This window comes from Canis lupus, chromosome 12 (assembly GCF_011100685.1).
Source record: "Canis lupus familiaris isolate Mischka breed German Shepherd chromosome 12, alternate assembly UU_Cfam_GSD_1.0, whole genome shotgun sequence".
In the NCBI taxonomy this organism is placed as follows: domain Eukaryota; kingdom Metazoa; phylum Chordata; class Mammalia; order Carnivora; family Canidae; genus Canis; species Canis lupus.
Genome location: NC_049233.1, coordinates 31,423,568 through 32,497,542, shown reverse-complemented (window position 1 = coordinate 32,497,542; position 1,073,975 = coordinate 31,423,568). Strand labels below are relative to the sequence as shown.

General features: G+C 35.2%; 1 protein-coding gene, 4 long non-coding RNA genes, 2 other non-coding genes and 1 pseudogene across 10 annotated transcripts; 6 read left to right on the top strand and 2 right to left on the bottom strand.

The window, feature by feature from the left end:
* Positions 1 to 3,911: 3,911 nt before the first annotated feature.
* On the top strand, positions 3,912 to 9,206 carry LOC100856404 (annotated as a pseudogene).
* Positions 9,207 to 150,639: 141,433 nt separating this feature from the next.
* Positions 150,640 to 150,745, bottom strand: LOC119876905. The gene has a single exon (XR_005368248.1). It is a non-coding gene; the product is annotated as a U6 spliceosomal RNA (small nuclear RNA).
* Positions 150,746 to 221,539: 70,794 nt separating this feature from the next.
* ADGRB3 (adhesion G protein-coupled receptor B3) lies at positions 221,540 to 932,769 on the bottom strand. Of its 4 annotated transcripts, XM_038554438.1 has the most exons (32): positions 932,512 to 932,769; positions 930,884 to 931,048; positions 929,024 to 929,795; positions 653,096 to 653,206; positions 646,690 to 646,851; positions 640,773 to 640,937; positions 630,441 to 630,605; positions 629,825 to 629,989; positions 612,915 to 613,016; positions 612,437 to 612,543; positions 592,019 to 592,213; positions 574,169 to 574,237; positions 570,809 to 570,917; positions 536,364 to 536,516; positions 535,448 to 535,523; positions 522,742 to 522,844; positions 510,027 to 510,070; positions 378,331 to 378,457; positions 376,604 to 376,707; positions 372,406 to 372,508; positions 289,415 to 289,565; positions 286,761 to 286,830; positions 284,170 to 284,236; positions 281,465 to 281,550; positions 275,073 to 275,171; positions 274,577 to 274,748; positions 264,218 to 264,313; positions 262,699 to 262,738; positions 257,387 to 258,030; positions 247,339 to 247,374; positions 232,129 to 232,233; positions 221,540 to 222,350 (listed from the first exon to the last, which is right to left on the bottom strand). In XM_038554438.1, exons 3-32 carry the CDS (start codon positions 929,778 to 929,780, stop codon positions 222,162 to 222,164), a joined length of 4,572 nt encoding a protein of 1,523 aa, XP_038410366.1. In that variant the 5' UTR covers positions 929,781 to 929,795; positions 930,884 to 931,048; positions 932,512 to 932,769; the 3' UTR covers positions 221,540 to 222,161. The 4 variants fall into 4 exon arrangements, with proteins under 4 accessions (XP_038410366.1, XP_038410368.1, XP_038410369.1 ...); XM_038554440.1 differs by lacking the exon at positions 247,339 to 247,374; XM_038554441.1 differs by lacking the exon at positions 275,073 to 275,171.
* On the top strand, positions 236,974 to 244,970 carry LOC111098308. Its single transcript, XR_005367901.1, has 5 exons — positions 236,974 to 237,129; positions 237,706 to 237,995; positions 239,053 to 239,128; positions 240,147 to 240,252; positions 244,748 to 244,970. It is a non-coding gene; the product is annotated as an uncharacterized LOC111098308 (long non-coding RNA).
* Positions 391,725 to 409,840, top strand: LOC119874193. Its single transcript, XR_005367902.1, has 3 exons — positions 391,725 to 391,956; positions 409,260 to 409,320; positions 409,649 to 409,840. It is a non-coding gene; the product is annotated as an uncharacterized LOC119874193 (long non-coding RNA).
* LOC119874385 lies at positions 434,761 to 434,869 on the top strand. The gene has a single exon (XR_005368239.1). It is a non-coding gene; the product is annotated as a U6 spliceosomal RNA (small nuclear RNA).
* On the top strand, positions 624,209 to 631,721 carry LOC111098305. Its single transcript, XR_005367900.1, has 3 exons — positions 624,209 to 624,312; positions 625,639 to 625,698; positions 629,789 to 631,721. It is a non-coding gene; the product is annotated as an uncharacterized LOC111098305 (long non-coding RNA).
* Positions 775,569 to 777,560, top strand: LOC111098304. The gene is made up of 3 exons (XR_005367899.1): positions 775,569 to 775,715; positions 776,035 to 776,398; positions 777,215 to 777,560. It is a non-coding gene; the product is annotated as an uncharacterized LOC111098304 (long non-coding RNA).
* Positions 932,770 to 1,073,975: the final 141,206 nt, after the last annotated feature.

The window sequence follows — 1,073,975 nt, the reverse complement described above, 5'->3', positions numbered from 1 at the left end:
AATGCTGTATAATATAGATAGGGTATTTTGGACTTGTTTTGGGTAGTGAGAAACCATTATTGTAGTTTACTCACAGAAGCAAATCAGAACTCCTAAAAAGCACAAATTAGAACTCATAAAAACACATCTTTGAAATAAAATATCAACTTTCTGAAAAAGTCTTAGGAATTAATAACCATCTCCCACTTTATTTTTCTTTCCCTTAATTCTTGTGCCATTTTGTTCTGATTCTTTGTCTGTCTAGATATACCTTCATGGCCTTCATGTTTGGCTTCTTAATGCAGTCTTTAATGTTATTTACCAAATTCCATTCCCCTTTGTTTTTATATTTTCTTTCTGGACAATCTCTTATACCCTTGGTTTCCATCTATATATTAGATCATATCATATGTGTCATATTATTTATTATTATTATTATTTTCCCAAACTCCAGAGTTTAACTTACCTGTTAACTAGAAATTACTATTGCAGTTGCAACTTGAACTCCTCATTTTTCTGGACATACCAAGCCTCCTTCTGTATTGTTTTGTTGTTGTTGTTGTTGTTTGACAAATGGCACTAGCATATACCTCATTGTCTAAACCAGAAATGAAGCAGACTTTCTTATCCCCTGTGTATAACTAACTTACCAACCAATCAAGTATCTGATTTCAACTTCTTAAGTATCCTTCCATTTGTCTTTTTCTATTCTTACTGCCAGTCACTGTGTTTTAGATTGAGTTGTGTTCCCTCAAAATTCTTAGGTTGAAGTCCTAAGTTCCAGTACCTGAGAATATGACTATATTTGGAGATAGGGCCTTTAAAGAGGTCAGTAAGGTAAAAAGAGGCTATTAGGTGGAGCCCTATTCCAGTATGACTGGTTCCCTTCTGAGAAGAGGAAGAGACATCAGGGATGTATACAGAGAAAAAGACCATGTGAGGACACAGAAGGAGGCCATCTGCATACCAAAAAGAGAAGCCTCTGGAAATTGAACCCTGCCAGCATCTTGATCTCGGACTTCTAGCTTCCAGAACTGTGAAAAAATAAAGTTGTTTAAGCCATCCGATATATGGTATTTTGTTATGGCAGCTGTAACAGACTAATACACACTACTGGAACTTTCTGAGTGGATTTTGTGCCAAGTCATGACTTCTTTCAGTCTTTCCTTGATAATCAAAATATAAGTCTGATTATTTCATTTCTTTCCTGTGAAAATTTTTCAGTTATTTTAGAATGAAATCATTTTTTGTCATATGACGGATAAAACCTTTTTTGTGTGTTTCTTACCTGACTATCTTGCTTTCTCTGCTATCATCACACTGATTATATGAACCAAATGTCTCAGCATTATCCAATTGGCTCTGATTTCTTACTTTCCCCTGTTGAACTGTTCCTTCTTCCTGTTATACCCTTCCCTACTTTTTGTCTTAAGAAAATCCTTATTCTTAAGATCTCAGTTTTAACATCTCCTCAGGTACTCCTCCCCTAAGTCTCCCAGACAGTTAGGTGGCACCTACTCTACTCACATGGCACCCTGTAAAGTGTGTTTTGATTTATTGCTTTGACATCTCCTGCCTCTGAATTGCAAGTGCTTGAACACCCTTCTGGGTTTGTCATCCTTGGTGCCTGGAATAATTCCTCGCACATGGAAGACACTGAGTTGATGGGTGATTTTGCTAGTTAGAAGCTCTAAGTCTGAATATATAGATTAAGCGTATACAAACTGCATGAGCTTAAGGGAATGTGTGTGTGTGTGTGTGTGTGTGTGTGTATTATATGTATATACACACCCACATATGCCTGTTTTTAAGATTTATTTTGAAAATACTGCCATATTTGTCTTGAATACTACATATACATTTTATTACTGCTAGGAATACTTTGTTTTTATTTGTGTCAGATCAACGTCAACTTTTTATTTGGCTAGTTATTTTTTTTAAATATGTTTTTCTTCTTAGATTCTATACATTTGCTTCTTACCTATGTAGAAGTTTACTTTTATTCTAACAATGTTCCCCCCCCCCATTCATGAAATGGTTTTACCTTTATAAAGCCGATTTAAGTGTTGTGACTTCACTAATGAAAGATATATTTTCTTTGAAGTCCTCTGAAAAAAATCTCTAGAGATCATCCATAATGACTCTAAAAGGTCAAGGCCTCTTAATTTATGCAAAGTTCAAACAAGTAATTAATTTGTTCAGCCATGCAGCAAGGTGCTGGCAAAATTGGGACCCTGGAACTGACTTCTATCTCGGTGCCACTATACCAAAAGAAATGAAAATGCATATTGTATTTTTTTAAAAAAAGGAAAAGGAAAAAAAAGCTCCAGGAAAACAGCAAGCAATACAGGAAAAAAAATGTTTCAAAGTACACTACTGAGCTCTTTAGTGACTGCTGTGCATATAGCCATAGTAATATACTCTTAGAATTAATTCATAGAACATAGTAGACATTGATTATAGCACTGAATGTAAGTATCAACCTTGACAATGTAAAAAGACAGCTGTTAAAAATTGGAAGATTGAAAGAGCTGGTGGAGGAAGACCTAAGCAGAGAGGTTATTAATATCCTTACTTCATGGGAGAGTGGTAAGGGGGTGTGGGGACATGAAGAAAGAAATTGAGAGATACTGTCTCTGGTAGAGGGAGCAAAGAAAAAAGGTGTGAGCATATTAAAATTATAATGGTAACCAACAAAGCAGCACAGAATACTAATAATTTGGGGGCTAGGGGAAGAAAGGCAAGCAAGGGGAAATTGTCTCAAGCAGGCAAAATTCTCTCACCATGGGAAGTCAATAGATATTTAATATGGATAAACTTAGAAATAGCAATATATTGAAATGTAACAAAAGATTAAAGCAAGTATTATTTAAAAGAACTCAGAAAATAAAGTCATTGCAATTATACATAAATATATCTTTGAATTTCATGGTAGCAAAGACAGACTACAATGGATGATGAAGTTTTTATATTTGATAAAAGGAAGCACTAAATTCCTAGAGGTAATTTTTTTGGCACCAAAATTTAGAAGTTACATTGTAAATTTTTATGTAAAGAATGCTAACAATGAACAAATGTCTTTGCTAAAATTTAAATAGGCATAAGCAAGGAGACAGAATTTGGGAATACCAGGAAGAAATAGGTTGGCTACCAAGAAGCCTCAAAATGAATTAGCTTTATCTATATACCATTTATTCATTCCACTCAGCAAATATCCAAGCTCCTACTTATTCCAGGCATTGGATGATAGCTACTGATTTTCTAGGATTGAAGAAGATAATCTCCATCCTTTCAGAACTTGGTCTAGGAATTTGTAGCCAAGGGGTTCTTGGCATTAACTGAACTTTATCAATATTTACTTGTATGTATGTGTCTGTTATGAATACATTTAAAAAATCACTTTTATAAAAAAATAAAAAATAAAAATCACTTTTATCAAGTTAGAGTTACAATGGAAATCATTCCCATAACTAGAATGCTCTTCATCTCCAACCCACAACACGTCCTCTCTTCATGTCATAATCAGAAGGCTATTTGAGCGTGCAATTGAAGTGATGTGAGAGAAGTAATTTTAAGGGGTATTTTAAGTATTTGGTGATGCTTGATTAAGTACTCCACTCTTTCAGCAAAGACCACCTCCAGAGTGACCAGATTGTTCAAGTTACCCAGATTGAGTTGTACTGCCCTGGACACAATCCTGTTCACATACCACTGTGTTTAACTGAATTTCAGTTGACACACTTCTAAAACCACCCATCATCTTCAACTGTGAAAACTTTCTTCTCAGAACAAAGCCAATAAGCAAATATTAAGTCATGATTTAGGGACAATATTTCTGTGGAGAACTTAGCTAGTATGGTATGTAGTTTTCTGAATGGTTCCCTCATTGACTAATATGTGTTTCAGCTCTACATTGAAGCTGCTGGATGGTACTCAAATCAAGGTTGAGCTCCTTGACAAGTATGTAAAGAAATGTCTTCTGTTGATAGCGAAGAATAGGCAACAAAGTTAATACTTGGAAAAATTAGGGGGCACTTAGAACTATTCCACTTCCATATCAAGAGCTAGGGTATTTGTAGGCCAAGACAAAATGTGTATCTAAAATAAATGTTATATTTGTACAGAGTTCATTCATTATCCAACTAGTGGTTACCATGTGCCAGAAACTATTCTGGACTTTATTTTAATATTTAATGAAAAGCTCCATCAAATTTGGTAATATCTAATGTCCTCACCAGTTCTGGTTCCACTTTCTACTATATTTATCTGAAGTTTTTAAGGACCTCAGGTGTATGTGTGTAAATATTTGTACACACATGCATAATATCTCATTTGATATAAGGGAAGAAGACCAGTCTACCCAGTAAAAGAAGAAATGTAATGTTTATCCCTGATGTATACAATAACTTAAATGCTGACCAAACTATATAATTAAGTCTGAAAAGTCTTCCATAATGGAGAGATCTAATGATTCATTAATATGAACCAATATTTGAGGCCTAATATATAACAAACTTATATGAACAGGAGACACATAAATGAAAAAAAATGATGCCTATTCTCAAAAGATGTTTAGAAACCATGGAGCAAATTCAAAAATAGAAAATGATACTGTAAACAAATGCTATAAAAGATACTATAGAATGCAGTGAAGCTAAGAGTGATATCTTGTAATGCTTAGGGAAGGCCTAAGACTTGAGATAAACAAATGTCAACAATTACAGGCAAAAATCATGCAACCAAAAAGAAACTGGCTTCTATTTAGTGAGCCTATGATGGCCTTAGACAGTGGCAAGGAGCTAACTGTGGGGAAGTCTTGAAGAGGCCGTGTGAGTGGGAAGGAGGGCTGCCTAAGAGGTGAGACAGACCAGTAACCCATGAGCAGAAAGTGTAGAGCCTGTCTCAGCAGTAGCAATATGTGGTACTCTGAAACAAATGTCCTCTCAAAATTAGTCTCAACCCTGGGAAAAAGAGGGGAATTATAGAAGGGGGATTGTTAGCATATATGAAAAAGAACCTTTTCAAATGCTTTTAGCATGTTGTTTCATAGTTTGTTTTTTTAATGAACAAACTTAACTTTTATTCTGAGGTGATGTGAACTTGTAAAAGAATTTATACAATCCAAAGTTGTGGCTGACCAAGAATGGAGAAGGCAATGATCTCCAAAGCTATTTCAGCAGGGATCTGTTTGACCCATATCTTCTTATATGGAACCTAGTGGGAGAAATGATGGACAAAATGATCTATAAGGTACCTTCCACTTCTAATATTTGTGTACTATTTCTCTCTTGGTCATAGAGAATTATAAATGTGACTCCAGGGTTGAAAATTGTACTAATAATTTTTCTCTGAGTCACAGTTCCCAGATTTGTAAAGTTGGGATAATACTATCCCCTTCATAGAATTATTGGAGGCACTAAATTAGTATAAAATGCTTAGTATAGTGCCTTTTAGGTGGTAAACTCTCAACATTTATTAGCTATTGTTAATTCTAAGATGGTTTCCTTTATTTCATAATGCTCTTTAATTATCAAATCTCCACACTATGTTTGAGAAATGATCCTATACCTCAGGATTAGGTTAAGTACCTAATAGATTCAAAAGCTATTTTGTAGGTACTTCAAATAGATTTAATTCAAAATCTAAATACCTAATAGATTAAAAAACAAGCATTTAATTGTATTATGAAAGCTCAAAATATAAGAAACCCTAGAGAGTAAATATTTTTGAGACTTAAAAAGAACTTTTGTAATATAAATCATCACTATTAATGTCTCTATTTTTTTAGAGATCTTTTTTGTTCAGATTGTATTTCAAAACTCCAAATAATGAGATGCAAGTATACAACGTCCCAGTTATTTCAAGCATAGCAGCAATATGTTGTAGTTAGAGCACTAATTATGAAGCATAAGCCATTGTGCTCCACCTTCTTCACATTGCTCCCTTGCTGGGTTGCTTTGAAAAGACTACATTATAGCCTTTGTCTTCTAGGTTTTTGTTTTTCTGTTTACTTAAATGTTAAAAGTGAAGAATTTCTCTTCAGTTCCTCATGGGAACATTGTGAATTCAAAAAATAACACTGGTAAAGCTTTTTTTTTTCTTTTAAAGTGAATAAAATATTATACATGTGCCATCATTGTAAAGTGCAAAAACAAAGTAAAATGAAATGTTTGCTGTCACTTTGCAATATATTACATAAGCTTGTCTCCTCATACTCACACCTCCAGCAAGCTTGATTCCATCAACAGTGTGGTTAAAGTAGAAAGGACAGACCCCAGATCAAATTCCAACCTGAGTTACTAGGAGCTGGGTGAACTTGAGCAAGTTATTTTACATCTATAATCCTATTCCTTCATTTGTAAAATAGGCTCACATTATCTACCTGCCTGAGTTATCAAAATTCACAGCACCCAGAACATAGTAGGCACTCAATCAATATCACCAAGAACCACTTATACATACCTACAGCCGTTAGAAAGGCAGAGAGTTTTAAACTTGAAATGAATTTGAATACTTTTGGGTGGGGCATATATTCTCCAGTTGCCCATATTTCCAACCCAAAAGCATCACATGTGCAAATACATGTTCTAAGAAAGGCTTTTGAGTTTGGCCCTGGGCCTTGGGTTCCTCATCTAGAGTTCAGATGGATAAGCTTCCCAAAGGAGTGGTTAAATGAAAAACAAATTTCTTTCCCCATTCATTTACTAACATTTCCTGTGGGCTGACTAAGAACAGAAGTGGAGAGCTACAAAGATATAATAAAGCATAGGCCCTGTCCAAAGAGCTTTTCCATTCAATGGTAGTTTTTTCTGAAATTTGCAACTAAAATTATGTAGTATATTATGACCAGGGCAAATCAGTGTGGCAGTATTTAAAAGCATGTAAATACCAAAATATAGTGAATTAATTTTCTGTCTCACCTTTCTGTCTTCTTATTCTTAATCGTTTCCTAAAACTTTGAAAACTGAACCTCTAAGTCTTCATCTATATGTCTTCAGGTGTCAGTTTTAGGTGTAAACATACAGTTTCACAGTATCCACGATGAACGACCCCCAGGAGCCTTTCTCAACGTGGTAGCTGTCCATCATCTCAGCCTCTCCCTATTTAGTTGTTGAAGTAATCTCTGAGGATTTTGTTTCTCTCTTTCCAAGCTATCCTTCTCTTTAGTTTGACAGAAAAAGAAACTTCAAAGGTGGAGGCTCCACATTTCCCAGCATGACTATTTTTCTCCTCAGGAAAAGGAATTTCTCCCCCACTCAGCCGTTGTGCCCCAGTCAGTTCGGAGGCTGCGGCAGCAGAGGAACCACCCGAAGAGAGGCTGCAGAGATGCTGTCGTATCCCCTTGGTCGTGGCCCACACCCTCCCTCATTGGGCCGGGCTGGTCTCCAAAAATGCTTTGGGATCATCCTTCATTGCTGCAAGGAACCTCCATGCCTCTAACACTCGTCTTCAGAAGACTGGCACTGCTGAAGCGTCCTCTATCCTTGAAGAGCGTATTCTTGGAGCTGACACCTCAGTCGACCTTGAAGATGCTGGGCATGCCCTAAGCACTAGGGATGGTATTGCCCATGTACACGGGCTGAGGAATGTTCAGGCCGAAGAAATGGTAGAGTGTTCTTCAGGCTTAAAGGATATGTCTCCGAACTTGGAACCTGACCATGTTGGTGTTGTCGTGTTTGGAAATGATGAACTAATTAAGGAAGGAGATACCGTAAAAAGAACAGGAGCCACTGTGGATGTTCCAGTTGGCCAGGAGCTGTTGGGCCATGTTGTAGATGCCATTGGTAATGCCATTGATGGAAAGGGTCCAGTTGGTTCCAAGACCTGTAGGCGACTTGACCTGAGAGCCCTTGGGATCATTTCTCGAACCTCTGTGTGAGAACCAATGCAGACTGGCATCAAGGCTGTGGATAGGTTGGTGCCAACTGGTCGTGTTCAGCGTGAGCTGATTATTGGTGACCGGCAAACTGGCAAAACGTCAAAACGTCAATTGCTATTGACACAATCATTAATCAGAAACGTTTCAAAGACAGAACTGATGAAAAGAAGAAGTTATACTGTATTTACGTTGCTGTTGGTCAGAAGAGATTTACGGTTGCCCACTTGGTGAAGAGACTTACAGATGCAGATGCCATGAAGTACACCCTTGTGGTGTCAGCTACTGCTTCTGATGCTGCTCCACTTGGGTACCTGGCTCCTTATTCTGGCTGTTCTATGGGAGAGTATTCTAGAGATAATGGCAAACATGCTTTGATCACTTACAATGACTTATTCACACAGGCTGTTGCTTATCGTCAGGTGTGTCTGCTGTTCCACCGGCCCCTGGTCGTGAAGCCTATCCAGGTGATGTGTTCTACCTACACTCCCGTCTGCTACAGAGAGCAGCCAAAATGAACGATTCTTTTGGTGGTGGCTCCTTGACTGCTTTACCAGTCACAGAAACGCAAGCTGTGATGTGTCTGCTTACATTCCAACAAATGTCATTTCCGTCACTGATGGACAGATCTTCTTGGAAACAGAATTGTTCTACAAAGGTATCCGCCCTGCCATTAACGTCGGTTTGTCTGTGTCCCATGTTGGATCTGCTGCCCAAACCAGGGCCATGAAGCAGGTGGCAGGTACCATGAAGCTGGAATTGGCTCAGTATTGTGAGGTTGCTGCTTTTGCCCAGTTGGGTTCTGACCTTGATGCTGCCACGTAACAACTCTTGAGTCATGCCATGCGATTGACTGAGTTGCTGAAGCAAGGACAGTGTTCTCCCATGGCTATTGAATAAGTGACCATTATTTATGCTGGTGTAAGAGGATACCTTGATAAATTGGAGCCCAGCAAGATCACAAAGTTTGAACGTGCTTTCTTGGCTCATGTTATCAGCCAGCACCAAGCCCTCTTGGGCAATATGAGGGCCGATGGAAAGATCGCGAACAGCCAGATGCTAAGCTAAAAGAGATTGTAACAAACTTCTTGGCTGGATTTGAAGCTTAAACTCCTGTGGATTCACATCAAATGCCAGTTTGGTTTTGTTGTCGTTTATTCTAGTAATCAGTTCCATTTGTAAAAGGATTACTCTCATGTTCCAGAGGTACAGAAATTACCTTAAAAATAAAGGTTCCATATTGCTTGCTGGAAAAATAAAAGGAAAAGGAATTTCTCACCTTTCCTTTTGTCAGTCAACTCTTTCTCCTGAACTTCTTTATAACTTCTGCAAATTTTTGCCTTGATCCAGATTGCCTATATGTAAAAGGGCCAAACTTCCCCACCCCCTATACATTAAAACAACTTTAAAAAATGCACCTAACAACTCAACACATTTAAAGCTAGATAAGAATTTGTTCCCATACTATAAATTTTTTAATGAGCTAATAAAAAACCAAACAAAAAAGAGTTTGCTCTTACTACATGAAAATCAATATCAAAGTTATACTCTCTGTTCTGACTGTCCTTTTGAAACAGAGACATAATAACATATATTTGTAAGATTTGCCACTTTCAGAATCATTAAAGAAAAGTAAAATAATTGGAATCTATAAATTTCCAGATGACTGCACAAAAGAGAAAGTGGAGCCAAGGGGATGCCCTGGCTATAGCCTCAGGATCCCCATCTGAGGGATTTCTACTTCTGTGTCACCATTTACGTAAATATCAGCTTGACTGATATTTAGTGAGGACAGTAACCACACCTTGTCATTCTCTTCAGACATGGCTTTGGTTGAGCCCTCCATCTCTGTCTCCTTTCTGACTTCCTACCCAGTCTCAGCAGGTTACCCCCACTTATTAACTCTGGGATCTGGGGTGACTTGCTGTGAGAATTAGCAATAGCATATGTAAAGTGCCTATAGTGATGCTTAACATTTAGTAGGCATTCAGTAAAAGGTAGTTGCTATTATTTTACACACTGGTGTTCCTGCAAACAGAACTAGACCTTCCCAACAGTCTCTCTTAGTAGCTGGAATAATGGGTTGCTAATTGAGTCCATCCATCCACATTCTCCCACCCTCCCTGGGTAAAAGCCATCCCTGTTGGGAATGTTTAGGCATGTGGGCACAGCAGATGTTTTCTGTGAAAAGGAACTTGTGTGATTATTTCAAGGATTATATAGTTTTTGAAAATGTAAGGACCTTACTTAGTCTTTTATTCAACCTTCAATTAACAGATACTGAGAAGGTAATCTAGCTGTGGCTATGTTAAAATTTCAAGATGTATCATTCTTTACATTTACAGCAGCATGCCTACCACATTATTTGCCTGAGAGCAACAGTTACAAAGAGTCATGGTGGCTTACCAAATGGAAGCTCTTTCCATCAGAAACATATTGTGAACTTTTACTGTGTGCCAGACTCCAGGTGATGCTGAGATTACAAAGACAAACACAACCTGCAAGACAAAAATCCTTCCCCACCTTTGAGGAAGTCACATTTCATAAATGGGCTTACATAGGAGCTTTCAGAAAAGCAGATTATATGACTCTGAATGACAGAGTGTGTGAGGCAGATAATATCAACAGTCTGTATCACCAAGACTCCTGTCCACCTATAACTCATGGTTACAGACATTGTTTCCAAAATCCTTCAGCATCTTCTCCACAAATAATGTGTGACCTTCGCTAAACAGTTTTTTTTTTAATTTTTTTTTTTATGATAGTCACAGAGAGAGAGAGAGAGAGAGAGAGGCAGAGACACAGGCAGAGGGAGAAGCAGGCTCCATGCACCGGGAGCCCGACGTGGGATTCGATTCCGGGTCTCCAGGATCGCGCCCTGGGCCAAAGGCAGGCGCCAAACCACTGCGCCACCCAGGGATCCCCGCTAAACAGTTTTTTATTTGATTATAGGCCACTTGATCTGTAATGATGTTTTCCAGCATTTAGGCATTCTAGAACCCACCTTGCCCAGTGCATGTGTGTACCTCTGTTTCAACTCTTTTTTTTTTTTTTTTAAGATTTTATTTATTTATTTACAAGAGACACAGAGAGAGAGAGAGAGAGAGAGAGAAAGAGGCAGAGACACAGGCAGAGGGAGAAGCAGGCTCCATGCAGGGAGCCCGATGTGGGACTTGACCCCGGGTCTCCAGGATCAGGCCATGGGCTGAAGGCAGCGCTAAACCGCTGAGCCACCCAGGCTGCCCATCTGTTTCAACTCTTAACTGTACCCAACAAGCTAGGAATTGATATACTCCTTACCACTTTTTCCTGGCCAGAATACCAACTGTGGCTGTTTATTGTACCTCACTGATAATCAAGCATGAAAGAATCGGGATTTTTATGATTAAAAATTAAAAGTGTGGATCCTTTTAAATACAAAAATCTTTAGGTAAATACCCTGGCAAAAGTAAAGGATTAGGAAATATTAATGTTGGGCTTTGATTTATGATGTTGAGATTTTAAAAATAAATATTTACAGACATGTAAAGAGATTCTTTCATACCTACCAGAGAAAAGCAGGCTGCTCCATTCCTATACCTGTAAAAATTAGAAACAGTGCTGGGACTTCTGTGTTGTCTCTCTCTCTCTCATGTGCCTAAGACCCTAAGGCTTCCTGATTTGGGCACAGTGTAGTTTGTACTTTATTGTAAACGATACTAAGAATATTAATAAAATTGGCATTTCAAAAATATACTTTTCACCTACATGTTCAATCCTGTATTTCCGTCCTTATTAAGACTTGGAATATTCATTCATTTTTTAAAGGAAAATATTCCTGTTTAAAAGTAAAAAGGGTCAGTGGGGAAAATATAGCTTAGATTTCAGAAATTCACTATGGACACAACTTTTTGGAAGTTTATTTTAAGCTGTGCAAGGAGCTGATTTTGGTGTATGCATGCCTTCGACTAAAAAAATTATAGAATCTTGCCAACTTAGATAATAGTGTTTCATGTCAAGTTTCTTGTACTGTATCCTCACTTTTAGAAAAAAGGTAAGGATTGGTTAGTATGGTGAAATCCATGATTCTATGGATTCTATGGATTCTATGGTTCTATGATTTTGCTCAGTTTAAATACCTTTAAATTTTTACTTTATATAACATGGATTTTTGGGGAGGTTACTATTATTAAAAACTGAGTTAAATTTACAAGGCAGAAGAGCAGCCCTTGTGGTAACTTGTTTGGTGTTCTGGCTGCTTGACTTCATCTTTCTCAAAATTTGGCTCCCATTCCAGAAGCATCAGCATCACAAGAAAGGTGATGAAAGGAAACTCTAATGGAGTTGATTTATCCAGATGGTACCCTGAAAATGTCCTCCACACTTCCCAGCTTTCCAGAGCAGTCTTTTCCCCTTTTCCCTTTGTCCTCTTCCATACTGTTTTTCCTCTGTATTTTTTAAAATTGATTAGTTTATCTTATATAATTTTTAAATAATTTTTTAAAATTTAAATTCAATTTTTCAACATATAGTATAACAACCAGTGCTCATCTCATCATGTGCCCTCCTTAATGCCTGTTACCCAGTTACTTTTTCCCCTCAACCACCAACCCTTCTGCAACTCTTTGTTTCCCAGGTTTAGGAGTCTCTGTATTTTAGACTGTTTTTTTTTTTTTTTTTTTTTTTTTTTCAGACTGGTAAACCTGTTCTTAGCCGTGAGTTTCTTCCGTTTTAGTTTGTCTATTAAAATTTTTAACTACTAATTATACATATATATTATATAATAATTATATAATTTAAATTTTAGTTAAGTGGCTATAAAAGTTTAAATGATCATATGCTACATAAATTAAAATCATTTAATTAAATAATATATACTTATTCTTCCTGGAAAGTCTATTTTTGTACTCTGATGTCTAATTCTAAGGTTTATCTTTAATTATTTTGTTTCTTCACTTCTTCCTCAAAAAGAATGCTTTGTTCTATTTTTATTATCAAGATGTAATTAGCATAAAAATTACATTAGTTTCAAGTGTATAACATACTGATCTTACAATTCTATACATTATTCGGTGCTCACAATGATAAGTGTGGTTACCATACAACATTATGAAAATATTATTGGCTCTATTCCCAATGCTGTACTTTCATCTCTGTGACTTATTCATTTCATAACTAGAAGTTTGTACCTCTTATTTATTTATTATTTATTTATTTATTTATTTTTATTTATGATAGTCACAGAGAGAGAGAGAGAGAGAGAGAGAGAGAGGCAGAGACATGGGCAGAGGGAGAAGCAGGCTCCATGCACCGGGAGCCCGATGTGGGATTCGATTCCGGGTCTCCAGGATCGCGCCCTGGGCCAAAGGCAGGCGCCAAACCACTGCGCCACCCAGGGATCCCTCCTCTTAATCTCCTTTATCAATCTCACCCATCCCTGCTCCACTTCCCCCCTGCAATCACCAGTTTGTTCGCTGTATTTAAAGAATGCTTTATTCTTCCTTTTCTGGGGTTACACAGTCCCTTGAAGTATATTCTAATTTTGCCTTGCTTGCTCATATTATGTTTCTTCAACATTCAGATTGCTTTGCATCCTCCATCACCATCCCCAGTGAGTGTCTGTTCTGGTGGAATCAGTGGTGAATCACTTGACCAGTGATTGCCAGTTCTGGGAGAGAGAGATTCTCTGTCAACACAGGCAGGAAAGGGGGCAATTAAGCCCACCAGGTGGTTTCTGCCCTGAGCTTCCCCTCAACCAAGACTGTGAAGATGTAGCAAGCCCTCATAAGACCAAAGATAGCAAGCAAGCAAATACATTCTCCTGCTGCATCCTGTGGCCCCTCAGGGAACCACAGAAATCCCAACATGCTTCCAGTCCTGAAGGAAAGGGCATCTGAACCACCTTTGGTACATCAGCTGTTTTAGTTTTCAAGGAAAATAATTTATATACCTACCTTCTCCACTGGGGATCATGCCACCTACCCTCCACCAGTCTGACTGCCCTTCTTGTTTGAATCCACCAAAGAAATGGAAGGGAAATGTGATCAAACTACTAGAAGAAAAATATTAGATGGCTTTGCTAATCCTAATAGTTCCTTTAGCAGATATTTTTATATCTCCTATGTATACAAAAGTATAACCTATGTGTAATAACATTTTGTTCCTTTATATGAACAAGGGCTGAGTCATTCATTTTATTACTTTCCCCAACAAACTGTGAGTATTAGTTCTTTATAATTTAGCTTGAACCCAAGCCTTGGCACAACTTAACCACATCATTACACTATAAAGAAAATAGAGACATTGGGGTACCTGGGTGGCTCCGTGGTTGAGCGTCTGCCTTCGGCTCAGATCATGATCCCAGGGTGCTGGGATCAAGTCCAGCATGGGGAGCCTGCTTCTCCCTCTGCCTAAGTGTCTGCCTCTCTCTCTCTGTCTCTCATGAATAAATAAAGTCTTTTTTAAAAATGGAGACATTGCATTGTATTTCCATGTAGGGATCAGATTCAGGCCTAAGTGTAAGAAAACTTTATAAGATGTGTTATAGAAGATTTAGATCCCATTCAGAAGCCATAAATAAAATCTTAAATACCACACAGTTAGATAAAAAATAAATACTTGCTACTAGGAGTCTTTTCCTACTAAGAATTGATTAGATTGGTTTATTATGGAAGTAATAGGCCCTTATTTTATTTCTTTTTTTTTTTATTTTATTTTTTATTTTTATTTTAATTTTATTTTATTTACTTATGATAGTCACAGAGAGAGAGAGAGGCAGAGACACAGGCAGAGGGAGAAGCAGGCTCCATGCACCGGGAGCCCGATATGGGATTCGATCCCGGATCTCCAGGATCGCGCCCTGGGCCAAAGGCAGGCGCCAAACCGCTGCGCCACCCAGGGATCCCATTTTATTTCATTTTTATAGGTCTTTTTAAAATATTCTTTTTTTTAAACATATATACAACCTTCTGAAGTACTACTGCATTACATAACCACTCATGTGAAATATTCCTCCTGGGGTTGTGCACTGTAGCAACCCTGTCCATAATAACTTTACATAAATGTGTACATATGATCATACATGTACAATGATCACAAATTAGTGAAGTCTCTCTGAGTACCCCTCTTGCTCAGTTTAACTCTCTCTCCTTTTCATTTCTTTTTTTATATATTTCCCTACCTCTGCAGACGATAAGCCATGTAGTGAACTACCACATTAGAAACTTCTTATATTATTCCACATTTAAATAACCATGTTTATAACTATATTTAAGTAATTATAGATAATCTACAGAATCCTTTTTTTTAGCCTTTGTTCTATAGGAGATATTATATGTTTATTTCTTTATTACTGGCTGTACAAATATCAACAAATGCTCTCGAATATCCCTATTTCCCTTAAAAATTTTTTTGCTTATTCTAAATATTATAGTTATTTTTTCAAATAAAACTTTCATCTGTAAAATACACAGATCTTAAATGTCTAATGACTTTTTTAAAAAAGATTTTATTTATTTGAGAGAGAGAGAGCACAAGTGGGGGTTAGGGGTAAAAGGACAGGGAGAAGCAGACTCCTTGCTAAGCTGCCTGGGGCTGGATCCCAGGATTCTGAGCCTATGTCCTGAGCTGAAGGCAGACACTTAACCAACTAGACCACCCAGGCGCCTCTAATTTAATGACTTTTGACATAATATACAAATTCTTGTAGGCAATACCCCAATCAAAACCTTCCATCATCTTAGAAATCCTCTGAGTGGCATCTTGAAGTCTGGTTTTTGGCTATCACTGATAAGGCTGCTATGAACATTTGCACACATGTTTTTGCTTGGGTAAGTTGATTTATTTGACAGACCAATGAATTGATTTACCGTGTAAGTATTAAATATAGCTAAAACTAAAAGGATGGAACATAGGAAGTGTTGGTGAGAATGCAGAAGCAACTGAACGGTCATGTGCTACTGGTGGGAATGAAAATGGAAGATGGTGGGAATGAAATGTGCCGTTTCATTTTTTTCTTCATTTTAAGACTGCTTCTTAAAAAGTTAAACAGGCATTACTGTATGACCTTGCCTTTCTACCACTTGGTGGTATTGAATGAAATGGATGCATCTTTCTTTCCTCCAGGACTGAAGAGAATTGATATTTCTGTGGTTCCCTGAGAGGGCACAGGTTGCAGTGGAAGAATGTATTTTTTTTGCTTGCTATCTTGTTCTTATGAGGGCTTGCTACATCTTCACAGACTTGGTTGAGGGGAAGCTCAGGGCAGAAACCACCTGGTGGGCTTAATTGCCCCCTTTCCTGCCTGTGTTGACAGAGAATCTCTCTCTCCCAGAACTGGCAATCACTGATCAAGTGATTCACCACTGATCCACCAGAACAGACACTCACTGGGGATGGTGATGGAGGATGCAAAGCAATCTGAATGTTGAAGAAACATAACATGAGCAAGCAAAGCAAAATTAGAATACATGTCAGGGGACTGTGTAACCCCAGAAAAGGGAAGTCACACCAATCACAGAAAACAAAGCACTTCACTTTGAGGAAGTGAAGACACAAAAGAATTAAAAATAAATCCTAAAGAAATGACATTAGAACGCAAAAATAGACTTTCTGGGAAAGATATGTGTACATCATTTAAATGATTTTAACATATATAGCATATGATCATTTGAACTTTAATATATAAACATCTAACCAGAACTTCATTAAAATTATATAGCTATTATATAATACATACATTTGGTAAGTATTAAAATTTTCAATAGATAATTTCTTATTACTGCCTTTGGAGTCTTCTCTATATAAGTGCAATTTAGACATCATCTAGTGATTTGAAAGGAGGTTTTTTTTTGTTTCACAGATTTTGGGGCTTCTTCCAATGAATGGTTCCCTCCTTTTGAGGATTGTTTTCTCTCAATTTTCACTCACTTTGGCAGACCTAAATCTTACTCTTGACATCTCAGGCAAATAAAATAGTTTTCTGCTTGAGTTCTAGTGACTCTGTTCCTTTTGGGCTAAGGTAGGCCCTCAGGAAAAAAGCTCCCTAAAAGTAGGACTGAACCATGCATTTCCATTCTTTCAAGGCTCGAATCCCTTCCAATTTTTGTCTGTTTTTGATCACTCTCCATTGCTTTTAATTTTTTAATATTTACATTTTATTCAGAATTTATCATTGTAATATGCAGGAGGTTTTCAGAGGTGGTTCTCTACGATGCCCCTACACATTGTATGACAGCTTCCGTCCCAGGCAATCTTTACAAGGATGTTTGAATAGAAAACACCCTTAGAAGTAGGTGCTCTGTTTTGCCATGAAAAATAGTCTTTTGATTTTGACCTAGGAATCTTGTTTCTTATGCTAGCATCGATTAAACTGTGGTAGGCTAAATAGAGTAAAATCTTAGACTCTCCACAGCCCTTAACCACTCCTATATTTGTTATCCTACTTGTGGGCGACCACGTACAAGCGAGCCCTGAGAACCATTGCTCAAGCCCTTTCTCAAGTGTCTACCAACTATTCACCCTTTAGGCTCCTGAGCCTTTTGAGTGAATGAGGGACGCAAGTCCGGGCCTGGTTTGGTTCAGTTACTCCAGCTAGTTCATGGTCGCCCATATTTGCCCCTTTTTTGTTTTAAGATTGAGGAAATGTAATTGAGCATCCATGCTGAATCTGTGCTGTCTTGCTTTGGCCTGAACCACACACCATGCAAAGAATGAAATAATCATAATAGTAAATACGATTATAAACATCCAGAATGAATATCTTAATAGGTTGCCTGGATTAAATCCGTGCAGGCCATCCAAGATATGAGCCACCATTTTAGCCGGGTTTGTCACACCTATTTGAGAATGACTGATAATGGAAATTTTCTTTTGCAACTTTAACAAATTAAGACTTATATTACTATGAAACCATATTCCTGGTAGATGTTTTTTAACTTGTCCCCATGTTACATTAGTGGCTTTTATAGGGGTGACACATATATGCTGAAACCCGCCATGGCAAACCAAGGACATCTGGTTTTTAAACAGGGATAGTTGATTCCCTGGAAACTCTACTGCCTCTTCAAGCCCATCAAGACGGCTGAGAACCTTTTGATCTACACGCTCCTGAGTAGACAGCGCATAAGAGATGTTTTTTGCTAAGTGGTTAACATATTGTGCTGTTTGTATACCCTGGGATAAGGCCACAGAGGCTGCAGCAGCAGTAGCTATAAGAGTAACCAATATAAGGGAAGGGAGAAGAAATGTGTGGGAAATATCAGAAAGGGAGACAGAACGTAAAGACTGCTAACTCTGGGAAACGAACTAGGGGTGGTAGAAGGGGAGGAGGGCGGGGGGTGGGAGTGAATGGGTGACGGGCACTGGGTGTTATTCTGTATGTTAGTAAATTGAACACCAATAAAAAATAAATTAAAAAAATAAATAAATATTTATTAAATTAAAAAAAAAAAAAAAAAAAAGAGTAACCAAGGCAGTAATACCGGCCATCAACAGCCCAAGGAAGCCTTTCAATCTTTTCAATTGTAGCTGCATTTCCACAGCAAACTGATAACCATAATTAGCATACCAAGGGCCTTCAATCTCAACAGGTAATAGTAAATAAGGCGGTTGCATAGTCAAAAAGATAGTGACAGGACCTGTTTGAGGTGAGGGCAAGTGCACAGGCAAACAATTGGTTAATACACAATTTTTACATTCTAGTTCAAATAACGTATCAGCTCCATTATTTTGCATAAAGGAAAAATTTGTCGTCCCATATCCCACCACCCATAGGAATGGCCTAGGCACACAGGCCCGTATAGTAAGATTAGAGTCCTTTGTGTTTGTGTAGCCGTTCTTAGCCATCTGTATCTTGGCCGGTCCCATAGCGGCTACCAATTTCCAGAGTTCTGCGTGGTACATTTCTCCGACGGTGGAAAAAACTCCTCTGGGTATAGTCACATTATGCATTGGTCGACCAGGTGGATATGCAATATAGCGCAGAGGCTCCTTTCTTGTCATTCTCGACCAGTCCGTGATAGAAAATTCAGGGATGCCGTGAGGAGAGATGACCAAAGGTGTCTTCTGAAGGCACACCATCCAAATAGGACCTGAAATAGCATAGGTTAAATTATGAGGACAATTGGGGTACCCGGGAGGGTGCCTACCTTGTTGAGGGTCACTGGGAGGGGTGTCACCAGTGACCTCATAAACGATCCACCTTTCTAACATTATGTCAAGTTGGGATGGAGGGTTTTCATTCTTTTCCATTTCTGAGAAATATGTCACTATGTGAGGTACTGGCTGAACTACCAAGCAACCATTAACTGGTTTTTGGTTACATAGTGGCAATTGGAAACACAAGGGTACCTGAGCTACCAGGCCCGTTCAATTGATAGAATGGTTTGCAACCTCCATGCCATCAGAACTACTCCCTCCAAAATATTCTGTCATATTGGTGTGTATTTGGGGAGTAGGATCATCCCAAGTAACTGGCCTTATAGTAGGTGGGTCAGGTACATAGGCCCAATATACAGCCGCTTCGCCAACAGGAGGGGTTGTAGTAGCTACTACAGTAAGAAGGATAATAAGTAAGGACTCATTAGGCTGTGTCTGTTCAGCCAGGCTTATCGCTTGATCGATCAGTTTCCTTATCCAGGCCCAATGGTGCGACAGGAGATGTCTCTTTCTTCTTTTTTGTGGGCGAGTTATCATCAGGCTGGCTAGTCTCCAGGCGTAGGGGCGAGGAGTCCACACCATCATTCCGGGAGCCTTTGCGGGGTGTCCTCATCCTGGAGGGAAATACAGACGAACCCACGCCCCTTGCAAAGGACAGGGTCGGGGCCCTTCCAAATGCCAGTCAGTGGATCTTTCCACCTAGCGTAAGGGAGAGGAGAAAAATCTGGATGCCAAAACCGTTCAGCTGCCGTCCGTCCTATATCATCAACATTCAAAAAATTTAAAATATAAAGAGTTAGAGTTAAATGCATATGGGGAGAGTATTTCACTGTTCCCTGTAGTATCTCCCCCCTCTTTTAATTTTTTAAGGTAAGATTTGAGAGTACTGTTAGCTCTTTCAACTATGGCTTGACCTTGTGAGTTGTAGGGAATTCCTGTAGAGTGTTTAATTTTAAAGGTAGCACAAAGGTTCTGGAAAGTTTTGGAGCTATAAGCTGAGCCATTATCAGTTTTTTATGGCCTTAGGGGTTCCCATTTGGGAGAAGGCTGAAAATAAATGATTTTGAACATCAGTAAAGGCTTCTCCAGAATGTGCAGTAGCGTGGATATATCCAGAGAAAGTATCAATAGAGATATGTATATATTTTAAGCGGCCGAAAGCAGGAAAGAGGGTAATATCCATTTGCCAAAGATGATTAGGCATCAATCCTCTGGGATTAACTGAATAAGTAAGAACAGGATGGTGGATTGGACAGGCTGGACAATTTTTTACTATTTGATGGGCCTCTTCTCTAGTGATGTGAAACTGTCTACGAAGAGCTGAGGCATTTTGATGAAAACTAGCATGACTCTGCGTGGCCAATTGTTTGTTGTTTGTGTTTATTCTGTAAGTATGAGTAATGGTGTCAGCAATGTGGTTGCTTTCAGAGAGGGGACCAGGCAAATTAGTATGAGCCCGTATGTGGGATCTAAAAATAGGAGCGTGCCTGGCCCATAATATTTGCTGAATACCAGAGAATAAGTGATATAGTTCCTCATCATTTGTGAGTACATAAGCGTGTGGCAAGGCTGGAACAGCTTGAGCCAGGTAGTGACTGTCAGTGAATAGATTGCAGAGTTTAGGACACATTTGCAAAGCCAGTTGGACAGCCTTCAGTTCAGCTCTCTGTACTGACTTAGTGGGATAATGATTTTGATAAGTTGTTTTAGACTTAGAGGATTCCTTGTAAGTTCCAAAGTGCCCTGTTTTATCAGCATTAACAAATATAGTGACGGCGTTAGCCAGAGATTCTGTTGCTATAATTGTAGAACTGAAGACAGACGTGGTAGAAAGAAATTGCAAAAGTCTGTCTGCGGGAAGATGATATTTAAGTTGTCCGGGATAACAGGACAAGGCTATTTGCCAATTTAAATTTATACTAAATAAAGTTTGTACCTTATCTGCGGTTAATTAGTTTTGCCCATTGAGCCGACGTTCCGGCAGTCAATGGCTCTGCCCAGATGGTCTCGCTTTTCGTGGTTTACGGCTGCCCCTGTACACCTGACTCCTTTTTGGACAAAACTGCTGCTCTTATCAAGAGCAGACTAACAAATTAAGGAAACTTTTGAACAGAAAGTAGACTTTCAATCTTATACTCTCGTACTTTAAAATCCATTTACTTTGATATTAGTTTGTCCTGACCACATCTAAAATTCCTTTTCAAGGACTTCCCTTCATAACACTTTTACATCTTTTTTTGTATTTAGAATTTGTTTTAAGCCATTTTTTTTTTCAGTCAGTCTCATTTGGGACAAAATTATTTTTTTTGAACAAAAATATATTCCCATTCCTTACATTTTTTTTACATACAGAGTAGCTTTTTTTTTAATTTTTCATTTTTTTTATCAGTCATCAGTTTTATTTTAGCAGAGTTTTTTTTTTTTTTATTTTTAGGAACCTTAGTGTCCAGTGAAAACTAAGGAGTAACCGATTTTTGAACATCAGATCTTTTTAGACGGCAAATTTATGAAAGAGTTAAGCATAAAGCATGTTCATCAACAGATTTAAATCAACGTTTTAGTACTTTTCCTTGTTTGGAAAAGACCTAGATGTCCAATGAATTTAATTTTATTTATCATCAACGTGTGACCAAGGTTTTAGGTTACCAAGAACTTTGAAAGGTATCTTAACAATTACTTATGAAAACTTGTAAACAGACAATTAATTATCAATTTAGTCAATTTTTTTTTTACTAACAGATTGCAAAAAGATAGCAGAGCTTATGTGACTTTTAGTAGACCTCAATAGAATAAAAGTTTTAGGTTTAGTAGTGATAATTTTCAAGACCTGTTTACTATGTTTTATCTGGATCCATTTAAAGCTAATCAATTTGCTCCCCATCATTAATTTTTATCTGAGACACTGGTGGGAGAATCTGGAGGGGGCAGTGTTAAGTAATTGGTGGTGATGGTGACTCAATCACCAAATTATTATTTACTTTTTGTTCCTCTGAAGAGGTCTGAACATCATTTTCAGGGAGGGATTCATGAGAGGGTATAGAGATTAATTCGAAAGTGTGTTGTGGATCTAAAATCTCTCTTATTTCCTCCCAAATTTGCATGGTGCCTGGAGGACAGGCCATAGGACCATGTTTTTTAAGTTGATTTTTAATTTCCTGCCCTACCCTTTGCCAGGCATCCAAACTGACAGTCCCTTCTTTTGGAAACCAGGGACACAAGTCTGATACAGTACGAAAGAATTGTTGCAAGGCCTTTTTAAGGACCTTGGACCCTTCTTGCTTCATAAGGGCCTGCAAAGCGGTCATAAAGAAGACCTGTTCCATAGATTGTGATTGTCCCATATTTTTTTACTCCTGTCGTGGCCCTAAGTAACTGGGCTCCCCTTACCTGATTGTCAGCGACGACTTACCTATATGTGCACCTCTCTTGCATGTGATCAGGTCCCTGTTTGGGCGCCACTTGTTGTGCGCGCTGCGGCAACACCATCAGGGTCCTGAGGATTAGGGGATGAGGAAAATAAAAGAAAAGAGATGGGGACAGGAGGGACACAGTGGATGATGTCCAAGCAGTGCCAGATTTATTCAAGGTTTTACAACATTTTATAACATGAGCAAAACAAAGCCAAGAAGGTGTTTATTTTTAGCAGGTTTGTGAAACCCTCCAAAGTTCCCCTTTCTCAGCATGCAAGATGGACTCACAGGTGCCAGAAGACCTTGGTAAATAGATAAGCTTGTTGCTCCAGATGTGCATACTTCAAAGGAATATCAGATATGGTAAACAAACCAGCAAGGACAGACAAACCCTTATTTACATTTATGACCAGGTCAGAATAAGTTGTATCTATTGTGGGCGATCACGTACAAGTGAGCCCTGAGAACCGTTGCTCAAGCCCTTTCTCAAGCGTCTACCAACTATTCACCCTTTAGGCTCCTGAGCCTTTTGAGTGAATGAGGGACGCAAGTCCGGGCCTGGTTTGGTTCAGTTACTCCAGCTAGTTCGTGGTTGGTCGCCCACACCTACTACTATTGGAACCTGAACCAGTTTCTTGTTTAAACACTGCATGATATTTCAGGATGTATAGACATATTTATTCAATCATTCTCACATTGATTAAAATGATTTTTCTTCTCTTGCTCTTTCCCTCTGCCACTATGAATAATTTAACAATAAATGTACCCTTGTAAACAAAACCATTCTGTTCTGGTTGTGTGGGTTTGTTTGTTTTTGTAATTTGATAGATTGCCAAGAAAATGATGATTTTGTCCTTATTGCAAATCTATTTACTTGTCTATTAACTCTGTTTATGATATCTTTTGCCATACAAAGTATTTAAGCTTTAGGTAGTCAACTCTATCTGTACCAGTATTAAACATTAATTTTTTAGCTCCAAAGTCCAAAGTCATTCCAAATATTGGAGCTAAGACTCTGCAAACCACTTTTGTCCTTGCAGCTGGCTTCTTGTTGGGTATGAAGCAGAGGTCCAAGATCAGGTTTAGGATCCTGGGCTCCTAGCGTTAGATAACCCCAATCTATTATGTTATCCCAGCCCTGGAGTAAGAGAGTATATGTGTGTGCATGTGCACATACTTCTTCCCGCAATTACTGTCTCGGGATTACCTCAGTGTCTTTTTGCTCATTGAGTGCTCCAATAACTGTGTACCAGATTTGGCATATTAAATTCCCTTTGTTGAAATAATCAATGCATTTATTGCTTTCCTTACTGGATCCTAACACGCAATTTTGTAAAAACTTGTAGGCTTTGATTTTTAATATATTTTCTAAATATTAGTTTGTACATGTCTTAGATTTCCTTATAATACTTAATTTTCTATACATTGAAACATATATCTGAAATTTAGTTTTGGATTGTTGTATAAGAGAAAGATCACATTTTAATTTTTTCCTGATGAATACTCATTTGGAATAGCAGCCATGTATTAACTAATAGGTTCTCCCATTGAGTTAATCATGTTAATTGTCATATATACTAAAATATTTCTGTAAACTGATTAGTTTTTAAAATACACAGCTTATTCCATATTGCATTATTATAGCAGCTTCATATTTTTATATTTAAAATTTCTGCTTCTACTTCTAGATGCTTAAGGCTGGAAATTTTAGAAAGTTATTAATTTTGATTTTGAAATATTAATCTAAAAAACTAATCTACAGTTTTTTCTCTAAATTTTTATTAATTCCAGAATATTTTTTCTAGAATATCTTTAGCTGATGGACCTATAATATATAAAGATTAATTTGAATGAAGATAATATGTTAACATTGTTAAAACAATGTTTTTTATTTTAAAATTTATTTCATCTGTTACTAATTTGGGTTTATAAATCTTTTGATCGATAATCTTTTGGTATATCTTTGCTCTCCATTTACCTCAGACTTTCTCTGTCACTTGTAATCTTTGTATAGGTGAAATTTTAGTTTATTTCTTAGTATTGTCTAACAATGTCTTTTAATTGAAAATTTAAGTTCATTTAAATGCCATGATTTTTCATATATGTAGACTTTTTCCTGTATATTTTATCGAGGTTTTTATTTATCCTGAATTTTTTTTTTTTTTAGTTTCATTTTCTCCTTTCTGTCTCTGCTTTCTTTTCTTCTTTTGAATTAATCAAGCTGTATTGCATTGGGAATTATCTCTTTTCCTATTATTTCAGTCCATACTCTGAGAATGTAAAGCCAAGATATGGTCAATATCTTTATGCTCCCCTTAAACCAGAGATTGGTAAACTTTTTCTTTAATGGGGCAGATAGTAAATATTTAAGGATTATCAGGTCATAGAATCATTCTGCAGCTACAACTGCCATCGTAGTATCAAAGCAGCCATAGACACTAAATAAACAAGATGTAGTTGTGTTCCATTGAGGCTTTATTTATAAAAATAGATGCTGAGCTGCTACCAAGTGCCTAGAGGGTGGAGCCTCTTCAATGCCAAGGGTCCACATGATAGAATATCAAGACACAAACTATTGTGAGTTGAACTGTGCCCCACAAAAGTATATGTGGAAGTTCTAACTACCAGTATCTGTGATTACATCTGTAAAGACTTTACAGATATAATCAAACTAAAGTGAAGCCATACTGGATTGGGATGGACCATAAATCTAATGACTGGTATTCCTATAAGAAGGCCATTAAGAGATACAAACAAACACAACAGAGAAGATGGCCACGTGAAGGCAGAGGCAGAAATTAGAGTGATGCTCTTGCACCCAAGGAGCACCAAGAATTGATGGCAACCACCAGGATCTAAGAGGCCAGGAAGAATTTTTCCCTAGAAACTTCAGATGGACCAGAACCCTACCAATTCCACCATTTTGGATCTATCCTCCCAAACTGTGAGAGAATAAATTTCTATTGTATCAAAATATAAGAAAATAAGAGGCAGGGAAGGTTTAGTCCAAGCACTATAGTTCGTCAATCTCTGTCATGAGGATCAATTAGTTTAGAATGTTTCAATGCTAGCCATCCCATGCTTTTACAGCTGACATTCAAATGTTGCCATGATGGGGCTCCTGGGTGGTGCAGTTGGTTGAACATATGATTCTTGGTTTGGCTCAGGTCATGATCTTAGGGTAATGAGGTCAAGCCCAGCATCAGACTCCATACTCAGCCCAGAGTCTACTTGAGATTCTCTCTCCCTCTTCCTCTGCCCCTCTCCCACTCTCTCTCAAATAAATAAATAAATAAATAAATAAATAAATAAATAAATAAATCTTTTTTAAAAATGTCAGGAAACCTAGCAGTTTCTTTTTCAAAAATTCTACAAATTGGATGTTATTTTATTGTTTTATTTTTATTATTGTTACCATTATTTTACATTAGTTTGTATTTAGATTTATCCATATGTTTACCATTTTATTCATCATTTTTTCCTGTTTCTCATATATTAAGTGTGGAATGGTTTTATCTTGAATTGCAGTTTTGGATTTTATTTTAGTGAATACAAATGGTGAAAACTTATTTATCTGAAAATGTTTTTATTTAACTCTCATTCTGGGGAAGTAGCTTCTTTGTGCATAAATATCTAAAAGTTAAAACTTACTCCACTGCCTTCTGGGTTCCGTTGTGTGCTGCTGGGAATGCAGCTGTCCATTGGTGCCCTTTCTCTCTAGCTGCCTAAAATGTCATTGGCAGTTTCATCATATTGTGTCTTGTTGTGGATTTCATTTGTTTAGTAGATATGTTGAGTATCTACTCTATGTTGAGCATACTTTTAGGAATTTGGGATTAATCAGGGAAGAATGAAGACAAAAACCTTCAAAGAAGATTATACTTTGTGGGAATAGGAAGAGACATAAAAAATAAGCATCATGAACAGTATGTTAGATATGTGCTACTGGGAAACAGTAGATCATAGTAAAGGTGACTAGGAATTCTGGGGGGATGGATCAAATTGCAGTGGAAAACAAGGTGGTCAGAATATGCTTCATTAAGAAAGTGATAGTGGAAGATGTGAATGAGAACATTGGCTAAATGGACATGTAAGGGGAAAGCACACTATGCAGAAGAAACAACTAAACTTAGGTCAAAATACTCTTATTGTATAGGAGTAATGGCACTGAGGTTAGTGTAGCTGGAATGGAGCAAGTATGAGAGCAATAGGAAGAAACAATAGAGAAGTACAGAGGGCACAGCATGCAGTGTTACTATAGAGATTGGATTTTATTCAACATTTTGAATAAAGGAGTGACAAAAAGTGACCTTTTTTTAAAAGATTTTATTTATTTATTTATGAGAGACACAGGCAGAGGAAGAAGCAGGCTCCATGCAGGGAGCCTGACGTGGGACTTGATCCTGGGTCTCCAGGATCAGGCCCTGGTCCAAAGGCAGTGCTAAACCGCTGAGCCACCGGCACTGCCCAAAGTGACCTGTTTTAAAAAGATCACTAACCAGCTTCTAAGTTGAGAATAGGTTTTAGGAAGCAAGGGTAGAAGCAGAGAGAACTGTAGAAATCTATTTCAGTAACTCCAGGGAGAGATGATGGTGACTTAGATTAAAGTTGCAGCAGTGATGGTGATAAGATGTGTTCAGATTCTGGATACATTTGGAAGGTAGGACCAACAGGATTTCTATTAGATTAGATGTGGAATGTGAGAAACAGTGGAGAGGTAAGGATCAGAGTAATCAATCACAGGATGGAATAGCATCAATCTCCCTTAGAATTCATTGGCCTTCTTCTAAATGAGGGTTATAATTGTAAAACAAAAAATTCTGGGAGATTCTCAGGCTTTATCTTTTTATTTCCCCTTTCTAGAATTCCAATAAAATGTATATTAGACTCTTCTCTGTGGTTTTAAACCTTTTTGTTCATATTTTAAATCTGTTTCTCTGGGCTTCATTCTGAATTAACTTCTTCAGATTCACTATATACCTTAATCCAGATCTCTAATCTGATGTTTAATTTATATGCTGAATTTTAATTTCATTAAAAAAATTATCATTCCACTACCAAACATTCTCCCAAGGCAGTGAGATGACTTGTGTCTAGAGCTATTGTCATTTGCTCTCAGGAATTATTGCCCTTCATTGACTGATAGCCAATATCTTAAAAACTGTTGTTAATATTTTGTCTGTCTTGATATTTTGTTGTCTTAGTTGGAAGGTAAATCTGGTCCTTTATTACAACTTGGTTAGAAGAAGACATGACATGAAATACAACATTTAACCTGTGCTTAATAAAACGTTCCAGACAGAAGGTAGAGCAAATAAAAAAGTTTAAGACGGAAAGGTGCTTGACATATTCTAATCATTAAGAGAAGATGTGTTCTAATAACTAAATGAACAGTGAAAAGGAGAATTGTCTCAGATGAGGGTGGAAAGAAATGCAGAGCCCTGATCATGCAAGGATTTGTTTACTTTGTTATCTTTGTATTTTTAATATATAAACTGCATATGTAGGTTTATGACTACTGTATCATCTTTATGAGTTGTGGCTTTTATACTATTCTTTAATTCTATTTGGTCCTTTCAAACTTTAGTCGTACCTACTCTAAAATTAATATTATGATGTCTTTATTTTTGTTGCATTTGACTGGAATCTCTTTATCTCTTTATTTGTAGTATACCTTTATCATTTTGGTTGTTTTTTAAAGATTTTATTTATTTATTCATGAGAGACACACAGAGAGAGAGAGAGACATAGGCGAAGGGAGAAGCAGTTTTCACATGGGGAGCCTAATGTGGGATTTGATCCCAGGATCCCAGGATCTTGCCCTGAGCCGAAGACAGACACTCAACCACTGAGCCACCCAGGTGTCCCTATGATTTTGTTTTGATTGTTTTTATAAACACTACATTGCCTGGGTTTGTTTTTTAAATGAATCTAACAATCTCTTTGCTTTAATAGGCAGAGTTTATTCTCTTCTCCTTTTTTCTCTAAGGATTGATACATTTTTTAAAAGATTTTATTTTTTTCTATTTGAGAGATGTAGAATGAGTAAGAGAGAGCATGAGTAGGTGGAGGGGCAGATGGAGAGGAATAAACAGGCCCCCTGCTGAGCAGGGATCCCAATGCAGGGCTTGATCACAGGACCCTGGATCATGACCTCAGCAGAAGGCAGATGCTTAACCAAATGAGCCACCCAGGCATTCCAGGATTGATACATTTTTATTTGATGATTTGCCTTATTTTAGTTTGTTTAACGATTTGATTTACATTGATTTTTCTCTTCTTTATTTTTGTAGTTTAGATCAGTTTGCTATTCATTTCTTTTTTTTTTCTTTTGTTAATTTGGAAGCTCAACCACAGTTTTCCATTTCATGAATTATTACTTTGTACTCAAAATCTTTCATCTATTTCTCTACTATTATTTAAAATACATTGCCAAAAAAAAATAAAATAAAATAAAAATAAAAAAAAAAAAATAAAATACATTGCCAATTATTTTGTCTATTCAGATGTTCTATTTTCCCACCTATCTGTTCTGTTTTTCCCTGCTCCCAACTTTTATTAGATGAGAACTGTATAATATTTTGACTTTCCTCCTTTCTTCTTTGTGTCACTCCCAACTACATGAAGCATCTGGAAAAATTTTGCTTTCCTTATATCATTTCCACTGTATTAATTCTTAGGTTTTGCCATATTGATTGTGGATTTTAGATCCACAATTAGATCTAGATCACAATTAGAATTTCCATTGAATTTTATTTGTAAGAAACTACTTTGTTTTAGGGTGCTTGTTTTTGTTTAAATAACATTAAAATTAATAATAATATCATATGATTTAATGTCATATATAAAGTATATAATATACTAGCATGACATATATTTCAAGAACACTTCCAGAGGGTCTAAGAGATGAATCTATTCAGACCTGTCCATGTTTTCCATTATTTCTTTTTTAGGTCTCCATCTTGAAGTCTCTGCTTTGCTTCATTATTTTCAGTTTGAATAGAAAGTGTTTTCTAGATTATTGTTCTCAATTGGAGTACGTGATATGCTCTCTAAAAGCTATATAAATAGCTTTTGGGTGGTATTTTTGGCTGGGTATAGAATTCCTAAATTACAAAACTTTTTTCCCATTAGTCTCCTAATTAGGTCTGTTGTAATTTGTTACAACAGCAATAGGAAATTAATATACCAATTTTTAAAATTTTAGACTGTGGTTTGATATATTTCTTGCACTGATTCTTTATGCTTGTAGTTCAAGGATCAAAAACATTAGCCTCTCTCACTTCTCCTACTAAAATAGCTATCTATCTATCCATCCATCTACCTATCCATCCATCCATCCATCCATCCATCCATCCATCCATCCAACCATCTATCTAAGTATAATTAACATACAGTGTTACATTAGAGAAAGTGGAAGAGTGGGGGAAGGGGCAAAGGAGGAGAGAGAGAGAGAGAGGAAAGAGAGAGAGAGAGAGAGAGAGAGAGAATCTTAAGCAGGCTCTGTGACCAATGTGGAGCCTGATGTGGGGCTTGATCACAAACCTGAGATCATGACCTGAGCTGAAACCAAGAGTCAGATGCTTAACTAACTGAGCCACCCAGTCGCTCTTATTTTTTGGAATAATTTAAGAAGAATAGCTATTAGCTTTTCTTTTCTTTTATTTTTTTAAAAAGATTTTATTTATTCGAGAGACAGAGAGAGAGAGGAAGAGAGAGAGAGAGGCAGAGACACAAGCAGATGGAGAAGCAGGCTCTATGCAGGAAGCTGGAGGTGGGACTCGATCCCAGGTCTCCAGGATCAGGCCCTGGGCCAAAGCCAGGCGCCAAACTGCTGAGGCACCCGGCTGCCCCACTATTAGCTTTTTAAAAAATGTTTGGTAGCATTCACCTGTGAAGCCATCTGGTCCTGGACTTTTGTTTGTTGGGAGGTTTTTTTTTTTTTTTAAGATTTTATTTATTTATTCATGAGAGACACACAGAGAGAGGCAGAGACATAGACAGAGGGAGAAGCAGGCTCCCTGCAGGGAGCTTGATGTGAGACTTGATCCCAGGACCCCAGGATCATGACCTGAGCCAAAGGTAGATGCTCAACCACTGAGCCACCCAGGTGTCCCATGTTTGTTGGGAGTTTTTGATTACTGATTCAATTTCATTGTTAATAATCATTCTGTTCAAATTTTCTATTTCTTCTTGATTTAGTTTTGGAAGCTGTTTCTAGGAATTGATCCATTTCTTCTAGGTCCGATTTTTGGCATGTAATTTTTCAACATTGTTATCGTTATTTCTTTTTGGGGACAGCAAAGCAAAGTTTATTGAGTGATAGTATAAATCTCCTGAAAAGGGAGGGAACCCAGGAGGGTTACTCCCATTATATTTTTTTATAATTGTTTGTATTCTTTGGTGTCAGTTATTTCTCTCTTTTCAGTTCTCATTTTATTTATTTGAATTCCCCCTGCCCCTTTTTCTCTTTTTCATAAGTCTGGCTAAAGGTTTATCATTTTTAAAAATCTCTTGTTTCACTGACCTGTTCTATCGGGTTTTTAAAAAATTCTATTTGTTTATTTATGCTTTAATATTTTTAAAAAGATTTTTATTTATTTATCATGAGAGAAACAAAGACATAGGCAGAGGGAGAAGCAGTCTCCCTGTTGGGATCCCAATGTGAGACTCCATCCCAGGACCCTGAGATCACGATCTGAGCCAAAGCAGACACTCAACCACTGAGCTACCCACGTGCTCTCTGCTTTAATCTTTATTAATTCTTTCCTCTCCTGGCTTTGGGCTTTGTTCTTCTTTAGGTTAAGTTTGCATTGTTTATTTGAGATTTTTCTTACTTTTTGAGGTAAGCCTGTATTGCTATAATCTTCCCTCTTAGAATAGTTTTGCTGCATCCCAAAGATTTGGCACCATCATGCTTTCATTTTTATTTAACTCCGTGTAGGATTTAATTTCTTCTTTGATATATTGATTGACCCACTCATTGTTTTAATGTTACTTAACCTCCATGTATTGGTGTTCTTTTTAGATTTTTTTCTTGTGATTGATTGCTAGTTTCAGACTGTTGTGCTCAATTGTTGAGACTTATTTTGTGGCCTAACATGTGATCTATTCTGGAGAATGTTCCACCTGCACTTGAAAAGAATGTGTATTCCACTGTTTTTGAATGGAATGTTCTGAATATAATGTCAGATTCATGAGATACAATGTATCATTGAAAGCCATTGTTTCTTTGTTAATTTTCTGGCTGGATTATCTGTCTGTTGATGTAAGTGGAATGTTAATGTCCTCTACTGTTATTGCATTACCACCAATTTCTTCCTTTATGTTTGTTAGTAGTTGTTATACGTATTCAGGTGCTCCCATGGTGGTGCATAAATATTTACAATTATATCTTATTCTTGGATTTTTTTCCCGTTATGATGGTGCAGGGTCCTAGTTTGTCCCTTGTTAGTCTTTATTTTGTGAATCTCTTGACTGATTTTTAACCTGGAATTAATCCCCACAAATCATAAATCTCATGAAGTTAAGCCCTACTGTTTTTCAGAACCAAATGTTATGAGGACTTGTCTTCCCAGTATAGATCCCCAGTGTGTGGGTGCCTAATGTGGTGTCCATTCCTCTCTATTAGGCTATAAGTCTCCTAATCAAAAAACCTGGAGGAAGCCTGCCTGTCTCCTGCTGTCTTTGTACTCCCTCATGCTCTAGGCCAAGGATCCCTCATTCCATCATTTCAGCTCTTCCTTGGTCTCTTCAGGGCCAGGGATTCTCTACATGCTTGCTCAGTGTTGCTATTGACGTTTCCACCTGGTATTCATAACACCTTGCTATGACCCTCCACCTAAGGCTTTCTAGTGCTGGTCTCCAAGTTCTAACCCTGCCCCAACAGTTATCATCATACCATTTCTTTCATTTAGGAGGCCCCCTGGGTGCAAATTTTCACTTCATTTGGTTGCATGTTGGCACCATCAGCCATTTGACTCAAATGGGGAAGAATGATTGAAATTGGTGCTTGAAAAGAAAGATGCTATATTCAGGTCATTATCTTCCTGGAATTCCACAACTGTGGATTTTTTTCTTTATACTTCTGAATAATTATTCTTCATATGTCTTATTTTTTCATTAAATTCAATGTATAGGGGTACTTGGGTGGCCCAGTGGTTGAGCATCTGCCTTCAGCTCAGGACTTAATCCTGGGGTCCTGGGATCGAGTCCTGCATCAGGTTCCGCTCAGGGAGCCTGCTTCTCCCTCTGCCTGTGTCTCTGCCTCTCTCTGTGTCTCCCATGAATAAATAAATAGGATCTTTTAAAATATATAAATTCAATATATATCATGTATTGATTATGTTTTTATAATCATATCATCTCCATTCAAGAATTTGTCTTCATCTCCAGTATTCTGGAGCATGTCTTCATTTGACTCCTTTAAAAAGGTTAATACATTTTCAGATACTCTGCATACCTGGGAATGTCATATTGCTTACTTTCCATACAAATAATACCTTGAATCATTTTTTGGACTATTTATGAGATTTCTTCAGATGCAACTCTTCCATTCTTGTCTTGATTGCTCCAGAGGAGAAAAATGTTTCTCTGAATTTTTATTTTTGACCTCTTTAATACAATACTACTTTCAAATTTTATGTTTGAAAATCATTTTTACTTGTAGCTAATTATTTTTTAAAACCTGAAACATGGAACATGGTGATGCCTATTCTAAGTTACAATTTTGCTTATGTATGGAAATTTTTCTTAAGTTACATACTTTATTAGTGATGTCAACATCCATTCATCCTGTATTCTTTGGAAAATGCTGCCATTTTTAGGTTAAATTTCTTGCTTTGTTCTCCCTGAATGTCATCTTTCTGTGAATTTATAATATTTATAGTTATTTCTTCAGTGACCAGGATATGGTTGTTACTTTCATCTTCTATCTTATGGATTTGACATTTAGTCATGAGGCTTGCTTTTATATGGTTTCAGGTGAGGTTACCATATATGAAAAGCCTACTGTATATGAGGAACAAATGTAATGTTAATATTATTTTTCACTAGAAAACTTCAATACACTTTATTATACAACTGTAGGACACCATTTACTTTATATTCCTCAGGGTTGTACAGTGGGATGTTTCTGACTAGCCTAGAAAATACCATAAATCTTGTTTTACATATGGAGAAACTCAGAGAGGTTGAGTGATTTTTTGATGATGACATGGTGGATAAATAGCCAAATCAGTTTTAAACCCAGATCTTCAGACTCCAACTTTCACACTCTCTTTGTTCTATCATACAACAACGTCCCATAATAACCAGCTTTTGGCTGCTTCCAACAGTGATTTTATTTGGTCTATTACAGATTTCATTTTGTTTTTTACTTTATCCTGGGCTGTTCTTGTTTAATAGATGTCCTGTCCCTTTTTATCTCTTTGAGAATAGATTTTATCCCTTTTCTAAAATCTTCTTGCAGCAAATCTATTTTGGGGTTATGTTTATCTCTGAGCTCCCATAGTTTTGCTCTACTTTAGTGTTACAAAAGTTTTTCAATGATACAGATTATTTTTTTTTTCTGTATACTCACACTATCTTGAATTTAATCTGTGGAACTTTTGTGTTTCTACTGAAAATTATCTTTGTGTGAATTTTTGCGTAGTGTCCCATATATATGTGTGTGTATACATTTATATGTGTATGTGTGTATACATACATGGAGATGGTACCTATCATTTTTGCTTATGTGTCTGCTTATTAACTTCAGAGAAATCCATACCCATCTACAAACATATAAATATTCCAACATTTTTGTAAAGGATGATTGCCCCTTGAAAAAACAATATTCTTTTTGTTGATATCCCTCAGATTGCCCAAATCCCTATAAGGTAGGGCCACTTTCCCACATCACATTTAACATCTTATGAGAAACAAGTTCTTTCTATTGTAATTATTTTAACTCTACATTCTAAAACTCCCCTTCAAATAATAGGGGCTAACTGATTTTGGAAACTAGATTATTCTCAGTAGATGCTCTCAAGTTATCATGAATAGGAAAAAACAAGTGCAAAATATCCACTTACATGACATCTCTTCAAAATGAATATGGGTTTATTTTATTATATTTCCTGCTTGTCTGATGATACTGAGGAATATTCTATTTGTTCATTTGAACTAATTTGTTTTGAACTGTTTGGCTTGGAGCAAAAAAGAAACTAAATTAATCAGGGTGGCATATTCCTGTCCAGTGACTTATACGAAATGAAATTGATAGCCTAGTCTTACATTATACAGATAGTCCTTGCTATTGAAATAAACTCTGCATTTAGAAATTCACTTTTACTAAATATACAAGAAGAAAAAAACATTTATCTATCATTCTCAAACACGGTTGGTTTGCAAGCTGGCTTTGGCCCTACCTTACTTCTTTTGTCAAATTATTCAGACTGAAAATAGTTCAGGATAGTAAAAAAATGACATCTTTGTTGTTCCCACTTATAATTTGTTAGGCTTACTTCAGACATTAAATGAGTAGAGGGGTTAAATATTAGGGTCCATAAATTTTCAACAAGTAATTCAAAGCCCTTTTAATTATGTTTGTACCTCTAAACAACATTCCAATGACTTTCATGTCTTGATATGGCATAGTTTCTAAGCTCTCAGAACTAGCACAAAATTATATAAAATATAATTTGACTAGTCAATGGTTATAGGAACTTAACCTGAACATATCCTGAGTCTTTGATTTTGGAGTCTTGGTCTGAGGTTTTGCCTTTTTTTTTTTTTTTTTTTTTTAATGTCTTCCTGTGAAACACTGGACCCAAGACTACCTTTAATAATCTGTAATTAATGTGTTGGGCTCCATCTTTTCAGAGTGGAAGTTCATTTCTGCTTGCAACTTTCTAATGCCTTGGAGATTTTTCTTGAGGCCTAGCATAATGGATATTTGCTACAGGACAAATCCAAGGAAGTCCAGCGCCATGAGGAGAGGATTTTCAGGCTCTTCCAAGGTCCCAATGATGCTGCTGCTGCTGCTGCTGATGTCATCTAAATTAAGTAGTACTCCCAGGAAACTCATGACCATGGTCTCTGTTTCCATCAACAGCTGGAAGGAGCAGGGCTGTCTAAGATCCCTTGGGATATTCTTTCATATTCCACACAGAGAGATGAAAACTTTTTTCCTTGCCTTATTTACTTAGACATTTCCAAATGCCCACTCATGAAGTATATCCACTAACTTTCCAGGGGTCTAAGAGGTATTGTAGAATGTTAATCCAGAGATTAATGAGGTACACATACCTGGATTTTAGCTAATTTTTTTCTCAAATATAAAGTAGAATGCTCTGTACATATCAATTTTTAAAAGAACCAACACACACACACACACACACACACACACACACACACACAAATAAAAGAACCAACAGATTCTGAAATGTGTATGTATATAAGTCTATATATACTACAGCAGCTACCCCAAAATACCTTTTTTCTTAACATCTCATTGAAAGAATAAAAGATTAAGATCCAACAATAGATGGTAAATTGGATAGCAATTCTATTAATTGCCAATTTGTGTGAAGGGTCTGTTTTGCCTTTTCAGTTATTATAATTATTTATAGGGCTTTCTTGAATTCACTTGCCTCAGTCTTCTGAACTCTAATATCTTAAATTTCTTTTTCTTCTAATTTAGAAGTTTTTAGGAAGTTCTTCAGGACTAGGACTATCATACTTTCACTGGATAAACACAAGAAACCACCATGAGGATATCCACAGAGGCCACAGAGGCTTGATGAGCACACCTCACCAAGCCATGGGGACACATGAGGTAAGAGTGGAAGGTAGGATGGGTGAAAGAAGATTAAACAAATAGGAGAATGAGGGCAACTGGGAGGCTCAGTTGGCTAAGCAACTGCCTTCGCTGGGCTCGGGTCATGGTCCTGAGGTCCTGGGATCGAGCCCTGCATTGGGGTTCCCTGCTCAGTAGGGAGCCTGCTTCCCCCTATTCCTCTGCCATTACCCCCTGCTTATGCTCTCTCACTCCCACTCTCTCTCTCTCAAATAATAAATCTTTAAAAAATATTTAAAAAATCAACTCAGAGAATGAATAGAGAAACCAAGATAGTTAATGTTCTACAAGTGGAATTGGTTATCAATATTTAAAACCTCTTGAATTTCAAAAAAATAGGATCAAATGTTGATCTAATCAAGATGTTAAACATAATATAAAATAAGTGGATTGGGAAATTTTAGGAAACCAAAATATGTGAAATACAAATGAAACTTTGGCATAAATGTGCTCAGAATTTATTATATCTACAGAACTGACAACATGCATGGTATTTTTTTTTACTGACACACAAATACATTTCCTGCCCCCAATACAAAATACTATAGCTCAATAAATACAAAAGTATATGTTACTCCACTTATAATTTTTATATACTACATATTTTAAAATGTCAGCCTACAATTTGATTCAATTTTCTTTCTAAAATTCACAATTATGCAAACAGTAAGTACATTTAATTCTATATAATTATAGCACAAAAAATACTTCCAGAAATATATAAAATTTATTTTTATTATATAGGACACATTTATTACTTTGGATGTAAAATATAAGACCCCAATTCCCTAATAAAAGTATCAGGTTCCAATTTTAAAAGTTATTCTGTCTTATGGAAGTAAAATTTCTCCATTTAATGAGCTGTTTGACATCCAGATTTTAATATTCTTCTTAAAGCTTCAAGAAACTACTCTTCTATAATATGAAACAAAGTATTATTTTGATATATTCTGAACAAAAGAGAGGATAGAGATTAGAAGCTGAATGTCACATTGTTTTCTCTATTCCTAGGTTTTACTGTTTGCTAAGCAGCTGATATTGACAATAATTTTGAGAAAACTACATTTTTCCTCATATTTCTTTTCATCGTAAGGATTTTATATGCTTCTCTGAGTTGTTAACTTTTCCTTTTTTGATCGGAGGTTTATTTCCTATTGTGTAATTGGCACGTATACACACATCCACCCTTTCCTCTAGAATAATTAGAATCATTTGCTAGCTGATAGCTTCAGCTGGGGTTTGGACTGGTGACTTAGGACACATTTTATTGTTTTCTAATTACTCAGCTGCAAATTAACGCGTGGATTTGGTTAGTCTTGCTTGGACTTCCTATACTTTCCCTATAAAGAGAGAATTCATTAACTTTCCTCTTTAAACATAGTGTCTGGTTGTTTCCTTGAGGGACAATTCTTTTTAATGTGTGCAGTTGGCTAGAAAATGTAAGTGTGGGTCCATTTAATATAATTTTTATTCTAGTTGTTAAACTGGATGTATCCAAAGTGGTGAGCCTCTGTAACATAATCAGAAATAGTCTAAACCTGCAACCTATAAGCCTAGAATGTCTTACTGGAGAAGTGGAAATTCATGTTGACATTTATATAACTTTTGAGGATTTAGGGATTTAAGATTTAGTTGGGAATTAGTGCCATCTTGTATTATGACCTCAATGCTTTCTCATTGCCTGCCCCTCGAAGAACACTGCAGCCCTGCAAAAAAATTAGCATTGCCTCCTATTTGGAGTGGGGGGTCAATACAGAGAAGTAGGAGTGGGTGGCTTTGGGAGTAGGAAACTAATCCACCCTGGGTAACATTTCTCCAGTTAATTGATGTTCAGAGGAAAAATATGAACACATTTATTTAATAACCTTGGGACCTAGGCAATTTGCTTGACTTCTCTAAACTTCTATTTCCTGATCTGTAAAATCGAGATAATCATGCCACTTGTGGCATTGGATTGTTCTAAGGGTCAGGTAAGATAATTTAAGGAGTTTAGCATGGACCTCACACAGTGAAAGTTTGATAAATGGTGGATTTTCAGGACACTTTGTATTCCAATGTATACTGTGAACTTTCAAAGAGTGATACATGATTTTTACTATGTCTTGACTGCGGCTAACAGCATATCTTATTTTTCATTATGCATCTGGGATTATCATTTCGTAGAAACATCTTTAGAAGATACTTTTCAAGGGATGGTGTTTTATATACAACATTATAAGTATGTATTATAAAAAAAAGTAATTCCACAAATAAAATGCAAACTAATTTAAAAAAACAAGTAATAAAAAAATTGTTAATAATGTCAACTTTCTCTTTTAAGTCAATGCCCAATTATTTTAAATTTAAATACAACCACTTAAATATGTTAATACTGTTTTGCCAAGTCATCAGACAACATTCCTTGTTGCTTCTTATAGCTACAGTATCTATCACATATGGGCTTTCATTCTTGGCCACTTCTAGAATTGACTAAGGGCTTTCTCTTCCACTGCATATTTAGACTTTGTGATATTATCTCCAAGATCATACAAATAGTCATTGTGATTTTGTGGTGTTTACTAAAGGCATTAATTGGTCTATAAAAATTTGTTTACATATACTCTAATTTGGTATTTTCCCATTTTGTAATATAGTAGAAGAAGGGGAGAAGGGAATGGAAGTACTCAGGTCTCCTTACCTCTGAGCATCTCTGTCTATGCTTTCCACTGTTTATGTACATAAAGTAGGATACCCCCCAATCTGACCTCATGGTCCATTTAAATATAATTCTTCTCCTAGGGCCAGTGGTGACTCCATTATCTTATTGAGCACTGGGGGCTCAAACAGTGGTTATTTTTCTCCCCTCCCCCACAGTTTATTCACTTTGCCACAGGGAATAAATCAGTTGTTGAACACTGTAGAGTCTGTCCTTATATCTGCTGACTCATCCCTATTGTTACAGTTATCAGGCCAAGTTAAGATCCTTTTTATTCCTCACCTGAAAATAACTTCCTGCTTGATTCCCTTTTTCTAATCTCTTCCCATTCTTACCCTTTATGATGCTGCCAGATTAAGATCTGAAAACATAGCCCTGACCTTTTCTTTAACCTGCTTAAAAAATATCTGTAGTTCCATACCCACTAAAAAATAAAACCTTTTTTCAAGTCCATTTAAGTTCCGATTACTTCATTATAAATATTAGTTCTCCTATGTCTCTACAGATTGAATTCAGCCCTCAGTATCCCACTAACTGCCATTTCCTCCATAAAAACTACTCAAATTCTCTTCTCTTTCCTCCTCACCTATCCAGCTCTAAAGAATACTTTTCTTCTGCCATATGTACTTTATTTTTACTTAGCAATTATAGCTATATCTGTACATACATACATATATACACACAGACACACACATATATAAAATACTTGGTAAATATAAAAAATACATCATGTTTTTACCAAGTAAAATTTATTTACATATATAAATGGATAATATGTATGTATATACATGTATATACATTTGTAAATACAAATCTCAACTACAACCATTTTATTTTATTTTTTTAAAAATATTTTATTCATTTTATTCATGAGAGACACAGAGAGAGAGAGAGAAAGGCAGAGACACAGGCAGAGGGAGAAGCAGGCTCCACGCTGGGAGCCTGATCCCAGGTCTCCAGGATCACACCCTGGGTGAAAGGCGGCACTAAACCGCTGAGCCACCCGGGCTGCCCTCAACTACAACCATTTTTATGGTGAGCCTTTGTCTAAATCATTTTCGGCCTCTTCCACAGTACATAATAGAGAATCCATTTCTCCCTTGCCTGTCTGTGTCTCCTTTCTGGATGCAGAAGGCGACAGCTATTTGCTTTGGTTTTGCCCAGACTTGCCATTGGTCTGTGATACTAATATGAGTACCATTGCATCAGCTATGGTATACTATTGAACATGTACTGGAATACTGTGCTTTTTCTTTAAAAGTAAGTCTCCTTTGCCTCTTCACTGAATAAAGTTATATTCCTTCTTTATTCTTTCAGATTGAAATTGGTTTATATTCCAAGGGGGTTGAGGCCAGGTAAGAAACTATAACAGGGCAGAAGAACAGAAGAAATAATAGGTTCCAATCAAAGCACCAAAGAAAAATTAGAGAAACTAGACCAAAAGGATTTTATTTTAGCTACATGAGGAAAGGAAGATTATTCAGTCTACATGATAACTGGCCAGATCTGCTTTAATTATGAATTTTGAGTCACCTTCTGTGTCAGTCCAACCCCTGATTAATGAACTAAATGGTGCTAAAATAAATTTGCCCATATTGAACATGGCCTAATGAGATTTCTTTATATAAAAAGATATTATTGGTATCAATCTTTCAAGAATTTAAAGAATGTCTTAAAGTCATTTGAGCAGTAGCCATCTTCCATTTTTTGTTTATTAAACAATTACCTGGTTTCTTTTTGATATTTCCTCATTTGTAATTTATTGAGCACCTACCATGTATCAGCTTCTCTTTAAAAAAGTAAACATCACCTTTTTCCTCAAAACTGTTACTGAAAAACTGCATTTAACCTGATATTTGTGATCTACTGACAAACAACTAAAAACAGTCGTCATTTCAAAGCTTTTTTCTCTTCCTGTGTCTCCAACAGATGACATAAGTAAGTCTGCATCTTTCTTCTTCTTTTTTTTAATCCCAACTCCTTTTCATGGTCCACTGTGTTTTCTCTGTATCCCTTGCTTCCTTTTGTTCCAAACCCTTCTTTCTTAAGATAGACTTTCTGAATCATTCCTTATCAGCAGGGAGTCAGGCTGCATGCAGAATAGTCAGAGGCAGACTATTGGAAACTTGTGTTTTTTTAATTTAAAGGTTGACTGGGTTACCCTGTAGGAGAGAGGTGTGTTGTTTGTTTGTTTGTTTTGTGTTTTTCTTTTCATGGATTCACAGAAAAGAAGTGGGCAAGGTGGTTCCCAGAAAGAAAAGTACTAGAAAATTGCAGCAATCATAAGCCCTGGGCAATGATAATAACAAAACCTTGTCTTAAGGTCACCTGACCTAAGCTACAGGAGTTAGGTTTTTCCTTTCTTGGGTTATTTGGCAAACCTACCCCTACTAAATTTGTACTGCAGCCTCAAATGTCTGCATATTGGCCTTCAGCCCTCAGTGAACATATGTGAACCTGGGTCACTACCCTTCCCATTTCTGCTCTACTTTCTATTCCCAACAGCTCAAGCTAGGCTTAAATTCTCCTTCAGCAAGGACTCATCTAATGGTGACTCATGTGCAATGTTGCAAAACGAGAGTTCTTATGTAGGGACTGAAGAGGCATTGCCCTCAAGCTTATGCTAGGCCTACGAGCTGGAGACTCTTGTGAAATATTTGTGGAAAAAAAAGAAAGAAGGAGAGAATGGAAGAGAGGAAATCATGAAAAAAGTGGTAAATGGATAGGGAATGGGACTTCAGGAGACAAGTGTGGAAGATAAAACCTACAGCATTAGTTAGTATAGCACTAGCTGTTGTAAAAGATAAACCTACAAATTTCAATTATTTAATCCAAGAGAAATTTATTTCTTGCTCACAGAAGTCTAAAACAAGTGTTTCTGATTGTCAAGCAGCTGTTTTCCCAAGCTAGGATTCAGGGATGGATCCAGATTCCTCCCATTTTATGGCCCTGCCACCTTTAATGTGTGGCTTCTAAGCTACTCTACATCAAGCCAGAGGAGGCGACAAGAATTTATAATATCAAATGTGAAGTTATCCAGGCCTGGAAGTGTGAAACATCTCTTTATTCACATTGGCTAGAACTCAGTTATGTGGCATGGATGAAGGCAAGGGAGCATGGGAAATATAGTCTAGCTGAGTGCCCATGAAGAAAAGTGGGTTGGATAAATACCTAGCCAGTTTAACAACACTCACTTAATTTTGCACAAGGAAAACCCTGACTGTAACCCAAAAGTATAAGTCTATAGGTTGGAATTATCATATTTTTGCAATGAGAGCACTTAGAGGTTGAATAAAATCTAGAGAACATTTAGATTATATAGATTAACATCTCTCAAAAAAAAAAGAAAGACTGCCATCTCTGCCTTCTGATCATCTTAATGGCTAATGCTGATATTTTGGTTCCAACTTCTGGTCATAAAAATGTTGCAGAATCAAAGGCCTGATCCTGTTATACTAATGGAAACTTGATTGTATTCTTTGTCTAAGAGGGTCAAGCATGAGCAACAATGTTTTCCAAATATTTCCGCTTTATAATAAACCACTACCATATATCTCTAAAAGATTTTAACCTATACAATGTCACTCTTTTAACATATACAATATCATATATAAATATAGTCATACTTTCATATATATATGAAAGTACACCTTAGTAAAATCATTTTAAAGATAAAATTATAAAAAGTCAAAATGACCTAAAAAGCTAATTCAGCTTCAGATTTTTAGATATTCCGTTATGTACCAAGGACTGTGTTAACAGAGATATATTTCTCCATCATTTATTAAGTTTGTTCAGGTCAGAGCAGAACTTGAGTCAACTTTTAGCTGGCTAACATTTCAATGGTACAGAATTCTGAGTTGAAACTTTTTTGTAGCACTTGAAATATAATGTCTTACTGGTCTTCATGGTTCCTAATAAATCTTTTGTCATTTATTTTAATTATTTTCCCTATATATAAGGTATTGTTTTTCTGCTTTTAAGGTTTTCTCTTTGTCTTTATGTTCAGAAGTTTAATCTTGATGTGTCTTGGTTTGAATTTCTTTGGATTTATCCTATTCATGATTTGATCAGCTTCTTGAATCTGTAGGCTTATGCCTCTTACCAGCTTTAAAAAGGTTTTCAATTATTTTTTCTTCAAGTATATTTCAGCCTCACCTTGTTCCTCTACTCTTTCCGGGACTCCAATGACATGAATGTTAGATCTTTCATTATACTCCCATAGTTCCCTGAGGACCTTTTTCCTTTTTTTTTTTTCTTTTTTTCCCCAGTCTATCTTCTCCCTATTGTTTAGATTGTGTAATTTCTATTGCTCTATCTTCCAATTCACTGAGTCTTCCCATTATCTTTTTTTTTAATTTTTATTTATTTATGATAGTCACACAGAGAGAGAGAGAGAGAGGCAGAGACACAGGCAGAGGGAGAAGCAGGCTCCATGCACCGGGAGCCCGACGTGGGATTCGATCCCGGGTCTCCAGGATCGCGCCCAAGCCAAAGGCAGGCGCCAAACCGCTGTGCCACCCAGGGATCCCCCATTATCTTTTTCTGTCTGCTGTTGAGCTCAGGTTCTGAACTTTTATTTTTGATTATTGTATTTTTCAGTTCTAAAATTCTCCTTTTTTAAAAAAAGATTTTATTTATTTATTCATTCATGAGAGACACAGAGAGATAGAGAGAGGCAGAAACATAGGCAGAGGGAGAACCAGGCTCCCTGTAGGTAGACTGATGCAGAATTTGATCCCACGACCCCAGGATTACAACCTGAGCCAAAGTTAGATGTTCAACCACTGAGCCACTCAGGAATCCCAGTTCTAAAATTTTCATTTGGATTTTCTGTATGTCTTATATTTCTTTTTAAAGACTTCTTCTTCTTCTTCTTCTTCTTCTTCTTCTTCTTCTTCTTCTTCTTCTTCTTCTTCTTCTTCTTCTTCTTCTTCTTCTATTTGTTTCAAGTGTATTTATTGCTTGCTCAGGCATTTTTATCAGAGCTGTTTAAAACTTTTATCAGATACTTCTGATCTGTGTCATCTTGGTATTAACATCTATTATCTTTTTTCATTCAGTTTGAGATCTTCCTGGTTTTCTTTTTTTTTTTTAATTGAAAACTGGACATTTTCATATTAAGTTATAAATAAATTTTATTTTTATTTTTGAAAGATTTTAATTTTTATTCATGAAAGACACATAGAGAGAGGCAGTGACATAGATAGAGGGAGAAGCAGGCTCCTTGCAGGAAGCCTGATGTGGTACTCAATCCCAGAACCTCAGAATCATGACCTGAGCCAAAGCAGATGCTCCACCACTGAACTACCCAGGCATCCCTAAGTCAATTTTATTTTAATTGACTTTCTCTGAAACTGGCCTAGCAGGGGAAGTGGTGCAGGAGGTAGTCACCAAATGGTTTTATAAGTCCAGGTATCCCATTCAAACTCTGCTGATATCTCATTACTGTTGGGCAAGGGTAAGGGTTTCAGCTTCCCACATGGTTCCATGACACCATGTTTAGGATGGCTATGTTATATTGGGCAACACTGAAAGTCCTGACTCTTCCCTATGCCTCCTCTGACAACATTCCAGGAGGGAGGGAGTGGGGCACTTCATTTCTGCTGGATAGGAATAAAAATTCAGACTTCTATGTGATCTCCACTAATACTGTAAGAGGTGGGGGTGTTACCAGATGGTGAATGTGAGCATCTTGGCTCCCTACTTGACCTTTATGACAAAAACCAGTGGGAGTGTTCAGATGCCTTGTTACTACCTTTCATGGGTAGAAGTGTAGGCTTCCACTTCATTATTTTTGGGTATGTGGATGTAGGATAATTTCTGTGGTGTTTGTCTAGAATAGAGCAGTTATTATCTACAAGTTTTCTATCTTCCTGTGCTATACCTTTCCTGGTCCTTCGACTAAAGACAGCAGGCTTTTGTTGGAGGTTTTTTTTTTTTTTTTCTGGTGGCATTTCTGGGTTACTGGCTTCTTTAGGACCTAGTCTGGCATATATTTGGTAAAAGAAAATTGAGGGAAGTTACCACAGTGTCATTTCTCAAGTCAAGTTTCCTAACCAGTCTGCTTTCTTCCCTCTATCTTTCATAGTCTTCTTATGTTGTTCTATATCTAACATATAGGGGTTTTAGTTGTACTTAGTGGAGCAATAAGGAAAAGCTTGTTTATCTTCTCAGAAATAGAAGTCTAGTCTTCATGAAATTTTTTAACATGCTCAGATTTGTGTTAAGGAGTGAATTTGTTGTGATAAGCACTGGATATTGTATGGAAGTGTTGAATCATTACATTGCACAACTGAAATTAATATTATATTGTATATTAACTAAATTGCATTTAAATAAATTTTTTTTTAAAAAAAAGAAGGACCAGTGTAAACATAGTAAGGCCTGTTACAGATCTAACAAGACTCAGAGTTAGATTGTGAGGATAAGGAAGATAACACAGGGACAGAAAAGATGGGAGTAAGAAAAATTGAGCGAAAGACCAGTGATATACATACCCTCAGACCCTAAAATCCTATATGACAATGGGAAGCTAGGGTGGATATATATTCTTCATCATATTTCATAATGATGTTATAGAAACAAAATAACATTAGTCAATGGAAATCAAACAGTTTTTTTTTTAAAGTAAAGATGCAAATTGGACATTCCTTGAATTGATTTTCAGTGAATTGATTTACAACTGTTTCATGTAAGGCAGACAATGACGTGTAATAGGTACAGGTTTCATGAAAAATCAGTAACTGATTTCATGAAACTCTTATGTCAATCTTCAGTAAAAGCTGATAACTAAACCTAATTCAGTGAAAGCAATTTTTGAAAATTATGCTAGTAACCATGTACTAACACATTCATCAGTAATTTAATATGTCCAGTTACTAATATGTATTGCTTTCTATCATCTGATACAATTCATTGATAGCTATGGTTTAGGACCTTTTTTTGATCACTAACTCCTTTGAAAGCCTGATAAAAGTGTAGAAACTGTACAGAAACATGTAAAGAGACTTGATACCTGAGACACAGCATGATTAAATACTGGCTGGCAGCTGTTTGGACTGGCCAAGCATACATTCTTATTGGATTGTGCCTAAGACATACAGGTAGTTAAATATTTTAAATATAAGCCCTGCATTATCAACCCCTAATTTTGTATAAAATGTCAAGAAGTTCCTGAACACCCCCCAAATCTGTTTCTGAACCAATTAGATCGCATGTATGTTAAGGTAAGAGCTCCTGATCTAGATATGTATGGACTACTATCTTTCAAAACATTTTCCAGAAGTATTAGTTTTCTGATCCAGGTTTCTATTACTTATGTCTGTTACTTTATCTTAGGCGAGGGTTATATACAATTAGAGATGGCTTCAGTACGTTCTCATTCATTATTTAATCAAATTTTGGCTATATTCCCAGCTTTAAGCATAACTCACTTACCTTGATTCTCAAGGCCTTCTGGAGACTTGAGTCCTTGACATTTAGCAGCTTCTCTTGGTATCAAACTTTCCACAGCATCTCTTGTATAGATTGCTTTATGCTAGTCCCTTGTTTCTCAAATTACAGTATATGGATCAGCTGCATTGGGATCTTGTCAGAAAGGCAGGATTCATACCTATTGAACTAGGATGAAGATTTTAACAAGATCCCCAAGTGGTTTGCATACTCTTAAAGTTTGAGAAGCAGTTCTCTAGTAAATAATTTATTTCTTCAGCAAGATTGTGTTTGCCTCCAAGTACAGAGAAAAGTTAGAATATACTTCGTATAGGATGCTAGGTTACCCAACAGTGAATTTTAACTCTCTTTCCAAGTGAATCTACATGTAGAATTTACTAAACTGCTCTAACAATTTTGTTTCTCAGGTGAAAATTTGTTCTTGAGATTGAATTTGAAAGAATGTGTGCATTTGGTTGTCTCTCAACAATAATTCCCTTAAGACATCACACCAGACTATTGCAGTTTTTCATTTAGCCAGGATAGAACTACCTGAAATGATGTAAAAAGGCTCATTTCTTTTATAAATTTCAGAATCTTTATCTCTAATGCTGATGATGGGGATGGCTAGGGTTGCCAGATAAAATAGAGACCCAGATAAATTTGAATATCAGATGAGCAAGAAATGCTTTTTCAATATAAGTGTGTCCCAAATATTGTGTGAAACATCTTTAAATATTAAATATTCATGGAACATAGTTATACTAAAAATATTCATTGTTGATCTGAAGTTCAAACTTAATCGAATGACTTACAGTTTTATTTGTTAAGTCTGGCAGTCCTGGAGGGCAAAACTTAAATGAGACAAATTAATGGGAAATCAGAAGATAATATTTGAATATCAATGTTTATATTTTGACATAAAGCATAAAGGCACCCTGTGAGCCTCCTGAGATCACTTTCTTAGTGTCAGGAAAGCCAAATTTATTCCTACCAAATTGGTGGAGAAAGCGAATGGAAAGGACTTTGATTTTGTGTTAATACAGGTCTTGCTTTTAAGAATGCATATACCTTTGATGTAACACATCAAGCACCAGTCCAAATCTCCAATCTCCATGGTATGAGAAAACCAGGCATGCTACCAGGCAATTAGCTGTTGACAGCTGCTAAATTCAGTGGAGATTTCTGCAGTTATGTTCTTTGAGATGTTAAATTCTGGTGGCCTTGACTGCATAGCTACAGATGGGATTACTCCAATTTATTACAATGAACTGTCCTTGTAGAAGACGTACCTGTAGCTCATTAGGCACGGAATAGGAAAATGCTTGTTAATTCTGTCTTATAACTCAACATAAATTAAATTTGACAAGCATTCCAAAAATACATAATTTTCCAGGTAACCAGTTTCTTCAGCAGCTTAGATGATATGAAGAGGTAATAAATTGGATGACAATTAATTCCTTGGGTAACTTATTCCTATGAATTTATTTTATTTTAAGATTTTATTTATTTAATCATGAGAGACACAGAAAGAGAGGCAGAGACACAGGCAGAGGAGAAGCAGGCTTCATGCAGGGAGCCCGACGTGGGACTTGACACCGGGGCTCTGGGATCATGTCCTGAGCCAAAGGCAGACGCTCAACCACTGAGCCACCCAGGCATTCCTATTCTTATGGATTTAGACTAGTTTGGGCTATAAAGTGCTCCTGGGTAGTTGTAGAGTGAATTATACCAGAGGAGTGTTTCCCATCAGGAATTTAAATGCTGCAAGCACACTGTTAGAGACTAATTCATTTCAGTGTACCATCATCTAAAGTTGGAGAGGTTTTGTCTGTAGTAGATGGTAGAGTTGAACACTCAGTTGAGAAATCCATACTTTTCTCTTGGTTATTTCACCATAATAATGATGGCAAAAAACTTACTCTGTTTTTAAAAACTCTTTAGTATAGAAAATATCAAACAACCACAAAAGTAGAGAATATTATAATAAATTCCCAGGCACCTACAGCTCATCATCACAATGTTTCCTCTATTTCCTCTCTCCCTGTGGGATTATTTAAAAAAAAAAAAAACCTCAGATGTCATCTTTCACTTGTTTATGATATCAGACTGTATTTGAAATGCAAGGACTTACTTTCCTTTTAAAATATAGCTGTTATGGTATCATCAGACTTTTCCCTAAATAAATAATAATTCTTTAGCATCAAATATCTAGTGATCCTATTCCCCTATCATTCTGTAAATATTAATTTTGTTTTTGTAGTTTGTCTGAATTGGTGTTAAAATAAGGTGTCATTTTATCTGTAGGTGTTTCATCCTTCCCTTTTTTTTTTCCTTGCTGATTTTTGTTGTTAATAAATTCGGTATTTGACCTGTAAAATTTGTGAATTGCATTCCTGTATTATCATTTACATGTTCTTATGCCCTTATTTCCTGTGAATTGGTAGTTAGAGCTAGAGGCTTCATCATAGTTGTTTTAATTATTCTGGCAAAATTACTTCATAGGTGGTGCTGGGTACTTCCATCAGGAGGTACATTAAATTTAATGGTTTATGTTTGTATCATGATCACTGTAAAATGATGACATGAAAATCCATTTAATAATTGGATTAGTTATATAAAGAGAAACTTTTCCTCATTAACTGTTTGCTTATCTGAGGTATAGTACATGTAGGGAAAGCAGAAAAATGCTGGGTTATTTCACTTTATTTACCAGTTTTCAAAATTATGTTTTGGTTTCTTAGAATACCTCAAAGGTGATCAGTGAGATTTTTAAAAAAATTATTATTATGTACCCATGGACTGAAACATATTTCATATGTTGTAATGTATTGTAGTTATTATCCTTTCTGGTGCTCAAATTGTTCCAGTGGGAGCTTATTCACATTGATTCCTGAGTCCTTTTGACGTGATTCTAATGATTTTTCAGAGCTTCATTTTGTTTTGTTTTTTCTCTGGGATACTAAGATTTTCTAGGATCATTCTAGTCTTTTTTTTTTTTTTTTTTTGCCCCAGAACTGGATAAATCATTTCTCCAAGGAGCCCTGGTTTCTGTCAGTGGGAAAAAGTATTTATAGACAACAACAATAACAGAATTAGTTACTCTATTCTTTCCAGGCAGGATTCTATTTTGTCAGTGTAACTTCAGAATAGAGAGAGGTGGGATTGCTGGATCAAAGGGTAAATACATATGCAATATCAGAAATATAAATGTGAAACACTTATAAAAACATATCATTTGATAAAATAATTCTTTAAATTTTATTTACATATTCATGAGTTTGGAAAAATAGTTTTTTAATTTTAATTTTTAATTAATGTTTGCTTCATCAATTAGCCCAAAAAGTATACAATAGTTTTTACTTAAAATTCACAACTGAATTTATAGATTTCACATATAAGTGAAATTATATGGTATTTGTCTTTCACTGTCTGGTTTATTTCTCTTAGTATTATACTCTCCAGGACCTTCCACATTGTCACAAATGGCAAGATTTCATCTTTTTTTAAGGCTGAGTAACATTTGGTATCTATGTATATCATATATATCACATATATATATTTCATTGTATATTTATACATATATATATCATATCTTCTGTATACATTCTTCTACTGATGGATACTTGGGTAGCTTGTATCCATCTTGGCTATTATAAATACTGCTATAATGAATATAAGAGTGCATATATCTTTTTTGAGTTAATGTTTTAGTTTTCCTTGGGTATATACCCAGTAGTGAAATTACTGGATCATATGATATTTCTATGAGTAAATTAAGAATGAAACTGGACTACCTTCTTATACCATATATAAATAAACTCAAAATGGATAAAAGACCTAAATGTGAGACCTAAAATCATAAAACTCCTAGAAGAGAATATAGTAAGTAATTTCCTTAACATTGGCTGTAGCAACATTTTTCTATATATGTCTCCTAAGGCAAGGGAAACAAAAGGAAAAATAAACTATTGGAACTACACAAAAATAAAATATTTTGCACAAAAAGGAAATCATTGGCAAAATGAAAAGGCAACCTACTGAGTGGGAGAAGATATTTGCAAATGATATATCTGATAAAACATTAATATCCAAACTATATAAAGAAGTTATATAACTAAACATACACAAAATAATCCAATAGAAAATGGGCAGAAGACCTGAACAGACGTATTTCCAAAGAAGTTATACAGATGGCTAACAGATACATGAAACGATGCTCAACATCACTCATCATCAGGGAGATGCAAATCAAAATCACAATGAAATGCCACCTTACACCCATCAGAATGGCTAGAATAAAAAAAGACAAGAAACGAAAAGTGTTGGCGAAGACGTGGAGACAAAGGAACCCTCATGCACTGTTGGTGGGGATGTAAATTTTCCACTGTGGAAAATGACATGGATGTTCCTTAAAAAATTAAAAGTACCCCATGATCAAAGTATTTTTTGTAAGCTTATAGTATTTATAGTTCTGAAGTTAATAAAGCTTAAAACTTCTCAAAGACCTTTAGGAGACCCTTATAATTTAATTAGTGTATTAGTTTGCCAAGGCTGACATAACATAATTCCACAGATTGGGTGGTTTGAACAATAGAAATTTACTTTCTCACACTTTTGGAGGACAGAAATCCAACATCAAGTTATCAGCAAGTTTGGTTTCTCGTTAGACTTTTCTCCTTGGCTTGCAAACGGCCATCTTCTTCCTGGTTTCTCTTTGTGCACGCAAGTATCTGTGTCTGTTTTGGATTTGGGCCCACCCTAATAGTCTCATTTTGACTTAATCACCTATTTAAAGACTTATCTCCAAATATAGTCACATTCCGAGGTACTGGGGGTTAAGGGTTCAGCATATAAATTTTGAGAGAACACATGCAGCCAATAACATGTCCAATTCTCCGTAGGGGTTGTGACATTTAGCATTTCCACGAACACTGCTTGGAAGGCCCCTTTCTTCACAATTTCATCAACATAATACCTTGCCAAACCTTTGAATTTTTGACAAACTGAGTGTAAAGAACGATATCTCAGTGTAGTCACTTCTATAAACTATTTTATATAAATTATTTTATTGAAGTATGGCATGCATGAAGTTAAGTACACAAATATAATATATAGGGTATCATTAATTTTTCCAAAGTTAAGATACATGTGCAGTCATTACCCAAATCAAGGGAGAATACTATCAGTATCCCAGAAGCTTCTCTCTGTACCTCTTAAGTAATTTACCTCCTCTCTTAGATGACACTTAGATGACTTCTATTGCCAGATTCTTTTTGCCTATTTTTTGAACTTAATATAGATGACATCATATAGTAGGCACTCTTCTGTGCCTGAATCATTTTGTTTATTTCTATGAGGTTCATCCATATTGTTTATATAGCAATAAAATATCCCCTTTCATTATAAAATATCCCACTATATGAATATACTAGCGTTTATCTATTCTGTTTGTTTCTGGCATTTGGTTTGTTTCAAGTTTGAGGATGTTTTGAATAATGCTCAGCCTATGATGTAAGTACATTCAGCTTTAATAGAGAATAATTGATTTTCCAAAGTAGTACCAATTTACCTTTCTAACAGTAGTGATTATGACCTCCAGTTGATACTCATCCCACCAACACTACGCATGGTTAAATTATAACCATTTAGGTGGGTAAGAGATGGTTTCTTATAGTTTTAATTTGCTTTCTTTTGATGACTAATGATGTCGAGCACATTTTTATGTGTTTAGGGGCCATTTGTATCATCTTATTTTGTAAAATATCTAGTCATTTCACTTGGCCATTTTTTCTCTCACCATGTTGTCTTTTTTTATACATTCTGGAAAAATCTGTTCTTTATGTTTTCTATATATGAGTCCTTTCTTGGATATAGATATAACAAACAAAAAAAAGAGATATAACAAATATTTGCCTCTCTTCTGGGTTGCAAATTATTTTAATGATAAACTTTTATTTTAGAACAGTTTTAAGCTTGCAGAATATTGCAGAGAGTACACAGCATTTCCATATACTCTACACCCAGTTTCCTCTATTATTATTTTCTTTTTAAAAAGATTTTATTTATTTATTTGAGAGAGAAACAGAGATAGTAAGAGAGAACACAAGCAGCGGAGAGGGAGAGGCAAGCTCCCCACTGAGCAGGGAGCCTGATGTGGGGCTCTATCCCAGAACCCTGGATCATGACCAGAACCAAAGGCAGACACTTAACTGACTGAACCACCCAGGTACCCCTCAGTTTCCTCTATTATTACAGGGACACCTGGGTGGCTCACTGGTTGGACATCTGCCTTTGGCTCAGGGCACTATCCCAGTCTGGGGATCAAGTCCTACATCAGGCTCCCTGTGAGGAGCCTGCTTCTCCCTCTGTCTGTTTCCCTGCCTCTCTCTGTGTCTCTCATTAATATATAAATAAAATATTTTAAAAAATATCCTACATTAGTATGGTATATTTGTTATAATTAATGAATCGATATTGATACATTATTATTAACTAAAGTTCATATTATCCAGATTTTCTTAGTTTTTAACTATTTTTTTTCTGTTTTAGGATCTTATCTAGGTTATCATGTTACATTTAAGTGTCATATCTTAACCTCCTCTTGGTTGTGACAGTTTATTAGATTTCTAATTATTTTTGATGGCCTTGTGAGTTTTTAAGGGTATTAGTCATGTATATTGTAGAATGCTCTTCATCAGAATTTGATGTTTTTCTCATGATTAAACTGGCATCATAGGCTTTTGGGAGGAAGACCATATAGATAAAGTGTCATTTTCATCGCATCATATCAAGAATAAAATACTTATCGACATGACTTGTTGCTGTGGATGTTAACCCTGCTCACTTGGTTGAGGTAGTGTTTGTCAGGTTTCTCTTCCAAAAAGTTTTTTCTCCATTTATATACTGGACCCTTTAGAAGGAAGTGTCTGTCTTCAGCCCACACTTTCAGAGTGGAGAGTTCCACTGTTATACTCCTTATCCTTTAGGGCAGAGTATCTATATAAATTATTTGGAATTCTCTGCATGGAAAATTTGTCTCTTCTCCCCAATTTATTAATTTATTTAATCAATTTATATCAATATGAACTCAAAGATATTAATTTTACATTTTAAATTATAATCCAATGCTATTTTATTTTGTTGTTCAAATTGTTTCAGCTTTGCCTGTTAGGAGCTCTTTCATGGCTTCTGTGTCCCTTTGATGTACTCTCAATAATGTGGGATTTTTTTTTTTAAACACTTTCTGGCACTACAAGGATGTTCTAGTCTCATAAAATTCCTATTGAAGTCCTTGAATCAGCCGTTTCTGTGAGAAGCTCTGATTCCCTTTATTGGAGAATGATAAAGAAGCCAAGATCAGGGCACTAAATGGGTTCCTCACTCCTGGAGTATCATTGCTTCCAGGCCTTCTCATTAGATAGAGCAAGGCAATATATGTGTATATGCCATCCTGTGCGTACACATGTATCTACACATTTTTCCATGTGTAAACATTTGTATCTATGATAGTTAAATTAATTCACACTGATGAGTTTACACTCGGCTAAACCAATTCATATGCAGACTCTAATCCATACTTCATGGACCTTTAACTTCTTTTGCTTGTGTATCAATAACCTTCCATTCTAACAGAAAAATCTAGCTCCCACTATCTACCACCTATTCACTTAATTGTTCAATTCCAGTATACATATGTAGTGATTCCAGAATTTTAAAAAAATGTATTCTTTTTTTTTAAGATTTTATTTATTCATTCATGAGAGACACACAGAGAGAGAGAAGCAGAGACACAGGCAGAGGCAGAAGCAGGCTCCAGGCAGGGGAGCCCCACGTGGGACTCAATCCAAGGTCTGCAGGATTAGGCCCTGGGGTGAAGGCGGTGCTAAACTGCTGAGCCACCCAGGCTGCCCAAGAATTATTAATTTTTTATATCTGAGGGATACAACTTTATCAAATAGAATATTGTTTCTTTTGCCTTTAGTGTTAAAGACACTTATTCCAGAGTTACCTAATTGAACACCCATCTCCTTCAGGGAAGTTGTTTCATAGTGTAAGACATTTAGATTGTTTTGTCATACTCTACATCAACTTGTCCAAATCGCCATTTATGTGCTCCTACCAATTTGTGTCTTTGGTGACTTCTGCTCTAGGTAAGCTGACCACTGTTGCTATATTAATCTGCCTGTGCCTATTTCCCTAGATTTTGGAGTGGTGGTTTGCCCTGAAATCCCATTTCTCCAATGGGTTAAGCAAATTTGTTTATATATAATTTGTTTACATTTGTTCTTTAAGGATAAAGATGACTTCCATTTTCTTTACATGTTGGAGATTTGGCTTGATTTTTTATACTCTTAATGATGTCTTTTGATGAATTGATGTGATTTTTAAAAAAATATTTTATTTATTTATTCATGAGAAACAGAGAGAGAAAGAGAGAGGCAGAGACACAGGTAGAAGGAGAAGCAGGCTCCATGCAGGGAGCCCAATGTGGGACTCGATCCTGGGTCTCCAGGATCACGCCCTGGGCTGAAGGCGGTGCTGAATCACTGAGCCACCCAGGCTGCCCAATTGATATGCTTTTTAATGAAATCCAAATTATCATTTTTTAAATATTTTTCTACTTTATTTAAGCAATATTTGCCTTCCAAGGTTGTAAAGCCTTTTTCTATATTTTTATCTAACAGCTTTATTGTTTTATCTTTCACATTTGATCTACGATCCATCTGAGATTCATGTTTGTGTGTGGTGGAGATGGAGTTAGGATTTACTTATTTTTCCCATGTGGATTTTCAATTGTTTCAGTACCATTTAATGAAAATTCCTTCCTTTTTCTACTGTTTCTATTGCAGTTCACCTTCACTGAAAATTAAATAATACCTATTTAGACTGTTTCTAAACTCTATTCTGTTCCAATGGTCTATTTGTTATTCATTATATCAATCACATTGTTTAATTACTGTAGCTTTAGAATGTCTTAATATTTGGTAGTGTAATGTCTTAATGTTTAGTAGTAAAAGTCCTTTAATTTTATTTTTCCTCAAAATTGTCTTCTCTATCATTGTCCCCTTGATTTCCATAAAAATTTTAGAATCAGTTTGTCACTTTCCACCAAAATTCCTGCTAAAATTTGAATGAAATTGCATTGAATCTGTACAGTGATTTGAAGAAAATTGATAACTTAAAAATATTGAATGTTCCATCTTTGAGTAGTACAACACTCCATTTATGTTGCTGTTATAAAATCTGGTGGGTTTTTTTCCCTGTAGTGTTTTTATTTATTTCTCAAATTAAGTCCTAGCTGGCTAATGTTTTTGATGTTATTATAGTTTTTTAAGTTCATTTTCTAATTACGCTTTTGTCTACTACATACAATAATAATTTTTATGTTGTCCTTATAGCTGGTTACCTTATTAATTTATTAAGTCTAGTAGTTTATAATAAGCCTTTAAAATTTTTCTGTGTATACTATTATATTATCTGTGAATAATAATAGTTGTACTTCTTCCTTTTGAGTCTTTATAACTTTTATTTGTTATTCTTGTCTTAGAGCAATGATGAGGACTTCTATCATATTGTTGAATAAAATCATAGTAGCCGACTTTCTAATTTTATTTTTAATTTATTTTTAAAAGATTTTAAAAATTTATTCATAAGAGACACAGAGAGAAGCAGAGACATAGGCAGAGGGAGAAGCAGGCTCCCTTTGGTGAGCCTGATGTGGGACTCTATCCTAGGACCTGGGGATCATGACCTGAGCCAAAGGCAGACACTCAACCACTGAGTCACCCAGGTGTCCCATACCTCCTTATTTTAGTCTCAATATCAGAGGATAAAGCTTACAGTATTTCAGCTTTAAGCAGGACATTTACTGGGTAGTCTCTTTTTTTTTTAAGATTATATAATTATTCATATCATACAAAGAAATTTCTTTTTCATTCCTATTTAATAAAATTAAATATAAATATATATAATATATAGAAAGAATGAGTGGTAAATTTCTATCAAATTTTTCTGTTGATATATCTACACGTTTTTTTCTCCTTATTTTGATAATGTGGTTAATTACATTAATTGATTTATGTATTTTTAAAAATTTACATTCACGGATTAAATACAATGAGATCGTGATATATATATGTATATATATTATTAGTTTTGATTTATTAGCTTTTTATAGGTGTTTCACATCTATGTAGTGGGACAAATTTTAATGCAGTTTTCATTTCTTGCAATATTCTTGGCAAGTATTGATATCAAAGTTATGCTGGCATCAGGGGAAGTGCACTTTCTTTTTAAAACCCTGGAAGAGTTTGCATGAGATTGATGTTATATATTTGAAAGAATTCACTAATGAGGTCATCTGGTCCTGGAGTTTTCTTGGTGAAAATGTTTTAAATTATAGACTACAGTGCTTTAATAGATATAGATGCATTTGATTTTCTGTTTTTTATTGTGTCAGTGTAGCTTAATTGGATTTTTAAAGAAATCTAATTTTTACTTAATCTATCTGTTTAATATTTGCAAGATCTCTAGTGAAGTCCTTTTAACTCCTAAAATTGGCAATTTATGTCTTCTTTGTCTTGATCACTTTTTGCCAAAGATTTATTGATTTGATTAGCTTTCCAAAAAAATCAATTTTTGGTTTTTAAAATTCATTTTCTTTTTTTAAGATTTATTTATTTATTTATTTGAGAGAGATAGAGAAGAAGAGCAGGAGAGCTGGCGGTAGGGGCAGAAAGAGAGAGAATCCCAGGCAGACTTCATGGAGAGTGCAGAGCCCATACGGGGCTCCATCTCAGTATCATGACCTGAGCCAAAACCAATAGTCAGATGTTCAACCGAATGCACCATCAAGGCATCCCTCCTCTTTTTGTTTTATATTTTATTTATTTCTGCTTTTTTCTTTCTTTTAAAGTCCTTTCTTCCACCTTCTGGATCTTCCTTCTTTATTTCCTTCCTCCTTTCTTCTTTCCTTTTTTTGTTCCTTCCCTCCCCTTACCCCCAATTTCTTTCTCCCCTTCAGGGAGCCCGATGTGAGACTCGATCCCAGGACCCTAGGATCACGACCTGAGTCAAAGGCAGATACTCAACCACTGAGCCATCCAGGCACCTTTATTGTTATATTCAGTAATTTTCTGTTGTTGGAAATGTAAGTTGCTTCTAATTTTTAATGCTATACATGAGTCTAGATATCTACCAACATTTTTTGCGCAGTTTTCTTGTAAGAATGATGTATTTATCACCAAATTCAGACATTCTTTAAAAACTAATTTAGAAAATCACAAGCAATATTGAAAGGAAAGCTCAATTCCCTCCGTTGGCCAATTTAATATACCTTTATTTTCTGGCCTGGGAATAGGGTTCAATATTTCAAGCATTATCCAATTTAAATAATACATGCTTTAGTATACATGAAGTTCCTCAAACAATGTGTTGGTGTTAATATCAATTCTATGGTTAAGATGCCTATAATTTCTTAGAAATACTGTTGTACACATTTAATTGTAATATAAGGCAGAGGATTACAGAGATTTAATGGATGTATGGTGCTTATCACATAGCAAATGTTTGACTAATATGTTAAAATAAATTCTATTAAACATGATTCTATATCTCAGGGGAATGAGTGGATATTTGTGATGAGGAGAATACTGGAGAAGGCTCTATGCAGCAGCTAGTCTTTAAACTCTTCTGCCATAAGAGGACTACTCTGGGCAACAGCATGACCAAAGGCTTGAGAGTGGAGGCTCTCAAGAAAGAGAGTCTGCTGCAGCTGTGGATGATGCCAAAACACAAGCCCTTAAAATCTATGCATACATGTATTCTAGGTTAGTTGGTAAATATGGTCCTAAAAAATTATGTGGAATCTAATTTTTGTGAACTAATGGTTATTGTAGGGAGAATAAGCATTGTTCCTTTATTAAAGGGAAGAATTGTTTTTTAAATGTCTAATTTTTATCTAGATATTTACATAATAGTTTGGCTTCAAGTTGGCTATTTCTGTGTTATTATACTCTTCCTGGAGTTTAACAAAGTTATTTTGGTCTGTTTGTCTCTCTCTAACATGACTGTACATAATAACTTATAGTTTGGGATTTGGGATTTAATTCATGCAAAAATAGACTTTTTGAATAGAGAGAATGTGAGTTATTTTCTGGAATTTATAAAAATAAGCATGGAGATGTAGGAATGTAATGTCTATAGTAAGAAAGAAAAAGGAGAAACAGAAAAGAAAGTCTTTGCTTTCATTATGTTTATCTTTGCTTCAACCCCTCTGTGGTGACTGGCAGGCCATTTGGAATTTGCTTGTTTCTTGCTTCCCTGCGCTCTGAAAAGCATCCAACTTCACTCCTTCATGGAAAATGTCTCTAGTATTATCCTAAGGGGTATGGTGTCATCACCCTTTTATTTGATACCACAAGGCCAAAGCTACTGAAAGGTTAACTAGCAGTTATTTATAAAGCACTTCAGAAATAAAAAGTGTTCTACAAAAAGCCAAGGTTATTAAGACATTGGCAGCATATATCAGAAAGTGGAAATTTTTCTGCTGGCTTCGTTTTTGCTTAATCTTTAAAAATGAAGATGTCAAACACTCAAATTTCAATTTAATTCAACAAATATTTATCGAGCACTATGATTTTCAGTTTGTAGACACAGAAGAATAAAACTTGGTCCTTCCCCTAAAGAGGTTCAGTATTTAGTAGCTGGATACACAGATACACAGCTCATTATAATACAGGGTAAACTCCAAACTTTCCTCAAAGTGGTAGAGAATCGGTAATGTAGGTATCAAAGTGAGAGGGTACTTTTACCTGGAGTTAATTAGAGAAGAATCATGTAGAAGGGACATTTGATCTGAGCCCTGAGGGATGGTAAATTTTTAAGAGAGTAAGTACTGAGGAAAAGGGATTTTAAGTAGAGGTAACTGAGGTTAGAAGTGGGAAAGGCATTTCAGGGAAAATAGGCTGTTAAACCCAAACAGGGTCAGATTATAGAAAACCTTTAACCCTAGCCTAAGGAGGCAGTTGAGAGCTGCTGAAGACTTCTGAAAGGGGGAAGTGAGGAAGGTAATGCCCAGGGCATGACTAGACAGAAAAAGTAGGCACTTGACAATTATTTATGTCATCCAATGGATCACACTTTTTTAAGGTACATTCTAATGCTGAGATCCGTTTCCTTGGATTAGTTCCTGTTTTCACTCAAGGTCATGGGTTAAGTTTCTGCTAAAATCTAAGTTGTGGGGATCCCTGGGTGGCGCAGCGGTTTAGCGCCTGCCTTTGGCCCAAGGCGCGATCCTGGAGACCCGGGATCGAATCCCACGTTGGGCTCCCGGTGCATGGAGCCTGCTTCTCCCTCCTCCTGTGTCTCTGCCTCTCTCTCTCTCTCTCTCTCTGTGTGACTATCATAAATAAATAAAATTTAAAAAATAAATAAATAAATAAAATCTAAGTTGTGTTTTAATGGTATCTGTCCTCTACCTTGTAAAAAAGCTTCTTTTTACTTTCTTTTCCCCTACATCACCCACCAACCTTGATCTCCTGTCTGCTTGGCTCAGCCTATTCCCCCAACCTCCTTGAAGACAAGGCCACTTTCCTATTCACTCTAGCACTGGCATCTCTAGTCAGGTTACTTTTGTCTTCCTACTAACTTTAGGTTTTAGTATTTCCCCAGATAATGGAGAGCTAGATGCACTTTGTGAACTTCTGATATTCCTTGTTCTAAGTTTTCAATGCTTAGTGTGACTCATTGTAGAGAAGAGTGAGAGTAAAGTGTGAGTGAAACAAAAACAGAACCCTGACAAAGCGTGGAGAAGGAGAGAGATTCAAAGCATTTTTAAAACAAATTGAAAAAAAAAATAGAAAAAATAAATAAAACAAATTGAACTCCAATAAAAATATGCAAAATAAAAAATAAAACTATCCATTAAGCAAGATAATATCTCTGCCTCAGCTTCTTTGTGTATCAAAAGGAAAATAATAGTATCTACTGCATGGGGTTGTTAAAAAATTAAATTAGTTAATATTTTGAGCAAAATGTTTAGTGAGGTGACTTGTCCATGGTTGCCACTCAGTAAAGATTAACTTAAAACATAAAGGCAAACATCTAATAGATATCTTAAAATAATTTTAACATGGAAACAATGTTATTTTTACTGAAACCCTTATTCTTATTCTACTTCCCCTTATTTTCTTTCTGCTTCATCCTGTTCCAGGTTCTTCTAGCATTTGTAACCTTGAGATAACATATCATAACCTGCTTTAAAAAGATTTTTCTCTTTCCCAGAAATCAACTAGTAGAAGGAAAGTCAAGTAACAGCCGGAGAGACACTACCTCAATTAAATAAGTGAGTTGTACTGAAATATTTCTTGCTTAACTCCAAATATCTTGGATTACTTCTTATAGATGAAGCATGGGGCATCTCAGCATGTTTTATCTGATGGTGATATGATCACATATTCTACTCAGCCAATTTCAGTCATATGATAACTTAAATTAGTGGTTCTCAATCAAGAGCAATTTTACACACACCCCTCTCTCGCCCCCGAGAGTTTTTGTCAGTGTTTGGAAACATCTTTGTTTATCGAAAATGGGATGTGTTACTGGCATCTCATGGATAAAGACCAGGGAGGCTGTTAAACATCCTATAATACATAAGATGGCTTTTACAACAAAGAAATACCCAGCTGCAAATGTAATAGTGCCAGAGTTGAGAAACTCTGGCTTACATTGAATCAGTCTACTCAGTGCCAGCTGAGAGTGAGGTTCTGAGGAGATGAGTGACTTACCAAGCATACTTGAATGGGGAATCCTGACCCAAGGCAGGTAGAACGACAATTCTGTAATCCAGTGAAAATTTTCAACAATCACAGTGTGCAACAAACTCTGCTTATTTGTCAATTTTGTCAACATGATAGAAATAGGATATTCAGGGTATCACATGGCTGCAGGGCAGGGCTTAGGTAAATGACTGCTTTTGTATTTCTTCTGATGGAGACCCTCCCAACAGGTATGAATGGTGACCTGGGACAGTTTGAGGACATTATCAGCTAAGTGGTTTGGTTAGTTCAGCATTTTTAGCACATTGCAATGGAATCAAGATAACAGGAAGAAAAGATGTCACAGAGACAGAGTTATTTAAATTATTTACAATAAGATAGATGTAAATGTTGAATTAAAATATGTTCAAAATTCTTTGACATTCTCTTCAAAGGGTGAAACCTAATTCTCTTCCCTTTGAGTTTGGGTTGGACTTAGTAACTCACCTGTAATGATGAGCTAAAGCAGAAGTATGATATGTGACCTCTAAGGTTAGTTACAGAAGACATGTGATGTCTGCCTTGCTCTCCTTTTTGGATCACTTGTTCCAGGGGAAGCCAGCTACCAGGTCATGAGAACACTCAAGTAGCTTGATGAAGAGGTATGTGTGACAAAAAATTGAGGCCAACAGCCATGTGAGTGAAGCATCTTGAAACAGGTCCTTGGCCTCAATTAAACCTTCAGATGAGTGTTTGAGAATAGCATGAAAATCCTAGCATGAGCTCGACCCCCTCATTTTGAATTCCTGACCCCCAGAAACTGTGATAATGTACTTATTGTTTTAAGCTGAGAAATTTTGAAATAATTCATTAAGCATCAATATATAACAAACAAATACTCAGAAGGGAGTTTTTAAAGATTTATTTATTTTAGAGAGAGAGAAAAAGAGAGCACAAGTAGGGGGAACGGCAGACAGAGAAGAAAAGAGAGACTCTTAAGAATACTCCTAGCTGGATGCAGAGCCCAAAGCTGGGCTTGACCCCACAACCCTGAGACCATGACCTGAGCCAAAAATCAAGAGTTGGATGCTTGACTGACTAAGCCACCCAGGCACTCCATGAGTCGTTTTTTAATGACTGTTATAAATAGTATGCAGGCAGTTTGGGTATACCTTTTGAGGGGAGGGAGTCTCATTATCTATGTAAGAGATAGAATTTTGATTCAAAATTGTGTGGTTAAGAATATGGGCTCCTGGGCAGCCCTGGTGGCTCAGCAGTTTAGCGCCACCTTTGGCCCAAGGCGGGATCCTGGAGACCCAGGATTGAGTCCCACGTGGGGCTCCCTGCATGGAGCCTGCTTCTTGCTCTGCCTGTGTCTCTGCTTCTCTCTCTCTATGTCTCTATCAAATAAATGAAAAAAAAGGTAAAATCTTAAAAAAAAAAAGAATATGGGCTCCTGAACTAGACTGTCAAGATTCTACGCTGACTAACTAGCATTGTGACGCTGGATAGATTAATTTCTCAGGCTTTATAGTCTCTTCATTTACAAAACAAAGATAATAAATAATAGTTATAAAGTGCTTATTAATATTTTTGGAATATAGTAAACATAAAACAAATATTAGCTGTTATTATTTCTGTAGTTCTATAACCTTACACTCAGATGGTGATTTATGTTTATAAAATTCTCTGCCTGCATTATCATAAATCTTGGAGGCTGGTTCGAATGGGACCAATGAATGAATTCTCAAATCAAGTTATTTAGGGCTATCTTCATCTGAGCTCTTGTCACTCACAGCTCTGGGCTTGTCTTGACATGGCAACACATAAAGCCAATTGTGTTAGGACCATAGTAGCAGTTGCTTGTTAAATATTGTCATAAGAACAACCTCAAATATATTTGCATGAGAGACAAATTTGTAAAATGTTCATAGTTTTTAACAGCTTGGTTCTCAGTGAATGATCTTTCCCCTGAACTCATAAAGAAGACATATCTAGTTTTAGTACCAGGTAGGTTAATTTCTCAAAGAAGGAGAGTTGATCTCCAGTGTCTTATGCTCTTGCCTACAACTAACTTTTACCTTCTGGTTAATGTTGATGACAATGTTATGTGAATTTCAAGCATCTGGTACAAATCTGAAACTTGAAGTATAGAATTGCAAAATGAAATTTAAATTTACCAAAACTCTTCTCAGAACTACATTTCTATTTAAATAAGAGCTATCAGACCTGCTCCTGGCCATTTGCTTTCTCTGTTACATGTATCTGTGAGCTTTTAGAATAAATTCAGTGTTATGCACAGAAATTGTGTGTCCCTGAAATTCCAAATGTTGAAAACCAAACTCCAATGTGATGGTATTAGGAGGTGAGGCTTTTTAGAGGTGACTAGTAATAGATGAAGTCTTCAACATGGAGCCCTCATGAATGGGATTAGATTAGAATGGGATTAGGATTGGAGAGAAAGTTTACATCCTATCCTTGTAAAGATACAACAGAAGTCAGCAGCCTGCAACCTGCAAGAGGGTCCTTGCCAGCACAGTCTGTTGCTGTGAAAATCTTAAGATTTTCAGCTTCCAGAACAGTGCGAAATAAATTTGTTGTTGATAAACTACTCATTTTATGATATTTTGTTATGCAGTCTGAGCTTAGACACCTAGGCATGGTTTACTAGACAGTGTCACAGTTGGGTTAATTGTGTACTTAACAAGGTGAGAGTAAAGCAGAGCAATCTATGGCTTTGGATATTTTTTCTGATTATTTTAAACCTGGAAGTAGCATAATAAATGGGGAGAAATTTTAGAAAATTTTGCTGGGAGAATAAAATGTAAGAAAATATACCAAGAGTATGTCTTTCCTGCTTTGACTAGGAAATGGCAGATTTTCATCATGTTTATTAGAAAGTACCAAGAATAAAATTAAAGCACTTTTGAACTGTATGCACTTCTAAACTCTAAAAAAAGTACTACATGGCTCAAGAAACAATAAATTAATAAAAGACAATTTGGTGACATTTGTTGTATGGGGAGGGAAATTTCCTTCATTATAACTGACACTGTTTAGAAAATCTCAATGTCATCTCAAATCATGGTGCATTTTTGTGTGTGGCTAACCTGTTTACATCAAAAAATTTACTGAAATAAGTCTATGTTTTGTCATTTTTACTAAGGTAAAGTCTTTAGCAATAGCATTTCAAATCTTTCCTTGATATAAATTGCTGAAGTGTTAGAAAGAAGAGAGGTAACTATTGGGGGAAAAATACTCCCCTTTTTGTAAGAAGAAAAATATTTTGAAACAAATTTTTTTTAATAAATGAGTATAACAGTAGTTTCAACTTTTCAGGGTTGTTACCAATATAAGTTATCATTATGAGTTAGTATTAATAAGGAATTTGGAACAGTGCCTTGCATAGAATACATATTATATAAGAGCTAGTTAAGTGCATAAATAAAAGAATTCTTAGGATTCAACCATTTAGGGAAGAAATAAATGCTAGTGACAATGCTCTATGAGATGAGTGACCAGAGGTATAATAGGAATGTAGCAGCAAGTGGCTGAACACTTATTTGTGTGATGACTTAGATCTGTTATCAAATGAAGCTGATCCAAATAATTCCTATAGGTCTACAAAGGTTTTCTAGATATAACATGACACAGAATAGTTTTCTTGAATATTGAAAATGCTTTCCTCTTTTTTCCTTTGTTAGGGCTTCACCTCCAGTTGGTAGGTTCTAGATGAGTCTTTCAGGTTTGTTCTTTAAGGATTTAGTGCTGAAGTTTTTTCATCAGAATGTTCCCTAACCTTATTATTTTGTCCTTTGAATTTGTCTTGTGCAATTTCAACATGGTGTATCTTTCCAAAACACACACACACACACACACACACACACACACACACACTTGGCAATCACAGAACTATCCCAACATGAATGTTAGACAAGTTTCTACTGAAGTTTGGATTTCTTGGTTGTCAGATATCATTTACCCTCCAGGATGATTATTCAATATCAGGGAAGAAATGGTTGGAAATTCTGCTTCTTTCTGAAGTAAATTGAAACTTTCTGTGATAATCTTAATAATTCACATTTGCTTTAGGCTTTACAGGTTAAAAAACACTTTCTAGAAATTATCTCATTTGATTCTCACAACAGTCCTATAAAACATTAATAGTATTCACTTTTTATCTGATGAGGAAACTGAGTCTCAGAGATTAAATTACCTACCCCAATATCACCAGTATGTGCGAAGACTTTCCCTAAACTCTCTTCCTGACTAACCTTCAGTACATCACTCAAGGCACTTTAAAATTAGGATCAATCCAGGGTGCCTGGGTGGCAGATTTGGTTAAGTGTTTGGTTCATGTCGTGATCTCAGGGTCATGAGATTGAGCTCTGTGCTCAGAGCAGACTCAGAGCAGAGTCTGCTTGAGATTCTCTCTCCCTCTGCCCCTCCTGCTATGCCCCCTCTCTCTAAAATAAATAAATCTTTAAAAAAAATAAAAACTGGGATCAAGACCAAAAAATTCAAGATGGTTAGCAGTTTTTTCACTCTTTTAAAAAAAGTTTTCTGACAAATATGTTTCACCCTTCATCCATAGTTGCTTAAGACAAGTTTGAGTCTCACTTAGCTGCATATTAATGCTTTTGGTTTGAGATTTTTTGATCTTGTGGGGGCAGAATTTTTAAGATGTCTCCCATCATTCCCATTTTCTTGCTACTCAAATACCAAAGTAGGTATTACTATGAAGGGACTTTGCATATTTAATTAAGATAACTAATCAGATGACTTTAAAATAAGACTATCTTAGATTTTCTCAGCCAAAGAGGAAGTAAAAGAGAAAGCCAGCGGAATTCAAAGCATTATTGACTCCATATACAGTTGCTGGCTCAAAGATGGAGGAGGCTGTGTGGGAAGTCTGAGAATAATTCTGCCAACAACCAATGAGCTTGGAAAAAGAAAACCCCGAGCCCCATATGAAAACTGCAGCCCTGACTAATGTCTATGGGACCCTGGGCAGAGAATCCAACCACACTATGCTGGATTTTTGGCTTATAGACATATAAGATGATAAATGAGTATTGTTTTAAACTGCTAAATATATGATACTTTGTTATGTAACAATAGAAAACAAATACAGAGTTGTACATTTAAAGCCTATGAAATTCAAGGAGAATACCTGTTATTTTTATTTACCATGTGCTTGGCCCCATTCACATGACCCTTTTCCTGGACACCAAGACGAGAGAGTAGTATTGTCTCCATTCATCATTGTCAAAAAGCACATGGCTCCAGGGGATTCTGAACAGCTCCTTCACATCTTATCAAGAGACTTTTACTACTCCCTAAGCAACAGTAACATTGTTCTATTTTATAAATAAAAGAGGTCTGAACCACTTTAAGAGGTCATACATTTAAAAAAAAAAAAAAGAGGTCAGACATTGTATAATTCCAATGGTGATGATGTTATCTGCTAAAGTGTATACATGCCATTTCATCTACCTACTGAGCAGGGCCACACACTTATTGTAGTTTCAACGCATTTTTTTTTCTTTGTATGACTCTAACTGATCCCCTGGCACTAGACCAAAGGTCCCTTCCCCTCTTTGTACACTTGGGAAAAAAAATTCAGCCAGCACTTAAGTCCCATCTAATTGGGCATTTTGTTTGGACCATGAGTTGTATTCCTAGCTATTGTAGGCTTGTGTTCCTCAGAAATTCCTATGTTAATGCCTTGTGCTCTATTACCTCAGAATGTGACCTTATTTGAAATAGGGTCATTGTGGATGTAATTAATTAAAATGAATTCATACTAGAGTAGGGTGGATCTCTTAGTCTTTACTGGTATCCTAAAAAAAAGGGGGGGGGGAAATTTAGAGACAGATATACACACATGGGGAGAATCTATACAGAAATGAAGGCAGAGATCAGAATGATGCAGCAGAAGCCAAGGAATGCAAATCATTGCCAAAAGCTAGGAAAGACATCTGGAACAGATCCTTTCCTCACTGCCCTTAGAAGGAACCAGCACTGCCAACACCTTGATCTTGGACCTCTACCTCTAGAACTGTGAGACTAAATTTACGTTGTGTAAGCTGCAGTTTGTGGTATTTTGTTTTGTTTTGCAAACTAATATACTAGGCAGTGTGGGAACCATTCCCAAATCAGCCCTCACTGTAGCTGATGAGTGGCAGAGATAACCTGTTCCACATGCTTGCGTCAATCTTGTTATAATTTTGCCCTTTTTGGCAAGCTTCTTCTGACACTACCAAAGTGTTCTGCAATCTGGTGTCATCTTTACACCTTTTCCCAATCAAGTCTGCCCATACAATCATATATTCATCAGATAACCTAAAGCTCCACATGGAGGAACATCAAGTAACAGAACCTAGAATAAGCATATAACTCATTAATGTGTGCTGGGCCAAATATCTAAGAGATATTTTGTTACTTGTCATAAAAAAATTTTAAGTAAAGATGCAAAAAAATATTTCCAAAGAATTACCATAATTTTGTTAGTAAGCAAGGCATTGGGTTTTCTGAAGTTGACAAAATCAACTCATGGTCCTTTACATCATTATAAAAATTTACAATAGAGAAAGTACCAGGGATTAAGTTTTTACTAATTATAATAATGTCTTGTATCAAAAGCAAAAAAAAAAAAAAAGTCAAGTATTTTTAACATTTTTCTGTCAAGTAAAGCATGCATTTAGCAACAGAATGTTTTTCTTATTCATATATTTAGCAACCTTAAGAGCCAGTGTTTGATAACAGGGAAAAAGGGATAATCCAGATTTGGGAACCATGGGTCTCACTTTCAGTTTCTTGACATTTTGCATGATTTTGAGCCATGGTTGTAACTCTTCTCTTCCTGGTTCTTCATCTGTGAAGTGGGAGTGGATGGGCTGCCACTATATTCTTCCCTAGGATGAAATACTAGCTGTGGAAATTAAGTTCGTTGAAAAATATGTCCAATATATATATATTCCCAAGGAAATATGAAAACTATTTCTGTATACGTTTGTGTGAAAATTCATCTGTCACTGTGCCTTCCAAGTCCCAGCTTATTGGAATCATTTTCTATCAAGATTTGGTTGACAAGAGAGGAAAGTGAGCAGGGCATGGAAGCTAGAATTATAGGAATAGCAATGAGCAATGCCTGCATCAAAGGAACCAAGACTGGAAGCAGACCAGGAGGGGCAATTTCACTATTGTGAGCTTCTACATTTAATATTAGTATTGATATTATCAATGCCATATGACATTTTGCAAATATGCTGAGGTTGGGATAATCTTCTGTATGTATGTGTGTACATGTATGTAAATATGTATGTAAATGCATATGCATGATTATGTGTATATTCAACTGCTTGTATATATATGTATGTATATGTTTATAGATGTATATATATATGTATATACACACAAAATACTTTGAAGCTTCATAGAATGAAGACATATATAACAAGTACTTTATATAAATACTGAAGCAAAATGGGAAAGACATATATAATATGAATTTCCAGTTTTGAAAGATTTATCTAGCAATATTCACCCTTATGTTGTATTCTTAGATTTGGAGCCTTAAGAAACTCCTAAAATACAGTGTTGTGACAAGAAATCAAGTAGGCTAACTAGGGCAGATTGATCTAAAAAACTCATTATAAAATCTTACTCATGCTCCAAGGCTCAGTTATTTTTCTTTGAAATGTTTCTGGTCTCTCACTACCCCTTTCTGATGCCCCCAGCACGGAATTTATTCATTCCACTACTATAAATTTACCATATGGGATTAGCTCAGAAATTGCTTTCTCCCTTCCTCATACAAATACTTTGGAGTTTTGGTGCTGAGGCCACAGCAAGTGGCTAATACAGACACTGTCAGGACTGGATCTTTTATCTTTCCTCAACTCCAAGCAGAATCAGAATGTCTGTAGCTTAGGGGCACTTGAGTGCATTTGATTCCATTGAATCCCTTGTGTATGTGTGGAACATTGACTTATGCCTGTCTTCACATCAAGCCTCTAGTCACTGGTCATGCCTTTATTTCTCTGACTTCCTGTTTTTGTGACTTAAACTATTATTGAGATCCCTAGCATAAGGGATGACAGAGTCAATAAATATTCATTGAATAAGTAAATGAACTTCTACATGATTTGCTGCTGTGTAGTGCCACAGCTCAGACGCTGTGGTCAAACTTGTATTTAAACCCTATGGTGGCCACTTGTTAGCATTGTGATTGCAGGCAAGTCCCTTAATCTCTGTAAGCCTCATCAGTAATATGGAGCTAACAGTATTCACCTTATAAAGTTAGTTAAAAACAAAATGAGATAATCCATGTGACATATAATTACCTTATGATTTGCATTGTCTTTTTGTGTTTATGACCTGTAATTACAGGGGACGTTTTTATTCATATTTATATCTTTAGAACCTATTCCAATATACTCTGATTTAACTGTGAGTGGCAATGTTGGATAAATGACAGGGTCATGGCAGGTCACTGGAGTTTTTTTTTTTAAGACTTTTTTGAAGCAGTTTTAGGTTCACAGCAAAACTGAGAGGAAAGTAAAGAGGATTCTTATATGCTCCCTATTCCCCAAACTGCACAGCCTTCCCCCACTATTGCCATGCCCCACCAGAGTGGTACATCTCTTACAACTGATGAACCTACATTGCACATCATAATATGATGGGTCCTGGAACTTTATAATGGCCTTCTCTACCCATCCACGTTCTTTCTGCTGGACTTGATTAGTCTTTTAAAACTTCTCAGTATTTTTCCAAATCCCTTATGAATTAATGTCCAAGAAATGCAAACAAAGCCTTGAAAGGTGAGTCATAGAAAGAATCTTTGTTAAAGACCGTAAAGCATCCACTCCAATCATTGTAAGTAGGAGGGCTTACATGGCTGGAAGAGTAACAAGAAGAGCTGGAGGAACAGACCATAGGCTGGGGTTCCTAGTGACCTATTCCAAGACCATCCCCGGAAAGGGAGCTGTTGATCCTGCTGGGTTCAAAAGACTGTCATTGCTACAGAACCTTGGAACAATTGTTGTGACTGCCCCAAACCACACTGCTTTTCCCTCCACCCACCCTAGTTAAGCGGAGGCCCTGCATTCTCTTCCTTTTTAAATTACAGTCTAAATCAAAGTCTCATGCAGATGTGTTGACTGCAGAATCTGTCACATGCCTGCACTGTTGCAGCAAATTCAGGTGTTGGGATTCCATGATAGGAAGGAATGATCTGAAGGAAGCTCAGAGTGTTTATAGACTTGAAAGAAAGCCAGTGTTCTGGAGTAGAAGGAGTAAAGGGAGTAAGACAGCTGTGATGTGAAGTATGGGTTTATATGGCAGGACTTTTGCTGATCTGAATGAAATATATTAGGATGGATATTTAATCTTTCAATGGTTCAAGATCAGTACCAAGTTAAAGAGAGAGAGAGAGAGAGAGAGAGAGAGAGAGAAGAAAGAAGAGAGAAGAGAGAAGGAAGAGGAGAAAGGCTATCCAGTGAGGGGGGATATGGAAATATTTACTGGAACTTTAGGTAGTTCCCCTGGATTTTACTTGAGTTTTAATTGCTCATTCCTCAGATATCTCAGAAAGACAGGAGAGATAGATTACTTGGTTTTAAATTAAAGTATAGTCAGGGACAAAGAAAAAGTCTGTCATGCAGGGAGAGCATTTCTAGACTCAAATCCTAGGGAAACTGCTTGTGTCTACTGGTTTATTCAAATAGGAAGCAAGGGTCATATTGATTTGCTTTCAGATGCGTCTCCTGCCAGGGCATAAGCTCTTGAAGCTGGGTAAATATTTCATGTCCCTGCCTTAGGCCAGGTTACTCTGACTTCTGACTGCTAGTTACCAATGAGACAATGTGCTACTAGCCTAAGATCCACATCTGTCTCACCTGAGATAAAAACATCTCCAAATTTCTTCCTCTGAAGGAAATGGGCATTAACAGTTTGTGAAATTGCCTCTTTAAAATCAGATATAAATTTTGCTTTTTTTTTTTTAAGATTTTATTTATTTATTTGAGAGAGAGAGAAAGAAAGTGTGAGCACATGAGTGAGGGACAGGTAGAGGGAGAAGCAGACTCCCTGCCGAGCAGGGAGCCAGACATGGGGCTCTAAGTCTACCAAGCTTTTCATTTAGCATCCCTTCCTTCAATTACGTTCTACTTAGGGAATCTGTTTTCCTTTGCGCTTTGTGCATATTCACATTTATTTCTATCAACCTCTTTTGTAAGTTATCTTTTTATTTTTATTCACTAAATATTGTTAATTCTTTAACTTACCTGGACTATATTTTGAGTGAGGCGGTAAAGTGAGAAACTAGTTTTAAATATCTAGACATTAGGCAATTATTTCAGCATTATTGCTAAGACAGCATTCTTTTGCTACTGATTCATTCACAACTCTACTGTTCTGCTAAATTCTGATTTACAATATTGTCTGCTTCTGACTTCTGTGATAGTTTATTCATTCTGTCTGTTCTCATGTTATCTACTAAATTTGTACTCAATTTTAATTGATGAAAAAGGTTTCCTCATTGCTTTCATATAATTTTTTTTGCTTCTTCAATTTATTCTTTTAGCTGAATTAACTTTAGGATCACTTTTCAGTTTTTTAAAAAAATTACCAAAGGTTAAGTGGAAATTCATTAGAACAAAACATTAATTTGAGAGAGGTTGGAATATTTACCACATTAAGTCTCTCCATTTAGTCGGGTTCTATTTATGTTTTTGAGAAATATTTAGTCATTTATACAATATAGATCCGCAAACACTTTCAGATGTTTTTTCCTACATGTGCTAAATTTTCTTGTGCTAATAAAGTTTCATCCATTACATTTCTTTTTTTTAAATTTTTTTTATTTACTTATGATAGTCACACAGAGAGAGAGAGAGAGAGTCAGAGACATAGGCAGAGGGAGAAGCAGGCTCCATGCACCGGGAGCCCGACGTGGGATTCGATCCCGGGTCCTCAGGATCGCGCCCTGGGCCAAAGGCAGGCGCCAAACCGCTGCGCCACCCAGGGATCCCATCCATTACATTTCTATGTGAATATTCTTGGTATTTAAAAAGGCTATTACTTTTGTAGCAGCCTACATTCATATATTCTGTTGATACTCTAAAGCTCTTCCTCTGTTGATTCATTTGGGTTTTCTAAGTGCACAACTTTTCAATTTATTAAACTTCTGACTAAATTTTTTTTATTGTGTCATCAAAAGTTCCAGATAGCATCAAGCAATAGCAGTAACTAGTAGCTGTATGCATATTATCTGTGCATTGTCCCTCAATTTAAAGTAATTCTGTATATGTTTCTCAGTTATATATGAGGTTGGCTTATGGGCTAAAACATATTTTCTACATCATGTTAAGGAAGTATTCTGCTCCTATTCTGATCTCCTAATAAAAGTATTATTTTATTAGGAGATCAGTTGCTTGAAAATCAGGACTATTTGCTGAAAATTATCAAATGGCTTTAGACATGCCACCCCAATTAGTCTGAATTTTTCTTTTTGACCTATTAATAGGGATTATTATATTAATAAATCTCTATTCTTAAACTATCTTTGCTTTCATAAAATAAGCCCTGCTTGCTATAGGGTGCCATTCTTTTAATATTGTTCTAAATAATTTATTTTCACAACTCTATTTATGGTCATAATGGATTGTGGTTTTATTTTTGTTTTATCTTTTTAAAGGGTTGTTATTTAGTTTATACCAGCTTGGTAAATAAACTCAGGTGACTTTATGATTCTTGTTTTGGTGGTGATAAGAGCATTTAACACTAGATTGAAATTCTTAACATATTTTTAAGTGTATAATACAGTATTAGTAGCTGTAGGTACGATGTTGTACAACAGATCTCAAGAACATATTCATTTTGTATAACTGAAACTTTATGCCTGTTGAATAGCTACATCAATCTCTTCCTCCTCCCAGTACCTGGCAACTACCATACTACTCTCTGGTTCTATGAGTTTGACTATTTTAGATACCTCATATAGTGAATTGTATAGCATTTGTCCTTCTGTGATTGGATCATGTCATTTAGCATAAGGCCATGGTTCATCCATCTTGTGGCATATGGAAGGATTCCCTACTTTTTAAGGCTAAAATAATATTCCTTTGTGTGTATATACCACATTTTCTTTATTTATTCATTCATCAAGGGACATTTAGATTATTTCCATATCTTGGCTATTATATAAATGCCACAATAAATATAGGAGTACAAATATCTCTTTGAGATCTTGATATCAATTCCTTTGTATAAACACCTAGAGAGGGATTACTATATCATATGGTAGTTCTATTTTTGATTTTTTGAGGAAATTCCATACTATTTTCTTTCCTACCAACATTCTACTTTCCCACCAGCAGTGTACAAGGGTCCTCCACATTCTCCCCAAGACTTGTTATCTTAAAACAAAAATAATAGCCATCCTAACAGGTGTGAGGTAGTATTGTCGGTTTTGATTTTCATTTCCCTGATGCTTACTGAAGTTAGCATTTTTTATCTACATCTTGCCCATTCATATGTTTTCTTTGGAGAAATTTCTATTCAAGTCCTTACTCATTTTTTAATAAACATTCTGGAACAGTTTATGTAGCATGACAGTCACTTTAAAGTTTCACCAAACTTACTAATAGCTTCTGTGGATCTAGTGACTTTTAGGGTTGTCAGTAATGCTTCTAAATTATTTTCTTTGGTGAGTGATTTCTTCCAATTTTTTTTAAGTTTTGAAGAAATTCAAAAAGAATGTTGAGTCAGAATGTGATGAACTGTCCTGGGTACATAGCTTGAAGAAGAAAGGACTTGTATGCATATCAACTTTTTCTTAAATTTTTTTTTTTTTTTTTTTTTTTTTTTTTTTTGGTAACACCTTCCAGCTCTGAGTGCCTGGAATTTCCATTCCAGACACCCGCTGCTTTATCCTCTCCCAGGAGAAAATGCTTTAGTCTTCTTTTGGGTGGGAGAGAAGCAATTAGGGGGCTGTAACTGGAGAAGAGAAGTACAGATTTGCTTCTTAAATCATCTTACAACCACTCTTTTGTTTAGTGTAATTCTCAGAGGTAGCTGATACTGCCAAAGGCTGGGCCTTTGAGGGGATTCTATAGTGTAAACTAGCTGGCGATACCTACCACTGGCTAAAGATTCAGCTTTTTGGATCTGTTAGGTTAATCACTATGTATCCATCTGCTTCTCTGTTTCCCAAGTCCTGTTGCTTCTGATGTCTCTGTCCTTGTGGATTTATACTGTATAAAAATCACTTCTAGTGAGATTTTGTGGGACAGTGAAGCTGCCTGCATTGTTTACTTCCATATTTTGGGGTGTCCTCTTTTTAAAAAACTTTTTATATTAAAAAATTTTAATTTATAAGAAAGCTGCAAGAACATTACCCCTAGGTTTATCAATTGCTAACATTTTTTAAATCAGATTTGCTTTATCTTTCTATATATCTACTGCATATTATTATTAGTTTGGCATCTATTTTGCAAGAAACACATTCTCTTAATAACCATTATACAGTTATAAAATTCAGGAAATTTGACATTTTTTTAACATTGATCAGATATTATTATCTAAAAGACAGTCTGTATTCAAACTTTGCTAATGGCTGCAACAATGTCCCTCTAGCAACCGAGCTTCTTACAATGCATCTAGTTGTTGTGCTGCTATATACTTCTCCAGACATGTGTATAACTATTATAGGGTATGAAAGGTAGTTTGGTAGTCTTGGACTGGGAATAAATAAGGGTACAAACAATAGGATTTGTTTCAATGCTTTTTGGGAGACAAAACCTAAATGAAGCTTATTATCTTTGCATCTTAATCTTTAAGCACCAAAAATCATGTATTTAACTTACTAGGCATAAAGAAAGATAATGATAAATAAAGGTGAGAACTTAAAAATGAAATTGAATTTGGTTACATGAGACAAATGTTGATTTTACATATTTTTGGTCAAAAGTCATACAAGTATCATATCTTAGATACTCTTGAGCATTATTAAAGCAGTACAATAGAAGTAACTTAAAATCATCTTTACAAAATAGCTATTCCCTGACATGAAGTGGAAACTTTTATTATGAGCTATTAATTCTTTTAGAATGCTACCTATTGAATGATTTCATTCAAAATAATTTGGTAAAGTAAAATACAAGAACTGATATTTAGTGAAATCAGACTGTGATGACAACATAAAAGAATGTTTATGTGTCATAGTAACAAAATCAAATCAGGAAACAATAGGTTTACCATTTTATTTATGGATTTAAAGAAGAATCAGAGGTAACATTTAGAAGCAACTTATATCTATTTACTTTGGGTTTTTTAGGAAAACACACTCTTTGTGTGTACCCTGTTTTCTTTCTTTCTTTCTTTCTTTCTTTCTTTCTTTCTTTCTTTCTTTCTTTCTTTCTTTCTTCTTTCTTTCTTTCTTTTTCTTTCTTTCTTTCTTTCTTTCTTTCTTTCTTTCTTTCTTTCTTTCTTTCTTCTTTCTTTCTTCTTTCTTTCTTTCTTTCTTTCTTTCTTTCTTTCTTTCTTTTCTTTCTTTCTTCTTTCTCTCTCTCTCTCTTTTTTTTTTTTTAGAGAAAGAGAGAGAGAGAGTGTGTGCATGTGAAGTAGAGGAGGGGCTGAGGGAGAAGGAGAGAGAGAATCTCAAGCAGGTTTCACACCCAGCACCCAGCACAATGCAGGGCTTGATCTCATGACCTTGAGATCATGATGTGAGATGAAATTAAGGCTCAAACAACTTCACCGACTGGGCCACCCAGGTACCCCTCCATGTTTTCTTTTTTATCCCACAGTCTGATAATTTTTGTGTTTTGTAATATACTGTCCCTTCGGCCTTCATTGTGAGTTTGAGGTTTATGGGGTTGGGACTGAGGTGAAGTTAGAGGGAAGTTTCATGGTGTTGACACAGCCTCACCACCCATTACATTCAGGAATCCAGCTTGCTGATACTCCTTTATGTTATAATTAGACTTACAAGAATCTGATTGCCACCTGTGAATGCCAAATATGCTTCCACACTGTGTTTCACATTTTATCTGCAGAGGCAGAGCACCCAGGAAACAACCAGCTTAAAGAATGTGCAAATTCACACCCCTGAACTGCTGAGAAATTCTTTAGCTCCAACTTAGTAACTGTCAGAGTGAGCTATATTTGCTCTCCCTGACTGACATGTAACAGAAGTTCAAGAAGTCACTTATTTTTCATTCCATTATTACAAATGTGACTAAAAATATACATAGAATGCAGGGATTTTGCTCCAAAGCTGAAGAAATCATAGTGAGCAACACCTGCCACACAGAACATGGTAATTAGCTTAGATATTCCAGCTGGCCTTTCCTGGACTGTTGAGGGTACCCAGACAGCTAGTAAGGGTTAGATTATCCTCTGAGCAGAAAGCCAGTGAGGAAATACTTTCCTTGGCTAAGAGGACTCACCAGCCAATGTGGGTGTCCTGGATAATTTCATTAAGACAGGGCACTCTTATGCTCAATTTTAATTCAGTCACAGTCTCCAAAATATTTCTTCTGGCATTGACATTTCCTGGGAGTAATTTGAAAGAGTGGAGGCATAATCAAGGAAATGAAATGTTTCTATTTCTCTACTAACTTTAGAACTGTAGTGGAATAAATGCCAAGGCTGAAAACTTGGCTGAATGTTCCCAGAAAAGAGGTAGTTACCACTTGATGAGAACAAGAGGAGATATTGAAGAAAATGTCATCTATCCACAGACCACCAAACTGAGCCCAAGGTTGGGTGTATTATGAGCCCCAACACATAACTTCAACACTGAATTTAGATATATGTATGGCATGCAGTATGACAAGAATTTAGTCTAGGATCCAGATGAATGTGTATGGAAGCAGCTGGATTCTACAAGATTACTCTCTTTAATTTTATGACTCTTAGTGAGTTGACAGCTCATGTCAGACAACCAGACTCCAACCTAAGTAATGGTGGGGGAAAGAGGCTTGTAAAGTGAAGCTGAAAAGGGCATGAGGAAAGCAAGTATTCCTTCTGAAATAATTGAAGATTTTTCAGAGCAGTTATATTGAATTTGAGCTGCTGGATTAAAAAAAAAATAGCATGTAAAGCACTGTCTTCCCTCCCTCCTCTCCTTCCTTCCTTCCTTCCTGCCTTCCTTCCTTCCTGCCTTCCTGCCTTCCTGCCTTCCTGCCTTCCTGCCTTCCTTCCTTCGTTCCTTTCTCCTTCTCCTCCCCCCCCCACTTTTTTTTCTCAGAAAAGCCATGATTTGTACTACTTTGGTGCTAAGAGGTAATGTGTGTAGGTTGATCTTTGGTATAGTATTAAATTGGGGTCATGCTGGTTTCATTCTGCTGATAAAGGGTTATGTGCAAGTTTCATTTGCCATTCTTTCTACCCTGTCCCCTTCCAAACACAGAATGGTCTTCTATTTTTTTTACTCTTCACCTCTTTCAAAGGCTTGTTCACTTCACTTATCAATAGCGACACTGTTGTCTAAATCAATCTCTCTAGAGCAGTGTTTTTCAAACTGGAGGTCCTGATCTATTAGTAGGTCTTGAAAATCAATTTTGTAAGTTGCAACCAGCATTAAAGAAATAAAGTAGAAGGGAATATATGATACATTGCACAATGGGAAGAGTCCTGTTTTAATGAAATTGGTTTAGTTATATATGTATAAGTATACTACAATAAAATATAAATATATTCCTTAGTGTGGGACACAGATAAGAAAGGTTGAAAAATGCTGCCTAGGAATGATGGGGATTCATTGGTAGCTGCTGTGGGAGTTTTCATAGGCAGTGGTGACAGTGTTTTGTTGATACTCTTTTGTTTTCTGACCTTGGAGTGGCATTAGTTTCTGTTTTCCAGGCCTTGTCCTTTAGATAGTTTAATAATCTCTCAATATTATTTAATTATTTTACTGCCTAAGTGAACCAAAGTTGAACCATAGTAGTTTGCTAAGGTTTCTGTAGAGTAATGTAGAAGAGTTAAATGTTAATCCACCTAACACTGATGCTACAGAGTTCTGAAATGGAAAGATCAGTCATAACTTGTTGTCACAAATCCAAAATTAATGTAGTTTACCCCCTTTCCCTTCCCCCACCCAGGAAATACAAAGAAAGCCAATTTGAGTTCTCCATTAGGGCCAAACAGATCCTCCAATGAAGCAATGATATGGTTATTGGTAATAATATTTAGAATTTTAATAAAAATTAATATATCACATCATTCTTAGTTAATGTTCATTGAAGACGACTGTTATACTTGGCAGTTCAAATGGAAAGGGTATAGAGGGCACAGTCACCAGATGAAATGGTTTCAAGTATTACAGTATGCCTCTGTGCTAATATTTAAATCCATATGTTAAACATTTATAAGGATTAGGATCTAAATGGAGTCCTAGGCTAGAGTATTATATATATCACTTCATTTATAGTGATATAATATGGCAAGCAATCTAAATGTTGATCAATAGGGAATTTTAACAATTGGACATCTATACAATTGACTATTCAGTGAAAAAAGAAACTTTTCTTTATGTACTGACATGAAATAGTCTTTGAAAAAGTTTAGTGAAAAAATCCAAGTGTAGACTAATTCTTTTTTTTAATAATAAATTTATTTTTTATTGGTGTTCAATTTGCCAACATACAGAATAACACCCAGTGCTCATCCCGTCAAGTGCCCCCCTCAGTACCCGTCACCCATTCACCCTCACTCCCTGCCCTCCTCCTCTTCCACCACCCCTAGTTCGTTTCCCAGAGTTAGGAGTCTTCATGTTCTGTCTCCCTTTCTGATATTTCCCACACATTTCTTCTCCCTTCCCTTCTATTCCCTTTCACTATTATTTATATTCCCCAAATGAATGAGACCATATAATGTTTGTCCTTCTCCGATGGACTCATTTCACTCAGCATAATACCCTCCAGTTCCATCCATGTTGAAGCAAATGGTGGGTATTTGTCATTTCTAATGGCTGAGTAATATTCCATCGTATACATAAACTACATCTTCTTTATCCATTCATCTTTCAATGGACACCGGGGCTCCTTCCACAGTTTGGTTATTGTGGCCATTGCTGCTATAAACATCGGGGTGCAGGTGTCCCTGCGTTTCATTGCATCTGTATCTTTGGGGTAAATCCCCAACAGTGCAATTGCTGGGTCGTAGGGCAGGTCTATTTTTACCTCTTTGAGGAACCTCCACACAGTTTTCCAGAATGGCTGCACCAGTTCACATTCCCACCAACAGTGTAAGAGGGTTCCCTTTTCTCCACATCCTCTCCAACATTTGTGGTTTCCTGCCTTGTTAATTTTCCCCATTCTCACTGATGTGAAGTGGTATCTCATTGTGGTTTTGATTTGTATTTCCCTGATGGCAAGTGATGCAGAGCATTTTCTCATGTGCATGTTGGCCATGTCTATGTCTTCCTCTGTGAGATTTCTGTTCATGTCTAATTCATATAGGTAAGCCCTATTAGGTTCAAAAAAGAGAAAATTACATATTCATTTGCTTAGGCATAGAAATAACTATGGAAAAGCCACAAGAAACTTATGGCAAAGGAGAAAGGGGGACAGAGGTGGTTATTTTTCCTATTACCTTTAGGACATTTTGAATTTTGTATTTTAAAAAAATCAGTATATTTAAAATGAAAAACACCTTTTTACATGCTGATTTTTACCCAGCCTATCTGGTTTTTAAACTCATTTTGCTCTTTTTATCCAACCCTTAACATAATGAAAATTATAGGCTCCTAAAACTCTCCATTTGGTAGAATATGGAATTGAGGTAAGTAATTAGCCTTGATGAATCCTGAAATACTGGGGATCCTGCAGCTTGTGACTTTCCAGAGTGAAATTTGGCCCTTGTTACTTGGACCAAGTGTGTTTTGGCATATTGTAAGCGAGTAGCAACATCTGCTTTATTATTTTGCATAGAGTATGACCACTTGTGTTTTTACAAATGGCAGGTATTTAAAACATAACACCAAATGTGCACAAATAAAAATCCCCAGTGTTGAGGGCTCAAGTGCTATCATAACTCATTGATGCTTCTGAAATTGACTATTTTGTGCCACCCAGGATATCATTTGCTAAGATGAAACCGTTGCTAGTGTCTACTTCCTATCAAGGCATTGTTATGAATATATGATAAACAAAAATTATATTTCATATTTATGAAACAGATAAAAAGGTCTGATACAATATGCTAATTTTTATATAAGACTGGAACCTATAGCAATAAGAACAGCATTTGGACCATAATTGTTTAAAGAACCCAAGAGAAAAGAAAATAATTAGATACCTTTTTTTTTAATTAGATAACTTTTAATAGGATTCATATCTGTGCATTGGTTTAAGAATTAAAATGCCGACACTATCTATAATTTCTATTTTTCCATTTCCTTTGATTTTTTTCCAGTACTGGAATAAAATAAATCCAACATGGCTCTTTATTTTCTTTTAGAGCTCTTATTTGGTATATTTAATCTGTAAAAATATATATTCTCATATACATAGTATTTTTCAAGAACTTTAGATCAAGTTCTTGAGACTAGCTAAGTAGGTGCTTTAATAATATTCTATATTCTGCAGAGTTTTGTTAGTGGAGGTATAATTGTGAGATAAAACTTGTTTAAACTTCCAGGTTCAACTCTATAATATTTAATTCATTGTTTGCATTTTAAATGGTGTCATATTTTCCACTAATACAACTTTCATGCCATCTGTTGGGTGAGGGGATATTTGAAGTCATGCCAGTTGGCAGCAATAGTTATTGGTGAAGCTGAAATTTGGCACCTAATACCCTCCTCTTCTCTATCCCTACCACTTAATGCATTCATCCACCAATAAATGTACTTGAGTTATAGTGGATAGTGTTAAACAGTTCAGCCACTCACAGAGAGTCTCTTTCTCTCTCTTTCTATCTTTCAAATAGATAGTGATCACAGTGAATTCTGGAGTAAAGATAATTACTCGTCTCAATATGAATTCTGGAATAGAAAATGTTATAGTCTGCTTCTCCCTCTGCCTCTTCACCCCTACCACCATCATCCCCAGCTCATGCTTGTTCTCTCTCTCAAATAAATACATAAAATGTTAAAAATAAATAAATAAATCTCAATAGATCATGGATTTGGCAAGAATTTATAGAAGCTTCAGTGATATTCTTTGCTACCAAAGCTGATGTTCTCCTCCTTATCTAGCTGTTGGCTGACTTCAGCAATACTAGCACTTTGGATGCTGATTTAACTCAGATTATAGATCTTTCTTTCTTTCTTTCTTTCTTTCTTTCTTTCTTTCTTTCTTTCACTTTGTGGGGAGAGACGGAGAGAGAAAGAATCTTTTTTTTTAAGATTTATTTATTATTTAAGAGAAAGAGAGAGAGAGAAGCTAGAGACACAGGAGGAGGGAGAAGCAGGCTCCATGCCGGGAGCCCGATGCGAGACTCGATCCGGTGACCCCAGGATCGCGCCCTGGGCCAAAGGCAGGCGCCAAACCGCTGAGCCACCCAGGGATCTCCAGAGAGAAAGAATCTTAAGCAGGCTCCACACCCAACATGGAGCCTGACTTGGGCTCCATCTCAGGACCCTGAGATCATGACCTGAGCCGAAATCAAGAGTCGGACACTTAACCAACTGAGCCGCCCAGGTGCCCCTAGATATTAACTTTTAAAAAGAAACACTGTCGGGTTTTATCTGGTTAGAAAATTATTTTAAATAATGCAAACTAATTAATAAATCAAATTATATTTGCAAATGTTATTAAAATTTCAGTTTCTTCTTAGTGTAATACATGCCTGATGATGCTTTTGCAGGTTCAAAATTCTTTAGGTAGTTATTGATAATCAGCCTCTGCCTTCCTGCAAAACTGCTATATATTCAATTTGAGCAATATTCAATTTGAAACTCAGTTAGTCCTTTCCCATTGAGACATCTACACTTGTTTTTCCATTTGTATTCTCCAAACACAACTCTCACAAGGATACTGCTAGACTGTTCCATTAGGAAAAGTGGTAAGGATATATCCTTGAATCACCTGGGTAGAATGACCTTATTTCAAAATGTCTTAGAGAGGGATCCCTAGGTGACCCAGCAGTTTGGCGCCTGCCTTTGGCCTAGGGCGCGATCCTGGAGACCCAGGGTCGAATCCCACATCAGGCTCCCAGTGCATGGAGCCTGCTTCTCCCTCTGCCTGTGTCTCTGCCTCTCTCTGTCTCTCTCTCTCTCTATCATAAATAAATAAAATTAAAAAAAAATGTCTTAGAGAAACTAGCACTTCATCAATTACATGCATTAAACAGTGTTTTCTTCAGTTTTGCTTTTGATAATGACAAACTCTTCCTACTGAATCGAATGTTTATATAGGGATACACAGTAGTATCTAGAGAGCCAGCCTCAGAATTAAAAGCATGGACTTTGTAACAAACTAGGTTTCAGTTCAGATGTCAGATCAAGACTTATTGTCTGTGTGACCTTGTGCAAGTACTGAATCTCTTGAGTGTCAGTTTTTATATATGAAATGGCAAAATAATTATATCCACATCAAAGACAGAATTAAATAACTTAGGTGTGATTTGTATTTTTCTTTTGTGGTCAACTGCTTTTGCTGTTTTGTTTGTCAAACATAGGGGAAGGGAGGGAAAAATAAAACAAGAGGGAATCAGAGAGGCAGACAAACCATAAGGGACTCCTAATCATAGGAAACAAACTGAGGGTTACTGGAGGGGAGGGAGTTGGGGGTGGTGTGGTAACTGGGTGATGGACATTAAGGAGGGCACTAGATGTGATGAGCACTTGGTTGTTTTTTTTTTTAATTTTTTAAAAAAGATTTATTTATTTATTTATTTATTCATTCATTCATTCATTCATTCATTCATGAGAGACACACAGAGAGAGTGGAAGAGACACAGGCAGAGGGAGAAGCAAGCTCCCTTCAAGGAGCCTGATGAGGGACTTGATCCCCAATCCCAGGATCATCCTGAGTCAAAGGCAGACGCTCAACCATTGAGCCACCCAAGCATCCCAAGCACTGAGTTTATATAAGACAGACGAATCACTGAACTTCGTCTGAAACTAATAATACACTATATGTTAATTAATTGATTTAAATTAAAGAAAAAAAGATTAAAAAATAAAATAAAAATCTACATCCTGGCTTTAAAGACAGAATGTAATAAAAAAATCTTGATGTTTTACTTATTGATTTGTAATTTTGTTTTGTATGTAAAGCTAATAATTTGATTTATTTGTTGTTAACAATAGTTCCCAATTTATAGCTTTGCATTCTATGATATTTTAAATGAGTAGATTTAGAATTTTGGTGTCGGCAAAATTGCCTTATCCTCTCCAGACTATTTCTTCCATTATGCTTTATGTTAAGAAAGTCCTTCCTTATTCAGGGAGCATATATCTATCTATCTATCTATCTATCTATCTATCTATCTATCTATCTTGATATTTATGCTTCAGTTTTACCTTTATTTCTTCAATTTATTTGTGATATATTTAGTGTATTGTCAGATGACATCATAAATGAATGTTCCTCCAAATAATTAGTCAATTTACCCAGTGATATTAATTTAATAATCCTTCCACTTTTTCATGTTTTTAAAAATATTAAATCCTATTTTCCTAGGATTGACTTCTAGGCTATTTTTTTTTCTGTTACACTGATCTTTCTGTTTATTCTTCTGTCTGTTCTTCACTGTTGAAAATTTTCTGTGTTTATAGCACACACATTACCACCTGGTGTGGCCAGGCCTCCTCCATTACACATTATCAGAATTTTTTTTTTGGGGGGGGTTCCTCCCAGTTTTTCAGATATGCTTTAGAATTTATGTAATATTTTTAATAAATTTTATTTTTGTTTTGAAAACATTGTACATGCACATGGTAAACAACAGACAATAGAATGAAAAACATTCCACCCAGCCCTGACCCTTGTTGTCTACCCCAGAGGCAAATTACTTAGTGATTAAAAACTGTTCTGGAGGCAAAGTATATGGTTTCAAATCACAGCTTGCAGTTGCTGGTTATGTAACCTTAGGGAAATTACTTAACCTCTCTGTGCCTCAGTTTCCTCATCTGAAATATGGGGATAATAATTTTATTAACATACAGAGTTGTTTTGATGATCAAATAATATAAGTAAACCATTTAGAACAATGCCTGGAAAATTGTAAGTGATCTGTAAAACATAGCTATTGCTACCAATAACAAAAGTTTTTTGTAAATACTTCTAGAGATAGCCTATGCAGATAAAAGCACATGTGCTTTACACAAATGGAAGCAAGCCATGTACATGCTTCTGTAACACTTTTTTTTAATAGACTATGGAGATCACTCTATATGAGCATATATATATATATATATATATATCTTTTCTTTTTAAATAATGCATAATATATTCTTGTATAGATGTATTATTTATTGGAAGTCTTGTTAATGATTGTTGTTTCTAGTCTTTTGCCAGTACAAACAATGCTGCAATCTTTATGTACGCATATGCATATATTTGTTGATCAATTCCTTGAGGTGGAATTGCTGAATGAAAGCATGTGTTCATATTAAATAGTAATAGACCTTTTTGACTTGACCTTCCCAGATATTGTATCAACTTGTACAGCCATCAGTAATGCATGATAGATTTGGTGTCAATGCACTATTATTAACACAAAGATCTATGAAGCTTGGCTTTTGCTAGTCTGAGAGGTGGACATTTGCCTCTCACAATTCTTTTTTTTTTTTTTAAGATTTTATTTATTTATTCATAGAAACACAGAGAGAGAATGAGAGGCAGAGACACAGGCAGAGGGAGAAACAGGCTCCATGCAAAGAGCCTGACGTGGGACTCGATCCAGGGTCTCCAGGATCACGCCCTGGGCCAAAGGCGGCGCTGAACCACTGCGCCACCAGGGCTGCCCGGCCTCTCACAATTCTAATTTGTATTTGCTTAACTATGGTTAAGGATGATTTCTTCTCTAAAGCTTTGAGATGTATATTTATTTTTATTTGAATAGTCAGTGAATATCTTTTGCCCATTTTTTACTGGAGATTTGGTCTTTCTTTATATTGATCTGTAAGATCTTTTTGAATATTAGGAATATTTGGTATTTGACAACTATGTGGCAAATATATTATCCCCGTCTTTCATTTGTCTCTTATGTAGCTTATGAATTTTTTTGTGTGATGCAGACATTTAGAGTTGCTATGTGGTCAAGTCAGTATTTTTTCTTGTGACTTCTGGGTTTTGTTACTGGCTTCTGACTTTTCTTTTGAATCATGAGCTTGGTAGTAGGTCACATCTGGTCTTCTTTGTGTTATTTAGAAATGAGCTCAAGAGAATGAAGTGTTAGGAATAATACATTCAATTTGTGATAGTGATCTAACTCAATTAACAGGTTTCAAGGCATGTCACCAGAAGATTAGAGTAATGGAGTCAGAAGAAGACAATCATTATTACACATATCTGTCATAGGAATGAGCTTAGTGTCCTCTCTAGATGAGGCTTCCTGCTATTAATGCTGTCCAACCTATAGGCCATAAAATATAACTTCCATTTTGTCCCACTCGATAACTTCTTTTCTATGGGCAAATTACTAAAAGTGGAATTTTGGATCCAAGAACAGGACATATTTTTAAGGTCTTTGATACCTATTCATGTATGATCACCCATAATTCGTAGAAATTGTTAACAATAGATTAGAGTCCCCTTTCCTAGAATTCTTGTTAAAATTTTAAAATCTCTTCCAATTTGCAGGTGAAATACATAATCTCTTTAGTGGTATAATTTACATTTATTTAGTTGCTAGTGAGACAAAAATGTGTTCACTTGTATTCTTTCAGAAAATGATTTTGTACTTAAATTGTTTTTTATTTTATGATGTTTGACCTTTTGTAATGGATTTATAAATGCTCATTATATACAGTTGATCCTTGAATAACACAAGTTTGAACTGTGTAGATGCACTTATACATAGATTCTTTTGATAAATATAGTATGGCACTGTAAATGTATTTTGTCTTCCTTATAGTTTTTTTTACATTTTTAAAATTTTTAAAATTTAACTTCAATTTGCCAACATACAGTAAAACACCCAGTGCGCATGCCATCAAATGCCCTCCTTAGTGCTTGTCACCCAGTCACCTCATCCCCTTATAATGTTCTTAATAACATTTTTTCCTCTGGCTTGCTTTGTTGTAAGAATACATTATACAATGCATATAATAACTTATAAAACATGTGTTAAATCATCTATATTATCAGTAAGGCTTCCAATAGGCTTTAGTAGGTAAGTTTTGGGGGAGTCATAAGTTATATGTGGATTTTTTACTATGTAGAGGGTCAGCACCCCAAGCTTTGCATTGTTCAAAGGTCAACTGTATTAAGATTTTAAATCCTTTAACTGTCATATAGTGTAATGAATATTCAACAATCTAAAAGCTCTCCTAGATTTTAAAGTATATGTATAAAAATACCTATATTTGATTTTTATACATCATTTTTCTATTTTGCTTTTACATATAAAGCTAATATAAATGTAAATGTGTTCATAAATATAATTAAATGCCTATGTAACTCTGTATTATTTCTTCTTAGATTTGAGATAACAATGTGACTAAAAAAGATATTAATTTATGGTGGCATATTGTTTTGAAATTTGTTTTTAAAAAGTCTCTTTGGGGGTACCTGGGTGGCTCAGTTTGTTAAGCATCTGCCTTTGGCTCTGATCATGATGGCAGGGTCCAGGGCTCTGAGAGCAAGCCATGCATCGGGCTCCATGCTCAGTAAGGGAGTCTGTTTTTCACTCTTCCTCTGCCCCTCCCCCCACTTCATGATCTCTGTCTCTCTCTCAATTAAATAAATAAATAATATTTAAAAATAAAACACAATAAGAAAGCCTCTTTGTTAGAACTTTTATGTAAGTTTTGGAAGTTATCCTTCTAAATTTGTATTGAGGGAAAAGGACATTTTGCCTTTGTAATGTTGCTTCAGAAGATTTCTTTTATTAAGAAGTTTGAAGTATGTTTCTTTAGTTACTTACAAGATGAAATTTCTGCTGCCTTGTGTTCAATTACTTCAATTTATATAGATTTTTGAAGCTGGAAGTTGCTTTGAAAGGGATTCTTCATGTCATTGAGCATATGCAATGCTCTCTTAAAACAAGCCATCATGTTGGAAGTCTATATAACTCAATTGTTTATCTGTTTCACAAAATATGCCTTACTGATCAATTTTAAGTGATATTCTTGTGTTCTTATTAATGCTTGCCTCAAGGTTTCAGGGTCAGTTTATCAAATACAACAGTAAGCACTACTACTACTAATACCTAACAGGTATTATATAGTTACACTGTGCCAGGTGTGTTCCAAGTATTTTTAATGTATTGTCATTAAACCTCACAAAAACTCTATAAAGTGAGTTATGGTATCATGTCCATTTTATAAATGAGAGAATTCAGGCACAGAGGATAACTTGCCCAAGATCATTCAGGTCAAAGAGCTAAGACTAGCTCTATGGAGCCCCAAGTGAATCAGAAAATTGTATTTTTATATAAAATCTCCAAATTTGCTAATATTAGTAACTAACTTAAGTAAATTTTAAATATTCTGTAAATTGAGAAAACTGGACAGCAACTTACAGAATGAAACTGGACCACTTTCTTACATTATACACAAAAATAAATTCAAAATGGATGCAAGGCATCAAATGTATCCATCAAAATGGATCAAGGCATTATCATTTGAGGTATGAAACCATCAAAATCCTAGAGGAGAACACTGGCAGCAACCTCTTTGACCTTGGCTGTAGCAACTTCTTACCAGACATGTTACCAGAGGTAAGGGAAACAAAAGCAAAAATGAACTATTGGGGCTTCATCAAGGTAAAGAGCTTCTACACAGTGAAGGAAATAATCAACAAAACTTAAAGGCCTTGAGTGATGAGCATTAAGGTGGGCATGTGATGTGATGAGCACTGGGTATTATATGCAATTAATGAGTTATCGAACTCTACATCTGAAACTAATGATGTAGTATATGTTGGCTAATTGAATTTAAATTAAAAAGATGAAAACAAACAAACAAAAACCTCTAAAAGGTAGGCTATGGAATGGGAGAAAATATTTGCAAATGACATATCTAATAAAAGATTAGTATCCAAAATCTATAAAGAATTTGTCAAACTCAATACCCAAAAAACAAAATCCAGTTAACAAACAGGCAAAAGATAGGAATAGACACTTTTCCAAAGAAGATATCCAGAAGGCTAACATACACATGAAAAGATGTTCAACATCACTCATCATCAGGGCAATACAAATCAAAACCACAATGAAATGAAATCACACAATGAACCACAATGAAATACCACCTCACACCTGTCAGAATGGCTAAAATTAACAACACAGGAAACAACAGATATTGGTGAGGAAGTGGAGAAAGGGGAACACTCTTTCGCTGTTGGTGGGAATAAAAACTTGTGCAGCCACTCTGGAAAACAGTATGAGATTCCTTAAAAAGTGAAAAATAGAACTACCTTATAATCTAGTAATTGCACTATAAGGTATTTACCCAAAGGATACAAAAATACAGATTTGAAGGAGTACATGCACCCAATGTTCATAGTAGCATTATCAACAATAGCCAAATTATGGAAAGAACCCAAATGTCCATCAACTGATGAATGGATAAAGAAAATGTGGTATATATATACACAATAGAATATTACCGAGCCATCAAGAAGAATTAAGACTAACCATTTGCAACCATGTGGTTGGAGTTAGAGTGTATTATGCTAAGCAAAATAAATCAGAGAAAGATACCACATGATTTCACTCATATGCGGAATTTAAGAAGCAAAACAGATGCACATATAGAAGAGAGGGAAAAAAGAGAGAGGGAAACAAACCATAAGAGACTCTAAAGATAGAGAACAACAATAAAAAAAAGATAGAGAACAAACCGAGGGTTGATGGAGGGAGGTGAGCAGGAGGTAGGCTAGATGGGTGATGAATATTAAGGAGGGCACTTGATAAGATGAGCACTGGGTATTGTATGTAAGTGATGATGAATCACTGAATTTTATTCCTGAAACTAACATTGCACTGTGTATTAGCTAACTACAATTTAAATTAAAAATTGAAAAGAAAGAATATTGTGTAAATTAACAAAATGCAGGCCATAGACAAAATATCTGTACACTGAATGCAGCCCTTGGCTGCCATTTCAGTTCAGATTTATAGGATTCCTTACTCATTTATATCTTTTAGGTACTCCTGGCTTTGCTCAACACTGCTGCTTTTCTGGATTTTCCTATGGGCCATCCATCATACTCGTCTCTACATTGTTAAGTTGGGCTTGCTCACTCATTTCTTCTGATTTAAAAGAACAAATAGGCACATCTGAAAAGGAGAGAGTGGGAGGGAGAGATGGAGAAACACACAGAAAGAAACAGAAAGAGAAGCTGTGGACATTTGAAGTACACTGAAATAGAATATGACAATACTGTTGTGAGATTATCAGAAAATCTTACAAAGAAGCTATTCCTTCCTTCTTATTCCTTTTAGAGGTTCTGTGGACCTAAAAACTGCAGTGTTCTATCTCATTAGTCAAGTGCATTATGTCTATTACAGGGTTATATTATCTCTTATCTCTGTCCTGTTGTCTATAACCTCCTTTTAGAGCTAGAAAACTCCTCATTTGAAATACCTTCCCTGTCCTCTTTCTTGTGTAACATTGGTCACAGTTATGCTCCTTTATGTTTTGGCATATATATTGCTAGCGATCCTGGTCTTCACATTTCAACTGTACTTTAATTGGGATATTTCATTTGAATCCCTAAGCTTGTCAGTTTCACGCCGTCCTGCTCACAACATCCAGCAGAGAGCTCAGTCCCATCAGCTCTCTTCTCTCTGAGTTGACATGGTTGAAGTGCTCTACAGGCAAGGGATGCTTTTATTCCAGAAATAGAGAGAAACTTCGTGAACTGAAGGGCTGGTGTGTGACCTGCAAAACCAAAAATGGGATTGACTAAACTGGGACATCTCTGCCTCTTCCTGCTGGACTAAAATAGAATATATTCAGCTGACCCGATTTGTAGTCTGGTGTTTGAGTGCTCTTGTGATAAAGGCTACAATAATGACAGGGAATAAAATCTAAACAATCACCAGCATTTATATATATATAAATATATATATATATCCATATATATATAAATATAGATATATTTATTTATGGAATTCATTTAAAAATATCTGATGTTACATTATGATTTTTTAAAAAGAGATCATGATTGAGGATTTACTTTTTATTATAGTTTAAAAAAAAACTTCCCTCTCAGTTTTTTCAAAAGTACTCCTTTGAATCATGAAGTACTAAGCAACCAGATATATCATAAAAAATATATTTTTCTGTATTTTCTAAGCTTTCTATTTATATTTGTTTCATATTTAGAAAAAAAAATACTTTTAAGACCAAAGGAAAAGGATTGAGGGTAAAGCAGAAAGGATGTTGTCAAAGTAGCTGTACCTTTTTGTCACCTACCCTAGGATGCTCCAAACAGCCAAATGAGGAATTGCCCATCAGTAAAAAATATTTTTTACATTTTTAAATGTTTGGGAAACAAACAAACAAAAATAATAATATTTTGTGACATAAAAAATTATATATAATTCAAATTCTATAAAGTTTTATTAAAAAAAAGTTTTATTGGATTTGTGTGTAGTGCTTTCATGTGATAACTGCTGAGTTCAATAGTTGCAAAAGAGACCATATGGCTCTCAAAAGTCTAAATTATTTGCTATCTAACCCCTTTTCAAAGAAACTTGCTGATCCTTAAATCACAGTAATAATTTTTTACTATATCCTTCTTAATTTATGAAAAATCAATGTGTTTTATTGATTGCTAGCTCACTCTTTTCTAGTTCAGCTGAAAGTTTTCCCCCAAATCATTACTTTACATATATTTGCTCTGCAAAATTATTTTTAGCTTTAACTTTAGTAAGACATGCCAATTATCCCTATTTCTATCTGTATTTGTGCAAAAAAAAATTCCCAAGCAAATAAAAAATAAAACAAAAACCTTGAGGCTATATCCAGTCTTTAGCAAAGCATGAAGGAAGAAGCAGAAGTAAAATTAGATTTAGGAAATAGTCCCTAGCATGTCACAATACTCTAACACTTTTATTGAGCCTCACCATCACCTGATAGAAGCCACTTGAATTGCTGATCTGCTCTCTAGCAATAATAAACAGCATTTATTGTGATGTATAATGTAAATTCCATACTTATATTAGCATAAGCTGTCTTTGACAGTCTTGCCCCAAACTACTCCCTGCCTTATCTTCTAATACATACTTGTCTTGTACCCTCTGTCTCTGCCACAGCAAATCTTTCATTCTTCCCAATATATGCTTTTCCTAGTCCATCCATTTTCCTTACCTGGACTTCCTTGCTCACCATTATTATCTCTGTGTTTGAATGTACTCAAAATTTGTGATGACAATACCCTGTGGTCCAGATCATATATCCTCTTGATTTATTTCATTTCTATGGCATGATAATTTCATGTCTTCAAGAAATAGAGGTGTTTCAGAAATAGGGATGCTTGGGTAGCTCAGTGGGTTAAGCATCTGCCTTCAGCTCAGTTCGCAATCCTGGAGTCCTGGGATCGAGCCCCGCATTGGGCTCTCTGCTTAGCAGGGACCCTGCTTCTCCCTCTCCCTCTGCCTGCTACTCCACCTGCTTGTGTTCTCTCTTTGTGTCAAATAAATAAATAGTATCTTTAAAAAAAGATCATAAATAGGGAACAAGTTTTAATGTTCATTTGTTTCTCATTAAATAGATGTCCAAACTATACTTAGCTATTATTTCCATGTTCTTGGTCTTCCATTAAGGGGTGGGAAACTGAACAATCCTAGATCTAGACCTTGTTTTGCTTATATTTAGGTCATGGAATATAATGTATATAGTGAAGCAAAGAATTACAAGTTCTCACCTCCAGGGACTGGAAATGATATATCCTAGTTCTCTATTTTTAGGGGCTAAATGGGAAGAAATTGTGGCTGCTGATGAAATTATTTACATCCTCCTTGAAGATTAATTCTTCCAAGTATGCAAAGGTTTAAAAAGTGCTTAAGCTAATAGCAGGAAATTAGCCCTCAAGAACTTGGAATATGGAACCCTGGGAAGGGAACTTTGAATGTACTAGTCTTCCTTCTTTAGTGCAAACATGAAAACATCTCACAGAAAAAAATAAATGGATGCAGTAATCTTTGACATGCCCTGTTTTGGAACAACAAACATATACTTATTAATATTATTTATTCTAATAAAAATAAAATATTTTTTTCAGGAGGATAATAGGAGTTTGGGATTTTCTTTAAAATGTTCCATAGAAATCTGGCAAGTTCTACTTATATTTTAAATTTAGCTTTTGTTATACTCCTTAAATCTGCCAGGCAGAATTAATTACTTATCTTTTCTGCCTCACAATATTTTATTCAGTCATAGTACTTAGTATTTTGTATTACACTTTATATTTCTGTCTCCTCACAAGGACTAAAAGCTTCTGGGAGAATAGGATCTCACTAAAATGTTAATGACTATTAGCTTTAGATAGTAAGATTATTTGTGATCTTTTATTTTTTATCTTATTTTAAATTCAATTAATTAACATATAGGGTATCATTAGTTTCAGATGTAGTTTCAGTTATTTGTCAATTGTATATAACACTCAGTGCTCATTACATCACGTGCCTTTCTTCATGCCCATCACCCATTTACCCATCCTCCACCCACGTCCCTTCCAGCAACCCTCAGTTTGTTTACTATTGTTAAGAGTCTCTTATGATTTGTCTCCCTCTCTGATTTAAACTTATTTTATTTTTCCTTACCTTCCCCTCTGATCCTCTATTTTGTATCTTAATTCTACATATGAGTGAAACCATATGATAATTATCTTTCTCTGATTGGCCTATTTTGCTTAGCATAATACCCTCCAGTTCCATCTATATCATTTCAAATGGCAAGATTTCATTTTTTATGGCTGAGTAGTATTCCATTGCATATTTATACCACAACTTCTTTATCCATTCATCTGTTGATAGACATCTGGGATCTTTCCATAGTTGCCTATTGTGGACATTGCTGCTATCAACATTGGGCTGCAGGTGCTCCTTCGGATCACAAGGTTTGTGTCTTTTGGGTTAATACCTAGTAGTGCCTTTCCTTTTTTGTTTATTAAACTTTTGTTTTTTTCTAATATTTTGTCATTTTTTCAGCAAGTATTTATTGGCTTTTTGCTAGTTATTGTTTTAGGCATGAGGTAATATGTAATCAGTAAAGCAAAACAGCAAAATCTCTGTTCTCATGGTTATATTCTTGTGGGAAGAAACAGATAAAAAATGTAAAAAAGAAAAAGGAGGAGGAGAGAAAAGAATAAGAGGAAGGCAAAAAGAAGGAGGAGGAAGAGAAAAGAAGAGATAAGAAATAGTAAGAATAGTAATAGAGAGTGATTGATAATGGCTATAGATCATTTGGAAGTAAAAGCAAGTTAAAGGTTGGTTCCTAATAGGGATAATCTTGTTAAATAGGGAATAATATATAGTATTTAGAAAATATAAGCATATTTGTATGCCAGAGACTCCGTTAACATATTCTCTGGCAGTAAAAATTTATTTTCAGAAAAAATTGTACTGGAAACCTCAAATCCAAGCTGTGTAAAGCCTTTCTGCTGTTCTGGATAGTAGTGATGGGTGGGGATTAGATGGAGCTCTGGCCTCTCAGTCTCCTGACTACTCCACTAACTGCCTTTGCCCTTATAGAAATAGAAATGTAAGGTACAGCTTAGGGACTATAGTTAATAATACTGTCTTGTATATTTGAAAATTGCTGAGAGTAGTTTTTTGTTTTGTTTTGTTTTGTTTTGTTTTGTTTTTTTTGTTTTTTTTTTTTGAGAGAGAGAGCACACATTAGCCAATGAAGCAGGGCAGAGAGAGATGGAGAAAGAGAATCCTAATCAGGGTTCATGCCCAGGGTGGGTCTGATGTGGTGCTCAATCTCATGATGCTGAGATGACCTGAGCTGAAATCAAGAGTTGGAAGCTTGCTTAACCAACTAAGCCACTAAGCCACCTAGGCATCCTAAGGAAGTAGTTCTTAAAATTTCTCCTCACAAGAAAAAAAAAAATGTAACTATGCATGAGGATGAACGTTAACTAGACTTCTTATGGTAATCATTTTGCAATTTATTCAAATACCAAGTCATTACGTACACCTGCAATGAATATATGGGTTACATCTCAATAAAAAATGACTATTATTTGTTAGATCTACCAGAATCTAGAATATAGATTCTATATCTATATCTATAGATATAGAATATATATATATATTCTATATCTATATATATATATTCTATCTATCTATCTATATATATATATATATATAAAGGTATATATTTAAAGTTTGAAAGAGGAGTTAATTCATGAGTTAGATTCTTGGTAGAAATAGGTTAGGATGTTAAGAGCACGACTTTGAGAAGGAGGTGGGACATAGTTCTTTGGCAGAGAGAAATAAATATGAAAAGGGAGGAATCTACAGAAATGTTAGGATAATATCAGTGGTGGAATGGAATGATTTTAGCTCTGTCCACATACCTCCAGAATTATCACCAAAACTACCACAAACAATCATCATCATCTTTAAAATGAGGATTTACTTTTTCTTGATATTATTTAAAATGTGAATAAGTGACCTTTAGAATATTTTGTTTATTGACCCAAAACAATATGCTTCATGAAAACCAGTGTGCCTGTTTGTAAATGCAATTTCAAGACTTGGATCCTAGTCCTCACTGCGAACCAGATCAACACACTATGCCTGTCCTTTCTAAGGGCCAAAAGGAATGGGAAAAGAGAAATCACATTAGATAGCTACATTTTTCTCAGGGAAGTAGAAGGTTGGTTCATAGATATAAATTTGTGAATTTGAAAAAAGGAAAAAGATATTTGGAGTGGGAATGAAAGGCACCTAATAGATAAAATGAATTTGAATAATGTGGCCCAGGCATTCTCAGCTCTTACTATGATACACAGTTATTTGTTTTACTCATTTTCTTCCTTATCAGCAGTAACAGGTAATCATCTTTCCTACTTCCCTGAAAATTCACTCATTTAATCTCAAAATACTAATTTAACTATGATCTTAAACTATTGCCTTCACTATTGTTTACCTTATTTTCATTTGCCCATATGTACTATTAACATACTAGTAAAAGTACATAGTGTTGAACCACTTGGATAAGCACCAGAATTCTGATGAAAAGAAATTTCAAATAGAGGTTAGAGATAACGGGGCCCCTTTAATACACTGGGAAGAAGTTAAGAGTTGGATGTGACAAAGAATCTAATGTTATAGGTAGGTTATTATTGTTAACATAGATTCTGTACTGGGGCTAGGCTGATAAGAAACTATTATCTGTCCATTGAGGGAGGTAATTGTTAAATCTAATGATTGCTTCAAGGAAGAATAGGATGACGATTCTAAGGTGGAATCGATGCTTCTACTCCGATACAGGTCTAGGACTAGGGATTTAGTGGGTGTGACAGCTCCTTTGCTGTAGAACACTACCTATTAGTCCTGGAGTCAGGAGGTAGGTGAAGGGACCAGGTAACATTTAGGTCTCCCCCCACACACACTTAGTGAGAGATTTGACTGCGTCTGGAAGGGGAAAGGACAAAGTGATTTAGCCAACTGTGGGGGGAAAAGGAATAGTAAAACGATCAAATCTAAAATAGGAGGCAGGGCAGCCCGGGTGGTCCAGCGGTTTAGCGCCACCTTCAGCCCAGGTCCTGAATCCTGGAGTCCTGGGATCGAGTCCCACGTCGGGCTCCCTGCATGGAGCCTGCTTCTCCCTCTGCCCGTGTCTCTGCCTCTCTTTCTGTGTGTTTCTCATGAACAAATAAATAAAATCTTAAAAAAAAATAAAATAGGAGGCAAATTATACATGACAGTAAGGTCCAGCCTTTGATCATATGGAGACATAGACATTAGTTTTTCCCATCTCTTGATAATTCCCCTCCTTATTCCTGGTGAAGTTCCTCTCTCTATGGCTGAGGGAGCTGGATTCCCTTACTGTGGTGCTTTCTGTTAGACTACCTTTGGCAGGAAGCTTTTAGACCTAGTCTACCTCCCACAGATCCTCAGACTTCCTTCTTTCTCATCATGATGTCAAAATGAGTGCTATGGATTGAATTGTGTCTCTTCTCCCTTCAACTCCCTAATTTATTTTTTGACTTTCTAATCTCCAATACCTCAGAACGATACCTTACTTGGAAATAGGGTCTTTGCAGATAAGCAAATTAAGATACGATCATTAGAGTAAGTCCTAATCCAACAGAGCTGTGTCCTTATAAATAGGGGAAATTTGGACACAGAGATAGAGACATAGGGAGAACACAGTGTGAAGATAAAGGGAGAGATGAGATAGTGTATCTATCTACAAGCCAAAAAAACAAACAAAAACAACAACAACAAAAAACCTAAACAAAAAACAAAAACACCAGATACCCAAAGGTCACCAGCAAACTTCCAGAAACTAGGAGAGAGGAATGGGACACATTCTTCTTCACAACCCTCCAAAGGAACCAACCCTGCTGATATCCTTGATCTCAGATTTCTAGTTTCCAAAAATGTGATACAAAATATTTCTGTTGTTCAAGCCACAGAGCTTGTGGTACTTTGTTACAGCAGTCCTAGCAAATTAATATATTGGGGGAAAGCAATTTAAGCAATTCTTTTCGAAAGTAATAAGAACACATGACAAAGGCATTAATATTGTCCCAGATTGTTCATAGTTCTTAACAATTGAGAACACCATGTGCATATGAAGGTTGGGGGTGAAAAATGGAGTAGGAAACAGGAAGTATGGTTGAAAATTTGTAATAAGAGCCATTATACCCTCCAGGTCACCTCTGCCACCTTCCACAAGTATGCAACATCCCAGCTGGAAACAGAGGCTTATTGTCTAAGCAGTCCACCCAGAGAAGCTCTGGATTAAAGGAGCAGAAAGTACAGCTGATAGGAGGGAAGACTGCAACATTGTACCTTTCAACCAACATCTTTCCATTTCTTCCACCTCCCTGTCCTGGTAACCACTGTACCACTCTCTGCTTTTAAGTATTCAGCTTTTTAAGATAACATATGTAAGTGAGCCAATGCAGTTTCTTTCTTTCTTCTATGTCTGATTTATTTCACTTAGCATAATGTCTTCCAAGTTCATCCCTGTTGCAAATGGCAGGACCTCCTTTTGAAAAGCTGAATAATATTCTATTTTCTCTATTTAAACCATGATTTCTTTATCCATTCATCCATTGCTGGACACTTAGATTGTTTCCATATCTTGGCTATTATGAATAATACTGCAAATAACAAGAGAACATAAGTGTCCCTTTCATTCACTGGTTTCATTTACTTTGGGTATATACCGGAAGAGGCAATGCTACATCATATGGTAATTCTATTTTTAGTTTTTTAAATAAACCTCTACATTGTTTTCCATAATAGCTGTGCCAGGTTACATTCTCATCAACAGTGAATAAAGTTTCCCTTTTCTCCATATCCTCGCCTACACATTTTTAAAAAAATAATAGCCATTTTTAAGATATTTTAACTATATGGCAATCTAGGTGATAATTAGTCAAGTTTTATATTTTAAATTACAATTTTTGAAATTGTTTGTTAAAATAAACAAGTATATCTAATTCTTGCAAAAAAACTTGAAATGTTAGTAAAACCTGAGATTTTTAGCCACTGACTTCCCAGTTTCATATAAAAGGCAACTTGATTTCATCAATTATTTGTAATTTTTAAGAAACAAAATCAGTAGTCTACAATGTGTATATAATCAAATAATTGATTTTTTCTTTTTAAAAAATCAGATAGGTTATAGATAATGTGTATATTTTTCAACATTTCCATTCTCAGTAGTCCTCTTTTCTAAACATTGCTAGAAATTTTAAGGAAACTAGAGATAATTTTTTTGTTGCTTCCTATTTTTCACTCCCTCTCTTCTTTCTCCAGTATGGGCACCTTAATTTTGAGAGGTGGTAATGGTGAGGGGGCATGTTTGTGGGATATGTTGCTTGCATAGTTCCAATGTTTGTATTACAGTTCAGTTTCCTTAATGAACTTTTTGGCTAAAAGCAAGCAGAAAGAGTACTCAAAGGAGTATTATCAGAGATAACATTTTGTGCTCTCTGGACTCATATGTTAATCAAAAGGAATTCACTGAATTGAGCCTTTTTAAATTTTTTAATGGAAAGTTCTCAGAAATCAACTGTAATCTAAATTCCCAAATGGAAAATCAGCAAATTGAAAAACTTAACTAGATAAATGCATTTGTGTTTATTTTACCCATCCTGATTATAATTGTAAAATATTTGCCATAAATAGGGTGAAATTTTTGGTAATGCAGCACAATTGCACATCTTTACTGCTGACAGTTTCTTTATTTAGATTTTATGAGCTCTTTATAATTCTTAATGACTTAGCCTGAAGCAACATTTGTGTGTGTGTGAATGAAAAGTTTATCAATTCACAAGTGTAATGTTTTTGCAAAGAGTACTATTATAACACGATCTCCTTCCTGTGATAGGTAAAGGTCAAGCTCAGGAACTTCCTGTTATTATTGCAGATATTATTTTGGGTGTGCCATTATAGGAAAGATAAAGGTCGGACTGGAACTGAGCCATCATGCACTTTATGCAGAGGGAAAATGTCAGAACCAGAGAGAAGATAGTAGAATTTATGGCCATGATATAGGGGTGACCCCATCACTCTTGGATGGTACTACAAATTGATAATGAGGACACCTCTCTGTCTAATTAATGCCAATTCTTCAGCATACAATATTTGTGACACATTCAATTTATGAAGTTCTCCATCTTCAAACTTTCCTAGAGTTTAAATTTAGTGATACCTGCTCCTACTGCCTCACTACTGAGATGCGTATTGTGTCAGACTTGACCTTCAGAATTATGGAGAAGAATGAGAAAGAGATGCGCTTTTTTCAAATTAACCTATGATCACAGAAAAATTACTTCCCTTTTTATCACCCCAGTTTCATGTCCTGCCTTCTCATCACATCATAGAGATTTCTTTTTATTTATCTTTAATTTTTAATTTTTTTAAATTTATTTATTCGTGAAAGACACAGAGAGAGAGAGAGAGAGAGAGAGAGAGGCACAGACACAGGCAGAAGGAGAGGGAGAAGCAGGCTCCATGCAGGGAAACTGACGTGGGACTCGATCCCTGGTCTCCAGGATCACCCCCTGGGTTGAAGGTGGCACTAAACCACTGAGCCATCCGGGCTGCCCTACATCATAGAAATTTCTAATAATAAACATTAGTGCCTTAAAATAGTATTTCACATACTATTGCTATTCAATTGTTATTATTAAGGAAAAAGTTTTCAGAGTTACTGAAAGTAGAATGAAAGACTCCTAATTCTTCAGGGACACCTAAGTGTAAACTGCCTGGACAATTGTCTCTAACATCCAAGCAACCTGAGGTAGATTACCATGCATCCTCTTCTTAGGCTCTCAGAGGATAGAAGACTATTCATTTCTGCAGGAACCTCTATCAAACCAAGCTCCCTTTTCCTAGTGTAAATCTCATTTCAATAAAAATGTAAACCCATTTTCCCACTTTTTAAAGCCTTTATACTGGGGAAAAAGCTGGAAATATCCTTTATGTAAAATCTTTCTGCGTTTCAAAGTAGTTATCATCCCATTACTTTCATTTCTGCAAATTAAAAAAACCCAAATGCTTTATTTGTTCTTCATAGGCTTTATTATCATCCTACCCATAATTTTGGCATGCTTTTTCAAGATCTTTCTCAAATTCTTCAAATTGCTTTTAAAATATAGAGATCAACATTAAGCTTGTACAAGTACGGGGGAATTATTGCCTGTTCTCATCTGGCCAACTCCTCTAAGTATTGAATTCTTGAAGAACCCAGTCTTGACTCATAAGAAACTTATGAGTTTCTTATCAGTTTCCACTTTTTAAAAGTGTGGTCCTGCTTAAAGCCAGTGATTTCCACAATTGTGGTAATGTTTGGTTCAGGACTCAAAGGATTGAGGATTCAAGGTGAAATCATCCCTTTTTCTGGTCCCACACTCATATTGTACCTCCATTGGAGAACTGTTGAATTTCTTTATCCTACTTTGGTAAAGATAGCCTAATTAGGAATATAAAATGTTTAAATACTTTGGGAATAAGAGAGCTATTAGTTGGCCAACTTGACATTACTATTTAAGATATCTTCTCAATTAGTAGAAGTATGCCAATGGTTGTTTTTTAAAAAATCTGAAACTCTTTTGAAACTTCATATATATTTATCTATAATTTGTACATTAGTACATTTATGATAACACATACATATGTTTATTGTGTCTCCTCAGTGTGTTAGGCAGTGTGTAGAAAGGAAGCATAGTTCTGGTTTCCTATCATTTTGCAACACTGCAGCAGGTCACAAATAGAATATATGTCTGTATAAATATGGCTGCATGTATTTAAAATATATAAATGTTATAATTCTGCTTTTCTATTTTAGAATTTATTATTTATTTTTTTCTTATTAAGAAAAGCAAGGTAGACATAACATATATTGCCAGACACATGGATCTAAATATGACACATATCATTTCTTTCCAGACTCATACTTTTTCTGAAATGAGCTGGAGTTTAAGAAAGATTTTTAATGAAGGAGATATGATGTTTTAACAGATGGCAGATGGGAGCTTGTTCTAGGTTTTTGAAATAGCATAAACTGCCCTATAAAGCATCTATAGAAGTAGAGAAACAGAAGGGAAAATGAGTGGTGTTTCTTGTTTAGTGTGCTGGTAACAGGTGGGGAATATGATGGAGGTGATATAGGTAGGCGGGCTGGGGAGAGTGATGTGGACACCCAGACTTTCTGGCAAGGCAAGATAGAACACCACTGAAATCCTTTGAAGAAGAAGATAATTTTTGCAGCAGCAAAAGAAGAAGAACTAGCTTTTTGCTAATTGAGAAGAAATACAATACAGATAGTAAAGAGAAGACTTCACATATGGTGAACATTCAACCTGACTAGAAAGCATTCCAGCAACCCTGTCTAGCTTCCCACTGTTAATTTCCCCACCTAAGAATTGGTCTCTGAACTAAGTGCAATGAAGAACAAGTTTAAGGGAAGAATCTCTACTTTCCATAAACACCCACTCATCAGCATTCCAACACATGCATGCTACAACTACGTGGTACTGCATTTACAAAGGTCAACAAAATAGTGATGGTTCTTAGTTCTTGTGGAGATTGTAATTTGGAGAGGAAAAAGAAAAAGTAAGCAAACAAGCAAATACTTTACAAATTGTTCTGGAAGCTACAAAGAGGAGATAACAGTGCATAGTAAGAGAGACTGTTGGGAAATGGAAGGGAGAGTGAGAAAATCACTTTGGAGAGCATGATATCAAGAAAAGTTTCCCTGAGGAGATGATATTTGAAGTTAGACATGAGATCAAAGAAGTTGGCAGCTAAGGGAAATAAAGAGCATTCTAGGTAAAAGAAACAGTCTTTGTAATGATTTTTTGTGTGTGTGTGCCAAAACCCAGGAACAAATGTAATGATCTTAAGGAAAGTAAGAATTTAGTGTGTTTCAGAAGTTAAAGAGAGCCTATGTGCCTGGAATGTGAGATGCAAGAAGAGCAAAGAGCAGTGAGCCATGGGACAGGGCCAGAGCATGCAATCTTGTAGGCCATATTAAATTATTTTATTTTATCCTAAGTGAAGTGGGAGGTAATTGGAGAGTTTTTAATAGGATTATGACATGGCAAGTTTTACGTTTTTATGATTGTTTTGGCGATTATATTGAAAATGAGTGGAGCAAAGGACAGGATTATACATAGATAAGATATAATAATTTAGGCAAGAGATGATGGTGGATTTCATTATATCAGGGTCAAGTTGAGATGAAGAAAAGTGAATGGAGTCAAGATATTTTTGTATTTGAATTGACAAAGCTTGAAGGTAGATTAATTATGAGTGATGACAAAGAAGGAGGAATCAAAAACAATCCTCAGACTTGAGCAACTAGGTGAATACTGTTACCATCTGTGAGGATGTGGAAGACACACAGGAAAGAAATTGGGGGTCTGAGAATTGGAGGCACTATTTTTTAGATACATGAAATTTCCTGATACCTATACCACATCTAATTGGAGATATCAAATAGTTGCTTAATATGTGAGTCTGGAGTTCAGAAAAGGTATGTGAACTATGCTATACATTGGGAAGTTATCAACATATACTTGTTATGTGACATTTTTATATGGACATATATAGTGTAGCATACACCTATTCTGTGGATATGAGGTATTGAGGATACAAAAGCAAATAGATTTTATCATGAAATTAAATTTGCCATCTTAGATAGCTCAGGTCATATGAACTCTAGATTTTACTCGAGGATAGGCTTTGGTACCTAGCTCAATTTTACTTAAACAACGTTTTGTGGGAATTTCAGGATGTATTTGAAGACAGCTGGCTGAATGGGTTTTGAAGATCCTGTTCTTCCCGGCAAAAGGTGAGAGAATCTAATTAGGATTCTCTAATGCAAAACTTTAGCCCTCATCAGTTTTGCAATTACTGCCTTACTTCTGTAGTTGGGCTCGAAGGATTATTTTTTCTTTGCCACTTCCACAAATGGTCGAGGGCATCTGTAGTAAGTCACCAATTAGAATCATTGCATTATTCTTCTTGCCTTTTAGCTATTGTAATAATAATCCTGATTAGCATTTTGTAGTAATCTTTTAGGCCTTCAAATTATTTTAAAAAGCACTAATTATTCCTCAGTATATTCCTCAGTATACTCTTGTGTTAAGGATGCAAAAATGGAAGAACAGGTAAATTGATGCCATTATGACAGCTGTTGTTTATTCAAACCATCACTGAAATTGTTTGCTAGGTGAAATTTCTTACCTGGTGAGTGCATTTCATTTGCTTTTTAAATCAGAATGACAGAAAAACTACAACAGAGTTACAAAGAATGGTCACAGGAAAATTCGACCTCAATTATTCTAAAGACTGAGAAACTGAATCCTAGATAGCTGAACTATAGTCTGTACAACTATATAAGTATATAACTATGTATAAACCTTTATAGCTTTATACATTGTATGCAATACATATAACTTTATATATTATATATAATTTTAGATATAACTATATATATAAAACTATAGATTTGTCTCTTTATCAGACATGGAATGTCAAATATTTACATAAAATATTTTGAAAATAGCCTTTCATCTTCTTAATCAGAACAAACTAAATATAATTTAATCTTTTGTAGATGATTTAGAATCATTGTTATGAACATTCACTGCTGTACTACACAATAATGTTGTCTTCCCAGAGGCTATGGAGTTTGTCTTTCAATCTGTCCACAAGAGGGCCACAGACAGCTGTACTCTTGCTTGATCTGCTTTCATTCCTTCTTGTTCCTGTTCCTGCCTATAACTCTTTTTTAACTGCTTCATTTACTTATTTCTCAATGTCATCAGACTAAGTCAATGTGTAAGGAGCTCTACTGAGTAAAAATTCACAAGTTTTAGGACATATAAATGTATCTTGGTTACTTTTTTATTAAGCTCCTTACCTCTGTTTAGAGACAAGAGTCACAATCAGAATAATATAAATCCATTATGTTATTTACTAATCTACCTACAGAATGATTCTACATTACTATGTATAGATTCTCATTTGAACTACCATAGTACCACAAACCCAAGCAGAGATAGTAATGTAAAAAACTATCTGGAAACAGTGAATTCCATACAGCTATGAACACAACTAATTTAAAATTTTACCATATGAATTTATTCCAGGAATGGAAGTCTGATTTAATAGTATTTTTAAAAATCAATAAATAGAATTCACATCAATAGATTAAAATATAAAAATAATATGATTGTCTCAGTGGATACAGTAAATGTTTCCTAAAATTCAGTAAATGTCTATAATAAAAATTCTCAGAAAACTAGGAATAAAGGACTACTTTCTGAATATTATGAAGGGTATCTATAAAAACCTACAGCAAGCAATATTCTTGATGAAATATTGAATTCTTTCCCTGGAAGTTGAGAATAAGACAAAGATATCCCCTCTCATCACTTCTATTTAACATTTATATTAGAAGTCTAGTAAATCAAGGGGGAAAAAGGTAGAACTAGAAAGGTAGAAAGAAAACTGTCACATTTTTACATTGACATGATTACATTGGTAGAAAATCTTTTAAAAACTACAATTATTAGAAATAATGCAGTTACTAAGGTTGCTGGATATAAGGTCAATATACAAAAATAAAATCATATAGATAAAAATAAATGTCGTGTGAGTGCATGAAACACTACAGAATATTGCTGAGAGAAATTAAGGAAGGTTAAATAAATGAAATGATTTACCATGTTCATGAATTTAAAAATTTAATATTGGTAAAGAGTCAATTCTCCATAATTTTATTTGTATATTTAATTCAATCACAGTCACAATCCTGACAGTTTTTTAGTGGAAATTGACTAGCTGATACTAAAATTTAGATGGGAAAAAAAAATTTAGATGGGAATTCAAAGGATCTAGACTAGAAAAGGCTGTCTTACCAAAGAAGAACAAAATTGGCAACATGAATACTAACATATTAGTTACCTATATCAAGGTAACTAACTAGTATATAGGTACACTTCAAACCTTTCGAGGATATAGGCTAATAGTGGCCACAGGATACTGGAAACATTCTATATCTTTTTCTATGTTTTATGTTTTACCTCAGTTTTAAAATAAAATAAAATTGGTCATTAGGAAGTCTCTATAATCAGGAATGTGTATCTGTTAAAGAGGATTTCACAGGCAAAAACACAAAGTACACAACAATAATCCACCACCAGGGGAGGAAGAATTTGTTTCCAAAGAATAGGAAATAATAGAGCAATATAAGAATAATGCTAAAATAACTGTTTAAAATCAAAAGAATAAATCAAAGATTTATCAGAGACAAATGAAGAAATAGAATCTATGGAATAATGACAAAATAGTCTATGTATGTATTTTTGTATTCCTTCTGTCCTTCCTTCCTCCTTTCCGCATGTCTGTTTAAATCTAAAACTCATGCTTTGTTCCTTTATCCCACTAAGTTACTGCCATAAACCATTACACAGATTAAAGAAACTATTTAAATTACCATATTGTTGTTGAAGTATTTAGATTCTAATGAAAGACAAAATTAGTAAAAATAGATTTGAAATTTGAGCATTTTTATTAAATATAAGAAAAATGAATTTATATTCATATTTAAAATCCATATATTAATATATTCATCCATATATACTTTCCATATATTAATAATAATAAAATACAATGCTTATAAAATCAAAAGAAGCTACAAAGTGCAAGTATTCTTGCATACATTATCTCTAAAAATATCTACGTATTGGCTCTGATGCAAACTAGTGAATCAATAACCCTTAAAAATTTTGAAGTAGAAATAACTTAATTGAAAATTATGAAATTAGCTTTTTTTCATCTTAAATCATAATCTTTTGATGGAAGCTGACAATGACTAGTTATTTTTAATTGTGTTTGTTTAAACATAAATATTAATCCTTTCCCAGGAAAATAAACTAATAATATAATGGATAAAGTATGTAAACATGGTCAATACAGTATTTTGACACCTCTGATACCTAAACTCCAAAATATTTCATTTACTTTGATATTCTAATGCAGTATGTGTAACTTGAACTGTACAAAAGAAGCTCGTAGAGTTAGCACCTTTTATTTGTTCTGAAAGAATGGAAATAAAATGTTTGCAAGATTGCAAGAGTTTATTGTTCTTTACCAGTAAGCTGAATTCTGGGTCATGACAATCCAGTAACATAGCTATAAAAATGAGTCAAGATGCAAATATTGGCCTTCTACTCAGAAAATAAATCACTTGAAAGGCTCAGCAGTATAATAAACTGACAATTCAAACAACTTGTCAGGATACATTTCTTGTCTTATGGCATGAACAAGTCATAAATTCAGACTAGAGGCTATACTTTGCCTTTTGTTTTTATTTTGGAAATTGTTATGGTGGGTGATTTATGGAGAATATTTAAGTTAGATGAATTTTTTACATTAGTGATGAATTTTATGGTTTGAAAATATAGAGTGTAGTTTAGTTGCCATACTTTGTGTCCTGAACATTGTTATGTTGGGTAAAGCTACTCTCAGATCCAGAAGAATATAGTCAATCCCATGACAGCTGACAACTATGCTCTTACATTTCTTCCTTGACACTTACTCTATTAATGCTAACTACTCAGCAAGGCAGCCTGTTATATTCAGTAGAGACAGCCAGGATTCACTTAGGGATACCCAGGAGATAAGAGTTACCTAGGCAGAGAGTATATTCCTAAGGAATTTCATTCCTAGGTTTAGGAAAGTTAGTCCAATATTAGGTGGACTAAAGAAAGCAAAGGCCTTCTTGCATTAACATCTGGCATTGTCATATCTGGCTATCTCATAGTAAAGAAAGAAAGTTACTTTTAATTTTTAAATAGTTGGTGGGGGGAGGATAAAGTTGAATAACTCTAGATGCCTCCTTGCATCTGCTGGAAGGAAAAGGTCATATATTTTAGAACTGAGACTTGGGTTTCAAAGCAAGAGAGTGATAATCAGGAAACCCCTTCATCATAACTCCCCATATTATTCAATTACCCCTAAAAGCATACTGCTTTTTATTATTATTATCACCGTCATCATTATTTATTGAGCATTGAAAAACTTTGCCTCACCTTGTTGATTAAATAAAGTCAAACAATGTGATTTGTTTCAGTTGAAAGCATTGTTTCTGTTTGTGTGTGTGTGTGTGTGCTTTTTGCATATATCTATAGGTTTTATATTTATGCTGCAAATCCATATAAACATCATTTCTTAAATGTACAGGAGTCATGCTATGTTGATGCATAATTTAGATACTTTGGTCCTTTTTGCTCCAGTGTAGGCCCAGGGTAGTGTTTTTTTTGTCATGTTTGAAACTATTCTCACTAATTATTAGTTTTGTAATCTGGGGCCCATCACTTTACCTCTCTAAACCTCATTTTATTTCTTTACAGAATGTGGATAATAATTGTGCCTACTTTGCTGGGTTGTTGTGACACATTCAATACAATGCACGACAAGGAATAATATATGATAGGCATCTATGAAACTCTTTTAAAAATTTTAGCCAACTCTTATTAAACAAAGAAAGTTTCCAGAGGTCAGGAATGATATTTATAGACAAGTCTCTTGGTAAAAATCCCATTCTTGCACAATATGCCTAAAGGCTTCTGATAAATGCTGTTTGATTGCATGATTCGGAATGATCAGATGAGAAGGATTCAGAATTTAGGAGCTTTCTGGTGCCACATAAATGAGTCAGTAGAATATAAAGCAATAATAAATTAGAGATTCCATGGCATAATTTAGTAGCCTTTCAATGATCTGTTAACTGTTCTTTGAAAATGGCATTGTCTTGCCTTAACCAAATTTACTACTGACATTAAGTGGAGAAATTAAATAAAGACAGTTCTGTATTTGGTAGGGGTGGGTTTCTGACAATAGATCTGACAGCTTGGAACAGGAAGGGGCTGTCACTTTTAGGTAGCAGCATTAAGATCCTCTTGATCCTGGAATATGTCACCAGTTATTCATAGATATTTTTATTCCTATGTTTCCTTTGCAAAATAGGCTCATTGCAAATAAATACATAATCTTGCACTTCTCAAATTTAAAAAAGAGAGAAAAAAACCCAAATCATTGGAATAGTAGAGAAAGTAATATCATGATAATAAATTTCAACTTCAGCTCTGAAGAGAGATCTCTCTGCTTTAATTTTGAGCATCTTCTAATTGTTTTCTTTAAAATAAACATTGTAGTTTCCATTTAAACCTAGGCATCAAATTCTCTTTAGGTTTTCTGACCATCCAGTTTATGCAGAAATGCTGGTCTTAAAATTAGCTAATCTACAATTTATATAGGGAGTTCTTGCATTTTCTCATGATTTCTTTAGTTGTATAACGGGGTAGATGGAATAATCCTTTGAGTTTACTGAGTTTTTCAGTTGTAAGGCTTTTTGTTGCTCCCTGCACTTCAACTTTTCTAAAATCATGTGCCTGGTATAGAGTTTAACTTCAAAATTAATTTAAGATTCTATTGCCTTGATAATTGCATAATATATCCTTGAGATTTATTGTGAAAAATGACTTTTAATGGCTAGAAAACATTATATTTATATACTTGTACATATATTTAAAACATATCTTTTAAAATTGCATATATATTTAAGAACTGATAATATTCATATTTATGTACCAAATCCACATGAAAAGTAAGACATTTATTTAATGGCAAGTATTATAGAGAAATATTTACTCCATGGAGTAGGAGAAGAGATATTACTGATCTATTTTGAGACACAAATTATATATCGTGGGAATTCTAGTCTTCTCTGTCTTACACAGGGGGAAACAGAAGAACCAGACTCTAATTGCCAATATCTACTGTGTTCCAAAGACTTACTTTAACTCCTGAGAATCATGAAAAAAATATGAGTGAATGGCATATCAGGATTTATAGTCCATCATATTTTTCTTTCTCTTTTTTCAATTCATTTTTCTCTGAGGTTTTTTGGAAAATGGTACAAGGTATATTTAAAACTTTAAATTGCTGATAGTTGAATCCATTGTTGAGTCCCTTTTCCCTTCTTATGGGAATCAGAATAACCTGATTTGTGATTCGTAATTTTTAAAATCTGCATTTCCTATTTTCTCTTCCATTCTTTTGCTCTTATGTAGATTTTTTCATTGTCCTGCCACTGTGATTCTTTACAAAAAATTAAGACAGTGTTAATACAGTAAGTGTAGCAGAGCCTGCTAATTGTCAACTCCAGAAAGAAACCTGGCATTTACTCCAAGCAGCAGATAGAGTCTCTAATTCCCAGCTTGCAGAGTGTGGTGGCAATCAGATATTGCTGGGTAGGGCTCCAAGGAAGGCTTCTCAAAGGGAGGAGATGACTTGGTAGGACATGTGCCCTTTGTCTACACTTTGTCATTCTTCTTCCTGCCTGGAATGTGATAAAATGGACAGTAAAGTGACCTAAAGAAGGAAGCTATGTTCTACTGGTGGAGCAGAAAGTTATGAGGATCCTGGGTCATTGATAACTTTGGAATTGCTAGACCTCCATTAAGCGAGAGAAATAAACCTTTGTCTTGCTTAGGCCATGTATTTGGTTTTCTATGATGCACAAACAAATCTAATCCCATAATACATTTAAACAAGATTTTGGGGAGCTGTATTTCATAGAAAATTCAAATACATTTCATATTTTAAAAAATGTCTGCAGCAAATAGATGTATACACATAGGCACATTTATACATATATATGGACACACTTTTTCTCTATGGACACTTTTTAAATATGAAAGAGTATAAAAAATTAAATAATAACCACTTATATTCCCATTACATAGATATATACATTGTTGAAGTGTTTTTCCTTCTATTCTTATTTTTTAACAATTTATTTTTTTACAAAATTGAGATCATCTTTATACTTTTATACCTGCTTTTTTTTTTCATTTACAACTAGGTCATGAACATTTTTCCATATCATTAAATATTCTTCCAGAATCTAATTTTAATAATCACATAGTTGTCTATTTTTTTAATCTGCTGCAATTAATTTACCTAATCTCTAATTGTTGGATATTTAAATTGTTCTCAACTTCTTACTAATTTACCTAATCTCTAATTGTTGGATATTTAAATTGTTCTCAACTTCTTACTAATTTTAAATCAATCTTTTTATACTTTATAAATAAATGTTTCTTTATAATAAATGTTTGGAAATGACATCGTTAATCATGGTTTAAAGTGACTCAAACATTTCTAAAATTCTTGGCAAATTAGGTCAAATGGTTTTCCAAAAAGGACATTCCCTTTGTCACTAATATAAAGTATGGCCATTTAAATTATATTGTGTAAGTTGACTGATAAAAAGTGGTCTCTCTTTTTTAAATTTGATTGTGTTAATTTGATTATGAATGAAATCAGCTCTTTTTAATATATTTATAAGAAATCATCATATTTTTCTTATCGGTTTATAAAAGTGCATTAGAGTTTAAAGATATCAACATTTTAGGGGTGCCTGGGTGGCTAAATCCGTTAAGCGGCTGACCCTTGATTTCGGCTCAGGTTATGATCTCAGGGTCCTGGAATCTAGCTGCGCATTGTACTCCACATCCAGCAGGGGGTCTGCTTAAGGATTCTCTCCCTCTATCCCTCCCCCCACACAGGTGCTCTCTCTCTCTCTCTCTCTCAAATAAATCTTCCTTAAAAAAAGGGGTATCGACATTTTAGTATTAATTTACATTGTCCTTCCTGGCATCTGTAAATACTTAACAAATATTTCTTAATTCTTTTAATATTTAATGACTGGAACATAGGAAAGATCCATTTGGGGTTTTAGCAGAAAATAAAGGAGAGGTGTTCTGTTTTGGGTAAGTTGTTCTGGGGTGGTTTGGATGAGTTGTTCTGGGGTGTTTTGGATGAGTTGTTCTACAATAGTATCCAGAGAGGGGTGTGGGCACTCATTGTGGTGTATAAAGAAAATATTAGAACTTCCATTTGTGTTTATTTTTAATTTTTAAAGGAATTAAGCTTTATTCAGTGTCCCCTGTGGATGCACACTGGCTGTTGCACATGGTCTCTGAGTTCTGTAGCAGGATATATTATGCATAGTAAGTGAGGTTTCCTGCACAGAGTTTAGATCTGCACTTAAGGGGGGGGGGGGGGTTGCTGAGAATGGCACACTAATGTGTCTAACCAGGGCCCTGCCACACACTGACATTATTGGATAAATGGATTCCCAGAATTTATTATTCAGTTTTAACTAAATATACTTCAGGAATGGGAAAGAGTCTTAAATATTAATATGGGAATTGTAGTTTAAAAATTATATCAATATTGTAAGTGCATGTGCACCACAACAAAGTGTTAGAGCTGACACTTCTCCCTGGTGTTCTTTGTCAATCACATTCCATGTTAAAAACAATGATCATCTTCTTGGATCTGACAGGGTCCACCAAATACGTTCACAATTATCTGCATACAAGTTTTACATGAACAGTGAGTGAGAAAATGACTGCTTTTTGTATTATGGAGTTTATTGCAAATGAGCATTTGGAAATCTTTTCATCATTTCAGCAATAAGAGAGCCAGTGATAAAGGGTTTTTTATATTTATATATACACATACAATCACATATGTGTGCATATGTACATACACATATACACACACTCACCACATTTAAGAAACTTGAAACAATTCTCTAGATGTTTCATTTTTCATTGGTTATTTGAATCCACTTGTTAAAAATATAAACAATCAACACTGTCCAGTGAGTTTTCAAGGACAGTTGGATGAAATCAGGGAAAATGTGTATTTATTGGTCAAGTATTTGCTTTTAATGACTTCCATAGTCAAATGAAAATGCCTCACATAGATTTCAAAATAAACTTATCTTAGAAACTTACCTGGAATCTAATGTATAACAAAATATTAAACTAAGATTTTCAAAAATAAGGCAGAGAGTTCAATAACATTGCACTCAATATATTTAGGCAATAAATAAATAAATAAAACTTAAAAGTACTGAAAATATTATATTGTAAATGTTTATTACCTTTCATTTAAAATTTTTCTTTAGGTATTATAATGTATTCAGCATATTAATATGCTAGTAAAATTATAAATATATATGTATATATATGTGCTGTATGATAAAAAATTTTGTACTGCTAGGAAAACATTATAGAAGAAGCTTAGAGACTGCTGATTGAGTAGAAAATTGGAAATTAGAATGAAAGACTGCCATTTTGTGGATAATTGAGCGATTAAAGGCATCCAGTGATTGTATGTTGAATGAGAAAAAGACTAACCAGAGAGCTCCTCTGTCTCATAACCCTTTCAAGTTGAATTGTAGATAGAAGCCTATAGGGAAAAATTCAGAATCTATACTAGAAACCAGAGTGAAAATGTGAAGGGCTTTGGGTCCAGCAGTCCCCAGCTTCAATGTTTCCATCATTTCCTAGTTGTATAATTTGAGCAATTTATTTCTCAGAAACTCAGGTTCCATGTACATAAAATGTAAGCAATACTCAATTCTTAGAACTACTCTAAGCATTTCTTAAGTAATGTATGGGATACTTAGCATTCTGCTTAGCACACAATACGTACTCCATAGTGACAGGTTTTCTTATGACATTCTTCAAAGCACATTTTCAGTAGCCGATTTGCTCAATGTTATGTCATTATTTGGGAAACTAAATATTCTAGCAATTATCAGATGAGGCTGAATTTCATTTGAGAATAGAAGTCACTACCATTTCTTTCATTATCATTACTAAAGTGATATGAGCTGGTATTTAGTCCAATTTTACAATTTAGGATATATTTCTACTTGGTGTATAAGGTTATAAAAGATTTATATTACCTGTAGTATGTTCCAAAAGCATTTATGGTTAATTTTATCTCTGATCCCAGGCCATCTTGCATCTTTAATCCTTTTATTAGACTAGACATCACATCTTTTTGATTTCCCCCTTTGCTGTTTATTAAATCATATTGCTTTATAAAAATATCCCCATGCACTTTTATCTTGCCCTCCCATCTCTCCACCCATCCCCATTGTGCTCAAGACACTACTTTTAGACCATCTGTTCTTTAGACAGAACACTGCTGCTGAACAGTGCTGCCTCCCTACCAGGAAATCTTGAAAACATCTTTTGTAGACTTTCCAGTTTATCTGCAGGTGCTGAGAAATTCATATTTTATCATCCCCAAGGGTCCAAATGCTATTCAGAAAACCCAGCCATTGAGCAAACCTTGTGTTTAATTACTGCTGTCAGTCGCCTGTCAGCAGAAATGATGTACTCATCTTTGGCTTTTCATCTCCGAACCCAAGAGGATGAGGATGAGGATGAGGATGAGGATGAGGATGAGGATGAGGATAATGGCAGGCTAACTTGAATCTAGACATGCTTGGACATCCGTCCTCTTCCCACACAAATCTTTTCTAGCCTCTCCTTGTGACTCTTATGAACTCCCATGGTTTTATCTCTGCTTGCCCTAGGGCCCTGCCTGGTGTCTAGCTCTCAAACCCCATAACATAGGTAAGAGAAAAGTAGGCACCATGTGCAGTTTCTTTTTCTCTTTTTCTTTTCTTTCTTCTTTCTTTCTTTCTTTCTTTCTTTCTTTCTTTCTTTCTTTTTCTTTCTTCTTTCTTTCTTTCTTTCTTTCTTTCTTTCTTTCTTTCTTTCTTTCTTTCTTTCTTTCTTTTCTTTCTTCTTCTTTCTTCCTTCCTTCCTTTCTTTCTTTCTTTCTTTCTTTCTTTCTTTCTTTCTTTCTTTCTTTCTTCTTTCTTTCTTTCTTCTTTCTCTTTCTTCTTTCTTTTTCTTCTTCTTCAGCTATAACTGACATAACTGTAAGTTTAAGATATATAATGTTTAAGATATATAATGTGTTAATTTACTACATTTGTAGTAAATTCTCTCAATATGATTGCCACCATAGCTTTTAGCTAAAACCTCCATCATGTCCCACAATTATCATCTCTTCTCTGTGGTAAGAACATTTAAGATCTAGTTTCTTAGTAACTTTGAAATATATGACACAGTACTGTTAACTATAATCACAGTGCTGTGCATCAGATCCCTGGAACTTATTCATCTTCTAACTACCAGTTAGTATCTTTTGAACAACATCTTCCAAACTCTGCCACCCGCCATTCCCTGGGAACCACCATTCTACTTTCTGTTTCTACAAATACTGTATGATATCACTTACATGTGGGATCTAAAAAAAGCAGTTCTTTTTTCTATAACAGCAGAAGAGTTTTTAATTCCATTTTTTAAAAAATCAAATGGCTTTTTATTATTTACTTGTTAACAAACTACTTGTAGTACATATTGTATTTATTTCTATCTCCTTTTCTCCAGGATCTTAGAACAAACTGTATAGGACTGACTTGGGAAATGAGAGACATATTCACATTGTCATGCCACAGGTCAGTGATTCCTAAACCTGGCTGCACATCGAAATCATTTGGGAAAGTTTCCTTTTAATTGTAGGTTTAATTATATGTTCTGGACCTGAACTTAAGTTCCTAAAACTTGCTGAATGTAATATTTGGGTGGGGTTCAAGAATCCCACCAAACATTTCACCTCTGAGTGACAATCAGAGAGTGCTTCTGAACTACGTTCAAGAATCATATTTTCCTCCTACCTCAGAGCAAGGTCTGTGTTTCTTTTCTCCTTAATTTCTCTCCACATCCCCCACTTTGGAGTTTTTCCGTAAGTGGTCTCCAAACCTTTCCTTCCTCATCATACATGATTACAGTAGGTGCAACAAGGAGATTGAAATTAAGGTATAATTGAAAGGACAAAGACAAATTAAGAGGCCTAATTCTCCCTGTAGAAAATAAGGGAAGAACCTTATCCCCATTCCTCTCCTTAGAGAATTGATTTTAGAAAACTCAAAATTGTATGTTTTTTTCCTTTCTTTAAAATTTTACAAATCCTTTTGAAAACTGCATAAGCCATTTGTCAGCTTTATGACCCATGGATGTCTTTCTCAAGGATCCAGAGTCAATTCTTTGAAATGTAAATATCAAGATAGAGAGCACCCATGTCTCCCAGTTGCTGTGGGGGGTAGAAACCTGACTTCAGTGGGTGCCTTGCTCCAAATTGTAAAACTGCTTCCTGTTATAAAGATATGAGAAGTTTTTCTCCCTTGGGTTAAAGCCAATTAGTTAACATGGATGGTCATTCCAATTACCAGGTAAAGTTAGGAGGAACTGGATGTGACCAATGGTTCTGTCAAGGCCTCTTACTTAAGGACTAGTTATTTATCTTGAAAGCACATGGAATGGATTGTATCTGCTCAGCTACATGAAAGGGTGAGATTTCTTTCTGTCTTTGCAATCCCTGAGCAGACGGTGATGCATATCACATTCTAGTTTAATGTTTATACAATAATCCAAATGTTCTCTTTCTCTACTACATTTGTGGAGAGGATTTCTGTGCTGGGGGATTTTGTTTTTAATTGTATTTCCCCAACACAATCAGATAAGGGAGGGCTTATGTTTACAGTGAATAAGATCAATTTCACTGACTGGTATAGGCTCTGAAGACAACAAGGAGGAGAAATAAGAAAAAAGTGGACTGTAGTAGAATATCTAAGAGTAGATGGGGGCAAAAATGTATGAGTGACCTAAGACACCTAAGATGAATGGTTATGTTAAAATAAAAATCAGTGGCTCTTGTTCCGATTTTCATAGTTACCTTGGGGTTGAGGTCTAAGAATGAAGCATCTGTAGGCTGTGGCTTTCCTAAAGGCAGGCAGGACTGGGTTGAAGGAGTAAGAGTTCTGTTTCAAACCGAGGCTGATGTGAGTTATGCAAAGAGTTATAACTTAATGACATATTCTCTTTAAGAAAAAGAAAATTTCTGACAAGCACTTCAAAAAAGTAACAACAACTGGCAAAGAAATCAAGACGATGAACAAAATGTTCAGTGAAACTGGAATAATCAGTCTTTGGGGATATGGACAGGAAGAGTTTAACTAAAACAAACACAAGATTTGAGAGCCGCTCTGTTCCCATGCCATCTGACAAGTTTCTGCTTCTTCCATAATCTCACTCCCGTCTGCTGATAGGCAACTGTCTGCCTCGCCAGGGGAGGTTGGCCATAGAGCTACCTCAAATGGTAAGTGCAAAGAATTGGGAGTGAGCAGCCCTCATGCACTCCAAAAAATCAGTTCTCATATGGTTCTCATTCAGTGTTTCCTTCAGCTGCTCCTGATACTTACCTGTAGGAAGCCTTTTGGCTGACATCAGAGTCTGTTCATTTGTAAGACTGTTCTAAGAGCTCTGCTGGAATTTAATGTGAAGAGACAGACTACACATCACCATCAAAGAACTATAGGCTGAGTTTACCTAAATGGCCCCACAATTTGTGGATAAAGATTTAATCTACGTCTGCAGTTCCACAAGGAGCGAACTACCTGGATGTTGGATCAGGAAACATTTTGAGTTCTGACATTTGAGTTCTTGACAAGCCAGTACACTTCTGTTTGTTTCATGAACTGGAACAAGTATAAACATTATCTGATAAACTTTCTGTTTCTTAGTTTACATATCTGTCTAGTGTGCTAGTACTTAGGCAGAAGGCATGCTGGCTTAACTTCTAGGGCCTCAAAACATCTCTTAAATAATAAAGGAAGTAAACCCTGAAAGTAGAATTAGACCCAGTGACTTCAGTGAGACCATGGCACATCTGTCCAATTTCTTACACATAATGGTAATGTGCATTGTCTCATGAGGGTTTTCCTAGGCAGTGCAGAACTGTTTGCCTAAATGTTCATCATATGCACTTTTGTCTGACCTATCCTGGGACAGATCTTCCTTTGGCTGGGCTTACACATTGTGATTCAGGTATGAGAAGACATTCTGAGTTTTAAGAATGAGAACCTGTTACCTCATGAATAAGTGTGGCTCACTTTTGCTCAAATTTATTCAAATATATCCATCAGGTATTTAGTAGTTGTATATAGTATGAGGACCTTGGAAATAAAAATAAAACAAAATAAAGGATTCCAATTCTTTAAAAGTGTACACTCTCCTTGAGCATAAAAGTTCAAAACACGTGACTCAAAGAATGTAATAAAATATACAATCTTATTTGAATATATTGCACTTAATTTTAAGTAGTGAGAAAAAACAAACATGCTTCAGGATATGTATAGAACTTTAATTGCTTTGAACAATTTGTAAAGGTGGTCAAATGGAGGAGGAGAAAGTGGGCTGTCTAGCACGAGCTAGAAGCATGAGCAGATGAATGGAAGTGTGGGAATAATCAGAGCCAATTAACAAGTTTTAAAGGTACTAGTTTCTCTGCAAAAAAATATTACTTACTGGAAAGCATATCACCTACGATGAAATACAAGTGACAGACACATCCTAATTAATGGAGGATCTTGTTTAACATAAAATTGTGTCTCTCACTATGTAAAAATCCTGAGTTATAGTAGAAACACTGATGTCAAGAACCCAGTATTGGTCTATTTTGTTGGTTGGCTATATATTAACTCCATGTCCAAAATAATTTTATAGCAAATGTTGGCTTTTCTAGTTATCTTGGCATCATTCCTTCTAGAAAGGAGGCAGAGAGAAGGAAAGGGCATTTCCTTATTTTAGAGATACATTTTTCCTTTAAGGACACTTCCTGGAAGCTACATACACAAGTCCACTGGATTCTCATGAATTTCATTGGCTATAACAAGATGCAAGGGAAGCTGAGAAATTTAGTCTTCATTTCAGGCTGTCATGTGTTTAGCTAAAAAAATTAGAGGTTCTATTACTATAGAAGGTAAACATAAATATAGGGAACAACTAGCCATCAATGCTATAGAAAGTGATGAGGTAAAAGAATACTTTGAATGAGTCTAGACCAGGGCTCTGTTAACTATTTTCTGTGAAGGACTGGAAAGTAAATATTTTAGGGTGTGTGAGCCATACAGTCTTTGGTGTAACTATTTCACTCTAACATAGGCAGTGGTACAAAAGAGCCATAGACAATAAGTAAAGGATCGTGGCTGTGTTCTAACGAGGCTTGATTTACAAAAAGCAGATTGAAAGCAAAATTTGGCAGTGTTATATAGTTTTGTAATTCCTGCTCTAGATTATAAACTGGATTTGATCAGTAAGAGTCTTTGAAAATTTCATGTGAAGGGCAATGGGAGGATAGAAAACGTCATGGTAGAAAGACCACTGAGCTACTATTTGGGAGATCTTGAGTCCAATCTTAGCCTACCACAAATTAGATTTACAAATTTGAGAAAGTCATTTTGCCTCACAGAATAACAGTTTCCTCATTTTGGTAATGAGAGGATTGAACAGAAACTCTCTAAACTTATTTTCAATTCTCAAAGACTGTGGAGATAGTGGAATTAAGATGTCTAATTAGGGGACACCTGGGTGGCTCAGTGGATGAGTGTCTGCCTTCGGCTCAGGGTGTGATCCCAGGACCCTGGGATAGAGTCCCACATTGGGCTCCCCATGGGGAGCCTGCTTCTCCCTCTGCCTATGTCTCTGCCTCTCTTTCTGTTATCTCTCATGAATAAATAAATAAAATATTTTTTAAAAAGTGTCTAATTGGGAAAGTTTTGGAGGGATCCTGGTGAAATGGTGAAGCTAGGTCAATAAAATGGGTAAGCTAGGAAAAATAGAAAATTTAAAAGACATTTTAAAAGAAAAATAAACAGAAAACAAATGATGATTACTTAGATAGGGGCTTAAGGCTAGTCATAAAGTGCCTGCTAGGTTTTGACCTACGGAGCTGAAGGGATGTTGGTCCCACATCAAAGATAAAAATGTAGAAGGAGATTCCATCTCTAGTAAAAATCCCAAGGAGATTTTTCTTCCCCAGCCTAGATTTTTCCCTTTTTTTGTCAGGAGTCAGCAAAGTTTTCCTGCCAAAAGCCAAGCAGCAAAATATTTTAGGCTTTATGTGCCATACCGTCCCTGTCACAATGACTCTCTTCTAGCCCTGTAGACAGCCAGCCAGAGACAGTATGTAAACAAATGAGCATGGCTGTGTTCCAATAAAATTTTATCAATGGACATTAAAATTTAAACTTCATATGATGTTCATGTATCGCAATTATTCTTCTTTTGATTTTTTTAACCATTAAAAATGTAAAAACTATCTTGGCTTGCAGGCTATACAAAAACATGTGATGGACCAAATTTGGTCACATGAGCCATAATTTGTCTGTTCCTTTTCTATATGCAAGCAGTTCTCTAGCAATAAGATTTCAGACCTCTCAACATTCTCATTCTGAGAGTGTGGAGGGAGAAACTGGGCATGGGTAGCTCTACCCTTTCTGTTCCCTTTGGTTTTAGGAGTTAGGAGTACACTTCATTCTGTTTCTCCAGAGAGGCTCTGCCAAATTGGGGATGTGATACACTATGTATTAAGGAAGACTTTTCTGGTCCCGTGCAAGGTACATCAGTATTGGGAAATTCACTAGGCCACATACATAAACTACACCCTTTGGTGGAGATTTATCTGGGTAATATTTTGACCTGCAACATATTGATCTTATTGGGTTCAGAATGTGAACAGTAAGAGGAGAACTGTTTAGCAGGCTACCTCAAATACCTTGAAAATTGGTATCTCTTCCTATGGACTAACAAATCATTGTTTCAGAGACTTGGTCACAGATATCAGTGACTGGGAGTGCCTAGAATGTATCAGTTAGTGCATAAATGAATGAATGTGTAAATGCTAAAGCAGGGGAAGGTCTAACTTAATACTCGGTCGGAATAGGATTCTGAATTGGGTCAGGGGACAGAGGTTGATGGACTGTAACCTAAACTGGGGTTATCCTCACACAGTTTTGAAACTACCTATCAGCTGATGCATATGGTTGTCAATACTTTTTACTCAAACTATTAGGATTTGTAGGAAAGCCTGAAATGACTAAGAACTTGACTTAAACCAATAAACTCTTCCTATTACAGATATATTGAATTTACTTTAGAGAAACAAACATAACATGTACTTTTTAAATTTTGAAGTGATGTTTGAGAAAAAAAGTTAACTTCTTTTTAATAAAAAGTGTGCTTTTGTACATCTCAGAGGCAGAGAAAGAAAATCCATGAAAAAGAGATTTATTTGGACTCCTAATTAATGCATATAAATACAACAGGCAAATTGACAGCAATTACTAAAACTGCCATCCAGATTTAAAACCAGTGCTAAAGGATTTTACATTTCAGCTTTGTAAGCAATCTGGCCTCTTCTTTTCTTTCACTTCTTCTTAAGGTTTCTATTCTCTTCAGAGAAGTTGGTCTAGAAAACACCATGCACCTATATCCCACCATGTGGCATCTGGGCATAGTATTTTCCTTAACTCCACCTTGGCTGTTCATTTTTTAAAAAGATTTTATTTATTTATTCATGAGAGACAGAGAGAGAGAGAGAGAGAGAGGCAGAGACATAGGCAGAGAGAAGCAGGCTCCATGCAGGAAGCCCGACATGGGACTCAATCCCAAGTCTCCAGGATCACGCCCTGGGCTGATCATTCATTTTCCCTTGAAATGACTCTCATTCATTTTCCCTTCTCTAAACTTGTAGCTCGAAAAATCTATTCCTTTTATTCAGCAAGATGGATGTTGTTAACATTCAAGACCTACTCCCACTGAGCATATACAGATCTTGACAGAACTATAGGGAAGTATTTTCTGGATCTATAGGCTCATTTTGTTGCATAGTATTTATAAAATTATTTTAAATAGGGCAGCCTGGGTGGCTCAGAAGTTTAGTGCTGCCTTCAGCCCAGGGTGTGATCCTGGAGACCCGGGATCAAGTCCCACGTCAGGCTCCCTGCATGGAGCCTGCTTCTCCCTCTGCCTGTGTCTCTGCCTCTCTCTCTGTGTCTCTCATGAATAAATGAATATAATCTTTAAAAAATTATTTTAAATGTACTGAGTAGCTATAAACGACACACTGGTCACAATCACTCTTTGTGCAATTGGGCTTAATTATAGTAGATTGTGGGATGTGTTCATTTTCCAGAGTTTTAATATAACTCCATCCCTTTACCTCCTGTTTAAGAAAGTCTAGCTGAATACAAGTGAAAGTGAAGTTTGGTATTAGGCAGTATTTCATTTATCTATTGCTGAGAAACAAACCAGCCAAAATTTAATGACACAAAACAACGATATTAATTTTGCTCACGTATCTGCAATTTGGGCATGGCTTGGTGGAATGCGTGTACTTGGTGTCAGTAGGAGTGGCTCAGTGTGGGGGCCCAAGGGACTGATTCCAAGATGGCTTACTCACACAGCTGGCAAATTGGTGCTGGCTGCTGGTTGCCAGCTCAGCCAGAGCGGAGAGACAGAGGTGTTAGTTCCTTTCCACGTGAGGCTCTCTGTGGGCTGCCTGGGTTTTTGCACAGGTGATATCTGCTTTCCCAAAGCAAACATCCCAAGAAAACAAGGCAAAAGTACATGGCACTTTTATGACCTTGCCTCAGAAGTCACTTAATATCCATCTTCTCTACTTTGTTGGTTGAGGCAGTCTCAAAGACTTATCTAGGTTTAAGGGGAAGGAATATAAATGCTACTTCTTGTTAGAGCATAGCAACATTCTAGAACAGGATGTAGGATAGAAGGTATTGTTACAGACATTGTTGGAAAATATAGTATGTCACAATGGAGATAGCTTTAAAGGATATTAACAACTGATTATAACACACTAGTATTTAACATTTTATAGAGGTTCTGCTGACTCATAATTCAATGTTACAAATTTAATTTTAAATTTATCTTAAATTATTTTCTCATTGTCTTATGTGTGTATGCTTCATACCCCAAACTAGATTAAAGGACAAGGACCATGCCATGTCTTATAATTTTTAACCTAGGTGAGAAATACTCATTGGGAGGTGAGTAGAGAATAGTTCATGCCATAAATTCTATCTAAATAAAGGAATCAGACATGTTTTAAGCAAAATCTGAGTAAATATCCAGTTGAGTATTGTCAGTCATCTTGAGAGGTTCCACACCTTTTCCAAGGTAAAGGCTCTCCTGGATAACATTTTACAAATTCTTAGTACAACTTGCTTCTTGGGCTCTATCAGATGCCTGAAGATGTGTGAGATTTGGGGGGGCTGGATGCTGGGACAGCATCACAAGTGGATGATCAGTGAAAATCAATCACAACTTTGCCAACAGCTTGGCCTAGAGGTATCACTATAAGCTATCCAAGTCACACACACACACACACACACACACACATACTTTACATAGTATAAATACATGTCTATCTTTATATATACAGACACATAGATCAATCTAGATAGATCAATCTAGGTAAACAGATCGCTCATGAATCTGGTCCCTTCTCTGCATTTCCACTGCCATAATCCTGAACTAAACCTCCATTATCTCTTACCAAGTTTCAGCATTCTCTTTGTCTCTGTTCTCTGTTTCTACTTTTGCTTACTGTGAGTTTATATCATAGTAATGAGAACAGATTTTTTTTTTTTAAATGTAAATCAAGGGGCGCCTGGGTGGCTCAGCGGTTGAGTATCTGCCTTTGGCTCAGGACGTGATCCTGGTGCCGGATAGTCCCACATTGAGCTCCCTGCAAGGAGCCTGCTTCTCCCTTTGCCTCTGTCTCTGCCTCTGTCTTGTATCTCTCGTGAATAAATAAATAAAATCTTTAAAAAAATGTAAATCAGAATTCTGATTTATGTTACAGCATGGATGAATCTTGAAAACATTATGCTAAGTGACAGAAACGAGACTCAAAGGACATATGTTGTAAGATTCCTGGCCTCTGCTTACCCTCTGGCCTCACCATTCCCATCTTCTGCTTTTGTTTGGTGGGGTTGTAGCCTACCTTGCCTCTGTGTTTCTCTTTGAATATGTTCACAGTGTTTCTCAAGGCTATTTCTCCTGCTGTGGCCTTATCTGGAATACTTCCCCCCCGCCATAATCTTCCATCACTCACTCCCTTATTTCCTTAGATCTCTGCTTCAGCTGTCACCTTTACTGAGAAACCTTTTTTCTTTATCCTATTTAAGGACACTCAACATATCCCCTCACAACTTTACAGTTGTCTTTCTCTCTGCCCAGCTTTACTTTTCTTCATAAAACAACCACTAACTGGCATCATATTACAGATGCTTTTGTTTATTGTCTGTCTTCCCAAAGTACAAATGCTTGGCAGTTAGGGGCCTTGTGTGTCTTGCTCACTGCTATATCCCCAGTGCCCAGAACAGTGGTTAGAGGCATGAATGAATAAAATAAAAATAGGTTCTTTTATTTATGTAGTATAGTTGACCCTTGAACAACATGGTTTTGAACTGTGTGGGTCCACTTATATGTGAATTTTAAAAAAATAAATACAGTACAGTATTGTAAATGTATTTTCTTTTATTTATGATTTTTTAAAAAAGATTGTATCCATTTATTTGAAAGAGAGAGTCAGAGATAGCAACAGAGTGAGAGAGGGTACAAGCCAGAAAGGAGAGGGAGAAGCAGGCTCCCTACTGAGTAGGGAGCCCAATGCTGGGCTCAATCCCGGGACTCTGGGATCATGACCTAAGCTGAAGGCAGACACTTAACTAACTAAGCCGCCCAGGCACCCCTCTTTATGATTTTCTTAATAACATTTTCTCAGGACACCTGGGTGGCACAGTCAGTTAAGTGTCTGCCTTTGGCTCAGGTCATGATCCCAGGGTCCTGAGATCAAGCCTCACATCAGGCTCCCTGCTCATTAGGGAGCCTGCTTCTCCTTCTCCCTCTGCTGTTCCTCCTTCTTGTGCTCTCTTGTTTTCTTTTTCATATAAGTAAATAAAATCTTTTTTTAAAAATAACATTTTCTGGGGCAGCCATGGTGGCTCAGTGGTTTAGCGCCACCTTCAGCCCAGGGCCTGATCCTGGAGACCCGGGATCGAGTCCCGTGTCGGGCTCCCTGCATGGAGCCTGCTTCTCCCTCTGCCTGTGTCTCTGCCTCTCTGTGTGTTTCTCATGAATAAATAAATAAAATCTTTAAAAAAATAACATTTTCTTTGTTCTAGCTTACTTTATTATAAGAATAGAGCATGCAATATATGTAACATAAAATATGTGTTAATTGACCATTTATGTTATCACTAATGCTTCTAGTCAACAGAGGGCTATTACAAGTTAAGGTTTTTTTGGAGAGTCAAAGCTTATATGTAGATTTTCATCTGTGCAGGGGAGTTGGTGCTCCTAAACCTCACATTGTTTAAAAGTCACCTGTACTTAAATAATTTCAGTAGTACTATAACATGTATCCCCAAAATAAACCCAGAATATATTCTCAAAATCATCCTGGGGGTTTTCAGGGATATGTTATGTACCTTATATAGAATCACCAATGACAAATATTTAATGTATATTATGATCCAGTATATGGTTACAATTATTATCACAGCTCCATATTTATTATGTGTTTACAATATGTTCCAGGGACTGAGGTAAGAGCTTCATATATATTATTTTATTCACCTTAATAATAAACATATAAATTAAATAATATACTCTCATTTTATAGATGAGAAAATTAAGATTTAAAGCAATAACTTGCCCAGTGTTAGTCAGCTAGTGGCACTGATTTAAACCCAAATGGCTACTCATTATATTAGTCATAAAATTGATGCTGAAAATCAGGGTTTTTCAAACATGACTACAAATCAGAATTACTTGGGGAGTTTAAAAATGGTTTTATATCTCAAACCCAGACCTATGTGTTACATTAATATTTTGAACTAATAACTAAAGAATTATCTGATCCCATTTATTTTCTTATGTCCTGGCCTATTGAGTCAACTTTGCTACAGGTGAGGGTCCATAGATACCAGAACAACAAAAAAAAGTCATTTAAAGCCCTAAATGGATTTTTTAAATTCAAAGTAGACACAGTAATCAGAAAAACAAAACTTTTTAACGTGCCTTAGATTTCCAAAACCAAACCAAATCAACCCCACACGCTTGATGGGAAATGTTGGGATCCATATCTGTGAAAGGAAGTTTATCAGATTCTACTGTGAGCAATAGACTGAAGAAAAAATAGACAAAGAGCTTATTCCATCCACTGGGAGAAAAGGTAAAAGCTCTCCAGGACTGGCTGCAGAGAGACTCAGACCCACATACTCTCTCTCACCTCACCCTTTTCATGGAGTCATCTCTTGTTCTCAGGAATGTAAAGCATAGAATTGTGGAAGCAGTAATGAAGCAACAACAGTGAAGATCAATCCAAGTATGACTATGTCCCCTGAGCCAGTTGGTGAAACTGTCTAACTGGGCAGAGGGAAGCAGTTATGAAAGTCAGGTGGTTTTTCTCTGTCCTAAGCATCACTTAAAAGATATTTTTAAGAAATGCTATGTTTTATTAGAGCTCTAAATTCCAAATTGATCTCTCTCTCCCTCTCTCTCCCTCTCTCTCTCTCTCTCTCTCTGTTTGCATGTGTATGTTTAATACCTTGGAATCATTGTGTACTTCTGATGAAAATTACTTTAAAAATAAACATAAAAGAAATAAAGATTTGTTTTGTTTTGTTTTTTTATTTTATTTATTTTTTATTTTTTTATTTTTTTTTTAAGATTTGGTTTGTAATACTTCTCAATCTAAGCATGTTTTAAGTCACAGTTTTTAACTGCATGCAGTGGGCTGACTTCTTAAAAGTAGTATTCATGCCTTTCTGTAATCCCTTCTTTTTTTAAGATTTCTTTATTTATTTGAAAGAGCACAAGTGGGAGGAGGGGCAGAGAGAGGGAATATCCAAACAGACTCTCGCTGAGCATAGAGCCTGATGCAGGGCTCCATCATAACCCAGGAGACCAGGACCTGAGCTGAAACCAAGAGTTGGTCACTTAACCAAACGAGCCACCCAGGCACACCTGTAATCCCCTCTTCTTGAGTATGTGCTAGACCTAGTAATTTATTTCTAAGAGAAAGTGATGGGATGTCATTTCCATGATTAAGTTAACAAAGGCTGTGACTTACACTTTGGTAGGGTGCTCTCGCTTACTAGAAGATTCTCTTTTGCATTCTTGGCGCTCTCACTTTGATGACATAAGCTACAGTGTGGAAGAGGCTCATATGGAAAGAAACCAAGAGTGGCCTCTGGCCAACAGGTAGCAAGGAATGTCTACAGTCTAACAACTCACAGGAATGAATTCCTGCTATCAACCACAAAAATGAGATTTGAAGTGAATTCTTCCCTAGTTGGGCATTGACCTCAGCCAGCCAACACCCTGATTGCAGCCTGTAAGAGACCCTGAAGCAGGAGCCACAGCTAAACTAAATCTGGTCTTCTGACCTACAGAAACTGTGAGATAATACATCTTGTTGTTTTAAACCACTATATTTTGGGGTGATTACTCACACAACAATAGATGACTAATATCCTGGGATAACTAAAGCAAATCTTAATCCTAACATCTGCAAGAAAGTGAAATGAATCCCTGCTTTAGAAAATATAGCCACCCTAAACCAGGTGATTGATAAACAACTAGATATTTCTTTTCCTTTGTATGACCTTCATTCCTTTCTTAAAAAGGGTTCATCAATGAAAAACTAGTATTGGACTTAAAAAACAAAATACAGCAATTTTAGAAGTGCTCGTCTTCGGTATGAATTATTTCAAACTTTTTGCACTGAGCCCCATGTTCAGGGTTTGTTAAGTACCAAGTTTTGGTAGATGTTTCCAATAGTATTTTCTTTGTGCTCTGCACTGAATGATACAAATTGATGTTTGACCTCAATGATAATTCTGTAAGCCTATATTATAAACATATGCCAATTAAGCAGAAAGCAATAAATGTAAAACCAAGAATATATATATAGCTTTGGGCATAGGTCACTTGAGTTAGTGCTCCAACCATAGGCATCCATGCATGTGTATGAGTGTTGAGTTCCCATAACAAGAATCCATATTTTGTCAAGATTTCATTGTAACTCTCTCTGGAAATTCTCCTGCCAAGTCCATGTTGGAGGAAAAGCAGTAAAAATGGATTCCCTCACCTCATTAGAGAATTATAGTCCAGTAGTACTAAAATAATGATTGTCTCAAATGCCAATTACTAATTATTTCTTGCAAATCTTCAGTCTCACAAATCAAATTTGGGTTTACCAATTAGGTTTTATTCTGCTTCCTTTGGTGTGACCAAAGATAGCTTCTAATGTGACAAGTTGCATATGGATGAGTGAAAAGCCATGAATAGAAAGCAAGAATAAATTAGTTTTCTACCAATGATAGGCAGGTAGCTTGCAATGGTCTTTGCCTTACAGATGTTTAATAAATACAGACCCTTCATGGTTGGAAACATTCATCCTGTGCTACTTGGACCAGATTCATATTGTTTAACAGTCTTACTCTATGAACTAGATGTTTCCTGGGAGATAACTGTTATGAGTGAGTTATTAAGATAACCTCACAGGAAAAATAAAAAAGAATGATTGCTTTTCAATGATGACACTTTGTTTAATGGGGCAATATTTTTCTTTACAGAACCTATTGCTTTCTGGCTAAAGGTAATGAGAATGCAGGCAGAGCTGTAGCCTGGCATCAGTTATTTTCAGGGTGTGAGGGCTGGGACATCCCTCGCACCCCCCAACAAACATTAAATGTAACTGACAGTGGGAATAAAGCTACTGCATTGAAATGGTTTACTATTTTTTGCCTTTGTTTTTACAGAAACAGTATGCACAGCGAAATATAAAACAACATAGAGGCTGGGCTAAGTTTCCAGAGTTTAGTATAAAAAAACATATGTGAAGAGGATTAATATGACTGCGCATTATACAATTAAGCAGTCATTTTTCCTTCAGCTCTCACATCAAACATTAATACTCATCTTTATAGCTATATAATTTATTGGTTTTATTAATAAGTGCTCATTTTGGGAAATTTAAAGAGTACAAAATATGCAAAATATGAAAACATAAATGACCCATACTCTACTACATAGATCTGTGTTATTTTTTCTGCCATAAATCTGTGTGTGTGTGTTCAGCTTTGCTATTTACTATCCAATATTGAGCAAATTACTAATCTCTTTGTGGTTTGGCTTCTCCATCTCTAAAATGATGACAATAATAGTATTTTTCATAGGATTGTTGTGAAAATTAAATAAATTTATGCATATATATGCCTGGCATGTGACAAATAAAACCTATAATTCTTAGGTACATATTGCTTGATTCAAATTGAAATTATATTATACAAAGGATTTTTTAAACAGCAACATCTTAGGAAAATTATTTCTGGTTCATAAAATAGTCTTTTACAATATGATTATAAATGGTTAGATAGTATTTTGTCATATGAATGTACCATAATTTAACAAATTACCTCTTATTAGATGTGTTACTTTTGTCATTATAAATATAATGTCACAACCAACATCATTTTATCTCCATGTTTACCACAGATATGGCTCTTTCTTTAAAATAAAGATATAGAGAGGAAATTCTTGAATCAAATGACATTTATAATTTAAAGACTTTTGGTAAATACTGCCCATTTGCTCACCAGCTGACACCTTCCATGGGAAATCTGTGAGTTCCTTTTTTTCCCAAACCCAAACAATATAAAAAATCCTCTTTACTCTCCTTATTCCTTAAAAAACCAAACCAACACCAATTTCAAAACCTGTAACTATTTTACATAGGTAAAAACAATACTTGAATTTCCATTTTTTAACTAGTGAAGCTGATTTTTTTTTAAAGGGTCCTTACATTTATTATACAAAAACTAGAAGCTTTTTAAAAATTATTATGCAGGGAACAATGAAAAGACAGATCACGTTTATTTTCCTAACTCAGGGAGTGTTTATCACAGTATTGTATAGAGACAGAAATAATATAATTCAGGAGATAGTTAAAACAAACAAACAAACAAACAACTACAAATCCCTATGTCTATATGCATGAGAAGAAACCCAGGGCCATGATACTAATTGGTAATTTACTTCTCTGCAATAATTAAACAGCAGTCCTGAAGCCTGAAGAATTCACAGTCACCTTATAAGAAAGATATTTTTATGTTTATTGATCCTTTCTATTTCTTTTCTTTCTTTCTTTCTTTCTTTCTTTCTTTCTTTCTTTCTTTCTTTCTTTCTTTTTTTGGTCTGGGTCTCTGAAATCTTAATAATAGTTGCCATTAGGTGTAAATTTAGAGAGACTGTAAAATCTCTTTCTATATCTTTAAGGACACATAGCCAATGCCATACCAAATTGGTACTCTGTTAAAACACAGGTAAGTTAAGCTTCAGAAATTTTCGACTTAAAAGCTGACAAAGATTATTAAATCAGTTAATTATTGAACTGATCTGGTTTAAGAAACAAAATGTAAGTGAGGTTTTACTTGACTTGCTTCCACACGAGGGCTCTCAATGCTGCTAATCTTCAGTTTTGGAGGAAATTTTTCTTTTTAGAGATGCTAACATGAAGATTTTCTTAATGGTGAATTTCAATTTGATTATTAATACCTTGGTTTTTAGGAATGTTCCACTCTTCCATGTGAAATAAAATGTAAAGTAAAATGTTACACATGATGTGATCAACTGAATAAAAAAATCCAAGAGCATCTACAAACTATTTGAACTGAGAAATCAGATCAAGTTTGCTGGATGTAAAAATCATTACACAAAAATTAACAACACTTCTATACTCCACCTAATTAGAATATGTGGTTTTTAAAGCTTATTCAATATAGCAAAAAAATCTATATGGTATTTTTAAAAGATAAACTGAGACACACTGAATTTTTTAGAAGTATATTTGAGCATACATCAGTTGGAATCAGGCAGCACCCAACCAGAAATGGTTAGGAAACTCCACCAACAGGAGTGAGGAGAGAGTTTCTATTTTATAGAGAAGATAGGGAAGCCAAGCATGGAAATTATTTGGTTGGCTGTGGCTTAAGCAGTTGATGTTGTTTGGGAAAGCCTTATTTGGCAATTTGTGGTTGGTTGTACCTAAGTTTCATTTTCTCTGGCTTAGTTTTTGATTATTATGGAGGCTACCAAAGTATTAGAGCCACCCCAGTCTAGTGGCCTCCTTGTTTAATTACTTTCATAATATCTAAGAATAAATATAACAAAAGTCATTCAGTTCTCTTTTGGAGAGAATTTTAAATTTTTACTGAAGATAGATCTAAAAAATGGAGAGAAAATGGAAATACCATGTGTTGAAAGACTCAAAATTGTAACTGTTTCTATTTTGCCCAAATTAATTAGTAAGTTCAATACTATTCTAATAAATCTCAGAAGTACTCTTCTTGGAACTTGATAAAGTTATTTTAAATTTGGATGGGACAGTGAAAGGCAAAGGATAGCCAACAGTTTCAAAGGAGAAGAAGAAGAGAAGATAGAAGAATATTTATTTATCCTACCTGAGTTCAAAACCTATAAAGTCATCATAATTAAAACAGTAATACTGGTACTGAATTGGACAAATAGGTCAAACTGAATAGAATTTAAAAATCTAAGAATAGGTCCATGTTTATAATAACTTCTCAAAGGGTGAATTTGCTCTATAAATTCATGGAGAAAGGATAACTATTCAAAATATGGTGCTGAGACAAAAATCACTATCTACATGAAAAAAAATAAAATAATACTCTCAATTTGTACTTTATAAAAAATCTCAGGTATATTAAAGACATATATAGGGGTACCTGGGTGTCTCAGTGATTGAGCATTTGCCGTGGGCTCTGGTAGTGAGCCTGGGGTCCTGGGATCGAGTCCCACATCAGGTTCCCCACAGGGAGCCTGCTTCTCACTCTGCCTATCTATCTCTCATTCTGTGTCTCTCATGAAGAAATAAAATCTTAAAGAAAAAGACCATAGAAAAGCCAAATTCTAAAAGTTTCATGAGAAAAAATAGACAATATTTATGACATCAGGATCAAGAAGAGTTTCTTAAATAAGAAATAAAATGCACAAACCATGAATGAAAGTATTGATCAATTTCTCTATATTAAACAATACCACTGAATGTAAAGATAAGTTCCAAATTTGGAAAAGATATTTGCAAACTATAGATCTAACAAAGATTGATATTCCAAACACGCAAAGAATATCTACCCCTCCTAAGAAAAGAAACACATATTTCTCTCTCTTTCTATGTGTGTGTGTGTCTGTGTGTGGGTGTGTGTCTACTTACCTACCTACCTACGTATGATTCATAGAAGAAAGCTGAATGGCTAATAAACATATGAAAATATGTTCAACCTTACTCATTGTTCCAGTCAGGGTCACTCAAGAAACATTAATCATACCAATTTTGAACAGGGAAATTTTAATATAAAAAAACTAACTAGTAAAAAGTGGTTAACTGCTAAAAGAAACTAAAAGAACTCTAAGGATACAGAAGTTGCTAATGCATAAAACAGTTATTATTTCTAAGCTGAGGGAGAATGAATAAGAAATACTCTGCCTTCCTTCTCCCCTAAAGCTGTTAATGAAGGAAATTTGCCAGAAGACATGATCTGGAAAAGATCCAGATGAGCAACCAGCCAGGTGGCTGAGAAGTTTGCCAGAGCGCATGGGTAGGCTAGAGTCCAACTGTGCAGGCCACAAAGGTGAGTGTCTGCTAGCAGGTCTCTTGCATATGAATTTACAGCTGCTTGCTCAACAGAAAAGGACACTGGATTGAAGAAGGGAAGCCTTCCTCTCAGTATGGCTTTGCACTCCCTCCAGTGACCTCTACTGATAGAACCTAACATAGAAGGACAAATATTTATAAGGGTACAGCTTCAGTATCACAGAGCAGGACAAAAAAGGGTGGATTTGGAATTAAGAGTCAGTAAATTGATGCTGGCACACTGGTAATCAGGATAATGTGTGTAAAACAACAAGGAGATACTACTGACAAAACAACTAGGTATGAGAATAGCAAATATTCTCAAGGATGTGGGGAAATAAGAACATTCATACATTGCTAATGAGAATGTAATCAGCAAGCCTATTTTGGATAACAATTTGTCACTGAGCAAAGCTGAAGATAGGCATATCTTACAGCATGCAGTGCTACTTCTAGGTATATATCCTGGGACCGGGGGGTGGATATTGCACATGTGTATGGGGTGATGTGTATAATGATATCTATCTCAGATATATATTTAATGACCCCAAGTTGGGCATAACATAAATGTCTACCAGTTAGGGTATTATTCAATAAACTGTGGGATTTTTGTGGTATTTTAACTATGTAGTAATATAAAAGGATGTATTATACCTACGCGCATCTACATTGATAATTTTCAAAAATAATGGTGAGTTAAAAAAGAAAGTTGCAGAAGACTTTTTTAGTATGATGTGATTTATATAAGTTTTTACACCACACAGAAACATACGCCATATGAAAGATTAGTAAACTTATCTGTAAAGAGCCAAATAATAAATGTTTTAGGCTTTGTGGGCCACATATAGTCTCTGTTACATATATGCTTCTTTTTTTTCAGTCTTTTAAGAATAGAAAAACTTTCGTAACCCATTGGCCATACAGAACAGGCCAAGTCTAGATTTGGTACACAGACTATAGTTTGCTGACTTCTGATCTATATTGTTTATGGAAATGTATGTATGTGAGAAAATGGATAGAAAATCTTTAATAACAGTGTCAAAATGGTGGCTACTTCCAGAGGAAGTAATATAATCAAATGTGTAAATTATGGCAGAATGTTAATATTTTTGGCTTCAGGAGGTGATGACATAAGATTACCTATTATGATCTTCCATATTTTCTGTATATTTAATATACTTCATATAATATAAGTTGAAAGAAAGCATAATGAAAACCCTGTGCATATATAGTTTGCACATTGGGACTAGGAAACTATAGGTATGATCTAGTTGAAATAAGCAACAGAATTGTTTTCAATTTATTTTTGTATCATTTATATAAAATCTATATTTAGAATTAAAGCTAAGTGTCTTGTTTGTAATATCAGTTTATAGTTCTCCATAACATTTAGGAAGAGATAAGGGGAAAACTGTTTAAGAAAACAAAACATTCGAAAGATAGAGATAGAAGCCTAGATATAAAAGAGAAAATTATTTGAGGCAGATATTGAGTTTGTGATGAAAAAAGCTAAGGTAGACATAAAATCAGAGAGACCAAACTTTTAAAATGTTGGGTTTAAATGTTAAGGCAGTAGCTTCATATACATGCCCATATTATGGATTGGGGGCATAAGAAATTTTTTCCTATTCTTAAATTCTTATGGGAAAGCAATAATATTTGAGTTAAAGAATAAAAATCATGACAGATCTTATTTAACAGTCGTAGCATCTGCATTTAAAAATACCTTGGAATGCTATTGTTTTGGTAATGATAAAATTCGGGTCACAGAGAGCAGTGTTCTATAGAAATGCCAAGGAGATAGAGTCCTTATTCAAAGTTGTTGGAGTTCTTAGGTTTCTGTTTTATCTCTGTTGAAGGTCGTAGGGCATCCTTTTTTTTATGTGTAATGTAATGTAGTCTAACATTAAATGGCGTAGTCTTTTAATTTTAACTTACCTAACATCTTATTGTAATACTGCCAGGAAAGTAATTTTAAAAATATGACTGAACCAAAAATAGAGGTCATTATACAACAGCTAGTACATGCTTAAGGAGGTCAAAAGCTCTTTAGAAGCATTAAGTAAAATTTGTAGCTCTCTGGAGAAGTAAATAAATATTATTTTCCTATGGAGCAGTAATCTTGACCAAGAAGAGTATTGTGTTGTCATGAATGCTTAGTTCAAAGTCAAATGGTGAGTCATTATCTAGGATGCACAGAAAATTTAGGATTCTCCTTTATATTCCCTTGAGAAGCTATTGCACAATTAAGACTCTAGGTGCTAATTATGGAAAAACCAACAAAAACCAAATAAACAAAAAACTCACAAAGAAATAAAAGGCAAATGAAGCTTAGAACTAACGATACCATTAATTTTTATAATAAAGGACTTTCTTAGTTCTAAGAGTGTTCATCTAGTTGAACCACCCACACCTCTAGCTTTGATTTCTGTGAGTGTAGTTTGATGATGATGGTTACTGCTAAATACCTCATGGTCATTCTCAGCTTATGACATGATGCATGGAAAGCAACTTTAGCTTTGGGGAGAAATTTACTCTAGAAATATGATCATCATTTTGGATGATGAAACAAGTAATATAACCAGCAACGTAAATGAATTGCTTATTAATGGCTTGCATACAGTTAGGTCTACATAAAGTGAAAACCATTCTTAATGAGGAAATTTAATAATTGATACAAACGCTTGTAGGATATGGTCTTCTAGAGCATTTAAAAATATATATCATTATATTTCAGGATGAAAAGGTGATTTTTCTCAGGTTCTAAGATATATGGTTAATAATCACTCAGCGAAATTGCTACTTAGCCAGATATGCAATTAAAATGTTGCAAGATTCTAAGGTTGGTAATATAAAATAAGAGAAATGTTAGCAGTAAGTTTTCGATGGGCAATAAGATAGATTTTTCACAAGGTTCTAATAAATGGTGAGTACCTACCAAAGTTTATGAATCAGATGATCTGATTATTAATACATTAAACATTAAATAAGTAGATTCCATTTGGGACTTCATTTGGGAATTTGTTTTCTTAAAAAGGTGTTGCTATTGCTCCAACCAATTTAAAATCTAACCATAAAATCCAAAAATAAGTACAACAAAAGCATCTGTATTACAGCACAATTTAGCACATTTCCCAACATAATTGATTTCAGGGAATATTGCTGTGCTAGCATATTTCTAGCACTCCTGGGAATATTGGAGAGACAGGACAGCTACATTTAGTGCAGGGTTATAATAATAAGTTTAATTAAGATAAAACAACATTAATTTAATGGTTTGACTATGAAGTTGGCAACACTTCTTCTTCTGTCCTGCCAAAGTTATAATCTCATGAGTGTCTGTCGGCTGGTTTAGAAAAGCTGAATGAGGGGAGTTTTCCTTTCAGGCTTCCTTGAGGAAAGTGTACTTTCCTCTTGCACAGACAGTTCCTTGTTTACTCAATGCAATTACTTCTAAGACTCTTGGCACTGGTAAAATCCCAAAGTTGCCATCTCAACCTCATACCTATGTTGTTTATGTAAAAGCTAGATTCTTGTGACAACGAACGTTTAATGATTTTTGCCACAGGATGGATAACTTCTCACTTTGACCAGAAGGCTCAAAGGCTTTCAGGTGTGCAGATCCATCACCTGGATATGAGATTGAAGAGAATTATTGATGTGTCAACCAACCCCAGCATTTTACTAATTTGCTGATAATTAGGGCACACGAACCTGTTCAAACTATAGGGTAAGGATAGTTAGCACAAATATGACCTAACGTCTATATTTACAAAGAGAGATGGAATTAATTAGGTCCAGAGTTATTCTCTTATTGAGAATGCCCTCTATGAGATCCCTCACAGATGAGTCTTAGACTTTCTGTAGTAACAAATAATCCCATAATATATATTTTATATATATATTTCATATTTATTTTAATATTGGCTGCTGTGGTTCTACTGCATATGCCATTCCAGGATTGAGGAATTGAGGAAGGAGAAGACCAAATTTAGGACATGCTGATTTCATTGCAAAGAGAAAAAGCAAGAGAGATGAAGGAAACTCAGAATGCCTCTTAAAGCTTAGATGCTGCATAAAACCTTGCTACTCAAAGTTTGGTCTAATGACTAGCAATTTCAACGTCACTTGGGTGGTTATTAGAAATACAGTATCTTGAGGTCCCACTAGACCTACTATATATGAACTTTCATTTTAACAAGATCTTTAAGTAATTCATAGACACATTAAAATTTGAGAAATGTGGTTGGTGTACATCATACTTCCTCATGATCATTGCCTTTCACATGGCCAAGCTCAACATGAGTCAAGGAAGCACACAGGGAAACACCACAAGTTGTATAGCAAGAGACAGGGATAAATAATCTTTCAGGAAGACAGAAAAAAACAAAGACAAACAAACAAACAAACAAAAAAAACCTTGAAAAAAAAAATACAATCCCTAAAGCTGCTGTGTATACCTGAGATTAATTATCTCTTGAGGCAGCGCATTTCAATTGTTGAATATAACAATCTAATTTTCAGCCATTGATTTTACTTTTTTCCTGAAGAAAGTATTTACTCTTCATTTCATAGAAAGTTTATTCAATGAGTAAAATGCATTACCTGTGTTATTCACTCACCTGAGTATTATTCAAATTAAACAGACCTCCTTTCTTCAACATTTTCCTTGGATAGTCCAGCTCACTATTCTGGCATATCTACTTCATAGCCAAGCTGTTCAGGTGGGGTAAACTAGAATACTGAATGTGACTCTTTAGTATCTGCCCAGCATAAAAAAATAATGAGGATGTTTGATCTTTCTTTATTAGTATATAATACTTCTATAATATGTTTGCATCAGATTTGTGATAGTTTGCTATTGTGGGATCCTACTGTGTTTATGCCAATATCATAGAGCTTTTTCATATCAGCCCCTGTCAAACATTCCTTTCCCATTTGCAATTGATTTCCAAGCAATTGATTATTTGAAGTCATTATTAGGGCTTTACCTTAATTTTTTTTAATCTGCTGAATTTTCACTTGATTTTTCTTAATTCCAATTTATTTTTCTTAATTCCAATTTATCTAATGGTGTTATATAAGTTTCAGGTGTACAATATAGAGATTCAACAATTCTATGCATTACTCAGCGCTCCTCATGATAAATGCACTAATCCCCATCACCTATTTTACCCATCTCTGACTCATTTCCCTTTAGTTAAGAGTCTAATTTTTGTCCTTTATTATCTTGTTCGTTTGTTTTGTTTCTTAAATTCCACATGTGAATGAAATCATACTGTATTTCCCTTTCTCTGATTATTTCACCTACCATTACACTCTCTAGATCCATTCATGATGTTGCAAATGGCAAGATTTCATTCTTTTTTTATGATTGAGTACTATTCCATTGTGTTCATTTACCACATCTTCTTTATCCATTCATGTATCAATGGATGCTTGGGCTGTTTCTATAATTCGGCTATTGCAAATAATGCTGCAATAAGCATAAGGAGTGCATATATCTTCTCAAAAGAGTGTTTTCATATTCCCTGAGTAAATACTCAGTAGTGGAATTATAGATCATATGGTTATGAGATTTTTAAGTTTTTCAGGAACCTCTATACTGTTTTCCACGGAGGCTGCATCAGTTTACATTCCCACCAACAGTGCACAAGTGCTTCTTTCTCCACATCCTCATCAATACTTGTTGTTTCTTGTATTTTTGAGTTCAGCTATTTGGACACGTGTGAGGTGGTACCTCATTATGGTTTTGGTTTACATTTCCTTGATTTTGAGTGATGTTGAACGCCTTTTATGTGTCTGCTGGCCGTCTGTATGTGTACTGGCGAACTGTCTGTTCATGACTTCTGCCCCATTTTTTACTTGGGTTATGCACTTTGGGGGTGTCGTGTTTTACAAGTTCCTTATATATTTTGGATACTAATCCTTTATTGGATATATCATTTCCAAGTATCTTCTCCCGTTCTGTAGGTTGTATTTTAGTGTTGTTGATGGTTTCCTTTGCCGTGCAGAAGCATTTTATTTTGATGTAGTCCCAATAGTTTATTTTTGCTTTTGTTTCCCTTGCCAAAGGAGTCGTATCTAGAATAATGTTGCTACATCCAACGCCAGAGAAATGACTGCCTGAGCTCTCTTCCAGGATTTTTATGGTTTCAGGTCTCATTTGGGACTTTAATCCAGTTTGAGTTTATTTTGGGGTATGGTGTAAGAAAGTGGTCCAGTTTCATTCTCTGGCATGTAGCTGTCCAGTTTTCCTAACACCATTTGTTGAAGAGACTGTCTTTTCCCCATTGCATATCCTTGCCTCTTTTGTTGAAGATTGATTGACCACGTAATTGTGGGTTTATTTCTGGACTCTCTGCTCAGGTCCCACTGATCTATGTGTCTGTTTTTGTGCCAGGATCATACTGTTTTGGTTACTACAGCTTTGCCATAGATCTTGAAAACTGGGATTGCTCTACCTCTGGTTTTGTTGTTCTTTTTCAAAATTGCTTTGGCTATTTAGGGGCTCTTGTGGTTCCACACAAGTTTTGGGATTATTTGTTCTGGGTCTGTGAAAAATGCTATTGATACCAGCTTGGATGACTTTTATTTCTTTCTTTTTACACATTTAAAAAAAGATTTTATTAATTTGTATTTGAGAGAGAGAGAGAGAGAGTGCACAAGCACGGGGGAGGGGCAGCGGGAGAGGTGCAAGCAGTTTCCCTGCTGAACAGGAAGACCATGGGGCTATCCCGGGACCCTGGGATCATGACCTGATATGAAAGCAGACACTCAACCTACTGAGCCACCCAGGTACCCCTACTTGTCTTTTATTTCTTTTTGTTGTGTGATTGCTGTGGCTAGGACTTACAGTACTATATTAAATAAAAGTGGTGAGAGTGGACATCCTTGTCTTATTCCTGACCCTAGGGTAAAAAGTCTCAGTTTTTCACCATTGAGGATGATGTTATTTTGGTTTTTCATATATGATCTTTATTATATTGAGGTTTGTTCTCTCTAAACCTACTTGGTTGAGGGGTTTTGCCATGAATGGATGTTTACTTTGTCAAGTGTGCTTTCTGCATCAAGTAGATTTCAAAAACCTTATTTGTTCTCCCAACTCTTATTTGTTAGTCAGGACTTTAAAGCCTTGAGTGATATTTTTCTACATTCCTTCCAAGATTTTCCCATGCCTCCGTTTTTGAAATGAATCCAAACTGTCTTAGAAGTTTGACAAGACTCAGGAATCCCTTATCTTGAGCCATTTCTATAGATTCACATAGGAGATATAATTTTATTATCTGGAGGAACCATGAATTCTTGCTGTTACATAAATCTTGAAGAAGATGAGGCTGATGAATCAATATATTGGCTTTATGAGTTTTGTCAAACTCTCTGGGACAGTTTGGTTTCATTCTCATAAGTGGCATCTGGGAGAAACTTTTATAGAAGCTCAGATCACTATGCATATAAAACCAAGGAATTAATAAGAGAGACTCTGAGAGTTGAGCTACTTTGGTGTAATATGTAACCCTTCATTTATGTGTTGAGATTTGCAGAATCAGTGTGTGAAAATTTCCAATATGGATGGGAAGGCTTACGAGCATAAACTTCACAAGAACACTTGCAAAATCTGAAAGACATAAGATTCGATAAAATGCACAGATAAAGATCACAAAAAAATCACGTTATGTTTTAGACTATGTAGTGGGTTGGAAGAACAATAGTAAAATTTTAACTGATGTTTTGTTCTTTACCTTGATTTTTTTAGAAAATCCTGACCACGTTCATTTTTTAAAAAATCCATATATACTCCAATAAGATTTCTATAATATCTGAATACTTGGATCCTCTGTATTTTTTAGAGTAGTTTTAAGTTCACAGCAATACTGAGCATAAGTTACATTTACCTCTTGCCCCAACACACGCACAGCCTTCCCCACCATCATGATTTAGTTCTTCCTTTCGTGAAAGGCACTAAGAATCCCCAGATAGTTCTGAGTATTTTATTAAATATTGTATCCTAATAATTTTTCAGAAGGTTAATATTTACTTTCCATGGGCCAAACCTCATACTTATTTTTAACTTGTGATTGTTTCTTTTCTTCTGATTTACATCCTTTTACTCTCTGACTTCTTTATACTACCTATGATTCCCTCTGTTCCCTGGAATCGTTTTCTTCTTCCTTTCCTTCCCTCAAATGATAGGACCTATTGTTTTTGTGGTGTACATGATAATTGATGATGTGATTATTATCACTAATGATTGTGCTGGATTATAGTAATATCAATTATACATGTTTGTACCTATAATTTACTTGGTGTTTGTTCTGTACCAAGTACTGTATGAAGCACCTAAAAAAAGCACTTCATTGACAGGTGAGACAACTGAGGCAGAAAGGCTTTGTGAGTTAGTGATTCTAACAATGGTAAGACATGCTACACAAGAGCAAAACCTTTTTATGCATTGTTTTCTATGCTGATCAGACAGTGTAATCTGGTGTCTTCATTGTAATATCTTATTTTTAGTATGAGTGCACTGGTACACATCATGAGAGGAACATTTCTTTCTTTAGCTGACATGTACTTGCTTCAAGGGCTGTCCAATTGCTCTATGAAGAGACTTCTGCTTACTGCTCTGGCTCAGATTTCAGACCTACACAATAACAATCTCTTTACAACAATGAATTCCATATCAAGTAGATCTGTGTTTAACAGCCAAAAATCACTTTCTTTCAATTGCAGGGGACTGTGTCCATTCAAACAGAAGTTTCAGAGTTCACATTACTTTAAAAGGGGCAGAAAATATAGTTGGTTTAAATGCTCACATAGTATTGTGCTTTTTGCCACTGAATGGTTTAATCTCTAAAGCTGCCTGCTACAGACAACTGGTCTTTATTGCATAGTGGTTAGGCATGTAAGCTCTCAAGCTAGGCTGGCTTATTTAGTACTTGGCGTCATCACCACCTATGAAACTTGAGCAGATTACTAAACCTTTCTAAGAATCAGTTGCTTCCTCTGTAAAATGGGAATCATGATTGAGCCTATAAAATTGTATGGATTGAGGTGCCTGGGTGGCTCACTTAGTTAAGTGACTGACTTGGTTTCAGCTTTGGTTGTGATCTCAGGGTCAGAAGATCAAGTCCCACATTGGGCTCTGTGCTTAGCACTCAGTCCACTTGGGACTCTTCCCCTCTGTCCTTCCTCCCTGTTCTCTCTCTCTCTCTCTCTCTTAAATAAATAATCTTTAAAAATAAATAAAATGTAATAAATAAATAAATAGTGTGCATTAAATAAAATAGTATATGTAAAGCATTAAGTACAGTCTCTTATACATGGGGAAGCACTCAATATATATTAGAACCTACCATATTTATTACTAATAATAAATATATGCCTTTACTCTTTTATGTATAGCATAGTCATTAAAAGTATGGGCCCCAGATTCAGCTCCACATTTGCCAACTGTGAGACATAAGGAAAGCTCCTTCACTTGCCTGACCCCTAGCTCTCTCATCTGCGTGATAGAGATATTAAGAGTATTTACTCCACAAGATGGTAGGAAATGCTCTGAATTAGATAACATACATGAGATACTTGCATAAAAACTGAGTATCTATTGCTATTATTATTCTTATCATAAAGATTTTCTTCCTCTTTCCATCTATCTGTGGTGGTTTTCTCCTATAAATATATAAAGGGCATACCATTTGTTTCAACAAATATCATATGCTGAGTTGTACAGTTTATCTTGTTATAGAAATATTTTTCCCTCCATCTAGATTATAAGTCCCTGCATGAAAAGGTTCATGTTAATGTCATCATCCACATAAGTTACCTATATGTATCTTTATTTAATATACATTTACATATGATTGACTGCAGGATGCATATACTATATAGATGCTCTGAGAAATAAACAAGTTATGTTAAGTGAGTAATAAATCATTCATTCAACACAGAAATTGAGAACCCACTATGTGCCCGGCACTATTTTAGGCTCTGGGTCTACCACAGCAAATAAAGCGGTTCTACTTCAAAGAGGGAGGTTTTGTGTATTTCATTCTGTGGCAATTTGGGGTTGAGAACATGCTGGTGAAATATGAAAGTGTAAAGATATGGCTGGGAAATTTTTGATGTTGAGATGGTGAGATAGATCATAAGGAGGTCAAGATGTTGATTATGCTACAGGGAGGCCTGAGGTACTGTTCTCTTGAGTCATGAACTGCTGTACCATGTTCCCTTTAGCAGCTTGGTTTTTGCTTCCCTGTCTCATTACTGCTTTTCTGCCCCTGGCCCTGCCTGTCTCCTGTGTCCATCATTCATGCCTGTAGCACTTATTGGACTTTTCACTGTGACTCCAATGTTTGCTTAAATTGTGCCTGTCCTTTGATATTTATCTGATATGTTTATGTGGCACAGAGAGAGAGAGAGAGAACGGTTTATCCATTTAAGGCTGATAATAATTGATCAGAGGTAATCTATAAAAGAAAGTGGAGGCTAGGGTAATCAAATCTACTGCATATACTGTTTTTGTTTATGTAATAACCATCCGTATAGTTTATGAAGATTAATCTGTGCTTAACATGCCAAAGAAAATGCACAGTACTACATGTAGATCATTTATATTCTCTTGGTGCTGTATGGTAAGGACCAGAGGTGGAGAGGATAGATTAAAAGGTAATGAGCTCTTCATCTGAAATGTAAGCTTCTGGTGAGGCAGAGATTAAAAGAAGCTTTTCTACTTGTTGCAGTTATAAGAAAGCCAGTATCAGAGATGCTCCATTTTACTCATGAGATTTTTGGGCAAATATGCTCCACAACTATGATTCTATCTTCCTCCAGTTTGATCATATTCTCTCACTAATCTAGCAGCATCTGTTTCCCAAGTAATTTTTCACTCATTTCCTTATATTCTGCTGCACTGGGATATGACATTCAAGGATCCATTTAGTACATGCTGGGGCAGTTAATAGTGCTGAATGACGTCATTTTTGGTCACTCTGATACATTTAATGGCAGAACTGAGACTGGATCAGCTACTTTTTCTCAATCCTGTCCTATTCAGTCTCTATCTTTCCTTCTGACTCATTACAAAAGGGATGAATCTTAAAAAAAGCTTCTTTCCTAACCCACCTCTACTCCTCCTGGACCTGAATAATATCCCTGAAAAGAAAACTCCACTGCTTTCTTGGTGCATCTTTCTCAAAGTTAAACTTTGCCTAATCTATAATCTTGAAATTGTTCCATGGAGCTCACAGAACTCTAAGATAAAGCAATCAAGGCAGGCAGCTTAATTTAACAACAAAAGTAAGATACAAAATAGGTGGGGTGTCTGTATATTAGAAAGATACTAAATTTAAGTCTAGCGTGTGGCCTGTTATCAGATATTTTCAGCAGAGTCAACTCTACTATCTCATTGAAAATCTTGTAAAGATTAAGGATTAATTGAGGGTCTTGAGCTCAGGGTAGGATGGGGTGGGTGCACTCTCGGGAAGTACTGGGATTCTCCCTCTTCTGTAGTTGACTTTGAAGAGTCAAAACTGAAGAGGTTCCATCAGGTCTGTAAAAACCTAGTTGGTTCTCAGATTAAGAACAAGAGGCTGACCCAATTTGCTGATAAAAATACCTACCTGATAAATGATTTCTAAAAGTTTGATTTGTAACTAAGATTTGTATTTTTTTACATTATGTTAGGACAACAATTTAGAACTTTTTTAGTGCTAGAAGATACAAATTTTAAAAGCAAAAGTTCCATTTTATTTTGCTTTTACTTTTTTAAAACTTTATTGTTCTGCGAACAGTTTTGGTTGACAGCAGACTTGTGAGGAACACATTGCCCATATATCCTCTGACTTGTGAGGAACACATTGCCCATATATCCTCTGCATCTACGCTGGCGTAGCCACTTCTGTTAACAGTGTTTCCCAACCCAGTGGTATTTTTATAACAGCTGATCAACCTGCACAGCCACATCACTACCATACAAAGTCCACAGTAGATGTTAGGTTTGACTTTTGATGTTACACATTCTACGAGCTGGGACAAATTTGTAATTAATGTATCCCTAATTATAATACCACACAGAGTATTTTCACTACTCAAAAAACCTCTGCTTTACCTATTTTTAAAATTCAAATATAATCAATATACAGTATTTAGTTGCAGGTGTACAATATAGTGGTTCAACAATACTATACATTCCTGAGTGCTCATCATGATAAATTACTCTTAATCCCATTCACCTATTTCATGCATTTCCTCACCCAGCTTCCCTCTAGGTACCATTAGTTTATTTTCTATGATTAAAAATGTGCTTTTGGTTTGTCTTCTTTTTTTCTTATTCATTTGTTTTGTTTCTTAAATGCCACCTATGAGTGATATCCCATAGTATTTGTCTTTCTCTGACTGACTTACTTCACTTATTTCACATCATCTCCTCTAGATGCATCCCTGTAGTTGCAAATGGCAAGATTTCATTCTTTTTTTATGATTGAGTACTATTCCATTGTGTTTATTTACCACATCTTCTTTATCCATTCATGTATCAATGGATGCTTGGGCTGTTTCTATAATTCGGCTATTGCAAATAATGCTGCAATAAGCATAAGGAGTGCATATGTCTTCTCAAAAGAGTGTTTTCATATTCCCTGAGTAAATACTCAGTAGTGGAATTATAGATCATATGGTTATGAGATTTTTAAGTTTTTCAGGAACCTCTATACTGTTTTCCACGGAGGCTGCATCAGTTTACATTCCCACCAACAGTGCACAAGTGCTTCTTTCTCCACATCCTCATCAACACTTGTTGTTTCTTGTATTTTTGAGTTCAGCTATTTGGACACGTGTGAGGTGGTACCTCATTATGGTTTTGGTTTACATTTCCTTGATTTTGAGTGATGTTGAACGCCTTTTATGTGTCTGCTAGCCATCTGTATGTGTACTGGCGAACTGTCTGTTCATGACTTCTGCCCCATTTTTTACTTGGGTTATGCACTTTGGGGGTGTCGTGTTTTACAAGTTCCTTATATATTTTGGATACTAATCCTTTATTGGATATATCATTTCCAAGTATCTTCTCCCGTTCTGCAGGTTGTATTTTAGTGTTGTTGATGGTTTCCTTTGCCGTGCAGAAGCATTTTATTTTGATGTAGTCCCAATAGTTTATTTTTGCTTTTGTTTCCCTTGCCAAAGGAGTCGTATCTAGAATAATGTTGCTACATCCAACGCCAGAGAAATGACTGCCTGAGCTCTCTTCCAGGATTTTTATGGTTTCAGGTCTCATTTGGGACTTTAATCCAGTTTGAGTTTATTTTGGGGTATGGTGTAAGAAAGTGGTCCAGTTTCATTCTCTGGCATGTAGCTGTCCAGTTTTCCTAACACCATTTGTTGAAGAGACTGTCTTTTCCCCATTGCATATCCTTGCCTCTTTTGTTGAAGATTGATTGACCACGTAATTGTGGGTTTATTTCTGGACTCTCTGCTCGGTCCCACTGATCTATGTGTCTGTTTTTGTGCCAGGATCATACTGTTTTGGTTACTACAGCTTTGCCATAGATCTTGAAAACTGGGATTGCTCTACCTCTGGTTTTGTTGTTCTTTTTCAAAATTGCTTTGGCTATTTAGGGGCTCTTGTGGTTCCACACAAGTTTTGGGATTATTTGTTCTGGGTCTGTGAAAAATGCTATTGGTAATTTTTTTTTAGATTTTTAAAATTTATTTATTCATGAGAGACACAGAGAGAGAGGGAGGCAGAGACATAGGCAGAGGGAGAAGCAGGCTCCATGCAGGGAGCCTCAATGCAGGACTCAATCCCAGGACTCCAGGATCACACCCTTAGCCTAAGGCAGACGCCCAACTGCTGAGCCACCCAGGCATCCCTGCTATTGGTAATTTGATAGAGATTGCATCAGATCTGTAGATTGCTTTGGGTAGTATGGATATTTTAACAACATTTGCTCTTCCAATTCATGAGCATGGGATATTGTTCCATTTGTTTGTGTCAGCTCCAATTTCTTTCATTAATGTTTTAAGAGTTTTCAGAGTACAGGTCTTTGAACTTCCTGGTTCAGTTAATTCCCAGATATTTACTACTTTTTGGTGCAATTGTAATTGGGATCGTTTTCTTAATTTCTCTTGCTGCCTACTTCATTAATAGTGTATAGAAATGTAACATTTCTATTCTGTGTATTGATTTTGTATCTTGTGACCTTATTGACTTCATTTGTCAGTTCTAGTAGTTTTTGGTGGAGCCTTTCAGGTTTTCTATATATAGTATCATGTCATCTGCAAATAGTAAAAGATTTACTTCTTCCTTACCAGCTTGAATGACTTTTATTTCTTTTTGTTGTCTGACTGCTGTGGCTATTACTTCCAGTGCTATGTTAAATAAAAGTGGTGAAAATAGACATCCTTGTCCTTTTCATGTTCTTATGGGGAAAGCTGTTTTTATCACCATTGAATATGATGTAAGCTGTGAGTTTTCATATATGGTCTTTACTATGCTGAGGTATGCTCCTTCTAAGCCTAATTTGTCAAGAGAGTCTTTTTTTTATCATGAATAGTTGGTGTACTTTGTCAAATGCTTTTTCTGCACATATTGAGATAATCATTCGCTTTTATCCCTTGTCTTATTAATGTGATGTATCATTTTGATTGATTTGCAAATACTGAAGCCCCTTACATCTCTGGAATAAGTCCCACTTGATTGTGTTGAATGATTTTTTTTAATGTGTCATTGGATTTGGTTTGCTAATATTTTGTTGAGGATATTTGCATCTATCTTCATGAGAGATACTTGCCTGTAGTTTTCATTTTTTTATAATATCTTTATTTTGTTTTGGTGTCAAGGAATTGCTGGCCCCTTAGAATGAATTCGGAGTCTTCCTTCCTCTTCTATTTTTTAGAGTAGTTTGAGAATAATAGGTATTAAGTCTTCTTTAAATGTTTGGTAGCATTCACGTATTAAACTATCTGTTCCTGGACTTTCATTTTTGGGGAGGATTTTTTTTTATTACTGATTCAATTTGATTACCAGTGATTGTTTAAATTTCTTATTTCTTCTTGACTTACTTTTGGAAGGTTATGTGTTCCTAAGAATTTATCCGTTTTTTCTAGGTTATCCAATTGTTGACATATGATTTTTTATTATCTCTTTTATTACTCTTTGTATTTCTGTGGTATCTGTTATTATTTCTCCTTTTTCATTTCTCATTTTACTTGAGTCCTCTCTTTCACTCTTTCTCTCTTTTTTTTAGATAAGTCTGGCTAAAGGTTTATCAGTTTCCTTGATATTTTCAAAGAACTAGCTCCTGGTTTTGTTAATGTATTCTATTGGCTTTGTTAGGCATTATTTAATTTATTTGTACTATGATACTTATTCTTTCCCTTCTTTTTCTAGCTCATTTTGGTGTGAAGTTAAATTGTTTATTTGAAATTTTTCTTGCTTCTTGAGGTAGAGCTGTATTGCTATAAACTTTCCTCTCAGAACATCTTTTTATTCACCCAAAGATTTTGGACTGTTGTGGTTTCAATTTCATTTGTCCCCACGCATATTTTGATTTCCTCTTTGATTTCTTGGATGACTCATTCGCTGTTTAGTAGCATGTTATTTAACCTCCATGTATTGGTGTTCTTTCCAGATTTTTTCTTGCAACGATTGGTAGTTTCATACCATTGTAGTTGGAAAAGATGCATTATATGATTTCAATCCTTCTCAATTTATTAAGATTTGTTTAAAAAAAAAAAAGATTTGTTTTGTGGCCAAACATGTGCTCTCTTCTGGAGAATATTCCATGTGCACTTGAAAAGAATGTGTATTCCACTGTTCTGGGGTAGAATGTTCTGAATATATCTTTTAGATCCATCTGGTCCATTGGATGTTGATATTTGGTCTGGAGGATCTATCTATTGATGTAAATGGGGTTTAAAGTCCCCTCCTATTATTGCTTTGCTATTGATTTCTTCCTTTATATCTGTTAACAGTTGCTTAAAATGTAAAATTTTAAGTTGAACACTACGTTATCAACAAAGAGTCACTGTGCCTGAAGTTTGGCCTCTCCTGCTTCTCATAATATAAATGCCCTGGGACATATGCAAACAACTCCAGACCTCTATAGACAGTTTGAAAGCCACTGTGCTAGAATTTAAATTTCTAATAGGTTTCATAGACCAGTGCTTAAAAGGACAGGCTCTAAAGCCAGATGATCTAGGTTCTAATTCTAGCTATGGAATTTACTAGTCTGATGAACTTGGTAACATCATTCAACTTTCTCTGCTTCATTTCCTTTAGCTCTAAAATGAGGATGATAATATCAAAATCATAAAGTTGTAAGAATTAAATGAGATATTATAGGGGTTCTTAATGATTTATTGCTATGGACCACTTTGGTGCAATTGAAAATAACAATTTTTTCCAATCCATAAAATAAAATATATTAAATCATAAAAGAAACCAACCAGGCAGCCCTTGTGGCTCAGTGGTTTAGCGCCGCCTTCAGCCAAGGGTGTGATCCTGGAGACCCGGGATCGAGTCCCATGTCAAGCTCCCTGGGTGGAGCCTGCTTCTCCCTGTGTCTGTGCCTCTCTCTCTCTCTTTCTCTCTCTGTGTCTCTCATGAATAAATAAATAAAATCCTTAAAAAAAAGAAACCAACCAATCATTTTGAAATAGAGTTATTAAATTATTATATATATTTTAAAGGTATTATTTATTTATTCATGAGAAACACACTGAGAGAAGCATAAGTAGAGAGAGAAGCAGACTCCTTGAAGGGAGCCTGATGCAGAACTTGATCCCCAGACCCTGGGATCATACCCTGAGTTGAAGGCAGATGCTCAACCACTGAGCCACCCAGGAGTCCCAGAGTTATTAAATTATTAAAGATAATGTGATAAAGTAGTATACATGATTCTTTACACATTAACAAGATCTGATGCTGAGTCTAATAACTCGTAATTTCAATGTAGTGATGAGCATAAACAACTATTTCAAATTATATTTTGTAAGTGTAATGAGTGATGAAAATATTTGTGGTTTCTTTTGAAAGAAACTCTAAATTTCTATTGAAAGGAGTGGTAAATTTCAGTTAAAGGTTATTGAAAATAAATATGTAATTTTTCTTATTTAAATTTCTGAATTCCTGAATTTTACTGGACTCCAAATTGAGAACCCTTGTAGTAGAGGGTTTCGCCATAGTATTTTACAGATTAGGTGTTTAAAGCATACTTGTTTACAGTTATTAACATCATCATCACCACTGTCATTATTACTGAAGGGAGAAATATATATTTGGAATTCTTAATTTAGCAATAATGTTTTAAGGTTCTTAGGAGATACTAAAAAAAAGTTGAATATTTGCTAACAATATGGACTAAAATATGACAGTATCAACTTTTTTAAAAACTGAAATTCAAATTAGCTAACATATGGTATAGTATTGGTTACAAAAGTATAATATAGTGCTTTACCCCTTACATATAACACCCAGTGCTCATCCCAACAAGTGCCTTCCCTAATATCAATCATTCATTTAGTTCATCCACCCACCCTCCTCCCCTCCAGCAACCTTCGGTTTGTTCTTTTAACTACAGAATCTCTTATGGTTTGCCTCCCTCTCTATTTTTTCTTTTCTTAGTAGGAACTCTATACAAGGATATTTTCTTAAAATCAAAATACCAAAGTTTATAAATATGAACAATAAGATGACCTGCTATGTCTAAAGTGTTTTTCACTTTTGTTTTTCAGGGTTTTTTTCTTTTCAATGATAATCCTAATATGTTGTTAGGATATCCCATCTCATCAATAATCTCCACATTTTGTCACACTAAATAGATAAATAATTTAGCTTTAAAAACCACTAAAAAATCTAAATATATAAATCTATTCAGAAGTCTCTTGAGAGACTGGCCCAAGAACAAAACAATATTACTTGACTTTGCACAGGTTAGATTAGTTTTGCCTAATACATCTTAGTCTGGCTTAATTCAATCAACATTATCTTTCTGAGTTGCATCCATACTAAATTCATGTAGTTGAAGTTATTAGTTGCTGAATCGCATTCCATTGTGTGAATGTATCACAATTTGTCCATTTTTCTTTATGGGCTTTCAGATATTTTCCAGTTTGTGGCCATTAAGAATGAATGCAACAGTTCTGGGTCTTAGTTGAACATGTGAATGATTACTGTTTGGCATTTACCCCTGAGTAGGATTATTGGGTCTAATTGTATAAGCTACCACATAAGATGGAATAATCAAATCAGACCCACATGAATCACAGAGATCTTATCTTAGCAAACTTTATTAAATAATTTCAATTTGAAGACAATTGAAAATTTCAGGAAGAGGAGAGAGTGGTTTAGGACATCAAAGGTAGTTCCCCAGGACCTGTCTTTTTCTGTCCAACATGTGGCTAGAATAATAGATAAGATCTCTGTGTTACATCTGCAAAGTCACTTCACACAGCAGGAGCATTTAAATTGTGAAGCCAGAGAGCTGTGTACCTTAGGTGAAATCCTCTAGAGGGCCATTTCTCATATACCCTTGGTTCTTTTTCTATAGATAATCCTTAACCAGGACATCCTGACAAGGGTATTTCAGAGATAAGGTCACTTCTTCCTAGCAAATATCATTAGTCTATTTATCCACAAGTCCATTTATGAAGAAGATTAGACTGGATGACCCCAAGAGCCTTTCTCTCAAAGATTTTTCCTTGGTGTAGTGATTAGATCAAACCCAGTTGTTTTAACTCCTTCCTCTCAGCATAAGCAGCTTTAACAGATACTGCCAGCTTTACAAATTGGTTGTACTCATTAATCTTCTAACAGTAGTATATGAGCATTCTCATTGCTCTATATCCTCACTAACACACTTTCCATTGTTTTTCATTTGTTTGCCATTTCACATTTATGGCAAGAGTGTAATGAAATTTCTTTGTGGTTTTCATTTGTATTTCTCTGATGACTGGTAAAGCTGAAGTTTTCTTATCTTCATTGGCTTTTTGGATTTCCTCTTTTGGAAAGTGTTTGTTCAGCAATTTTTGCCCATTTTTGTACTGGATTTGTGTGCTCTTTTCCTATTGACCTACAGGGGTTCTTTATATATTCAACATATTGTTTTTTAAGACATGCATCACCATACACAGTTACAGAATTTAATTTTTTCTCGTGATGAAAACTTTTAAGATTTATTTTCTTAGCAATGTTCAAAAATATGAAATGCTTTATGACGTTGTGTGTCATCCTTGTACAGGGGTCTTGCTAATCCTCTCTGTATCATTCTGATTTTAGTGTATACGGGCCAAAATGAGCATGAGAATACATTTTTTAAAGATAAACTGTTATGAATACATTTTCCCACTTCATGTTCTGCCTTTATTTTCTTATTAGTAATTTTTTTGATGAGTAGCAGTTCTTAATTTTATTATCCAGTTTCCCATGTCTTTTTGAAATCTAAAGTGACGTACTAATGACCTTCTAAATTTCTTCATCCATTAGTCTTAATTTGGGAAATAAGGGATTCTGGAAAGCCATCTGAAAGATGATGCCTTAGAGGGAAGGAAGAGAATAACCATAAATGATTTAATGCCACTTTGGTCATTTTGCACAACCACATAATTTACATTGTCATATCTTATGTTCTGAATGGTTGGCCCTGTTGCATTCTGACTATTTTGGCATTAGAAGATCTGAGAACTTGTGGCTTTTTTGGCTCAGTATCTATTTGCTACTTTAGGTCCAAAATATGTTGCCTAATCCCTACTTTCCACATCAGATAAACAGAAATTATGTGTGTATTCTCTACCCAGTAGTAGAACCAAGTACATTCCATATCTGCTTTTGTTTTCTAGATAAAAAGAATTTTTTTTTTAATTTTTAGAGAAAAATGGGCTTCATCACCAAGGTTCTTCTTCAGCCCCTTCTTAATGGTTCACTTGTTTGAATATAGCAATTGTAAGAAATTTGTCTATAGTTCTTACTCCTAAATATGTAACTGTGTTTTGGTATTGTCAGGTTTTGGATTTTAGCAATTCTGATAAGTACATAGTGATATATTCATTGTTGTTGTTTTAATTTGCAATTCTCTGATAACAAGGGATGTTATGCATATTTTCAAATGCCGACTTGTCATCTTTATATTCCGTGTGGTGAGGTGTCCAGATCTTTTGCCCATTTTCTGCTTGGTTACTTATATTATTACTATTATTAAGTTTTGAGTTATTTGTATATTTTTAATACAAGTCTTTTATCAGATAGTGTTTTGCCTATATTATTACCCAATCTGGGCCTGTCTTCATTCTCTTAGTAGTATCTTTCACAGACCAGAAGTTTTTAATCTTAATAAAGTCCAACACTTTTCTTTCATGGATGTATTTTTGTATTGCATCTGAAAATTCTTTGCCATGCCCAAGAACACCTAAAATTCCTCCTGTGTTTTCTTCTAGATGTCTTATGGTTTTGCACTTTACATTTAGATCTATGATCCCTTGTGATTTGATTTTTGGAAATGGTAGAAAGACTGTGTTTAGATTTTTCTTTTTTTCAATGTAAGTGTCCAGTAGTTCCAGCACTACTTGTTGAAAAAACTCTCCCTTCTCTATTGAATTGCCTTTATTTTCTGTCAAAGATCCTTTGACTGTATCTGTGTGGGTCTGTTTCTGAGTTTTCTATTCTTTTCCATTGATCTATATGCCTATTCTTTTGCTAATATCATACTGTTCTGATTACAGTAGATTAGTAAATTTTGAAGTTAGCGTCAATCTTTAAACTTTATTCTTCTCTTTTAGTGATTTGTTGACTACTCCAGGTCTTTTGTCTTTCCATATAAACTTTAGAATCAGTTTGCTGATATCCATAATATAGCTAGCTGGGATAATGATTTGCTCTGAATCTATAGGCCAAATTGGGAACAAATGACATCCTAACCTTATTGAGTTTTCTAGTCTATGGACTTTCCATTTGTTTAGATTTATTTTTAAAGTCTTTTAAATCAGAATTTTGTAGTTTACACAAATATACAAACTCTGCACATTTTGTTAGATGTATTCTTTTGTACTTGATTTTTTTTTTTTGGTGATATTGTAAATGGTATTGTATTTTTCACTTCAAATTCCAATTTTTCAATTCTGGTATGTAGGAAAGCAATCAACTATCACATATAAACCTCATATCCTGTAACCTTATTGTAATTGTATATTAGTTTCAAGAGTTTTGTTGTATATATACATGTCTTACTGTCCTTGCTAAGACTTCCAGTACAACATTGAATAGGTGTGGTGAAAAGGAACATTCTTACCTTCTCCCCATTATTAAGGAGACTCACTAGTTTATTAGCATAAGTATGATGTTACCTGCAGGGTTTTTGTAGATGTTCTTATTCAAGCTGAAGAAGTTTCCCTCTATTCTAGGTTGCTGAAAGATTTGTTGTTTTTTTTTTTAATTGTGAATAGATGTTGGATTTTATCAAATGCATTTTTTTGCATCAGTTGATAATGTCATATGCTTTTTTCTTCTTTAGTCTGTTGATGTGGTGGATTACGTTGATTGATTTTCAAATATTAAATCAGTCATGCCTGCCTGGTGTAAATATCACTTGGTCTGTGTTGTATAATGATTTTTATACATTGTTGAATTTAATTTGCTAATATTTTGTTGAAAATTTTTGCATCTGTGTTCATGCATGGCCTTGTGGAATGAATTAGAAAGTATACACTCTGCTTCTGTTTTCTGGAAAAGACTGTGGAGGACTAGTATAATTTCTTCCCTAAATGTTTGGTAAAATACATCAGTAAAACCATATGGGCCTGGTATTTTGATTTCATTTCCTTAATAAATATAGAACTACTGAAGTTTTCTCTTTCTCCTTTTATCATGTCTGGTAGTTTGTATCTTTCCAGGAATTGATCCATTTCATTTAGTTATCAAGTTTGGGGGCATAGAGTTATTCAAAAATTTTTTATTATCCTTTTACTATCCACAGGATCAGTAGAGATGAGCCTTCTTTTATTTATTTTAATGTTATGTTTTCTCTCTTTTTTTCTTGGCTAGCCTATAGGTTTATAAATTTTATTGAGCTTTTCAAAGAACCAGTTTTTAGTTTTGTTAGCTTTTTATATTGATTTCCTGATTTTAATTTTATTAATTTCTGCTCTCATTTTAATTATTTTTTTCCTCTGCCTGTTTTTGGCTTATATTTCTCCTCTTTCTCTCACACATACACTCACTCACTCACTCACCACTCACTCATTCATTTAAATTTCCTAAAGAGGAAATTTAGATTATCAGTTTTCAGATCTTCTTTTCTAAGCAATTTATAGCAATTTAATACTATAAATTTCCCTCTAAGCACTGCTTTTGTTGCATTTCACAAATTTTGTCACTTAACTTCAAATATTTAAAAATTTCTCTTAAGACTTTTTCTTTGGTCCATGTATTATTTATATGCTACTTAATGTCTAAACATTTTTGGATTTCAAGCCATCTTGCTATTATTGATTTCCAGTTTAATTCCATTGAGATCTAGAGCATACTTTGTATGATTCCTATTTTTAAAATAAATTCTTATGATATGTTTATGGCCCAGAATGTTGTCTATCTTGGTCCATACTCTATGCCAGCTTGAGGAGAATATGTGTATTTTTCTGTTGTTGAATGGAGTATTCAGTAAATATCAAATCTATAGATTAAAAGTGCTGTTCAGTCAACTTTCCAATAAAAATATTTCACTCTAAATTGGCACACATACCTTATAGCAAAGTATTTTCAATTTCTCCCTCTCATTCCTTATAACATTGCTGTCCTTCATTTCACTTATCCATATGTTATCATCACTCAGTTGTATTAATTTGAAGACTTATCTATTAGATCTAATAATAATAAGAAAAATTAAAAATCTAAATTTTGTTTTTACTTTCTTTGATGCCTGTCTTCTCCTCCTCCTCCTCCTCCTCCTCCTCCTCCTCCTCCTCTTCCTTCTTCTTCTTCTCCTTCTTCTTCTTCTTCTTCTTCTTCTTCTTCTTCTTCTTCTTCTTCTTCTTCTTCTTCTTCTTCTTCTTCCATAGATCCAAGTTTCTGACCTGTATATTGTTTTCCCCTCCAGGAAGAATCTCTAACATTTCTTATAGATAGCTTTGTTTAAGATTTTACTTCTCTTTCATTTTTGAAGGATAAATTCACTAGTATAGAATTTGAAGTTAATGGCTTTTTTTTTCTTTCAACAATGTAAATATTTCTTTCTACACTTCTCTTGTTTGCATATTTTCAAGTAAGAAGTCCAATAGAATTGATATCCTTGTTTCTTTATAGGTAAGATGTCCTCTCACCACTACTGACTTCTTTCAAGATTTTCTTTTTGTCTTTCATTTTCTACAGTTTGAATATGATATATTTAGGTTTATTTTATTTTTTGTTATATTGCTTGTTTATTTTATATTTGCTTTATTTTATTTTATTGGAGCTTTTTGGACCTGTAGTTTGGTATTTATCATTAATTTTGGAAAATTCTTAACTATTAAAACTTTAAATATTCCCTTTTCCTTATTTATTTTTTAAGATTTTGAAATCTTGCATGTATAAACAGGGGGAGAAGGAGAAGCTGGGTCCTGGCTAAGTAGGGAGCCTGACACGGGTGGGGCTTGATCCTAGGATCATGGCCTAAGCTACCCAGGTGGCTCTGTCTTTGCCTTTTGAAATTTCAACTAAGTGTATTTTACACCTTTTGAAATTATTCCACAATTCTTGGATAATCTATTCTTTTTTGTTTTTCCTGATTCTTTTTTATCTTTGCATTTCAGTTTTGGAAGCTTTTATTGACATATTTTCAAGTTCATAGACTCTTTCCTTTTTCATGTCCAATGTACTAATGAGCACACCAAAGGATTATGCAGTTCTATTACTGAATTTCTGATTTTTAGTGGTTCCTTTTGATTCTTTCTTAGAGTTTTCATATTTCTACTTTCATTACCTATCTATTCCTGCCTGTTGTCTACTTTTTCTTGTAGAGACTTGACTATATTAATCATCATGATTTTAAATTCCTTATCTGATAACTCCAAAATCTGTGTCCTGAGTATGATTCTGATGTTTTGTCTCTTCAAACAGTTTCTCCTTGCCTTTTAGCATGCATCGTAAAATTTTTTTTTTTGAGATTATTTATTTGAAGGAGAGAGCAAGGGCGAGTGTGAATGGGTGGAGGGGCAGAGGGAGAGAATCTTCAAACAGACTCACTGCTGACCATGGAGCTTGTGCAGAGTTCGGGGTGGATCTCACCTTGCATGAGAGGAGGATCTTAGTTGAAACCAAGAGTGGGAGGCTTAACCCACTGAGCCACCTGGCCCCAACATGCATTGTAAATTTTTATTGAAAGTCAAGTATGATGTGTAGGTAATAGAAACTGGGACATTTATAAGCTTTAACTATAAGGCTTTACACTAATGTGGTTAGGATTTGGATTTTGTTTAATGTTTGCTGTAGCTGTAGGTGTCAAGAGCTTCAGCTTCCTCCTCTTCTCCCACCTGCTTTTGTCTCTGTTTCCCTGAATAACTCCTCTTAAACAGTATCTTTCTGGTAGCTCCTTCAGTGGATACCCTGGAGCTCTGTTGCTGTGGTGGTAAGGTGTAGGGCAGGGGTAAGTTTTGTAAGGTTGTAATTAAAACTCAGTCTTTCAGAAGACCCATATCCCTGGACTGTGACCTTCCCAAGTATCTCTTCATTCCCCCCCCCCCCCCTTCCCCTTAGGTGAGATAGGATGGCTAGAAGGGAATGGAGTTGGTTAATTACACCTTTATTCCAAGTAGGATAAAGATCTCATAAAGTCTTTTCCCTTTGTTATGGAGAAAAACTGAGGATAATTCAAAATGGTTACTTTTCTCCTCCTCCTACTAGAACCATGAGGGGGCTTGTCTTGGATCTTCACTGTAAGAACCCATGGAGTTCCTGGGACTAAAACATTTAAAGGTGTGCCCCCTCACAAGACTGCACCCTCAGGTGTTCTCACTCTCAAATTGGTCCAGATTCAGCCTCCAGCAATTCACTAAAATTACATTTAAGTGTTTCCACCAATTAATGGATCCAGCAGCTGCTGCTCCAACAGATCTCTTATGTGATTCTATATATTTACCTTATCACTCCAGATTTTGGTAGCCCTGTCACTTTAGCTCTCTAATGGGTCCAGAAAAAGTCACTGATTTCTAGTTTGTTTAGCTTTGTTCTCATTGAAAGAATCAGAGTCACTACTTCTAAGCTTTTTACATGTCAGAGCTGGAACTGGAGCTTGAATATCTTTTTTATAAATAAAAACATAAAACTTTGTATTTAACATTTCAATGAATATGGAATTTTCACAGAGTTTTTAAGTCAAGATGATTTTAAAATAATTAAAAGTGAATATATTGAAAAGTAGAGTAGTCAAATCTTACTTACCCAAAGGTTTATTTTACTTATAGATTGTCTGTAGCCCTGCCTTGTCACATTTTCCTTCAAGTGTTTCTGATTTGGAGCAATGTTCTTACTCATATAAGACTTACTGAAGTTGTTGGAGTGGGGAAGAAAGAGGACAGAAAAAACATCTAAGATTTTTTTCTCTGTTGGAAGCATAACGTAAGCAATAAGGAACAGGTTGAGGTAAAGTGAAGAGTTGGGATTGTGGAAATGAATTATATTCTTTCTCAGGCCCCTAATTATCCCTAATTGAGTAGGCTAAGTAGAAAATAGGAGTGAAAAGAGCTTGGTGAATGCTATTAAGGGAAAGACCTTGCAAAGTGTGAGATTCATTCTCTTCACCTTGTGAAATTTTTCACTTCATTCGCAGTGGCTAACACAGTTTTCAAAGCCTTTATGTCATTTTCATCATCAGAGAAGGCTTATCCTATTCAAGATTTGACAGTCTTTTAAAGACCTTCTTCTGTGACAGGTTTGCCTCCACTAAAGAAGAAGGGTTATACATTAGTATTTGGGATGTTATATCACAAAATCTTTTTTAAAGATTTTATTTATTTGAAAGAGAGAGAGAGAGAGAGAGCTCCTGTGCATGCGCACATGCACAAGCATGGGGAGGAGCAGAAGGAGAGGGAGAAGCAGACTCTCCGCTGAGAAGGGGCTGATCTCAGAACCCGAGATCATAATCTGAGCCAAAGGTAAAGGCTTAACCGGCTGAGCCACCCAGGCACCCCTATATCATGAAATCTTTAATCCCTCCGCACATTACCAGGTAATATCCTTGGAGCTTTCTTTCTATAGAATATAGAATATATTTCTTTCCAATATCCTTGGAGCTTTCTTTCTATAGAATATAGAATATATACTATATTCTTCTAATTTGGAAGGCAAGTAAAATGCTTTCACAAGCATTAGTGCTTAATTGACAATATACAGCTCTTGATGAAGTATCACTCAGAACAATTTTGTTTTCCAAAAGAACTCCATCTATTAGTTACCCATTGCTGCTTTTAAAAATGGCCCCAAATTCAGTGGCTTAAAATCTTGTATTATCTTTCTGCTGTAAGGTGGCTCACTTAGTTGGCTGGCAATTTGATGGTGGCTATTGGTCTCAGAGACCTCAGCTTATTCCACCTGGGTCTCTCTGATGGATAGCTTGAGTGTCCTAATGGCATAGTGGCTGACTTCACCGAGAGTAAGCAACCCAAGAACCTAAACACCCAAAGTGGAATCTGTGATGTTCTTTATAACTTTAGCTTGAAATTCACTCCCATTATATTCTCTTAGATAACAGTAGCATGATTCAGCATGCCCTAAACAAGGGCATAAATAGCAGGAAGCACAATTATCAACAATTAACAAATTATGGAAAGAGCTCCAGTGTCCATTGACTCGTGAGTCGATAAAGATGTGGTATGTACATCCAATAGAATATTACTCAGCCATCAAAAAGAATGAAATCTTGCCATTTGTAACCATGTGGGTGGAGGTAGAGTGTCTTATGCTAAGAGAAATAAATCAGAGACAAATATCTTATGATTTCACTCATGTGGAGTTGAAGAAACAAAATAGATGAATATAGGGGGAGGCGTGAAAATGAGAGAGAGAGAGAGGCAAACCATAAGAGATTCTAAACTGTAGAGAACAAACCGAGGATTGATGAAGGGGAGGTGGTGGGGGATGGGCTAGATGGGTGGTGGGCATTAAAGAGCACACAGTTGTGTTGAGCACTGGGTATTCTATGTAAGTGATCAATCACTAAATTCTAATTTTAAAACCAATATTACAGTATATGTTAATGAACTAGAATTTATATAAAAATTTGAGAAAAAAGAATACCATAAGAAAAAGTACTCTAAAAATTAAAAATAATATTATTGATTACTGTTTGTGGTGGGTCTAGATATTCACATTTTAAACATGAATTCCTATTTGTTTTTGATGCTGATTAACAGAATTGGAGAAATACTGTGCTTTAATTCTTTCTAAAGCTACAAAATCTTAAGTGTGAGACCTAATGCCTATGTAAACACTTTCTATTTTCAGGATATTTTCTATTTCTATTTTCTATTTTCTTTCTGAACCAAAAAAGAAAAAAAAAAAAAAAAAAGAAAGCATAGACCGTCAAAGATAGCTTGGAAGCTCACTACTGCTTGAATATGTATTTCAAATTTTTAGAGGTATGTAATAATTTTTATCATTTTAAGATGTGTATATTTTAAATTACTTTTTTCCCCACACAATAGTTCCTTAGAAGTAAACCTCTGTTATTCACTGTTTTTTAATACTCCTAATTATCTAATGGTTTAAATTATATTCTTATTTTTCTCCAGTATTATTCTCAAAAACTTAAGGAGAAAATATTTCTTTATAATAGCAATGTGAAAAGTTAGAGCCATCTACTAAAATCCAGTTCTGTGTCTTTGGAGGAGATAGTCCATATTGATAGGCGATAGTTCATATCCATATCTGTATTTTGTCTATAGTAAATTTTGAGGTTAGATACATTCATGCTCTTATGGGTTTCACAAAGTTAAACAGGCTTTGTTTTTTAGTTGCATTCTTTCAAAGCATTAGCTTTTAATAAGCTGCATTCACTGCAGATCTCTAAGAGGGGGCAATAATAAGCAGCATTTCCCAGTTATTGGAGCATGGAACACTTGGCCCTGAGGACATTTTGCATTGGTATTTCATGAAACACACTTTAGGAAGTGTTAAATATCTTCTTTCACCCACATCTTGTCTCTATATAAAATTTAGCATTATCAGCAGTGTTTATGTTTGAACCTTTCTCCATACCTTCCTGGAGCTTATTTCTTCATGCTATAGGCGGCATGTTTGTTTTTTTTTTAAGGCAGCTGTCACCCAACTACATACAAATCTTCAAATAATCTTAAGTTTTTTTTAGGATAAAAACCAGTCCCTTTAATAAGTCTTTGCATAGTCTGGCCCCTTCACATGTGCCCCCTTTCTCTACATTCACACTGACTTTCTCTCAGTGTTCTACTACTTGCTATGCTCTTCCCACCCCAAGGGTTTTTGTTTGCTGTAACTTCTGCCTAGATCTCTCTTACCTTCCCTTTGTACCTGATTAATTCCAACTTGTCTTTTGTATACAAGCTTGTATTACATGAAATGTCCCTCCTTATCTTACTCATTGAAAGCCCTCAATTATAAGCATGTTCTACCCTTTCAAGTACTTTGAAGTATTTTGTATTCATTTGTGTTATTATTTGATTACAGTCTGTCTCCCACAATAAGTTATAAGTTACACTCAGTCAAAGACTAATGCCCCAGCTGGCATTACTCCATCTCCTAGATATTGTACTGCTAATTAGCATTAAGATATTAAAATGCAATGTTATTTAATTAATTATTTATTTATTTATTTAATATATTTATAACTTACAACAAAATTTATCACTATTTAAATCTCTAATCCAAAATATTCTTCAGGGGCAGCCCGGGTGGCTCAGTGGTTTAGCGATGCCTTTAGCCCAGAGCCTGATCCTGGAAACCTGGGATCGAGTCCCATGTCAGGTTCCCTGCATGGAGCCTGCTTCTCCCTCTGCCTGTGTCTCTGCCTCTCTCTCTCTCTGTGTCTCTCATGAATATATAAATAAAAATAAAAGAAAAAAAAAACAAAATATTCTTCACATTTAGTAAATGCATAATATTTGTCAATTGCTTTCTTAACAACCAGCAGTCACTACTGTCACCAGGTGAAAAGGGAGAGAAAGCTCCTTGGAGCATTACTTGTTAGGCTGAGGCCAATCTTAAGGTGAAGAATTTATTATTTTTATTTGCATGCTATAGTCTTCAATGGAGCCATCAAAGCAGTCTTCTTCATTACCCCATTATCAACACCAATATGTATTCATTCAATTAACTATGTTTAGGAAACTATAAAACATATAAAATAGCATTTAGTAAGAAAGTAGAGCAGAAGTAGCTGCCATCCTATGCCATAGAAAACAATGGAGAAATTATTTGTATTATTTTTGCTAGTCCTAGGTAAACGAATATTGGAAATAAATCTGAAGTAGAGCATTGTGAATGATGATGTTTAGAATGTATAGGAGATACTGGATAGTGTCTATAGCAAACCTATTTCTAAGAAAATGCCACAAAAACCCAGGAAATAATCCAATAGTCGAGCATTTTAAAGCTGGGTTGGCAGTTTCATCAGTGATTGAATAGAATCTGAAAGGACTAGCATGGTGGTTTGAAAGAAATGCAGCAATAGCAGAAAGTAATACCAAGTTGGTACTTTGATGTTACTGCTGGATTTCAGAATTATTGAACTATAAAACTTGCCATGAAGAGTTGACTAATGCATGTTGCCCACTTTCATTTAATTTGCTCTTCTTCTACTTTATTTCCAAATAACCACAATCTCTTAACTTAAAGCAGAATCAAAATGGTCTTATAAACAGAGATACCAAGTTCTTGGAATTTGTCTATGGTTGTGGTATGGAGCCAGTCATTATGTATTATATACATACATATATATTTTATATATTATATATTATATATCATATTATAATATTATATATATTATATATTATATTCTCTATATTTTATACCAGAAGTAAGCACATTTACTTAAAAATTTCACCAGAGAAGGTTCTTAAAATTCTGCTAGATTTTGAAATGGAAATTTTATATATCCTTCTGTAAATGGTGACAATGAGACAGAGTATGTATTTATAAAGGACTTATTAAATCTGGCATTCTGCTGTATAGTTTACATAAGATGTATTTGTTATGCTATTTAAATTATCATGTATAATTAATGTTATTGTTTTCAATGTAAGTATGCCATTTTGTTGATTTCGTACCCAAAGGCAGCCTCTTTATTTTCTTGCATTGTTGCAGAGTAAATTATGATTTCCACTAGCTTTTCTCCCCCACTACTCTAGTTATTCATTGCTATAGCATAGAAACTAGATTGCCCTACTCAGCGTCATTTCATCCCTCTTCTATATGGCCTTCTTATATTACAGAAATAGCCTTCAACAAATTACACTTTGAGACTCCCTTGCAGCTGGGCTTCTTCACATCTTTAGGTTTCTCCAAGCAGATATACCCACAGAAATGAGCACTGAGAGGGGCACAGTACCATAAAGAGAGAGAAGTTCTTCTGGCAGTATGTTTGGAAAAAATAACAAGGCCTGTGTCCTGGAGTGGAACAAATGAGGGGAATGTCTCAGGGGAGAGGATTGATGATCATATTCTGTAGGTGTTTGTAAGGGATTTAAAGCTTTTGGTTTTATTTTGAATGAGACTAGAAGCCATTGAAAGATTTTCAAGGAGGGACACTTATGTGTAAATGGATTTACATTTTAAAGAGAGTGCTTTAGCTGATATGTTGAAAAGAGATTGTAATGTGCCAAGGATGGAAAGAGGAAGGACATTTGGAAAGTCATTGCAATATCCAAAAGGGAGGGATGTCTGGGTGGCTAAGTCAGATAACTGAATAAGCATCTGCCTTCCGTTCAGGTAGTGATTTCCCCATCCTGGGATGGGCTGGAAGCTCAGCGAGGAGTCTGCTCCCTTTCCCTCTGCAGCCCCCCTTCATGCTTTGTCTCTCAAATAAATAAATAAAATCTTAAAAAAATAATCCAAAAGGGAGATGATGATGGCTTCTGTTGGGTATTAACAATGGTGGGTGTTCTCAGATCTTGGGTATATTGTGAGGGTAGTGCCAAGGGATTTCCTGGATTTTTCTCATCCCATATGAAGGATAACTCTCACACTGGAAAAGGTGAGTTGCCAGGTGTATCAAGGAGGAGAAAGGCTCTCCTCTTTCAAATACTGTCCATAAGCAAAGAAGGATGAAGACTGAGAAATAATTGGCAATGTGGATGTTATAGGTGACCTAGGTAAGAATAGTTTTGGTGAAATTAAGCATAAAAAACATTTAATGGTTTAAGAAAGGATGAGAGGAGGGCAATTGAGACAGCGTAGACAAAACTTTCAAGAAGTTTTGCTCTAGGAAAGCAAAGCAATATAATGTTACCTGGTAACAAATAGAGAAAGGAACTTTTTTTTTAAAGTATGAGATAAGCAACTGCATTTTTATGTTAATAGCAGAGAATATTTCTTGATGTAATACAGACAGCAGAGATTGGTAGAAAGATGATGTTGAGTAGTAAACGAGAGAGAAATCATTATTCATGTGGATGGTTTGGTTTTAGATGGAAGTAGGGATAGTTCATCTCTAGTAATGGGCAAGAAGGCAGAGCATACAGGTATAGATACAGGTAGGGATCTGGAGGTGCTCCTTTAATTGTTTCAATTTTATCAGTGAGGTAGGACTCAAGACCAACTGTTGAAAGTGAATTTGGGGTAATTATTGGATCAGTTAATAGTCACATGGTAATGAGACAGCTCTCAGAAGGTTAGTTCAGGCTGAATCAAATCTCCAGCCAATGCCCGTGCATGACTGGATATAGAATAGGGGAAGGTGAGTAGAGATAATTGAGTCTGAATTTTTCTAGGAGGATACCAGTAAGAACTAGGCAGGACATCAGGACCCCAATCAAGAAAACTGGGGCTCAGGGTAAGTACTGATTGCAGCAGTGGATGGGATCTGGAAAATACTTAGAAAATCAATGCAAACTAGGAAGGGGCACTGAAGAAGGGAGACTCAGTTTTGTGGGTATGGGATACCGAGAATCCATCCCATGGTTAGTTAGATCCTAGCAGAAACACTAGCCCCCATTCTACTAATATTCTGCTCAAGTACAAAGAAGGCTGAATGGGCATGTGATAACCCTTTGTTGCTGGAGCTTGAGATCATTGGAATAAACAGAAAATTGCAGAATTCAGCTTGTTTTTAGTCTATCTACATAATGACAAATGATGGAATCCTATCAATTATGTTAATGTTTTGTCCACATAAGCATGTAAATTTGAGAAATAGCTGAGTATCTGGCTTGTTCCAACATGGTCCTGATATCTCAAAATAAGGCAATAATTTCTAAGTGAAGCAGTTTGTAAAATGTTGTGATAATATGCTCCTTATAAACAATTCAAATGTTTACGCTGTAATATGTTATTCTGCGAGGAATATATGTCAGATGAGAAAGCTGTATGATAGAGAAGCAAAATACCCAAGATCACAAAGTGGTAAGTGACAAATTCAGAACCCAATTCTGATTTTGATTCAATGAATGCTTACTAAGTTACTATGTGCCAGACACCTGCTGGGCAGTTTGCTTTGGCCTCCTCAGTTCCAGTCCTATGCTTTTTCTAAGAAAAACAACAACAAAAAAAACCCCCAAAACTGAGAAAGCTTCTGTCACCAAAAGAACTATTTTTTTCTTCATGCTAGAAATGTGAAATAATGTTGACATCTTATGTCCATCGATATACTCCTATTATTTTTACTAATAAATGGTTTCAACTAAATGGTTTCAACTCAAATCTGTAAATATTTTTATAAGCAGCTATCGCTTTTTCTCCTGCAGAATTCTAATGCCTATCTTGCAACTTTTTTTGTTTAAAATATCATCTTTTGGGGACATCTGGGTGGCTCAGTGGTTGAGCATCTGCCTTCAGCTTGGGATATGATCCCAGTGTCCTGGGATCGAGTCCCACATCAAACTCCCCACAGGGAGCCTGCTTCTCCCTCTGCCTATGTCTCTGCATCTTTCTCTGTGTCTCTCATGAATGAATAAATAAATCTTTAAAAAATAAAATAAAATATCTTTTTAAACTGTATATTGTAGAAATGAAGACTGTTTTCAATTTGTCAAAGAGGAGAAGTGTTGGTGGTGCCGGTATTATGGCAATTAATATCAGTGAATTCATGTCCTACCATTTTTCCAATGAATACTCAGGTTTTTACTTCAGACTAGTGTGCATAACAGAAAACTAAGAGGTGGTAAGAAGTTTGAGCCCCTTCTGCACTTGCATTCATCTTGTAGGCAGGTGTTTATAGCTACTTTAAACGAGTGTTCAGATAATATGGTGCATTTTGTCATCACTATGCCACAGCGAATAATCAGACTCAAGAAAGAGATCTGTGCTTAAAGAAATCTGTCAATAAGTTGACAAAGTTGATCTCTATAAAGAGCTAATGGGCTTGACTATTTAAGTGCTTGCTTGGGAGGGCATTATGACGACAAAACTCCTAACAATGCCAGTAGCATTGCAGGCTAAAGCTTCAATTATTTACTGTACTAGGATTTTAAGATCAATATTCCTTTAATTTATACAGTTTGGAAGCAAGATAGGACTTTATGTAGCAGTATTTCACTCTACCATCTGGGGAAGGTTGTTTTTAAAGAATACGTATGACTATTTGAAAATTCCATCATGATGTGTGAAACTTGGTATGGGTGATAATAAAATATATATATTAAAGGTCCTTCTTTAGGAAACAAGGGACTAGAAATTGGTATGCTTGTTCTAAGCGTATCGATCAAGGTCTCTGATTTTCCTTTGCCTAACCTGGTTGCTTTTCTGAAACCTAAATGGCTTCTTAATAGAGCCGTGTAAGTAGCAATGGGCAGAGTTACCTTCATAAAGAGTGAACATATTAGAGAAAATCCCAAAAGAATTTTCAGACTTATTTAAAAGCTGATTTTTTGTTAAAAGACCTAAACAAACTAGAACTGAGTGACTAGTCAGTTCCATTGCTAAAGAAGGTAATTTTTATTGTTTATAAATATCAAATACTTTTGGTGGGGCTGCCCCTACTGCTCCTACCTTGTGCCTTTAAATTTTGTATACTATTATGCATTAATTTTATTCATTTTTTGAATGAACAGTACTTTCATATGTTTCAGAAATTAAAATAGTATCAAAAGGCATACATTGAGAAATTTTGCTCCTACCTCTGTTTCCTTCCATCCCCAAATATTTTCTTGATAATGTTTATAAGGCATCTCTAAGCTTTCTGGAGATGCAACCCTCCTTCTCAAAGGAAGATCCATTACAAGTCAAGTAAAGTGTTAAATGTCCTTGCTAGTTGTTTCATTGAATAATTACCATAGTAGGTAGGCAAAATTATAGAAAGCGTCAATGTTTTTCTTTTCCCTTTTGGTCTGCATAAACATATCCTCTCTTACAAGTGGAGAAATTTGTCTCTCTGGATTTGTACATATAACAAAATCAATATATACATGAAATGATTCAGTAGTCCAAAGGGAGAAGACAAATCAGATAAAATGGTCCCTGTGGAACTGACTACCTTAAGAAAAATGACAAATTAAAAAAATAGTAATGTGCTTATTCAACAAGATTCAAAGTGATCTTGCATTTATACAAACATAATTGGAAATTAGAAAGTTTTATTTCTGGTAACTCATGATTATGGAATTTGAAAAACACATTTGAGTCACTTGAGCCATGGTAGATACCACAGAAAAGTAAATCAGTGAATAGGTTCTTGAGCTGTTCGTCTATCAGAGAACACAGAGGTAGAAAGTAAAGGAATAGGGTATAAGTGACATGGAAGATAGATCCAAAAAATCATATATAGGCATAATAAAAAATACATAAAATTGTTTCCCAAATGTGCTTAAATGTAATAGCCTCCTGAACATTTATGTAAAATTTCTGCTTCCTGTGCCCCTTCCTCAAAGATACTAGTCTAACATGCTGGAGTTTGAACTTAGGTATATCTGTTTTTCAAAATAAAAACACTGGGGATCCCCGGGTGGCTCAGCAGTTTAGTGCCTGCCTTCCACCCAGCGTGTGATACTGGAGTTCCAGGATCGAGTCCCACATCAGGCTCCCTGCATGGAGCCTGCTTCTCCCTCTGCCTGTGTCTCTACCTCTCTCTCTCTGTGTGCGTCTCTCATGAATAAATAAAATCTTAAAAAAAAAGAACATTACATGATTTTAACGATATGGAAATTTTAGGAAACACTGCCACAAATTAAAAAATCAAGCTAACTTTAAAACAAAATTAAAAAATAAATACACACTATTTCTGAGAGTTTAAAAAAGACTTATCTTCATAATAAAGGATGCATAAAATACCAAGCAAAATTAATAAAAAGAGACACATTCTAGCAAATTGAATTTCAAAAATAAAAGGCAACTCCTTTAAGTATCCAATCAGAAAAACTTATAAAAGACAAAAATCGGGGGATCCCTGGGTGGCGCAGCGGTTTAGCGCCTGCCTTTGGCCCAGGGCGCGATCCTGGAGACCCGGGATCGAATCCCACGTCGGGCTCCCGGTGCATGGAGCCTGCTTCTCCCTCTGCCTGTGTCTCTGCCTCTCTCTCTCTCTCTCTGTGACTATCATAAATAAATAAAAATTAAAAAAAAAAAAAGACAAAAATCATTTGTCATACTTCAGCAAAACTAAATGTTAGAAGAAGAGAAAGAAATGTCAACACAGTTTCAGTAGGAAGAATATATTCCCTGGAAAGCTGTTGTTCATTGGAGGACTAAGAAAGACATTTGCAGATGAGCAGCTCAAAGTATTTTATCTGTTTACTTCTCCTGCAATTATTACACAAAGAAGAATTTTAATTAAAAACTAGAGGAAATCCCACAAAGGGGAGGGACACAAGAGGGAACCCCCAAATCTATGTATAAACTCTTGAATCCTTGGCTGATTCTGGAACTGCTTGTGTGTGGAATAAGACTCCACCCATCTCCTGCCCACTGCTCCACTATCCAGCCTCTCCCTACCTACCCCAGACAAAATAACAGAGCTGCACAGAGATTTTTAGCAGCTGTCTGGATGCTGGGCAGATAGAATTTATAATTTGATTGCTACCAATCTAGTGGCATTTAGAAAATACCTCAGATTGTCCATGGAACCTGGAGGGTCATAGTTTAGGAGTAAGAACCATGTCTCAAGTGTAAGGACAAACTGAAATGCATATGCTTACACAAAGCCTGAAACCACACTTCCACACTCTCAAAGTGATCCTCTACTAATTTGTTTGTTGGAACAAAACTCAATACTCTTCAAAGGAAAGTAACAGACTTTGTATTGTAATCCAAATGGGGAGTAAATAGATCAATAGAGTGGAATAGTTCATAAACAAACCCAAACAAACATACTGTATTAGGTAGCACTAGGTTCAGTTGAAGTTAACTGGGCAGGGAGGAACCCTCAAGATAGTAGTGGCTTAAAAAAAGTTCTACAGTGTGTCACTCGTCATTAGTATACAATAAAAGAAATCTAGATATATGAAGAAAAAATATAACTTATAGTCAAGAGAAAAATACAATTAATTATTCAGACCATGAAATTAGCAGACACAGACTTTAAAATAATTATAGTTAAAATGTTAAGGGCTCTACAGAAAAAGATGGAAATAATAGGAAGAAAATAAGACATTTCTAGAAAGATACAAAGTCTAAAAAGAAACTAAATGAAAATACTAGATCTAAAAAAATTTTTGAAATAAAACTTACCTATATGTTTTTAATAAATGGCATAGGAACAACTGCTTAAGGGGGGGGGGGGAATTAGACTTCTCTCTGACATTCTATAGCAGACAATATGATTTAAATGTAAAAATATGTAATTTTATATAAAAATGTGAGATAAAGTATTTAAAATAAAGCCATAAAATATTTTTAAAAATAGGTAATATTTACATTATTTTTTATTTCATAATTTTTTTCTCTGCTTTTTGGAAGTTTTATTTTAATTCCAGCCCATTAACATACAATGTTATATTAGTTTCAGATGTACAATATAGTGATTCAGCACTTCCATACAATACCCAGTGCTCATCACAAGTGCCCTCCTTAATCCCCATCCCCTATTTCACCCATCCCCCCCACCTCCTTCCCCTCTTGTTTCCATCAGTTCTCTATAACTAAGAGTCTTTTTCTTGGTTTCTCTCTTTTTCCATTTGCTCATTTGTTTTGTTTCTTAAATTCCACATATGGGTGAAATCATATGGTATTTGTCTTTTTCTGACTGATTTATTTTGCTTATAACATTATACTCTCTGGCTCTTTGCAAATGGCAAAATTTCATTCTTTTTTTATAGCTGAATAATATTCCATTTTTATATATGCACAAACACACATATATGCCACATCTTTATGCATTCATCAATCAATGGACACTTGGGCTGCTTCTCTTATTTGGCTATTGTAAATAATGTTGCTATAAACATAGAAATGCATTTATCCATTTGAATTAGTGTTTCTGTATTCTTTGGGTAAATATTGAGTAGTGCAATTGCTGGATTGTAGGGTAATTCCTTTTAACTATTTTTTAAATCTTGAGGAAATGCCATCAATGTTTTCCACATTGGCTGCACCAGTTTGCATTCCCACCAACAGTACAAAAGAGTTCTTTTTTTTCCACATGCTCACCAACACCTGTTGTTTGTGTTTTTTTCTTCTAGCCATTCTGACAGGTGTGAGATGGTTTCTCATTGTTCTTTCTTTCTTTCTTTCTTTCTTTCTCTTTCTTTCTTTCTTTCTTTCTTTCTTTCTTTCTTTCTTTCTTTCTTTCTTTCTTTCTTTCTTTCTTTCTTTCTTTCTTTCTTTCTTTCTTCACCTGTTGTTTGTGTTTTTTTCTTTTAGCCATTCTGACAGGTGTGAGATGATTTCATTGTTCTTTCTTTCTCTTTTTTCTTTCTTTCTTTCTTTCTTTCTTTCTTTCTTTCTTTCTTTCTTTCTTTCTTTCTTTTCTTCATGAGAGACAGAGAGAGAGAGAGAGGCAGAGACACAGGCAGAGGGAGAAGCAGGCTCCATCCAGGGAGCCCGATGTGGGACTTGATCCCGGGTTTCCAGGATCACGTCCTGGGTCGAAGGCAGCGCTAAACCTCTGAGCCACCCAGGGATCCCTTCTCATTGTACTTTTGATGTGTACTTCCCTCATAAGTGATGTTGAGCATCTTTTCATGTATCTTTTGGCCATTTGTATGCCTTCTTTGGAAAAATGTCAAGTCTTCTGCCCATTTTTATATGAATTATTCATTTTTTGGTTATTGAATTTTATAAGTTCTTTATATATTTGGATACTAATTATTTATTGGATATGCCATTCGCAAATATCTTCTCCCATTCCACAGGCTGACTTTTAGTTTTGTTGACTGTTTCCTTCACTGTGCGAAAGCTTTGTATTTTGATGTAGTCCCAATCGTTTATAAATTAAAAAAAAAAAAGTTTGTACATTTGCTGCCATGTTGCGAATGACCTTCTCCACTTTAAGATAATTTTCTTGTAAAATGAATATCCTCCTAAATTAAAATACAAACTGGAAAAACATCTTTAACATATATGTTACCATTTTAATATAAAGATATCAATTAGTAGAATCAAAGTTCTAATAGAAAATAGGCAGAAAACAAGTTAAAAAAAAAACCTTGTAAGTGAAGAAATACAGATGGCCAGGAAATGTGGAAAATATTCAGTCTCAGAGCAGTAAGAGATGCAAGTAAAAACAAGGGAGATGACCTTTTTTGCTTATCAGATTAGCAGGTTAATGTAGTTTACAAAATATGTTGACAGCAATGTGGGGAACTGGGCATATATACTGTGTAGTTGGAATGCAAAATAATATAACTTTTCTAGAAGGCATTCTATGAAACAATATATAAAAATTATTAAATATGGCATTCTCTTTGACTTGACATTTTAATTGTCAAAATGTATCCAAAGGAAACAAGTATGTGGAGACAGATATTCAATAATACACATATGTGTATACTTATAATACAAAAAGAAACAATCTAGTTGCCCAAAATAAAGGCATTTGTCAAGTTACACTTCACTTATTTAATGTGTAAAGCCATTAACAATTATATTTTAGATTTATATTTCTTGCTACAATATCTATAATATGTTAAGTGAAGAAAAGCAGGTTTTAAAATGCATCATATAATACTTTTGCTAAAAATTAGCATCACACATTCACATACATATGTGTTTGTATAGGTAAGTCTCAGATAATACGCATCAAAATAGTAAACATAGTTATGTATGGATGATGGAATTATAAGTGATTTTTAAAAATTTTTTTTAATTTATCTACGATAGTCATACAGAGAGAGAGAGAGGCAGAGACACAGGCAAAGGGAGAAGCGGGCTCCATGCACTGGGAGCCCGACGTGGGATTCGATCCCGGGTCTCCAGGATCGTGCCCCAGGCCAAAGGCAGGCTCCAAACCGCTGCGCCATCCCAGGGATCCCTATAAGTGATATTTTTAAATTGTTTATGTAGGTTTCCTAAACAAAATGATACAAGTTAAACATAGTTTTTATAGACTTTTTTATCCTCCCTATGTTCTGGCTATATTCCATGTCACAAGCATGTTGAATAAATAAATAATCTTTAGAAAAATGAAGGATTACTGCATGTAACAATCAGCACTGCAGTTGAGTTGCACTTAGGGTTAAATAGGTTTCTGTAGGCTGGCATGTCCACCATGTATAATGTCGACAGTAGGAGCAAATATAAATATATTTGAGGTTTCAAATAACATCCTTTGGAATAAAAAGTATTGTAGGATGGGAACTTCATGTTCTGTTCTAATCACTCTGTCCCTTTGGCAATCACTTGCTCTTTAGGGCCATTATGAGTCTGAATAAACAAGAGACAATCTGTGTTCATACTTTGAGTGGCAAGTTTAATTTAGACAATCTACAAATTTGAGAAAAATATTCCGTCACCTCCCTGTGAGCTCTTTCCCCCCTCAAGTTGGCTAAAGCTTTTTCAGTCTTTCCATAGCCATGGTTGGGATCAAACATGTGTACATAGAGCTCTCAGTGCAATTTAGCACCAGCATCCAATGCAACTCAGTCAATTGTAAGCCCTCGAGAGCTCCTTTTAGAATCACATCTTTGGTTTCCCTGGTGATGTAGACATCTGCACTCATGTGAGAACAATACACAACTTTGTTATCAGAAGTATAAGCTACTTGAGTTGTGTACAGGAAGGAAGAAAATCAGAACCTGCATAGCATTTAGATTAAGCTTCTGAGGAAAAATGTGGAGAATTAAACTGGGAATATGCTATATGATGCTGAAATATTAAAATTGAATGTTTATAATCAAAGCCCAGTGAATGAGTAAACTTTTTTTCCTTTCTTCCTGGTTTAGATATAAACCTCTAGTGGGAAACCACAGGCCCCTTTTAGCAATTTGTATTAAATTATTTTGTTGTTATTATTACAGGTAGTCTTTGCACAGTAGTGCAGGAGCATTAAATGGCTGTGGAACATGAAACCATGCGTTATGATCTCACTAATAAATGGGAAAAAAAAATGTATGATCTGGGACCATTAGAAATTGTCGCCCAAACATTAAAAACTTTCATTGTTGGTTTTAAGTATATAGGAACATGTCTTTAAATACTAAAACTCATATTTAATGGTGCTATTTAAAATATTAGAAACAATAATTACAGTGTTTCATTTAAAAAGATTATCGAGGGTAGTTTGAGCAGTTTTTGCCTTATTGTTGTCATCTAAATTATAATAGAAACTGAGCATCCTTCCATGCCTTGGCAATTGTCATACTCCTTTCTAAGTTTGGATCAGCTCTCGCCATTTTATCCTTTGCCCTTTGAATATTGTGAAATTATCTCCAAGAATTCCTTTAGTAAGAAGTTTTTTTTTTAATTTTTTAATTTTTATTTATTTATGATAGTCACAGAGAGAGAGAGAGAGGCAGAGACACAGGCAGAGGGAGAAGCAGGCTCCATGCACTGGGAGCCCGACGTGGGATTCGATCCCGGGTCTCCAGGATCATACCGTGGGCCAAAGGCACACCCTGGGCCAGAGGCAGGCGCCAAACCGCTGCGCCACCCAGGGTTCCCTAGTAAGAAGTTTTTGACAGAGTCGCTTCCTCTGGCACATGATCCTCCTTTTCTTCAAAACCACGTGCCTCATGTATATCGACAGCTCCAGCTTCGCCTTCATTCTGTGCTCCGGCTACTTTAGGCCTCCCCAATAGCACCAGCGTCAACAGCCCCACAGCCAACCAAGACTTCATTTAAATTCCATTCAAATCCTTCTCTCCCGGTGTTCTCACTTTTGGTTACTTTGCTGCGCTTTCATTTTTGTTGGCCAATTTCTTCTTTGATTACTCATTTTGAAAATAAGTCACATGGATTTAAAACTGGGAAACAAACAGGGAGGCACCACAAGCTGGCACTATTGTATGTGAGAACTGAATGGGGATATGCAGTAACCAATTACCGACAGACCTTGGAAAAAGTGATGTGATTGGTCACTGATCATGAAGCATATCTGTTATTTATCTTTGTTATAACAACTCACAGTTGTTATAACATGGTAACTGAAATTTGAATTATACTGTTGGGAAACTGCTGTTATTTAAGCTGTGGTAACTAGAATTCTTGCAAAGTGAGGATGGTACTGGATTAGAATTATATGTTCAAAATTTAGATCAGAGGAGACAAAATCCTGTGGGAAAAACCAGAGCTGCTTCTCAATTTCTGGCAGCAAAATTCTTCTGAACTATTTTATATGTAACTGTGGGTTGAACAACAAGTCATTTTGATGGCAGCACAATCCAAAAGACTTAGTTGCATTAATAGAGCTAATACACGTGTGGAGTACAGCTGATGTAGACCAAAACTGACACTCAGAGTGAGTCTGTTTGGCAGAATTGTAGAAATAGAATTGTCTGTCTCTGGGCATCAGAGGGAAATAAAGCAAGTTGGAAAAAATGATGGAGTGGTTCTGAACCTCATAAGAAAAGTGGAGACACTCCAATTTCAACAAGAGAGGGGTTTTCCACAAGGGCCCCTCATTATCTAAGTTAATTACATTAAAAAATTTTCCATTGTTTTCTTTCTCTTTGTGGCACAGTGAATTCTTTTTCCGAGGTCTAAATATCATGCAAAATAGAACATATTTTTAAAGAATGAAATGGATAACATAATATCCGAATGACTAAAATAAAATTTGAAAGAAGAAAAGTTTCTAATAAGGCAAAGATTGTGTAGTGAACATGAAAACTTTTTAAAAGGCAGTGGGTTGCACTCCTTAAATCAATTAACAAAAACTTTTTTTTTTACTTTAGAGTATGAAAGGATTTGTCAAAATAGCTTTTAGAAAAATAATAAGAATGCTCAAGAATATTAAAATAGTGTCAAGAGATCAGATCCGTGTTTTAATACATTTTGTGAATCAGGATTGGAGATTATAAAAGGTAAGAATTCTGTGCAGCATAGAATTGCTATTTGCAGCTTCATGAAAGGTAGATAAATGGAAACTTCAATACTGGGAGAGATGATCATAGAAGAACCCGTACATATAGGAGCAATAAGTAAAGAGATTATGAGAACAGGTAGGAATAAATTCTATTTCATCTTCAGTTTTTATTCATTCCCAATGGTATTCCATTAGTAAATAAACAGAATGTGGCTCTGCTACTGAGGTTTGCTAGAATAATTGATAGAGTGCCTTGTGAATTGGATTGATTTCCCAAACTGGGTTTAGCAGGCTTGAAGAAGAGCAGTTGGGAATATTGCAATCTGGCTGACAAATCAAAGCCTGATGATAAATGTGAGTAGGTCCAGTTGGAGGTAGGAAGGAGCTGGTGGGGTGCCTCAGCAGTCACTATTAGATATGATCATAATTAGCATTTTTATTAGGGAATCTGAATAAGGAGTAAATATCAAGCTAATGAAACAGCTGAAAAATGAACTGGGAGCATTAGTTTATAGCAGTGAGTAATGTAATAAAATATAGGTAGGTAGAAACTGAAGACCTATAAGAAAGAAAAGAAAAACAAAAGGGACATTTTGTTCAGTAAGATGATGAATCATTTCCACAAGGATTTTAATCTGAAATTCAATTATAAAGTACTCCAAAACTGCATAATAATAACTAAAGTTGCCTGCATAGACAATAAACCTGGGCATTATAAGTTGTGATCAGGGCTTTGTCATCCCCAGTAATTATTCTCCCTGCCTACACCCATATCTCATCTATGATAAAAAACAAAGCAAAACAGAACAAAAAAACACCAGAATGAAATGCCTGGGATTGGAGCTTCTGTGGCCAGAATATCATACATATTGTCACACACACACATGTAAATAGGCTTTGACAACAAAGCCCATAAATATTTCCTTTGCTTATGAAGTAACATTGGACTCCCTTTTTCTAATCACAAACATGGTATGGTATATAAACGTAGATTCATCCTGAGTACAAATGGAGACTGTGAGGTTATGAATACACGCTCAGGTTAAGCCCTGAGACATGGTCCCATTAGGAGGAGCAAGGATGCTGTATATATAAAACAAAAATTCCCAAGGAATAGGTCCTTGCTTCTTTCCTTCCTCCTCTTTTGTCCCTCCTTTGATTTTTCCCCCCTCACACATCTGGATATCCAAAGAACATACATGATGCCGGCCATTTTTAATCTCCAGACTTGCTTGCGCATTAAATTTTGCTATTCTCTGATTTATTAAGGCAGAACTCATCAATGACAAATGGACTTCAGTGCTTATTTTAAGATAATAGATCTAACTTTCAATAAGCAGGGTTTCTGAGGCTTTTGATGGCCAAGCAAGAACCAGCTGGTGGTAGCTATAATTTAATACCAAAGCCAAATTCCAAACATGTTTCTATTATTTAACATTTATACAATTGCTCCTTTGTTTGGAGCACGAGGCTGGCTCAATCATTGAAGCATCTGACTCCTGATCTCAGCTCAGGTCTTGATCTCAGAGTCCGGAGTTCCACGCCCAGCAGGGAGCCTACTTAAAAAAAAAATGAAAACAAAATAATAATCCTTAAAAAAGCCTATTGCTCCTATGTTCATTTGGAAAATTGAATGGGCAAATAACTTTTTAAATTTAATTGAACAACAAAACCAATATAGCCAATGAAAACCAAATCAGAACCAACAAATTCACTTGAAAAGGCTTTCCTTGGCTACTCTCTACCCCCTAACTCAGGGAAAAAGAACAGCATTAATAGCAAACTAGAATAAAAGCTAAGGGCAAATATTTTTCTGGTCTCTATGGAAAAACTTTTCTTCAAGTTTTACCTTGTAGGTAAAATTGCAGTGAAAAGAGCAATTATGTCTACTTTGCCTGAATAACCAAGGTATTCAAATCCACTCAAATCCAGTCTGTTCTAGCTGAGACTTGTTCTATTTTTTTCCTCAGAATACAAGTCCCCTCAGCAACCTGACAGATTCTTTGGTTGTCTTGTTACTGCCTCTAAACAAAGGGCACCCTTTTTTCTGAATAAAGCAGCATTTTATAAGTGAAATGGTTTGAAAAGTAAACCTCTAACTCTCTAAAATCTTTTTCTTTATACCTCTACTGGAATTAAAAAACAAAAATCCGAAAGCAACCAATCAAAACAACAAAGACCACCACCAGCAAAAACAGAGCATCAAAGATTTTCAACTAAGGATACGTTCAAAACAAGGCAGGAAATGTAATAGAAAGTGCAAAAACAAAACTAAAATCATTTATCACTTCCTTATAATGCTTCTTTGTTTAAATTTAACTAGCAATTATTCTACCAGTTAAGCAATATAATCATTATATGTGGAAACAATTTCTCACTTAATTCTTTTAAAAACTTTTTTTGTTAAAATTCTTATTAAAGTATAGCTGATATAAAATAGTATATTAGTTGCAGGTAGACAACATAGTGATTAGACAACACTGCTATCCATTGTGCAGTGGTCACCAAATAAATGTAGTTACCATGTCCCCATATAACATTAATACAGTATTACTGGCTGTGTTCCATGTGACATATTTTTCATTTCTGTGTCTTATTTATTTTATAACTGGAAGTTTATACCTCTCAATTCCTTTTACCCATTTTATGCGTCTTCTGACACGCCTCCCTTCTGGCAGCCACCAGTTCTTTGTATTTATGATCTGTTTCTGGTTTCGTTGTCTATTTGTTGTTGTTGGTGGTGCTTTTTTAGGGGTGTTTGGGTTTTGCTTTGTTTTTTTAATTTTTTTTAGACTCCACATATCAGTGAAATCATATGTTATTTGTCTTTCTCTGTCTAACTTCATTTAGAATAAAGCCTCTAGGTCCTTCCATGTTGTTGCAAGTGGCAAGATCTCATCCTTTTTATGGCTAAATAAAATCTCCTTTATCCATTCATCCAGAGATAGACACCTAACATTGCTTCTATATCTTGGCTATTGTAAATGATGCTATTGTGAACATAGGGGTGCATATATTTTTTCAAATTAATGTTTTTGTTTTCTTTGGGTAAATACCCAGTAGTGGAATTACTGGATTGTATCGTAGTCCTATTTTTAACTTTTTGAAGAATCTGCATACTATCTTCCATAGTGCTATACTAGTTCACATTTCTGCTACTATCATACGAGGGTTCTATCTTCTCCACATCCTCGCCAACATTTGTTATTTCTTGTCTTTCTTATATTAGCCATGCTGTAAGGAGTGAGGGGACATCTCACTGTGGTTTTGATTTGCATTTCCCTAATGATGAGTGATGTTGAGCACCTTTTCATGTGTCTGTTGGCCATCTGCATGATTTTGCAAAAATGTCTTAGGTCCTCTATCCATTTTTTAATGGAAATATTAGGAATTTTTTGGTGTTGAGTTGTAGAAGTTCTTCATTTATTTTAGATATTAGCCCCTCAATGGATAGATCATTTGCAAATATTTTCACCCATTCAGTAGGTTGCCTTTTTGTTTTATTGTTAGTTTTCTTTGCGGTGCATAAGCTTTTTATTTTGGCATAAGCTCAATCGTTACATTTTGTTTTTATTTCCCTTGTCTGAGGGGACAGATCTAAAAAAATACTGTTAAACCTAGTGTCCAAAAATTTACTGCCCATGTCTTCTTCTAGGAGTTTTATGTTTTCGGGTCTCATATCTAATCTTTAATCCAATTCAAGTTTATCTTTGTGCATAGTGTGAGAAAGTGATTGAGTTTCATTCTTTTGCATATAGCTGTCCAGTTTTCCCAGCACCATTTTTTAAGGGATTGTCTTTCCTTCACTGTATATTCTTGTCTTCTTTGTCATAGATTAATTGGCCATAGAAGCATGGGTTTATTTCTGGGCTCTTTATCCTATTCTATTGATCCTCGTGTCTATTTTTATATCAGGACTATACTGTTTTGATTACTATAGCTCTGTAGTACACCTTGAAATGTGTATCTCATTGATTCTTATAACCTCCTGAGAATATAATATCATTGTTCCTACTTTGCAAATGGAGAATGGGAGGCACAGAGAAAATCAGAACTTGCCTAGAGACGCATAGTCTGAGAAGAAAGTTTTGAAGAACCCACACTCAACCAGCTCTGCCCTACCCATCTACTCCCTTTATGTCCCATTTTTGGTAACTCCATGCTAAAGAACTTAAAAAACATATCTCACTCATTTTGTAAATGAAGTTCAACAATATAGGTGGCTCAATGGCAATTCAGGTGGAACTCTTCAATTCTGGGTGAAGCAAAGAATTTATTTTGTTTTCAATTTTCTAGTTGTAATTTAATATCCTACAGTACTAAATGAGTTTTTGTGTTGTGCTGCCTAGCCCCTGCAGAGTGGGCAAATGGATAGGGGTCTGCTTAGCAGGCAGATTTATGTTAATATATGATTGATGGAAAGGTTTTCTGCATTCTTCCTGAAGGGAAAAGGCTGATTATGAACCTTAATTACATCTGTAGAATCTCTTTTGCATATAACATAACATTATCATGGGTGTGATATCCCATGGCAGAGAAGAATGGATTATACAAAGCATGTGTAGCAAGAGGCAAGAATCTTGGAAGCCAGCTTAGAATTCTACCCAACGCCAAGTAGGAGAAGTGAAATTTTTATTGCCTTACATAGAATAGAGAAAAATAAAAACAAAACAAAACACCCCAATTAGTCTATCTACCAATAGTTTTGAATTTTACCCAACCCCTGGGATCATGGAAAATAGCTACAGTTAAGAAATGCTGCCACTCTTTTTTATTTGGGAAAACTGCTAATGGAAATAACCACCATTCCCTCCATGACTTAGTTAAGACTCAGGAATACCTTCTTTGTTTACCTATAACAAGACCAGATAAAGACCCTCTAATTCCCTAATCTTTGCCTCATAAATGATTAGCTTATCTGTTTGGTCTCCAATAATCAACAGAAACAAAACACCCATTAATCTGATTTGATCAAAGTCTAAACTTCTCTCCTTCCCACAGACCCCTAAACTTTGGTCCACCCTCAACTTGAATCAGCATACAGCTTCTCCTAATTGGCTCACCTCAGGGTAGAATGTTCTCTGATCTACTGTCCTGTCACTGTGCCATCCCTTTTCTCCTCTTCCCTACCTCAGGCTCTATCTAGTCCTGTTTATTCCTTCTATAAAAGAGAAGTCCCCTTCTGTGTAACTTGGAGAGGCTTCAGATCTTACAGTTAGAGAAGTCTCTTTTCAACCCTCTTGAAATAATCCTTTCAAATAAAAGTGTCTCCTTACCTAAGTCCCAGTTTATGGGTTTATTTTGGACTTAGTTTTCATCTTCGTTTTTTGGTTTTGGTGTTTTCTGGTCCATCTGTGCCATTTAAGACAATATTCTCTTCAACTAATGTGAGTGATTTTTTTTTAATCATTCCTCCAAAAGCAGGACAATTATTCCTATATCTCAGGCTGCTGTGTCCTGAGACAATGACCCAAGTGAGCCATGCAGAAATCTCCACACAGCTATAGTTCCTTTCCTTAGAGCAGTTAATTAAAATTACCCTTCTCACACTGCAATGAATTTAATCTGGTTTGCTTAAATTAACATTGGACTAAAATTAAAGTAAGAATTTTAAGGACGAAAATGGTAAGGAAAGGTCACAACAGTTTTAAATTTATGAGATTGCCCTAGGTGTTGGCAGTGTGTTAAAACTAGATTTATTTAGAGGCTAAGTTAGAATAAGAGATATCCTAGTCCTTTAATTTGGTTGTGCCCTGTGATCTATATGAAATAAAACAAACCTTATCAAATCCATGGTCTTCTAATGAAGTCTTATAGTCTCTTCTAGGAAATATTAGTCATGTTACATTTTCATTTGGGATTTTTTTAGATTTCTGATGAGATCAGTATGAACTTATAACTGATTTTTAATATATTTTCAAAAATCAAAAATTTTTCCTCATGGTAATTGGTCATTATTCCTTTATTTAATGATCAACTCTATTATGAGACACAAAATTAAGTATTATGCCACAGTTAAAATTATGAGAGGACTAATTTGCTCTCTGATATTAGGTAGGTTCAAGGTTTTCAAAGCTTCACTTAATGAAACTCTTTGGATTTAGAAAATTTAGACCTTTCCTTTCAAAGTCTCAACATTCTTTTCAAATTTTAAAAGCTCCATTTCTACCTGGAAGAGTTCATTTACCAGACAGAGATTTAAAAAGCAAGACAGGACTTAGAGCTTAGAATTAATGGAGTTAAGCAAGTTTTAAAATCTCTACTGGGCTGAATTATCAGTAATAAACCCTAGATTTTTAGATTTGAACAATGTCCATTACTATACAACATCTATAATCTGGTCAAATTAATTTAAAGCACCTGTAATGTAAAACCTAAAGCCACTAGCAAAGCAGAAAATTTGCTTGATTTAATATGTCTCCTGTCTCATGTTAGCATAAATATGCTGGTAATTTGATAATATAGGAAATCTGACTTATTTGGAATTAAGTAGATCCATGTCAAGTCATGTTATTATAATCTTCATCTGTTTTTTTTTTTTTTTCTAGTTCATAGCTCACGTTTGAGGACACTGGGCAATACTTTCTTAAAAGCTGATACAAAGGATTAAAATGAAATTACTTGGAATTTGGGTACCTATATATTTCCACAATTCTCTGAGTCTCATTAAATCTTTAAAATCATGAAAATTCTATAGATTAAAACATAGAAATAGTAGCATAGTAGGATTTTTGGCACCTTGGAACAAAGAAGAAATAGAATTGTTTCCTAAAATGTAATACTTCAGGTACAGTTTTAGAAGAAACAGCAAAAGGAATTAATCTTGTCTAAATATTAAATTATAATTATACTAATATTATGTTTTAATCTTAATCTATGGATAAATGACCATATCAAGCAGAGGGTCATATAATGTTGAGATCCACCAAAAAAGGTATTTTAAAATATTCTCTTTTTCATTCCAAAACTTCTGCTTTTATTCATTATATTCTTTACTTCTAACCCAGAATGAGGAGAGAATTCTTTATTTCATTCCCTCTCACTCCCCCAGGCACCTTCTGTGTTTATTAAATCCTACTCCACTGGCTCCTATCTACCTGCCTCTGGATATTTTCAAGCCATTAATTTTCTCTTTTTGCTTCAAGGCCAATCTTTCCCTTCAAGGCCAATTTTTCCTAAGTTTATATATGCCTGTTTACTCATCTGTTAGGCCAAACTCTGTCCTCTGAGATGTGGCTATTTCCTAACCATTAGTGACTCAACATCTCTACTGATTGGTTATCAAAACCTTGAGAAGGAAAAAAACCAAAAAACCAAAAAAGAGTAGCCATGTATCTAGAAGCGTGCACAGCTCAGCCTTGCTTATTGCACACTGGTCTGACTCTCACAACTAGACCATGGTATTCTTTTTGGACATAAACCATCTCAAAGAATATCAATTTCAGACAAAGTTACTCTAAGATCATGATAAGGTGGATGAGAAAGGTCACTGGGCAAACCTACAAAATACCAAACATCCCACCCTCTCTGATATGAGTGACTATTACTTCTTTACCAACTGTAGCTGTATTCTCATTCCAGCCTGCAGGTTTTTACAGGTAAGATTTGTGGAAATACTTAATCATAGGGCTGACTATGTGTATTTAAATGACCTGGATCCAGTCAGAGTACTCCGCATCCCTGACAACAACGTCATATTTCCTTTCCATGTAGAGAAAACCCCTTGGTAGTGAGGAAGAAGAATTAAGCCCACAAATTTTACAAAAGAGGGTTAGAAATGGAGACAGTGTCCTGAGGTCTCCATTATGATTCTCATCTTAAGTGTTCCTGAGGCCTCATGTATCTCTGCCTTTGCCAGAATTTGGCCATTCAAATGTTCCTTAGATTCTGAGAATTCATTAGTTTATCTTAGTTTCTTAGTTCCATCTGGGTTTCTGTCACAGGGAGAGTAAATATTCTAAACTGATAGCCTCATTCACTTTCCTCTGCTGGTGCCCATCCTGGTACTTTGGGGCCAGAATGCTAAACAAGACGATAAATTGTGTTTCTGGTGGGAGAATTGTAAAGAAAGGGTATATTTAAAAACAGACTCTGCTGACCTTGACCAAGATCTAAAGGTTTGGTAAACATCCCTTGTTACGTGTAGTTAAGACTTGTGCTAGATCTTTCTGTGATCCTCCAGACATTTTTTAATTCTGGAAAACACTCTAAGTGAAAAATGCCTTTTCATTTGAAAAGCAACATCCTTAGAGAACTTGTATGGGATGAACACAGCAGGAAAGTGAATGGTATATAAACTTTGAAAAGGAAAAGAAGAGACTAACATCTAGCTAAATAAACTATGTTCTGATTTTAATTTCCATTTTTTTCTTTAAAAATTATATTTAGTATTGAAAGGTACAGCTCTGCAATTTTCAGAGATAATAAACCTGAATCTTGTAAATAAAAATAAATGAGCATCACTAACATGTTTTATTTTGTTACCATATTTCTTCCCTATCTGGAAAAAGATCCTCGTTAGTTCTAACAAGTAACTAAACATAAGAGAAGGGACAGCCATGGTTTTCATATTTGGTTCTAGGCAACTTCTCTTTGTAATGAAAAATAATGTTATTGTTGCAGTAAATTAGTTCTTTGGAAGTCTCATGATTCCTAGACAAAGCCTTACCAAAGACCCAGAAAAAAAAGGACCAGAAGAAAGGATGTTTGATTTCTTGAAGTTAAAATTATGACATGGTTAATTGGGTGTTAGAATGAAAGAGTAATAACCCTGTCAAAGAAGTGTAGTTTCTTTTGATATTCCCATGTAATGTGGTCTGCTGAGGAGTCCTCAAAAGCCCTTGTTGATTTCTTGAATTATTCATTCAGGAAATATTTATTGAGCACCTGTCCTATGCCATGGGCTATTCTAGATTCTACAGATACAGTGACAAACAGAATATACAGAGTCTCTGCCCTCAAGGAGCCTACATTCTCTAGTAGACAGCAATATAGTGAGAATCTGAGATATGGCTCAAGCTTGCAAATAGTTCTAATTATAATGACCACCATCTCTCTATTGCACAAGAAATTTGTATTGACCCCAATAGAAGTACGAAAGCAGGCTTCACTTAATGAATGTTACTGTGGAAAGCAAGTCCCTTTGGACATGCTCTTGTACCTGAATACCTGCTTTGCAGATATATTGAGCCTGGTCATATGGGTAAAGTCATCAGCCTTCTTTTTTCTACTTGTAAGTGAACTATGTAATCTATTTTCTAAAGTAGGAATCCTTTAAAAGTGAGAGGAGGCACTAGTAATAATTATGCTAGGACAACAAGCATAAAGTTAGCTTTTGTTCCTGACTGACTTCAGGAACTAACTTCCTGACCAGCCTTCTCCTGATCCCTTATTCCTGTAGGCTCAATCTGCTGATCAGAGCCATTCTGCTGGGGTGGTCTGATCTAAAACAGCCATCCTGTGCCACCTAGCAAGACTCGAGCTTCAGAAAAAACCTGGTTGATTCTGAGGACACAAAGGAGACTCCAATTTTAATTTCCCCAGTTTGCAGAGCTTCTCAAAATCGTCAGCAGGGAACCCTTGATATTTTGATGACTTCAACCCCAGTTCTACAAGGAAGGAGATATTCCTTACCCAGAATGACCAATTTTTATCAGCTTAAAATAAGGCTAAAGGACATGTTTGAATTTTTGGTTCTTGGGGCCCTATAAGCTAAGATTGCATTCTGTGAGAGCTTTTTACAGTGCTCCTGCTTGGTGATTTGGCAACTGAGAAATTCTTAGGGCTGCCACCCCAGATGAGTAGGGCAAGATGACATGACTTATTAAGGCCTTTCAGTTTCTTATCTTTATGATATAATACGTAATGCTTCATGAAAGTGATACTTTTACTAGACCAGGTAGTAAACCATGTAATCATTTTGCTTGACAAATGTTGATGCAGTGGATTAATGGCTCTGGATGCATTGTTGTTATTTGTCATTATTTAACCTGATTGTACTCCAATAGTATTGCTGTTGAGTAAGACACATTATGTGTGCTTTAATAAACATCTGTTGTGAGATTTAAATCTCATATATAAGTGAAAATTGGGATCAGAAACAGAGTAGGGGAGATTTAGGGAAAATCTTATGGTATCAGGGTGGGTAATTATTCAGTAATTACCAACTGTATTTCATTTGATGAATTAACCTACATTTCCTTCTGACTTCGTTTGTTCAGCCCTCTTGCTAGCACTTTTCCTCAGAAATTCTGTGCTCCTTCCCACCACTAGTCTTTAGATCATTTCTAGAATGACCTGGAAGACCATATCAGTCTTGCTCTCTATTGAGGTCCCAATACCTTGAAGAGCTCATGACATAGAGGCTATAAATTGAATAAAGCAATAAAAACATTTTAGTAATTTATGTGGGTTGATAATGTGCAGGATGTTAGCAACTTTTGAAACACAAAAGTTGCCAAAATATGATCTATGCTCTTGAAAATTATTTGGCCACACTGTTTTCTTATGGATATATATATAATTTCAGTTAATGTATTTTCTTTTCTACTTTAGAGATTAAACAAGCATCTCTGTGATTTAATTGAGGTATATCTAACAAATATTTCTAAAACATAAACCCTAATCTATCATTTTAGTTTATTTATTTTGACTTGAAAGACTTCCTTCAAGAGTACCCTATTGAAATGCAAATAAACTCTTGACTGTTAATAATCCTCAAGGCTGATATTAGCTCCCAAGTGATAGAACATGAGCCAGAGGAACACGGTGTCACCCGCAGTGTTCAGTCTGCCTCCAGTGTGCCCCACAAGGGCCCATAGTAATGTTTTTTACATGGGTTCCACAACACTTGAAAACCCACAGCTTTGTGGGAAAATACTCCATAATAACCAGTATGTAATATATTCAAGATTATAGAATTTGCAAAATAGCAACTGTAGGCATGGTTTTTTCTTTTATGAATTTACAGCTGTTACTTTGCGGATAACAACCATGGATCAAGAGGTGGGAAAATATTTACCTCTTATTTCAAATTAAGATAATCATCATCAGTTTTTAGAAAACTTATACGTGAAGGTATTAATGCTGCCTTGAAGTTTTGTGTTATTAGCTTTTCTTTATATTTAACTTCTTTGAAAATTTGGTACCAGTAGTGAAGATGAGGTTTTGATAGATGGAATGAAGACTGGTTTTGCCTTTGAAAAATGTGTTTACTCCTTGAGCACTCAAATCTTTCAAGGCAGCATTGGTAATTTGGAGAAAGCTGGGAGTGCTCCAGTTATGTTTTTGGCTATGAAGGACAGAATGTAGCATCTCTGTATGTCAGATTTTCCTGTCTTCTTACAGAAGCATTGTTACTACTTTATAATTCAATTGCCTTACTTAATCAGAAAAATGCCATTATGATGGAAAAATTTCCTCCAGCCTCTAGTGAGTGCTCTACAAAGCCATACTATTCTAAATATGTACTGTTGATTCAATGAAAGCATTAAAATGAAAATGAAATGTTCGACCAACAGGTTACAAAGATGTTCAAAGCACTAAATAGATGATGGTTTATAAAGAGTTTAGAAAATTTTAGATGACATGGAAAAATGTACTGTGTGTAAGGAGATATATAAAATTAAAATTATGAATCATCCTTTCTACATAAATTAATTTAACTAATTAACATTATGAAATCTTGGGCTTGTTATAGATTGACTGGAATGATGTAAGACTACTCTGACCTAGAGCATTGTCACCAGTGCCATTTAGACATTCTCCTTGTATCCTGAGAGCTAGGCAAGCTCTACCACATTTTATAAGCCCACACATTCATCTTCCATCCAAACATAATGGATCCAAATGTGTTACCCGACTAAGAAACAGAGAATGTCAACCCTGAGCTCATCTCTTTCTGAGGACAAATTTCTTTAAAATTTTAGAAAAAAAGATAAAATTATATTTGAAAAGGTATGGTGTTATTATGAATAAATCATCTAATATAGCAAATAATATTTCACATCTGTTTATTAATATATGAAAGCTAAAGCAATATGAAAAACAATCATGTGAAATGTAAAATAAAACACATGTTACAGATCATTCCTTAATATAAAAATCTCACTATTCTTCTGGCTCTAATAGAAAGGTTTTAGCTTTTATTTCACTTGTGAAATTTATGCATGCCTCTCTACTCTTCAATCTGTCTTCTTCTATTTATATTTTATCATATCATGGAAAGAGAAGATGCCAAGGATATGCAGAGGCCAAGCCCACCCAGTTTGGTATTCTGAAATACAGATAAAAAATAATTCCTGATGATGTGCAGAAGAAAGGAATTCTGGTTCTAGGACAGAAAGCAGTCTCCTACCACTTTTCTACCACTTATTTCTTCTGGGCTTGCTTGAAATAGGCAGTATTTATATTTTTTACAATGGCATAGCAAAACTTCAAAAAAATATAAATGGATAAGCTGTGCTGGAGAGATTTTATTTCTGCCTCTTTTCCATATTGTGAGTTCTTTGTTAGGGTTGACTTTATCTACCTAACCATCCAACCCCACCACTTAGCAAAGTGTTTGGAACATAAAGTCAGTACTCAAATTTTTCAGTGAATGAATGAATGAATGCGAAATATGTAAAGATGAGAATAAGAATGATCGAGACTAGGTCAAGTGTCGATGATGGGCAGAGGGGTCAGTAAATTTGTAACCCTTTACACACGTGCCTTCTCAGTGTGAGTTGCTATAAAGGTGTTTGTCTCTTTGCTCTCTTCCTTCTACTCTTTATTTTCATAGAAACATAAAATACATTAGCTTCACTCTTGCTTTGCCAATTGTCTGCTGCCTGGAGGTCCAGACTTCTGTTCCAAAAGAAAGCATATTCTCCTGTTTTGTTTTGTTTTGTTTTGTTTTCCCCCCAGAAGGACTGTTCTTCCTATACTTCATCAAATTATCTTGACCTTGACCTGAATATGGTAGCTTCTCATGTTTATGACTCAGGAGAGATCCTGAACATATGTATATATCAAATTTCTGAAAAAAATCATGTTTTGCTCAAGTGTTCTCAGTAATCCATTTCCAGCTAAAGTTCTCTTATTTTTTTCCATGTACTCCATATTAGCAAAAGGTCACATTTTGGGTTTTTCTGCTTCTTCTAGAGAGCTTTACTGATGAAAGTATCACTTCAAATTCCTCAAGTTTAACCTGTTGGCAACTCTTTCCCTAAGGAAACTCCTGGTATTTATTTAAAAGTGTTTTTATTCATATTTTATGCTCTATTTAAAAAAAACTTTATTGTGGGATGACTGGCATACAATAAACCATATATACTTAAAGTGTAAAATTAGTTAAGTTTTGAAGTATATTTTGCAGGAGAGGAAAAGCTTCTCCTTACCCGTCTAGGTGTTTTTTGGCCAATGTATTAATTAAATTGACATAAGATTAGTAGGAAAAAAATCAAATTTGATATTGCATGTACGTGAAGACATGAGAAGCTCAAAGATAGACAATCGAGGCTTATGTGCCGTCCTGAGCTAAGGAGGAGTTGAAATAGGGGCTTCAAAGAAAGACAATTCACAGGAGGATGAAAAGAGCAGATATTTGGTAAATAAATATTTGTCATGTCAAGGAGGGACAATGAGACACAGAGAGGAATTTGAACAAACGGACTCTGCCTATATTCTTTATAAGTTTTCTCTGGTGGTAGTTCTCTTCCTAGATCAGGCCCTCTGTCTAAATTCTTGGAGGCAGTAAGGGGGAAGTAAAAAGTTCTTCCTGAGTGTTTTGGGCCTGACTTGTCTTCAGTTCAAAATAATCCACATGCCAAAGTGACACATTTTAGGGAGGCTCATTCTGAACTGCCTTGGTATTCGGAGGTGAAACCATCACTAAAACCAGGAGAATTGACCTATTTGTCACTCCTGAATTGTATTTTGATCTCCAGGCCCATTCTCTTCAGGCCCTGAAAGAAGTAAGTTAAGGAGTAAACTCAGTTGGTTTTTATTTTTAGTTATTCTCTCTGTCTCCTTCCATTCCTGGGGTATTATTATAACTTATAAAAATGATTTTTTTGTTTTTACAGTTTAAAATAATTCTATTACTTCTTCTATATGGCACTGCTGGGTGTTGCTTATGTTTTTTCTTATGGAAGGGACAGCAAGTTTCCCTGAATATCCATACTTCTGCTCTTCCTTTATAATAGCTACCCAGAGTTTTAGCTGGACAGACACGTGTTGTCTCAACAACCAAATTTCCCCGTTTCCTTTGCGGTTAGGTGTGACCAGGTTCTGTCCACTGGGATGTAAGCAGAAGCAGTAAGTCCAAATGTCAGTTGTTCTCTTGAAGAGGAGTTTATGTGCTTCCCTTTTAGCTTTCTGATTGCCTAGAATGTGTCTTAGACCGTGAGATCCAAACTGCAAGTTGATGGTGGCATCACCAATGGCAGAAGGAAGGGTGTCAGCTTCGGACTTTTAGACCAAACTGTTCTGTGAGAGAAAAATAAGCTTCTGTCTTCTTGAAGGGTTTTTTCATTACCAAACCCATATTGTAATTAGTGTACTTCTGTTTTATAATTAGGGAGGACTTCAATACAGCGTGGATAAGTGAACAAAACTGTACTTTGAGCTATCCTATTACAATAATTATTTGTTTCTTCTAAAATAAACTCAAGGGTAAGAGTGGACTATTTGAAATCATTTCCAATGAGTACACTAAAAAACTCAGACATTTATTTAGGAAAATGTTTTAGCAAGATTGGCAACCTGATGTATTTATATAGCTGCTGCTTCTCAGACTTCAATATAGTTCCATGAAAGTGTGTTCCCAAGAATTGTCCTTTGGAAAATTACCTGGCTACATGTACTAGGCTCACTTATTATATCCAGAACATTAATATTCTTCTTTCTCTGGGTTATCACTGCTTTACCTTCATTATAATGGCAGTTAGAAACTTTTCTACAATGATAACAAGATTTGATTTGATACCATCAAGTAAATAGCCCCAGCATGATGCTTTTTCAGTGCTCTGCCAGGAAGGACTGAGTATTAAATATGTCATCATTTTATACTTTTTATATGCAGAAAGGCTAGTTTGACATTATCTCAGTGCCACAGCTGCACTGATTTTCATTGCTACCCTCACACTCCTCAACATTTGGAGCCCCTTTATTATAATGGTAGATATGTAATGAAGGTAGTTCTGAAAGGCTGTAGCATGCAGACGTTTACCTCTGCCGAATTGAAATATCAGGCTCAGCAGAGGAACAGGTTGCCTAGCAACTGATACTGCAAGCTCCAGCGACTGCTCCTGCCCACTGAGATTGACAGGGGAGCCATCACAGGCTGCCTGTACCTTTCTATTTAGCAGTTCTTCCAGTGAGACCAAAGCCTCCCTCAGGTGGGGGGTGGGAGGGGTTACATATTAACATTTAAAGAATGAATATGTATGTAACATATCTAATAAACTACATATAATATAGTTAGAAACTTTTCTTAGAAAAATCCCTATATTAATTGAGAGAATCTAGAAAATGAAGGAAGTAGAAAAAGGAGTATTTGAAAAAGACCAAGATAGAAAATGGACCTACTGCAGGTTTTGGCTTTCCATTTTATATTGAAGTGCGGTTTATTTTGGCTGAGAGGCATGTCTAATGCATGCATGACTAGGCATGTCCAAGAAAATTTATCTTAGACTTTAACAACCACGAAATGACTTCTGAGTATTTGAACAGGTGGAAGTACATGTTTCCGTACATTGTTTTATACTTGTTATGTGTTGTGCTCAAATTGCTGAGCAGTACCAGCAGGCTGATTTAACAGTGCAAATTTTCATCCGCTGAGGACGTGATTTTTTGTTGTTGTTGTTATGGTCCAAATAATTAACTCCCATGAAGTACTCCTTTCTATGCTGGTTCACAGATAGTATTTATTTATTGGAGTTTGTGAAATACGTAAAAATGAAACACCATTCAAAATGCATCTCTTTAAAATAAATTCAAGGTCCTCTTGTGTGTGGAAGTTCTTTTGTGAAATGTTGAAGCCAGGAATTGAAACCTCTTTTGTTCTAAAGGAAAATGAAGAGTTTATTTTCAGATCCTTCATATTCTGGAGACAAATCATTAATTTTAACCTCTATCTTATTTCAAATAAAATTAAATTCATATTGTACCGTAAATTTCATCTAGATATTAATACTTTTATCCTCGTGGCTCTAAAGCACATAACCCAGTTAGCCTAGTTTAAAAATACATAAACCTTCTGACCCAACAATTCCTCTAGTAGGAATTTATCTTCAAATAGGCTCCCGATACATGGAAATGTATAGGGTTAAGGACTTTTAATGCAACATCACTTACAAGAGCAAAAACCTGTTAACTTAAATGTCCATTAATAGGATACTAGTGATAAAACTATTGTATAGCTATAAAATGGAATACTGGGGAACCATAATAAACAAATTTTTGTAGGAAATATAACCAAGCTATATTGTTAAATAGATAAAATTTAAAGAAGAAAATATAAAGAAAACCCTGGAATAAATACATATTTATATACGGATATAAACTTTTACTTTTGGAGAAAATGTTTAGAGTGCACTGGAAAGTAGGGTAAGGAGGGATATTTTCTTGTTTACCATAAACTACTTTGTCTTCAAAAAGATAAATATATATTACTCTTATAATAAAAAATGCTAAAACACATATTGCTTAGTACCAATAGTAGTAAATGTATTATTTCTGTTTTGTGCAGACATGCAAACTAAAAAAAAAAAATCATGTCATTTTAGCCCAGCATCTTCAGAATCATCTTGTCTTTAATAATCCTGTTAGGGAAAAGATTATAGATGGTGTCCCTAGGTCTTCCTTGAGTCTTACGAGTATTTCTAGGATCTTAACTAAATTAACTCATGAACTTTCTGAATTACAGGCAATTATCTTTTGAAGTCCTGAGAAGAGTTAGGGAATTAGGAAGTAGCAAATGTAATACTGTTCTTTCTTTCTCTCTTTGGAGCCCCAAAGCCAATAATATAATTATCTTCTATTAAGTCTATTTCATCCTCCAGGAAAATAATGAAACAAATATTAATCAAGTGGAGCTGTGGCCTTATATCATCTCTTAAGCAGAGTATTTATGCAAGAATCCATAAAATACATATTTTATTTGGGAGGAAAAGTGTGTCTCTGCCTTGAATGATGATGTCTGCCATGTAACCACTCCCATGGAAACAGCTTATATGTTTGTTAAAGAAAAGTGATGACTAACTTAGTTGCCAGGAAGTTGATGGTTTGAGGGAATAGACAGATTTTATGACGGTTTCCTAAACTTGGTTGAAAAGGAGATAGTTTAAACACAATCAATTTGGGTTTTTATTTACAGCAAGTGGATCTCGCTTCTGGTTACTGAAAGTTTCTGAAAGGAAGGTTAAACTCTGGGGACCTCTAAGTAAATATGGTACACACCCTGTAAAAGGATTAAAAGAGGAATGTGTGAGTTATTTACGAACTTGCACAATAACAGCGCTGAATAAGCCTGCCGCCCTTGAGACGGACTCCATTCAGCCATCTGGTTTCCTATTCAAATGGTCTGTTTTGCTCAGGTTTGGGTTTTTTGCCTCAGCCATCTCAGATTTTATATTTTTAGATATCCTCACCCTAAGGCAAACCCTCTTGACACATTGCCGACACAAAATGACACTGAGTGTCTCAAGCCAGGAAGCTTATTGAGCTCAGAGCTCAGGTCAGATAAGCCCTTACTCATCCTGGGCTTGTCTTTTCCTCCCTTCCCTCACCGTATGGCTGAGCAGTGCAGCTCATCTTAACGACAGCATCAGGAGATGGAAGAAGATAAAATGTACATGGTTTGTTTCATTTCTGTGTTTAAGATCGTGGTGTGATCTAAGGTACATTGGCCTGAAACGACTAAATTATGGCAGCTAGGTTCTGGTGTTGTCTCTGTCATTCTCAGCCTTCATCTCACCCTCTTCCTGAAAATTCAGGTTTTGAAATCAGACAGATTTGACTGCTTGTGACTGATTGGTTAACCTCTGAGTTTCTTAGGTTCCACATCGTTAATACGGGGATTCTAATAACAAAATTGTTGGACTGTTTTGAGAATTAAATGAGAAAATACTTGGTAATATGTCTCAGCATAATGATTGGTAGATGTTAGGCAACTGTATTTTCTCCTCTTCCATGAAGAAAAATGCAACTTTTCCCCCCCAAAAGGAAGAAAACCAAGTGAAGCAAGGATATTTTGTGTTGTCTTAACCATCTTTGAAATATTGATGTTGGTTATTTTGCAAGTTTATAATTGACAATGAGGTTGCCTCTCTGTGACCAGCTCTCTAAACAGCCCACTTTGCTCCCATTTTTGTACATTTTTTTGCCTTCTTCTCCAGTCCAGGCAAGCATCCTGATTCCCACTCCTCTGAGCACGGGCTGCCTCCTTCTCTCATATGCTTTGTTCATAGCATTTTCCTTCCTGGAATGACTCTCTCTCTCTCTCTCTCTCTTTCTTAATCAACCCATCAAACTTACTCACTTTAAAAAGGTGTAGGTTAGGTTCCATCTATTCTGTAAAGCCTTCTACCTACAGCTTACAATGACCTCTCCATTTCTTATACTCCTCTAGAGGAAAAGAGTAGGACTGAACTTTGCCTCTTCATTCAGGTCTGTATCCTACAGTAATGCTAGAGTTTGCTTGGTGTAACTGCTTCACTTTTACCACACAGAGATCACCATGACCCGAAATCACCAGGCCCCTGGCTTATAAGTCTGTATCTTTGGCCCTTCTATGTAGTACCTGAGAAACTCATTCTTCAAGATTTCTCTGTAGGTGCTTTTTTCAGTCTCCCCTCAAAGCTTTCCTCCTGTGTTCTCACTGTCCCATGGCAGTTCATTTTTTTTCTGGAGCACTTGCCTCAGTATAATGTGATGCTTCATTTTGACTATACATCTATACTGTCTATACTCTACATTTATACTATAACGCAGGCCTCTCATGGGTAGGGGCTTTGTCTTATTCTTTTTATCCCTGGGTCTTGGAAATTAGAGTGTGCTTCGTAAGAATGGGAAAAAATGAGTTAGTCTGTCAAGATTCTCAAATTGTATTATATGCCCAACCCATCTCTCTGAAAGATCCTGAGTGCTAGACTTTCATAACCACCATAGTACCTCCCAAATGATGGCACACAGTAGGTGTTCAATAGATACTTGTTTTTGGTGTGGTATCAATTCCTACCATCTGCTGCTGGGTATGCATGGAAGGTTATTGATGGTTACTTGTTGGTCTCCATAGGCCCAGAGACCTATGGGGACTTTTCATCTTTGATTACATTATTCTTTATGCTTTGGCCCACAAGAGCCAGCAGCATTGAGGGGCCTGGCTTTTTATTTCTCTACGATCACATTTTTACTTGCTGATGTAAAGAAAGCAAGTCCTGGACCGTGGCTCCACATATTTTATTTAACAAGAGTATAAAAATAATTTACCTAAATATAAAAAAGTAAAAGCTAATTAGAAATTACAAACTATTCACATATCTTTTTAAGAATTGCACAATGTAAATTTTCCAAAAGCAGTCACCGTTATTATCTAGTTGAAACTCTTTGAGAAAGAATAAAAGAATAACCTAACATCTGTTCCTGGTTTTAGGAATAGCTTTGGGCAGTTTTTATATAGAATAGGGGCTTACTACAACAGACTAACTCACATTCATTTCTTTGCAATATCCAGGGCACCGTGTGTGAAATCACAAGGTCAATCAATGTCAAATGAATAAATAAATAATATAGTTGAAATGTTCCAGTACAATCCTGCCACTGGGGACTACCTTAAAGTAGATTTTCTTGAGCATGAAAAAGTCTACATTAAGCCAAATGTCATTGTAGAGAGTTTGCTCTTATACTATCAGCACCCCCTGACTACTAGTAGCTTTGTCCTTTCTTTCAGGCACACTCTACTGTAGTAACTGATTTTTCCCCCACATAGATTAGAAATTTTATTTATATGTGAAATGTTACTCTGTCTTGGTTATTATTGCTGTGTAACAAAAAAATAAAAATTTTGTGATGTGAGACCACCATCATTTAATTATGGTCAGAGATTCTGCAGGTCAGGAAATTGGATAGGGCACAGCAGTGATGCCTGGAACCTCAGCTGGGAGAACTCAGAGGTTGGAGATTGCTTAATGGCTGGCCACTGCATCATCTGGAGGCTTCTTCACTCCTACGTCCAGGCTGGATGACTCAAAGTCTAAAACTAGCAACCAGTATGCTGGCAAAGTGTCCTATTTATGTGACTTGGCTTCCTCACAGCATGATGACCTCAGGCTGGTCCAGGGCTTCAAGCACAAGTATCCTAGCAAGCAGGCTAAAACTTATATTACTTTTTAGGATCCTGCCTCAGATGTCACATAGTGTCACTTCCACTGTATACTATTGGTTGAAGCAGTCACAAGCCTTCAGAAAGTCCAGGAGTAGGGACATAGACTCTACCTCTCAATCAGAGGAATATCAAAGAATTTTGAGGCTATGTTTTAAAATCACCACATTCTTATTTATAGAAATACATCAATACATCATGTTGACTATGGAAAGTCTTGAACATAAATATCCATAACTAGACCATAAAGGTACAACTATTGAACATCTGCTCTTTGCCAGCCTGTAAAAAACCTGCTGTGCATCATTCTACTTAAATATAGTATTTTCAAATTACATCTGTGAAAAGCAAACCTTACAGTAGGTAGAGTAGACTGGAATTTAGGGGTCATTTGATTTAACTTCCCACGTAATACAGAAACTGTCTACTTTACCTTGCCCAACTATATTCCCCTTTGATACTTCCACCATAGGGAGCTACTTGTTTGTGAAGAGAGCTATTTGCTCACAACTTTCACTACTATAATTGTATTTTATTAATACTGAGTCAAAAGATGCTTCTTCTTTGATCTTGATTTTCCCTATTATAGCAATGCAAAATAAATATAATCCCTTTTTTGTATGACTAGTTCTTTTTAAATAGTTGAAGGAACGTAATATATGTCTTATGAGTTTTCCTTCTAGGCTATCTTCAGAACTTCAATCTTTTAAGTCAATTACCTAAATGTCAGGACCTATATGTTCCTAACTATCTTCCTCTGAGTGGTTTCGGGTTTGCCCATGTTCTTTTTAAAATGTAGTTTCAAAAGTAAATTCAGCATTCCGTACTTGAGTTGGTTAGTAAGCAATAAGCTACAGCTGAGAATACCTCCTTTGGTATGGACAATATATTCCTATTAACATAATCCAATATTGCATTTGCTATTTAAATTAGTCATATCCTAAAACTATCTTAGCACTGTTCATGCTAAATAGTCTTGCCTAGTCATTGTGAAGCCTCAGTCAGATGGCTAGGTTTCAGATTTTGGTCCATCATTTCTACCTCTATGACCTTAAACTAAACACTCTGTGCCTCAGTTTTCTCATCTGTAAAATGAGGATAATAGCATTACTGTGCGTTAAAAAAGGACACTGTAAATAAGGTATTGAACAAAATCTATAGTCAGTAAATATTAGCTATTGTTTTCAAGTAAACCCAATTTACATGAATCACGATTAAATCAGCCCCCTTTCTTCCTGTAACACGTGTTCTTGTGTAGTATTTTGAACATGAAGCGCATACCTTCAGATTATCCCTGTATATTCCATTGGGTTAGCTTGGAAACCATCTACTGCTATATATTTTATTCATTTTCTGTGTTTTAATATTGTAGGCATTCGGTCATCTGCAGGGTTGTTTGTTTGATGTACCTTCTCTGTCCTTATTAAAGCCACTGATAAATTATTGAATGTGATGAACAAAGGCCAAAGAACCAAATCAATGGAAATCCTTTCTCTCCTTCTCACCTGCTCCCCTCCATAATCCCTGCTCCCACACTACTCCTCTTCTTCTGAGTCATACTTCTGGAGTGCTCTGCCCAACCACTAATATCCTCATCACATGACCTGGCCTCAGACCTATATTATTTCTTCCAGTTCTGAAACTTCTGGGCTCTGAACAGTCCTGGTACATTGCAGACACTCAAAAAAGACCCAAGCCAGCATTGCAATAATTGGTGTTGGTGGTGTTTATGAAAACAATGATACAGTGATTCCAGGCCCAGAGGAAAAACCTTGTGATATGGTTCTGAGGGGGTAAATATTTGTTGTTTATATTTAGAAAACTTAGCCTTTGGTGATTCCAGAATAGGGTGTATGTGCGTGCGTGTGTGTGTGTGTGCGTGTGTGTGTGTCTTTGTGAAAAGAGGGAGGGAGGAAGGGAAAGAGGAAGTAAGAGAAGAGGAGATAAGGAGCTAGAAAAGTAGAACTCAATTCTTAAGGGCTTTGAAAGCTTTATTAAAGAGCTGGCCTTCATCCAGTCAGCAGATTGGAACCATAGAAGGTTTTCTAAAGTATGGCAGTGAAATAATTAGATTTTTGTTTTAGAAAGATAACTGCAGACAAGAATGGATAGGAGACTGAACTAAGGCAGTGGCAGAGGGGAAGGAGATAATGGAATTGACTGATAGAATTTTGGAAGTGCTATCAATAGGAGTTGGTAGCTGATGGAAAGGAGGAAGGGTGCATGGGCAGAGAGGGATGCTGGTAACTCTGAGGTGTGTAGCTTGATTAGATGGGATGGATGATGGTGGGGATACCCCTGACTAAGGTAGAGAACAGTGCTAGGGAAGACAATGTCTTCAGTCCTGTATCCTTGGGAGTTTGTTAGCTTGAAGGGTAATAAGCAGATAGAAATGAGGTAAGGAGTTCAGAACGGGGAAGGTCTAATCTGTCAATGGATTCTATCATCACCAACACAAACATGAATAAACCTTGTAAAGGCAGTGTTTTGGAATCTGTGCTGTCTCCCTGGCTTGCTCACTCCTTTTTTGTTTTTTAAATCTAGTTTGTTTGTTTGTTTTATAATGATTGTTATTCTTTATTTTTTTACATTTGTTTTTATTTAAGTTCAATTTGCCAACATATAGTATAACACCCAGTGGTCATCCCATCAAGTGCTCTCCTTAGTGCCCATCACCCAGTTACCCCATCCCCCCACCACCACCCCTTTGGCAACCCTTTGTTTGCCAGAGTTAGGAGTCTCTCATGGTTTGTCTCCCTCTCTTATTTTTCCCACTAATTTTCCCTTCTTTCCCTTATAGTCTCTTTCACTATTTCTTATATTTCACATATGAATGAAACCATATGATGATTGTCCTTCTCCAATTGACTTACTTCACTCATATAATACCCTCAATTCCATCCATGTTGAAGCAAATGGTGGGTATTTGTCCTTTCTTTCTTTCTTTTTTTTTTTTTTTGTATTTGTCCTTTCTAATGGCTGAGTAATATTCCATTGTATATATCTATATATCACATCTTTGTTCTCCATTCATCTGTCAAATGACATCATGGCTCCTTCCACAGGTTGGCTATTGCAGACATTGCTGCTATGAACATCAGGGTGCAGGTGTCCCAGCATTTCACTACATCTGTAACTTTGGGGTAAATACCCAGTAGTGCAATTGCTGGGTCATAGGGTAGCTCTATTTTTAACTTCTTGAGGAACCTGAACACTGTTTTCCAGAGTGGCTGTACCAGTTTGCACTCCCACCAACAGTGCAAGAGGGTCCCCCCTTCTCCACATCCTCTCCAACATTTGTTGTTTCCTGCCTTGTCAATTTTTGCCATTCCCACTGGTGTGAGGTGGTATCTCATTTTGGTTTTGATTTGTATTTCCCTGATGGCAAGTGATGTGGAGCATTTTCTCATGTGCTTGTTGGCCATGTCTATGTCTTCCTCTGTGAGATTTCTGTTCATGTCTTTTGCCCATTTCATGATGGATTGTTTGTTTCTTTGCTGTTGAGTTTAATAAGTTCTTTATAGATCTTGGATACTAGCCCTTTATCTGATACGTCATTTGCAAATATCTTCTCCCATTCTGTAGGTTGTCTTTTAGTTTTGTTGACTGTTTCTTTTGCTGTGCAGAAGCTTTTTATCTTAAGTCCCAATAGTTCACTTTTGCTTTTGTTTCCCTTGCCTTCATAGATATATCTTCAGAAGTTACAGTGGCCAAGTTCAAAAATGTTGTTGCCTCTGTTCTCCTCTAGGATTTTGATGGATTCTGGTCTCACATTTAGATCTTTCATCCATTTTGAGTTTATCTTTGTGTCTGATGTAAGAGAATAGTCTAGTTTCATTCTTCTGCATGTAGCTGTCCATTGAGAGTGACATTTTCTGTGGGCTTTTCATAAATGGCTTTTAAGATATTGAGAATGTTCCCTCTATCCCTACACTTTGAAGCATTTTAATCAGGCAAGGATGATGTATTTTGTCAAATGCTTTCTCTGCATCTACTGAGAGGATCATATTGTTCTTGTTTTTTCTTTAATTGATGTGATCTATCAAATTGATTGTTTTATGAGTGTTGAACCAGCCTTGCATCCTGGAGATAAATCCCACTTGGTCATGGTGAATAATCCTTTTAATGTATTGTTGGATCCTATTGGCTAGTATCTTGGTGATAATTTTTGCATCCATGTTCATCAGGGATATTGGTCTATAATTCTCCTTTTTGCTGGGGTCTTTGTTTGGTTTGGAATCAAGGTAATTCTGGCCTCATAAAACGAGTTTGGTGTCTTGCTCACCCTTGCAGCAGAATCTGAATTGCAGTTATTGGGTGTGATCTACTTATGTCTTCATCTATAACAACACCTACAGGGGAGAGGGCAGTCCTTTCTTCAGGATTTTAGGAAGATAATAGAAAAATAAGTTACAAATAAGAGAATCTACACTAAAAAACTAATGCAAAGTAAATACAGTTAAGTTCAAATTTAGTCATGGGCAATCTCTAATAAATAGTGGCACTCAGTCTCATCCAAATTCTGGACCTTTTACAGTGTGAAACTGGTGAGAATCTTTAGTCAGAGGTGGAGAAGATTATTTTCTTCCAGGTTCTCCTGGTCTTATTCTATATTCCATGCTGCTTTTGTCCCATTCCAGAAAGTGCTGCCCATAAATTCATCTGTAAGTGCTCACATTCTACTTTTAGAACACAGCCATTATTATGGTATTCAGAGGTTCCTTATTTCATGTTTTATCCTAAATATGTGTTCTCACTTATCAATCCTGGAATTTCTTCTTCTGCTGTATGACTGGTCTGCTCTCCTTACCTTCAACTTGACTACCTTTTCTTTGTTTTGCCTTCATGTGCCCTGTACTCCATTCCAAGGGGAGGAAGAAAGAGGAGCTAAAGAATTCTTTACTACTCAATAGTAAGAAATTAAGAAAATATTCCCTCCTTTTTTTTCACAGGCAGATTAACTTCCCAGTTGTGTCCAAATTAGAAACAGTTCCCCCCACTGGCAGATATTTACACACTATGATGCTTCTTGTATAATTGTATTAACACGCTTCGCAATCTCTTCTACTTCTGGATTTCACTGTCTTGTTGGCTCCCCATGAACAGTTGTAGTTAAAGCCATGAATGTAAATGAGCTACTCCAGTGAGACAGCAGAGACTTGATGATGGTCTCCTGATAAACAACAATATGTAAGGAAGAGAAAAACTGGCAGATGAGAATAAGAAGGAAATTTTACTGTGGTAGTCGTGGATCATCAATTCTACTTCTTTTTTCCTAAAATGTTCATAGGCCATTCATTTAATAATCTATTCTAGACTTCTGCCTGAGATGGATGTTCAGTTCACTGATCTATAGTTTTTGGAATTCCTGGGATATTTGCCCATCTCACGCCTGGCATATTTCCCAGGCTCTGTTATTCTTCCGTGAATACACTGAGAGACTCTGAGTTCCCTACTGCTTGTTCTTCAGCATTTCCACATACTATTCATCTGTTCCCTGAGGCTTATGTCCATTTAAAGGTGTGGGTGCTCTATCACCATCTCCTTGGCCCTTTCTGAAATTTAAATTCTAATTTTTTTATTATTCTTAGAAGCAATCTCAACTCTAGTTATGAAATAGGAAATGTTACAGGAAAATAAGTTCAAAATCTATGGAAAACAAATTAGAAAGGATATGTAACACAAAAATTCTCTGGTCTACCTATACTCCAAAGCTGATTAATTTCACAGAGAATGGAATCTTTCTTTGAATGTACTTAATGTTCTTTTAGAACATTTTTATTCTGTTAAACTACTAATTTCTATTACCTGCCCTCACCCTTAAAGTCTCATGTGGATTTTACCTTTTCTCAGGTAATCACTTAAAGCTGTTAAGGACCAGGTCCAGTTGCATATACCAGAAGCCCATCAAAACAATGCTTAACCCATTGAGATATTTATATTTCACACAAATGAAAGGAGTCTAGTGGCAGGCCAGGACTCTTAGTATGGTCCAAGAGTCATCAGAGACCCGTCTACCTTCTCTCTTGCTACTCTTTTGTGCTTTCATCGCCCATGACAGCCATCAATAATAGCCTTCACATTGACATTACAGCCAACAGGATGGAGTGAGAAGGGCAATCTTCCCTTTTAAAGAGATTTTTTTTGGAAATGCAATGCAATACAGTACTTCTATATACAACCCATGGCCACACACAGCTGTGAGAGAGACTGGGAAATGTAGTCCTCTGACAGGATAACATTGTGAACAATTAAAAATCTAAGCTTTGTTTAAGAAAGAGAAGAATGGATTTCTGGCAAGCAACCAGCTATCTTTGCTATATTATTTTTCCTGAATTCATATTCTACTTATGAGAGATACTATTTATTTAGGATTGATTTTAAACAGCCTTGTTTTCTTGAACTTGAATGTAATTTTTTTTTTCAATTTTACACTTCTTTCCATTATCTGCCCAGCTTCATAATTACTTCTTAGCTCATCACAGGATGTTCTTAGATAGGTCAGTCTCAGCTCTCCTCAGCACAGTTCAATCAGTCTTTTGTAGGAGTCAGGGACAATGGAGGTGAGTGAGAATCTCTTGATCTTTATATTAAGTTGTTGATGATTTTTGAGCTCTGAGATGAAATAATTCCTATTTGGATTTTGTAAACACTGGAGAACAAGTCATAGAGAAGAGCAACTTTAAAAATCACACACGTAGGTTCTGTTGTATCTCCTGTACACTTCCATTCCTACATGGAAAAATATTTTTCTTTTTCTTTTTTTTTTTTATTTATTTATGATAGTTACAGAGAGAGAGAGAGAGAGAGGCAGAGACACAGGCAGAGGGACAAGCAGGCTCCATGCACCGGGAGCCCGACGTGGGATTCGATCCCGGGTCTCCAGGATCACGCCCTGGGCCAAAGGCAGGCGCCAAACCGCTGCGCCACCAGGGATCCCGGAAAAATATTTTTCAAATAAGGTTTCTATATGGGATGGCCCTGGCCTACATCGCACTATTTATTCCTTCCTTGGCTATTTTGCCTTTGACACTATTAGGGCTTTCATTCCTCAACCCTTTTATTATTATGTCAGAAGTCATAGATACTAGGTCATATCTCCTGACTCTACTCTCTTAAAGGGACATCTACTCTATAGGTTCAATTGATACCTATGAGCAGATTGTCCACATATGTATGTCTTCAGTACAAATATTTCCTTTCAATTGTACACTGACTACTCATTCCCCTAGATGACATCTTCTGTTGACTATCCCAAAACTATCTCAACTTGAACAAGCCCCAAATTAAATTCATGCTCTACACCCCTGCTTTCGTCTCCTACCCTAAGACTTTCTTTAGGTGTTGTCTGATAGAGATTGGCACTAATATCCATCGGGTTGCAGAATCTGGACATCCATAGCTATTTTTGATACCTTTCTTTTCCTCCCACCACCTACCCAACCCAATCTACGTTCTGCTGACTTTACCATCTAACATTTATTATTTTTTTTTTTAAAGATTTTTTATTTATTTATTCATGATAGTCACAGAGAGAGAGAGAGAGGCAGAGACACAGGCAGAGGGAGAAGCAGGCTCCATGCACCGGGAGCCCGATGTGGGATTCGATCCCGGGTCTCCAGGATCGCGCCCTGGGCCAAAGGCAGGCGCCAAACCGCTGCGCCACCCAGGGATCCCACCATCTAACATTTAAATCCAATCACTTCTCTCCCTTTTTTTCGGCCGTCATCTTATCTCAGATGACTGCCACCTTTCATTCACCTACTTTGCCACATTGTGATTTGTCTTTCCCAACTATCTCCACCCAGCTCATTTCTAGTTCTGTCCAGAGTAATGTTTTCAAAAGGCACATCTGAACACATCATTCTCTTGTTTAAAATACTTCACAGTTCCTCATTTTTTCTTGTGCTAAAGAGTTCCACAAGATAATCTACAATGCTCCATTTAATGTAGCAATGGCTAAGCCTCAAACTCTTGTGTATTCTTCAGCACATGCCTTATTTGGAACTTCATTCTCTGTCTTACTCTTCCATCACAAGGACTTTGCATATGCTGATCTCCTCACCTTCTGCTTTTCACCCACATAACATGTAACACCTCCTCACCAGATTGATGCTCAATTACTATTATTTATGGATGCACTTATGAAGTTTGCAACCAGGTCAGATCCTCCTCTTATGTGCTCTCATGGTACTGTGTACTAGCGCTTCTCTTCCTCAGACACTTTATTTTAGGAATTTCTGATTAACAGTGGTCACTACCACAAGACTACAAGTTCCACAAGGTCTGGGATCATGTTTGTTTTCACCATTGTGTTCTCAGCTCTCAGAGCAGTTCCTGGCACACAGGAGACAATATTTGTTGACTGAATGGATGGCTATATAAGTCCTTTAGGACTGATGCTTTTTTGGGATATCATGGGTGAGGCTGCAATGGCAGTATGTGTTTAGACTGGGCTTTGTGTGTACCTGCAGGCAACAGCATGTCTTTTGCAGCTTTTACTGGTAAACAGAGCTGACTCCAAGCCAGACTGTGAAGCTTCTTTTGTGCCCTGTCTGTGTCCTTTGACTGCCTCTATTTCTGTCCCCTTCTGCTCCCTACTCTCAAACTCTTTCACCTCTATTAAAACAGGAAAGCACCTGCCACCAGACATTTACACTTATTTTCATCACAAGTCTCTACTTTCTGTGCCTGTTTTTCCCCTAGGTATTGATCCTTTACCTTCTCACCTTCAAATCTTCTCATTTTTAGTATCTGTCTCCTTCTTTAAAACAGATATGAGTCTGATACTGATCATTTTGCCTTTCCTCACCCTTCATTTTTTTAAGCTTTATTCTGGGAGGAAGCTATGATCTTACAGGGCCAGAGCTGCTGGAAACACACTCTTAGGGCCTAAGGAAGTTGAGAAGAATGGATCCTGTTATCATGGACTTCCCTTAGGACTCAGCTATCACAGCTGCTTATGATGCTTTGTGCAGTATTTTTCCTGCACAAGGACAGTTGGTCAAGTAGGTGGGAGGTGACTAAAATCTAGTACAGGCCTTGCTTGCCAAGGCATGCACCCTGTGTGGGTATGCCTCCACCCAGGAAAAGGGCACTTTTCCTTCTGAGTTGTGCAAAGTTATCATAAGGGTCAGAGGCAATGCTGTAGACTGTGTTCTGCTCTCCCATGGAGCTTTCTTTCTTTTTTGTTTCCCCCATGGGGCTTTCAATCAACCTTTCTCCTGCCATGACTTCCAGCTGCTCTTGCCATGTCCTCTCTCCCTTTCTTACACTCCTGATTCTTCCCTTCAGCTCCCGTTCTGTCCTCCTTTCTCTCATAACTCCCAAATTCATGTTTTATATTTTCCACTAATTCTGACATTATTTTATTATATACTTCTTTCTATAAATTTGTCTTTTCTTTCTTTTTTTTTAAGATTTTATTTATTCATTCATGAGAGACACACAGAGAGAGAGAGACACAGGCAGAGGGAGAAGCAGGCTCCATGCAGGGAGCCCGATGTGGGATTCAATCCCCGGTCTCCAGGATCATGCCCTGGGCTGAAGGCGGTGCTAAACTGCTGAGCCTCCCAGGCTGCCGTGTCTTTTATTTCTTAATTGAAGTAAAATTGATATAAATATTATGTTAGTTTCAGGTATACCACATAGTGATTTGACATTTATGTACATTACAAAATGCTCACCACGATAAATATAGTTGCCATCTGTCACCATACAAAATTATTATAGTATTATTGAATATATTTCTTCTGCTATACTTTATATCCCTGAGACTTTATTTATAACTGCAAGTTTGTACCTCTTGATTTTGTACCTTTTTTGCCCAATGCCCACACCCCCTTCCTTTTAGCAACCACCAGAAGGTGGTTATCTTCTATGTTTATGGGTTTGTTTCTGTTCTCTTTGTTTTACTTTTTAGATTCCGCATCTAAGTGAAATCATACAGTATTTGTCTTTCTCTGACTTATTTTGCTTAGCTTATCCTCTTGGCTTATCCATTCATGTTGTCACAAATGGCAAACTTTAATTCTTTTTTTTTGATTGAAAAATATTCAATTTTTCACCACCAGGGCTGCCCAACCCTTGTTATTTCTTATCTTTTTGATGCTAGCCATTCTGACTGGTATGAGGTGATGTCTAATTGTGGGTTTGATTGGCATTTTCCTGATGATTAATGACATTGAACATCTTTTTATATGTCTGTTGGACATCAATATGTCTTTGGGAAAATATTTTGAGTTCTCTGTCCATTTTTAAGTCAGATTGTTTTGTTTGGTGTTGAGATGTAGGAGTTTTTAATACATTTTGATATTAACCCTTTATTGGACATAAGTTAAAAATATTTTTTCCCATTCAGTGGATTCCCTTTTTATTTTGTTGATGGTTTTGTTTGCTGTGCAAAGGATTTTAGTTTGATATAATACCAATTGTTTATTTTTGTTTCCCTTATCTGAGGAGAAAGATCCATATATATATGGATAGATAGATGGATATAGATATAGATACAGATACAGATATAGATATAGATAGATAGATACATTGCTAAGGCCAATGTCCAAGAGTGTACTGCCTATGTTTTCCTTTCAGAGTTTTATGGTTTCAGGTTTCATATTTAGGACTTTAATCCATTTTGAGTTTGTGTATGGTATGAAAAAAATGGTCAAGTTTTATTCTTTTGCATGTAACTGCCCTGTTTTTCCAGCACCATTTATTGAAGAGACTTCCTTTTCCCCCATTGTATATTATTACCTCCTGTGTAACAAATTGACCATATAAGCATAGGTTTATTTCTGGGCTTTCTATTCTGTTCCATTGATCTATGTGTCTGTTTTTGTGCCAGTACCATACACTTTTTGATTACTATAGCTTTGTAGTATGGTTTGAAATCTGGAAATGTGATGCTTTCAGTTTTGTTCTTTCTTAAGACTGCTTTGGCTATTCAGGGTCTGTCTTTTATGTTTATTTAAGTAACACATGCACAGGTTGAAAAGTCAAGTGTGTCTATAAGGCTTCTTAGGAGAAATAACAGACACTTGCCTGTTATGCCTCACCATTTCCTGTTTTTCATTCAAGTGTATATTCAACACATACGTATTAAGGAACTTGTATATACCACACACTCAAACACCTGGGTCCTTGAGATCCATGAATGAATAAAATAGACAAAAATCCCTGTCCACATAGACTTCTATCAGACTGAAGGACCATAGACAAAAAACAATACATATAATAAACAATAAATTATATGTCTGATTGTAGTAGGAGCAATGGGGGAGAAAACAGAGTAGGGAAAGGGGAATCCTGAGCATGGGAAGGAATTTCAGACAGAATTCTAAGATGAAAAGACCTGAGGGAGTGAATTGTTAAGGTGTGCAGATATCTCTCTTATATATGGAATTTAAGAAACAAAACAGAGGATCAAGGGGGAAGGGAGGAAAAATAAAACAAGATGAAATCAGAGAGGGAGGAAACCATAAGAGACTTTTAATCATAGAAAACAAATTGAGGATTACTAGAGGGTAGGGGGGTGGGGGGAATGGGGTAACTGGGTGATGGACATTGAGGGCACGTGATGTAATGAGCACTGGGTATTATAGAATACTGATGAATCACTGACCTCTACCTCTACCTCTAGTATATTATATGTTAAAAAATTGAATTTACATAAAAATCATTTTTTAATTTTAATTTTTATTTATTTTTTTTAAGGATTTTTATTTATTTATTTGATAGAGAGACAGAATGAGCAGAAGCAGGGTAAGTGGCAGGCTCCCATGGGAAGCCCAATGCAGGGCTCAATCCCAAGCTCCCGGGATCATGACCCGAGCCGAAGGCAGATGCTTAACCAACTGAACCACCCAGGCACTCCTGATTATTGTTTTTTTAAAAGGCGTGCAGATATATGGGCAGATATTGATTCAGGCAGACCAGACTGTACAGAACAAAGAAACAGGCAGCAATGACTGCTGTGACTAGAAAATGTAGGAAGCTGATGCGGCTGAAACAGAGGCAGCAAAAGATAGAGGAAGAGATGAGAATAGGTGGGTAAAGGAGGAGTAAACCATTCAGGACATTGAAAATCAGGACAATAGCTTACAACTTTTGTAGCAATTTCTACTGTTATTAAGTATATTTTATAAAATAGTAATATTGTTAATTTTGATTTTTTTTTTTGTTTTTAAGCAACTGTTTCTTCCATTTTCAATGACATGGTTTAACTCCTTCACCTCACCTTACCCATCATCAACACACATTTCACCCCTCCCCTTTTCCCAATATAGTTATATAATTTTATTTATATCAATATCAATGATTCCATTATTATAACCATGTAAATGCTATTCACACAGTTGATCTGTATAGTATACTTTCTCTTTATCATTTGATTTCTATGGAGGTTCTGCTATCCTGGTGGTTATCAGTGTGTGGTGCTTGGGCTTTAAGGGTCCCCAGCATCTTTTTAGGGGGTCTACAAATTCAAAACTGGTTTTACAGTAATACCAAGATACTATTTGCCTTTTTCTTTCTTTTTTTCTAAATATTTATTCATTTATTTGAGAGAGAGAGAGAGAGAGACAGAGAGAGCATAATCACAAGGAAGGGAGGGGCAGAGGGAGAGAGAGAGAATCCCAAGCAGACTCTGGGCTGAATGCAGAGCCTGACATGGGGTTAAATCCCATGACCCGTTAAATCACAACCTGAACTGAAACCGAGATTTGGACGTTTAATTAACTGAGCCACCCAGGTACGCCTTCAGTACAAATAAAGCAGTGGCATTGAACTTTACTAAAAGTTACTGTGTTGTTCTTCACTGCAAATCAGTCTCAGTACAAAACAACAACAAAAAAAGGAAAGCACAGCACAAAGCCAGTTTCACATAAGAATGACATTAATGGATCAGTAGGAATTGCTAATTGTATTAAATCTCAACCCTTGAGGGATGCCTGGGTGGCTCAGTGGCTGAACGTCTGCCTTTGGCTCAGGGTATGTTTCCAGGGTCCTGGGATCAAGTCCCACATCAGGCTCCCTGCATGGAGCCTGCTTCTCCCTCTGCCTGTGTCTCTGCCTCTCTCTCAATTTGTGTGTCTCTCATGAAAAAATAAATAAAATCTTAAAAAAAATAGGTTATGGGTGTATTCTTGCCATTTTAAAATAAATGAATAAAATTTAAAATTAGCACTCTACATTTGAACACAAGAAATTTTTGGGACCCACTGTGCTTCAGGATACTAGGGATTATTGTCTCCTCTTCCCAGCCCTGCAGCCGTTTTTCTCCATCTGCTAAGAACTCAGTGCAAGAAATGTTGGCTCTAAGGTTCTTTAGGTATAAGAGGAACTTTTTGGTTGTTAAGAAACCTAAAAAGGGTTTGTGAATTGAGCAAATCACCACATAAGTCCCTATCACTCTTGTCAGCCACAGCTCCAGATATTCCATTTGGCTTCATATGGATCAAACAACCAGGACACAGGTAGGTGTTGACTCTGAGGCTGAAGCAAACCAGGAATTTGAACCAATTTGCCATAATTTGTTTTAGCTTTTAATTATCCTTTAATTGTTTTTTAAAAATATCTTTCTGTAGTACATGATAATTCAGAAGCAATTTTCTTGTCAGCATGTTTTTCTTCTTATTTTTTCAAATACTTGAGTGATGATAAGGGGAACTTGGGTATATGCCATGGAAAGTTTTTGTTCTAGAATAAGTAGTGAAGCTAGCATTTTGAGTTTTTAATTAGTATAGTTGTTTTCTTTTGGAAATTGAAGAATTAAATTTGGGCCCACACTGATCATAAAATTATGGTCAGACACTATTGATGAAACTCTAACTTCAACCATTTGATGAAAAGCAACTTGCCAAATGAAGACCACATTTTGTAAGGGGCAAATCTTCCTTAATTTTTTGCTAGAGAATTAAATTATTATTATATATTCTCACATACTCAGTGCTGTTGACAGTGACATTATAGGCACAGTATCTGAATACAATCCCTGCTCTAACCACCTTAATAATTTAATAATTAAATAATTTAATAATTTAAATAATTCAAATATTTGTCTTCTTTATACACTTAAAACATTCAATTATGGTAAAAAAAAAAATCTATTACCTGAAAATCCATTCCAGAAAAGCCTAGACTGTAGATAAAGTGGGATTTTTTTTTACATGAGACTGAATCTATCTCAATAATTATTATTATATAATTAGATAACATTTTAAAATGTCCTCGCTAGCTCTCATTGTGGGACAGTAGAGAACTGAAGGGAATTTTCTGTATTACTTTAGCAGTTCAAGGTCCAATAAATCTTATAGACATATTTTCAAGTAAACATTAGCACATTTTTCTTTTTGTACAGTATTCTTTTTCTAAGGAATAAGTGATCCCTGTATTTCTTTTAGAAATAATAGATCAGACTCTGAGGTCAGTAAAACAGGATATTGCTGCGTAGTTTGCAAATATTATATTGTGTATGGAGAACCTAGGGTTAACCACTGCACTGGAGAAGCTTTTCTAGAATATTCCCAGACTTGGTATGGTAGGCAAAGTGAGGCTCAGGCTCAAGGTTGGGAAAGGTTTGGAGATTGCTGCTATAATCCTGCTGAGTGTCAGAACTCTGCAGAGGAGAAAGTCAGGTTAGGCAGGGCTCAATTCACCAGGATCTGACATTAGGTAAAATATAATCATTTACTGAACACTTACTTTATGTTAGAAAAAATGATTTTAGAAGCCAGATTCAGTTTGGAATCAAAGGGAGAAAAGACCTTTTATAGATAAGGTGAAGTAAATAAGTGACTACAGCTCACAAGGTTTTGTGTACCCTCTTACCAACCAATATTAGTGATATATTTCACTTCAAATTCTTCCTCTCACTGACATCCCAAAATCCCCTTTTAGTTTTACTGATTACATCAGGAAATGAGTCTCCAAGCTGGTAATCTACTTTTTAATAACTTAGTTCTTAATTGCTTTTGTTATTCTAGTGAGAAAAGAAAATGATTTCTTTATTCTCAGAAAAAGGAGTAAATTATTGCTGCTGGTGGGTTTTTATATTGGGTCAGGTCAATCTTACTGCATATTTCAATACCTCTTACACTCTCTGGAGAAAGAAACCATTTTCATATCACATTTCCTATCACATTATGTAACTAGATTTTGTCACCAAAACAACAATGGACTCCATCCTATTTTCTGTGATGTGGTATGCAATGATGGACAGCAAATGCTAACTTTCTTCTCTTTTCCTATGATAGAGTTTGGGAGCATTTGTGATTTCACTTTAATTAGAAACAAATTTTCCTTCTTTGTCATATATTGACTATATGATTGTGGGTTTATTTCTGGGCTCTCTATTCTATTCCGTTGATCTATTTGTCTATTTTAGTACTAGTACCATACTGTTATGATTACTACAGCTTTGTAGTATATCTTGAAATTTGGTATTGTGATACCTCCAACTTTGTTCTTCTTTCTCAGGATTGCTTGGCTATTCAGGATTTTCTGTGGTTCCCTACAAATTTTAGTATTATTTGTTCTGGTCTTGTGAAAAATGCTACTGGTATTTTGATAGAGATTGCACTGAATCTGTAGATTGCTTTGGGTGATATGGACATCTTAACAATATTCTTTCAATCCATGAGCATGGAATGTCTTTCCATTTGTGTCACCTTCAGTTTCTATCATCACTGTTTTATAGTTTTCAGCATATAGATCTTTTACCTCTTTGGTTAAGTTTATTTCTATGTATTTCTTCCTTTTTGGTACAATTATAAATGGTAATGTTTTCTTAATTTCTGTTTCTGATACTTCATTATCAGTGTATAGAAACATTACTGATTTCTGGGTATTAATTTTGTATCCTACAAATTCACATAATTCATTTATTACTTCTAGTAGTTTTTTGGTGTTCTATGTATAGGATGTTCTATGTATAGAATTTTGTTTTCTGCACACAGTAACAGTTTAACATCTTTCTTTTTCTTGTCTGATTGCCGCCATGACTAGGACTCCCAGTACTATGTTGAATAAATGTAGTGAGAGTGGACATCCTTGTCTTGTTCCTCATCTTAGAAGAAAAGCTCTCAGTTTTTCACCATTGAGTATGATGTGATCTGTTGATTTTTCATATATTGCCTTTATTATGTTGAGGTATGTTTCTTCTAATCCCACTTTAAGAGTTGTCATGAATGGATGTTGAATCTTGTCAAATGCTTTTTCTGCATTTACTGAGATTATCATATGATTTTTGTCCTTTGTTTTGTTGATGTAGTGTAAATAATGGAACAGATGGTAGCTATACTTGTGGTGAACATAGCATAATGTATAAACCTGTCAAATAACTAAGTTGTACATCTGAAACTAATGTAACATTGTATGGAACTACAGTAACATAAATGTAGAACAAAATCAATTTGCTAAAAATTTAAATTTTCAAAGCTTTCCTTATCAAATAGTAAAATGAGGCATGAATTTCTCCCCTCAGACAGAAGCATGAAACACTTTTATATCACTTACAAGCCATGGACTAGTAATAAGGTGGTATTCATGAAGAGGGATTCATGTTTCAGAGACTTCTGCCATTGAATACAGAGTCACATGACTTCTTTACTACGTATATTTTCCCAATATTATCTTCATATATTTTGCTAATATGACTAATCTCAGTAGTCTACATTTTCTGGGTCAAAATATTTTATTGGAATCACAGACTGAGTAGACCTCAAGAAAATTCAACACACTCTCTATCAGGTAGTAAAGTTATTAACTACTACTTTGCTGTCCCACTTCCTGCACAACTAGAAAAATAATTATGTCCATGAACAAATACCTGCTCCTGCTTTCCCTCTTCTTCTTTTCTTTCTTATGTTTTTCTCTGATCTTCTGGTTTGATAGATTTTCATCTCTTAACCATAAGTAATCAGAATAATTATTCCTTTAGGCCTTTGGGAATAGTTAGCTTTTGTTTTTACCACCAGTCAATAGCCAAAGAAGAATGAACTCCTGAAGATAAAGAATCTTTATGAGTACTTTGGTAAAATATAAAAATGGACTTTAAGCAGATTGAAAAACAACATTAGTTTCTGTAGATACAATATTTTGGTGGTACCATAAGTATATTTCCCCTATGATTTTATACCATTTACTAGAGATCCAATTTTCTCTAGACATATAGGTAAAAAAATCTGTATCAGAGAAAAGTTAAGCTTAATTGTTCACAATAACAAATGGAACACAGCTGGAATACTCCTGGAAACTAGTCTTTACAAAGTACCCTGTAGCTGAATAACCCTATTGGTCTCTCTATATCTCATCTGTATCTCCATTATTTATCTATTTTTCTTTCCCTTTCAATGTCTGCCATGCTTTGACATACTTCACTTTAAATGCTTCTTGGCCCTTTTTTTTTTTTTTTTTTGCAGTTTCTCCCAGGACTAAATGCCTCATAATCCCCATGAGTATTATATGCTTTTGCGTAGCAAAGAAACACATATTTGTTTCCTTGTCCTCAAATTTCTTTCTACATATGCCTTTTGTATTTCTCTCAACTTAGATGTCAATTTTCATTTTCATACTTACTCCCTTCCTTCTACTCTCTCCCTGCCTTTTTCTCTACTCCTCCATCCACCAGCTGCTAAAAATAATGATTATGTTTTTAATCCATTTATTGTTGAAAAACCATAAACCATGCAGAGTAATAAATTGATGTACATTATCTAATTTATATTTTTGAACACTTCTTTTCCACTTTTTATAATTTTTTTAACAGAAAAACTTTGATGTGCAGGAATTTGCAATATCTAGGCTTTATAAGTATAACTTGAAACTTAAGAAAAAGAGAGTCATTACTAAATGACTTCAATTTCTGCATATGTGGTTGTGAGTACAAAGTAGAATGGATTGCTCACGCTCCTTAGCCCTCAACTTAGCAAGTACTTCTGGGGCAGCCCTTGCTTGACCAGAGAGTATATGCACATACCCGATTTTGCAGGCGTATGATGTAGAACTAGGCAGATGCCTGTAAATGCCTACTAGCTTTTCTTAGATGCATAAAAGAAGCAAGATTTCTTCTAACAATAAAATAATTTTCAAAGATTTTTCTTTTTGAGTGTCAAGTGATAGATTCTGAAAAAATATCTACCATGCTAGAATTATAACATTGGAAGTTAATTATACTAATTAAAAGAGGGTCAGGAAGGTCTCTGCACAGCTGCGGTGAAGTGAAGCATTTGAAATTGTGGACAAGGGATAGCATCCGGCTATATAAACACATGGTTGTCATAATGTCGATGTCAACAGAAAAGATGTGCAACCTCAGCTCTGAGATGTCCCAGAAAACATGTCGGGTAAACATATAAGCAGAGGGTCTCTGCTTGGGTTCCTCAGAAATCTGAATGCAATGTGATTATTAACAATTTCTTGGCTATTCCACAAAAGCACTTATAGAATTATCATTTTTTGTACAAAATGTACAAAACAATCTCTAGGGTATGAATCTCTTCTGATACCTTCATAAAAAAGATTTAAAGAAAGGCCACAACTGTAATTATAATTCAAGTATTTTTAAAAGCCTAATAAAGTTTTTCATGAGATAAATAATCCGCTCAAACAAAGAAATTGTGCTGATGATGATGCCTGGTCCCTGGTCAGGAGGCCGTAGAATGGATTTCTATGAAAGACTCTATTTGCTGCCAAATTTGGCAGGGATAAAAGTTGTTTCGGACTGCTACTCTGCGCCTTTCTGTGGCAAAAGAAAAGCACTCGGCCCACACTGAGGCTAATGCGCCATCCCAAGCACCACTCCACCTAAGTCAATCAGCCTCAGGACGGTTTCACATGCACCTTCATGTTTCCTTCTTTAAGGTAGTTTGGCAAATGAGTTTCCCAGAAAATGAGGACCCAGAGCAGTAAAAGTGCAGGACCATGATTGTAACTGAAGAGCTTCAATGCAAGGCATGGTTAAGTGGCATGCTTTAGTTTTGCACCTCCCCTTGAGGAAGGGTGGGTCCAATTATCTCTTGTCTGATGAATGACCAAGAAAGAGATTGTGCAAATAAAATGCTCTATCCCAAGTCTCACATCCAATGGACCATTTGATAGGGCTTATCTGCCTGGAGGTTGGGTCCAAGGAACTTTAGAAGTGAAAAGGAAATGGGTAGTTGCCAGAAAGCTGGCTACACTTACACTCCCAAATCCTAAAACAAAGCAAAGAAAGTCCAAGTAGAATGGCTTTTGTGGTGGAGAGGGTCTGTTCAGAGTGATTTTTGGAAAGGGTGGCAGCTGAAACTGTCTTCTAAGTGATGAGATGGCTGGACTCTGAGGGAGGAGGAGGCTCTGCCATGAACTCGCTCCATTCTTGATTCTGCTTTCCTGATCCTTGGGTCACTGGGAAGGTTAGGGAGCAAAAAGTCTCACCACTTGCTTCCAGTGCTCAATTTCCCTCTGCTTCCCATGAAAGGGAAAATTGGTACAGAGCCATCATGCAAAAGCCCTGGACCATCCCCTACCACCCAGGCCCAGACATGAAAATCACTGGGCATGTTCTTATTTAAAGACATCAGATGGTCAGAGTTTGTACTGAAATATTTCTAAAGCTATTCAAATTAGTTTGGTTATTTAATTCAAATAACAACTATGCATTATAAATCTGTAAAGGTATGAAAGTATATCTGTAAATATACCTGGCCAATTTGACATTTGTATCATCACAATTATTACTCCTGCACTGGGTTAATGCTGAAGAAAGTTATTGTCATAATTTCTTAAGAACAACACGCTACTCCTCCCATAATTAGAACTAGTTGCTAGACATTTTGTCCAAAATTCATGACAGTTTACTACAGGGTAAAAAAATCACAAGTCTGTTGTTGGACTGATATTCAAGAGAATTCTAGGAAGTTTTGGACACAGAGCTAATCTTCCTTTCATGGTTATTATGCTCCTTTTTACTTTGGAAATTCTATGAGAGGATAAAAACATAAATCCAAGACTACCTGTAACTTTTATTTATCTATATGATTCCCTGGCTAATGATGATGCTTACACATAACTTGTGTCTTCATTTTACCTTGAGAGTCAAAATTTGTGATAATTGTCTCTTCAAAGGTCAGAGAATTTACAGTGGGACAAATCCAGGCTGTGTCCTAGCTCCTTCTTCTTCCATCTTCCTTAATGACTTGATACCACTTCTTCATCAACTGGATATTTTACCATCCCTCCTCCACAAATTATAGAACAGAAAGATATAATTAATCTCCTGTAGTATACCCCCTCCTAACATGACTTTATGATCATGAGATAATATGGCCATAAGTGATATCTCAACCTCTGATGTGATCATAATCTGCAAGTGTGACTTTAAATGAACAACTTCAAAGCCCTAATTGAAATTTTTAGTAAATATCTAATTGACTCATTATTGCTAATTTGTTACCTTGTGTTACATTTTGTAGCCAGTTTATCCTACATGAATCACTGGAAAATTAAACCACTTCAAAGTTAGATTTTCCATACATACCAAACTTAAAAAATACTTTAATGAACATAATATGGTTCAATAACCTGTTGATAATATTCTCCAAGCAAAAGTCATCATTTTGAGGTTCTATGATGTAGAACTTTGGGATCTCAGTGTCTCATATGCCCTTGTGTTGAACTAAACCTAAATCTGTGTTTTGAGGAAGTTCTTGGTGGTTCTTTCCCAGTATTATTCTGTGTGAGAGAAAGTGATCCTTTGGATACTCATCCTCTTCTCCTTCATCCTACAGATCTCCCTGATTTCATCCCAAATATTTGCCAGCAAGTTTAACCTAAAACTTTCTGCTGCCAAAAAAATATTCAGAATTATTTGGAGCTAAGACTCTAGGCTAAACTGTGAGGATGAATCTTGGCTCTGCCATTTATTGCCTCATATGATATTGGCAAAGTTATAGATCTCAGTTTCTTTATTTGTAACATGGAAATAATGATAAAACCTGCTTTATAGGTTAGTTTTGAGGATTAAATGAATATTTATAAATATTTATAAAGTTTTATAAACACTTAGAAGAGTTTAAAATTATACTAAAACTGTTTTGAGAAATCCTGTTCATGGGTAGTTTATTGAAGTATAATGTTCTTCTTTTCTTTTCTTTATTTTTTTCATTCAGCCAGATCATGGGATCAAGTACTAGGTTTGTACTTGAAGCACAGTGTTTTGACTTTTGAAAAGCTGTTTTTGGTGACTGTATTTGGGTATTAAGTATTTACTTGTTTTAGGTGTTTCCAGAGAAACAGAACCAATAGGGTGTGTGTGTGTGTGTGTGTGTGTGTGTGCGTGTGTACATAGATTTATTGTAAGGAATTGAATCATGTGATTTTGGGACTGGCAAGTCTGATATCCAAAGAGCAGACTAGCAGCTGGAGATTCATGGAAAGGTTGATGTTGCATCTCTAATCTGAAGATAGTCTGGAGGAAGATTCTTCTTCCTTGGGGGACCTCAGCCTTTTTCTCTTAAGGCCATCAGCTGATTTTGTGAGGCTCACTACCCACATTATGGAGGGTAATCTGCTTTACAGAAATTCTGAGTTAAATGTCAATCTTGTCAAAAAATACTTCACCATGTCACCTAGATTGGTGTTTGATCAATATCTAGATACTGTGATCTAGTCAAGTTGAAATATAAATTAACCATCACATTACTCTTCAAGAGAGGACACAAAATTTACCTTTGTAGCCCTCAGGGGATTTATAAGGAGATTGTTGATAAAGAATTCAACATGTAATTCAGCATGAGGTTTTATGAGAGGCACTTCTTGGTTGATCTGTTTCTGTAGAGGAAGTGCTGGCCATTATCTTAGGCACACTGTAAACTATGTAACTAACTGCAGTTTCTATGTATATATTAGTTCTTGGGAAGATCAGAGCCATCATTTGGAACAGATTTAGATAGGAGTCTAGGACCTTGAGGCATACAATTTAGGTACTAAATTAATCTGTGTCATCTTGATTGTCCTTGCTCATTTTATTTTAAGTAACTTATTATTAATCAGTGCCTTTTACTTTTAAAAGATAGATTTATTTATTTATTCATTCATTCATTCATGAGAGACTCAAAGAGAGAGGCAGAGACATAGAAAGACGGAGAAGCAGGCTCCTCACAGGGAGTCTGATGTGGGACTCAATCCCCCAACTCAGGATCATTCCCTGAGCCTAAGGCAGATGCTCAGCCACTGAGCTACCCAGGCATCCAGTGCCTTTTCCAGATATTCCTATTACATGTTCTTCTTTCTTTTCCTTATGGATCCATCAAGTTATTGCAATTGTTTGTTGGTCTGTGTGTCCCTAAAGATACCGAGTCCCTTGAAAATAGAGACCAAATTTTGTTCACTGTTGAATCACTACCTCCTAATACAGTATCTATATGGTAACTGGTTCCAAATAAATATTTGTCGCATACTGTATATAGTTTTTAAACACCTTGACTCTACATCAGAATAAAGCACAACATACTTGCAACCTAAGATCATCTTGAAGTGTCTACATAAAATATTCTCTGAATTTTAGGAATGAAATTCTAGATCTGAGAGAGAGAGAGAAAAAGAGATATTAGATCATGCTAGGCATTCATCTGGAAAGTTGGCAAAACTCTAAATTGGTTAAAAGAACAATTCCAATCTTCATGACTCTTTTCTTTGGTTGAAAATTACTTATTAAAAGGGAGCTGATCCCTCTAACTGGAGTTTTGTGGTTTTGGCGAGGAGGAAGTTGTATTCAGAGACACTCCTCAAAAGGCTTGTAGGTCTTGTACATAGGTGTTTGCTATCAGAACAATCATTTTCACCATGAATTGTTTGTTTTTATGTAAGAAATGCTAGATGTATCCTGTCAGTGACTCTAGTGAGTTAAACTTATAAATAAGTCTTATATATTTAGCTAGTTTTCAGGTGTCAATCTATTAGTTTACCTGTGACCAAGAAGGTCTAACTATTCCCCTCAGTTTAACTAAACTTTAGACAGGTAGCTTCTTCACTCTATGTCCCTGGCCTCTCTGACTAGCAAGTTGTATGATGTAAATGTACAAGTAATAGTCCAAACCAAGAGAGGATTGGTAAACTCAGATTAAGGAAAATTAAGTGTTCTAGCTTATAATATTTACCATTTTCACTCTGGAATTATTTTTGTTTAAAGAGCTATAGTTATTGTTGGGGCACTGGGGTGGCTCATTTGGTTGAGTATTTGAATCAGTTTTGGCTCAGGTCATGATCTCAGGGTCACATCAGACTCTGTGCTCAGCAGAGAGTCTGCTTGAGGATTTTCTCTCTCACTGTCTCCCTCTGCCCCTCTCCCCACTCACATTCTCTCTTTCAACTAGATAAATCTTTAAAAAAAAAAGAACCATAGCTATTTTCTAATATTAGAAAATTCTTCCTATTAATCACTGCTGGTTGAACATTAATTTTTGAAAAAGTCTTCTCAATCCAGTGGGCTTGGTTTCTTTCCCTATGACAGTGTTGAACTTTACCTGAGCCCTATGCTCTTGGAAAACAGCAATAGTCAGGAAATCCCCACACCCTTTTGTGTTCTAGGAAGCAACTTTTGCAAAAGAACCACCCTTCTGACATTGAATAAGACTCTCAGGTGAATCCAAATCCCTTGTATACTTATGACAAAGTCAGACACAGACCCTTGAAATTCCTATCCTTTGTCTCAGAAATTGGTAGGTGAATGGTTTGTCCTCACTGACCAATCTGAACAAAATACTTGCTAACTTAACTTTGCCAAACTTCAGTTAGGTGTCTCTCCCAGTGACTGGTCACAAAGAAAGACACGTCCAATTGAACTACCCAATCAGGCCGTCTGCTCACCTCACTCTACCACATCTGATTCTTTCTAGTCTTGTTGGCTTTTCCCTCTGAAAGAAAAGCCCTTTCTGCCTGGCATCTGGGATTCTTACAGGTTTTACAGTTGGGAGTGTTTTCCCTATTGCAATAGTTTTTTCAAATGAAGTCTCTCCTTATCTAAGTCTGGATTTGTTTTTTGACACCTGAATATAATTGCCGTTTTCATTGGCTGATAAAATTTCTTCTATCTGTATATTCTATGATTCTTGGTTCTGCTATTACTACCCCAGTTATGAATTTAACTACAGAAGTGTGTCAGGGGAAGATGATTTTGTCATTGTAGAAACCTTTGTGCAGATTGACGTGCTGGAGACATATTTGTTTTCATATTCTTCAATGAAGTAATATAAACGTGTGGCATTTTATTTCGACATAGAGAACTCGAAATAACTAGTAAACATTTTCTAAGAAGCTGTGAATGATTTCAAATCTGCAATCTAAATTTTCTGAAGCAGTGACTTAGTGACTGCAACTTCTTAAAATTGTGATCGATGTTTTTAGAGAGTGTCTGAAGCCAATCTGAAAATTCGGGTTGGCCTTTCTGTCTCCTGCTGCATATATGCAAGTAATCACACAACTAGTGAGAAAGCAGCTACATTTGAAGAGGATTTGAAAGGTAAAGTGGTGCAAATAGAATCGCATAATGGACTATAGAACCAAATCTATTTAAGATCACTTGCTATTTTGATCAGCTATCCTTTTCTGCTACAATTAGCTACTGGCCTCACTACCTCTAAGTCAGCTGATGATACATATTTTCAGTTTTATGCCTCTACTACTAGCCTGAAAAGTATCTCCATGGGATTTGTGGTTATTTGAATTGGGGACTTAATAATCTGGAAGGGACAGTAGAAACTTCATGGAATGTTAATTAATTATTGCCTCATGTGGTAATCTTAAGGGCAAAAAGACAATATAGGGTAATAATAGCTTATAATATTTAAATAATATTATTCTTTCACATTTGAATTTTCCATCTTTAGTAGATTGTGAGCTACCTAAAACAGAGGCCCTATATTCTCCTAATAAACAAGTAAATACATAATAGTTATTCAAGAAACACTTTTGAATGTGTGACTTGATATGAATGCATGGCTGTAAGCAATACTAAAATAAATTCCACAAATAATTCAACAAACATTTATTGTGTGAACATTATTGTGCTAGGTCCCTTAAGAGGTACAAAAATGGATCAGACATGAATCCTGCCCTCCAGGCACTTACAGTCCACCAGAGGATATCAGAAATGTGTATAAATAACAAGGTAGAAGTTTTTTAAAAAGTCCTAAGAGAGGTACAGAATCATTGCCATAAGAGTTCACAGGAGAAATTATTTCTTGCTTGGAAAATCATGAAAAACTTTGTGAAGATGAAGTATGAGGTGGACCTTGAAGCATAAATAAAATTTAGATGTGGGGGAAGGGGAAGGCTTACCAGTCCAAGGGCACAAAGTTCTCAGCAGGTTGTGAATGCAATGGGCTCAGAGAGAACTGCCCAGGACTGTCGAAGGGGCAGCTGCAAGTCAGCTTTGGCAGGGTACATGTATATATGCTCGTGCAGTGGAAACTTGCAAGAAGTGGACTAAAAAGAGAGCTTCCTTAAACTTATGATTCCTTGGTACTTACTGACCTGCCTGTGTTGTTTTCCTTATAGATTAAACAAAACAAAACAAAAAGCACCCCTACAACTTGACATCCCTCTTAGAGTAACAAAAAAGTTACTGTAACATTTTCAAGTATGCAGTCTCTGGTTAGCTTTCATATATTGATCTGATATTGAATTACTAGAACTAGAGAAAAATAGAAGTGAGAAAAATAGATTTCATTTTATGGCAGTGACTATTATAGTTGTACAAGAAATATTAGTCTAATATATTGAGTTTGTTTTCTAAACATAGAATTTACGTTTTCAAATATATGCTTATTGAGGTTTTTTTTTTTTTTTTTCCACTCAAGATTTTCCAGTTTGAAATGGGAAACTGCCTATATGGTTTTCATTCACTCTGTAGGTTACGGAGATGGAGCTAAGCATGTGTGTATATATATGTATATGTAATATATATACACACATATGTAGGTATATATACACACATATACATATATGCATATGTATGTATTTATAGATATATGGATATAGAAAGAAATGAGAGATAAATTTGCTAAATATTCCTATCACCAGAAAGTCATCTTATAAATTTAATAAACATTTAATATTACAATTACAGTATAATTAGCATGAAGTTTATTCTATAGAAAAATCACTCCTTAGTTATGTTATATTCTGCTGTTGCTTTTATTTTTAAAATCTGCTTAAAAATATATTTTTAACATCTTTACACTGAGAACATTCGAAGTATCTGACAGGAGTTCAGCCTGAGCTGGGCAGTTTTTAAGGCTCTAGCTTAGTGGTGCACTTGAGTGTTGAAGCACCTTTGTCTCTGGCTGGACTCATGGCCTGCAGGGCTGGGTCCCCCAGGTCATGGGTAGCCGGAGCCAGCTCACTTTAATTTCTGACAGACCACACAAGACCATGCAGTTTAGGTTTAACAATAAACTAATCTAAAGAAACGTTCTAGGAATTTTGAAGACCTTAATCTCCTTTCCACTCCCTATACTTCCCTTAGACTGAAAGAAAGAATCTCATCATCCATTAAAAGGATGACAAAATTGCTGACATGCTTTGCACTATGTTTCCTTTAATGAAGCTTTGAGAAAGCAGGAGACATCACCAGTGTGGCTTTCCACTACAGAGGACACCAGGGACCAGCTCACCTCAGATTTCCCACTTTCAGACAGACATAAAGCATCTACTAAATACATTCATTCCCCTTTTCCTTCTGCTAGAGAATATACAGATAAGATTTTTTTTTAAATCCTGAATAAGTTCGTTTTTTTGTATGCTATGAAGAACTATAGTACAAGTAGTTTCTTTTGTGAAACATGCAATGGACTTCATTACTTATAATAAACATTTTCCCTGTATTATTTTTTGTATGGCAACTTATTGTTTTCTACTAGTAGTTGTATTTTTGCCACAAGATAGAAAAAAACATAATATTTATGTAAGACTATGATGGCAGATTTCTGACAAGCCCCATTTACATGGTACATTGTTCCAAAGGATGTTTGAGTAGAAAATACAGAAGCACTATACAAACCTACTATTACATTTGAGAAATCATTAGCCTCAAAGGAGTAATAACGGTATGCTATTAAAACTGTGAATACATTTTCAGTATCTGTATTGAAAAAAAATTATAAATATGTAAATTTCTGTTCAACAAATCCAAAATAAAATGCACTAAAAAACTGATATGTAGACAAAAGTTTATTTACACCATACAACATTTTAAATATTTTATACACAGTTGCAGCAGAGAAAGCTACTCAGAGCTTTCTAGAGAAAACTGCAATAATAAAGATGTGAAATATATTATTCATATAAAAGTGAGATTATTACTTTATTGCATTTAAAGCAATGAAGAATGTAGCTCAACAAACATTCATTTAATGACAAAAACTTTGCTTTTATATTATAAAGTAAAAAGTGTAGTAATGGCCAAACAGACTGTTATAAACTTTAAAAACTGCATAAATATATACATTGTGCTTCATGGTGAAGTTTTTTGAAAACTAAACCATATGAAGCGGTTACAACATGAATCGTTGCTTGAGGTTTATCTATAAAGATTACCTTACAAATCCATTCCACGGGTACTTACAACACAGGATGGTCAGAACTGTACACCTGGTCCTCTCTCCACTAGCCTTACTAGTGAGAAGTTACCATATGCAAACATCACTGACATTTGGCACATGAAGGTCCTGACATAGGATAGTCACACTGTCCAGATAGAAATGTCAGGCTTCCCAAGTCTTAAGTGTCAGTGCAATAAATTGTTTCATATCCACCTCAGTCCATTTTGATTTTGTTAAACTTCTGTTTGAAAGTCACCCTCTTGCACATCCAGAGGCAAATTCAGACACTTCTCCCACTCTGCTGGCCTCAGTTCCAAAGCATCCTTTGCCTCTGTATCTAAGACATTGATTGTGGTATAATGTTGGTATTCACTGGGGTTTTTGAAAGTGTCCCATGGATTCTTGTTTGGTGCTGGGTTTTCCTGTTGAGGAAAGAGGGGAAAGAGTCATTATTTGATGATGAGTATTACTGCTTGTTTAAGTTCCCAGGAAGAGAGCATGTTTGTGACCCTAATCCAGTTGATATGATTCAGAGATGATTTGAAATTGTGGCCAGCTGCAGGAAATGGTTTTTAGTTTTCTTTCATTGCACAGACTGATGAACACCTTCTTTATGTTATCCTAAAATTTTCCAGCAATCAAAGGAATTGAATAATTTATGGAAGGCAAAGTAGATGATGTTTTGTTTTGGGTATCTTGTGAAAAGTCAGCATAGCTATATGCTCAGGTAGGAAGGGGGTGTTACTGCAAAGACTAAATGTAGAAAATTTACGTATTTTGTCAGAACCTTTGGTGAGATAAAATTTGAAGATATGTAATGGGGCAGATTATAAATAATAAAAACAGTCCCCCAAATGGCCATATTTCATAAAACTGAATTTCATTAACTTTGCTTAGTTTTTAAGAAATTATCCTTTTTAGAACATCAAAATGCTACTATGTCCTTTGTGTAATTTATTTTTTCACTGCTGTATATTCCCCCACAGTTTTTTTTTTTAAATGTATTTGGGCAGCACACTAATTCAGCAAAACTCATTCTTCCCTTTAAAGAACACAGCTTTCTGGAAAATATATCTAGCAATATAAGGGGTTAAGGAATGTCTACCGGCCAGAATTCCTTATGTTCCAAAGTATATACCCTCTTACTACTTAAGATTTAAGATATGCCTAATTATGACTCCACCCAGACCTTCTATGTTGTAGGGACACAATAAATATGAGTAGACATGATTCAAAGTTTCTATAGCCTGATTTTTTGTTAAGATTTAGCAGTGAACTTAATTTATTTTAAATAAGTGTTAAATGAGAGAATTTGAATGGAATAGACCAAGCTGAGTGACATCAAAGAACAAGAAGGAAATCATAACTGAATTCTCTTTAGAACAAATTAAATTAAAACACCTAAACAACTATAATTGTTGAATGTGTCCTTTATTCCTCCCCCTCCACCCTAAATTCTAGCCTACAACTGCTTATAATTAATTAGCAGGGGGAACATAAAACAGGTACTGCAATTATTGTCTGGGTTCTACTGAGGATATTAAAAATCACTCTCAAAAAAAAATCACTCTCAAGTATAGATAAAAGAGACAACCTATCTAGGAATTAAATTATTAAAATCCTCAATATATTAGATGTTTTTTAACACATATAAACCTTAATCATGAGGAGATACAAGAAAACAATAGTTAATAGTTAAGATGTGATAAAGTTTTAACCTTTAGGATATGTGGAAGGGATTAATTCTGATTTAGTCCAATATTCTAAAGTCTTATGAACTATCTAGTCTTGTAACTCTTCCCTTCCCCTCCTTCCTTGCTCCCTTCAACTAATATTTTTTAGCTGCTCTGTGTTGGGCATCATATTAGGCACTAGGGAGGATAAAGTGATAAATCAAGGATGGAAAGCCAACATGGTTCACTAGGAAGCATAAGATTTAAGGGGTGATTTAAGGTCCAAATTCCAGTTGCTCCATTTCATATGAATGTAACTCTGAGCGATATACTCAATTTCTATGAACTTCAACTTTAATATTTGCAAAACATGGATAAGTTTTATATTTGAGGCCAAAGGAATTGGCAAACTGCAGATTACCTACACTGTAGGGTTACAAAATTAAAAAAAAAAAAGTTAAGGAGCCTGGCCTAATACCTAGTATTAAATAAATGACCTTTAGGTAGTAATTATACTTATTATGAAGGTGTTTATAGTTAAATGAAGCTATAAATATATAGATATATCTGCATCTATAAGGGGGTATGGACAAGGTTGGAAATAAGGCTTCTTTTTGTGGAAAGCATATAACAGAATTGTCACAGAAGAATGAGCTTGGTCATAAAGATATGTGTGATTGGAGGCTTGGTGGCTGAATAGGCATGCATACTGAGAAGTAAAAATCCAGAGAACATGTGGATGGGACAACTCTGAGAAAAATAACCAATTCATTTTAATTGGAGTGAAAAAGAATAGAATAAACAGGCAGAAGGTGGATTGAAAACCAGATCATAAGGGACACGGTATGCCAGGCCACTTAATTTGGAATTTATTCTGTATGCAATAGGGAATAGTTGAACATTTCAGGGCACTACAGTGACCTGAATCATCAGTCACTGACTGAATGGTTCACTAGTGTGAATTCTGCTGCATCAAGCCACAGAGAGGACTTACTCATCTTAGACAAAGGCTGTGTCTTAAAGGAACTTTCTGGGAATCCTTAGTTTGACAAAGTTCAATTAATTCAGTCCTAAAAGGATTCAAGATATGTAAATTATGTGTTCATTGGCTTTGAAAATTCTTTATGTTTGGAATAGATGTGATTTTCCATTTATATTTTGAAGATCAAGCACCACAGATCCACAAACTAAAATGGTCAATTTTAAACTTTGTCTGAATGTCTAGAGTCCAACAATATTATTGCCAGTATGACTGACTGAATTTCTGAGGTTATATAATTAATAAGGTTGGATTTCTTGTTCATCTCCTCTGGCCTCCCATGGTATTCCCAGTAGTACTGTAGTTCTTGCATTGTTCACAAATGTGTGGACATCCTTTCGGTCTGAGACCCATGCTTCTTTAATGGTAAAGAACTACTGTAACCAGCAGTAGTACTCATACAAACAGAGCACCACATACACACAAAAAATCAAACAGTGAAGATAACTTAAGGGACCTAGAGAACAACATTGAGTGAAATAATATTTAAGGGTCCAAGAGAAGAGAGAGAAAGGGACAGAAAACTTACTTGAAAAAATAATAGTTGAAAATTCCTGACCTTGATGAAGGGAATAGACCTGTGGGTCAAGGAAGCCTAGATCTTTCCAAAATAAGATATACCCAGAGAGATCTGCACCAAGACACATTATAATTAAAATGTCAAAAGTTAAAGAAAAAACCTTAAAGGCAGTGGGAAAAAAATAAAACAAACAAACAAACTCAAACTTGTTATGTACAGGGAACCTCCATAAGTATATCAGCAGATTTTTTGGGAGAAACTGCAGGCTAGAAGAAAATGGCATGATGTAGTCAATGCTGAAAGCAAAAATCCCAACCAAGAATACAAGGTAGTAAAAATAATGGCCACAACTATTAGTTATGGGAAACACAAAATAAGAGATGTGAAATGTGACATCAAAAACATCAAATGTGGCAGGGTATTAAAATTTAGAGTTTTAAAATGTGTACAAACTTAATTTGCTAACAACTTAATATAGATTGGCATATATATGTATACATATACATGCCTCATGGTAACGACAATGCTAAAACCTGTAGTAAATACATAAAATTAAAGAAAAGCATCAAACCATAAGGGAAAAGAGCAAGAGAAGACAAAAGGAAAACAGAACTACAAAAACAGATAGAAAACAAAGTGGCAATAAGTACATACCTATCTATAATTATTTTAAATGTAAATGCACTAAATTCTTCCATCAGAAGATACAGAGTGGCTGAATGGATTAAAAAAAAAAAAAAACAAGACACATCTACATGCTGCCTATAAGAGACTCACCTTGGTTTAAGGACACACACAGACTAAAAGTGAACGTATGAGAAAAGATGTTTAATGCAAATGGAAACCAAGAGAAAGCTGAGGTAGCTGTACTTAAGTCAGACAAAATAGACTTTAAAACAAAGACTAATAAAAGACAATGGGCATTACATAATGATAAAGAAGTCAATCCAGCAAGACGATATAACCTTGTACTCATGCACCCAACTTAGAAACACATAAATGAATAAAGCATATGTTAACAGACCTAAAGGAGAAATTGATAATGGTACAATTACACTAGGGGACTATTACACATGCAGACAGAAAGTCAAACATTAGACTTAAAAGAATTCATTAAACCAGATGGATTTAATAGATATATACAGAACATTCCACTTAAAGCAGAATACGCATTCTTTTAAAGGGCACATGGAACATTCTCTAGGATAGGTTATGTGTTAGTTACAAAACAAGTCTCAATAAGTTTAAGATGACTGAAATTATATCAAGCATCTTTTTAGAACATAACCCATGAAACTGAAAACCAATGATAATAATAAACAATATGCTACTCAATAATCAGTGGGTCAACAAAGAAATCAAAGAATATAATACCTTGAGACAAATAAAAATGAAAATAAAGGACACTAACATCTATATGATACAGCAAATGCAGTTCACAGGGATACAGGCCTACCTCAGGAAATAAGAAAAATCTCAAACATTCTAACTTTACTAGAAAAACAGAAACAAAGCCCAAAGTTAGCAGAAGGGAGGAAATAAAAGATCAGAGTGGAAATAAATGAAGTAGAGACTAAAAAGACAATAGTAAAACCAGTGAAACAAAAAGCTGGTTCTTTGAAAAACTGAACAAAGTGTATAAGCTTTAGCTAGACTAAGAATAAAAAGAGAAAATGTTCCAATAAATAAAATCAGAAATGAAAGAGATGTTATAACTAATACCAAAAAAATAAAGGATCATAAGAAAATACTATGAATATTTATGCCAATATATTGGACAACCTAGAATAAATGAGTACATTCCTAGAAACATACAATCTTCCAAGACTGAATCATGAAGAAATACAAAATGAATAGACTGATTACTAGCAAGGGAAATTGAATCAGTAATCAAAAACCTCCCAACAAACAAAAGTCCGGGCAGGACCAGATGGCTTCACTAGTGAATTCTATCAAGCAATCAAAGAAGATTTACTACCAGTCCTTCTCAAACTCTTCCAAAAAATTGAAAAAGAAGAAACGCTTTCAATCTCCTGAGGCCAATATTACCCTGATACCAAATCTAGACAAGGATGCCACACAAAAAAAGGAAATTACAATATCCCTGATGAACACAGATGTAAAAATCCTCAACAAAATACAGCAAACTCAATTTTCAACAATATACTAAAAAGATATCCCATGATCACATCTGATTTATTCCAGGTATGCAAGGATAGTTCAACATCTGAAAATCAATCAATGTGACACACCACATTAACAAAATGAAGGATAAAAATCATATAAGCACTTCAACAGATGCAACTAACACATCTGACAAAATTCAACATAACTTTATAATAAAAAAGTCTTAAAAATGTGGTTACAGAGGGAATGTACCTCAAGATAATAAAGGCCATATATGTCAAGCCCACAGCTAACACTATACTCAGAGATGCAAAGGTAAAAGCTTTTCCTCTAAGATCAAGTACAAGACAAAGATGCCCACTCTTGCCACTTTTCTTCAGTACAGTATTGGTAGTCCTAGCTGAAGCAATTAGGCAAGAAAAGGAAATAAATGACATCCAAATTGGAAAGAAGTAAGTAAAACTGTCTTATTTGTAAAGAACATAATTTTATGGGTAAAAAGCCCTAAAGACTCCTCCAAAAAAACTGTTATAACCAATAAATTCAGTCAAGTTGCAGGATACACATACAAATATCCTTTATGTTTTCATACACTAACAACAAACTATCAGAGAAATCAAGGAAACAGTTCTGATTATACCAAAAAAGAATAAAGCAGGAATAAATTTAACCAAGGAGGTGTAAGTCTTATACACAGAAAACTACCGAAATTAGTGAGTGATAATGAAGAAATCACAAATAAATAGAAAGACATGCTATGTTCACAGACTTGAAGAATATTGCTCAAATGTCATATTACCCAAAGCTATCTATAGATTTGATATAATCCATGTTAAAATAGCAATGGCATTTTTCACAGAAATAGAAAAATTCTAAAATGTAACATGGAACCATGAAAAATCCTAAATAACCAAGCTATCTGGAATAAGAAGGACAAAGCTGGAGCCATCATGCTCCCTGATTTCAAACTCTTATCACAGACTTATAGTAATCAAAGTAGTATAGTATTGGCATAAAAACAGATATTTAGAATAATGGAACAGAATAAAGAGCCCAGAAATAAACCTATGCATATGTGATCGATAAATTTATAACAAAGGAGGCACATCAAAACCACAATGAGATATTTCACACCTTTGGAAATGTCTATTACCAAAAAGACAAAAAATAAAAAGTGTTGACAATGATGTGGACGAAAAGGAACCCTTGTGTACTGGTGCAGCCACTATGGAAAACAGTAAGGAGGTTACTAAACTAAAAATGGAACTATCATATGATCCAGCAATTCCACTTCTGGGTATTTAAAGAAAATGAAAATACTGGTTTGAAAAGGCATATGCAGCCTTATGTTCATTGCAGCATTATTTACGTGGCCAAGATATGGAAATAATCAAATGGATAAAGAAGATGTGGTTTATAGATATATACAATGGAATACTACTCAGTCATAAAAAATAATGAAATTTTGCCCTTTTTGTGACAACATGTATAGACTAGAGGTTATTATGCTTATTATGAAATAAGTCAGACAAACACCATATGATTTCACTTAAATGTAGGATATAAAAAACAAATGAAAAAACAAAACAAAACTCATAAGTGTAAAGAATACATTGCTGGTTGCCAGCAGGGAGGGGGTTTTGGAGGAAGGTAAAATGGGAAAAGGAGGTCAAAATATACACACTTCAAAGACAAATAAATCATGGGAATGTAATATATAGAATGAGATTATAGTTAACAATATTGTATATTACATAATTTTATATGCTGGCAGGAGGAAACTAGATTAACTAAGTGATCATTTTGCAGTATATACAAATATTAAACCATAACTAATACTGTTATGTTAATTGTATCACAATAAAAGAATTACAATTTCAATATAAGTCAACATGGATGAAGCTTCTAAAGATGCTAATTTGGCCTTAGGCTATATACATAGAAATGGAATGTTAGCTGAATATGAGAATTCAAGGCCACCTGGACCATAGGAAGGCCACCTGGGCATTTCCCATAGCTCAGGGTTCCAGGCACAGTCTAGCTGTCACTTCTGGGTAAGTCCCTTTCTTCCTCCCTCCCTCCATTCTTTTCTGTTTTTCTCCTTCCTTTTTTTTTTCTTCCTTTCCTCTCTTCTTTCTTTCCTTCCTTCTTCTAACCTACAATACTGGAGACAAGGGAATGAGAATTTGTTTATTCTATATTCTAAAAGAGTGAAGATTTGGAGAAGCTCCTTGGAGGGAAGGAATCTTGATGGAGAATAGTTTGTGAGACACACTCAAAGTAAAAGAATTCTTTCAATACTGCCTTTTCTTTGTAGTGTGATTTAGATGTTGTCCTGCCTGGAAGCAGGGAAATGGACTAAATGGTCTTTTGGGTTCCCTTTGATTCCCAAAATTCTACATAATTACCATCATTTGCAGTGCTAGGCAGGTGTTGTGAGTTAGTAGCCAGAAAAAAAGGAAAAGACTTTGAGATTTTTGTTTTGAAAATGTCTTTCTCCATCCAATTATGCGATTTTTCATTAGCAATGTGCCACACAAATTATGACTGAATTAAGGATAATGAACTCACTCACATGTTCATTATTAATCAAAACTGAATAAGGAACTCTTTTTTTTTCCTGTTCTCAGATATTTAGGACAATAGTCAAGCAGCAATGACAGCTCTATCCTTCCCACTCCTAACCTCCCAAATGATAAATATTTATAAATCTTTTCTAGAATAGGCGTGCTGCTGCAGAGATGTGGAGTAATTAGTAGGCTATTTTGGTTGTCAGGAAACTGAGATACAGATATTTGTGCCATTAATGATTTAATACCCAGACCATACAACAAGGGGAAATTACAATCATATTATAGCAGTCAGCCAGCTGTATCTGTTGCATAAGCCTTTCAGATTTGTAAACATAGCCCTCTCTCTCTCTCTCTCTCTCTCTTTTCTTTAGCAAATGAAGTTTCTTCAATTTATTTCAATGTTAGCTTTCAGTATTCCAAAATGAGTAGCTAATGTGTTTAGGTCTAATCTCAATGGTGCAAGTCTCATTTGCCTGGCAAACTAAAAATTGATGGCTCAATATTAGGAGCAGATAAGAAAGAACCACTCACTACATTCAAGGGTCTTCTATATGCCCAGTATTGTGTTGATGATACCAAGTAATGCATGATTCTTGCTATAAGGAGGAAAATAGGTTGATATACATGTGAATTATTTATGGACCATTTAAGAGTTAAGGTCTCTTGTATTTCTTATAATCTTCATTTACCAAACACAGATTAAGGGATGCCTGAGTGGCTCAGCAGGCTAAGCATCTGTCTTCAGCTCAGGTCATGATCTCGAGGTCCTGGGATCGAGCCCCATGTTGGGCTTCCCGTGGGGAGTCCGCTTCTCCCTCTCCCTCTGTCCCTCTCCCCCCTCCCCACTTGTGCTGTTTCACTCAAATAAATATATTAAAAATTTTTTCAAAAAGCCAAACATAGACTGAACTATCAGAAACATTCAATAAGCCAAGAACAGGTATGTACTGATAAATTACCATGACCAGCCTTGTACTAGTACTGAGAGGAATATAGGAGAAACAAAGGTACATAAATTCTTGTTCATGTACTAGTACTGAGAGGAATACAGGAGAAACAAAGGTACATAAATTCTTGTTCATGATAAACTGATGTTACTAATTAGGAAGCTAGGACTTAGACCCACAACACACATACCCAAGGCTCACTAGAGTTGGTGATCAAACACCAACACAAACACATGTCTCTTAGAGTGTTATATATATGCCAGAATATCAGATGTTAGGAGGAGGAGAAGGACTGCAAAGGTGTAAGGCAAAGCAGGAGTACCATATTTGGAGTGAGGAACAGTGGAGTCAGATGGTAGTTCCAGCTTTATCTCTCATAGTTGAGTCTCAGCTTCTTAACCTCTCACATGCCCTTCCTGCTTTGGAAAGTGTTAAAAGTGTTATGAGAATAAAGAAAACATTTACTACTTTCTGTTTTCTTTGTTCAGTGTAGGATAAATTGAGGGTTAGAAACCTGAGCTGGGTAACTTGTCCATGATCAGATAGTTCTTGGTTGAGCTTTGTACTCAAATAATCATGGAGCCTTCTCTGAAGCTATGACTGTGCCATGTCCACGGTAACTGCAAAATACCATTTGATGAATTCCTATGCTACGACTGTAGTAGTATGAATGAATGAGAAGAAAATAGTCTAATCAAATATCAATGCTTTCAATGTTGATGTGTTTCCCAAAACTCTTGTTATAGAACAAGTGAATCTTGAATTTCCTGGAGACAAAACTTAACATTTTGGTTTCACGTAACAAAGTGAAACCAAGTATACATTCATATATATATGAATATATATTATATATATACTCATATATATTATATTCATATATATATGAAATAATGTATGTATATACATATATACACATACACATAATATAAAGAAATATATAATTATATTTTATGACCTTAAAATGTCAGACATTCAAATTAAAATGTAAAAATTTAGTCAACTATTTGGGTGTTTGAATGATCATTTTAATGATGATAAAAGGGCCACATGAACCTAACACATTTTTGATATATAACTAATTCCAATTAAAGCTTATAACTGATAACACATTTAAATACGAATAAAACTGCTTAAAGAGTCTATCATTCCTAGTTTGTTTCTTAGTATATTCCAAAATATATTGTGGAGCATTATTTATTTTCTTTGTATGCCACTTTTGTGTTCACAAGACAATGAAAAGCTCCCGGAGGGCAAGGATAATGGCTGACAGGATACATCATTAGTGTGGTGCCAGGTACTGATGGAAGTAACACATACTCACCATACTACTTGTATTTGGTATATCCCGAAATCTGTCCAAAGTTTGAAACTTCTGATTCAGCTCCTGAAACAGTTCCATATGCCTCTTCCTTGTATGCATGACCTTCTGCAAAAGAAAATAGAAAGTCTCTCATTTCTAATTTGATTTACACATTTTAAGAAGAGACTTAATATTTTTGCTTTAACTAATAAGGAATGTAAGTTTGGCAGGAACCAGGAAGTCCCCAAAGACACCAAAAATGCAAATAAGCTGCATCTAATCTTTGTTTCATAGTCAGCACTTCTTGAGCATGAAGAATTGGCTTTATTTCCACTTACAAGATTACCAAAATATAGTTTTCTCTTGTGGGTGCATTAAAAATGTAGCAGTCATTCCTGTGTAAGATTTTCATCATTCAAAGTTAAAGCTGTTTTACAAAAATTGTTGTAATATAAAAAAATGTTTAAAAATTTGGACTTGTAAAGCACCCAAGTCTCTCAATGTTTGTCATGGGAAATATTACTTTTTTTATGTTTTATTTCCATAAACACTAAAATCCTAGCTGAATGTACTAAAGGGGGAGCAAAATCCCAGTCACTGCCATTTAAGGCTGACTCAAAGCACTAAAGTGTCTGAAATATATGTGAGTTCTAAAATCTTAGAGTTTCCATGAATAATGATGGAGCTTTGCAGAAGGAAAATCTGACCCATAGGTTTCATTTATTTATTTTCGAGATGATACAGAATCTTACAAATTAGGGCTCAGAGCAAAAATTGTGTGGTTGATGAGCTTCTCAAATCACTGATACAAATATATTAATCCTCTTTCTTTTCTAAATATATTAATACTCTTCATCCTTGGTTACATCCTTTTCTCCCAACTTCATCATAATTCAACAAATAGAGTCCTAAATAAAAATGACCTCAGGGTAAATATCATGGACTGAATCTTTTTCTATTACAGAGTATTTAACAGAGAAGATAAATTCTCTGTATTTACAAGTGTTATTTTAAAGGAGAAAATACCTTCCTCGATTTTGATTTTTTAAAAGTTAAAAATCGATATTTCAGTGATTTTTCAAGATTATGCCTACATGTTTGTGCAAGATTCTATAGTATTTTAAAGCATGTGCTTCATAACTCAGCATTTGCTCATGTGGGCTTCATGGGTATATTATACTGATGCCTAAGCTATGATTTGAACATTTGGTCTATTGTTTTAATTACCAAGTATTTTCAAAAGTAAGGATTTGTTTTGGAAAAGAAATATATCTTTGGGGGAAGATCTATAATGCCTAATTTTCTTCTAAAAAGACACTTACAGAGAACACAATCTTGAGGGGAAAAAAAAGCAAGAGAGAAATGCAAATTAAATCTTAAACATATTTTAAAAAGTCTTATTCTCTGTTATGCCAAATTTAATTTCCTATATTTAATGAATCTGTGTTTAGGCAATACTTTGTTTAGCTAGTTTCTTCTATTTTCATTAGCCTACTTTTATGAGAGAATTCTGACATTTTAAATCTTGCTCTTTTGCTCCTCTTAGTTGGCTGTTAACGAATCAGGTGCTTGAGGATGAGAACATGGCAACATTACTCATGATGAGGACATGAAACATAGCAAGCAATTACAGAGCGATTAACTTCCCATCAGTTTTGGGGAGAGTACAGAAAATAGATTTGCAGGATTTACAGAGAAACACCAGGCAAACATAATTTGACTAGCAATGGCTGATGGAGATTTATGAGAGGGAGGATTTGCATAAGCAACTCAGTGGAGGGATTTTGAGGACCACATAGCTGGCAAACATAACGAAATACATTTTATCCCTGGGGACGCAAATATTCCCATGTAGTACCAGGGCCTAAGACACTGATTAAAATACCGATTTGTGCTGTAAAAAATACCTTTTTAAAAAAACTATAGTCATCAGAATATGAACTCTGGCTCTAACTTTCAGATAATGTTTTTCATAATAATGAATCTTACCATATAGTTAATTTTTTGCTAGGGTAGTAGGACTAAAGTCATGCTACTGACATTTCTCTAAATATACTTCATTCTGTCAGTTAATACATATTCATGAGCATCACATATTGTACTAGATACTGAAGTAAAAGGGATCCAGGTGCAAAATCCAGTAGAGTTTCCCCCCTCTTCTAGCTCAAGGTAGAATGGAGGGTATAGGCATTAATCACCTAAGAACACAAGTACATGTTATTTTAGAACTGAGATAAGTAAAAGAAATGGTATGGCTAATAAGAGTAAGTGATACGAGAATTCACTAAGATAAATGCAAATAGGGCAGATTCCCAAATTTTCACACACTTATTTTGAAGTTGAAAATTTTCAAATCAATTATTCCTCATCTTGTTTATTCTCTTTTCCATTTCCAAAATTCAGAGAATATCTGGTATAATTTTTATTTATTTTTATTTTTAAAATTTTTTAAAAGAGTTTATTTATTTATTCATGAGAGAAACAGAGAGAGAGAGGCAGAGACACAGGCAGAGAGAGAAGCAGGCTCCATGCAGGCAACCCAATGTGGGACTCGATCCCCGGAATCCAGGATCATGCCCTGGGCTGAAGGCAGGTGCTAAACCACTGAGCCACCCAGGGATCCCCATCTAATAGAATTTTTAGTCACGTGCCCTTTCTTCAATGGGATTGTTCCTTTCCAAAGACAAGAAGCACATATACTCTTGTAAAGTAGTTGATGTTATTGGCACAGCTTCCTCATTTTAAGGTGTGCATGTGATGGTTTTGTCTGTGTAGTGTCCCATTTATCTTTCATCCTATGATAGGGTCCTGATTTTGCCTTGGGGGAGTTAGCCTTCCCACTTGATGGAAATGTCAATGGAGGTCCCTACTGTCTACTGGCGGAAAGGTCAGTTTTTCCATATCCTTCCAACAAGGTTCTCTTCTGGTTGGTACTCAAAGTCACTCTCTGTCTCTTGCAACCAAATGTTTCTATTGAATAAAGCATGTTTAATGAAGCAAAGTGTTAAATCTACCCCACAACGAGGATATGTTAAATGATTATAGTTTTTACAATCGTATTCTGATTGAATAGGTAGCAGCTGATTCTGAACTGAGTGGATTTTATTTTGAGGAGCTACAGTATTAAAATATACTCAGAAAAATATATGGTGGACACAAATGTTATATAGCCCAAAAACATTTTGCAATGTTCTATGTAGGTTCATGAAAGCTACTCTGAATACTAAAGCTCATGGATGCTGTAAGGAAGATGGAAAGAAATTAAAATTTGGATGCTGAAATCTGGGGCCCTTCCTACATAGAAACATTACTTGCAAAAACATGCCAGCTAGTCATTCTAATTTGAAATTATCACCTTGGCACAGCCAGAAATCACCATAGCAATGATGGCCTGGTGGTTCCAACAGAAGTACCACACTAGAGCTGCCAATCAATAGCTTGCCTATCTGTCATGGGCTCAGTTTGATTTTCCATGCACGATTCCTTTCTGTTCACAGACTTAAGTACACCTTTCAGCTTTTTCAGTCAGGGAAGCTTCCATTGACATGGCAGCCAGAATCACAGTGAATACTGGAGAGTTTCCAACCCAGAAAAGTTTTGGGATAAAAAATGTGGCTGGGTTTTAGTTTTCAAAAATAATAAGAGCTTCCCCTTATCTATTTGCTTCTCTAATTTTTATTTGTAGCACTCATGCCTTTGATGGTCTTAACCACCTAATTCAAAGTTTTTGTGCTTCTAAATATTACTGGTCCATTTTAAAATGGCTCTTTTTGGATTTTACTCACCTTACGGTTTCATCTGTTTACTTTTTTCTTTTGTGGCTGAAACATCTTGTGTCCGAAACAAATTGACTTCTGTGAAAAATTCAATTTTCTAAAACCTTGTGAAGATGATAAAACTATAACTCAAGTAGATTTTCTTCTTAAATAAGCAAATATATTCTAATTGCCACTATATATAAAATTCAGGTTGCTTGAGTTATTACTCTTGTCAAGTAACATAGGCATCTTTTGCAATAAAGAGAAATGCTCAGTAATGTTCCTTTCACTCAGGTTATTATGACATCATTCTTTGAAGCTGCATATGAACCCTATCCTGAGAGGACCAGCAACCTAGTTACACAAAAATATCTCCTGATATAGCTTATTTCATAAAACTCTTATCTGTCATTTTATGTCTTTGTAACTCAAGAGAGGCTGTGTTTGCAGTCTTTTAATTGTTGATATGAAAGAAAAAGTGATAGGTTGTGTACTGCTTTCATGAAATTTCAGATATTTGAGAAAAAAAATTAGGATGTGAACAACCTGTATGTTTTGAGCACCTACTCTATCTCAGGCACTCTTTTAAATACTTGGGACATGTCAAATCTAACAGTTCTAGATCTGGACAAACTTGGAATTTAGATTTTAGTTCCATCACTTTCAAATTGTATAGTCAGAAGCATAAAATGTAATCTCCCTGTAGCTCTAGTTTTAGCAGTCAGAATAACCTTACAGGGTTGTTCTGAAGATTTAAAAGGGATACATATCACCTGTCACTAGAGGACATACGTAAGAGCCACTTAAGAAATGGTAGGCATTATTATCTTTCTCAATCCTCACAATAACCCAGGGAGGTAGGAGTCATCATCTCACTTTGCTGATTAGGAAACTGAAGCTCAGGAGGCTAAGTAAAGGTCCCAAGCTCCCATCAGTGGTGAGACAGCTAGAATACACTCTGAATCCAAAGACAATTCTCTTTGCATGCAGCTATCTTAGATACATCCTATATTCAGGGAGCACCCTCCTATAGATTATTCAAGTTTATGACTTATTTAGATGGAAAAGTGAGTGAAAGAAACACTCTTGTTTCTTGTTACAGGTGCCTTCTGTAGCCAAGCCCATAAACTGGATATTGATCACCCTAAAACTATCCCATGGTACTGCAACTATCTTTGGAAGGGCTGTCTCCATGTCTTGTCTCTGAACACCTTGTGGACAGTGACTTCTCTTTGTATCCCTGACACACAGCGTTTGATATTTAGTAGGTGCTCAATTAATGTGCTCAATTAATAAATGAATTAGACGGCATATGTATACAGGTCAGGGAAGGTGCCTGCAACAAGGAAGGCTATCTTAAGTCTTGTCTTCTCTCCTATTTAAGGGGACACCAGAGAGGAACACTCTTCAAATTCTATTGTGTCTCTATTCAAATTTTATTATGCTTTCTTATTTTCCACATAAGTAGCATATAAAGGGCCTGCAGGTGGGTTTGAAACTAACCACTTGGAAGTTTTGTTTTCTAAATTCAGAAGTATGAATCATAGAGTTGGGATTTAAGTCTGAACTACAGATAAGGTAGGCATTACTATATGTCAATGCCTGTTGACTGTTTTAGAAACTGTTTTAGAAACAGGGACATTTTTAGAAAAAGTTGGAGAATCTCTCAACTATAAACTTTAGATTATGGGGCCTGGGAATCATGTGCTGATAGAATTTAGAAACCACTTTGCTAAATAACCTTTTCTAGCCTTAGGAATATAGACATCTATGCTCTCATTGTTCATATTTACTAGTATAAACAAACCTATGGTTATTTTTCTTTTTTTGTATTGCATAGGAGTCCTCAATCCAGAGTGGGCTGTTGAACATTAGTTTGAATTGATGGAAAACTAATGTTAAGGAGCAACACACACTGCAGGAATTAATCTTGATTTTTGAAGCTGTACTGTGAAAAAGGAATGATTTATGTACCTTTCTTGGCCAGAGTCCCAGAGTATCCTTAAGATAGAACCTGAAGCCCCAGAGACTACCTGACATTACCAGTGTCTGGTTAAGATTCAAAAATATTTCCATTTAAATAAATATATATCCAGGACTTAGACAAAGGATCTAAAAAAACTGAATAAGGTAGGTATTATTTTTTATTATTTCACTGTCAGCCAAGGATATACTTGGCTGCAAATATTTGCAACAGTTTAATTTAGCATTATAGAAAAGACAGATGCAGCAAAAGACTAGATTGCTCAAATGTTTCCTCTCAAAGTGTGCTGATTGCCTGACAGTGCACTTATTGTAGGAGTTCGGGACAAAGCAGAAAGGAGCTTATTATGAGTAAGATATTTCTTTGGAACTGTAAGCTTTATATTTTGAAAGTAATATAAATTTTATTTTCTATGCCACAGCTTAGCTGTATTCATAACAAAATAAAATTAATATAAAACATTTTATCTTACTTATATTCCCTCAAATCTACTAAAAATTCAAGTCCCCACAAAGATGGACATAATTATCCTGGTTAGATGCCTTCTTGTGCTCTCTGCTCACTCTTACTTCTCCTAAGTTTGAAAAGCATGGTTTACTGGATGTGTGGTGTTCATTAGGAACTTCAAAGGAATATTCTATGGTGTTTTTAAGAGGTTCCATGGAAGAATGTGACAAGGGATATCCTCATACATTTTTTTAAGATTTTATTTATTTGGGAGAGGGAGAGGGAGATGGATAAGGAGAGGGAGAGGGAGAGAGAGAGAGAGAGAGAGAGCAGGGGGAGCAACAGAGGGAGAGAGAGAAGCAGGCTCTCCATTAAGCAGGGAGCCTTATGTGGGGCTTGATCACAGGATCCTGGGATCATGACCTGAGCCAAAGGCAGATGCTTAACCAACTGAGCCATTCAGGCACCCCATCTCCATGTTTTTTGAAGAGACGATAAAAATAAATACCCTTCTATGCATATATTTTTAACATGGAATGGATAACATTGTTGATTGTAATTTGAGATGTTTGCAACTGCATTCCTAGGAATTCCTTAAGATTTGCCCTCAATCCAAGACTACAATTTAAGCTATCTCCCTGATATTTCTCATTTAACATCTGATTAGGCACCTTAATCCCCAAGATATTAAAATGCAATTTGGCCTAACAAGATGTATGCTTGATTTTCCTAAATCTCTGTCTGTGATTTTACTAGAAATCCAGGTTCAGACCTGCAGGATCCTCTTTCATCTGCTCCCCTATGTTCAGTTAAGAACCCTGTCTGTGTTCAGGTAAGGACCAAATCCAAAAATCTTGACTCTGCCACATCCCTTCATTCCTTTCTTTTGCTACCACTTCATTTTTCTTTTCTGGATTAGTCATTTCCGATTTTGTATTTCAACTTCCTCATTCACCCTACTCCAATCTTTCCTACCTATTACTGACTGCCACAGTCATCTTTCTAAATTCCAGATCAGAGCAAATCATTCCCACTAAAAAACAAAAAGAACATAATAGAACAGAAAGTTTTAGCAGCTTTTGGTAACAAATTACGTAAAATTTCTTCCCTTGGAGTGCAAGCTCTTCACTATATGGTTTCTAAATTACTTCCTCCTTTTATCTATAGACCTCACATTTCAGTGAATTTTAATTTGCTTCTAGTTTCTTGAGTATGCCACACTTAAGTCAACCTCCATATCATTTCCTCTTCCTTTAATTTCCACCTGCCATTCATTGCCTTGAGTTGCATATCATGCAAATATCTTTGAAGTCCAGTGTGGCTGTCTTTGAGGTGTTAGCTCCTTAATCCATTTATTATAGTGGTCTTTGCCCCAAATCAGATATATTCTTTGATAACTTTTTATTCAAGCACACTGGTCTAATTTCAATTTTAAATTATTCTTTACATAATAATTTATTGAATGCCTACTATTGTGAAAATTAATAAAGGAATCCTCTTTCAAAATGGGGCAATCCATGAAGTGAGAACTCTCATGCCCTACTACTCATCAAAATCTACATAACCAGTAGGAAAAAGAAAGATTTTCTCTCAACCTGGCAACAACAAGCTGCCTGCACATGAGTTAATAAGAAGCTGTCACCACTTCAAACTCTTTTTCCTCCCATAAACTTTTGTTCAAAACAACCCTTGCAACTTTCTCCTTTCCTCTATAAAAGGATGCTGTCCCACTTTGTTATCTGGACTTGCTTACTGTTTGCCATAGTTTGCATGCACCAAATTGCAATTCTTCTGCTATTCCCAAAAAACTCATTTGCTGCTCAGTAATATTTCTTGTTTAATTTTTAAAGTTGACATTATATGGTGTCAGAAGTGGGATAAGAAGGTGATGAATCTCGATGAACTAACAACTCCAGGCATTGTGAATGGTAGCCACTTCAGCCTCTTGCATTATGAGTAAGTAATCTTTTTATTTTTGGCATGGTGAGCCTCTTGTCAGAGGCACCCTTCCTCCTTTTGGGTGAGCTCTCTGACTTTATTCTTGAAGGAATCAGCCTTTTGGTGACTACTTATTGGTTTGCCAAACCTTTGGTTTCAAAGTATGGGATCACAATCCTCTAAATTTTCCCTAAGCATCTTCCTTCTGGGACCCTGGCCAATTTTGTATTCAAAACTGTGGCCCTAAAACAAACAAATAAACAACAACAAAAAAAATATGGCCCTTCTTCATGTGTGTTCTTAATCAAATGGACCAACTGAACCCAAGATAATTTGAACTCCTATGGCTACTATGAAGAACTTTTTTTTTTTTTTTTCCTGCAGAACCAAATTAGAAGACTACAGCTCTAAAATTAAATAGACTAAATAGGATGGCTATTTTAATTGGTACCTGGAGTCTTCCAAATGTATCCAAGACTCTAAAATCACTCTTTGCAAAATAAGGTTTCTAAATTAACCAAGACACATAAATAATTAAAAGTAGATAAAAGGGGCTCTGAGGCTACTTTTTCCCTTCCCTGTCCTAATGGTCTCCAATACCAGCTTCTTCTTTCCCTTCTGCACCACCCTCACCTCCTCTATACCTTCTATACCCTCATCTACCAAACTATGGACCATAATTAAAGAATTTATTAAACCCAGGGAGGAACCTCAAATGTTTTTATAAATGGATTACCTCCTGAAATTAGTGAATTAAAAAAACAACACAATATCTTTAAGTGTCTTCTCTTTTTGCATCTCTCTGTCTATTTATGAAAGACTATGTATGTATGTTATAGATATGGTATTTTTCTACTTCTGGGCGATATAACCAAAGCTAATTTATGAAATAAGCCCTATTCATTTGGCTTGAAAATGAAGCATTTATAAATTATCAGAAATATAATAGATACTAACTCAAATATTTTTCAGGTTCACATGATTTGGGAAAATATTTAATATAATAGCAAGTTTAAGGTTGTTGTTTCAATTAAAATGCATGTCTTTAGAGTTCTCAGCATTAAACATAAAACCTTCATTCTAGCTAGGTTTATTAGAAGTGCAGTAACTTCATGTTACTTCTTTTACAAAATTTGTGAGCAAGAAAATAGCTTAGGCTGGTGGCTAGTTGTCTAATGTCTCAAGTTTTTGTGGGTAATCTAAACATAATTGTTAAAATAAATATAAGTAGGATAAAGAGTCTTTAGGTAAAGTTTTGCCAGGTTAAAAAAATGATGGATATTCACTGAATATATATATAATTTCTAAATAAGATAGAAAATGGACACCTTAATTGACATAGGCTTATCCATTTCTGGCTTCTTTTTACAGGGAAACAAAAGATACTTGGGTCTATTAATGAACATGTTTTGCATCACATTGAAAAATTATACTTTGATAGAGTATATGTCTCTAGAAATTATGAAATGTACTCATGAAATTGCCAACCTAAAAAAAATGCTAATGTAAAAGACAGTTCATAATAGCATACTTAGTTTTCATTAAAAATTAAGGTTTTTAAGGGTTAAGAATTCTAATTAAGGTTTATAAGTGTAAACAATTCTAATTAACATATATAATTAAAGCTGGTAGAAATAATAAGGGAAATAGCTCTGTATACAAGGAAAGTAGGGTATGTTTTTTGCTTAGAAAAGGTACAGGGTAAAAAAAAGTATGAAGTATGGAGATACATTTCTGTTGAGGCAGATAGAAAGGATAGACTAAGATGGACATAAAAAGTTTTAGAAGGTCTGTGAAAAAATAATCTTGGAAAAACTTTTAATATGATCCATCTAAATAAATTTGTTATAGGGGTTTAACAATAAGTTTTAATATTAATAGTGTATTTATGTAAAATTGAACCATAATTTTCCTTTTATCTGCTAAGAGAACAAATTTTTCTTGGACTATTGGTCTGCTTTTGATAATAGATTGTAAAAAGTTTTCCTTTATACTTTAATCTGGCTTTAAAAAAAAAGGATTCTATATTTTTTTAAAATAATTTTCTGTATTTGCTGTCTTTAACAGGTCTCTGATTATGTAAGTTTTAACTCGGATCTATGTATCTTTCTATATTTGCTTTTTAACAACTTCTATTGTTACCATGGTTAAATGGATGGCTAAGTATTATTTCATAATCCTATTTGACCCATGATACTATTTGACCAAATGTTCTAAAATCTTTTGATATTTTGGACAAATTTCCCCAAATCCAATTCTGAATAGTCTTTTTGACCTTGAACTAACTTTGGGTTTTCTAGAAAGTTTCTAAAACATCACAATAGATTTGTTCTTTCTCCTTATAAAAAGAGAGATACTAAGCCCTTTAGGGTTATTCAATATGTTAAATTACATGAGAAGCATTTTCAAATAAGTGAAAAATAAACCATCTAAGGTTTTGTTATGCAGGTGAATGTTATTAACGTAAATATTTTAGAAATTATGTGAAGTTCCTGGAAATCTGGTGTCTTGGTAAAATGTTATTGGCCATGATTCCAATTATTATCTTAAAATATATGGAAAACCAAATTTTCTTGTCAACTCCATCATAATGAACTTGCATCATATCTTTAATAATGGACATTTTAAGTCTTTTCATTTATAGGGAGTAACATTTTTATTCAGATACTTTTACAAAATGTACCTACAGAAGTGATTTGTTTTCAAAGAGATTCATGGAAAGAACTCAGAAAAAAGTGCCGGTTTCTGATAACTTTGAGACCATAAAATTAAACTGGGTAAAAATTTCCAGAACTAATGTAAAAACTAGATTCAAACAGAACAAGAATAACATGGCATTGAATGAATGGAGTAAGATGATTATAATTTTTATGACTCCTAGTTTTCAAATATTACTAGTCCTTCAATGTTTTGCTTGCTACATTAAAAGGACCCCCTTTTCTCTTCTCTTTAAAGCTATCTATGAAATACAGCACTTTGGTAAAATATAACTTTGTAAACAATGATGAAATATTTACTTTTTCTCCCTACCTGATCCCTCCAGAATTTGGAAACTCTTGAGTACTTTTTCACATGGCAATATAGTTGGTTATTTGCATAAATTCAATGAGAATCTGTTTTCCTTGTAATAATAAATAGAAATATTGGCTACTTTACCAAGGCTCTGATTGGATTATTTTCAGAGAGATGTACATAGACTCAGATTTTACAGGACAGTTTTTAAGGAACTAAGGCTAATTTATGGAGCCAATATAGCTCCTCAGAAAAATCAACTTGGCACCTTGCTTACAAAGTTCTAGAAAAGCAGTTTTGAAAAGTGCTTATATGGTGAATTACTACTCTTGCTACACTTGAGGCAGGCCAAGTTTAATGCACACAAATTAGATATACTGTGATTATCTTCAGTAAAAAATCAGGGTAAGTATAGAGAGAAAATTTATGTTTGTACCTTCGTCTGCATTATATTCTAATCCTGTTAATAAACTGTAATAGATCCCAAATTATTCTGGTTTTCTCAAGTATCTGCCTACCATACTCCCAACTAATGTTTCCATTTTTCCCCCCATGCTTCTGATTTGGAACAAGGACTGCCCTTGAACTTCTTGGAAAGGAACTATACCAGGTCCTCCTCATTACCCAAATGATAGCCAGACTTTGGGGGCTTGAATCTTGGACACACATTCCACAGCTAAAGATGGCTGCACCTGACATCTGGTCTTCCAAACCCTGGAAAGTTTTTAATCAAATGGATAAGAAAGAGAAGTAGTTGACATTAAGGCAGATTGCTTCCACTCAAGACACCACATCAAGACTTTATATTTCAAATATTAAAGTCTGTCTTTTTCCCCTTATTGCCTTTATCTTGGCATTCTCCTGGAAAAATAAAGTCATCACCTGTATCTCTCAGACCATTGCTAAGGGGGATAAACTCTGGAATTTAGAACATTATTTTTTCAGGCAAAGAGAAAACTTGACTGATTCCTGACCTCTGATGTATTTAGCTGGTTACTTTCAGGTCTGGGTTCTTCACGTAGGATCTTATACAAACTAGATTTATTTTTTTTTAAATCTTATTTATTTAAGAGAGAGAGAGAGAGAACACAAGCAAGAAGAGGAGAGGGACAAGCAGACTCCCCATTGAGCATGGAGCCTGATGTGGGGCTTGATCTCATGACCTGAGATCATGATCTGAGCCAAGCCAAAATCAAAGAGTCAGACACTTAACCAACTGAGCCACCAGGTGCCTCCACAAACTAGATTTATTATTATGCTTCTCTTTTTGTGTTGTACAATACTTTAAAAATTTTGTGCTTGTTGCCTGTCAAACCCTTGCAGAAATAACCTATCCAAGAGGATGATGCTGGTTTGATGTTTCAAGATGATCTCTAAAGCTTATAGCTTTGATAAGAGGTAGTCCTTAAGTGGGAAATGCTTGAGAGCTCTCTATTCTATTCCTTGTTACTCATATGTGGTCTTAAACAGTTTCCAATAACCATGCTCTTTCCTTCCACAGTGGGACATGATAACCAGGAAAGGTCCTTCCTGGCACCAAGGGACAAAATCACTAAATACAGAAAACTGATTCTTGATTGGCAGTGCTTTAAAGAAATGTTTAAAATAGTACCTCACAACTTCCTCTTTTCCTTCCAGGCTTGCATATCTGGAATTGCAATTCCCAAATAAAGTCATTTGCTACATGATAACCTTGGTTTTTTAATTTAATTTTTAAGGTTGACACTATATATTAGATCTCTGCTTGGAGCTGAGAATGCAAGTCTAGTAAGGAATTTGGTCACAGAATAAAGGAATATCAATATTTTCTGTATACTTTCCTGAAAGTAAGAATTGATGTTATATCATTGTGACTAGTCAACACTTTGCTCTATTTATTGCTAAAAATGCAATGTTTTCTTGGAGATTGGCAACATGAAAGAACTTTTCCCCAGGTATAACATTTACTAGCCCATTTTCTATGTATATACAAAGTTGAGAGAATATTGTTATTGTGTATAGATTTCGGGGAGTGTATATGGTCTAAAGGGAAGCTATCTTCAGGAGCCCAGGATAGAAATCTGCTTGTAAATGGCAAAATGCCTATGTTGGCCACTGTGTGGTAAAGCTGATGGGGTGGGAATTCGGGGACTAGCAAGTAGTTTGAGATAAACAAAATTTATCCAGCATGAATTAAAGTGGAAGGAGGCAACTCAGGCTCTTTGTCAAGGACCATCCACAAAGTACAAATATATCATATTAAAATTTATCAGCATTTGCATCTTGCAGTAATTTTTCTGAATACCATCTATGAGATATCTGCCACATAACTACAATTGCACACAGACTAAGGAGAGTGGTACTAAAAAGTCTGTCAAGAAAATGCAATATCTCAAAGTGTCCTCCCACCTCCCAATTTTACACATCTAGCAATCATGCAATAACCATAGTAATTAAAGAGCTAACTACTCAGGGCTGTTGAGTTTTGACATCTTTCCATTACCAGAAAATGTTTTGATAATACCATGGTTATATGTTGGGATACTAAGCAGCAGGAAAAAAGCATCCGATTAAGGAATATGGTACCAGTTGCCATAGGGAATATATGAAAAAGGAATAGTTTTTCTAATGCTCCAAGTGATCCAATATGATTAGATTTCTTTTCAGAACTTATGATTATATAGCTTTGATTGGTTCCCTTGAGGCTTAATTTTACATTTAGGTTTTTACTATATTTTGTCAATGATGCCCAATGGATTAATTTCCACCTTCTTTCCTTTGTATTAACATAACTTATTGCTTTCAGGACAAAAAGAAATGTATACACAATGATCCTCTACTTTGGGTTACCTAAAGAGTAGAAAAAAAATTATTTGTCCCCTAAAAGGCAATAAAAAAATGAAAAAAAGATTTCTGAATGTTTTTTTCTTTGTACCCTAAAATTTAGGATAGAATGAAGTTTTTATCCTAGGCCACAGGTTGCTACAACTGAGATGCATCAGTAGGAAATTTTGCCACATAATCATTGAGGTCAGATTCATCATTATTATTTTGTTTCTTGTCTGAAAGCTTACTAAAAATGACCAAATATCTTTGGACCCTTTTCAGGGTAAAGCTAGAGCTTGTTCACCATTGTAGTAAATAAAAACAGTTAAGTCTCACTTTTGGTACCTGATATATATTCCTGAGCTACAAGATTCATCTACATTCACAAAATGATTGATTTAGGAGTTTCCATATTCTGAAAGGCTTCCATAATTTTAGGAATATCAGCTAAGATTCCCAAGTTCTATGTAAGCATCACAATAGTACAAATATGCTAGAGAAATTTATAATGTATTATATCCAATTATGTCAGCAGGCTATGAATCATATCCAATTATCAAGATGCATAAGTGCCTTTTATGTGACGCTCAAACATCATTAATTTTGTGCTTAGCATAAGCTGCTCAAATGGTATGATTTCAGTAATTTCTAGCATCGATATTACAACATCAATATAAATTCAATGCAAATTGGAAAATGAACATCTTCATCTTGTTTATATCTGTGAAAAGGCATTTACTGAACACAGGAGCACACTGAACCAACACTTACTATTGGAAAAAAGAATCTAGAATGTATCACAGAGAACTTAATAATAGGAATCAGTACATAAGGCAAGTCCCAGAGAAAGCCTAGCTAATCAGCTAAAGCATTATTCTCACTCTCTTCAGGTAGTCACTCAAGTAAAACCAATATAATTGTTATAAATGTGAGAAATGAAGCAACCAACATTCTTACCTCACAACAAACTGAATTAATCAAATCCAACTCTCACCATAAAGTGCTCATTTGTCTTAATATTTATAAAATGAATTCCTTGTCTAGAATACCTCAGTTTGGCATATATCTAAGTCAATTAGAAGTTAAAAAAATTTTTCTACACCTAGTTTTATAGTATGGCTTTTAATTAAAAATGTTTCACTTCTCACTTAATTTTTAAAATGTAGAGCTCAAAAAAAAAATAAAATATAGAGCTCCTACATACTACAGAATAATATTTTTAAGTAATTATATGTCAATTTTGAATTCAAGCAATTAAAATTATTTTAAAAATCCATAGAAACTTACCTCAAAGTCAAGGTCTGAATATCGTGATTTTCTTCTCTGTTAGATTTTTTAAAAGGAGAAAAACCAATATAAAGTTATGTTAAGTAATTCAAATAAAATGAAAATTATTATCTTCAATAAAATGACCTGCATCATTGTATTACAAGTATTTCCTTCACATAAGAATATGTCAAAATTTTTATGATAAAAATCATTTAGTTATCTCAAAATTTCCCACCAGTCTATCTCCAGTCTGCATTTCTACCAAAATTTCTCTGGCCTTCTGTTTGAGTCCTAAAGTTCTGTATCTCTCAACCACGGATTTTTTTGGTATTTGATCATTTTCCATGATCAGAAAATCCTAATTTCTGGTTCTTAGAAACTGAAGTATCTATTCTAATTTAGTAAATAATAATAATAATAATAATAATAATAATAATAATAATCCACACCCTAGTGAAACATGAATGCAGATGTCAATATCTCAATATTCGTCTGTGGCTTCTCTGTTAATCAGCTCCTGGATCTAGTTATAGATCAGTATGTAGACAATAAGCCTGATAAAATCAGGAAAAATTACTTATGTGAAATTAGTGTGATTCTATAAATATTAGTGTAGGAAAGATACACTTAACATGTGCTAATAGGGATTTGGTATTGAAGGAGATATCCGGTAGATATAGAAAATGTCCTCTAAATTTTTAGAGAACAAAAGCAAGTTTCCCATGTGAGGTTTGTTTTGTTTTAATTTGGATTTTTTTGGAGGAAGTGGGGGTAAAACAAAAAATAAACATTAGAAGCAAGTAATATTTAGGCAGTCGAATATGTAATCGTAAAGACAAACTTTTTTTTTCTTTCTCTTCTGCTATCCCAGTACCTACCTTAAGTTCAATAACCTAACAGGGAATCCTATCCATGATAGTTGATTCTCGTAACTGCTAAATACTAGAGACAGACAGGCAGAAATACCATTTATTGAAAAACATGTCAACATTTTTGTAGCTAAAGTTACAATGTCACTGTAGAACCAGAGCCTCTCTATGCAACCAACTCCCCAAAGCATGCTTTACTAGACAGAAGGGGATATATTCTAAAAGAAAGATTTTGTTTAAAAAACAATCTATAAATTTTGAAATTATTTGATTTTGATGGAGCTGGATCACAGAGTCCAGTCTTCAAGTATGATCAAGGAGAGCATTGAGGAAATTGCTTTATTAAATGGAAATAGCCCATTGATATCACTTTGATCTTGTCTCTAGTATCATGGTAGCCTAGCCCTGGTGACATCCTGGAAGGAGACCAGTGTATAGGAAGGCATTTCACCCAGGCCTCCTTTGCCATCTCCCGCCACTATTCTTATCTAACTGTATTGTATAAAAATCAGGCTTCAATGTAGTGCATCACTCTTTGCTGCGATATGCTATACGGAATGTCAGTGTTTCCATTCTGCTCTTGAATGCTTTGCCTTCTTGGCACTGTGACTCAGCAGGATATTTTGTAAGTATATGTTAAGCAAAATTCTTTTCTTAATACAGAAAAATGCAAGAATGGGAACAATTTTAAACAATCATTACAGAAGATTAATCATGAGCTTTGAATTCCATTTAAAAATTAGTGAGATCTTATGAAAAAGTTTCAGCTAGCCAGTAGAGTAAGAGGCCCTTCTGCTGCATGCATTGAGGGGTCCTATGCCAAAGGTCGTAAGAACCGTATGTTGCTCTGTTTCCGAATGTACAGCTGTGTAGCTAAGAACTGGGAATGCTGATGGACGCATGTCACTAAAGGTTCCATATTTTAGGAACAAGAAAAAAGATGGAAACCTAGAAGAACAGCAGAAAGAGATTCCGCTTCTGACAGCTGATGTCACCTATGCACCTACACTGATATAAAATATGAAAAAAATGGATATACTCCTACAAATAGATTTCCTTCCCTTCTAAGTTCTATAAAATTTAAATTCTAACATAAAGCTATAGCATAACTATAGCATTGAAGGATTAGACTAAGAAATAAACAAATGAAAGATTTCAGTCAAAAGAGCTTAAAGATGATGGTGGCGGGGATGAGCAGTGAAGATTTAAAAATTAGAGAATGGGAAAAATATGGCAGTTTGTCCTATTATTTTGTATACCCATAATACTGGCCAAGTATGACCCATAATACTGACCAAGTGTATCAACCTTTCATAGTTTATAAAGTACTTTAACATTTGTACTAACTGCCCTGTGGGATGGTCAGGAAAGTACTTTTTATACCTATTCCATGAATTAGGAACAATGAGGACCAGAATAGTTAAAATAAACCTGTTTACTTCACCTGGGTAGTAAGCAAATGAGTTGGGATTCACACTCAGATCTTCTGACTCCAAACCTTGTGTTTTATCCACTGTCTCTCACTACTAGCTCAGGGGTAAGAGTGGCAATATTTTATAGCCAAGATGCCTGTGGTATTTTTGCTGATTGTTACTAGAAATGTTACCAGTGATTTAGCAAGAATAATATTTGAGGACCCAATCAACCCAAGAGGACAGAGATGTCTTCTAGCCATAAAGTAAGGTCAGGCAGATTAACTTTTATTCATCAATTATATTTTAAAAGAGAAAAAAAAATCAATATGATACTTATTTGAGATAAAAATCTAATGGCAATATAAAAGAATTTGTGTTGACTACAACAACTTAAAAACCATTCAAACATGAGATACTTTATGAGCAATGATACAGTAACAAATAGGAGCCAACCTGTACCTCCATGATGTATCTTCCATTGCAAAATCTAGTTTCTCTTAAAGAGATATCTGGCACTGGGAAATCATGGTGTAATGCAAGAACCAGAGTGTTCAATTTTATCATCCTTGGTATACAGTGCAGTATGTTGGAAAGTCTTTCAAAGCACTTAAAGTTTGTGGAAACTGTGACTGACTTATGTGTTTATTCAAATGTCCCTCTGAGTTTTCTGGGAAGTTACTGTAAGGTATAAAACTGGTTAGAAAAAGCGGTTATATGTTTAAAAAATGAGATTCTATCAATAAAAATAAGTCATAACAATTTTTCTGATTAAGTTGATAACTGAATAACTGCTACACATAAATTTAAAATAAGCCAGGGTGGTAATAAAATATTTCATGGAGATATGAATCCCTCTGTCTATACATCCCCAACTTCTCAAATAACTTGATACAAAAATAAAAATAAACCTTTTTGTCATAGTGGGTGATAAAAAGAAATCTTTTCAGTTCTTATATGTGGTTTCCTTTTCCTAATTTTCCATTTAGAATTCACCCTAACTTGTATTCTATCCTCAACACTCTATTAAAATTCTTGTCAAGGTCTCTGATGAGCTCCATCTGGTCAATTCCCAGGGTCAACTTTCTGTCCTTATCTTGCTGGACTGTCAGAGGCTTTTGAAATTTAATCATTTCCTCAAGAAAGCACATGATCTTAGCTTTTCTTTATCCCCCTCCTGTTTGCTGTAGCTCATTCTGAAGTGTCCTTTGGTGGCTCTTCCTTATCTTACTGTCTTCTAAGTGTTGAGTTCCTGAATTATCTTTTTTTCCTCTTGTCTCCTGGATGATAGCATTCATTCCATGGTGGTAAATATCATCTTTTAAGTTCCAAACACTCTTTTCTTCTTCATTACAGTCTTCCCCATTACAGAAAATGTCATATATCTAGTTGGTCAAGTCAGACTTAGACATTTCGTTCCCCCCATCTCTCACCCTGTATATCAAATCCACCAGCAATTGGTATCTGTTCACCTCTGAAATCTCTCTTGATCCACCTATTCTTGTCCATCTTCACTTTCACCTCTACAATCAAAGACAGTCTCCTATTCTGTCTGGATAACTTTGGTAGCTCCCTAACTGTCCTCCAACTTTCTGCTCTATCCCCTCTCCTAGTACCACTGGATTCTGATCCTTTCCCCCAAACCATCAAAGGGATGGATGTATAGATGGATGGATGGATGGGTGGAGAAATGATCCTGACAATCTTTCACTTAATAGTCCTTGTTTACTTCAGTTGTTTTACAAGGCTCTCCAAAATCTGGTTTCTTCTTCCTATGGCTGACAATCTCTTAAGAGGCTCACCAATTGTTACACAGGACTTCTAATCCTGTGAAAATATTCCAAACTCTTTTCTATCTCTGTATTGTAGTTTCTTTTGCCTAAGACATCCCCTCATCCTCCAGATAGGTCCTCATAAGCCGTGTTCCTTCTTAACTTTTCCCCATACAGCACTTCAATATTTTTGCTGATTGTTACTAGAAATGTTACCAGTGATTTACCACCTTATCAAGTCTCTCCCTCACATTCCATGGTCCTTATCCAGTCTAATACACTCTTAGATTACTCATTTGTTACCAATTAATTCTATATGTTTTCCATAGGGTTTATTCACCACAGGGATAGGATCCACATCTGTCTTGATCACTTTTTGTATCTTCAGCATCTACCAAAGGGCCTGGCACAATAATTCACAAAATTATTGATGAATAATTGAAGAAGCTAAACAAGTCCAAAATAATGACTTATTTCTTGTTTTTGTTTTTTGTTGTTTTTCTCATTCTTTGGGAGAATATGGATAAGTAGGCAAACTAAATACACAAATAAAACCATTATGAATGAATTGACAGCCAAAAGGATCAAGACAATTGAGGGGAATGCAAGCTTATCACTAATGGAAGTTAAAAAAAAAAAAAAACAGGGAAATTTAAGAGTAAGGAAATGCACAAGAGCATGAGGCTATACAGAGGAATGCTTAGCAACTTTATGCATTGAGGCATCTCTCCATATCTAAATCCTCTAGAATGATGAATAGTTTCTCAAAGGGAATAATTCATTGTTTGTGTCACTTCAAATTAAACTGGACCAAACACTAGAAAATTTGCTGCAAGGAATAAATTGCAGTGACTAATAAATGGCAGTATGATATGACTGCCATTAAAAGTTTTATTACATAGTGAACAATGAACACACTCAATGAGAAAGCTTTGATACTAAATCCATTCAAAATATCTGTGAAAATAAAACCTGAGGATAATTAATTTTGAAAAATGACTTATTGAAGCTAATTTTGTTTGCATGCTTGCATAAAAGACAAAATTCTCAAATCTAGGAGCAAAAACAAAACACCAAAGAAGAGCAAGCCCTCCTTTCACCACAGCTATGTGAGAAAAAAATGTAAAAAAAGAAAAAGTGACTTCTGCACAATGATCAGATCTATAATGGTTCCTGTTAGAGTCTCCAAGCTCCCAAGTGAGGCTATAATATTTTGTCTAAAGCCCTAAATACTGATTTAGCAGTACAGCATTCAAGCTTCTTTACAGAAATTCAAGATATAATGGTAATGAAATAATAACAACACAATCTTACACCTAAAGTGCTTCTTATAATTCTCAAAGGGTTTTCACATACATTATCTAATTTGATCCTCACCAGAGCTTTATGGGAGGTAACTGTGATGTGACATTATAGCTAACATGTTTTACCTTTAAAAACCATTATGGTGAGAGTTCTATAATTCATGTATAGAAAACTGGAGTGTAAAAATAGAGCCTAGAATGGTGTCCCTTTCTATCCATTTACAAATTGAGGGAGACTTATCTGACAATGTTTTCAGATATATAGTTAAATTTATACTGAGAGGGTCAGAAAAGCTAGAGTAGCAAAACTTTCTGCTCTTGATAAAACCATTTTGTAATCTACTATCTAACTCTGACTAGTCATTAAGGGTTTCTGCATAAAGAAGTAAAATTAAGACACAATTTTTCAGGAGAATAAGAGGAACCACTTAACGTATTTACCTCTAAGCAAATTGTTTCATAAGAATTCTAGTGATAGTGAAGCTGAGAAGCCACATACAGGATTGCCAAGGTAACCTAGAGATTAGCAGAAGTAACTATCCCCCCAGGCTGGACAAAGGAACATGGCATTGTGACTTAAGCCCAGAGGCACCTGGGCAAAGCTGGAAGCATTAAGGAACTGTCACTAAAGAAACACAAAATGGTATCCAAAGCAGAATGTGCAGGGGAGAAATATCCAGGAATATTCTGGGATATCCCAGAAATACAGGAACCTGCATCAATCTTGAGTGACACAGGGGGAAAAGGTGCAGAATGGGCCATGTGCCAAACAGGTCCAGGACATGCATACAAACTGGGAAGATTTTTGAGTGAGGAAATGTTTATTATTTAAATATAACAGCTACAGGCTTTGGAATAAATGCCACTGTTCCAAAGGTTCAAAGCAAATACTGACCCATTTTCTTATAATATCTAGAATTTTTCAAAGAATAAATAGAACCACAATCCAAAATTGAAACTGTTTCATAGTCCTCAAAACGACCTGAGAACTATGATACCTCTATTTTCCCTACCTGCTCCATAGCACCTCGTGGTTACTTGCTTTATATACACACCAAATATCAACACATTTTTTTTCATTAATTGAAGGTGCATGACTTAAGTGCTGACAGTTTTATTCTTCAGTTTTAAAATATTTTTAAAATATTTATTTATTTATTTTGGAGGGGGCAAAGGAGAAAAAAATCTTAAAAAATCTCAAGCCGACTCCATGCTGAGCAAGGAGCCCGATGTGGGGCTAGATCCCATGACCTGCAAGATTATGACCTGAGCCAAAATCAAGAGTCAGACACTTAACTGACTAAGCCACCCAGTCACTCCTGACAGTTCTATTCTTCTTAACCTTAAATCACTTAGAGGATATTGAGGGCTGGAGCCATTGTGAGGATTTCTACCATATTAAAATCGCAATTATCCTATTGTGGAAACTGAATCTTTCAGAAACTAAAATTTTCAGAATTGCTCATCAAGCCCATTCTGAGAATGGATACAGTTTGGAAGATGGAAGATAACACATTATAAGAAAAAGAAGAAGAAGAAAAAAAGAAGATAATATTAGGCAGGGAGAAAATCTGGATAAGCTGTTGTGCCAAGAAACTTTGTGCATTCATCAAACTTTTTTATACTCAATAACTGGAGGTTAGCTAAACAAACTCCCCTGGAGCCTAGAACCTTTTCTTCTGGCACTGCTTTCAGGATTGGGGAGCCTCCCTCCTTCTTCGTTGCCTCCCACTTATATGAATAAGTACTACACGCTTACCCACTCTTTGGCTTTCGTTTTCTCTCCCTCAAACTTTGGTTTTTCTTGCCTTCTCTCTTCCTTATGCCTACCACATTCTGTGCTACAAACTGGTAGCTTTTATCTTCTTTTCCTTCTCTCCCCAACTCCACCTCCCACCATGGCAATTTGTGAATACCCACTTCTCTGGAAGAAACTTCCTGAATTAACATGAACATCGCTTTTATTCTATTCTTGAAAGGATCCAGATGCACCTGGGCATCCTTTGCTGCTGCAGCTTCCCGGGCTGGATGTTCCTGTGGTTTTGAACTTTCATCTTGCTCAGAGTGGAAGATGACTCAAATTATTCTATGGCTTGGGCCTCATGTCAAATACATATTCACCCACTTGTGTCTCTTCACATCGTCTTCTAAGACTCCAGGCACCTCCTGGCCACTGTTGATCCTCTCTTTATGTAGATACTCACTCCAGTCATCTTTTGGCTTTTTCTCTGATGTCAGGATGTCATCTTCCCCACTGGCTGGCCCTGCAGATACAGTCTAGCAGAGTTGATAACTCCATTTGACAATGCGTCCCCCTGCTCATAAGGAAAGCTGCACCATCAACTTCATCTTCATGGGTCACAGTTCTATCTCCAAAATCTGCTAGTTGTGATACCTATGTTTTATCCATTTTGTGTCTTTATTCACCATAAGACCATGTGTCTGTCAAGGGTTAAAACTAACTTTAAAGTTGCTCTCCTGCTAATGTCCAGACACATTACTGTCTCTTTTAGACAGCATAAAATTGATCAGGACAGAAAGATTCTTTTCCTGGATGTACTATGCAGTTGCTCTGTAACCTTGAATAAATTACTTTACTTCAAGGATTATAACAACTTATCCATTGCACAGAGGTGTTGTGAAGATTAATTAATTCATGTTTTTAAGGTGATTTGAGGATCTGCTAATGAAAAATGCTATATAAATGCTAATTTTTATTATTAATTCCCACATCTACATATTTTCTTTCAGCTGTCTCCTAAAATGGTCACCATAAGCAATTACTATTGAACTCTTTTAAAGAATGAAAATGAGGAACCGAATTTTCATTCTGAATCCTGAATTTTCTTCCTTTTCAAGATGTAAGCCTTGTGATCTCTAAGTTATTTAAATGCAGATCTTTTGGCTGAATCACAGTTATATATGATGCTTATACTTAATAATAAGGATATAGAGATTTGGAAAATTGCAAACTGAACAGAGGAACACTTGGAAATTTAGTCTATTGTTCAAGTACACACAACCTATACAATATCAAACCCAGAAAGGATTTTAGGCTTTTAGATGTAAAGCATTTTTATATTAAGTAAGATATTTTAATGCAATTTTATTCTAACCCCTTTAGCACATTTTAAAGAGTCATTCTATAGAGAAGACTCATATGGTCATTATGATTTTCAAGTAGTACATCAGAATTATGATTACTTATGATGTTATATTATTATACTCACAACTCAGTGAAAATCCTTTTGAAACGTTTGTGATTTTGCATAAATATGTAGTTTGTACTTATGTGGCCATACTGTAATAGACCTCCTAGTCTCTGGGATACACAACTTAGAAAAAGAGAAATAGTAGCTATTCTGCTAATTCAGAAGGACAGGACACTTTTGTCTAGTGGTAGTGAGAGTTCCTGCCACTCTAGAATTAACTTGGCCTCACTGTCTCATGCTTTTGGTTCTCAGAGATGATTCATCTCAGAAACCCTATTCTGTTTAAGATTGATCTAGAATCTAGGGATTTATTCTAGATCCCATCTACTTTCCCATTTTTCCCATCTAGAAGTTTCTTGATCCAGTTGGGAAAAAAGTCACAATCACACTACTCACCAAATTGCTCTAGCCTTACCAGATCTCTCTTCATGTTGACCTAGTAGAAGGAAAGGGTTTGTGGGGAGAAAGGAGGGACAACTGCCTCTGGGCACTTTTGAACACTAGAACATATAATGATCAGCATATTTCTGATGGAAAGGTTAAGCAACCAGTTATAGTGTCTTTCTCACATAGTGTCTTATGAAATGATCTATCATATGAAAACAATTCATAATACACACAAAAGAGTGCACGTATTGCATTGTATACTAAAGACACATTGTAATATATCAGCAGTAGGTTTACAGCAAAATTTCAAGGTACAAGATATAAAAGTCACATACAAAACAGTAACATGATATGTGGAAATAAAAAATAAGACACATTCCTTAGATCTTACTTGATTGATTGTAATTTAATATGAATGATATTGACAACTGTTGACTACTGTGTACTTTATGAGTAGAAAAGAGACTGAGGGAACTTTGCTTTTAAAGAAAAGTCATGTGGTCGGACCTCAGAGTCCTGACTCTTAATCGATGTTCATTTCTCCTAAGAGTTCACAATTTAAGATAAAAAATTTTAGTGGTCGTCATTATGCAAGGGCTGAGAGCAAAACATTTACTCTGAAAGATATTGATCTAACATAAAAATAGAGTTTATAATCAGAGTAATGGAAGACTCCACAGAAACATTCCAATTTTTTTTTTTTTTAATGGATGCCTTCACACAGAAGATCCAGCTTTGGGCTTAAGCTTGTAATACCATCCAGGAGCTATTTTAGCCACCAAAATATTATCTCTGGTACCTGAGAAACATCAGGAGAACCTTCTATTTTTCATCTTTATGAGTGCTCTACTTGGTTCCCATTTGAAAGAATTATGACTGATATCCTTTTAAATATAGAGGGCTCCTTTTTCAAAACATGATCTTGAAAAAGAGCATTCTGATGTACCACTGGAAAAAAAAAGTATGTCTTGAATCTTAATTCCAACATGCCAAAAATTTTTGGATGATACATAACTGCAAGAGTCACTCCTCTTCCTCAGTATCATATGAGTCAATTTCTTAAATATCAAATATTTCAAATATCAAGAAAAGGTTTATTCTATTGCTTACCTCTAATGAACTCATTGATATCGTTGACCCAGTTTCACTTCTTGATAGTCCTGCATTATCATCCAACTCAGAGGCCATGAAATTCTTCACAGCTGTGCGAGGCTCAAAGGGCAAATTCTGCATATGTTCCTGGGGTGCAAGGTGTTGATCTAAGTTCATATTGAACTGGTCCATGACAGGTGGATTCATGTTGAATTCCGGATTCACTTTGTAGTGCAATAGCCTTTCATGTGGCAAGGTTTCCATACCAATATTCATTTTGCTTTCCTCTTTCATTGATGGCTGGGTATTTACAGAACTTCTGGGCATCACGATATAGTCACTTTCCATCATTCTTTCTTGAGGATGGACTATGTCCATATCAGCTCCTCTCAAATTGTCATCTGTACATAAGTACACAGTTCTTCGCAATTCACTGTTTTCTTTTTTCAAACACTGATTGCCCAGCTCATTCATACTCATGGGCATATGCATACCCGTGGGTTGCTGGATAATGACTTTGGAAATGACGTTTCCAGGCAGTGTGGAATAGCTAAGCCCTTCAGGATTTGTTCCCTTTTCTTCTTCATCATCATTTAGAGAAATCCTAGAGAGTGTTCCTGTTATTGTTGCTGCTCGGCAAGGACCAATATCCTTATGAAGAACTGTAAATTAGGATATACAAATTCATAAAAGAAAGTTAATGTGTTTTTATTTTTTCACTACTGCATTTTGCCATCTTTCTATGAAAAAATTTCCTGAAAAAAATAAAAAATAATATTTAAAACATTATATATCTATTGTTTGTATATGGCTCAGATTACTCAATCACTCTTTATTGATTCTGACATGCCTTCATAAATCTCAGGTAGTTCATAGCTAAAACATATCTGAAAGTTGACTAATGGACTTCCAAAAATCTCAATACTATATGCATTGAGAAGTTTCTCCATCAAGCTATTGCAAAGAGTTTAATGAAATCATGGACATATTTCACATGAATTTGACTTTCTCTTAAAGGCTTTTCCCCTAAAGAATTCTACAAGTTCTATTCATTAAAATACTTCTTGAAAGAGGTAATCAATGAGAATTTCATCATACTGCATTAGAAATTCCTCCAAAATTATGCATGTTGAAAATTAATGAGCATTTATCTGTGAAGCCCATATGGTCAAGGTAGATACAGGGTTCAAAAGTATTTACCATCTTCAGTTCCATGTGGGGAAAAAAAAAAGAATTTCTTTACAAGATCAATCCATGTGCTCGAATGCCCTCGAGGGGGTATTAAAATTGCCACTGATTTTAAGCAGGAAAAAACTGTATGAGCTTCTGAAAACTCTATCCAATTTAAAGCTTGAAAAATAATGACTTAGAAAAATTCAAAATGCATGATAACTGGCAGTAAGGGGGGGGGGGTGGAAATGAAAACATAAACCAAACCAAAATAAACTAACAAAAGAATTCAGAATTTTTAATTAAAATGTACTTTAGCATTTTTCTTCTGTCTCTATATGAGAAGAAAGTCATATTTAATAGATAATAATAGAATGACTTGAGGAATGCTTAGCTGTAAACAAATATCAGTTTTGAGGTAGGGAAGAATGAAATTCTGAAGAAGTATTCTTGGTAGTTTTGGTACTGAAAGCAAACAGAAAAGCACTGTGTGCAAGGTGGCTCAACATGTGCACTTAACTCTCTGCTCTACCTACAAAGCAGAGCAATTGTTGCCGAAAATTTCTTTAGGCAGATGACTATAAAATATTTAGTTTGAAAAAAAAATATTTAGTTTGTTGTTTCCTAATGAAAAGTTTCAGATACATTGAATTTTACCCATTTTTATTCAATTTTCCAATAGCATCATGATTATTCATTAAAGCAGAGATTAAAAAACAGATTATATCTTTCCCAACTACAAAGAAGGCTTCAAAATGATTTCAAACATGCATCATTCAAAAAAATGCATCATTCATGGAGTATCTTTTATCTTTAGAGATACTGTATTTCATTACTGTATTAGGTCTCTTTATTTCAGACACTAAAAATCCTGTTAAATCTGTATCTACATATTTTTTTATTAATCCATAATTTGGTTGTAAGTTTTTGTATTTATAATTTTAAAAAGCAGAATAATTCAATTAAAAAATGTACTTTAGCATTTCCCAACCTCAGATCAGTAATGAATTGCGATTGCCAGAAAAAATTTATCTAAAAACATTACAGGGCAAAGCATGTTAAATTAACAGACTTAATGACATTATAAATAAAATACTTTAAAAAAACCTCCAAATTCAGGGAAGAATATTTTAAATCTTTAACTGCATGCAAAAACTAATCCAAAATTTAAAGCAGTACAATTTAAAGGCCCGTTATGGAAACCAGTCACATTACTTTAAGGACATACATAATTTTATGCTTTTATAAATATATTAGAAACTATAAAGGCAAGTTTGGTACTAAATATTGATTTTATTGTCTGTATTTGTACAAGATATGTTTATTTTGCATCATTAATATGATTTGCAGTTAGAGTTACCATATTTTTATCACATGACACAGCTATCTTTACTGAAAAATTGTGTATCTTAAGTATTTGGGGAAATATAATTCTTCTTATGAAGTAGTGTATACTCCATATGAGAGATATGTCTGCCTCTTGGACTTGCTTAAAATGGATATCCAAATTTTGAATGGAAACATAAACAAATTCATATTACTTACACATACAAACATGATGTTGAAGTGATGAGACTTTTATGAGAAATTAAGTTGTAAAACGCAAAATGCAAACACAACACAGCAAGACAAAAAGCGCCTATATATTTTGCATAATCAGTATATATTCCACCCTTTGGGAAAGTGAATTTCAACAAAACTTGGAGTCAACAAAACTCAGAGTCCATGAATTGAAACTTTAAAATTGAACTGAACAGGAGGCCTCTAGAAAAACTCAGAGGCAAGCTCCTGATGAACTCAGTTAAAAAGGGCACAGACAAAAAAAATGAAAACACCACAAAAATATTTTCCAATAAGATAATGGTCCTGGGCTGTATTAGGAATACTAAATCCCAGAATGAAATGAAGTCTGGGGAGATGGAGTATATTTAACAAAAGAGCAGGCTTGGGGAGGATGGTCTAATACAATGGTTCTCCAGCATCACATGCATCAGACTACCTGGATGGCTTGTGAGAACACTGATAACTGTACCCCACCCCACAGTAGGTCTGGGGGAGGGCCTGAAAATCTGCACTTCTAACAAGTTCCCAGGTAATGCTAACATTGTAGGTCTGGACAGAACCATTTTTTTCCTCTTTTGGTTCTCTATCAAGAAGAACTGTATAAAGAGTACACCAAAAAAGGCTGAAAGGAAATTAATTAAATGTAGGAAAATAGGAATTAAATGAATACCTAATCATTTTAAAGAAAGTCAGGCTTCTGGACCCCAGACAAGTCACATCCATCTTGGAATACAGATGTAGAACCTGGCACCATGGCTAGTGATCTTTGAGAAATTATGGAGAGCAGATAGGAAAATGTTTCATCAGTTTTCCAAAAACAGAAATGGTAGACTTTGGAAACCAAACACTCACAAGATTGTTTCTTAGCAAAAAAAAAAAAAAAAAAAGATTGTTTCTTAGCAATATTTTTCTAGATATTAAACATGAAAGAGTGATTCCTCATACCCTACCCCCAGGCCTACTATGGGTTGCCAAGTTATGACAGTTTTTCTACTGCTCTGCTATGACCATACTCTTCATAGAGTATTTTCACTGAATTCAGAAATGAGAATATGAACTTAGTCTCTCATAGTCTTGTGATTATGACAACTCTGTAATCTCAGAGCCTGCAAAGATGTTTTATAGTTATGAGCTGAATCTGAAAAGTATACTTAAAGGGAATCAGTGTGGGGTGGGTGGGAGGTGCCCTATAACCAAAGCAGGGTTCTATACTCACCGCCTTCCCATCCAACTCCTTCCTTTATTGACAGTTTGAATAAATATTTAGAAGGTATTCTTATCAAACTTTCAATACCCAAAAAATTTCAAATGGACAGAATGCTAACCTGAGACTAGCAAAATAGCAAATAGAGATAAATGCAAGGCTAGATTTTTCTTCAAGGAAAAAATTCCAGAACCTTTAGACAATCCTCTACCAGTAAAATTCTGACAACTACTAAAAAAAGTCTTAGGGATTTCAGATGACAACAAATTGCAAGTAGTAATGTACCAGGTGCTATGAAATGAGATGCAAATGTCGATAACATTAATATAAATAAAGAGCCAACTGTGAGAATTGCTGACATTTGGGCACAATCTAAAAATTATTGACAAATTGGAGGCTACGTGGGCGCCATGGCTGCTCAGGAGGGTGCTATGAGGAATAAATGAGGAACCACAGTTTGTTTGGTCTGGAAAATAAGGGCTTGGATTAGACTGAATAGCATTTGCCTCCAAACATCTGGATACTTAGATGAAATAGACAGCCACTCTTATTCTAGAAGGCAGCACTAAAGTCAATGAATACAAGGTAAAAATAAGGTATATTATATATTCCAACAGAAAGAAACATTTGCAACAGCTGGAATTATCCAAAAATGAAGAGATTCCTTTCAAACTCTTGAGTCATCTACCCCTGGTGAGAATTTAGTCCCAGACTGAGGACAGACATTGTTCCCAGGACCCCAGCCCTCTAAGGCAGAGAGTGCTGTATGGTTTCTTCTTGGGCCCCACTAAGAATGTAGCAATGGCAGCAGCTATGATACACACAAACACACAGGATGTATTTCAACCTTGCAACAACCCATATTCCACAAATGATGAAAGTGAGGCAAAAAGAGGCCAAACTGACTGGCCTTACACCTGACAACCAGTAAGCAGTGGAACAGAAGTCTTATGTTTCCAAGTCCTCACTTTTCTGTTGCCACTGTGTTTTCTATTAACCATTCTTAGTTCTCTGTCAATCCTCATTTTTCCTTCATCCCCTACTCTCTCCCCTCCACCACAATTTGCTATTACAATGCTTGCCTTTGAAAGGTTCTATTTATTAATCTACATGAATACGTGATGTGTAAACTGCAGCACTGTCTTTAAAATCAAAATCATAAAATGATTTAACATCCCTAATGATATTTTTATTTATTTATGATAGTCACACACAGAGAGAGAGAGAGGCAGAGACACAGGCAGAGGGAGAAGCAGGCTCCATGCACCGGGAGCCCGACATGGGACTCGATCCCGGGTCTCCAGGATCGCGCCATGGGCCAAAGGCAGGCGCCAAACCGCTGCGCCACCCAGGGATCCCCCTAATGATATTTTTGAAATCCAAATATTCTTACCTGATCGACAGGCAATGTCTACATCCTTTTCAAAGTCTGTCTGTAACAACAAATAATAAGGTATAGGATCACCATTTAATGAAGACCTCAAGTGACTTTTACGCACTAGATTAACTGAAGTTTATAGATATCTGACTAGGCAGTACCAGATTATTGTTTTGTGTAAAAAAAGTTTCTCAGGGAATAACTGAATTGTTTTCATGCATATTTCCTAGAGACCAAATGTTGAATTAAAACAATGGAAAAATGGTATAAAATTTTAATAAAGCAATACATTACCCATTGTCATCTTCAGTCAGGAGACTGACACCATATATAAAAGGATAGAGTTTCAAGGCAATTCTTTAAACCACAATAAAAAAAAAACTATGTGCATGATTATGAACATATTTAAATAAATGTCTTTGCTATTTGTATTTATAAGATATTCACTTTGAATATATTGTTTATAATGTAGTATCTTATAATACAGCTTTGTCAAACCCTTAATAGTCAAACTAGGCTCTTCTAATGATCCATTTTCATTCAAATTGACAAAAGACTTTTAGAATTAGGAATTAAAATTGAAGATAAAACAATACTAATCTGGTCTACAACCTGCTATCATCCCCATATTTCCCACAAACTTTTAAACAAATCAGTTAATTTTTTTAAGTGGCAACATTAAATTAGTCCATCTTAATCGAGTTCTTTCAGTCATATACTGGAAGATATTATTTAGAAATTCTAAAATTTATTTTATATTTTAAGTTAGAAATTTCAGTATTTATTTATTTCAATACAGAGTTGATAATTCCTTCTCAAGCCTGTTATTAGTATATCATTTCAACTATTTTATGTTGCCTAATCCAAAACCATTCATAGTAAATTGAGCATATTGTAAAAAATTTCCATTTAAGCCCTGCTTTTAACAAATCATAGTTTGAATTTTAGCTCATTTCTCAAAGACACCAAAGTGTTTATGCCTAAAGTATCCCTGAATCTCAACAATTGAGCTTGTATACAATGACTGACCTTTGATTGGAATTGTGGCTATGCCCTTCTACCTTAGGGCGGTGGTTCTAATCTCGGGCTGCATATTGGAATCACCAAGACCTGGGTCCCCACCACCTCCCTAGAGATTCTGATTTCACTTGTCTGGAGTGTGGATTCTAATGCACAACCAAGGCTAAGAACCATTGCTTTATGACCAGAAGTGCAGGTCCATAGTGTTCTGCCCTGTAAACAAGCATGCTTCCTGTGGACAAATTATTATCCCTCATTCTGTGCAGAGGTGCAAATATGCTCTGGTGTTGCATACAAACCCCACACTCAACACATCAGGGGGCCAGTAGCAGATCCAGGACTCCTAAACCATCGAGACAGAATGGTTATCCAGTATCTATAAATCTGTTAATGAACTAAAGCCAAAGTCACTCAAAATGGGACTTGGATACTATTTTAGTAGTAAGAATATTTTGTTTATTCCTGTCACAAATCATGACTTAAATCACCGATCAGAAGGAAAATAAAAGCTCACCATTATTTGAGCATGCCCATTAGGAAAAGAACTTGAAGAATCAGCATTGATGGGATCCTGACAGTTTCTCAATCGGCATCTAAATGCATCCTGAACCTGTAGGAGGGGAAAAAAACCTATTAATTTTCTTCTCTCTTGGTAATGACCAGATACTGTCTATATAGGCAATCAACTTTGAAATGGTAACTCTCATTGTTTTAATTTAATACCCATTTTATTTACTTTTGTTTACTTCTTCATACATATACTGGTGACCCCAGACTTGATGTCACAGACATTTATCACTTGCCATAATCATTTTTTAAAAGATTTTATCTATTTATTCATGAGACACACACACACACACACAGAGAGAGAGAGAGAGGCAGAAACACAGGCAAAGGGAGAAGCAGGCTCCATGCAGGGAGCTCAATGTGGGACTTGATCCTGAGACCCCAGATCACGCCCTAAGCCGAAGGCAAATGCTCAACTGCTGAGCCACCCAGGTGTCCCCACTTGCCATAATCTATAGGGGAGAGTGCTGGGAACTCCTCAGTTTTCACCAGGGCTGCATCTGGCTGAAAATCAGTAATTCTTGCCAGAGGGCAGATTTATTTTCACTGCTACAAACTATGTGTGTGTGTCTTTCAAGGGGGATTTATTACTTGGTATGGCATCATCTTCATAATAACTTTAAACATTGTGGAAATGAGATTACTCAATGATCTTTTGACTGGAATGGATTTGGGATTTTCCCTTTATGTCTCATGGAAGAGATCATACTGGGGAAAATATTTCTTGTCTCCCTTCAAGTACTATGTGCCCTGGTGTAAAAACAACACACAATGAAACAAAAAAAGGTAATAAAAGTGCTTTTTCTGGTTGTCTTAGAAAAGACGAAGATCACTTTGAAAAGCCAAATTTCCTTAATAGGCAGTCACAATTGGATTCTAAGTAAAGAACACATATCACAAGGAAATTTGAAGAACATTAAATCCTTTATTAAACAAGTGAGTAAACACGAATAAATGAATAACACACAAATCAACTGATAGCTATTCTGATCATATGATGCCTTCATATTAACATGTCCTTTCTACTTCCTGTGGCTCATTAGGCTCCTAACAAGCTATTGACAGATATTATCACAAGTAGCTTCTTATCCCAGTCAATGGCAAGGTCATTTTATTCGTATTTTGTTGTTTTGAACTTCACAGGACTGATACCCTCCTTCTAGTTTATTATAATCTGTTTTATTGGATTAAAAAACAAAGTAGAGACGATGTTGCATATCCCCGGTTTTACTGAAGTGCCATCATGCGAACAACCACAGTAAACACCTTAATGAACTATCTTTACTTTTGAAAAGCACCAACATAAAATATCCTGTCACAGTTCTGCTGTAAAATGTGCATAGTGTACATATTGGCCAGAAGAAAACTGAGCTTATTGTTTTCAGCTCCTCTCACCCATGTCATAAGTCATTATTGAAAGATTTGGAAAGTGACACAGGATTTAGTCACCACCCCAGAGTTCTGGCCAACTTGTACAATAAGGAGAACTTTGTCAACTTCTTTTTCTCCAGGATTCATGTTCTAATCCTGATGATATAGCCACTAGAGCTGTGAATTTAGGGAGTGGAGGATGAACTCTTATCTCTTTTCTATCCTCTGATTCTAAATATTTCTAAATCTGAGATTTACTGGGAAAAAAAAGAATGAGGAGTTGCCTGATCTAAATGAGCAAGATAATTTCTTCTTTTTCCCTTCAAACACATCAATACAAGCATAGACTCAGTGAAATTGAGTCTTATCATCTTTTTTTAAAGAACTGAATAAATATTTATAACTAAATCATCTAGCTTATCTCTCCTTGAAGGAGACAGAACATGGAAAAGTTAGATTCTTTAGATAAAAATGCTTCCAGGCTCCTCCTTTTTTCAGTTAAGAATAGCTATAAGCCATAGAGTGACATAGTAATAATCAAAAATTGGTAATGAGTCTAGTGTCTGCCAGATGATTACTGTTTGCTATACAGAAATCTGCTCTGGGGAAAAACACTAAGAAAAGTTATCTGTTTGCAGAAAAATGAAAAAATCAAAAGAACTAACGTCAGAAAACAGGTATGTGCTAATTTTCTGTTTGTGCCCCAAGGCAACTGTTAAAGCAGCACAATTTATAAAGGCAGATAAATAGTATGTTAGAAATATTGCCTTCTAGGATCCTGCCTGTCACATGAAGACTTTTTTTTTCAAATCTATTTCTAAATACTAGCATATATAACATATGAAAGTGGCACTTGGTAATACTAAACATTGACTTAACTGGTCCACGCTAACCACTATTTTCAGACCTTCAGAGTGTAGCTGTCAAGGATATTTTTGTCTGACAATGAAATATGGAAAAGCAACTTCTGTTAAATTTCTCTTCAAAATTCACTATCTGATTGCTTGAAGGAGATATAAAAGAAATCTAACTCTTTTTCATAACATGCACATACAAAATCAGTACTTTAAACTACCAAATTCCCAAATATGACAATGGATTAAGGGCATTTCTACCCTAGAGAATGATGTCAGCTTTATGAATCAGTCAATGCAATTCGGAAGAAACATAAAACAGAAAAGCATAAAAATTCTTCAGTAAATTCAAAGTCATTTTAATGGTCATATAAATGCCATAATATAAGTGCTAGATTCTCTGACACATTTAGTGCTACTATTACTTCTAATTCAGAAAGCTTTGCAGGAGAAATTCCACTTGATTCCAAATACTCTGTTTGATTTTTACAAAATCTTAAAAATGTATTCAGGCAATCTACATGAATTAGTTTAACTATTTGTCCAACACTTTCAGGGAGGAATGATGAGGCTAGATTTCATAATGAGTATTTCTCAGCACAGAAAAAAAGGATTTCAGGAGATACAGTACCTGGAAAATATATCTGCAGCTATTTGGCAACATTTTGATAATTAACTGGATTTTCTATCAAGTAAACAAAAAGACTTTTATCTTTGGTGAATCGGTGAATTGTGTTAATGGAGAACAACTGGAATTTTTTAAAAAGCAAGTCTACAAGGACCATAATTCTAGACAAGAAGAAAGCATAAAAAACAAAGAGCCTATATTTGGCTATTCCATACTGATACTAAAATCTTCTGTGCCAATTGTCATATTTACAGTGCAGGACAATAATAGTCTTGGTGTTTCTTGCCTTGTGGTTAAGATTTGAAGAAAAATAATTGTTGGAAGATTTATATATTTATCTTAAACTCCTTCACTTGACTTAACTATTTGTGGGGAACAAGACACTTGTTTTAGGTAACAATTTAATTAAATAAGTTTTTATATAACTCCAAGCTCTTGCAATATTATCATTTTAAACTTACAAAGACCAGTACACACATTTTAAAAATACACTTGTCTTGAATAATTAAATATTTGACATATTACGGCACAATTAAAATCTAGCCTCCAAAATGTCCTCTCTTTACAATACTCCATCAAGAGGTCTTTAACCTTAATTGACGCCAGACAAAAGATTTAAAATTATTGAGGGAGTAGCAAAGAATAGGTATGTAAATAGTCTTGGAATATTTAGGGCACTTTAAGGAAATCTAATGTCATGTTGGGAAATGAAAAGAGAATGTCAAGAAACATCTTAAACAAACAAACAAACAACAACAACAAAAAACAGAATAAGCCATCAAGGCTATCTTCTGAAAGTATCCAACAGAGCCACCACCAAAGTTATCCTGACTAGTTCCTGCTGGGGGCTGCTCCAAAAACTCCTGCAAAAGCTATCCATCTTTTTATTGTGGATGGTTTCCTGGGTGAGACATGAATTCAAAGAAATTTGCAGGGGTGTGTCTTGCTTCCGTCTCCCTCCACGGGAGAGCGATCTGGTTCCTCTCAGGAGCAGCAAGCCCAGAGTTTCTCGGTTGGTCCTGACTCTGAAGGCAGCTGGCAGAGTGTCACTGTGAAAGTTGGTGCCAGATTTAGAGATTGCTGGGGAAGAGCACCGAGCAATGTTTGGCAGTGTTGCAATTTAGAGAAACCTCACGGAAAGAGCTGCACAGTGTGAGATGGGCTCTGTATTTAGCTACCGTGCAGCTCAGACCCCAAATCTTTACCTTTTAAGAAGACAGTTTTACTTCTAGATATTCTTGATTTCCTATTCCAGAGGATCATTTTAAGACAAGCAAGAAAATTAAGTTACATCCTTATAATTATTTGAGAGTGTTAGCTGGGGGTGGTGGGGCAGGGAAGGGAATTTCTTATGCATTCTATTTTTTTTTCCTGGATCTAATGTCTACTATTGTTTCTATGGATTCATATTAAACAAGTGATTCAGCTCTTTTTAATCATATTAAATTCCATATAATTTAATCATTAAATGAACCAGTAAGATTATTCTCAATTTCATGTGTATCATTGCCAGTTGACATAAATAACACAAATGACTTCACATTACAAAAGTATTACATGACTTCTCTGATAGCAAGGGAAAAAAAATGGGTTATCTTTTGCTTTACATGGAAGGAAAATATGGACTTCAGTCCTAACAACTAACAACTTTCTACTGGAATCTTTTAACACCAAAGGATCTATCACTTACTCTCAAAATCATAGCCTTTTCCTTTTTTAAATATCAGTTTTGGGGGTAACATAACGCTTCCCTAGAGGGTATTTCACATATATGATCTGAAATAAAAATGTAACATTTCTTTAGCATGCAAATTAGAAAAGGAGGAAAGGAAATTCTATGTCAGACATTACTACCACTTATGCCTTCACAGAAGATACTTCACTTTAGCCTCATGACATCCACTTTAAGGCAGGAAATAAAAACTTAATTCATGATTTCTATTTTATATTTATTTTAAATTTCTATTCTAGACATAGTCAACCTTCTGCCACCAGTTTAACAATGTTGAAAGGTGGGATCCCAGGGAGCTGGAAGGAGTGGAAAGTGGGATTTGCCCATTCTTTTGGCCAGATACACAGAATAATTTTAGGTAAAACAAGCCATGATTTTTTACTACCTGGAAAACACGCCTGAATTTGCCAATATTTGCCATAAACTCTGTGTCTCAATTTGTTCACTGATGCCACTTTATTCATCTGATTTCATGCTCTCGTTAAAGCTCCTAGATCTCTGCCTGGGGTTGGAGAGCCACAGGTACAGATTAAGACTGATATACATATTTGTAATATAATTATAATTATGCTCAAGTCAGAAAAGCCTAATCTGGAGGGAGAGGTAGGATTTATAAGACATGGAATAAGGGAGGTTGGTGATTTCTGGGAATAAGTATATAGGAATATAAGCATATGATCCTTGCTTATGTCAAGTCCATGTTCCTATTTAAAGGCAGTTTTGTGCTTTCCATTTTCTGTTCTGATAAAATACAGCTTCCTTGCAGGACCTGGAGCCATTCTCCCATTTCCAGAAAACAAACAAACAAACAAACAAATCTTTAAATGTATTTCTTCTTGAACTTTCAATTTGGCCTGATAAAGACAAGGCTCTTAGCAACTTTCACCTTTCTCCCTTAAATGTTTGTCCTTTTGAGTAAGCTGAAAAATCTTAGAATCAACAATTCCCTAACCCTCCCTCCCTGGACCACTCACTAATTCTATGAAATTTATTGAACTTCTTCATGACGTGATACACAGTGGCCTTTTACCATGATCACTGGACACCTCAATGAGAAAGCTGTTAAATATCCCTTAATGCTGTGCACTCAAATGTTGTCAGTATTGTCTTTCTCTTGAGGCTACAGTTATAACCACGTTTTCAAAAAAACATTCTAGTGTCTAGGATCCTATCATATGCTTTATGCCTCCAGGTACCCCAGATGGTCCCAGAGAAGACTACTCTATATTCACCACAGGCTCCATTCCATAGAAACCACATGCCTAGTAATCTCTCCCCATCTTCCTTTATTTGAAACTTTTACTTCCTTAATCCTTTGACCCCATTTTTGCCCTAGGACCCATTACTTTCTGAGGTCTCCTATCTCCCACTCCCTCATCTCCAAAGACTAACTGGAACTCCTGCCTTCCCTCATTAAGGAAGTGCACAGACACACACTGCCGTACTAATGAGTCATACCTAATTTCTCTGTAAATGGTAAGGCTTGGAGATTCATGCAACTCTCCACCAGAACTATAGCATATGCAATATGACCTCTTTTTAAATGGCTGTCTAGTTAACATTTATTTTTCTAATGGTTTGGGGAGAATATCGGTTTTAGATGAGATCGGTAAGGATGCTTGTCTGTTTTATGTATTCATTGTCATGTACTTGTAAATCATTTTGTTTATCTGTATTCTTTATGGAAATAAGACCAAATTGGAAATTGGAAGGGAAAAAAAGGCAGAGGGGAATGAGAGGAAGAGAGGAGGGAAAGAAAGAAAAAGCTGTTCATGTTTATTTCAAGCACTTTGTTACAAAATCACTTCACGGGTTTGGATGAAGATTCTGAGACCTCATCTGGTGCAGCCTAACCTCCTGCCGGTGCTGGGGGAAGAAAAAAGAGGATCTTGGCCCTTCTATTGCCACTACCCAGCAGCCACAGGACCCTCACCTACTGATACAACAAAGTCATCTATTTAAGCACTTGCCTTTTCCCTTCCATTTAGTGAAAGGGTTTTATTGTAGCTTATTTTGTATCACAATCTTGTTATTTTCCCCCTCTGACATTAAGCTGTAAGATTGTCTTAGAGCCAAGCACAGCCAGAGACAGGAGAGATGAGAAGAATGTGCAGGCACCAAGAAAGCGGTTTCCTAGCAACAGTAACTATTTCAAAGGTTTCATAACTTGTGTAGTTTGAATTTCCATAGCAATGTGGGGAATAGTAAATAGTAGATGTCGTTATGGGCTTAATGCAAATGAATTCTAATCAAGAAATGACGAATAAAAGAAGGAAGCATCTATATTTATTCTATTACATTCTGTCTTATAAGGTATTATACATATTAGCTTCCAAGATCTATGTTTTGTTGCTGAAAGTAATGTGTGGTGAATCGTTTGGTTTAATTTTTTTCTTCTTATTCCCTCCTCCTTTTGTTTTCTCTTTTGTCAGAGGTACCCACTAAAGCAATTCAATAGAGAAAGTTGCTCCAGAAGAAGAAGCTGTATTTTCAAGATTACAAATTTTATGATATTTAAATATTGAGATGTCAATCTGGAGGTCACAACAAATTGTTATGCAAATAATCAATTTGCTTCTTTTTTTTAATGTTGAATATAATTGAGTTGACAATAACAAAGTGATCATTTCTCCCTTCCCTTCTGACTTGAAATGATTTGGTTTTAAAATTGGATCCACTAAAAGCAAAGGCACATTTAGAATAAATCAAGCCCATACATATCACATTTAAAATGCCAGTTATACTATTTAGTTTCTTTTCTCCTTCTTAAACTGCAAGGCTATATTCCTCCCCTGTGTACACCCACCTCCTTCACAGGAAGACTGCAAAAGTAAATATAGGAAAAGGCTTTTGAATTCATATTGAAAGAATCATTAAAGACTACAAATGACCAAATTATGTTACTGCGTGTCAAAAATACACATAAATAAAAATATGTATATTTGTATTCAGTCTCTCTCTAAATCAAAGGAAATATTTCTTACATTGCTTATACATTTTTTAATAAAGAAAACCCATACAAATCATATTGGATTATTGTGAAAAATGTTTTAAAGTGAAAAAAGCAGTAAAGGGAAAATTGTATTCCCAAAATCACCTATGGGATTATCAGGTAGTTTGATAGGAGTCATTACCCAGTATTTTATAGGTAGCTAGCTAGACAATTTTCTTTGGTGTATTTTTATGGAACTTTTGTTCACAGGAGACACTGGGAATATGGGGAGATGCTCCTCATCTCTTGGACTGTGGTTAATGTTAGCGCAGTGTGACCACAGGTAATATGAGACAGACCTATTGCTGGTGTGTTAGGTGACATATAGGTAAAAGATCAAAAAGATTCCTCTGAACCCAGTGAAGCCATCTTATGATGTGGTCCTCGGGATTTGCAAAACCCTTTTAAACAAGGTTCTTTTGGTTTTTCAGTAAAAACTTCCCTTGAGAAAGTCTGAAAGGGACTTGCCCTATAACTGAAATCTGCTCTGTGTACGTATAGCAGTGTTACAGGATATTTTTAAGGTCAATGCAAAAATAATGGATGTGTGATTTTTCGATTTCGGTGTTGGAATGAGAATTATGACACTACTATTAATTTATCAGCTATAAAACTATTCAATTTAAACTAATCATTGAAAATGCAATAATAACAGGGCCAATATTCATATTTTTATTTCCTACTAAAACAGCAAACTTATATTTACAGACATCTATTTTAGCAGAAGCATTTATTATGTGATTTGATTTAATTACCCTTAAATCATATTTTTCATATTTTTTAGAGTTATTAGTCCAATTAGCAAGTATGGAAAAGTTCTGATGGAAATAAATTTTTGTGCCAAATATTTTTTTTCATGTAAACTGCAAAACTTTGATAATAATCCATCAAAATATCCGGCACTTAAAAAACCCAAATACTTTTTATCATAGCCTAGGACTATATAAAAAGCTTATTTCTGAAGAAAAAGGGAGGCTTGTTTAGAGATGGGACACTTTTCTTCTCTTTAAGACCCACTGTGTTAAATAAATTACATAAATACATTATGTATCTTGATTAAAACCCGCAACTGTTCATTCTTAATCAATAAAAAATGCATCATGTGTCTATTCACTTAGAACAATTTGTTACATAAACATATTACAGATAATATTAATGCAGAAGACCCACAAGATAGCTATAGTTGGAGAATAACAAAGCCCTAAGTTATTCAATTTCCCTTTTACTTAAATTTGGTCTACAAAGTATTGAATACTTTCAAGATTTTTAATGCTGATATCCTAAATAGAAATTTAGGATGAGGGAATTAAAAGGCTTGGCAATTATAAGCTACATTGTTGTTGTTGTTTTTAAGATTTTATTTATTTACTCATGAGAGACAGAGAGGCAGAGACATAGGCAGAGGGAGAAGCAGGTTCCCTGCAAGGAGCCCAATGCAGGACTTGATCCCAGGACCCCAGGATGACACCCTGAGCCAAAGGCAGACGCACAATCACTGAGCCACCCAGGCGTCCCAGCATCAGGTTTTTCAATGATGAAATATTGCCTCCTTTGCAATGTGAAGTCACTCTTCTTTTCATCATATAATGTTCTAGGAATACACATATGGGTTTATTGCTGACATCTGTACCTTACTGAAGTAGCTCAGAAATATTGTTCTCTCCATCTGGTAAATCAGGTAAAAACCTTTGGTTACTTTCACATATCACGGTAAAAACTGTGTGGTGTGTAGTCATATGCACACGAGTCTTTCTGCAATGTGCACATCATAATGAAGTTCTCAAACAAGCTGGCTAATGCAAAGTGACAGTGTGGACCATTTCCTCAAAATTACCAGCATGGCACTGTGTCATTGTGTTTTAGTCACCAACATCCCCAGAGTAAACACTAAAATGACTCATAAACCTTGTAAATACAGTGTCAGTGCTTGCAAGCACTCAGCATAATTTTTGCACTGGTTGAAAAACAGTATTTGCTCCCTAAACAACTCACGTCTGACATCTATTGCTGCTCAGTGGATTTGGTGCAGGCTAGGGTCTCAATTCACGAAGGAGGACTTGTTTTCCTCACTGCTGACAATAAATCTCAACCATGACCTGAGGAAATGCTGTGATTATAGATCTACAGTTCCAGGGGACAATCACTGCCTTTTGTGTTTCATTGTGTACATTATTTTTTTGGTATTTTCTAAGTATAAACATCCATCTCAGAATCATTTACCTTTAGCAACCTTAATATAGTATAGAGATACAATAACTCTTCAGTAATCTTCAACATTTTCTATCTAAAATGAAATTAGTTTAAGGATGAAGGAATGGGATACACTGTGTGCAGAGCATGAGTTTGGGAATGGGTTTAAGAGATATCATTGTATTATGATTATGAACTATGCCTCTCAAAAATATGCCACCCCACCCTCTTATCCACCAATGTTTCTAAAGGACTTCTCTCACCTAATGATGTCTCTTGAATATACTTTCCCTGGTTCCCGGCACCCCCAGGAGCATCTTCTCTCCACAGTCCGTTTTAACTGTCACTTTCATGGACCAAGGAGCCCTCTTGAACTTTGCCTTAAAGATTCCCCTTTAGCTTTAACTTTCCAATGGTTGTCTTTAGGGAGATGATTTTAATTTGAAGATATTAACATAAAAGATCTTATTGGTTAATAAGGAAAATATTCATCTAACCATCATCCCTCTCTCTGTCGGAGTAATTCTCTTTCCTCTTACCTCTCGCCGAAGAATGCAGTGGACCATGACTATCACAAAGCCTTGCAATGAATCAAACACAGCAAAAAGTATTTGAAACAATATGGAGCGTTTGTCTGTCATGGCCAGAACTGCAGACATCCACGTCAGAGCCAGAAGGGGCAACACCACACAGGAACTCCACAGAGACGCCCTGTTGAGAGACCCAGAGAGCAACATTACGTAGCTGCATGTCACGCCCCAGGCAATCTCCAAACCCCCGTCCAACAAAGCATTCTTGTATGTGGCACCAAGACCGTTAACTTGGAAACCATAAAGCAGAGAACACTGGATAATTTTATTAATTTTTTTTATAGCCAATCCCACAATAGTTATAAAGGCAGTTGCCAATTATAAGTATTTAAGTATGCTCTTAGCTCCAATATTAGCAAACATGATATTTTTTTTCCACAATACCATTTTCTCACATGCACTGTAAAAGATTTGTAACAAGAAGATGTAAATGATTGGGACTAACATGGCGTTACTGGCGGTGGTGGCTGACAAAGCTGTTGTTGAAACTACTCCACACTTGGCACATTTGAGCGTCAAACCGCTATGAGGCTCACTCATCTGACTGCAAACAAACAGAACACCCACAAAAAGAACAAAATATTGAATTTTCACCAAAAAAAGTTGCCGCTGCAAGTTAGCTTTTAAAAACGATTTCATGCAGAAAAGTTTATTTATCAAAGATGAATGCTCTAGGTGGTTTTAATGATGCAATTACACTACACATTATTTTTGTAATATTTACCTTTTAATTAGATGGGCCTTTGTGGCACGCAAAGCATATTTCCATCAATTACACCATAAATGGCCCTGTGTCTATGGTTCACAATTGTCCAATACACTGAGTTAAACATAAGCATGTGATTGTGTAGACATACAGTGAAAACCCTTTATTCAGACCCCTGATTATCAAACACACCAGAACTCCTGACTTCAAAGATTTTCATTATCATTTGCAGAAGGAAAAATCTTCTGAAATGTAAACATGTATCTCAGAAGTCCAATATAAGAAGATATATATTTTAGGTCTTTAATCATTTGTGGGAGAAATAGTCTTTATCTCAACGGATTCATATTTTGAAATTTCTCACAGCATCAATGAATCATCTACACTATATTATCTACACTATATTATTTTAGGATGATCTGAATATAGGGGCTGATAAAATTTGATGAAATATTACTTTATAATAAAAGGGGTGATATTTTAATGCTTTAATAAAACACATTTAACATTAAGTTTAAAATATTCTTTCTGAACATTTTTTCATAAATTTCAATCCAACAGCATTTAAATGGTCTATTCTAGTCTGGAGGATTTCGCAGGTAAACTTGGATTCAAATAATTCAGATTCAACCTACTATATCATAGAAGCAAAGGCATGCTACACAAAAAACTTTGTGTACATTTTACTTTAGAAAAGAGTCCCTTGAAAATGACTGGTTTATTAGAACATAACTCTCTTACGAAAAATCAAAAAGAAATTACTTGAATCAAAGTTCAAAACATTTGAAATAATTTTCTGTGGTACACTTTTCTTGTCCATTCTTTTGTGGTGCTAATGTCTAAAATACGTTTTCCCAGTAGGTCTTTTTAAAAACAATATTTAGTGGACATGTATGTAACAAAATTGGCAAAACAGAAAAAAATCATAAGATGATCATAATTCAGAATATCTGGTTTCTTTTAAAGAAATGCACATGTTTTCAAATAGTGCTTGGATGAGACAATAAATCTGTAAGCTATTAAGTAAGTAGATTTATTGACCAGTAGACCCCCGGAGAAAAATCAAAGCTTTTAGAGTTAGATATGAGGGAAAGAAATATGATACTAAGTCATTCATTTTACTGATTCAACCCATGACATGTGTCCTAGCACATGTGACCAAATTTTTCACAATAACAAATAAGTAATACTCTATCTAGCTTGGATCATGAGTGTCTCAATGGGCAAGCCATTGTGTTTGAAACTACTCCCAAAGGAATACCTACCGACAGCAGTATTCTCCACAGTGGCTGCACATCAGATATGCAGATCTGATGCACATCTGATGTGTGTGTGTATATATATATATATATCTCATACCCCAAAGGCTCCAATTCAATGGGGCTCAGGTGTCTGTGCCTTTTTGTTAAAGATAGTTATTTATTTATTTATTTATTTATTTATTTATTTATTTAGAGTGAATGAGGGAGAGAGAGAGAGAGAGAGAGAGAGAGAATGAATGGTGGAGGAGAGATAAAAAAGGAAGGAGAAGGAGAGAGAATCTCAAGCAGACTCTACCCCGAGTGCAGAACCCACTGTAGGGCTCCATCTTCCCACCTTAAGATCATGACTAGAGCCAAAACCAAGAGTTGGATGCTTAACCGACTAAGCCACCCAGTGCCCTGGGCATCTGTGTTTTTTAAAGCTCCACAGATTATTATGAGAAAAGCAGGAATGCACACAATTGCACTATTATATATTTGATATCTTCAATTTTGCTAAGCTCCATCAGACTAATATTTAAAAAATATGACTGATCTATTGTTTCTTTTTTCAGAGTAGATATGCTATTTGGTATTTGTGCTTTGAACACAAATGTAGCTATCTTTCTCAATTTAGGAATACTGTCTCTAGGCTCTAAAATAAAATTGAAAAGCTAAAAATGACTAAAAATTAATTTTATTTTAGTACACAATATAAGCAAGTGTTTTAGCCCTAAGAAAAACTAATTTGGCCTAAGTATGGGCTTTCCCGAAAACAAATTTTAAGCCATTATTCGAAATGCTTATTTCTCTTTGAGATTGATTTGTGATGGACTAAAATGCCTATATGTACTTCCCTTAGAGCTAACTGTCGAAAACTATGCTTGATGTTAACTGGTTGGACACTTTTGGAATTCTATTCTTAGATATATATGGAACAGAGGAATGATAGGTTACCCAGGGAGATAGAATATTTTCCCTAGTTTGTATGAGTGCTACGGAAATAATATAGTATGAAGAACACATCGTCTAAGTGCTAAACAAGGTTGCTGCAATGGGCAATAAAATATTATTTCTTTGTTACAGGAAAAGTATACATTTATAAAATAAAAAATGCTAATAGTTAAAAAAAAATTAATTTCCCATAAGTTCAAATGTTACCCTAACTACCAGGGCACCAACATGGTCATTTCACCTAGGTTATTCTGTCTGCTTCTGTGGGGTCTTGGAGTCTACTAGCTTCCTTTCCAAACCTTATTTTTCTTTGCTTAGAAAACAACAACAACAACAACAACAACAACAACAAACTTCCCTGATGTGTTCATTATTGCTACTACATAAAATTCCCTTACAAGAAAATATTCCCTTTCCCTTTGGAAAAAGTTCATATTTGTACAAGACCCTGGCAGTTTCCTTAACTTAAGGAAGATGAGGTAAAGCAATTTAAAATAGTAGATATGAAAGTTCCATTGCAAAAAAAAAAAAAAAAAAAAGAAAGAAAGAAAAAGAAAAAGAAAAAAGAAAAAGAGAAAAAATTGAAATATTATGCTTGAGATATTTGTTAACAAGAAAAATAGTCATATTTGAATATGTATGCCACTTTATCTTTTCTTTCTTTTCAGTTATTTTGTATAAGATGTATTAATTGCAATCAATCCCTCTGGTAAATATATTTCATGTATTAGAATAACAATATAATTGAATATTATAAAACTTGTCAAGCTAGTGTATTATTTCTTAAATATTCATTCATTCTTTTCTTTATAAATATTTATTAAACATGAACTATTGCTTGACAGTTTCTGATAATTAATTATAAAAAGGAGAAAGCAAACAAAAAAATGGGAAGAGGTACATATTGATTCTAGATAATAAACAATGTTTCAAAAAACAATACTTGATATCTATATATTTCAACTTGAAATGGTCAACATTTATAATTAGGAGCATAAATTTTTAAATTAATTAGCTTCATGTTCAATGTTTCTTTAGTTAATTCTGATTACTTATTGTTCACTAAAGTCTTTATGACTGTCTTCACTGATTCTCTGTGGGCTAAAATTAACTTTAAATACTTATACCTTCAATTACACTTCAAAATAGTAAATTTCAATCGATACACACTTAAGCAAAAATTGCATTTTTATATTATAGAAAAAGTTCTTAAAACCTAAAATCATAAAAAACCCTCAAATCATTAACTTGTTAATAATTCTTTTCCACTTTGAATAATAACCAGCATTCCGCTTTTATAACACATATTATCATTTCTATTTCTCCAGCAATGGCCTTTGAACTAGAAAACCATAGATTCAATTTTTCCAGTAAAGCGGATGTAACTTCTAATAATATTTTCATAAAGAGATGTTTTAAAATTAATACATGGATTAAAGTGGATAATTTCTAAATTCATAACGTGACAATGCTGTTATTTCTCTTAAATGTATGTCATCTCTTACAGAGAACTATGTAAATCAAACTGGATATTATATATAAAGCAATTAAATGAGAAAAATATTGATGGCAAATTTAATAAATCATTAGCATTATACTCATTCTGATGTTCTCATCTCTCTCTCCCTCTTTTTTTTTTTTTTTGACCACAACGTCATGAATGGTGGAATCTCAGAATCCCTTGACTGACATAAGTCAAGATCATTTGAAAACAATCTGTTTTCTTCATTTAAGTCATAACAGTAGCCACCATTTGCTGATTGAGTTCTTGTTATTTGTTATCTAATATATTCTTTGTACACATTATATTTCATATACTCTACCATGAGTCAGAAATGATTATCCCCATCTTATAGGTGAGAAGACTGAATTCCAGAATAACTAAGTAACATGCCCAAAGACACACATAGCCAGTAAATTGTAGAGCTAGATATTGAGTATGCCTTTGTTTAAAAATATTTTTTACCTCAAAGCTTTATCCTAACCATATATATATGGTATATATACCATATATATATGTATACAGACCCACAGACACACAAATTTATGCCACTAGTGGTAGAACTGAGTTTCTATACTTCGTATTCACTATGATAAATTTATTCCTACACGATTAATATAGACAGAAATACTGAAGCTATTGCTCCAATTCCAACCATACACAGAAGACTACAAGAGTAATAGTGTGAAAGCTTCAAGTTCAAATGGTATAGAAAGCTCAGTGTCTGTGCAAGTTCAAGTTTACCTAGTTAAAGTTGCAATGGAGATTTATCTGAAGTGGAAAAAAAAGTCTCTTAAGTGGGAAGTGACACCCCTCCTTTGGAAGGAACCTCCAATGATATTTTTATTACATCATTGCAGTTCTAAAGCTTGATATGAATGATATCAATTTATAATATTTGAAGAATTAAAGCTAGTCTTTTACTAGGTGGAACAAAACCTAGATTACCATATAAATCACTGTATAGATTATAGAAACATAAAGGACTTAAAATTCTCACTGGTCAGTGATCAAATCCTGTGACTGTTAAATAATAGCATAAATTATTAAAGAAATAACAACTGTAGGATAAGTTTTGGATGAAAGTACTGTTAAACAGAAAGGAGAGAGATATAAAGTTTTATAAGAAAAAATACAAAGGGAAATTCAAAAGCATTAATATTTCGTTCAAATTTCTACAAATTTATGTGAGGTGGTGACCATGTAACCTTACAAAGCTGCTATCAACCTGCTTATGAAATGTTATTAGCCATTAAGTGTGGTGATATCACACTTTTAGACAGTAAAGTTAAAGAAGATGCTTTTCTAAATTTTATAAGTGCTTAAAATGTACAAGTGAAAATTATGAATAAGTCTTCCTAGCAAGTTATAGTCAAAACATCATAAAAATGAAAATATATGACAAGAACCATGTTTCATAAGTGATTATTTCATGTGAAGAAATTTTCTGATGCATACAATTAAAGAAAATGTAGTATTTATGCCCAACTACGGTTTGCTTGTCTTGATTCAGTTGTGTCACACTTACATTATGTTCAACTGACCCTCCTGACCCAGACTAGGGGGCTTTGCTCACCTAAATATTTTAATACTGATTCAAAGGGGCGCATGAACCTAATGTTTATAGCAGCATTATCAACAATAGCCAAATTATGGAAAGAGCCTAAATATCCATCAACTGATGAACAGATAAAAAAGATGTGATATATCTTTACTTATGTCTATAGATACCTATCTCACACACACAGTGGAAAAAATATTACTCAGCCATAAAAAGAATGCACTCTTGCCATCTGCAATGAGGTAGATGGAACTAGAGTATATTATCCTAAGTAAACTAAGTCAGAGAAGGATAAATACCATATTTCATTTATATGTGAAATTCAAGAAACAAAGCAGATGAACATAGGGGAAGGAGGGGAAAAAAAGAGAGAGAGAGGCAAACCCTAAGACACTCTTAACTATAGAAAACAAACTGAGGGTTGCTGGCAGGGGACAGTGGGGGATGGGCTAAGTGGGGTATGGGCATCAAGGAGGGTATGTGATGTGATGAGCCCTGGGTGTTATAAGTTAAGTGATAAATCACTCAATTCTACTCCTGAAACTACTATTATGTTAACCAACTAGAATTTAAATAAAAACTTAAAAATAACAAGTATTTTAAGTCCAACTGTAACATGTAATCGTATTTTACAAACAGGCAATTTGCACAAACAAACCCAGATTTTCTTAATGGTCTTTTAAATTATTTTTAGATGTTGATCACATTACTTAAGGATAGCACATTGAAACCTGAATGACACACTCTACCAGACATACTGTTTCATCAGGAACAAAATTCAAAGCACAGTTAAAATGCAGTCAATGATGAACTGGAATTGGAGTATGGGATTCACTGATTAAAGGACCTTCAAAATCCACCAATTGCAGCTTACCCGGCTCTGTGTTTGAGCTTTTTATCTAGGATCCCATCTCTGGAAACAAGTTTATTAAATACCAAAATGCCAATCACCATGTTGACCTGTCAAACAGAAACAAAGGTTGACCTTTCAATGATATTGAAGGGAATCAGGTCCCCCTTTTTCCTGAAAACCCTCTTTTATTAATTTATAACCATTTCTTTTTTTTTAATTTATAACCATTTCTGAATTATATTGACAATAAAAACACCTCTCAAATATTTCAGAAGTCCATAAAGGAACAGAACAATTTGACAGTGGTGTGCTCCTTTAAGTTTTAAAGTACATTAAGCACATTTAATTTCCACACTTTGCAGATAACACTGAGGAAATTACCATTTAATTGTCTAACTTTTAAATGGTGCCATACTCTGCCAATCTGGTATTCTAAGTCACCCCTGATTAAAATCAATTGGCCAAATGAGTTTTACCCTATGAGAGTCAAAAGATTTTCAGTCTCACAGTGTGAGACTAGGTTGAGCCCTGGCAGCCAAAGGTGCTAAAGATTTGCTAATTTCTCCAGCAACTGAGATCAGAATGCCTACATTCTTCACGCAGTGTGGCTATTTCTCCTGTGAGTGGAGCACATTTTGATGTACCAAGCTTTTCCAGAGGAAGGGGAAAGCCTATTCAACTCACCAGAATCCTTTAAGAGATGGACACTAACACCAATTTTTATAATGTGCTCTACTGAACACTTCTTAGCTTTTTCTAAGACTCCCTTATTCTCACTTAAAAGGTCTTTGCATAATACATCTGAAATGAAATCACGCGTATTTTTCTTTCTCAAGTAAAATTGCAAAAAGCTGTAGAGATAGCTGTGGTCTATTTGTAGCAGCTTATTATGTTAAGCAACCACAGTTCTCTAACCTACCAGTACTTCCTGATAAAGAAATCCAGTCCAACGCTGAAACCAAGATAATCAAGGAAAAATATTTTCTCCTTTTTTTCCTTCCTGCCCCTTACCCTCCATGATCAACAGAATCTCGGTGCATCCCCCGATGCAAATAGTGAAGCCTTTACATTGAAACTAGAAGTTCACAAAAACCTGTTTTAAATTAAACAGGATGACTAGGAAAAAAGAAAAGAAAAGAAAAAAAGAAAAGATAGATTCCATTTCCCCAGCACATTGGCTCGATGAAATATAAAGCTGAAATCTATTTAACTCATAGTATAAGGAAGATCCAAAACAACTGTTGGGTAGGGATTAGGAGTCATCACTTTTCATAGCTTCCCAACAAGATACCATTTGATCAAAAGCAAAACTTACTCATCTTCAATTTCTCATTATATGAACTAAGAAAAAATTATATTCCAAGGATTCTATTAATCTATAATTTAATCATGAGGGAATCCATCACTACTCCAAAGACTGTATTTTGGTTTTTCAATTATACACATACTCTGTTTCTCCATTTTAGGGTTATATGTATATTAACTTTGTAGTTTAGGGAAATGATTCAATAGATTAAATAAGAATTCAATGCAGCAAACAAAAATGTGTCTAATAGCTTTCAATTTCCCTATACTCTTCTTTAACACTCATGCCTAGATTTTTTTCTTTTTTTTCTTTTATTTTTTTGTGAATCATGGACAGTTTCTGCTCCCTGTTATAGTTTAGAGGAGGGAGAGCAAACCTTAAAGAATGAAAAAGTCATATAGAGTTCTTAAGAAAGATATGGTTAGCTTCTAATTTATTGAATGAATTGTTCAAGAAACCAAACGGTAATGTTCCAATTAGAATTCTAATTGCACAGCAATGCAGCTCTTTGTATTTAATTTAGACCATTTTCCCCCTTACATTTTCCTTTAAAGATTTATTAAGACAAGCAAGATTTGTAATCAATAATATTAGAATGAAAGAAAGAAAGGCAATTGGTAGAAAATTTTCATGTTTCCCTAATTACACATGTAAAGGAATTACTGTGTTCCCAAAAAGAAACATTTAAAATCCTTATGCACAAAATATGGCAGGGACTCTCAACTGGGAGTAGTTTTTACACACAGGGAATATTGGGAAATGTCTGGGGATGTTTTTGACTTTTACCAACTGACAATCCTACTCTTATCTAGTGTAGAGCCCAGGGATCCTGCTGAACATCCTAAAATAAAGAGGACAGCCCCATGACAAACAAATATCTTGTCCAAAATTCTGTGACACTAAAGTCGAAAAACTGTGATATCTGGACATGTATTTGCTTATTGATATTTGGTAGCAGGCAGCAGTTATCAAGATTGAGAGATCTTACAAGACAGATCATACAGAACAGTATAAGGTGAAATGATAATAAATGAAGAAATTCTGTACATTTAACAAGGAAGAATTCGTTGAAACTTACTAAAACTTCTTCACAAATGTGAAATTATTGTAAGAGAAATCCCACACTCCCATGTTTAATAGTCTTCAGTCTTCAAAATAAGAATATTTTAGAGTAATAAAGGACTAAATAGCAGTTGATATTCAAATTAAAGTACTAACTAATAAGGAGTAATACATTTGGACTTTAAAATTTCTACAGAACAATAAAATAAAATAAAATAAAATAAAATAAAATAAAATAAAATAAAATAAAATAAAATAAAAAATAAAATTTCTACAGAACAAATACAAAACTATCACTCTAATTGAAGCAAAGTAGTCTTTCTTGAATAAGAAAACAGATGTTGATTTTGATGTTTACCAGGACAACAGCGGCTGCAGGTCCAACAAAAGCGTAGAGTAGTCCTCCTTCAAGAGAGAGCCAGCAGCTAAAAATAACATCAGATAAAAACTAACAAAAATTAGTGATAAGTGTTAAACCACTGAAGTGTGATACAAATTACTTGAATTACGTACTTAGCATTTGAATTTTGGCACATTTCAAAGGTTTGTAATTAAACAAAAATGCATTAGGGAAATGTGGAAAAAGCTAAAATTAGAGTGTTTCATGTGTGAGAAATACTATATACCTTTCACAGAAGAGAAACTTTTATCATAAGGCAGTTAAAACATTTTAGACAAATTACTCTTATAGTAAGGTTTTGATATTGACTTTCAGTACAAAGGTGACTATTACACAAGTTTTGTAAAATGCTGCTTTATATCCATTATGAAAATTTTCAAATAATCTTTTAAGCAAGAACAGCATGCTTTTAGAGTCTTGCATATGTCATTTATGGGTTCTTCCTTGAGGCCACTGAGATATTGGGAGAAATTTGTTTAAAAGTTGCAGGGAATGGATAATCTGTATTTTGTTTGTTTTCCCCTTCTGATTTTACTTTTGCCCTAGACTACTAAGAAAATTCACTAAAGATAAGCTTTTGAATAAAAATAAGTGCAGCTGTGTTTATTCCAATTACTAAATTCACCAAGAGATGCAGGTTTACATTGATAGAGACATGGTAACCCATTTGAGTGAGAACGTTTATTCTCTCACAGCAGAGGGACATGAAGAAGACATGGGGCTCAGCACTGGAGGCTTCACAAGATGGCCTATCTGCATGTGTATGGTCCAGGAGAGTCAATATAAGGAAAACACCAGGAAACGTTTTATCTCCGTTGATGCAATGAGTCATGCTCACTACTTCATGCACCTATTTTTGACATTTGACCTGGTCAATATTTCTTCTAGGTCCACAGAATCAACATGCTGGCTCCAAAATTAATGACAATTAATAATAACAATTAACAACAATTAATAATATCTGTTTTAAGAATAATTTTTCCTGTATTGGTTATGGTTCTGGTTATTTGACCTAGGCATTTGTTAAAACTCACAGAACTATACACTGAACAGCATGAATGTTACTCTGCATAAATTATACTTTAAAAGAATTTTTAATCCAGTAAATTATATATATGTATATATGTCTATCTACCTACACATACATGTCAATACATATATCAGTATATACATAATGCAAAAGTGTGTGTATGTGTGTATTCAAAGTCTGCATTTAGCTTATTTCTTCTTGCCATAAGAGTGGACAGATAAAATTCTGCTTTCCCACTTTGGGGTTGATATCTATTTTTTAAATAAAATACCTGGAGAAAAAGCCTTTAGTATGATGGAACACTGTAATCTAGTGTCTCTTAGACTGCCACTACATTTCTACTATATTTTTCTGTAAGTTAATCTTCAAACTGATATGTACTCATTATATCATATTCAGTCTTAATCACAAACTCCTTTAAAAGTTAGACCCATGTCATCCACAATCCTATCTCTTTCTACACCCCAAACACAGTGCCTTTCAAATACTAGATTTATACCAAAGAATCATACTGTTGTAAAAAGTAATGGCTTAAAGGTAATAGTGCTGTAGAAAGCAAGACTCTACAACAGAGATTATCAGGGAATTTGCTTATTTGTGTGTTTATAATATAGATTGCAGAGGGAAAACAAGTGTTCTAATGACATGAGTTCTTAAAATTCCTTTGAAATTCCTTTCAGGTAGGCAGATGACATGATGTCTCTTGGCACAATCTCCATCTGGATGAACCCACCAGAAGGCCTAATTAGTGGTAATTCCTATTGCAAACCTGAAGACAAATAGAAAATCTCACTTTAAAAATTTATGCTTCTAAAAGATGTGCATATCTCTTTCTCCACTTCTCAACTGCCTCCGCAGCTTGAAAGAGCAGATGAAGTAAAATATGAAAGTGTATTGTTTTACAATTTAAATATTAAACATAAACCTTACTTATAAATTCTCTCATAGAATTTATCAGTGTTATAGCTGTGTTATGATGGGCTGATACCATCCATACCCCTTTTCTTCCCTCTAATTTCTCCCAAAGCCTAGGCTTTTTCTAACATATAATCTACTGATTCTCCGATCTGTAAATTTTAGTATTACCCAAACATAGCAGCAAAACTTGAGCCAACATGACACAAATATATTGGTTGATACCAATATATATTATCAGCAGTGAAATCAGAAACTCAGATCAGAATCATATTCTAAAAGGTAAACACCAAGGCTTATTCAGTTTTAAAAAAATGTATTTGTGATTAAACATACAGAGTAAATATTGAAACATTTTTAAATGCACTGGTCTCATGAAGCAACGGGAAACTGAAACAAAGACTCTGAACAGGGCTTTAGCATTTATTTCTTAACCTCTGTGCATTGAAGCTACCTTACAGCATTCCGTACTAATGCAATTCCTACCATAGTTAATGACTCAGTGACAAAATGCAAGCCATCAGCGGTGCCAACCGAGACTAATGAAGCATATACAATGATTTACTTAATTATAAACATGATTTATCACTGTGGATGGACTTACTAGTGATCAGTGCCATATCCTTTCGTCCTTGTGAAGCCTACTGATGTGGCCACTACTAATGCTGGTAAACCTGCAAGAAAAATATTGTCACACTTCACATTCAGCATAATCACTGTACACTCTGGCTCAAGAAAAGCTAGGATAGACTCAAAATGCTTACATCGGAGGAACTACCTTTGGATGAATTCTTTCATAAAGTATGTTTCCATCACAAAATTTCTTTCAAGTACAAAAAAATGAGAGCGACAGCTAGGTTTTTTAACTCAGTGCATTTCTCTAATGTTGCTAGGTTACCACCACATTTGACATGGGTTTAAAGGAAACTAATAACAGAGATTTAGTATATCTTTTAAATTATTTTTTCCCTAGGGGTTTACACTGTTATAAAGGAAATTTATACTTATAAAATCAGAAAGGCAAAAAATGGATATTCTGCTGTGATGGAATATCACAGAAGTGGAACATTCAAGTTGGCCCCATAGTGATCCACATCAAGTTGTACTTAAATAAGACAGAAAAAAGTAAATCACATCACATAATTCTTTCTTTATGATTAACTTATATAACAAGAATGGATCACAGTTAAAGGCCCTACAGAATTAATTTTGGGGCCTCCTGATTATCCTCCTTTTAACAATCCTGAAGGGAGGTCAGAAAATACATGACAGTTTCTGTTCATGGACTTCTAGGTAGGTATCACTCCACACATTGCTCAGTACCTCTTGGAATTCAACTGCCTACATATCTGTGCAAATACTGACCTAACAGTTTTAGTTTATATTTATATGAATCACACTTTCCTTATTCTAGTTCAGTGGACCATCCCTGTGTTTTGGTGAACAGAGCTCAACCTAATCTATGCTTTTTTTTTTTTTTTTTTTTTTTTTTAATTTTGGTCATCACTTCTTTTCAGGAAGATGATGTTTGACTTTTCAGGTTGAAAAATCCATCATCTAATTATCTTCTTGAGTATCTTCCACCCGTTTTCTTTCCTCCTATCGTTTCCCCTCCTTCTTGCTATTCTCCTCTGTGAGTCTTTTCAAGTGACATCACATTCCTTCATGAGGTTTAATGACAAAAACTATGAGAGCACCTCAGGGGGACACATCATATTTTTAAATAGATATACATCTCCCCCACCCCGTATACACACACACACATATATAGAGTTGACTTTTTTATTGACTAGACCAAGTTCATTAGAAAAAAAAATCTCTCCTGTGTCATAGCTAAAGCATTAATAAACTTCATTCTGTACAATTTAGATTAATTTTTTTCTAGATTTATTATGTTTCACTTTGCCGTAATGAAATTCATATGCCACTAATCTGCCAATTCAGACTTCCCGATGGTCTAGCACCATCAGCTTAGCTTTTTTGCTACCCAGAGTAGTTTCATATTATCTGTAAACTTAGAGATCAGCTGTGAGATGTCTCCTCATACCATCTTTGGTAATGATGTTATTAAATAAGCTAGTTACCAATCCAGAAAATTGCCACTCTTTATACTTAAGGAAAGTCACTTACCTGAATTCCATATTTCTTGGATTTATGACACTAAATCCTAACAAAAGTGTGCCCTGATTCAACACCAATCTAACTTTAGAAGGTCTTTGACATGAAATCCAGACAAAAGTTTTATGAAAGTATAAATAGAATACATTCTCCAATTTCTTCTTAATGGCTTTCCCATTTGCCTGTGCAAAGAGCCCTAATATGTTAATCACACCTGACAGAATCTTGCTGAAACCTGATGGATACTCTTTAAGTGATCTTGATCCTACTTCTTCCAGTATGAATTATTATATTACTTTAATAAGAGCACTTATTTGGAATTTTTCAGACTCCATCAAGCATCCTATTCTCTAGTCTTCTGGTATATCAGGTATTTGTTGTATATTTGGCCCAAAATTCTGCCCCCCCCCCCTTTTTTTAGTTCAAGTCTTCTGAAACTCAAAGGCAAAGATGACAAAACTCTGAGGTTTTCTGAAACTAGTTTCTTAAATTAATTAAACTAATTAATTCTAATTAAACATTAGAATTGGCCTTATGAAAAACAGATCTTCAAGGTGTCCATTTTATAAGGTAATATGAGAAGAACTTTTCCTAATAAAGATAAGCAAATAATTAATTAATTCTCAGTCTGTCAACAATTCTATTTTTCCTCTCAGGACTCCACTGACTAGCTATGAGATTTCATTCATTCTCTAAATGACTTTCTTCCTGTTACATGGATAGTTGTAATCCTTAATTGCTTTGAGCTCTCTCAGAACAGACTTTTCAAATTTTTCTTGTGAGGAGTACACATGACTGGTAAACATGACTAGTACCTGGTTTGAGCCTAGAACATTTTAAAACATTTTGCATTTTCAGAACATATTAGTAGAGACCATTTTGCTTTTCTGCTCGTAGCTATCCAAGCTATCACCATTGCTTAACTGACTGGCTGGCTACATGGCCATCCAATATTTACTCCTTTTTAAAGTTTCAAATGCTCAAAGGATGTTCAAAAATGACCTGCTTCATATATTTCTACTTCCATATATCAAATTGGACACAAAGAAAAGTAGCCTGGGGATAATCTCACTCTATTGCTTCATTATGTGTTCAAAGTCATTTTAACAAGAACATGAAAGGATATATTAATATGCTTACCCCATCCAAGGCACAAAAAACGTTTCCTTATAAGCCGTGTCCTAATTTTTCCAGTTACAGCCATATATGACTGCCACGCCTCAGTCAAAACCCAACAGAATGAAGCCAGGAAGAAAAAGTGCAAAAATGCAGTTGTGGTTGTACAGATGCTCTGTGGAAATAAAAAAGACTCACACTGAATATGGTGGTGGTGGCAGGAAATCATGTGTCCTCCAGAGGATAGTTAATCTTCAACTCACTGGTATTATTTCAAATATCTACCTCTTCTGTGTGACAGAGTAATTATTTACAGAAATTAGAAACCCTGCAGTCTTTATGCTGTATTCAATATCTGTGATAGAAAAAAAAAGTCCTAAAAAAAAGTCCTAATTCTATTTGCATGTTCAATTTTTTATGAGAAGCCTAAATGTAAATTAAAACCTGGGGGAGATTACAATTATTACTTTACTTGAATTTTTTTTTCTTGAAATATAACTACAGGGAGTGGTCCTGTGTTTAAGTTACTGACATCTTGCATAATTCTTTGGCTATATTCTTTATTCTCCCATTTTGGGTGATTATTCTTTATTGTTTTATCTGTATTGATGTTAATATTACATCCCAACAGACATCCAAAACAAAGAACTGCCTTTATACAAGTGAGATATTCCAAGTGTGAGAGCTATAAAACTGTAAAATGAGATTTGGCTAATAGCCTACTACAAAAAGCCATATGTATTTTAAAGTACTTAATACATTGTTCTGTATTATTACCTTACAATGTGTGTTGTAATCAAATCATTTTGAAAAGTTAATTTTGAGTCACTGGCAGTACACAGCCATGATTTCACAGATATTTTACTTTATGCAACTTAATCATTCTGAATGCACCAACATTAGTTACTTGTGACTCATGTGTAAAGATGAGCAGCTTCATTTTGGTAAGGACTGCTACTTATTTTCCTACTGCTGTAATGTCTTTGTATAAATCTTGTTCAAATGAAGTCTTCATAAATCAAAGCCAGTAACTAACTACTCTCTTCTTTTGTCAGTCTTGGACTTGTGATTTCCAAAAATTGAAAAGAGCAAAACATAGAACTAGAAAAAAATAATAAAAAAACTCATTGACAGAAAAATAAAAGTACAACCTTCATGGTCTCGCCTCCACTCCAGTATATTGCTAACGCAGAATATCTTTGTAAAATTTTGGCCCAAATTATTCCTATTATTTGTTTATTCTATTGAAATTCACCAGATGTTAATTCAGCTTTTTAGTTCTTTTAATCCTATAAAAATAACTTTACCATGTTTATCTCACCAGGTTTTTTTTTTGGGGGGGGTTTAATTTTATTTACTTATGATAGTCATACAGAGAGAGAGAGAGGCAGAGACATAGGCAGAGGGAGAAGCAGGCTCCATGCACCCGGAGCCTGACATTGGATTTGATCCTGGGTCTCGAGGATCGTGCCCTGGGCCAAAGGCAGGCGCCAAACCACTGCGCCACCCAGGGATCCCATCACCAGGTTTTTTTAAATGCTCAGAGATAATGTACAGAAGCTGAGTAACACTGTGCTAGGCATGTGCTTCAACTGATCATGGCCATAATCATCATTATTTTAAACATAGTACTAAAAAGAGCACTACTAGTTTTCAGCATGTGACTCCTTATTCCATGTAGCCCTTAAATATACTCAGGTACTTAGATTTATTATCACAAAGATGGCAACTTTCAGTATGATAAAGTCATGGATTTCTAGCACCTTACACCTGCTTCAGGCATAATGTAGTAGCTTTAACCAACTGTGATTCCTTCTATACTTGAGACACTGAGACTTTTCTTACAAGTTAAGGCTTAAATATTTGCAGCTGACTACTTTGCTCATTCCTGATCTGTAGTTCCTGATCCCAATTTGAATTTCAAAGCTAACTCTTCCCTTTAATACCTGAAGACTAGTTACACTTTCTAATTCACCTGTCATTTCCTTCCACCAGTTTGTCTCATCTCAATTGTATGTGCTAGCAAAATTATCCCTTCTCCATTTTTAAACTATCAATATAAGATTATATAAAACAATGTAAAAATGTTTAAATGTTAAATGTGAAATACTGGATGCACTGAAATTTTGTAAGAGATAACTGCTCAATGTGTCAATACAGAGACTTTTAATTTGCACTTTCTGTATTATGTTTGTTGCCTTGGGACTTTTTGGTATGTACTTAAAGTCTAATACAAATTGAAATACAACTAATTTGGGGCTACTAACATTTATTTCAATAATTCATGTCTCTCTGGACAAGAATATTACTGCCACATGTGGAAAAAAAGTATAGTAACTAGAGAAATAAGAGCCATTTCTATGAGCAATAGCATTCTACTGTGATGAGATGAATATTTATATATATCTAGAAAGTGCTCTAACTTGAAGAAAAGCTGTCTCAACCTAAAGAATGTGTATATATGGACTAACGTGGTCTGAAGTCACAAAGCTAATCTTACACAAAGAGTATAACAACATTTATGTTCCTGGAAAATAAAGAAAGGGAGATACATTTTGCTTCATCATCATATGAAGAATCAGTATAAAATCAAATACTCTACATAATGAAAATATTTATGACTTTTCCTCTGATATATTTGTTAAACTGTCTTTTAAAAATATAACTTTTATTATAGCACATTTCAAATAAACTCTTTTATTTTCTACATTTGTCATCTCGGTTTCCACAAGGGTGGCCATTCTAATGTTTGGGGCTCAGGATTCTTTGGTTTCTTCACTCATATAACCTAAATCCCCAACAGCAACCCAAAAAGATCAATCTCCCTTGGAGAGATTTTTACACCAATAAATCTCAAACTCTGATTCATTTTTTCTATAAACAGGTTTATATCTTGTCATTTGTTCAGTTTTCTTACTATTGGACCGTCATGACCTCCAGTTTTACAGCTTCTCCTTATTCACCCATGTGTTTGCTTTCAACTCCCACAATAGCTGAGTCTTGACAGCTTGCCATTCTAAACCTGAGACTCACTAGCACCTCAAGCACATCATTAAATTCTTCTGCTTATACTTGCCTTGCCAAACCTCAATTTGGTCCTTTACAACTGATGAGCATTGTTGACAAATATTACAAAACTTGAAAGGGTTATTGAAATAGGGTATTGAAATTGGCAAACTGAGCACTGTTCATATTATCTGTCACCCTCATGTATACCATTCACTCCAAATCCTTAGGGACAACAGAGAAGATTTCATAAAATAACTGGAAAGTAAAGAAGTATAAACTGTAATATATTGGAGACAGTGAGAAATGCCTGAAAAACAAAGCAGATGAATGGAGACAGAAGGATGCCCCAGCTCAAAGCAAGATATTAGAAGCAGAGATGAAGACATGGAAGTAGGGGATTAAGATACATGGATGGCACACAGTGCTAACATCTGTTTGTAAGTACTTTCATAAGGAAAAAATAGATAAAATTTAAGGAAAAGCAGCATTTAAAGAAATATTATGGAAAAGCTTCTCAGAACTTCAAAGATCATCTCGGTTGAAGGATAAATTAAAGATAAAACACACACGGGCGCGTGCACGCACACACACACACACACACACACGCACACACCACGATATGTTGTGATGAAATTTGTGAATATCAAGAATAAAGAGAAAATCTTAAAAGTTGTCAGAGTCAAAAGAAAGATTACTCACAAAGAACTAAAAATCAAATTGACATCAGATTCCTTGCAACCCAGGATACAAGAAGACAGTAGAATAATATCTTAAGCATTCTAAGGGAAAATAACTTTGAAGATACAATTCTACACCCACCAAAACTATTCAAGTGAGAGGAAGAAATAACGATATTTTTAGATTTAAAGGAACTTTGAAGTTTACTACATCAGGATTCTCTCTGAAAGAACTGCTAGATGATATAAACCAATAATAATAAGAAATTACAGGAGGAGTGAATGAAATAAAAGACATAATGGGGGGATCCCTGGGTGGCGCAGTGGTTTGGCGCCTGCCTTTGGCCCAGGGCGCGATCCTGGAGACCCGGGATCGAGTCCCACGTCGGGCTCCTGGTGCACGGAGCCTGCTTCTCCCTCTGCCTGTGTCTCTGCCTCTCTCTCTCTCTCTGACTATCATAAATAAATAAAAATTAAAAAAAAAGACATAATGGGTAGCAAAGAGAGTAATAAAATAAAGTCTTAAAATGTTTATTTAAAAGCTTGACTAAACATGTTTTAATTTTTAAAATACAACCACTTAGCTATCAAATTTAAAATAATATTAATGAAGGTTAAAATATGAGAGATAAGATCAGGAGAAAATAAAAGTACGCTAAGCCTTTTTGTTGTTGTTCTTAGGTATGTGAGAGATACTAATTAACTCTAAAGTTAGAAAAATGTTTGAACATTTATATTAGCAATGTTAAGGTAACCACAAAATATAGAAACAAATAATATATTTATAATATAGTAGAGAAAAACAGAACTAAAGAAAAAAATTAGCCTAATTAAGGGTGGGCACAGGAACAAAAATAAGCTAGAAAATATGATAAATGAAAAAAATAACAAAATTCCAAGGATATCAGAAATTATAGCAATGGGAATATTTTAAACTCATTATATAAAAGTTGAGGACTTTTATATTAGATAAAAAAATCAAAATCTAGTAATGTATTTTAAAGAGACATATCTAAACCCAATGACACAGGAAGATTAGGAATAAAGAGATTGAAAAGGACTACATTAAGCAAATGTTAACATGCAAAAATCAGATGTCACAACATTAATACTGAAAAAAAGCATTAAAAGATGAAGGACTTTTCACAGTGATAAAAGAAAGAAGTCATAAAGAAGTTTCCGAAACAACACACCTCTAAGAATTTTTCAAAATATGTGAAACAAAAACGAAGAAAACTATAGGAATAAACTGTCAAACTATGTTTATAATGAAAGACTTACTATGAATCTCTCAGAAAGTCATGGGAAATTTGGGCTCTTTCCATAGTTTGGCTATTGTTGACAATGCTGCTATTAAACATGAGGGTGCATGTATCTCTCTGAATTAGCATTTCTGTATCATTTGAGTCAATAAAGAGAAGTGCAAATCTCTAGATTTGCTAGATCCCAAACGTCCATCAACTGACAAATGGATAAAGAAGTGGTATATAGTGGAATATTACTCAGCCATAAAAGGATGAAATCTTGCCATTTGCAAAGACATGGATGGTCCTAATGAGTATTACACTGAGTGAAATAAGTCAGAAAATACAAATACCATATGATTTCACTCATATGTGGAATTTAAGAAACAAAACAAATGATCATAGGGAAAAAAGAGAGAGGGGGCAAATCAAGAAACAAATTCTAAATTATAGGAAACAAAGTGATGGTTACCAAAGGGGAAGTGAGTGGTGAGATGAATTAAATAGGTGATGTGGGTCAAGGAGTGCACTTGTTGTGATGAGTACTGGGTATTGTACATAAGTGTTGAATCACTAAATTGTATACTTGAGACAAATACTACACTTTGTGTAATGGGAATTTAAATAAAAACTTAAAAAAAAGAAATATATCTCCTTATTAAGAAACCCAAGAGGATCTATTTTTAAATTGTTAGAAATAATAAGAAGAATCAACAAACTGGCTAGATACAAGATAAATGCACAAAAACTTTATCTCTCCTCTCCCTTCCAAATCATGTTAAAATTACCAAGTTATTAAGACACAGTAAAAAGAACAGGCAGTAGACAACAGTGAACTCAAGATGTTGGCAAATTCAGATGTTGAGAGAAGAAGACTTAACTGACTTAGAGTAGCAGAAAATGTGATAGTGTAAGTGCTTATAGAGTATGGGAGTCAGCGATGGAAATATTGATGGCAATGGACCAAATTCACTCTGCAGGCCTTCAGAAGGTTTTAATACTTGGAAACAATAGGGACCAGAAACAGAAGGAGGACTCTGCATGGGGCTGAAAAAGATAGAGGCTGGATGAAAATCTATATACAGAAAAGCTGAAACTCTGTTTCCTCCCAAACTCAGTACAGTCCTGCACTGTCATAAGGAGGTGAGTCTCTGGAAAATTGAGTGGGTTCTGAACCCAAGCATCAGTTTCATTAATGGGTAGGTGTACAATCCAGATACAAGTATAATATTAAACTCTAAGCACCCTCCTCTCATTTTCTCCTTACTTCTGTTCCCAGAATGTCAGCAGGTCAGAGATTAGAATTCACCCCCAGAGGGGGATAAATCTTCATATGCTGGCTCATCCTTCACTAACACTATGAAATCTACCTTTCAATAAGTCCATCTACCCATAGAACTTCAAGTCACTTTTTAGGGCCTTGTTTTTATATATGAATACACAGCCAAGGATATTCCGATAATTGAAAAAAATCTTCCAACATGGAAAAAAAGAAAAAGGCCAAGAAAAGAAAAAGTGGAGGAGTGCAGAGAAACTATAGAGGTAACAGAAAAATAAAAACTTCAAAAAACAGTCTAAGTTCTTCAGAAACAGAAAAGAAACTGCGCCTACAAAACAAAATCACTGGGGAAAAATTATCAGATGAAAGAAAAGGTCCTATTCATAATGCCAACAGAAATCATAAAATAACTCAAATACGGTTAAAAAAATATATGCAGAAAATCATAACATTGGGCAGCCTGGGTGGCTCAGCGGTTTAGCACCACCATCAGCCCAGGGCCTGATCCTGAAGACCCAGGATCGAGTCCCATGTGGGGCTCCCTGCATGGAGACTGCTTCTCCCTCTGTGTCTCTGTCTCTCCCTCTCTCTATGTGTCTCTCATGAATAAATAAATAAAATCTTAAAAAAAAATAAAGAAAATCATAACATTTAATTAAAGGACACAAAACAAGCTACCATTAAATAGAAAAATTTATTATGTACATGTATGTATTAGAGAATCAGTGTCCTACAAATGTCAATTTTTCCCAAACTGATAAATATATTCAAAACAATTCCAATCAAATCTTAATTTTTTTCCTTTAGTTTGACAAGTTAATTCTAAATCACAGAGAAAACCAAAGAATAGTCCAGAAAGTCTAGAAAAAAGAGAGAAGCATAGAGTGTTTTTCCAATGATATAAAACAGAATAATATGTAGTCAGATGATTATCATCCCTATTTGCACATGAGGGTTTGGAGAGACTAAGAAACTTGGCCAAGGCCTCATGGTTAATGAGCGAGGAGGAGGAGTTAAAACATTGTCTCTGGCCCCAGGGCTTGTGCATTTCCTTAACCACCTCATACTGTTTTCTGACAATATTTTTTGCATATCCATAGACTAATCCTCACAATCGTTTTTTTTTTTTATCCTCTCAACTTTCTTCCTTATTCTTAAACAGATTCTTCAACATTACTGATGAGGTGCAGACTATTCATATTATTGTTATCTTCATATTCCCTGCACTCCCTTAATTTCTCCCTTAATTTCATCTACCCACTTCCTCCTTTCTGAAGCAGGCCCTTCTCTTTCCAGGGTATGGCATAGTAGAGTTAAGAGATAGGTTCCTGGAGTTGCAATGTGGGTTCACACAATGACTGCTGCATTTACTGGTTGTTATTTACAATTTCTGTGCCTCTCTTTCCTCATACAAAAAAATGATGATGACTATAGCATCTACCTCATGAGACTGTTGTAAAGATTAAACAGCATGATATATGTAAATCTGATACATAATCACTTTGATCCTATAGTTGGTCAACTATATACTCTCCTCCTTTAGTTAGATCCTGAGATTATACATAATCTCTTAGCCTACAAATCTATTGAAATCTCTATCTTCAACTAATCAATCAACCTTCTTTTTATTGGTTTATTCACAGTAGTTCTCATTGGGTTGTTTTTTTCTCTTTCCAATTGTGATCAAATTTCTTGAAAGATTAGAATAACCATCAGCTTCTTTACTACCTGTTTATAGGTTTTATTTCCATCTAGCATCTCCCTTGAATTTCCCTCTTACAGGAATCACTCATGACTATCTAATTTCCAAATCTAACAAATGGAATTTTTTAGATTTTTTTACTTTCCCCAAAAGACTTTGACCTTAACATTCTCACAAATTATGAGATTTTTACTGTAGGGTCTAAAATTCTACAATAGCATGAATACTGTCTAATTAAAAGTCTGACTGAATTCTAGAATTATTTTTGCAATATATGTTTTCCCAGAAAATTTTATATTTTCCAATGTCTTACTATATCATTGTATATAATGTTCTTGTACATTTTAAGAAATACTATTTTTTTTACTTCTTAAGTTGCTTATCTATGTTTCCTATTTCTTTATCAAAGATGTCTGCTTTACTAATTTATTTCAAATTTTAATGATTCCTTAAGTCCAACTAGAAAGATATTACATTAGTACTGAGATGAATTTCTTAAAGTGTAAAATATAGTTATTTATTCTTTTCATTTGGCAGACTTTCAAGGTTTCTAAGAACAAAATGCTATGTTTACCTTATTCCCAACATTCAAATAAATCAAAAGGTGTCAGCATTTTAAAATAAGCAATCATAGATACCTATTATGTAAATATTTCAAAAAGCAAAAAAGAAAATGTTTTTGATGAAAGATATAGGATATAAAAAAAATTCTATGGAATAGAGAAAATTCAGAGAAGCTTGCTTTTGCTAGAAATCTGGAAAACTGTGTGGAGGTTCCTCAAACAGTTAAAAATATACCTGCCCTACGACCCAGCAATTGCACTGTTGGGGATTTACCCCAAAGATACAAATGCAATGAAACGCCGGGACACCTGCACCCCGATGTTTCTAGCAGCAATGGCCACGATAGCCAAACTGTGGAAGGAGCCTCGGTGTCCATCGAAAGATGAATGGATAAAGAAGATGTGGTTTATGTATACAATGGAATATTACTCAGCTATTAGAAATGACAAATACCCACCATTTGCTTCAACATGGATGGAACTGGAGGGTATTATGCTGAGTGAAGTAAGTCGGTCGGAGAAGGACAAACATTGTATGTTCTCATTCATTTGGGGAATATAAATAATAGTGAAAGGGAATATAAGGGAAGAGAGAAGAAATGTGTGGGAAATATCAGAAAGGGAGACAGAACGTAAAGACTGCTAACTCTGGGAAACGAACTAGGGGTGGTAGAAGGGGAGGAGGGCGGGGGGTGGGAGTGAATGGGTGACGGGCACTGGGGGTTATTCTGTATGTTAGTAAATTGAACACCAGTAAAAAATAAATCAAAGAGCAGAAGCAAAAAAAAAAAAAAAAAAAAAAAAACAGAATTTTGAGATGAAACATTTCAGTAGAATATTTAGGAACTCTCAAACAGTACCAATATCTGCATACTTTAATTGCAGTATTTATGGAGAAATCAAGAATTATTGAAGTTACTGCAACATTTAAAAATCTTAGACAAGCTGAAATCATTCCTCCATATGAAGCAATTCTCATTTGAATTATTTAGATAATTTCCTTCACTCACACACTAATTTGTCTATAATAAACAGACAACATGATGACTAGAGTTAACACTGCTATATGACATATAGGAAAGTTGAGAGTAAATCCTAAGAGTTCTCATCACAAGGAGAATTTTTTTCTTCATTTTTTTTTTCTTCTTTTCATTGTATTTCTATGAGAAGATAGGTGATTTTGGCTGAATCCGTTGTAATCACTTCACAATATATGCCAAATCTAGCCATCACACCAAATGCCTTAAACTTATAGTGATGTATGTCAGTTATTAATAAAACTAGAAAAAATTATAAATATGTATATCTTGATATTCATGTGGAATAAAAACAAGTACAAGACATATACAATATAATTTTGAGATGCACCTGTAACTCCTTACATGTGAATGATGCTATGGGAAGAAATTCTGGTTCATCACTATAGTGATTTCAAAGACAGTCTTCTGTTATCTTTGTGCAAGCCCTTTTTATCCATTACCTTACTTATTTCACTCTCACAGTAACTTATTTTAAGTCTGTAAACAACAATTTTTTTGCAACAATGCTGTAAGGTAAATATTTTATAAATGAGGAGATGAAGCTCAGAGAGGTTAAATAACTCGTCTGAAGTTACACAATTAGCAAATGACGGAGCATATGCTCTTTTCATTACAACATATTGCCCTTTCCTGTGATTTTGCTGATATTTATATTACTATGATTATACTATATCCTTTCAAGCCAGTACAAATTGTTTTGAAATAGCAGTATGTAGATAATAAATAAAAAGATGTTATAATATACAAACAAAACTGACATTAAATGATTAAGTTTTTTTTTTTTTTTTCCAAAATCACTACCAACAGAAGAATGTACCATTTAAAAGTATAGTTTTGGTTATGAAGATTCCATCAACATAGGTGCAAATGTAGTTTGAGGTTTCTGGATAGAGCACCTTAATCCCAATAAGATGCCCGGGGGGCATTGTGCCTATCATCTTCATCATTTCATAAAATTAAATTAAAGGCTCATTCCATAGCTCCTGTCACTTGCTATATCAACAGCAATGTCATTTGTAGACAACTGACAAACGTCTCTCATAGATCCAAATACTGAATCTGTTCATTCTTCCTCTTGTATATAATGGAAAATATCAATAGAAGAGATTTGATAAGGCTTTAGTTTTCTCTTGAAAACTCTTGTTTCACCATTAAAAATTTGCAACACTTGCTTAAAAACTATGGCACAAAGCTATGATGAGGAAACATTCTCTGATCCATCTTTTTTGAAAAAAATTAAAAAGCTTTGGAAAACCAGAAATTGCTAATATAAAGCCATGTGTGATATGAAATAATTAATGAAGAAATACAAGCAATTGATAGATGAGTACCTCAAACAATAACAATTTTTAATTGCTAGATTTTTATAATTTCATATTAAAATAAAACATTATTATTAAAAAGAAAAGAAATGCTAGTTAGATGTCAATAGAGATAAAAATCTGTTTCACAGATGTCAAAAAGATGTATCTTGCAGAAAACGTGTTCATATTTTGAAGACCTTGGAAAGTTTGTCACACATAACAGGAAAATCCGAGTCTTTGAAATGCGTCCTTTGGGAGTCCAAACATTTGTACATCATACACAGCAGATGCTGCATTATACACTGTTATCTCCAAGCTTAGAAAATAACAATTTTATTCAAAATGAAATATAATTAAGTCACTTGCTAAATAAGGCCAAGAGTTCAACTAAAGTTTTACTAATAATTCAGAAATTTTAAAATGTATTATAAGCTCTAAGATATCTCTAGGAATTGATTTATACTGTGTTCTATAACTGAAGAGAAAATCAATAGTCAGTGGATTTATATCCTCTGGTATAATTAAGTACCATATCTAGTCACTCAAAAAAGGATAGTCGGAATGAAAATACAAGGTTGCCTTCAACTTGTATCAAGCAGAGCAAACAAAACTCTGTAGCTCTGTTTCTGAGATTTTTAGACAAAATATTTCTTGTGGATTTGGAAGGCAAAGGAAAGTAACACTTTTATATCAAGAAGACATTTGTTTATTCTATTTATCAAGTTTAATCAGCAGTCAGACTTGGTGTCACAATATTATTTCAATATAGAATGAAAATAGTTTTTGGGGACACCTGGGTGGCTCAGTGGTTGAGTGAGTTTTTGGGGACACCTTTGGCTCAGGAAGTGATCCTGAGGTCCTAGGATTGAGTCCCACATTAGGCTCCCTGCAGGGACCTTGCTTCTCCCTCTGCATGTGTTTCTGCCTCTCGTGTCTCTCATGAATAAATAAATAAAATCTTAAAAAAATAATTTTTGATACAGAGGTGGCATAGTATGAAAAGGTCCTAACCGTCAGAGGCAGGCAGTTTTCAACCTTGATTGCACAGTGTTATCACCTGGGGAGCTCTAAAAATGTGGATCTATAAGTACTATTCCCTAAGATTATGATCTAATCATTTGAGGGTGGAGCTTCTGTATTAGCATTGGTAAGGATCCCCAGGTAATTCTAATGTGCAGGCAGGTTCACAATTAGCAACTTGAACAATCGCAGACTGACTCCTAGCAATGGAAGCTACCAAATGTGTGACCTTGCACAAATTATTCACTTCTGACAGCCTCAAAGTCTTTGATCTGTAAGATGAGAGGTAGGTAAAGTATCTACTACATTGGGTTACCTTAAAATTAGACATAATAAATATAAAGTGCTTAGTTCTCAGTGGGTTCTAAAAAGCATTAAACAATAATGACCATTCATGTAAATTCTTAACCCATTTGAGTAACTTATCTAGTCTTCACTAGTTCCTAAAGTTCTGGAAAGAGTAATGAAAATGGAGCCTTCTGCTATGCATTCATATTTTAATTTAGAATGATGTTAGAACTGATAGACTTCCTTATATAACCTGCTTTGAAAACAGAATCAAATAGCTAACAATGAAAGATGTGGGGAGAAAAAGAACAAAATAGAGTAATGCTGGCCTTGATGGTATTTTGGAAAAAAGGCAGATTATCATTTGATCTTGTCCTCTGGATTTCTCCAGATATCTGAAGGGAAACACCTGATGTTGAACAACCACAATAGTTGAATTATGCTAAATACTATAATTGGGCCAGTTATAGAACTCTGGGAATGGTGATTTAGGGAGATCTCAAAGAACTCCTACTCCAAAATACCAATGTCAACCTTGAGATTGGATAGTTCCATACGTGTTTACCTTTTAAATCCCTAGTGGCTTATCTCTGAGCCACCCAACCCCAGATATTTCAAACCCAACATGTCTAATAATTAACTTTTCACTTTCCCCATTAAGCTAGTTTCTCCTTTTGTGTAATGACTTCACTGACCTCTCTATTTCCATGACCTTAGATGGGGCCATCATTACTCTCTCCTAAATTATTAGTGACAGAGGGAGATTTCTGTGAAGAGACCACCCTTCTACTGGATCTACCTTCTTTGAAAAGAAGGAAGTGAAGCTCCAGAGCTAAGTATGACAAGATGTTCCTGTTCTTTCTCCTCTACAAATTAAAAAAAGAAAGGTCTTAGAATATACCTGGCATATACTAAGTCCTAAATAAATATGTGTTGTAGTCATCAGTGTTTTATTTTATTTTTTTTTTTTTGGCTTTTAACGGTTTTCTTTTTATTTTTTTTTTTATTTTTTTTTTTATTGGTGTTCAATTTACTAACATACAGAATAACACCCAGTGCCCGTCACCCATTCACTCCCACCCCCCGCCCTCCTCCCCTTCTACCACCCCTAGTTCGTTTCCCAGAGTTAGCAGTCTTTATGTTCTGTCTCCCTTTCTGATATTTCCCACACATTTCTTCTCCCTTCCCTTATTTTCCCTTTCACTATTATTTATATTCCCCAAATGAATGAGAACATATAATGTTTGTCCTTCTCCGACTGACTTACTTCACTCAGCATAATACCCTCCAGTTCCATCCACGTTGAAGCAAATGGTGGGTATTTGTCATTTCTAATAGCTGAGTAATATTCCATTGTATACATAAACCACATCTTCTTTATCCATTCATCTTTCGTCATCAGTGTTTTAATAATAATTACAAGGGGAGCTGAATCGAAGATTTTTTACAATAAGAAATACTAAAATATGTTAAATGTTAAGTGAAGAATCAAATAAGGAAACTGAATGGGGACACTTGACGGGATGAGCACTGGGTGTTATACTATATGTTGGCAAATCAAACTCCAATAAAAAAAAGGAACTGAATCAGGAAATATAACTGATTGCATCAACTACAGAAGAAATCTGATAAAAATGAAATTTAAAGTGCATGAGAAGAACTGGCCTTTGATAAAAAGAAAATCCTTTCTTGACTTAAAACATGTAAAAAGGAACAATGTCTAGGTGAAAATGTAGATAAGATAAATGTACTGGGAAGGTAACAGGATGGCTAACAAATTCTCTTTGGAATAGGAGTGGAGTCCATTGTTAAAGTTAAAGCTGTAAAAATGAGATAAATGGTTTAAATACATTTGAACAGACCAGAAATTCTTTGTTGATAACTGGAAAACCAGATAACATGGAAATGCCAGGCAGCATTGAAGCCTCTTTGAGCTCAGTAATCATGCATGTATCAGCTCAAAACCAAAGACTTTAGCACAGATCTCCCTCCAACCACCTCTGAAATCATGAATTTTAGTCTCCTGCAAAAGTAAAGAAATACTGATTTTACTATTTTTCTAGAGGGGTTTTATCTGGGTTCCTGTTTTAATGGATCATCTGGTACATAGTTCCATATTCTTCCCCCTTTGACTACTCATGACACATTCCTTTACTACTAGGCCTAAGAAGATATAAACCAGCACTATAGGAAATAATGGAAGCTTCTACCAAGAACAAATCAAGATTTTCGTCCATTGGTTGGGAAATGCTGAAATCACAATGTAACAAATCCCTTGTACTGAAGCAAGACTGAAGAAGGGTCTCAAGTTGCTTCTTATCTTTTAATAAACAATTACCTTTGAAAGTTTAGAATCCTACCAGGCTAGAGTCTCAGTTTCTCAGCAGGTGGAAAAGATGACTATGGTCAGAGTACTATAATTCTTATTGGCAAAAATAACAGATGGCAAAACAAACTATTTCCAGTACCATTACTTTTATAAGCAATGGCTATAAATACCTTTTTGGAAGACATTCATTTATTGGAAAAGAACAGTTTAGTGTAGGCAAACCCTAATCAGATCTTTTTCTTTACCATGTCTTAAAAGGTTGTATCATTGAGGAATTTAGGGTGAAAATATTTACTGAGTACCCAGTATATGAAAAATCCTGTATGAGGCAAGTTTTAAACATTTTACACAAAAATATAAAGAATTACATACTTATAAAAACATGCTTGCAAGCAATCATGACATATGTGTGTGTTTAAAATGGATTACTGTAATGAGTAAAGAAAATAAGGATACTTCAAATTCTGAATTTACTTTTTTAATAAAATAGATTGCTAAAATTAATTTCTTTTATCAATATAAAATATAACTAAAAAGAAATATAAAATATAACTGAATTTTATTAGTATGGTTCACTTTTAAATCCAGACCCTAATCAAGACTAGCAAAAAGTTGATTGAAAGGAGGAAGGAAATACATTTCTTAAAAATTTTTATCTGAGAGAAAGAGAGAGAGAGAGAGAGAGGGAGGGAGGAAGGGAGCAGGAGAGGAGAGAATCTTAAGTAGACTCTGCTGAGTGGGGAGCCTGATGGGGAACTTGATCTCACAACACCTAGATCATAACCTGAGTCCAAATCAATGGCTGGATGCTCAACTGACTGAACCACCCAGGCACCCCAGGAAGTACATTATTTTACTTTATTTTTACAACGTTAAAAAATTAGTAGTGTATTACACAATAACCCTGAACTTTGTTTAGGAATGGTGACAACTGGATCACAATGTTTCTTGGTTGACCCCAAGCTTTATTATGAATCTCCTTTGGTTTCAACAGGACATGTCCTGCTTTGTATCATTTCCTCTTATCATATTTAAAATTTTTATTATAACCAAAGCAGTAAAAAGTGTCAAGAGGAAAATAGAAGCAAAATCCCAAAGACCACTATGTCAAAAATAGATTTTACCAAATATTTTAAGTATAGTCTTCTATTCTTATATCATGACTTTAAATTATACAGTTTAAAGTAATGTGGATGAGCTGAGAAACTCCCTCCATTTTTACTCACAAGTATAACAGTAGCATAGGGAGAGAAAAAGAGATCTGGGCCCAAGGGTGACAGGGAGAGGGTGAGGAGGGGTGGAGAAGGAGTTGAAATGTGTTCCCAGTCTTCCCCAAAGAGCTATAATTTCATTCTCCTCATTTTAAGAGGGTGAAAACTGTTCCTCTCACCCCACCTCCAACCTTGCCTCCCTCTATTCTTCTCTATACATTTTTGCCTTCTGAGGAGAGGCGTGGCAGTAGTCAAAGTTAGTATTGGAGCAGGAAAGAGAGAAGAAAGAGAATCCAATTACATCTAACAACCTGTCCTCCTACTTTGACCACAACGTCTTAATGCCAGGATTCCACAAGGAAGAGAGCTTTGTGCAGAATCGACTTGATTCAAATGAACCAAATAGGGTACTTTATAAATAACTGAATCATTTCAAATCAAGCTAATATTGTATAAATAATGTCTGTCTTTTCTAAGTACCTACTTATTTATCTTATTCAGTTCAATATGAATATGCCAAGTGTATATTTCTAAAAGGAATCAGATTATGATTCATATTCAGTTCTCAATTATAGTTTCTCAGTGCATGAAATATTCTCCTGTAGTAAATGAAGTACTTTGAGAGGAATACACATCCTTTCAGGTTTCTAGGATCCCATTTAATGCATGACTATAGCACATAATGATTGTGTCTCAAAACAATGCAACACCTTTTTTTCCTCCAAGAATTCAAAATCACTTTCTCTTGTATTATCCTATTATTTGTTGGAAACTCCTATTCTTTGCTTATTTCATTGGTTATAGCTTCTTGGGGTCAGGTTTGTTTTCTTTTTATTTAGTCCAGTGGAATATCTAGCACATAAATTTTATCTAGTAAATAATTATTGCATGAAAAAATTAAGAAAATAACTCTTATGAATAATTTCAAGGAAGCTTTTGTTCTAAATATATATGCTCTTGCTTAAAGATAATTGTGAGGAATTTTTCATCATTGTTGTAGAGAAGACCAGCTTCCCCAATCCTTGCTCACTCCTTACCCACATAACAGAACCTTAAAAAAAGTAGTATCTGTAGGGCAATCCAGAATAAAAAGTGGATTTCCCATCCTTTCGTTTTAAGGTCATATAATTAGATTCTTGCCAAGAGAAGATTAATGAGAACAGTATGGGAGACCTTGGAAAGTATCTTTTTCTTCTTTCTTTTTTCCCCTTTGTTATCAGATGGAATGTTTACATGACGGCTGGAGCTAGAACAGCAATCTTGGACACTGAGGTGGAGATTGCAAGTCAGAAAAATTCAGAAGGAAATATGATCAGGGAGCTGCCTACATTTATGTAAACATGAAATAAGCTTTTATCTTTTTTTATATCGCTCTCGTTTTGGATTTTTCCTATAATTTAGAGCCAAAGTTTAGCCTAAATATTACATTTGGTATCAGTACATAAAAGACAAACATGTATTATCATGCTCTCTCTTGATAAAATATTATATATTGTGCTTAAATGTGACTGAAGAGCCAACTGGAATAAATTATACTTATTTTCCAAGCTCTGAAGTCAATCCAAATATTCACATTTTATTTAATAGTCTCTGAACTTTATATTCCTAACTCCACTAAATCCCCGTCACTTAGCAATAATATCTGTGAAGTACAGTAAGTTTTAAATAGAACTTTAATACTCTACCTTGGGACTCATGGGTGGCTCAGTCAGTTAAGCATCTGCCTTTGGCTAAGGTCATGACCTCAGGATCCTGGGATGGAGCCCCACATCTGGCTCTCTCTTCTGTGGGGAGTCTGCTTCTCCTTTTCCTTCTGCCCCTTCTCCCCTTCTTATAAGATCCCTCTCTCTCTCTCTCAAATAAATAAACAAAATCTCTTTAAAAATACTCTCTGTATCATTTGATCCTTATACCTAACAAGAAAAGCAGGTACAAGCACTGTAATTTTTATTTTATGGATGAACTGAGCTAAGTAATCATGCATGTATGATGAACATGCCCAATGAAGCTGAGTGACCTTCCCAAAGTCACACAGTAAGGACCCAAAGTCACGTCTTCTGATTTATTTCAGGTCTCATTTACTTCCCTTCACATCAAATGGTCTTAGTGGATCTATTTGAACTAGGAATGACCTATATCATCTAAAATTATACTGGAGCAGATCTTAGACATTTAAAACTTCTCACTCAAGAAAAACTTTACATTGTTCCTCCCTGCCTTTCTAGTATACAGAAGTCAAGATTCCTGGGCTTTATATTGTCCCTAAGTGTGATATTACCACTAGAATTTACACTTGAGTTTAACATTTAATTCATAACATGGAATGAACCACCTCACACCTTATTTGGGATTTGGTGTTCTGTGGCAAAGAGTAACATGTGGGCCAGCCACACACTCCAACTATTTCTCCAACAGCAAGACCACTTTCCCTGGTTCTTCCACTGGGATGTCTAGTTGGCCTGTAATGAATTATAACTACTAACTATGTGATCCTTCCAGTATCTTTCAGTATAGATTCTGAAATTGAGAGGGCTCAAAAGGAAAAATATTCCTACCTGTTTCAGTAAATAATGCAGAAATAGGTCAAGTACAGCACTTCCAAAAGTGAGAAAAGTTTAAAAGAATCTAGGAGATATGGTTAAAATGCTCACTTAACTATTTTAAATAGGATGTTGATGGAACTCAAAATATACCAATAAACAAATTATTTTTAAAAAAAGATTATGATACCTCACTTTTTTTTTAACTTGACTTATTTTTAATGTGGATCATTCAAGCATGGAGACATCTTTTAGCTTTGTTTAAAACGTAGCACTTGGTACAAGTGTGATTCTGAAATCCATAAGAAATTAAGCTACATTTTGTAATCAGTTTCAATATGATTGATTCTTTAATATCATAACTTTATAAAGGATAATGACATTAAGATAAATTATTAGAATCAAATAAAAGTCAATTAAAAGGAGTCATTACTGAGAATGTGATGCAGCTGTACATCATACTCTACTTTTAAACTAGGGTATGAGCCTAATTGGAAAAGCAAGGAAGTTGTTGGTGACAAAAAAGGCTATTTTTACAAACTTAACTAATACAGTGTCTTAAGAAACAAAGGGTGAAGAGAAGGAAAAGGTTTCAGTCATGTAAATTACAAATTACAGTACAATGTAATAGGGGCTATTGTAAGAAGTTATGATTTCCAGGTGAGTGTGAATAATATGATGATGGGATACTCTGGGGAAATCTTGCTTGACCTCCAAAGTCTGTGATATGCTCTCGTATGTTCCACTGGTTGCTATTCTCCTGGATAAGTCTGTTTCACATTGCATTATCACAGCTTAATTGTCTGTCTCTACACTTCTTCTCCCACCCCCACATACACATTAGGATTAAAGTATCAGGAGGGAGCTTCCATTTGCTATATTTTGTTGCTGTCATCATTATGTCCCCAAAATTGAGTATTGAGCCTGACCTGTGTTAAGAAACAAAAACAGCTGCTGAATGAATGAATAAATGAATGAGTGAATTATACTGAATGAATGAATACTTTCTGTCTTTACACTTCTATATTTATGGTTATTGATGTGGCTAGCTTATCTCCCTGAATGTAAGCTTCCTAAAGCATCTCTATTTTCAGTTCACCTCTCTATATGTTACTTTGCCTAGCATATGAGTTATCAATGAATCCATAAATGAAAAGATGTTCTTATTTTTTCCAAGAGTAAAAAGAGGCAACGTGTTATATTTTATACATGATGAAGACTAGAGACTTTAGATAAAGGCAAAACAAAAGATCAATCTTAATGATGTTGCTTTTAAAAAGAAATTATGTGTTGGATGATAATATATCAAGACATCATTGGGCTTATGTAGATAATATTATGATGTTTCTAGAGGATTCACTGACAAATTCTGTGGTAAAATATAGTATAATATACTCTGGATTTCTATGGTATAAAAGAAAATTCAAACTAATTTACTCATCCCTCCCCCCCTAATTTGAACACATGTTTATAATCAATGATAAAGACTATACAAGGCCTTGAAAAGTAAGAGAAAGCTCTGTGGTCAAAGAAATAGCCCCATGATGATTACTTACAAGAGTCTAAGGCCAGGTGGCCTATTTAGCTAGATCTTGACAAATGTGATCACACCGTGGGTCTGGTGCCTATGTGAGCTAGTTGGTTTTACTCTGTTTTTTTCTCCCCTTCCATCCCTCCCATCACAAACTCTGGCACACTCATCTAATTGGCCCCAGAGTAACTGTGAAGGAACTTAAATGCAGAAAGACATAAATCTGACTCTTAGTTCTTAAAAAAGGATTAAAGTGAGTTAGGAGCATCTCAATCAGAGCAGAAGGGCATCAACTTACTATAAATGAAAGATAATTTCACAGTTCTAGTCGGGAAGTAACTCATGTTCTACCAATCTCTATTAACCAGAAAAGTAAACTCTGTGAGAATAATAATAATCACTGGGCAGCCCCAGTGGCACAGTGGTTTAGCCCCGCCTGCAGCCCAGGGCGTGATCCTGGAGACCCAGGATCGAGTCCCACATCAGACTCTCTGCGTGGAGCCTGCTTCTCCCTCTGCCTGTGTCTCTGCCTCTCTTTCTCTCCCTGCATCTCTATGAATAAATAAATAAAATCTTTAAAAAAAATAATAATCACTGTAATAATGGCTTGTGGAACTGCCACGATTTGAACATCTTGTGATAAATAATCAGAGAAGGATTAAATAATGTCCCTTTGTCTTAGGATCAAATATATTTAGGAGAAATACAATTTAGGAAAATTGTATTTTTAATGACTACTAAAATTCCTTTGTTTTGTTTTACTTTGTTTTGTTTCGATTTGAGTAGCTACTATGTGCCAGGTACTCCACTAAGTAATTAGCTGCATTTACTTCTAACCTTTACAAAGATCCTTCCAGAAAGTATTACTGTTTGTTATTACTATTACCATATTCAGATAAGGAAAATGGGGCTCCAATAGATTAAGCAACAAGATCAAGGTCCCATAAAATGTGATGAGGCATGCTGGGATTCAAATCCAGACTCCTTGAACTACTCAGCCCATGCTCCTATGACTCCATACTTCCTCTTAAATATTTGAAAACTACAGATTCACACACGATCCACAACAGACTTGGAGACTAAAACATGCTCTTAGCTATGATCCTTCATGTGCAAACCATTTTTTAAAAATAGAAAGACTAGTACATATCTTCAAAGTTGAAAATTATTGATAGAAATAACTGCCCTGTCTATAGGGAGACAAACTGAGAAAAATAAAAACATAGGATATCTCTGAAGACAGGAGGAGTCAAAGTGGGATTCAAGAATATAACTCACTACCAACTACTGTAGAGTTAACTGCTGCATTCAGTATGACAAAAATGAAAAAGAAGAAACATGGGGACATGTAGCTTTGACATACAAACACTGAAAGATAACTCTGAAAGAAGCAAAATCATAGATTTTCCTTGAGTTTAAGGTACCTGAGATTCCAAATCAATAGAGTTAAAACATAAAGATGACAAAAAGTTGCAGCATCTAAAATAACTAGTTTCATTTTTATTAACATCCAGTAGCTATTTTTACCATATTCCCACTGCTAGTAGGAAAAGAGTCTAAGAAACATATTATCCAGGAGAGAAAAGAACATTTTAACTTTCTCTTTAAAAATCTTTTTATTTTTTGCAAGTCTTTGAAGTCCTAGGATCAGGGGTTTAAACTTCTTTAATATATTCGGGTTATGTGCATGTTATATTTCTGTTTTGATTCAAAGTCTGAAGAAAATAAATGGGATTTCCATGATGATTTAATTATCCACAAAATGTAATCTTTAAGGAGAAAATCTACAACATCAACAACCCAAGGTTTAAAATGTTCAAATTGCTTTGCTCTTCAGTTATAAACCAAGTGTTAAAATTTTGGTTCAACCTGAAAATTAGAAAATAAGTACACAACCTTGTGTTTTGTTTGCTTGTTTGTTTGTTTTAATTTATGATTTGGTGGAAATTTTTGCTTAGAATATTATTGAAAGAAGAACAAAACAGAAAGAAAAGTTAAAAGCAGATAAATGTGTAAGGTAAGTCCCAAATAGACGCAGAGTTGACATTATTCGCAGAGCAGGGAAAGCACCCTGAGGTCAAGGAGAGTATCTTTGAGAAGAGAGTCATAATTCACAGAAGACCGTTATTAAGCAGTAGATGGGGTTCTATTTTGTGACTAAACCAAACCCCAAACTCTTGAAATATAAAAGCTACTTTTTCCAGGCCTCTCATTAAACAAATGGTCCTTCAGACAGAGGTTAGTTTTATGTGAAATTAAAAAAAAAAAAAAAATCGTTTCTGTTATCCTGTAGGAGAGAAGATTTAGGGTGAAAATGAGCATAAAAGGCAAACTTGAGATGAAATGGCCTCCAAAAAGGATCAGGTGATAGAAAAGGAAGTAAATAAAGGCCCAAACTTTGTAAGAAGGAATGTGTTGAGTGTTAAGAACTGCAGGACAGACTAGTAAGGAGGGTAACCTGACTAAACTTCAGATAGGCGTCTTCCTGACTATAGGTCACCTCCCTTTCCTCAGAGTATTTACTTTAGAGAACTTGGAATTATAAACTTTTTCTTGGCTACTTTGAGATGTAAATCTTTTACAGTGGGAACAGCAGAGGGGACAGCAGAGGGAGAGGGAGAAGCAGGGCTGCAGGGCTCTATCCCAGGACCCTGAGGTCACGATCTGAGCTGAAGGCAGATGCGCAACAACTGAGCCACCCAGGTGCCCTGGGAACGTCTTTCTTAAAAACTAGAAACCATGTCTTCGAAATGTATTCATCAAGAAGATGGTGTCCCTGTCGCCTAGTCTCTGCCAGAAGGTAAGAGCCAAATGTGGATAAGCAACCATGTGCAAACATGGATGGCCTAATCACACTGACCAACCTTCCCCCATCACCCTCTGGTACTTTCCATTAGGTGGCCCCAGCATTTAATGATATTCCCTCTTTTTGTTTTGGCAGAGTTGAGTTCAATCTCTTTACCCTATTTCAATTGTCTGTTTTCTCTGTTGCAATAAAAATGTTCTTTGCCTTTTTTTTTTTTTTTAACTATTTTTAACAAGTCTCAGTGCGATTTTTCTTTTATAAGAGAAGCTTGGTGCCACTGAATCCCTACATGAGTAATCCTATCTGACTCTCATAGTAACTTCTGAATGTGTGAGGACACAGAAACTCCAAGAGGCCAAGCAATAAAGTAAATATACTTAGTAAGTGGAAGAACAGGAGTTCAAACTATGAGCTCTTTCTCAGTAAGGCCAAGTTCTTTCCACCTTCTATGTGAAAGAAAAAAGTAGTGACACAAATGACACATGTAAAAAAAAGAAATTTGACAGAATTTGATTTTGAATATATTTTTCTTACTAAAATCATGCATCAAAACAAAACTAAAACTTCTATTTTGAGTGCAACTCAAAATAGTACTTTCTTGGTGTTCATGTGCTTGGCTGTTTCTCCCATTTGTAAGGTGCTCCTAATTACCAACCACGGCCCTTCTTTCCAAGTTCATCTTGTATAATTTGTGAGCCATCTTTTGGAAATGTTTTATTCTCCTTTCACTTAAGGCCTTTGAAAACCAATATTCCCCTTCTCTTCATACCAGTCTTAGCAAGCTGACTGCTGAGGGAGAAAAGTTCAGAGCTCTCTGCTTTGCCTCCCTCTGTCTTAATGATAGGAAATGAGAGTACTTTAGGTGGCTTTTCTTGAGGTAGAAGTTTCCATAAACTTTTCTAAGTGGTTTGGAATGGAATTAACAAAAAGCGGAAGCAGTGACAGAGTGAGATTTCCCAGTATTTGCTGGGTTGCCATGTCTGTTCTATGGACATCATACATTGACACACAATCTCCATTGGAAACAACCATGACCTCCACTATCAACACCACAACAAAATTCAGAGCACCAAGGATTGCTGACCAAACTCTTAATGTTTCCACTGCTGATGTCATTGATGTAGTTGTGCATCATTTCAGCCGCATGGCCTGAGTGGAAGTCTGAGAAAGAGAGGAGTCAGGCTAAATGCTGCTTCAATGTGACAAGACTACAAGTAGAAGCCTATGAGATAGTCAAACTTTTACCCTGTTGATATCCTCAATCTTTTAAAAAGGCAATTACAGATTTTCAGAAAGAACAATGTCTATAAATGGATCCATCATAATCCTAGGATGGAGTCTAATGAGCCATGGGATCCCTTGAAGGTGATGATAAGTTCAGAGTCTGAGTTCTTACTTTTCTGCTGAGCGCTCCATAAAGCAACGTGTCTTGGTCGCTATCTCCCTCATAGGAATGGTATGAAGATAATATGACATAATTCAAGTGAATATATTTTGAAATAAAAGCTTGGTAAGTTAGGAGAATTATTTTTATTACTAAGAGAGTGGCCATCTGTTTCTGAAGAACTCAAGTGAGAACATGACTATTTGCTTTATATGGAGTAATTTTCAGATAATACGTTTTCATTGCCTCCTGTACTGGAACATTACTTGAGCTGAAAGATACTCTGTCTCATAAATTCTCTGACATGTGTAGTGCACTAATTATTTGTAAGGAAGACATCAATTCAATTAACTTTTGATAAATACAGCCATGATCCAGAATGTGCACTTGGGAGATGGGAAAAGTAGGATAAGCAAGCAAGAATAATATAAGTGAATAAGTAATGAAGAGACTGGAAACATGGCTGAGTCTCTTGTTTGTAACTTGTATTACAGGAAATAACCATCCATACTGGTTATTTACCATGATTAACCTTCATGCATCTATTTAATTGCTTGAAATTTTTAGTGCAATTCTGTCAATTGTATTTACTACAGCTATTAACAATAATAACTCTATCTCACTTTGGACATCAGTTAGCTGAGTTCATATGGAAATTATGACAAAATGTTCCATGTTTGGTGAAAGTCACCAACAAAATGCAATTTACTGTTGGGCCTAAATGCCAACAGAAGCAATGAGGGTAACACAACTACTCAGGATAGTTGTAAAATATTATATGTACAGTTTACATATGTACATATGATGCTACTGGTCTATTAAGTAAGAAATATTTTCTTGAACTTTCCCCCAAGATGTCAAAGAAATTTTCTGATTCATAGGTATATTTTAGTCTGGCCCCGACACGTGAAGGAGGAGACTATGCCAACATTTGGAATAGAACAAACAAGTGAAGACAATGAATATAAACAATTGACCTTTCATGGCACTGTGGTTGATTATACTTTGCAGATTATTGATTATTCTTTCTTTGACTCCATTAAGAATGCTAGCTACTGTCAAAAATAAAGGTGGAATACTGCACATCTTTTAACCCTTCAGGTGCTGTGTTCCCTGTGTGGGTGTTTGCATGAGAAAGCATCTTTTCCTAGGATGGAGGAATTACCACAGGGAAACCCGCAGTCACTCTCACTCCTGCCTCTCTCCATTGCACAGTTCAAAGTGTGAAACACTATTGTTCCGGGGAGTATGAACTTTGCTCAGCCTTTGGAGCACCTGCCCACTCTCCTCTCAATGCACTACACTGTGGTCCTCCAGGGAAAAGCCTCAGGTTCTCCAGCTGCTCTTCCAGCATTGTTCGGGGAAAGGAAGTTCAGTTTGGAGATTGGAGGGGAGGAGAGCAGGATGCCCATTTGCCCGAAGATGAAGTTCTTTAATCTAGCCCCACTAGCTGCAATCCTGACCTAAGGCTTGATCTGCTCAATTGGAAGTACAATGACAGTCAGAAACCCTGACTGAAAAACACAGGGAGAGATGGCAAACATTGATCAAATGAAGCTCCACTGTTTTGTTTCTGCTGTTGCTTTGTTATTTATAGATTAGATCTTGATTTCAAAGATCCTTGCATCTAATGACATAGATAATTGAAAATTGGCTGCAGTTTTTTAGTAACATCAGGCAGTAAAGTTGATTACTTTCCTTTTTCCCTTTATTGCCAAATCTTGGCACTGCCTGCCAGGTCAGTCAGAGCAGGTTTGCTGCAGTGAGAGAGTTACAAGCAAAGGTACAGAAGCCAGGAGTGACACAATATCATCAAATAGATCTTCAATTGTTCTCAGTAATTATGTTTTCAGTGATAAATTGGACAAGATAATATAGAATGCAGAATGTAAGTTTTAGCACCAAAATAAAATTACAAAAAAATTTTTTGTTAGTAAAAAAAAATCTTGTTTGTTAGTAAACAAAAGGGGGCGGGCCAGGGGGCAAAGATCAGAAGTCATTCCTGTGTCTTCCAGGACAAGAAAAACAACTAACCTAGGAACCGAATCATTATATAACCTAGGCAATATCTCTCCTGAAGCATTATCAAGAGACCAAATGTGAACATTTCCAGCCTCACTGCACAGGTTTTATCTTCATTATATAAGTACCATATGTGTAAGTCTTATTTTAAGAGCTAGCACTGCACTGTCCTAGTAGAATGACACGTGAAAAATATTCAATGTGGGAAGTGTCGGAGAGGATTGTAGAGAACCCAAAGGCTGCAGCTTGCCATCAAAGGCTCTATATTAGGTAAGAGACAGCATTTAGTCAAATCACTATCACTTTCCTGTCCCTCTGCTTGGCATGTTGAAATATTCCACTTCTATTTTTCTCCATCTGTCCTATTTACCTTGTAACTCCACATGCAAATTTAGGTACAGCTAAATATACAATGCCTTTTGAAATATGACTTATGAAATGTGCATGTGTTAGAAAAAGATTCAGATTTTCAGAAAACATTTTATACCTCTGAATCTATCTTTGAAATGAGGCCTATTTTCTTTAGCTCAGATGAATATACAGAATGACCAATTGTGCACTGCAATCTTAATGCTTTTAAAAAAGCTTTTAAACAAGCTGTGTTAATCAAAGTGCAGTCAGGAAAACAGAAACCATTCTAGGTGTTTCAAGAAGAGTAAATTTAACACAGAGAATTGGTTAAACAAGAGAGAAAACTGCTGGAAGAACAGTGATGCAACTTGGAGATTAGCAACATAGGGAGATGGCACCACACCAACTTCAGAGGGTCTTCAAACTTGGTGGTAACCCTAGACCTGGAAAGATGAAACCTTGCTCTGGGCTCTTCACTTTAGAAGGCCCTACTGTGTTACTTCCCATCTATGTTCCATCCTAGCTGGGAAGAACTTCCCTACCATGGAAAAGAAACCTCTGAGGCAAGAGGACATACATACCCAGGTTCCATGCCCTGCCCCCTTTTAGACTAAAGTCTAGGTATACAAGTCCTTGGATTTCCCTACGCAAGTAGAAGAAGTCCATCCCAGGGTGTGAGTGGACCTTCCCCTGGGTCTACCTTCTAAGGGGCAGTACAGATCCTTAGAGCCCAGAGGATGCCAAAAGGAAGCAGTCATTTAAAGGGTCAACACAAACTAGATTGGGGGATAAGGGAAACTCTGGGTAAAGAATTCTTGGCTGAAGATTTAGGATTCTTATAGTTCCTAGATAGTGGGAAGAGAAAAGATTGACAGGTAGATAAGTAGCCAAGCCTTGGGTGTGGGAAATGAGAGCTAATGAATAAGCAAATATGGGTATTTATTCTGCAGATTCCCAAACAAGTGATTTTTTCTTTTTTCTTTTAATTTTTCATTATGAAGGTATATTTGTTCAAACTGAAAAAAATGGAAAATACTTTAACTACCTGTATTTGATGTATAACTTTTAAATATTGGACATAGATATGTGGGCCTCCTTTCCTATCCTTACCCTGGATCCTACAGATAGGACTAGCTGGATAAAGTGGAACAGCTAGAACCTTCTAGTTGGGGCTGGACTCATGATGGGGAGATGCTGAGTGGGTCATGGGACAGTTCAACAGGAACCAGAATCACAGAGAGGTGCAGTCACTGTAAGGAAAGAAATACCCTGACTTCACACCACCTCCTCTCCCCAGTCCTCCTTCACAGTATCCCATTGGCAGAGCCAGCCCAGAAGCCTGAAGGCAGTGGAGTGTGACAAATACAATTCCCTGGGATTTGGAGAAGAGCAGAGCAGTGAAAGGGGCTGGGAATGGAAATAAGGGCAGACAGATGAAGGATGTCACACAAAACAAATAAACTAATGCATTCTGTTCCAGACTACAGTAGTCCTCCCCTAACTGTGGTTTCACTTTTCAGTTTCAGTCATCCACTGGGGGTCTTGGAATGTGTCCCGCATGGATAAGGGGGGACTGCTGTACTTGACCTGGTTCAGAAACTCTAAGAGAAAAGAATGCATACTGTACCTGTCTTTATCTTATGTGTCATTTGCTTTCTAAATAAGGACAAAGAACTGGGGTGACCTGGAGGATAATATGTAACTCCTCACTATACTTCTTCATAATAATCATTCATCCCTCTCTCTCTAGAAAATGTTTGCCAAGAGGTTAGGGGCTGCTATAGGCTTACTCATTGAAGAATCCACAACATACGTAAAGTTGGATATCTTCTGTACACTGAGCCTCAGGTTAAGGAATATAGAAAATATTATTATGAGTAACTCCTGAATCTTAAAAACAATGCAGTTACTTAATGCTAATGGTATTAAGTTGGAATTCATAAAAATAATAAAGAAGAATGTAAATAAGCAGCAGCAGAGTATTTGGGGAAAACCAAATTTCTACCTTGGAATCTTAATTTTGTTTAATTCTGTTTATAAATGGTTATTGTATATCTTTCAGTGAAATTCTAGAGTTTCTGGAGCTTGGGTCTCACTTCTTTCAAATATGGATAATAGTATCAACCTTTTTAGTTATAAGTTATAATTCATAGGCATAAATACCCTGGCACATATCTGTTATCTAGCAGATACTCAAGTAGTGCTTAATAATAACCATGATGATAATCACAGTAATAATGAGTAAGCAATTGATGGAATACTGAGGCTGAGCTGAGGGAGGGGACAAAACCACAAGGCTAATGAAGTAGCCCTCATTTCTATTTTCCAGAAAAGCAAATGAAGACGTTTAAAAAAATAATAATAATAATGCAAGAAATATTAAGAAGAGGATGACAAAGCTGCCCTTAGAAACCCATTTCCAGTGTTAAATATTTTATTCCTCACTGCTAATCTTAATGCTTTTACCAATATTTTTCTTTCTATATAATCAGATATGACTCAAAGTGAAAGCTGAACACAAATGGAATATCAGATATTCTTCTGGTAAAGATAATAAACTTTGGCTTAGAATTATCATAAGCAAAAAAAATGCTAGAGGTTTAAAAACTTCTTTTGAGTAAAGGTCAATCTTATATTCTTGTTTTAGGTATTTTCATAGTAACTTAGACTTTAACATATCTTTAAAAAGTTATTAACTTCTTAAGGTGTTTCATAAGATTTTGCCCAGGGCACTGTTCTATGTGGTAGACACTTCCAGAAGCTAGAAAATTCACTCTCTAGGGTTTTAGACTTTTACTATAATATTCATTTACTTATTTGTTTGAAATAAAGACTCTGCTTTTATTATAGCATTTACGGCTTGCGAGAGAATAACAATGAGATAGAACTGCATAAGTATGTTTGAACATAACACATTTTGAATTTAAGGAGCTTTAGTCATAAGTCGACAAATATAATTAAAGTACTTAGAATCCGACTCAGGTAAATAAGCAGTTAGCCTTCATCACTGCAGTATTAGGAAAACTTGACCGAAATCAGAAGTGACCTTTGCTGGGGGGGAGGTGTATGGGTGTCTCTCTCTCTCTCTTCCCTCTCATCCTCCTGTGCCTCCAGCCAACAAGGGTTAATGTTTTGATGTGACACCATCATCAGCCCTTGTTACTAATTACCTCAGAACTCTGTCTCTAGCAACTTCTGCGATTGCTGCTTCCTGTTGCTGTCACTCCCTTCTGTAATTAACCTTGCTATTTTTAGCTACAAAGCACAGATCTTGTGCCAGGCTTCTTCAGGATTCTATTTTATATTTCAATGGCCGGTTACTGACTGATTTTTCTTCTGGGAAAGGGTCTACAATCACTCACTTACATTGATAATGGGGATGATCAGCCCTTCCCCACCACTCCCCTTTCATTCTCATCATATTCAGTACAAATAATTCTCTGAGTTTAGCAAGTGAGACTGAAATCTTTACTCTGGGCTGACTGGCCACCACTATGGTCCTTAGGTGTGTGCATATCAGCAACTGGTGAAGGTAAACTAAGAAAATGCAATGTTTCTGAGGGTTTTTATAAAACAGACTTCTTTCCTTACATCTCAGAGGCTGCGTGCACTCGAAAGATGATAAGGTGATTCTCAGAATGGCTGTGCCCTGCACAGTTGCACATCACGGTGGCTGCCCATGGTGTGACATGCAGGCCAGCAAGACACAGCAGGACACAGTGCAACTAGCCAGTGGAAAACACCATGGAAAAGCACAGAGGTGAGCTAGACAAACTGCTCTCCAGGCTCAGGCTGCTCACGCCCCTGTTTGTAGTTGAGATGAGAATGCATGGCAAGGATGCTTATGGGGACAGGAAAGCACACCTTCATTTGCCACCAATCAAACACCCTAGGGCCTGGTCTGTCATTGCTACGCAACCTGGCCGAAGTTCTCTCTCCTGCTACATATAAGGCAGGTGTCGCCGGTGCATAAAACAGAGCCAGGTAACTGAGTGGGCTGGGCTTGAAAGAGATGCAGCTGCAAAGAAGAGTCTCTAAGGCCTGAAATAAAATCCATTCTTATTGGATTACAAAGGAGGAGAGGCAATGAGCAATACCTGCCCTTCATTTTTTTTTTCTTTGTTGTTGTTCTTTGGGGTTTGTTGTTTGTTTTTGTCAGAGTTCTATTAAAAGTGCTAAAATGAAATTTTGGTTGTTTTGACAAACTGGGCCTTTATTGAGGCCCACATCTTTTCCAGTGAGTGAAAGTTGTGTTAGGGCCTCTGGTGTGGAGGATTTACTTAAGTAGTTTTGTCAGAGGTGTGATGTGTAAGGCAGCTCCAGGTTCTACCACTCCAAAGTGATCTCTTTCTTCCATGCTATGCTGCCTCCCTCCTTTGTGATTTGTTTCAATGACTAGAATTAGTGCCACTCTCTTGGGTAGAAAACTGGATTCTCTCTCGAATGATCACCTCTGAAATATCTTCATGTTACTCAATTATCTTTGGGACAGGGCCCGCCTCTCCAATTTTTTTTTTTTTTTTTTAAAGTAAACTCTACACCCAACATGGGCCTCAAACTCACAACCCTGAGATCAGGAGTCCAATGCCCTACTGACTGAGCCAACCAGACACCCCTCTCCATTTATTTTAACATTTCATTAGCTAACTGCTTTTTTTGTTTCTTTGGAGGGGATGGGAGATACAAATAGACCACAAAAAAAGGGAATAAACATAAGATGGAAATGTTTCACGTTGAGGGGTGGGGCGATGTGATACACACATCACGTAGGGGATGTGTGTATATGTGGACTGTGATGGAGAAGGAAGTATGGAGTACAAAGAGGGACTCTGTTCCTTTGAATGACAGTTGACTCTGCTTCTATCAATAATGCGACTTGGACATATAAAGAAAACTCAACAGAAATAATTCATTGTTGTTGTTTTTTACTATTCCACATATAAAGGTGCCATTATTATCAGCATAAATTGTGTACCAGACCCAAAGGTAAGGTCTTTAATTAAAAACATATAAATAAACAACTACACTGGGAGAGCTAAAACCAAACACTTATCCAGAAAGTATACTAGTTTAAAGCTAATGACTCCCTTGGGGGAGACACATCTGCAAGAATTGCCATTGGATTGTTGAACCTTAAACCAATCTATCAAGATATAACAATGTAAAAAGATCTGAGTGAAAATTCATCTCAGTTGCTGGAGAATGGTAAGCAATGAACCTGAAGGAAAGAAAACTGTTTCAACTGCAATATAAAAAGTACTGTCAGAAACTAAGTTTAATGGCTACTGCAAGTTTCAGCTACCCAAATCACAGAACACACTGAGAATTCAAACCTCCACCTTTTATTTTTTTAAAGCAAGTTTCTGAAAGTTCCTCTACGCTTTAAAGGTACCTTCCCTAAACAATAGAATACAAGAATTAGTGCATTGAGACTCCTGGAGATAACATATATTAACTGGAATTTCTCAATTATAGAAGAGATTCAAATAGAAAATCAGGTCATCACACAAATCACTTTCATCTACAAGAACAATCTGGTTTATTAGAGAAGAAATTGACATGAGTTTGTATTCAAAGAGATGTGTATAATGAAAAAGAGTATGGGATTTGGTATCTAGGGCATCTGGGCTTAAATCTTGACTCTACCATATATCTCTGTGACCTGGGCCTTTGTAAAGCCTCATTTTTTCAAAAGTAAAAAAAAAAAAAAAACAGGGAGGAGGGGGGGCAATTACACTGTCTTTGGTTTGTTGTGAAGTTGCACTAAATCAACATTTGCGAAGGTACTCAGCTTGATGTCTGCTACATAAAAGGCTCTGTTTCTCTTTCCTTACTGCAATAGTTTCTTCCATGAGAGATTATGTGGAATGTTGACATAATTTCATTTTTAAAACGGAATCCACATGTTAGAAGTTTTCCCATTCTTCCCTCAACCCAAAGGAAACCTTAATTCATTTGGGGACTGATGGGTTTTTGCCAGCCCTTTTCACTTAGTTGTCCTTCTCTGGTCTGCAGGTGAGTGTTAAAAATACAGGCACAAAGTGCCATCAGAAACTGAAAAGCAAGCAGCTTACCTCTGAAGGGGAGAGGTAAAATACACATGCATGGGTATCATAGTTATTGCTGGTGCACGTGCACACACACACAGACACACACACACTCAAAAACTACAGCCTTCTGGGCATCTTCACATTTTCTTTGGGGGCAATTATGTTCATATGTTTTGAGCACAAACATACAATAAAATATTGTATCATGTGAGTATAGGGTATCCAGGGCTACAAATCTCAAAATGGCTGCTCAGTGTGAAGTGGTTTAACACACTCTAGAATGTTGTGCCAGAGAAGGGACTCGGAAATATTAGGTTAAAGAAAATCAGTGCATCGTCATGCTAATATTAATCTTATCAGAGATGTTAACATGGTGGGTCACAAACATGCTGTGTATTTAATAGCACAGGTATTATATAGTCATTTAATTCCTAAAAAGAATATGATGATTTTTACAAAACTTGATTCTACCTCCTTTTTTTTTTTTTTTTTTTAGGAGTTAGAATTTTTATTCTCTTTCCTTATGATAAGCTGCTCCCTAACCAAGAGTTGGATGAGTTTCACTGTGGATTTAAACATGGGGGGTTTTTACACATAGTATTTATGCAGGTTTCCAGTTTTTAAAATACTTCAATATGGTTTCTTCCTGGTCTAATATTTGTGATGGCAATGTTCTCTTACTTGGATCTTGAGTCATTTTCTTGGCAGGACTTCCTCTGGATCTGTGGATGTGCTGCTCACTCTAGCCCTCATTTAACAGTCTGGTCTTACTGCACCTGGGATGTCTGGCACACACAGCTTTTGGTGATAAGACAATTAAAAAGGGACAGGCAAATAGCATGTCCTTTGTAACTTGAAGCTCCTGCAATGCCGTCAGAATAAGCACTTCCAAGTAGGAAGCAAGAGGCCCCAGAACTAACGTGGGAGGAAGTAGGATAGATAAGTAGCAGAGGAGGATATTAAAGAAAAAGATTGTGAGAAGAGAAGGGGAAAATTACAATTTCTAGAACTAGAAAAGAAAAAAAAATGAATGATTAAGAATGAACTGTCAAGAAAAGTTATCCAATGCTAGCCTTCCCCCAGACAAATCATTTCTTGTTTATTTACCTTTATTTCGTTTTCTTGTTTTCTGCAGCCTATTTTTTTAGAAGCAAGAGTGGAACAAGAGTGGGCCAAGGGACCATGAAGGCCCAAATTTCAGAGGTGAAACTGCCCACGTTGGGCAAAAGCCATTTAAGGAGGCGGGGACAGGATTCCTTTGCTTCCTTTAGTTGAGGAAGCATTTAATTAAATAACTTGTTTTACCTAAAACCTAGGTAGACCTATGCTGGTGGGCCTGGAGGTAATGGGTAGGAAGAAAGAGCGGCCAGACTCAAATAGGTCAGAATGAGTAAGAGTCTGAGCTAGGGCTGGACAGGGGTAGGGTGTGAAGAGATAATACAGAATCTTAAAGTACACACAGGAATTCTTGAGGAGGGCAGTGTCACAAGAGAGTACTATTTTAAGAAGATATGTGAATGGGGTGGAGGATTGCTTGTAAGGAGAGGAAACTATGAGGCTGTTGCAGGAAGACAGGTTTGTAAAGACAGTAAGGGGACCAGACTACGAATGAACTCATCAAGAGTCAGGCTCAGAGGCTAGTTTATGTTCTCTTTCTGAACCATTCTGTATAGAAGTAGTCATTTCTGTTTTCTCTGGCAGAATTTCTTCTACAGACTTCTTAATACTGGGAACTGGTACCACCATCTCATGTCCTATGGATTATTTAAACATTTATGCCTCTTGGGCAAACAAGCCCAAAGTAAAAACTCATAAATTCTAAAGCTTTCTTTGAGCATCTTACTACTCCCCAAAGGTGTTAAGTGTTTTTTTTTTTTTATTGTCAACCTTAATCATTTTTTCCATTTCAGATGAATAACTGTACCCTTAATACTGTTTATCTGCAATTTCTTGCCAAGTTCATTTGTTAAATCCAACTTTCATTTTATTTCTTTAGTATTCTTCTTACAGTCCTCAATCCTCCCTGCTGGTTTTCTGCACCTACCATAAACTCTTATAATGATCATTTTTTTCTTCTTTCCATATTTTTAGTGAAGAAGATTAAGTCAGAACATGTAAGTAACTGGCTATATACCAGTGACTAGACATCACAGGAAACTCCTTGAGTTAACTGTCAGGTTAAATGGCAATGTTCATATAAATCTAAACAAACCCAGGTTACTGTTGAGAGCAATCTACACAATGTCAAGCTATCTAGCACAAGCAATCTACACAGTCTACAAAAAAGTCCTATTTCAGTTTGCATTTATATTCCTTTTAGAAAGATTCAGGGAAGGGGCTAGACGTTGAAAACCAATAACCAGGGCTCCATGCCCAATTTTACGTGATGCCTATCAGGTCTTAGTTGAGTGCCTGGCCAAGCTTACAGTCTTAATTCTGACAGTTTGCACCTCTCTCAAGTTGCCAGTGTGGGAATCACGATGCTCATAGTCAAGCAGATCAAGTCAGCTGATATGGTTGTATTCTCTGACCTTTACCAAGAACACAACAGGGATCAATTATTTTCATTGCCTGATACAGTCCAGAGGAAAGCTGGACTGCAAATGTAGTGGAAAAAATAGGATGACTACGTGCAAAATATACGCACAAAGGCAGTGTGCCAGAAGGAAGAGATGAAAGGTAGGCGAGAGTACAAGGAAAAACAATGTAGATCCCAGGATTCTGCTCCAGACCAGCAATGCCAGGTAAGACGTACGGTGATAGATGTTCAGTTCTACTTTGCTTCTGACAAGCCTCCAAATATAAATCTTAAGAACAATGGGGATAAGAGCTTCTTCATCACTTACATAGAACCGCAGCAAAAGTAATTTTGGGTAAAAAAAAGAAGCATCCTTCCAGATCCCCTTTTGTGGAATAATAAGCCAGCAGCCCATGAGTCATTGCCGTGGTTTTGTTTGTTGGTTGGTTTGGTGGTTTGTTTTTGTTTTTGTTTTTGTCTTTTCAGGGAAGGGTGGACAGACTATATAGTAAGTATCTCATGGCATAGCATTTTAATGGGGGAATATGTGCAAAGCTCCGTCTTATAGGTGACACCACCCTGCCTGAACATGCTTGATTGGTCTAAGTCAACGTTTAAGATGTGAATGCCTTCCCCACTTCTGGTGAGACTTGCTTAGAACATATGTGAATATGTCTGTATATCAAATGAAGAAGTACATATTGATTTACTGAAAAATAATAATCATAGGCCCAAAGTGAATTTACTGTTTTATAATTCCTATTTGTAATCACAGCTACTAGCTAGTGCTTTTTTTATCATATGCCAACCAATGTGCTAAACTTTTTTCACAAGAGAAGATAACTGAGGTATTAAGAAGTCAGGCAACTTGCCCAAGTTCACACAGCCATGATTTGAAATAGAGGTTCAAAACAATGTCCAGCTTCTTCAGGAGGTCTTCCTTAGTGGAATGAAGCAGGCCAGCCTCCCACTTGACCAAGAATATGATGACCTCTCCAAAAGACATGACAACTGTTATACAATCAGTTGGGTGGCAGCGTGCTCCCTCCCAATCCCTGAGAAAAGGGTGAAGCATGAAATTGTCTGTAGGCCCCTGGGCTTGGCTGCTCTCTGGGGTATCATTGGTGTATCAGTCTTGTTTGATTTTCATTACAATCTAATCTCTTGCTCAAAGCATATTCTAATTGTGTCACTACCCTGTGACAAAACAAAAGCAAAAACAAATATCTTTTAGTATATCTCTCAGTACCTCTGGCAATTTCCTAGAGAATAAAGTTCCAATTATTTTCCCAGGCTCATCTCCCTCTGTTCTGATATCCTGTCTTTGGAGCAGCCACTGGACTGCTAACAATCACTCTGCTCTTGCCTTGATTTTTCTCCTTCACATGTTTGCGTCCTCATTACTCCATCTCTATTTCTTTTTCATTTTTTTTTTTTTAGGATTTTATTTATTTCAGAGAGAGAACGTGAACACGAGAGTGCATACAAGAGGGAGGAGGGAGAGAGGGAGAAGCAGGCTCCCAGCTGAGCAGGCAGCTCTACAGAGGGCTTGATCCCAGGACGCTAAGATCATGACCTGAGTGGAAAGCAGACACTTAATAGACCCAAGCCACTTAGGTGCCCCTCTATGTATTTTTCTATCTACGTGTCCCTTGCTAGCTCAAATGCATTTGATCTACAGTGACATCCCTCCCTTGCTCTCACAGAATTCTACAGGGAACCTCTTAGCCTTCATCTATCTTATAGTGCTTTGAATGCTAAGATGACTTCCCTACTATATCTTAAACTACTTAAGGACAGGGGTTGTGCTATGCTTGTTTTTGTTATAATACTAGGTTTGGCAATGCTACCTAACCTAGTGATTGAGAGTATTAATACAATGAACTTACTTGCTAAGCTCCCATCCCACAGAATCAGATTTAGTTCTACACAGCTTATGGTCACCCAAGAAATATTAGTCAGTTTAAACTCAACAACAATCCTATTATTAATGCTTTTATATATTTTCCACCCTCTCATCTGTCCTCTATGAGAAAACAAAACAAAGCAAAACCCAAAATGACAAACTATTATAACTCTGACTTAAGCCCTTTAAGTACTTCTTGAAATTAAGATTTAAAAAAAAATCAAATTATGAAAAACTATATTACTTATATGGAGGCCTAAGTGCATTTCCACTCACTTCTTACAAAAATAATTTAGACTTTTTGTTGCCTTCAGTAATCTCTCTCTTTCTCTCTCTCTTTAAATTTAATTTTGTGAACTTGTGGCTATATATTGGTTGGGGTATTTTTTATTGCTCTTTTATTTTGGTGTCTAATATCCTTTTAGTTTCACAAAGCCCATCTTATCATTTGGTTCTGGGAATAAATATCAAGCATCTTATGGCTTCTCAAAACAGTGGGTGGGTTTCCACATAAGCTACTTTTTAAATCAGATGTTCCCATCCTGATTCATCCCCTTTGCCAAATGATTCTCCTTTGGCACCCTTTCTCTTGAGAAAACTGGGTGGGAGGCAGAAGTGAGACTCTTTGTGGGACTGAGAAAGGACTGATTTCCAGCCTAACCCCTGGGTGTATAGGGAGGGCTTTCTGGCGGAAGTGCAATGTGAGCCACACTTTTCTCTTTGTGAGCCTTGCCTGCTAGCCAGTGAACTATGGGAGATCTCCCTACTGAGGCTTTACTCTTTCCCCCTCTAGCGAATACATCTGAATCAGGATGCCAATAAATTCTTAAGGAAGCTAGTTTAGTCTGCCACCAGGGAATTAGCCTTTTCCTCCAGGGATTGGATATGCTGCACCAAATTTAATAAATTTCATTCTTTATCATAGCTATCCATTGTGTACTTTCAATTGGCTCCCAATATAGGGTAAAGCTTCTGTATTTGCCTTAGAGCAGATTCTTTCAAAATGAACCCTTCTCAATGGCTTCACTTATCTAATTCCTCTGGACCTTGGCAAGACAGGCTGCGCTGAGACCCACAGCAGCCTTGGCAGGACCATGGGAGATTTGTATCCGGGAGCCCGGAGGTACACAGGCACAGAAGGGCAGGAGGCCCTCTACAGTGGCATGGACCCTCCCCACCCACTGGGACCAGGCCTCTAGGGTTGGCAAAGAGAGAAGCAACTGTTCTACCTTGGGGTGCAGCTCTCCTGTACTAGGTTTCCAGAAGCAGCATAATAGTCATACTGGCTGCCAAGTTGTGTAAGGCTCTCTCACACCACCAAAGAGGTCCTTCCTCTAGCTTCCCATTTATTCTATAGAATGTTTCCTGGAAAGTGAGTAAAAGTGCTAATCTTCCATGAATCAGGATTTGTGTCTGAAAACAGGCTCAAATTCCCTAATAAATACGTGTAAGAGCCTGGCCGTATATCCCTGTTGGACCCTCTATGTAGGCAGAGCATGCTGTTTTTGCCTCTCTTTCAGAGAATATTGGAACAGCAGAAAAGCAGCCACATAGAGGATCTGAATCAGAAAACATGCTCCAGTGGAAATGTATGCTCTAAATTACCAAACAAAGTTGTTCCTTGGTCTGTGGCTTAATTAAATGCTGCGAGGCTGACTGAATTGCTTAGTTCTCCAGGTAGCATTGTCCTTTTGACTAAGCTTTCCTACTAATTAATTTGGCCTGCTGCTGTATTTTCAGGAGGGGATTCTGAAAGACTGGTTACTAGGACATCTTAGTTTGACAGAAAGGAGATCCCACTGAGATTCTGTTTCCTGTTACAGAAAACTTGGTGGGTTTTTTTTTTTCTCTCTCTCTCTCTCTCTCTCTCTTTTTCCATTATGTTTCTTATAAATTTTGTTTTTTTGTAGATACAGGAACATACAATTTTCTTCTGCCACTGAAGTCTACCTGGGGTATTGGCTATTCAGAGCCACTGGATACCTTTGTCTTTGAGAACTAGATCAGATACTTATATCATGTGCCAGTCATTAAACTTGAGTCTTGGGATTAGAGATATGGGTTAAAACCTGTTCTCTACCCCCAAGAAAGTGAAGCAAAACCTTGGTTGGCACTTCCTGCATACAAGGCACTCTTCTAAGTGCTTTACATATATTGACTCATTTAATCTTCACAACATTCATGTGAGATAGGTATTATTCTTCTCATTATATATATATAAGGTAACTGGGACACAGAGAGGTTAAAACACTTGCTCAAGGTCACATAACTAAGAAATAACAGCGCTGGGATTCCAAGCTGGCAGGCTAAGGCCCAAGTCCTTGATTTTAATCATGATACTGCCTCAGAGGAAGACGGAGACTAGAGATAAATACACAACACTGATAGTGGCTGCATAATAGGGGTGGAGCTACAAATGGGAGATGGGGCAACGCTACCCCATCAGGGAAAAGCTTTAAGATCCTTTAGCCACAAGGTGAAATGTTTTGTGGCTTTGTCCAGTGAAAGCCACAGGTGATCTGGCCTCACGCTTCTGTTACAACGAAGAATATTTTTCTGCATTAGCAGATTAAAGAGCAAAAGTGAAAAACAGGAACATGTATTTTTAAAAGTCCCAATGCTTTGCCCTTCCTCCTGGCTCTGGCTCTCAGCTCTTTGTGGAATGCATCTCCTGACAATCGCTAGGGAGCCCACCCAGGAAGCAGGAGCACAGATGCCCCACAACTGTGGGAAGCCGATAATACAGCAGCTGAAAGCAATAAGAGGCTTTACTCTAATGTAGTTTTCTTCTCTTGGAGGTTTTGTTGGAGAGACAAGATACAAAGAGGGAGTAGTGACTGCCTAGTGTAAAAAGGTGAAATGCGAAGGTGGTTTCAGTCTAATGCACATGAATAGGACCTTCCCATCCTCCTATTTGCCCCCTCCTTTGTTTCCAGGCAAAGGAAATGTTGGAGAGGAGGTCATCAAGAGAATATGACCACCAGTTCACCTGTGAGCTGGACCTGGCATTCAGGGGCTTCTCACTCTCCCCCCTGTCCTTGGACTGTGTGCTCCACTTGCCTTCCCTGCCCCCAGAGGCTGCCCCACGGATACAGCCTTGAGATAGAAATGTGGTATTGAGACATCTGGACAGTATACAAGACTGAACCCAGTAAGATCACTATAAACATTTAAGATTGTGGCAGGCAGATGCAGAGATCCACATTGCAGCTACCCAAGACAAGCCTCATAAGTCAGTTCCCCTGTTCATTAAACTTGCCACCCACCAGCCTGGATCAGTTTGCCTCTTTCTTTAGTCTGTCTTTTGCCCTCAGTGTATGGAGCCAGTACAGGAACCAACCATTGTTGAGCCAGCCTGATGATGGAAGAAATGGACTTTAGGAAAGAGGCATCTGAGAGGGAAATCCCACACTGGCCATGGACCTCTATGTCGGGGGAGGGAGCCATGTCAGATGCTTGTGGATTGCTATGTAAATATGGGGATGCCCTGAAAAGGCAAACTGGTCTAATGCGCTTGTTTGAGGAACTAGGCATCATATACTGAGGCAAAGAAGAGGAACGCATGGTTGCCGCAGGGGGCTGGCCTCAACTATGTGCTGTTCAACTGGACACAGATGCTCAGCTACAGGCTGAGGCACAAGTCAGAAAGTTGGAAGATGAGCTAAGATGAAAGAAGGATGTGCAGGTGTCCACTACTCTGCTGGCTTTGAGGCTAGCAGATGTGGGAGAGCAGGATAATCAACTGAAGACCTTAGTGTGTTACTTGGCAAGCCTAAGAAAGAACAAATTGTCTCGCATTATGGCCCAAATGCTTGTGACAACCTGATTGGGAAGATATGAGGTGAAATCCCCCCCCCCCAAAAAAATAATGAAAATCATGAGGGTGTTGTGGTGATCTGATGAGGAAATGGACAGGGTGCCCCATGCCATCCAACCCCCAATACAAAGGAAAACTTGAAATAGCAATTACCCTAGACTTTGGATAATAGAAAAAACACACCCTGAAACCCCTGAGAGAAAACTTGCATTCTTTCTCCATCTCTTGAAGTTATAAATCTTATCATGTCTTTAAAATGTAAGCACAGTTGGAGATAACCCAAACACTGCCCACAGGGACTGAAGTAAAAAAAATTAAAAAAATAAAATGAGGTAAGAGGCTTTTTAAATACAGACTTCAAGAGAAGCTCCCTTGCTCCCAAATTTAGTCCCTAGCCTCTGTAAGGTAACTCATTCAGGGCTACCCTTTGGGAATGAAAGCTATGGGCCCGTTTGTGTCTGTCAGCATGCTCATGTATGTCTATGGATGTATTCTTGTGTGTGTGATGTTCTCCTACCTCCTGAGGGTATGGTGAAAATTAATTTGCAAAAGAGTTAAGATTTTGTTTGTTTGTTTTGTGTCTCTCCCCCCCCCCCCCACAAACTGTTAGAAATAAAGATGAAAGAAAAGGACTGTATACACAGAGTGGGTCAGGAAAACAGAATGTTTTCTTTGGTGGGGGGTGGTAAGGAAAGACATGAAGGACATGTTTTGTTTTAAAGAGAAAAATAAGGAAACTAATTTTGTTCTAAAATAAAATGATTGTTCCGGGATTAAAAAAAGAGAGAGAGAGGGAGAACAAAAGCTGAATGGATATATACAATTGTAGGTTTGTGAAAAAGAAATAATGAGAGAGGAATTTTATATGTAGTCAAGCTAAGATTAAAATGGATTTAAGTTAAAAAGAAGAAAAGAAAAATTTTAATATCAAAGGTATAGTAGTACAAAATTAGAATTTGGTTTTCTTTCAGTAGAAAAAGACAAAGTTTTTTAGATTATTGGTCTGCTTTTAATAAAAAAAAAAGTAAACAAAAGTTTTTCTTTACCTTTAATGTAAACTGCCTAGAAAACGACAATTCCATTTTATCTTTATCAAGTCTTTGATTACTTAAGGAAACTGAGTTTTCTCTATTAAAAGCCGTAGTTTTTTTACACCTGTGTAGTTTTGTGTATATGTTAAATTTTGTGGGAAACTGTTAAATAAGAGACTCTCAACCTTTTTAGTGGCTATTTATAGGAAATTCCTAAAAATCTGGTATGTCCTGATATAATGTTGTAGTTTTAAAACATATGTCACAGGGATGCCTGCGTGGCTCAGTGGTTGAGTGTCTGCCTTTGGCTCAGGGCTTGATCCCGGGGTCTGAGGATCAAGTCCCACATCGGGCTCCCTGTGAGGACTCTGCTTCTTCCTCTTCTTGTGTCTCTGCCTCGTCTCTCTCTGTCTCTCATGAGTAAATACATAAAAATCTTTTTAAAAAAAAACGTGAAAGTAACTTAAAAAAATAAAATGTATGTCACAGAAGTAACCAAACTCCTTTGTCAGCTGCACTATAATGACCTCTTATTGGACAGTTATTGTTTTACTCTGATGCTTTTGCAAAAGTGTTCCTACAAAGGTGCTTCATCTTTGAGGAGATTCATGGAAAATACTGGCAAATACAGGTGTCTGTGTGGAGGCCGAGAAAAATCAAGGCCATTCCACCTCAAGTTTAGCATTAGCACGAGTACAGCCATCTTAGGCCCCTGTGAATAAGAGCTGAACTTGACAGGAAAAACTGCAGAATGTCCTTGGCAGGGAATCCCATATCAGAAAGACAACAGAGCCCACACCCATGGCAGAAAGCCCCATTTTAGAATGAGAACAGAGCTCAATGCCCTTGAAAGCCCCATATCAGAATGTAAACAGAACTTCAGAAACTCCTCCACCCCTTCTGAAAATCCCATAGACCAGCCCATAAAAAACCCAGCTGTAACCCACTTCGGGGTCCAAGTCCCGGCTCCGCTGTGTTGGGTATACTTGGACCCAAGCTCGAGCTTGTAAATAAACCCTCGTGCGCTTGCATTGGTGTCGGCTCCTTGGTGGTTTCTCGGATTCGCGATCCTGGGCACAACAGTCTGATAACTAAGATCATATCCCTGAACTGGGTAAGACTGAATTACACGAGATAATAACCCAAGAGCTGTCCCTATTCTCCTCCCCTTTCAGTGAAATAGGCTCATCAGGTCAATGATATAACATTTAACAGGTGAAGACTTGCCTCTGCTGTTGGACACTTCTGCAGGCTTCACTGGACTATCTATGAGTGAAGATATGGGCAGTGAACCCACAGAAAATTGAAGGTTCAGGCACCACCATAAAGTTCTAGGGAGTCAATTGGTCGGGTAAGGTATGTGTTATTCCCGATGCCATGATTGAGAAAATACAAGCCTAACCAAGGCTTGTATATAAGAATACAAGAATATAAGAATATCAAAGAGAAATAGTCTTTGTAGGTATTTGGGGATTTGGGAGGACTTTTAGTTCCCACCTGGCACAGTGCCTTCATCCCTTACTCTGCCTGGTAAAGAAAGAGCACATATAGGACAGGGAATCAGAGTAGCAAGCCACCTTTGAGAAGGCAGAAGTACTGGTGATGCATATTTTTTTTTTAAAGATTTATTTATTTATGATAGACACAGAGTGAGAGATAGGCAGAGACACAGGCAGAGGAAGAAGCAGGCTCCATGCAGGGAGCCTGATGTGGGACTCGATCCTGGGACTCCAGGATCGCACCCTGGGCTAAAGGAAGGCGCCAGACCGCTGAACCACCCAGGGATCCCCTGGTGATGCATATTAAAGCTCTGGGCATCTCTCAAAGAGGGCCACCATTTATGTTAGATGTGTCTGTAACTCCAGAAAATATGAGTTCAGCACTATGATAAAGGCAACAGAAGAAGAGAGTACCACTAGGATTTTGGACCCATCTCTGGAAGGGGGCAGAAACCTCACAGCCCTCATAGAGAAATCTATATACCCTCATAGAACAACAGTTCCTAGCAGTGTACACAGCATTTCTCCAGAGGTTCTGGAACAAACTGCAGCAACCAGTGGGCTGAACTCAGAGCAGTTGGGCAGGTGATGGCTCAGAGCCCTGGCCATTATTAATCCTTTCCACTGGCAGTTGGGCTACTTTACAGGGATTAAACTATGGCTTGGACCTTACAAAGTCAAAGGATGGATGATCATGAGTGGGTCCTTGTGGGGTCAGGATCTATAGAGGATATTTGGGTTTGCCTGCAAGAGCCTGAGGCAGTCCTCACGATTTTCCACATCTCTGCTCATGAGTCAAGAATGCCCCCTTGCAATCAAGACTAGCCCTAGCAACTGACTGGCCCTTCAGCAGATGCAGTCATACCTCATTTTATTGCACTTCACAGATAGTGTTGGGTTTTTTGTTTGTTTGTTTGGTTTGTTTTTTACAAATTGGAAGTTCAAGATTTCCAGGGAGGAAATAACTGCAGATGTGGTGGAAACAGCAAGAGAACTAGAATTAGAAGTGAAGCCTGAAGATGTGACTGCATTGCTGAATCTCTAGATAAAACTTGAACAGATGAGCACTTGCTTCTTATGGATGAGCAGAGAGTGGTTTCTTGAGATGGAAACTACTCCTGGTGAAGATGCTGGGAAGATTGTTGAAATGACAACAAGGGATTTAGAATATTGCATAAACTTCATTGACGAAGTTTTGGCAGGGTCTGAGAGGCCTTGACTCCAATTTTAAAAGAAGTCATGATGGATGAAATGCCATCAAACAGCATCACATGCTACAGAGAAATCATTCATGAAAGACGGGTCAATCGATGCGGCAAACTTTATCATTGTCTTCTTTTAAGAAATTGCTACAGTCACCCCAGCCTTCAGCAACCACCACCCCGTCAGTCAGCAGCCATCAACACTGATTCAAGACTCTCTACCAGCAAAAAGATTCCAACCCACTGAAAGCTCAGAAGATGGTTAGGAGTTTTTTAGAAAAAAGGTATTTAATTAAGGTATGTACATTGTTTTTTAGACATAATGCTACTGCAAACTTAATAGACTACAGTATAATATAAACATAACTTTTATATGCATTAGGAAACCAAAAAATCCCCTTTGACTAGCTTTACTGCAGTGGCCTGGAACCAAACATATAGTATCTCTAAGGTGTGTCTGAATAACAGATTGGGTGCATATGAAGAACAGACATTGTTGCACCTGGATGAGATGGCATTTTGCCAATTATGTCAGATTATCCTTGAAATTTAGTGATGTGGTAATGCAGTACCAGCATGTCCTGTATGTTTCAAACAATGCCCAAGGCAACTGCCAAAGGAGTCTGGGGCCATTCACCAGAGTTTTCAACTGGTGAAGGATTGGTAAATGGACTATATTGGCCCTTCCCTCTGAGTGAGGGTTCTAAATATGCTCTGGTTTGTGTGAATACTGTCTAGCCTGATCTAGAATTTCCCCTGTCACCACACACACAAGGCTGTCACCACACAAACCAACCTGCCACCAAAAGGAAATTACAGAAGTTGAGTACCATGTACAAATACCCTTATCAACTAGACAGTGATCAAAGGTCATGTTTCAAAAGTTACGATATGCAAGACTGGGCAAAAAAAAAAAAAAATGGCCCATAGGACATTAAATGGAGGTTCCAATCTCCCCTATAACCTACAGTCAGGGTTGGTAAAGAAGAAAACTCGAATATTAAAATAGCAGATTAAATAACTAATAGGTAAAACCACCTCCGCTGAGTGGATTAAAGTACTGGTCCAAGATTTCACACATTTGAATGATCAACCAGTTAAATCCTGTTGCCCTGTATGCTACACTGGGGACCCTGGCTGAGGCATCCAGTGCCATAAAGGTATGGAAGTGGAGAGAAACAGCCATTGTCTCCACGCCTGTGAAGGAGCATTACCTACTGTAATTTGCAATGAGATGTCCCACCAGGATGGATGAGTACTTTGCACCCTTGAGTGAAGGGGATCTACTCAATCTCCACTGGGATCCCATTGTCTTGCTGGAAGTCACATCTACTAAAATACACTCTAACTGGAATGGAACACACACCATTGAAAGAGGGGAAAAGGTGGGAATTTTGGTCTGCTCTACCCTGCTATGAATACATCTCCTTACTCCTGACAGTGCTGTCTCACCTGGTCAACATGAATAGTACGCACACCCAGCCCAAATTCCTAAAGCTGCCACATTTTCCACATTCTATATTCCATGGTACGATCATTAGGACACTGTCTTTGTTCCCTCCATGCCCTGGAGGATGTTAAAACATACATATAAACCCTTACTAAATCCACTAAACAAGTTTTAAATAATAGCCAGCAAAGCCTGCCTTTACTGAACACTGAAGTATCTCTAATGAGTAAAACTGACTTCAAAAATAAAATGGCCTTAGACATTATCACTGTCTCCCAAGGAGTCACCTGTGTCATTATCCAAAAAGAATGTTATATGTTCATACCTGATGAATCTATTAATGCATCATCTTTATTAAATCACATGAGGACACAATAAATAACCTAAGTGATCTAGCTAAGCTTAGTAAACTTAGTAAACCAATGGTTGGATCATGGAGTTCTTAATGGAAAAAAAAAACTGTTACTGATTCGGGAAATCATTGTTTAATCTGTGTTTTCTCTCACATGTACCTGTACTGTCGTTGTGGCATCTGCCTTCAGTGTAGCCAGAAAGCCACCACCAAGGGAGCCATCTTCATGCTGGTGAAATATGCTGCTGACCGTCCAAGGTACATTGCAAAAAAGGGGACATAAAAGATTGTAATAGCAGGTTATGAAACATAAAGTGTTGAGGTAGGCTATTGAGAGGACATGACTGTTGGTTGACAGGTGAGCGGGACTCCAGCAATCAGAATCTCTTCTCTCCTTCCCCTGTCCCTGGAATATGGGCTCCACTTGCTTTCCCTGCTCCCAGAAGATGCCCCTAGAATACAGCCTTGAAATAGAAATGTGGTTTTGAGACCATCTGGAACGTATACATGACTGAACTCAGTTAAGACTGCAACATAAACTTTTAAGATTCTGGCAGGTGGGTGCGAGGATCTACTTTTCTTGTCTTGTGGCCACAAAGCAAGCCTCGCAAGTGACCTCTCTTGCTTATTAAATCTGCCACATGCCAATCTGGAGTGGTCTGCCTTTTTCTCTGGTTCCTTCCTGCCTTTTGTTTATGGGGCCAGCTTGTGAACCAATGGGAAAAACTTACTATCTCTTCTTAAGAGAGCTGGATTCTATAGACAGACATCAAGATTTTACTCTTTGGCCAAAAGAGGTCCATATTTTAATTGACTCACTCATGGTATTATTAACCTTGAAATTGGTAATGTCAGGATGAAGCATATTTCTCAAAAATTTCAAAATTAGTCTTTCTGGGATATACAAAAATATAGAGAGAATTAATACATGATAGATCAAAAAATACATGATAGATCAGAATTTTTATTTTTAAATGTAGGCAAGAAAACATTTAAGAAACAGCTAGATAAATACATTCTCTCTCTCTCTCTCTCTCTCTCTATATATATATATATATGCAATATATATATAGAATGTATTTTCCATATAGATGGAATATATTTCCATATAGATGGATATATATATATATATATATATATATAGAATGTATTTTTACATATGTGTGTGTATGTGTGTTTTTTTTCTTTTTTCTTTTTTTTTTTTTTAAACTGGCAAGTGAGTTATCGAGGAAAACAGGAAGGGAAGTAATACATGAATTCTTGGAATAGAATTCTTCTTCTAGGACTTTGAAGACCAGAACATTAAAAACCTTCTTTTTCTTTTCCAAGAATTCCATGAAGTTCCTTATTTCTGAATCATATCTAAATGTGATATTAGTGATAGTTTAAATATAGTGAGCACATTTCTGTATGCCAGGGCCTGCTACATATTTATATATCTTTTGTATTATCTTTAATACTCAAATAACCTTCTAAGACCAACAATATTATTACTCTCATTTTGTAGACAAGGAAACTGAGGTCAAATTAGAGTAGAAAAACAAAGACATAAGAATTTGAACCTTCAGCCTGATATTTTCACCAGGACACTGATCCATCTCTATAGCACACAATGAATAAATGCTTAATAATTATTTAAACCTGGTTGTTATGTCTTAAGCTCAAATAAGCTACAGATGCAGGAGGGTTAATACAGAATTTGTTGATTTTATGCTTATAATTAATTAGCTGTCAGTGTTATTTGGCAAAAATCAAATTGGGCAAAGTGAAGATAGGTATAAAAGGTATCAAAAGATGGGTGGAGAACACCTTCATGAAATAATAGGTGAATTTTAATATCTCAATTGTTATATCAAATTAATTCATCACTAATATACTACTGCTGTGCATCATCAAGAATTTATCAGAATTCACTAAATTGAAACTTGTGATAATTAACCTTTTTTAAAAATGCCTTGATAAAATGAGGATGAAATTATAGCAAAATGTTTCTTGCTTTCTCAGAAAAGCAACTGATTATAATGTACGAACACTTTTACTATAAAAATAGATTAAAACTGTTTTTCTAGGATGCCACACTGTATAGACCAGCCACTTTCCGCCCCCCACTATGTCTCAATAGTTCATTGACATTAGATTCTGTGAAAGTGGTGATGAATGTTGTATCTCAACACCTTATTCTTTGAAAAGACAACTTTTCCTGGAAAGATATGTTCACAAAGCATCATTAAGAAAAAATATACCTTGGGACGCCTGGGTGGCTCAGTGGTAAAGCGTCTGCCTTCAGCCCAGAGTGTGATTCTGGAGTCCCAGGATCAAGTCCCACATCGGGCTCCCTGCATGGAGCCTGCTTCTCTCTCTGTCTATGTCTCTGTCCTCTCTCTGTGTGTCTCATGAATAAATAAATAAAATCTTTAAAAAAAAAGGAAAAAAGAAAAAATACACCTCGGTGTCAGCTATACTAAAATTTTAACAAATTAAAAAAAATTGATACTCTGTATGCAAAATGCAGCACAATTCTTTCCAAGGATAGACCATCATTCTTGGTATGTGATGCAATCATTAAGGAGCAATAACAGTAATAGTTAACATCCATCCATTCCTTGCTTTGTGCAGATACTGTTCTCAGCACTTCACGTGTATTATCTCTATCCCTTACATCAACACTATGAGAGGATCGCTAATACCGCCTTCATTTTACAGATTCTGAAACTAAAGCCAGAGTGACAAAATAACTTTCCCAGGCAGCCCCGGTGGCTCAGCGTTTAGCGCCGCCTTCAGCCCAGGGCCTGATCCTGAGATCCAGGATCCAGTTCCACGTTGGGCTCCCTGCATGGAGCCTGCTTCTCCCTCTGCCTCTCTCTCTCTCTCTCTCTCTCTCTTCCTCTCTCTGTCTCTCATGAATAAATAAATAACATCAAAAAAAAAAGTAACTTTCCCAAGGTCTCAGAGCAAGTGGTGTCACCAGGAAGCTACACTCCTGGGCTTATGATCTTAACCATAATTTCTTCTATTTCCTGATGCGGTATTGATGATACTGGTAATCAAGAGCAAGAGGAGCCTTAGTTCCCTAGAAATCATTAGTAGCAGATCACTAATCTAAAATGATGCTAATGATGCGACCTGAACTTGACATTGTGGCAATTTATGCAAGGACAGCTGCAAACCCCTTTGAAGTCCTTCAGCAAGGCTTTACACTACAAACCCACAGCTCCTGCTTGGGCTTGACTACTTGATGCATAGAATATCTTGTCTTGTCTTTACCAGTGTATCTAATATATTTATGCTGGATCTTATAAAATGCAAGACAATGGGCCACTCTATTCAGTAGAGAACAACAGCGACTGGTATAGAACAGAGTTGTAAAAGTCCATTTTTAGGAGAGTGGGTGGAGCAGGGTTTTGGGACTATAGTAATGATTCTGTGTTTTGTTTGTTTATGTTTTTGTTTTGTTTTGAGAGAGAGAGAGAGTGAGTGAGAGAGAGCAGGAGCGGAGGGGAGGCACAGAGAAGGAGGCAGACTCTCCACTAAGCAGGTAGCCTGACGCAGGGCTCCATCCCAGGACCCTGGGACCAGGACTGAGCCGAAGGCAGCTGCTTAACTGACTGAGCCACTTAGGCTCCCCAAAGATTATGTGTTCTTTTTTTTTTTTTTTTTAAGATTTATTTATTTATGATAGACAGAGAGAGAGAGAGAGAGGCAGAGGGAGAAGCAGGTTCCGTGCAGGGAGCCCGAGGTGGGACTCGATCCCGGGTCTCCAGGATCGCGCCCTGGGCCAAAGGCAGGCGCCAAACCGTGGAGCCACCCATGGATCCCCAGATTATGTGTTCTTAAAGCACCCTATAAATAAGTAGTCTCCATGAGGCTGGAAGGTCCTTAGGCTGATAAGCTATGAGGGAAAAAGCAGTGAGAGAAGCTAATTCACACTATCTGCATCTTGTCAATTTATTCCTTCTCAGAAGATAATTCTTTCTCTGGATTCTCCTCTGGTGGCTGATGAAAAGATCTTGGGATGTCCCTCCAGAGCCCCAGAAGAAAAGGGGTTAAAACTAGAAGCCTTTCACAAATATTATATACATTTATTGAAAAAACAAAACTTTGACAAGAATTTATTTGGCCATCTTTTTCATACAGAAACTTCCTTTTCCCCCATTTGCCTTGCGATGTTTTTTATTTTAGCTTGATTCTGATTTAGAATGACTTATACTTGAGTGGTTGTTTATTTGCTTCTTTTTCAAAACTCATTTCAATGTCTCCTGACCACAGTCTTAATTCATAAGACTGCTTAAGTTAATTTTTTCTCTTCCATTGCCTCTTTGTTAATATCTTGATATTTAGTGTCATTTGTGACTGTAATTAAAATGGTTCTAATTTTCCTCTTCCTGATGATGTCCAGTCCCTCTCCCTAAGCATAAATGAAGATATTTCACAGAAATAGGGTAAATACTAGATGCTACAGAAATCCAGGAGAGTCTTGTCAATAATTCACATTATTGTTTTCTACATCCTGTCCATATTTTTTACCTTATGGGAAAGCCCACTGTTGATGCCAAATTTGATTGAAGTAAGATTTTATTACTAATATCATTTAACACCATGCAAAAAACCACAGTTAATATTTAATTACCATGGGGATGCTGCAATTAAAGTGAAGAGAAAAAAATGGCTAGGACTGACTTGGATCTGGTGAAATGACACTGAAAAATACCTTACAGCATATATATTTGAATATGTTGTTTTCTTATTTTTTGAATTATTCTCCTTTCCCCCCAGAAAGTACTATCCCTTGAAACTCAGAAGAAATTTTTCCCTTAACCTTAAAAAGTATTTAGACATTATAAAAAATAAGTGTTTTCTTATAATCACATGCACTGAGAAAATATCTACAGAAATTATCTACTTCATAATCATATTTATTTAAGGGTCTTCTCTAACCAAAATATATCAAAAAGTAAAGCAAGAATGGATTATTTCATGTGTTTTATAGGACAAGATCTTAATATTTTTCACAGTAGTCGCTGGATCAATATAATATAATCTCAGTTATTTCCCACCCTCTTCCTGCCAAAAAAAGTGAAGTTAAAAGACAAAAACCTTTGCATAGAGTCTATAGTTGGGAATTCTAGGCCAACAAGTTATTATAATTAGTAAGCAGTAATATTTCTTCCTCCCTTGCTCCTTCTCTTTCTAGTTTTCTTTTCAATTTTTAAAAACCATAAAGTCTAGACTCATGAGCACTTTTTCCTAAAGAATTCCAGTTGAAATAAAGATGGAAGAGGAAACTATAATGACAGTTCAAACTCTGAAGCACTTTTAGATTTTGTACAAGGAGTTCACTCTATTCAACGTAGTGCTGTGTGGGATTTTGGGAAGAGGCAACATTAGATCTCAACGCTTTTGACATCCCAAGCCTACACTGCACAACTGGGGAGTTCCTCTCGTGAATCCATGATATGTCCAACTGTTCACTTTAAGCATATTTCCTCTATCTTTCCTGTCAAGGAAAACAAATCTTCTCTAAACCGATGAGGACTAGGTAATGGTTAATTATATAGTCTACCAAATGAAGAATGCTAAATGGGTAAGATGGGATGTGGAGCATGAGCAGTACATCAATGCATTTCTAAGACTTAGTTTCTCTCCTTGACCAAGGATCTCATTGATGTTTTATTCCTGCCCTGCCCAGAGCCTCCTTCACTAAGAAGAAGATGCAAAGAGAGGATATAAGAAGGATTTTAAGCACCTTTCTGTTGCCTGATGGACTTCTTTCAGAGCACAGCCTCATCTGTCCAACTGGATTTAACTTTCTATTTTGGCTAGAATAAAAAAAAAAAAAAAAAGAAAGAAAGAAAAGAAACACAACTACCAACACGAAAGACAATCTCTTTCTCAGCACATGTTTATTTCCCACACTGCTGCATGCTGCTTCAATAATGAACTCTACAATTCTTTGTTTGTTGGCATGAACACTGTAAGTCAGGTAAAAATGTTTAGCTGTGTGTGACCTGGGAATTGAAGAGTAAAACTCACAAAATTGGTTTGGCTTAGAACCTAAGAGTTTACCCAGAGGTGAAAGGTTTATGTACCATAATAGCAAACATTGATTTTTGTTTTTTCCTTCTCAGATATTTTAAAATGCAACTTGGAACTGCAAATACTTCAGTGTATGGATAATCTTTTTCATCTCCTTGAACTTGTTTTGCTCAAAATGCCCATTTCAGTTCCTTCTAGGTTAAACAAAGATTCATTGATCCAAGATTTCTCTATTCACATTTTTACCCCACCTCCTGAAGATATCTGCCACTACCACACCCTGGCACCAATTTCAAGATATACAGCTTGGTTTTCAAAGCTGTCTTTTCTATTTTGATTCAATGCATTGTCTATATTTTAGATGGCTGGTGACTGATGAGAATTTATCCCAAGTATACCTCATTTTCCATAATCATAGCTCATATGATAAAGAGATAAAGTCCGGTAGACCACAGGCCCTCTCCTCCATTACTAGAAGAAACATGTTGCATCTGAAATCTTTGTGAACATTCCACAACTACTCAAGGTCATCTTGCTGTTTTCCCTCAGCATTAGTGTATTTATAGAGTCACAAAAGAAAGTCGAAAGCTGCCACATTAGTTTTAAATGTTTTACATGTAAACATTCCCCAAATGGATCGACAAACTATCAAAACCAAAGGAAGGATTCTTTTAATTCTTAGAGTTCCTAATCCCCATTCACTATTTGATTCTATCTTCTACACACTCGTCCTGTTTTCAAATTCTTGAGTACTATAGACAGCCAACAGAAAGGATTTCCAAGTTTATAATACAAACCACATGGAGCTAAATGTTCCATTTTTCTAGATAGTATCATTTATTTTTTTAAAATCATGCTGTATGTAGCCAATAAAACTACTCTTCTTAGTAGCCTCTTCTTCTTCTCAAGAAAACTGAAATGATAACTGCGTACATTCCTATATACAATCATGAACTTCAATCAGCAGAGCCCAACTAGATTAACACAGAAGTAAATTTTAACAGAAAATAATTCTTTTAAAAATGATAATAAAGCAAATATTATCAAGAATCTTGAATAGAGGGGAAAACCTCAAACATATGAAATGACTTAAAAATTATTTATTGTGGGCCCAGATCTTCTCCCTCACCACCACCACTCTGCTCTTCTTATTAGATGCAGGGAAACAGGTGAGACTGCTGGTCTGATGTCAAATCTTTTCTCTTCCTCTGCCCCCTAAAGTCACCAATGTCCTTTATGGCTGCTCTGTTTGAGCTCATCTCTTACGTGCCTGTAACAGACTTTCACTTTGCTTCTCTGCTTCTAGTCTCTCCTCATTCTACTTCATCCTGCACATTATAGCCAACTTTGTGTAAAGTACAGTGCTCTTCTGACATCACTCCCATGCCATTTGAGGCCCATCTCAATCCAGTTCCAGCTCTCCTCCTTTCTTTTCAGATATGCTTTGTGTTGTAATTGCACTGCAGCACTAGTTACTGTCCACTCATTCTGTGTTTCTTCTTGGCAAGGATATAAATAGATTTCCTATTTATACCTTAACTCTCTTTCCAATTCCATGTCCTCCATAGAGCTTTCCCTAATTTCTACTTTCCATTCTTACTTTTGCTATGCAGAATTATTTCCTGTTTTCTCTCTTGAGCTAGACAATAACCACACTGTGTCCTAATTATCTGCTGACCTGCCTGTCGCTTCGAGGGCAGGCACTGGAACCCATTTGTCTCTGTGCCCCTAGCACCTGAATGAAAGGAAAGCTGCAACAATAAATCTCAGAATGTATTTCAAATCCAGATGGGAATTCTTCTATTTGGAACAAACTTTCCTATACCTACCCATTGGCCAGGACATGTGTGTGTATACATATGCACCTGTGTACATTTGCCTTTTTTGTTTTAGATCATTTAAAAAATGTCTTTCCTAGTCTTAATTATTTTTATTCTTAATTTGCTTGGAATTTTTTTTTTGTATGTGAACTACTTCTTACCTTTCAGATGAGTACAGACGTGGTATATGCAACAAAAAGAACTGATGTCTTTGTGCACTGTGATTTTTATTAATAAGCTAGGAAATATTCAAATGTTCTTAATGTACCATACTTACTAAGTTAGGAATGAATTCATATTTAAGAAAGCCAAAGCCAAATAACAAAGCTGACACAAAAAGTCTTTCCAATTAATCTGGAATTTTAATTATAATATTTCATCCTGTTATTGGAAGGATGGTGTTTGTGTTTGCATGAGCTTTCAAGTACAAGTGAGAGCTGAAGAGCCCTAGAGCACATGATGAGAGGGAGGGATAGGGGAGAAGAAGAGACAGAGAGAGGTACTTGCATTGCTGACCTGAAACAAGTTAGATATGTTTCACATGATATTTTGACTTTAAAAAGACAATTTAAATTCAGGATTAAATGCTACATAATTAAGGGAAGTTTGATGTTTTCTTGTTGATTTATACAATACTCAAAATGTTACTTGTAAATAGAAAATGAATCTGGATGAGTTCATTTTTTAAAAAATTTGTTTTTGGACCTCAGGTGTACAAATACTGGATTAATCTTAATCTCTGATGTGTGAAACTCTCATCACTAATCTATCTATACATGGTTCTCTATTTTCTTTTTATTTTATTTTATTTTATTTTATTTTATTTTATTTTATTTTATTTATTTTATTTTATTATTTTATCTTATCATGAGAGACACATAGAGAGAGACAGAGACATAGGCAGAAAGAGAAACAGGCTCCCCGGGGGAAGCCTCAGGTGGGACTCAATCCCAGGACACTGGGGTCACAACCTGAGCCAAAAGCAGACACTCAACCACTGAACCACCCAGGTGCCCCATGGTTCTCTATTTTCATTCATTGATCCATTTATTCATTGATGTATTAATAATGTAAAGTACCCATGCCTCAGCCACCCAGCACAAAAGATAGAACCTTGGAAATATATAGAGCCATCTTGTCCTCTATCCACCAATTTCCTAGACTCTTAATTTCTTAACTCTCGTCCACTTTCCTTATTAGTTTATTTCATATTTACATATTCTCTCATTTAATCCCTCCTATGGGTAAAGGATGTCATTCTAGTTTTTTACTAGAACAAAACACTGGAAAATTCATCCATTAATGACACAAGGTGTGGCTTCCCTGATTTAATGCAAATTACACAATATACTTTTATGATAACTGATGATTTGAAGAATATTGTCAACTAATCTAAGGCCAATGAAGAGAAAATTGTCATACTACCAATTTACTGAATTGCCTGAAAAAATGCCTGTTTCTTGTAAATTTTTCTATGTTAAAATATTATTAGTTATATATACTGTAAAAACAGCATAAAAACAAAAATAAAAACATATAGAAAATCAACTTAAATTAATTCACACCACTGTGTACTGTATCAAATGAATGTGGGGAAGGTGCCATTCTTAAACCATGAGGCAGTGAGGAAAATTTGAGAACTCAGACCTTTTTCTCCCTGCGATTTGCAATATGATTATGGCTTATAGTTTAAATTGTTACTAAAATTTGATTGATTCAATTAAGTCAACTAGTGGTTTTGAGTTGGATCAACTCAGTCTCTACCTGCTTTAATTTCCTCCTCAATAATATATATATTTTATATTATATATATATATAAAATCTGTTCTAAAAGAATAATTTGATTATTCTTAAAGATTCTTTCAAAATAATACATAACCTTATTTTCTTTTCTCAATATTTAAGTCTTACAGATTGATTCATCTTATTGTTAAAAATATTTTTAATTTCATTTTGTTTTATATATATTATTAAGATTTTATTTCTTTATTTAGGGTGAGAATGTGTGAGAGTGGGGGAAGGGACGAGGGGGGGGAAGGGAAGGAGGGGGAGAGGAAGAGAGAGAACCTCAAGCAGATTCCCTGAGTGTGGAGCCCAATACAGAGCTCAATCCCAGGACCCTGAATTCATGACCTGAGCTGAAATCAAGAGTTGGATGCTTAACTGACTGGGCCACCAAAGCATCCCTAAGTATGCCCATAAGCCTACTCTTGAAACCAAACTCTGTAAAGTTCACTCAAGAGACACTGGCCAAATAAGAGCTGATGTTTGCAAAGAACAGAGGAAGTATTCCAAATCCCAAGGTTTATCTCTGTAACAGCCTACTTGTTGCAACAGTGTGCTCATTTACAATTAATTGATTTAACTGATGAATGTACTTAACATTATGTACCAAAAGCTCTAATCATGGAAAGCCTAGTGATCTAAAATCCATCTCTGACAGGAATTCACTGCTGGAAGTCTAACATCAAAATGTCAGCCATAGTGGAACAACCATGCTCATTAAGTATAACAAACCCATGACAAACTCCAAAAACTTCCATAGCCATGCATGCAGCTCTAATGAGCCACGGTATAAAGAAGAGAAACATTCCACTTTATACTTTTGTGTTACAAAAATGCTCCTTAATCAACAAATTTGTTCTCGAATCTTTAATTTTACAGTCTTTACTAGTGTGTTAGTACTACAAATATTTATCATATTTGGTAAAAGAAATCTGTAGGACAGTGAAGTATAATGTAGCTTCTAGAATATATGTTTTTAAATTTCAAAAGAAAGTTATAATATAGGCAATCCTATCTGATAAAGTACCAAGAATATGGTATGTTAAAAAATGAAACATAGTAATAAAAATTTTACTTATTTGACCACTTCTGAGTCCTTACTTCTGAAGTTATGTGATACTACAAAATGATTACTTCTGTGGACACATCAGTCAGTGATATTCCCTGATTTGGATTGAAATATAAATAACTTAGTGCTAGTACTGACTCTTTTAGAAATATAAGGCTAACGCTAACTAAAGAAACACAAAAATTTGATAGATACATATTCATGCAATTCAAATTCTGATTAAGAGAACCACTTGAAATATAATTTTGAATGCATAATTATAAGCATAAACTATTTTGTCAAAATATATGTATCGGCTTAGTTCAAATTACAGGAAAGCCTATCACTTCAAAATGATCTTTTTACACTTAAGAACATTTTTAAATGATGGAGATTCTTAGTATTTTTATCCTTTTCAAGTGAAAGCTCAAGAAATATCTTTATTCAATAAAGACAATCTTAATACATCATTTTTCTTCATATTCTAATAAACACCTCTCTATTCTTTATTTTAGTGTGGCTGGGAATACTATTTCTGGAACTAGACAAACCTAAGTTCAATATTTGGTTCTGTCTATACTAACTGTGTGGTCTTGGACAAGATGTTTAACATTTGTAGGTTTTAGCTTCCTCATTTCTAAAGTGGGGAAAATAAACAACCCAATTTTAATGAATTGTTTAAGGAATAAAGATGATTTATATAACATGCTTGATATAATGTTTTATAGAAAATAAATGCTCAGTAAACATTGGATATCATAACAGTACTTATGATGATGATTTCAAGTAATTAGACTAACAGTCCAAACTGCACATGTGAATAGCTGAACCAAAAAGAATTTTCATGAACACTTGTTCATCTTATTTTAGAGAGGAAAACATCAAGGCCGAGAGAGTTTCAGTGACATCCCCATCACGTCAGCCTTTTTACTCCCTGTTAAGTGTTATATTAAGTAGTTTGCCTCCAGCCCTTGCTAGCGCATTTTAGGAGTGGGTAACACAGGGAAAGTAGTGCTAAAGGTGAGGTGAAATGAGGCTTTTCTCTAATGAACAGAGAAATCTCATATGACAGAAAAGCAAAGTTAAATCACTGAATTGATTGCTCAGAAAATCAATATGAAGTTTCTATCCACAGAAATGCTTCCAAGCTGAGAACAAGGGGTCTGGAAGCCTGAGGAATAAAGGGCATGGGTCCATAAGACAGGATGTGTCAATACTTCTGTGTGGATACCCACAATGCCTTGGAAGGCTGAAAGCAAATCAGCCTTCCAGCTACCTTAAAATGTTAGTGGGGTCATCTTGTCAAAACAGTGATTGCTTAGAGAGAAGTCTAATAGGAACAGCAATAAATTCAACTGGATATAATGTCATAACTGTTTAATGTAATACATTGGAACTGACTTCTTACCTATCCAAAAAAGAAGCAGCCTCTTTGAGAGTACTCAGTTTAATAATATTGCTCGAGAAATTAAGATATAATAATTCCTTAGCTTTTTTAAATAATTTATTATGAACCTGGACTTTAAGTCTGTAATTGCACATATGTAAAAATTTTTTTAAATTATAATCATACGTTGTAAAAAAATGTTAGAAAAATTATATGACAAATCTCTATAGTTACGTATCCAAATACTATCACTTACTATTCAAATCTTTATTGTCTGATTATTACTTTTTGGTCTGATTATTATTTTTAATAAAATCATAAAGTTGAAAAAAGTAATATAACCACATATAGCTGTAAAAAACATTCTAAATGCTTTCGAGTTTAATAAAAAAAAGGAATCTTCAAAACTTCATATTTTACAAATGGTGAATAAAAAATATTTTTGAGTTGAATATACTTTCTGGTTTGCAAATACATATATTCCACATCCATGAGTATTTTAATATAAATCAGAAACACAACTCTAAACAAATCAGAATTTATTTATTGATGAATGAGCCATTATACAAAAGCATTATTACCCTCATGCCATGACTTTCAGGACTGCACTTAAGAGTTTACAGTTGTCAAAGTGAATGATGGCAACACTGCCAATGGATTTACTGCCCAGTGGCCAGAAAGTCAACATCACACACTTACGCCAGGATGATATGAGTCCCAAACCTAGTTGTAAACTGATTAATTTAAATCTCATTGAAAATTAAATGGAACCAAAATCAATTTTCAATTCAGTTTTAAATATTTATTTCATTATATCAATACTTTTAAGCTTTAAGTAGCTTCTATATAAAAGTATTTTATTTGATATATCAAATTTTATGTATATAATGTAGCTTTTCAAAGTCATCTAATAGGAAAAGATTATTGTCAAAATGTAACATTGAAACTAGTGAACAGATTAATACCCCAACAAGTACAAATGACTCCTATGTTCTATCTGTCATAATAAAGCTTTTGTAGACTGAGATTAGCCTTTTGTGCCAAGATCTCTAGAGAAAGTAATGTGCATTGAGCCTCAAGGGAAAACTTTCTATCTATATCTAACTAATGCTTCCAGAGACTTTGGGCTGCTCCCCTCGCTGTTGCAAAGTACACAAAAATACTAAAAAACTAAAATAGCTATCTTTGAATTAAAAGCCAAGCAAACATACAAAAACATTCAGATTTTATTTTTTAGCCATTACTGTCAACAAGAAACAATTAACACCCTACATAGCCCTTTGAAAATACATACACAAATATCTAATTATTACCTTTAATTATTCAGTAAACATTTCATGCCATAAACCATATTTTCCTTTTCTGTGTCCTCTTTTTTTTTAAATTATCCAGCAGAAAAATTGTTTACAACCCCTACTGACATAAAACACTGCTCTTTCCCAAAAAGATTAGAAAGCTTTTGAAAGCTCTCCCTTTATCTTAATATATTTTCAGAAAGGATTCAAATAATTTGAAATATTTCTGTAATTCTTTTCAGTTATTAATAATGTAAATAATGGACCATGGAGAGGAACAAGGACTAAGGCAAGCAAACTACACTTGCCTTGAAGGAGTCATTTGTCTTTTGTAGATGAGCTGATTTTTCCAAAAAAGAGGGCAATTCACTTACCTCAGTCTATCATAGATTTGGGGTAAGCTAATTGAAATGTCCTTCAGGACACACAGAAGCCAGCATTTGGGGAAAATAGATTGAAACTGTCCAGGAGCAATTTCTATTTTTAAAATTAACCAATAACCTCAAGCTTTTGAGGTATTTAAGTAGAGAAGTGGTATTTTTGATTTTTTTTTTAATTTTTATTTATGATAGTCACAGAGAGAGGGAGAGAGAGGCAGAGACATAGGCAGAGGGAGAAGCAGGCTCCACGCACCGGGAGCCTGACGTGGGATTCGATCCCGGGTCTCCAGGATTGCGTCCTGGGCCAAAGGCAGGCACTAAACCGCTGCGCCACCCAGGGATCCCGTATTTTTGATTTTTTAAAAGAGTTGGGCCAAAATTATTTCATTTTTAGAACATGTAATTTGGTAATTTTCATCTAAATTAGTTTCAATTTAGAGATGTTTTCATAATGAAGTTAAATTTTAATCAAATTTAGAGATGTGCTTTTTTAAACTTTTTTTTTTTTTTTTTTTAAAGATTGTATTTATTCATGAGAGACAAGCAGAGACATAGACAGAGGGAGAAGCAGGCTCCTTCCAGAGAGCCCAATGGGAATTCCATCCCTGGACCTGGGATCACGCCGTGAGCCGAAGGCAGATGCTCAACTGCTGAGCCACCCAGGTGTCCCAGAGATGTGCTTTTTAAGAAAAACATATAATGTTAGGCAGTTTCTCCATCTGGAAAATAGGATTATGACAGGATCCGCAAGGTTGTTGTAAGAATCAAATGTGAGATTTTAGCCACATTAATGACGAGTTTTCTTGTGGAGGTGAGGGTGAGTGAAGTTCTGTGAAAATATTTATATTTTGCTCTATGGACAACTGACTATTCCACCTGTATCAATCACCTTTGTCACCTTATGTTGTCTATTATAAACTATGTGACTCAATCCCAGCTGCATATCAGTACCACTGGTGATGCTTTTTTACAAGTCTAGTTTCCTGGGCTCAACCCTCAGAGATTCTAATTCAGTCAATTTTACAGTTTAAGTTCTGGGACTCCCAGCTTTAAAAAACTTTCTGGGTGACTCTGATGAGCAGCCAGGATGAGAACTACTATATAAGGCAATCAATGTTCCACTTATTTGTTCCTGCTGAAAGGCTATTATCTGGACTTCAGTAAGAGGTAGAAAGAGAGGGAGAAAGAGAGTAAGACGACTAATTATATTTGGATAGTGATCTTAGTAGGAGAGAAATCAATAGGACTGTGTTTCTTGAACAATGATCCAAACTTTCCAGAAGTTTAATGCACCAATAAGATACAAAAAAAAAAAAAAAATGAACAAGACCCTGAAGATATTGTAGGACAGCTAGTTTAGAAACAAATAGATACTTTTCTGGGAATTATGTAAAAATATGTCTTTTAATCTTGAAAACAACTGTCATTACAATTCATTGCTGTTATTTTGTATCCTACAGGATAGCTTGGTGAGTATGTACAGTGAGTTTGGATGATTACCACCAAGAGGCACATTTCTGAGAAGATCCAGAGTGACAACACAAATAGGAGTTCAAGCAGGATAGTGAGACAGTACAGTCAGCATTCACATGACTTCTTGGAGCAAGATACTCAAGTTATTATATCAATCCAAAAGAAAAGGGAGAGAAAGAAGACACACTTGTCTAGGGAGAAAGATGGTCTTAGAACAAAGACACATTGAAAACAAAGAGGATAAAAGATATATTTAAGAAGATACAGTAATAAAGCCAGAAGAAAAATAGATTTCTAAGACTGACAGTTCCAGTTAAGACTAATCACACTGAGAGTTTTTAGCACATGAAAGCAAAGCCCTACTGGGCTTTAAATAGCTATGCTTGGTTTCTAGGTGTAAATCTCCTTAGTCTATAGATCACAGATACTCTATTTGTATTTAACTTTTGTACTTCAAGTAAAATAAATTTCCCTAGAGAGATTCCTCCTCACTTTGTAAATTGGCTTTTTCAAGAAATCTTAATTGGATGTAGTTTTCAGTGTTTGTCTTTGATTTGGTAAAAAATGGGGAAAAGCAGTGAATAAGGATTATAATATATGTCCCCATCTCCATAGATGAGTGGATTTCTGTGTCCAAGGATATTGCTCTTGGACTCTGGAGCTGAACTGCCTGCCATGAGAGGTAAAGATATATATGGAGGGGGAGGAATATTTTCTTTACACAGAAGACACCTAAATGAGGTTCACCCAGGCATCAGATAGCCAGCCAAAGCAGAGTTTCTGTTCTGTTTCTTTGCCAATTATTTCCTTTTATCAAATATGCCTCAGTTTCCTGTATTTTCCATTTGTAAAGTAAGGGTCTTGACTGAAATTAAATCATGAAGATATTATATGAATTCTTACAGGACATCACATCCATCTCCCTTAGCATTTAATCTGTCTGAAATTTCACTTACCTAGAAGCCTCCCCAAATTAATCAAAAAAGCAGACTAATGATGTACTTGCACTTTAAAAACAGACTTGAAAATTTGAAGATTGCAGTTTTCAAGTTTAGCTTCAATTTCTAAACACAGAGTGAACATACGGACTTACACATGAGGCAGATATGATACGTGTATCTCTGCTGAATTGCTGCTGCTTCCAGAGGGTACTGTCCTACATTGTGCTGCTGTTAAAAAATGTGAATGCTGCTTGAAAGAAACAGTGACTCCACTCATAAGTCATCCAACTTCTTTGTGTCAAATGCAATAGTCATTTAGATGCCATCACATGCAAAATCTTCCTTCTCACCATCATGATCTTTCAAAGGAAAACCTGAGAGAGATTTTTCTGAAGCATAGCCAATTATATGTCTTAAATAAAGCAGATGAATGAGAATGAGGGTTTGTATCCCCCATGGGCATCAGTACTTGAATAAGAATATTCACTGATGTCAGCCATGGTTCTGTACATGTTAGTATGTAAAGAGAGTTGCTTCATTCCTTTGCCTCACAGGCAGTAAACTGAAGAGAGTCAGCAGACTGATGTTTGTGGCTTCCTTTAATACCTCCCAAGAGCTATTTTCTACTAAAGATAAATGATACCTACAATTAACCCTAACTTTAGTCCTTATTTTCCAATAAATAGATTCATAATACTTCCTGAAACTTCTCCAGTTGACTAAATCCAAAATGACTCCCTTTTGGAGAGAAATCTGACATCTATATTTAGAAAAATGCTATGTGTAAAGTCTCAGATACACTATTATATTTAAAACTCAATTGTTGGAGTTTTCATGGGGGTTGATAGGAAAAATTGAGGAACTGCCAATAAATGGTAGATTTTTTTTTTTTTGAAACACAGAAGCAATTGAAAATAACATATTATGCCCATGGTTCTAACCACCCACTGACAAAACCATTTGTGTAAGTATTCATATTCATAAGACCAAGGGGAACAAGGATAAAACATAAAAACTCCTTCTCAAAAGTGCTTGTCTTTCACTACTTCCAAGTCTTCCATGTTTTCTACTAAAGGACTTCTCATGTCTAAAGTGCCAAAAATTTATCTATGTTTATTGAGAAAAAATGAAATAAAATGAAGGGCCAGGAGTAAGCAGGTAAATGAAATTATCCTTGTTTTTTTAAGGTAGGATCTCTATGAACCACTGTGATAACTCAAATAAATAGTATTTTCTATAGCAGTAGCCAGAAGATGATATAAGGCCACTATGTCTCAGATCCCATCCAAAGTACAATGACTTAACAAGAGAGATGGCTATTCTTGGTCTTTTGTGGCATATTTTGCTACTCTTTCCCCCTAAAAATGTTACTCTTGCCTTATCCACGTATTCATAAGAGATATAGAATGCATTACAAGCGAGAAATGCTGACACTGATTATAAATGCTTATGACCTGTCAATAAAGATGGACCCTCAGGGCCCCTGGGTGGTTCATTTGGTTTTGTCACTGTGTCTCTGGTGGTGATCTTAGGATCCTGGGACCAAGCATCACCTCCCTGCTCAACAGGGAGTCTGCTTCTCCTTCTCCCTCTGCTCTTACCCCCTACTCTTGCTTTCTCTTTCTCTCTCTCTCTCAAATAAATAAAATATATATATTTTTTTAAAAAGATGGACCCTCTATTTTGACCTACATTGTTTCATAAAACAGGAGATAATGCTATATTTATTCTAGTATTAACAAAATAAATACCAGTGTACATTTGGAATTCTCAACTCTGATTTTTTCAATGCTGGTCACATTTGGGTATATAATATAGAATTCTCCTTTACATAAAAGTATAAAAATGCTGAGGAACCTGGGTGGTGCAGTCAGTTAAATGTCTGACTCTTGGTTTCAGCTCAGGTCATGATCTCAGGGTTGTGAGATCAAGCACTACATCAGGTTTCAGACTCAGCGCAGAGTCTGCTTAGATTCTCTCTCTCTGCCCCCTTCAAAAATAAAAAAAGATCTTTTAAAAAAAGTGTAAAACTTCTTTGGTGTTCATTGGTAATTTTCACTTCCCAACCAAAGTGAAAATTCGTAGTAAGATAACCTAATTACCTAGGTCCATTTGCAGAAAGATAACCTAATTACCTAACCTAAACCAAAGATTTGCCATGGATTACTAAATATTAGATGTTGTATATAACAGCTTGAAAGATAATTCCATACTATAAAACATGAATTCATATATATGCATATGTTTATTCATTTAGGACTTTCTTATTATGTGGCACTTGAATCAAAGAACAAAAAAAGATCTTGAATAAAACACTTGAATGCTTTTTCTAAGCTCTACAATTTTCTTTTCTTTTTTTAAAGATTTTATTTACTTATTCATGAGAGACCGAAAGAGAGAGGCAGAGACAGAGGCAGAGGGAGAAGCAGGCTCCACGTAGGGAGCCTGATGTGGGACTCGAACCCAGGACCGTGGGATCATGCCCTGAGCCAAAGGCAGACTCTCAACCGCTGAGCCACCCAAGCGTCCCACCTCTACAATTTTCTAATAGATGTAATAAGTATATAGAAATTAGCTTATTTATATAACAATTTCTATTATATTCAGAAACCACTGAATCTATATTTTAGGGTCAAATCTGTTTTCAATTCTCTACATTGATAGTTCTTCATTCTAGATGAACTTTGATTCCAAATGAACACCTTAAAGAAGTTTTTTCATTCTGCTCTAAAACCTACAAATCTACTGCAAGCTGAATTTAAGGTATTTCTGAAAGTCTATCAGTTTAACAGCTTGAGACCTTTTTCTTACAAAAACATGCATTTCCCTGCAGGGTTCTAAAAAGTTTCCCAGCAACACTCATTAAGAGAGGCCACAGCTATAGATTAGCCTTGCTGCTACCATTTTCCTTATAAAGTGTTTTTTGGTGACAATTTTCTATTCAGTAGTGCAACTGCATATAATTATTCAAATACAAAAGCCTGTTGTAAAAGAATGTGGAGATGATGGCAAAATCACCAAAAAGCAAATGAACTGCTTTGACTTTAGACACAATTTTGTTGTTCGCTGTATTTACTGACAATTACCATTAGGAAGGATTTTTGTGTGAGAGACTCAGGGCAGATTTGGTCCATTTGCAGAAAGATAATGTTCCTAAATACAGTTTAGATTGGTTCAGATGTATAATAAACAAAATAATTCACATCTTTGATATGCTGATGTATCATCACTAAATTACTGGGAGAAAATACAATAGCTACTGTTAATGTCTACATTTTAATACAGGGCCCAGGAAAATTAGAATATACGAATGAATAAAAGAAATGCTGGACTAAGATGGAGTTTATGGAAATTGCAATAAAAATACTGGACAAGGAGAGAATATCCCTTTTCTTTTGGTTCTAGATCAGACTCTTAGACTCAAAGCTATAAGAAAATTAAAGATGGTTTCCCTTTAACCCCTGCAAGCAGAGTCCAATACTCCTCTTGCTCCACCTCAGCCATCCAACTTCCATCAAACATATATACATATATTTGAATTTTGCTGCTAAGAAAATTGTTGCTGAGAAAACTTAATGGCTTACCTAAGATCATCTTTAGTTTAGTGACAGTTAAGATTTGAGACAAGGACCTTTGTGCTATGCCAAGTTGACTCTGAAATAGCTTCCAGAATGAAGTCCTAATACTGAGACAAAGTAAATGGATGTATTTCTGTTCTGAGGAATGCTGCTCTCTTCTCCTTGTACTCCTTAAAGATAGGCAAATATACTTGTAGCATAGGGCCTATTACTTTTGCGTGTATGAATTACTGATTTGGGGACAATAGGACACAAAAGCCTGGTAATATGCATGAGAGTATACTGCTTCGCGGTGTAAAAACAGACACAAAATATTTTTCCCAGAAGCTATACTCATCTCATCTGGTCTACTGTGCACTAAAAAGACAGGATACATTAAAAAAAATTAGTTTGACTCTTAATACATCCTTTCTTTGCATCTTCTATCCCCATAAGAGAGTTATAAAAACAAAAAATCTATAACTGAGCTCAAACCACATCACACACATAAACATACACACACATATACACACATATGATTTTATGTATTAAAAAATACTTTATACAAGGCAGTGCTACAGAAGAGATGATGTTTGGTCATGTAAAGTTAAATTAAACAATATTTCTAAGCTTCTAGTTAACTTTTTTCTAGTCTCTAATGCTAATTTTGTACTATAGCTTGTGATAAACTAAAAGGAAAACAGTGGCCCGGCTAAGAGGATTCCATTTATTTATTTTTATTCTCAGATATATTCAATGCCTTCTTTACATCTGATTACATTAATATAATGGGTATATATAATATTTGCTGGAAAAAAATATTTGCTGGATTATACTCCATGGCAGTATCGAAAATAGAGAAGCAGGGGAAAAACAATTAATGTGTTCTCATTTAAACTTTACAAGGTTAAAACTAACCATATGTTCTTGAACATGAGCACAGGAGAAACCATTATTGCTGTGCAGTCAGAGGGCTGACAAATTGGCTGCAACAAGGCTAGTTATTGAAAACTTGTAAGCTATCTATTACTTAAAATTATTCCCCATGTAGGCCCAGCTCTTGTTGAATTTCATCTGCTTAGAGCTAAGAACTTGCATTAATTTACACTGTACTGACTCATTTTCTTATTAAGCAAATTTGAAATGATATGATATTTTTGGCTTTGCTGGATTTCTTTCTCTTAATATCTTATGCTTTTCTCCAAGAAGGTCAAAGAGTTTAATATTAATCTTCATAACATTGCTTTGGTATATTCTTATCCTTATTTGACATACAGTAAAGCTGAGATAAGTAGAAGATTACAAGGAATAGACTAACACAGGAGAAGTACTGACAGGCAAACTTCAGCCTTTTATTTCTTACCCTACCCTACCCCCCTACCCTACCCCCCTACCCTACCCACCATTCCATTTTCTGTTGCAAGAACCAGGATGCTTATCAGAATCACCTGAAGAGTATTTTCAACCTAGTTGTGCAATTCCTGAGGGCATAGTAGGATTTGGAGGGCGTGTGGGGAAGGGAGATTGAAAACTCTCTATGTGGTTCTAAATACCTGTCTCCTTTACCCTGGTTGAGAATCACTAATGTCTTAGTTTCCCAGTACATGCACTTATGTTCTTAAATATATTTCCCTTATAAGTCATCCTTTTAAAAATGTTTATCCCATTATAACAAATGTATAATTTCCATTCTGGGACCCTGGACTATACACCATTTAGTCTTCAGAAAATGGTTGTGAGAGCTAATATTTTTGACATATAAAGGTACCTCATTTCTTTAATGACTTTGTAATTTTCCCTTTGCTAAATACATTAACTTTAATATTTTCATACTCAGCACAATTTCCAACTATTTTTCACTTCTATGTACATGTGGATTCAATATGCAAACATTTCTTATGTTGCCAAGTTATCCCTTTTACCAGTAATCTAGGAAAAGGACATTGATATTGCATATTATTCATGTCCTCCTTCAAGTTCCAAGAAAAAGACATAATTATGGCAGGGTGGGATTTTTAAAAGTAGAAAAATCAATTCCTTTCCATCAATATTATTCTTAACTCTGAAAACTGCTAGCTTTCCTCTCATCCCTAAGAATTCCTTTACTGATCTTGGAATTATCCCTACTAAGTAGAAATATTGTCTTTTTTTTTTTTATCCTTCCCTGTGAATACAATTCCATCTCTGAAAATAGAACTTAAACATATTCTTCATATTGCTAGCTACAGAGATTTCATTCAAATCTCTCTCTTTTCTAGCAAATGAGCTCTGGAAGTTTAACAAGGATCCTCTTAGCTGGCCATGAGGTCGGGGAACCCGCACAAATATATTCCAGCTTCTCCATGATAGAAGTACAACCACATCTCTACAAATAGATAGGACTGCCAACAAGCATTAAAGACACTGTGATGAGGTACCCTGCAGGATATCCTAAAAAATCTAGTTTTCCCTTGATGTGCATAGCTAAGCTCTATTATCACCAAAAGAAATTACAAGTGGGTATCCAGGGGAGAATGTACACTGAAAATGTACTTCTCTCACAAAATTCACACCATCTCCTTTTGAGGCCTTAATGCAGACCAGTCAACTAAATCTTAAACATGATCAGCAAACAAAATGAAATAATTAACTTTTCCCCCATCTGTCTATTGTGTTTTTGCCATTTGTTTTCAATTGAGTTTATCACCACTTACTAGCAGTGGAAATAGGTAAACAGTATTTTGTTTACTTCAGATGGCACTTTTCACTTACAACCAATAGCTAATGAAGCCAAATGAGAGGACTGCCGGATACAGGATTTGCAGGGATGCAAATGGATACAGGATAGAATATAAACACATTTCAGAAAAAAAAAAAAATCAGTCCTTCTTGAATAAAAAAGACACTAACAAAGAAAATCTGGGAAATGATTATAAGATTTATAGCTTTAGGATTTAATGACCAAAACTGCACCACTTTTTCTTGACGTGATAGAAACTAAAAGAAAAAAAGATAGTAATAGAAATAGTTATGCTACATACTCATATTTTCATGTTGTTGATACAGCCTTCCAGGGATGTTTGGAAAAGCTTTCTAATAGTAAAACACAATTTAATACAGTAAGATTGTTTTCAGTATTTGGGGAAAAACAACAACAACAACAACACGCACACACACCCATGCCATTACTTTATTATTAAAAAGGACCAGGATCTATTAATGACATATTGGTAAGTGGCTTATTTTGCCTTTTGAATTTTTGTTACATTTGCATTAATAGGCAAAAGAGTGGCTATTTTTGGATATTTGGATGTTGATAAATTTAAAGGAAGCCAGAGATAGAATAGTGTATACATTAAAAAAACAAAAACAAAACCCAAAAAACAACCTTATCAGTGAAATGTAAAAAATAAATGGTTGCTAGACAGAATATTCACTGATGTATTTTAAACTTGTTCTCATTCACTAGAAGTGAAGTCAGAGGGGGTTTGCTTGGCATAAATTCTGTCTTGTGCTCTTTTTTCCCCGTAATTTGAGAAATACTTTGCTCCCATATATGAAGTGTGCCACCAGCTTCTGATTCCCTGGAGAGGAGCACAGCTGCTTACTTTCTAACTCTCTACACATACTTTTCTTGTGTATACCTAGCCACAAAGAACATAAAGAGACATGCTGACATGCCTGAAGAGAACATGGTCCATGAACTTTTGATCTTAGATACAGTTTTGTTCTCAGCTGGTAATTACAAGCTCAAGAAGTTTCAAGGAAATAAATTAAGTCTGTAATTGCATGTGTTTTGATTGAAATATACAGCATTAAAAAACAGTCCCTGTTTTTAAAGAAAACATATTTAGGAAGCAATCAAATGAAAAGCCTCAAAAGAGTGAAGGATTGAAGGATCACAAAAAGGAAAGAAAAAATTGCTTGGAACAGAATATTTTCCCTAGAGAAGAATATAGATGGCCATATGAACTCCGGATTCTCTTCCACTTTTTCTTCAACTTAAAACATGAGCATTATGTCATAGCCCAAAGGAACACTACAATTAGTGATGCTCTCTTCTTTCTCAGTAGCCTTATCTAATTGGTCATAAAATCTTTATGATTCTATTTCATGAAGCAGAGCCATACCCACTGCCACTAACTTAATAGTTATTGAAAGCAGATATCGGTTATAGACAAAGGATCTAGATAAAGGATCTAGAGTAGACAAAATAATCTTGAAAAAGAAGAATGAAGTTAGAGAATTCAAATTTTCTGATTTCTAGACTTAATCTAAATTTTTTTCAAAGGTACGAAAGTAATTCAATGGGAGGAAAAGTCAATTAATTAGATATCAATATGGAATGAAATGAACCCTAACCCCTACATTATATCATACACACAAAAAAATAATTTGACATATAATAGATCTACATAAGAGGTAAAATTATAAGGCTTACAGAAAATAATATTGAAGAATATCTTCAATATCTTTTAAAGAATAAGCAAAGATCTTTTTTTATAGAGAACTCACAAAACAGAAACAATAAAAAAGAAATATGATAAAATATACTTCACAAAATTAAAAACTTATACTCCGCAAAAGATGCCATTAATAAAATGCAAAGGTAAGCCACAGACAGAGAAAATTAATATGAAGGTATAATGTTATATAAATGAAAAAAAAATATATATATATAACAAAAGACTTGTATCCTAAATACATTTCACAACCCCTTTCAAAGCAGTAATAAAAAGACAATCTTATTTTTTAATGGAGGAAGGGCTTGAACAGAGACTTCCCAGCAATAAACATAAATGGCCTATAAGCACATGAAAAGATACTAAACCTAGTTAGCTATTAAGAAAATGTAAATTAAAATATTGGCAAGGATATGGAATGGAACACTGAACTATCACAGATTGCTGGTTAGTGTATAAGACAGTACAATAATTTTGGAAATCTGTTCAGTTCTTTTTTTTTTAAGTTAAAAATACTCTAACTTGCCTTTAACCCAGTAATTCTACTCCTAAGTATTTATCCAAGAGAAATAAGAATATATGATCATACAAAAATTTATACATATAGTTTAAAGCAGCTTTATCCATAATAACAAAAAAATTGAAAACAATCTTAAGTCCTGCTATTTGGAGGTTGGATCAACAAACTGTTACATTCATACAATGGAATCATATTCAGCAATGTAATGGAATTAACTAAGAATACACACGACAATATAGTTGCATCTCAAAAATATACTGAATGAAAAAAGCCAGACCAAAAAGGTACCCACATGAAATTCTTAAATAGACAAAACTGACATATGAGGACAGAAATCAGAACAATGGTTGCAACAGGGGGCGCGGTAGCCTGGGACAGGTCAGAGATAACTTTCTAGGGTGATAGTAATTTTTCATATTTTGACTATAGTATTGGTTATATAGGTACCTGTTGGTCAAACCTCAACATATGACTCATTGTGTAATTCACTGAATGTAAATTTTACCTCAATTAGAAGTTTATTGTGTGCCAGTTTGTTGTATCCTAGGTGTAATTTTACTTGATTCTCATAACATCCCCTCCCCACTGCTAGATTAGGAAAGAATAGTTTAACAATGGAGAATTATATATTTCCTTCATTCAGTGAAAGATATTTAGTGGGTGCTTGCTGCTATGTGCCAGGCACTGTGCTAGGCACTAGGTATGTAGTAAAAATCAAGTAGAGAATGTCCCTTCCCTTCTGAACTTAAATAAAACTAAGATGGCAAATTAAAGCAATGGTTATAAAGAAGAGAATGGGTTTTATGAGAAGGAGTAATGAGAAAACTATTGCAGTGTTTTGACTTGGGGGGAATGGGATTTCAGGGAAGTCTTCTGTGATAAGGATATATATAAGTTAACAAGGCTAGCCTAAGAATGAAAGCAGATGAACTCTGGCAGAGGGAGGAATATATGAGAAAGCCCTAAGGCAGGGGAAATAGTTGTATGCTAGGCAAAGCACATAATTGATGGGACACTTTTTTAGTGGCCTTTCTAATAATTGCACCAGGACAAGAGGCACAAACCAGGCATACGGTCACCTGACTTACGGCTTATTAGCTACTTCTACAGTGATTCTAGCAGAAGGCCAACATTCCAGGAATACAGTGAATGGAAAAGTAGTGAATATGAGGTGTTGAAGTGGGAGAAGAATTTAGAGGCCAGGTCATTTAGGAGCTTGTGGGCTGGATTATTTTGGTTTTAATTCTGGGTGTAAAAGAAATTTCACTTATTTTAATTGAAGTGTTTTAAGCAAACAAGTGTCATGATCTGATTTACAATTTAAAAAGATCCCCAGGCTGGTGTGTGGAGCATGGTTAAATAACTTGACAAATGGTACATAGCCAGGAAATGGCAAAGCTTAAAAATCCCTCATTTAGAATAAGTGATGATCCTATTACACCTGGGATGATTAGCCACCTTACAGCAGATCATCCAGCCCCAGTCAAGCCTTCAGATGACTATGGCTCTCACATTTGGAATGCAGCCTCATGAGAGATTTGAAAGAGAACTGCCTGAATAGATTGCTCCCAAATTCCTGACTCATAGAAACTGTGAGGATTATATTTACTTTTAAGCCACTAAATTTGAGGTAATTTGTTATGCAGTAATAGAAAATATAGATTATTTATTTCATTTCTATAAAGGGTGTTCTTTCTTAGGTATAAAGGATTAACTTTGTAACTTTATTTTGAAAGCCAGGAAAATATGTAACAGAAGTTTCTGAATAGAAATAGATGCTATTGGTTCTAAGAAAAAGAAAAACGTAAATGAGGAAGAAATCAGAAAAACAGAATTAATTCATATTTTGTAAAAGCCATCTACCACATTCCCATCCATTAGAAAATACCCTTTTGAAATACAAATAAAATTTAATTAATAAGAATATAAAATACACAAAGATGAAATTCATTTAAAATTCTTTATAGTCTGGATGCTGTGCATATATTGATGTATCATCTACCAAAGACATGTCTATCTATAGAGATATATAAAAACTATGTATATTGTAGTTTACCACAGAACCACAAACAGGCCCTCATTGTGAATATTCATGAATTAAAATTTATCGATGTATTTCTCCTGTTAATCATTTCTTCTCTACGTTACAATTGAAACCTTAATCTTTGATTCAGTACAGTAGCACCCTAGGATGACTATAAATATTTTAATTCACTCACTTTGAATTTCATACATCTTAAATTTTGGAGTTAAGACCTAGACTGAACTCAGTCACACGCCTATTTCTTTCTTCAAGGCTTAAAGTTTAAAATTAACTGACTAGCATCACAAAAGGAGTGAAAACCAGAGTTTAATCTTCAAACATGCTTATTTTTTTCTGGTAATAGGCATCGGTGTTTGTGCTTTAGTTCTAAAGTTTACCATAGTAATGCTTAAAATATACATAATAATAATAATCCAGCTTTTAGGATAGAGTGAGGACCAGAGGTGGAGAGGTTCAAAAACAAAACAAAACAAAACAAAACAAAACAGAACTCTGTTCTGTGTATGGATGACTTTAGTGAAGATATAGCTCAGCCCTGCCATTTCTCTTTTCTGTGTCAGATGTTACTTTTCTGCCCAAGATCGTCAGATGACAGACTTTCTTTAATAGGAGCTTTAAAAATTATGGCTGAACATTAAGAAGTCTTCTACAAAGACAGCCAGCTTTGTTGTCTCATGCAGTGGTCATTTGTTACCCACTTTTAGCTTCTTGAATTCATAAAATATCCTGCTTGGTTGAGGGTGATTTGATTCCTGTTTTATTTTAATTTTTATATACTGTTAACTAATAGTTACCATATGTGAAGAAATTCTGTTTATTTCTTGCTTCCAAGGAAGGAATTCAAAGTGTTTTTCACTCCTTTTTATCTCTGTGGAAGTCCTTTTCAGAAATTGCTGAAGGTCTCCTGTTTTAGTTCTTCAGGTTAGAAGCACGGAGTAAACCTTGGGTAGACAACTTCAGAACTGAAGGTCATTCTGACATAAAAGCATCAGCCTAAAAATGGCCTAGCTTCACCTTAAATTATATTATAGTTCTCTCTAAGTCCAACCACATCCACTTCTGTCTAGGGTTGCTTTTGAGCTACAACAGCAAGACTGAGTCATTGTGATAGATGGTATGACCCACAAAACCTAAAATCTTCATTATGTGGTCCTTTACCTCAAAAGTTTGCCAACCCCTGAATTAGATTCTGAAGTGTTTGTGAAAGGAGTTCTCTCTTACACTCTTCACCCATCTTACACTGAGACAAATTTTGCCTCGGTCAATGATCTTTAATAATAACCTCAATCCTCCTCTCTTCATCCCATATTCACCCTAGAGAGGTATAGACCCAAAGTTTGTATAATGGGACATGGAAAGCTCTATTATAATCTTACCTCAAGGGCTTTTGACTTTTGTGAGAATATGTGATTTAAAATAATTCACTTTATGCGGGCTTTTTTTTTTTTTAGCACTTTAGTACTTTACCGTGTATTCAGAATTCTCAAAACATAATCAGCTCTAATCATACAACATGGCTCCCTTGTTGACATTAGCCAAACTTCTAACCGGTTCATATTATGTACTGAGAAGAAGGAGAGTGAAAAGTCATTTCTCTATTGGCTTAATTCTAGGGAAGAAAAACAGATATTCAACCTTTTTGCAAAGGCACAGGGCAAGAGTGGCTGCAGGGGATGTGGGATACCCTAGGAAGCACAAAAACTGCCCCTCTCCCCTACCAGAGAGTAGAAATGGAAGACCAAAAGCCCTATTAGAGGCTGTCCCATCCTGGAGAGAGAAAGGTTTTGTTTTTTTTTTTTCCTTAAGATTTTGTTTATTTATTCATGAGAGGCACAGAGAGAGAGAGACAGAGACAGAGACAGAGACATTGGCAAAGGGAAAAGCAGGCTCCACTCAGGAAGCCCGATATGGGACTCCATCCTGGGATTCTGGGATCACACCTTGAGGCAAAGGCAGACGCCCAACCGCTGAGCCACCCAGACATCCAGAGAAGGGTATTTTTATAACTCATCTATCCAGAAGGAATGTCCTTTATTTCCCATGAAGTCAGTTTATGTACTAGAGATAGCTTTGAATGTGGGTGATGATTAGAAACTGCAGTTAATCTCCTGAATCCTACAGACCCACTGTAGAGTTTGAAGCTGAAGAATGGCATAATCAGACATTTACTTTTTATTTAAATTTAATATATTTTTGGGATCCCTGGGTGGCGCAACGGTTTGGCGCCTGCCTTTGGCCCAGGGCGCGATCCTGGAGTCCCGGGATCGAATCCCACATCAGGCTCCCAGTGCATGGAGCCTGCTTCTCCCTCTGCCTGTGTGTCTGCCTCTCTCTCTCTCTCTCTCTCTCTCTCTCCCTCTCTCTCTTGTGACTATCATAAATAAAAAAAAATTAATATATTTTTCACAGTAATATGAAAGATGAGATAACACAAACTAAAGCTAAATTAGCAGACCAGAGTTTAAAGAATGTTATGGTAGTCCAGCTGAGAAATCATGAACGTCAGTGCTAAAGTTGGGGTAGTGAGGATGGAGACTAGGAATTGGCCATATTAAGGAGTTTCTTTATATTGCCTGGAGAACCATTCTGCTGCTTGAGGATGAATGAACAAAGGTAATTAGAGTAGGCCTGGCATCTCTAAAGCAACTACCAGCATTGAAGCCTGAGACTTATGATCTACTTCTGCCCTGCTGAATGAATGAATGCTCACTCTGGGACTTTTGCCCAGCTTTGTAGTTTGACCTAAGAACACACACTGAGTGTGTAAACTGGTACTCAGGGTTATCTGGCTCCTGATATCTCAAACCATTTTAGTAACTCCTTATTGTCAAATAATTCCACTTTCATTTTCTTTGCTTGTTTCAAACCAATCCTTCATATTGATCTTTTGCTCTATTTTGAAATTGACTTTGATAATGTAATCTTTGACTTCTACCACACAAAACTAGAAATGTATAATCAGGGGCTAAGAAAGTTAAAGCTCACTCTCACTTTGTGAACAAAATAATCCTTCATTGCTGGGATCCTGGGAAAATCAGGAAACTAACCAACCATTCTGTTCTCTGGTTAGATAAAGGCTTTCAGAAATCTAGAAGAACCTTGGCAGAGTTAGTAAGATACCTCAAAATGGACTCAAATGGATCACACATAAGCTTATTACATTCAAATCCTTTTACAAACATCATAGCAAGTCAATAAATTAGATTTTAATAAATCTAAATAGGAAGCTTTAGCTTCAGCCATTAGGATCACACACACATTTGAGACATAATAAACATACATTTGGGACATTATTGGCAGGAAATGAGTTCTATGAGAGGAATTATGAATAAGTACATTTCTTTTGAAGATTATGAACATTATTTTACATGACTTATCAAGTGAGAAGTTTCACATTTGTTAGGTTTCAGAGTCTTCTTAACTAAAACTCAGGAACCAGATCACCTTTAAATATGCCATCAATCATTTAGAGCTTAGAACAGGCGCCAGGAAAATAGTCTTTATCAACATATTTCTTAGATCCTGTCTATGGTGGGAAATCCTAATCTTTATACAACTAACTACAACTACTAGCTTTGGAGGTATAGGCCCAAATGATGGACTCAAACAAATGTGTTTACTCATTCATCTGGTAAATATTATATACTTTATGTACTCAGACTATATTTTGGCAATAAATTTAAGAATACATGTAACCCAGCCCTACCCTAAGAAAAGTATAGTCTGGTTAGAAACGAATAATATAATAAAAGATTGTAAGTATGCACTGGAAATTATGGAGCACCAAAGATGGTGTACCTAAGAGTGGAAGGTAGAGAAGGGTTTCCTACACAAGAAAGGACCGAGCTGTGTAGGAGAATGAACATAAGCCCGATAAAGATGTTTGGGAAATAGAGTGGGGTGGAGGAGAGTAATAGCGTTTCAGGGCAGCAAGGGTAGCAAGGAAGAATAACCCATAATATAATTTTGATAAAGTATAAGCAGCTTGATGTTGCTAGTGTGACAAAAGTCAGTAAAACAGAATGAGAATGGAGAGGTCAGCATAGGTCATGTTTAAGGTTTCTCAAGTTTTATAAGCTACAGAATCTTTCTCAGTAAAATTTATTTCTGAGCCCCAATATATTACTGCAAGAAAATCAGTGAATAGAAACCTTTATAGATAAATAAAACATTTTTCACTACTTGTGTCTGAGCAGTTTGAGAATCACTTCAATAAGGAGGTGAGAAAGCAGCAACAAATGCATAGGGAAGTGAAGTGGTCAGATTTGAATTTTCACTCCATGACTTGGGCCACAAGGTAGAGAGTATGTTTAATGATGCTGGAAGTGGTAGACCACTGAAGATAATTAGTACCTGACAGAGGAAAAAGCTGGCTTTGAGAAGCAAGTGATGGTGTAACTGGCACAGGGGGGATGACTTATTGTATCTAATACGTGAGGTAGGAGATGTTAAGGTTAACTCTCACAATCTCAGCTTATGTAACTGGATTGGAGCCCACAGGAAACATGTTCAATTTATACATAATGTGTTGGATTGTGAGGCAGGGATACAAATGGTGAATTTAGCAGTGAGCAGAAAATTGGACAAGAGGAAATCTGAAGCTCAGAAGAGAAGTAGAAATCAGATACACACCTGGGAATCATCATTATCATCATCACCATAATCACAGATACTGTTTAAGGAGTGCTTTAAAGTGCTGATAGGTACCATCTCATGTTACCTTGACGACACCACTATAAGGTAAGCGTTAACAAGAAGTTAAGGTCCAGAGAGACTGAGTATCATACTCACGATCATATAATTAGGAAGTGGCAAGCTTAGGGTAGGGACTTAGGTCTATCTGGCTTAAAATGCCTGTTCAACCATCACCACCCAAGAGATGGTTATCTCCAAGGAAGTATGCAGAGCACTGAATCTCAAGAGGAGGGGCAGAACATTTCAGAGAGTACCAGGAGGGGAAGAATGGGTAGCTGAAAAGACATGTTCAATATTTCTGCTCAGATATTGAACACATACACATTCAAAGGCCAGACATGTAGGTAAATGGGTGAAGAATTTGGGCCTCCAGCAAAAAAAAGTCATGGAAGAAATAGGTACATTACAGGGTGCTTCACTTAATTAAAGGTATTCAAATTTAAGATTTTACTTCTAAAAAAACTCATAATCCTGACAACACAAAAACATCCTCCATTAGAATGACTACTGCCTTTTAGTTTGGCCTATCTTTACTAATTATCTCTACACAAACTACAGAACAAAAACAATATTTTATAAAGGGAAATAAGCATGAGATGAAGGAAAAAAAAAACACTTTGTAGAGTGCTGACTCTTAAAAAGTGTCCCAACATAGAGAATTTTTATATTTTTAGTAAGAATGAATTAAAAGACATAGCTCATTATGTAGTTCAGTGGTCCATACACCAAGAAACATGGGTTAAATTCCTCCTAAATAGTGCTAAGGAAATGTTTACCCATCTGAAATAATTTGAGAAGCTTCCTTTGATATGTTAATGAGAACCTGTGTTGGGTTTCTTAAGACCAAAGATAGTGTCTAACTGCCTTCTCACAGTTGACTATTATTTTTTAAATACTTAACTTTTAGGATGCCTTTTTAGGATGCTTATAATTTATTTCATAACACTTTGGTATTCTCAGTATGATACTATATATGTGCCAGTTAGTGTAACCTTTAAATCTAGGAGCTGTCCAGGAATGCACACACCAGGGTAGTCAGCCGGCACTATATTCAAAATGGCCATACTCCAGAGATGGCAACTCCAAGTCCTTTTGATCTAGGTAGATTTGTCCACACTCAACACTTACTTATCAAAATTACTATAAAAAGTTGGTCTTTATTGATGAACTCATGTCTGGTTAATCACTATTGTGGGTGTATTAATGGGCTCCCTTTGATTAAAATAAAGGCTTAGGGATATGTGGATTAGCTAATATAATTAAACACTTCTTACTCTTGATGTAACTCTATGAAAGATTTCATTGAAGCCTATATCCAGCATGTCTTAGAGATGGGACCCACAGTTTTATCTCATTATTCTGTCTCCAGACATTAGAGTAGGAGGATTTCTGATTGCATCATGCTCACTAAAGGGCCCAGAAGACTGCTTCAAAAATGTTGCTATGTCTACCTCAAGTGAATGTTGCACACAAAGTGTGGTCAAAGTATCTAAAATGTCAAAGACTTAGGATTTTCACTGAGTTTATAAAACAGGTTTCTTCCTGATATGCTAATAAGTATTTATCTAAAAAAATATATAGCTGTGTGATAGAATCTGGACTTGATGTTCTTTCATTATAATCTGATAGCTTCTTTGTGGGAAAGAAGCTATCTCAGCATTTCAAACTTCTTGGGTGGCTACTATTGTCTAACAAAAAAAAAAAAAAAGAGAGAGAGAGAGAGAGATTTGCCAAATTTGGCTTCCATCAGTTAAAAAGCATGTTATGAAGTTTTTAATATGATAAATCATTTCATAGTCTTTTAGAAAGAAGCATCTATATATTTTGTGATTTAGAAAAACATACTCTCAATATGTTTCCAAAATAATCTTTGTTTTCTGCAAAACAGTAGGACCAAAAATAGTTTATATGGTTCAAAAAAAATTGCATAGTTCTTCACAAAGTCTTCACAAACACATTTCAGTGATAATATGAACATTTCAACCAGGGTTGAAGTTACACAGATATCCAAGGGCAATGACCCTTTATGAGAGAGTTTCAAATATAATGAAGCAATTTATCATTAAATTTTTAAATGTATTTTGAGAGATTTAAGAAAGCGCATTTGATTCCTTATTTTGCTATTAGTGATTGACTCAATAGCTTAAATATTTGAATACCTCATACATTAAACAATAAATTATTTCAGCTTGTTTCTATCCTAATTCAAAAGAAATACTCAGTAGTGAGATAATTGAGTCAATTAGATTCCAACAAGCAGTTCAGAGAAAGACCCCAATATGACACTTCAAAACTACTCTGGATATCAGCACCAAATTCCAGTTTTCACACAAACTAGCCATGACAACTCTCAGAGGTAGTACCAAATAACTTGTTCATCAAGAAGTACTCTCATGTGTTTCTATTTTACCAAATGTGGAATACTAAAGCATCAATCAAAAGTTACTAAGGAAGTCAAAGATAGAATTCTGGTCAATTATAAAATGCCCACAGCAGCAATGGGGTCCTACACACTGTAGCCAGTGATCAATATTTTGCCTTTTTAAAATACTTTCCTGGAGTTTATACTGATCATTCGTTTATACAGATGACACATTTTGTATTTTCTCTTTCTTTTAAATCATTAATCCCAAATGTAGTCAGACAGGTATAGCTTTCATATACTGCTATTTCACATATAAAATGAAGTAGGATGAATTTAGTGATAAAATATATGATTCTTTTCCCCATAAATTTGATATCGTTAAACATGACTAAAAATAAAATCCCAGCGTTCACATTTTTCCCTTCTAGTCACAATGCTAGTGAATTGTCCTAGGCTTGCAGAATCATCTATTCAGAGCCAGAAAAGCAAAATTAACATAGCATAAGAGAAAATCAATAATTTCTCAGTTTCTCATCATTGCTACCCCCTCCCAAAAGCTCTTCCCTATAAGCATCAATAACTGTAGCAGCAAAAATTATCATAGGCTATCTGGAACAGATCTACTATGGTCCCCAAACCACATGGAATCTATTGTGTAGTTAATTACCTGGGGAGACTATTTTTTTTTTCTAAGCCCATACCAGCTATTTCTTTTAATCAGAAAAGTAAAGCTAGACTTGTCTTGTCTTTGACATTCAAAATATTTGCAAATATCAAAAAGACATCTCCATGAAAACAACAACATTGAAAGGCTAGGAAAGGCAAAATGGCCAAGAAGAATGTAATTTTTTGAGACCAGTTTCTGAATACTATTACCAATTAGACCTATATAATATGGTAGTCACTGGCTGCATGTAGTCAGTGAGCACTTGAAATGTAGCTAGTCTAAATCTTGAGATGTATTGTAAGTATAAAATACACATCAATTCTGAAGACTTAATAAAGATATTATGAAATATTGCAATAACACTTAAAAATATTAATTATATGTTGAAATGGTCATCTCTTGGGTATACTGAGTCACATATACTATTAAAATTAATTTCATCTGTTTCTTTTCATTTTTAATGTCGCTGATAAAATATTATAATTGCATATGTAACTTGCCTTTGTGGCTTACATTATATTTCTATTGGACAGGAATGATTTAGACAATAATCACTTTAATATGTAATAAACCTTGAGAAAAATTCTACCATTTGATCATCTGGCTTAGAATTTGTAAAAACTTTGCCATATACTATGAAACAATCTTAAAAGCATATTTCCTACTGAAGATCAGGTAGTTTTCCATATTGTAATGAGTGTTTGGAGTGTAAACAATGACAAAAAAGGGGCTTTTGGTGGGAAAAAAAAAAACAAAAAACAACCAACAAAACAAAAACTAACTATGGGCTTGAGCTAACTCTAGTTTGATTTTTTTCTGATTTCCAGACCCAATAAATAATCTGACCTCATGAGGAAAAGCTCTTCTTTTCTGCATGGAGTTCCAAGAACAAATAGTTCAAGAATTGTGAATAGATGTTAACAAGCAAATGGGCCTTTCTAAGAGATGTGAAGCCCTGCCCAGGTAAACAGCCAAAAAAGTAAGGGTGAGTGAGATAAGTAATTTAGTAATTCCTAAGGGTTTACAGTCTCATCTTCTCTCCCTCTCTACTTCCTTCCCATCACTTCCCCTCTCCTTCCTAGCTTGAGCCAGTGTTGACTCCCACTTTCTCTGCTGTTGGTTATTTTGTCCATTTCTTCCTCCTCTTCTAATTCCTGCTGGCATCTTGCTCAACCTTTCTCCTTTCTCCTTTCTTCCTTTTCCCATTTAATTTTTTTTTTTAAATTATGATACATAGTCATAAAAAGGAAAAAAAAAAAAACCAAAACATTCAAATACATGAAAGTTCTTTTTACTTCCACAGGGCCCTTTACAGGGTAGGGTTTTTAATTGTTTTTGTTTGGTCCTTCAGGGTTAGTTAACTCTCACTGGGGCTCTCCCTCTGGCCTAGACCAATATGGTTCAAGAAGAAATCTTCATTTAGAATCACCTAAGCAGATTCCTAGGCCCTAACTACCCAGATCCAAAATCAGATTCTTTGGGCTGTAATCAGCAGTCTTAGGAACACAGGTTAGCAAAATAGACTATCCATAATTCTTGACATTGATATGTTCTACATATATCTAATTTATCAAAAGAACTTACTGAAAAGTACATTCATTTTTTTATTGGTTTGTTTGTTTTTAATGACAGCTTCTGGGAAAGAAAGGAAGTTCAACTATTAGCTTTAGTAGTTGACAATAAAAAAGTTGAGAAAACAGGCCCAGATTAATCAGCAAATGTTATCAAGGCAATGTTTACCAGAATTCCTTTGAGATTGCATTAAATTTATTTAAGATTGCTAGTATGGGTTTCTTATATTCAGAGTAGTTTAATAAAGAAAGCTGATAGTCATTTCTGAAAAAAACATCATCCTTCAACTCAATTCAATTTGTATGAATGGGACCTATACTTCTACATACTGCTCAAAGTGACTATGCAATTCAAGAATCTCAGTACTGGTTGAATATCAAAATGGCTTTTGGTGAAGTAAAACTTTTTGAAAAGCATTAAATCTAGTGTTGCTTTTACCTAACACTCTCTTCAATTGGGGGTAGATTTTCACGATCTATGTTATACTCTTAAGCAATTTATAGTTGACTTTTAGGAATCAGTGTGTTAATAAAGTAGACCAAAACCCAGGCAATTCTATTTACAATTAGGATAATGAATCAAAATGTGTGCTTTTGATGTTCCAAAACTTTGAACTCACAGAGCTTTGATAAAATGTTAATAAACATATTTTTACTATTACAAACAGCCTCTCAATCCCCAGGAAATTAAGCCAAGGGAATGTATTTCTGGTCTAGATTAGGCAATACTTTTATTTAAAAACTAATGAAATAATTTTATTTAAAAGAATAATTGTCAGAAGTTCATTTTATATAGAATGTTTAGATTATCAATAATAAATTTATGTCAAAACATAAACACACAAATAGAATAACTACCAGTCATACCTTATTATGTGTCTGAGTCTGTCCAACCAGTATGAGGATGTTGGATGAGATGATAGACAGGCAGAAGTTAATTAGAATTATAGATCTTTCAGAGCGTATGTACCTAGCCAGAAAGAGAGAGAGAGAGAGTGTCCAACTTTAAAATTCAACAGAAAGATGAAGAATTCCATATTATGCAAATTGGTAAAATTCATCCAGAAAAGGAATCACTAAAATATATCCTTTATAGAAGAAAATATATGAATTTTTTTAATAAAGATTATTCTTAGAGACTCAATTTTATAGTGACATGGCATGTTCTAGAGTCCTTTAGGATAATTTTATTTTCTTTCAACATTAGTATGAACAACATGGCATTTCTGAAAGAGTCAAGGTTGTACATCTGCTATCAATATAATACTTTTTACTAAAAATATAAAATTTCTTGGAAATACAATTACTATAATTACCATTATATATATGTTTATTATCATATAAAAATCAATAGAAACCAAAAGGAAAAATCCCACACAGATTCTCATGTATCTCTTTGTATACTAGAAAGCAACCATTACTTCCACGAAACCATGAACACTCATCCACCATTTCAAACACTCAAATATTTTTAAATAATTTATTACTCTTTATATTATTATTTTCCTAACAAACTGCTCCAAAAAAAAAAGGAAAGAAAAAAAAATGAATCTCATTTCCAAAAATTAGTCCAACCCACAAATGATAATTCATTAGGCTGGAAAATTACTTGGTGTCTGCCATATTTTATCCTTATGAATAAGTGTTTATATACAGTCTGCTATATAATTTTTAAGTGCATCAAGAATGTAAGCTATTGAGACAACTGCTCAGAATCCAATGTTCTACCAGTTGTTTACCCTGAAAGGGTAACAGTGATTTTGTTTTACTGTACCCTGTGGTAAATCACTGACTGACAGTAACAAAAAGACATACTTGTACTTGCTGTGTATTTGAGACTGTTCAATTTGTATTAGTACATGGAATCACTTTCCACAGCAGGCGTGTGTTTACTGTGCAGTGTTAGGTGGGGTGCCAGAGATCTGGAGGCATTCTTTGGAAAATAAAATCTATCAAAGTTCTTTCTCTATATCTGCCTTTGAAGAATATTTAGAGAGAAGTCCCACATTCCATCACATATTTGAGAAGACAAAGCAAAACAAAAACAGGAGTAAGAATAAAATACAAAAAGCTATTTCTTATTACAAAAAATTTTCCTTTCTTCACAAAACAGATCCAAATAGGAATAACCTAGGTCAATTCTCAATACAAAATGCCCTCAAGAGTTGCTTAACCTTGTCCCTGCATCATCAGTATCTAAAAATATAATAAACCACACACTGGGAAGCTAAAGACATCATCAAATATTAAGTTGTTTCTTCTTTTGTGAGTGGGAGATGTAACAAAAAGTTGAAGGGCTGCACAAAATTGACCCTTTATATGATATTAGTGGTTTCATGACAGCACAAGCACACAAATAACATTATTAAAAGGGTTTCAGTGACATCATTTTGCTCTGTAAATAGGAAAATCTTGGTGATAAAAGACCCAGACTAACCACCCTGAAGAATCTTTAGATATTTCTACTGTTCATTTATATTGAGTGAGATTATTGCCTTAAAATTTTCTATTAAATGTCTCAACTTCCAAAACTTTTTATAAACATATTTGAAGTTTTAAACAAAATTTGTAAATGCATCATTTCAGTACATAGATTAAAAAGATATGTTCAGTTGCTCTTTTATGTAATAATATAACGCTACAGACATATTTGTAGATGAAGAGGACATAACTTAGTGTATTAGCTTTTTGATGAACATTTCTAATGAACTATAAGAGACATTAACAATTTTCAAAATACTACATTATATATAAAATAATTCTGATGTTCATACATTTTATAAATCAGAAAATTTTAAAATTTAAACTTTTTTTTTCATTTTTAAAAATTCAGTCAGCCAACATATATTACAATTCTCATATGGTTTCACTCATTTGTGGAAAATTTAAACTTTTTAATTAGAAAAAAGTCAGTAGGATCCTAACATGAGTATTACCATAGAGTAATACCATACACTAATGTTACAAGATAAATTTTATGTTTATAAGATTTATTAAATTCATCATGCTACATGATTCACTTAATAATTTAGGAATCTTGGAACCTCTATAAAATTATTAATATTACTTCAATTCTTCTATTTATATGGAATGAGTTAATTAGACACTAAATACTAGGAATCAGAATTTATGCTGTTTCTTGGTACTCTCTTCTACACCTCTCAGTTTCACATACTAACAGAGCCTTTCAGATGTTTGGATAATTCTTAGAAGACTATTAAGTGATTTCCCTGGATTTTCTGGATTAAAGAAAAGTTTATTATGAACTAATTAATTTTGTGCTTCCTTATATATCATTTATACTGGCAGTGTTTGTGCTACTGATAGCTATAGGTATTTAGGGATGAAAAAAAGGTAAAATTGGTACCTGAATCCTAAGTATTAAGAAATGGAACTTAGTTGTAATTACTTCAGTGAGTATGAATTATGACTATTGAGATTATTTAATATCCTGGCCATTAAACACTGCCTCATTTCCCAAAAAGTGCAGTTTAGCCAGTTGTGGGAGACAAAGTTGTCTTCTTCCTAGCCTTTGTCCATTTTACTCTTCCAATACCAGGGCAATGTCTACTTGACTGACCCCGTAAGCCTGGATTCCATTATTTATAATGCCATGCATAGACCAAACATTTCTTTCATTTCATGAGATTGGTCATATTTTTTCAGATTTTCAGAGAACCTTTATTATGTTCCTGTGTCAGTGGAACAAGAATGTGTACATATTTTTGTTTGAAGCATGAAAATTTTAATATCCTTGACAATTTAATATCTGGGTAATTAATTCTTATCCTCAAAAGAGTGAACAATATAATAGACAACATTTTTTTTTGAAAGGATGTTAAATAAAATGACCTTTCCTTATTAAATTATAATTACTTCTTCAACTGAGTTGTTTTTTAACTTAAGTAACAGTAAAACACAAGGACTAGCTACTTTTACAATTTTAATATTGCAAATATTCAGGAAATAATATATAATTGTCCATTTACTAATATAACCATTTTGAAACATTTTTAATAATCAAGATGTCTATAAAAATGTTTCATACTTAATAGTATTTATTATTTTAAAATATTTTACTTATTTATTCATGAGAGACACAGAGAGAGAGAGAGAAAGAGGCAGAGACACAGGCAGAAGGAGAAGCAGGCTCCATGCAGGGAGCCCGACATGGGACTCCTAGGACTTGATCCCAGGTCTTCAGGATCACGCCCTGGGCCAAAGGCAGTGCTAAACCGCTGAGCCGCCCAGGCTGCCCACACACTTAATATTTTTTAAATCCAACAGGAAGTTTGGCCATTTGGTTATGTACTGTTTATCAATATGTGAGTAGATATTATAAAATGTCTAAAATATACAGGTCTAATTTTTATTCATAGAAGGAATCTTAGAGAAATACTAAATTTTCATATACCACTCAAGCAGATGCAATTTCAAACATTGTAGAACAAAGTTTTTCAATCATATCCCCTTGCTTATGTATTTTTTACTTCTTTAACCAATTTGTCCAAATCTGATGTTTTTGGAAATATTCAACCAAGAGGTCTTTCCAATAGCATTGTGGTATTATGTTAATGCATTAATAATATGAAGATTTACTCATTGTCTGTGATATACTGAAAGCATGTGTTTAAATTCTTAAATTTAAAGCTTAAAACTTAAGAGTTTGGAGACCATATGTCTATAACAGAGAAATTACTATGTACCAATTAAACTCTCAAACTCAATAGAAATTGGGATAAATAAAACAGACTGAACTTGGGGAGATAAGAATACCATGTTTGAGAGTAAGCAACTTGTTGAAAGCTACCATCATTTGAATTGGGAAGAAAAGTGTGTGTGTTTTGTTTATTTTCTCATCATACAAGAAAATTAGGTAATTTTATTATTATTACTATTATATTATTGAGTTCATTTATTCTAGTTCAATCACAGCAATTATAACTTTGTTCTAAGAATACTTCTTTTAGTAAATTAAAAAGAAAAGAGATACAATGATTATCATATTGCCAGATTTAATCTGAATAAGAGTATCCCATTTGAAGTGCATTATTTGATTACATACCTCCATAATGCTGCATAGACAACTGCGAGGGTGATCAAGGCCAAGCAAGAAAGGCCACTGCCTACTATTAGGGTAACTGAAGGTGTACCAGAGGATTCCATGATCTGTAAATTAAGCAAAAGAAACACAAAAAGGAGAGATGATTTTTTATAAATGAAAATAACTTCTAAACTCAGCAAAACTAACCTAATACTCAAAACAGCCAATATAGTTGTTATAGTTACCAGATAATTACCCAGTAACCACTTTGTTCATATATTCTCAACCTCTAAAATGACTAATTCTGGCTCCCCCCCCTCTCTCCCACTGTGAAGTAATAAAGGCCTTAGAGTTTTAAATGCTTGATTATGGCATATTACCCACTATGGCTTTCTACAATAAATAACTGAACCTAAAACTTGGTGAATATTCACATCTTAAATTTTCTTTATCTTAAATTTGAAGCAGCATTCATTTTTTTTCAACAACTATAGTCCAGTTATGTCACAGTATGCTTTTTGGTAAAATTTACTTCGATCTTTCCATTTATAACTCATTGTTACCCCAACCTGGTACCTAGATACTGAAAAATTTTCAAACTTTTTGACTTTTGACAACTTTTTCTAAGTCAAGTATTCTCTTATTTAATTTTACTTGCTTGGCCTGTAAGGCTATAGAAGAAAATAAAATTTCAAATGCAAGAACTTCCAACATATTTTGTGGGTTTTTTTTCTATTAACAAAATATGCAGAGATAATTTTCACAATACCAGTATCAGTCCCTAAATACATGACCTTGACAAATAAGCCTTATATATTTTAAGACAAATATAAAGATTATAAGCAGTCACTGATTTGAGAGGTTTCTTTCTTTAGACACTAACATGATACTAACTAATGAGATCTGTTGTTTTTCTTATTTTTAATATTGGAAGTTTGAAGAAATACACTTTAACATCAAGTGTATTCCAATCCTTAGGTAAGCACATTAAATTATATTATGTATTTTTGTCAACAAAATAAGTAAGAAGAGTGAGGCATATTTAGGCCAAATTTAGACAGAAAGTCACATTCATCTTAATAATTATTTTTCAGCATTTCAATTTTTTTGGAAATAATTTTTCAAAATAGAGTTGATGAGGATATTATTTTTCTTTTAGACAGTTTATGCAGCTGTTTATATCAGAAACTAGTTTTTTTTTTTTTTTACAAGCTTAGACACTTTTAAGGAATGATTTTACAGTTTCAGGCAGCCCGTGCTTTCATGAAAACTTCATTTGTTTTTTTTTTTTTAATAAATATCCAAGGACACCCCCAGAAAACCTGTACTGAAAATATCCAATGCAGATATGCAATATGTTTGGCTTATAGTGTCTGGGGTCTTCATTCTACTACCAACAGTATTCTCACAAATTCCCCGGACCACCTTTTCAGTTCTAAAATAAAGGTTAACTTTGCAATTATTTTTATTTGAAAGTTTGTAGCATATTAGTAATATGATGGAGTACATCCTCAAAACTATACTGCAGAAATTTCAAGTTAGAAGACATAAAATTGAGTAGAATTTAGTTATAGCACACCAACTAGAATTCATTTTACCAAGCTACTGTAGCTAAGGAGGAGACGAACCCAATTTTGCCACCCTGCAACATTTTCCATTTCCCCTTTTAAAATGCAGTTCCCTGGAGAAACACTCTCCACAATGTCCCTGCCTTTGCATTAAAGCCTTGTTTTCCCTTTGTTACTTACTATTTCTCTAGGTTGCTGAGCCAAAATGGCGAAGGTAGAGAGACGATCACATAAGCATTTCGTATGGGATGCATCGGTAAGCACAGTTTTACATCCCTGGGTGGACCACGTTCCCAAAGACTCGTTCCTGCAAAGGGGGGGGTGGGGGGGAGATCGGGATAAATACGCCTGACGGCCAAATCCGTAAAGAAGAAAATGCAGTTTAATTGAGAGAATCGTCTACTGTAATTCCCGTTCAGGAAAAAAAAAAATCTACTTGTTGTTGAACAGAACGTAATTTAGATGCATCTCCAGTAATGCAAAGCGAGAGTGTTTGGAAAAAGCAAGCAGGCGGGTGCAGCGTGCAAAGAGCTGTCCAGCGCCGGAGGTGCTGAAACCAGGACTAGCTCTGTCCAGCCCTCTGCGAGGAACAGCAGCGGCGGTGGCAGCACGAGCAGCCGCCAGAGCGTTGGCAGCCACTTCCTATGCTCATCGGATCGTTTCAAACACTCAGAGTGTAAAGAGGCTTTTCAGATTTTCATACCAGCTCTGATTCTCGTCCTGTATTTTTGGATCGTGAATGCTGGCTTTTAAAATGCGGATTTCTCTGAAAAGCCTGCCTAAAAGGTTATATAGCTTGGGTTGGGTGATAGGATCTTTTCCGCTGCTGGTTAGGGATTTTTCCTCCCTTTAGAATTAGCTGCTGTGAAAATTTCACCCTGGAAACGGGAAGCAGCAGCAGCGGCATCAGCTGGTTACGACTCTCATTGCTTTTGCCTGGTATCCAGGGGAGGGGTAGGTTTCAGACATAAGCTTCCCACTCCACACTTCATTCAGCCCAACACGCCTCTGAAGCCCTTGACATTTCTTCCCCTGACCTGCCTCTCTGCCCTGGAGTAGAAACATTTAAGCTAACATCAAGTCTCCTAGAACATTTGGAAGAATAATCCTACCCCAAAGTCCAGTACGAAGGGGGAAAGAAGGGCCTGCTTCAATTTTCTCTTTGGTATTGCCATTCAAAATTCTAAAGCATATGGTTTATTTCCCACCCCAGCAGAACAATAAAAATGGTATCAACCTACGCTTTCTCAGTAGGGGGGTAAGAGAGGGGAGAACCCTTCCACCCTCACTGAACTACTCTACAGGAAGAGGAAGAAAAGAAAAAAAAAAAAAGCTAGAGAGTTCGACCAATCAACTTTATTATCATTACACGTGTTATATACTGAATGCACCAATTTTCTCCTCCCCTCCCCCAAGTATGGAAACTCTCCAACTAGCAAAACCTATGTATGTGTGTGTTTTAATTCTGGACCACATTATTATCTGCATTAAAAATTACTCTAAAATTTGAGCAAACAACACATAATTTTGAATGTGGTGCTTTTGATTTCACCTACTCCATCCTTGAATGCCTAAAGCTATTGGGTTAAATATGCATGCAGTCTATTTCTGAGAGATTTCAATGAGAGAGGCTTCTCTGTGACAGTTGGACTTCCAAGCTGAGCTACAGAATATAATTCACACTATCCTTTTTGATATCTGGAAGCAATCTTCTTAATATATATGACTTTTTATTATTAGTATTCATCACTCAGTACTCTTAATTACAAATTCTTTTAAGAAGGAATACACTGTATTTGAGAAGGACAACATACAAAATTTAACTAAGTTCACCCAAATACTTTTAAGTATTACCAAATCAAAATTAGGAGGTCCCTTTTCTTTCTCATAATGTCATGCAGCCATATCAAATTTAAAAATATATATCAGTTATACCTTTAACCAACTGCAACAGTATTAAGTTCCAAATCTACCTAACCATAGCAGCATTCAATTTATTTCATTAGCTGTCTGTCTCTTATCTTCTTGAGACAAACAGTTAAGGCCAAATGAAAAACATTTAACTTAGTTGATAAAAGTTTAAAGAAAGATATAGTTAAGAGAACCTAACATGTTTTAAAGCATAACGTCTGCATTATTCATCCTGGATGGCAGCTCTCCTTTGATGCAGTATGTTTCCAAGGGGGAGTCTAGTGCTTAAACTTTCCACATTATGTAGCTATGATCAATAAAACAATCTAAGTCTTAATAAGGAAAAAAATACTTTACTGTAAGACTTCCTATGAGACAAATTTATATATTTGTATCCAGTTAATTAAGAAAATGTTAGCATCACTAAACTTTGGCTGTCAGATATTAAGTCTATGTTCAATATAATGGTGCTGGACTCTGAAGATCATGTAGATTTGACATGACATCTTTAGAAAAGTAGGTCAATTTATTTTGTTTGTTCAAGATTGCATTTCTGACCTGACCCAGCTCAGGCAAAATTGGAAAATGACACCAGTCTACATCAGCCCAAGTATGAAATACTTCAAATCTTACTGGGCCCCTTTTCATGTGCACCTTCCTTAGGCTACACAGCCTGTGTCCCTACCTTTCTTTGGAATTATTATCTCTTTGTTGATTTTATCTGATTAAACTAATAAATAATATGAGTGATTGAGTATAGTGTGATGTACTCTTCTCAGTTTAAAACAAGAACTAAAACAAAAAATAATGCATCTGATAGGAGAACATCAGAATTTGGAGCATTTGAGTAGTAGAGTAAAATCTTGAATGGTAAGAGGATAGCTACCAACTTCTGCATTTGGTCACTCCCAAGAGCTGAACAATAAACATGATGCCATTCTCATGTTATATTTTATTTTGTTTCATAAAACCCCTTAATATTTTAAAACCATATAAGCTCTAATAAGTTAGTTTCTAAATCACAAGCATACATGTCATTATTACAAGACCTATAGTATGTGTCATCTGTATTTTCGAATACTTCATAACTTATTCCTACTGTACAAAATTCTTTGAAAGCATGGTACACATGTCTGATTGATTTCAGGGAGATCTTGTAAAGCAAACTCATATTTGGTAGAGCTAATGTGAAGCAAAAAGCTTTCCCAGTCCCCAAAGAACAAAGTTTTCAAACATGTGGATTATTCCAGCAGTCATATTATTCTTTCAATGTCATAGTTTTTTTCATGCTATGATTAATGGTATATCTATGAATTACTTTTAATTATTAAGTCTAGGTTGTCATCAATAAGGCAAACATATACAATGAAATATGTATGAATACTAAAGATATAATAGACTGACAATGTCAGAAAAGAACACAAAATAATGATACAGACATACATGTTATAGTGAAAATCACATATTTCTTTTTCACGATGTCTTTCCTGGGCATTAAAATTTATTTCAAATAGTTTTCAAAAATAACTAGGCCTGCAGAAATTCCATACAGCCAGCACATTCTTTGTGGGTTACACCTACATTCACCCATGTTAGCTGTTAGCTGTCATCTGTACCTCTTCTCCTTCTTCCTATTATTAGGCTGGCTAAAAGAAGAAGAATCTGCCTGTCCCAAGTATTCAAAAGTACATACGCACAAGCACAGAATTTTGTGAAAATATAAGACACAAAATCTATTACATTATAGTTTAATATTTATTTGAAGCCTTTCCCCAATTTCCTAACAGTCTACCTAGTTTCTTTTGGATCTGAGTATATCATTGGATTCCTGATTTCATGGGAGCTATAAATAATATAGAATATGATTTTATTCTCTAGTATTTAAGACTACAGAAAAAATTATCTGTTCTCTTTGACAAAAAGTTGTTTGGTAAAGCCTGATAGCATAAACTTACGCATCTCAAAACTGTTCCAAGAAATCAAACTTTATCTTTTGAAATATCAATACAACTCGACTTTTCACTTGAATAATTCTTTTATAAAACTGTCTATCCTGCTTTATAATAAATCAATGTGCAAAGTATTTATTAAGAATAAGTTATACACTTTAGGGGGGTTTATTATCTCTTAAGATATTAATGGTTCATTTATTCAAAATCAAAATAACTACAATGGCAATTCAAAAATTCACACACAATTTCTGAGTACACTATTCTTATGATGTATATATCCTGAAAGAAAGTAATTTCTTCCCATAATAATAGTTATTAATTTCTAAAAATTAGGTGAATCTATATTATTTTTAATGTCTAGATTATATCCATGTAAATGATGTGTATATGGCTCTTGGTGTAAATTATTCCCACAGTAAATTTTGGAGTACAAATGAGCAAATGTTCTCAATTTTGAGTTGAAATAGTATTTGAGAGTAATTTCTACTCTTTAGACATTGCAAATATTGAAAATATTGTTCTAGCAACTGTTACTATGTCAAAAGAGTGAATAAAAAATTAGAAAGTTTTGCTAGATATAACCTTAGTGAGTACCTAGCCCATCAGTTTTCTACGCTTGATTACATTAAGATTACCTAGACACCTTTAAAAATTAAGCCCCAGGGTGGGTCCTGGGCATTATTACTTTGCTAACACTCCACAGATGATTCTAGTGTGCAGTCAGTGTTAAGAACCACTGATCCATCCCAACTACTTAGTTTTATAGATAAGAAAAGTGAATTATGGTGAATTTAGGAAACTTGTTTTAAGTCAGAGTGAGAAGCAAAATTGAGTTCCTCACTTCCATACTAAAAGTTTGTAAGACTAAATTTTAATTGCAATCTCTTTTAAAACAGAATGTAACATGTCCTATGAAGTTATAAGTTATATATAAATACACTTGCAAAATAATTTACACTTGTAACCATTGTGGCTCTAGTGTCAGAGTTTTAACAAACTGAGTTATCAATGGATAAAGTTAGCAGAAGGCAGGTAGATTGTCATACTCTATGGCATATATCTTATATTTAAGTAATATATTCTATGATACATTAAAGAAAAACATTGATTTTTATACCAATTTTTCATGACATAAAACATATCCTGTATCTGTAGTGAGTTCATTTACTGTTTGGGGTGATACAAAACCTTAAATTCCAAATTCTGAACACATAATACGGTGTAAAAGTTGTAAATTATTTTTTCCTTTTAAAAATTATATTCTCTTTACTGGGATTCAGTGGAAGATTTGTTATTCAAAATTATGTTTATATCAATCATAATGATGACTGTATATAGTCACAATTATACTATTGTGTATGTATACATGTAACAATAAATAAAGAGTAACGCCACATAAAGTATATATATTTCATTCAAAGGGATAAAATTAAGGAGCAGTTATTTTGCTACCACCAGAAAGAGCAGTTATCATACACTGTGCTGGGCCTAGAATTAACAGTGACCCCTCTATACCAAAACACTAGATTTCTAATTTGTTATAGAGAAATGAAGTAATTCCAAGAATATTCTATATTTAGATCTTCCCTCACAATCCTCTGTGTCTATTAATGCTTCCCATACAACACTAGAATATTAGTTGATAAATTCATCTCACTTTCTTTAGTTATAAATTAAACTCTCCATGCCATACTAGAATCTCAGTATTTTTTGAAAACTGTATCTTTTTGCTTTTAAATCTCTGCCATGTGGCTTTTCACTTAGTAGGGACTAAATGATGTTTGTTTAGTTAATTTAATGATTATTTACATTTCAAGAAATGACTGTTAGTACTGCTGGATCCAGACAAATTGTCTTAGCTCTAATTCATTTGTTGTTCTTCAGCATATAGTGGAAATGTAATCTGAAGAGTATCAATGGAACTAAACAGGGTCATCTATTTGTTTTTTGGTCTTCAAACATCATTTGAGGATGAATTCTGAGTCAGCATGCTATAGTGATTATGTTCAATCCAGCAGCAAGACTTTCACTAACCAGTCAATAAGTATATAGTGTGTGCTTTTCAAATGCTAAAGTAGAAGACACATTTATTTTAAAAATAACATATTTTCTTTCTTAGAGAAGCTGGTAATCTGATTGGGAATATAATTCTTCCCATCAAAAGGTACAATTTATTTATTTTTCCTTTGAATCTTGGTAAGCCTTATGACTTGATTTGATCAAAAGAATGCAGTGGAAATTATTTATGACTTCTGAGCCTAGATTTCAAGAGACCTTGCAGTTTTTATTCCTATCATCTTTTCCACTATCAAGTGAAGTAGCCCAGGTACACTTCACTGAATACAAGAGACAGCACCAACTACCAGACATGTGAATGAGACAATACTAGATCATCCAGCCCCAGGTTGAACTACCAGAGGAAACTGCAATCTCATGAATGACACCAGATGAAACCAGCAGAAGAACCAACCAGCTGAACTCAATCAGCTGAATCATACAATTGTGAGCAAATAAAGTAGTTGCTGTTTTAAGCCATTAAGATTTGAGGAGGTTTGTTATATAATAACTGGTACACTATCCAATAATTTCTCATATGCCCTTTGTCTTTGCCCTGATTTGTTGTTGCCCATGACACGTATCCCATCTAATGTATTAGGTATGTATTTTTAAATTCATTTTTTTTTGCCTGTCTTTATTTACTGAAATGTAAGCTTCTTGAGAACAGGAATATTGTTATGTTCACTTTAGTATTTCCAGATCCTAAGAGTGTCTGAAACATGGTAGGTGCTGAATAAATGTTTGTTGAATAAATACCCAGTACAGATTTTGACCTGATATAAAAAGTTGGACTTTCCTAGACTATTAATTCATTTGTTTATTTAACAAATATTTTTTCAGCATCTAATACAATGCAGACACTGAGCTAGGTTATTTTGTGGACATATAAGATTTGCACATTATCTTTTGGAGCTTGAGAGCTTCAGTGGAAATTATCTTGCAGGTATAGTGTCACTGCCTCTTTGTCATAAAATACACATTAAAACCAAGAACACATTGCCCTTAAGGGTCACTGAACATCATTTACAAGAATGGTAGCACCAGTTTTATTGCCAGTAATAGCTTGTATTTATTTATTTATTTATTTACTTTTAAAATCGTGGTAAGAACATTTAAAATGAGATCTTCCTAATTTTTTTTAAGATTTTATTTATTCATTCATGAGACACACACACACACACACACACACACACACACACACACACAGAGAGAGAGAGGCACAGACACAGGGAAAGAGAGAAGCAGGCTCCATGCAGGGAGCCCGATGTGGGACTCGATCCCGGGTCCCCAGGATCACACCCTAGGCTGAAAGCAGTGCTAAACTGCTGAGCCACCTGGGCTGCCCTCTTCCTAAATTTTAAATGCACAATACAGTATTGACTATAGACACAATGTCGTACATCAGATTTCTAGAATTTATTCATCTTGCATAACTTAAATTTAATACCTGTTAAATAGAAATTCTCCATTTCCTCCTCCCCAAGCCCCTAGCAATTACCATTCCTAAAGTATAGGCAACAAAAGAAAAACTAGGCAAGTGGATTGTATCAAACTAAAAAGCTTCAGCACAACAAAGGAAACAAATATCAGAGTGAAAAGGCAACCTCCAGAATGGGAGAAAATACCTGCTAACCATAGATCTGATAAGAGGCTAAAATTCAAAATACATAAGGAATTCCTATAACTCAATTGCAAAGCAAAAACAAAACTGACAAAGTGGAAAAATATTTTTTTGTTGTTTTTAAAACTGGAAATCATAAGAGTAGAAAAAAGTATGGGAAGAAATAACATTAAGGAAGCAAATCTACTGGGTTATAAATATGTATAAATATCTTCACCATAATTTATTAATAATTAAAGGTTAAAATATGCTAGGTGCCATCATTAATTAGTCAATAGGCAAATAATAATAATCACACTAATGAAAATAACAGTTAACTTTTACAGAATATCTAACTCAATGTTAGGTGCTATAGTAGATACTTTAAATATATATTTTTGAAACCTAAATAAAAAAATTAAGGTAGATATTGTTGTGATTATCCCAGATAGGATTATTGAAACAAATGGATTTAATGCCTCCATCTAGAATCATGAGGACCCTAGAGATATAAGAGCCTAGGGTTGGAAGTTGACTAGAGATCTCAATCTGCATAACAACCATGCAAGCCTTGGACTGCCTACCTTTGGCTTTATTATATGTTTAAAAGAAATAAATGGACCCATGAGATTGTGGCTATGCTAAGGCTTCCCAGCTGGTAAAGGACTGTGACAGGAATTGAACCCAAATCTGAAAGACTTTAAAGTAGATCTTCTTTTCTTTGTTCTTTCAGTGAGGAGTAGATACAACAAAAGCACACAACCAGAGTTAAGAACATGCAGGGTCAGCGCTCAGAAAGGGACAGCATTTTCGAGTCCTCTGCCCTATTGTTTCTGAGTACCACAGCAAACATTTGTTTATATTTACTCTTTTTCATCTTCCTCTTAAGTGTGTTTCTTCCCTTTGAAATCCCAGATCCCTATCCACTTCTCCTTAGTTCAGGATTACACATATACTTCATTTTGCCTGTCTTTGGAATTCCGTGTCTGTATAGATTCCCTGTATAGAAGAAATCACATTTTACTTTCTCTTGTTAATCTGTCTCATGTCAATTTGATTCTTAGTTCAGCTAAGAAGAACTAGAAAGGCAGAGGAAAGTTTTCCTTCCCAGCAATACCTTGGGAAGAAATTACAAGATTTGTGAATTCTTTCATAGTTTTTAACAACCTCTAAGTCAAATCACCATACTATTAAATGTTATTTGCCAAAAGTATTTCCTAAAACAGTGTAAGAGGTACACTTATGATTCACAATAGTTTTCCATAGGCTAAAATTCTGACACAAAAATATTCAACAACAGAATCACTGAGTAAGCATCTTAGGCAGCTATTTGTATTACACTACTTTTTTCCCTCCATTCCATTTGAAATTATAATTATGATGTGGCTTGGCTGTAAACTGATCTAGTCATACTTCTGGCACTGGGTCACAGGTTAGCTGTTTTCTAAGTTAAAAATTTGAGCATATGTCTGTAATGTTAACCCAAATGAGAAGGATAGATCTCAACAATTTACTGTTGAGATGTGAAACTAAGACATCAATTAGAGGTTGAAGTTTAATTCGCTCAAAATCCTGATGCTTTGTTTCTGGGATAGAGCTGGGAATATGTGATTTTGATATCAGAGTTCTTAGTTTCAAAAAATAGAAATTTTAAATCTTGAATTAATCATACTTCAAAAATATGATTCATTTCCTACATGGAAAATGCAAAAATCATTGGACATTTATATAGTTTAAATGACTACTTGGATGACATGATATTCTTAGAACTCTGACAAAAGGAAACCTGAATATTAGAGTAATGTTTCTCTGCTCACTTCCTCAGTATATTATGTGCAATTTGGGAACATGTATACTAATAGAAAGGAAATGGAAATGATTGGAGTGGCAGAAGAAAGTATACCATACACAAACACATAGAAATGAAATAAAGTGGTCTGCATATGAAAAACTAAATTCAATTAAAATATAAACTAAGAAAATAATCTGTTCACACCCAAGTGGTTCATAGTCACATATTTATTCAAGCAATTTTGTCCTAGCTCCAATATCACTCATTTGCAACTATTGAATTCTTTAAAAACTAATCAATATCGCAGCATTGCAGTGTTTAAAGTCAAAAAGCTCATTCAATAAAAGTCAGGCTGCAAACATTTGTACCTATGTGATGAGAGAGATAAGTACATGCACCAAATCAAACTATAATAATGGCGTCAGTAAATATTAGAATAACTTTTCATCAGGTTTTTTCCTTCTAATTAAAATTACACTCTGAATGTGTTTGTGACAAGTTTCAAAAGAGCTTGCCAGCTTTCCTCCCCTTTTACATTATCTATAGCACCTATAGGAAAACAAATATCTTTATCCTGAGTATAGTTTTTGTTGTCTGTGTGGATTTTTTGTTTGTTTGTTTTTTAAACCATAGATATGGCAATGGGAAATTTGGCTTCTTGTTTCAGCTGCATCGCACCAGAGTGCTATTATCTGGAGGAAGTCCCTAGCCTACTCAGGGACTCAGTGTTCTCATTTATAAAATTAGATAGTTGCATGTTCTACCTCACTTATAGAAATGTTGTGTTGATAAAACTGAAGATAATGGATATATTCATCAATTATTTATTTAGTGGATATATGAGCTAAGCATTATCAATGGGAATGAAAATCATATTTTTAAAAGTTAAGATTCCTAAATAAATGCAATATATTGTGATGATCATATATACCGTTTTATTGATAAGAAATCATGTCAGAGGAGTCAAGTGACATGAAAAAGATTTTTCATCAAAGATGATCTCTTATGGCGGCACCATAACATTTCTAGATTTCAGAGGGGAATGACTAAGTCCATGTTTAGATGACCCATAGTTAAAAGAAATAAAGGAACTAATGTCTTCTATGAAGAAGAAAGAGATTGATATGAATTGAGTTTCACCAAGAATTTTTTTGTTGTTGTTACTATAAAGATTTTAAGAACTGAAAACAGAATCCGAGATTACTGAACCTTTGGGGTCACATAACCACACGGCCAACAGCTAAATCACATTTTACATCACAGGTGGACTAGTGAAATATGAAGTAAAGTATATATTACCAGGGAAGGAATACATGTCATACTCTGACATGAAATGCAAAGGATGTAATCTATCTCCCAAATACTGCCATTACCATAAAATCATCAATGAAAACCTTTCCTTCGAAGTACTTTCTTTGGATATTAGGAATATTAAAAATAAATGCTCTGTTAAGTATAGTCGAGAATAATAATATATGAAAGTATAAAAAATGTAGTGATTTCTGCAAACTTCTGGCTTTGAGGGATCTTGAAGATAGATCTCTTTTGTGGGATGCCATAAATTACCCACCCCCCACACACAAAGCAAAAAAGATATTAGGTAAGTGAGGGTAGAGTGGCTGCTATAGCTGAAAAGGGTTCACAGAGAAAGTATTGTTCAAAGACTCCAGAACATCTCATACCACTTATTTGCTAAGCTATACGCTCCTGACTACATGGCAACTTAACCTGAGAGCAGCAATGGAAAGTCAAGGGAAGCCTGTGCTTTAATTCCTCAATGGTAAGATATGCAGAAAAGGATAATGAAGAGGCAGGAGTGTGTATAACTGAATTATGTAACATGATTTTTTAAAGTTCAATGCTCAAATTGATTTTTTTAAAAGATTTATTTATTTATTTATTTTAGAGAAAGGGAGAGAGAGAGAGACAGAGTAAGAGAGAGAGACCCTGTGCTCACTCACACAAGAGTCAGGGGAGGGCGAGAGGGAGAAAATCTCAAGCAAACTCCCCATTGAGTGTGAGGGCAGACAAAGGCTTGGTTTCATGACCCATGAGTTAATGACCTGAGCCCAACCCAAGAGTCTGACAATTGACAGAGCCACTCAGGTGCTCCCTTAAGTTGATTTTTAAATTTTCATGAATACATTTGAAAAGGCAGTATTCTATGAATTTATGGATAGGTGAAATTAGGGCTTTTATGTGCTGATGTAGATACTCTGAAATACCAGCTTTCATAATTTGGAGAGTATGAAATTTTGCTTTAACCTCCTACGTTTGTAAATTTATATAAAATGCTTTCATGCCTTTTTTTGTACTAGGCATAGAGATTTCAAAGACTGAAAGACAAACATAGCCTCTGCTCTCAAGTACAATGGAGACAAATATACAGCTTGTCCATCCCCACCCAATTAAGAAAATTCCAAAACCTAGAACACAATTAGAAACTGTAGGTGTGTGGCTAGTGCTGTGGTGACAAAGGGAGAGAACTATGTGAGCCCATTTCTCAAAAGTCTGGCATCTAAAGAAATATGTGTTGCCATATATTTGAATAAATGCGCATTATATTTTCCTATCATGCTGCTGCTCCTCTGGAACTATGGTTACTTTCTACATTAATAAGGCAAGCAGTGAAAATTCATGGTTGAAGGACAGCAGTGAACCCTCCATGGCATAATTAACATTTTAATGAGCAGTCAAGGCCTTTCCTGTTTTGGATCTCAACTTTGTGTCTCCTGAGTGGATCTCAATCTGTTGAGCTCAGAGGATGAGGTGATTCTGTCTTAGTGAGATTTTAAATAAAAGTAGATTACATTGGCCACTATTTCAGCTTGATATTGCCCTCTCTTTTGTTAGGAGAAAACTCACTCATATTTGAATGTGCCATGTCAGTGTCCAGCAACCAATTTTCAGCTCTAGTTTCCTTTTTAGTACATATAAAACATGTACCCACAACAACTTACATTCCAAGAATGGCTAATTTTCAGTAACTGACTGACTAATTGCAAGTTCCCCTTATTTGTAAGGTGCAGTGGGCTAACTGCTACATGGGGACACAATAATTTGCAGAGGAAGCATTGGGTAATGCTTGTAATTTAATTATTTGCAAATCAAACTGCCTAATACACCAAAGGCACTAAACTTCTTCTTTGGTGACAAGTTTGAAGGTCATTAAAAAGCTATTTGTTTTGAGGTTTCAGAAAGTAAAGTACCTAAAAAATGTTCTAATGGATAGAAGAAACACTTTTATTCTCAGATAAAAATCTCTCAAAATATTAAAAACCAATCTCCTTATTTTCATTACTAGGGAAAAAAAATAAAAAACCTGTCATGAGAAAAATTCCTATGGGAAAGTTTCAAGTATCTTAAAAATGAAGCTTATAATAGGAAAGTCTTCTCTGTCATAATTAATATAGCATCACTAATATAAAAGTCTGGGCTTCTTCTCCCATCTTTATATCTCCTTTCTGACTGCTGCAAACCCATTACTATAATGTACATTATAGTATAGCACAATATATGTTATAGTATTATTCTTGTTACATAAAGGCTGCAGAATCTCAGGAAATTTTGACATTTATTTCTTGGTGACGAGAAAGCATAGCTCAAGTTATCTCTAAAGATGTGAGCATTAATAATCCACACAGATAGTGAGGTAGTTCAACCACTACTTTAAATTTTCCTTACTGATTCAGTCCTAAAAACCAAGGACATCATGCACATTTACCTATGAGTTACATAATCTTTTAGCAAAGTTGCATACTGCAGTTATGTTCATTGTATCCTTCAGTTATCATGTTTTTCTCTTAACCATAGTCAAGTATATAAAAAAGTTAAAATATAGATATGTCTGCCATAGTTAGTTGATAAATTTTATAAAGAATAGTTGTTACACGTTATCTGCCAGTGGTAAATTTCTTCTGAAGAAGAGGACTCCAAGTTCTTTAAAGAGAATCAGACACGAACATAATGTTACACAATATAAATAACCTAGTTTTGTAGCCAACTAACTAGAATACATAGAAGACCCTAGGAAATAAGAAATTTTCCTATTACGGATAAATTTGAGAAGACTGGTGTAAAGACTGGGTATTCTCATAGCGGTATATAAAATTTATTTTGCACAATTCCCAACTTTGCAATTTTAACACAGAGAAACAAATTACCTATGCTCATACTTCTCTAATTCAGGCCATGGAATGTATCTTTAGTGTTCTAGAGTTTAACTGTGGCCATTCCCAGGGACAAACAGATTCAACAACAGCCCTAGAAAGAATAATAGCTACATTCTGGAGCAGTAGTTTTATATTACTAAGGCAACTTCTGGACCTTTTAATACATGAGACAAATGCTGATAGAAATCCATGGCATCTCCAAGTGAAAGTAAGGATATTTCATGAACTAAGTGCTGCTGTGGAAAATATTGAAGAACTCAGTTGATGTTCAGAAAATCCATCGTGGATGACCCCACAAATCCTTACTGGCTCCAACTTCCAGTGAGTGCTACCTCTTTCCCCTTTCTGAGTTCTCTTCACCTACTTAGGCTCCTTTTTCTACCAGGCTTGCCAAACAAAGTCTTTATGGCAAAGTCAAGCACAAAAGAATAGGAAAAAGAGAACAAACTTGCTTTTGGAGTCTCCGGTCTATATCCTAGCAGTTCTGTGTGATTTCCTTAGGTTCTGAGTACAGATATCCCTACAGTAACTCATTTATCCATATCCTTATGAATTATGTTTCTTTTCAAATCTTATATGACAGGACAGAAAAGACTATTGTTCACTGTTACTCAGCTGCTCTTTTCTCTTCCCCCTCTTCCCCAAGAGCCAAAGTAGATTGAAGTGATTCCTGTTTATACGTCTACATCAGAACATAAACTGTCTAGGGCTGAAGTTTATATAGAATCCTGACATGAATAGGGAAAATACTACTAATGGATTCTAAGATTGGACTGTTATTAAAATGAGTAGCTTTTTTTGTACCAGACTCAATCATGGCATTAAGGGATTCAAAATATTCAACTAGAAGTTCTTATCATATCAATAGAACAATGACTGCCTTGTTTTGTAATGTAAAGCTTAAATGACCTTGATCTTTTTACCACACAGAGATAAGGTTTTTATATGCCCACCCAAATATACTAATGTTAAATGCAAAAAGAAGTAACTCAAGACCATCTCCTGGATATTAGAGGATCTTTGTGTCTCTTTGTAAGAGTCAGATACTCTGAACCAAATTTCCCATCACCTACATTATATTCTTTTCATTTATTTTTGTTTGCTTATTTATTTATTTATTTATTTTGGGGGGGGGGAGAGACAGAAGGAGAGGGAAAGAGAGAATCTTAAGCAGGCTCCATGCTCAGTGCTAAGCCCAACAAGGGGTTTGATCTCACAACCCTGAGATCATGACCTGACTTCATGACCTGAGCTGAAAACAAGAGTTGGATGCTTAACTGACTAAATCACCCAGGTGCTCCTCATCTTTTTTATTTTTTATTTATTTTTTTATTAAATACCTATCTAGCTCCAAAGGAATGAAGGTAGGGGAGGCTATAGCTACACTGCTCTTAATTTTACGAGATCTAAATCTTACTCTCAGATACACCTCAGGAATGATCCAAGGACAGAGAACTCTTCTACCTGGCAGCCAAGGGGACTGTGAAGAGAAGCAAATCGGGGTCTTTAATCATCTTAGCAGCACAAAGGAGAAAATATGCTAGAACCAAATCATCCATCTCCTGCGGCATCTTTCAGCCAAATCAAAGGCCCTGTGGGACCAGAGCTGAGATGTGCTGTAGCCCATGGGACAGTGGGTGACATACTGCTTCTTTCTCTTGTAGCCAAGCCACCTTGAACAAAACTGCATTCCTGCTGTCTCACACAGCCTTCCTTATCAGCCATGTTACTGAACTATAGATAATTTATGGCTGCAACACTCAGAAATAAGAGACAGGAAAAACAGATGCTCAGGGCCGGGTTTTGTCACTTTCCTGTGTGCTGCCTATTGCTTCATGAAAATCATTTTCCTCCTATACAGGTTTAATTGCAATCACTATACATAGGAGCTTTAAAGACCAGTCCTTATATTAGACCTGGTGTTCAGTGCAGTACTAATAAGCCTCCTCCCTTCTTTGTGACTACTGCCAGGCCTCCAGAGGGCTCATTTACTCTAATAGGACCACATGGTCACTATTGCCAGAGGAGTCTTTAGTGAAACTCCTTCTGGATGAGGCATCTACCCCACCCACTCAAGACTCAGAGAATCTGAGGATACACTCTTATAGTCATTAAGCTGGACTAGAAATAGTGGCTGAAAGGAGGCATGGGGTTACAAGTACCCTTACTGTTCCAGGAAATAGAATCATGCCCTTTAGTGTCTTTTCCTTTTTTCCCCAATAAACCCTGTTAAAAAAGAGACAACAGGCCCATAACAGAATAATTAGTGCTAAGAACATCTCCAAAGGAGACTTAATACCTAACTTAATTGCAAATTTAATCTCCTCTAGGAATGTAATCTTAACCAGTCAGTTTGGAATTTCCTGTTCAGCACTAGCAATGTAGTACAATTGACTGATCCTTCTTGTTCCCTAAAGAATGGTGACTTTGCCTGATAGAGTCTACTCTTTTCCTTGTCCCTCCATATTTTCTGTCTACAGAAGTATTCTAGATTGTATTGCTTCTCAGAGCTCCTTTCTATTTGCTAAATGGGATGCTGCTTGATTCATAGATCATTGAATAAAGCCAACTTGATCTTTAAATTTAATCAGTTGAATTTTGTTTTTTTAACTGCACCTTCATGGTTTCAGGACAAGATAGGCTACAAATGAAAGTAAGGCTGGCAGCTCTGTGCCCCCTTTCATCTCTAAACCCAAAGGCATTCAGTTCCTCTGTTGATTAAGAGCTGATATCACCCATTGAAGAGAATCATTTAAACATCAAGGCCAGTGGGATCTTTTGTCCCTTAATTCTTTTTTTTTTTTTTTTTTAAGATTTATTTATTGTTTGAGAGAGAAAGAGACAGAAAGAGAGCCTGAGTGCACACACATGGTGGGGGAGAGATACAAGGAGAGGGAGAGAGAGAATCTCAAGCTGACTCTCTGCTGAATGTGGAACCCCCTGATGTAGAGCTTGATCTTATGATCCTGAGGTCATGACTTGAGTCTAAATCAAGTGTCAAATGCTTAACCAACTGAGCCACCCAGGCACCCACCTGTCCCTCAATTCTCATCACTGCTGCTCCACAAGTGACGGGTGGGCTCTTTCTAGTTATTCTGTTCAAGAAGATACTTTGTTCTGGGACTCCATAGGACTTTTCCAGGTCTATCTAGGCTACGTTTCTGTTTCTACAGAACTGACACCCACAGGGTCTCATTTCATGTGCACTTGGAATGGCCTTGCTCAGAGACTCTAAATCCAAATGTTCTCTTTTCTCTAGTCTCTCACAGTAGATTCCATGATTATGGACTATTATTACTCAGTCCTAGTCTTACCATATTAATTGTACTGAGTGTTGGCTCAGCCTTACATATATTTGCACTCTCCTTTGTCTGGGTGGACAGTATCAGGAACACCCACAGATAATCTCAGCAAGGCCCTGTGGGTGACCCTTCCTTTAACAAGGTGTTAAAAGCCCTTCAAATTACTTAGCTTCTCAATAGGAACCCTGATCTTGAATCAGTCTTAAGCAAATTTTCTCACTAACTCTAGGTATTCAAATGCAAATGACCCCAGGCAGCAGTCTTTGGAGATGGAAAGCAGTTCTGTTTAGACCCATTAGAGCCTCTCAATCAAGCAAATTCTTTAGCTTAGGGCCTTCCATCCATCCTCTTAATAAAGTGCCTACAATTGTCAGGCATTTACTAGACTTTTAGGGAGAAGAAAAAGATACTCTGGGGGTGCTTGAGTGGCTCAATTGGTTAAGCGCCCAACTCTTGATTTTGGCTCAGGTCACAATCTCATGGTTGTGAGATTGAACCTGGCTTCACAGCATTACACTCAGCGGAGAGTCTTGCTGGAAATTCTCTCTCCTTCTCCCTCTCTACCCCTCTCCTCCCCAAATAAATAAATCTAAAAAAAAAAAAAAAAATACCCTGATGCTGAACCACTATAATACTTAAACTAGGGTCAGTATTTAGCAGTAGCCTACAAATATGAATGGGGGAACACACATTTATTTAGATTATAGTCTCCTATGCCAATAGAAATTTTGAAAATAACCTTTGTGTTCTAGAAATTAGTCGAGGCAGCTAAATCAGTTCAGATTTGAATTTATTGTAACAATCTAGGTCGAATGTAAAGAATTATAGAGTTGACAACATTTTGCTTGAGGATTATCAGGATTTAAGAGATGTATTTCATTGTGTGAAAGATACTCATACTTCTCCCCCTTGAACAAAAATGAGAGAATTTTGTTTTAATGGTGAGAGGTCTTTAAATAAGCCCTAAGAATATTACTATGAAAGAATAGATGAGACCACTACTAATGAGCCCTGGCAATTTTCCCCCTACTGCAGTCTTTAAAATGTTTCTAATAAGAATCATGGGAATAGGCTATATTAGTTTTCTTGTAGGTCTTTCAAATACCTTATTTAAGCAAAAAGCTTGAGTTCAGTTAATATATTCCTGAAAAGAAAATGTCTAACTTTTAAAAGCAGTAAACATTTCATAAGATGAAAAGTTTGAATGAAATATGTTTATATATATGTTTATGTTCCTTTTGTTACCCTTTTTTAAAGCTAGGACTAAGCAAAAAGGAAAATGGGAAGAATCATACTTTATTTGTACTTTATTTTTTAACATTTTGAAATAATTTTAGACATAAAAATGCTGCAAAATAGTACACAGAATTCCTGTATGCCTTTACCCATCTGTCCCCAATATGTTAATCTGACATAACTACAGTATAATTAATCTAAATAATGAAATTAACATTAGCATTAACTATTAACTAATCCATAAACCATATTTGAAATTCACCAACTGTACCTCTAATTCCCTTTTGTGATCCAGCATCCTGCAATGCAATTAGTTGTCAAGTTCCCTCAGTCTTCAATTTGGGACAGTTGTTATTTTTCATGATCTTGGCTACTGTGAAAAATGCTGACCACTTATTTTGTAAAATGGCCCTCAATTTAAGTGTGTGCTCATTTTCTTAAGTATAAATTGAGGTTATGTATTTTTGACAGGAATGTAACAGAAGTGATGTTTTGCCCTTCTTGGTACATCATATCAGGAGATACATGATACACTTATTCCTGATGATGTTGACTGATCACTTGGTTAGGGGACATCTGCTATATTTCCCCAATTCTTCCATTTGTAAATAAATATGTTTTGGGGAAATGTATTTTCTTCTAAGATATGCACTCTTTCAGAAATTAAGACCTAGATGATATTTTGGGTGCCCTCTTCTAGGGATAGAAAATATCTCATTTCCTTCTAGACACCAGTATGCTTTAAAATCACCTCCTGAGATCCCTGGGTAGCTCAGTGGTGTAGCGCCTGCCTTTGGCCCAGGGTAGAATCCTGGAGTCCCAAGATCAAGTCCCACATTGGGCTCCTTGCATGGAGCCTGCTTCTCCCTCTGTCTATGTATCTGCCTCTCTCTCTCTGTGTCTCTCATGAATAAATAAATAAAATCTTTAAAAAAAATAAAGTCACCTACTGATGGCTCCTCTGGAGAGTGCTCATCTTAATTTTAAAAGTTAGCAGAAAAACAAAAAACAAAAAACAAAACAAAACAAAACTTAGATTTGAGGAGTCAAGTCCATATAGCTAATGTCACTAGTACGGTCGCTGGTTTAGTTACTTTTTAGGTTGATCTTTGCCAGAATTTCCTTCCACAAATACAGTTGAGCTCTTAGATATAATGCTTTGCCCAATAATATAAAGGCAATCTCTTTTGCTTAGCAGAAAAATAAAATGGATCTGAATCATCAGGAAGAGAGGATGTTTTAACTCAGTACCCTAGTCAAGTAGCACTGACTGTAGTATTTAATAGGGCTCTTGACAACCCCTATCAGGTCCCATATCTGGTCATTTATTATTAAGCTGATGTGCCAGTATAATATCACTCCCATTGACAACTGGAACAAAAAAGAGAAAGATTTTTAAATTCATCATACATATTCATGTCTCTGTGTCTTTGTTAATGTTGTTCCTCCTGCTTTGTTGTCCTGCTGCATGGGATATTCTTCTTTCACTAGCTCAGGTCAACTACCATGTCCTCATTGAAACCTTCCTTGATATCACACCTCAGAGTTGCTGGGTGTTCTAGCTCTGTGTTCTGACAGTATTCTTTATACTTGCTTAGAGCAAATAGCATACTATACAGTGGTTGATTATGGGGGGCAGGGTTCTTGCACCCCTACTCAGTTTCCAGGTCCTCAACATCAAAGACTACATTATTCTACTTGGAACCACCATATGTAGCTTTGAACATATAGACTGGTAAATGTTGAGCAAATGAACTACAAACTTCAAAAATATTAAAACAGTAAAGGCAGTATTATATTCTACTGATCTATTTATTGATCCATCTATCTATCCAATCTTGCTTTACTTTTATCGTTATAGAAAGATTTATTTTTTTTTTAATTTTTTAAAAATTTTTATTTATTTATGATAGTCACACACACAGAGAGAGGCAGAGACACAGGCAGAGGGAGAAGCAGGCTCCATGCACTGGGAGCCCGACGTGAGATTCGATCCCGGGTCTCCAAGATCGCGCCCCGGGCCAAAGGCAGGCACCAAACCGCTGTACCACCCAGGGATCCCGTATAGAAAGATTTAAAGTGACATTTAAATATATATAATAAGAGATAAAATGTTAAACAAAAATAGATGTGAAAAAATGAGGCAGGGGGCACCTGGGTGGCTCAGTGTTTAAGCATCTGCATTTGACAAAGGGTCATGGGATCAAGTCCTGCATCAGGCTCCATGCAAGAAGCCTGCTTCTCCCTTTGCCTCTCTCTGTGTCACATGAATAAATAAAATCTTTAAAAAAAAAAGAAAGAAAAAGTGAGGCAGGAAGGAAGAGCCAGGATTGTATCAAGCAAAGTACATGTTATAATGTCTTTCATTTTTGCTAGGGATGGGATCTAAATTAAGCCTTATATTAATATGGAAAAAAAAATTCCTAAACTGTCATTAAAACCAAGGGACCATGCTGTGTAGCCACTAAATGTTGTGCATGATGATTCCTTTACCTAAAAACAAATATATGATAAATATTAATTCCTAAAAACAAACACAGCAATAACCCTAATTCATGAAAAAGTATTTAGTGATTGCCTGGCAAGGTTTATTAAAGCAATGCACATGTACCTCTCACTCACATTTATGATTTTTTTTTTTTTTTTTTTTTTTTTTTTTTTTTTTTTTTTATTTATGATAGGCACACAGTGAGAGAGAGAGAGGCAGAGACACAGGCAGAGGGAGAAGCAGGCTCCATGCACCGGGAGCCCGATGTGGGATTCGATCCCGGGTCTCCAGGATCGCGCCCTGGGCCAAAGGCAGGCGCCAAACTGCTGCGCCACCCAGGGATCCCTCACATTTATGATTTTGAAACAAAGTTCCTTGGAAACCAGGGCATGTTACCCATAAGGTAAATGCAGTGTGAAAGTTAAGAGTAAAGCAACTCTGTTGGACTTTTCTCATTCCTAGAATTAATAAATATACAGGGAAGAAAATTATGCCCACTTGAAAGCTTTTTTGAGGGGGAATGAGAGAGTGAGACATGAATAGCTGAATTTGTTCATGTACGTACACTTTAATTTTGTGCTAAGTATTTACATTCACTACCAAAAAATACAAAGTGACTTCTCTGTGAAATGAAGACCTTATCTATCACTTTTACCCCCTTGAGGATCTCATTAAATTGGTGGGTCAAACGGAAACATTATTTGATCATATTACAGAAACACTTTTGTCAGGCTATGCATTAGCTTTATTACACAAGATAATATCATTTTTCCTCTCACTGCTTTATTAATTTAAAACTTAAATAATGTCTGCTACCTCCCATCACCTATCTACTTCTGCAAAGAGGCAGCTCAGGCCCACAGATCAACAAGAAAGTTCTAAAATCAGCAGGACGAAAAACTGATTCAGACTTGCTGATAAAGGTTACACTCAAAGACCTTTAATCAAACATTACCCATTCTTCTTTTCTAACACATTAAATTTTCTTATCAAACCAGTAGTTTCATTGTATGCAATGGGATTAGAAAGGGGAATACTTAGCCAATTAAATATTTCAAATATTCTGCCCACCAAATCAAGGAAGGAGCAGTACAGTCAGGGAGTACAATTTTATGAATGTTCATTAGTCTGGAAGAATAAAAGAAAAAAGGGCATATTTCAGTTTCTACTGGAGTGTGTTTTTTTCCTTTAAAATAAAACTTTTATGGAAAAAATACGACAGATAGTCACCTCTAGCCTTAAAATTCATTTTGAAATGTTGCAAATTAGCTCTCTTGTTAGGTCACCTTTTGAAAAATTCAGTATTCCACATAAGATGGGAACTCAAAATAGTGTGTCTGAATTACTCTTAAATGTAAAGCCTTGGGCTTCTCCCACTTCAGGCTAAATAAACTCTTGCTCTCACTTTAATTTTTTAAATGTAGCTGCATGTGATATTTTCATCAATTCAGCAAAGATAATTAAAAGACATTATTGGAAAAGGCCATCACCAAGCATATTTCCCAGGCAAATAAGCAACAAGTAGAATGAATTTTGATGCTTTTGCAGATACTTTATTATTGTAAGTGTGATTATAATTGTATTTGATTTCTTGCAAATTCTCTATGTCAATACTGGAAATTAATTGTACTCCTATGTTAGGACTTACAGGGGCCAGAAAATATAAAACTTCAGAATTGAGAGTGGATAGGTGTTGCAAAGAATAATATATGAGGTGGAGAGTAGAAAGCATTGTTACTGGAGAGATGGCCAGGGGCCAGTTACTAAAGGAATATAAAGGCTGCATTTTTAAGACTGGTCTTTATATTGTAGATGAGGACAATATTGAAAGGTTTTAAAGGACAATGATCTGACTTCTACTGACTCCAATAATTGGTAACAGGGGTGCAATCTCAGTGTAGCTGTGAGTAACATAAAGGAATGAAGAGAATAAAGTAAAAGGAAGAAATTTTAAAAAGACAAGAGAAAGGGTTCTGCCACTTTTTTTTTTTTTAACCCTAAAGCCAAGGTCTTGACAATGATTTTTTTTTGCTAATGAATGACGTAGATAACAAATGTAGTGGCTCAAATGATAATGACAATAAAATATGGCAATAATTATCTAATGTACTAGACAATGGGTTTGTATTTTGCAGGATTAAGATGTGTTCTAAAACTGTTTTCACAACCTCTTTGCATAATACTGTCCTAATTTCACAAGTAGCTTTTTATTAAATATCTGTATTATTTCCTGGAGCTCTTTTTCAGGCATCTGTACTATATCCTTTAGTGGTTGTGATCAATATGTTATGTGACTATGATTACTATCTGTCATAGTGTTAATTTTCACATAATATTTGCTGTTATAATTATGCACTAGCAGCTGGGAAGACTAATTTATTACTTGGCTATTATCATTGAAGGTCATGTAACTCCAAAATCCTGTTAAAGCATTTGATCACATTTTGCATGTTCTGCCAGAGAAAGGCTTTCTTCTGGCAACTCCTCAGACTTCTGTGGACTTTATCACTTTTTTAACCAGTGAAGCTGAAGCAAGTAGGTACTTATTTCTGGTGACTGCCAATAAAGAATCTGATTGCTTAAATGCCCTCTGTTCTCATACTCAGCTTTTCTTAATTAGGTAGTTGAAAGAGATGGTGTTTATAAAAATTAAGCTATGTGCATACTCAACCATCAAATATTAGTTGGAGACTTAGTTCTAAATATTACTTGAAATCCAAAGTAGTAAACTTTATTGTATTATTCAGGTATACAGAAGAATACTTCAATTCCACCTATGAGAAGGTCTATTAATATTGCAGATATAAATTGTGGCTTATAGGGTGATTTTGAGACAAGCAGGAGAGTTTATCTACCCATCTAAGTATAAAGTGGAATGGAAAGCATAGATTGGAATGTTACAGAATGTATGATAAGTGGGATAATGTAACTGATAAAGCATTCATATCTTAGATGCAAAAGAAAATAGGATCCATTTCAGCATGTGAAAAAGTATAGAAGTTTTTGGAATTTATCACAGATCTCTCAGAAAACTTCAGTTAGACATTAGTACTATCTCAGAATTATTCTTAATATTAAAAAGCAAAATGGGAACCTAAAACATCAATTTAATGAGGCAATCTGTCTATCAATATTAGAATATTTGTAACTAGGGGCACCTGGGTAGCTCAGTCAGTTAAGGGCCCTACTCTTGGTTTAGGTTCAGGTTGTGATCTCAGCATCCTGTGATTGAGCCTCAAGGAGCAGCACAGGGTTCCTCTCAGGAGGGATTCTGCTTCCCCCCATCCCTATACCTCTGCCCCATCCCCTGCTTGGCAGTCTTTTTCTCTCTCTCCAAACTAAATAAGTAAATCTTTAAAAAACAATATTTATAACTAAAACACAGCCTCACTAAACACTTGTGAATTAACAGAAGCAGTATCTCCCCAAGATAAACCCAAGTTCAACTTCTTATACACAGAACACTCATAAAGGACTACAAAACACACTGGCAGACCAAGCTGACAAGAAAGAATCATGTGCCACTGGAATACTTTGAATATAATTCAAAAGACAAAGAGCTCTATAGCAGAACTCAGCTTTTGACCCAGATAAGATTTTTGAGAGTAATGGTAATGCCATATTACTAGACCCTTATTTGTGTAATTTTTTTGTTATTTGTGTATTTTTTAATCACAAAGGGTAAATAATAAAAGACATTGGTGTTTGATGAAATGACAGGTTGGACTGGAGAGGGGTGGGAATATTCTGAAGGTGATTGAAGTAATCTATTCAGGGAAAGAGTAGAATCCAAGTAGGAACTCCAGTATACAAAAGCTCCTGTGGAAGGAGAAACATATCATAAAATAGATGAAAGTGTCTGCTCCTGATTTTTTTTATGGTAAGCTCCACATGCAGTGGAGGGCTCAAACCCACAACCCAAAGATCAAGACCCAAGTTGAAATCAAGAGTCAGAGGCTTATCCTAATGAGCCACCCAGGCACCCCTACTCCTGATACTTTAAATCAATAAATGATAACTATAGAAGAGCAGGTAGCCCAAAACAGAATTTCAGGAGTTGGTCATTTTTAGAAGTTAGGAAACAAACAAACAAAACAAAATTGGATGAATAAGATAAAATGAGAAGGATGGAGAAGTCAGAGAAAAAAATGTACAAGGCAAGAAAAATACACACAAAAGGAGGAGGGTGGGAATAATGGTAGAGTAGGCAGTCAATAGTGCCAAATATTACAGAGAGAGGTGGTCCAGAAACAAACATCTGAGACAAGGTCCTGGAAACTCTAAGGAACCAGAGGAAGAAGCTACATCAAGCCAGAGCGGAAAGCATGAAGACGCAGCAACTGTAAACCACTGTGAAGATATTTTAGTAAAGAACTTCAAGAAATGAAGTATTAGTTCAAGAGAACCAGAAAAATACTGTAAAACAAAAGAGAAATAATGATGGTGATTATTTGCTGTTTACTTCTTCAAAGGGAAAGGACCTGGTTGGAAATGCTTGAAGAAAGAGAGAAAACAAAGTAATATGTGGGACAAGGTCCTAGGAGGACAAAGACAGAATAGAAAAGGAGTAGTGATTTCTGTGGTAAAGCTATGAAGTCGTATGTTCTGTGAATCATTTTTGTCATCTTACATTATTTAAATAAATGTATCTTTTTTGCATTTCTTTAGTGAACCAATAACCATAGCAAAATATGCTCTAAGTTTCCTTCTGAAACTGCATAATAGATTTCAGCTTTGGCTTAGAAAAAAACTTCTTTCATTTCTTTAATTTCTGACTGCTTTTAAAATTCCACTTTGCGGGTCTAGGAGTTGGCTTCTTCTAGTTTTCTGAAAACCACCTGCTTGCAGATCTCTGTTTTTGTCTGCAGCACAGTGGTGGTGTGTAGCTTGCTAAAGCCCTGTGGGTCTACAGGAAGTGCAGCGACAGAAACCTGCAGAGGCCTCACACATCTCCCAGCTGCTTTCCTTAGGTCATAATGGCCACTTACTTGTCTAACAATGCTTAGATTTCAGTTTTGAACAGAAACATACTAACTGTGGTCAGAATCTTCAGTCAAGTGAAAATTGCATGCTACATATAGACAATACCCTGTTGGTGGCCTAAACCTTGATTCTCAACATTTAGTCTCAGGTGTCATCAGGGTTTGTGCTCAGACCTTTGCTCCTTTCTAATTCACATGTCTCTCTTCAGTAATTTGATCTGTCAATGTGGGTTTAATTTCACTTGTATACTGATGACAACAGATTGATGTTATAAAATTAGCCATAATGTTCTCTCTGCCACATCTGTGCTATACGCTTGCCAAACTAATGTCAAGGATAGGGTATCTAGAGATTTTCTTCAAGTTATCATTATCAAAATTGCTGTTTTTATGAAATGCAAGCACATTGCATTTACCTTACCTTTTGGTTTCTCCCTCTCAGTTTCTTTAAACTTCATATTGCAAACCAACATCTTGAATAGGAGAATACTAGACCCCAAAAATCTTTTTGTATTTTTCTAATTAAAAATTCATTTGTGCTTTAAAAAGTATACATAAACCAGAAAACTGATGACACCAAGGTCCAGTAATCTAAATATAAAAACACTTTACTTCTGCTTCGGAAAACAAATGCCAGAACTATGTGCATTTTCATCTTAAGAAATTCTGTTTTGTTTATCAGTGAAGGCTCAAAAACTTTAATACCAAAAAATAACCCCATTTGATTAGGATTATAACAGTTTCAAAGGACATGTATATACATGATCACTTTTAACTCATATAGAAATCTTGCAGTGCAAGAGAGATGTTATTATTACCCTCATTTTGCAGCCAAGACCATGAAGAATACAGAGCTCAAATAACCTCCATAAGATCATCTGTAAATCAGGTAGCTGAGCTAAGGAGCTAGTCCAGGCATTTTGGATTTGGACCTCAAGATCTCTCTATAATTCCACATTACCTCCAAGCCATGTGTACTGTTTTTGAGAATGTTCATGGCTTCTATCATAGTAATGTTTTGTACTAAACAACTGTAAGATAAAACAGGATGTGTCTTTCTTCTCTTAGAGGCTAATCCAAACTTAGCTTTTAGAAACCTGTAGAAGTAATCTTGGTATGGCTGAATGTCAGGGAAAAGTCTATCTTTCCTTGGGTACAATAAGAGAAGTTAATGTTTCTTGAATAATTATCACACACTTGGAACTCTATTAAGTGCTTGAAGTGAATTATCTCATTTAGTTTTCACAATAATATTATAAAGATTATTATTATTATCCCCATCTTACCAATGTGGAAACTATGGCCACAGCAATTTAACTTACCCAGCTGGCTTAAAGCAGCAGTCTTATTCCAGAGCCTGTGTAGTTAACCTCTGTGCATATTCCCTTTCAACTAAAATATCTGGAATGCAACTGATCTTTTGAGAAAGCTTTTCCCCTAGAACAGTAATGTAGCACCTACAGAAGTGTTGGCAGAGACGTGCTGAGCAATGAAAAAGAAAAGTGAGGGAAATAAAGTTTTCAGAGGAATAAGTCTATCCACTTTAGAGATATTTACTGCCACACCCATAGCTGTTGGGAAGGGCATCATCTTTCAACACATTTCATTTGACCTTCACTTGTACCCTTGGCCTGCCTTGGTGGCACCAAGTAATGATTTGTATTTGGTCACACATTCAGTTGCTCTATGGTTCTCATCATTTGCTCCAGCCCCTGAGCTAGATTCATATTAAGTGATCAGACTTTTTTTTTTTTTTTTTTTTTTTTTGATTTTGCTAGATGGTGTGAGTAGTATATATAAAATGATATCCTGGCACTTAATCAATTAATTGGTCCTAAGTAAATGTACTTGCAACACACGATATTTGGATATCACTGACTCACTCATTCATTCATTAATTCAGTGGATTCACAACATACTTAAAATAAAACTCAAAATCCTTCCAGATGACTGTAAGCCCTCATGGGATTTGGCCCTTGTTAATCACCCAGACTTATCTCTTACACCTTTCTCCTGTGCTCCCTTATTTCTATTTTTTCTGTTGAATATGCCAAATTTATTCCTGTTTCAGAGCCTTTGTAGCTGCTGCTACCTTTGCAGAAGGTACAATCCTCAGATGCTCAATTCATTCAGCTATCTCCTCAAAGCCCACTTCTTCTAAGAGTCCAAAATCCTTCCTCATCACCTTATCCAAAACGCCGTTCCACTACTCTCCTACTCTTCATCCTTTCATACTGCTTTTCCTTTATAACACTTATGGTAACTGCCTTTGTATACTTTCATTCCCATTTTTCTACTCTAGAATATAAACTCATGAGAGCAGGGGCTCTGTCTGACTCATTCATCTCTATTTCTCGTGTCCTGAATTGCAGGTGCTTGAGTGCCTAGTCTTTTCCAGGAAATCTAGACCTAGATTTTGAATCCTGGCTATAGACCTTTGCTGGGAACTTGGACAAGCCATAACCTTTGAACTGAAGGAGAGTATGCAGGGCAGGGCCTGACTCACGGGAATTGCTCCCAAGTATGAGGCTAGGGAAGTCTGCAGTTCTAGCAGGCCTTACAGGGAGGAAGAGTTGGGAATGTAATTATAAATAAAACTGACAAACTATGGCTCCCACAAAGTCCATATTCTGATGGGAAAGACTGATATAAAAATAATAATTATTTATTATAGCAGATGGCAATGAGTTAATAAACTGAATAGCTATAGTACATACCACTTTTAAGAGGTTCAGAAGCACAGAAGTAGAAAATACTATCCTACCTGAAGAACTTACAATTATTCATATACATACAAAAGAATTAAATGGCATGAAAAACCAAAGCAATGATTAGAGGTGTAAGGGTACTAGGGAATCAAAGGAGTTAATTTTTTTTTAAGATTTTATTTATTTATTCATGAGAGACAGAGAAAGGGAGAGAGAGAGAGAGAGAGAGAGAGAGAGAGAGACACAGAGGGAGAAGCAGGCTCCCTAAAAGGACCCCGATACGGGACTCCATCCCAGACCTCAGGATCCCGCCATGAGCCAAAGGCAGACACTCAAAAGCTGAGCCACCCAAGTATCCCGAAAGGAGGTAAGTTTTGAATTGAATAAGGGAAGATGGGGTGGATGGATGTGTACAAAAGGGGAGAAAGCTTTATTCACTTGAGATTAAATCTTTGTCAAAGTACTTTATGAACCATTTTTTATTTCAAACTATCTTATTTCCTCCCAGCCTTTAAACTGTCTAGCCCCTTACCTTTGGTTGACATTATACTCACATCAATAAAACAGTTACACTTGATACGATATGTAATATGAAGGTTTAATTTACACCTGACTCCAAGCTTTTTCTGTGCCTTAGTTGTGAAAAATTAATTAGATGACAGAGGGGGCCAGGAGTTCCATACTTAGAACAGGTGAGTGGAAATATAAAGTTTTAATAGTCAGTGGAGATTTAACTTGAGTACCTGATATGCCTTATTTATTCATTTCTCATGAAATAGCATGCTCAAGGATATATATGTATTTGCATACATTTTCTTATTTTGAAGTCTTGAAATGAGTCAATATTTTGAGTTTTTCATTTAAATATGTAAGTGGGTAACTGAAGTGTAGAAAAATAATCTTTAGAATAGTGACCATAAGAACGTAGATCTATGTTAAGTATTCTTTCTATACACAAAGATATAATAAATAAGGGTGGGAGGAAAATTCTGCAGATGACAGATATGTTTATGGCCTAGATTATAATGATGATAGGTTTATACTAACCTCCAAATGCATCAAGTTGTATGACAGACACCTCAATAAAGTAGTTTTAAAAAAGAGTGTGTTGCTTTCAAAATTCAGACCAAACATAAATCTACTTACTTAAAATAATGTACATGTAGGCAACATTATAAACAAATACCATATGTAAAATACATTAAACAATAAAAATGCTAAAATATTTTTGATTTGAGAAAACGACAAACTACCTGAATATTAACATGACTGAATATGAAAACAGAATATTAAGTTGAACGGTGAAAGTTCAATGCAAACTAACATCTGCTAGCAGGATTTTTATCTTTAATCTCTGTCTTGCACTCAAGGAACATCACTGTAGATAGTATTACTATTAATAACATAATGATAAACTCTATTAGACACACACATATACATGTACACATATGGTTGACAGAGTGCAAAATGTAATTATTTCTAGTTCTCACAATGACCCGGCAGGATGGTGGTATTATTTCCATGTTGCAAAGGAGATATTGAAGCCCTGAGAGGTAAAGTAACCTGCCTGCAATCATGCATCCAAATTCAGATCTGTCTGACCCAAAAGACTTTGCCTCATCCACTATGCCTCACTGCTTTTTGTTAGATGTGAAACAACCCTTTTGTGATAAACCAAAGAATTGTCTCCCCCCCCACCCTTTTTAATAGTAAAGGGCAGAGGGATAGCTTCTGTAAGAGCAAAAATGTATGAAAGAATTTTGCTTGTGGCAAAGAATTCCTCATGATTGGTATGTAGAAAAGAGTCTTCTATGCCAGAATAGCAGGACTGGTTTTTATTGTATACAGGAAGTTGTTATTGAACAATTTTGAGCCAGAAAGTGATAAGATCAGAGACTGGATTATAGAGGTACATTAAGTCTGAAGGCAAGAGACCAATCAGTAACAGCTCCTCATATGGCTATACTGGGGATTATATGTGTCCATTTTTCTGAAGTACTTAGAACAGAGCTTGGTGTATAAAGAGTTGTGCAAGAATTAAACAATCAAGCCCTTGGTATTTTAACTATCCACTAGAGAAGCTCTCTTATCCTAATGCATGTTACGTTCTTTTTTCTCTAGGGATACATCCAGACATATAAAAAATAGCATGTCGACCTTCTGTAAACACATACTTTAATTAACTAATTAATTTTTTATTGAGGTATAATTGACATAAAATCATTTTAGTTTCAGATGTACAACATAACTATTTGTTATTTGTATGTATAGATTGTGAAACTGATGTAGGAACGAGTTGGGGTAGGTAGGGAAAGATAAGGGAAAGGCCCAGAGTCCGGCTCCTACCCATCCCAAGAAAACAGAGATAAGACAGTAAAAACAAAAAATAAACCAGGCTCCCTAGCTCCAAAATGTTAGGGAGTATCCCCCTTTAATGGCTACTAAGTAATCAGAGAAACTCACCAGATCACAAAGAAATATGTCATTAAGGTGTCATCAATAGTCCCTGCTCAAACCAAGATGGCACAAGAATCTCAAGGCCATGAGCTACCTGACTAGGCTCACAGAAATCCCAGATGTAGAAAAATATTATGGAGGAGATATTAACCTGCGAGAAGGGAACACCTTGTTTGGGTTCATGATATTTACAAAAACATCTTGTTTGTTATCATGATAGTTACAAGTTCACCATGTTTGTTCTAAATATCCACTCTGATATTGACAAGAATACAGAATACCATAAATTGACAAGAAATTTACCAAGTTCCCTGGTCAGTTTCCTATAAAAGACAGACCATAAGAGCCCTCAGTGGCAACCCTGTCTGAACCCCTCTCACTGCTGAGAGCTTTCTCTGTATGTCTGCCTAATAAACTTCTATCACTTTGCTCACTCTCTATTATCCACAAGATTCATTCTTCGACTCTGTGAGACAAGAACCAAGCTCTCCTGTATCAAAATGACCAGGACAGTAAGTCTAATTAAATCTATTTTTATTTAATTTTTACATTTTTATTAATTTTTTTAAAAAGATTCTATTTATTCATAGACACAAAAGGGGGGGGGCAGCGACACAGGCAGAGGGAGAAGCATGCTTCATGCAGGGAGCCAGACATGGGACTTGATCCTGGGTCCCCAGGATCACACCCTGGGCTGCAGGTGGCGCTAAACCGCTGTGCCACCGGGGCTGCCCAAGGTTTTATTTTAAAGTTAAGTCTCCCTTTTTTTTTTTTTTAAGATTTTATTTATTTATGTATTTTATTGTTTTTTTTAATTTATTTTTTATTTTATTTTTTAAGAGAGAGAGCAAGCACACATGTGAGCGTGGGGAGGAGGAAAGGAGCATGAGAGACAACGTGAGCTGGAGGCAGAGCTCTATCCCAGAACTCAAAGATCACAACAGAAGCTAATACCAAGAGTCAGAGGCTCAACTTAATGAGCCACCTAGGTGCCCCAAATTAAGTCTCTCTTTTTAAATAAAAACAAAAGAAATTAACGACACCTTATTTGCTTTGCTCTTCCATTATGTAAATGTTATGGACTGATTCTTGACCTTCCAAATTAATATGTTAAAGTCACAAACCCCAGTATCTCAGAATATGATAAAGCCTTTAAAGAGATGATTAAGTTAAAATGAGGCCCTTTGGTTGGGGTCCTAATCCAATAGGACTGGTATATTTGTATACCAGTATGTATTTGCACGCATGCACACAGGAAAGACTATGTGAGGACACAGTGAGAAGGCTCTGTTTACTAGCCAGGGAGAGAGGCCCCAGGAGAAACCAAATCTGCTTACCCCTGATCTTGAACTTCCAGCCTCCAGAATTGTGAAAAAATAACTGTCTGTTGTTTAAGTCAACTAGCCTGTGGTATTTTGTTACCACAGCCCTAATGAACTAATGCAATTAGGTTGACCTGTTTAACATTTTATGGAGACCAGTATGATGACTCAATTATTACATAGAACTCTAGTTAGGACTTTAATTCACATACAATTGGCAAGGGAAAAATTTTTGTTATACAAAAGCTTATGAGGTTATGCACTTGTGTATTATAACATACACATCATACAATGAATGGAAACCTCTGTTTAAAAGTAATTTGAGATTCTCTGGGTAGTACAACTTTTAGTAATATTCATTTTTCCTTTGAAATCAATAGTTGTTTCCTAAACTCCAAATATCAAAAGATAAATAAAACCTTGTGACATATTTATGCTTTGGTCAAGCATAAAGAAAAAAAAAAGTTTATTTAAATTGATGTTTTAGAAAGACAGTATAAGCCAGGGAGAGAAAAAGGGACTGCGAATACAGCTAGTACTCTGCTCAGTCTGGTGTTGTCTGGTCTTGTATATATAAAGGCTCTTCGTGTATTGGTTTATTCAAATGTAAAAATAATAAATGAAACCTTAACCTCCCTGACAGGAAGTTAGGAGAACGTGTGGATAGAAGAGTAGCAGAATAATGAGTAAAATTAGGGCTTCCAATTGCTTCATGCACAATGAAGATCCAGTCAATCTCTTAAACTTTAGAGTACCTTCTGCAATTTGTACAGCTTGGAAATATTTCCATTAATGAAACTCCGAATACTGAAAGGATTCAAGTCCAATTTTTCCAACAAGGATCCAGTAAAAAGTAGGTACGCATGGGAAGGCTTGTCTGTTAACTTCTAGGATATATGGGGTATCTTTCTGTCTTTCTCTCCAGATCCATTACCACTGAAACACAGTGGGACCAATGTGTCTGCCAACTCTAACTTATCTAAAAAGACCCCCCCATATCTGACCATGAAATCTAGCCATTTGTCTACTTAATAAATGAAAAACACTAGCAACTAATATTTACTGAGTACCTGCCAAATGCCAGGCATTGCTCTCAGCTCTTTACAATGTATTAGCATATTAACATCTCATAATCTACTATTATACTTTGCTGAAATGAGGTAAGAGATACTAAGTGCCCAAGTCCACACAGCCAACAAGTATAGATTTGATCTCAAGGCCAGGCTGTGTAGACCCAGAAACTCAACTCAAACAACAAGCACTATAGGTTCTAATAATATAAAACTCTATTTCTGAGCATCAAAATCTCTCTAGCAATGTTTAGAGAGTAAGTGATTTGATTACAATCATATGACTCATAAATAGCACAACCAGGTCTAGAAGCCAATGCATCTAACATTCAGATTCATTCTCATACAACAAAAAAATCTTTTGAAAAAAAAAAAATCTTTTGGGCAACAGAGAATGGAACTCAGGGCTAATTCACCTATTTACCTTAAGCTGCCAAACTATGCCTTTGTCAGGAAGGAATTAGAAAGACATTAAAAAATTCTACCAAGCTTCTGGAAAACCTGTAGAGGAGCTAGTTATAGCATCCAGCCTCAGAGATAAAAGCCTTCTCCATAATGGTCTAGCCCAGTCAGTATCAGCATCACTTGACATATATAAGCCCCCTGAGAAGCATGGAACACTGTATTAACTGCTGTCTAAGGCCCAGTTCAATAAAACACCATGTACTTCCATCCCAGTCTATCTAGAGATGCTGTCTCCCATAGTTCTCTGATTTTGAGTAAGTTTCTTTCCCATTTCCTTCACCATCTGTCATACACCTTACCTTTTTAAAAAATTAAAATGAATCCAAGCTTATTTTGTCTTGGAAATTTATGGCAACTCCTGTGGTAAATGGAAAAGTAAGAAAGAGAAATTTCAAAATGGAACTTAATAGTTTACAAAGAGAAGCAATAAGGATGAGAAAGACAGGGAGAAGGAACATTATGGAAATGAAAATGCACACAGTGGATGGAGAAGAAGGATGGAGGAAAAATGGTAATTGGAAAAAGGAAAATGAGTACCATGTATCAGGTACTGGAATGAACAAGAGCTTCATCAATTTTCCTGGCTCTATTTTTTTCCCCCTAGGAGACTGGACTTGGGCTTCCCATGGGTCAACTCCTGAAACCATGTCATCTTAATAGATGCTATATTTCAGAGTTCACATGGCACTTCTTGTCCTGTAATTCATAGGGCAATCCTCTGACATATTCAAAGTAGGTTAGTATTTTGCTCTGTAGGTAAGAACATTAAGATTCAGAGTGTTAAATAGTTTTGCAAAGATCAGACAGCTAGTCAGTGGCAGAGCTCAGGTGCTCATGCTCTGACTACACATGCAATGTTCTTTCTATGCCATGATGCTCCTTCTGTAGTGTGTTCTACTATTGGGTCATGGTGTCAGGAAAGGTGAACTAACTCTATTTCTCTTAGTCCTAAGCATCTTGATGTCTCCAGTGTTCACACACACACACACACACACACACACACATTCAATTCTCTCTTTCTCTTTTCCTTCCCTGATTTTGTATAAGACTGAGCTGAGAAGAGAGGCCTGAGAAAATGTATAGATACTGAATGAAGCACATCTGTATTCAGTAATGGATGTTATTTCCCTTCACAAAATCCTTTCTCATTGAGACAACAAATGCAGAGGACTAAATAAATCACAGAATATAGCTTTTATTTCAAGTATTTTTTCATGGTGGCAAGTACCTGCAATCTAGTGAGGTGACCACATGGCCTGCCTGCCTAGCTCTGAGAAGAGAGGAGCCAGCAGAAGATGGAATGCTGAGTCAGAGGAAGACATGACAAGACCTGGAGAGCATAATTGGCTGTGGATGGGGTGGGAGCTTGATGAAAATATGGCAGACTATCTCACACAAGAATCTCAGAGAGTAAATTGAAGTCTTGATTTAAAAGTAGAAAGAATCTGGTTTAAGGTAACTTGATGATTTGAACTCATGATACTGAAATATAAGGAAAGGAATAACCATCAATATCAGTTTCCTCCAAAAATTCTAGGAAAATAGTAACTTACTCAAGCATATGCTTCCTCCCCCAAATAACTGTATTTGTAGCAAAATGTTGTAGTCAGCAGTGAAAAAGTATGATAAATCCATGTAAATAAAAGCTCTCAGTGGGCAGGGAATGTTTTTGTATTGTTCACTGTTGTATCCCTCCTACTTACCTTAATGTGGAACATAATAGGCCCTCTAAAATTTGTTTAATAAATAAAAGACTATGAAGTAAAATATAAGTTAAGTATTTCAAATTATAAGTAAGATCTCCTAAAAAGAGGTCAGCATTACACATACAAACCAGTTGATAAACCACTGAAAGCCTCCAAGTTTTAAAACCATTTTATCATTTTCTACTGTAAATGACAGAACTGATAGGCCAAAAACCACAAGACTAAGATTAAAGCTAAGGACTGCTATATCACCAGGATCTTGCCTACCAAGCTGTCCTTCCCTCACTCCCCTCAACCTAGTTTCTAATTCCTTTTTCTAGACTTAGATAAAGAACAGTCACTCACAGTGGTCCTGTAAGTGCATGTTGTTGCTTTCAATGCAGCAAGGTGGAGTGAAAAAAATACTGACCTAGGAGTGAGAAGCCACAGGTTCCAGTCTCAGATTCACCACTACATATAATCTTAAATAAGATTCTTAATATCTAGAGACTACTATTTCACTTCCAAGGGGGAAGCAATATTTGTTGAGAGAATCAGATGGAATTAAGTATATGAAAGTGTTTTGTAAACTCAATAGCATTGTACAAATACAAAACATTGTCATAGTTCCGTTCTGTAAAGGATCTCTCTTTCCTAAAATAAGATTAGATGCTATTAGTAAACAAGATTCAATGTGCTGTATGTATCTTACAAAGTAAAGAGACTAGGCTTTTATTGATGAGCAATCTAAGGTCAATGCTGAGTCACTTTAGCAAAAATTGGCCTAAATTATAATAGATGTGTCTATTTTAATTCTGAGAGATTCTCTAAGGAGAATAATATTGAACTAAATGATACTTTTACCAGACAGAATTCTTTTTCACAAAATGAATGTGAATATTAATATGTGTTAACTCCAGTTGCAGTCACATTAATAACATTCCTAATAAAGCAATAAAAGGTCTTTATGCCTCTTCTTGTGCTGAGTCAATAGTAAATCCTGAAATCTTTCACTGTTGCTACAAAATCTTTAATATGAAACAGCACCACTTTGGATAAACAGTGGTAAGAATTCTAAGGACAGAAAGGGCTGGTGCATATGCAAACATCAACATATACTTGAACAGATAATCATTTTTAGGTGACTAGTTCCCATAGGAATTAACACCCAAGTATAGGGTCAAATACTGATGAACCATTCATGTCTCAATTCTGACTCCACTGCAGAAAATAATATTATTTGTAAATTTCTGACATTCAAATGTTATTCTCAAACTATAGAACTGTATAGTACACAGACTGTTCCAGAAGAAATGATGCTAATTTTAATGGATATCATTTCATAGAATGACTATGTGCAGCAAGAACATGAAACTACTTCCTGTTCTATTCAGTTTTAAAATCTTTTACTTCATTTTTTTTTAAAGATTTTATTTATTTATTCATGAAAGACACACACACACAGAGAGAGAGACAGAGAGAGAGAGAGAGAGAGAGAGAGGCAGAGACACAGGCAGAGGGAGAAGCAGGCTCCATGCAGGGAGTCCAATGTGGGACTCAATCCTGGGACTCCAGGATCACGCCCTGGGCTCAAGGCAGGTGCTAAACCGCTGAGCCACCTAGGGATCCCCTGAAGAGGCATTTATAATTCAATTTCAGTTACTTGTTCAGTCCAATAAGGATAAATGGAGACAAATGATTTATCCAGATATACACATCCCAAATGTGTCTGTTGTAATTAAGATAAATTTAAATGATTAATCTCAGACACATAGATATTTTAAAATGAGTTTATGTTTTTAAATATTAAAGCCTTGAACATATAATGGCCAAAAAATTGTATTAGTTGTGAAAAGTCATGAATTGTAACCTAGTAAAAAGAGACTCCAGGAGCGAGATGTGGTAAAAATGCCCTTCAAATATTTCTTGGGTAATAGTTCCCAGAGCAAAAGGCATTATATGGAGAGTATTCCTTTTCCTGTGTAATTATTATTTTACATATTTATTTTTTTGAACCTTAGAAAACAACCTCATAGTTTTATTAAAATGACAATATCACTCCATTCTCCCACCACATTTAGATCAAGGTGATAATAAATACATTATTAGCTATCTGAAAATACAAATATTTTAGAAAGAATCCTCTTAAAAAGAAACCACGCCTCAACATCATTTCTGCAAAGAACCAGTATCCTTAGTTTATCACCAACTTAGTCATCACTCAGACAAGCCACAAAATCGTTCATTCCTTGAATGACCCCAAACTAAAGGGACTTGACAGCCTCCGGGTCCTTTTACTTTTGCTGATTTCAGGACTCTCTGGACGAAGCAGAACTTGGTGACCAGCCAATGCTGGCTCATTCAGTATATCTAGCTGTGACTCCCTTTCACATTCACTGTGCCTTCAATCTCCTTTCAAGAACCACCTTTGTCAGAAGCAGTGGAAGCTTCATACAAAGGTGGGCTTTTCAAAGTTCCTGTATGTAGAATTTCAAAGTTCCTGTATATAGAACATTTGCCTAGACAACGTCTCTCTTTGATTTGTGCTGAAACTGAAGTAACTAATTTTCATTCTGCTTTTAAATTGGCTAAGCTACAGGAAACAAAACTCATCAGGTAACAACTTCAAAGAGGATGATAAGTCTTAATGTGAATGGTGCTACAAGAAGTTACTATTGATGGTACATCACTGTCTGAATTTGAATGTTACACGAGTCACATAATTTCCCTTTCAAGATAAAAATATCATTCAATAAAGACCTGATCTAATACAGGTTATTGTTAATTAGTTCCGTCAGAAACAATCATTATACATATGCTCTCCTATACTTTTAGTAGATCACCAGTCAGTCTCAGAGAAATTACAGCAGCTATTATTGCCCGAAGCCTCATATCCGGTGAAAAACTTCTCTGACCCATAAGGCTTCAGATCCAACATTATGGATAAATATGATATATTTTTTAGTTTTTAGTTTTAAAATTGTTATTTAAATTACCTAGAACGATATTAAAGGCAAAAATGATTTCATTTTCTCTTGAGAAAATGACACTCCCTTGTCCCATTCCCCTGCTTATCATACAGGCCACACACATTGCAAAAACACAAAGCAGTATAAATCCTATGAAGAAATAAGTATTGTTTTTGACTCCTCCCTTCTAATTTCAGGGGAAAAAAATCACATTTCAAATGTTACTTTTACCATTCTAATTATTATTATCTCACAGCTGAACTTGGACATTGACAAATCAATTCAGCTTCATGTCTGCTTAAAGAACATTTTGCTGTGAGTATCCATAGGATTAGGGGCCAAAGCGATTGGTAATAGCATCACTTTGTTTTTTAAAAAATGTACACACACACTCACACTTAGCAAGTGTATTTTAAAAACTAGAATTCTGACTTCCCTTCTTTTACTCAGTTTCATTACTTTGGTCCTTTTGAACTCTGAGTTGGTATGTTTGCTACTAAAAAACAGACTCCTTAACACAGAGACATTTTATTGGAAATATAAATTCAAAATGCATCAGATGCCAGATTCTTGTATAAGGCTGTCATTTAACATTTGGGAATCCACAATATGCTAATTGCTTCTCAGAGCATACAGAAGTCATCTTGTATTCTTTGCAACTTAAAAGTCAATGATAAGTAGGTTCTGCTTTTGAGAGATAAGACACATACACATATTTTATTTCCTTCAATTACATGAATAGAAACCTAAATAGAGCCTCCTGAAATAAGATCAACATATGCTCCTTGTAAAAGAAGTGATAAAAATGAGTGAGGTCCTTTAAAAGTTCAGAAAGCATTTTGCTATTCAGAGAGCATACAGTGTGAATAGTGGCAGATAAAAGGAAAGCAGAAATTCTAAGAAAGAAAACCCTGCTCCTTATACCAATATGCCATGTTCTGTTCTGTGCTGAAAATGTTCCTGGATCTGGTCTAATCTGGTGCTTGGGTTATATAGTAGTTTTTCGTTCATGAAAGGTGTGGAAGGGCTTATATACTCTCTTAGCAGTCCTGTGGCTAAAGGAGCTACCATCAAACCTTTTAATGTATCAGTGAATAAAAGTCTGTAAATCTGTAAGATGAGTTTTCATGCCACAGTCTTTTTTTTTTTTTAATTTTTATTTATTTATCATAGTCACAGAGAGAGAGAGAGGCAGAGACACAGGCAGAGGGAGAAGCAAGCTCCATGGACTGGGAGCCCGATGTGGGATTCGATCCTGGGTCTCCAGGATCGCGCCCTGGGCCAAAGGCAGGCGCCAAACGCTGTGCCACCCAGGGATCCCATGCTACAGTCTTTATTCTTGACAGGTCCTATGCACTTTATCAATATTAGATGAGGGAGGCTATATGTATAGTACAACTTTTTGTATTTTCATTAAATTTAGCTTTCAAAATGGCATTATAAGTGAAGGCACACTTATTGCCTATGTTCTTCTGTATGTGTCACTTTCTGTATGTTAAGGAAGCATTTCCTGTAAACTGGCTAATGCCATTTTAGATCATAAAATAATTTATGTAATATTAAAAAGTAAAATAAAGTAAGGATGTGAACTCTGTAACACATTAGATTCTTTGTGAAGTCTAATTCCACGTGTGTATATGTGTAGGTGGCTTCCTGTGCTTAATTAAAAAGTAAAACAAAACAAAACAAACCCCAGAAAAAACCCATCATACAGAGAACATACTTTTCTGTCCATTGTATTTTAATAATTTAAAACTTTAGGGACACCTGGGTGTCTCAGCAGTTGAGCGTCTGCCTTTGGCTCAGGTCGTGATCCCAGAGTTCCGGGATTGAGTCCACATCAGGCTCCCTGTATGGAGCCTGCTTCTCCCTCTGCCTGTGTCTCTGCCTCTTTCTGTGTGTCTCTTATGAATAAATAAATAAAATCTTTAAAAAAACTAATTTAGGGTGGCTCAGCGGTTTAGCGCTGCCTTCGGTCCAGTGCCTGGTCCTGGAGACCTGGGATTGAGTCCCACATCAGGCTCCCTGCATTGAGCCTGCTTCTCCCTCTGCCTGTGTCTCTGCCTCTCTCTCTGTGTCTCTCATGAATAAATAAATAAAAATATTAAAAAAAAAACTAATTTAAAACTTTAAGAGGAACCTGGGTGGCTCAGTCAGTTAAGGGTCTGACTCAATCTCAGCTCAGGTTTCATTCTCAGGGTTGTGAGTATGAGCCCTGTGTTGGGATCCACACTGGGTGTGAAGCCTACTTAAAAAAAAAAATTAAGAATAGTAATTTAAAACTTTAAAATTAGACATTTTAAAAATGATTATCTAGTAATTATCAAGTAAGTTTTAGGGCATATTATTTTCTGCCCCAACAAATATGCCCCATGAAAATTGTGTATTTAGGATAACAAGGAACTTTTTCAGAACATTTTTCCTTCATTATGGAGTTGTTTTTCTAGTTTACATGAAAGTAACTTCTATTCTTTTCACAGATGTGTATGCATTTTTTTTTAAGAAGCCAATAAGATAAAATATTTTAAAAGGTCAAATTCCTCCAGCAGGGAGATAATGTCAAACTAGTTTATAATTTTAAAAATAAAAATAATGCTGCTTTTGGATTTTATTTTGGATGTTTTAGGATGGCAAATTCCATGACAGAAAATTACTAAACTTTATGTACAACTAATGTACATACAGATTAGTGATGTATTCCACCTTGCTTTTTTCTTGTTTCTTGTTTGTTACGCTTTATTTTGTTGGTAGTGGTAGTAGCTATGATGGTGATAACTTGTTTTATTTAGGTTAGAGGGAAGGAAATTTACTTCTACACCCCCCTCCCCAAGTTATAGGATAAAAGGCAAACTGTGGGATTCATCTGTTTGTTTCTTATAGCATTTAGGAAACATATGTACCAAGTGATGGAAATGACATTAGAAGCCAACAGACAGGCACTCATTTCTTCGTAATGGATGGACCTACAAAGAGTCATGACTTCAGTCATGATTTGCTAAGGCTATAAGGAGGTGGAAGTGCTTTGAAATTGTTGAATCCATTTCTTTATGTGCAAACATAAACTGTCATGGCCACCAGCCTCCGTTGTTATTTGATTTATTAAGATAAAAAGAAAGCTTTACTCTTTTGCCTACATATTTTAACATTTTCTAGAGTTACTACATTAGCTTTTGTAAATTTATTTTTACTTCAACTGGAATAAACCTGCTGTGCTAATTAATATCATAATAACTTACCATAATATACAAAAGATTAAGGTCATAATTTATTTGTATTGTCCTTTCCATAAGGCACAAGAAATAATATTAGAATGTTTTCCATAAAAATGAGTTTACTCAGACCTATGAAACTTATCTTCATGCACATCTTTTCAAGTACATAGTGTTTCAGAAAGTCTAATATGAACTTCTTTATCATAGAGGAATCAAGATGTAAAGATGAGTTAACATTTATGATTAAAATGTGGATCTACTTTTATTCTTCACATATATCATTTTAAGTTTTTAATTGCAGATTGAGGGTAAAAATAAATTAATAATCTGGCCATGTCCTCTTAGAATTTACTGAATGATTTTAATGTATAATAAGTACTTTGGTAAAGAGCTCTGTACCAGAATCTTGAGTCCACTGCATTCAGCAATTTAAACTTACTGAAGCACTTCGCAAATTGGAATTCCAATTTGAAAGAATGAAGGTCTCCTAAAAATGTGAAGCACTCCAATAATTTTAAATTATTTTCTACTTTGTAAGTTCAGACTCCCCACTACTTAGAAGTACTTATAACCAAAAGGAAAGTACCACAATAATTTCAAATCACCATGTATAATGTAGGACAGTTTTAAGGCTCTGAAGTACTTATGGGTTTTCTTGTTTCATTTGAAGTCTTTCAATTTGAAAGTCGAGCAGTTTTTATAATGTAACAATTCAAAATGTGCTAAGTGATTTCAAATTTAACCAAAACTATGGCAAAAGTAGGGTACATATGGTGAGAGAAAAATAAAAACATAATAATATTTTACAGGGGAGTTAAAATGTCCTATAAGTGGTATAAAATGATGGGGTGGAAAGGGTAAACATTCATGTAATAGAAATATCAGATTTTTTTCTTTTTAAATTAGCTCTGCTCAACATGGGGCTTGAACTCACAACCCAGAGATCAAATCACATGCTCAGGGTACCTGAATAGTTCAGCTAGTTAAGCCTTTGACTCGATTTCAGCTCAGGTCATGATCTCAGGATTTGTGAGATGGAGCCCTATGTGCTGGGGGTGGGGCCTGCTTAAGAGTCTCTCCCTCTTCTATTGCCCCTCCCCTGCTCCCTCTCTGAAAAAACGCATAAAAGTTGAAAGCTCTGCAGCCTGAGCCAGCCATTGCCCCCCATCTAATATCAGATTTTTAAAGTAATAACTCAGAACATGTTCACTGACTTTTAAAAGAAAAGATTTAAAAAAGAACAAGATCTGTATGCTTTAGTTTTTCAATCTAGTTTGCTGGAGTCATTTTAGTCTCAAGAGAACCAGTCATATGTACTTTCCTGATTCTGTACTATTCTTAAACATGTTGGTAGCTTGAAATAAGTCATGGTAGGAGTATTTATGCCATCAAAATTGGCAAATACTACCAATTACGGTCTTTTTTCCTCCTAAGAGTCCGTTGTTAAACATTTCCTAGCATACTACTACTTACGGGTTTGTGCTATCCAATTAATTTCTTTGCTAGACTCTTCCAATTGTAAGGGGCAGTGATTCACTCTGGTTGCCTAAAATAATGTGGAGGATAATGGTGGTTTTGAAAGACTAAGGGGGAAAATAACTTGCAAACAAGAAGAGTCCCAGGTCAAGTAGGAAGAACCAAATAGCGAAGCACCAAGAACATCACTGAAATACCAACTTGAAGGTCAGTGCTTCAGAATCCAAGGCAGCTAGGTTCCTCAGCAGTAGTATCTTAGCTTGAGATTCCTTAGGTAGATTTCTGCTTCCATATGCAACTCTATGCTTATCTTCCCACTATTAGCTGCTTCTTCAAACTCTACTCTGCAACTTTTCTCTATTGTCGTAGCTTAGAGATGCTGAATTACTCATGACTCTGACACATGTTGTTTTAAGATCCCTCCTGCCTTATGTGTGCATCTGTGTGTATCTTTTCATTGTTAGTCCTTGCTTGCTGCCAAATACTTGATTCTTTCCATATTTTCAAGCCAAGAGCACAGAGATTAGGAAATCTCATGAGCCAATTTCTGTGATAGACATCTTCCATGAAAGCCCTCCTACTGGAATCACTGGATATTGAAGAATTTGTTTATTGTATGTCTCCTCCAGATATTAATGGAAACACAATGTCAAGCGATATTGTCTCTAAATATAAGAAATTATGAATGTTTTGACTACAGAAAATCTAGTTTACTAAAGTACTAGAGTAAAAAAAAAGAATAAGGTAAACAAGTACAAAAACAGCGGTATGGACATTCAAAAAAGAGGGGGCAGCTCTGTTTCTGGCTACATGACTGCAGTTTCAAGGCAAATAGTTTTAAATGGCCTTTGCTGATAGATTATTTATAAAACAAAGCTGAAAAAGATGGCATTCTAGGCAGAAAAGAAGAATCTGGGAGTTGTTGGGAATCATTATTCATAGGTCTATCACATTTTTTCCACATCTTTGGAGCAAGTCACTGACTGACATTTTTTTCTAGAATCTATGCCAAGATACAGATAGTATACCCCTTTAGAGCAAGGGATGGAAATTCTCCCTGTTAATTATAGAAGATTCCACTTTTCTGAGCTTAGTGTTCATTTACAACCCACCGTGAGTACTGGTATTGTCCCACTCCCTTTCTGTCAACCTGTGTGAAGTGGAACTTGAAGAACTGGCACAAAAAACGCTGATACTCTGGCTCCTGTTTTTGCATTGAATAACAAACTATCTTTTGTCTCTGTTCCAGGAGTCTCATCTCATGCTATCTACCAGCATCCATGAAACCACTGGGCTAACTTAATAGACTGCAAGTAGGGGAAATCTCAGATTCTTCACAGTTCTTGAGGGAAGTGAGACATAACAGACCGTGCATGTTTCAAATACAGGCTGGAGAGAGGAGACCTGGCAAGAATACTGGAAAATCTAGCAGGTTACACTTGGTTTTTGATTGTCAGGATGAGGTGTTTTTATTTAGTTAAGTAGTCAGTGCTGAGCCACTATGAAGGTTTCTGAGCAGAGAAGTGGTATCAGGGACAATGTTTGAGAAAGGTTGTTCTAACAGTAGTGTATACATAGGACTGATTTGAGTGGGGAGAGGAAGAATTAGGCAGTCCAGAGTGGAGACCACTGCGGGCATTATGATACACCTGTCATTCAAGTCTTGTCTACAGCACGGCAGTAGGAATGGGGAGGTAGGCTTGCTTTGAGGCCCAGAACAGAAACAGAATTTATAGGAATTAGCTATTAGCCAAACTTAAAAAGGGAGGAAAAACACAGAGTTAATGATTCCAATAGAGGCTTAAAATGTCTACATGTTTAATAGTTCTTTTGGGAATCAAACTTAAGGAGATAGTATTAAAATGAAGATAGAGATTTATGGGAAAAGATAATTATCACAATATTATTTATTATAGGGAAAAATTGAAAATAATTTAAATATTCAGTGATAAGAAAACTATGCAGTGACCATGCAATTAAAATATTTGTTAAATATTCAAATTTAAAAATATTTGATGAGATACATTTCCTTAAAAGTTCCTTAACGAAAATATTTTTAAAACATTGGACTATATTCATTGATAATGTCTATGAAACAAAGGAAACAATTTTTTAAAAATGGTACAATATCAACTCTATAAAAATCTTCAAAAAATTTAAAGGAAATTTACCTATTAGCTAATGGAATTATGGATATTTCAACTCTGCACATCTTTACATCTTAGATATTTTTTATAATGTATACCTACTACCTTTAAAAGTTTTTAGAAAATCATTTAAACAAAAAAATGAGTTTAGGAACTCAATCTATAAGACTACCAAATGTAGTGTTACCTTTGCAAAATAAGAATATTACAAAGGAAGAGTAACATGAAGGATATATATTATATAGAATAAAACATCAAAATTAAATGAGCCATTTCATTTAAAATGAGAGCTTTATTATTTACCAGTAAGTGATTAAAAAAATCCCATTCTCTCATTCTCTGAAAACATTATCCTATCAGCTAAAGTATTTTCTCCAAGTCGAGCTTAGGTGAAGCTTTGGAGTGAGCACATTCCCATTCCTCCACGTATCCCCTTACTTTATGCTTTATCCTCTTTCATCTAGAGGGTCATGAAAACTTCCAGGGTGCTCCCAACATTGTTTCCTTTGCTCTACATCCTTAGGCTTTCTCCTGACTAGCACATTTTTCCATTCCCTGACCTTTTCTATCCACCTGACATTATTTTTTCAGGATTTCTCTCCCTCTTTCTAGGTCCTCCTCAGTCCTATAGATAAGGACAAAGAATAGCAATGACCTACAATCAGATAGAAAAAAAAAAACAAAAAACAAAAAATAATGCTACAAGGTAAATTAACTGTTGGAATATCCCTTTCATTTCCTTAATGATTAATCAAATAAAAATACATGTCTATTTTCATGTATACTGCTACCTTCTTAGTCCAAGTTACCATTATTCCTCACTTTCTACTGCAAATAATTGTTCTGTTTTATCCAGTAAGTGATCATAAGAATATAAATTAGTAAGAAAATTTAAAAAAAAATTAAGGACCCAGACCATTGATTTATTATGTTTAAAAAATTATCCAGTGCTTCCTAGTTCTCCTAGAAGAGAATTCAAATAGTTCTCCTGGTCTAGAGGGTCGTGTCTGATCTGGATCCTGCCTGAAACAGTCCATTCATTCCAGGCACACTGGCATCCTTTTCGTTTTCATCCTAGGCCACTCCATCTGCCTATTCTTTCTGCTTGGAGTGCTTGGACCAGATCTCCTGTGGTAGGCTCCTTGTTGCCCCATAGTCTATAGCTCCAATGTCTGCTCCTCACAGAGGCCTCCCTGACTGCAAAGGACAGTTCCTCTCATTACTCCTATTTCTACTGCAAAGTCTCTCTTCCACTTGTTTACTTGTTTTAATCCTTCTTTTCCTCCAATAGGAGATAGATTCCCTGATAGCAGGAATCTTGTCTATGTTAGGTCACTGCTGCACCACCAAAAGAAGGACATAGTTAAACAGAGTTTTAGCCCTTCCATAATAGAACAAAATATCAGTGGTTGTAGAAAAAGATATTTATCCCCTCATTCACATAAAAGAAATGTAGGTTTGGGTAGTTAAAAGTGATATGGAGGCCCCATGATCTTTTTTTTTTTAATTGAAGTTCAATTTGCCAACATATAGTATAACACCCAGTGCTCATCCTATCAAGTACCCTCCTCAGTTCCCGTCATTTAGTTACCCCATCCCCCGGTCTGTCTTCCCTTCCACTACCCTTTGTTCATTTCCCAGCATTAGGAGTCTCTCATGATCTTACTAGAAACTCAGGATCTAATCTTTCTGCTCCACCACCGTCAACACACAATCTCCAACTACAAGATCATACCATGGTCAAGAAAGCTGCCATAGCTGAAACCATGAAGTAGAAGACTTCCTGGAAGTCATACGTAACATCTTCACCTTGCATCTGACCAGAATTAGTCATATTGCTATCACTCACTTCAAAGGGGACCAGGAAATATGGTATTTACTCTGTGTGGCAATGTGCCAGCATCACACATTGAGATCCATTACCACGGCAGAAGGAGAAGATGTGTACTGGGTAGCAGTCTCTCCCACAGGATATCAGGTTAGACAGGTTCCAAGGTTTAGTGATATAACCAAAGGCTCTCTTTTTGTCTCTCTGCTCTTTCTTCAGGTTTGCTCTTGGAGTAGTTATATAAGATCTCTATATAAAACTTTTTTGTTCACATCCAGAGAGACAGACAGACAGACAGACATATCTCAGGTTGTTTTCTCAATAGAGAGAGGGAGTATCTTTCCTATATACCCTAAAATATGTCTCCTGCAATCTCACTGGTCATAACTAAATCAACAACTATATCCAGGGGGGAGGTTAAACTAATTCGCTTGGGTCTAAGTCACCTGCACCTTTAGAGCAAAAGAAATGGAGTTACCTTATCCCTAAGCAAAGGCACTGTGGGTAGGCCCTGGGGATACCTCATTAACAATCAAAATAATCACCAAGAGCAGGAAGAGAAGTTGAGTGGGTCATTTTGGGGGGTTATGCACATTTTTCAACCCAAGTCAAACAACGTGTCATAAAAAGTGTTATCTCCTAGTTTTGTTCAATCTATTTGTTTTTATTTCTCATCCTCACTAACTAAAATCAACTCAGGAAGTAACACTGTCCAATATGGGGATCACTATGTGACTATTCAGCATTTCAAAGATGGCTAATATAAACTGATATATGTTAGAAGTATAAAATGCAACACTGGATTTCAAAGCCACAGTATGAAAAAAAGAATAGAAATCTCTCTTCATAAATAATTTTATATTGATTACATGTTAAATGTTAACATTTTATATATACTGGGTTAAATGAAAGATATTATTAGAATTTTGTTTTACCTTTGAATGTGGCTACTAAAAATTACCATATATATGGATCCTATAATATGTCTGCTGGCCAACACAAACAAACAAAATTATTGCCTTCTAAGAGACTACCTTACATGAGCTCTTCACCTTGACTACTTCTATCTTTAAACAAACTTGAACTATAACTCACACACTAACTGCACACCCAGCTCCTACTTCCTACTTACTTTTGGAGCTCTTGCCTTCATGCCATCTCTTCCATAAAGCCTTAACATGATTCCTTCCAGACTGGAAGTCACATCTTCCCCTTCTCTGGCTATCATACAACTCTTGCTGTGCAGATTTATGGCGGAGAACACACTTTGCTTTATAGTACAGTGAAATGTTTATATGTTTTAGCACTTCTATAGACTTCATCCTTTTCTAGGTAGAAGTTTTGCTTCTGAATCTTTGTATCTTCCCTTAATCCCTTGGCTATGATAGGAGTTAAACAAAATATCTGAGGATTGAGAATAAATAGTGCTGCTGAGAGAGACAAAGGGACAGACAGGCCTATTCTGAAGAGAGGCTGAGGAATTAGAGTGCTAGAGAAAAAGCAAGGGTTCAGAGGCTTTTGAAAGTGATGAAATACAAGTTATATGGCATAAAGAAAAAGAACACTTCCTATGAAAGCTAAAAGTATGCAGTTTAGAATCCACGTCATTCAGAGTATAGATCTAGGGGCTTTTTAAACAACAACAAAAAAATTTTCCCCTCCCACATACACTTGAACTAAAAATGGTTTGAGGGAAATCATTTTAGACTTGGCCTTACTATAAAAATTTGGAAAATTACTTTTGAGTGTCTCAAAGCAATTCAGTCTATAACAGTAGTAAAATGTTCATGACATTTTAGCATTCTGGGGCCCCTTGAGAACAGAGGTAAAGAAAATCCATCCAAAGTTTTTCCTTAGGGTCAACTTCCTTCATTAATGGTACTCAGAAATTGCAGTGCTTCCTGAAGCCTAAATGATCATCTTCAGTTGACTTCCTGGTAGAATTATTAGGTTTCAAGAGCACACCAGAGAGCCTTCTAGCAAATTTTAAATTTTTCTGCACTTAGCAAGCCAAAGACCCCAAGGCTGCTATGATAGTGCAAAGGCTACGCATGATAATCTAATTCAAGGTCAGTTTTAAACTATCATCTAAGCAGGCCACAGTTCCCAGGAAAAAGTTCATGAGCCACTGCATTAAGCAAGGTTGAATCTTCCCAAGATCTTAAATTAGAAACCAATAGTTACAGAATATTAACCTTTAGTTTTTTTCCCCCCAGAAGATCTTGTTTCCATTTCTGGTCAAAACTATCATCTTCAGCACATTCAACTTGCAAACTTCTTGCAAGATCCTCATACCTGCTGTATTTATTTAGACCAAGCTTTGTAATTACACTACTTGAGATAACCTACAGCATTGTAAAATATAAATTTATAATAAGAGAAATGGGCTAAGAAAACAAGGCTAGGTAAATAAACTATGCTCATAATTGCTAAATGTGGGCTACATATTTTAAAATAAGTTGCATTTTCAGTAGTCAGTTGTAAAATTATAAATGAAGATTTATAAGTGGATATTTGTTTTTTCAATCCATCCACCAATCTGATCTAGTGACCTCTACCATCACTATCTATCCTTGTTAAGGTATATCTGTCCTCTAAACAGGATGACTACAGAGGAACTATCCTTTTGCCTCTGCACACTACCATATGCTTTTTTTAGTACAGCAGATACTCATTGCATTATAAGAAAAAGGTACTGAAAGAATGCCTGACTGGCTCAGTTGGTTGGTCCTCCAGCTCTTGACTGGCTCAGGTCATGATCTCAGGGTCATAAGATCAAACCCTGGGCAGCCCCGGTGGCTCAGCGGTTTAGCTCTGCCTTCAGTGCATGGGATCGAGTCCTGTGTCGGGCTCCCTGCATGGAGCCTGCTTCTCCCTGTGCCTGTGTCTCTGCCTCTCTCTCTCTCTCTCTCTCTCTGTGTGTGTGTCTCTCATGAATAAATAAATTAAAAAATCTTAAAAAAAAAAAAAAAAGATCAAACCCTGCATCAGGATCCATGCTGGACATGGAGCCTGCTTGGGATTCTCTCTCCTCTCCCATAGACCCTCCCCATTCTCTCCCTTTAAGACATACCACATTTCTATGGTCAACGTTATAAAATAATAATGGGTCAAATTGAAATGTTATCTTAAAGTAAAAAAAAAGTTTATGATGTTCTTTATAAATTTAGTTTGTAGTTCAACTGTGTATCAATTCTCGTAACAATTGCAGACTAAATTAAATTCTGACTTTTGCAACAAAATATAAGATAGGACAAGATGGCATTCTTTCAATAATTTTGGTAGGATATGGGTAATTCAATATTACTTACAGAAACTTCAGGAAATCACATCTTGTCAAATTTGAAATTTCAGTTTGCAATTGATTCTAAGTTGGATATTTTTTTAAATTTTTTTATTTATTTATGATAGTCACACACACACACACACAGAGGCAGAGACACAGGCAGAGGGAGAAGCAGGCTCCATGCAGGGAGCCTGACGTGGGATTCGATCCTGGGTCTCCAGGATCGCGCCCTGGGCCAAAGGCAGGCGCTAAACCGCTGTGCCACCCAGGGATCCCCTAAGTTGGATATTATATATGAATTATAATCAGTAAGGGACTATTAAAAGGCTTTGACTGGACGTGTGGAAAAATGCTACTGTGGATTGCATAGGGTGTTTTAATTGGGTAGGTGACTAGTTTTATAGAACATCACTTAATTGGAGAATATTTTCCTTATTTTAACCTTTGGTTCTCTATCAACTTCATAACTTAGGTACTTGGTGAATATTTAGGTAATTAGTATATCCCTAACATTAACTAGTCAATTAACTTTATTTGTTCCTTCTCCATTGATTTTTTTTCCCACGCTAAAACTCTGCTTTTAATTCAAAGTTTAATTATTCAGATAGCTACAGTCATATTAGCCTAAAACTGTTTTTTAACTGATGAAATTGAACTCAGCATTTTCCCTGTCTCACTACTGATAGTATACTCTAACTTTCTATTGATTAGGAAACTTTCCTTGATAGTCATGGACTCAATTTTTGGATTTGAAACTATGTATCAGGTAAGAATTTCAGACCAAGTAGTTAAGCATGAAAGATGTGTAAATATATTTAATTTTCTAAAACTTAATTTCTAATATGAGCCTTAATTCTTCATCCAGGAGCCAGGGACTTAAATAATCTCTCAGTATGAGCAGATCATGCATTATCTCTTACTCTGGACTGCAAAGTCACCATTTAGATTTATCTAACTCCCTCTCAGCTGCTTCTCTATTCCTCCTGAGCACATAGGAAAAATTCTATTGCTGTGGGAAATTCACTGAGGTTACATAAGAATATTAACCATCTTAATCCTAGGACCCCATGCCCCTAACAGTAGCACCTGAGAACTCCATGAGGCTGACTTGGCCCTCTGTCCAGCTCTAATAAAGGCTGGCCAGCCATTTCTATGGTACAGCTTCTCCACCCTGTTGAAAGCAGAAAACTCTGGGGGCTGGTTTTTGTTTTGGGTCCACTTTAGGAATGTGGCACATGTTCTTTCTGTTCTTATATTCACAAACATATTGGTGGAAAACATATTATCTTCTGAGCCAGGAAAACATTATTTAGAATTGGTGTGAGAGAAAAAAAAAAATCCCAGGAAAAGCCAAATCACTCAATTTAGATGTCTGGCAAGGAAATATAGGAAGAAACAGTGGAAGATCCTAAACCAATTGGGATTAAATTGTATGAACTAGAAGAATAGAGGCATAAAACTGAAATTAGGATCAGCTCTGGAAAAAGAAAGCTTTTTTCTTTTCTATCTGAATTTTTGTCCTGAAGTTTGTACCTTCTGAAAACATGTATCTGTTACTTCTTATTTTAAAACCTGCGATGAATTTCTACCAAATAAAGAATAAAGTTCCTACTCCCCAAAATCCTCCTGATTTGGCTCCAACCTACATTTTCAACCCATTTTCTCTCTATACTACAAGCTATAGACACAATGATCTATTTGCCAATTTGCAAACAAGTACAGAAGCATACTTCAACTCAAACTGATCTCCATAGGTTGATGCACAAAACCAGCAATGAAGTGTCAAAAACGAGATGAGAGAAATAAGGCCTCCAGCTCTCTGAGAGTTAAACTAAGTCAACATGTACCAGAACAGAGAAGATAGAGTCTTTTTACAAGAATAGCAGGTTATTAAAGACTTGAAAATAATCTAATTGTTAGAACAAACATCAGTCAAAAGAATTTCTTAAATCTAAAATGGATTTATTATTAGTGGTAGGGTATCAATAGGGAAGGGACAGTCTGGAAGCAAATATTGGGAGTTGACTGTAATCACTCAGAGAGTTCCTTGTAATCACTGTTAGCACACAATGGGGTTGTCCCTATAATGCAGATTGAAGGATAGGATTACAGGACCTAATGATGCAACACCAGTATTTAATATCTGTGAGCACAGGATCTGGGACACCTGGGTGGCTCAGTGGTTGAGCATCTGCCTTTGGCCCGGGTTGTGATCATGGGGTCTAGGATTGAGTTCCACATCAGGCTCCTCATGGGGAGAAGGGGGGGCTCCTCTGTGTGTGTGTGTACGTGTGTGTGTGTGTGTATGTGTGTGTGTGTGTGTGTGTGTCATGAATAAATAAGTAAAATCTTTAAAAAAAAATCTATGAGGACAGGATTTTTGTCTTTTTTGATCACTGTTATATCCTTCGGTGCATGGCTGGCGTATAGACATACTTTGTTGAAAAATTAAGTCTCACCAACTCCCACAGTTCTGATCTCTGTGTTCCTGGCAATCTTTTTAATTATGATGTAACTTCTCATACAGATAGGACAAAGAGTGGAGGTACTTATTAGTGAATGGATTATGATTTAATAAAACATTTTAGTTTTTTCATTGGTTTCTAGTGACTATGTATAAATTGAATCTTCTAAAAATTGATGATCCCTAGAAGCACTAATAGTCAAGTTTGTAAATCTATAAAGCCCAGAGTGAGACCATGTGATCTACAGGGTGAGACTATTTGACCATACTACAGTTCTCCTCATTGTCAGGGTTATTCTGAGAGATCAAGTGATCTCCCTTTTTTGACACACCTGTAAATGCAGCACATACTTTCTCCAGGCTACAGAACTTGCCCAAACTATGGTTTTTATCATCTTCACTCATAAACCAGCCCTTCTCAAACCATGAGAAGTCTTCCCATGGTTTCCCTCTTCTGTATTCAGATTGCATATAAAGCAATCTGTCAAGAGATTAAATAGAGGGTGTTCTTCCATTGTTTTTTGTTTTTTTTTAAGATTTTATTTATTCATGAAAGACACACAGAGAGAGTGGCAGAGACATAGGCAGAGGGAGAAACAGGCTCCATGTAGGGAGCCTGATGTGGGACTCGATCCCAGGACTCAGGGATCACGCATTGAGCCAAAGGCAGACACTCAACCACTGAGCCACCCAGGCATCCTTTTTCCTCCATTGTTAAATGAAAACTAATGCCTGCCTTGCTGAAGTGTGGTGACTATTAGTGATAGCATAAGGTAAAATTCCAAATACATGGTGAGAGTACTCAGCTCTCAGCAAATGGCAGCTATTTTAAGTACTGTTTCAGCAATTCATTGATATTTCTAATACTAATACTGCATCTCAATTCAATACATTTTAATAAGCATGTTTGCAGATTATTTTCTTGACTTAAGTAATTAAATGTAGCCTCTTTGTACCTTGGCTTTTTTGACTATAAAATATAGACAAAAATAACACCCAGACTCATTTGGATAAGTGTCTGCCTTTGGCTTGAGTCATGATCCAAGGGTCCTGAGATTGAGCCCTGAGTAGGGCTCCCTGCTCAGGGGGAAGTCTGCTTCTCTCTCTCTCTCTTTCTCAAATAAATAAATAAAATCTTTAAAAAAATAACACCTATTTCACAGAATTCTTGTGAAATTTATATTGTGTTATACATGTAAGTAGTTAGAACTGTGCCTCATGCCATTGTAAGCTCATTATACTAGCTATTAGTAACAGTAGTAGTAATATTTTTAGAGCTTAGAGTAGAGACTTGTGAATAAAGATAATTATTGTTAGATAAGCAACTCCATAGGTATATGAAAAGACCAAAGATGGCCCAAAGAACTAAAAGATGCCTTTTATTACTGTTGGAGGAGTCCTCCTGGAAGTAGTAGAATGTGAACTTGTGTTTGAAGGATAAGATTTACTAAGCAGATAAAAGATGGGGTTGTGAGATGAGAACACTGACTCCAGGAAGGTACATGGAGTCCAAGAGAACAGGGTGTATTTTGGGAAGTAGACTAAACTGGTACAGCTGGGGTGTAAAGACAGGTTGGGGGTATGGCTGCTGGGGAGAGGGTAATGCCAGAAGAGGACACAGGGATGACACAGATCTTGTGTCCTACTAAAGAGTTTGTATTTTATCTTGAGATTCATAGGTTAGAGTTCTTAGACCTTTGTTGGCTTAGGAAATGGGCCTCAGAAATACTATAAACACCTAGAAATTAAATATAAGATCTTGTAGATGCATTTTAAGTGGGAAAATGTTCCATGGCTTTTGTCAGAGTTTTAAAAGGATCTCTAACCCTAAAGCGAAGAACCACTTTTACTGGTTGGACAGAAAGGATTTAAGCAGGATCAGGCTTGGTTTTAGAAAGGTCCCTCTAGTGGAAGAAAGCTGGCTGGGAGAGATTTGGATCCATGCCTGAGGAACCTGTTAATGGTCTGGCAGAGGGGCCTGAAGGAAGAGGGAAAGGAAGGGTATGGAGAGAAAAGGGTGACTACTCTCCATTTGGCATTAAAATGACTAGTTCTTTCTTGTACAAGGATTTGTGGAATGTCTAATATGTGCCAGCACTGTGCTAGCTGCCAGAATAGAAAATTCTAGCCCTTACAGAACTTTGAAAGGAATAGAGGAAACAAACAATGGAAAATTATCTAATTATAGTTGTGATTAGGGCTGTGCCTCCCTTTCAAAAGAAATTTCCAGAGTTCAGGAGCCATGTTTTACTCATCTATCTTCTAACAGTAACTTGTCGACAAGAAATACTCGATTAATATCTATCTAATAGAATAAATATTTCATTTTATCCTGGTCTGCTGACTTGTTCTGAGGGATTACCTGTCCTGATAATAAACATATCTATATAGGTTTCCAGGATGGTGCTAATGCCTGTTTTATCCTTCAGTAACAAGATCCTGCTTTGTGAGACAAATCTTGTGCTAACCTAAAGTTTACAAGTCACAACATAATAAATTCATTTCTTTAAGGAATCATATCCAAGGAATCCAATCATTCCTGGATATAGGATTATATCTGCTTGCCTCTCTTCTCCTTTGGGGAAAAATACTAGAGATACAAAGCTAAAGTAGACATTATTTCTGCCTTCAAAGATCTCATAACAACATGGACAATTTGGTTTTTAAGGCAGGGGATAAATGATAGAGGAACAGGCTCATACCTGAAAGTTGTCTCAACAGGCATCTAGAAATACTGATCTAGAATTTAGGAGAAATTAGGAGAAAGCCATTGTTGAAACTAGAAATGGCTCAAATAATGTAATACCTTTCTGCATATGTACTTCTTTACTTTCTCAAATAATGCAATACTCTTACTAACTTAGTGAAAAGGTTATGCAATATTTACAATTCAACGAGCTCCTTCATCTATCCTCAGGTGATCTTGGTGACAGACATCTGCCTGTCCATCCTTTTGCAACTGGACTTTGGGTCACTTCAGTTATGATTCCCTAACTGAATGGATTAGCATTTGTAAGACTAAAAATGCAACTTGTCTCCGCCAATTTTAATTTTTTTTGTATGGTTTACAGGGTTTCACTCACTAACTTTCCGAATAATAATTAGCCTTTTCAAAATTATGTCCATTTGTACTTTACTTAGCATTAACTATTTATCTCAGGTTATATGAGTTGGGTGGGAAGCACCTGGTTGCAGTAGAGGTAGAAACAACTGTTTGGTTAAAATAAAGAGTCAGGTCTTTGATATATTTATAGATTCATGAGCTAACTTTTCTATTACTTTTGCTATGGCTAAAGTAATGTTTTTTTTAGATTGTATTTATTTATTTATTCATGAGAGACACACAGAGAGGTAGAGACATAGGCAAAGGGAGAAGCAGGCTCCTCGCAGGGAGCCCGATGTGGGAGTCGATCCCGGGAGTCTGGGTTCACGCCTTGAGCCAAAGGTAGACGCTCAACCACTGAGCCACCCAGGTTCCCATGGCTAAAGTAATGTTAAGGAAAACACTTATTCATACATCGGCCTCTCTGTGAAATGAATGACTCCAAGCTGTCTTGGGCTGATGTGATATGGTGAAGACATCTTTGCTCCCTTCTCTCTTTTTGAAATGATTAAGAGAATTGATAACAAGTTGAACTAAATGTCAGCCAAAATCAATAACCAGGAGGTGAAAGCAGGCTGAAGCAAGTGAATTGACTTCGGACATAAAAGCTGGCCAAGGGAATAGAATCCCCAGCCAGGGAGGCTAAACTGCCCTCTGGGGCCATGACAAAAGAATATGAAACCTGCTATTGAAACTGGATGTAACCCACCCCAGAGGTTGGATGGGAATGGTTGATGGGGTCAAGCAGGCTGCCTGCCTCAGCTAACAAGACAGCTTCTTAGTGCACAGTCTCAACCAGACTGTCAAGCTTCAGGAAAAAGTAAAATTACAACATCATGTATTTCTATGCAAAAATAATTGTAAAAATAACATTCAAGTCTACTCATGCTACACAATTTCCTACACTTTTAAAGTCATTTACTTCATGCTAGCTTTGGCAGCACATATACTAAAATTGGAATCATACCGAGAAGATTAGCATGGCCCCTGTGCAAGGGTGACACACAAAAATTCGTGAAGCGTTCCATATTTATAAATAAATAAATAAATAAATAAATAAATAAATAAATAAAGTCATTTACTTCTACTTTTAATTTTCTCTTCATTTTATGGAATGGTGCTCCATTTTTATGTTGATTTTCCTAGTAATTTCAACAGTTGTGCCCTTGATTATATTATTAATTTGCAGTCTAGTCTAAGCTTTAGAGACAGTGATAGAGCAAGAGAGAGACACAGAAAATGAGAGAAAGAATGAGAGAAAGAGATCTATGTTTGAAGGGAAGGCCTGTACTTCTTTATTTAGAATGATCCATTGCCTTTATCTTGTAATGTTAGTGGCCAAACCCAAAGTATCTTTTCTAATAGTCCAGGCCGAAACCACTCTTGATTCAAATATGCTCAAAGGTAAATAAAAGAACAATTTTATTTGCCTTCAATTGTTGAAACCTTTAATGGAATGTAACTCCACACAAATCTTTTTATAAATGTTGAAAGCTATTTTCAAATATTTTATTTATAGAGGAAGTTCAGAGCAAAATTTGGAGGTATGATTGCTAAATATATTGACTAAGTAAGTATCGATTTTCAAAACATATAAGAATATTAATTATCCTAATATAAAGGTCACAGAGATTACTGAAACAGCTTCCTAAGTAGTCTCATCTCCATTTTCAGCAGCTCTCCAAGCCGGATCCATTCATGGCACTTACTTGTTTAAATTTCTTTACAGCAATGGTTCTCTGATTATGGTCTCCAAATCAGTACCATCGTCATCACCTTGACCACCACTAATTCTTGCTTCCTAGAACTGACACCCTTCTGTAGTTCCTTCCCAGTAAGTATGGGCTGGATTTAGTGACTTTTACTTCTCCCTGACAGAATATGGCAGATATAATGGGATGTCACTTCCAAAATTAGGTTACATAAAACAAACAAACAAACAAACAAACAAAAAAACTGTGGCTTTTATCTTGGGGCCTCTCTCTTGCTTGCTATCTCAGAGGGAAGCCAGCTGCCATATAGTGAGTTGCTCTGTGGAGAGTCTACATAGCAAAGGACTAAGGGAGGTCTTCAGCTAACAGGCAGCAAGGAACTGATGAAGCCCTCAGGCCAATAGCTTGAGTAGGAATCTTTGCAGTAACCTCATGAGTGATCTTAGAAGCAGTTCCTCCTTCAGTCAAGCTCTCAAACGAGACCAAAGCCCTAACTGACACATGACTTCAGCCTTCACCTGGATTCTTGACCCACAAAAACTGTGAGATAATAAATGTTAGTTCTTTTAAGCCAATTAATTTGGTGATGATTTGTTATGCAACTATTGATAATGAATATCCCTGGGAACTTGATAAAAATACAAATTATGAGGATCTATTCCAGACCTAGTGAACCAGAAATTCTTGGGGTAGGGCCTAATAATCAGTGTTCTGACAAGACTTCCAGGTGATGCTGATGCATATTCAAATTTGTGAACCAGTAACTTACAGAAGAAAGTCTAAAACACTTAGCTAAGCTTACAAGATACATTCTATGGCTTTAAAACAAAAACAAAAACAAAAAACCCTGTTCCCTCATCTTGTGTCATTAATCCCTAACAATTTTCCATACCAAACCATTTCAGCAGCAGCAGTTGCAGCTGAACATGTCTTAGCCATCAGCTGGCCTCTTAGATACTGAAAACTATGTTAACTACATATAGTATCTAGTTTATTAATAATTAGGAGAGTAATGATAAATACCACTTGTTGAGTACAGACTCCATAACAAATCCCTCTGTATAATGGTCACATGAAAATTTACTAGCCAGACACTGTGAAAACTATAGTGTTATCACCCCATTTTAAAACTAAGGAAAACAAGTTTCAGAGATAAAGTCACTTGCCTTACATCACATGGAGAACTATTAGAGTCAATATTTAGCATTTAGTGAAAACTATAGTGTTATCACCCCATTTTAAAACTAAGGAAAACAAGTTTCAGAGATAAAGTCACTTGCCTTACATCACATGGAGAACTATTAGAGTCAATATTTAGCATGATTCTGACTGCAGAGTTTGCACATTGAGCCAATGGGTCACACTACTTCCTAGAATATGTAGACTGCAATTCTTTGAGTTCCCTGTGTCCTCTCTAGTCTCAAGGCCTCTTCCATCTAAGTTCAGGGGGAACTGCCTTTAGGAAACTGTCTGACTCTTTCTGGCAAATATAAATGCCCATTCTTCATGCTTAGTGAAAGCTTATTATATGCCTGAAAACATTCCAGATATTATAGATTTAGCACTAGAAGAAAAAAATAAACCAACAGAGAAAAATTATTACATTGGAGCTTATATTCTATTTGGGGGTTGGGGAGACAACCTAAAAAGATATAAAAAATTAATAATTATTCTAGATAATGAGGAAGTAGCATATAATAAATAACACAAGGAACATGTGTAGAAAATCTGGTAGTGGTGGAAGAAGTATGTTCTGATATTAAATACAATAGTTAGAGAGTCTCATGCTAAAGGACAGCATTTGAACAAATTTCTGATGTAGACCAAGAAGGGAGTTTGGGGTAGGAATTATGACTAGATAAAAGCAAGTGTAAAGGTCCTTAGGTGGGAGAGTGTCTGCCATGTTTGGAAACATCAAGGAACAAAATGCAGCTGGAGTGAGACGAGTTAAAGAGCAGGTAGCAGGCGATGAGGCCAGAGAAAGAATAGAAGAGGGACATCAAAAAGGGCCTTACAGGGATCCCTGGGTGGCGCAGCGGTTTAGCGCCTGCCTTTGGCCCAGGGCGCGATCCTGGAGACCCGGGATCGAATCCCACGTCAGGCTCCCGGTGCATGGAGCTTGCTTCTCCCTCTGCCTGTGTCTCTGCCTCTCCTTCTGCCTGTGTCTCTGCCTCTCTCTCTCTCTGTGTGACTATCATAAATAAATAAAAATTAAAAAAAAAAAGGGCCTTACAAACCATTGTAAAAATTTTGGAGTTTTCTCTGCGTGGAACGGGAAATCACTAAAGGATGTTGAATAGAAGGGCATGGCTTATTTTGTTGTTTAGCACTTTGGCTGATGTGTTGAGAATAGACTATATAGGCAAAAGTGGAAGCAAATAGACCAGTTAGAGTGGTTAGAAACCCATTTTAATAATCTAGGGTCTATATCAGTGATCATGGAAGCTTGGGCCATAGTAACAACAGTGGGAATGCTAAGATGTGATTAAATTCTGGATACATCTTAAAGACAGAGCTAACAATATTTATTAAAGGATTTGATATGGAATGTGGAAGAAAAGGAGTCAACTTTTTTTGGTTTGAACAACTGAAAGGATGGAGTTGTCCTTTACTGAAATAGGGAAGAATGTGTAACATATAGATGTGGGGGGAAAGTTCAGGAATTTGGGTTTGGAATGTTAAGTTTGTGAAGCATGTTAGCTATCTAAATGGAGATATCCAAGGGGAAATCAGATATATGGAGACAGAGGAGTATTTGGTAACAGAGATGTAAATCTGGAAGTTATCTGTTAACACACAATATCTAAAATGATGAGACTAGATGAAATTGAGAAAATGAATATAGTGAAATCCTGATCACTCCTTGAATAAATGCATATACTCAAATATAGCCCTTTCTCACTCTTTTCTTATCTTCTTAAATCTTTGGTAAATATATATTATATGCTTGGCAACCAGCTAAACCTTACACCCAGTTTGTCTGCTTGTTCATTTGTCTCCCCACTAAAGCCAGAGTGTATTGAGCCAGGACCCATTTATATTCATGTTTCCATTCCAGGTACCTGGCATGTAGTAAGTTTATAATCCATGTTTTTTGAATAGTCTGTTAACTATAATCAACTCTATTAAGACTTGACATAGGAAAATAAGACAAAATAAATTAATTATAGTCCATACAGAATATGATGACCATGTTTAAAATGCAGATGGAATATAAGGGATTCAGTTTAGTCTGGAATCTTTAAGTTCTATTTTATTATTAAAGACATATTAAGACATAAAACTTAAAAGCGGGTAAGGAAGTTAGGCCAGCATATGGAAGAAACTTCAGAAACAATGAAAGGAGATGCATTAGAGGGAGCTGAGGTCCAGTTTACTTATGAGTGTCTGCATTTCAGATTCTACACAAGAATCCAAAGGTCATCTTGAAACTTCAGACATTAGACTAAAGCCATACTTTCTCTGTGTTCTATACCTGAGTAAAACCTGAGAATAATTTCCTAAGACATAGCAGAGAGGGGGGTTTTGGAACCCAAGAGAAGTAAGAGAAGATGTAATAACTCTCTAAGAAAACTAGAATTGGAAGTTCGATTCTGGCTTATTCAGATCAAAAAGATTGAAAAATTGTGATAATCAAATGAAATTATAGTCCACATTACTGTATATTTTGGAATTGGGAGACGACTAGCTCAGTCTGGAAAGTGCTCTTAGGTTCACTTTGAAGTAGGTGAGAAAAAACTGAATGGAAGCAAATGAAAAAAATAATGTCTTCAAGCAGTTTTCAGAGAAAGCTGTCACAACACTTTAGCAATGCTGACAGACTTATCAGAGAGGGACATTTCTTCCCCCATAATATCCTCCAGTGAGCAGTGTCATTAAAAAAGTTTATCAATAATGTGTATTCAAAATAAATTTAATTTTTCTGTTCCTATTTCTATGAAGCTATATTTAATTTGAATGAAGTGTAATCCTTAGCCAGATTATCTTTCAATTAGAGCAATATTCATCTATTCATATTAATTCTGAGACTACTTAAGCTTATTTATTTATTTATTTATTTATTACTTTCTTTGAATTTTAGCTGAGGGTGAGAAAATTAATAATATAATATGTATTTTTCTTTTTTTATTTTTTAATATGTATTTTTCATTCTAAGTTTAATCACCTTAGATTATATGAAATTAGAGTTATAAGAGATGGGGGGAGGAAGATTCAATTATCCAAAGCTATTTAATATAATTCAATAAATATTAATCAGGTTCATTTGGTGCCCAGGGAACTTCATCAACTGTTGTAGAGGAATGAGTGGACAAGCAAAAACAACAACTACAGCGACAACACAAAATCCCTGACTTCAAATTATTTGTAATACGGTAGGAAAGAATCATGGAAGGAAATAATGAATAAGAAAAGCATCATAAATGCTATTAGGATTCAGATTTGAATGCTAAGATTAAGCAAGTGATGACATTAAAGAAATCTAGTTACTGTTTGTTGAAAAAAAACAAAAAAGAATGAATTGGTAAAATGCATCAGACAGGATAATTCTATTCCAAGTAACAAAACATCAGTCCAAATATATCTAGGCCTAGATATAAAGAATTTATTAATAAATTGCACTAAAAAAGAACCCTAGATATAGGTAGTTCTATAGCTCAAGAGTTTTGTAGCTCAGTGATTACAGGATTCTAGTCAATTTGTAATACACTTGGACTTTTCCTTATCATCGCAAGTTGACCACCACCATTACAAACATCAATTCCTCATATAGAAATACTCAGAATCACAGAGAGGAACCTGGAATCTTTTCAGAAGAATCTTTTTTTTTTTTTTTTTTAATTAAAGAGGTAATTTGTTATCAGAAGCTTGCCTTTCCTCATTCTCCACTATGCCCACATGTTGCCCTATATTCCTTAGCTAGATGGCCAAGCCCAGAAATGAAGTCTGGGAAAGAATGTGTGACATTTGAGCTTTTGTTGGGAGACATGATCTCTACCAAAAAAGAAAAAAAAAAAAAAAAAAAGGAAATTGCTGTGAAGTAGGAAAATAATATTGGATGCTCTCAGAAATATGATCCCCTTAGGTAATTTCTTTGAGCACTATATAATACCATCATTACCATCATCCTCCGACTGCAATGCCCTCACAATTTCTCCACTGGAATACAAAAGCTCCCTATATATCTATGCCCATGACCCCACCCGTGGTCTTTGGCATCTGATGCTTACAATTTGACATCTCCATGCTTCAGTGGCTGGCTCTTTCATATTTTTACTTTTTTTTCTTTTTCTTTTAAATTTTTAATAACCATTTTATAGTACTTATCAACTGTTTTTCTTAGGACTTGATGAATACTAACTCATGCAATTCTCACAACAACCCTAGTGGGTAGGGTTGTTATCATTCTGATTATAAATGAGGAAAAGAGGCTCAATGAAGTTAAGTAATTGGCCTATAGTTACACACTAATAAAGTGCTAGGTGGGATATGAAAAACAAGCCATTTGGATCCAGACTGGGCATCTTTACCACTTGGCTGCGCTAATTCCTCAGTGGCTTGAGGAAACATGGTATCTGTTCTCACTTGCAAACTCAGACCTCTTGGAAGGAAGCTGGTTATTTTGAGAGTTTTAATAGACATTGTTATGACATAGCTTGGGTGAATAGTAACCTAGTTACCTAGCATCCCTGGGCTTTAGTTTCTTAATTGGCAAAATTAAATACAAAAACCAACAAAACATGACCTCCAAAGTAATTTTCATCTTAAACATTCAATTACAGAATTAACAATTAACTGAAGTAGAATTGACTAAAGTTCAAAGTCAGACTCTTATTTCCTTAACAACACTAGTCTTCCTATTTCCATTTTTGTCTTTTTACAGTCCATTATCAACTCAGCAACCTGGGAAATCTTTTAAAAATTAAACCAGTCCTGGTGTTCCCTTAAAGGGCCCCATATAATGTCCTCAGGACCCCACAGGATGTCTTCAGACTATTTTCTTGCCAACTATGCCCCCACAAGCTGGACTTTATTCCTTGCCATACTTAGTAAGGCCATTGTCCTTGTGTTCTTAGCAGCAAATCCTCTTGTCCCAGCTCTTTACAGGCTTCTCCTCACTCAGATTTCAACTCAAACATCACCTTCTCACAGTGGCTTTTGCTGGCCTGCCATCTACCTAAGGCCCCCTCAGCCCCTTGACTAATCCAATTCTTCATCACACTGTCCTGTTTTATTCTTTTCCCAGCATTTTCTCATTTTCTGAAATCATCTTGTTCATTAATTGGAGGGCAGAAACCATGCCCATTTTTAAAACTAATACCTAAAATAATGATAACTTGGTAAAAGGAGCTTCTCATTTCTGTGTAAAACAATCAAAATACTTTGGGGCTTAATTGAGATCAGGTTCATAATTAAACATTTTCAAATGAAATGAATGGGCATATATAAAACTAAATAAGTGGTCTTCCATTTTGTGTTTTTGACTTGTATTAAATATTTGTTATAAACATAAGGACATATACAGACACTGTCAGATCACCATATTAGTGAAAAGGACTAATTTTTTTTGGTGGTGGAGAGGTGTTATCTAAATATCAGTAGTTAAATAGTTAGTCATGTGATTTCCCTCATTTACAGTTTCTAAATGAAGAAACAAATCTCTCTCCATTTTACTTAACTGTATCTTCCTCTTCTAAGAAGCAGTGAAAATTTATGTATTTTTGGAAACATATCAGTCTATGAAAAATTTTCAAGTCATAGAGATTACTGTATTTAACATCTGCTTTAGAACACAGATTCCATATTAGATGACAGCAGATTAACTGACTGGGATTGGTGAGAGTTGGCTGTTCTTAATTCCCTACCCTGTGATGTTTCAACTTCCTGCATCTAATAATTCTTTAAAAAACACTATTGGCTTAAATTTTGCAATAATGTAGGATTTGTAATGTACCTTAATAAAGAACAAAAGATATTCACTGATGTACATGATGGGATAATATTAAATTTTGTGTTTTCTTTTATTTTCTTAGAAGCAAACAGAACACTGTGAATTGTCATTTCTATTTTGGCAGATGGAAACAAGCACACAAAACTTGCCTGGTGGCCTATACCAAAATGTAGATGCTTAAAGTTAATGGAGGTGCAAAAAGAAAAAAAAAAAAAGTTAGTGGAGGTGCTATTTTAGGAGATATGGCTGGGAAAGGCAACAATGCTAAGGTGTGAAATACTCATTTTATTCCTTTCTCTCCTTTTCTTAGCTATATTGGATGTATTCTTTCACAAGAGGCAATTTGTCACTTTAGATTATTAAGCTATAAGAAAATTAGGTTTCAAATACAAATTAATAAATCAGATTATAAATCAGTCAGATTTTAGAATATAGGTTTCCCCCATCCCACCCTTACTATCCGAAAGTAGAGCATTCCTATGAAACCTTTTGTAAGCAAAGAAATAATCACCATTTTGTAAAAGCAAAAATCCTCTTTAAATTTCTTTCAGTTAGCAAAAACAATTACTAATGTAGGTCTTTCGTAAAAATAAAGTGTCGTATGGCAAACTTTCAGATAGAGGGGGTAACCTGTACTTGTAAAGACTATTAGGGGTTTCAGTGCTGCTAAGACTATTTAGAGTTTCAGTGTTATTTAAATAACCAAGTGCCGGGAAAATGTATTTTCAATGTTCTCTATTCTTTTTACTTTTAACTCATCAAAGTTACTGCAATTTAAGACTTTTAAAAGCTGATCATTTTATGTGTAAAGAATATATATGATCTCAGTAAATACAAACGGTCTTGGTAAAAACAGGGAAATCCAATACCTGTGATTTGAATAAATGAGTGGAGGGACAGATGACTCTACTGTGGCAGATACAAATACTGTTCAGTTAAGCTGAGCATGTAAGGAGCATAAAGTGTGAGCTAGAGCCTATACTAGGCACTGAGGACATCCAACTGAAGGGGCAAGTCTTCAACCTTTAGACCTGCTCTCTAGGGTGGAGACTGACACTAACAGAAGCTCAGGACCATGTGCTATGTGTTAAGTAAGTGGTCAGTGAGGGGTGTTTTGGATAAACAGAAAGTGGATCTGACATGACCTGAACTGGCCATGAAGTGTATGCAGAAAGCTCTAGGCAGATGGAGCAGAATGAAACAAGGTGTGGATAGTGTAGTGAGTGGGGGGAAAGTACAAATGGATGACTACATGACATGACAAGGCACAAGTATTGGAGAAGACAGAACAATGGGAGATGGGGCTGGATCATGAAGGGCCTTCATCAATCATGCTGAAGAGCCTGCACTTTATTTAATGAGGTGTTGGAGAGCCATCAAAAGAGAAAATACTGTAGTGGAAAAATGGAAGATAGATTCCAGATCTAAAGACCAAAGGTCAAATCATGTCTCTTACTGCAGTTTTTTTTTTTTTTTTTTTAAATTATAGATGCAGGTCTCTCATCATCACATGAAGAGTAGGGGCTATCCTTAAAACCTGACACTGATCCATTATGGAGAGACAATGAGTAAGCAAAGGACTGTGGGCAAAGGAAATGCATGTACAAAAGGTGACTATAAAATCACCAATCAGTTTTGATGTGTGGCTCCAGGAATTAGATTCATTATTACATCATTATAGCTCATTCTGTTTTATTAAAATTAGGCAAGACCTACACTTACTATTGTGTCTCTAATGTAATTTAAATTATTCCTAAAAAAAAAAAATCCTAATATTAACCTTTTTAGGGAGAGTCTGAGATACCTCAATGATCTTTATCTGATAGATTTCATTTGAAATTTCCCACATTTTTATATCGCCATGACATTAAAGTTGACAACTCTTCTTTAGGACAGGCTGTAGTGTTATACTTTGTTGAAAAAGAGCTTCCTACTTCCATGAAAGCCAGTTACAGCATTTTGGGAGTCAAAGTGTCAATCCTGTCATCTTTGTTGTTCTTTCCATTTACTTTTTCATCCTATTCTATAGTGCTTCCCAGGCTTCCCTGCTTCTTCCCATCCCAACTTATTTCATTTGTCTATGAGTCTTTAAGTATTTAGATTTATCAAGCTTGAAAAATGACTGCAATACAATTCCCTGACTCTCAAAAGTTATATGTTCAGAAATGGGGAAAGGGTGAATCTTTTAGGATAACTTTATAAATGTTCTCCTTTATGTCCCGCCTGCCATGAGTCAATCTGTGTCTATGCTATCTTCCTCTGTCTTCTATAAACATTTTCTGCTTTTAACAGAGTTTTAGAACTGAAAATCTAACTCTTCATGTGAGTGTCTTGAGCTTCCTACATTCCTACATTTAGAGGCAGTCTTCTTAATATCTGGGAGGACACTTTATGCAGAAGTCACTTCTATGGATATGTGTTGTTGGTTAGGAGACTCTAAGCTCAGCACCTGAAAATGTTTTATAATCTTTTCCTTAACATTGACTTATTTAGTAGAAAATATGATCATAAATTGAGAGCCTCAATGAAGCGCCATGACCCTTACTTTAGCCACCAATATAAATGACCTCTTTTATAATTTATTTAGACTGTATATACTGTTACAGTATAGTATAAAACAATGCAAAAACAATTCCTCTACCTGCTCCACTAGCTTCTTAGACAACCAAATACTGTTGTAAAATACTACATAAAATCAATATAAATATGTCACTAAAAGATTCTTAAATGCGTATCAGTTTTGAAGGGTCAACTTTGATATTTATAAAACAAAAACACATGCCCCGTTCTGCTTATGGATTCAGGCACTTAACACACTTGTAGATTTAAAAACTGTGAAGCCAAATAACTGCCCCTATGAATGAATTGGGACACACAGAATTAGCTATTTGTGTTCTTGTGATGAGGGGCAAGTCACTAACAGCACCTGTAATTAACCACCTGCTCCTCTAATTACAGAATCACAGATTAGATATTCTGGAAAGCAATTCGTGTTCCACATTTCAGATTAAAGATACAGATTTACATAATAGGAGAACATTTATCCCACTAATGGTTTCTAATAAATTCACACTCAATTTGCATTAAGAAGAGTCACATTTGGGACCTGAATTTAAACATGATCTTTTCAAGATTTTTCTCTGGATGCTGTGGAAGCTACAAGAAACAGTGGCTACTTAAGATAAATCCATTTGGAGGGATAAATATAGAATAATGAATGTATTTTTGACACATAAAAATCAGATTTAGAGCTTGAAAAGAAATAAGATTATTCTTTTCTCAGTCCAAAACATTGGCTTTAAAAAAAAATTAAAATGCATTAGTGATATTTTTTTGGGCCCTTTCAAATAATATAACAACTCACCAAACCACTCACTGCATTAAAAATATAGGGACAGGAGACCCTAGATAGGATTTTAAGAAAAAGGTTAGTTTCACTCATTCATTCATATTCATTTAGTCCAACAGTTAGTGAGCATTTACTCTATGCCAGGCACATTTTAAATGTAGCAGTGAATATAAAAGACAGAAATCTTTCCCTTAATGGAACTTGTAGGAGCAGGAGCAAGTACTAAGCAGAATAAATAGGTAAAATAATACAGTATTTGGCCAGTAAATGCTGAGGAGAATAAATGAAGTGGGGGAAGGAAGACAGGAAGAGTCAGTGTGGGAGCAGAGGGTTGATGTTTCAGAAGAGTGGACAGAGAATGCTTCATCGAGAAGGTGATACTTGAGTAAACAGCTAACAGAAATGATAAAGCAAATCTCATAGCATTCTAGGTAGCACAAAGACTATTCTGTGGGTGGCTGGTATGAAGAAAAGCAAGGAGCAGAGTGAAATAGAGAACGAAGGGGAGAGCAGTAGGAAATCTGGTAGGAGAGGTGATCAGGGAGGAAGATATTCATGTAGAACCTTAAAGTTAATAGTACAGAGGTAGGTTTTTACTTTGGGTGAATAGTCTGGGGGGAACTTGTTAACTGTTGGAATGGGAAGGGAAAAGTATGTTGTAAAATCTTTGAAGTTGAGAAATCGGGGTATCTGAGTTATGAACAAGCCTAAGTACTCCGTTTTAAAATGAGAAATCAAAGCACAGAGCAATTAGGATTTGCCCATATGTAGCTAGTAAGAGGCAGAGTTGGAACTTGAAGCTAAATTCTAACTCTATCACATATGCAGTCTCAACATTTCACAGGTTCAGGAAGAAATGTCTTAGCTTCAAGGAGACTAGAGATTGGTATTGATGAGTTTAAAAATCAGTGACCCTAAGCTGAACAATCAAATTACAAAGTGTTGGGGAAAAATGGAATTCTCCAACATTATGCTTTGATCTTGCTTTTGGCAAGTATTTCATTTATTGAATATCTTTAAACAGAGCATGTTTCATGGGGCACCTGGGTAGCTCAGCTGGTGAAACATCTGTCTTCAGCTCAGGTCATGATCCCGGGGTCCTAGGATTGAGCCTGCATTGGGCTCACTGCTCAGTGGGGAGTCTGCTTCTCCCTCTCCCTCTGTGCTTGTGCTCTCTCTTTTGCTCTACCTCAAATAAATAAATTAAATCTCAAGGGAAAAAAAACACAGAGCATGTTTCACAAAGATTTCAAGTAGTTAAACTGATCTGTGCCTATATTTTTTCTTTAGGGGTTAAAGTTGGTCTCAAAAATTGGTTTAGGGGAAATGTGATTTGCATATGCAAAATGTATCTGTCCTGTTCTATAGTTGGATATGAGTGTATGTGCACAGATAAGCAGTGCTTCACAGGAAAATGCTCTATGGCCACTTAGCTCAGTTGGTTAAGGCTTCACGGTAATTAAATTGGAGCAGGAGTTCTTCCCTATGTGGGCTTCTATCTTGGCCTCATCACAGATGCAGAATGCATCCCAAACCCTGACCAGCTGTCTTGAAAATGCATGCCCTTGGTCAAAAGGACAGAAATAAAAGTCAATCACTATGGATAGAAAAAAGATTGCTCGAGAATATGCTATGCTCATAGTGGGTCAGCAGCATCCTTTTAATACTCACAGGCAACCGACTGATTAGTCTTGAGTTGGAGTAAAGCTGGTTACCTCCCTGACTCATAACAACAAAGGCAGATGAGCAGCAATTTTGTTTCTTGGTGTGAATGTCTCCTCACGTCTGCGGGGGCCTCTGCTGAGCATTTCTCTCTCAGTGGGTCCCTCTGTGTGGGAGTATGTACATGTTCTAATCTGGGATGTGATCAAATAAGACTACATTTTGTTTTTCCTCTGTGCTCTTCTTGAAAGGCTCAGTCCAAATTCAGTTTTCATGAATTGTGCTACTCTAATCTTATGTATCAGGCACTAGAGGCTCTTGAATTCAGAGCATAAACTTAATGATATAATATTGCCAATTAGTATGTTGCTATTAAGTTTAAAGTCTTTACACATTTTCCAAGATGCTGTGCTTGCATCTAAGATGCTAAGCTGCTAAAAGCTTTTGACAAGTTTTGACAGAGATCAGTTTCTAAAATGGCATATTCAATGAATCATGTAGGCTATAGTGCAGGAGGCAACACATGATAGAGGCATGGATATGGATTTCAGTTCTAGTCTGTGCTGTGGCACTCAACAATTAAGAAAACTTGAAATAGGGGCATTTAATTTCAATGGATCTTAGTATAATAACTGTTTCAGATAAAGTGATCTCTAAATTTCCTTCAGGACATATAATGTTTCTAGTGGGTTCACTTCCTACTGAAAGTCGTGAAAAATATATATTTGAAGTCAAGATAAATTAGTTGTTACTAACACCATGATCACTGGCACTGGAGAGACCTGTGTTGTCTCTGGTGAGCTTATATAATGAATATAACTTAAAAACGTATCTCCTCATTTGTAAAACAAGAATTAAAACCCAGAAGCAATTTTTGGGAGGATTAATTTGGGTAACAAGTGAATGGCATGTAATAGTAAGAAATGTTAGCTATTGTTGTCTCTTTCTCTACATATTCCTACATAGTTTATGTATATAAATAATTTTATTATATTAGTAATGCACAAGTAAAAAGTTTGTCACATAAATGCAACCTTATCCAACAGATACAGGTCATAATTTGAGGGACAATGAAGATATACTCACAACAAAACCTGAGTGCAAAATACCTAAAATTCCTATATTGGCAGTTACTTTTTATACTCACGGAGTACTGGAGAACCCATCCTAAAAGTACTGAGTCCCACAGATGTTTGTTGGCATTTGATTGTCAGTAGGGACAGTCCTTGTAAGGCCACTGCCAGGCTAGATGAGCACTGCCATTGGTGAGGTGAACAGCTGAGTGGCAGTGAGCTGTACAGGCCCAGGCTGGAAGGATGAGTCTTGTAAAGAGCTATCTTAAGGAAGCTCAGTATTGTCAGGTATCACCAGGTACCCGGTGTGGAGAAAAGGTGAGGTAAAAAAGATGAAAAGAGGGCTAAACAGCTCCCAAATCCCTGGGTCACTACATATTGAGTGACTGGACTTGGTTCAGCACTGCTTTCCTGCCACCCCCCACCCACCACACAGACAGACATGGGAACCAGTTATCTCATGCTAAGCTACTTTTCTCAGTAGTGGTCAGTTTTCAAACAGAAATTCTTTGGCTTAGAGTAAACTCAAATCTTTTGGCTTAGAGTAAACTCAAACCAGTTATCTCATGCTAAACTACTTTTCTCAGTAGTGGTAAGTTTTCAAACAGAAATTCTTTGGCTTAGAGTTAACTCAAATCTGCTTATTCTGAATAGGGCCATGCACTGGTTAATTTTAAAGTAAAATAATTTGTTCCTCTAGCATCTTTTGATGGACATAATGCAATTTTTCTCATATGAACATTTTTCTTCTTATAACCTTTGCTTTCCCTTAACCATTTAAATTCTCATGTGAATTTCATCATATAGTTCCCCTTCGTAGTCTTAATGGCAGCTTTACAATGGAATATTCTTATTATTCATTATAATTTATTAACTTAGCACTTTATAACGTTAATGTTGTAAATATCATTAATTTAGAATTCAAGGAAGAAAAAAATAGCAGCCTCCAAAAATAAATCATTGCACCTGATAGCTCATTTTAACCACCAAATAATGTTACTGGGCCAGTGTCCTCTCCCCAAGAAAATAACTTATCAAAGAATCAAATAACTTGTCAATGGGTATGTGGAGGTTTGGGGTTGCTAAGTTTCATTTTAAATTTCACTCTAACTTTGGCACATTTATATTGTGAACACTTGAACACTGGCTGCCACTGAATAAGTTTATCCATAACCTGTGACAATACGATGATGGTATCATGTAGAACGATTACATAGCTATGCTTGAGCCTCAAAAAGACCCTGGAAATTGGCAGCTGAATATACATCAGGCACACACAAAGATTCCTGAAATAATTAACTACAAACTACTTGTAGCTACTATCTTCAACAACTGTTGTCCTGATTCTGGGACAACATTGATGAATAAAGTAGATGTGACGGAGATTGCCAACTATTCTCCAAAAATCTTTTTTCCCTCTTCTTCCAGGGAACACAGTATACCATCTATTACAGGCTTCTTCCTTGTAGTTAGGTATGGTAATTATGTGCTCCCTTGTTTTTATTTAGGTAGGACACACTTTTAGCTGATACCCAAAAGAATGAACATAGAAGTAATAGGCCTGGGTCATTAAAACTTCCCATAATTGCTTTTCCACATTATTCTCTACTTTCTGTTGTCTGGAATGGACTTGGCCCCAAAGCAATGTCTGAAAACATGTTGAAGATGGAAACATGTCCATCAGGTGGGTTGCTGAATGACAACTTGGAGAAGGCCATCCTGCCAACCTCTTCACCTACTCCACTTCCTGTTCTGTCAGCATGAGGAAGGGAAAGACATTTATTGTGTTTGAGTTATTGTAAATTAAGGAACATTTTCTTACAGAAACTGGTATACTACAATATAGTGAACACTACAATTTGAGAAATTGTTCTTTTAAGCCACTGAGATTTGTTTTTCATTTACCATAGCATAAGCTACTCCATCTAGAATTCCATTGATCACAGGAAATGTATTTTCATAGATTAATTTTAACATTTTATGAATTGGTGATCTCTTTAGGAAAGGATAAAAAAATCACTGAATAGAACCAAAGAGGAATAGTTGTTTGAGAGAAAAAACAAGTCTGTTTAGAGACAAGGGGAGAGTGCAGACATTTGTAAACTTTTGCATTAAGATTCCATACCTGGCACTCATGGAATGCAGAGTATAAGGGAGTACACTGGCTATCCAGTTTTCTTTCACATTTGAGGCTCAGAGAGATCTTATGAAAAAAATACTACTACATTGGTGCTGTAGGGAGAGGAAACATTTTTTATTGGAAAAAAAATTTTTTTTAAAAGGACACTAACAGGGATCCCTGGGTGGCTCAGTGGTTTGGCACCTGCCTTCGGCCCGGGGAGTGATCCTGGAGTCCAGGGATCCAGTCCCACATAGGGCTCTTTGTGTGGAGCCTGCTTCTCCCTCTGCCTATGTCTCTGCCTCTCTCTCTCTCTCATGAATAAATAACTAAAATCTTAAAAAAAAAAAAAAAAAGGACACTAACAGTGAGGAATTTAAGTCCTGCTTTTTACTCAATGAAATCAATGGCCTATAGAAGATTATTATTTATTCATATTAGATAATGTATTTATACAACCAGAAAGTACCACAAAGAGCATTATTCAAAGTAGATGAATATTTTCCTGTAACTGTACATGAAAACATTATTTGAAGTTCTGGGTTCTAAATACAGTCTGGCTAAAGGAAATGAAGACAGTCAAAGAGGAACTAAAATGATTAAAGGAAATGGTTCAAGACAGAAGAAAAAAATTCTTTATTTTGAAGATGGGGGGGAAAGATAGTAGGTAGAGAATAACCAAAAGGAATACAATCATGAGGGGAATTTTTAGAAGGAAATGCATTTTCTTGTGGAATTCCAAATTTATAGACCTATAGAAATCGACAAGAAGTTTAATACTAAATAAATCAAAGTAATTACTTTTCAATATAGTAAGATATATATTTCTGTAGCAAAAAGCATTTGTAGCATTTAGTATGGGCTAAACAAGATATAAAGGACTTATTTGCATTTATAAGATATATAATCATAGAGAAAAATAGATGTTAGTTATATATGCCAAAGTTTGGGAGGGGTTATCATATATTATGACTTTTTTTACCTAGAAATTATTTTAGGATACCCATGTTACTTACAGAATGTGTAAGAAAAACATTTTACTCAGGATGACATTTCTTATGTTCTAATATTTTTAATAGCCTAAGTCATTACTTTATAACTATCTATGTATAATTGTATATATACACATATATAAATACATGTGCACATATATATTTATATGCACAGATTTAAATATGTATCTATACATACCTGTATATATGTATTCATGATAACTAAGGACATATTTCTGAAGCTATTTCCTTTCATTAAAGAATATGCTAAGGAGGAGATATCACAAGTTATTATTTAATTTTGGTCCCTGTACTTTTTCTCCTTCCTCAGTAAGACTAAATCAAAGTTGGTATTTTCCTTTGTATTTCATTTCAATTACACAGGAAATCTCTTGTAGAGAGAACATTTTCTGTTTTATGTTCTGTTTATAGTCACAGACTAACCTGTTTTGGCTTTTCCAAATTCAACATTTGGCATTTTTTCTTTTTCTCTTAATTGTCCCTATAGTCTCTTTTCCTGTTTATTATGGATCTTTTTATCCTCCAGCAGATTTTTGATAATCATAAATCAAAAATACGAGTTGCTGAATTTTCCAAGTCAGAGTTGAAATTGGTCTTTTGGTATCATTGAGACACAAGAGACTGCAAATTTCTAGTAATTATATACTTTGACTTGCTGGATTTTTTGAGCCAAGAAATTTTTTTTTCTTTAAATAATGGCATCGAAAGTATATATGCCATGTTGTCTATACTCTCAAAGTTTATTTGTAAAAATTAATTCAAGTATAGCCTTTCTCCTTGCTTAATATGACAGTACATTTGTTCTGTTGAATTAAGAGAACTTCTTTAAAAAAGACAACTATATTTTTGGTGACATTAGTGTATAGAGTACATTTTTATAGGCCTTATTGAAATCAATGTTATCAGGTGAAAATCTGAAAACTCTATTTAAAGAGTCCTGATGTAATGCATTAAAAATCCTTAACAAATAAAATATGCTTGTGATTTTTACTGAATAGTATTCACATCTGTTTGGCTAGTTCTGGAAGAAAACAGAAGATAAGAAGTCTATAATGGACAACAAAAGTCATTACTTAGCATAAGCAGCTCTGTTACTTATTTGGAATTCAAAAAGCTTCTTATTTCAATGTCTATATAGTAAATGGTCCTTCATGTCTTTAGGGGGTACCTCAGGGTTCCTCTTGAATTTCTCAATGTATTGAAATTTACACTCCCCAGAAAATACTGTGAAAAGAGAAGATCTTTCCACAAAACCAAAACCAAAACCAAAAAAAAAAAAAAAAAAAAGAAAAAAAAAAGAAAACAATCTGATCAGGGACCGCTTGTTTGCAAAGGTGAAGTTTACATTTAGAAAATACACACATTAAAACCTATGTAGTCAATCTTCTCTGACTAAATGTATTCTATGGAGATATTACTCTTCAAATTTTCAAACCTAGCTTTTATTTCCTTATTGTCCAGAGGCTCATGCATGATATTCAAACTGTCTCCAATTATTTTAGTTATATATATACATAAGTCCCCTCAATTACAGAACTCACTTTACTAGGCTCAGGGGACAGAAATGGTCCTTCTGATTTACTAGTATTATCCTCCTGTCTTCTTTTTTCTGAACTGGCTAATTTTACTACCATACTAAAAGAATGTAAGAAGAATCATATGTGCAATAGGACACACAAAGTACCATGTGGTTATGGAGAAGCAAAAGGCATACTCCTTAGTCTCAAGTATGTTCTTACAATTCAACTGGTAAAACAGACACAGAAAGTTATCTGACAATGATGTAGTGTATGACTGGCCACAGTAAATAATTAGTGCTCTAAAGGCTAATGTTATGCTTCAGTTATGCTGAAGAGGAAAAGCTTTAATGAGACAATGGTACTTGACCTGAGCTCTCATTGAAGGTAAGGGTTGAACTGGTAGAGAAGAGTGGAGAGCATGAATAGTGACAGCAAAAGAAAGGACACTGTAGGGGATGGTTTGCAGGGAAGTGTGTGTATTTAGTGCACAATTTGAATTGAGTGACAACTCAAATAGTCCCATTTAAATCCTGGTGCTTCAACTGTAAAGACACACATGGAAACTGTACATGTTGTAATTACACACCATGGACTTGTATTCAAACTTAAAAATACTCTCCTCAACATTGTTTGGTGCTAGATATAACGAGAATTTTTAGTGTCATCTCTCTACTCTACTTAAGTTAAAGATAATTTCAATATTAGCTTTCAGAACTCTACTATTTGACTTCCATGACAAGTCCATGATTTCTAATTGAATGTCTTATACTGAAAAGCTTTTGAGTTAAACATTCTTTTTTTTTTTTTTCTAATTTCAGCTAATTTATGTTAGGTTTTAATCTTGAAATAATTAATGGCTATCTTTCAACACTTGAAATTCATGGCTTCTTTTCAGAACATCATTCCATTTAATGATTCTTAATTCTCCTCCGGAAAGTTTATTTTCACAAAAAAATATAATTAAAAATTGGGAGGAAATCAGCAAAAAAAAACCCACAAACAAAGCAACACACAAAAAAACCTTCTAGGTCCCATATGATTTAATATTTCACAAAGAAGAAAAGCATGCTCAGAAACAGACTTAGGATTTGTTAGGTGGAAGAACTATTAAATTCTCAAGCAGAAGAAAAGTGATACAGTAGGAAGGAGTGAAACACAGAAAGAAAGGATGGGAAAAGAATTTGCTAATCATATGCAGGTAAAAGTTAACAAGCACAGACATTTGAAATAAACATAACAATGACTTAATTTTGGAAGTATAAACATAAGGTAGATATAAATGTATGGAAAACAGTAATGGATAAGGCAGGAGTGCATGATGACAGGAGTTAAAGAACCTCAAATCCTTGTATTCAGATAAAGGTATGAGAATCGGATCCACATTAGACTTTGTTAAATCAAGTTTATCATTTAAAAATATTGGGTGACTATTAAAAGATCTTCTGAAACCATAGAAGGGGGAAAAAAGAAAATAAAAAAGACTTAAGTATCCAAAAGACAGACAGAAAGGGAGAAAAAGAAACCTGGAGTGAGACACTTGCAAATCTACATAATTCATAATAGCACCTTTTCCTCTGTTGGAAGGCTATTAGTGTCAATGAGGGATATGGGGGCTCTAAGAGAGCAAATAGGTTTTGGGTAAAAAGGAGTTGTGAACCAAGCATATTAGTTGGTCAAGACTAATGTATAACAAGAATGATAACTAAGGCTTTTCCAGCATCTTTCTTACCAACCAATCTCTACAAAAAATGGTTACAAATAATTAGAATAGATTATTTACTAGGAAGGAAAATGTAATGAGACAGAGCATAGGAAAGGTACTCAAGTTGAGGACTGACCATATATTTTTGTACCAACAAAAAATTTTAGTATAAATCTCCCATATTCTGATTCTTTAGAATATAAAGATTCAGTGAATAGTAAAAAGCCATTGACAGTTCCAATTCAGTGAAAGGACTCTCCTAGCATCTTACCTGAACTGGTGTCTGCTATGGGTTCACATGGGACTAAGATTGGAAGACTAAGAGATTACAGTGAATATAATCTGGGAAGCAATAATCTAACAGCAAGTGTGTAACTATTTAAGAATTTCACTTTTAAAAATTCTACATTTCCAATGTGTGATACTCTTTCCAGTCCACCAATAATGTTTTCTCAGGCTTTTACTATTTTACACCTTCTTCTTCCAATGTTCCTATTTCTTTTCTTTTATTCTTTCAAGCGACACTTAATTCTTTTCTCAGATTTTTACCATGAATTCCTTCACTTAAGCTAATTTCCTCCTTCATCCTTTTTTTTCTTCATTGTTTCTTATTCCTTATTTCCTCGGTACTACTCTCCAACTTCTTTATTCTACCATTTTCTCTTTTACTTTTTTTAAAAAAATAAATATTTATTTCTTTATTTCAGGAGAGAGAGCAAGATGGGGGGCAGAGGAAGAGAGAGAGAGAATCCCAAGCAGATTCCCCACTGAGCATGGAACCCAACATGGAGCTCCATCCCATGATCCCAATATCATAGACCCAAGCTGAAATCAAGAGTCAGATGTTTAATGGACTGAGCCCCCAGGCTCCCCATTGTCTTTCACTTTTCTGTTCTCTCCTCATCTACATCATCTACAAACTTTTTAAAAAGTTCTATTAGGGGATCCATGGGCGGCGCAGCGGTTTGGCGCCTGCCTTTGGCCCAGGGCGCGATTCTGGGGACCCGGGATCGAGTCCCACGTCGGGCTCCCAGTGCATGAAGCCTGCTTCTCCCTCTGCCTGTGTCTCTGCCTCTCTCTCTCTGTGTGACTATCATAAATAAATAAATAAATAATTAAAAAAATTAAAAGAAAGTTCTATTAGGTTCCACAGGAGCTAATCAAATCCTGCACTTATGCACTAAATTCTTATCCTCCAGTAGTAGACAGTATAAGTTAGGATTTGCATTACCTGGGTTCAGATTTTTGCAATCTCACATACTAGTTGTGTGGGTTTGGCCATAACACTTTTGCATTTCAGACTAACTTCAGATTAACTCAACTGTAAAATGAAGGTAACAGTAATACCCATTAGGTTGTTAAGATGAAATTAATATATGTAAAGAATATAGAACAGAGCTTGATATAAGTCAGCATTTTATCTATTATCATATGCTCAAGACACTGTGTTAGTCCCTAAGTACACAGAATTCAAATATGGCTACATGTTCATAGGGAATTCATTATCTAATGGCATTCCAGAAGGGTAAATTCCCCACCTAAGAAGAGGCTGACTAAAATCATTGCCACATTAAAAAGAATTCACAACCTGAAAAGAACTGGTCTCCAGCTTATTGCAGCATTATTCACAATAGCCAAGATATGGAAACAACTCAAAAGTCCATCAATGGAAGAATGAGTAAAGAAGATATGCTCTGATGGGACTCTTGGGTGGCTCAGGGGTCTAGCGCCTGCCTTCAGCACAGGGTGTGATCCCGGAATCCCAGGATCGAGTTCCACATGAGGCTCCATGCATGGAGCCAACTTCTCCCTCTGCCTATATCTCTGCCTCTCTGTGTCTCTCATGAATAAATAAATAAAAACCTTAAAAAAAAAAGATATGTTCTGAGATTATTACCTCAGAGATAATGTGGGTTCAGTCCCTGAGCACTGCAATAAAACAAATGTGACAATAAAGCTAGTTCAATTAATTTTTTGGTTTCCCAGTACATATAAAGCTTATGTTTATACTATAGTCTATTAACTGTGCAATGGCATTATGCCTAAAGAACCAACATATAACAATGTCTAAAAATCCCCAATGTAGTTCATTTAAAAATGCTCTATAGCTAAAAAATGCTAACCATCACTTGAACTTTCAGCAAGTCACAATCACTGATCACAGATTACCATAACAGATGTAATAATGATAACATTTGAAATATCACAAGGATTACCAAAAATGTGACACAGAGACATGAAGTAAGCAAATACAGAAGAATAACACTGATAGACTTATTCCATGCAGTCGCTACAAACCTTAAATTTGTAAAAAGTCCAGTATCTGTGAAGTGCAATAAAATGAGACATGTCTATATGTTGTAATATAATTCAATCATGAGAAGGAACAAAAGCGTACTGTTTGTGACAACATGGGTAGTCCCTAAATGCACACTGTTGAGTGAAATACATCAAAAAATGAAAAACAAATATATTATCATTTATATGTGGAATCTAAAAAAGCCAAATTTCTTAAAACAGAGAGTAGAACTGTGGTTACCAGGAGCTGAGGGTGGGGGAAATGGACAATGTTGGTCAAAGAGTACAAACTTCTAGTTCAATGAAAAATAAGCTTGGGGCTCTATGCACAATACTATAATCACAGATAACAATACTACATACTTGAAAGTTGCTAAGGGACTAGATCTTAAATGTTGTCATTACAAAAAAGAAATGGTAATTATGGGACACAATAGAGGTGTTAATGAAAGCTAAGGTGGTAATGGTATCGCATTATATAAGTGTATCCAATCAGCAGGTGTGCAACTTAAACATGCACAGTGTTATAGGTCAATAATAAAAGATTTAGATGATACCCAGTTGATTCAGTGCAAATTCAGCAACCTGGAAAAGGAAGACATTTCAAATTGATCCTTAGATTCTTATAAAGATCGGGTGTTGTAAGGCTATAGGAAATAAAATTTATGATTAATTGTAAATGAGTATAGGAAGGCCCCCAAACTGGAGTAACTAAGTTCCTTGAAGATAGTCTGAAAATCAACAGTTTAAACAGTGTCAAACTTACACATTGAAAAATGGTGTGAGAAGAAAGTAGCACCATTCCATTTACATTTTTATTGTGTGGCTTGTTGAGAAAGTACTAAAAATAGATTGCTTGGCCTCAAGCCTAGATCAATGATTCTTGGAGCTTCTCCTCCTCCTTCTTTTCCTTTGGGATCAGGGTGGGTTTTTAACTACTGTGTGATTCACCAAATGGCAGAAAAAGACTTAAGAAATTCTATGGTTACAGTTACTATATATTAAGGGCAAAGAAGGAAATTTTTAAATGATCAGTATTGTAGCAGAATAAATACTTATCTTCAAATCATGCACCACAGAATCCCCTAATAGCTCTCTTTGTTTAAAGTGAGGTTTCAGATTTTACTAAATGACTCTAAGCTGTGGATTTTGTCATTTTGGCTTTGAAGAATTAAGTCTTTAAGTAAAATTGATGTGGCAAAGATAGAGAAATACATTTGACTTTCAAATAAAGGGACAGCTCTTAGATACTTTTTCATATAAACAGAGAGGTTATAGTGAGTTTAAGTAGAAGTGTCTTAAATACTGATAATAAGCATAGAGAGTTCACAATCAGCTTACATCTTTCACAGACTGGGTATAGCTTATCTACATTTTCTCACTAGAAAGAGAGTTAACAGATTTTTTTTTTTTTTTTTTTTTTTTAATGGAGAATCTGTCCTTATGTGAACACATTATGCTGACTCTTAGCATTTGATTTCCTTTCTCTATAGGGAGACGGCTCTGGGATCTCTTTAGAGGTTGGGTATGAAGGAAGCATTCAAAGGCATCTGTGTCCAAATGCCATGCCAGAAGGAACACTATTATCTTGGCTGCAGATTTGCTCTGTGGGCCCTTGCCTCACACAAATTCCTGGGTTCTGAAGCTGTCAGGTAGAAAAAACATTTAGAAGTTGGGAAAAGCGGATTCTAAGGTGTTCTCAGTGTTAAGAGTTTTTGAAAGAAAGGTCTGAATAAGAGGTTTAGGGAAAAGGTCCAAATAAGAAGTTGATCTATTCTGGAATAAAACTGGATTTCTGCAATACAAACGAAGGAAGCTTAAGTTTTTTAATACTATGATGTAGTTGTTTTTTGTACATTGTACTTAATATTTTTTGAGTAGTTGATATTATAACCTCATTTTTATAACAGAAGAAAGACAGACACAGAAAAGCTATGGTAGGTCCAAGTTACTCAAAGATAGAGTAGAAACTGGATTAGAGGCTAAATTTGTAGTTTCAAACCTAGAAATAACCAGACCATCACACCCTCACTTGATGGTTAAAGAAACGGTCACATTGATTGCATGTATTTTATGATATTGGGGAAATTTTTCTAATTATGGCTGACTCTAGCCATACTTATGTTCAACTATGAGAAACCAGGGAACCACATAAGCAACATAAATTTACAGCAGCAGTCATTTCTTCAGGATAAGAAGAGAAAATAAAAATTATGGAAGTCTTCATTTAGTAGTAGGTATCAGTATTTAACTTCCAAAAGAAAAATAAAACACTATGTGGCTAAATTTGTTTCTCTCTTAGTATTTTTAAAGCAACATAGACATCAAGGCTTGAATATGATTATGAAGGCAGTAATTACTATATGTGGAACAAAAAGCACAAGGCAATTTTTTTTTACGGCAGATTTAGACATTATCTGATATTAAGGCTTCAATCCTCAAAAATAATTTTGTGTAGTTTATGGGTCAGACTGACCTGTACAGGATCAATTTTAACAGAAGTCAGAGATCAGAAATAGACTTATAATGAGAGAGAACACAGCTCAGGAACTGTCATGATAGAGAGGAACCATGTAATTTTGAACCAAATAGAGATTTACATAGGGTGCTGTATATTTCTTTTCATACAACAGATGGCAAAAGACCCAGTTTGGAAATGAAAATTTAGGAATACCATCTTCAATGACAAATATTCAAATACAAAGGCAAAAAACATAAAGTTTAATTCATTTCAAATTCATATCAGTCAACCCATATGCAAATAATAATTAATATGAGGATGTCAAGCGGGAAATGATCCCATAAATACTGTATTATCTTTTTCCCTCAAGTGCTGAATCTATTAATATTTACTGATTTCCTAAAATACGTTAAACAGAATCTGGTATAAAAGTCTAAATAAAAGTAATAACATGTGGGCTTGTACTGAATGTTTCAATGTCACCTCTAGACTTCAATTTATAAGGTTGAGAATAGAAGAGGAATCTCAGTTTCTAACTTTTCTTTCAGTTTTTAAAAGTACTGGGAATATAGTTTTGGGCATACCATAGGTGATCTGATCAGTCCAGGTGATAGCTATATTTGGGCCTTAGAGATTGCTAGAATATTAACAAACTGCCATGACAGTGCTTAAACCCAGTCTCAAAATACACATTTGAGTATTTTATCCGTTAACACTGAAACACAATCACTATTAATGATAAATTAATTATTTTCATTAGACAACATTTGTGAAGCAACATAGTGTAACATACTTTGCTGGGTATTAAAAGTTCAAAATAATATGGTTAGCAATCAACTATAGGTGAACATGGAATCCTTTACATATTTATTTTAGAATTGTTCTTGGTTTTCTTTGACATGGTCTGAATCTCAATCTATAGTGACTTTCAACATGAAAACTAAATTCACCTTAATCTTATAAATGTATTCTAATCCTAGAGTTTTCTCGATCACTTCTAAATTAAAACATAGTGTCTTTTAGATGAATACAGTCATATTCAAACATTTCCATTGTCTTTTTCCATTCAACATTCTTTCCAAATTCTCCTTTCTCTGACTCTTGAACCTGATTAAAATCTGTGCCAGAATAGGCCAAAGAATAGTTTTTCAAAGGGAGCCCAGTTACCCAGACAAATTGGTAACAGACTGTGAGTCTGGTTTTGGCCAGTTCTCTACTGGTCAATCGTTACTTCATCTGTCCAGTGAGCATATCCAGCTTCTGACTACCAGGTGGTCTGTTTGATGGTTTTGGGGAATTCAGCTAAGTACTCATACATAGTCTCTAAACTTCATTCATCCTCCTAAAAGATACTTCCAATGGTCAGCTTATATTCACTTGCCTTTATGGGGTCCTTTACCTCACTGGGTAGAACATGGGAGTCCAAGCTACTTTCCTTGGTTATCTCTAGGCCCACAAAAACAAACAAACAAAAACAGAACTCCTACCACACAGGAAGAAACAGCAAGGAAAACAAAACAACACAAAACAGAATTCCCATCATGTTCATTTTGACTTTGCAGGATACTGGGGAAGGGGAATTTTTGATGTTTTCTAATTTATTTTTCCACTCTCTAATCTCTCTTCAGTCCTTTCATGATGATGTAGGAGTGGATTAAGAGGTCCTACAACCAAGTGAGTTCTAGCCAGGGAACTGGATGCTAAATCCCTTAATAGTTAAAATCCTTAGATGTGCTAGGGAGACATGTCCAATACATATACCCATGGTAGGAACAGGGAAGACTAATGTATCTTTTGTTCTTCCTCTCTCCAGACTCCAACCCAATCTCACTTCCCTAAACTCTTACATCTTCCTGGCAGCAAACCCCAGTATATCTGCTCTGCCTCATGTTCAACTGGGGAAGAAGAAAGTCTGGACTGAGGGGAATAGTTTAATTAGGAGCTAAAGAGTTTAATCTCCATTGTTCTCTGCTTAGAGATTTCTCTCCAGTAATCCAGCAAACTCATCTTACAGTTGAAAGGGTCAAACTCTAGAGGAAAAGGAGGAAGGGAATCTTCGTGATACTCATCTCCTTCTATGGCAGACTATTATGTTAGGCCTTAGACTTCTACTCCATATTTAGACTCAGTTGCTGAAGTGAATAGCATATGGAGTACAAATTAAAAGATATGGACTTGACCTGGCCCAAAATGTGGGACAAGCACAAGCTTCTTCATCTCTTTTCTGCTTCCTCAATTCACTGAAATTATGTAAATGCATTTTTTCTTTTCTCTCTCTCTCTCTCTCTCTCTTTTTTTTTTTTTTTTTTTTTAGAGGGGGACAGAGAGAGAGCGCATGAACAGGTAGAGGGGCAGAAGGGGAAAGAGAATCTTAAGTAGGCTCCATGCTTAGCATGAAGCCCAATGTGGGGCTCGATCTCACAACCCTGAGATCATGACCTGAGCCAAAATCAAGGGTCAAATGCTTAGCAGACTGAGCTACCCAGGTGTCCTGACATAAAATGTATTGTTAAGATAAGACCCAAGAGCCAAGTAGAAATTTTGAGAATATGAATACAGATAGAATTAGATTGAAAGAAAAGCCAGAGCATACAAAACTGCCTTCAACAGAGAGATGAGAATTGTGTTTTTAAAGAAGTACTAGAGAGTACTAAAGACTAGAGAGTCTTTATCCATTCATGTGTCAAAGGACATTATGAGAACTTTCAGAGTCATTAAGGAACAGAAATAAACAATTGCTGGCTAATCAGATCCCCTCTTCCTCTGTAAGGTAATTTGAGTTAAGTCTGAGAAGTTCTCAAAAGATGTGCCTAATCTGTTTGGGGAGAGTTTCTAGTATGGTTTTAGAGTTAAAGAAAGCATCAGATTGGAGGCTAAAGGAAGTTCTGGACTTCCATAGATATGGAAGAAACACCCACACAGAAAAGATAACATCTTCCAATAGGGACATTAAGTTGGCAACTGTCTGGTCTGCCTGCTTGTTCACTGCCTAGGAATCTTAAAAAGAAGTCTGCCTATCTCCACCTCTACCTGGTGATATAGATCCTGCAGTGAGCCTTCCCACCCAAAGGGTGGAGTTGGAGGAGAAAAAGAGCATCCCTCCATATCAGCTATGTACAAAAACAAAACAAAACAAAACAAAACAAAAACAAAAATCTACCATCTTTTATCCATTACTATGAACTGGCAAGTGAACCTCTCAAGGCATTTGAAAAAAAAACAATAGCAAGAAGAAAAATGCTAGGAAATAGAAATAGAATGACAGACTCTAGGGGAAATGATATAATCTGACAAAGACAATAACTTCAATTTTTTTCTAATTGTTTTCCTCAGGGAAATTTCATAGCATATTGCATACATGAGAAAAAGAATAGGCTGTTATGTGGAAAGAATGAGTCAAAAAGAAAACATCCTTGGAAATTGAAGTTATAATTACCTTAAATTTAAAAAAAAATTCAGAGGAAGTACTCAATAATAAAATGAAGTTACTGAACACTAAATTAGTGACCTGGAAAATAAATAGCTAATATTAATTTATCATCCCAGATGAAGTCATTAACATGACATAATGTTCTTATAATGTAGGTATTTTTATTTTATTTTATTTATTTTATTTTTTAATTTTTATTTATTTATTTATTTATTTATTTATGTATTTATTTTTTTTAATGTAGGTATTATTATTACTACTGTGCTCATTTTATAGATGAAGAATCACAGACTATATGGAGATTGACTAACTAGCCCAAGGATCCAGAACAGGTAAGTGGTAAATGCAGAATTCTAACCTGGAGTGTGTAGTATAGAAAAAGACAAATATGTAGAAATTATAGAAAGAAAAATTAAGACAGATGGAGATATCCAGAAAATCCATCATCTATCTTATAAGAATATTACAAAGGATGAAATAATGAAAAAGAGGAAATAAAGAAATAGAAGGAATTTTCCTTGGGTTGCAGAGAGATCAGAATCTTTAGCTACATGAGAACAACTTTTGGAAAAAGAAGATAAAACAACTACCTAGATACAAACGCTATGTCAAACATAAAGATAATGAGAAATGCTAAACGTTTCAGAGGTTTGAAATTATCATCTACAAAAGAAAAAAAATTAGTCACCTGCAATGCTGCATGGTTGGTGGCTCTATAGCTTAATAGAGAAATAAATCCTAGAAGTTTAATTTCTGAGTAATTTCTCAATCCAATTAAAATGCAACAGGAAGAGAACTTTGGATGGAAGCCAAATCGTGTACTCCCTGTGCCAGAATTCTCCGGTGGGTTCCTATTTCAGTCCAAGAAATTCAGTCCTTACAAAGGCCCACAAGGTTCTTTACATTTTGTATCTCATTCTCATTTCTTAAGTCTCACTGTCAGCCCTCTCTGGTCACAGTGGCCACCTTTTTTTACTCCTATATGTGCTCCAATTCCAAGCCTCTCTAGTATCTCTTCCAATCTCTCTTCCCCAAATATCTACATGGCTCATTCTCTCACAACCATCAGGTCTAGATTCAAATGTTACCTTCTTAGTGATTCCTTCTCTAGGCACTCTATGTAAAATTGCCTTTCCCTTACCTCTCCATTATTAATGTCCTTATCCCATTTTATCGTTTTCTGTAGCATAGCATATTAAAAATAATTTGTGGATCTTATTTATTGCCTGCCTCCATCCACTGAAATATCATTTACAAGAGGGTGTAGATGTTTTTGAGTTTACCATTATATTACATGCATCCAGGTAGATGCTCAACATATATTTGCTGAATGAATGTGAACAATCTGCATGAATATTATAAAAGAACTTCAGAGACAGGAAGTAAAAGCTTCCAAAACAGTCACATGAGGATTGTCTTAAGTTGTAGTTATATTAAGCAAGCCTTTTAAACTTTATTATTTAATCCTACATATATTACTTTCACTCTCTATTCAGTGTATTAAAATACATAATGGTAGTTACCTTGTAACTTCTCAGACCAGTGAGATTAGTCTATATTCTGAATATTTATTCATTTCTATGTAGACTATACTTGCTCCCCAATCAGAAACCTAGAAAAATGATTAGGATGACTAATAGGTCACACTTTTGTCTGAAAATCAGTATAGCAGAATCAAGCTGGTGTCAAAAACATTTGAAATGTTTTACACAAAACCCAACAAAAAACCAAAATGTTAGTGACCTCAAATGTAAAAACTCATGCCATGTAACAACTCCTTTAAATCTTAAAACTGCTTTGACACCACACAGACCTGGTCTTAGCAAATAGCTTAAATATATTTGCTTGTAACAAAATGCAAAATGAAAGAACAATGCATTTTCCTGGAAAAGTGGTTCCAACAGTGCATCTTTTATTTTTAAATTATCTGTAGACTTCTATAAAACTCATAAACCTCATACCCTACTTTGTGGAAAAGTAGAAAAATGAGCCTAAAGATTGCAAACCAAATGTAAACAGATGTAAAAAGATAAATGCATACACTTAGAGAAGAAAATGGATATTGAAAAAGTTTTCTCTCTTATAGTAAAAAATACACACTTCTCTTATTTCTGTATCCAAGTGAAGTAAATAGATTATTAAATTCAAACAGCCTTTCTTTCTACTGAATTACACCAGTAACATCAGCAGTCTCTTTGCCAAGCAGTCATCTTTATTACCTGTGTTTTAAAGGTCTACCAAAATTTCAAGAGAAACTCTGATATTCCATTAGAATACCTTCCAATTGTAATCACTAATTTTTCTTCTTGAAAGCAAGAAGATATCAGAGAAAATAGAGGCAAATTCTGGGACCCCTCCAGCTTCTTGTCTCTCATCCTTGGTACTCATAAGGTGCTTTATATGCACAAGGTTGTTAATCTACATGGTTTTTTCTGGTTGTGTATATCAATTTGGTAACACAGTTACCATCATTATCTACCCTTTAAAGGTATACAAGTTAAGGCTCAGGTAGAAAGACCATCTCGCCCAACTCAGTTACGAATCCCTGGTCTTCTATTGTCAAAACCCATAATGTTCCCATTCTGAAATAGTAGTTCTTGCCTGGTTCTTGCCTCTTGGAGACAATATACGATGTTTCCAAAGTTTGGGTGTGCATTAGGATCAGCTGGCAGACTGCCTAAAGAACAGACTGCTGATTGGTAAGGTCTAGGATGGGGATGCATTTCTAACATGTTCCCAGATGATGCTGATACTGCTGATCCAGGAACCATACTTTGGGAAGCATTGCAATATACAAATATATATGGTCCGACCTTTAACAAAATGATTCAGAGCTCCAGACTCTAGCTCCTATCCCACAGATCTAATTCACGTGTAGATTTCTCCATTTTGTTAATGGCAACTCCATTCTTCTAGTAGCTCAGATCAACAAAGTCTTTGAAGCCATTCTTGAATCCCCTATATCCCACAAACTCTAAATCTAATCTTTCAAACAATGTCCTGAGTCTACTACTTCTTACCACCTCTACTGGTACCATCTTCATGGAGACACCAGAGTCTCTTACCCACATCACTGCAATAGACCTATATTTGACCTCCCTACTTATGCCCTTCCTTACCCACAGCCTCCTGGGGCTGTTCAACACAGAACTACCATATAAATAAACTTTCTCATTTTCCTCCTCTTTGCTCACATCTTCCATCTCAATGAGAGCTATGCTGACCACATCTCACCACAATCTCCATCCAAATCACCTTGTTCTACTTTTTGGTTATTTCGTAACACATATTAACTTCTATAATGTAATTTGCTGTTTCTTATTCATTGTCTGTCTACTCATTTTAGAATTACATGCTCCAAGAGGACGGGAATCTTTGTCTGTTTTGCTCACTCATGTATTCCAAATCCCTACTATTGCCTCACACATAGTAGGCACAGATAAGTATTTGTTGAATGAATGAATGAATTCCTTCTCACCTAGCATTTCATCATAGTCTGATAAGTCCATGCTAACGATCTGATCTTAGCATCAGCCATTCATCAATATTCTCTCTGTGACAATTTTTTAGCTCAGCTAGATACAGAAAACACAATTATCAATAATTGCTGACTTCTATGTAAATCAGAAATTTTCTGTGACAGTGATTAACTGGCAGAAAGACATGTGGACTCAAACTATTATTAATAACAAATGTCAGCTTTGAGAAATCTGCAATGCAAGGTACCAGTATGTGTCCATTACAATAGCAGCTCCAATTCTTTCTGAATAGAATAAAATATGAACCAAATTATAGCTTATCTATCATATACTCTTAATTTCAAGGAAAAAAATTTAGGGCATATCTATCATATACTCTTAATTCCAAGGAAAAAAATATTTAGAATATTGTTACCAAAAAGCAATTTAATTATAGATAGGCCAATTATAAATTTGATTAATTATTAAATAATCACTTTCAAAACTTTATATGTTCCCACTTAAAATAAGTATATTAGTTACTGAGACATAAATGCATACTCTTTGGATAAAAAATGGTGGCCTATTTATGAGTTACTGGTAGCACTCAGACACTGAACACCTCGGGCTGTGATCAAACTCCTTCAACAACTAATCCAGTCTTCAGTGTAACGTGATACCTTCCACTGCAGAAGCTGGAAATCAAAACTATGACATGTCCCGGAGGCCCCTGCAGCTAGGGTTCTGTTTTTTTTTTTTTTTTTAAGATTTTATTTATTTACTCATGAGAGAGAGAGAGAGAGAGAGAGAGAGAGAGGCAGAGACACAGGCAGAGGGAGAAGCAGGCTCCATGCAGGGAGCCTGACGCGGGACTCCATCCTGGGTCCCCAGGATCAGGCCTTGGGCTGAAGGTGGTGCTAAACCGCTAAGCCACCATGGCTGCCCGCAGCTAGGGTTCTGAATGTGATTTTGGTTTCACTAATTACATGCACTTGATTGAGGACTGATTTTACAACACAGGTAAATAAGAAAAGCAGCAGGGGGCCAAGAGTCCATTTTGCGTGTGGATGAGGAGTCTGAAACTTTCTCTCTCATGTGCAGCTTTGGATTATGGCAGCAGCAGCACTTAACCAGGTGCTGGCCACATTCTGGGTTGAGGCTTTGGGGTCTCTTCTAGAAACTCAGCTGTCAGTTCAGTAAAGCCACTTAATACTGTATGTTAACCTTGGTAGAATGAATTCTTTCTTGGCAATTTGAATATGCCCAGTAGAGAATCCCAAGACTGGTACTTAGTCATCAATGTACAAGTTAAAAGAAGTTTTTGATCTCTACAGGGGGTGTACTATACCAGAATTACACCATATTGGGAAGGATCACAATGCTTATTTCATTCAACCTTCTCATCTTATAGGTGATGAAGTGGGAGCCAGTTACTTTCTCAATTTGATTGATGATAGAGCCATATCTAGACTCCAGAGGCCCCTGCCTACTTGGTCAAAGTAATTGTTGCTATCTCACATAGATCTGGGCCTACAAATATTAATCATATTGTACTGTTCCTTTGGTAACTTTGTGAAATGCATTTATTGGTTGAAGAGTCAGAAAGATGGGGATCCCTGGGTGGCTCAGCGGTTTAGTGCCTGCCTCTGGCCCAAGGCGTGATCCTGGAGTCCTGGGATCGAGTCCCACATTGGGCTCCCTGCATGGAGCCTGCTTCTCTCTCTGCCTGTGTGTGTGTCTCTCTCTCTCTCTCTTTCTCTTTCTCTCTCTGTCTCTCATGAATAAATAAATAAAATCTTAAAAAAAAAAAAGAAAGATAGGGAAGGAAAATGTGGCCATCAGACAACATTGTTGTATGTATCTACACACTTTAAGTTAGTCATTGTAGAAATGAATGATACAACTTTGCACCATGGATACCAGCAATGCCTAAACCAGGCAGTAGTGAAGAGAAAGTATGCTCCCTGTAGACCACTGTATAATAAGCTCCCAAACTTAATTTTCAGTCTGATTCAATAAAACACATCATACTCAGACACAAAAAGATAAGACAATAGTTAGAGGACACTGAAAATTTGTCTTGGGTTTGGACCCTACTGCCTTAAATCTCAAGATAATGAAAAATTTTTAAATAAGCTGTCCTTGATTCACCACTCTTTGTTCTGAACTTGTTGAGATAACTAAATTTTAAACTAATGTTTACCCCTGAAGTATTACCTATTGCCTACAAGAGTTTGGCTTACTATAATATGGCTATGATATTACTTATTAGAGAGTGATGATTTAGAATGTACTACTATATCTTTTTCTATTTCTTCTTGCTTAATGACAGAAAACAATTAATATGTGCCTGGTAGCCTGAGAACTACAAAACTCGGGATCCTTGGGTGGCGCAGCGGTTTGGCGCCTGCCTTTGGCCCAGGGCGCGATTCTGGAGACCCAGGATTAAATCCCACGTTGGGCTCCTGGTGCATGGAGCCTGCTTCTCCCTCTGCTTGTGTCTCTGCCTCTCTCTCTCTCTCTCTCTGTGACTATCATAAATAAATAAAAAGTAAAAAAAAAGACATAAAAAAAAGAACTACAAAACTCTCAGGAATGTGTGTTCCAGTGCAATAACATACTTTATACATTAGCAGTGGATTATATACTTCAACATTAGTAGAAAATATAGATTTAATGGAATCCCGTGCAGCCCTACCAATACTTGTGGAAATGTCTATTGATCACATTAATGATACAATAGGTGAAAAAGCAGGGCATCAAACAGTATATAAAGCAAAAACCTATTTTTGTAACTTTATTCTACCTATACCCATAGCCAGTCCCCCATCAACATCCATGCTAAATTAAAAGCTTTAATAATATGCACAAACATAAATGGCAGGATTACAAGCAATTTTTGTCTGTATATTTTTCTAAATTTTATTCAGGAAATTCATATTGTTTTTGTAATAAGAAAAAGATAGTAGGAGTAGAGAAAGAAAATAGCTGAAAATATCCCCATCGTTTTGACATCTGAAGTCAGCATGGCTCAGCTGGAGGAAAGGGGTAGCCACGGAAGAGGATGCACATGGCCCACCAGCCACAAGGACCACTCTCCCTTCTCCTTGCTAAGTCCCCCTTCACAGGCACTAATGAAGCTTGCATAGGAGGGAGGCACATTAGTAAGCTCAGCATGCCTACTGTTGTAATGTGCTTTCACAAAGCTCTGCCCCAGGCAATAAGCCACCTGCCCAAGGACAATACTTTTGTTAATGAAAGTTTTCTTCTGAAAACCATACACCTGCATCTTACTCTACCAGTGTTAACCTTAAAAAGTCACAACTGTTGTTTAATACTACAGCTTTCAGAAATTCCACCTTCTTAATACCACCTAGGGCAAGAAATTGCCTTCATTTTTCACTGTAATCAGTGGAAATAAGCACCCACAATCCCTTATTTCCCTGATCCCTCCTACAGTTTACATGGGTATTGTCAAAGAAAATTTTATTTCTTGCCACTTTGATCCTCATCTGTGTATTGAAAAATAACTTTTGTGCCCAATAACTTTCAGGCCCATAGCTCTATCAAAACTATGAGAAGCTAAGTGCAGTTTCTCTAATTTAGTTTTAGTTTTGTGTCCTTAATGCATAAAAAGAGATTCAAGGGGGAAAGTAGATGTGTGAGTATTATGTGAAAACCCTCCATGATGGTTAGTTTTATGTGTTAGTTTAGCCAATATTTAGCTAGGCTCTGGTACCCAGTTGTTTGGTTAAACACTAGTCTAGATGTTGCTGTGAAGGTGTTTTGTAGATATGATGAATATTACCACCAGTTGTCTTTAAGCAGATTTTCCTCCATAACGTGGGTGTGGTCCTTATTTAATAGGTTAAAGGTCTTAAGAAAGAAAACTGAGGTTTCTTGGTGAACAAGGAATTCTACCCTCAAGACTGTAACAGAGATCCTGGCTAGGAGTCCAAGCTGATGGCCTGCTCTATGGATTCTGGACTCAAGATTGCAAATCCACTCTTACCTGACTTCCAAGAACTTACCCCTTACCCAAATTCAAAACAGTATGCTGTTGGCATAAAAATAGATGTATAGTTTGATGGAATAGAATAGAAAGGTCATAAATCAATCCATGCACTTATGGTCAATTAATTTATGACAAAGGAGCTAAGAATACACGGGGGGCAGGGGTGGGAAAGACAGTCTGTTCAATAAATGGTGTTGGGAAAACTGGACAACCACATGCAAAAGAATCAATCTGGACCATTACCTTACTATACATAAAAATAAACTCAAAATGAATTAAAGACTTGAATATAAAACATAAAACCATAAAACTAGAAAACAGACATGAAGCTTCTTGCCATAGGTCTTAGCACTGATTTTTGGATCTGACACTAAAAGCAAATAATACAAAAGCAAACTAAACAATGGGACTGTATCAAACTAAAAAGTTTAGCACAGCAAAGGAAACCATCAACAAAATGAACAGGCAATATATAGAATAGGTGAAAAATATTTGCAAATCAAATATCTGATGAGTTAATATGAAAAATACATAAAGAAGTCATATAACTCAATAGCATACACACACAAAACCTTATTTAAAAAATGCACAGAGGTTCTGAATAGGCATTTTTACAAAGAAGATATACAAATGTCCAATGGATACATGAAAACATACTCATAACCACTAGCCATCTGGGAAATACAAGTCAAAACCATCATGAGAGATCACTTCACACCTATTAGAATAAGTATTTTATATATATATATATATATATATATATATATATATATATATATACACAAGAAATAGGGAATCCCTGGGTGGCTCAGCGGTTTAGCACCTGCCTTTGGCCCAGGGCGCAATGATCCTGGAGTCCCGGGATTGAGTCCTGCATTGGGCTCCTGGCATGGAGCCTGCTTCTCCCTCCTCCTGTGTCTCTGCCTCTCTCTCTCTCTCTCTCTCTCATAAATAAGTGAATAAATAAATCTTAAAAAAAAAAAGACAAGAAATAGTGTTGCTAAGAATGTGGGGAAAGGTAACCCTCATGCACTGTGCACTGCTGGTGAGAATGTAAATTGGTACAACCACCACTGAAAAAAGCGGAGGTTCCCTCAAAATTAAAATAGAGCTACTGTGTGATCCAGCAATTTCACTTCTCTGGTATTTATCTGAAGAAAATGAAAGAACTAACTTGAAAAGATATATGCGCCCTCACATTCACTTCAGTATTACTTTTAACATCCAAGATATAGAAACAAACTAAGTGTCCACTAATAGATGAATGGATAAGGAAAATGTGGTATATTCCATATAATTGTATAATTTTTTCAGCCATAAACAAATGAAATCTTGCCATCTGCAAAAATATGAATGGACCTTGGGATGCCTGGGTGGCTCAGTGGTTGAGCGTCTGCCTTTGGCTCAGGCGTGATCCCTATCCTAGGATCGAGTCCCACGTTGGGCTCCCTGTGGGGAGCCTGCTTCTCCCTCTATGTCTCCCTCTGTGTCTCTCATGAATAAATAAATAAAATCTTTAAAAAAATATGAATGGACCTTGAGGGCAATATTTTAAGTGAAATAAGTCAGAGGCAGACAAATACCAAATGGTCTCACTTAGGAATCTAAAACAAACAAAAACGAATTCATAGATACAAAGAACAGATTGGTGGTTGCTAGAGGTAGGGGTGAGGTGGGCTAAATGGACGAAGGAAGTCAAAATGTACAAACTTCCAATTGTAAAATTAATCATGGGAAGGTAATGTAGAATATGGTGACAACAGTTAGTTATACTGTATTATACACATTTGAAAGTTGCCAAGAAAAAAATAGACCCACACATCAACTCATACCCTGAATTCTCAAACTTCATTCATGAGGACTGGGGTTTGCTAGCCAGGTGGCATGAGGCAGACTCCTTATGAAGGAGGAGAATGTGGGCAGAGCAACTTCTACACCTGGGGCACCCAGCTGTTTCTTATCCCAGGACACACCTGATGCTCCCCTAGAATTCCCAAGATACCAGGGGATCGGGCTTCCTGGGAACTGGGAGAAGCCATCTCAATAGCAGTGCCCGGGGCCCAGTTCTGCCCTTTTCTGAGCCTCCCCAGTCAATCCTCCCTTGGTTCCTCCATCAGGACCAGCACTTACTCTGCCCATATAGGGAAAAAAAAAAAAAAAGTCTCTCTCTGTACTGCAGGTTTCCTATCTGTAAAATGATGATAATAGCACTTATCTAACCACTGTTTTAAGAATTAAGAGTGAAGCACTTAGGGCAGTGCCTGAGACAGTGTAAGTACTCAGGGAGAAGTGGCTTAAAAAAACAACAAAATCCATGTGCTACTGGGATACTTCAACTTTCCTCCTAAAATGTCATTGTCATGCCCATTCCTGTTGTAAGCACCAGAAACATTGTAGGGCTTGCACACTAATATTACACTGGGGAGCAGAGGAGATCAAGTAATGCAAATTTATATTTTAATATGCAGTTGAAAGAGAGCCCTTGGGCTGTATAAATTTGACCACACAGGTTGATTTAGGTGATGTGATTAATGTCTAAATCAGACCTAAAGTAATAGTCATTCAATTTTTTGATACTGCAAAAAATTACTAGGAAAAGTCATAAAGATAAAAATTATGCCTACTGCTGCTCACAAAAAGGCTTTTTGAATAAATCACTTCCCAGAAGCAAAATAACTGACTAATAGCCTCAATCATGTAAGTTTATCCTTCTCATATTTTTATGCCAGGAAATGTAACAAATAATATAAATTTCTGAACTTAGGTAATATGTTAATATATTTAGTCATTTCGTATAAATGTTTACAGTCTACTGAAATGAGAATTTGCTCTTTCACTTAATTTATTTAGAATTAGAAACTGGAATTAGGCATTCTATTGTGGTTACTAATTATAACTTCGTTTTATTTATTGATTTATTTAGAACTTTAATTTCCATTAATTTGTAAAGTCACATAAGAACTTGAAAAAATATTTCTCTGGGAAGTAAGTAACTGGAGAGGAATGTAAATATGAATGTGTGTATGTGTATATTGTGTGTAAAATGTACATAGTATAATGTATGTATAGATATCAGTATATAAATATGTATATGTATAAGAAGAATATTTATGAAAACATGGAGAAATATGTGTGTGGTATATACTTTAATTTTCCCTAGTGCTCTTATCTTTATAGCATTAGGGTCCTAGAGAGTTTGAGACTACATTTCCCTAGCTTTTATTGAAACCTGGTAGGGTACATGTTTGTTTAAAGATTGATTGATTGATTGATTGATTGATTGATTGATTTTAGAAAGAGAGAGAGAGAAAGTGAGACTGAGGGGAGGAGCAGAGGGAGAAAGAGAAAATCCTCAAACAGACTCCCTGCTAAGTATGGAGCCCCAGGCAGGGCTGGATCCCTGGACCCTGAGATCCTGACCTGAGCCAAAATCAAGAGTTAACCACTCATCCAACTGAGCCACTCTGGTGCCCCAGAACACATGATTTTGACTAAGTTTTGGTCAAAGGGATTTAACTAGAAGCAATATGAACATCTACCAAATCACATTTTATAATATTTACTCTCCACATATTTTCCCATTTCTGATGGCTGGGAATGAGATACTTAGCAGAGCAACTGCTCTTGATCCAGAGACGAAAGCCACATAAAGGATTGCAAAGTAGTACCATCAACTAAGGAGAATGAAGAAGTCTTCAGGTGACCATGTGGACCAGAACTACCCATCCTTCTTGTCTGGCTACCTACCTACAGAATATTAAGAAAAAAAGAAACTCCTTTCTTGTTTGAACCTCAAGATTTTTAGGTCTGTTTGCTACAGTGGGTTACTCCACTTCCTAAATGTCACAGATTCCATTTACAATCAAGGAATCCCTGGCCGCAAATGACTGGATAATTTCTGTGCATGAAAGGATTCCAAATCATTGAACTATAAGTGATTACTTCATGTCAACTGAAAATGACCCAGACCTCAACATACCCACTATGCCACCCAACTGGAAAATAATTCTTTCATAATTTCTATTGATATTATCATAGATTTCTGAACTTGATGGTTTATATGTACTCAATTGTTCTGTTTCTTCTGTTTTTCACAAGTCTGAACTGAAATGACGTGTTCATTAAAAAAAGAGTTTATAGCATCAGTTACAATTATCTTGGTTCCATGTCATAGAAAACTCTACTCAAACTAACTGAACAATTAAACAAACATGTCGAGTTACTTAGTGGAAGAATATAGTGTTAGTGCTAAATTAAGCTGTAACTTGAGTCAGAAGCTCCACAGCACCAAGGATATGTTTTTATTTTCCTGTTTTTCCATGTTGTTTTCCTATGTGATACTCTTATAATAATACTGGCTCTCTAAGGTCACAAGACGGCTGCAGGCAGACCAGAGCTATATCCTATCTTATTCAAGCCACAAAAAAATGGAAATTTGTTGTTCTAGAAAAAGCCATGTGGTACAGTTTTATTGGACAGCTTTAGATCATATATCTACCCCAAATCTATTGGGTTGCCATGATTTAGGCCAGTCAACATATCCCATTACTTTGGTTAGGAATGAGGTTGAACTTAAACAAAACACATGGCTTTATATGAAAGAATGAGTTGATTGATTGATTGATTCAAGAACAGCTGTAATTCTTCCCAGGAGGAATGGGAATATATGCTGGGTAGCAAAACAACACTTAATATATTTTAACCCCAGTTTATTTGGAAGATCCCTAAGGGATTCTGATGTGCTTAAATGAGTTATGATTCTAATAATGTTTCTATGCAAGGAGCATCCTATATGTTGATAAAAGAGAACATCTTTATACCACAATATTATTTCATTAAAAACTAAGTCATCAAGAAAAGAAATCCACTCAATATTCTGAATAATGATAAATATATGTATTTTTTTAAATTCCTAAATGTGTTCTACTTTTGTGCAGTTAAACATTTCCACAAATGGAAAGTCTAATCATGATATTCCACTGAAAATCTGAAGAACAAGATTTCAAAATGTTCATATATGTAAAATGAAGATAACAAATATTTAGAAGGTTGTTAATTTTCCTGCTTCCTTTATATACCCTTGGTACTATCAACAGCCTAGAAATTATGTACCGATTATTTATATTTTATCACTTTTGATGGGCTTTGTGTTATTATATAAAATAAATGGGTTCTTAAAATTATTAATTTTAAAAATAATTTTTTATATCCTACTATTTTAATCAGAAAAAGGGAATAGATAAGGATGAAATAGCTTTCAGGAGAAATGTTAAGGACTTGATTACATACCCATCAGAATATATTTTGCAACAATCAATGAAATTTCATCTACACAAGAGACTTAAACTTTATAGGATGTTCTGTTTTTCTATAGCAATTTCCTATCTCAGTAGTGATACCTTTTTAAAAGTATTTTTCAACAAAGTTAGAGTGACTAGACAATCATAATTGCCCACTACTGTTAGGGATATTAACTCCAAAATATGGCTTTCTTCCATCTTTAACTCAATACATGGTATGTTTTAATCTCATGTTAAGCATGGGGACCTATCAGACTTAATACTACACACTAAAAAATGTGGCAATAGTTCATCTGATTAAAGAAAAAAAAACAAAGAAGGCAATCATGTTATTATTGAGTCATTTCTATTTTGAAAATATCATGGCTATTGGTCATTAACAATAGTGACTATGACACCTTAAGTCAGCAAATATCTCTTATAACAGTTTATACATCAATTAGCCTTAGAAATCAAACTTGTTACACTAAGCCCAGCAAATATATGTTAATCTTATCCTTTTCACCCCCACCAAGTCACCAAAACAGAGTTCTGAATAGTCACTGACTTGCCATCCTCAGTATTGAGTGGGAACAGAGGCTCTGCTATCAGACAACCTGGGATGAATTTCAACTCTTCACTTGCTACTTATGTAAAGTTGGACAAGTCACTTAACCTCTTTTATAAAGCACTATTTTCTCATCTCTATAAAATAGGGCTAATAATATCTACCTCACAATCTGAGAATTAAATAAGACATTGAATATGAAACCTATAGCCATGCTTTCTAGTAATCAATATTACTTATTATTATTACAATTTTTATATTTTATTTTTATTGAGTTTCATGGGGTCTAGTAGAACCACATATTGAGGTTTAAGGGAACATGGAAAATGAGGGGCTGGGATGGGTCAAGCTGGCAGAGAATATTTACTTTATTACTCTCACTGCCACTGATTTTGGAAGAATATTCAAATACTAAACAACAGCAAAAACAAAACAAAACAAAACAAAACAAAAAAACCCAAAACAACACTTCTACATCCTTCTTGAAAGTACAAGAGATACTTCCTCTTCCCCTTTTATTTCATTAATGATATATAATTTCAAAAGAAATCCAGTCTTGGCTAAAATATGTCATCAAATTGACTTTGTTTTGTTTATACTGAAAGAAACATTCCAATCTTAAAATCTTAGGGGCCACGACAGTAGGTAGTTTTTATTAAAACATAAATCAGATAATGTCACCCTCTAACTGAATGCCCTCCAGTGGTTTTACATTGCATTTAGATCAAAATCCAAGCTCTCTGACATGGCCAAACAGTTGGGTACCCGTGTAGCCCTTTGTGCCAAAGATAAACCCTGTTTGTCTTCTTGTTCTTCCATAATGATCAGTAGGGCCCCTTCCCCACCACTTACTCTTTTTTGGGTTTCTCAGCTCAGAATATAAATTATGTAATCACTCTTCACATGAGGAGCAATTTATTTCCCATCCCACCCCTATCTGCTCCATACCATCACCATTTCAAGCCTCTGAGGGCACCAAACTCTTTCCTGCCTGAAGGCTTCTACCCAGAACCCTCCTAGAGCCTTCCCTAGAACCCTCCAAATCTTTCTCAGGATAATTCTTACCTGTCATCCAGACCTCAGTTTGATTTTATTTCCTCAAAAATGTTGTCTTGGATTTCCCCAAACTAAATTCTTTTTTTTAAATTTTTATTTATTTATGATAGTCACAGAGAGAGAGAGAGAGGCAGAGACATAGGCAGAGGGAGAAGCAGGCTCCATGCACCGGGAGCCCGATGTGGGACTCGATCCCGGGTCTCCAGGATCATGCCCTGGGCAAAGGCAGGCGCCAAACCGCTGGGCCACCCAGGGATCCCCCCAAACTAAATTCTGACCTCTACTCTACTCTACTCTTCTGTCTCCTAACATCTCATCATTTACCATCTAACCCTTACCACAATTTGACAACACACACACACACACACACACACACACAGGGTTTGTCTTTCTCACCTCCACACTCTAAATTTGAAGAGGTTAGCTGTTTTGCATATGATACTGGAATTCTATCTCCCCCAAAGCCATTGTATAGGCATTCTTATCCTAATTTCAGAGATAAAATTCAAGAAAACAAGAAGCGTAACCAGTTACAGTTACAAGTTTACTTGACTTTATATACCATACATTTGCCTCAACCATTGATCTGATAGTTTATGTAAATACTCAGCCATTTGGCTGTACTCAATCTCAAGGGGTAGAGAGATTGCAATGTTAAGTAGAGGTCTCTTGGCCAAGGTTAGCAGTTTCAGTCCCTTCACAAAGGAGGTAATTTTTCACTAGCTACCATATTTACCAATATACCAAAGATTATAAAAAGAAATGATTGGATTTGGCATCTGCCCTAAGTGCTTCAGTGGTACCATTGCCAGCAGGAAGACCGACTGCACTAATGGTACATTCTTCCAGTGGAGACTTTTAGACATTGTTGGGGATAGTCCCTTATCCATTCCTTACCATCTGGAGATTGATAAGCAACTTCTTAGTAACCCTCCTGCATAGACCTCTGTGGGGACAGCATCATCAGAACCCTCAAACCTTGCATCCTTTAGCAACTCGGATAAAAGGGACCCAGTCAGGAAAAGAGTGCTGCAGAAATGAGGTGGGGGAGACTCTAAAAAGGAGGGGAAGATATATAGATTGGGGACTCAGGATTATGGTGAAGATGAAAATAACCCTTGGAATGGAAACTCTACTCAACAGATATAGTGTGACAAGTATAATGTGTGCAATAATCATTGTTTCTCTCATGATTTAATTCAACTAAAAGAAGTGGGGGGAAAATGCGGCCTGAAGCTAGAATTCATAATCTTTCTCCAACTTACTCCACAATCCATGTAATTGAGACAGCTCCTTCCTCTTTGGCTGCCACTTTTTAGCTCAGTGATATTTAAAAACAAACAAACAAACAATAAATAAATATTAGTGTATTTTGTGACTGCTAATAATCCACACACTCTTGGTTGATTTCTACAATGACAAAGATGCAATCTTAAGAAGGGGTATAAGAAGCAAAAATCTTTTATTCCTAGAACCCTGTATAATAATTGGCACATAGTAAAAACAATAAAAAGTTATTAAATACATGATTTTCTTACATTATAATGTATGTTTAATGTGACATATCAAATAATGTATGTTTGAAACTGATCTTTATACGTTCACTGTACCAAAAAAGAAACACCAATTTTAGGAAACCTGAATTTTAGAAACTCTGGCTCATAAGGCAGAAATATATTTAAGGTCTTTCCTATTAAAAAAGCCAAATCAGTAAGAAAAGCACACTTACACACACCATGTAATTTTCTTACAGAAGGTTAACAAAGATTAGTCATAGAGTCTATTGTTTTGCTATTTAGAAAGAACATCAGAGATTTTTTTTTAGAAATTCTTTGATGAAGATAATTATTGAACAAATGTATATAGAATAGTGGCATGAAGATCCTCATGAAGTAATATAAGTTTTGAAAAACTAGAGAATTGGGCCAGACTTATGTTCAAGTGCACTAAGGTGACTGGATCAAAATTACTTCCATTTTGTTTTTTTTCTGGTATGAAATTTTCATACTGAATTTGTACAGACTCCATAGTTACACTGTAATACTCCCCTAATGGAAGACTTTAAGCACATTTAAATCCTGAGGTGATCTCTCTTCAGTTATTGAGACATTCAGTTTGTCTTTTACATGGCCCCTAGCACACTGAGCATCTCTACACTGTACCAAATAGTACAGGCGTGAACAAACAATTCACAATGAATGTTTTCTCAGAAGCACAGGCCTTTACAACGTAAGTCCCTTGAAGAAGATCCTTTTCTAGCTTTATAATACAGACTATAATTAAAGCCTTGGAAAATTGCTGAATCCATTAAATTTTCCTGGCAAACAAATGTCTCTGACCAGTGATGATCACTGAATTAAGTTGGTTGAGAAACCAAAACTTTTACTTACTTAGATACTCTTCAAAAAGTGATATACTTTCTCTTGGGAGGGAGTAGGAAACAAAAACACATTTTCTCACATTTTCAGTGCCAGTTGGGACAGGAAAAATAAGGCCCAATAAAAGTAGTATGTGGCAGAAGTATGACTTCAACCTAGTCCTGTCAGGCTCTGCATACCACCATCCATTAAATGCAATTTACACCTCTTTACAAGCACATGCTTGGAAGTGCATGGCTAGACAGGCATATCTCAAATAATAGTAACACTGGCATAATAATGTAAAATATGTAGAAATTTTAAATGTAAAACTAGTTTAAAGATGTTTAAAAAGTAACAAATTATCAAGTGTGATCATTATTTAAAAATAATATCCTTAGGTCATTATTATTTTTTGACACAATATCTAACTTTTGCAGATATCTTTGGTAGCTTGATTAAGAAAAGAATAAAGCTTTTGGGAAAGTCTATTTCTTAATGGGATCATGGTAGTCTGTGTTTCTTTTTTTAATATGATTGTTTCCATGCTTTCTAGATAAAGACTCCTTCATTCTGTATTTATTAACTGATTTCATGGTATATTTGGCAGTTAGGGAAAAATCAACTTTTTAGTCAAGAAAAAAAAAAGGAGATGAGGTACATAATTTTCTGTAAACTAGTCTGCAATGTTGTCAGGAAAACCAGTGCATGTTAGGAGGCTGATGAATGGTAAAGCCATCATCAGATTATTTGGCAGCCGTGGTATGGAACAAACACACAAATCTCAGATAGAAGATGACAATTCACAGTCTTACAACAAACTAGCATCCCAGGTGACCTGTTTTACCCTAACAATGCCTTATTATGACAGCCTTGCAATGAGAGATTAAAAGGATATTATACTAGGGGCAGCCTGGGTGGCTTAGCAGTTTAGTGCTGCCTTCAGCCCAGGGTGTGATCCTGGAGACCCGGGATCAAGTCACATGTCGGGCTCCCTGCATGGAGCCTGTTTCTCCCCCTGCCTGTGTCTCTGCCTGTGTACTCTGCCACTCTCTCTCTCTCTCTCTCTCTCTCTATCTGTGTGTGTGTCTCTCAAGAATAAATAAATAAGTTTTTTTAAAAAATTAAAGGATATACTAAATTGACCCCTAACAACAAATAAAAGTGTATATTGCTTTCACAATTAATTTACATGCATATATAGAGAGAGCAGTGGTTCTCAATTGGGGGTGATTTTGTCTCCCAGGGAACATTTAACAATAACTCGAGATACTTATCATCATAATTAAGGTGTTACTGGCATTTAGTGGGTATAGCCCACTGATACTGATAAACATCCTATAGTGCCTCAAAAGAGCCTTGAACAAAAAAGAATTATCTAATCTTAAAATGTCAGGAGCATTGTGGTTGAGAAATCCTGACACAACAGAATAATTTGTTGAGATGTTGCTTTGTTACTTGTTCTTGTGTTTCTTCTTCCTCCATTCAACAAGGTCACCAAATCTCCGTAGTGCTAGACTACATCCAAATCTCGGTACTTCCACTCCACTAACTAGCTGGGTAACCTTGGGCAAATTACTCAATCTGTCTTGTCCTTCTGCCCTCAGTCTTCTCATCCATAAAAAAATTTCATTTATAAGGATTATTTTGAGTATTAAGTAATTTTTCTTTTGTAAAAGTCTAAACTCACTGAGAAAGAATAGTAGATGTAACAAAATGAGGATGGGAATGAGGGTAAGGATAAGAGAAAGTGATGAACTCTGAGTCTGGACTAGACAGTAAAGGAGATTCCTCAGAATAAGAAGGAGGCAGAGTACTTCATAAGTGTAAGGAGAGCTCCACACACAACATTGCTAGAAGAGTGCAGGAAGTTAGGGGAAGAGCTCCACGGTCCCTCAGTGTGCCAAGATCAAGCACTGGAAAGGATGTCCATGCCCAAAAGGCAAAGGAAGTAGCAGAAACACTGCTACTCTCTATGGAAAGTGAAGTCAAGATCAATAAAAGTCCCCAAATGTCCTCAGCAGATCCCTAAGACCTTTAGAGATGGATGAACAGAAGAGCAGACTGGGAGAAAGAGAAGAGTAGTATAATAATGGTAGACTGAATTTCCAGGGGACTCAATAGGTTAGGGATCTCAAATGAGGTTACATTTAATTTTGAGAAAAATAAGTCATGGGACATTTCTTGCAATCCAGAGTTGGTGGTGCACAAACTACACCTACCATGTATCCATTCCTATATCACTTACTATGCCTATTCATATTGATTTTCTACTTCATTTATTTGAGGATCCATTCTCAAGTCATTTGATATGAACCACAACGTTAGGACAAGTTCATTTTCCAAATGATATCAGAACTATAAAAAATTCATATATTATGATTTGGAATCTCCCAAAAAGAAGGCATTCCAAAAGAAAATATCTTTTAGATGAAATTAGTAGATAATGAAATAGTAAAAGAGAATGCACATATTTATTTAAATTTCTTTGAAGCAGGCCACAAATGACTTGTTTAAATATGAATTGTTCCTGGAAACTTCCACAAAAGTGAATTACCAGAAAAATGGAAAGATTAAACAATGAAATATTAGATTATCGAGCAACTGGGTTTTTTTTACTAAACCAAATATTATGTTTTCAGGCTATTCTTTGGTTCTTTACCACAAATGTGGTTGGTTAGGATTTTCTACATGCTTTCTTTATCATATTAAAGAAAAGGGCAGAACATTCTTCACATAATAATTTTATTATGTTTGTGTTTTTTTTTCCCAAAAGGCTGCAAGAAATCTAATAAAATAAACAACAACAAAAAAAATCCCAAACTAAAATTTAACTACAAGCAGAATTTATGCTCTGTCCTGGACCTTCAACAAATTAAAATATGATGTTTCAGGGAATCTAGGATACAAACAAAAATTCCAACTTCGTAACATATTATTATTCAGTGCCTGGCATATTCATCTATAATTTAAATATTAATGTCAGTGCCCATGAAAGCCTTGAGATTGTTAATTAGTTTGGTTATAAATTCCCCCACTGTCACCACCTAATAATCCTTAACACAAATGCTTCTGCCTTAATGTATGTCACTTTATAATTATAAGAATATTCTGCACAAACTCGCTTGGATATCTAGACGACAGAGAGAGCTTTTCTGAACGCAAATGAAAAAGAAGCCATGTACTCACCCTTCCTCCCCACTTACACAGTTTGCTACAGGATGAAACTAAGGATGGCAGCTATAGGAAAGATGGTTTAAAATTTTAAGATTTTAAGAGATGCTCAAATATTTTTTTAAAAATTGGGTAAAAGCCATAAATTTGTCATAATTAATAAATATCCAAAGGTTCACTGCTAAATGAAACTTTTTTTTTATCCCCTTAACCAACAGATTAAGAAGATATAGTTATGGAGACAGAAGGTAAGGACATTTTACTTGATTGAAAATTGGCACACTCTACTTATGATGTGTATAATTAAATCTATAAAAATAACTTGTTTAATGTAGTCATCTAAGTGGAGCTACATAAAATAGTTTTTTCAGTACCTCATCGAAAATTAGCTTCTCTCGATATACTAGTATGGTCTAATTTCATTTCAGTATATAATATAACAATTTCATAGTTATGACCCATTTCTTTCCACTGAATGAAACAGAATTTCAGTATACCAGAAACCTTTGGACTCTCTGAAGTTCAATATAGCTGAATTTTATATGTATGTGGCCCAACATGGGTTATGCCATCTTTCTTACAGAGGTCAGCAGCATTTTTATTTGTTGTTTTTTGAGGACAACATCTGAGCACTGTGAAATTTTCATTTTGAAAATACCATGGAAATGAGTTCATTCAAAGCATATTTTTCCTGTTGATACTGTTGTCATGAGAACAAATACACAATATAACACAATGCCTTTTTTTTTCTTTTTAACAAAAAAATTCAGTAGGAAAAGAATAGTAAAAGAATGAAATGAATTACACTTTGGATTCTACGGTTGTCTATCTACTCTTATGGACCTATCTGAATAAATCTCAACATAAGAATGAGCTCCAGAATAAAATGAAAAACTTCAGTGATAATTTATTCATGAGCCCACACATGAAGTATATCAAAAAAAGGTTACGGCTTCCTTTGAAAGAGGTCAGTAATATCTGGACTCTCATTACAAGTCCAATCTGTTCCATAAATCAGATGTGGCACAAGGTAGACTCTTTTTTACCAAGTAATCAGTACAAAATTACCGAAGCTCTATTTTCCATTTGGGTTTCACCAGTGTGCCTCTGTGGCCCTGCTGTTCACTGATCCACACTTTAACATCACCGTATACTCATGGTGACATGAATGCTTCGGCTCCCTGTTAGCCCAGGGACTGTGGCCTCAATCACAAGGCCAGACACCTCTGGTTCCTAACACTATGTATTTAGATGGCTGCTTCTTAAAAGCAAAAACATATTATAGAACAAGTTGGTGTATCTTGAAAGGAGTTTCCTATGCACATGAAAAGTGTACAAAAATATACATATTTGAAATATCTTTTCAGGCTTATTCTAAGGTACTCACCATACTGACTTATTTAACTCTCGATAAAAATTTCAGGAAAGGTGTTTCTCTGTTATTTGGTAGCACTTTACCTAGTTCACTATAGCAAATTAAAATTATTCTAATGAGAAGGCTCCCAATAACTATGCAAATTTTGTATTTAAATGTTTAAAAAATAGATTCTTAATGTATTATACTAGGAGGCAATATAGTATTCATACTGTGGTAGACTGTAGGGATCAAATCCTATTCTACCCTCGCTAGCTTAGTGATATTGGACAAGTTTTTTTTGTTTTTTTGTGGTTTTTTTTTTTAATGTCTCTGTGCTTCATTTTCTATTGTGTAGAATGGAGATGATACTATCCTACAGGGTTTTATGAGATTACATGTGTTTATATACTTATTTGTATCCTGCACATATAAAGTATCATGTAAATGTTTTTTTGTATAGTATGATAAATAGAAGTTAAAATATATTTCCTTCAAGGTCTATTTTTAATTTTTAATTTAATTTTATTTAGAGAGAGAAAAGAGAGGGGCTACAAGCAAGGGAAGGGACAAAGGGCAAGGACGAGAAAGAATCTCAAGCAGACTGCACTAAGTGTGGAGCCTAAGGCAGCGCTCGATATCATGACCCTGAGATCATGACCTGAGCTGAAACCAAGAGTTGGTGCTTACCTGAGTAAGCCACCCAGGTGCCCCCATAGTCTATTTATATAAGAAAGGTATAAATGGCAACTGAAAACCCCAACAGTTCAGTGCCTATTTAATTCAGTCTTGTATTTTCCTTTTCTGCCCACTGTTCTGTAGCATATATACGTGCTAAAGACTATATCTGACGTTCACACTTCTAGTCCTAAAGATCTTCAGTTCGCATCAAATCCTTCTAAATCAAAACAAAGAGATCAAATTGTTCCAAGAAAAAATTTAGGCAAAATTTCATGTATTATACAGCTTATTTAAAGGCCAACAATCCATACATGCTGTATGCATGACCCTGCCGTGAACCAAACTGTTAATTTAAGCAGTTATTCACCACAAGGATTTTTAGCTTACTTGAGGGGACTTTTTAGACATCGCAGAAACCACTAAAAAATGGTTTCAGTTTCACGTTGCCCTTAATCTGGGACACCATGTAAGAAACGAAAACTTACTTTGAAATTTTAGGAAATGCTTTATCTCCTGTTTCCCAGATCATAACAATATTATCACTGGTCTCCTTGTGTCTGGGGACACCTGTCCAACCCTGCAGCTGTGACTTAACAAACCTGTTTCTTCCTTCTTTCCTTCTCCCTCCTTCCTTCCTTCTTTTTCTCTCCCTTCTTCCCTCCCTTCTTTCCTTCCTTCAATCCTTCCTTCTCTTCCTTTTCTTGCTTTCATTAAATATGTACTTTTTCTAAGAAGGAACTTGACCTTGGGGCACCTCAGTGGCTTAATCAGTTAAGCATCTGCCTTTGGCTTAGGTCATGATCACAGGATCCTGGGATAGAGCCCTTCATGGGGCTCCCTGCTCAGAAGGCAGTCTGCTTCTCCCTCTCCTTCTGCCTCTCCCCCCACCATGTGCTTCCTCCCCCCTCAAATAAATAAATATAATCTTAAAAAAAGAACTTGACCTTAAAGACTGAACATTTAACAGTTACTATCTTTCTGGAATTACTATACAGATTTTTAAGGTAACCTTTGAAGAAGTACTAGCAACTAGAATGCATCAAGGCCTTATCTTATTTGAAATTAGAAGCCAGTGTATGATCCATGATAGGTCTGCTTACATCCCCATTGGCCCATACAGGTTCAAAATATTTAATACGTAAGACAGTCAACTATTTTATTTGAGTAATACTTCCTGGTTACTAATTAAAAACGGGGAGAATTTAGATTGTGCCTGTCTTTCTTTTTCTCTCTCTTAGAACAAAGGCAACTTTTCTTAGGGATCTGAGTCACAGAAAAAAAAATTAGTCTAGAGAAGCATGCATTTTTCATCTTTTATGCCAGATGCTGAAATTCGTAGCTGTGAATATCACTGTGTCTCTGGTTAATGCTCTGAGTATAAAGAACCTGATATACACTGCACTAAATTGGATGTACCTCTCAGTTGTACAACAGAATAAACAGAAACATAAAATACACTGTGTTTGTTGAAGATTATCCATCCTTCAATGCATAAATAACTTTTGGGGTGTTATTTTGAAGGCATTATGGTCTCACTGAACAGTTATGGATTGGTACAAATGTGTTTTTGGTTTCTATTTTTTAGTTATTCTGCACCCAGTTACAATCCTCCAGGTAAATAATGAATAATATGTGTGTTTCACAGAATGTAAGGGGCGAAAGCAATCAAAATCAAAAAGTAAGGAAAATTAAAAGAAAAAGGTAATACATGAGATATATTTAAAAATTATAAATGTACACACAGTGATTTAGAGGGGATTCTGCACCCAAAAGAAGCAAACACATTTATACATAGTCCTGGGCAAATGGGTATCTCTAATAAAAGTTAAAATAATATCTAGAGGGAGACTAGTAGGAGTTGTTTCTCATGAGAAATATGACTAAATTTGCTCAGATGTAAATGACTGTATGGCTAAATCTAATAATAAGGTTTACAAAATTGACTTTAAGAGTATTTTTTACATTTGAAATTACTCCACTGTTTCCTACTTGTGGATATTTATGGATATTTACACAAAAGCCACTAACATTTACATAAGGAAACAAAAGACTGAAAATATTGCATTTTCCACATGTAAATCCCTATGAGTGATGTGATTAAGACCGATTAGCTTATCTCAGTGTATGTGCTACTCGTCAGCCTTGGGACCATCTCACTCATGTATGAAATGACATTGTACTGGTGACACAGACCACATTTCTGCCTCTTGGGGATGAAGGCAATGTGTTTTTACCTCAAATGCCCATTTGGTAGCACGCTCTGAGTGTAAAGACTCAGAATTAATGAATAAAGATCTAGAAGTAGCAAGTCTAGCATAGGAAGGCCATCTTTTTGTGATGCATATTGAAAAGAAGCAAAGGTTCCCTAGAATAGCTAGAAATTAAAGTTTTCCTTCAAAGGAACTCTGCACTAATTCATAAGAAAAAAAGACATTTTCTGCTAATAATAGCATAGGAGGAGTCCTTATAACACATAATTGCCATACATAAGGAAATTAGCACTAGGTGTAAGTTTCAGTAGACTCTGAAAGCAGAGAGGGTTGTGCTCAATCAGAACAGAAGCTGTTACCCTCTTAGGCAATCTGACCATATGGTTTCACCATAGGTCACCAGTTCCTTAAGTTAAGCTTTAAAAAGGGTTCACAACTTTGTCACCCTTTTAGATTGGATAATTCTTGTTGTGGAGGACTGTCCTGTGACTTATAGGTTGAATAGCAGCATTCCTGTCTTCTACCCACTAGATGCTCCCACAGCCCTGTCATGACAACCAAAAATGTCGGCAGAAATTGCCCATGTCCTCTGAAAAGCAGTCACCCCCCAGGTATCAACCACTGGAAGGAACTTGATGTTGATATCAAAATTCCACACACCATATTTTTATAGATATTTAAATTAATTAAAAGAGTCCCAAATACCAGTTCTAAGAGCAAGCATTGGCACCAATGAAGTTTTCACTGAAATGTGATAAAATGAGAAAAATAAAGATGATATAGTGACTTTTCATCCTAAGAAAATGTACTTTATGATTTTTAATTACATTTTTAAAAGTTACCATTTTATGTGAAAAGTGTCCTTTCTATAATGTCCTTATGGTAATAATGTTCCCTTTTATTTGGATTTTTTTTTCTAGAAAAGTAAGAACTTGATAGCCATTTGTTGGCAGCCCATACATAACATCTCAAGTTAATACATAGTAATTATGAGTATATATCTCCTAGTGTGGCTTAATTCATTCTCAAAAAATTCTTTTGCTGTCCCCATAGAATCCGAAGTTAAAACTTGCGCTAGGTGGTTGGTTCCAGCTGTGATGCTGGTCATCAAAGTAGCAACACTCAGGTGGGCTGAACTCCTACTTAAAAGTTTTACCCGTGTGTGTGTGTGTGTGTGTGTGTGTGTGTGTGTGTTGTGTGTGTGTGTGTGCAAAGTAAATATAGGATTGGAAAATAATTGATAAAGTTGGGGCAGTTTATTCAGGTCAAAAATCATTCACTGAGTAATTCAAGAAAATAATTTATTTTACCTAAATGATTTAAATCCAGCTGTGTAAATGAGGCCACTGAATATCTGGTTTTAATGCTAACAATTATATTTTTACTTTTTCTTTTTATATGGATCACTACAACTATTTCATTTAAAATAACTCATAAATGTTTAAATTAAAGATTTTTATCTGTTTCCTAGGGTCTTTTGAGGAAAGACTATAATTTTTTTTAGCTATGGTGAATATATTTGTATATTAAAATAATTTTAGCAAACACTTCCAAAGTGCATGGTACATCCAGATTTTTCCAACATCTGCAGCAGCCTACAGTATATATGTGTGTGTATATATATATATATATATATATATATGTAATTTTGTAATGAAATGGCTCCAACATACAGCCTTAAGAAAATTATGTGGTGATGTTAGAGATGGCTTTGGAACTTAGAAATATTCTTGCTAGTGTAGAGAAAAGTAGCATCTATTGAGGCAAACTATCTTAAGCACACAGACATGATTGGTTAGTATACATTTAGCTATGCAAAAAATACTTTTCATTTAACAATTTCAGAGATCACAAAAACTACAATGTGCTTTCAGCAAAAGATTAATTAATTCATCCATGATCTGGTAATTATTTTTAAAAAGCACTTTCTTTAAGTGAAGTCATCCAGCTTAAAGCTGTACATTTAGTAATACTGTCATTTATTTGGAATGTTTAAATCTATATATCCATTTGTATTATTCTTATTAAGCTGATCATCGTGTATAGCTTAAGCTGAATCCCAGATATTCTAATCTCATAATGTAGTAAGTGGCATCAACATGACCGATCTTAAAAATTATTAAACATTCCCAAAGATAAAATGAAACTGAATGTATTACTTAACTCTCATTGCCAGATATAGCTTTTAAAGTGAAATCACTTTCTTAGTGTCCTCTTTTACTCTAACACTAGAGGACACCTGGGTCAGCTTCTAGTATTTATATACAGCAAGAATTCAAATAGCTAACTCACAGAGAGAATGTGATTTCACTTTCTTTCAGACTCAGTGCAAATTCCATTTGGACTCCTGAGAGACCTTGAGATTCACTAAACATTTCATTTGAAATGTACTGTGTAGCATGGTTAAAACACAGGAAAGCAAAACCTCTGGGTGCCTGAACTGTTCCCTGAGATTAAATGAGGCACTTACAGAGGTCAGAAAGATATTGCCTGTCTTCTACTGTGAAGTTGAGATTTAATGTATTCTAGCAGGTGCATCAATGACTTCTAAAACTGAGTAGCAGCTATGAGAGCAGGGTCATGAGTAGAAATGATCTGGGCTAAGATTTTTATAAAGAGGAAAGTTAGGCACAAACTATAAGCAAAATTATACAGCTTGGGCTTAGGAAAATCATGACATTTTAAGTTAAAAAAAAAAAAAAAACTAAGACCTTAGGTACTTTTTACAATAAGGAGTGGGAGAGCTAATGATATCCGTAATTATTTTAAGTATTCTAGCAGCATCAAAATAGTTAACATAATTTTAATGCTTCTCTTACTTTCAAAGAAAATCTGGATGTGCATAATAAATGCCTACAACAAATGACACATTTAATAGGTGATAAGCAAGGAAAGGTAAGAAATCCTCCTTCTTGAACAGAATACAATTGTTTTCAGTTAAAGGAAGTTCTCATAACTTTGAGACTTGGGTTGGTTTTACAACCTGATGTAAGGCATCATCACATAAAAATGGTAAACTGAATTTTAAACTTTTGACTATAACAGTTCATAGTGAAAAATTAGGAAACCTAAAATATTCAACAATGACCTAAACAGACTTCTGGACTTTGTCATATTAGAACCTATTTAACTGGAGTCTTTAAAATGTTCCAGAAAGAAATGGAAAGCTCCACTAAAAAATACAATGTGAGTCACAGAAAACTCTGCAACAGAACAATGGATACAATGCTGATTTTAATTAAAGGTTTTCTAGATGCCTGATCTTTATATTAGATTATTGTTCATTATATCTGCTCTCTGTGTGTATGCAATATTAACAGAGAAACAATCAAAACTGGCCTGATATAGGACATATATATAGAAAAAAAAACATACGCAATATAATGGTACAAATAAGCACACCTGTACGTATATGTGTGTGTGTGTTATACCTTCCTATGTTATTGAAGCAATAGGAATCTCTGTTTGCCTAGTTCTGAGGACCACTTTATGATTGCTTTGTGAGGCAAATAAATGTCTTTCTTATGCCCAGAACTTATGGACTAAAAAGTAAAACAAAAACAACCCCCCCCAAAAACCAAAGCACTGCACTTTTTTTTAGACAAATTTATTAAAACATCTAGGCAAACTGAAGAATCTTATTGCTAAACATAATTTTCTTAGCCTGGACTTTAAAATTATTCACTAACCAATATTCCTTGTCTTACTATCTTAATTATCATTATTTTCACTAACTATTATGTTGGTTGTGCCTTTGAACTAATTTATTAACCCCCCTCAGTGTATGTGCTGTCAACAATGCCTCCGAGGTCATGTCTACTTGTCTGTGCATGATCCTTCACAAAATCCTTAACTCTTCTTTGCTAAAAGCCTTTTGTGATAAATTTTTGCTTTCTTATTGTCATTTTGAAACAATTATGATTTGCAAAAATGATTCAATAAATCTACTTCTCTTCTACTTATTTTTGTCATTTAATCCACATTCTTCTTGAATGCTAGAACAGCATGCTGACATAGCAAGTGCCATATGTGAAAAGGAGCCTGCAGAAAATCATAAGGCCATTCAAAAACACTAGGTTTATTAATTCTGACTTGGACTATTTAGAACAAAGGAAACATGCCCAAGAGGGAGTAAGTTATGAAGCATGCTAGTACTCAACAAAGTCCTAAATTATAAAGACCACACTGATAATGCCTACTAATAGGTCCATAGCTTTGGTTTTCTTCATGTTGCTTAAGTCAGAGAAAGCTTGAGATCTGCATTATTTTAAGCCTTCTTAAAAGTGTGCTGATACATGCGTCTTAAAACGTTCTTTATTTTTAATTAAAATGTTCTAAATAAGCTTTCTACCTTACATAGGCTTGATTTAGGCATTGGTGGTTTCTCAGCAAATGGGAAGGCATCCAAATATGGCCCTTAAGCCACACCATCTGACTAGAGATTTAGACTTTTTGTCTTATATAAACCAATCAATTTTAAAAAATTTAATGTTATGTTCTATACAGATAGTCATCCTTGAACATTTGAATGATACATAAGAAAGGAAGTGTATTTGATGGAATAACGAAAGCAAACATCTGATAACCACAGTTACAAACAAAGAATGACATACAAATTTCAGTATCAGCTGAATAATTCAGTCTTTTCTTTTCTGGCTGCCAATATAATTTGCATGCATGTATCAAAATGCTAAATATTAATTAGTCTACTGTTTGTGCTCAATCAGAAAGTAGAGTTTGGCTTAATAAACATCACTACCAGCACCTTTATTAGTAAGCAGTTAACCACTAATGAGTGAATAGTTTTGAAAAGAATTACCATCTTTAATCATTTCAACAATTAGTAGGTCAGAGCATGAAAGAACCATCAAAATTTCCTTCTAAAACAGAGGAAGAGTTCACACAAATAGGGTGTTGCATAGACTCTCTGCCTGGCCTACCTCACAGCTATTCTTGACTCTTCTCGTTCTCTCTGCCCTACATCCAGGGGGTCACCAAACTCTGTTGGTTTTAGCTCACAGATACCTCTCTGATCTGTCTATACCTCTTCATCCCACTTCCACTGTTCAAACATCTTATTGTCTGGCCTGGATTCCTGTAGGAGTCTCTGAAGAGGCCTCCAGCCTGTAGTCATGACCCCTCTGGTTCAGTTTCTTTCTCCATTACTACCTACATTTTTAAAATGTTTCCTTGTACACGACTCTAGCTTATACAATTTTTGTGGCTCTCCATATCTTTTAAGAAAAAGTTCCAACTCCCTAGCAAAGCAAACACAGCTCTTCCTTCTCTTGCCCTAACTGACTTTCATTTCTGGAGGTCCCTACCCTGAGCTTAGGATGAAAGGTAGTTACTCTAACTGCCTCAACTGTCACATATGCTGCTTATTCTGTTTTGGAAACTTCCTCTCTCTGCAACCCAACAATCCATCGACACTCCCCTATCTATTTAACAGGCTAATACCTTCAGAAATCATTCCAGGCACCACCTCTTCTGAGGGATCTTCCTTGAATCCCCAAGTCTTGACAAGTTCTGCTTTATATGCACTCTTTTGCTTATCAACTGTACCTACATGTTCACTTCTGTTTTCACCACTAATTGTAACTTCTTGACAGCAGGGTCTGTGTTTATTAACTTGTAAGTTCTCTGGTGCCCAGAATAGTGACTTGTACACCAGACATATTTCATACATGTTGGTTGCAAGCATCATCAACAAATCAAATCTCCAAAGACTTTTTTGATCATTTACTGTATGCAAAGACAGATGTGAGTTTGGGATGGGGTTAAAGGTGGGTGCAGAGGTAAATAAAATTGAGACTCTATCCCTAAGGGTTTATAACCTAGTTGGTGAAAAAAGTAAACTCATGAAAAGTTCATTAGAAATGTTACTTGAAGTAAAAACTTGATAAATCTATAAGATATGGGATCAGTCTATTATTTCTCTTTCCAGAAGAAACATTGGGACCAATATAAAGGTGCTGGATGTTTCTAAAGTTCATTAAGGCAAGTTATTGATCTTGAAAAAAGATAGAATAGGACATAAAGCTCAAGCTTATATAAGGATGGCTACAGAATTTAATAGGAGTTCATTTTTAAGGTGAATGGTACTAGCAAAAAAAATGCTCCCCCCCCCCCCCGTGGGGAGGCCAAATAAATGAAGAAATAGGAGAGGATGTAAGTGCTAGAAATTTGAAGTCCTGAGAGAAGCTAGACAAAGAGGAATGAAGGACCCAGGAGGTGGGGCCATGCCTACAGAGTGCTTAAAGGAAATCAAGTACAGACAGAAATGTAATCATAAGTAAAAGTTTATTTTTTTTTCATATTTTTCTAATCCTGTCCAAAACTACTCTAAACTCTTAAAATGATGATTATTTAAATTAATGGAAGATATGGAAGGCTATTTTTTAACATCCTTTTATGACTCAAATTAAACTATTGTGCTAAATTAATTAAAGTTCAGGAAAATTTCCTCTCCCTAGTAGTAAGAATACAGGAAATATGTTCATAACACTGCTACGCTAATTTCCCCTATGGTATTAGTTGTGACCAGAGCAAACATTAGGTACTAAATTATCTTTTCCAGACAATTAGGGTACTATGTCTTTTGCTGCATAGATAAGTTGCTAATTAACCTCCCATAGCTAGTTAGCTCAGTTATAGCCTTTTGCTAATGAAGAGCAAAGTCTTAATCTTCAAGTGGTTGAGCAAGCTTTATTTGACTTCGTGGTTACATCTCTAACATTTTCCCTAGAGACTGCAAGTTCCCTATCATGCTCACTATTTGTATCCTCCAGAACTTAACAGGTGCTTGACATATTGTAAGTCCCCAATGAATAGTTCTCAAATACATGAACGCATTAAATAAATAATGGAATAATTTACAGAATAAGTGAATGAATGGATGCTATGCCCCATCCACCATGATTGCTATTTATTTAATTTAAGGAAATTCACAAGTACTGGAAGACATGGCCACAGAGTACTTCTAGCCAAAAAAATGGTCTGTCTAGGGACATTACCTATCACTTTAGTATATATAAAACATCACATGACAGTCAAATGTCACTGTGATCAGGCTTCCTAACACGCCCAACAAAGCTGAGGATCCAGAGGTACTGAGGATGTTCAGGATTTCATAGTCCATGAACTTACTGGAGAAGAGATCTAACAAGGGTTTATAAGTATATGTAAAATTAACTTAATAGACTCAACTTGGCTATTTGATTTTGGCCTTAGGTAGCAGAAGTCTAGATAATGGAAAGTAGTAAGGGCACTTGAATAGTGGTTCTCAAATTTACTGTGTGTTAGACCCACTTCAGAAGTTAAATCTGCTAAAAACTAAAACAAAAGCAAAAACAAACAAACAAAAAAAACTCCACACAGTTCTTACATAGCCCCCAGATGTTGTCATTCAGTAGATCAAGGTTGGAGCAAAAATATGCATTTTTGATAAGTTTCCCTGTATTAGTGGTTCTAACTCAGGAATAATTTTGCCCTTCCCCATCTTTGGGGACACTTGCTGATCTCTGGAGATATCTTTGTTTGCCAAAGCTAATCGGAGTGGAGTGCAACTGCTATCCAGTGGGCAGAGGCCAGTGATCCTGCCAAACATCCTACAATGCCAAGGTTGAGGGACGCTGCCACATGGTGGGGAGAGTGTGCTTTAGAAGCAACACTATCTCAGCCTGGAACATACCCATGAAACAGAAGTAAGAGGATGAAGTACCTGCAAGAGGGAGACTAGCTCAGGAAAAGAAATGATGTAAATGTTCATTCATTTGTTTATTCATTCAGCAAATATTCCTTTTAATATATAATCACTGACTATCTAATTGACATATATCAGGAAAAAAACATGAAATAGTATACCTTTATAAAGTTAATGATTATACCTGTGTCAGGATAATTCTCAATAAATAACTTGTGTTAATAGTTTTTGACAAGTTTAATTACAGTTTGAAATGATTTCTGTCCTGCTGACATCCTATAACACTATTTAATAAAAAAATACTATTGTCTACTTTCAATAATAGAACTATGTAAATGACTTTACTGAGCATTTTCAATATCAGAAAGCAATATAATACTTGCTCTTTAGTGCTTCAAAGAATTCCCACTAATTAACCCTTTATCTCCTTAAAATGAAATTATCACTCCCTAGCATTTCAAGACAACTACTGTAAGCCTCCTTTTCTAAACCTGTAATATCAACATATAAGAATCACTTCTTTCACCAACTGTGGTTGATTTACTCTTTAGTAGAACATATTAAGAACTTATCAGCAATTACGAAAATAATTTCCTTCTTTTATTGAAATGCTTTGCAGCCACTGCAGCTTAGCACATTATTATTCTGGGTGGCGTAGGTGTTTTGAAAGGCAGTGTGAAAATAAGAGCTTTAATTATAAATTCCTCCCATGAATACTGAATCATTTTATATTTTCTGTGGCAAAAAGAACTGACTTCTCTTTCGAAGGAAAAAAAAAGAATAAGAACATTTTTAACTTTCAGGAACACACAAGTTTGTTGTATGGTATATATATTGTGCTAAATGACCTATCAACTTTAAAACAGCAATTTACCTTTCTATATATCTATAAAACTTAGCATTTTTATAAAACATATATATAGACAAGAAATAACCTATGCAAATTTATTATAAAATGAAACACTTGTGTCAATTTTAATCCAGTAAGTACTTATTAAATACCTACATTGCTCCAGAAACTGTTCTAGGTGCTGGGAAAACAGAAATGGTAGTCAGCCTAGCAAGGGGATTCACAGAAATCCAGGGATGAGGAGAGTCTCCCTGAGAAAACCAATGACATCTAATACAATCTATTAAGTTTTGCCTGAAACTGCAGAATATATATTTTCCTTTCCTTAGTTTTTGAAGAGGATCTTACATTTCAGCAACTTGTGATCTATCACTCAGATCAGGTTGAGAAAACCTATCAACATAGGACCTACATTGAGCTGAGAGTCATAAATGTCTTTTAGTCACAGTGACTACTCATAGGATAGCTGCTCATCTGTGACACAGACTCATGGATGGTCTGAGGTCATTTCAAACAGAAGTGTTACATTTCTTTTAGCTACAGCACAAGCTAGTTGTCTCTAAGTTATTTTCCAGTTTCCTCTATCTATACCTTTTGCATAATTTCTTCTAACTTCCCAGCATCAGTTCAGTAGGCAAAGCTGTTTGAATAAGCAGATACTCTATCTTCCACATGTTTCTATCATAGGAGAGGTGGATGGCAAACTTTCTACCCCCTAAATCGCAGCTATCTTGTTCTGAGACTTAAGTTGACAAAAATTTAAGAAAATAAATGAGATTCCTCTTGTAAGTAGCACATATGACAGTAGTCTAGGCCTTTTCTCTAGCTTCAATTTTAGTCTAGGCTCAAGTTATAAACTGTAAAGGATCCATATGTGTATGATTCCCAGAAAAGCTTACAGGGTATAGATTTTGGTAAGTAGTACTTTTATTGAATTGAATTCTGAGATGACATGGCACGTCATTACAACTATGTTTCTAAGAAAATAGTTCAGACTTTAAGCAAAGTATTCCTTGCAGAACAGAGCAGTCTTTTTGGGTGGAGGAGGGGTCTTGCTGGGTTAATAAAATTTTAGAATTTACTTAGTCAAATGTATATTTTAAGCACTTAGGCATCCACACATTGCCACTCCTGGGTAGCTGCCACTGTGATCCTCAGGATGATTTTAAAAACACTCTATAGGAAGTTTCTTCAATGATATTCCCATTTTCCTCCTCCCTCTCTCCATCAGCTTATGCTCCTGCTGAAAATTCAGCGCAATGAAACTTGCTCAATTCTTGCCAAAGTCCAACTCTACAAATAGCACTAAAAAGCAGTCACAGAACAATACCAGTACATACTAAAGTAACTGCTTGTAGGAAATAGAGAGGATAGCTAATCTTCTGTATGTTATGTATTGGTAATATAGAATTTTAGTTTTATATTGAAGATATCATTTTTAGTGCAGATGTCCAACTTTTTTATTTTTTTATAGACCATATTTATATGTTTTTTAAAGTAACTTCTCTTGTTTTCAATCTTTGCAAAATAATGTCATCTGCAATAAGAACTCAATTTGACTCCAAATATAATTTGTAAGATATAGTGGTTATACTTGTTACTTGATTTATACTTCTCAAGTATAATTACTTATGTCCATTATATCAAGCTAATAAAATGATTAAGCAGTAGGTTTAATTTTCAAATTAAAATCATTACCCCTACTAAATCCTTTTTTATCCTATAGCTTTTCTTCAATGACTTCCATAGTTAAATCTACTGCCTACATATTTATTATTGAACCTTGAAATAATTCTCTTCACATTGACCTCAAGTTTATTAATTCCCTCAAATCTATATTTTATATACTTGGTAATGGAATAATATTAAGGGTTTAGGAGTTTAAAAGGTATTTACAAATACATATATAGTGAGTTGCTTGGTTAACAGCGTCTAAGGAAAGACAACATTAGTTATCTTTAACTGTTGAATATCTCTAACACCAAAGCTGTAAATAGTTATTAACTATGGTGTAAGTGGGCATTTCTGAGGCATAAAAAAGGAGATAAAAAATTAAATATTAAGGAAAATTTCCAGTCTGTTGTTTATACTATCTATAAGTAGGGGAAATTTTTAGTCTGAGTCATTCAAAGAACTGAAAAGTATAGTTCTAAAATTATTTAATATGTATCCTCAGCCATTCAAAGCCTGGATCTTTTCTGAAATAGAACCACAGACATTAGCAAATTAAGAGAGGTTCAACAAGGGCCTATCCTTACCAGCCAGCTCCAGGTTGCTCCTATTAATACTATATCCATTAATATTTTAACAACATAATTTTAAAAATCCTGTCAAAAAGGTCTCTTGGAATCATCCCAAGCCCCTAAGAACAGTATAAATTGGTGAGAAATATTGGACGAATTCCCAGTTTTGCTTTTATTGATTTTTAAAACATTTAGTTTAACTAAATACTTTGAAAACTAACCTCAATGCCTTTATGAGGATGAGGAGGAGAAAAAGGGCAAGGTGCCGATTATGCATAAATTCTGATGAGAGCTTTCTTTGGCAATTTGAGCAGCAGCTTTTGGCCTTATTTTGTCCAGGTTAATTTTTTCCCCTTTTCATACTAATAATCTTTCTCAAGGTATTTGACACCTTGAAAAATTACTCTTCCACCAAGTTTTCTATGAGAATAAATTAAAGACTGTCAGATATTCAGGATAATACTCCTGGCACATCACAGAATCTTAAGATACCATTGATTATAGGAAGCACCATTATTTAATGTGTTTAAGTGGAAAATTCTTGCTAATTAATTTATGATAATGCTTTACTGTCACAAAGAATTATTATTTATATGTATTTAAATCCCCTTTTAATACAAAAAAAATTACTTTTCCAGATACATGAGGCCATTATTCAGGCAAGGGAATGTGAATAGCTATCCTTCCCTCTTAGAATCTCCCACAAAGAGGGGCACCGGGATGGCTCAGTCAGTTAAGCATCTGACTCTTGATTTTGGCTCAGGTCACAACCTCAAGGTCCTGGGATTGAGCCCCATGATGGGCTCTCTGGCTTCCAGCTCTCTCAAGCTTTAAATTTGCTTGAGAATTCTCTCCCTCTCCCTCTGCCCCTCCCCCAGCTTGCACATGTGCATGCTACCTCACACTCTCTCTCTAAAAAAAAGAAAAGAATCTCCTACTAATCAGCCAATTAATCAGACAATCCACCCATGTTCCAAAGCACTTATTGATGTTTTAAATTTTCTTTAAAGTTTATTTATTTGGGGGGAGGGGTGGAGGGAAAAAGAGAGAGAGAAAAATCTCTAGCAGAATCTGGGTTGAGCACAGAGCTGAACACTGGGCTCCATCTTACCACCCTGAAATCATGACCTGAGCCAAAAATCAAGAGTCTGTCACTTAACTGACTGAGCCACTCAGGCGCCCCTATTGATGTTTTTTTTTAAATATCTGCCATATTTTAGTCACTGGGCCAAGTTTATTGGAGCAGGTTTTTTTGTTGATCTTTATGACCATCACATGCCCATTTTGTCTTTTAAGAAATGTCAATTTTAGATTCATTAGAAATGTTGGAGTTAATTTTATTATCACATTTTTTTGTACTACTGATTAAAAAGTCGAAGCTAATTTTCAGTTTAATATCCTGAAATAAGTAGGCAACCTTGCTGACAAATTGAAAGCCCTTAATTCTTATAGTATTTTCATTGAACTATGAAGAGGAATATTGTACATAATATCCCTCCAAAATCTGTGGACTTTCCAGAGTATTATTTATCTGGTAAATAATTACCTGTAGAAAATTATAAACCTAAATATCATTGGTAAAATTTTGGATTTAGAAATATCTATGAATAAGGCCACGGAGTTTTTCTTTCTGAATTCTAAGAGCTTGTAGAAAATTAATATTAAAGAATGGACTGCCCCTTTAGGGTTTTGTTGTTGTTGTTTGTTTGTTTTATAAACGGACATGGCTTTTTGATTTTAAAAAAACCTTTTCCCTTTATATAATATGAACATCTTTAGGCTAGAATTTTTAGCTGTTTCAGTTTCAGAAAATATTTAAGTTTCAAAGTTCATGTCTAGCATTTCTGTGAGCATTATACAACCTAATTGGATAGTTAAGATAATGACTACTTTGGTGCCAAAGGGACAGACATTTTAGACCACACACAGAACAGAATATATCAGATGAATGTGGAAGGCCAAACACTTGGAAAACTAACTGGAATAGGAAGAGACTTCTACCACCAAATATAACAGTTAGGTAGCACGAGAAAGCATCTGGTCGGAGAGAGGGGCAAGATGGCAGAAGAGTAGGGTCCCCAAATCACCTGTCCCCACCAAATTACCTAGATAACCTTCAAAACATCCTGAAAATCTACGAATTTGGCCTGAGATTTAAAGAGAGAACAGCTGGAATGCTACAGTGAGAAGAGTTCGCGCTTCTATCAAGAGTTACAAAATCTGGATTACAATTCAATGTCAGAAAGCCAATTCAGAAGCACTATTATACAGCTACTGGTGGCTCTAGAAAAAAGCATAAAGGACTCAAGTGACTTCATGACTGCAGAATTTAGTTAGATCCAATCAGGCAGAAATTAAAAATCAATTGAATGAGATGCTATCCAAACTAGAAGTCCTAACAACGAGGGTTAACGAGGTGGAAGAAGGAGTGAGTGACATAGAAGACAAGTTGATGGCAAAGAGGGAAACTGTGGAAAAAAAGAGACAGACAATTAAAAAACCATGAAGATAGATTAAGGGAAATAAACGACATTCTTGAGAAGAAAAACTTACGTTTAATTGGGGTTCCCGAGGGCGCCGAAAGGGACAGAGGGCCAGAATATGTATTTGAACAAATCATAGCTGAAAACTTTCCTAATCTGGGAAGGGAAACAGGCATTCAGATCCAGGAAATAGAGAGATCCCTCCCTAAAATCAATAAAAACCGTTCAACACCTCGACATCTAATAGTTAAGCTTGCAAATTCCAAAGATAAAGAGAAGATCCTTAAAGCAGCAAGAGACAAGAAATCCCTGACTTTTATGGGGAGGAGTATTAGGGTAACAGCAGACCTCTCCACAGAGACCTGGCAGGCCAGAAAGGGCTGGCAGGATATATTCAGGGTCCTAAATGAGAAGAACATGCAAACAAGAATACTTTATCCAGCAAGGCTCTCATTCAAAATGGAAGGAGAGATAAAGAGCTTCCAAGACAGGCAGGAACTGAAAGAAAGCATCTGGTCAAACATGAAAAAACAGAGATGAATACTGAAGTGACACCTTCCACATTTTGGACACTTGTTAACCAAATAACGTATAAATGAGTAGTGGCGTCTTTGGATAAGTTAATCAAAGGAGTACAAATAAATCAATTGAATTGCATGGCATTTTCCCTTCTATTTTGATCAACTGCCCCTCCATGAAATTTTTACCTTCTAACACACATATAATTTACTTACCTAGTCTATTTATGTTCTTGGACCCTCCCTGCACTCCTCCTCCATCTAAGCTCTATAACTTAAGTATTTTTCTCTGTTCACTAATATATGTGCCAGGCACCTTGAATAGAAGAGAAAATAATAGGTTCTCTAGAAAAAAATTGTTATGTGAATCAATGAATTTATGGGGTTCTAACTATTTGCGAATCTCATTGGTAAGCACAGCAGAATTTACAAAGATAAATGTGACACACTGCCAGTTGCCCAGGTATTTGGGACTAGAAAGGAATGTCAAATTGCTATAACATAAGGCAGAAAACATAAGGGTTATCAAAGGCAGAGACATAAAGTATGGTACAGCAATGCTTCTCAACAGATATGCTATAGCGGTGAGCTGTTCAGATATTATAGGTGTAAGAAGATATTGATTTAGATGTCCTATTTTTAGCAATAAGAGTTTTGGTTTTTTTTTTTCCAGTTTAGTTCTCCCATTTGAATACTGCTAGAATTGCTGAAATATATCATCAATCTGGGTGACCTCTAGACTGAATTTAGTTTCAGGGATCTGAGGTAGTAGTATCACCAAGGAGTCAGAAGAGGCAAATACAAACTGTCTTTGGAAGGACATACCTTTATCCAAGGCACCAAAGAATCCTCACAGATAATATTTTTAGGACAATAAGCATGACTTAACCTAGTATACTAGGATATAAGATACTATATCCTGAATGAGAATTAAAAGAAACAAAGAGCAAAAACAGACCCACAGAAATTTTAAATATAGGAATTATTAACCACAGGTAATAAGACAATGGTGTTTATTAAGTTAAAATAAATAAAACAGAACTTTGAAAATACCTGCATAAACTAGGATACTCCAAAAAGTAATCTAAAAGATTTAAAAAATATGTATCAAATGGACTCTAGAAATGAAAAAAATGACAACTTAAAATAAAAATTCTACAAATAATTAAATGACAGATTAGAAAAAAAATGGAGAGAAATACTGAAGGTTAAAAATTAATTTCCAAAATATATAGCTGAGAAGAAAAAAAAAACAGAAAATATGGAAGAGAGTTTATGATACCAGGAGAGTAGGAAGTAACATTCTTTAGAGTTCTAAATGAAGATAAGACAGATTATAGGTGAGTCTATATTTGTAAAAATAATTACTGAGAATTTTTCATAATTAATAGAGATAATGGTTTTCTCTACCCTTGGGGCAACCTACCCTTTTTCTGCTTGTGAACATTTTCATTCATTTACCCCAATGTGCTTTTAAATTATTTTTTACATATGCCAAGACAAGCAAAATGCTGGAAAACATTGTTTTGGGTAGGCATTAACAATTTTTCAGACAAAACCACATAATAAATATTGTAAAATATGTGGGCCATATGGTTTTTGTTGCAGTGACTCAATACAATGATTGTAGGACAAAAGCAGCCACAAACACTATGTAAACAAATAGATGTTACTATATTCCAATAAAACTTTACTATAAAAACAGGTATCAGTCTGCATTTGTCTCACAGTCTGTAGGCTTTAGTTTCCTAACCTCTACTTTAGAGGATCAAGGCATTGATTACAATAAAAAAAACACGTGAGGACAATTTTCTCCAATATTAGCCCTCAGAATACTTTGTGGAAGGCATAATGCAATGTTTCTTGAATTTTACTGCTCAGACTAATGGGCATAATGAGTTGGTAACAATATTAGAGGTACATATATAGACTTTATTAGTTAAAAAGGGATAATTTAGGAGCCCCTGGGTGGCTCAGTCAGTTAAAGATCTACCTTTGGCTCAGGTCATGTTCCTAGAGTCCTGTGAATGAGCCCTGCATTGGGCTTCCTGCTCAGTGGGGAGCCTGCTTCTCCCTCTTCTCTCTGCTTGAGCTCTCTCTTGTTATCTTTGTCTCTCTTTCAAATAAACAAATAAAATCTTTTTTAAAAAAGGATAATTTATACACTAACAAAGACAAAAATATACATTTAGGAAAACTAAATTAAATACCATAAAATCTATGATGAAATCAAAACATTCTAAAGAGCATTTAAATTCTTTGTTTTATTATTTTGGAAAGACTTATTTACTTGAGAGAGAGAGAGAGATGAAAGAGACAGAGTGGGATCCCTGGGTGGCGCAGCGGTTTGGCGCCTGCCTTTGGCCCAGGGCGCGATCCTGGAGACCCGGGATCGAATCCCACGTCGGGCTCCCGGTGCATGGAGCCTGCTTCTCCCTCTGCCTGTGTCTCTGCCTCTCTCTCTCTCTGTGACTATCATAAATAAAAAAAAAAAAAAAAAAAAAATTAAAAAAAAAAAAAAAAAAAAAAAAAAAAAAGAAAGAGACAGAGTATTCAGGGAGGAAGAGAAGAGGGAATGGGACAGGAGAATCTTAAGCCATCTCCCAGCTGAGCATGGAGTCCAACACAGGCCTCAATCCCAGGACCTTGAGATCATGACCTGAGCTGAAACCAAGAATCAGACACTCAACCAACTGAGCCACCAAGGTGCTGCAAGAAAACTGAAAACTTTTTAAAGGATGAAAAAGAAAATTTTTTTCTGAAGGAAGCTGAAACAAGTCATTTTGAATTACAATGGATTTATGAAGAAATACACAATTGTGGATATCACAAAACTTCAAAGGTAATGTACTAAGACAAAAAAACAAGAATAAAGAAAGCTCCATTTATTATATTGTATTGCTATTTTCTCAAATTATTATTTTTTTATTGATTTTATAATACTTTTAAAAGAACACGGTTGTTTTCCAAACAAAAGCAACATTTTATCAATGATAAATCTGAAAACAAATAACTGTTATGAATTTGGGTGTGATTATTTCTGACCAAGATACAATATTTAAATTATTGGAGATTAGGTAAATTTTACTTTACAAGGACTAGTATTTTGATACCATAAAAGTTGAATATTCTCATTTCTGTTAGTGTGAGTATAATGAAAGGAAATAAAGCATAATAGCATAGTTTTATACAATTTGAGAATTGATCACTGAACCTGAATGGATAATGAGTAATTCCATAGAATCCTGACATCTTAATTGCATCTGTAATTGGATCCATATGGGCTCTGAATATACCAACAAAGATAAAATTATATTAAATACCAGTCAGAAATGGTTATTTCTTACCACTCTCACTACAGAAGGGCTAACATTATTTAAGAGACTATCAAGAATAAATAAACATGCTGATACCTAGGACATATACTCAACATATCAAAAGTTACACATAATAACGTTAATTTGGAAGACTGAACACCATTCTTGTAATATAATCATGTAGTTTATTTCCAACGTATTGACTACCATGATGTACTCAGTTAAAGTTTAACATATTTTAAAGACTAATTTACTTGAGAGAGAGAGAGAGTATGTGCACATGCACGCACACACAAGCTAAGGTGGGGCAGAGGGAGAGGACCTCAAGCAGACTCCATTCTGAGCGCTGAGCCCCCCACCTCAGCTCAATCTAAGGACCCTGAGATCATGAGTCTGAGCTGAGACCAAGAGTCTGACTCTTAACCAACTAAGCCACTGAGGGGCCCCTAACATATTTTATACTGAGTAATCTATGCAATAAAAGTAATAACACTTCTAGAAGATAAATAGTTTTCAAATCTTATGTCTGGTTAATTAAATCACTAAGAAATTCTAGAAACACATCCACTGGAATCGTGGATATATGTATGTTGAAGATAATGAACACAGACTCATTGTCGTTCAAGAAAATATTTCAGTTAGGTAGAGGTCTGGAAAGAATGCTTCCTCTAAAACAATAGGGGCATCCATTGTATTACTATTTTGCATATCTGTTCTTTTTCTGTTTTCTTTCTCAACTACTGTATAAATTAAGTTTCCAACAAGATCTCTCCCTTGTTCTTTTGCTTCTTTATAATAATCATAAGAATATTAAGTTCTGTCCATATCAGTTTGCCAAGTCTGATACATTGTGAATAGGGCCTTATGAAAGAGCTTTACCATTTGGTTATCACTTGGAGGGGAACGTTTGGCTACCTAATGATAACAATGCTTGTGTAACATTAGGTAACAATGTATACTTGTGTCGAACTTCTAAAAGCTAACAGATCTTTCTTTAAGTGTATGTCTGACAGTTATGACATCATGTCTTCATAATGGCATGAGTATGTCAATCACCTGAAGAGCAAAGAAAATGATGGCGACCCCTCTAAAGTGATGGCATGAAGCCAGAGTGTTAGTTTTATATTTTTAGGAATCATATTGTCAGGTAAATGAAATGGTGACTTCCAATATAGAAGACAAAAGAGAGGGAAAAGTCCTGCTGATGAAAAAATAAGGATAATAGAAGAAAAGAAAAGAAATCAATTCAATTACTTAACTTTGAAATAAAACAAGCCAGTATCAGTCTCAATAAAAAATGTGACAATTGTTACTCCCAACTGCAACAAATCAGTTAGCAGTGTAGAAAAATGGAAAGCCCATTAGAAGTTTTTGTTTTCAACCACAAGGGAGGCACATAAGTTATAAATGGATTGGTAAAACTGTTTAGCAATAGTTAAGAAATCATAATTGAAATTCACATGATTGACACTCTGAAACATTTTCTGAAAACAAACATGATCTTTCACAGACCTGATAGCATCAGATGGTGCTACTAAGACCCATGGAGAAAGACCACAGGTTAATTAAAACAAAGGATTATGGATTTTCTAGGGAATGTAGTCATCACACATGATACTCAAAATACAAATTTAAAGTATCCCAAAGAAGGCACAAATTATTACCCAAATGATAACTTTGTAAGCTATATTAAAGAAAATGTTATTTATTTATCTATTTATCTATCTATTTATTTATTTATTTATTTATTTATTTATTTAAGATTTTATTTATTTATTCATGAGAGCACACACACACAGAGAGAGAGAGAGAGAGGCAGAGACACAGGCAGAGGGAGAAGCAGGCTCCATGCAGAGAGCCTGACGTGGGATTCGATCCTGGGTCTCCAGGATCATGCCCTGGGCTGAAGGCAGCTCTAAACTGCTGAGCCACCTGGGCTGCCCAGAAAATGTTTAAACATTAAAAAAAGGAAAAAAAAACACTTCTCCTAGCCAAAATAGCCTATTTCTGAAGTGAGAAAGTACTTTCAATTTATTTCATGGGTCATCCATAATGAAACATCTTCTGCATCCTGTTAATTAGCTAGCCAAAGTGAGATAAAAATATATTTTGAAATTTTCTGAAACTATTGTACCCAATCAGAGTGAAATAAAAAATGTCTTTGTTTGGGATTATCACAGTAATAGATTATCATTAGAAATAAAATTGATTGTTTATAATGGACCTCAGTATTGTACCAAGCTGAAGCATTCTCCCTTCAAACTTCCAATGTTAGGTCTCATTGTTGCTAGAACTAATAAGATAAAACATAAATGGAAATAATTCTTAAAGAGAAACAGTACCTGAGAACTATTCAAATATTTATGCTTGTGCAAAACTAACCAGTTGAAGTACTTATTGAATATATACTATGTGTGTATGTTCTAGGCATTAAGAGTGCAGTGGCGAATAAGAAAGATAAAATATCACTCTCATGGCACTTACTTCCTAGTGGGGGAGACAGATAAAAGCAAACAAAAATAAATAAGAAATAAATAATGTGAAGAATATAAAATAGGCTGGTATAAAGGGAACAACAGACCATCCACTTTGAACTAGATGGTCAGAGACAACCTCAAGACAGAATGTACAAAGAGGTACACAGAAGTACAGTTAATTTAATAAAATAAATTGAAAATTTCCTCAATACCATCAATATTAAGAATACTAAATCAATTATGATATACCTATAAAATGAAGCTCATACAAAAAACCATAACATACGTAGTAAAGTTTTAAAATTTCCACAATATATTATAGAATTAAAAACTGAAGATGCCAGTGTTACATACTGTATCATAGTACCTATGTAAAAATAGTATTAATTTCTAAGGCTGCATACATATGTCAATGCATAACTGGATGCCTGAAATTATACATAATAAATTATAGCTAGAAGTGATCTTGGGGAGATGAGTGGCTGTAGATAATCAAGGTGGTGATGATTAATGGGGACTTTTGCCTCAGTAGTTATGTTTTAAAATTTTATAAGTAAAAGATACTTGGGTATTCATTTTGTTATTAAAAATTAATTTAAAAAATTAAAGGCAATTGAATATTGCCAGAAGGGAGTAGTGGGCAAGATGAGTGAAGGAGGTCAAAAGCTAGAAACTTCCAGTTATACAATAAACAAGTCATGGCGGTATAACTTAGAGCATGATAACGATGGTTAATAACACTGTTGCATATTTGAATGTTGTTAAGAGAGTAAATCATTGAAGTTCTCATCGCAAGAAAGAAAATGTAACTGTGTGGTGATGGATGTTAACTAGACTTATTGTGGTGATCATTTTGCAATATATACAAATATCAGATGAATGTGTTGTACACCTAAGACAAATATGTTATATATCATTTATGCCTCAATGAAAAAGGTAAGACAATCTGATAACATAAACTAAAATTTTAAAACAACTTCTAATTTCAACTCTATAACTTCAATCTTGAAAAAATCATTTAAGTCAACTCTTTTCCTTATAAAAAGTAGAAGCCATATCTCCACTACTACCTATACTTAGAGCACTTATCTCAAAGTTGAAATGATTGCATTGGTAAAGCTATTATGTATACAGATAAGCATGATCAGATAAGCATGATCAAAATAAAACTGATGTGAGGAAAACAAAGTTGTTTTAACCTTCATTGTTTAAAACTCACACAGAAAACAATTTAATGATAAAACACTCTGGTAAAAGGTGTGATGGGACAGAAGTTCTGTCAGTTTTGATTACTTTTCAGGTACATCAAGGAAACATGAACTACACTGATCTCTTCAGGTAATCTACTTTGAAAGGCAGCTAACCACACTGCTGACTGAATAGTTTTCTTTAAGGTCAACTTAAAAGTTGAATTTTATAAAGGCAAGACATGGGGGTTTTGTTTGTTTGTTTTTTTGTCATGGATGGGAATGATGTTTTAGCAGATGTTGGAAAAGAGTATGATTGATTCCCCAAATTAGTGCTGACCTCAAACCTCATATCTTTATGAACTTAAAACCTTAGACATTCTGTAAAAGGAAACCAAGAGTCACACAATAGGGGGACCTATTGTGACCAAGAGTAACACAATAGGGGAATGCTGTTTCTTCTCATAGTATTCCTTTAACAGTTCCAAAGGTCCTTAGGAATAACTAAGACTTCCTCTGTTTGAAGCACATTCCACCACTAAAAACATAATAAAACTAAATACAAGTTGGTTATTATTCATGAAGATATTCAAGTAGCTATAATCAGGAATTTAAGATGGTATATTTTTCTTAAATAGAAAATATTTAATTAGATTTTTGTAGCATTGCATTCTTCCCTTGGCTATACAACATATTAAACAGGGGCTCAGAATATACTACTAGAGTCTTCTCTGGCTATTGGTAAAGAATAAAGCTTGCAGAAATTTTACAACTCTGGATTTCTGTATTATATTTAAAAAAGAAAAAATAATGACATCAGTGAGGGCATCCAGCTCATGTTATCACGAGGGCAAGTTAGGATTTTCCTTATGGCACTAAAGTTCCTTGGAAAAAAAGGATCCTTAGAATATCAGGATCTATAGCAAATAATATGCCCAATATCACTGATTCATCATCCAAATAAATACTGTAATGTAAAATCTATCAGTACCCTAGGAAACCATACTGACAGTAGGTTTGTTCTTTACCTAGAATTCTAGTTATGTCCTTCGTTTAGACTCTCCAGTAACTACTGGTGAGAGGTAAGTGACACAATAAAACCTCAGCTGTAGATCAGATTTAGGGTTAAGAACACTGGGGAATCACAGAATACCTAGAACTCAACAACGTGGTACTCTATCTTACAGCATCCACATGGCACTATTAGCCTTTGGGATGATTAATATTTATCTCCCCTCCACACAAAACAAGGCTGTATAATCTGGAAATAAATGTACATGAGTATTTAAAGTATAAGAGTCTAGCACTTAATCAGGGTTTTTCTGCTCTGTGAGATCTTTCTTAAAATCTCATAGTATTACCAATGAGAGTAGTTTTGAGAAGATATATTGCAATTACTTATACAAAGGAATGCATTGAAGAATTATTAATCCTTATTTATTGCAATTGTTTTCTATTGTCTTCATGAATTCATAAAATACATGAATAAGAAAATTAAATGTTACTTAATGTTTTTATGACAAAACAATTTGGAAGGGCCATATGAATAGCGCATTACTCTGATAATAGATTCAAGGTCATGCAAGTAATGTATTGGCTAAATGACCATGGAGATTGCTATTTTATTCTGCAATGCCGAGCTGAATGACTAGGGCAAAATGTTGAAATAGCATTTGAGCTTCTATGATTTTAAAATATTAGAGCTTTTAAAAAATCCTGATGGAATTTGCATTGCAATGTGCCTTACATATTAGGTAATGCAATCCTATCTTGGGACATAATCTGATGGCATCATCACACACAAACACATTCATCATCCTGTTCTGAAGATTCAAAAAGGAGAATGTTTTCTAAGTGTAACTCACATCCCACTAACTTATCATATTCTTGTTGACTATCAGGCAGCTGAAATAACTTAATGTGCTTTGAATATTTAACCCAAAGTAATATAAGAAAACATCTGTCACTTACGTTTTTGAGTCATCCCATAACACACAATAGGGATTCAAAGTACCCTAAAAATAAGCAGAGAAAGAATAAATGTCTCTTGAATACATACAACAAAAATGGAAGTTTTATGCGAAATCCAAACAGAATGGCAGATTTCTTATCTTGCAGTGTGATACTATTTTTTTGCATAAAAATTTCGTATGTCCTTTTTCATAGATTTGGTGATGCATTTTATGAAATTCTAGTCATAAAGACAATACATTTATTATAAACATTACAACCTATATTTAGGGTTTTTTTTTTTGAAAAGTGAAAGTGAACCTTTTTTATAGCACAAGGTCCAACATCTGATAATTTCTATTTCAGTTTTTAATCTATAAAACATTAATTGCTGGATTATTTCTTTTCAGAATACCAAAATATCTACAAAATTTAAATCACAGATAAACATTCTATATTATGCACAGGTACAAACATCACCACTGCCACCCTCATCAACCTTCAGTTGGTCACCTTCCTGGGGGCAAGAGATAGTTGCATTTACTGTCTATTTCCAGAGTGTTGGCTTGAAATAGCCACTTTTTTTTCCTAAAAATGGATTTATTATGTATAGTTGTATTTTTTTAAAAAAGGAATATTTTATTCAATAATGACAACGAATGAAATTAAAATCGATGCACCTCACAGCATTCTCTGAGTTGGTTTTCCCTTAAAGTATGGACAATATAAATGTCATTGAAAGGGATTTTTTTTAAAGATTTTATTTATTTATTAGAGAGAGAGAGAGAGAGAGACAGAGAGAGAGAGAGACAGAAAGAGAGAGACAGGCAGAGGGAAAGGCAGGCTCCATGCAGGGAGCCCGACATGGGACTGATCCTGGGTCTCCAGGATCACGCCCTGGGCTGAAGGCATCACTAAACCTCTAAGCCACCGGGGCTGCCCAAAAGGGATTTTAAGTACAAATTTGTACCTGATATGCAAGCTCCTCTGCCCCAATGTGCCCCTCTCCCTAGCAAGTCATTCATGGCTGCCTTCTTGGTGTGTACTTCACAATTAGCATGAACTAATTAAACCAGATCCACTATTTCATAACCCTTTTGTATGTCTTCTTAATGATAATAATTATACCTACTGAGTGAAGATGGAGATGGAAGCATAAAATGGGATATTCTTTTGAATTTGGAAAGAAATGCAAAGTCTAATAATTTCATTCCTATAAGCTTAAAATGTAAAAATGGTAAAATCCCAGTAGAGCTGTTGTTATTTCTTGAACACCATATTATTCTTCTGAAATCAACTAGAGAAAATGCAGATGTGACCACATCTACACCACAGCAAAGTGTTTTTTTGTTTGTTGGTTTGTTTGTTGTTTATTTCAATTGTTCACAATGTTACATTAGTTTCAGGTGCATAACATAGGGATTTGACAAGTTTATATGTCATGGCTTGCAATATCTTCTTAACAGATTTTCTTATATGGAATCACATCTAATGAAGCTATGTAAAAATTGTGCCAAATTTTTATTCAGTTCAATAATTACATATGTATGAGTGGCCATCCTGACCCTCAGGATGATACGATGAGGTTTTCATTATCTTGGGAAGTGCTTTCTGTTTTAAAGATACTAATTGTTGAAAGTGTTTTCTTTCTGTTTGTCACATTCATTGGGCCTTATTTGGCCCTTTTGAAACTAGCCTCATAACTCTTCCTTTACATGATATCTTTAGATATCTACAAACACTATTCTACCCCTGAAGAGTCCTCTTCTCTATTAAACATGCTCTGTTGGTTTTAAGTTCTCTCATTCTCCACATCACTTATTTCCCGGAGCACACACTTCTAAAGTATGTTTAGGGAAACCATCCATGTGTATCCTACCTGTGCAGAACAAAGTGGTCCTATTGCTCCTCCCCTTTAAGTGCCATATTCCTAATGATGCAAGCTATCAGATCTTCCTTAGCTTGATTACTTACACATTGAAGTGTCCTAGGAGACCACTTGCTGAATTTTGATTTTGACAACCCATACATTCACTATTGACTCAAAACTTTTAAAATCATTACAGGATTAAGAAACAAACATAGTAAATATGTTCTCATCCTATCAAGTCACTAATAAAAATGATGAATAGGCCAAGGCAGATAAAAGTTATAATCCTGAAACAAGCTACTGGCTCTGTTCCATAAGTGGACATGCTCCCTCTGTGACCTCCAGCACCCACCCTCAGTCTTGTCTTTAAGTAGATAATCACTGAGGTATATCTGGCAAAACAACCTCTTTAAAAGGCTAGGCAGGTTCTTTGTGCAGTGTTGTCTTTCTAAATGCTGTTTGCTGGGTCCATTCTAGAATTTCACCAGAAATAAAGATTAAAAATAGTGATTTTAAAATTTGTGAAATCCAACCCAATTTTATTTTTAATTTTAATTTTAATGAGGACATTTGACTAATTCCAAGATTTTAACTGCATTACCAAAAATCCCTCAAAGACCACATATCCAAGGTATGTTACTTCTTGTCAAATGCTCATACCTATAAACTATGGTCTTAGAGCATAAAAGCTCTCCTTTCCCTGAAAAAGGTAAAAATCCTATAGAAGTTGATGAGGAACACACATGTGGAATATTTATATAACAATAAGGAGACATATTTTTATAAGTGTCACTAGTCATAATATACTGTTTAATGGAGAAATAAGGAGCATTATGGCTCATGTTAGATCAAGTTTCATGAATTAAGTAGGTCTTAATGTGGTTCTATAGGAGGGATAGATCTACAGAGGGTCATAGAAGGGAATGGTGCTTCAACTTGTTTTCTTTTCCCTTTTTTTTTTTTTCCTTCTTTTTAAAATAGTTTTCTTCCTCTGTCCTATGAGATTCTATCTGGTTTTGTTGAAATTTTCATTTCAATCTGTGACTTTCTAAGAAAGCCTTAGTATAACTACAATGTTGTATCATAAAGCTATGCTATATTCTATCAGGGTACTTGTTCAAAAGAGCTCAAAACACTTTATAGAAAATAAATTTTCTTTGAAATCTCACAATAAGGGTATGGGAATATAAATTTCATGAATATAGAAACTAATTATGGGTGAAGAACCAGAGATAATAGTTTTCTGAATCCAGTTCACCTCTTTTAGTAATGTATGAGTTAAAGTTAAATCTGTTTATAAACCAATATAGGATTAATATTTCATATTTAGAGTTCATAACAGGTTACAACAAAAAATAGCATTAGAAAAGAAATATAACATGGCCTTAATTGTTTGGGTATCTCTTTCTTTTTTAATTCCTTAAAGGAACTATATAAAAGTATAGAGGTGAGGAATGCTTATTCTACTTTTAATCCATGCCATTGTTAACTTTAATTTTATCTTCTACCTTCTTCATCCCTCATCACTTGGATCTTATTCCATACTTCTCTTCTTGTCCTTGTGAAATTTTAAGAAGCATCCATGTGACAATTATTATAGGTTCCAAAATGCACCACTCAATCTTGTGTTTCACTTTACATTCTGGAAACTACAGGACAGACACCCCTCTGCGAGCATTCATGTCTAGTTACCAACATATAGGTCTGTGAACTGAGGTCAACTATTTAAACATTTGAAGATTAGGAAAATAAACAGAATAAACAAATTAGAGGAATCTTAGTATCTAGATAGACTAGTTGCTTAAGGAAAAAGAATGAGCAATGGGAAACATGAAGCAAATATCAATGATGAATGAACTCTAAACAAGAAAAAAAAACTGGCTAAAAAAGGTTCTGCTGCAAAACCACTTGTAAAATATTTGTTATAATTTTTAGATACTTTTCTCAAACGCACTGTGCTACAAGACGTGTTATGAGGAATTTACAGGAAATCAATAACAGGAAATGGTGAGCACAACAGAGAGTAACAAACCATAATGACATGAGCAAGAGGAAAATAGGCAAGCTGTGCACTAGCCTATAGCAGCAGATTTAAGAAATGCATTAAACTAAGGAAACAAACAATTCTCAGCCAAATGGGACAAGTGTGCTTAAGAAAATTCATTTACAAAGCTGTCAATATCGTTGACACTTAAAATATTAAAACAGCATCGACTTGAAAACTTTTGGAAAGGATACTCTATTCTTGAAAAACACGTTTTTGGTAAAACAAGCAAGCAAAAAACCAAACAAACAACAAGTCTATATCTCCCTATAGTAAATTACAATCACTTAGTAAACACCTATTACATTCCAGGTACCATTTGAATCACCAAGGATGCAGCATTGAACAAAACAAAATTCTTGCTTCATAGACTTAATTCTAGTGAAGAGGGCAGGGAGAGAGACATAAACACATAAATATATAATATGCTGGATGGTAATCTGTGCTATGAGAAGTAAATGACAATGACAGGAAAGACTGGGAAATGAATGAATTGCAATCTTATATACTGGGAAGCCTTCACCTGTAAGATGATATTTGAGCAGAGATCTGAAGGAAGTTCATCACAGAAAAAAATAAGAGTAAAGTCACAATAAAGATGAATAAAGATCAAACTTCTCTAATTTTTCTTTGGTGATTTTCAGTTCTGAATGAATTCAATCCACATGCCATAACACTCTTGCTATCTTATGGTTTTCCAAGTATTTTCTCTGGACCTACTCTAAAATCAACTGGGGTGCTTATTAAAAATGTAGAGTCCTTGGCTCCACAAATTTTGAGATTGGGACTATACCTAGGAACATGCATTTTATTATTACTGCCTCCACCCAACATAATTTCTAGCCACATCAAATTTGAAAAAGCACTGCTCAAGACACATGCAACAAAAATTATATGGTTTATTTACCCTGTGTTTCTTCAAACTTTCACATGCTTAGTGTTCATGTGACACAGTAACTTCCAAATCTAGAAACGTCTTAACTTTCTTGTACCTTTCGGAGTCCTCTTAAAACAATATATCCTCCTGTCTATAGAGGCAAAGCAAGCAAATAGACAAAGCATCTAAGGGCATGAAGAAGGGCAGTGACTTCATCAGAATCGTATCAACATTTCCAATTTTCTGACTCAGATGTTCCAGGATGACTCTCTCTATCACATCTTCTAGTGCATTGTACACTGACTTCTTGAATGTAGATGGAAGAATGATTGTTCAACAGACACTTCACTGTCTCTCTTTAATTTTCAAAATTTTAGACACAAAGGCATTGCGTTAAAAGTACCTGGGTTTTGCTAAGCATATGTTCCTTTTCTTTCCCCACCAAAGCTTAGTTGTAGTTGTTATATAGCTGCACAAATAGATTTTGGGAATTCCTTGAGAACATTTCCAAAATGATTGACCTGACCCATAAGACTATTTTATATCTTGTGTGTAATTTTAATACTACTTAAGAAAAGACACATTTAAAAAAGTCTAAGGAATGCATGCTATGGGAGGTAAGATCTTGATGGATGTAAATTTTTCCATAGTCAAATCTATGAAAGGTCACTAAAAGCTGGTAAGTTTAAGTACTTCTTTTAACATATAAACAGCTTCATAGTTCCTGAAAGCGTAATATACCACCCAAGCATATGATGCAGTTGAAAAAGGTGTATAAAACTCAACAACAGAAAATGGTCTGTTGAATGTTCTCCAAATCCTTTTTCAAGGTTATCATAAGTACTGTGCCATATTTTCATATTTTTAAATGATATTTAAAAGAACTAAATCTCATTCTAACACTCTCTTTCTCCTCCTTCTCCTTCTTCTTCTTGAAAGGGTAGCTGACATCCTGAAGTCTAAAGAGCATCATTAAAACTGTAATACTATGCTTTTACTTAATAGGAGAATGGAGATAAAGGGACTTTTGGATAGATTTATGAGGGTTCTGCAGAAAGCATCACATTGAGAACCAGTCAATAAGGAAAAGAATGAGCTGGCTTTAACTAAGGCAGACTAATCTAAAGACCACTGAAGCGAGAAATGCAGACTATTGTTTTACCAGGATGAGTTGCATCCATGTTGCATAGCTTTTCTTGAGGAGTTGGCAGCTACTTAATTGGAACATAAAGAAACAGCTTATATTTAATTCAGCTTCTGCTATGTGGTTACTTACTAGCCCTCATTATCCAGATGATATGATTTTTGTGTATATGATAATAGCCTGCCGCTCTAATTTCTGAGATATATCACTAACCGGGATGTACATTATTTCCCAATGAATACTGCCTATTTGACATATGGGAAACAATAAAAAGTAGAACCACCATCAGGAATTGTTTGTATGTGTGTTCTTCAGAGAAAATCATTGCCTGCATGCAAGTGTCTTAGAGTGTCTTGGTCATATATGATTATATGATTACATAATTTCCAATGATGCAATCTGCACAGGAGTCTGATGCACCTCCCAATAAGCACATGGGTTATTTCCTAGGGGCATAAATTACTCCAAATATTTCCTGAGTTGGAGTGGCAAATAACTTTAATTTAAAAATAGTTAAATAACTAGATTTCATATAGATAAAACATAAAGCTTAAGTCTTTTCCTTTTACAGCCAAGAGGATATTATAATGTATCTTACCAATACTTTTATGGGATTGTAGAAGAGGCAAGACTGACAGTGTTGTTTTGCACTGTTCCAGTCTATCATCTGCCAGCAGAGAAGTTTTACTAAATCGCTTCAAAAGCACAACATATGTACAAATGCCAGAGTTGCCTCAGATGTTCAGCACCTGGCTGCACAAGACCCTTCCTGTGGCCGCCTAGGTGGTGCTGTCCTGTAGCATCCTCTGATTTTCTCTCACATCCCACCACCACTTCACAACGCTATTCTCACTGTCTGGTATCTCTTTTAATCAGGTTCCTAAAGTGCTGGTATGATAATCAGCAGGACAAAATTTAATCTCTAGTTGCTAATTAATTCTTATTGAATAATGCATCATTTTTGTATTATATCTGATTCAAAATGGCACTATTAATGTTTACATATATATTATCTTCATAATCTAAAATTAATTTCGCAATGTTCCAATGCAGTGTTATTAGTTTTCTACTGCTGCTGTAACAAATTACCATAAATAGCAGCAAAGAACAACATAAATTTATTATCTCACAGTTTCTGTAGGTCAGAAGTCTTGTGAGCTCAGCTGGACCTCTGTTCAAGAGATTCACAAGGCTGAAATCAAAGTATCGGCAAGATTGCACTGCTTTATGGAGAATCTAAGGATCAATCCATATTCAGGCTCATTCAAGTTTCAGCAAAAAGCAGTTCCTTGCAGTTGCAGGACTGAGGACCACATTTCCTTCCTGGTTGGCAAGCATGGGTTGTTTTCAGCTTTTAGGGGCTGCCTATACTACACCCCTTGGCTTGAGGCCTTCTTCCTCCACTGTCAAAATTAGCAATAGTACTTGAATCTTCATTATGTTGTATTTTTGACTACAGCCATAGGGAAAACTTGTTCACTTTTAATGGTTCAGGTGATTAAACTGGACCTACCCAGATAATACATGATATTTTCCCCCATCTCAATGTCCTTACCCTTAATCACATCTGCAAAGTCCGTTTTGACATATAACACAACAGGTACTGGAGATTAGGAAATGGGCATTTTGCGGGGAGGAGTATGGGTTGTGTGCCATACAGAGGTTGACTAACTCAATAGCCCAGAAGCCAAATCTGGCTTGCCACCTATTTTTGTAGATAAAATTTCATTACAGAACCACACCCATTTGTATATTGTCTGGCTGCTTTCATGCTCCAACAGCAGAACTGAGTAGATGGGACAGAGGCCATTATGGCTCACAAGTCTAAAGTATTTGCTATCTGACTCCTAACTGAAAAAGTTTGCTGACCACTGCTCCAAAAATAGTGTGATTATTCTAAAATCTTTTTGAAAAATTTTAACTATGTATTACGAATAAAATAAACTGAATTTGAAATGTAAGTGGGAAGATTGTTTATTCAAACTGGGGAATTTAGGATATAACCAGAAAAACAAAACCAACTGTAGCTAGAGAATGTCTATCTCAATTTCAGCCAGTGGCACAGCCATCAATCTGCTTGTCTAGTTAGCATTTCAAAACTCTTTCATAAAAATTACCAACAGCTTTAGGCAGGAAAAAAAAAAGTCAGAAATCTTTTTCAAATAGATAAAAGCTAGGGTAGAAAAGTAATTCAAAAAGTAAAGGGATACAAACATCCCTTTGTAGAGATTATAGATGCATAGACTGGTCTTCCTTAAGCTTTGCCAAGTGATTTTTAATTCCTTAGGTTGTTATCAGTCTTTGATATTCATCAAAATACCCACTGATGAGTGCTGAAATCTCTTTTCATTGTTTGTCATGCTTATCTAACAGTAACAAGCATATTCATTATAGTCTTCCATTGTGTTTTCAGCTATGATTTACAAAGGCCAAGGCTCACAATTAATTTTAGTTTATACACATAAAACAGACTCCTTCATTTGTTAGCTTGATCTTATTAGTATGTAAGCAAATATGGCAAAGAAAACAAAACCTTGTACAAGCTCAAATTTCCATAAGAATTTTTGTGACTATGACCAATTTGAGAACTACGAATAAACCTCACAGATTTTTCTAAATGCTGAAAGACAGCAGTATCATGCTACCTAGACCATTAGAGTCATTTCTTAGAGGAAGAAACAGAAAAGCAAGACTGCAGAGACTGCAGGCCAGCATAGTCCAATCTATCCTTCCAACAGAAATGTAAGTACATAAAAATATTTTTAAATTTGGAAAAAGAATGCGTTTTTAAGCTAACAAAGTTGATAGAGCATGAGATAACCAAAATTAATTTACTTTCTTAGTCTTCTAACTCATCTTTAAAGATGGAGATGTTATACACCTTGGAAAGTCATATCTGTCTCAGATCTATCAGATCTGTCAGATCCAAGGCATCCTAATGTTGGGGGGGTGTGTGCACGCATGTGTGCATATATGGTCATTCTACTATACTCATTTAGGACTCAATAATTAGGGATCCCTGGGTGGTGCAGCGGTTTAGCGCCTGCCTTTGGCCCAGGGTGTGATCCTGGAGACCCGGGATCGAATCCCACGTTGGGCTCCCGGTGCATGGAGCCTGCTTCTCCCTCTGCCTGTGTCTCTGCCCCCCTCTCTCTCCTCTCTCTCTCTCTCTCTCTCTCTGTGTGACTATCATAAATAATTTTTTTAAAAAAGGACTCAATAATTATCTTCAAAAAAAATAATAACTTTCCTTATGCATTAGATAATCTAACAATATTGATAAGCATAATTGTCACACTGAAGAAACTGGAAGTAACATGAAAAATAAAATTATTTTTCTGGGAATGCAAATTTTATATTTTTTTCAATGCAAACAATTGCTATGCCTGAATACTAAGGACTACAAATCCAGCACTATAGGTCATCACAATAAAGCCATAAGCCCCCCAGACCTGAACTAAGAATAACATTTTAGTCATTAATGATTTATGAGCTGGGTAAAACTGCAATTGGCTTTGCTAAATACAATTTGGAATTTCAAGATTCCATATTCTACTACCTATCCCTATCAGTTCCCAAGGGCCCTATTATCTTTAACATACTTTAAACGTTATTTGTTAAAAAGCTTTTTAAAAGAATACATTTCATTTAGGAAATGTTAACAGGCTTTTCTCTAGACTTGCTATAACCATTAATTCCTATTCTTCATTTTTTTTCTACATGGTATATGAAACAAATATAATTTGCAAGTCATTACTGTTTTCCGAGTTCAGGAAAGTGTGGCACATACTTTTGATATAAGAAAATAGGTGAAAGTAGACTTGATATTAGAAATATATCATATCTAAAACAGTTCCATTGTGAAGGCAATAATAGCGGTTACAATAAAATTTCAGTTTGTTCTAATCAATTTCTATTTTCATGTTTAAGATGTATCTTTTTTCACATTTTAGCAAATACCATTATATTTCAGTGTAGGCTTTTTATTATCTCTTGAATAGAAATAAACTAAAACCAGTATATACTGAATATTTTTATAAAACCAGTAATAAATACTAAGATACTCAACCAGTGAGTTATACATCCTTTCCCTCAGTGAGTAGTATCGTATTTTACAAACTCTAATTGGGATGGTAAGTATAAATACAACAAGCATTAGAAATTCAAAAAAGGAGAGCACGAAAGACTGTATGTATTGTATGGATGAAGTGTGAAAGGTATTTATAAAATAAAGGAGAGAAAAGAAATGAGGGATCCAGCCACCAACGAGGCCCCATTGTGTAGTTATTAATTGGTGTGGCCTCTGATGGCAGCTGGGCACTGCAAGGAAGAGCATAGTAAAAGCTAGTGAGAACCCTTGACAGCATTTTCTTCTCTAGCATAAGCTTTTCTTCTTCCACTTCTCTTCCCTCAGAGCCTCTTTCAATAGATTTGTCTATATGCTTGTATTTTTTTAGTTTATTTTTTTAGTTTTTAAAAAATATTTTATTTAAATTCAATTTGCCAACTTGTCTATATGCTTTTTTTTATTATTAAAGATTTTATTTATTTATTCATGAGAGACAGAGAGAGAGAGAGAGGCAGAGACATAGGCAGAGGGAGAAGTGGGTTCCATGCAGGGAGCCTGACGTGGGACTCAATCCTGGTCCAGGATCACGCCCTGAGCCAGGGGCAGATGCTCAACTGCTGAGCCACTCAGGTGTCCCTGTCCATATGCTTTTAAATAGAGGTCTTCTAGAGCAGAGACTGTATTGTTTTGAAAATCTGGTCAACACATTCGCTCAAAATTGTGAAAGACAGAATTAGTTCTAAGTGACTTGTGATAATTATCTCACCATTTTTAAACTCTGAATTTCACTGTCACTCCAAGTGTCTAGCTGGTGCTTAATAAAATGTATTGATGATACATTCTGGTTTTCATATGTAAAAAGTAATTTTCTGTACATAGTTTATCTCCCTTGTAAATCAGCAGACGGAATATCCCCCTAGGAGAGAAGTTTACTCAGAGCTTAAATCTGTACATTTCAAATAGTTTTACTGAATTAACCTAGTGAGACTGTTTTGTCAACACTATTTTTAAGATTACTCTTTCTTCAACTTATGAAAAAAATGTCATTTAATTAATATGTTCTTTAAATTCTCAATAGTGACTTTATTTAGGAAAGTTTTGTTAATGTTCACTTACATAAGTGTTTTCTCCATAAGAAACATGATATATTTTCTGACACTGTATTGCTGTTTTTAGTAAACAATTTGGGGAACTAGTATCTCCTAATATTTTTCACCAATGCTTATAACTGGTAGACATTGTCATAATAAACAATAAAAACAAGCACATAAGTAAATAAATATTTTTAAACAAATTTTGAACCTACGAAAAAATAAATTCTTTACTCAAAAGAATGTTAAAGGAATTCCCAGTGTTCAGTGCAGTGATAAGATTAGGTAGAGATGAGATTATTCTTAGTGTAAAGGAGGTAGATTTTATAAAAATAAACACATTATTGAAATTAAATAGAATCTGTATGGTCACATTTTGGCAAAAGCAGAAAAAGACCTAATAGTTTAAGTATGAGTTGTGATGTTTAAAAGCCATTACAAAGAGATTTGAGATTTTCATTAAATAATCTAGGAAGCCTGAAGCATGTTAGTAAAAAGTGGTTTACAGGGAAGAAAATTGTCATTTTTTATGAAACTTAGATTGATTTTCTTTTATAAAACCTAGATTAATTTTGGAAAACAGAAATTATAAAATAGGAGAGAATTCATAGGTTTTGTAAACAAAAGGATGTGAATATAAATTCTGTTATGTCATTCACGAAGTTTATTGATTTGGGAAAATGACACTTTGTGCTTCTGTTATTTGTATGTAAAAGGTCAACCTCAAAGAAACTTTGCAAAGAATTAAAAAAAAAAAACTGTACACATGCAACACATGAGAGTGGCTTACATTAACACAGGGAGTAAAAAAGTATAATTAGGAGACCTTAATAGGAATCACCTTCCTTGTCCCTACTTATTAATGATTTAAGCATTTAAAGTGAATATGTAAAGTATAGGTAGAAATTTTAAATTTCTATAGAAGGACTGAACAAGATTTAGAGAATTTCAGTTGCAGCTGGATGGATTTAAGAAAGCGTTCTTGTCATTCTGGAATGGGAGGTTTAGATTTGGATTTCTAGAGTACCGAGGTAGTTTTAAGGAGACTTCTCTGATCCTTGACCTAGCACTTTCGAATGCCATCCCACCCATTTTCCTCCTCTGGGGTACCCTGAAGTTAATCATTCCCCTTTGTATTATGTTTATGACTTCTATTGCTGTATGCATCTTAAAATTATGTATGTACATGGCAGTGTTCCTCACCACATGGTGAGACAGGTTCTTTTTCATCTTGATCTCCTCCATTGCTTGGCTTAGAGCCTATTAAAGATGTTTACATAGATAAGAAATTTCATGATTATTAACCTGAACAAACTGAAGAGAGTTTTATTATGGACAAAAGCATAGGATAATCTGGCATTTTTAAAAAATGCAATTCAGCATTTTAATAAAACATAATAAAAATAGTTTTTCAAACTATACAGTCACCAGAAGTACCAAGTTATCAAAAATGCACGCACGTCACTTGGCATCTCCTGGCATTTTGTTTCTACATGATATATATCTTCATAAAAAATGACTCCATTTACAACTGTAAAAGTGTCTAGAAAATGTGTTCTGATCTAATCAAATGAGTGACTGTTAACCTTTTTTCAAAGGTAAATTCTATAAGAAATTCAATGCCACACGGATGATACTTACATTAGCCAAATGAGCTAGTTCTATTTCCAGGAACGAATCAGATGTTTTGGGTTCAGGCCTTATTGTGACCACGATGACTTTGGAATTAACGACAGTGTAATTTCTGAAACAGAGTAATTATGATTAAGAGGAGAAAGGATCGATGACAAGTATGAATTCCTACTGGTCAGTACATGGAATGCATGTTAAATAAATAAATACATCCTAATATATCTTAAGGAAAACAGAAAAACATTGGGCAAACAGATTTAAAGCATGATACTAAAGTACTACTCATGGAAAGCTACAGTTCTTTTTTTCTTATAAACAAACCCTATCTACAACTAGAAAACTGAGGGGAAAAAGCTATTGCTGACTGTTACCATTTTAGATGCAGGGAAGATGAAAAAGCAGCAGCACTGACAAGCTTTCGATTACTTAAATCTGATTCACCTACAAGAGAGATGGATTGTGAATTCAAACCTTCAGGCAATCTTTAAATGAATATAATCCATTTATCTCAAGGTGGATTTAACAGTTTTGTTCTCCAGGAGACCAAATATTCTTCTTCTAAAGTGCTATCTTGGCGTTTTTCAGACTATCTCAAAATTCATTAAGATGAATGATTGGAATGTGGGTTAGCATGAAAGCAAGTAGAGTTCAAATATAAATAAATGCTGTTGCTAATCATTGGCCATCATTCATTATAGCAATAGAGACTTACAGGCCACTTCTTTGTCTCAATATGCTCAATATAAGAAATATATTTGCCTTTTGAAATATCTTACCAATTACAGTTCACTCACAAAGAAGTTTTAAATATATTTACAAGCTACAAAACATTATCCATAAACATAAACTAATAAAACTGAATCAACTCTTTCTTATACATACGAGTTTTTATCCAACATATATAAAATGCCACACATCATCTGTTATTTAGAGATTTAAAGTTTTATTATACTTTTACTATATATATTTCTTCCATTCCTTCTTTTTTATTTGAAATAAACCACAGAGCATGTTCTTCCATGGAACATGTACTATTCTGGGGAATTCGTAATAGGTATCAAAGATGAAGTCATTTTACTTTTTTCCTTCTTTTTTGTTGTTTAAGGCATTATTTACAGATAACAAAAATCACCAATTTTAAGTGGGCAGTTTAATGCTTTCAGTAATTGTATACTACCATGTAAGCACCACCAAAATCAAGATAGACAATAGGTTCCTCACCCTGAACAGTCTCTTTGAACTCTCTGTATCTGATCCCCTCCTATTTCCAAGGTTCTAGGCAACCATGAACATGTTGCCACTATAATCATGCCTTTTCTAGAATTTCATTTAAATAGAATCATAAAATACATAGACTTTCATGTTTGATTTAATTCACTTAGCATAATGTTTCTGAGATTCATCCATTTTGTTTCTCTTTATAGCTACTCCATGTACAGCTGTAACAGTTTGCGATCTACTCATCAATTAAGTAAGCAACCTATGGGTTACGTCTAATTTTTAGCTTTTATGAATACTACTATTCATATTTAGTTATTATGAATAATTGGCATAGATACTTTCTATATAGACATGTGTTTTCAAAGGTTTTGGATAAAAACCTAGGAGTGGAATTGCTTGTGGTAGAAATGTGTTTAATTTTATAAGTCACTGCTACACTATTTCCAAAAATGGCTGTTCCATCAAAATCATAGAATTCTAGTATTGCAGAACAATGTTGAACCTCACATTCTTTGTGAAACATTTTCTCTAATGTGGTGGGGTTTTTGCCATGATATTTCACCAAAAAGAATGCTGGCTCTGCCACCATAAGGAATTTATTATATTTAGTAATAGAGGGACTATAAACATATTTTGAGTTGGGTAAGATTTTTTAACCCATTTTAGTTCATCTCTCATGAATTTAGTAATGTCAAATAACAAATTCTTAAACACTCAGAAAGCTTCATGGTATCTAACCTAACAGTCAAAAGTAAAAAAACAACAAAATATAAATTTGACTTTCTACTTCTTAGGGGAAGGTAGCTGCAAACAGAGAGGACTACTTAGTTGTCATTTATTTCATTTAATATAGTTGAAGGTAAGTTGCATTGAGAGTGATATGAAGGTAAATTCTAAATGCCAAGTTCCCTTTGCAAATTTATTATTCCTTGTTTCTCTGGGAATAAAAGTGTTCAAGGGATCAAATATGAATAGATGGAATTAACAAAGCTGTGAGTTGGGCAATTAATTATACTAGTAGATATGACAGGACTCTCAGAGAATGACAAGGTGTATATAGCTTGGGGCTGGGGAGAATGTCAGCACCTAAAAAATTATAGAGGTTTCTCCCAGAAAAGTCTTGAGCACAGAGATGCGAGTTCCTTTTCCAAATTAGCCTGAATATGTTTGAGTTCTGGGTGGGTTACCTTGAAACAAAAATATATACATGTCACTTAAATTCATTTTGCCTTTTTATTCTGGTTCTATTTATAATCCCACTTTTCTCCTATAAATAAAACCAATGTCAATTTAACTCAACTGCTACTTATAATTAATACATTTTGCTTAATTTGATAGTATATCGATATTTTGTATTATTTTAAAAGTTGCATAAATAGATCATTTACTGGAAAATACAAATAGGAGTATTCCAAATAGGAATTTATAATTTTTTCAAGATATTTATGAAGCTCTCTTTGTGTGCTTGGGCATGTAGGAAGTTTGACCCTGGGAAACTGGGGTATAGAAAGCAAAGTAGCTAAGTAGCCTTCTGTAGAGTATGTTACTCTGTGTTAGGTTTGTTAACTTCTCACCTGACCTAATGGAGATGATCCCTAGAGGGCAGAGTCTGCCCTATGACTTTTGCTCTGTGCATGTGTATGTATGTGTGTGTGTATGTGAGAACTTACTTAGAATCCACCTGGGAAAAGATGCATGCCAATATAACTAACTACTAATATGTAACTATCTCTACCACGACATCCATTATGATATGTGTGTCTCCTTCCACATGATCATAAGTTCAATGAGAGAAAGAATTTTATCTAGCATTTATATATCCTCATTTGCATTATGCTTTGCACATTTTAGTGCTAACACATGTTGAAATGTCATATTAAGTAAACACATAAAAACAAAACAAAAATATCAAACTTTTGACAAAGTTGGATTAAAGTGTAATGCCATTATCATGGTATTAAAATGCTTAATGAAGGAAAAATAAGCAAATATACATTATGCATGGGTCCCTTTTTAAAAAGTGTACAGTGTATGAAATTATCTTTAATTTAGTCTATCATTTATTCTAATTTGCATAAGTGAGTAGCTGGCTCCTTATGTGCCCTGTCAAGCTTTGTGATCTACTAATGCTTCTTGGCGGGGTACACATTTGTATTCACTGCTAGGAAAGCAGATCTTATAGCCAAATGGATTTCATGACTGAAATAACAAAGTTCTTTTCTGTTCTTGAGATTTGTGCTAGTTGGTTGGGCTAAAACATTTAAAAATGTGTAGAGGTATTCAATCAAAGGAGACCCAAGTTATTCTTTACAATTATTACAAAGGCTTATGGTATTTAATGTACATGAACCATATCTTAAAGAAAGTAAAAAAAAAAAGTGACTATAAAATGGAATGTAGCTGCTTACAAGAGACTCACTTTAGGTATAAGGACATACACAGGCTGAAAGTGAAAGATGGAAAATGATGACCATGCAAGTGGTAACCAAAATAGAGCCAAAAACTTTGAAGAGGAGGACATACTTCCAAATTCATTTTATGAGACCCTCCTACCAAAATCAGAAAAAGATGTAAGAAATGAAAACTACAGGCCAATATTCCTGATGAATAGTGATCCAAAAGTATCTAAACAAAATACTAGTAAATCAAATTCACATTAAATTCACTTGTTAAAAAATATCATACATCATCAAGTGATAATTATTTCTGGGATGCAAGGATAGTTCAACGTATGAAAATCAAGGTAATATACCATATTAACAGAATGGAGGACTAAAACAACATGATTTGTCTCGATGCAGAAATGACATTTGAAAAAAATTCATTTTTTCAGGATTAAAAACTCTTAACAAATTAGGCATAGAAGGAAGTATCTCAACATCATAAAGAATATATATGAAAAATCATAGCTAACATTATACTCATGGTGAAAAACTGAAAGTGGGGCAGCCTGGGTGGCTCAGTGGTTTAGCACCACCTTTGGTCCAGGGAGTGATCCTGGAGAACATGGATCGAGTCCCACGTCGGGCTCCCTGCATGGAGCCTGCTTCTCCCTCTGTGTCTCTGCCTTTCTCTGTGTGTGTGTGTGTCTCTCATGAGTAAATAAATAAAATATTAAAAAGAAAAACTGAAAGTGTTCACTATTAGACCAGGAACAAGGCAAGGATGCCATCTACTGCTTCTATTCAACATAGTATTGAATTGGTAATCAAAGCAATTAGATAAGAAAGAGAAATTATCTCTGTTCAAGGTGTAATTATATGTAGAAAACCTAAGATTCCACAAAAAAATACCTGACAGAACTAATTAACAAATTTAGCAAAATTACAGGATACAACATTTACACTAAAAAATCAGTTGCATTTCCATACACTAACAAATAATCCAAAAGATTCAGATGCAATGAAACGCCGGGACACCTGCACCCTGATGTTTATAGCAGCAATGTCCACAATAGCCAAACTGTGGAAGGAGCCTCAGTGTCCATCGAAAGATGAATGGATATAGAAGATGTGGTATATGTATACAATGGAATATTACTCAGCCATTAGAAACGACAAATACCCACCATTTGCTTCAACGTGGATGGAACTGGAAGGTATTATGCTGAGTGAAGTAAGTCAATCAGAGAAGGACAAACAGTGTATGTTCTCATTCATTTGGGGAATATAAATAATAGTGAAAGGGAATATAAGGGAAGGGAGAAGAAATGTGTGGGAAATATCAGAAAGGAAGATAGAACATAAAGACTCCTAACTCTGGGAAATGAACTAGGGGTGGTGGAAGGGGAGGAGGGCGGGGGGTGGGGGTGAATGGGTGACAGGCACTGAGGGGGGCACTTGACGGGATGAGCACTGGGTGTTATTCTGTATGTTGGTAAATTGAACACCAATAAAAAATAAATTTATTATTTAAAAAAAGTAAATTAAGAAAACAAATCCATTTATAATAGAATCAAAAAGAATAAAATACTTAGGAATGAATGTAAGGAAGTGAAAGACTTTTATACTGAAAACCAAAAAAATAAAAAAAAATCTTGCTAATAGAAATCAAAGAAGACACATATAAATGGAAAGATGTCCCATATTCATGAAGTTGAAGACTTAATATTGTTGAAACGTTTGTACTACCCAAAGCAATCTAAAGATCACTGCAATTCCTATCAAAAATCCTGATGACACTTTTTTTTTACACAAATAGAAAAAAAAAAAAAACCACGGAATTCTTATGGATTCTCAAAAACTTTGAATATCAAAACAATCTTTGCAAAGTAAGACAAAGCCAGAGACCTCATAGTTTTGATCAAGGCCCCTTGATTTCAAAACATATTACAAAGCTACAGTAAGCCAAAACAGTATGGTACTGGAATAAAAACAAGTGACAGATACATAAACCAACTGAAATAGAAAGCCCAGAAATAAACCCTCTCATATAGGCTCAAATTATCTTTGACAATGGTGCCAACAATACACAATCAGAAAAGATAATCTCTTCAACAAATGATGTTGGGAAAACTGTAAAAGAATGGAGTTAGACCCCTACATTGCACCATATAACAAAATTAACTCAAAATAGATTAAAGATCTAAACATAAAACTTGAAACTATAAAACTCCTAGAAGAAAATATAGGGGAAAAGCTTCATGACAGTGAATCTGACAATGATTGCTTTGATATGACATCAAAAGTACGGGCAACAAAAGCTAAACTAGACAAATGGTACTATATCAAACTTAAAAACTTCTGTGCAGTAAACAATCAACTGAGTGAAAAGGCAGTCTGTGGGATAAGAAAGAACACAAGCCATATATCTGTCAAATGGTTGGTATTGAGAATATATAAGGAAATCCTAAAACTCAACAACAAAACAAACAATAGGATTAAAAAATGGACAGAAGACTTAAATAGACATCTCTCCAAATAGGATATAGAGATGGTCAACAAGTATATGAAAAGATGCTCAATATCACTAATCACCAGGGAAATGTATATCAAAACCACAGTGAGATACCACTTTGTAGCTGTTAGGATGGCTACTATCCAAACAAATAAATCAAAACAGGGGATCCCTGGGTAGTTCAGCGGTTTAGCGCCTGCCTTTGGCCCAGGGTGCGATCCTGGAGTCCCGGGATCGAGTCCCACGTCGGGCTCCCAGCATGGAGCCTGCTTCTCCCTCCTCCTGTGTCTCTGCCTCTTTCTCTCTCTCTATGTTTATCATGATTAAATAAATAAATAAATAAATCTTTAAAAAAAACAAATAAATCAAAACAAAACAATAAAAAAAACAGAAAATAACAAATGTTGGTATTGTTGTAGAGAAATGAAGCCTTGTGCACTGTTAGTGGGAATGTAAAGTGGTGCAGTTGCTATGGAAAACAGTATGAAGATTCTTCAAAAACTCAAAAATATAATTAGCATATGATGTATAAATTCCACTTCCGATTATATATCCAAAAGAAATGAAAACAGAATCTCAAAGACATACACACACACCCTTGTTTATTGCAGCAATATTCATGATTGCCAAGAGGTGGAAGCATCCTAAATATCTACTTGATAGATCATAGATAAAGAAACTATGGTATATACAGGCAGTAAAATATTATCCAGCCTTAAAAAAGAGGAAATTCTGTCATATGTTCCAGTAAAGATGAACATTAAAAACATTATGTTAGAGAAACAAGTCAGTCACAGAAAAACAAGTAATGCAGGATTCCACTTAAATGAGGTATCTAAAGTAGTCAAAGTTTTAGAAACAGAAAGTCTCCAGAGGCTGGGAGGAGGTGAAAAAAAAAAAACAAAAAAAAAAAGGATGCTATTGTTTAAAGAGTATACAGTTTCAATTTTGCAAAAGGAAAAAGTTTTAGAGATACATTGCACAATAAGGTGCATATAGTTAATACTATTAACTGCATCTAACTGCTGTTCTGTGCATCTTAAAAATAGTCAAGATGGGTAAATTTCATGTTATGTGCTTTTTACCACATTATAGAGAGTGCAGTGCATTTATAAATAAACATCAGTGGGGATTATGGAACATATTGTACAAATAAAGTATACTCAGATAAGTACAGTAAAATATGTTAATGGTTTAATAAAAATTATTAAAATTACTATAGCCTCTTTCCATTTTTAGAATTATATTTTATGTAGCTTCTAAATTGAGAGTTTTCATAATTGTTTCAAACAAGTCCCCCAGTTTAAATAAAGCCAAAACAAAATAGATGGTTTCATATATTCTAGGAACTGGGACTTCATCAAAATCATTAATCTAAATATATTTGCTTTTAAAACTAAAATCAGCTGATGGTTGCTAAAAAGTAGGATTGAACTAATTTAGAGCTTTAAAACTAATTAGAATTTCAAGGTAGGCTTACTAAGGGATGTAACACCTAGAACTACAAAGAAGTGATCAGAGATTTAAATTCTCTTTCAAAAGTTATAGCCAAATTAAACTCAGATTTTTGTAAATAATATACTGAATGCATAATAATATTTTATAATATTAGTTATGCAAATTTGTTATTCCCACAGATAATTTAATTTCTGGTGTCCTCACATTAGGATATTATAAAAGATACAGGATATCATAAAACTACAATATGTTATTGAAAACTCAGAATGAAGAAGTAAGATCCAAAGCTTAGGTCCTGAAACTGAAGTACAGGTGCTCTTAAGAGAACTCAACAATTTGAGGTTGATTGCCTTCAGAATGTATTGGTTTAAAAGTAATTATGTTTTCATTTTTTGATTATTTCTAATATGATTTAGTTCAATTGCTTTTCCCATTTGCTTTTAATTCCTATAATATACGAACTCAAATGAGTTCCATTTGCTAAATATGAAATATATTCCATGTCATTTATCTCTATTAGATTGGTACACCTGACAGAAAATTCATGTGGTTTTGCATTACTCAAATTTTTTTTTTCCCTTTTTGAAAGATAATTCAGACCACTACTGGCTTATGAGAACATTGTTGCTTTTTGTCCATCTGTATTTTTTCTGGCATTTTAATACTATAGTGAAATTTGCATATAATTTTAATTAGATCCTTTACAGTGTTGTGAATGTTAATAGCTACATTAAAATGCTTTTTTTTTTTTTTTTTGATAGGACTATACCTTGCACATGTCCTACAGGAAAACTATACATTGTTCCTATACTCAAAAGTATTGTGATTTCCTATAAGACTGGAATCTGACTATTAAATGAATCAGAAAACAGGATGTTTAAACTGTTTCTCGAGCTCTAGCTTGAGGGTATGATTGGATACACTTTTTTTTTTCCTTAGAGATAATTTCTAGGGATCCCTGGGTGGCGCAGCGGTTTAGCGCCTGCCTTTGGCCCAGGGCGCGATCCTGGAGACCCAGGATCGAATCCCACGTCGGGCTCCCAGTGCATGGAGCCTGCTTCTCCCTCTGCCTGTGTCTCTGCCTCTCTCTCTCTCTCTCTCTGTGTGACTATCATAAATAAATAAAAATTTAAAAAAATACTTTAGAGATAATTTCTATAACACAAATTCCTAGAAGTGGCTGTATCAATGACAATGCATTTTTAAAGCCTCTTGCTATTGCCAAATTGTCCTACCAAAAGGTTATTACAGTTAAAAATCCTCACCAGAAGTTCGGGAGCTTGCCAGGTTGTGTGTGGTTCTTAATTTCTTGACTTGAGTGGGGGCTACATGTGGATGGCCTTGCCTCTCCCAAAAGACCCTCTGGCCTTTGTTGGCCAGCCCTCATCTATTAGCCCCCAAAATGGTGATGAGGGGCTAGGAAGAATGATAGCCTCATACCTTGATGTCAGTAGCCTGGGTTGGGGCCACCAAGTTGACCCCCAAGTATCCTTGAGTTTGCTCATACACGGTCACTTTCTCCTTAACCTTAGAAGATGTTCTGAATAATATGTATTCACATTAATATCAAAGTGCATAGTTTGTACTGCTCAAAAGAATCAATACTGGCATTGTAGAGGCAGCAAGGCAGTGGAAGAGTCCTGGTTTTGGCAGAGAAGACTTGAGTTGGATTAGAACTCAGTCACCTACTGTACATTTAGTCTTGGATACAGGTCACTGAACTAATAAGGAGATCAGTTTCTCATGAGAAAAATTAGAATTCTAGATGGTACTAACCTTTAAAGGACCTTGCAGCACTAAATAATCTGGTTCTATACTTTTTGGCTATAGAAAATTATTCTAAGAGGGATAAAAGTGGAAGGCTGAGAACAGCACATATTTAGTTTGTACTTAAGTAGAGCATATTCCTTCAGTTGAAGGGACAATCTGAATCTACTTAATTGTAAAAGGGAAGATAATCAAACAGCAAAATAAAAATTGCAGCTCGAAGAATAATTGAATGCATAGTAGGGCAAGAAAAGAAAAGACATCTCTAAATAAAAGAGTCAACATGCAAAGTTATTTCTGCCTATGTATGAAGGAAAATTTCTAAATTATATCTATTCAAAACATTACATCAAGTTCTCCTTCCTAGTCCCCATGAGAGAAATTATGCAAAGTATTGTTTTGAAAATGATTACATCAAAATATAAAATTTCTAGAAACTTAACAGCAAGCTTAACATTATTCAGTGTATGGGAAACTTGGCTCCAATAGTTTGAACAGATAATTAGTAAAATAATCACTCAGGAAAATGTGTCATGAAAATTTGGTAAATAATAAGTAAATATAAAGAGCAAATTTGTGTATTTTTTCATGTCGAATTAGAAGATTATTCTTTCCTATTGGGTTCAATTCACATAGTCCAATTTATAAGTAAAACAACAAAATATATGTATTTTTCTGTTCCTAAGATATTTGTATGGTATGTACACTAAATGCCTATTATTTTAAAAATGGCTTATGTAGAATATTCTATCAGATAAGATAATTAATTATTCCAGTAAATATTACTTGGACCTTTATTATTTATTAAACACTGTCATGGAATTTCGATAGTAGAGAAGATTTAAAAGAATTCAGACAGTAAGGTTAGCCGAGTTGCTGCTTAGTAAATATTTGTTCAGTGACTAAAACAAAGACACTACCCTTGTCCTCTAAAAGGCTTACTTCTCTTATTTAGCAGATCTGTCATTGGTACGGTTACTAATTCAACTTTCTGGAAAGTTGAGTAGCCTTTTGAAAAGGAGAAGAAAATAAAACAAGCCTGAGAATGCTTCTTTATTTTATTTCACTGTATAAAATAAAAGAAAATGAGAAGTAAATGCTAATACTTCACCTTTCAAGTAGTACTTAAACATTTCATTCAGAGCATTCCATTGTTATTGTTCCTGGTCAATAAATCTAAATATGAATATTGTTTTCCTATAGTCATTTACCTAATTATTTTATACATGGAAAGCATAAGTGGGTATATATACTCACATTAGCCTATTTCTTATATAAAGGTTGTTTAGGACTTTAAAGAATATGTCAGAACTGCACAATTCTATTTTACTGCAATAAAGACAAGGAATTTTTTAAGTTGGAAAGAACTTTTAAGTTCAACCCCACAATTTACATATAAAGAAGTCAACAACTTGTCCCCAAACTAATCTGAATCTGTTTTTGTCACCGGTGGTATTGGGGGAACCACTGCTCTGGATTATTCCCTGCTTTAGCCATTAAATCACTCATAACATACTCATTAGATTACCCCAAATATTCAATTCCCTTGACCATAAGGTTATGAAACATGACATAATCTGACTTCAGTTGTGTGAGTGACTTCTGTGGTATTATGCAAAACAAGATTAATCATAATGCAACTTTGTTAGACATGTAGGAGATAAACTAATTCACAATCTAAAGCATTTTATGTTGAATATTTCATTTGCATTCACTCTATCCCTCAGCAGCAAATAGGATGAATATTGCACATCAAGGGACTTACGTTTTATTTATTTAGTTAGTTTTGTTAGTTTGTTTATTTTTTAAGGTGCTTATATTTTAAAGTTGAACTGAAGGCAGACACTTTCTGAGTTACTGAATAAGTTTATAAATTTCCTGTTATGTGAAATTAAAATGAAAATCCTAGTCATCTGATTTTAAGTTAGTGCCTAATCTAGAGTTCTTGAAAGATTAGCTTCATACAAATGAATTCCCTATGGAAATAAGGGCCTAACTTTGAGTATCTGGGTAAATTTAACTTTAGTACATTTCTTTTCAAATGAATACCATACACAATGTTAGAGGGAGTATAACTATAAATCCATTTATCTGTAATTGTGCATTCCCATGCATTTTAACAAAACCAGTGGCCAAGTGGAGAGTAAACTCATTAGTTTTGAAAATCTGTTATTGATAGAACAAAAGCAAACAGGCACAGATCTGATTCAAATTCAGAAAGTCCAAATTCCATCCAGAGAAGGGAGTTAAAGAAAACTCAACTTCCCATAAGTTGCCTCTGTGCCTCTTTGGTTGAAGAAGAAACTGCAATGCAGCTAGAGATTTACTGACCATATTAATAATTTGTTGCACATGGGAAGATTTTCTCCAAAGAATCGAAGACTAGTTACTGCTGTTGCAGAAAACTTAGTTGCTTCCTTACAAGCCCATTTTTTTCTGCTGGACTGCCCTCATTGTGTTTATTTATGAGACTATTTGTTATGCTTCTGGTATAACTGTACACATCATTCACAGTCTTTCCCCTCTAAAAATTTGAAGCTTTATTCAGAAGGGTGTAAGAACTCACTGCAAATGTGGCTGTGTTTAAGAGAAAAATAACAACAACAACAACAACAACAAACAAACAACAACAGCAACAACTACCAACTTGGTCTCAGTCCTCCAGAAGGAGATGGGGTAGAGGAAATAGGTCATCATGAGTGATGGCATCACTACCCAAGTAGGTGGGAATGATATTTTCTGTGAGATCAGGGAAAATAGTTAAGACAATAGAGCGAATAAATTAATGCTCGTGGAATTACTATGTGTAATTGTTTCTTTTTATGTCTGGGAGGAAAGAAATCAATGGATTTCTTCCAAAAATAGTCCTCAATTTAACAACAGCATTTTTTCTTAATGTAGCTATAATTGAATATTTATTTAGAGGCAAATTGAGATCTTATGCAAGTGAAGAACAAAGCATTCATTCCCAGTCATCATGGCACTCCTTTCATTTCATGTAATGTTGATGAACAGTACCATTAAGTGAAAATAAAGAGAGAAGACAGATTAATTTTAAAACAACCCATTCTATTACAGAGATGAGTTTTTTCTTTTTCTTACTTTTTTTTTTTTCTCTCAGTCTTAAGGCAAGTCATGATTAGTTACAAAAGAATTGCAGGGGTATAATCAGAGACCAAAATTGTCTTTTCTAGTTGTTTTGAAGTGCATAATATGCTAATAAGCTGTTCATTAAATGGGTATTTTCTATTTAATTTAAGAAAGAGCACTTTGTATTAACAAAGCTTGTTTGACTATTTTCATAGAATGAGCTATAATCACATTTTTGGAATAATTTACAAAGATTGTAACAGCTTATTACTTTGCAGCTTACCTCAAAGTGGGCAAAATTAGATCTAAGTTTTTGTACAGGACTGCTCCAAGAACAAATACCAATGATTCATCTAATTCTAGAAAAAATGAAATAAAAAATATTAGTGAAGTGACAAGAAAAATACTGTCTTATAAAATTTGTAATCTGCTCATTACCAGGGGATTCCAGTACTTGCTGATGCAAAGTTGAATAGAAGAAATGCCTTCCTAACCATGCATTAGGCAGATTAGCCCACACACCATACATATTAATGGTAGCTCAAAAGGATGTGTTTTCAGTGCTTTTCTGTCATATGAAGTAAACTTCCTTCATCAGGCTGAAGAGGCTACTGTAGTTGCAGCTGAGTTTCAATTCCCAATGATATGGGAAAAGAGAGACAATATTCTTTTGGATCCAAGCTAAAGGTCAAAATCTCCAAGGTAAAAAACAAGACTACAATGTCACTATCAAAAGTAGCCATTAACTTTAGAGGCTTCTGAAGATGTTCTTAAAACTTAATTTTTTTTCTTAAATTTGCTTTTATATACCAAAATAATATCTACAAACCAAAGCAAAAGTGAGGAAGAAATAAGAAATGACTGTGTGGAAAATGCAACATGTTTCCATACCTAAAATTAAATTATGTCATGTGCTCTACTCTGGGATAAAACTGTCAATATTGAAACCTAACCATGCCAAGCTTAGGTCTATAATTTGCACTCGTATTTCTTTTTTTCTATTTTAATGAGTCCTTTCCTCCATTAAATTCAGATTTAAAGACCAAATGTAAGTTTTCTATGTTTACAAAATTAGCTTAGATTCATGATTGTAGACTGTTACTAAGTTGTTTGACACAAGCAGATTTATATCTATTGTACTATTAAATGACCATATTATAACTGTTTTGCTCAAAGCTCAAATTATTTCACATATTTACCTTTTGATGATGACACAGGAGTAAAAATGCTTTTTGGAATGACTACCCTGTCTTCTGAGTTTCTTGCCCAGTCAACCATTCCCTTTCGTCCTTTCATTGGGAAGTTGATGTCTGTTAGAACAGAGGCTGCAGGAAGCTTCTGAATGCTAGCCACTATTAGAAAAGAAGTAATAATGTTAACTAAGATCTTTCAGTGTAATAAAAATTGACCAAATTAAATATTGCTATATTCAAAATAAAATTTTAAGCCAAAATTATATTTATCAGAGCCACAGAACAGACTTATTTCCTATTATTAGACAATGTTCATTAAGGTTGCCAATGCTTTTGCCTATCAATCTAGATTTCAGTTGCGTTCTACAAGAATCATACAATGACAGTCCATGGAGAATATTCTTTTTTTTTTAATTTTTATTTATTTATGATAGTCACAGAGAGAGAGAGAGAGAGAGGGAGGCAGAGACATAGGCAGAGGGAGAAGCAGGCTCCATGCACCGAGAGCCCGATGTGGGATTCGATCCCGGGTCTCCAGGATCGCGCCCTGGGCCAAAGGCAGGCGCTAAACCGCTGCGCCACCCAGGGATCCCCCATGGAGAATATTCTAAGAAGACCAACATGTACTGCCATTAGTTGTTCATGGCTGACCTCCATTCCAATAGTCAGAAGTCCATACTGTATTTTTTGCTAAATATTTTGATTAACACACTTGATTCATAGGCTGAAATTTGCATTTAAATCTGAACTTTGTCTTCAAACAAATTTTCCACATTTACATCTGAATGTTATCTTTGGAACAGATTTTTCATGGATTAAATGGGGGACCATGGAGGCATGGAAAGCAAAGTCATATTGCTCTTGGAGACAGAGCTGTGATAATCCAAATAATAAAGCACAAGTAATGCCATAACCACAGAGCCAATATGCAGAAATATCCATTAAGGAGATCAATAGCAAACTTTTAAAACATACTCTCACAATTGAAAGTAATAAATATGTACTTTGAATGGAGAATTGTGTCTTTACTTGCAATAAGTATTTTAATATATATTGAAAAAATTCATGAATGATATGTTTGGTAATGCCTGAATATTTATTTTATGTAACAATTATGTACACACATATATGTAATAAAACTATAATAATGAATACTTAAATGCTTGTTGATTATACATTTTTCCAATTAAGAAAATGGTACATACTTGTTCTACATTAAAGTTTCAGGTATGTCATGAAACTTTAAATAGAAAGATACCAAAGAAAACTACAGAAGCTATTATAATAGTAAGCTAAAGTAAGAAACCATTCACCTCTTCATAAGTGGATTTCATTCTGAAGAAACTTGTAATTTAAATCAAGAGAATGAAAATTAAGAATTTAACAATATTAGTTATATAAATATATTGCACCACTGGCTTAGTTCCAAATTGAAATGGTTATGTATTATTGTACTTTACTAAAGCTCTTTCAGGCTATTATAGACATCCATTATCAGCATAGGATGGAATTTCATTTGGCTTGTAATTTGACATAATAAGCTTAAAAAAGGATTTTGTTACTAAATGTTGAAGGAAAGAGGGTGCTGAGTAACACATAAATTTGTTATGGATGTTAAATGCTGTTTTTGGATAGCAGCTGTAATTATTTTAGTTTCTTTAATTTTTCAAACAATATAGTCTTTGTTGTCCATAAATAATCCAGTTCACGTGTCCTGAAAGGTCCAAATTCTCCACTGCAAATAGATGGATAGGTCAGCAGATTGACAGCATATTCTTTCTTAAGGGTCCTTATACGCTTTATTCAGTCTGCAAAACTAAGTTCATCTGCTTTCAAGTCCCCTGACTCTAACTTTGGTTTTCTTGATATTTAAAGGATATTTATTTCACCTCTTTGCTCTAAAAACTGATGGAAAAAAAATGAAGGTTTTGCTGACTGCCACACAACTGGTTTCTGTCATAAAGGAACATAAACAAGAAATAGATTGCTGGACCCCAAAGTCTAATAATTCCTCTGTTTCTATACACCTTGGATAGAAAACAAAAATCAAATGAACCAAAAGAAGAAATTACAAATGGAGGAAGCACATTCTGTACCAACTCTATCACTTTATCTTGAATAAATTCTAGTCTAATGCCATACTCTTAAATATACAAAAATGATATAACTATACATGCTTGTATCTCACATGATGAAATGCATTCATTCTTCAGTTCAAGGCACGTTAGCTATTAAGTTATGACTATATAGATTAGATTGTACTTTTGAACACAGTATAGATTAACAAATATAAAAATCAATTAGGATCATCTAATGTACAATTAGATGACAATTTTAAATACTTCATGTTTTAAAAATGATGTCTACCGATATCTAAGGCTAGCATTTGAATCTTATCAGTCTATGAAGTCAGATCCCTTTTATAATGTGTTTATTGAAAATATTGTATCTAGGAAGATACCTTAGATGACACTGTGGTTCTTCATGACTCTGACATGATTAACAAGAAATCTTATTTCCCTATAGCAAAAATAATTTAAAGATGACTTTTATTTTCTCCTTCTTTTAGTACCTGTACCAGTCACTCGGGCCAACTCAATCCTCAATCCCTTCCCTCCTTCACCCAGTTTAACTGTCCAAAACCCTTCAATAAAACTTAGATGCAGTCTTTAGGGAACTTGGAAGCTCAGATGTTAAGTGAATACCAAAGAGGTAAGATGAAAAATGAATGTCTTAAAGTATGCCAACTTTATACAAATGTGTCCAGTCCTGACAAAGGAACATAAATGCAAAGCATAAGTGCACAATCTCCATCCTCTGCTTCTGCAGTAATTGCTGCATTAAAACCAGTCATTGTGAGTGGTTAGATAATAGAGCATCTTTCCTCAAAAACTGAGAAAATGCCTTTCTTACAGAAGATTAAAGTGCTTAGAAGAAACCTCAAAGGACACAGTGTCCCTGAACAAATAGGCACATCTCAAATGCTCCAAGAATTATCCTAAATTTACTGTATCGTGTTTTCATTACAACACTAGATTTGATTTCTTATGCAATAAAAATAGGTGACTCATCACTGATAAACCTTGGAGCAAAACCAGCTGCACTTTCATTTTGCAATTTTAAAACCTTCATTTTGAATTTGGATAGTCAGCATCAAATTCTTTCTCATCAGAAAACATAAGGAATTTTTCCAGTTGAATCTAAAGCATATGGGCTGCTTTTTGTTTGTTTTTGTTTTGCCTTTGGTTCACCAAAGCAGGGTGGAGCTTCTAACCTTGTTTCCGAGGAAAAACATGAGATTTTAGCACTTCGCCCTAATTGAGGTCCTGGAGAATGGCAGCTCTGTCAGGTAACGTCATGCCAGGGAATGCGAATGGTCCACATACTAAAGTTGGAGTTAATTAATTTGATGCATCAGTTGCTTCATGGACAAGAATGGAAGGCAGGTAGCAGGAAGAGATGAGAGAGCCAAAGTGTGTGCATGAATGCCATGAACATAATGGGCAAAGAGAGCCAACAGAGGAAAATCACAGTTTACTACAATTATTCAAGTATGGACTCTGGATCTGGGCCTGAGTTTCAAATCCTGATATTTTAGGGTAACTATAATGTCCTGTTTGTTTGTTTTTTCCAGGTCAGTCCCAGTTTACCCCTGTTTTGTATAATTATGAAAAGCATCCACTATTACTCCCCAAACCTTCATTTTAGAAGATAAATTCCATATTCATCTTAGAAGTTGTGTGACACTGGGCCAATTGCCTAACTTCTCTGTGCCTCAATTTCTTCTTCTGTAACATGGGAATAATATTATCTGCCTTACTGGAATGTTGGAAGATGAAATAGGTTACTATATGTCAAGAGGCAAGAGACTGATGCCTAGAAGAGTTTCTAGAACATACTAGTGTTAGCTACTAGTATGAAAGTATGTTTTCCCATGATCAAGTCCAAAGGAACTACCTCACTGTGTATTCTGTATTACAAATATTGGCTTTTGCATTAAACATCCTTGTTTTCATTGTGCTTCAATGACTTTAGGATTGAGATTACATGTTTAAAACTTTATATTGAATATATACACATAACCAAAGGCAGGAAATGTGCTTAAATAGAGCTTACCCTTTAGAACTTAAATATGCCACCTAGGGAGCTGAAGATTCCTTTTTATTCATTCTTTTTCCTTCCTTCCTTACCTCCCCCATTCTCCTCTTCCTCTCCCTTCTCCTCGGCCTTTTTTCTTTTCTTCCCCCTCTTTCTCTCCTCCCTCCATCCCTCTGTCTCTCTGTGTATCTTTGTTTCCATCTCTCTCTCTCCCTTTCCTTTTACCAATAGAACCTGCCAGAGGGAAGAAGTTGACTTCCCTGGTTATTTGGTCACACAAAGTCAGCTAGGCTAAAAATCTCTATTGAAAAGAAAAATGACCACGACCTCAAAGACAAATGCAGTGTTACCATTGCCACCAAGGCCAGCCTGCAAAGAGAACTTCAAAAGCACTACTCTTATGCGGTGACCTAAGTGCTTAGGGTAGCAACTCATTTTCTATAAATGAGTAGAAGAGACTCCCAAGCAAGGACATATTATAATCATAAACAAAAGCGTGGGTGGATACTGAAATAGAAGTTTAAGGGATGCCTTAAAAGGGATATTGATGTTTCCAAAATATTTAAAGTTTACATCATTTTTCATGTTGATTCGGAGGGAACAATTTACAAATTAGGTCTTGACTCACCAATATTAGAAAATTGTCTGGTTATCAAAATGGATTTGCTTGTGGAAAACATCACTCAAAATTACTAGATGGTCACCTCTACAATTTTGAAATCTTGTCAGAAAAATATGGCAAGGAAGGGACTATGCATGGCTTCCGTGTGTTAGAAAGCAACTATTAGTTTTGTTTGTATACTTACAGCAAGCACAGAGAGACCGAGCAAAGCCTGCACATAGTGTGATCCCTTGGCAATTAGCAGTTTAAAAGGCCGTGGTTTTCTATATTTATATAGCAGTGCTGAGTGCCTTATAAAATACTGAGGGCCCTTGGGAGGGAAGGGAAGGACAGCTGACATTTATTGAACACTTGACATGACCTCAACATTTGTTAGCCATTCCTTAATTTATTCAGTAAGTATGTATCAAATGTCTCAGTGCTAGGCACTGTTCTTAGCACAGCATTTAGGTAGTTGCTTTACATGTGATATCTTATTTAATATTTAGAACAATCCTTACTTGATATTTAAGATAATCCTAGGAGGCATCATTATTATCAGTATCCTCATTGTTATTATCCCTATATTCATTTTACAAGTGAGGAAGTAGATTCTGTTTAAGTGATAACATTGTGATTCAATTCTCAGTTTGCCTACTCAGAAGTATATGATTTTGCACTGTGTGGTACAGTTTGATTTTACCCATATAAATTAACAGTAAATTTACTTTGTTTTACTGCAAGATCTTTGCACTAAATATAAAAGACAGACATAATGATTCGATGAAAGGAAATAAAACTATTCTCACTTGTCCCAACAGGAGATCAAAACTGGGTACCACTGAAGAATGGTGATTATCAAAAGGAGATATATACATGTACTTTAATTTGTCCAGCATAAGCTTTATGTTCTTTTTTTTTTTTTTTAAGATTTTATGTATTTATTCAGTATTCATGAGAGACACACAGAGAGAGGCAGAGACACAGGCAGAGAGAGAAGCAGGTTCCCTGCAGGGAGCCTGATGTGGAACTGGATCCCGGGACCCTGGGATCACGACCTGAACCAAAGGCAGATGCTCAACCACTGAACCACCCAGGTGCCCCTAATCTTTATGTTCTAACATCTCTATAAAAAATCATATTTTAGGATTCTACAGCAGTGCATGGTTTATAGGAAACAGACAGTCAGACAGATTTTGGTTGTTCTTAATCACCCTGTTTCCTCCATTTATTGGGTCTCTTTCCCCGAAAAGCTAAGCTGGGAACACTGAGGGCCAAAGAGAAAGACAAGCTTGCCAGGAAACAGTCTGAAACCATCACTTCCCAAGAAACAGAGCCCCTAGGCAGGAGTGTCTGCTACAGAGAAGTATCCCCAAGTCCCAGGATCAGTACACAGACATTTAGATGAGAAATATTCTTCCCATTAGGAATTTACAGGTTTTTCTTTTTCAGAGAAAGTGTAGGATCCTCTAACTATAATTTTCTAATTTTTATTTAAATATTTATTTATTTACTTTTTAGAGAGAGAAAGCACAGTAGCAGGGGTTTGGGGGTAAAAGCAGATAGAGAATCCTGAAACAGACTCCCCACTGAGCATGGACACTGACACAGCAAGGGACTGGATCCCATGAGAACATGAGAGAGATTATGATCATGTTCTGAGATCATGACCTGAGCAAAAAGTCAAGAATCAGCTACTTAACAGACTGAGCTACCCAGGGGCCCCTAGGATCCTCTGATTTTTAAAAATAGACAAACTAGGTACTCAAAATGTAACTATGTGATCTATCAAGGATACTTTTTTTCAGTTTGTTAGCTTTTAATGACATATATATTGAAACTTTATATTTAACCATTTTACATATCCCTTTCCATCATGAAAAAAAAAACTTGTAAATTACTTGTGAATCATTAGCTTCAGATTCTGTTTTTATCCATTGGCTGTTTTGTTTTTGTTTTTGTTTTATTTAAATATAAGCCTAAAAGTCCCTGCACAGCACAGCTCATTCTTCTTTCTGCCCACGGTATTTTTTTTCCCCTTACGGTATTTTTGACAGACTTTAGTGCTCTTCATGAAGGAGTCCCTTAGCTTCTTCTCAGGTCACTCCTATATCCCTAACATTTAATCATACTTATGCACATGGTATGTCCATAGTCACACATGACTCTGGCTAAAGCTGAAGTGTTTCAACCAGAAATTGGCAAACTACAACCCACAGGCCTAATATTTCCTATCAGCTCTTTTTGTAAGGTCTGCAAGCTAAAAATGGTTTTCACATTTTTAAATGATTGAAAAAATCAAAAGAATATTTCTTAGCATGTGAAAATTATATGAAATTTAAATTCCAGTGTCCACAAATGAAGTCTTACTGGAACACAGCCACATCCAGTCACTTACATACAATCTAAGATTGCTTTCTTGCAACAGTGGCAGAGTTCAACAGCTGCACTGAAGACTATGCAGTCCACAAACCCTAAAATATTTACTGTTTGGCCCTTTGCAGAGAAAGTATGCCTACCTCTGTTCTAGACATATGATGGAGAAGCTTTTTTAAAACAGTAAAATTTTTCTTTAAAGAGAAACCCATTCTAAAAAACATGGGTTTCTGTACTTATTCTGCTACCTATTGCATGTTCTCCCTACCTTTTCTTTCAATGCTACACTTAGTGGAGGAATTTTAGCTGATTAGATCATTTTTCTTTTAGTTTTCAAAAATAGTATGTTTTGTGGTCTTTTAGAGACACTTTTTTTTTTATAAATGTTCATCTTCTCTACCCAAGTAGTTCATGATTTTACATGTAACATAAATGCAATGTTATATGGGAGAGTCATTTTTGTATGTATATCCAGATAGTAAAAACAAATGAAATAGAAAAAGCTTTAGTGGGGTGCCTGGGTAGCCCAGTAGGTTTAGCATTGGACTTTTGATTTCAGCTCAGGTCATGATCTTAGGGTGATGAGACTGAGCCCCACGTTGGGCTCTGCCCTCAGTGGGGAGTCTGCTTGAGATTCCCTCTCTCCCTCTGACCCTCCCCCTGCTTGTGCTCTCTAACAAATTAAAAAAATAAATAAATATTTTTTAAAAAAGAAAATGCTTTAGGAAATGTTTTCCTTATTCTCCCAACCAGAGAAATTAAGAATAGAATTCCTGCAGATGAAGGAACATCAGATGATAATTAACCAAGTACTGAATAAGAAAGAGGAGAGAGAGAGAGAGACAGAGGAGAGGGAGAGTACATGCAACATTACTGACTTCTTTCTTTTTACATGCACATGTCTGCATGTATGTGTATAATATGCTGTTTTGATATGTGAGCTGTTTTCAATCTTCCTAGAGAAGAATTAAGCCAAGGACCTATTAGAAATTAGGCATCAGTGCAGGCAGCAAACTAAAGCCAATAATCCAAGGGCTTTCCAAGATAGTGACTCATCCATTCCCAGAAAAGTAATAGCAATGACCAATGCTAAGGGGTGACAAGGGAAAAGAGATCATTGCAGACTCAGAAGCTCATTCTGGAAATTCATTCATCCGAAAAAATCTCTATTGAGTCCTGAGAATGTTTCAAGTGCTATCTTACTACTGATGATTTAACAACTGAGCGAGACATGAAGTCTTGGCTTTGAAAGAGCTCACAGTCTAGTGGGGAATACACACAATTAGTAAGGGAACAAACAATCCAGATGAGGCTAGATTGTTAGAGTATAAAAGAACTAAAGGATGAGATAGAACATGGTTGTGTGGCTGAAGAAGGCCTCACTGAAGAGGTGCTGTCACAGGATCCCTGGGTGGCTCAGCAGTTTGGTGCCTGCCTTCAGCCCAGGATGTGATCCTGGAGACCAAGGATCAAGTCCCACATAAGGCTCCCTGCATGGAGCCTGCTTCTCCCTCTGCCTGTGTCTCTGCCTCTCTCTCTCTCTCTCTCATGAATAAATAAGTAAATCTTAAAAAAAAAAAATGAAGAGGTGCTGTCAGGGCTGTGGTTTGGCAGCTGAGTATGGCACAGGGAAGAGGAAACTACCCATGCAAACCTAGAGCCGGAAAAAGGCCTGTAATATTCCAGAACTATCAGAATAGTAGCATCTGGGTGGGAGGAATGACATGAGTTTTTGAAAGGCATGAAATGAGGAAATTTAATATGTCCTAGAGAAATAGTAACACTTCTAATAGGGCAGAAAAGTTTAGGTAGAGAAATAGTAGGAGAAAAAGCTAAGTATGATATCATAGGCTAAGAGATCTAGAGCATGATCAAATTTAGAATTTGAAAATGTAAGTGAGATCCCTTATAATTAGAAGTGATAATTGATAATGTGGGCATTGATAAATCCTCCTAAAGAAAGGATATAATGGAAAGATTACTTTATTCAAAATATTATTTGACCACCCATAACATACCTGGCACAGTCATGGGCACTGAAAATATACCAGTGAACAAAAAAGTTAGTCTTTCTAATGGACTGGCATATTATGGGGTGGGGTGGGAGACAGACAAGGAAAACAGACAACTGGATAGAAATGTAAATGATATGATTAGAGATTAATGAGTGGGGTTGGGAAGTTTTCCTAAGTGAGGAAAGCTTCTTTGGTTACCTGGCATTTGTGCAAACATCTATAAGAAGTGAGATGGTGAGTTGTGCAGATATTAAGATGACAGGGGGAAAACAAAGCTAAGAAATGTAGTTTAGGAAAGGCTCACTTTTAGGGGGTAAAGACAAATACACATAGAAAGATACCAAAAATAAATGGAGAGAGAAAAGAAAACTGCAATCGTGAACTAAGGAACAGAGAGAAGCCTTTTAATAAGGACAAAGTGGCTTTAAAAGGAGTCAGAGGTTTTATAAAGATTATGGAGAAGAACCATTGGTTTGATTTGAAACCATACTTTAAGATTAGCTTCAGGTCATGCTCTATTGCAGAGGTTGGCCAGCTTTTTCTATAAAAGGCCGAAAAATAATATTTTCAGCTTTGTGGGCCATTAGGCAATTACCCAATTCTGCCAATGTGATATGAAAACAGCCATAGACAACTCATAAATGAATGATCATGCAAGAAAACGTGTTTAATTATGTAATAAAAACTGTCTTGTGTGCTAGTATTGTGTGTATGTGTGTGTTTTATTTTTTATTTTTTTTAAATTTTATTATTTATTCATGAGAATACACAGAAAGGAGACAGAGGCAGAGGCACAGGCAGAGGGGAGAAGCAGACTCCATGCAGGGAGCCCGATGTGGGACTCAATCCGGGGTCTCCAGGGTCACGCCCTGGGATGAAGGCAGGCGCTAAACCGCTGAGCCACCCGGGCTGCCCTATGTGTGTGTTTTAATCCAACAAATGTTTATTGGGTAGAACTTTTGATTTCCCAGCACTAAAGCACTTTCTTCCCCAGTGTCACCTACCTTAATTGACGGTGCCACAGTCTACTCAAATGTTCAAACCAAAAACCTAAAAGTCATCTTGACTTCTGGTTTTCCTTTGCCTCCTATGACTCATCCATCAACACATTCTCTCAGTATTATTTCTAGAACATATCTTAAACCACTGTACTTTTATCTCCATTCCATTACCCTCTAGAAACTCCCAGAATCTCTAACCTGAGCTAATTCAAGAGCTGCCTAACTGGTTTTCCTGATTCCACTCTTTTCTCTGAATTGCTTACTCTCTCAGAAACTAGAGTTACCTTTAAAAAATAGATAAATCAGATCATATTGTTCCCTTGCTTGAAATAATTCAATGGCTTTGCCAGGGCTCTTAGAATAAAACCCAAATCTTATACAATGGCCTACAAGGCTTTGCATGGCTTGGCTTCTGTCTCTCTCTATGGTCACATTATACATGGCTGCTTGTTTACTGACCCAGATCAAATTGTACAGGTCTTTTATTTTCCACCGCAGGACTTTTCCTTTCTAACTAGAACATTATTTTCTATTCTTATCCTTGAGTCTCTGTTAACTTGGTCTGTTTTAACTGCCTTAGCTACAGAAATTCATCCCCTCCTCCAACCGTTCCTATTATATCACCGTTTATTTTCTTTATGGCTCTCTTCACAATTAAACATAGTCTAGTTTATGTAGATGTGTTTATTAGCGGTTTCCTATGCTAGACTATAAGCTCCAAAAGGAAACATATTTTCTCTGTTTACCACTGTATGATTGGATCCTAACATACGGTAGGTCTAACACAACTCATAAATATATATATATATATATATATATATATATATATATATATATTTTAATGAATGAAGTCTACCAACGATACAATAGAAGAAACTGGGTTTAATGTGATAACTTTGGCCCCTGAAGACAAAAATATCTAGTTTTCTAACTACTTTGTGATCTTTGGCAAGTGATTTAATTGCTCTTCAGTTTAACCATCTATAAAAATTAATACCCTTTTATGAGGTTTAAGCTGAAGGCAGTTAGTTCATTCCCTACACATAGTAAATAAGACACATTATATGTCACTTGCCTTTTATCCTTTATCTTAACCACTCTCTGCCTTGTGTAAAATATGGTAGAAAAATAAAAAAAAGAAAAAGTCTTGAGACAGAAAGATATTACAATCTAGTGAGACATCTGCTTCACACTAATATCTTAAGTATGGGCAGAATGGGTAATAAGAATGTTTCTTCTGAACTCCAAATCTGTCTATTGAACTATTCAGTTGGAAGTCTTCAAGAATCTTAAATGTAGCACATCTGAAGATTTACTCTTGATTTCTACTCACCCTTCATCTAAATATGCTTTTTGCATATAGTCCTTCCCATATCCATAAAGGGTACCTCCATCTACTCTTCCCCCAAGACAGAAAACAGGAAGTTATCCTTGACATGTCCATATTGTCATTCCCAGAATCTCATCATCACTGTGCTTGCTATTTTTTTCCAAAACACAACTTAAAGTTGTCTTTTTATCTCTGTTTTGATTGCTCCACATTTCATCAAATCTTTAAATTAAAAACTCACTATATTCACTACTTCCATTCTTCCTATGCACTTTCCACACTGCAATGAGAGTATTTTTTAAGCAGAGTTGAACCGTGTTACTTCCTGTTACACTTGTATCAGATAACAAAATTCTCTCCAGGGTCTCCATGACTTGAACCTTGACTTCCTCTTCAACATTACCTCATTACTTTCCCCATTTACAAGCACTCCCCAATCATACTTGTTCTTTCATTTAATAACAAACAGTTCTGGGACACCTGGGTGGCTCAGTGGTTGAGGTCTGCCTTTGGCTCGGGGCTTGATCCTAGGGTCCTGGGATTTAATCCCACATCATGTTCCCTGTGGGGAGCCTGCTTCTCCCTCTGCCTGTGTCTCTGCCTCTCTGTCTGTGTCTCTCATGAATAAATAAAATAATAAAATAAAATAAAATAAAATAAAATAAAATAAAATAAAATAAATAAAATAAAATAAATAAAATAAAATAAAATAAAATAAAAAACAGTCCTTTGATTAATTCTTATTTAACTCAGATCTTGGCTTGAATGCCAACCACTTTCTAGCACAGAGCAACCACTGCCTGCATATCTAAGTAAGAAACGTTAGTTAGCCTCTCTTCATATTATTTACCATGATTTAAATATGTCTATGAATGTATTTGTGTATATGCATTTTGATCTTAAAAATTGGTTTTCCTTGTATTTTCCCATATACAATAATACAAATTATATACTCATTCATTCATCTAGTAAGTTTTATATTTAAAAACTTAAAATTGGGATGCCTGGGTGGCTCAGCAGTTGAGCATCTGCCTTTGGCTCAGGGTGTGATTCTGGGGTTCTGGGATCAAGTCTCATATTGGGCTCCTTGCATGGAGCCTGCTTCTCCCTCTGCCTATGTCTCTGCCTCTCTCTCTCTGTGTCTCTCAAGAATAAATAAATAAAATCTTAAAAAAAGAAGAGAGAGAGAAAACTTAAAAAAATAAAAATGAAAACTTAAAATCTTCCCCACTAGAATGTAATCTCTGTAACAACAGAGATCAAGCATATTTGCCTCATCTTTTTGGGTCCAGAGGATAATTAGTACTTGGCAGACACTTAATAAATATTGATTTAATATAATGAAAAAAGAAGAGCAAAGAACTAATTTTAACTTGGGAGGGGGAACTTGGCAACGTTCAACACATAACTCTAAGATAATGTAAATAAGAACAAAGAGATAACTTCAAGTTGTTCATAAAAATTCAGCCACATCTTTAGCTCCTGGGTGGCTCAGTTACTTGAGTGTCAGACCTTTGGTTTTGGCTCAGGTCATGATCTCAGGGTCATGAGATTGAGCCTTTTGTGAGGCTCTGTGCTCAATGGGGAGTCTCCTTGAGATTCTCTCCTTTTCCTTCTGCCCCTCCTCCTACTTGTGCATGTGCACTCGCTCTCACTCTCTCTCTAATAAATAAATAAATCTAAAGAGAGAGAGAGAGAGAAATTTGGCCACTTCACCTTACCAAAAAGAAACCATGGGCCTTATGCCTTTTTCAAAATAGGGAGAACTGAAAAACTGAAAAAAACAAACACAGTTTTTTGAAGAAATAGCAGACAAATAGCAGTAACAAGAGACCATCTACTCAGCAGTTAAATACCAACCCTAGTGTTTTATCTCATTTGGCTCCACACTCTCACCTTCACTCTCAACCAAGTACAATCAATCCCATTTTGCAGACTAGTTTTGGATCCTTATGCCTCAAAAACACTCTTTAATCCTCATGGCATTAGAGTAAAGATTTATGGGTTTACAGTCAGAATATAAACAAACTAAAGAATGACTGGTGGGAAAAGTAATACATGAGCTCTACATTTGTGAACCTCATTTCTTTCCCATTAAGTTCAGAAAACATTTTTATTCTTTGAATCTTCAAACCAAAAAGCAAACAAAAAATAAAAATCTCCAACTAAACAATAATTTACTCTTCCTCCCCATACACATGCATGCACAAACACATAAAAACACACATTCTGCGATTAAATTGAGTGTTCTGTTTCATTATAATTTATAAGTAGTTTAAAAGCATGCAAATCAATTACAGTTTTCTTTCATTTATGTTGTCTAAATTATATTAACATACTTACTTTTCTTTTTTTCATACTTACTTTTCTATTAAGAAACTATTATTTAAAATGTAAATATTCCACATTTCTAATATGCTAATTTTGAAATGTACATTTTCATAATAAACTTTAAAGATGGTAGGGGTTACCCTCTTTAGTAAGAATATTATACTTTAGGGAAAAAATTTTTTTAAGGAGTAGGGGAAAGTTAAAGATAATCTGGCAATGAGTTTGGGGAAAGTAAAAGGAGACGACCTAGAACAAAGGGACACAAGTATTAATGCTCCTAAATAACAAGACAGATTCTTTGAAAAGAGGAGGTTTATATTTCAAAAAGTAATAAAGTAGCCCAAATGGGTACTGAAGTTAATTATTAAAACATTTTGTAGTGGCAAATAAAATGTTTCAGTAACTTAATCTCAATTATATCTGTTTATATTCCTACTGCATTTTAGAGCTTTATTTCAATATATGAGGCTTTGATTTCAGAATACAGATGGATATATAATGTATTATTCAATATAATACATTACTTATTGACTATTTAGTCCCTACAACTATAACATTCTATTTTGTAGTTATCAACTAAGACTTAAATAAAATATTATCCAGTATATAAAGTTATATATGCTTTAAGGCTTATTATTATTGGATACACAATTCAGTTTAACTTTTATTAAAAAGCATCTTCATATGTGATGTAACTTAAAAAGAAAAAAAAAATAAAAAACTACTTTTCCCCTAAACCCAGAGTATAAATTTTAAAAGTATCTGAAACAACTGCATTTCAGATGCAAACACCGATAAATATTTTAGAACATACACACACATCCATACTCATTCACACTTTTCTTTCATATTCATATGCCACAAACCAAAACATAAGATCAAATTAAAGAAATACATTAAACCAGCCACACAAGTAATATTTTTAAAGTTAAAAGTCTTCATGTGAAAAATGTAAGTGGGTGACAAAAGCCAAAAAAATATTTTTGCCTGTTCAGAAGACATTATTTAAAGACAAAAGAGGGGCAGCCTGGATGGCTCAGGGGTTTAGTGCTTCCTTCAGCCCAGGGCCTGATCCTGGAGACCGGGGATCGAGTCCCACATCAGGCTATCTGCATGGAGCCTGCTTCTCTCTCTGCTTCTCTCTCTGCCTCTCTCTCTCTCTCTCTCTCTCTCTTTCTCTCTGTCTCTCATGAATAAATAAATGAAATCTTTAAAAAAAAAAAAGACAAAAGAGTCTAATTCACTTATGAATTCAAAGGATATAGTTACCCTAAAGAATTATTTGATGCATCTAGAGGGAAAATTGATACAGTTCTAAAGAATACAGGTGATGTATTACATGTTAAGGAGTAGAAATTATAAAATTAAAGCAGAGGGGGCGGGACAAGCTGGCGGAGGAGTAGGATTCTCACCTCTCCCAGCCCCTCCAACTTACCTAGAACACTTTCTAACCATCCTGAAAACCTACGAATTTGACCTCAGATTTAAAGAGAGAATAGCCTGAACGCTACAGAGAAAAGAGTTTTCACTTCTAACAAGGTAGGAAGGGGAAAAAAAATTTAAAAAATCAAGCGGGGGAGGGGCCTGCGAAAAAAATTATAAAAGAATCAAGTGAGGGAGGGCCCTCGCGAGGAGCTGGGCTAAGGCCATGACGAGAGCCTCTGGACAGGAAAGCCCAGCCCTGGAGAAGCGGGAACTTTAAAAAATCTGCACCAGATTCCTCCCAGACGGAAAGGTGCTCCGCAGGGAAATTGGGCAGAACCGCAGGAGGGGCAATGGAGCCTCCAGGTTCCCGGGGTCACCAACAGAGTAAGTGTACCCTGGGGGAAAGCACGCCACACACCGTGGGCAGGATCAGTAAAGGGCTGGAGCGGGCCCACCCCACGGGACCTCGGGGAGAAGCCAGTGAGTCAGGGGGGTGGCTCAGGACAAGGGGGCTGCGCCCTGCTGCCTTCGGGAGCTGCGGCCCCTGGAGCGCGATTCCAGCAGCTTAGGCCCTGAATCCCAGGGCGCCGGGGGACACAGCCAGGATCCTGCACTCCCCCCGGGATTGATGGAGGCGGGGAGGGCACAGGACAGCGAGAGTGTTCCTGCCCGGCGACCCCAAGCTGTGCAGATCAGGCCCCCCCACCCCCACCCCCACCCCGCCCCAGAGCATCCAGGCCAGCGCAGACTGGGAGACTGCGGTGGTTCCTGCGGGAGCTGACTCCAGGGCTGCAGGGCTGGCTGCTGCCAGTGGGGTTGTTCCTCCTGGTGTCACCCTGTGCCTTGGAGGGGCGGGGCCGCCAGGGAACAGAGGCCTCATGGGGTAGCTTCCACTGAGCCCGGCACCCAGCAGGGGTGGGGGCAGCTCCCCCAGGTGCACACACCTGAGAGTCAGCACAGCAGCCCCTCCCCCACAAGACCAGCTGGAAGTACAGGGAAAGAGGAAGTTCTTGACCAAGCAGTGCTGGAAAGCTCCAGGGGAAGTCGAGGGATTTACAGAATATAGAACCAGAGGGTACCCCTCCTATTTTTTTTTCTTCCCTTTTCCAGTACAACTCGTTTTTATATCAGACTGTAAATTTCCATTTTTTTTCTCTTTTCCCACCTTAACTACAATATTTTATCACCTCCACTTTTTAAGATTCTTCCTTTTTGACTTTCATATTTCTACAATTACAGGTCCTAGATATATTTTCCACTTCTAGATTCCCTTCAACGTATTCAACTTAATTTTGGGAGATATACAAGATATGTTTTTTTTTTTTTGTTTTGTGTTTTTGTTTTCTCTGCCTTATTTTGTTCTACAATGATGGAAGTTAATACCTTCTAAAACATGACCAACATGCACCCAGAACCAAGTGGAATACCGTACTGGTTCATTCTGTGAGATTCCTCATTCCCATTTTGCCCCACTCTTTTATCTCATTTATGTTTTGGTGGTCAATGTTGGGGCTTTCTACAAATATTTCTGGTGTATATAAACTTGGGACTAGGCATTTTCTAACATGCAGAACTTAATATACTTAGAAACAAGAGGATCACCCTCTACCTCTAACTCAGGTAGACTACATTCTCTCTCCACTACAACTTCATCACCATCACCATCTCCCAGTCCCCCCCCTCCTTTTTTTTTTTTCTTTTCTCTTTTTATTTTTTCTTTTTTTTCTCTTCTTCTTTGGGATCCTTGGCCTTTTATATTTTACTACTTTGTTTTAAAATTTTTCACCTTAGTGGTCCTTTTGTTTCATTTCATTCTGATCTTTGTTTTTAATTTTTGGTCTCTGACCTAAGCAGAATCATGTAGGGTGAAATTTACTTAGGTCGTGGTTGATATTCTTGACTCAGCCCGTTCATACAGCCACTCTGCACTGAGAAAAATGACTAAAAAGAACTCACCACAAAAGAATCAGAAATAGCACTCTCTGCCACAGAGTTACAGAATTTGGATTACAATTCATTGTCAGAAAGCCAATTCAGAAGCACAATTATAAAGCTAATGGTAGCTCTGGAAAAAAGCATAAAGGAATCAAGAGACTTCATGACTGCAGAATTTACATCTAATCAGGCCAAAATTAAAAATCAATCAAACGAGATACAATCCAAACCGGAGGTCCTAACAATGAAGGTTAATGAGGTAGAAGAAAGAGTGAGCAACATAGAAGACAAGTTGATGACAAGGAAGAAAGCTGAGGAAAAAAGAGAAAAACAATTAAAAGACCATGAGGAAAGGTTAAGGGAAATAAATGATAGCCTCAGAAGGAAAAATCTACATATAATTGGGGTTCGGAGAGCGTCGAGCGGGACAGAGGGCCAGAAAGCATATTTGAACAAATCATAGCTCAGAACTTCCCTAATATGGGGAGGGAAACAGGCATTCAGATCCAGGAGATAGAGAGGACCCCCCAAAAATCAATAAAAACCATTCAACACCTCAACGTTTAATAGTAAAACTTGAAAATTCCAAAGATAAAGAGAAAATCCTTAAAGCAACAAGAGACAAGAGATCCCTAACTTATATGAGGAGAAATATTAGATTAACAGTAGACCTCTCTACAGACACCAGGCAGGCCAGAAAGGGCTCTCAGGATATATTCAGGGTCCTAAATGAGAAGAACATGAAACCAAGAATACTTTATCCAGCAAGGCTCTCATTCAGAATAGAAGGAGAGATAAAAAGCTTCCAAGATAGGCAGAAACTGAAAGAATATGTGACCACCAAACTAGCTCTGCAAGAAATATTAAGGGGGATCCTGTAAAAGAAAGAGGATGCCCAAAGAAACAATCCACAAAAACCAGGACTGAATAGGTATTACGATGACACTAAATTCATATCTTTCAATAGTAACTCTGAACGTGAATGGGCTAAATGATCCCATCAAAAGACGCAGGGTTTCAGACTGGATAAAAAAGCAAGACCCATCTATTTGCTGTCTACAAGAGACTCATTTTAGACCTAAGGACACCTACAGTCTGAAGATGAACGTTTGAAGAACCATTTACCATTCAAATGGTCCTCAAAAGAAAGCTGGGGTAGCAATCATCATATCAGATAAATTAAAGTTTATCCCAAAGACCATAATAAGAGATGAAGAGGGACACTATATCATACTTAAAGGGTCTATCCAACAAGAAGACCTAACAATCATGAATATTTATGCCCCTAATGTGGGAGCTGCCAAGTATATCAATCAGTTAATAACCAAAGAGATACTTTGATAACAATACCCTAATAGTAGGAGACTTCAACATGGCACTTTTTGCAAATGACAGATTTTCTAAGCACAACATTTCCAAAGAAACAAGAGCTTTGGGTGGCCCCTGTGGCTCAGTGGTTAAGCCCCACTTTTGGCCCAGGGTGTGATCCTGGAGACCCAGGATCAAGTCCACATCGGGCTCCCTGCATGGAGCCTGCTCTCTCTCTGCCTGTGTTTCTGCACTTCTCTCTCTCTGTGTCTCTCATGAATAAATAAATAAAATCTTAAAAAAAAAAAAAAAAAGAAAGAAAGAAACAAGTGCTTTAAATGATACACTGGACCAGATGGATTTCACAGATATTTACAGAACTTTGCATCCAAATGCAACTGAATACACATTCTTCTCAAGTGCACATGGAACTTTCTCCAGAATAGACCATATACTGGGTCACAAATCAGGTCTTAACTGATACCAAAATATTGGGATTGCCCCCTGCATATTTTCAGACCATAATGGTTTGAAACTTGAACTCAATCACAAGAAGAAATTTGGAAGAAACTCAAACACTTGGAGATACTGCTAAAAAATGAATGGGTCAACCAGGAAATTAGAGAAGAATTTAAAAAATTCATGGAAACTAATAAAAAGGAAGATACAACCATTCAAAATCTTTGGGAATACAGCAGAAGGAGTCCTAAGAGGGAAATACATTGCAACACAAGCATCCCTCAAAAATTTGGAAAAAAATCAAATACACATGCTAACCTCTCACCAAAAGGAACTGGAGAAAGAACAGCAAATAAAACCTACAACAAGCAGTAGAAGAGAGTTAATAAAGATTCAAGCAGAACTGAATGAAATAGAGACAAGAAGAACTGTAGAACAGATCAACAAAACCAGGAGTTGGTTCTTTGAAATAATTAATTAGATAAACCATTAGCCAGTCTTAATAAAAACAAAAGAGAAAAGACTCAAATTAATAAAATCATGAATGAAAAAGGAGAGATCACAACCAATACCAAGGAAATACAAAAGATTTTAAAAACATATTATGAGCAGCAATACGCCAATAAATTAGGCAATCTAGAAGAAATGGACGCATTTCTGGAAAACCACAAACTACCAAAACTGGAACAGGAAGAAACAGAAAACCTGAACAGGCCAATAACCAGGGAGGAAATTGAAGCAGTCATCAAAAACCTCCCAAGACACAAAAGTCCAGGGCCAGATGGCTTCCCAGGGGAATTCTATCAAACGTTTAAAAAAGAAACAATACCTATTCTACTAAAATAGTTTTGAAAGATAGAAAGGGACAGAATACTTCCAAACTCATTTTATGAGGCCTTCATCACCTTAGTTCCAAAACCAGATAAAAACCCACCAACAAGGAGAATTATATATATTTATAATTTAAGGAAGACATTATTATCTATACTTTAGAAAGGAGCCAACTGACAGATTTAGAAATGAAATAACTGTAGAAGCTCAGCTTGTTGTGGTATAGTCAAGGTTTGCAGCTAAATCTAGCTCCAAAGTCAACATGCTTTCCTAGATGCAAAATGGCATCCCTGTTAGCATTTACATAAGAGCACCAGTCTTTAATCTGAGTCATATTTTTCAGTTGTCAAATTCAGAGGAAAACTTATTTAATTGGAATTTGGCAAAAGAAGCAATGGAAAAGAGGAATAACTTAGCATTGAATTCTGGTATAACCAAATAAATTAAGAGTTTTTAAAAGGTGAAGCCATAAAAGGAGAAAAAAATTAAAATTTGTTAAAAAGGAATCAGTGTCTCTTTTCTCTTCACTTATTATTACAGAGGCAGACCACCATTGCCATAGAGAAAAGCAATTATTGCTATAGAGACAGTTAAAATGGAATTGTTTTTCATATTCACACAAACTCACAGCAACCTCCTTCTAATTCACTTTATAGCAAAACTGGAAAGATGGCATACAGAATGCTAATTTTAGTAATTTCACATCTTTATTGTATAAACCAACAGAGACCAGAGGTATTATTTTATAACATTCAAATTTTGTTTTCAATTGGCTTTAGATTTTATGTTTCTATTCTGGCCTGTAAGTGTCTACCAGATCCTGAAGGAATTAACCTCTAACAGAAGAATGTAGGCACACTGGGGAAGATCTATCATTCCAACATGTTTTAGATACAACGTCTCCAGAGAACTAGGAAGTCACTTGGCCCTTATTCTAATCCCATCTCTAAAAGCCTTTTCCTAGTTGGAATCCTCTTCCTCTTCAGGATCTCTTGAATGGAGGCAAAACACTGATCCCTTTATGCAAAACTTCTTTTCATAGCTTCAATAGGGCACAGAAGGCATGAGCAACTTTTTTTGCAAAAGCTTGTGTTCTTTGGGGCACCTGGGTGTCTCAGTTGAGATTGAGCACCCCATCAGGCTCCAAGCTCAGCATGGACTCTGCTTGGGATTCTCCCTCTCCCTCTACTCCTCCCAGCTGCTCTCTCTCTCTAAAAATAAATAAATACAATCTTAAAAAAACAAACAAAAAACAATCCCTGTTCTTCATAGAGAATAATTACAGAAAACTCAACCCCAAAATGTTTGTTATTAGATTTATGTGTCAACATGTGAAAAAAAAGACATGAATTCTGTCTATATTTTCATTAGAAATTTTGAAGTTTTGAAATTGTGTTTCTTGATTCAGAACAGCTTTCACAAGCCATGTCCAATAATACACCAAGATGTACCACCAAAGCATCTATCTTCACCATCTATGTTACATGCATTTTGTCCTTTAGGCTTTGAACTCTTTCTTATAGGTATACATAGCTAGGGAGGGGTCAATGTTTCCTCTGCATTTTTCCATTCCTGTCCCAGTGTTGCTGAGCATTACTGTGTATTCTATGTTGTACATTTCTAAATGAAAGTCCTGTGACCTCATTAGTTTTCTTCAGACCACGTTCATTTTCCCAGTAAATATAAAATCCAAAACAAATAATAGGCTTTAAAGCTTGAAGATTTGGTCTTTATCCATTCTCCACTAGACAGCTATTGAAGGAACAGAGACTGAACGAGTAACAAGTTCACAAAATTTTCATTGGCTAAGAAATGTTATAAAAGTTTCCTTAAAGGTAATCAAATATTCTTTAAAAATGTGTAATTGGCCAGGAAAACAATTTCAAAACTCATAATAAAGTAGATATATATGAAAAATACCACTACAAAAGAAAATAAAGGTCAGGGGTCATTTTACCTTGATGTAAAAATACAGAATACATGAGTAAGATTTCCCCAGAGTCATATTAAAACTACAGTGAAGTTCTTTATATAATAGAAGTAGGTTAGAGTGTGGTTGGCTGAACAAGATAATGAAACAAATCTTTAACTTTCAATTACTAAGATGCAAAGGGATAAAAATGCATTGACTCTGAATGGGAAGCACTGATGTAGGACAAATTGTGTGAGTGACCTTAACACCATGGAAGCAAGGTTATTAGGAGTAAGTAGTATCTTGAATATTTGGGAAAGTGTTAATTTGGGAAATGCTGTATAATTAATATAAGGGATACCTTACCAAATTATTTTTTTTGAAAGCATGACAAGTAAAAGAAAAAAAAAAAAAGACATTTTCCTATATGTTGTACTCAAATGGTACTTCTGAAAAGAGTTCCTTAGAATAATAGCCACTGTCCGACACTAGGGAATTTTCATTACAATGTACACTCAAATAACGTATATGTAAGGAAGTAAGATAAAAGGCCTTCTAACACAGCAAAATGTAGACTCTATTCTTAACTATATTTAAACTGGGATAAGAAGCAAATGCTGTTAAAGATCTGGAGACCAAATGAGAAATTCACAGCAGAGAAGTAGTTAGAATAAGAGCTAGGAAATGGCATAATACAGGAATAATGGAGGAAAAGTTTAAGGCATCTGGGTTACTTGAAATGAGAAATAATGGCTATTAATGATGCTTTCTCGTTTGAGTTTTTTAGGACAAGAATCATTATTTAATGACTACATGAATAATTGTGTCTCGAATAGGCTGTATAAAATAGATTAGATAAGCCTAAAAATATTATGTAACTATTTTCACTTCAGTACCCTCTAAAGGAACATGGCACTGATTATTTGAAACACTGTAATATGATATATATTTTCTGCTTACGGTCCAAGTTATAACCATGATACTAGTACGACTTCAGATAACATATCTTAAGCTATAGAGATAAAGGTGCTTTGCAGAGACATTTCCAACTTAGGTACTTTAATGTATTTTTTTATTAAAAACATACTTCTGTTTAAAAAGAAACTACAAAATAGTTTAAGTAGAATAGAGCTGACCAGTTTATGGCTGGAATTGGTTGACCCCTAAACATTTTTCCATTCTTGAGCTTCCATGACTTGATAAATAGAAGAAGGAACATTAAAATGATAGGCAAAGTAGAATTCATTTCATCTGATAACTAGAAGCTCAATCTGAGTTAGAGCTTTAAAAAGTCATTTTAAGGAGTGATTTCATTCTAGCTTTTGCCCAGGAATTCAGATGGTGGAATGATGACAGAAGGCTGATGGCTTCACAGTATAAAATTGCTTATACTGTGGAGCAATGCTGTCTCCTGGACTCAGAAACAAGAATATATAAAACAAAAACTGCTGTGACTATAGTTACTAATACTGTATTATATATTTAAAAGTTACTGAGAGGGGCACCTTGGTGGCTCAGTCAATTAAGTGCCTGCTTTTAGCTCAGGTCATGATCTCAGGGTCCTGAGGTCAGGTCCCACATCAGACTCTCTGCTCAGCAGGGAGCCTGCTTCTCTCTCCCTCTGCTTCTCCCTCCTGCTCTACCTCTGTGCTCTCTCTTTCAAATAAATAAACAAATAAAGTCTTTAAAAAAGGGGAACCATGTAGGATGTAGGCTGAGGGATACAGGCATATAGTGATATGATAATTCTTATTGGTCCAGATGTGAAAGCTCATTGGTTTAGACCAGATGCCAGTGTAAGAGTGAGAAGAGGTCAGACCTGGAGACATTTTAAAGCTTGATCTTACAGAGTTTACTAATGGTTAAAACAGGATGTGAAAAGAATAGAGGACTCAAGAAAATGTCTCCAGTACATTTCCAAGAACTCAACTACAAAAATAAGACAGTTTTATGTCTAAATCTGTATCCTCTAAAGAAAAGTCAAAAACCTACTTTGGCAAACATTTAAATGTCTCTAAAGTTTAGGTTCCAAAGCAAGCCTGTCTTATTTTATTTATTTTTTTTCTTTCCTTATTCTTTCTAAAATTTTTATTAAGATGTCATTGAGATATAACATTGTATTAGTTTTAGGTGTATAACATAATGATTTGATATTTGTATATATTAGGAAATGATGATACAAAACATTAATATTTATCACTACATTTAGTTACAATTTTTTTTCTTGCAATGAGAGATTTTAAGATATGATCTGTTATGGGGCACCTGCTCAGTTGGTTGAGTGTTGGACTCTTCATTTCAGCTCCAGTCATAACCTCAGGATTGTGGGACTGAGCCCTGCATCAGCCTCTGAGCTGAGTGTGGAACCTGCGTGTGATTCTCTCTTTGTCTATCTCTGTTTCCACATCCCTGCCCTGACTTTGGAGCTCTCTCTCTATATCATAAATAAATAAATAAATAAATAAATAAATAAATAAATAAACCTTCTGTCTTAGTAACTTTTATTTTTTTAAGATTTATTTATTTGAGAAAGAAAGAGCAAGAATTATTAGATTAGGACTTAATCAGATTAAGTCATGTTTCTACCCTTACATCTTTCAATGGTTTTGCATCTCCTTCAGACCTATAGTCATATGCCTTCCACAGGCTGGCTCCCTCTTCCCTTTCTGACTTCATTTCTTCTCCCACCCCCTCAACTCCACACCACCCTCAACTACTCCATCTTCACCTCCTTTAGTGCCTCTACTATATCAGGCAGAAGGATGCCTTATGACTCTTGCACTTATCTTTCTTTCTGCTTGAATTATTCTGTCCCCACTTATCACTGTGCCTCATGCTCTCAAGGCTTTCAGGTCCATATTCAAGTATCACTACTTTGATTAGAAGTCTTCCATGACTATCCAGCCTAAAATGACAGTTTCCTCTTCATTGTCTACCCCCTTACCATGATGGATTGCTTTATTTCTTTTCATATCTCTTATAACCCCTGGACATGTTAGATGGTACTTGTTTGATGTCTGTCTGCTACAAAACATAAGTTCCATGAGAGCAAGAGTGTTGTCAGATTTGTTCCCTGAGAAATTCTCAGAACATAGAATAGCACATATTTATAGAATGCCACGTATTTATTGAATAAATGTCTAAATCCTTTTAAAGCAAAAAAATCCATATATCATTATCAATCTATTATAATGACACTAAGGAACCCCTAAAATAGAGGTCTCAGTTGAGTGGAAGAGAGCCCCTGAGTAGTATGTCTTGCTTGCCACTAGAGGGGTCTAAGATAGCCTTTGTCAATAACCTCTCCAGGGCTTCTCCCTCCTTCCAGTGCCCTGCCATTTGAAATAGCAGATCCTAGGAAATACTATCAGATACCTTCTATTCAATGAGAAGTAATCAAAGAACTCATAGTGCTGCATACCATCCCAACTCATAGTTTAAAACTACGTTTAAACTATTTATTTTCTCAAGATAGTACTTGTTTAAAAAGAAAAGAACAGAAAGGAAAAGAAGAAAAAAAAAAGAAAAGGAAAGAAAACAAAAACGAGGAACAAACAGGTATTTTTAGTTTTTCATTTGTGATCTACATAAGGACACACCACTTGCTTCACGTGTCTAGCAAGAAAGAGCAGTAGTGAGCCATTAAGAGGAAGAAGAATCTGACACTTCCCGACTCAAGTCTAGCAGACTGAACCAACGTCAGGTGCTACAGATAAACAAAAAAAGATGATAAATTGTGTATTCCTCAAGGTTGGTGTCAAGTGACTACAAGTGTCTGATTTTTAAAGAAAGAAAGCTAGAGATGGGATATATGAACCACAAAAGTAAGCAATGATGGAAAGAAGATAAGCCTCGAAAAGAGAAGCCACTTTATTTTATAATTACATCATCAGATTGAAGGTTGGTTTCTCAATCGAAGAACAAGATATTCTACCAAAGAAATGATTAAATTTATCAGTAGGTGTAAGAAATAACATAGATGTGATGTTGATGAGACAGCATTGTGGAGAGAAAAGAGATGTCAAAATTGTATTATGTCATTCTTCAGATTGAATTTGGATTCAATTTCAGAAAAATATCAAGTATGAATGTTCATTCTGAAAAGCCTAGTGTTTCCTATTTCTAAACCAAAATAGACAGTGATATTTAGCTTGGCAAAGAAAAATATCTCAACTTTAATGTTTTCAAGACACTGGCCTTACTGGATTACTGGAGAAGAACTGAAACTATACTTTCCAGAATCATATCTCTTAGGGTTTATACATAAGGACAACTTTTAAAATTCCTTACAACTGAGACTCTTCAGAAATTCTGTTTCTGGAGAAAAATATTCCTCCCTTACCCCCATCCTTACTTTGTAACCTGGCTTATAACAGGCCATCCATTTTTGTAGCACACTTTTCAAAAACAATTAGAACCTGGTCCCATCTTTCTTGGGCCCGGATCTGCTTTTACAGCAGGAAGAACAAAGCCACCAACTTTTACATAGCCCGGCTAATCATGGAAGTGTGTCCAGGCTTCAAGTAACTTGATTTTTAATTTTTTTTTTCTTGGCAGAGTAATGTAAAATTAAAATGGGGAAAGATATTTAATATTTAATACTAAGCTTTAAAAAGAAACCTGCTATCATTGCTATGTATCTTGATGCAAAGGCTATGACGATAATAAAAGAAAGTACAGAAGACACTTGGCATTCAAAGAAAAAAAATAAAATTCCTTACAGTTAGGGATCTCTGGGTGGCGCAGCGGTTTAGCGCCTGCCTTTGGCCCAGGGCGCGATCCTGGAGACCCGGGATCGAATCCCACATCAGGCTCCCGGTGCATGGAGCATGCTTCTCCCTCTGCCTGTGTCTCTGCCTCTCTCTCTCTCTCTCTCTCTCTCTCTCTCTCTGTGACTATCATAAATAAATAAAAATTAAAAAAAAATTCCTTACAGTTAATAACTGTAATATTCTGTATTTTGAAATATTATTAGTTTAAAAATATTACCTTCTTATCTGATATTGTCAACTTTGAATAGTTCCTAAGGAATAGTTATGAGACAGTAGTTAGGGGTGTATCAACATTCATTTATGCCAACTAAATCCTTGGAGATAATTGCATCAAAAAGCCAAGGATGTAATCCATTGAAAGCAGCTAAAGAGTTCAGAAATTTAGATCCTGTTCATTGTGTCTGCACTTTTCCTGGAGAACTTTTAAGTTATATCATCAGCAGTCACATAAAATTTTTCTTAATTCTTAGTAACCTAATCTTTATTAGCAATTGATATTAGCCAAAGTATTCATTTTGAAATATTCTCTCTCTTCTACTAATTACACATCACTGATCTTATTCTGCCCTGTTCTGGGATTCTTTATACCTACTACCTCCAACTATTCTGACTCTGACATCTGCCATGTTTTTATGTTTTGTTTTTCCCCCTCAGCATTGATTTTTATTCTGTAACATATAAACCTTCATCTAGTATAACATCTAAATTTTATTTAAACACAAAATACATTAATCTAGTTTTTTGCTGTACCTAGAGATCTCTCCACAGACATATATACAGAATTTTAATTCATATATAATTGACATAAAACATTATATTAGTTTCAGGTATATAATATAATTATTTGATATTTGTATATTATGAAAGGATCACTATGATAAGTCTAGTTAACATCCATTATCACATGTATTTACAATTTTTTTCTTTTTAGTAAGGACATCATCTTACATCTTTTCTTTCTTATTACTGTCCTGGTAGTTGAAAAAAAGAAACCTTTTATGACTTCAGATATCACTTTTACGCAGTTGATTATCAAATATATATGATAAATTTGACTTCTCTACTAAAGCCCAAGACTACACTTCATTTTTTCACTTAAGGGTTACACTTGCATCGAAACATTAATATGTGAGAAACACTCTTAAATGTTTGTTGAATAAATATAATCATAATTAATACTTTCTTTCTGATACCCTAAGTTATAAAATATTATCATTTCTACCTCAGATCTCAAATTCATAGCCATGATTTGGTTTCTATTCTTACTACCACTAATTCAAATCTTCCTTATTTCCATGGATTGTAAAAGGCCTTCCAGTTTCCATGTTTAAATCTTTCTCAATTAAAAAAAAATTCTATTTCTGCTCTAATATAAAATCTTACCAAGGACAGCTCTCATCAGGTCAAGATTTGGTAACTCCCTATTGTCTTCAGAATTCAGAACCATCCGACACCATGCCTCAGCATACTTCTCCAATTTTATTTCATTTTTCTTTACTTCTGCACATACACGTTTTTATCAAAATAAACCACTTATCTGCTAAACACAATCTCAACTTTGACAACTCTATACTGTTTTTGTTAAAAGACTGTTCTGGAGTGTAACCATCTCCTTGCCACTCATTCTCTTCATATTGAACTGTCAACAATTCAGTCATCCCTCGAAATTTACACTAAATGTTTCCTTCTTTGAGAAGTTTTCTAGATCCTAACCACAGAACAACATCTCTTGTAAGGAATCTCTGTGCATTTGGTTTATATGATACACACCAAAGTGTATTTTATTTACTTATATAATTATTTTTTTAAATAAGATTTTATTTATTTATTTATTTATTTATTTATTTATTTATTTATTTATTTATTTTATGAGAGACACAGAGAGAGAGGCAGAGAGACACAGGCAGAGGGAGGAGTAGGCTCCCTATGGGGAGCCCAATACAGTACTCGATTTCAGGATCCCGGGATCATGACTTGAGCCAAAGTCAGACACTCAGTCACTGAGCCACCCAGGCACCCCTACTTATATAATTCTTTTATGTCCACAATATCCTCTTGTAGAGAAGATTAGTCATTTATTTTAATGACTTGAATAACAGGAAAGGTTTTGCTTATAGGAAGAGATAATTTTCTTTGATTTTAACTGAACAGAGTCAGTGGGCTAGCAACACATAAAACATCATTATCTTCCTTGAATTCAGTTTGATGAATACAATTCAAGTTATAAGTCCGAAACTAAAATACTTAAATTCTAAAGGTCTATTCTTACCAATAAATAAAGTAAATATAAATGCTACTTGAAATTACAGTGGAAAATTGATGGCTAAAACCATAATAAAAACTATAAAACATTCTGTTAAAGGTTTAGACAAATCCTTAGAACAATGGAAATCCATGCACATGCCTCATGGCTCTCGTCATGTAAGATCTCATACATTCTAGTCTGTCTTTGAATGGCAAATCACTGGTTCTCAAATAATGTTTTTTTTTTTTTTTCCCTTTCAGTGTCTCACTTTCCTTGCTTTATGTTATTGCCTCCAAAAAAATCTAAATATTTTTGAATCATGAGTCTAATTGTTATCCTTTGATTCTACTTTATACTGTAATAAATATTAAAATGGTAAAAGAATGAACAGTTTCAAGAAAGAGAGAATGGTTAGCAAGACACAAGGGACATGAAGGTTGAAATATGGGAGGAGATTTAATTTGACAGTCGGGAGGTTCCAGAAAGCTTTTCTAGGAAGAGTTTCAGAGAAGTGATGAGGAAAACACTGGGCTGCAAGGGATTGAAGAGAAAATGTTCACAGAGAAAGAACAGAAAGTAAGTTTAAACAACTCTTCAAAGAATATTCTTGTTGAAGAAAAACAACTTTAACTCATATTAAATAATATTTATAGTCTCCCTGACCTAATTGATAAAAATAATATTTTTAAAAATACATTGAAAAATTCACATATTGTACTAAGACAAAAACCACTTAACCTACTCAGCATATTTAGAACATTTATTTATTTATTTATTTTATATTTAGAACATTTAGAATGCAATTTTGCAATAAACTGAGACATACTGCAAATTGGAATCTCTCTGTACCATATCAATTTTTCATGTTCATTCATTTATTCAGTAATTATATAAGCTACTTAGTGTTTAGTTTTTAGTAAGTGCTCATTAACTTTCATTTATTATAATTATCATGTGTCTATTTTGAATGTCATATTTATATGTGAATATGAAAAATAAGTATTCTATTTAAGTTCAATCATTTTATAAATGCATTAGCTTGTTTAACATCTTTGTTCATAGAATATTTTTTTTCAAGCTTTGCATTAACTTTTTAAGACCATAAGTCTTTTGAGAAACTGATCAAAGCTATGGACCCTCCCCCTCCAAAAATGAACATGCATGCAATTATACCAAAACATGAACAGATTTTTTTAGCATATAATAACATTTCATTTATCAGAAGCTGATACAGGTAGGGGCATTTTTTAGAAAAAAGATACTTCAAAACTTTTCATTCAATTTACTTGAAGAAAATCTTTCTAAGATATGTCACTTATTTTCTTGTCATCTTAATCAAATTATAGGCACTTTTATCTTGAGGAATAAAGGCCATGATTTTTATTTTTTTATTTTAATTTTTTAAATTTTTTTAAAAAATTATTTATTTATGATAGTCACAGAGAGAGAGAGAGAGAGAGAGGCAGAGACATAGGCAGAGGGAGAAGCAGGCTCCATGCACCGGGAGCCCGACGTGGGATTCGATCCCAGGTCTCCAGGATCGCACCCTGGGCCAAAGGTAGGCGCTAAACCGCTGCGCCACCCAGGGATCCCAAGGCCATGATTTTTAGATATAAATTGTGATCTTAAGTCTTAGAATTAATGTTCTCAAAGGTTAGCCATGAGTTGGTTGTTCCTACAGAATGGGCTCCATACTCTGCTATATTCTTTCAGTACAGCTTTGTCCCTATTGTTTCAGCATTTCAGCTATTATATTTGCTATATGTGTGTTTTTTACAGCACTATCTCTGCTTCCAACTCATTCTATCTAAACCAGGAACCAAAAAACAGAAATCCTGAAACCATATTTAAAGTTGAAATAAAATAGTCTATCAGTAAGGTTCTGAGATTCTTATTACACTTTATGGTCTTTATAATATTTATTTTTGGCTATCAACTGTATCCCAGAAAAGTGAGGTGGTAATGCATACAGGCTTTGTGGGAAAAAAAAAAATTAATCTACTAAAAGACATGATGACCTCTTGTGGTTCTTTAAGTAGTCTTAATCCAACACTCCCTGAAGAAAATGAGTATAAAGAATAAGCAAGCTTTCTTTAGTTACCTAGTCTCTACTTATTATTCATAAACTGTGTGCATATGTGTGTTTACATGGGCATACATGAGCACACATGTGCACATGCATGCATATGTCTGTGTGTGTGTGTGTATGCTTAGTATAATGAGCTTAATGTTGGTTAATTAATATTTGGACAAAGAATGTAAGACAAATGAATGACAACTCACATATTTCACAATTTGCTACTATAAACTATTCTGTGTGTGTCCTTGTCCAAAAACTTTGGAAATATCAGCTAAAACAATATAATGTTTTATATACACTAGCACCAAATTGTATAATACGAAGAATATGAATAGTAATTATTATTTATATTATCTAATTTGATACCAGTAGATTATGATGATTAATTACATGTGTCAATTTGACTAGGCTAAGGGTTGCCCAGATAACTGGTAAAACATTATTTCAGAGTGTATCTATGAGGATATTACTGGAAGACATTAGCCCATGAATCAGTTAAACTAAGTAAAGAAGATCTCCCTCACTGATGCAAGTGGGCATGATCTGAGAGCCAAATAAAACACAAAGGCAAAGGGCACATTTGCTCTCTCCTTGAGCTGGGGCATTCATCTCCTGCCCTCAGACATTGGTGCTTCTGGTTCTCAGGCCTTCAGGTTTAGACTGGGAACTACTTGATCAGCTTTCCTGGACGCTAGCTTACATACAACAGATGGTGGGTCTTCTCAGCTTCCATAATTTCATGAGCCAATATTCCAAAATAAATCTCTTCCTATATATCTACTTATGTCTTATTGGTTCTGTTTCTCTAGAGAACCTAATATATTGATATACTTTGGAAAAGTCCAAAATATTATCGAGAATAACCTAATCTACTTCTAGACATTAAACTGTAAGTCAGTCTCTGGGCTAGTATTAGAAGGAAATCAACAATAAATAAAATCTCTTTTAGGTTGTACAATAATGTTTGGGATATTTATTCACAGAATATAACCTCTTTAAAAAACAAAATTATTTATAAATAAGTGATCAGAAGGCCAAATCACACTGTCTTTACACAAGACTGAAAACAGTATAGACAATACTGGCTTTATTTGCAGCACTAAATTGCCTTGAGTTACTATATCTAATATACTTTTTAAAGTTTAGCGATGATAAAGGAAGTAGGCAAACCTAGAAAACAGAATCTTAATGCAAAAAATGCACGAAGTTTTCAAATACGTAATTTTAGTAAGTCAAAAGAAAGATAAAGAGTAATAAATGTTCATAATTTATGGGATTTTCGTAGTAAATTATACTAGACTATAGAGGATTTTATTACTGTTATTCAAACAATGTACTTAAATCTAAATTTAAGTTTACTAGACTCTGAGATTGACATTTCTTTTTTTACAGTTTTTTTCTAAACTGAATAAATGCCATGTATCAATATGATACTTTTTTAAAAAGATTTTTTCATTATTTATTTATGAGAGAGAGAGAGAATGGGGGGGGGAGGGGGAGGGCAGAGGGAGAGGGAGAGAGAGCCTTAAGCAGACTCAGTGCTGAACATGGAGACAGACGTGGGGCTCAATCTCACAACCCTGAGATCAAGACCTGAGCAGAAATCAGGAGTTGGACATTCAACTGACTGTGCCACCTGGGCACCCTTCAATCTGGTACTTTTGATTAGCAATGGCTTTTAGAATTAGATGTTAACATTTACAAAAAAGAATCAAAGAAACAATACCTCTGTGTGTTTTCCCCTTAGTCTTCCTTGTAAATTATTTTGTGAATGGACTAATCTGGCACAGCAGCCTTCGTGGGTCCTCCTCACCATAGAAGTCATAAAGCCCTTCAGAGAGTTGTTCCAGCTTGAATAACCAGCATCCCAAGGATCTCTCTAGGTTCTTCCTTCCCTGAGCTGGAAAATGCATAGCCCAATATACTATCCCTTTTTCTACAGAGTTGATCTTACTTCTCTTTGCCTAGCCATTTTTTAGAATGGACATTTAATTTGGATTTTCTCTGATTTCTGAGTTTATTCTTTGACAAAGATACTATTTTTGGTCACCTTTTCTTCTCATCACTCATTGCTTAGAGCAAGAGACAGTACACTCCATTTCTGAACCAGCACAAGCTGCTAAACACCCACTCAAAGGGAAAGTCTGGGCCTTCAAACTTCCTCAGAAGGTGGATTAAAACATAAATCTAACTGGAAGGCCTTATGATGCATGAAGATAGTAGAGTGGCATGGAAATGCCCCCATTTAAGAACTGCACTGCATAGATCTTCCTCAACTAAAGAATATTATCAGCAATTAGGTATTACCCATTGCAATTTGAGGTCATTCTGATGGAAGATATCTTAGGATCAATCACATGAGTTCCTTTAGTACTCCAATACCTTCAGAAGAAGTCAAGCATAAAGTGAACCAGCAGAAGTCTTAATCATTTATCTATATCTGTCGTATATCCCATATATCCCATGTTTGTGTGTTCTGTACTAGTTGAATGCCTCTAGTCAAACACTCCACCAAGTTAGGTTTCTTGCTGATCCAGAAATTAAAGCTTAAACATACTGAGGCAAGCCATGTTTCTCTATAGTTCAGTGGTCTTCAGGGGAAGACTACTCAGGCATGACAAATGACAGAAAACTTGAATCACAGCAACATTTGAGAAGAAACTTTTAAAGAAATGAGAAACTGTAAATCTATATCAACTCACGGGGATCCTTGAGAGGCTCATCAGTTTAGCACCTGCCTTGGGCCCAGGGCATGATCCTGGAGTCCCAGGATCAAGTCCCACATCGGGCTCCCTGCATGGAGCCTGCTTCTCCCTCTGCCTATGTTTCTGCCTCTCTCTCTCTCTCTCTCTCTCTCTCTTTCTCTCTGTCTCTCATGAATGAATAAATTTATTTTTTTAAATATTAAAAAAATCTATATCAACTCAATATATCAATATTTAAGGAGACTATTTCTTTGCTCTTGCCATGTTTTTTTACTACAAAGAGTAATCTGCCATTTGGTTAACATTGCTGCTGTTGGCTCAATGTGATTGTGGCACCGTTAAGGTGTGTGTAGGTTTTGCTTCTCTGTATAATTCCTCCATATTAGAGAGAGCTTTAAAGCCAACTAAAGGAAGAAATATAATAGACATAAAGTCTTCACTTTATGTGCTCTGACAATACAGAATCCACCACAGAGGGCTCAGAGGAATCCACTGTGCCCTGGAAGTTACTCAGGAAAACTGCACCAGCAGCAATAGCACCATGACCATGACCCTTACAGCTATTCTGAAACATTCTACAACCTATGCTGATTCAGCACATCTTTGGGACACCTACCCAGAAACTAACTTGGCATCCTCATGAATAATATATGGAACATGAAGACTCATTTAAAAAAAAACACACAAAGATATATATTACATATTTTCAACATTAGGTCAGATAGCAATGAACATTTGGCAAATGGAAAAAGCAGTGCATATTCTCCTTTACATATACATGTGCAGACATAGGGGAGATAAACACTAGGAATCCATACAAATGCATGTATGTGTGTGTGTGTTTGTGTGTGTGTAATGTATATGTGATTGGGCCTATTTAAAAATCAGACACAAATTATTCATAATACATTACTTACATATTCTTGAGGACGAGCAATGACTATTACACTTAGAAATGTATGGCGAAAATACTTGCAATTTTTTTTTAATTCAGTATGATTTGGAGGAAAAAAATCCCATTTCTTACCTACATTTCCAGTCATTAAGTATGAATTCTGAAAGTCCATCATCCCTATTCCAACAATGTGTATAAAATCTTCAATCACCTGCATTAACTCTATTGAGCCAGGATAAATCTACAAAAACAAGCAAAAATTAGAAGGAATGAAAAGCCTATATGATAGAATATATAACTGGAATAACAAAAACTACATAATGAGGTCACAAATGAGCTCAGATTTCTGTGAAGACATTTCTGCAACTGGCAGCAGTTGTATCTTTGAACCAACAGTTGAGAATGATACCAGGTGTCATACAGCAAGAACTCTGAAGGTGAAATGCTGCAGTGATTAATCCTCCATAAATTTAAGGAAACTAAAAATATCTAACAGATTGTATACTTGAAATTGCCCATCTTTACTTTTTATAGGATCCTTCCCTCGCTTAAATAACAGTACAAATACTGAAATTTGGGGGCTTTTTATAATTTTTACTTACCTATATAATGGCCACTGGAAAATAAAACCACATTAATTGTCATCATGAAGATATTTACAAACTATTAAGTTCACCACAAAGTAACTTTTGTATCTTAGGAGAAACTTTTACTTTTATAACTGTAATAGCTATTGAATGAATAATACTTTTAGCAACAATTTCAGGATCATGACAATAGCTCTGGTGTGGGTGCTTCACATGTACATATACACAGCAGATCCAACACCATGCCACCTCATACACTGCAAACGGAGGAGTTTTTGCTTAAAGACAACCTGATATTGGCTATAGTTCATAGTTTGTGGGAAGTGAGGGCCATTTAGAAGGTCATATGAGTGTTGCTATGTGTAACCTATAATGCTTCTAAAGTCAGCCTGCATTATATAACTACATTAAAGCAGAAAGTCTTTTGAAGTTAGGTTCATTTCTTTTAGCTATTCAGCCCTACTGCCCCTTGTAGCCATTTAAAAAATTAAGTAGATTACAATTGTAGTGGCTTTATCTTTACAAAGGCTAGTGCATAGGGGAAGAGACAGTCTCATCAGCAGAAAAGTACACAATCAGAGCTGGAAGGGAACCAGAATAAGAGGGAGACATGTTGGGCAGGGCAGACAGCAGGTGCAATGTGTCAAGTTTACAGGAGATTGTGGCTGTGCCCTGCTAAAATTAAGACCCTGAGAATGCATAATATAGTTACATAAATTTGAAGACATGAATAATGGCTATTATATTCAGAGATGTGTGGCATGGATACCTGTAAATTTTTTAATTTGAGGAAAATTTGGGGAGAGATGTTATTTCTTACCTAGTTTCCAGTCATTAGATATGAATTCTGAGAGTTCATCATCACCATTCCAAAAATCTGCATGAAATTTCCAACAGCTCCAAGCTTTCTGCTACTGCTGTATTTTTTTCTACTGTTTTTGTGTAGGTGTATATGAGTATGTGTCGTGCAAGGGTAAATACAAATTAAAAATAAGAGGCTTAATTCTCTCTGCTGAAAATGAGAGACTCCCTCTCCCAGCCCCACATCCTTTACCCTTTTTCTTAAAGCATTTACTTTTGAAAGCTAGTAATTGTTCTTTCTCTGTCTCTGCGCAATGTATGTAAATCTTTTTAAAAAGCTAAGTAGACTCTCCCCAGCTTAAAGACCCAGGGATGCCTTTCAGAGAGAGAAAGAGGTAATAACAAGGGGAACAGGGCCTTGATCTCTCATTTTCTATGGGAGGAGTGCTAACTTCAGCAGGCACCTTGCTCTAAGTCGCAGAACTACCTTCATGAAGATAGAAATCACTTTTTTTTTTAAATAAAGCCAGTTAACTAACAACTGGTCACCCCATTGCCAGGTGAATTTAAGATGAACTCTGTGTGGCAAATGGAATTCACCCTTTCTGCCACAAACTGGGAGACTCATTTACCATGTGGCTGCATTTATAACAAAATCTTTTAGTAAAAGCTACAAAATAGTTGTTTATTTTTTTAACTTTGAGTAGTCATCTTTATTTATATCCAAGTAGTTATCTTTAAAAAGCTATTAAGGACTATCAGTACTGAAAAATATTTAAAAGATAAGAATATAGCTAAATCAAAATCACAAATAAATAGATGGATTAGGGATTCAGGATTTTCCATTGACAATAAGTTGTACCACTACTCACTGTTCATTCAAGTTGGGACCTCACAGTAAATAATACCATCTGATGAACTACAGTCTTGTTTTAAAAAGAGTATTATACATTTGTTCTAAATATATCCATAATTAATAGTCTCCTGCATTCTGGAAAGATGTACTTAGCCTCTGCAGCTGTATTCTAGGGAAAGACACAATTTCCTTACAGTGAATGAATGAGGCTCTCCTCTAGAAAAAAGCCAAGGACAAATATATAATTCAAGCTAGCAGAAAAAGATAGATTTAGGGTCTTACACTAAGGAGTGATCTTTTTTTCTTGCTATGGCCAGAAGCACAGAATTTGTACCTTATAATGAGGTAGATCCACACTGGACTATTTTTAGATCTCCAGCATAACAGGAATAAAGGGCATGCTTTGCTCCTGAAGGCCGAGAACATGATTATAAGGGGAAAAGGGACAGATAGTTCATTTAAACCTCAGAAAATATTCTTATTTTCAAGATTGCATTGTTCTCCTGGAATTAGCAATGGTCAAGTAGAAAACTTAAAGAATTTTAATACACAGTTAAATTAAATTTCCACAGGATTTTTAAAAGCATGCTTATTCTCCCTTTCTTAGACGTTAACCCTCTTTTTCTGTAATTAAAAAAAAAAAGTGTTATTAACCATACTTATGTCAGTATAGCACAAATTGCAGTGAAAGGTATTTTAAAACAATAATTAAATCAACAAGGGCACCTGCTATACTGATCATGTAGACCAGAAAGAGAAAAAAAAGCAGAATTCAAATTTTCTTATGAGAACTCATTTTTACAACTCTTGGCTTTGAATCCAAATGCACATCTGCATATGTGATCCAGATTATACATAGTGTGGTAGTAAATGCAAATGATTTTACTTGTTATCACCCCACAGTTAGGTTTGTAATATGTGCTTTTGGATTTGTTGTTTCTCCCATAGTCTGTAGGCAGGAAAGAAAACTGGTTGGTAAGGCATATAGTTACTATACATTGATACCTCAAAGTTATGAATTACTTAAACCTGTTTAGTTTTTTTCACATTTATAATATCTTTCAGTCCACTGATCGTGAGGATAAAAGAGATCACTTATTTTCTCTAAAATTAGTATAACATAATCTAGGATGACTTTTCAAAGTCTCCTTTTATGTTCTTGAAACAGTAAGCCATTAATTTTTCACAGATTTTTTAAGCCTTACTTAGCCAATTTCATTTTAAGTATTGAAGCAGCTCCAATCTTACCTGTTGTGCATCCTCCCATTTTTCCTTGTTTTCTTCATCTAGAAGGTTGCTAACTATTTGAAAGAAGTTCTGCAAATTAAATTAGATAAAAGACTTAATGTTACATGAGGGGATATACTTTACAAAAACATTCATTTGAACTGATTGTGTGGTAATGGTATAAACAGTTTGCCATATTGCTTTCTGACCCTAAAATATTACTCTAGAAGATATCTGAGGGCCCTCTCTCAGCACCATACTTCTGGGATTTCTCTATACCTTCACATATATACCTCAGAAAACATCAGAATCGGTAAAATACTTATGTTTGCTTACAATTATAGGTTTCATTATAGTCTCTATATTGTGTTCTGTTACACTATCTTATAATTATTCCTTACAAATAAGTTTTCTTCCTTGAATACTGAAAATCCCTTGTATATGTCTAATTACAAGTTATCCAGTTAATTATGAACCATGATTGCCAGTTACACTGCTGTTCTGAAGAACACTGTAGTGAAGACATAGACTGTGGGTAAGGATGCGGCATGTGACAGACTTCCTCAGTTGGATCCTGGGTCTGTACTTCCTGGCTATTATTTTTCTTTAACTTTTCCAACTACCTATTGCAAAGATGACATGGGCTTTTCCAAGTACCTGACATAAAGCACATGGTAAGCGCTCAATAAATCCTAGCTATTTCAAATAATTATTCTTTTTTTAATATTTTATTTATTTATATGAGAAAGAAAGTGAGCAGGAGAGCATGAGCAGGATCAGGGGCAGAGGGGGAAGCAGACTCCCCACTGAGGGAGGGAGCCCAATGTGGGGCTGGATCCCAGTACTCTGGGTCATGACCTGAGATGAAGACAGATGCTTAACCCACTGAACCACCCAGGTGCCCCTCAAATAATTATTCTTTATTCTGTCTTTTGCCAGCCAGCCAAAATGGAGAGGGATGAATAGACATAGTAGCATGTCCCTATTCAAGTGCCAAATCCTCATCCTCATCCTTATGGCCTAACTGCTCAAGACCTATTGGCTTTAGTGTTTGGTTTTCCCTTTCTGTGCAAATAGGTGTGTTTGGGCACTCATGTTTCCTTTCCCACCTACACAGGGAAGACACTCAGTTCTGTTCATCCATGCAACCTCCCATTTCACACACGAGGGGTCTTTACCAGACAGAGACCTTCTTGTCCTCCCATACTATACTGTGTCTCCAAAACGCAGGAGCCAGGAGAAGAGACCAGAGTGCCTGTTGAAAACTAATAGTGACTGGGGGTCACAGGTGACCTGGGAAGTGCAAAGTGAAGCCATGGCATTTATCTTAAGCTACATGGACAGGGGTCCTTTGGTTGTGTCCTCAAAGCCCATCTCTTCTGCTTGGTTTGTAAGTAATGTACCAGGAGCACTGCCTCCTACTGATACATCAGCTCAGGACAGGAGCTCCCTGAGGGAAAAATAATCACAATTTTTTTAGACTTATCAGCCTTCCTCCCTATCTAGCTTTTCAAAAAAAGGTCTTATTTGGGGCATCTGGGTGGCTCAGTGGTTGAGCGTCTGCCTTTGGCTCAGGTCATGATCCTGGGATTAAGTCCCACATCAGGTTCCCTACAGGGAGCCTACTTCTCCCGCTGCCTATATCTCTGCCTCTCTGTGTCTCTCATGAATAAATAAATAAAATCTTTAATAATTAAAAAAAAGGATCTTTATTCAAATCCCAAAGAAAGTCACCTGGGTGAAGAAAAACAAAGCTCCTCCATTTTCTCTTCTCTTGTGTTTTGAAGCTGTGAATATCTATATTTAATTGCCCTATTTGTACTATTTATTTTCATAATTCCTGGTAATCACATGGTTGAAACATGTTTCAAGTCACAGCCTTTGCAAAAGTCACAGAATATTTTCTGCAACTCTTGAAAAAAACTGCAAGTCCTTTTTAGACCTGTTTTCAGTTGGTTTAACCTTTTCGTACTACCAGCCATTTTTTCCACTTAAAATTTCCTGGTTGGAGTGATAACATTTTAAGGGCTTAGTCCATTGAGCTGTAATTCTACCTATGGGCAGAAAGAATTAACCTTCAGAGTTCTCCAATTGCCTATGGCTGGTTAACTCAGTAGGGGACATGGTGTTAATGAGGCAAAAGTTGCAGATTTCATCCTCCTACATGCCAGTTAGCTGTGCTGAGGTCCATGACCGCGGTCTGCATCCTAACCCCTGCCAGCTTTCATACAAATGCATGCCGCCACTAACGAGAGACACCAAGAGAATGAGAAGCAATTTGTGCAAATGCATCTCTGTTTCTGAGAAAACATTTCACAAAGCATGTTTTACCAATAGTGGGTCAGTGACTCTGCGCTATACATGACGGCCAGAGAGCACACACAATTCCTTGATCAAAATGATACATTCAGAGTTCAATTTTTCTCCTTAAATTGCCAATGGGCATATACAAAAAACATAAATTACTAAAATATACATTCAACTAAGCAGAGAGTATAAGAAATGTTCTTGTATCACCTTCCAAGGCAATAAGTCAGACTTTACTAAACCAGGGTTGGGAAGTAGTACAGATTAAAGTTCTTCCTTGTCCCTGTGGATTGGAGTGGGAATGATCTGCTCTAAGACCATGCAGGCCACAGTGAGCTAAGGCTGAAAATCCAGGGAGGGGGAGGGCAGCACTTATGGGGAGACTGTCTTCCTTATTCATCAGCATATCCTCAGTACACACAATGCCTTGTCCTTGGCAGGTATTTAATAGAGTTCTCACTTAAAGGAAATAATGAAGTCACACAGCCACTACACAGCAGACTCTCGAATAAAACTCAAACCCCATTCTTTAAGCTGACCCTGCTCTCATCCCTGTACCAATTCACTTTGACATTTGCTCAAAGATCAGACTGAGAACAGAGTAGAATCAAACAGAGTAGTATTTTTTTGAGAAGGGGACATATAACATTTTAGGCCACTTGATTGAATTTTTGAGGAAAGTATGAACCAACTTCCATGGCAGCAGATGCACTGCTCCCTAGAGTTCTTCAGGAACTCTGCTAATTCTGGTAGTATCTCTCTTTTGATGACTTATGGGTCAGGTCACTTATGTCAGCCCCTGAGTTGCAACTGTCTAGAGGCTTTTGTTTTTTGTTTTTATCAGTCCTGATTTCTGTGATCTAGACTGTTCTGAAAAATTATATCCTTGGTCAAGTCTGAGTTTAGCACTGGAACAGGGCAGACCTGGTTTAAAATTTCCCCAATATTCATTAACTGTGTGGTTCTAGGCTAACGTTACTCACCTATGCCTTCCTTCTCTAACCCATAAGATAGAAATGATAGATAATGGCTGCCTACCAGAGCCATTGTGAAGCTTAGGGCTAATTCTTAGCACAGTATCTGACACGTGGTAAGTGCTCAATATATGGTGGCTTTACGATTTTATTCCCTTCATATTATCTTTTTTATGACTGGTGGCATGATTTGTATTTATGGTCACATTATGGTGAATATGTGCCTATAATGCTGCTATAGACTTTCACAGCCAGGGGTTCACTCTCCTTCCTCTTTTATTGCCTCTTCCTCTCTAAGCAGTATGTAGAGCACAGAGCTTATTCACCACTAACTTCAGAACCTGTCATTTGTTGAGGAGACAATTGTCCTTCCTAAGAAATGTACTCTGCCGGGAGGGTTTTCAATGTGGTTATTATTGGATACCCATTAGGTGAGAGGCATTGCAAAAACATTTGTTGGACACAAAGGTCAGAGGGTATGACTCTTCACTTATTCTTTGTAGGAAGTATTATGAGATTCCGTGTAGTAAATGTTATAAAGAAAAGCCATAAGTGTTTCTGCCACATTTAGCCATATGAGACTAAAAGGCCACTCTATTTTATGCAAACTGGTAACTAATTATTTGTTTTATTTTTTATTTTTTTTAAAATTTTTTTTTAATTATTTGTTTTACATCTTACTGGCTTCTGCTTGATAAATTTCTCACATACTATATAAAATTTTCTATAAATATACTAAAGAATATCTGAACATTTAGCTTTTACTGAATTCCTTGTGGGAACAGAGCTGTAGATTAAGCTAGTGATTTGAGATATCCGAGCTCCAGGAAAGAGCTGAGCTCTTCCTCTTAACCCATCAGCAAGATGTTTGGGCACTGAGAGACAAAGATAAGCCCTAAGGAATAGATTTAATAATGTAGAACTAAAAGTTGTAAGGGATCATGATAGTCTTTAAGGAATCATGGTGGTCCTGACTAGAAACACAGGAGGACCATAAAAAGGCATTAAGGCTAAACAAAAAGGCAGGGACAAGCCATTAGGATAAGGTTGCACAGACCAGGACAGGCCATTGATTACCCAGTCTGCAGCAGTTGAGAGCTGCAAGGTCATGCATGATCTAGCCCCTTCTTATTGCTCCAATTCTATCTTAAGCTATCCTACCCCAGTCTATATTGCAGGTTCATCAGACTTCTCCATTCATCCCACTCTTCTGTTTAGCCTCTGGACCTATAAAATGATGTTACCTTTCTTTGACTGTTTTACTTCCTGTTCTTTGCTCAAATAACTCTTTCTTATTCTTCACATCTACATTTACATGCAACTCCCTCAGAAGAACCTTATCAGATCACCTCCACAACAATCCTAAGTTTATAGGGTCTGCATATCCTGATTATAATCAGTGAACAATGTTATTTTTCATTTACCAATATCTCATCATTTAAAATTGACAAAAAAGAAAAATCCATGGACAAAGGAAACTTTCAGTTCACAGAAGTAATCAACCATAAAAATATGATGTAAAGGAAGTGGTTATGTAAGGGGATCTTGTGCTCTCTCCTGATAGTTGGTTTCTCCCAAGACAGGATGAATTAATATGCATCTCTGGCTCCACTCCATCTCTACATCCCTGCATAAGCAACTCATCAAAACTACCATGCCGTGACTCAAGGATGAACAATTGCACTTTACCCTAACATAAAAGAAAAGATAGTGATGCAGGCAGCCACCCAGCTGTATAGCACCCACTTAAAAGGTGACAAACATGCTGACTTATAGTTGAATCGTATAGGCTTCTTTTCAATTATATCATCATTTTTTAAATTATGATATACTTGTATGATGGTCAGTTTAGGGCCAGTTTTCCCTCTACCATCCTATAATCTGGTTTTGTTCACCCTTATGCCCTAGTATAGCATAAGGCAAGGAAAATGTAAATACTCAAATATTTCAAAGTGATTAACTACATGCCTACTGTGCAGAAGACAATGGGCTAGGCACTGAAAGAATTTTTTAAAAATCAATAAATGGCCTCCACTTAATTATCTGCCTCCTTTCAAATTCAATACCCTCTTCAGCCATGTATCAATGCCAGCAGGATCCTCACTATGTCCAGGAGAGGAGATTACTTTTACAGATAAGAAAATTGACTATGTTGAATGAATATGAGATCAAATCCTTCCTATTTAAAATGGCATACTGAAGTCTTGAGGCCACCCTAAGCATAGACACATATTTCTTGGAATAGAAGTTGTAGGGCTTAAATAATGGATTGTAAGCAGCTGTGGATATTTGACTCTGGTCCTCAGGTTTAAATCCAGCAACAACTAATAAAGAAGGCCTCCTCTTCCAAAAACACAGCTCACTCTTTGGCAAACACAGCAAGCCCTCCCTACTACTATAATTACCACTGTCCCACCCCTGGCAGAATAAATTTGGTCATAGAATGGACACTTTGTTTAACAAAAGAGCAGCATAAAGAAAGTTATAAAAATATAACCAAGTCAGCAAAGCATCATGGGCTTTGGCAAGGAAGAAGACTGGAGAAAGGAACATCAGTAGGTAAGTTTTTCAATAGCTCAAAAGAGCAATTATGAAGACACAAAGGAGAACAGTGGATATGAGAATGTGAAGGTGAGGGAAGACATGGAAAATACTACAGAAGCATGAATGTATCTATCTATCTATTGCACACCTGTTAAGTACCTAGTAGTGTTGTAAGTGCTGAGAATACCACAGTGAATAAGGAAGACACAGGAGGGTTCCTACTCTCATGGAGCCTACACTGTAGTGGATAAGTAGAAAGCAATAAATAAGCAAATAAATAAGATGATTTCAGGTCATGATACAAAAGAAAAAAAAAACAGTTTATGGGAAAAGACTGATGGGTTGGGAGGAGTGTGTGCACATTTATGCAAGACTGCTCTGGGTTGAATGTTCAGCAGGAAACATCTTTCTAATGAGGTGACATTTAAGCAGAGAACAGAATGGAAAGAAAGAGGCATCTGTGGAAAGACCTAAGGAAGAGAGTTCCAGGAAAAATGGGAAGAAAAAGTACAATTTCCCAGGGTAAAGGGGATGGTATAGATAAGTTTAAAAAAAAATTGAGAGAAAGCCAGGGTAGCTGTAGTGGTCTAAAACAGGGAGTGGATGTGCAGGAGGAGGAGAGAATATGAACACAGGATAGAAAAGATAGGCAAGAGCTCAGATAAAGGGCCTTGATCCCAGGCTATAGTTATATGGCATGAGTTTCATTAGAAATAAAAGATCTGCCTCTGGCTGCTAAGTGGAAAACAAAGTGCAGAAGAGTGAGAGGGAAAACAAGGAGGTCAGAAAGTAGTCTGTCTTGCTTATTGAAGCCGGAGATGATGGTAGCTTGGTTTAGGGAAACAATATGACATGGTGACAGACTGCACAGAAGAGAGAGTACAGCATCAAAGATCAGTCTTTGGCTCCCAGCTCAGGCAATTTAGAATGATGATGTAGTTAGCTATGCTAAATACCAAAGAGGAAATAGCAGTGTTGCAAAAGAAGACAGTTTCATTTTGTTCAGTCTGAGGATGAAGAGTGCATAATATATCTAAGAGAAGAGGCCCAGCAGGCCATTTTAACTACAGGCTGGAAGCTTAAAAGGTGAACATTTGTGAATCATTAGTTCTAGTTGAAAACTGGAGGGCAGCCCCGGTGGCGCAGCGGTTTAGCGCCGCCTGCAGCCCAGGGTGTGATCCTGGGGATCCAGGATCAAGTCCCACATCAGGCTCCTTGCATGGAGCCTGCTTCTCCCTCTGCCTGTGTCTCAGCCTCTCTCTCTCTCTCTGTGTCTCTCATGAATAAATAAATAAAATCTTAAAAAAAAAAAAAAGAAAACTGGAGCCTTTGGGGGGGTTAAAAAAAGATAATTCAGGAATAGAGCTGAATGGGATGAAGTCAAAGTTAAAGCACTGGTGACAGACTAGATAGGAAGAAGAATAAGTAAGAGAGATGGGAGATAAGAAGGTAGGAAGAGAAACAGGATTAAAAGGTGACAGAATAAAATTAATTCAGAAACAAGACACTCCACTAGGGAGATTAATCAAGAGGAGGTAGACTAAGCATTTAACAAACGTAAAAACCCAAAGAGGGTTCAAGGTGTAGTACAGTAAATCTCATGTATTTTTTCGGCCTCTAGGCACTTGGCCAACGACATATGCATGTGGAATATACAAAACCATGAACACACCCAGATTACAGATGAAGACATAGATGACATATGTTCAACCTCCTCTGATCTGACTGTGACTCTACTTCTTAGTCTTCTCTTCAAAGAAGCATACAGAAGTGAAATTGAGAAATATCACCATACAAATAATCTTGGGTTTGTCCTAAAGTATTTTTTTAAACTAACCACCCCTAAAGAATACCTGAACTTAATTTTTTTTTATAAGAAGTGAACAGACAAAATACTTCACAACAAATTAAGACATAGAATCATGATACTGTGGTTTAAATCTTTTATCTAATATATCTACCCAAACAGCACATGAACTAGCCATTGGCAATGAGAAACTATCAAGGTTCAGGAGGTCAGGAAACTATAATCCAGGATTCCCCCCTGGCAGGTTCTGGGACAAAGATATATAGGGAAGGTTTTTTCTTCTTCATCTGATCACAAATCTCACAGAAACTCTGACTCATTTTGAGAACTACATCAGAACATCGTTCCGGGAACACTGGCTGTCTTTCACACTAATCTCATTGCTCTGCCATGATGTAAGACAATTTGACCTGTAGAGTTTCTGAATCGCTCAGATGGGCAATTTTTTACTCAATGCTACCAGTCTGCCAGGCTAAGTTCAGGACCAAGGGCTCTAGCAGAAGGTAGCAAAGAGGGTGTGCTTTGAGGCTAAGGGGAAAAAAAAAAAGCCATCCAACCTTCAGTGCTTTCAGGCATGAGATAGGCACTATTCGAGAGCCCTTGTTTAAAAAGGAAAGGTGAAAAAGTTAGTGATACTTAAATGATTAAATATACTAAGGATTATTAACCAGAGGTAGCCTGGCAGAGCAGCCAAAATTATACAAACATAACTCAGTGTGGCAAAATCAGCCTCAAATCCAGACAGAGAAAAAAAAAATCCAGACAGAGGCGGCTGCTTCTTCTTCTTCTTCTTCTTCTTCTTCTTCTTCTTCTTCTTCTTCTTCTTCTTCTTCTTTCTTCTTCTCTCTCTCTTTTTACATTCTATTTCTTTATTTGAGTGAAAGAGAGAGAGAGAGAGAGAGAGAGAGAGCTCATCTGCACAAGCAAGGCAGGGAGGAGCAGAGGGAGAGGGAGAAGCAGACACCCCAGAACCCCAGAATCCTGGGATCATGACCTGCACTGAAGGCAGATGCTTAAACCAACTGAGCCACCCAGGGAGGCTGCTTCTTAAGCAAGGAATGATATAACAATCTATTACCAAAGTTTGGGCAGTCCTGGCTGATACATCGAAGAGCCAGCATCTGCAAGAAGCATGCACACATTACAAGTTTACCTGGCAACACTAAAGGCAGTGGCCATAGTAGGTCCTGTCCTGGTGTAAGACGCCTTGCACATGCCTCTTTGCTAACAGGAAATTCTCATAGTCCTTCAAGATTTGCCATCATGGGCTGATTGTGTCTACTCCAGATATGAATGCTGAAGCCCTAACCCCCAGCCCCCCAGTGCCTCAGAATATGGCTATATTTAGAGACAGAACATTTCAAGAGGTAATTAAGTTATAATGAGGCTGTTTGGGTGGAGCCTAATTCAATCTGGTAAGAGTCCTTATAAGAAGAGGAAATCAGGACACAGAGATACCAGGATCATGCACACATGGATAAAAAGGCTCTGTGAGGACACGGTGAGAAGGCAGCCAGATGCAAGCTAAGGAGATAGTTCTGGAGAAGCCAAACCTGCTGACCTCTTAATCTTAGACTGCTACCTTCAGAATTGTGAGAAAATAAAGTTCCACTGGTTAAGCCACCCACTCTGGGGTATTTGTTATGGCAGCTCTAGCAAAATAATGCATTCCCTAATAATTTTTTAAAAGAAGAATCTTCGAGGGGAGCCTGGGTGGCTCAGTTGGTTAAGCATCCCACTCTTGATTTTGGCTAAGGTCATGATCTCAGGGCCGTGGTATTGAGCCCCATGTTAGACACTATGCTCAGTAGGGAGTCTGCTTGAGATTCTCTCTCTCCCTCTCCTTCTGCCTCTCTGCTGCTCATACATTCTCTTTCTCTAAAATAAATAAATCTTTAAAAAGAAGAAAGAAAGAAGAAAGAAGAAAGAAAGAAAGAAAGAAGAAAGAAAGAAAGAAAGAAAGAAAGAAAGAAAGAAAGAAAGAAAGAAAGAAAGAAAGAAAGAAAGAAAAATCTTAGATGATAAGTGGGATCACAACAGAAAACTACCTGTATATTTTGCTAATGCAAATCCCAGTATTTCCTTGACTCCACAGGAAATAACTAGTAATTCTGAAAGGACAAAACTGTTTTTATTGTATTCTTTTAAACCCAACCTAAATAAGTTATTTACATTATATGGCATTTACCAGTTGATAAGTGGTACTACACATATTCTAAAAACTTTTTTTTGCCTCCCTTCCGCTTCCCACCTGATTGTTGCACATACTTTGCAATGTCCTCTGGAGACTGTGAGTTTCCCTCGGCTAGCAGTCATCTTCTAAAGTTTGTTCTTGGTAGGACTTAATCATATTGATTTGTGAAGCAAAATTCATTGCTTAATATCTCATCCATTTAAGGACATTATTTGGTGCCGAATTTCTTATTTTCACCTTTATAATAAGGGTGAGGTTTAAATACTACCTAGAAAGAGCTGTTAGTTGTGCAGGGCTCTCTGCCACAGAGAAACCGTGGGAAATACTCTCAGCCTGGTAAGCATTGAAAATAGTAGCCGCTTATGACTGGGAGTGATTGCCAGCTGGGAGTTGTGGTCCTGTTCACAACTTGGTTCTCACTGAGCTAGAAATCCTGGTTATTGGTGTCAGCTATTCTCTACATCCACTTCCTTTCTATCTTTAAAATGGCCTTGCAGTGTCAACCTTAAAGACTAATGCTTCTTTTCTGACTCCTATTTTCCTTGACACATTCTTTGTCCTTCTCCTCTGTAATAAGTGATTAATTAAAAAAAGAAAAAAAAGTGCCCATACCATCTTAGGCGGTGCCATGAGGAACATCTGACCTTCCTTTCTTGAAGGAGAGATACCAAAGTACATATGTGCATTGGCAGCAGGTGACTGATCCAGATGCTTCAGGTTTTTGCTCCATCAGAATTTCAGCTTCTCAGATAATCAGAACAGCTACATTTCTTGAGCTTTTACTATGCTCCGTGTATTGTGTAAATTTTACATAGATAATTTAACTATGAGGTAGGTGCTATTACCCCATATAATGGAAGAGAAAATTGAGTCATAGAGAGGTCAAGTAACTTGTCTAGCATTCCATAGCTGGTAAGTGTCAGAGATGTGACCTGAGGCTCAGAGCAGGCATTCTTAATCATCACACTCTACTGCCTTCCCTAACTCTTCTACTTATGTTCAAGGAAATTATTAATCTTCCTGGTTGCACAGTGTTCTTTAAGCAAAGGATTTCAAGGTATCAGGTTGTGTCTTGAATGCTAACGCTGTGTCATAATTCCAACCCCAAGAGTCCTTACTGGATCTTATTTAGTCTAAAGAATTAGATTATTTGAACAGATGAGGCTTATCAGTACATGATAGCATTATATTATCATAGTAATAATTGCTTCCACATTTATCAATCTAGTCTTTTGTATGCAAAAAGTAAAAGTGTCTTATACTAAAACCACAGGAAAAATAACGCCCAATATTCTCCCTGGGTGACCTGCCACAATCGATGTGCAGCAGCATGAAGGAGGTCCACAGTGTAGCATGTATGTTTGTTCATTAAGAGTTTTAGGGGAAAAGACACTTGACTTATCTGAAATCACTAACTCTACTTTAGATTTAATTCCTTGGTCAGTTAACTTTGAAAATTTTATTTAGAATATGGTTTGCATTTTAAAAAGAGACTGGAAGCTGAGGTTTGAGCTTTCTGTTGAACCTCCATGGTTGAGAAATAAATTACTAAAGCTTAGGGAATGTTTTTTTTTGTTTTTTTTGTTTTTTTTTTTTATGATAGGCATACAGTGAGAGAGAGAGAGAGACAGAGACAGAGACATAGGCAGAGGGAGAAGCAGGCCCCATGCACCGGGAGCCTGACGTGGGATTCAATCCCGGGTCTCCAGGATCGCGCCCTGGGCCAAAGGCAGGCGCTAAACCGCTGCACCACCCAGGGATCCCGCTTAGGGAATGTTTAGATGAACAAATGACTTTCAAATGTTAGGTGGTCACCTGATAGAGGGTCATGATCAACTTTTCATAACAAAATAGAAAGGAATAGAAAATACCTGAGTGTATCAAACACACTGAAGTTTTCAACTATAGTTTTTAAGATTTTATTTATCTGTTTATAAAAGACACACAGAGAGAGGCAGAGACATAGGCAGAGGTAGGCTTTCTGCGAGACGCCTGATGTGAAACTTGATTCTGAGACCTCGGGATCACAACCTGAGCCAAAGGCAGAACACTCAACCCGGTGCCCCCAGTTTTCAATTATATACAGATGTAAATTTTGTCTCCTACAGTGGATCACATCCAAAGCATTTGCAAAATATTGAGTTAGATCAACAGAAGTTTTATCAGGAAACAGAGAAATGCCTGAACAGAGATCAGTCTCTGCTTCCAGAGAGTTTGAGGGGTACAACACATGATGAGTCTTTGTGTATACTCCATGTGTGTATGCTTTCCAATGTTTTCTTTCTTTACTCCTCAAATATAAACTATCTCAAGGGTCTCTCTTTCATTCCATTAAAAGATTATTCCTCCTTTGCTGATCCACTATCATGAAAGCATGCTTTCTTCTCTCTTCACCTCTAGACCACTTCTATAGCCTCTCCATGGGGTTCTTTCCCCCAATCTTCCTTTACTCACTAATCCTCATTATCTTCCTCTGCCAGACCATCTTTCTAAAAATACCATTTACATTTCAGTAACCCCATTGATAGAGAATCAAGTCCAAACTCTTCTCCGGCCTTGACTCTCCTGTCTTTATGATCTATCTACATCTTCCAACATATATCCCATTTTCTATGAGCCTTAGTCTCTTGAATGTACCATGCTCATATCACTTCTATGTCTTTGGTTGCACAGTTTGACTACTGTATCTGTGCCCAGCTTATTTCTCCAGATTGTGTCTCAAGTCCTAACTCTCCCATGAATTCTTTTCTTACTGGTGCCCTTCAGCTTTCTGTGTTTCTAGAATTCCTAGAAGTGAGGCGTACTATACTTTATCTCTCTTCCTCATTACCACAGTTTACCCTCATCCATAAATTGGATTTTTCCTCTTTCTTTATATTGCAAGTGGCTTGAGAACAAGCCCATCTTTTACTGTTATGTTAAGAACTACAATATTAGCAATAATGGAATTATGGAGTACCCAATTAGGTGCCAGAAACTTCACAAATATTATTATGCATAGATTATGTATTTAACTTATATTATTGCTAAGCTTCACAACAGCCCTGAAAAACAGTTACTGTCAATCTTTGTTTTTTGTGGATTCCATATTTGCAAACTGACTACTTGCAAAAATCTATTTGTAACCCCCAAATCAAAACTCAGTGCTTTTACAATCAGTCATGGACACGTGCAGAGTGGAAAAAAATTGAGTCACACAATGCACATACATATACCCAGCTGAGGCCAAACATGGCAATGCTCTGACATTTTGTTTCAGCTTACATAGTGTAAAGAAGTTCCTTTCCATGGCTAATTCATTTTTTAAAATTTTTTTCCATGGCTAATTTAATGCCCAGGTTGTTTTTTGTTTGTTTGTTTCTTTTTGTGTGTGTGCTTTTTATTGGTGATTTCACTGTTTAAAATGTCCCATATTTCAGCACAGTGCTGAAAGACTACCTAGTTTTCTTAAACTCAAAAGACTGTCATGTGCATTACAGAGAAAACATATGTATCAGGAAAACCTTCTCTGGCATGAGTTATAATGTCTTGGCTGTAAATTCAATGTTAATGATTAACAATATACCTTGAAAACGATGTCTTTTAACAGTTACACACATAAAACAAGGTCCTGTATTAATTGGTTGATGAACATGGTATGAAGAGATTCTCAAAGGAAACTCATCCTGTATTTTCCCTAGGAGTAAATGGTTCAGTATTCATTAATTTAGTGTTTGCTGCAACTTTATATAACTACCATGTATAACGAGAATGGACCATACTACTATATCTCCTTTATTACTTATTTAGATATGAAGAAATAAGGTAGAGAAATATTAAGGAATGTGTTTGAAGATACCAGGATAGTTATTAGACAAGTTAGAATTTCAACTTCCATACATCTGATTTAAAGTTCCAGTGTGTGTATTGCAAACTCAATCCTCTACTGATAGAATGAGTTTCACTACAAATTTTCCCAGGGGCTAAAAAATAAGTAAATGAACATGTTTTTCTCTCTTTCTCTCTAAATTGGATATTCAGAGTTTTATTTGTGAGTGTGTGTGAACAATGTAAATTTCCCCCAAATTACCATGTTGTTCATATCCATTTATTAATTATTTCAACAAATAATTGGAGTATCTACTATCCTTCAAGACATAATCATTTCTCAACAGTCTTAAAATCTACTGCTGAAAACAGACCTAGAAACAAATAATTTGATTATTATCAGAGATGTTACAATGTTATGTAAGAAAAATGCTAGAAGTAGAAATATTTACATGGTTTCAAAAGGCCAGACAATTAAGAATAATTTGAATTCTGCTTGGGATTTGATGAAGAGACTTTTGAGTAGGAGGGATTTTTGTGCTGGATCTGGAAGGAACTTGTATCAGATTGGAAACAGGAAGGATAAACTACATAGAGAACTAAAATAGACTTAGAAATATGACAAAGCCCCAGGGTTTGGAAAAGACTATCAGAAGGGAAAAGACTTTTAGAATATCTTTTCTACCAGTTTCTAAAAACGAAACTATTACTATGCTTTATCATTCTAAGACATACAACCACACTTTATTTTTTCTCCAACTTTAGTAGGTTGTAGCCATCCTAGCTCAGTTTTATTGATGCATCAAATCAATCTTTTAGTAAATCCAGCATTACTAGGCATTTTAACTAAAATGCATTACACATAACTACATTGAAAATAATGCATTCTCTTTAAATAATTTTGCTTAATCTTTTTTTATTCACAGTTTTAAAAAAATAAAAAAACTCAGTGATACTTATGTAATTACTAATTTTATTGTTAAGATTCTATGCTATATCTTGTTTGAGGAGAGAGGAATCCTGGAGCTTGTCTGGGATACAAATATGGATCAGAAAAATGTCTTTTTCAAGATTTGCTAATAATGTGAGATATAAAGAGATACAGGAGAGAAAGTGCTATTGGAATTCAGAGGCTCAGAATACCAAAAATTTGCTTTAAAAGACTAAGACAGGGATACCTGGGTGGCTCAGCAGTTTAGCGCTTGCCTTTGGCCCAGGGCGCGATCCTGGAGTCCTGGGATCGAGTCCCGCGTCGGCTCCAGCATGGAGCCTGCTTCTCCCTCTGCCTGTGTCTCTGCCTCTCTCTTTCTCTCTATCATGAATAAATAAATAAAATCTTAAAAAAAAATAAAAGACTAAGACAGACCAAGTCAGCCTGAGGGCACAGAGGAGGCAAAGACCAAGAGTTAAGAACATATAGTACAATCAAGAAGCAGGAAGTGATGGACCACCTGGGTATCTCAGTCAGTTAAGCGTCCAACTCTTCGCTTCAGCTCAGGCCATGATCTCAGGGTCATAGGCTTGAGCTCTATATTGGGCTCTATGCTCAGCAGAGAATCTGCTTGGAAGATTCTTTCCCTCTGCCCCTTCTCACCCTCTAAAATAAATAAATTAATAAAAAAAAGGAAGAAGAAGCACAAAGTAGTTCATTTGGCAACAAGTCTGTGAAGAGGAAAAGTACCTCATGCATTTGGCTATAAAGATAGGTAACCTACATCCTGTGGAGTGTACTAGAAGATGACATAAAGGATTTGCGTTGTCATTCAGGGGGCCTTGGAGCTCCAGTGAAGGTTTCTGATCTAAGAAGTGACATAATCAGAGCTGTCCTAGGAGAACTAATAGGACTATGATGTACACGATGAATAGAGATGTAGGTAAAGATCTGAGGGAAGATTAAAGGAAAGAGACCATGGAAATAATGTAGGCTGAGGCAATTAAAGGCTAAATTAGGAAAGCAGCAGTGGGAAAAGAGAGGAAAGAATGGATAGAAAAGATACTGTGTAGGCATATCCTATAAAAAAGGAAAAGTAGGAAAAGTCAACATAAAATTATAATTCCAGCCTAAAGAGCACTAATTCTACAAAGAGAAGTAGAATATGCAAGAAAACTTGCAATTCAAGATAAGCTTACTTTATGGCATATTAATCCTGATGTGCTAGCCAATCAGAAATGCCCAGAGCCCTTGGAAACAGAGGGACTGAAGTTTAATTAAGGTACAAGCGATGTTGAGTAAGGCTATAAATGAGAGTTTATAATCAAGCAAATATGATAAATATATATAATATTTCTATAAAATGGTGGAAAGTAGAACAAAAGAGGTCCAAAGTTGTCTGGGACTTCAGAAAATTGAAGGATCATTTTCAGATGGAGTTTGGGGCTTGCTGGTCCGGCATTCAGAAAGACTTGTTAGATCTAGGCTAAGATTCTGACAGACAGGGATGGAAGAAGGAATTCTAGAACAGGAGGGCATTCCAGAAGCCTGAAAAGACACCAGCAAAGACAATGAAATAGAAAAATTCAGCTCCTGTTTGTGAAGAGATGGTTAGGACACCAACATGCTGAGAATTTTGGGTAATGTGGAGGATTAATAAGAGAGGGGGATGGAAATTTCTGACTATGCCAAAATGAAAACAAAATAAAAAGCAGAATTGCTCTAAGTCAAACCAGCTAATGTCCTCATGACTAGTTAAACTAATTGTTCATTCAGCCAATGCACTCTAATGAGTAACTCAATCAAAATATGTTCCCAGTATAACCTGGTAATCTTGATTTCTTCAGTTTCAGCATCTAAAAATCTTAAAGCCTTACACTATTGAAGGTTAAAGGTGGTACTACAGATTATTTAGTTTACCATTCTACCTGATGTTTCAACTATATCTAATGTTTTTTGAAATTACAACTTTATTTTGCATCAGGGACGTCAGATGTTAGTTTTTAATGTAAATTCTAATGGATAGAACTATTTCAGTACTACAGGGAAAATACTGACTTGGCTTACTTTATCGTGTTTTTCAAGTTTGAAAACTTCCATTCTTTGTAAAAAAAATGCTGGAAATGTTTAAATGACAATAACCTTCCAACCCCCATATTTTTACAATTAAAATTGTATTCTTGGACACTGATAAAATATAAAACTCAGCACTAATAATTCTCATTTCAGTTACTTTCAGCAGCATATGAATATAATTTAAGTGTCATATGTACCTCTATATAAATCAGGGGATCAATATTACTTATGAATGATTCCATGATTTCAAAAAATCTTCTTTTCCTCTTTTCCTCAATAGCTGATTAAAACAAACCAAACCAAACAAAACAAGAAAAAACCCTCTGCATTCTCCAAGTGAAATGCAAATAAAACTCCCAAATGAAGAGTCTGCTGAAAGAAAACTACCTGACCTGGGAGTTTTGCCAAACCCTTATTTTCATGAACTTTATGGGGAGATACAGGAAGAACATTATGCTGGAAATGCAGAAATCAACTCAGCATTCTTGGCAGCAGTACATTTTAGCCTACAGCACAAAAGGAGTTAATTTTGAAATGCAAACAGGAGTTGCATTAAATGTGCTTTGTTTGCCATTCAACAAGCTTTGTTTTAATGGCAAAGGCAATACTGAAATTGGGTGAGTACTTAAACTTTATTATGGAAATAATGTTGCTCTAGAAGTCTTCCATGACAAGAAAAAAATACTGTGAAGAGTTACTGAATTTCTTATTTTTCTATCCAGAACAATTCTCTATTTGCCCAATATTTTCAGGCAATGATTACACAAAATTAAATATGGCCTTCCTGCTTCTGATAGCAAAACCCCAAACAAAACTTAAACTATGTCTCCTTTGCATGTTATAGTTAATGTGCTTTCATTATGCTTAATGCGCTTTTAATAGTCTCTTATGGCAAGATGGTGATATTAAATGTGGAAATAAAATATCCATGATACAACCTTGAATTTGCTATAGTGCCTTTTATCTGAGGGCTCAAAACACTTTACACACGTTCTCATTCAGCATCTCCTTGAGGTGTATTATGTGCATTTTATAGTTGAGGACACTGAGGTGTACAATGACTAAGGGAATTGAGGTTATTTCCAGAGCTCACACTAAGCACAACCTGAATATGTCCTCTGCAGGAGTGAGCACTCTGTCCCTCCAGGTCAGAAGACCTCAAAAGTGGCTGCAGTACTGGATTCTCAGGGCAAAACCTGAGTCTTTTCCTTCAGGGGACTGTCTCTCTTACCTGGACACCATCAGACGCAGGGGTGTAATTTGCCCTTTTAAATGTGTCTGTTACATTTCTGAGAATTTCCACAGACATCAGAAGATCACCTGCATAGAAATTTTTCCTCTGAGTTAAATCCAACAGTGTCTTGGTCACCTGGGACATTCCATCACCTGCTAATACTCGTTGCCCCTTAGCAAGGTGTTCTTTGATCTGTGATGGTCAAAAGAACAGAACAAACATCAGAATCTTCATTGCTATTAATCTACATATTTCCATCAAACAAATTTATTTAAAATTGCAGAATTAACTTTAAAATAGCATTGCAAAACTGTAAATTTTGTGTATCCCACACTCAGATGGATAAGCAACCAGCATGCAAAAACTAACGAGTGTATACACTTTGGCAGGCATGACAGACTTGCCTTTTCTAGTACTCAGAATACACAATTGAACACATTGGGAAACGTTTGTACTAATTTGGATTTTTAATTGAGGTAAAAATTTAAAAACATACATTTGTATATTATAAACAAGTGAGATAATTCAGCAAGGTGTGATCAGAGACAGGAGATTATAAGCATTTCAAAGTATCCATTTTTCAAAAAAAAAAAAAAGTATCCATTTTTCTAACTTCCAGGAAAGATGGTGGAGTAGGAGGACCCTAAGCTCACCTTGTCACTCAAAAACAGCCAGCTAACACCCACATCAGTGTAAATAGCTGAGAAAATGACCCAAAGACTGGCAGAACAAACTCCACAGCTAACTGTAGAGAAGAGGTGACATCAAAGAGGATAGAAAGGATAGAGAAATGGGACTATTGGTAGTGGGGAGGGAGCTGGTGTTGAAGGGAGAAACAGACTGTCACACCAGGGAGCACACATAATAGAAGACGAATCCCCATAATATTTGGCTTTGAAAGCCAGAAGGGCCAAATTTCCTGAGTTTTTTACATGGGCAGGAGAGCCAGGGGGGTGAGAGGAAACTGAGTTCCTGTCCTTAAGGAGATAACTCGACAAACAGCCCCATGGAGACAGCACAGAAGCAGCAGTTTGAAAAATGCCTGGGATATATGGGAGGGAAAAGCATTTGTATACTAATCTTGTGCTTGAGGGGTAGGTATAACTGGAAGTCTTCTCCAGGAACAAAGGAACTGGCAGGCTCCATTTCCCTCCCCTGCCCAACCTAAACATACACTCACCTTCAGGAAACAGCTCCAGGCCAACGCTCATTACCCAACTTGCTAAAGGTACACCACAGCCATCAATTCTCCTGCAGACACGCCCCCTCCAGCCAGGCCCCCACTGCAGGTTCCCTCCCATAGCAGAACCCCACAAACCTTGCAGGTTTGCCACTAGGCATTCGGTCAGCACACTTCTGTAGATACACCACCTCCAACCCAGCCTGCCTTGGTCCTCAACAGGTTTAAGTTATCTCCCACTAGCACAAAACCAGCTGGCACCACATGCCCTGCCCCCACATTCTCCTGCAGTTCAGTGCTACTTCATCTCTGGTAAGTGCTTGATCTGAACCAACTTAAGTCCAAGGCAGCCCCAGACTGGCCCACTAACAACACAGGGATCAAACTTGCCCACAACAGGCAAGAGAGCTATTGCTGATGACAGGACTGAGGCAAAAGTGGCTCAGCCACAACAGTAGGGCACATGCAACACATAGGAGATACCTCTGAAGCTCCAGGTTCTGGTGAACAGGGGACATTGCACTCCAGGGCACTATAAGCCCTCTTCAACATAAGGCCACTACTTTCAAGAGTAGAAGTAGTTAACTTTCCCAACACACAGAAACAGACACAAAGCATTAGACAAAATGACAAGACAGAGGAATATATCCCCCCTAAAAAGCAACAGGACAAAAATCAAAGCAAGAAACCCAAATGAAATAGAGATAAGTAATATGCTTATAGAGAATTTAAAGTAATGCCATAAAGATACTCATGAGACTTGAGAAAAGAGTGGAAAACCTCAGTCAGACATTTATCAAAAAAATAGAAAACAAAAAAGAACCAATCAGAGATGAAGAATTCAGTAAATGAAATAAAAAATGCACAAGATATGTCAACAAGATACTTAGCAGCAGAATAAACAATTAGGATGCAAGACTTAAACTAGTTTGATGGACAGAGAAATCTGCCACCAATTTTTATATTTGCTTATCTCACAGGTCAAGGGAAGAACATCTTATAATGTGGTATAAGAGCAAATTAAGAAAAGGTAAAAAGATAGCAATTGTCCATTATACTTTTACTTGTTTACTAAAAGGTCAATCTTGATCATCCTATGGCTAAATTTGTGATAAAATTAAATTTTCAAAAGGGTATGTAACAATAAAGAACTAACACACCAGAAATTATCGAAATAGTAAGGTTAATGTATAATAACTGTAATTATCAATTTCCCATTAAGAAATGTGCCAACAAATCTTTTAAAGTATGCAATCAATCTGAACTAATCCAAAAGTTATGATTTTCTGAAAAAAACATATGTTACAAATTATCTTGACACTCCAGATGATACTTTCTTCAGACTCTAAAACTCTGTCTAAAAATATTTTGATTGGGCAGCCCCGGTGGCTCAGTGGTTTAGTGCCGCCTTCGGCCCAGGGCATGATCCTGGAGACCCAGGATCAAGTCCCACATCAGGCTCCCTGTGTCGAGCCTGCTTCTCCCTCTGCCTGTGTCTCTGCCTCCCTTTCTTTCTCTCTCTCTGTGTTTCTCATGAATAAATAAATAAAATCTTAAAACAAATAAAATAAAAATATTTTGATAAAATAAACATCTTCGGAGACATACTCTATTTCCATTGTGTTATGCTAAAAAATGTAACATATTTAGATGTTGTATTTCTTCCTATTTTCTTCTTTCATTACTCTTCCCATCTCTCCTCAGTGGCAGCTATTGGCTACTGACTAAAGCCCAAAGGATTGGATGTCATAATGATCTAGCTCTTACATCTCTATAAAATCTTAACGGGCCTTGCTCTGGAGTGAATTAACATATTAAACCGTGATACAGACATAGCATTGGCCAATCAGAAAGGAAACTGATCCTCAGAGTAAAAGGCAGCTGGTTTGCCAAAAAGATATGTACTACCAAGTTGAACTTCAGTTCTGCTATTGATAGCTATTTGCAATTTTCTGTTCAGGTCACGTATGCCATAACTTCATGTTTTTACACTGAATATTTCACCCTCATACCTTACCGTAGCCTGTGTTGATGCACTTTTCCCCTCGTTCATTATACAACATTAAGTACATGCCCACCTTAGGACCCATGAACTTGCTTTTCCTTTGGCTTGGAGTAGTCTTCCCACAGAGATTCACATGTGTTTTGTTTGTTCATTTGCTTTTTGTCAATTCCTCAGGTGTTACCTGACTCCCAGTATAAAATGGTATCCTTCTCATTCTCAATCAACTACCCTTCACTGTGCTCAAACTTACCAACCATTGTGTGTCTGTCTCTTGGATTATTTGTTTTTCTGCATCTCCCATGGGAAATATAAGCCTAATGAAGAAAGAAGTCTTGTTTTTTTTACTGTTATATTCCCTGCACCTAGAGGACTTGCTCAGTATATTGAACAAATGAATTAAATGAACAAATGAATATGTCAGTTTCCTTCTATGTTTATGTTAGGTATTAAGATTAAGTTAGGCGCACCTGAAAGCTGTCCTAGCTTATTTATCAACACAGAAAACACTGAAAACATAGGAAACGGTGACATCAAACAGCATGGAATAAATAAACTTCCTGACTTAAAGAGACAATGCAGCTTCTGCCTGACAAGTGTCATGTTCAGTAGATACAGTGTGAGAAAATTTTCAAAGAGACATGAAATCATTAGGGTCTACCTAATAAAACTCAGACTTCAGTTTTGTGCTAGCAGTGCAAATTACAGCTGTGATACTCAAAGCTGCAGATAACTTGAATGTTCTCCATTAGAAATAAAATGCAGCAACAGTTGCCAAGGTAAACATCATCTAACTACTTCAGATCAGCTCTATTATTTTGGCAGCCCCTATTGCTGTCTGTGAGGGATTTTACTCACACCCATCTAATGTATCCTTCCCTTCAAACAAAAACATCATAACACTGACTTACATCTTCAGGAATAAAACATTTAGACATGTATTCTTTTTGCAATAAAAATAGTACAGAAGGCAGTGGATGGCTCAACTAATCAGAGCTAGGAAAGGCAGTCTTTCATGTCTGGGTCAGCATCAAATGCAGCCCAAGTCAGTAGTAAATTAACATCTTTGCCATCTGACAGCTGCTTAGCAGGCTTATGTGAAATGAGTTGTTCTCAGTCCAGCTCTTTGCAGACAGGTGCCCCGATTACAACACCAGCTCTCACAATTGGCACTAATTAGTATCCTTCCTGGCATTGTCTGTGAAAAGCACCCAGAACAAATATCTTGTAATATTTGTCCACATGAGTGTAGACTGTTGGCAGCATTTATAAAGGGTATAAAGAGTGTTCAGATAAGGCAGATTTCCATCCAGAACATATTTAGTTGAAAAATAATTCCAAGTTCTCAATCTTCCTTCCACAACACAAGTATACTGTGGAGGTTTCTCTCCTTACTTTAAGCCTACTCTTTTGCTACCCACTTCCAGAATGACCAATCCATGTTTATCTGCTGGACAGTTTTTCTCTTTTCTGGATCATGAAGAAGTAGAGTTCAGATTGAGCTTGCTCACCTTCCGTATTCTCTATTTCAAATTGTCCTTCACTTGCACTCCACCTCTCTTCTTTTGTTTTTATCTCTATGATTTTATGAATGAACACTATGGTTATCTCTGATTTTGAATCCCATCCAGTCCTCCTCAATCTTTCCCTCTCACAAAAATAGAGCCTGCATAGTATATCTTATTTTAAATACTGCACCTTTCCTTTCAACTACTGTCTTCTTTCTGTTTCTCTTCAAAATCAAAATCAGAAGTATGGAATCTTATTTGAAACCTAGTATTCTTTAAGTTACAAATTAAACTCAACAATTACCTGCTAATTAAGCATTGTCTCTGGACATCTTACTAGTATATTACATTTCAAGAATAGCTGGAATCACAAAACCTGGATTTAAATTGTGGTTGTACTGTTTACTACATGGGAAACTGGACAAATTGTTTCCCTAGTATTATTTGATTTTTCTGTGAAAAGAAACAATGTCATTATGTGGTTGTTATGACAGATTAATACAAAGATAGAGGATAAAAGTAGATACTCAGTGACTGTTACCCTTTCTTATCTTCCCGTCTTCAATTTCTAAGTCCTCTGAATATTAGCTATGTACAGTTTCTTACATCCAGCCTTTTTATGTATAGGCAAGAGATGCATGCCAGTCCAGGTCTTCAGTACCACATCACCCTCATTACAATAGTCTCCTAATGGTATCACTGAGTCTACCATGCTGAGCTATCCTACTTTTGCATCTCTGAACATGTCACTTCTCTGCTCAAAAAACACAAAAATAATTGCCCCCTCAAAATCCATCGTTTTTCATATTAAATCAAATATACTCTCAATTGTTTGATTTACGAGGCCATCCAAATATAACCTTAACCTAAAATTCTAATATTTTATCTATCTCACTGTATCCACCCAACCCTATTCACCCATTATTTCTAGTAAGTCAGTGAGTATTTCAGTCTTACTCTTCCATTTTTATTGTTACTTAGTAACTTAATCCACTCTGCTTTGAATTCTTCAGATTAATGTTTATTATTATTATTGTTTTTTATTGATTTTTAAAAACTAGCAATACTTTTTAACCAGTCTATTTATTCACAGTTGCTTCTTAACAATTGCCTCTTGGATTTCCTTCTTTCAGAGTGTATTTTCCTTTTTTTTCTAATCTTTAAGTGATTATTTTGATAGGGTTCTGTAAATGGTAACTCTTTCAATCTTAGTCTTACCTTTTTTTAAAAGTTATACTCACTTTCAATTGATCTTTTAGATAACGATGCTTTTATTTTCTCCATAGCATTTTCATAATATGATTTTAGTGTCCTATTTGTTGCAAGTGCAAAGTCTCTTATATAGATAGCTGATCTTTTGTAAATTACCAACCCCCTTCCTTTTTTGTGGTAGCTTTAATTTTTTTCTTTTTGTCTTTAGTATAATGCAGATTACATATATTTGAATTGGCTTTTATTAATTTAGGACTTTTTCAATCTGAGTATCTTATCAGTCTTCAATTAAAAATCAAATTGTTATATACTCACTCATAGAATGCTGCCTCTCCCACAATTCTTTGTGGTCTCTTTTTGGAATACATTTCTATTAAATGCTTACTAAACTTTCTTGTTCTTGTCTTGATTTTATAAGTTATCTTTCATATTTTTCTTTTATAAATCTGTTCTGGCTTCTGAGTGATTTCTTTCTGGCTTAAATTCCAGATTATTAGTTCTTTCTTCAATTGTGTCTAATTGGCTATTTATTCTCTTCATTAACTGTAATGACAATGTTTTCCATTTATAGAAGTTCTATTTAATCTTTTTCATATTCTTCCATTCTTTAACTGTGCTTTCTGTTCTTTTTAAAAAACTCTTATATTAGTTTAAACAAATGTTATCATTCCTTTCATATTTTCTATGATTTTTACTTCTTACATTGCTAATGATCTTGATTTGCTGATTCTCCCTAATGATATTTGTCATTATTGTCAACTCATATTTATTGAGATGCATTTATTGTTTGGGAGGCCAAGCTGCTGGTTTGTGAAAGAGTTGTTACAAACTAGTTTTGAGTGTGTTCCTCTTAGTGTGGGGCCCTGAGGCAAGTCAATCATGATGAATCATCTTATGCTAATTTTCATATTAATTCCTTGTGTTTATAGGTCAGACTAGGAGTTTCAGGGTTTTTTTAAAGATTTTATTTATTTATTTATTTATTTATTTATTTATTTATTTATTTAAGACACACAGAGAGAGAGAGGGGTAGAGACACAGGCAGAGGGAGAAGCAGACCTCCATACAGGGAGCCTGTTGTGGCACCCGATCCCGGGACCCCAGGATCATGCCCTGGGTTGAAGGCAGGAGCTAAACTGCTGAGCCACCCAGGGATCCCAAGTTTCAGTTTTTGAAAAGTGATCTGATTTGTTTCCTCTTACTTCTAAAAACCTCATATAAACTACATATTTCTTAGACACATCCTAGACCTATAGGTTTTTTAGGCCTCATGGGAGGCCAGAGCAGTGAAAATAGTGCCAGCTCACTGCAGGGATAAGGTATAGTATCACTGTTTGTGTGGGAGGGGGTCTTGTCAGTTATCTCCAAAGGGCTTTAGAATCTTAGCCTCCAGCACCTAGGACTCATACATAATCTGAAATTCTCATAGGTTGCTGAATCATCAATTTTCCCTAAAAGCTCTAGTTAGACTTTTTTCCCTTCTTCTAAGTTTCTGGTATCTAAAGATCTCCCTATTTTTCTTTTGAGCCCAGCTACAATGCAATATTTGCAAATATATTCTTGCTAAGGTTTATACAAAAGTCAGTATCATCTGTAAAGTGTCAACTTGGTCTGTCCCACTGTTCTACTACTGCTACAGGTTCTTAATAACAACCAGAATGACCTAGTTACCATTTCCCAAAGAAAGTCCATGGATCCTGCCTTTGCTACCTGACTTAGGCTTTTCTATAACTTTAAATGTTCCCTCCAAATCCATTTGTCAAATTGTTATCTTTCTCTTTCCTGAATTCTCAGATAACTGCAATCACGATATGACCTCTGCTTTCAAAACTCATAGAAGTACTCTTGCTCTATTTTATATTATTATAGTGTTTGTGTTCTTATCTTATCTATTGTACTAGACCATAAATTCCTAAAGGGCTTACAGTTTCTTATTCATGTATGTGTCCCCTGTAATTTCTAGCTTATTGTCTGCACACAAAGGTATCTGCTCAAAGGGCTTGCTAAATGAAACTGAAACTACAGAAGGATTTTCCCTTCTGTAACCATCAACTTCACTAGTTGACAAGATAAAAACATAGCAGTCCATGATTATTCAAAACAATGAAATATGCAATAATGGGGAACTTTCACATTCCCTGACACAATTACCTTTTAAAAGATATCTAATTAATATAAATAGGCAAATGTTTTCAGAAATTTTAAACATCTACAGATATAGTTATATAACTGCTACCTTTTGAAACAGAATAACAATTACAAGAGTGATAAAACACTTACTGAGAACCTCTAATATGACAAGCATGAGGCAAAATGTTTTACATGAGTTACCTCATTTGACTTTTAAAAAAACTATTGCAGGTTCCATGATTATTCTCACTTTACAGAAAAGAGTATTGACTTAGTTTGTGAACTGCATTCCTCAGGATTATTTAGCTTTTGAATTGTACTAAGATTTAAGCTCAGGCAGTGGATTTCAGAGTTTCTACTTTTTTTTTTTTTCTTTTTATGATAGTCACACACACACACACACAGAGAGAGAGAGAGAGAGAGAGGCAGAGGGAGAAGCAGGCTCCATGCACCGGGAGCCTGACGTGGGATTCGATCCCGGGTCTCCAGGATCGCGCCCTGGGCCAAAGGCTGGCGCTAAACCGCTGCGCCACCCAGGGATCCCTGGAGTTTCTACTTTTAACCACTACATGCTTAACTGTTAGAAACTGTCAAATGTTTAAATATTTAAAAATCATTCTCAGGCAGCCCTGGTGGCTCAGTGGTTTAGCTCCACCTTCAGCCCAGGGCCTGATCCTGGAGACCTGGGATCGAGTCCCACCTCAGGCTCCCTGCATGGAGCCTGCTTCTCCCTCTGCCTGCGTCTCTGCCTGTGTCTCTACCTCTGTCTGTCTGTCTGTCTGTCTCTCTCTCTGTGTATCTCTCATAAATAAATAAATAAAATCTTTAAAAATAATCATTCTCAATCACGTTTGTTTCAAGGAGACACTAAATAGTTTTTTCATATGAAAAAAAGAATACAAGAAGGAAGAGACTTGAAGCAACTTGCCAGGCTGTTGAGGTACTGCCAATTATTTGAGTAATGGTCATTATTTTGGGATGTAATGTGTAAACGTTCTAAAGCTATTTGCCAATATCTGTAAAAGACTTTGTAAATAGTGTTATTCAAGTGGAGACAAAATTCTCCCATGGATATATCAAGGATTCTTTTTCCCTTAGGTTGTATTTTCTAATTTTCTTTTTACTTTAGTCATTGAAGTAGTTCAAGTTTATAATTTTAATATTTCCTTTAAAAATTGTAATTATCAGTAATTTAGTCTGCTCACACCGTAGCACTCTGTGAGCATCTTTGTTCTAAAGGGCAAGTCTTAAAAGTTTCTGTGTCATTCACATTTAATACTGTTGACAAGATCAACAGTGAAAGGAAAGGAAAAAAAAACCTGAAGTCTAAAAATAGTTGCTTTTCATAGTTCTGGATTAAGCCTCCTTGTTCTTTATATAGACAGATACAGTGAGGCTCATAGTTTAAAGAGTAGATGTGTTTCTGAAATAACCTATTCTTTTCACTCTATGCCTCCTACTGCCAGCCACAGTTGTCTCTATTGTGTGAATTCTAAAAAAAGGTTTATCGTAGTCATTTTGTGCAAATGACACACTTTAAACATCATTTATTTATATATTATTTTCAGCGTCAACTCCTACAATCCATCTGTAAGGTATATTAAAGGTTCTCACAGCTCTAAGTGGCTTCAATTAAAAGATAATTATACATGAAACTTTTCGTAAAACAATAATCTAAATATACACCTTTGCTTTGGTTCATAACTATCATTCTTCTAAGATCGAAGTCATTCATTAGATGATGGTATCAAATTATTTACAGATCTATCTGGTGTCTCCAGGAAAGAGAGATCATCTTGCATGGAAAAGAAAGCATACTTTTTGTTCTACTCTACTAATGGTTCTTAATTCTGCCTGTATTTGATACAAATAGCTTGTTGTATTCATCTTAGAGTTGTCCTAGGGTTAGGAGTTCAAATTTGAAAAGACAATTCTTATCTGGAGACAATTTGATGGAGAGATTTAGTCTAGAATCCTTCTGCATAAATTATGTATGTGTTGCAAAGAATCCAGGATAAACAACCTTTGGCCAGTGGGTATTTGGTATCACAATTTCTTGCCCCAGGAGTTCCTGAAGTGAGAGATAGTATGCCATGATTATGAGGCTTCCAATTTATTGTTATAAGAATAAATTGAATCATGAAGAAAACTGATGAAGAAAAGTGTATTAGGGATACACTATGCATAACTCCCTGTAAAACCTGTAAATTTCTAAAGAATAAGAGCATAGTAAATTTACCTAACAGGAAACACACACACACACACACACACACACACACACACACTAGCATTAGCCTTAATTTTTGGCTAGAATTAGTCAAAAGTACAATTCCTGAGCAAAGAACATGGGTAGATCAGATTTATTTTCTCAATACCAAATCAGTCTTTTTTTTTTTTATTTTATTTTTTTTAGTCTAGAAGCTCTTATTAATATTCTGACCTGGGAAATAGAATTAGAGCATGCGCTATGAGTTCAAAGCAGTATAGTAGTCATAGACTGAGACCCAAATTTCCAGGAACCACCTCAATGGGAGACAGAGCATTAAGTAACCCAATATTTCTCTATGTTTTTTTCAATTATATTTCCATTACTTAAATTTCCTAGTTCTTGTGATATTGTATCAGTCAGAATGAGATAGGTTATGCTGTGATAATAAACAACTTTAAAATATCAATGTCTAAAAAGAAAAATTTATTTCTCACTCATACTACATATGAACTGAGGTCCTCAGTAAGGCTTTGTTCATCATAGTCAATCAGGGGCTTAGGGTGATTGAGGTTGAAAGATTTTGCATTGGCAACATTTCCAGGCGCAACATGACAAAGGCCACTTTCATACACAGCCCATTCTAGTCACATGTATATACCTAACTTCAAGGAATGAAGTAACACAATCCTCCCACATGGTGGAAAATTAGATATCCCTTAACACAGTTATGTCTTGTGATGGTATGGAACTGGCCAGCAATCATTTAATTTCTTTGCATTCATCCACCAAAATTTTACCTTTTTTACGTTTTACTTTTCTTTTTACATTGTTTACCATTTTACTTCTTTGCATTCTTCTGACAAAACTTCAACCTTAGATAAAATCTACCACTGTGCTTCTTAAACTTTATTGTACATATGAATCACAGGAGGAGCTTTTCAAAATGCAAATTCTGATTGAGAAGGTCTGGGATATGGTTTCAAATTCTACATTTCTAACAAGTTCCCAGGTGCTGCTTGCTGATATTTCTGGTCTTCGGAAAACATTTTGGCTCCAACAAATGCCTTCTCTGCACCTGCGTCCAAGTAGCTCAACTGTGCTAGAGAAAAATCACAACTAAACTGACTAGCTGCACTCTAAGTTCTTTATTTCAAACCTCAGTACAATACAACTTTTGGCAAACCCTAAGCACACCTGCCTCAAACTATTCTTTATTGTCCTGCCTTCCTCATTTCCGAAAATGACATTACCATCAGCCAAATGTGCTCACTCAACCTTAATGAAGGATAACTTCATCTCTCATCTGGATTACTGCAGTAGGCTTGACAGGTTCCAGTCTTGCTATCCTGTAGTCTATTCTTAGAGAATATCAGATGACGATCTTTAATTTTTTTTTTAATTTTTTTTATTTATTTATGATAGTCACAGAGAGAGAGAGAGAGAGAGGCAGAGACATAGGCAGAGGGAGAAGCAGGCTCCATGCACCCGGAGCCCGACGTGGGATTCGATCCCGAGTCTCCAGGATCGCGCCCTGGGCCAAGGGCAGGCGCTAAACCGCTGCGCCACCCAGGGATCCCGACGATCTTTAATTATAATGAATTACAGCATTCCTTACTATTAAAGGCTTCCTATTGTATTTAGAATAAAATTCAAACTCCTAGCAAAGGTCTTCAAAGCATAGAATTATTTTTTCCCTACTTAGTTCTCCAACTTCATCTCATGACATTCTCTTCTTGCTCACTACCTCTGGCCACTAGATCATCTTTCTCTTCCTCAAAGACTTCAAAGTTTTTCCAAATATTAGTCCCTCAAATAGAATGTATTCTTATTCTTTGATGCACTCATTCTCTTCACTCTTTGCATGTCTAGATCCATCTCATTTTTCAGGGCACAGTTTTAAATGTTATCTCCTCATAGAGACCTTTCTTTATCTTTTTTTTTTAAGATTTATTTATTTTATTCAGAGAGAGAGAGAGAGAGAGAGAAAGACTGATAGGCAGAGACACAGGCAGAGGGAGAAGCAGGCTCCATGCAGGGAGCCCGACATGGGACTCGATCCCGGGTCTCCAGGATCACACCCCAGGCTGTAGGTGGCACCAAACCACTGCGCCACCGGGGCTGCCCTGACTTTCTTATCTAAAGCAGTCCCCAAACTTTATCTCCTACCTTGATACTTTGTTAATTTCCTCAACATATCACAATGTGTAGTTATATATCTTTTCCTGTCTACTTTATTTGTATGTGTCACATTCAAGTTTCATCTTCAGGCCCCTGCACTCTGTTGCACATAAAGGTCAGTGGATATTTTTAAAATAAGTTAATTGGTAATTGAATGGATAGATGAATGATTGAATAATAGGGTACATTTTCTTTTATAAAGATTTTTTTCCTTTGACATTAGCCTAATTCTCTATAAAGTATATTCTATTAAATCATCCTATGAATAAGTTTCAAGTCCATGAATTTCAATGGCTAAAACTAACCCTAATATTTCTTCTCCAAGTCACACTAAATCCATAATTTAGGAGAATCTTAAAATTCTCCTAGGTTTTTATAGATATAATTAGTAATACATTTTCAGTTTTAAAAAAGGATGTAAAATATACCTTGAAAAGTATTTCATTATATATCTATAAAATGGATTCCTTTAAAATTTCCTAGGAAACATTATTATATGTATTTAATTTTTTTCTTTTTTATAATACAATTGAAATTTATTGGTTTAGTATAGTAATTCCTTTAAGGCTGATGCTTTTGCCACTAAAACTAGAAAAACTCTATATAAATTACAGAAATCATACTCCTTAGACCATCAGAGAGCTATGGATGAAATAAACTAAATTTCCAGAAAAAGGAGATCCTTTCTAAGGTAACCAACAATTTTAGTCATGGGTGTGGGGGTTTGTTAAATCTGGATAAAAAATGAGGGACAGGTGTAACTCTGGAAGAGGAGCTCTAGTGAAGAAAGAGAAATTAATGTTTTTCAGTTGCCCAGGGTTAGGGAAATGTATTAGAAATTTGAAGATCCCTAAAAATCTTACTGGAATTTTTCTCCATGAGACATTTGTAAGTTTTTGAAATGTGTAGGAAGCTGAGAAATTAAGATGAAAACTTCTAAAATGCAGAGTATAATTTTCTCCATCCTTGTTAAGTATGCATTTGGAAACAAATTTGAAGTTGCTTGGGCAGAAAGCACTGAGCTGGTACCTTTTGAAGGGCAGAACTGAATCCAATTTCTCAGTGCTGATGGGATAGGCAAACATAGGCTCTCCATCCAAAGCCTTTAACATACACAGTGGAGAAAGGAGGACTAAACAGAAATAGTCTTACTAAAACTGCAAATCATCCTCAACCCAGATCAAAAGTTGATTGCACTGAAGTATCAGCTCCTCACTGTATATGAATAACAAAGAAAAGGAGGAATGCTTTTAGTGGACACTGACCTTATCTAAACCCTACATGTGCTTTTACACAATGTCTGGCACTTAATAAAAATGAGTATATATGCCAGTTGATGTGATTAATAATATAAGCCCATTCACAAGTTATCCAGATATTAGATTTCATTGGTAAGTAATTTAAAATGACTATGGTTAAATTATTAAAGATAATAGAGAAGAAAAAAGGACAAAATAGTCTCTGTCAATTCTTTGATGGAGAATTCTACAAGAGTTGAAATCTTAAAAAACAAGACAAAACAAACAAAAAACATTTAAAATGTATATTTTAGAACAGAAGTTAGTGAACTTTAGCCTGTGGATCAAATCTAGCCCATTGCCTGTTGTTGTACAAAGTTTTAATGGACCATTATCATGTTTACTTATTGTTTATGGCTATTCTTGTGCTATGACAGCAGAGTTGAATAGTTAGAATGGAGACTGTACAGGATGTAAAGTCTAAAATATGCACTGTCTTCTTCTTGAAATATACTGTGAACTTTAACATATGAATTGCTTAGAACCCCAATATTTAGTTAACATCTTACTTCTTTTTTTTTTCCCCCATCAACTTCTTTAGGGTAGATAGCATTCAATAAATGTGAGTTATTGTTATTTGCTGAATACTCTGTGAACTCAGAATTTTATTCGGGACCACATAGTTAGATAGTTTGGAATTGTGAGCTTGAACTCAGATCCTAAAACTTTAACTTGTGCTCCTGAATGAAAATAAGAGGCTTCTGTCCATTTTAAAGAAAGTAACGTTCTTCAACTTTTCCTTGGCATTGTTGAGTTTTTCAATAATTATCTGAGCTCTGGGAGTGAGGGCTCTGACAAACTTGAAATTTGGCAACAAGAACAAAGAGGCATCCAGTGCTTGTCATGAGAACTTAACAAGGGTGTCTACACTCTTCCAGGAGGGGGTCATGTAATTAGAGGTATGTGTATATGAATGCCCAAATAATGTTGCAACTAGTAATAATAATAGTTCACACTTACTGAATGTGTACTATGGTAACAGTTCCATTTAATTGGTCCTGGGTGACCCCACTATTGATGTTTTTAAAGAATTCCCATGCAATCATAATGTTCACCCAGGATTGAGAAACCTCTGATTTAGCTTCTTCTCCCTGCTTTCACCATCATCTGCTGTGTTCCAGCCATATTATATCACAAAAAACTGTCAGATCAAGTAAGTCCTGTATCTCAGGTTCACTTACTTCCACTTAATTAATGACTATTTGAACACAAAAATCATCTGCTAGTTCTCCTGGCTGGCTGGGACATAGTATTGGGATCTTTGTTTCTTAATTGCTCATTAAAAAAAAAACAAGACTTACATATTTTTTGACTCAATAAATATCTGTTGTAAGCAAAAACTGTAGTGGCTATTGTCTTTCCTCTAAATAAGCTGCAGTAATAAAATTTATTATCCTCATTGAATCACTATATTGTACTCTTTTTTAATTTTTTATATTTTTTAAAGATTTTATTTATTTACTCGCAAGAGACACAGAGAGTCAGAGGGAGAAGCAGGCTCCATTGCGGGACTCAATCCCGGGTCTCCAGGATCAGGCCTTGGGCTGAAGGCGGCACTAAACCGCTGAGCAACCCAGGCTGCCCTCTATATTGTATTCTTAAGACTAATATAACACTGTCTGTTAACTACACTGGAATTAAAATAAAGTAAAGAAAAAAAATAAAGAAAAATAAAGTAAAGTAAAAAAAAAAAAAAGAAAAAAGTATTATCCTTTTAGACAGTGTGCTAGGTATTTATGCAATGAGGTATTGTACAAAAATTGTTATATGTGAAGAGTTTTATTACAATGGAGCAAAATTCACCTGGAAGGTAGAAAATATACAAAAAAAAAAAAAAAAAGCAGTACATCTATTCTCTGTCTCTCTCTTTGTCTTTGTCTCTTTAGGTCTCTTTCCCTCTCTGTATTTCCTTCTTCCTTCAAGCCTCCCCTAAGGGAAGATATCTCTATTTCTATCTCTCTATCCTAATAAACCACCCACAGGAGAAACAAGTTCTCAAACTAGGACTCAAGCTCTTTGACATCCCCTTCCACAAAGTCAACCTTTTGATGATAGACTACTGCTCCTACTTCCATATTTATTTGTTTGTTAAATGAAGGTTTGAAAAGTAAGAGTTTTAAGGGACAATGACTTAAAAGGGAACATTTATACCTAACTCTTCATATTTCCATATGGAAGGCTTCCACTAGAGCAATGTCTTTGACCTTTCTCAATCTTCCATCACTCACTTCCAAGGAAAGAGGAATGGCATATGCCTAATGAATTTAGGAAAAGGCATTGGTACATTTGGTTCAACTTTTATTTTAGAACTCTCTACATGCAGAAATATATATCCTGCCAGTTCTATGGAGTCTGTCAGTTCAAGTGTAGGGGAGTGTATGTGTATGTGCATGTGTGTGTGCATGTATGTATGTGTATTTGTATGCGTGTAAAAGAGAGTAGGGAGAGAGAGAACAAGAAAAACTCTCTCTCAGAGAGAGAGAAAGGAGAGATAGGAAGAGGTTGTCTGTGATTCCCCAGGTATACCAGACACAGTGAGATCTGTTTATTTAATCCAGGGAGAGACTGCCTGCCCCACTTCGCCCACAATATTCATTCTTCTTCAAAGAGCTTTATGAGTAACAAAAAATAGTTTTCTCAGTTTGTCCGACTCCTCTACCTGTTTCTCAGTGGATTCTAAAATTATTTCTACTTTGTACGGTATAAAATTCAGAAAATATCCCAGAATTTGAAAGGAAGTATTATGCTAATACAGGACTTTCAAGAATCCTATTACAGTTTATTCTACTCTCAATGTTTCAAAATTTTGTGCATTCATTTGTGATTTGTTTTTTTTTTTATAAATAACAGTTGGATCATGTTTAATTTTATATCTTATAAGGTTTCCAACAACTTCCTGATTATTAGCTTATTGAAATTCCTCTGCAATGGCCAGATAATTTCATAAAATAATGTCATCAATCACTCCACATTTCTAGATACTTTTGGGCTAGGAAAATTCCACATGAGGGATAATACTTATTAATTTCATGTGGTTAAAATTCATGAACATTAAGTCTGGTGTATCACCTGAGAACCCTCCAGCTGCCACTATGCTCCTACTGATTAGAAAAGTGGCAGAGTCATTCTTTATAAGCATCTACGGAATATCTAGTATATGCTTAGCATTGTGTTCGTTGGTAGAGAAATAAAGATTAAAAAAAACCATGGTTTCTGTCCTCAAGGAATTCAAACTAAATGTTCAGTGTGACGGATTAGTGATTTTATATATTAAACTGATTAACAACTTCATCTGTTTACCTCAATTGGGTTATAATTATGAGAGTTCACAGAACATACTGAACTAATGTTTTCACCGATGAAAAAATGTCCTTTCAAACTTAGTTTATTACATATAATTTTGTAAAATGGGTATTTAAAATATTGTAATCTATGTGGATATGTACATGTATTGTACATGTGCATATGCACATGTAAAAGAGTTGGAAAACATCTACCTATTTAAAGTAATTCTCTGTAGTAGGTAACAACATTTAATGAGTTTTATAAGTAGAAAGGGGGCAAAAATGAAATCTCTTAAAGAAAATAGAACAATTAAATTGTGAAATAATATTCTACTAAAGGAGAAGATACAGAGACTTCAAAGTAATTTTAGACTTTATGGCATCAGAACTATTTTTTATCACAAGTACTATCTAGCTTTGCTACTCAGACAAAGCATGAGAAGCAACAGGAGTAAGAGTATGAAGCGAAGTTGGCTTTATTTCCATCTCCAGTTGACTTATTAGAATACACATGATTAAGTTGATGTATCAGGTAAGTATCATTTAAGGCACAGATTTGTCCTATACTTCCCTAAATATGTAAAGAAAATCATGACCCATAGGCAAGTACTAGATGTGTGTATGTATGCATATGAAAGTGTGTGTATATTTCTGTATGTGTATATAACCATAATTCATTTGTGATAATACGTGTAACATCAATCTTATATACCCATCTTCTAACCACTCATCTATCTGCCTTCCTATCTACTCCTCCATCTGTATCTATTTATATTTTTCCACATGTACAGTTCACATTAATAATATGTTCAGTTCTAAAATTTTACTCTTTTTGAGATAATATTTTAATTCGATGTATTTTCCGTACATGTAGATATTAATACCTCCTGGTTACAAAGATCTTTTAGAATCTGTAAGCATTTCACATATATGGTATATCATTTGCTTTTCTCTAAAATCTCCAGAGATGTTAAGATGATGCTACCAGCTTCATTTTGCAAATAAACCAAGACTTGAGATCACAGGACTTTTCTGAAAAACACAAAACCTGAATCTGCCCCCACTACCAGAATTTAGGGCAGATGGTTTCAAATCAAAAGTTCAGGAGGTAGCATGGCCTCTAGAAAAGATGTTAAGCTTTGGAACAATTGTACCTCCACAACTTTCATTCTTTGCCTCACAAAACTGGATTGTTCTCCTGTAGATTTTCAGATTCTTTGTAAATAAGCCAATGCAGGGATATCCACCTTGTGTATTTTGAGCATTGGAATTGGTTCATCAAAGTGCCCTGGTGCCTGTCTAGTACTTTGTAGGAGCTGAATACACACACTACTTTTTATTCTACAATATCATGCATTTGATTTATGTATGCCAGTCAGCAAAGGCATAGATGCATTGGCTGTCAAATTATTGATTGAATGATTTCTATGGAATTCACAATTTGAGATCAATTCTTCTATTTCACAGAGTGTTTCTGTTTCTGTTCATTATCAGTTGATCTGTACTCACAGACTGCAAACTCATTTAAATATTACTATTTAGAGGTGCCTGGGTGGCTCAGTCAGTTGAGCATCTACCTTCGGCTCAGGTCATGATCCCGGGATCCTAGGATGGAGCCCTACATCAGACTCCCTGCTCTGCCTCCCTCTACCTCTGCCCTCTACCTCTGCCTCCCCCTCTCTCTGTCTCTCATGAATAAATAAATAAAATGTTAAAAAAGCAAATAAATATTACTATATAAAGCACTGAATTTAGAAAGTAAAATCTTTCTGCAAGCAAGTGATATTTCTTATTAAAAAATTTATAAGAATTGATTTATGATTTACTTAATATATGCAATTATTTCCATTCATTACTGGATTAACAAGAGTTGAATATGGATATTATTAGGATTAAATAGACAAAGTTGAATGTCTATAATTAGAGAAAAATTAAATTCATAAGGACATTTTTGGTTAATCTTAATTCTTAAATATATTGGTCTGAGTATTGACAGTTATTAGTAAAAGAAATTTTACATTTCATATTCTTACATTTTATATCATAAAACAAAGCTACATATTATATTCTCTGTGTATATATGTGTATATATATGTGTGTATATGTATGTGTATGTGTATACATGTGTATGTATGTGTATACATACATATACACACACATTTCAATTTTGACAGAAATAAGGCTCAGTGAAGCCAAATGTCAATTACTGATATACACATAAATATATATTATTAAATATAGGTATTTGTGTGTATCCAGCATATATTGACATGTAGTAGGTCAGTATTTCTGTGTAACACCCATATGTATACGTATGTGTACATCTATATATGTATTAATAATAGGAATAAGGTTCTGAGTAGTTACATAATTATCAATTCAATTACTATTACTGATTTGGTAAGTAAACATATTAGCATTTTGTTTTTGGATTTTTTAATGTGATTTTTTTGTTTTTTTAATAATCAAGTATATTTACTTCATCAGTATGAGTAATTATTGTATGAGCTAAATCTCCATCTACAAGGAAGAATCTTCTTTAGATTTTTCTAAAAAAAAAAAAGAATTGTGTATATATGTGGGTGACAGTAAAAAAGTTAAAAGAAAACATAATCTCAACAAAACTTAAAGTTTTTAAAATTAAACATCATCCTTGTCAATGTTCACCTTTCCAGCTGGTTCATGATCATATCTGTTATAAACCCCACAATGTTTATTCAGTTTTTATACATTGATGGAGTTCCTCCTGATTGTCAGGATGAAATGACAATAGTCTCCAATAATGACAATGACTTGCAATAAATAATCAAGCAAAATTTATCTGTGCTCAAAATATTCATACATCATATTTTTTGAATAATTCAATGATGTGTGGGAACAGAGGGGCTATTTTTGAGAAATTTGGCCCACTTAATCTTTTGCAAGTAATTAATTGGTGCAATCACATTGTCATTCTTTCAATGTCTTAATGTCAAAATGCAGGAAGAAATTTGATACCTAAGTGACACAGCTTATCATTTCCCAAGTACTAAAATGTTAAGGAACATAATTTAAAAATGTATGGTATTTTGAAGTCACTCTTATATGCTATTTCATACACAGTTACGCTGATCATGTTATACAGTGTAACTCCTATAGATAAAACTGAATAATAAATTTTGGTCAGGCCTTGTCCCCACTCGAAAAGGAATTCTTTCATTTAAATAGCAGGATCCGTAAAAAGCCAAATCCTAGGAATGAAAGAGTTTAGCACTGACTTCTAAAAATCAGCTTTCTGTCACATCACTTTTTCCTTCAGGCATTTTTTCAGAGATTTTGGCTGATTTGATTAGAAAGCAGAAGGTTAAATTCTCACACAGCGATCATGAGAAAAAAGAGAAACAGAGCAAGTACTAAAGCTGGCTTTGCACCTACTGAATGCTGCAAGTGTCTGTACTCATTTGATATGCATCTTGCAAAGCTCGGCTGTTCCCAGAAGGCCACTCCATGAAGGCTGAGAGAGCAGCGTCTGCTAGTGGTGCCTGAGAGTCACAAAGAACAGAGAGAAGCTTTATAACAGAGATGCTAGAAGGCATCATATCATTGGGAGGCAGGCTAAAAGCATTGGGTTTGTACATTCTGTTGCCTTAAAAAAACATGCATATGAAAATATTACGCTGATGATTTTTATAGCCCATGTGAATCACACAGAGAAACCATTGCATTAGCAATAATTTCTAGGTCTCTTCATTGGCTCCATCTATGAAGCACTTTACTAAAATTACTTTATGAATTGCTTATTGGGCAGATTTATCTTGCATAGAGGACAAAAGCATGACTTCATAAGCAACCATAGCATGCTGTTCGTGGATGGTGATCATCGGGTAGGTTTGGGTGGGTCGTCATACTTTACCTGTGGCATTCAGCGGGCACTGATTGAATGCCAAGTCACCTGCCGGGGTCCTTTTCCACACCATCGACATCAGATAATCCTCTGGGCATATTTCATAAGGTGCTGCAATTTAAAACAGAGGGATTCAAATGCCAACAGTGTTTGTTTTTGTAAATATTGGCAATAAACGGTCCTCAAATGCATCTCTCTATCTGCAGAGCTCTTTCATTTTCCTTAACGTGTATCATTTGCTGAAATCTTAGTGATGTCTTTATAAACAAAAAAACCACCAGGTTTCATTTCATTATCTTCAAAATCTTCACAAAAATGTTCTTTTCTTTTCAAAGTGCATACTGTGGAGACTTTTTTAAAAAGACATTTGAATTTGCTTATAAATTGAACATTACATTCAAGCATATAAATCAAAAATCTTTCCAATATTCATAATGTTTTGAAATATTGTGCAATAAAATGATTTCCAATAAACTAAAAGCCATATTAGAATTATTAACTCTAAGTGTTAAGACAAGTAAACATAAAGGGCAAAAATATGTAACTTTTTATTCTTCCTCCAAGAGCAATGATGTCAATCAGACTACATCATATAAAAATAAACTGATTTGATCTTTTGGCCTTCATATTTTCAAAAATTCAATTTAATTACTGAGATGATACAGTTAAAGGGAATTTCAAGAATAACAGACGTTTACCAGAAATATTTTAATAGGAAGCCAAAGGCTTTGTAAAGTCTGTCTATACCGGGTCTAAACATCTTGCTGTCAATACAATTTGCTCCTGGATAGAACATACTCCTTTCTCTAGACACCTACTCTTGTGCTTTTCACACAGAACAGTCATGGATGTGTTCACATATTTGTTTTCCCTACTTGCTTGGCATCTTGTCTTCTCATCTTTGTATCCTGCACCTAAAGGTTTGTCTGGCACATAGAAGTTGTTCAAAATTGAATAAACAAATGAATCAATATTTGAACATATCAAAACCTTTAATAAGTAAATAAGGACCAAAAAAATAAGTACCTCATAGGTATATACATGAGTGTGACTTCCTGGGAGAGATTTCTTCCTTTGAGGACAATATATGATTTAATCCATGCTGATCATAATCAACAGGCACTGATTCTACTTCCAAATTTATGAGATCATTAGGATATATTATAATTATTAGTGGGCAAGAATACAATTTAAGAAATTATAATCTTGAAATAATATTTTTTTTAATCTGGGGTAGCAGGGGCAGAAACATTTGCTCTTCGTGGGAGTGGGGATCAGACAAAATGGGCAGAGGGGTTCTCAGCTTGCTAATCTCCATGGTCAGTGTGGAAGGGGGTGGTTACAGGTGTTTGGCTGGTGGTAGCTGATGCAACCCTTCATTTATTCTTCTGTTATTTCTATTCTTGCCATATTGGAGGGGCTGTCCCTACCTTCATGTGAGTTATTTTTGTGTGTGATTTTTAAACATTTTATAATTTTTGATTTTTGATTTATGATAACTCCACCTCTATTAATCATCACTAGTTGTAGGCCCAGCAGACTCCATGGCAAATCATGCTTTTGGGTCCTGGGAAAGGGCCAGGCCAGCCTGAGCTCTCCTGTCCCCTGTCACAGCCTGGACACGTAAGACAAGATAAGATGAATGGTTTAAACATGTGGGCATTTTAGAACTGAAAGTGACACTGAAAATCACCTATTCCATTTCCTTCTTTACAGATGAGGGCACCAAGGCCCTAAAGAGGCTTGTTCAAGGCGACTGAGCTGGTGGAGGAATCAACAGGACTAGAGTCTAGAATCCTAACTCCTCAGTAGCCTTTGCTTTGACTTCCTGAATATCTTCTTTGCTACTTGCAATTATTCAAGGTAATTGTTCTCATGCTGAGTTTATATATATATATATATCATCTAGGTGCCCATTAAAATATTTAGGAACAGTTTCCAATTTAGGGAATCTTCGTTTGGTGGATGGTTTAGCAGATAATTCAACCTTTGCCAGCCCCATTTTCACAATATATTTCCACTTTACCCCACCAGTGATCTCCTAAGGGCCACACCTAATGCACTCATCTCAGTCATCACTCACTGGACTGTCACCACAGTGCTTTATACTCTGACTTCTCCCTCCTCCTTGAGAATACTTTCTTTGGGGTTCTAAAAAGCTATTATTCTCTCTCAGGGCTCCACCAGACACTTGGACAGTTCTTTCTTGGTCCTTGGCCCCTATGTCCTTTGCAGAATCATCCATGCCCAATTTTTTCCTTTGTTAAATGCTTTCCTTAGATAATGTCAATGTATTAATAATAGTAATAGTAATAGTAATAATAGTATTAAAAGTCTTACATGCATGGACTCATTTAACCTTCCCCAATAATCTTATGAGGTAGAGATTAGTAGTCTCCTTTACCACATGGGGAAATAGGCAACAGAGAGATAAATAATAATAATAATTATTATTATTATATAATTAATATAATTATATATAGTTATATAACTATTATTATTTAAGATTAATCATGATATTATTATTATTTAAGATTCTAAACATTCTTTTTATTATGTGTTGGTTCTAGAGGAAAAACTAAGTAAAGGAGTGGATGAATGGAGGAGGAGAGGGATGGGGGGCATCATCACCACCCCTCCCCCTTCAGGAGCCAAGTGTGCCCTTCTGACCTCTTCAACTTATCCAGGCTATGATGGGGGCAGGAGGTCTTAGTGAGGGGGGAGAACCTCATTGGTTCACTCAGCATTTACCTGACCTGTGCTATGCTCTGTTCTAGGGAGAGTCAGTGGTGTATGAGAGCAGCACTCTCAGCCTCTTGGAGCTTCCAGTCAAAGGGAGGAGGCAGAAGGTCAAGCAATTGAACATACCATTACATGAGGACGATTATGATAAGCTCTGCAAACAGGAACTACAGAATGTTATTTCAATCTAAAATTTGAAGAACGGAGAAAGGCTTCTTGGAGGAAGTGACACTTTACTGTGACTGGCTGGCTGCCTGGAGTGCAGCAAGTGCTGTAGGCAGAGTGAACTGTATGTACAAAGGCCTGGAGCAGAGAAGAGGTTGGGGCCTCAGAGCAGTGGAGTTGGAGGGAAGAATTTTAGGAGTATGGAGTGATGGGCTGGTGGACAGGCTAACAGTAGTGCCTGCAGGGACCTACAGGCAGCTACTAAGGGTTAAACAAAATATCAACATAATTCAATTTTTAATTTTAAGAAGATCGGTTTGGGTGATGGACATTAAGGAAAGCACGTGACGTAATGAGTACTAGGTGTTATAGAAGTCTGATGAATCACTGACCTCTACTACTGAAACCAATAGTACATCATATGTTAATTTATTAAATTTAAATTAGGGCAGCCTGGGATCCCTGGGTGGCACAGCGGTTTAGCGCCTGCCTTTGGCCCAGGGCGCGATCCTGGAGACCCGGGATCGAATCCCACATCGGGCTCCCGGTGCATGGAGCCTGCTTCTCCCTCTGCCTGTGTCTCTGCCTCTCTCTCTCTCTGTCTCTCAGTCTTTCATGAATAAATAAATAAATAAAATCTTAAAAAAAAAATAAAAATAAATAAATAAATAAATTAGGGCAGCCTGAGTGGGTCAGCGGTTTAGCGCCGCCTTCGGCCCAGGGCCTGTTCCTGGAGACCTTGGATCGAGTCTCACATCAGGCTCCCTTTGGGGAGCCTGCTTCTCCCTCTGCCTGTGTCTCTGCCTCTGTGCGTGTGTGTGTATGTGTGTGTGTGTGTGTGTGTCTCATGAATAAATAGATAAAATTAAAAAAAATTAAAAAATAAATTTAAATTAAAAAAATTAAAGCAAAAAAAAAAAAGATCAGCTTGCTTTCTCTGGGCAAAAGGGATGGGAGAGTAGTAGGTAGGGCAAGACAATTGAAGAGGTTAATGCAGTCCTTCAGTGCTGAGACGATGGTGGCTTTAGGTAGGATCTTTAGACTACAGATGAAGAAAGGGGAGGATCCCTGGGTGGCTCAGTGGTTAAGTGCCTGCCTTTGGCCCAGGGGATGATCCTGGAGACCCGGGGATCGAGTCCCATGTCAGGCTCCCTGCATGGAGCCTGCTTCTCCCTCTGCCTCTCTCTATCTCTCTCTCATGAATAAATAAATAAAATCTTTAAAAAAAAAAAAAAGAAAGGGTAGGCACAGATAAATTTAGAAAGTAGTAGACTAAATGATGTGGGGAATGAAGAATATTGCCTGATTTCTGAGCTGGAGAACTGGGCATAAAGTGGAACTATTTATTCTCTAGTATCTTCTACCTTTAATCCAATTTTCATGCCATATTAACAAAGTAATCTCCAAAATGAAGCTTAATCCCATAACTTGCTGCTTAAACCCTTTCCATGGTTCTCCAATACTGACAGGATAAAGATAACTATGCTCTCTGTGATAAATAAAGGCCCTTCTAGCAAGCTCTAAGCTAGCATTCTGGTTATGGTTCATATTTATACTCCTATACATCAGCCGCACAGAATTAATTCTCATCCTCCAAATATTCCACACCAGGTCACACATTCTCCTGTGTTTCCATAAATGTGAACCAAAACTACTTTAGAATACGAAAAAGAGGAAAATCATAATAAATGTTAAAACTCACAAACTACATTATACATAGTTTATGACATAATTGAATTCTATGTAAAACAGCTAGTCTATTTTTAATAAAGGTACACCATTAATTAAGCTATTAGAAACTTTACACTTAATTATTCTTTTTTTTTTGTTCCATCTACACATCCACCTTCTGTTCAATATCTTTCTCCTTAAAACTTTATTTGTAATCCTTCACTTTCACTTCACTTGTATTTTATTCCGTTTGTCAATGTTTTTAAACTACAATTTTCTTTAGTTCCATGATGAAATTTGAAAAACATTTCATAAAAAGAGTTGCCAGAGCATTCATTTTTCTTTCTGATTTAATCTTGACCCAAACCAATGAAGAAACTATTTGCACCCTAGACTTCCTCATTCCTCTGTTGTGGGTTCAGAAAACTCTTCACACCTATTGTTATTCTGCCAAAAATCAGCCTCCTTCCCTGCGCCCTTCCCCCACCGTCGGCCGGCTGGTCAGAAGCTCTGGTAATTGCAAGCGTTAACCACTAGATGGCACAGGTGGGCCAACAGGGTGAAATGTTTACCGGGCTCGCAGCTGAAACTGATGAAGTTCAAAATTAAGGTGGGCAGAAGTAGTAATTGTCAGCTGGGGAATATATGGGTCAGCGCCTTTTTAATATATATATATATATTTTTATATTATAATATAAATATATATTATAATTATAATATATAATATATATATTTAAAGGTACAGTACTTGGGAAAAAAGAAAATTTCTTCTTTTCCAGTAAGTACGACGTTTAGTGACAAAACCAGCCTCACTTACAAGGCCTTTCAATCAGACATCTTACCTCAACTTCCATCCTCTCCACATTCAGCACCCCTGCCCCCATACACTGACCCCTTTGATGCTTCTCTGATACTCCAGGAAGGCTTCAACCTCAGAGCTTGTACACTTGCTCTTTCTTTCCAGGATGTCCCTCCCTCTCTTGCCCAAATGTCTGCATGGTTTGTGTCTGCACTGCCTTTAATCTTTGGTGAAATCTTGCCTTTTCAGGGATTTCCTGACTTCTCTCAAAAACTCACATACCTTCTGTTTTATTTTCATCCAAAATGCCTGTTAATCTTATAACTCATACACCTTTTTTTCTAATTTTCTTATTTTGCATAATTATTATGTGTTTGTTTATTGCTTTCTCCTGCTAGAATGTGCACCATGAAGACAATAGTTTTTCTGTTTTGTTTCACTCCTAGAGCACATAGTACTTACAAGTCTAGTAAATGATAGATGGATTAACTATAGACATATATTTTAAACTAACAATTACCAAATATTTCCTAAAAAATCTCTTTTTCCATTACCTCAGTACTTAAGATGACAGAGAATGAGGATGATTCTGCAAGGAACAGTGGACAGTGTGTGTAAGTGTATGTGTGTGTGTAAGTAGCAGCATAGGTAGGAATGTTCACTTAGGAAAAGTAAGAGAGGGAGTTGAACTACTATAGTTTTCTTTAAAAATTAGCAAAAATGGGTTTTCCAGGGTACCAGGTATTGACAAAAGTTGACTTTCATAGGGCTATGACTGACTTGGCAAGAGTCCATGGAATCTTGGCCAGAATTCTCTAGTGTGATCTGTATATATCCAACCACAGTACTCAATTATTAATTCCTATTTACCTAATGACAGTCAGTATGGTCTCCCTCACCCAGACCAAAACACAAAACTAGCAAACAAACAAAATCACAGTAATTTTTTAAACTTAAAGAGGTCAACAAACTTTGTTTTTCTCCACCATCAATTCATAAAGCTTTGGATTCATTGTGCTTCTCTCCATTGTAGATGGAGAGACACAGTACACAAATACTAAGAAAGGAAGATGACAGGGAATCATAGATTCAAATTTGCAAATTTGCAGGATTTTCAGCTTTTTAGTAGCAATGTCAAATCCCACTTCTGCTTTAAATATTTTGACAAAGGTGATTTGGCATCCATTGAAGATTATATTCATAAAAAGTTTACTCCAGAAAATAAGTGTACTTGTGCTCATACCAAAAGCAAAACAGCCCATATATTATAATACAATTTTATTTTCTTCCATCTTAGGCTTGTGAAGCCCCCAGGAGGAAACTTTTTGGGCTCTCAAAAGTGCCACTTGTGGAATTCATTCATTCCACAGATATTTACTAAGCACCCATAATGTGCCAATTACTTTATAAGATACTGCATGGGAAAAAAACAAACAAGAATAGTCAAGGTCTCTCAACTTCCATGAGGGTGATGGAGACAATAAGGGGAGAAATTATAATACAGTGGGATGCCCACTGTGATCTGAGAAGTCCTGGCTGCTCTAGGAATACTTTAGGGGAAAGTATGTAATTGGAAGATTTCCAAAAGAAATTTCCAAGTTGAAGTGTAAAGGATAAGTAGGAGTTGGCCAGTGAGGAAGGGAAAAGTGTGCCTTGGGAACCACATGTGGGAAGACCCAGGCAGCAAGGAGAACCTGGTATGTCCAAAAAATTGGGAAAACTTCAGAATGGCTAGAGGACAAATTTGGGGATAAGTAGAGGTGGGTAATTATGGGAGTCGGAGGGGTGATAAATGATAAGATAAACTAGGAGTTTGAATATAAGGGCAAGCAAAATTTGTTACAATGTGTTGAATGCTATACATGCAGTTTGGGGAATGGATTGAAAGAAAGTGAGACTAAAGTCAGGGGGTCCTATGACAACCTAAATGGGATAGTTAGGGAAGGGGCATGGTATCACAGGAAGTGGCAACTGGAAGGGGGTGAATTAAAAAATATCTAGTACAGAAAATGCGCTCAGCTCCATGGCTGCACATAGAGGGTGAAGAAGAGAGAGAAATAAAAGATGAAAGTTGGGTTTCCAGGAAAAGGGCTGGCTGTGCTCCATCCAGGCTTCAGTTAGAGCGGGTGAGGAAGATACCAGTTGGGAGGGAATATGCTGAAAATAGTTTTGAGTTTGAGGTATATGAGCAACTCTTGATATTATCGAAAAGACAGTTGGTTACAGAGCTAATGCTCAAGACAAAAACGTAAGCTAAAGAGACAGATTTGTGCTGTTGTTTCTTCTTCAATACTATGTATATTTTGTAAATTAGAAAATACATAATTAGCTTACATCCCTATGCTCAAAATAAAAGCATATTATTGTAGGGTAATATGAAGGGCTTATTTTTTAAGCCTTAGCAAAATGGAACAGCAACTCTGTTCATCAGCTGAAAGATGCCACTGTTTGCTATCACTAGTGCGAAGATTATAAAAACCCATTTGTAAGATACAACGGTACTTGAAGTCACAAGTATGTAGTTAGCATGCTGTCTTAAAACAAGGTAGCAATTACTTAGTGATTAGCTGTTAATCTGTCTATTCAAACTGATTTTCTGTCTCTTAAAAATAGCAAAAATTATACAGGGCTTAAATCAATTTGATGTGGAAAATTAGTTTTCACCCCTATGCTAGAATTTCAGCATTAAAGAGAAATTGATTCTACACTGTAGAGTTGGCATGCAAGGGAAAAAAAGAAAGAAAAAGAGAAAAAGAGAAAGAAAAAATAAAAAAAAAATGCACTACCCATGACCCCAATTTCAGATTTCACTGGCTGGCAATTCATTAATTCTTATGTTTTGGGAATTCCCTATGCTGAGGGACACAGAGGTGAATGAGATAGTCTATGTGCTCACACAGCTTACAGCTCTAATTTCAGCAGGGAACACACTCATGTAAAGAATTCATGGTGCTGCTTAGGTCTTAGGGGAAAAGAAGGGCGCTTATCGAACGTGTTTTGTAATAACATTTCTCACATAGAAATGGTTTTTATCAGTGTCAGGTTGAAAGAATGTACAATTATAACAGCAATATGCATGTATCACTATGACTTAGGCACTCTTTCAAGTGCATTACATTTTTAAATTCATCTCATTCTCATAAGAATGAAGTAGATACAATTATTAAATCTCTTTTTAAACATGAAGAGACTAAAGCATAGAGAAATCACTCCACGAGGAGGTGGTCCGTAGACCCTTGTCAATCAAACAAGTCTCTCAGTCCATTCTCTGAGAATCTTACACTCTCAGCAAGATTTGTTGTAGTGGTTAACAAGGCATTTATATATTTTGCAAGAATTTGTCTCTAAGTCTCAAAGGTAGCAAACCATAAACTTTAAATTCATTAGGAGACAATGTGTGTTGCATTGCCTGTTTGAGGATTAGATAGTGTTTTTTACATACACACCGTGGAAAAAATCTGATTAACCTAGTTTTAATCTTGTATTGCAATTTAAGCAGACAAGGTCACTGTAGTTCCAACCTGTCAACAAGATTAATTTTTTTTTTAAAGATAGCTAACACTAATTGTGAGGAATAGTTCTTTCTTTTTTTAATATGAGGAATAGTTCTAAATAACAATTTGCTAACTTAATGTGAGACAGTTTTATATTGGGGTACACTTGGTGTTTCTGCTAGAGAATTGCATTTATTTGCCTTTTTATATTAGCGTAGGAACTGTTGAGGATAACTGTGCATCATCACCTTTTCCAGGTCACGGAACATGTAGAAAATGGTAACATTTGGAGGCACACTAGGGTAACGGGCAAGACTACTCTAGGCTGGAGGCCGCAGGCCACAGCCTCCTGTCTTGCCAGCTGCCCTGAGGTCTTCAAAATCTCTATTTGCGTATACCTGAGACCAATCCTAGCCTGACAGGTGGCTATGTGACAGCCTTGAGGAGCTCTGATCTAAATATGGGGCTGAGATTTAGGGAAATTGAGTAACTTACTATAAAAATACATATTTTTCTTACCTCCAACATCTCAATGACTTATTTCTAAAGAAGGAAGGTTCATGACACAAATTGCAACTACAAAATAAAAATAGCATATTGTGCTAAAAATGACTATTCAAATTCTACTTAGGTAAACTAATAGCATTTTGAAAGAGTAAAATCATTATAAAATGTAAGGCATTACTATCATAGTCATTTTGAAATTTGTATTCACATACTTTTACACAAATCATTGTATTTTCTATTGTATATTGTACTTTATACAAATGGTCCAATCACAATGTTTATGATATGGAATAAAAACATTCAAAAGAGCATATGATATGCCTAATGGCCTACATTCAACTAGGTTCAATGCAGAGGTGTTTTGGGAATCTGAAAATAGATAACTCATCTGTAATGGGCTGGAATTCCAGTTAAGAGATATAATGATATATAATAATAAAATATAGCAATATATAATATGGGAAGCACAAAGAAAATCTATAGGGGTTCAAAGAAGAAAGCAGCTATGAAATAGTGGGAGAAATAAAAATGATTAAAGGAAGAGACACTTTTAATGGGCCGACCTCCCAAGATGCTTCCATGTTACCAGGCGAAGAGGGAAGCAGGACTGGGATACTTGGGAGCCCAGGTGAATAACAGTGCAAGCAACAGAGAGTAAGGACAGAATATGTGCTTCCATACCCAGTCACCAGGGATGGGATCCATTATGCTATGTATATGTTTTATCTGTAAATGAGAAGAGAGTGATGACCCTAGAAAGGAAATCAACTGATAGATGGGGATACTAGAATCCCAGGTATTCCAGTATGCAGTGAATCGGGCGAGTCATAAGGAGCCACAGCACTTTTTTTTTTTTTTTTCTCTTTGAACGAGAGAGTCCATGATGAAGGTCACAAAAAGGGGAGGATAATCAGATAAACTTATCTGGAAGAGACTAGAAAAGGTGGCTTTTGCAATAATATGGGTATTGGACAAAGAGGCCCTAGACTGGAATTATTTAATAATTATAATTACCTATAGCATTTTATAATTTCATACTTGAAATGATCCCGAGCACATATTATTATCCCCATTTTGCATATGAGGACACTGAGGTCCAAAGCCGAACTTTGACTCCATATCCCAGGCTCTTTATGTCGCACTGCCCCTCCCCACTAGCAGGCAGTGTCCAGAGGAAGAGAAAGCAGGCCCACTAAAGAAAGATTTCATGGAGGTGGAATCCATCATGAGGAAAGGTAAGAATTAGAAATAACTTTAGCTGACAAGACAGATTTGGCAGTCAGACAGAAAAGCTCTCCTGCTGACACTGAGGATGATGGGCTATCCCAGGTGGAAAGCTTTATCACATGTTTGCAATGGATGAGGCATAAAGATGCAGATTTGTGGGCACTGTTCACAAGTGATAGTTGAAGAGAAAGAGGAGGAGAGAGAGCAACCAAAGAGCACCAGGGCAGGATCTTAGGTTTGTTCACAAGTCAGGACATACAAAGAGTGGGATATAAGTGAGGATGATAAACATTAAGGACTAATACTAAAGTTTAGTGTCTTGTAAACTTTAAACCCAAAGAGTAGTTTCACTAATTGCATTAATTTTTAATTTTAGTAATTTAGAAATAATGAAGTGGTTCCTAAAATAGGTTTCTTTTTGTTATAAAAGCAATGTCAGGTGAAATGAAGAAATAAAGGATAGTAAAAAGTGCTGCTTAAATTTTCTGTTTTGAATTGAGAATGATCAGCATATTGCCCAATATTTCTAAATTGGACCAGGTAGGGTAATATAAGATTAAAATAAATTGTTATTTAGATTTCTGCTGTGACAGAAGCTGCGAGACTTTTTCCCAAAGTCTCAACTGATGAGCAACCTGATAAGACAAATTATGACAATAATTATCTCCATAGCAACAGGTTTGAATACTGGACATATAGTACTATCTGGTATACACGTGGAATATTTTAGACTCCAGTGGTTCTTCCTTAATTCTGCCTATAAAATTAAGCTGATTTGTTGCAGAACTGCAGCCTGGAGTAGGTAATAAAACCCATGTTTTTGAGGAGGATCAGATACTTTCTTAGATATTTATTAAACAATAGGTGCTCTCTCTTGCTTATGGAGTATCTTCAAGTTCTAATTTATTTTCCTATTTTTTAGAATGTATCTGGGGTGCCTTGGCATGAGTAAATAGAACATTTAGATGAAAGAAGTCAATACCAAGTGCCACCTACTCTCAACACTGAACTCAGTAGTTGGTTTTAGGCAAATCACTGGTGTGAACACTTGGGTGCAACATTGTTTGCTATGTTCAAAAATCTTCAGTGAAAACATCTGCCTTAACCTTTAGAAACTGAATAAGTAATAATGTAATTCCTTAGAGGGTAAACACATAATGTTTGATAGAAAAATAATAAAAATCCCAATGGAGTAGGAGCTTCCTAAAAGCACTATTAGTGATTACTCTTGTGGTTTGGAATGAAAGAGGTAGAGCAGGTGCCAATTTGTATGTGAATATTTCAATATAGAGTAGTATACATTTTTTCCCCTTAAAAAAAGTAAATTTTACACTCACATATTGGGGTTTCTAATAATGATTACGTTTAGCTTTAAAATGCTAAATCCACAAGATTTATAATGCTGACTTATTAACTAGTTAAACTCATCTCTATCAAAGACAAACATAGTGATGGTGATTAATTCACCACTCCTCCAACTGGGAACTGAGGAAAGAATAAGCCAATCAGAGCTAAGACCTCATTCTGCTCTCTGACACTTGCCCCCCTCCAAATATTATAAACCTGTGTAAGTATATAGTAGCTAATAGCCTGGAGGATAAGAGGCAGTGAGGAAGAGAGCTGCTAGAGATGGCAGGACTACGAATATCTAGTGTCCTGGTAGTGTACAGCTCTATTTCAAACATGTTCCAATGATACCCACGTTGTTTCTTCTGCTCTCCACGGAACAGGAGCAATAAGAACTGGAAACTGAAAATCTGAAAATGACTAAATCATCTCTTTTGGTCCACAAAAACTAATCAATAGCCGAATTTTTTCTTATTATTATTATTATTATTATTATTATTATTTTTAAGTAACAACTATAAAGAGATCTTACTTTGGTTGAAGAATGAGTTGGTTAGGGATACTTGAAACAGATTGCCTGTATTAATTTACTACAGGAACAATCCCTCATTATTTGTGAAATGGTATGACAAAATAAAATCTACAATCTTGTTTAGTAGAGATCTCAATTTTGACCAGTGTAGCTGAGGTGGAGGACTGTTTTCCACCTTTTTGTTAATTTTATCACCTAATTTTTACTTATTTATTTATTTATTTATTTACTTATTTGTTTTTACTATAGGCCACTGCAACCCAAAGGTTAATCTGCAAAGGGTAATCTGCAGTATCATCAACATCACATGTGAGTTTGTTAGAAATGCAAATTTGAAGGCCCATACTGGACCTACTGAATCAGAATCTCGGGGGTTTGGTTTTAGGAACCTGTGTTTTAACAAGCTCTCTGGGTGATTCTTAGGTGTGCTAAAATTTGAAAGCACAAGTTCAGACAATGAGTAGAGGCATTCAAAGACGACATGAGCTCAAAATAAGCAAGCTTTGTGATTCTTCCTACCAAAGCTAAATTAAAAGAAAATCAATCAGAAACTAAATGAAATCTCTCTTGGTCTTCAGAGAAGACATAATCCCATTGGACAGCAACCTTACAGAGATAAGGAACAGTCAGTCTCAGAATGGCATTTCTCCTAAGTGGGGAGGGGGCTTATAGTCACCCTATCACAGGGCACAAATTCCAATATGAATGCAGTACAATATTTAAGACAAGTTTGGGATTACAAACATTACCGTTGACTAGCTTTGGTATGAATACTAAAGAGTTAAATATCACAATCATTGCTACATCTCTTGTCTAAGTTGCTATTACTGTATATATTATGATATGGATCTCTTATTTCCCAAGTATTTCTCAGCACATTCAACCTGTGAAAATATTCATTCACCATTTGCATGCAGTAAAGCAACTGTTAACTGCCAAAAGGACATTTTATGTATAAATTAAGATTAAATTCTACCCATGAATGGTACATCCCAACTAGCATTACTCCTAATGACTAAAGAATAGTAGATCCAAGAATTGGTGCTATATGAATAGTCAGCCCCTCTCCTGGGAACAGAGCAAGGAGGTTCCCAGGAAGCCTGCAAGGTTACATAGGCCAATCCATATCAGTAGCATTTGCCTTCTGAAGGATATTAACCAGGGAAATATTTGGGAAAAAATACAGAGCCTAAAAATAGTATGTTTTCAAACTTTAGCAACACAAATTCTGAGAAGCTATTACCTTTCTACTATTTTAACCTTCAAAGTCTAGATGAACAATGAGATTGAAATCAATGAAATCATTATTTGGTGAATTTGGACAATTAAAAAATTAGGCATTTTTCTCTCTTGTAGCTACTCTATTCTTCAACAAACTATTTAAAATATACATATATAACTTTTTCATTCCTCTAATTCTCTTTTCTTATGAAGACAAAACATCATATTTTTGGTAATGAAGCTCTTTTTAATAAGTATACTTTATCTATTTACCAGCAAAAAAATCTTATTTTGGGAAAAATATTTTTCATTTTCCATTTTTAGTACACATCGTAACAGCTTTTGATTAAATCCAGATGATTAATCATTATTGTCATTAATTATCCAGACAAAGATGTGCGTATATTATATTTCTCCTTCCTGACAACAGAGGATCTCTTGGCAAACTTGATTAATTTGTTTTGCATCCAAATTAAGTGAAGCATAAAAATAAATACTGTAGTTTCCAGCAATCTGAAGAAAAATTAAGAATAAACAGTATGAAAAATAATACTAGGAAAAAAACACATCGTTTTAAAAGAAACATTTTTTCAGGCTTTGTCAGTGACAAAAATAGAAAAATGCCTTAGTAACTATTGAAAAAATTTAAAAGTCTTCTCAATTTATATTGTCAATATGAGAATTTGGAGCAATATAATGTGGAAATTAGGATTGCTTCTTATCATTTTGAGTTCACATGGCCTTAAGAATTAACAAAACTAATTTTAGATCTTTTTTAAGGTCTGAAAAATCCTACTGACATGTCATTACTCTCAGAGTCCAGTACACTGGACACAAAAATAATATATATTGACCACAGAGAAGTGATTGTGCAGAGTTGGAATGCCAATATATAAATCAAATCCACTATGGAAAACGGAGTTATTTATAAATCCTGCTCTCTTGACAAAATAATGTGGGAATGAGATGACTGCACGTAGAAAAGATAGAGGATAAACAGAAAAGAAATCTTTATCTTGGTAAAAAACACTCTATACAGAGGCAGGGACATATTTGAAATGAATAATTTTTGATGGATAATGCTGATTCATATACAGGTACCGGTTTAGGATATTTTCAAAAGCTTGGTAATATATTAATTCACTCTATTCCTGTATAAGCACTAGTTTGTAAATTATTTAGCTGATTCAATAATTCATTTTAGTTTGAAAATGTTATTTATATACTTGGTAGTTTTAAAAGATTTCAAATATTATTGAAGAGAATAAAATGAAAATGTTAAGGTTAATACCAAATGTATATATACCACAATATACACCACCAATATATAACATACATAAAATATAAAATAATTATAGCTTTATATGACGGTTTTTCAAACTGCCTTAAATCATGAAAGCCAGCAAACAAACCTAGCATATAAGGTATAATATCCTTTTAGTAAATAGATACGTAAAATGTTTTTTAAACAGCAGGTGGCAATCTTTGTAAATATGACTGCAGCAACACCATTTTAACTCTATGTACACAGATGAAAGACAGTTTTAAAAGACCAGTTATGAACATTGGTATGCTTACACTAGTTTAGATACCTTCAAGTATTAAAAGGGTCTTATTTATTTATTTATTTTTTTTTAAGTTTTTTTTTATTTATTTATTTATGATAGTCACAGAGAGAGAGAGAAGCAGAGACATAGGCAGAGGGAGAAGCAGGCTCCATGCACCGGGAGCCCGACGCGGGATTCGATCTTGGGTCTCCAGGATCACGCCCTGAGCCAAAGGCAGGCGCCAAACCGCTGCGCCACCCAGGGATCCCAAGGGTCTTATTTAATTATGACTACTGTCCTAATGGAATTTCTTCCTGGTCATATAATGTTCTTGTTTAATACTTAATTCTTATGCACCCCAGGAGGAATTTCACAGTACTTACCTTTGGTAGGTCTCCTCAACAAAATCCTATTTGTTGGTTCCTTCTTATAGTTTTGAATGATTTGGCCTTAAGAATTAACAAAGCTAATTTTAGATCTTTTCTAAGCTCTAAAAAAATCCTCTTGACATATTGTTACTGTTAGAGTCCAGTATGGACTGACTGAATTCTGACTATGGAGAAATACAAAGTTTTGACTCAGGGATATCACTTAGAATGACTTGTTTTGTTGTTGTTGTTCTCTAAATTGATGTAGTCACGTTTGGTAGAGACAGAAATCCACTGCTTTCTGAACTGAAAAGGAACCTCAAATACCTGTTCTTTCCATACCTACTGGAACCACACAGTCAGAGGAGAGAAGCTAGCCTGCCTACAAAGCATTACTTGCAGCACATGGACTCTAACAGGGTCTTCAAATGCTTTCAGTTCAGCACTTGCTTTATACCCAGCAGTGAAACTTAGAAATTTCACCCTATCATCTTTCTAGCATGTTTATAACAATTTTGCCTATGATATCATTCTAAAATCCTAATTTTCATTTATTTGAGTTCTCAATAGATCAATAATACTTATGGAATGTATGCACAATTTGGAAGGAATTTATCATTAATGATTTTTTAAATAATAGATGATCAATAATCTGGGCAGTTTTTGACCTTGCCTTTTTTTTCTATGCTTATATGTAAGATCCTTTATTGTAGCAGTATTTCCATTCTTTCACTACTAATTAAGACCTTAGATTTTCATTTTAAAATGTGTGCCTTGTAGTAGAAAATGGCACAAGGGCAAGGAAATAGGGATGTCCAAAGTCCTACGTGGAGCTGGATTAACAGCAGATTTTAAAAGTTTCTAAATTTCAAAAGCATCCCTTTATTTTCTCACTTAGCTATCTACCACGTCTTTCTATTTCTACTATGAATAATCTAAGGCAACTGGTTTTGTGTTCTCAGTAAACAAATATTTCATGAACATAGTGAAAAAAATTGTTCCCCAAACCAATTTAAATCCTATCTAGGTATGTTATTGTTCAATGTGGCTTCCTTCGTATTGTTACATTTTTCAACGTGATTTTGCAGCAAATAATTTAAAAACCCACGGAAGAAATAGTCTATGACACATAAACAGAGGAAACCTCATAGGTTATGGAAACAAATAAATTGCCACTTATTGTTAGCAGTCCTCCAACTGAGGAAATGTTGCCCTTAATGATGATAGTTTTATTTTACTCCCTTTTTTTTTTTTTAATAACAGAATATTTCCATTAGGATCATCTCAGTTCATTCTCACCAGGACAACGTTGCTCACTGCATCTTCTCACTTCTTCACCTGTGCCTTCACATTGCTGCCCTGTTACTGCAGCACCTTGACAAGTCCTCATTCGCCTTTCCCAGCCGCCATCACAGGATTTGGAACATCCGCTCCAATGACCCCACTGATTCCACTGACCATTTGCTGAAAGAAATGTGTCATGGTCAATGGCAGTAGCCTACTGCAACTGTTTTAGGAATTTGAAAATCTGAGGACCATTATTGTTTGTTTAGTTTTTATTAGTCTACCACGATGAATAAGCCCTATTCAAACATTTGACTTGCTAGTCAAAGATAGAGCACTGTGAGTGTCACAAGTTTATATAAGTTTGTCAGAATCTTCAAATGGACACTGAAACTTATTTGTAAAAAGTGCAAGTTCAGTGCTGACCTGGATCAACTTAATCTAGATTTAATCTAAGAATCTCCAGAATTTTGTTGCTTTATTACTGTGACATATAGTAGAATGAGCTCTAGTACAATTGATTTCATTTACCAGAATACATAATTATCTAATTATTCCATGACTGCCTCACATGGTTCTGTCACATTTTATAAATGGCAGGCATTCTTTAAATGTAGTGATCAGGCCTCACCTGTACACTCAGGGTTATAGCACTCTCTGCTTTCTGCCCATGGCCCTCTGCATTCAGAGCCCCCATGAGCTGCTGCAGTACACTGCCTGCTTCTCTGCTGGGTCCCATTCGAGCATGTCACTGAGCACTGACTCCATGGACTCCACTCTTGCCACTGTCCATCAACTGCCAAAGCAGATAGAGAGACACTGTAAGGAGATATTCCAATAGAGAAGGCTGTAGAGAAAGTACAAGTAAAATTAACCTTGGAGATGAGTCCCAACCAAGGGACTCTCAGTGAATACAATGGAAAATCATACTGGCACTAGATTCTTTTACTACCCTACCCCCCAAACTACTATTACCTTATTTTCTCACTTCTATTTCCTTTTATGTATCCAATATCTCTTTTGAGCCACTTATTGCTTCAAAATACGTATTGATTAGTCAATAATGCAAGACCTTGGGCTAGGAGGCAAGTACACAGAGCAGTGAATGAAATAAATACTGACCAATAACTCATAGAGCTCATGTTTTAAAGAAGAAACCCCTATAACGAGTTAAGCACTTAATAACATGTTAAATTAATTATATAGTGCTGCTTCAAAGGATAATTTAAAGACATTTTAAGAGCTTGGAGGGCCTGGGGAGTCTTCCTTGACAAAGCAAATTTTCAGACAAGCCTTGAAGAATAATAAGGGATAATGTAATAAATGTTATGAGAAATACAGAAATTAAAAGATTATGAATCCCACCCTCAAAAATCTTGTAATTTAGTAGAAGAATACATTATGCAGACAAATAAGTAAATAAAAGGTTAAAAGCAGTAACATCTTAATATGGTACATAAAGCCTTTCAGATGGCACATCATAACTACTTAGGGATAATTATGTTAGATTAATATGGTAAGATTTGGATAATTTAGACAACAGAGACAGCATTCACAAAGGCATAATCCCATAGGCCACAAAATGTAAGTATGCAAAGGAATCAGGCAAAAATATTTACCCAATTTAGAATGCATAAACTAGAATATAAGTGTTATAAATGCACTCATATATGACTGTCTACTTTTCCCCATGTCATTCCATGGTACTTAGTTTCATTATAGTGAAAAAGAATTCATCATAAATCCAAAGTTCCAACATAAGATGATACTGCTGTGAAAACCTATCCACCCATCCAAACAAACCAAAAAGCTTAGCAGAATATGTGTAAGTGCTGTCAGCCTAATTTCAGGCTTTGAAAGTAGCTATTAAGAAAGAAGATTGTTTAATAGGTATCTAGATCTACTTAATAAACCCTTTGTGAGATTAAAAAATCACAAAATGTCAATTTAATCATCCCATTCATGTAATTTTAGCATTTCACTTTATTAAAAGTATTTGATACAATTCTTATTGGCTGTGTAGTCCATTTGCCAGACAAACAAGAGAAGGCTAGTGAATCAATGGAATATTATAAATTAAGCATTTCCAAGAAGAACATATGCATTATATTTCAGGTATAAATGCTGAGATATTTAAAAATAAAAACTATTCATCACATGATCTGCTTAATATACATTTTTATAACCACTTATCTAAGTACTACGAGGAATAAAGAGACTGCTTTTTTTGTTTGTTTATTGGATGCTTAACTGGGAATCCTTCAGCCCTTGCATTCAGGTTTGCTCTTCACTTGGCTGGGTATGGAGACAACAGAGAAAATCAACCCTCCTCCCTACCATCTACCCATCCCTGTATACTACAGACTTCCATCATATGTAAGAGATATACCCCAGAATCATTGCAAATCAAAAAATTTGAAAATACTTCAAAGCTTTCTTTCTAAAACTGTGTTCCTATTGAAGATAATTAACCTTTTGTTATTTGGTCAGAAAAGCATTACCAATAATTTGGGAAAATGGAAACACTCCGAACCTCTTCTAATGCACTTGTAGGTAAAGAATGACAAAGAAGCTACACTGTGACTCTACTAGACTCTGGGACAACTGTGGTGATAAAGACTCGCCAAGCTCTGTTCTCATGGAACATATACTCTGAGGGGGTGGTGGAGACAGATGGTAAACAAGTAAATAAATGAATGAACAAGAGAGTTTCTGCCAGAACTGTTAAAAAGACAATGTAATTAAAGAGAGCAATGTGATAGGGTATGCTCATCCACGGCTCTCCGGAAAAAACACATGAGAGCCGAGTCCCGAGTCACTAACAGGAGCCAGAAGTATGAAGATCTGGAAAATCTTCACACAAGAGCAGTCCTCAGGTCAAGAAAGTTTTGAGTCTTCCAAAAAAGAGAAAAGGCCAGGACTTGTTAGGGGACTATATGGTAGCCCAGACAAAGGTGATAGTATGATAGATTATGGTATCATCAATCGACATAGAAAGAAGTGGTTGAATTTGCGTTATTTTCCAAACATAGAGCTGATAGGTTGGTAGAAAGGTATAGAAAACCAGAGAATCAAGGTTAACTTTTAGGTTTCTGGCTTACTAAAACAGGTAAATGGTGGACCCTTTTACTGAACTGGGCTAGAATTGGATTCAAATAGGTCAGGGATTTTATAGCCCTGAAATCAAAATGTCTATTTTGAACACATTGAATTTGTGATGACATGATCATAATGCTGGAAGTCCTACATTAAATTAACTTCGTTTGAAACTATACCTCCCAAATGTATTTGAAATGCAATCATCCCTCTTCTCTTTTCCTTTTTTCACCCCCTTTTCTGGAACACTGCTTGTTAATATTGCATTAAAGTACATAATTTCTGGGGAATCCTTGGGTGGCACAGCGGTTTGGCGCCTGCCTTTGGCCCAGGGCACGATCCTGGAGACCCGGGATCGAATCCCACGTCGGGCTCCCGGTGCATGGAGCCTGCTTCTCCCTCTGCCTGTGTCTCTGCCTCTCTCTCTCTCTCTCTGTGACTATCATAAATAAATAAAAAAAATTAAAAAAAAAGTACATAATTTCTTCTATAATGTGCAGCTAGGTTAACACCTTCTTAGACTTTTTCAATTTCTTTGCGTTTCCATCATAAGAATTTCCAGTTGGATTTTTTATAGTGTCATTTTTCAATTTAGAAACTCCAAATGTCTATTACTTTATGAACCATCCTACAAAGGTGACTAAGAATAGAGAACAATAAGGCTGTTTTTTGAAGCCAGGAGAATGCTGAGAGATTAGCCCGTCTTACCATCACGTAATGTGTTTCCTTATACCACAATGTAACCCTGGGGACAGTTAAAGTTTCACTTCAGCAATGTGACACATTACTAGATTTTCTGGATCCAGAATAATTAAAATTGTAAAGGTTAAATTGCTAGATTCCTGGGGTTTACTTTGTTATATGAACTTTCTCCTGCCATATATAGAGTTACAATTGTGTTCACCTGTCTTCCATGTACAGAGGCCTAATTAAATTCAAATATGTTTTAATGAAAATACTGTGTTTCAGTCAATTTTCACATCTTTAGCAATAACTATGACAATACAGAATCAGATGGAGAACAATAGCCACAAGATAAAGCCATGAATATTTTGGATAATAAAACTATCATTTTGGCAACTCTTTTGGGTTGATTATTGCTGACTGATAAGGCTACCATTGGCGGGTAGAGGGTTTGAGGAGAAGAGTTCTGTCCTGTGGTATGGAGGCTATCTGATTTAGTGATGGCAAATTTGGAAAGCTCAAATTTTTACTGAGTTGAGAGTTACTCAGGGAACTGGAAAGATCTCTTGATGGTATTAACACTGAAATGTCAAAAGTCAACCTCTTGGCTTTGGGCATATGCCAAGATGGGCATTTGTCATTTTAAAATAAATCACGAAAGGGGAAAAATCAAAATGAAATATCATTTAAAAAATTAGAATTTAAAATAGAGGCAAGTCATTGTGATAAGGCTAAGAAGAATAAATAGTTGGAAAGTAAGTTAAGACAAAATTTGCTAGAGAAAAAAAATATCAAATAGTAAAAGAAAGCAAGCCAGGATTAATAAAGATACAATTTTTTAAAAATCATATAAACTAAACACTGAAAGATCACCAGAACAATGCTAAAAATCTGAAATGACACAAAGTGACATTAGACCATTAGTACAGTAGACCAGAAAGTTAAGAAGACAAAATGCAAATTAATTAAAGAACAGGTTAATGAGGCAGTATTTGAGTTTCAAATTCTAACATTCTCATGCAGAGACAACCAGAGACTTTTGAACCAAGGTCAGGCAAATGTTTAGCATCTTCCTGTTCATGGTCCTCACAGGAAGGGTTCCCGCAGAGGGACTGTGGGGACATCACCCCCTCCTACTTGCTGAGGAATCAAATTTTAGGTCCACAGGAGACTGAAGCCTCTTACTTTGGATAACAAGGGGTTTGGGTCCAGCTGTGTTCCTGAGGCCCATCTTTGGGTTATTCTTTCATTCTTCTTAGGTTTTGTAAGAGACTATGAATATACCTGAAAAAATACAACCTGACAGGATCTCTCTCAAGGTTCTGGATTCACAGGAACACATTTCTCAAATGCAGGACTCAACAGTGTGGCACAGCTCAGCCCCACAGACTGGCATAAGCCCTTATATATGTACTTCTCCCTAGTGTATAAACGATGTAGAAGTAATCTGTATGGGCCAAAGTCAGGCCACTCACAAATGTACCACTCTGATCTATTGATTATTTTAAATAAAGATTACTTAAGAAACAGCCAATGCCCCTGTCCTTTGTATCCAGAAAGTGAGAAGCAAAATCTCCCATGTGCAAGGTACGCTCCCTATGCTAGGGGGTAAAGAGACCTCCTTATCACCAGGGATAGGAACTTTAGAGCCTAGAAGACTATGTAAATAACTCTTGTTACTTTTTCTAATTCACTACCTTGGCCCAAATTCTGTTTAGAATTCCTTATTAATTGAAGCTCCTAAAATTAAGTTTTCTATGTTCTGCTAATTCCTTACAGATTTATTGTCTGTCTAAAAGTATCAAAACTGCCTGCCTGGGTTATTTCTTTAGGTCTCAATTTCACTATTGGACCACTGTGCACGTGTAATAAAACTTTGAGTTTTTGATTCTTCAACTAGATAGAAGTCTTTGAAGGGTAGAAGGGAAAAATTTAAAGCCCTCTTCTACAAATCTCTTTGAGTCTATGATTAAGGCTGTCCATAAGAAACAGAGCTCAAAATCTATCATAATATCCTGAATTAATTTTACCTATTTTTTCCAAATCCTTTACTGTTCAAGTAATATTATCATGAAAATCAAGATAAACATCCTCCACTTTATGTGGTTTTATACTTTTCAAGAATCAGTCACCTATTTTTAATCATGTGACAATCCTCTGATATAGCAGGGTAATGAATTCTGGCTCCATTTTGCAAATGAGAAAATTGAGGTACAGAGAAGATGAATATGTTGCTTAAGTAAATATTTATAATTAAAGACTGAGACTGAACATTAATCCATGTCTTGTGAATTCCAGACCACTGTGTTTGCCACTGAATCATTTAATTAAATTCATTTCTACTTCTTTCAGCCTATAAATGAAAACTAATTTGTCAATAATTCTTTCATTTCTTTCAGCCTTCAATCTGTTATTCAATTATTACTGATCCCTATATTCTATATTATTTGTACTTTACTACACAAATTATATCAGAATAAGAACTGTCAAAACTGAAACAAAGAGGACCAAATTTGAATCACTGGTTCCTTCCATCTTTCAACTATAGGGGGAAGAAAAGTAACACACTACAAAGAAAATTACTATAAACCTTGAGGCCTTGAACTAAGATTTTGAGATTTTATTTTCCCTAAAGTATTTAATTTTGTAAAAGGCTATATCAATTTTATTTTGGGGATACACATCTATATAATTTTAAGAGGGTCTCCCTAGGAAAATGTAAGCATTCCATTATCTCTAACACTTTTCTTTCTCCATTTAATAATATTAATAAAAATCAAAAACATTAAAACAAAAGCAGGTAACATGATTAAATCACCCTAGAGGAGGAATCACTATTAAAGTGACATCCAGGAACTGGTCTGACACTTACAGCTAGACTCAATGTTGTTAGCTGCTTGCTTGGTGCTCATAGCAAGGCTGTGTTATCTCCTGTTGGATCTAAAACCATCACAGAGAACATTAAGAGCAAACAAGGTCACTCTGAGACCCTGATAAAGTGAGATGAAATGAAACAAGGTCACAGCTTAACCCAGAGTTCCAAACATTATCTTCTCTCAGCTAATATGAGTGACTGCCACTTCTTCACGAATTAAAGCAAGTTTTCCCTCCTCCTGGATAATTCATTAAGATACCTAATAAAAGATTTTTCCCCCATCCAGACATTCTTTTTTTTTTTCAGACATTCTTAAATCCAGAACAAAGTCCCACTTCCTAAAACCCTCCTTAAAATCACCCCAAGCAAGCGCAAACTCTTAATAAATCTTTCTAACACTCTCTTAATGAGATGCTCCACCATTGCCTATGTTCATTTTCCCTCAATGCCAAGCATAGTGAGTCCAACTTGCCTAAGTACAAGTGTCATCCAGATGGTATTTGACTATAGGGTACCGACACAATAATAATACTGAAACTTATATACGATTTGCTGTTCAGATTCTTACAGCATCTCACAAGTTCTGTAAAATGGGTATGCTATCGTCCCCATTTTATAGATGAAGAGATTAAGAATCAGAGGATTAACACAGATATTAAAAGATGACACTTAAATTTAAGTAAGTGTTCTCTTGTGAAAGTCCAAGTTCTGCCACATTACGTCAATGTTTTATTAAATACATACCCAGAAAATGTTCTGTAATTCTTGGAGGAGATGATAACTAAAAATTTGGATATGCCCATCAAGAAAATCCATTCAATAGTAATGTATTCGATGTTACCAGTACAAAGTTGCACAGAGAGATAAACAGGCAATGAAAGAAAATTTCCTCATATATACTAATTTATATAACTATGAATTTGATGTTTGATTAGGGATTGAAATGAAAATTCAGAGAAAAGAGAAAATATGGACTGCCAGAAATTATACATTTTGTGAGATAAAAACAGACCACAAAGACCATTGGACATACACATACATACACACACCCTTCCATAATATCACATTTAACTATTAGTATAGATAAGAAAGGGAGGAACATGGGGTAACATTATGTTTATAGTCAAGGAATGAGTCATAGTAAATACTTTTTGTTGTTCGCTTTTATCTCTCACCCACCTCCCTCCATCAACAATGGTATCTGTTCTTGGACATGGTACACATTAATAACTGATAATTCATACTAGAAAATACCATAGAAACCCTTTCCTTTCTTTCCTCTCTCCTTATTTGGATCCCAGGCAGATAGGTTTCCCTCACCTCAAAAGAAGTGGGAGAAAGTTGGACATTGACTAAGGAAAGTACCTGATGAAAACAGGATGTCATCTACCTTAAAGTTGATGTCAGAATTTGTATAAATAAAACATATTTCATTGTTTGATATGGACAATACACATCGGCCCTACATAGCATCCACTTCATTATGGTAATAATATGTATTTCTTAAAAGCATGATGCTGGAATGCCATTCTGACGTGATCCCACACTAAAATATCATTGCCCTTTACCACAAGCCACATGGTCAGGTCTTGCAGAGTTGGTGAGTTGGTACCCAATTTGTTGTTTCAATTGTTCTGTTTCAATTGTTTCCTCTGTTCTCTGGTTCTTTGGCAATTCCCTAGCCAAAGGGAATCAAGTGTATAGGTCTTGGCCTGTTTTATTTATTAATGATATACTGTCTATCACAGTTTTATACCTTAAGATGTCTCCAGGATCTCAGGTTGGATGTCTACAAGAAATGTAGGCTGAAATCACTGAGTTATCAAATTATCCCCTCTCTCCACTGAAGTGGAATCTTTATATGTGTTTATCAGAGCTGCATTTAACTTTTCACGTGCTTATGTCTGAATCCTTTGAAGAGATCACAAATTTCTTGAGATCAGGGACTCTATAGTCTTCTCAGTAGTGCCTTACATCTTGCTGACATATGATGATGCTTTTATATAAAGTGAAGGCACCTGAATTTAGCTATGAGACAGTTAGTTTTAAGATTCCAAATGTTTACACTGAATAAATCTTATATATTTCAAAAGCATAATGTCAATATGTTTGGTTAAATATAAAATATTTTTTTTAAAAAATCATAGCTATTCGAATCCCCTTTGAAATAGAAAAGAAATTGGGATACAATATGGTAAGAGTTTTACATTTTTTATGATATAAGTAAATTCAAGAATGGAAATAATAGAAACAACACATAATAAATTTATAATGTACCCAATATAGATCCATGGGAGAATATGAGCTAGGCCAGCTACAAATAATATAAACATAATTTCCCAAATTTAAAGACCTACACAAAAGAAAGACAAAATTCTAATGGTCTTAAAGTGATTCCAGTGACAGTATAATATTTTAAAACAAAACTAGCTTTAAAACACATGTGGTTACCATTTCAGTGATAAAAAATTATGTCAAATTAGAAAAATGAGTTTTCTTATATGAATTCTAATAGTTTAGCATTCCTATTTCTTGACCTCCAAGCACTTTACTCCTTGAAAGTTCATGAAAAGTAGACTATGAGAAAAATGGTTGATAACATTTTAGCTGATCAGTGCCATTTTTATCTTTATACTGATGGGGATTAACCAAGGTAAAAGAAGTAATAAAAACTAATATATTAAAAGAAATTCTATAGTTAGTTATCACTTTTAGTTTCCCCATATTATGTATTTTTTTCACACTCGATGGACAAATAAGAATGAACTATATTTGACTCTCTGTAAGTGTCACAGCTCAGCAGTAAAAAAAAAATCTAAAATTTGTATAAGCTTGCTCAAATCTTTGGAAAAAAGACAGGGCATTTATGTGTGTGTGTTTGTGTGTGTGTGTGTGTGTGTGCATGTCTATGTACTAGTCTGTATGTTTATAGAGAGATAGAAATAACAGAACATAACTGATTTCATAAATAGATTTTCTGGGAGTGATTTGCAAATAAGGAATCATAATTTTGACTCCCTAATATTCATAATTACATTAATATTGAATTGTACAAGTTATATTCATAATTTATAGAACTCATTAAGTTCTAGGAGTAAATATAACTACTACATATTTAAATGGATATTCCTGATACAGGAACCTAGTTGTCTTATCTAAAGTAAAAGGGAACAAGCTTGTGATGACTGTTGCTTATGTACATTTTGGGGGACTTTCACAGTCTCAAGATGTTTTAGATAGTTAAAATTTCCAGAGGAACTGTATCACTGCTTCATTACAGGATATCCTCAATACAAGATATTACCTTGGGGAATTGAGAGTACAAATGGGATGGAAGGTGAGCTGGATAATATGTTTGGAGCACATTCCCAGGATCTCAGCTATGTTGCTTGCATGCAGAATGGCCAATGAAAAAGTCTCCCAGGAGTAGATAAATGGTTATTTATATTGGTCTTTGCCATTATAGCTTTTGCCATTTGCCACTCATGTCTCTCTTCTTCTAAAATATGTATTGGCTAGTTCCTGGGAGATTCTATCATTTCTATGTCTGTATTTTCTCTCATAAGTTGTAAGCCCCTTGAGTGCAATCTTTTGCAATCAATCTTTTTCATTTTTTAGGTATTTGTTTTTTGTTTGAATGTTTCAACAACCTAAATAACAGCATTATAAGGACTTCTCTCTGAAAAATGGGTGAAATTATTAAGTACAGGTAAAAAAGCATTGAAACATTTTAAAGGAACTAAAATTTAGGATTACAAATATACTCTATGAACAGACTATACAGTCTTCATAATCACATGGAGTCATTTGTAAACTAACCATGTTATGCATCTAGCAGTAAATCTATAAAGTCTGCTTTCCTAACAAATACTATCATTTTCACACATGGTCAGTGATGAATCCCTACTCCTTAACTGAATGAATACAAAACAATGACATGGGAAAAACTGCCTTTAAAACTGTCTCTCCAGTTATAGTATCACGGCAACAGTCAGTCTTAAGCCTTTAGGACTCCTTGTAATTTTTCCAGAAGGGAAAAGCTGAGTATAAATAAAATCTGAGTGGATAGAATTAATATACATATTTATAGAAATTGAAGAAAGATGAGCTTTGGTACTCAGTCAAGGAAATCTTAAAAGCCATTGCATATGACAGAATCAAGGAAAGAACTCAGTTTCAGGCAAGAAACAGTAACCAAAGGACACATTTTCCAATGTGATGGAATAAAAGTTGTAATATTTTCTATGTACACTAGGGGCTACATACAAAGTACACAAATACAAAGCGCCAAATACAGAATATGCTCACCTGGGCACAGAGCAATATTACAAGGCTTATGATGTGTTTCAGGTCCTTCACACGGCCTTCCTCCATACTGAGGAGGTGTGCACGACCTTGTTCTTGTTCTTTGGCCTCGACCACATGTAAATGAACATAAACTCCATGGTGACCACTCCTCCCATACTCCATGTACTGTAATAAAGCAAAGAAGCTTCAACAACAAAAGCAGAGAGATAAAGTCCAAGATTTTTTTTCATAATTATGAAAGAAAAAAAATCATCAAGTAGATAAGTATGAAGATATTCTAAAAGCTCAGTTAACATTCTTAATGCCAAAACCCCGCAAAGGTTAATTTGAAAATTCATTAAAATAATGCAAGATGGCATGTACTTTGTTTCTGTACTTGAACAGTTATTTATGTCATAAATTTAAATATTTTCTTTTTTAATGTAAATGCACCTCTCTCTTTCATAGTAGAGTGGTCATGAATTATTTTTAAATAAGAGTAATATAAACTTATAAGGTAGTATAGAAAACTAAATTTCTTATAACAGATATGATCTTCCAGAGTTATATTTGCATATAAGTATAAAAGGGCCAACTTAATTCTTCCAACAACTACAAAATTTCAGGATTCATGACTGATGGTGTCAAAAATGAAAAAAAAAATCTGACAGTTAATGATACATATTTTAAATAGCTTATTAGCTTCATATTTTAGAAAATAAATGTATTTTTTCCATTTTAAAAAAAACGTGAGTATTTAAAGTCACTGTCTTTGAATAAGAGGGAAATTTCAAAAACTGTATCTGCTCGCATAAGATTCTCGTCTTTGCCCTCTTTTAAATTGACTGGCAAATATGAAGATTTCTTCCTTTTTGCAATAATTTGATATGCTGGAAATCCTGCTAATAAACAAAAATTTCTAGAGAAAGCAAATGATCTAATTAGGATTATTCCTAACATAAGTATACATACATCAATACTTCAATTATGCCATTACAATGAATTCAAATTAGTAAGAAATATTAACATAATTTGTGTTCCTCCATAATAGCCACTGAGAATACATATTGACATCTTTTGCAAGAAGTCCATTAGAGTTCTAAGTTTAGACCCTTCTTTGTCATGATCAAATCACCAATTTCATCCCAATTTTTAATATTTAGAATAGTAAGGAATAGCACTCTGTGGGTAATACAAATAAAAAGAAGCTGGGGAAAATGTGCTCTTTGGTTCAAAAGCTCCTGTCTTGATGTTGAGCCTCTCTGGTCTTAGTATGCTCTTAGGAGTTCATAAACATAAGTTTGATATGACACCAACTAGAATTAGGAGGGGAAGTAGAAATTTATAATGAGTGATGAAAAAAAATTCACTTTCTCTCAACATCGGTGGGGGTAAGCAGAATCAATATAAAGTGTCAGAGGAGTTATGCGAGTAAATATAGTATATCTAGAATATTTCACATATATATACTAACCAAGTTATTACTTTAAAAACACATATATAATACGTGTTTTAAAGTTATTACCTTTAAAAACACATACATAATACCTTAATTCTTCTATTTATGCTATTGAGTTGCCCCAACTGGTTATGAAAATATATTGCAATGTTGAAAAAGTCAAATTTGTGTAATAGTGAAAAATTCTTCAAGTTTCTGAGAAATTTGCTGGAAAATATATTTTTTAAATATTACATAGAAAAAAGTAAGATAGTAAAAGAAATTAATATATTTACATTTTTCTCATTTAAGTTTGGAAAACCAAAGCACTTTGTATCCATTGTCATAAGAATAAATAATGAATCTGTATTTAACTCTAAGGAAAAAAATGCACATATACATATATTTATATATAGGTTATATATGATCAACGATAGCAAAATATTTTAAAAATATTATATGTGAATGTATTTTGTCATATAAAACATATATCTTTAATTAATTGTTTGTTACTTTTAATTACCAAGATTTCTCAATTTATAAACAATCCTTTCTACCCCTATTATCTATATAATAGAAGTGTTTTAAATGTTAACAGACCATATCGTATTCATATTGCTGATCCTGTTAATTTTCTCCTCAATCAAATCACACTGCCCTGTATTCCTTGAACAAAGCCTGAAAAAAAAAAGTGCTAAATTGGAAGATTTTTCTCTATTAACCTCAAAGAAATGTTGATTAATCTTGATGGTTTAGTTAAATCATGAAGCTGGAATCCTTTGAAAAGTATGTTACTTCCTACTGTTTAACAATCTTTATTGTCCCATGGTGAAACTTCATGGCTCCTCCACAACATTTTTAAAAAATCAAAAAATACTTTTTTTTATTTGAAAAGGAAAAAAAAATCATTAATATATTTTTTATTTTAGATACTATTGAATTAGTCAGAAATAATAACACATATCATAATTTTATAGATGCTATTCATAATATTTATGTTAAGGAATAAAGATATTTTTATATTAGAGGCAAATTATTATATAAATTCTTTTACCTTTCAGTAAAGTATGAAAATCTGTAAATAATCTATTCATTTGGATAATATGCTTAATAAAATCAAGAAACTTAGATTAATCCATATTTATAGTTTTCTTCTTTACTTAGACACTAGCTATATTATCACATCCCTACTCTGTGCTATCTAGAGGTGAAATGAGGAATATACGATATATAAATTATATTACTACCAGATTTCGAAATAAGCATACAAATTAACTTATAATTTACATTGATACATATAAAATAATTCCTTTAAGTGAAAAGTTTTTTCCTTCAGAAATATATAGATGTGGATACTGTGACATTTACCAAAAAAAAAAACAAACAAAAAAAAAACATCGAAACCATTCCTCAGCCCAAATAAACTTCTAAAGGATTAGAAGACATATTGGGTAGACCAGTGGTTCTCAACCAGGGGTAATTTTGCCCCGCAGGGGACATTTAGCAACGTCCAGAGAAATTTTTGTGCTGAGTAATAAGAATTTTTGAAGAGCCTATAATGTCAAAGTAACAATGTGCAAAAGGCTGGGTGCCTTAGGATCCTATTAGAAGTAACACATTATACTGCAATTTAATTAAGAAAACTCTTCTTTGAAATTAGAATAATATGGGTGAAAGGGAACTAATTTATAACACTATGGATTAGGCTTTAGCAATGCAAATAAATACAAGCTCAAATTCTATTATTACACATATTTTATGGAAAGTGGCTTTGACATTCATTTTGTCCTTGTGTCATTTTCATTAATTAAATGCCAAACACTTGAATATCCACAGTGTAACAACTAGGTTATTGATTCCTGAACTAATTTTCTTTTGGGAATTTAAAGTATTATTTTAGAAAGATACTTCCATCGTTTAGGTACTATTTAAGTTTTTAAATTCACTTTCGGTTTTTGTTTTCATGATATATCAAAAAAAGTGCATATTTACCAGCATAGCAAGTAACTGAACAAAATATTGAACACAACATATTTCATAACAAATATAATAACCATCTAAAAGATATCCCAATTTCCTATAGTGAAATACTTATTCTATATTTTTAAAATAACAAAGTTGCTAAATTAGTGCTCAGTTTTAGAAAATTAAAGAAATCAATGAAACTTTCCATTCTCTTAAATTCAACATCTGAACTATCACAATGATTAAAAGATACATTCTTCTTATTGTCAGTACTATTTAACCAGATTTAGAAAGAAAAGTCTATAGTATATGAAGGTGAAGAGTAACTAATGATTAGTATGTATTTCTTCAGTAAATGGTAGGAGGTTAAGAAATTGGGAAAAAATGTACAATCAGAATATAATTCAGTTTTCTAAACGTCAGACACAGAGTGAAAGGGAAAGCACTCTGGTCCCACTACAGATGCTCTCTTTGCCCAGTGAAGGGATTAATCAGCAGTCTCTGGCAGAAAGATGGAGGTTTCCATATGTCAACCATATGAATGTGCATGACAAGTGGTTGGAAAGTAAGCACTGTATGGAGAATTGTGAACACTTTAACACCCTCTCAGATTTCCACTTGGGGACCCATTTGCCATTAGACTCTACCCCCATGTATGTTGAAGGGAATTTGACTTTTCAGAAGGATGCTGACAAGATAAATGTATATATCAAGCACAGCTTAATTCTCTATTGACACTTTTGTCATTGCCCAGGATAGGAAGCTTGATCCTGCAACCTTTAACATAAGTCCTGTAAATAGGAGCCAGCAACGTACTCTACCCACACCCAGCTGAAAATCCATAAGCATTTACTCATGGGGTCCTTTAAGGTATAAAATTTAGAAATTTGATAATTCTGGAAACCCCCAGGTCATTTTCCTTCTCTTGCCAAACAGACCTAGAATTTGTTTGTTCTCTGACCTTTGGTTTTGTGTCTTTTCATTGTTCTCCCCTTCCATGACCTCCATAAGCACTTTTTCCCTCTGATTTTTTTTTTCACTTGATGTTCCTTCTCATCTAGTTTAATTCCCACTGACTCTCATTGATTTTTCTTGCTTTCAGTGGAAATTATTGCTGCTTCCTGCTTATTCTGTCTTGCCTTCCTCATAGTTTCCTGCCCTGTTTAGCTTTTACTTCTTCCTTCATCTGTGGCTTTGAATCTCTTCATTCCATTATAAAGGGATTTCCCATCTCATGCATCAGCTCTCCTCCACATTCTGCCCACCACTTCCTTTCTCTTTTGTTTCTTCCAGATTGTCTTTTCTTTTATTGTGACAAAAAAAATACATAACAGAAAATTTATCATCTAGACTATTTTTAAGTGTACAATTCAGCAGTGTTAAATATATTCCCATTGTTGTAAAACAGTCTCCAGAACTTACTCATTTTGCAAATCAAAACCTTGTACCCATTAAAAAAACAACTCCTCCAGACTGTCTTGTAATGGGTTGCCCTTGCTCATTCTGCTAGGAAATTGGGATTATCCCTGTCTTTCCCCCATGCCACCCACTCTCTACTTTTGCTTTTAGCAACTGCAAAATCAGCCATTTCTGGAAATGGAACTCATCAGAAACTTTTACACACAATTTAACAGATGAAAAGCTGCTGCAGTGCTGGTCCCTCTCTTTATGCCCACACCTTTTGGAGGCTACTGGAAAGGCTGTGAATGCAAATTCTGTGTCAGCTGCAATGGTCAATAAATTTGCATCACCCATTCACCAAATAGTTGAATAAAAATACAAACCTGGGGATTCATAATATCATGTGCTTTGGAATTATTGAAGGAAATCCCAAATTCCTTTTAGTACTTATTTTTACATGAAAGTCAGTAATTTAAGAAGGAGGAATGCTTGTAATATGCACGTAGGCCTCAAATGAGAACAAAATGTTGATGTAACACGGAAAATCTCACCCTATGTGGACGAGTTACTGTGATGTGCTCCATTTAACATTGAGGATCCCCTCCCCCCCCTTTATGGCTAAAGGTTTACAATGCAGTGGATAGCTCAGATGAGGACAGTCACTAGAATGGAATAAATTAACAGAATGTCCTTTGGGTCAAGGGAATTACTTTCTCTGATAGAGCCAAATAAGTGATGTTTTCCTAAACAGCTGACTGCTTTAAAGATTGTATCAACCACTGCCTAAAACAATGACATTTCCAGTATGCCTGCAATGCCTCAAACATTCAACTGGACGCTTTTACCACCTGGAATAAGGAAAGTTATTATAATCTCAAGTATTATTAGAAACAGATACAGAAATTTTAAGCATATAGTTACAGTGGAGAGGGAGTCACTTATGTAGTTTCCTGACTGCTCTGAAAGCAGAAGTAATTACATATATAACAAAATTTTGCAGTTGAATAAGAATTAAACTTATCCACTCTAATTAAAAAGTCTATACCCAGTTCATATGAAAATAACAAATCTTTCCAAATGCGTAGCATGACACAATTCAATAACATCCACAGTTGTAGTTGCTGCTAACACTACCTGGACAGAGGGCAGTGTTATTGCAAACCCTTGATTCTCTTAATGGGCCGCTGCAGTGTGTCCCGTAAGGTGATACACAAGTTCTGGTTCGCACCTGCGACCCTTGACCACAAGTAACTGAGCATGTGCTCCACTGGGACCACTCTTCCACACCAGATTCACCTGTGTGCAAGACAACAAATAAACATGAAATACTGTTTTGAATATTCATCTACTAAGCATCATACCAAGCTGACATTATGACATGCAAGAATAATTTAAATGTAAAAATGTGACACTACATCAAAAGGTACAAGGAAACATTTCAGAGAAAATACATGTAAAGAGAGATACATATTACACTGATGCAAGGTCCAAGTTTGTTATAACCTTGTTAGCAAAACTACTCTTCACAAAGACACTGTGCTACCGATACTATGAAGGGACCAGTTAGCATTTTTCAAAAACAATGATTGCTGAAGGGATTCTTTTAGAGCCAATCTAAGGCTTTGTCCTTTGGATGGGAGAGGAAGTAAAATGTATTGCTAAACTTACTCTGGCTTTCGTGAGCAGGGGTATATTGATGTATATATTTTCCCCTAATCCTTTTTGGGTAGCCTCCTTTCTAATGCTGGATGAGGTGGAGCCCTGGGAATTTGGGCATATCTAATTTTTATTGTGTTAAATACTGACTCTTATTTATAGTTTATTCCTAGAGCAATTCTTACTTTTCTATCCTATGACAGCTATTTATTTTGTGATAATTTGTTTAAAAACCTTCTGCTCACAATTTTCCTCATGATCTAGTGTAGAGGAGTGAGTTTTATTAAAATAAAGGAAGATTTCTCCTATGATTTCTATTAATTTATTCAAAATAGGGCCCTAAAAAGCCAATGGATGTCTGTATTCATTAATTTTCTTAGAGTAAGCATCCCACTAAAATTATGTCTAGTTTCTATTATTATGTAAGTCATGTCCCAAAAAGACTTAAAGTCAAGAATTTCTAAGACCATCACAATGGGCTTCTGATTCTATTCTGATATCATGTTCAGGATAGATTTTTAACACTGATTTGAAAACTTGCAGTTGCTTTCCCCAAATACAAAATTGGGGCATTTACCTGCCAGCAGGAAGAATTTAAATTATTTAGTTGTGAGAAAGGTTTGCAGGTGAAGTAATTCTGAATATTTTGTATCACCGATTATATAAACCAAGGAACAATGTATAGTTTACAAGTTCTGTTTAGAATTTGCCTTTGGAAAAGAATTTTTAAAAAAGAATATGATAATCTATTTGTCCATCTTGTTTTTTTGTTTTTTTGTTTTTTTGTTTTTTTGTTTTTTTTTTTTAGAAAGGTTAGTAAATGACTTGGAAATTACTTGCAGTGCTACTCAATGCAGCTGGTCCTTAGACTGGTACTCCAGGACAGAAGAAGGATGAACCAGAATGTAACTCAACTTGCTGAATTGAAATTCTGCACTGAGAATTTCTTTTTTCCAAACAAACAAACAAAAAAGTCAGCTGAAATAAAACATGTGCTTGATAAAGTAGTTGAATTTACATTCTGGTATAAGCTTCTTATCTCCTCAGGGGCCCATTAAAAACTGGTTTGCAGATAAGCATAGGTCCACCAACCACAATTTGGGTAGCACCATTGTAAAGATTTGTGCTTAAATTGGTCTGCATTATGTACCCAGAGGCATAGATTAAAGGCATTTATGACTAGCTATATATCATAAGGGCACAGACAGTGGTAACTGGGATGATGCATTTCATTAAATAGGACTTTTTTTCAGCGTTGGATCAGTGTTTGTCCTGAAAGTACTCTATAGATTACCCTTGATTATTTAAGTCTTTTTTTTTCCCTTCACCAATTTATATTTAACTACTTCATAAAAATGTTATTGGATGATCATCTGAATAATATTTAAAAGCAAGCCTCATAATTTTTTCTATTATGGTAAAGAATACTCTAAACATTAAAAATGATTATTCTAGAACCCAATAATATGTTAATGGTTAAAACATATATCCACACATATATGTATGTATGAATATATATATTTAGGGATGAAAAATTTAAGTGTAAAATTCAGAAAAATATAATGCAAAGCTTTTTTTTCGGTATTTCAACCTGTGTTGTGATGAGAGTAAGTGACGTAGAAATATTATGGCTGTATCTTATTAATTAACAGCAAGAAAACCTTGAACAATATGAATTCCAAAAGTAAAATGATAAAGATTATGAATAATATTAGTTACATTTTTCCACAAAAGCAGCCCTCTTACCCTTGCATTGTTATGCCGGCAGTAAAAATGTTTTAATCAAACTGAGCAATGCATCAGGATCAATATCTATTTTTAAATATATTTTTGTACAAATATTTAAAAATCTGGGTTGCTCCTGAATGTATGCCATAATGATGTTGAACAGACTAAGCAGTGATGCGTAGATCATAAGAGATTGGTAATTAGTGCTCAGAATTTGCCTTCTTCACTCACTCAAATTTATGGTTCATTTTGTTGATCAGAAACAAAATAAATAAATGAGTAAAATATATATTGGCTTTCAAATTACGAATCAAATTTTGTCACTCAAATACCAGCCTACCTACCAAAATGACCTCATTATATATCCAATGGTATAGTTTCCAGTGACATTTCCACTAAAGAGTTATGATTTCCATGCTGCCACTTCATTCTGAAAAGACTATTCTAGTCAACCACTTTGGATGACTGTGAGAAACAGCTCATATACTTTATGAGAAAGATATATATATATATGTGTATATATATATATATATATATATATACATACATATATTTTTAAAACTTGCTGACATTAAAATAGTGAAGTTTGATACAAAATATACTATTTTTAATATGTGTGTCTTTGAAGATAGCACAAACTTCTCTGGCTCCTTAACTTGTAACAGAAAAGCACATTAAACAGCATGGAGATGGCTTCAGTATCTAAGGCGCTATTAGGGCTCTTTATCCTGACACAAACCATGAAAGGGGACTGAAAAGAACACTGCAATCAAAGTCAGAAGACCTGTGTTTGACAGGAAACTCCTGAAAATTAGTTCTGTGACCTTGAGAAAGTCACTTTATTTCTCTGAAGCTTTCAATAAAATGGGTAATACATCTACCTGAAACTGTATGTGTGAGGAACAAAGCAGATCATAGATAAAAGTGGATTTTAAATTATAGACAAAATATTATTATCAAATGCTAGTATGTTTTGCTAGTATGTTAAAATCATTAAATTAGAAACATACTTTTATTTTTGTATTTCCGTTTTAGATAACATTCTCTACATTACTAATAGAGACACTTTTCTCTGCTGGAATACAGGGCCACTTTTAAAACATGCTTGTAAGAGCTTTTGATGAGTACGATGTTAAAAAGCACCAGTAAGTGCAATTAAATTGTCTTAAGCCATCTTCTGGCATTTAATTTAGATGCCTATATTGAATATCTGTATCTCATTACTTCGTTTTATTTCTCCTTACCATAAATATAAATTGTGCTTTTGGAGCACTGATCACTTATATTTAAACTAGTCTATCTCAATTACTGGACTGACCAAAATGATCAAGTTATTTTGATAAAGTAATATTACTTTACCAAATGTTACTCTTTTAAAAACAATTTCCACTCATGTTATTGCTCTATCGAAGCTTACTTTTCAGATACAGGGTTTACTGATCATATTGGTTGAAGAAGCCAGGTTATCATTTTGAGAAGTAATTCTTAATTATAAAGGCTTATAGCTTTTACTTTGTTTTCCCCCATGACTAATATAAAATACATAATAATAATGTCTTTTATCATTCAGTTTTACCTCTATTGTATTTTTCTTCATTCTCAAACTATGTTAACAAATGTTTATCACTGTTTATATGTAACACAAATTTCCTGGTTTGAAAGACCAATAGAAAAGTTTTATAAGTAAACCCTAATTTTTGTAAGATTTGGTTGTGTGACACTTAGATGTATTCAATCAGACTAACTACCTTCACACCTACAGAGAGTATAATCTCAGAAAATATTGAAGGGAAAAACAGCCTCTCTCTTTCTAACTTTATAATTGCTACATTTCAAATGACATTTTAAAAACTATTTAAAATAATGCAGTTTTCCAGTCTTTTATCAGTATTGTAGTGATTTAAATTAAAAATAAGTATTATACATTTACCTATACTGTTTGTGCTTTAAAATAAAATAATAAATATTTATTGTGCATCAATTCAAGCAGCCAATCAATGTTTTCAGAATTTAAGTTTTCATTGCCTTCTCTGAATTATTGTTAACAATATACGGAAATGGTTTTAATGCTCCTCATGGATCTATTTAATAAGTGTCTAATCTACTCTACCAAATCATGTATCATATTTTATTTTATTTTTTTTTTAGAGATTTTATTTATTTATTCATAGAGACACAGAGAGAGAGAGAGAGGGGCAGAGGAACAGGCAAAGGGAGAAGCAGGCTCCATGGAGGGAGCCTGACGTGGGACTCTATTCAGGGTCCCCAGGATCAAACCCCAGGCTGCAGGCAGCGCTAAACCGCTGTGCCACCGGGGCTGCCCTCATGTATCATATTTTAGATACAAAACAATGCTTGAAAAAGAACCAGTAAATGAAAACAGAAATTAGTAATTTCTCACTAAGAAAACATAATGTTCCTTGTGATTTGACTTTGTAAAAAAGGTTTTGGCTTAAAACTGAATTCTCTTAGTTTATGTCATAGGCAAATATAAAAAGTGAATTTATATAAAGTCTCTTGGCCAATTTTTATAATATTTATGCATCAACTAACTTTACTACAATATTGGGAACTTAAAACTATAGCTCACCATTTCACTCCCAGAGACCCCACTTTTAAGAAGTTTCAGTAACCCAATGACTGACATCTCTTTTACAAAAAGGAAGAACATCTCTGATCTTGCAGAAAGGCCCCTGTGAGATGACACCCAAAGGAGGCTGAGTCATCAGCCCATGCCCTATGCCTCTCTTTAGAGTCAAATATTTCCCAATTTCTGGTCAGTGGTTGGGACCTTTTGCTCTGTGCAAGGAGAAAAATACATTTAACAATTTGAAAATTTACTTGACCCTGGCAATGCACTTTTGGACCTGTTCAAGCAAATAGTAAAAATATATCACCTTTATTAAATAAGAAGTTGCACAAAAAGCAATCCAGATAAGCAAGTTTTCTTCAGTTTTAGGGTCTGGTTGCAACATATACATTTAAAAAGCTAAAAATATGTCCTTAATGTAAAATTTATTGTAAGCATCCTTCCTTTTGCAAGCATTCTTTGACCTATTTACAGCTAATGTGTTAAACTCTACTACTCACCCATTACCAAGAGCACAATCCATTAAGAATATTTGCATTTTTAAATTGTAGATTCAAATCTAAGGTTCAGAATAAATATCCTAAGAAAATATAAACTAAAAGAAATATTCATTCAAGAGAATTTCACCAAAATCAGTCAATGTCATGTCAAAAAGCTGATCAAGTACTTGACACTTCATTATTAATGGTAAAACAGATAATCCAGACTGGAATATATCAAACTTTATAAAGACATACATAAAACTGTTAGTTTGCAATTTTCTGAAAATGTTCATAACACAGTTTAAATACATTTTCATCTAAAATGTACTCCATGCAATGTAAACAGATGGAATTATAGCCCATTTATTATGATGAACCAACATATGAATGCAATTAATTGTACTATATGTATATAAACAAATAAATTTTTTGAGGGAGGTATTTGAAAGTAATCTAATTAGTTTAGGATTAAAAATTTTGCAAACCAGAAAGTGATTTTTGTTGATATTTAATTGTTTGGAATGCATTATAGCTTACTAATAAACACTGACCATTTTTTTTTATTATTTAGCTTATTGAGCAGAACTCTCTTTTCAAATAAAAAAAATAAATTCTGAAAAATGTTTCTAATTTCCATACATTTTAACATTTAATATTTATATGATGTATGACATTTGAAAAAAATGTTCGACATCTTATTGCTAAGTTAATTTTCATCATTTAAAGACCTATTTAAAATTCTAATTCTAAAATGTCCTATAATAGCCAATTATTGATGGAATAACTCTGTTAACTTTAAAGTTTAATGATACAGTTCAAGCAGTTAATTGATATGAGTAAATAATAATAGGTAAATCCTTAATGTCCCATACTGAAAGCAAAATAAATCTTACACATTTTTTTGTGCACTTTTCAACTCAAAGCTACTTCATTTATGGACTTTAACTGGTGACAGAAAAAAAAAAATGGCTCAAAAAAATATCAGCTCCAAAAACTGACAAATGTGCAGCAAAAGATTATGAAAACATGCAGTGGTTTCATTAAATTAACAACAATAAATAGAAAAATGTAACTAACGTATTACCAGTTTGTGCCATAAATTTAGCAGCATCAGCTTGCTCCTGAGGGACCCTTTTTTCATGAACAGATCGAGGTCGCTGACTTTTAATTGTATGATCTCCCATCATTCCAAATTCTAAAGACAGAATAAAGGTATATGAAAGCTTGTGTGTAGACATTTCTCACAAATTACATTACTGTCTCATGCAATATGTTCCTGCGTATACCTAGAAGTTACTGATTAAATTTACAATTCTAAATTTGCAAGGCTGAATCTACTTGGAATATTTCTAAACTACTTGGAATATTTCTAAACATATAGTCAAAAAAATCTATAAACAAGAGCAAGGTTTCAAGAAACAGTAACAGTCGGTAGAATGACACATCAGGTTTTAAGTTAGCTTAATGAACAAATAGTGTACGCTTTTCTGATAATGTTTCCAAGCAATACATCAGAAAAAATACAACCACAGTGTTAACTGTTGTTTTTCAGAGAGAAAATCCTGACTGTATGACAGCCATTGTTCTGCTGAGTAGTAATTACCCCCCAAGTTTTTCAGCACTTTTCCTGTGGAATCAATATTCCTGTAACCTGGCTTTCCTAAGGTAAACATTCACTTAATGGAGTATTTGTCCAAAGATGGGGTTGCCTTTAGCGTCCTTTGAAAGCTAATTAAATACATGGTGGTTGAAGTAATTCTTATTCTCTCCTGCTCTGCCCCCAAATAGTTGCTCATCCCTTTTCTAACCATATGTAAGGCAGTGTTTTCTCTTTTAAAAGTTACGTTTATAAAAGAGATGCTCCATGTTTCTGTTATTTTATTTAATCTTTTAATGTTGTACCTCCTAGGAAAGGCAAAAAAAAATCTGGGCCCAACTCGGTGATAATGGGGAAGAGAAAAAAATAAGTTGAATAAAAGACAGACTTCATGTAATATATTTTTGAAAAATTCATATGTTTGGAATTCTGCAAGAGTTCCATGCTTCTGGCACTGTTACTTTCAAATAATTTTAATAAAACAAAAGCCAAATTTATGGAAGAGTTGTTGATTCTGGCTCAGCAGAGGGTGGGTAGGAGAAGGGGATTCCTAAAGGGCTGGCTCTCATGGTGTTTCTGTTACATCGAGACAATTGTTGGGCCCTTAAGACCAGGACTTTAATTAATACAGGACAAAGATGATTGAGTAAAACATGTTCTACTGTTAGTGCAGATATATTGCCAGAACCAATGTCAAAATTTGAGAATGTATAATTTTATTTTTTCCAATTAATCTTTAATCTTTTGCTAAAATATTACAACTTACTTTGTGCAATTGAGCACTGCGTTTTGTAAGCACTAATTTTACCTACATTTTTATTTTATGTAAGGAGAAAAGACTGGCACACATTTTTGTACATTCTGGCAAATTCCCACATAAATATGAATGTTTGACACTTGACAGATTGATTTGTCAGAAATTCTTTCCAGATATTCTACCCCAGAGAACATCCCAAGAGAAATCTGAGAAATCTAAATGTGTGTTTGTTTTTGTCAGTTTAGATAAAATCTAAGGTAGGAAATGGAAATCTTCATAAAATGTCAGTTGGCTTAATCTTGTAAAATTCATCATTATTTTCCACTGCTGTCAACACCCTCTCATTCCATTCATTTATGTATTCAGTATGTGCTGTCTAAACTATGTTTATTATGCTAATAAGTATCTAATCACTTATTGTTTAATGATTCTGGAAACTGGCTACTTAAGAAGTTATATCTAGACTTTTATGTACTACCCAGTATTTTTAAATATCATGTGTAATTGGAAATTTTCTGGGTCTGAAACAGCAAAAGAAGTTCAATAGTAATTTTTACTAACATTATACTTTACCTTCTGTCCTCTTGAATTGATCATTTAAATTGTGTATGTGTGTCTGTATCACTGAGAACATTTAAGTCAGGATATACGTATGCATAAATAAGGTGCAGGCTTTGATGGTCACATTAAGGTCATTTTGGCACTCGGAGGGAAAAGGATACCAAAAGAAATTTTTCCATGCCTACCACTTTTTCTTCTTCTGCTGCTTCCTCTTTTCTTCCCCCCCGCCACCCCCCCACCCCCGGCCCCCTTACAACTTCTTTTAGTAAGTAACTTTGTTACTGTTCTAGAAGAAAACAATTCTTCAGTGGTAGCATGAGAATTGCTTACAATCTATATTCTAAGTGGATTATTTGTACAAGAACTAGAATCTTGAAGTTTATAGGTCTGAGTGTGTTGGTGGACATTGCTGAAAGAATTTTAAAAGTGTCATATTAAATTTTTAATGATTTCTGAAGTTTAAACACGAATAAAGTACTTATCTTTAAAAACAGCATCTGTGGGAACTATTTCATATTTTTAATTGGAATGTGATTTAAATCTCTCAAACAGAGATATAACACAAATTAAGTTTCAATTTTCTTCACTACGATCACTTCTACTCAATTCTACTTATCTTCAGTCATCAATGTTATGTGAGCTTAGGGCTGACACCTAACACTGGGATATTTAGTACTGGGCACAGTATTGAAGAAGAAATTCTTTAATCATCTATGAACTTGAATATATATATATTTTGATAACTAAAGGTTTCAAATGGAAATTTTGATTATTTCTGTCAATACAATTTATCTGAAAAACCACTTTTAAAAACTGAGAATAGGATGGCTTGATATAACTAAGTTCCCTGTAAAATGGAAGACATACTAACAATTTATTTATTTTTCTCAGGTGGAAAAAACAACACTATGGTGGTATTTTTTTTAATGTTCCAGACCTATTCTTTCAGACCTAAAACAATCTGAATTTGTAAATGAATTGTGTAAACAATTATCTAACCAAGTGAGTTTCTTTTACCAATGTTTATATGCCAAATGTTTGAAAAAAAATACATCTTTGTTTGAGGGTTGTTGTCAATGGTTCTATCCATATCTCACAATGGGATATTTTCAAAAAATGTGTGTTCCTTTTAATGATGATTTGATCTTCTTCACGTCTAATGAAAATAAAGGCCAGTTGAATCATCCAAACTTAGAAAAAAAAATAAGCTATTAGTTTTGCTATTATTTTCTTATGTGGTGAATGTGAGTTGAGGTAAACTTTTAACATTTACACTCTGAATAATAAAAGTTCTACATGGATTGTTGAATTATATTCATATGATTCTGAGTTGGCAAAGATAATATACTACATTAGTTACACAAGGAAAAATAGCATAACCAAATAAAAAGATGATCTGCTTTGTGTAAGCGATGAAAAGCAAGTTATGAAATCCAATGAAGTAATATGCAGAATATTGTGTATGTATATACGGTACATGGCTTATGGAAACACAGGGTTATTTCCTACATCTTTATATTGATGGTATCAATGAAGTGGTGGGTAAATAACTATGCATGTATAAAACTCAAATGACTGGAGATGACTTTCATATTTAGGCACATTTCTCACACAATCTTTCAATATGCTTCTAGATAAAAAGCAGTAGTCTCTGGAAGACATACTCCAAGCTACATGAAAGAAAGGTTTCGAAAATTTATTGTTCTTAAGATTAGTTTTATGTCTTCTCCTCCCTCATATATACAAGGATCATGAAGAAACAAAGAGACCTGAAAACTGACCCTTGATGGTCAATTGTTAGTTGTGAAGTTTTTTGTCTCGAAATCAAAGGCTCAAATAATGTGAAATTGCAGTCATCACTAAGTGTAAACACACACACATCCATTTGTTATTTTATCAAATCTTTACATTTTCAATGTGTAGGCAAGTGGAGCTATCAGATTAGTTGCTAAGTTATTACTGCAATCTATTTTGCAGTATAAATGTGAACGTTATTTGTTAACTATCTTTCCTTTGCATTTCCACAGAAACCATCCCAGCCAGGTCACAGTTGTTTCTCAACAAACTCTCAAAGTTATGTCTTACTTATATTTTATGATCAAACTATCCAACTCCAATGCCACTACCTCTATCAACTGTTTCTTTCTTACAAATTAATTAATTCATCTGAGAAAGCCCAAGCATGCATGAGAGAGAGACAGACAGACAGACAGAAAGAGCAAGCTGGGGGAGGGGTAGAATGAGAAGGAGAAGCAGACCCCCTGGATAGGCAGGGAGCCCTATGCCAGGCTCAGTCCCAGGACCCTAGGATTATGACCTGAGCTGAAGGCAGATGCTTAACCGACTGAGCCATTCAGGTGCCCCCATGAACTATTTCCTAATCACCCAATCACTATCAGACTCTGTCTTTCTAAACTTCAATTTTATGTTGTAGCAATAATTTGACTTTCATTTGAATTTTCAGATTGTCTTATTCCGCATACTAGATTATAAACTTCTATGAGAAGGAAATATGGTTTATGAGTTTCAAAATCACTTCCTACTTTGCATATAGCTGGGGTTCATTATTTAGTTATTTTGTAAATACATTTCATGTTAAGAGTTGATTCTCCAAAATGTCAGATTCTAGATGTCTAGAACCCTTTTGTTAGCTTGCTTGGTGAATTGTTTGATGGGAAAGAAATAAAATTTTTAGGAAAGTACTTGAAAGTTAGTTATGTATGATCATGAAGGTCAACATTTCTTCTGCCAACAATGTAAGTTATCCATAAATATATTGAGGTTATAATTTAAATAATTGCAATATTACTTTTTAATTTAATTTAATTTTTTTAATATTACTTTTTTAAAACTTAAATGTCAGGGACGTAAAACAAAGTTTAATGCCTTAAAAACAAAGCTTAATTTCTGTCAGTAAACATTTATTAATAACTTATGTGTTAGACACTAAAGTTACAAAGATAAATGAAAAATAGGCTCTCACATTCCGAAGCTCCTAGCCCACAGAAGTCCTCTAAACATGAGCTGAACCTTTGGTATACGTAAACTTTTTTATTTTAATCAAAAAATGAAGCTGTATTCATAGCCCACTTTCTATATTAATTTCCTAAATAGAATATCACCCTTAACTAGAATAACTTGCTAGTGTGTCTCTAAAGAGAAAAATAGATTTTTTTAAGCCATGCAACTGGACATCTGAAGTGACATTTCATTTGTCACAGCATAACAAGTATTTAACAAGGATATTAAATGTATAACTTGCTAGCAGAAGAAGATTCTAACATCTAGCTGGATTATGGTGATATAGACAAATTCTGTAAAGATGCAACCAGACATTTTCTGAAATATGATTATTATATTTAATGCATTCTAAGTTTGTATTTTGTCAGAAGCACGAGTTACTAAATGTGTTCATTTTTACAATTTTTGGAAATAAATTTGTCACAATTATTTTGCATGCACATTTTTTTGTGTGTGTACATTAGAGCTGGGAGGTATTTAGATAGTGAAGAGCAGTCCAAATTATTAGTCATTATGATATCTATCTGTTTTCTGAGGTTTTTAAAAAATGTTTTTTAACAATGGTCAGACTTCGAAATTATATTTTTCACTCAACAACTATTTTAGTGCCTACATAGTTAGGTGCTTTCTGAAAAGATAGAAATGTTGGGGAAAAGACTGCAGTATGTATTATCAAAGACATTTCTAACTGGCATGAATGTTAGAAACAAGGAATGTTAAAATTAGACATTATTAACTGAAATCCTCATTATTAACTGAAATCATGAAGGACATTGGTTAAAAATACTATTGGTTATAAATATATTATTTTCATTTTCCCCAAGAATCAAACAGGAATAGAATATTTGGATAAAAGAGAATTTCCAAAGAATTCAAATATTAGAGTTAGATAATAAATTAAGAAATTCTAGTAAATATTTAAAATAATTTTGGGGAAAATGGAATTAATAATTAAGAAGTATTTAACATAAGGTAAAAATTAAGACACATTAAGAAATATTATAAATCGGAGAAATCCATCATTAAAATTTAAGAGGATAAAAAAATAAAAAAAATAAAAAAAATAAAAAATAATAAAATAAATAAAATAAATAAAAATAAAAAATAAAATTTAAGAGGATAATGGATATTCTTTCCTTTCTCAGTTCCATTGCCATAGTTAGATACCTGGTTGTAGGAACCAAGATGCTATTTCTCACAATAACAAAGTAGAACCTCACTTTTCAAAATATTCCTACAGAAATTATTTTTTTAGGTAATTGGCCATGACTCTGTTAAGTAGATAGGCAATTTTATGCCACTTCTAAAAAAGGACAAAACAGAGAATGGTCAAAGGACACACTGCTAATATGTTTACAGAAAAATTTTAAATGTTGAGGAGTTTTCAGTTTTCAATTAAGTTGTTAAATTGTGAAACATAATATATTTTGTAGAAGTAATTATCACATATACTTAGTATATACTTACACATATTTTCTTTGACAATGGTGTTATATTTTAATTTATCTTTATTCAAAATAGGAACTTTGAAATAATTACATATAATGATGGATTTATTTTTAGTTATCCTCAAATATGTATGTGAAAATTATATAATAAAACAACTCATTTAGAATAATTCCAGGAAATTTAGGGTTTAACCCTTAAATCATCATTTTTATTCTTATTTTGTCATCCTTCTGGGAAATGTTAGTAAATTGGATGCACCATTCCATATAAGAAATCATCAATGTGTGTAATCATGTAGGAATTATTTGTTAATATTTCTTATACATTAGATAATTGCATTTTATGATCTCATCTCTTTTTGAGATAACTATTGAATTTTTATAAACTACCAGTAATGGTTTGCTTGAAAAGTATTTAATTTGTTTGCAATAAGGAAAATAAATGCAGAAACATATAAATAATAAATGCAATTCTACTTCTAACAGTAAACTAGTAGCTGAATGTCTTTTCTTGTTGACCTGTGTTAGAATTTAATTTAGCACACTTGCATATCAGTGGCAAAATAAGATGCTTTACTATAAGCTTCAACACCTTCTGGCAGAGGACTAAAACTCTTACACCATAAGATTTGAATAATCTTATTGCTAAAGTGGTCCCCTAAGGCCCTAGGAAATAAAAAAAAATATAAGAAAGTACACTAAATTGTCTCTGGATAAATAATTCTATATATTCCTAATAAGAACAGGGCTTGGTTGATTTCCTGCCAAGCTTTCTGACATGCAGAGTGATCCTCTGTGGGCCAAGTAGACTCTAGAGATTTCCAAATGGAGGGGAATGCTGCTGCTTTGGGAGTGAAAAGACTTGTCTTTCAGGCTTCCGTGGAAGGACAAAAATGAATGAGTCATCTAGGGATGGGAAGCCAAATTCTTTTGAAGGGAAACAGAAAGGCCCTAACAGTGATCTAAGAACTTAAGAAATGTGTGGTAGAGGATATGGAGAACTGAAGCAGTAAGATATTCAGGGTTTAGTACCACAAGTTGCTATTATTAATAGAAGATAAAGGGTAAAGAATACGGCCAAGAGATATTCCTGAAGGGATTGGTGGGGAGGGAATCAGAAAGCTCTCTCATGCCTTACTAAGAACCCTGGAATGTATCTCTATTTGATTAAATGTGAAACCTTTGTAGGGGTTTAAGAAGCAATGAGCAAGAAATCATGGTTTAATTTGAATTTTAGATAGAGTAATTGCGGAGCAGATAGCAGACTACGGGGAAACAAAATTAGGGCAGAATAAACTATGTGGAAGGTATTGTAATCACCCATGTAAGACTATTTGTAATTGGGTGGAGGACAAGGTTTGATGGAGAGCTTACTAACAGCTCTTAGCTTGCGTTAGCAGGTGGATGGGGGTACCCCCACTAGATAAAGAATCAGAACCACACACAGAACACTGGGCAGTCCGAACTTCCTGCGGACTGAGTACATCTTTGGACCATTGGGTAAATTGTTGACAACTAGAGCAATTCTCAGTGCCCCCAAAAGTTTACAGGAAAAGTGTTTTGTAAGGAAGTCTTTGCTTAAAAAAAGTGACATTTTTTAAGTATACCTTTGATAGATATTACCTTTGTATATATTATGCATATTATATTCTATATATATCATGTATTTATTTAGAATTTTTAAGAAAAATTATTCCCATCTAGTTTTTTTTTAAAGATTTTATTTATTCATGAGAGACAGAGAGAGAGAGAGAGAGAGAGGCAGAGACATAGGCAGAGAGAAAAGCAGGCTCCATGCAGGGAGCCTGATGTGGGACTTCATCCTCGGTCTCCAGGATCAAACCCTGGGCCGAAGGCAGGTGCTCAACCACTGAGCCACCCAGGAGTCCCTCCCATCTAATTTTTAAATGAAAGCTCATACTCATATGGTACTTTTCAACTTGCCAAAGTTCATTCTCATTTACTATCACAGTATAGTACAGAAAAAATTTAACTTAAAGCAATATCATGTATCAATATTTACTGAGAGAAATAATTTAATAAGATAGTCCATAAAAATAATTCATACATTCTACACTCCAGTTGAAAGTTAAAAGATTAGATAAGTTGCTTGGCCAAAACATTTCAATATATGAACAATAGGTAATTCATGAAATGCCTGCTCTTTATGTAAGGCACTGGCATCCAGATAATTCTGACAAATCCTTATATGCATTTATATTCAACTGAGTCTCATGGTCTCAAGGTTTACTAAAGGTTTACCTGGAGATAAGAGAGAAGTACCTCGTTATTTTATACTTTTACTTATCCATTATGTTCATGCAGAATTACTTTAGAGAATTTATAAATATCAAATTAAATGTTCTAAAGAGATTCTTAACTACAGGAAACAAACTAAGGGTTGTTGGAGGGGAGGTAGGTGGGAGGGTGGGGTAACTGGGTATTAAGGAGGGCACTTGATGTCATGAGCATTGGGTATTGTATGCAATTGATGAATCTCTAAATTCTATCCCTGAAATTAATATTAGAGTATATGTTAACTAAATTGAATTAAAACATTTTTTTTAAAGTAAATGCTTCTGGTCATGTTTTACCATTTACTGCTATATTTTTATAGTTATTGCAGATTTTTTTTAGCTTAAAGCAGTATCACTGCTTACATATTTTCTGAAAGAAATATCAAAACCGACTTTCTTAATGAACATGATCTTACTAAAACATACATATAACATTTATAATTTCTATAAATAACTATAATTCCATCCTATTTCCTTAATATTTTAGCTTATTTATCAGGGACAAATGAAGATACATGTAAAATATTTTCAGTATTTTTCTTGGATATTAATTATCCTTAAAATCAAAGAACATATATTCAAACTTATTTCCATAAGTTATCATTATTAGTATTAAAGCACACATGGCATCCTACAGAGAACTAAAAATGTTTGGCCTCTTCACAGCAGTGCTTCATATTACCTAAAGACTATTTTAACTGAACTGTAGGCTAAAGTTGAATGTAGAAGGTGGACAAATAAATGGGCAACCAGCAGGTACAGCTCTTATTTCAGAGAATCAAGCCTTAAGTTCTCTTGGCCAGTTTGCTCTTCTTGCAAAAGGCAATTCTGGGAACATGATTCCTAAAGTCTTTTAAGTTTTACAATACACTTTTTTCCCCTCAGGTCAGAAATTGGTCCAGGAACATATGTACTATCTCTCAGCAACAAAGAGGCCTATAGGACCTGACCAAGCTTGACTGATGGGTCTGTACTCAGACATACATGCACTAGAATCTAAGTAAAACAGAGCGGTATTTGCTTCTAAACATTTTCTTACTTCAAGCAATGTTGAACAGTTAACTTGACCCATGTCTGAGCACTAAATGGAGGTTTACTTTGAATGAGAGGTCTCAAGTGGTCTAATACTTATTTAAACATATACATCTATGCTGTAGCTAGCATCTACACTGGAGGGGGATTTTTTTTTTTTAAGAAGATTATATATGTTTCCAAAGGTATTTGGAAATGAATGAATTCAGGTCATTCAACAAACATTAAAGAGGTATTCATTACATTCCAGATGGTTTTTAAGTGTGAGTCTTATATATGTAACATATATAGTTACTTATATATGTAACATATAAAATTCCATCTCATCCTCTTCCTTTTACTAGGAAACTAAACCCACTGACATTTATTAAACTTACTAAAATGTAAAACTTATTTATTGCATCTTAATCTAGGGTTTCTCTTAACCAAGTATCTTGTTTTTTCTTCCTTTTTCCCCTTTCTTAATATTTTTGGATTGACAGGAATTTTTTTGTCCTCTAGATCTCTTACTTCAATTATTCAAACATTATATACTAATTTTGTCACACATACTGAAATGTAGTTCTAAATCTATCAATATCGTTAGTGAATCAGTATCTATATTCTTTCCCAAACCAACACAAGCATTTGGGTGTACGGTCACTTGTCCTTTGCTTTGACACTCATATGTCATTTATTTCCCAACTTGCTGTATTTACATACTGCTTCAATAATTTAGACTTAACCATTAGTTGTGTTAATTTCCTTGTCGATCTTCTTTCTTCGACTTGTTTTTTTTTTTTTTTTTTTGTCTTCGACTTGTTTTTAGTTTTGCTACGGTATATTCTTAAACAGAGAAGGTCTAAAATTGATTCATCCTGCCCTCACACTTGAATTTTCATTTGGTTAGGCCTAAAAATTTAAGGTTAAAAAGGGTTTTTTTCCTCACTAAATTCTTAAGATACCTTTCACACTGAATCCTGGTATCCGTTCAGATGTCTTTTAGTAAGGGAGTCTTCTTTTCTTTCTGGTAGCTTTTCCAGCATTTTTCTTTTTATCTTTGGAGTTCTGAAATTTTACCAGTATGTGTCTAGACCTTGGTCTTTTCCATTCAGTTTGCTTGGTACTCCATGGCCCCTTCCAACACGAGGACATTCTAGCTGAGTACGCTGAATGAATGTGGTTTTTCCTGAGCCAACTTTCCCTCTTGCTCATTTTCTTCCATGTTCATTGGGGAGTTTGGGAGTTTCTGCAAGCTACACTCTGCTTTCATGTCAATCCCCTACAGATTCACTAAGAACTTCTCTGGGAAAACTGAACTCCCCATTTCTGATTTTTTAAAGAGTTAAGTGCACAACATATTACTTTTCCATTTCGTTCTCTTAACACTTCTTTTTCCTACTTACAGAAACCTTTCCAAGGAGTCCCTCTAGTTCCTCACTTCCCACTCACCCAACTATGGCAGGCAATCTGACTTCAACTTCTTCCTTGAATGAAACTGCTCTCTTGAAAGTCAGCTGCCTCTTAAAAACTGTCACATTCATCTTGATCCTTTCAGCATTTGACACCCTCCCACCCTCCCCTATCCCATAACTTTTCTTAAAATGCTCACCTCCCTTGGCTTTCAAAGCTGACACTTTGAATCTCTTCCTCCTCCTGACTGCTTTTCTGCCTCCTTTATTTGCCTTCGTGACTGTTCATTCTCTAATGTGAATTTTCCCACAGCTCCTGCCTTAACATTCTTTCTCTCAGAAGTTCCAACCATTCCTAGACTAAGGTATCACTTTCTGGCCAACAATTATCAGCAGCCCTTAATCTTCTGGGCTGATCTACATCTTACAGACCACTTGCACTAGCACTACCATGCCCCCTAGATATTTTGCTGGCAAACTTAGCATTTATGGAAACAAGTTAATCACTTCCCTGATGAGAGCGGCTCCTAGCTATGCATTTCAAATGTATCTTTAATAAATACACAGTGCTCAAAATAAACAGTTCACGAATGAATAAATAGCAAAATAAAACTAAAAGCTAACCAGAAATAATGCAGAAAATTGTTTTAGATGCATCAAAATATCTTGATGGGCCAGTTAGCTTATGTGAAGATAGACCCTAGGGCCTGATCTGAAAGGTGCATAACATAACAAAGTAATAGTTTGAAATTTACAGAGGCTGCCAGGGACAGAAGGTGAGTCTTATTAGGGACATCAGAAAAAGGACAGGTGAGGTTAACAGATCTTGGGAGAGGAATGAACAGAGAGTTATCCATAAAAGTGGTGGGAGGATAAGACCAGAAGAGAAATTGGAAATTCCCTGAGGAAGGACCATCAGAAGCAAATTTAATAGCAGTGATATTAAGGTTTAATGTATATACTATGACAGGGTGAAACACCTTTCCACTAGAGTCAACTTTTATTAAAAGCTTACCTAACCAGTGTTAGAGATTGTTAAAATGATAAAAGAAAAAGAAGATTAATTTCATATTAAGATTTATAAGGGGCAGAATAGAAAGGATGGCCCCAGAAACAACTACAAAGCAATGGTTGATAATAGAGCTAAATATATATGTAAGAGTGAATAGGAAAATATGTAAGAAATACATGTGACCCATCTCTCAAAGAATCTTTAGGAATAATAGGGAGATATTAAATTTCTAGTTCTAAATTATGTGGCAGATCACACCAAGCATTCCTTTGAAAATTATAATAAAGATAGCCTTCAGAAGGCTGGAGAATTTGGGAGCACACTGATAACAACTCTAGGATTATGAGTTGACATTCTTTTTTTTTAAGATTTATTTATTTATTTATTCATGACAGACACAGAGAAAGAGAGAGAGAAAGAGGGAGAGAGAGAGGCAGAGACACAGGCAGAGGGAGAAGTAGGCTTCATGCAGGGAGCCCGACGTGGGACTCAATCCCGGGTCTCCAGGATCACACCCCGGGCCAAAGCTGCGCTAAACCGCTGGGCCACCAGGGCTGCCCATGAGTTGACATTCTTAAACTGGTGTCTGGGAAGCTCATATTGGTAACGTAGATTAAACATGGTCCTTCTGCTGCTTTTATACTTTTGGCATTATATGTTAATGCTAACATAATTTAGCAATGAGTTTAAAGTTGTTTCCTCATTATCATAGGTTAGGTTTCTATGGGCCTGTGGCCAAATGGCCAAAGACAGGCAAAAGGAGTTAAGAATGGCATTTCTTACATGCTAAAATCCTTCCTTATTTCAGTTTTGGAGTTTTCTTCCTCCTCCACCCTAACTTTCACAGGCAACACTAGCTCTGATTACTCACTTGTAGTGAACTTTCCCACCAAGACTTAAGTGGGTGAAACAAGATTTTGCTTCTCTGAAGGAAAATAATGTCTCTTTTGTGTGGCAGTTTTTACTTTTTTAATGTTTTAGCTGTTGTTTCCAGTCAATTATAATCTCTCCTCAAATCTCTGTATTCTGTATATTATTATTTCTTTGCCAGAAGTTTGTGTCAGAGTGTGTGTTCCCAGCTGGGACATATCTAACTTAACAAGGTACTTTAAAATGGATATACTGGTTTTCGATGATTAAAGTTTGATGAGTCAACATCGTAAAATAGTTGTGCCAAATATCAACCTAAACTTTGGTTGCATTTTGAAAAGTATGGAATACTTAACACTTGGTTGTGGTTATCATTATTTTAAAAAGAAGAGTATTGATAAAGGAAAAATCTGTGGGAAGAAGAGTGCTCAGGTGTGGAAGTGTGACAACTGGTGAGGATGGTCTTAAAAAATTATAGTTTATTGTCAGGCTTATTTCAGAAATAAATTTTTGAGGACCCAATGATAAGACACTTTAGAGAATCAAATCTAGTAGAAAAATTAGGGAAAGCTTAAATAATCAGATGAGATAGGGCACGTTCAGGGTGGTATGGCCATAGACGAAAGCTTAAAGAATCAAACTTTAGTATAGACTTATAAATGTGTTAAGTGCCATACAAATAAATTCTTATCAGAATAAAAATATTTAATTTGGATAAAAGAATAAGTGGTAATTTTCTTTGATTACTTGGAAACCTGTCATGTAGCAGATGGATTATAAATAAAGTAGCTACGCTGTTTATTAAGAACTCAAATCCATAGGAAGGACTTTGTAACAATTTGTGGTGCATAAAAAGAATGGATGGCCATATGAAGTATCAGGCTTTTGATCACAGGGAGTGCTTAAGCAGTGATTGTGTGACTAATGAATATTGTAGAGACCATTCCCGCATGGATCTATCCCTGATTCCTAGAGTTTGTGACATTTCTCTTTCCTTGAACCCCATATTCTCTCAAATTTTTTTAACTCTTATCATATCTCCATCCAAAGCATGTTCCAAATATGTCAATGTCTCTTCATCCCCACCACTACCACTCTCCCAGCTACCCCCAGCACTTGGACCATTGCAGTCATCTCCTAAGTGTCCGATGCTTACCCCTATCATCATTTCCCCTGCTTAAATACTTTCTCCATATAGCACACAGATAGGTCTTTTCAAAGGTAGAACAGGGGGTGCCTGAGCTGACACCAAGCATTAGACTCTTAGTTTCAGCACAGGTCACCATCTCATGGTTGTGGTATTGAGCCCCAGGTCAGGCTCTGAGCTCAGTGTAGAGTCTGCTTCAGATTCTCTCTACTTCTCCCTCTCCCTTAACCCCCTCAAATAAATAAAATCTAAATAAATAAATAAATAAATAAATAAATAAATAAATAAATAAATAACAAAACAGATAATGTAAGACCTCTTCTTAAAGTCCTCTTATATATTCCCAATTCTTAGAATAAAATTCACACTCCTTATCCTGGCTTTTACGAAAAGCCAGCCACAGCCTACTACTTGACTTCTCCAGCATCATCTCATCCTTCTCCCCATTACTCACCATGTTCTAGCCACACTGGCCTTCTTTTTAGCTTCTTAAATACACATAGCTCACTTCTCTACACTAATTTATATCTTTAACTGGGAAACTCTGTTGACATTTGCATAGCTGATTCATTCTTGTCATTTTTATCTAAGCTAAAATTTTACTTTCTGAATTCAAGAGGCTCTCATTGACCACCAAATGCAAAGTACCTATATAGTTATTTTCTAAGACCTGATTGAAATTCTCTGCACAGGTTGTATCAATACTTGTTTTAGGGTTTTGTTTAGTTATTTGTTTAATAATAGTATCCAGCAACCCACTAAATGTGATCTTTATAAGAGTAAGAGTCTTGTGTGTCTTGACCATCACTGTATCTTGTACCTTGCTAACTGGTTAAAAAAATGCTTTGGAATGGAGAAAGAGAGGGAAAAGAGAGAGAGAGAAAAAAGGGAGACATTATTATTATTAAGTGACATCATGTTCTTAATCTTACTCATTGCATTCCTCAGATTTATCTTTCAATTCACAAGCACGTCCCTTGGCACATCCAAGGGAGTGCTTAAGTCATCTAATCAATTTTTAATTTTGGTGACTCTGTTTTACTTTCGGTAATTCTAGTTTTTCCAAATGTATTTTCTTCTATGTTGTTCTATATGTATTCTTTATTATTCTTTTTATAGTTTCATTAAAGATTCCCCCCACCCCTCCCAGTTTTTAGTGTGCTCCTTGCATTGTGTCCGTAGATTCTCCTTCCTGGTCTTTGTTTTCTCCTGTAGTTCATCTTGTTTCTATCTTACTTTATTTCTATTGAAAGTTCATCTTACACAGTATTTCCCCTGTGAAGCTACTATATGGCCTCAGTGTAAAAGTGTCTTTCCAGGGCAGCCTGGGTGGCTCAGCGGTTTAGTGCTGCCTTTAGGCCAGGGTGTGATCCTGGAGACCTGGGATCAAGACCTGGGATGGGATCGAGACCTGGGATGGAGACCTGGGATCGAGTCCCACATCGGGCTCCCTGCAAGGAGCCTGCTACTCCCTCTGCCTGTGTCTCTGCCTCTCTCCCTCTGTGTGTCTCATGAATAAAAAAAAATAAAAAAAAAAAAATAAAGGTGTCCTTCTACAGCAGTAAATTTCTTGGTTTTATGTTGCTACATCAAAAGAATATAAATTCACACAGTACCCCTACATGGTATGTGCTAGGATTTGTTTCTTTTTTGAGGAGCAAGCTTCCTTTCCACTGTGTCCCAGGGCTATTGAGTGATGTTTCTCTAGAATTCCTTTGAAACAAAGGATAGTCTTTGAGGCTCCAGGCTATATGTAGTTTGATTGATTTAGTTCCCTAAACCTACATAGAGCAAGGACACTCTCCTCTCTTGGAAGTAGCACTGAAATTCTTATTCTTACCCATTTGGAACTTATAACTGTGCAAAAGCCCCCAGCTTACCCTTAATATTGTATCTTTTATCTTTTATTGATGCTGTATGTCTTATGGGCACCTATATACATTTCCCTTTTCAGCTTGGCTTATTTTTCTGTCTTGACATTTTATCCAGCCTTTCTATGAGTTTCTAGCAGATCTGGGATCCATCGACATTAGCTCATCCTGCCCTGTTGCTAATTTTTTTTTTTACAATGAGTTAGGCACTATAATTAGGTGCTATCTTCCTCATGAGTTAGATTCTGTTATTAAATCCATTTTCGATACTGAAAATACGAGGTTTTAAGAGGTTATGGTACTTATCAATCATTATGCAGCTAAGATGTATTGGTCCTGGGACTCAAAAAATCACATCTAATTGTTGCCCAAGCCATGTTCTCATGTGTAAGGCCATATAGCTAATAGGACCACTAGAACCATTTTCAACATTAAAATTAATCTTTATCCTTGCACTTTGCATGGTTTACGTCCCTAAATTGGGATATGTGGTTTTAATGGTATTAATCATAGTGGGATATAGAATCAGGTAAATACATGCTCAGAGTTTTTATAGTCTCAGTGGCAGGTCCCTTCCAACTGCTTTGTAAGTTTTCCTTGGTACTCTATGGGAAGAAAAATATGCTAAATTAAGAGCTTCACAATGTGAATTGATATTAAGAATCCTTAAAAAAAGAGCAAAATCTTACAGCGTCATTAACATGAGGTTGGATATAATGGAAATATGTTAATGGTGAGTAATGTATCAAATGGTTTCTTCCTTAATGTTTTCACCCCTGGCAACAGATGTCTTTTTAATTTTGCCTCCATTAAAATTTTCTTTATTAAGCATAAATAAGAAGGTATATTTATATTTTCAATGAAGGATTTAAAAGTGTGAATAGCAGGCTATATTATATTCATTCTGGAGGACATGCATATAAATTTATATATTCAATCCTTAACTTGCTGAAACTAAAAAGGCATTAATTTTTATGTCCTCTACAGATTGTAAAGGTTTTCTGATTCCAATTCTAATAAAAGAATAAAATTCTCACAACACTACTCAATTCTTCTTAGTAAATGGCTGAGAAAGAACTGAACTCCTTTACCAGACAAGCAATCTGTTAATTGCTCATAAAGGTCAGAACTGAATCACACAAGAATTTAATTTTTCTGTGTAACAGTACTCTATGTTTTTTCTCAAACCCTATGGTTTCAGAGAACCAGAGTTTCCCACTACCTCAAAACACTAGGTTGACCTCAAAACAAGTCTGGAAAAAATATCCTTCCAGACATTAAAAAATGAAACATGAACAACTACCAAATGATATTTGACATTTAAGAATGACCTTTGTGTAGCAAATAAAGTCATTTTCCAAAAAGCCAGCATTCAAACTTTCCCAGAAACAATTTGCAAATGAAAATACATCACCAGCTAAAGAAGTAATTACTAGCCATAAAGCTTTTCTTTTTTGCAAACACCATTGAAATTACTGAAGTTAAATGTCCAGATTAAGAAAAAATCCTCCATCAATTCTCACATCATTTTTCCATACTGCTGAATCAGTTTTTATAACTCTACTGAATGTATGTTTTCTTTTTAATTTCTAAACCTTTTTCTCTTGCAGCCTCTTCTATGGATGGAGAGATTATCCTGGCATCCTGTGTTTCATTAAATTTAGTGACTTAGACACCTAAAGACATGATTTGCTGTCCCTTGACCGCAAGTTTTTGCCCTCCAAATATCATATTGATTCTATAAAGAAAACAATCTCCTGGCTTTAAGCAGCAGATTATTTGAAAAAGCATGGTCGGAACCATTTAAATCCTACCCTGGGACCAATCAGTAAGTGATATTCAGCAAATAACACTAACAAGGTAACATAAAGTGGTCCTATGAAATTAAGCTGAGAGTCTACATAAACTTGTGTCAGTATTTCCTTTTTTTGTGTGCGTGAGGACAAAAACATTTCTTTCTTTTCTTTCTTTTCTTCTTCTTCTTCTTCTTCTTCTTCTTCTTCTTCTTCTTCTTCTTCTTCTTCTTCTTCTATCCTTCTTTTCTTCTTCTTTTGATACAAACATTTCATTAGCACCTACTGTGTCATTACTGTTTGACAGAAGGGATTTGCTGCCTCATTTATTTTTCTGTGAAAATAAGAATTCTTACTTTACCACCCACTGTAGAAGTGAAGAAATGAAGTAACATGTAATAATATCACTAGGCTACAAATAGAAGAGCTGAATTTTAAAATTAGGTGTGTCTGTGTTTGAGGCCAGTTTTTTGTTCTACAATACTAAATGTAAATACACAAAGGCAGGGTATCCTTTCCCCATACAAAAGTAATTCAAATTCCTTGTAGAAAATAAAGACATCAGAAAAAAAGATATATTATGTGTATCTCTACTCCACTACCAAAAATTCTTACTACCATTATTTTTTAAGTTCTAGATTCATTTTGCGGGGGAGGGTTGCATATGTAGTAAGATGTTATGATGTTTTTCTGAGAACTTAAGCCAGGAGTTAACAGCACAAAGATTTCACTGTTAGGAACACATTTACTGAATTAAAATATTCAAAGTATCTCAGGGACATAAGGTCAGCCTTTACCATTGAGAGTCATCCCAAGGTAAGACTACTGGCAATTTTTTGTTTCCGTTTTTGTTTTTGTTTTTCCCAAAAAAGAAGAAAAGGAGGAGGTCCTTAGAGAATCACTGGTAAATATAACGGAAAATAAAACATTTCTTGATTGGACATGCACTTAAATCACCAGGCTTGCTTGCTATCTCAGGTGCTGTCAGATAAAGAAGAGAGAACACCAGTGGAAGAGTTTTTATGAGGCCATGTCAACTACAAATACAGGAGAGGATTAGTTTCTGCAGCTGAGAAAAGGGATGAGGTTTTGGAAAACTTCAGGATTTAAAGACAAAAAGATTTAGAAGTAACAAATGTTACACTCTTAGGTTGAGTGTCTGTCTTTGGAGTAGGTTGTGATCCTGGGGTCCTAGGATTGAGTCCCACATCATGCTCCTTGCAGGGAGCCTGCTTCTCCCTCTGCCTATGTTTATGCCTCTCTTTGTGTGTCTCATGAATAAATAAATAAAATCTTATAAAAAAAAAAGAAAGAGAGAGAGAGGAAAGTAGAACTTTGATGTAAGATGAAGAGGAATAGTGAAAGCGGACCAAAAACTTAGGAGTGTTTCATTGGAGAATTCCAGCCAAGACACATTGAGTGAATAGAAGAGATACTCTTGGGGATTCAGGTTATGAGATTTGGAAATTAGGTAGTCATTGCTGACCCACAAGAATCAAATGATTTCCAAAAAAGATAAAAATGAAGTAAGTTGATTAGAAACACAAAAGCCTTAGAATTGATCATTGATCAATTAATTCAATATATGTGTCTTTTTGAGGCTCTAAAAATCCAATGAGGAAATAAAAATACAAGTAAAATTAAACAGACAATAAATAACTACAGAATGTATTGATTTTAATATTAAAGAGAACATATTTATAAATATTCTTATTAGGATTTCTTTGAAATTAATAATTTTCAGAAAAATTAGCAATAACAATTTAAGAAGCAAGAGAAATATTTAGTTGTCCAATAAATCAAGGAGACAGAAAATGTGGTTAAAGAACTAAATGTAAATAAGGACCAGACTCATATACATTGGGGTGGACTTTACTCTTAAACTTTTATAACAAAGTTATTTTCTGATATATACAAAAAATTATAGGACTTGAAAATAATGAAAAGCTACCTAATTTGTTTTATAAAATTAGGAAAGCATGGATAGCAAAATATGACAAAGATGGTTAGAATTAAAAACCATAAAGCAAAATGATTTATGTGAAAATCCTAAATAAAATACTAGAATGGAATTAATAGTGCATGAAAGGGAAAAAACACCTCTCACAACTAAGTAGGGTCTATTTGAGGAAAACATGCTAATATCAAGAAATCTTGGAGAAAAATACATTTAAATAGGTCTAGAGAAGCCTCAAATTTGCCAACTTTTCCTAATTAGGATTATTTAAAAGTAGAAATCCTTAATATGGTTAGGAAATATAACAAGCCTCAAATCAATAGTCCTATCATACCTAGTAATGAAACTCTGGAGACATCCTCATAAGTAATAAGTACAAAATAAGGATACTCATAACAACAATAATTATTTCATACTGGTTTGGAAGTCAATTCACCACAATTAGACTCAAAGCATTTATACAACATGCAACAATGGGAAAAGAAACAAATTGTATTTGCAGGCAACAGAATTACTTAGCTAGAAAGGCCAATTTTAAAATTGGTGGAATTAATAAGAGTTCATTATGCCTAAATATGTGATACAAATATTCAAATTAATAGCTTTGTTACATCAATGTAAATTACAAATAATTTCTAAAAACATACTAAAAACAAAGTGTGAAACAAGCAATTAATTTAACACTAAATATTCAGAAGCCATATGAAGCAAAACAAATTTTAATCGGAATTACTGAGTGTGTCAGATGCTGCCTAGTGCTTCACCATATTATCTTATTTATTCCTTACAATTATCTTTTGTTTACATTTCATGTTCCTTTGAAGCATGGAAAGACGTAAAACTTGTCTGATGTCTCACAGCGAAGTGACTGAGGGAGGATGAATGAGGGAAGGAAAATAGGAAGGAAAGAGGGAGAGGAAGTGGTGATGGCACAGGCAAATATTCAGCGATGTGATAGACTCTGCTGTGAGAGATGTACTGTACATAATAAGAGATTTTTATCAGAAACATCATAATCTAAGATTGAATAACAAAACAGGGAAGATATCTGTGGCAATGTTGCCTGCACATATCATTAACAGACCAAAACCAAAACGATAATAACAATAAACATGCTCACTCCACTAGTAACCCAAATAAGATGAACTACAATAATAATAATAACAACATTTTTTTGACAAAGAGACAGCATGAGGTGGGACGGGGGGCTCGGGGCATTAAGACAGATTCTCCCAAGTAGGCCCCAAACCCAGACCAAAGCCCAAAGCAGTGCTGGATCTCACTACCCTGCAATCATGACGAAGAGCTGAAATCAAGAGTAGGACATTAAACTGACTGAGCCATCCAGGTGCCCCAAGAATAATTATTTTAATCTATGAGATTAGCAAAAATTAAAAGTTAGACAGTACTTTTCAGAGCATCATGAAATAAGTGGTCAAAGAATGCTACTGGAATTCAAACTATTTCAAAACTTAGTCTTTTGCATTTTGGCAGTTTTTACTAGGAACTTTAAAATTGTCAATATCCTTTGATTCAGAAATTGTTTCTTAAATGTATCTGATTGGAAATCATAGAGATGTGGTCAAACATGCATGATCAAATGTATATTGCAGAATCACCCGTAATATCAAAAAATTAAAAACTAAGGAAGAACTAGTAAATAATGAAATTAATGCAGCACTTGAAATCCACTTTCTAAGAAATTTTAATGGCAAAGGAAAATGTTCTTGTTACATTTATAAACAGTAAAAACAGAAACAAAATCAAACATAAAATCTAAAAAGAAAAAAATAAAGAGGCCCACAGTATTTGTTTTTGTGAGATTAGAAAAATTTTCATATCTTTATAGTTGTATCTTTATAATTCATTGTTCTTTGTAGGTTATCCACAATGATTATAGAATATTTAAAAAAGTCATTAAAGGAACATTTTTAAAAGTTGATGTTTATCAGTTTCTCTAAATTGGGGGGGGAACTAAATTTGTGTATTTAAGGAGAGTAGGTAGTGAGGAAATGAATACGGTGATCAATTTCATTCATTCTGTAACTGAAAAGAAAGGAGTCAATTGGGACAATAGCCAGAGGGAAGACTAGAGTTTGAATATTTGGGAAACTTTTTAACCTAATTTGCAAAACTCATTTGAAGACAATCAAAGAACCGCTGTGAAGCAGACATGGGGGTGATCACCATTTCTGCTCAGTGCTGTGGAATGATGAGGCTGAAGATGGAGGTCATGGACCAGCCTGCAGCAGGTAGTCTCTCAAGTGGGACACCTGTAACTGTCTGCTTGGCCAATCAAGCAGAAAGGGAAGCCTGCTAGAGTTGTCATTGCTATTGTGATCAAAAGAGACCACAGCATATATTGCTGCAAAATACATCTATTCCCAAGTAGCCTTATAGTTTTGGTCCACAATAAAGAGTTTTTGCTCAATTCTCACGGACAGGAAAGTAAGAGACGTCATAGAGAACAGGGTTAACTTACTATTAATTTTTCTGAAAGCTAGAGGCTGAGGAAGAGGCTTTGTGGAGTTTATGTCAACTGGGGAAAGGATAAGAGCAGCATTAACAAAGTAGACCTGAGGATGAATTACAAAACCCTTATGTGTATCCTAAATGATATGTTGTTCATCTTTAGGAATAGAGCTCCAAAAACCACAACATAGTCTTGGACCTATTGGGGACTATTAATAAAGATATGTTTCTTGTATAATGATGCTATACATTGGCCAGATGATATAAAATATGGGAGAAAGTCTCAACAACCTCAACATTCATTTTCTTCATTTGGATGTCATCCAATTTGAGTCCCATATCTGTGGTCTATAAACAGTGGTCATGTCCATCTTTATAAATGGGGTAAAATTCAATTCCCATGTAACATCATCAATTTTATAAACATGCCTCATTTTAAATTAAGAGGTTAGAAAGACTGACATTCTTAATAGTCCTAACATTGCTGCAGTAATAGAAATCACAATAAAACTTCATTAGATTGGGTGCTTGAGGAAGGAATCACATTGGAAATTAGTTTCAGTATTATAAACAGGACCACGGGAAGGATGTAAGTCAGAACAGAGAGCTCCTGGACCTCCATAGCTGAAAGTATGTCCACAGAAACATCTTAAATGTCTATCAATAAGCAAGAATTACATAAATTAGGATGTAGCCAAAATATAGAATATTTTGCAAGCAATAAAGTAAGCAGATCTATGTGTATTAGCTTGGAGGGAACTCCAAGGCACATTGTTGTGTGTCAGATTAACTACACTTGATTCCATTTATTCAGATTTTCACCAAAATGTGTGTGTGTGTGTGTGTGTGTGTGTGTGTGTGTGTGTGTCTGCGTGGGTGCACACATAAATGCCTCAGAAGACACATGAACAGTGTATTGGCTATCTGTAGCAAAGTCAGATGGGGGATGTTGAAGAAATAGTACAAGAGTACTCTTGTACTCTTTGGGGTTTTACAATGAGCATAAATATATTCATGTATCAGCTAGGGTCATAAAAGTTTAAAAATGGGCACTGAACAGTTTTTGTTAAAAGTCTATGGCTTATAAAAAAAATCAGTCAAGTAGAGGAAAATTAAGAAAGGTCCTAACCCTTGTAAGTCTACATAAATGTAAGAGGAGATTGTATACCTTACAGGCAGCTATAAACGAGGTGGTTCTGGTTTTGCTGGCACCTATAGGGAATTGGTTATTTAAAAGATGAGAATTAGGGAACTGTGACCAAGAAAGGGATTCTCACAATAGGAAACTATAGTGAAAAGTCACTGAACACCTCCACAACACTGCCCTGGCTTTTAGAATGGTGCAGATGTTTATCTCAAGTCTGAATTTCTGAATTGTTCTGATATCATATGGGGAAGAGTAGTGGGCAATATTCTTTGATTAGTGATTCATAATGAAAAAGGCAAACAATCTCCAAGCTACCGAAGAGATGACATGCTGTTTCTTGCTTAATGAAAGATAAATTAAAGTCATTTGACACTGCCATATGTTAGCAATCATTTCCCAAGCAGAAAAAAAAAAAAAAAACCCAAAACATTACTACAGATGGTTTGATTTAGTGTCCTAAAAAGGTTGCAGGGAACAAACCCACTTTTAGTTAGTACATCTTTTGGTGGGATAGTAGACATAGTCTTCAGTGGTTTAAATAATAAAATATGTATGGCTATACCTGCCATTTTGAATGCGAGGTAGCAGTATGAATAATGCCTAATTATGGGGAGACCACTTTCAGAATATAGATAAGAAAACACATGGTACAAAATTGTGGATTCTACTCACACTAGAATGATGTTACTAAAAACCTAATGCCATGAGTGATAAAAGGTTTGCAGTGAGTCATCCATACTCTTAGTCATGCCCATTTTCTTATACTTCCTAAGATTAATTTATGTATTATGAATATGTTTCTTACAGATACGAAGTAAAAAATTAACATAAACATTACCAATATAGTACCATTTCTCTCATTTAAAAATATGTAAAAATACTTTTAACAATATTAAACATTTTTAGAGAAAACCCTTAACCATAAAAATATTACCAGTCTAACTCAGTACATTGTTTTGCTTTTTAATTTTTTATTTAATTTTTAATTTTTATTTTAAGTAGGCTCCATTCCCAGTGCGGGGCTTGAATTTACAATCCTGAAACCAAAAGTCACATGCTCTACCTACGGAACCAACCAGGTACCCCTTGTTTTGCTTTATGCAGCTTTCTTTCTAAGCTTTGTCCTTATATATATTTGGATAATTTTGTTTTCTGTGTTTCTGTTTAAGATCACTTTACAAGAATTTTCCATCACACTGTGTGGCATACATGATTATTCTAAGTTTTTTTTTTTTTTAACTTGCATTTTAATGTATGATTTTGTTGTCCTATTGCTTGGCATTTAAGTTGTTAAAATTTCATAGCAGTAATATATAAGTCATGATAAAAAGGGCATTTTAAAAATATTATCTTCATTTTTTAAAATTTTATTGTAGTAAGTACATTTAACATGATATCTACATTTTAAACATTTTTATTTACTTAGTGTGTGTCTAAAATGGTTCTCAATAACCTCGACCTCATAGCATTCACACCCTTCACCCTTATGTAGTCCCCCCAAGGAGAGTATAGTAGATGTCCAGAGTAAGTGTCTATTTTAGTAAGAATAAGTACTGCCCCTTGCATAATGGAAGTAGTCCGACTGGTTGAGCCTCTTAGAGAATCATGGCACATCACAGACTCGGTGTTAGGTTCTGTTGCTAGTACACTGGACATTCAGTATTAGATGAAAGGAAGGCAAGAAAGGAAGGCAAATAGTAGATGTAGTGGGATGCCATTTCCTAAACTGGGATAGAAAAAGATTGTGAAAAAAAAAAAAGAAAAAGGTTGTGGATTCTTCTATTGAGTATGAACTCACATTCTCTTAGATCATTTGTCCTGGAGGAAGCCATCCACTGTGTTGTGAGGGTCATGGAAAGGCCCATGTAGTAATAAACTAAAGTCTGCAAATAACCATGTGAGCAAGCCTGGAAGGAGAATCACCCTCCCCACTACATCATCAGTTGATTCTTCAGATAAGGCTGCATTATATATGTATATATGTACATATATAATATATACATATTATTACATATACATATAACATACACATTATATGTGTAATATATAATGTATATGTAATAATATATATTATTACATATATATAATATACATATACCTATTACACATACATATAATAGTATTCCTTTATATATGTAATTATATATATAATAGTATTGCATTATATATATGTACATAGTATATGTATACTATTATACATCTATATGTATACTATATATATTCAGCCATAAAATGAATGAAATCTTGCCATTTGCAACAACATGGATTGATCTAGAGAGTATAATGCTAAGCAAAATAAATAAAAAAAATCAATACTGTATCATTTCACTCATATGTGGAATTTAAGAAACAAAACAGAAAAAGAAAGAGAGAGACAGACAAACCAGAAACAGAATCTTACCTATAGAGAACAAACTGATGGTTATCATAGGGAAGGTGGGTAGGGGGATGGGTGAAATTGGTGATGGGGATTAAAAAGTACACTTTATCACAATAAGCACTGAATAATGATTATAATCATTGTTTACCAGATTGTACATCCGAAACAATATAATATTATACATTAAACTGCACTGGAATGAAATTTAAAAACTTGTAAAAAAATCTTCAATTTATTACCACAGTCCATATTTTTTAGATTTCCTTAGATTTTAATGTCCTTTTTCTCTTCCAAGATCCCAGCCAGGACACCACATTAGATTTGGTCATCATGACTCCTAAGGCTCCTCTTCAGCTGTGATAATTTCAAAGACTGTCCTTGTTTTTGATGACATTAACAGTTGTGAAGAGTATTGGTTAGGTCTTATGTAGAATGTCCCTCAATTGGAGTTTGCCTGCTTTTTTCCTCATGATTTGACTGAAGTTATGGGATTTGCGGAGGAAGGTCACAGAGGTAAAGTGCCATTCTCATCAAATCATATCAAGGGTAGATGCTATCAACTTGACTTATCACTGTTGTTGTTGACCCTGATCACCTGTCTGAGGTAGTGCTTCACTGGTTTCTCCACCCACAGTAAAGTTATTTTTCCCCTCTTTCCATAGTGTACTCTTTGACAGGAACTCACTATCTGTAGTCTGCATCTGATAGGTGGAGAGTCATGCTCTATTTCCACTATTTTAAAATAGTGCCAGAAATAACTTGTCTCAAAGCAAATACTCTGAAGTTTTGCCAAAGTGTGTCTTTACATTTCTTGTAGTAGACATATTAAACCTGAAGTGTTGATATTTCACAATAAAATTACCTCCAGCTCTTCTTTCTGCAATCCTCTTTCCATTATCTAATCACTCTCCCACAGCTACTCACACCAATTTAGATCAATTGGTTGGCTTATGGCTAAATGTGTCTTAGCCTGGGTAAAGCAGGACTGATATTAAAGTCTAATACTTCAAAAATGCTGGGAAAAATAAAGTCTAAGGTTGATCTTGTAACCTAGAAGAGCTACCTCAAGTGGCTGTGGGGTGTGGCCAGGGACCAAGAGATTTACTGATTTTCAAACAAGAGAATTAGTTTTTTGCTTTGTTTAAAGTAATAGGTTCTGATTCCACAAATCAAGTGTTAGAAACCACTTTTCCTTAGCAAGAATGTTAGTGAGGGTGGCAACAGAACCAAGCACCTAGTAGACAGGGATTTTTATCCCTGATAACATTGGATCAGTTGAGAATTTTGAGTATTATTTCTCTTTAAAATTCTCAATGAGATATCAGATGTTCAAATCCCCATATCCATTCTCATTCCTCTTAAATGATTCTCTCTTTACCCACATATTTTGTGTTTGCTATTGAAGGAACAGATTTCTGATTGTGAAACTCATACCCCTATGAAATTTTACCTTTACAAATACGATTAATTAAGGCAGGAAGGCAATAGTTTGGAGAAGTTGTAGTCAATTAAAAAGAAAAAAACTGGTTCTTGACTAAAGCAAAATTCTTCTCAGAATTTCTGCTTGCTATTTAACTTTAAAATTGTCATTTTGGGGAAAAAAGTTAATTATTTATATCTCTCTGTGTCTTTTTTTTTTTTTTTTTAAACTAGCTGAGAGCAATTATAGGATGAGCACAGAAAAGAGAGACTGTTGTATCCCTTCATGGCAATCTCCGACCATGATCCCAAGGTAATTTGGATTTTTCATCTGGTATTCCCTCCATATAGCATGTACCAGGACACAGAGGACATTCAGAAACTATTATAAATTCTTCAATTCTTTTATACACTTTTTTTTTTAAAACTAACTGATTATTAGCTGTCAGATCAACAAGTTCTAAGAGAAGAATAGCTTTCAAGGATTACTTACACTCTAATTCCTATCTTACTCTTGTTCATCATTAAATGTACATGTTCCTTTTAAAGGAAGCTTCCAGTTCCAATCACTTAAATCCACAAAAAAGGCTGTACTAATCTTGTTTTTGACTCTGTCTTTGTATCAGAACTTTAAGTTATCCACATGAAATTGTTGCCCACACAAAGATATAACATTGTTATTTGTTTTGCCTCTTGCCCATGGTTCCAGAATTTCTTTTAATAAAAAATAATCATGTATTTTATTTGTAAAAATTATTACCTTGACTCTTTGTTGTTTTTTCTGTGTATTAGTATAGATAAGATTTGTTAATAACATAAACTGTCTCTTCAAGAATATATAAGTTGATAACCATTCAACAGAAAAACGTTATCACTTAAATTCCCAGGTCCCCACCCTTAGGCATTTAGATTTCATTGATCTGCTGTGGGTCTTGGTGTGTGTGTGTGTGTGTATCTATCTATCTATCTATCTATCTATATATATATATATACACACACTGGTTCTCAGATAAGAGAATTACTTTTATTCTAATTTATTAGATTAAATATTTATTTATTTATAAATATTGGTATATATATATATAAAATACCACACCAATATTACCTTGGTGTATATATATATATATATATATATATATACACACACACACACACACACATATATGTATGCATATATATATGTATTTATTTCTTTATTTTTGGCAAATTTCTTGACTTTAAATCTCAGGAAATGCTTAGAGACATTAATCTGAATAATTGACATGCTACGTAGTATATTAATCCTTTATCAGTATCAAATTTCAAGACAGCAAGACTTTATATGCTCATGTTTTAAGATGTGAAATATTTTAATGTGAGGGAGATTCAACTTATTCTTCTTAAGTAAGAGCATACACTGTGTATACCTCCTTTCCTGTAGAATGCACAATACAGCTACAGAGTATTGTATGGACCAATTTGTTCAATTCTACTTTGTTGGTGCATTGTAGAATGCCAAACTCAGAATGATGTTTTCTTAAGTAATACAAAAATTTGCAAAATCCTAGACAGTAAGTATCCATTCCACAAGACTTGCAAAATTAAAACAAAGGAAAATGCATGTGTAAAGGACATTATATTTCAAGTCAGTATGGCTTATTTCAAATAATTTGACACTTCCAGAAGCATAGTCTGCACAACATTGAACTAAGAAAAAAAAAATCAGAGTTATCAGATTCAGCAGCTTGTGAAGCCAATGGAATATTTTCTGAACTACGGAAAAGAAGATGCCAAAGTAGAGAAACCTCTGGGGAAGGATTATGCTAATAAATATGATCTGTTGCAGAAGAGGATGTCATCCAGACTTTTTGTCTCCTGTGGATATATATATATATATATATATATATATATATATATATATAAATACCACACCAAATATTTTTTCCACTAATTCCCTTTACCTATGAGATCTTGATTTTGACAACAGTGAGTTGTTTTTTTTGTTTTTGTTTTTGTTTTTCCAAAAGTGATGCTTTTGATAAGCTAAAGCATGCAGTTGGTTAGGGATTACAAAATGATAAATGGAATTTCATCTGATTATACACACTGAACATTGATATAAAAATATGTTAATTCACATAGCAAGTGGATTAATAGTTATTTGAAGTAACAAATTACGCTTGTGTCTTAACTCATGATTTGAAGTGAAATGTTTATGTCAAAATTACTGGGGCACACCACATGTTCCTTAGACTCATTTAAATTTTTGAGTTCAGAATGAGTTAGTGTTTTGACGTAGCTATCTAAATAATTACTTCATTTGCATTTCACAGGCCATTAATGCAATTTTTTTTTTCATTCTTACCAATCCATCTGTGTATACAACATGAGTTCACAAGGTAATTATCTACTTTCTTCCATGCCCCTTTGGGCAAGGGAGGCAAATAAAGGAAGCACATAGTCTCTTGAGGACTCATGCTGTAAATTTCACCACTTGAGAGTCATCTGTTTTTATGTTCTCAAATTCTTTACCATAGGAGGCATACTTAAGCAACAAATTAACGACATAAACTTTCTAACTCACATAATATAAGACTCCTTTCCCAGAATAGACATTTTGGAAGTTCAACAATTATATCAGAAAAACCTTTCATAGCTCAAACAATATGTCCCATTTTTATGTCCCAAGTTATCAGATTGCTAAAACAAAAGCCCATTTTCCTTTCATTTTTTAATGTAGGACATTAGCAGGGAAGTGCAGTTATTTCCATGTGTGGAAGTTTTATGATTATCTAATTTAACAGACACAGCCTGCTAAGTAATGGGTCACAGGGTGACTATATTTAATTCAATAAAAAAATGAAAGAATTAGAAAAGAGATTTCAAAAGAAAAGATATTTTATAGTATTATTCATAAGATTATCTACAATTTGGGGACAATTATAACTGGCCTTCTCTTTTTATAATTGAAGCTTAATTTTATATTATTAAAATATCATTTAAAAGTAAATCACATATGTTGTCTATACTTATATTATCTATGCTCACTTAAGAAATTTTATGTTTTTCCAACTGACTCCTGTAGTTACCCATTTGGTTATGGGACTAAGCCTCAATGAAGGAAGATCTATAAGTATTTGGATAAATTTAAAGTTAGAATCTATTCTTAGAATCCGAACTTTAAAAAAAAAAAAGAATCCAACTTTATTTCCTAGACCCTTAGTATTCATAAAGACTATACATTGCATAAAAAATTAAATACATGGGATTTAAATTTTAACTTCGATTTGGAAATATATTAAGCATTTATTCGACTCATACTTTGGGGTTGAAAACTTGCCCACTTCATTCTAACTATTGGGTTATACTGTTCCTTTCTTTTTTCCTTCTTTCACTTTCTTTCTCTTTTCTTTTTTTTTTTTTTTTTTTCATTTTTATTTTTAAACTCTTGATAGCAGTGGAACAGGAAACATAATACTGAAAAAAAAAAATCAGCTGGTTGCCCTGGAGACAGAGTTTCTTTTTTTCATTATTAGTAGATATGAACCCTTATTTTATTTACTTATTATTATTTTTTAATTTTATAAACCCTCATTTTCAATGCTAAGTAAAAATACTGATTTTTGTATATATAATTCTTTTTATATTTACCTTTTAAAGGATATATCTTAGACAAAGGTCTTTTATTTTAAAAACTTTAAAATGTTGCCCCATCAATTTCATTCCTAGTGATATATAATTGTATTGAAAGTATTATTCCCTGGTTACTCAAGTAATGGAAGCAGTTCAACAGGCCAGCTGCTTTATTTCACTCATACAATGAAAGTAAACAACTTGTTTTTCTGGGTGATAAATTGGTCCTTATTTCTCATACATTTCCAAGCAATAACGGTCCTTTCTCTTTCTCTAATAAACTGCCAATCTGAGAACCATGGGTTTTATTTTATTTTGTTTTTTTACATAGTAGTAACAGTAGTATCTATCTTCCATTATCATTGACAATTCCAGAAAATACCCTGAGCAAAAAATTTCCAGTGTTTTCAAGGGTCACAGAAGTTCAAAGAATAAATCAGAGGCAGGCATTAGGTGTGTAGCTAAGAAACACAATCTTCCTCTAAGGTAGGAAGAAACTGTGCAGAACTAGAGAGGCTAACAATTCTAGACTTGAGGCTTTATAAAGTATAAAAGTTATGCAAATTCCTTATCTACTAAGTACTATCCAAATTGTATCTTTCATCTGGTATCATTTTAGTTTCTTCTGTTTAAATAGAAACTTTGAGATATATATTTTACCAACTTGTGTAAGTTTCTCTGAGCTTTCATTTACTGAAATGCACTCATTCAACAATAACAAAAAAATATTGATGGAAACTTGTGTTTAGTAGTCACCTATTCTTTCATTATCAGGCAGTCTTTTTTTTGATACATGATCAACACTCCACTAATAATTACTGCTCACATACCATAGGCCAGGCACTCTGATAGGCAATGAGAGATGTAAGACACACATGATCTCTGCCCTTAAGAGGTTTACAATCCAGCAGGGAGGCTGAGGGAATAAAGAAGTAAATGCGTACAAATTACAATCTGTGGCATAAAGGAAGTAAATTGAGTGCTGAGTGGGAGCATAATAGAGGCAATCTGGCTAATTTGGATAAGGGACTCTAGGAAGACCTCTCTGAGGACTGACACTTGAATGGAGATATAAACTACTAAAAGAAGTGAGTAGTGGAAATAGCAGGAAGCATTAGAGAAACAAGGACAAAGGCATTGACCTGGAAAAGGATCAGTCAATTTGGGGAACTTGGCTGTTGTAACTAGAGCTTTGGTTTGGGAGAGTGAAGTTGGAGACCTCTTCTTTAGCTGTGATTCAGTGGTTTGAATGTTATTCCCAGACTCCAGAACCACTGGACAATTTAAGCAGGGGAAGGATATGTCCCAATTTATATTTCAGGGATGTCACCTGGTGGCTGAGTGGACTAAAATTGAGTGTACTAAGACAAGTTGTTTTAAGTCTCTATAATGGTGCTTATCAATTTAGTGGTCACTAGCTACATATGACTATATAAATTTAAATTAATTAAAATTAAGCAAGATTCAGCTTCTTGGGAGTCATACGTGCTTGCTGGCCAGCATACTGGACAGCACAGATAGACACATTTCCATCAGTACAGGGACATCTTTCCAGGCATTTCTGCTCAGGAATATTATCCTTATCTTCATGGTCTCCATTCTTCAGTTTATCCACCTCTCTACAGAATCTGCTAGCTGTAAGGTTACACTTAGCTTCCTCATCTTCATTTCTCATATTCCTGTCTCTTCTATTTCTATGGTTATCTCTATGCCTCTTTCCTCATCAGCTTCTGCCTTTTCTCTTCCTCTGTTCCAGACACAGCCTGTTGTACAGCTTCATAGGGCTCTTACGTTGGCAACTTAATTTCTCCATGTTCATAAACATATTGTTTTTTAGGAAGACCATGACCTCGTCCTTCCTCCTGTATTTTTTATTGGGGTGCCACCAGTCTCAAATCATCTGTCCTCCTTTCCCATTCAAGCAAGCATTCACTCAGTCTCTAAATCATAAATAATCTACCTTCATAATGCCTCTTGCATGCTTTTAATTCCAAAACTGCCTAATTAATTCTTGCCTAGGCTATAGTTATAAATTTCTGATAAAATTAGTTCCAAATCAGCATCTGCAGCTAAATCTTTGTAAAGTTTGAACCAAGGTCTTCAAAGAGAAATATTGTTCAAAGAAACATAATGTTCTCCAAGTACTGCTATAAAAAATGTTGGATTTCTAACTTTATAGTTTTCTACTTTTTTCCATAGCTTGTTTGCTGTTTCAGAAACCTGCCCTATGCATTTCACCCTCAAACTTTGTTCCTGTTACCCTGTCTGCGAGACACCACTCCCATTTATGATTGTCCAAACTTTCCTTTATTTAATACCCATTGTAAATGCTGTTTGCTCTCTGAAGTTGTTGTTAGATTTAAAACCTGATCTTTACTCAGATTGATTCCCAGTACAATTTTTAAATGTCTTTTTTTCTTGACTTGAAGTTTCCCATCTTGCATTACAGAATTTAATAATGTACTATATCTTATAATCTCTGACAGTAAGAATAGCATATACATATTTATCTCCCAGGCAGCACCTACTATTGTTATTTGATTGAATTAAATAGAGTATACAAACATCCTCAAGTTCATTACAGATTTTACTGTGGCTGTAAAGAAATATTCTGCCTTGATTTATCAAAGTATGAAAATAAGTCAAATGTCTTTATAAAGATTTTTCTAGTGTAACAATGTTCCTTTAAAAAAGTTTTGGAGTGAGAACTGAAGGCTGCAGTCACTTTGGTAGTCACTCAGATGGATTGTTCTTACCTGTGAAAAGAAGCATAAAATGTTCTGTTTCGTCAGGGCAAAAGTGTTTGCTAAGGATAAATTGAAAATCATATGTGAAATTATCAAGTGATTGTACTTACCTGTAAGTCAACCTTTGCCAAGATTTCAATTCCCAAATTATTTAGCCCAAGATGAATGCCTGAGAATGTAAAAGTCATGATTTGCTCTTGGACTCTTAGCACAGTTCTCTTGATGGGCGGTACACACAATGAAAAATAGATAGGCTGACATCTTGATTAACTAATTCCCTTATTGTTTCCTTAGGGGTTTATTAAATGAAATGATTTCAACTAAAAAGTGCCTTTGTTTAAATCACAAATTGTACAGAAAACATCACTGAGGTGTTATTATTTGCATATACTTTCGTAGAAATCATTTGAAATATTTTGAAATTCATAATTACTTGATGGTCACGTACAGAGTTTCACATTACTTCTCATTATTCATATCTCTATATATTAATACTGATTATAGATAGCTATATATCAATTCATAATTACTTGATGGTCACGTACAGAGTTTCACAACATTACTTCTCATTATTCATATCTCTATATATTTAATACTGATTATATATAGCTATATATCCAAAACACGTATGGAAATACAAAGGAATATGGAAACTGTATTCCATAATTTTGGATTAATCTGCAAGTGCTATTGCCAACCTCCATGCTCCATGGCCATTGCCTTTCATTTAGACATCAGGAATAGTTAGTTATTTGATGTTAGTCTAGAGCAACAAACAGCATAGGTCTAGAAAATAGATATCATATATAACCGGTTTCATTAGGTGCCCACTGTATATGCTTATATTCTCAGGCTGATTAGCCATCAGTGAAAATCCCAGAACCAAATGTGGATATAATTTTTAGAAAGGTTACTGCTCTAAGATGCTACTTTTTGTTGTTGCTGTTGTTATAACTTAAATCATGTAGATCAAGATGCTGAGCTGAAGTAAGATCTCAGTTTCAATATTTGGATAAGCAGAACAGTGTTAATGCATTTAGTGATTACAGGTCATTAGTTACACCACTAAAATATTTCTGCTAAAATTTATACACTAACAAATTATATGTTTGTCCAAGTATCCTACCTATCCTAATTGATCCTATCTTTCCTCTGATATTGACATCAATGAACCTTTATCTGTGAATCACTTCTTACATCAAAAATAAAACTAAAAGATCAGTGTGCCTAAAAGCAATTTTATATTTCCTATTTTATATCTATTTGGACCTATAAATGGATTTGATGTTAATTATTAAATCATTTATATTTACCATTTCAGAATATAATTCTAGAAACATTAATTCAATAAGAAAATGAGGAAGTAATACAAAATTTCCAAATAATTATTGAAGATGCTAAGAACCAATCATATGCCTGTCCCAGGGCCTTCCCATTTGCTATTCCCTCAGTCTTAAATGCTCTTTACTCTAAATGCTCAAACATCATTACCTCAAAGTAATCATTACTGACCATCCATATAAAAATAGGAGCCTCAACTTCTTTCTATCCCCTTATTGTGCTTTATTTTACTTTAGAGAAAAATATCATTACCCTCATTACATTTCATAAGTGTTTGCTATCAATTTCTCAATTAAAAATGTAAAGGGAGGGCAGGAGCTTTGTTCTTTGTTGTGTATCCAATGCTCTAAAATGTGTTTGACACCTGATAAATAAGCATCAATTGAATAAATAATGAGACCAAATAATTTATATATGACAATTCAAGACTTCATGATCAAATGCTTAGAGACCCATGATAGGGGTTCTTCCTAATCACATAGGAAATCTATATTCATAAATAAATTAATTATGGAATAAACTTCATACTATTACATCTCTTCTTATTAATACACAAAAGATGATTAATCTGCATTAATAAGCCATACCTGTCACTGTATTTCCTGTGAATACTTGAGAAATGTGGTTGCACACACTGCAGTGTTTTTTTCTTACCCTCCCTTGTCTGCTCTGCTCTCACCTGATGGGTCCATGAACACCATCGCAATCTGATCTCCCACAATTTCAACTTGTTCCCATATCTCTAAATTTCCACCTATAATTCTAGCTGTGTGAAGACTAAATTCTCTTACTCTTTATTTAACTAATATTTTGTGTCAGAAACTGAAAGGCATTATCTTGGCAAACAGCAAACAACACTTGGGAAGAAGTACTAATGTGAGAAGAGTAAGAACTCACTCCCTTTTGCCCCTCAGGTGTGTGAGTGAAGATTTTAATTCTTATGACTATTCATGTTAACTAACTTTGAAATTTTCTGCATTATGCTGCCTACTCCTCTATTGGTGAAAATAAGATTCATCCTAAGTGGTGGTGTGGGGCTACTACTTAACTTTTTAACTTTTACAAGATATATCACTTTGGTATGTTTGGGTGCATTTATGAAGAGAGTCCTCATAAAAGAATAAAATTAACTTATATAAGGTAATGTTGGCAAATGCCACTACTTTTATTAAGTTTTTAAAAAGATTGTATTTATTTATTCATGAGAGACACAGAGAGAGAGAGAGAGAGAGAGGTAGAGTCACAGGCAGAGGGAGAAGCAGGCTCCATGCAGGGAGCCAGGTCTCCAGGATCTGGCCCTGGGCTGAAGGCTGGCGCTAAACCACTGAGCCACCCGGGCTGCCCTTATTAATTTTAATTAAAACTGATTTTGAATAAAGAGCTTAGCAAAATTAGCACTAAATCACTATTACAATTAGCATTAAATTATTAATGTTAAACAAGACCAGTTGTTTAGCGTCTTGCCATATTCAGTATTTTTTTGCTATGGCACAGAAAATTATTTTGCAATGTAAGGACATACATAAAAAATCTAATTATTTTAATATTCTTTTAAAACTGGTTGTGTTGGTTGATGATCATAAAGCATATTTAAGAACTTGATTTGAATACTCATGGAAAAATGGGCAAAGAATATCAATAGGCAGTTTGAATAGGAAAAATACAAATGAGCAATAACAGAAAAATATAATGTTCACATATAGGTCACCCCTCAAATGCAAACTAAGATATATGTTCTTGCTAATAGACTGGTCATTGATTTATTGTTGTGGAAATGGCTATTCATACATTCTCTTGGGGATATAAGACAGTTTGAAATTACATATGACAAGTCTTAAATTTGTACAACTTTGACCCCAACAGTGTCACTTTTAGGAATGATGTCACTTTAAAAATAATCAGACAAGTGTGTGAATATGCACACACACACATACATATACAAGTATGTATGTGTATGTACATTCATATATATATTAAAACAGTGTTGTAATAAAATATTCCTAAATCTATATGTGTGACTGCATATTTTTGCAACTGTATTTATAGTAGAAAGTATTGAGAACCATTTAAGCATACAAAACAAGAAATTTATGAAACAAAATTTCAAAGAGGCTATAGGAATGATACTGATTACAGCTAGTCACTGAAAAGACATTCAAACTAATATGAATTCAGAAAAGCAGGTCACACAACAGTACATACAGAATGATCACATCTTCTGTATATAAAATATGAATCACATTTCTTTAACAGAAGTATATTTTAAGTATATGCAGAAGAAATAAACTGAGGTGAATTTAGGCTAACATTAACAGTAGTTATCTCTGGATGGTATGAATATGGCTGATTTAAATTCTAATTTTCTTAATTAGGAATAATTTTATCAAAATATTTATTTTAAAAAGCACTTTGAACCATTTCCTAATAATAAATAAGATATTTTGGTTTTAGGCAGTATATTAAATCATAACTCATTGTTTGGAAATGAACTATGGTTAGGTCAAACTATGATTTTTGAAAGCCTATTACTGAACAAAGACAAAGAGAGAATATATGTGAGACAATCTCTATTTCTGACAAGTGTTACACTTTTACTTTCTGGGCAGAGAAAAATTACAGAAACAGTTACTTATGGTCATGATGGCCTGAACTGTGCTATTGGAAGACAGCCATGTGAGGAGTCACATTAATGAAATATGGCCAATAAGTAATGATCGTTGTACTTTCCGGTTTACAAGAAACATTAGTTAGGGAGGGGGTGAGTAAATAATGGCAAATAAGGTAAACACCAGCTTGCTATATTAGGAGGCCAAAATACCAGAGTTTGACAACCTTGAAAATACAGATGCTTTCATCTACCATCATAACAAGCAAGTGAAATGTAGGCTACAAATAGTATATTCAGTTGGTGTGTAAGATATATAGCTTATTGGAAAATGTTAACTTAATGAATTATATAGTTTATCAAACATCCCAGTTGATTAAATGATCATAGAAACCATTCTCCAAATTTATGAGATACGAATTTCTGCCTTTTAGTACACCTCACTTTTTCCTTGAGTTCCATATCCAAACAATTACCCAGTCCTGTCTTTTCTGTTTGTTGCTGTTGTTGTTGTTGAGTTGTTTTTTGTTTGTTTGTTTGTTTTTTGCTTTCATTTGATCTCTCAAAAATACTTCTTCCTTCCTATTTTCATATCCATCACTCTACCACTCCAGCCTTATACTGACTCAGGCCAGGATTTTGACTCAAGGCTTCTAAATTTCTAAATGATCATTTATTCTTTCCAATTTCTTTGTTAAGACTCTCTAGATACTTTGGATATGTCATTTTGATTCTAGCATTCCCCCACTCCAAAGCCTACAATGGTCCTTCGACATATACAATAAAGTACAAAATCTGAAGGCTAGCATTCCATATTTCTCACAATCGGATTGCCTGACTTCTGGTTATTCCACCAAATCTCAATCACCTCAAAGTATCTTCCACTTTTTTTTCTATCATCTCCATTACTGCTAGTCCTGAGATGTCATAAATCCTCTTCTCAAATCATTCAAATTCCTTCCATTTTTCAAGATCCGAAAAGAACTCCCTGAGCATCATGGGCTTCTGACAACTAACTAAGTAATTGTACGTGGCTTGCTTATTATTGTTCCTCTATTATTGTTCTGTACTGTTATTTAAATCTTTTATGATTAATTAACTTTCCATATGTTCATATCTTTTCAATTAAACTGGATTACAAACTCTCTGAGAGCAGACATTGTGTTTTATATCAGTAATCTTCAAGTTTGGGTATGAATACTCTCAGGAGGCACAGGAAGTCTTTTCAGTAACATTTTAAGATTCCTAAATTCCATTGTACTCTTGCCTGAAACTATCTCCTTGAAAACTGAGCCTTTAGAAAAAAGGCAAATCATTTCTAAAACAAAGGGGAAAGAAGACACACCTCTCACCCATCCAGAATCTTATCTTCAGTGCATTGCACACACCTTTCTTCCACACCTACCTCCCCTCTCAATCTGTCACTCTCAGATCTTTATTGTATTTAAGTTGAAAGCCCTACTCATGCCTCAGGCTTCCCATGATGTACACTCTGCCCTCTCTCCAACTTCATCTCAGACCATGTGCTGGACCTGTGGACAATTTCACACCTCAGAGCTTTTCTATGAGCTCTCTCTTCCACCTGGAACACTGGCTACCCTCTTCACCTGGCTACGGCTTCCTCACTCTTTGGGCTTCAGCTTTAAGCTCTTGCTCTCTTACAGAAACAAGTCCCAACTCACAATTTAATTTAGGTTTATTCTAGTATTGCCTCCCTGGACACCCTCTATGACATCTTTGCAGCACTTATCACAATTGCTACTTGGCTCCTTATTTGTGTGATTATGCAATGTTTGTCTCCTCCCAGACCCAGAACCCCACCGCATGGGAACTACTCCATCCCTGTGCCTAGCAAGGTGCCTGGCATAAAGACAGTACTGAGAAACTATCTGCTGAAAAAGTAAGAGAATATATAAAGGTCTGTGTTGATTCCAAAAATGAAATCTATTTAAAACTTAGATGAATTTTGGAAATGCTGGAAACCAAAGCAGTGATCTCATGTTAGACATGGAGGGGGAGCTTGGGTCCCACATTAAATGAGAGACAAAGCAGGCACTAATATGCACTTTGCATTCCTGTCAAAGTCTTTTTGAATTCTTCCATTCTTGATCATAATATATGATTAAACAAATATCCATGGACATAATGTCAGTCTAGGCATATGCCTAACTTCTTGTTTGAGTTCAAGCCTCACTAAATCTCATTTTAATTAAATAAATAAGATGTCTATAGTTTAAAGCTATCTAGCCTCAGTATTTCCATCTATAAAACATGATGGTTCATGAAAAGCAGCTTAGTGAGTATATCAGAAAACACATTACAAAATAGCTAATTTTTTTCACTTTAGTATTTTGAAGAGTCTTGATCTTTCTTTTAATCATTTACCTAAAAGAAAGAAAGATAAATATATTTTTTAAAGATTTTATTTATTTGAGAGAGAGATAGAGAGAAAGAGAACACGAGTAGGGTGGGGAGCAGAGAGAGAGGGAGTATCAGACTCTCTGCTGAGAAGGAAGCCCCATGTGGGGCTCCATCCTGGTACCCCAGGATCATGACCTGAGCCAAAGCCAGATGCCCAGAACTGACTAAGTCGCTAGGTGCCCCAGAAAGATTAAAAATTATAATATGGTCAATTAAGAAGTAAGGATAATGAGATACATAAGAAAATTGATTCTTCTTATGTGCCTTTCTGTACGAGCAGTTTCACAGAGCACCTGAGAAAGCAAATTTGCCATCATGAACATTTTCTTGATCTGCAGGCTGGTTCCTCACATTGGACTACAAAACCCATAATAGAAGTGGCAGCTAATGGGATAAAGGAGGAGTCTATGGGCCACTAAAAAGAAAGAGGGTGAGCCCATCCACAGAGCAAAATTCAATTTAGAGAGACAATTATAAAGGTATTAATACAGAATAGAGTAAGATGATGCAATGTGAAAGAAACATAGCCTTCTTTTAAGACCTTCAAAATAATAATTTTCTTAAAAATCACACCAAAACATTATCATTCCACTGTATGCTTCCAATAAAATGGAAATTTGTAGCTCTTCAGATAAAAGAACAGTCCTACATTTACATGGAAAACTTCCAACAGGAAATGAGAACTTCAGTATCCTGTAGCTTAAATGTTATACATGAAAGTATAATAACTATTATTTGTATGCAAACTACTATATTTCCAATATTGAATCACTGCTTCAAAAGATCTTTTGAAATACCTTGAGACTCTACATCTAAATATATTTTTTTCTTGTGGTAATAGAGCAATTACTGATAATATCCATAATTTTCTGTGGAAATAAGATCCATATTATGTGCCAGGTTTAGAAAAAGCATTAGAGGAATATTCATGAAACGAATAGGAATGTAACATTTCTAAGTCAAAGTCAAATAACCTTAAGAGAACATTAATGATTGCTAATGGACCTAGTTTATCAGCACCTAGGAGGATACAACAGTGTACAAAAAAAGGATTCATAGATTTCACAGAAGCAATTAGAAATGGATTATTATAATCACAGACCTGCGTACACGAAATCTGGATACAACTTGCCTAACAAAATAAAAACTGTAATTACAACAATACTTAAATATGCATCAAATATTTTGTTGACCTCAGTATGAAACAGATGAATATCATAATAATTTTTACTCTTTTAAACTGAAATATAAAGGAAATAAAGCCATGTTTTACTCATTTATCAAAAAAGCTAATTAAAAGCTAGCTCTTCGGGCAGCCCCGGTGGCTCAGCGGTTTGCCACTGCCTTCAGCCCAGGGCGTGATCCTGGAGACCCGGGATTGAGTCCCGTGTTGGGCTCCCTGCATGCAGACTGCTTCTCCCTCTCCCTGTGTTTCTGCCTCTCTCTCTCTCATGAATAAATAAACAAAATCTTAAAAAAAAAAAAAAAAAAAGCTAGCTCTTCAAAGAAAGGGCTACCTTGCAAAACACTAACCAAACTGTTCCACAATGAAGTCTAATCTTCAAGAGATTCCATGACCTCTGATCTCTGAGACTAAATCCCTGTAACCATTTGTTTATGACTTTTTCTGGCCCTAGTGATACTCCCTTTTAACAGGATTTCTGTCATGACTTATCCTCAAGCACCCAAAGGTACTAAACAGAATGCTACATGAAGAGAAAGAATGTGTCTTAGTCACCTTTATGTTGCACAGAATAGTGCCTTACATACCAATGCTCCCTCTGGAAATACAGTTGACCCTCAAACAATGCAAGGGGTTAGAGGCATTTGACCATCCCACCTCCTACACAGTTGAAAATCCATGTGGAACTTTTGACTCTCCAAAAAGTTAACTACTAGAAGCCTACTGTTGATTAGAAGCCTTACTAATAACATAGTCGATTAACACATATTTGTAAACTACATGTACATTATATACTATATCTTATAATAAGGTAGAGAAAAGAAAATGTTATTTAGAAAATCACAAGGAAGAGTACATTTATAGTGCTGCACTGTATTTATTTTTAAAAAATCCATTTATAAGTGGACCTGCACAGTTCAAAACCCGTATTGTTCAAGGATCAACTGTATATAGTAAACTGAACATAGTTCACCTGTTAAACATACACTAATTGAGAATCTACTATGGGCTAGCATTGTGTTAAGCACTAAACAAAACAAATATAGCCCTTACCCTCATGGAGTTAAATGCTTGACAGTGAGTAATAAAGCAACTGCAATAATGTGTGCAAGGTGCTCTGATACATGAAAAGAGCATGCCATGGGATGCTGGATGGTGAATTATTACATAGGGAAGCCTTTTGAAGGAAGACATTAAGACAAAGTGAGCCCTGATGAATGAGAAGGATGTAGGCAGGTAAAGGTGGGGTGCTTAATAAAAATGTTACCATGCTGTGTTAGTTGAATTAAAAAGTATCCAAAATAACAACATATAGGAATAAAGAGGAAACAGTCTCTGATGAGGCTGGAGGGATGGCCTTGGATAAAATGATAGAGACTTGTAGAACACACAAGCGAACCTGTCCTAAGAACAAGAGGCAGATAGTGAAGGTTGAAGAGTAGAGAAGGCACACAATAATAAATAAGTTAGCTTTTGAGAGAGATGACCCTGCAACATACAGAAAGATGCAAGGAAGCAAGATTTGTGATTTATCAGGCTCTAAATTGTGGAGTTGACCCTAAATATATAAAAATATTCAACACATACTTTTTTAGTATTTCTTTTAAATAGCTTCAGGAAGAATGGTAGTTTAAAAATTGGACTATCATATTATTAAACTCCTTGCCCCAGACCCACTCAACTTGCAATAGAGTGCCATCCAATTAACCCTCCTAGTATATGGCATTTTCCTGGTTAAAAAAAAAAAAAAAATATATATATATATATATATATATATATATATATATATATTTCTGCTCATAGTTTCCAATCACCAAAAATCCAATTAAGAAAGTAAAAAATATCTCTCTCATGCCTAGATATTATAGGCAGCCAAATATTTGTAGAATAAAAATACGAATAAACTATATTAATTTGATCATGGCTTTTTTGATTTTCTTTTTCCTGTAGGTGGTCTACTAAAAGTGTCTCACCCTGAATTTTAATTGCAAAGTCCTCTCTGGTGTCTCCTTTGAAAGTCTTCCTTATGAAAATACAAACCCTTTGGAGGAGAACTGACTTCGTAGTTATTTATACTGTACTATGAATTAGGAGAATTTTGTGGTGTCCTCTGTATTCACAGAATATCTAGCAAGCTTGAAATAAAAGTGTTGTTAGATGGAGTGGAAAGAGATGCTTAGGACGATGAGGCAGAAAAAAAGATAATTTAATGCAACAGAAGCCTTGACTGTGTAAGAATTTTTACACTTTAGGAAACATTTTGACTTACATGTCCTTTGTTAAAGTGATAACATTATGTAATTGTATAGGAAAACAGGACACTATTCATGTGGTACAGATGATGCAAGCCATCTCTGACACTAAAACTTATTGCCATGCTTCACATTGACTGTAGAAGTTATTATCAGATAGGGCAGCCTATACTTAACATTTCATGATGTTGAGCTATGAGCCAGTACCCCATCACATTCTCCCCGTGTCCCTAAGCAGTGGCTGTGCTAATTTGGAAGTCAAAAAACAGCATCTTTGGCATACCAAACCTTTTGGTAATATAACAATGTCCCCTGATTTAGGAATCTCCCTGCTTTATAGAGATTCAAGCAGTCTGATCATACCTAGCTACTATTATAAAAGTGTTACAACACACACAATTCCATTTTATTGAAACTGGTTTGTAATCAACAATTTGTTAAGCTGTCAGGTAGACATGCTTTAAATGCAAAGTGCCAGTTGAAAGAATGTGAAAAGACTCAATATCTGCTTTGGCTCATTTGTTTCAACTTTTATTCAACATAAAGATCAACTGATGCCCCAAAATGACTTGGGCAGTGCATGATCTAAAATTTATGTAAAAGTCTAATCACAGAGTGAATTCAGGAAACATGCATAATTAAACTGTTGATTAATTATCTCATTTTGTTCATATTTTTCACTACTTAAATATATAACATACTACACAAAACCAAATGTTTTCAGATATGGCTATTTTAAATTTGGAGATAGTAGACTCTTAGATACCGAATAGGAAATATAATCACAGGGAAGCAAGTAATTGAATGACAAGATCATTGAGAAAGAGTAACATCCACCTAGGTGTGTTCCCATGCACATTCTCTCTCTCCCTCCCTCTATTTCTCCCAACTCCTCCACCCTACCTGACACACTGTAATGTTGACTTTATTCTAAACAAGGCAACTAGAAAATGAAAACTAAGGGATTTAATTTAGTTGTGCATAAAAAAGTTCTGATAGGTTTATATTTTAAATAATATATTGAATCAATGTGATACACTACATTAACAAAAAGAAAGATAAAATCATTTTTTAAAGATTACAGAAAAATCATTTGACAAAATTCAACATCCATTTTTGATAAAAAAAAAACTCTCAACAAAGTGGGTATAAAGGGAATATACTTCAATATAATAAAGAGCATATATGACAAACCCACAGCTCACATCATACTCAAAAGTGAAATGCTGAAAGCTTTGCCTCTAAGATCAGGAACAAGAGAAGGATGCCTATTCTCATAGCTTTTATTTAACATACTAGAAGTTCTAGCCACAGCAATCAGGAAAGAAAGAGAAATAAAAGACATTCAAACTGGTAAGGAAGAAGTAAAACTCTCACTATATGCAGATGACATTATGCTAAATAAAGAAAATCCTACCAACCCCCCCCCAAAAAATACTTTTTAAAACTAGTAAATGAATTTATAAAAGGTGCAGTATACAAAGTTAATATACAGAAATCTGCAGTTTTTATACATCAATAATAAACCATCATAAAGCAAAATTCAGAGAACAATTCCATTTACAACTATACCAAAAAGAATAAAATACCTAGGAACAAACTTAACCAAGGAAGTGAAAGACCTGTATCATGAAAATGTAAGACATTGATGAAAGAAATTGAAGACAACACACAAAAAATGGAAAGATGTACCATGCTCATGGATTGAAAAAAATAATATTGTTAAAATATCCATACTACCAAAAGCACTCTACAGATTCAATGGAATCCCTATCAAAATGTCAATGGCATTTTTCACAGACTAGAACAAAGAATCCTAAAATTAGTATGGAACCACAAGGGACCTCAAATAGCCACAGCAATCTTGAGAAAGAACAAAGTTGGAGGTATCACACGCCCTGATTTAAAACTATACTACAAAGCTATAGTAATCAAAATGGTATTGTACTAGCACAAAAACAGACACATAAATCAATGGAACAAAATAGAGAGCCCAGAAATTAACCTATGCTTACATAATTAATCTATGATGAAGGAAATAAGCATATACAATGGGGGAAAGATAGTCTTTTCAATAAATGGTGTTAGAAAAACTGGATAGCTACACATTAAAGAATGAAATGGGAACTACTTCACTAAAATAAATAAATAAATAAATTCAAAGTGGACTGAAGAGCTAAATGTAAGATCCCAAACTGTAAAACTTCTAAAAGAGAGCATGGGTAGCAAATTTTTGGACATAAGCCTCAGCAATATATTTTTTGTCTCTGTCTTCACAGGTAAGGGCAACAAAAGCAAAAATAAATAAAGTGTGACTACCTCAAACTAAAAAAGCTTTTGTACAACAAAGGAAACCATCAACAAAACAAAAAGATAAACTACTGAATGGGAGAAGATATTTGCAAATGACATACCCAATAAGGGGTTACTTTCCAAAATATATAAAGAACTTATATAACTGAAAACCAAACAAACAATCTGATAAAATATGGGCAGAATACCTAAATAAATATCCTTCCAAAGAAAGCATACAGATGGCCAACAAACACATGAAAAGATGCTCCATATCACTAATCATCAGGAAAATGCAAATCAAAACCACAATTAGGTATCACCTCATACCAGTCAGAAGGACTAGTATCAAAAAGACCAGAAATAACAAGTATTAGTGAGGATGTAGAGAAAAGAGAATGCTTGCACACTGTTGGTGGGAATGTGAACTGGTGCAGCCACTATAGAAAACAGGATGTAGGTTTCTCAAAGAATTAGAAAACCAAAATACCATATGATCTAGCAATTCTATTTCTGGATATCTTCCCAAAGAAAATTAAAATCACCTAATCTGAAAAGATACAGGGATCCTTATGCTCATTGCAGCTTTATTTACAGTAGCCAACATATAAGAATAACCTTTGTTACATTGATAGATGAATGGATAAAGGAGATAAGATATATACACACCTTGGAATGTTACTCAGACACAAAAATAGGAATCTTGTTATTTGCAACAACAGGATGTGCCTACAGTGTATTATGCTAAGCAAAATAAGTCAAAGACAAATACTTTCTGATTTCACTTATGTGTAAAATCTAAAAAACAAAACAAATAAACTAACAAAACAAAACAGACTTATAAATACAAAGAACAGATTGGTGGTTGCCGGGGGATAAATGGTGAAATAGGTGAAGGGTATTAAGAGGTACAAACTATTTTAAAACTTCCAGGTATAAAATAAGTAAGTCATGGGGAATAAAGTTAGAAAAAAAGAGAAGAAAAAAAAGAATATATTGAATCCTAATTTTACTTTTTCTGTCACTGAGTCTTAGAAGGTAGGTAATAATTTTAATACTTTTTATCACAGAAGTTTTATTTATATCATGACCATTGGGTGAAAATCCTCAATGTGTGAGTTTCTGTGCTGAAATCAATTCAATCTTTATAAAAGTGATGTATTATTATATCCTCATCTTGCTGAATAGGAAACAGTTTTATACCAAACATTGCAGCTCTATAGCAATTACAATTAAAGTAGATCCAGAGTAAATGTAAATATTCTACCTCAAATTACCCCAATTTTGAGATTGATTCTGTCATCATTTCCCTTTATCGCAATTTGCTTAGAATTCCTATGTGACGTATCTTTTAAAAAAATCCGAGCTATGCCTTTCATTATACCAATACACACAGCTGACAACTGTTACAAAGGTTTTATTATAAAACTGTTTAAAGATGGTAGAATAACAACTTCAGAATTTTTAGAAATAAAATGTTATGTGCAAAATCTGCACTGTACTCTGTTTGATTTCAGTTAATTGGCTTGCTCCTGTAACTGACTTTAGTCATCAATATTTGATTATGTACTGACTATGTGATCCTAAATAGGTTCAAGAACACTTAATCCACCCATCTTATTTTTATTTCCTTATTTTTATTTCTGTCACTCTCCTCTCTCTCTCATTCCCTGCTTCTTTCTTCCTTTCTCTTTCTCTCTCAAGGTACAAAATAGTCTTACTTAATTTTTACGGTACTGTGGTAGGTATCTATTATTTTGGTTCTCTGGCATATACATATGTATGTACACACACACACACACACACACACACTCATTCTTCTAGTAAAGATTCTCATTTTTCCTCTGGAGAACCACATTTACTCCTGCTTTAGTCCATGTAGTTTGATGGGGCTAATGCTAACCATGTTCTCTTCTTAAGAAGACTTGGGACCTAGCCCATCCAATCAGAGTTTACCTACTCATGATGATAATCTCAGGGATGAGAGTATAACTCAGGTTGCAATAATGAAAACCCTCTCTGGAACTTTCATTAGCACACTGGGAAGACAAACCTAAGCTTTTTCTGCCAAGGATGCCAGTCAAGAGTGGTGGAAAACTTTGCTGGAAGATATTTACTGAGAATGAAGCCAACCAAAAGAAAAACAAAGGGAAGAGATGAAGAGTCAGATTTCTGACATTATTGTTTGAGCACCTAGATCCTGTCCTTCAAGCCCCAGGGAAATTTCATTCCATAGGGTCAATAAACCCTTTCTCTTGCTTGAGCCATTTTGAGTAACTTACGCAAAGGAAAGAATCCCAAAAAGAGCTGAAGTTGTCAAAGAATGCATACACTTTTATATCCTATATTCATCAAGACTGCATATATCTCATAATATAAATTAACAGATTATCCATTCTCCCACACATAGATCATTAGGTTCCCTCCAAATTTTCATTAATACAAGTAGCACAGAAATGAACACCTAAAACATGAAGCATTTTTATAGTTTAGATTATGTCTATATTTTTTTTAGATAATTACTGGGTGATTGCCATAAATCAATGGAGATCACTGCAAACACTGTACTCTCAGCAAAATTATTAAATTTTTTAGACAAACAAAATAAAAAGATGTACATTATTTAACCTTCTGGACCAGCTATATAAATTTGGCTTTTAATGAAGTTACTTGAAATTTTATGTCTTTCTATAATAATGAAATAATCTTTTAATAAAATCTTCTGAAATTAAACCAGAACAAAAACATTAGAACATTTTCCAATAAAGCATAAGGATCAAAGGAAAAAGAATGACTATATAAAAAGTTATCCTAAAAGGTTTTCTTGAATGTATCAAAATCTAAATACAATAAAATCAAATAAATTTTGGGTTTTATTTTTTTTTTAAGATTTTTTATTTACTTATTTGAGAGAGAAGGGAGAGAGAGCATGAATGGAGAGAGGGACAGAGGGACAAGCAGACTCCCATTAAGCAGGGAGCCCAATGTGAGGCTCAATCCCAGGCTCAATTGCTAAATGAAAATTCTTACAGCAACAAGAATTATAGTCTGTGGGAAAATGACATGATCCCCTATAAAAATTAAAAACACAAATTCAACTAAATATCGTAGATTCTAGTCATTTTATCTCTTTTTCAAAAATATTTTTATTTATTTATTTGAGAGAGAGAGAAAGAAAAAGAGAGCACAAGCAGGAGGAGAGGCAGAGGGAGAGAGAGACAGGAACTCATGCAGACTCCATGCTGAGCATGGAGCCAGACTTGGGGGCTGGATTCTAGGACTCTGAGATCATGACTTGAGCTAAAATTAAGAGCTGGCCACTTAACCAACTGAGCCACCGAAAAGCCCCTATTTGGTCTCTTAATGAAGTTAGTCATGAATGGCCTAATCTTGATTAGATACTTGAATAGTGAAATAAAATTACTTGCCCCAAATTTTTGAAAAAGAAAACAAAGATTTGAGTTACAGATCAGATCAACTGAGTCGTCAATTATGCAAAAAAATTTACCTTTTATGATGATTATTCTAGTTAGTAACTAAGGTGTATTATTTACCAAAATCCTTGATATAAATTATTTTCTACCATATTTTCCCCTTTTATCTCCTATTACACATCAGTGTAAAATTTTTTTAAACAGATGAAGTAGAAGCAGGAAGATTTCTTTTTATCTTCGATAACTTCAGAAGGAATTTTCAGATATGCTTAATTAGCCAAGATTCATTAAGATAGGAGATATTTTGAGGCCTAAGTACCTCTGCCTTCAATAAAGCATAAGCAGTGAATAAACATCAGTGAAAAACATGATGGGCTTTTTATGGGAATAAAGTATTTTTATGTGGATAGGCAAGTACTTTTTGATGTACCAAATTATGATCCTGAGCTATCTCTTGATAGGGGATTGTCTTTGATCTAAATAAAAAAGTATGATAAATCCTAAATTGCTTCTTTTGAACATATGTACTATTATTTTTCATCATATTTTTCTAAATGGTGCCAACTTTCTATATATAACTGTTCTCAAATGCTGCCACCTAAAGGTTAAAGTTGGGTACAGACTAATATTGTCTAGAAATAAAAGTACAATATCTGAAGATATACAAAAATCCAGTTATCTCATTACACCCAAACATCAATTCACATATACATTCATTTATATGAATTTTTCTGAAGAGAAATCTAAACTTTTAAATTATTAATAAAATTTTATCAATGACTTTAGCAAAAAAAGTAAATAAACCAAGAATGACTTAAATATGTATCGAAATAATACTAATAATACTATGACTAATAAAAATTAAAAAGATGTTATATAGATCAGTTTACAGATTAAAAGTTTTTTTTTTTAAGATTTTATTCATTCATTCATGAGAGACAGAGAGAGAGGCAGATACACTGGCAGAGGGAGAAGCAGGCTCCACACAGGGAGCCCCTCATGGGATTTGATCCTGAGTCTCCAGGATCACACCCTGGGCTGAAGGCAGCGCTAAACCGCTGAGCCACCAGGACTGCCCAGATTAAAAGGTTTGAAGTACTTATTTGCTGATCAAACATTTCAGATTAAGATACAGTTACATGGAACCCATTTAGTCAATGCATTATGGGCTAGATACAAAAGGATATTTCCAATTTAGAGAAAAGGTCAATAGAAGTCATTAATTCAAACTAGTTAAAATCATCGATAAAAAGCAAACTTAGCCATATACAAAAATATTGAATACACTCAGTCTGCAAATATTCTGCTAGAGGCAAATGTCCAGGTCTAAATCAGATGGTTGGGGTATATCCACAGAAAGACAATACTTAAATGCAACTATTAGCTAACTTAATGTTTTTGTAATGGTGCTTTTAGTAACCCATAAAAAGAATGCACAATACAATATTCTTAAATTCACACAACGCCATAATGCCATATGTAATTTATATCTCAATAAACTGGACAAATTAAATTATATAATTTACAATTAAATAAATTATACACAAAAACAAAAATGAACAATAAGCATTTTCAGTGTCTATTCATCACTGTCTATAAAGATAAGTATTTTGGCCAAGTAAAAAGTATTCTAGGAAGAGGCTAGAGCCAATACCCTAGAAGAAAATGTGGTTATCCATCTGATGACATTATCTCAATCCCTTCACTAATGACTATATATTTACCAAAACCTTCTAGTAATAAGTTCAAGTCCCAAGCACTTCCTATGAAGTCATTATCTTGCAGAAATAAATAACGTATTGCTTTGATGTTTATATCCTTTTCTTATGAGATTAGTTAAGATGGATGTGTTTATCAAAACCTGAACATCTCTAGGTAGACTGATAAGGTTCGGTTTCAGAACTCACAAGGAAGACTCTGCAGAGCCCACAGTTAATGTAGGGAGTCCTTCACTAAACAGCAGGTCACTTGTTGGTTTGATATCTTTTTAGCTGTAATTCATCTTGTGGCTGTATATAGCAATCACTGGACAGGAAGCACCATGGTTCATTTAACTTCTAAGCTCAATGCCTGGTATACTCAATATATATTTATTTATTGAATGAATAAATGATCGCTTCTCAGCCTTTTGGCTAAGATCAAGTGAACGAATAAATGAATCCTTTATACTTAAAAATTAAGATTATATAGTTGCTTATGAAATTAGATATGAATAGAAATGTTTCAAATATAAAATTTTTAAAATTTGCATCCAACATAACTTGTACTTCATTATAGTTTATGCTTTCGCATCGATTAGGAGACATTAACAAGTTAATTTCAGCACACAATGTACAGACTTGTAATTTTATTGGGTAAATTGGTATATACTAATAAGTTTGCATTTTCTTATTCTTCCTATTTGAATTAAAAGGAAAACCTCAAAACTGCTTGTCTAATAAAATATTTTCAGGAAAATGTTCTCTTCTTAAAACCAAAACCATCTACTTGAAATAAAGTAATTTGTTTATATTTATTTCTTAATGTGATTAAAATAGTATCAACTATTAACATCATTAACGTCTAAAATATTCTTAACACTTGGGACTCCAATCCCACCTTTTTGTATATCTCAAGTAAAACAGTTTTTTTAATCCTTAAAATAGCAATAATAATACCCACACCCTCATAGGAACATCATGTCAGCACAACAGTGATTGAAGCAAAATTTCAATAAATGACAGACATATGTCAGGAAGAGTTCTTGAAGAAGCTTGTTAATTAAATCAAGCTATTTCTTACAATTCTATGTACATTTTTTGCTAGATGTGATCCTATGACCACGTCATTAGCTTGGGGAAACTGTTTATTTTTTTTTTTTTTAAGATTTTGTTTATTTATTCATGAGAGACACACAGAGAGAGGCAGAGACACAGGCAGAGGGAGAAGCAGGCTCCATGAAGGGAGCCCGACATGGGACTCGAACCCAGGTCTCCAGGATCACTCCCTCGGCTGAAGGCGGCGCTAAACCACTGAGCCATCCAGGACTGCCCATTATTTTCTGTGCAATAGCTCACTTTCAAGCTTCCCATTTATCCCCAGCAAATTTATCAGCAGATTCAAGCAAGTATCGATAAGAAAGAAAGCTAAGACCCAATGTTCTCTTTACTGTTTTGCTTATGAGAAAAAAGAAAAAAAAGAATAAAAGAAAATACTTCATGTCTACCCACACTGATTCTTGCAGTGAGCCATCATCAGGGCTCTGAAGGAACAGGAAGTGCCTACCATCTGCATCAGAAGCACTTACCCTAACACATATGAGTTTTGGCTGGTAACATTAGGCATTGCAGGATCAAATCTGCTTTTAGTTTATACCTGTGCTCCTCACTGTATAATGTTCAGTCAAAATCATACTTTGATTATGACTCTTTAAATTCAAAATTTTGAGGAGCCAACATCAACAAATGTATTACGTGAATCATGATCACAAAGTTATGAGGACACATTCATATATAGACTGATGAATTGAACAATTTAGTTGCAAATTCCACGGAAGTCCCTAATAGTTATTTAATACACAGTCATCAATGTTAATAATTAATTAACAGAGGCTTTATTTGAATTTCATATATGGAATTATGCTAGGATATGGCTTTATCCATTTGAATTACTAAAATACTAATATTTGCCTTCTCAATCTTCCTAAAATTATATGGTTTTTGTTTAAAGTATATAAATAGTGTTTTCAAGTTTGCCTAAATATGAAGTTTAATGTACTGATTCCTATAAAGCTAATTCAGGGAAACAGAAAGTTTTATTTACTATTAACTTTCTAAGAGGACAGGCAGGGTGTTACCCAGACTAAATGGTCCTTGAGGTAGCAATTTTTAAAAGTATTATTGAACAGTGTATAGTTCATAATTCATAATACATATATTTGTAGAATTTATAGTCAGAAGAGTTAGGCATAGAAACTTGAGGTGTTACTTGGAAATGTAATAATAAATCATGAGAGTGTAACATGTTATTTCCCAGAAGGTCGTGTTTTAAGAAAACAGTGACAGTGGCATTTATGTGAAATCATACATTTTTATGCTTGCCAAAATCACACTTGTAAATGATAGCATTTTTTACAGGGAATATTATCCCATCATATTAGAAAATCCTAACACTATCAACAATGTCACATGGCACACGAAATATACAGAGCCAGTAAAGCTGAAAGTCAAATTTCAGAGTTGGCACATATTGTGATGAGCAGAATATTAACGTCCAGAAATGTTAAGTAATGAATCATTATAATTTTATTATTTAACAACCAATATAATTTTTAGAGTTTTCATTTAATATTTAGAATTTTCTGAGTTATGTTAAGTAATTTGGTATAAAGAGAGAATATATGCTAAATTTTTATAAAATAAAAATGTCCTTCGAAACATACTGAATTACCTTTAGAGAAAAGTAATATCGGGTTTTTGAATATTTAATAAAGTTCCTAGTATAATGAAGTTATCATAATTTTACTTTCCTCTCATTTCCCTCCCCAAGAGTGAATATTTTATTAATATTGCTTCTTTGGTGAAGAACCTTAGATCTTGTAATGGCATCTTATACTTTTCACTGTTGGAATTCATAGTCAATAATTTAAGGTTGAATCTTATGCATTATTACTTTTACATTATTGAAAATAACAATTGAAGGCATTGCTTTGTCATAGAATTTCCCTTGGGTCAAGAACCTTTACTCACCATTTCTCAACTTTTCTTATTTGATCCTTACTGTGAATAAACTGATGGTTATCTTATCACTGGCACTTAGCAATCACATCTGTTCTACTAAATGCTGTCCCAGTTATTTCTGCTCCAGGGATTAATGGCATTACATCTAGGGGATTTTCATTAGCTTTCAGAGAAAAAAAATGCATGAAACCTGGTTGTAATCCAAACCATAATCTTAGAGTAAGTAGCCAAACCTAAAATCATAATATATTCACTTGCTGTTAAGAAATGATTTTCAACATTTTTTTAAATACAAAGCCTATCATACCACATGTTAATACTATATTTTTTCAGACATGTTGGAGGATTTATCACAATTTTAGTAATTGCAATCTTTAATTTAAAAATAGGTATCTCAGTTCTTCTGATTTTCAGTAGTGATGTTTTCCAAAAGTCAGCATGTCTTCTAGTAGCTAAGGACAGAGAGAAACACATTTGGTCTTGAGTTTGTGGAAACCAGGGAAAGAGTCTATAGCCATTTGGTAACTCCATTTCTGAGTACAAACACCCAAATATTCAATACATGTCTTTCCAAACCTTTCTTTTGGAGATGTGTGTATGAGTGTGTGTGTGTGTGTGTGTGTGTGTGTTGTGTACATACATATACATACAGTTATACCTCTGCTTTTTGAAAGTTGCACCATTTTGCTTTTAAGGAAGACCTACATTAGTACCTGTTTTCACTAGCTGAAAGAGATCCAAAGAAAATTTTCACTTTTCCAAAGAAGGTGAAAATAAAAAATAGTGTTCAGTGCTCGTTTTGCAGTGAACCATTACAGAGGCATCTGGCATCCTGAGCAGCAAGGGTGGCCCCGCCACACTCCTTCCTCAGCAGCTCAGCATCAGGCAGCTCTGTGCTTGATCTTCACTTACTGTGTGCATCCGTTAGCAACATGTATCCTAAGGTATCAGAAAAGTCTAAGAGAGGTTATTTTGGGGTCTGAGAATGCTAAAATATTTTTCCATATAAATTAATGTTAATTGCTTCTTCACTTTATTTTGGCTTATGAAGGTTTCATAGGAACAATCTGCTTTCAAATAGCAGGGGACACCTGTGTATGTGTGTGTGTGTGTGTGTGTGTGTGTGTGTATGTATTATGTATACATATACACATACATCCACACATATCTATATATACATACATACATATACACACAGAGATACACGTATATAAATGATCCGAGAATGTTTGAGCTTGCTCAAACAACCATAAAATATGTTAAAATTCTATGATACCTAGCATTTGTCAAGGTGTCTCCAAATAGGTCACCAATGGAGAACTACCATGTTTTTCCTGTTCAGAGCAGTTATGCACTAAAAAAGTCCATTTGAAGTCATACTCTGGCTTACACTTAAGAGTAAGTATAACCATAAATCAGCTTGTACTATAGTTTTTATGGGTATGGTATTTTAAGAATTGTATCCTTAATTCAAATGATAAGGTAAAATAAAGGCCAGGATTACTCAAGTGTTCCTTTCCAAAGTCCTCTTACCAATCTTTTTGGGATATTACATACCATACACTAAACACTAGAAAAGCATAATCTGGGGAATCTGAGGAATATGGCAATGGTATTACTTAAGGCAATTAAAGAAAAATGAAGCTTAAAAAAAAAAAAAGAAAAGAAAAATGAAGCTTAAAAAACACAACACACTTTCTATCTGACAAATTGATTGCCCTTCTATTATTTACTTTCTCTTCCATACATTTCCTATTAAAAATAGTTTTTATCCGTATTTCTTCTGTTCAAATCATATGTTCCTAACAATTGCTATTTTTGCTTTCCCCATACTTTCTTTTTCTCCTATTAATAACAACCTAGCTATTGAATTGTGTAAAAGAAATAACAGGTGGCTAAGTCATCACACAGTACTTCCACAGGCAAACAAATGCTACCTAAGACTGGCACAGTCTTATCTTCTAAGAGATTCTCATTTCCTGCAATTTAACAAAAATCCTTAACTTACAAATATTGTAAATATTTCCTTAACTGAATTATAGTATGCTTTCCAAACACTGTCCAAATGTCAGAGCCTTAAGCATATGGGTATCTACATATTTTATTTATATGAAAAGTACAGCAAGAGAAAGTTAATTCATAAAATTTAATTAAAATCATAAAAATCATTTGTAATCAGTGAAAAATAATTTAATCTGCTGTAGAAAATCTTAGCACAAGTTTAAGTAGCAGAAATGATCTTACTAAGAAACAGATCTAATGTAAAGAAGAACAGACTTAACTCTAGTGAAATATTACTCCATAAAAAGGTTCTCTCTTGATTCTGGAATAATAAAACAAATTGAATTGGACTGGAGGGTAATGGAGGTCTCACATGTTGAGGAGTATGACATATGTCCAATATATATCTGTTGCATACAAGAAACTTCCCTTTAGAAAAACATTAAAAAGAGAGAGAGGGAAGCAAACCATAAGAGACTCAACTACAGAGAACAAACTGAGGGTTGCTGGAAGGGAGGGGGCAGGGGATGGGCTAGATGGGTGTTGAACATTAAGGAGGGCACTTGTTGTGATGAGCATTGGGTGTTATATTTAAGTGATGAATCACTGAATTCTACTCCTGATATCAATATTACACTATATATTAACTAACTATAATTTACATAAAAAATAAAAAAAACACACAAAATTTTATATGAAAGACTATCAAGGATTTTTTATCAGTGAATACACTAATGCATGCAAAAAACTTAATCTTTTACCATTTACTTAAAGAAGAACATTTTAGAAGAACAGAACCTCCACATTGATGTTCAGAAGTCAAGTCATCCCCAAATACACAATATAGGAAAAGGACATTTGGGAGCACATATTTTAATACTCTGACACGAACAACGCTTTCAACAAGAAAAACACTTATGATGCACTATAAATATCTGTTCAAAATAACATTATTCTTTATTGAGTAAAAAATTGATAGTATGCAGTCAGAAAAAAAAAAGATCTTTTCCCCCTCAATACAATCAATACAATTCTAAAAAAAAAAAAAAAAATCATTTAAATTCATCTAACCAAGTTAAAGATCATTTTGCAAGAGAAGGAATGTAAGTCTTCCTGCCCAGTCCCCTTTCCCTCTTCAATGAGTGATCTGTATCTAGCTTTTGAAAACATTAATATAAATAATGCATTTATTAAATAAAAATGGAAAAAAAAGGTAATTCTTTTTCTTCCTTGAAATTAAAAATAGGCAGTACTTATAAATGTCTTAATTAATTAATTAATTAATACTTAATTCTTCTTCAGCGCTTTTGTCCCTTATCTTTTATATGTTGAACTGGCTTTTCTCCCAAACTTAGTACTTTTTTCATATTCAAAGTCACATTGTCCAAGATTAGTGGAAGATCATAAACACCAATGATGCATAAACCTTCCCTTAAATACTCAGCTGGAATACTACGGACCAAAAGTAAGAATAAAATGGATAGGACTATATAAGCAGTACTTGAATTTGACACCTGGATTTATCCTTTTGAGCAGGCTATATTGGCCTTGACTTTGATAGAGTGATTTAATAACAATATCAAACACCTAGAATATAAAATGCACCAGGCTTTATTGCAAGTAAACCACATATATTTACTGATCTAGACTCCCAAAACACAATGAGGCAGGTATTATTTTCCCTCTTACTTTAGAGATGAGGAAACTAAGCCCCAGAAATGTTCAGTAACATGCTCAAGGTCACAGAGTTGATAAAAGTGCTGAGCTGGGATTCGAGGCCATGCACAGTAACTCCAGAGATGCTAATCTTACCTACCCATTGCATTCATTATTTAGAAAACTCAGGAGATCAATGAGATGTCAATGTTTTCACCTGTGAAGGATGGGTTAGCTTGGGGGTCAAAATTTTAAATGTCTTTGGAGGTTATACAGACATTAAATAGTGGAGTATACTGTTGATAAGATACTAGGGATGATGAGAACTGTAGGAAACCTGGAGGACATGTGTTCCTTCTAAAGAAACTAGTTAACTGAGATTCACTTAATGGCTAGATAAGCCCAGTGTATTTTCAGAACAAGCTGAGACTCAAGCTTGTGAAAGTTCCAAATGTTAAAAATACTAAATAGGCCAAGAATAACTGTGGTTGAATGCTTCCTGTGAGCCACTAGTTGGTAATTTCTCAACCAGCTGAGTTCTATGATTTCTTCCAGAGCCAATGCCCTAAAACTCATCTATAATACCAACCTGGCCATATATTTAATGCCATTTCTCAGGAAAACCTAAGAAAATGATGCCACTGGTTTTGAACCATGGTCATCCAGTGAAAACCATGTGGCTAACCATATTAAAAGGATGAGTTTGCCTTCTACAGCACAGGAATATTACCTTTTATGCAAAGCTATGTGTGTATGTGTCCCCTACATAAAGTAGGATTGAAACATAAATTGTTTTCTCAGATTCTTTATGTTACATTTGCTTTTACATCGTATTTGTGAATTGAAAGTTCTGATTTGATTCTACAAATACTATTTATTAGATTTTACTATTAGCTTTTATTCTTTGCATCAAAAATGCACAAATTGATCTTTGATTTTCTTGCATGATTTCACTCTCAGCTTTTCCAGTCTAGAAAATGTAAGCTTTCATAGATGCACTCTAAATTTGAACCATGCATTCGGCACACTCAAAACCATTACAGATATCCTTGAATTTTTTACTGCAGAAAATTTCTCTAAATAGTGTTAACGATAGTTGTAGTCATAGCTAAAGTGATACATATATAAAGAACTGTGTGTATCAACTATTTACATTTCTGAAGGCCTTATGAGATTAGGAGTCTTTGTTTTTCATTTTCCCATATTTAGCAAGTGAAAGATAGATGGAATTAGTAATTGCAATGATAAATGCAGAATAATTGAAATGCAAGCAATTTGTAATTAGTTTCTCTTGGATGTACTTTACCTTTCAGACTGCTGAGAAGGATAAAATCTTTGAGGTTAAACTCATTAGTTTCTTTGGGATCTTCTGGAAGGGATTCATTGTGCGTTAAGAGGACATCAGCAAACCAAAGCACAGAATTTTAGAGCTGGATGGGATATTGAGATGAAGTTCTCTCTCTCTCTCTCTCTCTCTCTCTCACACACACACACACACACACACACACAAACACATGCACACACCTATCTGCAAGTCTTGTCTCTAGGGTTATATATTCAGTATATAAAATACTTCTCAGTATTCTTCCAGGAGTTTGTATTATTGTATTGCAAGGCTACACGTCATCACACATCTGGCATATGCCTACACAGAAATCACACAAATGTGTATCATAATATTTATTCAAAACATCTCAGAGAAAGATAATAATAGTTATCAAGGTTATGACAATTCCCTTAGCTAGATTTTCCAAAATAAAACCTAAAAATAGCAGCATTTTATATTCTCTTAAAAAAGGCATTTTGGGATCAAGGGAAAATAAATGTTTGTTTTAAATGTGTGTTGGGAAACTCTCATATTATTGTTAAAGCCAGTTTTGTGTTTCAGTTAAAAAACTGTTTTATTCTGTATGAAATGATCTGTGGTCCCCACTAAGAATGTCCTCCTAGAACTAACAGCATGCTGACCAGCACTAGTGCCAAAGTCGGACACAAAGATTTTTTTTTTTAGGTAACCCACCTTCTGAAGAGAAGTGCCTACAACTGGTACCAGAACTCTCTCCCCTTGATCTCTAAGAATCAAGAATTACAGGCATTGAACCCTCCTCACTCCTTTCCTATCTCATAAATAGATGAAAAAAAGAACAGAGGTAAAGTAAGAGTCCTTCTGAACAATTTTATGTTATGGGTCAGAGGCAATTGCCTCTCCTCTCTGTGGGGGAAAGAAGGAGGAAGGCCTACCATGGTGTTGCCTGGCTGAGTATCTGCTCACACAATAGATCGAGCTCATCTGACTCAGGCCTCTGAGCAACAGAGAATTGGAGGGGTGACAGCAAGGAGGGTACACAAAAGGGCAGGCCTGGACCACCTTCATGCTCAGCATCTGGTATGGAAAGATGTGTCAGTTTAGGGATACTGAAGAGGGCAGAGGACGTTTTACTCTGCCAGTAGTCCATCTACTCACTAGATGAAGGGACTTCTGCATTTAGAGGGTGTAAGTGTTCCACCCATGGTGAGGGTAAGAGGGCTAAAGGGTCATGTTCCAGAAGGATTCTTCCTCCCACCTAGGGAACTGAGCAGCAGGAAGCCCTGCAGGATCCTCCACAGCATGTACTTATGTGTCTCACAAGAGAACCAGCACTCCATCCTCTCATCATAGACAAAGTAAGCCCTAAAGAACAAGATGAGGCCTGAACAGACAGATCTTTCTCATCCCTTACCACTTTCCTCTCACTCACGGTCAAGTCTGGGCTTGGGAAAGAAGAGAAAATAACAGTTTAATTAGGTTGGAAATAAAGTGTTTACCTGAACAAGGGTTTTAAAAACCATATTCACAGGAAAACTGAGCAATATATTCAAAATCCTGTGAGGGGATAGGAAAGGGTCTGAAGACAAATGAAAGATTGAAGGGACAAAATACTGTTTCATATTTAAACACCTTCCTGAGTTAACCCCAATAAAGATGGGTTACATCAAGAGTCAGGTTAGCATTGGTCTGTTTATTTGATTTTTTGAGTGTATATTTGAAGAAAAGGTAGCTGAAACCAGTGGTACAATTAACCAGACCAAGATTAATGCAAGATTAATGCAGACCAAGATTTAGCCACCAGAATAGATGACAGGCAAATTCATCATTCCTTCAAATCCTTCAACAGGCCAAAATAAAGAGAATTTAGGATATTATGTTTCATTTTTCCATTGGAGTTAGAGCCTATGAAGACTGAGAATAAGAGTTCTGTTCTAGGGACGCCTGGGTGGCTCAGTGGTTGACCATCTGCCTTCAGCTCAGGGAGTGATCCCAGAGTTCCGGAATAAGTCCCACATCTCCATGAGAAGCCTGCTTCTCCCTCTGCCTATGTCTCTTTCTCTCTCTCTCTGTGTCTCTCATGAATAAATAAATAAAACCTTTAAAAAAAGGAGTCCCTGCGTCTAATCAACACCTCACTCAGGCCATACTTGCTTTCTTATTTACCTTACAAATTAATAACCTCAAGACAACCAACTATCTTCAGAAAACTAGTATTTCAAACTTCAGGGCCTGAGTAGGTGGATTTAAATAAAATGTATCAAGGTCTTAACTGAACCCAAGGGCTCCCAAAACAAATGAACTGGCCAGTTCCTCCACTACCCTAAGCAGAGAAGATGCTGTCTTCACACAATTAACTATTCACTAATACTAATTAGGATTAATGAGCAGAAACATAACATCAACTCCAAATAACAGCAGCTTAAACAAAAGATAAGTAGTTTATTTTGCTCTTACTTCAGTGGCCTCATTGTTGACTTTCTCTCCACCATCTCTAGAGTGTGACTCTTACCCTCTTCTGGTCCAGGAGGGAGTTCTGAGCTCTAAGAAGCTAGATGGAGAGAGGGGCATAAAAGCCTCACTGCTTCCTTTAAGGCCGCGTCCTGGAGATGGTGCACTTTCTCTCTGTCTCATTGCCCAGAACTCAGTCACAGAGTGGCTCCTTCTTGGCCCCTATGGCCCCAGATGAGAGTGAAAGTTCTATTATTGTAGGAGAGAATATATAGAGCAACTAACAACAATCAGCAACTAGCAGTTGTTAATACATCATTTTATGGCAAGCTGAACTCTACATAGATACAGTCATAGCTAGGAATTTGGGAATACATGTATTATGGGTGGTCCAAATAATATTATAACTCCACGCACTAAGTTTGGTGTACTTTATTCACACAAGAACCTTTCATATCTGCCTATCGGTTTTTACCCTGATTAAACAATTTTGATTACAGGGTATAAAGCTCACAGTTAAAAAGAAGTAACCAATATAAGAAAGAGTAGAAGAGATAATAAAGAAAACATACTGAATTAGGATGAGCTTTGGTAGCTTGAAAGGAAATCTAATTAAGAAAAAGAAACCACTCAAACTGCACAAAGATCTCGAAGTATATATTGGTTAACTGAATTTAAATTAAAACAAAAACAAGAAATATTTAATATAAGGCACATGCCATTCACTCATCATTTTATCCTACAAGTACTACTGAAATAATAACTAAAGTTCACTATGAGCTTTCAAAAGGTTATGATCCTTTAAGGAAGGCAGGGTTAAATGTAATCCAGTTTTGGCATGGATAAGCTGAGCTAATTTTTATGCTTACAGGCAATAATCATCAGGCATTTGGAAAACTCAGCTATCCAGACAACCCATTCTGTAGATAAGCTAGATAGTTGAGAGTTTAATTTCATATTCCTAAGTGTGTTCATCAATAAACAACTTCCATATCCTTGTATATACAGATTTTTTAAATGTATGAGACTATAAATTGATTGCATTTCACTTAAGAGGACTATAAATTTTACTGAATATTAGTAACTAGGATTCATAGCCATTTTATTATTTTTTAAGATTCTGTTTTTTGAGAAAGAGAGAGAGAGACCACAAGCAGGGGAAGGGGCAATGGGAGAGGGAAGAGCAGATTCCCCACTGAACAGGGAGCCAGATAAGGGACTTTATCCCAGGACCCTGAGATCATGACCTGAGCTGAAGGCAGATGCTTACCCGGCACTGCCTCAGGTAAGCATCTCACCTGAGTCACTCAGGTGTCCCACATTCTGATACATTTTGTGACTTGCATCAAGTTACTCAGTCTCTCTGAGCTTTGGTGTCCTAACTGCACCTTTGTAAAATGGGCTATCTTTTTCACAGATTCACGATGAAAACGTTTGTATAGTGTTAACACTGTTTGCTTTACGGTAAGCACAAAGTATCTTAGTCCCTTTCTGCTTTCTCCTGCATTATTATTATTTGTGTAATGGAATATTAGGATGGGCCACTTTCTGTTTCTATTTCATCCATGGCATCTATAGAATAGATAGCAGACACTGAAATGAGTGAGATAAATATCCCCAAGACAGATTTTATAAAGAAACGGTTGAAAACCAATATCCTAACTTTTGGACAGATCAAGGATATCAAAGATGCTTGATATCAAGGATATCTGCTTAGGATGTGAAGCAGAGGGGATTGTGAAGACCTTTATCTGGAAAGTGTCATAGTAGTCCCCATTCTAAAGAAAAGTATTGCTAGAGTGAGAGTCTCTTCTCCTTCTCCTCAAAACTAATGATGGGGGTGCAGAGTGTAACAGGATACATTAGAGAGCTTGAAATAAATTATCTGTGTTTGGGAGGGCAGTGGCTGATTCACTTCTGAAGAAGCAAGAGTGGCCAAAGGCTGTAGGATATTATGATGATGGGAATAATAGTTAAAAAAATTAACATGCATTAATATAGCCTTTACAACATTCCAGACACTGTTCTAAGCACTTAATATATATTATCTTATTTAATTCTCACAACTTCATAAAGTGCACGAGGAATCCAAAAGTTACACAGATAGAAAATGATATTACTTGGGTTTAAAATGAGAAAATTTGTCTCCAAGAGCCCATGGGTTTCAAAATTATATGGGGTTAATTATCACTTACAATGGGGTTCAATCAAAATAAAGTAACTTGCTAATAAGAAAACCGAGGGGGGCTAATTTTCATATGATCTCTTTGAAAATGAAATACTATGTATTTGTATATTTCTATGGCTGTGGTATACTGAGAAGTACATGGAATATTTTAGTCAGAGAACTGGTAATTAGTGGAATTGGGCTGCAAACCCAGGACAACTGAAATATAAAGTTCACTGTACTCAGATTCATAATGTGCAAATAGAGGATAACAGGATTTATTTAATATTGAGTTTTTCCTTTGAAAAAGCAAAGACTAGCAAAGTGGTTCTCAAAGTATGGCCCAGGAATTCCATGGGACACCCAGAACATTTTCAGGGGTCCATGAGGTAAAAATCATACGTAGGTAAAAGATCCATTTGAAGCACAAAACAGAGGAATGGTTTTTGGTATAAGTGATGTGCAATGTTGAACTTTAGGGTATTACTAAAAACTCCCTATAATTATTGAAACGGATATTAGAGACTTTTTTCTAACTACTTGCGTGAGGACTGATTTTCTTCTTATATATAGTCAAAACAGCATATCTATACACACACAGTCTAATATATATAGACTATGACATATATATGACTACACATAGGTTATATGCTACATACATAGTGATATCATCATAGTCATACAGCATATACACAGTCAAAATTGTATACATACTGAATGCAGACATATGGAAATCCAACTATCTTCTATATCCCTAGACATTAAAGATATTTGCAAAACAAACAATGCCACTCTTCTCACTACTTTTTGCTTTGTTTTGGAAAATACAGTTACTTTTCATAAAAGATTTTATTGCTTTTAAAATGTCACAAATGTAGTATCTTTGTTTCTAAATGGATTAATGCATTTTTAATTCTCCTCAGTTTTATTTCAATTAATGGATATAACCAACATAAACAAAAAGTTGAGGGGATCCTTAGTAATTTTTAAGGATGAAAAGTAGTTCTGAGTCCAAAAAGTTTGGGAAAAATCGGCCCATATTAGCTTCTCAATAAAGACCAGTACTTCCACCCTTCATTTTGTTAATAACAGGTACAAGGTTTTGTTTTGTCTTTTTAATCTTTAAAAAAAATTATTTTTAATTGCAACTTAAAAGTATGTCATTCTACATGTAAGGGCTCTAAATGACTATGTTACTTAACTGTATAAACTCTGTGGAATTGTTACTAATCCAGTACACTCTTAATATTTGGTAATACAATGAAGTCTCTGAGTTACAATGTTATTTTCTATTGTGTTTTGCACAGTAGAGTTTGTAATAATCTAGCATACTCTTAGAAATTGTTTTGTTTGATTATAGCACCTACTGGGAAATAAAAAAGGTATCTGATCCTGATGCCTGGGTGGCTCAGTGGTTGAAAGTCTGCTTTCAGCTCAGGGTTTGATCCTGGAGTGCCTGGATCAAGTCCCACATCAGGCTCCCTGCATGGAGCCTGCTTCTCCCTCTGCCTGTGTCTCTTCCTGTCTCTCTTTGTGTCTCTCATGAATAAAGAAATAAATAAAATCTTTAAAAAAAAAAAAACAAGTATCTGATCATCTCAAGTGGAAGAGCAATCTATATAATATCCAAGGAAAAAAGGGGTATTCTTTTAGTGTGATACTGTTAAGAAATCACTAATAATATCAAGTTATTTAACTAATAATTACAAATGCTGTTAATTTTGTTTTGTTTTCCCTAAAATATTGAAATTAATTAATTGTATGGATCATGAAGTTCCTATTGTGGCAGATTTTCATATCAACAATGGGCATAAAACTTTGAAGACAGTATAAATTAAAGCTCAACTTGCTATTTGTATTTAAAATTAAAGTTCCTGTTCTCTTTAAAAAAGTTTAATCCACAATCCTCTTGGCTATAGATATTCAAAAATATTAAAAGTTTATATCTAATAAGAGGAAGGCATAAAACAGTAAAACAGAGAACTCAAACTTTCATTAAGGTTATATTTAATAATACAGTGGACAGCCAAAGACCTGAGGCACAGGGGGGGATGCTCTTTTAGGTCAAAATAAGTTTGGAAGCAGTTTCCTTTTTGACCAGAGCTGTCTTGCCTGGGTCTAGCTCCTTAGGCAGAGACAAGGAGAGATGAGAAGCTCCATGCAGGAGCAGGGTCCAGAAAGAGCTGGATATTCTCCATGAATGTTCCTGCCCCAAGGAGAGGTGAGGACGGCAAGCTGAGAAGCTGAGAAAGACCTTGAGCTCTGCAGCAATGGCGGGAGGGGTGGGGTGCAGAAGAGGGCAGAAACTGGGTCAAGTTCAAATCAGAAGGGCAAAGCAACAAAAACACAGAGAGGAGTGTGGCTGAGCTTCAGAGTTGAAGAGAAAGAAGCTTAATATGCAGTGGATAAGATCTGGCAGTTCAGTCTCTAAATCTGAAAAAGCTGGCACCAGCAGGTCATTTTTTTTTCTCCACAGCCAAACCCTTTGTAGGGATGAGGATAGCCTCATCCAGGCTGATCACCTCTCTGCACCACCCAGCAGAGCTCGAAAAGCTGAGCCCTTGAACCTGCAAAGATGTAAACTAAATAGAGAAAAACTATTTCCAGAAAACTGGCAGCCACAGCCTGAGATCTGCAAAGATTGCACAAAAAAAGGAAATAATCAGTGCTATAGTGGGACAGTAGACAGACTGTGCACACAGAACCTTTGATTAAGCAAAGACAGAAAACCTTTAGAATATGTCTTGATAGGAGGAAGTAGCCATCCTTGTATAGATCACTACAAAACAAACACAGCCAGAAATGAGCAGGTGGTGCAGAATTAAGAACTAGGATGATTAATAAAAGGTCTGCAGAACACACGGTTGAAGAAAATTCTCTTTGCACACATGTAGCTAAGGATTTCAGTACTTCCGCAGTTCTGAGAGACTGGAAGGAAACATCATGTGCTATCCATCTGATTCTTATTCATGTTTCAGTGAACTGTCTAATAAATCATAAATATTGTATTCCATGTGTGATTTCAGCCATTCTCACATCATTTAGGCTGTATTCTGCAAGTCCACGTTAGAAGAACCTCTTCAGTTAGTGTTAAATGAAGATATTTGGAACAGATAGATCCCAAGCTGACAAATGCTGAGAATATTCCCAGGCTGAGCAGATAAGGAGTGCTGCACTCCTTATAGAGCTATGTTTAACAAAGCAAGTCCTTTATAATTACATTTTTTGCCCAAAATATTAACAGGGATATTTAAGACTTTAGTTGTTTTCCCCATTGCCCATGTGTCTTTTCTCCATCTAATAACATTTCAGATTTCCTATTTTCTCCAATAATGAATTTTTTTTTATTTTTTTTTAATATTTATTTATTTATGTATGATAGTCACAGAGAGAGAGAGAGAGAGAGGCAGAGACACAGGCAGAGGGAGAAGCAGTCTCCATGCACCGGGAGCCTGATATGGGATTCGATCCCGGGTCTCCAGGATCACGCCCTGGGCCAAAGGCAGGCGCTAAACCGCTGCGCCACCCAGGGATCCCGAATTTTTGTTTTTTACTTAGAAGGATAAGAATCACTACAGAATGGAAAACACTATAAAATGTTTTGCCAAAAGATGAATGAAAATGTTCATTTACTTCAAACATATGATTATTAAATATCAATCTTTAAAATCTTTTGAAAACAATATAGATTATGAAATCTCCACTCAATTATAACATAAGTTAATTGCTTTATTCCCAGATGAAATTTTTCTTCATATTTACTCTGGGCAATTTCTGTCAGATACTATTGTACAATGATATATCATAATTGGTTCTGCTTTGGCTTGTCATGATTGCATAAAAGATTAAAAGTTTACCCATGGGTAAAAATAAATTATATATACTAATGAATAAGAGTTCCATCAGAAAAAAATATCTGGGCTATAGAATGTATACAATGCAAACTATATATTATTTCAGGAATTAATTTAAATATCAAACTTGGCCGGTCCAATCTGCATTAAGGAGATTTCTGCTGCTGAGCAATACACGTAGCTCATCATTTAGTATTCTAGTCACAAAGGTGACATGGTTTCCATTCCTGGCATTTTAGTCCATTGAGCCTAAAGAACTAACTCATTATTCCATACTCAGAGCCAACATTTTCTACTTGAGACACAATTCTAACAAAATTAATGTGAGATGAGGATGGCATTAATTCATTTCTAGCTAAATTAGTTCTCCAGACTTTGACAGGCTGCATTGTTACAGTGTACAGCATTGAAAGCTACATGGTTTTATACAATGAAAAATATATGCTTAAAACTGAAAAAACACAGTAGATCTTGCTTATGTAGATCCCCCCCCCCCCGCCCTTCCCGGGGACACTATTAAAAAAGGTACCACTGAGTGTGGTATAAATCCAAAAGGTGGATCTCTTTTTATAACCAAATGTTTAATGAAGCCAAAATGCATTTATTTACCTCTGGAAGAAATCTATGGCCTTTATTAACTTTTTGACAATAATTGAGGTGTTTATCTATAGTCTAAAGACACACAAGTTATTAGGTACATACTAATTCAGTTTTCTACTACTTATACAGATAATTTGAGTATTTTAATCAGAGATCTATTACCACATTTCTTTTATTTCCCTATATTAGTTTCACTTAATATATTCAATGTGACTAATTTAGCTACTTAAAGACTCCTGAACCTCTTTACAAAAATGCTTTTATCTGTGGAGCTCTTACTAATTAAAAATAAAAGACAAAGTACAAATATAATTTTTTAATACAGAGTTCAATGCTATTACAAAATAAATAGATAAATCTGGACACTCATGATTAGAACATATTTGTAAGTAAGTACCTGGCATTTGATACATGACTTCTAAGCTCTTGGTTTTAAAATAGAAGAAATGTAAACTGTCAATTTATTAAGGAAGTGACAAAGTTACCACTGGATTAAAGTGGAAAGACTTAAAAATCTACTACAATAGATTGTAATAGTCAATGTTGAGATTAATAATTCATAGAAATTTTGAACATGTGCTTGTATCTTGCTCATATAAGAAAAGAAAGCTTGGTTCATTGCTCAATGTAAATTAATAGCTAATGTGTTTATGAATCAGTTGACCATACCAAAAGAGAAAATAAACTATCTCCATGAAAATTGTATGTTTAAGGCAACTTCTATTTACCATGCTGAAACTCTTCAAAAGTCATTTTACCTACCTAAAATCATCAGGGGAATAAAGCCAGGATATACTTAAGAACCATTCCAAAACATTATGATAAACTTTCTGTCATTAACGACAAATATTTTTATGCAAGATATTTTAAAAATGCCACAGTTCATGTAGCACAATTGCTTCAGAAATATAATGATCATCAAAGATTATATTTGGTGTTTGGAAAATCATTTCACAAAGTATTTGTTGAAGTTTAGAGATTAAATAGGGACTTCTGAGTTAAGACGGCTAAAATATCTTTATGGAAATTTTCTCCACTGATCCTTAATAAAATGAACAACAAATGGTTGTATAAAAAATTACCCAGGGTATTGAGACAAGCAAAATAGGCTAACATAATACGATAATCTTCCAAAACTAATAAGCAAGACAGGGAGAAAGGAATGACGTGGAGGAAGACTTGGAAAAAGAAGAAGAGAAGTAAGAGGGAGAAGAGGAGGGGGAGAGACAAATGGACAGACAAACCATTGACCAGACACATGCTCCCTGGTGTGGTGTTGCTGACAGCAGTACAACTGGCATCTAATTCTGCTTCCACAGTCCACATTGCAGAATCACAAATCTTGACAGTCCTCACTAATAGTGCTTAAAAGTAACCCAAGCACGTATCCATATTAGTAAAACAGAGCATAAGTGAAGACTCTGGAGATAGGAAATAAATTGGAGGGTGGGCTCAAAGTCCAAGGGTTGGAAATCATATATACCCCTTATCCCCAAAGTTAGAGGGAATGAATCCAGAATTGAGCATTTGATAAAATTTCAGATGGAGAAAAAAAAATCTAACAATGACTACGTACCACCCCAGTTTAGCCTTCCCCATATGTTCATCTGCCGTTACCTCCTGCTATAGATAGTATGGATAAAAAAGCAAATGCACAGCCTTCAGTCTACAGCTTTGAAAGAAAAACTAACTGTGGTCTCAGAGACAATGGGAAGAGTAAACATGTCAACTATATTCTAGCGAAGTTTTTTGCGCCCCCCTCCAGGTTTCATGTATGTGCTGTCATGTTTTTTCATCTCAAACATCTATTTATTTATTTTAGAGAGAGAGAAGGAGAGAAAGAGAGCATGGGGTGTGAAGGAGCAGAGGGAGAGGGAGTCTTTCAAGTAGACTCCACATTGGGCACAGAATTCAATCTCAGGACCCTGAGATCACAACCTGAGTTGAAACCAAGAGGTGGATGCTCAACCAACTGCACCACCCAGGCAGGCCCAATGCTGCCATGTTTTACATCTCTTAATTTGTAATTTTCTTATATCTAATTATGACTTTTTTTCCCACTTAAATAAGTCTTTTTAACATTTCTTGTAAGTCTGGGTAAGTGGGGATAAACTCCTTTAACTTTTGTTTGTCTGGGAAATTATTTAGCTCTTCTTCAAATCTGAATGATAACCTTGTCAGGTATTCTTGGTTGTCCTAGAGGGTATTATGCTAAATGAAATAAGCCAGATTGAGAAAGACAAATACTATATGATTTCACTCATATGAGGACCTAAAAAAAAAACAAATGGAAAAGAGACTATCAGAAAGCAGGATCAGACATAAACAGAGAACAAACTGATGGCTGCCAGAGGGGAAGGGATGGACAAAATAGGTGAAGGAGAGTAGGGGATACAAACTTCCAGTTATGGAATGAATAACTCACAGAAATAAAAGGTACAACATAGGGAATATAATCAATTATGCTGAAATTGTGTTGTATGGGGACAGGGCACAGATGGGAGATACACTAGTGGTAAGCACAGCATAATGTATAGAGTTGTCAAATCACTATGTTGTACATCTGAAACAAATGTAACATTTCATGTCAACTATACTCAGAAAGAGAGAGAGAAAGAGAAAGAAAAAAAAGAAAGAAAGACACAAAGAAACAAAGAAAGAGGGAAGGAGGAAGGAAGGAGAGAAGAGAGAGGAACAAACTGAAGATCAAAATTCCACCATTATATAACAATACATAATTAAGAAACAGCAGAAACAAAGTTGATTTGATGAAAAATCAAATAAGGACATTGAAGAAACATTGAGGCTTACATAGTGAATGCTGATTTTTTTTAGTGTAAGAGATTAAAATGATTAGAACAAAACAAATATAGAAGCAAGACAAAGGGAATCAAGCATAAATTTGTGTCTGTGAAGTACAGAGCCCAACAAATGCAAGAGAAGATGCATTTTAAATCTATAATTCCTTCAAATTAAAAACAAAACAAAACCTGAACCTAAACATTGAAGAATATACTGTATTTCAAATAAATGTAGTACAAAACAGTCCATACCAGGACGTGACCTAGTCAACCTACTCACTCCCCAGATTCCCTATCCTCCTCAAAAATATTACTTCACAGGATGGAAAACATTAGGCTAGCAGCAGATGTTTCCAACATTCAGCTCTTTATAATTAATAAACCAATGCCTCCAATGGTCTAGGAGAACAGTAGTGTAATCCAAGAGCTCCATAACCACTTAAGATGTTACTCATGTGTAAAGGCACCTGGCAGGTATTCTCAAACAGGGGCAAATTAAGATACTGCAATACCCAGAAGCCGTTTTCACGAAGACAAAAAAACAAACAAACAAAACAAAACAAAACAAAAAAACAAAAAAAAGTAAATGATCAATTCATCCAATTAAGAGATAAATGAAAATAAACACTGAAGAGTTGAGAATCTATGGGAGAAGGAACTGTTGGGGCACACTGAAATGAGTTACAGACAGAACTGTTAATGAAATTTCAGGGTATCTGAGGTTACAGAACAGAATATGGACATTATCATATTCTTACATATCATGTAGTAATAATATACTTTACCAAAATGAAAAGATGTGAAAGTGCTAATGTATTCTTTCAAACAGGGAATCAATGGAGTTAAAACTGAAATGGGTAGTTTTGAAAATGACTCTAATCTTAAAAAGAAGTTTATAATTTCTTCTCAATCCTAACCTGTCCTCTTCTCCGTTGCCTTTTGATATTCTTTCCTCCCCTCTTTTACACTCCCCTTACCCTTTAACCTTAGATGCAAACTTTTTAGAAGTACTATATTGACTGAAGAATCATTTACTTGACAGAAATTTTCTTCATTTTCATGTCACTTTTCTTCTACGAAATTCAAATAAAACCCTAGTTGATTTTTAATTTAGAAACACATCTATACTATGATGTCCATATTATAAATTATCTCCATGCATTTATCCATCCATCTACCCACCCATGCATTCATATCTCTGGGTGTGTTTCTGCACAGACAGAAGGGAACTGGTGCATCGAGACATGTATGGGATGGTGTTCAGCTAATCTTTTGTTGTTGTTTTAAAGATTTTACTTATTCATGAGAGATGCAGAGAGAGAGAGAGGCAGAGACATAGGCAGAGGGAGAAGCAGGCTCCATGCAGGGAGCCCGATGAGGGACTGGATCCTTGACCCAGATCATGCCCTGAGCCTAAGAAAGATGCTCAACCACTGAGCTGCTCAGGTGTCCCTCATTCAGTCTTTTTAATTTAGATGTCAGTCTCTGCATTCTGGTCATTCTTTAGACTTTTCTACAAAATCTCCAGATACAGATTTAAAAATGACGTTAATAAAAATATATCAAAGTATTCCCCCTGGGAAAGATTTAATTTAAGGACATTGATATTTTCCAATAGCCTTTTTTCATGATTCAAGAATCACGATTCAAGATCAAAGCAGGTATTAATTTGTTTCAAAACCTTTCTGATAAACAACTCAAACGTTTCACTGATCACAAGTCTGAATGAGCATTAACACTTTTTAAAAAAGTAATCAACCTGGGAGAGCATCTGTCTTTCTCTAGCAAAGTGCAAGTGTGGCCTTTTTCTTCACTAGGAAGGTACAACAAAAAGTGGGTTAGTCTTTAAACTGTCAGTGTTCAAAGTCAATGGACAATTCATAGAATGCTAATCCTATCTGAGGAGAAAGTTTTTATGTTAGTTCACTTGAAATGGTTACGTTTTATTAAATGTTGACAGGATTGATCATTGAGAGAATAATAACTTTCAAGTTGAAACCAATTTGGTAAAACAAACAAAAACATGGCTTTCATGCTTTTGTTCCTTATTCAGAATTTTTCCTTTACCTATTGATTTTGAAGTTGAGATTTAGTAAGACACATTAAAACCCTAAATAGATTTTAGTAAAACTATATAAATCTTGGTAGAAAAAAATCTCATGAACCTGAGAAAGAAAAGACCCTTTAAAAATATAAGTATTTGGAAAAATATATATAGAAGTATTTGGCAGCTAGTATCTTAGATCAATGCAAAAGAATAGCCACTATATTGTTCATGTAAATAATACTGTTTATAAAAAATAATATCTTACTCCCAAGACTCAACATATTCACTGGGTAAAGCTAATTTTAAATGAAAACATTTAAAACTTAAGTTTCCACCTGTCTTCTTAGTATTTCTTAGGAGTGAAGATCAGCATTTTCCCCTCTGTTTTTTAGAAGAAAGTTTTTATTGTTGTTATTAATAATAGCAATAAATAAAATGTCTTTTATTTATATAGTATTTACCAAAGTGCAAGGTAAAGTGAAGAGAGTATTGATTATCTAGCATAGAAGATTTATACTTTTGCTCTCACCTCTGTTAAAAAAGAGAGACTATAGGCCTTAAACCCAGTCACTTTGTGCTAAATCCCATTATTAACAAACCAATAATAATACCTTACCTAAATGCAGTTTTAACCCCTCCCAGTAATGTAATCTTAAACCATTAAGTCTGGAATTTCCTGGTCAGCACTGGTGGGGTAAGCCATCCAACAGACACTGATCTCTGCTGTGACTCCCTCACAGGCACTCTCCCACCCGCCCTAAAGAAAGATGAGGTCATCTGCTCTTTCCTGGTCCCCGCACCCCCTTGCCAGTTAAATCTCCCTTCTTGTACAGCTTTCTGTAGAGCACCTTTTTATCTGCCGGATGGAATGCTGCCTCGTTCATGAATCACTGAATAAAGCCACTATGACCTTTCAATTTATTCAGTTGAATTTCGTTTTTTAACACCTCCCTTTATTGCTCTTTTTAATGTTGTTTTTAATGTTTATCACTCCATAATTCTTTGTTTTAAGTGTTCTAGTCCTCCCAATTTATAAACTTTTTTTCATTTTTATTCAGTGACATGTTACTTAATTTTACAATATGGTAATAAATTTTAACTTTTCCTCATTTAAATCTCTCACATGGTTAAATACTATTTTATGTTGATATCTTTTTTGGACTTAATTTCTCAGATATATAATTCAAGTTCCCAAATTTTTACATCATTTTTTTTCTTCTTTTGCAAATGTAACTCTCTACTAATTCCCTTTTTTTTTTTTTTTTTTTTTTTTACTAATTCCTTTTAGGATGGCTTTTATTTAATTACATCTTTTGATTTCATATGCTTTAACTGTGGCCAGTAGGGAGCAGGAGTGTAAGGCTATGAATAGAGCCAATTCCAAACCACCAACAGGAGACTGGAACTCTCTCGATAGAAGGTAGCATCTATCCAAAGTTAGTTCATCAGAAAGTCTTACTCCTGAATGCCATGAAAGAATGACAGCGCAAACATTCCCAGGACAATAAGGGCTGTTCACATGGAAATGGTAAACCTGACCTTTTAGAGTAGTGCTGTCTTTTGACATTCTCTGTAATCAAGTCATCATATAAGAAGCTGTATGTTCTGAAGTTCATGGTTTCAGATAAACTTTGACTAAAATATGCTGTGACACTAGAGCAGGACAGCAGGATAATACCACTTTACCTGACTTTGTGAGAAGCTAGATGGTGTTGAAATTCCTAAGAAAAAATGATAGAAGTCATACTTGTTTTTCTATAGTAGCTCACAAATAAAGGCCATGTTTTAAATTTGAACCATTCTGTTCATGACTAGTTATAGCAAGGGGGGGAGATAATATTTCAGATCATGTACCCATTTCAGTTTTTCTTCTTGTTTCGACTTCTAGGAACTAAAAGCCAATTCAGTCTTACATTAGGTCTAGTTTTTGCTTTAACATAATTTTAATTATCTGTTCATATTTTATATGCCTCTGTATGCCCATTTTGGGCTAAATCGGGTGAACAAATAAACACACAGAGACATGAGATAATTGGCAAAAAAAACCCTTTGAATTAGTTGAAACAGCATAGCCACTTTTCAAATAAGCATACCAGGCATGGAGAAGGAAAGCTACTCATATAAATCAGATGGGTATGTAAGTAACAGTTCTAGAATTCTAAACTTAGAATCTTGAGTCCTGCTTAAACCAATGTTCTTTCCATTATCTTGTTTGTATGTGACTCTCATCTGCTAGGATATTGTTTCTTCAATGTGTCTGTACTCAAATTTTTCTTTTAAAGATTTTATTTATTCATGAGTGACACAGAGAGGTAGAGACACAGTCAGAGGAAGAAGCAGGCTCCTGTGGGGACCCCGATGCAGGACTCGATCCCAGGACCCCAGGATCACAACCTGAGCTGTGTATTTGCCAGTTAGATGTGTTCTCTTTAATACGCACCCCTTTAAAAATCTAGCTTTTGGGGACCTGGGTGGCTCAGTGGTTGAGTGTCGGCCTCTGGCTCGGGACTCAGGCATCTCTGCACTCATTTTTTTTTTTTAATTTATTGATTAGAGAGCAAGTGTGAGTGCATGCAAGAGTACACTAGCAGTATACAGCAGTGATTTTAATTTTGCTAACAAAATACTTTATCAAATACAATAAATATATTATTACTTGCTGTTGCATCTGAACTAAGTTGGTAACATTTGGAAAAGAAGGTATTACGGAATCAGGAGAGAAAAAGAGAAATGAAGTAAAGTCAGTTCAGCTCAGGAGTAAAAGCCCGTTTTTGCTATTGCTTGTTTCCTTTAATACTGGGTTACAAGGGACAAAAGAATGTGAGGCAAATTACTGCACATGTCCTCAGAGTTATATTTCTGCAAATGCCGTGGTTAATAGATGAGCAACAAGGGGAGAGGGGACCAGGGTTAGAGCAGGCACATCTAATCAGTTCAGAATGTCCTTCTAATCTGTTTTGAAAGGAAACTGTCATGGGCAGAGCCAATGCTAATGCTGTGGTTTTAAGGAGACTTTGGGAGATGAGCCCTGATAATACATGAAGGTTCTGTAAAGTCCTTTTTTTTTTTTTTTTTTTTTTAAAATTTTTTTTTATTTATTTATGATAGTCACAGAGAGAGAGAGAGAGGCAGAGACACAGGCAGAGACACAGGCAGAGGGAGAAGCAGGCTCCATGCACCGGGAGCCTGATGTGGGATTCGATCCCGGGTCTCCAGGATCGCGCCCTGGGCCAAAGGCAGGCACTAAACCGCTGCGCCACCCAGGGATCCCTGTAAAGTCCTTTTACAGCAAGCTTCTACTGACTGGTTTCTAAAGCCAGATTCTGGTATCCAGGCTAACAACTGTAGAGTTCCTGGGATTTCTTATCCATCATTTTCCAGGCTGGTATTTCCCGACACAGCTTTTTTTTTTTTTTTTTTCTTTCTTTCTTTCTGAACACTGCTTTTTCCTTCTGACTATATTTTTCACATGAAAGCAAAACTTAGATATTGAAAATTTAAGATCCAGAATCAAGGCAATGATTATCAGAAGAGCCATGGAAGTTAATTTTGATTTGCTCTCCTAGTTCAGTTTGAGAGACTGCTCTGTAGTTGCTACTACAAATAGATTTTAAATCTGGTTAAATCCTCAGACAGCAGTATTCTCTTTGAAGAGAGTGAGTGGGAGTCCAAGTGCACAGGTAGCTTTCTAAATGATAAATCCACTCAGAGGGAAACTTGGCCTTCACAAGCTATGCAATAGAGCCCAGGTCACCAAACCAATTTTTCAAATGAGAAGCTATAATCCCATCTTGGAAAGGCTACCTTTAAGCCCATATCTATTTCTCAGGCTAGGGCCATAAACTATCCCTCAATGATATGTTTCCATCATTTCTGAAGTCTTCAAAAAGAGCAAACAACACTTTTTACTGACAACCCTTTCTTCTTTAAAGAACAGGCACTTTACAGAAATTATTGCATTTCTCAACCTCATGCCATACAAATTACACAGTAATTTTACCCTATTTTTATAAGATTATTTGAATAGTTGGGCAAATAACATATTTTAGTCAATGCTAATTGCAAAACAAATTCATTATACAAAAGTTCATTTTAATGCAAAATGTATCAACTATTACTGACTTTTACACATTTTTGCACTTATTTTCATAGTTTGAATTACCAATATCTTTGATTAATGTTATATTCTTACCCATCTCATGATGTTTGCAAGTGTCAAAAAGATCAACCTTATGAATCAAGATCCTTAATTAATTCCCGTACCCCAGAAAAATAGTCAGCAAGTTAGTTACATAGAGAGAAAAGTATTTTTCATCCAATTCCTGGGTTTAGTGTATACGATATATGACTCTACAAAGTCATGCATTTCTTTCCATCAAAGGCTCTGACTATGAAAGAGCTGGTGGGGAATGTTGATAGCTGGATTGATGAGTGGAGAGTTGCAGAAGAGGAAAACTAAACAGTTTTTCAATTTCTCTAAATTAGGATCCTCAAAAGGAAGGTGACTTTTTTTTTTTTTTTTGAAGAAGGAAAGACTTTTAATAAACTGAATGTACTATCAAATGAAAATAAAGTTTGAACTCATGTGCACCATATTTCCACGTATGATTTTTACCTTCATTTCACACATCCACTTTCACAGACATTAGACCCTTAAAATACAGTACATGAAGCTAAGGTAAGAAATTACACAGTGTTGTTCACAACAAACTGAGAAAAATCATTTTTTCCAGGGAGATTAAACATCTATGGGCCCCTGCAGCAAGAAGTTCATAAGAATGTCAAAGGAACCTGGCCATATTTAAATGTTGAAATTTCCAGTTTACAATACTGAAGTGAGGCTGTCCCAGGCTGATTCTTCTTTCTGAAGCTAACCAATAAGAATACAAAAACGGGAAAGAAAAACATATCTTGGGTGAAACTAGAAAATGCCACAAACCTGAATCCTTATCTAGGAAGGCAGGTTGCCAAGAGTCGTGAAAATTGGACCTACTCCAGGGAAGAAAAAAATGAACCCATTCCACTGCAGCTCTCAGGCAGTTTATAACCTTCAGTGCCAAGCCAGTCAGTGTCCCTTATCTAGAAAGACAAGATCTAGGGGTGTGGGCAGGTGAGCCTCTCCTTAAAGGTCTGCAGGGAGGGTGAAGCCAAATGAGAAAACATACATTCATGGAATCTTCAATGCTGCTTGGGCTTTTGGTTTGTCACTGAAGCAGCTGTGTTTTTGGTGTATGAGAGAAAAGGAGCATGCAATACCTGAGGATGGTGAAATGCAAGCATAAGTCACTGTTAACCCAGTGAACCCACCAGTCAAGAACAGAGGCAGTCTCCTTGCAGGGTGGAGGGCTAAGAAGGTCCAGGCCCAGAAGCAATCAACTATTACTACCCTCCAGCTCATCTATCCATGTTACACTCACAAAATTGCTGGGCCAGTAAAAAGAATGATGAGCAGTATTCAGGAAGAAAACCAATTTTAATCAAAACCAAACCAAACCAAAAAAAAGCACCCCCACACGTAGAGAAAATGACATGAAAAATAATGGCAAATAAAAAGTCTATAGCAGAAAAATTATGTTGTAAAACAGACAAGAAACTATAAAAAGTCCTTGAAACCTAAGAAATTGCCAAAATTGTGACTTCTTTAATACATGTACCATAGATGAAATTTGAGCTGGAAAAGCCAGAATAAAAATGAAAAAGGGAAAAAGAAAGATAATAGGATCATAGCTTATGTTTATATGGATTTGGGATGCAGTTTGGTTCTTTAATAATTCATCTAGACTATTTTCACTTACATTTAGGATAGAAAACTGAAAAAGAAACATAACACATACTTCCATATAAAATAAGAATAAGGAAGCACCACACATCATTTGCAAATATTTTGTTTAAATATAAACTCTAGAAATTTGGTCACCTCAAATCACAGAAGATCAAACTCTTCAAATGTGCCAGTGATATAAATTCAAGCTGAATCAGGAAAATTGTGTCAGTCCATGATGACCAAATTGCTGGCCCTCTGTGCCGTCTGGCAATGTCTATGCACCAGAAAGCAGTATGTGAATACATGGAAAGAGTTTAAGATAATATCTCCTTATTTAGCAGACTGACACCAAACACCTTATCTTGAAGTCCCACTTCAAGAAGGTCAGGGTTTAGTGTTCTGATATTAGCAATTTTTAAAAATTTTATTATTGAAGTATAGTTGATATAAAATGTTATATTCATTTCAGGTATAGAGCAAAATGATTAGACAATTCCATATATTATGCAATGCTCACCAAGGTAAGTATAGTTACCATCTGTCACCATATGTTATTAGAATATGGTGGACTGTATGGGCTGAACTTTTCGTCCCCATAACTTATTTAATTTATAACTAGGCATTTGTATTTCTTAATTCTCTTCATCTATTTCATCTACCCACCAGTTTGTTCTCTGCATTTATGAGTTTGTTTCTGCTTTTCTTTGTTTGCTTACTTTGGTTTTTTAGATTCCACATATAAATGAAATATGTTATTTGTCTTTATTTATTTCACTTAGTGTAATACCCTCTAGTCCATTCATGTTGTCACAAATAGCAAGATCCCATTCTTTTATGGCTCACTAAGATTCCATTGTGTGTGTGTGTGTGTGTGTGTGTGTGTATATATATATATATATATATATATATATATATATATATCACATCCTTTTTATCCATTCACCTATTCATGGAAACAAGTTGTTTCCATATCTTGGCCATAATAAATAAAGCTGCAATAAGCATAGGAGTGCACATATCTTTTCAAATTAGTGTTTTGTTTTCTTTGGCTAAATACCCACTTGTGAAATTGCTGGATCATACAATATTTCTGCTTTAAATTTTTTTTAAAGATTTTATTTATTTATTCATGAGAGATACCAAGAGAGAGAGGCAGAGACATAGGCAGAGAGAGAAGCAGGCTCCATGCAAGGAGCCCAATGTGGGACTCTATCCCAGGACTCCAGACCATGCTCCGGGCAGAAGGGAGGAGCTCAACAGCTGAGCCACCCAGGTGTCCCTCTGCTTCAAATTTTTCAGGAACTTCCATATTGTTTTCCATAGTGATTGCACCAATTTACATACCCAGTAACTATGTACAAGGGTTCCCTTTTCTCTACATTCTTGCCAATACTTGTTATTCTTATCCTTTTTAAAAAGATTTTATTTATTTGAGATAGAAATAGACAGAGAGCAGCAGGGGAGGGGGTGGGGAAGGCGGAACCAGATTTCCTGCTGAGTACAGAGCCAAACGGGGTGGGGGTGGGGGTATCATTCCCCAGACCACCAAGATCATGGTGGTCAGAAGCCCAACCATTCCATCTTAGGACCCCAAGATCTGACCTGAGCTGAAATCAGAGCCCCACCAAATGAGCCACCCAGGTGCCCCATTCCTTGTCTTTATGATACCAATCATTCTGACAGGTGTGAGGTGATATCTCATTGTGGTTTTGATTTGCATTTCCCTGATGACTACTGATATTGAGCATATTTTCATGCATCTGCCATCTGTGTGTCTTCTTTGGAAAAATGTCTACTCAGGTCCTCTGCTCATTTTTAAATCAGATTATTTGGGGTTTTTTGGCATTGAGTTGCAGAAGTTCTTATATAACTTGTATATTAATTATTTATCATTTGCAAATATCTTCTTCAATTCAGTTGGTGCCCTTTTCATTCTGTTGATAGTTTCCTTTGCTGTGCAAAAGTGTTTTATTTTGGTGTGATCCCAATAGTTGACCTTTGGTTTTGTTTCCCTTGTCTGAGGAAACAGATCCAGAAAAATACTGTTAAGGCCAATGTCTAAGAGATTACTACCTCTATTTTTGTTTAGGAGTTGACAGTAATTTTTTCACTTTCTCTTACAATCTCCTCTAATAGGGTATGTCAAATATTTTAAGGGTTCAGATTCCAGAAATAAATAAGTTTGATAGTTTTTAAATGATCTAGATTTTGGTTTTCTCAACTCATATATTTTCAATTTAACTAAGTAATAGTTTTTAGTTCAAGAAAAAATATTTATGCCTGATTTGTCCAAAACTTAAAGGCTCAAGGTCTGACCTAGTTTCTTTAAAATACAGTCTTGAACTTTATTTTTTAAACAGTATTTCACATACCCTACTCAATTTGGGCATGATCATAGTACTTTCTTGCTTTAATGATTGGAAGGAGAGGCCACCCATAGACATATTCTTCTAGACTCTCTCTACACTGAACAGATGGATCATCCATGAATAAATTCAGCAAACCTAAATCAGGATATAAAAGACTGTGGAAATATCAGGTTCAAATGTTCTCCTGAAGAATTTCAGTTTGGCTGCAATCTTTCAAATTCCTGATTTTTCACATTACATAGTTGTTTTTTCAGGTTGCTTTGCTCTATAATTCTGAACTCAGCATATGTGTATATGTATATTATTAGCCATTATACATACAAAATATATGTGAATTTGTTATTCATTTTGTACTCATCCACACATACTTCACTTGGTACAACTTTGGTGTCTATATATTAAGAATTAAAGAAAGCAGGACATTGAGGACCTCAAGATACTGTTGTAAAGGCATATGACTTTGGGTATTATACAGACTAGAATATTGACCAGAGTTGTGCAAAATGGTACCAAAGAGTTTACTCTGTAGACTGACTAATTTTTTTCCCCTTTGTATAGCACAATTATGTTGATTTGTAAATAGGAATTGGTTTCCAGACTATCATTCACTTTTTCTTCATTTAACAATTCATGTCAAATATGTGTATAAATAAGCACTGTTATTGGTGCTAAGAGATCAGGCAGAAAAAAAATCCTTGTCTGCCTAGAGCTTACTGTCTTATATAAAGGAAAATATTTTTCTCTTGACTTGGTTATCCTATCAAACAAATTAACATTTTCTTTTTATTTTTTTATCTTTTCTGATTCCAGAAAAATACTTACTTAAAATTTTGGGGGGTAATGAATATGAATTTTTTCCAGTAATACTGGAGTTCAATTATTTATGATTTCCAAATGGCTTTTTAAAGACTAAATGTTAAGAAAAGTTATCTATTTTGAAAATAAATGTGAACAAATATTAATGAATTTCTATTCTTTTAGTAAGTTTAATAATATTTAGCTAATTTATTCACTAATTTCAGGAAAATAGAAAGATAATAAGGATTCAAGTTTAAAAATACTTTTTTATCCTGGGGAGCCCAGGTGCTCAGTCTATTAAATGTCCAACTCTTGATTTCAGCTCAAGTCATGATCTCAGGGTTGGGAGACTGAGCCCCACATGGGGCTCAAATACTGGGCATGGAGCCTGCTTAAGATTCTATCTCCCTCTCCCTCTGCTCCACTCTCTCTAAAAAAATTTTTTTTTAATTTTAAAAATTATATAAATATTTTTTCATCTTAAAAGATAAGAATACTTACCAAGTTAAAATAGAGATTTTTTTTTATTTTAACTACTTGAAAATACAATGTAAAAAAATTTTAGTTCAACAATTAGATTTTCAACTTTTAGATTGACTAAAGCCACAAACTGAATGACCTGACACTGAAAGGCCTTTATAGTAATAGTATACCAGTAATAGTATAAAGTGAATAACTATAATATTTTCAAGCTCCTCTTCCATACTCATTAATTTTTAGATTGTTTTGAAGATACTATATTAAAACCAATTTTTAATGAAAAAAATTTGCATCCTATCTAGTGATTTCTTTTATTTATAAAACAGTTTTCTTGAAATAATTCAGCATAAACAGTTACAAGTATAAAATGGAAACAAAAAACAGGAGGGTATCTTGGATTTTTAAATTACCTATGTATGTGGTCGGTGGCTATTTTGTTTAAAATCATACGCCATAGAAATAAACATTGTCTTTTGAAAGTCTTCCTGAGACAAGGTTTATCTTCCTTCCTGAAGTGTGAGCTGATTGTATTTCTGAGCACTCCACTGGTAACAACACATAGGAAGGTACACACTGTGGCCAGAACCTAACAGGTCAATATTAGAGGATCATCAATACAGGAGATTCAGATCTTAGGGCAGGGCAAAGAAATGTGCTGTCCCTGAGAACAAACATATTACTGATTTAGACAGAATAGATAACGTTCTTCGAATTCATTTTCTAAGGATATAAATGGATTTGTAACGATTTCCCCACTTCTGTCCACCTACTGCCCCTTTATTTTTAACCAATATTGCATAGCTGTAACTGTGTCCAAGATTAAGAGTGAACTTGTGGCTCTGAGAAAGGCAGCTAAAGGTGTGAGATAAAATTCGAGCCCTTAGTAAATCCTGTTGGTATCATACTCTAACCAATCTAATAATTAGTTAATGACATAATGAGAAAATTAGATTAAACAAGATAATTTGAAGAACTGTAAAACACAGCATGAGCTGTTATAATTGAGGTAGTACGCCAAATTAATCTCATCAAACCAGACATGCGGTATATCATTTTTGTTGATATGATATATTGAGAAAATATTTTACTAGATCTCTAATTTTGTACTTTGGATCTGGAAGCAAAGCAATATGAGAAATTCAACAATGAGTCAGAGAGGAGTCCTCTCAACAGGTATATTAAGAGATTAGTTGAAGAGTTGAAATAGCTACCAAATAATTATAAAACAAAGTAAACAAATGTCTTTACTGAGATTATAATGATAAAGACTTTAAAACAAATGCAAACATAATTGGTACTACACTTTATTCATGTTTATAGAAGCATAAATAGTTCTTTTAATAAATAAGCTAGATTTAAATGCATCATTATTATTTTGAAATATTTCCTAGGATTGCTGGAGAAGATAACACAGTAGGAGGATTCTAAGCTCCCCTTGTTTCATGGACACACCTAGATAACAGCCACATCAGCACAACCAATCCAGAAAATGACTCAAAGACTAGCAGAATAGACTTTCCAGAATTAATCATAGAGAGGAGGACACATCGTTAAGGGTAGGAGGGGCAGAGATGCAGTCAGGAACCCAAATCCCAGCAAGACTAACTATAAATAGGAGGGACACCACCAGTACAGAGAAGGAAGAGAAAGTAGACATCATACCAGGCATCCCAGACATGGAGGGACCTGGACTGGAAGGACAAGTTCTCATGACATTTGCCCTGAAAATCAGGGGGGCTTTGCTTTATGAGTTGTTAAAAACCAATGGGACTTAACTCCAAGTACTTTAAAAAAAAATCAGCAGGCTTAGCTCTGGAGGAGCTGGGAGAGCCATAGGAAACTAGTCCCTTCCCTGACATATAAAAGCAGCAGTTTGAAAAGTGCCTAGTGTGTACACAAAGGAGATTACTTACTAACCTCAGAGCATGTGCTGCAGAGGCAGGGATCTTCAGGAGACTTCCCAAGAACAAAAGCGATGACAGGTGCCATTTCTCTCCCCTCTGCACCATCTAGATAGCTAGGCCCTTGGGGGAACGAGCACAAACACTATCCAGCTACCTTGCTAACTTGGTGAACTTCACCCCTGTGTTCTCCTGCGGATCCATCTCATTCAACATGCTCCACTTGGCCAGAGTCCCTCTAAACTTCTCCTGCCCAGTCTTATCCTGCAAGGATTACACTACAGTGATGCTTGCCCTGGGAATAGGGGAAAATAACCACACATATCAATTAACTGCAGCCCCAGCAGCCCAGTGAACAGGTATCTGGTCTGACTGCTAACACCACTCAAATATAATCTTTCTACAAAATCAATCCAAAAAGGCCATACCAAGACATAATATTAAAAAAGGCAAAAAGTAGTGATAAAGAGAGAATTTTAAAAGCAGTAAGAGGAAGAAAACAGTTACATACAAGAGAAATCCATCAGCTATCAGCTGATTTTTCAGGAGAAACTGCAGGTCAGAAGACAGCAGTATGATATAGTTAAAGCTCTGAAAGGAAAATAACCTACAACCAAGATGCTCTATCCAGCAAGGTTATCATTCAGAATACAAGGGAAGATACAGAGTTTCCCTGGACAAAAGTTAATGGAGTTCATCTTCACTAAGCCAGCCTTACAAGAAACATTAAAGGGAATTCGTTGAGTGAAAAGGTAAGACCATAATCAAGAGTGAGAAATTAAGAAATGAAAACATTTCACAGGTAAATAGAAACATAATAAAAGTAGGAGATTAATCACTTATTAAACCAGTATGGAAGTTAAAGCACAAAAGCAGTAAAATCAATTTTATCTGTAAAAATCAGTCAAGGGATTCACAAAATAAATTAAGGTATGACATCATGCACATAAAACGTGAGGGGTGGTAAAAACTTAGCACTTTTAGATTGGGTTCAAATTTAAGCAATCATCAACCTAATATAGACTGCTATATTTGTAAGATATTATATATAAGCCTAATGGTAACTACAAATCAAAAATCTGTAATAGATATACAAAAAATAAAGAGAAAAAAAATAAAAGCATATCACTAAAAACAGCCAACAAACCATAAGGGAAGAGAGCAAGAGAAGAAAGTGGCAGAGAAGAACTACAAAAACAAAAGTAACAAAATGGCAATGAATACACACCTTTTGATAATTACTTTGAATGTAAATGGACTAAATGCTCTAATCAAAAGACCTAACATATATTCAGCACATTCCATCCAAAAGCAGTGAAATACATTCGTTTCAAGTGCTCATGTTACATTCTCCAGAATTGACTACATATTAAGTCACAAAACAAGTCTCAATAAATTTAAAAAGACTGAGATAAAATCATGCATATTTTTCAACCATAATGGTATAAAACTAGAAATAATTCATAAGAAAAAATCTGAAAGAAACACAAATACATGGATGTTAGAGAACGTGCTACTAAACAATGTATAGGTCAACCAAGAATCAAAGAGGAAATAAAAAAAAATTCACGGAAACAAATGGAAATGAAAACAAATCAGTCCAAAATGTTTGGGAGGTAGCAAAAGCTGTTCTAAGAGGGAAGATTATAGCAGTATAAGATTACTTCAAGAAGCAAGAAATATCTGAAATAAAAAATCTAACTTCACATCTAAAAGAGCTGGAAAGAGAATAAACAAAGCCCAAAGCCGGTAGAAGGAAGGAAATAATAAAGACTAGAGCAGAAATTAACAAAATAGAGACTAAAAAATAAAAACAGAATATATCAAGGAAGCCAGGAACTGATTCTTTGAAAAGAACAACAAAACTGAGGAACCTCTAGCCAGACACATTATAAAAAGAAAAGAGAGGACTCAAGTAATTAGAATCAGAAATGAAGGTGGAAAATAATGACAAACACCACAGAAATACAAAAGATTATAAAAAGAATACTCTGATAAATTATAAGCCAACAAACTGGGCAACCTAGAAGGAATGGATAAATTCCTAGAAACATACACTTCCAAATGGAAAAAGGAAGAAATAGAAAATTTGAACAGATTGATTACTACCAATGAAATTGAATCATTTATCAAAAAGTCCCCAAGAAATAAAAGTCCAGGAGCAGTTGCCATCTCAGGTGAATTCTACCAAACATTTAAAGAAGAGTTAATATCTCTTCTTCTCAAACTATTCCAAAAAGTAAAACAAGAATGAAATCTTCCAAATTCATTCTGTAAGGCCAGCATTACCTTGATATCCAAACCAGATAAAGACACGAACAAAAAAGAAAACTACTGGCCAATATCTCTGATGAACATAGATGCGACATTCCTCAACAAAATATTAGTAAATTGAATCTAACAATATTTTTTTTTAAAAAAAATCAGTCACAGGGTGACTGAGTGGCTCAGTTGGTTAAAGCATCTGACTCTTGATTTTGGCTCAGGTCATGATCGCAGGGTTGTGAAACTGAGCCCCATGTCAGGCTCCATGCTTGAGTGTGAAACCTAGTTAAGATTCTCTCTCTCCCTCTTCCTCTGCCCCTCCTCATCCCTCTCTCTCCCAATTAATTAATTAATTAATAATTAAAAAAATAAAAGATAATCATTTACCACAATCAGGTGGGATTGTTCTAGAGATACAAGAGTGCTTCAATAGTTACAGATCAATCAATGTGATAAATCACATTAATAAGAGAAAGGATAAAGCCATATGATCATACCAAGAGAAGCAGAAAAATCACTGGACAAGGTACAATATCCATTCATAATAAAAACTCTCAAAGTAGGTTTTAAGAGAAGAGACCTCAAGATACTAAAGGCCATATGTGAAAAATCCACAGATAATATCACACTCAACGAGAAACAAAAACAAAAAAACTCAGAGGTTTTCCTCTAAGATCAGGAACGAGACAAGGATGTCCACTCTCACCACTTTTATTCAACATAGTACCAGACTCAAGTCCTCGCTGCAGCCATTAGACAAAAGGCATGCAAACTGGCAAGGAAGAAGTAAAATATTCATTATTTGCAGATGACTTGACACTATAAAAAACTCTAAGGACTCCATCAAAAAACTACTAGAACTGATAAATGAATTCAATAGGGTCACAGGATAGGAAATCAATATATAGAAATCAGTTGGGTTTTTATACACTAATAATGAAGTAGCAGAAAGAGAAGTCCAGAAAACCCACTTACAACTGCACCCAAAAAGAATGAAATACCTTTGATAAACTTAACCAAGAAAGTGAAAGATATGTATTTTGAAAATTCTAAAACATTGATGAAAGAAACTGAAGACAGCACAAACAAATGGAAATATATTCCATCCTCATAGCTTGAAAGAACAAATATTGTTGAACTGCCCATACCACCCAAAGCAATCCTTATCAAAATACCAACAGCATTTTTCACAGAACTAGAAAAAATAATCCTAAAATTTGCATGGAACCATAAAATACCCCAAACAGCTAACCAGTCTTTAAAAAAGAACAAAACCAAGGTATCACAATCCCACATTTTAAGATATACTAAAAAGCTGTAGTAATCAAAACAGTATGGCACTGACATAAAAACAGACACAGACATCAAAAGAACAGAGTCCAGAAATAAACCCACACTTTAATGGCCAATTCATCTATGACAAAGGAGGCAAAAATACACAGTCTCTCCACTAGCTTGTTCGGAAGCTGGACGGCTGTGTCCAAAAGAATGAAATTGGACCCCTTTCTTACACCATACACAGAAACAAAATAGATTAAAGCCCTAAATGTGAGTCCTGAAGCCATAAATTCCTAGAAGAAAACATAGATAGTAATTTCTTTGTCAATAGCCTTAGAAACATTTTTTTAGATATGTCTCCTCAGGCGAGGGAAACAAAATCAAAATTAACCTATTGAGACTATACCAAATAAAAAGCTTTTGCGCAGTGACAGAAACCATCAACAAAATGAAAAGACAACTTACTAAATGGGAGAAGATACCTGCAAATGATATATCCAATAAAAGGTTAATATACAAAATAAAGAACTTATACAACTCAACACCAAAAAAGAAAAAAATAAATAATAAGAATAAGTAATCTGATTAAAAATGGCAGAGTACCTGTACAGACATTTCTCCAGATGGCCAACAGACACATGAAAAGATCAACATCATTAATAATCAGGGAAATGCAAATTAAGTACACAATGAGATATCACTTTACATCTGTCAAAATGGGTAAAATCAAAACCACATGAAATAAATGTTGGGGACCATGTGGAGAAAAGGGGATTTTTGTTCACTGTAGGTGGGAATGCAAATAGGTGCAGCCACTGTGAAGAACATTATAGAGGTTTCTCCGAAAAATGAAAAATGGAATTACTTTATGATCTAGTAATTCCACTACTGAGTATTTGGCCAAAGGAAATGAAAACACTAACCTGAAAAGATATATGCATGATATATGTTTACTATAGCATCATTTACAATGGCCAAAATATGAAAGTAACTCTAGTGCCCCTTAGTAGATCAATGGATAAAGAAGATACAGTACATTTATACAATGGTATATTACTTAGCCAGAAGAAAGAATGAAATCTGGCCATTTGAAAAAACATGGATGGATCTAAGGAATATGAAGCCAAGTGAAATAGGCCAGTCAGAGAAAGACAAATATCATTTCACTCATATGTGGAATTTAAGAGACAAAACAAATGAACTAAGAAAAAAAGATAAAAAACATACTCTTAAATATAGAGAATGAACTAATGGTTGTAAGAGGAGTGGTGGAGAGGATGAGCAAAATAGGTAAATGGTATTGAGAGTACACTTACATTGATGAGCACTGAGAGAAGTACAAAATTATTGAATTATTATATATGTGAAACTAATATAACACTGTATATTAATTATACTTGAAAAAAATACTTTCAGAATATTTCAGGTTTTTTTACCAAATATGTTTATGCCAAATACATTTAAGGATTTTATGTTAATTTTGTTTAATCCTAGTTGATTTCTGTATTCTTTGGATACCAAGTCCAATTTAGAATATATGTTTTAATGTTCAGACAATTAAAAATGAAATATTCTGATTTGAATTTCTTAATACTGGAACTTAAAAAAAAAAGGCAGCTGCTAAGTTCATACTTAATCATTGCCCATGATCCTGTCAGCAATGTCATCATTGGCTCTGTAAGTCCATTAAGTCGCTTTGGGCTCAGATCCTGTAGAGTGAGTCAAAGAGTTAAATATGGTGGAAGTTAAAATTTATGTGTGGTCTGAAAGAGAGTCTGGCACTCTAATGATGAATGGATGGACTTTCCATATGAGGCAAGAAGATGTAATTTAGGATATAAGTAGGATAATTACTTTCCCCAATCTTTAGGGCACAATTTATTTTTCATTTCATTTGGCTTCCTGAAGAATCTGATTCTTTTGACTATTCTTAAAACTTACTTCCCCCTTCACTTCCATGTTTCCTTTTCTCCGTGTTCTCTTCTTAGCAATCTGATGACTTTTCTAGCTAATGGTTTCCTCAGTGTTCCACACTTGATTGTCTTCATGCCTTAGCCCACATACACCCATTTATAAATATACTCTATTTTTTATACTATATTATACTCATTTTTTTTCAACTGCTGAATGACCTTGCACCTAAAAACTCCATAAAAATATAGAATGCTTCAAATACAACATACTTAAAATCTTTAAAACCAGTCTTTCCTTCGTCTTCTCTACTGTAACATTCATCATTTGCTGGTTGAGTAAATGAGAAAGAAGCTTTGTGATCATCTTGGGCATCTTTGTCCTTTTTACACTGATATTTAGTTCATTAACATTTTTCCTATCATATCTCTATAAACATTTACAAAAGTGTTCCTTCTCTAATACTCATTTCTTGTCAATTCCTGACATTTTGAGCTGGTATGGTATTTTTGCATATACAATTTCTGGCCACCTGGGCATAAAAATTGTCAAAGAAATTAAATTCAGTAAGAGGATTTACCTTACTCCTCTAAAATTTAAGACGCCAGTTGTTTTAATTTAAACTGAAAGACATTATTGCTTTAAGACATTTCTTAAAGCAAATAACATATACCTGAGAGAAGTAGAATGGACGTTCCTTTAGACAATGAAATTGCAGTTGGAACTGAAACATTAGGTTATAAGAAAAGTTGGTTCACATTACAAATTCCAATTCTGAATCTGAACCTTTGCTTACTTTGAATTTCTCTCCTTTTTTCTTTTTTTATCTAGCATTTTTTTGGTCCATGTAACAGTAAAGGGCAAGGTATTTTCAGTTCCTATACCATCATAGATCTGAAAATGTCAAAAATAATACTTGTTAGTAGAGACTGTTAACTGGCTCTGATTATGGAAATACTTGTGATATGCAAGAAATCAAGATTTGCTTTAAAATGAGCCTTATCTACCACTATTCTGTTTGAAGGTGGAAGTTTAGACAGCTCTTATTACATCTTCTGTTGAGAGTAAGATCTTAGTTTCTTGCTTCTCTTGAACAATGTATAATAATTCTACTCACTGATAATTTTATAAACTCAGTATGTCTGAAAAGCAGATGTAGCTCTCTATTTCAAATACTCATTCTTCTCATTATGTTCTATTTTATATGAGATGATCTCGTTTCATCATCTAATAATAGTAAATTCCATTCAGAACATTATCTTCTATTTTAATCAATGTGCAAAATAGGACTTCTGTTATGTGATAGTCATTTAAATATGAATGTGGGAAAATTAATAACAATTAACCTGAATCATTTGACTTTTAAGTGAGCTCTTTTGATTACCCTTCAATTCAAAAGCAGATCCTAAGAAAGAAATACCTGACATTACTAAATGTATTTGTCAATAAAATTTTTTCCTATTTTATATTAATCAGAAATAGGATATTGGTTATTAATACAGCTCTATCAAAAGCATGCTAAATGATTTATATTTTCTCATCCTCACGGTTTATTAACTTCTTTTCCAACAAGAAGTCCCAACTAAGCAAGGTGACTTGGGAATTTTGGTGCTCTTCACTTTGAGTCAATCCAAGTCTAAGAATTAAACCTGGCACATAACCCACCTCAACATTCAACTTGCCAAAATTCACAACTCTTTGAAAAAAGATAAAATTATTTCTTTTTTTTCTAAGATTTTATTTATTTATTCATGAGAGACACACACACAGAGAGAGAGAGGCAGAGACACAGGCAGAGGGAGAAGCAGGCTCCATGCAGGGAGCCCTACGTAGGACTTGATCCCAGGACTCCAGTATCAGGCCCTTGGCTGAAGGTGGCACTAAACCGCTGAGCCACCCAGGGCTGCCCGATAAAATTGTTTCTAAAATATTAAATTAATTCTATATTGCTCCAAGTACAAGAATATCATCTTTTCTTTCCCTCTCTCTATTAATGCTAAAATAATGCAGAGTATTGCATTAAAGATGCAAGCAATTTTATATAGTACTTCATCCCACCTTAATTTCTTCATTCCCTTGACTTTGCATAAAATTCTCCAGTCATTTTATGCCAGAAACTTGCAGGGCTGAATTTTGTTTCGGTACTGCAGCAGTGACCTTTTAACAGTTTATTTTAGAGGTTACATCAAACTTGTCCGTTCTACTTGAAGCATGAGATACTTAGGACATCAACAAAAAAGATACTATGGGCCTTGAAGCTGCCCATTTATTGATGGAAACTTTTTAAAATTACAGGGTAATAGTAGGCAATCTCCTGTGGAACTCCATACTTGTAATTTCCATTGTTATCTTGTAAACTGACCATCCAGTACACACACGTAGAGCAATGCAGCCGTCTCCCTTGCTCGATTACAGAACTGAGGTCTGTATTCCCTAACTCCACTGCTAATCACAGAAGTAGTAAAAGTCAGAACCAAACACTTACTTTATTTGATTCCTCGTTTGATGCAATAGTTTATAGTACTAGGCTTTAAATATTGTCGCAAGTCTTTTGATTGTTGAGTGTCAATAAAATATTTTAGCTACATAGTTTTACTCCTTGTTTTCTCCATTGTATATGCATTTGAATCTACAATGGAGCCACTGATTCAATCTTATTTTGTGTAGATTTTGATTGCCAACCCTCTGTTCCCATAGTCCTACTCAAACTTCAAATTCAACATCAACACACCCCACTAAAAACTCACTTTTAGAGACCAATGAACCTTTTATTTTAGTGAGCAAATATTATACACATTGAAAGCAGTGCTGTCTCTAAGTTGCATAAGCATAGTTAAAGGTTCTCAAATGTAAGCTAAGTTTTGGATGGCCAAATATCATTTTCTCTATGAATCTTCCTGTTCTTTTGAAGAAAGTGCTAGAAGATCATCTTTCAATGTAAAACTACTTCTTGCTCTATTGAGATGATGCTCTCAATAGTTGCTCTATTTTCCTCACTAAATTATGTTATTGAGACAGCACAGAACTAATGACAATGATGAAAATTATCTACTTTGTCTTTATACCACCTAAACTGAATAACAGAAGCACCTGTATTACTTACTTTGTGTCATATAATTGTAAAATAAGTGCATTTTTGGAATAAAAATATTTATTTTATAACATGTTTGTCAGTCCATAAATAATGAATGTTATTGTTTGCTACTCAGTATCCTACATGATCTTTATACATTTTAAGAGATGTGATCCCAGCTTAATGGTGAAGCTTAATGGTGCCATTGAAGCTTAATGGTGAAGACTGATTAAATCCTAATGGTAAAGGCTGATGTTAAAAGTATAGCTGTGAAAAGTGCTCTGAAGGACTGAATGAAACCAGGAATAGGGTGACCTAGAGGCAGGTGTAATAACATGTGCAAAGGCTCTGTGGCAAAGGGAAGCAAGACACTTTCAGAAACTGAAAGGCCATTGTGGCTGGGCCATGAAGAAAGGGACCAGAGCATGTGGGGCATTTTATGCTACCTTGACAAAGATGATGCCCTGCATTTGTAACAATATATGGATATTTCTGACAATCTTGGAGACTTATAAGAAAAAAAAGAAACTATCCATGAAACACCTTAAAACAAACATCCTTTTAAACCAGAGGCTCTCTGGGCACTTAGCAAAGGCCAACTCCAATTATGCTGCATTAAATTCATGCCTTCTCATCTATTTCAGAGCAAACCCCCAGGAGTTGCCTGTTTTTCTCCTACATCAGCAATTTCCCCCTCTACAAATATGCTGTTTTTTTCACAAGCTAAAAAATACCCTTTTATCCAACTTTTCTTTTCTTTCTAGTTATGACCCCATTTTCTTGCTTTCCTGAAAAAAAAAATCACTTCTCTTTCTTCTTATTCTCTCTTGAACTCACTCCAATCAGCCTCAAACTTGCCCTTCAAGTGCCAAGTTTTATGGTTAAATCACAGTCGTCACTGTGATATTGTCAACACCACTTGGCACATTTGATCACTCCTTCACTGATTTCTAAGACACTACACTCACCTGCTTTCTCATCTAGTAAATGGCCTGATCAATTTCAATCTACTTTTCTCATTTCTCTTCATCTCCCAGAATCACAACATGGAGCTCCCCAAGACTCAATCCCTAGAATTTACCTTTTTCCTACCCTTACTACATTAAGGAGCTCCAGGAGTCCATCAAATGTCAGGACTTTAAACAGAATCAATATATTGATGCCACCCAAATGTATCGCTCCAGTTCTGACCTCTCTTCTAAGCTACTGTTCCATTTGAAATTTCCACTAGGATGTCTAATAAGCATCTCCAACCTAACATCCCCCAAACTGACCTTCTCCTCCAAATTCTATCTTCCCCATTGCAGCTTCCCCATTGTAATCCTTGCAATTGTTCAGACTAAAAAACATTCTTGACTCTTCTCTTTCATACCCCACAACCAGTCCATCAACAAATCTTGTAGGCTGTATCTTAAACATACCTCTAGAATCTGACCACATATCACCATCTCCACATACATCACTCTGATCGAAAGTACCACCACTGGTCATCTGGGTTACTACAACAGCCTCGTGGAAGATCTTCCTGCTTTATCTTTGAGCAATTCCAATATATCTCAACACAGCAATGGGGCAGATCCCACTAAAACAAATCAAAGGACATCATTTTTCTTCGCAAAATCCTCCAAAAGCTCCCAGTTCCACTTGGAACTGAAGCCAAGTTTCTTCTAATATCTACACAGTCTGGCCCCTGTTACAGCTCCAAATTTATCTGCATCTCCATAACTGCTCTGCTCTAGCCAAACTGACTCTGTTGCCTTTCCTTGTGCATATCCTGCCATTAGGGCTTTTGTTTTTTACTGCTCCCTCTACCTCCATCATTCTTTCACATAACTTCACTACTCATTTCCTCAGCTTCTTTAGGTCTTTCTTCTCAGAGAGGCCCTCCCTGACTTCCTTTTTCAAAGTATAAGTCCTGCCCCCACTAACACTCTCTATAACTCTTTTCACAGTTTTTTCCTCTATAGCATTTATTGCCATCAGATATATAATGTGTGTTATTCTTTTTAATTATTGTCATGTTTACACTAGAATGTGAACTCTCTAAGGGGAGAGGATTTTGTCTGTTTTGTCAACTCATGCATTCCCAACACTGAAGACTATATCTGGTACATAGTGGACATCAACTATTTGTTGAAAATATAAATGAATGGTTCCCTCTTAAGGAAAATTTTCTGGTACAAAAACAGTAAGAAAACTGACCATGGCAAATATTAGGGTCCCAAGAAATTATTATAAAAAGTGGTATTATGAAGTTATGTTTCTTATTCTATGGAGAGTGAAAAACTATACTAATTTCATTATTTTGTTTTATTTACATATGACATATATATGTATATATGGATGAAAGTTCGGCTTAAATGTGAAATATTATACAATAAAAATTTTAAGTAATCTTGGATACCTGCGGAGCACCTAGAAAAAGCAAATGCAAATCTCCCCTTGAAGAATATACAATAAAGGTCATTTCATCATCAGATGAAAATGTGCAAAAATATTCACTCACACTGCATATTTATTAAACACATAGGAAGCAAAGCTACCATAAGCACAGTTTACCAAAAACAAAACAAACCAAAAATTAAAACCATAATTAGACCACAAGAGGTTCAGATTATAAACTAACTGAATGCATATCATAAGATAAGCACATTTAAATGACTAAAGACACAAATAATGAACAAAAACATGTGAAAGCAATAATATACTATCAAAAAAAGATGGGAAATATTAGGAAGTAAAACAAAAAGGACTGAAAGAAATGTTTTCATTATGGTAGTGGTTGCATGACAATACAGATGTATCTAAACCTAATGAATTGTACACTTGAATCAGTAAAGTTTATTTTATGTAAATTATAATCAATAAAGGTGATTTTAAAGGATGTTATAGAAAGAAAAAACATAATCATTGAAAATAAAGATGCAGGGGCACCTGGGTGGCTCAGTGGTTGAGCATCTGCCTTTGGCTCAGGTTGCAATCCTTGGGTCCTGGGATCGAGTCCCCCATGGGGCTCCCCACAGGGAGCCTGCTTCTCCCTCTGTCTATGTCTCTGCCTCTCTCTTTCTGTCTCTCATGAATAAATAAATAAAATCTTTTTAAAAAATGAAAAGAAAGATGCAAAGGATGGTGTAAGCAGTAGGTTAATGATGATACGAAAAAAAGTGACTTAGAAGATAAAGCTGAAGAACGACTCAAAATTCCTCATAGAAATATAAAGAAAGGAAATAGGAAAGAGAAAGTAAGAGACATGGAGAATAGGTGGGTCTCGCTTACATCCAACAGAGATGCACAATGAGAAAACTAATACAATGCAGGATGGGACATGTCCAAAGTGAAAATGGATAAAATTTCTCATAGTTAATGAAAGACCTCAGATGTAGAAGGCATAACCTATAGCAGTCAAATACAAAGATTCCACAGCTAGGCATATAGCAGTAAAACTTCATGCCATGGCAATGAGAAGAATATTAAAAGCTGTCAGAAAAAAAAAAAAAAAAACACCATAAGGGAATAGCTATTAGACAAGACAGAAACAAGAGAAATCAGAAGGTTATGTAGTAAAATCTTTAGTTTTCAGAGAAAATAACATAGAATCGAATACCTACATAAATAATTATACCAGAATGAAGGAATTACTATGACATTTTTATATGAAATCTAAGAAAGTTTATCACTAACAGAAACTCGCTGAAGGAACTTCTAAGTGTGAGAAAGAGTGCTATGCAAGAAATAATAATTACTTAGTTTCATAAAGCAACTAAATTATAGTTCCTGTTTCATAATATGACTCCTGTATTCCAAAGATCTTTTCAAACTTTTACTTGCATCATCTTACAGACCACACCAAGCCTGAAAGGTTTTGCTTCAAGATTAGCCAAAATATGAGTAGTTCTAAGAAAAATCACCCCACGTACAACTAGAAATAATAACCATGACAGGAAAAACAATGCTCATCATTATTTATTATAAAGGTCTCAAATAAAATAAAGACAAGAGCATACAAAGGAAAATATACTTTCTTTTGCATTACTGTAATAAGCATTTCCACTATTAAATAAATCTCGGAATATTAGTATCTATTTATCTTCCTCTCTATCTCTATCTAGCCTGTAAGCTCTTAAACAGTAAGATGGAAGAACTTGCTAAACCATTGTGTAGTAACTTCATTTTTTTATTGCAAAAGCAATAATTTCTCACTCAAAATGTAAAAAATTAAATATAAAAATATCCATATTTGACGTGCTCTATTTTTCCCTATGCACAACTTTTCAGAATTATGATCATATTGACTCTAGAATTTTGTGTTCTAATCCTCTCAACTAAGATGAATAGCACCCTTACCAAGCACCTTTTATTGGCCACATAATGCTCCACACTGGATAAACAAATTCTGCCTTTGCTCCTGTAGATGGCCTCTTCAGTTGCTGTAAATTACTTGACAGTGGTCATCATCTTTGTGCCTAAAACTGTTTATGCTTTATGTTTCTATCTTCCAGTCAGATTCTGACAAGTGGAATGGCATATTCTTTAGCTTGGGAAGCCATATGGCCTTCTTGTAGGATATGAAAGGAAATGATGCTTCCAAAGACTTTTAACTTAGTGGCAGTGCAGCCTCTTCAAATTATCACTAACTTTAATCACCAGAGAGTCATTTAATCCAGAGTCTAAAATGAAGTGCCTCATAAAATGCTTGGATGACAATTCTTACTTCTGAAGATCACTATACAGTTTCTCAAGGTATAGTCCAAGGATCTAAACTGCAATATTATAAAATAGACATATATATATATATATATATATACACACACACACACACACACACATATATATATACACACACATATATATATATATGTATTATGTATTTTAAATCTGTGTGATGAGCTATTCCTTCATGATGAGATCTGGTAGTTCAAAAAAACACCAGATGGATATTGAATGGCAGTTTTTAAATTTGTATTAAAAAAAAAAACAAAAACAATGTGTGGGGATCCCTGGGTGGCTCAGCGATTTAGTGCCTGTCTTTGGCCCAGGGCGTGATCCTGGAGTCCCGGGATGGAGTCCACGTTGGGCTCCCTGCATGGAGTCTGCTTCTCCCTTTGCCTGTGTCTCTGCCTCTCTCTGTCTCTCATGAATAAATAAATAAAAGCTTAAAACACACACACAGACACACACACACAATGTGTAGAGAGGGCCTGGGTGGCTCAGTCAGTTAAGGTCTACCTTCAGCTTAGGTCATGATCCCAGGGTCCTGGGATCGAGCCCCGCATCTGGCTCCCTGCTTAGTGGGGAGTCTGCTTTTTCCTCTCCCTTTGCCTCTCCTCCAGCTTGTGCCCCCTCCCCCTCACTCTCTCTCTCTCAAATAAAAATCTTAAGGAAAAGAAAAACAATAGGAATTTTGACCTTTAGAGGACACAATAACTCTATTTGAAGAAAGCTTTTTGTTATTGGAGTTCAATTTGCAAAACATATAGCATAACACCCAGTGCTCATCCCATCAAGTGCCCCCCTCAGTGGCCGTCACCCAGTCACCCCCTACCCCCCGCCCACCTCCCTTTCCACCACTCCTTGTTCGTTTCCCAGAGTCTCTCATGTTCTGTCTTCCTTTCTGATATTTCCCACTCATTTTTTCTCCTTTCCCCTTTATTCCCTTCACTGCTGAGTGAAATAAGTCAATTGGAGAAGGACAAACATTATATGATCTCATTCATTTGGGGAATATAAAAATAGTTAAAGAAAGCTTTTAAACAAATTTCCTTAAGATAATGCAACTCAAATATAATAAATAATGGGTATTATAAATGGAACAAAATACGAGAAAAGTAAAAAATAGGAGAATATGAGAATAGTAAAAAAAGGAATGATATTCTCCAATATCAAAAAGATCTTGGAACGTCTGGGTGGCTCAGTCAATTAAGTGTCTGACTTCAGCTCAGGTCATGATCTCAGAGTCCTGGTATTGAACTGTGTCAGGTTCTGGGCTCAACGGGGAGTCTGCTTCTTCCTCTCTCTCTCCCTGTGCCCCTATCCCTGCTTATGCTCTCTCTCAAATAAATAAATGAAATATTAAAAAAATAATGATCTCACCAGGCTGCTTTCGATCGTTGTGTTCTGATAAATTATAAAATTGTATGCATCTAATCACAAATAATTATTCCATTTCTCCCTTAATTTCCTCTTTTTATATCTTCTCCTTAATTTTCATATTCATTATTTTGGGGATGATGGGATTGGTTATTTAAGAAACTGTTAAGCTGCGTTTAACATATTTAGGAACATATTTGAGATCAGTCTCTCTTCTCTTTATTTTCTAAATGCCTTCAGCATTCCTTTTTCTCATCTCATAGGCACATACATATCTAGGAGAGCCAGTGCAGCAACAGCCTTCAGGGCACAGAATCTGAAGTCAGACTCACAGAATTCACTAGCTCTCTGATGTTGGACAATTTACATAAACTCTTGGGTGCTTCAGCTTCTCCATCTATAAATGTAAATAATAACAGTGCCCTTTCCCATGACTGTTGTAAAATATTAAATGGATTAATGTCTATCTTAAGAAGAGTATCAGGAGCATACATAATATGAGTATTATCTGCAGCTTTTCAAATATCCAGTTGCATCATGGAACTAAATTCTTTTGTTTCTTATTAAGATACATGTCAAGAATTTATAAATAACTTCATTCATGATCTGAGAAGGACAAACATTATATGGTTTAATTCACTTGGGGAATATAAAAAATAGTGAAAGGGATTAAATGGGAAAGGAGAGAAAATAAGTGGGAAATATCAGAGAGGGTGACAGAACATGAGAGACTCCTAACTCTGGGAAACAAACAAGGGGTAATGGAAGGGGAGGTGGGCAGGGGGTTGGGGTGACTGGGTGACAGGCACTGAGGGGGACACCTGACGGGATGGGCCCTGGATGTTATCTATGTGTTGGCAAATCGAACTCCAATTAAAAAATATACAAAAAAATAACTTCACTCATGCAACAAAAGTTTAAATACAATGATGCAATCTTGCTGTCATTTGAATGTATTAACATTAGCAATTCTTTTCCTAGCCTTTTCAATTTATATGATGCTATGCTAAATTTTGTAAATATTTTAGAAAAATAAAATGCAGATTATATATATGGACCATTTTACTCAACATTTAAAATTTTTATAGAAATAAATAAATAGGTGAGGCTGTGAAGTCATGCCATTGAAATATATGTTATCAAATGGCAAAATGAGACCACTGTCAATACATGGCAAGAGTATTTGACTAACGTTTGTATTTAAGTAATATATCAATTAAGATGGTTTTGAATGAATAGTGTTTATTCAACTCAGTAAATACTTCAGAGTATTGCACATTGGGCCAGCCACTGCAAGGTTAGTTTTCTAAGTAAATGTAGTTTTTTTTTTTATTTTTATAAATTTATTTTTTATTGGTGTTCAATTTGCCAACATATAGAATAACACGCAGTGCTCATGCCGTCAAGTGCCCATCTCAGTGCCTGTCACCCAGTCACCCCTATCCCCCGCCCACCACCCCTTCCACCACTCCTAGTTCGTTTCCCAGAGTTAGGAGTTTCCCATGTTCTGTCTCCCCTTCTGATAATAAATGTAGTTTCTAAGTAAAATGTAGTCCCTGACTTTTTGGTGCTTACAGACAAAGGAAAGTAAAGTTAATGTACAAATAAACATGGCATAAAGCATGATAATACAAGTGTTCCAGGACAAGGTAAAAACAAAGAACTGGGAGCTTCAATCATTTATTCATTTGATTAATATTTATAGAACATTCACTATGACTTCTTCTTAAGGTGCTTAGAATATAAAAATTAAATTAAAAATGGGGGGAAAAATCCTTGTCTTAATGAAGCCTGTATTCTTACAGGTATACAAAATGTATATCCTGGGATCCCTGGGTGGCGCAGCAGTTTGGCGCCTGCCTTTGGCCCAGGGCGCGATCCTGGAGACCCGGGATCAAATCCCACATCGGGCTCCCGGTGCATGGAGCCTGCTTCTCCCTCTGCCTGTGTCTCTGCCTCTCTCTCTCTCTCTGTGACTATCATAAATAAATAAAAATAAAAAAAATGTATATCCTGGTCAAGTAATTAGGAAGAAATTCCTCAAAAAGATGATATTTAAAAGGAGTCTGGAACAACAGAGCAGGCTGCTAAAGGACAGCTCCACACTCTTTATTATCCTTCATATCCTCAGTACTGAACACAATGTAGGTGACTATTTAGGCATCATCTGTGTCTTTGTCTCAAATGTAGGAGACAATAGGGTACAGTCTTTGTTGATTCTGTGATGTCTTTAGTAAATCTAAATACTTCTGATATATTGCTTGAGGAGTTTTTAAGTATTGTAAGAAAAAAGAAGGAAGTCCAACTTCATTGGAATGAAGTAAGACACATTTTCATAGCTTTTAGAGGCAGTATCATGGGTATTTAATTTTGGAAGATTTCAAGAAAGCATTTAGGCTGGTAGTTCCCAAGTTATCAGAAAGTAGTGTTCTGGACATATTCAGTTGCCTTGGCTCACTCTTCTTCTTCCCAGTGCCCACCACCCCAGATCTCCAACTGCTGCCTCTCAGATGAAAGCTGCAATCAAAACACTTCTACCTGTTTTAAAGAACAACTTTAACAAAATGTGCCTGTGGTTTAAGAGTGGTTGCTCGTGGAGGAACCAAGCAGCATTTAAAACAATTTAAAAACTTTAAAAAAAAAGAATGTTAGAACACTAACATTCTATTCCCAAAATCCTAAACTGTGCCAGCCACACAATAAATGCACAAAAAGTTTTTGTCAAATAGGTGTACATAGGAGTAAATAAAAGGACAGGCACCTGAATAAAGAAAAAGAGAAGAGGAAGAAACAGGAAGGAAAAGAGTGAGGGAGGAATGAAGGAAAAGAGGGAGATAATTATTTTAATAACCTATTATAATGGGAAGAAAGAAGAGTTTTATAAAAAAGAAAAACATGAGCAAGGTATAGAGATGTATACAGTTGCAATAGAATTGATTGCGTTCAATTAAATTAACAGGAGGGAGAGTACTAGGTATAAAGATAGATCAGCTCCTCTGTGTAAGGCCTTACATGCCAGGTCAACGCAAATGTCAATGGAAACTTTTGAAGAAAAATTATACAATCAGTGAGAATATTCAATAACCCTATCCCAAGAGAGATGTAGATGGATTGGGGCAAGAAGAGAGATGATACGGAGATTGAAACAGCTCAGGCTAACCATAGAGGTAATAATAGTTGGAGAGTGATAGTGGGGGAAAAAGTACACAGTGATTTTGCAAAAAGACATGAAGGGAAATTCTACAGCACAAAACAAACAAGAAGCAAAAGGGAATCAGAGAGTCAAGTTTTGCTTTATAATTTCAAAGCTGATATTTACTAACAAAGAAATAAAGAAGAAATAACTTGCCATGGGCAGTGAGTTTTGCCTTGGGACTTCGGACTTTGCAGGACCCTATGTTACCTCCAGGCAGAAATACCCATCAGGAGCTGCACATACATGGAAGATGTCAGCACGACACACAGAGATTTGGGAGTCATGGCCCTAGAGGTGCTGACTAAACAAACACAATTTATGAGAGTGAGTGATATGCCAAAGAGTTACACAAAGAGCAGTCTTCTGAAGGTGCCATGTAGTTGCAGACAGAAGAAGGCAGGCTAATAAAGAAGACAATGAATAGGGGATACATGCAGGATGGTGCAGAAGACTTCAAAGGAGCACATATAGTGGAAGAACGCCAGAGAAAGCACCAAATAGCGTAGACTTTGAGGAGGGGAGAGTGAAAATCGCCAGGCAGTTAGATGGTCACTGCAATGGTAATGAGCAGCTTTAATGGAGCGAAATGAGTGAAAGCCAGACTTTTTTTTAAAGATTTTATTTCATGAGAGACAGAGAGAGAGAGGCGGAGACACAGGCAGAGGGAGAAGCAGCCTTCCTGTGGGTAGCCTAATGTGGGACTCGACCCCAGGACCCCAGGATCATGACCTGAGCCAAAGGCAGACGTTCAACCACTGAGCCACCTAGGTCCCCCCAAAGCTAGATTTTTAAGGGTGTGTATCACAGGGAGCACATCTAACTGGCAAATACACAGCCGGTTACAAACGAAGATAGGTGTGTTCCATTGCTTTCAGATATGAAGGTGAGAAATATGAAATATATACTGAAGACTGGATAATTTCCATAACGGAATAAACAATATCCCACTCATTCAATCATCATTGCTACAACAGACGACAGCTGTGAAATTTCTAGATAAAGAAGCATCTGCCATGTGCACTGTTCCTTTTAAGTCAAATGTTTTATATACTGAAACATGTACTTATCAATCTTTTATAGAAACACTGTAGATTTCCTTGGAATTTATCTCTCCTCAGGGAGTTGGTTTTCTTTAAGAATTTGAAAGAAAGAAAGTCTGGAAGATTAAAGAATGAAGTGGCTTTCCTGTCCTTGAATTTTCTGTATTTCAAATTTTTACATTAGCAAAATATCATAACGTTTCTTGGGTTCATCTGCCTGAGGACAAGAAGACTTGATAATTCATTCTGGAACAGCAGATAATGAGAGCTGCAGGTGATAAATAATTAAACTTGTATTTTTATGGGAGAAAAATTAGGTCCAAAAAAGTTTTGAGGGCCCAAGATTACATAGCTGGTGGGACATAGCCAAGACTTGAACCTTTTACTCCTTTCCAGTAAAGCTTTCACACTAGTTATGCCACGGACTTTAAGTTAAAATTCCCTCTCTCAGTGTTGCAAGTTGTTTCATTTCTCCAACAGCATTTTCACACATCACAACATCTTGGACCCAGCATTAGCAAAGGAAAGAAAAGGGAGGAGGGATTTGAGGATCTGCCACAGTCCAGGCATGCTGCTGGATGTTTATGAGTCCCGGGCTCCTTCAATCCTCAGTAAAGGAGGTGGGCACAGAGTTTCCGGTTCCACATGAAGGTGTGGTGACACTAAAGATGTGAGCCAACAAACTGTATCTAATTCCCAAGTCTGTGCTTTTATCCACCCAGACTGCAAGGAGAGTGTCTGGATGGAGAAGGCTGAGGGCCACACATGTGATTTGAATTATTTTTCTCTAAATCCTCTGGTCTGTGAGCCTCTTACCTAACATAGCAAAGGAGAAGGAATTGGTCCCAGTTACAAAAAGCTATTTTATTCCTTCAGTTTGGCTGCTTTAGAAAAGAAAAAGAGTGAGAAAGAGTAATTCAGTCACTCATCTCTTCTCCTTCCTTTCACCTCCAGCCAAAGACACCAGTCATGACACTATACATGTAAACTACCAAAGTAGGCACATGACAACAAAAATTATGAAACCAGATCATTTTCCCCCTCAAAGTTCCCTCATACAACTTTCCTACATGTATCATAACCATTCTTTTTAATTGTCTCTCTGCTACTCACAAATGCATATGGCTTGAAAATCAGCATGAAATACAATCAGTTACAATTTATTTAGGACTTACCATGGAAGCCAGGCACTATCCCATATACCACATAAACATTTTCACTAAAATTTATAGCCATCTTAAGAATTATTAGAAGGCCTACTTTACAAGAAGCATTTTGGATGTTGCTGGGTGTTTCCCTAGGTATTTTTTACATACAGTCTTTGTAATGCTTTCACTGATAAGTACTCTTTTACCATTCTGGTAGCATCTCTACATTAAACAGTCTTTTTATACTGTACAGGGGTACCAGCTGGAAAAAGTTTTCAGATGTGGGAGGGGAGAAGCTAGTTAGAGGAGTAAAACTAATGCCTTAAAGGGAAGGAATACAGAGTCACAAATTTCATACATATAAGGATGAATAGAAATAATAAACCCTTTGTGCCATTAGTTACCTCATAATTGAATAAACCCTTGCTAGTGGCAATTATCTCAAGTTACTGAAATACTGATACTAGATAGTGAGTTTTTCTTTTCCTCATTTATTCAACACATAGTTATAAAATGCCAACAGTGGCCAAGCACATGGCACTGCTACTGGGTTAGCCTCTAAAGAATACAAAGGTGAGTAAAACAGATGTTCTACCTTCAGAAATTATAATCTAGCAGGAAAGAAAGGCATGGAATACAAACATATACAAGATCTTGGGTGTTGTGAAGATCAAAGCCAAGGAATATCTTAACAGGTCTCTTTGGGTTAGGAAATTTTCTCTACATATTTCCCAAATAATATTTGAGAGAACAGCATTTAGCAGTTTCATATCAGAGTAGTGAATTGCCAACATGAAATTTAGAAAGACATAGTGGAATAATATCCAACAGAGCAGAGTTTTAGTGAAGCACGGGAGTCAGGAGAAGCAAAACCCAGATCTCGGCTGAGGAGGGTAGGCTGGGTGCAGTGGGAGAGGTGGTACTGATGCTGACGGTGCCCCCGAAGTCTCCCAACACTGGAAGGGGATTGGGATTCATAATTAAAGGAAATAAAGGGAGCACCAAACAACATTTGGAAATAATTCACACATTGGTTTAGGGTTTGGCCTGGTTTTTTGCCCTTTCTTCTTCTCACTAGTCATTCTTTTGGTGTGATTAAATTAATAACTTTAAGGCAAAGTAAGGAGAACAGACCTGCTTTCATGTAGTAGGAGAGGTAGCTTGAGAGCCATAAACATTCAGAGGAAAATAAGTAACAAATTTATTTCATAAATAAGAATTTGTAAACCAAACTAATTAGAGTGAGGAGGAAAGAGCTTTCCTCTTTAATCTGGTTGTCATTAATACTGCAGAATTATTTTTGCACTCCTGTAGAGCTAATTACAAATCAATTTTCTATAATTAGATATTAATACTCTGTTATGTTTTCTAATAACTCTCCATTTAACGGTGTCATAACTGAGCAAAGATTCTTAATCATTTCCATGATAATAAATAATCATAATTTTATTTTAATAAGCATTGGCTATTTGTTCTAAACTAAAATTTCTAGGTTTATTTCAGATTTAATACATCTTGGTATATTAAAGAGTACCTAAATTAGTTATTCAGAGTCAATTTAATTTAGTTTGCATTTTAAAATCAATGAAATAACATTATTTTCCTCTCATATAATGTCAACTGATGTTTTGTACTTTCAAATGGAAACTTTTGTCCACTGTATTTAACTTTATTTGATCTTTTTAAAAATTTTATTCATCTTCCAGGGATGGATCCTTGATTGATTTCTCTGGGACCTTTCAAAGCTAAAAAAAGAAGAAAGGATGCGGAAAGACTTCCTCCCCATATCCGCCTACACTATCAAAGATTTTCTTTCAAGATATACAGTTTTATCATAATCAGATTAAAACCAAAGCACATATGCTCCAACAAATAGAAAAGAAAGCTGAAAAACATAAATTGATCCTATTTTAAAGGCTCCTTAATTCTATCAGATAAACTTCAATTTCAAAAGGTAATTTTCTCCTTTTACCATATTCTTTTTTAAAAATATTTTGTTCCAAAGTATTTTTATAGTCTAAAATTATGACATAGTGGGACATTATTATGTTAGAGAAAACTGCAAAAACACTTTGGAAGTTCCTTATTTTGAGGAGGATAACATTTTTCAGCTGAAAACTTTAATAACGCTCTAAAGACAGTATGTAAAATTATTTTAAGAGTCTGGTGAATATTATCTATAAATTTGAGTATGATATATATGGTCATTATTATATTTTTTAAAGTGTCAGAATATAGCTTTAACATAACCAAATTATTACATTGTTTTAGGAAATATGTAAAGCAATGCAAATATTAAAATTCTGTGGAGGATTTCCATTTGTATATCTTCAACATAGGTTTATTTTTTGCAAGTATACATTCATGTTATGTTTAAGGCCCATGAATTTTTTTCTTTGGCTGAATTTCATAATTCAGGAAGAGTTTTCATGGACCTACTCTATCTAACTGGGACTATACACACACACACACACACACACACACACACACACACATATATATATATACACACACATATATAGGTATTCTTGATAATCAAATCAGTCATATGCAGGTGTTTTGAAAGATGACTCTTCAGTACTAAAAGTATTTCTGAATTAATAAAAACAATACTAAGAAATGAAATATTCTCTTTGGGAAATTGATAAGAAGGATCTCCTAAATCAATAAAATTACAGAGAATGCTGTTTGCTTCTTTCATAAATATTAGGAAGTTCAGTATACTTTGATAAATTTAGCCTGTTGGCTAATTAGATCAATGCTCTAATTACCTGATAGAAGGATTTACAACTAAGGCCCATGTGTTGAGATTCAGTATTTAGTTTGTGAACATAATAAACAAAGGAAAAGATGAACTGAAATTTAAGTTCTAACTCAAACTCTGTATGGAACAGTCAGAGCATTTGAGTAAAGTGGCCTAAAGGATAGGCTAACAGATGTGAAACAAAACATTCCATTATTCATGGCAAATCAAATTCTTTTCACTGTTTGTTTCCTGCACGAACTGAGTTAATGTGAGCTTACATACTTGCTACATTGTATTATCAGATCTAGTATCTGTTATGTTTGGAAGCCTGTTTATACCTGTGACTATGTAACATATTTAGCTCATACTACATCAAACACAATTGAGCCTCGTGAATTATATGGCACAAAAGTGGTGTGCTATATTGCGGATACTAAAAACATTTAGATTCCCTGGACTCAATTCGTAAACAAAAAAAAAAAAAAAATTCCCTATGTAGCTGCCTGGTATACTGCCTGGTGGGAGCAACACTCATAATTCAGCACCTACTAAAGGACTGTGATGAGAATAAGCCTTATTGTAATATATAAGGCCACTGTCTTGTAGTCATTCCCAAAGGACCTGGTCACATTAGGCAAGATACGAAGGATAAGTAACTATGACAGTGATACTATTATCTATAAAGTACTATTAAAGTACTTCAAATGCTTCTATTGCCATTGGCACTTAATAAAATAATTTAATATACAGAAATATTTAAACTCTCTGAAATATACTTATCTACAACATATATATATATTCTTTTTTAAAAGTTAAATCAAAAATAGGTTAGTCTGATAAGTTATTCAATGTCCCCAAAACCACTTTATACATTGCAAACTGACACTTTTTACTCATGCCTTTCCCTCTGCACCTCTTGCATCTGCTGAAACCCCACAAGCCATAAAAGTATGAGCCAAACAACTCTAACTTTACCATTATAATCTTTCCTTATCTACTACAGCTAAAAATGATCTCTTTCTAGCTAAATTCATATTCACTGACCTGATCACTCAAACAATATTTAGATTTTTAATACTACAATATTTTTTGTGTGTCTATTTGTCTATTTTTCTACCATCATTTATCTATCTCTATATCTATGTTATATCCCATTTATGCAATAGTATACAGAAAAGTGCCTTATTCATTCTGATGTTCCATAAGCAACTGTTTAAAAAATGATGTGGCATGATGAAAAGTCCAACAGTATTAATAAATATGAAATACAAATCCTAGTCAGATCCATATCATATAGGTTTATGCCATATATGAACTTAGGTAATTTTGTCTGTTCATATATAGATACAGAAAACGCAACAGGTTTCCAATACACAGAAAATGCAAGAGCCTAGGAATTAAAATTATCCCAGATTATTATTATTATATAAATAAAAGAGTGTAGTTCAAAGAATGGAAGCAGACATAAGTGCTAATTTTATATTAAAGTACAGTATAGTAGGGCAGCCCCAGTGGCTCAGTGGTTCATTTCCACCTTTAGCCCAGGACCTGATCCTGGAGGCCCAGGATCGAATCCCACGTCAGGCACCCTGCATGGAGCCTGCTTCTCCCTCTGCCTGTGTCTTTGCCTCTCTCTCTGTGTGTCTCCCATGAATAAGTAAATAAACTCTTAAAAAAAAAGTACAGTATAGTAATATATTCAGGCATTAAAATCTATTGACCATGTGAGGTTAAATGGAGTTTTGCTTTTTATCAATTTTGGAAGATATTTTTATATTTAAAGTAGTCCTCATAAAAAGGAAAGGGTGAGAAACTACAGAATGAATACATGTTGTTATTTTTCTCAAATAATTTTAAAAACATGGTTAAAATTCCTAAAGCAGGTGTACTGAAAAGCACATTTTAAAATACCATTTTATCAATTTGCTTTCTAACTACCCACAAGTTTAGAGAAAAATACTGCTATTCTTTCTTTTTTACCTGATCCTTTTACCATTGTCTATTTCCTTCCTACTTTTATTTAAGATTTTTATTTATTTATTTATTTATGAGAGAGAAAGAGAGAGGCAGACAGAGAAGCAGGTTGTCGTCTGTTTAGGGAGCCTTTTGCGGGTCTCCATCCCAGGATCACGACCTGAACCAAAAACAGATGCTTAACTGACTGAGCCCAGGTGCCCCTCCTTCCTGTTTTAAAAATACTTTCATAATTCTTTTTTTAATTGTTCTTACTCTATTTTATTTCTGTCCCAAACAGGTTTCATATTTAGGCTTTTTTCATAAAATTTTTCTAATTATCCTTTTTTAATATTCTTCCATTTAACTTCATTGTGATCTAATCATTATCTATCTCATCACCACATGTTGTGTTTTTCTTATCACCATGTGTGTATTGTGCAACCAGAGAAAACATTCACAATCTCCTACCCCAAACCACTTCTCTTCAAAGGAGAAAACTGAAGCCTGGAAAGATAAGTTGATTTTCTCTGAGTCAAATTGTTAGTGACAGTGATAGCTGGACATCAGTCTCCTAACTTCTACTACTGGTCTTTTTACTGCATCATGTACCCACTCAGCCCCAAATATCAACAACTCAGGCATTTTTGGATAAGCACCTACTTCATGCCATGTCCATAAGTAACTAAAGATCTTGTCATTGCTGTAGTGTTCAGGGCAATGATTCTCAATGGGCTGGGGTTGGTGATGGTGGTGGTGATTTTTTCAAAAGCATTTATGTGACTCTTTTTTTCACTGAAATATAATTGGCACACTACATTTTATAGGACATTTCAGCTGCAGACAACCTTATTCTTTTCCATCCTAACAGTTCTGACATGCCTTACTCCTCATAGGAATCACAGTCTTCCCAATACAGCCCAAGTTACTGACCACAGTAAGATGGTTGTCGATCACTGATCCCTTGAGTGATTTTCCACTTACACCTCTACATGAGACAACAATAATGACAGAATGAAAATGAAATTGGTGAAATGCCAGAAAATAGTCAAATATTAATAATCTTTGGATCCTCATGAGGAAGCTAAAACTTCTAAAACATATGGTATAACCAGGCACCCACAAAATTCTCTTACTCCAAAGCTTAGAGCACTTTTGCAGAAAAAATAAAAATGAACTTTTCACTAAATAATATATGCTAAAATATGTATTTTTTGACATTAAATTTTCAAAGCTTTGAAAAGAATTGTCTTGATTTGCATAATATCCTTGTGTTGCAATTCAACTTCAAACATTAGAGGGAAAAGAGGCAGAGATTAATATGTTTTTAACAGATTAAAATGTACCTGTCAAAAAGAGTTCCATAGGAAATGTGTTTTTTCATTAATAATCAATATTTTCAACACTGATATTGGTAATATTTTTTTAAATGAAGGAAGTCCAAAATTAGCATTTGACCTTTTGGACTGTGAATTCATCTCTTGTTTTTTTATGCTAATCTATGAGAAATTTTATTTAATTATATAGAGAAACAGGATTATACTCTCAGAAGTCATAATTAAAATATGCCCCCAAATGTATTTTTTTTAATTTAAGGAAAATCACTATTAACAAAGATCAAACTCCAGCCATTATCTATTATTCAGATTGTATTTATAATATTTTCCTGAACAAAATATGTTTCAACATCAATAGACTTATAGTAGATATGTTGGTATGCAAACAGTGTTGGTATCCAAATTCTTAAAATAATTTTTATGTTTCAGAAATTCAGAGAGAGGCTGTAGCTATGCGGCTTAATTATTGTGTTACTTAAACATTAATTACACTCATCATGTAGATTCTCTTGAAATAAAATCACTCTGTAAGTAAAAAGTCATCTTGTCCTAAAATTCTCCTGCTGGCGTTTAAAGAATGCACCCTCCAAGAGCAGTGAACAGAGCAGGGTGAGTAAGTCCACAGCAGTTTCTGCTTTCCAGTGTGTTCCCCACAAAAACTTTATTTTCTTAGGTTCGTTCAGTGTTCTATGCCCTTCTTAATGCTTAAGGACAAGTCATAATCTATTAATAGATTTTCTAAGCCAATACAATTTTTTTTTTTGATCAGGCCATGGGTCAGAATTTTCAATTAACTTTACATTTTAATTCGATAGATTTCAAATTTCAGTGGCCACAAGATCATTTCTAGTGCTCATGAAAAATACAGATCCTTGAGCCTCATCCCAAGGGAATCTAACTTAGCAACACAGAGTAGCATAAGGGAAGCTCAACTTTTAACAAGCACACAGTGTTATTCTTTCCAGGTTGTCTTCAGAACTCCCTTGGAAAAATCCTGCTGTAGTTAATTCTCTGCTAACAGCCTATGCAAGGACTTTCTGTTCTTCACTAAGGACTCATGGTATCTCCTCCTCTTTGTCTCCTTCCCATTTCTTCTTTTTCATCCTTCCAGCCCCTTCTTCCTCCCTGATGATAGTCTCCACTGAATAGATACAAAATGTCCTTTACATAAGTTATCTTTTATAGTATCTCTTGGATGTTAATGCATGCTGAGGGATATCATAACATATACAGTTATTACATCTGAAGTTTAACTAGACATTCTATTTTATCCATTCATAGCATACAGTACTATGTGCAAAATAAAGACTGTTGAGAGTGGTGCCTAAACTGCTCAGGCAGTTAAGCGTCTGCCTTCAGCTCAGGTCTTGATCTGAGTCCTGGAGTCAGGGATGGAGGCCTGACAAGTGGCTCTCTGCTCAGCAGGGGGCCTGCTTCTCCCTCTGACCCTCCCCACTCTCGTGCTCTCTCTCTCTCTCTCTCTCACTCACTCTCTCTCAAATAAATAAATAAAATCTTTTTTTTTTTTTTTTAATTGAGACTGTTTGGAGGATAAAAAAAGATACACTCGGGATAGTATTGAAAAGAACTAAAAAAAAGAAAAGAAAAGAACTAAATTAGAAAAAGTCTTAAATGTACTTGCGAGTTAGGGGTAGCAAATGAAAGGTCTTGAAATGTGATGCATTTTTCTCTTACCAGAGTATATGGGTAACAAGCCTGTCAGCCTGAGAACTATTCCAATAACATTATCTGAACTAGAAGCCAAATCTCTACTTTGTATCCAGCTGACAAGGTGATAAATGACATCAACGAAACAAGCACTTCTGCCTTTGATTGTACTTTTGACACCACTAAATGCCAGGTCAGAAACTACCATACTGGAAAACATGGGGCCTGATTTAATTTTACTTGGCTTTATTTTTCCAGGGATAAAAAGGAAATTAGATCCATCTGGCCTTGAAATATTCTTACAGAACTAATTTTACAAATATTTTACAGCTTTCTTAAAAGCACAACAAAGTTATTGTGACTAGATTTTAAAGTCAGGAAGAGTAAATGGGAAGTAGCATACTTAATAAATGTTTTCATAACTCTCAGTCCATGAAACTCAACTATTAACTAATGATAAATTTACTCACTGAGCTATTCTCAGTGGTTCCACTTATAAAGTAGAACAGAATCTCCTAGAAAAAAAAAAAACTCTAGGTTTTTTGCTTTTCTTAACATTTCAGATTTCTGAACCCTCACTTATGTGAAATCTACATAAACACTTTTTAAATGCCTTAATCTGAAAGAATTTTGTCTATAAGCTACTGATACTTAGGATGCTGTTGCCTGTGCATCATTATCACACTGTTTCTACTTTTATTTTGAAATTTATGATCAAGTGACAAATATATCACTAGTCACTGTCATGCTAAGATAAATTATAACCATTTCAATGTGATATGAAAGGTATATTTTCAATATAACCATTATCTCAAAATGTTTATAACTAAAACAGTTTTATTTGAGATATTTTATGTGTTTAAGCAAATTCAGCAACTTGAGCTAAAGAGTTTTTTGGTTTCTGTTTTTACTGATATACCACCTCATACCTGTCAGAACGGCTAAAATCGACAACACAGAAAACAACAGGTGTTGGTGAAGATGTGGATAAAGGGGAACCACGGTGGGAGTGCAAACTGGAGCAGCCACTCTGGAAAACAGTATGGAGGTTCCTCAAAAAGTTCAAAATAGAACTACCCTACTATCCAGCGACTGCACTACTAGGTATTTACCCAAAGAATACAAAAATACTAATTCGAAGGGATACATGCACCCTAATATTTATAGCAGCACTATCAACAACAGCCAAATTATGGAAATAGCCCAAGCGTCCATCAACTGATGAATGGATTAAGAAGATGTGGTACACACACAAACACACAAAAGGAATATTATTCAGTCATAAAAAAGAATTGAATCTTTCCCTTTGCAATGATGTGATTGAGCTGGAGAGTATTATGCTAAGCAAAATAAGTCCAAGAAAATACCATATGATTTCACTTATATGTGGAACTTAAGAAACAAAGCAAACAATCATTGAGAAAGATAAGAGAGAGACAAACCAAGAAACAGACTCTTAACTATAGAGAACAAACTGATGGTTACTAGAGGGGAGGTGAGTGGGGGGATGAGTTAAACTGGATAAAGGAGTGCACTTGTGATGGGTGTTGTATTTAAGTGTTGAATCACTAAACTAATCACTTGAGGGGCAGCCTGGCTGGCTCAGTGGTTTAGCGCCACCTTCAGCCCAGGGCGTGATCCTGGAGACCCAGGATCAAGTCCCACATTGGGCTCCCTGCATGGAGCCTGCTTCTTCCTCTGCCTGTATCTCTGCCTCTCTCTCTCTTCTGTCTCTCATGAGTAAATAAATAAAATCTTAAAAAAAAAAAAACCTATGATATATTCCAAAAAGGAAACACTATGCAGATAAGTCTGATTTATAGATGTGAAGATTGGTCAAAATGTAATGTTATAAAATTTCTGATTATAATTTGTGTACTCTTATTTATTAGATGCTCACATTTAAAAAAATACACATAATATTTTATATGCATATTTGTAGACATAGTTGGAAAGGAAGATAGCCAGATATTTAAAATATTCAAGACATATTCTATGTATTAACAGTTACTGTCTCTGGGAAATGGAATTTCTCTTCTTATTTCAGGCTGCTTGCTGAAATGTATCTCTACAATAAATATGAGTATTTGTAAATAAACAATCTTGTGAGGATTGTGTAAATTTTAGAACATCAAATCTCTAGACTATACTACCACAATTAAAATAAAAAATTAAAAGATTTTAGAAACATAAACAATTCTGTTTGGCAATATATGAATACACAAAATTGTATCCTGCTAAGATTCCAACGTTGTATTATAAAACTAATCTGTAATGGAACATAGGACACTGATGCCAATGATTTAGTACTAAGTTCTGGAATTATGAGCTTTTTTTTTCCTTAACATTTTAAATGTTAATGCTATTACAAAGCTGTTTGAAAAAAAAAGTCTGAGCTCAGGTATGTACATCCAAAATCATAATCTATAAATATTAAAATCCTATCCTGAAGTTCACACATTCAGTAGTTATTTATTTCTGAACATCTGGTAAATTGGTTAAGGTCTTTACTGACTATAAAACTAGAATGTAGGTAGTGACTACATGAGTCTAAGTATTTAGATTAAAAGCTAACAAGTTAATAATATGGATATTTTATTTATATTTGCTTGTAGGTAATGGCATGATGTCTGTATATTTTTAAAAGGACAAAAGCAAATCCCAGGAGTTGAAAAGTAATCCATCTTCACTTAATACCTTAATTGTATCGATCATAAACACTTGAAAATGCAAAAACTCTTAAAATTCTAAAAATACATGGGAATTATCACATAATGATTTTAAGTGTGGAAAATAATTACCATAGCCATCATTATTTCATTTACAAACATCCGTAATACACAACCATTGTACTAGGCTCTGGCACATAAGTTCCTTATTCAGTCACCTGAGACATAGTTCCTGCCGATTGATCAGTATAATCTGGTTCTCCCACAGTTCAATGGCCACAGGCAACAGGAATTTTTATTTCTGGCTTCTCAGTGGATGAGAATTTCAGACTGCTCCTTGTGGGATGGGAGGTTCTTTCATGGGTTAATGTAAAATAAGATGGCATTTGTCCCATATTAGGCTTTCTTAAACATTTAATTACACTCATTAGCAGGATGGAGTTCAAGAAAGTAAATGAAGTAAAATCAGACTGAGTAAAGAAGTAAGCTATCAGATGAGTGATCAATGTTTTTGGGAGTTTAAGAATTTGTAAAATGTTCACACTCTACCTTGTTGAGTGTGCGTTCAGAGTATCGACTCATTTTAAGATGGCAGTTTTTCAGAACATGGTCTACATATTAAAATAGAATAAGAAATCAGAGAAAAGTCAGAGAAGACAAATCATTAAAGATGAAAAAAACAAGAGCTACAGCTAGTATTAATTGAACTGGGATGAACTAACATGCAAAATAAACACTGAGAAATATTATACTTTAAAATATTGATTTAAAATATTTAATTTGGTTGTAGTAATTATGAGGATAAATAATTTCCCTTAATTATAGCCAATTCACCATTTCAATTGCAGAGAAACTTTTAAATTCAATTTCTGTCACTAATTTTTTTTACGGATATATGTCATATGAAAGAATATTATAGAGTTCCCCTCATCAAAAGCTTTGATGGAGGAAAGACTATCGGCAAATAAACCGATACTTAGTGATGACTTACACTGTGCTAAGCACAGTGAGTTCAGAGATTAATATAAACCCTAACGTAATTGAGGGAATAGTATAATGGGAAACAGAAAAAGTTTCCTAAGTACTTCCAAATTGTAATGTACATAAATAGTATAAGGCAACACAGAGGCAGTTACTAATTTTCCATGTAATAATCAGAGGAAGCAAGTGGCACCATGGGAATGATATTTGGGAGATAATTTGCAAGATAAGCATGACTTTCTCAAGTTGAAAAGTGTGAATAGCATTCTAGACAGAAAGCAACAGCATAGTCCAAGGCCTGAAGGTATGCATGTGTGATATTTTGGAGGACTTTTGGTGTGGCTGCTAAAAAGGATGCATGAAAGTTAGATTGTATTAGGACTGGGAAAGGCTATGTATGATGTTTGTTACAAAGGTAATAGGGAGCCACTGATGATATTTCATGAACGGTGTGAATGATCAGGCCTGTCCTAAAACTTGAGCTTCTAACACACACAAAGAAAAAAAGAAAAACAGGAGCGATACTGGAAGATCCATACTCTGAAAGCTAAAAGTTGTTAGTATTTCATGAAAGAACAGGTGCTTGATGGTATCAAATGCTGGAGAACAGTGAAAAACATGAGAACACAGATGAAGACCACTGATCTGGACTCCAGCACCACCAGTGCAGTGGAAGTGAAAACCTGAGTTCATGGAATTGAAGAATAAACAGAAGTAAAGCAAGGTCATCTGAATCAACTAACATTTACATACATCTGTTCATCAAATAAAAAAACAAGCCATGAGCAATGTGGCAGTTGTTTGAAAAAGAGGCAGAAATACTGAAAGACACTGTTGTTTAAAATGAATAAGAGCAAAAACAAGTATACTGTAGGATGACAGGAAGGAGACAGTGGAAAGGAAAATATCAAAGGTATGAGAGAGAAATATGGCAAAATCCCAGAAAGCAACTGAGAACACAGGTGTAAGATTTGGAAGGGGACACTATTCATGGGAGAGAGAGAAGCTGGAGTGAGAACATGAGTATGTTTGGAGCTTGAGGGATATAATTGGTAGAGTTCACACCTAACAGTGGGTTTTTCAGTGAGTTAACTCAATGGTAACAGTAGTAGGATTGAAGGGTTGAAAAAAGTAGTGAGATTTGAATTGGCTGCTGTGGGGAATGAAAAATGTATGTCATTCTGGATAGGAAAAGGGACAGCAAAGTATCCTGGAAAGGTCCTATGAAGACAGAGATTATGAGTTGTATTGGAGTCAATAAGTAGTTACTGGATTCTCAGATAAATTGACATTTGATCTGAGTCTTTGAAGAAGAGATAGGATTTCAATAAGTAAAGAAAGATGACAAGGGCATTTCCATAAGAGAGATAAACATACAGGCCCAGAGGTGACAAAGTATGTGAGGTTTCTTGGCAAAATAATTTGGGGGGCAGTTGTCCAATAAAAGATATAGAGTAGAATATTAAAAAGAAGGTAAATAAGATTATGGCTAGAAAGGAGAATAAGAACACCACTAGGGCAGCCCTGGTGGCTCAGCAGTTTAGAGCTGCCTTCAGCCCAGGGTGTGATCCTGGAGACCCAGGATCAAGTCCCACGTCGGGCTCCCTGCATGGACCCTGCTTCTCCCTCTACCTGTGTCTCTGCCTCTATCTCTCTCTGTGTGTCTCTCATGAATAAATAAATAAAATCTTAAAAAAAAAAAAGAACACCACTAGAAAGATAAATTGAAGTCAATGGAGAGGACCCTGACTGCCATAAAAAGAAACCTGAAACTCATTCTGCGGCAAATAGGGGAAAAGTTATTAATAAGGGAATTGAACTAAACAGAGGATTTTAAAAAGGTAACTCTGGCAGGAATGTGGAACCCAGATTAGATTGATGGAGACTGTATTTATGGAACCATCTACCTAGAAAATCTAATTCCCAGCTATTTGCACTAATAAATTCTAAAAACTTACTCAGCTTAACTGATTGAGTTGATTCATTAATCAAATAATTAGTTCAATTAGATTTGTATTTCAGCTGACCAGTTGTTTCAGTAAATACACATCAGTATGAACTTTTTGCTATACTATGCTATTTTCCACAAGTTCATGAACGTTCAGAAATTAAATATTAAGATTTTACATTCCTTATCAACGTTTTTTGAGTTCTCCATTCTCTAAGCAGAACTGGTCAAAATTATTGCTTCCATGTTACAATTGAATACAATGTGAAGCTTGGAACACAAAAAGTTAACCAAGCATCCACTTTTCTTTCCACATCCATAATGTGACACATTGACATACTGCCATGTTTGCTTCCCATCTCAAATAGTGCTCTCATTTCCAAGAGCATAGTAAAATTAATCCATCTACTCAATGTATTTAGACTGTATTCAATATTCAGTTACTGTGGCATTTGTGTGTGTGTGTGTGTGTGTGTGTGTGTGTGTGCGCGCGTGTGTGTGTTGCTTAACTGGAAAGAGAAATAGTCTGAGATTTGGAGATTTGGGTACATGTATGAGTTCTACAAAATTCAGTTTTGTGTCCTTCATTGTATCAGTTAAATTTATTGTATTTCAATTTCTTCAAGTGAAAAATAAAGGAACTGGATTATTTCCTTTCCTTGCCTGAGGCTCTAAAATACTACTCATTTTTTAAAAATCTAATTCATTATTGTGTGTTTTCAATGTCTTGCAAATCCCATAATCTATGTGGCAAAAGGTTCGGTCAGCTTAATCGTAGGCTGTGTCCTCTGCTGTGATTCAGACATGTCTGGACACATTTGTCAAACTAATGGGACAGACTGAAGAGGAGTGGATTTATGCATTCCATGTGAGTATCCTTCTTTGGCTTAACAAAGAAAGGGTGAGCACTGTGCTCTTGGTTAATAATTATAGGGAAGATCAAAAATGGAAAGGATAGTGACTCTCTTTTTGCTGAGTTTGAAATCTATTTGAAGTCCCAAATTGAAGGAGAGTGGTGCTTACAGCCTCTGAGAAAAAAGCATGACACTGAGTAGGGAAGAGAAACATTTCTTTTAAGACCAGAAAGTTTGATGAACCCATGCCCTGGAAACTCCGAGAAATAACACAGGGCAGAGGACCAGACTAAGTTTTTCCATTACACACATGGGCAACAAACAAGCAAAATAATTAAATTAATGCTATACATATTAATTAAGCCTATACACACGGACCAGTGGAGCTAGAGAAAACTGAAATTAAATTTGGTCATGATCTCATCAGCAGCACAGAATCCTTTTTGCTTCTGTCTCAGAATAAAGTATTTATATTACATGGTTTGTGGGGTAAGTAAGTAAGCAAGCCTACTTGGCCAAAGGCATTTCTGGCTCTGAAGTCAGCCGCTTGTTCTTCCCTCTTCCCTCTCCCATTTAGACACACATCTGTCTCTGTGGTCCCACAATAGCTATTTGCACCCATAATGATATTCTTCCTTCTGTACAATAATTTCATACAAAAATTAGTAATTTTTGAGCTAGTTCAAAGGCAGAATTGTTAATTTTTACAACTCTGTACTAACAATGTTTAACTTCTCTGACATATCAGTAGCAATGGACATAGTTAGCCCATGCCCTCTTTCTAGTAAAATGTTTATGACTGAAATTAACATCTAGGATCCCCCAAATCTCTCCCTGTTTCTTCTGACTCTCCTTGCTAGTGCCCTGATTCTGATTGGTGTAGCATGCCTCCAGGCTCAATACCTGTCTGCCTTTTCTGCCCCCCATGGTCCTCTAGTCTAAGTGTTCTCAATAGCAGATATGCTGATGAGTCCTACCTTATCTCCAGTTGGATCTCTCTCCAAACTCCTGAGGAAGATGACCAACCACGCACCTAACTGCTCTTTGTAAATGTACAAAATGCATCACAAGCTAAACATACCCAAAAAAGAACTCTTAATTTTCCCTCTCCATATTTCCCCCAAACTTTGTTCTTCCCACATCTTAACTGCTCAGGCCAAAATCTAGTATTCCTTCTTGATCTTTTTTTCCCACACAATGACTGAATCTGTCCATATATCAATATATTGATATACACACTGAATCTAAACACCCCTTAATTCCTCACCATCTCCCTGCTCCAAGACACCATGATATCCCTCCTAAAGTGCCGAGGGAGCTTTCTCACTAGTTTCTCTGCACCTACTCTTGCCTCTTGCAATCAATTTTCTATGCCCAGCAGCCAGCATGATCTTTTAAAGACACAAATCAAAGCTTATTAATGTGATGGTCAAACCCTTCAGGATTTCCTTTTCAACTGGCATAAAGTCCAAACTCTTCTCTACTACAAGGTCACTTCCTATCTTTCCAAAATTCATTTCTTTCCCTACTCCCCACTTTGACTCTCTCCATCCCATGCCAAAACTATTTCTGTTTCATGATGTTTGTAGTCACTGGTCACTCTGCTTAAAATGTTTTTTTTCCAGATCTTCAAACAGGTGTCTGCTTCATTCATTTTTCCAATTAAATATCACCTTCTCAGAGAGGCCTTTTTCTAACCATCTTATCTCAAATAGAATTTCCAGTGGACATCCTCCCTCTATTTGCTTACCTGCTTTAGTCTTCTTTATAGAATTTATGACTATCTAGAATTATATAGGGTTTTTTTTGCACACTGTTTCCTCTGTAAATGTAAACTACCTAAGAACAGAAAATCAATATTTTATTTATATATAGAGCACCTACAGCATTATTGACATATAGTAATTATTCAATTATATTTCTTAAATTAATGAATAACTATTTTCCCCAAAACCTCTTTATTGTACATTCCCTGTCTTGTGAGTAGTACCACTTCTTATTCTTCCTCCAGGGTATGAAACCTAGAAGGAACGTTTGGCTTGTCTTCCTCACTGCTGAAATCCAATGAGCCACTAGTTACTGGTAAGATTCTCCCTCCTAAATAATCTCTTCCCTTCTCTATGGCACTGCCCTAGTGTAATGGCAACTAGGCTTGTGAGTTTGTGTTTCTGTTTTAATATTTTATTACCTGTATTTGGATTTTGTAACAATTTCCTCACTGGTCTCCCTAATCTACATCTGCACTCCTTTCTCCTCCTTTTACCCATCACTACGTTCTTTAAACTGAAAAATTATTTTTTCTATGTTGTGAGTGTGTTCAATTATCTTTCTTGCTCTAAACCCTCCACTGTCTTCTGATAGACCAGAGGAGGATGTCTGAGGAATCAGTGGATATCCAAAACTTTTAACTCCTAGCCTGACCAGGATTTCTCTTTAAATCCCCCCTTACCACCTCCGCTGCTCTCACGCTAGAATTTGAAAGCTGATGGACTTAGCATTCCTGAGCCACACAGGACATTTCAACCATCAACATATTTGTACAAAATATTTTTTCTACTTCGAATATCCTGCTCCCATTATCTTCCTCCTCCTAGAAAACTCTTGCCGTTTTAAAAATGCAATTTTGAAGTTCCTTTCTCCAAGAAATGTTTTCTTAGTCTCTGGACTGAATCTCTTTCTTCAGTACCACTTCTGTATTTTAAATGTGCTTCTACTGTTGCACTCTGTATTTGGTATTCCAAATCATTACCTTAAATGTTTGCCTCTCCTACTAACCTGAGAACTCTTTAGAGGTGAGAACAATGTTTTATTCATCTTCTTAACGTCTAGATGAAGACCTAGAACAGACTTGAAGCACAGAAGGCTTTTGAATACATGAATATTTGCTGAACTCTATGAATATACACTTCCATAAACTTATGTATGTGTTAGTTGTTTTTCAATAAATCATCCATTTTAATGAGTTTATTTTAAATTTTATTTAAACATCTCATCCCTCGGCTTGCAAAGTAAGTCTGTCACTAAGGAGAGGGGGGCAGGAAGAAGTTCTTTAATTTCAAAGTGCATCTTGTAGAGAATTGCTTCACACTAGAAATCAGAACAATGGGAACACCACAATAAGAAAGTACAAGTAGGAAGACAGAAAGCATGATAAGAATAGAAAAGGCACCTAGGTACATTCACCCAGGTGAATGTATCAGTCAAACTGAAATGCTTTTACATGGTTTACTAATAAAGCAAAAATATTATGTGATTTCAGCTTCCCTATTTAACGTCTACTGTCCAAACAGAGGTGAAAGCATAAAGGACATTAGAAAAATCCAAATCCCGATCTGAGGAGTAGGACTTGAGGAAAGGAAGGATGCCTTGTCTCCAGATAGCCAAACCAAGCAGAAGCATTTGGTAGACTGGGAGCTGGAAGCCTCCAGTTCAAGTCAGTGATTTAATTTAATAAATTGGAACCTCCATGCCAAGCCCTTAAGTACTCTGAGTCTCCATTCTCACTTCTGTAAAATGGGAAAATGATTCCTAAGGACCAAGGGCCCTGCCCATCAGTGGGTCCAGAATGCTTCTAGGGTTTCAGTGTGTGCAGGCATCTCTCTTCACTTCCGCAAGGGCAGCTTTTTCTGCTTGAAATGCCCTACCTTGGCCCGTTCTTCAGCTGCTGAAACTCAAATGAAAAATATTTTCAGAAAGCTTTCCTTTACAGCTCCAGGAAGCACTGAACATTTCTGCACATGGTTTGTTTTCCACAACTCATTTGTTCATATGTCTGTCTCCTCTTACTAGGCAGTGAGAGAGTAGGAGTCATGTTTTCCTCCCCTATGTACCAGATGCTTCTATTATGATGTTTGACTGATGCTAGACACTTAATGCATACTTGTGGAATAAATACAGAAATGACAAATATAAGGGATTATTATCATGGCTCATTCATTTTTGCATACTGACTTACTTTAGCTCCTAGATAGGCCTTGAGATAAAGAGAAGTAGACATTCTAGTCATAGAATGTTTTCCCCCCCCAAAAACCCCTAGGAACTTAGGGAAACAGATACACTTTAGGTCTCTGGAAATATTTTTCAAATAGCTTTTATATCACCTGTGACATTCTTTTCTCTTAATTTTACAAAGGAGCATATGTAGCACAGATGTAAGTATGCATAAAAGTTATGAGTTTTTCTCTTTTTCTTCTATACTATTTTTTCCTCACAGAGGCTACCTACAAATAGGCACTTAAGAAATCTCACCCTCATGTCTGGCAATTCATTCTGTTTTATTTGATTTACAGAAAGAATTGTGCCTAAATTGTTATGAATGGGCAAAGCTATCCCCTGGACTGATTGTATCAGAAGTTATAGAAGCAAACATTTCATTTCACAGTTTTCTGAATTTGGGTCATAATAGTAGAACTGTCACCAAGACAACCTGAGACTTATGCAGTGAACCTCAAAGATGGGGCAAACATAGTCCCAGAAGATGTGAATTCATAAAGTGCTTAACTGGAGCTTTCAGACAAAATAGGAATTTCTCAGAAATCACTTGGAAAGTCTGGGAGCAGAATTACTATAGTTACTCTGGTATGAAACATATGAATAATTCTCAAAAGAATGGCAAAGATAATGAGAATACAAAGAATGGAGGAGTTGTCAGGCAGAGTAGCATTTAGATTTGTATGAATACAGGCCTTCAAAGAACTAAAGGAAAATTACATCTAGGCAGATTCCAGTCAATAATGTTGTATACATAAGAATTAGCTAGTAAGTGGTAACACACAGAATGAAATATCTTGGACTAATACTGAGTTCTAGGTAGATGCCAAGTGGTATATACAAACACATATATACTTCTTCATTTAATTCACTATAACCCTATAATTTATAATTATCGTTATTACAGGTGCAGAACAGTAGGATTCAAGAAGCTTATGAAACCTGACCAAGTAGCAAAGGAAGCTTTGAACTCAAATCTCCCTGGCTCCAAGGCTTCTTTTTTTACACTTTTCACACCCGTGATTCTTAAGCACAGGCTTATCATTTACTTGGCAGCAAAACCAGAAGAGATTCACGAGGATGGAGACTGAAATTCTACGAATCAAACATTCTACAACATTATATAAAGCCATTAACACACTTTAAGTATGAAGCCTGAAAGTGTGTCTAGTTCATCGATAGGTCTTTTAAAAAAAGAAAAGAAAAAGAAAAATACTGCTCTAGAAAAATAATTATTAAGAAATTTTGGACTGTTGGAAATTCGATGAAAGGTACAAACTTTTCTTTAGAATGCTTTGCGTTTTAATTCAAGGTGTTCATGGACACCTTCAAGCTCATTCATGAACATTTCATGTTTACTTAATACTTAAATCTTAACCTTTTTCCAAGGACTTGTGACAATTTTAGCTTTTAGATTCCCCATACATATTCAACCTTTAAAAATTAAAACTTGACTGAGGAAAAATTCTGATGTTTTGATTTGAGGAAAAACATTGATTTGACCTCTAGCTAGCTAAGAGCATCTTATGATTTGCATTTTTATCACTGTATCCTTGCATCTGATTATTTTAAGAAGAAATATATAATTACTCCTGTTTTTCATAGTAACCTTTAGTTTCTTGAATGTCTTATCAATCTTTGGAAAGAATATATTTCCTTTGTTTTGGACCTCTGTGCCTTTCTATACTATATATTTTATTTCAAGTTATATGTTTTTCCTCCAGGATAATTTAATTTACCATTAGTTTATAAAAGATAATTTTAACTTCCTATTTTTATCTGCCTTCTTTTGAAATGTCTGGCTGGTTGCAGAACTAAAGATGTGTGATTGTTAAAGTCATGAGTTTCCAATGGCATATTCATGAAAGAATGGCTAACAGTAACAACGAACACACCTTACAGTCCAGGGGCCCTGAAGTTTTAATGGCTATACATAACTTCACTTTCACTTTCATGAGCATGTTACCAAAAATCCCCATTACTTGGCTCCACCTGTCTACCTATGGCTTTCGTCAGTATTTTATGTTATCTCAAAATTAGCAAAAATAATTTTGGTTAAGAATAACAATTTATGAAAATTTTCATAGAATTTCCCCAGGAAATCAAGAACATTCTGGTTGATCTATGTCAACTGAAGGAGGAAATACGATATTCTACTATCTTAGGACTCCAATAATGCCTGGCATTAAAACTTTCAAATTATCTGAGTACAGTTAACAGTCACATAGAGGACAAGATCAAGCTGGATTTAAGCGACAGAACTCCAATACCTTTGTGATCCTTTCTGCACACAGATCTCTCAGGGAGGATTAATGAAGAAGAGCTTCCAATCCTTGATTCAGACTCTTACTGAATTGTATTTCTAACAGGCATATAGTGCATCACTGTAGCTCTCATTTACTTCAAAACTACAAAGGAAATAAAGCCACTAAAAGAGACCACCAGGTTGTAGATGTACTAATTGTCACATCTTGGGTAAACTATTTCATTTCTTTAGGCCTCACCTTATATGTAAAGTGGGAATAATAATAGTGCTTGCTTTATAGGGTTGTTGTGAATACTAAGTAGATGAGCGTATAAAGTGATACATGATATGAGCTCAATATGCTGCAGCTATTACCACAGCATAAATTTCTACTCCACATTGCATCTCATTTTATAGAATAAAATGAGTTGGCTTGCATTTCACACTGATTGCATAGCTTTAATAATTCTTATATTTTATTAACCTATATTTATGGATTAGTATGAAATAGGACACACATGCATAAGCATACACTATCAAAATATTACGATGGGTTAATGTCACATGATTCTCCCTTAAGGGATTATAATTTGATATCAACATTTGCTTTGGCTATCTCTTTGAATCATTTCCAAATTTAAAGGACACATAAAATTTGCTAGTATACATAAGCAGTTTTACCATCTAGGAGTCCTGATGTTGGTTTGGTTATACTGTAGAAAGTAAGAAACAAGATATTTAAGCTGAAATACTGCTTCTCACATACAAGTCCCAAACAGCACAGGCAATTTTTAACACTTAGAGTTCTAATGAGACAGCTTTACATGCATCTTGAGAAAGCAGTAGTGGAAAGGCTTACTCTGTCGTGGATGGAAGGGCAGTAAATAATACTAACTGTACCTAGTTTCCAGATTTAAAATATGAAGGATTATTTCAATGATGAATGCGATGGTAACTCATATAAACTAATTTGTAAATAGGGTGATAATTTTATCCAATTAAAAATTTTAAAGACAGAGTATAACCTTGAAGAAAATTATGGATGTCCTAAGAACAAATGCACACATAGAGCTAAGATAGTAATTCACACTGTACTATGTAGTTAAATGGATAATCTATGGCTATAAATAGTGTATATAATGCACATACACTCATACAAAGAATTCAAAAGATAGAGTAATTTTAAAGATCAAAATCCAGCTATCTCCCCACAGGGGTGGCATGCTTCAGCAGCACAGCCCTGCAATATACAAACAGCCTAGAAGACCTACTACACAAGAACTTGTGCCATCTCCCTCTACTTAGTTACAACTAAGTACCCATGCAGTCTTGCTTTAGGCTTATTAGGGGTCCTCCATTGAACCATAAAGCAAATATTTTAAAGAAAACAAAAAAAATTACCAGAAATAATTCTGAATGCTGATACTAAGAAATAAGGGGACAAAAATAAACATGAGAAGAAGCTGTTATCTAGAATATCTAGAAATATGCTTCCTGGAGGTAGAGAATTATATTTGTGCAAGGATTATTTTGCTGGGTCTTCTCTGTGATGTAGGCATCACACATTGTCCATGGGGTAAGTCTAGGCATTTTCTCAGGTATCTGAATGCAAACACTTCTAGCTGGGGTACTAAGTATCCTAGTTATTAATATAAGAGAGTATTCTGTGCAGCTCTCCTGTACTAACATTTTAATACCAGGAAAAGGGTTTTTGGAGGTTCTGGGTCTAAACAGAGGGAGAAGATGAGAAGTACACTAGAACAGGATAGCAGGCATAGGCCTAGGTAAGAGCATGTAGGGATCCTTACAATGGACTATTCAGTGAGGTATTTTCGTATTTATTTCAATCCTCCCCACACTAGTCGTCATGGAGCTTCATGTGGAACATTTGAAAATCTGACTTGTCCTCCTAAATGACATGGAGGCATAAAAGGAGAGCAGAGAGCAAGAGTACTTCAACTGTGATCCATCTGAGCTACTACTGCAAGGGTGAAGAGTGGGAGTGTGGTGGGGCAGGGGCGGGGTTTGTATGGAGGGGGGTTGTTGACTGTTGATGGAAAAGAAGCATCAGAGTATCCTTGTTTCTGCCCAACAAGAGATATATTTACAGTGCAGACTCCAAGCTTAAACTGCCTCTGCCAAAAGGGGTATAAAATGCCAGGGCTCTTAACAGTGAGAGGAAATGTTGATTGTGCAGAGCAAATAAAGCTGCCAGGACAGCATTGACACAGACGTGAAAGAATTCAGGTCAGAGAGATGGAGGGCTGCAGAACCACAGGGCAACAGTCACTTTAGATCACAGGGAAAGAAAAGCAAGACCTTACTCAGAATTTAAAGACCACTTAAAAAAGCTAGGCACCTCCTATAACTTAGCAATAAGGGCTGTGAAATAAGACCGAACATTCTAGTTCTCGGGACAGGAGCACTGCTGATCACTGGTAAGGATCTTCAATGAACCAGAAGTCATGTCTGCTGTTTGTTTATGCTAGCTCCTCAGGGAGGAAGGCACACACAGATTCACAATCAATAAGCTGTACTCCCGCATCATTACTGAGTGTGGAATTCAGTCAATCCCTCTCGCCAATACAGAATTTTAAAATAATTTTTGTAAAATTATTTTTAGAGATACTTGGCTCAGGAATGCCTTATGTAACTCTTCTAGTCAAGATTCTAAGCCTACAGGTGGTAAAAGAAGGAAAGCAATATTCATCTTTTAACCAAATTTTTTTCGTAGCAAAGATTATTTCTCTGGCTAAGCTCTAGGTTATATTAACACTGCTCTGGTTGACCATCTGTCCATTCTTATAGTGATCTTCAGACTTTGGACTCTGATTTCACTCCTAGAACTTGCCTTTCTGGATCTTCCAAACTATCATTTAGATTTGTTCATGAACATTATTTTAATATCCGTGGCTTGGCTAACAGATATATTGTACAATTTAACTGACTTCTACATTAACTGATTTAAACATTTAAAAAATCATTTCCAACCTATAATTTGAATAATACTTTTCCCTTTTTCATCAAAATCTCTTGCGGGCTCTATTTTAATTTTTTTTTTTTCAGGAAACCAGTTCAGATTGGGAAGACATGCTCATACTCTTATATATGTGGAGAATGAGTCATAGTTTTGTCATTCGAAGCCAGCAGCTCTCTAATGGCACAGCTAGAAGTGAAGCTCAAATCTTCTAACTAAAGAATCTGCAGTGTCTGTACACTGCCCAGCATTTAATTTTCCACAGTAGGAAACTGAATTTTCCTAAATAGTCAATTTCCATTGAAACAATATCAGCCAAAGGAGTAAAAAAAAGGAATAAAAATCATCAACTTATTTCTTCAGCATTTTATATTGTATATCTTCATCACACTAATATTGCATAGATTTGTATTTCACATACACACAGATATGCACACAATCTTTTTACTCCTTTTAAGAGAAAAAACTTTTTTTTTTTAATTTTTATTTATTTATGATAGTCACAGAGAGAGAGAGAGAGGCAGAGACATAGGCAGAGGGAGAAGCAGGCTCCATGCACCGGGAGCCTGATGTGGGATTCGATCCCGGGTCTCCAGGATCGCGCCCTGGGCCAAAGGCAGGCACTAAACCGCTGGGCCACCCAGGGATCCCGAGAAAAAACTCTTATCATTACCTGCACAGTCATGAATCACTCTGGGAATACATATACATGTGACCATCGTGTGGAAACACATAAATGAATATTCATTTTAGAATCATGATACTGACAATTTTAACTCTTTCCTCTGAATGAAGCCTATTGGCAAGTTAGAAGATATTACTAAGGAAACTACATTGTCATTTAAGGCTCTCAGATTATTTTTCTTTCATCAAGCATAAGTCAATTCCAATATAAGCTCATCAATATTAAATTTTTTTGTTCAATAAGTAGTGGTGATGAAGCTGTAGGAGAACCAGAGAGTTCTCCATCCCTTCATCATGTGCTTATTAGCCATAATTAAATTCATTCGCTTCTCTACTCTTTTCCATTTATCTAAACTGCTTTAATCACAAAACATGGCAATAATCTAGAGAATTTTGACATTCAAGTAAAAATAATGAACACAGGCAGCCTGGGTGGCTCAGCGGTTTAGCACCGCCTTCAGCCTAGGGCGTGATCCTGGAGTCCCGGGGTCGAGTCCCACATCGGGGCTCCCTGCAGGCTCCCTGCATGGAGCCTGCTTCTCTCTCTCATTCTCTCTCTCTCTCTCATGAATAAATAAATAAAATCTTAAAAAAAGAATACTATTAAATGCTGCAAAGGAAAAGAAAACAAGAAGAGGGACATGGACTATTCCAGTATTAAGAATTCCTTCTGCTCTGCTGATACAAAGTTAGCTCCATTTAATACAGATGATGTATAACTCAAATGAGTGCCTACAAGAAAGTAAGATCGAAGAAAGCAAGAAAATAATTTTTCACCTGTTAGTGAGCAGACCAAAAACACGTTTCTACCTCTAAAGCACCTTGCAACATAATGGAAAACAGGTGAAGCTAAGTTTAAGGCTCATATAAAAGTATTAAATAGCTTTCTATTTACTGAAGAAATTGATATACTTGACAGGTGACATTTCTGAGAGGTAGACGATTGCCAGGGGAAAAAAAATTAAATCCATCACAAAGTCTCTTACTGAGAAGCAATAAATGGTATATAGATATGAAGGGAAAGCACACCATATAGAAAAATTGGGGAGTTATATAGTAGTTTAATTCCTTTAAACATACACATAGCATAATTATTTCAGAATAATGAGAGATAATTTGAATTACCAAGAAAACTGTGAAAATACACAAAAAGTAACACTGGCTTGAACAAATATGCCAGTTGATGGTGTTGGCTGTGCTATTCAGTAGGTCTGTGGCAAAAATTTCACCTTGCTGCTCTTCACATTTTTCATCTTCAAATTGTAGCAAATACAGCTATGATACTAAATAGTCCTCAATTATCTGAGGACAGCTATGATACTAAATAGTCCTCAATTATCTGAGGACTACATGTGAAAGTTCTGTGGTAAAATATAAAGCTCTATAGCTCCATTTATTGATACTATTGTTTTAATTTTAAATTAAATTAATAAAGGGCCCAATCAAGCCTTTATAGCTGAAACCTGTCCAAATATCTCCAACTTCTTATCTAGAACATGGATTTTCAAGCACTGAGAAATTGAGAAAGAATGGTTGGATGGAGCTGGTGGCATGGGTAACATTTAAACTCAAATCCATTTTTTCAGGGCATCCTTCTAATATTCACTCAGTGGCCTAAACAGTGACCACGTGCTATACATGCAGTTCATGATAGGCACCTAACTCTGCAGGCAGGATAGTAGTCCGAAAACAAAACTGGCACACAGCCATCAACAATTTCCCTCTTCCTTGTCAATGTAGTGTCTCCAGAGTATGATACAGCTTCTGAATGATTCTTATTTCCCTTGCCTTTTATCTTTTCCAAATTCCTCCTGCTAAACTGTGCCTCAACAGTTCTGTATTAATCCGCCAGTAGCCGTGTTTGCCAGGCTCTTAGAAAATGTGATGCAGTATGATTGATAATGCTGCTGTGCTTGCCTGTTGGTCCACCTAGAGAAATCCTCACTCCTATTCCAGTTCAACTTGAGTGTCTGGTGTCCTCTGAAGCTTGCCTCCCAGGCAAATTGGTCACTTCTTTTTTGGTACCTATCCTAGAACTTTGAAAACTTATTATACCTAGGGATGCAATATAGAGCATGACAAGGAGCATGGATTTTAGAGTCAGAGAGTCTGCATCAGAATCGTGGCTATTCAGTCTTGTGACTCTTGACCTCTTAAAGTCTCAATTTTATCATCTGTAAAATGGAATGAATTCAAAGAGTGAAACAAGAAGCTGTATTTAAATCATTCATTAGAGTTCCTGACATATAAATAGTACTCAACAAGAGTTAGCAGCAGTAATATTGAGAGTGGTTTTTGTTTACATGATCATCTCCCCTTATAAAAGTGAAAATTTCTTCACAGCAGAGAGAATGCCCATTTCCTCTTTACCCTTTGTGCTCTGCAACATGCCATCACGTCGTATTTCTATTAACAATGAGTATGCCCAGCACAACACTATTTGGTATATTTGCTCTGAGCTCAATTCCTCACACTTCCCTTCTTCTGCTTGGGACACCTGTGGGTATGCAACGGTTTCCCTGGCTTCCTCGCTGGTATGCTTCCAGGTAGGTTTGGCCAGTGGGTGGCGCTGGTCTAACAAGGTGCCTCTGCTCGCAGGGATTCAGCAACTGTACCTCTTCTCTGTCCCTCCTGAGTGAGGCATGGAGACAGCATGTGGTGATCATTAATCTTAGGATGGCTTCGCATTCCTGTACTTGTTCTTCACCTCTTCTATCTCATTCTAACTACCATATTAAATTCTCCACATTAAATTCCCTCTATTGATTTATCTGGCAGAAATATGTCTTTCTAGCTGAACCAGGAATTTTTTTTTTTTTTTTTGGATCTGACTTTTAGTCTTAGTGACCAGCAAAGTTTAAGTGGAGATAATATATTGCTGTATTTCACAGAGCCGTTGCATGGGATCAAAGAAAATTTTGGACATTTAAGTACTTTGAAAATATAAATTGTTGTACAAATACAACATTTTGCTCTTAATATTTTTGATTACGAAGGGACAAGTTAGCTTCACTGATCTATAGCAGTGATGTTCTAAGCGATCCTGATGTCTTCCAAAGACACCATGCCTGTAACTTACACGGTTGAATAAAGGGGAGGACAAAGTCCAAAAGATAACTGACTTCGGCATAGCAGAAATTTATGAGCTCATAAGTCAGAAGACACTGATGGAAACAGTGAAAATTATGATTTTACTGAAGACAAGTAACTACTTGGACAACAGCCACCTTAGACTTTCCTCCAAGTCTTAATTTTTCAGATGAGCAACCACATTAAACTCCACAAGAATTCATACAATGGCAAGTTATATTACCCATTTAGTTGAAAACAACACAAATAAAAACAAAAGCAAAACACAAATGCAGATAGTAAGGCTTTGCTTGGCTTAAGAAATTCCAACTTTCAAGTAAATTTTTGAGTTCTGAATAAAGACATATTACAGAACAGCTATCTGAAATAAATCAATAAAATAATTAGATTATTAATCACAATGAGATAATTAAGATGACAATTAAAACCTAAGACATGTTAAATAATATTTTTTAAAAAACTGTATAATTGTGAAATACAAATAAGTCTACAAGTTATTAGTGAACCAATGTAAGTTTCCTTGTTTTGATAATGTATTCTGGTTATATAAGATTTTATCATTGGGGGAAGCTAGGAACTCTTCTGTACTATTTTTGCAACTTCGTGTGAATCCAAAACTATTTCAAAATAATTTAAAAAAATACTGTGCTTAGTATGTCAAGAGGATGTATAATATATCAGAAAAAAATCCATTAAAAAGTTGAAGTGCAAATTTTGAAGCCTTAAAAGGACTTTTTGCATGAAATTAGAAATGCAGTTCTTACTCTGCTACATAACTAATATACTGATGCATTTTAAAAATCACTCCACAAATATGTACTGTCAAGCCATTATGCACTGGATATGCTGTCACATTTTCCTCTTGATGTCTTTTATCATTTAAGTGATGTTCTTTTTTTTTCTGATCCATCTTTCATTTGGCCATGGGTTCCAAGTAATTTAAGCTCCTCTGCTTGAGCTCTAGTCATCCCCCATGAACACCCAAGGACAACAAGTCACCAAATTCTCCACAGCTCACTTTTCAAAATGACAAACAGGCCATATAACTATCAGTCAAACAAGAGACTCTGATCAGTTCCTCGTGATATTTACCTCTCAGTCTGAGTACTAGAAGTAGAAGAAACATCTGGACAAATAGAACAGTTGTATTCTTACTCTGCAGATGTTTGAGACTGGGCTTGTAGATATCTTAGGGATATCCATTCCGAGTCTAGGGATTCCTACAGACTCAGGAAGACCCCTGAACCCCAGCTCTAATAGTGAGTACGACTATGTAATTTCACACAATTTTGACTTTCCTCCAGGTGAAAAATATATATACATACTTTTCTCTGAGACGATGAAATTTGTTACCTTCAAAGATATTCCTTTCAATGAAGCAAACTCATAAGAAAACTGCTCTATAGTCTGTCCTGGGACATTATTTCTTTCTAAAATGTCACTTCTGTCACACCGGCACAGCTTGAATAAGAAGTAAGGGAAGTAAAAAGACAATAGACTGTTCCTCTTATTTCTTCCTTCTTGTGTAAAAAGTTACCTGGAATGCACCATCTGTGGCATAAATGAATGCTGTCTGAGAAAGTTCTTAGCCTCTCTGTTACTCGTATAAAAAATAAAGTATCTTATGTCTAATGTCTGTGATTAGCTTACATGAATTTGTCACAGTTTTTGGCACATGAGAAGCCCGCTTCCTGAAAACTAAAAAGCCAGAGGTAGGCATATAATTCAGAAAAATACCTGGGCATTGGCTCTTTCTTCCCACTGATGATTCACACTGACTTTTTATTTCAAAGGCAGGTATGCCAAATATTGATAAATATTCCCTCCAGTAGTACTTCATGGTTTGTCAGAGTAAGTCTTCTCCAAAGGAGACATTATTGCTAAGGATGATAAGGCAGCAGCATAGTAAGAATTGAAGCTTCTAAATCTCTAGAGACCCAACATTGCCCAGGCAGCATCTCATGGGCTGTGTGTGACCCTTTTAGGGATTCTAGGGGGTGGGCATGAGATGTACACGACTGAGGAAGGGGAAAGGGAGAAAGGTAGTTCTATCATATCTGCTTTAACTTTCAGGGCCACTTTTTTTCTGCTGTGATTCTTCTTTACCTAGTCTAATACACACACATACATATACATATATATGCGCCCATAATGTACATATATATAATGCATGCATTCTTTGTGAATAAATATACATATACACGTTTCTTTTTGTTTTTTTTTTGTTTTGTTTTGTTTTGTTTTTTTTAGAGAGAGGCAGAGACAGGCAGAGGGAGAAGCAGGCTCCTCGCAGAGAGCCCAATGTGGGACTTGATCCCGGGACTCTGGGATCAGGCCCTGGGCTGAAGGCAGACACTCAACCGCTGAGCCACCCAGGCATCCCCATATACACGTTTTTAAAAAAATTCTTGACTAATAAAATTGAGTGATCTCTTCTTGCCAATTCATTGCCCATTATAATCAGTGCAGCTCCAAGACTATCAGCTGCTATAATAATCATCAGTGTCTTCTTTCTTCACTGTAAGCTTATCTCCATTTGAGATCAGAAATAGGGTTCCCATTTGCTATACTGATCCTTTGGAAACCTAATAGAGAAACCATGATTATACAATTTTGCTAGGTCCCAACCAGAAGTGCCTTCCCTGTTCCACCAGATGGCAGTCCCGCATCAGGACAGAAAAAAGGGATGGGGGTGGGGGGGGGTGGTGGTGGTAGTATTTTGGATATAGAAGTATGTAATTTTGATATTTTCTGCTATGCTATGGAAAAAACTGACAAATACACAGGTTGGTTAGTAAGAAATGAAATGTAGGTGTTTTGTACAAACTCATCACAACTGTTATGCAAAAATAAAAAAGCAAACAATTGAAACTGCCTGAATTAAAAATATTTGGATGACTACCTAAGCTCTGCTACATGACATTGCAAGAGTTGAAAACAAACTCACAAATCATAGAATGTGTGCAAGTCTGTGGTTATAGTCACTATCTGCACATGGATGTATTCTAAATATACCTCAGCTTCAAAGTTACAGATTGCCTCAACTTTTTCATTTGGAAAGTGTGCATGACAATGCATTGCTGTTAGAATTAAGTTAGCATGCACACACATGAACAAGCTTCAAGGAATTGTCTTACTGTGGTAATAAAGGGACTCAGAAACACTTTGTTTTGCCCAAAAACATGGGGTGTGTGAAGCTTTTTCATCTGTCTCTCATAACATCTCTCACCAAATACCAGACTAGGTAGCTTTCACCCATTCCCTAGGGAAATTCGGTCAGTCCAGAAACACTCACACAACTCTCATGACAGTAGCTTGGCTATGCTCCAAGACTATGTCATTTGCTGGCAGTAAGTCAAGCTAATGAAATAGCATCTACTTCAGGATGCCTCATGTGACGGCCATGACGGGCTAAATGGCCAGTTCCATAGACAAGAATGGGTAGACCTACACTTGTAGCCTTTTAACTACTGAAACTGGCATCAACAGGCTTTGTTGCTTTATTGCTTTAAGGATGTGTTAGCTTTATACTAACTAGATCAGGATGATTTTGCTTTACATTGCTTATCAACATAGCACTTTTCAGCATGCTCCTGATATCAGCTAAATCAAAATTTAGCTTCAGCTTTCAATTTAGAATTTTTTGAAGCAGATAATGTACATTTCTGCGCACAAATCTTCTGGACCTTCACCTCCTCTCCGTTGGGAGTCAGCTGTAAACACCTTTAAGAGATAGTTCACAATCTTCTCCATATATACATGTTAGCAAATCATTCCTACCTTTAGTCATTTTTTTTGTTCCCAGGAGAGATCAATTAATTGACCTCCATTCCCAATTCTGCTCCCTATTCTCTATTCTGTTCCCTATTACCTTCAGTTCCATCAGCAATTTTCTAGTATTAAAAAGTCTTGAGTTTCTTCTTTTTCAGTCACTTGCCACCATCTCCATGCGTCCAAACACATTTTCCTCTTGTTCCTGTGCTTTTTATCACTGGTCATTCCGGTTTTCACTGGAGGATGAATTTGTACTTGGCTCCCTAATATAAATTTATCTTGCATGACCCAACTATAAAGATATTCACAGAAGGAAAACAATTTGAAAAAAAATATTTTTGCATTTCTACCAAAACATAGGGGCAGGCTTATTTTTCTATTCAGGAAATACAATCAAAATGTCTATGTCTGCAGACATTTGTTAATTGCATCATTGTGCAAGTGAACTAAGGTCAGTGAATTTAACACAAAGTTTGTTGACAATGGTAAAAATACCATTATGCTTTCAGAGATAGGAAGACACAGTTACAAGCCATTACAATGGAAAGTTCAATTTCCCCTGCACATAGGGGAAAGCATAATGATGCAGCTTATCAAAATCTACATTTTATGATAGTTGGATTGCATTACAGCACAAAAGCAGATTTCACATGTTATATTTAACCTTGGCACAAAGAAAAAGGTATGTAGGTCTTCTAGGCTGTTTTGCAATATTTTTTTATAATCAAGCATCTAAATGGGTCACGATGTAACACTTTATATATTTTTCCTAACCCAAAGGCCATGTAGAAATTTGACCTAATTAAAGCTCTGCAAAGAGGTTTTTAACTTTTCCACTACTGTGAATTTTACTTAGTTATAAAATGAAGATTAAAAATTTCTTTTTGATCATTTCATATAAAAATCTTTAAAAAAATCAAAGTAGATTAATAGCTTTAGAAACAAATGTTGACACTTAGACCATAGCCTTTTATTGTGAGTACCCACTATAATTGGCACTATCATTTTTCTTAGATTTGTTTACTTTCCATTATTCATAATTGCTTCTTTTAATTGGACCAAGCTAGCTTCGTTTAGACTCCCCTTGAGAATGGTGTTGGCAGAAATGATTGGCAGTTCTCTCTCCCACACGGTGCCATCCTGAAATTGCAAATGTCAGTTAACAGGCTTCTCTCTCCAATGTTTAAGAGTGGGAGTCTGCATTTAGCAGAAAGTAGTCTGGGTGCACATATTTCTGAATAAATGCATGTGAAATTATGCATTCAAATTACGGAATCAAGGGACTTGAAAGGAAGCCAGAGAGGTCAACTACTCCATCCATGCCCAGCCTTCAAGTTCCTAGTCTATTTTGAAGCCACTCCAGGCAGGTGAAACTATATCCTACTTTTAAAAATCATTATATGTAATCCCTCTTCAGTTGTCTATCGCTGAGGGTTAAGAAGAGCATCACTGACTTAATTTTGCAAGCAATTTTTTTCTTTGCATGACTTTTTGCACTAAGCTTCTTCATAGAGTTTCTGACCAGAAATAAAATGGCAAGTGTCAGCCCCTTATTTTTTGTATCCAACTAAAATTGAGATACTCTTAAGCAGTGAGATAGCCAGTAAAGGGGGTAGTGGGATAAACAGAAGCTATCACAGTCATAGAGAGTCTGTGTTTGTCTCAACTTCTGAATCATCACTGAATACGTACTCTAAGCACTAATGCATGTAAGAAAAATACTTGGCCACATTAATGAATGCTGGAGTGACACAGCACGACTCTACATGACCTCCAAATTCTTACTTGTAATACCACTCAACACAACAAAATAACAATCTATTATTTAATAAATACTGTATGGATACACTGGTTTTCTAATAAATCAGGATTTCTTTAAAAAAAAAAAAGTAAAGTAAATGAAAAACTCTTTTGGCAGAGAGGCTGCCTGGATTCAAAATGAACTGAGGAACAGAAGAGAGGATGGTTCTCATGGTTAGGTCATAATTGGTAGTGGCTAAAGTAGAGAAATCTGTGGCAGGTCCATATAAAAGAAGATGTAAGGCACAAAACAGAGTATTGCTATTTTTATGTGTTATTGTTGAAATCTTGGAAGTCTTTATTTTTATTTTATTTGAAACAGTTACATGGTTCCTACTGCATGTCAATCATTGTTCTGTTTTATAAATATTAATTCATTCAACCTTGCACATCAAGGGTAAGTGTTAAGACTTGGGGGCTACTGTTAAAGAATATGGCATCAAGTTTTCCCTGGCCAGATGCTGTCTGATGGGAATTTAGCACAAAGGAGTTGAAGTTCCTACCTTAATCTTCCTCTCTTCTCCCTAAAAAAAAAGGCAGTTTGCCTTTCACTCCCCAAGGCCATATCCAGCAACCTGCAGAGGTTAGAGGCCCACAAATGGCACCTGAAACAGAGGCAGCTACATTCCATTCTCTCAAGTCTAAGAAATGCAAGAGGGCACTAACTCCCCCTGTCTGGTTCCTTACTCATTTCACCTGCTGATCATCCCCAGTCCCACCACCTGTCAGGAACCACTGAGAAGTAGAGTGGAGTTGATAATGGGTCCAGGTAAGGAAACCAACACTTTCTCCACCCCCCCCCCCAAAGCAATTTGTTGTGACAGATTTCTAAGTAAGGATTAATGTGACTTAATTAATCCTCACAAGTAAATTCTCTTATTCTCATTTTACAGGTGAGGCAGTAGTCATGAGCTTCTCCCCATCTCCTAGACTTCCATGTCTTTTGCTCAATTATTCTCTTAAAAAGCTGAAATGCCTCTTGCCTATTAAAAATATGCTCTCCTCTAGAACTCTTCTCCTTATAGGATGAGGGCACATTTATAGGTCAAGATTTTGCTTAGTGTCTGGAATGTATTTGTTGAATCCTGAACAGGTTTTTGCTAAAAGTGTGTTTGCTCCTGTGACAAATAGACTTGTTGATAAAATGTTACTATTGTAATTTCTGTTTGCTTCCAAATAACATATTTTGGGGGCCAACTAGGATGGATTTCTAGGCCTCCTATTGTATTTCCAATCTTGAGAAATGTTTCTCAGGAACAAAGGTTACTGAACCACTACCTTTTCCTGAACAGAAGTATCAGTAAAAAATAAAACAGCAATAAACATTAGGCTGCATGCCACTGCATGCCCAGTGCCCACGATCTTTCTCTTGCAATTAAAATATCTAAAAGTGTGTATAACTTTAAAAACAAAACTGGGGGGGGGGTGATTAATCTACTTTAATTTTGGGGTTGTTAAAACTAAATTCATTTATTCCTGGAAACTATTCTGAGGAGATTCATACTAAAATAAATCTGCTCAAGGGGTGCCTGGCTGGCTTAGTTGGTGGAGCATAGGAGGCTTGATCTCAGGGTTGTGAGTGTGAGCTCCACTTTTACCCTGGATGTAGAGTTTACTTAAAAATAAAATCTTAGAAAAAAAAGTAAATAAATTCACTCAAAACTCAGTGATTTTGTCCTCCCCAAAAGAAAAGGAGGCAAAGTGGAAATTCAGCCTTATTATACCAAAAAAGACTCCAAGCTACACAAAAATAGATTATCAGAATTATGGAATTCAACTCTTAACCCTGATCTCTCTGCTTAACAGACCATCATTTAAAGAATCACAGGGTTCCCTCACTTATTCAGGAAATCCTTAGTTCACACAAATCACACAAAGTAATAGTCCATAAAAATAAAAACTTAACAATAAGCTTTACAAACTTAAAAAAATGATAGAAACCTGAAATGTATTTGGCATCACTCTATCTTCTTTATAGATAACCCACTGCATGTAATTTTATGGGTTTTTGTGTGTGTGTGTGTGTGTGTGTGTGTGTGTGTAGTTTAGATATAAATTGTCTTCCCCTCCTTACCTCTTTGAGTTTACATATGAACCACCCACCTTACCATTTATGTTCCAAAACATTATATATCTCTTTCTATCAGCCTTTCTTTGCCTTTCTCACATCTAGATCGTCATGCCTTGCTGTCTCAATGAACCCAGTTCATCCCAGGTCACACCTCTGGTTTTACTTTTAAGCATCACTTCCCACACAAAGTCTCCCTTGAACCTCCAATCTGGACTACAGGTGCTTGCTGAGTTCTCATAGCACATGGACTTCCCAGAGCATAAGTTGTCACACAATATTCATAACTGCCTGCTTACTTTTCTGTACCCTTCATGAAAACCAAGCAAATGAGGGAAAGATTCACTTCCCACTCATATTTTTAAGCTCTAGAGTTAGTACGGTGCCCAGCATCCAGCAGAGGTAAATATTTGTTGAATGAATGGATGCATTAGTGAACAAAAATGACTTACCTCACTGTGCACTAATAATGGGTCCTGTCAAGGTTCATGAACTGCACAGCACTACAAACAGTTAGCTATCAGTTTCATCAGTGTCTCTAGATTCAGGGTTGGGAGTGTTTAGAACAATATTAATTTTGTGAGCATAGCACAGGGTAGAAAATAGAGCATAGCACAGGGTAGAAAATAGAACCTGCATTTTTGTAACTGTTGAATAGTAGCAGGGGGAGCCAGACTGGAGTCTGCCATGTACCGACTGGGCAACTTTGGGAAAATTACTTAGTTTCTCTAAGCCTCAACTTCCTTCTCTGTTAAATGAGAATCATAGTGATATTGAACCTACAGGCTGTTGTTGAGGAAAAAATGAGATAAGGTATGAAAATGTTTTTTTTATTAAAGATTTTATTTATTTGACACAGAGATAGCCAGAGAACAAAGTGGGAGGAACAGCAGAGGAGAGGGAGAAGGAGGCTCCCCAATTACTGGGGAGTCTGATGCAGGGCTGTATCTCAAGACCCCAGGATCAGGACCCCAGCCAAAGGCAGATGCTTAACCGACTGAACCACCCTGGCACCCTCTGCAAAACTTTTTCTTTTAACAACTCATAAAGAACTACTTACATGGTGTGTAATTACTATCGTTAACTTGTTAGAGCTATTTTTGCCAACACTACCAAGCTGTCTTTTTATTTTTGATTTTTATTCTGTTTGAAGTATCTTGACTTTTCTCATTAGAGTAACTGACAGAATTACAGAACTCTCAGAACTGATTACTAGTATGATAATTAATTACTGGCATTTTTTAAAATCACATGTTCCAGATAGGCCTTTTTTTTTTTTTTTTTTATGCTGAACATCTCCATTCCCAAATCTGCATCTTGAATTTCATGCTTTCTTCCAAAATTCGGCCTAGTTGCATGAGATTCCTGGATATCTCAAATAAAGAGCCCTACCATTTCCTCAAAAATCCAAATCTGAAATTGCCTGTCCCAACCATAGCTTTACTTACCCTGGTTCAAAACTTCAGAAGAAACTGCAGTCCTCTCAGCCTTTATCCCTATCACCTACCCCCTCTTGCACACACATTATGTTGTGAGCATTTTCAGTTTTGCTTCTGCAATGATTCACATCAGTCTTCTCTATTACAATTTCACTACTCATTTGCCTAGGGAGTTGCTAAAGCTTCTTAACTGGTTTACCTGAGCTGGGTTCTTTGCTATTCTGATTCCTCCCGCAAAGCACCCATGGAGCAATATTCCATTCCTAAGTACCACTCTCCTCACAGTGGTCCTCTGCTTATAAATAGTAAGCAAGCAATAAAAAGAGCCATTAAGGGCTTCCCACTCCCTTTGAAGGCCAAACTCCTTTATCAACAACTCAAAACCCCACACAGTTTGATCAACTGTGGCTGGGAAATAACCTCTTCTCCCTCAAGTTCTACTTTTTTTTTTTTTTTTTTTCCTGTCCTACAATCTCCCCTTCCCCTAGCTAGCTAGATGTCAAGGTGATCAGAGAGCTCCTTCCTTACTTATCCTATCTAACCTAGCACACCCAGGAAATGCCATTCTCAATCTCTTTATTCTGCTGTGGTTTTTTAGGGACACTTAAAACTGTGAGATGTTATTAACTTGCTTACTTGTTTATTGTCTGTGTTTCCTTGTTAGAATATAAGCTCATTGAGCACAGGGACTTTGTTTCATTTACTATTGTATTGTCAGAACGTAGACTCAGATGAAGGACCAAAATAGTATTTATTGGGGAAATGGATGAATAGGATTGTTATCATATTAGCCTTTAAAATACAATCAGATATGTACATTTAAATCTCTTCAATTAGAATATAATCTATATATGAGCATAGTCACACGTCTTTTTTATATCCCCTTTAGAACTCCAGCATGATCTCTGACTCTCTAGAGATGTTCAAAAATGGTGAATCAAATTAAATTATATGCATATATTGGGTATTTGATTTTTATTACTGCTCACTTCTCAGTTACTTAGGGGGATAAAGAAAAACCTTTCTGTGCTCAGTTACTTTGTTTCTGAAATCACCAAAATCTGACACATGAAAACTGAAATATTTCCATAATCAAAGTAAAAGTTTATAAAACAAAAATGTAAAAGAAATTCAAGATAATTTACTGTGATCTACTAATGGCTGTACTCTTCACTTGATCAATATAAAAGAACCTTTACTTAGTGTTTGTGGTCTAAGAGAAATAAATTGCATTTACTGACCACCCATGCTAGGCTAGTCACACTGTACCTACCCCTCTCTAAATTTATATGAATGCTAATAGGGAGCTCAGAAGGAGTAACTAATTTTTTAATGCCTAATAAGGAACTCTTGCACAAATATTTGCTGAAGGAATGAAGTCCCCAATGTCACAAAGCAATGAATCAAGGATATGAAGCCAGGTGTGTCTGACTGCAGGAAGGACTCAGCTCTCCCCAAGGAACCACTACCCCATGCCCACTCTCAGGGATCACAACATATGGGTTCCAACACTAGCCTTACCTCTAACCTCAACTTCTTGGAACTTCAGTTTCTTCTTATTTATAATTAACAGGCTGGCAACATTTGATAAATACTCTTCTAATTATAATGAGATCTAAAGAATAACGCTACATTATATCCTTAAAACTGAGAACAAATCTTTATATACTCTTTTAGAAACAAAATGAAGGTAAGTCTGCATGATAGGAAGAACAGAATATAAGTCCTCCTTGCAAATAACCACCAGACCAGTTTACTAACAAGTTCCCACATGGAGAGAAAGTTAATTATTTCATCTACATTGCTTATGGGTATGATGTTATCAGGTATGGATCAAGTATAAAAATATAAAAGTCTACCAATAGTTTTATCAAAAATTTTTAGTTCTTTTTGGTTATTTTTAATTCTTTTTAGGTACACAATACATTGCAGATGCTAATACAGGGCAAAAAGGCAACAGATAAGACATAAAGTGATAGAAAAAGGGTCCACATCTTCTTGACTTTATAACTCAAGGCAGGGATGTTCATTACCAAAATTACAACATCAGTGATTTTGGCAACCACTTATCAGACACTGTTGTTCCTTTAATGTATTCCTTCCAGAGTGCCTGTTTTACTGGCCAAATAATCAATAAGAGCCCTGGGATAAAAATGAGCATGGAGTCGCAGAATTCAATTACTGAGGTTTGTGTATAAAACAGCAGAAAACAAAGTATGCAGATTTCTTTTTCTCATCCTATTAGGATGGTAAAGACAGTGATTGTCAGTTGAAAATGAATAAGAGCCAGAGTAATTCAAACTACCAAAAGCCTAAAGATATGCCATGTTTTTAATGTTTCAGCCTCAGTTAATTTCAATAGGAAATTATGAAAAATTTAGGACATTCTCTCAATGGTGAATTCTCGGTTTCTTCTATCTTGAGTAAGAGGGGAAAACGTCTAGAAATAAGTTTTACCTGACTGATAGCATTGCTTCTGTTAAATGTTTTTTTATGAATACAATTTAAAATTTTTTAATCAGAGCTTCCTTTCCTTAATACAGCAAAAGAAACTTAAAGAAACTTATTTTAAGTATTAAAAATAAGTATTATTTTTAATACTTAATATTCTCAAAAACAATAATGCTATGATTAGATCAAAATTCTCATCAATTTTATAGAAATGATTTATGAACCTTTATTCTAAAGTTCTTAATATAGGCTGGAATATCTTCAGTAAGCTTATTTATGCAGCATACTAAATTAATTTACTTTATTTACATACAAATGCTTGCAATTAGAATAGGGACAAAAAACTGGCATGTGTGTTTTACATATTCGTTTTTAGTTTAATTAGATTAAACTTTCTTTTTTAACATTTTATCTATTTGAGAGAGAGAGAGAGAATACAAGCAAGAGGGGGCAGAGGAAAAGGGAGAGGGACAAGCAGACTCCCCGCTGACCAGGGAGCCCTACTCAGAACTCCATCCCAGGACCCAGAGATCATGACCTGAGCCAAAGTCAGACACTTAACCGACTGAGCCACCCAAGTGCCCCTAGATGAAGTTTTTTAAGTGTTGACAATGAATACACATCTTTCTTTTTTACCCTCTTTAACCTAAAGGATATTTACATAAAATAACTAAAAAATGATTTGAAAAATTCTAGAACAAATTCAACCATTACCTCTAGAAAAATAATTTAGTGTGAGGTAGAAATTCTAAAATATAACAAGCACGATATTTTAATACCTATTATTTTATTCAGTGTTATATGCTTCGTGATGGATCTGCTGATTTACTAATATTTTCCAATTTTATCCTCTCTTTATTGTCAACGTCTAGGATATATTGACATATAAAACATAACAGCCATTTATTCTGATTATAAATGTTAACAGTATAAAAATTAAGTTTAAAATTTTTAATTAAAACTTAAAACTTGTTTTTCAACAAAAAGTTATACTGTTATTTTCAAGGGAGCAATTAATTATGTACAATTTTGCTCCTAAATATCTTAAGTGGTAATTTCCTAATTTAACTACAACAGTACTGTAATGTTATTTATTCTAATTCATAAAGTGTGAAAAATAGGCCAACCTACTCTGATTATTTCGATGTCAGTGATGTGTAGATACTAAAACAAATAATTGATACAATAATTGATTGTATGTAGAAACATACAATTAAGGAGTTAAAAATACTGAGCCTTTAAACAAGTTTACATTTTAAAGAAAGTCTAAAGTTATAGAGAAAATAGATAATATAGAAAGAATCTACTTCACCTGGCATTAGGAAATATAACTATGTGTAGTCTAGAAATGATGTGGTACCAAAAACCATGTGCTTTCATAGGTGGAACTGTTGTATATATAAATTGGCAGGATGTCTGTAAGATAATGATCAATATGCATATGTTCCCTTAAAAAGCTCATACTATGGAGGAAGCAGCTACTATACTAATAGTACCTCCAAAAAAAGAATGTTTAACCAAAGAATAATTTAACAGGAAACATAAAAAACTGGAAATAAATAATCTGAGCATTCAATGGAATAAGCTAAAAAGGAAAAATATATTAAACATAAGAAATGTACGGGAAAGAAAATAAGAGAAAAATGTGTAAAAATGGAATAGAAACTAACAACAAAAAACGTGATTGATGTGTTCAATAAAAATAATTTCCGTTTTTTTTTAAAGAATTCCCAAAATACCTGTCAAAACTAAACAAATATAAAATAAAAGCTCATATAATATAAAAATATAAGTGGATATAATCACATATAAATTTGTGATTTTAAAATTTGAAAACTGTGATTAAAATATGTCACTAGTTTTAAAAACCTAAAAGAAACAATACTTTTCAAGAAATTTGTAAGCATATAAGAAATATACAAATCATCAGAAACTGACTAAAGAATAGAAACAGGTGCCTGGTCCAGAAGGTTTGGCAAGAACTTTTTTTCCCATAATTGAAATAAATAGATAATCCTTATATACATATATAGAAAAAAATCCAAAAGTATCCCATTTTATGAAACTTGTATAAACTAGTATAACCTTGATCTTAGGACTATACAAGGCATCATGTGTAAATAAAATTATAAGCTTGTCAACCTTATAAATAAAGATGAATTAAATAAGACAAGAACCTTGCAGGGATCAATAATGATAACACACTGTGAACTATGGAGCATAATTAACCAACCTTCTGCTCCAGTTGTATATTTAAAATATTTATATATCACAGACAAGAAGGGTTTTCTCAATGACAGTCCACATTTAGAAAACCTACCAATGTAAATTTATCACAAATATAAATGACTAAATGCATTATAAAAAACCAGAGTAGAAAAAACAAAAAACAAAAAAAACAAACAAACAAAAAAAAAAAAACCAGAGTAGAAAGTAACTTCTTTAATCTATTAAAAATAGTTTTCCCTATTCCCAAAACAGACACATTTAAAATAAATATGATCTTTTTTTAAATATGATATTTTAATGGGATAACTTTACAACATTCCATAAGAATCAATGCACAAACACCTGCTCTTACTTCTGCTTTTCAACATTATACTAGAAGTTTAACCAGAGCAAAAATAGTTTTAAAAGTAAAGAAAGTGTATAAGAATCATAAAATTGAGTCAAAACTAACACATTTGCAGAAAATAGACATTTATAATCATTATGTGAATGCAGAGAATCTATACAGATACTATTAGAATAATGAGAGAGTTCAAAAAGTTGCTGGATAAAAGGTCAGCATGTTAAATTTAATGATATTCTATTAAAACAGCAGTAATTGAATATAAATTTTAGTAAAGTTGAGGAATAAAATTTTATAAAATATACTGGAATAAAGCTTACCAAAATGTGAAACATTTTGCAAATGAAATTATACATTTTTATTAAAAGGCATAAAAAAAGACATGAATAAATGAGGCAATGTAATGTGTTAAAATATTTAAAGATGTTAATTGCCCTATATTAATCAATGAATTCAATCTTAATCAAAATCTCATCAGGAATTATTGGAAGAGCATTTTTGTGATATAAAGATAATGCTATTAAAGCAAAGAATGGAACATAATTTTAAAGCACAGATTTTTCAAAAATCTGTATTACTGAAGTATAGTTAACATGCAAAATTATATTAGTTTCAGATGTACAGCATAGTGATTAGACAATTCTATACATGGTACAACGCTCACCATGATAAGTGTAGTTACCATCTGTCACCATGCAACATTTACTTTTCTTTTTTTTAACATGTACTTTTCATTTTATGACTGACTTTATAATTAGAAGTCTGTACCTCTTAATCCCCTTCACTATTTCACCTATCCCCATCCCTCATCCTCTACCCCAAAAACCCCCTACAACCACCAGTTTGTTCCCTGTCTTAGGACTCTGTTTTGTTTATTCATTTGTTTTGTTCTTCAGATTGCACATATAAGTGAAATTTGTCTTGCTCTGTCTTACTTATTTCACTTAGCATTTATATCCTTTAGGTTCATCTCTGGGGTCAGAAATGACAAAATTCATTCTTTTTTTATGGCTGAGAATTATTCCATTTTAAAAATAGACCACATTTTTATCTATTCATCTATCAATGGACACTAAGGTTGCTGCTATAGCTTGCTATAGTAAATAATGCTGAAATTAACAAAAGGGTGCTTATATCTTTTTGAATGATGTTTTGTTTTCTTTGGGGAAATACCCAGTAGGAGAATTACTAGGTCAAATGGTATTTCTATTTTTTATTTTTTTGAGAAACCTCCATTTTGTTTTCCATAATGGTTGCCCTAATTTACATTCCAACTAACAGTGCATGAGGGTTCTCTTTCCTCCGCATCCTCACCACCACTTGTTATTACTTGTCTTTCTGATATTAGCCATTCTGACTGGTGTGAGGTGCTATCTCATTGTGCTGTTGATTTGCATTTCCCTAATGTTTAGTGATACTGAGCATTTCTTCATGTGTCTGTTGGCCATCTGTATGTCTTCTTTGGGAAAAAAAATGTCTATTCAAGTCTTCTGCCTTTTTAAAAATTTTTTTAGTTAAATCATTTGTTTTTTCTTTCTTTCTTTTTTTTTTTTTGGTATTGAGTTGTGTAAGTTCTTTATATATTTGGGGTATTATATTACCCCCTTATCAGTATCATTTACAAATATCTTCTCCCATTCAGTAGGTTACCTTTGCATTTTTTTGATGGCTTCCTTCAATGTGCAAAAGCTTTTTATTTTGGTAGAGCCCCAATAACCTATGTGCTATTTTGTTTCCCTTGCCTGAGGAGACACAATTTTTTAAAGGAGTTTTATGGTTTCAGGTCTTACATTTAGGTATTTAATCTATTTTAATTTTATTTTTGTGTATGGAGTAAGAAAGTGGTCCAGTTTTATTCTTTTTTTAACAAGATGTATTTATTTATTTATTTATTTATTTATTTATTTATTTATTTATTAGAGTGAGCGCAAGTGGCAGCGGACAGTTAGAAGCAGAGGGAGAGGGAGAAGCACGATCCCCACTTAAGGGAGGGCTTGATTCCAGGGACACTAGGGGTTTGATCCCATGACCCTGATCATGACCTGAGATCATGACCTGAGCCAAAGGCAGATGCTTAACCAGCTGAGCCATCCAAGCACCCTCAGTTTCATTCTTTTACATGTAAGTTGTCCAGTATTCTCAGCACCATTTATTGAAGAGACTTTCTTCACTACTGTACATTACTGCTCTTTTGTTACAAATTAATTGACCATATAAGTGTGGGTTTGTTTCCGGGCTATCCTGTTCCATTGATATATGGGTCTACTTTTATGCCAGAAATATATTTTTAATTACTATAGATTTGTAGTATATCTGGAATTGTGATACCCCCATCAGCTTTGTTCTTTCTCAAGATTGATTTAGCTATTTGGGGGTTTTGTGGTTCCATACAAACTTTAGTATTATTTAGTTCTAGTTCTGTGAAAAAATACTACTGGTATTTTTACCTATAAAATTTTGTTGAAATTTTGAATCTGTAGATTGCTTTGGGTAGTATGGATATTTTAACAATATTAATTCTCATCAATACTATGAGCATAGCAGCACCTTGGTGACTCAGTGGCTGAGTGTCTCTCTTTGGCTCAGGTCGTGATCTCGGGGTTCTAGGATCAAGTCCCATGTCAGGCTCCTTGGAGGGAGCCTGCTTCTCCCTATGCCTATGTCTCTCCCTTTCTCCCAGAGTCTCTCGTCTCTCATGAATAAATAAATACAATCTTAAAAACAAATACTATGAGCATTATATATATATATATATATATATCTTTCCATTAGTTTATGTCATTTTTTTTATCAATGTCTTATACGTTTTAGAGTATAGGTCTTTTACTTCCTTGGTTAAATTTATTGCTACACCTTTTATTCTTTATGCTGCAATTGTAAATGGGGTTGTTTTCTTAATTTCTTTTGCTGTCTCATTATTAGTGTACAGATGCAACAGATTTCTGTATATTAGAAGATATTTTTAAAAGGAGTTCATCTCCAACATCCTGGCTCTTACTCTTCATTGGAAACATGTACAAAATTCATTTAGTTTTTTCTAATGCTGCTGTTTTGACTCTTCTTGGTGACCTCATCTTCATTTGATTCTGGTCCTGGAATTTTATAATCACTTTCAGAATGAGCCTCAGCAATCTGATATCCTGTCAACCCTTGCTGAAGCTATCACTCTTCTTTGTCTTCTGTTAATCTTTTGCTTGGTTGATTTTGCCTTTATACACCTGACAGGAGTTATATGTACTTCTTTATTCTTTTCACCCTCATTTTGAATAATAGTCATAACATGTGTGGTATCCTGAGATGTTACAGCTCAGTTACCACAATCTTCATATATTTTTCTAACTAAATCTTGATTTACTCCAAAATTCTGACATGTTCTTTTACTTGCTCCAGAACTTCATTTAACAGAACTAGAAGATCTTTTGTCAAAAAGGTTTTGCATTAGCATTAAGTACTGATTGTAAGAATTATATGAGAGAACAATTGGGTGAAACATTTTATAGAGCCAATGCCTGTTTGCATGCAAAAACATTAACTTTTTAAAAAGGTTTATTTATTTATTAGAGGAGGGGGGCAGAGGGAGAGAGAGATTCTCAAGCAGACTCTGAGCTGGGTATAAGAGCTGGACACCATGACCCTGAGATCACAACCTGAGTTGAAACCAGGAGTTGGAGGCTTAATGAATTGAGCCACCCAGGTGCCCCTAAAAATGCTAGTTTTTTTTTTTTTTAAGAATAAAAACAATCTCCTTAACTAAAAAAAAAAAAAACCTCCTTCAAAACAAAAAAATCTAAAGTGAGGTTAATGGTCAATGTTCAGTTGTACTTCCATTAAAGTAAAAAAGAATGTATTAAGATCAAGAACAATATATGAGTACCTGATATTTCTAATAACATCTAGTTAACATTTAAAATGTACATTCCAGGGACGCCTGGGTGGCTCAGTGGTTGAGCATCTGCCTTTGACTCAGGGTGTGATCCTGGTCCCGGGATAGAGTCCCACATCGGGTTACCTGTGGGGAGCCTACTTCTCCCTCTGCCTGTGTCTCTGCTTCTCTCTCTGTGTCTCTCATGAATAAATAAATAAAATCTTTAAAAATAAAATAAAATGTGCACTCCATATCATCCAGTAATTTTACTAGAAGGAAGAAATCCTTCAATATGTTTCAAAAGAGAGGAATAAGAAAATTATCATGCTAATTTATTTGTAAAGGGAAGAATCAACAAGCAATATAAATGTCTACCAATATGACATTACATGAATAAAATGAGAGTACTTTATTCTTTTGAATGGTTAAAACACAATATTTAAATTGATATTTCTTAATAAGCACATGTGTGTGCAAATGTGTGTATCATGAAGCTCACATAACTGCATTAAAGTGAAACCAACCTAAGTGACTACATACTTAGTGTTTTCAACAAATGTAAGGAGTCAGGTTAAGGTTTAAATTATGACTCAGGAATGCCTGAGTGGCTCAGTGGTTGAGCATCTGCCTTTGGCTCAGGGCATGATCCTGGAGTTTCAGGCTACCTGTGTGGAGTCTGCTTCCCCTCCCTCTGCCTATATCTCTGCCTCTCTCTCTCTCTCTGTCTCTTATGAATAAATAAAATCTTTAAAAAAATAAAATAAAAATAAATTATGACTTAGAGTTTACTGAGGTACCTGAAGTCTAAACCCAATGCCCTTCTCATGAAGATTATAAAGATTATAAAGCATGATTCATAAAGGATTAAATGTGATATAAGTAAAACACTTATCAGAGTTCTTGACATAATTTAAGGTCTCAGCAAATGATAGGACTATATATATAATTTTATTAATATATTATTATAAAAGTATATGCTATTAATACATTATATTCGTACTATTTTATTATTATTACTATTACCATAATTCTCATTTTATTATTTATAAGTCTAATTCTTTGAAAATTTTATCTGGGTTCCAATTATCAGTTACCAAATGATAATATTATTTAACTTTATTTTTTTATTTTTTTAATTTCTTTTTTATTGGTGTTCAATTTACTAACATACAGAATAACCCCCAGTGCCTGTCACCCATTCACTCCCACCCCCCGCCCTTCTCCCCTTCCACCACCCCCAGTTCGTTTCCCAGAGTTAGCAGCCTTTACGTTCTGTCTCCCTTTCTGATATCTCCCACACATTTCTTCTCCCTTCCCTTATATTCCCCTTCACTATTATTTATATTCCCCACATGAATGAGAACATATAATGTTTGTCCTTCACTGACTGACTTACTTCACTCAGCATAATACCCTCCAGTTCCAACCACGTTGAAGCAAATGGTGGGTATTTGTCATTTCTAATAGCTGAGTAATATTCCATTGTATACATAAACCACATCTTCTTTATCCATTCGTCTTTCGTTGGACACCGAGGCTCCTTCCACAGTTTGGCTATCGTGGCCATTGCTGCTATAAACATCGGGGTGCAGGTGTCCCGGCGTTTCATTGCATCTGTATCTTTGGGGTAAATCCCCAACAGTGCAATTGCTGGGTCATAGGGCAGGTCTATTTTTAACTGTTTGAGGAACCTCCACACAGTTTTCCAGAGTGGCTGCACCAGTTCACATTCCCACCAACAGTGTAAGAGGGTTCCCTTTTCTCCGCATCCTCTCCAACATTTGTGGTTTCCTGCCTTGTTAATTTGCCCCATTCTCACCGGTGTGAGGTGGTATCTCATTGTGGTTTTGATTTGTATTTCCCTGATGGCAAGTGATCAGAGCATTTTCTCATATGCATGTTGGCCATGTCTATGTCTTCCTCTGTGAGATTTCTCTTCATGTCTTTTGCCCATTTCATGATTGGATTGTTTGTTTCTTTGGTGTTGAGTTTAATAAGTTCTTTATAGATCTTGGAAACTAGCCCTTTATCTGATACGTCATTTGCAAATATCTTCTCCCATCCTGTAGGTTGTCTTTGAGTTTTGTTGACTGTATCCTTTGCTGTGCAAAAGCTTCTTATCTTGATGAAGTCTCAATAGTTCATTTTTGCTTTTGTTTCTTTTGCCTTCGTGGATGTATCTTGCAAAAAGTTACTGTGGCCGAGTTCAAAAAGGGTGTTGCCTGTGTTCTCCTCTAGGATTTTGATGGAATCTTGTCTCACATTTAGATCTTTCATCCATTTTGAGTTTATCTTTGTGTATGGTGAAAGAGAGTGGTCTAGTTTCATTCTTCTGCATGTGGATGTCTTTAAATATATACTATAGCACTTAAAATTTACGCAAATATGTTTATGATTTATTTCATTGCTTTCATGTTTTGGTGAATGATGAGAAAGCAATCTTTCCTTTGTTACATTTTTTTCCTTTACTTTTCAAATAATTAATTTACTAGTCCTATTTATGGAACAAATCTTTGATTTATCAATTTATTTGGTCACTTTTATCACTCTATATTTTATTCATACTTGGGTTTATGCAAGGGTAATTAATTTTCCCTTATCTCAATGCTTTATCTGTACAATGCTAATAATTATGAGTTCACAATGAGGTTTAGCACATAGTAGATCAAATTGTTCATTATTACTCACCTTTTTTTTAAAAAAAGCATATGCTATTTCTCACCCGTTTGCCCTTCCACATACACCTGTATTATTTTTCAAAGCTCTTAGAAAGTGGGTAGGAAAAGGAAAAGAAGAAGGAGGAAAAAGAGAAGAGAAGCTAAAGGAGAAGAAGGAAAGGGGAAGAGGAGATGGGATTAAAGCAGAGAGGAGATGAGAGGGGAAAAAGTCAACCTTAAAAAGACTACATCCAACCTAAAAAGTAGTTTGGAAAATGGTGGTGTATTTACATTACCCAGTTTTACCACCCATGGATATGGTAAATCTCTACAATGTTTATATGTTTTTATATATTTACTAGGTGGACATTTTACATTAAAGTAGCCTTTCAGTGTTGTGTCATAGTTTAAGTCACTATATGAATGATAATGAAAATCTGTCATTCTTATATAAAAATATGTGATATAACATTACAGTATCTCCCAAATAAATGCAAACTTGACACAAGCATTATCTAATCAGCATCACAAGAACATTTTCCATTTTCAACTATCATTTGGAAGACAGGAATATATATAATGATGAGGAGAAAATCTGCCAGTAAAATATATTAGCATTTTCATATTTTAAAATCTTAATCTAAGGAAAAACAAGTTTGCAATCCCCTAAAACATAACAGAATCTAAAGAAGGGGGCACTGGGTAGCTCAGTGGTTGAGCCATCTGCCTTCGGCTCAGGGTGTGATCCTGGAGTCCTAGGATAGAGTCCTGCATCAGGCTCCCTGTGGGGAGCCTGTTTCTCCCTCTGCCTATGTCTCTGCCTCACTCTATGTGTCTCTCGTGAATAAATAAAATCTTAAAAGAAAAGAAACCGAAAGAAAAGAGGGATGAGAAACAGGCCAATATGACAGCAATTATAGCCTATATGATAAGAGAAAATAAACGGCTCCTACATAATGTGGACCACTGAAGAACACCAAGCAAAGCCCACACAGGGACTGAACTTGGCTACCAAGGATGCCAAAGTGCAACCTGTGTTTCACTGGCACGTGTAAGAAACACCAGCAGACAGAAAAGTCTGATTAAGAAGCCAAGGAGCCAGCACTGCGGGACTGAATGAGCATGCCAGAAACTGTCCATGAGGAGTTACTACCTGAGAACGTGGGTCGAGTCAAAAGAAGGAAACAAACAAACAAAAGGGTTTAGGACATTTGTATAAATATGTAAACAAAGCATTTCCAAATGTTCTCAAACTCAAGAGGCACTGCTGGCCTCTTGTTTCCTCTCTCCCTGCTGCCTCTCACTTGGAGCCTGGGAGATGGGGAATTCACTGGCCTGACAGGGCCTGTGAGCTGAACTGGGACTGCAGGAATTGCATTGCTGTTTGCTGCCTGGTACTGCAGGAATTACACTGATGTTTGCTGCCAGACGCAGCTGCTCTGTCCTTGGGGACCACCAAGGAGTGAGAACACCCACTGTAGGAGGTAGTGGGAAAAGATGTCAATGGAATCAACTTTATTTTTCCAGCATAGAAATAACCCAAATTATTTAGCTTGAAGCAAAATTAAAAAGGATATTTTAGAAATTATAAGTTTGGCAAAAAGAAAAATTATAGTATTTGAATATTTCCTCTTGGTTTCTACTATATGCCATATATCTAAATTGCATGTTGAATGCAGCTGACAAATTTATTCAGAGGACTGGACATACTGCTATTATAGTGTCCTGTGGTAGGCTCAGTAATTGGACACTGAATCTAGCTAGAATTCATACCCAGTTACGTTTTGCTGAGGGAAAATTTATCCTGGCAAATGGCATGATTTTTTCTAGCTAGAATTCTAAAAGGGATGCAGTCCACCTGCATGGACAGCTGCTACTTCACAGATTCTTTGCCAGCAGCCACTATTTAATAGAGTTGTGTGGACATTATGCTTGTTGTTTTCCTTCTGACAAAAAGCAAGATGAGCTGGACTTAAGATTTTTGCCTTCATTTGCTTTTTCTAGCTCCTATTTTATTTATAGGAAACAATACTTGGTAGCATCATTATATTTAGTTTTATCCAAAACAATTTTTTGATACTTTATAAATTACTTATTTTATTAGCATGGAAAATTAACCTTCTATACACTCCTAATTAGCTTTAAATATATTTTAGCTTCTCTGTTAGAAAAAGACCTATCCGACTAACTACTAGGAATTTAATCTCCTCCATTACTGAAGGATATGCCAACCACTTCTAGGGGAGAAATGTCCTTGAGATATGTGTGTGTAACTGCCATTCTCAGAAACAACTCAAATACCTATTTTTTTCCTTCAACCTTGACCACATAAGGAAATGGCATAATTTTCAACCAATAAATGACTTCATTATGAAATGCTATACATATACATTATATGATGCTCAAATGTACTAAATTGCTTGTTTCTGCTTATATCTTGCACTTTTAATCAAGATTTAGTAAAAAAAAAAAAAAAAAACCCCTAACTAGCAAATTGTCATTAAGTGTAACTTTCCAACGTAAAAACATTTTGACTAGAATGAAATCAAAGGTATAGTACCCAAACTAAAGTAAAATAAATAATTTCAGACAATTAAGAAATTCTTTTACTTAATGAATAAAAATTTGTGAAATTTTCTTAGGTTAAATTTTATAATATATGGTAGTGTAATGAAATAATTTATGCTATTAACATTCATTTTCTTCAGCCACAGCCCTCATTTTCATCTCTCAATTGACCTAGTTTCCTGGACTTTTCTGGAAGGAAAAGTTATTTTTTACATATTAAGAGGATTTTCATTAATAGAAGAAATATTCCATATTTAAATTGCATTGTGTTTAAAGAATATATACATCAAGGAAATACTTTTTTTGGAAATATCTTGGAAACAAATGAATCAATTCGATGTAAAGATTTCATGAGCACCATTTGATATAAAAAATAAGGTAAGGATAAGGATTATTAGGTAGAGATATGTGAATTATCTTTCAAGAACTGAATAAAATAATTAAAACCAAAAAAAATTCACAGTAATGTATAATTTTTTTACTCATAAAGAAATAGTAAATTAATTTAAATATTTTAGACTATATCAATTATATTTTCATTTTGCCTCAAATATACAGAAAAATAAAGGTTTTTTATTGGCTGTGAATAGCTATGTATTCAATATCACAACAGCAGACCACAAATCATTAAGTATTAACATGTATTTAAACTATCTAGATCTTCTATAATTCTGTATCTATTATTTTCTCAGCAGGTAAGGAAAATGTCAAAGTAGGCTACTTGTTTTATGATATTTTATCATGGGTGCTTCTTCCAATGGAATGCTCTCTCAGATTCTTCACGCCCACAAGAGTCCATGGCCAGAATTTCATATTCTGGACACTTAGTATATTTAAATACCCTTGAAATTGTGTGTATATACTTAAATACTCTTGAAATTATGTGTATAAATTATACGCAGGCAGGTATATATAAAACTGTCAGTCTCAGAAATGACCTATTTGAGGGTCAAGCTGGCTGTAATTAAAAAATGAATGAAACAATGTAGATATCTTAAGCAGCTTTCAGAACAGGAATTAAGAGTGGTCAAATAGACATATAAATAACTTATACTACAAAGCAGACAACATATATACCATAAAGCTGTAAAGAGTTCTCAATAAACATAACAGTAGGAATATTTAATCATTCATTCCCAAATGAGGGGCTGTAAAAATTGCTTTAAGAAGGAGAATAATAATTCAGCTGGACAGCATGTGCAGGAAGCAGAGATTAATAACATTTTGGACCAAAAGGACAATAAAAACTAAGGTGCAGAAAACTGAAAGTATGTGATGTCCTGTGGCTGAAACATGAGATGTACAGAATAGTATTTTAGAAGGTAGGACAAAATAATAGCTGACATAAATGACATATTACTGACCAATGGGTTTCAACTGTAAGTTTGTTTTAACAAAGGAAGTGATACAGTGAAGCTATTTTCAACACTGCTTGTTACACTTGTTGTGCTACTGTTGGTGGAAGCAGATGATGTGTCAAGAAAAGAATAACTGAGTGAAAACATGACTACAGAGAACCTTGGATGTCTGACAACTAAAGTGATGATAATGGTTATATGGTGATGGTGACAGCAGTGATGGTGGAGTATGATGGTGATAGTGATGGTGATGGTGGAGTTAGTGATGTCAGGAACAAGTGTGGCAGTGACTGCTTACTGAATTCTTCCCACAGATCATGAATTTGCCAAAAGTTAAACCCATCATCGTTATTTTTTTTTTTTTTTTGCCTCCTTTAACCCTAATGTTAATAGCAAATCTCTGAGAACAGTTTGTCTCCAGGAGATTAATAAGCCTTAGAAGAATTAAATAGCTCTGCTAAGGTCACATAGTATCAGCAGCCAGAATGGAAAGTAGGTCTGTAAGGCTCCACAGTCCATATTTTTTTTTCCGTGTTTCAAAGTTTTATTTAATTCTAGTTAGTTAACATACAGTGCAATATTAGTTTTAGAAGTAGAATTTAGTGATTTATCACTTAAATACAACACCCAGTGCTCATTATAAGGGCCCTCCTTAATACTCATCACCCATTTAGCCCATCCCTCATCCACCTCCCTCCATCAACTCTCAGTTTGTTCTCCATATTTAAGAGTTTCTTATGGTTTGCCTCTCTCTTTTTTTCCCTTTCCCCTATATTCACCTGTTTTGTTTCTTTAACTCCATGTATGAGTGAAATCATATGGTATTTGTCTTTCTCTGAGAGACTTATTTTGCTTAACATAATATGTTCTAGCTTCATCCCACATCATTGCAAATGGCAAGATTTTGCTCTTTTTGATGACTGAGTAATATTCCATTATCTATCTACCTACCTATCTATCTCATATCTTCTTTATTCTTCAGTTTTGGCTATTGTTGATAATGCTGCCATAAACACCCTTCTAATCAATAGCCCATATATTTAGACTGTCACCATGGTGATTCCCATTTGTGATAGGAAAGGGCACACAATTTAAAAACCAGAGGATATAATGAGGAGTTTCTGTCAAAGCTTCAAAAAGAATCAAGTAACAAGTATACAAATATGATAAACATATACTAAAATCAGTCATTTTAGAGGTCACTGGTGATGTCAGAGAACAGTTTCCCTATGTAGTAACCATGGAAGCTGGACTATAAGGAACTGAAACACTGGTGGTAAGTATCCAGGAGTTTTTAGGGATATAAGGAGAGACACGGTGTTATTTGAAGGAAGAAGGCAATATTAAAAGATGTTTTTTTTTTTTTTTTCCCTTGTGCTTATTACAACAGGAAGGTCTCAAGCATCTTCAGGGCTTACAAAAAAAAAAAAAAAAAACTGTAAGAGGTGAGAAAAAAATTTCAGGAGTATATGGGAAAATGAAGGGGCATAGCACTAGGGAAATGAAACTGTGTGTGATTAAAACACTGGTAATTAAGTTGGCCAAAGTCACAGATTTAGAAACTAGAGGCATTTTATTTTCAAATAAATGATGAGGTAGAGAATAAATCTTAGACTAAGAATTAGTTACAGTAGTGGGGTAGAAATAAGGGAACTGCCAAGATTCAGGCACTAAATTCAGAGGCTCTGCTTAGAAAAAGGCAGTGTCCAAGGATGAAATCATTTTTCAAAGTGCAGACAGATAAAGAGTTCATATAAAGTTGAGAGAGGTGAACAAAACAGCAACAGGGAAATCAGGAGAGATAAAACTCACACATCTGGGCAGGTGGAGAAAGAAGACTTTAAGACCAGGACAGGGTCCTGGTCAAAAGAGATTATGCTCTGAAAGGGTTTGCATACTTCTTTGATAAAGAATAAAGGGAGGAATGATTGTGAAAACTACACAGATGACCAAACTAGAAGGAAGTTGAAGTAATCCTCAACAAATGTTTTCTAACTTCTCAGTTGGTAGGAATCTGGCAGGGTGGAGAAGAGAGTATAAAGGTGTGAGAAGAATCAGAAGATATGTAACAGCCATTTTGGGGATATTAAGGCATGCTACAGATATGAGAAATGGAGCTGGGACCAATCCCATGAACTTGGCTGAATGCTACAGGATATTTCACAATGTTATGTGACGGCACATGTTATGTGATTAAATGTCCATTATCACACTGTGAAAAAAATATACCTAAACAATTTTAATCACTCCATAAACGTAAAAATGTGTTCTGTGCAGAAGCAGTGTATCTGCAACTACTAGAATACCAAGGGCTTTGGAATTAAACAGTCCCTGCTCCTTGAGGCAACTTCCTCCAACATTAGAGGCCATATGATAAACAAAACAACCCCAAGCTCCCATCTGGTCTCTGTGTAGCATGGGCAGCCTGTGTATACCCTTAGTGATTTTTTTTTTTTTTATATCGAATATGGCCTGCAGTAAAGTGAGCACCTGCACTACAGGAAAATAAGCCATGGCCATTTTATCAAACAGATTTTGAAAACAAGGAGACTGTGCTTTTATTTGTTACTTTCCATATTTATTTAGGCAATCGCTTTCTTCCACAAGCCTAGCTTTCTATATTGCTCTGCACACATCATTCCCCTTGGATTTAAAGTGCTCTGCATAGGGAAAGGGAAGTACTGTATGCACTTGAAATATTATCTTATTAAATTGTTTTAGTTCTTAACTCTCATACCCATGGGGTAGATAGGAAGGAAGCAGTGTTATTTAATTATAAAGTAACTCTCTCCTTAACCAAATGTTTTAAATTATACCAAAGCAATTTTTTCATTGGTGGCATTTAAATGGAAGTTATATACAGCCATCTCCTGGGGCATTAGTACTCTGTCCTCTACCCTTAATTTGACCTGAAGAGATTTCCCAGAGCTGAGTTAGTCAGCAGGTGAAGGAAGCGGAAACATGCCAACATGCCCATTAATCGGAACTCTAGACTTAGAGAACACATATATCAATGTTTTCTAAAAGCTCTTTTTGAAAGAGCCTGGAAAAAGGCAGGAGGGTTTTTCCTCTACCTGAGAATTATCTTTCCTTTAAAGTGCTTATTTTTTAAAAGAATTTTATTCTAGTGGAAAGCTAAACAAATGGACCATGTCTAAATCAGAGGGCTGACACAAAGCAACAAAACACTGTTTATCAGAAAATGGAAAGTCTTAGGTGCAATGTTACAAAGCAAATGCCCTGAGTGAATTCTTCAGAAAAATATTTCTCCTGCCTGCAACCTTTCCACTGCCTGACAAACAAAGCATTCAGTTTCTTCTCTTCTGTCTTCTATCATAAATATTTTGAATTTCTCTCTCACCTTGTGGTTTCTTCCCTCCTTCCTTCAAATACTGAAGGTTCAATTTTCCCTGGGCAGAACTCTGCTCCCTTCAAACTCCTGTTCTCTTTGTTCATCTTTCATTGATCACCTCTCACAGCGCAGCTGTTTTCAACTGTCCTTTCTTTCCTTTAGGTTCACATCAACCTCAACCTTGGCAGGTGGCTTCACCATCTAATTCTCCAAGAAAAATACAGAGAGACCACCAAATCTATCATGAGCTTAGTCCTAGAGCTGCCCTCTACTTCCACCAATAATTTTCCTCATCCTATCCTTACCCTATTCTATCTCTTATCCTTCTTTCCAAGTTAAAAAATGGAGACATCCCACCCTTCCCGGTCAGGCCAAACGTCCCAGACACCTGACCAACATCTACTCCTTCTGAGGTGGCCTCTCACTTATCCTCATCAAAGGTAGCATATATATTGTCTCATTTGTCTGTTTCCTTCCTTCATGTCTTTAAACATACTCATATCTACAAATAATCTGGATGAAGAATCATCTTCTACCATCAAAATGTACTTGACTTTAATGCTCATTCATGTAGCCATTCTGAGACTCAGTTTTTCTCTCTTTAGTGCCTTCAAACTGGCTTCTGCTCCACTCATTTGTGTCATCTACAAACATGTTTATAGATCCATTCAGCCACAACATATGCAGCCACACTCACACACAAAAACTCTTATGGACAGACATGCATGCATACATCCCATGGTCTTAGGGTTCTTTCTGCTTGACATTGTTATATTCAACTTGCCTAGTTTTTTTTCCAACACCTTCCATACAAAGTATGAATACTGCTCAGAGGGGAGCACTGGGTCAAAGTCAAGAATACTGCTCAGGGGGAGCACCTGGGTGTCTCAGCGGTTGAGCGTCTGCCTTCAGCTCAGGGCATGATCCCAGGGTCTTGGGATCGAGTCCCAAATTGGGCTCCCCACAGGGAGCCTGCTTCTCTCCCTCTGCCTATGTCTCTCTGCCTCTCTCTCTCTGTGTCTCTCATGAATAAAAAAAAAGATTTTATTTATTCATGAGAGACATAGATTTTATTCATTTATTCATGAGAGACACAGAGAGAGAGAGGCAGAGACACAGGCAGAGGGAGGAGCAGGCTCCATGCAGGGAGCCAGACATGGGACTTGATCCCGGGTTCCCAGGATCACACCCTGGACTAAACGTGGCGCTAAACCGCTGAGCCACCCGGGCTGCCCATGAATAAATAAACCTTAAAAAAATTAAAAAAGGATACTGCTCAGGATTCAGTCCTCAAACTTCTGCTCTGCATCTCAGTGACAGCATCCATGTTCATATCCACAACTTCTCAAATGTTGTTTTTTCAAATTTCCCTCTGCTTCCTTATTCTCTACTCACAAGTAACATCCCATATATAAGCATTCCTAATATCAGATGAAGAGAGTCTCATCTAGATTTAGATTATGAGATACTTGAGCTTAGGAACCATATTTTCTATTTTATACACTTCTTATCTTTCAATTCCCCTGGAACAATAATTTGCAGATAGTGAGCATACAATGAAAATTTACTGATCTTCCATCAGGTGCTATGTTAAATGCTGAGAAGTAAAGAATACAAATAAAACCCAGTGCTTGTTTTCAGAGTCTGCCAGCATAGGCACAGAGCTGTGAATGGTGTAGCAGTAGAAGCGCAGCATACCATGGGAGTGGACCGCAAAAGAGAAAGGCTTCACTTCCACCTCCAGGATTCTCCATTACACTTAATGATCGACCACCTTTATCCAAATTCCCTGCCTTTCTCATTTCCTGGTCTTCAAGATCCTTCTCCTCCGGCCAGAGGGTTGGCAGAGAAGGAAAGTGTTCACAGACCAACGAAAGTCTAATTTTCCTAATTCCAGTGTTATGGTGATAACACTGTCTCATGATTAAAATGAGGATCAAACACACACTGTACTTGAAAGAAGTTTATACATTTTTTATCCTTAGCTTTAATCTTTGACTTCCAGAGAAGAGTTAAACTTGCTTTCTAGCTGAATGAGTGACCCAAACCACAATGTGACATTAAGATTTCCCCCCAGGGACCTGCTCTTTTATAGAACTCACATTTCCTCTGGATTTATTTTCACTTCATATTTTTAGCTGTTACCTCAGAATGATATAGCCTCTCTGATTCCCAAAGTCCTTCTATTTAAGGTGATTTAATTTCTAAATCCCACTTTAAAATGACCTTGTGCTTTTTAAAAATTGCATCTCTAACAGTCTAGCAAAAATTTCCAAATTGGTACCCTTCCAAGACCTCAAACCAAATTTGTCATGTTGACTTAGGGATTCACCAGCCCCTCCAACCAGCACCAGGCTACATTATTTTTGTCAATGACATACCATTTTAAAAATGTACCAGGTTAGGAAAATGATTTTTCTTTATTTTCACTACCCTACCCTTACACTGTCACTGGTATTTTTGTGCACAAACTGTTCTCCCTGTAAATCATGCATAGTGTATTATACCACACTGTATCCTATCATCTACGGTTGTGCCTTTCCCATAGTAACTCTTCCTGTTTTTTTTTTTTTTTTTTCTTCCTGGTTTTGATGAAAATGTTGATAATGTGTGGTCATATATTCAGGCTTACTCTGTTAACATCGTTCACAGGTCACAGGTACCTCTGTTTCTTGTGTTCTACCTCAAATGCTACCTCTGTTAAAAGTGAATACAACTCTTTAACTTTCCATTAGCAGCTACTTAAAGATTTCCAAAGCCAGCTCCATACTTTTATAGCCCAAGGTCTACCTAAATCTTTGAGGTGACTTTGCTTCTAGTTTCTCCCATCATTAAAATATTTCACAGATCTATACCAGATTTACTCACTAAAATATGATTTGATCAACCAAAAATAATGAATCAAACATGGAATGTATGTGTCTGCACCCTCTGGAGTAAGAACTTCAAAGTTGCCTCTTGATCTAAACCCAGCAGTTCAGTATGACACTTAAAAAGTGTCTGTCAGGAACATCTGGGTGGCTCAGTGGTTGAGCCTCTGACTTTGGCTCAGGTCATGATCCCAGGTCCTGGGATCGAGTCCTGCATCAGGGTCCCCACAGGGAGCCTGCTTCTCCCTCTACCTATGTCTCTGCCTCTCTCTCTTTGCCTCTCATGAATAAATAAAATCTTTAAAAAAATTATCTATCAACTGGACCCGTCTTCTCATTTCACATATTTCCTTTATTTAGTCTTTATATTTCTAATACTTGCTAATTCATGCCTTCATGTTCAGGAATATTTACCATAACTGAAAAGCCATTACTTTTTGGGGGGCTAAACCAGTTCCTATAATCTCTTACTAAGCTGATCCCAAATCCCAGTTTTAATTTCTTATAATACTTATAATGGATTACCTTGTGATTTATTTATACATCACTTATTTTATCACTTCAAATTTTCAAGCACAAATTTTTATCCATTTCGATCACAGATTCCTGAACAGCTAGAACCTTTATTATAAATGTCTGTATTTTTGACAGTATCTGGCATGGGCTGATGTGGTAGTCCGCTAATGATAATTGAATTGAATTAACACAGAATTACAGGAAATATATAATTAGTTCTCAGTCATTCACCTTACTACATTACATCCTCAGGGCACTTTATGTTATTGTAGACAGAGGATTTACAGTGGTGTCACACACAAAGTTTGTGCTCTATAAATAATCATATATACTTAATACTTAAAGTAATTGAGGTATGTCTTCCTGCATTTAGTCTTTCTACATATGAAATAGGATTTTCTAGCAGTGAATGGACTCCAATTTTGACCATGGCTGCAAACAGGGGAGTGAGGATAGGATGTATTTATGTTGTTCTTTTTAAACCATCAGTTTTTCTTATTTCTCTAACAGGTTGCATTTTGAATTATTTGCCTGCAAAATGCTTCCTCGATATGAGAGAAAATTTAATACGCTTTTTGGTTATGTAAATGTGTTATAATACCTAGGAGACAACTATTTTGCATAATGATATATTTTTAAATAGGTTTCTTCCTGTCTCCCTGAATTTATAACTCTGCCACTTTGTTTTATTTTATTTTATTTGAATATGAAGGCTGGTCTGACTGGGCAAAAGGGAGATGAGGTAGAAACTTGCTTTCCTCTGCTAAGCTTGGGCATATTAAGGGCAGTGGGATGCAGTGGACAGATAAGTGGTCCTAATTGTTTGGGAGTGACCTAGTTAAGGACAGTCTTATTGAGGGGGGGAGGTAAACTGACCTATAAAACGTGGCTGAAGGCAAAGCAAAGGACCCTTGCTCAACGAGGGACGTCTTGTCTTATGGAACGTGAGAGCAGTTGTACGTAGAACTGAGTTGTGGTCATTCTTGCCTGTGTGTGGCATTTCCAATAAGTACTGTGAGATAGTCAAGCTCGGATTTAGCTATGCTCTCTGAGTGACAGGCAGTTTGTCCAGGTGGAAGAAAAGCCATCCTAGGAGATGGAAGCTGCCCTTGAGGGGCAAGAAACAACCCCAGAAAAGCAGGACAGCAGTCTCAGTAACCCAAGGCAGATGAGTGGAAAAAGTAAGAGTTCCTTGGGACTCCCAAAAATACATGGAAAAAGGAGCCTGGAAAAGGACACACTTCTTGCAGTTGGGCATGCTGCAGTCTAGACAAATGGCTGTTTTGGGCATTAAAAGCTGATGTCTGATATCTGCAACATTTCAGTTAAATGCTTTAAAACTGTGCTGTTTATCTGACCCCTATTAAACACATCTTCCATCAATCTATACGACCCCTCCGCAAACAGCACCTCTACCCCCATTCCATCTGCTGGTCAATGGTAGGTTTTAAAACACACAGCAAAAGAGATTGTTAAAAATAAGGCAGAGGGCAGCCCAGGTGGCTCAGCGGTTTACCACCGCCTTCAGCCCAGGGTGTGATCCTGGAGACCCGGGATCGAGTCCCACGTGGGGCTCCCTGCATGAAGCCTGCTTCTCCCTCTGCCTGTGTCTCTGCCTCTCTCTCTGTGTGTGTGTGTCTCTCATGAATAAATAAATAAAATCTTTAAAAAATAAAATAAAAATAAAGCATAAATGAATGGGTGTCTTGCAGTATAAAGAAACTGTTGTTAAATGCGAAAGGAAAAAAAAAGTGTTATGAACAAAGCTGTAAGCAAGATAAAATTAAAAATTAATTGACCAGTTTCTTGTTAATATTTTGCTTCAGTGCAAATACATAGAAGAAGTACATTTGTTAATATGGAAAAATAAGGGCTAATGCATTCTAATTTATGGATTAATTTATTCACAGGCTCTAAAGAATAGGAATACAAAAACACTGTTCTTGTGTAGTCAATAACGCATATGCCCAATTTTTACTTACTCTCTCCCACAAATCCATCCTCCCCTCAAGTCACATAGATTGAAACCATGTACTCAATATTGTATAGTTCAGAAACATAAAAAAGCTTTTACAATTCAGCAATTACAAGAAATCCCGATGTTTCATGCAAAACTTTAATGCTCACTCAAATATAAAATATTCTACAAATTGTTACTTCTCTTTAGACCAATATTTTTTACTCTAACCACAAAATATGTGGATACTGATGTTTATGACAGCAATGTTAATTGATGACTTTCAATAAACCCAGTTTTATAATATAGCTGCTGAAATTTTAATGTAATTTGTTTTAATTATCCAGAATGGTCACAAGATAGATGCTCATTAATCAAATTTCCTGGTTTGCATAAAGATGTTGTATGATGTGGGTCACCAAGTATCCAAGAATTTGAGTACATTAAAATAGTTAATTCCTCATTTGTTATAAACAATCTAATTTTTTATTGATTCAGATTGTGTTCAGGAGCTTGTGCTATAATAGGATCATACATGTCCACCAATATCCTTACAGCTATGTAAACATGCTGCCTAGTGCACCAGGTCAGAAGGTGTTACCTATGTTTGACTATTATCACTTATTCATCAGTAGTCATAATCCTTGATTCTGAATACCAGAGTCTTTTTTTGCATGTGTATCTTGCAACTATTCCATGGCTGCTGCTGCAGAAATGTTAGAATAGGTAACCACAGGGATTAAACCATGATGATTTATGAAATGTTTTTTTGGGTTTTTTTTTTAATTTTTTTATTGGTGTTCAATTTACTAACATACAGAATAACCCCCAGTGCCCGTCACCCATTCACTCCCACCCCCCGCCCTCCTCCCCTTCCACCACCCCTAGTTCGTTTCCCAGAGTTAGCAGTCTTTACGTTCTGTCTCCCTTTCTGATATTTCCCACACATTTCTTCTCCCTTCCCTTATATTCCCTTTCACTATTATTTATATTCCCCAAATGAATGAGAACATATAATGTTTGTCCTTCTCCGACTGACTTACTTCACTCAGCATAATACCCTCCAGTTCCATCCACGTTGAAGCAAATGGTGGGTATTTGTCATTTCTAATAGCTGAGTAATATTCCATTGTATACATAAACCACATCTTCTTTATCCATTCGTCTTTCGTTGGACACCGAGGTTCCTTCCACAGTTTGGCTATCGTGGCCATTGCTGCTATAAACATCGGGGTGCAGGTGTCCCGGCGTTTCACTGCATCTGTATCTTTGGGGTAAATCCCCAACAGTGCAATTGCTGGGTCGTAGGGCAGGTCTATTTTTAACTGTTTGAGGAACCTCCACACGGTTTTCCAGAGTGGCTGCACCAGTTCACATTCCCCCCAACAGTGTAAGAGGGTTCCCTTTTCTCCACATCCTCTCCAACATTTGTTGTTTCCTGCCTTGTTAATTTGCCCCATTCTCACCGGTGTGAGGTGGTATCTCATTGTGGTTTTGATTTGTATTTCCCTGATGGCAAGTGATGCAGAGCATTTTCTCATATGCATGTTGGCCATGTCTATGTCTTCCTCTGTGAGATTTCTCTTCATGTCTTTTGCCCATTTCATGATTGGATTGTTTGTTTCTTTGGTGTTGAGTTTAATAAGTTCTTTATAGATCTTGGAAACTAGCCCTTTATCTGATATGTCATTTGCAAATATCTTCTCCCATTCTGTAGGTTGTCTTTGAGTTTTGTTGACTGTATCCTTTGCTGTGCAAAAGCTTCTTATCTTGATGAAGTCCCAATAGTTCATTTTTGCTTTTGTTTCTTTTGCCTTCGTGGATGTATCTTGCAAGAAGTTACTGTGGCCGAGTTCAAAAAGGGTGTTGCCTGTGTTCTTCTCTAGGATTTTGATGGAATCTTGTCTCACATTTAGATCTTTCATCCATTTTGAGTTTATCTTTGTGTATGGTGAAAGAGAGTCTAGTTTCATTCTTCTGCATGTGGATGTCCAATTTTCCCAGCACCATTTATTGAAGAGACTGTCTTTCTTCCAATGGATAGTCTTTCCTCCTTTATCGAATATTAGTTGCCCATAAAGTTCAGGGTCCACTTCTGGGTTCTCTATTCTGTTCCACTGATCTATGTGTCTGTTTTTGTGCCAGTACCACACTGTCTTGATTACCACAGCTTTGTAGTACAACCTGAAATCTGGCATTGTGATGCCCCCAGCTATGGTTTTCTTTTTTAAAATTCCCCTGGCTATTCGGGGTCTTTTCTGATTCCACACAAATCTTAAAATAATTTGTTCTAACTCTCTGAAGAAAGTCCATGGTATTTTGATAGGGATTGCATTAAACGTGTATATTGCCCTGGGTAACATTGACATTTTCACAATATTAATTCTGCCAATCCATGAGCATGGAAAACTAAGAACCATATGATCCTCTCATTAGATGCAGAGAAAGCATTTGACAAAATACAGCATCCATTCCTGATCAAACTCTTCAGAGTGTAGGGATAGAGGGAACATTCCTCGACATCTTAAAAAGCCATCTATGAAAAGCCCACAGCAAATATCATTCTCAATGGGGAAGCACTGGGAGCCTTTCCCCTAAAATCAGGAACAAGACAGGGATGTCCACTCTCACCACTGCTATTCAGCATAGTACTGGAAGTCCTAACCTCAGCAATCAGACAACAAAAAGACATTAAAGGCATTCAAATTGGCAAAGAAGAAGTCAAACTCTCCCTCTTCGCCGATGACATGATACTCTACATAGAAAACCCAAAAGTCTCCACCCCAAGATTGCTAGAACTCATACAGCAATTCGGTAGCGTGGCAGGATACAAAATCAATGCCCAGAAATCAGTGGCATTTCTATACACTAACAATGAGACTGAAGAAAGAGAAATTAAGGAGTCAATCCCATTTACAATTGCACCCAAAAGCATAAGATACCTAGGAATAAACCTAACCAAAGAGGTAAAGGATCTATACCCTCAAAACTATAGAACACTTCTGAAAGAAATTGAGGAAGACACAAAGAGATGGAAAAATATTCCATGATTTATGAAATGTAACAACACTTTTTTTTTTTCCTGACAACCGGTGTCATTGGACAGATTCACACTGACATAAAACTTCACCGTGGTGTAGTTATTTGAAACCACTTCTATTCAACATTACAATATGGGACTAATTTATATGCAATATTGCCCATGAAACAGTAATACTGCTAATGACAATTTTTGTCAAATGGGAATATGAAGCCTGTGGGCATTTTGTTGCCAAGAAAACTTTCAATTAGATAATTCTATTTCTAGGTTTCATAATCTCCTATAAATTATTCAAGGGTTCTTCCATTTCACATTTTCTTTTTTAAATTTATATTTTTATTTTTTTGTTATTTTTTGTTTTTTTTTAAATAATAAATTTACTTTTTACTGGTGTTCAATTTGCCAACATACAGAATAACACCCAGTGCTCATCCCGTCAAGTGCCCCCCTCAGTGCCCGTCACCCATTCACTCCCACCCCCCGCCCTCCTCCCCTTCCACCACCCCTAGTTCATTTCCCAGAGTTAGGAGTCTTTATATTCTGTCTCCCTTTCTGATATCTCCCACCCATTTCTTCTCCCTTCACTTCTATTCCCTTTCACTATTATTTATATTCCCCAAATGAATGAGAACATATAATGCTTGTCCTTCTCTGATTGACTCATTTCACTCAGCATAATACCCTCCAGTTCCATCCACGTTGAAGCAAATGGTGGGCCATTTCACATTTTCATATCAACCTTCTTCCCTACTCCTTTATAATATTAAATTTGCAAATGAATTTTTTAAAATGATTTTATACACAGTTCGGAAACATAAGTCTATGTTGAAGTATATGGAAATGGTATATTTAGATTCTGAGTCAATTCTAGAAGATTCCTTCTGTTGCTTGAAAAAGGATTCTATAGATTCAAATCGATAAAAAGAATAACTGATGAAAAAGCATGCCATTTGACTGCAGACCGCAACAAGAAGGTCCTTTTTTTTTTTTTCTTTTAGGATAAGTAAATTCCTCTTTTATTTAAAATAAAGTTACTTCTAACTGGATTGGAAAGCCAAATAAGATTTAAAAATTTAATTCACTAGAGGTTGTATGAAAAGAAAGATATATGGCACCAGCTTCCATTCTCTAAAGGTTTAAATTTAATTCAGTGATAGACAGTCACCTTAAAAAAAAAAAAAAAGAGTAAAGTGAGCATTTGGAAGAGAAATAAGGGGCAGGAATGAATTCACAAGCATGGAGAATAGTGATGATTGTATGACAGGCACTTATTTAAAATTTACATTTCATTAGTGATTATATTTAAATATTGTTTTATTTTATTATTTAAAAGATTTTATTTGTTTATTCATGAGAAAGAGAGAGAGACATAGGCAGAAGGACAAGCAGGCTCTCTGAGGGGAGTCCGATCCAAGACTCAATCCTGGGACCCTGGGATCACAACCTGAGCCAAAGGCAGCACTCAACCACGGAGCCACCCAGGTGCCCCTAAATGTTCTGTTTTAAAAATATTTTTTGTCCAGCACGTCCTCAGTGCTAAGGGAAAGAAGGTGTTTTCTAGCAATTACTCTGTTATCAGTTTGAAGCTTTTTCTTATGCTCTGTCTCTGTCGAAAATGATTTCTCTCAAGAAATCCTGATTCTGTAGACGCAGTTCAGGAAAGTGAAGTCTTTGGGGTTCCTGTGCCAGATCCTTTAGTTGTGCTTTTAGAACCTAAAATCAAAATGTCTGAGGCCTGAGCCTTGTTTTGAATTCAAAAGAATCTGTGCTGTTCCACTGTTATTTCAAAAGCCCATCAGGGTAGAGATTCAGAACATGATACCAACAAAGGGTCTAGGTTTAAAGTGCTCTATTTCAGCTTCCACCGGTCTATTGACAATAATCTTGTTTATTTTGCAATAGAATCTGGCAGTTTTAATAACCTTTCATGTTAAAAATTTTATCTCCCGCAGCAAGGAGTTCTTAATCAATTGCTCCATTACCACAAACTCTGGCATGAATATGAATGTTATATAAATGTTTGCCTTTGAATGATTTCACTACTTGTGCTGCACACCATGCATATACAGATGACTTACTGCTCTCTGAGAAGCAATACTGAGCATCACATGTACATGAGCCTATTTTTCTGTCCACACAACCAGAGTCTTCAGATAGACTGTTTTCATATCTGCAGCGGTTTTTCATATACATGTATAAACATATACATACATAAACTTACATATTACATGTAATTATATAATTTAATTCACAGAAGAAAATTTAATTTCCTATTTCCTGAGGGGCTCACTGCCTCTTGTCATGCCTACCTGAACCTTGCATGAACCATCACTAGTATATGCAGCCTTAACAAGGCAGTGACTTATAGAAGCTGACGATGGCTCTGAGCCTGTTGTTTTTTTGACAGATATATTCTGTCTAAAAGACACAACAACCCAATAATGGCAAGTTCAAAAATCCCTAGGGAAAACAAGTGGACTCTGGGACTAAGAAAATAGAGTAAATATAATATATTAGAGTATATGAAAATCAAATTATCTTCAAAGAGTATTAAATAAAATTTAAATGTTAGTTTAAAAGGATTAGAGAGCCAAAAAATTACAAAAGAAACTAAATGAATGCTTTTGAAGAGTCTAGAAAACCAACAGAAGAAAAAATAAATAAAAGACAGAAAGCCCAAGGATAAATAGTAAAATGCTCTATGAGAAAAGAAGAATGAAAAAGCAGAACAGTTTTGCAACCAAAGAAAGAGAATGCTAGAGGGCCAGTGAGAGAACTCATGTCAGAGGGCACTACGGCCTGAGCTCCATTAATTTATCTGATTATATAAAAATTATAGCCAATTCTATAGTGAGATTCTTCCTTAACAAATTACAGGAAGGTTTTTATAAATTAATAAGAAGATACAAATATCATAACAAAGAGGGAGAAGTTGTCTAGGGATATAAAAAGAGATACCTAGAAAAAATGTAAATCACTAATAAACATTAAAAATTTCTTATCTCATAGTAATGAAAGTAAATTGAAACAATAATATGATCATTAAATTACATTAGCAAATATTGTTAATTTTTTAGATAAATTATTTAAATTGATATTACCCAGTGTTGGCAAGGCAGTTATCAGAAAGGATATTCTTAAGTATTATGAAGGTTAATTTGCAGCACTAAGTTTTTTAAAAATGGGAAAACATAAATATCCATATCTATGATTGAGAATTCCAATTACAGGAGTGCTTCTGTAAGAAAATTTGTACAGAGTCATTCACTGCAGCATTTTTTGCAATAAAAATGGTCATCAATAGAAGAATGGCAAACAGTGACTGACAAATGCTGTGCTGTCAATAACGGACATTATGATCAACATCACCTTTATTACAAACTATAAAAAAAAGACACAGAAGGAAAGATGTGTTATATTGTGAAGTGCAAAAGGCCAGGTGCGGCACACAATAAATAATAAGATCTCATTGGGGGAAAACAAAAACTAGATATGTTTATACTATATTATTACTAGGTATATTCTAAATTCATTTCTAAATATATATAGATACAAATATATGATACAAGATAAATATATAAGTGACGTATATGTATGTGATGCACAAAATTCCTGTGAAAGCATAGAAGGATATGGATTTTTTTTAATACTTTCTTATTGTTGTGAAGACACGCATAACATTTACCTTCTTAACTGTTTAAGTGTATAGTTGAGTAGTATTGAATATGTTTATACTGTTGTGAAACATCTCTAGAACATTTTCATCTTTGAATTCTGAAAAATCAATAGCCATTAAACAATAACTACTCTTTTTCTCCGTTCTCTTTCAACTATACCAACTCATTTTTCAAAGAAAACCTTATTTCTCAGAATGAAGGGTACAGATAGTGTTTTTATTTTTCTCTGTCTCCTCTTACCAGAGGAAGTAGGAAAACTGTCATTTATATTTAAACGTATATCACCTGTTATCAGAAAGGCTCAACTCTTCATTCAGACATTTATGTTGTGATACACTATATAGACAGTATGTTTAAATAGGAGTTGGAAAATCTACAATGTATGCTGAATTTAAACTATTTTATAACACGAAGAAGCTTCTCATTAGAAATGATTTATGTTAAGACTGAAAAAAATAACACACAAGCAGTTTATTTTCTAGGATTTCTCCAAAAGTTGCAAGGCAATAGTAGTCTGTGAAAGACATCACTTACTCTTACAACTATTTTTTTTTCTTACAACTCTTATTTCAGAAAAAGTGTTGCTATGTAGCTTTCTTCAACTTTAGGCTAAATTCTTCATATTAGATAGATGCATATTCAGTTTTTAATTGAACTTCTGACAAAGGAGTTTGGGCTTAAAATTTTTAAGAACTTTCTCATGTTCCCCTCTTACTAATGGAACATTATCACTTCTGAGTGATGAATAAGAGAATTTTCACACACAGCTAAAATATTATAAGGAAAACAATTTTTAGAAAATGGAAGACGGAAAAGAATATGTAAAAAACACATCCTCAGAAATACATATTTAAAAAATTTTTAGGCTCTAAGGAGTTAACAACATGAATTCAACATGCTCCCTCAATAAGCCAGTTTTTTATTAGATTACCTTTCCACATATCTGGATGGAAAAGCCAGTGTGATCTAGTAGTAAAGAAAGCCAGGCTGCTTGTGCTCAAATACCAACACCACCACCTGCTAGCTGTGGAACCCCCGGGGTGGTGGCTTGGACTCTTCTGCCTCAGTTTCATAATCTGTATGGTGTGGATAAAACAGTATTTCCTAGAAAACCAAAATATTTCTTATTTTTTGTAATAATCCAGATCAACTTCCTGATTCCTTCAGCTAAAACGTAGATCATAATTTTCATGACAATTAGGAGCAGAGGTGGAGTCATGTAAAGGATTTACTTGGCCTCTATGTTTCAGTTCCCACAAACTCAATCTTTTTATGAGGATAGAAATGAAAGAAAAAGTTGTGTCCCAATCACTCCTTGATCCATGGGCTGCAGAATGGATGTTGTTTTAACAGGCAAGAAAACATTAATTTCACTGAATATCTCCATCAGAGCTCTTCGGACACCACACGCATTGTCAATGTGCAGTCATATTTTGACAGGATTCTTTTTTCTGAACAGTAGTTCTCAACAGTGGGCTTAAAATATTTAGTAAAAGTGTATTATAAACAGGCATGCTATCACTCAGGCATTGTTATTTCATTTATAGAGCACATGCAGAGTAGATTTAGTATAACTCTTACAGACCCTACGTTTTCAGAAGGGCAAATGAACACTGCCTTCAACTTAAAGTCACCAGCTGAATTAACCCCTAACAAAAGAGTCACTCTGTCCTTTGAAGCCAGACATTGACTTCTCCTCACCAGCTATGGAAGTCCTGGATGGCATCTTCTTTCAATAGAAGGCTGTTTTGTCTACATTGAAAATCTGTTGTTTAGAGTAGCCACCTCTGTTAATTATTTCAGTTAGATCTTCTGGATAACTGGCTGCAGCTTCTACATCAACATTTGATTGCATCATCTTCTACTTTGATGTTTTGGAGATGGCTTCTTTCCTTAAACCTCATGATCCAACATCTATCTACTTGCTTCAAATTTTTCTTCTGAATTTTCCTCACCTCTCTCAGACTTCAAAAAATTGAAGAGGCAGGGCCTTGCTCTTAATTAGGCTTTGGCTTAAGGGAATGTTGTGGCTGCTTTGATCTATCTAGACCGCTAAAACTTTCTCCATATCAGCAACAAGGCAATTTCACTTTCTTATTACTCTTATGTTCACTGGAGTACCATTTTTGGTTTCCTTTGAGAACTTTTCCTTTGCCTTCACAATTTGGCTAGTATCTGCTGCAAGAGGCTTAGCTTTCAGCCTATCTCAACTTTTGACATACCTTCCTCACTAAGCTTAATCATTTCCAGCTTTTGGTTTAAAGTGAAAGATATGCACTCTTCCTTTGACTGGAACACTGAGAGGCCTTTGCAGGTTATTGGCCTAATTGCAATATTGTTTTGTGTCAGAGAATAGGGAGGCCAGAAGAAAGGGAAAGAGACAAGGAACTGGCAGACAGTGGAGCAGGCACAAAACAGAGAATACTTACTAAGTAAGTTCACCATATGGTATGAGGGCAGTTCATGGTGCCGCAAAACAATTACAATAGTAACATTAAAGATCCTTAATCACAGGTCACCACAACAAATATACTACTAATGAAAAGGTTTGAAATATTGGGAGAATTACCATAATGTGATACAGTGACACAAAGTGAGTGAATGTTGTTGGAAAAATGACACTGATAGATTTGCTCCATACTAGGTTGCCAGTATGTATTGAGGTATGTACAAACCTCAACTGGTAAAATACATAATATTTGCAAAGCGCAATAAAGTGAAGGACAATAATAAAACATTTGTCTGTAATTGGCATTAATCTCCTACGATTTTGCCTGTGTTGATGAATATTGTTGTTGACTTGAAAATGCCTATTGAACATCTTCCTTTACAGGCTACTATCTTTTACAATCACTAATACAGAAAGTTGAACCAAAGCAAAGAAAGTTACTCAGTTATACTGAGTAGGTGAGAAAATGAAACTGAATGACTTCTGATAGCTTAAAATACAATGAACTACAAGGGATGGCTTGATGTCCATTAATCAACCCTACAATTTAGCATGTGAACATTATGTAAATTGTATTTAGTAGTATGGATTTTTAAAAACTAAGTCAGGGTTAAGGAAGGAAAATTTACTTTCCTTACTTTACTTTCCTATCTTCATACAGATTCGTCAACTAATCTGTAGCTCCTTTCCTTCTTGACTTTCAACACCACCCATCCCCACTCACAGCTGAGTTTATAGTTACAAAGTGAAACAAGCAGGAAAGTGTTTCCAAGTACTATCAAGTTCACATATGTATCATTTACCTGCATCTGTACCTGTAGATTCTGGTTTCCTTCCTCTCCCTCCATGCTCCTATCTGAAGAAAGTTTCTCCAGTTGTGCATCAAAAACCATCCCTCTCTCATCTACTTAAGGGCAAGTTTTTATCCTCTTGGCTCCTTATGTCATCAATTTTTTCCTGTCTTCAGTATAATTATTGTCAGTATACTAAAACACATTAAACTTTTTCCACACCTTAAAAACAAATCAAAACTCCCACCAGACCACACATAACTTCCCAATATTCAATTCATTTGTCTGCTCGACTCTCCAATGCTGAAAGAGATGTCTTTATTTATCGCTTCCAATCACTCTCTTCTCATTTACTCTTAAACCTAATCCATTTTTAATACATATTTTAAAGATTTTATTTATTTGTTTATTAGAGAGAGAGAGAGAGCATGAGCAGGAGAGATGCAGAGGGAGAGGGACAAGAAGACTCTGAGTTGAGTGTAGAGCCCGACGTGGGGGTTGATCCCAAGACTCTGAGATCATAACTTGTGTGGAAATCAAGAGTTGGACGCTTCACTGACTGAGCCACCCAGGTGCCCCAATCTTAATCCATTTATGTCATGCAGATTTTTGCCCTTTAAAACTGCACAGAAGTGAAGAACTTTCAGCAAGGTCATCAGTGACCACCATGTTGCTAAGTCATCAGTCAGTGGTCTGTCTTCCTTTACTTGCCTGACAGCATAATTTGAAACATTTGCTTATGCCCATTCCGCTTTTTTGAACTAGAGTACAGGACACCACACTCTTAGTTTTCTATCTTACTGATCAGTCCATCCCAGTCTCTGCTGAATCCTCTTCGTGTCTCCAAAGGTTAATGTTGAAGTAACCAGATCTCTTCAAGTCCTAGTCCTCAAACCTCTCTCTTCTCTATCTAGAATCACTTTTCTAGGTAAGAAATACAATTTTTATTAATTTTAAATATCCATTGACAACCTCTATCTCTTTTATCACACCTTGGACCTCTCTTGAACTCCAGAGTAGCATGGACAGTGCATTTATGTGGATGTGAAATACACATCTCAGGTTTATAATGAGCCAAACTAAACTAGTACCCTTCCTATAAAACCTTCTTCTCCCATGGTCTTCCTCATCTCAGTAAATAAGTTGCTATGGCCCAAAACCTCTGATAGGCCCTGCTGATTACCCTCTTATTTTCATATTTTATGTCTAAGCATTCATGAAATCCTGTTGGCTCTTCCCTGAAAACGGCCAGACTCTAACAATTTGTCACCATCTCCACTACCTTCTCCCAACTACCACAATTACCACCCTCATTCAGCACAGGTACAATTGTTTTCTCTCGTGTCTTTCAGGAATGCTCTCCTAACTATCTCCCTCCTAAGTGGTCTCCCAGCTTCCAGTGTTGTCCTCCAACTATTCTTATCTGAGGACTATGGTGATCCGTTTATAACAACTATCAGAAAATGTCACTCCTCTACACAGAATCCTCTGATGATTTCACATCTAACTCAGAGAAACCAAAGTTCTCATAATGGTATGTGTGATAATATTAGCTCTGGCTCTCTCCTTTCCCCTCAGACTTCATCTGGTACTATTCCCTCCCTTCTTCAGTATGTACAAGCCAAAGTGGCCTGACGCTCTTCTTCTAAACTGCCAGCAATCCTCTTGTTTTATGTCTTTCCATTTACTATTTCTTCTGATGCTGATTCCTCAAAATAGCAGCATGGTACACTCCTATACCCCTTCTGATCCTTGCTCACATGTCATTTTCTTACTGAGGCCCTACTGAACACTCTATTAGAACTTTATTCCATTCTCCACAGCAACACTGTTCCTTTTCTCTTTTATTTTTCTCCATCCACCTGGCAGATTATATAAGTAACGGAGAATGTGTTTATTGTATACTCTTACCCACTAAAATATGGATTCCCATTATTTCTTGTGTACCTTGTGTACTATTGTATCATTAACCCCTACAGTGGTGCGTGGCCCATAGGAAGTGTTCAATAAATATTTATTGTCGGAGACTTCCAGTTTGGTATTTCTTAGCTTTAGTTTGAAAGAATCTTTTATGGGTGGGAAGTTCAGCTTATTTTTGACCACTAAGTTTACTACCAGATCATCAAGGGAGGAGAGATAGTCTCTGTTTGAAACCTCAGTTTCTCTGGCCTCAGTTTCCTAGCATGGATCTCCACGGACCCCCCACCACTCCTGCCTTCTTATCTAATGCCTGACAGTAACATCCATGTTGCATATGGGGGGGGGGGAAAGTGGCAGGAACTTTTTTTTTTTTAAGATTTTATTTATTTATTCATGAGAGGCACAGAGAGAGAGAGAGAGAGGCAGAGACACAGGCAGAGGGAGAAGCAGGCTCCATGCTGGGAACCTGACATGGGACTTGATCCCCGGTCTCCAGGATCACACCCTGGGCCGAAGGCGGTGCTAAATCGCTGGGCCACCCGGGCTGCCCCAGGAACTTCTATTTTTCAAACCTGAATACCCAAATTCAAATCCTGATGCTAGCCTTAAGGAGCTAAAGAATTATTAAGAAACAGCACCCTTACTTTTCAAATGGAGATTTATAAACAAGTAACAACAAAATCCCATTGAAAAATAAATGACTTTTAAACATCTAAAAAGTGTGCTACATCACTAATAAAATAAATGCAAATCACTATTGATATAAATTTTTCACTACTGTATAACATGTTACAAAATACTCTGTGCTATGAAGGTTCTGGAGAGCTGGTTACTGGTGAAGGGAAAATTATTTGATACAACTCCTATAAGAGTATTAATAACTCTTCATACAGTAATTCTAGTTATGAGCAATAATAATCTGAGGTGCACATAAATATTTAACCATGAAGGTACTCATATTCACATGTTATACTGAAACATTAAAAAATGACCATTCTTTAAAATATTAAGCAAAATATGGTTTGTTCAGATGCTAGAGTATATTATAGTCATGTGTAGTATTTCCTATTATGTAGGAAAGTGCTTATTATATTGTATCATGGAAAATATTTTTTCTCTTTTCAAAGATTTATTTGAGAGAGAGAGAGAACGCCCAAGAACACACAGAGGGAGAAGCAGACTCCCCACTGAGCAGGGAGTCTGATGTGGGGCTCGATTCCAGGACCCTGAAATCATGACCCGAGCTGAAGGCAAATACTTAACTGGCTGAGCTATCCAGGGCCCCTAGTTAAAATATTCTTATCTAAAGGTATGGGGTATTAAAATGCTAAACATGAATAACTTAAGAATGTGTTAAAAATAGAGACATTGACTGACAAAATATAACAACTATTGCCAATGAGTGCCTCTGGGTGTTGGGACTACTCTAACATTAGCATTATGAAAATTACAATTACTATTGCTATTAAAAATACTACGAAAAATTATTACACTAATAGTAGTTTTTAAATATTTGCCTACTCCCTTTAGGAATGTAGATAAATTCAAAGATGCTATATTAATTAAGCAACTAAAATTATTTGATATCCAGTCTTTTATTTTCACATAATTCAAGCTTTATTCTTCCTTAGTCATGTAAGTGCCCAAAACTTCTACAAAGCATCATAGTCAAGTCTCCCTGTTCCAGGCCCACCCTGTTACTTATCCATCCAGAGGTCCTTACCTGAGGGTCAGTATTAAATTAATCTTAACAGTATTTACACAGAACAGTAATATATATGCAATTAATAAGGCTCAACTAGCACAGCCACTCAAATTACAGGGAAGCAAATCTTGCTATCAATGGACATAAGCAATTAGAGATAAGTGGGGCTCATATTAATACAATTTAATATATTTTTATTTTCATGGAAATATTCACATTTATTTAGATGGTAAATTTTTAAGAAGTTCTATTTCAACTTCCTGTGACTCTGATAAGAAGGACAATAATGATTCCAGTAATCTTGTTATTATCATAATAATGATTTCAAGTTTAAATAGGTCTATTCCACTATAAAACACTGATAAGCTCTTTGAAACCCATCATTCTCTACCCAAAATACAAAATTCAAGGAAAACAATTATAATAAAATACTTTTTAGGGGAAGAGGAGAATTCAGTGGTTGCTGTGTTACGTGGATTAAAAATCTTTCACTCAAAACCTTTCACCAAAACTGAAGCATTCATCTGTTTTAAGACAGAAACTTGAAAAAAAAAAAAACAAAAGTATTTTTTAAGAATTTGCCCCTAATATGGACTTATGCAATCTTCTTCTCTATAAATTAAATCAGTCTAATGTCTTAACCCACCACTGAATAACAGTTTCATGAAAGGCATGGTAACAGGGTAATCTCTAGTATCTAGGTTCAAACCTTTTTCAGAGAATAAGCTTGAAGGTAAAATTTATCCCTCCTCATTTTGTTACAATCTCAACACTGAGCATGGTACAAAGATCCAAAATTTGTAATCAATTTTATTAGACAAATATTTAGTTTCCAAAGTATTTTGATAAAGGCATAATTGTATTGCAGGATCATCACAACCTCCTTGGTACTTTACAAACATTTGTTTAATAAAGTAATATATGTATTTTCTATCACTAATCTGTAACACTATGTTTTCCTGTTTTCTTCTCTATTACATATATTTATACAGCTTATAAATGTAATACAGTCTAATTTTTCTTGGATCCCATCAGACCAGCATTTTATCTTCTATCACAGAAAAGTGCTGAGTTCTGAGCACTGAATAAGCTTTCTGAAATTGGGATAAACCTATTTTTTCATGTCAGACATGCCTGAGATTTTACTATCTATATTCCACATTTTATTTAATAACCTTAATTCTAGAATTTGATTCTAGAACTTGATCATTCATTCAACTAACATTTTTATCACATGGTATATATATACTAGACATGCCATAAGAGCAGTGAATAAGACAGACTCAACTGCCTCTTGGAGGTAGCAGGCTAGAAGGGGAAAAAATACTGGACAAATAATGTCAGGTGTAAGTTTTGTAAAGGAGATAGTCATGGAGTTAATAGCCAATGATCCTAGCTAAAGAGAGTCTGGGAGAATGGTGACACGGGGGTAGTATTAAAAGCAGACAGAACAAAGATCATGAGGCAGGAAAAGTCAAGGTGAATTTTTAGTTACTAAAATGAGCCCCAGAAGGCTTGGTACAGGATGGTGAATGAGGAAGGAGCTGAACAAGATGAGGTTGGAGATACAAAGATTTACTTCTTTAATTTTATTTTTTTCCTTTCAACGAGAAACTAAAGATACTGAATTCAGAGTGATATGGTCAGTGATATAATCTATCACAATTTTTGAAATTTCTCTTAAATCTTTGTATCAGTATTGGTCATTTTCATAAGTAGTATTGACCATGTGTGATCTCTACATTTTAATCACTCATTCTACTCATTCAAGGACTGAATTTCCTAGCAGAAGACTTTATCAATTCGATAGAAATAGGAGGACTTGCAGGTGGCCTGATAAACTGACCTCCAATTTTCTATAAACAGACCTACTCTGAACCTGAACCCAGATTTTCCCATACCACATTACAATATATTCTTTCAACTCTAAGAATTGAGCATTCTTCCAAATATCTTTTTAAAACAGCAGTCCAGGAGTCTCTTCATTCTTCCTGTTGTCTCTGCAAGACAGATATACACTATCTAGACATATTGCCTAGTAGCCCCCTTTTAAAGCCTTGAATGTTCTTGTCTTCTTATCCATCTCCACCCATTTTCATTACCATCCCCCGGTATGCAGGCCACTTCTCAATGTTTTTACAGAATCTGTTTTTTTTCTACATTTAGCATCACCCTAGATAAACTTTTAATATCCAATCTAGATAGACTTTTAATATCCGATATGGATGGCCCTTTCAAAACTTCATGACCTCAAATTCAATGTTTTCTTGTATTTTCTCATTCCACACATGCCCAAGACTTAACCCACATTGTTATGGTAGGAGGAATAATTTCCTGTCACTCACCCCAGTGTTTTGATCCTTTACCCCATGGGTTTTCAAAAACCACAGAACTCCACACATCCTTGACTTCCTTGGTCTTTTTTTTTTTTTTCCCCTTGGTCTTTTTGATAAGTTAAAATATCACCACGTATTATCTTTGCCAAAGGCTATCCCCAGCATGGATTAAGTCTAGTCAAGATAAAGGGGCAAAATGTAATTTTTGAATGTGAATGCCTACCTATGAATTGGGAGTAAGAACCCGACATAAGAGGGATCCCTGGGTGGTGCAGCGGTTTGGCGCCTGCCTTTGGCCCGGGGCGTGATCCTGGAGACCCGGGATCGAATCCCACGTCGGGCTCCCTGCATGGAGCCTGCTTCTCCCTCTGCCTGTTTCTCTGCCTCTCCATCTCTCTCTGTGTGACTATCATGAATAAATAAATAAAATCTTAAAAAAAAAAAAACCCGACAGAAGATAATCTGTGGGTTGGCAGTGCTCAAAAAGGGAAATTAGAAAAGTAATATTCAAAAATGAAATGCTTCAAACCGCTGTCTGGGGAAGGTATGGGAGATATCTTTGCTCCTTTCTACCCATGTTTTATATTCCTCTGATACACAGCACCATTAATAGTTTCTTCATCCTCAAATCCCATGAGACACTTTTGCATATCTTACTCTCCCTTAACTATTTTCTAGCACAAAACTATTTCCATAAACTTCATTTTGAAGTGTGTGTGTGTTTATATATCTATTTCTGATACCAACTTCTTTGATGGAGGATTTGAGAAAATACCCTTTCTAATTACTGAACAATACTCTTTTTTTTTTTTTTTAATTTTTTTTTTTTTTATTTATTTATGATAGTCACAGAGAGAGAGAGAGGCAGAGACACAGGCAGAGGGAGAAGCAGGCCCCATGCACCGGGAGCCCGACATGGGACTCGATCCCGGGTCTCCAGGATCACGCCCTGGGCCAAAGGCAGGCGCCAAACCGCTGCGCCACCCAGGGATCCCTGAACAATACTCTTTTACATCTTAAAACCAATAGGGATAGTGAGTAGTGGTTCTCAGAGTGGGGTTCCCAGACCAACAGCATCACAAAAACTTGAGATGGTATCAGAAAATGTAAAATCCTGGTCCAGCATCAGCCTAAATGAATCAGAAACTCTAGGGTGGGGTCCAGTAACCTGTTTTTGGCTTTAGCTGATTTTTGGCTGAGCTAATTTTAGCCAGCTTTCCAAGTGATTTTGATGCTTCCAAAGTTTGAAAACTATGAATAATTTTTCTTAATCCTGATGCACATTAAAAAATATCTGGGGGCTTTTAAATAATGCCTATGTAGGACCCCACCACCTATCATGTGAATAAAATCTCTTGGTGGGAGCCCTTGGTTTATAAAAATCTGATACAAAGTGAAAGTGGAAAATCTCACAGTCTCCCTCACCTCTCACACAGATCTCCTGCACTTCAAATTTGCTTCCTGATCTCCCTCAGTGGAATGCTCTGCAAAGTCATTCCAAACCTCTTACTTTCCAATTCCTCAGACCTCATCTCAGTTCTCAGGTTGCTCATCATCTCTCCAGCACCACACCACAATTTTATCATTGGGCATATGATGGAAAGCATGGGTTTTTATCCTCTTTACTCATTTCTAAATTTCAAGTTGTTACAGCTTTTATTTTTTATTTTTTAAAAGGTTTTATTTATTTATTCATGACAGAGAGACGAGAGAGAGAGAGAGAGAGAGAGAGAGAGAGAAAGAGAATGAGATGAGAGAGAGGCAGAGACACAGGCAGAGGGAGAAGCAGGCTCCATGCAGGGAGTCCGACATGGGACTCGATCCCAGGTCCCCAAGATCACGTCTTGAACTGAAGGCAGCGCTAAACCGCTGCACCACCGGGCTGCCCTGTTACAGCTTTTATACCTAGAAACAACTTTCTTTTAAAAATAGTTACTACTAAAAAAAAAAAAAAATAGTTACTACTAAAATGTCTTAAGTAATTGAATTGGACAAAACTGTAAGACTAGAAAATGTTTTCAAATGACAGATTATTTCATGAGCAATTATTTCACTATTACAAGGAGTAATAATAAAATTAAACTGACTTATAAAAATACAGTATGTTCATGAGTAGATAAGCTAAATATATCCATGTGGGTACTATTCATGTTTTTTCACTTCATTAAACAACAAAAATTATAGAATAACCATCTGAAGGCACTGAATAGATATATGTATGTACTCATTTACCTATCTACTTATTTACACATATATATGTTATACACATATATTAAAATTGTTAAGGAATACTATTTAATTTAATCAAGCCCATTATGTTTATAAACAGTGATCAATTTTGGTACATAGTGATGATGTAATCCACATGTCTAAATATTAGTAATATACAAATATATCTCATTTCTTTTATCCCTGAAATTAAATATGATTTTAGATTGTAAAAGTAAGATAATATGATTCATTGTCCTACTACAAATAAAAATAATGTGGTTTAGGCATATGTCAGTGTATATTTTAAATTATGTATCTAAAATCTCAGTAATCCAAAATGTGTGTAAAATTATGAGTTTGAACATTAATGATACATATTAAAATATACAAAATATATTTATTTGAAGGATATAATCTTTAAAAACATTTATGTTCTAAATTTTAAGCTTTCTAATATGTGCTCGCATTTTAGATCATATTCTAATGTCGTAGATTAAAATTTTAAGCTTTTGTTTTTTCAGAAGTTCTTTTTGTGTAATTTGGTTTGTATGCATCATGACATCTTGAAATGGAGCTTAGGTATGCATTGAAGTATAACTATATTATGGTTTATGTTATTACATCAAAGTATCATTTATATGCCTGCATAAAACTCAAATATAAATAATTTAAATCAAACCCCAACGGAATTAAATTTCTTTTTTATAAGAAAAATGCAACATGTAATAGACTTGTAGTAACTTGCTGAAACAATGCATTGACTTACTAGTCTTTAGCCTATAGTTCAGATAAATCATTAACTCCTTCTTGTTTTCTCCCTAAAGAAGTTTTTCCTTGTTTTTCTGCAAAATTAAAATTTTTTTCTGTCTTCTGACATAACCTGGAGGCCTGTGAATGATATCAGAGCAAGCAGTAGAGCTAGAGAGCAATGTACTGTCAATCTATAGATTAACATCTAGAATAAAAGCTACCCATAGACTTATGATTAACTGAAAACAAGAATACTTATGCATCAATAAAGCTATATATAATTTAAAAGTTCATTTAAACCATTAGTTTTAGCAATTTCTGATATTACTTCTCTTTATAACTGAGTTTTTGGAAATTATTGGATTGTGTTAAAGGCTTACCTCCTTCTTTCCTGATTACCCACTATAAGGGTAAGCTGAACAATGGCCAAAAACAAGAAGTAAACTGGGGAGAATAAAAGATAACTCTATAATTCACAATCCTTTAATAGCTAAGAGTCGATTGCATGTGAATTTCGTCCATGTAGATCATCTCAATATTCATGTCTCCATATTTTCTAATTCTTCCTTCTAGGTCCACAGTGTCTGAGTCATCATCTATATTGGATATTTGCTGGATGTGTGTCATAATTCCATCTTAAAATGCAAATTTCGGCAGCCTGGGTGGCTCAGCGGTTTGTGCCACCTTCAGCCCAGGGTGTGATCCTGGGGTTCCAGGATCGAGTCCCCCATTGCGCTCCCTGCATGGAGCTTGCTTCTCCCTCTGCCTGTGTCTCTGCCTCTCTCTCTCTCTCTCTCTGTCTCTCTCTGTTTCTCTCTCTCTCTGTCTCTATCATGAATAAATAAAATATTTTAAAAATGCAAATTTCTATAGGAAAGAGACATGATGGTATGTAAATTCTGTGTAAGCACTGAAGCTATTATACATAAATAAAAGATTACTACTTTTAGGGGATTAATTTCATTCTCTGTCTTATGATGGTACATTGACCTCCCCTGATAGATGTTTCAAGAAGTTCAGAGAACCAAAAGCCTTGTGTAAGGTCACATGATTGTGTGTGGCTAACAATTTACTAAAATTTTAAATGTTGATTTATCGCACATTTAATTGAACATAGGAACTTAGATGTTCATCTGATTCAGTTTTGGAAAAGCTTGTAAATGTGCCAGGCCCTGGACATATTAAGATGAATAGGACATTAGCCCCATTTTCCCATTTTTCACTAGTTAATCATAGAGACAGACAAACAAATGGAATAAAATGCAGTCTTATTTTCAAATACCAATTGCCTTGTATTTCAAACATTCTTTTGCTATCAGATTCTAAACGCTAAGGCAAAGGCAGTTTCTTATTCATCTTTGTATTCCCAGAGCTGAGAACAGTGCTTTACCAGTTTATAACTTGGCACAATAGGTATTTGGCTTCTAGAAGTAGATCCATACTGTAAGAATATAGGGAAAAATGTGTATTTGTAAATGGAGAATCAATAAAGCAAGGAGAAAAGCCATTATCTGACTATGCTTCCCTCAGCACAGCACTGATGTTAACTGTTCTGAAAAGTGCCACCATAATAGCAACAGTAATTGCAACAACCACACAACAATAATTGAAACTTTGGCTCTGATTCTGTAAGTAGTTAGCATGGGAAAGAGATTCTCAGGGATTCTTCATGACCCCAACCTGGCTCAGTGCCCTTAACTGCCTGTCCTAGAGCACAAAAACCCCATACAAAATTCAGGCTATAGATCTGTAAGAGCCAGAGAAATCCCTCCAGGATCTGCTGCGTACTACTGGTCATTTGGAATCTTCCTGCTCTGGCCTTTTATCCACAGTTGTCCATCGTGCTCTCCAACTCTAGACAGCCCTCTGAATGTCTGGTAATCTGGATGAGAGATCACATGGTGTATGATTTCCTTATTATAATCAAGGTAATTAAAAATATAAACAATGTCTTACATTAATAACAGAAGCTTTTTGATACTTAGATAATACTTTTCAAGACAACTTGAGCATTTTGAAAGGTTTTTTAAATTCAGTATTACACTTTCCAAAGGGACTCCATATTTTCCTGATTACTTATTCAAAGGTTTTCCTCTGGGTACTGACCTCTAGATTTAGCATCAGTGACACCAACAAAGCTAACAAGAAGAGCTTTCACAGCAGCTCTGCCATCCAAGAGCATGGCTCAGAGCAGGGCAACCAGGCAGAGTGACAAGAACTCCTGTGGGCAGACTTAATACCACACTGTTAATACTGGTTTTGTTTTGTTTTACCTGATTACAATGCAAAAATTTTTTTCTCAATTTACTTACTAGTTCAAGTTTGAATTATCCTATCCTTGCATTCTCTAAATTTCTTGCCTATTTCAGAGTGGCTTAGCTTAATCTGCTACTCACTCGTGAAAAGGGAAAGAGCTTATGTATGTCTTCTTAATGGGAAAAAAAATAGTACGTTGCAGAATTCTGGCTTGAGTATGAACTTCTGATAAGTCTACTGTCTGCCTGAGAACTACACTCCTACAGAGTATTTTTCCCATTTATGTCAGAGCTGTACAGCACTGTTTATTGGTTAGGTTTAGCAACCCTGAGTGCAAGCCATTTTTTTGAACCTTGGCTCTGTCTCTTGCTGGCTGTGTGACTTTGTGCCTCAATTTCCTCATCTGTAAAACAGGTCTAATAATAGACCCTATATCATAGGGATCTTATCTAGAACAAATGAAATGAATTATATATATATATATATATATATATATATATATATATATATATATAATTTAGAAGAGTGCCTGGCACATAGTACTCTGACAGTATCAATATGTGCATTTGTGGGGTTTGGGTTTTTTATATAAAATAAACAATTTTGTGAAGCTAATTAGATATTTTATGTGGTCTGGAAGATTCAGTGGTTATGGAAAAGATCCTTCATGGTTTCAGAAAGTACTTTCTTTTGTTCCCATATTGCTAGACTGGGAGATGAGGGTTTTGTGGCATTCACAGATTGCCAAGAACTCAATCTGCATACATAAATCTAGATACAGAAAGATGTACTGCAACATTGTCAAATATCATCTGGACATGTAGTGGAAAGTATGGCTTAGGGAACTACCAAACAGCAGCAAATATGTTATCAAGCTGCAAAGGAAATAAAAATGTACTTTAAAATGTCCCTTTAGTGTTCTCTGTCAATATTTTATTTTTCAAAGAACGTAGCCTACCTTCTAGGAATTTCATTAATGTGTTAAACCATCGAAATGTCAATTTGAGTGAAACTTACAAGCAAAAAGCCATTCTCATAGAAGAGTCAGAAAAATCAAATCAAGTAAGATTCAATAAAAATGCCCAGATAAAATCAAATGAAATAAATTTATATTAAGCTTCTGACAAATAAATGCCTGATTATTTCATTTTCCAAAACTATTAAAAGTTCAACAGTCCTCTTTGGTGAAGGAGTTCAGATGGACTCTGGAGAATTGTTTTTTATCATCTGACTGAGATGACAACCACTTTATCATCCAGAAAGACCCAGCGCAACTGGCTGGATGCAGTACACTTAAGTAACTTCACGTAAATTATACCTAGCACCAAATTTCTAATTTTTCATGTGATATTTGGATTTTCAAGGAATGCCTGTATAGAATATAAAGCTCCAATGTTCCATATATAGGACAAATCTTATGAGCCCTTTAAAATTAAATTGAGAAAGCCCCTGTGAAAGAAAACATATAATTGCAGTAACTCCTTATAACGAAAATCCTGTCTTAGTCTAAAAGGTAACTCTATGGAAAAAGTGAGCTAATAACAATGCACCACCACAGATTTCCATGTATACCACTTCTGCTTTTTCTCCCAAGTTTACCTAATCCTACTGAAAGTAATTTGGAAACGCTGTTTAAACACAATCAACTAAGAAAGAACATCCTATTGATCACATCTTGGTGCTACTCTTCTGATAATCTTTGAATAACCTTGATTACATTCAATTATATATATTTCTTTAACCTAAGGTTAATTTTTTCCCCAGGAGTTTGCAAGTATGTCATTATGGGCACCAAATAAGAAGCCTGGAAACAATTATAGGTTTATTAATTTATTTTGTTGTTGTTGCATAGATATAGTGTCAGTGCATTTGTTTCGGTAGTTTCGATATAGTAAATTAATACTTTGAGAACTTGGCTCCACAAAGTTGCTAATTCTGAATCCCTCTATTGTAGAATCATTGAATGGCCAAACTGAAAGAGAGGTAGACATCAGGGTTCACAGAGCCAAATGCTTACGGAGGTCATGGCATAGTACAAGAGAACTTAAGGTATCCTAGAGAAAGCATTTCCGATTGAGGACATTAAAACTTTAAAAGTTGCCTGAGCTTGACCAAATAAGTCTTCACGGAACTTCAAAGACCTCCAGTTTCAAATCCTGACCTAGCCCAATAAGGAAACTGAGGCTCAGAAAGTGTGAAGTATCCAGAGGCACAAAGTATTGCACTTGGGGTAAAGTCTAGGTTATCCGACTTCCATCCTAGTGCCTGCTCTCTTTTATCATTTTCCCTCTAAATGCAATGTCTATTATTTTATTCCAAAAGCATTTGAACATGCATAAAATGCAGCAGGTCTAACAAGAAGACATACAGGGCCAGAATCTTACATAACAGGAAATCAAGGTCAATTCTCAAGAATTCCATAGTTCTAGGGTCTTCATCTTGTCCTGAATATGGGAATATCTCCCATGTTCCATATATGGAAATAACCAAACCCTCCAAATAAAATATTTTCCATGTCCTGTCACATGGTCCATCTAAATGCAGCTCAGCAGTTTCAATTCCTGGGAGTACAGATTGAGCTTTAAGACAGATGGCTGCAAACCATGCAGAACATTTCTTCAATGACACAGCTCATTTGTTTTTCTCTGCATAGAAATGACCTCTATCTTTCTGTTCATGCAGTAATGGATAATATACCAGACCAGGAATCAGGAGACCAATCCCAGACTGTTTTACAACTGACTGTGTGCACATATTGGGCAAGACACTTAACCTTTTTGATTCTAATTTCCTTCTCTCTAAATTGAGTAAGCCAATAAAAATAATCTACAAATTCCTTTTCCATATCCCTCTTCTTTCTTTTATGTGTCTGTACATACTTTTGGATGAGAAAAATTATCTAAGATGATTAAAAAAAGTCAGGGAAGAAAAAATAATGTTCGATCACATATAATATTTGATAAATAATCTTCACCAGGACTAATCAAAATAAACACCAACCCTACAACACTTACCGCAACCCCACACTCTAGATCTTATCCACAAATATTATGGAAAAATTTATAGCCAATATTATTAACAGTTTCATAGTTGCCAAATTGATAGGCGCTCTTCATAGTCTTTATCTTTCTTGTACTTGATGCAAAATTTAACATCTTTGTTAATTCTCCAGCTTTCCTGTTTTCTTTTTAACTACTATGAAAACACTCTCCCAGAATCTATATTTCTTTAATTAATTGAATTAATTCTGAGCTCTTGGCTCCTTTCCTCAGCTCTCCCTTTTAACTTCTGTCAATTGTCCCCTTTTTCACTGCACCCTGTGCTGTGCAGCCTCTTCCCCTCTCAGAAACAGAACCACATTTGCTAAGGAATCTTAAATCCTAATCTCCTCCCACTTTATCTTTTCTCCTAAGGTCAGATCAATTTTCTCAACTGCTTTCTTAATGTGACATAGGCAACTAAAAACCATCCTTACTCTCAAAACAGTTCTGCAGTCTACATTCTCCATGCCACCCAGGTTAGAACCACAGCACCATTCTCAAGTTCTTGTTTTTTCTTCTTCTGACATCGAATTGGCCATCATCAATTCCATCCAATTTGTGGTGTAAACACTGTTGGAAAACACACCCTTCTGGGTAAAAATCATCTTCCAGCTTAGTTTGGATCTTTGGCATGTAGTCTACCAGATTAGCCCCCTAATTAATTTCCATCATTCTATTTTTCTTCTATCCAATCCATCAAATGAACTTCTGTCTGAATTATCTTTTCTAAAGCAAATATGATCCCATTCCCATTTCTTTAAAAACTCAAGAATCTAAATTGCATATTGGATAAATCCTAAAATTCTCAATACATCCTGTAGCATATTTCAAATCCTAGATTGAAACCCCACTTTTGCCTCAGGGCACAGACTGTCTCTTGATAAACTTGTGATGTATGTTCATACTGCAATGCCCTTCAACGTCCCATCCCTTCCGCCTAGAATATCCCAACCCCTGCCTAATCTATTAAGATTTCTTTTGCTCCTAAAGGTGATTGACAGCACAATTCTCTGACTCCCAGTAGCACAGTCACGAGGCCTGACAAATACAAATGCATTTGTGGACACTATGGGTCAGATCATTAAGCATTAAGACAGCATTAGAAATTCTGGCATGAAAAAAAAAAAGAAATTCTGGCATGTATGGTGGCTATATGGGTGCCTTTGTTATACCACTTATAATTGTATTTCTATTAAATGCACATGCACAGATCATGTCTTGCCCTTGTCTGTATTCCTCATTCCTGACAAACTGCTTAAGCACTTTCTTGATGAATTAAGTATATCGTTCTAAGATATTTTTCTCTCTAATGACAAAAGCTAAGGAAATAGAGAAGAATGAGAAAGCCTCTTCATAACAACTCATCAAGAGACATGAATTTTTACAGACAATTCACTCTTGTTTATATCTGCTTGTTATATGCTTTAGGCTGGATATGCCAAGATCATAAATCCAGAAAACAAAAGGACACACAAAGTCAGTAATCAATTATCTTATTTGACACAGTAAAATTAAATTAAAATTAAATTTCAGATTAAAAATTTAATGTTATTTATTTTTGCTTACATCTAATACAGTTTTGTGGGAATTTTTGCATGTGGATTTCTTTTATTATTATTATTATTATTATTATTATTATTATTTTATTTTATTTTAAAAGATGTTGCTAGTGTCCAGAAGGTAGAAAATCTTATTTTCACCATAAGCAATACTTTATTAAATTACATACTTCCTGGGCAATAAACTACTGAGACTTAAAGAACCGACCTATAGTTGATCTACATTTTGCCTATTCCCAAAAGTCAGTAAAAGCTCACTGAACCTCTAAATTACTTTCATATTCTCTATGTGACAGTGAAAATCTGTTTCTAGTCAGGGATTTGGAATCTGTGCAATAAAAGCTAAAAGGAATCAATGTATGGAAACTGGACTTTTAATCAAGTTTTATCAAGTAATAACATGATATCTATATGAATCGTGAAAGTACTATTGCGGAGACTTCAACATTTCCTGGAGTAGTATGTAATAAGCAACATATAAAATAAATATCAATTGGATAAAAACATTTCTGCTGAGGCTGCTCCCTTAATATGCCACATGTACTTCTGTTAGATACACTAACACGTCATGCAAAAAAATTACTTACATTCATTTTAACATCTAGGTCAAAATTTCTCAACGTTGGCACTACTGGACTGGGTATTTCTTTGATATGGAGGGCTGTCCTGTGCATTGTGGAATGTTTAGCAACATCCCTAAATGGTATGAGATGACACTAGAGGTCACTACCTCCCCTGAGATGTGACATCCAAACATGTCTCCAAACATTTTTTTAAAATATTTTATTAATTTATCTGAGAGAGAGACAGATAGTGAGAGAGCACATGAGCAGGGAGGAGAGGGAGAAGCAGGCTCCCCACTGAGCAGGGAGCCAATGCAGGGCTCCATCCCAGAACCCTGGGATCACAATCCAAGGCAAAGGATTGGATAATAATCCTTTGGATAATAATCATGCCCAATTGAATGAGCCACCCAGATGCCCTGGTCTCATTTCTAAATAACCTCCAGTTGAGAACCACTCGGCTACAGATGGTGAGCAACTTGGTTTGTATTTCTTTATATATTCACCACATAGCACCTCATCTGGCACACAGTAGATATTCAATATATGTTTCCTGAAAAATTAGTGTTGATATTGAAGAGTACATGTTGTAGTCTATCTCAGAAATCCTACAATTTCATGTCTTAATTCTAAGGTATTTCCAGTTCATAAGTACTGATGGAGGATGCTCCTGAATGAATGTAGAAAACCAACATCGTCTGACTTCCTTATTGGCAAGTTCCACAATTTTTATGTGAAAGGAAACACAATTTCTAATCATACCTCTTCAGGGATTACAAATGTCTAGTCCAAGTGGAAAATAAGACTACTTTCTGAGTGTTAAACTGCTAAAGTTTTTTTATCTGAATCTATCACCTAACATATAAGACAGAAGCCATAAAAAGTCATCCTGAAGGGGTCAAATGTCTCCGAGCTTAGCAGATCTTGGTTGTAACTTCACTAAATGTATTAACATCTGAAGATAGTAAACCAGTTAATGGATAGCTGCTCAATCTGGGAAAGACAGACAAGAGGGAAATTCATGGAGGCAAATGTCAGGTCTAATCATTGAAAATACTGACACCATGTAACATGTTATCTTTTCACAAGTCAAATCTTCATATTATATTTTCATAAGCAAACTATGCAGGAAGCCAAGTTATCAGAAATTTGCTAGCTAAGCGTAAAATCAGAAAAATGCAAGTTGGTTATATGGCAGAATGTTTAATATCCCCAAGCACTGTCATGTGAATACAGCTGTGTCCATTGGCAAAAATTCACCAAAAGAATGCTGCTATATGGGAGTCTTGAAAGACCTCAGAGTAGCCTTCCAGAGACCACCCGCCTTCAGAAGCCTTTTGATGCATACAGTTTTCTCTGTGGAACTTCTTAGATTTTTTTCCTTGTCATTTTTGTTTGTTTTCATGGCTTCATTTCTAAATGAACCTCACCATATGTAACAACTAAATGTAGAGAAGATGGGAGGAGGGTCTCTCTCTAAAATAATCCTCTAGGAAAAAAGAGTTGATTGATATTTGAGCCTTTACACAGTGCCTCATATTACAGGGCAATCACTAGTCACTTTATTTTTCAAAATAAAGTCCTCTTTGGAAATATACATCAGCCAGAAATGGCCTCAGGCAATGATGGTTTGGGATACAGAAGTAATCTGATAAGAGTCTGCTAAAAAAAAGGGAAAAAAAATTTTATAACACAATTTCATTCATTATTCAAGGCAGTATAACCTCATCTTTTAAATATCAATAGTTTGTAGCATCTATGAATTTCATGATCAATATTTTAAATCTTTACTTTCTGGAAATGAATACTTGTGGCTTGGGAAAAAAAATCACACATGGATTCAAAGAATGCTGTATTTCAAATAATTCGGTAGGAAGTGATAATATTGTACATCTGCATTATATAACTCAAAAAAAATAACCCTGGTGATTATATCATCACAACTGAACAAATGCATATGAATAGAATGAAGAAAGTGATTTCATAAATGAGAGTAAAGAAAAATATCTGATAAAATTTTATTGTGTAATTATATTAATAAAGTAAATATCATAAGTTAAAGAGAAGCTTACTCTATGTTTCTAAAAGTTTATTCAGTTGTCTTTTTCTCTCCTCCCTAATTTAAAGATCTTCACATTGGAAAAGGAGAATTCACCTAATATTAGGGGTTGCTACCTCCTCAGGTACATAGATCCATTTAAAATATAATCTTAGCATTTAAAAAAAATAATAAAATATGGTCTTCCCTTCCTCTGTTCTGCCTAGGAAATTTAGAGGAGAGCAGAGCACTTTATTTTAAATATATACATAAATATATTTTAAATATGGGATGTCTGGGTGGTTCAGTGGTTGAGCTTCTGCCTTCAGCTCAGGGCATGATCCTAATTGAGTCCTGCATCAGGCTCCCTACACGGAGCCTGCTTCTCCCTCTGCCTATGTCTCTGCCTCTCTCTGTCTCATGAATAAATAAATAGAAATTTAAATATATATATATATTTTTAAGTATATATGTGTGTATACACACATACCAAATGATATAGATATCTATGTATATGATACATATAATATCTATATTGATACATAGATATACTGAGATGGAGGTGATAATTTAAGTGGATGCATCACCCATTTTGGAGAGAATATTCAATGAGTGTTTTACTGCTCTCAGACTCTGCAAGATAACAACAGAAATGACTTCCTTCCACCCCCCTACTCCATTTCATCATATGCTGGATACGTCTCTTGTCTCTACCCCAAAGCAGGTGTATAGGTTTAAACACATCAATTCACAATTCCTTCAATTTGCACTCTTCCACAGCTGTGGGATTCTTATCAAATATGTGCATATACACAAGAAGTTTAATTAAAGTTCAGTAAACACAAGTGGAGCCGTGGTAACTACACAAATAAGTTGGGGAAACACCAAAGCCCTCTATTGCTTCACTCCTAATGATAATGCATCCAAAGCCCCTAGCCAGTCTCTCCCTCCCTTTGTCCCTTACATCTGCTCTGTCCCTTACAGCTACTCCATGCCCAGCCTCAGCATTAAGCAAACAAGCCCACATGTTGAATTGATATGTTTCTCATTCTTCATTCACTTGTATTTTGGCACCATTTACTCCTTTTTCTTATTTTAAAGATTTATTTATTTCAGAGAGTGAGAGAGAGAGAGAGAGAGAGAGAGAAAAACGCACAAACGCAGCAAGTGGGTGGAGGGGCAGAAGGATAGGAAGACAGAGAATCCTAAGCAAATTCCCTGCCAACTGCAGAGCCCATCAAAGGACTCAATCCCAGGACCCTGAGATCATGATCTGAGCCGAAATCAAGAGTAGGTCTCTCAACTGAGTAAGCTACCCAGGCTCCCCATGATTTACTCTTTCAATTAATGCTAAGTAATCACTGCAAATACAGGAAAACCATGAGAAAAAATGGAAGCTAGAGAGCTTGTATCTGTAAAAATTTTATTCACACTTTTGGAATTGGATTCTAATTTGTTACATTCAAGCCTCAGAATGCTTAGCCAAAATATGAAGGATTACATATCTTTCCAATGTATAACTATTAACCAAATAGAGGCATCAGAGCTCCCTTACAGATTTTATTAAACAATTTTTTTCTCTTCCTCTCACTCTCATTTCGTGCTATTTGTGTTTAAGTGGAATAATTTATAAATATGTCTATTTTTTCCTCTAACTAAATTCTCCAATATGATATACACTAGCTATTATATTTTAATTTTATATTAATTAAAATTAAATTAAAATTCAGTTGTCTGGACACACAAGTTACATGTCAAGTGCTCAAAAGTGATGTGGTCTAGTGGCTACTGCAATTGAGCATAAAAAGAGAACACTTTCCATCATCTCATGAAGTTCTATTGGAGCACTGAATAATATCAAGAACAGGGACTTAAAAACAAAGGCAAGAAGGGGGAAGAGTTTATATTTCCTTTATTTTCCTTTATTTGTATATTTACCAACTATCCATTCTTTCATCAATTGTTTTATATAATTTACAGGTACCAAATCTCTACAAAATAATTCATTAAAATGCTAATATATAATTAGTATATTAATATATCACACAGGGCACCTGGGTGGTTCAGTGGTTGAGCATCTGCCTTTGGCTCAGGTTGTGATCCCCGGGTCCTGGGATCGAGTCCCATACCAGGCTCCCTGCAGGGAGTCTGCTTCTCCCTCTGCCTATATCTCTGCCTCTCTCTCTGTGTCTCTCATGAATAAATAAATAAAATTTTTAAAAAAATTTTTAAAAATACAGCACACATTCTAGTTCAGGGTTTGGCAAACTCTAAAGAACAAGAAGGTAAATATATTAGGCTTTGAAAATCATTCATCCTTTGAAAACCATCATCCTTGCTACCACTACTCAACTCTGCTGTTATAGCACAAAAGCAGTCTTAAACAATGTATAGTCAAATAGACATGACTGTGTTCCCCTAAGACACTATTTACAAAACAGGCTATGGGCCAGAATTTGCCTGCAGACCATAATTTGCCAACCTCTGCTCTACTTGATAGATAAGCACCTACATAATGGGTAAAGAACTTTATATAGATGTAAGATAACTGTGATAAATGCTCTATATGTTCAATGTCTTATGGAAACCCATGGTTGAGAGATAGATTTTGACTGAGTGAAATGAGGTAAATTTACTAGAGGAAGGGAAAATTGAAGTGGGTCTTAAAAGATTTGACCTCAGTAATTTGACCTCAGTAAGTAAATACAGAGAGAAGAGAACTTCTCCAAGAGGGAACAACGAAAGAAAAGACAAAAGGCTTAACACCATAGGACTTGTTCAATGAGTCAATGGTAGATCATTGTAACTGGAGCTGACAGAGGCACCAGAACACATATTGGTTGGAGGCCATGATTCTTTTGAAAAATGTACTAGCATATTCTTTCCACACATCAACGGAAAGCAGAATTTCTCTAATTGAGATACACATACACAACTGCACCATCTCTGGTGTTTGTTAAAATTTAGATTTCCAGGCCTCAATCACCAGAAGTTCCACTTCTGATTTGTGGTACTACTTAGAAATCTCCATTCTGAGCAAGTGCTGCTGTGATTCTGAGGCACATGAACACTGAGAACTGTTGACATATGTAGTTAGTTAAACTATCTCTAAACACATTTCCTTAATCATTTTAGACACGCTGAAGAGTTTTAACATTTAAAACAAGCTAAACACTTAAAACAGCTGAATTGTCTTAGAATTTTTATTGAGCCTGTTTTCTGCCTTCATCTTCTCTTCAAGGAAAAGTTTCCAAAAGTTTACTATTCACTGTTACAAGTGGTTGAATAAGTTCCTTCTCATTCTAACTCATTTCAATTCATTGAACAAATCTGGGTTTAGCATATCATTTCATTGATGAATTTTTATACCTCAGTTATTCCCTTTTCCAGGTCTCTGGAATGAAATGGAATGAAATATATAACTCCTTACAATTATTCTCACTCACATCCATTCCTCGTTTCACATTTTCTTGATCAAATCATCTGTCCAATGGAATTTCTCCATACTTCTTCTTGAGACATCAATGAAGTTTACATAACATGGCAGACACGTTGGCTTTAATAATTTATAAAGTCATAAGAAAAAATTGAGGCTACTTTTAATACCTTTGAATGAAGGCCTCTCTAATCAAAAGAAATGTATCAATTACTTTAAAAAGTCAAAAACCAGGTGGCTCAGTTAGTTTAGCATCCAATTTTTTTTTAATATTTTGTTTATTTACTTGAGGGAGAGTTCAAGTGGGGGTGGGGTGGGCAGATGAAGAGGGACAAGCAGATTCCTTGATGAGTAGGGAACCCAATGTGGGGCCCAATCCCAGGACCTGAGACAAAGGCAGACCCTAAATGACTGAGCTGCCCAGGTGCCTCAAGTGTCCAACTCTTGATCTCAGCTCAGGTCTTGATCAAAGCTCAGGTCTTGATCTCAGGGTCATGAGTTCAAGCCCTACGTTGGGTTCCACCTTGGGCATGGAACCTACTTAAAAATGAATAATTAAATAAATTTTTTAGAAAAACGACAAAAAACAAAACAAAAAAACTGGATGTCTCCAGTCCTTTCCCACTACAAGAGCTCTCTTAGGCCTAAGTGAGTTACCAGTAGAAACACTCATTCCTAACCAAACTACCTTGGGTTTCACTTATGTACTCTGAAACTCATTATTTCTCTTACCCATTCAGACCTTCTATAAAATAACCTTTATTTTCATCACTTTGAAAATCTAAGATATTTGCACACCAGAATTTGTTATGAAAAAGTATTATAAACTACATTTTTTAATGTGAAGGCTTTTATTGAGTATAATTTAAATTGCTGATAATAGCACATATAATAGGGGCTCTAAATTTGGAATTATTATAAAATGCTGTGAATTATGTATAGATCTATTGCTATAAGGACTTCCTTAAGAGCTGTGCATACTTAACATTTAAAATTGTTGATATGGCAAAAATGAAAATTTCCCTTTAAGATTGTCCTTTATTGAAATGTTGTTCAAGGCAAATTGAAGCAATTTATTTATAAATATGTTAAAAAATACATTGGCAGTTCTTGAAAAAGAGGGCCTTTTCAAACAAAACATTCTTGGGTAGAACTTGAAGACTGCTGAATATCCCATGTAGAGAGATAAGCACCTAAGTGAGAAATGAAGAAAGCCACTCTATCACAAGGTCTCTTCACGGAAATAAAGAACATGAGAAAATTAATAAATCCTACAATAAAGAAAAATATTTAAATCTTAAGTTTACAGGCTCAGAGAAAGTAAATAACTTGCAAAAGTCAGAGCTTATCTCTAGGGAACAGGAGGGTAAAATATTTTGCTTAGAAGCAGACTCTTCACAAATCTCTCAAATACTTCAGCAGACTTCCTAGTTTAAGAGTTAAAAGCAGTGACAAGTTTGAAAATGCTTAACAGCCGGTTCTCCTAGGGCAGCAGAAGATGGGAGATGGGTAAGAAAGAAAAGTGGAAGCTCTAATACGTAGTGTTTGCCAATTTTGTGGTATAGATACTCCTACTATGTGTGACTTCAAGCTACTGATGCGATGTCTCTGAAAGTGTACTTGGGAAAAAATGCTAGCTCTCTGAGCTGGTAGGAGTGGCTCCAGTATACCTTCAGAAAAAAAAAAAAAAAAAAAAAACTAAAACTAAGCTGTGATACAGATTTTACCATGTACAAATAAATATGAAAAAGCAATCTGACTTACAGGACCAGTGTAACTGGGTCCACATCTTTAGATTTTTATTGTCTTCATGGTTCTTTCATGATGAACACGGACATACTAAGGAGTTGCAGTGGATCAGGTAGGATAATAAGATTTCAAATCTACTCAAGTAGACTATAGTATATCTATGTTGATATCTATATCTATAGAGATATCCCTATCATAATGTATTTAATATATCTATATCATAATGCCATATCATCACATAAAATGAGATAATATGTACATCAGCAAGTCAAAATCTACTCTATAGATTAATGGAAACAGATGAATAGATCAACTCTAGATATTCCAGTGGTGTATTCACCAGAAAAAAAGTACAGATTAAAACAAAAACAAAAACAAAAACAAAAACAAAAACCTGATTTGGATGCCCAGATTACCAATTACAATTTATATAACCTTTAACTACTTTTGGCTTGGCTGAACCTCAGTTTATTTATTAATCTAGATAATACCAATCCTGATGGGAAAATGCTTGGCACTTAGTTGGAGCTCATAATGGTTCAAATCCCAAACTCCAAACTCGGGGATCCCTGGGTGGCTCAGTGGTTTGGCGCCTGCCTTTGGCCCGGGGTGTGATCCTGGAGTCCCGGGATTGAGTCCTGCGTCGGGCTCCCTGCATAGAGCCTGCTTTTCCCTCTGCCTGTTTCTATCTCTATGTCTATCTTGAATAAATAAATAAAATTAAAATAAATAAATAAATACATACATAAATAAATAAATAAATCCCAAACTCTGTCAACATCCCCCCAACAAAAACTATCCATAAAAGAACAGTTGATCCTGTAGGTTGTCAATCCAAGACCCATTCCTCTTCTTACTTTTGGACATATTATGAATAACTTATACAATTTTTAGCTCAGTTACTTTCTGCTAATTGTAGCCAAGAGTGTCCTAATGGATACCAATGGAAATAACAAGGCTGACATAATCTCTGTGAGATTTAACATGATATATGTAAAGCACCAAGTGGAATGCTTGATACAAAGTACACTAGCTGCCCACACAGTTACTAAGTCATTTCTTCTCCTCCTTTTATAAATTTAGAAGGATAAATTAATAGTAATTTTTGAAATAACATGCAAGATTAATGGAAGAATGAGCTATGCAGTGAGAACGAGCTCCAGGACAAATACACCATTCATTAGTCCTATGACTGGAGTAAACCCCAGTCTTTGGACTCTGAACCTTCTCCAATCCCTCAGTTGTCCATTTATTTAAAAGGGCCTAATATTGCCAACTGGAAAATATTATTGTGAGAAGTAACCAAGAAAAAGTAAGTGAAAAGATTACACAGACAATTGATGCTTGATAAACATCAGTAAATGTGTTTTCTTCACAAGCCCCTACATAGAAGGAATATAGAACCAGGATAAAATAAACAGACATGTCCTAAAGAATCTGCATAGCTATCAACTAGAGGATTATAAAACTATACACTATTACACTTTCCGGAAATCCATTGGAGTCTCTCATGAAATTTCAGTGTACAGAGGTATAATTGTTATTAAAGTACTTCCCAATTATTTTTTTAAAAGACTACAGTTTCATCCTAGTGCTCACTCTTTGCCATGTAATAAAAAGTTCAAGGTCTTTTATATTTTGTAATAAATAAAGGGGAATTATTTTTTTAATATTTATTTATTTATTTATTTATTTATTTATTTATTTATTTATTTGAGAGAGAGAGAGAGAGAGAGAGAGCCACACAAGTGTGGGGAGGGGCAGAGGAAGAGATTCTTGAAGCAGACTCCTCGCTCAGCACCAATCCCAACAAGGGGCTCAATCCCAAGATGCATGAGATCATGACCTGAGCTGAAATCAAGAGTCAGTAATCAACTGAGCCACCCAGGCACCCCTTAAAACAAATTATTTTGCAAAACTATATTGATGACAAAGATAGCTATTGCATTGTGCACTTTCTAATACACTTTGTATACATTGATTCATTTGATTTTCCTCATATCCTCAAATGTGACATGGGTCATATCAACTTTGTTTTAGAGATGAGAAAACTCAATTTCTGAGAATTAACTCTCCAAGGGTTACAAAGCTGGGAGTGTCAGGAAGAAGAAAATTCAGATCTAATTTCAAAGTCTATACATTTTCAAACTGTCACTGCATCATAACAGGAGATATTTAAGACTCAAAAACAACCCCCAATGTTTTCATATTTCCCCCATCTTCCTGAAATGATTCATTGTTATTCTTTTTTTTTTAAAGATTTTATTTCTTTCCCCATGAGAGACACAGAGAGAGAGAGAGAGAGAGAGAGAGAGAGAAGAGAGAGGCAGAGACACAGGCAGAGGGAGAAGCAGGCTCCATGCAGGGAGCCTAATGTGGGACTCGATCCCAGGACCCCAGGATCATGCCCTGGGCTGAAGGCGGCGCTAAACCGCTGAGCCACCGGGCTGCCCTTCATTGTTATTCCTAAGCAAACCATATATTAAACTATAAAACTGATATTCTCACAAGCCTGCCATTTTATAAACTTTTCAGTATTTTCCCCCTTGATTCTGGTAACATGTATATTTAAAAGAAAAAAAGATTTTATTTATTTATTTGATAGAAAGAACACAAGTAGAGGGAGGGGCAGTAGGCAGAGGGAGAGAGAGAAGCAGGCTCCAGCTGAGCAGGGAGCCCTATGGGGCGCTCCACCTCAGGACCCTGGGATCATGACCTGAGCCAAAAGTGGGCGCTTACTAATAACTTAGCCACTCAGGTGCCCCACATGTACATTTTACATTGAAACACCTTCAAAACAATTTTTCATCATGCCAATAGTACTGTGGTACACAGAACATTCAATCAAGCTGTGTTTTCCTACCTTGCCAATATTTGTCATCATTTTTTTTCCATATTATCCATGAGGTAAAATAAACAAATGAACCTCGGTGTGGTTAGTGCACACCTGTGCATCAGCCATCTGACTACCAGCCATATGGTGACAAAACTTTTGTAAACATTGTCAATAGCACCATATGACTTGAAAGAAATGAAAAATATAATATGTGCAATAATGTTTTGACAAAAAACTCTCAGCATAATTGAATAACTTCTTAATTGTTTAGATATGCTTTCCCTTACATTTTCTTATCTTTTGAAATGAAAAATATTGCCTAGGGTACCCACGGTCTACAATGATGAGTGCTTAATAAATTTTGAAAATAATATATAATTAATAATTTTTTTCAATTCAAAAGACTATATCAGAAATTAGAGTCTGAAGTACAAATTGAAACAACCAAGGCATGCAAGTATTTCATGGAAATTCCCAGGCAACTGTTTATATTTTATAGAAAAGAACACATGTATATATTGTTTAGATTGTATGTTGCCAAAAAACCACATTTTAAAACATCAGCTGGCAAGTATTTATCACCCTTTTAATTAATAAAAATTATTCCATAATGATCCTTCCATATAAAATATATTATTTATATTTTAACTGTAGAATATATATACATTTTTAATTAAGAAATCATTATAATACAAATTTTATAATAAACCTATTAATGCCCATGTAATAATTAGATAGTATATATTATTAACTATATATGTATTTATATATATTTATATATCATCTATACATATATATATAATAGACATATAGATAAATCATCTGGGGAAAAAAGTATTTATTTCAACTTTCTAGGAGTAAAAATAAAATTTTAACATTAAGATAGAGATATGTGGACATCCCGGGTGGCTCAGTGGTTTAGCACTGCCTTCAGCCCCAGGACCTGATCTTCAAGACCAGGGATCGAGTCCCACATCAGGCTCCCTGCATGGAGCTTGCTTCTCCCTCTGCCTGTGTCTCTGCCTCTCTCTCTCTCTCTCTCTTTCTCTCTCTCTCTTTGTGTATCTTTCATGAATAAATAAAATCTTAAAAAAAAAAGAGATATATCCCTGAGGCCAACCCGTTTCCTGTTGAACGCCATTCTCTCTTGTCTCCTCAAGGACTTCATGACTGCACTTTATTTTTCCCATATCTCTTTCACATTACCAAAAAAAAAAAAAAAAAAAAAAAAAAAAAGGTAGAGAGCTATGTGAGTAACTACAAGAGGAACTGCCTTTTGCTTCTCTTGGAGTGTTCAGGCTGAAGAAAAGATACTAGACAGGAAGTTATAACATACAGGTAAAAAGAAGGCAATCTGTTAACAAGAATGGTAGATATGAAAGAATCACAGTGGGAAATGAAAGTAGAAATGAAGTTAGCAAAACAAATAAAAATGTTAAGGCAGAGTTAAAAATTTCTATTTGATTCAGAAAGCAATGGACAGTTAGAGAAACCAAAAGGCAGACACAGAGCAGAGGTCAAGACCTACTGGACAAAACTGCTCCAGAATGATTTTGCTATCATATAAAATATGCCTAAGAATTGAAAAACATGAACTCCAGGACACCAGTGAAAAGGAAATTGGAATCTTTCAAATAGGAGGTTGACAGTGTCTACAATGGGAGCAGGTAGAAAATGGTAGCACTCTGATTATTTGACTCAGAACATTCTTTGAATGATTTGCTCACAACAATTGAAAACTGTGGGAAAGTGCCTAATCCATTTACCTTTTTGTTCCACCAAGGTGTCATTTTGTTGTTGTTCATACCATATGTCATCCCTAATTAGACCATAAACCTGAGTTTGAATTGAAAAAAAAGGCTGAGAAGTACAAAATATCTGCTGATTCAAAGTATAACCTTCAACTACTTTAGTATAAGAAAGCCTTAATAATCCAAATCAAAACCAAAACAAAACAAAAAAAGATTTTCTGTCCAGTGTTTGAATGTCAAAAAGGTATTTAAGCACATGTAACAGACCAAAATCTGTAAAATTCCATAATAAAGTTATACAAAAAAATTCTTCCATCCATTAGCAAAACCATCAGTATTCAATAAGAGTATTTTAAAAACATCAAAATTTTGAACTCTGAAAATTAAAGGTGGTAAGCCACCTCCACCGAAGAAGGGAGTGCTCTTAACTGTTATGCAGTGAGCATTCCAAATGGTAATGATAGAAGTTGAGAAAGGTCTATTATCCAAGTAAATGGAAAAAAGTAAAACCCAATCAACTGGTCTAAACACCAAAAGTCATAATTTACTGAATTTCTCTTTCATGCTTTTCAATCTGTTTTTCCTTGTCTCTCTCCAGGGTCTCCTTATTTCCAAATCCTTCCTCCTGTATTTCTATTTCTTTGTTTCTAACTCTCCTCATTTTCCCAAGATTCCTTTTCTTACCAACTCTCACTTTTACCCCTACATTCCTTCTTCCTCTGATCTCTGAAAAGTGCAGGGTATTATTATCAGAATGTAGATTCCTAGTGATTTTGACAAGGTAAGAATAAAATATGCTACAGGCAAAAATTCACATTTGCATTCTAGTGTTAGAAGCAAAGCTATTAAAATGCAAACAATTTTTTAAAAAGAGTTTAAAATGAATTTGAAATAGTAGCTATTGAAATGCCTGTGGTGTAGATCAAGACCAAAATTGCTAATATAGCTATGCCCTTTGCCTTTTTATTCATAGTTACCAAAAATTGCTGCCTATTTATTTATTAAAGGATTTTTATCTCTGCTGAACTCAGATAAGTTGCAAAATAATGATGTTCCCCACATAAATTAAGCCATTGGTTAACTTCTGTTTCATAAAAATTTCAGTGTACTTTGGAAGTCAATACATTTATTAATAATACTTTTGGCCTCAGTCATTATTTTTGAATTTCGATTCTTACTTTTTAAAAATATTCTCCCTCAAGTTGTCTTTGTTTTCATAGCATATTTCAAGCCAAGGATGGAACCTTTAAGATACAGTCACATTAAAACTATGCCTTCCAACAAATTATGTTCCCCTAAAAGTCACTCCTTCCAAACCTATCTCATCCTAGGTAGGAAAGGCATTTTCATGGTACTTTAGCTAAAAAAAAAAATAAATAAATAAAAAATAATAATAATAATAATAATAAATAAACAAATAAATCACGCTAATGAGGTTTAACCTACTAAGGGGCAAGAAACATGCTTCTTTGGGTCATGTGATGAGTAACTATGTGGACAGAAGTTCATGGTGATTGAAGCCATGAATGTGAATTAATCAATTACAGTGGCTACAGAGAATGGAAGGTGGGCCGGCAAGCATTCTCTGGACCAGGTGGGCTAAGAGCTGACCCAGCAGTCAAGTCAACCTCACTTTTCCTGGAGTCGAAATCTCATTGTTTTGCTGGGCTGACTGAGACCCCATAAAAATCGAACACTGGCAGGGGAACACCCATGCAGAAAGTCAAAAGGCAATCTCAGGGATATTAGAAAGCACATTTAGCTCCCATTTCATTTTGAATTAAGCATTCAGAGGACTAGCATTTCCATAACTGTCATTATTTGCTTATTTTGTACATTCTGCTTACTAAGAACTAACCATAAAAACTCATATAAAGAAGACATTATTTTATGTGCTATTTTTGAAAACTGCATTGTCAAAGATGGATTAGAAATTACAGTTTACCAGTGTTCTGAAGGGGATAAGAGTTCAAGACAAACACAATGTCATAAAAGGTGAAAGAAGAGAGAGAGAGAGGGAAATGTAAGTAGGTCACACTCTTGGCACCAGGAAAGAAATAAGGTCTTGAGTTATGGATCTGGGATCTAAAAAGATAAAGATAGCATCATTTGCCCTCATTGCATGAGGATGGAGAGACTGACCTGGGTAGAAAAGCAAAGAATGTAGAGACACATATGGAGACTTTTTTTTTATAATAAATTTATTTTTTATTGGTGTTCAATTTGCCAACATACAGAATAACACCCAGTGCTCATCCCATCAAGTGCCCCCCTCAGTGCCCATCACCCATTCACCCCCAACCCCACCCTCCTCTCCTTCCACCACCCCTAGTTCGTTTCCCGAGTTAGGAGTCTTTATGTTCTGTCTCCCTTTCTGATATTTCCCACACATTTCTTCTCCCTTCTCTTATATTCCCTTTCACTATTATTTATATTCCCCAAATGAATGAGAACATATAATGTTTGTCCTTTCTCCGATTGACTTACTTCACTCAGCATAATACCCTCCAGTTCCATCCACGTTGAAGCAAATGGTGGGTATTTGTCATTTCTAATGGCTGAGTAATATTCCATTGTATACATAAACCACATATGGACTTACTAGGGTTCAATTCATAGCAGTTTAAGGGATGGACGGGGATAATGGAAACTAGGATAGTTTTCCTTTCCCCACCAAAATATTTTATTTAGTTCAAGAAATGGAAAGGGAGAAGGAAGGAAAGGGGTCTCTACTTCCAAAAAATTACTGTAGGAGGCAAACCCTCAGAAAGAAAACTAATGTGCAAACCTTCAGGGTTTCAGTTTCCCTACAGACCACTCTGCTGAGCCTAACCTAATGAGGAGAAACAATGGACGAAGAGTCACTCCCAAGTCGAAGGCTCTGAAATTAGGGGAGCCAGGGAGACCCTTTTTTTTCAAGATTTTATTTATTTATTCATGAAAAACACACGGAGAGAGCTAGAGAAACAGACAGAGAGAGAAGCAGGCTCCCTCTGGGGAGCCCAATGCAGGACTCTGATCTCCAGGATCCTGCCCTGAGCAGACACCCAACCACTGAACCACTCAGTGCCCCAGGGTAGCACTTTAATCTGGAGTGGTTTCCGCACAGGAATCGCCTTGAAGAAGGTCAGTGGAGAGGCAAACTGTAGGGGTCTGGATGGTGCACTGGGATGGTTTCCCAGGCATCCCCTCAAGTTCCTTGTGGCCGGAGGAGAGAAGGTTCTGCCTTAAAACAGAACATGAGAGACTCCTAACTCTGGGAAATGAACAAGGGGTGGTAGAAAGGGAGGTGGGCAGGGGATGGGGGTGACTGGGTGATGGGCACTGAGGGGGTCACTTGATGGGATGAGCACTGGGTGTTATTCTGTATGTTGGCAAATTGAACACCAATAAAAAAATAAATTAAAAAAATGAAAACAGAAATATTATAAAAAATATTGTAGATGGGAACAGGAGCTGGTTCTTCTTTAAACACCCAATAACAGCACACTAGCAATGGGGAAAGGGATCAGATAAACTCAAATAACTCATCACTAAAAAATGCCAAACTCAGTAGAAAAGTTAGTAATAAAAGAAAGAGCAAAATACTAAGAACCACCCAGAATAAAAGAGGTGGCAGTACAGGTACAAGTATGGTGAGCCAGAGGGCAAGAAAATGGAAGCTCAGAGCACCAGCTTTGGAGCAGCAGCACTTAAAAACATTCGCAGGGACGCCTGGGTGGTTCAGTGGCTGAGCGTCTGCCTTTGGCTCCGGTCATGATCCTGGAGTCCTGGAATCAAGTTCCGCAGCAGAGGCCCCACAGGGAGCCTGCTTCTCCCTTTGCCTGTGTCTCTACCTCTCTCTGTTATGTCTCTCATGAATAAATAAAGTCTTGAAAAAAATAATAGCATTCACAGAGAATCAGGTAAAGAAAGGGGCTTCCGGGAAATGAGGTTTCCCTGGTTTTTCTGATAAGAGTGTAGGTTAAAAGGTAGATTCAGAATACTTTTTAAAAGACACTATTTACACTTTTTTTTTTGCTTAAAATTACAGATAAGATCATCCATTTTATATGTTTATTGTGAGGATTGAGTACAGTAATCTTTCAAAGCATTAAGCACAGTGTCCAGCACCCATTAAGTGTTCAATACATGCTAAACATGTCAGTTATTATGATTATGATTATTTTAAAGTAAAAGTTAGACAAAAGATAGAGAAAACATTAAGAATAGCATAAGTAAGGACCAAAATGAAAGGCAGGAAGAACATAGTGATTTTCATTTCTCAGACACCAAAAAAGCATAATAATCTTCACCGAGAGAGAAATCCATCTACCTGAAGTATTTCTTTAAGAGAAATTGTATATTTAGGTCATTTCTATAAACAGAAACTTCCCATTGCATATGTGGTTTGACACAAATAATGTATCCCAGTTTAATATTTTAACATAGTTGTGTCCTTGATGGAAAGGATATGCCTCTGCCCTCCCCAAATCACACTATTCATAGAAAAGAGCTGCTCTCTCCTCTTCACACACCCATCCACACATCCCACCATGTCCACAGGCTCCACACCTCCAGCTGAAGTGCCGGGACACATCTTAAACACTGGAAGTTTCTGAAGCTTTAGAGGACTAATAAAAAGCCCCCTGATTGGACCAACAGATTCATTAATGGAAAACATGCACTTAGTATTCAAGTAATCTTATTGTTATGTAAAATTATTTTCTTAGATCTGGTGCATATTTGTATGGGATGAAAGCATCATGTCATATAATTATTATAATTTTTGTCAAGTTAAATTAATTTGAAATAGTGTGATAGAGCTTAATACACATTTTACCTCTTGTAAAACGCATTAGAATACGATTAGTATGCAGTACTCCACCTCAACTGGAAAAGAAAGAAATCAGTGTGACCAATGGAAATGTTATTTGCTATTAACTAGCTGAAACAGCAGCAGGTCTAAAGTATCTGCATCTCATTTTGGATTTAATTATTGCAATAACATCTCATTTGCTTCAAGGTATTACAATTATCTCCTCTTTTAAATGGAAAGGTATTTTAGAATGAATGTAGTTAATGAAGCAAAGGGTTCAAAATGTCCAGAGCGTTGAGCTTTAAAGTAGAACAACCTACATTTTAAACAAATCCTTACTAAAACAGTGCATGCGAAATGGATTTCCTTTCACCAAATCCCCAGTGTATGTGCCAACGAATGAGGTATAATGATTTTTTTTTTCTGATTTCAATGCTATTAAGCAGGAAAATGACATTAGGTACAGATTGATAATAGGCATTGACATTAATCAAGCTCCAAAAAAAGCTCACTTTCAGAAGTTCATAAGATACCATTTGCAAGTATGAAATATTCACTTAATTTTCTGTAAGACAAAACTGTTTAAAAAATGAAATCAAATGAAGCTTCAAATCTGATCTATATCAATAGCAAGCCATTATCTTGCTCTTAATTAGCCATTCTTGAAATAATTCAAAATATTTTTTTTTAATATTCAGCACAGATGTCAGTGGTTAGGATCTTTTAAATTCTAGACCTGTTTAATTAGAAGAATCTTTAGTTTGTGTGTTTTAAAGACCTAACAATGTAAGATGATCCAAACTTCTATTAATTTTACAGATTGTATGTATCCATGAACTGAGCCTTTTAGAAATCTCATTGGAGAACGTCATTTTCTTTGGTAGGGATAGGAAGATACGAGACAGGAATATACTGAAGAAGCTCAGGTCAGGGTGGACTTTGCCACTGGCCAAAAGGGTAGGCACATGGCTTCTAAGCCAAAGAAAATGTTTTAACTTCTTATATAATCAGAAGGAGAAAAATGAGGGTTCTCTATCTCTTTCCTCTAGCTATCTCTCCAGGGGAAGAAGGAAAGTAAGAGGATAGTTCCCTTACCCTTTAATGGGATTAAAAAGTAAGAGAGATGGGTAGTCAAATATGACTCAGGACAAAAAAGATATAAATAAATAAATAAATAAATAAATAAATAAATAAATAAATAAATAAGATATAAATCAGCCCTGGAGATTTATGTAAAAATCTCATGTATCTCAAGTATAGAAGGTACCTTGGTCTCAAACTAACTAGAAAATCTCCAGATATTCTCTGTCTCTTTGGCCCTTTCTCAATCCCCAAATTTACCTTGGCTCTTTATCTCTGCTTCTCTCTGTGACTTGACTTTCCTGCATCTCCGCACAACCCTCCACTTGCACAGATTCTTTGCCCCTGAGGCTTCCTAACCTTCCCATTCAGATCTCCAGAGATAACTGACTTAATCTGGTTGACCTACCTGGTGTCAACCCCATCCTTTGGTCACCCCTCTTGAGGCCCTGGGCAGTCCTATTCTCTAACAGGGCAGAGGTGGGGTTGGGGGTGGGAGGATCAGAATAATCTCATAGTTTTACGTTGCTGGGGTTCTTCCTAAAAATAACTCACCCCATTTTACTTTTCCATTTACTGTACTAGTTAATGTAATTATAATGACTTGATGAATTTATTTTGAATGAGAACAAAGATTATTTCTCAATAATTTATAAGTATAATTACTCAATTTATCTCATACTTACATGAAATTATATTTTAATCTTTAGCCCATTTGATTGGCTATATTAATTGAACACTCAAATTGGAAGAAACTGATACATGGGTAAAAGTAAACTCATTTGTTTTTTCACTATGATTTTTTTATAATAATAAATTATATAAATTTAAAATATTTTTTATTCCAAATACACACACACATACAGATAGACATACACAAATGATTTCACCTCACTCTAACAGAAGATATTTAACTAAAGTAGTTTCTTAAATTATATGGCTATAGAAGACAGACATGGAACTAGAAAGGAAAATATCTACAGAACACAATCAATTCAAGATGTGACTTAAAATCTATTTTAGCTTTATTTCAAGACCAAGTAAAATAAAATCTAACAAATGACCAGATCAAACAGGCTATATAAAAACTGATGAGCTTTTTGTCACTAGAACAGTCACTGTCAACCTTTCTTCAACATAATTATAATTGTAACTAAAATATGAGTGGATGTAACATTGTATATGCATTAAAAAATCCCTGTTGCAATATTAACTTTTAGTAAGTGCTTATTATGTCCCAAGACTTGTTCTCAGAACTTAATTCATGTATCTCGATATTATTCCACAACAAACAATATTGTTATCCCCATTACACAAATGTGGAAATTAATACACAGAGATATTAAGTAACTTGCCCACGGTCATAAAGCCAGTGAATGGCGGAGCCAAAATATGATCATTGCCAGCCTCACAGCATATATTCAAACACTGCTACCACACAAACATAAAGATAAACATACATGCTGTACACATACGGTCACCTCCATTATTCACAACAAGCTTCTCTTCCTCATAGGCTAGGTATAGCAAAATTTTATATATACCAAAGTAAATTTTTTCTGCTTTAACTACATTGCCATATCTTTTACTTCTTCAGCTCATTCTTGATATATTCAATTTATATATTAACTCTCAAATCAGAAGAAAGTTCAGAGTTTAGGAACGTGAGATACAGTGTTTTGTTTTTGTTTTTGTTTTGTTTTGTTTTTTGGGGGGGTCCATACCCAGAATACCAGGAACAAGGAAATTACAGGGACCAACATACTAACATAATATAATGTGACTTATATCTTTTCTTCCCTTTAATCTTGTACTTAGGAATTAGGTTTTGTTTTTCACATTTTATTGATGAGAAAAGAAGTTAAGAGAAAATGAATAACTTGTCTAAAGACACCTGCTAGTTAAAACCTGTACTGATTATTCTCCACTGACCCCTTGCAGTCTCCACTTACCCTTCCTCTGTCTTGCTCTATGCCTGGGGGACTGATCCCTTTACTTGGGCTCCCTTGCTTACTGGCCTTCTATTGGGTTGACCAATTGGGGTATTTATTCTTCACTGCCCAATTCTCCTCATGTCCAGCTCCCTCCTTACTTGGTCACAACTTTAGCAATGGCTGCATTTTGTAAACCCTAGCTCCTACAATTTCCCTTCCTTTTGCCTCTCATGGTCTAGGGATAGCAACAGCTTCTCTGTTGTTAATGACAGGTTCTCTCTCCTTTATCAAACTATAGTCAGGAACCTCTGAATCCTCTGCTCTATTAGGCCTCAACCTCCGGACTGCTGTGTCTATCTTTCCACAGACCAATTTTTCTGCTATACCTAGGGTGGGAGGAACATAACTAAGCTAGTCTTGAGGTACAGGGAAGTGGTTCAACTAAGCTGGTACCAAGAAGTGAAGAGTAACTAGGCAAGTAAGAGAGGCAAGAATATTCTAGAAAAGGTAAACAATAGCTGAGAGATCTGTGATCTGTTCCAGACATATAAAAAATGTAGCATTATTCTGTCTGGTAACTATTCTTAAATGCGTTTGTGATAATAAAAATATCTTTCCAGTGTTTCTCTAATTTATACTAATATAATTAGAGTTGTACATATATTTAAAAATATATTAAGTTTATGATACAGCTAATTACTGAGAAGATGTGATATCTTTTAAGACCCTTTTTAAATTTTTTTTCACTTAAATTTAAAACCAGATTACATCTTATGTTATAGGATTTCATTTTTTAATGGAATTTTAAATTTCACCTCTTTTTTAACTAATTTATTTTTTTTTAAGTAGCCTCAATGCCCAGTGTGGAATTCAATGCAGGGATTAAACTTATGGCCATGAGACCAAGACCTGAGCTGAGATCAAGAGTTAGTTGGACACTTAACCAACTGAGACACTCAGGTGCCTCTATACACTCACTTTTAATCAAGTGATGTTTTTACGTGGCAAAAATACTTAGCAGACATTTATCAAATCAATGCATAAGTATACATACTTGTGGACTCCCAACTAAACTGAACATTTTGATTTTTTTGCTTGTTTGTTTAGAGCAAACCTGTATACTCAGCTTCTCTATTTAGGCTGCTCTTGAAATGAAATAATTTGTTCCTCATGAATTCTTTCAGGAGACAAAAATGTCAGATCATTGCAATGTGAGACTAAAAATTACGACTTCAATAGACTTGTAATCTAAAAATTATTGATAGAAATATTTTCTAAAAACAGTGAAAAGCTTTAAAGTAGGTGAATTCAAATTTGGTGCTGTTAAAAATAGCTGCTTCCTAGAGCATGCTGTTCTCTTCTTAACTTTTAATGAACTCTTGAAAGCTCACTTGAGAATGATAATCAGGTTGGCATTATTCTCTAAATGCCCCAAATCTAAAAACAGAGCAAAACTTCTACAACAAAGACATATGAGGTTAATAGCCTTGATACTTTACTAATACTATACTTACCTCAATATTTCAGGGAGTCTCTTTCTTACATTTTGTTAAAACAAACAAACAAAAAAATTTGGAATACCTTTAAATTAAGTGCAGACATATAGAGAACAGTATGAAGCTTCCTCAAAAAAATAAAAAATAGAACTACCATATGATCCAGTAATCCAACTTCTGAATATATATATCCAAAGGAAATGAAAATAGGATATCAAAGAGGTATCAGTACTCTCATGTTCATTGTAGCACTATTCACAATAGTCAACACATGGAAACAACCTAAGTATCATCAATGGATGAATGGTTAAAATTTGATAAGTCCTGGAGATCTACTACACAGTACATTATATACATTACATTTATAATGCATTATAAACATTAAACTTGCTAAGTGACTAGATCTTAAGTGTCCCACCACTAGAAAAATTAATAATCATGTGATACTATAGAGTATTAGCTAACTCCACAATGGCAACCATATTGCAATATAAATGGATCAAATCAGTATGTCCTGCACCTTAAACTTACACAATATGTCAATTGTACACCGATTTTAAAAAAGTAAATGCAAACACTGCTTTATAATAATTTTCACTTAAAATAATGAAACATTATTCAATAGTAAGATATAAATGATCATATAGGTTGTTAACAGGTATTAGGGACTTATATAATGACAATACTTGTGAGCTGCATGCAAAGGCTTCCTTTAATGGAGTATTTCAAGGGCAATATACTAATCTTAATGAATGAGGCTCCCTGTATTTAATATTTTAGGAATTTTGTTGAAATATCAGTTAAATCTTTGCAACAGGAAAGGTTCCTGACTTAGTCCTAAATTATTTTAGAAAAGTAGTGAAGTTAATAATAATGATCATCTTTTTACATTTCATGTTTGAACTTGGCCCTTTACTATAAGATGATGCTCCTAAAATCCCACCGTTATAGTCCTTGATGACCCACAAATAATGACAGTTTGTGACACTATTTAAATGTTACTTGTTAATTTAATGCTTCTTGTTAATTTTTACCAAATTAGTAAGAGCAAAAATACTGAGAACTCTAAACCATTGATTCTGATGTCACAAAAATTGTTTTGAAATCCACAAAATTTTCTATTTTTCCAAAATTTTATCTGGAACATTTTCAAACCTATAGCAAAGTTGAAAGAATACTACAGTAAACAATTTCATACCTACTACCTTGCTTCTAGTATTAATGTTTTACTATTATTTTCTAATTATCTATCTACTATTAATCTTTCTAACCAATCATCAATCCGTATTATATTTGACGCATTCAAAAATACATTGGGGTGCTTGGGTAATGCAGTCAGTTAAGCATCCAACCCTTGGTTTCCAATCAGGTCACGATTTCAGGATCATGAAATTGAACCCTGAATAGGGCTCTGAGCACTCAGTGTGGAGTCTGCTTAAGATTACTTCTCCTTCCCCTCTGTTCCTCCCCTCCCCCATGCTCTCTCTCTTTCAAATAAATAAATAAATAAATAAATATTGACAATACTTATAAATCTGTTTACCTCATTTATTCAATTATTTGAATTATTTCTAAAAACTTTATGGTTACTTAAAAAGATTTTCAATAATACTGCTAAAAGCCCAAGTTTAAAATATTTAAAAATCATAGGTCTATCTTAATTAAACACTCTGTGAAATAACGGCCAAAAGTGATACAAATGGCAATATGTTCTAATCCCATATAAATGTATCCAGAAAATAGAAGTAAATCCTACATATTTTATAATTCAGTCAAGGGCATCCACCAGAGTAAAATTAGGAAGACAGAAACCATTCTAAGAGGTTCCAAAATACCAAAATATTACCATGAGATATGTATTGGTTCTTTTATCTTGGCTGATTACAATTATCCCAGTTTGATATGCATTCTTATTAATGAAATTAAAATAGTAAGAAGGCACAACATTCGGCAAAAAGCAGTTCATTGGTTTGCTTCTTAGCCTCAGATCCCTTCCTAGGCTGCTCCTGCTCTATTCCGGGGGGCAGAGGGACTGCAAACTACCTTACCAACACTCAAATCATCAAGAAGTTTAAATATAATTTGATAAATTGAATAAATTCACTTAAGGACTATATCTAAAATTAATTTTGAGACTCTAAGACTATTTATCAATTTGTGAAGGCAGAATCAAATTTCCCTAATGTTTTTTTGCTTCCGGCAAATTCAGAAAAAAATAACACAAACACAAACTAAAAATAACACAAACCTCAAGTGTTTATGAACATTATGTCTATCTTTAAGGAGAAATTGGGTCAATGAAGAAATGTGAAAGAGGAGTGTCCTATTGTCATGTGTCTGTGGCATTTGATCTGGGAAACTTCTGATTTCCTTTTTTGAGGCAGAACAACAAAAATGAATAGCCTATATAAATGGCTTTCAAAGCACAGGAGAAAAATTGTTATTTTGCAAGCTGTCAATCAAGAGTCCTGAAACAAGATGTGGTAAAAAATGAGATCATTAAATAAAATAAACACGTTTCAAGGAGATATTCTGTTAATTTGAGATGATGCAGAGTTATAATCATAGTCCTGAACACCTTGCATATACAAAAGGCTTTTTTCTCTAATTATTTTACTCTCTATATATGTATATATAGTATTTTATAGACATATAGACGGATATAGAATATTTATATACATATAAAAATATGAGGAGGCTGAATAGGTTTCATCCGATGTGCCAGTTCAGCCTGGATCCCTCTACTGAGTATGAGCACGGGTCCTCATTTGGGCCAGGTGGGGAGGAACTCCTGAGTAGAGATCAATGGCGGTTAGAAAGGCTACAAGGAATAAGCAGAGATTCATATTTCTTTGTCATCCTTTACCAATGCGTTACTCTGAAATTACCTCTTAGTCATTGGCTGTGAAATATTAAAGTGATAGAAATGATTTCTTGGCTTTAATACTGTATCCTTCTTAACACTGTAAGATTTATTTCAGAGGCCATATTTTTGCTGACAAAACAATAAATGACAGTTTCATAATGGCAAGTTCCATTGGTTATTCCAATTATTTCAAAATGCTTTTCATGCTTCTTCAGTATAATATAAGATATCAATTAGGGTGCCTATTCCTTTCATGTGATCTGATTTACAGAATTCCTGGACTAAATCTAAAAACTGTTAAAACTACTTATCTTAGTTACAAAGAAGGAAAAGATCCAAAGGCTTCCCAATTTCATGATAATCAACAATTGGTTTATAAAAGGGTTTTTTATTTGTTTCTCTTTTACTGAAACTCTTAGGATGTTGGTGGTTGGGGAAAAAACAAACATATTCAAAACAAAACCAAAGTAACATTGACCTTAATTCTGTATTTGTTTTAATGGAAGAAGTTAAAGGAGAAACATTACACTAGATCTTTTATACTTTCCTATGACTAGAAACACTAAATTGAATCCAACTCAGCATAGATTTTCTTTTTAATCTCTTCTTATATTAACTACAGTTAAAAGCAGAAAGACAGGAATTTTCTGTTTCGAAAATAGATTTACCTGAGGAAAAAAAAAATGTATCATTTGCCTTTAAGAAGTATTAACTATTTGGTAGTGTACTTATGAAATGTCTACTTGAAAATTTGCTCTCAGCACAATTATTTTGAACTTGTAACTTTTGCTGGGCCTCTACAATAAAGCCTACATTCAGGACCATGCTCTGTCCCTGCTCTCTGACCCACACACCTGTATAGGCTTTGTGTTATTTATATAAATATCTGACTCTGCATTACAGTGATCATACCATGTTCATTTATTTTCTGTTTTACCTCTTCATCTCCTCTGACTCCTGGTTTGTTTATATATGTGTGCAGTTGTGCATTTTACAGATTTCCTAATAATAGCTAGTAGACATCTCCATAAGTAATGAAGGAACAATTTAAGTAACAGGCTAAGAGTGCCTTTGAAAACAAGAGGCAACCCACATGTGCAAATGCTTAAGACTGACCTGTGCTGGAAACAATAACTCCACTTCCCTCTGTAGAGGGGGACTCTGGTGTCCTCTGTTTATTTGTCCATGTCCCCACAGCTGGGAAGACAGCTTAAAGATGGGCACCGGGTAGGAGGCTATACTGTCTTGCTCAACTGCTCTGGCTGGTGATATGCAATCATTTTCTTTCCTTTTCTTATTTTTTCACTCTAATGGACAGCTATGGGAGTTTGCATTATTTTGTGATTGAGTCCATGCCAGCAGGCCTGATTTAGGTATCCAAATGAAAGATGCCCATTCAATACAAAGGAACTTATGGGATGTTAAGAGAAGAGATTCTCTGATTAGAAGCAAATGTGATCTAATACCACTAGCTATTACAGACAATACATTTTCAGCTTCTTCTAAAATGATCTCACATAATAAAACTCTCATCAGCCAAACTATGAAGATTCATTCCCTTATGCCAGTATTCAAAATAAATCATTACATCCCAAGAATATCTATTTGGCTTTATATAGATTTTTGAAATACAGGTCTCCGAAAATTTCTAGGAACAAATTGGTTGGATTTACTCTAAGAATTATCTCGTTTACATGGTTGGGCTTTTTCTCTCTAAGCAGTAATTTATACAAATAGATATACCAACCTGATAAGATTTATTAGCCTGAAGTATCTACAAATTGGAAACTCTTCATTCACAGAATAAGTTTCCCCAGTTACTGTTAAATATGGAAAAACTTATGTCTCTTCATGTTATAGGACTCAACTTTTCAGGATTTGTGGTCCAAAATACATAGTGTGTAAAGAAATGTTTTTATTATAAATAAATGCTTCTTTTAAAACAATATTTTTATATTCATTTTTCTAGAGAAAAAAACTACAGGAAAGTTAGAGACTTTTCTTTAAGTGAAAAGAACACCAGATGGACATTAGAATCCCCTGGGAAGCTTTGCACAAGTAATACAGACCTACCTATGCAAGATTCTGATTCAACAAGTCTGAAATAACATCTTTGATCCTATGCCAGTTACCTGTGTCTCTCTTGCTTGGTTTTACCTGGACATCACAAAGGCAGATTACATCACCATCTCCTCAATGAACCTTACCTAAACCCAAAACACCTCTCCTATTTTCTTTCCTAGCATCCTCTCTCGAACATATTTTCAACCCATTTCTTCTTATTACCAGGTTTTTCTTAATGCCCCGTGCCCATCACTAATCTTCAGAAAGGCAAAAATGATGCTTTATGTCTGTCACATGGTAAGACAATGATGTCAGCTGAAATAAGAAGATTTAAAAATGAATGAAATAAATGAAGCAAATGAGCTAAGATGATTAAATAAACAAAATAGAGCAATTAATAGACAATTTTATCTATGAATGGAAGTTTTCTATTTATTGTGAAAAAATCATTTCAATCCTTCATGGTGTAATTTAAGATCTTTCTGGTCTTTTCTCAGTGGTTTCTATTCTTTGTGTTATAATCTTTCACATTCTTAAATGATTACTGCCTCATTTAAACTTTCTCTAAGACTTGCTTTTCTTTGATTTACTGAGCTTTCCCAGTTTTGCTCACCATCAACCAAATAAGCATTCAATTTAAAACTGTTCTAAAATAAATAAATAAATAAATAATAAAACTGTTCTAAATTGGAAAACAATTCACTAAAATTAAAATATAACTATTAATCCATTTGTTAGTTACAAATTCAACACAAATGACAAGCATTATAAAGTTTTAGAATAGCTATAATATTTTATGCTTAGTAATTTATATCAACCTATCCATATCTATATTCATATTTATGTATACTATATATCCATTTGATCTTTGTGACAACTATAAATAGTAGGTATTATACTATTAATCCAATTTACAGATAAAGAAAAATAAATTTAAGTTTATATTATAACTAATCTGCACAATATTTGAATATTGATTGGTAGAGCCAGAATTCAACCTCAAGTTCCTCTATCTGCAAATCATATGGCCGTTGAAAATATTCAATAGCAAAGAACCAGTCATGTGTCTAGGAACCAGGACAATATGGAAAATGCTGAAAGATGTCTGTCTTATCAAATGCTGAAGATTAAATGACAGGTGGTTGGGCAGCCCCCATGGCTCACGGATTAGTGCCGCCTTCAGCCCAGGGCATGATCCTGGAGACCCAAGATCGAGTCTCATGTTGGGCTCCCTGCACGGAGCCTGCTTCTCCCTCTGCCTGTGTCTCTGCTGCTCTCTCTCTCTTTCTCTCTGTGTCTCATGAATAAATAAAATCTTTAAAAATATATTAAAAAAATAAATGACAGGTGGCAAACAATGGCACTGCCCATTAGAAGAATGAGTAACCATGCTACACAATATTTTTCACTGAACAGAAGACAAGGAACACAAAGGATGATGGAATCCTTGCTTTCTGAACAGTGATCACCATTATGCTGAAATAAATAGCTAAGTCACTGCATTAGAATGATTGAAATTATTAATAAAATAACCATTAGGCACCTTTTAGGAGGGCCAAAATCCAGAACACTCACAACACCAAATACCAATGAGGACGCAGAGCAACAAGAACTCTCATTCACTGTCAGTGGAAATGTAAAATGAGGGAATCCCTGGGTGGCTCAGTGGTTTAGTGCCTGCCTTTGGCCCAGGGTGTGACCCTGGAGTCCAGGATCGAGTCCCACATCAGGCTTCCTGCATGGAGCCTGCTTCTTCCTCTGCCTGTGTCTCTGCCTCTCTCTCTCACTGTGTCTCTCATGAATAAATAAATAAATAAAATCTTTAAAAAAAAACAGGAAACGTAAAATGATTCAGCAACTTCAGAACACAGTTTGGAAGTTTCTTATAAAACTAAACATACTCTTACCATACAATTCAAAAATTGTACTCCTTGGTATTTACCCAAAGAGATTGAAAACTTAAGTCCCCACAAAGACCTGTACGTGATATTTGTAGCAGCTTTATTCATAACTGCCAAAAGTTGGAAGCAACCAAGATATCCTCCAGTGCATGAATAGATAAATGAAGCATGTTTCATTCAGATAATGGAATATTATTCAGCACTGAAAAAAATGAGCTATCATGCCATGAAAAGACGTGGATAAAACTTAAATGCATTAAGTGAAAGAAGACAATCTGACAAAGCTACATCCCATATGACTCCTCCAACTATATGACAGTCTAGAAAAGGAAAAACTATGGAAACAGTAGAAAGATTGGCGGTTGTCAGGGTTGGCAAGGGTTGAAATGAATAGGCAGAAGAACACAGGAGATTTTTAGCCCAGTAAAAATAGTCTCCATGATTCCATAATAATGGATACATGTCATCATACCTTTGATAAAACCCATAGAAGGTACAATACCAAGAGTGAATCCTAATGTAAACAATGGACTTTGGACATTTATGATGTATCAATGTAGGTTCAGCAACTGTAGCAAATATATCAATCTTGTCAGGGATGTTGACATTGGGGGAGGCTTTGCATGTCTGGGGGAAGTGGATTAATAAGAGACCTTTATATCTCCCTCTCAATGTTGTTGCGAACCTAAAGCTGCTCTAAAAAAATTTTAAAAACTGATTAAAAAAATATATAATCAACACCAAAGAATGTTATTATGAACGACTTAGCTTCCTAAACCAAAAATAGATGAGAGAAAAAAGCAAACCAGCATGGAAAGGTATTTCATGTATTTTTAAAAGAATAATGTGAATGAATGAATGGCAGTTTATACGCTCAAAGAGAAAAAGTCAGTCAGCTGTCACTTAGATTCGGATAAACAAGGGTATCAATAAAAGATGCTCAAAAGCAGACCATATGTCAAAATTCCTAACTTTAAAAACATCTGAATCCTTTTTTTAAGAGGTCCATTCTAAAATGAACCATGAAGCAACTGGTTAATTAAAACGGAACAGCGATTTTATGAAATTTATCTTTGTCAATATAAACTCAAGAATGGTGTCCCACCAAAAAAGAATGGTGTTAATTTTGAGATGTTAAAAGCTGTATTTTTTTTTAAACTTAAAATCATGGTTGAACAATTTATTTTCAGCAGGATCCATGCAGGGAGCCTGACATGGGACTCGGATCCCGGGTCTCCAGGATCAGGCCTTGGGCTGAAGTCAGTGCTAAACTGCTGAGCCACCCGGGCTGCCCCATGGTTGAACAATTTGATCTCAGGATTTGATCCATCCTTCACTCAGGCCCTCAGAGAGTAACTTCACAGAATTGTTTGTGGTCAGTTGTGGTCTTCATTTTCCTCCTACTAACTAATCTGACTAAAGTGAATAGGTAATAATTCTCTAGGAGTAAAAAGAACTGTACTACAAGAGATTTACACAATGGAATAAATTTACAGGAGAATGAAAGATCTCTTTGACTAATCAAAAGGATCTGTGGTTTTCTAGGCTTCCTTGAAAGCAAATGCATAAGCAACGTTAACTTCAATTTGACTAAATTTGCTTCGTGTTGATCTTCTATAATATACAAATAATGGCTGATTTTCTAGAGTTAAGGGACCTATACACTTTACAATCTCTAAAACAATTTAATGTTCAACTATTTGGAATCAGATTGGAAACTGCCCCTTAATTACTTATCATTAAGACAAATATTACATAAGTGTTTATAATCAGAATTTTTCATATAATGTGAAATATTATACTCTTGTTATAAATTTAAATGTCTTTAAAAGAAGTTCAAGGGGAGTATTTGTTCTGTCAGAACAAAAATATACCCAAGAGTTTCTTTATCCATTAATTCAGTTTTGATTTGTATTTTACTTTTAAACAAGACTGTGGAAAATTTCCTAATTTCCCTTTTTAGATTTTTTAGGATATAAAACTGACAAATGTCAATTTTCAAAAACACAGCAACATATAAAAATTTAAAACCTCAAACTCATAGATGGCATTATTAACATTATTGTATATATCCACGTATTTTTAATGCAGGGGAAAAAATCAATATTGACTTTTTAATTTCAAAAACAGGCAGTTGATTCCAAAGTGACACAATAATCATGAAAGCCAGGCTTTGCTTAAAGAGAAAATGATAAATTCTAAGTTCCCTTCTAAATATTGAGATTCAAGCTTGGCTAATTTGGATCATAAAAGCTTACTGTGAACCATGGATAACAGGATTTAAGAGTAGTTTTGCCCAGGCAGGCAGAGGAATGGAAAGCCTTCAGTGGGGAGGTAGAGGAGATTCAGATAAACAGAACCTGAAAAGAGACTACTGCTTTGGGCCTCATCCAAATAAATACAGCAAGGGACTGAGAAAATCCAGAAATTCCAGATGTGCAAATTCCAGATGTGCAAATGGAGAATCCAAGAACATGCAAGCATTTGGCTCCTTTTCCTCACCACATTTAATGCGGCACTGGTATCTATTTTGCATCTCTAGAATCCAAACCACTTAGAAATTATGCAGAAACTATCTGGACTCTCAGAGATCTTTGTCAGAGCCAGCAGTTTGATCCTGTCAGCATTATGGTCAAACCAGGAGGGGACACCCAAAGTAAGAGCCATTAAAAACAGACCATGAGTCCTACTTATCTGGACTGTAATAGCAGGGGTGAAGCCATTGCCCAAACATCATACCCACCCAACCCCAGTCTTTAGAAGACCAAAAGAGACTCAGAGAATGGTATGCAATCAAGGGGTCCCTTACCTATCACCAGAAGGCATATTCATCCATGGGCTTTCTTTTGTAATCTGATGCCATCTTGGAAAGAGAAGGTGAAAGCGTCTATGAAAGACTGAAAATTTATTCAGAAAAAATCTTTCCCTGAAAGTTTAGTTTTTTTTTTTCCTTTTTTTTCTTGTAGGCAATCTGAGTTACTATGAGTAAAATTCAAGTTCAACATGCCATCCAGTACTTCCCAGATATGATTTTAGGACTTCATGACAATTTGCAACTATAGCCATTTTTCAGAAGCCTCATATTTATCCCCTTTGTCATTTCTCTACTTTTAAGCAGCTACTTGTGCTATTCAATACAGTAGCCATTAGTCCGCATGGAGCAATTTAAGTTTAAATTCATTAAAACTGAATAAAATTAAAACTTCAGTTTCTCAGTCACACTAGCTGCATTCCAAGAGCTCCATAGCCACATGTGGCTAGTAGCTACCATGTTGAACAACAGAGATACAAAATATTTCCATCATCATGAGTTTTATTGGACTGCACTGACAATAGACTTCAGTGTTTCTATTGCCTCATAACAAGAGATATAAAATAGCCCAACACAGAAAAGGAAGGAGCATTCCTGTCTTTGGTTTCTAAAAGTTTAAACTTGGCTTTTAGATATACAGAGGAATCAAGGGCATAAACCCAGGTTGGATGAATAGAGTTTAATAGACTGAAGCTTCAAAGACCGGAACTCTGGCCTGGGAAGCAAGGAGATAGTCGTTAAGGGATAGACTCCAGAGATAGGAGAAAAGAGCAGTTGTTGGGATTTTGGAAAGCACAAAGTACCCATTTCCTTTGCCCTGATGTAGCCTGGAAACAACAAAATTATTGCCAACCATGAAAAGAGCGAGGGCACCAGAGCTTAAGAGACCAATCTGACAAGAACACAGCATGTTTCTCAGGTTACCTATAGGAAAAATAATTGAGGGCCACAGAGGATGATGGACATCCTAGCAGACATCCATGCCTAGAAAGAGAACTTGAAAACAAGACGGATTAGTTCTCCCACATACATTTTCCTCCTCCCTATATCCATGACAGTGCTTTGATACTGGTTGCCCCTAAACTTGGATAAATCTCAAGCAACTGAGAGAGAAAGATTGTATCAAAGATTCACTGAAATTAGGTTTCTGCCATGCTACTAGATGGTGATTCCAAATGGATGTATATGTCTTACCACCCAAGTTAGGAATGATATTCATGTCCTTTATACTTTTTTATAAATAGGGTTCAGTATGTCAATTCACTAGGTCCCTGGCATCTTGCCTTGTGCAGAGAAAAACTGTCCATTTTGTCAACCATCCTAAATTTGCAAATGACACTTTTGAGTACTTTCCAAATTTAGGGGTAGATGCCATGTGTTCCTGGTAATTAATACCCATCTAATTTGTCAATTAGTATAGAACATCCCGTCCTGCTGATATCATAAGTTCAAGATGAAAAAAATATTTTGGTAATTCATAGGCATAAATATGCATGAAAATCAAACAGCAATTCATATGAGAGAAAAGAAACATTAAGAATATAAGATATCATGCATTACTTACTTCTAAGCAATTCTAAAATTCTTCCTAAGGAATCAGGGAAAAGTGATATACCATGTTCCAGTTAACTGGTTTATGTTATATAACATGGAGGTTTCTAGCAAAATCTTTCTAATAATTTAAAATTTCTTCAATGTGGAAGATCATGTCTAAAATATATAGGAGTACAATGTTCACTTTACTAGACTCATGATACACTTGGGTATGTTTCAATAGATGGCCATATCCCAAGTCTGACAATTCATTTTATTCACTCTCTTTGTTGTGCAATTAATTTTCATAAGCCTAAAACTTGCAGTTGGAATAATAGGGACATATTGAGAAAAATGTGGTCACTGAACTGTATCATTCACTAAATTCACCAGAATAGAGATTTCTATTAGGAAAAATTTTACTTCAAGCATTTTCCCACTATTGGTATTCCCACTACCTTTAAAATTGAACATGCCGTCTGTTTTCAGCTTCTCTGTTTCCTTAAATTGATTCTACAGAGCTGAGGAGTCACAGAAATCCCAATGACTTTTTTTTTCAGTATGTTTTTAAGTGTGTGATTTTAAGAGCTCTTTTAAAAACATTATTTCATTATTGACATTTTTAAGGAGGCAATTCTCTCTGCACTAATACCTACCACTTTCACTTCTCTTTACAACCCTCTAAGCAGTAGGAAAAATCTTTCCCACAGCTCAAAGTAGAAGAGTCAAAAGGCAAACTTTTTAAAACAGTGATATCGTATTTCAAAATTCTATCAATTTCAAAATTGTACTAACACAACACAGCAATGAAATGTTCAGTGACCTCCAGCAGACAATATCAGTCTCAAACAACCACTTCAAAAATATCCCTAAAGCTTCCTTTGCTAGTTTGATTTTGGCATTAGTTAAGGACTATTGCTGGTGAATGAGTATTTCATGGGTTTTTGGGTAGCTAGAGTACAGGTTTAAGTAACCCATGGTATATTTTACTTTTTTTTTAAAAAAACCAAGGTACAGAAATAGTATAATATAGGTAGTATTTAAAAGTATTGCCTCAGTTCTTAAATGAAGGAAGGAGGGAAGGAAGGAAGGAAGGAAGGAAGGAAGGAAGGAAGGAAGGAAGGAAGGAAGGAAGGAAGGAAGGAAGGAAGGAGCACATACTTTGAGCCACACATTTTCAGTATCCTAGCTTGCTGTATTGCTATTCTTTTTTTCCATCTGTAATTTTAAATTTGGAAGAGAGAGATTTCATTGCTTTAAACACCATATGAACTTCCTAGAGAATAATCAAAGTAGTTATTCCATATATAAACAGCATTTTAAATGACATCAAAGTTAATGGACTCTAAAAACTGATTTCAAGAGATTTTGCAGTTACTTCAAATGTTAGAAAATTTTATAATGTTTTAAATTTCCTAAGTATAAATCTGATATTATTTTGGGGAATAGATATTAAATATTCCTTCTTTCATACATGTAATATGGTCCTATATATTGAAATTAGTTCATCATAGATTTTGTGTATATGAATGTGTATATACATAGCTGCATAATTGTGTAAATATAGTCATTCTTTTGTCAATCCAAAACTCTAATAATATGTTTGTAAATTAAGATTTAGCTTCTTTTATTGAACTCATTCATATCTGTTAGGAAAAGGTAATACATTTGAAATTTATAAGCAAACTACATGTGTAATTTTTTAAATGGAAGCTAAATTTATTTAGATATTTGTAAATCATGGTTATTTTAATTAAGGCTTAGTATAGTACTCTCAAGCTGGATAGAAATAGAAGTTGGCACTTCAAGTGCTTACTATTATTATTGGGTGTCAACATTAACACCTATTGTAACTAGCTATGTACTGAAATAATCTGTAATCTGAAGTGTATACTTCAGTGTATACATTTATTTTAATGATGTGAAAATATGAATTAAATAAGACTACATTAATGTCTTTCCAATGACTGCCATAGTACTTAAAATCATTTGATAAGAGAGTGGCAATTAAAGAATCAATACAAAAAAATAAAAAATAAAGAATCAATGCATTTAAAATAATTTACACTTAGGTGGGTGTATGATAAATTATAAATTTAAATAAATGTAAATGTCTTCAATCTGGGGAGTCCACTAATTCAGTCAGATACTCGGTAATAAAGAAGCTTCCAATAGTGTGTGTAAATTGCTGTTAGCCATAGCCACATCAATTTTAAAATTTCCCTGAGAGGGATAAAACTCAGACACTGCACATTCATCTATCAATCGACCAAATGCCAGGTCCTTGTTGCAAGGCTTTGGTATGTTCATGCAGCTGTGACTTAGCACTCTTACAAAGCCAACAGCTATTTTCAGAAAGAAGAAAGAAAACATGATGAGAAACCTACCACCATGTCTACCACAATTCGGGCAGTTAATTAAGGAAAAAAGTCATGTCCTCTATAAAACGCATTCAGTTTTGTTAAGATCCAAATACTTGACTGATGCCCCTAGAACTAAAATAAGCATGGGATGATACCTAAACCTGTATGTATTTTAATCTTCTTTATCCTAAAGTCTGCAGTAATAACAAATGAGATAAAATCAGTGAAAAGAATTTCTGGCACACATGTATGAAGTTCCTAAGATGTGTAAAATTATGTGGCATTGTTGAGTAAAGTAACTAGTTGTTTGAAAGGAATATCCTATTCATCTTAAGAGATGATTATTGGTATTTTTAAAATTTATTTGGATAATTCTTCTTTAAGAAAAATGTAACCCAGAGTGGGTTCTCTCTTTTTTTTTTTTTCAGAGTGGGTTCTCTATAAAGTAAATAAGAAAATAAAAATAAAATAATAAAGCACGGAAAAAAGATGAAAGAAGGGAGTTATTATATTCGGAGTGCCAAACATATGTTAGAATACCAAATCAGAATAGTTTAACCTCTGTAAATTGTTTTTATCCCTTATACTAGGCAGCCCTTATTCAGCCTCATATTATGAATGAGGAAACAGACTTCCAGGTTAAACTTAATTTCACAAAACTTGTAAAGTGAATCAAACCAAGCTTTTCTAAATAAAGAATCTACCTTCTATCTGTAACTTCATGAAAATAGATAAATTTGAATCATTCAGGAGTGGAGCACCTGAAGTGCCTCAGAGGTTGAGCATCTGCCTTTGGCTTAGGTCATGATCCCAGGGTCCCAGAATCGAGTCCCACCTTCTCCTTCTGCCTATGTTTCTACCTCTCTCTGTGTCTCTCATGAATAAATTTTAAAAATGTTAAAAATTAAAGAAAAGAATCATTCAGGAATTATGAATGCAAATTTTTCTTCTTAATTTTTTTGTATATTTAATATATAAAGGAATTTGATCCCATTTATGCAGAACATACCGGTAGGCAGAAATGCTCATCCTGACAGCAACAAGCCTACTATCACATCACACAAAAAGGAGTTATTCTGGGATGCCTGGGTGGCTCAGTGGTTGAGTGTTTGCCTTCGGCCCAAGGTGTGATCCTGGAGTCCTGGGATCGAGTCCCACATCGAGCTCCCTGCATGGAGCCTGCTTCTCCCTCTGCCTGTGTCTCTGCCTCTCTCACTGTGTCTCTCATGAATAAATAAATAAAATACTTGAAAAAAAAAAGGAGTTGTTCCTTTTGCAATTTCAATTTTGAGAGGAGAAAACTTGTAGCCTCTAAATATACATTTAGGTTGGGCTTTCATGCCTCAAAACACACAGATCAACAAAGGGACACAGTACTATTTCCACATAGCTTTAGGTACAGACCTTTCCGGCACACCAGAGTTGCAACAGCTGCACCACCAGTTGCTTCTGTCAGTTCACTAACTCCTAAATGCTATAATTTATAACCTCGTTAATTGCTCACTTCATTTCAGACTGCAGGATTCTTGAACTCAGGCTGCCTCTCACTTCCTAGGAAAGGCCTCCCTGTCACATCCTCTTAAACTGTCACCACGGACACGCCAGACAAGGCATACTACGCCAAGAAGTCCAAGTAGTGATTGCAGGAAGTCACTGATACAGGGATTGTAAGGATAACGATTAAGAATAGTAAAATACATACAAGAGGCAGGTGAAAGTTATCAGCAGGCTTGGAGATAGTGCAGGCAAGGAAACTGCTCTGAACTTTTGTTTGCAGAATGATTGATTTTGTGCTTAAATTACAATTCACCCCCCCCCTTTGATAATATGCACTTTTCACAAACATGTTTAGCAATAAATCCCTAAGTATCACATGACTATGATTTCAGAGCACCTTATAAACTTTTTTATTTGTTCTATTTCTTTTAACCCCAATTATCAAACAAGAGAACAAGCAACAAAACCAATGGAACAAACAAAACCCTCAAGCAGTTTTCCTTTCTTTTTCATGTAGTTTTCATTAGTGGTAAAAGAGATTTCTCATAATGTTAGAAATTCATATAAACATACTTTCAGGTAATCAAATAGTAATCTACATAATTCCAGATCTTCTTGTAAAGGTATTTAGGACCTGTGTTGGTTAATCTTGGTTTATTCCCCCCACTATATTCATTGTCTGCTCTGCTTTGTGCCCTATGAATTGCAACACCCAGAGTCCCTTTCCTCTTAGCTTTCTGTTTGCAGCAGTCAGCTGGGAAAGCACCTCCCGAAAACCTAAGGCTTGAACTCTTTCAGGCTTTAAAGTTCAACTTCCTCCATTTTCCCTGTCAGGCGTGGACTAGTTGACAACTTCCCACCGTTGCCAGTACCATTTGTATCCCTGAACTTTTGACCACGTTTCTGTGAATAGCCCTTCCTTAAACTTTACTCAAGGAAACGCTCAGAAAGCATTGTATTTTGCTAGAACTCCAATACAAAGCTTCTTTGGAAAAAAATATATAAATTGTGACAAAATAAAATAAGCAACAATCATGACAATGGAAAATCATTAATGGAAGGATTAAATAATGCCAGAGAAAAGACCAGATTTCAGAAACATATTCGAATCAGGTCCTTCTACTGGTAAAGGTAGATGGCAAATTTGATTCTAAGCTTTCAGAGGCCAGAGATGAGTGCAGTGAACTCAGAGAATCTTAAGCTTCAGGGCCGCTCATTTGCAGGGATCTAGTAAGGCCCTGTGAGGGAATCTAGCAACAAGTTTATATGGTAATTTAATTTTGTAAAATTTGCATACATAAGATATTTGATTGCAATCAATTAAGACCATTGTCTCTTTCCAAGACAACTTTATCTCTATCATATTGTCCCCTCTGTTGAGTGTCAATGGCCATGGGCAATTTGAGATCCAGCAATGGTAAAGATGGGTGATGGATCCACTTAGTTTGGGTTTATGGAATCAATTTATGTAGTCATAGTCATTTCTGTATGTTATCCATTATTGCTATCCTTCCTAAAGTAAGGATGGATTCCTGGAACCCTCCTACTGGTTAATTTCCAGCTTCGTGATATGAAGGTTTTATCACAATAAGAATATCTCCTACCATGCCCAGCAGTGGAAGCATGAGTAGTAGAGGAGAAAAAGGCTAGGAAAGGTACAGAGCATGAAGTGAGTTCTATGGGAACTAGGGAATTCCAGTCATCAGGTCTATATTAAACTCTAAGGGGAGATCTGGTTCTCATCAATGCCTAGTCAAAACAGAAGTTCTCTGTTACTGGCAATACACTTACCTGATAAAAATACCATACTCTCTTATGGTTGGGAATTGTATGAAATAGAATCTATCAGAACATTTGAGTTTTTCCAGTAAAAAAAAAAAAAAAAAAACTATACAAGTATCACAAACAGCAAATATGTTTTTGTGCAAGTTGTATGTATTAATCTCAACTATGAGTAATAAAGTATGTGCTAGAGGGAAGACTGAATTAATTTTCTATTTTCCTTAAGAGGAAAAAATGTAAAGTTGATATGTTATGAAGAAGTGATTAAAAAGTATGCAGTCAAACTTTAGGGAAAAACATGTTTTAAAGAGTTATCTCAGTCACTTTACTAAAATTTTTAAAGTATTATTTTGTGTTTCATAATGTTTACAGCATTTGTTTTTAAAATTTGCATCTTCTTATGAATGTTTCCTTGTCTTAAATGTTTGCTTTATATTTATATTTCTATACTCGTTCTTTATAAAAAGGACCTGTTAAGATCCCACAAAACCTGTTTTTGTTTTGTTTTTCTTTTTCTTTTCTTATGTTTCCCTGCTAGTGGTCAAGTAGAGATCACTAACTGGAAGAACATTAGCCCTCGTATTAACAAAATATATATTTCTGTTACGATGAAGTAGTATATATTTCCTTGTACTCATGTCTAACCCACAGCTAACAATGTGCTAATAAAATAATATAAAATTTAGATGAGTAATAACAATTATGTTTCTAAAATTTTAAATACATAATACGTGGGAGAGAAAGTTTTTCAAGAAGTTAAACACATAATGCTTACTACATTCAGAGCATCCTCTCTATGTAAACACACACTGTATAGTTTACTTTATTGGGATTACTAGGGACATAAATTTAGAACAGGCCCTTCATAGAAAATCAAAACAGAAACACAAGATGTACTATTATAATCATACTGGGAAGCATGTGATTGCATAAAAATCAGTGGAATGGATAATATAAGCTATAAACTTAAGTGAGTATGAAATATCTTGGCGTTTTGGAAAGAACAAATTGGAATAGGTGGAGTTCTGTGTGCTCTTTCTCTCTAATAGAAATCCCAGCATGAGGAAAAAGATAAAATCATGACTCAAACTAAATATCTTAGGGATTTGACCTTTTGAGATCTTTCATGTTTGGGTGAATATCAAGTATTCGACCCAATTAAGCATAGGTAAGTGAAGAGAAAATCATAGTATCTTAGAGTATGAAATTTTTAAATTTAAAGAGAAAGTAAAACTTTAAAAAAATTAGACTTAATCCAATTTAACCTTATTGGAATGCATGGCTGGCTCAGTCAGTGGAGCCTGCGGCTCTTTATCTCTGGGTTATAAATTCAAGCCCCAAACTGGATGTAGAGATTGCTTAAAAATAAAATCTTCAGGGGTCCCTGGGTGGCTCAGTCAATAAAGCATCTGTCTTTTGATTTTGGCTCAGGGTATGATCTCAGGGTTCTGAGATGGAGCCCCATCTACGTACAGGCTCTGTGTTCAGGGGACAGTCTGCTTCAGATTCTCTTTCTCCCTCTCCCTCTGCCACTCCCCTCCCTCAAAAAGATAAACAAATCTTTAAAAAGTAAAAATAAATAAAATATTTAAAAAAATAAAAAAATATATAGTTAACCTTATTGATCAGAGCATAAGGTCAGGGAGTAATGGCAACATAAGGTTTAGAGTCATCCCCTGCATACTAGTTAAGCTCCTGCAGTTTCCTGATAATGATCATGTTCATTGATCTACATTTTATCATCTGCAAAATGATGAGGTTGGAGTTGAATTTCTTAGATTCTTTCTCTAAGCCAAGCCTAATAACTTGGTTCTATGAGTAGTGCCCAAATGTTAAGAGCTCCAGCTTTCATGATTTAGTTTTCTTTATTTTTTAAAATATTTTATTTATTTATTCATGAGAGACATACAGAGAGAGAGAGAGAGAGAGAGAGATAGGCAGAGGGAGAAGCAGGCTCCCTGTGGGGAGCCGGATATGGGACTCCATCCCAAGACCCTGGGATCACGACCTTAGCTGAAGGCAGATGCTCCACCACTGTGCCACTCAGGTGTTCCACGACTTAGTTTTCTTTGACAAGTTACTCAATCTGACCTTGATTCAACTTCCCCAAGGGACAAATAGAGATAACAATATAGTTCTCTCTTTCTGCATGTATTTGGCAGGAATGGTAAAAAATTATATTGTTCTTACACTAAAATTTGAGTACCTTAGTGAACAATGTACCTCAAAAACGCCACTTTATAAATGCTAGTACAGGGGGAAAATGAACTTAGGAACTTCCAGATATTCTACACGTGAAAATCAAGCAAATGAAAGACCATCTGCATTCTCTTTTTTAAAAATATATTTTATTTATTTAGTCATGAGACACAGAGAGAGAGATGCAGAGACATAGGCAGAGGGAGAAGCAGGCTCCTCACAGGGAGCTGGATGTGGGATTCAATCCCCAGACTGGGATCACACCCTGAGCCAAAGGCTCAACTGCTGAGGCACCCAGGTGTCCCACATCTGCATTCTCATAGCACTCTCTCTCACACAGAATTTATCGAAATTGCTGCTTATATATTGATTCTTATAAGTTACATACTCAAATCTTCTCTGAAATACACAATTCATGGGGCGTAGTATATACTAATTACACAATACAGTATGCATTTGTTGATTATTCATGAATCAATGAACGAATGCTGGTTAATAATGTGCAGAATTTCACTAACAATATAGAAACAAGCATCGCCGCATAATTTTTTTCTTTGACAAGAAGTTAGCTAGCTCACATCCATTGCTTAGGCACAACTTCTCACAAACATACATGGCTGAAAATACGTTATTTCAAAGACATACAGAGTGAGAAATCCCACAATCTTCCACAACAATCCATTTCATCAAAACACTTTTTCAAAAAATTCTTTATCCTTACAATTAGGGGCATGGAAATGCTAGGCTTGTGATACAGATTACTATATAGCACTCCCCTTTATCATTAGTCTGGAAAATCTCTTTACCCATCCCTGAATTCTGTTTTCTGAATCTCTTATCTTCCTCTTTCTTGGTTTACACCCCATTTTACTCTATACCACCTCAATCCTTGTAGGAAAGAATACTGAGAAAGAGAGATAGGGAGAAGCGAGAGAGACTCCCAACCAGGCTCCACACCCAGCATAGAGCCTATGTGGGGCTCAATCTCACAACCCTGAGATCGTGACCTGAGCGGAAATCAAGAGTCGTACATTTAGGAAACTGAGCCATCCAAATGCCCCTGGGAGACAAACTTTTGCAGTGTTTTGGACTTAATGTATCAATAGTCAACCTTTATATTGGATTATTTTTAAAAATTTTATTTACTTGAGAGAGACAGAGATAGCAACAGAGAATACAATACAAGTTAAGTTGCAGAGGAGATGGAGAAGCCGGCTCCCTGTGGAACAGGCAGCCAGATGCAGGAACCTGGGATCATGACCTAAGCCAAAGGGAAATGATTAACCAACTGAACCACCCAGGTGCCCCTGTATTAGATTATTGTGTAGTTGGGTATAGAATTCTTGATGAAAAAATCATTATACCTGAATTTGAAGGAATTCATTTTATATCTAGCTCATAATATCTCCATGAAATGACATTATAAGTCCCTAATATCCCTACTGTGTATATACTATTTTTCCATTTTGTTTTTCTGGAAACTTTTAAGATCTTCCTTCGCTCACAAAGTTTAGAAATTAATAATGATGTGTCTGTCATCCAGACCCGCCAATTTATTGTTCTGGGAAACCAGAACCAAATCTGGATACCATGTCCTTTACTCCTAATTTCTTAAAAAAAAAATAATAATTGCTCTTTTTTTCCATGATATTTTTCTATTTTTGGAACTGCTCTCAGACATTGCATCTTATAGATTGCTTCTACATATTTTTAATTTTTTTCACTGTATCCCTACTTGTACTTTTTCAATTTCTATCACCTTTAATTTTATATTTCAACTTCAAATACCAAAATTTTATTTTGCTTCTCAAGTTTTTAATTCCTAAGAGTTCTTTCTCGTTTGTTGAATTTTTTTATATTTCTCATTTTGTTTCAGAGATGCAATATATTCTTTTATTTCTTCCATAATAATAATTTACAGCTTTTTTAAAGTGTTTTCTTTTGTTCTTGACATTCTTCATTTCCTTTGGGTTCTTAATATTGGAGGTTTTCCTTAACTTATGAAGTAAAGCACTGAATAAATTGACTCAACACTGCCTGTTTATACAGGGAGTGTCCAATTAATGGGATTCACAGAAATACAAATCCAACTTTAGACTGGAGACAGTCAACATTCAAGTATGTGAAGAAGGTCTTTGATCTGAGTTCAGTTTTTATTCATTCTTTCTCTGGAGCATGTAAGTGGTACCAATATTTGCGTTCAAGTGAAGTAAAAGAGTGAAGCATGGTCTCTTTCTTCACATATTTTCATCCCCTATTTATCCAACATGTCATCCCAGCCTCCTATCACTGTGGGAGCCAGGTCCGAACATTCCTTGGTCCGACGCTTCTATATTTTTTAAGTGTACTGTATACTTTTTAAACTACAGGCTTCTATTTAAAAAGACTGATTATTAAAGAGAATTTTATGGTGATTTTAATGATAAATATAAACTTAAAATTAAACTATATGGCTATATAGTATATGGCATCAGCTCTACTCCAAAAATAATCTATTTATGTATAACTAGTCTCTTATCTACTGTAAACATATCCTCAATTTTTTTTTCTGGAAAATTCCCCCATATTCACACTAGAATTTCTTAATATTTCAATTTACATCATATTGCTCTCATTTTTCTCCCAATGGAAATCAAGTCCCTCTTAATAAAGGCTCTATTAAAAGAAAGGGCCTAATTAAAAGTAGGCCAAACATCTCAATTCAGATTTCAGTGACCCCATTATGAAATAGAAGATCAAATCTTAAGAAATAGGCATACTCTTTATTTGAGGCTGTTGAGAGTCTAAAATATACATCTTTTTTTTAAACTTTTTCTTTTGCTTCTGAGCTAATAAGATTATAAAAATACTAATTAAGCTTTCTTTTTCTTTCTCTTTTTTTGTAACCGACTTAACATGAACTATAACAAGCAATGCAGCAGAATTAAAATTAAGAAGCAAAGAGCCAGGAAAGGCGTTTTATAAGGGCTCAGGAACAAACCATATAAATAAATAAGATAGGTAGATCAATGATGTAGAGTAAAGCCAGAGTGACAGAGAAAACTGGAGGGCAGACATGAGGGCTATAAGAAACAGAACTGGAATATTACAAATTATTCTAAGAACATTACAAATTATTTTAAGACACAGATTATTCTAACATTTCAAATTATTCTAAGAATGAGGGTAAGACCAAGACTGAAAAACTAGCATTGTAGAGCTGGACTTATGTTGTGTCTGTATTGCCACATGTTGTGGAAATGTTAATTCATATGAAAATCTAGATTTTGAGTTTTTCTTCATACTGTGTGAGATCGAGTAAGGCTTGCCCCATTTCCAAACGACAGCACTCATTTGGAGACAGGGAGCAGATGTCCCCTCGAGACACTTTACTGATGTCCTCACTGCTCCTACAGTGTAGGCACTCCCTCCCACTTATACCTGGCACCTTCTACCCAGTGTTGTGCTTGCAGTATGTCCAGGTTGTTGCATTTTCTGTGCCTGGTATGAGGTATTTTCACAGACAGAATGATGACATCACCTTAAAGGTTAAATGCAGGGAAGTGTTAGCAAGTGTTTATAAGTCAGGTAATATCACTCTTCTGCTCACAAGCCTCCATTGGTGCCAAATCTCACTCTGAGTGGAAATTGAAGGCCCTGCAATGTCAATACAACCCCAGCCGCCAAGCCACAAAATTAATCGAGTCCAGTGACTCACTCAATAATCTTAATGTAAACATGTCTTAATATAAACATGTATTTCATATGAAGTGATGGAAAGTCACTGTGGAAAACTTCAAAAATAAAAAAAAAATATTTAAAAGAAAAATATATTCATAATTCCACAATCGAAAGTAATCACCACACTGGTTTTTAGTGCACATATCTTTTTGTTATTCTGCTTTTTGAAACTGAATAATAATGATGATGCAAACAAATCTACCATGTCAATAAAAGTTTTTGAAACCATCTTTGTTTTGTGGCTCATGGCCTGATTCAAATTTTCCTAGAAATGTTGATGGTTAACTTTAAGTGTCAACTTGACTGGGCCACAGAGTGTCCAGATATTTAGTTAAACACTGTTCTGGGTGTGTCTGTGAAGGTGTTTCTGGATGAGAGTAACATTTGAATCAGTAGAATAAGTGAAGCAGATTGTCCTCTCTAATCTTAATGGGTTTCATCCAATCCATAGAAAACCTAAATAGAAAAAACAAAAACAAAAACAAAAACAAAAACAAAAACCAACAACACAATTTGTTCTCTCTGCCTTACTGTCTCCAAACTGGGACATTTTCCCCTCCTGCTCTTGGACTCAGACTCCAACTGGTACTTACACCATCTGCTCTTTTGCTTACTGACTGCAGATGCTGGGACTTCTCAACTTCCAGAACTACATGAGCCAATTCCTTATTATATATATTCTACTGGTTCTATATATATATATATATATATTAGGTTATATATTTTATTGCTTCTGTTTCTCTGGAGAACCCAGACTAATAGAGTGAATAATAACTCAACCTGAAAGTTTATTAAAAAATAACCTAGAGAAAATGCATTGTTGTTTTCTTTTCTGACAGAGTCCTTGATTCTGTGGTTATAAATGTAGCAGTCATGAAACGTGTTTTTCCATCTATATAAATGTTCCAAGAAAGTGGAATTTTCTCACTCAAGTGTCAATAGAGTATACTGTACTTAAAATATGTTCTTCAAAAAGTTCTTTGGGAACATATTTGTTTTTAGAACTTTGCATGTAAAATATATCATAGATACTTCCTTCTTACTTAGGGTCATCATTTTGCTCACCCAATAATGAACTGATTTGCAATGTGACTATTGTTCTGAGACTAGGAATTAGAGTAGTATCATCAGAAGAGTTTAGGTTCTGGGTGCAGACAATCCTTGGTTCTAAGTTCAGATCCATCTGTGTAATTTAGGAAGTTGCTTACTTCTAGAATGACCCAGTTTTCCCTTTAGAATTATGGAAACTATTCATCCTAAATAACTGAAATTTTGTACTCTTTAACAACTCCCATCATTCCCCTCCATGTCCCCCATCTGGCAACCACCATTCTACCCTCTGCTTTTAGGAGTTCCACTTTTTCAGATCCCACACTTAAGTAAGATCAATAAACTCAACAAACAACAACAACAGCAACTCAAAGAGTTGAATGACTTATATACTGAAAATTATAAAATATTAATAAAAGAAATTAAAGGAGACATAGATAAATGTAAATGTATCTCATGTTCATGAATTGAAAGAATATTTGTTAAAATGTCCATACTACATACAGTGCTCTACAGATTCAATATAAGCCATATCAAAATCTCAATGGCATCCTTTACAGAAATATATAAAAAAAAACTTAAAATTCATATGGAGTCACAAAAGACCCAGAGGAGCCAAAGCAATCTTGAAGAAGAACAGAGCTAGAAGCATCACACTTCCTCATTTCCAAATATATTACAAAGTCACAGTAATTAAACAAGTATGGCACTGGCATAAAAGCAGATATATTGACCAAATGGACAGAATAGGAAGCCCAGAAAATAATATACACATCTACAGTCAATGGGTCTTAGACAAGGGTACCAAGAATACATAATGGGGAAAGGATATACCCTTCAATAAATAGTGTTGGGAAAACTGAATAACTACATGCAAAAGAATGAAATTGGACCCTTATCTCACACGATATATAAAAATCAACTCAAAATGGAGTAAAAACTTAAATACAAGATCTGAAACCGTAAACCAATACAAGAAAAGAAGGGAAAGCTTCTTGATGTTGGTTGGGCAATGACTCTTTTAGATATGACACCCAAAGCAGAGGCAACAAAAGCAAAAATAGATAAGTGAGACTGAATCAAACTGATAAGCACACCAAAGGAAACAATCAATGGAGTGAAAAGGCAACCAACAAAATGGGAGAAAATATTTGCAAACTATGTATCTGATAAGGACTCAATCTCCAAAATACATAAGGAACTCAAATAACTCAACATCAGTCAATCAATCAATAACTAAATTAAAAAATGGGCTAAGAACCCGAATAGAGGTTTATACAAAGAAAACATACCAATGCTACTAGGTACATGAAAGGATTTTTCTTTTTTCTTCTTTTTAAATATTTTATTTATTTATTCATGAGAGACACAGAGAGAGAGGCAGAGACATAGGCAGAGGGAGAAGCAGGTTCCCTGTGGGGAGCCTGATGCTGAATTCGATCCCAGGACCATGGGATCATGCCCTGAGCTGAAGGCAGATGCTCAACCACTGAGCCACCGAGGCATCTCAGATTTTTCTTTTTGTTGCATTCTGTTTTCCTCCTCCTATACTGAACTGACAATATACCTATCAAGAATATTTTTCATTATTTGTCATAGTATTTAAGTGTTTTGATGATACTTTTCTTTCGAATGTATTTCTCAAGTTGTTTTTACTAGTTTCCCTATTGAAAATAATGTTGACTTCTTGCTTATCAGAGCCAATGTGATCAGTACAGACTTAGGTCTCAAATGGAAGGATTCATTAGCACTGGAAGATAGCACTGACTAACTTTTGCCAATAAGTATGAGAGCAGAAGTGGCAATTCTAGTCCATACAAAGCAGGTGTGATTGCTCTGCAAGCTTTCCCCTTTCTCTGGTTGGATGCAAAAGGCACCATATTCCAAAGGGATGCAGGGCCTTAAAGGAGGGAATCTGAATCCTAGTATCACCTCCTGAAAGAAGGACACCCACAAACCAGGAACCCCTTCACTGAACTGTTACATGAGCAAAAAATAGAATTCTGTATGTTCAGCCACTAAAACTTTGGAGTTGTTTCAACACAAATGTTACTCAAACTATTCTCTGATCAATCTCAGGGATTTCTTTGTCTAGACTTGAATATTTTCATAGTAATCTAACAAATATTTGATTTTATACAAGTGTCTCCTATACGATTTGAAAGTTAGAGAATCCTAGGATAAATATTTAAAGAAGGTTCATGGAAAACGTAAAACTCTAAGAAATGAATTAACCTGGGATTTAAATTTAAAAGAAATGGAGATAGGAAAAGCTGTTACTTGCATTTGTGTGCCTAACACCAAAACACCTGCTGGGTAAGTCGCTGGACAACTTGGAATAATACCCTTTTGAAATTTTGATTATTATAATGTTCCCCTGATTTTGTTATTAGAATTGCTAGCATTATTATTTTAATTTGCCAATTGTAGACTTTAACTGAATCCTGGAATTAATGGAGTTTTAAAATTCTTGTAATACTAACAACCTTGCATATTAAAAATCATAAAATTAATGAAATTAGAAATTCATAAAAAGGATAGAGTCAAAACTTGTTAGATCGCAACAGGCTGGAATCCTGAAAATAATGGTCCAACACTGGACTTATACCCCAATCTCCTTTCTTTTACTCCACTTGACCTTCCTCTGAGCACGCCCACACTCCAAATGAATTCAACCTTTCTTTATTTAAACCACAGTTTTTTATTCTACATACTAACTTTTACATGTTCTATAGCAGGGATCATAGGGGACACCGAGTAGCCACACCTAGGGTTCTATTTACTGAGAGTGGTGGGCTTGTTATGCAGTGGGGGAGAGGATGGCCCCTCTAAAGGGAGCACATTCTCCAGGCTCTAGGCAAAGCCTTGTGGGAATGTTGGTCTAGTGTTTCTGAATCTTTCGATTTTTTTTTTTCCAGAAAACTTAACAACTCAGAGCTATATGTGAAATTAACTTAATTTTGAGACACTGGGAGGCAAACAAAATATACTGTGGACACAGCCCTGCCCTGTGTGCTAAAGATTCTACCTATATGAAAATAACTGAGGGTATTTTAAATTGGTGAAGAAAACAAAAAGCAAAAATCATTCAGAAGCAAGGATACTTTGGCCCTCCTTTTGATTCAGCACAACGTAAGGAGACAAGATGCCTTTTTCTATTATTGTTTTATTAATGATGGATAGATTATCAATATTATTTTTTCCAGTACTATACCTGATGCCATCACATTTTCTTTTAATTTTTATTTAAGTGTATAAGGAAAAAAAAACTTTGGATGCTTCTTTTTATGTAGCCCATTTATACTAATAAATTCTAAATGTTCCCTTGAAACATTCAGGTGAGGAAAAAGACATAAAGGGTAAAGAGTAGTGATGTCTCATGAAAGAAATTCTCAGCTAAACCTGTAGACAAGAAGAAAATAACTTAAAAAATAATTCTTAAGAAAACTAAGTTATCAAAGATTCGTACTGAACCAAAGCCAGAAAAAATGTACTGAAGACAGCATATCTTTTATTATTTAAGAAATCTATATACAGCATAAAAATAAACTTTCAGTTTCACAAAATACACACACTGTTTTGGTTTGTTGTGAGGCTTTTAAGAAATACAAATATCTAAATAAAAGAAACAACAGAGCCTTGCCAACATAAAGTAAGCATTCTTGCCAAAATTTAATGTATGGAGTACTTACTCTGTGTACTCTTTGCCAAAAAAAGAAAAGCATACTAAATAGGATTCATTTAAGATTTCTAGAATCAAACAGAAAACTGTAATCAGAATAAACAATATCCTGAAATGGTTGGCTCCCAAGTAACTGCATCACTTTTTCAAATTGAATTAGAAATCATCAGAATTTAGAGAAAACTTGTCCTTTTGAGGAAGCTATTTCCATTTATGTGCAGGTTTACTAAACCCAGAATTCTTAATAACTTAGAGCTGTCACATGTCTGAAGTTATATGTTCATAAGCACAATGCCATTAATTCAATATACATACATAAAAAAGCACATTGTACTCAGCACTATACCAAGAGCTATGGAAGACATAAAAGTAGTAAGATACTATCCCTGTCCTGGGGGATTTCACAGTCAAGCTAGGAATGAAAGACCATAGAAATAGAAAGCAAACAAACAAAAAAGTGAATAATAATGTACCTGAAAGAAATTCACAACATAGGTAGGTGCTTAAATAGCAGTTCTTTGGCTATGAGTTAGTTTTATTACACTTTCATTACAGCATTAGCATTATAGAAAGATAACACCGTCCATAAAAATGGTACAGTTTCATTGAGGGAACAAACAACAAAATATTGGAAAATAATTTTAAAGGAGGGGTACTCTTTAGGTCAAAACATTTTGAATAAATATGTACAAAGTATTTTTATACAAATGCTAAAGTGGGAGAAAGGAAATAAACATGTTTTGGTCAGTGGAAAACAAAAAGGTGAACTGGCAAAGAGAACGGACCTTTTCATATTTCTATAAAATTTTTAAGACAGGATGAATCTAATTAGAAAAGAAGAAAATCATCCCAGAGCAGCACTGACTTTTAAAAAACAACAGGTTCTTCAATTGCTTCTTTTTCTGGGTTTGGGTCACTAGAAAATTTTCCAAATTACAAAGTGACTAAAGCCTTGCCTAAAGCTCCTCCTTTAGGAAGAAATGGATTCAGGGTAAGGGGCTAGGTCATCAAGGGCTCTTCCACAAGGATGGTCTCTGGGTGCACCTGCAGAAGAGGTGACAGAGGGGCAGAGGAAAACCCACAGTTTCGGTATCTGCAAATCTTTTGTCTCCATCCCTTTTCTCCTGTGGTTCCTTTCTGTTCCTAATCCTAATCTCACTTCCACTAGGTTTTCAGCTTTTTCTGTGAGTTGTTTTCCACTCTCTACCTTAAATGCATGTTTTAGCCTCTAAATTCACTTTGATTTTGATTTTTATTTTTATTTTCAACTTTATTTCTTAGCTCTACTATATTTTTTTTTAAAGTTAGCTCTCAGCCCAACGTCGGGCTTAACCTCACAACCCTGAACGAGATCAGCATGCTCTACTGCCTGAACCATCCAGGCACCCTTAAATACAGTATCTTGGATTCTAATCCCAATTGTCATTTTTCTTTTTCTCTTTACTTTTGATCTTTTATATCTCTTGTCTTAAATCTTTTGTGGACCTGTTTCCTTTATTATATTTTATTTTGGTTACTGGTCTTAAGTCTAAACTCAAATTCCATAGCAATAGAGGCACCTGGGTGGCTCAGTGGTTGAGTGTCTGCCTTTGGCTCAGGTTGTGATCCTAGGGTTGTGAGATCAAGTCCTGCATCGGGCCCCTTGCAGGAAACCTGCTTCTCCCTCTGCCTATGTCTCTGCCTCTGTCTGTGTGTTTCTCATGAATAAATAAATAAAATCCTTCGAAAAAATTTTTATAGCAATAATCAATCAATTATTTACATCCATTATTTTCTCTTTTGAAGAGACTACTAGCTTTAAGATATTAGCTTGGAAGAGGGACTGTCAGTGTGTCAGACTAAGGAGGATGGGCATTATCTTTTTCCTAGCTACCCTAGTATCTTCTAACCATGGGTTCATAAGTTTGACCTGACAATATCAAATACTCACAACTAAACAACATTAAAGTTAGGACTGATATATATTAAATTTCAGTATTTGCAAAATTAACCAGAATGAGAACATCCTCTGATAGAGTCCTAAACCTCAACTTCAAACTGAATTTATCTCTTACTCTTGATCCATATTATCTGTCCTAGACAAAACCTAATCCTATGAACCTTGAGCATGTTCCTCTGCTCGATCAAAAGGGTTTTGGAAGAACATGTTTTTAGAAACTAAAGACACTTGGCTTTTAATGTTGCCTTTTTTGATTAACTGGTCAAGCTCTAGCTCACACATCACCTAAACGTGAAGTCATTTATCCCCTTGTATGATAAACCAAGAGCTGCATCATGATCATGGCTCTCTCAAGATGCATTTATTTTTTTTTCAAGATGCATTTAAATGCTAGTCCTTTGTATTTGCTTTTTCATCCCTAATAGATGGTAAACTTTTCAAAAACACAAAAATAAGATTTTTACTTGAATTCCTTTTGTGACACCAAGTATCAATTTGTACATATCTAGTATAATGGTGGTTTTAAATTTATAGCTACTTGTTTTTGTTTATAGCTATTTCAGGAGGAAAAAAATGCAGTCCTTTCTACCAAATCTTTTATGTCTCACATCTTCTAGAGTTATTTGCTTTTATAATCACATTACACTGCACCTGGTGCATATTTCCATCTAAAGTATTTGACAGAATCACACACAAAAATGAAAGAAAGCACATGAATATCAGAAAACCCTTCATATATATATATATATATATATATATATATGATGTCAACTCCCCAGACATCCTAAGAGATTCGGCCTCTAGTGCAGTATCTTGCAGTCATGATTTTTGAATGGTCATAAAAATAGATGTAAGATGCTTTCCAGGAAACTTCAAGATAATGGAGATATTCAGAAATAACTTTGGCTTTGAACTTTGTCCCTTATTTTAGAGTATAAAGAGTCCAGTTATTTTACATTTCCTTCCCCAAGGCTACTATGGCTTTGGCAACCCTTCAAGCAGTTGTTACTACTAATGGCAGAGTAGAACAGGAAGTAGAAAATTCCTAAACACCCTCAGTTTGGAGTGTAAAGATTTGTTGTAGGCCAGCCTACATGAAATATCAGTGTGGGACCTGCCTTGGGGGAATGAGACAATACATTTGAAAGCAAGGGGAAAAAAAAGAAAGAAAAAGAAAGAAGAAAGAAAGAAAGAAAGAAAGAAAGAAAGAAAGAAAGAAAGAAAGAAAGAAAGAAAGAAAGAAAGAAAGAAAGAAAGAAAGAAAGAAAGAAAGAAAGAAAGAAAGAAAGAAAGAAAGAAAGAAGAAAGAGAAAACCTTTCCCAATTCACCGATGGGTTAAAAAAAAGTCTAGAAAAATACTACCTTTTTTTTTTTTTTTTTTTAATCAAGGAAATTGTTTTGTCATCTCTGAAACCCAGGGGAGTAACAGAAAAAAAGACTGCTAGTAAAACCCAAGCGACAATCATGTTAGGTTCCCAATAACATTTAAGAGTTTATCCTTTGCCCTCTTCTATTCCCAGAGCCTCTCTTATTTTAGGACAACTGCCCTCTCTGGCTAATCAAGGGCCCACAGTCAATTCCTCCCAGGGAGAGCAGGCAGCAAGAGAATCTGAGAATACAGTGTCTGAAGACTGATACAGCTGGGTTCTCAGGATGTCTCTATGCTGCATACTACTGCATATCTTCCCTTCTATGGGACCGAGTTTTTCTTCTGCTAAATAGCAATAATAATTAAACTCACTTCCCAGGGTTTCTATGGGAATTAAAATAGCTAATAGGAAGTAGAAACCCAAGCAAAAGTTCCCTTGCTTCCCTCCATTTGCTCTTTCTGTATTAGTTGGGGTTCTCCAGAGAAACAGAACAGTAAGATGTGCATGTGTGTGCGGAAGGAGAGAAAAAGAGATTAAGAGATTCTGTTTAAGGAATTAGTTAACAGGATTGTGGAGTTGGCAGGTGTGAAATCTGCAGGGCATGCCTGCAGCTGGAGCACCACGAAGAGGTGATGTTGCATCTCCATTCTGAGGATGATCTGGAGGCAGAATTCCTTCTTCCTCAGAGACCTCAATCTTCTGCCCTAACTGCTTGGAGCAGGGACAGCCACATCATGGAGAGTAATTTGTGATTTAAATATTAATCACATCTAAAAAACACCTTTCTAGCAACACAGAGACAGATGTTTGACCAAAAACTGGGGACCACTGCCTACCCAAGTTGACTCATACTATTAATTATCACAGTCCCTAATGCACAAGCAGTAACCCCATTTCACGGCAAACTCAACTCAGAAACCCCATGTTCTTGTGTACCAGACAGCTGAGTCCTTCACCAACAAAGGCAGGTAGGAAAATTGCAGCTCCTCAGAATACAAACAGGCCTCATCCATTCATTCAGCTCAATTTTATTAAATACTTTCTCAGTGCTAGCCCCTTTGGTACATACTTCTTGTCTAAAATTAATGGACCTGCCCTTTTTTCCCACCAGAGCATAAGGGATTATCATGCAAACTGTAACAAGGGACCCTGCCAAAGTTCAGGATGTAAAGGAAAGCCTCCCTCGGAAAGTGATATTTAGGCCGGGAACTGAAGGATGAGTATATATTAATTATACTTTAAGCATAGGGAGAAGGGAAACTAGAAATCCTAATAGAAGAAAGAGCTTACATGTGCACCCTGAGATATATAAAGGAGTTTAGTAATAGTCACCTAGGCAGATGGTGGGAATAAAGACTGAGTAAAAATGAGCCTTTCTTACGGTTTCAAATTTAAGAAAACTGTGGTGAGGGTGGAGTGGGGGACACTGTTTCCTCACACCAACAAGCAATTCTCTGGACAGCAGCTAGGTGTCCTACAATTTGACTCAATTCTGACACTATTTACCCAGAGACAGCAACAGATCCCGTAAGTTAAAGGTTCTGCCTCACAAGATTGCCCCTGATACACAAATGTGAGATGCCAATCACAAGCCCAGGTTGTTACCTGTACTTCTAACAAACTGGCTATAAATGAGAGGTTCCCAAGACCCCCTCCTCAGGTTTGATAATTTGCTAGAGTGGCTCACAGAACTCAGAAGCATTTCACTTACTAGGTTTCTGAGTTTTTTTAAAGATTCTATTTATTCATTCATGAGACATACAAAGAGAGGCAGAGACATAGGCAGAGGGAGAAGCAGGTTCCCTGTGGGGAGCCTGAGGTGGGACTGGATCCTAGGACTCCAGGATCACTCCCTGAGCTGAAGGCAGGCGTTCAACCACTGAGCCACCCAGGCGTCCCTAGATTACTGGTTTATTATGAAAGGATATAACTCAGGAACAGCGAGATTGAAGAAACACATAGGGCAAGGTATGGGGAAGAGGGTTTCTAGATCCCCTTTAGGCACTCCAATCTACCAGCACCTCTACATGTTCACCAACTTGGAAGCTCTCTGAACTCTTCCTTTTGGACTTTTAGGAAGGCTTCATTATACAGGCAGGATAGAACAAATCTCTCCTCCCCTGAGGTTGGAAAGGAGAGTGCACGGTTACTTAAAGTTCCAACCTTCTAATCACATCACCAGTTCACCTGGCAGGCAGCCTCCATCCTTATGTTACCTAAGGACTACATAACAAAAGACAGTGTAGAAGACCAAAAATATATTTCTTATAAATCACAATATGCACCTTCCTAATATAAGTTCCTGTACTAATGATTTTGGATTACTAAAATCAACATTTGTCAGACTTTCTTATAAGTAGGTTTTTTTTTTTAAAGATTTTATTTATTTATTCATGAGAGACACAGAAAGAGAGGCAGAGACACAGGCAGAGGGAGAAACAGGCTCAATACAGGGAGCCCAATGTGGGACTCAATCCCGGAACTCCAGGATTAGGCCCTGGGCTGAAGGCAGGCACTCAACTGCTCAGCCAACCAGGCATCCCTTATAAGTAGGGTTCTTGATGTAACTTTGTTTCAGCTTATTAGACACGGTCTTATAAGATTTGGTAGAGAGATGATATCTGCCATAAGGATGCCCATTAAAGCATCTTGTCTATGAGGGCATTGGTTTATTAATGATGGTTGTCAAGGGTACCTGGGTGGCTCAGTCCATTAAGCACCTAACTTCAGCTCAGGTCCTGATTTCCAGGTCCTAGGATGGAGCCCAATGTCTGGCTTCATGCTCAGTGGGGTGTCTGCTTATCCCTATCCCTCTTCCCCTCCCCCTGCTTGTGCTCTCTCTCTCTCTCTCTCAAATAAGTAAATAAAATCTTTTTAAAAAATGGTCGTCGAAAGATAGGGCTTCAGTTTTTGCCTTTAGCAACAGCAGAACAGTTTCAAGCCAATATTGACCTGGTAATTTCCTGTTCTCTGAATTGTGTAGCAAAAGGAATCATCAGTTTGTTTATATTACATAGTATTTAGTAACTTAAAACCATAAACATTTATAATCTCTTGATTATGTGGATTGTTTGGGTGGTTCTCCTGATCTTAGCCTCAGACTAGGTGATGACATATGTGGGGCCATGGCTGGGTTGGTGAGGATGACTGGGTACAACTGGGATACCTAAAATTGCTGGGTCATCTCTCCTGTGGTCTCTCAGTTTCCAGGAGGCAAGTTCTAATTGCAAGCATTTTTCAATTCCCATTAGCCAAAGCAACTGTACTGTGTTTTTCAGACACAGTACAGTTGACTGAAAACATGGCAACAATATTTTGCAGCTCTCCCCATCAAGTGTCTGTTTCCCCACCTCTTGAATCTGAGCTAGCCTTGTTATTTATTTTGACAAATAAAATGTGGTAGAAATAACAACACAGCTTAGAATTCTAGGCATGAAGAAGACTTGCAGTTTTTGCTCTTGCTTTTTTGGAACTCTGAGACAACCATGCTGTGAAAAAAACCCAATCTAACCTACCAGAGATCGAGGACACATGGAGGAAAGCCATCATGTCCAGCTGTTGTGAGTAAAGCCACCTTAGAGACTTGAGCCCCAACAGGGTATCAAAGGAGAGGAGCAACATGGGCTGCTGTGCTGCAGTGTCCTTCAACTGTATGAACATGTACTCCTAACAAGCCTTTTGTGCTTAAATAGCTACAGTGATTTCTGTGATTCGTAACTGAACTTTGACTTATTGCAATATTTATTATAATGTATTACAGCAATAAATATAATATCTTCTGAGATTGGAAAATCATAATATGATTATATAGTACTTTCCTATATGTTCTTTACGCTCACTGTAAAAAATATTAGAAATCAACATTGGGAAGCAAATGAAATCAATCCATAGTCCTACAAGAGGTAAGGCTGTTGACATTTAGGTGCATTTCCACATAGTCTACAGACAAATACATAATTTAAAGCCAAACTTTGGGGGCACCTAGGTGGCTCAGTTGGTTAAGCGTCTGCCTTCTGCTCAAGTCATGATCCCAGAGTCCTGGGATCGAGCTCTCCCTGTTGAGCAGGGAGCCTCCTTCTCTCTCTCCTTCTGCCTGCCACTCCCTCCACTTCTGTTCACTTTCTCTAAAAAGAAATAAATAAATAAAACCTCTTAAAAAATTAAAATTAAAACAAAACTTTGGCTTATACATTCACAATTTTTCTTTTTTTTCACTTAACATTATATCATGGTCTTTTTCTATGTTACCAAATATTCAAAACTATGAATTTCAATATTCATATTATTTCATAAAAAACATATCATTAATTAATTAATCATTTACTTATTATCAGGCACATGGATTTTTCCCAAATACTGATAGATGTAAAAATTATGAAAGAAGAGCACATAAAGATTTCTCTGAACATTCAGTTGTATTCTTAGGATGCAGAATTACTATATATTTTTATGTTTTTTTTTCTTTTCTTTTTTTTTTTTTTTTTACCAACAGTAGTCTAACAAAAGGCACCCATGATATCAATCTATTATTGGAAATTGTTTTGTAAATATTTTTTCCACTTGGAAATTTGGCTTTTAAGGTTTGTTTATAACATTTTCTAATATGTATTGTTTTTTCTTTTTTGCATTTTTGGTAGTTAATTTTATCAAGAATTTATTTTGTATTTCATCTATTTTTTTCCTTAAGGTTAAAATCCTGAAATTATTTAAATGTCAATATTTTCTTCCAAATTTTATAATTACACATTCACATTTAACACAATGATCCATTTTACCCATCCAGACTTTTTTTTCCTTTCAGCATAAGATTTGGGAGGAGAATTTAAACTTGGGTTAAGTTTTCCAAATGGCCCTCTAATTTTATGTGTTGAATAGTTAATTTCAACTGTATTTGTTTGTGATACTTACCAAATATTAAGTTCCAATTTATACTGGGCTTTATATTAAATTTCCCTGTCGTGTCATTTTCTTGAATAAATACTGATACTTTTTACTTATAGCTTTATAATCACTTAATAATTGAGTTCTCTTCAAAGCTCTTACTGAAAAAAAATTACTAGAATTAAATTTTCAAGACTTTCTATTTAGATAATCCACTGAAATGATTGGGTGCCTGGAAGGCTCAGTCTACTAAGTATCCAACTGTTGATTTCAGCTCAGGTCATGATCTCAAGATTGTAGGATCAAGCCCCTTATTGGGCTCACTGTTGGGCGTGGAGCATGCTTAAGATTCTCTCTCTCTCTCTGCCCTTCCCCACTTCTTTCTCTTTCTCTTGCCCCTTTCCTCGCAAAAAAAAAAAAAAAAAAAAAAAATCCACTGAAATACTGACTTTGAAAAAATTAACATTTTTATAATTATTAGACATATCCTCTCAAAAAATACCATATTTCTCCATTAAAAATGCATTCTTAAAAAAATTGCATTCTTTACCAAAGTGTTGTACCTTTTTTCAATTATTGCTAATACACTTTTATTAAGGTTGTCTGTAGCTACAGTTATAAAATTTTGCTATTGTTCCATTGTGAAAAGAATTTTTATCATATTGATTTAAATATATATCTGGAATACATATTAATTCTAAGAATTGTTTGGCTGACTCTCTAAAGTTCTACAATCTAAATTCATATTGATAGGTTTCCTAAAGTTTATTTTTGAGTCTATTGCCTTAGTTTATATTTTTTATTTTTGACTTTTTATTTATTTATTCATGAGAGACAGAGAGAGGAAGAGACATAGGTGGAGGGAGAAGCAGGTTCCCTGCGGGGAGCCTGATGTGGGACTGGATCTCAGGACCCTGGGATCATGCCCTGAGCCAAAGGCAGATGCTCAACCATTGAGCCACCCTGGTGCCCCTATTGCCTTGGTTTAAACAGAGGACACAGAACTGCTGGCTCTAAGCACAGAATGATCTATGAATTCGTATTTTCACATGCAAATCCTGTTTTAGTAGACACAGAAATCATCAAGTAGTTTGATGTGCTTTACTTTCATTTGTAATAGGGGCGCCTGGGTAGCTCAGTTGGTTAAGTGTCTGCCTTTGGCTCAGGTCATGATCCCAGGGTCCTGAGATGGAGCCCCGCATAAGGCTCACTGCTCAGCAGGTAATCTGCTTCTCCCCCGGTCACGCTCTTTTGCTCTCTTTCAAATAAATAAATAAAATCTTTAAATTTGCAATAGTAAATTTTTAGTATTATTGTACTATGAGCAGATGATCAAGTTAAACCTTATCAAAGCCCCCCCTTTCAAGTAATAAGTATATTCTTAGTCATTCTAAGACTATAAAATGATCCTAGCTAATGAGATCAAGTTTAGTCTTCATATATCAGTTGTATTACTTTTTCTCCCTAATTAAAAAACATAACAAAACAAAACAAAGGACGATTTATGTACAAAAGCCTGTCATTGGTTATGAACCACAACTCTAATCGGTTCCAAACAGACCTACTGATAGTAGCTGGTCAACTTTATATTTATAAAATAGTAAAAGTAATAATATTAATTTGGACCTAATATATTTTTTTTGAAAAGTATAGGCCACTTCCCTTCAAATTACCTAATTATCCTGATCATTGGATTACTCAAATACCATAACTTTTGTGCCAAGATTTTTTTATTCAGCATTATTTTTTGGGGGGGGTTAATCATCCAATTATGCTTATGAAGTTCAAAATACTTAGAGTTTTGACATTCACAAGTGTTCAAAATTATTCTAAGAGAAAATGAAAGGAGCTTATGCTACACAGTAGAATGAAATTAGCAAATGATAACATTGAAAATATAAGATAAAATTGACATTTGCCACTTTCTTAATAGTGCATTAATAATATACATTATTTTTTTCTTGAAATATCTTTACAGACTGCAAAATATCAAGCATTTTAAAAAAGTATAATACATTATCCTCTGAGACTTGTATCAAAATAGAAAAAACCATTCACCCCCAAACAAATATGACAGTTACAGGTTCCATGAAAGAGTATAATGGTGGGGCAGGTGGTTCTTCAACTCTACTACGGAGGAACAATCTCATGGATATACAGAAACTTAAAGCTGGAAGAGATTGAAGATATATGTCTAAGAGTAAAAACTCCAAATTCCTTTAGCACTCACACACTTCACATAAATATATGAAGTTGCTATGCATAAACTCATACTAAGGGGCAGAGTCTGATGAGAGCTGGTCCCTTGCCCTGACTGAAAACATTTCAATTAAGAAATGCTTTAAACACTACACTGATACATCATAACACTTCTCCAGGCAGATTCAGGTCTGCTCATTGATGGTTTTAAAACTCACCTGTAAAAGATTTTAACGCAGAACATGAGACTCACAGAAAGTGTCTAAGGTCATAAAGACCTATGAGTATATTACAGCTAGTCTGGGATACATCCATCAATAATCAAATGACACTACATTAAACCTAAGAACATGTCTATTTATCATAGTTGGCGTTATCAGTTGGTGTTACATCAGTTGATGTAAACTTTTATTTACTCATTATTTATTTATTTATTTATTCATGACCCAGGGAGAGATGCAGAGACATAGGCAGAGGGAGAGGCAAGCTCCCCGCAGGGAGCCTGATGCAGGACTTGATCTCAGGACCCTGGGATCATGACCTGAACCAAAGGCAGATGCTCAACCACTGACTAGGTGCCCCTGTGTTAGATAAACTTTTAAGAGATCTTGTTGCATTGCTATATTTGAAAATACAGAAATTAGACAGTAGCATATTGATACTTCTGTGATATAAATTTATATCCATATGCCTACAGCTTATAATAATGTCAAAGTTTACTACATGAATATACTGATAGTAAATTCCACTTTAAAGATTAAATTGCTGAAATTATTTCACCAAGTATTACATTCAGAACAAAGTATTTATTGAGTTCTTAATTTGAAATCATTCAAAATTTAAGTTGAAACTCAAACAAAAAATAGATTTCTACTATCAGCTCCCCCTCATCAAAACCCCGAACTATGTGATGATAACGATATACATGACTGCTAAACATTATCAGGTAATTATGATGATATGTGGTACTTGGTTAAACACTTTGCACATACATGTCTGTCTGCTTCATTAAACTTCAACACAATTCTGTGTAGCAGATACTTTTTTGTTTTTATCCTCAGAAATATACAAGTCATACTAAGATCTTATAATATTAATCTAGATAAAATGCTTTTGAGAAAAATATTTTGGCCTACAGTTAAAGACTACAGAGGATAACCATTTTTCTTAACTCTTCTTAATCTCTGAAACCCAACGGGCACAATAAAACACACATAAAGGGAAATACTCTACATTTTCACCATAAGCCTCTAAACACCAACTATAGAGAACTTATAAACATCATGGAATGAAAAAGTGTTAGTACAGAGGGGGTACTTCATACTCACCTCACACACAAGATAGAGAGTTCCCTAAAGTATCCTGGCCAGTCGAGAGGGCAGAGGTGATACCTACCTGGTAAATGTGAAAGGGGAAGCAATCCCTTGACTTAAGGGATCCAATGTGATCTGCACACTAGGCATGCAAACACCAAAAACTAAGAGACATGACCTCAGGCAACCACCAGAAAGGAATTTAAAAAAATATATATAGTAAGTATGTGTGGAAAACTATAAATTCTGATGGAAGCTGCTCCAACTTATTCATTAGCAACCACACTCTCTCCACCCCTAAAATACTTCCTCACATGCCGTCTTCCTATGTAATTTTTTAACAAATATGTAGAGGCAGACAAATGCAATAGTGAAGGGCAATGTGTTCTGGAGGTAGACTGCCTCTGAGAAGATCACCACCATTCTGCTACTCGAAGTCCTTGACAATTCACAGAAATTCTTGCTCTCAGCTTCCTCATTTGGGCCAGAACAGCATAAGGACAATGGGAGAAGATATTTCCTAAATATCAAACATACCTCAAAGATTTTCACATTGCTCAAAAGACGCAGATTTTAAGAATGATGGCCCATCAGCTTTATGTAGTAACAATATCATAAGATATTTAAAACTGTGATTATCTATTCTATTTTACAAATGTAGAGCACAGGGGAAATAAAATAAATTAGGACAAATGATAATTAACAAAAGGACAAATATCATTCAGTATATTTTGCTCCATTTTAAAATAACCCTTTTATCCCATGAATAGTATTTCTATGTTCATTCTGCTGACTGGGTGATTTTCCTACTGACTCTCATGCTTTTAGTGAAAATTAAATTGCACAGAAACTGCCACACTGCAGATGTTTTAGTTAGGCTACTTGTAATTTATAGATAATGTTAACTCTAAAGATCACATCTGTAATATACTAAAATATTTGAATCATCTTTGGCTTTTACATATATAATAATGAAGTTTCTAGATGAAGAAGAAATGGTGGCAGGCCAGATACCCTGTTCAGCTCTTCATATTTAATTCATGTTGAAATCAAGGCAATTTGCTCATTGATAGCTGCAGAATTTCTATTTTAAAATTATTGCTATTCAAAGCCATTAATGACTTCCAGAAAATGAAAGCAAAAATTTCAAGCAAGCAATTCTGAATTCTATCTTATTTAAAGGCAAAATGTTTCTTTCATAACCTTGAATTCCTACAATGCACTTCCTTCTATGGGCAGAACATATATGGATATTAATGGCAAATCTCTGCAAACACAGCCAATTTAAAAGGCAGAAAAATGGTTGCATGGTCTTGGATGATAATTTAATCCTATCAATCTCAAGTTGAAAAACTGCTAAAATGATTCATCAATATAAAGTTTTTTTTTTCTTCAAATACTAAAGTGTGATTTGTGTTTCTACAAAACTCATTATGTAAATTTTTGGTAAAGCATACATTTTAAAATTCTTAGAAGAAAAAATTTTGATTCCAAAATCAAGCACTACTTCCAACATCTTTTCAAAATAGAGCTGATGGGGACATGATAGTTACAGTTCTATGTAGATATTCATAAACTATAAGCTATTTACAAAAAGCCATCAAAATTATCTTTAAACTCTAAATGGTCTTCTTACTTATGAAACTTTAGAAAAATGAATTAGAATAACAGATATAAGTTAAAAGAAAATATAAGTTGTTTAAATTTTTTTCTTATCTATTTTAGTTTTTATTTTGTGTAACTTGCTAAAAATTGATGAACTAGATACATTGAATATCATCTCTCTGACAAGATTATACCATATCTGAAAAGAAATGCAACTTTATTTCATAATATAAATAATATTAATTCTTAAAGTGTCAAGTGTTAATTTTTTTTTCTCTTTTCATTTTCTCCTATAAGTGAATAGGTCTAGGATAGGGATCTTATTGCTAATTTGTGGAACTGAGTTAATAAAGACAACAAGCACTATTTCCATGATTACCTTGTGATACATTAATGTATATATATATACTAGATTTTTAAAAAAACTATTTATTTATTTTACAGAGAGAGAGAAAGAGAGAGTGGCCCAGGGAGATGTAGAGGGAGAATCTCAAGCAGACTCCTTGCTGAGTAGGGCTCAATCCCACCAGCCTGAGATCATGACCTAAGCCAAACCAAGAGTCCGACACTCAACCAACTGAGCCACTCAGTTGCCTCATAGATAATAGATTTTTAACAGGAGTAAAACAGTATTCTTATAAATTATACATTGTGGTAAAAATTTTCTATAACAAGTAGATTTTATATTCTAACATTACATGTAACACATATATGATATAATATATAACAGCTTCATATTTTGACTCTTCTTGGCTTTCTTTTTTGCCTACATAGCACTATTTTGACTCCCAATATTAGATTTTATAATGCTTTTGGAAAACATACAACTTCTAAAATTTATGTCCTATGATGACAGCTTTAAAGTCCTCACCAAAAATTCTAAAACCTCAAGATCCCATTTTTACCTCTTATCAACTGAATACTCTTGAGGGCTCCCAATGATCTTGCCATATCCTGTAGACCTCAATTCTCTCTCTCTCTCAGGTAATTAGCATTTTTGATCATATGAAACAAATTATTCCCCTGAAAATTAACTTTGGCTACTTTCTACAATTATTTACTATTTTTCTCCAAAATTATTAAACATGCATTACATGAAAAGGACTATACTAAACTCCATACACTTAATTGTTTATGTGGCAAGTCCCATAGCCATTAAGCGACAAAACTATAATATGGAAGTCTATTTGCTTTTTCACAGGACATTGCCAATTTAATTATCTGCCAAAACCTCAGACTCATCATTTCTGAATCATACTGTATTCAATTTAAACCAGCTCCTCTTTGCAAATTCCGATCTTGGGCCAAAACCACAATCATCCTAATTCATATCTTTTCTTTTTCCCTTCTGGTGCTTCATTTAAAAATGTATCACCTCATGACATTTTAAATATCTCAAAGTGATCAAAATCCTTTTCATTATTGTTTTCCAATTACTACTATTTTAGTCATATTATCTTTGGATTACTGCGTAAGTGCCATCACCAGTCCCTTCGAGATGTCTGGTACCCTAGATCCTTTCCCAGATACTCTAATTCCATTAGCTTACACTTCATTTAACCTCTACCTTCTTCCTAACAACTTCTTGCCTGCCTCCTACCACACCATCATCAAATTCCTTCTAAAGCTTCCCCATTGTACTCAGATCAAAATCCAAGATATCTAGCCTAAATAAAGAACCCTCTGATCTGTACCTAAGTCTGAGTGCACCCATACCTCTTATAATTAACCTATACATCTTTCAAGAATAGTCCGTAACCATTTCCTATGTGTTAAAGCTATTTCCTTCATCTAAGTTATATTCTTGCCAAACTTTGAAAGCCCAATCTAAATCCTAATGGCCATGGACCATATTGACCTTTCATTTTTAACTACCTATAGTGCTTACTTCTTCCAATAATTGCAGAAATCTTAAATATTCTTCTCACTTGGGTATATGTTAAATATATTCTTGATTTGTATTATATGAATCTAATTTCAAAGTCAAGAACATAACATATGCAACTGACTTGCCATTTCTAGCTCATGTCACGGCATACCTAGAGACCCTTCTTGGAAAACAAAGTTCTAAAACAAGCATTTTTGTATGTAAAACAATTGTACTCAGTATACTACAAAACCCTGAGGCACTATGTGTATTCTAGTGGTTATGTATTTGTGAACTATTATATAAAAGTTCATCTTCATATGATTTGCAAAAGGATCTCAAAGAAAAAGGACAACACCAAGAATCATGATTTTCTTTCAGCCAATTATTCAACCTATCTCATATAAATTATGTATATGCCTCTACAACCACTATATGGCATGAACTAAATTAACTTTTTGCTAAAGAGAAGCAGCACCTGGCAAAACTCAATCCTATTCCTTGACAAAAGTTTAAAAACTAGAATTACTATTGCCATAAGAGTAACTATGAAAACAATATATCTTGCTATGCTACCGAAGCATTTAGAGATGAGACATTTTATTTTATATTTTTTATTTTTTGAAGATTTTCTTTATTTTTTGTTTTTGTTTTTTTACATTTTTAAAATTTAAATTCAATTTGACAAGAGATGAGACATTTTAAAAGAAATCCATTATGCTTTATTTTACACAAACTCCAACTTTAACTTTAATTATTTTCACTCTATTAACCATGTTCTACATACAGCTAGAGATTTAGATATTATACAGGAGTAAAATTTTAAACGGAAGGGTATCAATTTGAGTGATTTTGAGGAACTTGAAAGGATAATTCACCAACTCTGATGTTTTCAAATAAGAGTATAATAATCATTTATTTTTTTAATTTAAATTAGAAAATTAATTTTTTCACTGGGATCTGAGCATGCAAGCTCACTTCATATTTTTAACTGAAAGCATTTTAAAGTTATCAACATAATAAATGGAAATAGAATAATTAATACATAGTGTGCCTGGGGATCTTCAGATCAGCTCATGATCCCACCAAGCCCCTGCTCAGCCTTAAGTCTGCTTCTGCCTCTCCCTCTGCCCCTCCCCCCATTCATGCTCTTTCACTCTCTTCCTAGCACTCTCTTTCAAATAAATAAATAAAATCTAAAAAAGAAAAGAATGAATACATAAAAATAGGTCCATTTGAAAAAGTAAACACTTATAGTATTAAAACATGCTTTAGATACCTACATACTATACACACAAAATTTGTAATTTAACAAATACATTAAACATCTTTAAAGGTGTGTGCTCAGTCCTTATCTACTAATCAATTCAACACTAAGGTTGTACTAAATATGACAGTGGCTTTTACTATGATACTGTTTATTTCCTTAAATGTGTTTATGTGAATTACAAAGAAATTCTATCGTAACTACCTGTGTCAACTATCAAAAGTTAGCTTTCTTTTCTCAATTTATATTAATGACATTGAAATCTCATTTTAATCAGCTATTTACATTTTGCATATAAATATCAGTTGATACTGTACAATTAAGGACTCTCAAATCTTCTTTTCTTAAGCCAATCCTTATAGCAAATGAAAGCAAGAATTAATAGTAGTTAATCCTTCCTAGTGTTTGTGTGTGCATGGGGGATCAGAGTAAAAGATGGTTACTGCTGGGTTAACTTTCATTACTACAGCTGTTAACCAGATGTTCAAGGCAAATGAATTGCCTGGGAATGTTTTTCTAAATTCTTCTTCTTAATCTGTTAAATTATGCAAATGCTAGAATATTTTAATCATGTACCTAAAGTTCTGCTACAAAATTAGTAGGACATAAGAATTCTGGAATAATTCAAATACAATACTTTTTAAAATTATAAAGTATAAAAATAATTATGTGGTGACAGAATATGAGATATATTTGTGTTGTAATAAAAATGTAGTATGTATAAAAAATGAGAAACACAGACTAAAATTCTATTTATTGAAGAATATGTTTTCCTAGCACATGTAAATGTGAAAGAAATTCAAGAAAATATAAAATACATGAAGAGAAAATGGAAATAAGTCCTATATCTTCTAATATATGTGCACTTTTCAGATAACTATTTTTCAGTTATCTTTTCCTCTTTTTGTTTTATGACTGACATTGACCTACATAAAGTCTCTAAATTCCCCTTCTTAGAATAAATGGTATAGCTGTTCTTTTTATGAAGAAAAGTAATTTTGTTTTGATTACTTCCTCTCAAGAAACCCTTAAATTTCCAAAACATTGAATCTCTAACATTCAAAAAGAAAATTTGGCATCAGCTTGATTTTCAGTATTTTGAGTGTTATCACAAGTAAAAAAAAATCCAAAGAATGATTTTAGTCAGAACAGATCAGGATTTATTCTTTTTCCCAGTTGGGTAGTATTCATTTTCAATGCCCAAGCAAATAAAAGTTGAGAATTTAAAAAGAACTTATCAAAAATAATTTAAAGACAAAGATTAAATAAAATATTCCCTAAAGTAGAGGATGAACTTTTCACCTCTGTTTCTTTTTATAAGTGTGCTGTATTTTCTAGTATTAGAGATGCTTAATCTAACTATAAACTATTTTTATCTAATGTAAATGGCATCTTACCAACCTAAAATCATTAACTTAAACAAGAAAAGATCATTGTAATTCTAATTTTATTTTGATCTTCTATGATGGTAATTACAGGAAAGATTAAGCACCTCATTGTGTTAATGTGGTGCTAAGTGAAGTTCAAGGTAATTAAACCAAAGTCTTTACCATCTATACTCTTGAAACCTTAGAAATTCCTATTTTTATAGGAGAAAAAGAAAACAGCTACACTTATCTAAATGAATATTTACATTAATTGCCGATGTAAAAATTTTAAAAATGTGTATTTATGAGTAAAAAGTGTTTTTTATAAGCATTGTGTATGTCTCCGAGTAGTTCAAAATCAATATTGCTATTTTAATCACTTGGAAATTCCTTGGGAGAGATCATATTGAAGAAGTCTTAAATAATGGACTTTGCTAAAGAAGAAAGCTTCTGGGGCAGCCCAGGTGGCTCAGCGGTTCAGTGCTGGCTTCAGCCCGGGGTGTGGTCCTGGAGACCCGGGATCAAGTCCCACATCAGGCTTTCTGAATGGAATGGAGCCTGCTTCTCCCTCTCCCTGTGTTCTGCTTCTCTCTCTCTCTCTTTCTGTGTCTTTCATGAATAAATAAATAAAATCTTAAAAAAAAAAAAAGAAAAGAAAAGAAGAAATCATCTTTATTAGTGAGGATCTACACACAGGCTACAGTTTGGAAAAGACTAAGATTCAGAAGGAGCATTAACACACTGGAGACTACTAAATACATACAAGGAAATGTATTTTGGAGAGTTTAAGATAAAACTTTACAGTATTTTAAGGCATCTTATAGTTACAAAGTATTGCATGAGTTAAGCACCATTTGAACTACGGAAAAATATTAGATCGTATTTATCTTTATGGTTTGGCTGTATATTGTTAAGGATTAAGAAAAGGAATCAAATTCAGCTCCTCCCCTTTTCAGTGTGATACTGGGCCTCCCTTCCTAAGGGACTTGCTTATACAATTGCTCACAGCAATGTCTACTATCTGTGGTCAATTTCTATTAACGGATTTCTAAAGTAGCCATTCCCCACCCATGTCAAGTTAACAGAAAAGCTTATGACACTGGAGGTCAAAGTTGTTTGATGCCAGTTTAGAAAGCTACAAGTCGAAATAAATATTTAGGCTGATACAACCTAAATGAAACAAGGTTTGTTTAAAAAATCTGTATATAGTTCCATCTATTAAGTTTGCTATACTTGATGAAAAGCACAAAACTGAGTGTTTCTAAAAAGTGTTCCCCAAGTATTAGGTTTGCCAAAACCAACAAGTTGATGAATTTTTAAGTAAAAAGTATCTGCAAGCATTTTATCTACTAAAACCAATGAGTAATCCCATTAAAACAATTGCATGGCTAGCTGCTACAACACATTTGTCCTCTGAAACATTCCCACCTGTGACCTGTAAGGGACCGGTTTCAATCTGTAGTCTTTTTAGAATGGATACAAAAATACTCCATGAAATTATGAAGCTCTATTAACATGTTTCTATATTTCAGTCAGTTTCAATACTTAAACTTACATGATGCAAAATTTACCTATTTTGTACTCCTTAAAGATAAATACACTTAGTTTTCATTACTTGCTATGACACAGAAAACCTTGCTTATTTACATGTAGCCTTTGCCCCCTAGAGGAAAATAAGTAGTTCTGTAAGATTACAACTTCTCCCAGTTTCTTCTTGGTCAGCATTTATCTGTACTCATTCTCCTCTAATGGTAACGCTTGATTTTCCAAAGAAACAAAGGGAAGAAAAGATGTGTTTATTTTCAAACTCTTTTTTTCTGATTGACCTAAGAATATAATCTCACAATGAAGTGATTCACCATATTTCCAATCTTCCTCTGCAGATGAGGAAAGCTAGAGCTGAATACAACTGAAGTCATACTTTATTTTGGGCAGCCTAAAATTTAAGGTTTTCCATCACTTAAGCCGAATTAAGAGAATTGACCACTTCCACCTTATTCACCTTGTTAGTCTTAATGTTGTTTTTTGTACAGACTACATTTTAAAAAATGGCATAGAGATGATGTCTCTTTTACAGACACAGAAAATGTAATTCTCAAACATGAAGCAAACTGCCAAAGGTCACAAAGCTAGTGGAAAGCAGAGCTGAAAAATCAAACTGAAATGTTTGAATGTGAAGCTCAAACTGTTATCGCTTCTACTGATTTAGAAAATAACAAGAAAAACGAAGGGAATAGACTGTTTTCCCAAGGACAGATGATCAGAGTCTTACCTAAAAATATAAAGCCCAACAATCCATCCAACAATTTGTGATACTGAGCATCATAAGACAAGACCATTATTTCACATGCATATATGCCAATGAACTAAATTAATAAAACTAATCAAATTTGCAAGTTACTGTGGGCAACAGTAAGAACATTTTTGGATGCTGCTTCCCCTTTTGTAAATGGCCTACATGTATAGTACAGTTTGATTCTCCATGCAACCATAGGAGTTTCAGACAGCCATTACTATTTTTACATCTGAGCAAACTGAAGCTCTAGCTCAGAGGTGACATGACTTGTCTGACATTATTCAGACAGTAGTGGCAAATTTCATCCAAAAGGCAGTCATTCAGTCTTCCAATCTAAGTGCCCTTCAAATACAAAGGACTATAGAGAGTTAAAAATCTAATGTCACATTGCCAATTCTCTTGTTTAGGATGACAAAAATAAAAGTTTGATAAAAATTGAAAGCAAAGGGGCATCTGGGTGGCTCAGGTGGTGAAGCATCTCTGACTCTTGATTTCAGCTCAGGTAATGATCTCAGGGTCATGAGATTGAGCCCCAAATGGGCTCCACGCTTAACACAGAGTTGGCTCTCTCTCCCCACCAAACTGCACTCAAATGTTCTATCTGTCCCTTAAATAAATAAATAAACCTTTATAAAACTGAAAGTAAAAAATGTATGATCTTTTGAAAAATATAATATAGATTTATATTTTTATGATCTTTTGAAAAATATAATATGGATTTATATTTTATTGACATTTTCTTACATCGAGTCTTAAATGATTAAAAAGCAGGCAGCAAGCAAGACATTTTTCCAGGAGATCTGACTCTGCTCAGAACGAAAAAGGGATTCACTGCAGGCCAAGACATACATTATAGTTTGTTTCATTTTAACATGTATATCAATCCTTAGGAAAAAAAATCAGGATATAGACTTTAATTTGATTTAACCAATAAATTCATATTGGCTTACTTATTTAAACCACAATATTATGGAGAAATGATTAGACAAAAGGGACATAAAAATTTTCTGGAAAATACCCAGAAGATGAAGTTGCTTAGGAGGACAAAAATAAACACCACTTGTTGATTCAAGGGGATCCGGGTCTTCAGGAAAAAGTCAGTTGGGGCAATCATCCTTTGTCAAACAATCCATAAATATCACTGACCTGTCCATTTTAAGAGGAAAAGTGATGATGTTGTGAACATGGTGGTTCATTTTTGAAATGAGGAGTAATGAGAATAGACACAGTAGCTTAACTCAGACTGTTTTTCTCAGAAACATGAGCATTCAGAAGGAAAAGGGGATTAAAGATACAGTGTATTTCTATAGACTAGGTGATCCAGAGGCATTTTAATTTCTGAGGTCAATGAAATAAATTGATTACTTTTTATCATGAATCAAAATTTTATTTGATGTATTAAAAAACCCTAATGCAGTAAGGGTTCCAGAATTATCCAATTAATGCAAGTTAACATGAACTGAGTCTCTACTAACAGTCCAAAAATCATGCTAAGTATTTTACATTAATTATTTCATTCAATCTCTTAGTTACCTCACTATAATAATCATCTCTTCACAGACAAAGAAGCCAAGGGTGACAAAAGTGTAATAATTCCCAGGGCCATAAAGTCAAAAACAGAGAAAATGGGATCTGAACTCAGGAAGTCTGACTCAACTACTATAAAATTACCTTTTATGAGGAAATATCTAAAATCTGAAACTGAATTTATAAGCTGTGTGAACAGCTGTGTGATGGGTGGGTCCTAGTAAGTACCTAAGTGCCAAAGAACGAAAATAATCCATGAATAAAGAGAATTTAAAAGAGTCTTAATTTGTTGTAACTTGATATATGTGAATTTTTCAGCAACTTAAAAGCAAATTGCTTACTTTTTTTTTTTTTTTTTTTAATTAAGTAGGTTCCACACCCAGTGTGGAGCCCAACGTGAGGCTTGAACTCAAGATCCTGTGATCAAGATCAGAGATCAAGAAGAGTTAGATACTTAACTGACAGGGCCACCCTACTTTTGAAACTAATATTTGTTTATAACTTTTAGAAATCTGCTTGGCAAATGATTTACTCTTAAATCCTAAGGAAAACTTCAATTTCTGATATTCAAGATCCACAGAATATTGCTCTGAATTTTTTATTAAAAACACTCCAAGTGAATTTTTGAATAGATTAACTTCAAGCTTCACTGTTACAAAAAGTATTTTTATTCTTTATCATTCCTATGATCATCTTATAAGTCACTCTAGCTAGTTAGATTTATATTTAGCGCATATTTAGTTAATAAGTGCAGCTTAACACGGAATATATCCTTAAAAGTGATAAATGTCTATCTTTTCAAATCATATATAATACCTGTGATCATTTAATGTCATAAATCCATATATAAATGAGTACTTGTATGTGTATGTGGTACATATCAATATAAACATGTGGGAAGTGAATTGACAGTTCACTCCACCCTTGGATTTTCTTCAGAATACAATACAAAATTGAAAAGAAAAAGAAAAAAAGCTTTGGTTTCTGTTTTAATTTCTCAGTTGCTTAATGGTTCTGTACCCCTCTTTGAATCCTGAGGTATGTCTCTTATAATTAATGAGCATACCATAATCCAAACTTCTTGAGCATGAGAAAGCCAGAACAATAATTGAAGGCACAGCCCAGTAGAGCAAAACCTGCTAGTGTACACTAACATTGGGAAGAATACTTCACTCCCCCCTCAGAAACCCACACAGGCTTGTTTATAGTTCATAGCAGCCTACTTTTCCTCCCGCCTGTCTCTCATGGGAGGTTAAGAATACTTCTCAACGTGACAAAAACCCACCTACTCAAAGGGAAGGTTAATTATTGCTCCATAATTAAACTTGCAAGAAAATTGTTAAGATTAATGAAGCAGTGCTTACTAAGTGATTACAAGCTCTCCATGAACTACCACAGAAATATCTCTTTACCAAAAACACCAACACATATACTGATAAGAGATTTTGCACAAATCATTTTAGTGAGGAATCTAGATCAACATATATAAATCAAACCTATGTATCTACAAAGAAAAAAAAAAGTAACATAAAAGGAAGAAAAACAGGGAGGGAAGGAAGAGAGAAGGGAAACAGCAGGACAAGTTTTACCTTTCAGTAAGAACTACCATGCTAAAATGAATTTTTTCTACTTAGTTCTGTGATAATTATGACTCAGCAAAAGACTACCACAATACCCTCTCCAATCTGAGTAAGGTTGAGAATGCCGAAAAACCTAACAACTTTTTGAATAAATACGAAAAGAATGGTCTCTTGTAATATAAATGTACAATTACTGTAGCTATTTAAGTATTAATTTTAATTAGGCTAAGACATAAATTACTAACATATTGATAAATAATACCTAAAACAAGTTCCATAGTGTTGCCAGCAATAAATTCAAACACAGCTGCCCAGAGGACATTATGGACTATGCGGGTGAGTTCTTCCTCCCAAAATATCATTGACTGACATGGCCAGCATGTCATTATATTTGAATTACAACATATGTTACCAATGCACCTAATCACCTTTTAGCAACACCAATCAGCACAACTACTCCCCACCTCCCTAATTGGACATTGTATCAGTTATATATGCTAGGTTAGGCTATAGTAACAAAGGCAAACCCAAAATTCCCAGGGTCTCAAAACAGAAAAAAGTTCTTCCTTGCTCATGCTTCCCAACTATCATGGGTCAGTAAAGGCATGAGACAGGAGCCTTCTCTCATTTTAGACATTCAAGGACTCAGGATGACCAAGGTGCCCCTTCTCCTCAAGTACAGGTCTCGATGCCAGAGGTAAAGAAACTTTAATGCTTTCGTCCACCCAACCATTAGTGGGCCAGGAACACAATTCCTCCACATACCCAGAATGGTAGAAGGCTGGAAATATAAAGAGCCTTCATAACACCTCAATTACCCACTCATACCTACAGAACACCAAAGCTAATAAACTTTTTGTTGTTGTTTTAATAAGTTTTCAGTTATGGATATCCATTATATGTGAATAATCAAAGGAACTCAAAATAATTTTCACTATCCTATCATCTTTAGTTCATTCCAAGAAGTTTGACAGTTTGCAACTGAACTATTTGGGGATTAACAAAACCACACAGAAGAGTATCAAAATGGACAGCACCAAATATATTACATTTATAAAGATTTAAAATTGGGGCTTTTGTATTTATCAACTAAAGTTAAAGGATTTTAAATATAATATTCATTTTTCTAAATAAAAGAATTCTAAAATAATATTCATTTTTACCTAGGCAAACTAGAATGTGAGCCAGAGGCATAACTGGAATATGCAAATGTGCAGGAGGGATGGAAACCTAAGAAGAGGTTTGGGATGCAGATGACTGGAAGGAAAAATGAAGTATTGTGGCATTCATCCTGAGGAACCACATTCAGCCACAGGACGAGCTGATTCTGGACAAAGTCTGAAAGAAATGTTTACATGACAGCCACTGAAAATGGGTCATAAACATGTCTTATACAATGAGTGTGACAGAAAAAAGAGAAGGCATGGGGATCGCACCTTTAGCGTAAACACAGCATGGCTTCATTACACTAGATCTCTGTAGAGCAAAGGCAGAAACACTAATGGCAGGCAGAAGATAGCAAGTGACCAACAAATTGGATGAGACATGGCAGAAAAGTAACAGAGTCAACTTACGGACATCCCCACAAGGCATCAGAGGTGCCTGAAAGGCATGATGGAATAGGCTGAGGGCTTGCCTGAGCTTTGGGAGTTAAACCCAGGCAAACTTTAGCCTGTTGAATGGGAAGGAGCAGGGGATGGAGAAAAATTAAGCACAGATAAATGGGCCATTGACATGGATCCCAAACAAATTAGGAATTTTGTTCTAAGCAAAATGCAGCAAAAACAAAATGGCAGTTCTTATACATTCTTGGTGATCAAGATGCTAAAAATTTTAGTTTCTCAGAGGAAGAAAAACTAAATGGCAAAAATTTTTTGCCATTAATTTTTCCTATGTGGCTTCATATGGAGGCTTCTAAGATTTACAGTTCTGCAGTGGTTTTGCAACCAGAGTTACCTCTGGAGCCCACACAGGAAGAAAGGAGACTGATTAGGCAGGGTTCTAGGCCCCCTGCCCACTTCAACCGAAACAGCTCCGTTTTTTTAAATCTTGTTTATATATTGGCTTTCATTTAGAAAAAAATGTTCCAGTGCTGAGAAAAAAAAAAGCCGTATTAATTCACATTCTACATGTACTTATTTCTTTCACCTTAATCAGTTCTTACTACTTAATGGCTCAACCTCTATTCTGCTTCCAAACTCTCTCTGTTCCATTTCTGTGGTTTCTGTGGTCTCCGGATGCAGAAGCCTGAGGCAAGCACACATAATATTTATTATGCCTGGAACTCAATTGTGCCCTTATCACCAATTGAACACCAAAACATGGTCATGAGAAAATTCCATCAGAAAATTTCAATGAGAAATCACTAAAACAGATAAAAGCCATAGGTTTTTAAGACAGCAGATTTTAATATATTACAAATGATGGGGTTAAAATACTCTCTGCTGTGCAAATGGAACAATGATGCTCCACAGTTATTTACTTCATCATGCTTGAAAGTAAAACAACCTACTGAAAATTTTGTTTAAAAAGCAGTTGTGCTTGATTAATTTCACAGGCACGTGTATTAAAAAATACATACTGTTTGCCCTACAAATGACAAAAACCAAGGCCAGCCAAAGAAAGCTGACCACAGCCTGACATATCTATAAAGAAAGCTGACCTCTCTCTGAGAAGCCAAAGTAAACTCAAATTTCTCAGTCTACAGTGCAGAAGCAGATCTTTGAAAGTTTGCCAGATTTATGTAGAAAGATTACATAAAGTAAACAGATTTTTATCTTCCCAAGGCGCCCTCTTTTCCACACTACAATTGTTATGAGTAGCTACATAAGAAGAAACATTTCCGAAAGCAACCAGTATACAATAAATAGTTGTTATGTATTACTGATTCAGAAAAATCATAAAGCTCTGTTTCAACATAATTGTGTGCACATAATTTTTGGAAATTACTTGTTTTTTTTTCCTCTTGAGATCCTTCCTTGATGTGAGAGGCAACAAACATACTAACACAGAGAAAAAATTTAAAAACTGTAATTTTTATGATGAAACTTCAAAGGCAAACTTAGCTGCCTCGATTTGGTTTTTGTAATGAAACAAAGAAAGAAGAAATGCTTTTTGTGTGTCTTCTTCTTGTTTTGCTTTGAGAGACACAGTGAAATCAATAAGCAAAATGAAACTGAAATTCTATTTTCATTTTACATTTTCCATCATTTCCACTTCCATTTACATTATAATGATATAAAATAACAACAAAATCTTAATCTAGTCAGTATTTTTTAAATCTTATATGGGAACCTTGAAGTCATTTGTTTTTAAGGATCAATTCACAAATTTTTTTTTGAATATCCAGGCCAGTTTAAATGTTCTGGGGTCACATCAATGCTGAATGTGTATATATGTATATATATATATATATATATATATATATAATTTAAGAATTAGCTAAATAATCAACAAACCAACAAGTAAATCTACAAAAATACTTATAGCGATTAAATTCAATGGAATTTTAAAGATGAACACATCAATTCTGAGAGAGAATTAAGTGTAAAAAAATATCATTTCTACTAAGCTAAAAAAAAATAGGCCAACTGATTTTAATTTTCATTAACTCAATTCTTTAAATTCTTATTTCTTTGGGCCCAAGTAAAAATTTCTGGGCTGGTCTATCTGCAAAAGGGCTAATACTTACATGAGACCTTTAGCACATTAAAGGAAAGGATCAAAATTTAAAATGTGGGTTTCAAGCCAGTCTTATAAGAAATCAGAAATCATGTCACCACCAAAATTATACACCCCTCTACTAGTCAGGGTCCCAGTAAGAAACAGATGGTGTCCTCAAATAAGATAATTTGAGAAAAAAATCTAGGCATGGATAGTGCTTGGTGAAACCAAGGAGAGAGCGCATAGCACTCAGGGTTAGAAACAGCAGAGAGGGGCAGCTGGGGTGGCTTGGCAGTTGAGCCCTGCCTTCAACCCAGTGCGTGATCCTGGAGACCGGGGATCAAGTTCCACATCGGCTCCCTGCATGGAGTCTGCTTCTCCCTCTGCCTGTATCTCTGCCTCTCTCTCTCTCTCTCTCTGTCTCTAATAAATAAATAAAATCTTTAAAGAAACAGCAGAGCACTACTACCCACAGGTGGGAGGAGAGAGTGGCTGCCAGAGCTCAAAGGGTAAGCCCACCTGCTTGAAGCTGGGACTGTCAGTGAAGGAGAGAACCCAGACCTCTCCCCCCGTCCCCACTATTTCTCAATGTACCATAGAATAAACAATGTAAGACATCCTATTTCTTCGAAACACAGATTTCCCTAGAAAATGATAGTGAAAGGAGATCCTAGATAGGTGTTGCTAAATCATCTTAGTCTACACAGACTCTGAATTTGAAATACACTGCTCTTTAAATTTAATGATCTTAGACTGAATATTGCTTTTTGAGACTGACATCACAGTGTTTAAATAATATATACTAAATAGAACAAAAATCTAATAGATGAAAGCTTTAATTTGTAAAGATACTGTAAGTAGTATAGTGAAGTATACTCTGATTATTGTCCTGGCTAGATACCAGATTTTTTAAAAAATTTTTTATTTAATTATTCATGAGAAACAGAGATAGAGGCAGAGACATAGGCAGAGGGAGAAGCAGGCTGCTGCCCTTGAGGAGCCTGATGCGAAACTCGATCCCAGGACCCCAGGATCACTACCTGAGCCGAAGGCAGATGCTCAACCACCGAACCACCCAGGCGCCCCTAAATTTTTTTTTAATTAAACAGAACTATCAAACAATATTAAGTGACTGTGCCTCTTTCATGTTATACAAATGGTATTAATATAAATCCCCAAAAGACTTAAATTCAGCTGAAATAATGTTCCCATCATGTTTGCAGATTGGGAATCCATTAACCGGGTAATATTTGGACTACGTAACACCTAATATCCGTCATGTATCTGAGAATTTGTGATTCAGCTTCAAGCACTCCAAAATCAGTGAGAAAACCCCAAGTTCTGAAATTCTCTAGTTTTTCATTTGAACCAATTTGTATTAAATTTTTAGAGAAAGGAAAACCACAGTCTTTAGGGTATTCTATATATTCAGCACACGTCAATGGGACAAATAATATGTGTTTCACACAATTATTCCCCAAATAAAATAATATATGCAACAGAGCCTGGCAAACTGGAAAACATTTTCTCAATGTTAGGTTTTATTATATTCTTTAAATTTATAAAATGTTTATTATAATGCTTTACTCCCTTATACTTTCAGGAGCGATATTAGATGAAGCTTCTCCTTAAAAATATTTATTGGAGGGCAGCCCAGGTGGCTCAACGGTTTAGCACCACCTTCGGCCTGGGGCGTGATCCTGGAGACCCGGGATTGAGTCCCGCATCGGGCTCCCTGCATGGAGCCTGCTTCTCCCTCTGCCTGTCTCTGCGGCCCCCACCCCCCCATGTCTCTCATGAATAAATAAATAAAATCTTAAAAAATATATATTTATTGGAGAACAAATTATTGTTTGGATATGCAAGCATAGAAATCAATTTTTTAAAAATTATCAAAACTTAAAATTACCAGGAAGAAACACTGGTAGAAATGTCATGAAAGAAATACTGTGTAATACCTGGGAGAGATATGAATTACCTAGAAGAGATAATATTTCTGTGAAATTTCTATCAACTTAACATATTTATTGCTAAAAAGTAATTTCATCAAGGTAGCCTCTTTTTGATTCTCCAACTGTTTTAATGCTTTTTATTCTGTTTAAGTGTATTTAAGTCATATTCTAAATCAGGTGGTCCTTGAACAACATAGGCTTGAGTTGCACAAGTCCACTTAAACATACATTTTTAAAAATAAATACAATATTATAAATGTATTTTCTCTTATGATTTTCTTAATAACATTTCTTTTCTCTAGCTTGCTACAAGAACAGAATATATATATGTATATATGTGTATACACACACACACAATTTATAGAATTGATAAGGCTTCCTGTCATTAGTGGCCTATTAGAAATTAAATTTGGGGGGTGTCAAAAATAGTATACAGATTTCCAACTGTGTCCATAGCTCCCCAGATGTTCAAGGGTCAACTGTTTTAAAATCTGGTTGTATCAGTATTCTAATATCTTTTCCATGCACATATTCTTTTCTGTTTTCCCAAACAACAGAATATTCCCCAAAGAAACTTATTATCCAGAAGAAATAATTAGAGAATATAATATCCAGGATTAGGTTTGCAGGTAAATTATTTCATTTAACACAGTGGAAACCAAACAGTAATCATTTTACCTTCATATTTTATAATATTTTCCAAGCATTAATGATTATGTGATGGTGATGGGCGTGGATATGGTGAAAATGCATATCAGCAAACATTTCAGATTTCAGAAAAGACTCCTATTCACTTAATTAATTTTGAGAGAAACAACTCCATACTAATGTACTCATTATGAATTTGTTACTTATTGTCTTTCTGTTTATAGTAGAAATACTTTTCTTATTAACCTTTAACATACAGATAGCTAGGTCATTCTCTGCAAGTGAGCAAGATTCCTGAATGACAGTTGAAAGATAATGAACATAGAGCATGTAGCTTTTTTTTTTTTTTTGATTTTGATTTATTTATGATAGTCACAGAGAGAGAGAGAGAGAGAGAGGCAGAGACATAGGCAGAGGGAGAAGCAGGCTCCAGGCACCGGGAGCCCAACGTGGGATTCGATCCCGGGTCTCCAGGATCACGCCCTGGGCCAAAGGCAGGCGCCAAACTGCTGCACCACCCAGGGATCCCGAACATGTAGCTTTTCATGGGGTCTTAGAGATCACATTTTGTAATTTTCCTTCAAGAAAACATCAGAATCTTCAAATGAGTAGTAAAAAAATTTTGTTTTCAATATCTGAATGTATAAGCCTTTGGGGAATCCTGGGGCTTACTGGTATGTGATTACAACCCAGTGAAAAACATACAAGATAGTCCTACATTTTTTTCCAAATGGTTTAATATGGACTAGTATTTCAAGATAATTCCTTTTCAAAATACATTTCAAAACATGAGCTTAATTTTGTGTACTGCAGAAAAGAGTAAAATACTCATGGTACTGTTTAATTTAAATGGATTTGCAGGCTATCCACAATGATATCCAAAGGACATCTTTCCAGGCCCAGGGTGACTCACACACCACTAGCTTGATCTATTTGATATATTAGTCATGCCTCCATCAACACATAGGTTCTGAGATGCTACCTTTTCTGTATCTATTACAAAATAGACATACATTTAAGATGCTTAATGATCCTTTGTTAAATTCCCTAAGTTCATAAGCAAGTTCAAATAATTAAATGACAATCTGCTTCATTATTTATTATCAATTCTCTATTATTTATAGCCAAAAGATAAGAATAAAAAAGACATTCAAAAACTGAATTGAGAGCCTAATGTAACTTCAGCAATGGACTTGTGTTTTACATGTCCAATCTCATTTAATTCAACACTCTACTACCAAAGATTGATGAGTCAAGCTCAGTCACTTGTCAGATGCTACTAGGAGGCTGAGTCACTCTGGGGACTCAAGTGTACCTTACAACAAAATACCTTTCATTTCAATGAAGTGATATACTTAGAAAAATTGCATACCTCTCTGATTTTTATTAGTTAATTGATTTGGGAAAAAATCTCCACAGGGCTGACAGGAACTAAAATATTCCAGGCCATTAATTTTATTAGGCTTTTAAAATTCAGTACATGATGTCATTTCCTGTTCTCCTGTACCCTGAGACATAAGCATTACCAACCTAATCTGAGAAGGGGAAAGTAGTAATACAGAGTAACAGTTATGATGTGGAAGAGAAGATTCAAACTCAGCTCTTTCTGGTTCAGGATTTTATTTTTTTATTTTTTATTTTTATTTTTTTATTTTTCTGGTTCAGGATTTTAAAGCCAGCAATGATTTTTTGAAAAAGTAAGACAAGTTTATTTTTAAATGAACACTGATTTGAGATCCAAGAGCCATGTGACTTTAGGTAATATATACCAGAGTGATTCTAAAGAATACTATGTTTTATAAAACTATTCAGTTTAACTATAAAATTGCTTCTTTTAAGAATGAAGTCAATAAGGTAATGCACGAAGCTGAACTCAAGTAAAACTTTCTTGTCAATTTTGGAAGGAAACTACCTACAGTACATTTATTTACAGCTATCATAAAAACCCACTGACACATCTTGGCAAATGTGTGCATGTATGGGACATAGGTGTACACACATAAATGTTCATGTTAATATTTTATCACCCACAAAAAATGTGTTGACACATAACGGAATTTTGTTTCACTAAATATTATATATAAATACACACGCACACATATATATGACATCTTAAATTATCAAAATTCTAAAATGACAAAAGTAAAAATTATGGCACTTTGCACTTTACTTGATCAGGCCTACAATTTTAATAATATTCTATTACTACGCTTATAAATTATTAAACAAGAGTGAATAACAGAGGTGCTGAACTTGACATGCAGATATTATTTTCCTCTTTCTTGGAAAGAGTTTGCATGTTTGTCTTCAAACTATGCAAGAGAGGATTTGGGAAATGTCATTACTGTCGAAGTAATGCTAGAGCCAGAAGAGAGAAACATAAAGAGAAAGGAAGACAGTTAAACAGGGGTGCTTGGGTGGCTCAGTTAGTTAAGCATATGCCTTCGCTCAGGTCATGAACCGGGTTCTGGGGTCCTGGGATGGAGCCCCCTTCTTCCTTCCTCTCCCTCTGCCCTCACCACTTATTCTCTCTCTCTCTCTATCACAAATAAATAAATCTTTTTAAAAGTGTTTAAAAAGATAGTTAAGCAGAAATTAGCAAATTTTCTTACTAGGTTTTGGTGGGTAGCCATATGTAGAAAGTTATATGGATCATAATCTTTATATATACATATATATATATAACATGTATATAAAACTAAGAATATTTCTTAATGATTCTATTCTTCTTGTTAAAAAGTGTTATTAACTAATATGTTGAGATCAGAAGCTGGCATAAGTAATACATTAATGGAATTGGAAATTATATAAATGATAGCTATCTTTCCCTAAATAAACCAGAAAGTAAAAGGTGGCCCCTTTCCCCAAATGACGTAGTTTTATTCTTTTGATTGTAACCAAGGTATTACTATCTTTCCTACTGAGATCTTTTTTGTTTTGTTCATTTAACATTCAATATTTACTAAAACTCTATTGTCATAGACAACTGATGACTCAGTCTTCATGCATGAAGAATTCCCAGGTCTAGTGGAGGGAAATGGAAATATAAATGGGAAATACACAGCAATCTTATAAGTGCTAGAACAGAAGTACAGTACATGCAGAGCACCATGGGATGCAGCCAAGGGGCAGACCAAACTCTCAGGCTTTGCATCTTCAAGGAACAACAGACTCACGAACCTTTCTATATCTCGATAGAGTGCAGGATCATGGTAGTTATTTACAAAGGAAGTAAGACTCAATGACCATAAAGAGCAAGGTGAAAGGCTGTTGAACAGTTCTGAGGGCAAAAAGAGCAAGAGTAGAAAGAAATAAAAACACTGAGAGAGACACAAATTGCTCTAGATGACAAAATAGGTATCTAGAACTACAAACACACACACAACCCAGGCTCACTTTTACACAGGCACATAGTGAGACTTCCCTCGAGTGACAGAGTATCAAGGATTAGTACAGGCAGAGTGAAAAGACAAATGAGTATGTGTGTTCAGATTTCCTGGAATCTATACAGGGATCCCAATTTCCCTTCACATAAGTAGCACCATTGATATAAGTAGGAAACAAAGGTTCCATTAAGGCTTATTATGTGATTTAGATACCCTGGTAGAATTTTTCTGCCCAAACTGTTTCAGTTGCTTATTTTAGGTGAAGTACTGATAATTAAGATCTTATCTTAATAAGATAAAATGTAATCACATCTTACATTTTTAGCTATATAGTCCAGAATCATCTATGGTAGAAAAAAAAGTGTCCTATAAAACGTAGCAAAGACCTCATGAATACATGCCAGTACCTCCCCAGACTTACATCTGAAAACCAAGTAAACAGCAATGTCATTTGAGTTTCCTTTTTAAAAACAGGTTATATACATTAAGTGTAGACAGTTTTTAAAAAAATACTGCCTGAAATAAGACATCGTTATTTTTAAGAGTCTTCATTATATTGATTTACTTGGATTTCAAATTTTCACATAAAAATTGGGGAATGGCAACTAAGTTTTTATAATGATGTATCACCTTCAAATATGTCAAACATGATTTTTAAAAAAAGATACTTAAATGTACTAACGCTTAACACTTTAATAAGGCATCAGTCCAATTATGTACTTTTGTAATGTATTCAAGATAACATTTATAATTGTTGATGTCATCACTACCAACAGTGATAGTTTTCTTCTTTGCTGTTTTCTGGCTATGAAATTCTTCGGTATGTGAATGTATTATTAGCAAACGTTATAGTAGAAGGCCTAAATCAACAAAACCAACATCCCAGTCATGGAAGCCTATAGTTTCCTCAAATATTAACTAAATATGATTTTATGATTTCAATGGATACATTCAAAATATTCAGAATTTGGTACACCCGTGCCATCACCATCAGCACCGCACAAAACAACCTAGAACTGTATTTATTGCATGTAAAGAGTCGTCTATCCAATTTGTGCCACTTCTACGATGTAATGAACATAGAAACTATTTCCACTCAAGGTTTTCGGTACTTATTACAACAAATAAAACAAAAATTAAAAAAAAAAGCTGTGGAGAATAATTTTGTTATTTATTCTCTTGATAACTTACAGGATAGTCTATTTTTCTATAGAAAATAGAAATCATATATTAATGTAAAATGAAGTAGAATTTTTAAAGCGTTATTTTAAAACTTGGGATTACATGTTACCATATAAAGTAAAGACGTTTTGAAATAAAATTAGATATGAGTAGCACAACTATATGTAATTATTAACCTCTAACCTCGTGAATATCATTATATGGCAGTTTATTTGAAATGGTATTAAATAATTCTTTCATAAGATTTTAAGTATCATTTATATAAAATATTTAAGATTTAATATACTTTGCATAAATTGTACTAAGAGTCTGCAGATTTGCACATTCCTTTCCTACAACACAACATAGCCAAAAAGGTCTTCTTTGAATGAGGTAAGGAATGCTGTATATATTTTATAAGAATTACTTATAAATGCATCAGCTACAATTATGTCATCAGGACTTACTTATCCTTACATTTCTGACTCAGAATACCTAAACAATTAATCAACACAAATTTAGAATAAGGAGAATACAGGCTGTGCAATTTTACTGATACAGTATATATTCTTCCCCTATTATATAAAGTTTTCCTAGTTCAGTTCATAGTAACAATTTTCACATAATCACTTATTTGTCTGTGGAACTGTTCCTCTCTCATTTTCCCGGCTAACTAGCCAAAAGAAAAAGATGTGATCCCACGTGACTGTGATATATACATCGAATGCCTAAAATCACTCATATTCTTACTCATTTACAAAACAAAAGGCTATCTAGTCCAACTTCTATAAATCCTAGCACTGTCTCAACCCACATCTCATGATCGTGACCTGCAAAACCTTTGAATATCATGCTTAATATGCACACAATTTTGTTTTTGTCACTTGCTACCATTCACAAAAAAAGAAAAAAAAAAAAAAGCTTCCAAAACTAGTTTCAAGTCCCACTCCTCATCCGCAGACAATTTCATGATGGAATTTTACCCATTGAAAAAACAGATTCTCTAGATTTTATTAAAACAACAATAAAACAGACAAATACTAGTTCTGATGTTAATTGTCTTATTAGCCAGCTTGTAGCATCACATTTTCTGTGTGTACTGTAGCTTCTTATTCTAGGGGACACTAATTAGTTTTAAATGGTGTTAAATACCATCCCTGCAGTTGCAAGTGCTTCTCTGGGATTTTTACTAGAGAAAAGAACTCCTGTAATTTAAAACCACTTTGTTTTCTTCAGCCACAGCTGTTAGCGAAACACTGACCTGTAGAAATCGGAAAGGTTTTCAACCCTCTCTCATTGCCATTAGTCTGCATTTATTTTCTTACACATCTTCTCTCCATGTACCATTGCTCTTCCATAATCCCCATCCCCCAAATTGCTTTCAGTGGAGAAACCGCATTTAGCTAGTTAAGCCCTCCTCTCTCTTTCCCTCCCCACTCCCCTTACAAAGCCTTGGCCACTCTTAAAGAAAATTCTCCAACAACGTGTCAATTTTATATTGGCCACAAAGACAACTTCTGTTGGGGGAGGGGGAGGAAAGAGGGACTGGAGCTTGGCTGTCCCTTTCCACAGACAGGGATCTTTGTGGCGATCAGAAAACATTTCCTGCATAAAAAATCAACACCCTCTCTAGTTTCAGGGTTGGGGAGCGAGAACGAATGCGTATCAACCGTGTCCTCAAAGGAATGGAAACGCATCCGTTAACCTTCCAAACAGGAAAGTCATTTTCACAAAATATGTCAGCTTTCTTGCATTATTAAACATAATCCAAAATCTGAAATCCTCTGGTAGCTCCCCCACTGGGGATTGGGTGAAAGCTATAAATCACTCCTGTACTTTCTCCTTTTTCCTCTGCATTTCCGTTGCACTATTTTTTCCATCTAGCTCGTCTCTGACACGCTCTCACTCTCCTCGTGTATATCAACAGGGGACCAAGAAGAGCAAAAATCCCACAAGAGGGCTATCAGGTTTTACAGGATCAGCCTGTGTTTTAATTCTACCCTTCACCCCTGCCTCCAAGTGGCTTCACAGCCAGAAGACCCCAGAGTTTACGCTTCCAGTGGGGTTTCCTTGACCCACAAAAGAGCAAGCACGCAGGATTTATTGTGCAAAGCATTTTTTAAAAATTATCCGGCCTCTGGGGGAGGGGAGACACCCTTGTCTTCAGGTGTCAGAAAGTCATTTGGTCAAAACAGGCTTGCTATTGAGTTTGTGTCACTTCTTTGTCCTGCTTCCACAACTTGGGGCAGCACAACTAAAGGGGTCTCTTGGTTGAGACACTGAGATAGAGAGGGCAAAGGAGAGAGGAAGTAAAGAGTACTTTTTACAGGGCTACAGCATAAAGTAGAAATCCTACAAATCCACTTCACAGGAGTGTGTGTGAGAAAGAGAGCACATGTGTAGAGGTAGGTCTCCACAAGGGGCTGCAGCCCAATAAAGACCCCCCCTCCCCAACCTCCATCGCAAACTCGGCTCCACATTTTTGCCTCTCTTTTCTCCTGAATATTCCACATATATTAACAGAGCATGTTGATGAGAGCTACCCAATCCTCACTGCCCCATCTCTAAAATCTTGAAACCCAAAATTAGCTTAAGAGGCCTATATTAGTGAAGATCACAAATCAAATGACTCCAAAGATGATAAAGTTAAAGAGCAATGATTAAGCCCTTGTGTTGAAACAGAACATCTTAATGCCATCTCCCAACACCCCTCCTTCCCATCTCCCCCTCTCTACTGGGCACTTACCTTCTTTGGGCGGTCGCTTGGCCTCCCTGGTAAGATTGCAGACCTGGGTGGTTTGCAGCTCCTGGGTCAGACAGCCCTCGGTCTGCTCATTCAGGGGTAACACCACGTTATTTAACAAAACCAGCGACTGGTCGTCGATCCCCCACTCTCCCAAATGCTGAGGGCAGGTGCATTTTGTATACATGATCCCACATGATTCTGTTCTCCCATTTTCTGATTTTAAGCAGCTCTCCAACCAAGTGCATAATACATGGCAACCAAACTGGCTTGGGCTCACCTTGTTCAATACCAAAAACTCAAAAAAAGATTTCTGATCTTCTTCCCCTTTTTTCTGTAATCCTGGGAAATCAGTTGGAAACACCCGACGTATTTGAATAAAATTTTTATCATATTGTAGAAAAACGAAAGCATTCTTGGAATCGCAGAGTTGCATTATAGAATGATTCTTTCTTAAAAGATCCTTTATTTTTTCATGGGAAAAATGATCAAACTGATAAGCCAAGAGGGAAAAGTTAGAGCAGCTAAGGTCCTTTTTGGAAAATTTCAGGTAAATGCTATATTTGGTTGGATCTGGATTTTCCAGCGTCCAAGTGCAGTTTGTAAAGTTTTTGGGAAACATTTCACTTACAGAATACGATCCATAAATGACTCCCTTCACCAAAGTTGAACACCAGAAGTCTTGGGCAGCATTAAATCCAAACATAACCAGGAGATAGGTGGAAAATATATAAATCAGCAGGTTACGAACAGCCTTCATCCTATGTCATTTGGCCTGTAAAAATGGCAATGAAAGTAAAATGCAAGTAGGAGTCTATGCGCATTGAAAAAAGAAACTCCTTCCAATATTACAGCCAGCTGTTTTCAAGACTTCAGTTAAAAAAAAAAAAAAAAAAAACCCTTTTTAAAAGAAGGGCAGGTAATTTTTTATTTTATAACGCTAGGAAATTATCTGTTGCTGTGTGAACAGCGCCCTCACGTGGTCACTCACAATGGCCAAATTCTCCACATTCAATTTAAAAATAATATTTAATAGATGATTAACAGGAATGCTCTAATTTACCTACCAGGATTTCCTCCAAGTACACTATGATTCCATTGAAAGAAGAGGAAAACAGATTTTTTAAAAAATATCATAACCTAAATTTTAATTTTTGAAATATTTTTAAGCAACCAATACCTTTTCTCTCAGCCTGCAGTAAACATCATCACACAAACTCTAATCTGATAATCTGGGAACAGCTGTCATCACATTACTTATTTTATCTTAAATATGAAACGCAATCTCGATAAAGGATAGCCACAATTTTAAACACACGAATGACAATTTGTTGCAGATGAAACATCATCTCCCAAATGCCCATACTTGTCTTTGCAGGGACCACCGTGTGAACTGATGAGAATTCCTGTGCAAAAACACCGGCATTCATGTGGATCAACAGAATTTTAAAACCATCATCTGAGAAAGGGCATAGATGGGTAGATACATAGGAAAGACTTGTTGTTCAACATTACCACTGAGAACTAGGATTTAAAGCAGTCATTTCAATGTGACATGCCCTCTTGGGATACACAAAGTGGATCACTGTATCTGTATCCAAAGGCTATATCAGTGAAAAATCCCAGAACCACAGTAATTGAGCTGGCTTCAGTCTTTTAATTTTTTTTTAATTAGGGCTATTTTATCTAGAGTTATCTACTGTAATTTAAGATTTACACATGGTAGATAAAAGACATTAGCATCTTCTTTCTAGCAGATTTCATTACTGAATTGCTCCCTTTCCAATAGGAGCTCCAAAGCTCCTTTTCTTTATGTTTTTCAACCTGGTCTTGCATAACAAAGTAATCCTTGGGTATATTTACCTCTGTAAGTTGTTATCCAAAAATAACTTGAATTTTTTCAGCTTTAACCTTTAAGAAGTTATTTCTTAGAATAAATGACACTGCTTTTTTGTTTAGCCTTTGAGCTGAGAAAAGTGATGCCAAGTTAATTATAAAAGTCTTTAGGCTGCAGTCTCTTCCACTGTTCTGTAAACAGAGACAGACATACAGACATATAGACAGTTAAGAGTTTTCGTGTCTTTGCCTGGGTCCTCTCTGAACCAAAGGTTTTAACAAAACGCTCTTCCTTCCCATTGCATAACACACACCAACGCATGCACACAAATACCAGTGACCGAAGTCCCTGAAGATAGATCTGCATTTTCCAGATTATAATTCAAGTTCTATGTCTTGATATAGGAGAAAACAGCCCCAACTCTAAATCTCTATATAGCAGCAGTTTAAAATAACATCAGAACTGCTGGGACTATCAAAACAGCGTTCTCCGTTTCAAGCATACAGATCAATGAATAATGCATTTTCTTCGGAGAAAATAAAGCCAATGAGCATTTAAAGGTTAAAAAACTGGGAAAGTTGCAGGAAATTCTGGAAATTATTTCCTTTTTTTTTTTTTTTTTTTTTGCTGTAGCACTTTGCAGGCAATGCAGGTCTGCGCAGTGTTCTTCAGGGTAGAGTGTAGGCGTTGAGAGCCAATGTGACAATAAGTGTCTAAATTAGGAATTCCATCCATGAAAGGGGGCTTCATTTTATAATAGGTACCTCAAAAAGAGGTCGTATTTCTTTTCCTAATGATATCCAGTACTTTTGCTTCCATTTATGACAGTACATGTCTGCATTGCTGTGCTCATCAGGATTAGAAAGAGTGAGGAAATAGCTCTGATTTCACTTCCAAGCTTGCTCAAGAGAGCCCCCTCAATATAATGCTCTTTATTTTAATCCTTAAGCCATGGTGTGCGGATCCTTGTTTTATTCTAAAGAATCGAAAATGAATCATTGAACTCTGCCTCCCCCCCCCCACCCCACCCCCGCCCCCGACTGCAGGGCCAGTTCAAACAATTGTATTTCCCTCTTTAAGAAAGAAAGAATGGGGTTGGGGGTGACTAAGGGATGGCTACCAAGGTCTCAAGGATGTTGCATTTATTTATTATTATTATTTATTTATTTATTTATCTCCTGCTGAGAAGCAAACCGGCATTTAGTTTAGCTATTCTCAAAACTGATTTTTCTGGGTGACACTTTAGTTTAGTCGAACATAGACGGCGCCATCACTCCACTAAATTTTTTCCCCAATAGAAGACCCACTGCCTCCCCTTCTCTTAACTTCGTTCTAACCTAAAAATTTCGCCCCATAAAATCACCCCAATCACATACAACCGTCAGGTCTTCTAGGTCTCCCTGCCCATTCCTTCCTTCCGACCCAGCACAAGCTCTTGGAAAAAAAAAAAAAAAAAGAAAAAAGAAAAAAAGACTTCTCTAACTTTTCAACTGCGGCGTTGAAGTAAACGCAGACAGTCGGGTTTGCTCGCAGCCCCTCCACCTGCCGCCAACAGCCTTTCCTTTCCCTGCCCTCCCTCCGCCGACACCTGGGCGGGAGCTTCTCGGTGGCGACCCCAGGCCGAGGGAAGGTGACCCCTGGACCCCTTGCTTACCTTCCGCTCCGACAGCTCACGGAGGCTCCTGCTCTAAGACACCAGCACAGGCACGCGTCCCAGCAACAGTGACGGAGAGGCTCCCCTTCGGTCCCAGTCACCGTTGCCCATTTTCCCCGGCTCAGCTTCGAAAATCAGGATTTATTTATTTATTTTTTTTAAATGCACACTTAAGAGAATCAAAAGATTGGAGTAAAAAAGAAAAAAAAAAAATCCAAAAGGGGAGGGGTAGGAGGAAAAAAAAAAAAAAAAAAAAAGAAGCCCCCAAGACCCCAGACAGAGCCTGACGCCGGATCCAACTGATACCAACCTGCAGCCGAGGTGGGGGGTGGGGGTGGGGGTGGGGGAAAGAAGCCCCCCGTGGAGACACTCTAGGGAAACCAACAACAACGAAAAAATATGCAAGTGGCTTCAAAGCGAGGATTTGTTGGTTATCAATTCTGCCCCCAGCAAACCGATTAGCCAAGAAGCAAAGAAAGCGCTGAGACGAGAAGTGAGCGGCGGCAGCAGCGGCTGCTCAGGCGGGTTTGTCGGGGCGGTGGGTTTATTACGGGAGTAGTCGTGGTCGGATCGGAAGGCTCAAGCTCATGCTTTTTCCTCTTTCCGCTTTCCTCCCTCCTCCTCCTCCCCCCGCAGGTACTGATGGACGGACCGCGACTAAGGGGGGGGGGGGGGGAGGAAAAAAAAAAAAAATCCTTGGCTGGTGATGTCGGAAAGCTGTTTGAATGCCCAGCGAGGAGGGGTGCGAGAGGGAGCGAGATAGTAAAGCTCTGTCTCGGGTGTGCGCGCCGGCTCTCCCCGGGCCGCGCGCGAAGGAGGGGGGCGGTGCGCGTCCCCGGGGTGCGCGCGCGCGCCCGTCCCCCGCGTGCTCGTGCGCGTGCTCGCGCGCGTGCGCGTGCGCCCCCCCCCCGCCCGCCGCGCCCCCCCCCCCCCGCCCGCGCGGCCGGCCCCGAAGCTCGACGAGCGCCGCGCCACCGCCGCTGCTGCGCCCTCCCGGAGTTCTGCTCCCGAGGGCGCGGGCGGGTGTGCGCGAGGGAAGAGGCGCGGAGCCGCGGGGAGCCTGCACGTCACGGCTCCTCAAAACCAAGCACGTCCCGAAAGCAGTATTTTCTGCGTCTGGGAGGGTTTTGCATCCTCAGTTCCCACCGCTGGGGCTGGCGGCGACCAACTGGAAGAGCGACTCCCTGGGAGGCGAGGCTAGGGGGGTGCGGAGGGCTGGAAGGCGACTCTGGCGGGTGGGAAGTACACCCTGGACTTGATCGTCTTTTCTTTCTTTCAGCGCGGACCCTGTCGCAGCCCAGGAGCTGTCATTTCATCACCGGGATCCCGATGAATTGATCCAGTCCTCCGCGAAGGGGGCACATCTCAGCTCCCGAAACGCTGCGTGTCCCTCTCTGGCTGGAACAATACTAGTTTTTCTCAGCGAGGCTGCAATTAACATCTTATTTGTTCTGGGCTAGATACAGGCTTTGTCCGGACCGCGGTGCGGCGACCGAGGTTGGGCGTCTTGCATTGCTCTCTGCATGGCAATGGGATCGTGGTCGTGGGGTCTAAACTTTTGTGTTCTTAATGTATCTGATTCTTTTTCAAGTTTCCCTAGTAACAGGTTTGTGGCCAGGGGTGGGGGGGGGTGGGGGGAAAGAACGAGAGAAAGGGGGAGGAAGAGCTACCAGATTCTCGATTTAGCAGCAAAAAAAAAAAAAAAAAAGACGAATTTCTATCACTCCCCACCTTTACTTTTTATTTATTTATTTATTTATTTATTTAGCCCCCTGGACGTTGGCTGACAAGTATTTGATGAACTGGCTTCAGATACAATGCTGCAAAAGGTCATTCGCCTACTGATTATGTCTCTACTTGTAAACGCAGTTGGTGGTTTGCAAAACAAGTGGCAAAATAGTGTGGTGATGTGGTGGGGGAGACCACAGTGGGTGATTCATATAGTGTCGGAGTCTTCCTAAGGGTGAGTGGCTTGAGGGGCAGGTGAAGGCAGGTGAAGTGGAATAAAACAAATTTCCATCATTTTCTCTCCGTACACTTTCGACATTTTTCTTCCTCTTTTTTGTTCCTCTCCCCTGGGGCAAATGGAGAGCCGAGAACACCGTTTTAGAAGAGGACTGTGGTGAAAACAGAGAGATGCCAATGATCTTTTATTCCCTGGAGTTGTTTGAAACATTAAAATTGGCCCTTTACTTCTTAATACATATTAATAGGGTGACCCTCTTCAAGGCTTTCTCTTCTAGGACAAGTGTTCAGAATAACATCCTGTAAGGGAAACAGTTAATCATTCCCCAACCAACAAGCTTTAACCATGTTCCAGGAACATTCACGGGCTGAGAGAGCAGCCTGTGTGGCGTGTTGGTTTCTTGTCATTTTCGGTTCATTACAATGTTTTTTAATCATTTAAGGGAATGCGAAAGGAAAATAAGGTTTCTGTCCAGGGCATAATCCAAAACACTGTGTCTTAAGCAAACATGTTCTCTTTTAAACACAAACAACATTCCGCAGTACAAAGGAGAGTTACATTTCCTTTATTTCAACTTCCATAGAGATTTTAATTATGATTTTTGTAAGACATTTGGTCAGTTCTGTTATTTTGCCACAAGCAAAAATGGATATTAATGACAGATGCTATAGAATGGAAAAAAAAAAAAGGAGAGGAAACAATGTGGGGTTTAGATATAGAGCTATCTTGCATCTAGTAATTTCTCACGTTATCTTCAAACACTGTGATTTTGATGTTTCTTAGAAAATCTCAACGTCATGACATAGCGACATAAGAATAACAGCTGAAAGGGACAATTTAAAAAGACTTAATCCTAAATGGAAAGAAGTACTCATTCCCAGGGTCATTTATATTCAAGTAGAACACAGGGCTGGGTCAGGGAGAAAGCCACCCTTAATAAAGCACTTCACCCTTCACACTGTTTCCCATAACCTTCATAAATTGCAGGCTACTGAGCCAGCCTGATGATGATCCTGCTGAGGTATATTTATAGCAGATGATTTGTGGATGATAAATATGCCAAGCAAGGCACCATCTCCAGTAACCCCAGGCTGGTCTGACTTCCTCAGGGGGTCATAATCAAGAATCACAAAAGAACCATATATGGAGAATCTGGTCTCTGGACCCTGACAACAGCACAATCCAAAGGCAAACCAAGGAAGAGCCACCCTGATTCATGTCTGCACTATGTTCCATGTGAAAACACTGCTGACATATTGACCCAACAATAAAAAGAGCAGCAGTTTACACACGGTAGGCTCTCCGTGTCCTTTCCTCCCTATTGAGACTGGTCTGTTTTAATGCTTTAATATGTTTTAAAAATCACCATTTCCGATTATAATTATCAGCCTTCATTTGCCTCTCACAAGTGCCCACGTGTATCTGTGTATGTATGTCTGTATGTATACAGACACAGATCTATATTTAACACATAATATATGTGTGTATATATGCATACGTTCATATGCTTATATGTATTTCAGTTATTACACGTATTTGGGAGCATGGTTTCATTAAGCTCTTTTGTATTTCTCTTTAGTAATAAAGTATTCTCACACCAAAACTATCAGATTAATTTTATAAACTAATTTTCATTTAAGTTTCCTTGCCAGCTTTCGAAAGAACTATTAAGAAACCAGTGTTAACATATCAGAATATAAACTTGTATTTTAAATTGGCCCAGACATGTAAAGCTAAGAAGTCTTTCAAATGTATCTCTTCTATTATTTATGCATTTTTAAAGATTACTTCAGAAAATTGAGATTTCCAAACATAATCTTTTCCCTCTATTGCCTTTTTAGTTTTTTTCTGTTTAGTCCTTCAATCTTTGAAGAAAAAAAAAACGAAAAGAACCCAAAGATCCTCCAGGATCATTGCTAAATTCAGTATCACCTATACAATTCTCAGACTTAAATGGTAAGAATATGTTTTGAATATGCTTACCTAGTTTTCTTCCTCCCCACTGCTTTCTCTCATAGTCCTTGTGGTTTTACTATATTACCACTTTCAAGTTTTAGAACCTTTCTTCACTAAAGGCTTTAAGAAGCACAAGCAGGGGCACCTGGGCGGCTCAGTCAGTTAAGCATCTGACTCTTGATCTCAGCTCAGGTCTTGATCTCAGGGTCGTGAGATAAATAAAAAATAAATTTTAAAGGTGTAAAAAAAGAAGCAGAAATAAATTTGTAGACTATTCTTTTTCAATATGCTTTAATTTTTCAATACTTAATGTCTCCAGTACACATACACACAAAACTTTTGTAAACCACTAGTTCCACAAAAAAAGGAAATTAATGTAACAACCTCAGAGACACGAAGTTTAACTATTATTTACTATAATCAATTAATATATTAATATTTTGTGTTAATAAAATAATCAAAAGATTACGTGATTAAATTGGCGAGGACTTACCACTTAAAATTAGCATATTTACTATGAATAGAAAGAACTCCTTTTTATTCTTCTCTTTCTCTCCCTCCCCTTACTCCTCTTCCTCCTCTTCTTTCTTCTTATTATGAAGTTTCTCAGGAACTAAACTGATTCTTGTTTCTTTGTCTAAAAACAAATTGGCCATTTTCTAATTGGGCACCCCAAAACAGAGAGTACATGACAAAAGTATTAAATGGTTGAAGGGTATAACAGAACAAAGGGGCATATGAAATGATGGTTATCCTGGGCTATTTAGTCCAAACTTGCCTCATCTAGACATGGTCAGAGTAGTTTTTATCCAAAGAGGCCATTCACATCAAATTTCCATTTTTACCATTCTTTCTCTCTACAATGACACATGTAAAACACTTAAATTGGTAAAAAGTTTTTGGCCACTAATCCCCAAGGTTTCACTTGGGATTCAGGAAACCCCATGGGTAAGGTAACACATAATGTCACATTTGTGTGTTGTAGAAGTGTCTTGGAAAACATGGACTTTAAAGGCTCAAAAGTATATGTTTGTAGTTAAATGTGAATTCACTCCCAAATTCTTCCCTTGTCATTTATTTATATCTACTTTTTAAAATATAAAGTTGCTATATATATGCCACTATCTTTCATTCTTATGATTTCAAATGAACTAGAAATGAAGATTCTTCATTTTTACCCCTGAACCTGACACTAATTATATACCTGGTTATGGATAAGAAGTTGTGCACTCTCTGGACTTTGGTTTCCTTACAGGAAACGGCTTGACTAAGTAATTTCTATAGTTTCTCTTGATAGCTTCTAAATAAAACAAGGTATCTCACAATACAGGGAAGCAATGAGAGACAAATGCGACAAAATCCTAGGCTAAGAAGAATCAAAACTGTTCTGCTCAAATGTTGGAAATGTTCTACTCTATCTTAATTTTTAAGACCTCGCTAGCTTTATCAGCTTTGCCCTTCCTTCCTGACCACCATCTGCTAATGTAAAGACAACCCATTACATCCTTTTTTTTCCCACACTGTGATCAATTGTTTTCTCTCGGATTGAATTCCAACCCTACCAATAATGATGACTAGAAGTAAAGTTGTGAGGACCAGCGTATCTGTTGACCTTAACAGCAGAGATTGAGGTCCATTGATTACCTATTATTTCTGAAAGCTTGTGTCTCTCCAGGTCTGCTCCTTACTAATCCTGACTTACTCATTCCTATTATTTCTCTCTCAGCCAGATTCTCCCACTTGGCCTTTTAGATCTCCTTGGTCTTCTATTCCAACACACTTTTATGCAGAATGTTCTCTATCTTCCATTGACTAAAACCTGCTATTTTGTGAAGACATGGCATCTCTTGGAACCGTGTCAAGTGGAACATGCGTCTTTCTTCCATATTGTGATTAATAAGTGCTTATGGGTAAAAAGGATCAATGTCCTTGCTGTCTATTGCTGGTTTTGAATATTTACTTCTCATTTCACTCTTATATCCTTTTTTTTCTTGGAAGTTATGTACTTTTCCTTTGGCAGCCTCACTTCTTACTCTTTGCTATCTTCTAACTGCCTTCCAAATTTTACTTTTCATTCATGTAGTCCTTCGCTGCTGGCTCAGTTTTCCTCTCCATCCAGTTTCCAGTCTTCTCATGTTTTCAACATCCATGTAGATGGCTTAGATGGCACACTGTCTTCTCAGACCCATTTCTGTATTTTCCTCCCATGAAATTCAGATCTTTAATCCATTCCTTTCCTATCTTTCCTTTCCTTATTAGAGCCTGTGGTAGACAACCTGTAACGTGTCCTTCAGTGATCCCTACTTCCTGTCGTTCCTGCCATTACACAAAGGTGTAATCAACTCCTCTTGAGTGTGAGCTAGATTTAGAAACTTGCTTCTAGTGAGTAGGCAGCAGTGATAGTATGTCACTTCCAAGTTTCGGGTATAAAATGACTGTCTTCCATCTTGGGAGCTCTTTCATTCTCCCTTATAGCACTCACTCTGAGGTAAACCACTTGTCCTGCTGTGACACGGTCCTATGGAGAGGCTCATGTGAGTTTGATTAGAAGCATATCTTCCACGCCTGTCAACAGCTACATGAATGAGTTTAGAAGTGGGCGTTTTCCCAGTCAGGTCTGAGACGTCCTCCTGGCCAACATCTTGGTAGTAGCCTTGTGAGATACCTTGAATGAGAACCAATCAGCTAAGCTGCTCCTGGCTTCCTGATCTATGGAAACTATATGATATCAAATGTTTTTTGTTTCCAATTGCTAAGTTTGGGGATAACCTATCATGCAACAATAGGTAACTAATGCACATCCCAAGGATTCTATGCCTATTATTATAATAGTTTACTTATAACTTTCAACTTTCTATTACATTTTTATGGCTGAATCGCCATGCATACTGTATTGTACAACTGCTCTCTCTGAGCCAGCACCCATGAAGCAGTACACTGGTGAAGAAATTCACACCCTTAGGCAATCTGAAGTCTCTATGCATTCATAATCACCAGGTTCACATGGCCTCATCACAAAGGCTGTCGCTCATAACTTTCACTTATAAGCTCACTCTCCTATTATACCCTATGAATGTTTTGTAACTTTTACTTGATCATTAAAGCTTAAAACTTATCTTCAACTTCTTCAATTCTAACTGATAACTTTCTTTATTCTTCATTGATAAAACAGATATTATAGTATGGGAACACCCTCATCTTACATAATGAATTCATTAAACGTGAGTCTTCACCTATTTTCTCCTTTCTTCCAGTGTCTATGGAGATATTGCTCTTATCTCAAAAGCTATCCCTTCCATACGTATCTCAGACCTTCTTCACCCCACCAAAAACCTCTCCCCATTCTGGGATCATTTCTAACAGTATGCAGATATTTTAAAGCAGTATGGCCATCCTAAAACAATTTTTAATTAACGGTCCCTATTTTTTATTTCCCCTTTATAACTAATCTTTAAAAAGTAGTCTATCACATTCCCTTTGTTCCATCACTTCTTCTCATTTGTTGATTCATTTTAATTGGCTTCCAGCCTCACTGTTCCACTGAAAAAGTTCTGACCAAGGTCCCTAAGGGCCTTCCATGTTGCCAAGTTAATAGATATATATTTTTTCATTTTACTCCGACTTTTAGCACCATTTTGCTTGCTATTCCATACATTTTTAAAGCCACTTCTTTCCATCTTGATTTATTTTATCATACCTTCCTAGACCTCACTGACTTCCCAGTCACTTGCTGTTTTTCCTTTTTTCCTGTACAAACTTGAAATTCCAGTTCCTTATTGATAACTGTTAAATCTAATTCCCTCATTTCTCTACCATATCTCCTTGGTGATCTAATACATCCTCTAATACTAAATATCACTAAAAGAATATATATATATATATATATATATATATATGAGTAAAATTCCATTTTTTCTTTAACCATCTACCCATAGATACTTGGGTTGCTTCCATAATTTGACTATTGTAAATAAGGCTGCAATAAACTAAACATAGAGGTGAATATATCTTATTTGAATTAGTGTTTCCATATTCTTTGGGTAAATAAACTCAGTATGGAATTACTGGATCATACAGTAATTCTACTTTTCATTTTCTGAGGATCCTCCATCATGTTTTCCATAATGGATGTACCAATTTGCTTTGTAAAACAGTGCATGAAGGTTTCTTTTTGTCCATATCCTTGTCAATACTTGTTTTTTATTTTAGCCAGTCTTACAAATATGAGGTGATATATCTTATTGTAGTTTTAATTTGCATTTCCCTGATGATGAATGATGTTGAGCACCTTTTCATGTGTCTCTTGTACATCTGTATGTCTTCTTGGAGATGGAATATTACTCAGCCATAAAAGGAATGCAATCTTGCCATTTGTAAAACATGAATGACTCTAGAGAGTATAAAGTTAAGTGAAGTGAGTCAATTGGAGAAAGATAAACACCACATAATTTCACTCATAGGTGAAATTTAAGAAAATAAATGAACAAAGAAAAAAAAAGAAATAACCAAAAAACAAATGCTACTCTAGAGAACAAACTGGTGGTTATCAGAAGGGAAGTAGGTGAGGGATGAGTGAAATAGGTAAAGGGGATTAAAGAGTAAAGTTATCATGATGGGCACTGAGTAACACATAGAATTGTTGAATCACTATAGTATATACCTGAAACTAATATAACGTTCTATGTTTAGTATACTAGAAGTAAAATATAAATAAATAAATAAATAAATAAATAAATAAATAAATAAAATGACAAAAATGTATATGTGCATACATTCTTACATACAAACATATAATCACACACATATATTTCTTTAGCTAGGAATTGTCTTCTAAGCTCTAGATTTTTATGTAGTCAGTTGCCTAATTGATGTCTCAAAGTTTCATAGTCTCTCAATCTCACAGTCATCTTAGATTTAAGGTAATCAAAACAAAACTGATTACTCCAAAGAAATGTATTCTTCCTCAGCTTTATCATCACAGGAAGTGGCACCACTATCCACCCAATTATTTATCCTATAAGCATGGGAATATTGTTTGCTGCCTAATTTTCTATCAGTCTCATGTTCAATCCCTTGTAAGTGCTGTCTGTTCCACTTTGTATTAGTTTGCCAGAACTTCCCTAACAAAATTTCACAGCCTGGATATCTTAAACAACAGACATCTATTTTCTCACAGTTCTGGAGACTATGAGTCCAAGATCAAAGTGCAGCATAGTTGATTTTCTCTGAGATCTCTTCATGGCTTGTAGGGACCACACTCTTGCTATTTTTTCCTATGGTGGTCCCAGTATGTATGCTGTACCTCTGGTGCCTCTGTATGTCCTGAACTTTTTTTTTTTTTTAATAAGGGCATCAGCTAGGTTGGATGGGGGCCCAGACCTCATTTTAATTTAATTGCCTTTTTAAGGACCTTATATCCAAAGATGATCACATTTTGGGATACTAAAGGTAGAGAGTCAACATATGAATTCAGAGGGGATAAAACTAAACCTATAACACACCACAAATATAATATATCTCAATTCTAACATTCTATCCCTTTTCACTGACATCTTTCTTTTCCTAAGCATGTGGTTTTTGCCTAGCTCAATATAATAATCTCCTAACTGGTGTTAAATACTCTTTGTTAATTTATTCCCAGTCAATTTTGCTCAAGGCAAAAAATGTGCCCTTTCAAAAAAAGTTGAAAATATTTTTGTTTCATTTTTTTGACCCTATTACCAGTGGCACATATAATGTATCTACCTTGGGGTATCCAGGTGGCTCAGTGGTTGAGCATCTACCTTTGGCTCAGGGTGTGATACTGGGATCCTGGAATCAAGTCCCACATTGGGCTTCTTGCAAGGAACCTGCTTCTCCCTCTGCCTATGTCTCTGTCTCTCTCTGTGTCTCTCATAAATAAATAAATAAAATATTCTAAAATAAATAAATAAATCCAACTCCTTAGTCATGTCCCGTAGTATGCTACATCATGTGATTCCTGTTTCCCTTTCATCCTAAGCCACCCTTCTGCTTACTCATAATGCTCTGTGACATTAATTTTTTTCGGTATCTTAAACATACCATTTTCCCCCCTTTCTTATAGCCTTCCTACACAAGGAATGAACTTTCTTTCTCATGCTGTTGGGATAACATTCATTGGCTGCTCTTCTCTCATCCTTCAGATCTCATTTTGAAAATTATTTTTTCTTTTTAAACTTTGTATTTAGATTCAAGTTAGTTAACATAAAATGTAATATGGTTTCAGTACTACAATTTAGTGATTCATCACTTACATATAACACCCAGTGATCAACACAAGTGGCCTCCTTAATACTCATCACCCATTTAGCTCATCTCCTGTCCACCTCTCTCCATCAACCTTCAATTTGTTCTCTATAGTTAAGAGTCTCTTATGGCATCCCTCTCTTTTGTTTTTCCTTTCCCTTATGTTCATCTGTTTTGTTTCTTTTTGTTTGTTGGTTTGGTTTGATTTGTTTCTTAAATTCTACATATGAGTGAACTCATATAGTATTTATTTTTCTCTGACTTACTTATTTCACTTAGCATAATACACTTTAGTTCCATCCACATTGTTGCAAAAGGGAAGATTTCATTCTTTTGATCACTGAGTAATATTTCTTTATCCGTTCATCAATCAATGGATATTTGGGCCTTTCCATAATTTCGTTATTGTTGATAGTGCTTCTATAAACATTGGGGTACATGTGCCCTTTCAAATCAGTATTTTATATCCTTTGGATAGTTAACTAATAGTGTGACTAATAGCTGGGTCATTTGGTAATTCTATTCTTAACTTTTTGAGGAACCTCCATACTGTTTTCCAAATGGCTGCACCAGTTTGCATTCCCATCAATGAAAATTCTCTCTTTAAGGAAGCTTTCTTTTTATTTTTTTTTAAACCACCCAATGTATGGCCTTTTCTCTTTTATTCTCTTTCAAGATAATTATTTGTCTGTTTTATGTACTTGCTAATTTTTAGTTTTTAATTGTTCTTTGTTTTCCTCATTGGCCTGTAACTCCATTACAATATACTCTTGCCTAACATAGATGAAGGCACATTTTAAGTTCTTAATAGATATTTAGTGATGGAGTTGGTTGATATTTGCAACATGGTAAATTCCACATATTGGTATAACTTTGCCCATTGGAGTCAATTTATGTAACTTTGTAATTTTAATAACTATGTAACAGATATTTGTATCACAACTACAATTCTCTCTTTTCTGGACCAAACACTTTATTTCCTTCAAACATTTCTCACGTGACATGGTCTCTAGAGTCTCTAATCTTTATGGCTCCTTTCCATTGAATTTGTCTCAGTTTGTCATAGCTCTTTGATGCCATAATTGTTGAAAGTGTAAAAACAAAAAATTCTATTTGTTCAGTTAAACATTCATTGAGTATCTACTTGGCCAGACTCTGTAGTTATAAGGATGAATATCTGATGATCTTCCATGTGAGGACAAAGGGCTTTCAACTCCCAGGAATGAATTAATCATTGATGTATTTAACACATAATTACTGAGCATATATTCCACATAAGTCATGTTGCAAGATGTTTGAGAGGCAACAGGAATAATTCCTGCCTTTGTGATGATTGCCTCTATTGGTAGAGATAGCTAATTAACAGCTAGCCACTACTTAATTATAACTTGCAAATGTGTCAAATGTCTCAGAGGATAAAGATATGATGTTATGATAGGTGTGGAGTGTGTGTGGTGAAGAAGGGAAATGTGAGACCTGGTGTGAGAGGACAGAGAGCATTTGCTTGAAGAACTGACATTTGATCAGAGATCTAAAGGACAATAATAGATTACAAATCATTCCAGGCAAGGGAAACAGAGAGTACAAAGTTATTGAGGCAGGAGGGAACAGAATACTTTCTAGAACAGAAAAGAAAACCTGAGAGGAATAAAAAGAATAAAGGAGTCAGTGACAATTGATGAATTTGTTGATAAAGATTAGGATAAAATCAATGGGTCTTTATCTCAACAGCAATTGAAGGATTAGAAACAGAGAAGTCAATCACTCAGATTTACATTTTTGACAATTCATTCTCACTTTAGACTGAGGAGTGGCTTGAGGAAGGTAAGAATGGATGTGAAGAAACAAGAGAGTGGCAATTATGTAAGTGACAATGATGGCATTAATGGAGATGGAGAAGAGTATCCAAAAGACATTTAGAGGTAAAATCAATAGAATTTGTCAATGGTTTGATATAGGAAGGATGGCTGAATTTGGATAAGGACATCTAGCAGTGAATCTGCATACTGCGGCCTCATACCAAAGTGACAGTCAGTTATAATACTTTGCTGGAGTTAGTTATTTATTTATGGATTGTTTTTATTTATTTATTCATATATACATATATACATACAATTGAATTTTTGATCCTATGCATGTGTGTGAGAGAAAGAAAGAGAGAGAAAAGAGAGAGAGAGAACTTTCCAAGAACATGATAACTTAAAAATAACTTGAAATAATAACAACCCTTTGCTTTTGTCATAAATATGCAACTTTCCGCTGGTGGGAAAGCTTGTCTCTGTGCCTTATAATATTGTTTGGATAGATAGTTCAACTGTATCTGAAAAATCCACTTCCAAGAAGGCTTATTCACATGACTGACATTTTGTGCTGGCTGAGGGCCCAGCAGGAGTTGTACCACTTCACATCAGCCTCTCCAAAGGCCTACTTGGTCTTCCACATGGCATTGCAACTGCCTTCCATGAGTCAGTGTTCAGGAAAAGACAACTGCCAGTATATTAAGGCCTATGTCTGGAAATTGGCATAGCATCACATCTGACATTATCCTATTAGTCAAAGCAGTCACTAAGCTTGCCCAGATTCAAAGAGCTTGTGGAAGAAGAGGAGCATTTAGAAAGAAAGTCTCTAGTCTATGATGCAATTACCTCTGTCAACGAAAGGAATGTTAAAGAATGTGTGATACATGATGCACATCCTGTTTATGGACATCTTCTTAGTGGATTATTTCACTTCAAAGGTTAAGTATTATTCTATAATCAATGACATCTGCATATCTGGTGTGCTTATCCAAGCTAGTGGACAATGTTAAATAAATCCATTTTAAATACAGTGTCCAGTAACATACCACTAGAATCTTTATTAGAGTATACATTTTTAGAGGGCTGGAATATTGTCTTATGATACCACAAATTAGCCTTTGGGACAGCAACCAATATATATTTATTGGATAGCACACTAATTGATATTCTTGTTACAGAGTGCTGTTTAACTAAAGAACCCATGTTAATCCTCCCTTTAATATGCCAGATTATATCAAATATTTTGGAATAAGAAGCACTTGCATTTTGCCTACAACATTCTTCTCTTGTAACGTCCCCAGCAGAGCTTAGCATATCCAGGATGGTTCCTACTTATCACCATTTTGGTTTTTATATATTCACAAACCACATATTAAATAATTTATCCAGGGATCAGTATTGAATTCATTAAATTATAATTTCTAAAAATAAGTTTTTTCCCTTTTAAAATAAAGTCAATATCTACTATCTAAAACTTTCTTTTTCCTGTGCCCACGTCCTTTGCAAGATTTTTCAAAACTTTATTTGAAAATCTTTCAAAACAAGATTTCTTCAAAAATGCTTTCCTAAGAACTTTTATACTTTTTTTTTTACATATACTGTGATGTAATTTTTCTAGATGAGGACATTTGAATCAATATAAAATGTCTAAAGGTACTTTTAGTCTTTTCTTGATTTCTTGAGTATCATCTCTCTCAAACATTACTGAACCATACTTTTAAAGTGAAAGATCATTCATTTTTCTGGTAGAAGATGAAGTAAAAATAGATACTGAATAAAGTGACTTTCTCTCTGTATTCTTTATCTTAAACATTCTGTGCCACGAACATAGTCTTCTTCAGATTTCCTGTTATTATTACATATTTAAACTTTTTTGTTTTACCTTTCTTTATGTGGACATTTTTCTCTCTTTTTAATATCCTTAAAAAATTTTATATATGTTTGAGAGTCTATAGTGATGCAACTGTCTCCCAGAATTTAGGCCTTAATTAATAGGAGTTATGTAGATTATCCATTTTAATAATTTAAAAATATTTTTCCTTAAAGATAAAATGATCTGTAAAGAATTTCAAAGATTTTTGGATGGAAATTTGCTTACTAAACATTCTTCTATGTATTCTGATTTTTAATACCTTGAAGAATTTGACAGGTTCAATTAATAGAAGAGGAATTTTTAAAAATAGGTCATCTTTTGATTTTGTTATGGAGGTTAAATCTCAGGAAAAATTGCCATTTCCATATCAACACTCTCTTTCTATGATCTTAGTTGCTCTACGAAGGGAAAAATTGATAAACAATTCTTATAAAGTTATTTTTTAAAAAGTCACCTCAACACCTTAATTGACTCTTTCAGTGTCAACATCTGAAATAATTTCTCTATATCCCAGAGTCTTCACAGTATTGCTCTGGAGTTGATGCTGTCCAGATTGTAGGCACAATATTCTTATCCTTAGAACATTAACTATAAAGAAACTATTCAGTGACTTAAAAGGAAAAACAAACTGTTAATTTGATATCAATTACCTAAATGCATCTTCATATTTTCTTTTTAAGAAAAAGAAGATATTTTCTTTATAGGAAAGAGAAGGGGATTCAGCATGGATTTTATTAATCTTTTCCCTCTGTGCCTCTCTTGAATCAAACTGAATGAGAACTAGTAAAAACTTCACTTTAATCTACCATTAAGATATAAAAATGCAGATCCATATCAGCGTATTCAGTTTCCCTATAGGCTAAAAATGAAGCATCCTTATTGAACAAATGTTATCTTCTGAATAACCGAAGACATTAAACATAGAAAGAATTTCATGCTTCACACATGCAACTTTATTTTATACAAAATTTCATTCTTCATGCTGTTCTAATTTAGGGCCTCCAGGAACAACAGAATATACATGAAACTATATTTTATTTTCTTCAAGAAAGTAACTTAAAAACTGGAAGAAAATCTAGATTAAGCACAAATATTGGTAATGGTAAATCATTTGGTTTATCTACTCTCCATTTTTCCACATAAAACATTGTCACAGATTTATAAAACTGAATTATGGATCTTCCTAACTGTAAGCAACACTAGAAATGCTTCACTTCTTTGTTTCTGAAACTTGTCCCATCATCAGTGGCAACAGGGGTGTTCATTAAAATACACACCCCTAAGCTCATTCCTCAAAGATTCTGATTCTCTTGGCTTTCCAGGGTATATTTGTAACTATGACCCCAAGTGAATCTTATAATCATACAAGTTTGGAAAGGAGTGGTACAGTTCAAGGTCCTCATTTTACAGATAAGGAAATAGACACAGGCATCAACAGTGAATTGTCCAATGTTACCTAGCCAGAGCTGAGATGAAATGCTAAGTTTTTATGGTCTAGGCTTACCATTTTCAAAATGATTTCTATTTTGATATTTTTATCTTAATTTTTAAATGAGATAATTATTTTTCTAATTCTCCAAAGTACATGTTTTTATTATTGGATCAGATTACATCAACAAAAATACATAGCATTATCTTCTCTTACTTGATGATAAAACCTAGGCATTGTTTATCTTTCTGCACTGGGACTTGCATTATAGCTGCTGAGAGTTGGCAACTTTCACACAATGTGAAGTTATGCTGGTTGACCCATTTTGTCTGGACCTTGATAAATTAAAAATGTTTACTCTAAAAAAATGCTTAACTGCTGAAAGTTTTGATGGGTACACTTTGAAATTAATTAACTAAAATTGTGGATGAAATTCATGGAAGTACAGGAGGACTATTCATAGAACTAATAAAATTTTATTAATGCAAACATTTAAGAAGAATGTCTATTGTGCCTTTGTACCAGAAGCATGTGTGCCTATTTTAAATAATTCAAAGAAGGCCCACAGTGCAAAGATAACCAAAATTTGTTAGTGCTACAGGATAGATTTTGAGACAGACTAAAATTTGAATTCTGCGTTGGCCTTCTAATGACTGTGTAGACATGGCTAAGTCACTTCACATTTGAGTCTCAGTATTTAAAAAAATTATTTATTAAGACTATACCACTTACTTCATATCACTGTCATGAAGAGTAGGCATAACGTGAGAAGTGCCAAATTTGATGGAGAGAGTAAGAAGGACCTCAATGACTAGTAATTCTTGGCACTGTCTACAAGAATATTTATAATGACTCTGAGTCAAGCATTGGTGATATAAGGACAAATACAGGAATTTTCAGCTCTCAAGGCAAAGAAATGGTTTGACTTGGAGGAGTGGAAATAGTACTGAGCAGAGAGAAGAAAAAAGGACTCCACATCTAACATCATAATGGTCATTTACTTGTACTTAATTTAGATTAGACACTACTTGCTGTATCAAAGACTCCTAGCACCCTGCAGAAAAAAGTTCAAAAGGGCTAATATACATACACCTACTCTGTGTTATGGCTTAACTGTTAAAATGTAATTATTTAACCTTATTTGGTTATATATGATTTTTTCCCATGAAAAACAAAAAGAAAGAAGAAATGAAAAAAACAACTATAGAAAAATATTTGAATTATACAGTTTTCTAGAGATAGTAACATTTATGCAATAAACTTTGGAGACTTACTGGTTATTAGTAAATTATGAACATATTTAAATTCTTTTCAAAAATATTACTTGTAGGACAGGATATGGGTTTTTTAAGTAGTAAATATCTGTACATAAATTTGTTCTCATTTGTGACTATAGCATATATTTATTAGTGACATATAATGTCACACAATATATTCAGATATATTCCTAATTATGTTGAATAGTTTTATATAATCAAAGTGGGTTAAATTAATAATAAGTTCAGGAACAATGTTAGCATTTTAAACTCAAATATAGTCTTATTGCAATGACAATGGGAGAAATAGTAAACTATCAAGATATCTATTTAAATTTTCCTACATATAAGACAATAAGACAATGGAACTATAATCTTTAAACTTATTTTCCATTTTTGATTACTTAATAATTGTCTTATTTTCAAGGGTTGCACAAGAATGAATCCAAGACCTATGCTAATAATTTTCATGTTTTTTTCAACCCATGTAATTAAAAAATTTGCTAGATGAGACTTTGAATATAAAGTTTTATTCTGAGACAAATATTTCTAGCTAATGTCAAATTACTTATAATCTTCTGAAAAACATTCAAAGAATATGACTTTGACAGTATAATTGAATGCTTCCATAATAAAACCCAAATAATTGGAAAGTTAAATTTCTGCCATGTGTTTACAGTAAAAAGCAGATTGTAATAATCATTGAAAACAGTTCATATGAGTTTACATTTAATATTAAATACTGGCTGTTATTAGTTATTGACATTTAAAAAGATTAAGTAGTGTTTTGGGACCTTTATTATGTGTTACTAAATTGCAACACTCCTTCCAAACAATTACTGGCTATAAGAGTTATTTTGACACAATACTAATATTTCTATTTAAAAAAAATTATTAAGTTTATTAATTAATGCAAAATGAGAAAAAGACTCATGAAAACTTTTGAAGAGGACATTATACAAATTGTCAGACAGTTTTTATACTTCTGAGCTTCTAGAAATAATCACTATATAGCCACGATAGCAAATCCTCATATCAATGCCCATGGAGTTCATAAAATCTTAGAATTCCATTGAAATTCAATAAGACTTTTAGAATCAAGTTATCTCCTCTGTTATGCAAAGAAAATTAATGTTGAAACCTGTATAGTGTATCAGATCCAGAATAATATATCAAAAGAAGTTTCATTCCTCTTTGTATATTCTCATGTCCATTCAAATGTGGAATAGAGCCAGATTTTAAATTTAACAAATCTAAATTTTGATCAAATTCCTACATCATATGTTTGACATTTTTGGTATTTTAATTTACTCTTTCTTTTTTTTAAAGATTTTATTTATTTATTTGTGAGAGACACAGAAAGAGAGAGGCAGAGACATAGGCAGAGACATAGGCAGAGGGTGAAGCAGGCACCATGCAGGGAGCCCAATGTAGGATTCGATCAGGAAACTCCAGGATCAGGCCTTGAGCTGAAGGCAGGCACTCAACCGCTGAGCCACCTAGGTGTCCCTTATTCTTTCTTTTTAACACATTCCCATCTCTTCTCAATCTGTTCAGTTATAAATTTATATGAGAGATACTGTTATCAGATAAGATTTTTAAAAATATTCAAAACCTGTGCAGGAGAAGGAAATATTTGAATGATGCCCCTAGTAATGAAAATGAGCCAACCAATTTAGGTCATTTGCTTAGAAAATTAGGGGGTCTTTATTATAATAGCTTCTATCATATAGATAGACGGATAGATGGATGGATCAATAGATCTGATGTCACTAGGAATCTTCTATGTCTCTTGAGTCTTATAAGAATGCTTTAGAGGTGCCTAGGTGGACCAGTTGATTGTCAGCCTTTGGCTCAGGTCATGATCCCAGGGTCCTGGGATCAAGCCCTCCCCCTCATTGAGCCCCACCTGGAGCCCCACACCCCAACCTGGCTGCCTCCTTGCTCAGCATGGAGTCTACTTCTTCCATTCCCTCTGCCTCTCCCTACCCCTCCTACCCCCTGCTCATGCTATCCCTCTCTCTCACAAATCAATAGATAAAATATTTTTAAAAATACTTTAAAAACCCAACAGCCACCCAAAACATAATTTGACACCATACATTAGATATTTACATTAAAATTCCATTTAATTATATAGTAATATTCCTCTTCTATCTTTTTCTCCTCCTCTCCAGAAACATGATTGAAAAATTTTCTTGGGATGCTTGGGTGGCTCAGCGGTTCAGTGTCTGCCTTCGGCCCAGGGAGTGATCCTGGAGCGGGATTGAGTCTCACATTGGGCTCCCTTCAGGGAGCCTGCTTCTCTCTCTGCCTTTGTCTTGACCTTTCTCTATGTCTCTCATGAATAAATAAAATCTTAAAAAAGTTTTTCTTGTTTTCAGTCTTATCATGTACCTCTGTATTGAAATATTACCTCCAAGCAACTCATCAATGTAGTTTTCAAAAAAAAAAAAAATACTTCCTCCCTAAGCAATGTTTTAGTACCAGCTGTAAAGATAATTTCAATCTTATTAGGTAAATCAGTGTCAGCATTGATATTGATATGATTGATCATATTTTTCATATTGTATTGGCTAAGAGGGTGAATTCTGGAATCAGAATACTGGATTTAATTTGTGGTACTACTACTTATTTGAGTTTCTTAACTTCTGAACCTGTTTCCTTATCAGTAAAAAATGGAGAGAATAATGTTCACCTAATAGATTTGTTGTAGGATTACTGGTCAGGAGAGTTAAATACTGAGTTATCCCCAGTTCCTCAAATATAAAGTAGAGATAGTAATGATACCTGTTTCATAAAGTTATTGTGAGGTAAAAGTAAAAAGATGCAACAAAAATGCTTAGTACAGTAAATAGCACATGGCATACTGTGGTGAGCAATATATTTTATTGCTATGCTAATAGTAATGGTAACTCAGTATCATTTTTCTATACATAATATATATTTAATATATCCAACAATTATAATTACTCACTTGTATTTATTCATTTATATTATTTTAATAATATATTTTACACACAATATTAAATCAGATATTTTATTATTATCTACACTATAAACAAGCCTTTCTATTTGGTCCATAAATCAAACTCAAACATTAGCGTATATTTGATAGATAAATATAAAAATACCTAGGAAGAGACACTCTACATTTCATAGTCCTTGGTGTCCAAATAATTACTTAGTAGTAAATTTTACATTAAGAAAAGAAGATAGTCTGTCATCCTTGTTATCTACTCACTTAGATGTTTAAAATAGAATGACAATCTTCTTGGTATAGTCTTCATAGATTACCATTTCCTGTATATGTGTGTTTGTGTGTGTGTGTGCACACATGTGTGTGTGTTTCCATGAGGCTAACAGAGCAGTAAAGTAGAAAAAATACAAAAATCATGATAGTAAACTAGATCAAAATGATTAACTTAGAAAAGCATATATATCACAAAGGTAGATTAAGGCATATCTAGCTGCATCAAACAAATTATAAACAGAACAAATTAGTGGTATACAAGAGATTTCTAACCAAATACTTTGGCTAGGTTCATACTCAGTTACTTAGTTTGGCCTTTGTGGTAGTGACCTAGAAATGTTCTTAAATGTCCTTGCTTATTAAAATTATTTGTAATTATAGCAACAACACAATATTATTCTAGATAGCATCTGAAAGAATCAGTGCAATGATCTCTTACCTCAAAGTCTAGGGTTTAAGAAAAAATTTTAATACACAGCTCTGTTCTCCTGGCTAAGTTCATATCCTCTTGATTCCAAGCCAATTTTTAATTGAATTCAGTTAATTTAATTGCTCCTCAGAGATGTCCATAAAATGTGCTCTTCCAAATTTCCTAGCAAAAGTGCCATTGTCTTTGCTCTGCATTCCCAAGCAGACAGCAAAACTGCCATCAAGCTCCGTCTTGCTCAACAATGACTCTTTAATGTGGTCATCTCATGTGCTTTGTATTTCAATTATAATTTAGAATGAATTAAAATCTATTTAAATGGATAGCATCATCTCTTAGGACTCTTGATGGAATTCCATTTCAGAACATTCTATTTCTCTAAGGCAGCACTGTAAAAAAGTGTGTCATATAATATACTCTTAATTTTGTATCATCAATCTTATTTCTCTTTACAATAAATTCCCACATTTTCATATTAATCAAATAAAAATGGAGTAGTGTGTTTATGCTATATATTCTTCATAGATGAAGCATCCACAGAGAAGGAAGCTTAAGTGAGAGGGTTTGTTGAGGAAAGATAAAGTCAGAGAGAACTGTGCAAACCAACATTGAGGTTCCAAACAAACAAATACAAATATTCAGTACTTCAGGGCACTACTACACATTCTGCTCTAAAAGCTGCTTTCTAGTCTTCTTTGAGCTCTTGGGAGCTGTCCTCTGGTCATGGTTATAGGTTTTATTGTACTAATAATAGGTATCTGAATTTTTATCATAGCACTCACTATGTCATTTTAACAAATATCATGATAATTAAGCACATTTTACTTTCCTTTTCCAATCTCTGTTCATGGCTTGACAATTTCAAGGGATTTTACTGCCTTACCAATAAAGGTCAGGTATTTCAATGTCATTTTTTTCTTGTCCATAAGTTACATTTTTTGTTCACCCATTGCTTCTTTATATTTATGCATATATTTTCTTTCCCTGTAACTCTTTATAAGAGGTTAAAAGTTTTAGATCCCATCTCACCTATGTTATACTAATAAATAAATAAGTCCCTCAGTTTACATATGTTTACTGATTTATGGATATTTTATTTTTTTCGTATGTGCAATAAACAAGATTGGAAACAGGCTTGTTAACAATAATTAGGAGGCTGGAAGAAGCAGAGGAACAAATTAGTGACCTAGAAGACAAAATAATGGAAAATAATGAAGCTGAAAAAAAGTAGAAAGAATTATGCAACATGAGAATAGACTTAGGGACTCCATCAAATGTAGTAACATTTGTTATTATGGAAATCTCAGAAGAAGAGAAAGAAAGGAGGGCAGAAAATTTATTTGAGGAAATAAATGCGGAAAACTTCTGTAACCTGGGGAAGGAAATAACATCCAGATCCAGGAGGTACAGACTACTCCCAACAGAATCAATAAAATCAGGCCAACAGTAAGACATATTTTAATTAAATTTGCAAAATATAGTGATAAAGAATAAATCTTAAAAGCAACAAGGCAAAAGAAGTCCTTAACTTACAAAGGAAAATCCATAAGGCCAGCATGGAAATTTATCAAGAGAAACTTGGCAAGCCAGAAGAAAAGTGGCAAGATATAGTCAAAGTGCTGATTTGGAAAAATCTATAGCTAAGAATACTCTATCAAGCAAGGTCACCATTCAGAATAAAAAGAGAGATAAAGAGTTTTCCAAATAAACAAAAACTAAAGGAGGCTATAACAACTAAACCAGCCCTACAAGAGATATTAAAGGAACTCTTTGAGCACAAGGAGAGACCCAAAATAACAAAGACAAGAAAGGATCAGAAAATCTCCAGAAACAACAACAAAACTAGTAATAAAATGGCAATAAATACATATCTGTCAATAATTACTTTGAATTTAAATGGACTAAACACTCCAGTCAAAAGACCTAGAGTGTCAGAATGAATAAAATCTAGACCCATCTATATGCTGCCTACAAGAGACTCAATTTAGACCTAATGTCACTAGCAGATTGGATATACAAATTATTTGCATATGTAAATAATATATATCATTTCCTTTATTAAAAATGTGAAGTTCGAGAAAAAAATATTCAGAACTTAACACAGTAAGATTTGTATTTATATTTATCCACATTGTTGCCTATGCATAAGTCCATTTAAATACTTATACACAATTGTATCATCCTGTATATAACATTTTTAATGTACCTTTTAAAATTAAAAATATATTTTAAAATTAAAAATATATTTTTTAAATAATAAAGGGAATAGTGTTAAAGGATACATTTTACTTTTCAAATGTCAAAGAAATGAAGTGGAAAACCCATGCTACTAAATGAAACCGTTTATGTAAAGTTAGAGACATTTTAAATCCCATAATATGTGGTGCACAGAATAATAAAAGTAAACAGCACATAAGAAAACATAAAAATTTCACAATAGGGGTTAACTTAGGTAAGGAGTAAAGAAAAAGGATAGTAATAAAAGTGTTTTAAAACCATCTGTTAGGTTTTATTTCTTTATAAAATAATCTGTGAAATAGGTTGCAAAAACTTAACATTACTAAATTTGACTATATCATTCTGTTTTTTAAAAAAATATTTATTCCTGAGAGACACACACACACAGAGAGAGAGAGAGAGAGAGAGAGAGGCAGAGACACAGGCAGAGGGAGAAGCAGGCTCCATGCAGGGAGCCCGACGTGGGACTCGATCCCGGGTCTCCAGGATCAGGCCCTGGGCTGAAGGCGGCGCTAAACCGCTGAGCCACTACAGCTGTCCTCATTCTGTTTTTATGCTAGTACCATAATGTTTTAATTACTATAGATTTGTAGATTGGTTTGAAATAAGTAAGTGTAATGTCTCCAGCTTTGTACTTCTTTCTCAATATTGTTTTGGCTATTTGCAGTATTTTTTTTTTTTTTTTGGTTGCATGTGAATTTTAGGATTTCTTTTTCTATTTTTGTAAAAAAAAATCAGGATTTTTTGTAGACATTGCATTAAATCTGCAGATCGTTTTAGGTAGTATAGACATTTTAGCAGTTTTAGTTCTTTCAATCCATAAATATGGGACATCTTTCAATTTATTAATGTCTTCTTCAATTTATTTCATTAATATTTTATAATTTTCAGCATACAGGCCTTTCAACTTATTGGTTAAATTTTTTAGTCAGTATTTCATTATTTTTAAAAATATTTTATTTATTTATTTGACAGAGAGAGAGAGAACATAAGCAGGAAAGTGGTAGGCAGAGAGAAAGGGAGAAGCAGGCTCCCTGTTGAGCAAAGAGCCCAATGTGGGGCTTAATTCCAGGACCCTGGGATCATGACGTAGGCCAAAGGCAGACGCTTAACCAACTGAGCCACCCAGGTGCCCCTTTTATTTTTAATACTATTGAAAATAAGATTGCTTTCTTAATTTCTCATTCTGTTACATCATCGTCAGTGTGTAGAAATGTAATAAAAATTTATATATTGATTCTGTATCCTGCAACTTTACTGAATTTTTAGTTCTGATAGTTCTTTGTTAGAGCCTTTAAATTTTTCTCTAAATAAGATCAGATCACCTGCAAACACACAATTACACTCTTTCCAGTTTGGAAAATTTTTATTTATTTATTTTCTTGCTTAATTGCTCTGTCTCGGACTTTGAATACAATGTGGAATAAAAGTGACAAGAATTGGCATCTTTGTCTCATTGTTGATCTTAAAAAGCTTTCAGCATTTCACTGTTGAGTACATTAGCCATGAACTTGTCACATTTGGCCTTTATTAAATTGAGATACACTCCTTTATATCAATCTGTTGAGAGATTTTATCATAAAAGAATGTTGCATTTTGTCAAATGCTTACTCTGCATCAGTCGAGATAATTATATGATTTATATCCTTCATTTTGTTAATGTGTATCAGATTGATTGTTCTGCATTATACTAAGCCATCCCTACATCTCAGGCATAAATACCACATGATTATGATGTATGATCTTTTAATGTGCTACTGAATTCAGTGTGCTTGTATTTTGTTGAGGACTTTTGCATTTATATTCATCAGTGATATTTGGCTATAATTTTTTGTAGTGTGTTAGTCTGGCTTTGATACCAAGATAATATTGGCATCATAAAATGAGTATAGAAGAATTCTCTACTCTTCAATTTCTTGGAAGAGTCTGAGAAGAATTGATGTTAATTTTTGGTAGAACTCATCAGTGAAGGTACTTGGTCTGGGTTTCCCTTTGTTGGGAGAATTTTGTTTACAGATTCAATCTCTTTACTCCTTATTGTCTATTTACAATTTCTACTCATCATGTTTCAGTCTTGGTCTATATTCTAGGATTTTACCCATTTCTTCTAGGTTATCCAATTTGTTGGTGTATAATCGTTGAAAGTAGTCTCTTATGACCTTTTGTATTTCTGTGTATTTCCAGTTTTATTTGTGATTTTGTTTGAGTCTTTTCTCTTTTTCTCTTAGTCTAGCTAAAGTTTTGTCAATTTTATTTACCTTTTCAAAAAAATAGCTCTGAGTTTTGTTGATCTTTTCTATTGTTTTTCTAGTTTCCATTCCATTTCCTTCTACTCTGATATTTGTTAATTCCTTCTTTTTGCTAAATTTGGGATTAGTGTGTTCTTCATTTTACAGTTCCTTGAGGTGTAAAGTTAGGTGTATGATATACATATATATTTTTAATATAAATATTTGTCACTATAAACTTCCCTTTTAAAACTGCTTTCCTAAGTGTTGGTAAGTTGTATTTCTATTTTGGCTTTTCAAGACATTTTCTGATTTCCTTTTGATTTCATCTTTAACCTATTGGTTAAGAGTGTGTTGTTTAATGTCCTCTCTATTGTTCCAGTACCATATTGTTTGTAACTCTGTAGTATGTCTTGAAATTTGGAATTGTGATACCTCTAGCTTTGTTCTTCTTTATCAAGACTGCTTTGGTTATCCAGGGTCTTTTGTGTTTCCATACAAGTTTTACTTTATTTGTTCTGGTTTTGTAAAAACTGTTGCTGATATTTTGATAGAGATTGCATTAAATTTGTAGAATGCTCTGAGTAGTACGGACATCTTAACAATATTGGTTCTTTCAGTTAATGAACATGGAATATCTTTCCATTTGTTTGTATTGTATTTAATGTTTCTAATCAGTGTTTGATGGTTTTCAGAGTATGGGTCTTTCTTTCATATGCTTGGTCAAGTTTTTTCCTAGGTATTTTATTATTTTTGGTACAGTTATAAATAGGCTGGCTTTCTTAATTTCTTCTGCTGCTTCATTAATAGTGTATAGAAATGCAACAGATTTTTTGTTGAGACTTGTTGTGTGGCCTAACATGTGATCTATTGTGGAATATATGTTCCATGTACACTTGAAAAGAATGTGTATTCTACTACTTTAGGGTGAAATGTTATGAATAAATCTATCTGGTTCAGTATGTCATTCAAGCCACTATTTCCTTATTGATTTTCTGTTTGGATTATTTGTCTGTTGATGTAAGTGAGATGTTAAATTCCCCTACTATTATTATATTACTATTTATTACTTCCTTTATGTTTGTTATTAACTACTTGAAGTATTTGGGTGCTTCCATTGTAAGTGTATAAGTATTTACAGTTCTTATGTCATCTTTTGGATTGTTCTCCTTATGATTAAATAGTGTCCTTCCTTGTCTCTTGTTAATAGTCTTTATTTTGAAGTTCATTTTGTCCAATGTAAGTGTTGCTACAACAGCTTTCTTTTTACATCTATCTGCATGATAAATGCTTCTCCATCTCTTTGCTTTCAATCTGAACCTGGCTTTAGCTCTGAAGTATCTTTTGTTGGCAGCATATAGATGGGCTTTTTTTTAAATTTTTTTTTTAGATTTTATTTGTTTATTCACGACACACACACACAAACACAGAGGCAGAGACATAGGCAGAGAGAGAAGCAGGCTCCATGCAGGGAGCCCAATGTGGGACTTGATACTGGGGCTCCAGGATCATGCCCTGGGCCAAAGGCAGGCACTGAACTGCTGAGCCATCCAGGCATCCCTGTTTATTTTTTTTTTAATCCAACTTTAACCACCCTATATCTTTTTATTGGACTGTTTACATGCAATCTAATTATTGATAGCTATGCATTTATTGCTATTTTATTCCTTATCTTATGGTTGCTTTTGTAGTTTTCTTCTGATCTTGTTGTCTCTTGGTCTCCTCTCTCCTGAATGTTTGGCTTTCTATAGTAACATACTTGGACTCCTTTCTCTTTATATTTGTGTATTTGTTATTGGTTATTGATTTGTGGCTACCATCAGGTTTGTATATAACATATTCTGTGTATAGTCATCTATATTAAGTTGATGGTGTCTTAAGTTTTCTTTACCCTTCTCCTTTCCGCATGATAGGTGTTTCCATTCCTTTATTTTGTAAGTCCATTGACTGATTTTATAGATATATTTATTTTTACTACTTTTGTGCCTCTTTCTTTCATTACTCTTGCTTAAAGTCTTTCCTCTCTCCTAAAATAGCCCCCTTTAACATTTCTATAGGGCTAATTTAGTGGCCATGAACTACTTTAACTTTTGTTTATCTGGGAAACTCTTTATTTCTCCTTCTATTTCAAATGTTAGCCTTGCTGGATAGAGTATATTTGGCTGTAAATTCTTTCCTTTCAGCACTTTGAATATATCATGTCACTTTCTTATGGCATGGAAAACTTCTGCTGAAAAATCTGCTGATATCCTTATGAGGTTTCCCTTGTATGTTAACTTCTTTCATTTCTCTTGCTGCTTTAAACATTTTATTGTTATTTCTACTTTTAGTTTCTTTATTGTTAGGTGTCTTGTGTGGATCTCTTCTGCATTATTTTGTTGGGGGGGCGGTCTCTGTGCATCCTGGTTCTGGATTTATGTTTCCTTCCCCAGATTAGGGAAGTTTTCAGCCATTGTTTCTTCAAATAAATTTTCTGCCACTTTTCTCTTGCTTCTCCTCCTGGGATTCCTTACAATGTGAATATTACTACATTTGATGATGTTGCTGATTTCCCTAAGTCTATTCTCATTTTGCATGTTTTTTTTTTTTCCTTCACCTGCTCAGGTTGATTACTTTCCATTATTCTGTCCTCCAGGTCATGGACTCTTTCTTCTGCCTCATTCAGTCTACTATTTATTCGATGTAATTCATTTTTAATTGCATGTATTATGTTCTTCATCTCTGATTATTATTCTTATCTTATTGTTAAGGATATCACTGATGCCCTTTACTTTTTTTCTCAAGTCTAGTGAGAATATTTATCATAAATCCTTTAATTTCTCCATCAGGCATATTGCTTACCTCTATTTCACTTATGTCTTTGCTGTAATTTTGTCTTATTTTTCATTTGGGACATATTTCTGTGTCTCCTCATTTTCTTTCCTTTATGCATAAAAGGTATTGTACTTATTTGCTAAGACTGTTGTAACAAAGTACCACAAATGGTTAGCTTACAAACAGAAATTTATCTTCTTACATTCTGAAGGCTAAAGTTCTGAAGTCAAAGTGTCAGAAGAATTTAGTCATTTTAAGAAATCATAAGGGAAGAATCTATTTGAAGCCTCCCTTTGATTTATAGATGACTCTCATTTTGACTTATAGATGGCTGTTTTCTCTGTGTTTATTCACATTTTTCCCTTTTATGTGTGTCTATCTTTGCCAATGTTCCCTTTTTATAAGTCCACTAGTCATATTTGATTAGGGTCTGCCTTAATGAATTAATTTTAACTTAAGTTTATAAAGATCATATTTCCAAATAAGCTTACATTCTTAAGTATAGGGGGTTAGAACTCCAACACATCTTTTTGGAGGGGACACAATTCAACTTATGCCTAGTATAATAGTATTATCTCATCATAAACTCATTGTGAAGATTGGTCGCATGTACTTAGCAAAGAATGTAACAGAGTTAAATCAATATGAATAGGAGCTAGAATCATGTTTTAAGATTCTTGTTCATATAATCATTCCATTTTTCTATTTAAATTATTTTTTTGTTTGTAAGAGATATTTGGACATGAACAATTTAGATTATAAATGTAAAAATATTTTCCTAGTTTTTCAAATTTTGTCATATTTTTATTATTTTAATTCACATAATTAAGAATAATTTTGTAAACAAATCTATTATCTTCTTTTTTAAAAAAAAATTATTTATTTTAAAGAAAGGGAGAGAGAGTATGAATATCAGAGGCAGAGGGAAAGAGAGACAGAATCTCAAGCAGACTCCACACTGAGTGCCCCAAGGCAGGGCTCAATCTCACGACTCTGAGATCATAACCTGAGCTGAAACCAAGAGTCAGATGCTTAACTGATCATGGCACCCAGGAGTCCCTATTATCTTCTTTATTAAATTATCCTTCCCCACTTTATTTTTATGTTCAGGAGAAGTTTTTCTCCACAAGAGAATGGAGGAAATGTTCTTCATTATTTTCTTCTAACTTTTTAAGGATTTGATTTCCCCATCTCCTCACACACCTCCCTCATGTGCATGTTCTACACAATCCCAACACTTGATTGTGGGTAACCTCTATGAATATGATGAAAAACACTCCATTAGGTCATAGATAAGATAAAGGTATTTTGCAGACATAATTAGGATTCTTATCAATTAAGTTAATCAAGATTATCCTAGGTGAATCTGACTCACGTGAGCCCTTTGAAATAGTCTGGAGGTCAGAAATGGGAAAAGCCAGAGAGACTCAAAGAGAAGAGGAGTTATTCTATTGCCTGTTGGTTGGCAATCTGTTATCTTGTGAAGAGGGATATAATTCAGGGACAACAACTGAACAACCTCCTTCCAATAACTGCAAGGCATTGAATTCTGCAACAACTAGTGAACTTGAAAGATGGCTGTGAATATTAGTAAAGATAGTAGTCTGGGCTGCAGCATGAGTTTGTGTTTGTGAGATCCTGAACATAGAACCCAATAAATGTGCTCAGATGTGAGCAGACTCCTCACTCATGGAAACTGAAATAATTTATTCATGTTTTTTTAAAGCCATCCAATTTGTGACAATTTGTTATATAGTAACATAACTAATATTACTTATTTCCAGGACTATGCATGGATTCTGGATACCTAAAATGCCACATTTCTATTTCTAAATATTTATATACTCTTGAATCTCTTGGAAGAACCAATATGTTTAAACAGTTTGACTTTATAATATGATTTTACTCTGGTAATTAAAATTTCACCTTTTCATTTGTTTTCCAGAACTTCCTGGACAATTTTCAAGTTTACTAAGTATAGATGAAAAAGTGGGGCATTATTCTTAAGGATTGAGAAACTTATTTATCCAAAGATAGCAGTAAAAAAAATGAAAATAAAAGACATAGTTGGAGATAAATTATTTACGATATATATGTGAATATTTACTAACAGGTTTAAGTGTAATACAGAGGCCTTTAAATGTTTGTACCTATCAAGCAAACGTCAATAATTGTATAGCTAATTAAAGTTTATCAATGATTCAAGAAAGAACCAGATTAAAATGATTAACATGGTGGTTTAGCTTTGACATAAAGTTTTTTTTTTTAAGTCAACTTAAAAAGAAATGTCCTTAAACATTAAAAAAAAAAAAAACTCACTTGTGGGGATCCCTGGGTGGCTCAGCGGTTCAGCGCCTGCCTTTGGCCCAGGGCGTGATCCTGGAGTCCCGGGATCGAGTCCCGCGTCAGGCTTCCGGCGTGGAGCCTGCTTCTCCCTCTGCCTGTGTCTGCCTCTCTGTGTGTGTCTCTCATTAATAAATAAATAAAATCTTTAAAAAAAACTCACTTGTGATATAAGAACTTTGACATGGGAAATGAAGTGATAATCAGGTACTCACCTTCACAAATACCATATTGTCCTGAAGTTAGAATAACTTTGTTTCCCCAATCTCTGATATGTACAAAAAAAGAAAATGGTAAGGGAAATGATTGAAGCCAGGAAAAGAATAATAAATTAGAAAGAGAAATGATTGCTCTGGATTATGCAAGTTTCCAACTGGCCTCCACTCCACTTGATTGGCCCTTCTCCAATCAAGACTACCTTTTGTTAGTAGAGAGAAGATAGGGAGAGAGGCAAAAAGGGAGAGAGAAAGTAGTGCATTTGGTTTATGCCAATAAACAATCCCTCAAGCCCATTGACTGGGGAATCAAGAGGAACTAACTATGGCAAGTTTTTTGCAAACAGTGGAGGTCAAATTTTGAGGTTTTAGAAGTCTGTACCATTCACTGGAATCAAGTTGGGTGGACAGTGCTGCTCTTGGTGAGAGGGAGGGAGAAGGCTAAGGAGCAGGTGGTGAACAGTGTGGTGTGGGCATCCCCTGAGTCACACTGGGAGAGAACATTCTCCTTCCTGCAGTACATTTGGAAGAGGTTAAATTGCCTCTCCAAGGACAAGGGACATGGCAGGTGTCATTGAGCAGTAGAAGGAGACAAAGGTGCATGCAGAGGGCAGACAACCTGGTTGCAGCTTTTTGCTTGCTGAGTTTCACCATAGATGTCAGGCACCTGTGTGGCCATGTGACTGCTTTTCTGGGACAGAACACTGCTGGGCATAGCACTGTGAGGATCTCCTCTGAGGGAGGGAAGAGAGTCTGTGCCTTGTTGCCTCCTTTAGGATTTGGAGTTTTGATTCCTAACCAAGTGCCTAAGAACTGTGACACAGGAAAACTGTGGCACCCAATGTGCTGGTGGCCTGGGGCACAGACAGGTAGAAAGAGGGCATCTGACAGAAGCCTGGTACAGGAAGGGAGATTGTTTTGCTTTTCTGTGAGGGCTTCCTAAACAGCAGCAGATGTGAGTTTCCCTCCCTGGGGACAAGAGGGTAGGGTGATACAATCTTCCATTCCTCACCCTACCCACCAGCAGAGTCAGACTACAGTGAACAACACAGTACCATCAGTGGAGGCTAGAACTACTTACACCAAATTCCATCCCCCTGTGCCCTGCAGGGGCATCTTTACTAGGGTAGATCTGACTGAACCAGCTCAGGGGACCTCTCCCCAGGGACCAACTGCATTCACCAAGTCTACCAAGCATAAAGTGTTCCAAAGCTTTAGCTTCAGTTCTGAGAGAAATAGAACCAGGGTATCGTTCTTTCGGCCTTTTACTGAAGGGAAGGGAAGGGAAGGGAAGGGAAGGGAGGAAGGAGGGAAGGGCGGAAGGGGAGGGAAGGAGGAGGAAGGGAAGGGAGGGAAGAAGGAAGGAAGGGAAGGAAGGGCGGGAGAGGGAAGGGAAGGAAGGGGGAGGGAAGAGCGAGGAGAAGAGAGCAGAGAAGAGAAGATACGAAGAAAGAGACGCCTCCCTCCCTCTCTCCTCTATCTCCTCCAGCTCCAATTTCTTTTTTCTTTTCTTTTTCTTTTTTTTCTTATCCTTTCTTTTTTTTTTTTATCCTTTCCTTCTTTCTTTTTTCTTTCCTTCTTTCTTTTTTTTTCCTTTTTTCTTTGGAATTAGGCTTACAGTTTTTTGTTGGTTTCTTGATTTGTTTTTTTTTGGTACCTTTCCTTGCTTTTTGGATCAGCTTCCCCCCCCCCCCCGCCTTTTATTTCTTTCTTTTTCTTTTTTTTTCTTTTTTCTTTCTTTCTTTTTCTTTGGAATCAGACTTATAGTTTTTTGTTTATCTTTTTGTTTGCTTTTCTTGTTGTTGTTTCTTTCCTCCTCCTCTTCTTCTTCTTCTTTTTCTTTTTGGATCAAACTTTTTGTTTTCTTTTTAAATCAGGCTTATTTTAACAAAAAAAATCAGAGCACACCTAGTTAAAAGTCCAAAACTCACCATTGCAAGCAAGGAGGAACTCTGCAGGGTACTAACCTGTGGGAAACACAGCCAAAACACAACATCAGAGTGCACACAGAATATATCAGAAACACTTCCTGAAACTCTAGGCTGTGGACAGTGTATGATGCATTCTTAATATAGCATTATTCTCAGGGGCAGGAAATATAAGAAGCTTTCATAATATGCAAAAGACAGAAACCTAGACAAAATAACAAGATAGAGGTATTTTCCCCAAAAGAAAGATCAAAAAGAAATCCTAGGCAGGGATTTGCTCAAAACAGATATAAACAGTATATCTGAACAAGAATTTAGGACATCAGTCATAAGCATACTAGCTGGGCTTGAAAAATCATAGAAAACACTAAGGAAACTCTTGCACAGAGATAAAAGATCTAAGAACTTTTCAGGCCAAAATAAAAAAGTGTTATAACTGACATGCAAATGGACTGGATGGAAGAATCAGAAGAATGAATAGGTGATATAGAAGCTAAAATTATGGAAAATAATGAAGCTGAGAAGAAGACGGAAAGAAAACTACAAGATCACAAATATAGCTCTAGGAAACTCGGCGATTCCATAAAGCACAATGATATCTATATCATAGCAGTACTAGAAAAAAAAGAGTGGGAAAAGGTGGCAAAGGTTTATTTGAATAAATTATAGCTGAGAATTTCCCTAATCTGGGGAAGGAAACAGGCATTCAAGTCTAGGATGCATAGAGAACTCCCATCAAAGCCAACAAAATAGTTCAACACCAAGACATATAGTGAAACTTGGAAATGCAGAGATAAATAAAGAATTCTGAAAAACAAAAAGGAATTCTGAAAGCAGTTAGAGACCAAAAGTCTTTAATTTACAAAAGTAGACACAGAAAGTTAGCAGATCTGTCCACAGAAACCTCACAGGCCAGAAGAAAGTGGCATGATATATTCGACATGCCAAATGGTAAAAATATGTAGCCAAGAATACCTTATCCAGCAGAGGTCTCATTCAGAATAGTAGGTGATTTAAGAGTTTCCAACAGAAGCAAAAACTGAAGGAGTTCAAGAAAACTAGACAAATTCTGCAAGAAATATTAAAGGGGACACTTTGAGTGGGAAAGAGACCAAAAGCAACAAAGGCTAGAAAAAGAACAGAGAAAATCAATAGGAACAGTGACTTTACTGGTCATACAATGGCACTATAATTATATCTATCAATAATTACTCTGAATATAAATGGACAAAATGCTCCAATCAAAAGACATATGGTATCAGAATAAGATAAAAACAACAACCCATAAATATGTCACTTACATGAGACTCTTTTTGGACCCAAAGACTCCTCCAGATTGAAATTCAGGGAGTGTAGGATCATCTATCATGCTAATAGATATCAAAAGAAAGCTGGAGTAGCCATACTTATATCAGACAAACTAGATTTTTTTTTAATAGAGGAAGAGAGAGAGATGGGGAGGGGCAAAGGGTGAAGAACAGAATCTTAAGCAAGCTCCACACCCATCATAGAGCCCAGTGCAAGGCTGGATCTCACAACCCTGGGATCATGACCTGAGCCAAAATCAAGAGTTGGATGCTTAACCAACTAAGCCCCCCAGGTGTCCCTTAGACAACTAGATTTTAAATCAAAGACTGTAGTATGAGATGAAGAAGTGCACTCTATCATAATAAAAGTGTCTATTCAACAAGAAGATCTAATAATTTCAGATATTTATGTCCCCAACTTGGGAGCAGCCAAATATATATAAATCAATTAATAACAAACTTAAAGAAACTCATTGATAATAATATAATAATGGTAGAATTTAACATTCCACTCATAGCAGTGGATATATCATCCAAGCAGAAGGAAACAACGGGTTTGAATGACACACATGGTCACGTGGGATTTATTCCTGGGCTGCAGAGTTGGTTCAATATCCACAAATAAATCAAAGTGAAGCACCACATTAATAAAAGAAAGGATCAGAACCATATGATCCTTTCAGGAGATGTAGAAAAAGCATTTGATAATATACAGCATCCTTTCTTGATAAAAACCCTTAACAAAGTAGGTATAGAAGGAACATAGCTCAACATTATAGAGGTCATATACGAAAGACCCACAGTTAGTATCATAGTCAATGGGAATAAACTGAGAGCTTTTCCTCTAATGTCAGGAACACAACAGGGATATCTACTCTCACCACTGTTGTTCAACATAGTACTGTAGATCCTAGTCTTATCAATTGGACAAAGAAATAAAAGACATCCAAATCAGCAAGGAAGTAGTCAAACTTTCACTCTTCACAGATGATATGATACTCTAAGTAGAAAACCCAAAAGACTCCACCAAAAAAAATTACTAGAACAGCAGAGTTGCAGGATATAAAATCAACATACAGAAATCTGTTGCATGTTTATACAATAATGAAGCAGCAGAAAGAGAAATCGAGGAATCGATCCCAATTACAATTGCACCAACAATCATAAGATACCTTATGAATAAATAAGATACCTTATGAATAAATCTAACCAAAGAGCTTTACTGTACTCTGAAATATAGAACGCCTATGAAAGAAATTAAAGAAGATACAAAGAAATGGTGAAACATTCCATGTTCATGAATTGGAAGAATAACATTGTTAAAATAATTATACTACTCAAAGCAATCTATAGATTTAATGCAATCTATACCAAAATAACACCAGTATTTTTCACAGAGCTAGAAAAAACAATTTTAAAATCTATATAGTACCACAAAAGATCCTGAATAGCCAAAGAAATGTCGAAAAAGAAAACCAAAGCCATAGGCATCACAATTCTTCAAGCTGTATTAAAGAGCTGTAATCATCAACTAGTATGATGCTGGCACAAAAACAGATACATAGATCAAAGGAACAGAATAGAGAAACCACAAATGGACCTCCAACTATATTGTCAAAGACTATCCAATGGAAAAAGGATAGTGTCTTCAACAAATGGTGTTTGGGGACACCTATGTGGCTCAGTTGGTTAAGTGTCTGTCTTTGGCTCAGGGTCTTGGGTTGGAGTTCCACATCTGGCTTCCTGTTCAGCAGAGAGTCAGCTTCTCCTTCCCCCAGCCCTTCCCCTTCTCTGTGCTCCCCCTCCCCCCACTGCTTGTCTTCACTCTCTCTCTCTGAAATAAATAAGTAAATCTTTAAAAACAAACAAAAAACAAATAGTGTTGGGAAAACTCAACAGCCACCTGCAGAAGTATGAAACTGGACCACTTTCTTACACCATACACAAAAATAAATTCAAAATGGATTAAAGACCTAAATTGAGATAACAATCCATCAAAATCCCAGAGAAGAATACCAGCAGTAAGTCTTTGACATCTACTACAGCAAATACTTGCTAGACATGTCTCCAAACGCAAGGCAAACAAGAGCAATAATGAACTACTGGGACTTCAAGATAAAAAACTTTTGCACAGCGAAGGAAACAGTCAACGAAACCAAAAGACAAACTACAGAATGGGATAAGATATTTGCAAATGACATATGGGATAATGGGCTAGTATCCAAAATCTATAAAGAACTTATCAAACTCAACACTTAAAAAATAAATAATGTGTTTAAGAAATGGGCAGAAGACATGAATTGATATTTCTCCAGAGAAGATATAAAATGGCTAATGGATGCACGAAAAATGCTCAGCATCATGCAACATCAGGGAAATACAAATCAAAACAACAATGAGATACCATCTCACACCTGTCAGAATGGCTAAAATTAACAACTCTGGGAAAAAACAGATGTTGGCAAGGATGTGAAGAAAGGGGGAACTCTCTTATACTGTTGGTGGGAATGCAGACCAGTGTAGCCACTCTGAAAAATAGTGTGGAGGTTCTTCAAAAAGTTAAAAATAGAACTATCCTATGACCCAGCAATTGCAATACTAGTTATTTATTCAAAGGCTAAAAAATACTGATTCAAAAGGTCATATGAAACCCGGTATTCATAGCAACAGTATCAACAATAACCAAATTATGGAAAGAGCCCAAATGATGTCCACTGACTGACAATGACTAAAGAAGATGTGTGTGTGTGCGTGTGTGTGCAATGGAATATTACTCAGCCAGCAAAAAGAATGCAATCTTGCTGTTTGCAATGATGTGGATGGAACTAGTATGTATTTTGCTAAGCGAGATATGTCAGTCAGAGAACGACAAACACCATATGGCTTCACTCATGTGGGATTTAAAAAAACAAAACAGATGAATATAGGGGAAGGGAAGCAAAAATAAAATAAGATAAAAACAGAGATGGAGGCAAGCCATGAGAGACTCTTAACTATAGAGAACAAACTGAAGGTTGATGGAGGGAGGTGAGTGGGTGATGGGTATTAAGGAGGGCACTTGTGATGAGCTCTGGGTGTTACATGTAAGTGATGAAACACTAAATTCTACTTCTTAAACCAATAACTTGAATTTAAATAAAATCTCAGAAGAAGAAGAAGAAAAGATTACTTTTGTTGCCAGACTAATTGTCCTAAAGCATTATTTTTAGTATATCATTCTCCAATTCAGAAAATTTTAACTATATCGAATGTACTCTTTTCTGCTAGTCTTTTAAGATGATCCATAATCTTTCTTTACTATCCACACAGGTTCAGTTATGCTTCTCTTGTCAGAACTACTTCTTTTACCAGCCCAAAATTTCCTCATAATTTCTCTCTCCAATTCTTTTTTCAGGGTCTTTTTCAGCCATAAATTAAATTAAGTTTAATAAATATATTCACTGAGCTCCTCTACATAAGACACTGGGAGAGATGCTAAAATGATCCAAATACTGCCCTCACTGCTGCATACAGTGTCCTTTACATACCAGATGCTGAGAAAATACCAAAGGTAAGGAGAGAATAAATGAGTAGTACCATTATAAATACCCTATCCTATCTTTCCTTTTGCCCTTCATTTTTTGAAAAAGAGTTGATATTAGGATTTATTTCCTCCAAGAATCCTCTTTAATTTTCTCTAATTCCTAATAACTTTTGTCTTCTTTAGAAGAAGAAGACAAAAGTATAGTATATAGTATATAGTACTATTTAAATTGTGATCCAAAGGCAAGGTTTACTAGAGATACAGGATCTTAGACCCCACTTTAGAAATACTTAATTATAGGTTGTCTTTTAATAAGATTTTTGGTGATTTATAGGTACATAAAATTTTTAAGAACCAGTGGTTTGTACCATGGACTTTGACTTTTTAAAATATTATCAATATTATTGCCTATTGTTTCCCTGACTAGTTAATTTCTTAACTGTAAAGTATAGAGGTTTTCACACACCTCCGTATTCTCTTTTGACAATTATTTACTTGATATATAAAAGACCCTAAAAATGCTATTTATTGATTGCATTCAGTCATTACCAAGACTTTAATAATTCATATCCTTTGTATTATATGTAATATGTGATATTTATTAATGATGGGAAATTATCATATAACATCACCACTTTACCAGAAGAAAATATTTAACATTGATATGGCAGTCTAACATACCTTTTATTTTAAAAAACTTACATTTTCTGATAATATTTTTTACAACTTTAAAATAATATCTAGAATCCAATGTAATTTAAAGTAGTTTAGTAGTTTAAGTAGTTTGAGTTTAGTTGTAAAACCTCTTTCTGTCTAGAAGAGTCATTCCCTTCCTTTTGTGCCTTTCACGATGTTGGTATTTTTTAAAAAATCAAACCAGTTGTTTTATAGAATGTTCCTCAATATGAATTTGTCTGATGAGTACCTTATGATATTCAAATTAAATATTCTTTGGAAGTAACATTAAATAGGTAATGTGTTCTTCTCAGTATATCACAGCAGGAGGCACACAATGTCAGTATGTTCTATTATTGAAAGTTTTAATTTCAACAGCTTGATTGAGATGTCTGATAAGTTTTTTTATTGCTAAGGTGTCCTTTTCTCTTATAATTAATAAGTTGTATATTGATATGAAATCTTTGAGATGATGTGAATATCCTATTTCCCAGCAATCATTCACCTAATGGTTTTAGTATCAACTGATGATTCCTTTCTGTATCATTTATTTTTTTAATGGTTTCTTTTTTTAAAGATTTTTTTAAATTTATTCATTATAGATAGAGAGAGAGAGAGAGAGAGAGAGAGGCAGAGACACAGGCAGAAGGAGAAGCAGGTTCCATGCTGGGAGACCGACACGGGACTCGATCCCGGGACTCCAGGGTCGCACCCTGGGTCAAAGGCAGCCTCCAAACCGCTGAGCCACCTAGGGATCCCCTATTTTAATGGTTTCTAGAGGAATTTTTAATCTGCCATTCCTTCTAATTTTATTATTCATCATTTTTCTGTAAAGAACAGTTTCTCTTTACCCCCTCCATTGTATTTTTGACTATCTCCAATGACTCAACACAGAGGAGACACACATATTTGGTCTGTGACACTCCATTACTGTCATTATTTTTGATACTCAAAGTGTTTTAAGTAGAAACAGTTTCAAGCTAGCTTCTGTCTTCTAATATATCCTCTTCAGGTTTTGAGTACTTACTTACTCTCGACATAGCAAAAAACAAAAAACAAAACATAAAAAGCCCAGACTTACTGGACTTGGACTTTTCACAACCCAGTCCTGGAATCTGCCATTGCTCCAGTAATCCTTCCCTCTCCCCTCCCTCACTCTCTCTCTGTCTCTCTCTCTCTTTTTCTCTTGGTGAAAGACATTTAGTAAGCAAAATATGGGCACTGGATATGTTTATTGCTATTGAGAGATGATTGTTTCTAGACCCTTTCAGTGATTAGAACTGGCAAAGTGATTACTCATGTTGATATTTCCAAATCCAAAGCCAGTTACTGGGTTTCTTCTCTCCTTCCCACACTTCGTATTTACACCTTTCTTCTTTTTGAGAACCTTTGTTCTGAACAATATTAACATATTTATTCATTCATTCCAGTTTCATACAAAGTGGTTTTAGAATTAAAACACAACAGCCCCCTCACCCAGTATGGTTCAGATATTTCTATAGTTCATTTTGTCCTTAGATGAGTTTTTTTTAACCTGTTTAGTAAGAGAATTGTGGCCAAAATTATTTGTTCACATTACATATGGTCTCAGACTTATGAGAGTTCAACTTATAATTTTTCAACCTAATAATACTGCATAAGCACTATGCATTCAATAGAAACTTAAAGTTGAAATTTGAATTTTGATCTTTTCCCAGACCAGTGGCATATAGGGAGATACTTTTCACGATGCTGGTCAGTGGCGGTGAGCAACAGCTCCCAGTCAGCCATGTGACCACAAGTGTAAACAACTAATACAATTAGAACCATTCTGTACCCATACAACTCTTCTGTTTTTTCACTTTTATTATAGCATTCAATAAATTACATAACATACTCAACACTTTATTATAAGTTAGGTTTTGTGTTATCTTGTCCAATTGCCCACTAACCTAAGTGTTCTGAATACATTTAAGATAGGCTATGCTTAGCTATGATGTACAGTAGGCTAGATATATTAAATGAATTTTCAATTTACAATGGGTTTATCAGGATGTAACCCCATAGAAAATCTGTACTTGTACAAAATTACTTCTACATATGTTGTAAATTTATATGCAGTTGTGTTCATTTGGCTTTGATTCTTTGAATTTTAAATGTTTACCCCCATCTTTGCTGATTTTATTTTTTTAACATATAAAATTTTGACATGGTTAAAAAGTCACTATATAATGAGTCAAATTCAAAGTTGTTTCATTCTTTTTCCTGTCCCTTCTATTTCATTCTCACAAATTGCCTATGCTGTAACCAATTACACTGATTTCTGATTTATCCTTCCTCTATTTCTTTTTGAAAGTTAAGCAAATGGGCACATATAATCTCACTTCTCTTTCTTTGTTACACAAAAGGCAACACACTATATAAACACTTTTCAATTTGGCTTTTTTTTTTTAAAATAATGATTCCAGATATCTAGGATATCACTATATTACTTCATAGAGCTCTTCCTTATTCTTTTTTTCCAAGTTTTAATTTAAATTTCAATTAGTTAACATACAGTGTAATATTAGTTTCAGGTGGAGAATTTAGTATTTCATCCTTTACATACAACACCCAGTTATCATCAAAACAAATGCCCTTCTTAATGTCAATTGCCCATTTAACCCATCTCCCACTCACCTTCCCTCCTATAACCCTCAGTTTGTTCTCTATAGTTACTGTTCTCTGGTTTGCCCTTTCTTTTTACTCTTGTTTTGTTTATTAAATTTCACATATGTTTATTAAATCATGTGATATATTTCTTTCTCTGACTTACATCACTTAGGGTAATACTCTGTAGTTCTACCCATGTCAATGCAAATGGCAAGATTTCATTCTTCTTTTATGAATATATATAAAGAAGATATGGTATATATATATATATATATATATATATATATATACAAGGAGTACTACTCATTCTTTTAATATCTACACAGTACCTAATTGCATGAATATCACTGTTTATTTAATCAATTGGCATTGAGATTATTTCCAATATTTGCTATTACAGATAATGCCACAACAAATAATCTTGTTTTGTGACTTTTCACAACAAAGATGGAGATGTATTTCCATGGATGAATACTTAGAAGTAGGATCGCTGGGTCAAAGGAGAAATGCATATGTAGTTTTCTTAGCTACATTTTTCTCCATTAGGGCATTTTGTATTACAAAAGACTTACATTAGTACAGTAACTTTTTTAAAAAATAGAAGCGAAAAATCCTCTTCAGATTTCTTTTGACTAGCAAAAGCTAATGTAAGTCTTTCTTAAAAGTGAAGTGGCCTAATGTGAACTTTTGGAAAGCAGAGGATACGTGTCTTTTTAGAGTTCTCTCCTTAGAGCTTGCTATGGACTAAATGTGTCCTCTCCACCAGATTCATATATTGAATCCTTAACCCGAATGTGATGGTATTTGCAGTGAGGCCTTTGAGAATAATTAGGTTTAGATGAGGTCATGATCATGGGGCTCTCATAATGGAATTAGTGTCCTTATAAGAAGGGAAGCATATCAGAACTTGTTTTTGCTCCTTCATGGGAGGACAGAGCAAGTAAAAAGCCATCTGCAAGCCAGGAGGAGACCCTTCACCAGAACCTGACTATGCTTGCTTCTATTCTGCAACCTCCTGCCTCCAGAACAATGAGAAAATAAATTTCTGTTGTTTAAGCTACCCAGCTAATGATATTTATTTTTTTCATTCTTTTTTAAATTGAAGTATAATGAACACACAGTGTTATAGATGTACAATATAATGATTCAGCAATTCTATACATTACTCAGTGCTCATCAAGACAGGTCTACTCTCACTCTCCTTTATCTATTTCACCCATCCTCTAAATTACCACCCTCTGACAACTATCAGTTATCTGTATTTATCTGCTTGTGTGTGTGTGCGTGTGTGTGTGTGTCTTTCTTCTTTTTTGTCCACTTATTTTGTTTTTTAAGTTCCACATGTGGGTGGAATCACATAGTGTTTGTCTTTCTCTAATTTATTGCCCTTGGCATTATACCCTTTACTTAAGGCCATCCATGTTGTTGCAAATGGCAAAATCTTGTTCTTTTTAATAATCAAGCAATATTCCATTATATATCTGTATCTGTGTATCACTTCTTCCTTTTTAAAAGATATTTATTTTAAGTAATCTTTATATTCAATATGGAGCTCAGACTTACAACTCTGAGATCAAGAGTTGCATGCTCTACTAACTTAGCTAGCTAGGTACCCCTATATATCAAATCTTTTTTATGTTTTCACCTATGGATAGAAATTTGGATTACTTCCATATCTTAGCTATTGTAAATAATGCTGCAATAAATATAGAGGTGCATATGTCTTTTCAAATTAGTGCTTTATTCTTTGGGTGAAATAAAAAAACATAAGAAATAACAAGTTTTGGTGACAATGTGGAAAAAGCCTCATGCCCTGTTGAAGGGAGTTCAAATTGGTGCAACCATTGTGGAAGACAGTATGGAAGTTCCGTAAATAATTAAAAATATAATTACAATATGATCCAGTAATTCCAGCTTATGATATTTTGTTATGGCAACCAAACAAATTAAAACAAATATTTCTGCATAATCAATATTATCTTTTATTAAAGAATTATGTCACAGACCTTTTATATTTCCAGTGATAAATACATGCCTTCATTTTCCTGTGCCTAGTAAAGCATGTAAGAATGATGTTTCTGAGTATTTGTTTCAAAATCTTTATTTTTTTTAAAGATTTTACTTATTTATTCATGAGACAGAGAGAGAGAGAGAGAGAGAGAGAGGCAGAGGGAGAAGCAGGCTCCATGCAAGGAGGCTGATGTGGGACTCGATCCCGCGTCTCCAGGATCACACCCTGGGCTGCAGGCGGCACGAAACCGCTGCACCACTGGGACTGCCCTCATAATCTTTAATAGTTTGAATTATGGTTTGGAGAATATTTACTTTTCTCCTACTCCCCCTTTGAGTGGAATGTGCTCCTGTCTCAGCATGTGTTGGATTTGGTCACGTGTCTATTTGGCTCCATGATAGGTTGAATGTACCCCTTGACTCTGGGTTTGTCCACGTGACTTGCTGTGACCAAAGGATTATTGCAGTTGTGATGCAAGCAAAATTTGGAATGTGATGCCCAGTGAGGGTTGCATCTTGTTTTTCTGTCATTCTCATGAGAAGAGTATCCCCTATGTAGTTGCCACTCTTTCATCCCAGGTCTCCGCAGGAAACATATTAAGTAAAGGAGAGATGAGTAGGCTGCGAGCAGCCAACCCATCTGAAATCATAGCTTAAAATGGATTTTCAGATGTATGAGAAATAAATACTTGTTTCTGTATGTCATTGAGATTTTGTGGTTGATAATATAACTTTTCATTTTGGAGTAATTTAAATTATTTTTGTTATATTTATCTTCTTCCCCTCCCTACCTAGTCTAATGGGCTATGCATGCTAAAAGAAATTCTTAGAAGCTTCACTGAAAGAGTTTGTCATGTGTTGGTATTGTAATAAGGAAAGGGATCTCTGTGGAAAAATCATAGTTGAATAAAATTAAATGCTACCTTTAAATTTCAGAACGAGAATACAGGTTGTTTCCAAGTACTGAATTATAGAATTTATTTCCAATTTACCAATAGAAGTACTAAAACTTAAGAATTCAAAACAGATTTTAGAAAGCTCAAGGAGATACAGCTTTTCTAACAAAATATAGTATCCATTTAAAATCTATAAGGTGTCTTTAGATCTTCTTGGTTGAAATATAGAGAAAAATCTCTATTATCTGTAGTCTGTAGTCTCATAAATGAAGAAATATAGTTTATTAAAAGAAGTTTACTATTTAAGTAGTATTTACCAATTATAAATTTAATATCAGGCATTCTTTGAAATTATATGCAAAGATATATACCAGAGAGAATAATCAATCCATGATCAGTCATTTATACAATTTTGTTTTGTTTTGTTTTGGTAGAGAATTGTTGTAGGCGATAGATTCAAGAGGCTGGGAAAAGAGCATGTTTATTTTGCTTTGTGCTGCATATCAAGTACTCACCACTTAATAGTCTAAAATAAAATTTGCTGAATTAATGAATATTGATGAGGATCAACAATATTTTGTAGCAGGTGCTACAGACTGTGAAATAGCAACTTCAGATATATAACAGGTATGAGAGGCAGAATAGTGACATTCCAAAGATGTCCATGTCCTAGTCCACAGGTTCTGTGAATATGTTAGGTTACATGTCAAGATGGAATTAAGGTTGCAGTGGAATGAAGGATGCTTATCAGCTGAACTTGAGATGGGAAGATTAGCTTGAGTTATCATGTGGGCCCAATGAAACAGAAGGACACTTAAGAGTGGAAGAAGAAGGCAGTCAAGTCAGAGGAGATGTGACTCTGGAGGAGGTTGGAGTGATTGTGTGTAAGGAGTGATTGTGTGTAAGAAGGACTCCATTCACCTTTGCTGGCTCTGAAGATGGAGGAAGGGTCCCACAAATCAAGGAATGCAGGCATCCTCTAAATGCTAGAAAAGGCAAAGAAACATATCAAAAGCCTTTATAAAGAAATGAAGCCCTGATGTAGTGCTGAAGTTGCCTTGATTTTAGCTCAGCGAGACATCTGTCAGATTTCTGACCTCCTAAGAGATAAGGTAATAAATTTGTGCTATCCAGTCTGCTAAGTTTGTGGTAATTTGTTAAAGCAGCAATGGGAAACTAATATAGTAGGTTATTTGGTTCAATTGATTTTATCTGATTGCTGGTGCCGGCTGTTTTCTTAAATTTGCTTAAAAATTCTATTAGGGAGTTGCAACTGCTGATCGTCCCTTGACCAACAAGCAAGTCTGCCTTTACCTGTAAAAGCCACTATCCTTGATGAAATAGTTAGTGTTAGAGAAAACAATACATGCATGCAGTTGTGATGGCAGAAGAAGGTAACTCTCATATGTGTCTTCAATTAACTAACCCCACGAACAAGTGGGAGTCCTATTTTCATCACACTGAGTTTCAAATGACAGCTTTTTCTTCTATGCTGGCTGCTGTGTCTTGGACTTGTAATAAGCCAGAGATAGTACAAAGTGCATCTTTCCATTAAATTCAAATATAACCAGAAAAATGATTCAAAGGTTACAAAAGCAAATGACAACAAAACACCACACACACACAACTTGAGCTTACAGAAACCTGAAAAACATACATGCAAAACTTAGAAATTATCAATTTACTTGCTTAGATTTTTTCTTGGTTAATAAAAACTAATTTTCAAGTATAGACAAAGAAGCATAAAATCACAGAAAGCATTTCAAAATATCTGGTATAAGAATAAGGTTGTGATTGGTGATTAACATAGCTTGGAATTAGGAATGAAAAGAAATAATAACTGTTTTAAAGAAATGTTTCATTCTTAAAGTAGAGCCTTTATTTTTCCTGTGTTTATAAAGCTGTCTTAATCCTCCTTCTGAACTGAATAGAAAACAAAATAAGAGAAAATTATATGCCCAGTTATTATAAATTGCCTTTATACTTTTTCACAATTATAAAATTTATTTAAATTTTTAAACTTAATTTAACTTTTGGATAGTTTCTTCTAAAATAACTTAAACTGGTTTTGCAACTTTCAACACTCATGACAATCTTCAATTTGCCTTCCTACATGCACAGATAGAAATGAAATAAACTCCCTCTTGCACTGTTGGTGGAAATGTGTACTGGTGCAGCCACTCTGGAAAAATGTGTGGAGGTTCCTCAAAGAGTTAAAAATAGACCTGCCCTATGACCCAGCAATTGCACTGCTGGGGATTTACCCCAAAGATACAGATGCAGTGAAACGCCAGGACACCTGCACCCCAATGTTTTTAGCAGCAATGTCCACAATAGCCAAACTGTGGAAGGAGCCTCAATGTCCATCAAAAGATGAATGGATAAAGAAGATGTGGTTTATGTATACAATGGAATATTACTCAGCCATTAGAAACGACAAACACCCACCACTTGCTTCAAAGTGGATGGAACTGGAGGGTATTATGCTGAGTGAAATAAGTCAATTGGAGAAGGACAAACATTATATGGTCTCATTCATTTGGGGAATATAAAAAATAGTGAAAGGGAATAAAGGGGAAAGGAGAGAAAATGAGTGGGAAATATCAGAAAGGGAGACAGAACATGAGAGACTCCTAACTCTGGGAAACGAACAAGGGGTAGTGGAAAGGGAGATGGGCGGGGGGTGGGGGTGACTGGGTGACGGCCACTGAGCGGGGCACTTGACGGGATGAGCACTGGGTGTTATGCTATGTGTTGGCAAATTGAACTCCAATTAAAAAAATGTAAAAAAAATGAATAAATTAAAAAAATAAACTGAAAATTTGAGGGTGTATAAAAGCATTTTAGCTTTTAATAAAATGTTATTAAAGTTACTTTGGAATATTTAATAATCATGATATTTCTTATATTCAATACTATTCCTTTAATTATTTTTTGTATATTCAGCCAATTTAGGATTTTATCCTTATTTATTGCTCCTATAGAATTTTAAATGTCATTATTAATTACGTGCCAATGCTGAAAGTTTGATCTGATGAAATATGTAGCTTGTTATTTTCCAAAGATAAACTATTATTCACTTATTATGTCAAGGCTTAAATAATGACTTGGCTATGATACTTACAATTTTTTTGAAAAATCTATTTTATTTCACTATTAGAGCAATGATTAAAGCAAGTTATACATAATTCTTTTATGCTAATATTAATTTCTCATCCATATTAAGTGTATTTTTTAGGGAAAAGAAGGAGTAGAGGAAAACCTTAGTGGAGAAGGGCAACATAGAATTTGAGTTCCTTGGGGATCCCTGGGTGGCTCAGCGGTTTAATGCCTGCCTTGGCCCAGGGTGTGATCCTGGGGTCCCAGGATCGAGTCCCACATCCGGCTCCCTGCATGGAGCCTGCTTCTCCCTCTGCCTGTGTCTCTGCCTCTCTCTCTCTCATGAATAAATAAAATCTTAAAAAGAAAAGAATTTGAGTTCCTTGTTCATATTAAGAAATATACACATTGCTCTAATGATGAGTCAGCTTTCTGTATAATATTGTCACCACAATACTGGATGAAATATGTTTGAATTCATGCACAGTACTTTGCAAAATGTCTTTATCGTTGTGATTGTTTTAGAATACATCTGCAAAAATCTGAAAATAAACTTACTTTAGAAAGTGGAATTATTAAAAATAATTCTCTCACCAACTTGTTTTCTTCTAAAATTTATATACTGTCAGTTATTGTAACTTTCTCTTATATTCTTTTAATTTCCAATATAGTTAACATAGTGTTAAATCTGTTTCAGGTGTATAATATAGGGATTCAACAATTCTGTATATTACTTAGTGCTCATCAGGGTAAGAATGCTCTTTAATCCTCTTCATCTGTATTTTCTTAATGTTGCATCTTCATTTTTCTTTTTTATGGGTATAATGAATTTTATTGTCTTTGAAGCAAATTTTAAGAGGGTCACTGACAAACTGGTCATATGCAGGAGAGGATGCTCCTAACCACACACTCTTTGGAACTCACCAGGTTCAAGCCCAGGTATGTTTCAGAAGGATACTAGGTACAGGTAAATATTCAGGTTCCTGTCGTTCCCTTTTAATGATTTATTCTTTTTTTTTAAGTCTTCAATGTATTCTTTTTAAAAATCTTATTTAAATTCAATTAAGTATTATGTATTATTGTTAATGTATTAATGTATTGGTTTCTGAAGTAGAGGTCAGTGATTCCTCAGTCTTATATAATATCCAGTACTCATTATGTCACGTTCCTTCCTTAATTTTCATCACCCAGGCATCTCCACTTTTATATCTATCTACTCTTTTGAACAATTGTATGCACTATATGTTATAAACAAAATTGCTTACATAAAAGATTACTCTAGGTGACTTAAATAACTATATATGGAATATCTTTCTGACCAATGTAGAAGGAAATATTAATCTTCGATAGCACACATCTCATCATAAGGGAAAAATCTGACTATTGAGATTATTTAAAATTGATGATTTTTATGCAGTGAAAGAGACTATAGATGCTAGAATGGGACAAAACATTGTTGATAACTAAGATTATGTTGTATATCTTGAATATACTAATCATTCCTTTTCTAAAATGAAGAAAGCATCCAAAATAGAAACTGAGCAAATGATTATGAAAAAACAATAAACGATAAAGTAACCACCAAATTTCATTAGTGTATGAGGAAATTTCAATGTTATTATAATCATATAAATGCAAATTAAAACAAACTTGGGTCGGGGGATGGTTAAATAGGTGATGGGGATTAAGGAGGCACTTGTGATGAGCACAGGGGTTGTATGGAAGTATTGAACCATTATATTACATATCTGAAATTAATATTACACTGTATATTAACTAACTAGAACTTAAATGAAAACTTAAAAAAAAAAGTGTGATTTCACTATACCACTCTTAGCCTAACCAAAAGTGGAAAGAAATATGATTTATATACATTTTGGGAATGATCAGGTCTCTCTGGTGAAATTGTAGATTGGTGTAGCCATTCTGTAGAAAAGTGTGCAATTGCTTATTCATCAGTTGCGTTCCTGAATATAAGTCTCAGAATAATTTTTATACAGATCCATTGGGGATTATGTATGTGTATGTTACTTGCAGCAAGTTATTTGTAGAAGTTAGCAGTTGAAAGTATTTTGGATGTCCATTACAAGGGAATAAATAAGTAAAATGTGCCTGATACATGCCATATTGTACTGCATTAGAAGCAAATGATTTGAAGTCCACATGTCAACACAGGCAGATCTTAAAAACATAGTGCTTGATGAAAAAGCTGAGAAAGAATTAGATATAACATACTAGTCTGCATAAAAATTAAAAACAGAGGGGCATCTGGGTGGTTCAGTAGTTGAGCATCTGCCTTTGGCTCAGGTCATAATCCTGGAATCCTGGGGATGGAGTCTGGAATCAGGCTCCCCGCCCACCCCCCAGCAGGGAGGCTGCTTCTCGCTCTGCCTGTCTTTACCCTCTCTCTCTGTGTCTCTCATGAATAAATGAAAAAAAATCTTTAAAAAATTAAAAATACAAACCTACAAAACAATAGCATATGTTATAAAAACACATGCAGACAAAAGATTAAATGTTTGCCCATACAGAGAAGTTGAAGAGTACAGATAATAAATAACTTTTTAAGGGTAAATAATCCCTATACAACTGTGTGATTTACAGTGAACCTTAATGATCAATTAAGAGCCACCAAGTAAGAGCTCCTTTAATATTTTCTTTTTAAAAATATTTTATTTGTTTTTTAAAATTAGCTTATTTTATTTTTTTATATTTTATTTATTCATAAGAGACACAGAAAGAGAGGCAGGGACACAGGCAGAGGGAGAAGCAGGTTCCATGCAGGGAGCCTGATGTGGGACTTGATCCTGGGGCCCCAGAATCATGCCTTAAGCCAAAGGCAGAGACGCTCAACCACTGAGCCACCCAGGTGTTCCAGATTTTATTTATTTGAGAGAGGGATAAGCAGACTCCCTGCTGAGGGGGGAGCCCAATGTGGGACCTGATTTCAGAGCCCCAGGGATCATGACCAGAGCTGAAGGCAGATGCTTAAACCAACTGAGTACCCAGGCACCCTTTTTGATGTTTCAATAACAAAATATGGCATAAACACAATCCCTAAATCAAATGACTGTGGATAGGTGATTATTTTATAGCTTTTACAAAACAGAACAGAGCCTTAAGTATGAGGAATTAATTTTAAAAAAGGGATTAAGAGTTATTCTGCTTGGTAGAATTGCAAACTAAGCCATGATCTGTCAAAATATTTATAATCTATCTTAAAAAACATGAAAAATTTGACATATGTTACATAAATCTCCAAAATTTATGCTGGAAATGTGTTGCCCAAAAGCCAATTGAGATATAGTGTGAGGGAGAAGTTTGAATTAATCTCCCATAGGAAGATAAAGTATGGATTTATAATTGGTATGAAACTGCATTTCCCCAAATACAAGTCAAAACAAAGTGGAATGGTACCTCCATGTTGAACACACTGTAATTAAAATATTTTTTTAAAACTTTTATGTGCCATTTGTATGAATAGTATTATTACCTGGTAAGGGGGGACTACCTCCATGAATATACAGTATTGCTAATTATAATTAATATAGTAGATATGAAAATTTTCCTTTATTAGATGAACGCTGATTGAAGGAGAATATGATGGGGGAATGTTACTAATAATTTCTTCGACACAGAAAAAAAAATAATTGAGTACCAAGCATTTTCTCTCTTCCTGTCTAGGTATTCCACCTGTGATGCTATTATATTCATTTAACTTTTAATTTAGAAGAATTAACATTTTCGTTGTTTTATTAAAGGCCACTAGAGGAGTTAATAGTTGTCATGTCATTTGAAATGTGTCTTACTGCTGATTTATGGAAATAATCAAAATATATAATGAGACCTGCAAACCAATTAACAATATCCACTAGGGATTTTATAGGTTTAAAGCATGTCTTGATGATGGAAACAACTACATCATTAAATAGTTGCTCTAGTATACTGTTCTTATTAAGAGTCAACTTGGACCTTAGCAAGGCTAAAATACACCTGATTGTGTGATCATTGCATGTTAGAAAAACAAAAGGAATAATTATCCAATTCCATGACTACAGAGAGATAAGAGCCTGTGCTCAAATAATTGGGTAGAGATAAAAATTCTCTGCTTGACCCAATGTGCTATTTTTTATCCTATGGTTTTACATGATACTTGAAAAAATATGCTACTGGTGGGTATTTGCCATTTCTAATGGCTGAGTAATATTCCACTGTATACATAAACCATATCTTCTTTATCCATTTTGCTTCAACGTGGATGGAACTGGAGGGTATTATGCTGAGTGAAGTAAGTCAATTGGAGAAGGACAAACATTATATGTTCTCATTCATTTGGGGAATATAAATGACAGTGAAAGGGAATATAAGGGAAGGGAGAAGAAATGTGTGGGAAATATCAGAAAGGGAGACAGAACATAAAGACTCCTAACTGGGAAACGAACTAGGGGTGGTGGAAGGGGAGGAGGGCGGGGGATCGGGGTGAATGGGTGACGGGCACTGGGGGGGGGGACTTGACAGGATGAGCACTGGGTGTTATTCTGTATGTTGGTAAATTTTTTTTTTAAAAAAAGAAAAAATATGCTACTATGCCAATATAATCCTGATCTCATATAGAATTCTTGTTCTGTGCATTAGAACAAAGGGCTTGGTTTAGACTGTATGGACAGTATTATTTTCCCCTCAAGCTAGGATAAACAAGGAGGTCTGAAAAACTAGGAGCAGAAAAGAAGAGTCTAAGATCACTAGGATAACTTTGTGTTGTCTTTGGGATTTAACAAACTAATATAACTGCATTCTTAAATCCTTGCCTCAGGTATGGATGAGGAGGATGAAGGTTAAATTCTGAGAGTTAGGAAGCACTGGTTTTACTAACTCTGACTTAAATATATGAAATTTGTTTATTTTGAAGATTATACCAATGTCAAAACAAAATGCTTGACTTATAAGAGCCATTTGTTTGAAGAGATCAGAGAGTGGCATTGATCTTTAAATATTTAAAAGTCATTATAAAATTCCACAGAATTAGTCTCCTTGCTGCAAAATTTAGAATTAGTCCATCAGGAATTTGAGTACTAAAATATTGTGACAAAATGATTATGTGATTGGCTTGAAAGTCTCTGGCTTTCTGTGAGTCTGTCTCTGTGCTGGTGTCTCTCTCCCAGCAGGTGTGTGCACACATGCACACGGGAGTCTGTGTGTCTGTGCCTTGCTGTCTCTGTGTTTCTCTCTGTCTCTCTGTCTCTCTCTCTCCATCTCTCTGCATCTCTCTCCCCTACTGTTTGTGCATCCCTGCCTGTTTCTGCCTCTCTTTCATTAAAGCTGAGTGATGTATTACATTGCAGTTTGAATCATTATTCATAAAATATAAGATGGTAGACACTTCAGCCATCTTTAGTCATTTACATTATTGCACAGCCACCCACTGCTGGGTCCCTTTCAGGCAAATAAGGAAACAATAGAGATTATGCATATTTTAAGTGCTTATTTTTATATTTGTGGGGGTAAATATTTCCTTCACTACCAACTATATAATCTGATATTTGACTATTTTTGTTACTTTCTTTAAGCCAAAACATACATTTTATTTTGACTAAAATAAAATGAGATATGGTTGCTTTAGATAACTTTTAAATAGAATACTGTGTTTGAATTCAAATACTTTATGAATGTGACAACCTGTCAAAATATATTTCTGTATTTTAAATGTATTAACACACTTAAGAATTTTTAGAGCCAATGATGGCTTGTGATAATGATTAGAAACAGCTCAGAATGCTGGAATAACTATTCATTAATCTCTAGAGCTACTGATGGAGAGATTAAGGGGGAAGTGTCACACTATCTAATCTAGTTTTTAAAATCTCTAACTCACTATCATAGGGGAAAAATAATTTATACTAGGCATGCATTGTAAATATGGCTTTATGCATTTTAAAAGCCTCGGAATTTATTCTTTTTATTTTAAAGAAAAACTCTGATAGGAATCCATATTTTATGACCAAAAACTATGGTTATAAGTTCTATTTTCAGTTTTAATTGAGGTCACAGGGAAAGTGAAGCAGCAGAATGTGAACATTTTCTTCAGAAAAATGGAGCTAAATGGCACCACCAAACCATGCTATTTAGGCAGCAAATGATGCACTTATCTCACAAAAAAAAAAAAAAAAAAAAAAGGAAAATTCGTCAAGAAAGTTCAGCACATACTTTGGACCTCAGTGTGTTGTCTAGCATCAATGTAGTCTTAAGCCCCAGATAATGAAAGAATCCTCTTTTGCTACCATTAGGATGGATATTATCCATATTATCTGATATTATCTGATCGTAAACCAAGGTCTGGAGTCTTATTATCTTTGAATCTTAAAGTCTTCTGAATAATACAAGATCTAAAGGCTTGGTATAATGGTGGTGATCTGGAAGTAACTATGTCTGACAAAATTATCTGTTTTTTTTTCCATATAATGTTGATGATAATACCTTATAGTATTTTACAATATGCAAATATTTTATCTCTTGCAATTATAGCTCAACCAACCTTGGGCATAGATGTTATTTCTACCTGTAATTTTTCAGTGGAAAAAACTAAAACTGAGAATTAATTAATAGCCATTTAATAGTAAATATAGATTTTGAATGTTGTTCATTTGATTCTAGGTGTTTTGTCCCTTTATTTCACTAGAGTTATCTCAAGGTACTATTTAAAAGGATCATTTTTTGACATGTTTAGACAACAGAACAGAACAGAACATTAAAAAAAATACATGATTTGGAAAGTTGAAACATCTTTGAAATGGAGGTTGTAACAACATGGGAAGAACACTGAATTAATTACAAATGTAGAAGAATGTAGGTTCAGGTTTTGAAATTTCCACTTCGAAATGTGTGGATAGCATTAGACTATGGCTTTTCTAGATCTTGGTTTGTATATTTATAATAAATATTTATGCCACTCAGGATTGTTAGGGATTCAAGAATAATATCTATTATTTAAAACATATTATCTATGTCTCTATGCAGAAACTTGAAAAATAATCCACATAGAAAAGGGCCAGATAAGTCAGAAAATAGGAAGACTAGCCCCCTTTTCTTTGTTTCGACGGCCAAATGTTTAGCAAACACTGTCAAGTCATTGAGAAGTCAAGATTAGAACCTGGAAAAATGACTTTCAAGACACTGGAAAAATGCTTCTTTTCCCTCTTCTCATATTTTCCCCCTTTCTAAGCCACACAAAGATTGTTTCATTTTAATTTTAAAGTGTCTCTAAGAATCTCTTTTGATAATTTTTTAGATTATTTTGATAATGGCTCTAGCTGACACTGATTAGATTCTCATCCAGATTTGTGGGGATCCTTTTTAATACAGCTGAAAGCTTTCCTATGAGTTTAACTTTCTGCAGCCTTCCCTGGAGCACTGTCTTTGGCTTCTGGAGCTGTTGACTTACTAGGAGGCCAGAAATTGACTGGGCCACAAGGGCCCTTACCTCATGGGAAACAGATTCTGTAATACAACTTATGTTCTAGAGCAGCAGTGGGATCAGGTTAAGGCTAGATTTCCCCTGAAACTACATCCTTCCTTCACTCTTCCCCTCTATTGATGCAGCTCCATTCACACTCTCTCTGTTCCTGAGAATAAGTCCTCTATACATCACAGGTGTAAGAATCTCTGTCTCAGGCTCTTCTAGGGAGCTTGACCTCAAACCAGGCTTTGATCCCTCTTATTTCAAAGCTCATAAGGAGTGACATTTTACGTGGTTTTCAATACGGATCAAAAGACCAAACTTTGGTAGGAAATAAAAAAGCACTAGATTACTCAGATGAAAATGGGGAGAATAAATTTGAGTTGAGTCTGTTTGTTCACTTCATATGACTTTGTATAGGCCAATACAGGAGTACATAGGTTGTGTTGCTGAGATGAAAATTGTCTTTATAATATTACAGAAATGATGGGTCACTCAAGACTCCTCAATAATCACTTTAATTTTAAAGCAGAATTGTCATATGTTCACTTCTCTCCCTTTTAAAATGATCATTTAAAGTACCTCTCCTGTATTAGATTTTTTTCACTTCTGCCTTTTCTTGTCTTCTTTATGCTTTATGTCTGGTAACTATAGATATGGATGCCCTTGTTCTCAATGTAGAAATAGTTCATTTATGTATGTATTATATTTTCTCGACTGAGAGCAAAGATGGATGTTTGTCCAGTACCATGTTATTTCCTAATAAGTCCCCACAGCAAACAGTATCCATTTTTAAAAGAGATTTTATTTATTTATTCATGAGAGACACATACACACACACAGAGAGAGAGAGAGAGAGAGGCAGAGACACAGGCAGAGGGAGAAGCAGGCTCCATGCAGGGAGCCTGACATGGGACTGGATCCCAAGGCTCCAGGATCACTCCCTGGACTGAAGGTGGCGCTAAACCACTGGGTCACCCGGGCTGCCCAGTATCCATTTTTGGAGGGAGTAGTTTATATGGTTTCATAATTGCAGTGTTGCTATATATTTAATAGTAACAAAATTCATTCCTGACTTTCTTTCCAAAATCTCAGGCTATTTATGACCATCCTCCCTGTTCTACCTTCACTTCTATTGTTCCTTGACTTTTCACCAAGTCAGTACTCAGCTGCATCTCAAACTTCTTGTTTGCACTTTCCTTTGTCATGTCCTTATGTCATCATCACATGTTATACTTTGTCATGTCAGTAGATCTCCCTGGATGCCCAATAGCCACAGATGACCTATCCATCAGACCTACTCATTCTCTTCAGTACCTCCCCCTACTTACTTTTACACAGTGTGAGCAGGTTCATGAATACTGGCTGCCCATGAAGTCCTCATGAGAGGACTCAGAGTTGATGTCTTATCATAGCAGATGTTCACAAGGGAGAAAAATATTGAATAAAAGGATGGATGACTGTACCACACAGGGAGTAAGATGGTGAGGGATATTGGCTTTGCTCTTAGTTTTTTCTTTGGACTATAATTTACTTGGTATTTTCTATTTAATTATTCAATTTGTGATGACATTCACAAGGTAAATATTATTGCCTCCATTTTAAGATAAGAAAACTGGGTTCAGAAGGCTGAAGTAGTTTGAGCGTGTTACTAAGATTCAAACCCATATTTGTCTCCCTCAAAATAGGCCTTTTTAATTGTAATACCTGGAAACAATTTATTATATAATTAACTCCATAAGTATTTCTGATTTGAATATTTGAGTTGCTCATTCTCTGACATAGCTGGAATTAATAGCTGAAAAATATAGGCTTCATATAAAAGTTCCTTAGGTACCTCAACAACCTCTTATGATTTTTATTCCACTTTTTTTTTTTTGAATCTTATTGTAGAGTTGGGGATGTGCTATGAAAGTTCCTGCTAATAATTTATCCACTTTCCAGAGTCTTTATCTTTTCTCTTGCACCCATTCTTCTGTAGACTTAACACTGCCCCCTCTCATTTTAACTTCATTTTTCTGTTTCTTAGGCCAGGGTATAATATTTTGTTTCACCAAAGGGCTTTAAAAAGTCATCTTTTTATCATTTATTCTAATCATTTTTCAATGCCTTCATATTTTTAACTCTGTAAAGGTTAGTGTTATGAGGATAAATGAGAGAGGCTCTAAGAAAATAGAGATGTACTATAATATCTCCAGTCGTTTGAAATCGTTCAGGCTCATAGAGAAATACTATCTTTGTGTTCTTTTGCTAGTCGGCAGTTTTTTGATGGATACAACACGTTCCTTCAATTCATCTCATGAGAGAGTGAAATAGTAGTTAGATCACAGATACAGTAGTGAGATCCCTGTATAGCCCTTAGAAAACAAATAATTAAAAATAAAATGTGGCTGTTTTGAAAACAAATATAACAGTTATTGGATACAGTAATGTAAAAAAAGCCCATTAAGTTGTAATTGCTAGGGTGAGAAAGAAATCAGATTTTCCCTGGATATGCAGAAAACACACACTGTGGAATCTGCCACTTAAGTTTTCTTCAACTAACCTCTCACAAAGGAAGTAATTTAAATGATGATAAATCAAAGAATTTTGTAATTAAAGAACAGCAACTTATTGTTCCATAAGAATCAGTCCATGCTAATAATTAGACTTTCTTCAAGCTTAATACAACTACAGTGAAGGCAAAAACATGATATGAAGTCACTATGCAATTCAAACAATAAAGGTTTCCACAGATGGAGCATATACTTTGACTGAATCTATTAGCAAGGTAGTAATTTTATATGTATCTAAAGTAGAGATACAATAAGAACGCCAAATTTGCTTGCTTATTTGAGAGGGCATTGAAATATATGTAAAACACATTGCATAGTGCTTAGTGAGATCCTGTGTGTGTGTTAAGTTACCTATTGCTATTATAATTATCTGGAAGTTTTATGATTGGGATAAAAATTCTGGCTCATGATAACTCAATAATTAGATTTGAGCAGTTATGCATACAAAATATTTGGCTAGAAAGTTACTTTTCTAAAAATATGATATTTCAAAGTTTTTTAGAGTGAAAACTAAGGAATATTCTTTTAAGGACTGTTTCACTGTCATAGGAAAAGCATATGATTTGCAACCATCAAGAGATCAGAGCTGAAATGGGATCTCTATTTCTCTAGCCAGTTGTGGAGCAGTTTCACACCATTACCTTCAAGGGTTATGAGTCTATCACATGTCCATTAGTGCACCTACCAAAGACAAAACAAGGAGTTATTTCCACAGTTCATTCAGATAATGGATGAAAACTCACAAGAATTTCCAGATAGAATATCAAGATTATGCTGGGGAAAAAAAAAAGTTTTGATTTTGAATATTTAGAAACCTAAAAGACAGCAAAATTACTGGGTAATATAGGATTTTGTTAGTCCCTCAACTTCTAAAACAATATGAACAAACTGTATGAGATACGGTCTGTCAAAACTGAGATGGTTACTAAAAACCTTTAAGGATTTTATACACTTGAAGATCTATTAAAAGTCTCACTTCATTTGTTTAATATTATTTTATTGGCTTCTACTGTTACAGATCTATACAACCAGATCTCCAATTTGGAATAACAGTAGATCTTTACAAATATAAATCAAGCAAGTAAATATCCATCCATGGAATACCTCATTTTATAACAAATCTACCAAAAGCATAATCCTATAGATACATAAATTCTAATAAACCCACTGATTTCTATTTGACCAGATTCAAACAACACTTCCAAATACATCCAACATGCTATCTTAAGTGAAATTGTCCATTTAGTTTTTCCTTTTTATGAATAAGCATGGTAACATCAGTATATTCTTTATATTTTATAGTTAGAGATCAAGGAGTCTTTCCTTTTTTCATAATTCAATATCAGGCGCATTTTCTACATGCTGTATTTGTGTATGTTCTCTCAGGGTATTATGTGTTCTTATTGTAAATTAAATATATGGGGTAGCCCAGGTGGCTCAGCGGTTTAGCGCCGGCTTCAGCCCAGGGCCTGATCCTGGAGACCCAGGATCGAGTCCCATGTCGGGCTCCCTGCGTGGAGCCTGCTTCTCTCTCTGCCTGTGTCTCTGCGCCTCTCTCTCTCTCTCTCTCTCTGTGTGTGTGTGTCTCTCATGAATAAATAATAAAACCTTAAAAAAAAAGAAATATATGTGTTGTTACTGTGTAGTAGCTGTTGCATTATACAATATTGTAACAAAGTCAAATGGCCACAGTAGTTGTTGTGGGCCAAAACGTAAGTCTCCTACAGATAGTAAACTTCCTGGAGATCCTAGCACATGTGAATTTTCATTGCTCTCATGAACAATCTTTTGTGGACTTCTTGACCCCATCCTCTAGAAGTCAGGAGCAGGATAGATTGATGTAGGAGGAATCAGGAAGTGACACCTAATAAGGACTGGCCCTATTAACAGTTCTTGCTCCTAGAAAGACAAGAGGTACATGAGTGAGTCCCTAGGTATGGGTCCTCTTTGTGTGAGAGACTCAACCAAAGCATTGTTAAGGGTCAGGGTAGAATTGTAAGTCATTATCTGCTGAGCCTTCCTGTAACAGATGTTGGTGGAGAAGAATAACTAGAGATGAAACACAATTAAGTTAAAATAGCACTCAAGTGAGAAAAGGGGACTTTTTTTTTTTTTTTTGTCTACTGGTGTAGGTGAAGATGCTTTTCTCTTCTTTTTTCATCTTTTACTGTCTCATCTGTCTTTAAGAATTCAACTCATAATCTTCAACCTCCACTTGTTGCAGACTCCTGGAACCATTTGTTTTACCTTTCTCCCAATAAAATTCCCATCTTACTATCCCTAGAATCTTTACATTCTCAGGCAGGGCTCCAAAATCTTATAATTTGCATTATGTTTTTGGAAGTAAATATGTTTGAAAGTCTTGTCACACAGTTGCCTTGTAGAGATTACTTATGACAACAGATTGTCAGTTTCTAATGAGCTTAGAGCCATTTTAAAGTTGAAATTGTGAACAGTTCTCAGCATAATGCCTCTATTTAGTACATCAACTGGCTGGTGATATGAAATAACACTCCATTATATTGCATGCATTAACTGATATTTTTCTTTCCCTTTTCCAAGAATTATGTAAGTCTTACCCAGAAAACAAGATATTGTAGCTAATATGGAAATCTTTATTCTTATAATTTGACTAGCTGTTTTTTTTAAAAAAAGGTAAAAATATTAACTTTAAAATAAGGTAAAGATCAAAGTATTTATTTGCTTATTAAAGATATAAAGTAGAGCCAAACTTTTATTGTTAGAAAGATACAATTCTTTAAGTATAAATTATTGTGTTAGAGCTAATTAAACATATTTTGCTTTAAAAAGAAAAAAAAAACTTCAACGTTAAAGAGAATAAATTGAACAGTTATAGAAGGACAAATTATGTATCAATGCCTTCTCTTATAATAAATGACAGCAACACATAAAAAATGTACCTTAGTACAAAATACTTATCTCTTTATTACATAATGGAAGGAAGGGCCAAGAAAACAACAGTGAGCAGAAAAAAATTGAACAAAGGCTTCTGTCTAAATTGAGAACAAACTGAGAATTGAACAAAATATGTTTAAAAACAGTATCCTTTCCTTCCAGGCCAATACAGTGCCATGTCAGGATTCATACATTCAAAAGCAGAATAAAAAATGAATTTCAGTCCACAATCACCCACTCCGACAAGTGTCCTTATGCAGGACATGGCCAATATACCTATTAAGAACATCCCTGATGATGATATTTTTAGATCATTGCTGTGCATGTGTTAGGAGTTAAAGAATATCAGAAGTATTTCCTTCCTAGCTTCACATTCTAGCTTTATATTTATAAGCAGGTATTCTAGATAAAATGTGGGATAATCTTTTTTTTTTAAATGTGGAATAATCTTGATGGTATCATTCCTTTTTATATATACTGACACTATTATCACAAGCTTGGCTCATTTGACTTACCAGGTATTTTTTTTTTATTTGAATTCTTTTGTAGACTTCCCTAAAGTTTTCAAACCAGTTCATTATTTTTCACTAGGTGAATTTTGATGCCATTTAGTTTTTCAAAATTTAACTTCATTTCTGGGTAGTGTCTTTTAGATACTCTCAGAGCATGATACAAAAATTAGGACTCAGCTCTTTAGAAAGTGGCACAAATTGCAAAGCTGTATTGCCTCTGATTTTTACTCATTATGTAACCTTATCGGTTTGTCTGATTTTGATTGTTGCTCACTAATCTCTCCTAGTTCCTTAGTTTGATGTTTGCTGCAACTTGTGATTGCTATGCAATAGCTTCATGCTACTTTGCCATTTATCAAGTTCAAATTAAGCAACTGACCTTAGTAGGAATTTTCTGTCTTCCTTGGGCTCATATATTATTTAACATTTATTTCTAAGACTGCTCCATTTCTAACAGTGCAAACAGTGCATAGTAAACCATATTCTTCATTTTTTGTTAGTATTTGTAACTACGCATAATCAATATATTACATCTCTTGATTCCCCTGAGTTAGGAAGCCTGTCATTCCATCATAAGATAGAATTTGACCCCCAAAAAAGATAGAATTTGATCAATTTGAAAAATATGGTTATGCAGTTCTGTTCTATTTTTCATGCTATTACAAAATCTTACAAATTGGTTTTGCTTGACATATTCTTATATTTTCCAACTAAAAATTATGACAGATGAGTAAAGTGGTATCTTTCATATTGTTAAAGGAACAAGGTCCAGTATAAGAAACGTGTCATGCACTTCTGTATTTTTACCACGGCAAAAGTTCCAACCATAGAGTAAGTGCTTAATAAAAGTTGAATTGAATTTCTTAGCCATTTTATAGATTATAGTTTCAGACCAGTTTCTTAGGTCTAAAAAGTGACAGCTATTAATTTTGTTGAAATCCTTAAAATTTATATAGATTTGGTCTACACCGAGGAACCTAAAATAGGAATCCTGCCCTACAATAACTAGAAATTTCTTCCAAAAAAACCTCTTATGCCTTAAATTCTGAATGAGATATGCCTTTAGGTTCAGGCAAGGATATTTTGTCCAAACTCAAAGTCATGTGTGTGCACATGCAGGTGTGTATATTTTGATATTATATATGTCCTATTTTATGTAGGATTAGGAAATGTATTTAAAAAACTCAAACTATTTGAAGACTTGCATTTGTATGTATAGTGTGTGGTAATGGATAAAAGAATACTTCCCAATCTTAAAGAATTTATAAAAGCATTATTTTGGTAAACAAGCTGGAGTTTAATTTGGAAACTATCTCATCTACAGGACTGAGTGTAGGAATGTTTTATAATGCCTTGTTACAGAAAGAGCAGAAATGATTGGACATGTGCAGGGTACATGTGGACAGAAAAGGGCCAGTAGGGAAGCACAATGGAAGAAGTAAACTTACTTTGGAATATAGCCTCCTGACTAATTAGTACAGGCAGGATAATCTTAATGCCATGCTATTTTTTTTCTTAAAAACCATAGAAACAAAAACATTTGTCTTAATTTTAAAGATCAGTTTAATTTTAGGTACTTCTGGTTCTAAATGTGCATTTTCCCTGAATTCATTTCACTGACATTTTACTTCACTGCCTCATGTAGTTTAGAAGTTTTGAAGACACAAAATAAGCTATCAAGCACATTGGAATGCAACAAAAAGCAAAGAAAAACCCAGCAAATTACATTTAAACCTCAAGTCTATAGTGTGGGTCACTTTTTTAGGGTTGACTTGGTTTTTACATGAATTATAATGATGTGATTTTTTTACATGGGAATTGTAATATTTAATATTGTTATCACAACAAGGAATAAACAATTGCTTAAGGAAATGGGTGATCCTTGTTCTCTTAGCTACAGTGCTGACTCAGTCATGCAGAACTAATTTCCTGGCGGTCTCTGAATGCACATAAAGCTGCTCTGTAGCTGCCGCTGACAATGAACTAGTGACTGGAAAAAGGAATCTTAAACACAGTCACATCTCCTGACTGTTAAAATCCTGTTCACAAGGCACGGTGATGTAATATACTGCACGACAAGAATAACATTTTTTAAAAAAATGACTAAACAGTATACAAAGTTTCTCCTCTCCTATTTTTTTGGGTGTTGCTAGGCAACTAAATCATTTTTACATATATTCCTTAGAGCACCAAAATTCTATTTTGGGCTTTTCTCTCCTATGAGTAATTAAATGTTGAAAAGTTTGCTATATACATAATTTTATAGTAAATATTTGTCATGACATCTTAAATGAGGCAATTGTTTACTTCCCAATGACCATTTTAAAGAAAGTTCTAAAACAATTTGAGTAGAGAATTTTACAGGAAGAGTGTTACTATCTGATGCTTAGAAAGGAATATACCACTTTAAACAATTTGTAACCTAATTACATTGGTTAGCTTGCTAATTATTTATTGATTGGATAGATCAAGTGATTGGGTTTTGTTGAAAGTGCAAATATTGGAACCAAATTTATTTCTCAGATAGACTTCACTACTAAGCATAAATAAAGCTGAGCATTGCATCATACACTTACCCCATGTGGTTTTGCAAGAGATTAATTGTACTGGTAATCTCCTGGGCATGTAAAAGACTTTACTGCCCTCTAGTAGTTACAGGGTTTGTCAAATTCATTTGGGAAATAAATTGGATTTAGGAATTTAGAGCTATCTGAGAAAAAAGCAGCATCAGTATCTAAGAATAAATTAACTTAAAAGTGTTAAAGCTAGAAATACGACAAAAAAATTTCCCATCTTCTTATTATTACCATAAAATTCAATTAGAATACAAAAAGGATGCATCCTTTTTAATCAAACTTTATTGACCTTTTCATCACGAGTGATACCTTCTCTTTTTTTTAGTTTATTTTTTATTGGTGTTCAATTTACTAACATACAGAATAACCCCCAGTGCCTGTCACCCATTCACTCCCACCCCCCGCCCTCCTCCCCTTCTACCACCCCTAGTTCGTTTCCCAGAGTTAGCAGTCTTTATGTTCTGTCTCCCTTTCTGATATTTCCCACACATTTCTTCTCCCTTCCCTTATATTCCCTTTCACTATTATTTATATTCCCCAAATGAATGAGAACATATAATGTTTGTCCTTCTCCGACTGACTTACTTCACTCAGCATAATACCTTCCAGTTCCATCCACGTTGAAGCAAATGGTGGGTATTTGTCATTTCTAATAGCTGAGTAATATTCCATTGTATACATAGACCACATCTTCTTTATCCATTCATCTTTCGATGGACACCGAGGCTCCTTCCACAGTTTGGCTATCGTGGCCATTGCTGCTATAAACATCGGGGTGCAGGTGTCCCGGCGTTTCATTGCATTTGTATCTTTGGGGTAAATCCCCAACAGTGCAATTGCTGGGTCATAGGGCAGGTCTATTTTTAACTGTTTGAGGAACCTCCACACAGTTTTCCAGAGTGGCTGCACCAGTTCACATTCCCACCAACAGTGTATGAGAGTTCCCTTTTCTCCGCATCCTCTCCAACATTTGTTGTTTCCTGCCTTGTTAATTTTCCCCATTCTCACTGGTGTGAGGTGGTATCTCATTGTGGTTTTGATTTGTATTTCCCTGATGGCAAGTGATGCAGAGCATTTTCTCATGTGCATGTTGGCCATGTCTATGTCTTCCTCTGTGAGATTTCTCTTCATGTCTTTTGCCCATTTCATGATTGGATTGTTTGTTTCTTTGGTGTTGAGTTTAGTAAGTTCTTTATAGATCTTGGAAACTAGCCCTTTATCTGATATGTCATTTGCAAATATCTTCTCCCATTCTGTAGGTTGTCTTTGAGTTTTGTTGACTGTATCCTTTGCTGTGCAAAAGCTTCTTATCTTGATGAAGTCCCAATAGTTCATTTTTGCTTTTGTTTCTTTTGCCTTCGTGGATGTATCTTGCAAGAAGTTACTATGGCCGAGTTCAAAAACTCTCCTCTTCGCCGATGACATGATACTCTACATAGAAAACCCAAAAGTCTCCACCCCAAGATTGCTAGAACTCATACAGCAATTCGGTAGCGTGGCAGGATACAAAATCAATGCCCAGAAGTCAGTGGCCTTTCTATACACTAACAATGAGACTGAAGAAAGAGAAATTAAGGAGTCAATCCCATTTACAATTGCACCCAAAAGCATAAGATACCTAGGAATAAACCTAACCAAAGAGGTAAAGGATCTATACCCTCAAAACTATAGAACACTTCTGAAAGAAATTGAGGAAGACACAAAGAGATGGAAAAATATTCCATGCTCATGGATTGGCAGAATTAATATTGTGAAAATGTCAATGTTACCCAGGGCAATATACACGTTTAATGCAATCCCTATCAAAATACCATGAATACTTTCTTCAGAGAGTTAGAACAAATTATTTTAAGATTTGTGTGGAATCAGAAAAGACCCCGAATAGCCAGGGGAATTTTAAAAAAGAAAACCATATCTGGGGGCATCACAATGCCAGATTTCAGGTTGTACTACAAAGCTGTGGTCATCAAGACAGTGTGGTACTGGCACAAAAACAGACACATAGATCAATGGAACAGAATAGAGAATCCAGAAGTGGACCCTGAACTTTATGGGCAACTAATATTCGATAAAGAAGGAAAGACTATCCATTGGAAGAAAGACAGTCTCTTCAATAAATGGTGCTGGGAAAATTGGACATCCACATGCAGAAGAATGAAACTAGACCACTCTCTTTCACCATACACAAAGATAAACTCAAAATGGATGAAAGATCTAAATGTGAGACAAGATTCCATCAAAATCCTAGAGACCAACACAGGCAACACCCTTTTTGAACGAGTGATACCTTCTAATGAACATCAATTCTTTTGAAAGAGTTAAATATGAAGAAATAGGTTATTTTACATATTGGAAGTCATGATGAGGGATAAAAGGAGTTGGGTCTTTAAAAATACACAATTAAATTTATTAAAATAGATTAAGTTCAAAGCAATCATTTAACATTTTTACCTATTGAGTTGGTTGTTAATTTTAAATGTGAATAAACAAACAATTTCACTTAACTTAAAAATAATGGGCCTCATTGACTTAATATACTTCTATTACTATTTTTCAAATCATCAAGCCCTAGACACTTGGAGTTAGAGGCAATCTTTATCTTATTTTGCCAAATAATTAATTTAGGAGGATTTTTTTTGAACTTTCAAATATTTGAAACTATTCAAATGTATTTGTCATGAATGTCTAATTCTAGCCTGTAAAATTTATGTTTTGGACATGTGGAGATTGCTTTTATTTGTGTGTTCCAGCTTATGACCAATTTCTGAAAATGTCTTCTGAAAAATTAAAGACCTACTTTCTATGTTAGGTAAAGAAGCTCAAAATGCCTATTAACATGTTTCCTTACTGGGTATATTGTACTATCATCCTGGCTTTTATCTTTCTACCTGTTCTGTCATAGGATGATTACTGTGATTTTAGTTTTTACATTTCAATTGCATTTCTCTCATTTGTCATTTTTCCCCCAACTGGTCTTCCAATCTATATTTTTCTTGATGTATTACTTAACAGAGTCCTGTATATGTTATATTTTCATTGTGAATTTAACCTTCATCAGTATAAATGTTGGCTACATTTGTGTTTAATGTTAATATTCCAATTTTACTTTATTTTCTATGAGTTTTGCTCATAATTTTTAAGATTCTTTAAAAATATCATTTTGGTACTCTTATGAGCTGTTGTGGTGGACATCTTTTACTGTTTTTATTTGCTATTCTTTCCTTCCCTTTGTTAAACCTTTCTGCTTTGCTCCTGGAGGCTATTACATACTCTACTTTTGCTGCCACAGGGCTGGCTCTGTGATTCCCACACAGTAATTGGCTCAGAAAAGAATTTGTGGCTGCAATTGGGCCAATCAGTGTCCTTTCTTCTTCTGTGAATCACTCATCACTAATACTTCTTAAGTTTATAGTTTTGGCTTGTTTACATCTTGGTCACCACATGGAGAAAGCTCTCCAGTGAATCAAGTCAGAACAGGAAAATGAAGTGAAAGATGGAGAGCCCTAGAGCCCTCAAAAGGCTCTTTTGAGACACTGATTTCTATCATATCTGAAACGACTTGCATCTCTGTACTTCCCAATTGTTACATTAAAAACTGTAACATTGTTACATTAAAAAATCACTTACCTTTGATGATAGGCTGATATGCAGATTCTCCAATTACATGAGAGACATCCCGTATGGAAAGATAATCCTTTGAAAGCAAAGTTGTTTTTTTTTTAAGATTTTATTTATTTATTCATGAGAGACAGAGAGAGGGAGAGAGAGACAGAGAGAGAGAGAGAGAGAGGGAGGGAGAAGCAGGCTCCATGCGGGGAGCCCAATGTGGGATTCGATCCCAGGACTCCAGGATTCTACCTGGGCGGAAGGCAGGCGCCAAACCGCTAAGCCACCCAAGGATCCCCAGCCACCCAAGGATCCCCTGAAAACAAAGTTAAAACAAAGTGAAGATAAATACATTATTAATATGCCAATAAATTTTATATGTTGAGTTAGATTTCTGCTGCTAGAAGACAAGAGTCCTCACTAAAATAGAAATATGCAGTTACACACACATATATATATATATATATTTAAATCTCAATCTGAGTCCTTTTTATGTTTACTTTTTAATAAACATTTGTTAATATTTTGTAATTATAATTTGTTTTCAATATCTCTCAAGATACTTAACCACCGTGGCATAGCATCTAAATGTTTTAAGTGCACAGTTTCTGGAAGTATTTTGCTTAGTTTCAATTCTGGCTTCCTGGTTCTGTGCAAATTGGCACTAAGTTAATTCACTTCTATACAGTAAGGGAAATGATACTTATATTCTAAGGTTCTTGTGAGAAATAAAATTACAGCTAACCCTTGAAAAATGCAAGGGATAGGGGTGCAAACATCCTGGGCAGTGGAAATAATCCATATAGAACTTTTAACTTCTACAAAACTTCCTGACTTCAGGGACAAAACATTGATGGAACCAATTCAGAAAAAAGTGTGTATTGTTTAGACCTTCTTGTTGTACAACAAAAAACTGGCTGGTTTCTATCATTTCCCTTCAAAGGTGGGAGGTTAGCAGCTTTATAGATAAGAGTAGTTCTTATCATAAACCTGATTCTACTTGTACAAAACAGCAGTTAGCCTATCCCTTACTGACTTAAATCTTAGTGCTTGCTGTTTTTTCTTATTAAGTGTCTTTTGTGGCATTTCCTCCCTACTGCTGCCCCCCACCCCGAATAGGGCACTTTTATTTGCATTAAAAATTGTTTAGTCAGAGATATCCTTTCTTCTCAATGATTTCCTTAGTGGTGTCTGGGAACTAACATCTGCTTGTTTGTGGGCAGAAGTTGCTTCTTCTGTTATTTTGACTTTTTTCTTTTAAAGCCAATTCTCTTTCCAAAATTATCAAACCATCCTGTGCTGGCATTCAGTTCTCCAGATTAGATCTTTTTCCCTCTTCATGCTTCTTTTGGAATCATATTAAAATCTATAGGTATGCCTTTCTTAGAGCAATCCTATACTTACATAAAAGCTGCGTTTTTAATATGAGATAATGCAAGGTTTTCAGGCCTGCTAGTATAGCTGCAATGATAGCTTCATAAATTTTGTTTTATGAAATCATCCTTATGCTGGATTAGTTTATCTTGAAATGGTGGGCAACCACAGCAACAGTCCTCAACCTATCGTATATGTCAAGCAATTCAGCTTTTTCTTGTAATGACATGACTTTTCTCTGCTTCCTGAGAGCACTTCCAGCATCACTAGTGGACACTTTGTATGGGGTCTCATGATGTTTTTCCAGTTTTAAGGTATTGTACTAAACATGATGAAAAATACACAAGAGCCATGAGAAATAACTTTTTACTGTTTTTTTTTTAACTTTTATTTTATTTTTTTATGATAGTCACAGAGAGAGAGAGAGAGAGGCAGAGACACAGGCAGAGGGAGAAGCAGGCTCCATGCACCGGGAGCCTGATGTGGGATTCGATCCCGGGTCTCCAGGATCGTGCCCTGGGCCAAAGGCAGGCGCTAAACCGCTGCACCACCCAGGGATCCCAACTTTTTACTGTTATACAGAATTTACTGAGGAGATGAACTGCTCACACGGAAATTATTAACATCACACAGTGTTTTAAGCAGGAACTTATGACACTTAAGCTCACTGCAATAGCAACAGGAGGTAGCTAAGAAGTTATTATGGTAGTATAGTATGTATTACAGTTAGTTTTATGCAGTTATTTAATACTTCATGTTTCTTTACATTTCTCTTGACTGTAAATGGTACCTTGTATGGTTTGTGTGCATAAGTTATGATATATTTTAACTTTTTTAAGGTGTATTTGTGTATATTCCATGATAGTAAATGATAAAATAGACTAATATTTACATACAATATATATTCATGATATACCTACCTTTCTCTTAATTTTGTCAATATTTCTAGCTTATTCATATCTGTTTTTTTCAAATTGTTACAAATCTTCAAAAGTTTTCCAATATTTTAATTTTTGAAAACCAGCATTTAAAAACTCTTCTTCTCAAACTATTCCAAAAAATAGAAGAGGAAGGAAAGCTTCTAAATTCATTCCATCAAGCCAATGTTACCCTGATTCCAAAACCAGAAAAAGATTACAAAAAGAGAACTTATAGGTCAATATCTCTAAACAGAGATGCAAAATCCTCAACAAAATATTAGCAAATCAAAATCTGAGATTATCTTGAAAAAAACAAGAACATTTACCACAATCAAGTGGGATTTATTCCTGGGATGCACAGGTAGTGCAATACTGTTGATAAATTTCTCAGTGTGATATATCACATCAACAAGAGAAAGAATGAAACCATTTCATCATTTTAACAGATGCAGAAAAAGCATTTGACAAAGGACAATATTTGTTCATGGTGTAAACCTACTCTATTTAATGTTTTTAAGGAATATATCTCAATGCAATAAAGGCCATATATGAAAAACCCACAGTTAACATTCAGGGAAAAACTGAGCTTTTCCCCTGAGATCAAGAATAAGGCAGAAGTATCCACTCTCACCATTTTTATTCACCATAATACTGGAACTCTTAGCCATGGCAATCTGACAAGAAAAAAAATAAAAATAAAATACTTCTTACCATCCAAACTGGTAAGAAGTAAAATTTTCACTATTTGCAAATCACATGATAGTGTATATAGAAAACCCTAAAGACTCTACCAAGAAATGACTAGAACTGATAAATGAATTCAGTAAAGTTGCAGGATACAAAATCAACATACAGAAATTGGTTGCACTTCTATCAACTAAAAATGAAGTAGCATAAGGAGAAATTAAGCAATTCTATTTATAAGTGTACCAAAAATAATAAAATACCTAGGAATAATCTTAACCAAGCAGGTGAAAGACTTCTACTCTGAAAACTATAAAACATCAATGAGAGAAATTGAAGATGACATTTAACAAATGGAAAGATACCCCATGCTCCTGAATTGGAAGAACAAATATTGTTAAAACATACATACTATCCAAAGCAATCTACAAGTTTAATCTCTATCAAAATACCAACAGCATTTTTCACAAAATTAGAATAATCCTATAGGTTATATGAAGCCACAAAAGATGCCAAATAGACAAAGCAATCTTGAAAAAGAATAAAACTGGAAGTATCACAATCCCAGATTTTAAGATATACTATGAAACTGTAGTAGTGAAAACAGGATGGTTGCAGCACAAAGATAGACCCATATATCAATGGCACAGAATAGAAAACCCAGAAATAAACCCACAGTTATATGGTCAATTAATCTTTGACAAAGAAGGTATGGATATGCAATGGAAAGAACCAGTATTTTCAAATGATGTTTGGAAAACTGGGCAGCTACTTGCAAAAGACGCATACTAGATCACTTTCTTATACCAGTCACAAAAATAAACTCAAAATGGGTGAAGGATCTAAATGTGAGACCTGAAACCAGAAAAACCCTAGAAGAAAATACAGGTAGTAATTTCTCTGACATTGACCATGCTAACATCTTTCTAGATATGTCTTCTGAGGCAAGGGCAAAAGCAAAAATAAGCTATTAGGACTAAATCAAAATAAAAGGCTCCTGCACAGTAAAGGAAAGAATCAACAGAACTAAAAGCCTACTGAATGGGAGAAGATATTTGCATATGATATATCTGATAGTGCAATACTGTTAAAGGGTTAGCATCCAAAATATATAAAGAAGTTACACAACTCAATACCCCCAAAACAATTCAAATTAAAAATGAGAAGAAATGAACAGACATTTCTCTAAAGAAAGCATAGATGTCCAACAGATACATGAAGAGGTATTCAATATCACTCATCATTAGGGAAGTGTAAATCAAAATCATAATGAGATATCTCTCATACCTGCCAGAATGACTAAAATTAAAAAAAAAAAGAACAAGTGTGATGAGGGTGTGGAGAAAAAGGAACCCTTATGCACTGTTGGGGCAATGGAAACCGGTGCAGCCTCTGTGGAAAACAGTATGGGGTTCCTCCAAAAATTGAAAATAGAATTACTATGTAGTCCAGTAATTCCACTACTGGCTATTATACAAACCATACAAAAATGATAGTTAAAGAAGATATATGCATTCCTGCATTTATTGCAGCATTTGCAATAGTCAAATTATGGAAGCAGTTCAAGTATCCATTGATATATGAATATATGTTTTTTTTATGCATAGTTGAATAACCCAGCCATAAAAAGGAAATCTTACCATGTATAGCAATAAGGATTTATCGAGAGAGTGAGTACAATGCTGAGTGAAAGAACTCATTGAAAGACAAATACCATATGATTTCACTCATATGTGGAATTTAAGAAACAAAACAAATGAACAACAAAAATGATATAAACAAAAAAACATACTCTTAATGATGAACAAACTGATAGTTACCGGAGGAAAAGTGAGTAGGTATATGGGTGAAATAGGTAAGGGGAATAAGAGAGTACACTTATCAGGATGAGCACTGAGTGATTTATAGAATCATTGAATCACTATATGGTATAACTGAAACTAATATAACACTGTATATTAAGTATGTTGGATTAAAATAAAAAGAGATCTTCATTTTAATGGACCTGTGCAGTTCAAACCTGTATTGTTCAAGGGTCAACTTTATACAAATTCTTATTAACAACTGAGATATGTAAAGTGCTTAGAAAATAATGAGACATATACATGCTAAGGTTTTTATTTCACTTTAATTTTCCTTATCAATGAATTAAGTATTTATATTTTCTGTGATAGCTTCTTTTTCCATTTCAAAAAATTACCAATAGTTTATTTTTAAAGCATCTCTAGTTCTGTATAAACTTAGTCATGGGTTAAATTTGTTTCTTTCTCATAATATTCAGAACAAAAAGAACTGCAGACAGATTTTCTTCCACAGAAAGTTTTTTTTTTTTTTTTATGATTATACTTATGCTCATTACTTCTGTTTGTTTGCCTTTCTTCCTCAGCAGCACCTGTAAATCATGGATTGGGCCTCCATTCTCTGCCCTCCTCATTTATCATATATTTAACTTCCATCTATATTTCATTTTCCCTGGGTTCTTAGGAAGCTTTTTTCATTTTGTCACTTTTCTTTAGAGTGTTGATTCTCCTTTCTAGGGACTCTTACTAGGAAACAATTCCGATATTTTAGATACTTTTCATTTTGTTTTTCTGTTTTTATTGGAATCCCTTTTTACTTCTGAACCCTGAGTCATTCAGTCCATTGTCTTTTAATCTAATCTTTATATCATGTTTCACAGTAGGTACATCTTGTATTTGTATTACAGTTGTACAAAGTAGATGCTTTCCAAATACTTAGTTTCCTAGAAAAAAACTTAAAAATGTGTAATTTGTCTGGCAATCTTTGGAGAAGTTCTCCTATCTCTTACATTGCAGAATATTCTATCCCTTTCTCTATTGTTGCTGATGATTTATTCATCTTAAACTAGAATAATTCTATATAAAATTGATGTTTACCAACAGAGAAGATGTGAATTCTTTTGAATGCACATTAATGATTAGCTGAGCATTGGCAGGGTCCTTTGCAGTTTCCAAGTGTACTGTCTAGATGTACACCCACTCACAAATTCCCATGACCTTGTAGCATTTGCACAAAACAACTTTAGTGGCTAAGAAAGAACTTTTTCCTACTCCCGTTGACTGGTTATCTCTGTGGGAAAAAAATGTATTCCTCTATAATAAAATGTAATTAGTCCTTCTTTTTTGACCAAGAGGTATACATTAAAACATAACACACACACACACACACACACACACACACACAATTTATGGAAGCTGTATCCAGGACACTCTCAGATTTCACTTCTATTTTTTTTTTTAAATCTTTTTTAATTTTTTTTTTATTTTTTATTTATGATAGGCACACAGTGAGAGAGAGAGAGGCAGAGACACAGGCAGAGGGAGAAGCAGGCTCCATGCACCGGGAGCCCGACGTGGGATTCGATCCCGGGTCTCCAGGATCGCGCCCTGGGCCAAAGGCAGGCGCTAAACCGCTGCGCCACCCAGGGATCCCAGATTTCACTTCTAATACCATCTTTTATTCCGAAGCCAAAGAAAAAAGAGAATTCCTTGTCTGATAGGCTTACTTAGTTGATGAGTTAGTAAAACCCTAGAGGTTATCTCTTTAAATTGATGAAGGGATAGATATATCTATGGTAATTGGGTAGTGTGAGAAGTGGCATCATTAGCATGGGATTAGGGTGGCAAAGAGTGGACTCCTCTCAGAAATTTCCACAGAGTAAAGAGTGAATATGAAGTTTCTGAATTGACAATCTCTGAGATTTTGTAGTGGTGAATCTTAGACAGTTGGGGTCAATCTGACCCTAACAGGATTCATGTTTGATTCTGTAAATCTGGTTGATTGGTCAAAGCATCCATTGATCAATATTAACTTTTCAATAACATTTCTTGTTGAAAGTATGTTAACTAATGTTCTGGTCTTTCAGTGCTATTTTGATTTTTAAAACTTTTTGCAGCTATTCATATTAACATTTAATTGCTGTTTTATAATAAAACTATATTATACATAAACATTTTTAATAGGCTTCAGTCCTAGCAATGAATCAGACAACTTAATCTGAGAAGCTGTTATAAAATATGGATAGATCTTAGATAAAATTCATCACCTATAATTTAAGTGATCATTTGAGCATCCCCAAAGCAAGCAAAACTCTGAGTCTTAAGAAAAGAAAAACCATGAAACCAAAATAAGAGCAGTTGAATGCTTAAATTGACCATAGGCCATTCTGGAGGATTTTCAGTTTGATAACTAAGGGGTTTGGTTTTTAATGTCATCCTTGAGAGATAAAATAGGACCTTGTTTGATTGTATAGAAGGTAATGGGAGGGAATCAAAACCTTAAAGCACTAGGAATTTACCACCAGTAGCACAGTAAGACTTTTCTATATTTCTGTTTAGACTCTAGGTTAGAAAAACATTTTTACCTATGAATTTGTGACCAAGAGCCTAAATCTCAAATTGTTTGGATTGAAAATTTATACTATCTGTGTGCACCAGAAAGCAACAGGTTGAGAACTTAAGATGAAAATATATCCCAAATCAAGAAGCATGTGGTAAAAAATGTAAAGATGCTCTACAGGAAAACAGAGACAACTCACTTATTAAAGGATTTCCATAGAGAAATTTTTATTTAAGATTAACTCAAGGATTTTTATCCCAGTAATGGTGAACTTGCTAATTACACTAATCCTTTGCTAAGAACAAATGGAAAAGTCGAATAAATATAGATCTAAATCTAGACCTAAACTAGACATTGCTATGGCCATAGCTTCATTAAAGCATGGGGAAATACCAATATAGGAAATACTGGGTCAGGATCTAGAAGAGGCTAGAGATGTAGGGACTTGAGCACATCATTTGGGTCTGCTTTTATTCTGGAGACATTTGTCCATTTTGAAAGATACTGACCTGATCTGAACATCTGGGGAGCAATTTTGGCAATCTCATATTGCTAGGGGTCAGATGTTAAAGTCAAGGACCTGCCAAGTAATATGTTAATGAACATACTTTCTGTGGATGGAGACAGAGGTTGTACCCTAGGAATAAGTGTGAACCAGAAGTAGTAATAATCTAACAGGAACTATAGTTTAGCTTTATATCATCTCAATCCCTGAATTGGATTGTAATAAAATAACATTATTCTAGGCCTGGAATTATTTCTGTAATTTTTATATGCAATATCCACCACTCAATCAAAACTAACCAGACACATCAAGAAATAAGACAATATGATTCTAAACCGTAACAAACAATAGATAATTGAAACAGAACCACAGGAGACCCAGATAATGAAGTTTTCAGAAAAAAGACATTAAAATAATTGTGCTTAATATGCACAATGAAATACAAGCAACGTTGAGATTTTCAGCAGATAATTAGAGAATATAATAAAAACCAGATAGAAATTCTATAACTGAAAAACACAATAACCAAAATTAAGAGAGAACATGATGTCTTTAATGTAAACACTTGACCCACCCTCCAACATGTGCCCTCTCAGACTAGGTAATGTTCTAGGGTTATAGTAATTTTTTTTTATTTTCATGTATATAACCTTTTGTGAACTGACCCCAGGTGGTGGTTTTTTAAAAATTTTTGCAAAATGCAATCTCATTTATAATGTATCTTCTATAAATTGATCAATTTTATTATATATATGTGTATATTTATATAACTCTCTATTTCCATGCCTTATATATGTATATATCTACATCTATAACTACATATATATATCTACATATATCTACAAATATAAATATATATATTTCTATATTTAGTGTACATATATTTTTTTGTTTTTTCTCATCCTTTGTGTGAATGGGCATCTAAGTGGTATCTCAATTAGACCCCATACTGAATCAATCCTTTGTGAGTATTTTAATGAAAAGTTGGTAGAAAAAGTAGGCACTGATTCTATCTGCATCTTAAGTTTGAATATTTTTTATTTAATTCATTCAATCATCAAACTTTTCAAGATTTTTTTGTTCAGCAATGTATTGCTATGTACTGAAGTTTTAATGATGAACAAGAGATATCCCCTCCCTCAATGAGCCTATGTTCTAAATAAGAGATGATTAAGTAAACAAGAAATTAAATTTTAATACAATTAATTTTATGTTGGAAATAAGTACAAGATGGTAGCTTTTAGAATTATCTCTCACTCACTCTACAGGGAATGCGAAAGTCTTTTTGAAACAGTTGCATTTATCTAAGCTTGAAGGATCAGTATTTTTGAGGACTGGAAGGAATTGCATTTTAAGTGATACATTAAAACCTTTAAAATTCTGCCATGGATGGAGGAATAACATAAGGTAAAGTGTAAGTGCCAGGGGAGATGAATCTATATATGATTACAAAGGATATTATCCCCATTTTGAAGAATTTTCTACTAGCAATGTGGAACTATTTAAGACATAAAAATAGGGATCCCTGGGTGGCCCAGCGGTTTGGCGCCTGCCTTTGGCCCAGGGCGCGATCCTGGAGACCCGGGATCGAATCCCACGTCGGGCTCCCAGTGCATGGAGCCTGCTTCTCCCTCTGCCTGTGTCTCTGCCTCTCTCTCTCTCTCTCTTCTCTCTCTCTCTCTCTCTGTGTGTGTGACTATCATAAATTAAAAAAAAAGACAAAAAATAGGAAAATACTACAAATATTTTACTTTTCAAAAAATCCATCTAGAAGTAGTATGGTAAAAAGATTGGTCTAACCTAGAAAATAAGATATCCCTTACAGTAGTAATTCAGAGAAATTTTATATGACTCAAAGTTACCCTTAAGAGGAATCAAGAGAAGAGCATGCCTTCAATAAATAGCAAACAGATAGAATAGACAGGGCCTGGAAATTGGGTTGAATATAGAGAAAAGTGAGAGAGATGCCATAATGATAAATCCCAGTTCCTGGCTTGCATAATGTGTATATGTTACTGCATTTGCACAGATAAGAATTTCTAGAGGTGGAGCAGATTTGAAGGGAAATTTGATTGGCCCAGTGGAAATCAAGTTTAGAGTTCAAATGTATAAGCACTGATATTTAAAATGTACAGTAAGAGCAAGTATAAAAGTATATAGTAACTCCATATCTAAACATAGAGTTGATATCAGGTTAGAAATCCATAGGAGTCTGGGTCAGCTAGTGGAGGTAAGACATCTCCACGTATAGGGAGAGAAGGCATTAATACTGGGAAAGATATATAACTTGCCAAGGAAAGGCTGGATACTATCCACAAATTAAAAATAGGAAGCAGAGAAGTGACCTAATTAGTTGGAAAAGACGCTGTTGTGACAGTAAAGGAGCAGATTTGATGAAACTGTGGGCTAGGGCTTGTGATTCAATTTAACCTTTGCAAATTATCATGTCCATGGGATAGGGAGGAAATCTAATGAGAACTGCTAAAGTCAGCTTTGTAGGAGATTAATGGCTAGAGCCTGATGTATAAAAATGGGCTTGTTCTAGACACTACTTTTTCTTTGGAGGAATCCCAACTTCTTATAAAATAGTCAAATCTTTTAGTTTGTGAAATCTAAAATTTTATAACACTAAGTTTTCCATCAAGTAAACCTGCAATGTAAAGTTTAATTTAATCATGTACTGATTAAGTCCTAAATTGTATAGTCTTGAAGTAAATGTATATATATATATACACATATATATGTATATATACATTTACATATATATGTTTTAAGTATATATATATATACATATATATATACTTAAAACATGTTCTTTAGAAATCAAATTTACATGAATATATTTTTCTCAAAATTACAAAACTATCTCCTGGAATTTTTCATTTTATGATAATTGGATGCTTTATGTTTATCATTGCCAAAGAAGAAACTGTTGAGGTTGATCCCATCTAAATAAACATGATGAGTATTCTAAAAGCATTCATTCATGGGCTGTTTGAGGCAAAAAGAGAACTGTTAGAACTGTTAAATTGAGAGATTTTATTGCACATTTTACAAAACACCGTTATCCTTTTTAAGTCTAACATCTCCTTCAATTACTAAAATTTTAACACATAAACTTTATCTCCTAAAATATCCATTAATGATTCCTTACTTAAAATGGAATAATTAAATTTCTCCTGGCTACTCAAGTACTGATCACAGCCACTTATGGTATATTTACAATATATTTTAAGAATCATGTGGCTTGGGACACCTGAGTGGCTCAGTGGTTGAGTGTCTGCCTTTGGCTCAGGGTGTGATCTCGGGGTCCTAGGATCAAGTCCCACATTGAGCTCCCCTCAGGGAACCTGCTTCTCCCTCTGCCTATGTCTCTGCCTCTCTCTCTGTGTCTCTCTCATAAATAAATAAAATCTTAAAAAAAAAAAGAATCGTGGCTAAGTAAATAATATGTTTGGGACCTCCAAATATAGCATAGTTGGAGATTTCTTTGATAATATGCTATCGCTTTGTGTTCTAAGGTTATGAAGAGCCAGAAATGGTTAGATGCACAGTTGCCATATATATTTGCCATTTATTGTCATTAAGTCGCTGAGTTTTACAATTCCTAGACTGATTAGTAAAAAATCAGTGACTTGAATTTATATATATATATACTGTATATATACAATTTGTATATATTGTATATATAAATTCCAGTCCTCAATTTGTATATATAAATTGTATATATACAATTATATATATATATATATATATATTTTAAGATTTTTTTATTTATTCCTGAGAGAGAGAGAAAGAGAGAGAGAGAGAGAGAGGCAGAGAGGCAGAGACACAGGCAGAGGGAGAAGCAGGCTCCATGCAGGGAGCCTGGCGTGGGACTTGATCCCTGGACTTCGGATCACACCCTGGGCTGAAGGCGGCGCTAAACCGCTGAGCCACCCGGGCTGCCCTAGAGACAATTATATTATGAGAAGTGTAATTTTTCACTAGGTGAAATCTTCAACTTACAATATTTATTCTATGCTTCCAGCATAAAGAAAGGCACCCTTAAAGTGAATCTGTGTTTGATAGCAACAGAATCTAAAGATACAGAATACTATATTCAGCACTTACCAAATATCCTCTCTAAAATTTTCTTAATACGTAAAGGCTTAAGTTCCATTGGACAAGAGAGGTAGGGGCAGTTCAAGATTAACAACAAAACATTTCTGTAGAAAGTATTGCTGCAGACTTATAGTAGGCTTTACAAAGACAGGATATCCAATGAAATGCTTATCCTCAACTAAAACAAAGCTCAGAAAAAGCACATACATATTCAACAGACAAGTTTTTATTTATTTGAAAATTATGACATATGTCCATAAACTCATTAATTAATGGTTATGAAAATCAGATATTTAAAATTACTGATGAACCAACACATCACAAAGACTATTTTTTTTAGACTCTAGGTTTAATATACTTTGTGTTTGCAATCATTATTACAACCAGCTTTTAAAATAGCACTTTAAAATACACAGAGCACTTTCTCATATATTAGTTCACTTAATGTATTTCTAATTTCAAATTTGTACCTAAAATAAAATCATAATTCAGTTTAATATTTTTTTTCTGTAGAAGGTATCCTATAAAAGGGTATTATATATAGCATTAGTTTAATTTCAGGGTTGTTTTAGAAGAGTTATGAAAAGGGAACAAGTCATAATCAGACAACCCAGAAAAGCATGAATGATGTGACCATGAGTTACTCATTACATGTCTACAGACATTTTGCCAATATGGACAACAAAAGACATAGTCGACTACAACTCAATATTCAACCTGCTTTAAAATTGCTTAAAAATGATTTAAGGTCAGGATATAAGATTGCACATAGAAATAGTGGTGTTGAAACTATAGAATTCTAGTGTTGAAAGTTAAAAAAAATGTTTCGGGGCAGACCCTGTGGCCCAAGGGTTTAGCGCCGCCTTTAGCCCTGGGTGTGATCCTGGAGACCCCGGATGGAGTCCCAAGTCGGGCTCCCTGCATGGAGCCTGCTTCTCTCTCTGCCTGTGTCTCTGCCTCTCTCTCTCTGTGTCTGTTGTGAATTAATAAATAAAATCTTAAAAAAAACTTATAAAAATGTTTCGGAATATTCGATGAATATATTCATGGGTAAAATATAACAAAGAAAAATGATTATAGGATAAGAACCTGAATGTCTTTCTTCTCTAAGCCCACCAGGGGTTCTAGTGCTAGTCTCCACCAACTCACTCTTTCACCATACTTCTTAGCATATTCTTTTTTTTTTTTTTTTTTTCTTTTTTTTTTTTCTTCTTAGCATATTCTATCACTTTTTTTGTCTAGACTTCAGAGAAGTAGCAGAGATGTGTACTCTTAGGACAAAAAAACCCCACAAGGTTACACAAATGCTTTTTTAATGTATGAATCACAGAGCAATTCAAAATACCTAGTTATTGGATAAGGAAGGACAACAGAAACATGATTTCCTGCATAACTAGAGGTAACTTTGTAAGAAATTAGTAATTATCCATTAATAATACAATGCAAATGGTAGTAGAGCTATAATCATCTAGTTTCCCCTCTGTGGCCTCTAAATTCTCCAGTAGTAGTGTATCTTCTGGGTTGAGCAATGTAAAATCATTATTTCTGGTCTTTTTAAATAGAGTAAACTTTTTGTTCAATGTTTCTTTCAAAAATAGTTTATCTTATTATAGTATAATTCATTTTCCCCTATTTTTTATAGAGTGAATATATAGAGAAGATATTTTCATGGCAAAAATAATGTCTGGCAACATATCTTGCCCACCCTTTTTAAAGCTAAATTTCTAGGCTGAAGATATAGTTTTTTTGGGGAGGAAAGTGACTTTCACTGGGGAGACTGCATCATTTGCAGTGGATGGATCATATAAAATTTGAAAAATATGAAAACAGCATACAGTTACATGTTCATTTCTTAGTATGAGAACCTATATGTTGTGTAAAATATTGCCTTATAACCTAGATCCAGATCAATTTTTAAGCCACTTATTGTCAATGGATTACCATCAGAGGGTCTCCTTTCCTGTGACTCATAAGTCCTCAAAAAGAAAAGTTTAATTTTCAAATATTTTTGTTTTTTAATTTTTTTGTTTCATCTTGTTTTTTAATTTCAATTTCAATTGTTTTATATATAAATATGTATATATGAAAGCATTTCTATGTAAACATTTATAGATTTTTTTTAATAAATTTCCTCAGTGCCTCAGGCTTGAAGTGACTAATCACTGAAATGTAGTCACAGTCATATCCAAATGTATGCCATGCTTCTTGAAATAGAAGGCATTAAAATGTCTAGTTTCTTACTGAATAGTTTAGTGCCTTGAGGGTTGTAGGAGGGGATGAGGTGATCATGTAAATTATAAATTTTCATATTACACATAAATTGGTTAAGCAAAAACTAAATGTATTAGTCTCCTAAGGCTTCCATAACAAGGCACCACAAACTGGGTTGTTTAAAGCAAAAGAAATTTATTTTCTTGATTCTGGAGTCTAGAAGTCCAAAAACAAAGGTGTAGTCAGTCATTTTCTGAGGCTTTAGGGGAGGAGGCTTTCTTGTTTCATCCTAGCTTCTGGTATTTGCAGGCAATTCTTGCTCTTTGGCTTGTGGATGCATCCCTCTGTCTTCACATAGCTTTCTCCCTTGTGCATCTATTTTAGTGTCTCTCTTCACCTTCTTATAATGACATTGGACAGTAGTCACATTGATAGAGGCCTACCTTACTCCAGGGTAATCTTGTGTTAACTGAATTAATTACATAATCAATGGTTTTATTTCCAAATAAGCTATTATTCTAAGATTCCAGGAAGAACATGAAGTTTTGGTGGATATGGCTCAATTCAGTGCATTAAGCGAGGCTTATCTCTCTCTCTCTCTCTCTTTTTTATAAATCTCATCTTAGGAAAAAAGACCTTGAATTGAAGATTATATGATTAAATATCAAGAGATTTCACTTCTACTTTCAAGTTACAGTAAGTCTATTTGTCCTAAAATTTATTGAAATCTTAAATATTGAGATGGTACCGTATTTAATATGGGTTGAACAATGTATAAAATCATTGATATAAATGGATAGAGCCATTTACTGTAATTGCCCTTATATGTTTGATAAAAGAGAGATACAATTTGGGCAAAAGGATAGATGGAGTGTTAATGGGATTAATCAGTGTGCTGATGTGAATAGTAGCTTCAGTAGAACTGCCCTAAAGCAATAGGCACTTAAAAAGCAGCTATTTGGAAAAAACCTCATGTTTCAAGAATTCATGTGAGGTATTATTAAGGTTAAGAAATTCAGGAATATGTCAAAATAACTATCATTGCTCATTTGTTATTTAATAAATATTTATTAAATATCAACCACGTATTAGCTCTATGTCAGTGCTATGCCATGCAGATAGAAGAACAGATATGGTTTATATTCTCAGTCCAAAACCTTGAGGAAACTTTTGTATCCTAGAATTTCCAGTGATAGCAACTTGAATTATAAAGGTTTATAATGTCTTTGTTGTCCTTTTTAAAACATTTTAAAAACATTTTTTAAGAATTACATAAAGAAAACCTAAGATATGAAAAGGCAATGGAAAGTATCATGTCATTCAATCCCACAACTTTTAATTATGTCTTATTTCACAAGTAGGACAATATTGATAAATGTTTAATAATTTCATATTGAGTTACTATAGAATTTTAAAGTGAGCTGTACTGTATTCTGCTGTCTGTCTTTGTTACAAATGTACTTGTCAGAACACTAAGAACAATTTCTACCTGTCATGAAACACACTTATTTAATTCCAATTGTTCTCCTTGGGGGAATTTAAATTTTAGTAGTGTAATTGTATTGACAAGGTAGTCTTATAATTTTTTAAGAGGTCAGCAGATTTTCTTTATTTTAATTTTTTAAAATTTAAATTTTTTATTTTAATTACAGTGTAACTAACATATATCGTTATATTAGTTTCAGCTGTACAATATAGTGATTTAACAATTCTGTATATTACTCAGTGCTCATCATGATAAATGTACTCATAAGCCCCTTTACCTATTTCACCCATTCTCCTACTCACTTCCCCTTTGGTAACCATCAGTTTGTTCTTCAAAGTTAAGAGTCTGTTATTGGGGATCCCTGAGTGGTGCAGCGATTTGGCACCTGCCTTTGGCCCAGGGCGCGATCCTGAAGACCTGGGATCAAATCCCATGTCGGGCTCCCAGTGCATGGAGCCTGCTTCTCTCTCTGCCTATCTCTTTCTCTCTGTGTGACTATCATAAATAAATAAAAGAAATAAAAAGAGTGTGTTATTGGTTTCATTTCTTTTTTTCTTTGTTCATTTGTTTTGTTTCTGAACCAAAGGGGTGTGCGTATATTTTTTCGAATTAGTGTTTTGTATTCTTTGGGTAAATAGGGTAAAAAGTAGTGCAATTGCCATATCATATGGCGATTCTATTTTTAATTTTTTTTAGGAAACTCCATACTCTTTTCCACAGTGGTTGCAACCAGTATGCATTTCCGCCAGTAGTGCAAGAGAGTTCCTTTTTCTCCACATCCTCATCAACACTTGTTTCTTGTGGTTTTGATTTTAGCCATTCTGACAGCTGTGAGGTACTATCTCATTGTAGTTTTGATGTGCTTTCCCTGGTGAATAGTGATGTTGAGCATCTTGTCATGTATTTGTTGGTTATCTATATGTCTTTAGAGAAATGTCTGTTGATATCATCTACCAATTTTTTAATTGGATTATTTGTTTTGGGAGGGTATTGGGTTGTATAAGTTCTTTATATATTTTTGATACTAACCCTTTATTGGATATGTCATTTGTAAACATCTTCTTCCATTCAGTGATTTTGATGTAGTCCTAATAGTTTATTTTTGCTTTTGTTTCCCTTGCTTCAGAAGACATCTAGAAAAATCATACAATGGCCAATATTAGAAAAATTACTGCCTGTGCTCTCTTCTAGAATTTTTTTTATTCCAGGTCTCACATTTAGGTTCATAATCCATTTTGAGTTTATTTTTGTGTATAGTATAAGAAAGTGAGGTCAGCAGAGTTTCTAATATTTTAGGGTACTTCTTTCAGTGAAAAGAAACTTTTTGGAACTTTACTGGTTGTTTCACATCTTCACACTATTGTTTGACAAGTTCCGGCTCCAGTTTTTTGACTTGAAAAAATGAACAATTTTACTAATGTGACATATTTTAGAAATGTTTGAAGAGAATTTGGATCCAAATGTTCAAACAACAGAATAATATTTTTTTCTTTTTTCAACATAATTTGAGGTGACATCCATACAAATAGCACTGTATTGAGTAATAAGCTAGTGCATTTTATATATAAACAGACTAGAACTATAGTAAAATTAATTTCATACAAATTCAGAGATCAAGCAAGAAATATTGTCAGATCCTGCATTTGTCATAATACGTTATTCAAAGAAGAATACATTCTAGAGAACTAGATTTAACTCTAATGTTAATTCACTTATTTATTAAGTTACTCACTCAATAAGTATTTGAGTGCCTAGTATGCTGTATCCATTGTTCACTTGGGATACATCAGTGGAAAAAAAGACCAAAAAATCCTATATTCAAGGAGCTTGCTTTCCAATATCAGGGAGACACTGAGCAATAAATGCAATAAATAAGTAAAATTAGAAAGTTTATAAAACTGTTATGGGAGGGCAGCCCGGGTGGCTCAGCGGTTTAGCGCCACCTCCAGCCCAGGGAGTGATCCTGGAGACCCTGGATCGAGTCCCGCATGGGGCTCCCTGCATGGAGCCTGCTTCTCCCTCTGCCTGTGTCTCTGCCTCATTCTCTCTGACTGTGTCTCTCATGAATAAATAAATAAGGTCTTAAAAAAAAGTGTTATGGGAAGTGTTTTGGGAAAAGAACCATAAGAGTAAGGTAAGGGGAATTAGGTATGGCACCTCTGGGGTGTTTATTTTATAAAGTAGAGTGGGTCTGGAAAGATTGCATTGTGAATTTGAAATTTGAGCACAGACTTGGAAGTCTATGAAGGTAAAGAGCATTCCAAATAAATGAAATAGAGCAAAGGTTCTAAGGCAAGGTATTTGAAGTCAGCTAAGAGGTCAGAGTGGCTGGGATTTAATAAAAGAGAGAAGAACAGTGAAGAGGAGGTTAGAAAAATTGCTGTAGGGCCAGATCAAGTAGGACCTGCTAGGGAAGCCATGGTAAAGACCTTGTTTTTCCTTTTAGGGAAATTGAGAAACATTTTAAGCAGATTAATGACTTGATCTTATTCATATTTTTAAAGTTTACTGTTTTCTGAGTGACTAGAGAGGAATAAGGTTAGAAGCACAAAAAAGCTGTAGGATATTTTACTAATCCTAGTGAGAGACATTGGTGATGAACCAAAAATATTAGTAGTGGTAGATATAGTAATATGTGGTCACATTCTGGATCTTTGAAGGTAGATCTAACTAGAGTCCCCTCCACATTGAGTGTTGCTTGTGAGCAGGGGAAAAGAGTTTAGGATGTTGGTAAAAATTTTGGCTTAAGTAAAAGGATCAATGGATTTGGTATCAAATGAATTAGGAAAGTCTGTGTGGTGGGACAGGGTTTTGGCAGAAGATGTCCAGCTTTGGAAATACTGAAATTCTTTTGGGCACCTGGGTGACTCAGTCAGTTAAGCATCTAGCTCCAGCTGAGGTCATGATCTTGAAGTCCTGGATAGACCCCACCTAGGGCTCCTCCCTCATTGGGAAGTCTGCTTCTCCCTCTGCCCCTCCTGCCCGCTCATGCTGTTTCTTTCTTACTCTCTCTCAAATAAATAAATAAGATATTTTTAAAAAAATACTGAAATTTTCCAAGGGAAAATGTCATTGGCAACTGAATTTCATAGTTTAACTTCTGAAAAGAAGGCTGGGAAAGTTGCAGAGGATGGGCTAAATGGAATATGAGTATTAAGGAGGGCACTTGTTGTGATGCACTGGGTGCTATATGAAAATACTGGATCACTAAACTCTATACCTGAAACCAATGTTACCGTATATGTTAACTAACTAGAATTTAAATTAAAAATTGAGGTAAAAAAGAGTCAACAACAAAAATAGAAACAAAAAAAATTCTGAATGGAAATTGTATTTAAATCTTTGAAAGTGAGCAACTATGAGTTTCTTTTGGCTGCTGTAACAAATTGTCACAAACTTCATAGCTTTAATAACAGAAAATTATTCTCACAATTCTGGATACCAGAATTCCAAAATCAGTTTATTTTCTCCTTTTCTTTCCTTTCCTTTCCTTTCCCCACCCCCTTCAAAATCAGTGTCTGAATCTATATCAAAGCATGTTCTTTCCCTCTGGAGGCTAATGGATGCTTCATATCGTGTTTCAGCTTCTCATGCTTAGGCTTGAAGCTCCATCATTTAGATGACTGCCTTCATGTTCACATTGCATCGTCCTCTTCTGTCTCTGAAATCTACATCTCCCTTCCTTATAGATGGTTATATGTGATTGTATTTAGGGCTCAAAAGAGTTAAATAAGATAACTTCCATCTCAAGATATTTATTTAATATATTTATTTAATAACATCTGCAAAACCGTTTTAAAATAAAGTAACATTCCCAGGACTTACTATCTTTATTGGGGTGGAATCATTATTTAGTCTACTACACTCAGCAAAAGAATGAGTGTAGACATATAAGGATAAAATAATGAACACTTATTGCCTTTTTTATTATTTATAGCTTTATGGAGGTATAATTGAAGTATAATAAACTGCTCATATATTGTGTACTTTGTTGAATTTTGGCATATATACATCAGTGAAAACAACACTATTGAGGTGATAAACGTTTGCATCATCCTGAAAAGTTTTGTTGTTACCCTATGTATTCTGTCCCTCATCCCCTGCTCATACTAAAAAATGATTTGCTTGATGTCATAGATTATTTTGAACTTTCTAGAATTAAAAAAATGGAATTATGCAATATGTGTTCTTTTCTGGTTGGTCTGGATTCATGTTACATAAAACATTGGTTTCATTCCTTTGTATTACTGAGTAGTAGTCCTTTGTATAAATATAATACAATATTTTTATATTTTGCTTTTTGATTAGTATTTGGTGAATATTCATCTAATGGCCTTCTTTAGATATATGCTTTATTTCTTTTTGGTAACTACCAAGAAGAGAGAAAGCTAGGTCTTATGCTAACTTTTAAATTTAAAAAAATATTTTAGAATAGTTTTAGAGTTATGGAAAATACGAAGAGATAGTAGAGAGGATTCCTATGTACGCTTCATTTACTTTTCTTTATTGCTCTTGAAATACATAAACTATGGTATTCTTGTCACAAAGAATGAAGAATACATGCTGTTATTTACTAAAGTAAATGCTTTATTTTAATTTCCTTGGTTTTTATCTAATATTCTTTTCTATAATTCTATCAAGGATATCACATTACATTTAGTTATCACTCTCCTTAAGCTTGTCTAGTCTGTGGCAATATTTTAGACTTCTTGATTTGATGACCTTCACAGTCTTTAGGCATACTGGTCAGGTATTTTGTAGAATGTCTTTCAGTTTGGGTCTTTCTGGTGCTTTGCTCATGATGAGACAGGAACTATGTCTTGGGTGAAATGCAACACAACTAAAGTGCCATTCTTAACACATTCATATCCATGATATATGTTCTCAATATACTTTAGCACTGATAATGTTAATTTTGGTCACATGGCTGAGGCAGTGTTTGTCAGTTTTCTCCATTGTAAGTTACTATTTTTCTCATGTGGTAATTTTAAAGAAACTCTTTAACTGTTTCCAAAGTGATCATAATATATTTTATTTCCTCTATGAGAGTATTTTATTTGTATTTCCTTAATGACAAAAATGATTAGCCTCTCTCCATGTGCATATTTGTTATCCATAGATATTCTTTGGAAAAGTATTGATTTTTTTCAAATCTTTTTTTTCATTTTGACATTAGCTTGTCATTTTATAATTGAGTTGTAAACGTTTATTTTCTGGATATAAGTCTTTTATCAGATATGTTTTGAAAATATTTCTCCAATTTTGTATTTTAACTTTTATTTTTCATACACTTAGCATTTGGAGTGCAGAAATTTTTAATTTCAATACAGCATATTACACCTGAAGTTAATGTGGTGATCTGTAGCTATGTGACTAAATTAATGTACGGTAACCATTAAAGGGGCAACTGACAAATATTACACAAAACCCATAACTTATCTAGCTGGTAATCTACATTGCTACATCTCTCTTGAGAAAAAATGAGCAATTTTGTTCTAAAAATAAACATAGATATTTAAAATGTGTTCTGTCTGTGCAGAGTTCTATTTCAGTTTTTATTTTAGCTGTGACTATCTTTTAAAAATATTGTTGGTATGATCTTTAGTTTTTATTTTACTGATGTATAGTTGATATACAGTGTTAATTTCAGGAGTACAAGATAATGATTTGATAATTCAGTACATTAGGTATGCTCATCATGATAAGCTCATCATGGTAGTTCCTCTCTGTCACTCTATGCTGTTATTAATATATTATTAACTATATCCCCGATGCTGTATTTTTATCTGCATGATTTAGTTATTTTATAAGTGAAAGCTTGTACCTCTTAATATCCTTCACTTATTTCACCTATTCCAACCACTACTCCCCACGAACCCCCACTTCCCTGGCCACTACTAGTTTTGGTCTTTGTAGTTATTAGTCTGTTTCTTGTTTGGTTGTTTTTCTTTAATTCAAGCTTAGTAAAGTCATATGATATTTATTTCTCTGACTTTCTTCACTTAGTGTAATAATCTGTAGACCCATCCATGTTGTCACAAATGGCAAAAGTTCTTTTTTTTTTTGGTGGCTGCATAAAATTTATTTATTGATTGATTTATTGATTTATTTTTAAAGTCTTGTTTTTAAGATTTTACTTATTTATTCATGAGATTTACTTATTTATTCATGTGAATATTCATTATTCACACACACACACAGAGGCTGAGACACAGGCAGAGGGAGAAGCAGGCTCCATGCAAGGAGCCTGATGTGGGACTTGATCCTGGGTCCCCAGGATCATACCCTGGGCTGCAGGTGGTGCTAAACCGCTGCGCCACGGGGGCTGCCCTGCATAAAATTTATTATGTATACATATCTTAATTATCCATTCATCTATTGATAGACATATAGGTTGCCAATGTATCTTGGCTATTGTCAATTATGTTGCATTAATCATAGGGGTGCATATCTAGTTTATCTAGTTTAGAATTAGTTTTTTAAAATTTTCCTTGGATAAAAACCCAGCCATAAAATTACTAATTAGTATGGTATTTCTACTTTTAATTTTGTGAGTAATTTCCATATTATATTTCCATATAGTTTCTGCACCAATTTACATTTCACCAACAGCATATGAGAGTTCCCTTTTCTCTAAATCATTGCCAATTCTTGTTCTTTGTTTTTTTTTTTTAATTCTTGATATTTCTTGTCCATTTTGATATTAGCCATTATGACCGATGTGAGGTGACATTTCATTGTAGTATCAATTAGCATTTCCCTGCTGATAAGTGAATTGAGCATATTTTATTGGCATCTGTTGGCCATCCTATATGTCTTTTTTTGGAAAAATATCTGTTCAGGTCCTCTGCTCATTTTTTAATTAGTTTATTTATTTAATTTTTGGTGTTGAGTTATATGAGTTCTTTATAGTTTGGACATTAATTTTTTTATCTGATATCATTTGCAAATATCTTTTCCCACTTGGTTGCCTTTTTGTTTTGTTGATGGTTTTCTTCATTGTGCAAAGATTTTTCAGTCTGATATGGTTCAGATTGTTTATTTTTATTTTTGTTGAACTGGCCTGAGTAGACATACCAGAAAAATACTGGTCAAATTATTGTCCAAGAGATTGCTGCTTATGCGTTCTAGGAATTTTATAGTTTCAGGTTTCAAATTTTGTTCTTTAATCCATTTTAAACTTATTTTTGTGTATAGTGTAAGAAAGTGGTCCAGTTTTATACTCATGCATGTAACTGTCCAGTTTTTCCAGCACTTTTGTTAAAGAGATTATCGTTTCCTTAATGTATATTCTATGCCACCTTTTATTTTCCATTTCTATTTGCTGGAATTTTTTTTTATCACTTCACTTTTTTTTTAATTTTAAAAATTCTTTATTTTATTTTATTTTATTTTTATTTTTTAAATTTTTTTAAATTGGAGTTCAATTTGCCAACATAACACCCAGTGCTCATCCCATCAAGTGCCCCACTCAGTGCCCATCACCTAGACACCCCATTCCCCGCCCACCTCCTTTTCTACCACCCTTTGTTCATTTCCCAAAGTTAAGTGTCTCTCATGTTCTGTCACCCTCACTGATATTTCCCACTCATTTTCTCTCCTTTCCCCTTTATTCCCTTTCACTATTTTTTATATTCCCCAAATGAATGAGACCATATAATGTTTGTCCTTCTCCAATTGACTTACCTCACTCAGCATAATACCCTCCAGTTCCATCCACGTTGAAGCAAATGGTGGGTATTTGTCATTTCTAATGGCTGAGTAATATTCCATTGTATACATAAACCACATCTTCTTTATCCATTCATCTTTCAATGGACACCAAGGCTCCTTCCACAGTTTGGTTATTGTGGACATTGCTGCAATAAACATTGGGATGCAGGTGTCCTGCCATTTCACTGCATCTGTATCTTTGGGGTAAATCCCCAGCAGTGCAATTGCTGGGTCATAGGGCAGTTGTATTTTTAACTCTTTGAGGAACCTCCACACATTTTTCCAGAGTGGCTGTACCAGTTCACATTCCCACAAAACAGTGCAAGAGGGTTCCCCTTTCTCCACATCCTCTCCAACATTTGTTGTTTCCTGTCTTGTTAATTTTCACCATTCTCACTGGTGTGAGGTGGGATCTCATTGTGGTTTTGATTTGTATTTCCCTGATGGCAAGTGATGCAGAGCATTTTCTCATGTGTTTGTTGGCTGTGTCTGTCTTCCTTTGTGAAATTTCTGTTCATGTTGTTTGCCCATTTCATGATTGTATTGTTTCTTTATTTAATGTTGAGTTTAATAAGTTTTTTTATAGATCTTGGATACTAGCCCTTTTTCTGATGTGTCATTTGCAAATATCTTCTCCATTCTGTAGGTTGTCTTTTAGTTTTGTTGACTGTTTCTTTTGCTGTGCAGAAGTTCTTTATCTTGATTAAGTCCCAATAATTCATTTTTGGTTTGTTTCCCTTGCCTTCATAGATGTATCTTGCAAGAAGTTGCTGTGGCCAAGTTCAAAAAGGGTGTTGCCTGTGTTCTTCTCTAGGATTTTGATGGATTCTTGTCTCACATTTAGATCTTTCATCCATTTTGATTTTATCTTTGTGTATGGTGCAAGAGAGTGGTCTAGTTTCATTCTTCTGCATGTGGCTGTCCAATTTTCCCAGCACCATTTATTGAAGAGACTGTCCTTTTTCCAGTGTATAGTCTTTCCTGCTTTGTCAAATATTAGTTGACCATTGAGTGAGGGGCCATTTCTGGAATCTCTATTCTGTTCCATTGATTAGCAGAACCTACCTGCTTCAAATGGCAATACCATTTTAGTAGAAGATCCAGATACCTTGGTTGGGCTATCCAGGGAAGCATATATGCTTAATTAATTAAATCTGTTTACATCTAGTGAAAACAGATTTTTTTGACACTTCGTTTGGCTGCTAAAGCCACAAAGTTGAAATATCTACCTACCTTTTTGCAAAAATACATGATTTTATGGCTAAAAGCTACATCTGTTGCTGACAGTTTTATTAGCTATCTAAAGAGAAAAGAGTAAGAAGAGAGAAGAAATAAAAAAAGGATTTTCATTATATGAACTAAATATTTCAATAAGAATAAAGTTCCATTTTGTCCATGAATACTCTACTTACTTAAAAGCTCATTAATTGTGACTACAGAATTTTGGAACTTATTGTGTATTGACTTGGATCACACTGTAACTTTTTCCAATTTCTATTATCAGCTTGAAAACAAATACTTAGAAAGCATTTGAGACAGTGACAGCAACAAAATGGCAGAGTAAGAGATCTCTGCTTGTAAATCCCCTTAGCAACAATAATTTGGCAGCCATCCACAGACAAAAGTGTCTTTGTGGCAAGTTTAGGATCAAGGTAGGAGATTGTGAAATTCTGGGGGAGCCAGACCAAGAAGGTCTCTTTTGAGGAAGCAGACCTCAGCCCAGGTGAGAGATTCACTGACTACAGACCCAGATAAAGACATCCAGCTCTGTAACTCTATGGACTAGGCTACAACCCCATTTGGCTTTGGTCCTGCCATGGGTAACAGGCCAAGACCTGGTTCTTGGCCTAAGGTGATCTGTAACACAGTTCTAGCCCCTCTTAGCTTCTAGTTTGCCAGTCCAAAATCATGTAGGAGACATACCTGTCTGAGCTCTAAGGTACGTCTTCTGGCCTTGGTCCAATCAAATTGCAGATTCAGAAATGGCCCTATAATTCAACTCCATCCTCTACCAGCTACAGTCTGGAAGTGGTCCTGCCTGCTCAGAAATTCATAAGAAAACACATTTTATCTGAGCCTTTGGAGGTAGGATTACTGGCTTTGGTCTGAGTGCAGATAATAAAGCAACCCTGTGACTTGGTTCCACTCTGAACTACAGTCTGGGACCAATACTGCCTTTCCAGGTTTCCCCCAATGACCTCTTTGGAACTCTTCTAGGGACCCAGGGGAAGCTACACCTGTCTGGCAAACCTGGTTACATGCATGCTTTAAACTCCACAGAGTGACTTAATGGATGAAAAAAAAAAAGTATACAACAATATCCTGTCTATGTTATCAGAACTGAAGGGAGAAATAGACAGCAATACAATAATAGGTAAGTTCAGTATTGCACTTTCATAAATGAATGGATCTTCCCAACAGAAAATCAATAAGAAAGCATTGGACTTCAATAACTTTACAGACCTATCAGACATATATAGAACAGTTCATCCAACACAGCAGAATACACATTATTTTCAAGTACACACAAGCATCCTGCAAGAAAGACTATATGTTGGACCACAGAACAAATCTTAACAAATTTAAGTTTGAAATAATATCAAGCATTTTTTTCTGTCCAGTATTGTATAAAGCTATAAATCAGTAACAGCAAAATTAAAAAATTCACGAACAAGAGGAAACTAAACTTCACACTCCCAAACAATTAATGAATCAAGGAAGAAGTCAGAAGGGAAATAAAAAAGTTTTGAGATAGAGAAAAATGAAATATAAATGCCAGATCTTATGGGATGCAAAAGGAGCAGATCTATAAGGGAGCATTATAGTCACAAATGCCTACATTAACAAAAAGAAAAGCTACAAACAAGCTTATTCCAAGGATCTAGAAAAAAAACAAAATATTAAGCCCAAATTTAGCAGAAAGAAGGAAATAATAAAGGTTAGAGCTGAAATACATGAATTGAGACTAGAAAGATAATAGAAAAGAACAGCAAAACTAATAGTTGGTTTCTTGAAAAGATAAACATATTGACAAATCTTTAGCAAGACTGCCAGAAATAAAAGGAATGAATTATAAATGAAAGAGAAGATATTATAATTGATACTACAAATGCAAAAGATTATAAGAGACTATATGAACAGTTATATGCCAATAAATTAGAAAACCCAAAAGGAATTGATAAATTCCTGAAAGCCTACAAGTTTCCAAGACTGAATCATGAAAAAATAGAAAACATTAACAGACCAAAAATGATTAAGAAGATCGAAGCAGTAATCAAAAGCTCCCAAGAAAGAAAAACCAGAACAAGATACCTTCATGAGTGAGTTCTATTGCCTAAAGATTTGTCTATACTTTTCAAACTGTTCCAAAAAAAAATCAAAGAGGTATAAATACTTTCAAATTAATTTTATGAGGCCAGTATTACCTCATATCAAAGCTAGTCAAGAGACCTTTAAGAAAATAACATTCCAGACTAATATGCAAAAATTCTCAACAAAATGCTATTAAACCAAATTCAACAGCACATTAAAAAACTCATACACAATGTGAAGTGGAATTTATCCGTGGGATGCAAGGATGGTTAAATATATGGAAATCAATAAACATTATATACCGTATCAACAGAATAAAGGTTAAAAACCATATAACCATTTCAATAAATGTGAGAAAGAAACTTGACAAACTCAACATCCACTCATGAGAAAAACTAAACAAATTAGTATAGAAGGTATGCACCTTAACGTAATAAAGCCTATGTATGATCAGCCAACAGCTAACCTACTAATCAATGGTAGGAGGCTGAAAGTTTTTCCTCTAAGATCAAGAATAAAAGAAGGGTATCCATTCTCACCATTTCTATTCAGTATAATATTGGAAGTCTAGCCAGAGAAATTTGGCAAGGAAAGAAATAAATTTATCTAAATCAGGAAAGGAAGAAGTTAAATTTGTCTCTTTTTTACAGATGATATGATCTTACATAAGAAAACACTAAACACACCATCAAAGAGTGGTTAAAACCGAAATAAACTTTCAGGATATAAAATCAGTATATAAGATCAGTTGCATTTCTATAAATATTGAACAATTCAAAAAAGAAATTAAGAAAATTTGCAATAACATTGAAAAGAATAAAATACTAAGGGAGAGATTTAACCAAGAAGGAGAAAGTTCTGTACACTGAAAATTATAAAATGTTGATAAAAGAGATTGAAAAGACACAAATGGAAAAATACTGTGTTCATGGTTTAAAAGAACTATTATCAGTAAAATATCCACACTACCTAAAGTAACCTACACATTCAATGCAATCCCTATCAAAATCGCAGTGGCCTTTTTCATGTAAATAGAAAAAATAATCCTAAAATCAATATGGAACCACAAAAAAATCTCAAATAGCCAAAGCAATCTTGAGAAAGAATAAGAAAGCTGGAAGCATTATACTTCCTGATTTCAAACTGTGTTATAAAGCTATACTAATCAAAACAGTATGGCACTGGCATAAAAGCAGACACATAGAGACCTAGGGAACAGAACTAAAAGCCTAGAAATAAACCCATGCATATTTCACATTTGGCAAGGATGCTAAGAATAAACAAAGCAATGGTATTCTTTTCAAAAAATAGTGTTAGGAAAATTGAATATCCACATACAAATAGCAAAATTAAACACCTTATCTTATGCCATACAGAAAATGGATTACACCATACTGAAAATGGATTAAAGACTTAAATACAAGACCTGAAACCATGAAACTTCTAGAAGAAAACAGGGGAAAAGCTCCTTGACCTTAGGCTTGGCAATGATTGGATTTCACACCAAAAGCATAAGAAACAAAAGCAAAAATAAACAAGTGGGATTGCATCAAACTAGAAGGCTACTCTACTGCAAAATAAAACCCTTGTACACTATTGGTGGAAATGTAAATTGGTAAAGCCATCATGGAAAACGTATGGGGATTCATAAAAAGTTAAAAATGAAACTCCCAGATGGTCCAGCAATCCCATTTCTGGGTATATAGCCAAAGGAAATGAAATCAATGTCTCAAAAGGAGATCTGTACTCACAATAGCCAAGATATAGAAACAACCATTGATAGATGATGAATGGATAAGACAACGTCATATGTGATGGAGTATTAGTGTAAATTGGAAGGAAATCCTGCCATTTCCATGGACCTAGAAGATATTATATCAAGTGGAATATGTCAGACATAGAAAAACAAATATTCATTTGTAAATTCTCATTTATAGGTAAAATAAAAAAATAAAACTCATAGAATCAGGGAGAATAGTAGTTGCCCAGAGCTGGGAATAAGGGGAAGTGAAGAGATGTTGCTGAAGGATACAGTTTTTCAGTTATAAGCTGAATAGTTTCAGGGGACCTATTGGAGCAGAATGGTGATCATAGTTAATATTGTGTACTAGAAACTTGCTAAAAGTAGTTCTTAAGTTTCTCTTTCACACACACATACACACACAAACACACAAGGTACCTATGTAAGGTGATGGGTATGGTAATTAACTTGATGATCATCACATGTGCACTTTCCAAAAATCATGTAAAATAATATTTTATTGAAATAATAGCTAATATTGAGTTAACTCCATTTCAAAACCAGTAGTATACAACTATGGGAAATGCAAATAAAGCAAAATAATTAACATTAAAATGCAGCAGGCCCTCAAATACTCAAATGCATTCTTTTACATAAGAGATATCCAGATTTTATATATTTATATACAAGGCACACATAACATGGAAATACATTTTGCTGTGTAGCATAATGGGGTGCTTAAACGATAAGCACACATAAGGCCTTTAGCACAATATTGGTGAATATCAATATTAAAATAATGGTACAATGAGGTTAATTTCATACAAATTATGATTTGTACAGTGTTTTATATACATTATCTAATTTTACCTTTATATTAAGACTATCAGTAAGGAATGTCCAATATCTGTAATTGGTATTATCTTCATGAATTCTGTAATTAACTATTACAACTTTTACACTTTTTACAATGGCTCCTAGAACCAGAATTTAAGTCTGAGTCCAAATTCTGTGCAGGTAACTACTATGGCCTACAGTTTCTTAACATTTCCGATTAATGCAAATTGTGGTCCAATGACATAATTCTATAGAATGTGACTTATTTCCTAAGATTTGAAAAAGAAAAAAAAAATTGTATCTACATCTTGTATTTCTCACAGGACAAACTATGTTTCTATTACAGAGGTGGGGGGGGAAATATTCCTTTTGGTATTTTGGATTCCAGGGAAGGAAAAAAAACCATTTTATTCAATTATGAAGCAATAATGTAAATATCATACTAAATTTATTATTCAGAATAACTGTATAAGCACCTCTACTATCAAATCCAGTGACCAAAGGATGATTTAAATAAATAGCTCCCTAAGAATTGGTAGTAATTACAAAATCTCTATTTTTTTTCATTTTAAGTTTAGTAATAAAATGTTTTAATAAGTTAGGAACATAAAATGTACATCTGATTTATTTGTTAATAGATGGAAATGTAGGTATCAATTTACCAAGATGTTATATTTTCTATTATGATGTGAAAATGACCTCCAGTTCTCAAGAATTTACTAGAGCTTTGACAATATTTAACCAAATCATGGGATCTATTTTTTAGTGTATATTCACTGGCTCTAGATTTATAACTCTATAGAGTAAATCTAACACTGCAAATATTCTAAAACAATTGTGTCTCCTTTTTCTTTATCTTGAACACAGATACTACATAGATATCTACCTATTTGTCAATATCTCCTTTCAAAAGTGGCTCACAGAAAATAAGAATGAGAATAATTCTTATTTTTGTTTTTCTCTTCTTAAAAAATAAAGACTGAGTTAAAAATGTTAAAATTATTTTAAATTCCAAGGGTCTGAAGTATTTCCCTTCCTTGGTCAAATATCAAAATTTGACCAGGATTATTTGATCCATTTGGCATAAGTCATTGCTTCTGAAATTGCAATATTATATACAGAATGCCAAGCCCAATTTTAATGAATCTTAAAATTCATAAGTGACCACAGAATATTTTATAAGCATTACACATTTTATGCTGAAAATTTCTCTTTCCTAATGCATTTACCAGGTCAAGTAAATACGAACAGGAAATAAAATATCTGTACAAAGGATAATTTTACATGTAATATAAAAGATGAGACTAAGAAACTTTTTGTTTGATTATTGGGTCAAATTAAAGTATTATTTTCAATTATCTAACATCTACCACTACTAATTAATTGTACGTGGCAATTTTCCAATAGGCTTTATAGCTGTTATTTTAAAGTTTATCTCATGAAAGAAAAGAAAATTGTGAAGATAAAGCAGTTTTCTAATAGTTTTACATTTTGGATATTTCAGGAGTTATGGAAGACTATATGTTATACTTTTGACCTTCTTCTCTAATTGTATACATAAATGATCTTGGAAGAAATTGACATTGAAAAATAGACATTCATAAGTTTTCTAGAACATATAGAATAAAAGTCACCAGATAAATTATAATGCTCTCCTCAGGGAGACATTATAATTTTTGCTAGCAAAGATATTAAGAAAATGGTTTATCAAAGGAAATTAGAAAAATTATTTCATATGAAAGCTGAATGATGACAATTTAAAATAATTTAAAAATATAAGTATAATAAAATATATTTAGAAATGAAGAATTTATATTTAAAAGTTATAAATGATAAAATATAGCTAATTATTACAAAGTTTCTATTTTGAATTTATTATCTAGTTAAATATATTTAAGAAGCAATAAACTACAGCTGACCCTTGAACAACAGGGATTTGAACTACACGGGTCCACTTATAAATGGATTTTTTTTTCAATAAATACAGTATAGTACTATAAATGTATTTTCTTTCCCTTAGGATTTTCCTAATAACATTTATTTTCTCTAGGTTACTTTATTGTTAGAATACAGTATTTGATACAAATAACACAAAACATATGCTATATGACATTATTATTGGTAAGGATTCCTATCCACAGTAGGCTATTAGCGGTTAAGTTTTTGGGGAGTCAAAACTTATACTTAAATTAGAGTTAGACACTCCAAACCCTGGTGTTCTTCAGGGGTCAATTGTATTTTCTATTTGTAATTTTTAAAGTGATTATTATTTAAACCTATTATCTCAATTTACACTTGCCATTCAAAATGTATGACAAGTAATTTAAGTGTATATGATATTCAACTTTATTGTTTGAAAGGAGAATCAGTTGATTTCTGACAATAGAAAATTGATAGAATCCCCAGCTAATTACACATCAACTGATTTCTCATAAATAACTGAAAAACTTTTCAATACAATTAGAAATTTGAGAGTTAACATTTTGACATGATCACTAAAATGTCACAAATTTGGAAACTTCCTCATAACTCTTATATCCTATAATTCTAAGTGTGTTTCTCTGCATATTCTTTCCCCAGGATCTCAACAGTACTATTATGAAAATAATTCTGAGTTCAAAAAGTCTTGAAAAATAATGGCTTAACAAAATTAAAGAGGCAGCTTTAGCTTTTGTAGGCTTTAACATTTCAAAGTGCCCTGCAGACTGTAAAAAAAAAAAACACAGTGAAACATTTCCTGAACCCATTTTATCACGGAATACTTATGAGACAAAATATTTTGGGGAGACTATTTTGTCCTATAGCAGAAAAAAACTATTTTGTATGGACTTATACTTTTGTAAAATACAATAAAAATAAAGACATATAAAATATGAAGTCCCATTATTTATAATTAGATCCAAAAGTCATACAATTAACCTACATAGTTACTAGAAGTACTCTTACATGCTTACTCTCCTTTTCTGTACTTCATCTCATCAGATTCTGAAAACACACAGGTGTTGACTGGCAACCATGCAGGGATCAGATTTTAAGTAGCAATGCTTTCCACAATACAGTTTGTGAACACAGACTGATAACATTCCGTTGACTCCTATAACCTTAATGACAAATCAAAAGGAAAGTCATTCAGCTTTGCTTGGACTTTTCTGTTGAGGATAGCTGAGTATCTGTCAAATTATTGTATTTTTTAATTCCTTCCTTTCCTCTTTCCTCCTTTCCTCCCTCTCTCTCCCCCTTTCTCCCTTCTTTTCCATCTAATAGCAATAGTGATCCATTGCTTAATAAATCTTTTATCACAAACTGTAATTCTTTGTCAGGTATGGATGCTGTGGGAAATATAAATAAATAATTGTTCTCCCCTTGGGGTTATGGTATTTATAAAAGTTGTAATGTAAGTGCAAGAATACCACAAAATAATATCAAATGGTGTGCAAAACTATCAATATCAGCAACTATTTGGTTGCTGATGATTTTATACCTATCCAAACCAGTTCTTACATTTATTTCACAAAATATGGTATACTGGATGGAAGATAGGCTTATTAAATTACCTAGTCAATTTATGTAAAACCAAATATATATGACCTTCAGTCAATTAGCTACATTCAGGTCACACAACTGGGAAAATTGTTTTGTATGTTTGATAAGACTATCTAGAAGCTTATCAATTTTATTAATCTTTTCAAACAAATAGCTTTTGTTTTCATTGATTTTTCTCCATTGATTTTCTCTTTTCTACTAATTTCTGCTCCTGTTTTTATTATTTCCTTCCATCTGTTCGCTTTTTGTATAATTGCTCTTCTTTTTCTTATTTCTCAAGGTAGATGCTGAAATCATTGATTTTTAGCTCTATTTTTTAAGACAAATATTGATTGCTATAAATTTCCAAGCATGACTTCATTTATTCACACACATTTTGATATGTTCTATTTTTATGTTAATTCAGTTTAAAATATTTTCTAATTTTCTTGTGATTTTTTTTGAAATGAGTTATTTAGAGGTGTGTTGTTTAAATTCCAAATTCTTGTTTATATATTTTTCTTATATATTCCTGGCATTGATTTTCACTTTAATCCTATTGCAATCAGAGAAACAATACAGGGTTACCTCATTGTATCCTATTTCAGTTTATTGCATTTTGCAGATACTGCTTTTTTTTTTTTTTAATTGAAGGTTTGTGGCAACTGTGTGTCCAGTGAATCTATCAGCATCATTTTTCAACAGCAGTTGCCCACTTTGTTTGTCTCTGTGTCACATTTTGGTAAATCATGCAATATTTCAAACTTCTTCATTACTATTGTATTTGCTATGTTGACCTTTAATTAGTGATCCTGAATGTTACTGTTGTGTTTTAGAGCCCCACAAACCATACTCGTATAAGACAGTTAACTTAGTTGATAAATGTTGTATGTGGTTCTGACTGCTCCACTGACTAGCCTTTCACCCATTCCTCTTCCTCTGCATGGGCCTTCCATATTCCATGATATACATCAGTATTGAAATTAGGCTAATTAATAACTCTACAATGACTTCTAAGTGTTCAAGTGAAAGGAAGAGTCTTACGTCTCTCTCTTAAAGTCAAAAGCTAGCAATAATTAAGCTTAGAGAGGAAAGCATGCCGAAAGCATGCCAAAAGCCAAGATAGGCCAAAAGCCAGGCCTTTTGCTCCAGTTAGCCAAATTGTGAATGCAAAGGAAAAGTTCTTGAAGTAAATTAAAAGAGCTACTCCAGTGAACACATGAATGACAAGGAAGCAAAATAGCCTTATTGCTGATATGAAGAAAGTTTTAGAAATCTGGATAGAAGATCAAAGCAGCCACAACATTCCCTTCAGCCAAAGCCTAATTCAGAGCAAGGCCTTAACTTTCTTTCAATTCTATGAAAGTTGAAAGAGGTGAGGTAGGTGCAGAAGAAATGTTTGAAGTTCGCAGAGGTTGGTTCATGAGGTTTAAGGAAAGACACTGTATAACATAAAAGCTCAAGGTGAAACAGCAAGTGCTGATGTAGAAGCCGCAGTAAGTGATCCAGATCGAGCTAAGATATTTAACAAACATGGCTGCACTAACCAACAGATTTTCAATGTAGATGAAACAGCTTTCATTGGAAGGAGAGGCCACGTAGAACTTTCATATCTAAAGAGGGAAATTCACTGCCTAGTTTCAGAGCTTCAAAAGATAGGCTGATTTCCTTGTTAGAGGCTAATGCAGCTGGTTACTTTAAGTTGAAGATAATGTTCATTTACTATTCTGAAAATTGTCATGTTAAATCTACTCTGCCTGTGCTCTATAAACGAACCTATAAAGTCCGGATGACAGCACATCCATTTACAACATGGTTTACTGAATATTTTAAGCCCACGGTTGAGAACTATCACTCAGAAAAAGGAGAAAGATTTATTTCAAAATACTATTGTTTATTGACAGTGCACCAAAAGCTCTGATAGAGATATATCTGATAGATATATCTTGTGTATAGAGATATATAAAGATGAATGTTGTTTTCATGCCTGTTAATACAACATTCATTCTGTAACCCATGGATCAAGAAGTAATTTCAATTTTCAAATCATTATTTAAGAAACACATTTTGTAAGGCTATAGCTTCCATAGATGATTCCTCTGATATATCAGGGTAAAGTACATTGGAAAATTTCTGGAAAGGAATCACCATTCAAGATGCCATTTCGAACATGTGTGATTCATGGAAAGAGGTTGCTATTTGCAACATTAACAAGAGTTTGGAGGAAGTTGATCCCAACACTTATAATGACTGTGAGAGATTCAAGACTTCAGTGTAGAATGTAACTGTAGATATAGTGGAAATAGCAAATGAACTAGAATTAGACATGGAGCCTGAAAATGTGACTGAGGAGGCTCAGTCTCTCAACCCTGAGATCATGACCTGAGCTAAAAACAAAAGTTTGAGCCCAACTGACTAAGCCACCCAGGCACCTCAAGGAGTTACTTTTTATGGATGGCAAACAAAGCAGTTTCTTGAGATAGAAACTATTCCTGGTGAAGATGCTGAAGATTACTGAAATGATAACAAAGGATTTAGGATATTATATAAACTTAGTAGATAAAGCAGTGTCAGAGTTTGAGAGGCTTGCTTTCAACATTTAAGGAAGTTCTATGGGTAAGATTTCATCAAATGACATTGCATGCTACAGAAAATCATTCATGAAAGAAGAGTTAATTAATGTAGAAAAATTCATTGTTGTCTTTAAGAAATTGCCACAGCCTCCCCAATTTGAGCAACTACCACTCTCATCAGTCAGTATCCATCGAGGCAAAACCAATAGAAAGACTATAACTCACTGAAAGCCCAGATGATGGCTAGCATTTTTTAGCAGTAATTTTTAGTTAAGGTATGTACACTGTGTCTGTGTTTAAGATTTTATTTATTCATGAGAGACAGAGAGAGGCAGAGACATAGGAAGAGAGAGAAGCAGACTCCCTGCGGGGAGCCTGATGTGGGACTCAATCCTAGGACCCCAGGATCACGACCTGAGCCAAAGGCAGGTGGTTCAATCACTGAGCCACCTAGGCACCCTGTATGTTGTGTTTTTAGACATAACAAGGCTTCATACTTAATAGACTGCAGTGTAGCATAAGTATAACTTTTAAATTCATTGGGAAACAAAAAAAATTTATTTGACTTGCTTTGTTGAGGTTTATTGTGGGGGTCTAAATTCACACCCATAATATCCCTAAGGTATGCATCTATTTTATATTATTTAAATCCTTTAAAGTATATTGAGACTCAAAATACATATATTGAGACTCATTTTGTGGCTTAGATTACTGTCTATCTTGATTAATGATATATGTGCTCTAGAAAGGAACATATTATGTAAATGTCATTAAGGACAAGTCAGTTGATAAAGTTTTTAAGTACTTTTATATCTTCACATGACTTTTTAAAAATATTTTACTTATTCATCTGAGAGAGAGAAAGCATGAGCAGGGGGCGGGAGGGAGAAGAAGAAGCAGATTCCTCGTTGAGTAGGGAGCTTGTTCTAGGTGTCTAATTTTGTGCCAGTACCATACTGTTTTCATTACTACAGATTGGTTGTATACCTTGGAATCTGGGATTGTTATACTTCTAGTTTTGTTCTTCTTTTACAAGATTATTTGGTTATTCAGGGTCTTTTTTTGGTTCCATACAAATTTTTCTAGTTTTTGGAATATAAATCTTTCATCTTCTTGGTTGAAATTATTCCTAGGTATTTAATTTTATTATTTTTGGTGTATATATAAATAGAATTTTTTTCTTAATTCTTCTTTCAGCTATTTCATTATTCAGGAATAGGAACACAACAAATTTCTGTATAGTGATTTTGCATCCTGCAACTTTACTGAATTTATTTATCAGTTCTAGTAGTTTTTTGTGCATCTTTTGGGTTTTCTATATACACTATCAAATCGTTTGCAAATAATGAAAGTTTTACTTCTCCCTTTTATTGCAGGAATAAAAGGACTTGCAGTCCTTTTATTTCATTTTTTTTTTCATCTGGTTGCTGTGGCTAGGACTTCCAGTACTGTGTTGAATGAAAGTGGTTAGAGTGGACATCTTTGTCTTCATCCTAATCTTAGAGGAAAACTCTCTTTTACATCATTTAGTATGATGTTAGCTGTGGGTTTTTCATATATGGCCTTTATTATGTTAATGTATGAGTACTCTAAATCTAATTTGTTGAGAGTTTTTAACATGAATGGATATTATACTTTGTCAAATGCTTTTTCTGCACCTATTGAAATTATCATAGGATTTTTATTCTTGTTATTATAATTTATCACAATGGTTGAGTTGCAAATTTGAACCACCTTTGTATACCAGGAATAAATCCCACTTGACAGTGGTGAATGATTTTTTAAGTGTATACTTGGATTCAGTTTGCTAATATTTTTTAATGTTTTTTTAATAATAAATTTATTTTTTATTGGTGTTCAATTTGCCAACATACAGAATAACACCCAGTGCTCATCCCATCAAGTGCCCCACTCAGTGCCCGTCACCCATTCACCCCCACCCCCGCCCTCCTCCCCTTCCACCACCCCTAGTTCATTTCCCAGAGTTAGGAGTCACTATGTTCTGTCTCCCTTTCTGATATTTCCCACACATTTCTTCTCCCTTCCCTTATATTCCCTTTCACTATTATTTATATTCCCCAAATGAATGAGAACATATAATGTTTGTCCTTCTCCAATTGACTTACTTCACTCAGCATAATACCCTCCAGTTCCATCTACGTTGAAGCAAATGGTGGGTATTTGTCGTTTCTAATGGCTGAGTAATATTCCATTGTATACATAAACCACATCTTTATCCATTCATCTTTCGATGGACACCGAGGCTCCTTCCGCAGTTTGGCTATTGTGGACATTGCTGCTAGAAACATTGGGGTGCAGGTGTCCCAGCGTTTCATTGCATCTGAATCTTTGGGGTAAATCCCCAACAGTGCAAATGCGGGGTCGTAGGGCAGGTCTATTTTTAACTCTTTGAGGAACCTCCACAGTTTTCCGGAGTGGCTGCACCAGTTCACATTCCCACCAACAGTTTTAAGAGGGTTCCCCTTTCTCCGCATCCTCTCCAACATTTGTGGTTTCCTGCCTTGTTAATGTTCCCCATTCTGACTGGTGTGAGGTAGTTTGCTAATATTTTGTTGAAGAGTTTTCCATCTATGTTAATCAGATATTAGCCTGTAATAATAATAATAATAATAATAATAATAATAATAAATCTCCTCCTCCTCCTCCTCCTTCTTCTTCTTTTCTTCTTCTTCTCCTCCTCCTCTTCCTCCTCCTCCTCCTTCTCTTTTTTCTCTTTCTCTTTCTTTCTCTTTCTTCTCCTCTTTCTCTTTCTCTTTCCCTTCCTCTTCCTCTTCCTCTTTCTCTTCCTCTTCCTCTTCCTTCTCCTTCTCCTTCCCCTTCTTCTTCCTTGTAGCTTCTTTATCTGGTTTAGTATTAGGGTAATGCTGGCCTCATAGAATGAATTTGGAAGTTTTCCTTCTTCTTCAATTTTGTGTAAAGATTTTATTTATTTATTCATGAGAGACACACAGAGAGGCAGAGATATGGGCAGAGGAAGAAGCAGACTCCCTGTGGGGAGCCTGATATGGAATTCAGTGCTAGGACCCCAGGATCATGACCTGAGCCAAAAGCAGATGCTCAACCACTGAGCCACCTAGGTGCTCCTCCTCTTCTATTTTTTTTTTTTTAAGAATAGTTTGAGAAAAACAGGCATTAATTCTTCATTAAATATTTGGTAGAATTTGCATATGAATCTATCTGATCCTGGGCCTTTGTTTGTTGGGAGTTTTTTTTTATAATAAATTTATTTTTTATTGGTGTTCAATTTGCCAACATACAGAATAACAACCAGTGCTCATCCCATCAAGTGCCCCCCTCAGTACCCGTCACCCATTCACCCCCACCCCCCGCCCTCCTCCCCTTCTACCACCCCTAGTTCGTTTCCCAGAGTTAGGAGTCTTTCTGTTCTGTCTCCCTTTACACACTTCTTTCTCCCTTCCCTTATATTTGTTGGGAGCTTTTTGATTATCGGTTCAATTTAATTGCTACTACTTGGTCTTTTCAAATTTTCTATTTTTTCTTGACTGAATTTTGGGAAATTATATGTTTCTAGTAATTTATCTGTTTCTTCTAGGTTGTCCAGTTCGCTGTCATATACCTTTTCATAATATTTTCTTATACTCTTTTGTATTTCTGTGATGTCAGTTGTCATCTCTCTTCTTTTGTTTCTAATTTTATTTACTTGAGTTCTCTCTCTCTCTCTCTCTCTCTGAGTCTGGCTAAATGCTTATCAATTTTGTTCTTTTCAAAGAACCAGCTCCTGATGTCACCGATCTGTTTATTACTTTTTAAAAATTTCTGTTATTTATTTCTGCTCTGATATTTATTTCCTTCCTTCTGAAATTGGGATGTTGTTTGTTTTCCTTTTTCTAGGTCCTTTGGTAGTAAGGTTAGGTCGTTTATTCTAGATTTTTCTTGATTCTTGAGGTAGGCCTGTATTGCTATAACTTCTCTTTTAGAATAGCTTTTGCTGCATCTCAAAGATTTTGGACTATTTTGTTTTCATTTTAATTTTTCTCCATGTACTTCTTTGATTTCTTCTTTGTTTTCCTGGTTGATCTATTCAATGTTTACCAGGGTGTTTGTGAATTTCCATGTATTTGTGTTCTTGCAAGATTTTTTCTTGTGGAGATTTCTAGTTTCATAGTGTTGTAGTTGGATAAGATCTATGATGTGATTTGAACTTTTAGAATTTGTTGAGACATTTTTTAACAGCTCACATGTCCTGAAGAACATTCGGTGTGCACTTGAAAATGCATATTCCATTGTTTTAGGATAGAATGTTCTGAATATATCTGTTAAATCCATCTGGTCCAATGTGTCTTTCAAAGAACATTGGGCCTCTTTTACCTTTTTAATTTTCTGCTTTTATGATTTATCCTTCAACATAACTGGGATGTCCAATTGCTCTGCTATTACAGTATTAGTGTTGACTTCTTAATGTCTTTTAATAGTTTCTTTTAATAGTTTATGTATTTGGGTGCTCTCATAATGTATGCATAAATATTTGGAATGTTCTGTCTTTCTGGATTGTTACCTTTATACTCATGTAGAATTCCTTTATGTCTCTTGTTATAGTCTTTGTTTTAAACTCTATCTTGTCAAAAATAATAAAGTCTATTTTGTCTAATACAAATATTGCTACCTTAGCTCTCTTTTTGCCTCCATTTACATGATAAATGTTTATTCATTCCTTCACTATCAATCTGCATGTATCTTTAGGTCTGAAATGAGTTTCTTGTAGGTAGCATATAAATGAGTCTTGCTTTTTTATCCATTAAGTCATCCTATATCTTTCGATTGGAACAGTTAATCCATTACATTTAAAGTAATTATTGATAAGTATGGACATATTGCCATTTTCTTACCTGTTTTATCATTATTTTTGTACCTCTTGTTCCTTTCTTCTCTTGACCTCTTCCCTTTTGGTTTGATGGCTTTCTTTAATAATATACTTGGAATTCTTTCTTTTTATTTTTGCACATCTTTTGAAGGTTTTTGATTTTAAGTTACCCTTAGATTTATATGTATCATCCTATGTATTAAAAATCTATATGAGGTTAATGGTCACTCAAGTGTGCCCATTCTGAAAGCACTAAATTTACCCCCCCTTATTTTATATATGATGTTATACTTCTATTTTATGAATCCCTTGACTGACTTTTATAGGTATAATTGATTTTACTGCTTTTGTGCTTGCTCCATAATGATTTTATAAGGAATTAACCTACTACTTTTATTATGTTTCTGTGTACCTGTGAATTTTTTTCCTTTCCTAGTATTATTAGTCTTTATTATGGCCTTTTCTTCCCACTCAAATAATTTCCTTTCACATTTCTCATAAGGCTGGTTTAGTGGTGATGAGTTCCTTTTATTTTTGTTCATCTGGAAAACTATGTCCTTGTATTCTGAATGATAGGGTTTCTGGATAGAATATTTGTTGCAGATATATTCCTTTAGCACATTGAATATATCATGCCACTCTCTTTCTTACAAAATTTCTGCTGAAAAGTCAGCTGATAGCTTTATTGGGTTTACCTTGTATGTACCTGTTTCCTTTCCTCTTGCTGCTTTAAAAATTCTCTCTTTGTCACTACTTTTGCCATTTTAATTATTATGCATTTTGAAATGGACCTTCTTGTGTTGATTCTGTTGAGAAATCTCTTTGCCTCCTAGATATAGATATCTGTTATTATGCTCAATGATGTCACTAAGTTCCCTTAACCTATTTTCAGTTTTTATTATTCCTTTTCTTCTTTTTGTTGAGCTTGGTTGCTTTCCTATTCTGTCTTCTAGCCTGGTGATCCACTCTTCTTCTTCCTCTAATCTACTATTTGTTCCATCTAGTATATTTTAATTTCAGTTATTGAGTGCTTCATTCTGTTTGGTTCTTTTTTATACTATTTTTAATTTTTAGTAATTAAGTTGTATGAAGTCTTTACATATTTTGAAAATTAACTTATTATCAGATATACCATTTGGTGAAGTCCCAATAATTTAAAGTTTGCTTTTCCACCCTTCCTAAAGAAGACATACGTAATATATAAAAAATATATGATGTCAAAGAAATCACTGCCTACCATTTCTTATTGGGGTTTTATGGTTTCGTATCTCATATTTAGGTCTCTAATCCATTTTGAATTTATTTTTGTGTCTGGTATAAGAAAGTGATAGCAGCCTAGTTTTCCCAGCACCATGTGTTGAAGAGACTATCTTTGCCTCATTGTATATTTTTTTGTCCTTTGCCATAATTAGTCATATAAGCATGAGTTTATTTTTTGTCTCTCTTTTCCACCTATGTATGTATCTATTTATGCGCCAATATTATACTGTTTTGATTAGTATAGCTTTGTGCTCTATCTTGAAATCTGGGATTGTGGTACCTCCAGCTTTGTACTTCTCAACACTCTTTTCCTGTTTAGGGCCTTTTGTTGTTTCATACAAATTTTAGGTTTAATTGTTCTAGTGCTATAAAAAAATAGCCTTCAATATTTTGATAGGGATTACATTAAATTTTTAGATTGCTTTTGATATTATGGTTTGCCAACATTTTGTTGAGTGTTTCACATCTATGTTTATTAAGGACATTGGCTGGTAGTTTTCTTTTTTTTGTGTGTGTGTGTGATATCCTTCTCTGGTTTTGGCATCAAGATAATGCTGGCCTCTTAAAAGAATTCCTTTTTTAAAAGATTTTATTTATTTATTCATGAGAGACATAGAGAGAGGCAAAGACATAGGCAGAGGGAGAAGCAGGCTCCCTGCAGGGAACCCCAGTGGGGACTTGATCCCAGGACCCCAAGATCACACCCTGAGCCAAAGGCAGACGCTCAACTGCTGAGCCACCCAGGCATCCCAAAAGAATTCTTCAAGTAGGTTTCCTCTTCTTTTATAGAACAGTTTGAGAAGAATTGGTAGTAATTTTTCTGAGAGGCTAGTATAATTCAGTTAAATCTATCTAGTCATGGACTTTTGTTTATAGGGAGATTTTTGTATAATGATTTATCTCTTTTCTAATAATTCATTTATTGAAATTTTAAATTTATGATTCAGTTTTTATAGGCTATATACTTCTAGGAAATTTTTTATTCTTTGTTTACAAATTTGACATGTATATTTATTTATAATAGTCTCTTACAATCCTTTATGTACCTGTGGTATGAGTTGTAATGTCTCTTTCATATCTGATTTGAGTTCTTTCTCTGTTAAATATTTATGTCTGAAAACTGGGTTTTCTTTTTTAAAATATATTTTTAAAAAGATATTTGATATCAAAAAGGGAGACAGAACATGGAAGACTCCTAACTCTGGGAAACGAACTAGGGGTGGTGGAAGGGGAGGAGGGCAGGGGGTGGGGGTGACTGGTTGGCGGGCACTGAGGGGGGTACTTGACGGGATGAGCACTGGGTGTTATTCTGTATGTTGGCAAATTGAACACCAATAAAAAATAAATGTATTTATTTATTTTTTAATTTATTTTTTATTGGTGTTCAATTTGCCAACATACAGAATAACCCCCAGTGTCTGTCACCCATTCACTCCCACCCCCCACCCTCCTCCCCTTCTACCACCCCTAGTTCGTTTCCCAGAGTTAGGAGTCTTTACGATCTGTGTCCCTTTCTGATATTTCCCACACATTTCTTCTCCCTTCCCTTATATTCCCTTTCACTATTATTTATATTCCCCAAATGAATGAGAACATACAATGTTTGTCCTTCTCCGATTGACTTATTTCACACAGCATAATAACCTTCAGTTCCATCCACGTTGAAGCAAATGGTGGGTATTTCTCATTTCTAATAGCTGAGTAATATTCCATTGTATACATAAACTACATCTTCTTTATCCATTCATCTTTCGATGGACACCGAGGCTCCTTCCACAGCTTGGCTATTGTGGCCATTGCTGTTATAAACATCAGGGTGCAGGTGTCCTGGTGTTTCATTGCATCTGAATCTTTGGGGTAAATCCCCAACAGTGCAATTGCTGGGTCGTAGGGCAGGTCTATTTTTAACTCTTTGAGTAACCTCCACACAGTTTTCCAGAGTGGCTGCACCACTTCACATTCCCACCAACAGTGTAAGAGGGTTCCCTTTTCTCTGCATCCTCCCCAACATTTGTGGTTTCCTGCCTTGTTAATTTTCCCCATTCTCACTGGTGTGAGGTGGTATCTCATTGTGGTTTTGATGTGTACTTCCCTGATGGCAAGTGATGCAGAGCATTTTCTCATGTGCATGTTGGCCATGTCTATGTCTTCCTCTGTGAGATTTCTCTTCATGTCTTTTGCCCATTTCATGATCGGATTGTTTGTTTCTTTGCTGTTGAGTTTAATAAGTTCTTTATAGATCTTGGAAACTAGCCCTTTATCTGATATGTCATTTGCAAATATCTTCTCCCATCCTGTAGGTTGTCTTTTAGTTTTGTTGACTGTATCCTTTGCTGTGCAAAAGCTTCTTATCTTGATGAAGTCCCAATAGTTCATTTTTGCTTTTGTTTCTTTTGCCTTCGTGGATGTATCTTGGAAGAAGTTACTGTGGCCGAGTTCAAAAAGGGTGTTGCCTGTATTCTTCTCTAGGATTTTGATGGAATCTTGTCTCACATTTAGATCTTTCATCCATTTTGAGTTTATCTTTGTGTATGGTGAAAGAGAGTGGTCTAGTTTCATTCTTCTGCATGTGGATGTCCAATTTTCCCAGCACCATCTATTGAAGAGACTGTCTTTCTTCCAATGGGTAGTCTTTCCTACTTTATCGAATATTGACCATAAAGTTCAGGGTCCACTTCTGGGTTCTCTATTCTGTTCCATTGATCTATGTATCTGTTTTTGTGCCAAAACCACACTGTCTTGATGACCACAGCTTTGTAGTACAACCTGAAATCTGGCATTGTGATGCCCCCAGATATGGCTTTCTTTTTTAAAATTCTCCTGGCTATTCGGGGTCTTTTCTGATTCCACCCAAATCATAAAATAATAATTTGTTCTAACTCTCTGAAGAAAGTCCATGGTATTTTGATAGGGATTACATTAAATGTGTAAATTGCTATGGAAACATTGACATTTTCCAATATTAATTCTGCCAATCCATGAGCATGGAATATTTTTCCATCTCTTTGTGTCTTCCTCAATTTCTTTCAGAAGTGTTCTATAGTTTTTAGGGTATAGATCCTTTACCTCTTTGGTTAGGTTTATTCCTAGGTATATTATGCTTTTGGGTGCAATTGTAAATGGGACTGACTCCTTAATTCCTCTTTCTTCAGTCTCATTGTTAGTGTATAGAAATGCCATTGATTTCTGGGCATTGATTTTGTATCCTGTCACGCTACCAAATTGCTGTAGGAGTTCTAGCAATCTTGGGATGGAGGCTTTGGGTTTTCTCTGTAGAGTATCATGTCATCGGCGAAGAGGGAGAGTTTGACTTCTTCTTTGCCAATTTGAATGCCTTTTATGTCTTTTTGTTGTCTGACTGCTGAGGCTAGGACTTCCAGTACTATGTTGAATACCAGTGGTGAGAGTGGACATCCCTGTCTTGTTCCTGATCTTAGGGGAAAGGCTCCCAGTGCTTCCGCATTGAGAATGATATTTGCTGTGGGTTTTTCGTAGATGGCTTTTAAGATGTTGAGGAATGTTCCCTATCCCTACACTCTGAAGAGTTTTGATCAGAAATGGATGCTGTATTTTGTCAAATGCTTTCTCTGCATCTAATGAGAGGATCATATGGTTCTTGGTTTTTCTCTTGCTGATATGACGAATCACATTGATTGTTTTACGGGTGTTGAACCAGCCTTTTGTCCCAGGGATAAATCCTACTTGGTCATGGTGAATAATTTTCTTAATTTATTGTTGGATCCTATTGGCCAGTATCTTGTTGAGAATTTTTGCATCCATGTTCATCAGGGATATTGGTCTGTAATTCTCCTTTTTGGTTGAGTCTTTGTCTGGTTTTGGAATTAAGGTGATGCTGGCCTCATAGAACGAATTTGGAAGTACTCCATCTCTTTCTATATTTCCAAACTTTCCAAGATTTAGGAGAATAGGTATGGTTTCTTCTTTAAACGTTTCATAGAATTCCCCTGGGAAGCCATCTGGCCCTGAACTTTTGTGTCTTGGGAGGTTTTTGATGACTGCTTCAATTTCCTCCCTGGTTATTGGCCTGTTCACGTTTTCTATTTCATCCTGTTCCAGTTTTGGTAATTTGTGGGTTTCCAGGAATGTGTCCATTTCTTCTAGATTGCCTAATTTATTGGCGTATAGCTGTTCATAATATGTTTTTAAAATTGTTTGTATTTCCTTGGTGTTGGTAGTGATCTCTCCTTTCTCATTCATGATTTTATTAATTTGAGTCTTCTCTCTCTTCTTTTTAATAAGGCTGCCTAATGGTTTATCTATCTTATTAATTCTTTCAAAGAACCAACTCCTGGTGTTGTTGATCTGTTCCACAGTTTTTCTGGTCTCGATTTCGTTGAGTTCTCTCGAATCTTTATTAACTCTCGTCTTCTGCTGGGTGTAGGATCTATTTGCTGTTTTATTCTCTAGCTCCTTTATGTGTAAGGTTAGCTTTTGTATTTGAGTTCTTTCCAGTTTTTTGAATGGATGCTTGTATTGTGATGTATTTCCCCCTTAGGACTGCTTTTGCTGCATCCCAAAGATTTTGAATGGTTGTATCTTCATTCTCATTAGTTTCCATGAATTTTTTTAATTCTTCCTTAATTTCCTGGTTGACCCTTTCATCTTTTAGCAGGATGGTCCTTAACCTCCACGTGTTTGAGGTCCTTCCAAACTTCTTGTTGTGATTTAGTTCTAATTTCAAGGCATTATGGTCTGAGAATATGCAGGGGACGATCCCAATCTTTTGGTATCGGTTCAGACCCGATTTGTGACCCAGTATGTGGTCTATTCTGGAGAAAGTTCCATGTGCACTTGAGAAGAATGTGTATTCAGTTTAGTTTGGATGTAAAGTTCTGTAGATATCTGTGAAATCCATCTGGTCCAGTGTATCATTTAAAGCTCTCATTTCTTTGGAGATGTTGTGCTTAGAAGACCTATCGAGTATAGAAAGAGCTAGATTGAAGTCACCAAGTATAAGTGCATTGTTATCTAAGTATTTCTTCACTTTGGTTATTAATTGATTTATATATTTGGGAGCTCCCACATTTGGGGCATATATATTGAGGATTGTTAAGTCCTCTTGTTGGATAGATCCTTTAAGTATGAGATAGTGTCCCTCTTCATCTCTCACTACAGTCTTCGGGGTAAATTTTAGTTTATCTGATATAAGGATGGCTACCCCTGCTTTCTTTTGAGGACCATTCGAATGGTAAATGGTTCTCCAACCTTTTATTTTCAGGCTGTAGGTGTCCTTCTGTCTAAAATGAGTCTCTTGTAGACAGCAAATAGATGGGTCCTGCTTTTTTATCCATTCTGAAACCCTGCACCTTTTGATGGGGTCATTAAGCCCGTTCACGTTCAGAGTTACTTTTGAGAGATGTGAGTTTAGTGTCATCATGATATCTATTCAGTCCTTGTTTTTGTGGATTGTTCCACTGAACTTCTTCTTAAAGGGGAATTTTAAGAGTCCCCCTTAAAATTTCTTGCAGAGCTGGTTTGGAGGTCACATATTCTTTCAGTTCCTGCCTGTCTTGGAAGCTCTTTATCTCTCCTTCCATTTTGAATGAGAGCCTTGCTGGATATAGTATTCTTGGTTGCATGTTCTTCTCATTTAGGACCCTGAATATATCCTGCCAGCCCTTTCTGGCCTGCTAGGTCTCTGTGGAGAGGTGTGCTGTTACCCTAATACTCCTCCCCATAAAAGTCAGGGATTTCTAGTCTCTTGCTGCTTTAAGGATCCTCTCCCTATCTTTGGAATTTGCAAGCTTCACTATTAAATGTCGAGGTGTTGAACGGTTTTTATTGATTTTAGGGGGGGATCTCTCTATTTCCTGGATCTGAATGCCTGTTTCCCTTCCCAGATTAGGAAAGTTTTCAGCTAGGATTTGTTCAAATACATATTCTGGCCCTCTGTCCCTTTTGGCGCCCTCAGGGAACACCAATTAAATGTAGGTTTTTCTTCCTCAGGCTGTCGTTTATTTCCCTTAATCTATCTTCATGGTCTTTTAATTGTTTGTCTCTTTTTTCCTCGGTTTCTCTCTTTGCCATCAACTTGTCTTCTATGTCACTCACTCGTTCGTCCACCTCGTTAACCCTCGTCGTTAGGACTTCTAGTTTGGATTGCATCTCATTTAATTGATTTTTAATTTCTGCCTGATTAGCTCTAAATTCTGCAGTCATGAAGTCTCTTGAGTCCTTTATGCTTTTTTCTAGAGCCACCAGTAGCTGTATAATAGTGCTTCTGAATTGGCTTTCTGACATTGAATTGTAATCCAGATTTTGTAACTCTGTGGGAGAGAGGACTGTTTCTGATTCTTTCTTTTGAGGTGAGGTTTTCCTTCTAGTCATTTTGCTCAGTGCAGAGTAGCCAAAAAGCAAGTTGTATTGGGAAAAGGAGAAAAAGAGAGGAGAGAAAGAAGGAAATAAAAGAGAAAGAGGAAAAAAAAAGGAAGAAAAAAAGAAAAAAAAGAAGAAAAAGAGAAAGAAAAAGAAAGAAAGGGAAAAAAAGGTGGGGGAAGCAAACAAATCAAAAAGCAAAACAAAACAAAAACAAAAACAAAAAACAAAAAAAAAACCCCACAGGGGATTATCTTCTGATTCTGTATACTTTAAGTTCCTTGACTTCCCCTGGAACTTGTCCGTCAGCTGGTCTTCTGGGGGAGGGGCCTGTTGTGCTGATTTTCAGGTGTTAGCACTTGGGGGAGCTGCTGTGCCCCTGCCTGGTGCAGGGCTCAGTGGGCAGTGGGGGTTGTTTACCCCGTGAGGCCCCAGGAGGAACAACCGCAGTGGCGGGGCCAGCTCTGGAGCCCTGGAGTCAGCTCACGCAGGAACTCTGGAGCTCTCCGTCTGCAGGGCCTGGAGGCTCCGGGGCGAGGCCGCTGATCTGCTCAGCTCCGGGCAGGAGCGTCCTCGCTGTCCTGGGCCCTCCCGGCCTCTGCCTGTCCGGGGGAGAGGCCGGATCCTCGGCTGTGTCCCGGCGCCCTGTGCTCGGGAGCCAGCGCTGTTGGATTCGCGCTCCCGCCCCGCAGCCCCCTCCGCGGAGCCGCCGCCCGAGCCCCTCCCCGAGCTGCTCCCGCCCCGCAGCCCCCTCCGTGGAGCCGCCCCCGAGGCCCCCCCGAGCTGCTCCTGCCCCGCAGCCCCCTCCGCGAGCCGCCCCTGAGCCCCCCCGAGCTGCTCCCGCCCCGCAGCCCCCTCCGCGGAGCCGCCCCCGAGCCCCCCGAGCTGCTCCGGGTCCCGCCGTGCGCGCTGCAGCCCTTAGGGAGCTCGGCGCACTCTCCCGGGGTGCAGGTGTCTGTTACTGTCCCGGGGAGCCCGAGGGCATCCCCGCCCTCCCGGGTCCTGCTCCAACTCCCCACGAGCCCCTTACCCCCCGGGAAGGTTGGTGCAGCTCCTGCGTCTCCGGGACGGGGCTCCCCTGTCCTGGGGACACTCGCCCCGGCCTCAGCCCGGCTCCTCGCGGGGCCCCTCCCCCTTGGAGGCCTTTTGTTTCTTTATTTCTTTTTCCCCGTCTTCCTACCTTGATAGAAGCGCGAACTCTTCTCACTGTAGCATTCCAGGTGTTCTCTCTTTAAATCTCAGGCCGAATTCATAGATTTTCAGTATAATTTGAAGGTTTTCTAGGTAATTTGGTGGGGACAGGTGATTTGGAGACCCTACTCTTTCGCCATCTTGCTCCTCCCTCTCAAAAAATAAATTTATTATTAAAAAAATAAAATAAAATAAAAAGATATTTGGATTTTGTTCTGGCCATCATTTAACTTTTTGTGAGTAAATTTCATCTCTTTTTAAAGCTTGAGTTGAAGTTTTGTTTGCTGATTTAGGTTCATATTAACTATTGTTCAGGCTCTAATTTAGCCTTCTTACCTACTGAGTTGTAGCCCCTTTAAAACTTTACACAATGTCCTGTATAATGAGCCTTCTCCTTCTATCTAATGGGACCAAAAGTACTATTAAAAGTATGTAAAGTCTGGGAATTTTTTAGTCTATTTCTCTATACATAGATAATATTAAGCATACACATTCATTACTCATCCAAAGATTAGACATGACTCTTGTGCTGATTTTGTGCTCTACTATAAATTCTGGACACCTCAGCCTCTCTAAACTCCAATATCTTATTCTCTATTCCATGAGACTTCTGTCTTTGGATTTCTACTCTTAACAATTTAGCCTGAATTGACTCTGGGAAAATATTTGGGGGGAATCACAGGGCTCACTTTGTTTGATTCCCTTTGGTGAAATACTCCTTAGCAACAAAAAGAACAAACTTCTGATTCATGTGGTAATTTGTGACTCTCAAGGGCATTATGCTGATTAAACAAAGGTCAATCTGAAAATGTCACATACTGTATGATTCTATTTACATAACATTATTGAAACAACAAAATTATAGGGACACCTGGGTGGTTCAGACAATTAAGCATCTGACTCTGGTTTTGGCTCAAGCCATGATCTCAGCATAGTGGAATCAAGCCCCATGTCAGGTTCCATGTTCAGGGTAAAGTCTGCTGGAGATTCTCTACATCTACCACTCCCTCCCTTACTGCCCTCCTTCCCACTTGCATGAGTGCCCTCTCTCTCAAATTAATTAATTATTTAAAATCTTTTACAAATATATCAATCAATTAATAACCAAAGTGAAGAAATACTTAGATAATAATACACTTATACTTGGTGACTTCAATCTAGCGCTTTCTATACTAGATAGGTCTTCTAAGCACAACATCTCCAAAGAAACGAGAGCTTTTTACACTAGACCAGATGGATTTCACAGATATCTACAGAACTTTACATCCAAACTCAACTGAATACACATTCTTCTCAAGTGCACATGGAACTTTCTCCAGAATAGACCACATACTGGGTCACAAATCATATCTGAACCGATACCAAAAGATTGGGATCGTCCCCTGCATATTCTCAGACCATAATGCCTTGAAATTAGAACTAAATCACAACAAGAGTTTGGAAGGACCTCAAACACGTGGAGGTTAAGGACCATCCTGCTAAAAGATGAAAGGGTCAACCAGGAAATTAAGGAAGAATTAAAAAAATTCATGGAAACTAATGAGAATGAAGATACAACCATTCAAAATCTTTGGGATGCAGCAAAAGCAGTCCTAAGGGGGAAATACATCGCAATACAAGCATCCATTCAAAAAACTGGAAAGAACTCAAATACAAAAGCTAACCTTACACATAAAGGAGTTAGAGAAAAAACAGCAAATAGGTCCTACACCCAGCAGAAGACGAGAGTTAATAAAGATTCGAGCAGAACTCAACGAAATCGAGACCAGAAAAACTGTGGAACAGATCAACAAAACCAGGAGTTGGTTCTTTGAAAGAATTAATAAGATAGATAAACCATTAGGCAGCCTTATTAAAAAGAAGAGAGAGAAGACTCAAATTAATAATATCATGAATGAGAAAGGAGAGATCACTACCGACACCAAGGAAATACAAACAATTTTAAAAAGATATTATGAATAGCTATATGCCAATAAATTAGGCAATCTAGAAGAAATGCACACATTCCTGGAAAGTCACAAATTACCAAAACTGGAACAGGATGAAATAGAAAACGTGAACAGGCCAATAACCAGGGAGGAAATTGAAGCAGTCATCAAAAACCTCCCAAGACACAAAAGTTCAGGGCCAGATGGCTTCCCAGGGGAATTCTATGAAACGTTTAAAGAAGAAACCATACCTATTCTCCTAAATCTTGGAAAGTTTGGAAATATAGAAAGAGATGGAGTACTTCCAAATTCGTTCTATGAGGCCAGCATCACCTTAATTCCAAAACCAGACAAAGACTCAACCAAAAAGGAGAATTACAGACCAATATCCCTGATGAACATGGATGCAAAAATTCTCAACAAGATACTAGCCAATAGGATCCAACAGTACATTAAGAAAATTATTCACCATGACCAAGTAGGATTTATCCCCGGGGCCACAAGGCTGGTTCAACACTCGTAAAACAATCAATGTGATTCATCATATCAGCAAGAGAAAAACCAAGAACCATATGATCCTCTCCTTAGATGCAGAGAAAGCATTTGACAAAATACAGCATCCATTCCTGATCAAAACTCTTCAGAGTGTAGGGATAGGGAACATTCCTCAATATCTTAAAAGCAATCTACGAAAAGCCCACAGCAAATATCATTCTCAATGCGGAAGCACTGGGAGCCTTTCCCTTAAGATCAGGAACAAGACAGGGATGTCCACTCTCACCACTGGTATTCAACATAGTACTGGAAGTCCTAGCCTCAGCAATCAGACAACAAAAAGACATTAAAGGCATTCAAATGGCAAAGAAGAAGTCAAACTCTCCCTCTTCGCCGATGACATGATACTCTACATAGAAAACCTAAAAGCCTCCACCCCAAGATTGCTAGAACTCCTACAGCAATTTGGTAGCGTGGCAGGATACAAAATCAATGCCCAGAAATCAGTGGCATTTCTATACACTAACAATGAGACTGAAGAAAGAGAAATTAAGGAGTCAATCCCATTTACAATTGCACCCAAAAGCATAAGATACCTAGGAATAAACCTAACCAAAGAGGTAAAGGATCTATACCCTAAAAACCATAGAACACTTCTGAAAGAAATTGAGGAAGACACAAAGAGATGGAAAAATATTCCATGCTCATGGATTGGCAGAATTAATATTGTGAAAATGTCAATGTTTCCATAGCAATTTACACATTTAATGTAATCCCTATCAAAATACCATGGACTTTCTTCAGAGAGTTAGAACAAATTATTTTAAGATTTGTGTGGAATCAGAAAAGACCCCGAATAGCCAGGAGAATTTTAAAAAAGAAAACCATATCTGGGGGCATCACAATGCCAGATTTCAGGTGTACTACAAAGCTGTGGTCATCAAGACAGTGTGGTACTGGCACAAAAACAGATACATAGATCAGTGGAACAGAATAGAGAACCCAGAGGTGGACCCTGAACTTTATGGTCAACTAATATTCAATAAAGGAGGAAAGACTATCCATTGGAAGCAAGACAGTCTCTTCAATAGATGGTGCTGGGAAAATTGGACATCCACATGCAGAAGAATGAAACTAGACCACTCTCTTGCACCATACACAAAGATAAACTCAAAATGGATGAAAGATCTAAATGTGAGACAAGATTCCATCAAAATCCTAGAGGAGAACACAGGCAACACCCTTTTTGAACTCAGCCACAGTAATTTCTTGCAAGATACATCCACGAAGGCAAAAGAAACAAAAGCAAAAATGAACTATTGGGACTTCATCAAGATAAGAAGCTTTTGCACAGCAAAGGATACAGTCAACAAAACTAAAAGACAACCTACAGGATGGGAGAAGATATTTGCAAATGGCGTTATCAGATAAAGGGCTAGTTTCCAAGATCTATAAAGAACTTATTAAACTCAACAGCAAAGAAACAAACAATCCGATCATGAAATGGGCAAAAGACATGAAGAGAAATCTCACAGAGGAAGACATAGACATGGCCAACATGCACATGAGAAAATGCTCCGCATCACTTGCCATCAGGGAAATACAAATCAAAACCACAATGAGATACCACCTCACACCAGTGAGATGGGTAAAATTAACAAGGCAGGAAACCACAAATGTTGGAGAGGATGCGGAGAAAAGGGAACCCTCTTACACTGTTGGTGGGAATGTGAACTTGGGCAGCCACTCTGGAAAACTGTGTGGAGGTTCCTTAAAGAGTTAAAAATAGACCTGCCCTACGACCCAGCAATTGCACTGTTGGGGATTTACCCCAAAGATTCAGATGCAATGAAACGCCGGGACACCTGCACCCCGATGATTATAGCAGCAATGGCCACAATAGCCAAACTGTGGAAGGAGCCTCGGTGTCCAACGAAAGATGAATGGATAAAGAAGATGTGGTTTATGTATACAATGGAATATTACTCAGCTATTAGAAATGACAAATACCCACCATTTGCTTCAACGTGGATGGAACTGGAGGGTATTATGCTGAGTGAAGTAAGTCAGTCGGAGAAGGACAAACATTATATGTTCTCATTCATTTGGGGAATATAAATAATAGTGAAAGGGAAAATAAGGGAAGGGAGAAGAAATGGGTGGGAAATATCAGAAAGGGAGACAGAACGTAAAGACTGCTAACTCTGGGAAACGAACTAGGGGTGGTAGAAGGGGAGGAGGGCGGGGGGTGGGAGTGAATGGGTGACGGGCACTGGGTGTTATTCTGTATGTTAGTAAATTGAACACCAATAAAAAAAAAAAATAAAGTTAGAAAGATGGAAAAATCAAAAAAAAAAAAAAAAAAAAAGGAATATTCCTCAGCCAGTGGAAACGACAAATACCCACCATTTGCTTCAATGTGGATGGAACTGGAGGGTATTATGCTGAGTGAAGTAAGTCCATCGGAGAAGGACAAACATTGTATGTTCTCATTCATTTGGGGTATATAAATAATAGTGAAAGGGAATATAAGGGAAGGGAGAAGAAATGTGTGGGAAATATCAGAAAGGAAGACAGAACATAGAGACTCCTAGCTCTGGGAAACGAACTAGGGGTGGTGGAAGGGGAGGAGGGTTGGGGGTGGGGGTGAATGTGTGACGGGCACTGAGTGGGGCACTTGATGGGATGAGCACTGGGTGTTATTCTGTATGTTGGCAAATTGAACACCAATAAAAAGTAAATTTATTATAAAAAAAGAAACTTTTAAAATATAAAAAAATAATAAAATTTTAGCCTTGTAAAAATGATTGGTGTTTTATAGGGGTTATGAATGTTGGTGGTGGGGTAATTGGGTGGTTGGGTTTTTTTTTGGGGGGGTGGGTTTTTTAATAAAGTAGCACAAGGGATATCTTTGTGGTAATGAAATAAGCTTGTATCTGGATTGCAATTGTCATTTTCTGTGTATATGTATACAAAGATGTGATAAAATGGCATAGAACCATATATAAACATTATGCCAATGTCATTTTTCTGTCTTTTATATTGCACTATAGTTATGTAACCCTTATCCTATGGGGGAAATTATATAAAAAGTATATGGGACCTCCCTACTATTTTTGCTACTTTCTGTGCATCTGTAATTATTTCAACATTAAAAGAAAAGAAAATCTCTTTTCATAAAGAAAACTTCAGCAACAGATTGCTTCATTGGTAAATCCTGCCAAACATCAAAAGAATAAATAATAATATTTAACAATCCTTCTTTGAAAAATAGAAGAAGAGGGGAACTTTATGACTATTTTGTGATGAAATTATAACCTTGGTACTCAAATTATAATTTTATAAAGAAATTTTAATGACAGCAAATAGCCTTCATAATATATATCTTTATAAAATATGTATCTTATAAAATAAGCAAATTAATTATATATATCTAAACAATCTATATAATCTATATAATCTCTCTCTCTCTCTCTCTCTCTCTCTCTCTCTCTATATATATATATATATATATATATATATATCACCAAGTATGGTTAATCACAAGAATGAGTGGCTATTCTAACATCTTAAAGTCAAACAATATAATTTACATCCCTAAAATTATGAAGAGGAAAACTATATTACCACCTCAATAGACAAAGAAGTAAATATGTGACAAAATTTAACACCCATTTTTATTAAAAATACTCAAAAAAGTATAGAAAATAATTATTATAATCTGATAGAGGGTACTAAAATCCCACAGCTAAGAGTATACTTGGTTCTGATCTATGATTGCTTTCCCACAAGACTGGGACTATGGCAAAGATGCCTGTTTCCACATATTCTATTAAAAACTATAGTTCAGGTCCTAGTCAGTTCAATAGTTCAATAAAACAAGAAAAAGACGCAAAATAAAATAAAAGAAATAAATCTTGGAAAGGAAAGCTTTAACATTTTTATTCACAGAAATGTGATTTATATGTACAAAAATGCATAAAGATTTTTAAAATATAATTCATAAATGAACTTAATGATTTAAAAATACACATTCAATATAAATGTTAAATTTATTTTCTTACATTAGCAATAAACAAATGGAGAATAAAATTACAGTACAATATTTTAACAATTACATATAAAACATGTGAGAATAAATTTAGCCATAGATATGTAAGGTGCTTACATCAAGATATATGAAATACTGCAAATAGAAATTAAATACCTAAATAAATAGGGAGAAACCCTAAGTCATAATTTGGAATGGTCAATAATGTTTATAATAGTAGTTATGTATAAAAGGATCTATAGATTTAAGATACTTATCACAATTTAAATACCATTAAGAGACTTTCAGGGAAGATGGCAGAGTAGAAAGAACCTAAACTCACCTTATCCCATGGATACAACTAGAAAACACCCACATCAGTGTACATAACCCAGAAAATGATCCAAAGAGTGGCAGAACAGACTCTCCACAGCTAAATGTGGAGAAGAGGCCACATCATAGAGGGTAAGAAGGACAGAGATATGGTCCGAAGCTAAACAAACCTTGGGACTATCCACTGAAGGGAGGGATTATGAAGGTGCAAACAGGGGAAAGAAACAGACTTTCATCGAGGCATCCTGCCTAGAGGGAATCCACACAGGAGAGTGAATCCCTGTAACATTTAGCTTTGAAAACCAGATGGGCCCAACAATCAGTGGGGCTTAACACCTGGAATTAAAAAAAATTAGTGGGATCACCTCTGGAAGAGCCATGAGAGTGGAATCCCTGCCCTTAAAGAGAGAGCACAACAAGCAGCCTCACTGAGATGCAGCATGGAAATAGTATACTGGAAGGAGAGTTGTTTACTAATCTCAGAGCTTGTGCTAGAGGGGCAGAGATCCTTGGAGGCTTCTCCAAGAACACAGTGCCAACATTCTCTACCTAACTTGCAGACAGCATACTCTGATGCTGCATTTTCCTGAAAACCCACCGCCTTCAGCCAGGCCTCTACTCCATGTTCCCTGCCAAAGCAGATCCTCACAAATCTTGCTAATATCATGCCTTTGCCCCTATATTGTCCTGTAGCCCTGCCCCTCCAATATGCCCTGGGTTGGAGCCCATGCAAAGGGCTCACAAGGCAGGCAGTGTGCAAGCAGCCTGACAGGGGCCACCAGCATTCCAAACTGACTTCTGCCTAGAGGAAAAGGGATGATTAACCACGTATACCATTCTGACTATGGCTCCAGCAGTGGGCTCAGGGCAGATATCTGGTCTGATTGTAGGCATCCCCAACAAAAGCTTCTCAGGGAACAGAAAGAGATGAGAGAGAAGGGAGCAGAAAATTTATGTGAAGAAATAATAGCTGAAAATATCCCATATCTAGAAAAGGAAACAGAAATCTAGATCCAGGAGGCACAGACAGCTGCCAACAAAGTCAATCCAAGGAAGCCTGCACCAAAACACATAGTAATTAAATGGCAAAAGGTAACAATAAAGATATATTTTTAAAAGACGTTTATTTTGTTTTTTAAGGATTGATATGAGAAGGGAGGGAGGTTCAGAGGGAAAGGAGAGAGAATCATAAGGATATTCTGTGCTGGGTGTGAAGCCTCACACATGGTTTGATCTTATGACCCTGAGATTGTGGCCTGAAAGGAAACCAAGAGTCAGATGCTTAACTGACTATACCACTTAGGCACCCCAAAGAGAAAACAGATTATTGGCTTATTTTTCAGCAGAAACTTTGCAAGCCAGAGAAAAATGGCATAGACAAATGGAAGAAAGAAAAAAAAATCAGCCATGAATACCTTAGCCAGCAAGGTTATCATTCAAAATAGAAGGAAAGATAGTTTCCTAGACAAATACAAGTTAAAGGCATTTGTGACCACTAAACAAGCTCTACAAAAAAGTGTTGAAAGAGACTGAGTGGAGAGGAAAGATCATTAGCTGGAGTAGGGATGTAGGATGTACAAAAGCAGTACAATTAGGTATAGCTATAGAAACCAGTCAAGGGATTCACAAAATAAAAAGATGTAAAATATGACATTATAAACCTAAACATGCTGGGGACACTAATAAAAAGTGGGTTCAAACATAAGTGGCCATCAACTTAATATAGGCTGATGTATGAATAGGATAGTATATACAAACCTAATGGTAACTATAAATCAATAACCAGTGATAGGTATGCAGAAAATAAAGAGCAAGAAATCTAAGAATATTACTAAGAAAGCCAGCAAACTGTGAGAACAGAGAACTATACAAAACCCCCCACAAAAAAGTAGCAAGCTGGCAAAAGGACATACCTATTAATAACTGTTCTGAATGTAAATAGACTAACACACCGATCAAGACATTGGGTGATGGAATGGATAAACAGCAAAACACTTCTCTATGTTGCTTACATGGGGCTGTTTTTAGACCTAAAGAAATATGCTGTTTGAAAGTGAAGGGATGGAAAAGCATTTATCATGAAAACAGAAGTGAAAAGAAAGCTGGGATAGCCGAACCTACATCAAACAAAATAGACTAAAAAAAAGATTGTAGTAAAAGATGAAGTACACTATTAATCATAAAGGGGACAATCCAATAAGAAGATATAATAATTATAAATATTTATGTACCCAATATGGGACCATCCAAAATACATAAAGCAGCTAATAACATAAAGGAAGTAACTGATAGTAATATGATAATAGTAGAGGAGGTACATATCCCTTGACATATACTCCACTTATATCAAGGGATCATAAAAACAGAATATTAAAAAGGTAGCAGAGGCTTTCATTGACACACTGGGCCAGATGTATCTAACAGGAATATGCAGAACATTCCATCCTACAACAATGGAATACACATTTTAAAGTGTACATGGAATATTCTCTATAATAGATCACATGATCATATCATAAAACAAGTCTCAACAATTAAAAAAATGGAAGTTATACCATGCATCTTTTCTGACCACAATGAAAACACCCACAAGAAAAAATTTGGCAAGGCCACAAATACATGGAAGTTCATTAATATTCTACTAAACAATAAAAGGATCAACCAATAAATCAAGGAAGAAATCAAAACAATACATGAAGACAAATGAATAAAAAAATAAAATTTAAAGAAGAGAATACATATTTTTTCAAACTATTCCAAAAAATAGAAGGAAAGTTTCAAAGTTCATGCTATGAGGCCAACATTACCCTGATACCCAAATCAGATAAACATACTACAAAAACAAAACAAAACAAAACTATAGGCTAATATCTCTGATGAATATAGATGCCAAAATTCTCAACAAAATACTAGCAAACTGAATCCAATAACATTAAAAAAATAATTCATCATAAGTAAGTGGGATTTATTCTGGGGTTATAAAGGAGGTACAATATTTGCAATTCAATCATGCTATAATACATCAATAAGAGAAAGGATAAAAACCATATGATCATTTAAATAGATGCAGAAAAAGCATTTGACAAAGTACAACATCCAGTCATGAAAAAATAACACTCAGCAAGGTAGGTTTAGAGGGAAAATTATTTAATGTAATAAAGACCATGTATGAAAAACCCACAGCTAATATAGTCAGTGAGGAAAAACTGAGGGTTTTTCCTCTAAGATCAAGATGAAAACAGGGGTTTTAATTAATTCAGAATTAATGAATAAGTCCCAGCTACAGCAATCAGACAAGAAAAATAAATGAAGCTCCTCCAAATTGATAAGGAAGAAGTTAAACTTTCACTATTTGCAGATGACATGATACATATACTCAAAACCCAAAAGACTTCAATAAACACTACTGATAAGTGAATTCAGGAAAGTCACAGAATACAAATCAATGAATAGAAATCTATCACATTTCTATCCATGAATAATGAAGCAAGAGAAAGAAATTAAGAAAACAATCGCATATACACTTGAATCAAAAATAATACAATACTTAGGTAAAAAAATGCATACTACAAAAAATATAAAACATTGATGAAAGACATTGAAGATGATACAAACAAATGGAAAGATGTGCAATGTTCAGGGTTGGAAGAATAAATATTGTTAAAATGGCCATACCACCCAAATCATCTATAGATTTAATGCAATTGCTATCAAAACACCAAATATTTTTCATAGAACTGGCAAAAGTAATCCTTAAATTTGTATGGAACTATGGAAGACTCCTAATAACCAAAGAAATCTTGAAAAATAACAAAACTGGAGGTATCATAATACCAGTGATCAAAATATACTACAAAGCTTTAGTAATCAAAACAATATAATACTAAAATAAAAATAGACACATAGATAAATGGAGCAAAATAGAAATCCCAGACATAAGCCCATAATTATATCATCAATTAATCTTCAACAAAGCAGGAAAGAATATCCAATGGGAAAAAGACCATCTCTTCAACAAATGGTGTTGGGAAAACTGGACATATACATGCAAAAGAATGAAACAGGACTACTTCCTTATATCATTCACAAAAATAAACTTAAAATGGAGTAAAGACCTAAATGTGAAACCTGAAACCATAAAGATCCTAGAAGAGAGCATAGGCAGTAATTTCTTGGGCACTGGCCAAGATTTTTCTATACAAATCTTCTAAGGCCTAGAAACAAAAGCAAACATTAACTATTGGGGTGAGATCAAAATTAAAAGCTTTGGACAGCAAATGATACAATTGACAACACTAAAAGACTACATACTCAATGAGAGAATATATTTGCAAATGACATATCTAGTAAAGGGTTGGCATCCAAAATATATATAAAGCATTTATACAATGCAACACCAAAAAGCCTCAAATAATCCAATTTAAAAATGTGCAGAAGATATCAACATACATTTTTCCAAGGAAGACCTTGGAAATGGCCAATGGACACATGAAAAGATGCTCAGCATCACTGATCATCAAGGAAATGTAAATCAAAACCACAGTGAGACATCATTTGACACCTACCATAATGCCTAACCCCAAAACATAAGAAACAACAAGTGTTGGCAAGGATTTGGAGAAAGAACCATCTTGCACTGTTGGTGGGAATGTATACTGGTGCAGCTACTGTGGAAAATAGTATGGAGATTCCTCAAAAAATTAAAAACAAAATTACCCATATGATCCAGCAATTCTTCTACTGGATATTTATCTAAAGAATATGAAAACACTAATTCAAAAAGATTTATGTACCTTTAGGCTCATTGCAGCATTATTTACAATAGCCAAATTGTGGAAGTAGCCCAAATGTCTATCAACTGATGAGTGGATAAACAAGTTGTGGTATATAAATATATATACAATGGAATATTACTCGGTCATAAAAAAATAAAATCTTGTCATTTGCAATAACACAGATGATCTAGGTAGTATAATGCTAAGTGAAATAAGTTAATCGGAGAAAGATAAGTACCATATTATTTCACTTATGTATGGAATTTAAGAAACAGAACAAAGAGAAGAGACAAGCAAAAAACCAGACTTGATTCTAAAGAACAAACTGCTAATTACCAGAGGGGAGGGGCATGGGTGGATGGGGGAAATAGATAAAGGTAATTAAGAGTACTTTTATCATGATGATCACTGAGTGATGTTTAGAATTTTTGAATCACTGTATTGTATACCTAAAATTTATAGAACAGTCTATGTTAACTAAACTGGATTTAAAATTTAGAAAAATACCAGCAAGATATTTTGACATAAATTGACAAGATGATTCTAAAATTTATATGAAAATGCAAAGGTTCGGGGATCCCTGGGTGGCGCGGCGGTTTGGCGCCTGCCTTTGGCCCAGGGCGCGATCCTGGAGACCCGGGATCGAATCCCACATCGGGTTCCCGGTGCATGGAGCCTGCTTCTCCCTCTGCCTGTGTCTCTGCCTCTCTCTCTCTCTCTCTGTGTGACTATCATAAATAAAAATTAAAAAAAAAAATCTTTTAAAAAAAAAAAAAAATGCAAAGGTTCTAAAATAGTAAAACCATTTTGAAAAAAATAAAAACAAATTTAAATTATGTATACTACTTGTCAAAACTTATTGTAAAGCTGCAATAGTCAATTTAGGTATGATTTTGGATTAAGAATAGAAAAATAGATCAACTGAACTATATTGAGGCCAGAAATAGACCATATGTATCATAAGAAAATAATTAAAAATAAATTAGTATAAGCTTTTTCATATTCTGAGATTGCTAATAAACATGTCAGGATAATAAAACTAAGAGAATTTCATTCTTGTTTTACATGAAATACCAAATACAGGTTTGATTTTTCCAGCAAGATAAAAACTTTAGCACAAGTGTTTAACCATCATTTTGAAAACCCACCTGAAAAGGTTATTTAAAAATATAAAAATAGAATTCTTATACTTTCACTGTAAATGAATGAAACCATGATGAATCTAAAGACCAAATTTCCAGGTATTTCTGATAAATTGAGAGCAAATAGAGCAAAATTTAAGCACAATAATGTAGGCAATTTCAGAAATTCTCTTTCAAGAATGATGGTATCATGTTAGGTAAATAGAAAAACAACTGTCAGAATTTCATCACTCATTTTAGGGGGAGCAATAAAGTTACTATAGGTGACAAAAACAGAGGTAGACAATGAAAATCTTTTCATTTGAACTAAATTCACTGCCGCAGAAATTGAGCTGAATTTCACTGCTTGGATAAAGTTCCAAACTAATAATCTCAGTTCACCAAGATCAAGTGAGAACACAAAAAACAAAATATAAACTATATATTATAATTCATAAAAGACATGACAATTTTCATGAAGTAAGGCTTGAAGTTATAGATTAAAATGGCTCATGACATGCCAGCCAAGATATGGTCATTCCACAGACATTTGTTTTATAATGGTAAAAATAACATCTTATTAAATCACCAGGCATAAAAATAAAAAAATTTACTATGAAGGAAATAAAGATGAGTTTAGTCTTTAATACAGGATATTAGAAGATAATGAGTCAAATTGTGATGTAATTATTTGATACAGAAAAATTGTTATTTTTATATCATTGTGAAGAAAACAATCTTCATATGTATGGCCATCAATTCTGTGGTGCTAGAGGCTTTTGTAGGTCATTATATCATCACAAATGGACTGTGTTTTGCTGGTTTCAACCAAGTCCTGCAAGAGAAAAATTTAATCTAGAACAGGTAATTTTAAGAAAAAAATTAAAGAAGTATTATGGGAAGTTCCCAGAAAAGGGGCTTTAGGGAGCCAGCTCAACTTGGAGATCTCCACTTGTTTTGTTTTTTTTTTAATAATAAATTTATTTTTTATTGGTGTTCAATTTGCCAACATACAGAATAACACCCAGTGCTCATCCCGTCAAGTGCCCCCCTCAGTGCCCATCACACATTCACCCCCACCCCCCGCCCTCCTCCCCTTTCACCACCCCTAGTTCGTTTCCCAGAGCTAGGAGTCTCTATGTTCTGTCTTCCTTTCTGATATTTCCCACACATTTCTTCTCCCTTCCCTTATATTCCCTTTCACTATTATTTATATTCCCCAAATGAATGAGAACATACAATGTTTGTCCTTCTCCGATGGACTTACTTCACTCAGCATAATACCCTCCAGTTCCATCCACATTGAAGCAAATGGTGGGTATTTGTCGTTTCCACTGGCTGAGGAATATTCCATTGTATACATAAACCACATCTTCTTTATCCATTCATCTTTCGATGGACACCGAGGCTCCTTCCACAGTTTGGCTATCGTGGACATTGCTGCTAGAAACATCAGGGTGCAGGTGTCCCGGCGTTTCATTGCATCTGTAATCTTTGGGGTAAATCCCCAACAGTGCAATTGCTGGGTCGTAGGGCAGGTCTATTTTTAACTCTTTGAGGAAACTCCACACAGTTTTCCAGAGTGGCTGCACCAGTTCCCATTCCCACCAACGGTGTAAGAGGGTTCCCTTTTCTCTGCATCCTCTCCAACATTTGTGGTTTCCTGCCTTGTTAATTTTCCCCATTCTCACTGGTGTGAGGTGGTATCTCATTGTGGTTTTGATTTGTATTTCCCTGATGGCAAGTGATGCAGAGCATTTTCTCATGTGCATGTTGGCCATGTCTATGTCTTCCTCTGTGAGATTTCTGTTCATGTCTTTTGCCCATTTCATGATCGGATTGTTTGTTTCTTTGCTGTTGAGTTTAATAAGTTCTTTATAGATCTTGGAAACTAGCCCTTTATCTGATAACGCCATTTGCAAATATCTTCTCCCATCCTGTAGGTTGTCTTTTAGTTTTGTTGACTGTATCCTTTGCTGTGCAAAAGCTTCTTATCTTGATGAAGTCCCAATAGTTCATTTTTGCTTTTGTTTCTTTTGCCTTCGTAGATGTATCTTGCAAGAAATTACTGTGGCTGAGTTCAAAAAGGGTGTTGCCTGTGTTCTCCTCTAGGATTTTGATGGAATCTTGTCTCACATTTAGATCTTTCATCCATTTTGAGTTTATCTTTGTGTATGGTGAAAGAGAGTGGTCTAGTTTCATTCTTCTGCATGTGGATGTCCAATTTTCCCAGCACCATTTATTGAAGAGACTGTCTTTCTTCCAATGGATAGTCTTTCCTCCTTTATTGAATATTAGTTGACCATAAAGTTCAGGGTCCACTTCTGGGTTCTCTATTCTGTTCCATTGATCTATGTGTCTGCTTTTGTGCCAGTACCACACTGTCTTAATGACCACAGCTTTGTAGTACAACCTGAAATCCGGCATTGTGACGCCCCCAGCTCTGGTTTTCTTTTTTAAAATTCCCCTGGCTATTCGGGGTCTTTTCTGATTCCACACAAATCTTAAAATAATTTGTTCTAACTCTCTGAAGAAAGTCCATGGTATTTTGATAGGGATTGCATTAAACGTATAAATTGCCCTGGGTAACATTGACATTTTCACAATATTAATTCTGCCAATCCATGAGCATGGAATATTTTTCCATCTCTTTGTGTCTTCCTCAATTTCTTTCAGAAGTGTTCTATGGTTTTTAGGGTATAGATCCTTTACCTCTTTGGTTAGGTTTATTCCTAGGTATCTTATGCTTTTGGGTGCAATTGTAAATGGGATTGACTCCTTAATTTCTCTTTCTTCAGTCTCATTGTTAGTGTATAGAAATGCCATTGATTTCTGGGCATTGATTTTGTATCCTGCCACGCTACCAAATTGCTGTAGGAGTTCTAGCAATCTTGGGGTGGAGGCTTTTGGGTTTTCTATGTAGAGTATCATGTCATGGGTGAAGAGGGAGAATTTGATTTCTTTGCCATTTTGAATGGCTTTAATGTCTTTTTGTTGTCTGATTGCTGAGGCTAGGACTTCCAGTACTATGTTGAATAGCAGTGATGAGAGTGGACATCCCTGTCTTGTTCCTGAAGTTAGGGGAAAGGCTCCCAGTGCTTCCCCATTGAGAATGGAGTTGTCCACTTGCAAACTTTTCATTCAATGACTGGATCTTTAGCATCCATCTTGGAATATGTAGTGATCTTTAGAATTAAACTCAGGCCTTTTTGGCTATAAAGCAGAAAGATAACTACTCAGAAGTGTTTTTCTTGGGCTACATCCTTCTAGTTTTCCTTTGTGTAAGAGAAAATTAAACTATCATTAATTTACTATACTTTTATTTTATTTATTTGCTATATATCACCAAATCTAACTGGTAAAACTGGGTATAATAAATAAGGAAACAAACTTTTGTCCAGGTATTTAGTTACCAACTTCAAAGAAAGATTTTCACCATTTAGCTATGTAAATTGCTATGCAAATTATTGCTTATTGGAAGATCAAAGAGTCCTGGATTTTCTGTGATTACAGCACTAATGCTTAATTACTATGATGCTATACTCTAAACTCCTATATCATAGAACACTGATCTAAACATCCAAATCTTTACATGAATTGTTATGTGCTTTGTTTATTCTAGGTAGTAGTAATTTCTGGGTAATCAGATATTTAAAATTTAATGTTAAAGTACCATCCATAAATACTGAAAGATGCTGCCAAAGAAATTTACCATGTGATTTAAAAGGTTTCCTTCCAACTCTGAGGACATAATTAGTCATATTAGCTAAGAGCAAACTTCCTGACTTAAGGCAATAGGAGGAATATGCCCCTCAAAGAGCAGTGTAACAATGTAGAAACACTGCTTTCTATTTTTAGCCATTTATTTAAAGGTTGTTGTGTTTTCCTGAGCATAAGTTTCTTTTCTTTTTCTTAAGGATTTTATTTATTTGAGAGAGAGTTTAAGTAGAGGTAGGGTAAGGGCAGAGGCACAAGCAGACTCCCCACTGAGTGAGGAGTCTGGCTCCAAGCTTGATTCCAGGACCCTGAGATCAGGATCTGACCCAAAGTCAGATGCCTTATCTACTGAGCCACCCAGGTACCCCCGATTATAACTTTCTTATTGGGGAGCTGTTCATGACCAAAAGTTGCTGACCAATTCATTTTACACTGCAGTCTTTTTCAAAATACTATGTTATGCTGGAAACATGAAGGGGAAGTAAATTAAACAAACATATATAATATAATGATTTAAGGATCACCAACTACACTAATATTTTCAATATTGATTATTTTAAAAATTACTATTCTTTGCAAAAATGCTTAACTTAGGTGAATGCTGTTTGAAATAATTGGTAAAATTTGATTGAATGACAAAAACTAATTCTAGGCAATGGAGAATAAAAATTGATAATCTTCTTTATGATTAATCCAAACTTATGTAGAATTAAATATATGAAATCAAAATTGTATTCATGGACTTGATGAAAGATTTAAAGTCATAAAACATTATACTTTAATGTGTTTTAAAAATATGATTCAAAGCTTTATTTTAGCTGGTGTAAGATCAAGATTGAAAAGAACGACAAAAATAAAGACTCACATGGCATTTATTTAAAACTATGGGGTTTCCATTCTTTAAATTAGAATCAAAATATTTTGAAATTACATATATATTTAGAAAACAAGTAACTTCTCTTTAAATGCCAAAATATATGATTTGTATATAGTTAGCATATATTTACTGTATCCTCTCACATTCCAGAAAGGATATGAATATGTAAATATACCAAAAATACATTGCTGCTAAAAAGAATACACTTGTCTTAAATTTCTTTGGATCATGTTTTCATAGAGCTACTTCAAGGAACAAATAAAAAACAAAAATTACAGAAATATATCTCTAATGGATTTTTTTTGCCCAAAGGGACAGAGTTTAAAATAATAGCATTATCAATTATTTAGCAAAAATTTTCCAACATCTCAAATTATTATTATAGTTATAATAAAAGCACTTTTCTCATATTCACTACTTACTAAAAGAATAATGGTATGGAGCAGTTAGTTAAGTGATAAAATACCAGTCATTTAACTTAAGCAATGCAAAAATATTACTGAAATATTAAAAAATAATAAAGGTTTACTGATGAGAGATTTTCTGATTGTTTTAGTTGTGCAGAATAGTACTCTATGAAAGTGATAGACCAATTCTATGACTCAGAGCAATAAGTGATGTAGGGAATATAGAAAAGCTAAGGAAAAGTGAGTTATGGTAATATAGGCATCAAACAGTATTTTATTATGGAAATTTGATATTGCCTCTTTCTGTTTATCAGAGAACATCTAATAAAAATATTCTGTTTTAATCTGTTTCAGTACATTAGTAGGGGTCTTCAGAAATAACCCCAACTACATTCTATTTTGTATCCTTACTTATATGAGGGAAGGATAATATGACAAAAGGACAACTCAAAGCATCTCAATAATAGGAATCCTGAATGTCATCCACTCCAAGTTCTTTAGTCTATAAAATAGGAAACATAACCAGAGATTAAAGGCATGGAAGAACAAGTAACCAATTGTTGAGTTAAGACTAGATCTTACTTCTCTTAATTTTTTCTAATCCAGTGTTCATGCTGGAATAGTTCCTTCAGTTACTTCTACTTACCCTAAAACTCTCTCTCCCAGAATGTTATTTTTATATTATTTTAAATTGCTCATTCTTTCAATACTAATATTAAAATTTGGATTTTCTTATTTTAAAATTTTACTTAGAAATATTAATTTTATGTTAAATATGTAAAATATATTCAAATATTTCATTATTATGCTTGTAATTTTCTCAGCATAGTTTTAGAAGTTTTTCCATATTATTTTGGCAAAAAAAAAACTAAAAAAACAAATACTACAGCTCTCTCTCTCTTTCTCTCCCTCTCTCTCTCTCTCTCACACTCTCTCTTCTCTCTCTCTCTCACACACACACACACACACACACACACACACACAAGTCAATGATGAAAGAGTTCTGGAAATTGTACTTCTAGGCATTCCTAAGTGCCAGTTGTGTCCCTATCCTTTATACAACTTCATTATTTAAATTTCTTAGTGTCTCTTAACCTAAAATATTTTATCTTTTAGTTTCAGTTAAGTCTGTCACTTGCTTTTGAGAGCAAGCATCTGAATGATGCAGGGTTTGAGGAGGCAGTGAGTCCCCCAATTAGCTGAACTGAAAAGTTACCACTTCTAACCATAAAAAAGTACTTGGTTGACTCAGATATTGAGCACATGACTTGAACTCTAGCTTCAGACTTGATGAGAAAATATGAACACATTGAAGTAATTGTAGCCTTCAGCCAAGGGTTTTAAGATTGAAACAACTTACAGCACCACCTGAAAAGTTACAAAGAACATCAGCACAAATGTACAAATTTTTCTCTGAAGTCAACTCTATTGAGGTATAGCTTACATATTATAAATCTACCAATTTTAGGTGTGTATTTTCAATGAGTTTTGATAGACATCACTGCAATAAAGATACAAAATATTTCCACTTCCCCCAAAATTCTTTCCAGTCCTTTTGTGGTTAAATTCAGTCTCAGCATTGAGCATATCTGATCTCTTTTATGTAATTATAAATTAATTTTTCCTTTCCTGGAATTTTCCATAAGTAGAATAATTTGGTGTACTTTTTGAATCTATTCTTCTCCTATTTAGTAGTTTGTCTTCTCATTTTGTTGATGGTTTTCTTCACTGTGCAAAAAGCTTTTTATTTTGACACAATACCAATGGTTTACTTTTGCTTTTATTTCTGTTGCCCTAAGTGATGTATTTAGAAAAATGTTTCTATGGCTGATGTCTAAGAGATCATTGTTTATGTTTTAAGGATTTTTATGTTTTCAGGCCTCATATTTCGGTCTTTAATCCATTTAGAATTTAAATTTGTATATGGTGTAAGAAAGTGCTTCAGGTTTATTTTGCATGTAGCTGTCCAGTTTTTCCAGCACCATTTATTGAAAGACTTTTTCCCTATTGTATATTCTTCCCTTCTTTGTCATAGATTGACTATATAAATGTGGGTTTATTTCTGGTCCCTCTATCCTGTTCTATTAATTTATGTGTTTATTTTTGTGCCAGTACCATATGGTTTGATCACTACAGCTTTGTAGTAAATCTTGAAATCCGATGTTGTGATACCTCTAGTTTTGTTTTTCTTTTTCTTTTTCTTTTTTTAAAAAATTTTTATTCGAGTTTGATTTGCCAACATATAGTATAACACCCAGTGCTCATCCCATCACATGTTCCTCTCAGTGCCCATCACTCATTTACCCCAACTCCTCCACCCACCTCCCCTTCCACTACTCCTTGTTCGTTTCCCAGAGTTAGGAGTCTCTCATGTTTTGTCATCCTCTCTGATTTTTCCTCACTCATTTTCTCTTCTTTCCCCTATGATCCCTTTCACTATTTTTTATATTCCCCCATATAAGTGAAAACATATAATGTTTGTCCTTCTCTGATTGACTTACTTAGCTCAGCATAATACCCTCCAGTTCCATCCATGTTGAAGCAAATGGTGGGTATTAGTTGTTTCTAATGGCTGAGTGATATTCCATTGTATACAGAGACCACATCTTTATCCATTCATCTTTCGATGGACACCGAGGCTCCTTCCACAGTTTGGCAATTGTGGACATTGCTGTTATTAACATTGGGGTGCAGGTGTCCCGGCGTTTGACTGCATCTGTATCTTTTCTTTCTCAGGATTGCTTTGGCTACTTGGGGTCTTTTGTGGACTTAATCCTAAATTTATTTTAAAATTTTAGGATTATTTGTTATAATTCTTCAAAAATGTTGTCAATATTTTCATAAGGATTGCATTGAATATGTAGATATCTTTGGGTAGTACAGACATTTTAACAACATTCCAGAGCATGGAATATCTTTCCATTTGTCTGTGTAATCTTCAATTCAATTAAATTCAATTCAATTTCTTTCAAAGGATACCATAAGACAAGTGTGAGAAGATATTTTCAACTCATATATCTGGTAAGGGTTTATTATCTAAAATATTGGAAAAATTCCTTTAAAAAGTAAAAATTCCTTTAAAAAGCAATCATTAAGAATTGGATAAAGATGCTAAAAAGAAAATGATAAAAGATATAAGTAGGTATTTCATAGTAGATAAAACATTAATGGCCAGTTAATAGAAACGCTGTTAAGCATCTTAATAGTTGGAAAATGCAACCTAAAGTCATAATGAGGTAATATATAAACCTACAAGATTAGCAAAAGATAAAAAAGCTTAATATTACCAAATTTAATTGAACATTGGACCAACACGAATACTCAACTGCTGCTAATGTGAGGATAAACTGGCATAATTACTTTGGAAACAGTTTGACATTACCTAACAAAATTGGAAATGTGCATACCAACAAACTAGCAATTCTATTGCAAGATATGTAATCGAGACCCTTTCCTGTACACCAGGAGATATTTAGAAACATTCATAATGCATTGTTTTAAATTACAAAAATAATGAAAGCAACTTAAATCACTACTAGGAAGGGAATATTAAATAAAATAAGGTATAAAAGAATGCAGTATGAAGTACAGCAATACACACAAACAGATCTTATTCTCAAAAAAATCTGTCAAATGAATAAAGTGATTAGAAAAGTTATATAGTAGTATTCGATTTATATAAGTACCAACTTATACATAAATAAAAACATTATTTAGGATTATGTACATAGTTGGTATATGTAAAAGAAATTCAAATAAAGAAGAAACTTAGAATAACAATCCACTGTGTGGGGAGAAATAGAAATCTCATAGGATGAAATATAAAAAGGTTTTCAAAGGTATTGACAGAACTCTAATTCTTTTTTTTTTACTCTAATTCTTTCTATGATACAGTCTTGAGTCTTCTTTGCTTGATACTCTTAATTATATATTTATTTTGTATATACTCTTTGTAGGTACATTTCTTAATATTACTTTTTAAAGACAATGAAGACAAATGTAGAACACATCCATAAGCCTGCATAATTTCCAGTATAGTCTTTCAGAAATCTGACACCTTTACTATATAAAATATTATCATATTTTCTAGGGACTCAGACTTCAGAGCTACACATATCTCTCACTAATATTTTCAAATATAATAACATTTTTACTGAATATTGTTATCTGAAAATATCATGTAGTTGTAGGTATATGGTAGGAAAATACATACTAGGTAATTAAGAATATAAACACTTTTTGGAACTGTAAATATATGGGTCAGCTTGTCATAGTAGAAAGTTATTTCTGTTATTAAACGGATAACCTGGATTTGAATATCAGAACTTCATCTCATTATTGGTTCCTGAGTTTGCTAATCTATAAAACAGGGATAACAAGAGCAGTCCCACAAGGTTATATAGTTTTTCCTCTTAGAAAAGGTGGCCAAGGTTCATTAGCAACAAGAAAATACATATAAATATTGAAAACATGGTTTCTGAAGATGGATCATTTCTGTGATAATTAGAATAGTTCTATTTTAATATTTTCATAATGTAAAACACAGAAAAAGATTTTTTGTTTCTAGAATTTACCCTATTTTTTTTGGCCTTGAATTTTAAACATATTATAAGAAAAAGAACACACATTTTCTAGAGGACTTTGAGAATAGCTTATTTATGGCACTCAAAAATTGCTAGTATGATATGCACATCTCCAATTTTGTTGGGTAATTATATACTAAAATTATTATTTTGCATGAAGAAATGCATCATGTGCATTTTACTACTTCCAAGGTTATCAGTCACAGATATAAGAAAGTTAGGTTAACTGTAGACAGGTAAAACATTTGACTATATTTGATCCATATAAACCATCCAAAATGTGGGCTAGATTTACACATATTAATAGCATATTTTTTAAATTAGAAAATACACTTTTAGAATGCATAAGGACAATTTTAGTGTTAAAATGAAAGAATAATATGTGATATAAATTTAGAAAATATATTACTTTATGAAATAGAAAGAAAGAAAAATATAATAAATATAGAGCCAAGTTAGAGTTGCCTATTCGAGTAAAGCTCTGTTTTGTAAAACTAGGGTAACTACAATATTATTGGTTTTTACTGTGATATCATTTTTAAAAACATAATCTTACTTGATGTTCTTAATATTGAATAAAAGTGGATCAGCTTTGGTTAAAAATGTTAGTAGGAAATAGAAGTGCCTCCCTGCCACTGTTCTTCCCTCTCCCTAAATTACCTGCTGAATATCTACTAATAAATTGGAAAAACAATTATAAAGGCATCTCTTCTTGTCTAAAACATCTCTACTTCCTACAAAGAATAAGTCATTGAACTAAAACATAGCTTCAGAGGTTAATCACTAATCTAAAATGGATGAAGTCTCTAAACAAAAAGTGTATTAAAAATATAGATAGGAATGTTAAAAGTTTGACAAGTCAGTTTGAACTGTAGAACATAGCTCAATAAAGTAATGCTTGGTTTCTCTACTAGAGAGATTGCTCAGTCCTCTGAGATGTAGAATATTAGCATCAGCTGGGAGTTAGAGGAAAGTGGTATTAAACTGAGATACAGAGGGAACAAAACATGACCTTCCACCTTTTTTAAAAAAACAAAGTTTCTTCTGGAAATGAATGTATAATTATTCAGTCCAGGGGCCTCCTAAAATTTCAAAGCATGCATTCCTATCAATTATATTTTTAGTGTACATCTTCTAAATGTATGCATATTTATACATTATATCAATGCACCATATTACAAAAAGTTTGATAATATAAAACAAATAAAAACAGAAGTTAAAAAAGATGAGCTAAAAATACAAACAAATAGCAAAACCTTTTTATCCCTACAACCTAACCAATGTTTATGTTATTCATGTCACATTGATTTTGTAACCTCTGTTGTAACTACTGTAAAAGAATAATTTGAAGTAGATGACGTCCATCGATGGTAGATTTCAGTTTTTCCCTCTTAAGATAAAGGCATGCATAATATTAGAGTATGGGTATTATGAGAATTATACGAGACATTTTAAATAATAGTGCTGACAGTGTTTGCATGTCTTATTCTAAAATTACATAATATGTTTTAGTGGGGGAATTCAATCTCTATTTTCCTTTAAGTCTTTAAAGTTGTTTGAACTGAGTCAATTAAATCAGATTGTTCTTGATTTTTACTTTATTTTAGTAGCTTAGCTTATTTTAATTTTCAGAAAGCATCCTGTTTAATATGTCTCAAATTAGACATAGTTATATAGGATGATCATAAATGAGAATCAATTTATAAATATATAATGTTTATTGAAATCATAATTTAGTTTTGAGTGGTAGAGATTAGGAATTATAAAAAAGAAATATTTTAAAATTGATTATTGCCACAGATAGCCCTAAATTAAGAGCTTTTCAAATAAGTCATTGCTCTTCTTCTCTCTTGTGTGATATTTTTGTTGGAAATGGAGTTAAGGAAAATTCATGTCAACTGTGGATTTTTTATTAAAAAGCTCTCAAAGTTTGTTTTGGTCACTCTTCCCCTGTTAGCCTATTAGAGGTATTCTACATTAATATTACATCATTTAATATACATGAGATTACAGGACATAAATATGCAAGTTGATAATGTTTTTGCCGCATTTTTAAAGTAAAAATTTCCATTTTACTACTCATACTTTGGTCATTTTTTACTGACTAAACCATATGTTAATTATTGGAAGTTAAATTTTTCCAAATATTCATTGGGCATGTGATCTACCTTCTAAATTTGAATTGTTGAAGGATATCTCTATATAGGAAGAAGAGAATACAACTGTCAGGTTTAGACAAAGAAATATTTCTTCTAGAAGAAAAATGTAAGCAAACAGATGTCAAATAAACAATATAAGATTGCTGGATTAATAGATTTCTGAAGGAAAAGCAAGGTAAAATAAAACAAAAATCCAGTTAATCTAAATTAATTTTTGATTTTTCTAGCTTTATTGAGATATAGTTGACATATAACATTATATAATTTAGGTGTACATGTGCTGATTTGATACACAAATATATTATGAAATATTTACCACAATAAGGTTAGTTAAAACATCCTTCATTTCACATTGTTATTATTTTAGTTGCTATGCTGAGAACATTAAAGCTCTGCTCTCAAAGCAACTTTCAAGTATATAATACAGTGTTGTTGACTGTAGTCCCCATACTTTAACCTTAGGTCCCCAGAATCTATTCTTTTTTTAAACTGAAAGTTTCTGCTCTTTGACAAACATCTACCCATCTCCTGCACCCCTCGGTATTTCACAATTAATATTCTACTCTATTTCTGAGTCCACGTTTTTAGATTCCATATATAAATGAAGTCATCCAGTATTGGTCATTGTCTGACTTATTTTACTTAGCATAATGCCCTCAAGTTCCATTCATTGCTCTCATAAATGGCAGGATCTCCTTCTTTTTTATCGTTGAAAAATATTCTACTGTGTATGTGTTGTTTTCACATCTTGGCATTTGTGAATAAATGAGGCAATGGTATAGGAACACAGAGTTCGCTTCAAGTTATGATTTCAACTTATTTGGATATATACTAAAAGTAAGATTGTTTTATCTCATGGTAATTCTGTTTTTAATTTTTTAAAAGAATCTCTATATAGTATTTCATAGTGGCTATAGCAATTTACATTCCTGCTGACACTGCACCAGGATTTCTTTTTCTCCACATTAGCATTTGCTATCTCTTGTCTTTTTAATAATGGCCATTCTAACAGTTGTGAGATGATTAGCAATATTGAATATTTTTTGTGTACTTGTTGGCCATTTGTATGTCTTCTTTATTTTTTTTTAATTTATTTTTTATTGGTGTTCAATTTACTAACATACAGAATAACCCCCAGTGCCCGTCACCCATTCACTCCCACCCCCCGCCCTTCTCCCCTTCCACCACCCCTAGTTTGTTTCCCAGAGTTAGCAGTCTTTACGTTCTGTCTCCCTTTCTGATATTTCCCACACATTTCTTCTCCCTTCCCTTATATTCCCTTTCACTATTATTTATATTCCCCAAATGAATGAGAACATATAATGTTTGTCCTTCACCGACTGACAATGTCTTCTTTAGAGAAAAGTCTTCTGCTAACTTTAGGCTTAGTTTGGTCTTGTTTTTCCAATTCCTCGAGTTATAAATTTTGGTTATTATTTAAGATGTTTCCTTGTGAAGGCCTTTCTATCCTTCCCTCTGAGTCCTGCTTACTGAATTTTGGTAGATTGTACTTTTTTATCTTTCTTGATTTAAAAAAAAATCTCTTGATATCATCTTTGACACTTGGTTGTTCAGAAGTGTATTGTCTAATTTCACATCTTTGTGGTATTCCCAGATTTCTCCTGTTGTTGATATTTGCTTTTGAATTATTGTTGTTAGAAAAAAAATATCTGCTATATGATTCAATCTTTGAAAAATTGCTAATACTTGTTTTGTGACCTAACATATGATGTATCCTAGAGAATGTTCCGTGTTCACATAAGAACATATACTCTGATGTTGGATGGCATGTGTTGTATACTTCTGTTAGGTCCATTTGGTCTAAATTATAGGTCAAGTCCAGTGTTTCCTTGTTGATTTTCTGTCCAATCTAACCATTGTTCAAAGTGAAATGTTGAACAAAGTGAAATGTTGAAAGACATTTTCTTGTCTATTACTTCCTTCAGCCCTTTTAGTATTTGATTAATACATTTAGGTGTTCCAATGTAGGGTGCATATACAATTGTTATGTCTTCTTGATGGATTAACCTCTTTGTCATTATATAAGGGCCTCTTTATCTCATTACAAAGTTTAGATTATAGTCTCTTTTATATAAATGTAGTATCCCCTGCACTCTCTTGATAGCAATTTTCATGGAATATACTTTTCCATTTCTTAACTTGGAGCCCATGTGTGTCATTAAAAATGAAATGAGTCTCTTTTAAACAGCATAAAGTGGTTCTTTGTTTTTTAATCCATTTATCCATTTTATGTCTTTTGATTAGAGATTAAACCATTTACATTTAAAGTAATTATTGATACATAAGAACTTACTAA

Bases quoted from the DNA above. Each gene is read 5' to 3' on its own strand.
- ADGRB3 (XM_038554438.1), bottom strand. From the start codon at position 929,780: ATGAAGGCTGTTCGTAACCTGCTGATTTATATATTTTCCACCTATCTC. The intron at 653,207-929,023 runs GTAAGTGCCCAG...TTCTGTCTTTAG, and splicing joins CAAGCGACCGCCCAAAGAAG to AATTTGGAATGATGGGAGAT. The intron at 629,990-630,440 runs GTGAGGCCTGAT...CATTTCTTTCAG, and splicing joins CTATAACCCTGAGTGTACAG to CAAATGGTCAGTGGAATCAG.